We start from the raw sequence: 1,153,433 nt of genomic DNA, 5'->3' as shown, positions 1-1,153,433 counted from the left end.
CCCGATACAGCCACGTGTAAGCGCTGTACCAGAGTTGGATCCAAACTGCCACGTGGCGGCCATGCCGCAACCAAAGTAGGCCACTCCCTAGTACACAAAGTGACCAAACGTACAGGAGACATCTTTACCCCAAAATCACAAACTTTGAATCCCTTTTTAAAATTCTTAACCATACATCCTAAGGGATCCGGAATCGTTGACTGCGACGCACCCATACTTAACAATGGAACGTCGTCGACAACGAATACTATACACGCGTACTATTCAACAGTCACACCCGTTTCCTCTGGCAACAGCACCACGTGGTACGGTTACCAAGTGAAACGTACACAATAACAATAAACACTCAGGGAATTCCCGTACACACACAGCTGTTACACCAGTCACTATATAATCAATATTATGCCCTTTGGCGAAACTATACAGTCACCCACGCTATAATTCTCTATATACGAATTACCCGTCTATAACACACCCCAGTAACATCGTCTTTTACAAATAGCGGTTACAGTACGGTTAGCATAGGTCAAAGCACAAGTTAAGGTCACAATACAATTATTAGTGGTTATGGTGTTAAACATGCAATGGACGACAATGATTAGTACTTATTATATAATGTCAGTAAATATACAGGGTTATGGTACCGTGCACTATAATACAGCAACACACTATTAACACTCTCGCTAGACGGCTGAGCTCGCGCTATCTAACAAGATATACACTTTACTAAAACAATCGTTAACACATTTACAATTCCCAACTAAACTATTGGCCAGTACCTTGAATGGACTACCTAAAACTATATACACCCGTTTTGGTTAGCCACACTGCCCAATCACCACATATATAGCGAGCTAGAGAACCGAATTTACACAGGCGCCTCTTAGTCGCACTATCAAAAGTCTAGTGGGTTCCAAATTTACACGCCTTCCCACTTAGCCCAGATAGGATGAGAACTAGCGAACCGAATTTACACAGGCGCCGCTTAGTCTCCCGGTCCCTCCGACCTAGCGAACGTAATATACACCCTAGAACGCTAGTCTAGACAAGACACCGGTGTCCGGCTAGGGCTATTTACACCAGGACCCCGCCTGACTAACCAAATCAAACGGTCTGACTAAAGAGCGTTCGATCGAGCGGTGCGCCTTCGCTCCTTCCCTCCGACAGAGGGGGCAGATACACAGATTCAAAACCCCTTTGGGCCTACCGCACAATCGGTATACCCCTAGTGGGTCCTGCCGTCTAAAACAGCAGTTGTCTTACCTCCTCGTTCCTGAACCTGAGTTCACACTCATCGACGGGGACACCCCAGCACTTCTCACGTAGAGGCCGATGATCTCCTGGACAACAGACCAGTGGCGCCGAGACGAAGGGAGGTCCACGCAGAAGTTCAGGGGTGCAGCCGTAGAGAACGTGGGCAAAGATAGACCGTCTCACGCCTCTGCCTCTCAGCTACCGTTGAACGATGAGCTTCCCGGCCAATGCACCAAATGATACCGGAGAAACTGACGGAAGCCAAGCACAGAGAGATGGACACAGGTTTCTTCAGGAAGGAAGAGATTCTTTATTGGATCACCGATCGGGACTCAGAGGGACTAGCGTCACCAAAATACAGCAAAGTCTGAGTACTGAATACATAGAGTACATTCCTTATATAGCACTGTAGCTCCTCCCACAATTAACTACACCCACACATACCCTTAACCTATTTAATAAATAGAGTCTAAACTCATCCATCCGGTCTAACCACGTGGCTCATCTGATACAAAGGAGAGGGACGCGTAATTCCAGTTCTTACATTCCTGCACCTGGTCAGTACAGTGATAACAGTATCTTAGCTACGTGTAATTAACTAACTGATACTACAAACACATATACATACATATGCCTTGTGGCAATCTTAGCCTGCTAAACTTGTATTTTACTGGAATTACATCACACAAGATATTTGATAGTGACATGAATAAGCTCCCATTACTTGTTTGTTGTGTACCACACCTCTGGATTCCCCTTAATATTGTTTTCATTTGATATGAAGATAAGAAAGTTTGTTTGTTTGTTTGTTTGGATATAGTGAAAGCATGTGATGTTGCAACCTGTAATCAGTGGCGTCGCTTGGGGGGGGGGGGGGCAGAGGGGGCCATGGCCCCCCTACATCATGCTGGGCCCCCCCAAATGCCGGCAACTTGCCCCTCCCCCCCGAAAATAGTGCAGCTGCCATCTGTGGACCTACCTCATTAGGGGCCCGGTCGGGTGCTGCAGCCCTTTGGCAGACCGGGCCCCTTTAAAGTTGCAGGGAGTGCTGGGAGGAAGTGACTGTTACTTCCTCCCAGCTTACAGACCGCGCGGGCTGAGAAGACACAGGATGCAGGCAGCTGGGAGAGAAGGAGGAGGGAGGAGAGAGAGCTCTGCAGCTTCAGACTCCCACCAGGGTCAGCCAGCCCCAGAAAGTCACCTCCCTGCAACCAAAAGGTATGGAAGGGGCAGGGTGGATGGTTAACATTGTGGAAGCTGCAAATTGTGTGTGTGCCAGTGTGTATGCTTAGGTATGTGTACATCTGTGTGTATCTTTGAGTGTCAGTGTGTATGTGTGTATCTGTGAGTGTCAGTGTGTATATGTGTATCTGTATCTGTGAGTGTCAGTGTGTATGTTTGTGTATCTGTATCTGTGAGTGTCAGTGTGTATGTGTGTGTGTATCTGTATCTGTGAGTGTCAGTGTGTATGGGTGTGTGTATCTGTATCTGTGAGTGTCAGTGTGTATCTGAGTATCAGTGTCAGTGTGTATGTGTGTGTATCTGTGAGTGTCAGTGTGTATCTGTGAGTGTCAGTGTGTATCTGTGAGTGTCAGTGTGTATCTGTGAGTGTCAGTGTGTATGTGTGTGTAACTGTGTCAGTGTGTATGTGTGTGTATCTGTATCTGTGAGTGTCAGTGTGTATGTGTGTGTGTATCTGTGAGTGTCAGTGTGTATCTGTGAGTGTCAGTGTGTATCTGTGAGTGTCAGTGTGTATCTGTGAGTGTCAGTGTCAGTGTGTATGTGTGTGTATCTGTGAGTGTCAGTGTGTATCTGTGAGTGTCAGTGTGTATCTGTGAGTGTCAGTGTGTATCTGTGAGTGTCAGTGTGTATCTGTGAGTGTCAGTGTCAGTGTGTATGTATCTGTGAGTGTCAGTGTCAGTGTGTATGTGTGTGTATCTGTGAGTGTCAGTGTCAGTGTGTATCTGTGTATATCTGTGAGTGTCAGTGTGTATCTGTATCTGTGAGTGTCAGTGTGTATCTGTATCTGTGAGTGTCAGTGTGTATGTGTGACTGTCAGTGTGTATGTGTGACTGTCAGTGTGTATGTGTGTGTATCTGTGAGTGTCAGTGTGTATCTGTATCTGTGAGTGTCAGTGTGTATGTGTGAGTGTGTATCCGTGAGTGTCAGTGTGTATCTGTATCTGCGAGTGTCAGTGTGTATGTGTGTGTATCTGTGAGTGTCAGTGTGTATCTGTGAGTGTCAGTGTGTATCTTTGAGTGTCAGTGTGTATGTGTGTGTATCTGTGAGTGTGTGTGCATCTGGGTGTGTCAGTGTGTATCTGTGAGTGGCAGTGTGTATCTGTGAGTGTGTGTGCATCTGGGTGTGTCAGTGTGTATCTGTGAGTATGTTTGTGTGTTAGTGTGTATCTGTGTGTACCACTGCACTCAGGTTCCGCTTTTCACTCTGGCCCACAGCCTCAGAGGTGTTCTGCATTAGAAAGACACTGCTAATCCGTCCAACAATACAAGGTAATAGAATAATAGAATATACAGGCAACACTCCGGGTACTGAAGGTGTATTTATTGAAGGGTAGAACACCACATAAAAGTGCAACTTTTCAGCCCTAGACGGACTTAAACATGATTAAGGCCCTCTAGGGCCGAAATGTTGCGCGTTTGCACTTTTAAGGTGTTCTATACTCCAATAAATATATCTTCAGTACTTTTTGTCTGTATATTCTATTGCCTTGTATCTGTGTGTGTGTGTGTATGTGAAGGTATGTGTGTCATTTTGTGTATATTTAGGGATGTGTGTGTGTGTGTGTGCATGTGTAGGTATGTGTGTGTATATGTGTGAATATGTGTAGGTATGTGTATATGTGTATGTAGGTATATGTGCCAGTGTGTTATTGTGTTTTCATATCACTGTGTGTGGCCGCATATGTGTACAGCCTCCTATCCCCTAAACAAGAGTCCCCTATTCATCCGCTGCAGCCCTTTTCACCCCGCTCTAGCCCACCACCAGTGCCCCTCCCGAGATTTGGTTCTGGATCCGTCACTGCTCGGCAGTCTGTGTGTGTGTCTGTGTGTGTTTGTGTGTGTATGGACTCAGCAGTCTGTGTGTGTGTGTATGGACCCAGCTGTGTGTGTGTGTGTGTGTGTGTGTGTATGGACTCAGCTGTGTGTGTGTGTGTGTGTATGGACTCGGCAGTCTGTGTGTGTGTGTTAGTGTATATGGACTCGGCAGTCTGTGTCTGTGTGTGTGTGTATGGACTCAGCAGTCTGTGTTTGTGTGTGTGTGTGTGTGTGTGTGTGTATGGACTCAGCAGCATGTGTGTGTGTGTGTGTGTATGGACTCAGCAGTGCGTGTGTATGGACTCAGCAGTGTGTGTGTGTGTGTGTGTATGGACTCAGCAGTCTCTGTGTGTGTGTGTGTGTGTGTGGACTCAGCAGTCTGTGTGTGTGTGGACTCAGCAGTCTGTGTGTGTGTGGACTCAGCAGTCTGTGTGTGTGTGGACTCAGCAGTCTGTGTGTGTGTGTGTGTGTGTGTGTGTGTATGGACTCAGCAGTCTGTGTGTATGGACTCAGCAGTCTGTGTGTGTGTGTGTGTGTGTGTGTGTGGACTCAGCAGTCTGTTTGTGTGTGTGTGTGTGTGTTTATGGACTCAGCAGTCTGTGTGTGTGTGTGTGTGCATGGACTCAGCAGTCTGTGTGTGTGTGTATGGACTCAGCAGTCTGTGTGTGTGTGTATGGACTCAGCAGTCTGTGTGTGTGTGTATGGACTCAGCAGTCTGTGTGTATGTGGACTCAGCAGCCTCTGTTTGTGTGTGGACTCAGCAGTCTCTGTGTGTGTGTGTTTATGGACTCAGCAGTCTGTGTGTGTGTGCATGGACTCAGCAGTCTGTGTGTGGACTCAGCAGTCTCTGTGTGTGTGTGTGTGTGTATGTGTATGGACTCAGCAGTCTTTGTGTGTGTGTGTGTGTATGGACTCAGCAGTGTGTGTGTGTGTGTGTGTGTGTATGGACTCGGCAGTCTGTGTGTGTGTGTTAGTGTATATGGACTCGGCAGTCTGTGTCTGTGTGTGTGTATGGACTCAGCAGTCTGTGTTTGTGTGTGTGTGTGTGTATGGACTCAGCAGCATGTGTGTGTGTGTGTGTGTGTATGGACTCAGCAGTGCGTGTGTATGGACTCAGCAGTGTGTGTGTGTGTGTGTGTATGGACTCAGCAGTCTCTGTGTGTGTGTGTGTGTGTGTGTGTGTGTGTGTGTGTGTGTGTGTGTGTGGACTCAGCAGTCTGTGTGTGTGTGGACTCAGCAGTCTGTGTGTGTATGGACTCAGCAGTCTGTGTGTGTGTGTGTATGGACTCAGCAGTCTGTGTGTATGGACTCAGCAGTCTGTGTGTGTGTGTGTGTGTGGACTCAGCAGTCTGTTTGTGTGTGTGTGTGTGTGTGTGTGTGTTTATGGACTCAGCAGTCTGTGTGTGTGTGTGTGTGTGTGTGTGTGTGTGCATGGACTCAGCAGTCTGTGTGTGTGTGTATGGACTCAGCAGTCTGTGTGTGTGTGTATGGACTCAGCAGTCTGTGTGTGTGTATATGGACTCAGCAGTCTGTGTGTATGTGGACTCAGCAGTCTCTGTTTGTGTGTGGACTCAGCAGTCTCTGTGTGTGTGTGTGTGTGTTTATGGACTCAGCAGTCTGTGTGTGTGTGTATGGACTCAGCAGTCTGTGTGTGGACTCAGCAGTCTCTGTGTGTGTGTGTGTGTGTGTATGTGTATGGACTCAGCAGTCTTTGTGTGTGTGTGTGTGTGTGTGTGTGTGTGTATGGACTCAGCAGTGTGTGTGTATGGACTCAGCAGTCTTTGTGTGTGTGTGTGTGTGTGTGTATGGACTCAGCAGTCTGTGTGTGTGTGTGTGGTCAGCAGTCTGTCTCTCTGTGTGTGTAAGGACTCAGCAGTCTGTGTGTGTGTGCATGGACTGTATCAAGGGAAATGTGTTTGTTTTTTAATAATCCTTGGTGGAAAATAATGAATTCTCCACCAGGGATTAAAAAAAAAAAAAAACACATTGTGTCGGGGGCGGGGCTTAACATGCAGCAGGGGCGGGGTCAAACTGCGGTGGGGGCGGGGTTAAATGTGCCCCCCTACTTTTGTCCCTGGCCCACCATGTGCCCCCCCTAAAAATGAATCCTAGAGACGCCACTGCCTGTAATATACAGTTTAATTATGTTATAAGATAGTTGCAATTTAAGGTGGAAAAGGGAAGTAAAGGCCACTAAAGATTCAATTGAGAAAATGTCTACCACATGAAATTCTTTATTAAATCTAACGAAAATATTGAAAGCTCTTTTGTTTGACTGTCTCGTGTTGTCGCTTTGTGATAGTACTTTGTCATGCGCCAGGAGTTGGTTTAATCCATGATGCGGTCTTGAAATTGAGGGGCCAGCATTGATATTGGTGAAGCATTGGGGTTTAATTGGAGGAATTCTGAAATTGGAAGAGAAAAAAATGGTCAGCTGCTGTGTTATGAATATCGGGAACATGTGTAAATTAGAGAAAGAGTTGATGAGTTGCTGCTAACCAAGTTAAACATCTAACGAATCTCATGATAACGAGAGAAGGCGAACGGCCAGATTAATGATATGACATGCTGCCTGATTGTCAGAAAAACAAACACACATTGTACCGTTTGGCCAGACCAGGAGTGTCCCCAGGCCGCTGCTGCTGCCACAATAGAATACATTTCAAACAATGCTGAAGTCAGAATAAAGGTTTCCAAAGCTTCAGTTTTGGGAGGCCAACAGCTCCACAGCCATTGCTTACTGCAATTAGTGCAAAGCCAGTGGAAGCAGCTGCATCCTACCAGAGCATTGGGGAACTGTCAGAAATAGGAGGGATGAACATAGATTTTCCATTCCTCTGAGATAGGAATTTCTGCCACATCTGCAGATCAGCTGTGGCCTGGGCATCAAGAGAAACCCTATTCTCCTCAAAGGGAAGACATGGTAACAAGCAGGGAAGCCGTGAAATGAATGACCTGCCTTCTCATTGCAAAATTCAACGATCCGAGCAATGACTGTAATTCCTTATGACTAAAGGAACCTAGTCGTAAGTAACCATCAACATATGCTAGGACACGTTCAATTTTTATACGTAGGTAGGCTGGAGTAGAGTTGAATGCCAATAAAATTGACTATGGTGACGGGGGCCTCCTGTTTTGGAAGGAGAAACCAGGACACCTAAACTCCCAAACAGTTGTATTGCATCCTGTAGACTATGTGGCGGGTTAGCATTACACTCAATGATGAGAATATCATTGAAACAGTGAAGTACGGATGGCCATCTACATGGGTTAAGCAGTAACCAGCATAATGCATCGTCAAACATTTTTTGGGATTGGGACTTTCTAACCAAACGTTAGTATATTGAAAAAATAATACTGGTCTCCCCACTTAATCTCATGTAGATGCCATAGAGAAGTGTGAATTGGAAGTAATTTAAATGCATTAACAATGTTGGACCTGCTCAACCAGGCCCTAACACCGGCTGACATGATAGCTTGGACGGCATTGTCAATCGTGGCATATTGAGAGAATTCTTCAGATGAAGTAAAGAATGTAAACTGGGGATGGTGGAGGAGTGAGGGGCAGAAAGATCTATAATCAGTCTCTTTTTAATGTAGTGTTTTCCCATGACTACCCATATTGGGTTTGTCCGCCAAGTAGGACAGGGGGATAAGAGAAAAGGGCCTAAAATAAAACCCTGATTCAATTTGTGTTGTAAAGTGTGTCTACTGAAGCTGGGTCATTTATAGTTGATTGCAAGTTTTTACATTCCACAATACAAGAAGGTAAGGTCAAAATGCCAGTGTGGAAACAGTCAGAGAACCCTGAAACCAAGAACTCTAATTGTGGAGATGGGTGTGAAGCTAAAAGTTGAGACAACTTAATAACATTAACAGATGTAAAATACTGTTGGAATACAGTTTATTAGGGCACATTGATTTAGTGTACAGATATGCAATAGTCTACAGGCACTGAACCCACAAGCATCCTGTAACGGCACCACGGGCATAAAAGGGGGTTAAAAGCCGTTTAGTAGATCTTCCCTTCCAGAGACACAGGCACAGCTACTGCACAACACCAAACTCCCGAACTGGATACAAAATAGCACTCCAACTCCCGAACTGGAACCTCACTAATAGCTGCTAGCAGATGAACAAGAAAAGCAGATAATCAGCTTACACTCCTGGCAATCAGTCTCTAACAGCATACAGTGAATCCCCCCAAGAACGAGACAAGGCTCCATGTTGAGGGTCAAGCAGTGGTCTGTTTAATGACACACAAAGAACCTTCTTTTATGACAGTTTCCCTTAGGTAGGACCACCCACGGGGTGTTACAAAATAACCAATCATACACGTACATTACAAAAGACACTCACAGCATTTACACACAAAATCCTCCCCTCTGCCTGTGATACAATTATGTTACACAATGGTTTAACATAATTATCACAGACAGTAAAAATACAGTTTTTCCACATATCCTGTAACTTTAAAACCATACATCCAATCAAAACCATACATCCAATCTTCATAAACTCAGCATACTTTAAGCATAAACACTCTAAAAAATCATACAAATCCCCCCGGTAGATAAAAAGATAGGTCTATTTTGCACCGAGAAATGAGCGTTCAAATCTTCAAACGGGACTTAGTCTCCAGCCGCGGTGTCGAAGACGGTACAGGTCAGCGGTGTTCGTGCAATTGGGTAGCCGCAAACAGTTCCATAGATTTGGCTGCACACACCAGTGACCGCGTTCACATGAATTAAAATGGCCGCTGCCACGTGTTCCTTTGTAGAATGGCGGCCACTTCGACGACTTCGACTACTTTGACGACTTCGGCTGCATCCGAAGTGCCATATAAAAAGTGCCAAACTTTCCCCAACAGTATTTAAAGGGCCAGAATGAGTGACATAGACTCTGGTATGGCCGAATATTGTTTTTAAAGGGCCCAATCTCCCAGGGCCATAGTCCAGAGGCAACAGGCGGGCAACCAGTCTCCTCCAATGCAATGTGGCGAGATTGGTCTCGTCACACACCTGTATTAAAATTGTTGCATATTTGTGACTTCCCAAGGAAGACAATAGGTCCGCCAAGCTCATCCTTCATAACTTTCTCAGACCTGGCTGGTAACCCAGGGGGCTGGTGACCTGAAACTGAAGCGTCATTAGGACAAAGGTTTGTCGTGTGACAGGTTGAGGAACACAAAGCACAGGCTGGTGTCCTGAGGTCAGCGAAACGCCTACAGAACAACTCTGTATCCAATTTTCTCCAGTTAGTGACCGTATTAAACTGGGCCAGAGTTGCTGCTGCATTTGGCCGAAAATGACCTATGGTAATCATATCGTATCCGCCATATTTGTGCCCAAGGTCCACCAGTTTATGCATGTAAGTGTTGAATTCTTCTCTTCTATGCGGCAAGTTAGTACATACCACATCCCTATAGATCCCAAATGCTAGTACGAACTCAGGAATGGTAAGTTTCTTACTGAGTCTGGGATCTTTGGCTTTCAGGACCACAGATAAGTCACCGTGGTCTTATTGTCCACAATATACTGGGAAGCAGTAAGTAGGGAAACCAATATCTTACAGATATGAGGTGGAACCATGTGGGCTGGTGTGATCATGAGAGTATCAACAGGTAATATAGTGGCTGCAACATTACCCTGTAGAATAGCTGTAGCCGCAGCTAGAGATGTAGCGGCCGCCAAAGTCGGGTTTACTGCCACATGGCCAGACTTTAATCTCTTGATTCTGTCCTTAATTTGGCCCATGAATGAAATTATTCACTACAAGTGGCGAAAATATTCACTACATGGTGACATGTGAGGCTCTACGAATTCCAAGCGGCTTTAGAGGCTCTATCTATGCATTGGACCGAGGGGCCTATTTACCACAGCGGGATTTGTGGCGGGATGTTGGCCTCTCAGTGATAAATTAATAGAGAATAGAATTGGGAGTGACAAGTGAGGCCCTCTCTATGTAACTTGCGAAGCAGCTATGTGTTAGAGCGAGGGCCGAATACCTCCGGGTATGAGGATGGATGTTGGCCTTGCGGGACCACTAGTATGAGGCATAGAAGGCCTTAGAAAGCTAAACATGGAAAAAGTAGTGCGGAACCGACAATAAACAGGCAGAGAGTCAGACCCATAATTGAATTCCTCTAGTCTAAAAGGACTGATAGAAATAGGGCAGTTCTCATATATGCTAATGGAGGAACATAAATGTATGTACTGAATTGAATTTGTATACCCTCAGGGTTGAAGGTTCAGTAGTTAGGAGTGCACCTAAGGGTATGTGGAAGGGAGAATGTGGCTGAGTCAGAACAGTAACACAACAGTATTTTAAGGAGTAACGCTTATACCTGGACAATTAGACAGAACCCAATATGGAAGCCTCAAATATCACAAGTCTAATCCACATGAGAAATTTGTAGACTTAAACAACAAGAAACTGCAAAGACAATAAGTATATAACTACCCGCCTAACAAATTGTAGCAGAAGATGTGTGGGCAACAGCAGTGCGACAACCTCAAGAGTCTAAAACAACATAACGTGACATTCTATAAGACATTGTATGCGAATCAGATTAGTAATGACTGATGACCTGACTTACAACCAGACCATTGAAGTAATCAGAAGTCAGTTCCGTAATAACTATATCAGGTAAGTCCATTTAACATATACCAAGTCAAATCATATGTCTTCATGAATCTGAATCAATAGCCTAATGCTTAAAGACCACAGTATCCTATGAGGAGTGTTACAACAACCATACCCGTGTTGCCATAGTGATATAAACATTTATATAACTGTGATCAAGATACAAGTAAAAAGTGGCATAAACCGTGAGTGCTAGGGGAACATTCTGTATTACTCAAGTAATATATGACGCAGAAAAAGAAGTGTGGAAGGATGATTAACTGAAGCAAGTTGATTATTACTACCATAGAAGTGATATGTTAAACGGCTACTAGAGCGACCTGGTATATTTCGTAACCAAGCAACTGGGAAGTTTGAATACCAGGAGAGAGGGGGAAAAGTAGTGTGGATCCGACAATAAACAGGCAGAGAGTGAGACCCATAACTTAATAAATAATACCACATAACCCTTCTAATAATAGTTCACAGAAAGCACTTTAATAAGCAGTAAATTAAGTGTTTGTTAACTGAACGAGTGTTGGATTGTAACATGACAAGTTTAGCTGATGGAACAAGCAGCTGTTTTACCCCATCGTATAGCGTGTAAGTAATAGGGTCACGTGATGCGAACAAGCCGCCTTATAAACAGTGAAACTGCACTGACCGTGGCTTGAGTGAGTGAAATTGATTACGTACTTACAGTGCATCGCGGAAGGGAACCAGGAACTAGGACTCGAGTGGCAACGTAACTGTCGATTCCCCCGAATGGGGAAAAGTAACTTAGCTTCCCGATAACACGGGAAACTTTCAAAGTGCCGGTTCAGCCTTCAAGACAGACAGAGGTGTGCAGAGTCACAGCCGGGACTTACTGAGTGCCTGGAGCTGGAGGATCGGAGGGCAGGGGGGCAGGAGGGTGGTTTAACCGAAGTGCCGGAAGGCTGCAGAGCAGGACATTCTGACAGGATGTACACACGAACTGTACTAGACAGAGGCGGAGTCTGGAGATGATGGGGGAGCTCTTTTATCTGCACTAGGCCCTCCCACAACTCCAGGCTCCGCCTTTACATATATATATACATATACATATATATATATATATATAAACTAATAAATGAAAAAATCAAAATGCACTCACAGGTCTTCGTGTTAATGGACAAATAGGTGCTTTATTCGGTCATCAAAAGTGTACAAAAAAATCAATCGACGTTTCGACCCTGCCGGGTCTTTTTCAAGATCATAGAGTACATGACAGTGCAATGTTTATATATAAAATACAAATCTAAGAAGAGTGCACTTACCCAATGGTGAAGTGAGGAGGAGTGAATCTGCCCGTTAGAACCCGGAAGTGATTGGAAGCCGTCTAGGACGTCACGTGATCGGGACGTCGGACGGAGGCAACGTGGTCGCCAAGGCAACGTTATACACAGAAAATAATTACATGCCGGACGCAAGTGAAACATTCTGGAGAACAGAGTGGGAAGTGAAAACTACCCAGGGGTCTACATAACCCTGATGCCAGAGAAAAGCACTGATACACAATAACCAGTGCTGTGCAATACAGTGTGTGGTGTAAAATACAAGTGATAAAGTGTAACAACCCAGTGGATGCATATAGTGAAAAAAATGTATATACCTGACATCATAAGTAAAATAAAATCAAATCAAAAGCTGAGAACAACATATATTTATACACTGCTGTATATATAATATTTTATGTAAAAGAACTGGATCTTGCCTGTTCTATACACTAAAGCATATTATGAAATGTATTGATAAAGTATTAATACTAATGAATATATACTAAGCTACAAAGCTGACACAGACTTACTCAAATATATGCATGTACTATCTGAATAAAGATCCTTTCTAGAGGGCTGCAAGAATAAGGAGGACAACCTGTTGGATGTCGAACTAACAACACATAGAATGATCTAAGATAACATGTAGACAAAATAATAACTAAAACGTAAAATAAATAAAATAAGTAGCCGAACGCCACAAGCAGATAAATTTAGCATTGTACCCGATATAGACACACTATCCAATTCTGAATACAACCTACAAAATGGTAGCATAGTGCTAACAGCATATGATTACTATATACAGAGGGAAAAAACTTCTAAACAATGAAAAACACCAGTGAAATATGAGTCTAATACTTGTAAAAGCTAGAATCCTGCCATAGACTGGGATAAACAAGTATCTAAGTGGGTCTACAAAGAGGTCAATCCTCCAAAATCTTAAATGTAGCGTGGGTTTGCTGTATACATATAAAAAATGCCACAAATAGATACAAACACAGTAGCTGGCCATGCACAACACTCCTGGTTGTCTGAGCCATAGTCAAAGGCCTTAAGAAAAAGCATTTATTAGTATTCAGAACATACTAGTAGCATATCATTGCTACCTACATCGACTAAGGCATGTGGCTGTAATATCCACCTGAGCTAAGTAAAGGGGACTGTGTGCCATGATCCCCCCAATAATTGCCATAGGGCCACCGGTAAAGATACAAGAATAAAAGATAAACTATAAAAAGAATGAATAAAGTAAAAACTAATAAAAAATGAAAAAATATTTGAAAAATAATAAAAAAATAAAAATGAATATAAAAATAAAAAAATTAAAATAAAAATAAAAATAAATATAAATAAAACTAAAACTAAAAATAAAAATAAAAAAAATAAAAAATAATAAAAATAAAAAATACAAAATAAAAAATAAAATATAAAATATAAAAAATAAAAAATAAAAAATAAAAAAAATAAAAAATAAGAAAAATAAAAAATAAGAAATATAAAAAATCCTACAAAACAAGCCAAACCTATAATACTAATAATCAACACCAATTTCTAGTTGGAAGTAGAAGTGTAATCACAGGAACATTGAATATACGTTGTTTTCATTTAGTCCCTTTGGTGTAACTGTGTCCAAGTGGTGGATCCAATAAGATTCTCTCTGTAAAAGGATTTTAGAACGATCACCACCGCGGACAAGAGGAGGTACATGGTCAATCCCGATAAATTTGAGTGTGGGAAGATGGTGCTGCATAGCCAAGAAATGTTTAGCCACGGGTTTTTCTGTGGTTTGATCCCTGTATGCCATCATTATCCCGGATCTATGACCCCGCATCCTGTCACGTAATGTGAGATCTGTCTTCCCGACATACGAAAGTCCACATGGACAGGTCACCATGTAGATAACATGGTCTGTCGTACAAGTGATGTAATGCTTGATCGGTATCCATTTGCCTGTATGTGGGTGGGCAAATGAGGTGCTGGTTAGCATGTGGCTACACGTTACACAACCAGTGCACTTGAAACAGCCTTTCTTTTTAATCCATGTTTTCTTGGTATAACATTGAATAGGGTCATTGCGAACTAATAGGTCCCTCAGATTACGGTTTCTTTTGTAACTGATCAGGGGACGTTGTTGGAAAATTGAAGGGAGATTCTTATCGGCTTGTATAACATCCCAGTGTCTGTGTATCGTGTTTTTTATTTTTGTAGTTGCTGTGTGGTAGGTCATAGGGAGAAACAATTGTGTTTTCATGGTTTTGGTGCTGGCACTAGACTCGAGACGTTCTCTGGCTCTTTGTTCAGCAGTCTCCAATGTGCGAGGGGCATAGCCTCTGTCGATAAAACGTTGTTTCATTTCCGCCAGCTGAATGTTCATATTGGAAGTGTCACTATTGTAACGTAGAACTCTCAGAAACTGAGAGATAGGCAGAGAGTCTTTTAGGTGTTGGGGGTGAAAACTGGTCGCTGATAGAATAGTGTTTCTATCTGTGTCTTTGCGGTATAATGTATAGCCAATTTCACCTGTTTTTTTATACAGTAGGACATCCAAAAAGTGGATTTGATCACGATGGTGATTGAGAGTGAATTTGATAGTGGTAGGTAGCGTATTTAGACGTTGTACCATATCTTCCAGTTCCTGATGTGTAGTGGTCCATAGGAGAAGGATGTCATCCACAAATCTAAAATACTTTAGTATTTTATTTGCATATGTGGAGAAAATATATTGCTGTTCAAACCATGACATGAAGATGTTAGCATATGATGGAGCCATGGCCGCCCCCATAGCGGTACCAGATGTTTGCAAATAAAAATTACCCTCGAATTTAAAATAGTTGCAAGAGAGTGCGATAGTGAGTAATTCCAAAATAAATTCAATGGGGGGGCCTTTGTACGCTGTGCATTTGGACAAGGTAGTGCGGACAGCTTCAATACCTTCTGCTTGTGGTATTGCCGTATATAAATTCTGAACGTCTAGGGTGGCAAACAGAAATTCACTTTGTATATTCTGACCCAGTTCTCTAAGTTGGCTTAGAAGATCCTGGGTGTCTTTGAGGCAAAATGGCAACTCTTTGACTCAATCTTGTAGATAATGATCCACGTATATGGCAATAGGTTCTAATAAACCACCCCTGGCCGAGACTATGGGTCGGCCTGGTGGATTTTGACTGGACTTGTGCATCTTTGCCAGGGTGTACAATACAGGATGTATAGGGTGGATCACCAAGAGATATTTTGCTATATTAGAATCGATGTAGCCGGCTTGAAGGCCGATATCGATGAGTTGTTGAATCTTTGTTTGAAATGACTGAACAGGGTCATATGTGAGTTTCCGATATGTGGAAATATCATTCAGTTGTCGCATAATCTCACACTTGTATTGCTGGTACGATTGAATCACAACGCCTCCGCCTTTGTCAGCGGGGCGAATTATAATATTCACATCGTCACGGAGATCTTGAAGTGCAGCTTTTTCATCCATGGTCAAATTGGGTCTGTGTTTAGGCGGAGTTTTTATAATTTTTAGCGCATCATTGTGTATGGTCTGTACGAAGGTTTTAATAGTCATGTTGTTTGATTTTAAATCTTTTTTCTCCTTATGAATAAAAGGCTGTGGTTGATATGTAGAATCTTCCTTCCTATATTCATTGGCATATAAAGTACGTTGTACCTTGTACATATCGATTTCAACTGAAAATGACTGAGGTTTTTTAACCGGTATAAACGTCAGACCTTTACTTAAGAGGCTGAGATGGGCTTCTGTTAGTACTTTGTTAGAAAGATTAAATACTACAGACGTTTCTTCTGTGATGGGGGTTTCGCGGCTGTGTTGGCATATCTGGTGACCCTTCAGAATTGGATCTGTCACCTACAGTGCATAGTGTGTCTATATCGGGTACAATGCTAAATTTATCTGCTTGTGGCGTTCGGCTACTTATTTTATTTATTTATTTATTTATTTTTTAAATTCTTTATTTTTGTTGTGCAGGTGATTACAGATTATTGTCATACGCCACAGCAGCGTTCATTTTCATACAGTAACAGATGAGTTATACAGTGACATAAGGAACTTGCACAAAATTTTTGTTTTTGTTAAACATGCTAATCTAGACGATTTGTGTATATGTTAGCCAGCTTATTGACAGAGGATTATTTCTAAGTGTTGCTTCCGCTCGATTTAAAGTTTTATAATACTCTCTAGCTATTCTGTTGGCTCTATGCATTTTAAGCGTAGTAAATTAGGTGCTTCATCTCAAACAGTAAGAGCATGCAATATTAAGAATACAATAAACGATTAGCTACACGTAAGTACTAACATGAGTGTCTTAGAGTCACTTCCTCTCTCTGCCCTGACAAAACTACATTGCCCTGTGGCCCAAGAAAGCATACAAATTAAGGCAAACAGCTTAGTTACAAGATGGGATGATCATTTCAGGAACGCAGGTGATTGTCCCCAGGCGCTAGGATTAGCTTGGCGGCATGGCGGGAGCTGGTGGGTATACGTGCTTCTGACGAGTTCTACCGCTTGATTGAGGGTCCCCCCGTCCGGATTGAGGGAGCCCGGTCGACTTTCTAGGGTTTGTGTAGTCCTGGTCGGGATTCCCTCTGCGTGGTGCGTGGTATATGGCGTCGTATCGCAGTGCAGGTCCCCTCTCAGGGGGTCCGTCAGCTGGCTCACCGGTGAATAAGTCGCTTTGGTATGTGCCTGGTGGATTGAGTAGTTGCCGCTTCAGCCTCTCTCCCAGGTGAGGTGGGTAGGGGTGGGTAGGTGGTATTGCATTCCATGCTCCTCCAGTGGTCTCGGCATATGGGGTCTGATTGAGTGGAGAGTGCTTTCCGATGCTCGCAGATTGGAGCTTGGCGGCCATCTTGGGCCCGACATGCGGTCTGCAGTGCGGGCGGGAGACTCAGGATGCTGGTTCGGTAGTTTGGGTCTCAAAGGGGTAGACCGGGATCAACCCCCCGGTCCAGAGGGGGGGGAACGGGGCCGGTATCCCCGCGGGTCCGACTCCAAGCCCTGAGCAGTAGGCGGCAGGGCAGCGGCCGTCCGTCCCGCTCGCCTCTGGAGTAGGCCTGAAGAAAGTCGGGTAGGGTCCTTCTTCCAGGGGACTGTAGCCCGTAGGGCCAGCCTCGCCCTGGACCCCAGGGCTCTCTGCCCGTCGAGGGTCACCGGTGCCGGCAAGTTTTGTGCCAAAATTTGTTTAAATTTGCCTGTTTCTAAGGCTAGGATGCAGGAGCTGGTCTAACATGCGACCAGCCGGCTCGGCGGTCCGGCCCCGCCCCTATTTTATTTATTTTACGTTTTAGTTATTATTTTGTCTACATGTTAGCTTAGATCATTCTATGTGTTGTTAGTTCGACATCCAACAGGTTGTCCTCCTTATTCTTGCAGCCCTCTAGAAAGGATCTTTATTCAGATAGTACATGCATATATTTGAGTAAGTCCGTGTCAGCTTTGTAGCTTAGTATATATTCATTAGTATTAATACTTTATCAATACATTTCATAATATGCTTTAGTGTATAGAACAGGCAAGATCCAGTTCTTTTACATAAAATATTATATATACAGTAGTGTATAAATATATGTTGTTCTCAGCTTTTGATTTGATTTTATTTTACTTATGATGTCAGGTATATAAATTTTTTTCACTATATGCATCCACTGGGTTGTTACACTTTATCACTTGTATTTTACACCACACACTGTATTGCACAGCACTGGTTATTGTGTATCAGTGCTTTTCTCTGGCATCAGGGTTATGTAGACCCCTGGGTAGTTTTCACTTCCCACTCTGTTCTCCAGAATGTTTCACTTGCGTCCGGCATGTAATTATTTTCTGTGTATAACGTTGCCTTGGCAACCACGTTGCCTCCTTCCGACGTCCCGATCACGTGACGTCCTAGACGGCTTCCAATCACTTCCGGGTTCTAACAGGCAGATTCACTCCTCCTCACTTCACCATTGGGTAAGTGCACTCTTCTTAGATTTGTATTTTATATATAAACATTGCACTGTCATGTACTCTATGATCTTGAAAAAGACCCGGCAGGGTCGAAACGTCGATTGATTTTTTGTACACTTTTGATGACCGAATAAAGCACCTATTTGTCCATTAACATGAAGACCTGTGAGTGCATTTTGATTTTTTCATTTATTAGTTTATATATTTGACGCCAGCAATTTGCACCCAGGCATATGAGATATTAATTATTTTGGAGGAGAGTGCCAAGCTTCCATTTGTTTATATATTTTGGTGGGGCGTCCCACCTTCTTGAGCACCCCTATAGTTTATGACCTATAAATTCTGTGGATTTGTTCTGCTCCTTTTTCAAGTGATTCCAATATGGAGGATTTTTTATCAGGAGCTGGAGCTCTAGCTGACACGGCTGAAACTCTGTCTATTAGTGATGAACACGCTTTATCTGTTTTATGGCCATGATCTACTAAAGATCTCTCTCACACGAATACACCTAAGGAACTCTACAATGATTTATTAAAGTTAAGAAGGCGCGAAATAGATCTGGACCTGCATGGCGTGTTCATCTCTGATTACTATCGGGCTAAAAGAATACCCAGGGGATTTAGAGTCAGAAATGCCCCGACTATTGGCAGACAGAATCCAGATTTTTGTAAACGCTGGATGAACATTGCCAACAAGTGTTCCCTGGATTGGATGGTAATAGTGGTTGAGGAGGTCGGGAAGGAGTTAATCCAGGTGAAAAAAAACCATCCAGGAATTTGAAGTAACAAACGTCACCTCTTTACAGGCACCCACTGCAAATGAGATGATGATCAAATTACAAGACGATATTCAGAAATATCAGAACGAATTAATTCAAAAAACAAAAATTAACCAAGGTTAACCATGACTACACACACCACCAAGTGTATAGATGGCTCAGTGGTATGGATACCAACACCAGGAACGCCCCTCATAGATTTAGACCTCGTATCACCAGACCGTCCTCACACACAATTGACATCAGCTCGGGCGAATCGGCGTCGGATGCAGAATCCAAGGACACCAGACCATTGTCCCGTACTGAACCTTTTTTAGGAGCTGGCATTCATCATCAAGACCCCCCAGAAACAGGGATGGAATCCAGCGGGTTAAGAAAAAGAGACCCTCCAGGCGAGGGAAAAAGGGTCACCAGATATGCCAACACAGCCGCGAAACCCCCATCACAGAAGAAACGTCTGTAGTATTTAATCTTTCTAACAAAGTACTAACAGAAGCCCATCTCAGCCTCTTAAGTAAAGGTCTGACGTTTATACCGGTTAAAAAACCTCAGTCATTTTCAGTTGAAATCGATATGTACAAGGTACAACGTACTTTATATGCCAATGAATATAGGAAGGAAGATTCTACATATCAACCACAGCCTTTTATTCATAAGGAGAAAAAAGATTTAAAATCAAACAACATGACTATTAAAACCTTCGTACAGACCATACACAATGATGCGCTAAAAATTATAAAAACTCCGCCTAAACACAGACCCAATTTGACCATGGATGAAAAAGCTGCACTTCAAGATCTCCGTGACGATGTGAATATTGTAATTCGCCCCGCTGACAAAGGCGGAGGCGTTGTGATTCAATCGTACCAGCAATACAAGTGTGAGATTATGCGACAACTGAATGATATTTCCACATATCGGAAACTCACATATGACCCTGTTCAGTCATTTCAAACAAAGATTCAACAACTCATCGATATCGGCCTTCAAGCCGGCTACATCGATTCTAATATAGCAAAATATCTCTTGGTGATCCACCCTATACATCCTGTATTGTACACCCTGGCAAAGATGCACAAGTCCAGTCAAAATCCACCATGCCGACCCATAGTCTCGGCCAGGGGTGGTTTATTAGAACCTATTGCCAAATACGTGGATCATTATCTACAAGATTGCGTCAAAGAGTTGCCATTTTGCCTCAAAGACACCCAGGATCTTCTAAGCCAACTTAGAGAACTGGGTCAGAATATACAAAGTGAATTTCTGTTTGCCACCCTAGACGTTCAGAATTTATATACGGCAATACCACAAGCAGAAGGTATTGAAGCTGTCCGCACTACCTTGTCCAAATGCACAGCGTACAAAGGCCCCCCCATTGAATTTATTTTGGAATTACTCACTATCGCACTCTCTTGCAACTATTTTAAATTCGAGGGTAATTTTTATTTGCAAACATCTGGTACCGCTATGGGGGCGGCCATGGCTCCATCATATGCTAACATCTTCATGTCATGGTTTGAACAGCAATATATTTTCTCCACATATGCAAATAAAATACTAAAGTATTTTAGATTTGTGGATGACATCCTTCTCCTATGGACCACTACACATCAGGAACTGGAAGATATGGTACAACGTCTAAATACGCTACCTACCACTATCAAATTCACTCTCAATCACCATCGTGATCAAATCCACTTTTTGGATGTCCTACTGTATAAAAAAACAGGTGAAATTGGCTATACATTATACCGCAAAGACACAGATAGAAACACTATTCTATCAGCGACCAGTTTTCACCCCCAACACCTAAAAGACTCTCTGCCTATCTCTCAGTTTCTGAGAGTTCTACGTTACAATAGTGACACTTCCAATATGAACATTCAGCTGGCGGAAATGAAACAACGTTTTATCGACAGAGGCTATGCCCCTCGCACATTGGAGACTGCTGAACAAAGAGCCAGAGAATGTCTCGAGTCTAGTGCCAGCACCAAAACCATGAAAACACAATTGTTTCTCCCTATGACCTACCACACAGCAACTACAAAAATAAAAAACACGATACACAGACACTGGGATGTTATACAAGCCGATAAGAATCTCCCTTCAATTTTCCAACAACGTCCCCTGATCAGTTACAAGAGAAACCGTAATCTGAGGGACCTATTAGTTCGCAATGGCCCTATTCAATGTTATACCAAGAAAACATGGATTAAAAAGAAAGGCTGTTTCAAGTGCACTGGTTGTGTAACGTGTAGCCACATGCTAACCAGCACCTCATTTGCCCACCCACATACAGGCAAACGGATACCGATCAAGCATTACATCACTTGTACGACAGACCATGTTATCTACATGGTGACCTGTCCATGTGGACTTTCGTATGTCGGGAAGACAGACCTCACATTACGTGACAGGATGCGGGGTCATAGATCCGGGATAATGACGGCATACAGGGATCAAACCACAGAAAAACCCGTGGCTAAACATTTCTTGGCTATGCAGCACCATCTTCCCACACTCAAATTTATCGGGATTGAACATGTACCTCCTCTTGTCCGCGGTGGTGATCGTTCTAAAATCCTTTTACAGAGAGAATCTTATTGGATCCACCACTTGGACACAGTTACACCAAAGGGACTAAATGAAAACAACGTATATTCAATGTTCCTGTGATTACACTTCTACTTCCAACTAGAAATTGGTGTTGATTATTAGTATTATAGGTTTGGCTTGTTTTGTAGGATTTTTTATATTTCTTATTTTTATTATTTTTTATCTTTTATTTTTTATTTTTTATTTTTTATCTTTTATATTTTATTTTTTATTTTTTATTTTTTAATTTTTTTTTAGTTTTAGTTTTAGTTTTATTTATATTTATATTTATTTTTATTTTTATTTTTATTTTTTTATTTTTATATTCATTTTTATTTTTTAATTATTTTTTAATTATTTTTCAAATATTTTTTCATTTTTTATTAGTTTTTACTTTATTCATTCTTTTTATAGTTTATCTTTTATTCTTGTATCTTTACCGGTGGCCCTATGGCAATTATTGGGGGGATCATGGCACACAGTTCCCTTTACTTAGCTCAGGTGGATATTACAGCCACATGCCTTAGTCGATGTAGGTAGCAATGATATGCTACTAGTATGTTCTGAATACTAATAAATGCTCTTTCTTAAGGCCTTTGACTATGGCTCAGACAACCAGGAGTGTTGCGCATGGCCAGCTACTGTGTTTGTATCTATTTGTGGCATTTTTTATATGTATACAGCAAACCCACGCTACATTTAAGATTTTGGAGGATTGACCTCTTTGTAGACCCACTTAGATACTTGTTTATCCCAGTCTATGGCAGGATTCTAGCTTTTACAAGTATTAGACTCATATTTCACTGGTGTTTTTCATTGTTTAGAAGTTTTTTCCCTCTGTATATAGTAATCATATGCTGTTAGCACTATGCTACCATTTTGTAGGTTGTATTCAGAATTGGATCTGTCACCTACAGTGCATAGTGTGTCTATATCGGGTACAATGCTAAATTTATCTGCTTGTGGCGTTCGGCTACTTATTTTATTTATTTTATGTTTTAGTTATTATTTTGTCTACATGTTAGCTTAGATCATTCTATGTGTTGTTAGTTCGACATCCAACAGGTTGTCCTCCTTATTCTTGCAGCCCTCTAGAAAGGATCTTTATTCAGATAGTACATGCATATATTTGAGTAAGTCCATGTCAGCTTTGTAGCTTAGTATATATTCATTAGTATTAATACTTTATCAATACATTTCATAATATGCTTTAGTGTATAGAACAGGCAAGATCCAGTTCTTTTACATAAAATATTATATATACAGCAGTGTATAAATATATGTTGTTCTCAGCTTTTGATTTGATTTTATTTTACTTATGATGTCAGGTATATACATTTTTTTCACTTTTTGCATCCACTGGGTTGTTACACTTTATCACTTGTATTTTACACCACACACTGTATTGCACAGCACTGGTTATTGTGTATCAGTGCTTTTCTCTGGCATCAGGGTTATGTAGACCCCTGGGTAGTTTTCACTTCCCACTCTGTTCTCCAGAATGTTTCACTTGCGTCCGGCATGTAATTATTTTCTGTGTATAACGTTGCCTTGGCGACCACGTTGCCTCCGTCCGACGTCCCGATCACGTGACGTCCTAGACGGCTTCCAATCACTTCCGGGTTCTAACGGGCAGATTCACTCCTCCTCACTTCACCATTGGGTAAGTGCACTCTTCTTAGATTTGTATTTTATATATAAACATTGCACTGTCATGTACTCTATGATCTTGAAAAAGACCCGGCAGGGTCGAAACGTCGATTGATTTTTTGTACACTTTTGATGACCGAATAAAGCACCTATTTGTCCATTAACACGAAGACCTGTGAGTGCATTTTGATTTTTTCATTTATTAGTTGATATATTTGACGCCAGCAATTTGCACCCAGGCATATGAGATATTAATTATTTTGGAGGAGAGTGCCAAGCTTCCATTTGTTTATATATATATATATATATATATATATATATATATATATATATATATATATATATATATATATGTATATATATATATTATTTTTATTTTTTTTATCCTGTTTTGACCAATTAGGAAATGTATATTAGTAAATACAAAATGTATACAGTGAACACAAGTGAATCAGTGTGATAGCAGATTATGCTATAAATCACCTGAGTGGGAACCCCTTAAACCACTCTAACAAATAGAGAAGTAAAATACATACACTGGTGGATCACACGTCTAGATGCGTCTAAAAAGAAGCATAAAACCAAATGGTGTAATATTGTCAATTAATTTAAAAATATGAATTTCATAGAGATCATGTACTCACAAGCCTGGAGCCAAATAATATCATATTGCTCCCATGAGTAGCGCAGTGGGACTTTTAAAATGGAATGTCCCTGTCAGTCTTCTGAATACTCCTGTAGTTCCCAAGCAGTAGAACTTAGTTCCCAAGCATAGAGATGAAGCTGAATAAGTAAAATGTCTTCACATAAAGCTTTATTCAAAGTATATAAATAAAAAAAACAAAAATATAAAAACATGGACTATAAGGTAAAATAAATCCAGAGTTCAGTATAACCAAATGAATGAAAGACATTATTAGCCATTTGGCTATACTGGACTCTGGATTTATTTTACCTTATAGTCCATGTTTTTATATATATATATTTTTTTTTTATTTATATATGTTGAATAAAGCTTTATGTGAAGAAATTTTACGCATTCAGCTTCATCTCTATGCTTGGGAACTACGTTCTATGGAACTGTTTTGGGCAGGAAAATGTGCTTGCGGTCGGTTATAAAGGTTAAATTCAATTCTTCCAGATAGGCCCGATATAGTATACAGAGGGGTACCAAACCTTAAAAGCACTTTAACAAAGAACCATATACCCACGAGGAAATTAACGAATCAGTTTTTTAAAGAGAAAACCGTTTTTTATGGATGTGGCATGTGTGGAGCATGTAAGGGCTCCAAAAATGGCAAGAGACTAGTAAGGGAATTCCATAGTGTACAGGAGAAGGATGGGAATTTTAAAATTAAACAAGTAATTACCTGTCACACAACTAAAGTGATCTATATGATTACATGCCCTTGCGGGTTAATGTATGTGGGGAGGACCACTAGAACTTTAAACACTAGAATTCAAGAACATATTATGAACATTAGAAACGGGTTCCTTAAACATAATGTGTCCCTGCATTTTAAGAATTGTCACAACAGTAATCCACATCTAATGGAGTTCACGGGAATACAAAAAATCATTGGAAATTGGAGAGGTGGTGATCCTATAAAACAAATTGGACAAACAGAGATGAGATGGATTTTTAATTTAAACACCATGCAGCCCTATGGTCTTAATGATGATTTTGAATTATGCCGCTTTTTATGATTTTTTAAAATTTAGTGTTTTAATTGATTTTTTTATATTTTCTAATATATTTTTAAAATATTTTTTTAATTTTTTTAATATTAATATCTATTTTGTATACATCAAGTTGGTTTTAAGTGGGAAAATCATCATTAATTTGATGTATTGGTTCTGGGCCTGAGTAGTTGATATGTATGGCCTTTTTATGAGTAGAATAGATATGTGGTTTATTTATGTATCTTTTTGCAAATGGAAATGTATAATAACTATTGCACAGCAGCTTTACTGATTACTGTATTTTTATCTGTGTTCCATAATGCTCAAATATGAGCATAACACTTTTCAGAATGAAATGGAGATAATGAACTATATTATGGACGTTCCTTTAATCTGCCAGCACTTTGCCAATAAGTGAAATCGATGAAATATGTAACTAAGGGACTTTGAGAGAGGTGGGACTCGATCACGAAACAGAAGGTGACGTTGAAAATACCCGAGACGGATGTAACCGAACATAAAGAAGAGGGAATACTACCCTCCTAGGTTCCCGGAAGTGATGTCACACGCACGGTCATATGTGCGTGCGCGATGACGTCGCCGTTGTGGGATAGAGCAACACAGCTGTGCGAATGCACCCTCCCCCAGAGCAACGCCTGTGATTGGCTGGTAGATGATTCTTTGCCACCAATCAGAAACTACCAATTGAGAAAGCCGAATGGAATCGGCGAAATGCGTTTTGGACTTACTAATGTATGTATTGGATTGATTTTAATTGTTTATGCAATAAATGCTTCTTAAATTTGATTTACATACATTTGGAGCTTCTTCCATCCTGCTGAAAGAGGGAGTGAGTTATCCCTAAAATAGCTCATCTATTCACACACTTAGAGCCAGGTTATAGGACTGGAGTGGTCCCAGGTTTTGTGTGAGAGCAGCTGTATTAAAGAGCACTTGTTAAATTTTGTTTTAAGCGCCTGTCAACACAGAATATTTTGTTTTATTATAAAGGACTTCTGTCTAACTTTTTATGTACTGGAGGGATTTGTATGATTTTTGGTTATGTTTATATTTAAAGTATGCTGATTCTGAATATTTATGTGAACATGATGCATATTTTTAAAGTTACAGTGTATGTATAAAAAGTGTATTTTTCCTGCCTGTGATAAATTACATTAACCCATTGTGTTCAGTAATTGTATCACAGGCAGAGGGGAGGGATTGTATGTTTGTGCTGGGTGTGTTTTACGGTTTTCTTGTAAATGATTGGTTGTACTGTGTCCCACCCTGTGGGATGTCCCCTTACATGGGGACTTTCATAAAAGCCAGTGTGTGGTCATTAAAAGTTCTGATCATCTTGTACCTTAATGAAGTTTCGTCTCATGTTTGGGGGATTGGAGAACTACACTCTGGGGATTGCTATAATCACTATACTCCCCAGGGTTTAATCACTAAACTCTGCTAAGACCTTGTTCCTGTTCCTGCTCTCTGGAATTTGGAGAGGTCCACCTACTGGAAGCTGGACCCTGGTCTTGGGTCCAGAGTGGGTGGAGACGGCGAGACCCCAACCAAGCTGCGGCGGTTCGTGGGGTCTGCAGTGGTTACGGTGTCAGGCAGAGTGCTTGGAGTCCTCGGAAAGCACTAGGAGCATCCGTCAGCGGAAGGTACCCGGTCGGTGTGCCAGCGGTTCCATTACACCCAAGTAAGAAAAACTTTTGAAGCCAGAATGATCAAAATGTTTAACAGCAAGAATAGAGGACTAAATGTTTATTTGGGTTTCCTGTCCCACTACCAACACTTTACATGAACACTCCCCCAATATTATCTTACTGTTCTGTCATAAGTATCAACATTTTAAAATGCATTCCAATATGTTTATTCTATCAATATACAAAGTATAGACCTATGCTTTCCCATACTCTTATGCATGTATGCTTATATATGAGACTGTGCATTTATATTTGTGTATATGAGTTCATGTGCATGTATGTATATGTGATAAATATACAAACACGATGAAAGAGAATCTAACACTAAGTCAGTACTGGTTGTTGGGTAATTAGGGCATAACCCAACATAGAAATCAATAAGACGATTAGTACAGACTAGTGAGAAACAAGCCCAATACCAATCCTATTAACCTTATTAAAGTACTAGTCCAACATTGAAATGAGAAAACCTAAATAATGTATAATTCACAACTTTATTAAATCCCTATAAGGATGATACAAAAACAAACACAAAAAACAGTGCCCGAAAAATGTGATGAAGTGAAAAAAATAGAAAATAAATAAAATTGGACAAGCAGATGGACCCAATATAGATAGTCAGAATGATCTCCCAGCTTGGCAATAGACTACAACGCAGGTGAATGTAACCTGATATACCGTTGCAAAATTGCATACAAATTTAATTTTTTGTGTGTGTTTTTGTATCATCCTTATTGGGATTTAATAAAGTCTTGAATTATAAATTTTTAAGGTTTTCTCATTTCAATGTTGAACTAGTACTTTAATAAGGGTGATAGGATTGGCATTGAGCTTGTTTCTCACAAGTTTGTAATAATCTTCTTATTGATGTATGTATATGTGTTTATGTGTATGCATATGTATAAATGTTCATGTGTTTATGTATATACATATATATTTGCACGTGTGTGTGTGTGTATACATGCATATATGTATGTATATGTGAATATATGTGTATATGTGAATAGGTGTATTTGTACGTATTCTGGGGTGTATTTTATGTCTTTCTATGTTAGGCTCTCTGTTTGTGGGAGATAATTAACTTACCAGTCCTTGACACAATTATCTCTCAGATACAGAGATGCCTGCCTGGGACAACAATGTAAAAGTATAGAGACCCCATGCTGGGTATCTGAGCATAAAATGCTGCATTCAGAGCAATAAACTCAGATTAACCCCAGAACTATGTCTCATCTGGTTACTGGGGGGGGGTAGAGAGGTATAATTACACACGGTTCCAGTCTGGCTGGGAGGAGAGTTAGTGGAGGTAACTAGACGAGTTACCAAGGGTCCAGTACATCTGGTGGCAGCGGTAGGAAGCTGAAGGCAGCCAGCTTAAGGCAACTAGCGATCATCAGCTACAACCAAAGTCCAAAATAGTTCCAGGAGAAAAGTGATCTTGGCCGGTCAAATGTCCGTAGCTCCTGTGTTTGAATGAATGGGTACTCCCCCTGATTCTCTGGGAGCGATTAGTCTCAAGAGTCTGCAGTACCTTCCCTCCAAATAGCACTTTTCTGGCAGGTCATCAAGTGGGGTAAAACTAGGGGATAAGTAGACTGGTAACCGCATGGTCTAGTCGACGATTTGAGTTCCACAGTGTTTGTAGCTAACTCCCGTAGACGTTCATTCAGGCAAGCAAGATGGCCACAGTCTGCAAGAGAGCACGTGTTTGGTAGTACATTCAGTAGAAAGGATGGTACCAACCCAGGGGCTTGGAAATAAGTCTGAGAGATTCATATGATAGAGGACAAGGTCCGCCACACAGCCCATATATGGTAAGATGCCTCGGTTGTGTATGTCTCCGCATGGATAAAGTCATCTGGGGATGTCCAAGTCCTTAGCGTAGGATCGGGGAAAATGGGTGTATAACCTTAGTCTCATCTTAGTGTTATCTACTGCTCTGTGGGCCTGTTGCCAGGTGTTTACTATAAATCCTACGTTAGTAGGTTACGGTTGGTACAAGGAGGTAAACCAGCTGAGGTCATTTCCCAAAAGTACTTCAGCAGGCTACTCATAATGCCTACATCCACAACTCGAGCACCTGCCTCCCAATCATGGTGCACCATAGCAGTGGGTAGCCGATACACATGTCCCCTGCCACTCGGAATGCCACTGACTTGCTCATTCAGTTTTATGAGATGAGGTTGCACAAAGGAAATTGTAGCTCTTGTGTCGCATAATCCTTGTGTAAGAATAACTCATTATGCATGTGATATGGTAGAGGGTTAGGTGTTGGATGCCATGTAAGGCCAACAAAAATGGGCGTAATTCTAATAATTACAGGTGCCTTCTGTGGCCACTTTCCATTAGTTAACTCTCAACTAACCATATGACGTAATGCAACTTAAAATCTGGGAAAGTGGAAAAGGTAAGCCTTAGATTTCCTACAAGTTTTAAACAATTAATGGAATCTAGACATCAAAATCACACATCCTTTACTCAATTCTACACCTGTCCCTGGATCTGCTGACAATTTTTTTCCATATATTTTTTTGGGCTTACCACTCCTCCTATCAGAAAAATAAACTACTTGTTGGAACATTTATTCCACATAAACATTGGTTAGTCGCTGCCTTGAGTGTCTGAAGTGGTGGACGAACCTTCAGTGGTCTGGAGTGGTGTAGATAAGAGCAATATTATTATCTCTAGATTGCTCACCACCAAGAGCTGACATTGGGGATACCACTCGAGTACTCCACTCTACCTCTTCAGTAAAGAGTGGATCTCATGGCACTAACATTTTCTGCTGAGCTCTTACTTAATTGCTTCTTAAAGGTGCACAAAGAGATAAGGAGTAACACAGACAACAACAAGCCCACTGGTTTCACCAATTCCTTTCCCCAAGCATCATACAACACAGAAGCCCTTGAAGTAGCTGTGCTGTAAAGAGCTGTGCTACTAGAAAGTGCTGGTAGATATTGCAGCAGACATTGTTGCAGCTTAACAATGCTGATAAACATTCAATTGCCTAATAGGTAGTGAAACAAAATAAATTTTAACACCGTTATAAAGAGTCTGAATACTATATAGATACTGGTGATGGCAGTAGATGTGGCGGAGGCAGAGGTGAAAGATGTGCTAGCAGTCATCATGGCCGAGGAAGAGATGTTCAGATACTCAGAGGTCATGGCACTAAGGCTGATATCATGGATTGGGGAGCACAACCTCTTCTCTTCCTTTTTCTCAAATCTTCAAGGGTAGGATGCAGAATAGATGGAAGTAGGTTTCCTTTTCTTATTACAATAAACTGGCCATATGAATGATTGTCATTTGTGTAAACTAACACGTTTATTCAGCAAAAATGTGTTTGCATTGCAAAATAGTTGCATTCTTCCTGGATTTACTACTGTAAATGCATAACTTTTGGCATGCCTACACATCACACACTGAACTAAACACAGTCAGAAGATAAGATCTTCTTTCCTTCAGTTGACAAAGCAAAACAAGTTTTAAAAACTGTATATTCATAAATTTGTCTCTTAACTAGGATCAATGACAAAATGTTTGCCAATCTTCTATCTCCCAATCAAAGTTAAAGTGTTTCTTGCAGTAGCCGATATAACAGAAAGTTTAACCAATTCTCACACTAGAATCTATAACCCAGACTAGGAAAGAGGAACTTGTTTTACCTTTGTCACTGAAATCCACAATCTCTAAAAGAAAGATTTTCTTTCATCTAACTAGTTAGAAATATAATTTATCAACTAAATAATTGTAACCTAGTCTCACACTAAGATCAATAATTTTACTTTAGAAATAAAAAAATAAAAAAACACAGCCTCTCTCCCTTTCTATCCTCATGTTTTCACCTATTTTCTGGTGCCAGAAATGGTACTCCAAACCAAGATCTCAACTGAACATGTTCAGGGCTCACACAAGTCGCTTCTCCTGAGATTTACTTTCATCTCACTAGTTAGAAAAATTATTTATCAACTGAATATTTGTAACCTAGTCTCCATAAGATCAAAGTATTTGACATTAGAATAAAAAAATAAAATAAAAATATTATACAAACAGCCTCTTTCCCAGTCTATCCTCATGTTTTCACCTGTTTTCTAGTGTCAGAAATGGTACTCTGAATCAAGATCTCAACGGAACATGTTAAGGGACACACAAGTCGCTTCTCCTAAGATTCTGACATCCGTTCAATTACTCCATCACCCTAAGTTCAGCCTAAATGCAGTTCCATCCAAAACAAATAAGCAGGTCTATTTATTAATTAAACTTTGTAGTGAACTGAAATTCTAATTTAAATATTTAATACTGTTATACCTACAAATTCAAATATTTATATTAATGCTGTTGTTAGAACAACAATTACAACTAGAATTAACTACAATTACATTTTAAACGCCTTTATTTTTAAAATCTATAAAACTATTATGTAAATAGCAACAGTCCTACAGAAAAAGAAGATGCATATATTCTCACTTTTAACCAAAATTGTCTGAAAACATTTTTAATCCACAATATAACAGATGCATAATGTATACTTACAACCATAAACAATTAAAATAAATGTAAAAAAAATCTATTCTTTTTTTTAGACATTTAAGATGCAATTAATCTTCAAAAATGTTTGTCAGTGATATAATACACACAATTTCATTTTCTTTCAAATGTATCGTGTACATTTACAAAATCTCTTGTAAAGATGTGGCAATAATGTAATATGCAGTAATTAGTTTGCTTGAAACAATTCATTGTAATGCTATATTGAATTTCTAATTTTGTTTCAAGTTTTCATTGCAAAAGCAATATTACATGATCTGTGAAATACAATCATCTAGGTTTTGGACGTTGGAAAAAATTCAGTTCTTCCAAACCACTTCAACAGATAAAACAAAAAAATGACAGTAGAAAGTAATCCATGATGCAATTCATCTTGAAAAAAATTGTGATACGGAAAAAATTCCGGAAAAAATCCAGGCAGTAAAAAAAAAAAAAAAATGTGGGAAGAATGGGTCCTATGATATGCAAAAACAGCTACAATATTTCCATCCATATAATATTTCTAAGTTGGAAAAAATTGATTATTATATATCTGCATTTAATAAACATAAAAACTGAGAGATTGATGACTGATTATAGTCTTTTTTTTCCTTTTGCTATCTTGTATAAATGAAAAATAAGGAGCAGGAGTAATTTTAAAGGGACAGTCCAGGCACCCAGACCACTTCTGCCCATTGGAGTGGTCTGGTGCCAACTCCCACCACCCTTAACCCTGCAAGTGTAATTGTTGCGGGTGGAGCCTGACCCATTGTAGAGGGACATCGCAAGCATGTTAATTCCCCACCTTCGGCAGAAACAGTGAATGCAGGCCAATAAATGGTGATATATACATAATAAATGTGCTCCTTACACATAAATCAAATTCAGGTGATACAATAAAAGCAAACATTATATGAAGACAAGAAGAGATGTCATGTCACCCATAGAATTTGCAAAAGGAGCACAATAATTGGTGAGATATACATTAATGCTTCTTAAAAACAAAAAAATAGTCTTGATATATTGGGATATCCTAAGCCCACATGAGAAACAAAAAAACCCAATTCAGCAAACTACAATAGCAAACATTATATGGAGAAATGCCACCTACAGATTTTTCAAAATGAGCGCTTTGCCAAATAAATGGTGACATATACATTGATGCTTCTTAAACACACTGACTGACTCACACTGCATGATACACTCACTAACACATGCACTGATCGACACACAGGACACACTCTCAATGACAGACACACAATCTCACAGATTTTAAACACACACACTGACAGACACTCACTGACAGACACACTCACTCACTGACACACACACACTGGTTAACAGACACACATACCCTGACTGCCACACATTTAAGCATTCTACAAATCCACACTACAAATTCATTTTATCTCTGGTTTTATTTTTTAGGCCCATCTAGCCTCCCTAACTTTGGGAGAGATAGTGTGGGTCTTCAACTTGGGGTCCAGCTGGATTTTTCTCTCTGGAATACAGTGGGGAATGGATGTTCTCCCTGCAGTCTTCCCGTTCCTCACTGCTCCCTTGCGCACCCTCTGTAGTTATGCGGGGGTAGGAGTGACGTTAAATATTGGCTCCTGGCATCACCACCGGGGGTGCGCATGGAGATGAACTGGAAGCACATCATCACTGCTCCCTTGTCACCTGTCACATCCCTTTTTTTTCGGCAGAGTTTGCACCTGCCATTTGGGGTAAGCATATATGACAGGTCATTGGTGAGAAGTGGCAAATTCTGACAATGTGTGCTCTCCCTCAAAAAGGTGTGTGCGTGCGTGCGTGCGTGCGTACAAGTGCACACTTTAGAGGGAACAGTGCTTATGGTAACATCATTTTTTTCATTTGTGATTGTTGTGTTTCTGACGCAGAAGGTACCAGCCTGGCAGTTTAAGAGTGGATTCCACTTGTGGGTTGAACCACTATGACATGACATGTCCTGTTGTAAAGGCACAACTTGTTTGAAACTTGAACACGCACTAACTGAAAGGCAATCTAATTTATTTTGCCTGACCTGATTGTTATATTGACTTACTTGCATATTACTATGGTATCCTGATATGAAAAAGGTAATACATACATGATATTAAATTGTCATTTGAATGTCAGTTGACTAATTGCTTAATGTAATTAGGAGGAATCAGCTACAGCTTACTTATATGACTGATATAATAAAACGGATTAAATTTGCATTATCTCCTGTGTAGAATGGTCTTTCCTGCCATTTCAGTTCTTACTCTAAAACCTCTGATGTTTTTGAAACCCAGTTACACCCTAGTCAGGGGCGTACCTAGAGCATTTGGCACCCGGGGCGGACCCTGAGTGTGGCAACCCCTCCCCCTCCCCCCCCCCCCCCCCATAATAAAAATGTAAGAAAAAACCCACATATTTTTTCAATGTTTTCAATAATATTTTGTAACGGACCGTTTCAGCATAAAATGGGAAAAATCAGTTTAGGCGATAATCCCCTTTTGATAGACCAGCAGCTACTATAAGCACCAACTTCCCGAACTCCCAAACTGCACGAATTCACCAACTCTCGAACAGCAGACACACGAACCCTGGAAGCAGCCGAACAGGAAAAGCAATACGAACAGCTTACACTCCTGGCAGTCGGCATACAGTCCCCTTTCCCCCCAAGAAAGAGACACACTCCAGCTTCAGGGTTAAACAGCAACTCTCTTTACTCAGGGCTACCTGCCCAGTATTTATGCAGGTCTCCCACCTGGTGGACACTCCCCTAGGGGACCAAATGGAAGACTGTAACAAAGGACAGACATAAACCAATTACAGACACACAGCAGTAAACATTCCCACAATGCATCCTGGTTTCCTCCCTTCTGCCCTGGAGATAATTGTAGAGGTAATCCAATTATCTCCCAGGACAAAGACAAGACTCCATTACACATGTGGGGATCTAAATACAGTATTATGCTTTAAAATATATAAAGTCACTTTTATTCCACCCAACACCGACATGTTACATATCCCCAGATAGCTCAGGTCTGGGTGCACATTATTAGGTGAATGGCACCCAGACTACACGAATACAGTTTAATCGCCATGGAGCCAAAGTCTTTAATCACACAAATAGGCTCCATGGTATAGCTATCTGGGTTACTACAATTCCCATAGAAATACCGAATTCCAGTGTTCGGTTAACCTTGTACGATTAGGACCCAGGCGACAGACGGCTCAGCGGTGTTCGTGCAATTAAGTGTCCGTTTATAGTTCCATAGAATCCTCGCCGAACACCGCTGGTCCTTTGCACGATTAAAATGGCCGCTACCTCGTGGTCGGCAAACGAACAAAGGCCACCCAGCGTTCATCAATTAAGCTGCGGTTAACCGCAGCTTCTGGGCGGTTAATTGACGGCACACTCCATCTCCTAGGTGGTCCCTCATACGGTAGTTTGTTCGGTAGCTGGAATCTACCGAACACCCCGGCTGAAAGGCACGAATATGCCTTTCTGCAGGTAAAATAAAGCTTTTTAAAGTCTGGTCCATAGTCCAAAGGAAGCAGGCGAGCAACCAGGCTTCTCCAGCTCATAGTGGCGAGGTTGGTTTCGCCACATATTTATTGCACAGATTTGTAAACTGCTTGTAAAATTTGTAAAATGTGCCAGTTTTGTAGAAGGGGGAAGACCAGTGCTTTTGTAGAAAGGGGCTGGTGAGAACCTTCTAGAAAACTCCTGCCCTGCCCCTTTCTACAAAGCCCCTTGTCTCGCCCTTCATATAAAAACCCTGCACCCCGATCACATCAATTTCATACACTCCCTACACATAAAAACCCTGCACCCCGATCGCATAAATTTAATTCACTCCCTACACATAAAAATCCTGCACACCCCCTTAATAAAAAACCCTGCACACCCCCTTAATAAAAACAAAAACGTGCACAACCCCTCTTAATAACAAAAACCTGCACACCCCCCTTATAAAAACCCTGCACACCCCCTTAACAAAAAACAAAAATCTGCAGTGCACATCCTCCCTTAATAAATAGAATACTGCAACCCCCTTAATCAAAAAAACCCTGCACCCCCATTATTTAAACCTCCCCCTTTAATTCTTTAATCCACAGCCCCCTTTAATTAATCCACACACCCCTTAATTAATACACCCCCCTTAATAAATCCTCACCCCCTTAATTAATACACCCCCCTTAATTAATACACCCCCTTAATTAATACACCCCCTTAATTAATCAACACACCCCTTAATTAATACACCCCCCTTAATTAATACACACACCCCTTAATTATTACACCCCCTTAATTAATCCTCACTCCCCCTTAATACACCCCCTTAATTAATCCACACCCCCCTTAATTAATCCACACACCCTTAATTAATACATCCCCCTTAATTAATCCACTCACCCCTTAATTAATCCTCACTCCCCCTTAATACACCCCCCTTAATTAATAGACCCCCCTTAATTAACCCACACCCCCATTAATACACCCCCTTAATTAATCCACTCACCCCTTAATTAATCCTCACTCCCCCTTAATACATCACACTTAATTAATACTCACTCCCCCCTTAATTAATACACCCCCTTAATTAATACACACCCCCTTAATTAATACACCCCCCTTAATTAACCCACACCCCCTTAATACACCCCCCATAATTAATCCACAACCCCCTTAATTAATACTCACTCCCCCCTTAATTAATACTCCCCCCTTAATTAATCAATACACCCCCCTTAATTAATACACCCCCCTTAATTAATACACCCCCCTTAATTAATACTCACTCCCCCCTTAATGAATACACCCCCTTAATGAATACACCCCCTTAATGAATACACCCCCTTAATTAACACACCCTTAATTAATACACCCCCTTAATTAATACACCCCCTTAATTAATACTCACTCCCCCCTAATTAATCCACACCCCCTTAATTAATACACCCCCTTAATTAATACTCACTCCCCCCTTAATTAATACACCCCCCTTAATTAATACACCCCCCTTAATTAATACTCACTCCCCCCTTAATTAATCCACACCCCCCTTAATTAATACTCACTCCCCCCTTAATTAATCCACACCCCCTTAATTAATCCACACCCCCTTAATTAATACACCCCCCTTAATTAACACACACCCTTAATTAATACACCCCCTTAATTAATACACCCCCTTAATTAATACTCACTACCCCCTTAATTAATACACCCCCCTTAATTAATACTCACTCCCCCCTTAATTAATACACCCCCTTAATTAATACACCCCCCTTAATTAATACAACCCCCTTAATTAATACTCACTCCCCCCTTAATTAATACACCCCCTTAATTAATACAACCCCCTTAATTAATACTCACTCCCCCCTTAATTAATACACCCCCCCTTAATTAAACCTCCCTCCCCTTTAATTCTTTAATTAATCCATTATCCACCCCCCCTTTAATTAATTTAGCCCCATCACATAAAATGACTACTTACATTTTATTGAAGTAGTATGCCACTGCCTGTGGGTGGGCAGACTGGTAGCTGTGCTGGCGGCCGCAGGGAGAACTTGAAAGGCGGCCGCAGGGGAAGCTTTTCATGAGACCGGGAGCAGGCTCTTCTGGGGGAGCAGGATGTTCTGTCTCTGCTCCCCCTCCCTCGCGCGCTAGAAAGACCGGGGCCGGAATATGACGTCATATTCCGGCTCCGGTCTCATTAAGCTGCGCGCGAGGGAGGGGGAGCAGAGACAGAACATCCTGCTCCCCCAGAAGAGCCTGCTCTCCCAGCGGCCTCATGAAAAGCTTCCCCTGCGGCCGCCTTTCAAGTTCTCCCTGCGGCCGCAGGTCACCCCGGCCCCAGTTGCCGACGGCCCACCGGGAAATTTCCCGGTATCCCGGTGGGCCAGTCCGGCCCTGCTGGCACCCCCCTGCTGAGTGGCACCCGGGGCGGACCGCCCCTCCCGCCCCCCCCCTTAGTACGCCACTGACCCTAGTAGATACCCCAGCATAGATTACCCATAGGAAAAGCTAAAATCTTTTTTGCCTGTTCTCCATGTAAATTTACCGATTTATTTATTTTTCTGAAATGACTTATGTAACTGTAAACCATGAACCATTTTCTCACCTTTATGTCTTGCCCATTATGCTAAAGCATAGTTTACTAGCCCTACACCATATATCTTGGGCTTCTTATTTAATCTTTTTATTCCCATCCATGCATACTTCTGCCCTTTTACCACTATTTTATTTATAAATAGTGATGTCGCGAACATGAAATTTTCCGTTCGCGAATGGCGAACGCGAACTTCCGCAACTGTTCGCGAACGCGCAAACCCGGCGAACCGCCATAGACTTCAATAGGCAGGTGAATTTTAAAACCCACAGGGACTCTTTCTGGCCACAATAGTGATGGAAAAGTTGTTTTAAGGGGACTAACACCTGGACTGTGGCATGCCGGAGGGGGATCCATGGCAAAACTACCTAGTTGATGCAGAGTCAGGTTTTAATCCATAAAGGGCATAAATCGCCTAACATTCCTAAATTGTTTGGAATAACGTGCTTTAAAACATCAGGTATGATGTTGTATCGATCAGGTAGTGTAAGGGTTACGCCCGCTTCACAGTGACAGACCAAACTCCCCGTTTAATGAACCGCAAACAACCGCAAACAGTCCATTTGCACAACCGCAAACTCCCCATTTGCACAAGGTTGGATACCAAGCTAGCCATGTCCCGTTCCTTGTCCTCACTGATGTCATTGAAGGTCTCTTCCTCCACCCAGCCACGTACAACACCAAGGGTCTCCGAAAGGTGACAACAAGCCCCCTGTATTTTTTTTTTATGTACACTACTGTTACACCAGATATGAGTTGCACTGGTGTGACACTGTGCCCTGGCAGGCCCTGAAATGCACACGTGTGAAGGAAACTGACTGCTATTATTTCACAGTCAAATTTCTTGGTTTTTTTTTTAATGTACCCTACTGTTACACCAGATATGAGTTGCACTGGTGTGACACTGTGCCCTGGCAGGCCCTGAAATGCACACGTGTGAAGGAAACTGACTGCTATTATATTACAGTCAAAAAAGTTTTTTAGTTTTTTTAAATGCAAGCTATTGTGACACCAGATATGAGTGGTGGCACTGGGACCACCTTACAAATATTGGATATCGCTAAAGATCATGATCACTATATACTTAACGTGCAATTCGTTTCGGTCCGAATTAAAACCCGAATGTCCGAATAGTTGAATTGCCAAAGTGCCGAATTGCTGAAATTACAGAATTTCCGAAGTGTAGTAGTGCCGAAGTGCCGAATTGCTTAAGTGCCGAAATTCCGAGGTGTCAAAGTGCCGAAGTTCCGAAGCACAGTATTGCCTAAGTACGAATACACTTACCCAGTGAAAGAAGAAGAATGTTACACTGTATACAATTTCAAATAAAAAGTATGCAAACATAGACAGGATTCAGCTGTAAGCATTTGCATCATTTACAACAATCAAGTAACACATAAAATGTATCAAGTAACACATAAAATGTAAGTTACTAAGCCAGTCAGTGTAATGACAGGAATTAATAAGTGGATAACTCCCTAATTCCCACAGTATTAGGGAGCTATCTAATAAAAAGCTGAAAGACCTAAATTGGTCTTTCAGCCAAATTTACTAATACTAAGTAAAAATTACTTAGTATTAGTAAATTATGCCCCTACTCGCTATACCGCGAGTAGGGGCATGTCTATTAAACAGTGAGCAGTCTGTGGCTGCTCACTGTTAAAAAAAGAAAAACGTGTCCCCCCTCCCTGAGCAGGTGGGGGCCCTAAAGTAAAAAAAAGGGGGGAGGACCTATTGTCCTCCCCACCGGCCCCCACCCCTGAGCGGCGGGTGGGGGCCCTAAAGTAAAAAAGGGGGGAGGACCACCTATTGTCCTCCCCACCGGCCCCCACCTCTGAGTGGTGGGTGGGGGCCCTAAACAAGAATAAGGGGGGACGTAATGTCCTCCCCCCTGGCCCCCACCCCTGAGCGGTGTATGGGGGCCCTAAATACAAATTGGGGGGGGACCTAATGTCCACCCCCCTGGCCCCCACCCCGGAGCGGTGGGTGGGGGCCCTAAACAAAAGTAAGGAGGGAGGACCTTATATCCTCCTCCCTGGCCCCCACCCCTGAGCAGTAGGTGGGGGCCCTAAACACAAATTGGGGAGGACCTAATGTCCTCCCCCCTGGCCCCCACCCCTGAGTGGTGGGTGGGGCCCCTAAATACATATTTAATCCCCCTCCCCCAGGTGACTAGGGGTCCCCAAACCCCTAGTCACCCCTCCCCCCAAAAAATAAACTCCTACCTACCCCCCTCACCCTAAAATTAATGAGGGGGGACCATTTAACTAAGTACCTTTAAAAGTAAAAATATACTTACCATTCGATGTTTTCTTTCTTCTAAAATCTTTTTTTTTCAGCCGCAAAAAGGTCAAATAAAAATCCATAATAAACAACGCAAAAAAGCCCCCAAAAAACTAGCGCAAAAAAAAAATAATCCATCTTCACCCGGTGAGGGCTCAGCGCAGACTGAGCTCTACAGGACGGGGGAAGGCTTATATAGCCTTGCCCCGCCCTGTAATTAGGCTCAGAGCACTCTGATTGGTGGGTTTAAGCCATCCAATCAGAATGCTCTGACAGGTAAATGAAGAGACTGACAGGTAAGTCTCTACATTTACCTGTCACAGCATTCTCATCAGAGAGTTATGTGTCAAATTATACAGCGTGGGGAAATTCCAAAGAACTTTCCCATGCTCTGTAAAATGAGAGAGCACTCTGATTGGTGGATTTCAAACCAACCAATCAGAGTGCTGTGACAGGTAAATGTAGAGACTTACCTGTCAGTCTCTTCATTTACCTGTCAGAGCATTCTGATTGGATGGCTTAAACCCACCAATCAGAGTGCTCTGAGCCTAATTGCAGGGCAGGGCAAGGCTTTATAAGCCTTCCCCGCCCTGCAGAGCTCAGTCTGCGCGGAGCCCTCGCCGGGTGAAGATGGATTATTATTTTTGGCGCTCTTTTTTTTTTTATTGCGTCGGTTATTATGGATTTTTATTTGGCTTTTTTGGGGCTGAAAAAAGAAGATTTTAGAAGAAAGAAAACATTGAATGGTAAGTGTATTTTTATTTTTAAAGGTACTTAGTTAAATGGTCCCCCCTCATTATTTTTAGGGTGAGGGGGTAGGTAGGAGTTAATTTTTTTGGGGAGGGGGTGACTAGGGGTTCGGGGACCCCTAGTCACCTGGGGGCGAGGGCGGTTAAATTTTCATTTAGTGCCCCCACCCACCGCTCAGGGGTGGGGGCCACGGGGGAGGACATTAGGTCCCCCCCCTTATTCTTGTTTAGGGCCCCCACCCACCACTCAGGGGTGGGGGCCAGGGGGGAGGACAATAGGTCCCCCATTTGTATTTAGGGCCCCCACCCGCCGCTCAGGGGTGGGGGCCAGGGAGGAGGACATTAGGTGCCCCCCCATTTGTATTTATGGCCCCCACCCACCGCTCAGGGGTGGGGGCCAGGGGGGAGGACAATAGGTCCCCCCCTTATTTTTGTTTAGTGCCCCCACCCACCACTCAGGGGTGGGGGCCAGGGGGGAGGACATTAGGTCCCCCCATTTGTATTTAGGGCCCCCACCCGTCGCTCAGGGGTGGGGGCCAGGGGGAGGACATTAGGTCCCCCCCCTTATTCTTGTTAAGGGCCCCCACCCACTGCTCAGGGGTGGGGGCCAGTGGGAGGACATTAGGTGTCCCCCCCCAATTTTTATTTAGGGCCCCCACCGCCACTCAGGGGTGGGGGCCGGTGGGGAGGACAATAGGCCCTCCCCCCTTTTTTTACTTTAGGGCCCCCACCCGCTCAGGGAGAGTGGACCTTTTTAATTTTTTTTTTTAACAGTGAGCAGCCACAGGCTGCTTACTGTTTAATAGACATGCCCCTACTCGCGGTATTGCGAGTAGGGGCACAATTTACTAATACTAAGTAACTTTTACTTAGTATTAGTAAATTTGGCTGAAAGACCAATTTAGGTCTTTCAGCCTTTTGGTAGATAACTCCCTAATACCGTGGGAATTAGGGAGTTATGTACCGAGCGGCTGCAACAAAAGTCCCGAAAAGTCCGGAAATGCAGGAGGGATAATGTATAATAAACACAGGTTACTGGCTATGGGAGGATACTGTATAATAAACACAGGTTACTGGCTATGGGGGGGATAATGTATAAGAAGCACAGGTTACTGGCTATGGGGCGGGGATAATGTATAATAAGCACAGGTTACTGGCTATGGGAGGATAATGTATAATAAACACAGGTTACTGGCTATGGGGGGATAATGTATAATAAACACAGGTTACTGGCTATGGGGGGATAATGTATAATAAACACTGGTTACTGGCTATGGGAGGATAATGTATAATAAACACAGGTTACTGGCTATGGGGGGATAATGTATAATAAACACAGGTTACTGGCTATGGGGGATAATGTATAATAAACACAGGTTACTGGCTATGGGGGGATAATGTATAATAAACAGGTTACTGGCTATGGGGAGATAATGTATAATAAGCACAGGTTACTGACTATTGGGGAGATAATGTATAATAAGCACAGGTTACTGGCTATGGGGGGTATAATGTATAATAAACACAGGTTACTGGCTATGGGAGGATAATGTATAATAAACACAGGTTACTGGCTATGATGGGATAATGTATAATAAACACAGGTTACTGGCTATGGGGGATAATGTACACTAAACACAGGTTACTGGCTATGGAGGATAATGTATAATAAACAAAAAAAAATGCAAAACATTTTTAAAAAAAAAATGAATGCAGCTTCAGAATTAATCTAAATTGTATGCTGTCTAGGGGGTGGGAGGGTCTGGGAGGGAGGGTCTGCTGCTGATTGGCTGGAATGTGTCTGCTGACTGTGAGGTACAGGGTCAAAGTTTACTCAATGATGACGAATAGGGGGTGGACCGAACATCGCATATGTTCGCCATCCGTGGTGAACGCGAACACGCTATGTTCGCCAGGAACTATTCGCCAGCGAACCGTTCGGGACATCACTATTTATAAATGCCTAAATGTTTGTTTTGCTTGAATAGCTCTCATCTCATCTGTGCATAGATATATCTCTCCATGCCTTAGTTTTATTGCAGGCCTATCTGACCCCGATATGTATCTATCCTACAACCTATGTTAAGACATTCAGCCCCAGACAAGCAAACTACACATTTACAAAAATGGCAAAGGCCCAGTATTTCAATAAAAATGTGAACAATAACATAATAAACCAAGAAAACATATGAAAAAGTAACATGCAAACCCACATAATCTACTCCTAACCCTCCACTATGCTCCCTAAATATAGCTAATGCCTTTAATAATTATTGTGTTGGATGTGCCACCACCCTGATAGCCAAGATAACAAATCACAAATGATCTGAAATTAGAAATGTCCATCAGGCCAAATTTGCAAAGACCTCAGGTAGAGAAATTAAATTTTAGACATGTGTCTCTTAGTGTCATTAGTAAGCACCGTAATGATCTAATAATGAAAAAACAGTGTAGACCTGATCAAGTCCTGACAATGTTGCTGAAGTTCAGTGTGCCGGCAATGGCCAAACCAGTCGCAACCTTAATCAATGAATCATAGGTGACTGGATACATACCCAAACTTTGAAAGACTGCGAGCGTAGTGCCTATCCATAAAAGTGGTGACAATACTTTGGTATTTAACTACCAACTGATATCACTGATACCTGTAATGGAAAAAAAAAAGCTCTTGGAAAAGTGCATTCACACACAACTATGTGAGTATTATCAACAATTAAACTATTTGACCCATAATCAATCAGGCTTTCACACAAATCACTCAACTACAACTGTCCTCTTAAAAGTTTGCAATGATATCCAGGCCGGCATGGAACAAGGAAACCTAATTGGAGCTATTTTCCTTGATTTTGCCAATGACTTTGACACAAACCATGGCATTCTACTGCAAAAACGTATTGATGATCGTCTGCTAACCTAGTTTCAGTAGTGTCAGATCAAGTGCAATATGTGTCCATTTCTGACAGGGCCTCCCTGCATTTCCAGGTCACATGTGGTGTCCCCCAAGGCTTCATACCCAGCCCCCTACTATTCACATTATTTATAAATGGTCTCCCCAACATCTGCAAAGCCTCAACTGTACACATGTATGTGGACGACACAGTGATCTGCGCTAGCAAACCAAATCTACCGCAGCTTGAGGCTGTGCTCCAAGAACAGTTTGTAGAGGTAGAAAGGTGAATTGCAATAAACTCTTCCTAAATGCTGACAAAACTGTAGCAATGTTCTTTAAAATGGTACATAAATTACACAACTATGCATCAAATCAAAATCAAATAGTACAGTGATCCCAGTTCATTCTTTCAAATATCAAGGTATGTTGCTAGATCTTAATCTATGTTTTGTCCTCCACACAGAAAAACTCATCAAAACTTTATCCAAAACTAAGTGCCCTGTACAGAATCAAATTCTGGCTAAGCCCCACCATAAGGAAACAGATTGTATAAAAAAAATGCCAGACATTGATTATGGGGATCTTGTGTAGGCACCTGTGCTGCAAACACATTCTTAAATGTAATACATTGTATAATTCATTCTGCAGCTTTGTGCTTCAATGTAATTACATGGCCCACCATTGTGACATGTTAAAAGAGCTAAACTGGCTATCACTGGAATCCAGACGCACCCTCTATCTTTCAAGCTTTGTGCTTAAAAACATTTCTGGAAATCTCCAGCCCTATGAGAGTAAAATGCTCTCCCCGGGCCGTTCCCAACCCTCTTATAACCTTCAATCCAGTACCAGCATTTTATTTAGTATACCTCATTATGAAAAGAAAGTAGCTTGATCCTAATTTTATAACATGACAGGAGGCTTCGTATTTGCTTAAGACTTTCTTTACTTAAGCTTCACAGCAGCACTTTTTTACTTAGTAACAAGGTAACCAATCAGAAAAAAGATAACATGGTATAAAAGTCCCTCCCTGTGACGTCACTCCCTCTTTCTTTGCTGCTTCACACCAGTACAGGTCAGAGTGCCACTGTCTCCTACTTTTCTGTGGATTCTGTGGTTTATTCTTTATTCCTTATTTTTTACCTATCTGTTTCTGTCATAATTTCACTTTAAATATGGTTTCTTATTCATAGGTGTTTGTTTCCTACCCTATCTTAATTTTCCCTAAGTTTCTTTTAACTTAGTTCTTATTACCACCTTATTTTTCTTTCCTCATTCTTACAGTTCCATTTCTGTTGTGTATCTATTGAATGTATTAATTTAATAATTTTTTAAAATTTACCATTTTAACGGTCCGGGTTGCGGTCGGCATATTTTGCCCCGTTTTCCCGGGCTTTCTGGGCCGTGGAGAACGCCTCCAGCGGCCCCGAGTGCGCACGGCGGCCATCTTGGATCTCGCGCACCTCTGCGAGATCCAAACGGCCGCTTCTCTTCCTCGTGCGCATGAGCACGATCGCGGCGGCCATTTTCTTGGAGCCGCGATCGGAGCCCAAATAGCCGCACGGCGGCCATTTTAACTGCACTTCGGCAGTATATTAATTTCTAACAAAGATATATATATTTTACACTGCTATTTTTCAGATAATAATAATAATATTACCTCTGAGTAGGTTTGATTTCACTCCCCTTGGCAATATCTCACTCTGTAATTTCAGTTCGATGAGTTACTGGCTTCTACTACTCCCCCTGGTGGTGAATGGGAAGTACTACTTGGAACCAAATATTTATATTTCGAATTTATATTAAACGACTCAATACCGTTGTTGGGATTACCCCATTACCATTCAGCCTGAGTTTCATCACATTAATACTGAACTATTTTGAGGGTAAATCCCTAAATATATTTATGATTGCTGTTATGATATACAGCCCATGATTGGCCCGCTTTGTCTGTGCCGCTATACCTCTATACGGGTTTGAAATATTACTCCCGGAGGTTATTAAGACTGGGTGACCCCCAGCTACAGCTTGCACTGTTTTAAAACATTTTAATAAAGTTTTGTGTTATTTCGGACGGCCTCAATACATTCTAATGCTGGCCTATTCTGCCCCATAGGTATCATCACTATTGCTATGGAGGCTTCAATCCAAGACCAAAACTTACAAGCTGTTATAAATGTGGCTGTTGCCGCTTCACTGGAAAAGGCCCTGGCTCGGGTGCTGCCCATTGAGCCTAAAGATCCAAAAACTTCTGAGCCCCCGCCTTCTGAGGAAGAGGCGGATGATTCAGATTCCACAAGAAGGAACCCTTCCAAACCCAATAAAAGATATTGGAAAGGGGATGGGCCAGAACCACTCAAACGCAAGGGGGAAAGAACCGGCAAAACGCCCGAAACAGACTGACACCAAAACGAAACATCCCGTGCAACCTACTCTGTCAGAGGAAGAGGACGACTCTTTTGATTTACACCCCTTGGCCATCCTAGATGAATGGCAAGCCGACCACTCTTCTGAAGATGAAGAAGACTGGCCTGTGGCTTCTTTTAAAGGGGCACCTTTCCCTCAAGATTTTAATAGAGATCTCACTACAGAGGATTCTGTACCTGAACAGAACCCTTCGGAAGACGCCGAAACCTTTATGGATACACTGGGTCAACCCCTATTTGACCCACGGCATATCAGATATCCTCGGTCTTCTGAATGGTCACTCCCAATTCATCTCTCCCAATATATCCATTTCTGGATCAGGAGACCACTAGACCGGGAGGTCCGCAAGCGCCTAAGAGCTGAATGCCCTAGGCCGACTTTGCCGGACAGGGTTGCCATGACCCCGGAGTTCGATCCAATGCTCTACACATACCTAGCCAGAACTGGCCGTGACCCAAAAAGGGCATCGAACGCAGCCTACGCCTCACCCAGGATAAGATGTTGGATGTCCTGGGGCCCCTGGCAAGAATTCTACTATTGGCTGATGAAGCCCTCACTAACGAGGGCCCCTTAGACCCATCGGTTATAAGAGAGTGGGCACTACGCTCCATTTGCCTGCTGGGCAATGCAAATACTTCCCTATGTACGGAGCGTAGAAAAGCAGTGCTGCTGCGTATGGATGCCAAACTAACCGATCTGGGTACCAAAGAATTGGGCCCCAAGGCTAAGGGTCTATTATTTGGAGAACCCTATATCAAAGAGTTACACAAGCATGTAAACTTATATACTACTTTAAACAAGGCACAATCATCCATGAAAAGAGTATTCCACCAACAACCCTCACGGGTTTTTGGAAGGGCTGGCCGTTCAAGGGGTCGTACAGTCAGCCGCTTCTGGGCCACAGGCCAATGCCAGCGACCCCCCACCTCATCCTTCTTCCCCAACTACCAGTCAAGGGGTTTCTACACCCAAAGAGCAGACAGGGGAAGAGGAAGCAGAGCCCGTGGACGCAACAGATACCCTACAGGTGAGATTTCCTACCTTTCACCTTACTACGGTTTATCATGCGGGCAGGTTATTACATTGTATAGATATGTGGAAGACGCTGTCTTCAGATACCTGGGTTCTAAACACAGTTCGGGGTTATTTGATAGAATTTTATTCTCTCCCTACTCAAACAGGTTTTCCCCATTACCCGATAATGTCAAGAGCTCAAACCACACTCCTCGATTCGGAACTACGTTCCTTACTGACAAAAGGAGCTATTCAACCAGCTCCAAACGACAAAGGCTTTCTAAGTTCCATCTTCCTAGTCAAGAAGAAATCAGGGGAATTTCGCCCAGTAATCAACCTTCGCCAGTTGAATACTTTCGTGATATACAGGCACTTCAAAATGGAAGGGATTCATCTCCTCAGAGACATCCTCCGACCAGGCGATTGGTTCACCAGACTCGACCTCAAGGATGCTTACCTCTCCGTACCGGTACATACATCCAGCCGACGTTTTCTCCGCTTTCTTTGGCACCACCGGGTCTTCCAATTCACCTGCCTTCCATTCGGCCTGAGTTCCGCTCCATGGTGCTTCACCAAACTACTCAAACCAGTCACTGCACATCTTCGAGCAAGAGGCATTCGCTGCCTAATCTACCTCGACGACCTCTTACTACTCTGCGACGACGCATCCAGCATACAGTCACAAACGAACTACGCATCTTCATTGATCGAATCTTTGGGATTCGTTATCAACAAGGCGAAATCCTCACTGACTCCATCCCAAATCATTCAATTTCTCGGCTTCGAGATCGACTCCTCTACCTGTGTTCTCCGCCTACCTCAAGCCAAACTAACTGCGATCAGGAAGGAACTACGCAAGACGCTTCGACAAGCGGATATACCTCTCCAAGGTTTAGCTCGGATTGTAGGCCTACTTTCGGCTTCCATTCAGGCGATCTACCCAGGTCCCCTCCACTATCGGGCCATGCAACGCCTGAAGGCTCAGTTCCTCCAGACCCATCCATCATACGACCAGAGGGTCCCGATCACTACCGAGGTGAGGGAGGAACTCAACTGGTGGCTCCGCCACATGTCTGCCTGGAATGGCAAAGCAATTTTCGGCCCCACTCCAGACTTTGTGGTGGAATCAGACGCGAGCCTCCAAGGCTGGGGCGCAACTTGTCATGCAACTTCCACCGGGGGACCATGGACTGCGGCGGAACACTCTCTCCACATCAATTGTCTGGAGTTAATTGCAGGCTCGTTCGCAATCCGCAGTCTGGCCAACCACCTCTCAGACTGCTGCATCCTCCTTCGAATGGACAATATCTCAGCTGTCCAATACATCAACAAACTAGGAGGGGCCAGATCACGTACCCTATCCGAAGTGACAAAGGACATCTACAATTTTTGTTTCCAACGCAACATAACAATTCGAGCAGAATATCTCCCGGGAGAGACGAACATTACGGCGGATTGGTTCTCCCGACATTGGAGGGACATCAGCGACTGGCGCCTGCACAAATCAGTTTTTTTTCCGCATCTCCAAGCTCAGAGGACCGTTTACTCTGGACCTTTTCACCTCCCGAACGAATTTTCAAGTCCCACATTTCTTCAGCTGGCTACCAGACCCAGAATGCTCGGCGGTAGATGCCTTCCTTCAAAAGTGGCCGACTACGGGAGCCTACGCTTTCCCTCCTTTCGCAATGATCCCGAGAGTCCTTCTCCAGATTCGCAGACAACAAGTCACGCTGGTACTACTCACCCCGCTCTGGCAGGGCCAAGCATGGTTCCCAGATCTCCTGGACCTATCCTGCCAACATCCCCTCCTTCTACCTCCATGGCTCAACCTGCTAGAGGACCCTCAAGGGAACCCTCATCCGATGATAATTCAGGGCCACCTCCAACTAGTGGCTTGAACTCTTTCAGGGGATCCTGGAATTTCGGAGAATTATCGCAGAGAGCTAAGGAACTCCTCTGGGATTCTTGGGCACCTGGAACCAGAAGATGCTACCTTTCCTCCTGGGGTGCTTGGTGCAATTGGTGCCTGGAACGGAATACCGATCCCCTTACAGCCCCTAGACAGTTCATTTTGAATTTCCTCTCACATCTGTTCGACTTAGGCCGCTCATACCGTTCCATCAACGTTGCCCGGTCAGCAATCTCAGCGGCCCACATACCTTTAGATGGAGCTCCAGTTGGCCAGGACCCATTGGTTTGTAGACTATTGCGGGGCATTAAACTAGCTCGCCCCCCAACTCCGAAATACTCCCATCTATGGGACGTTAATGTCATGATTCGCTTCCTTGAAGCTTGGCCGAACAACGAAGATCTAACCCTACGTCAACTCTCAGCAAAATTCACTCTGTTGCTTTGCCTAATCTCCTTCCGAAGAGTATCAGACGTTCGAGCATTTGACCATAACGCTATCAACTTCTCACCAGAAGGTGTCACCTTTTCCGTGTCCAGACGGACAAAATCAAACTCCTCTTCAGTATTTTACCCTTATTTCCCTAACCATCCAAAATTGTGTGTGGTCTCGCTTCTCTCTCGTTATTTATCAGTCACCTCCTCTCTACGTTCAACCTCCTCCAACCAACTATTGATCTCATACGTCCGACCCCATCATCCTGTATCAACCACAACCCTTGCCAGATGGCTTAGGTGGTTGCTCTCCCTGGCCGGGATTGAAACTTCCTTCGGAGCCCACTCCATCAGGGGTGCGGCGGCATCAGGAGCATTCAACGCTGGAGCCTCTCTTCGGGACATCCTTCACTCAGCAGACTGGTCCAGGGAACAGACGTTCCGCAACTTCTACTTTCGTCCAGCTGTGCACGCTTCCTTAGCCCTCCTGGGGGAGCATTAAAACAGCAAATACGAAGCCTCCTGTCATGTTATAAAATTGTAGATTATGCTAGCTTTAGTGTACTGATAATCTTAATTTTATTAATGACAGGAGGCGAGTATTTCCCACCCATTCACCTTCGTTTTCTTCCCCCCCTTGGGTCGCCTCTTTGGGTAAGTTTATCTCAGATTAGAGTAACACGCTATGTATATTCTACCAGGAGGGGCTAAGAATTTCTCTCCATGACTGTATAAATTAACACTTTAGGGGAGGTGGTCTATTATATATGATTTTTTCTAATTACTGGACACCATAATTTTAGAAGTCCAATTCTCGGATTAATCCTTGGTTTCGACTCTGCTCTTTCGTTTCAGCGTAAAGCCCCTCAAGAGGACACGTTTAGCTGCTGTTTCATCTCAAGCATCATCTCAGCTCTCCTAGAAGTCATGTTTTCGTTCCTGTTCCCTCTCAAGCATCAACTTTCTCGTCTGGCATTCCGGATTTCTTATCGGTTCCCTTACAGTTTCCCGTTCCTTTTGTTCGCAGCCAGAAAGAGGAAGTGACGTCACAGGGAGGGACTTTTATACCATGTTATCTTTTTTCTGATTGGTTACCTTGTTACTAAGTAAAAAAGTGCTGCTGTGAAGCTTAAGTAAAGAAAGTCTTAAGCAAATACTCGCCTCCTGTCATTAATAAAATTAAGATTATCAGTACACTAAAGCTAGCATAATCTACAATTTTCCTACAGAGCACCGCAAGTATGGAACAAGCTCACAGACACAAATAAAGCTTGCACTATTCCCTATTTACAGATCTCAATACAGATTGCACCTGTAATCATGGCTAACTGTTTCTAACTGGTTCTGTGTTGAATGTATATTTGTGTATTTTAATATTATTTTGTATTTTTACTATTATACTGTACCATATTGTAACAATGCAATGTTTTGTGGACCCAGGACATACTCGAAAACTAGAGAAATCTCAATGTATCCTTCCTGGTAAAATATTTTATAAATAAATAAGTGTATATCCTGTTTGGAATAGATAACCCTGTTTAATGCTCACCTATCAGTCACCTGAAGATGGTAAAAGGGTTGGTCCAATTATGGATGATATGCTGGAACTAACAGAAGTCAATGGAACAGGAGCAATTGCTGCCTGCAAAATCTGAAGCAGCTAATGTGATCTGCACAATTTGGGCAAATTGATCCACAAAGTCAGCCAGTTTGCCCTTCTTCCCCTTAAATGCTTGCATAAACATCACCATTCTCTACTGGGTCCATTACATAATTGATACATATTGTAACAGTGTAAAGGATTTGATTTAAAAAAAAACTAAAAACTAAAAAGCAGAGTAAAATGTATTACAGTCCTTAGAGGCCACTGGGTTTAATGTGAAAGACATGATTATCGCTAAGCTCACTATGTCTGATAACTGGCCTAGTACAAGATAAGAGGAAGCAACTAAGGAGCATACATTATTATTATTATTATTATTATTATTGCCATTTATATAGCGCCAACAGATTCCATGGCGCTTTACAGAATTTTGAGAGGGGGGATGTAACAATAAATAGTACAATTACAAGAAATCTTACAGGAACAATAGGTTGAAGAGGACCCTCCTCAAATGAGCTTACAGTCTATAGGAGGTGGGGTATTAGAAACATTAGGACAGGAAATATCAAGTAGTAGTGAAGCAGAGCTGGAGGAGAGAGCAAAGCACTGTCCCATAGGAGAGAGCAAGAGACAGGTATGTAAGGTAGAGATTACTCTGGGAGGCCATACGCTTTCCTGAAGAGATGGGTTTTAAGGCCCTTCTTACATTATTGAAGATTAGGGGAGAGTCTGATGGCAGTAGGCAAGCTATTCCATAGGAGAGGAGCCGCCCGCGAGAGGTCCTGCAAGAGCGAGTTGGCCGTACGGGTGCGAGCATACATAGCTAAACTAGCTGCTTACTCCAGTTTATAATGAGATGCAATTGAAAAGATACGGAGTTCCACTTGTGTTAGTCCATGAATTGCTCTTTAAATCGTTCCCATTTGTTACTATTAATACATTGTTATTTCAGCTACTAATGCAGTTTGCACTAATTGAAGTATTTGCTAGAGTCCGTGCATTGGTATTGTTTACACGTGTATTTATATACGTGTTTTCATAGATACCTCTTTGTGAGATTTAATCTGGTGGTTATAGAAAAGCTCTACTGTGAGCTACAACATTTGTGTTTTTTGTCCAGTGAGAATAAGCACTAGAGAAAATTTATGCCAAACTTACCGTAATTTTCTTTTCCTGGCTATTTCTCATGGCAGCATCACTTATGGGTAGCTCCTCCCTTAGCAGTCACAGGACAGGAATTAATTAGATTAATTAATTAGACTGATAGGTATAAAGAGTCCCTCCTCCCCTTACACCACAGTCCAATTATAAAGCTGAAAAATAAAAAATGGGCGGGAACCCTGATGCTGCCATGAGAAATAGCCAGGAAAAGAAAATTACGGTAAGTTTGGCATAAATTTTCTCTATTCCTGGCTAATCATGGCAGCATCACTTATGGGTAATACCCAAGCTCACAAAATTTAGGGTGGGAATAAAATTATGATAAAACACACAGAACAAATCATTATGCTATGACTGGATTTAATATCAACGGGACAAAGAAACCGTAGACAAGACACTCTTCCCAAATGAGGTGGAAGGAGCATCCACATCAAGTTTGTAGTGTTTCATGAACGTCATCGGGGAAGACCAGGTGGCTGCCTTGCAGATGTCATCGTATGGAACCTCTGCCCAATTAGCCCATGAAGTTGACAATGCTCTGGTTGAATGAGCCTTTATCTTCAGTGGAGGAGAGCGATCTTTATTGAGATAAGCCTTTCTGATTACAAGAGCAATCCAACGCTTCAACGTAGATAGAGAGGCTGCCTCACCTCTCCTGGCCCCTGAAGGCAAAACGAAAAGCTGGTGAGTTTTCCTGTAAGGAGCAGAACGTTCAAGGTACACAGACAGGCAGTTCATAACATCCAAACGATGCCACTTGATCTCCTCTGGAGAGGAAGGATTGGGGTAGAAGGATGGCAGGACCACCTCTTGAGATAGATGGAAACGAGAGACCACTTTAGGCAGAAATGCTGGATTAGGTTGCAGGCACACCCTATTGTGGTAGAATTGTAGACAAGAAGGCAAGGTGGAGAAGGCCTTGATCTCTGAAACTCTCCTAGCGGAAGTACTTGCTACTAAGAACAATGTTTTGTAAGTTAGGAGGACAGCATCCAAATTCTCAAGAGGGACGAATAGATCCTCAGTCAGGTAGTCGAGAACAAGCGGAAGGTCCCAAGGAGGGGTAGTGGATCTCGAAGGCGGTCTCAACTTGAAAGCTGCCTTGAAGAACCTGTGGATCAATGGGTCTGATGACCAAGAGGTGTTGCACAAAGCTGACAGGGCCGAAGACTGAACTTTAAGAGTGCTGATGCTAAGACCCTTATCCAGACCTTCTTGCAGGAACTCCAAGATTTCAGTGTTGCGAGGGCGCATGAAGTCAACTCGCTTGGCCGAAGCCCATTCCTGAAACACATCCCAGATTCTATGGTAGCATGAGGACGTAGAAGCCTTCCTTGAGTGTAAGAGGGTATTGACCACTGCTTCTGAAAGGCCTAATTGTTGAAGTCTTTCTTTTTCAAGACCCACACCCCCAATTTGAGGCGTTCCGGATGAGGATGGGATATTGGACCCTGCGTTAGCAGATCCTTCAGAACAGGCAGGGGCCGAGGCTGTTCCTGGCTCAACATAGACAATAGGGGAAACCACGGCCTTCGAGGCCAAATCGGGATAACGGCAATAACCTTCTTCCCTTCTGCCCAAACTTTTCTCAGGAACCTGGGTATCACGGGTAGGGGAGGGAACGCATACCCCAGATCGAACGACCAAGGAAGAGATAGAGCATCCTGGCCCAGTGCCTGACTCTCTGGGTGGAGGGAGTAGTAATTCTCCACCTGGTGATTCCTGAACGAGGCCATCAGGTCGATCTGGGGCATGCCCCACCGATGGGTGATCCAAGCAAAAACTGACTGGTGAAGTTTCCATTCTCCTGGGAGAATTTCTGTTCTGCTGAGAAAATCCGCCGCTACGTTCTCCGAGCCTGGGAGATAGATAGCTTTCAGTCCCTGGAGATAGGTCATGGCCATTACCATTAGAAGAGCTAGCTCTTTTAAGAGCTGCTTGCTCCTTGTGCCTCCCTGGTTGTTTACATATGAGGCCACCGCTCGGTTGTCCGTCTTGATTAACACCCAGGAATTCCTGATCTTTGGAAGGAACACCCGAATGGCCTTGGAAATAGCTCGTAGTTCTCTTAGGTTCGAGTGGAGCCGACTTTCTTCTCGAGTCCACCACCCCTGAGTCCATGAGGAATCGAGGTGGGCACCCCAACCAGAAGAACTGGCATCCGTCGTAATAACGGTCCACGGAGGTTCTTCCAAGGGAAAACCCCTCGCTAGGTTCTTCCCGTTCTTCCACCAGTTCAACTCTCTTCTTACTGGCAGTGGCAGAGATATTTTCTGATCCCAATCCGCTTTTTCTCTGTCGAACTGGAGAAGGAAACAACGCTGTACAGGGCGAAACTTCCATTGGGCCCACTTCACCAAACCTATCGTAGATGTTAAAGAACCCAGGAAACTCATGACTTCCCTTGCCGAGGCCCTTTCGAGAACCTGGAGCTTCTTGACTTTGTCTTGTATCTTCATGACCCTCTCTGGAGACAAAAACACACGGGCAGAAATGGTATTTATCACCGCTCCGAGGAACACGATGGTCTGAGATGGAATCAGGGAGCTTTTCTCTATGTTGAGAAGCCACCCGTGATCTTGCAGGATGTTCATTGCCATAAATGTATGATGCTCCACTATTCTTTGTGAAGGCCCTATGATGAGTATGTCGTCCAGGTAATGGAATATCTCGATACCTCTCATCCTTATGACGGCAATTAAAGAGACAAGGACCTTCGAGAAAGTCCTTGGCGCTAAGCTGAGACCAAACGGAAGCCCTCGGAACTGGAAATGTCTTCCTAAAGCCCAGAACCGAAGGAACTGCATGTGATTGCCGTTTACAGGGATTTGGTAGTAGGCGTCTTTTAAGTCTATGGAGGTCATCCAATCTCCTGGTTTTACGCACCTTAGGATAGTCTGTAAGGATTCCATTTTGAATGTCCTTACGTCTAGAAAGACGTTCACTCCTTTCAGGTTCAGGATGAGACGCCACTTTCCCTGGGGCTTTGGGGCCAAAAACACAGTGGAATACATCCCCTGGAACCTTTCGTGAGTAGGGACCTCCTCCAACACCCTCTGTTCCAGCAGAGTGGAAATGCAAGTCCTCATGGCCCTTCGTTTGACACCTTCTGACACTTTTGATTTTCTGAAATGGGCAGCATGTGGACGAGAGGAAAATTCTATCCTGTAGCCTTCTTTTATGATAGAGGTGACCCACTCGTCTGTGACATTTGCGGCCCACACCGGGTAAAAGAACTGCAGTCTTCCACCCACCGTACCCAGATGGGCCCGAGGACCTTCAGAAGGTCTTCCCGGAGGTCCTGGCACCTCTACCTCTGGAAGCCTTATTGGAAGAGGAGTGAGAGAAGGACTTCCACGAAGAGTTCCTGGAACACTCCCTTCCGGGCTTGTAGCTTCTACTGTCCCGAAAGGACTGATCCTTAAATCGCCTGGTTTTCCAGGAGGAGGAAAAACTCTTTCTGCTGACTTGTGGAAGAAACGCTTTTTTCCCATCAGCCGCTTTCTGAATGGCATCCTCCAGGATCTTACCAAACAGGAGGTCCCCTTGGAACGGGAGACCACACAAGGACGCTTTGGAGGCATAGTCCGCCCCCCAGGAATGAAGCCATAAGGCCCTTCTGGAGGCCACAGATAGGGCCATACCTTTGGCAATCATGCGAGTGATGTCCAGGGAGGCTTCAGAGCAAAATTCAGTAGCAAGGCTCAAATCCTTGAGTCTTTCCAGGAGATGTTCTCTACGGACACCCTGACCAATATCTTCCTCCAAATTAGCGAGCCAAACTCTTAAGGCCCTGGAGAGAGTGGTCAGCGCCACTGCCGGATGAAGGGCGGAGCCTAGCGCCAGATAGGCTTTAATTAGGTCACCATCCATACGCTTTTCCATAGGTTCTCTTAAGTATGCCATGGAGTCTATAGGAAGCGTGGTCTTTTTAGCCATATGGATCACTGCGGCATCAACCTTGGGAACCGAATTCCAAAGGCAGCAGTCCGTGGCAGAATAAGGATAAGTCCTTGTGAATTTGTTTTTCAAGGTGGACTTCCTCTCCGGCTTATTCCATTCCTGAAGGATCATGTCCCTTATAGAGGAATGCACTGGGAACGTTGGTCTATTAGGTTTCAAGTCCTCAAAAAACCTGTCAGCCTCTCTCAATTCAGATTTTTCTTCCGTGAGGCTAAGAGTGTCTCTGAGGAGGGTAATAAGTCGATCTATAGATTTAGAGTCCAGAGACCTGGAGGCATAGTCAGCCTCCTCCTCCCCCTCATCAGAGACCTCCCACAGGTCAGGATCCTCCCCAGAGCTGGAAGACTGAGGTTCCGCTCTGCGTCTCTTAGGAGGGCCACCACATCCCGTGGTAGACTTAAAGCCCTCAGCAATTGCACGGGAAATCCAACGCTTAAGGTCGTCCTGCGGTGAAGTCTTACTGGGGACATTAGCCGCTTCCGACAAGCATTCCCTGCAGAGGTTCCTTCCAGGTGGAGCTGGAGATGAACAATTGACGCATCTGTTGGTCTTGTCCCTGGATTTTCTTGCTGGAGAATCCAACTGTTTGCTGGGGCTGAAAGAAAGCCATATATAACATATATTACAGGCTCAGTATGGCACTCTTTTAACAACCCCCCCCCCTGAACAAAATAAATGGCTCACCTATGTTTTCTAGAGAGGGATCTAGCAGAGGCAGAGGGAGAATCCATACTATGAAAGGAACAAAGGCAAAATCAGAAACACATTCCTAATAAGCCCAAAAAGGCAAACTGGTCAGCAAACCCAAAGCCCCCAGCAAAAACCATGAAAAAACAGGCAATCCTACCTCATAACGGCAGAAAACACACTCCAGGCAGCCAGGAGACAGCAAGAAGGAGAACTGGGGAAAATTCAGACCGCAAATCAGAAGTTCCGAACAGCTGACAGGCAAGTGTCAGTATTCCCCTGTTTAAATACCTCTGCGCCCGGTCCGCGCATGCGCAGAGCGCTGGAACGCACGCCATGCGTTCCAAGCCTCGCGGCCGGCGCGAGGCACTTCCGGGTTCAGCAATTCCGCGGCTGGAACGCACACCGCGGCAAACCAGCAAATCCGGCCGAAAACAGCCCCCACAAGGACAGCAACTCCCAGCAAGCCCCCAGGGGCAATACAGGGCATGCAGGCAGGAAACAACATCCAATAAAGCCCAACAGCACCCTCCATCAGGACGACTACAGTATGGATCCCCAATTACTAGGGGCACTTCCAGAAACAAGGGGAAATTTTTAAGGATAACCAACCCCAGGAAGCTTAGAACAGTGTCTCCCTCAGAACACTAAACATATATCCCACGCAGCAGTTCAGTACTTACTCTGAACCTGACCCAGTTAGTCCTGCTCATGCAGGCTGTTTACTGGGTCCTTCAAATGAAGAGAGGCTGAACTTCATTTGGAACGAACCCACGACAAACGCAGGAAGGTGGCCATAAAATAAAAAGTTAAAAGTCCTGTAGAACTTGCTAAGGACAGGAAAAAAGACTGTGGTGTAAGGGGAGGAGGGACTCTTTATACCTATCAGTCTAATTAATTAATCTAATTAATTCCTGTCCTGTGACTGCTAAGGGAGGAGCTACCCATAAGTGATGCTGCCATGATTAGCCAGGAATATGTTCTTATTACAACCTACATAATTGGAAAACTTTTTCTATCTGTGATTTCTAGTTTAAAATGAGGGTCTTTGGGTGAGCAGTGATTATTACACCAAATGAATACAATGTGACCATGCACCGAGAATTAATCAAAACAGAGGCAGCCATGAATCAAAAATAATCAAACTATCTGGCCTCCTAAAACAGAGCAAGTGGAAGCCAGTATAAGCAAGGACATTGATGGTGGCATTGTGAAATATGTAGGTAATGTGTAAAAAGAGGTTTAAACACATACAAACACCTTCTGTCATGACTGGTGATAGTCTTGCCACAACCCCGTAGACTTGGTAGTTCCTCAATGGAATGGAGAGGCAAGCCACCACACAAACTGGGGCTGAAGTAGAGTGGAGCGTTCTAACAACAGCAATAGGATCTACTGAGACCTAGAATTCTTAGTGTATTCATTAAACTCAAAATGTCTAAATTGTATCAAATGTATATCAAACTAAACGGCAAAATCCATGTTAAGTAGTTGCTTTGGAAGAATTCTCCAACTCAACTGTAATCACAGCTAGGCTATTTAAGCCTCAATTGTGACATTTGGATTTTAGTTTTTAAAACGTCAGACTATACCGCATAACCTTTTTGATGTGTATTGACTTTGCCACATGTACACTTTATCACAATTATTAGAAATATGTGCATTCACCTGCCAAGAATGAGAAAATAGACATAACTGCCATTTTAAGCAGTTAAAATGTAGTTCCTCACTATTAAATTGCTGAATTTTCCACAAGCGAACATATTCGGCTAAAATGTGAAAGTTTACAAGAGAATAAAATTAAAGCATGCCGCCCATTCCCATTAATTGTTAAATTGATCATTAAAAAAAATGCAACATTTTGTGTCAACATTGGAAGAAATATCTATTATTAAAAAAAATCCCATTTAACCAATTTTATTATTTATTATCAAGCATGTATATTTGGTATATGCACAGAAAACTGATGAAAGAACACTATATTAATATTAGCTAAATATCTAATGTCACTGGAACAATTAGACCATCTGGGGAACTGATTGGATTGCCCTAATTGAAGACTTTGTTTACACAAAATTTGCTGGCACGACATACAAGCTAACGTCAGGAGGAGAATTAATGGAAAAACAGAGAATACACAAATAGTCTTCTGAAAATGGCTAAATTGAATAAAATTGTTTTGCAAATGTGTCTTAGCATTTTGCAAAATTCCTAATTTCATACAGACTATGACAAATACTGAAAATGTTTTTCTGAACAGACAATGCATTTGAAGTATATATGTTATTGAATGGATGACAGTTAATCAGTTACCCAGTAATTAGCCAATCAATATTTTACTTGCAACCGAGTCCATAAAACATTTCACTGTTAGAGCTTAAATTCATTTTGCTATTGTTCATGTTAATTAAATTTCTCGTTCATGTAGATAAATCATAATTCGCCTTTCTGGTTACAAATTGAAAAGTTTATTAAAGGCAAAGGACAACACTTTTGACACAGACATAATTTGATATATTTTCAAACAGCAAAGATAAAAAAAATATTATAAATAAATAATAAAAACAATATATATATATATATATATATATATATATATATATGTATATATATATATATATATATATATATATATATATATAGGGACATGTAATTCAATTACTTTAATTTAATGACGAGTTCATTATTTTAAATTCTGACACAGTAATTGCATTTAATGGATCATGAATGGCCCCTTGCTATGCATAGGGATGGGATAGCTCGAATTTCCCCATAATTTATAAAAGATAAAACAGGCAAATGCATTGCTCACATTGGAATGTCCAATAATAATAATTACTGGACCATTTAAAACTTTGTTACAGCTGGCTTACTGACCTAGTCTTCCATTAATATCCTATGTTATGATTTTACTAACCAAACTCTTTAATGCATCATTTAATGAAAATGACTAATGGGAGCAGGCTGGATGTGACCAATTATTTTAAATGAATTATATAGAAAGTGTACAAAAAATTAACAGCGTTATTCATTAATGTGAGATTTGTTGGAAATGCAAAGTGAATTTCAAATGTAAGGCCAAAATAGTCAAACTTGAGAAATTCTCCAAGGCAGCTTTGCTTCCAGTTTACTATTTTGGCCTTAAATGGGAAATTCACTTTGAATTCCATGGCCTTTCCTGTTGCTGTCCATGCGTTTATGACAACAAAGCCGTAAGTTTGTTCATGCAGCCCACGTTGGGCCGCGCTATTACTAACATTCAACATATATTCACCCAACATTCAGCAGTTCACTAACTAGGGTGGCATTCGCAGTTCAGTCCATATTCTGCCCTTATTTGGATATGGTGAATTTCACTACTAACGCAGATTTTAACTATTTCAATCATACATAGCATCACAGTGATACCTCAGTAGGTTCATGCATTCTACTTTCTGTATTCGGCCCTCATTCATCCATATTAATTTTAGCATATGCAATTCAGTTAGTCATCCAAAATCTTAATGTATAATACATACTATGTCATATTCAGCTTTTTATATTTGCAACTTATTATTGTCTGCCCCCACAGCCTTGGTTATACTTTTTTAACTTTGAGAAGATCAGCATTTGTTATTTATGTTCACTAGGCTTTGTGGTGAAAGCCACTTCGCCATTGGGGTTTGGAGGGGACTACTTGTCAGCCTTTTACCCTGTGACTATGGCCCCTTTAATTTATTATGGTTGAGAGACCCTATTTGTGCCTATTGGGACTTTGAACAATGGTTTTTCAAACTTTCAAAGTAGTTCGAAGTGCCAATTTGAACCACCGAACAGGCAGACCACACACAAGTGGAGTGTGCAGCCTATTTACCACCCAGGCTGGTAGCTAACAGCAGTCAAATTGACAAATGGCTGGGTGGTCGCCGTTCGTTTAGTCGAACACGTGGCGGTGGCCATCTTGTTTAGTCAAATATGTTCAGCTGTGTTTTGACGTCGAGTTCATGAAACTCAAATCGGACATGTGACGGCACGAACACCGCTGAACAGTTACCTTCCAGGGAACTTTGGCTATTCGATCGGGAGTCGAACGGCGTTCGGTGATTCGATGCCCACGAACAAGGGACACACACTGACTATGTTCATCAACCAGTATGTTCGGTAATTCGAATGGTATTTTGACTGTTTGAAATAGACTGGCCGCACAGCCTAATTTTCTGGAACTGAAAACCATGCGTGCGGTCGGTCAAAAAAAGACTTCCAGGAATTTCCTGAACCCCTGCTCCTGATCTGGGTGATTTTTGGATATGTTGTTCACTCAGATCAGGGCTATCAGGGGATTCAGGTAAGATTTATGGGGATATGTTGTGTTTTGGGGTACTCATGATACTTTACAAAAATGTGTGTTTTTCTTCCTGGGGATAATTAAGTTAAAGCATTATCTGTCTTAATTATCTCCCAGGCAGAGGGGAGGGATTGTGAATAATGTATGGAAGTGTCTCACTGTACAACTCTGTTTTTATTGGTTTGTTAACCTTGTGGCCCTGTGCCCAACAAGGTCCACGTGGGTGTCACCCTTGTTGGGAAACTTGCATAAAAGGCCAGTGTGCCTCCATTAAAATTGAGTTCCTGCTTAACCCTCAACATGTAGGTATTCAGGGACTCATTGGGCCTACATGGTTTATTGATTATATGGCCACATGTTGCAACTGTCTGTCTGAATTTATGTGAGGCCCAAAATTGGGCCTATACATGTGGTTAGCATTTATGGTACAGCCTGTTAATCTGTCTTATTTCACAGTCTGTCACTATTTACATTGTTCTGCTACTATGGGCCTCTCATGGGTCAAGCTGATTATATACACATTATGATATGGAGCAGGTCCACCATTTTGCTTCACTTGGTGTAAATTGCAACATCTCTCCACAGCTTAAGAACCATTAATCAACAAACATCCTATTATTTCATACATCCGCTAATTATCTTAATGCTCCTAAATGGCCACCCCACTACTCATGAATCACTATGAGCTCTCTCAGTCTTCTACATCTTTACCTTGACACACAGGCCCTAACTAGGCCCTCTGTACATGCGCTTCATACGGCCCTTGGTGGGCTTACAGCTACACTCATTTTGACCGTCGTGCTGCTCAAAAATTATGTATTGCCCTATTATACTACATTTAAGTACACCACTCAGTGTTAATATAAATAAAACCAGATTGAATGCCAGAACATTACTACTGTCCATACGCAATTCACAGTCCATTTCACAACTCCTACAACCTTGGTATGATTAACCTACATTTGTTCATGCTATAATGAGTACATCTTATACAGCCTGTTATACACCCGGCAGCTCAAGACTTCTATTTGGAACTGTCAGCCTTCCGCTGCAATACATCTACATGCTCCACTCACTAGGACTTCACTTTATACATTACATACAGCCTTCCATGGGCAATGCATTATGGCACAATTACAGCCACTGATGTGGGCAATTACATACAACATTTACAGCTTTACAACTACTACCCTATCATACTACGATTGACTATTCCTCTCGGCCTTGTTAAGCCCATGCAATTCCTTTCTATATGACCCCCTCTCTGCACTCCTGAGTACCTAGAACTCTTCATTACACATTTAACCATATTTAACCATTTAACCATATTCAGGCCTCCAAGGTCTGTCACAGTTTTACCAAAGCCTCGTATAATCCACAACTCCTGTCACAGGCACTTGCTCACATAATTTTCTTCCTGCTAGTAAACTAAAGATGTTCCAATTTCTCTCATACATACTTCACGTGATTCCTGTGGAAGTACACACATTGGGAACTCATAATTAGATGCAGAACTACTTGGTATCTCTCTTTCTAATCCATATTGATTGGCTTATAATGACTGGTTAGTAGGTCTCACACCTCAGAAAATACGTTAAACTGGAGAAGTTTGAATCTCCTAACTCAGGAGTTCCAAACCCTCCCATGTAGCACCCTAATTCTTACCCTTTACTTCCATCCTCTCAGGGTAATATCACCAGTTATAACCCAACACATGTTCCCTCTTCTCATGCTATTACACCAGCACATTTAGTTTCTCTGTCAATTAGGAATGACATAATGAAAGGCTAAGACATCAATTTGATCTCTTGTTATTATTATTATGATATTATTTATATAGCGCCAACAAATTCTGCAGTGCTTTACAGTGGGTGGACGAACAAACATGTAGTTGTAACCAGACAAGTTGGACACACAGGAACAGAGGGGTTGAGGGCCCAGCTCAATGAGCTTACATGCTAGAGGGAGTGGTGTAAAGTGACACAAAAGGTAAGGATAATATTAGACTAATGACAGTTGCAAGAGAATCAGTCGGGAGCTATAAACATTTAAATTAATACACTTTTATGAAGAAGTGTGTTTTTAATGATTTTTTGAAGGAATGGAGACTGGGTGAGCATCTAACGGAGGAGGGAAGTGAGTTCCACAGGAACGGTGCAGCCCTCGAGAAGTCTTGAAGGCGAGCATCAGAGGTGGGAGTATGGACAGAAGATAGACGTAGGTCTTCAGCAGAGCGTAAGGGTCTAGACTTCCATCTTAATACTTGTGTATTAGGGAGGATCAATAGGTTGGAGCAGCATTATGTAGAGATTTGAAAGCAAGAACCAGAATTTTATATTGAGCCCTATATCTTACAGGAAGCTGACAGAAAGGTGAGCCATGACAGGAAGATGAGCCTCGCCGCTGCATTCATTATGGACTGTAACGGTGCAAGTTGGAAGCACGTAAGACCACTGAGAAGCAGATTACAGTAGTCAAGGCGGGAAAGGATAGTGGAATGGACAATCACCTTAGTTGCTTTTGGCTTTAAGTAGGGTCGGATGCGCGCAATGTTTTTGAGATGGAAGTGGCAGGATTTGGCGAAAGACTGAACATGAGGCATGAAGGAGAGGTCAGAGTCAAAGAGAACACCTAGGCAGCAAGCCTGCATGGTGGAGCTGATGTTAGGACTAGTGATGTACCGAACTGTCCGCCGGCGAACAGTTCCCGGCGAACTTAGCGTGTTCGCGTTCGCCGTGGCGGGCGGACACATGCGCAGTTCGATCCGCCCCCTATTCGATATCATTGGGCAAACTTTGACCCTGTGCCTCTCGGTCAGCAGACACATTCCAGCCAATCAGCAGCACTCCCTTCCACACCCTCCAACCTCCCTCCCAGCATCCATTTTCGATTCATTCTGAAGCTGCATGCTAAGTGAGAGGAGGGAAAGTTTAGCTGCTGCTGATTAGATAGGGAAATTGATAGCTAGGCTAGGGTATTCAGTGTCCACTACAATCCTGAAGGACTCATCTGATCTCTGCTGTAAGGACAGCACCCCAAAAAGCCCTTTTTAGGGCTAGAACATCAGGCTGCTTTTTTTATTTTTTTTTTCTGTGTAATGTAATTGCAGGTGCCTGCCTGCCAGCTTCTGTGTGAGGTTCACATTGGATACTGTGCCCACTTGCCCAGTGCCACCACTCATATCTGTTTTTACAATAGGTTAAGCATTAGATTTAAAAGAAATATTTTTTTTCACTGTAATAGAAGAGCAGTTGCCTGCCTGCCAGCTTCTGTGTCAGGTTGGATGCCTTGCCCATTTGCACAGTCAGTGCCACCACTCATTTCTGTTTTTACAATAGCTTAAGCTTTAGATTAAAAATAAATAATTTTTTTTCACTGTAATAGAAGAGCAGTTCGTTGTCTGCAAGCGTCTGGGTGTCAGGCCTCCTTCAGCTTGTGCTCTGCAGACCTGTGCCGGCGTACTTTGACAGTTGCCAATCATATCTGGTGTCTCTTTAGCGTGCTTTTACAAAGAAAAAAGGTTTCCAGTGTAAGCTAATAGCAGCCAGTCAGTGTCCTTCAAGCGGCTCTGTCAGTCCTTCCTTCAGCGTGTGCTCTCCAGAACTGTTCCAGTGCACATTGCCAATCATATCTGGTGTCTCTATAGCGTGCTTTTAAAACCAAAATTTGTTTTTCACTGTTATAGATTGAATAGCAGTTACTTGTCTTCAAGCGGGTGTGTCAGGCCTACAGTGTGTGCTCTGCAGAACTGTTACAGTTCACATTGCCAATCATATCTGGTCTCACAGTAGCTTGCACGCATAGTACCACTAATCCCCCAAAAAATTACAGGCAGAGGCAGGCCACCCCGCAGGGGCCGTCGTGGTCGTGGTGCTGTGATTCCCTTTTGCCCTAGAATAATGCCCAGTTTTCAGAAGCCACGTACCCTGAACTTGAAAAGTTCTGAGGACATAGTTGACTGGCTAACACAGGACACCCAATCTTGTACAGCCTCCGCTCGGAACCTTGACGCACCATCCTCCTCCAGCTTAGCTTCAGGCACCTCTCAAGATACCACTCACCCGCCTGCCGCCACCACCAAAACTAGCACCACAGCTGCTTTACTTGGTATGTCAGAGGAGTTATTCACACACCCGTTTGAAGAAATGAGTGATGCGCAACCATTATTGCTAGAGGATGTAGATAACAGGGATATGTCTCAGGCAGGCAGCATTAAACACATGGAGGTACGGTGTGATGATGATGATGTTGTACCCGCTGCTGCTTCCTTTTCTGAGTTGTCAGATACAAGTGAAGCGGTTGATGATGACGTTGCGTCCATGGATGTCACGTGGGTGCCCGCTCGGCAAGAAGAAGAACAGGGCGAAAGTTCAGATGGGGAGACAGAGAGGAGGAGGAGACGAGTTGGAAGCAGGGGGGGGTCGTCGCAAGGAGCTAGTGGCACAGTCAGACAGCACGCATCGGCACCCGGGGTCAGCCCGACAGCACGCCAATCAACGCATGCTGTGTCCACCACCAGAATGCCGTCATTGCAGAGCTCAGCAGTATGGCATTTTTTTTGTGTGTCTGCCTCTGACAACAGCGATGCCATTTGCAACCTGTGCCAAAGGAAACTGAGTCGTGGGAGGTCCAACACCCACCTAGGTACAACTGCTTTGCGTAGGCACATGATCTCACATCACAAACGCCTATGGTATCAACACATGAGTACAAGCAGCACGCCTACTCTAAGCCGCCATCCTCCTCCTGGTCCAGCATCTTCAGCCACGTCAACCACTGCTGTCCTCCTTGCCCCCTCTCAACCATCCGCCACTCCGTCTCCCGCCTTTAGCAGTTCCCGCTCATCTGCCCACAGTCATGTGTCTGTCAAGGACATGTTTGAGCGTAAGAAGCCAATGTCACCAAGTCACCCCCTTGCCCAGCGTCTGACAGCTGGCTTGTCCGAACTATTAGCCCGCCAGCTTTTACCATACAATATGGTTGAGTCTGAGGCATTCAAAAAATTTGTAGCTATTGGGACACCGCAGTGGAAGGTACCCGGCCGGAATTTCTTTTCACAAAAGGCAATCCCCAACTTGTACTCGATTGTGCAAATGGAAGTCATGGCATGTCTGGCACACAGTGTTGGGGCAAGGGTCCATCTGACCACTGATACCTGGTATGCAAAGCATGGTCAGGGCAGGTATATCACCTACACTGCGCATTGGGTAAACCTGCTGACGGCTGACAAGCAAGGAATTCGTGGCATTGCAGAGGAGTTGGTGACACCGCCACAAATTGCAGGCAGTCCTGCTGCCACCTCCTCTACTCCTCCTACTCCATCCTCTTCCATAACCTCCTCGGCTGAGTCCTCTTGTGCTGCTGCGTCTTGCTCCACATCAACGGCACCCCCCCAGCTCCCCAGGTACTATTCCACATCCCGGTTACGGCAGTGTCACGCCGTCTTGGGTTTGACTTGCTTGAAAGCAGAGAGTCACACCGGACAAGCACTCCTGTCCGCCCTGAACGCACAGGTGGAAAAGTGGCTGACTCCGCAGCAACTGTATATCGGCAAAGTGGTGTGTGACCACGGAAAAAATTTGATAGCGGCATTGAAGTTGGGCAAGTTGACACATGTGCCGTGCATGGCACATGTGTGTAATCTGATCGTACAACGCTTTGTGCATAAGTACACAGGCTTACAGGACGTCCTGAAGCAGGCCAGGAAGGTGTGTGGCCATTTCAGGCGTTCCTACATGGCCATGGCTCACTTTGCCGATATCCAGCGGCGAAACAACATGCCAGTGAGGCGCTTGATTTGCGACAGCCCTACACGTTGGAATTCAACACTCCTAATGTTCGACCGCCTGCTCCAACAAGAAAAAGCTGTTAATGAATATTTGTATGACCGGGGTGCTAGGACAGCCTCTGGGGAGCTGGGAATTTTTTTGCCACGTTACTGGACGCTCATGCGCAATGCCTGTAGGCTCATGCGTCCTTTTGAGGAGGTGACAAACCTAGTCAGTCGCAACGAAGGCACCATCAGCGACATCATACCATTTGTTTTCTTCCTGGAGCGTGCCCTGCGAAGAGTGCTGGATCAGGCCGTAGATGAGCGTGAAGAGGAAGAGTTGTGGTCACCATCACCACCAGAAACAGCCTTATCAGCATCGCTTGCTGGACCTGCGTCAACGTTGGAAGAGGATTTAGTTACATTATATGATCATACATTGCATAAGCCTGCCACAACGTCAATGTACCCCATCTTTGGCAGGTCCTACTCTCACAGTCTAATGTCTGCTCTTATGAGATTAACCACTTACTTGGGAAAAAATTCCATCTGAGGCTCTCTGCAGTACAAGGCTAAATAGGGACCTGAGATGAGGCACCTGTAACAGGGAGGGGTGCAGAACCAAGGAGTTGGCTAGACTCCCAAATATATATAGGAAACATGGGGGGATGGTTGCACTCACCTAAACATGCTTAAATGGGGTGCTGCTGGGGGCCATATTATACAATAAATACACAAGATCCAGCGCACTCTCCTATCTACTAAACAGCAACTTCAATGTTGACAGATTTTATTAGTTTGTAAAAGTTTTTTTTTAAAACACCTAGTCTAGGCAAAAAAATGGGGATTTAGTTACATTATATGATCATACATTGCATAAGCCTGCCACAACGTCAATGTACCCCATCTTTGGCAGGTCCTACTCTCACAGTCTAATGTCTGCTCTTATCTTTTTTCCCAAGTAAGTGGTTAATCTCATAAGAGCAGACATTAGACTGTGAGAGTAGGACCTGCCAAAGATGGGGTACATTGAAGTTGTGGCTAACTAAATCCCCATTTTTTTGCCTAGACTAGGTGTTTTTAAAAAAAACTTTTACAAACTAATAAAATCTGTCAACATTGAAGTTGCTGTTTAGTAGATAGGAGAGTGCGCTGGATCTTGTGTATTTATTGTATAATATGGCCCCCAGCAGCACCCCATTTAAGCATGTTTAGGTGAGTGCAACCATCCCCCCATGTTTCCTATATATATTTGGGAGTCTAGCCAACTCCTTGGTTCTGCACCCCTCCCTGTTACAGGTGCCTCATCTCAGGTCCCTATTTAGCCTTGTACTGCAGAGAGCCTCAGATGGAATTTTTTCCCAAGTAAGTGGTTAATCTCATAAGAGCAGACATTAGACTGTGAGAGTAGGACCTGCCAAAGATGGGGTACATTGACGTTGTGGCAGGCTTATGCAATGTATGATCATATAATGTAACTAAATCCCCATTTTTTTGCCTAGACTAGGTGTTTTAAAAAAAAACTTTTACAAACTAATAAAATCTGTCAACATTGAAGTTGCTGTTTAGTAGATAGGAGAGTGCGCTGGATCTTGTGTATTTATTGTATAATATGGCCCCCAGCAGCACCCCATTTAAGCATGTTTAGGTGAGTGCAACCATCCCCCCATGTTTCCTATATATATTTGGGAGTCTAGCCAACTCCTTGGTTCTGCACCCCTCCCTGTTACAGGTGCCTCATCTCAGGTCCCTATTTAGCCTTGTACTGCAGAGAGCCTCAGATGGAATTTTTTCCCAAGTAAGTGGTTAATCTCATTAGAGCAGACAGACTGTGAGAGTAGGACCTGCCAAAGATGGGGTACATTGACGTTGTGGCAGGCTTATGCAATGTATGATCATATAATGTAACTAAATCCCCATTTTTTTGCCTAGACTAGGTGTTTTAAAAAAAAACTTTTACAAACTAATAAAATCTGTCAACATTGAAGTTGCTGTTTAGTAGATAGGAGAGTGCGCTGGATCTTGTGTATTTATTGTATAATATGGCCCCCAGCAGCACCCCATTTAAGCATGTTTAGGTGAGTGCAACCATCCCCCCATGTTTCCTATATATAATTGGGAGTCTAGCCAACTCCTTGGTTCTGCACCCCTCCCTGTTACAGGTGCCTCATCTCAGGTCCCTATTTAGCCTTGTACTGCAGAGAGCCTCAGATGGAATTTTTTCCCAAGTAAGTGGTTAATCTCATAAGAGCAGACATTAGACTGTGAGAGTAGGACCTGCCAAAGATGGGGTACATTGACGTTGTGGCAGGCTTATGCAATGTATGATCATATAATGTAACTAAATCCCCATTTTTTTGCCTAGACTAGGTGTTTTAAAAAAAAACTTTTACAAACTAATAAAATCTGTCAACATTGAAGTTGCTGTTTAGTAGATAGTAGAGTGCGCTGGATCTTGTGTATTTATTGTATAATATGGCCCCCAGCAGCACCCCATTTAAGCATGTTTAGGTGAGTGCAACCATCCCCCCATGTTGGAAGAGGATTGTTAGGAAGAGGAGTCAGAGGAGGAATGTAGCTTTGAGGAGCAGGAGGAGGAGCAAGACCAAACACAACAGGCATCCCAGGGTGCTCGTTGTCACCTATCTGGTACCCGTGGTGTTGTACGTGGCTGGAGGGAAGAACATACCTTCAATGACATCAGTGAGGAGGAGGAATGGGAAATGAGTAGCTCGGCATCCAACCTTGTGCACATGCGGTCTTTCATGCTGTCCTGCCTGTTGAGGGACCCTCGTATAAAAAGGCTGAAGGAGAACGACCTGTACTGGGTGTCCACGCTACTAGACCCCCGGTATAAGCAGAAAGTGGCGGAAATGTTACCGAATTACAACAAGTCGGAAAGGATGCATCATTTGCAAAATAAATTAAAACGTATGCTTTACACAGCGTATAAGGGTGATGTCACAGCACAACGGGAATCTAACAGGGGGAGAGGTGGAAGTCATCCTCCTCCTCCCACGACCACGCCGGCAAAGACAGGACGCTTTAAAGACGTGTTGTTGATGGAGGACATGCGGACCTTTTTAAGTCCTATGCATCGCCACAACCCTTCGGGATCCACCCTCAGAGAGCGACTCGACCGACAGGTAGCAGACTACCTCGCCTTAACTGCAGATATCGACACTCTGAGGAGCGATGAACCCCTTGACTACTGGGTGTGCAGGCTTGACCTGTGGCCTGAGCTATCCCAATTTGCGATAGAACTTCTGTCCTGCCCCGCTTCAAGTGTCCTGTCAGAAAGGACCTTCAGTGCAGCAGGAGGTATTGTCACTGAGAAGAGAAGTCGCCTAGGTCAAAAAAGTCTAGATTACCTCACCTTTATTAAGATGAATGAGGGATGGATCCCGAAGGGACTGACACTGGGCGATACATTCGATTAAAAAAGGCCTGATGAGATGAGCTGCCTTGGGCTAAAAATGGTCCACACGCTGCTGTAATTAATTTTTTTTATAAATTCTTTATTTTTGCGGTGCTTTGCATGACAGTAAAACAGTACATTGCAAGTAGAATTTCCAGTATATAGCATCAACATATTTATCTTGCATCTTGTGAGACTGCACCAATTATATAATTTTATAAAATACAAGCAATAACTTGGATCCGGGCCATTAACCGCTTAACCTGTGTTATTTGTGTGTTTGAGTCGTATATTCGGTGCTGGTATCTGCGTTCCGTGTGTGAAGTAGTTATGGAGTATGTGGTGCCTCCATGGTTATGACACTTGGGTGTGCCTGTATGTGTCGGTATGGTGTTCCGTGGGCATATTGATGGGTGTGTACTAGTGAGTGACTTCTGAAGCGTGTGGGCTGTCCAGTGCTGCTTCCTGCCATGAGTGTGGTCTCTGCCTCACGTGATCGAAACTCCTAACCTATGGAGTCGCGGGGGGGGGGGGGTGGTCGTGGTAAGAGTGTAGCAGTCACTCCATTAAGCGTTTGTGGTATGTCCCCGTCTTAGGTGTACCAGTCGTGCGAGAGTGGGTCCCGTTGAGCCTGTGGTGTCAGTCAAGTACGGTCCATGTCAGGGTTAGGCCTGTCGATTGTTGTACGTGTGTCAGTCTTCTAGTAGGGATCGCAACAACATAAACAATAAACCGTTTAAACGTCCTTTTGTAACTCAGGTATGGTGTGAAGTTAGATAGGTTTCTCCTGACCTATGCTTTTGTATGCAATTCTTGACTCATTTTAGACTTCACAAACCCTTGAGCTTAAAGCTCTACACCCACTAAGAGTGCAGGCAGGACAAACCCTAATCTTTGCAGAATAATGTACGTTGCCATATGGACACTTTGACGGTAGGTAATGGGTCGTATACAACCTGTACCTTTACTATGCTGCCCTCTTAAAGGCCGGCTACTGTTCAGTATTCTAGATTAGTCATCTATATAAGGTCAGCATTTAATGGGCTTTAGCAATATATACATTTTGTCAGACCATTTAATCTTGTTTTTGTAGCTTGAAAGTAGTGAGGTGTGTTTATTAAATTTTAGTGCCCCTATTCAGCCTTAGGAGGGTAATGTCCCCTAGTCATGGGACACTGAGCTTGGCTTTAACCTCTATCAGATGTTTGGAGACCTTACAAACTGACAGCCACCGGCTCAAAAACAGGGTTCAGGAGAAAGAACAAGGTAATAAACAATTGTGATTTTCGCATTGAGTGTACGAACTGTAGGAATTATGGTAACGTTTCCAAAACGGCACTTGGTTACCAAAATTGGGCTCACAAAAAAAAATATATATAAATATATTGTTGCCCCCAAGAACAATGGGGTACTATAAGAAATGTTAAACGTTCAATGAAAATAACTTTGCAGTCTTTAGACCTGAGGTAAAGGTGAGCGCTGGGAAGGTGTCCCTACTGTGCCTCATTGTCAGCCAGTCCCTTGAGGCTGTCTTGGGTTCCGCGGTACAAACGTTGCGGTGCGCTCTGGGTCCCAATTGGTAGTAGAGGGTCTTGAGGGTGAGTTGGCGGTCGGTGGGTCCAGTCCCAAGGCCTGTATTATTGTGGGTGCTTCTTCCATGGAGGCAAGTGTGAGTTGGGATCCGTTCTGTGGTATGACCAGGGATCCGTGTGCCCCCCATCGATAGGTGATGTATGCTGCCCTCAGTCTGTTGGTGAGGGAGCTGAAGGTTTTGCGCCACATGAGGGTAGACTTTGTAAGATCCTGGAAAAAGGTTAGGCTAGCGCCCTCAAATATCAGGGGTGTTTTACCTTTTAATGCAGACATGACCTGAATCTTGTCGTGTACATTTGGGCACCTGAGTATCACATCTCTGGGTGTGTTTGAGCGTACCTTTGAGGACGTAGGCAGGCGGTAGATCTCCTCAGTGACCATCTTCTTGACCGTGGTGTGAGGCAGAATAGTGGCCAGAAGGCGCCTTGTGTAGTGCGGTAGTTCATCTGGCAAGATGGCTGCCGGGATGCCTCTAATTTTTATATTAGTGCGCCGATGGCGTTCCTCCATGGTTGTCTGCTGTGCCATTATGGCTCTTTGTTGCGCCTGAAGGTGGTGCATTGATTCTTGCAGCTCAGCTAGGTGAGTTTGCATGTCTGTAATGTGTTTTTCATTAGTGTGTACCCTGTTTATAGCGGCAGTGATGTCCTTTTTGATGGGGGCCAGTTCTGCCGCAAGGATTTTTTTTTTTTTTTCCTTATTTAATATTTTATTCTTTTTCTTATTATAAAAGACAAAGACAACATCATATACATTACCATTTTACAATAATACAGTGCGTATTACATAATTCAAGTGTAAACATATCCAACATACAATACATTTAACAACATTCCAGGCTGAGGGCTCCCAGGAGTCAGAATAAATTTCAAATTAATATTTTTATATTCCTATTTAGGCAATAAGATATCCTTATATCAAATGTAAGCAGGGTTTATATATAGATTAATTTTTCTGTATAATACCGAGCCAGTTTTTCAATGTGTTTGGTTCTTTGGCTATCCCTATCTCCATTTTTAACTGGTAAATTACTTGTGATTTTACTTCCTCCCAGACTGGAGTTTCCCTAGTTTTCCATTTCCAAGCAATTAATATTTTAGCTGCTAGCAATATATGAATTATCAAAGCAGCGAATTGGTCAAAATTCTGAAACATATGTAGTTGTAACAGGAAAATCTCTGGTTACTTATCGATATTAATTCCTGTCAATGATTCAATATTCATAGTTATCATAGACCAATACCTTTTTATTAGTCCACATTCCCACCATATATGTAACATTCCTGCCTTGTGTGCCCCGCAGCGCCAACATTTGTCCGAGGCATCAGGGTTAGTGTTGTCGCGAACCCGAAATTTTCGGTTCGCGAACGGCGAACGCGAACTTCCGCAAATGTTCGCGAACCGGCGAACCGCGCGAACCGCCATTGACTTCAATGGGCAGGCAAATTTTAAAAACAACAGGGACTCTTTCTGGCCACAATAGTGATGGAAAAGTTGTTTCAAGGGGACTAACACCTGGACTGTGGCATGCCAGAGGGGGATCCATGGCAAAACTCCCATGGAAAATTGCACAGTTGATGCAGAGTCTGCTTTTATTTATTTTTTTTTTCAATTCTTTATTTTTCTGTGCAAGTGCTTGACAGCAGTGGCGTACATACCAGGGTCGCAGGGGTCGCGGCTGCGACCGGGCCCGGCCCACCAGGGGGCCCGGCCGCCCCTGCGACCCGGTATGTAGCCACTGGGCCAGCCTCTTCTCCTGGGGGGCCCTAGAGCCGGCCACCTCCGGGCCCCCCGGCTGGCCGGTCCTGCGGGCGCGCGAGGGAGCACTCTCCCCTGAGTGCTTCCTCTTCAGCTCCCTCGCGCGCCGCGTAGGGATGCCGGCGCCGGAAGATGACGTCATCTTCCGGCGCCGGTATCAGTACGCGGCGCGCGAGGGAGCTGAAGAGGAAGCACTCAGGGGAGAGTGCTCCCTCGCGCGTCCGCCAGCCTGACTGCCCGCCGGGTGACCGGACCCCCAGGAGCCCAGCAGCACCACTGGACCCCAGGGAATCCCCTCAGCACTCCAAAAGGTAAGGAGGCTGGGGGGATTAAATACAAAAAAACGTTAGTGTGTTAGTGTTAGTGTGTTAGTGTTAGTGTGAGTGTTAGTGTGTGTTAGTGTGAGTGTGTGTGTTAGTGTTTGTGTCTGTGAGTGTGTTACTGTGTGTGTTTGTGTGTGTGTGTTAGAGTGTGTGTGTCTGCTAGTGTCAGTGAGTGAGTGTGTGTGTCTGCTAGTGTCAGCGATTGTGTTACTGTGTGTGTCTGTTACTGAGTGTGTTTGTGTGTGTGTGTTAGTGAGTCTGTTTGATGTCTGTTAGTGAGTGTGTGTTTGTCAGTGAGAGTGTATGTTTTGTAAGTGAGTGTGTATGTATGTCTGCCGCTGAGTGTGTCTCTGTCAGTAAATGTGTGTGTCTGTTAGCTAGTGTGTATGCGTCTGTTCGTGAGAGTGTGTGTGTGTCTTCAGCACTTACCTTTCTCCAGCGCTGGGGAACCCTCCGCCTCTCAGCTCCGAATGCGCATGCGCGGCAAGAGCCGCGCACGCATTCAAACCGCCCATAGGAAAGCATTACTCAATGCTTTTCTATGGACGTTCAGTGTCTTAGAATCGCGGAAGCGCCTCTAGCGGCTGTCAGTGAGACAGCCACTAGAGGCTGGATTAACCCTCAGTGAAACATAGCAGTTTCTCTGAAACTGCTATGTTTTCAGCTGCAGGGTTAAAACCAGAGGGACCTGACACCCAGACCACTTCATTGAGCTGATGTGATCTGGGTGTCTGTAGTGGTCCTTTAAGTGTGTGCATCTGTATGCACTGGCGTACATACCGCGGTCGCAGGGTTCGCAGCCCTGCAACCCCTGCGAGCAGGTGCCCGCCGGCCCCGGTCCGCCAGAGTAAGCGCGGGGGGTTGGGGGGGGCCCACGGATCAATTTTCGCACCGGGGCCCCATGGGTCATGTGTACGCCACTGCTTGACAGACATATTTAACGTGCCACAACAGCACACATACGCTTTTCATCATAGACAGTATCATGGCACATGTACGTTGCACATTTTTTTTTATATGAGATTTAACTGATTAGAATACGGCTTAAGAGTTATCAGATTATGCATGCTTAATCCAAGGATTTATGGCATTAGTATTTGTACAATTTGATACAGGAGTAGTTGAGAACACAGGCAGTCCCCATATAGTGTGATTGCTAGCCATGTTAAGGATATAACAATATAACAAGGTAGGTATATCTCAAACGTTGGTTCATTTTAAGCAGTAACTATCTTGTAAACTTAGGTGTGTTTAAGGCTAGGTAGCCAGTCACAGATACAACTTTGCACAATATAATATAATATCACCCGGTCAGATCAAGAGTCTGTAATGTTGCATACTCTTCAGGAATCACCGTTATGGTGGGTCTGGTGCTTCAATACCCAAAACTTTTTCCTTTTTCCACTTCATTAAGCGAGGTTTCTCAGGAACTGTTGCTGCCTGCCCCGTTGTTGTTGTGCAGCATGAAGTGAGTGTCCGGTAGAGTGGGCATAGCAGGCAATGGGTTCCTCGTTGGTTTCTCCTGGGCTCCTGTAATGTCGGTCCTGCCGCTGAGGGTTGGTGTCAGTCGTGTTGGTGAGCTTTATATCATGAGCGTACTGCTGTCTGGGTCGTTTGGTTTAGGCTTGTGTGGGGTGGGTGCCTAGTAATTACTCCAGAGTCCCGCCGTGCCTCTCACTTGGAGATCCTGGAGGGAGTGGATGCCGCACAGCGCTTTCATTCCTCAGTGCCACCGCTGTTCTCTCTCCGTGTTGTGTAAGTGGGTAGCTTGATTTTTGCTCTGGTGACCCCGGGGGTCCGTGAAGGTTTCTCCGCCTCCCTTTGTTGTTGGGACTGCAGTCAGGAACTGCTTTGTAAGTCGTGTATGCGTGGAGGTAGCAGGTCCCCTCTCGACCTCCTGAGCACATGGCGCCCGCCATTTTAGGTTCAGCGCGCAGGTCTCCCCAGCTCCAGGTGTGGTTTCTCGGTTGGGGTCTCAGGGTAAGGACCGGGATCACCCCCCCGGTCCATAGGGGGGGAAGCAGGGCCGGAGCCGCTCGGGATTGTACCTCGGGTTGGGGTCCGTGGGGCAGGATAGCGGGGCAGCGGCCGTCCGCTCCGCTCACCGCAGGTGAAGGCCCCAGTGTTGGCCACGAGAGTTTCTCCTCCAGGGGACTGCAGCTTCAAAGGCCAGCCTCTCCCTGGACCCAGCGGTCCCCTTGCTCCGGGTATCTTCGTTGTTGGACTAATTAGGGCGATCAAGGCAAGTTGTAGTGCCTAGATTATCGGTTTGTTGCAGGAGCTTCTCCTGCCTGCGACCGTCCCGCTCGGCGGTCCGGCCCCGCCCCGCAGAGTCTGCTTTTAATCCATAAAGGGCAGAAATCACCTAACATTGACACCTGTCCTCAAAGCCCAGCCCTGATACACACTGACACAGAGCAGAATAGAGACTGTTCCCCCTACATAGGGTCACTTGGCAGATATGGATTGACACCTGTCCTCAAAACCCCTGATACACACTGACACAGAGCAGAATAGAGACTGTTCACCGTCCACAGAGACCATGATACACACTGACACAGAGCAGAATAGAGACTGTTCCCCCTACATAGGGTCACTTGGCAGATATGGATTGACACCTGTCCTCAAAACCCCTGATACACACTGACACAGAGCAGAATAGAGACTGTTCACCGTCCACAGAGACCATGATACACACTGACACAGAGCAGAATAGAGACTGTTCCCCCTACATAGGGTCACTTGGCAGATATGGATTGACACCTGTCCTCCAAACCCCTGATACACACTGACACAGAGCAGAATAGGGACTGTTCCTCCTACATAGGGTCACTTGGCAGATATGGATTGACACCTGTCCTCAAAACCCCTGATACACACTGACACAGAGCAGAATAGAGACTGTTCACCGTCCACAGAGACCATGATACACACTGACACAGAGCAGAATAGAGACTGTTCCCTGTCCACAGACACCATGATACACACTGACACAGAGTGTCCGCGTGAAATAGGGCCGTGAGTAATGACGTCACGGGTAGACTGCCCATAGTATCGCATAGGGTGGAAGAGCTGATAGGACATCTGAAACGTATTGGGATGGAGATGCTTAATTGTTCTCCAAAATGCTTGACACCACCCCATAGTGAATCTCTGCAAACTTTAATACCATCAGAGGAGGAAGAATGTGGCAGCCCACTGGGATTATTCGAAAAATTTCAAATTGATGATTTTCCAGACCCTGGGGTTGACATTAGTCCAGATTTACATCTTGTGACCCATGAGGATGTTCCAGGCACTACTTGTGAAATAAAGACAGATAATAAAGTGAATGATCCTTCTCCTTGGGACTTGCACCCGGTCGTTGAAGGTGGAGTAGGCAATGGCAAGAGCATGCTGTGGGTAGTCAGTGCAAACACTCTCTTCCCGGTGAATAATGAGGAGACTAACTATGATGACGTTATTTGCGTTGAAAGTAATGATGCCAGAGATCTTTTGAAACCATATGGAAGGAACGAATTGGTTAAAAGAAAGGCAAGAGACCACCTGCATATAGACAAGAATACGCATAAGAGAAAGAAGAGAACAGGTGAAAAAGAGAAGCTGCAGACTGCCTATCTGCAAATAGTTGAGTTATGTCCTGAAGATGTCCGTGTTACCACAGTGCAGACTCTGTTTGATACACTACTGAGGAGAGTCAGAGAAACCCCAGATCTTCACGTATTGGATGAGTCGGTGCGTGGAGTTGCAGAGAACGTAGAACAAGAAATATTTAAACTTTTCCTGTGTACTGACAGCAGATATACATAGGGTCACTTGGCAGATATGGATTGACACCTGTCCTCAAAACCCCTGATACACACTGACACAGAGCAGAATAGAGACTGTTCCCTGTCCACAGAGACCATGATACACACTGACACAGAGCAGAATAGGGACTGTTACCCCTACATAGGGTCACTTGGCACATATGGATTGACAAATCCCTGACAAACAGCTACCACATGCAAGGAAGGCAGCAGGGGCGCAAATGACCCACTCCCGACGCGGGAAGGTAGTGACGACAAATAACAATACAGGACTCTTTAGAGGCCCTGTAATTGTAATCAGTCCACTTGAAATCCTTTAACTTTGATCAATTGGAGGGAAGTCTGGTGCAGAGCCACTGACCCATGCGCAGGGCCAGCCTTAGGCCTTTGGGCGCCCTGTGCAAGAAATCTTCACCCTGTCACACCCATGTGCAAGAAATCTTCACCCTGTCACACACACACACACACAGGCAGACAGCCATACACACGCACACACACAATTGCGACTGACTAGGTTTGTCACCTCCTCAAGAGGACGCATGAGCCTACAGGCATTGCGCATGAGCGTCCAGTAACGTGGCAAAAAAATTCCCAGCTCCCCAGAGGCTGTCCTAGCACCCCGGTCATACAAATATTCATTAACAGCTTTTTCTTGTTGGAGCAGGCGGTCGAACATTAGGAGTGTTGAATTCCAACGTGTAGGGCTGTCGCAAATCAAGCGCCTCACTGGCATGTTTCGCCGCTGGATATCGGCAAAGTGAGCCATGGCCATGTAGGAACGCCTGAAATGGCCACACACCTTCCTGGCCTGCTTCAGGACGTCCTGTAAGCCTGTGTACTTATGCACAAAGCGTTGTACGATCAGATTACACACATGTGCCATGCACGGCACATGTGTCAACTTGCCCAACTTCAATGCCGCTATCAAATTTTTTCCGTTGTCACACACCACTTTGCCGATATCCAGTTGCTGCGGAGTCAGCCTCTTTTCCACCTGTGCGTTCAGGGCGGACAGGAGTGCTTGTCCGGTGTGACTCTCTGCTTTCAAGCAAGTCAAACCCAAGACGGCGTGACACTGCCGTATCTGGGATGTGGAATAGTACCTGGGGAGCTGGGGGGGTGCCGTTGATGTGGAGCAAGAAGCAGCGGCACAAGAGGACTCAGCCGAGGAGGTTATGGAAGAGGATGGAGTAGGAGGAGTAGAGGAGGTGGCAGCAGGACTGCCTGCAATTCGTGGCGGTGTCACCAACTCCTCTGCAATGCCACACATTCCTTGCTTGTCAGCCGTCAGCAGGTTTACCCAATGCGCAGTGTAGGTGATATACCTGCCCTGACCATGCTTTGCAGACCAGGTATCAGTGGTCAGATGGACCCTTGCCCCAACACTGTGTGCCAGACATGCCATGACTTCCTTTTGCACAATCGAGTACAAGTTGGGGATTGCCTTTTGTGAAAAGAAATTCCGGCCGGGTACCTTCCACTGCGGTGTCCCAATAGCTACAAATTTTTTGAACGCCTCAGACTCAACCAGATTGTATGGTAAAAGCTGGCGGGCTAATAGTTCGGACAAGCCAGCTGTCAGACGCTGGGCAAGGGGGTGACTTGGTGACATTGGCTTCTTACGCTCAAACATGTCCTTGACAGAAACACATGACTGTGGGCAGATGAGCGGGAACTGCTCAAGGCGGGAGACGGAGTGGCGGATGGTTGAGAGGGGGCAAGAAGGACAGCAGTGGTTGACGTGGCTGAAGATGCTGGACCAGGAGGAGGATGGCGGCTTAGAGTAGGCGTGCTGCTTGTACTCATGTGTTGATCCCATAGGCGTTTGTGATGTGAGATCATGTGCCTACGCAAAGCAGTTGTACCTAGGTGGGTGTTGGACCTCCCACGACTCAGTTTCCTTTGGCACAGGTTGCAAATGGCATCGCTGTTGTCCGAGGCAGACACACAAAAAAAATGCCACACTGCTGAGCTCTGCAATGACGGCATTCTGGTGGTGGACACAGCATGCGTTGATTGGCGTGCTGTCGGGCTGACCCCGGGTGCCGATGCATGCTGTCTGACTGTGCCACTAGCTCCTTGCGACGACCCCCCCCTGCTTCCAACTCGTCTCCTCCTCCTCCTCTCTGTCTCCCCATCTGAACTTTCGCCCTGTTCTTCTTCTTGCCGAGCGGGCACCCACGTGACATCCATGGACGCATCGTCATCATCAACCGCTTCGCTTGTATCTGACAACTCAGAAAAGGAAGCAGCAGCGGGTACAACATCATCATCATCACACCGTACCTCCATGTGTTTAATGCTGCCTGCCTGAGACATATCCCTGTTATCTACATCCTCTAGCAATAATGGTTGCGCATCACTCATTTCTTCAAACGGGTGTGTGAATAACTCCTCTGACATACCAAGTAAAGCGGCTGTGGTGCTAGTTTTGGTGGTGGCGGCAGGCGGGTGAGTGCTATCTTGAGAGGTGCCTGAAGCTAAGCTGGAGGAGGATGGTGCGTCAAGGTTCCGAGCGGAGGCTGTACAAGATTGGGTGTCCTGTGTTAGCCAGTCAACTATGTCCTCAGAACTTTTCAAGTTCAGGGTACGTGGCTTCTGAAAACTGGGCATTATTCTAGGGCAAAAGGGAATCACAGCACCACGACCACGACGGCCCCTGCGGGGTGGCCTGCCTCTGCCTGTCATTTTTTGGGGGATTAGTGGTACTATGCGTGCAAGCTAATGTGAGACCAGATATGATTGGCAATGTGAACTGTAACAGTTCTGCAGAGCACACACTGTAGGCCTGAGACACCCGCTTGAAGACAAGTAACTGCTATTCAATCTATAACAGTGAAAAATAAATTTTGGTTTTAAAAGCACGCTATAGAGACACCAGATATGATTGGCAATGTGCACTGGATCAGTTCTGCAGAGCACACACTGTAGGCCTGAGACACCCGCTTGAAGACAAGTAACTGCTATTCAATCTATAACAGTGAAAAACAAATTTTGGTTTTAAAAGCACGCTATAGAGACACCAAATATGATTGGCAACTGTCAAAGCACGCTGGAACAGGTCTACAGAGCACACACTGAAGTAGGCCTGACACCCAGACGCTTGCAGACAACTAACTGCTCTTCTATTACAGTGAAAAAAAAATATTTATTTTAAATCTAAAGCTTAACCAATTGTTAAAACAGATATGAGTGGTGGCACTGGGCTAGTGGGCACAGTATCCAATGTGAACCTCACACAGAAGCTGGCAGGCAGGCAACTGCTCTTCTATTACAGTGAAAAAAATGATTTATTTAAAATCTAAAGCTTAACCAATTGTTAAAACAGATATGAGTGGTGGCACTGACTGTGCAAATGGGCAAGGCATCCAACCTGACACAGAAGCTGGCAGGCAGGCAACTGCTCTTCTATTACAGTGAAAAAAAATTATTTATTTTAAATCTAAAGCTTAACCAATTGTTAAAACAGATATGAGTGGTGGCACTGGGCAAATAGGCACAGTATCCAATGTGAACCTCACACAGAAGCTGGCAGGCAGGCAGGCACCTGCAATTACATTACACAGGAAAAAAAAAAAAAAGCAGCCTGATGTTATAGCCCTAAAAAGGGCTTTTTGGGGTGCTGTCCTTACAGCAGAGATCAGATGAGTCCTTCAGGACTGTAGTAGACACTGAATACCCTATGAATACCCTAGCCTAGCTATCAATTTCCCTATCTAATCAGCAGCAGCTAAACTTTCCCTCCTCTCACTAAGCATGCATTTTCCCAATGAATCGAAAATGGATGCTGGGAGGGAGGTTGGAGGGTGTGGAAGGGAGGGAGTGCTGCTGATTGGCTTGAATGTGTCTGCTGACCGAGAGGCACAGGGTCAAAGTTTGCCCAATGATGACGAATAGGGGGCGGATCGAACTGCGCATGTGTCCGCCCGCCGCGGCGAACGCGAACACGCTAATTTCGCCGGGAACTGTTCGCCGGCGGACAGTTCGGTACATCACTAATCAGGGTACATTTTAGCTAGTCTATCTGGCGTTAAGTACCACCTATTCATGATTTTATATTGGAGTTCCACTAGGTTCAGGCAATGTACATTTTTTGTGATCAGACTTAATGCTTTCCTCCAGTCGTCGTATCTTATGTTATTATCTAACTCCTTTTCCCATTTTGTTATTACCAAACCAATAATTTCTTCCAGGTCATTTTCAATTAACTTAAAACACTTTGAAACTAATTTCTTGATAGTGGTATGATTTTTTAATAGTTGTTCCAGTATTAATTGTTTACCTGAGTAGTTTTTAGGTAAATGCTCTTTAAGATACCCCTTTATTCTCATATAGGTAAATATCTCTTTAGATTGCAACTTATATTCATCTGTTAGAGCATTAAAATCTTTTATCATACCATTTTCTATTATGTTGTTGATTTTATTAATCCCTGCCTTAATCCAACTCTGAATATTAAGGTCAATAATATTTTTTTGCAGCTGTCTAAAATCAATGCTAGTAAACAATTTATCTTGTAAATCTAGATCTTTTCTTAGTTTATTCCATATGGGTATTATATTATTTAGAATCAGACCCTTAGAATAGTTTCCCTGTCGGGGATTTTTTCTAAGGTCTGTCTTCCAGAAAAGAGAATATATATCCTCCTTTATTTCATCATTGAGTAAGCTCTGTTCCATTTTAAACCAGATTTGTTCTTTAGCTAAATCGGATTGGGTTATTATTGCTTGTGCTATATTACATACTCTCCATGTATGATTTAGTTGTGGAATTCCCAGCCCACCCGATTTTATCTTTAACATTGAGTGATTACGACTTAATCTTGGACGTTTTTGGCCCCAAATAAATTTATTAATGATTGATTGTGCTAAGGATAGCCAGCTTTCTGAACAATACAAGGGTAGCATACGGAAGAGATAAACCCACTTTGGATATATATAAAATTTTATAATATTTATTCTTCCCCACCATGATACTTCAATTCCCTTCCAGTTATTCAAGGTTTTTGCTGTGTCTTTCATTAGCCTTAGAAAATTTTGTTCCATCATGCTATTCGGTTCATTAGTAATTTCTATGCCCAAAACTTCCATGGTATTTTTTTCGCAATTAAATCCGAATTTGTCATATAGCTTTTGCTTAGTACTTAACGTGAGATTGAATGAAAGTGCAGCAGACTTACTTAGATTTAATTTATATCCTGAATAAAGTGAATATTCCCCTATAGATTCCATGACCTTTTCCATGGATTTCAAAGGGTCCCTCAATGTGAGTACCACATCATCTGCATACATTGTAAGCTTTAATGATTCTTTCTCTAGTTCTATTCCTTTTATGGAGTCATCAACTCTAATTTTGTGTGCTAAAGGTTCGAGGCTAATCAGATATAAAAGTGGGGACAGGGGACAGCCCTGTCTTGTTCCATTTGTCAACTGGAACCATTCTGAAAAGAAACCACTTCCCACTACCCTAGCAGTTGGAACTGTATATAAGGCCATAATAGCCCTAGTGATATTACCTTGAATTCCAAAACTAAGTAGGGCTTTCTCCAGAAAATCCCACCTTACCCTGTCAAAGGCCTTTTCGGCATCTAATGACAGGGCAAGGAGGGGAATATTCCATCTAGTTGCCAGATCTGCCACATCTATCAATCTTCTAATATTAGAAGTTGGGGCTCTACTGGATATAAACCCCACCTGGTCCTGATGAATAATATTTGTTATTATAGTAGAGATCCTATCTGCTAGTACAGAAGAATAAATTTTAATGTCACTGTTAAGTAGTGAAATGGGTCTATAAATTATTACCAGTTCCGGATTTTTCCCAGGCTTTAGAATTGGAACTATGTGGGCCTTTAACAATTCGCTAGGGATATTTCCATGTAACATAAAGTCATTAAATAGTTTGGTAAGTGGCTCTATAATATTTCCCTTAAATATTCTATAAAAGCAATTACTGAACCCATCTGGTCCTGGTGCTTTTTTTGTTTTAAATTTTTTAATTGCAAATTCTACTTCATTTTGTAGGATAGGTTCATTTAATGCTTTCAATTGAGCTTCTGTTATACGTGGAAGTTTAAGTTGGGTAAAAAAATCAGAGATATCATCAGTACTATTTCTCCCAGGTAAGTTATATAGACCTGCGTAGTACTTTTGGAATGCATTACCGATCTTATCTGGTGACAAGACTACTTCTTCTCCATTTATTTTTAATTTAGAGATAATTTTTTTGATTTTTTCCTTTTTTAATCTATTTGTTAGTAGTTTATCCGCTTTATTCCCTTTATAGTACCAGTTTCTTCTTAGGCGTTCTAGCGCTAGGTTAGACTTATTTATCAAGATATTATTAATGATCTATTTTATTTCTTTTAATTCTTTACTGCTTTCAATCGATATATTTTTTTTATTCTGTTTTTCCAGCCTATCGTAATCTATATAGAGTTGTGCCAAGTTTCGCGAGTTTCTTTTTTTTTTCCTCTGTGCCCACTTTTATAAAGCTTCCCCTGATTGTACATTTAAACGCACACCAAAGCGTAGATAGAGAGATCTCAGAATTATTATTTTCTCTGAAATAGTCTTCTATAGCTTTTTGTATTATATCCACATTTTTTTTTTTTTTTAGCAGATATTCATTCAATCTCCAGTTAGATCTAGTTTTAGCAAATTCGTCTTTGATTTCTAGAATTAAAGCATTATGATCTGACCATGGGATGTTAGTAATCAGAATTTTCTTGACCCTTCTAACAATATTAATTTCTGTCAATATGTAATCTATTCTTGAGTATACCTGATGCGGGAAGGAAAAACAGGTATAATCCCTTTCCATAGGATGCCATATGCGCCAAATATCCATAAGGCCTGCCTTTTTAATTGTCTCATTAAATTTTAGGGAGGATTGTTCTAAATGTCCCTTGTTCTCATTTTTTTTAGTTTATTTCTATCCATGTTAGGGTCCAGTATACAATTGAAATCACCCATATATATTATTTTCCCTTGTTTAATTTTTTCGACTTTATTCACAAGTTTATTTAAGAACCTTATGGGAGCTTTATTGGGCGCGTATAAATTTACAATAGTATATATCTGATTATTTATCTCTCCAATTATTATAAGAATCCTTCCTTCGTCATCTGAAACTTGATGGATTAATTTAAAATCTATTTTTGCGGATATTATAATTGCTACCCCTCTTTTCTTGTTCTTAAGCATAGAAGACCTGAAGATAAATGGGAATTCTTTTGAGCCAAATCTATCTTTTTCATTTTTCAACCAATGAGACTCTTGTATACCACAGATATGTTTTGACTCCTTCCTAATAAAATCTGTGAGGATAACTCTTTTCTGCGGTGAATTTAACCCCCTTACATTCAAAGATGCTATTCTAAGCATATCTTAATTCTATCTGACACCTTTTCCTTCAGCCTAGATAACCAAAACATAACATAACATACAAGACATTGCAAGACAAAAAAATTCTTTACATTCTTTACCCAATTCCTTCTCTCACCTTTTTCTTTTCCCCTGTATTATTTAACTTGTGATCATATCAAATATTATTACTTGGAATGTGATAAAACCTATGATAAATCTATTTATCATTCTCTTTAAATTCCCTACCCTTCTCCCTTACTGTTTTTACTATGGATATCTATTCTTCAGGTACTCGAATACTCCACACCAGTGAAATTCTCTTCTCTTAACTAATACTACTATCATATATTTTATGTGATATTCACAAGTGTCATAGGCTCCTTCACTTCTTTCCCCCTTTCTCTTTCTCCTCCTCTTCCTCTCTCTTTTCCTTTCTTTCTATATCATCATTTATATTTATAGTGAATTATTTATACATATTAATTTTCTATTTCTCTAATTGTGTTATATCTCAATTCAATTCACCTCGTGATAATTGCTATAAAAAACTAATATTACTTTCCCTACTTTCCTAAATTTCTTATTCTTTGTTTCAATCAAGTCTTATATAAACTGCTTATCAGTATTACCATTATATTATTCCTTCCAACCACAATCCCCCTTCAAGGAAGAGCAAGAGAGGGGAGAGACACACAAAAAAAATAATAAAAAATAAAAAAAAAATAATAAAAAATAAATAAAAATAAAAATAAATTTTTTACACCCTTTATAGAGCTACTTGGAGTTACCTCTTCCCGACCCCTATTCAGGGGGGAAGGGAGAGGGAAGTCCAATGTAGGCCCATACATCGATTATTTAAAGGTTTCCTGAATCCATTTTTGCAAACTCTGAACTTCTCTAAACATTTCCACTTTTTTCTCTATACATGAATCTTAATCCAACTGGAAACAACCAAATATACTTAATTCCCATCTCTCTCAATTTAACCGTGCATGATGTGTAATTTCTTCTAGCCATTCTGGTACTTCTAGATAGATCATTGAATATTTTAATGGATTCATATTTAGAGTCCTGCCGCAAGGATTTTATGGAAGTTCGATAATAGGATTTTTAAATCATGCCTGGATGTTGGGGTCATGTCTGCTGGAGGGTCTAGTTGGTGTTGTGGCCCTATGTGGGCTTCTGAGGTTGTTTCTGCCTCCGGTTGATCCGTGTGTTGGTAGTGGGGCGGCGTGTCCGCGGGAGTAGTTTTAGCCGGAGCAGGCCTTTGAAGCATGGTTCCTATGTCCCGGTTTTGTTCTATGGCTTGTGGGCACTGTGAGCGGCGGCCCATGGCTGGTGTGTGTGCCGGATGGTCTGACCTTTGGAGGGAGGCTTCGTCCCGCGCTTGTCGCGCTCCGTAGCCGCCGAGTAGTTTCTCCAGGTCTGGGATTGTGAGCGTGGGGTAGGCCCCAACCTTCCGTCTCCGCTTCTGCTGGGTGGAAGCCGCAAAGAAGGGCATCGATCGGCTCGGGAGTAGGTAGGGAGTCCAGCTGGGGGCTGGAGGAGGTTGGATCGGCTGAGGGTGTTGGGATTTTTAATATATTGTGCCCGTTTACTGGGGAGCTTGTCGATATGGCGTTCGTTTAGCTCGCTGGTTAAGCTCCGCCCCCCACGCTGCTGTATTTTAGCTCTGAATGACGTTTGAATTGCGTGACTTATCCGCCACCAACTAGGGTTCAAGCCGCCATGTTTTAGGGCACTTTCTGCCTGTGAAACAAACATCAATTTTTCTGGCCTCTGTGGACAGGGAACAGTCTCTATTCTGCTCTGTGTCAGTGTGTATCAGGGGCTTTGAGGACAGGTGTCAATCCATAACTGCCAAGTGACCCTATGTAGGGGGAACAGTCTCTATTCTGCTCTGTGTCAGTGTGTATCATGGTCTCTGTGGACGGGGAACAGTCTCTATTCTGCTCTGTGTCAGTGTGTATCATGGTCTCTGTGGACGGGGAACAGTCTCTATTCTGCTCTGTGTCAGTGTGTATCATGGGCTCTGTGGACAGGGAACAGTCTCTATTCTGCTCTGTGTCAGTGTGTATCAGGGGCTTTGAGGACAGGTGTCAATCCATACCTGCCAAGTGACCCTATGTAGGGGGAACAGTCTCTATTCTGCTCTGTGTCTGTGTGTATCATGTGCTCTGTGGACAGGGAACAGTCTCTATTCTGCTCTGTGTCAGTGTGTATCAGGGGTTTTGAGGACAGGTGTCAATCCATATCTGCCAAGTGACCCTATGTAGGGGGAACAGTCCCTATTCTGCTCTGTGTGAGGAGGAGGAACGGGAAATGAGTAGCTTGGCATCCAACCTTGTGCAAATGGGGTCTTTCATGCTGTCGTGCCTGTTGAGGGACCCTCGTATAAAAAGGCTGAAGGAGAACGACCTGTGCTGGGTTTCCACGCTACTAGACCCCCGGTCTCTATTCTGCTCTGTGTCAGTGTGTATCAGGGGTTTTGAGGACAGAAGTCAATCCATACCTGCCAAGTGACCCTATTTAGGGGGAACAGTCTCTATTCTGCTCTGTGTCAGTGTGTATCAGGGGCTTTGAGGACAGGTATCAATCCATACCTGCCAAGTGACCCTATGTAGAAACATAGAAACATAGAAACATAGAAACATAGAAACATAGAATGTGACGGCAGATAAGAACCATTCGGCCCATCTAGTCTGCCCAGTTTTCTAAATACTTTCATTAGTCCCTGGCCTTATCTTATAGTTAGGATAGCCTTATGCCTATCCCACGCATGCTTAAACTCCTTTACTGTGTTAACCTCTACCACTTCAGCTGGAAGGCTATTCCATGCATCCACTACCCTCTCAGTAAAGTAATACTTCCTGGTATTATTTTTAAACCTTTGTCCCTCTAATTTAAGACTATGTCCTCTTGTTGTGGTAGTTTTTCTTCTTTTAAATATAGTCTCCTCCTTTACTGTGTTGATTCCCTTTATGTATTTAAATGTTTCTATCATATCCCCCCTGTCTCGTCTTTCCTCCAAGCTATACATGTTAAGATCCTTCAACCTTTCCTGGTAAGTTTTATCCTGCAATCCATGAACCAGTTTAGTAGCCCTTCTTTGAACTCTCTCTAAGGTATCAATATCCTTCTGAAGATAGGGTCTCCAGTACTGTGTACAGTACTCCAAGTGAGGTCTCACCAGTGTTCTGTACAATGGCATGAGCACTTCCCTCTTTCTACTGCTAATACCTCTCCCTATACAACCAAGCATTCTGCTAGCATTTCCTGCTGCTCTATTACATTGTCTGCCTACCTTTAAGTCATCAGAAATAATCACCCCTAAATCCCTTTCCTCAGATGTTGAGGTTAGGACTCTATCAAATATTTTGTACTCTACCCTTGGGTTTTTACGTCCAAGATGCATTATCTTGCACTTATCCACATTAAATGTCAGTTGCCACAACTCTGACCATTTTTCTAGTTTACCTAAATCATTTTCCATTTGGCTTATCCCTCCTGGAACATCAACCCTGTTACATATCTTAGTATCATCCGCAAAAAGACACACCTTACCATCAAGACCTTCTGCAATATCACTAATAAAAATATTAAAGAGAATGGGTCCAAGTACAGATCCCTGAGGTACCCCACTGGTGACAAGCCCAAGCTTCGAATATACTCCATTGACTACAACCCTCTGTTGCCTGTCACTCAGCCACTGCCTTACCCATTCAACAATATTCGAATCCAAACTCAAAGATTGTAGTTTATTGATAAGCCTTCTATGTGCAACAGTGTCAAAAGCCTTACTGAAATCTAAGTAAGCAATGTCTACTGCACCACCCTGATCTATAATTTTAGTTACCCAATCAAAAAAATCAATAAGATTAGTTTGGCATGATCTCCCTGAAGTAAACCCATGTTGTCTCTGGTCTTGAAATCCATGTGTTTTTAGATGTTCAACAATCCTATCCTTTAACATGGTTTCCATCACTTTCCCCACTACTGAAGTAAGGCTTACTGGCCTATAGTTGCCCGACTCCTCCCTATTACCTTTCTTGTGAATGGGCACAACATTCGCTAACTTCCAATCTTCTGGGACTACTCCTGTTTTCAATGATTGGTTAAATAAATCTGTTAATGGTTTTGCTAGTACACCACTAAGCTCTTTTAATAGCTTTGGGTGTATTCCATCAGGTCCCATTGACTTATTTGTCTTTACTTTTGACAGTTGAAATAGAACCTCTTCCTCTGTAAACTCACGTGTAATAAATGACTCATTTATCCTTTTTGTTAACAGAGGTCCCTTTCCTTCATTTTCATCTGTAAATACCGAACAAAAATATTCATTGAGGCAGTCAGCTAGACCTTTATCCTCATCTACATACCTTCCTTCTTTTGTTTTTAGTCTAACTAATCCTTGTTTTACTTTTCTTTTCTCATTTATGTATCTAAAAAAAGTTTTGTCCCCCTTTTTTACTGACTGTGCTATTTTCTCTTCTGTGTGGGATTTGGAAGCTCTTATAACTTGCTTAGCCTCTTTCTGCCTAATCTTATAGGTCATTCTGTCTTCCTCACTCTGGTTTTTTTTATAATTACTAAATGCTAACTTTTTGTTTTTTACTATTTTGGCCACATCTGCGGAGTACCACAGTGGTTTCTTGAATTTTTTGCTTTTACTGACAAGCCTAATGCAATTTTCTGTTGCCTTCAGTAGTGCAACTTTTAAATAATCCCATTTATTTTGGACTCCATATAAATTGCTCCAGTCTGATAATGACTCCTTTACACATATTCTAATTTTAGAAAAGTCTGTTTTTCTAAAGTCTAAAACTTTTGTTTTTGTGTGGTGTGACTCAGTCACTGTTCTTATATTAAACCACACTGACTGATGATCACTGGATCCTAAACTTTCACCTACAGTAATATCTGATACCAAATCTCCATTTGTTAACACTAAATCTAGTATGGCCTCTTTACGAGTTGGCTCCTCAACGACTTGTTTTAGAGACAATCCCAGTAGGGAGTTTAGAATATGTGTGCTCCTGGCACAAGTAGCTATTTTTGTTTTCCAATTCACATCAGGAAGATTAAAGTCACCCATGATGATAACTTCCCCCTTCATTGTCATTTTAGCTATTTCTTCAACTAGTAGATTATCTAACTCTTCAATTTGTCCTGGGGGCCTATAAATCACACCTACACGAGTTACTGTGTGATTACCAAATTCTAACGTAACCCAAACGGACTCTATGTTTGCCTCACTAACCTTTATTAGGCTAGATTTTATGCTATCCTTTACATACAGGGCCACCCCTCCCCCTTTCTTGCCTTCCCTGTCTTTTCTATATAAAGAGTACCCTGGTATTGCTATGTCCCAGTCATTTTTCTCATTATACCATGTCTCGGTAACAGCGACTAAATCTACACTATCAGTTGCCATTATTGCCACAAGTTCATGTATCTTATTCCCTAAACTGCGAGCATTTGTAGACATGACTCTAAGCTTATCATTTTTTAACACACTTGCTACAGGCACCTTCTGTCCTTGTTTTGGGGGACAATTGGATTGATGTTTTATCACCCTTTTGCCCCCCCCTCCTAGTTTAAAAACATCCTAGCAAAACCTCTGAACTGCTCACTGAGAACATTTGTTCCCTTTTGAGAAAGATGCAAACCATCTTTTTTGTACAGTTTATTTCCATTCCAAACAGAGCTACCATGAGCAATAAAGCCAAATCCTTGCTCCCGACACCATTCACCAAGCCACAAGTTAAAGTCCCTAATACGCATCCGCCTGTCGTTCTGAGTGTTATGCACAGGCAGAACTTCAGAGAATGACAGTGTGGAAGCAACCTGCCGTATATCATTGGCAAAAACACTAAAAACTTCCTTAACCTCTGAAACCTCATTGCAAGCCAAGTCATTTGTCCCTAAATGGACAAGTACATCCAATTCCCCTTCCTGCTTTGCTTGCTTAACAATATTACAGATACGTCTCCTGTCTCTGTGAGCAGTAGCTCCGGGAAGACACCTCACAAGACCACCATTGTCCATCTCCACACCTCTTATGATGGAATCCCCCAACAACAACTGCTTTCTATTAGGCCTCACCATAGTCTTCAAGCCTCTCTGCACAACACCACTAGCCTCAGTGCCTCTCTGCACAACACCACTAGCCTCAGTGCCTCTCTGCACAACACCACTAGCCTCAGTGCCTCTCTGCACAACACCACTAGCCTCAGTGCCTCTCTGCACAACACCACTAGCCTCAGTGCCTCTCTGCACAACACCACTAGCCTCAGTGCCTCTCTGCACAACACCACTAGCCTCAGTGCCTCTCTGCACAACACCACTAGCCTCAGTGCCTCTCTGCACAACACCACTAGCCTCAGTGCCTCTCTGCACAACACCACTAGCCTCAGTGCCTCTCTGCACAACACCACTAGCCTCAGTGCCTCTCTGCACAACACCACTAGCCTCAGTGCCTCTCTGCACAACACCACTAGCCTCAGTGCCTCTCTGCACAACACCACTAGCCTCAGTGCCTCTCTGCACAACACCACTAGCCTCAGTGCCTCTCTGCACAACACCACTAGCCTCAGTGCCTCTCTGCACAACACCACTAGCCTCAGTGCCTCTCTGCACAACACCACTAGCCTCAGTGCCTCTCTGCACAACACCACTAGCCTCAGTGCCTCTCTGCACAACACCACTAGCCTCAGTGCCTCTCTGCACAACACCACTAGCCTCAGTGCCTCTCTGCACAACACCACTAGCCTCAGTGCCTCTCTGCACAACACCACTAGCCTCAGTGCCTCTCTGCACAACACCACTAGCCTCAGTGCCTATCTCCAGGACACCACTACACTCTGAAAGTGCAGAAAATGAATTATGTAGAACAACAGACTGTGCAATATGCCTTTTATCCACAACTCCAAGTCTACCAGATCCTACAGTAATCCATCTGCCATTCCTAGTATGTCTCTGCGGCAATGGCTTTGCAGCAGGTCCAGCCTGAATTTGTTTACCAGATAATTTACAAATCTCAGACTTCAAAAATACAATCTCCTGCCGCAAGATAGAGAACTGTCTACAGATTAGACAACAACCAAACTTCCAAAAAGTGGAACGTGAAACAAATGCAAAGCAACTATTACACTGAACTAAGTCTGCCATTCCAATGAGGCGAATAATTTAAATCAAACAAATTTTACCTTTTTTTTTTTTATTTGTCCTCCTGGATACCTCAGATTACCTCCTGTTTATCTCCAGAATATCTCCAACCACACACACACTTAGAAGCAACACTCTCCAGAATATCTCCAACCACACACACACTTAGAAGCAACACTTAGATGAAGCAACCAAGCTCTATTAGCCAAGCTAATGACAACTACCCTTATATACTCCTAAAATCACCTCCCACTAGGAATGTTTAACACCTGGGTAGGCCTCTGCTTATTAGCAAACAATAGCTAATTTAAATAGCAATCAATAGCAAGTAGCTACCTAATCCAATCAAATGCCTTATAATTACCAACAGGAAATCAAACCTTGTGCAGTCAGTAACCTTTTCCTACAGATGAATCTTACCTGTAACAGTAAAAAAGAACTCTTAGCACAACTATTAGACAGTTGAAGCTTCTGTAAAACTCTCCAGAATATCTCCAACCACACACACACTTAGAAGCAACACTTAGATGAAGCAACCAAGCTCTATTAGCCAAGCTAATGACAACTACCCTTATATACTCCTAAAATCACCTCCCACTAGGAATGTTTAACACCTGGGTAGGCCTCTGCTTATTAGCAAACAATAGCTAATTTAAATAGCAATCAATAGCAAGTAGCTACCTAATCCAATCAAATGCCTTATAATTACCAACAGGAAATCAAACCTTGTGCAGTCAGTAACCTTTTCCTACAGATGAATCTTACCTGTAACAGTAAAAAAGAACTCTTAGCACAACTATTAGACAGTTGAAGCTTCTGTAAAACTCTCCAGAATATCTCCAACCACACACACACTTAGAAGCAACACTTAGATGAAGCAACCAAGCTCTATTAGCCAAGCTAATGACAACTACCCTTATATACTCCTAAAATCACCTCCCACTAGGAATGTTTAACACCTGGGTAGGCCTCTGCTTATTAGCAAACAATAGCTAATTTAAATAGCAATCAATAGCAAGTAGCTACCTAATCCAATCAAATGCCTTATAATTACCAACAGGAAATCAAACCTTGTGCAGTCAGTAACCTTTTCCTACAGATGAATCTTACCTGTAACAGTAAAAAAGAACTCTTAGCACAACTATTAGACAGTTGAAGCTTCTGTAAAACTCTCCAGAATATCTCCAACCACACACACACTTAGAAGCAACACTTAGATGAAGCAACCAAGCTCTATTAGCCAAGCTAATGACAACTACCCTTATATACTCCTAAAATCACCTCCCACTAGGAATGTTTAACACCTGGGTAGGCCTCTGCTTATTAGCAAACAATAGCTAATTTAAATAGCAATCAATAGCAAGTAGCTACCTAATCCAATCAAATGCCTTATAATTACCAACAGGAAATCAAACCTTGTGCAGTCAGTAACCTTTTCCTACAGATGAATCTTACCTGTAACAGTAAAAAAGAACTCTTAGCACAACTATTAGACAGTTGAAGCTTCTGTAAAACTCTCCAGAATATCTCCAACCACACACACACTTAGAAGCAACACTTAGATGAAGCAACCAAGCTCTATTAGCCAAGCTAATGACAACTACCCTTATATACTCCTAAAATCACCTCCCACTAGGAATGTTTAACACCTGGGTAGGCCTCTGCTTATTAGCAAACAATAGCTAATTTAAATAGCAATCAATAGCAAGTAGCTACCTAATCCAATCAAATGCCTTATAATTACCAACAGGAAATCAAACCTTGTGCAGTCAGTAACCTTTTCCTACAGATGAATCTTACCTGTAACAGTAAAAAAGAACTCTTAGCACAACTATTAGACAGTTGAAGCTTCTGTAAAACTCTCCAGAATATCTCCAACCACACACACACTTAGAAGCAACACTTAGATGAAGCAACCAAGCTCTATTAGCCAAGCTAATGACAACTACCCTTATATACTCCTAAAATCACCTCCCACTAGGAATGTTTAACACCTGGGTAGGCCTCTGCTTATTAGCAAACAATAGCTAATTTAAATAGCAATCAATAGCAAGTAGCTACCTAATCCAATCAAATGCCTTATAATTACCAACAGGAAATCAAACCTTGTGCAGTCAGTAACCTTTTCCTACAGATGAATCTTACCTGTAACAGTAAAAAAGAACTCTTAGCACAACTATTAGACAGTTGAAGCTTCTGTAAAACTCTCCAGAATATCTCCAACCACACACACACTTAGAAGCAACACTTAGATGAAGCAACCAAGCTCTATTAGCCAAGCTAATGACAACTACCCTTATATACTCCTAAAATCACCTCCCACTAGGAATGTTTAACACCTGGGTAGGCCTCTGCTTATTAGCAAACAATAGCTAATTTAAATAGCAATCAATAGCAAGTAGCTACCTAATCCAATCAAATGCCTTATAATTACCAACAGGAAATCAAACCTTGTGCAGTCAGTAACCTTTTCCTACAGATGAATCTTACCTGTAACAGTAAAAAAGAACTCTTAGCACAACTATTAGACAGTTGAAGCTTCTGTAAAACTCTCCAGAATATCTCCAACCACACACACACTTAGAAGCAACACTTAGATGAAGCAACCAAGCTCTATTAGCCAAGCTAATGACAACTACCCTTATATACTCCTAAAATCACCTCCCACTAGGAATGTTTAACACCTGGGTAGGCCTCTGCTTATTAGCAAACAATAGCTAATTTAAATAGCAATCAATAGCAAGTAGCTACCTAATCCAATCAAATGCCTTATAATTACCAACAGGAAATCAAACCTTGTGCAGTCAGTAACCTTTTCCTACAGATGAATCTTACCTGTAACAGTAAAAAAGAACTCTTAGCACAACTATTAGACAGTTGAAGCTTCTGTAAAACTCTCCAGAATATCTCCAACCACACACACACTTAGAAGCAACACTTAGATGAAGCAACCAAGCTCTATTAGCCAAGCTAAACTGTGTAATGTAGGGGGAACAGTCTCTATTCTGCTCTGTGTCAGTGTGTATCAGGGGCTTTGAGGACAGGTGTCAATGTTAGGTGATTTCTGCCCTTCATGGATTAAAAGCAGACTCTGCATCAACTGTGTAATTTTCCATGGGAGTTTTGCCATGGATCCCCCTCCGGCATGCCACAGTCCAGGTGTTAGTCCCCTTGAAACAACTTTTCCATCACTTATGGCCAGAAAGAGTCCCTGTTGGTTTTAAAATTCGCCTGCCCATTGAAGTCAATGGCGGTTCGCCGGTTCGCGAACATTTGCGGAAGTTCGCGTTCGCCGTTCGTGAACCGAAAATTTCGGGTTCGCGACAACACTAGTTAGAACCATTGACTTGGAGGGAGACAGACACAGGAGTAGCAACACTTGAGGGAGGAAAGACCAGAATTTCAGTTTTGGTCAAGTTGAGTTTAAGGAAGTGGGCAGCCATCCAGTTAGAAATAGCAGAGAGGCAGTCAGAGACACTAGTCAAGAGGGATGGGGAGAGATCAGAGGAGGACAGATAGATTTGCATGTCATCTGCATAAAATGGTAGGAGCTTATGAGTTTACCGGGGGATAGTATAGATGTACAACAGTGGGGGACCAAGGACTGAACCTTGGGGGACACCAACAGAGCGGAGTTGGGGAGAAGAAGCAGAGCCAAAGAAATAAACACTGAAAGAGCGCTGGAAGAGGTAGGAGGAGCACCAGGAGAGAGCAATATCTTGTAGACCAATATTGCAGAGGATGAGAAGAAGCTGTTGATGATCAACAGTGACAAAAGCCACAGAAAGGTCAAGGAGAATTAGGAAAGAGTAGTGACCACAAGATTTTGCAGTGAGTAGATCAGTGGATACTTTTTTCAGTGCCATTTCCACAGAGTGCTTAGCGTGGAACCAGACTGAAGCGGGTCTAGCAGAGAGTTGTACTCAAGGAAGTCTGTCAATCTCTCATAAACTCTTTCAAGGATCTTGGATGTAAAAGGTAGTAGCGAGATAGGACGGTAGTTGGGGTCAAGATTGGGCTTCTTTAGAATTGAGGTTATAGTGGCATGTTTGAAGGTTGATGGAAATATGCCAGACTATGTGAGTGTGTTTTATCCTATTTTTCTTCAAATAAAAGTTTTACCAGAGAGCACTTTGTCTCTGCTATTCTCAATATATATTTACTCCACCGTGGGATCCTGTGAGATAATCATGTGGAAAATACAAACAATCAAGATTTTTAAGTTGTATCAGTGCTGATGCTATATACTGGAGTTTAGCCTAATACTAAAATAAATCAGCGTATTTACTTATTTATAAAATATTTTACCAAGAAAGATACATTGAGATTTCTCTTGTTTTCAAATATGTCCTGGGTATTTAGGAAGTCCCCAGACTTTTTACCATAGTAGGGGGTACTTCACTACACTTTCATTAAGCGGATACATTGTTAAATAACAGGACAATAACAAACTGACTACCTCATGGAAAACCGCTTAGTGGAGGACTTTGGACTGAGAAAACTGAAATATTTTACCCTTCTCCTTTATTCCTTTATTTAAGATTTGATATAATATGTTTACATTTTAAATATTCAATTGTTTAGTGAATATACCCCTTTTTCTTCTTGTTTAGCCTTTACTAAGTGGATTTATTCCTTAAATACCATTATCTCTTATTCCTGTTTCAAGCAGTGAAACAACTTCTTGCTATTTAACTTAATGTATAATACTGATGATATCATCAGTGAAAAGGCAGTTTATTTGTGAAAAATGCAAAAAAACAAAAACAAATATGAAGGCTAACTTTGGCCAGTGTTTGTGACTAAGTGACTACTAAAAAAGACTGGACATAACCGATTTTGAATACCCTGGGTGTTTGCTTTTTCAAATGGTATGCGATGATGGGGGTAATTTTTATTCTTGGGCTGCCATACAATCTCAAAGGCAACATAGGCCCAGCAAATCAATCTGGCAAATTTCAATGTATAAAAACTGAAAATTGTCAAGCCCTATATTTGACCCTGGAACTGTCCAATAACCTGTAAATGGTGGGCACTATTATATTCGTGAGACGTTGCTGAACACAAATACATGTATTTTATTTCAGTAAAAGCTAATAGTATTATGACTTTCATGGTTTACGTTCCATGCAGAACTATAAAAATATTAAAATGTCTTACTTTTTCACAATTTTTTTAGATTTTATTCATGTTAAATTACATCGTTTATATAAATATTTAATGTGAAATGAAAGCCCTATATCTCCTGAAGAAAATCACATATAATAAGTGTGGGTGCACTTAATATAAAATAGGTAACTTATGATTGAACAGACATATAGCTCAAATTCCAGGTTTTGTTTTGATGAGAATTTGTACAATTGGCTTTGTTCTTAAGGGGTTAAACCAGGCCCGGACTGGCCATCGGGCACACCGGGCAAATGCCCGGTGGGCCGCGGTGGCCATGGGCCGAGGCCGGCAGGGGAAGGTCCCAGGATCTCCCCTGCCGGTCTATGCAGGGCCGGCACTATCCGAGCGCCGGCCCCGCTGTTTTCAATGAAGGGCCGGTGAGGAGATCAGAGATCTCCCTCACCGGCCCCCTTGGAGAGACATGCGGCTGGGGAGGGAGGTAGAGGACCCGGCGGAGCTCTATCTTGCAGCTCGCCGGGTTCCTCTCGCGAGATCCGGCGCGTTGCCATGGCAACGACCGGATCTCGCGAGAGTGAACTCTAGCCCTCAGGCTACAGTTCACTCACCACTGGACCACCAGGGATGGTGTCGGAGTGCCGGTCCTCCCCTCCCACTCACCAGCATGCCGGTCCCCCCCTCCCAGGCTAAAGGTAAGAAGGGAGGGGGGGACATAATGCATACTATTTTATTTTACCCCCCCAACACTCAATCCCTTCTAACATTCACACACAGCACACACATCACTATGACACACAGCACTCTCACTCCCATCACACACAGCACTCTCACTCCCATCACACACAGCACTCTCACTCCCATCACACACAGCACTCTCACACCCATCACACACAGCACTCTCACACACATCACACACAGAACTCTCACACACATCACACTCAGCACTCACACACATCATCCACAGCACTATCACACTCGGCACTCTCACACACATCACATTTAGGACTCACACACACATCACACTCAGCACTATCACAAAACACATCATACACAGCACTCTCACGCACATCACACTCAGCACTCACGCACATCATTCACAGCACTATCACACTTGGCACTCTCACACACAGCACTCTCACACACATCACATTTAGGACTCACACACACATCACACTCAGCACTATCAAAAAACACATCATACACAGCACTCTCACACACAGCACTCTCACACATCATCCACAGCACTATCACACTCGGCACTCTCACATACAGCACCCTCACACACATCACCCTCAGCACTCACACACATCACACTCAGCACTCTCACACACATCACACTCAGGACTCACACACATCACACTCAGCACTATCACAAAACACATCATACACAGCACTCTCACACACATCATACACAGCACCCTCATACACAGCACCCTCACACACATCACACACAGCATCCATCATACACACATACTGCACCCCTCACATACACACCGAACCTCCCCAACACACTGCACCACACACATACACAATACTTCCAAATATATATATATATATATATATATATATATACACATATACACACGCACACACACACACACTACATTCCTGACATACACACACTAGATTCCTTGTAAGCAAACACATACTACACCCCTAAACACACACTCTCTACAAACACTACATCACATATATACACACACACACACTATAGCCTGTATGCACACACTTGCTACATCCCCTATACACACATTCTTGACAGACCCTAGCCACATATGCATTACATTACACCACAAACACAACACGACTAAAACCGACCTTATTACACAATACCACACCACAATCAGCTCACTCTATACACACACACACAATCCCACAAGCAGGCTCCAAACACAGCACGATACTCTTTCCTGGCATTTTTGTCTCCTGGTATCCATTTATAGAGGCACCAGAGACAAGTTGCAAGGAAACACAGTGCAAGCATGTTATTAAATTTGCTTGCACTGTGCAGAACAAATACAGGGCTTTTTTCTCATGCTAGAGCTCTTTAGCAGAGCTCTGCGCATAGTCTGCCCTGGCCTGCACTTTGAGAAGGGGGCGTGTTTGTCGTTAGTGACGACAAAACACACCCTCTCTGCACCGCCCCTTCTTAGTGGGCCGCTCTGATAAAAAAATGCCCGGGACGAATTTTTATCCCAGTCCGGCCCTGGGTTAAACAATTAATAAAACAGTGTTATCTTCTAAAGTGATCATTTAAATTGAATTCAAACTGAATTTCGACTTTAAGGTCAAAATATTGGAAAAGCTATCTAAGTCAGCTTTTGCCTTAGTTTGGGTTTCTCTGGTCTTAAATTTATATTTACTTTTAATTTTACTTCAGTAAATAACCCTGTTGAAGTTAAAAAAAATAAACTGATCACATGATCAACATAATTCATTAAGATAAATTCATCCAGATAATGAGCTGTTTCAAATCAGTAACTGACATACCCCTTCCACATATGTTTGAGGCCTGTGTGTGTTAAGGCATTGATTTACAATGTAAAGCAGTGAAAGCTAATTTACCATAGTGGATAAAAACCATACTGTAACGAAAATAAGATGAAATTAATTCTCTGTATTTAAATTGTAAAAAGAAATCCAACAACTCATTACAGCTTTTTTATCTTCTGAGCGCTGTTTATGTTTTCAAAGTGTGTTATAGTTTGTCAGAAGAAAAATGAGCGATTTAGTTTATTTTGTATCTTTGTGCATTACACTTGCATTAGCTTTACTAGAATATTAGCATATCATGTTGACTTATTTTCTTCTTTATATCTTCATACATAAAAAATGTACAATAGAATAAGGAAAGTAGAAGGCTCAAAAGAGTCTCTTGACCCATTTAACGTGTCAAGTGAAATGTCTGAAATCATTACAAACGCAGAACAAATTGAGCATAATTTTAAGCTATTAACAATTTCCTACAATTGAGAATGTTCTTATTTCAGTTTGTATTTGTAACAGAATCTTGAAAAGAGGCTCGCGGGCTAGCCTCTTATCCATAGACTATGGGCTATCTGAGACACTAATAGACTGAGTAGACATATATTGGGTTAATACTATGGGGAATTATATGATCTAAAGCAGGGGTCCTTAAACTCCGGCCCCCCAGATGTTGCTGAACTACAACTCCCATGATTCTCTAGCTATCTATGTAATGCAAAGAATCATGGGAGTTGTAGTTCAGCAACATCTGGGGGCCGGAGATTGAGGACCCCTGATCTAAAGTCTATTTGTGCTTCATGTTGTGGAGTTGTTTTGTTTGTGCGTTGTTTAATTAATTCATAACAACCTGCCACTTTGATTGAGTTAGTGCTGCTCACAACACTCTGGCACTAGGGGTGGGTACATTTTAATTAAATATGTTATTGTTATTAGTTATATTTTATTCTCCCCTGGTACTTCCATATATAAATAGATGTCCCGCATCAATGAAGCATGCATTGTCCTTTTTATTAAGTCTTGTCTGGTGTTTGAGGAGACATAGGAAGAGCCATCTAAAACAAGTGACTAGCTTAAACTTGCAGAAGAACTCATTGCTTTACAGAGCCATTGAGGACAGTGAGAAGGGGACAAATGATGCAGCAGGATCAGCAATGGTACTCTAGTCTGAGACCAGTTTAGCCTGTTACTTTTACTATTAGTGGCAGAAGTGGGATACCCCTTCTCTTGAAAAGGGATCTGCTGAGATACTCCAGCAGAGAGATGGCAAAAGATGGACATTATTTAGGGAGTGCCACTCTACTTTATGCATATTGATTTTTTTGCAGAGAGGTTGGCAACATTAACTTTTTTTTTTTTTTGCTTTTGCCTTTTGAATTGACCAAATCCCACATCAATTATGTTCAATACATCATAACATATTTTCTAACTCCTGGCTTAGCAGCCTTATTGCGACTGTCCTAACAGTTAGAGTAAATTCTTATTGTTACGCGATTGAACTGGGAGATGATTTGTTTTAGCTGTTGTATCCACACATTTAAACTATTTCCAAAGTGAAAGATGACATTATACACTTTGCTATTTCATTACTGAACTCCAGTAGGGAAGTAGTCTCATTTTTAACTAATGTGATTGCAGGAAATGAGCTTAGATGTAAGAGGCAGTATGTGCAGTGTTGGCATCTTCATTTTAAAGCTTTTAGGTTTTACATGTCATTGCTTAGGCTGCTATAACATATAGGAGCACTATAGTGTTTGGAATATAAAACTGTATTCCCAACGCTATAGTGTTCCTTTCCCTATTTTTTTAGGTCTGCCCCCTCTTTGCTTGTGTAAGGGTTATAAACACTTACCTCTTGCCAGCGTCCAGACACCCGCATCACTGGCTTGGTCTACTCCTCTCGTGATGTCACACTGATGGGAGAATGTAATGTGACTGCAAGGCACATGCTACAAGTGCATTAGAATTTCTCCATAGGAAAGCATTGATTTAATGCTTTCCTGTAGGGAGTTTGAAGTTGCAAAAAAAAAAAAAAAAACATTATTTCACAGAGCTAAACTCTGTTAGAGACCAGGAAGTGCCTCTAGTGTCTGTCTGGAAGACACAAGAGGTTGCCACAAGAGGTTGTCTTAACCCTACATTGTTTTACAAATTTTAATTAACAAAGTGGTGGTTGGAATTCGAAAGGAAATTAGTGATGCAATGATGCCATCTACTGTTTAATGTCTATAAGACAATCATGAGAATACGGGATACCCACCTTATCCCATTGGTCACTTCAAAAATACCACGTAACAAAGTCAAGATAAGGAATTTTTTTTTTTTTTTTTAATAGCACTGTTAGACAACACTGTTAGAGGGAGATTTGGATTCATAATTCAGATAATTGGGGATTCAGGAGATATTCAAAGTATCATCAGATCAGACCAGACAAAGGAATACCACTCTAATACTCTACTCTTTCCAACTTAATTTATTTGCTAGCCAGACAACTGTGGACTTAGAAATCTTATAGAACTATTCTATATTCCTACAACATTTCTCTATCTCCAATCACTTTTGTTGCATGCTCCCTCCATGGGATTATATATCCAACCTAAATAATACTATTCTAAGAAAACTCAAAAATATGTGATTTAATTTAATCTAATACAATTTTTACCAAAAGCAGAAATATACCTGCATAATACTGAATAGATTTTGAAATTTTGGACTCATATTTAGCAGAGGAAATTTTATGTCATTTAAAATTCATTCTGCAGTTGACTGAGAATTGTATATAAAATTGCTGGAAATTTGACTAGTTTAGCATATCAAGCTGTTATCCATAGATATTGACCTATCTGAATTTAGGGATAGTTAATATGTAATCAGAAAATATCTGCAGCGTAAAAATAAAATTGTTCTTTTAGTTACTGGATGGAAGAAAATAGTTAAGTTGACTATTTGTGTGAGAAACATTGTATATTTTATTTGCAATGCGAAAGTGTTTAGTTTGTGAGAATTGTAGCCAGCAGTGAGTGAGTCAATTCTTTGTGTAAAAATAAGTAACTATAAGAGGGGTGCAGAATAGAATCAGGAGCTTATTAGTGGACAACACCACTCTGTAAAAGAAAAACACACATTTATACAAAGTATAAGACAGAGTAAGTTCCACGGTATATAAGTAAACAAGTAAGTACCACCTGATAGTATAGGTAAAATCTGAAAAACACAAAAATAAAATATAGTGTAATACAGTAATGAAGGGAGGGGGGGTAGAAGTGAGAGCACAAACAAAATTAAGAGCAGGCGTATCTCCCATGAAAGGGATGGAGTTCCTTCAGTGTATTCTGTAGAATATGACTGTAGATATTGAAAAAAAGGGGCCAATAGCGTAATACCGTTAAAAACAACACTTTATTAGTAAAAATGCACTAACAAGAGGACAGTTGAAGAGGACAGTTGCTTCAAGCTTATGAGCAGGAACAAAAGCTGATAGACAAGTATAATAAAATAACATCAAATAAAAATCCAAAGTAATCAACATACAACGCGTTTCATCCGAAAATTGGACTTCTTCAGGGATCTGGGACATCGTGGTTATTTCTTCGACAAGAACAAAAATAATGTCAGAAAACATAATTCCACAAATATCTAATATTACAATGATGTGAGAACAACAGAAGCAAAATAATAAAAACAATAATAAAAAACAGATGTAACTTATCACAATGGGTATAGATGTGACTATTATCGCAATGAATATATGGTTGCCGGGCATCCTGCCTATTATAGGAAATAAATCTATGGAAATAAAAAAAAAAGAATACAAATAAATGATAAAATATATATATAAAAAAAAATCTAAATTAATCAAATAAAAAAATTTAAAAAAATATATAAAATTAAAAAATAATATGAGAGGGATGCTGGACATCAATCCATTCACATACAACTCAATACAAGATTCCCATAAATGGAAGAAAATAAAGAAACCAGGGAGAGTACAAATTAAATTAAACCAGACAAGTCAATATCCATATTGAGACCTGACTTGAGGGTTTTTAAAAATAAAGATCCACTGGCTTCCTTTTTGGCAAGTGTAATGGACCATTTTGCACACAAGAGGTTAAAAAACGTTTAGGCGATCTTCCCCTTTCCAGATAGACGAGCAGCTACTGCAAGCACCAATCTCCTGAACTGCAAACACAGGAATCCTCCAACTCCTGAACGGGAAACACACGAATGCTGGAAACAGCCGAACAGGAAAAAACATGCGAACAGCTTACACTCCTGGCAATCGGTCTGAAGCAGCATACAATCCAATTCCCCCAATAACAAGACGACACTTCGTTTTGAGGGTCAAGCAGAATCTGGTTTACTGGGGCTACCTGCCTGGCATTTATGCAGGTCCTCCACCTGGTGGACACTCCCCTAGGGGACCAGATAGAAGACTGTGACACAAAGGGTAAAAGGACCAATCACAGACTTACACATACCAACAATCCCACAATGCATCACAATCCCTCCTGTCTGTCCTGGAGATAATTGGGAAGTAATCCAATTATCTCCAAGGACAGAGGGAAAACTCCATTACACACATTTTTAAGTAAAAATACATAAAATTACATATGGTTACATTTATCACATAAAATATACACATTCTACATATCCCCAGATAGCTTAGATCTGAGCGCACATTATTACCGAATGGCGCTCAGATCACATACATACAGTTCAATCGCCATGGAGCCAAAGTCTTTCGGTATACAAATGGGTTCCAAGGCATAACTATCTGGGGTAACAGCGTTCACACATAAAAATACCAATTGAACAAAGATTCGGTTAAATGCCCGAATGCAAGAGCTAGGAGGCTGGCGGTTCAGCGGTGTTCGCGCAAATACGTGTCTGTTTCCAGTTCCATAGTTTGGGAGCTGAACACCGCTGGCCGTTCGGGACTTTAAAATGGCCACTGCCACGTGTTCGGCAAACGAACAAAGGCCACCCAGCGTTCGTCAATTAAGCTGCGGTTAACCGCAGCTTCTGGGTGGTCGATTGACGGCACACTCCAGTTCCCAGGTGGTTGATTGTTCTGTGCTTTGTTCGGTAGATTGAATCTACCGAACACCCCGGCAGAAAGGCATGAATAAGCCTTTCTGCAGGGATAAAAAAAGGTTTTAAATGCCGGGCCATAGTCTAAAGGGAGCAGGCGAACAACCAGGCTCCAGTGGACAGTGGCGAGGTTGGTTCCGCTACAGCAAGCTCCAATGATCTATTGACTACTTTCCAATTTACCATTGCTTGGTATAGCTATAGCTACAAAGGTGTGCCATTGGAAAGCTGGACATGTGTTACAGTCTCTAGGTACACTGTGGTCCGTTTTCTTTGATCGTATATTAAAGTGCTCTTGTATTCTAAAATGTAGTTTACAGGTTATTCTGCCCACATATTGGGCCCCACAGCCACATTGCAACAAGTAAACTACATGTGAGGAAGATCACTGTTTACACTTCTTAATAGTATATTTCTTTTTAGTGTAAGTACCAAAAAAAGATTTTGTGATGTTCTTCTGGTGTATATAAGTTGAACATTGGCTATAGCTATAAAATCCCTCATTTCTATTTACGCCATGTGTAGTTATTTTTTGTTTTTTATTTTTTCCTTCTGGGAGAAGACTGGGAGCCAATTGACTTTTTAAATTCTCTGCCTTCTTATAGATCATAATAGGATGGTCAGGGATGATCTTATCCAAAATGTCATCTTTTTGCAGCATATGCCAATGTTTTTTGTGTACTTTATTTTTTTAGCATAAACAGTATACTTTGTAACACAGGCATATTCAAATTTATTATGTTTGCCTATTGGTTTCATATTTCTTCTCTGTGTGATTCTAACTGACTGTCGGCATCCAGTTTTTATGGCTTGGAGCTGTGCTGCTAACACTCTGTGTAAAGGAATTCTAAAGCAGAACACAAAGTTCCCTGTAACATTGTTGAAATGTTCATCTATGTTAAAGGGACACTACAGTCATCAAAGCAACTTTAGCTTAATGAAGCAGTTTTGGTGTATAGATCATGTCCCTGCAGTCTTATTTCTCAGTTCTCAGCCATTTAGGGGGAAAATAAAATCACTTTGTTTATGCAGCCCTAGTCACACCTCCCTACATGTGACTTCCACAGCCTTCCTGGTTATTGTTGCCATAATTGTGGCCATATTTTAAACTATTGTTATAACTATTGTTATAACTAAATATTCACTGATTATTGTCATGCATGTTACATATTATTATTAATTATCTATCGCAATAAATGAGATTTTTATAAAATCGGTTGTGATTAATGTGTAAGATACAAATCCCCTAATAAATGTTCTCTGGGGTCTATAAGAGTTAAAATTATGGGTAACTTCACTTTTATATCAATTTTGATATTAATAAAAAAAATGTAAAATAAATTTTTGGTAATTTTTATAAAATATCTTTTATAACTATTACTAGATAAATATCCTCACAATAAGTACATAGTAATCTAGGTTGAGATTGACTCAATGTCATCCATTAAAATAATTTTTTTTTATGCTGTTACTCCAAAAGAAGGCAAAGATTTTTTTTAAGTGATGGCCAGTTTTGTCACAATAGAGGTGTGTGTGTGTGCGTGTGTGTGTGGGGGGGGGGGGGGTTTCTTGATTACATACTGGCAATCCAATTTCTCCATGGATAAACCACCTGTTCACGCAGGGCCAACTTTAACGCGGGGCAAACGGGGAAGCCGCCCCAGGCCCAGTTGCTCCTGGGGAGCCACAGAGCAGCCCCCATGGACCCGGCGGTGCGGCTGCACAGAGCTGCACCGGCCTACACACTAAAGAGGGCCCCCGGGTGGCCCGTGCACTAAGGGCCACATGGTGGGCACGTGTCAGCAGGGGCCCGGTCGGGGCTCTGTGACTCTTAAACAACACGACCGGGTCCCTTCCTGTGGCTGGGAGGAAGTGAGTGCCGCGTATGCCTGTGTGTGTGTCTGTGTGTGTATGTTAGTATGCCTGTGTGTCAGCATGTCTGTGTGTGTGTCAATACGTCTGTCAGTGTGTCTGTGTGTGTGTCAGTATATCTGTCAGTGTGTGTGTGTATGTATGTATGTATGTATGTATGTATGTGTGTGTCTCTGTGTGAGTCAGTATGTCTGAATGTGTGTCAATATGTCTGCCAGTATATATTTGTGTGTCAGTGTATGTGTGTGTCAGTATGTATCTGTGAATGTTTTAATGTCTGTGTGTGTATGTGTCAGTATTTCTGTCAGGGTGATTGCGGGTTGGGCATAGTTGGGTTGGGCAGGGGGAGGGACAGGGCCCAGGGGGCCAAAGAAAAGGCATTGCCCTGTGTCATATTCATATTATAGATGGCCCTGTGTTCACGTGTATGTTAATTATATCATTACTGTAAAAACCCTCTCCAAAGATGTAAATGAAAACACCTTTAATGAAAAACCCTCTCTAAGCTGGATATTATCTCCATTACTAATGCATTATACGACTAAACATAAAAAATAAGCACATTTTTTTTATAAATAAAATGGGCTTTTTTTTAAAATCCTTTATTTTTTTATGATACATAAGAGAGTGGTAAGATTATGTGGATGAAATGCAATGGTCTATGATGCAGCATAGTTGAAAATGACGTGTGAGAACTTTGCACATTTTTATATAATACAAATACAAGATGGTGTTACAAACTAGATTCATCGGGTTAGGTGTTTATAGAACATTTGGTCGGATGGAGGGAGTTATGCCTAGTGGCAATTGTGTTAAGACATATTAATAATCTTAATAACAAACTTGGTTAGACAGTGTAGTTGCTAGTGTAAAATAAGCTGGTCTTCGCTTAACAGTGCTAGATAGGTTTTGTCTATTTAGGTAACAAGATAGCAGTTTATATTGTGCTAGGCAGTTTTGGACAGAGTGTCGTGTTAGCTACTACTATATGCCAAAGATTATGTTAATAACCATGCTGGACCTTGTTGCCAAAATGAAGTACATTGCTACGTGAGTGTTAGGCTATATATACTTATATGTGAGAGACGGTGGGATCAGCAGTATTCCGCTGTATGTGTATGGCCTGCAGGGGCACAGATTGGCTCTGATTCAGTCCGCCATAATCAACCGACGCCGGCTCTGTAGATTTGGCTGTTGGGCTCAGCGGGTACCTTAATGAGGCTCCGATTTGGCTGGACTCCGTCTTTTAGGAGAGCTCTCCGTCCATGTTTTTACCCGTTGGGCGGCTCCGCAGTGTAATTTTTTATAGCTGTCAGCTCTGCTTGTCCCTCTGTGTCGGGTCGCGCTTTGCGGGATGGCTGTTGCTGGGACCGCTTGTTGGTAGGCAGGTCGGGTACTCTTGCGGGCTTCATGCTCGATTTTAAGGTTGCGTGTATTGTCCTGTCGGGAGGCTATGCTGGAGCCACATGGGGTGTTTCACTGCAGGCAGCGGCGGGTCGCCGGGCGGATCCACGCCGCCACTGCTTTCGCCGCCAGCCTGAAGGTCTGTCTCCTGGCCTTAAGCTTCTCCCACAGGTATGAACAGGTATGAACAGAGACTGTTGAAGAACTCCGTTGTGTGCTTGGGAGGCGAGTGCTTCTTCCTGCGCTGTATCTGCGCCACCATCTTAGCTGGGCCCTGTCGTCCCCGTTTTGGCGCGGGTTTGTCACTTGGGCTTAAAGGGAAGCTGTAGCCGGTGCGCTGGTGCCGTGATAACAGGAAACAGGAGCCCCGTCTTCCTCCTTGTTCTCCAGCAGTGCAGGTAGCAGGGAGACCGGCCGTATCTCCCCAGCCTCACCCGCAAGCAGGCCCCAAAGAAGCTCCGGGTTTTGACCGCTGGTCTAGTGGTGAGATGCCGTAAGAAGTGTCTCCCGTGATTTTATAGTGACTCCAGCTTGATTTCTTGGGTAGAAAGTCTTTATTTTTATTCGTTTGGTTTTTCCTTTCAGGAGCTCACTTCATGTGCGACTTGTCTGCATGGCGGTCAGGCCCCGCCCCCTGGGCTTTTTTTTTTCAATAACTGTGCATCATTTTATTGTGTTTACAATACAAAACATGAACACAAAACTACTATACTGAATCCTGCATATCCCAGGTGGGGGTTATACCATCAGAACCACATACCACCAGAGAAAGTAATTGCTCTTCAAACTGTAAGTAGGATACTGCTTCTTAATTGGCATTTTACACAAATATACTGTACCATTGGAGTTTCTCTTTGCTTTTCTCTGCACACTTAATGAACATTTGGAAGTCCATTGCATTGAATACCTACAAATCCTAGACAGGGATTATACCATCCAAGCGCTACACAGCAGAGCTCCTAGCAGCTCTAGAAAGTGAGAGTTAGTCTTCTATTAGTTAAAATCCTTAAAATTGATGTGGTATCTTGCACTATTATTTATTTTTATTCTGTTTTGCTCTGAGGTTTTTCAAAGACAGAAACTATTGATCTCCAATAATTGTATGTATATATTTTATACGGCTAATCCAATTTACACTACTATATATTTTACCTAACACGTTGTTTCACATAAATTTCTATTTTCTGGCACGGTCAACCATATCCTTCCCCCCCCCATGTTATGTATTGTAAGCAAGGTTTGGGAATACCTGCTGGTTCACTGCTGCCTTCCACTCAGCCATTATAGATTATACATTTGTAGATTTTATTTAGTTTGTTGCCAATCCACTGTCAAGTTACTGTGGTGATGATGTTGTTGATCCACTTGCACGTTACCGCACTAGAGAACACCTTCAAAGAAACCTCTCAATTTTGCCATTGGAGTCTAACATTCCACAAATATTTGTTCAACATGAGGTTTAATAAAAATGTAGTTCAGCCCTAAAACACTGTTCCACTCATCACATTGGATGATTTACTGAAATGTGAAATCTATTTATACCTTATCTCTTTACAAGTCATTCTCAATAAAATGCATAGATTACGTCATGTCTTTTGCATGTTGCCTTTATGATTTTAACCCATATGTGGGGAATAAAGTTGAATAAGTTGTAAGAGATCCTTTGCCTCAGGATCACTGCTATATTTGCGCTTTTATTAAGCTGGAAGCTCTTTGAAGGAGCTCTCGCAGCCGAATGACCAGGGCTCTGCTTAGTTAATGGCAGGAGCTACTGGCAACAGGGAGGCAGTGGTGGGCACCCAAAAATAACCAAGTAAGTAGTTAATGGTTTTATTGATAACTCTGGGAGGTTTATAAACACTCCTGGCACCATAATTACTACAGGGGGTTGTAATGGCTATGGTGCTTGCAGTATTCGTTTAATTGGATTATTACAAATATACAAGCGCTAAGCAATTTTATTTAAGAAATTATGGTCTGTGGTAATGCTTATTAGTGACATGAATAACCCATGCTTCATGAGTCTTATTTGACTGACTATTTGTGATTATCAGGATGTGTCTCTAAATCCCACATACACAAATATTAACTAGTAGAATGGATGGAGAATTTTACAACAAGCACTACAGTGATTTCGTTTTTTTGTGATGCCTCTGTTTTTAAATAGACTAGTTTGCTTCTTTCATCAATTAGATTCAGTATAAAGTATTAATCTGTAAAATGTAATTCTTGCCAAACATGTAGCTTATACGTTAATTAAAAAAAAAATAGTTAATACAACATTTAACATCATATAGATTTTCAAAGCAATGTTGTGTAATTACAATAGTTTTTTTTTATATGATCTCAAAATCTTTATCAGTTAAAAAGGGTTGGACTGCACTCAAACAAAGTCTATTGAATTTCTTTAATGCATGAAGTTCTAGTGGAAACGACACTTAATTAGATGTGTGCAGTGATATGCTAATGTGTTCATTACGGTAATTTAACTTTGAATCTTCTGTGAAGCGAAGCAGGTTTTGTGATGCCTTATTGATGCATCAAAGTATAATTTTAAAACTGTTACAGAGATGTGGTCAATTCTTTTAATAAGCTGGTCGAATAAGCCTTAGGTTATTCTTGAAATATTTTTTTTCCCTCCACTATAGACTGTTTGAATATGTCACATATAATATAGATTTAAGAATAATAAATCAATGAGTTTAAATGTTTGTGCAAAGCATCAATATTATCTTAAAATCTCTAATCAAGCAAATTACGATAACACATTTTGAAAGTTGGTTATGTATTTGCGCACATGACTTTAGCAAAGCACAATGTAAAAAAACTATCATAATGTAAAACCCGGTATGAATTTTACGTCACTGTTGTTATGGCTTCATTTCAATTAGATTCAGTATAAAGTATTAATCGGTGAAATGTAATTCTTGCCAAATATGTAGCTTTAACGTAATTATTTATTTTTTAAATAGTTAATACAACATTTAACATCATATTGATTTTCAAAGCAATGTTGTGTAATTACAATAGTTTTTTAACAATATGATCTCAAAATCTTTATCAGTTAGATAAAAACCATCAATGTAGAGGGGCGTGGTTTGCAGCCGAGCGAGCTGGACGTGTCCGGATAGAGCTCCGCTGAACCACGGTGCCAACAGCCTATATTAGCGGAGATACTCCCGAAATATTTCCAGATACCGGTGGGCTATCTGAGATGGATAAGCGGGCCCCGAGAAAACAGTCTAAAAAACCTTCGGAGCCAGGTACGACGGTGACGGAGCTGTTCGCGGCCTCTCGCGCCATGCGTCTGGCTTCACAAGATGGCGGACGGGAAGGCCGGGGGATGCCTCACTCGCCTTCCAGCCCGGGGAGCGGAGTCTCCTCGATGGTCCTGGAGTCTGATACGGGCCAAATATTGGCGAAATTGGCGGAAGTCAGAACCTACCTTGCCGCAGAGATTACCCGGAATACAGCCGAAGTCAAGATGGAGATCCAGGCCTTGGGCGTCAGGACAGATGCTCTGGAACAGCGAGTGGAGTCTACTGTTGTGGCCCACAATGAAGCTGCAGTACAAATCAACATCCTGACGACCCGATTGCTGCACGCCGAATCTGCTATTGATGACCTCGGCAATCGATCGCGGAGAAACAACATCCGTCTCCGCGGCCTCCCGGAACGAGAGGGGGAAGGAACGCTCGCTGAAGTGGTGGTAAATATCTTTAGGCCGCTTCTTCCCGACATCCCGGATCATCTTTGGCACATCGAGCGCGCTCATAGGGCGCTACGAGCCCGGCGCTTGGAGGATAGGCGGCCGAGAGACGTGATAATCAGGTTCCTCTCGTTTCAAACTAAGGAGGCCATCATGAAGCACGGTAGGAACAATAACATCGTGTACGAGGGGGCTGAGCTGGCTGTATACCAGGATCTAACCTCGGTTACACTGCAGAAGCGGCGCGAGTGGCGCCCTGTGATGGAACTTCTACAGCGGCACAACATCAAGTATGCTTGGGGCCACCCTTTCAGATTGATGGCATTTAAGGCCGGTCGTACCAAAATTCTGCTTGATGTCGGCGACCCGGTCCCCTTCTTGCTGGACTTGGGCATTCCGGCCCCAGAGGATCTGGCGGTGCAGGCTGCCCCGGCGGGAACCTTAAATCTTCTACCATGCGACTGGTTCACGGCCGGAGAGTGATGGCGTCGGCTCGTCTGGCGATCTTCCTTCTCGGATGTCTGTGGATCCAGGTTCTAGGGTTCTTTGGGGCTCCTGTGGTTTGGGCGGGTGGCCCTGGGGGTCCGGTCCCCTCCCCCCCTTTTTTTTTTCTCCCCCCTTTTATTTTTGGTGTCTTCCCGGGCTCCCCCTCACCCTCACCGTGCGGCCCTGGTCTGGTCCGTCCCTGTTTTTTCCCAATCGCTCCCCTTGAGTCGGGGTTGGGATGTGTTGCTTTTGGGGTGGGCTAGGGATTGCTTCCGCCCTGGCCTCTAGTTTTCGGCCCGGCGAGCTTGTTTATGAGGGCGTTCTTCTGGAGGGGCAGAGGAAACCGTCAACGTTTGGGACAGCGATCCCCTTTTGCCCCTACCCTCCCACCGTCACGCCCGATTTCAGGGACTTTGGCAGAACTTTTGATATACTGGGTTTCTTATGTGCGGCGGGCGGGGAATTGCTCTTGCTATGTATTCTCAACCCGTCGGGCTACAACCTGGCTGGGCTGACTTATGCAACCTGGTTATGTCGTGCTGCCTTTATGTCGGTTCGGGGTCTAATGTTTATATTGTATTATATTGGACCGCTTTGCCCCCCTCCCACACTCCCCCCGTCCCACCCTTTGTTAGTTTGGTTATCGCGGGAGGCGGGTTACTTCTCCCATGGTGGCCTCGGAATTTATATGCTAACTATGGTTCTAGTATGCTATGCTGCTTCACAATATGGATGATTAACAGACTGTTGCCCTTTTTCCCTCCATGGGGCTATTCCTGTTCGGTTGGGGGAGGGGGGAGGAGGCTGGGGTGGGTGGGTCTATCACATCACATACTTGATTAGATTTATTGTATATTGTGTGCCATTATTCGGGAGATGTTCTGGGGTCAGCCTGTCGGGGTTGTGGAGGGGGCGGGTACCCCGGGAGGGAGTTGGGGCCCTCCGATAAGCTGGTCGGTCGCACCTCGTTGGAGGTCTCAGATATCAGAGGGGAAGCCTGTTGGGATTGGATGGCGTTGATAACCCCGGGGTCGTGGCTGCTGGGAGGGGTCCCGGGGGTCGGTTGTAAGACCTGGTTTTCAGGGAGATTCATGGGGGGGTTGGTGGGGCGGCTCTGGGTGGGGGGATGGATCCCCTGGAGTAGGAGTGGGTACACTACATTGTGTCTCACCTAACACTACATTGTGTCTCACCGCCCTATATAGGGCGAAAACGAGGGGAGGTTTGGGGCTGCCTAATTTTTATTTTTATTACCTAGCGGCCCAACTGACCCAGGTAGCTATGTGGCACTCCCCTGTGGGGGAGAGGCGATGGGTTGATTTGGAATCTACTCTTCTGGGTGCTGATCTGCCGCAATTCTACATGTGGGTCCCTCGGGACCGTAGACCACCGGCTCGTATCGCGTGCCCGGCTATCAATAACTCTATAAAATTGTGGGATGCAGCAGCTTCAAAGTATGACCTGTCCTCCCTAATATCCCCTTTGGCTCCTTATTTGAGGAATACGGCATTCCCCCCGGAATGGAGGCACGGGATTTTAAAGGGTTGGAGAGTACTGGGGTACAGAGGTTTTACCAATTCTTTGAGGGCGGTTCGTTTGTAACATTTGAGGAATTGCAGTCCCGCACCCCTCTACGTCCGTCTGACTTTTTTCGATACCTCCAACTGAGGGATTTCACTCAGACCCCGGAGGTGAAAACCGCTGCATTGACCCCGCTCACGTTTTTTGAGCGGTTATGCCTAAAAGAACGATTCCCGAAAGGTTTGATCGCAATTTTGTACGCGCATATCAGCACGACTATGACGGAGTGGGGGGATTTCACTTATACTGCCCAATGGGAGGCGGACCTGAACGAGGAGTTGGAGGGGGTCGAGTGGCAGGAGATTTGGGAGGCCGCGGCGACCTCGTCGATGTGTGTCTCCGTGCAGGAGCAGGCTTATAAGACCATGTTTAGATGGTACACCACTCCGGTAAAGCTCTGCAGGATGCATAGGGTGCCTTCCGATTTGTGTTGGAGAGGTTGCGGTCAGAAAGGGACGTACCTTCATATGTGGTGGGATTGTCCAGAGGCGCAAAAATTTTGGAAACTAATTGCGGACCTGCTAAGGGATATATTTGATAGAGAGGTCCGATTGGACCCCTGGGTCTTCCTTCTGGCCAGGTCCTTGGATGACTGGACTAGGTCGGAACAGAAATTAATACTTAAGGTGAACCTAGCTGCTCGGAGAGCTTTGGCTCAGGTCTGGCTGCAGAGGGAGATCCCTTCGATGGACCTAGTTCTCCAAAAGATTAGGGATAACTTCCTGATGGACAAGCTGACGGCGCAGGTCAGGGGTACGCTCTCCGGATTTGAAAAGGTCTGGGGCCCGTGGATGGAAAGTGGAGTTGGCGGCTAGGGATGGGGGGGAAGGGGGGTTTCCCCCGGCTCTCTGTATCTTCTGCTGGCTGCTTTGCTCAAGCTCTTGATAAGCCCATCCTGCGGTCTGGCGTGGAGACGAGCGGAATAGGCGGACTACCCCTGCGCGACAGTATGTCGTATCACGGGCGTGTTGTCGTTTATCCTTAAGTTGCCATTGTAGGTCTGTGACGAGTGGCCCTGTTGAAGGCGTGGCGATTGGTTCCCTGTCATTCCCCTTCCTGTCCCTCTCTTTTCCCCTTACTACCTTCCCGTTTTTTCTCCTTCCCTCTCTTTCTTTTCTCTGTTCTTCCTAGGAGTTATGTGTACTTCTATGTTTCCTCACATAACCTTTCACCCGGATCTGACTGATGCTGGCGTCTAAATATCGCCGAGTAGGGGGACACAGCCTCGCATACGTAGAGTCGCAGGCGGTGCTGATGTGGCGCTCTGGGCTTGATGTGAGAGGTGTAGGCTCCCCCAAACATTATACTCCTGCCTGTATTATATATAGGACACTACATGTAGACGCTTCATATGAGAATTCTTGATTTGTTGGCTAGTCAGATCTCGGATCTGTTCTTTTTTATCTCATCCCTCTTAGTTAAAAACCTGGCGGGGCACTAATAAAGCAAGGAATGTGGCGGTTTGTACATGATAGACATATGCGTTTGGAGAATGACTACGCTTACTTCATACTCTTACTTCGCTTGTACAATATTGGAAGTATTTTATGCTATTTGTGTCTTACTGCATTATAATGTTTGTATTCTTTTTGGTGTACTGCCTTGAAATAAATAAAGAATTTAAAAAAAAAAAAAAACACATCAATGTAAAACCTGATATGAATTTTACGTCACTGTTATGGCTCAACTCCGCAACGAAGTCTGAGGAGGTTGTGAGGTGGTATTGTACCTTCCGTGTATGTGGGGTAGGCGTCAGGGTATTTCCCCTTCGGACCCTTAGCCCAGGTAGAGAGTAGCAGGTGTTGGACATTGTGGGACGTGGCTTCTTCCTCACTGGCCTCCTATACACTGGCACTGTGAGCGGTCTCCGTCTCCTGCCAGCCACATGGGGCGCATTGTCGGGAGGTGCATATCTCTGCTCAACATTCCTCTGCTGCTCCCTCTGAGTTTGGACCGTCCTGCTCTGCAGCTTTTGACAGAATCTGTAGAAAATGTCATCTAGTCTCTGCTTGAGTGTCTTTTGCAGGCTTTGGGTAGCTGCAGCAGGCTCAGCAACCGCTATCTTGGTTCAGGTAGCTCTACTGTATGCTTGTATCAGGGACTGGTAAGTCACATGATTTCACTGCAGGGGAAAATCTGTGTAATTGTGCCTGAATAACCTCTAGCAGAGCTCAGAAACCTCCCAAATTAAGTCTCAAGGCGACACCGGTTCTTTTCTGTACTGAATTGACTTAGTCACTTGAGAAAAGTATCGATTTGTTGACTGAACAGGGAGTTCTTGCACATGTTACATGCGACCAAGCAGCTTGGCGGTCAGGCCCGTCCCCCATTATGATAGATTATAATCTATGTTGTGTTATAAAAAATAGTGAGCAGGATTAATTTTGAGTGTTCAATTGGCCACCTATTCACCTATTCTATCGTGACAAGAATAAAGCTTTCCCACAGATTGAGTCTGTATCGATCACTCTTCAAGGTGGGTGTAAGTGGCACTGGTATTTAGCAGGTAGGCATAGGACTTTTTTTCCAATTTTTTTTTTCTCTTTTATTTCAATGGATGATGAGGGGTCTGACTGTTCCTGTCCAACCTGCCTTTGTCAACTACTGGCACTATCCTCACTAACCCCCATGCTCTGCCTGAGGGTGGTGCTAGCAGCAGCAGTAGCACTGGTAGTTGATGACACCTGTGCAGAATCAGATACATCATCAGTGGACTTGATGCCTGCCCTTGCACGTTCTTGTTCTTGTTCTCATTCTTCCCTCAGTAATACATACTTGTGATGCATTTGCAGATGTTACTTAATAGCAGTACTAGTGTGATGACCATTCACTGGCCCCCTACTCACTTACTGCGCAATTTTACCTTTGCAAGTCAACCTTCTTGGAGGCACTCAAAGTATTTACAAAGTTTGCTTCATTGATGCAATAGAGTACCGTCAACCTTTTGCATTGTTTATGCTAAAGATGCAGGTGGATTTGCATTAGTGGCAGTTTAAATTGTTTGATGAAAAGTTAACAGGTAAGTTGATGGTGCCAGTACTGGTAATAATAATGATAGCATTGGTGGCGGTAGTGGTGGTGCTTGTGATGGCAACTGTTTTGTTCCCTGTGTGGCCACAATTATAACATTTAGTGATGTGTTATTACTTTGTATCAGTAGCTGTCTAAATATAACTGAGGCTATGGAACATAGGTTTCATTCAGCATCAAGCACCAAGCACACATTTGCTTCACAAGCTGGTTCCTCAGTAACTACTCAAAATAGTTTCTAACCTAGACATTCCTGGGGTTTGTCCAGCTAAACTTTTTTGACTGTAATATAATAGCATCAGTTTCCTTCACACGTGTGCGTTTCAGGGCCTGCCAGGGCACAGTGTCACACCAGTGCAACTCATATCTGGTGTAACAGTAGTGTACATTAAAAAAAAAAACTAGAAATTTGACTGTGAAATAATAGCAGTCAGTTTCCTCCACACGTGTGCGTTTCAGTGCCTGCCAGGGCACAGTGTCACACCAGTGCAACTCATATCTGGTGTAACAGTAGTGTACATTTAAAAAAAAAAAAAATTTGACTGTAATAGATTGAATAGCAGTTAGTTGTCTGCAAGCGTGTGTGTCAGGCCTACAGCGTCTACTCTGCCAACTTCTGCCAGTGCACAGTGCCACTCATATCTGTCGTCACAGTAGCTTGCAGCGCATAGTACCACTAATCGAAAAAAAAATGACAGGCAGAGGCAGGCCACCCAACAGGGGCATCCGTGGATGTCACGTGGGTGCCCGCTAGAAGAGAAGAAGAACAGGGGGAAAGTTCAGATAAGGAGACAGAGAAGAGGAGGAGACAAGTTGGAAGCAGGGGGAGGTCGTCGCAAGGAGCTTGTGGCACAGTCAGACAGCATGCATCGGCACCCGGGGTCAGCCAGACAGGACGCCAATCAACGCATGCTGTTGCCCCCACCAGAATGCCGTCATTGCAGAGCTCAGCAGTGTGGCATTTTTTTTGTGTGTCTGCCTCTGACAACAGCGATGCCATTTGCAACCAGTGCCAAAAGAAACTGAGTCATGGGAAGTCCAACACCCACCTAGGTACAACTGTTTTCGAAGACACATGATCGCACATCACAAACACCTATGGGATCAACACATGAGTACATGCAGCACACAAACTCAAAGCCGCCATCCTCCTCCTGGTCCAGCATCTTCAGCCACGTCAACCACTGCCCCCTCTCAACCATCCGCCACTCCGTCTCTCGCCTTGAGCAGTTCCTGCTCATCTGCCCACAGTCAGGTGTCTGTCAAGGACATGTTTGAGCGTAAGAAGCCAATGTCACAAAGTCAACCCCTTGCCCGGCATCTGACAGCAGGCTTGTCTGAACTCTTAGCCCGCCAGCTTTTACCATACAAGCTGGTGGAGTCTGAGGCGTTCCAAAAATTTTTAGCTATTGGGACACCGCAGTGGAAGGTACCCGGACGAAATTTCTTTGCACAAAAGGCAATCCCCAACTTGTACTCGATTGTGCAAAAGGAAGTAATGGCATGTCTGGCACTGGGGCAAGGGTCCATCTGACCACTGATACCTGGTCTGCAAAGCATGGTCAGGGCAGGTATATCACCTACACTGCGCATTGTGTAAACCTGCTGACGGCTGCCAAGCATGGAATGCGTGGCTCTGCAGAGGAGTTGGTGACACCGCCACGACTTGCAGGCAGGCCTGATGCCACCTCCTCTACTCCTCCTACTCCATCCTCTTCCATAACCTCCTCGGCTGAGTCCTCTTCTGCTGCTGCGTCTTGCTCCACATCAACGGCACCCCCAGGTACTATGCCACATCACGGATACGGCAGTGTCACGCCGTCTTGGGGTTGACTTGCCTGAAAGCAGAGAGTCACACCGGACCGGCATTCCTGTCCGCCTTGAACGCACAGGTGGATCAGTGGCTGACTCCGCACCAACTGGAGATCGGCAAAGTGGTTTGTGACAACGGAAGAAATTTGTTGGCGGCATTGAATTTGGTCAAGTTGACACATGTGCCGTGCATGGCACATGTGTGTAATCTGATCATACAATGCTTTGTGCATAGGTACCCAGGCTTACAGGAAGTCCTGAAGCAGGCCAGGAAGGTGTGTGGCCATTTCAGGCGTTCCTACACGGCCATGGCGCACTTTTCAGATATCCAGCAGTAAAACATGCCAGTGAGGCGCTTGATTTGCGACAGCCCGACACATTGGAATTCAACACTCCCAATGTTCGACCGCCTGCTCCAACAAGAAAAATCTGTTAACGACTATTTGTATGATCAGGGTGCTAGGACAGCCTCTGCGGAGCTGGGAATTTTTTTGCCACGTTACTGGACGCTCATGCGCAATGCCTGTAGGCTCATGCATCCTTTTGAGGAGGTGACAAACCTAGTCAGTCGCACCGAAGGCACCATCAGCGACATTATACCATTTGTTTTCTTTCTGGAGCGTGCCCTGCGAAGAGTGCTGAATCAGGCCATAGATGAGCGTGAAGAGGAAGAGGAAGAGGAAGAGTTGTGGTCACCATCACCACCAGAAACAGCCTTATCAGCATCGCTTGCTGGACCTGCGGCAACGCTCGAAGAGGATTGTGAGGAAGAGGAGTCAGAGGAGGAATATGGCTTTGAGGAGGAGGAGGAAGACCAACCACAACAGGCATCCCAGGGTGCTCGTTGTCACCTATCTGGTACCCGTGGTGTTGTACGTGGCTGGGGGGAAGAACATACCTTCAGTGAGATGACGGAGGACGAGGAACGGGACATGAGTAGCTCGGCATCCAACCTTGTGCAAATGGGGTCTTTCATGCTGTCGTGCCTGTTGAGGGACCCTCGTATAAAAAGGCTGAAGGAGAACGACCTGTACTGGGTGTCCATGCTACTAGACCCTCGGTATAAGCAGAAAGTGCCTGAAATGTTACCGAATTACCACAAGTCAGAAAGGATGCAGCAGTTCCAAAATAAATTAAAAAGTATGCTTTACACAGCATATATGGTTGATGTCACAGCACAACGGGAATCTAACAGGGGGAGAGGTGAAAGTAATCCTCATCCTCCCACAACCACGCCGGCAAGGATAGGATGCTTTACAGACGTGTTGTTGATGGAGGACATGCGTAGCTTTTAAGTCCTTTGCATCGCCACAGCCCTTCGGGGTCCACCCTCAGAGAACGACTCTACCGACAGGTAGCAGACTACCTCGCCTTAACTGCAGATATCGACACTCTGAGGAGTGATGAACCCCTATTGACCTGTGGCCTGAGCTATCCCAATTTGCGATAGAACTTATGGCCTGCCCTGCTTCAAGTGTCCTGTCAGAAAGGACCTTCAGTGCAGCAGGAGGTATTGTCACTGAGAAGAGAAGTCGCCTAGGTCAAAAAAGTCTAGATTACCTCACCTTTATTAAGATGAATGAGGGATGGATCCCGAAGGGACTGACAGTGGGCGATACATTAGACCAAAAAAGGCTTGATGAGGGGGACGTAACAGGGATTAAACTAATAAGAATAGTACTACTAAACACACCACTCCTATCTGGTGGCACATTAGATTGCACGCGCAGTGCCCCATATTTGAAGTAGGAGGACCGACCAAGAATCTTTTTCCATCTCCCGGTTCCTAAAATCGATGCCATATACACGTCCCCTGATAGGGGACGTAACAGGGATTAAACTGATAGAAATAATACTACTTAACACACCTTATAATAACGCAGAGAGCGGCAACGCAGAGAGAGGAGTCTGAAGAAGAGGAGTCAGAGGAGGAAGGTGGCTTTGAGGAGGTGGAAGACCAAACACAGCAGGCTTGTTGTCACCTTTCGGGGACCCTTGGTGTTGTACGTGGCTGGGTGGAGGAAGAGACCTTCTATGACATCAGTGAGGACAAGGAACGGGACATGGCTAGGTTGGTATCCAACCTTGTGCAAATGGGGAGTTTGCGGTTGTGCAAATGGACTGTTTGCGGTTGTTTGCGGTGCATTAAACGGGGAGTTTGGTCTGTCACTGAGAAGCGGGCGTAACCCTTACACTACTTGATCGATACAACATCATACCTGATGTTTTAAAGCACGTTATTCCAAACAATTTAGGAATGTTAGGTGATTTATGCCCTTTATGGATTAAAACCAGACTCTGCATCAACTATGTAATTTTGCATGGGAGTTTTGCCATGGATCCCCCTCCGGCATGCCACAGTCCAGGTGTTAGTCCCCTTGAAACAACTTTTCCATAACTATTGTGGCCAGAAAGAGTCCCTGTGGGTTTTAAAATTCGCCTGCCTATTGAAGTCTATGGCGGTTCGCCCGTTCGCGAACATTTGTGGAAATTTGCGTTCGCCATTTGCGAACGGAAAATTTTATGTTCGCGACATCTCTACTCTGCTATGCTCTACCATGATTGCTTCTTGGTGGGGGCATCAAGAAGGCATACCACTTGAACTAGCTATAGTTGATAGAGCTGCAATGCATGTGAAAGCCGCAGCACATGTTGCAAAATGAAAAAACAATGGCCTCCTTAGTGTTGAATCAGACATAACATATTGCTAATCCCTGTAACACACTACCCTGAGGCTGAATACTAATTGTAGTGGTGCTGGCAGAGGCAGTGCTGGCGATGGCAGTGGTGGCAGATGTGTCAGCAATCCTCATAGAAGAGGAAGAGATGTTCCAACTCTCAGAAACCACAGCACCTCTGCTTATGGTGCATTAAGGAACAGGATGTCTTCTAGCTTCCCTCAATTTTTATTTGAAATTAGTATGTTACATTGTGGATAAATAAGGAAAGGTATATGAATTATTTTGTATTGTGTAAAGAAGCATAAAATTATAAAACAAAATAGGTGTTTGTGTTGCAAAAGAATTAAGCCCACATGATTGGGCAGACCTCTTGTCATGGGAAACAAAACTGCTTTAAAAACAAAACAAAAACAAAAACACAAGTGTCAGGAATGGCACTAAGAATTAAGAACCAATCTGAACATATGCCCCTTGGATCTAGGCATGTGACATCTTAAAACGTACAATTTCTTATGATAGAACGATGGGTCTGAATTCACTGGAATTACTTTTCAGTCCCAAATGAATCTCCAAGTTTGGCCTTTTTACAGACACACAAAGTGACACACAGGTTACAATGGCAATTGTTAATATCCCACACCTGTGGCTTTTTAAATTGCAATTAGTGTGTGTATAAATAGTCAATGAGCTCTCTTGTAGATGCACTGAGCAGGCTAGATACTGAGCTATGGGGAGCAGAAAAGAACTGTCAAAAGTCCTGTGTAACAACGTTATGGAACTTTATAAAGATGGAAATGGATATAAAAAGATATCCAAATCTTGAAAATACCAGTCAGTACTGTTCAATCAGTTATTAAGAAAATTCAGGGATCTCTTGATACAAAGTCAACATCAGGTAGAACAAGAAAGATTTCAGCCACAACTTCCAGAAGAATTGTTTAGGATACAAAGAAAACCCCACAGGTGTCCTCAGGAGAAATGCAGGCTTCTCTGGCAAAAAAGTTAGTGTGTTTGTTTCAAGGAGCATAATACAATGGTACTTGAACAAAAATGAGCTGCATGGTTCAGTTGCCAGAAAGAGTTGCCAGAATGGAGAGGGGTAAACAGTGCCTACTGTAAAAAGAATACAATCTCCACTGTGAAGCATGGTGGTGGCTCACTGATGTTTTTGGGAGCAGATGGCAAGATGAATGCAGCATGTTATCAGAAAATACTGGCAGACAACTTGCATTCTGCAGAAAGGCTGCACATCGGACGCTCTTGGACTTTCCAGCATGACAATGACCATAAGCACAAGGTCAAGTTGACCCTCCAGCAGTTACAGCAGAGACAGGTCAAGGTTCTGGACTGGCCATCACAGTCTCTGACCTTAATATCATTGAGACACTCTGGGGAGATCTCAAACGTACGGTTATTGCAAGATGACAAAAGACTTTTCATGACCTGGAGTAATTTTGACAAGATGAATGGGCTGCTATACCACCTTCAAGAATTAGGGGCTTCAGACAACTATTACAAAAGACTGCACGCTGTCATTGATGCAAAACTGGGCAATACACAGTGTAACGGACCGTTTCAGCATATGAGGGGTTAAAATCCGTTTAGGCGATAATCCCCTTTTCTCAGAAAGGCACAGCTACTGCAGAACATCAGAACTCACGAACTGGATATAGGTGAATAAGGTAGCACTCCAGCTGGAACCTCACAAATAGCTGCTAGCAGATGAATAGGAAAAGCAGACATCAGCTTACACTCCTAGCAGTCAAATCTCCAACAGCATACAGTGAATCCCCCCAAGAACGAGACAAGGCTCCGTGTTGAAGGTCAAGCAGTGGTCTGAGGTGCTGGGCACCCAGCCTGGTTTTTATTACATGAGTACACATACAGGCCACACCCAGGGGGAGGCATAAAATAACCAATAACATAGATGTTACCTCCCACACACCCCCTCCCCTTAGTGTGACACTTAATCCCATTATGTGTACAGTTCAAAATATACTTTTACACAACTTTCATAACTTTAAAACCATACATCACATTCACATAAAAATACATATCCACAATCAATCCATTCAGGGGAACAACATATTAAAAAATGGCATGAATCCGACCAGGGGTTCAAATGTTACTAAAAGTATCTTTTATTCCCCCTGGCTCAAACAGTAAAAGTAAAACATCCCCACAATGCATCCTGGCTTCCTCCCTTCTGCCCTGGAGATAATTGGAGAAGAAATCTAATTATCCAGGACTAGAGGCAGACTCCATTAACCACATGGTTGCAAAACAACATAAATCTCTTTAAAATACATAAAGTCACATTTTATACATTAAACACAGACATTTAACATATCCCCAGATAGCTCAGGTCTGCGTGCACATTATTAGGTGAATGGCACGCAGACCACACAAATACAGTTTAATTGCCATGGAGCCAAAGTCTTTCCCATAGTCTTTCATTATATGAATAGGCTCCATGGCATAGCTATCTGGGGGGTATCACTGCTCACACAGGGCAAGTACCGAATGGCCCCACTGTATTTAAAGGGCCAGAATGAGTGACATGCACTCTGTTAGGGCCGAATACTGTTTGTAAAGGGCCCAATCTCCCAGGGCCATAGTCCAAAGGCAGCAGGCGGGCAACCAGGCTCCTCCAATACAATGTGGCGAGATTGGTTTCGTCACATCTCTCCCCCTTTCCAAAAAGACTAACAGGGTACCTGACCTCCTGCCGGTCAGTGCCCTTGTTAGTCCAGCAACCCACCCATAAAGCAAAAAAAACAGTACAGCCCACCCACAATAAATAGTTACTACACCTGGGTAGAGGAGAAGTTTGTCCATGTCCAGGTGCCTCACCACGGCTGTGTAGGGGACTGGTAGGCTGCCTTGGTGGGTTGCGGAGTGGGCAGAGACCAGCGGTACTCTGTCCTGGTGCCAGCACTACCACCGGAGTAGTCTGGTTGGAGCCTGGTTGCTGGAGACGGACTGTCTCCCCCTTAGTTGCATAGCTCTGCTGCTGAGTGGGGAGACCGGTTGTCTCCCCCTTGGATACACAGCTCAGTCGTGGGGGGGTAGGACCGACCGTCCCTACCCCCTGTGTGGTGAGTGCAGAGACCACGGTCCCATCTGCACCGGTGGGGGGTTTACAGTCTCCCCCTGGTATATTAAGCTGCCGCTGGGGAGAGGGGGTAACAGGCTCCTCTCCCACTAGAACACTCTGCCGCTGGGGAAATGAGACTGGGCTCTCTATTCCCTGCCCATTACGGATCCGCCGCTGGGGAGAGGTGGTAGCAAGCTCCTCTCCCATACATACTTTCCACCTTTGTGGAGGGAGACCGACTGTCTCTCCTCCCAATACAGTGTCCTGCTGCTGGGGAAAGGAGACTGGGCTCTCTATTCCCTGCACATCAATGATCCGCCGCTGGGGAGAGGTGGTAGCAAGCTCCTCTCCCATACATACTTCCATCATCTGTGGAGGGAGACCGACTGTCTCTCCTCCCAATACAGTGTCCTGCTGCTGGGGAAAGGAGACTGGGCTCTCTATTCCCTGCTGGACATTCTGCCTTTTGGGAAAGGAGACTGGGCTCTCTATTCCCAAAACATCACGCTGCTGTTGGGGGATAGGATCAACTACCTCTGCCCCCTGTAACTCAGCCTGCCGCTGGGGAGGGAGGACGCTGCTCTCCTCTCCCTGCACTTCACATTGCCTTCCCGGCATATCACTCTGCTGCTGGGGGGTAGGACCAACTACCTCTGCCCCCTGTAACTCAGCCGGCCGCTGGGGAGGGAGGACACTGCTGTCCTCTCCCTGCACTTTACACTGCCGCTGGGGAATGGAGACTGGGCTCCCAATTCCCAATAAATCACGCTGCTGCTGGGGGGTAGGACCAACTACCTCTGCCCCCTGTAACTCAGCCTGCCGCTGGGGAGGGAGGACGCTGCTCTCCTCTCCCTGCACTTCACACTGCCTTCCCGGCATATCACTCTGCTGCTGGGGGGTAGGACCAACTACCTCTGCCCCCTGTAACTCAGCCTGCCGCTGGGGAGGGAGGACGCTGCTCTCCTCTCCCTGCATTTCACACTGCCTTCCCGGCATATCACTCTGCTGCTGGGGGGTAGGACCAACTACCTCTGCCCCCTGTAACTCAGCCTGCCGCTGGGGAGGGAGGACGCTGCTCTCCTCTCCCTGCACTTCACACTGCCTTCCCGGCATATCACTCTTCTGCTGGGGGGTGGGACCAACTACCTCTGCCCCCTGTAACTCAGCCTGCCGCTGGGGAATGGAGACTGGGCTCCCAATTCCCTGCAGGACCGGTGGAGAGACCTCGGTCCCATCTCTACAGGCCACCTGGGGTTCTTCCCAGTAAATCTCTACAATATCTTCCCAGCGGAAGGGGTCTGGATCTGGGTCTGTCACCTTACTGTCCTGCTGAGCCTTCCCAATGAAGCAGAAGAGATCTTGGTAGTTTTGCTCCAGTTCCCACTCCAGGGCTGCTAGGTGAGCCAGGTCTTGCTCTACCTCATGGGGGTCATCCCACTCATGCCTAGCCTCCCTCTCATAGAAAATGTCCTGCAGTCTGGTTTGCGCAGGGCTCCCGAAGCCAGGCTCTGCAAAGGACTCCCATAACAAGCCAGGACCATCAAACTCCTCTCCCTCTGGCTTGTCATGTTCGGCTGTCCAGGGTATATACTGTGCCATATACCACCAGAGCGCCTGGTAGGCATCCTCCAGCCATAGCTCCTGCCATACCCGGTGCTCTAGTTCCTTCACCCATTCCTCCAGGGGCTGCTCTCCCAGGAAGGGCATCCGCAGGGCCACTTGCTTCTGCAACCGCTGCTCTTCACTGGGGAGACTCTCACCCCGCTGGTATTGTACATTATCCAGGGCCTGGTACCAGATGCCTTTCCTTATTGCATCCCGGTCATCCATGTCACCCTTATTGTACTCCACTGCTGGTTCCATCCTGGTGCTGTCAGGGTCGCTGTACTCAGACATGCGTTGCCCTCAAATTGTAAATCCAAAGAAATGGTGTTCTGTAGCTGTCCTTCTGGCTGTAGGAACGATCCCGCCGCTTGCCACCAATTGTAACGGACCGTTTCAGCATATGAGGGGTTAAAATCCGTTTAGGCGATAATCCCCTTTTCTCAGAAAGGCACAGCTACTGCAGAACATCAGAACTCACGAACTGGATATAGGTGAATAAGGTAGCACTCCAGCTGGAACCTCACAAATAGCTGCTAGCAGATGAATAGGAAAAGCAGACATCAGCTTACACTCCTAGCAGTCAAATCTCCAACAGCATACAGTGAATACCCCCAAGAACGAGACAAGGCTCCGTGTTGAAGGTCAAGCAGTGGTCTGAGGTGCTGGGCACCCAGCCTGGTTTTTATTACATGAGTACACATACAGGCCACACCCAGGGGGAGGCATAAAATAACCAATAACATAGATGTTACCTCCCACACATCCCCTCCCCTTAGTGTGACACTTAATCCCATTATGTGTACAGTTCAAAATATACTTTTACACAACTTTCATAACTTTAAAACCATACATCACATTCACATAAAAATACATATCCACAATCAATCCATTCAGGGGAACAACATATTAAAAAATGGCATGAATCCGACCAGGGGTTCAAATGTTACTAAAAGTATCTTTTATTCCCCCTGGCTCAAACAGTAAAAGTAAAACATCCCCACAATGCATCCTGGCTTCCTCCCTTCTGCCCTGGAGATAATTGGAGAAGAAATCTAATTATCCAGGACTAGAGGCAGACTCCATTAACCACATGGTTGCAAAACAACATAAAACTCTTTAAAATACATAAAGTCACATTTTATACATTAAACACAGACATTTAACATATCCCCAGATAGCTCAGGTCTGCGTGCACATTATTAGGTGAATGGCACGCAGACCACACAAATACAGTTTAATTGCCATGGAGCCAAAGTCTTTCCCATAGTCTTTCATTATATGAATAGGCTCCATGGCATAGCTATCTGGGGGGTATCACTGCTCACACAGGGCAAGTACCGAATGGCCCCACTGTATTTAAAGGGCCAGAATGAGTGACATGCATGATTGTTCACTCTGTGTCTAATAAACCCCTAATAAACCCTACAACTTGATAGGTACCATTGTAACAATATAATCAATATTATTCACTCCACCTACTAGTGGTTTTAATGTTGTGGCTGGTCAATGTAAACCAGATGCCTTATCCAGTCTGTGTTTAACATGTGGTTCTTAAATTATATATCATACTTTTCTGCATACCATTTTACTGTACATCTTTAATGAATAAATGTTTTGTGTAGCACATACTTTTAATTGTAACTTTGGAAAACCGAAAGACTAATTTCCTTTTTGTAAATTACAATACACTCCTTATACATACTGTAGATTCTGCATTTTTTTCACTATATTATATACTTGACACTTTTGATAATAAAATGTGTGCTGCTGATAGCAGCCAAATTAAGTCAAAGATAAATTTAATGGAGTCATTTGGCTGAATTTAGTCAATAATTAAGTCTTGTTATAATGTCATTGGGCATTATTGAATATGTCATTCAGATTTCTATTAATATAATAAAGTATTTCATTAATCTTACATTTTACCCATTTAATAGGCATTAGACTTGGTAAATTTAATCTAAAACTTATAAATTGTATGAAGCCTTGATAGCCAAGACTTGATAGTTTCATAATAAACAATCCAAAATAGATTACAAATTATGTTTTTATAGATTTACAAACTTTGCATTCCAGCCGTAGTCTACAAAAGAATATATAGCTACTTTATATGTTTTAAATTATATTTTTAAGTATGTTCTAAGGAACACATTATTTAGATATGGCTTAATTGAGGAACTTATACACAAGATGGATAATGCTTGCATGCTCCAATTTGGAAAGCCCAATTAGTAAAGAGCCTAATTTGAGAAAAATATTAATAAATTAAAAGCAATCACAAAATAAATTAAATCAAATAGATATAACTAGGAAAGGCTAGTCTTCCCCTGCCCACCACAATCTAAATTGATGTAGTCAAAAGTGAGTGGACACAGAGAAGAAGCAATCTGATCATTAATGAAAGAATTAATGTAATCCCCTACCACCACTGGCCCAAGTACAACTGAGTGTATACAAAGGCCTTATGCACATGTTACGTGTTAGTGCATATAAAGAATTGGCATATACCACTATGGGGCATTAAAACAGATTTCAAACAGTCACTACAAAGATGTTGCTCTACCAGAGCACAAGGGTTTACACATTGATGTAGCAGACTATATTCCATATGGATCTTTTTATCTGCTTAATCCTTACAACCTATCCGCAGCCTTAGTTTAGTGGAGTTGATGGGGCAGTTTACTCCGAACAGAGTAATTAGTTTATTTTTTACAAAGGAAATATAAACACCCATGCAGACTATGAAGTCCTCCCTAACCTTTAGCTAGTCAACTAGCTAACAAGTAGACAGAAACAGATGTCATCATCTATTTGAGTTTATTGAGGTTGCTAGAGTGTAAAAACAATATAAATAAAACAAACTGGTTTAACAATGTGCATATATACATTTGTAAGCACATGCAATGAAAGGCATTTCACAAACAATTTACATGAAATTTTAATCAAAACATAAAAAATTTAAATCTTTAACTTAAGCATACGTATAACCATTTTTGGCATGCAATCCATTAACTTTTACGCATATGTGTATCGAGAAAGCAAAGGCTGAACAACTGTACTTCGGAACACCAAAATCAGGGCCGGATTAAGAGCCCAGTGGGCCTGGTGCTGACCATTATGATGGGCCTAATTACAAAATCTTATCGACTAAAAACACTAAAACAGTCCTACCTCCCAAGTGTCATGTATCTGATGAAGATGGTGCTGGAGAGAAACTCATAGGATGCAGCTAAGAGAAAGCACATACCCTATGATAAGCTCACGCTTTCATCTTTCAAGTAAATCCATACCTACTAACAGCAGTGTCCAGTAAAGCAGGAAGTCTATGGACGGGGTAAAAGGGTAGGCCATTGACACAAATCACATAACCAGAACTGCCGAAAGGTCCGAACATACCCAAAAACAGGGCATATCTGTGTCCCCATGTCTCCCAGTCCCTTAGTGTTTGTGTCCCCATGTCTCCCAGTGTCCCCATGTCACCCAGGGACATTGAGAGACACTGAGAGACATGGGGACACTGAGATACTAGGGAACACTGGGAGACCTGGGGACACTGGGTTACTTTGAGACACAAGGGGACCGTGAGAGACATGGGGCACTGAGACACTGTGATACATAGGGGACACTGTGATATATAGGGAACACTGGAGACTTGATAAAGACCTGGGTACAGGTCAAAACATTGCGGTGTCCACTAAACCTGCTTAAATCTATCACAGAGTGCCTGAGACTTTTTTCTTTTATACTAGGGGACACTGAGACACTAGGAGACAAGGGCACACTGGGAGACATTGGGACACAGACACTGGGAGACTAGATGACTTTTTGAGACTAGGAAACACTGAGACACTAGGGATACTGGCACACTACGGACACTGAGAGACACCAGGGACACTGGGAGACATGGGGCACTGAGATACTAGGGACACTGGCTGGGAGACATGGGGACACAGAGTGCCCCATGTCTCCCAGGTCTCAAAGTCACTCAGTGTCCCCATGTTGCCCAGTGTCCCCTAGTGTTTGTATCCCCATGTCTCCCAGTGTCCCCATGTCACTAGGACACTAGGGGACACTTAGAGACATTGGGACACTGTAATACATGGGGACACTGGCAGACACGGGGACACCAAGAGACACCAGGGACACTGAGAGACTTGTCTCCCAGTGTCCCAATGTCTCTGTATCCCCAAGTCTCTCACCGCCCCATGTCTCACAATTTCCCCTAGTGTCTCAGTGTCCCCAGGTCTCCAAGTGCCCCTATGTCTCTCACCGTCCCCCATCTCTCACAGTTCCCCTAGTGTCTGTGTCCCTAGGTCTCCCAGTGCCCCCTTGTGTCTTAGTGCCCCCTTAGTGTCTCAGTGCCCCCTTAGTGTCTCAGTGCCCCATGTCTCCCTGCAGCCTTTCCCCCCATCCCTCACTTACCTGAGCTTTTGGTTGTCTCTGCAGGCTCGGAGCTGCTGTCTGAACTCTCTGTGCAGAGCTGCTACCCTGAGATCAGTAAGTAGAGAGAGAGGCAGTGAGGAAGATGCTGTAACTTCTTATCCCTGCCTCTCTCCACACACACAGCTACCCCTACTGGCTGGCGCTGGTATTGCAGAATAATCTCTGTTTATACTGAGACTGACATTTGTATTGCCGGTATTACTGCAATACCGGCACTGGCTAGTCAACCTCAAATACCTGACAAATACTTCTGATAAATACCTGCAACCCTAAGAAATACCTGAGAAATACCAGGCAACCCTAAGAGTAGTGAGAAAAAAAAATAGTGCGCCCTCTCTACAATGAGCCATCTGCAGCACTCTGAGAGCGTATGGTAGCCCAGGAATGAGAATTAACCCCATGATGGCATACCATTTGCAAAAGAAGACAACCTAAGGTATTGCAAATGGGGAATGTTCAGTCTTTTTTATTAGCCACTTTAGTAGTCACATACACATATGAATGCTACCTTTGGCCAATGTTTGTGATCAAGTGGCTACTAAAAAAGACTGGACATACCCCATATGGAATACCCTGGGTTGTCTAGTTAAAAAAAATGTATATGTGGGGTGTTATTCAGAGATTTATGACAGATAAGAGCGTTACATTTTAAAAATGTATGCTTTGGAGCCGCAATATCCTACTTGTACTTATAGCCCTATAACTTGCAAAAAAGCATGTAAACACTGGGTATTTTTAAACTCAGGACAAAATTTTGAATCTATTTAGAAGTTTTTTTCATTCGCTTTTGTAGATGAGTAAAAGATTTTTCAAGTAAAAGTAAAAAAACATGTATTTTTTAAAATTTTCATCATATTTTTTAAAAATTAAATTACATGAGATTATATAAATAATGGTATGTTAAAAAAGCCAATTTTGTCCTGAAAAAAACCAATATATAATTTGTATGGGAACAGTAAATGAGAGAGCGGACAATTACAGCTAAACACAAACACCACAAAAGTGTAAAAAGAGGCCTGGTCGCAAATGTACAACATCGCAAAAATAGTCCGGTCCTTAAGGGGTTAAGAAATTATTTATTCGTTTACATACAATATTTCTACTAACAAGAGGTAACAGCACTCATTCATTCTTAATTGATAAACACAGGGAACAGTATCTTTAATATTACAGAAAACTTTATTGGTATCACGTTGTTTCAGAAACTCTAGAGAGACAAATAGAATTCAAGCTAGACAGGTTTCACATGTTTCAAAGTGTTTCGAAAGTCATTAAATTCACTACTAAATTTTATGTGTATATTTAGGTCAAGGTTTATTAGGAGATTAGCTGATAGTTAAAAAGTTAATTGAGTGGGGCAATATAAATAAAGATGTGTACACATTTATTAGTATTGTTTCATTCAATCTACTTTAGAGCTAAATGACTGTCTGCGGCATTGAAATCAACAGTCATTTTAGTGCACATATTGAAAAAAAAAAACATTTTCCCATACATACTCTGTCATTAATCTTTTGGCAAGTGACATTATGCTACCACCTCCACAATTGTCTTTAGATAATATAGTTGTGATCACATATACAACAGAAAATAGGAAAACACCAAAATCAAGTACTATGCATAGGTAATTAAAGGAACACTCCAGCGCATGCGCGTGTGTGCTTGCAGATCCAGTACAGAGGCTTCCAGGTGTGAAGTTTATGATTGTTGTATTGCTAGGTACAGACTGTAAGGGGAAGAGGAGAGGTCTAACAAAGACTAAAGACAGCAGGTCTGCAGCTTTTGCAAGCTATTTTTCTTTCATAATACCCAAAGAAAACATGCAGTGAATAATTAATGTTAAAAAAATAAAAATGTTTCAATGCAGTGTTCCTTTAAGGGACATTTTTAAGATAAAAAGGTTAATTGCCTGGGCACATCGTTTGCGCATGCATCTATGCCTTAGAAACAGACATAAGAGCAGTATAGCACAAAAGCAAGACTGAAGCAAATTAACAGAGAACACATGTTGTGCTGCAGCATCATAGCAGACATTTACTAAGAGGTGTCAAGTAGTGGTGGATCTACCAATTCAAAGTGAATTTTAAGTTTAAGGCCAAAATAGGCAACTGAAAACAGAATTGGCCTGGAGATTTTTTCCACCTTGGCTGTTTTGCCTAAATATAAAAAATTTACTATGATTATCCAGCAATTTCCACTTTATTGAATAGCCCTGTTAAACTTGATATACAACATCCTAGTGATGAATGTATATATGCTAAGTCTTTGACACTACTCTAACCAATGTTGGCATTAAAGAAACAATATAGTGTCAAAATACAAACAAACATGTATTATAGTGTTAAACTAAGTAACACTGTAAGCATGGAGAAGCTGAATGTAGGTGCTGCACATTGCATAGCACTGGACTAGGAAGCACATCAAGTAGCTATCAGAATGACTGCCACTAGGGGTGTTACTAGGCAGCAATGTAAACACTGCCTTTTCTCTGAAAAGTCAATGTATACAGTGTTTAATCTGCAGGGACATGCTATAGACACCAGCACCACTATATTAAGCTGTGGTAGTTCTGGTGACCATAGTAGCTCTTTAATAACTCAGTAAAAATATACCAGTATACAGGTAAAGGTAATATTGTTTGTAAATATTGTTTCTAGTTAGGAATAAATTATTTCACATTATTTTTTTTCTGAAGCTGCCAATAATCTGTCTTGCAACATTTAGATGCGATGGATAGTAGTGGTTTTTATTTTTTTAAAACATCTATTTTTTGCACATCATGTGTTCTTTATCTGCCATCATACTTTTCTCTCTAGGTATTAACATGCCATGTAATGCTCTTATCCGAAGACTTGAAGACATAATAAAACACAAACACAACTTCCATACAAATGATAGTTACAGACCATGATACTACAGGTTTTCCAGCTGCTAATCTCTGCTGGCTCCTGTCCATTTAGAATTTGTGAACATTTAGAGAAAGGTTATCACAGAGTGGATACTGAAAGGTCTCTATTTCATGGTAAGCATATATGATGTGTCTTTAATTTCAAACTGTCAATACCTCAGGAAGTGCTAGAACATAATGATTTTCTACCTCTCTACCCTGTCCCAATTTAAATGTAAATGGAAAAACAGTTACACGACGCAACAGGAAATAACACAAAAGCTATATCACAAAATAGATTGTCACAGTCAGTTTTGTTAAAACATCGGGCAATATAGCACATGCCTGTTAAATAAACTCAATTATGACGCATGTTGCGTTGTAAATATAATGGTTTATATATAACAATACATTAAGAATAATGTCTAGTTTACATTATTATAGAATAAATCACATTAGTCCAAACTAAATAAACACAGTATGCTGAAATTATATTAAAGAAGATGTTTCTTTTTTTTTTTTATCTCTGTATTCCTTTCTTTATGTCACTTGTAATGTAATGGTTATATGCCTTTATTCTTAGGCTTCCTTTATTTATGTTTATCTTTTTTTTTTTTCCTGTGGCGAATCTCAATATCTAAACATAGACATTTTGTTAACATCTGTCCATGAGCTCTATGGTTTGCTCTTATGTGGGATTCTTGTTATTGAAGAATTGTGGGTAAATTTCCTTGGCAACTTCCAAGGAACCTTGCTTTAGTTCCTCTCAGGGTCAGATTTACATGGTGCTGGGGAGCATTCGAAGGTGCCCCCTGCTCCCCAAGTCCAAAATAAAGCAGATCATGTAAGTATAATTAATTTATTAACTGGACTTGGCAGGCTTAAAACCATCTAAAAAACATTTTAATATTTGACAACTGCATATGTATACATGTATGTATGTGCATATTTCTATAGAAGTGGCTAGGGAAAGGGTGGTTTAAAGGGACACTCAACAGCTCAAATACAAAATGTGAATCACTGTTTAGTAGATATGCCCCAAATAGCAACATGGGTTTGTTTTCCTGGCACTGTAGAATCCCCTTTGTACCACTAAGCTGAACAACCAGGAAGTAACAGGACCAGTTGCCTGCTTAAAAGCCAGGGGGTGCCACCAGGCTAATTTATAAAAGTGTCAATTTCTATTGTTTGCAAAAAAAAAAAAAAGACACACTATTCACACATAAAACCATAGACTTTAAGGGTAAACTGTGTAGATAAGTCACATGTTTTTTCTAACATTATAGAGGGGAGTTTGGCACTGAGTTTTCCAGTGCCATGCCCGGCCCGACACTTACCTCCACCGCTTCTTGCTGACAAACGCTGAACCATGCTGCACCAAAGAAAGCAGAAGCCACAGCTAGCCATTCAGGCCCGAACAATCCTGCAAAATCATCAGATTAGAGGCACGCCTGCCGATCGTGTGGATTCTTAAAGGGGAAGTACCCAGGCAGTAGGTGGGACACCTAAGGAGGTGTGTCTATTTTCACCTATTTCCCTACGCTCAGTCACTGCATTGTACCTGTCCTGATTATCTGCTATCTGACCTTTGGCTTGTCTTCGATTTATGAACCTGTGCTTCCTGACCTGACCCATTACCTGCCTGACTTTGGTTCTGCTTATCTGTACCTTGCTCCGGACACTCTCAGCCTATTACAGCATTGGAAACTCTTTCTACTAAACCGTGACAGAGAAACTGTGCTGACTAACCTGACCCCTTGTCTGTCTGACTATGCTTCTGCCGTACCCTTTTCTGTACCTTGCTGTGGACACTCTCAGTGAATTACTGCATTTGGGGCTCTATCTACTAATCCAGGACCCACCCCTTTCTTTCACAGAAGATGAAAGAAAGCTTTTCTTAAGTTTGAATCATAAAATTCATACTATATGTAATATTGAGGATACTATTTGAAGACATGTTCATATTTTTATTTAAATTGCCATGTGAAAAGGGATACTATAGTGCTAGGAATAGAAAGTTGTATTCCTAGCACTATAGCTCACTTTCACACCCCTCTCTTCCTTTGTGGGATCCCCGGCAGAGAAAGTGTTAATAAACCCTGTACTGTATTTACCCGATTCCAGAGCCGATGTCCCTTGGCCCAGAATCCACCCCCTCTGCCCCTCAGAAGTCACCCAATGGGGTGGGGGAGGGAGGGTGAATTATACATAGTTACATAGCTGAAAAGAGACATGCATCCATCAAGTACATGATTTCTCACATTTGTTTTTGCATTTGATCCAAAAGAAGGCAAAAAAAATTCATTCTGAAGTGCAACCAGTTTTGCAACAAACTAGGAAAAACATTCCTTCTTCACCCCAGCATGGAAGTCAAATATCTCCTTGGATCAAGAAGCTATTACCCCACTAATTAAAATTAATATCCCGGTACATTATGTTTTTGCAAATATTTATTTAATTGCTGTTTAAACATCTCTGATAACACCACATCTTCAGACGAAGAACCATATCCATATTGTTCTGACTGTAAAAAAAAACCCTTCCCTTTGCCTTAGGCTAAATCGTCTTTATTCCAGTCTAAATGTGTGACCTCTTGCTTTATGTTTAGTCATGCTTGTAAATAGATATCTAGACAATGGTTTGTATTGGCCCTGCATTTGGCCTCAGAAACTGCAATAATTAACATTGCAGGGTTATGGGGACAGGGTCACTGCACACAGAGCACTTGACGAGACCACTGAGTGCCCTTAGTGTCCTTTTAATGAAATACAAACTTAAAGGGACAATATAGGCATCAAAGTAATGTTAGCTTATTAGAGTGGTTTTGGCGTGTAAATCAGGCCCTACATTCACTGTTCAATTTGCTACCATTTAGAAATTAAATCACTTTGTTTATGCTGTGTCAAGATAAGTATGCATGTCCTACATGCAGTGCATAAACCTATGTTAATCAAGAGAGGAACAAAGGATAGTAGCATTTAATCAGATCTGAGTGGCAATGGCTTCACATAATGCCTTTAGCAGGCGAAATATCAGAGTCATGGAAAACAAGCCAAGGCTAGGGATTCAGAAAACACAGTATCGATAAGCCAAGCTGGGTCAAGGAGTACAGAGATCAGACTAGTCAGGCAAGCAAGATAAATAACAAGGAAATCACAGATAATCAGGAACGCACCATTGGGATCACATGTAAGCCATGACAGGACACTCAACAGATGGAAATCTTTGTGACAACCTCTGGGAAATGACAGGGTGGTCCATTCAAACCCAGTGAAAGAAAGGGTTGTTTCCTGGAAGACTCAGTGAATGAAGGAGGTGGTGATTTCCACCCTCTGTTTGGTAATATTGAGTTATATTTGATACCTGACATATGAGGTCTGACTCCTGATATCAGAAGAAGCAGGGAAAAACATCCTACTATATTCTCTCATACTCTGTCACACATCCTTCTAAGGTTCCTGCTCTGAAATCTCTTAAATTCATTCTCCCATCTCCTAAACTGCCTTTTATTCTCCTCCTAAACCACCCATTCCCTCCTCCTAAACTCCATTTTTCTAAACTCCATACTCATTCCTCCTGAACTCAATCCTGTCTAACAGATTAGATTTCAGAAATTATACAAAACCACACACAATCCATACAATTTCAAAAATATATACAAATACATATGTAAAAAGTTGTGGTATTTCTATGTAAATTCGTGAACATGTGACCTAAGCACACAATCCATCAAACATCAAAGTCAGCCTTTATGCTTTCTACCTAGCTGATTTATCCCTGTTCAAGAGTTTATATAGTATAGGAGGTGTTTTTGTTTTTTTAAATTACTATATTTGTGGCCGATACCTGATTTCTTACTCCAGATTTCTCATACCGGAAATCTGATTCCTACCTGATGCTTGACTTCCGATGCTTAACTCCTGATACCTAACTCCTGATATTAGTCTGAAGGTGTTTTGAAGGGAGGAAGGATGTTCTAAAATGTACACTGTATTGAGAAGTCTATGATCCTGTAGATCTTTATTAAACTTTAGATTATGAGATTTGTTTTGGACCGTAAAAACAAAATTGTATATGCTACGAGTTAAACAATTCAGGAGGTAACTGGACCAGTTGACTTATTGACAGTCAGGGGGTGTAACAAGGTTCATTTATAAAAGTGTAACTTTCTTTTGAAATCTGCACTTTTTGGAAAAAGAAAAAAAAGAACTCTCAAGCTAAAGTTATTAAAGGGACTTGAATGTCCTTATACGCTGTGTTGGGATGACATATTTATAATAATGATATAATAGTAAGGGGGGCAATACATCTAATACCTATAAAATAAAATGTTAAGCCTACCATCAGATGTCTTTTTTTTCTTAAATATTTTTTACTTCAGCGCTACAAAACGCCAATTAAAAATTCATAATAACCATCGTGACGAGTAAAATAAAAAAGACCAAATTCATAAAAAACAAGGAAAAAAATGTGACATGGAAATTTTTTTAATTCTGTACCCAGAGAGGGCTCTGCGAGAAAAGAGCAGGAACAGTTCTCAAAGGATGTACAAACCAACCAATCAGAGTGTTCTGATTAAGGTTGCATAGTATGGGAAATGCTTTAAGTGCTTCCCAGCTATACAAGCTCAGTCAGAGTATGATGACTGACCTTGTAAAGCCTTTAAAAGTTTTCTTTCCTATTTTTTTCTGCTTTTTAGTGAATCAAGTCTTTTTTATTTTTAATTACATGAATTATTAAGGATTTTATTTGGCCTCTTGTGAGGCAGAAGAAGGTTCAAGGAAAAAAAGATATCTGACAAATGTGAAATTATATAGTTACATAGTTACATAGCTGAAAAGAAACTTACATTCTTCAAGTTCAGCCTTCTTCACATATGTTTTTGCTGTTGATCCAAAATAAGACAAAAAATCCAGTTTGAAGCTCTTCCAATTTTGAAACAAACTTGGAAAAATGTCCTTCTTGACCCCATCAGCTATTACCCCACTAATTAGAAATTATATCCCTGTATGTTATGTTTTTGCAAGTATTTATCCAATTGTTGTTTAAACATCTGTATGGACTCTGATAAAATCACCTCTTCAGGCAGAGAATTCCACATCCTTATAGTTCTTTCTGTAAACAAACCCTTTCCTTTGCCTTAGATTAAATCTCCTTTCTTCCTGCTGAAATGCGTGACCTTGTGTCCTATGTATAGCTCTGTTTATGGATAGATTTCCAGATAAAGGTTTGTACTGGCCCCGAATATATTTGTATAATGTTATCATATCCCCTCTCAGGCACTGTTTTTCCAAACTAAGGAGATTTACATTTTTTAACCTTACATGAACCTTACATTTAACCTTACATGAATTATTAAGGATTTTATTTGGCCTCTTTTGAGGCAGAAGAAGGTTCATGGAAAAAAAGATATCTGACAAATGTGAAATTATATAGTTACATAGTTACATAGCTGAAAAGAAACTTACATCCTTCAAGTTCAGCCTTCTTCACATATGTTTTTGCTGTTGATCCAAAAGAAGACAAAAAATCAAGTTTGAAGCTCTTCCAATTTTGAAACAAACTTGGAAAAATGTCCTTCTTGACCCCATCAGCTATTACCCCACTAATTAGAAATTATATCCCTGTATGTTATGTTTTTGCAAGTATTTATCCAATTGTTGTTTAAACATCTGTATGGACTCTGATAAAATCACCTCTTCAGGCAGAGAATTCCACATCCTTATAGTTCTTTCTGTAAACAAACCCTTTCCTTTGCCTTAGATTAAATCTCCTTTCTTCCTGCTGAAATGCGTGACCTTGTGTCCTATGTATAGCTCTGTTTACGGATAGATTTGCAGATAAAGGTTTGTACTGGCCCCGAATATATTTGTATCCCCTCTCAGGCACCGTTTTTCCAAACTAAGGAGATTTACATTTTTTAACCTTTCTTCGTAACTAAAATGCTCCATTATTTTTATCAATTTTGTAGCTCGTCTCTGCACTTTTTCTAGTGCCATGATATCCTTCTGCCCAAAATTGCACAGCATATTTAGGGTGTTGTCTTACCAGCGATTTATAAAGAGGCAAAATTATATTTTCAGCCCGAGAATTTATGCCCCTATTTATACATGACAAAACCTTACTGGCCTTAGCAGGTATTAGATACTTAACAGGTATTAGATTGATGTATCTCACAGGTATTGATGTATATATATATATAATTTTATTATTATTATTATTATTATTATTTTTAATAATGGCATTACAACACTGCCTAAACATTCATTTTTGATGCTTTAATTTAAGCTACAAAATGAACCCTAAAAAATAAGTTAGCTCTATGGTCTGTAGAACACTCTAAAAATGTCTATGCTGGAGAAATATGAAGACATGAATTGAAATATTTTATGGTGTTGATTTGGTAATCTAATAAGAAAAGTCATGGGTTTTGAGACTTGAACTCTGTTAACTGTGAAATTGGAGAAGAAAACCACATGCAATTCATTGTCATGCACGACTTCATGGACAGTTGCACAAACTGCGCTAGTTTTATGACTCATTTTGTCGGACTTGATGAATGCTTTTTGAAAACCGTGTGTACTTTCAAACGGCTTTGAAAATGTTCAGCTCAACTAAACAACGCTTTTTCTTCAGAACTGAATCTGAGCCAAAACCTAAGTGTACTATTTTCAACATATCACCATGAAAAATTGCAAAGAGGACACTTTTGAAGATTACATGTGACAACAGACATGTCATAAGCTCTTTCAGAAGCAGAATAGAAAAAGAAGAACTGTCTGTTTGTATTCTGTAAAATGGATGTTGTGAATGTTGGATTGCTAGAGCGGAGAAGCCAAGGGAAAAATGAGTTTAAATCGTATAACACGGTTTAAGCTGGAATATAGTGAGTATCAAGCTGGTGTCCAAACTAGTTTTAATAATCTGCAATCCACGTTTGGCTGTGAATACATGGAACTATCAATGTAGGTCTTAATACATTTTATTGATAGCACAAAACAAAAATTAGAACAAAAAAAAACTGTTTTGAATTTTTGATACGAAATTCTATTTTTTGGTCTTTTTCATGTATCCGTGTTACTTGATTAAATACATAAGCAATTTCTAAACATATTAATGGCTGGTCTCTGAAGCATGTAGAATGCAACAGCAAGTGGCAACAAAATTAATGAGAACCATTTTGCAAGTGAGCAGTAGGTCCTAGTGGCATGCATGTGCTTGTGTCTCCCTTTGTTATAATTTTTTAAAAAGGGTTTGTCAATCCACCAAAACTACTTCTGTTTTTAGAAGTGGTCATGGTGTTAGGAATCTGTATGTACAGCATTTGAGTTTGAAACAGTGAGCATACAAAGATATCTCTACTTTTGTGCCAGCCCCTAATTGAATTGATTGGACCATGACAGGGCACTGGTGACATCAGACGAAGCATGGAATCCAGTGTAGGGAGCTTGTACCAGTGCTGGATTCCTTTACGGTTTCTTTTACAAGTTCATAAGGGGGCACCTGAAAAACTATGCACAGTAAACAGTGTTTTTTTTGTTTTGTTTTATAAAAGGGTTTAACCCCTTAACCCCTTAAGGACAGACGACGGATATATTCCGTCATGATTCCCTTTTATTCCAGAAGTTGTGTCATTAAGGGGTTAAGGACCAAACTTCTGGAATAAAAGGGAATCATGACATGTCACACATGTCATGTGTCCTTAAGGGGTTAAGGGGTTAAATGACTCTTTACAAGAATGAGATGCCATTTTATGCTTGCACATGAACCCTCTTCTCATTCAATACTATGATAATAAAAAAATAAAAACAAGCTAGACTATTAGAATTGACTGGAAATTATTAGCTGGGGATTTTAGGAGATGTAAGTAGCATTCTACAAAAGTTAAATAGGTTCTTCAAATAGAAATAGAAAAAATGGATCTAGATTGATCGTTAACGAATTTAACACATCATAACCAGATTTAACATATAATGAGGGGGGCTATAATCATGTTACCAGGTACATGAAATTAATGAGGGATACATATTGGTGAGCTTGCTGAAATAGATTTGTTGTATCAATAATGCACAGGGTGATTCAAATGTTCAAAAAAATACAATATCTTTTTGATATTTAGTTTTAGAGTCTGTATAATTATCTAGCATTAGACGTCTTCTAGATATCTAGATGATGATTTTAGACTCGTTCCACACTACAGTCCCATAAACATTGATGGACATCCATTCAATAATTTTCTTTGCCAAGAGGTGTAAAGGGAATTAGTTTCGGAACAGAGAACTAATTATAGGGAAGACTAAAGAAAATAATCAATGTAAAGTTCAAATGAGAGATCAGCTTTTTACCAGCTACACAATATATTTATTGACGTTAATTTGCAATATGGTTTAACATTGTTTGATACTTACAAGGATATTGTATAAACAAAGGGATTTGCATTTGTGTTGTATAATATCCTTGTGCAAGATGGAAAAATGTAAGGATTCGGACAAATATTGGTTTTTTTTTTTTTATTCGATCAACCAAATTTGCATGTAGAGCTAGAATATGCTGACAACCTTTTTTTAACCTCTTGCTTTATGGATGTATCCATTTGTTCAGTTCTCAGACATTTGTTATATAACCAAACATTGATTTAGTATTATGCAATTTTCATAGCCAATGGGAGAATTGCTATAAGTTATCAGAGTTACAAAAATCAACACTCACTAAAGCAATCAATTACTAATTCATTAAACTTCAAATGCATAGCTAACTGCTGTTTGTCTGGTGCAAGTTTAGGAATTGCACAGTTATTTTACATGTGTGGTGCCACACTGTCGCATACATTAAACAATATTGTGTTCTATTGTTTCAATGTGATTAAATGTAGGTTTTTGTATACATTAGTCAATGAACTCAGTTAAGACCTGTGAAGTCATAATATGTCCTACTCATCCAAATATGGCCGTACCTGCGTCATATTCAGACCTAAAATCTTAACAGTATCTGAGTTCTTTTTTTTCATCAAGGACTTACTTTAAGTCGATAAATTTAAGTTTTTGGGTATTTCAGTAGATAATAGTTCCATAGTAAGGACATAGTCACAAATTGAGGCTCAACCAAGATTAGACAGCCTTACTGGCATGAAGGCTGTGAAGATGTTATTTGGTCCTTCTCCTAATTAATCGAGGGATTGTGCTTGGGTACCCCCAAAACAACAGAAAAGAAAGAAGAATAAATGAAGTATGGTTACATCATTGTGCATTGCTTTTACTGTCACATGGTGGAGAATTGACGCTTTGATAATTGTGGGTATCTGGGGAGTTTTACCATTATTTACTTCTATGGCTAATGATGTGGTTTATTCTATAAATGGCAGATTATAGATGTTGGCAAATCCTGTGCTCAGTCCGATGTGTGCTGTGCAGTAAACTCACCTGCCACATCAAGGCAAAACCTCTTTGGTGAGTCTTACACTAACATTTCACATTTCTGCTTTCAGCTAAAAGGTAAAAAATATCTAATAAGACAGAGAGTGGTAATTTTATAAACACCTACAAACTTATTAAACCCTTAATAGGGAACACATGGGGTGGGTGGCAGAACTGTAATGGGGCTGTGTAATACAAAAATAAATACAAACATGCTGAATTAATGTCAACTAGCTTCCGCCCAGGACTAGTGTGTTCAAACTCCCACTAGTCCTGGACAGCAGCATTGGCTATACTACACATACTACACATCAGCCCCAATACATGTATTCCCAATCAAGAGAGGGACACTAATTTTAGGAGTGTGAGTCGAGGTGTGGCCAGTGGCTGGGCTATGCTGAGAAATTTTAGGTGACTTACTAATAAAAAACTTTTGCAACTTAAATGTAATTTAGAACAAGAAAAAGGCTTCTTATTTACACAGATTTAATTCTAAACACATTTATTGTACTTTAAAGACACATTATTGGGAATATTATTGTTTTGAAGCTCAATAATGCCCTTCGACACACCAACAATATGGAGTTCCTAGTAAAGAGGTACATTAGGAGAAGAAAGATGGACAGAGGGATTGTGCTTAACATAGGGAATGTGCCTCCTAAATAGGAGCATTTGGAAGGTATGGGTTAGAGTTGTGTTAAAATTAGTTTTGGGGTATATAAGGTGTTTGGTTTTTTTAGAGGAGTTAAACATTGGATGTTTAACTCCTTTTCAGGTTTAGGCTTTTAGTGGTGGAGTTTATCTGCAAAGTAATCACTCTCCTATGTCTTCTGTAGGCCAGTCAGATTGATGATATTAGGGCTGTGTTGTTACATAGCATGCTTCCCCTGCTCCTCCTGTAATTAAAGGAACACTATAGGGTCAGGAATACATATGTGTATTCTGGACCCTATAGTGTTAGAAATGCTATTTAGGTAGCCGCCCCCACCCCCCATCCCCCGTCCCCCCTTGAATAGGATAAAAATTCACCTTTATTCTAGTGCTACGCGTGTCTGCCAGCACTGGCCCCACCCCCAATCCGCCTCTTTGGCTAAGAGTATTGACAATCTCAGCCGATCCAATGTTTTCATGTGTGATGATCACAGCTAAGGAGGCAGGGCTGGGGGCAGAGACAAATGCAGTAAATAATGCATCTCTATGGGGAAAGTTCAGCATCTCCATTCAGATTGTGGAGACACCGAACATGAGTGTTTCACATTATGGCATTCTGAATGACTGTCACTGGAGGTGTCCCTAGGAAACAAAGTAAACACTGCTTTTTCTCTGACAAGTCAGTGATCTCCCTCACTGGCCCACTAGCAGTGTAATGCTGGCAGCCGGCAAGGGAGGGAGAGAGGACCTCAGGGAGCTCTAACCTGTAGTCCTCCCGCGAGATTGGAACATTGCTTTGGTTACCATGGCAACGCTTCAACTCTCGCAAGAGTGGTTCTGCAGGTGGTGACCACAAACCACTTCTCAGTTCCTATGCTTCCTGGCTGATGTTTTGGTCACTTCTGAATGCTGGCAGTGCTTTCACTCTAGTGGTAACATGAGACGGAGTCTACAACCCATGCAAGTGGCTCAGGTAGTGCAGCTCATCCAGGATGGCACATCAATGTGAGCTGTGGCAAGAAGGTTTACTGTGTCTGTCAGCGTAGTGTCCAGAGCATGGTGGTGCTACCAGGAGACAGGCCAGTACATCAGGAGACATGGAGGAGGCCATAGGAGGGCAACAACCCAGCACCAGGACCACTACCCCTGCCTTTGTGCAATGAGGAACAGGAGGAGCACTGCCAGAGCATAGAAAAATGACCTCCAGCAGGCCACAAATGTGCATGTGTCTGCTCAAACGGTCAGAAACCGACTCCATGAGGGTGGTATGAGGGCCCAACGTCCACAGGTGGGGGTTGTGCTTACAGCCCAACACCGTCAGGACGTTTGGCATTTGCCAGAGAACACCAAGATTGGCAAATTCGGCACTGGCGCCCTATGCTCTTCACAGATGAAAGCAGGTTTACACTGAGCACATGTGACAGACGTGACAGAGTCTGGAGGCGCCGTGGAGAACGTTCTGCTGCCTGCAACATCCTCAAGCATGACCGGCTTGGCAGTGGGTCAGTTTCTTTGGGGGGGCCTCACAGCCCTCCATGTGCTCGCCAAAGGTAGCCTGACTGCCATTAGGTACCGAGATGAGATCCTCAGACTCCTTGTGAGACCATATGCTGGTGCGGTTGGCCCTGGGTTCCTCCTATGGACTGGCCCACCCGTTCCCCAGACCTGAATCTAATTGAGCACATCTGGGACATCATGTCTCGCTCCATCCACCAATGTCACATTGCACCACAGACTGTCCAGGAGTTGGCAGATGCTTTAGTCCAGGTCTGGGAGGAGATCCCTCAGGAAGCCATCCGCCACCTCATCAGGAGCATGCACAGGCATTGCAGGGAGGTCATACAGGCACGTGGAGGCTACACACACTACTGAGCCTCATTGTGACTTGTTTTAAGGACATTACATCAAAGTTGGATCAGCTTTAGTGTGTTTTTCCACTTTAATTTTGAGTGTGAATCCAAATCCAGACCTCCATGGGTTGAAAAATTTGATTTCCATTTTTTTATTTTTGTGTGAGCGTTGTCAGCACATTCAACTATGTACAGAATAAAGTATTCCAGAAGAAAATTTTATTCATTCAGATCGAGGATGTGTTATTTTTGTGTTCCCTTTATTTTTTGAGCAGTATATATATATATATATATATGCAGGCAGTAAGTAGAGCACTCCAGAGGACTTGTTGAAATCATTTATTCAGTGCAGAAAAAATCGACGTTTCGACCCTCAGGTCTTTATCCTGGATAAAGACCTGAGGGTCGAAACGTCGATTTTTTCTGCACTGAATAAATGATTTCAACAAGTCCTCTGGAGTGCTCTACTTACTGCCTGCATATATATTTACGCTCTGCAGCACCGAGGCTTTTTTCTCTTAAACTAATCTAAAGGTAGAGTGCCAGACCTTGCATATTTTTTATATATATATATATATATATATATATGAATTTTTCCTCCTACCCGCACAGAAACACAATAACTCTCCCCATACACACACACTGCTCCCCCATGCACACACACTGTCGCCCCATACAAACACACACTCACTGCCCCCCACACACACTGCCCCCATGCGCGCACACACACACACACACTGTTCCCCCATACGCACACACTGTTCCCCCATACGCACATTTCCCCCTTACACACACTGCCCCTCTATACACACAAACTGTACCTCTCACACAAACTGAACTGACACACACACACACACACACTGTATCCCTCACACAATCTGTCCCCCCAAACACACTTTACCCCTCACATATTCACAGTACCCCTCATATAACCTGCCTCCCCACACACACTGCCCCACACATAAAATGTCCTACATACACACACACTACTCCCCTCACAAAACAAACATCATTCTCAAACACAATGCACCCCTGTACACTCACTTCACCCCTCACACACTGCACCATACACACACACTTCTGCCCCTATCACCTACTACAGCCCCTATCCCAGCAGTTACATAGGTCACATTGTCATGGACCGAAGGCGTGACATCTGGAGGGGGCCTGGAGGCTTGCCAAGTGTGCTGATAGGTCCAGGGTCTTTCCATGCTCTAACTTCTGCTCCAACTTGAAGACAGCATTGCAGCTAGTGGTCTGCATGGCAGTGGACTTCTTTAAGCAGCTCTGCATGTGCAGACATCACAGTTATGCCTGTCTGTCTACTGCATGGCAGTACTCTGGGGAGTGCTACAGTAATTAAAAAAAAAGTTAATGTAAAGAAAGCCACAGGGCCAGATGGTATACTTAATGATACTTAGGAAGCTTATTATAGAAATATCCATACCACTGTTTTTAATCTTTCAGGGTTATTTTATTTCAGGAAATGTACCGGATGATTTGAGAAAAGTAGATTTGGTGACTATAATTAAAATTATTCAAAAGCTTAACCCATAAACTTCACACCTGTGATATTGTTTGAATCAACAATATGTGTTTTTGAGGTTGAACTCAACGGACTTGAGTCTTTTCTCAACCTAAATCAGTATGCTGCTGTATAACTTTATTTAATAAATAACATATAAACATAGATTTATTTATTTTTCATACTGCTCCCTACATACTTATTTACACAGATTCACATGCACATTGACACGTATATACATATTTGCACAGCTACATGTACACATCGACAGACAGATATACACACAGATGCACACTCTGATACAGTAACACAAACAAACTCACACTAAACATACATACTCACACTGACACATTGACACACAGATACACACACGTACAGATACACTGACATACACACACTGACACTGATACACTCACATCTTTTTTTGTTTTTATTTGAAGCCACCTTCCTTTTCACATACCTTTTATATGCAGGAGGGTAGCTTCTTTGGGTCCCGCTGGCTAAGGTTGATGTGGGGCTGACTGATACTGGCTCTCCCCTTGCTCTTTCTCTTCTGTGTGTATCTGGGAGTAATACACACTGCACTCACTTCCTCCCAGCACTGCTGAGATCACAGGAACCTGGTTGCTCTGTTAAAGGACTTCAGCACATGTCCGGGACCCTGTTCCTGATGGGCCCCGTGCTGCACCAGTGGTAATACTGCCCTGATTGTATTAGCTATTGCTAGTTTACACCATCTGTAAAAGTTACAATAACAATTGAATCCTACTAAATAATTTTGATCCTCTATGTGATACTAATAATTTAAAATAATCATTTAAATTACATAAAAATAGCTTTGGAATGTTTAGGAACTTTTCTGACAACAACATTATGGTATCAGCAGAATTCAACCTTTGTCTGTCTTCTTCATACTTTACATGAAAGGTGACAATTGAATAAATCTAACCTGATAAGAATATGAATAGAACAAAATGTTAGATGATTACATAACTAAGTAAGTTTCCTTGGGCAAGACACTAGTAACATGTGGCAAACGAAAAAAGAGGGTTGCACTCAATCAAATAAACCACAGGGTGCTGACTGAGTATGGGTCAGCATACCCCATAAAACAGATATCAAAAATAAACAAATATCAGGCACTCACTGTGATAATTTCAGGCAGATTTAATGGACATAGCAATGTTTTGACCTGTTCCCAGGTCATTATCAAACTAGTAACATGTAGAACCTGATATTGTCTGATTGTCAGCCATCTTGATACTATCAGCCATTTTATGGAATATTACCTATGGTGTACAAACTGATTTTTATTCTACTTTTTATAAGACTAACTTTTCTTTTTTTCTGAACTATTCTGAAGTATTTTGTAATAATGTGTTTTCCCTTTTTGTAGAGTTAGCCAGAGGGAGTACATGTTACCAGACACAGGCCAGGTTTTGGATTGGGTTAAAGATATGTGGTTTTGATGTAAGTGGAGTACCTTGAGTTTACAATATTGGTCTCAGGAAGGGAGGCATATGTGATCACAGTTGCTTTGCACAATCAATAAAGCTCTTTTCTAAACTTGGTGTTTATTCAACTATTACACTAACAACTAATCATATATATATACGCCTACCTTATATCCTCGTAGACTGTAAGCTAATTTCTTCACCTCTAAATATCCCCTTTCTAGAATATATTACAGAATATGTTGGCACTATATAAATACTAGTAGTAGTAAGGTGAATTGTAAATGTATAGGTAAAATGGTATAGGTATAAAAGGTATAGAGGCACGTTCATTTATGAACGTATTAGTTTGTATACAAAATAATATGTAAAACAGGACTATTAAAAGAATAGTACGGGCATGCTGTTAATTGTTATGTCTACAATAGATGACACGAGGAAGAAGAGTTTTTTTTATTGTTTCAGAGCTTGCTATGCAATACACAAATTAGGAAGGCATCTCCTAATAATATATACATAATTGTTTATACATGCTAAACATTCGTACTGCCATGTGTCTTATGGAAGTATCTAATAGAAGGCATGTTCACACCCCGCTTTTTTTTGTTTTTCTAAATGTAATTGTGTTGCAGAAACTTTAATTACCGCATTTTCTCCTGCTTTTGATTACAGCAAAAATCTGCAATTTGTGTGTAGCTTTTCTTTTGTATGTATGCATTAAAACGCAGATAATGAAATATAATTAGGTAGAAAACTACAAAGCATGCAAACATTGCATTTAGAGATTTCCACAATCTTAAAGAAATGTGTTGTGGTTTCCTAATTAACAGAGGATTTGAGGCGCTCTTAAAAAAACAAACATAAAAAAAACACAAACAAAAAAACAGTAAATGCGGTTTGTATAATGCTGCTTGATTCCATACACAAAGCTAAAGTGCCTTTAATAACATAAACTGTAATAATAATAAGTGAAAACACAGAGAATGTAGGAATCAAATTATAGACCCATAAAGCTGACGTGTACCAAATGAATATATAAATGGTAAATCATTGTGACTGATCATCATTATTGTATACTATAGCAGTTCCCCAAAAGTAGCATTGTGCATTGCATTAAAGGGAAACTCCAGTGCCAGGAAAACGATCCGTTTTCCTGGCACTGGAGGGTCCCTCTCCCTCCCACCCCCCAATCCCCAGTTACTGAAGGGGTGAAAACCCCTTCAGTCACTTACCTGAGGCAGCGGCGATGTCCCTCGCCGCTGTCTCCTCCTCCGCGACGCTCCTCCTTTGTATTGCATCGGCCGGTGGGCGAGACTAATCCCGCCCACCGGCCGAGGAGACCTAATGCGCATGCGCGGCAATGCCGCGCATGCGCATTACGTCTCCCCGTAGGAAAGCATTGAAAAATAATTTCAATCCTTTCCTATGGGGAAATAAGCGACACTGGAGGTCCTCACACAGCGTGAGGACGTCCAGCGATGCTCTAGCACAGGTTTCCTGTGCTTTGAAGGAGGAAGTGACCTCTAGAGGCTGTCTTGTAGCAAACTGTAATTTGTCCACATTTTGGCCAACTAGGTGTTTGGAAAAAATCTTGAATTCTGAACCAAAATATACTTAAATACTGAATCAATTGAATAGTGCAATTTTCAGTTTTGAAAAGTTAAAATTTTTCGGCTGACTCAATTTGGTTGAATCAAAAATCTAGTTCTACATACATAGATTTACATAGTTACATAGTTGAAAAGAGACTTGCATCCATCAAGTTCAGCCTTTCTCACATCTTTTTTTGATGTTGATCCACAAGAGGGAAAAAAAAAAAATTTTAAGCACGTCCAATTTTACAACAGATCTCTCTTTGGATCAGAATTATTATGGGGATGATTAACAGTACTGTAAGGCGTTGTATTCTCTTGTAGATATTTGTAACATATTCTTTCTCACCTTGCAGTCTCTGCACCCAGCGCCCGTTCGTCTGCATGACTGACACTTGCGGCATGTTAATGGACGCCGGCCACTGCGGATCCATGGCAAAATATACCCTCAGGTCCGCTCACGTGATGACGACGTCGGCGTGCACGTGACATCACGTACGTGCTGCCCGTGCATGTTTTGGGGTCAAAGAGCTATTTCAGCCAATTAGAATAGTAAAGCAGGTATTTAACCCCTTAAGGACACATGGCATGTGTGACATGGCATGATTCCCTTTTATTCCAGAAGTTTGGTCCTTAACCCCTTAAGGAAAAACTTCTGGAATAAAAGGGAATCATGACATGACACACATGTCATATGTCCTTAAGAGGTTAAGGGGTTAAACCTAAAAATATCTTCCCTCATTGCCCTGTCATGGTTTCCCTAGTGGTTGTCCGAGAGCGCATTGATTTTATTGTTGTGTCCCTTTCTGTGTCCCCTGACCTCGGCTATTCCTGACTATTGTTTAGTACGTGAGTCCGGCCATTCTAAGGCAAGGTATACATTACCTCTTAGTCTCCTGTGTTACACAGTTCTACGTGCGGTATCATACAGTAATCCTGACAATATTATAGTAAAGTGTCATAGCTTGCCTAAACAATAATTTAAAAGTAATTTAAAACATTAAGCTTTTGTTAAAATAGACACATTTAAGGTGTTTTGTATGGGCCTTTATTAGATATGTTTCCGACTGAGTTTGTAAATAACCACTAGTAAGCATTCACCTGATGCTAAAAGTATATATGATAGTTAGGATGATCCCATATGCCTGTATATCAATAGTTTTAGATACTATGCTATGTAGGTTTCCCATCATAAGCAACATATTTACAATAAGCATATTTATAACAACAATTTAAAATCCTTTTCAATCTATTTTTTTTAAATCAGCAACTTTTTTCAACTTTACATTTTCATTTTTACAAAAAGATAGATTGTTGAAATAATTTATTTTCATTAAAACCATAAAAATGAGAATAGTGACTTATTATACATTTTGTTTTCTATTGAGATTTACTTAAATCTACATAATTGAACCTACCTAGTTATTTATAATTAAAATGATTGTTCCTATTAACCATATTACATTTACTAAACAAAGAAATTGTAACAGCGATAAAAACAACTGGCCGAATAAATGTATGGGAGGCAACACTCCTGAAGGTATGGGCATCCCTCTAACCCTTAGATAACTTAGGAAACACAATAGAGAATACAGGTTGTGCCTTGATATCAAATTTCAAATACTAAGAGCTTCTAAATGTACAAAAAATAAAGGTGGTATACGGAAGATACCACATATAAAATAAGAAAAAATAGTCTAATGAAATTCCAAAGGTAGAAACAGTCCTAGAAACCCAGTTTATCTTCAGATAGTTCTTATGAAGTCCTTGAGACAGTTCCAATCAATATCAGCATATGAAAAAAAAACAAAAGACAAAGATAACCAATAGTGCAATATGGCAAATATGGTGGGCTACAGAAAACACTGAAATATAAAAATGACAACTCACATCTCATAGAGCTATGACCAGCTCTAGGTAAAACAGTATATAGTGGTATAAAGTCCCCACTTGTAGAATATCCCTCTGATGGTAATTTCACAGCTTGTTAGTGGTGGTGTGGGTCATATAAAATACAGGTAAGTATAAATAAAAAGAAAATAAATATACTTAAAATAAAAAGAGCAGACTACCCACTCTGTATTTTAGGCGTAGGTGGAACAATCCCCACCAAGGATTCTTTGGATGATGGTGGTGCTGGTACTTCAGTTTATTAAAGGGACACTATAGTCACCCAGACCACTTCAGCTCAATGAAGTGGTCTGGGTGCCAGGTCCCTCAGGTTTTAACCCTTCAGATGCAAACATAGCAGTTTCAGAGAAGCTGCTCTGTCTACATTTGAGGTTAATCCAGCCATCTGTGACGCTGGAGGCACATTTTGCCTCCATCGCGCAGAGCATCCATAGGAAAGCATTGAGATATGCTTTCCTATGGACACTTTGAATGCACGCATGGCACTTGCCGCACATGTGCATTTGGCTCAGCTGACGTTGGACAGGGGAGCTGACGTCGGTGAGAGGTCACCAGCACCGAGGGAGCCCGGCCGAGGGAGCCCGGCGCTGGAATAAGGTAAGCTGCTAAAGGGGTTTTAACCCCTTCAGCGCCACAGGAGGGGGCCCTGAGGGTGGGGGCATCCTCAGGGCACGATAGTGTCAGGAAAACCGCTTTGTTTTCCTGACACTATAGTGATCCTTTAAAATTAGTGCCAGGTATAAAACAATTAAAAAAGTATAAAGGCTAACTCAAGTCTGTAAAGTAACCAAAAAAAAAAACCTTTTTATTTAACAAAGAGTAGTACAGAGTTAACCTTTATACTTTTTTATTGTTTTCTACCTTGCACTAATATTAATCATCTAAAGCACCAGCACCACCATCAACCAAAGATTCCTTAGTGGAGATTGTTCCACCTACGCCTGACACACAGAGCGGTTTGTCTGCTTATTTCACTGTAAGTATATGTTTTTCCTTTTTATTTATACTCGCCTGTATTGAGAGCACTATTGACTGCCTTTTTTATTTCATATGACCCACGCCACCACTACCAAGCTGTGAAATTACCATCAGAGGGATATCCTACAAGTGGGGACTTTATACAACTTTATGCTGTTTTACCTAGAGCTGGTTATAGCTCTATGAGATGTGAATTGCCATTTTTATATTTCAGTGTTGTCTGTAGCCAACCATATTTGCCGTATTGCACAATTGGTTCATCTGTCTTCTCTTTTTCTTTTTCATATGCTGATATTGATTGGAACTGTCTCAAGGACTTCATAAGAACTATCTGAAGTTAAACTGAGTTTCTAGGACTGTTTTTACCTTTGGTATTTCATTAGACTATTTTTTCTTATCATTTTATTTGTGGTATTTTCACCCTTCTCTTTTTTGTACATTTAGAAGCTATTAGCATTTGAAATACTATATCTTGGTGCGACCTGTATTCTCTGCTTTTGTTTTTCCCTATATTACATTTACTGCATACAGAAATCAAGGTCAATAAGCTTTTTATGTGCATATGATTGCTTTAGATACGTTATAGGGAGAATTTAGTCAAGATCTCTTTCTTACTGAGAAATTCCATTGAATTTTAATAAGTCAGAGACTCCTGCCTAATGGAAACGTTTTACTTTCAATATTAATAAATAACACATTTGTTACGATAGACGTAAGCAATCCACTTTACAAAACATTCTACGCACACATTCAAAAAATTACTTTGCATATGAATGTAAGAACAGCAACAGCTTAAAATGCAGTTCTCATTGCCTTTGTTAAATTCACTGTATAGTCCAAAACTCATATGTCCATAAGTAATAAGATTCCAGATCATGATGATTGTGTTTATGTCTAGATGTCAATACTAGTGTGCTAATACATATGCTGATCTGACTAAGCCAAAATGAAACAAACATACAAAATACAAGACAAGAGACAAAGAGGGGGTTGATATTGCTCTCTGACCTCTCTGGCTCTCCATCAGCTCCAAACAAAATATACATGAACATCAGTTTTCAAGCTTATTCTGATATAAACACCAGACTATTTTTTTTAATTTTTTTTTCTTTAGGTAAGAATACTGAGAGGGCAAAGCAGAACCTACATGTGTTGAACTATTCAATTAAGTTATTACAATTCTAAAAGAGCGTCTCATCCCATTACATATTTTATTTAGATTCATATTTTTTTCATGTTAAACACGCATTTTGATTAGATTTCGAGACTGTTGATCAGATGTTCACAACAAGCTCAATTTGCATTTGCCAAAGTACGTCTTCAATAGTCATTATTATTTGGAACTGCAAAATCTGTTAATTCTATATAAGAAAGAAAGCAACAAAGGCTATAGCATAATGGGACAGAGAGCAAAAACAAAATGTACACAATATCCAAAACAAATACAACTGTAAAAGTACAATGCTGTATCTGTAGAATTACATATAAAGTATAATACTTTTTTCTTTAAGTATCTGAAATTTGGCACAGAAACATGTTACTACATTTCAACAAGAACACAAATATAACACCAAATACAAAAAAAACCCAATAAAATGTACAAATAAAAAGACAACACATAATACTACAAAGTGATCTTTAAGAGGGGAAGGCAAATATATACAGTGCAAATTATGCATTAAATGATATATGTTTCTATACCAAAGTAAACTTTCTAAAGGGAAAAGAGAATACATAGACACATTTATACATACACACATAATGCTTTTTTATGCAGTTTTGTACTATCCTTATACTGTCCTTATTAAGAGAATGGTTCTTTTCAGAATATTTTATGCTTTTTTGCTTTTACTGTAGGGATTTCTGAATTACCTGCAATGTTTCTCTCTTTTGTATAGTTTAAACCTTGATTGCTTATATAAACTCGGAGGTTCCTAAATTATGCAAAGACAGACCAACACAGATCTGAGATAAAGAGTAGCATATTGCATTATGCCTGTACTTCAGAAACACATATATTCTGCTGCTCGTATTACATATATAACATGGTGAAGGGAAAACAAACAAAAAACGGGTATAGAAGTCAAAGGAAGAAATTGTCTGTCTTCACTAGTTTGCTGATACATATCGTCAGTCAGGATGGAACCTCAGGTCAAAGGGAGCAGTAGAAGTCAGAGAACAGGAAAGAGGAAGATGACTAAGAGAGATGTAGAGGATATGGCCATAAACCCCCAGTATGTAAACTTGGTTATGCTGTCTATTTTTGCATTATTGAATATTCTGTTTTCATATGGTTAGGAGTATCCTGGCATCAACCCATTGTAAGTAGTCAAACCGTATTAGAATATTTTGACGTCTTACCTAAGAGTCTTCTTTAGCCAGATACACTCAACTCAGAGCTTAGTCTTGTGGTTCTTAGCAGGATCATCTGGATCTCCTGGCTGATGAGATAAGGTGGGAGTGGCACCCAATAGACTCCAGTTAATAAAGCCCACCTAAACAATTCTAAGCTGGCTTAAATTATTTGTCTACTTACAATGTGTATGTGTGTTGTGGGGGATTGGTTGTTACAGTGTTTGAAGTGTCCCCTTAAGTGGATTTTCAATACATACTTCCCACAGGATAGAGTCATGGTCTGATAAATAGTAACTGCAACATTATAGGGAAATGCTTTGAATACTATATTCCAGAACTGTATATGAGCATTTAAACTGAGAATTGTCAGTTTGACTCAGTGCAACCTTTCAAGTGAAAAAGGCCCCCGACCAATGCACTATTATGTTCCATCTGCTATATATACAGAGAGTAAAGAGATGCATATTCAGTCATAGGTTTGCAGAGTTATTATAAAGTCTTTTATCCATAATATTAAAATTTGCTAAACTTGGTTAACAAAAGAAGATCCAATTAGCCAGAAGAACTGTTATTTAAATAGACTATGCCGAGTTAAGGGGAGCTCCTTTTTAGTATAAGAGGATGAGTTTTATGTGATCTGTCAACTGGTTGGCATGACAACACAGTAATAGATGGTTCAATAAGTAAAGCTTTTTATATCTTTTTATATCTAACAAGTTCACTTCTTTCTGAAGTAGATATAGCTACCTAGCTGATTCAAAAGATATATTAACTGAGTGTGGTTGAATATTGGTATATTTTAGAGTTGAAAAGCCAGCTTCCTCTTATTCTAACTATCCTTTTAATACTTCACAGATAATCAACCATGTGATCCATGTCTGAAAGCAATTCATATATGCAATGTATCATCAAAGAGATTTTTCCGACTAGGATCTGACTTCCTATTGCTCCCAGCAATGTAGCCAGATAAGCATTAATTACTTTTCTTAGCATAGTGGAATGGATGAAGATTTTTGACCACCAGCATTTTCAAAGAAATCAAAAACCAAGAACTTACAATATATTAAAATCTGATTATTATACAGATTTAAAGCTATTTTAACAAATTGCAGACTATTTAATTAAAATAAGTTAAATATTTATTAAATAATAGTTTTTACATCATTTTGGAATTATTTATAAATAATCATTTATGTTCTTAAACTTTAAATATGACAATGACACATATTCACATATACTCAAAACTGCCTATTTAAACAAATTAACCACTTTTAAAATGTAAAATAGATTTTTTTGCTTTTTTTTTTTTTTTTTTTACCAGGAAAGGTAACTTATATAATTTCAGAAATATTACAGCCATAAAAAAAAATAGGAAAAGAGAACCGTAAATGGCTAAACCTGTATTTAACTTATGACAAAGCATCATCCCCAATGGTTAATTCTAAACCTTTGGGTCTGGATAGAGACTTTCTAAATATAATAGGAGTTAAAGGGCGAAGACAATACCTTAACCAAAATCAATCCTGAATTGGTAAATTGATAGGTAGTCTAAGCAAACAAAAACACGGCAGTTTAGGATATTACATTACAGGAATGAGGCAATTACTTGATGCTTATAAATAATTTAAGACTCAATATAAGATTAAAGATTTGAAATTTCAAAAAATTGTGAATTCATGTTTATTACTCCCAATAAATACATGCATAATGATGAGTGCATGTCTAATCTGAGGTCTAGAGGAGCTGGATGTGGTAATTTGAGGTCTGTTTGGCAGAAGGAAGGCAAGCTCAAGTACAGCACACCTGTCAGTTCCATTAGCTCAGGAGAGCTAACGAAGGGAGGCTGCACTCCTCCATAGCTGTTCAATTGACAGCTAAGGGGGTGTTCCATACATAATTTATAAAACTGCTGATTTCTCATAGAATTCAGCACTTTTAGAAACTGGGCATAGAATAGGATACTACTTACCCAAGGAAGCAGAAATACTTTTGTAGTGTGGAGTGGTCCTTTAATACAATATTACTAAATAATAAAGCTACATGGATATATTTGCAATGTAACATAAATTTTTAGTAACATCGTATCAAGTCAAATATACGTAATTCAGTAGAGGACTGGGTATTGGTTTAAGAAAACCTGTTCCATTTTTCTTTTATTGTGCATATAGAAAGTGGTAAGTCCTGAACAGTATTACATTGCTGCCACTAAGTATGCAACTATAAGTCAGAGGGCCTTGTATATACTTTTGTTCAAGGATCAAAGGTGCATCGCCTGCTATAGAAGATTCTAATGGTTAAAAATGCCAAAGATATAGAGCATATCAGAACACAGGTTAACTGTCATTAGCTTCAAATCATAAAACTCATACACATCATAAATGGGCCATGTAAGCAATACAACAACAACTTGCATGGTGTTATGAAACTTAAAAACTAAGCTAGAATATCTATATATCTGCCATATCACATTCCAATGACCACCTTGTTTACCTATCTCTTCTCTTCTCTTTTCACTCATTAAAATCTTTTTTGATCAAAGCCACTAGTTTTTTAGCCATTTCACTCAGTAAGCTCATTTCCATCTAAAACACTGCTTTATAACCTTAATCTCTGTTTCACACAGTTCATGGTATGCATGGTATCACTGCACATCCTGTTGCTAACTTTAGCCCATGCCTATTCTTTTTCATAGGTGTAATACTTGCTTCTGGGGGAGCAAACATTAGTTTGAAATGTTGTAAAATGACAACATTTAGTGCTGAATTTAAATTTGGACCCTCTTAAACACATATGTATATGTATGCTACAGATACACAGGCAACAGGTTGATTAGAATCATCAGAATCCATTAGATTTGTTCACCACTACAGTTGGCTAAAGAGAATGTTAACATAAAAATGTACTTAAGGGGCACCTGGTTCATTTTTATGCCCCTAATGGTGTCCTCATTAACCGATCCTTTATTTTTATCCCAAAGCTGTTTCTATGAATCTCGTTATCAAATACACTTTCCTCTTACATGCATTGAATTCTTTAGTCTCTCATTTTCATTGCAAGTCCAATCCTCTCAGTTGAAAATCCATTCACACCCCCACTCTTACCCTCATACTCTCCCTAGCTTTACCTGTACACCCATCACTCTCCAGACTCATTCTCACGACCACTCCTTGTCTCTTCTTCATATTTTTACTTTTAATCTCACCCATTCTCAACTAGCTGTTTATTTGTATTTGTGATCGGGTGGTAGACCTTTTCCCATTTGCTGGCAAACATGCATTAAAGATGTGTGGGTTTATAACCTATAATACAAATGAGAAGTCTGCAAAATCATTGTTTTGTTTGTTGTCACCTTTACAAATCCCTAATTTTTATCAATAATGAAAAAGGGTCTGTGAAGTTTGGATGGTGACCATGTTGAACACATTCATGCAGTACTATACAATAATCTGAATTGTGATCAAGGCATCTGGTGTTTTTGCATTTGAGTAAACTGTTCCCAATTATAACCTCAAATTTCAACATACCTTAAAAATAAGAGAAACTTGTAGCAATGTATTCGGACTGTCCAGAAAGTGTTGATAAAGGTTTGTTTTGTATTTGGATTTGGAAAGTGGATTTGATTTTGTATTTTTTATTTAGAGATAGTGAGTTTGTTCATTAATATAATTTGCTTGTATTTATATAAAAATAAATAATGGACTTTGTGATTCCACTCCATCAAAATGATAACAGGAACACTTGTCCTGGAAATTACATGCAACAGTAAAAGCAAGTTGTGGAAGGTTGTCATACAATCCTTTTTCCAAACATGAAACATCTGTGACTTTGGTGACTCAATGCCAGTGTAATCATGTCCAATTTCTACTTCATAACTTATTATCTTAATGCAGGCAGAGACATACCATGATGCATTGCTACAAAAAAATGGGGATTCCCATAGACTATAGAGATGACCCATGTTTCTCTCATATGTCTATCCTGATCGATTTGTATCCTTACATATTTGCTAATACATATATTTCTCTGAAATATTTTAGCATCTCTTTTAAGAAACATTGGAGAAAGTACACTGTAGTTTATTTTTTTAGTCTGTTGATTTATACCGTTATAGTGGGACTGTATATTTTATATAACACATAAAGCAAAAAGGTTAGTCAAAATTGTAATGTTTTGTTTAAATTGTGTAGAGATAATTGTGGGACAAAATATTAAAAATATGTTGTGACAATTATGAAAAAATTACATTATTAATACGACAATGTTAATTATTATATGATTACACCCACAATTTAGAGAGATACTATCTTATCTCCGATGCTAAATTTTTGTAGTTTTATAATTCAATACAGCACACAATAGCTATATCACTTAAAAATATCATTTATTGTGACCACAATAATATATACCATAGTAACATAATCATAAATCCTACATGTAAACATGTAAATGATAAAATTGCTTCAAACGTGTTAGAATATAATTTTCATATTAGACAATGAAATTTGGATAATGAGCAATTTAGTTACTGGTTTAAAGAATTTATCATTGTTATATTAGACATACATATTATATTTTCACATTTGGAATATATGTTTGCATACCATGTATTATTTTAAAAACTTGAAAAGATTTCACTACATGTATTGTAGATGTGGGAAGATATTTAACAGTTCATTTCAGACATTAAATTGCAGTTTTTGGGGGGTGGTAGGGGCATGCAATCAAAATACCAAATGAAATCAAGACTAAATCCACAGGATTTACCTTACTTGCTTCGTGATTTTTATGAAAATGTTCAAAGTGTTAGAAGAAATTACTCTAAGTAATCATTTTGTGAAGGTGATTTGGAGGAACATTTTAATGAATTTGTGAATTAATCGCTGATTGCTAAAGAGAAAAGTGTGCCTGATTTGAATGATATATTCGGTTCAAGTAGATAAGTGTTCTGAAATTAACAGCACATTTCTCACCAGTTTAGTTCACTTTAGTTTTTACTTTAAAGATCTTAAATCACCTCTCTGTAGTAGCAGAGTAAGAGAACAAAAGCCCACTGAAACTACAAATAACATTAACATATAAATAGGACCTTTAAAAAAAAATAAAAAAATTAAAAGATGTCCTACTCTGATGATCTGTTGTATTAAACTTACTATTTAAGCCATTACATTTTTTTTCTGATCTGTTATATTCTTTTACGATTTAAAATTAGAATGAACATCATAATATTTCATATATTTAAATAGTACTTTTTCTTGATTCAATGATATTGGGGATGATCAGGATTGGTGTATGATCATAAATGAGTCTATGTTTAATACAAGTGCTACCTACCCATCTTATAAAAAAGAAAAGGATTACTAATAGATATCTTTATGACCTTAAATACTTGTTTTAGGGAAACTCTCGAAAACAGCTTTTGTGATCTTCCCAGACATGCATAGATTTTTTTGTGGTCACTGAGCTTACCACTGTTTACAGCATCAGTAGGTTATAATAATTTCTTATTCCCAGCAATTCTTGAGTTAAACATGTTTTCTGTAAGCAAAAATAATATAAACACACTCAGAAGATAATTTATGGGAACGCATGAGACAATAGGTGTTTTCCCAGTGGACTGTACTGGGCTTATAAAAGGATTGAGACACTTTTTGAGATTTTTGAAAAAGCACTAAATATTGTTTTGGTCTCAATAAATACATTTTGCCCAATAAAAACACACGTAAAGGCTATAGTACTATTGAACAAATAAACCTTTATTGGCTTAAGGATCAGAGATGGTATTTGTACAAACAGGAGTTGAGCATACATTAAATATAGTGCATGGGGATATTTCTCAGGAATTGTCTAAGATTGTTGAAAGCCTGAAAACACCATAGGACATTATGGAAATTGAATATCTGAAGGCTTCTTTGTTTAATGGGCTTTTATTCATTGATTGCTCTTTGTCATTTTGAAATGCAACTTGTGAACGTAGGGAAAAAGTACTATATTTAGATTATTCCCCATTAACAAGTATAATAAAATAGTATGGTTTGTTTGTGTGAACTGTGCAATATGACAGTATGCATAAATAAATTTTTATATTTATTTATTTTATATATTCCTTTCACCTAAGGTCCACTGCTGAAAGTGACCAAGAATCATAATGATGTGTGCCAAGCTACATTCTATTTTGCTTCCACTGTAAGGATCGTCAGTAGAAAGGACAATTATACCAGAAGAAGGACCAGAAAACTAGCATTGAAAAGCACCTTACATAAGTTCAGGTATTTTATGTAAGTAGAGATTTCCCATAAGGCTCTTTAACCCCTTAAGGACCAAACTTCTGGAATAAAATGGAATAATGACGTGTCACACACGTCATGTGTCCTTAAGGGGTTAATATTGAATATATTGGTTATTTATGCATTCCTTTCAATGTATATAGAGGTAGAACAGTCCTGAGAAAATAGTAGATGAGTATAGCCTCACTTTCATACTGATTACAATCCATCTCCCTCTTCTTAAAATTATATAATGGTGGAGGATGGCATCACTCTGGTGGTTTTTACACCCATGCGTTCTTGATTTTTCTTGCTTTTCTTAAATTCTTAAATGTATGTATTAATATAGATTTCCATGCCAAAAGTGTATACTCTGCAATACTTTTGCTGTCCCAAACATTTCCTAACTAGTAATGTGATACTCAAAGGAATTTTAGATTTGTACAGCATCTCCAAGAGAAATTCTGCTCAATTGTACATCAACCTTTTACAGTGTTTGTCCATAACTAGTTAAGAATATGGGTTAAGTCAGTTAGTCTAGCTCGATCTTTAGTCAATTAAGTATAAGCATTAAAGAAAGTAGGTCATCGACCAGAGTACAGCATTTAAGAAGATTAATTATGTTAGTTCTCTTTGAGGAAACCAAGAAAATAGTGAAAGTTCAAGGGACTATCATTTCACTGATACAATTTATGGATGTACAATACTTTAAAAATATATTTTAACAAAAGATAAATAGTAGGGTCTGTCTAATGCTTCTCATAAACATCTAAGACATTAGTTAGATATGGTTGGAGCCTCTCTGTCTGCTTGTTATCACTAGTAGACACTGAACATGTTTGTGTTAGTACATTGCTATTTATATAACTTCTGTTTTGCCTTGCAAATAGTTAATCTACCAAAAATAAATGACCTCAGTATTCCCTTAATTGAATTGCCTTAAATTTAAAAAAGTCAGTGGCAATGTGTGAGTGCAATTCAGCTACAAACCCTTAACAACCTTTTGTACACCACAACTCCATTGTAATTGAAAAAAGTAAAGGTAAAGTGTGAAAAGCTCTCCAGTTGAGTCAGTGATTGTTAGAGAAATAGAACAATCAATGAACTGCAACAGTGTGTTAAACAGCTACAGAAGCTACAATTAAGCTCCCGGGCACTTAGTTAAATGTAAAAGAAAATTTATGAATTGAAAAAAATAACTAGAAAATCTAGAATGACTAGATTGTGTTTGCCAAAACCTATATTTTAACAGTTTAATTGTTTATTGGGGAAGCAACAGCTGTACTTGGCTCTCTGTGTTTTCAACAATATGTTATTTTTAATAATGTGGAACCCAAAGTTAATGGAAATGAGTATAATGGAAACAAAAATGTAACTTAGCTTGTTGCTTAGTATAGCTGCTAAATAATTACTTTGGATCAGAGAAAATTATATAATGAACATTGACATGGCTTCATAATAGATATTAATTTGGTCTTATCTATTCAGTATCCAGAATTCACAGTAACCTTCTAATCCTTGTCAGACATAAATAACCAAGAATCTGGAAAAAAAAAAAAAAACCTTCATCTGACATCCATATTCCTTGTGGTCAATGAATCTCAAGCACCAGATTTGATAGAAACAAAACCCCTGCCCAGTACGATATGATTTTGGGTACTCACCTAGGCACACATGAAACCTTAACACACTACCCAAGCTCCCTATACTTGCTCAGAGGGTGTTATTACTCTGATACTGTAAGATGATAAAGATGCTTCATTATATAGCATGCATAGATACATTTTGTTGATAATAATAGACATTACAATCTTTGCAAGCATGGATTGCGACCTTTTATATCAGTACAAGTTCACTCTGATCAGATGGTTTTCTTCCTAGAGTGGCATGGAATATCATCACACAAGGGATTAGTCTGATCAGTCTAGTGAAGTCTGCCAGAGGAAAATCACACAGTCTAGTGAAGCCTACATTTGACATTTGGTCATTGATTCTGAACATGATTGACGGTTAGGATATGGCCTTTATTGGTTAATAGGGGAGTTTTTTCAGCACTCTGATTCCATGACCTAAGTGTCGTTAATAGCCTTCTAACTGTCCTCATGGATATTAAAAAATGGAACAAGGCAATGTTTCCATAATCAAAACTGGTGTTTGTACTGGTATTGCAGTCATTGTTTCAGGTGGAAAATGGCCATCCTAACATACTGGGATGAAGATGCAACCTTTTGCAATATCCCCCTTTGTCACACATTTGCAAGATATTCACATAAATTGCAATATACCAATCTCCAAGGTTAACTTTGATAAGAGTGAAATCCTAAGTATTAACATTTCTCAAAAGCATTCTGTCAGTTTTAGACTTCGGTAAAAATGTAAACATAGAAACATAGAATGTGACGGCAGATAAGAACCATTCAGCCCATCTAGTCTGCCCAATATTTCAAAATACTTTTAATTAGTCAGTGGTCTTACCTTAAGTCTAGGATAGCCTTATGCCTATCCCATGCATGCTTAAACTCCCTCACTGTGTTAACCTCTACCATTTCAGCTGGAAGGCTATTTCATGCATCCACTACCCTCTCAGTAAAGTAATACTTCCTGATATTTTTTAACCATTGCCCCCTAATTTAAGACTATGTCCTCTTGTTGTGGTAGTTTTTCGTCTTCGAAATATAGTCTCCTCCTTTACTGTGTTGATTCCCTTTATGTATTTAAATGTTTCTATCATATCCCCCCTGTCTCGTCTTTCCTCCAAGCTATACATGTTAAGATCCTTTAACCTTTCCTGGTAAGTTTTATCCTGCAATCCATGAACCAGTTTAGTAGCCCTTCTCTGAAGTCTTTCTAGAGTGGGAAAATCAGTCAGCCATTTGGGGATTAACCTAAACTCCACCCCTGGGCAATTGTTGCATGTAAATTGTACACCAATCCTGGATGCCATTATCAGAGATTAGTGTTATAATCTTGAGCATCCCAACCAGACTGTTACCTTACATTTCAATATTATTATTTTCAGATTATTTTTAAATATTTCAGATAGATACATTAACATTGTATAGTTATTAAAACTATTACATAATGTACACAACTTAAAGGTCTCTCTATAATCATTAATACAATATTTCTTCTATTCATAACTCCAACAAATGAAAAAAAAAAAACTAATGGGATTAACCTTTATTGCCTCCTATATTTCCTTATTTCTTCGCCTCTGCCCCCTGACCCCACCCCATCCTTGTCTTAATTATCACTATCATAACCCTAGGAAACTCGCCTATCTAATGTTCCTTATTATTTGTAGAGGGAGAGATAGAGCCCTTTTGTCTCTTTGATCAAACTACTATCGTCATCTATTTTGTTATACGCCCGATTAACCCATATGTTCCTATCTTATTGCCACCACATTACATATACTATTCATCTTTTTATCTACTTCCCAGTTCCATTCCGTTTCTCTATATGAGAGATCCTTTATGACGTTTTAAAGAAAAATTCTAATTTATCTATCAAGTTGTCCCAATATTCTAATTGCATATAACATTTTTTTAAGCTCACCAAGATGCCTCTTTCCATTTTTGCTTGCCAAATTAATTGTAATATCACTTCTCGTATAGATGGAATTTGTACAATTTTCCACTTCCGTGCTATCAGTAATTTAGCTGCTGTGATGATATGTAAGATTAACATCAGATCCTTTATCTTCATTTCTGACATATAAATTTAATAGAATTATTCCCAGCTCCACTGCCAATTTATTTGCTGTCATAAAGTCAATTAGTGTAATTATAACTTTCCAATAAATATATATATCGGTTGGCAGTACCGCCATATATGTAATACAGTGCCCTTATCAATATTGCACTGCAAACATCTATCGGATGTGTATGGGTATATTTTATTTAAAAGATTTGGTGTTAAGTACCATCTATTCGAAAGTTTAAACTGCAAATCTGTCAAATTTAAGCAGTGGACGTGTTTATATAATTTATTAAAAAACCTTTTCCAACTTTCCTCCTCTATTTGTGTGTGAAGATCTTTTTCCCACTTTTTAATTGCTCCGGAAAGTTTATCATGTCTTAACTTATATAAGACTTTAACACATTTTGACAGCATGTTTTTCTAGTTTTTTTGTTCAACAAGTTGAAAAATCCCATCTGTTTTACACTCTATTCTTAATCATATAAGCTGAGACAAACCCTTTAATTCTTAGGTAGTTAAAGATATCCTTCGGTAGGATACAAAATTATTCTCTTATTTGTGGGAAGGGCTTAGTTTTATGATCCTCTATTATATCTATGATTTTGTTTATTCCCTTGTTCCTCCAAGAGTTGATATTAATATTATCCAGCATCTCTTTAATCATTGTAATTGGTAGTGAATCTATAATTCTGTTCTTTAATCCAACTCTTTTTCTAAATGTATCCCACCAAGCTGTTAGATCTCTAATCACATGTGATTTGGATCTTGCCTCAGTTAAAATCCAGAATAGAAAAGATAAATTCTATACCCCGGTACAATCTTTCTCTATTGAATACCATTTTTACTTTTCTGCGGATGTTTTCTGTGATAACATTATAAGAAACAATCTACTAGCTTGATAACATTGATGAATTTCTGCGCAACTCAAAACCTCCATCTTGTCTTAACTTGGCTAAATTTTTCATTTTTACTCTTGGTTTCTTTCCAACCCAGGCATGTAGTATTAATAACCAGTTAATGGGGCAATTAAGAGGGATCATTCTCCATGAATAGAGCCATTTTGGTAAGATATAGGCCCTTAGTATATTGATTCTGACTGACCATAAGAATCCCAACCCCCTCCACTCTCATAGGTTTTTATTAGTTTGTTTTAATAAGGGTAAAAATTTAGCTTCTATTAACCTTTTTACCTCGGATGTAATAGTTATTCCCAAGTATTTCAAACAATTTTTATTGTTTGGGAGTCCATCATTTTTTATAAGATTATTAACTGATCTCTTACCCATGTTCTTGGCTATAACTTCTTATTTATCTAAATTTATTTTGTGACTGGATACTCTAGAGTAGCCATTTATCTCCTTTAACACTTCTGGAATAGAGGTATCTGGCTCTTCAAGTATCAGTAATATATCATCCACATAAATATTTAGTTTAATCTGCCCTAGCGGGTATCTATAGCCTATAATTTTTTGATTTTGTCTTCTAGAAATGGCTAAAGGTTCTAACACTAATATATATGACAATGGGGTTAGAGGGCATCCCTGTCTTGTCCCATTGTTGATGTTACAAATTTGAAAGGTAAATCCAGATCCCATGACTTTTGCCTGTGGAGAGTCATAGAGAGCAGATACCGCTTTTAGAAATGAGCCTGTAAGTCCAAATTGTTTTAATGTTGCTGACATAAGGCCCCCCCCCCACCCTATCAAACGCCTTCTCTGCGTCTATTGATATGAGCATGAGTGGGTTCCACTTAGTCTCTGTTGCATCCTAAATGTCTATTACTTTCCAGATATTGTTAACTGACGACCGACCTGGAATAAAACCAACTTGGTCGTTGTCAATAAGATCTGGTATGACAACTTTCAGTCAATCCGCAAGAATCAACGAGAATATTTTGATGTCTATGTTTATCAGTTAAATCGGTCTAAAATTACTTATCAGTTCTGGATCTTTATCTAGTTTTGGAATTGGAACAATATTTCCTCTTAATAACTCTCCAGGGCATCTTCCTGTATTTATCATATAGTTAAAGCATTTATCAGTTTTTCTTTTAATTGATCTTTCATAATTTTTTTAAATGTATTTGTAAAGCCATCTGTCCCCGGGCCAGTTTTTTCTTTAAGTTTATCTATTGCTTTAATAACTTCTGTTTCTGATATGGGTTGGTTTATTACATCTATTTGGTCGGGTAGATTTTAGGGAATTTTTATATTTTCAAATAATTTTTTTATTTCTTCATCATTACCAAATAAATCCTGTGGTAGACTATATAGATATCTATAATTTTTTTCAAATGCTCCTCCTATTTGTTCTGGGGCCATTATGTATGTATCTTTATTCCTAATTCTAAATATCACTCTTTTTTAATTTCCTTTTTCAACTTATTCATCATAAGCACTTCAGGTTTATTGCCTTTATGATACTATTTAAATTGAAACAATTCTAAAGTTCCTGCTATTTAATTGGATAACTGTACATTTATGTTCTGTTCTATTTCTGATATTTTCTTTTCTATTTCTATAGAAGGTGTTATTTTATTCTGTTTCTTATATTCATTTAGCGCTATATATAGCTCTGAGAGTGGGGCTCCTTCTTTCTTTTTCATTCTAGCTGCCATTCCCATCATGTGGCCTCTAAATACGCTATTGCAAGCGCACCATACTACAGTATCTGATGTCCCCTTCTTATTATTTTCCACAAAAAAAGCTCAGTTAGTTTTTTATCTGTTCAATATTATAATTTTTGTATAATATATAATCGTTCAATCACCAGTGTTTACAAAACTTATCAAAAGCGTCTTTGTAATCCCAAATGATTGGGTTATGGTCTGACCATGTTATATCCTGTATTATAATCTTTTTAACAAGGCACAGCATGGTCACATCCCCTAAAATAAGGTTGATTCTAGAGTAGGAATTGAATAATATATCTTCCTTCTATATCAAGATCTTGGTATTTAATATTTATGGATAAATTTTTAGAGAAAAATTGATATATTTATGGATATATGGATACATATTTTTTTCCTTCCAGAGCCACGCTTGTTACTTTTCTCTAAATATCACCCATTGAGTAAACCATTTCATAAAATGTATTAATTTTTTAACTTCATATTGCTATTTCTTTTTACCCACATTCTTTACACTTTATCCTTTACTTGAATAAATCTTCATAAGTCTATTAATCCCTCCTAATTTGTTGATAAACGTATGTGACAGTTTCATCTATATTGTATATTAATTAGCACCTCAAAGTTTGGTCAGTGTTGTTTAACTTGTGAGTGTTCTCTGAGATGAAGAGGCAAAAAAAAGAAGAAGAAAATAAAAAAGAACCCGACTAATTTCTTCAAAACACCTGCTGTCTGCCATTTCTAAGTGTATTCATTTTTATTCCACTAGTGTATATGTTTTCCTCTTTATATTTTGTGCCTCTATCTATATGATCCTTTATCACAATCATAAAAGTTATAATAAAAATAAATACGTAAATAAGTCCGCAGGTGCCCTTGCTTCCCTCTTTCCTCTCTTCCTCCTCTCTTCTCCCCCTTTCCCTTCTTTTCTTTTTGCTTTATTTTCCGTTTTCTCCCCCTTTACTCCATTGTTTCTTTCCGTTCCCTAGCAAGATATTCACTGTTTCTTCTTTATATCTCTTTACTTAGGGTCATCCATCTTTTAAGTTCTTCTGTGGTGTGGGGATATTTATGGGGTGATAATATTTAACAGTCGAGAATTGCCCACTATTTCGATTCTCTTAGATCTTAGAGATCGTTATCATGTAAGTGAAATGTATTCCATACAAATAAAATCACAATTTGTTATAAAAATAGATATAACAAATAAAATAATAATAATATTAGGCAGCATGCATGATAATAATTAGTGAATATTTAGTATAACATAAGTATGCAATACAATGGCAATGTTAAAACACGTTCCAATGGCTAATAGCATCAACTGTCAAGACTTACAATATTTATGAGGGTACTTCACAGACAGAAAGTAAAAAAAAACTTCACACAGTCCAGCGAAAAGCCATAAAACCTTGGCTAACAGTTAACTGAATAACCCTTTCAATGCTGGCTAGATCCTCCTAGGCATATAATATCCTATTCTCATGTAATTTTCAATTAAACTAACATTCAAACCAGCTCATTAATCATTTCCTGGAACCATCCAATAAGAATAATCTACCAGATTCTATAAACTGAATTTTAATTTGCCTAAAAAGATATCTTATCTTATTTAGAGCAAATCAATACAACTGGATAAAAACATCGGTATGCTAACACGTGATAATATCACATTAATATATCATTATTCTTAATTCCACCTGCAGAATGGAATGTTTATAACTATATATTCTTTAGTTAACTAAGATTTCTAAATATTGAAATCTGACCGTGATTTATTTAGTCATATATCATGCTATTAGATTTTTTATTAATTTAGATTAATTAAATAAAACCAGCATAATTACCAGTTAAGTAGATATTCTCATCAGATGAGTAGGTAGTCCCAGGAACTTGAATGTGAGTATGATTGGTTGTATGGAGGTATGCAAGTAATACAAAATTAAGTGTCAAGGAGTGTTTCTTGAGTTGGGTCCAAGAGAGTTTGAGAGTTGAGTTAGAAAGTAAGAGTAAAATTCTAAATGTCCAGCAGTGTTTCTTGAGTGTTAGTCCCAGAGTGAATATCTGTCATGGATCTCTCTGCATGTCCGAATCTGAAAGCCCAAAACTCACCAACTAACTTTTCTCTTCCCTTTGTCCTAACTTTTAAAGGGCCAGACTCTCTGTACGTCATCAGTTGGTTTAACCAATAGGATACTGAAGGTGTGGTCAACCTGCAGATTGCAATTTAGGTATTTGGTCCATAGAGGGCAGTCTTGCCTCACTAAACTTTCCTATCCAGGAAAGAGTTAACTTTTCCTGATGACAATTTTGACGTCATTTGGCTTATCTAACATGACAACCAGACCTTAAATTTACTGTCAGTTCAAAGCGTTTGCCTCAGTCTTTGTGGCAACGATTTTGATTGCAATTTCTAAAACTGACAGTTCTAAACTAAATTTCACCCCTACTTACAATGGGACCTTGTAAGATTTAGGAAGTAAAATTAATTACTAAGTCTTCTCTGTCACTAATGTCTGTGTTTAGAATTATTTCTATTCCATTAACATTTAGACAGAGCCTTCCATCCCCCTGCTTCATTGCTTATCACTTGGCTTGTTTATATAATGCATTCCTTAGCTCAGGCTCAGTGGCTGGTTACAGAAGGGATAGAATTTATGTGTCTTTGTTAGCCTGAAAATCCAAAATGGAGTCCGCTCTGTTCTGAGTGACTCAGGCAATATACACTTTTAATTTCTATCTTAGCACAAAATGTCTGCCAATATAAATATCCTGGCAGTGGTAATGAAAGTTAAGATCTTGCCTTCATGTAGTATAAGGATCTTTGTAGGGAACCCCCACCAGTATTTTATATTCTTGGAGCAGACACTAGTACTGTTGTACTATCTGCAAAGGTCTTCCTCTTCTGTCTGGTCCATGACAGATCCTGGTAGACTTTTCATACTCTCCTAAAATATTAGTTTTTTTCAGTGATCTCATGATCTGTAACTTGAGTTTAAAAGAGGAGCAACAAACCAATATGTCTCTTGGAAGGTGAACTGGTACGCCTTTTGGCTTGTTATCTCTGTGACACCGTTCCATCATAGGGCTTTTGATATCTCATTCCTCGTATATATATTTGAAGAATTCTTCTATATTGTGAGGATATTTATGGAGTGATAAATATTATATTAAAATAATATTATCATAAAAATTATTAAAATTAATGTCATAATTTGTATTATATCAAAATTGATATCTTGGCACTGTAAATAATAAAGCTGAGAATTACTCAACATTTTAATTCTCTTAGATCCTAAAGGAAGTTAATTAGAGGATTTTTACTTCACAGCAGTAATCACGAATTAATTATAAAAATATAATTTATTGTGACAATAATAATAAAATATTATATGTAACATGCGTGACAATAATCAGTGAATATTTAGGTATAACATAAGTATACAATATGGCAATGGCTTAAACACAATACAGCAGCCTAAAGTGACCAGTTGTCAACAATTTAGCAAGATTTATTATAGGGCACTGTTTAGAAGCCAACTTCACACAGAAAGACAAAACTTCACAGAATACAACAGTGCAGCGAGAAGCAATAAAAACTTTGTCTGACAGTAAGAGCACACTCATTAACTCTTCCACTGCTGGCTACAATCCTCATAGGCAAGATGTTCTATTATGTTGCAACTTTACAATTAAAGTAATGTTCATACCAGATCATTTGACCATTCCTAGGACCATCCAATTGGAATAATGCTACCAGATTTTACATTTGCCGAGTTTTAACTTTCCTTAATAAGATTCACTATCTTATATCAGAACAAGTCAATACCTCTGGATAAAAATATTGGTATGCTAACATGTGACAAATGCTATCGTTAATATATCGTTATCTTTATTCCACCTGCAGGAATGGGATTTTTATAACCGTATATTCCTTAGCTAACTAAGATTTCTAATGATTGAAATCTGACCAAGATTTATCCAGATATATCCAGATATCTGGATTTATCCAGATATATATCAGGCTGCTCTGGAAAAAGACTTTGCAGTTGTTTCAAGGAGAATAATACCTGCCTACCCCAATCAGACTCTCCCCTAGTCTTCATTTAAGAACTGCCTTAAAACCCATCTCTTTAGGAAAGCTTATGGCCTCCCAGAGTAACCTCTACCTTATATACCTGTCACTTGCTCTCTCCTAAAGGACAGCACTCTACACTCCCCTCCAGCTTTACTCTCTCCTCCAGCTCTGCTTCACTCCCACCTTATTTGATTTATATTTCCTGTCCTATTGTGTTTTATACCCCACCTCCTATAGACTGTAAGCTCATTTGAGCAGGGTCCTCTTCAACCTATTGTTCATGTAAGTTTTCTTGTAATTGTCATATTTATAGTTAAATCCCCCCCCCTCAAAATATTGTAAAGCGCTATGGAATCTGTTGGCGCTATATAAATGGCGATAATAATGCTAATAATAATAATAATAGAGAGAAAAAAACGGGTCGCAAGAGTATTCTGAGAAAGGACAGCAGCTGAAATAGCCCGCCCTTCGGTGGGTCCCCGCTCAGAACTCAAGCTGGTTTTAGCTCATCTTGTGCCATTACAGAGAGAACATATCTGAAGCATATCAGACTGGTCCCACCCATACGGGCAGTCCAGATCCGAAATGCCAGCAAGTTCTCTCTGCATGAGAGATACAGCAACCCCAGACGATCGTTTCAGCCTTGTTAGGCATCATCAGTGAGGCATAGCTGATATCTCTCTAGGCACCGTGAGCAAGGGGTACACGTCTGGATTACCCTTTAAACTTATGGAGAGAAAAAAACGGGTCGCAAGAGTATTCTGAGAATGGACAGCAGCTGAAATAGCCTGCCCTTCGGTGGGTCCCCGCTCAGAACTCAAGCTGGTTTTAGCTCATCTTATTTCAGTGAAGGAACTCAATATTGGTTCACTCACGTGGTTCTGAGCCTAAACAGGACAGGCTCAGATCTCTCAGGCAGACGTGTACTTTAGGGAGACACGGACCCTTTAACTGGTGGTTCTTTGGATCCTTTTTCTAAAATGGAACAAATACCAATATCTGGTGTAGTAGGTTAAGGATACCAATGTTTGCAGGTAAGTAAATATAACTGCTCACCTTATATAGAGCCTAAGACTTGGCTCTAAGTTTTCCAGCAAATGTGTCTTTAAGAGGACACATACCCTTCTTTAATTGGAACAGGAACTTGGAGTGCAGACTGATCAAAATCTCAGAAGGACTTAATAGTAAAAAATGAATTTATTATATTAAAATATATGGTATATATACGCTAGACCTACCAGTTCGACTGGAGACAGAAATATACCACTTACCTCGGAGTGAAACTTGCATTACACTCCCACACTACCATATCTTTAAATTATGGTCCATTATCACAAATATGCACCTCCTTTTTCCAATCATGGAAGCATGTTCACTTATCCTGGTTAGGTCATATCAATGTAATTAAAATGATCCTGCTGCCAAAAATTCTTTATATATTTCGCATGTTACCACTTCAAATAATGCCGCGAACGCTTAAAGCCCTTCAGGCCACAATATCTCGCTACATCTGGGATAGGAAAAAAACGCGCCTACCCATGTCCTTACTCCAACAAAGCCCGGCTGAAGGAGGACTAGGAGCGCCTAAAATATCCGCTTACTATGAAGCTGCAATCTTAGAATCTGCTATTTGTCTCCATGCCACTAGGCACACACTCCAATGGGCAGACATGGAATCTGTAAAACCCAAACCACACTCGCTGCTACATATCATGTGGTCCCCTAAAATACATCGCCCTCCAAAACTCTCGTTATACCCGACTTCAGTGTTAACGTTGAAATATTGGGACAAATTACTGCATCGGAGAAGGGTAAATACTGCATTGAGGCCCCTATCGAGGCGTTAACACTCCTAACTCCGTGGCTGTCGCTGAAACCATGGGCCACATATGGAATTAGACATATTAAAGACCTGTGCACATTACAATCTATCAAAATGTTCCCCGACCTGCAGAAACAATTTCACCTGCCAAACTCCCTTATATTCCAATACCTCCAACTGAAAAGCATTATATCCAACCAGGTTTCGTGGCAACATTCGATATTACCCCAGCGGGCAATTAGTACATTAGCTATTATTTTTAGATGTCAAAATGCTCCACTAAAGCCCAAGTCCCTTTCACTATGTTATAAAACTATTATGGACTATCACACCCCACATTCTTTTAGCTTCACGCAACAATGGGAAAAAGAAGGAATTTCCACCTTATCAAACGAATCATGGCTCTTAGCTATCAATGCACTAAAAGGTCTTACGTCATGTTTCTCCCACGTAGAAGCACATAAAAAAGTAATCTATAGGTGGTACCTTACCCCGCAGAGATTACACCAAATATACCCCAATACGAGTCCTACATGCTGGAGATGTTCGAACGCCATAGGCACCATGAGTGTGCGGAAATTAAGCCATTATGGACAAGAGTCCAGCAAATACTGAACCAAGTACTACGACACACTACACCCATCACACCTGAACTAGCACTTTTGCTCCTCTTTCCAACACAATGGGGAAAGGCAGATAAAAAAATAGCTTCCATAGTACTTTTAGCGGCACGTCAATTATTAGCCCACAATTGGAAGAGTAATGCCTGCCCCTCCAGATGGGAACTAACAGAGAAGGTAAACTTATATTACAAATATGAGTTGCTCACGGCGGATTCATACACGAAGAAATGCCAGACAGAGCAAATTTGGAGACCCTGGGTTGACCTCATGGGATGACTTCATGACTAGACGGACATAACGCCCAAAATTTAACCCCAAAACTTTGATTCATGATGAGGGGTCTGTGCCACTTATGATGTACGACCTGGTACATAAACACACATACACATATACACCCAAAGACTACACACGCAATATGTCAGATCAACAGATGTAGTATCAGACAATCCAGACAAACTAACTGTTTCAGGCGTAACTAAAGGTGGAATTTTTTACAAGATTGTGATATCTATTAAGCAGAAGGAGTGAGAAAAGCTCCCCGTAAGAACGGGGTCCTTAATCTCACAACCACTACCCCCAGTCTTAATATCAAAGCAGTTAAAACAAAGAAAATAACAAAAACTTTAATAGAACAAATATTATCCAAAAGAAGAAAAAAAGTATAATATCAAAAAACACACCGCCTATTAAATCACCCCACAAAGTGAGGGTTAAGAACAAAATGAAAATAATATGCGACTGTAAATGTAAACTGGCGGACCAGTGTGGCTGGGAACCTAATGGAATACAGGCAGCAACAGCAATCAAAAAAATGCTAGTGTATCAAGTTTCTAAGCAAGATTACAATTGTGAAGATACATAGTTGCTAGTACAGCCTCCCTTGGAACCTCAGCCTACCTGTCACTAATTTGTGCCAGAAGACAGCAAAAAAGCCGAGGGATTCCCCCAATTCAAGCAGTCCCAGGAACAGCTAAAATCTAGTTATCTCTATAATAACTTCCGATAGTCCTAAGGTGTGCTTAACTTTAATATAGGATTCTATCTTAATGAGAGACCACCTAAGGATGATCCCCATACCACTTTTGTTCTACGCTTATTGGGTTTTATTCTGTCACACAACTATTTTTTGTTCAATTCCAAGTTCTACCACCAGGTGAGGGGTACTGCTATGGGCACAGCGTGTGCTCCATCGTACGCGAACCTTCACCTGGGTTGGTGGGAACGTTGGATATCCACTCTTGAGAATATGACAGAGTACTTACCCAAGATCCTATGGTGGGGTCGCTATATCGACGACGTTCTAATTGTTTGGCAGGGCACCCCTCAGGAATTCTCTGACCTGGTCACTCTTCTTAACCACAATGAGGAGAATCTCCGCTTTACATTTGAATTTGGGGGACGTTCTATCAACTTTTTAGACGTGACCATCACCATGGATGAGGGTGGTACATTCCAATCCACACTATACAAAAAACCAACTGCTACAAACTCGCTTCTCCATTGGAGTAGCTATCATCCAAGACCATTGAAGGCAGGTATCCCTACGGGTCAATACCTCCGTCTCCGTAGGAATTGCAGCGATATTCTAGATTTCAAACTTAAAGCACAACAACTCAGAGCCCACTTTAAGGCTAAGGGCTATCCGAATCGCTGCTTGAAGATGGCATACAAAAGGGCATTAGGGACCCAGAGGAGTGTACTCCTTAGCGACCAACCTGACAAGGATGATAGGGAAGCCGGCAAAATACGCATGATCGCGACATATGATGCAGGCTGGCCCGAGGTTAGGAAGTCACTGGACAGATTTTGGCCTCTATTGCTGAATGACGTCCACCTTAAACAGGTCCTTGGCCCTCACATTGACATTACGGCTAGACAGGGTCGTAACATCAGAGACATGTTGGTACCAAGTCACTTCTCTACTCCAACACAACCAAGAGCCACCTGGTTAGGTACCCCACCCTGTGGCTCATACAGCTGCGGTAGATGTGTCGCTTGTCGATACATCTCCAAAGGCTCCAAGACTGTAATTGATAGCACAGGTGAAACTTCCATTAAGATAAAAGATTTCTTTAATTGTAACACCAAGGGACTAGTATATCTTTTATCCTGCTCCTGTGGACAGAAATATGTAGGCAAGACCTTCAGGGCCTTCAAAGCGAGAATTATGGAACATATAAGGTCCCCAAGGAATCGTTTAGAAACACCAATATCTAGACACTTAAAGGAACATCACCACGGTGACTCTAATAACCTTAGATTTTGCGGCCTTGAATTGGTAAAAAGGAACCAAAGACGTGGAGATTTCGATAGAATCCTAAGACAGAGAGAATCCAAATGGATTTATCGGTTGAAGACACTCCAACCCAGAGGCCTAAATGAGGGCTTCTCTTTTGCCCCATTCATCTGACTTGTCTATATATTTTTTATTTATATTTGTATTGTTTTGATATGGACTAAATATCTAGTCTTTTTGCTTTTTGAACCATGCCTTCTCTTGTTTCATAAACCACTCTTTCATTGTATACAATCAACTTAGTTCATAACATTTGATTGGACTTTTTTAATTTTATTCATTTTTTCCTAGTGATACAGAATATGTCATTTATTATGAATTGTGCCTCTCCTAAATGTATGCCCTCACTAGATACTGAATTATATGATATTCGGACTAACAAGCCGCCTTACATACATCCACCTTCCCCTTCTTTAAACAATTTCGGGGATATTGGTTGAGATGCGTAACCCCTATGACACTATGACAGAGACTAACCATAGATGCCTATTTGCAGACACGGTTTGACCGATGTGGGATCTTTAATATTGCTTAAGGTAATCTTCTCTGGGCTCTTGTAGAGTTCAGACTCTGCTGAAATCGTTATGGGGTTACTCCGGTAGGCAGACGGTCTATTATTTTATCATGGCACATGCGCGATCAAACGGACATATAGTTGCAAACAAAGTCCGCGCGCATGCGCCGGTATCTAATGACGGACATGCGCATGTCCATGAGCGGGCCATTTGCCTGGCCCGGAGACTGAGTCCCGACGCATGCGCATGCAAAGGAGGTTCTATTCCCACGAAGAGGGAGAAGTTCCCGCGCATGCGCCGGAGAAATGGACATGCGCACACCACCAGCGGTAATCAGTGTATTCGGCTGGCGGGTACTTTGAAACCCCACCTCCTACTAGATTAGTAGGTGGTTTGGGTATATAAACAAAGTAAGGGGAGGCTCATTATGCACTACTATTTGCCCTTGAGAAAGGCGGTGAGACCGCCGAAACGCGCGTTGGGCAGTTTGTTCCACATGATTTTGTAATTGGACACACAGACAAACTTTCGATGTCGACTGCTTTGACAGCCTGAGGGATACCCCACAGTCTTAGGTACAGACTAGAGGGATTACTCTGAGTTAGGAGCAGCTATGGTAACTGAATTTTTTGCTTAACTCTGTTTAGACTCAGCCCCTTTCATTACTTTGTTTTCTCTATATATTCTTTGATCTCACTTTCCTTTCAATTTACTTCCTTTTGGTGCATTAGATATACCAGGTATTTTGATAATGGACTAAAGTTAAGCACACCTTAGGACTATCGGAAGTTATTATAGAGATAACTAGATTTTAGCTGTTCCTGGGACTGCTTGAATTGGGGGAATCCCTCGGCCTTTTTGCTGTCTTCTGGCACAAATTAGTGACAGGTAGGCTGAGGTTCCAAGGGAGGCTGTACTAGCAACTATGTATCTTCACAATTGTAATCTTGCTTAGAAACTTGATACACTAGCATTTTTTTGATTGCTGTTGCTGCCTGTATTCCATTAGGTTCCCAGCCACACTGGTCCGCCAGTTTACATTTACAGTCGCATATTATTTTCATTTTGTTCTTAACCCTCACTTTGTGGGGTGATTTAATAGGTGGTGTGTTTTTTGATATTATACTTTTTTTCTTCTTTTGGATAATATTTGTTCTATTAAAGTTTTTGTTATTTTCTTTGTTTTAACTGCTTTGATATTAAGACTGGGGGTAGTGGTTGTGAGATTAAGGACCCCGTTCTTACGGGGAGCTTTTCTCACTCCTTCTGCTTAATAGTTATATAGTCAGGGTCAAGCCCTATACTACCCCTGTAACCCCTCCTTAACTATTGGTCAGAGTTAGCGCTTTGACTGATAGTTCCTATGCTAAGATTGTGATATCTCCCTAACACGGCTGATTAAGATCGGCTGCATAAAAGTAGTCAGTGTTTACAAATCGTGCTGTATGAAACGTATTACAACATACAATGTATACAATAATTGTAATTTTGATCTGATTTTACGCCTTGGATGTACTTCCCCCCAACCCCACACCCACCCCTTTTCTTTGTTCTGTATCCTCTACCCCTTATGATATTTTGAAAAATAAAAATCTCAAATTTAAAAAAAAAATATATGGTATATAAAACAACAAAATGAATAGATAGCAAAAGTCCAGTATTCTTAGTTGATCCGAGACGCGTTTCGCCTGGTCGGCTTTTTCAATCGGTGTCTGCCTCCTGGTTTCCTGTCTTCTTTTAAATGTTGCCTGTGGGTTTAATTGTTGGCAGATTTGTGCCCTCTTGTTGTATTACAGCTGCAGGCTTGATTTTTCGTTCCGGTTTCGTCGACTGGAAGTGACGTCATGTTGGTGTCGTCGACCGGAAGTGACATAACGGCATAACCCTCTTATGCACAGGTGGTAAAAATACATACTACACCGACAAGGACAAATAAGAAACACACTCCCACACTAAGAGGGAAAACCAATATAAACCATGATATTCAATCTGACAAGGAGAGACACATAGAACATACACGTATGACAATACATACAATAGATACAACCATTTAGCAAGATCACCCCAGGGAGAGGATTTTCTTATATCACATATAAGAGACAAACACAAAGAGAACAGGCATTCACACAAATCCCCGGGAAAAAGATTGAGGGGCCCAGAAGACGGGGAAATAGGGGAGGAATCAATATACAGAAAAGAAAGGAAAACCAGACACTAAACCCCAAAAAGAACGGTATTTTCAACCTAACACAAAGAGTCCTAACACAACCTCAGAGGACACTATTAGAAAAGGGATTAAAATTTGCACCCTCTAGAGATATTGACAAGTTCAATGTATATATTGACTTAAACAAATTTAAAGGAAATTATGCCTCAAACATGTTTTCATTAAACATCCTAGAGAAATGAGTACACGAGAGACAGAACCATCTGGATTTATGCACACGAACCTAAAAGAACAATCCAAATTGTTTCCAAAGTCCTGCATTTCAGAAGAAATGATAACTTTTGAAAAAAATGGTCATGAAGGACACTAATACGATCAAGAGTCTCAACAAATTTGAATATAATTTGAATCCGCAGGAGAGGGCAGCTTTTAAATCCTTTAAAGATGATCACACCCTTGTGATCAAACCAGCCGATAAGGGGGTGGGATAGTCTTATTAGAACATATAGACTATAATAAGGAAGCAGAGAGAATTCTAGGAGACCCCCAGACATACAAAATATTGAAAAAAGACCCAACTAATGAGATTAAAGAGAGAGGATAATTTTTATTTGGTCACATCTGACGTAACCTCACTCTACACCATCATCCCCCACGACAAAGGCTGTTTGGTGACTAAGACATTTTTAGACCAGTCCCAAGACCTACACTCTAACCAGGCTAACTTTATCGTTGAAGGGATTGAATGGATCCTTCAAAATAACTACTTTTGGTTTGGCAACAATTTTTACCTCCAAACATGTGGTATTACGATGGGCACGAGGTTCGCTCCCAGCTATGCCAACCTCTTTATGTCCCATTGGGAACATAAGTTCATCTATGAGGATAGCAGATGGGAGTCGAGCCTCGTGACCTATCGCAGGTACATTGATGATTTGTTTTTTATATGGAAGGGAGATGAGGAATCCCTACAGGCTTTTTTGACACATCTTAATTCAAATGATTGGGGAATCAAGTTAACTTCAAATTATAGTAAAACAAACGTCAACTTTCTAGACTTAACCATTTACGTAGAACAGCAGACACTCAAGACAAAAACCTTTTTTAAAGTAGTTGACGTAAATAGCTACATACAGGATAATAGCTGCCACTTCTCTCCGTGGCTCCTCAATGCCCCAAGAGCACAGTTGCTCAGAATAAAACGCAACTGTACAGAAGAAATTGTGTTCCACGAGCAGTCACAAATTATTATAGACAACTTTAAAGAGAAAGGATATAAAGACGTACTACTTAATACAGCATATGAAAAGGTTAAAACAGAGGATAGGTCCTCTTTAATAAGATATAAAGAAAAAAATGAGGTTAGAAATGAACCAGTCCTTGTATGTGATTACAATTGTAAAAGCAATCAATTCAAGAAAATCGTCAACAAGTACTGGCCAATTCTAAGAAATGATGATGTATTAAACTCTATTCTCCCCGAGAAGCCGACCATCGTTTATAGAGGAGTCCCAAGTTTAAACCGCACTCTAGTACACAATCACATAAGAAATAAGGAAAACAACCATTTTTTAAATAAAACAAAGGGTTTCTTTGTTTGCGGCACCTGTGGTGCATGTAAAAATACACAAAATAGAAAGAGACATGTACAGACTTTTAAACATCCCAATAATTCTGAAAAAAACTTTTAAAATAAAGGAATTAATCACATGTTATTCCAAAAAAGTGGTATACGTAATTATATGCCCTTGTGGTTTATTTTATGTGGGACGTACTATCCGCCCCCTTAACTTGCGCATACAAGAACACATCAGGAATGTAAAGAATGGATTCGAGAAACACATTTCCTGGAAAAACATAACAAAAACCCTAACAATATGAAATTTATGGGTATACAAAAACTTGTATCAAATTGGAGAGGGGAAGATTTGATTAAACGCCTAGGACAGGCTGAAATGAGGTGGATTTTTAACTTAAATACACTGACACCTCATGGCCTCAACAATGACTTTGAGCTCTGTCACTTTTTATAATTTTTATACTTATATTACTGAGTTTTAATTTCTGGTTTGTATCCCCCCCCTCCCCCCATATATGTGTTTATTTTCCTTTCTTGTATTATAGGAGTGACTTTGTTAGATCTTTCAAGGCTATCCATACCACCCACTAACAATGAATGCTCTAGTTTTGAATATATTACCATTGGCAATTTGTGCATTCCAATATATATAAGTATAATTTATTTAACTAAGGAAATGTATAATCTTTATCCTATAATATGCTACACCTTTAAGATCGCTAGATTATATTTCTGTTTACACTAATAACACTGATATTGGTCTACTTTTTATTGCCCTTACTCCCTTATTTCATATGTCTATGGGAGTACTATTTTTCTATTAGATCTTTGCCATTAAACAAAATGGCGCCAATGGACTCAATTGGAAATAAGATTCATGCCGTTATGTCACTTCCGGTCGACGACACCAACATGATGTCACTTCCGGTCGACGAAACCGGAACGAAAAATCAAGCCTGCAGCTGTAATACAACAAGAGGGCGCGAATCTGCCCACCAATTAAACCCACAGGCAACATTTAAAAGAAGACAGGAAACCAGGAGGCAGACACCGATTGAAAAAGCCGACCAGGCGAAACGCGTCTCGGATCAACTAACAAGACTGGACTTTTGCTATCTATTCATTTTGTTGTTTTATATACCCTATATTTTAATATAATAAATTCATTTTTTACTATTAAGTCCTTCTGAGATTTTGATCAGTCTGCACTCCAAGTTCCTGTTCCAATTAAAGAAGGGTATGTGTCCTCTTAAAGACACATTTGCTGGAAAACTTAGAGCCAAGTCTTAGGCTCTATATAAGGTGAGCAGTTCTATTTACTTACCTGCACACATTGGTATCCTTAACCTACTACACCAGATATTGGTATTTGTTCCATTTTAGAAAAAGGATCCAAAGAACCACCAGTTAAAGGGTCCGTGTCTCCCTAAAGTACACGTCTGCCTGAGAGATCTGAGCCTGTCCTGTTTAGGCTCAGAACCACGTGAGTGAACCATTATTGAGTTCCTTCACTCTGATTATATTGAAACACTCTACACTATTGTATTTTATTTCCCCCTTAGGTCATTTATATTTCCAAGGGGGGTAAGTTACTTCTTAAGCGCTCCACCTTACACTGGGTTTTGTCTTGGATATCACTCAGTATAATTATCACAAATAAAATAATTAGATTAACAAGGGAATAATGAAATATATGATAGCTGTGTTAGATTGTGCAATACCAATCTCAGTATTATTTTTGAGGTCTGTGAGTTATCCATGTACAATTGAACACTACACATTACTATGAGATTTATTGCTTGTGGATAAACACAGAGACATGTGCAGTGCTAGTGTATGGGGACATAAACGAGTCCCAACATGCAATGTGCAATGAATAAAATAGAATATAATATATACCCGACTTAACGTGGCTCGGCTTAACATGCAAAAGACATGGAATGGTCAAGAACAAGCCAGAGTCAGGGAAGCCAGAAATCAAGAACATCGATGTACAATAGCCTAGTCAATATGTATAGATAGGAAAATAGTCAGTAATAGCAAAGATAAAAAAACAGAAATACAATGAGGGAATAATAACACGCTATTGGACCTGAGCCGTAGCAAACTATTTATAGTCTGTCACCTCAACTTTATAACCACGCCCTCAACATATTAAAAATGTACAATTATGGTGGGTCGTGACATCATCAGCATCCTGACATTGGCACAGACGAGCTCTGCATTTGGACAACTGGAGAGAGGAGATGGACCATGTGGAACCTGCTGGGTCCCCCAGGCTGTGGTACCTCATGGAAAACCCAAGGTACCCTAAGAATAAATAAGCATTTCATTGTATATAAGAGCATAATAGGTGTCACATTTAGATTACTTTGCAATGAGTAGATATATTACAGTGATGTGCAAAACTCAGTAACATGTATGTGTCACAGAAAAATAAATAAATTATTTATATATATATAGTTGTTACCAGCCTTTGATTGTGCTCTGGATTCAACAGTGGTAAGTATGTTTTTTTTCCCACTAGCTTTGATTACAATTATCTCAAAGTATTTATTTTTTTCTCCACTGAAATTAATTAGTACATATAGATGTCGAAAGGGATGAGACTAGAGGAAAATTATTTTCTCAGCCTCATGAATAACTTGATCTCAAGAATATTGTAGTCAAAAGCTTTGCAGCTAATATACAGGCATTCTGAAGAACAAAAGTTAACACTACAGAAGGCTTATTACAGATTTGTCATCATGAATTTTCTAGTTAGAGGGGAAATGTCACTTTTCAAAAAAAAAAATAAAAAAAAAAAATATATATATATATATACCACTGAATAAAATGTAAAAAATCACCTACAACCTGTACTAACCATTTTTCTATTTTCTTTCAAATTCATATTAAAGAATTAGCAAATTGCATAGAAATCCAGTTTAGACAATGCAACAGTGCAAATGAAGAGGACAAAAAGAAACAGTGTTTGATTTCTCCTATTCTCTGTATGCTCTCTTCATGGTGACTGGGACAGAGCTTAGAACAATGATTGACAGGGAACTATGATCGATATGTCCAATTGTATAATAAAGGTGTGGGGATCTCCACATTCAATTTTATTTTTCACAACTAAAATATGTATTTAAAAAAAAATTAAAAAATTAAACAGATAAAAAATAGAAAATGACAAATCCCCTTTAAACTCTTTTAGTCTGGGTATTTGTATTTAATATTATTATAATATTCTAGGCATTTGTATTTAATATAATTCTTTTTTTTCTACAACTGGACAGAATCAAATTTGAGATGTTTTAATCTGTGACTGTCTTTTGCAAGCTTAGTTTTCTAATCACAAAATGAATTGGATTCTATATTTCAGCTAAAAAGGGTATTTTAGCAATTAGCCTTCTGTCAAGAACTTAATTAAAAGGGCATATGGTTCATCCCCTTCACTTATGCACAACCCAGCAAAGCAGAAAGAAAATCTGTGTTCCTGCTAAATGACTGCAGCAATTTATCCGCAAAGGATTAGAAGAACACCTGATTTGTTAATTATTTTTTTTCTCCCAAAAACCTGTTTTAATTTAAAAAGTAGTGTTTCTTCATAGCTTAATGTCATGATCTATTATAAAAGGAATGCAATCTGAAGAACCACATTAAATATTTTTTTTTTACGGTACCTTCTCCTAAGGATACAATTGTAGAATGATTGATAAAATGTTGTTTTTTTTTTCAGTCTGCATCTATTTTAATTTGATGTAAGCAAACATTATAAGACATATAAGGTTTGCATCTATGTTGACTTAACTTCAGGGAAGAAAAATGATGTGAGAAGTTTTGCTAGTATTTTACACTGGATAATATGCATTTCTCTTTTCAGTTCAGTCTTAAAACATAAAAAAAAGAAAATATTCTAAAAAGAAAATATTCTATCACAGCATAAAATTTAGATACATATAATAATAATAATTATATTAAAAATATAATAGTACTTGAGGCACTTGAGAGGCTACCTTTAACCTCTACCCTCCAAATATAATGCATACAAGACAGACTTTGTTATACATTTGAAAAAAAATCTGTATCTCTGCAGAAAGACTGTAAATGGCATCCCTTATCCTTTACACTATTGTTTAGGATATAGTTTAGAAACATTTTACAAATTATTAATCTAGAAAAATCCCCACAGATCTTAATGATTTCTGTAGATAAATAATTTGATATGTTTTCTAACAGATTGTGGTCATTTGTGAAGCTTTGCCAAAATAATTCAATTGAGGGCTAGCATCAAGATAGGGAAGGCTCAGAATCAACTAAAGAGTTTGTTCGGTAACATTTGGAAAATAAATGTCTAACCCACTTTCCAGCTGCAGTGGTAGAGGTTAACACAGTAAGGGAATTTTTGCATGAATGGGATAGGCGTAAGGCTATTCTAGATATAGAAACATAGAATGTGAAGGCAGATAAGAACCATTCGGCCCATCTAGTCTGCCCAATTTTCTAAATACTTTCATTAGTCCCTGGCCTTATTTTATAGTTAGTATAGCCTTATGTCTATCCCACACATGCTTAAACTCCTTTACTGGGTTAACCTCTACCACTTCAGCTGGAAGGCTATTCCATGCATCCACTACCCTCTCTGTAAAGTAATACTTCCTGGTATCATTTTTAAACCTTTGCCCCTCTAATTTTAAGACTATATTCTCTTGTTGTGGTAGTTTTTCTTCTTTTAAATATAGTCTCCTCCTTTATTGTGTTGAGACTAATATAGTCTCCTCCTTTACTGTGTTGAGACTGGGTATAAGAGACTAATGAAAGTATTTAGGCAGACTAAATGGGCCGGGTGGGTTTTATCTATGTTTGTACCTCACAAATTCGCTATTCTAGCCAGAACTGTACAGTTTCATTTTCAATTCATCACTGTTATCTGTTTAGTGATAAACCTCTGAGTATATTACCGAAGAGTAATTAGTGGAGTATTCTACTGCTAACTGTGAAATTTACTACAACTATGACTTAATGGAAAAATTGTCCCCATTATATATGAAGAATGACATTGTCAGTGTAATTAAAAAATATACTAAATTTTACTTCACATTAAAAACAACACAAAAGATATTGGTTGCAAACTTTAAGTAGAAGTACAATTCAATCAACAAAGTCATTAGCAAACCAATATAATTAATTATCTCCCATTATATATGCCTGTATTTGTTTGTGAGAGCCAGGACACAGGGTTAAAGCTTGGAGTACAAAGTGCAATATGGAGTTTAGTAGCGAGTTTATTGGAGGTTTATGGATTGTTCTGGATGTGTTTATATGTTTTCTGATCTTGCGAGACATTTAAAGTGTTTAGTATTGGCTGACTAGAGAGTTAATAAATGAGTTTATTAATGCCATTACCAATTCATGCTCTACTACATATACATGTTACCTACTACAAAAGATTTATCACATTTGGCAATGAAAAATGATGTAAATAACCATACGTGTAAATAATGTATTTGCTCGCAAAATAATTGTGAAATATATCACAAACCTCATTAATTGAATAGATTAAATAGTTATTTTTGACTTGGTAAATTATGCACAATACATAATACAACAGGCATTAAGGGAATTTGACAAATAAATTTCACATTTTGAAAAAGAATAGCTGACACATTTTTCCATTTATTTGATTCTGTCCTATTATATGTTACATCCTGATTTTATGAATAAACCGCTATTTGAATTCTCTGACTGATGCATTGTAGTCTGAAATGCCTTATATTTACATATTCACAGTGTATTTACATTCACTGTATGTACATTTTTATTTTTTTTTACTTATTTTTGATTGACATATTATCAAAAATATTTCTCAATTGTTCCAGACTGAAATCTGGAAATTGTGCTCCTATTTCACCATCCTAGGTTTCTCAAATGTGTTCTGCTTCATGGGTCACCAGTGAATTGTCCCCAGAAAGCACATTCCAGGTACTTCATTAGGTGTGTGAGTGATGCACAAAGTGCATTCATCCGATACTAAAGCTATTTAGCCAACCTAAGAGTATATGCCTGCTTGGCTTCCTGTGAGCCGGGAATGCATCCATGCCAGTAAAAGATGGTGTAGTGATTATTTATGGTAAACACTTGTATGTCTAACATCCTTATAGCTGATAAATGTTGCCATCAACTGACTTTTGCAATGAATTTGAACAAATACTAATTAAATGTTAGATGCTACCATTGCTCTAATAGTATAAGTTTTATAAAAATAAATCAGTGTAGTCAAGAAGGACATTGCAAATATTGAAATCATGACATTGGTAACCAACAGATGGTAGAATTAAAAAGACAAATTGAGGAACATAAATGGAGCTTGTTGAACTATAATAATTGTCATGCATGCAAATGTCATAGCACTTAGTACACCAGAAGGACGTAGAAGAAAAAAAACATTCAGAGATACCTGCAACCGATTACCACTAATAATAAGACACAGACATTTACATCAGGGAAATCTGCCTCTTTTTTAGAACAAGACAACAAACAAGCAGGGCCGGTGCAATGATTTTTAGGTACTCAGGCAAAGATGATTTTGGCGTCTCCCCAAAAGCAACTTTACCTGTGTGCCTATTAACCCACCTTTTGTTTCTTATCCCCTTTTTTAAATGTCTTATCCCTTTAGTGTATCTTATTCCCTAATTTTACCCATTGTGTGTCTTACACCTCCCTTGTGTATCTCTTACAACCCCCCTTTGTGTGTCTTACTCCCCCCCACCCCTTTGTGTGACTCCTTCTCTCTCAGCCCCTCTGTGTCTTTTACTCTTACCAGCTCCTTTGTGTGTTTATCTTTCACCACCAGCCCATCTATCTCCCCCCCAGCCCCTCTGTTTCTGTTCATCCTCTTCTCCAGCCCCTCTGTGTCTCTTTCATCCCCAGACCCTTTGTATTTCCACCATCAGGTCTTTCTGTGTGTCGCTTTAATCCCCAGCCCTTCTGTGAACTTTCTTACCCCCAGACCCATCTGTCTGTCTTTCTCCCTCCCACTCAGTCCCCCTTGTGCATCACTCTCCCCTCCATGTCCTTTAGTGTTCCTCTCTCCTCCCCTCCATGTCCATTGGTGGTTCTCTCCCCTCCCTGTCCCTTATTGTTCCTCTCCCCTCCTTCCTCTATCCCTTAGTGTTCCTCTCCCTTCCCTGTCCCTTAGTGTTCCTCTCCCCTCCCTTCCCTGTCCCTAAGTGTTCCTCGCCCCTCCCCCTGTCCATTCATGTTCCTCATCCCTCCCTCCCCTGTCCCTTAGTGTTTCTCTTAACCCCCCTTACCTGTCTCTTAGTGCCCCCCATTTCCCTTAATGTTCCTCCCACCCCATTAGTGTTCCTCTCCCTTCTCTTTTAGTGCAACACTCTACCCAAGTGTTCCTTTTCTCTTCCCTCCCTTGTACCTTAATTTTTGATAGAGCCCTCAGAGCTCTTCGACCCTGGCCCACATCTTCAGACCAACCTGGAGATATCATCTGTAGATTACACTATTGTTTCCTGAAAGAAGAGATTATTTCAGCAGCCAGAAATACAGAGTTGTGCAGCCCTATTCAACTGATGCCAGACCTCTCTTGGCTGACCTTGCATACCAGGAAAACCAAATGACCTATTACTACATACTACACAAGAGACAGATCTGTTACCAGTGGGGATACCTTTTCAGCTTGGCTGTGCAACATAATGGCAGTACCCACTCTTTCTGCATCAAAGAAGACCTTCCTCAGTTTCTCTGTGGGTGGTTCCAACTCCAAACTCAGAGCCTCTCTAATGTCAGATTATCTCAATGAAGGACCCACACCTCTATTTGGTAGGTGCCAAGGTTGGTTCTGCTTACTGTTACCCTTACTCTAGCTAACCTCATTTAATGCTATTATTTTACATTACTTTTCATTTATGTGCTTGTTCTATCTCAGTTGCTCTTCTGCTCCACTCTACAATGCAGTAGTAATTGTGTTTTAACTTAAATGCATACCTGCAGCCTGAGGCACCTTTAGCCCAGATTATTCCCATCTCCATGACAAAACTCTTACAAGCAGGGAGGAGGGTGCAGTGACATATCCAGGCTCACACTTAAAATAATAACAAATAAGCAAAAAAAAAAATGTATCCTTGATGGGTTCCCGTTCACTTCCCCTCAAACTGTTTCAACTATTCCACATGATTAAACACACCTAATATTATTGAACACTATTGAGGATCATACTTCTCTGTCATTAAGACGTAAGGCCAACAACGTCTTACCCACCACCCATGCTACAGTGTAATTTACAAATTATCACTAGTGGTCAGGCATTCCCAGCATTCCCCCACATGAAGCAGACATTTTTCAAACATTCCATTCATTGGTTCTCCAATTTAGGGCATCTGGAGCCTAACTGCAGTTAAATTCTATATATATATTTACCCATTCCCCTTCATAGCTCTTTATCCTTTCTGGATGTAGCCAGGCCTATTGGTTTCTCATTCCCTCTCACCTTATATGGTTACACTTAAAGGATCACTATAGGTTCAGGAACACAAACATGTGTTACGGTTGCCTCCAGACTATCTGAAAGTTGGACCGTAGAAAGGATGCTCCTAGCGCTCACCAAAGGACCATCAGCACCGTAGACACCATAAACACGGCAGACTCCACAAACCACCGCTGCTGAGCTTGAAACTCACCGTCCACTATGACCAGGCTCCAGGTCCCAGTAACTGAACCTCTTCCTTCTGTAGAGCGAAGCAGGATCAGGAACAAGAGCTCTTACAAGAGCTCAGTAGCTAAGGGACAGCATAGCAATCCCTGTAGTGATAATAGCTGCCTCCTACAAACACGAGTTGAGGTTGCGAGTTAGAGGGTCAAGTAGTTCTCTTTAATTGGCACCAAAGGGCTTTCTTTTATGGAGGTCTTACACATACAGGACCACCCACAGGGTTTTGCAGAGCAACCAATAACACACGTACATTACAGTAAAACACTCCCAACAATTACACACAAAATCCTCCCCTCTGCCTGTGATATAATTATGGTACGCAATGGGTTAACATAATTATCACAGGCAGGAAAAATACAGTTTTTACACATGTACTGTAACTTTTAAAATATACATTCAATCTTCAAATTACATATTCGAACTCAGCACACTTTAAACATAAACACTATCAAAAATCATACAAATCCCTCCAGTAGATAAAAAGTTAGACGGAAGTCCTTTATGACCTTTATGCGGTCGGTCTATTTCAGACAGAAAAATGACTAAGTCCCATTCGAATGCACAAACGCGGTCGTTCGTGCAATTGGCTCAGTATAGCAGTGAGTTCAAACTGCCGAACAAGACTTAGTCTCTGTAGCTGAAAACTGAGTGGAGGAGAAGGTAAGGGTCAGCGGTGTTGGTGGAAATGTGTAGCCGATTTCAGTTCCATGGATTTGGCTACACACACCACTGACTGCGTTCGAATGAACAAAGATGGCCGCCGCCACGTGTTCGTTTGCACGAACTGTGGCCACCCAGCAGTCGGCAATTTACCTACAGCAGGCTCCCAGCCTGGCAGGTAAATTGATGGCACACTTCCACTTCTGGGTGGTCCGCCTGTGTGGTAATTGGTTCAGTAAGCTCCAGCTACTGAACCAAGTACGAAAAGGGTACAAACAAAGTACTTTAAGGGTCTGGGGACACCATCTTAAAGGGGCACTGTTCACCAAAGTCACAATATGTCCCCAGACGGTTCTCAAAGGGCCATACACACCCGGTCCATAATCATGGGGCAGAAGGCTGGCAATGAGGCCTCTCCATAATACAGGGAAGCAGGGCAATGTGTCACTTAAATAAACAGTTACAAAAGGCATTTTGTAACAACATGTATTCCTAACCCTATAGTGTTAACACCACCGTCTAGCCCCCCTGGGCTGCTCATGCCTCCATAAATATAGTAAAAATCTTACTGTATTCAAGCCTGAAGCTGTAAATCTGCATGCTGTTAGACTCAGAAAAACAAGCAGTCTGCTGACATGTGGTAGCCTGATCCAATCACAGTGCTTTCCAACAGAATTGGCTGAGACTGACAAAGAGGCAGATCAGGGGCAGAGCCAGCATGATTCAAACACAGCCCTGACCAGTCAGCATCTTCTCATAGAGATGAATTGAATCAAAGAATCTCTATGAGGAAAGTTCAGTGTATGCATGCAGAGGGAGGAGACATTGAATCACAGGATGCTGTGCACAGTGCTGCCCTGTGCTCTGCTGACAGCAGATCTGAGCGGATGGAGGCATATTATGCCTCCATCAACTCCGAAGTCCCTCTGGTTCACTCTGAGTGACTGCAACTGGAGGTGTTCCTAGCTTTCAATGTAAACACTGTATTTTCTCGAAAAATACAGTGTTTACATGAGAAAGGCTGCAGGGAGCTATAGTTCTCACCTGAACAACGTCATTAAGCTGAAGTTGTTCAGGTGACCATAGTGTCCCTTTAAGATTATCTCATAATGTATATTCCCTAAACATTCCTGAAAGAAGAAGTATGGCCTTATGTGACTTTGCATGCCTACAGGGGAACAAATTTTAAGGAAGGACATTGTGGCGAAACCGACCTCGCCACGTGTCCTTGGAGGGGGCTGATTGCCCGCCTCTTGCCTTTGGACTATGGACCAGACTTTATGGGAATGTGATACCCCAGATAGCCATACCATGGAGCCTATTCATATAATGAAAGACTATGGGAAAGACGTTAGCTCCATGGCAATTGTACTGTGTGAGTAGGATCTGCGCGCTATTCGGTAGTTTTGTGCGTGCAGATCCCAGCTATCTGGGGATAGGTGAAATGTCTGTGTGTTATGTGTAAATGTGACGTTATGTATTTTAAAGTGTTTTATGTCATTTTGCAACCATGTGGTTAATGGAGTCTGCCTTTAGTACTGGGTAATTGGATTACTTCTCCAATTAACTCCAGGGCAGAAGGGAGGAAACCAGGGTGCATTGTGGGGATGTTTTTCTGCCAGCCAGAAAGGAACAAAAGATACTTTTAGTAACTTTTGAACCCCTGGTCGGATTCATGCCATTTTTTTATATGTTGTTCCCCTGAATGGATTGATTGTGGATATGTATTTTTATGTGAATGTGATGTATGGTTTTAAAGTTATGAAAGTTGTGTAAAAGTATATTTTACACTGTATGCATAATGGGATTATGTGTCACACTAAGGGGAGGGGATGTGTGGGAGGTAACATCTATGTCATTGGTTCTTTTATGCCTCCCCCTGGGTGTGGCCTGTATGTGTGAGTTGGAAATAAAAGCCAGGCTGGATGAGCCAGTCCAGAGTTCCTGTTTTACCCTCAAAGTGATGTGTCGTCTCATTATTGGGGGAAGGATTTATTGTATGCTGTTCCAGTTGACTGCTAGGAGTACAAGCCTATTCGTAAGGTTCCTATTCAATGGTCTACAGCATTCATATGCTTGGGAGAATTTAAAAGGTTTCTCGGATTCGGTGATTGTGGTGTCTGCCAGAGTGCTTGGAGTCCTCAGGAAGCGCTAGGAGCATCCATTAACGGAGGTACTCAGTCGGGGTGCCATGCGATCCGTTACAGACATGCCCCCCACTTAAGAGCAGGACATTTTTGCAGGGATAGTTTAGTAATTATCACAAATGTAAGTGCTGAGGAACAGCCATACTTCTTAGCCTCCAACCCTTACATACATATAGTTCACTTGGTAGATCCAGAAGATCATTTTACAACGGCCAAGGGTAAACCTTGTAAATCACTTTGTACACTTGTGAATATTTATCTACGTAATGTTAGCTCCTATTTTTGTCTGAAGAAAATTATAGCTACATTTTATACATTTTTGGAAGGTACGTTAGTATGTGGATGGGATTGCAGCAGGTCTCTGTTTACTGATGTTAGAACAAACCGCCGCCAATCATCACTGTAGTTATTCTGTTAGCAATCAGTGATTTAAAACAATCTGCTTTATAGCAGACAATTCATCAATTGCTGGAGAATTCAACATCCTAATACCAATGATTATACATATTACTCACATCCGGCAGTATCCTATGCCATAGCTGACATGTTATTTGTTCCTCACGTACATTTGCATTTACTGCATAATTTAGGTATATATCTAATTGCTTGGTCTGACCATGCATTTATTTAACCATCTCCATCCAATCCCTACCAATTTAAGAATTACAATAAAAAATGAACCATTCTCTCCTACATAATAAAAACAACAATACAACTCTGCACTGCCATAGCCCAATACCTCCATGAGAATATCTCCTCAGAAGTAGACCTGCAAACTGTTTGGGGGGGGCACAACAATGTGTGTTTTATGGAAAACTCATTCAACAAGGTGCAGAGTAAAATGTAACAGAAGATCCAACATCTAGATCTGTTACACAAATCAAATCTACAAGAATCTAATTACAAATAACTGGTGTCTGCTCACTCGGTCCTCTATAAATTGTTGAACCTTAAGTCTAGAGCCAGATGGCCTCATCAATTGTTCCTATATAGTGATGTCCCGAACTGTTCGCTGGCGAATAGTTCCCGGAGAACATCGCTTGTTCGCGTTCGCCATGGATGGCGAACACATGCGCTGTTCGGTCCGCCCCCTATTCGTCATCATTGAGTAAACTTTGACCCTGCCTGTACCTCACAGTCAGCAGACACATTACAGCCAATCAGCAGCAGGCCCTCCCTCCCAGACCCTCCCACCTCCTGGACAGCATCCATTTTACATTCATTGTGAAGCTGCATTCTTAGTGAGAGTAGGGACAGTGTAGCTGCTGCTGATTTGATAGGGAAATTGATAGCTAGGCTAGTGTATTCAGTGTCCATTACAGTCCTGAAGGACTCATCTGAGCTCTGCTGTAAGGACAGCACCCCAAAAAGCCCTTTTTAGGGCTAGAACATCAGTCTGCTTTTTTTTTTTCTGTGTAATGTAATTGCAGTTGCCTGCCTGCCAGCCTGTGTGTCAGGCTCACAGCATATACTGTGCCCACTTGCCCAGTGCCACCACTCACTTACTGGTCTCACAATAGCTTGCATTTAAAAAAAAACAAAAAACTTTTTTGACTGTAATATAATAGCAGTCAGTTTTCTTCACGAGTGTGCGTTTCAGGGCCTGCCAGGGCACAGTGTCACACCAGTGCAACTCATATCTGGTGTAACAGTAGTGTACATTTAAAAAAAATAATACAATTTTGACTGTAATAGATTGAATAGCAGTTAGTTGTCTGCCAGCGTGTGTGTCAGGCTCACAGCGTATACTGTGCCCACTTGCCCAGTCACTCATATCTGGTGTCCCAATAGCTTGCATTTAAAAAAAACTAAACTTTTTTGACTGTAATATAATATCAGTCAGTTTCCTTCACTAGTGTGCATTTCAGGGCCGTCCCAGTGCCACCAGTCACTCATATCTGGTGTCCCAATAGCTTGCATTTAAAAAAAACTAAACTTTTTGGACTGTAATATAATAGCAGTCAGTTTCCTTCACGAGTGTGCGTTTCAGGGCCTGCTAAGGCACCCATGCAACTCATATCTGGTGTAACAGTAGTGTACATTTAAAAAAAAAAAAAATTTGGACTGTAATAGATTGAATAGCTGTTAGTTGTCTGCCAGCGTGTGTGACAGGCTCACAGCGGATACTGTGCCCACTTGCCCAGTGCCACCACTCATATCTTGTGTCCCAATAGCATGCATTTAAAAAAAAACTAAACTTTTTGGACTGTAATATAATAGCAGTCAGTTTCCTTCACGAGTGTGCGTTTCAGGGCCTGCCAGGGCACAGTGTCACACCAGTGCAACTCATATCTGGTGTAACAGTAGTGTACATTTAAAAAAAAAATGTTTTGACTGTAATAGATTGAATAGCAGTTAGTTGTCTGCCAGCGTGTGCGTCAGGCTCACAGCGTATACTGTGCCCACTTGCCCAGTGCTACCACTCATATCTGGTGTCACAATAGCTTGCATTTAACAAAAAAAAAAAAATTTGGACTGTAATATAATAGCAGTCAGTTTCCTTCACGAGTGTGCGTTTCAGGGCCTGCCCAGTGCCACCACTCACTCATATCTGGTGTCCCAATAGCTTGCATTTAAAAAAAACTAAGCGTTTTTGACTGTAATATAATAGCAGTCAGTTTCCTTCACGAGTGTGCGTTTCAGGGCCTGCCAGGGCACAGTAGTGCCACTCATATCTGTTGTCACAGTAGCTTGCACGCATAGTATCACTAATCGAAAAAAAAATGACAGGCAGAGGCAGGCCACTATGCAGGGACCATCGTGGTCGTGGTGCTGTGATTCCCTTTGGCCCTAGAATAATGCCCATTGTTCAGAGGCCACGTACCCTGAGGACATAGTTCTGAGGACATAGTTGACTGGCTAACACAGGACACCCAATCTTCTACAGCTTACGCTCAGAACCTTGACGCACCATCCTCCTCCAGCTTAGCTTCGGGCACCTCTCAAGTTACCACTCGCCCGCCTGCCGCCACCACCAACACTAGCACCACAGCCGCTTCACTTGATCTGTCAGAGGAGTTATTTACACATCAGTTGGAAGAAATGAGTGATGCGCAACCATTATTGCCAGAGGATGTAGATAACAGGGATATGTCTCAGTCAGGCAGCATTACACACGTACGGTGTGATGATGATGATGTTGTCTTACTGCCATGCCTACGAGGAAAAGTGCTCATGCTTCCACCCAGCTAGGCAGGGTACTCACCGACCTTCCTGCACACTAGGATTAAAGCTTATTGTTAGTTCAAAGCAGGGCGACTCTACAGTTACCCAACTCAGTAGATGGGCGAGGTTAGCCAGCACCCGAATTGTTTATGTATCTATAGCGAGTTGTTAGCCTATGTTCTCCATGTCTACTAGCCTACACACCTACAGCATAAAGCGTCTGGACATAGCTATGTAAACTTGTTTTATCATATGTCAGATAATCAATCTATATCAACATCTACATTTGTAACCATCCCTGACGCATACGACTAAAGCTCAGAAAAGCATAACTCAGCATACATGATACTTATAAGCAATGGTTTAGCTTGTGTTTAACATAAAAATTATTTTTAAAAAAAAATGAGGCATCAATATCCTGAAACTGTACTGTGCTGACAATACCGATGTAACTACCCTATGATGTAACTCACTTGTACGTTTCCCATATTTCTTCTTCTGTACCCCATCATATATGCCTTAAATAAAAGAAAGATTGACAAAAAAGTGTGGTACTAAAACAATAGTAGCAGAAATCCATGAGCTAACCATTAGATGGAAAATAAAATAAAATTGAAATGGAAGAGAGACAAGTGTATGCTGGAAAACGGCTTAATCTTAAAAGACACATTAAATAAAATTGGAGAAAATAAAAATGAATAAAAATAATAATAATAATAATAATAAAAATAATGCATGTATGGCAAGGATATCCTTAACCCAGGAAACAGAATTATCCAAGGGCAAATATAACCTATGCCAGATAGTATATTTCCATTGAGTATATAGAATGAAAGATAAAATAGCCGAATGGCATAAAATCCTTAGAATACAAACATCATGTTGACTGCCATCCTGCAAGTAAGATATATAAAATAATATAATAATATAATCAATCAAAAAACAGTACCAAGAGCTGGTTGCTTATAAGCAATATAAAAAAATATCGGCAAAAAACAACTGGGAATATGAAAATCAAAATTTATTTCAAAATATTAAAATAAGGTAAAAATAAGTCCACAATAAAAGCAACAGATCATTAGAGGTAAAAAAAATTACACAAGAACCTTATTCATAGGCACGGATGGATGTGGATGTAATTCACAATTCAGTATCCAAGTTCTGATCGCCGGTGAGGACGGCTTGCGTACCACAGTTCGTTCCACCTCAAGCCTCACTTCGGGGGAACTGCGCTGCACGTCGGATGATGTTGTTGGAGTGCCTAGAATCCGAGATGATGGTCAGGCTCTTGTGCTGATACCTTGGCTTTCTGTCGATATGTGGACGTTCTGTGAGCTGTCTGACACGTTTCGTAGGCCTACTTCCTCAGAGACATGTGTGTTAGCCTCCATATAGGAGTGCTTAATATACCTAGTTGTTAATTGATTCATTAAGATCATTACAAAATAAGATAAAATAAATTACATTACATCAAATAAGTGCCAAAAACAGTGGATTCAAAGAATTGGATGAAATACATCGATACAATACGGTTCCATAAATTACAAACTATTTGAGTTAAATAAACTAAATGTTAAGTTGAAGATGAAAAAAGTTATTATGCTAAAAATAAAAATCCTCATAAAACACTATTACTTGTGATTATATTTCGTGGAGTTATTTGATCTTTCGTGCATGGACATTTATACATTTAAAATAATGATAATAATATTTATATTCCTAGTATCCATCAGATCACATTATAAGCAATTCAGGATGGTTCAGTGTAGTTTATTTAACTCAAATAGTTTGTAATATATGAAACTGTATTGTATCGATGTATGTCATCCATTTCTTTGAATCCAATCTACTTTTTGAAACTCCCATGTACCATTTCTTTTTCCTCTGATATCTTTATTAGTGATGTACCGAACTGTTCGCCGGCGAATAGTTCCCGGCGAACTTAGCGTGTTCGCGTTCGCCACGGCGGGCGAACATATGCGATGTTCGGTCCGCCCCTATTAATTTACTAATACTAAGTAAAAATTACTTAGTATTAGTAAATTGTGCCCCTACTCGCAATACCGCGAGTAGGGGCATGTCTATTAAACAGTGCTCACTGTTAAAAAAAAAAAACGGGGTGGGGGACCTAAAAATCACAATAAGAGGGGGACCTATTGTCCCCCCGGCCCCCACCCCTGAGCGGCGGGTGGGGGCCCTAAAATGAACAATAAGGGGGGGACCTATTGTCCCCCCCGGCCCCCACCCCTGAGCGGCGTGTGGGGGCCCTACAAATAACAATTAGGGGGGGACCTAATTGTAGGTAGATCTTTTTTTGGGGGGGGGAAGGGTTAACAGGGGCACCCCCCCTCCCTTTGTATTTAGGGCCCCCACCCACCACTCAGGGGTGGGGGCCAGGGGGGACAATAGGTCCCCCCCTTATTGTTAATTTTAGGGCCCCCACCCACCGCTCAGGGGTGGGGGCCGGGGGGGACAATAGGTCCCCCCCTTATTGTTAATTTTAGGGCCCCCACCCACCGCCCAGGGGTGGGGGCCGGGGGGGACAATAGGTCCCCCCCTTTTTGTTATTTTTAGGGCCCCCACCTGCCACACAGGGGTGGGGGCCGGAGAGGGGGAGGACAGTAGGTCCCCCCCTCATTATCATTATGGCCCCCACCTGCCGCCCAGGGGTGGGGGCCGGAGAGGGGGAGGACAGTAGGTCCCCCCCTCATTATCTTTATGGCCCCCACCCGCCGCCCAGGGGTGGGGGCCGGGGGGGGGACAGTAGCCCCCCCCATTATCATTATGGCCCCCACCCACCGCACAGGGGTGGGGGCCGGGGGCGGAGGACAGTAGGTCCCCCCCCTCATTATCATTATGGCCCCCACCCGAACCCAGGTGTGGGGGCCGGGGGGGGGGGGGGAAGGAGAGTAGGTCTCCTCCCCCCCCTTCAACCACTATTGTGGGTTTTAAAATTCGCCTGCCTATTGAAGGCTATGGCGGTTCGCACGGTTCGCCAGTTCGTGAACATTTGCGGACGTTCGCGTCCGCCGTTCGCGAACCGAAAATTCTATGTTCGCGACATCACTAATCTTTATATACCATTAAGGGGTATTACATTGCAATCTATTTTATTTGTATATATTGCCATTATAGGTCTCCAGGATCATATGATTTTTTTTATTATACATATATAATTTTTTTATGTAGTTTATGTATCCACCGTTTATCATACTATTTTAATTTTTTAGATTATTTTTCTTTCTTTTGTTTATTTTTATTTGTAGTTTATTTTAATATTATATATTTTTATATTTCTATTTATTTCTATTTTATTATTATTATTTTTTCATATTATTTATGCAGATGACTTGGAGATATTTTTAGTGAATTGATTTTTTGTGATTGCTATTCAATTATTGTTCTGATTAATTCTTATGGTGACAGATCGCCTGTATTATGTATTTATTCTCTTTTGCGTGCGTTATAGCACGCTTGGTGATGATCATGCTTAAGTGCTTGGAATTCTGTTTTGATCTACGCATGCGCCAACTAACGGCTGGATGTCACAGGAAGTATGCCATTGCGTTCCAGGATGGAACGCACGCCTCCGGTGAACAGCATTAAGGGGAATTATTACGGGTATAAGAAGCTCCTTCATCGAAATACACATCACATATCCCTGAAGAAGTCCCTTACATTATTTGGACGAAACGCGTTGGATATTGGACTCTTTATTTGTTTTATTTATTTTAATATTACATGTATTTCTATTTGCCTTCGGCCAGAGTTGGAATTTTTCCGGTTTCCAGTTCCACCACGCTGCGGTTCTGTTTCACTTGAAGTGGAGATATGCCTGTTTACATCTATCTGTTTGTAAGTGCAATCAAATAAATATATTTTGTATATTTCTAACATACTTCACCATGTATGGTTCTTTTTATCCATTCCTTTGAAGACATCCATATTACCTGAATCTACTATCAAGTCTACATTATTATATATACCCCAGGGGGGTGAGAGGCCTGATTTTGACTTGTGTTTGTGAGTTTGCTACTAGCACCTCATTTCCCACTATTATTATACTGTTTTACGCTATGATATGTATTTTTCATTATTCTAGATTCACTATTATTCTTATATAGAATATTTCAGCTCTGGTTTCTATTCTCCAGGTTGTATTTCAATTTTGTACGCTCATTGGATGTGGTTCCCACTTTCCTGTTTTACTGTTTACATTTTTGGGTGTTAGTGAGGTACACCTGGGATCCCTTCAATTTAGCGGATTATTATTTTGTTTTTAGTGTGTATACTACTGTTTTATCAAAAGCAATTGTGACTCAAGTTTATCCTTGGATCAAGCAGTTATTACCCTACATTGAAAGATTATATCCTTGAATATTCTGTTTTTGCAAGTATGCACCTAGTAGCTGTTTGAACATCTGTATGGACTCTGATAAAACCACTTCTTCAGGCAGAGAACTCCACATCCTTATTGTTCTTACAGTAAAAAAAAGCCTATCCTTTACCTTAGACGGAATCTTCTTTCTTCCAGTCTAAACGCATGACCTTGTGTCCTATGTAAAGTCCAGTTTGTGAATAGATTTCTAGACATTCTGGCTCCGAATATATTTGTATAATGTTATCATATCCCCTCTCAGGCGACGTTTTTCTAAACTAAACAGGTTTAAATTTGTTAACCTTTCTTCATAGCTGATATGTTGCATTCCTTTTAATAATTTTGTAGCCCACCTCTGCACTTTTTCTAGTGCCATAATATCCTTCTTTAGAACAGGTGCCCAAAATTGCACAGCATATTCAATATGTGGTCTTACCAGTGATTTTTATAGAGGCAAAATGATATTCTCATCCTGAGAATGAATGCCCTTTTTTATGCATGACAATACCTTACTGGCCTTAGCCACTGCTGATTGACATTGTACATTGTTGCATAGTTTGGTCTATAAAATCCCCAAGTCCTTTTCGTGTGTTGTTATCCCTAATTCGCTTCCATTAAGGTTATACGTTGCTTGTGTATTCTTTACGCCGAAGTGCATAATTTTGCATTTTTCAACATTAAATTTCATCTGCCATTTTAGTGCCCAGTCTCCCAGTCTATCTAAATCCCTCTTCAGCAAAGTAATATCTTGCTCACATTGTATTATTTTACAGAGTTTTGTGTCATCTGCAAACACTGAAACATGACTTTCAATGCTTTTTTCAAGATCATTTATGAACATGTTAAATAGAAGGGGTCCCAGAACAGAACCATGAGGGACACCACTTGCCACCTCTGTCCAGCTTGAAAATTTACCATTAATGACAACTCTTTTTACTCTATTTTTAAGCCAATATTCTACCCAAGAACAAGCATTTTCATCTAGACCGATTTCCTTGAGTTTGAACAGTAATCTATTGTGTGGAACTGTATCAAATGCCTTGGCAAAATCCAAATAGATCACATCCACTGCAACACCCTGATCTAAACTTCTACTTACTTCTTCGTAGAACGCAATCAAGTTAGTTTGACATGACCTGTGCTCCATAAAACCATGCTGATTCTTGCTGATAACCATGTTGTTCTCAAGGAATTCTTGAATATTATGCCTTAATAACCTTTCAAATGTTTTCCCAGCCACAGAAGTTAAGCTCACAGGTCTATAATTTCCAGGTAATGGTTTTTAACCCTTTTTAAATATAGGAACACCATCTGCCTTCCTCCAATCCTCCGGAACACTTCCTCAAAGAAAAGAATCTTGAAAGATTAAAAACAGAGGTTCACTTATTTCTACACTTAGTTCCTTAAGTACTTGTGGATGGATACCATCAGGCCCTGGAGCTTTGTTTATATTAACTACAATTATTCTGCAAGTGTTTAGTAGCAATCATTTGCACATCTAATGCCATGGGTTCTTCCTTAATATATAGGAGAAATTGTTTTTTAAAATTCCTGCCTTTTCCTGGTCTTTTTTTTTTTTTTAGAATTTATGTACCGTATATACTCGAGTATAAGCCAAGTTTTTTAGCACATTTTTTGTGCTAAAAAAACCCAACTCGGCTTATACTCGAGTCAGAGTCTGTATTATGGCAATTTGCATTGCCATAATACAGACAGGGGGGAGAGGGGGGCTGGCAGAGATGTACTTACCTTTCCTGCAGCTCCTGTCAGCTCTCTCCTCCTCCGCGCCGTCCGTTCAGCACCTCGGTCAGCTCCCAGTGTAAGGAGGAGAGTAACTTACACTGGGAGCTGACAGAGGGAGCTGCACAGACCGCGCGGAGGAGGAGAGAGCTGACAGGAGCTGCAGGAAAGGTAAGTACAGCTCTGCCAGCCCCCCTCTTCCCCCAACTGAACTACCAATGACACTGGACCACCAGGGAAGGAGCCCCCCTCCCTGCTATGTATCAAGCAGGGAGGGGGGACGAAAAAATAATAGAATAAAAAAAAAATTATTAATAATTAAATAATAAATAATAATGCAAAAAAAATAATAATATAAAGAAAAAATAATAATAATTAATAATATATTAAATGCCCACCCCCACCAACACATACACAAACACACACTGCATCACACACACTCACACTTCATTCATATACACACACTGCACTCACACACACTGCACTCATACACACACTGCACTCATACACACACTGCATTCATACACACACTGCATTCATACACACACTGCATTCATACACACACTGCATCACACACACTGCATCACACACACACACTGCACTCATACACACTGCACTCATACACACACACACACACTGCACTCATACACACACACACACACACTGCATTCATTATATACACACACTGGAAATAAATATTCAATGAATATATACGCACACACACTGCACTCATACACACACACACTGCACTCATACATGCACTGCACTCATACACTGCACTGCACTCATACGCACACTCTGCATTCATTATATACACACACTGTAAATAAATATTCAATTAATATAATTTTTTTAGGATCTAATTTTATTTAGAAATTTACCAGTAGCTGCTGCATTTCCCACCCTAGTCTTAAGTTTTCCCAGTTTTTTGGGGTAAAATTAGGGGCCTCGGCTTATATTCGGGTCGGCTTATACTCGAGTATATACGGTACTTAAAGAATGCTTTGGGGCTGGTTTTGCTCTCTTTGGCTATCATTTTTTTCATTTTGAAGTTTAGCAAATCTAATCGCCTTTTTGCACGCATTATTGGCTTCTTTATATCTTTTATAGGATGCATCTGATTTGTCCGATTTAAATGCTTTGAATGCCCTTTTCTTATTTTTAATCTCTTGTTTTACTTCTCTACTAAGCCACATTGGTTTTAATTTGTTTCTTTTATATTTATTACCCAATGGTATATACTGAGAAATGTACATTTTTAATATTTGTTTGAAGATGTTCCATTTATCCTCAGTGTTCTTTTCACTAAATAGTTTATGCTAGTCAATATATTGTAAAGCTGCCCTTAACTTATAGAAGTTGGCCTTTTTAAAATTATATGTTTTAGTACACCCCATGTGCTTTTATTTTTTTGAGTTTATTTCAAAGGACACTATATTGTGATCACTATTTCTCAAGTGCTCACCTACTTGAATGTTGGTCAAAAGATCAACGTTGTTTGTTAAAACCAGGTCCAGACAACCGTCGTTTCTAGTTGGTGCTTGTACAAGTTGTGATATGAAGGTGTCATTCAACAAGTTTAAAAACGTAATTCTCTTTGCTGAGCTACTAGTCCCTCTGTCCCAATTTATGTCCGGGTAATTAAAATCTCCAATAATTAAAGTGTTACCCAGATTTGCAGCTTTCTCAATCTGCTCAAACAGCTGTTGTTCCTCGTCAATATTAACATTAGGTGGTTTATAACATTTTCCAAGCAATAGTTGATTTCCCTTATTTTCCCCCAAGCAGATATTTACCCATAAAGTTTCCACATTTTCCACATCACATTCCACTTGCTTAAGATTTGGCTTTAACTCATGGTTGACATACAAACATACCCCTGACATCTGGGTAATTCCCCTGGCATCTGGAGTCTGTGTTCGCCAGGAGTAAGCCTCCAGACCTCGATCAGACGATCATCCATCCGGTAAGACGCCCGCGCATGCGCAATGGCCACGGCTGGATTTTTGGCATATTTGCCCTTATCCAAGATGGCGGAGCCGCGGACTTGCGGTCAATTGGCGCATGTGCGCCTCCTTAAAGGCACAGAGCGGGAAATTTGGAAATGGCGGTATTTCTGCTAAATAAGCTAGCGTTTTCATTTCCCTCTGTTATACAGTGCTCTCTAGTGCCATATTCTTTCTCTGCAGGTATGTATTATGCTTTCTTCTATAATACATAAGGCTGTTCAGTTTGGCTGCATGAAGTTCATTGTGACACCTTTGTTATATAGCCCTTCTACTATGATGGATCCAGCATCTCCATCTGCTAAGTCGGCAAGATCTACAATAGGTCATAGGTGAGCATTAATGTGTTTTACTATTTATTACATTTCAAAAGAGTGCATGGAGGGTACAGTCATATGACTTCTGTGTTTTACAGCCCTCAAGACCGGTCTGGCCCTAGATCTCCATCTAAGAGGAGGGATAAACCGGCGGCCTGCCCTGGATGTGGCGCAAGGCCTTTGGATAACTGCAGGTAATGCCGCAAGTGTTTATCCATGATCGCAGGAGAGTCAGAACATCGCAGGTCTCCTCAAGCCTCTACGTCCTCAACTCAGGACATAGCTTATTGGATTAAGCAAGCTGTGGCAGAAGGGATTTCAGAATCCAAGACCCAGGTGTGAGAGCTTTGGCCGAGAATCCGACCTATCTGAAGAAGACTTCAGACACGCTGCTGGTTCCTTGGAATTGGAGCTTATCTCTTCTAGTGAGGAAGAGTTCACGGAACAACCGTGCTCATTAGACACCAAGGCTATGGAGCATCTGATCAGGGCAGTCAGAAAGACTTTGGATTTGCCAGAAGAAGTCAAGGAAGTTTCAACTTCTGATAGACATTTCGGAGATCTCCATAAGAGGAAACCTTCCTTTCCAGTGCACAGATCCATTAAGGAACTGATTCGCTCAGAGTGGAATACTCCTGGAAAAATGATTACAAGTCAGGGCAGATTGTCAAAATTGTACCCTATTAAGGAGGATGATTCAAGAATGTGGACGGCGGTCCCAAAGATTGATGCTCCGATTATTAAAGTGGCAAAAAGATCAACTCTGCCTATTGATAGTAATGCTTCTCTCAAGGAACCCATGGATAAAATAATTGATGCAGATCTTTCTAAAGTCTTCACGACAGCAGTCTTGGGTTGTCATCCAGCAGTCTCTATCTCTGCTTTGTCCAGAGCTTTACGTTCATGGATCCTTGATTTGGAGGAGGACACAGAGAGAGGCGTGAGTAGACGTCGCTGATGGACTCCTTGAAGGAGATCAAACTTGCCAGTGATTGGCTGTTGGAATCCTCCACAGACCTCATCAGGATTTTTTCTAAAGTCATGGCACACTCTGTTACTGCCAGAAGGGCTCTATGGTTGAGATCCTGGGGAGCTGACCTCTCTTCCAAGAATAACTTATGTACTCTACCATTTCTGGGAGAGGTGCTTTTTGGCAGACCACTTGAGGAAGCTATTAAAAAAGCGGCTGAGGTCAAGCAAATCATGCTTCCACAAGACAGGTGTCCGAAGAGATCACAACAGGACCATCGTCCTTACAGGGTGCAGGGAGGCTATAGAAATAGTAAAACCTATCGACCAGGCAGAGAATATACTCGGCTCTCCAATTGGAAGAGTGGTCAAACCGGAAAATCTTCCAGACCAAAGGCTCAAAAACCCTCCTTTCGCCCCACCAGACAGTTCTGAAGGCGGCTTATGCCAGGTCCCTCATGTAGGAGCACGCCTTTCGTTCTTCTGGAGGACCTGGAGTGTGATTCCAGATGCTTGGGTGAATTCCGTAATCACCGCAGGATATTCTCTGGAGTTCGAAGAATTTTCCCCTCCACCAAGATTCATCAGACAGACAGACAAAAGAGAGACGTCTTGATTCATTATGTTACCAATCTATTCCTAGAAAGGGTCATTGTTCCGGTACCTGTGAGAGAGAGGTTCCAAGGGTTCTATTCTCCCCTGTTCTTGGTAAATAAACCAGGAGGAAAGTGGAGACCTATTCTAGACCTACACCAGCTCAATCTCTTCTTAAGGATAAGAAGGTTTCGCATGGAATCCATCCGTTCCATCATCCCAGTGATACATCACAAAGACTGGTTAATCTCAATAGACCTAAAAGATGCCTACTTCCATGTTCCTGTCACAGACAGACATCAGAAGTTTCTCCGAGTATGTGTAAAAAAGGAGCTCTTCCAGTTTCAGGCTCTTCCCTTTGGGATAAGTACGGCTCCGAGGACCTTCTCGAAGATACTGGTCATGGTGATTGCTTTCTTGAGGAAGATGGATGTAGCCATTTACCACAACCTCAACGACATCCTGGTAGTGGCCTCAGACTTCGAGATCATACTCCAACACAGACATCTGGTCCTCGAGACTCTCTCTCAGTTTGGGTGGCTTATCAGCCACGAGAAGAGTCATCTACAACCATCAAGAGAGCTGGTGTTCTTAGGAGCAAACTTCAATACCCTTATGGCGATGGTATCTCTCGCCCAAGTGAAAAAGTTGACACTGCAGAATCGTATTCAGGTCTTTCTTCAAAAGGCTTCTGCTTCCGCAAGGGAGTTTATGGAATCATCTGGTCAGATGAGCACAATGGAATCTTCGTCCGCTTCAACAGGATCTCCTGAGGAACTTCAAAACCAGCTCAGAGGACTGGGAAAGACAGATCCACATTCCTCTCGCCCTGAAAAGGAAGCTTCGTTGGTGGCTGAAAGAGGAAAACATTTCCAGAGGTTTTCCTTTGAAGGAAGTCGACTGGGTAGTCATCACGACAGATTCCAGTCAGTTCAGATGGGGAGCACATCTGGGAAATTCCTTCATCCAAGCAGAATGGACTCAGAGTGCTCATTACCTGCCTTCAAATATAAGGGAGTTGAGAGCAACGTTTCTGGCTCTTCTCCATTTTCAGCACCTGATCAAAGGGGCCTGGGTGAAATTGAGAGTGGACAACAAGGCGGCGGCCGCCTATATCAACCATCAAGGGGGCACCAGGAGTGTCGCACTGATGAAAGAAGTGACAGCAATCATGAACTGGGCACAAATACATGTTGAAGGTCTACGTGCTGTCTATCTTCCAGGGAAGGAGAATGTCTTGGCAGACTTCCTCAGCAGACACCAGGTGGAAGCCACAGAATGGCACCTTTCAAGACCTGTTTTTCAGCAATTGGTCCAGAGGTGGGGTCTTCCCCAAGTGGATCTCATGGCTATGGCTCAGAACGCGCAAGTTCCTTGTTTTGTTTCAAGAAGATTGCATCTGAAGGCGCTGGATGAAGATGCTCTGTCAATGAAATGGCACTTTCATCTTGCGTATGTCTTTCCCCCCGTTCCCCTCATTCAGGCTGTTCTGAGGAAGATTTCCAGAGAACATTGCAAAGTGATTGCAGTGATCCCCTTCTGGCCAAGTCGTCCTTGGTTTCCTCTTCTGAAGAGGTTGGCGATGGATGAACCTTGGGAGATTCCGGTCTCGACGATCTACTGACACAAGGCCTGGTGGTTCATCCAGAACCTTACAAGCTTAGGCTTCATGCATGGCTTCTGAAAGGCAATATCTGATGAAACAAGGCTTATCGGACGAGGTGGTCTCTACCCTTTTATGTTCTAGGAAGATCTCCACTTCTTCTACTTACCACAGAATATGGGAAGCCTTTGCGGTATGGTTGAACTCATCTGTGCAGAACATGAGTCCTCTTACTGTCTCTCAAGTCTTAGGTTTCCTACACGCGGGCCTGGAGAAGGGTCTTAGGCTTAACACCCTGAAAGTTCACTGCTCAGCTATCTCTGCTCTTTCTGGCATTCGATGGGCACTTCATCCTATGGTGGTTCGTTTTTTCAGAGCCGTTTTACATATTAGACCTCCTATCAGACAACTTGGAATTTGCCTCTGGTGCTGCAGGCTCTAACGGATCCTCCCTTCGAACCTATTGAGGACATACATATGCAGATTCATTCTCAGAAGACACTATTATTGCTGTTTCTAGTCTCTGCCAGAAGAATGTCTGACATCAGGGCTTTATCAGCCGAGGAACCTTACACTTCATTCTTCGATGATAGGGTCGTTCTCCGCCCGAGACCTGATTTTCTTCCAAAGGTAGTTACATCTTTCCATCTCAATCAAGAAATTGTCTTGCCTGCCTATTTTCAGCATCCTTCTACCCCTGAAGAGTCAAGGTGTCATATGCTGGATCTTCGCAGATGTTTATTGATGTATATAGAGCGCTCTGCTGCTTGGAGGAAATCCTCTCAATTGTTCATTATACCTTGGGGTTCTCACAAAGGTGAAGGCGCTTCAGTCTCCACTCTTCGTTCCTGGACAGTTTCTGCTATTTCCAGGGCTTATGGAGCAAGAAATGTTCCTGTCCCCAAAAACATCAGAGCTCATTCCACAAGGTCCATCACTACTTCATGGGCTGCAGAGTCAGGAGTTCTTGCAGAGAGCATCTGTAAGGCTGCCAATTGGTCATCTTTAACCCCTTAAGGACACATGACATGTGTGACATGTCATGATTCCCTTTTATTCCAGAAGTTTTGTCCTTAAGGGGTTAAAGACCTTTGTGAAACACTACAAAGTGGATATTGCTTCTCGCTCGGATTCAGAGTTTGGCCTGTCGGTCCTGAACTCCTTTAATCCACATAGCTGATTTCTATATTAAACTATTTTTGTAGCATGCATTTCCCTCCCTGTGTTTTTATTGCTGGGGGAATCCCATATGTTAAATGCTGCCATGATTAGCCAGGAATAGGGAAAATGTATTCATACTTACCGTAATTTTCTTTTCCTGGCTATTATTCATGGCAGCATTTGGTTTTCCACCCTCTCTTGGATTTTCTTCTTGTTACTTGACTGAGGTGTGATGGCTGATGGGGTTCCTATTATACCAGGGGAAGGTATGCTTAACCCCTTAAGGACCGGACTGTTTTTGCGATGTTGTACATTTGCGACCAGGCATCTTTTTACACTTTTGTGGTGTTTGTGTTTAGCTGTAATTTTCCGCTCTCTCATTTACTGTTCCCATACAAATTATATATTGTTTTTTTCAGGACAAAAGGGGCTTTCTTTACATACCATTATTTATATAATCTCATGTAATTTAATTTTAAAAAAAATGAAAAAATATGATGAAAGATTTAAAGAAATACATGTTTTTTGACTTTTATGTGAAAAATCTTTTACTCATCTACAAAAGCGAATTAAAAAAAACTGCTAAATAGATTCAAAATGTTGTCCTGAGTTTAAAAATACCCAGTGTTTTCATGCTTTTTGCTATTTTTTTGCATGTTATAGGGCTATAAATACAAGTAGGATATTGCGGTTTCAAAATATACATTTCTAAAATGGATCAATAGTGAAATTGTAAAATTATTATCTGTCATAAATCTCTGAATAACACCCCACATGTACATATTTTTTTTTAAAGTAGACAACCCAGGGTATTCAATATGGGGTATGTCCAGACTTTTTTAGTAGCCACTTAGTCGCAAACACTGGCCAAAGTTAGCGTTCATATTTGTTTGTGTGTGAAAAAAGTAAAATACTAAATTGAACGCTAATTTTGGCCAGTGTTTGTGACTATGTGGTTACTAAAAAGACTGGACATACCCCATTTGCAATACCTTGGGTTGTCTTCTTTTGCAAATGGTATGCCATCATGGGTGTAATTCTCATTCCTGGGCTACCATACGCTCTCAAAGGCAACGTAACCAACCTGGCCATTTTCAATGTAAAAATATTTGACCCATATATTTGATCCTGTAACTTTCAAAAAGGCTATAAAACCTGTACATGGGGGTACTGTTATACTCAGGAGACTTTGCTGAACACAAATATTAGTGTTTCAAAACTGGAAAATGTATCACAACAATTCTATCATCAGTAAAAGTGCTGTTTGTGTGTGAAAAATGCACAAAAAGTCACTTTCACTGACAATATCATCGTTGTGATATGTTTTACTGTTTTGAATCACTAATATTTGTATTCAGCAAAGTCTCCCGAGTAAAACAGTACCCCCCATGAACAGGTTTTAGGGTGTCGTAGAACGTTACAGGGTAAAATACAGTGCTAGCAAATTAAATTCTCTGGACTTTCGACCTGGGTTTGCAGGCAGGTCCCTCAAATTGCAATCAATAAAATTACTTAATTATGTAAAAATATTACATAAATACACATGTAGAATTTAAATATATATGCATATTTATATATTTGAAGTCTACGTGTATATTTATATAATTATTTATGTAATTTTGTATATGGACATATATATATATTTCGTATTCTTTTTATTTATTTATATATACATAGATATATATACAATTTCATTCTAAGTGTATTTTGATATAAATATATATATATATTAATATCAAAATACAGTTAGAATAAAATTTCATATAGATATATATATATTTTTTAAAATTTTTATTATTTTTACATTTTTTAATTTAATTTAAATTACTTATTATTTGTATTTTATAATAATATACCGTATATACTCGAGTATAAGCCGAGTTTTTCAGCCCATTTTTTGGGCTGAAAAACCCCAACTCGGCTTATACTCGAGTCAAGGTCTGTATTATGGCAATTTGCATTGCCATAATACAGACCGGGGGAGAGGGGGGCTGGCAGAGCTGTAACTTACCTGTTCTGCAGCTCCTGTCAGCTCTCTCCTCCTCTGCGCCGTCCGGTCAGCACCTCGGTCAGCTCCCAGTGTAAATCTCGCGAGAGCCGTGGCTCTCGCGAGACTTACAGTGTGAGCTGATAGAAGGAGCTGCACGGACGGCGCAGAGGAGGAGAGAGCTGACAGGAGCTGCAGAACAGGTAAGTTACAGCTCTGCCAGCCCCCCTCTCCCCCCCACTGAACTGCCACTGGACCACCAGGGAAGGAGCCCCCCTCCCTGCCATATATCAAGCAGGGAGGGGGGACGAAAAAAAATAAATATATAAATAAAATTAAAAAAAATAATAATAAAAAAAAAAAAATTAATAACAAAAAAAAGGGGGATAAGGACCACTATGGGAGGGAGGGGGGGTATAAGGACCACTATGGGAGGGAGGGGGGGGGGGGGGTAAGGACCACTATTGGAGGGAGGAGGGTATAAGGACCACTATGGGAGGGAGGGGGTGGGATAAGGACCACTATGGGAGGGGGGTATAAGGACCACTATGGGAGGGAGGGGGGTATAAGGACCACTATGGGAGGGAGGGGGGGGGGGTATATGGACCACTATGGGAGGGATGGGGGGGGATAAGGAACATTATGGGAGGGAGAAGGGGGATAAGGGCCACTATGAGAGGGAGGGGGTGGGATAAGGACCACTATGGGAGGGGAGGGGGAAGTAAGGACCACTAGGGGAGGGGAGGGTAAGGACCACTAGGGGAGGGGAGGGTAAGGACCACTAGGGGAGGGGTGAGTCAGGACCACTGGGGGGGGGGGGGTGAAGGAACACGGGGGTGGGGAGGTAAGGACCACTGAGGGAGGAGGAGGGGAAGTCAGGACATATGGGGGGGGAGGGGGCGGCAAAAATTTTTTTGCCTACGGCGGCAAATATCCTTGCACCGGCCCTGCACACACTGCATTCACACACTGCATTCATACACACACACACTGCATTCATGCACACACACACTGCACTCATACACACGCTGCACTCATACACACACGCTGCACTCATACACACACGCTGCACTCATACACACACGCTGCACTCATACACACACACATACGCACACACTGCATTCATTATACACACACTGTAAATAAATATTCAATTAATGTATTTTTTTTAGGATCTAATTTTATTTAGAAATTTACCAGTAGCTGCTGCATTTCCCACCCTAGTCTTATACTCGAGTCAATAAGTTTTCCCAGTTTTTTTGGATAAAATTAGGGGCCTCGGCTTATATTCGGGTCGGCTTATACTCGAGTATATACGGTATATATATACAATATATATAGTTATTATATATATGATATATATATATACGTGTGTAATTTCATTCTAAGTGTATTATTATATTAATATATGTACATATTAATATAAAAATACACATAGTATGATATTATATATATGATATATAGACATATATTATATAGGTATAATATATGTCTATATATCATATATATATATATATATATATACACATATATAATTATTATTTATTTTTAATTAACATGTACCTTTATTTTTTTTTAATGATTTTACACTAGCAGGGAGACTGCCTGTCAGCACAGACAGTCCCCCTGCAGGCAGACACATGGACACCTATTGTGACCGTGTGGTCGCTCTGTTGAGTGACCACATGGCCCCAGGGGTCCAAATCCACCATGGGAGACTGTCTGGGCTGCAGACAGTCTCCCCACACTGGGAGCATCGCCGATCGCCGCCGGGGGTACGACGGCGATCGGGTAAGTAACTAAGACCGTTAGGACGGTTCAGGACCGTCACCGGTCGGCAATGCAAAAATGACGATGACGGTCCTGAACCGTCCTCGGTCCTTAAGGGGTTAATTGTTTAATTGTTTGTGTTTCCTGTCCTGAGGGTTAGAGGGAGGAGCTAAACCCATATGTTAAATGCTGCCATGAATAATAGCCAGGAAAAGAAAATTACGGTAAGTATGAATACATTTTCCCTTATTGTTGGGTTTACTGTCAGGGACCGCTGTTTGGGCTGCATGTACATTTTCCATCAAAGAGGAGGACATGGTTAATATAGTAGTTGCCACTATACATTCAGGTGGTATAATTGGAATGATTACTAGATCTAGATCTTGATCAGAGTCAGTTTGGAATTAGTGTTATGAGAACCAGGCCTATACGTGATAATAAAATTAAAATGAGAAAGAAACAAGGACTACCTTGCTTGTCTAGGTGAGAGACGTTTTACCTCACTTATGTAGGCCAAATTCTTATGGTCAGTGATGATCATTATGGGTACTTTAGCGCCCTCTACCAGATGTCTCCACTCTTTTAATGCTAGGATTATAGCCAACAACTCCCTGTTCCCTATATCATAATTAACTTCTGCAGGGCATAACCTTTTGGAGAAGAAACCACAAGAATGGAGGTGGAGTGTTTTGAGACTCCCGTTGAGAGAGGACAGCCCCTACTCCTGTTTCAGAAGCATCAACCTCTAGCACAAAAGACTTGGAAGAATTGGGATGTATGAGAAAAAAAGGCAGTAGAAAAGAGGGTTTTAAGCTGATCAACGGCAGGCAGGGCTTCAGGACGCCAAGCATGAGACTCAGCACCTTTACGTGTCAGATTAATAATGGGAGAAATGACTGAGGAAAATCCTTTTATAAACCTGCGGTAGTAATTAGCGAATCCAATGAACTTTTGAATCTCTTTATGACCCTTAGGTCAAGGCAATCATAAGACTGCCTCTAGTTTTTTGGGATCCATTTCAAAACCCTTGGCCTAGATAACGCAAACTAAGAATTGTACCTATGTTTGATGAAATAAACATTTCTCCAATTTACAATATAAGCCATTGCGTAACAGCGTTGTGAGTACCTGAGGGACATGAAAATAGTGAGTAGATAGTCTGGGGAATAAACGAGTATGTCATATAAATAAGAAATAGTTATAGTGGAGCACCAAATCCCAACATATATGTGGATGAGAAAAGGGTATAGATATAAGAAAACCTAACGACCTATTATATAAAATACATGAGAAAAACACTGGATTAGCCTTATTCTCTAAATATGTTACTAATACACAAGTAACTAGCTAAAAATCAAAATCCAGATATTTGATATCTATAGCACACTGCAAAATTCAAGATTATAGAAATATATAAAAGTCCAATGATGAATCTTTAAAAAAAATTTAATCCAGGTAATCTCACTTTGTAGTTTACTTCATCGTATAGATCCCGGGATATATAAGAAAGAAAGAAAACAATGTATCTTAAAATGTATCCTTCTTAATCAAAATAGAGATTAAATGATAATGAATTCACTTTATGTGAGATATTCCTCATAAAAGATAAAAAATGTCCATGCATTATAGACAATCTGGGTCTTCATCTGTAATAGATTCCTAATACATAAGATACATGCAGTGCAGACCTTGGATGAGTCTCTCGGCGTCCCGAGTCAGAAGCGTGTTATTGCTGTACTAGATTCAAATCACGGTCCTAGGCATGATCTAGATGCTGGCTGTTAGTAGTGGGAGTCAGGTCCTCTCCAAACGCGTTGCTCCGCTTCGGCGACTTTTTCAATGGATGTGGACTGACTGCCTGTACCGTCTTATATAGTGGCTGCTCGTTTTCTTCCGTTGTACATCAAAAATGAACAATGTATTTATTCTCTATAGTTACAAACCGAATATGTATCAACAACTAAGTTACGATCACATAAATGGATACTAGATCCTGCTATTCTTATTATATGTTTTCAAACACATTTATGTTTAACATATGTTTCCATGGTTACTCACACTGAAATATTTTCAAATTTAACTGTCATTTCATTACAAATGATTTACAATTTAGACCGAAAGAAGGGAGTAAAAGGAAAAGAAAAAATCAGAAGATATTTGCTTCAAAATCACTAACAGCACCCAAGTGTATACATTTGTGTTTCAGTAATATTTTCGTGTTGCACAGAAAATGGCCTTATATTCCTTGTCTGTGTCTGGCTTATTATAAGAAATAATCTAAAAATATGTATAAAATTATTAAAATATGGTTATTAAAAATACAGAGTATATAAAACATAAATAAACATTTCATCACTTATTTTCTTTATTGTTTAGAATTACCATACTCCTTAAAGGGACCCTACCTGTATGCAAAATTATATGCCTAAGACCCTCAGGATTTCAATTGCCATATTCCATAAATGAATGAAATGTAGGTAGACATCTAAAAAATATGAGTCCTACCTATATAAAAAACTGAAAGAAATATAGTCGATCCTAACTATGTTTAAACTGGCATAATATTCTTAAAGGGCAAGACATAAAAGTGAAAATGACTTAGAAAAAGTGAGGGTTTAACCCAGAAAATGACACAATTCGAATTCAGCATTCACACCGTTGGGTTGTAACGTATTTAGATTATATATCCATTTCATTTCTGCCATTCCTAATTGTTTATTATGGTCTCCACCCCTCCAGTTTTTTCTTATTTTGCATATTGCTTTAAAATTAAGAAGGCTCATATCTGAATCATGATATTGTTCAAAGTGGGCTGATACTGAATGTTGCATATATCCCTTTTTAATATTCAGCATGTGCTCTCTGATTCTGACATATAACTGTCTCTTAGTTCTACCTACGTACTGGAGTCCACATGGGCACTCCAGCACGTAGATTACATTTGTGCTTTGGCATGTTATGAAATCTTTGCTATTAAGTGCTACTTTTGGTTCTTTAGAATTTCTCTTGGAGATTTCATATACTCCTTTCATTGACTTTCTTTTGCTTGCTCTGCATGCAATGCAGTCATGACAATAAAAGAAACCTTTCTTTTTCGTTTACGTTTCTTCTTTTTTTGCTTTTAAATGATTATTCGTCAGTTTTCTCTTTATATTTTGTGCGCCCCTAAAAATGATTTTTGGTACATCTGGTAGGCTACTAGCAAGTAGTCTGTCCTTTTTCAGTGCCAGTACTTCTTGAGTATTCTCTTTAGTTGTGCATTCTCTTTATTGTAATCCAAGATAATTGCTGGAAACGTATTTCCTAGCTTTGTTATTTTTGTCTGGTCTTTTTCCTTCAGGAGGTTGGTTCGATCTAATTTCTCTGCCATTAATAGTGCATTCTGTATTTCCATATGTTCATGATTCTTAGCCAAAAATGTATCCTACATTGTCTGCCTGTTCCATATTGACTTTGTGATTTGTGCAGTTTCGTTTTAAATGTCTAAATTCATTATAAGGGACATTTTTAAGCCATGCTGGTAGGTGACAGCTTTCTTTAAGAATAAAACTATTCACGTCAACCTCTTTAAAGTGCATTTTCATGTTTATTATGCCAGAATCTATATATATCGTCATATCCAGGAATTCCACCGTTGTTTTGCTGTAAATTGTATTCAGTTTCACCCCCAGGTGTCCTTATTTACATACTCCAGAAATTTCTGTAATTCTTCTGTGTCCCCTTCCCATATAAAAAATACATAATCAATATATCTTTTATAATTATGGATGTTTGTGTTCCAAGGGTATGTATTCCAAATATCTCTTCCTACTCACCCATGAACAAATTTGCAAAACTTGGGGCAAATTTAGTCCCCATTGCTGTGCCTTTCTTCCGGAGATCAAATTGGCTTTCAAACAGGAAGTAATTATTCTTCAGTATGAACACAATGCCTTCAATAATGAATGCAATTTGGGAATTTTCCAGCCCTCCAATCTTCTTTAATGTATTTATCACAGAGTTGCATCCTTGTTCATGATCAATGGTCGTGTATAATGAAGTTACGTCAGTAGATACTAAGATGAAATTATCTTGCCAAATTATGGAGTCCAGTTCTCGGATCACATGTGTGGTATCGGTATCTTTAAGGTGTGACCTAACCTTAGATACATATGGTTGTAAGAATGAATCAATGTATTGCGACAGGTTGGAGGTAATGGAGTTGATTGCTGAGATTATTGGTCTTCCTGGTGGTGCTATTAAATCCTTATGGATTTTGGGTAAAAAATAAAATGTTGGAGTTCTTGGAAAAGGGGTATCCACAAATCTATATTCGGACTCCTTCATGATCCCCATATCTTTGGCCTTCAAAAGCATATTCCCGAGTGCCTTTTGTATTCCCATAAGTGGCTCTCTTGATAGCATTTCATAGGTTTCTGGGTCTCCCAGTAATCTAGAGGCCTCCTTCAGATAATATTCCTTTGACATAATAAAGATTCCTCCTCCTTTATCTTCTGGTTTAATATAGATTTCACTATTGTTGGCTAGGTCCTAGAGAAAATTCAAAAGACCCAAGACAAATTCAAAAGACACAAGAGAAGCATTTAAGAGCAAAGATTTCATAACATGCCAAAGCACAAATGTAATCTATGTGCTGGAGTGCCCATGTGGACTCCAGTACGTAGGTAGAACTAAGAGACAGTTATATGTCAGAATCAGAGAGCACATGCTGAATATTAAAAGGGGATATATGCAACATTCAGTATCAGCCCACTTTGAACAATATCATGATTCAGATATGAGCCTTCTTAATTTTAAAGCAATATGCAAAATAAGAAAAAACTGGAGAAGTGGAGACCATAATAAACAATTAGGAATGGCAGAAATGAAATGGATATATAATCTGAATACGTTACAACCCAATGGTGTGAATGCTGAATTCAAATTGTGTCATTTTCTGGGTTAAACCCTCACCTTTTCCAAGTCATTTTCATGTTTATGTCTTGCCCTTTAAGAATATTATGCCAGTTTAAACATAGTTAGGATCGACTATATTTCTTACAGTTTTCTATACAGGTAGGACTCATCTTTTTTAGATGTCTACCTACATTGCATTCATTTATGGAATATGGCAATCGAAATCCTGAGGATCTTAGGCATATAGTTTTGCATACAGGTAGGGTCCCTTTAACCCCTTAAGGACACATGACATGTGTGACATGTCATGATTCCCTTTTATTCCAGAAGTTTGGGGTTAAGGAGTATGGTAATTCCAAACAATAAAGAAAATAAGTGATGAAATGTTTATTTATGTTTTATATACTCTGAATTTTATTAACCATATTTTAATAATTTTATACATATTTTTATATTACTTCTTATAATAAGCCAGACGCAGACAAGGAATATAGGGCCATTTTCTGTGCAACAAGAAAATATTACTGAAACACAAATGTATACATTTGGGTGCTCTTAGTGATTTAGAAGCAAATATCTTCTAATTTTTTCTTTTCCTTTTACTCCCTTCTTTCTATCTAAAATGTAAATCATTTGTAATGAAATTACAGTTAAATTTGAAAATATTTCAGTGTGAGTAACCATGGAAACATATGTTAAACATAAATGTGTTTGAAAACACATAATAAGAATCATGATCTAGTATCCATTTATGTGATCGTAACTTAGTTGTTGATACATATTCGGTTTGTAACTATAGAGAATAAATACATTGTTAATTTGTGATGTACAATGGAAGAAAACGAGCAGCCACTAAATAAGACGGTACAGGCAGTCAGTCCACATCCATTGAAAAAGTAATGACGTCAGAGCGTGGTGACGCGTTTCGCCGAGGGGTTCTGATGAAGCCAAACCCCTCGGCGAAACGCGTCATCACGCTCTGACGTCATTGCTAGACGGCCGCTAAGCCCCGCCTCCCGGAAGTGTTTGGAACCAGGAAGTCTTTTCGGCACACAGAGATTCTGTAAAGCCGGCGCCGAAAGAGAGACTGCAAAGCACAGCACTTACCATAAGGAGGAAAAAGCCAAAGAGGGACTTACCTGCCAAATATAGCGATTTTTTAAAAGAGTCAATAAAGGATTTCAACTTTACCACAGTTTCCAGTCTGCATCATTGCATGAGAAGCCATCATAGTTTAGAGCATACTTGATTGCTCTACCCTTGTGAGTGTTTTGGTTTATATTTTCTTAAATTAATATTTTAACATATTATCCTATGATTGTGCATTTTCCCTTCTCTTTTTGAGACACATATTGGATTGCTGACCGAAGTTTTAAAGCAAATTCCATAATTGGGAAAGTTAAGTATTGGTTTTCTATTGCTGCATTAAAGATGTTTGCACATTTTGTATACTTATATTTATATTTGTAAGTTGCACATCTGATGCACTTAATCACTTTATTTGTACAATATTGCACTAATTGTTTTCACTGTTTAAAAATTATTTTGGGTTTTAAAGGCACAGCACACTTTATTTTTGTATCGTCTTAGTATAGGTGATTGAGCTTTTTCACTGTATATAGTGCTGCTTGTAAGTAATTATTGGTGTTTTATAATTCAGCACCATAATAATACTTGTGTGTTTTTATCAAGGTCGTAGATCTCCCTATTTCATGAAAACAAAGAAAAACCCTGGATCTGCAGGAGAGGAAGATCTACATATGAAACCCTTAGCAAGAGCGTCCTGGATATATTCTTCCATGATTTCACTCTCATGGGGGGACAAAGGATACACCCAACCTCTGGTGGCATAGTACCTGGCAGGAGGTCTATGGCATAGTCATAAGGTCGGTTTGGGGGTAATGTTTCGGCATTGGCTTTATTAAAGACTTCCTTAACCTTGATATATTGTGGGGGAACTACTGTGGAAAATGGATCGACCGTTGGCATGTTAATACGACCTATAGGTATGATGCAGAGAAGACATTGATCTTTGCAGCTAGTTCCCCAAGTACAAATTTCACGCTTAACCCAATCCAATGCCGGATTATGCTGCACCAACCAGGGAAACCCAAGAATGATAGGACATGAAGAGGTAGAAATTACTTGGAAGGCTATCTTCTCTTTATGTAGTATCCCTATAGATAAGGATAATCTAATTGGTCTCATGGATTATAATAGTGTCTGGAGGGGTCTACCATCTATGGCCTCAATAGCCAACAGTGTAGATATCTCCTTCAGAGGGATAAAAAGGTCACTAACAAACTTTTTATCTATGAAGTTCTCAGCAGCTCCTGAATTGACAAGAGCCTTACAAGGAAAGTTATGAGCACCCCAAGATAGAATAACCAAGAGGAGAAACCTGTTGTGAGGCATGATAGAGGATGATATCATTACACCTAAGGCCGGTCCTCTAACGGTGCTTAGGTGCGGAGGTTTTCCGGACGTATAGGGCAGTTTAGGCGCATATGTTGTTTATGCAATACATGCATAAACCCTCAGCCCTACGATACTGTTTCTCAGCTTCCGATAACTTCATCAATCCCCGTTGCATGGCTTCAGACTCGACAGCAACTACAGGAGCAGATTGAGTCATACAAGGAGCCAGAGAAACAGAGGAAGTCTTCCAATAAATCTCGAAGGTCTTTTGTGGCTGTTTAATCTAGTAAAGTCTCAGAGAGCCTTTCTGAAAAAGATGTAACCAAACCACTATTTGTCCAATCTACCTCGGCTGCAAGCATGCGGAATTCTAAGGTGTAATCTGCAACGGATCTATTGCCCTGTTTTATCCGCATTAACGCCTTGGCTGCCTTCTTAACTTTCCTAAGAGATTAAAATTATCTATTGAATTCAGTAATGAATTCCATGTAGTTGTAAGTTACAGTCCTACTACTCTCCCATAAGGGATTTGCCCATGCAAGGGCTTTACTGGATTTGTTCATTAAATACCCGATCTTTGCCCTACCAGAAGGGAAAGAACCAGGGAATGCTTCAAAGTGTTATTATGTTTGATTTATAAAACTCCTACACTCCTGGGAATCCCCTCTGAATATAGGTGGAGGGGATAGGTTTATGGTCGGAGCCCTTTGACCACTGGACAATGCCACAGCCGCATGTTGTAGAGCCTGGGAAGGATGAGTCTCAGATTGGAGGTGTGCAGTGCGAAAACTATTAAAGCTGTTAAAGAACATTCAGGTATATCCCCAGGGATTCTGCTTTACAGCCTTTTTCTGATTTTCATGAAACATTTTTACAAACTTTTGTTGTTTTCTTACAGTGTTCTATTTTGGTTAGTACTTAGTGTGGTCATATCCAATTCACTAATTAGAAAGGTTGCTGCTGGGGGGCGTGGCCGAGCAGCAGAGGCAAACAGTCGCACAACTCTGAAGCTCCATAAAACAAACGGGAAAAATAAGCCTAATCTACTTCAAAATTACCCCCACTGAAAGCAGACCTCACGCAAGAACCCCACAGGCTCCATGGGCAGCAAAAATAAGAAAAGGTCGCTGGATAACTCAGCCCCTGGGCTCACAATAGGGGAAATGTGGAGGCAAGCATGCGGCCCGAGCGAAGCCAATATGGCGGCGCTCCACGGGGGCTGCACAGATTTCTCTGATGACTACTCAGAGGAAGTGGACGAAGAATACCCCCAAGTACCGGCCCCAAAAGTGAAACCTAAACCGGGCAAACCAAGGACTGACCCCGATGCAGACCTGGTCACCACCGGAGTGATGAAAGCCTTACTAGTGGACCTGCAAAAAAATATCCTTACAGATGTCACCGCATTAAGAGGAGAGCTGCAGGGCCTGACAGGCCGTATTACCGTGTTGGAAGACTCCTCTCAAAACCACCAGCGCACCATCATCGCAATGCAGGGTGATATGCAGGAGCTGCACCGCAAACACACGCTACTTGAACGGCGCCTAGATGCCCAAGAGGACACGAGAAGGAGACACAATATTAAGGTCAGGGGGATCCCGGAGCGAACACCGGAGACAGACCTTCCACACAAAATCAAAAGCCTCTTAGCTGTCATACTCCCCCCGGGTCAAGCCATGTCTATCGAACCCACAGACCTATACTGGATCCCAAAACCCACTGGGGCCCCAGTGGCAAGCACAAGGGACACAATCCTGTCCTTTAAGAATAGTAGGGACAAAGCATCAGTCCTCAACGCTTTCCAGGGTAAAACTCCCTTGAAATTCGAGAATGCAACACTCACCTTTTACAACGACTTGTCAAGGGGAACCCTGGCGTGGCGCAGAACGCTCCGACCCCTCAAGGCTACACTCCAGCACCAAAAGATCCCATACCGATGGAGGTCCCCTCACATACTCCTGGTGCAACGGGGTGAGACCACCCACCAAATTCATGATCCACAAAACGCAACAGAGCTGCTACAGACGTTTGGCCTCACCTGGGACTCCCTCCTCCAAACGGGCCTCCAGGCCCCCTCCACACTGACCAACAGCTGGGACCCGGTGAACAGTGCACCATTTGTGCCTTGAAATCCTACACCAGTCACCCATGCTGCGGTCACCTAAGCAGAGCAGGGACGTCCACACTCCATTCCTGGCACCGCCAGCACCCGCCAGACTGCCGTAACTTATAACCCCCAGGACTCATGACATTTGCATCTCAGGCCCTGGAGGAATCCTTTTCCTAATCCTTGGAGGCTACCGCAACACTTCACACGCGGTCCCCGTCTCATATGCCTAACCAAACACAGAGGGCCAGGGTGGCAAGATACCATCACTCTGGAAGAAATCGACAGACGGCATCAACACCCAAGTTCCTCGGAACTTTCTTCACCCTTTTTTTTTTTTTTTTTTTCTTCATGGTTTCTGCCATCACATGGAGCGGGACTCATGCCTGGGGGACCCCAGGGGACTTTGTCGCTTTGACTTACATGACCGGGTTTGTTCACCCACTAGTTCAAGCTATTATCTGTTTCTTAGTCAATTAATAAGTAGGCACACATAGACGCAAGCGTACCGTTTACCTTACTTTGCTAGGCTTAGCACTGTGTATATAGCGAGATATGTCATAACCACTACAGCCTACCGGGCACTCAGCATATAACACTCCAAGATCGATCATAGAAGTCTGCCAGTGTTTATTGTCTAGTGCTTCTCAACTGACCCAGCCAACGGAGCAAGCTAGTTAGACATTTAGACAAATATCGTGAAAGTAATGGTGAGAGCAAACTAAATACTAGATAAAATCAAATGACAATAGATGAGAGGCAATATTACCATATATTACTGTCTGTTGGGCTTGTCCTAAAAAAATAACATAAAGGACATATAGCCTGTTTACACAAAACAAATAAATAATAGGTATAAAAATGGCCACTCATGCCCACTCACGTGGTGCTGAGCCGTTCAAAAGTGGCTCAGACTATCAGCGCCTTGTAAAGTAATATTGGAGACTGTAGTGCTGCAAGCAGGTTTTTCAATGCATAAATTCCGTCTTGTAGAATTGATGTCAGACAGGAAAAGCAGGCAAGTGAAAAAACTTTTATTGCTAAAAACACAGCATAGGAATCTCGTCCCCCAATTGCACTAACGCGTTTCGACCGATAATGGTCTTTTTCAAAGTGCTACATGCTTCATAAAACTTTACATTTAAATATGTTACATTTTGGCGCCAAAATTTGTGTTCCGTTTCATTTCCGGTTCCGGACAAGTTAAAAGGTATATTAAATTGTTAGTATTGCACGAAATAAATGAGTTCACTTTATGTTTCTCTTCCGAATTTTTTGCGGAATTTTTTTTTATACATAAACATAAAGAAACAGAGAAACATAAAGTGAACTCATTTATTTCGTGCAATACTAACAATGTAATATACCTTTTAATTTGTCCCTGCGGTTACCAGTACGTGGGTAAAACTATAAGGAAACTAAAAATCAGAATAGGTGAGCATATTAACAATATAAAGAAAAAATGTATTAATCATAGTGTTTCGAAACACTTTTTAGATCACCACGACTGTAAACCGGAAGGCCTTAAATTCATGGGTATAGAAAGAATTCAAGCCCATTGGAGAGGGGGATGCAAAGAAAATATTTTAAGCAAAGCGGAGATGAGGTGGATGTTCAACCTCAACACCCTGACTCCCGAAGGCCTTAATGTCGATTTCGAAATTGCTTCCTTTTTATAGAGACATTTAGATTTATATGTTTTTTATATTTTCATATATATTTTTAAATATTTTTTATATATTTTTATATATTTATATAAATTTATTATATCTTTTTTTATACCTTTTTCTCAAAACGTGTGTATCTGTAGGTATTTACACTAATTTTAAATATTCACATTGGTGTTATCAATAAGCACTAAGAATTGTTCACAATTATTGTATGAGGATGTTCATTTCATTATGATTAATATCTATATACATATGTATTAATTAGCAGTGTTTTTTCTTTAATTATGTTTTTTATATGTTTTTATGTATTGTGTTATTAATACATTTTTTCTTCTTCTTTCTTTTTATTTTGTATATAATATACTTTGCATGTTATTATATATTTCTGATATGAGATGTTATCATGTATAAAATTAGTTTGCCATGAAGTATAGACATTTTTCTTTAATGGACATGTGCAAAGCAAAGTTGTTTTTATTATCTGCCCGAAACCGGAAGTACACAAAGGTTCAGGGATGCCATTTGCCGCTGACTCGGAAATGGACCCTGACACGCAACCTGACCGGAAACAGGAAGTCAGCAAGACCCGGAAACCGGAACCGGAAATGAAACGGAACACAAATTTTGGCGCCAAAATGTAACATATTTAAATGTAAAGTTTTATGAAGCATGTAGCACTTTGAAAAAGACCATTATCGGTCGAAACGCGTTAGTGCAATTGGGGGACGAGATTCCTATGCTGTGTTTTTAGCAATAAAAGTTTTTTCACTTACCTGCTTTTCCTGTCTGACATCAATTCTACAAGACGGAATTTATGCATTGAAAAACCTGCTTGCAGCACTACAGTCTCCAATATTACTTTACAAGGCGCTGATAGTCTGAGCCACTTTTGAACGGCTCAGCACCACGTGAGTGGGCATTTTTATACCTATTATTTATTTATTTTGTGTAAACAGGCTATACTATGTCCTTTATGTTATTTTTTTAGGACAAGCCCAACAGACAGTAATATATGGTAATATTGCCTCTCATCTATTGTCATTTGATTTTATCTAGTATTTAGTTTGATCTCACCATTACTTTCACGATATTTGTATTATATTTATTTGGTGTGATTTGGAGTGATTCACATCTGTGGTGATTTGAGCATTCGCTCCCGATTCCTTTACCTTTTCTGTGTTTTCTATATATATATAGTTAGACATTTAGAGCACTAACTAAAGAAGCGTCACTTTGATCCGCTCAGCATGTAATGGATATATAGACAAGACGCACGGTATTAATACGGTTATCCTTTTTCTTTCCTTTTTTCTTTCTTTTTAATACGTTGAGTTATAAAAAAAATTTTGACTGGGTCATGCCTTTAACAATTAGACTGCCAAATTAGCCTACTTCAATGCTATACTACTTAACTTCGCAGCTAGCGCGATCACACCACCACTTACAACCACACAAGTTGAAAAACATTCTTAATGTAATTTTACATAAACGTGCATCACTCCATATGGTTTTTATCACAAACTGGTGCGTAACTCACCTATTAATGACCCACTCTCATTTATATAACGGAAATGCACAATGTTAAAATGCAAAACACAGTTTTTTATATGCCTCAATTGGCCAAGTACATTGTCTGATGACACCTACTCTCTTAAATGTAATTCCATGTCTTTGATAGCCCACGCAGGGGATCCTAGGGTCTCGTAGGTCACTTGCTCAGATTATCACAAATGTATCCTTGAATGACTAGCCGAGTATATTAAATGTATATCTAGTTAGATAAATCAGGTATGTTAGCTCGGGTCCCGAGCCTGTTAGAATCATACCAAATAGACAAAGCGGGTTGCCAATCTTACGGTTCACCATCAATATGCTTAACTCCTTTAGCATGTTATATCATATAAGTAATGTATAATAACCTGTTATATCCCTATTTAACAAAAATGTGCAAATGTATCATGCCATGAACATGTCTGCATCAACCGGCCTATGTTTGCTGTTGTGGCTACACGGGCAAGCTTGTAAAGTCTATTGCACCAAAAATAAAGAATTAAAAAAAAAAAGAAAGGTTGCTGCTGATTTTCTGTATATGAATATTATTTATGTCCATGAAATTATTTCCACTGACATTCATGTTAAATCAACCATCAAATAATTTGCTTCAATAAAGCAGCTTTCATACCACTAGCAGTGCCAATCACATCACTCCCCTGATGGCAGTTTATCAGAGTACCATTAACATACTTGAAGAGATGGCATGTAATTTAAGGGTAAGGTTTACCCTATGGATGTACTCAGTATTGAAAAAGACACAGTTCTTACCATTGACAATATCTATTGACTATGTTCTCAAAGTCCATAATGTCCCAAACAGAAAATTGATGTGAATATAAAAAAAATATTTCATGTAGTTACTCGATACAGCACTAAAAGAAATGTTAATTCCCCGGTAGCCATAGACAGTGGAGCATTCTAAAAAAGTCATTTTCTAACATCCTTGAATTCCAAGTTCCTCTACTGTTTTCATGCAAATACATATGGAATAGTTGAGCAGATATCGGTCTCCACATTGTCAAACTAAATTATTTATCTTTACCAATACTTACTTTTTGATGTCTCCACTGTAACCTGTTTTAACCCCTTCAGGACCGGCCTGTTTTTGCGATGTTTGTACGTTAAGGACCAGAGCAGTTTTAACACTTTTGTGGTGTTTGTGTTTAGCTGTAATTTTCCGCTCTCTCATTTACGGTTCCCATACAAGTTATATACTGTTTTTTTCACGACAAGAAGGGCTTTCTTTACATACCAGTATATATATTATGTCATATATTGTATTTAAAAAAAATAATAAAATATGGTGAAAAATAAAAAAAAAAACATGTTTTTGGACTTTTACTTGAAAAATCTTTTACTTATCTACAAAAGCTAATGAAAAAAACCGCTAAATAGATTCAAAATTTTGTCCCGAGTTTAAAAACACCCAGTGTTTACATGCTTTATTGCTTTTTTTTGCAAGTTATAGGCCTATAAATACAAGTAGGAAATTGCTGTTTCAATATATATATATTTTAAATGTATCAATAGTGACATTGTTACACCGTTATCTGTCATAAATCCCCGAAACACACCTAACATGTACATATTTTTTAAAGTAGACAACCCAGGGTATTCAAAATGGGGTATGTCCAGTTTTTTTTAGTAGCCACCTAGTCACAAACACTGGCCAAAGTTAGCATTTATATTTGTTTGTGTGTTAAAAATGCAAAAAACGCTAACTTTGGCCGGTGTTTGTGACTAAGTGGCTACTAAAAAAAGCTGAACATACCCCATTTGCAATACCTTGGGTTGTCTTCTTTCGCAAATGGTATGCCATCATGGGGCTAATTCTCATTCCTTGGCTACCATACGCTCTCAAAGGCAACCTAACCAATCTGACAAATTTCAATAAAAAAAAAAAAAGTAAAATCAAGCCTTATATTTGACCCTGTAACTTTCACAAACACTATAAAACCTCTACATGTGGGGTACTGTTATACTCAGGAGACTTCGCTGAACACAAATATTAGTGTATCAGAACAGTAAAATATATCACAGCAATAATATCCTCAGTGAAAGAGCTGTTTGTGTGTGAAAAATGCAAAAAACTTCACTTTCACTGACAATATCATCGCTGTGATATGTTTTACTGTTTTGAAACACTAATATTTGTGTTCAGCGAAGTCTCCCGAGTAAAACAGTACCCCCATGTACAGGATTTAGGGTGTCATAGAAAGTTACAGGGTTAAACACAGTGCTAGCAAATTAAATTATCTGGACTTTTGGCCTGGGTTGGCAGGCAGGTCCCTCAAATTGCAATCATTAAAATTACTTAATTAGGTAAAAATATTACATAAATATGCACGTAGAATTTTAATATATATACATATTTATATATTTGACGTCTACGTGTATATTTATGAAATTATTTATGTAATTATGTATGTGGACATATGTATATTTCGTATTATTTTTATTTATTTATTTATACATAGATATATATATCATTACATTCTAAGTATATTTTGATATAAATATATATATATCAATATCAAAATACTGTTAGAATAAAACTGAATATATATATATAATTTTTTTTTAATTATTAAAAATTATTTTTATTTTTTGTTATTTATTTTTATTAACATATTATTTGTATTTTATAATAATATATATATACCATATATATAGTTATTATATATATTGTATATATTCGTGTGTAATTTAAATATAAGTGTATTTTTATAATTATATACACTTGTATATGTCACTTAGTGTGACATTATATATATGATATATATACATATATTATATATAGGTATATATAGATATAATACATGTATATATAGCATATATATACACATATTATTTTTTTTTTTTTACACAGATTTTTTTTTTACACTTTATTTTGGATTTTTCACTTGCAGGGAGACTGCCTGTCAGCACAGACAGTCCCCCTGCAGGCAGACACATGGACACCTATTGCGGTCATGTGATCGAGTGATCACATGGCCGTGGGGTCCTGATCTGCCGAAGGGGGACTGCCTGGGCAGACAGGCAACCCCCCTGGACCGGGAGGAGAGCTGATCGCCGCCGTGGGACCGACGGCGATCAGGTAAGTAGCCCAAAACCGTTATGACGGTTCAGTACCGTCAGCGGTCCAAACGCACGTTTTACCGCTGACGGTCCTGAACCGTCAGCGGTCGTTAAGGGGTTAACTTTATATGTATTTTGTTATCATGCTAATGTTGTATTTTAGTTTTACTTGCTTTTGGATTTACTTGATTATATCATATTAGCTGAAATACTTAATACTTTGTATCTTTGAAACAATCATTTTCATATAAAGTTGCTTTGTGTCACATAATTGGATCTTACCTTGTGATCCCATTCACTTCAATAATGCACCTTTAAATATTTGCTTGTATCTTGTATTTTTTATACATTATTTTTTTAAACATGTTTAAGGCTCTGAGCTGAAATGTTGTATAGTTACATGGTTGTGTGTCTCCTAACTACTTCCCTTTTTATTCCACCATCAGCATTTATATGATAATATGTATACTTACAGCTTAAGCCAATGCTACAAATAGAAGTTTAATTTTCAGACAGATTTTATGTGTTCAAATCAATAATTTTTTTCATTTTGGATGAAACTTGTTTCAAAATGAATGAATTACAATGAAACAAGCATTTTTCTTCTATGCACATATGTAATCACTATTTAGGATGTATAAGTGCATCATGTGCAATCATTGTGCATGTGCACTAACCTAGACTGGACACCATGCTAAAGGTGACTATGACAATAGAGCTTGGACTATTGTGGTGGAGGGTGTAATATACAATTACACTTCTAATTATGTGTCCTACCAACTGTGACCCACTAAGGTTAAGGTTAATTTTGCTATTATAATATTTAAGATTTTTATGTTTGTTCACTTAAGTAAGAATTCAAAGTTAATTTCAAGTAAATTTCCAATTTAAGGTCAAAATAGCAATATGGAAAATGCTCCAAGTCAATTATACCCCTAGTTCCCCTTTTTTGACCTTAAATTTGAAATTCCCTTTTAATACACTCTAAACTCTCACTTTGGTGAATAACCCTGTGTGTAAAATATTGCAAGATTAACTATTTTTTTTTTTATTGAGACAATATTTTTTGTAGGGCTTTCCGACTGTGCATAATCCATATACACGGTTTAGTAGAACTTCCCTCTTGCTACATTCTTGTGGACACTTTCTAAATCTATATTTTTAAAAATCTATATTTTTATTTACTTATTTTCTTCTTTTATTTATTTAATTTATTTTTTTCTTAATTTTGTAACCTACCGGATATATCGTCTCAGGATTAAAATGTATCTTTTTGAGAACTTTTGACACACATTACCAGGGGTGTATCTATCACGAGGCAAACAAGGCATTTGCCTAGGGCGGCACTTGCCAATGGGGCGGCAAAATGCCTTGTATGCTTAGTGATAGTTCCAATAATATGCCAAATATATATATATTATTTTTTTTTTACGGAGTCCGTTGCTTCACTATGCGAGCGGCATCGCCGGCGCCGCATAGTGAAGGAGTTGCTCTTCCTCCTCCTCCTCCTGACTTCCTTCCGACCTCCCCTGCCTTTTACGGATGCGCGTTGCCGTCGTGACGTCACACGGAGGTGAAGTCACGGGCCGGCAACGCTAGGGTGAGCCCTCCTCCTGCTGCAGAGCGCACGGTCACCGTGAACACTGAGCCCAGGCCCCAATTGCCTGATCGGAGCCTGCTGTCTACCTGTCTTCAGAACTGTAAGTACTTAAATTACAGTCCTGTCCTTCACTAAAAGAAATTGCTTAGTTGTTTTATGGGGTAAGGTAAGGGGGCTGGCTGGTTAAAGGGGGGAGGATTAGGTAGGGGTTAATACTGATCTCTAGCTGCTGATTGTTTAAAAAAAAAGAAGTAATCTGTAATACAGTATTTATATAACCATTTGATTTAATGTATTTGTATTTATTAATGTATTTATTTTTTAGGGGGGGGAGTGAAGGGCAGTATTACACAATATTTATAATTTTTTTAAGGGGGGGGGGGGAGTGAAGGGCAGTATTACACAATCTTTATATATATTTTTTTTTATACATGTAAAGATTGTGTAATACTGCCCTTCACTCCCCACCAACCAACACAGAAATTAGCACAAATACATTAAATAAAATGGCTGCCTGTATCATTATTCTAAAAATTAAAAAAACACAACTTCTGACATAAATACTTTGTATTTACAGATTACTTTTTATATATTTGTTACGCATATGCAAGTAATCTCCAAAATACAAAATGTTTGTCAGACGCTAAAAATCAAACTAGGAATGTGCATAGTTTTTTTTTTTGTTTTTTTTTTAAGTAACTTTTAGATGATACAGACATTTTATTTATTTGTGATTCTTTTTCTTCTCTATATTCAAGGGACACTATAGTCACCAAAACCACAACAGCTAAACGTAGTAGTTCTGGTGTCTATATCATGTCTCTGCAGGCTTTTTAATGTAAACACTGCCTTTTCAGAAAAAAGGCAGTATTTACATTACTGTCTATGAATACCTCTAGTGGCCACTCATCAGACGGCAACTAGAGGTGCTTCCTAGTCCAGTGTTGCACAAGGTGTAGCACTGGCATTCACGCTGAACACTCCTCATAGAAATGCATTGATTTAATGCATCTCTATGAGGAGATGCTGATTGGTGCAGCACAGTGTTTTGCCACACATGCGCAATAGCCTCCCAATGCTTTCCTATGGGAAAGTAGTGGGTTGGCTGATATATACTGAGACACTGCACATTTTTGTGTGGGAAGCCGGGATCCAGGGGGCCCAAGTAAATTCTTGCCCAGGGTCCAATCAATAATAAAGACGGCCCTACCCCTTGCCGCTCTCTCTCTGCTCTGTCCCTGCTTCCTGATTAATGTCTGACTGTTGCCACGGAGAGCAGACAGCAAGCCGACCTCCCACAAGAAGCAGCATGCTCCTTCAGAGCCTCATTTCATTATAGCCGGGCAGCACGTGCTACGTCTGTTGATTTTCACTGACGCTATTAGGTTTATTTTCATTGACGCTATTAGGTTTATTTTCATTGACGCTATTGCAGTTTATTTTCATTGACGCTATTGCGGTTTATTTTAATTGACGCCATTGCGGTTTATTTTCATTGACGCCATTGCGGTTTATTTTCATTGACGCCATTGCGGTTTATTTTCATTGACGCTATTGCGGTTGATTTTAATTGACGCTATGGCGGTTGATTTTCATTGACGCTATGGCGGTTGATTTTCATTGATGTTATGTCGGTCGATTTTTACTAATGCTATGTCAGTTGATTTTTACTGATGCTATGTCAGTTGATTTTTACTGATGCTATGTCGGTTGATTTTCACAGCATTGGTACTATTCTTAGCAGCCATGAGTGACAGGCGAAAAAGGCTAAGTGGAGCAGGTTACCGAAAAAATTCCAAAATTAGGTGTGAAAAACAAGCCAGGGAGCTTGAACAGACAGGAAAAATTGAACTATTTTTCTCAAAACCTGTGGCTTCTTCTAATACTGAGCAGGGTGAGGAGGTAGTTGAAGATTTAACTGCTGACATCTGTGAAACTGATGTAGTTGCTACATGCAGTTTTGATACTTTACTAGCTACCAGTAGTTCTAGTATTGCCAGAGAAACTGAGACTTCTGAAGCAGGTCCTTCGAGTTCAGTAGAATTTGATGATCCTGTTGTACAAATAGGAGTGAGCTCTGACCCTGCTGAATGGGTTTTAAATGATTGCACCAGAGACCATGTGGCTAAACATGGAATAATTCAAAATGAGAATCTGGACTTTACACAGTCGAGAAGGCTTTATGCTGACCATTCTAGATTGCTAACCAAACACCTTTTTGAAAAAGAAAACTTTAATGGAGAGAAACAAAAAAGGAGCTATTTGGTTTACTCCAAAAGCAAAGGAGTAGTGTTTTGTGCTCCATGTCGTTTGTTTGGTGGCAAATCCCAGTTGGCAGAAAGTGGCTTCAATGACTGGAAAAATGGCACGGCTCGATTAAATGAGCACGAACGTTCAGCTGAACACAAATCCTGCGTGCTATCTTTAAAATCAAGAGCATGTACACTGGGGAGAATTGATGAAAGTCTTACCAAGCAGCGTTCTGATGAAATTCAATATTGGAGAAATGTTTTAAAAAGAGTTGTTGCTGCAGTTAAGGCACTTGGCACTCGAGGACTTGCTTTCAGAGGGAAAGATGACCGTTTTGGTTCCACACACAACGGAAACTACATGATGATGTTCGAATTTCTGTCAGAATTTGACCCATTTATAGCAGAACACATTGCCCGTTACGGCAATGCAGGAAAAGGAGTCACATCTTACCTCTCATTCGCTACCTGTGAGCAGTTTATTCAGCTTATGGCAGATTCTGTTACAAAGCAGATGGTTAAGGAGGCAAAGGCTGCTAAATATTACTCTATCAGTGTTGATTCAACACCTGATAGCTCCCACACGGATAAGCTGGCCTTCATCTTAAGGTATGTCAAGGAAGATGGCTTACCGGTTGAGCGTTTTCTACGTTTTATTCCAAATCCTGGTCATAAATCGGAACAACTGGCTGAAGTGGTCCTCACCACTCTGAAGTCATATGATCTTGATATTGCCAACTGTCGTGGTCAATCATATGACAACGCAAGCAATATGTCTGGCCATTATAGAGGATTGCAAGCCAGAATTCTGGAAATAAACCCACTTGCTGTGTATATTCCATGCTCTGCACATTCTTTAAATCTAGTAGGGAAGTATGCTGCTGAAAGTTGTCCTGAAGCCTGTTCATTCTTTGGTCTCCTACAATACCTTTACATTTTTTTTACTGCTTCCACTCACAGATGGGAGATTTTACAAGAACATCTATCATCTGTGCCAAACACTCTAGCGGTCAAGAGATTATCTGACACACGGTGGTCATCCAGGGAAGATGCCTGTAGAAGCTTGAATCGAAATTGGACTCAAGTAATCGAAGCCTTAACAAAAATTAAGGAAAATACCTCAGAGGCACCGGGAACATGCAAGGAAGCTGAAGGTCTTCTGAATAAAATACGACGTCTGGAGACTGCACTTATGAGTGGTTTGTGGGGTACTATCCTGGATAGATTTGGTGCAGTTAGCAAAAAACTCCAAAGTATTGGCATTGATGTTGGAATTGTAGGGGAGCTGTATGAGTCACTGATCCAGTTTGTTCGAGAAACCAGAGATATATTCCCAACTTTCGAAGCTGCTGCAATAGAAAAATCCGTTGTGAAGGATTATGAGAATAAGAGGAAAGGTGCACAAGCAAGGAAAGGTTCAGCAACTTCCAGCAAGACACAGGCAGAGGAAGCCCAAGAACATTTTCGCATTAACACCTTTTATGTTATTTGTGACAACTTGGTTGCTGAACTTATGAGAAGAAAAACAGCATATGACTCTTTCTTTGGAAAGTTAAAATTTATTACTGATTTATCAAAAACTGAGCCATCAGCAATATTACAGTATGCAAACAACCTTTGTTCTTCTTACAGCAAAGACTTGGAACAGGAGTGTTTTTTTGATGAGTGCCTCCACTTTCGTTCATACCTAATAAGTTCTTCTGCAGAAGATACCTCTGTTCTGGCGATGTCCCGAATGATAAGGGAGAGAGGATTGCAAAGCATTTATTTAAATGTGGACATAGCTCTCAGAATGTTTTTGTGTACTGCAGCAACTAACTGCTCAGCTGAGCATTCTTTCTCAACTTTAAAGCGAGTTAAGAACTACTTACGATCCAGAACGGGAGAGGAAAGATTGAACTCCCTGGCAGTGTTGGCAATAGAGTCTGAACTCACAAAATCTTTGGACTATGAAGAGCTCATCAACAGCTTTGCCACACAGAGAGTTCGGCGAAAGCCACTTTAGTTTAGTTTACAAGTATGATTTAGATCTAATAGTCTAATATTCAACAGTTTGCACTTATTTAAGTCAGAAATGTTTACAGTTTTATTTGTTGTATTTCAGTTTAATATATTTATATATTTAATTAAAGTTATATAAGTTATTAAAAACCTCATCGTGTCAGTTTCAGGATGGATTGATGTAAGTAAATGGTGTGTGAAAGTCTGTGCTATGGCTAAAGTAGTGTAATGGACTGGATGTGTTGATATGTACAGTGGCATTGTCTTGTATGAATGACATAAATTGTGTATGCATGTCCAGTAACAGCTGTTGAAGCCTTGGTGCTGTTACTGCTATTATATGTAAAGATTCTCTTAAAATAATACATGCAACATTTGAAATGGTACAGAAAACACAAAATATTGGCTTTCGTTATTCACTTTTAAATACAGAAAGGAAGATGTGAAGCTCTAACCGGAGAGGGTGGAGCCTAAAGAGGAAGGGGTGGGGTTTACACAGGAAGGGGTGGCTCTTAAACAGAAAGGGGTTTGGCCTTGACAGGAAGGGGTGGGTCAAATTTATATTAGGGGGGTGCCTGAGTTTAGTCTCGCCTAGGGCAGCACAAAACCAAGATACACCACTGCACATTACTAGAATCTTTTATTTTATTTACTATTTCCTAATTTAGCTCCAGGGCGCCTTTTATCTTATTTCATTATAAGTGATATTTGTTCACTTTTAATTCACTCTAAACTTTCACTTTGGTGAATAATACTGTGTTATTGAAATATAAGATTAACTAATTAATATTTTTTTATTGAGACTATATTTATGTAAATGATGACCAAGTAAATGAAACGTTTTAATCATGTAAATTTATAAAGTGTATATTTTAGGCATATATGAACAGTAGAATATACACTGTTTTCTTTAAAGTAGGTTAATGTGCCAGCTATTTATCCCATGTTTTGTGTAAAGTTTCATAAACCAGTTATCAAGTTTTTAAAAAGCAATTTGGATAAAACTTGTAAAAGAATGAATGAGATTTCTAAAATACAATGACATTGTTACCAATTGCAAATGTAACAATAGAAAATTCTTTGAGACATCCACATTTCAGCTCGGTTCAGCAAGGTACCGAATCAGATGAAGCAAAAGAGCATGAAAATGGGTCAGTGTATTAGAAAATGTATACAAAATATTATATGTATATATTTTTACAGTACACTAATAGGAAAATGTTCTCTTCAATTGGTTCACAGATCAAATGAATAAAAGTAACCAGTAGAGGAAAAAAGGAGGAAGAGAATTTGATTGACCCAAATTTAGTTCAGACCATAATGAATCTCCAAGTTATTTTCTAATTAGTTTAAGCTGTTTCATTGAGCTTCTTTTTATTTAATTTGGTAGCAGACATTCCGTTTATTATTAATAATTATGTATTCAATATTCAGTAGTTTTCAAGTATTTTTTGTTTCGTTGTTATTTATATATTAGGCTATAATGTTACCAATTTTATCAAGCTTGGAAGGAGGAGTTAACTTATAAAGACAGATGAAAATTTAGATATACTGCAGTGGATGATCAAAATATTGTCTATTTCATTAAGATTAATTGAAATTTCAGTAAGAATACTAAAACAAAGCTAAATTTAAAAAAACTAGAAATAATTGCTTGTTTTTTGTATATTGTTACTTATTGTTTTCTATAAAGAGAAAGCACAAGGGAATGCAACATACGGAGTATATTTCAAAAATTAACTTGGCAATGTTTAAAAGTTCATTATTTTTTTAAGTTAAACACATCAGCCAATATTTTATCCTCTGTGCCAAACACTTCTGACAACACTATTTAGCATAACAATTGACAGTATTTGAATCCATTCTAATAAGGATTATCTTTGCCATTAATATTATTAGGGGGATATGATATTATGTGGCTTCTTGTTCCAACCAAAATGCTGGTAAATTTATAGGTACGGTTCAGTTTTTTTACTTTTTTCCCATGCTCGATATAACCCTCTATGATAAAAAAACTTCTGTATGAATTATATGTTGCAGTCTCATAAAATGATCACTGAAGAAGTGGTAGAATTCAGACAAATATGTCCCTGTTTAAAAAGTAAGAAACTTTTCCCAGACAATTCTATTGATCTCTGCCAGTGGGGGAGAGCTGACATGACAGAGCATTCAGTAATCGGAGAATGCCTAAAACACAACTCCACAGTCACCAGTGATAACCATCGGGTGTTATGCATGTCACTTTTAACCACCTCCGTATTATCTATACTCTATCTGGCAACTGGGTCAAACCAAGATACTTCAATCCCTTGAGAAATATCACAATGGCCTAGTATGGGCCTGCAGAATTACAGGCTACAAGCCACTGCATAAACCATATATAGTACTGAGTTAGCAAAAAACTTCCTTCTAACCCACCCCTTCAGCACTGTGCTAATAGACATCCTAATTCACCTCCTGCTTTTATAAACTACAGAATAGATTGTAAGCACATTTTGAACATGATCATCATCAACCTATTGTTGCTGTAACATTTAGCCCGTGTCTCATTTATTATTACATTTTCCCCTTTATAATGTTGTAAAGCATTGTAGAATAAGTTGGTGCTATATAAAAGCCATTAATAATAATAATGGTCTAGCTCACAACTCATGAATGCCAGTGGCCATAGGGGAATAGTCCTCTGTCCCACCTTGTCAGGCCTCGCATGATGTATGCTAAATATTGGAATTTTAGGCATTTGGTACTATATAAATGCTTGCCAATGATTTTAGGCATTTAGTACCATTGCTCGGCGATGATCAGTTACTGCACTAGAACACTTCCCTTCACTCTGTAATGACCAATGAGAGTCAATATGAAATGGAAAGTTATATTAATTTAACAGTGTGGTTTAAAAGTTCTATTTTTGATGACAAGAATACTGCAAGATGGAATAAAAGCATGCATAGGGCTCATAGGGGGAAATCAGGTGCTGGTCAATTTGGGTAATGTAAAGGTAAATGTGTCAAGTTGGGAATGGAAAAATAAAAATAGAAATTGATAATCGAAGGTTAAAATATGTTGGATTGTCAGCCACCGCTACTCACCTGTCACCACTGTAAAATAGGTTTTATAGCAATTGTGATTACATAATTATTGCCATCTTCCAATCTATGTGCTATGGAGTCAAGAAAATTAAAGAGAAATGCAACATGTGGATACTTTTCTTCCCCTATTACTTTAGTGGAGTAGTGGGATGGGATATTAATAATATGATATGGAGGACCTGCCATTAAATTCTCTTATGATTTCCGAATACCCATGTTCAGCTGCTGTTCACTGATCTAACAGACCCCCCAAATGTTAATGGAGGGGATGTGAGGCTTGAAAGATCAATTCAATTAATTATTAAAATATATCCATAGTGGAGAATGATTTGCCATTTCCACCCCTCAAATGCCTCCTCTGAAATAGTACTCCCCAGCATTACGAGGTGATTCCCTGATTCCACGATACTAATAAAATGCATTTGCTTTCCCCATGTGCCTCTAGATATATGCATAGAGAGGTTGCTTCCGTAACCTTTTAAAAGGGGTAGTCAAATTTTCAGTTCTTTTAGCTGTAGTAGAACTGCAACGCACATATTGCCAGACAACCAGCCAGCCTTAAACATCACTGAGTGTCATAGCAATTGCACTTTTTCTGTAACTTGGGCTATGCCATTTGGCTACACATGCTCTAAAGAAATTTGGTGTGCACTTTAAAATGGGCATCCATGATTTTTTTTTTTATCCTTAACCCCTTAAGGACACATGACATGTGTAACATGTCATGATTCCCTTTTATTCCAGAAGTTTGGTCCTTAAGGGGTTAAAACAATACTAAAACAAAATTGCTGTTTCTCACATATGTGACACGTATTTTAATCTATAACGTCTGCTCTCAAGGAATATGATCTTCCCACAATATGAGTTTCTAGGCATGATAAAGGAATATATTTGGATAATTTTGGGTCCACAAAAGGAATATTTAATTAAATATTTAAGAATGATTAGATCAGTAGGTCAAATTAGTATATATATATATAAAAAAAAAAAAAAAAACATGCTAGCCCATTCATACATTTCAAAAATAATCTTAATAAGCCATATGTATGGTTAATGAATAACTTGTTCTACTAACTTGAAAAATAAGAATGTTAATTTACTTGTTTACATGTGGAGGAATATGCATATTTTTCACTGTTTAAGCAAACAAACAAGACTAGTGTAAATGAATCACTAGACTTTTGGTTTTGCCAAAATTGCAGTTTGAATTTGGCCAAATAACAAAATAAATGAAATGGACAATAGACACAATGTTCTGCCCATTTCATGATTCAGACCTCCAGCCATGGTGCCAAAAAGAGAGAGGAAATGGAGAAGTGGATTGTTTTATTGAAATACACTGCTTTCAGGCCTCATTCCACAAACCACCTAACAAAAACAAAGCCACTTTATTGCCACCTGCAACTTTCAGATTTTCCACCTGATTTTGTTTTCTACCTTTGCTACCATTTCTTCTTCTCTGTTTTCCTTTAACAATGTTATCGTTTAGACCTGTAGTTTTCTGTACATGCAGTTTTTCATTATTACTAACCCCCTCCATTCCTTGCCCTTTCTAGCAGTAAAGTCCTTAAAAACACTGTGTCTGAATTCCTTAAGCCTAATTCTACAAACCAGCTAACAGAAAGAAAGCCGCTTCATTTTCAGCAAAAAATACCCATCCCGGTTCCTTCTAACATTACAGCATGCTTTTCCATCTGTTTGACAGCACACTCAATTATTCCTTTTTCATGTTACTAGTGGCTGCCATTATCAGTTTAATTTTCTCTGTAAATCACCTCTAAATTATCCCTTCCACCTTTAAATTGTAAGCTCATGGGCTTTCTAGCAGCGTGGTTTGTATAAAAGAGCTTCATTGGCTAGATTTCAGCTGGCGTCAGGGCCCTTTTTACTCTTTGTATTGGTCTGTACTATGTTTTTCCCAAGTGTACAGTTCTGCATTTATCGTCACTTTATAAATGCCAGTATTGATAATAAAACACTAATAGGTGCATATCTGTGCCATTTCAGTACATCCAAATAATTCTTCCTAAAAGGATTACATGGGAAATTCGTCCAAACTGAAATGCTACATGGACAAAATTAAGTCCAACTAAAATATTATTATTATTTTTTTTAAGATCACTTGACTTGGAGGTACCACAATTTTATGCAATTCCCAAGACCATTAATCAGCCGTAGAGGTTTATTTGAAAATATTAGTGTCTTTTTAATAAATGAGCTGCGGTAAGTTGAGAAATAATGTTCAACATTTAGATCGAATTAGCAGAGCTGGGTTAAGGTGCATTGTGATCTTACCACAAAATATTTTTTTGAATATACTACACTGTTTTCAAGAATGTTTACTTCAATATTATAACAGAGGGTTTTTTTTGTTTTGTTTTTTACTTTGAATATACACACATCATCTTTTTTATTATATTTATTTTTCTTGTAGATAAACTGTAAACCAATATTTTATTGAACGGTGAAGCACTTATATTCTGTGTCTGCTTGCATTTTGAGGATAATACACCACAGGAGGCATCCAAGGTAGAGGTCTTGTACATGGAGAATAGCAAGTTAAGTCAGTCATCCTTTTGAGAATGTAGACGTTCTACAGCACACGTGTGTGTGTGTGTGATTTGTACGTGTAATAAGTAAAACACAGAAAGTAACACAGGAAAATGTAACACACGTCATCGTTGTTATTGTTTCATTGGGATAGTTGTGGCATTTTACTTTCATTGTCAACAAAATCATATAACAAAAATACAATTATGGTTTCCGAATGGTGATACTTTTGGCCCTTTTTGAGGAAAGATCATGTACCCCTGTGGTTACTTAACCTCTATGCTACTGCAGGACGATTTATAGCATTTGTACTCAATGCATTAAAAGCCCTACAGCAGACAAACCAGTTAAAGATCATCATAGAATAAATGTAAAGACTCCAATGCATTAGCTATGCTGTGTCTCTCTGCAAACCTCTTCTTTCCCTTAAAAAAATATTTTGTTTAGAAAACACTATGGTATGAGGGCGATAGACTATTTGGTTTCTTCTATGTAGATGCTCTTAAATAAATGCATATAAATAATTTGTTTGCTTTTATCTCTTTTTTTTTTTTTTTCCAGTTTCTGATATGTTAGGCATCAGACAAAATGGTCCAATCATTTCAAAATTCACACATGAAGTGCTGAGTCCCTTTGAATTTCATTTCTTAAGACAAATTGTGCCTGCTGTTCAGTTTTTGCTTTTGGGCTCAGGGGTAGGAACGCAGTATTTTCACTGGCGCAATCCTCGGTCTCTGCGCTTGCCATTTCTAAGTCCTCTGATCTTCTTCTTGCATCAGTCAAAATTCGTATTTGCTCCTGCACAGTTTCAAGCAAAATTTTAACTTCCTGTTGCTCTGCTATAAGACAGTTGCTAGGTGGAATATTCACCTTGACAAGTTCATTGGAATAAGAGTTTTTACACCTTTTGATGCCTGATATTTCAGTAACACTATGCATTTGCATGCAGGCATCATCTAGCCCCACTGAGGGTATGATTGGGATAGAGTTGGCTCTAGATGTTGAATAACTGGCTGAGTCCTTTTGAGATGTGTTATTAAAATAGGATTGTGATTCTCTTGAGCGCGGTTGCATATTTATTGAATTATTCTGTAAATGATTCAAATCAGTCGACGAACACCTGTAAAAGAGTAAAGAAAATTTGGATTAATCTCTAAAAGGCTTGGTGACAGTAAAAAGAAAAGAAAAAAGACATAATAAAAACAAAATTACATTTTCAACTTGCAGAGTAACAGATTGGAAACACCAGCTCCAATGTCCCAGCTCTGTAATTAACTAAATATAACATCAGTTAAGCTAGAGAAGCATGTCAACGCATGAATGTGATAATTGATCTCTTAAAATTTACCAAAATTCCAGGAATGCCTTGAGATGGGCAAACTGTTTTGACCAAATCTAAATATATATATATATAGCAATAAACTATTTCAGCCACACACGAGAAGTTTTATTTAAAAAAAAAATCATCATGATTAACTGCATATATAATGACATCATATAACATCAGACAAAAACGATTTTTTTTAATACAATGTATTATTTTACTTTCTGAGTTAGTACAAAAGAGATTAGTGTCAGTTTTGGCAGTCTACACGTGAACATTGAGGTAACTAGAGGTGTATCTAGTGAGAAGACTTTTAGGAGTGTTGAATGGCTTATACTGAGAAACGTGCATTCCTGTGCTGTGCGGTCATTTGTACTCAGACAGCTTGCACCTTCTTATGATTTATGCATTAAGCTCAGGTAGATTTGCCTTCACTTGCCAAATTAATTTCTAGCTGTGATATATTTTCTCTGTCATCTGAAACCAGGTGTACATATAACAGTTTGTACTGTGATTCATTATGTTCAACCAGACAAATTTAATTTATATTTCAAAATATCACCTTACCTTATAAGTAGAAAAGAAGAAATAATAATAATAATAATAATAATAATAATAATAATAATAAAACAAACCCAACAGAATTTTTTTTTACATAAACTCACTTTATGATTTATTTACTGTATTTAAAAACTTTATCCTTGTCCAGTCTACTTACTAGTTCTGTGATTTTTCTAAAATAGATTTCAGGTTATATCACCCTCTCTGTAGCCAGGTGTATATGGTACACGAATTAGAAAGTTGAAGAAACATTGGCATACTTTTTAATTGTTTGACACTTTTTAATATGATTTTACCTTTTTACATCAGAATATGGAATTTGTTGTTTCATTTCTTGTGTAGTCATGAGTGAAAATATCAAATACCAAATCATCATATGCATTGTTCAATTTCTCTTTCTCTCTCTATCACTTATCTACATACTCTGCTTCCTTTTTTTTTTACTTAAGAATGTAATATGATTTTACCTTCTAATATGTGTGTAGTACAATCTCTAGTAATTATATAAGGGATGTATAAATGTATTAAAAACAATGTGGTACAGTAGGGCCACGTGATATTAATCGGGTTAGGCAACCTTCAGAACTCCAGATGAACTACACCTTTCATGATGCTCTGCCAGTATTATGCCTCTAAGAGCATTATGGGTGACGCAGTCCACAACATCTGGAGTACCAAAGGTTGCCTACCCCTGCCCCAAAATGTGAAATACTTTGTTTTCAATCTTTGCTATAACACCTACTCAGAAATATTCATTAAATGAATAGATTCATACATATATTATCAATGATGGCTAGATTACATAAGCCTTGTATAGAGGCTGACTAAGGATATATGGTGATAAACATGATGATAATGATAGTGGTATGTGTTTTGAGAATAGTTCACTGAGCACTTTACTGGCATACCATGTCCAGTGGAATATATTTTTTGTGGTATACGTCATAAAAAAGTGTTTGTAAGTGATTCATACGTGTACTTTTTATATCAGATTATCTTGGTACCCCTTACAATGCATGGATATTGGTATGGGTAATCATTACGTGCAGTATGGGACATGAAAACCTACATATTTCTCATTAACAGCATACCTTCAACTCACAGCACATGGAATTAAGGCAGTAAACACACTTGCTGACCACATATTGGAGTGAACACATTTAGAAATAAAATGGGATTTTCTCTCTCCAAACAGTTTACTACTGTATATTGGTAACCTAGCCTCACAGTAGGAGCAATTAAATATTGCTAATATCCTATCTCCAATCTCTCAAGTTGTTTCAAGTGACCCAGGCAGTAATAGTTACCTGGCTATATAAAGCTACAACCAAAGTCCAAGTCATAAACTATAATCAAGGAACCAGGCTAGTCAAGAGAACTTTTTTTGTAACAGCACTTACCTCACTCCCCAAAAGAAGGATTTTCTTCCACCAAAAAGTGAACAATACATTCATAAAGAAATAAACAACAACAACTATGTGTTGGCAATGATAACCTAATCTTACACTATAGTCAACCACAAAATCCCAATCTCCTACCCAGGGGCGTTTTAGCCGCAAGGCAAACAAGGCATTTGCCTTGGGCGGCATTTTCCAGGGGGCGGCAAAAAACGCCGCCCCCAAATGCCCAGGGCAAGTGCCTTGTTGCGGCTAACTGGGCTGCCGGTCGGGCTGATGGGCTGGTCGGGCGGCTAGCAAGGGAGCTCTTCCTCTGAGCAATCTGCTCAGCTCCCTCGCGCGCCGCAGAGTGAGGCTGGGAGCCGGAATATGACGTCATCTTCCGGCTCCCAGCCTCACTCTGCGGCGCGCGAGGGAGCTGAGCAGATTGCTCAGAGGAAGAGCTCCCTCGCCAGCCGCCCGACCGTCAGCCCCACTAGACCCCAGGGAGATAAAGAAACCCCCCCAGCATTCCCAAAGGTAAGGAGGCTGGGGGGTAGGTTAAATTAATTATATTATATTCTATATATTATATATTATTAATATTATATATATTATATATTATTAATATTATATATTATTATATTATATATTATTAATATTATATATATTATATATATATATATATAATATAATAATATATAATATATATAATATAATATCTATAATATAAAATATAATAATATATATAATATTATAATATAATAATATATAATATATATAATAATATATAATATATATAATATAATAATATAATATATAAATATATAATAAATATATATAATATAATATATATTATATATTATATTATATTATATATTTATATTATATTATATTATATATTATATTATATTATATATTATATAATATTATATTATATTATTATATATTATATAATATTATATTATATATATTATATTATATATTATATTATAATATATTATATATCAGAGAGTGTGTGTGTCTGCTAGTGAGTGTGTGTGTCTGACTGTGTGTGTGTGTCTGTTAGCTAGTGTATGCGTATCTGTCAGTGAATTTGTGTGTGTGTGTGTGTGTGTATTTAGAAGGCGGGACGGGGGGGAAGGGTTGGGTGGGGGTGTCACGGGGGGGGAGGGGGGAGGGGGGAGAGGGGCGCCTGAGTTTTGTCCTGCCTAGGGCAGCACAAAACCAGGATACACCACTGCTCCTACCTCCACTCAACACTATAGCAAGTGCCCATGGCAGTAGCTGGTAGTTAGATACAGCAAAAGATAAACATGGTTTCACACTAAAAATCAATGTCCCATTTCCACACAGGCTCAGCAAGAATAAAACACACGGTTTCCCTGCTGGTAGATCTCCCTCAGTAGCTGCAGTCTAAGTATCTAAGAAAATCCTACTTGGAAGTATAGACTGTTTTTTTTATCTCCCCTTTTTGGTCAGTTGTCACTTGATCTGTGAATAAAATCACCACCTATTGGCTGTCCCTAACCATCAATCATTTTTCTGGTTCCTCTTAAATGAGACAACAGATCTAGATTTTATGTTTGGGCAGACCTCTTGTCCTTCATGGGAAACTCATCTGTTTTATTTGCCAACACCAAAAACAAAAGTTTTTACTTATTTCAAATCTCTGGAAATCCAGAGACTCAAGGTCAGGATGTGAAACCAGAGCATCAGATAGAGTCAAGCTACTGCGTGGCATTGTCTGCCACAATCCATGATAACATTATATACGCATCCTGGGAATAGACAATTCTCTTCACTGCACTAAATTGCAATCTTTTGTAACTAGTGGCAAAAGGATAGACGTTTACCAGGTTGAATTTATTTCTATTAAGTCAAATTGTTTATGTTTTAGAATGAAATCATTGGTCTTACTCCGACCAAGTAAACCAAAAGCAAATTCGAGTTGCGAGCATATTTGGAAAAAAATACTGCTTCAATTCTAACAGCTGCTACCAAAATATCATGCAATCAAAATGCCTCCTACTCAGTCAAATGTAAACTCTGACATTCTCGTTTTGCTTCCATTCTCTATTACAACAACGTGACGGGCATGGAAAGGCATCTTTTGTTTAAAGCTTTCATTAGGTACTGGACTTTCCACTGCTTAATTAGCAGTGTGCTAAGTGTTAAACTGTTATTAAGTCTACACTTTAACCTTCGAGCTGTCAGATCCAATAACAAATAATGAATGTTGGCAGCTCTGCAATAAAGCCTGGTTTGTCAGGTGTTATAAGAACATAGACAGATGGAACACAATTGTAGAAGTTAAACATCTAAGCAATTAAAAATTCCAATCTAGACCTGTACATCTTAGTTAAAGAAACTGCCGATTTTTGCCATTTTATTTTTAACCATTACAAATTAAAATACTCTTTTTAAAATGAATAAACTGTATTTTGTATAATGTACTTGCTATTAATATAGCATAGAATGTGTGTCTGTTATTCCATATGTACAAGAAAAATCCATTATAACAATACATTTAAATATTTATGACAAATATATTTTCTTTATCTCTTTTAGACTGGTGCATAGTTTCTGCAGTCTCTGTTAATTTCAGGATAATCTAAGGATCTATGGAATTACATGGCTATGAATCAATATGAATCGATTGCAAGGTCATGTACTGATAATGATGCAAATCTGCTCGAAGGAAAGCAGTAACAGACATACTTGGCCTTAACAGGATGATCTCAATGAAACACTGCAATGCTTTATATAGAGAAGCACTGCGGTAGTACTCTATTTAAAGAATATCCATAAAGAATGGTATTTTAATTTTTGAAGTCAGAACAGCAGCAGCAGCTTTTTATTTTTGGCATGAGCCCAGGGGAGAGGTAGCAGATGGTCAGGCAGTATATGAGGTCGCTGCAACAAAGTTAACAAAACACTGCATTGCTTTACAGGGAAAAGCACTGTAGTGGTATCCTACTCCTGACAATCGCTAAAAGGGGATATTTATTTTTTTATGAAGTCAGAACAGCAGCAGTCTTTGGACATGAGCCCATTTATGATATAGCGGTGAGAGTGTCAGGCAGTCCCTTTAATACATGAGTGCAACAAAGTAATTGAACCACTGCAGTGCTTTACTACTCCCTGGTGAGGACGATGGTTAAGATACAGCTGCCTAGCCACCACCAGTGCCACTTACAACCACTCTAAATGGGAGAAAGAGAGCCCGTTCATTGAGCTTAGAGCATGACAGATAAGGTTACTGCTATGCCTAGCCAATTCCCAACAACCCCTAAAAGGGGATATTTGAATTGTGAAGTCAGAACAGCAACTTTTGGATGTGAGCCCAGGTACAGAGGTGGCAGTCGACAAAAAGGGGGTTCACTCAGTACAGCGGCACTTAAGTAAGTTGCTGAGAAGAATTTCTTACTCTGAACACTTGTGAGTGGGCATGACAACAATTATTGTGCAACCACCCTGAGACCTGGCCATCCATGATTTTTGTTCCCAGTAAGTAAGAGGCTATGTAGTAGGAGGCAAAGTTGATTCTGAAGGTATGCCTGAGTACTTTCAGAGGCACTACACTGCGATGATGATGTTAATTCAGAACATCTGCCCCTCCACATACAGAGCCATGGCGGTGCAGCATTTATATGGAAGTAGAACAGAAAAAGTAACTGGAAAGATAAGATAGATAAAGAGGTTAGCATAGAGGGGGAAAAAATTGGGGTTGAGACACAAGAGGGGAGAAGTGGCTTGGAGCAACACAAGTGGGGAGATAAAAGTAGAGGGGTGGAGAAAGATGAAGTTACACAATAACATTCAGAAAAGTATACTCCTACACACACACACACAAATACAACAATGCATGCACACACAGTAACATGCAGTACAATACACCCCTGGATACAAAAACACACATGCAATGATAGGGAGAGTCACCCCACACACAACAAACACTAAGTCACACTCTGACTTCCCTCAATACACATATTCAACCACACACTACTCAACCAGCACAGCCAGCCTCTCTATAGAGCTCTCAGCATCCTCCACACACACACACTCAGCCACTGCACTGACAACATTCAGCCACTACACACACACACAACCCTCAATCTCCCTCACAAATATACAACACTCAGCCACCACCATTAACAGAACATACCCCAGGGCACTAGAAGGGGAACACAATCTGGTATGCCGCCTTGGGCACTGGGTTATCTTAACCTGAGTTTTAAAGCTATAATGGATTATCTGAGCTTGCTATATTTTCTTAAAGAAAACCAAAATAGGAAAAGGAAGATGGCAAGCTCGAGGCAGACAGACTTTGCAAGCATTTTGAATCTGGACTGCTCTTTAGGATAATAATAATAATAATAATCACAAAGTATTAAACCAGGAAAGATACATTCAAATTATTCTGGTTTTGAAGTACTTCCTGGGGATGTTACCTTAGCACTACATCAAGGGGATGTTACTATTACCCATCCAATTTAATGGTACTCATTTTATCTACCTCGGAAGGATAAAGGGCTGAGTCAATCCCTGCTGGGATTTAAACCTGTGATTATGATCAGGATGCATTAGCCCACTGAGCTATCTCACCAGCAAAGGTCAGTCTGATATGTTAATAGTTTTTATAGTGTAGAAATAAACTGAGGTGTACTTTTGAATAATGCGTATCAGTTTTTCAATGTATATCCATCTCAGGACAATAGTATATATTGAACAAGAAAAATATAATACTATAAGAGTGGAGACCATAACAAAAGCAAATAAATAAATAAAACAGCCAACAGAATGTAGTAATGTGGTATATCACTTGAGATGTGTTATGGGTATATGAACAGCTTCATAAAATACATACAGTAGGTGAATCACACTCGTAGGAACACCTACAAGAAAAATTACAAAGCAATATAGCGTAATATCGTTGGTAGATAAGTTGAATAAAATTGGAATGAGAATAGAATACTCACAAACCAGGAGCCAAATATATACATATGGCTCTCATGGGAACAGCATTGGGACCATTGAATAATACGTTTGTCACAACCGGAACACCGGAAGGCAATGGGGAGACGCTCCCAAAAACCCAATGCAGTGGCTGACGGCAGAGACATAGGGGACATGTTGAGACAGCCTGCACAGCCTAAGCAGACTCCTGCCGGAGACCAGAACGAGGAGAACCGGGCGCAGGACGGACAGAGGGCTACAACACCCATTCAGGCAAGTCCACTGCATCCAACTGACATCCCAGATGGGACTGCTCCCACAACAAAACAGGACTTAAAACTCCTGCTGCACGACATTCAGCAAGTATGGACAGCCAACTGAGAACTGACATACAGGCCATAAATGAAAGAGTACAAACCTCTTAAAAGGACATACTAGCTGCCAAAACAGACATCTCCGCCCTTAAAGAGACAGTACAACACATGCAAAACACCCAAGTCACACTGACATACCAAATCTCAGCCCTGGAGGACAAACAACGCAGGAACAACATAAAAATCCGTGGCATCCCTGCTGCAGTGACTGCAGAGGAACTCCCTCATTACACATGCAGATTACTTGCATCCATACTGCCACACACAACCTCCTAAAAGATGGCTGTGGATGGAGTGTTTCGTGTTACAGGCACTCCTCAAACTCCAACTGGAGTGTCACGAGACGTCATTCTTCGCTGCCTAACCTCACAAGATAGGAACCAGGTCATGATGGCGCTGAAGAACAAAACTCCCCTGACCTTCGAAGATTCCACGCTAACATTCTATCAAGACCTTACCAAAAATACTCTAATCTGGCGGAAATCACTGAGCGCAGTTACCTCTCAACTAAGAACTGCAGCCATACCCTACCGTTGGGGGTTCCCAGGAACTCTTGTAGTAACCCGCAACGGAACTAACCACACACTCATGTCAGTAGAAGGAGCACCGGCCTTCCTCCAGGCATTGGGCCTAACAAGCAGCCATCAGGACCCACAGTTGACCACCCCAAGGGGGACATGGGACCCTGCTCAAGTCACCCCCTTCATCCCGAGAGCTGGAAGCTCACAGGCAAATGACACCTGAGGACAAATGGGGACTGGGTCAATACTTATGGCCACGGCACCTGAACAAACACGACTGGGCTGAAACTCAATATGAGTCATTATACTGGTTTTAATTTATACTTGTTTTAATTTAAAGTTGCAACTGTATATTTGTTTTTTTTTGTGTGTTCTTTCTTTCCTGATTTCCCTTCTTGCTAGCTCTCTCTTACACACCTCAGACCACCGCTTTATTAGAGAGCTAGAACCCGCAGAGTCTGGAATCTCGGGGCACAATGACACACTAACCCTCCCCCACCCCGCCACCCCCCTCGGTTAGGGGTACACATAAAAAGGAGGACACACATCTCCACCCAGACGCCCTGGCAGAGCCCCATACGATACCCAGCCACACGCTCCAACATCTCAGCCACTAGGCAACTGCCACCCCATACACCGGGGACTCCTATAAAACACCACAGGCATACACAAGAGATGCCACTGCAACCCTCCATGCAGAACCTCAGTTGACTCTCCCTCACATCACAAGAGCACACCTGAGAGCCTAGCCCCTCGAGACACTCCACACACACAAAACTCCTCTCAGAAACGCACACATGGAAGATATTTTTTGTTATTATGCATGCAAAAGAATATGTGATAAAGCCTGTTTTAAATTGTGTGATATTACTCTTGTTAAAAAAAAAAAAAGTGCAGCACATCATGACTATGCTAAGCGAAACACTGTCGACCTCTCTTTAAAACCATGTAAAATTGCTGAAACGTATACTTAACTCTGCACTCAAAAATAAAGAATAATACGTTTGTATTATTTTGAGTGGTATAAGGGATTTCCCACTCAGGTGTTTTATCACATTCACACTTCATTCACTGTGTATATTATCTATTTTTGTTCATATGAACAGCTTCACTCAATTGCACCAAAGGCATAAAGATAATATAAGACAAATCCGATCTTCCATGGTGATAGTATATACAACTTACTAGAGCAAGAGCCCTGAATCAACTTAAGATATATCATGCATTCACAGAGGTTTTCTGTCAGCGTAAACTGCTATCTCCTCAATTCTCAAGAATGAATCGACCACATGTCGTAGATAGTACAATAAAATAACATTTATTTTGGCATTGAAGTAAAAAAAAAGCAGTGGGTTTATTGGCTTGTAGCATATATCAAAGCCGCAAGGCTAATTAATGCTGGCTCCGTCTCCCCCTACTGCATAACTCGAGACGTGTTTCGCACTACCAGGTGCTTCTTCCAATCGAGATAGATTGCAACGTTAATTGGTGTAGCAGATGGTGTCAGGGCTGTCCTAAAAGACTGTACTATTATTGCAATTCGTGTGTTATTTCTGTTCCTATGGTTAAAATGTATGTGGGATTCGTATAATTGTTCGGTAGTTTCCATCCGTACTCCATACGAATGTAAACTACCGAACCCATAGACCACCTCAGAGAGAAGTGTGTACCTTATTAATCGTTCACACACTTCTAACCGCAGGTTAATTGGTACTTTAGTGCGGTATCTGGGTGGCCGCTGTTCGGGATACGAACACGTGGCGGCGGCCATCTTATGCACGAAAATCTCAGCGGTGTTTGGTCGTCGAGTGTCTGGAACTCAAATCCGACACTCGATTACCCGGACACCGCTGAGACCTCCATAGCTCTGTAACTCACGAATGGGAAGGCTAATCAGAACAAGGGGATTCATACGAATCCAAGATTAATCGTGGATGGCAGTATTTAATGTGTATTGTACCTCCCGAACGAAGACCGACCGCAGGGCCAAAACCTATGGAACTCTTTTCGGATAACACCTCGTGTGCGGTCGGTCAAATTATACCCTCCAAATACAAAAAGAGAAGTCCTGCGCTTAAGCTGCAAGGACTACAACACACATCAGCCCCAATATATAGTAAAAACCAAAGAAAAGAAAATGTTACTTGCGCTTTTTCCTTAATCCCTATGTATATTTAGACAAATGGAGGTCATTTAGTTGCTCCAATGGCCATTGGAGGGATGCCCACCTGCCAACGTCAAGGCAGACCCCCCCTAAGCGGGTCCTAACACTGACCCTTCAGCCTGCTTCCTTGAGCTTCTGGCAAAGATATCTCTAATGAGACAGAAAGGGGTATTTTTTATATACACCCCTTTACTTATTAACCCTTAATAGGGAACACATGGGATGGGTAGCAGCATTGTAACCAGGCTGTGTGATACAAAGTAAATACAAATACAAAAAGAGAAGTCCTGCGCTTAAGCTGCAAGGACTACAACACACATCAGCCCCAATATATAGTAAAAACCAAAGAAAAGAAAATGTTACTTGCGCTTTTTCCTTAATCCCTATGTATATTTAGACAAATGGAGGTCATTTAGTTGCTCCAATGGCCATTGGAGGGATGCCCACCTGCCAACGTCAAGGCAGACCCCCCCTAAGCGGGTCCTAACACTGACCATTCAGCCTGCTTCCTTGAGCTTCTGGCAAAGATATCTCTAATGAGACAGAAAGGGGTATTTTTTATATACACCCCTTTACTTATTAACCCTTAATAGGGAACACATGGGATGGGTAGCAGCATTGTAACCAGGCTGTGTGATACAAAGTAAATACAAATACAAAAAGAGAAGTCCTGCGCTTAAGCTGCAAGGACTACAACACACATCAGCCCCAATATATAGTAAAAACCAAAGAAAAGAAAATGTTACTTGCGCTTTTTCCTTAATCCCTATGTATATTTAGACAAATGTAGGTCATTTAGTTGCTCCAATGGCCATTGGAGGGATGCCCACCTGCCAACGTCAAGGCAGACCCCCCCTAAGCGGGTCATAACACTGACCCTTCAGCCTGCTTCCTTGAGCTTCTGGCAAAGATATCTCTAATGAGACAGAAAGGGGTATTTTTTATATAGACCCCTTTACTTATTAACCCTTAATAGGGAACACATGGGATGGGTAGCAGCATTGTAACCAGGCTGTGTGATACAAAGTAAATACAAATACAAAAAGAGAAGTCCTGCGCTTAAGCTGCAAGGACTACAACACACATCAGCCCCAATATATAGTAAAAACCAAAGAAAAGAAAATGTTACTTGCGCTTTTTCCTTAATCCCTATGTATATTTAGACAAATGGAGGTCATTTAGTTGCTCCAATGGCCATTGGAGGGATGCCCACCTGCCAACGTCAAGGCAGACCCCCCCTAAGCGGGTCCTAACACTGACCCTTCAGCCTGCTTCCTTGAGCTTCTGGCAAAGATATCTCTAATGAGACAGAAAGGGGTATTTTTTATATACACCCCTTTACTTATTAACCCTTAATAGGGAACACATGGGATGGGTAGCAGCATTGTAACCAGGCTGTGTGATACAAAGTAAATACAAATACAAAAAGAGAAGTCCTGCGCTTAAGCTGCAAGGACTACAACACACATCAGCCCCAATATATAGTAAAAACCAAAGAAAAGAAAATGTTACTTGCGCTTTTTCCTTAATCCCTATGTATATTTAGACAAATGGAGGTCATTTAGTTGCTCCAATGGCCATTGGAGGGATGCCCACCTGCCAACGTCAAGGCAGACCACCCCTAAGCGGGTCCTAACACTGACCCTTCAGCCTGCTTCCTTGAGCTTCTGGCAAAGATATCTCTAATGAGACAGAAAGGGGTATTTTTTATATACACCCCTTTACTTATTAACCCTTAATAGGGAACACATGGGATGCGTAGCAGCATTGTAACCAGGCTGTGTGATACAAAGTAAATACAAATACAAAAAGAGAAGTCCTGCGCTTAAGCTGCAAGGACTACAACACACATCAGCCCCAATATATAGTAAAAACCAAAGAAAAGAAAATGTTACTTGCGCTTTTTCCTTAATCCCTATGTATATTTAGACAAATGGAGGTCATTTAGTTGCTCCAATGGCCATTGGAGGGATGCCCACCTGCCAACGTCAAGGCAGACCCCCCCTAAGCGGGTCCTAACACTGACCATTCAGCCTGCTTCCTTGAGCTTCTGGCAAAGATATCTCTAATGAGACAGAAAGGGGTATTTTTTATATACACCCCTTTACTTATTAACCCTTAATAGGGAACACATGGGATGGGTAGCAGCATTGTAACCAGGCTGTGTGATACAAAGTAAATACAAATACAAAAAGAGAAGTCCTGCGCTTAAGCTGCAAGGACTACAACACACATCAGCCCCAATATATAGTAAAAACCAAAGAAAAGAAAATGTTACTTGCGCTTTTTCCTTAATCCCTATGTATATTTAGACAAATGGAGGTCATTTAGTTGCTCCAATGGCCATTGGAGGGATGCCCACCTGCCAACGTCAAGGCAGACCCCCCCCTAAGCGGGTCCTAACACTGACCCTTCAGCCTGCTTCCTTGAGCTTCTGGCAAAGATATCTCTAATGAGACAGAAAGGGGTATTTTTTATATACACCCCTTTACTTATTAACCCTTAATAGGGAACACATGGGATGGGTAGCAGCATTGTAACCAGGCTGTGTGATACAAAGTAAATACAAATACAAAAATTATACCCTCCACCTAACTCCCGAACCCCTGCACCGATCTGGGTGATTTTTGGATATGTTAGTCACCCAGATCAGGGCTACCAGGGGGTACCCCAGGATTATTGTAACTACTTGTTTTAGGGTACATTCAGAACTGGGGGGAAACTACAGTATGTGTAATGGGATTAAGTGTCATACTGAGGGGAGGAGATGTGTGGGAGGTAACGGTTATACTATTGGATACTGTCCTAATTAATGTGAATCCCTCCCTTGCATGGGAGAATGTTTTATAAGGAGACTGTGTGGATTAAAAGTCAGTTCTGCTCCTGATGCTGTGTGTCGTCCAGTTATTGGGAGTGCTGTTGGGATATTATTGGATTATTTTGTCTGCTGGAATTACTACTCTATGGATCTATAATACTTGTTCCTGAGCCTCACTGGGATCTATAGTGGAGTTAACCTGTGGAATATCAGGCCTCCGCTACACTTGGTCCTAAATAAATATGAATATGCATGTACATTGTACAAATCCTCATTGGCATACATGATTGTGCCAGCAACTGTTTGCGAGATAACGGAACATCCAGTACACAGGAGAAAACTCCAAAATAAACTATCAACAAAATCATAATAGGTCATAATGCTTATGAAGATATACACTCAGGGCAAAATCGTGATGCTCATAATGCTTACACATTCCAGGACTCACAAAGATGAAGAGGCATTTCCAAAAGCTATAAGCAAGATTGCACTGTAATTGCTTTCTAAGCACACGCCGGGAGTGGCCTTTTATTGTGGCCAACCTAAGGCACAACTTTGCAATAATCTTGCTGTCTAATCAGCATCTTGATATGCCACACCTGTGAGGTGGATGGATTATCTCGGCAAAGGAGAATGGCTCACTAACACAGATTTAGACAGATTTGTGAACAATATTTGAGAGAAATAGGCCTTTTGTGTACATAGAAAAAGTCTTAGACCTTCCGCTTAGAGTTCCGCTCATGAAAAATGGGGGCAAAAACATGTGTTGCATTTATAATTTTGTTCAGTGTATATATATATATATATATACACACATACATATATATATATATATCTATATATATATATACATACATACATAGTATCTCACAAAAGTGAGTACACCTCTTACATTTTTGTAAATATTTTATTAAATCATTTCATGTGACAACACTGAAGAAATGACTCTCTGCTACAATGTAAAGTAATAAGTGTACAGCCTGTATAACAGTGTCAATTTGCTGTCCCCTCAAAATAACTCAACACACAGCCATTAATGACTAAACCGTTTGCAACAAAACTGAGTACACCCTTAAGTTGAAATGTCCAAATTGGGCCCAAAGTGTCAATATTTTGTGTGGGCACCGTTATTTTCAAACACTCCCTTAACCTTCATGGGCATGGAGTTCACCAGAGCTTCACAGGTTGCCACTGGAGTCCTCTTCCACTCCTCCATGATGACATCACGGAGCTGGTGGATGTTAGAGACCTTGCTCTCCCCCACCTTCTGTTTGAGGATGCCCCACAGATGCTCAATAGGGGTTGGGTCTGGAGACATGCTTGGCCAGTCCATCACCTTTACCTTCAGCTTCTTTAGCAAGGCAGTGGTCATCTTGAAGGTGTGTTTAGGTTAGTTATCATGTTGGAATACTTCCCTGCGGCCCAGTCTCCGAAGGGAGGGGATCATGCTCTGCTTCAGTATGTCAAAGTACATGTTGGCATTTATGGTTCCCTCAATGAACTGTAGCTCCCCATTGCTGGCAGCACTCATGCAGGCCCAGACCATGACACTCCCACCACCATGCTTGACTGTAGTCAAGACACACATGTCTTTGCACTCCTCACCTGGTTGCCGCCACACATGCTTGACACCATTTGAACCAAATACATTTTCTTGCTCTCATTGGACCACAGGACATGGTTCCAGTAGTCCATGTCCTTAGTCTGCTTATCTTCAGCAAACTGTTTGCGGGCTTTCTTGTGCATCATCTTTAGAAGAGGCTTCCTTCTTGGACGAGTGTACAGCATATGGTCTGAGCACTGACAGACTGACCACCCACCCCTTCAACCTCTGCAGTAATGCTGGCAGCACGTATACGTTTATTTCCCAAAGACAACCTCTGGACATGACTCTGAGCACATTCACTCAACTTCTTTGGTCGACCATGTCGAGGCCTGTTCTGAGTGGAACCTGTCCTGTGAAGCCACTGTATGGTCTTGCCCACCATGCTGCAGCTTAGTTTCAGGGTCTTGGCAATCTTCTTATAGCCTAGGCCATCTTTATGTAGAGCAACAATTCTTTTTTTCAGATCCTCAGAAAGTTCTTTGCCATGAGGTCCCATGCTGAACTTCCAGTGACCAGTGAGAGAGTTTGAGAGCAATAACACCAAATTTAACACACCTGCTCCCCATTCACACCTGAGGCCTTGTAACACTAACGGGTCACATGACACCGGGGAGGGAAAATGGCTAATTGGGCCCAATTGGGACATTTTCACTTAGGGGTGAAACGGTTTAGACATTAATGGCTGTGTGTTGAGTTATTTTGAGGGGACAGAAAATTTACACTGTTATACAAGCTGCACACTTACTACTTTACATTTTATATATTGCAGAGTGTTATTTCTTCACTGTTGTCACATAAAAAGGTTTAATGAAATCTTTACAAAAATGTCAGGGATTGTACTCACTTTTGAGAGATACTGTATATGTAATATATATATATATACATATATATACACCAAAGGAACAATGAACTCCAGGGCTGCACTCACGGTCTTGATAATGAAAAAAAACTTCTTTATTCCATAAAATGAAAGAGATCATTTTGATCTCTTTCATTTTATGGAATAAATACGTTTTTTCATTATCAAGACCGTGAGTGCAGCCCTGGAGTTCATTGTTCCTTTGGTACTTATCTACATCCCCATTGGGACTGGCACCCGGCAAGTACAGCAAATGCTTTGATGCATATGGAGTTTGAGCGTGAGTGCATGGATTTGAATATTTATATATATATATATATATATATATATATATATATATATATATAAAACTTGATTTGTGGACCAAATGGCAGTAAAATACAGTGTAGGAGACAGTGTACTGTAAAATATATACATGTATTGTGACAAAAAGTTGTATTCAGCTCCTGCATTTAGTGAATACTCAATGGACTTGTTTTACATTCTCTTACTCATGTACCTTCTTGACCATTTTATATTTATACTAATGGAGAAGCTACTTCATTGTTAAGTGACTATAGCATCTTTAAGATCACAGTGGACATAAGCATGGATTTGTCTAAATATCATACATGATATGAACCAGTTTCTTTAAAAAAAATCAGATATGCCTTAATTTATTATTGGTGAGAGGCACATCACCAGCATTTCTCAAAACCTGTCAGATGCTCTCAACCCTGGAATTTGACGTAAATGAAGGCGATCAAGGTTGAATACATTTTCTGTAGCATTTCTAATCTGTTTGTACATTTTGTTTTTTCAATGAGCAAGGACATGATGTACTGCTCAGCAGAACAGATAAATGCCATCAGAATAATAGCAAAACTAATTCTTTGTTGCCGAATGAAACATTGTTGCAAAGTGCAAGCAGTGTCATATGTATATTAAAATGTCTGCTTGTGCCAGGAGCACACATATTCTAAACTCCCTTCTGGGATTGTCTCTAAAACAAGTCGTTGAGGAGCCAACTGATAAAAAAAGTCATCCTAGATTTGGTGTTAACAAATTAAGATTTGATATCAGATATTACTGTACCGGTGAATGTTTAGGATCCAGTGATCATCAGTGTGGTTTAATATAAGAACAGTGACTGAGTCACACCACACAAAAACAAAAGTTTTAGACTTTAGAAAAACAGACTTTTCTAAAATTAGAATAAGTGTAAAGGAGTTATTATCAGACTAGAATATTTAAATGGAGTCCAAGAGAAATTGGATTATTTAAAACCTGCTGAAGGCAACCGGAAATTGCATTAAGCTAGTCAGTAAAAGCAAAAAATTCAAGAAACCACTGAGGTACTCCACAGATGTGGCCAAAATAGTAAAAGCTAAAAGTTATCATTATTACTATAGTAAAAAACCCAGAGTGATGAAGATAGACAGATCTATAAGATTAGACAGAAAGAGGCTAAGCAAGTTATAAGAGCTTCCAAATCACATACAGAAGAGAAAATTGCCCAGTCAGTAAAAATGGGGGACAAAACATTTTTTAGATACATAAATGAGAAAAGGAAAGTAAAATAAGGATTAGTTAGATTAAAAACAAAAGGAAGGTAGGTATGTAGAAGAGGATAAATGACTGACTGATTGCCTCAATGAATATTTTTGTTCATTATTTAAAGATGAAAATGAAGGAAAGGGATCTCAGTTAGGAAAAAAGGACAAATGAGCCATTTGTTACATACAGGTTTACAGTGGAAGAGGTTATATTTCAACTGTCAAAAGTAAAGACAAATAAGTCAATGGGACCTGAAGGACACCCAAAGTTATTAAAAGAGCCTAGTGGTGTACTAGCAAAACCATTAACAGATTTATTTAACCAATCATTGTTAACAGGAGTAGTCCCAGAAGGTAGGGAATGTTGTGCCCAAGGTAGTAGGGAGGAGTCGGGCAACTATAGGCCAGTAAGCCTTACTTCAGTAGTGGGGATAGTAATGGAAACCATGTTAAAGGATAGGATTGTTGAACATCTATAATCACATGGATTTTAATATCAGAGACAATATGGGTTTACTTCAGGGAGATCATGCCAAACTATTCTTATAGATTTTTTTGATGGGTAACTAAAATAATAGATCAGGGTGATGCAGTACATTGCTTACCTAGATTTCAGTAAGGCTTTTGACACTGTTGCACATAGAAGGCTTATCAATAAACTGCAATCTTTAAGTTTGGATTCCAATATTGTTAAATGGGTAAGGCAGTGGCTGAGTGACAGGCAACAGAGGGTTGTAGTCAATGGAGTATATACGAAGCATGGGCTTGTCACCAGTGGGGTACCTCAGGGACCTGTACTTGGACCCATTATCATTAATATTTTTATTAGTGATATTGCAGAAGGTCTTGATTGTAATGTATTTTTTTTTGCTGATGATACGAAGATATGTAACAGGGTTGATGTTCCAGAAGGGATAAGCCAAATGGCAAATGATTTAGGTAAACTCGAAAAATGGTCAGGGTTGTGGCAACTGACATTTAATGTGGATAAGTGCAAGATAATGCATCTTGGACATAAAAACCCAAGGACAGAGTACAGAATATTTGATAGAGTCCTAACCTAAACATCTGAAGAAAAGGGATTTAGGGGTAATTATTTCTGATGACTTAAAGGCAGGCAGACTATGCAATAGAGCAGCAGGAAAAGCTAGCAGAATGCTTGGTTGTACAGGGAAAGGTATTAGCAGTAGAAAGAGAAACGTGCTCATGCCATTATACAGAACACTGGTGATACCTCACTTGGAGTATTGTATGCATACTGGAGACCGTATCTCCAGAAGCATATTGATACTTTAGAGAGAGTTCAGAGAAGGGGAGAAGGGCTTCAAAAGTGGTTCATGGATTGCAGGATAAAACTTACAAGGAAAGGTTAAAGGATCTTAACATGTATAGCTTGGAGGAAAGACGATAAATATTTAAATACATAAAGGGAATCAACACAGTAAAGGAGGACTATATTTAAAGAGAGAGAAACACCCACAACAAGAGGACATAGTCTTAAATTAGAGGGGTAAAGGTTTAAAAATAATATCAGAAAGTATTACTTTACTGAGAGGGGAGTGGATGCATGGAATAGCCTTCCAGCTGAAGTGGTAGAGGTTAACACAGTAAAGGAGGTTAAGCATGCGTGGGATAGGCATAAGGCTATCCTAACTATAAGATAAGGTCAGGGACTAATGAAAGTATTTAGAAAATTTGGAAGACTAGATGGGCCAAATGGTTCTTATCTGCCGTCACATTCTTTGGTATAGACAAGTTACAAAATTAGTGAAAAATGTTTTACTTTTGAAGAGCAAACATAACATCTGAAAGTTAAATATGTTTCATATGAAGACCTCTTTTTTCTATTTCAGACAAGGCAAGCTTTAACAGAATGTAAACGAACAATGAGAACAGACACAAATAGTTTAATGTACGCTATATGTAGTTCCAAGTCAGATTTAAATATGTTTTAGCTCAACGTCACTATTATAGAAAGATATTATATTATTTCATAGAGACTGTCCTGACCCATGAGAGTTGTCTAGAACGTACTAATGTAATTTCTATTGTTTTGGGCGTCACCATTCAGACTGCCTTCTAGACATGAAGACAAGAAGTCAATAGATTTCCTTTTGGAAAATAGGGAGATCCTAAGAATATGCAAATAAGCCAAAAGACAATGTAATAAAGTCAGCTTTTTTGAGACCAGACTAGAAGAAAGCTATTGAGTTTAGGGCCAGCAGTATTTTGAGTTATAAAAGGGACACTATAGGCACCGAGACCACTTCAGCTCAGGTCCCTGAACCCTACAAAGGTAATTATTGCAGTTTTTAATAAATTGCAATATTTACCTTGCAGGGTTAACTCCACCTCTAGTGGCTGTCTACCAGACATCCACTAGAAGGACTTCTGGGTCGTTAGGTGACTTTTGTTTGCCCTACACTGGATGTCCTCACGCAATGCATGAGGACATCCAGTGTGACCCAAAATCTCATAGGAAAGCATTACACAATGCTTTCCTATAGGAGAAAATCCTAATGCGAGCACAGTCAAAGGAGTGGAGGCGAAGCCTGAACCAGTGCCAAGGGACATCAGCATTGGTAAGTGAGAGATGGGTTTTTTCTTCTGAACAACGGGACGGGGCATGAAAAAAGGGGCACTATAGGAAGCTATAGTGCAAGGAAAACAACATTGTTTTCCTGGAATTATAGTTTCCCTTCAAATATTGAAATAATAAGTGATTATTATTATTTTATTATTATTAACATTTATATACCCCTACTTATACCCAAGCTACTCCGGAAATAAAACCCACCTATCACTAAGACAGGTTACACTACTTAATTAGGGTTTAGCATCCTGCTTTTCTGACATACCATGCAACAGTCACCAGTCCTGTTCTTTCTCATGCTAGCACACTAAGTCTGAACCTAGGTATACATGGACTAGGCACGCTCATATACCACATCCTGTAAACACTACACTACGTCTACCAATTTTGTTTTAAAATACAAAAAAAATGTGCAGATCCTCTGTTTGCCATATCTGAAAATCTATGTAAATGTTGAGCCGGCGACTGCTGTTGTGGCAACCCAGGCGTGTTGATGAAACTTGCACACAAAAAGAAAGAATTTATTTAAAAAAAAAAAAAGCATTTATATAGCTCTAACAGTTTCCATAGCACTTAATAATTATACAATAGGAATACTAAAAAAAAGCGACAGACAAAAATAATGTTAACAGAAGCAAGAGCTGAAGCAGCATATATGAAAACTAAAGTACATGATGTTATGACATTATGGGTCATTCTTTATATACATTCTACATCAACGCTACAGAGACTCGTCAATAATTCAGAAGCACAATTTAGAAGAACACAGCACTGGTTAGGTAACAACCAGTTTTTTAATGAGAACACAAATGAGTTTGATTTGTTCATCTTTTTTTAAAAGATTATTGACTGGTTTAAAAAAAAAAAAAAGAGGGGGGAGAGAAATACAATACCATTGTAAAAAAAGCATTATTAACGTTTTCACATGCAATGTGCTATTGCTTTACCAGATATATGGTGTTTAAATATATACTGCAATCTACCTTCCTATAAATAAACACATGTAAATTAATTAAGGTTATACTGTAGCAGTGTACATCTCATTCCATTTGCATTCTACGATTTATACTTTGACCTTGAACGAGTGCTCCAGGCTTAGATTTTGGGTTACTTAATTCCATGCCATTCTGTGCTTCTTTGTTTTGCTGAGTGCAGCCGGTGGTAACAGATTTGCTAATTCTATTGAGTGAAAAAAAAATGTTGCTACTGCAAGTAGAATCTCAAAATAAAACGCTGTTACTCAGCTGGCGTGGTATAAAAATGATCATAAATTAAACATGAGAACGTACACCTTGGTTTGACTGATATTCTAAATCGAGTAATGTTTCGGGGCTGTTGTTGCTATATAAGTATAAAGAGAATTGCCATAGAAATGAACCTTTGTGTCATTTGCTATAATAAAAGATTTTGCAACAGGGGAATAGACTCTGATGTGAGTGTATGTGTGTTTGAAGAGGGTTATGCTCTTTTCCCCACAATTCCCTTTCTATTAATGCTCATGTTTTAGATATTTTTTTCATTTTGAAAGCTGTGTTCGTCATCGTTTTGATATTGCTGTCGAATTACAGCTATGATTTCACATTCATGCTTTATCGGGCCTGTTGCCATGGAAATACTTAAAGTTACCAGTTTTATGTTAGGCCTTCATTGCAAGTTAGTAGAGAAGATTGACTTGAATGCAGAAAAGCGTTCTTTGAACTTCATGGGCACAACATCATTTATGGTAATGGAGAAAGGGAAAACAAAGGGGAGGTGAAAAACGTCATGAAATGGCAAATTATTCTTAGGGTTGTACACTAAACATGGCTTCCTAATTTACCACATCCCGATTGGACTGTTGCCACTCAAGGATAAAACAAAAATCAAGAATGATTATTGTGCCTTGCAGCAAACTCAGTGCTGTGATTATTTAAAGTTATGAATAGATGCAATCTTAGAGCCTCAATGAGAAATTAATGTTTATTTACATGTTAGTCTGTCATACTTTGACCTCAAAATATTAGTTTATGCAGTAAATATACACAAATTTCACATTTCACATTTAAATGGAGTGCTTCTCGATACTCAATAGCTCTAGATCAATTGATATTACAAAATCTGCAATGGAATAAAAGTTAAAAAATAAAAGTTTTATGTATAATATTGAAATTTGAAGCCGACCTATGCATACTTCTTCATACTGCTACAATGTTTCAAATCAGTAAAAAAGTCACATCGTTTTATTAAAAGAAACCTAGGAGATAATTAAATAGATACACACACACAGTGGTATAGACTAAGATATAGAACAAGGGGTCAATATTAAATAGAGAAGTCAATAGGGAAAGATCTGTCTCACAACCAGCTTCAATGTAATAAAGTCTGAGCCCATACTCATTAAGGCTATTTAGATTTTGGGGCTACCATAGAGATTTTTTTTTAAATAATTTGAGAATTCAAAAGCTTATATTCAGGATATAAATAATAGGGGGACTGGTGATACAAATGTATGAATTATGGTAATCTACCCTAACTCTAACTCTGAAGATCAGCCACATGCTATTTTACTATATTGCAATTTCGTATACTGTGACCCCTGATTGATGAGTATAGGATGAGTATCAAACCAAGTTTCAAACACTCCACCTCTTCCTAATGCAGATAATTACTTTTTCTGCAGTTTGAGGACCACTGCAGGTATGAATGGCATGTTATGAGGGTTTGTCTTTTATAACAAATATTTTTGTATTCATTAAAAATACAAAGATAATCTCCTTGTAAAAATGGGTAAAAAAAAGATTGGGATAAAAATAACCTTCTGTCACTTGCCTGGTTCCAGCGCTCCTTGGAGCTGGCTTGGGTATGCCTTCACATCTCCCCTGCTGATGTCAGCCGGCTGGGGGAGACCTAATGCGCATGTGCGGCCATTAGGATTTCCCCATAGGAAAGCATTAATCAATGCTTTCCTACAGGGATTCTGGTTCACTCTGGAAGACCTCATGCATAGCATGAGGATGTCCATCGTCATTTAGGTGACCAAAAGTCACCTAAGCACCGGAAGTCTCTCTAGTGGCTGTCTAGGGGAGGAGTTAACCCTAGCAGGTAATTATTGCAGTCTATTAAAAACCTAATTACCTGCTCAGGATTAAGGGTACTGGTGCACTGCACCCAGACCACTTCAAAGAGCTAAAGTGGTCTGGGTGCCTATATTGTCCCTATAAGTGTGGAAATGAGTGTAAGGGGGGGAAGGGGGGGAAGAGAATAACTTTACTTTATTGAATTCATTTAACAATTTATTTAAACGTTAAATACCAAGTAAATTAAACATAACAGAATCTAGTGAATAGAAATACTCATAGAATACCACTAGTAATCCCTCACCACCACCCCTCCAAAAAGGAAAATGTATTCATACTTCTCATATTTTCTTTTACTGATTATTTTCCATGGCAGCATCACACTTCCTATTTTTTCCTTACCGCAGCCATAAGAGCAGGTAAACTAAAACTTACATAATTAAGTCCATGTCGATATTAAATAAAGGCAATCTTCATCAGAGATTCTCTGAGTTTTTGTAAAACTGAAAAAGCCCTAGAAGGTACTGCCAGTGAAAGTAGTCAGGTAAAGAAAATGACAGTGAATATAAATACAATATCCTGGGTAACCATGGCAACACAACCCTTTTTTATTATCCAAGCTAAACAAATAAACTTAAAGGGCATGAGAAACACTCAATTAACTGAAAGAAATATATACATTTTCTGTAAATCTTAGGACCCAGAATTCCTATATCAAATGACAATTCTGAGAAAGTCTAGTTTATAATGTTTCATAAAAATTCTCAAAGAAGCCCAAGGATACAGTATATTCATCTTTTAGCCGCATCATCCTTACCTGCACAGAGAGTGGCCATAACTTATATAGAAAGCAACCTGATGATCACAAGTGGATCCCAACTACTTACTGAAGACCAGAGAAGTTATATACAGTTTTAATGAAAATTAAAGCAGAATAATCTAATTAATATGTTAAGAAGATACTATTTTAGGGAGAAAATCTGCCATTGGTCAGATTATCCTATTCAGCTGAAAGATAGTATATGCTCATCACAGCATAAGGGTTGAAATAGCTTCTCTTTTAGTTTTCATTAATGCTACCAGGAACATAATCGTGTAGGTTAGAAATAAAGAATAATTTGATTCTAATAGTTCAAATTGTTGTCAACAAGGGCCCTGTGAACTGTAAATCCCTCCACATCAAAGAGCTAGGAAGGTCTAATGCTCATCTGCATTAAGATGATTTTTTTTTATTATTCAAGCATAGTATCTGCTACTGTCTCTGAGATTCCTTCTTCTGGGATGTACATTTTTTTCAAAATCCATGTTATCAGGGGAGACGGTGTACTTCAAGACCCTTTAAAAGTAAGTCTTGAACAAGAGAAAGCTTATAATGGTATTCTCTGTCCCATTTGTTGAAGAAGAGGTGGCAAGGTCAGAATGGAGCTATAAATATCATCATAGCCCTCTAGCAGTGACCTCACTAGAGACAAGGTATAAATGCCGGAATACACGAATCCGGGGCATCAGTCAGGGGGAGCAGCTGCTGGGGATTACAAGAAACCTGATTGCCACTATGGGAGTTAAGGGCTGTGCAGTCCCCCCACAAATAACATCAGTATTCAGATTGAAAAAAATCTGCCGCAGCACCTAGCGGTGTCCCCAGAGATACCATTGCACTCACGAGAGACATCACGATACAAATTGCGATCATGACTCGATCCACGGCAATGGGGACCATACAATTCGAGAACAACACACTGGCAATATACAGTGATCTCCCATTCACTGTACTGACAGAGAGGAGGAGGCTGGCACCCATGGCAACGAAGCTGAGAGGCAGCTTCATAAAATATCAATGGGGAGTTGATGGTTCTATTCCGGCAATGTCTGGAGCAGGACCGATTGCTCTCACTTCGTCTGAAGATTCAGAGCCCGTTCTACAGAGTTTGGGCATGCTAGCCGAATTGCAAGTGACTACACGATCGCCAACCAGGAAGCATACTGACCCTAAGGTGTCTGGCAAACCGACATAGATGACTTTGATGTGTCACGGCGGTGATCTGGACCTGGGAACGGCAAGATACAGATCCCTTCCCCGCTGACACTTCGGAGTCTGGGGCTCATCTACTAGACAGAGAACAGCAAGCATAACAGCCACTTATGACATAATACCTGATCTCTTCTCAGTAGTGACACCTCATAGCAGAAATAGATACAAAGTTTATAAAACGTTTCTTTCTTTATATATTGTTTCATACAATGTCTGTGGTGCATACCCAAGCACTGCATTAGTTGATATTTTCAATTTATTTTAACCATGTAATGGTCCTGTTGTATACTTTGTGTGTAAATGCAAATAAAATTAAAAAAAAAGTATGTTATTTCAATATGATATATCATAAAAGTTTGTAAATTAATGTAACAGAGGTTACTCTCTGAGGGAAAATTAACTCCCCATGCTGTGGAAGCTTGTGAAGTTTCCCCACTGTCTTGTTGGACTTTAACCGGTTAACCCCATGAGATGCCATAACCTGTTAAAAACCAATCGCATCTTTGTTTAGTAAATAACTAACTGATTTACTATCTTTATCAGAATGAATGGATCCAAAACAAACAGATTGAATTTGTTAGGGACACATTCATTTTCATTTCATTTAAATTGTTCCACTATTTGGAAATTCAAACTCTTCTGCAATGCTGAATCGTCCGAATTCAGCTGAAATTCGATTCTTAACAAATCCAATTACGCATGTCTACTTTTTAGCAGACAGGAGAAAACATGTTTGTTGTCTTCTGTTGCTGTAACCTGTCTACTTCTAATTTGTACATGTTGTATTTTTAGAGATGGCACTGTTATAACACGTGGTTAGTATTACTGTTCTGTGAGGTTAAACAAATCTCTCCATTCTCCTCTGACCCCTCTCACAAGATTTGTTTTACAAATCAGCAGTTTCTAAGTTTTCTGCTCACGGAACTATGTCTGGACTGGTACCAACAATCATTGAACGTTCAAAGTCACTTAAACCACAGTTCTCCATTCTAATATTTAAACATGTCTGCATCTTTTTTTTTTTTTTTTACTTACTACCAGACAGTGAGCTGTTTAGATATTTGCATTAATAAGCAATTCATTAATAATATGATTAATTAATAATAAGTATACAGATGTACCTAACAACATGGGCACTGAGTGCATATATCTTTCAAGTCTTCTATAAATACAATTAAATATTAAAAGAATGCAGAGAGGATAAACTTGTATTTTGTAATGTCCCTCTGTGTTTTGAGGGTTTTTCAATAGTTTTATACAGACAAAGGATATCATAGGTATGTAAAATGTTAAGTTAACGCAGAAAAATAAATCTATTTGCATAATCTCTCATACCCCCTGAGACACAATTACTTGAATGAGACTATAACATCACTGTTTTTAGATAACACTTAATTAGATTGCCTAGCTCTTTGATTGTATTTCATTAAAATAAAAAATCTATTTCTACTAGGGTTTAATCTTTATTATGTTAAATTGTGTTTTTTTCTGTTTTTTTATAATGTCTCTACAAGTTTGTACAGATGATATTATCCATGTTACAGCAAGGATGCATTTGATAGTTATACCTTTATAACCACAAATGCACCCTATTACATCTTTTTATTTATTTTATTTTTTATTAATTGGCCATAATCAGTGACAAATAGACTGCAACAGTACTGAATCCAGATATTATACTAAAACAGATATACCATCCAGCATAAAAACAAGAATATCTACAAAAATTGAATTTGTAAAATTACAGTAAAGAGTAAGTGAAATGCCTTCATTCAAGATATGTTTGTGAGTGTAATCATTCACATATATACCCCTGGTGTATATACTATATGTCCCTATGTTTTTTATTTTAATTTTTCATTTTTTTTAGATATTCTTGCTTTTATGCCGTATTTCAAGGACATCATGGAGTCCAGCATTTATCTACTAAATAGTGGTGAACAAGTGTAAATATAATTGAAATCCCTTGACACATTTTTGTACCACTTGTCTTTCTTTAGGTGTGTTTATTTTTCTACATATTGTTTGCAGCTATACCATCCACCAAGATGGATCACATAAAAATTAATATAGTGGAGGAGTGTAAGATAAGAACAATGAACATCAAGTTAGAAAGAATCCTTTAAGCATTTTGGGATGTAAAACTAGTAACTTGAACAGGGTGACTGGCACATGAATTTGGATCAATACCTGAATTTGCAACTACTTCCACTTCTTCTCTGCACCACTGGTATCTATATAGCTCATGCAGCAGCATGGTACCAGACAACTACTTGCCCAGCAGCCTGCATTTTGTCAATGTAATGGCACAACCATCAGCCAATCCCTGGATGGTGTGACCAATAGTTCTCCCTATTTTATAGCAAAACATAGTGCAGGGAAAAGACAACTGATTTAATGAACAAGAGGCAGAACATTTATACAGTGCAAGGTGTAACAAAAATGCAGGAAAAGCAAGTAAAATACTGTGGGTACCTGATTGAAGACTGCAGTGATACAGTGAGAACAGTGATGAGCATGTGACTTGTAGTGAAACTAGTAGAGAGAGAGGGCTCTGCCACAATTCATTTTTTCATTTTTAGGGCAGCCTGCAGAGCAAGGGTTGACAAAAGGTAGGTCCCCGACTATTGTACAACTCCCACAATAGTTTGCCAGCTGGGGATTTACAGTTAGCTTATTCTTGTAGGGTTGTATTTGTGAGCAGTGTCTGCGTTTGACTATAACTATGCTTTTGTATGGAGTAGGTATATGTATATCTAGGCATGTATCTGTGTGTAGTGTTGGCATTTGAATGCAGTTTTACTTTGTGTGTAGTTTTAGTATTTAAATGCTCAGATGCAAGCACTTATACACACACCGCCACACACAGATATACACACACACACACAGCTACACAAATACACACATACTGCCACACAAATACACACATACTGACACACACACATATATACACGCATGTTGACACACACAGATGCACACATACACAAACACATATATATATGTATCTACATAGAAACACACATACAGATACACACTGACACACAGATACATATGCACACTGACAGACACACACACATGGAAGTTACAATTTTAATATTTTTAGGGTACAGGATTGTGGTTTTCCTGTGGTACAGTGGGGCTGCTGGTTAAGGCCTATGCTACCTGGGGGGATCCATTGGGACTGCCTGCTGAGGCTGTGATCTAGTGGGACTGCTAGTAGGCTCTCCTTCCTCTCAGCCCTCATATCGGTCTAGCCGGTATGGCATTCACTGCTATCTGGGCGGTAGTGACCTGTTCTCCCTTCCTCACAGCACTGCTGATCTAAGAGGAGCCCAATAATGCCGTGATCAAAAAAATTGTCATTTTATCACATCTAATTTTTTTTCTTTAACTTAGAGAACAGTATACAAAGATGTAACACGAGTCCTGCCCAATGCATTTCACAATATGAAGATATGAAGACAGCACTCACTGTTTCCTGATCTGTACTTGTCTCAGTGTTTATTAAATCCAGGCAAATGAATCCAGCCTATTAAAGAGTGCACGCGATTCTATTTTATTGTTTTAGTAGTTACTTACCTGGCCAACATTTCAATCCATATCTGTGACTGGGCAATAACGCAGGACCACTTTAAACATATTTATTAAGTCCTCTGTGTGGCCTCGTTCATGGATTGTATATACACAGACACACACACGTACATGCAAGGCATTTATATAATCTTTTGAATTAGAAAATAATCACACTCAGATTTTTTTTAAATTAATGATCATAATGCATCAAATATCTTAAACATAATCAAATTGTGAATATTATGATCATTACATTTACAGAGATCAGAATACATAAAAAAAATTGTCACTAATAATTTTTTTTTCAGACAAACGTTAATAAGAAATAATAGGAAATATCTCCTCCAGACATCTATGTTTAACATTTTTCTTTGATTTTACTGTATCCTGCTCTGGGGACATACAAAAGTTGCATCTCACAAGAAAGATTAAAGAAGATAACTTTCTTCATTTTTTAATCTTGTGTCTGATATTGCATTTTCATGCTTTAGTGATTTTCATCACCTACCCTTGGCAAGTCATTGTGTCCTGATCTATCAGCCCAGGCTCTTCCAGTTGCTGATATGCTGGTCCTGTAATTCCATTGAGGCGGCCCCTGGGCAGCGGGGGAGTTCTTCGAAAGGCATTTCTGTGCAGCATCCTAGTCCTTTGGCTGGGACTGCAGCATGATGAAAGGTTTCTGAAATATCAGCATATAAAATAAATTGTCATTACTTTCCCAACTCTGTTTGATGTCTAATTAATGAATTTACTCCAATAGATCATTGAATAACTGTGCATACGAGGATTCTAGATTTCATTTAATGCTTGTGTTGTTGTTTATGCAAAGCCTGTAACCGTATTAGATGATTGCATTGGCACACAATAACTCTTTATGACAAGGGTTGTTTTCGACTTTAGAAAGGGTTGTTTTCTACATTTACGATTTTTGATCTTGAAAGAAATTTGAGAAGAACACCATAGTTTTTCATAATTTAATTTTTAGAAACTTGATTGCCATTATTAAAAATTATTAAAAACATATTAAAAAAATACAGATTCTTTAGATTTTTGCTATGTCCATATTAATCTGTCATTTGTATTGCTCCAACATATATTATACACTGTTTTTTTTAAAGGATTCTTAAGGCTTTTTTCTTGTATTAACAAATATAGTATAGTTTTAAAAAAAATGGGGATGAGGGGAAGCTTTTGGAGAAAAAAAAATGATTTTAGTTTTAATTTAGAATGTTAATGTTGATGTTGACACTTTGCTTACCTAATCAACCAACCTGCTTGCATATCAAACGTTCTAGTGACGAAGATGCTACACATGATATAACTGACCAAGCATGTCCACATAGGAATCTTTCTGACGCTGAAGAGGCACTGATGACACAATTGACCAAACTTGTGTGCAACGTGTTAACCTTTACCTGACAAAAATGTGCATGTTTTCTCATATACCCCAATGTCATACAGGACTACATTGCCTATAAACTCCCTACAACTAGCTAACGCATTACGACTGACTAGTAGTTTAACCTGCATTGTTACCTACATATATAAAAAGAGGTTGACCCAAGCGGGAGCTTGAGTACTTAATATGCCGTGTTAACCATGCGTTGATATACTCTAACTCCCTGTTTTGCATTCTGTACTGTCTTAAGCTATGCCTCAATAAAAACAAAGATTGGAAAAAAGGTGATGTACCAACAGCAGGAGAACCCTGTTTCAATGTGAAAACTTTTAAAATGTATATATACAGACAGGGTATGAATGTTTAATAGTGGTCACGTAAGCCAAAATTTCTGAAAATGAATACCTTAAGGTGTTTATCTACAAGGGGGTTGACATTGTTAATGCTGCAGACACCACATTGCATTATTGTCAATGAATATAAGGAAGATGAGTGAGTACAGAAATGTATCTATTTATTTTTGGTAATTTATGGTAAAATTATGGGACTGTACCATGCCATTTTAGTTTTCAAATATGGAATTTAGTTGCTTGACATTTTTGTACAGATGAGCAGGCCATGATCTTAAAATGCTATGATATGGGCGAGTGACTCTTTTTTATATTATTATTATAACCTACCAAAACTAGAATGCTGGAATTTAAATGAATTAAATAATGCTATCTATTACTTTTAACAAATTAAAATAGCCAATGTATGCCAGTATAAGTAGATCATCTCTGCTATGGTACAATAGGCAAGAGATGTTTAAACAATTCTCCCTAACATGCACTACAATCACTTGGTGCTACATTACATAGAATACAAGTTCAATTGCACATTGTACCAGCAAATTAAAAGCTAGTATGTTGATGAAAATGTAATGCACTCTCAGGGTTGTTTACTATATTGCCAGGAATTAAAAGTGAATTTAAAGTAAATTTTAAGCTTCAAGCTAAAGTAGCCACATTGGAAAAAGTTGGCTATGCTTCGAGATCAGCTATTTCAGCCTTAACTTCCAAATTCACTTAATTGACAATTTCACTTTTGTAACTTAGCCTGAATATATTATTTTTACCTTCTTCAGTTTTTCTTCTATATTAGGAATCTCAACAGTCCTGCTTTTGGTGGGACATTCGCGTGTTCAAATATATTTTAGAACATCAGGGAACTGTTACAAAGTAGGCACAAAATGATGCATGATGGCATCATTAGATGTGCTTGTGGAGCAGGCTTGTATAGTGGGCTTCAGCAGTGCAAAGTCCTGAAAACTGGAGGCCAGTCAGGCAGCCTGTCAGTGCGTGAGCCCATGCATTTCCCAGAAATATAGGGAAAAAATGGAAAAGGAACTTAAGACTGAACCAAGGGCCAGCACAAGCCCTGAAGATAATAAATACCAGTATTAGAAAAAGGGTTCAGGCACTCAAATGTCTTCAGGCACTTTTATCTGAACATGTGGAACACTGCAAGGTTTCGATATCCAATGGAATCTTTAGTCTTTTGACTCTTGTAGGCGTCGTTAGTGATGCGTGTCACACCACTGGTGATGCCCACTCTATCATGATCATCCTGGTGCAATTTTTGGGATTTATACCATGTCATAGGCATAGAGGTAAAGGCTACAACCTCCAAGTGACATAACTGCATCGCTTTTCTCTTAATGTCTCCCCATATAATAGTGGAATTCTGAGGGCCTCATCGTTAGAGGAATCCTTCATATGCACTTGTCCTATCTATTAAGGACCAGAATTGGACGAAGAACGGATTTTCAGGTAAGTATATCTCTGAATCTATACATTTTTCAGTGATTTTGCCAGGGTTATTCTACACCTGGTACAAAGTGAATTTTTCATGGATGACATTTGTACTTTAGAACCAATACATTGACTTCACAACTGAAAACCACCAGCTACAGTTCATGACAAATTCATGTAATTCTATTAAAAGTTGGTTACCAAGTGCTGTTCAGAATGTCTTCCTATTATTTTTATGTATTACCTTGCTATACTTAACTATTAAATAAAAAAACATGATTTATCCAGTACAGTGGAGACAATCTTGAAACAATGTAGGCAAACAAATTTATTACTGTTAAGAAATGTGCAGTACATTTTCAGTTGTATTGACTGCAGTGAATCAATCTGTTAAGTCGCCAGATAGTCCAGAAAGACTATTGTAATAATTCACAGAAAGCAGCCATTACATCTGACTGTGGTTCTGAGTTATGTTACTGAAGTCTACTGTTGGGTGATTTGATGAAAGCGGAGGTTATAAGATGAGTAACATAGATTTTACATTTGTCATGGAAAACAGACATTTTTTCTTATTACCTGTGCTACAATTTTAAAATGGATTTTGTTTCTTTTCAATATCACTTTAAAAATAAATAACCTGAAAAATCTAATTCTATTTCTGTATTTTTTCAGAAATAATTGAAATTTAGTTATGAATAATGCTTTTTTTTCTGCTTTCGCAGAACAAATTAGAGCCATCTAAGTTTTATGCTTCTTGAAGAAATGTCAGATGTGACTAGATCATCTATTGAGAAGTGTGCATTAGAAATTCCATGATCCCAAAAATGCACTTTACACAAAAATGAGCACAAAATTGGGTATGCCAACCCCATTTAAATGCCCCAGGGTTTCCTGAAAGCATTTTTTTTCCAGCAAGAGATTAGAAAGTACAGTTACCTTTTAGTTTTTTTCCTCAATGTTTATTGTACATTGGAATTTAAAGTGACACTCCAAGAACCATAACAACATATGGTTCTTGCAAAGGTTAGTGTGTCATGAGAACCCCATCTCCCCTCCCTATATTTGTATGGTGTTACAGAATAAGTGCTTTTCATACAGGGCACACTCACAGTTTACTATGTAGGAGTCTAATATGCAGCTGCATGCATGGAAAAATACAATGAAATGTTGAAATCAGCAACAGAACTACTAGTATATTGGGTGTACTCATGCACTATGGGCCACCCAATAGGTATTGCTAAACAGGGTCCTAGTCAGATGCATTGGCCCTTTAACAGCATAACGGAGCCCCTGTAGTATCAGGAGGAAGTGAAAGCAGGTCACTTCCTTGGTCAGACAGATCCGCACAGGAGGTATGGGAGGTGGCAGAGGAGTGGGGAGGAGCTAACTCCCAACAGCCTCAGCCAGCAGCATCATTACACCTTAGTGCACATAAAAGACATGTTAACAGGAGGGTTGCTACAAATATAAAAAAATGACATGTATGTGTGTATATGTGTGTATATGTAAGTGAGTGTATATGTGGGTCCATATGTGTATGTATCTGTGTGTCAAGGTGTCATAGGTGTCAGTGTGTATGTATGTGTCAGTGTGTGTGTATGTGTCAGTGTGTGTGTATGTGTATCAGAGAGGGTATTTGTGTGTTTATGTGTCAGTGCGTATATATTTGTGTCAGTGAGTGTATCTGTGTCAATGTATTGCATGTATCTGTCTATATGTAAGAGAGTGTATCTGTGGGTCCATATGTGTAAGTGTAAGTTTTTGTAAGTGTAAGTGTGTGTGTCTGTGTGTCAAGGTCTGTGCATGTGTCAGTGTGAGTATCTGTCTGTCATGGTGTGTATGTGTCAGTGAGGGTATCTGTGTGTATATGTGCCAGTGTCTGTACCTTTGTGTCAGTCAGTGTATCTGTGTCAATGTGTTTGTATGTATCTCTGTGTCTAGATATGTAATTGTCTCAGTATGTGCACCAGAGTATGTGTATGCATATGTCAGTCTGTGTACCTGTGTCACAGTGTGTGTGTATGTGTATCTATGTGTCAAGGTGTATATGTGTCAGTTTGCACATCTGAGTATGTGTGTTAAGGGTCCGTGTGTATTAGTGTGCTATCAGTTCGTATAAATACACCACTACATGCGCACACATACTCTGTAGAAAAACATGCCTACATTCAAATGCACAAACCCTGCTCACAAGTACAAGCCTATGAGGATGGGCAAATTGTAAAACCTTTAGCTGATATAGCATTGTGGGAGTTCAAAATATGGGGATCTACCCTTTGGCCATCCTTGTGCTAGAGGGGACCTCTCCACATTAGTTCCACCACTGGTTGAAATGTACACATCTTTATCCCACAAATAGGTAGCTTCATCTTAGCTCTGTGCTCCTTATTGTTATAAGCTCTGCCCATTGCACTTGGCAGCCAGCATAGACAAAGCATACAGAGAACAGTGGCAGCTGGTGAACTTTTAAGATGGTTGGATGCCAAGCTCCTCCCTTTACTGTACAGAGATACTCATAGAGATACTCACACAATAAACCAAGCTAGCAACAACACAAATATATCTACAAAATGCACTGAGTACAATACAGAAATAACCATACCACAAACTGAGCTGAGAAAAATTAGAGATACAATATAAACATCTGGACACAATACAAAGATACCTGTATGATACACAGAGCTTGGAAAAACTACAGACAATGCTAAGTAAAGTACAGAGATAAAAAACACAGAACTGGGCACAATAAGGAAATATTTCTAACTATCACACACAGCCATGATCACTGTGTTGGATTACACAGAGCTGCAATACAGAGATACCCACACAGTACATGTCTCTGTAGAATGCTTTAACTCTCCTTCTTGCAGGGCCAGTTAAATACTATTTTGTACCCTAAGCAAGACCAGCTACTTGCCACCTTTGTGTGTCTCTTTCTTCTCCCAGCCCCTTTGTGTGTCTCTTTGTCCGTTCCAACCTTTCTGTGTGTCTCTGTCCATTTAGCTCCTCTATGTGTCTTTTTGCCACCCCAGCCCCAGTTGTGTCTCCTGGTCCTTCTCAACCCCTCTCTGTGTCTATTTGTCCCACTAGCACCTTTGTGTGCTGCTTTGTTCCCCAAGCACTTTGTGTATCTCATTAAACCCCCACAGCTCCTCCATGTGTCTTCTTAACCGACAGCCATTCCATGTGTCTCCTTAACCCCCCAGTCCCTCCATGTGTCTCATTAATCCCCTCAGTGTCTAAATGTGTGTCTCCTTAACCCCCATGGTCACTCCATATGTATCCTTAACCTCTCAATCCCTCCATATGTCTCCTTAACCACCTCATTCCCTAAATGTGTCTCCTAAACCCCCAGCCCCTAAATGTGTCTTTTAAAACCCCCTTGCCCATCCATTGTCTCATTAACCCTCACACTACCTTTCCTTCTGTGACAGCTCACCTCAATGTTGTAGAATGGCCATGTGGTGACCACGGTAGAGGAGCTTGTTTCCCTCTACCCAGTCTGATAGGAAGCAGCTCAGTGCTCTCTACGTGAACTTCCTCTTAGAATGGCCAGTTAGAGGGAAACAAGCTCCTCTACCGAGATCCCTGCTCAGCCATGCTTCATTCAGAGACCATCAGGAGGGAAGCACTGTGCACTCCCCTCCTGCGAGTCACCCAGGCATTGTGCCCCCCAGGCCAACTTGATACACATGTTTGCAGTCAATCAGTATCCTGATGCTTTAACCATGTGCATGTGGTATTTTACCAAACTCTATACATTATGTACGCATACACATATAAACTCTGGTCTGTCTACTTTAACAAATATTCAGAGACAAAACAACAACAACATACAAATAATGACACACAATCTAACTAACTATACCAACAACAACAATCTAACTAACAATAACAACTAAATCGTATAAAGTCACCAGATCCCACACAGTTCACCATGATACAAATTAGCCTATGTCTGCTCTGTGTGTCTGCTCAGTAGCACAGCCAAGAAGGAACAGGGAGGAATGGTTATCTCTTTCCTGACTTGTAAAGGTATTGAATTACCTAATTACCATACCAAAGGGTAAAGCTTATCCCACTGTAATAAAGGCATACCCGAGCTTGGTCACATGACCCCTGGTCACCATATTAGTTTGATGACAGAATGTCACCACAGTGCACACTGTGTGTCAAGAGCTAATGGAGTAGTTCACATGTTTCATAACAGGAGTAACATTTACTAGAAATCTAAAGTTATCATAGAAGGAGCACTACTGAATAGGAGATCAGAAAAGGGTGAGCTAAGATGGGGCTAGGAGGCAGGGCCTTCACGACTGTTAAATGGATTAGGTGTCATCTAGGGTGCTACGGCCATGCCTTTTAGCCCTTTTAGCCCTTAGTAATGCTCCTGCTATGATAACTTTAGCTTTATAGTAAATGTTACTCCTGTTATGAAACACTAACTACTCTGTTAGCTCTCAACACACAGTGTGTACTTGGTTAAGGCATCAGGATACTGATTGACTCCAAACATGTGTCTCAACTGGAGAATGACTAAGCACTTTAGAGAAGATGGGTGCAGTAGGAGTTATTACAACTATTAGTGACAGACAGCACACTGCTGTGTGCCAGAAATGTCTGCAAATTTCCTCCTTAAGTTTCCCTGGTGTTATATATATATATATATATATATATATATATATATATATATATATATTAGTTCTATATTTAAGTAAATCCTCTCAGGCAGTCAGTGTGGCTAGCTGGAGAGAGATTAAAAGATAATAAGATATACTTACATTTGTCAGGGGCCAGGAGCTGCTGTGCTCTCCCCATGATACTTTCACGATGACTTATTTTGTGTGGGCACTGTAGTCCCCTGGTACAATGAGTCAATGATGGTCCCTGATTAAAGAGGCCAATAGCATTCATCCACTCATTGGTTCTGAGGTCCAAATGGAATTTCATGGGAGACCCCTGAAATTATTTCTTAAAGAAGACTAGGCATGGTGTAAAATCTGCTGAAACAGAACAGACTTCATATCTGTTCCATTTTTTGATATGCCAAGATACACTTAGGAAAACGTCTCCAAAGAGCTACCCATGAGGAGAGAGGGGTCATGCAGAACTTAAACATATTATACAACTAAAGATACATTTATTGTTTCCCATATTTTCGGCTTACCACACTCCCTTCCAGAAAACATATCTTAGCGTTTCTAAACTATTGTAAATAATTTTTCTCCACATTCAAACTGATAGGGCGCTCCCCCAAGCACTCCCCAATGGATGAGCCTCCACTGAGACAAAATAAAACAATGCTGCTATTTTTTCCTCTTCATTTGCAATGTTTGTCGTAGCTTTACATTTTCTAAAATGTATTATGATGTACATTTCCCAAATCTTTAATACAAATTGAAAACAAAACATAGCATCGTATATATAAAAAATGTTTACACGAATTACAGTTCATAGTCAATGTTTTATAAGATGGAGAAGTAACAGTTCCCCTAAAACTCTTAAATGAAATACTAGGTTGCAAATGTTAAGTAAATCCAGAATGAAATGACCACTCTCTTAGATAGGATAACATTTTATTCTGTTTATGGAATTATATTGAAAGTCCATTCGGTGACAAAATAATTCTGTGGATTTGTGAAAAGTTGTGCACACAGCCAAGCTTTAAATAAGCTTAATAAGGCAATTAAAATTCCACAATTATTACCCATAACACATCCAATAAAAATTAATTACATTCAGAAATGATGGCGTTACATTAAGCAAAATCCTTCATAATAGGTATTTATTGCTCAATGTATTACTGCTAGGTAAGGATTGCTAAGAAAGCTTTCAATGAAAGTGCCATTATATTTAACCCCTTAACATGTCCAGATGTCCTTAAGAGGTGTAGTCGAATGGGGGCAGAAAATCAAAAGAGATCATGTCTTTTTGTATATCCAACCTCATCACAAACTGTGCAGAAAGATCAGATCTGGCAGCTTGGCGGGTCGAACTGTAACTATATATACACACACAATACACAAGATCCAGGGCACTTACTCATCCACTAAAAAGTAACGTCAAAGCTTACAGATTTTATTAGTTTGTTTTTTAAAAACACCTAATCTAGGCAAAAATAATGGGGGTTTAGTTACAGTATATGATTGCATATTGTAAAAAGGGCTGCCACAACGTCAATGTACCCCATTTTTGTCAGGTCCACTCTAACAACCTAATGTCTGCTCTTATGAGATTAACCCACTTACTTGGGGGGGAAATCCATCTGGGGCTCTCTGCAGTACAAGGCTAAATAGGGCCCTGGAATGAGGCACCTGTGACAGGGAGGGGTGCAAAACCAAGGAGTTGGCTAAGACTCCTTTTTCATACATATACATATTTGTCATTTAAATAATGAATATAACATGTTTTTATTTTATTGCAGCATTACAGGTCGACAAAAATATATCTTATTACAAAATTTGCAAAAATTCAGCGAGTGCTGGTAGTATGGCCAAACAAAAAGTGTCAAACTAATATATAACCTACTACAGGTGTTAATCACTGACCTGAGAATTAACAAGAATTCAACGGGAATTGAAAAAATAAATTGGAGATTAGTTTCAGCTGGACTAAATTGTGATTTCGAAACCTTCAGAATCTTGGGGAAACTGATTTGAGAAAGCCTGAACATGCTCAATTTGATTTGATAGTCAGAGCATTCCTGGCACCTGAAAATATGGATATGGACAAAAGGCTGTTTGGTTTTTATGGGGAGCAAATAAGTAGCTTAGATTGACAAGAGATCTGCCAATCATATGAACTGAATCTCCTATCCATTCAAGAGGTAGGAAAAAAAGTTGATTGATGGTTAGAGAACAGCCACTAAATGTTGATTTATTCACAGATGCAATTGAGATTAATTATCCATGAAGAACAAAACCATCAAATTTAGTAATAGCTGCAAAAATTCCATCCATTTCATCCAAAGGGTTTGGGTCAAAACAACATATAACATTTGCCATGAGTCACTAACCTGGTTTTCATACTTCCCAAAACCCAGTTGAGGTGGCACTGACTTCAAAGCTGTTTTGCAGGATCTAAACATCTTGTTGAAATATTTACTGATGGCAATGTTCTCTGCAACTAGTTTTCCATTCATGTGACAAATGAAAATAGTTGCCCATGGGTTTGTAGCATACTCGACCATTTGCCACACCTGCATAATGTCAAGGGTTAAAGCGGCATTGTCATGGCCAAATTCTTTGTTTTCTTAACCCCCTTCAAACTCTAATACCTCTAATTGCCCACTAGTCACACCTAAATGACCCAATCCCCCCATATTACCTTTTTTTATATCTTTATTTTGTGCCCGGACCTAGGGCATTCGCTTTTGTCCGAAATTTGGATAGTAATTTTGTCTATTCATTCATTTGTCAGAAAGACAAATTAATTAATAGAAATTTCAAATGAACAAACAAACACCAAATGTTGGTGTTTGTTTGTTTGTTCAGTTTATTACAAGGAGGGAGCTACCAGCTTGCAGCTCCCTCCTTGTAATATGTAAAAATAGAAGCGGCAAGGAGCAGTGCTCCCTGCCACTTCCTAAGCACCCCATGTCCTCCCTCACTCTATGGGGGTCAATACGACCCCCATATTAGCATAAGGGAGATTGAAATCTCCCGAATGCCCCTACTTGCTATGCCACGAGTAGGGGCATTGCTACTAAACAGTGAGCAGCATAGTGCCCCCCTGAGCCACCACCCGTTCCCCACAAGTAAGGGTTATTCAACTAAATGGGGACCTACGGTCCACCCTTCCGGCCCCCACCCATAAACAGCAGGTGGGGGCCCTAAATGACAATTGGGGAGACCTATTGTCACCCCCAGCCTCTAATCATGAGCAGCGGGTGGGGGCCCAAATAACAATAGGGGGACCTATTGTCCCCCCCGGCCCCCACCAATGAGAGGCAGATGAGGGCCATAAAAGACAAAGGAGGGAGGACCTATTGTCCCCCCGTGGCGCCCACCCAGGGGGTCCAGTATACATTGTTTAGCTATTGGTGATTGATCTTCAGAGAGTAGACACCAGAATGTGCTAGATTTCATCCAGAGCTCACTAACAGTCAAACGTTTATTTATTTATTTATGTTTAGGGTGAGGGGGGAACAATAAAACTAACAACCTGTAAATAAAAAAATACAGACCATTTGATGTCTTCTTTTTTCTTAAACCTTCTTTTTTGAGCCCCAACAAAGGCCAAGTTAAAATCCATAAAGCCGTTAAACTTTAAAAATAAAAAAACACACCAAAAAAATAATCCATCTTCACCCAGCGAGGGCACCGCGCAGACTGAGCTCCGCAGGGCGGGGAAAGGCTTATAAAGCCTACCCATGCACTGCAATTTGACTCAGAGCGCTCTGATTGGTTGGTTTAAGCCAACCAATAAGAGTGCTCTGATAGGTAAATAGTGAGCCTTACCTGATTAGTTATCTGTAGTTCTCAGTTTGTTGAATAACCTTGTATGTTGTTTTATTGAAAACAAATTTTTAAAAAAGGTTTGTGTGTAGCAATTTTAGGTTCTGTGATAACTATTTATTTAGGATTAAAAAAAAAAATCTGAAAACTTTAATCTTTCGGATGATATTAATTTTCATCACATGGCTTAAATTACAAGACATGAGATATGAAAACAGTTTGTAAGCTTGATATGACCAAATACCTAGTGTGCAATAGAATAGGATAATAGGACAGAGAAGACAAGGTCATACGAATTGCCAACACTAATGTTACATACTCTTGACACCTCACTTAAAATGTTGAAGAACAAACATTAAAAAACACTTTGGTCTTTATTTAGACAGAGCTGTTAAATAGAAAATACACACATTCTAACCCTTTTCACACATAGCTACAACAAGAATTAAGGAGGAGAGAATGGGGGACACAAAATTGGTTTGGTTTATTCACATTTTTAAATTAACCTAAAGGCATGCTTTCAAAAGCCATGGTATTATCTATGGTCTACTGACATCCAGTCCTTCCTTCAAGCTAGACCAGTCATTAAGAACATGCCAGAGTCATCCGTCTTATCTGGTGGTGTGTCTCAGAGGAGGCAAGGCAATTTTATTGTGCATGAACAAGCATGAACATGATAGTACTAGGTTGCATTTTAGTACTAGAATACATCGTTTAGCTGTTGGTGATTGATCTTCAGAGAGTAGACACCAGAATGTGCTAGATTTTATCCAGTGCTCACTAACAGTCAAACATACATTTATTTATTTATGTATGCATTTATTTTGCTCCTAATATCGTTTTGCTTTACGGTTGTCTCTCACTGTTTGCATCTTTTACAGTGGTAACTAAACTAAATACACTGATCAGCCACAACATTAAAACCACATGCCTAATATTATGTAGGTCCCACTTGTGCTACCAAAACAGCTCTGATGCATGGCAATGACTCCTGAACATGTCCTGTTGCATCTGAAATCATCCCCTTATCCAGGCCAATACTCAGCAAACTGCAATATGCGCTGTGTTCTGACACCATTCTATAATGGTCAGCATTAAGTTTTTCAGTTAAATTTAAGACACAGTAGCTCTTCTGTGGGATCGGACCAGATGGGACAGCCTTCACCCCCACTTATTTCAATGAATCTGGGGCACCCATGACCAGGCCACTATCAGAGGGATACAGGCAGTACCCTTAGAAAGGGCTCAGTCCAGCTCAATAGCCCACATAAGGCCCTGTAATGTTTATTGGTCTAATTAGGGAGATAGCTATATCTCCCAGAACCAGACTGCATCAGCTGGCAGCATCAGAGGGACTCTTTATTATATGAGAGCCAGCAATGCTCACTCGAGGGTGGCAGCATTAGAGAATGTGATATAATAGACATCACTTTCTCCCAGCTTCACCACAGATCTGCTCTAACTGGCAGCTGAGATCCTGGTGTGGAGCTGTGTGTAGAGGGTTCAGGGATGTGGCATGTTATATCACTGCCCTCTGTCTCTCACAGTGAGCAGTCACACAGGCTGGAATACATGGCCTCTAAGGTAGAATTGCCTAGGTGGAGTAGAGGGTAGTAACACTGGATATTTATGGCTAGTTACTGTATTACTTTACGGTACCCAAATATCATTGTGTCCTATGGTAATTCCAACGTGGGAGACAAATTAAATAATGCTAGTGCTAAATAAGCTAAAGTGGATTTTAATATTCTGGGGTACTGTCAAGTAGCGGTGGGCTTAACACAATATGGCCATATGGTGGAACAGAATCCCCGTTTGTGTTTACTGAGATAGGTGATTTTAAGTAGCCTTATAAAATGTAAAACTATATTTTTATGTGTACGCTGTTCCTTAATTTGTATTATATATACATTTTAGTCACTGCCGCAGCACAAATCCTGTAAAATGCATGTTCCGAGGGTGCCCCAAATTCCCTTTTTATCTTTACTATGTAAGTTTGGAATCCAGAACAGAATCCTTTTGGGTTGAGCACTGCTCCCCCCAGCTTCAGAGACCCCTTTCGATTTGACTACAGGAAAGTATAAATTTGAAGAGGTAGTAATGGATAGTAATGTCACTTTAATTATAAATTTCACTGAGCAGATATATAATATGCATTGGGAATACATACTTCAAAGCACTACTACTTGAATTTAGTTTTGACACTGCATTTTTTTTAATTGCATTTTTTGATCACATTAATTTAGCATTTTATATATTCACAATGTTTTATAACAGATTATTTAAATACACTTTCGTTTATTTAGCACTCGCACTATTTAATTTGTCTCCCACGTTGAAATTAGTGTATGATCCACCGATATTGGGGTGCTGTGAAGTGAGGGTGGGCTTAACTTAATATGGCTATATGGCAGAACTGATTCCCCATCTTTTTTTGTTAAATAGATGATTTTAAGTAGCTTTATAGAATTTAGAAATGTACTTTTATGTAACACAGCACAGAGTTTTATAAGTAGTTTAGTGAGTTAACTCCACTGTTTAACCCCTTAAGGACACATAACATGTGTGACATGTCATGATTCCCTTTTATTCCAGAGGTTTGGTCCTTAAGGGGTTAAACACTGGAAATAATAAGCATACTGAAAAGCAAATGTAAGGAAAATTTTTAGCATACCTAAAAGCAAACAATTTCAGCAGCTGAAAGCTTATAGCCTTTGTCACCAAAATAATGAACACAGCATACAATGTTAAATGTCTTCAGTTTATGAATTTATCACCTGTGATGCTTCGTTGACTGGTTTCCTCTGTCTGGTGGCAGGGGGTCTGAGAAAGGCTGTGTTTCTGAAAAGCTGGATTCCATAACTTTCCCTCGCAAAGGTTCGGGTTCCCTTTCTGAATTAGAATACTGTAGGTAAATCAAAACAGCAGTGTGTAAGTCAATAGATGACTGAACAAAACAAAACAAAACAAAAAACACATGAATTCAGAGAGAATGATTTGTAAATGGAAATATAATATGGTATAAACAGAGTTGTGTGCAGGAAAGTAATACCACACAACAGTGGGATACAAAAAAAAAAAACTCTTTACTAGAAATTCATAGAAAAAGTTACCAAACAAAAATAGATAGATAGTTTGTTTTTTGTTAACATAATACTATCATAGGTATAGCCAACACCAGATAAACACATGAATATTACATTAAACAAAGAATTAACCTTAGTGCAGTATATGACATATAATTTCCCCTCCAAGACTATATTGAACTGAGACCAGAGATATGTGCTTGTTAGAACAGCACTTTATTAAAGGGATATTGAAGTCACTAGAACCACTACAGCTTAATGTAGTGATTCTTGTGTCTATAGCTCGTCCCTTCCGTGTTAGCACTGTAAACACTGCCTTTTCAGAGTTTACATTGCAGGCTGGTAACACCTTGAGTGACATTCACTCAATGTGCAACACAGGTGTTCACCATCTCTATGCTCTTCATGGAGGCTCAGAACGTTCCCCATAGAGATACAACTGATTCAATGCATCTCATTTTGACATGCCTTGTGGGAAAACATTGGATTGGCTGAGATCATCAAGTCTGATGATCTCATCCATGGAGATGGAGCCTGGCAGGGCCAGCCTCAGTAAGAGCGGCTAGGCGTGGGAGAAATAGTGAGTAAAATGTTTTTTTACTGCATAGGGAGGGGGGCGGACATCACACAGCCAATTCTGGACTATGTGTTCTTTTATAGGTAAAACTAGATGGGCCAAATGGTTCTTATCTGATGTCATATTCTATGTTTCTATAAGGTCCATGGGGCAATTTTGCTCTTAAAGTACATCAGTATGGAAAATGGCACAGTGATATTTAATACATTGTGCCATTACATTTGTGTATTTATGGCAAAAAGGTTTATTTCTTTGTTGTTTTTTGTTAAGTTACTTTGTAGGTTTGAGATATTTCCCTATACAGGACTTGCAGCCTTCCCTCTTTATCCCTCCCCCTTCCCATTGTGTTTATTTTTTTTATTTTCTCTCTCTTTATTGCTCAACCCTACCAATACATAAGAAAAAGGTGACAGTGACAAATTGTTGTCACCATGTGGATTCCTGATGACATAGATTTTCATCAAAAAGGCATACTCTTGAGGTACGAGCCATTGGCATTATAAAGACCTATTAACCCCTCCCACAACTTCAGGGCTTATGGCACAAATATATAAATATCATGAAAACAAAACATTGTTTCCATAGACTAAAATATGTCAAAAATGTTTGTGTTAAAATCAGAGAAAGGGGGAACCTGACCTTGAGATGGAGCAAGCGCAACTCTACAGTGCTCCGCATAAAGCTTTGTTGAAAGCTTGTCTTTTGGAGGCAACTTTGTGTTTCGACACTGCTATCAGCTAGAACTCACTGCTGGAAACCTTTCCGCAATGATCTATGCTGTTTTTTCATACTCCCATCGCAAAGCGAGAGAAACACAGATCTGGGGCCTATCATCTACCCCAGACCTCGATTTAGCTGATTTGCTTGGTGGTCTCTTGCCCTTCTGAGTGCCTGATGCAGGATCTGTGGGTCAGAGTCTGAATTACCTTCGGGGCCGAGGGATATTGTGACCCTTCTACAACAACCTGTCCCAGCCTAAAATGGTGGTGCCAGAGAGTCTCACAACCTCAGATGTCCCGCAGGGCCTCACGCAGGCTGAGTCACTCCAGCAGTCTGAGCCAATAGGACCGGAGCACGCTGCCACAGATGCACAGAGTGGTTTAGCACCTGTTACCAAGTAAGACTACCATAAACTTGTAGTGGAGATCACAAATTTACTGGTGGCTGATGTGGTGGCTGATCATTAAAGAAGACATAAGGAAGACAGTGGTAACTGATAGGGTGAAGGAGGAGGATCCTTTGAGGAGGATATTGATGACCCTAAACAGGGTCTCTCTTACCTGAAGTACTCTGCACAAACCTTATACATAGCACAATACATGTTATTACTCCATTATTCCACACTTGAAATATCACCACCTAACCAGGTCAAGACGTTTTCCCTCAATGGGACTTATCTCCCGGAGCCGGGAAGGGCACCTGCCTCCATGGTGAATGATGTCATTGTCCACTGCTCCTTGCACTCTCCTCAGGGCTTTGGGCTTGCATTACCCTCTGATTTTGTCAGGAAGCCAAACACACATTATTGGGACCCATCCAGAATTGCCCCCTTTTTTTCCTACCAGTCGTTTGGCCCCAGCACAAGGGACTTGACTTGGGTTGCTGTGATTATGCAGTTCGAGTTCTTATGTTTGTTTAGCTAATTCTGTTTTACCTTTTTATCATTACTAATAAAAGTTACCTACACTATACGTAACTACCTGAGAAATGATGTAGTACCTGGCACCTTACTCTCTGGAGCACTGATGATGTGAGCCTTGCCCTATCAAGTGGGTGTCTAGCTCCCCATCTACTTCATCCCCCCCCCCCTGCAACTCCTAAGGTTATTGGTACACTAGCAGACAGCTTGAACATACACTTATAGATATTGTTATACCTGTTACATCTGAATCACTACAGTTACATGCATTAAAGACTATTTTGCCATTCAAGCAGTGATTGCCCCACTCCGAGTCCAAGTAGTAATAGAATTTGCTAATGGTTTTACAACTTATCTGGATCCACCAAGAATCCTAATCTCCTACACTGAGCTTCCTTTAACTCTCCTGATCTAAACCCTGTCATGCAGGGCCAGCTAATGAAATTTGCAATAATTTTGTTATCTGAAAAATCACATACACCTTGTAAACTGTGATACAAAGTTTTCACCCACCCTTTACTTTTCATCAACTGAAGATGCAAGTAAAATTGCAATGGTGGTAGTAGAAGATGTCACCACTTTAGCCTGTACACTAGCACTTGATTGATAAAAAAAAATATGGAAATGTTGATGGTGCAGTTACAAGTGAAATTGATGGTGATGGCTTTAATGATTGTAACATTGATAGTGAGTGAGCTACTTGAGTAATTCTTTGTTAATGTTATAAGTGTCTACATTGGTTATGGTGACTCTATAGTAGATACAGATGGACTTGGAGATGGTGAAGAAAATGCAGTAGGTGAGTGTACATTAGCTGCTAGAGAAAATATTGAGCTGCAGCGTGTCCTCTCCATACTCTCCTCTTCTGATTCCTCTGGCTCATCATACACATAGTTGAGTATCTCCTGGCATAGAGGCAAAAGTGAATTATCATCATCAGATTAATCACTGCCCCCACCATCAACAACAGACACTACTTTGGTACTCTGAGCTAAGTCTTTATAAAAGAGTGGCACCAAGAAGGGTAACGCTTGAACTACCTGTGGAAGAAGGAGCTGCAGAGTTTGTGGAAGTGGCAGCAGTAATAATTCAAAGTGAGAATTCACCTTAACCCCTTAAGGACACATGACATGTGTGAATGTCATAATTCCCTTTTATTCCAGAAGTTTGGTCCTTAAGGGGTTAAAGGAACACTCCAGGCACCCAGACCACTTCTGCCCATTGGAGTGGTCTGGGTGCCAACTCCCACTATCCTTAACCCTGCAACTGTAAATATTGCAGTTTTCCTAAACTGCAATATTTACCTTGCAGGGTTAACTCCTCCTCTAGTAGCTGTCTACCAGACAGCCACTAGAGGGCACTTCCGGGTTTATAGCACAGATTATGTGCTATAGCGTCGCTGGACGTCCTCACACTATGTAAGGACCTCCAGCGTCGCTGAAATCCCCTTAGGAAAGCATTGAAAGCATGCACATTGGGTCTCCCCCGTCGCCCGCCGCACATGCGCAATAGGACTCCAATAGGAGCGTGGGCGGACCCTGAACCAGCGCCGAGGGACATCGGCGCTGGATGCAGGTAAGTCACTGAAGGGGTTTTAACCCTTTTAGCAACCTAGGATGGGGGTGGGAGGGAGAGGGGACCTGCAGTGCCAGGAAAATGGTTATAATTGCTTAGTTTTGACAGAGTTTTTTTCAAATGAGTTTATCACAATAATGTAGCATTATATATTCACAATGCTCTTACAAAAGATTATTTTAATACACCTAGCTTATTTAGCACTATTTGATTTGTCTTCCACACTTGAATTAAGGTAGGATCCACCGATATTGGAGTACTGCAAAGTAGTGGTGGGCTTAACACAATATGGCCACATGGTGGAACTGAATTTGTTTGCTGAGATAGATGATTTTAAGTAGCCTTATAGAATTTAGAAACTTATGTTTTGAAGAGGTTTTGGATAGTAATGTCACTTTAAATATATTTTCATTGAGCAGATATATAATTTGCATTGTGAATATATACATCAAAGCACTATAACTTTAATTGTTTAGTTTTGACACTGCATTTTTTGGAATTGCGTTTATCACAAACATGTTGCATTATATATATATATATATATATATATATATATATATATATATATATATATACACATTCACAATGCTCTTACAATAGATTCTTTAAATACACTTTAGCTAATTTAGTAATTACTGGAATAAGTATAGGACCCACTGATATTGGGGTACTGTAAAGCAGTGGTGGGCTTAACACAATATGGCCATTTCCAATCCCCATATTTGTTGCTAAAAGAGGTGATTTTAAGTAGCTTTATAGAATGTAAAAAATAATTTTTATGTGTGCGCTGTTTCTTAATCTGTATTAGGTATAACATAAAAAGCAACATATGCATCAATGGGGTTGAGTTATGGATAATGTTAAATTAAAATGACTTAGGAACAATTAAAGACAATCTGGTCAACAGTATGCAATGTGTTGCCACAAGTTTGGAAGCATCCAGTTGTCTAAAATGTATTCTGTATCCTGTAGCATTAAGATGACCCGTCACTGGAACTAAGGGACTTAGTCTAAATCCTAAAAAAATCCCCAGGCCATTATTTATTCTACACCAAACAGTGGGCACTATGTATTACAGTAGGTAGCACTGTTGGATATGGTAAAATAGACATCTCAGTGTGTATTATAAGTGGTACCCTTTAATATCTATGAATATGCGTGATATTGCAGTGACAATAAGATTTTAAGAAATTATAGTGTAGCTGACATAACTCTTTACTATACAGGTAAGGATATATATATTCAAGAGGTCATCTCATCATAAAGATTATCCTATTGCAACTATTGACTTCACTCAATTCAACAGAACAAATCTATTTACAAGGTTACAGGTTCTGTTTACAAACCGATGCTTAAGATTACTCTGTTGACTTTGAATACATCAGTTTAGGACACCTGTTCTATCTTACTTTTCTATTTCATTTAGGCATCTTTTGTTTGGAAGTTCACAGATGTTATTTACTATGCCACACATGATCAGGATTACACTATTGACCTTTTACACATCTTGTGTTTTAGAAGGAAACAGGTCTTATTACTTTTACAACATTAAGAAACACTATAGTGTTACGAATACAAAACACTATTCCTAACGCTATAGTGTCTCATGCCTATAACATTAGGTCCCGTGATACTTGATCAGTCTCCAACAACCTCATCCAGCAACCTTACACTGCGCATGCATTAGAGCTTCCCCAAGGAAGTGTGAGCAGGTCCAATTTCATTTTACAGAGTTAGACTCCATTAGCTTCCAGGAAGTGTTTAGAAATTGAAGTCATGTGATCTGTTGTTTGTCTTTACAATGCCTTTCCCCAAAAATTTAGTTACATCTATTTGACATATTGCTACATACATTTTACATCTTGTTACAGCCATATTAAAATCCTGCTTACTCAATGCTATTCCACCAGCAATAAACCCTTCATTTTAAAGAAGTAATATCTCCTCATTGTCTGCATAACATGGTTATAAAGATTTAACCCCTAGACAAAGGTGTGTTGGCACCTGGAAAACTCTTATTTTATAAATAGCATCCCAACTCTGCCACTCCCAGATTTTTCCATCTGAACTGCCAGATAATGAAGTATCATTTGCCACTCAAGACAACATGTTTCCACTGCTCCAGAGTCTGGTGGTGGCATGCTTTACACTAGCATTGTATGTGTTGATGTGAGTTTTGTGTATAGCTACACAGCCATGGAAACATTAACACACACTACGCAAAAGGAATTTGCTGAGCTCTCGGGTTGAAATTGCTTCCAGAGGCAGTCTGGAGCTCTGTGATACAACAGATGATGAGCAATTTTTATGTGCTTTAGCACTTTGCTCTCTTCCCACTCTTTTAGTACGCATGGCATATCCCTTTGTGGGGTGTTGTTGGTCCCAGCAGGGACAGATTTACATGTCAGGTACCTGTAGGCACAGAATTCTTTATTTGTTTTCCTGTCTGATAGTTTTGGCGGACGTTGTTGGAACCACATTTTGGCTGATTCCTGCACCTCTATTTTGGAATATCATTCTTTTTGTTTGGTTGTGTGGTCTACTATACTGACTTATTTTGTTATTTCACATATTACAATTTTGCTAGTAGACCTATTTGCTTTATTGTGATTTTATTTACTTTTTGGTAATAAAAGCCATTCAGCTTTACCTACCTTTCATAGTCCTGGCTAGTTCCTGACCTGTGGTGGTAACTACAATACTAAGAAGGGGAAAATCAGCCCCCCATCTACTTCGGGGGAGGCACTCTTGGAGTGCTTTTTACTCCGTCATCTTGTGAGTGCAATCTAAAGCAAGGTGTATTTCTTCTGTGTTTACTGTTTTACTCTATGTTTTTGCTTATTTATTTTTTCTAGAATTACCAGCTGTGACCCATGAGTATTTTGTATGTTTCTATATTACAATTTTGGCTTGTCTTGCTATCTGATTTCTGGTTCCCTTCACTCTGTTAGGCCGTATATTTAATTTCTACTGGCCTCGACCAGTAACTTATTATACTGATCACCTTGCTGAAGACTTTGCCTTAAGCCTGGCCAGCTTAAGGACTGGTAGTATTCTGCTATTCTGTTCTTTCCCTAACCTTCACAACATTAGTCTATTATGCTTACGTAATGCATGTTGGGATCATCTGGTATTCCTAGCAGATTGGTCAGATTGCATAAATAAATTATTGCTTGTACTCACATTATGTAGCTGGACTCTATTTTCTCCAGGACTTTTTCCTTTTACTAAAAAACTTGACGCATGAAGGCTGTAGTTTTTCCCAGTTTGTATCTCTTTCATTTGCTCTTGCATTTTTTTTGTCTGTCTTCTAAAACGAGAAAACAAGAAGAGTGTTTACATGAATATCTAAAACACAAAACAAACAGATATCAATGCAGCATTGAACATTTTCATATCATTACAATATATGAAAGGGGTAATTTCTACTTTGGATATGTCTAGTTTCCCTTTAGTATTAGGTATATTTCCTCTTATGGGCTTATCCGGCCATGCATATACATTACTTAGCATAGTGCCAATATTCTGTAGGCTGGCTGTGATAAGTATGGTGGCTAATTGCTTCATAATGTTTATGTATCAAATCAAGCCAAGAATTTCTGATGGGATTCCTTAACATCAAATCTGCTGTCGCAAACATGCTATCCAGATAATCTCCTGAAGCTGACAAGTATAAATCTGGAATCCCCTTGGTATAAATAGCCTGTTGGTGTGAATAGCTGCTTCCACTATGAACAACAAACTAAAGTTAAGTAAACACATTCATTTTAACTCTTTCTAAGGATACGCAATCCTGATTTATTTTTGGCTATTAGCTGCATTGAATGTCTGGTAGAACACCTGGTATTCAGTTAGCTAACAATGAGTATCTCATTGTGTTTGCCTGTTAAAAATATTTTATGCAGTCAGTTGGTTTAATGTGGTTCTTGCTCCCCATGCTCTTTCCATGGGTAAGTACTATGTGGAGAAGATATCTATAAATGATAATGTATGCACTGTCCATGGTTTCAAAAGAAATACATTATAGGCAACTGATCACTCAATGCATTATATTAAAGTGATACTGTAGCTGCTTCTGCTCAAGCAAATAAAGGGTAAAAAACCCTTTATTTACTTACCTTATTCCAGCACTCATGTCCCTTGGCGTTGGGCCAGCGCTCCACATCCTCCCCCATCCTGTGGCGAGCAGGTGCTAATGTGCATGCATTACTAACGCTGGAGGTCCTCATCCAGAGTGTGAGGACGCCCAGCGTCATTTACCGGACCAATGGTCCGTTGCGATTCAGGAAGCTCTCTACTTGTTGTCTGGGAGACAGCCACTGAGGGCTAACTTAGAGCTCCAATGTAAACATTGCAGTTTCTCTGGAACTGTAATGTTTAGCATTGCAGCACTAAGTGCAATAGGGACACTGCACTCAGACCACTTCAATTAGCTGAAGTGGTCTGGGTGCCTACAGTGTCCCTTTAATGACTAATATTTCTGTTCAAAGAAGTCTCCCGAGTATTACAGTACCCCTCATGGACAGGTTTTATGGTGTTTTTAAAAGTTACAAAGTCAAATATAAGGCTTGCATTTCAGTTTTTTCACATTGAAATTTGCAAGATTAATTATGTTGCCTTTGAGACCGTATGGTAGCCCAGGAATGAGAATTATCCCCATAATGGCATACCATTTGCAAAAGTAGGCAGCCCAAAGTATTGCAAATGGGGTTTGTCCAGTCTTTTTTTAATAGCCACACTGGCCAAAATTAGCAATATAATTTGTTTCTTGCAACTTTCACACACAAATATAAATATAAACACTAATTGTGGCCAGTATTTGTGACTAAGTGGCTACTAAAAAAGACTGGACATACTCCATTTGTATTACCTTAGGTTGTCTACCTTTGTAAATAGCATGCCATCATGGGGGTAATTCTCAATCCTGGGCTACCGTTTGGTCTCAAAAGGCAACATAAGAAGTCTGGCAAATTTCAATGTGTATAAACTGAAACATTTAATGTGCTGTATTTGGCCCTGTAACTCTCCAAAACACCATAAAACCTGTACATAGGGGGTACTGTTTTACACATGAGACATCGCTGAATACAAATATGTGTATTTTATTGCAGTAACAGCAAACAGTATTATGACATTCACAGTTAAAATGCCATGCAGAACTAAAAAGATTAACAAAATGTCCTAATTTCTCAAAATTTTCTTTTTATATTTTATTAATATTAAATTATGCTTCATATATAAATATTTGATATGACACGAAAGCCCTGTTTCTCCTAAACAAAATGATACATAATAAGTGTGTGTGCATTTGGTTGAACAGACATATAGCACAAATTCAAAGTTTTGTTTACGTTTTGTTTGGATCACAACTTGTACAACTGCCTCAGTCCTTAAGGGGTTAACAAGTAACTGATTAGGATTTTTTTTTAATAAAAAAAATTGCGGTCACATGGCAATATTCATTCAAGTTTACCTTTAGTGAAAAGATTTTTCATAAAATGCTTGTAGTCTATATTAACCCCTTAATGACAGAACTTTTAGGTATAAAAGGGAATCACGACGGAATATATCCGTCATGTGCAGGGACGTTTTAGCCGCGAGGCAAGCAAGGCATTTGCCTTGGGCGGCATTTTCCAGGGGGCGGCAAAAAAACGCCCAGGGCAAATGCCTTGTTAGCCTTGCAGCTAACTGACATGCCGGCCGGGCGTGCATCCTGCTGTCTGCTGTCTGCTGGGCGGACAGTGCTGGCGGGCGGCCGGCCGGCCGGCGAGGGAGAACTTCCTCTGAGCTGTCTGCTCAGCTCCCTCGTGCTCCACAGAGTGAGCCTGGGAGCCGGAATATGATGTCATATTCCGGCTCCGCCTCCCAGCATCACTCTGCGGGCAGTGCTCGAGGGAGCTGAGCAGAGTGCTCAGAGGAAGTGCTCCCTCACCGGCCGCCCTCCCGACAGCACTGCCCAGCAGCCACTGGACCACCAGGGAGAAAGATAACCCCCCCAGCATTCCCAAAGGAAAAATAAATGTATTAAATATGTGAGTGAGTGTGTATGTCTGTTAGTGTATGTCTGTTAGTGTGTGTCTGTTAGTGTGTGTGTATATCTGTTAGTGTGTGTATGTCTGTTAGTGTGTGTTAGTGTGTGTGTGTCTGTTAGTGTGTGTCTGTTAGTGTGTGTGTGTGTCTGTTAGTGTATCTGCGTGTGTCTGTTTCTGTTAGTGTGTGGGTCTGTGTGTGTGTCTGTTAGTGTGTGGGTGTGTGTGTATGTCAGTGTGTCTGTGTGTGTGTCAGTGTGTGTGTGAGTGTGTTAGTGTGTGTGTGTGTCTGTCAGTGTGATTTGTGTCTGTTAGTGTGTGTGTATGTCTGTTAGTGTGTCTGTGTGTGTCTGTTAGTGTGTATGTCTGTTAGTGTGTCTGTGTGTGCCTGTTAGTGTGTGTGTCTGTTAGACTGTGTGTGTGTTTGTTAGTGTGAGTTTGTCTGTTAGTGTGAGTGTGTATCTGCTATTGAGTGTGTGTCTGTTAGATAGTGTGTCTGTTAGTGAGTGTGTCTGTTAGTATGTATGTTTCTGTTAGCTAGTGTATGCGTATCTGTCAGTGAATGTGTGTGTATTTAGAAGGCGGTATGGGGGAAGGATTGGGTGGGGGTGGCATGGGCGGGAGGGGGCGCCTGAGTTTTGTCCTGCCTAGGGCAGCACAAAACTATGATACACCACTGGTGTCAAACTAAATTTCAAACTAAATTTCAAACTGGCATTATATGAAAATGATCATTGTTCCAGACAGTAAATCGTCTACATACAATTATAAAGCTGGTGGGTTATCTTTCCTAGACCCAGTTATTCTTGAGTTGTCAATATTTCAGTGGGAATTGTCTAATGACCACTGTTATTTTTAAAGATATTGTATTTCAATAAATTATACCTATATAACCTATAATTATCCTAAAAATGTACTATATTATCTGATCATTTCTAAAGTGCATAGAATAATCCATACACAAAAAGAACTGTCAATAAAATCATAACATTATAACACATATTTGAGCAATTAAAACCAGACATCAGTGAGCACAATGGGAAATATCTGTCCTAAAACTTGATAGGTCATACTCTGTGACTCTGTAACGAGACAACAAAATAGACAAGCAATATATTGTGTGTGGCATATAGAACTTTTTTTTGCGCATATGACCATATTATTTTATATGATGTGCCATAATAATGTATTTTGCTACCAGGAAGGTGAGGTTATAGCTGTAAATAGAAGTATTCTCCCTTACTGTTAAGTTTTAATGTGTACTGTATTTGTGTATTGTCAAGATTTTTTATGTTTATTATTACTTGATTTATTATATGACTGTCTACAATCAATAATGAAATCTTCATTTATAAAACAAAAATTCTCTCTCACAGCATCATATATTGCTTCCATAACTTAGGTAACTGCAACGTTCTGCTTTACACATTTCTTCATATTTTGGGAGCAGTTAGGGAATTTATTTGGTTACGTGGTCAACTGGAAAGACATGTTATGCTTTTCCGATTAGTGTATTCAGATAATCTCTCTGTATCCTACAGATGCTGCCTACCTAAGTCATTTTCCCTTCTCCACATGAGTAATAAAAAATATATTTTTGATATAGATTCAAGTGTTGACAAAATATATTTTCTACGCTATAAAAAATAGTCAACATTTCCACATTAGAACATGAAACACGTGTGAGTGGGTATTTTAAATTTACACACTTCTAACAATTTGTTTGACCTCCCTTATTATCAACCAAGGCATCGCGTTTCTTCTCTATTGCATATCTCGTACAACATATGTCAACTGATTAAACCTACACTCTGTCTTCATCGTTAGTTATGTTTTATCTTACTTTGTCTTGCAGTAGAAGACAGCACAAATCACACCCACAGCAACTATTCCAAAGACAATGCAGGAGATCGACAGGATCTGCTGTTGGTATACCTCCTCACTCTCTGAAAAAAGGGAAAACGATAGTGCATCAAAACGTTGGTTCTTCATAAAACTGATAAGTTATCATTTACATTTGTGATATTTTCCTCGGTAATATCTGACATTTTAACTGTATATTTTGTTAGCTTTTCAAAACACACCTTTGTACTCCTCCAAGTGAAAGTCTTTTTTTTTGGATTGTGATACATCAAATTGAACAATGGCTGAGTAACTCCCCATGATAAAGGAACACTTAAAAGCATTAATATAGTGCAGGCATAGGCAACCTTCAGAACTCCAGATGTTTTTGACTACACCTCCCATGATGCTTTGCCAGCATTATTGGTGTAAAAGTATTATGGGGTATGTAGTCCACAACATCTGGAGGGCCAAAGGTTGCCTATCCCTGATAGTGTATCATTAATATTAAAACCACAATGAACAAAAATAAGACTTATACATTTTAAACTGTTCATATTTTTAAGTGCTCCAGCAAAAAATTGCATCTACAATGTTTATTTTTTTTATGTCTGCATCAAAAAATTAAGCATAATATTAAATATGCCCATGATAAAGGTTCTTTTTAATGCCATGTAATACTGTACATTGTTGGTTAAAAGGGTTTGTAATTCCTCCCTATTAATCCATGCTTTTCCTGTATTATGTTAACCAGTTCCCTCCCAACATCACATGTGCTAATTTGACACTATAAAATGTATACCATATATATTCTCCTTTGTTCCAGCTCTGATTTTCAGCCAAAAGAGACAACATTTTCCTGCCATTCTGACTATTGGCAATCGAATCCTTCCTCTCACACCATGCAGCAACTGGTGTAAGTAAAAATTAATGGTGCTATTCTAAAAGCACGTGTCATTTAATTCTATCAAAGTACAACAAGCTATTGAATTAAGTTTTTTTGTTTTTTTTAAGTGTCTATTTTTAGTGACCTGCAAAAAACTCAACATCCAGTAAAGAAGGAGTCATATGGTTTTGCTTGTATTATCTCTACATAATGTCAAAGTTTAAATAGTAACTTAACATTAACTAACAGCAAGCCTTCTATGGCAATGAATGTATTATAAGTCAGGAATGATCAGATATAATAGTTTTGTACTTTTAATTATATGGAGTCCATAAAGTTAAATTGAACTGTCATTTTCAAAATTGACATACAATGCATAAAAATACTTGTGAAATAAGAAATTAATTTAAAATATCACTCTCACAGTTGGCTTGTTAATCATTCAAACCTTTTTACAATTGATATTTATCACGCTAATATATGCGCCTTATGGGCCAGTTATGCGTTTTATTGTGCACATGCAATCTATATTTTCTAATAATAAAAGTTAAATTGTATATAAATGCCCACAGTAAGAAAAGGTTGATGTAATACTTGCTATACCGTAAAACATATTACTTTTTAATTACGTAGTGAATACCTGATGAAGTATATATACAAAATGCATAGAATGTTGCAGTATATTGCTTCAGTATCCTTGATATACTTTATTTTGCTCCTATAAAGACATTTCAATTCAATCAGAAAGCAGAGGTGTAGGATTATTTTGTGTCAATATCCCGTGGATAACTCCAACTCCAACTCGATTCCAGATTCACAACGAAAGAGTCTAACCTTAACAGTATATTCCCAGGTTATTGGATTACTGCACTCAGTGAAATGGAAATTCTTTTCCTTCAATGTTATTTAAGGAATCAGTTGACTCTCTGCATTTCATCACTGTCAACCATGGGTAGGACTCCATGACCTCAATTTAATATTTCTGGATAAACTTTTTAAATTATTTATTATTTTTGGAAACAAACTTTTCAAATGATTTAACTACCGAAGTCACCATTTAAGTCGATGGGAATTTTTTGCAGATAAATTTAAAAAAGTGTATCCTAAAATAGGTAACATTTACTATATGGCTTGGTGTCTTCTTCATGTCTTCTTTGGCTCTAGAGCATTACTAATAAATACTACTATACTGTTCCTATGCACTATCTGTTTGTTTGTCTGTCTGTCTGCAATTCACTTTGTAAAATCATTATAACTTTCTGTTTAGTTACTAAAACATTAGCTTGTTTTGTGACCATTTATTGTGTTGGGGTTGGAGTATACATCGGGATAGGTAAAAGTCAAATAGGAAAATATGTGGAAGGCATAGTCTTGCTGGGTATTTGCCATTTATAATTCATGGTATTGTATGATGTTGTCAAGAACAAAACAGGGACCCAATACGCAGAATGCAAATAGGAGAACGTATACCGTGCCTTAGAATGGCCGGACTAACGTAGGTAAGGACAGAGAATAGTCAAGGACAAGCCAAGGTCAAGGGAGCCAGAAAACAGGTAAGCGAATAAACAAGCCTAGTCAAAGGGAAGGAGAACACAGAATAGTCAAACCAGAGCCAAGTCAATAACCAATAAACCAAACCAGAAGATGCACTATAGGGAACAATAAAGCTTGAACCACAACAGGGCAATTATTTATTGCAAGTGATCCTTTTTATAGTTTGACTCTTTAATTGATAGCCATGCCCCAAAATTTCCTAATTCAAACGTTTTGGCGGGCCATGAATTCAAACTTTTCGGCAGCAGAGCTACTGCGGCCAGCGTCCAAACGGCCAAGATGAAACGAAGGAGTGTGGAAAGTGTCCCCATCAGGTGGGAGAAGACCAACAGGCTGGATCCCTGCCTGTGCAGTGGCAACAGGTACCCTGACAGATGTTGAGTTTATATCCATATTTTATCATATGGATTATGTCATGATTTTCTGATGATTAATGTCTAATGTATTGTGATGATTGTTACCGTAATCTGAATCTCTTAATTTACATATATTTGTCTTAGAGCACATCTTTAAAAAGAAAAAGAATATCTTCGCTGTGTTCTCTTCTCTACTTTACTAAACTCATGTTAACCATATTGAGTAATCTGCTGTTACGCCTGCTTACTCAATTAATGTTCAGTAAATTATATTTGCATATTAGAATTTACCTATCACCAGACTACTGACTTGTTCCCTAAATACCTAGTCATATGGGAAGCAGCTGTCTTTGTGATCCGACTGTCAGAACAACATATGCTTTTTACTACATAATTAAATATTCTTTCTGTTTCCACTGAGAACTTTGTAGTATTGAATTGTGATAAAGCACAGATATCTAATTCTATATGCTAAAATGAATTCAATTTAAACTAATTAACCCAAGGTTAGTCTGTGAAGTATGGACATTCTCTGTACAAAATTATCTTTTGTCCTTCTTTACTGCTTTCCATAAAATTGAATGTTGGTTATTTGGTTAAGGCACATTTAAAATTATGTTTCATTGTTTTCAAACGTTGTTCACGTAGAAGAATGCTATATTGTGTATATTTGTCTTTCTGTATTTATCTTTACTATATATATATCTGCACATACATACAGTTATACATCAAAGCACTAGCACTTTAATTATTTAGTTATGACACTACATTTTTTTTTTAAATGGTGTTTTTATTATTTGCATTATAAATATTCACAGTGATTACTAAGATACACTTTAATTCATTTAGCACCAATGATTTCAATTGTCTTCCACGTTAGAAGAATTAGTGTAGGATCCACTGATATTGGGTATGGTGACATAATGGTGGGCTTAACACAATATAGCCATATGTTAAAACTGAATCCTCATATTTGTTTGCTGAAAAAGGTGATTTTAAGTAGCCTAATAAATTGTATAACTGTATTTTTATGTGTGCATTGTTCATTTATCAGTATTATGTGTATGTGTATATATATATATATATATATATATATATATATATATATATATATATATATATATATATATATAGTGAGTGAAAGAGAGATTGTAGCCATATTAGTCAGTGATGCAGATGTAAAATAACAGATTAAACTAGTATCTTGCAATTTCTTTAGTTATTTTATATCTGCGTCACTGGACTAATACGGAAACAATAAACTATCTCTCTCTCTCTCCCCCCCTATCTCTCTCTCTTTCTCTCTCTTTCTCTCTCTAAATATATGTAAAAAGGCAGACCGTGTTTTAAAAGGCCACATGATGTATATCCATGGAATTATTCCCAGTAATGAATGAGGCATAATGCTTAGATTATCTCAGTTTAGTCTGGGGCCCTTAGTGCCCAAGAATAATAAAGGTTATGCCACCCAAGGCTGTAACTACCATTAATCTCGGGCAGCAATGGGACATGTAAAGATGGAGATGTTTATACAAATAACTCAAATAGAAAAGTTAAAGTTTTAAAATTGGACTAATTACCATGGAAACCATTGAAAATATAACAATAGCAACAATAACGTGATTGCTCTACTTTTAAAATGTTACCTCAATATTCTATTAGTGACATTGTCAATCTGTTGGAATTAAATGTTTAAAATTACATTAAAGAGTTGTTTTAGTTAATCTACAGTTTTGGTTTCTAAAAGTTTCTCAAAAGCATCCAATTGTCTATGTACAAATATTCACAAAGGAAACATAAATACATATTTTCTAAATAGCTGGCCCTTGAGAATTAGTTCAAGAACGAATGGCCTTCAGCAAACAAGGATATGTATTTAAACTAGTGTATGTGAATGAATTAATCAAAATGTTTACACTTAACTGCATTGTAAGAGTTAATTATTTTGTACAGATAAATAAAAATGGTGTAGTGGTAATTATACCAGAAAACAATTTTTAAACTTTCTCAATCTTCAATAATGATTAATAACACTCAAATCCCTGGACAACTTTAGATTGTGTGTCATTTTTAATCAGTGCTTCCAATCTAATTATCATTATAATCCTTAATTAGATAGCTGTAGTGTTTTAAATTTAGAAAATCACATACCGAAAATAACATCCTAGTGAGGCAATAGGATCAGTTGGGTGTCTGCTACTTTTCATGGAGCTAATTTATTGACAATTCATCAGAGTGATAATCTGATTTCATTATCAACTTCAGACCCTGTTCTAAAGCATGTGATAATGCCATTCGCTAATCAGTGATTGTCTTAATCTTCATTACATTATTCCAGCATTTTATCCATTAATGAATTTTATCTTGTTAGTTATCTTTAAAATACTTTCTAGGATACATTCTAATCAAAAACTGTTGATAAAGTGTATTAGTGATGCAAAACGTGTCCAGACTGGTCATTCTTTTTATCCGTAAGTATCTCTCTCCCAATGTTATTACCGTCATGTGCTTGGATAGTGATATTATACTAAAGACTTCATTATAAGTATTTATTTGTAATGATTTACCATTCATTAGACAAAGGCTAGTAAATTCAAAATCTGCACTATTAAATCACAAACTCCAAAGTAAACATTATGCAATGTATAACCAGAGAAAACATATATTTATATATACTGAGAATGATAGAGAGAGTAGAGATTTTAGCCACATTAGTCTAGTGATACAGATGTAAAATAATTAATTTAGTATACCTTTTGTATTGGACTAACAGAATTTTGTTCTTAAGTCTAAAGCAATTCGGAGCAACACCACACATATAATTCATAGTTCACTAAAGTTGATATCTGTATCACAACTCAACTTTGGATTCAATGTATAGTTTTTGCTCAGAAATGCTTTAGACTTGAAAAAGGGAGTTTCTCCCAAATGGTTGTCGCTCCAAAAATTCTGTTAGTCCAATAAACACAATGTATTACAAGGTACTACTATTGCCCTTGTAATTTTACACACATTACACACAATATATATATGATAAATCCCAAAAATACTGGCACTCGGGTCTTCTAAATCTTTTTTCTTTTTATATTTTAGCAGACGGAGCTGAAACATTGACTTGGATCTGCTACACTAAAGAAAAAAGATTTGGAAAAACCCATAGTGCTGGTATTTGTTTGATTTATTATTATTTTTTTGTGACTGGGCACCGGGTCTCAACAGTTGTAGTGCAAGAGTGTGTAACTGTATGTATATGTATATATATATATATATATATATATATATATATATATATATATATATATATGTGTGTGTGTGTGTGTGTGTGTGCGCGTGTGTGTGTGTGTGTGCATGTGTTTTGTGTAAGTGTTATCTTCAGAGTATAAACACAATAGAACAACAATTTATATGGCCTTCTTCACTTAATGTAATGCATGTAATGCAAAATGTGTTAAATTTCTAGTGGTGTGTCTTCACTTGTTCAAATCCATATTTATTATATTTACAAGCAATTCTAAAAATACATAAATAAAGTGTAGTAATTGCACATTTTAGAAGGAAGATCATCGATAAAAAATATTATTTATTTAAGATATTTCCCTTTTGTTGGTCATCTTTGTGGGGTGGTTTCATAGCCTACAAATTTTGCCAAATTAACAAGTGCATTGCATACTTTAGGCTTACAAAGCCAAGAAGCAGAATAGAATTCTCCTGAAATTCCCAGTTCAATGATAACCCTATAATTAAAATTGCATAACTTGACTGTGTATTTGAAAGTTTACAACACAATAATCAAATATAAGGGCCTTCCCTTGAATCTCATAAATCTCAACAGTAACAAGCACGCTAACTTATAAATAGAATAATGCCAAAAACATAAAAGAAAAACTATAAATATATATATATATATATATATATATATATATATATATATATATATATATCTTTTTGTAGTATAAAACTTCACCGTTTAGAAGTTTAGGTGATATTAGAATTAAACATGCAGAAGAAAAATAGTTATACTAATTCTTCTATGACTTTTTTTTTTTCATCTAATGATGTCGGTTCTATTAATGATGTTCTGTGTACCATACCCTGAAATTGACCCAGCTTATTTGAATTTACATGGAAAAAAGAAATGCAGCTCTTGACACTTCAATCACATTTTATGACTTTCTCCAAATTCATTTTGTCAGTAAAGTCATTTGTGAGATATAAACTTCCAATGCAGAATGCTGCAAAGTATGTATCTTTTCTTTGCTTGCTCCAACAGGTTCATAAGCACAAGTTTGCCATCAAAAAATGATTTACAGTCAGCTACAAGCAACATATTTATGATATACTCTCTCTTTGCTTATCTTCTGAATTTTTTATGTATGTGAATCCTCCTATAATTTCTCCTGTGGTTAGATATTGCCTTGGATATTTTAAAATAAGATTTTCAATCTTACTTTAATAATGTTTGCCCAGGGCTCAGGTTAAACAATTTGATGCCGTTGCACCATAAAATAAAATAAAATGCTTGACTTTCCCTACATTAAAATTAGTGCTTCTTCACAAATTTCAAATTGCCTTCTTTTCATATTAATAGATGGATGTTAGTATGAATAACTTCAATAATTAACTTTGTCAAATTAATTACAAACTTGTGTACGGAAATATTTACGAAGACAAGAAATAAATCCTGCCTGTTCCTTGTGCGAGATTAATTTCTCATACAAAACATTACATTTTCAAATTGTAAAAGTAAATTAACGTGCCATTTATACAATATTAACGAGAAAATGTACCCATTTTGTTTTATAAAGTAAGAGAAAAAGAGATAAGTATAAAGTCTGAAGGAGAGCATTGGTTTGCTTTCACGAGAGTCAGGTGATGCAAATGACCAATCAGAGTGAAACCAGAAAGGTGAGTAAGCTAAGCAGTAGAGGTCAGAGGACTAGAATCAGGAATTGAGAAATAGCAGTGGTAGGAAGGTAGTCATATACACTGTGAATGGCAGCCGGGTTGTGTTGTGTATATCTGCACTAAATACTTCCTAAGTTAAAAAGAAAAAATTGTGGAGGCCGCTATGGTCAAACACTGGTTGCAATATTAATGAGAATTACATTGCGTGTTATACTTCAAATAGACAGTAACAACATTAGGATAAATAGGTCTTCAAATGCCTCAGTTTAAGTACTGCTACCTACAATGACCAACTACTATGGTGCTCTTTAAATATCTACTTGGGACGTATAAAGTTGTGTATACTCATGACTGGTTTTAAATAGCATATGTGTATATATTGTGCTAATTCTCATATTCTAATAAAATAGTAAAATAGGCTCAAGTCCATTTTATTCAAATAGCTTAAAGTAACACTCTAAACACTAAAACAAGTTTATCTCAATAAGGGGGCGGAGCCTGAAGCCATGCTAACCGGTCGCATGCTGGAGAGGCTCCTGCAGAATTTGGCCTTTTCAGCTGAAACTCTGGACTCATGGTTAACATCCAAGCAGAGTAATTTAATCAAGTGTGCAGGCAGTTGTTGGCGCTACCGTGGACACCAAGATAGGGAGTTTTAAGGCCCCTGAAGGTGCTACAAAGCTTTGGAGCATGCGGCCTACTTAGGAGAGGAGCAGGGAAGATGGCCGCTGCCCTGTTCATATACCTGGCTGCCACATAACAGCCCTGTAGCACCTCTCACAGGCCCTGATCCCCCACCATAGGCTGACTGGGGATATCCTGGTCCCCACTGGAGTGAGTTGATACTTTGCAGACCATCCATGCAGAACTTACCCAGCATTCAGACTCCTGTGCTAAGCCGACAAAATGGAGGCTGCGTGGCCTACACTGGGTGCAGCTGAACTAACTGCACACAGACAGCCTGTACATCAGAGACATTCCAACTCCTATCACCTAAAAAATGCCAACAACCAACGGAGGAACTACGGCTACCCCGGACTCCATACCTGGACCCTAGGCCTTGTCTCCATGGCTGCCTTTCTGGGCTTTGAGCCCCCAGAGGACACTCCTCATACCAAAGCCCCACTCCTGTGCACAACAGCCTAGCCAGGATCTCTGTTTTCAGCCATTAGTGGTACCAGAAAAGGGAGCACAAGTGGTAGGCTCATGTAATGCCCAGGGCCGATGGAATGGCACAACCGGACTTACCTTCCTTCCAGGACTCTGCACTCACTTCACCTCAGTCGGAGGCAGGAATGAGCCGAACCCAGAGGACTTAACAAGCCTGTCTGCATGCCTTTTTAAGCAAGTCTGTGGAGCAGTCCCCAGAGGGCTGCATGGCTTTCCTTAAGAAATTCCAGTGGCATATATTAATGTTGGTTTAACATGTTGTTTTTACGCTTCATTTTTTTCAGTTTTATTTTGTTTTTAGCACACTGTTGGGCATCTGACATTTTGGCAAATGATGTATCTAGAAGTTGTATACTGCATGTGTTATCGATTAGAGCTAAGCACTCTATAACAGCAGAATATCCTTCCGAGCATAGATTATTTTATATTGAGTTTTACTCCCCTACTTTACACTACAGCTTAGCCATGCTCAAAGTTGGTTAGGTTGTTAAAGTTTAAATGCCAGCCCAGGGTCGAACGGTAACATAGAATAGAGTGCCTACTTTGCAACAACTTACCAATGAACACTCCTAACCTATGCACCAGGACAAAGAGTACGGTCAAATGTTAAATGTAACAATGCCTGTATAGCCAGCTTACAACTTAATTCATAGCTCCTTAATTCACTAAGGAGTTATTCACATTTTGCATTTCACACATTTCTTCTTGTCATGTTAACATATGTTTTAACTCTAATTTCTACTATTGTACTACAATATGTATGCCTCAATAAAATAATGATTGACAAAAAAAAGTTTATCTCATTGAAGACTCGATTAATACATTTCGATGAGCCTTTCAAATGACTTTATATTTCTGTATAATATGTTTAAATATTTATAAAAAATATAAAAAATATGTCATATATAAAAATGTATAAATAATATCAAAATATTGCAACATTAAACATTTTTACAATGTTATATAAGTTTAAAAGTGTATCCAAAATTATTAAAATCACTTGACAAGCTTTCCAACAATATTAAATCAAGAATGTGCTTAATAATCACAAAATATGAGGATTAAATAGTACCTAATTCACCTTAAATCTAAAAAGAAAAAGGGAATAGTCTACTAAACACTGTTCTCAACTGATGAGAATAAGAGGTACCATCCAATGCTCCAAATTAAAAACCTAAAATCAAGCTAAAGATCAAACCTTTAGTGCAGTATCAAGCCCCCCCCCCCCCCCAAAAAAAAAAAGACACCATAAAATAAAACAACAGAACAAAACAGTGTAAAAAACAATGTAGATTCAGTCCAGATATACAATCCTAAACATAAATGTCCAAAGTAACTGTAGGTGTTTGCCAGTAATGGAATATAGTATACACAAGTGAAAATGGAAAGTGGCTAAAAAGAGTGTTGTAGCGTTCTAGTTGGGAGATGGTTACTATAGATCTTGTTAGTATCTGATTCTGAAAGTTTGAGAAGGTATTTACGGAGAGTACAGCAACATTTCATCAAATGTACTTTGAGCATTGAAGTTCACTTAGCTCCCTTCTTTATTAACACTACTTAACAGAAAATTCAAGTAATTTTTGAAGGTGTTATTTTTCTTTTTGAAGATTAGTGCTAGAAGGAATATTTTGCAATGGTTTAACTTGAAGAGTATATTTTGCTATATTTTAGATATATTTTAGATTTTCTATATTTTAGATCACAGTGTTTATTTTAGATATAATGCAAACAGAAAAAAACAAGGGGCACATAAGTAAATGTGCTATAAATTTTAATTGTTTATTTTACGTTTCTTATATAGCATCCTTATAATTCAGGATACTTTTAACGACTAAACAAAGGTCAGCAAAGAAAATAAACAAGAATAAATGGGAGACAAATTAGATGATTGCTAGTGAAATGCTGCTTTCTATTTTTGGTTTAGTGAATATAGTCATATAACTCACAGCCACATCATCGTAACTGCTGTCATTATGGCTAGAAATAGGCATTTGATGAACAATGTTAATAAACACAATATTTGCAGGTTTTCATTCAAAAATCCACCTCTAGTTGATTTTTTATTTTATTTCAGATTTATATATTTTTTAAATAGTTAGTCTATTTTCTTGTCAAAAAACTAATCCTTTATATGTTTGTTTTTTTGTAAAATGTTGCAAATGAAAATGGTGTATTTAATTATTCACTGTTGGTGATAAAAATGATGAGTTTTGATGAGTTAATGAGTAATTATCAAATAGATTTTGTCAAGTCTTAAGATGTTTAAATGCAACTGATTTTGTGTTCATATTCTTCAATTTAGCAGAACTTGGCCTTGGCATGGATTTTTGGTTGAAAGACTTAATATGCTCTACATTTCTGCCACACTAATATGCATTGATTTCAGGTTTTCTATCACGGTCATTTCCAACTTCGCAATTTTGTTTTTGGAAGCCTGCATCTGTCTAATCTTAACTGTGAGAACATTGAAGGTTGTTAGTTTTGTTCTCAAGATTTATTCCAAAGGGAATGACATTCGTGAAATTTAAAGTTCCTCTAAATAGGTCAATTTCAAAAGCAGAAGAAATGAACTACAATTAAAAAAGTTTCTCATAATCAGAATATATAGAATTGAGTGTACAATTTAATCCTATATAACATGTTTTCTTGTGCTTTTGATGTCTAATTTACTTGTGCATAGGTAGAGGGTAACTGTGAATGGGTATAAACCTTCACCATTGATAAACCACACCACCTCTTATTTCCCAAATGAACCACAACAAACTCACTTGGGATTAAAATAGACCACAACTTTTTAAAAATATAAATATATAAATCTTTAAACTTCAACTATATAACATACAACACTATATACATAATTACTCAGTAAATAGATATGTCACTGAGTACCACCTTGCCAACCAAATATAAATTAGGGCAGCTGCCCCTCTGCCCTCATTCCAACCAGCACAAGACATTTTCTTTGACCTTCTTTTTTGTAATGCTAACCACTAGCCGATTATTGGCTCAGTGGGCACGTCCATTATCCATAACTGTACTTGAGGTTAGGGGAGGGACAGCCCTACCCATCCACTTTCCATGGACCGCTGGTACAACCCCCGATTGACAAGGGCCTTATACTGCCACATGCCGGCTGGGCTCCCACAATGCCCGCTGGGCTCCCACCATACCTGCTGGGTAACCAAGCTGTGACAAACAAACACACAGACAGAAAAATATGAAACAAAGGGAGGACAGGAAGCTGTTACCAACTGTTACCAACTGATAATTAAGATGGCTGCTATCCTGTAAGATGGCAATCTATTTATACACATCTACCCCCTACTACTCCCCCCACATCTCAAGACCACTTTACCACATTCCTCTGTATACACTCCCCTCACACGTCCCTGTTCTGCCTAAGCCTTGCCTGGCTCCCCAGGGTCTATATTACAAGCTAGGGCTACTCAAGAACAAACTAAAACATCTACACATCTGATAAACTATGAATGAATCTGATAAACTATAGATTTTTTTGTTTCTGTCACAGCAATTTTAAACTTTACAGATCATTTGTATTGCTTAATACTACATATAAGTGTTAGGCATCAAGTAAAGTGAACACTACGCAAAGTTTGACTCCTATTGGGCAATAGGAAAATATAGCATAAAAGATATATGAGATCAGTGTAGAAGAGATGGATTTGATGAAAAAGGATTTAGAGCACCAATTTCACTATGCTCAACTAAAACATTTCTACCATAACCTACCACACAGAACCAGAATTCACGGAGACCTAACCTGGTACGAAATACTCTGCTCCCAAACACCAGACGCAGAAGGCACGGACTCCATCATATACCAATGCCTAATAACAGGGGAACGATTGAAGAAACATATGTTCAATAGACAATGGGAAGAATTAACAGCCAGGACCTTTTCTGACGGCCAATGGGAAAAAATACTCCTGCTACAACACAGAAGTTTAACGATCTCCCACTTTCAGGAGGTAAACTATAAATTGTTATCACACTGGTATCGTACACCGTCCCTGCTACACCGGATCATCCCAGCCATTTCAGATACCTGCTGGAAATGCGAAGAAGAGATCGTAACTCTCCGACACATCTGGTGGGATTGCAGAAAAATAAAACCCTACTGGGAGGAGATCGAGAAAAGAATACAGAACATACTAGGAGACCCCTCACACTTGACCTGATACACCACACAGATTTACCACTCTCAGCGCACAAAAGATCAATCTTAAGACACCTGCCCAATGCAGAGAAATCACTTATATCTCTACACTGGAAAAAGACGGATCCACTAACCACCGGACAATGGAGGCAAAAAGTAGAAGAAATAAAAACGGCCGAAGCCAAAATAGCAGACCTGCTAGGGAAGGGGGCAAACATACAGAACAATGGAGACTTTGGTATGTATACATCATACAGACCGCGACCAATGATTAAACACGGGGGAGGGGTGACTCGAGGGGGAAGGGAGGGGTGCCCGAGCGCGTCAGACGCAAAGCAGACTCACCCTCACCCACATCCACCTATCCATCCATGAACCCACCATTACACCACCCAGATCTTGACAGGAGCGGACCCACACACGAGAGTGGGACAATACAGGACCCCGACTAGGGGCAGCCCAGCAGACCTGAAATGAAAGAGATATCCCAGATATGGGAAGACACAAATACCAACTGTGACGAAACCAATCTCGCCACATTGTATTGGAGGAGCCTGGTTGCCCGCCTGCTGCCTTTGGATTATGGACCGGCAGCTAAAGGGTTAATTTTACTGTGCAGAAGGATTTATTTCTCCCTTTCTGCACAGCATTTCGGTAGATTTCATATACCGAACAAACAGCCGTTCACCAACCTCCCCAGAGCCGTGGGAAGCCGGCCGGCGTTATTAATTGGCCACCCAGAAGCTGGAGTGTGCCTCCTATTTACCTCCCTGAAGCTGCGGTTAACCGCAGCTTAATTGCTTGTTAACTTTGTGCCTGCTGTTACACTTTGCGGCCGCTAGGTGGCGGTGTTCTGAAGCTCCCCGGGCAGCCAGCGCTTTTCTGCCCGGCTTTCATGCACCAAAATCGGACACTTTTCCGTGCAGGCACCGCTGAACCTCCAGCCCCTGGTTCTAATTCGTATGGATTTGGTGAATGCAGGGAAATTCTGTATTTTATGTTTTATGTGAATGCTTTAACCCAGATAGCAATGCCATGGAGCCTGTTCGTATAATTAAAGACTTTAGCTCAATGGCACTTAAACTGTATTCGGGGGGTCTGGGTGCCATTCACCTAATAATGTGCACCCAGACCTGAGCTATCTGGGGATATGTTACATGTCTGTGTTTTATGTATAAAATGTGTCTTTATATATTTTAAAGTGATAGTCTGTTTCTGTGTCACCACGTGCATAATGGAGTCTTGCCTTTGTCCTAGGAGATAATTGAATTACTTCATTAATTATCTCCAGGACAGAGAGGAGGAAACCAAGATGCAATGTGGGAAAGTATTGTGGCTGTGTGTACGAAAATGATACATGTCTGTCTGCTGTTTCAGTCTTCCATCTGGTCCCCTAGGGGAGTGTCCACCAGGTGGGAGACCTGCATAAATACAGGGGCAGGTAGACCTCAATAAACAGACCACTGCTTGACCTTCAACACGGAGCCTTGTCTCGTTCTTGGGGGGATTCACTGTATGCTGCTGGAAGATTGATTGCTAGGAGTGTAAGCTGATGTCTGCTTTTCCTGTTCGTCTGCTAGCAGCTATTCGTGAGGTTCCAGTTTGGAGTGCTATCTTATTCCCTGGTATGCAGTTCGGGAGTTTGATGTATTCACCTATATCCAAATTCGTGAGTTTTGGTGATTTTACAGTAGCTGTGCCTTTTTGTGAAAAGGGGATTATCGCCTAAACGGATTTTTCCCCTTTTATGCTGAAACGGTCCGTTACACCAACCACCTACACGGAGGGGGCGAGACCAACTAATCCTCGGGACATGACAACGGGAAGATAGGGTAAACACCAATCAGAAAACAAACATTGACCCTCACACACCAGTACATAAATGCACACCCATTTTGGGGCTCACTAACAACTTCATTTAGTCTGACCACAACCGCATATCACAAACCTAAACAAGAGCAAACGACTAACCTACCATGACAACACACACAATGCAGAAGACTTTGCGACCTGCGAATCTAAGCCCACACATATGACCCACAGAAGCTGACATGGAAACCACACATGGGACCACAAGAGACCCACTGCACAGGGACCATCTTAAGACTTTAGGGCGTATAGGTATCTAATGGATGTTCATAGCAGTCATGTGCCTTAATAAATGTTATTGTGACAATTGTTTACACGCAATAGGACCTGCAAGTCCGATAAAGTTTCACTTGACAGACAAACTTGCGACCTGCGAGTCGCCAAAGTATACAGCAAAATCCTTCACCAGTCATGTAACCCAAACACTCTGTATGATTAATGTGGCCTGCGAGTCCACACAGAAGTCTTTCTATGATGCAATTCAAGTGAAAAAAGACAAATCGTTTGATAAACAATATATTTACAAGGGAAATAAAAAAAAGAAAAAAAAAGAAAGAAGAAACAGGAAAGCATAGTACCGCAATGTATGTCTTTTGTAAGCAGCATTTTTTCAATCTATGCCTTTGTAATGACCTATTAGCATATTCTTCGTAACTTGTATCCCTATGTAAATGTTTCAATAAAAACTGATTTACAAAAAGGATTTAGAGATAATATATTGGTCTAGTCCTTAGTTAAGATTTAATTATGTAGAGGAGAATTTAGAGAATGTTACAAAACAAAGACATTAAAATGTAGATAATATGTAACAAACAAATACTTTTTGGTTGCCTATCATGTTTTTGTGTATTTATAATTCTTTATAAAGTTAAATACTTATGTTATTACTATAACATACAAAAATCAAACATGTTTGAATGGCGAAATAATACACATTATGTTTATGCTAATTGATAGGTATTCTATACAACTATTGTTGTGGTTTAAACTACAAGTTTAGGTTAATTAGATTCTCTAGGATTAACAAAAGATGTAATTACAATTTGTTCTTACATGGAATTACTACAGTTTAGTTATAGACATCAGCTGAACTGCATAGTATAGTCTGAAAACATTCTGTTAACAAAACTAACTAAAATACAGAAAAGGCATGAACTGAAAAACGTAAACATGTTTAAATGTATTTTTAAAAAAGAAAACAATAATTATATGTATACCATATAGTCATCATGCAGTACCATAATTGTATGAACAGTACATCTACAATAATTTCAGATAGGCTGTTCACAAAATATGCTATCCACTTTTAGTTCACTGTACACATTACAATTATTCCCTAAAAATTTGTTGAAAAAGTGAGAAAAACAAAAATAGCTTATTTAAAAGATTATGTAGATACATTTAACCTCCCTGGCGGTGTGATTATGTCAGGAATTTTGTACCAAAAGCGGTACCATTTTTTTGCATGGAAATTTGGTGTTATGTATTGTAGGCCAGTAATTACTTTCTTAAACCTGACCAAAAGTACTCTCAGATGTGATAAAGTTCGAAACATAAAATCATGAATTATAATCTAATAAATAATATACCGGTTCCCATTTTCTGTTCCTGGAAAACTTGCTATGCAGAGTAGCTGATTGCTGCTCGTTGTAGCGATTTGTCTCCGTGACAATCTTTTCAATGACGTCATCTGTGAGAAATAATTTTAGGTATGCCAAAGGATCATTGTGCTCAACGTCTACCTTCATCCCAGGTGATCCAGTAAACGGAAATCTTGGCGGCGGTACCTCATCCATACCGCAATCAATAAGGCACCAAGTGCGCACATCACTGAGCTCGGGTGCAGAATCGTCACTGTCGCCACTTCTCTGGTCACTGTCAGAGTCGGATGACGAATCTTGCCATGAATCGCTATCGCAGTCGCTCAATTCTGCGAGGGGCTCTGTGTCGCTGCCGCTGTCACTCATCTGATCCAAACCCGCTTTGGAGATGCTAAAGTGACGCTTTGATGCCATGGTAAAAAATTTATTTTATGGGCAGAAATTACAGCAAAAAGGGCAGGCAGGGCAGTGTAGGATGATCAAATTTCAAATCTGAGGTGATAATGTGTCAAATCTGAGGTGATACAATGTAATCTGACAGGATTTCACTGTATCACCTAACTTTATGTGTGTGTGTCACTTTTATGCTTGAAACATTTGAATTACCCGCCCAGTTCCGCCCCCATGAGCCTCTGCGGTTCACAGAGATGGAACCAGGAAGTCAGATGGAGGCATCCGCCGGGGCTCTCACCGGCAATCACAGCGCGGGGACATCGCTGGATCGCAAGGAGAAGGTAAGGAGACTCCGCTGCCAGCTCTGTTATCTACCCCGAGCGTGACTCGAGGTTACCGCTTCTGGCAGCGAAAATTAACCCCGAGTCACGCTCGGGAATACCGCTAGCCTGGTTAAAAAGGAGCTTAATATTTTTTTGGAAAAACATGATATTCAAGAATAGAATTAATGTTAGAAAACACATTGTTGATCCAAGACATCTGATTGACATTATTCAGACAAGAATGCTTTTTTAATTATTTTTTTGGCAATTTTCTTAAATTTTCTTTTTCATATATAGACAAATGTGTGAAATGTTACCCTTGATGGACTTTAGTCTTTTCTCAACCCATATTACTATATATAATTATCTATCACAACATCTTGATAGAATATAACAGTGGTCAGCTTAAGTTTGTATTTTTAAATACAGTTAATCTATGCTGCAAAGTATTTTTTATATACTTAAAGGGACACTTCACTGCCCAAATACAAAAGTATTCACTGTTCAATAGATATATTCCTAATAAAAACACACATGCATTTAACTATGCAATTTACATTATAGGTATATATAAAAATAGCTTTCAAAAGCTGCAAATCTTGTCTGCTGCTTTTTCAAGCCCTCTCCTTGTTCCTCGGTCCATACTTTCTTTGGCTCTCCAATCACAGACTTCCCAATGTAGCTTAATGAGAAGTCTTTGCGAGGCAGGTGCTCACAGCAATTACCTACCTCTTGGTCCACTGAGCACACAAACCAGGAAGTAACAGGGCTAGTTTTCTGATTGACAGCTGGGGGTGTAACAAGATTACTTTATAATAGTGCCACTTTCTATTGACATCTACACATTTTGTAAAATGAAAAGAAAAGATGGCACCCTCTTCACACACATTAAAGGGACTGTCCAGTGCCAGAAAAACAATCAGTTTTCCTGGCACTGCAGGTCCCCTCTCCCTCCCACCACCCATCCCCGGTTACTGAAGGGGTGAAAACCCCTTCCGTGACTTACCGGAGACCCCCACCGATGTCCCTCGGTGGTGGTTTCAGGTCGCCACCGCTCCTCCCCTTCATCACGTCAGCCGGCGGGGGAGACTGATCCCGCCGCCGGCTGAGGAGACCTAATGTGCATGCGCATGCTTTTCAATGCTTTTCAATGCTTTTCTATGGGGAATTGAGCGATGCTGGAGGTCCTCAAACAGCGTGAGGATGTCCAGCGACACTATAGAACATAAAACCTGTGCTATGAAGCAGGACGTGCCCTATAGTGGCTGTCTAGTAGACAGCCACTAGAGGAGGAGTTAACCCTGCAAGGTAATTATTGCAGTTTATAAAAACTGCAATAATTACAGTTGCAGGGTTAAGGGTAGTAGGAGTTGGCACCCAGATCACTCCAATGGGCAGAAGTGGTCTGGGTGCCTGGAGTGTCCCTTTAAGCATTCAATCAAGCTAAAGTTCTTTATGGGAATAGATTTTCCCTGTAACTTGCATACATCTGATTTTGTAGGAGCAGTAGCAGAATTTGACAGGGCAATGATGCTTACTAATGCATTTTCAAAATTAATCATCATTTACAATATTCGTGTCCAGGGACTTCAAACTATAGAACATACTCCACAGCCCTCGTGCTCTCCTGCAAATTGTGTTCTCTTATACAGAAGGACTACTGAAGAGGATAGAGGGATGTCCTGGCTCCATCATAGAGAAGAACAGACATTGTGTTTCGGCTCAGCCAATGATTAAAATTAAACACAATGGAAGTTATGAACATATGAACATACAGAGATATATTAGAGTCATTATGTAATAGCACACTACATTATCCTAATTCAAGATAATCAAGAAAAAACTATTATAGCATTGCATTAGCTGTGACTACACAATTATAAAACGTGGCTGCACCGAAAACATATCAACATATTGATATTTGATATGTCAAACTCGGAGAAATGCAAACACTAGGAAAATAATGCAAAATCTCAGCTGTTTGACTGAGCAACATGAGTTATTTTCTTGTAAAATGGACGTGTATGTGGTTTCAAGCAATCTCGCTTATTGCTTGGTGAGACTAATTAATTCTCATTAGCAAAATAAAATAGTAATCAATGTGTTAAAATGAAAGACTAAGTTTCCATGTGTGAACTTTATTGCTTAGTTTTATAGTCTAAATGCTTAGTCATAATCTCTGCATGAGATGTCTTGGGTCAAAACAATTTAAAAATAGCCCTTTATATCCGATAATAAAAAGAAAGATACTTAAAAGTACAATAATGAAGAGGAATTCTTACATTAAATTAAGAGCATATTGTCCAATATGGAGTTGTGATAAATTAATACATTTTGTTTTAGTTAACATAGGATTAGGCACATCATTTAAAAAAAAAAAAAAAAAAAAAAATATATATATATATATATATATATATATATGTATTTAAAAGAAACCACCTTGAAAATGTATGTAATAGTGCATTTTTCTTTTTTTTCTTTTCATGTAAAAACAAAATAGTGATAACAATCTGTACTCATTACATGCTATGGACAAGGGACTACAATGTCCTTGCCTCCATCCCTCAGTTCCTATAACTGCAATTAGACATGCATCCCTGTTTTCAATACCTCCTGTAGGAAGCTAATCAAAAATATGCTAAGAGAAGATTACTCATAGCCTTCCATACACAGACAATCTGAGCCTAGGCAGAATTTACCTTGATTCTGAGCAGACAAACATGCTAACACCAGCTCTGTCAGTTAGGGGAAGAAATAAGGGTCTCTGATGACCTACCAAGATTATAAATGAGGATATAGTCAATTATAAACTAAGACTATTTGAGCATGCTTATTGTATTATAATCATCCTGTACGTACTGTTCCTGCAAGTATAAGGACTGTAATGATTAATAGAAACTTCATTATTCCAGTGGAATGGTAAATAATCTGCACAGATTCTGAAGTTGGGAGAAGGACTCCTCAATCTATAAACCTTCAAAAATAGAGCAGGAACACATTATGTCAAAACTATCACTATGTACAGTCATTACAATCAATCTAAAGTATTTTCTATTTTATTTTTAAAAGACTTACAAAGAGACTTTACTTTAAAACAATGCTAAAAATACATGCAAGCATATTCATGTTTACAGTGATTATTATGTGCACAGTTTCATGCCAAATTTACTACGTAAAGACCCACATTATTACAGAATTAGATACACTCAGAAAATAGTTTAAATGAACACTCCAAGCATCATAACCACTACAGTGTGCTATAGTGTTTATATTGCTTGGTGTGTTCTGGTACACCTCCAATATAGGTTGTAAAACTGTTTAGTAATGGTCTGACTACTTACCTATGTGTGCATGGCACTCCTCCCTTCCTCCTCTCTGTCTTAGCTAAGCTTTGAGTTAGCTTATTGGCTGAAAGCGTTTAGCTGATGCTCTCTGCTAATGAGATGGCCTGCACTGCGTTTCTTAGCTCAGAGGAGCTAATGGAACCTCCTAGCAGAAGCTTCCTACCCACCTGGAGGCTGAGAGAAGGTGCCCAATAGACCCCAGGTAAAATGTCAAACTGTTACAAAATAGTTTACCTAGTTACACTAGAGTGGGCAACAGTGAACTTTTAGCACTATAACCACAATCGTGCACCAGGTTTTGCTTTAACCCTTTAAGGACCAAACTTCTGGAATAAAAGGGAATCATGACATGTCACACATGTCATGTGTCCTTAATGGGTTAAAGGTCTGTGATATTGACTTGCAGTCTGGCTTCTGTGCATAACACAACTTAATTATTGGGTCTTTTTTTTTCTCAGTATAATTACAGGATTTATACGATGCTGACAAAATAATAGGTGTTAGATAATAAATTATAGCTACAAACATAAAAAACGTATTGAAGACACAGACCAGGGATAGGCAACCCTTTAGTAGGACTGTGTCAAAACAAGATGTTGCTGTGCCGGTCCTATTTCTTAAAATGTTGGTGTGCGTGGTGCTGTATTGTGCTTGTGTTATTTATGGGTGCTGATTTTGCTTTGCTAGCACCTAAGCTATATAGGACATAACTTTACCATGCACTCTTTTTGTGAGTATACCTTCTTTTATTCTTTTATTCTTTTTTTGCCTTACAGAGAGCACTATAAAATTATTATTATTTTTTTCATTTTATACGCTTGCGAAATCTCTCTGTGATAAAACCACATATTGAAAGAGATCACTTCTATGAAGCACACCACCACACGCTGCTGACTGGCCAAAGGATACCTTTCCACATAAGATCAAGGCCGAGACCAAGATCAGCAAATCCACAGACAAGGATTGCAGCGTCCAAGCACATATATCTGGAGCTGATTTCAAGTTCAAGAAGATCGCTTCTGCATTTCCTTTAATTTTTTTTTTATAATCACCAGCATCAAAAATACTACACTTTATTGCGTTGCACTTGTCCTCTTGTTTTGCATTTAGTTCCATCTTCATGAGCTGAGGACACTAGTGAAGGTGCTGCCTTCCTGCATTCCCTTTCTACATTACAGATCAAGGTAGAACTCACTGCAACTGCTGCTAGAAGTGGAGATTTGTAGTAAATGCACAAAAAAGCATTATAGATTATATATTATTTTTCATTATGTCTAGCTTGTTATTGCAAATCTGTCTGTCTGTCTGACTGTCTGTCTGTCTCTCCATCCATGTATCCATTTATCCATCAATGCATTATCTATATAATGCCTTAAACATTATGTGTTAAGTCCAGCTTTGAATATCCCTGTAAAGGGTCAATAAACTCCAAGTTCTAATATGGATACATATTAAAATGTCTACTGTGCTTTATTAACCCCTTAAGGACACATGGCATGTGTGACATGTCATGATTCCCTTTTATTCCAGAAGTTTGGTCCTTAAGGGTTAAACACACACTTGTTTTACATCATTCTAGAAATATTAAAATACATCACAAAATGAAGCCTGGACGACTAGATACAAAAAAAAAAAAAAATGAATACATACTATCTATCACCTTGCACATCTGTTATTCCTTTATTGGATAAAAGATTGATGGAATGAAATGATGTTCCAAAAAAAAGGTCTACACTCAACAAATGACTCGATTTGTTTGTCATGTTAAAATAATTCTGTAATGTAGCAAAATCCCTTAAATACTTTGTAAATCTACCAACTGCATTCTATATCTGAACGTATAGGTAAGAAAATATCCTGGTTAGACCACTCATTTTTCCAATCTTGAGATTAGCCCCCTCTTGTGACCAATCAGCATAACTGCAGCAAGGACATTTGTTAATCCCTGATATCTAAATTTGAAATACATTACACTACAGCCCTACCTTGTAGCTTTCGTGTATTTTTCAAACCACAGCTGTGAATTCCAAACTATTTGATATTAGAAATTAGAACGTTACAAAATGAACTGTACTTTGCAGAAGCCATGTTGCAGATTACCTATCTGGCTAGTTATCTATAGGTATAAAAAGATAGATACATAGATAGATAGATAGATAGATAGATAGATAGATAGATAGATAGACATATATATATATATACATTGATAGATAGATAGACATATATATATACACATTGATAGATAGATAGACATATATATATACATTGATAGAGAGACAGACAGACAGATAGATACATTGATAGATAGATAGATAGATAGATAGATAGATACATTGATAGATAGATAGATAGATAGATAGATAGATAGATACATTGATAGATAGATAGATAGATAGACATATATATATATATATATATATATATATATATATATATATATATATATATACATTGATAGATAGATAGATAGACAGATAGATAGACAGATAGACAGATATATATATATATATACATTGATAGATAGATATATAGATAGATACATTGATAGATAGATGCATTGATAGATAGATAGATACATTGATAGATAGATAGATAGATAGATAGATAGATACATTGATAGATAGATAGATAGATGCATTGATAGATAGATACATTGATAGATAGATAGATACATTGATAGATAGATAGATAGATTGATAGATAGATAGATACATTGATAGATAGATAGATACATTGATAGATATATAGATACATTGATAGATAGATAGATTCATAGATAGATGATTTTAACGATAGACTTCACTGCTATTTTTTATTATTTAAGTATAAATATTACAGACAGCAAAGCATATATCAGCAGCTGTTATGAGACTTTTTAAAAGCCATTGCTTGGCCATTAACAGATGCTCTGCTCTCTGTCAGTGTTGCTGTATTTTGCAATGCTGACTCATCCATCCACCGAGGACCTGCATTATATGTAAACCATGCTATGTTTCTTCACATTGATAGAGAATTTACAATACTCGGTGCAATTGTATAAAATACATAAAATATGTTGGCTCTGGGCAATGCCTTGTTAAAATTATAAAATATTTTGCTGAATAAAAGAAAGTTTAAAAAGCAGGCATTGTTAGTGGTAGAAAATAAACAGCTTGGAATGATACAGACTACTTTACTTATCAGCCACAACATTAAAACCACATGCCTAAGATTGTGTATGTTCCCCCTTGTGCTGCCAAAACAGCTCTGGTGCATCAAGGCATGGACTCCACAAGTCCTCGGAACGTGTCCTGTGGTATCTGGCACCAAGACGTTATCAGCAGATCCTTTAAGGCCTGCAAGTTATGAGGTGGGGCCTCTTTTGATCGGATTTGTTGTTCCAGCACATCCCACAGATGCTCAATCAGATTGAGATCTTGGCAATATGGAGGCCATGGCAACACCTTGAACTCTATTTTTACCTAGAACTCTTTGTCATGTTCCTCAAACCATTACTGAACATTTTTTTTGTAGTATGGCAGGGAGAATAGAGACCACGGGCATTAGGGAACACTATTGCCATGAAGGAGTGTACATGGTCTGCAACAATCTCTAGGTAGGTGATACATGGCAAAGTGACATCCAGGAGTTTTCCCAGCAGAAAATTGCCCAGAGCATAACACTGCCTCCACCTGCCTGCTTTCTTCCCATAGTACATGCTGCTGCTATCTCTTCTTCAGGTAAATGATGCACATGCACACAGCCATCCACCTGGTGTAAAAGAAAACGTAATTCATCAGATCAGGCAAGCTTCTTCCATTGCCCCATGGTCCTATTCAGACACTCAGATGCCCATTGAAGGCACTTTGGCGGTGAACAGGGATGATCATGGGCACTCTGATCAGTCTGTGGCTATGCAGAACCAGACAAAGGAAACTGTGATGCACTGTGTGTTCTGACACCTTTCAATCAGCTTTACGTTTTTAAGCAATTTGAGCTACAGTAGATCTACTGTGACCAGATGGGCTAGAATTTGCATATGCATCAGTGAGCCTTGGGCACCCATGGCCCTGATGGTGGTCCTTCCTTGCACCATTTACTAGGTAAACCTCTCTCTATTTTAATTAGAGATTATAGGCACATACCCAAGTGTTTTGTTTGGAGCATCTATAGCCTGAGCAGTCTTCACCTGCTCCCTGTTTGTGAATGTGAGTATATTTATATACAGGTTATTATTGGTGTTTACAATATAATGCTATTTTTTTATTTAGTTTTTTCATTGCATATATTTTATGAATGGAATAAATCTTAAAGTAAGTTCTAGGCACTTTGAAGTTATTTTTGCACTATATGTCTGATGCACTTTTGTACTAAGAGTGTTTACACTTAGCACTTTATTATATATTTGTATGCACTTTCAAGGAAGTGTGTATGCACTAATGTTTTACACTTGTTTGATGCACTTTATTGTAACAATGGTGCATAGTGTTTTTTGCACTACACTTTTTTTAATTTAAAGGCATAGTGCACTTTTATATGAGAGTGGGAATACTGCTGAAAGATTTTTAAAGTTACAGGGCACTTTAATTTTGTTTTATATGTTTAAGGACTAATCTGATATTTGGTGCATAGACATTTTTCATTATCTCAACATAAAAACATTGACATTTCTTAGTAATGTCAATGTTTACATTTGGCAGAGAATAGAACTCTAATGACTGTCAGGCAGACTGACACTAGACACTCCTTAAGACCTTCAAAGGTTTCACATTCAGCATCAAATGCAGCTAATGATTATCGAACAAAATCATTGGATTCAATGTCCCTCTATGAGTGGAACTGAAACTAGTGGAATAAAACAATTGCCATGTTGGCCCTATAGGTTGTGATTGGTGCATATATTATCAGGACTGATGACCTCGCTCTGGATGGGCAGGGCTGCAGAATGGAGACTGTTTGAAAAAAGTTTTAATTTTTTTTACTATTAGATTATTGGACATGTACAATAAATAGGTGCACTCTAACAATAAGAAAATATATTTACTTCAGTTTTCCTTTAACGCGCAGTTTCAGTTCCACTCAATGTTTCATGCAGTTAACTATCTTAATTAACCATATTAACCAGTGTAATTTTTTTCACATGTAACAATTTACTCTGAATCCATGTGATATCCAATGAAGTTGTTTTCTTCAAATCTGCAATCAAGCTGCAGGCTGCAGTCAGATGCTGCAATCAGAGAAACAATAGGCAAGCTGTGTCTCTAACCTGTGTCTCTCTTCTTAACCCCTTAACGCCGTTACGAAGATCTATGCCGTCCCCATTCTAATGGGCTTTAAAGCCGTTGCGGCGGCATAAAACGCCGTAGCGGCTTAAGCCCTCATGAGCTCTGGTGGACTTACCTCCGCCGCGATTGTCTTTGGGAGGACTGCCTGACAGCCCTGGCAGCCCTCCCCTGGCAAATCAGGCCCCCGGGGGCCATGTGATCGCTCTCAAAGAGGGATCACATGGCCACCTATAGCATGGACCCCTATAGGAGGACTGCTTGGACTGTCAGACAGTCCACCTGCTGGTGGGTAGTGTAAAAAAAAATATTATTTCACATGTTAAAATGAATTAAATGTATATTATATTAATATTAAAATACACTAGGTATGACGTTACATGTATATAAGATGTGTACATATTATATATATATATATATATATATATATATTATGTACACATAATATGTACACATCTTATATACATGTAACGTCATACCTAGTGTATTTTAATATTAATATGTAATTATATATATTTATTTATATATATATATATATATATATCCTAAGTGTATTTTGTTACCAATATTTATATATATATATATATATATATATAATATGTACACATCTTAAATGCATGTAATGTCATACCTAGTGTATTTTAATATTAATATAAGCACATATATTAGTATTAAAATACACTTAGAATGAAGTTACATATATATATATATATATATAAATATTTTATATTGACGTATAATTAAAATAATAAATAAATAAAATAATAAAATAAATAAATAAAATATATATAAAAAAAATAAGTTATATATACATATGTAATTACATTCTAACTGTATTTTGTTATTATCTATATATTAGAACCCACCTGGGGGGGTCTGCCTTGACGTTGGCAGGTGGGCTTATCCTCTCATGGCCATCGGATGTAACTAAAAAACCTCCATTTGTTTAAAAATACATAGGGATTAAGGAGAGAGCGCAGGTAACTTGTTCTGTAAAACCCTGTGTTTGTGGATTGGGAATAAAAGAGACTGTATGTGCCAGTACTGTCAGATTCAGCTTGACCCTCAAAACGAAGTGTCATCTCGTTATTTGGGGAATTGGATTGTATGCTGACTGCCAGGAGTGTAACCCTTTCGTATGGTTTTCTTGTTCGGATATTTCCAGTGTTCATGTGTTTTCAGTTCGGGAGATTGGTGCTTGCAGTAGCTGTCGGTGTATCTGGAAAGGGGAATATCGCCTAAACATGTTTTAACCTCTGGTGAGCAAAACGGTCCGTTACAGAAACATATACAATATATTCAATAACATAAACAAAAGGGGTAATGGCCAGTACCATGATAGCATGGACGTGTAATCATAGCACTCTGCTACTCGATAGACAAGGCCTACACCATTCCTTGAGATTCCCAGCTTATGGGGAAGAAAAATAATGACTCCAAAGAACAAAACATTCCCTCACTGCCCACCGACTTGAAAATTGGTATAATTGGGTAAATATTTCACAGAGAGACCATTACATATCTCTGAGTCAGAGCATGCCAATATGGAGAACACGGCCTCAATGCATCCAACACAGGCCTGTCCAGTAAGCCCTTCTTTAACAAAGTCCTAAGTGGGGATATGGAACTCCAAGTTTTAGTTAAGCAACTGTCTCCCAAGGCAGACATAGTCTCCATGCTGGCAAAATTACTAACAAACCTCTCTCCTATGTCCTCTGTACCTGGGCTACTTTACATGTTGCTTTATTCTTTTCTTTTTAATTCTTAGTTCTATTGGCTCACTCCAATCTTCTCCTCTGGATTTTATACTTCCTTACCAATTCATCTGGTCTCTCTCTATAGCTCCTTCATCTTTCCTTTCTCTTTTGACACTCATTTGACCAATTTGTCATACCTGGGATTTGACCCTACAATTCTTTTCAGCTATGTTGGCTCTGTATGGGGAGTTGTATTTGAGTAGTTTTGGGAAATGTACTTCTGGAACTATTGGACTTACTATACTATAACATCCTTGCTCTTGCAGGGCAATGTTACTTGTGTGGTGGTTACCTATTATCCCACCAGTAGTACCAGCAAACATTCCCCACATCGCAGACAACCTGTTGCAAACAAATTTGATAGCGTTGATCTCCTAATTTCCACCTGAGGACTTTGTAGCTATCCTATTCGGTTTATGAGCCCACACCAGGAAGTTTCTGTGAATCTAGAGATATAGTCTACTTCACTACCTTTACTATCTGTTTTTGAATTACTGCTGCACCTGGTAGGCCTACTAGACTAGACAAGAGCAATGATTTCCCTTCTCATGGAAAACCATTAGAAATTCCCAAATTTAGACACTGCATGAAAAATAATACCAAACAGCACTCCTTCAACAGGGGTTTATGACAGTTGGAGGGTATCATAGCATGCTCCTTAATTGCTCAGTTGACTCCTCAACATCTTCCCCATTGCTCAACACTTTCAAAGAAAGGCATTCTGTAATAGTCTATATAAAAATCATTTATTTGAAGGATGCTTTTTGGGATTACATCTTGTACTACTGAACAGCACACATATACTCAAGATTAGACGTACAGTTTCTGGCACACCAATACCTGCACCTACTATAACATAGTTACATAGTATTCTAAATTGAAAAAAACCCACTAAAGTCCATTAAGTTCAGTCTTTGAAACACAATATTTTTTTCTGTTGATTCAAAAGAAGGCAAAAAAACAATTGTAGCAATTTTTGTTTTTTAATTATGCCACAGAAAGGGAAAAAAAAATCCTTGTCAACTTTATAATGGCATTTAGATTTCTCCATGAATCAACAATCTGTTCACTTACATATTAATTATATCAACATTCTGTTAAAAAAAGCATCTAGACCCTTTTAAAAAATATCTATTGAATCTGGTAAGACAACCTCTTTAGGTAGAATTCCACATTTTTTATTATTTTTACTATGAAGAGACCTTTCCTCTGCTGTAAGAGAAAACACATTTCTTCCATTCTCAATGGATTATCTCTTGGTCTGTTGTATATTCCTGTTAATGAAAAGATTAGCACACAGCAGTTTGTACTGACCCTGTATATATTTGTATAGTGCTATTATATCCCCTCTAACATTAGTCACGTAATGGGATTGCCTATTTTAACCACAATATTCATAGCCCACAGAAATATAGTAGTGTAAGGGCCAGATTTCCCATTAGGAAGAATAGGCACCTGCCTACAGGCACGTGACCTTGAGGTGGTGCATGTTTTCAGCAAGTGTGTGCTTTTTTGAATAAATGAGCTGGTAGCGGACTTGGCCTGTGTCCACTGTAGTACAGTCAGCCTCCTATGCTTGATAATACATTTGCAGGAACAGTTATAGGGGGTGTAAAAGTCAGTGCTGTCCCAGATCCTCCAGTGTCTATGTGTGAAGCTTGACAGGAAGTGAAAGGGATTCTTTCTCATCTGCCCACTAACAGCCTCTGACTTAGGAAATGCTTTCAAAGCACAAACTCAAAGAGTTAGAAGGTGTTTAGGTGCTTCTAGTGATATATAGGTGTATGTTCCCAATCACCTTAAATATACAGATAGCAGATATAGGTGATAATACAATTACCACATCAATACAACACCCAATGTGACACTTATGTGGGTATACTTCCCAATAGTAACGTCTAATGGTAACAGCAAGATTCTTTCTTTGCAAATCTATAAGAGACAAATATTGCCACACATAGTGAAATCTGTATAATAGTATTGTAAAAAAATATATGAGATGTCAACTCAAATATATAGAGCCGTGCCAGGCTCTGTATGATCAGCGTTGGGGTGCCAATAACTGGCTTCAAAAGTACTCCAAAATAAGGTTCTTAGTAGCAATAGAAAAGTTATTAACCCCTTAAGGACACATGATGGAAATATTCCGTCATGATTCCTTTTTATTTCAGAAGTTGTGTCCTTAAGGGGTTAAAACAATAATAATAATAAAAATGTATTAGGAAATACTTTGTATGAGACATATGGACATCATGAAGTGATTCACACTGTATAGCAGCTACTGCAGTTGTACTGTCAAGCATAGGAAGGTGAGTACTTTGCAAATAACCTTTCAAACTTCGCATGCCTGTACTAATACTACAATACTAAATTGTACAATACTAAATTTAACCCCATATATCTAAACACCCCTTTTACCCCAACTATAACCCCTCCCAATAAAAAAACATGAATTTGGAAAGCTGGTAAGAGCAGGGAACTCTTCAGAGAAAAAGTATTACTACCTCTACCTGTTTGGTACTTATAGAAACTGAGAAAGAAGATACAAATAAAAATCCAGAAAACATGCCCTAAATAGTCGTACCTACTGTTCCTCAAATAGCAAAGACAAGTGACAAGTCAAACGAAAAAAAAGAAAAGCATAAAATGCTAGCCAATCTTCTTCTCAAACAAAGAAAAGAAAATATGATGATAGCTACTTGTCATTTGGATTCACAAGTGCCAAAAATGAAGATTTAGCTGAAGCACAATGCGTACTTTGCAATAAAATATTGCCAAACAGTTCATTAGCACCTGCTAAATTACATCGTCATTTTGAGCAAAACCACGCAGAGTACAAAGATAAAGACATTGACTTTTTTAAGTGAAAGCTAAAGGAGTATCAGAAGACTAAACAATTTAAGAGCAAAAAATTTCAAAATGCTAATGCAAAAGCCTCGGAGGCTTCTTACAGAGTGAGTTACCGCATAGCACTTGCAGGTGAAGCGCACACAATTGGGGAATCACTAATAAAACCATGTGCAAAAGAAATAGTGTCATGTATTTTAAGTGAGAAGTTGAGTAAAGAAATTGAAGCTGTGCCACTTTCCAACAACACAGTTTTGTGCCGTATTCATGATCTTGATGATGACATCCATAATGAACTATTTTCTAGACTGCATCAATGTGATGGGTACTTACTGCAATTAGACGAGTCCACAGATGTTGCAGGACTTTCAATTTTATTGATTTTTGTTAGATATAATTTTGACAAACAGATTAAAGAAGACTTGCTTCTGTGTGAAACTTTGAAAACTCATACCAGTGGTGAGAACATCGTTAACTGTATTCAGAAGTTAATGAGCACACAGAGTATAAATTGGGACAAATGCGTAGATGTGTGCAGTGATGGTGCCAAAGCAATGTTTGGGAAAGTGGCAGGCACGGTGACAGGAATAAAAAATGTAGCAAAAAACAGCACTAGTTCTCGTTGTGTTCTTCACAGACATGCACTGGTAGCTAAAAAATATTTCAATCTCACTTAAAACTGTGCTAGACGAATCAGTTCAGATTCCTAATTTTATAAAAAGTTGACCATTACAGTCACGACTATTTAAAATTATATGTGAAGATATGGATAGTCACCCCTCTGCTCTGCTTTTGCATTCAGAAGTCCATTGGCTATCACGAGGAAAAATCCTTGTTAGAATGTTTGAATTGCGTCTAGAGTTGTTTGCATATTTCCGGGATCATAAATTTAGATTATCTGATTGATTAACAAACACTTTGCGGTCATCCAAAGTATCATATCTTGCAGACATATTCACAAAATTAAATGACATTTGTTTATCACTCCAAGGAAAAAACACTTATATTTTTAATGCAAGAGATACAATATTTTCACTGTCTCATAAGTTGCAGTTTTGGACCTCATCTGTTGAGCAACATAATTTAAACTCTTTGCCAACACTTAAGGATTTTCTTGAAGAATCAGAAATTGAACTTAAAGATGATATTTGCAATGAAATTGAAGATCATCTTTGCCATTTAATCACATATATTAATCAGTATTTTCAATTCTTGAATGAAAACAATAATGACTGGGTTTGAAATCCATTCATAAAAGACAAGCCTGCCAATTTTTCTGATGTAGATTTTGAGAATCTAATCAATATAACTTCTGACAGTCAACGAAGCCAAAAATTTGAAGACGTTTTTCTTATTGCTTTTTGGGGTGATTTATGCAAAAAATAGCCAGAATTGTCCGAGCAGGCAATCAAAGTTCTGTTGCCATTCGCCAGCACATACTTATGTGAAACTGGATTCTCACTTTACTCTGCAACAAAAATAAAGTCGAAATCGACTTGACGCAACTGCAGACATGCAAATACAACTGTCAACAATTAAACCAGATATAAAAGGAATTTGCCAGCAAAAGAGAACATTACACTCTGCTCATTGAAAGGTTTGCGCTGTGCTGCGCTACTTTACGGCACACATTTTTTGGGGTGTTCCAAAGTTTTGCTATACCATGTCAAAGGGTTCCAAGGGAAAAATTAATTGGGAAACCCTGCCCTTTGTGATCTTAATCCCCACTCTATCCTAACCACTTCTAACATTATTGTTAACTGTGCATACATTTACAGAGCTGCACATACTCACTATATTCACATACTCAAACATAATACATTACAAGTAGAAATATGCATACACAAACATACACAAACATACATAGGAAGTTGTCAAATATGAATACTTTTTTTTATGCCTGTAATGTCCTGTTAAATCTGTTAAATACATTTAGCTAGCTTTACCTGCCTATATATGGGTGTAGTAAGGGGGAGGGGGAGAGGCTTAGAACGATATGCATACAGGCACCTGACATATGCACTCATGGGAAAAAGAAAGTACACCCTCTTTGAATTCTATGATTTCACATATCAGGACATAACAATTATCTGTTACTTAGCAGGTCTTAAAATTAGGTAAATAGAACCTCAGATGAATAACAAAAAATTACATATTACACTGTGCCATGATTTATTTAACAAAAATAAAGCCAAAATGGAAAAGCTATGTGTGAAAAACTAAGCAGTAATTTAAAGTAATCAATTTATGTATGACTTTATCAATCTTTCACATGGTTGTGGAGGAAATTTGACCCACTCTTCTTTACAATCTTGCTTCAGTTCATTGGGTTTGCTGGCATTTGTTTATGCAGAGCTCTCTTCATGTCCCGCCACAGCGTTTCAATCAGGTTGAGGTCTGGCCTTTGGGCCATGGAAACACCTTGATTCTTTCTTTTTTAGTCATTCTGTTGTAGATTTTCTGGTCTGTGTGACCATTGTTCTGCATAACCCAATTTCATCCAAGCTTTAGCTGTTGGACAGATGACCTTACATATAACTCTAGAATACTTTGGTATGCAGAAAAGTTAATGGTAGGCTCAATGATTGCAAGGTTCCCAGGTCCTGTGATACAAAACAAGCCCAAACCATCACCCCTCCACCACCGTGCATGATGGTTGGTTTGAGGTATTGGTACTAATATGCTGTGTTTGATTCCACTCAACATGGTGCTGTGCATTATTGACAAGCATTTCCACTTTGGTCTCATCTGTTCAAAGGACATTGTTCCAGAAGTTTCGTGGTTTGTTAAGATGCAACTTTGCAAACCTGAGCCATGTTGCCATGTTCTTTGTAGAGAGGAGAGTTTTTTCCTGGCAAACCTTACAAACAAACCATAATTGTTCAGTCTTTTTCTAATTATACTGTCATGAACTTTAACATTTAACATGCTAAGGTCTGTAATGTCTGAGAAGTTAGTTATTTTTGCAATTTCTTTGAGCACTGCATGGTCTGACCTTGCGATGAATTTACTGGGATGTCAACTCCTGGGAAAATTGACAACTATCTTGAAGTTTTCCACTTTTTAATAATCTTTAGAATTATAGACTTTTATTTGTTTGGAAATGGCCTTATAACCCTTCCAGGTTTGATGGGCAGCAACAATTGCTTGTCTAAGACCATTGATGATGTATTTCCTCCTTGGCATTGTGTTAACACAGACTTGAATGCTCCAGACCAGCAAACTGCTAAAATATTGACTTTTATAAAGGTGGTTTCACTTGCCGGTGATCAATTAATCGAGTGCATTTGATTAGCAGCACGTGTTTCACTCTTAGTCTCTCAATTCCCATGGAATCAGTATGGGAGTACTTAGTTTTATTAAATAAATCATGACACAGTGTATCATGTGTTGACCTGCTAAAAAAACAAATGATTGTTATTATGTCCTGATATGCAAAACCATAGAACTGAATTCAAAAAGGGTGTACTTTTTTCCCTTGACAGTAAATATGGCCCTGAGTAGGATCTCTTTTATGTCACTTAGTAAATGCAGCAAATGCCCTGATCCCGACACACTGGAGACACCTTTATTGCACTGCTCTTAAAGACACGTTCAGCGAGTGGAACAATTCAGAGTCATGGAGGAACTATTGGCTCCCTTGACTACTAACTCTCAGAGAATCAGGGATACCTGGCAATAGTGGGTGGCATTTCTGGGTGGCCCAGAATCTTAGACTTGAACAGTAGAACTACTGGCATATCACCATTATTTCAGATCATATAGAACTGCACATGATATTATAATAATATTGCAAGGATATTATGTATTGTCAATGACGGTTTATATTACTGCACCCTTCCTCTTATACTAAAGTAATAAAATAATATATATAAACAATATAGGCAGCTGCTTTGTGATTCAATATCCAACATTAAATCACCATATTACATTTCATATAAGTTTAAAGAATACACTTTGTCATCTGTAAGGTTCTATGTTTGAAGATATTCTACTTACTATGAATACATATGGATGGTTTACATTGATTTATTATGTGCACTGTTCTTAAAGTAACACTCCAGGCTCCATAACTACAACAGCACGCTGCAATGTGCCTGCCCTAGCACTCCCCCATTGTAATAGTCAAATTGCTTTAGAACTCTTTCTCTGTCAGCTCATTGGCTGAGAGTGTCAGCTGATTGCTTTCATCCAATGAGCTAAGCCAGGCATAGGCAACCTTTGGCACTCCAGATGTTATGGACAACATCCCCCATAATTATCTTACACCCAAAATGCTGGCAAAGCATCATGGGAGGTGTAGTCCAAAACAGCTGGAGTGATGAAGGGTGCCTATGCCTGTGCTAAGCCCTGCTTTGGTTCTCTGTAGTGCATCCTGGGGCAGCATCCAGCAAATCCCAGATAAGAAGTCAAACTAATATGGTTTGAATAATGACACAGAAAGGGTTTGAACATCGTATTCCTGGCAACATTACCACTACATTGCAACATAGTGGTTATGGTGCTTGTAATGTTGCTTTAAATTAGTTTGTGAAGAAGTGATGAGTAAGGGTACTGTAAAATCATGTTTCATAATTGTACTCAGTCGCTACATTTTAAAGTTTTACAAATAAACGTATCTAATCCATGAAAAGCCTTGTTTTCGTTCTGTTTTTTGCTTCATATTGATTCATGCTACCATGAGATGAGACACAAAAGGGTGTAGAGATGTTGGATTCTTTCAGATTTGGAGGCTAACAGCAGCTGATTCCTCTACAGACTCATATTTCTAAGCCAGAGTGCACTGCACTGTGATGCTTAAGACTCACAATGCTATCTAAAATGATCACTCCTGCCAAAATGGAACAATTTCGATGTTGGCACTGAATCAGACCTGTGTCACTGCTCCATCTTGGTCTGGCATTGTCCTGGGGTCCCAGCAACACAGAGGGCACAAGAAAATGCTATCACACATTGCTGCAGTCTAAAGAGGAGACTATTATACTATAAGAAGCAGAGAACAAAGCGCCTTGCTGGTTCAAACAGTTTCAGTTTCCTCACAGCTACACCACAAATGCTTAGTCCTTTCTTAATGTAATTAAAAAAAAGAAAAACACATCCTCATTTATGATATTTTCAGACAGGAGTCTGGTTTAACCTCCTATATAGAGTGCTTAATGAGTGTTATTTGCTAAAGAGAGAATTCAAAGTGATTTTCTAATTTAAGGCCAGAGTAGCCAAACCCGAAATCATACGTGACCTAGAGAATATTTCCAGTTTGACTATTTCTGCCTTGGGTTTGAAATTCCATTTGAATTCCTTTCAAATTCTAATTTTAGTTAATATAAACATGCCTGATTTATTTTATACCACACTGCATAATTAGTCTCAAACTTACAAGATCAAGCTAATAACTGGATTAATTGTTTATCACTGACTCTCAAATGGAAAGCAAAAAAGTATGGTTTACATGTATATCCTAAGAATCCCTTGAACTAAAACTGAGAAAGGAATTAGGGGGGTACATGTCTTCCCTCCTAGGAAATGTATTTGTGGGAATGGGCTGCCACCCCTTCCAATCTATTCCTGTACTAATTTACTGCTTGAAGCTGGCAAACGCTGAAAGTGTAAAAAAACCCCACAAAAAACACTGTCACTACTAACCACAAGGCTAAAGAAATCAATTGTTTAATGCATTTTCTAGTCACAGTGGATGTAAAGATGTCTGCTCACTAGGCATGCCATCAACATTTAGATATGCTACAAAAGCTGACTTCAACACATGCTGAAAGAAGGCGTGTTGCTAGGCAATGCTGTTACACTAAGCCTGTAATGAAGTCAGATTTATTTCTAAAATTAACTGCATTTTCTACCATATAATAAAATAACAATGATATTTAAAACATGTCTGTAGGAAGGGTGAGATAAGATACAGACCCTGAAGACTTATTCATTTGTGTTTGTGCTATACTTTCCTCGGTGGAAGTGAATCATTGTAACAAACAAAACAGTCTTAGTGTGATAAAGCCAGAGAGGAGCTTTTTTGTAAGAATGTCTTACAAGTGGCCCAGCATGTCCTATATGATTGTTATTGTTGAGTTTCAAAAAAATCTAACAAGAAAGGACACATCTATAAACAGGGATATGTTTGATTACCCAGAATCCCTTGGAGGTAAATCACAACAGGACCATATTCCAGTGGTTTTCAAACCAGTATTTAAAGGAACAATATAGTGTTAGATATACAAGCCTGTACTCCTAAGGCTATAGTGGTCCTGTCACTCATTATGGATTCCACCCACTGCATTTTGTTAGGACCACCAACATTATGGATTACTCTGTTATGTTAAAATAGAGATGTTAACAGGTTGACTCTTAAGGGGTTATAAACCTGCGTAATTGCACAAGGCACACAAAGGGTGCACAGCACTGTTCTGCTACATTGCTAAGTGAAATTAAAGGGACACTATAGCCACCTGAACAACTACAGTTTATTGTATTTGGTCTGGTGATTAGAATCATTCCCTTCAGGCTTTTAGCAGTAAACACTGTCGTTTCTGAGAAAATGCAGCATTTTTATTACAGCCTAATGAGAACTCCATTGGACACTCCCCAGATGACTCCTAGATGTTCTTTCTTGAGCAGTGCTGCACACTGCACAGCACTGACATTCAGTGTCTCCACCCTTTCCATGCCGACACTGCATTGCTTCAATGCACATGTATGATGGGATGCTGATTAGGCAGGGCTGTGTTTGACTTGTGCTGGCTCTGCCCCTGATCTGCCTCCTTGACAGTCTCAGCCAATCCTATGGGCAAGCATTGTGATTGGCTCAGAGTATCACTTCTGATGATGTCAGTAGACAGCAGGCAGATCAGAAGCAGAGCTAGCAAAGGCAGCAGCTGCAGACTCGAATACAAATAAGATTTTACTATATTTAGGAAGGCCAGGGAACCTCCATAAATGCATTAAAGGGACTCTCCAGCCAAGCAGTTTTACCTGGTTCCAGCGCCGGGAGCCTCGTGAAGCCGCGCCCCCTATTTCGTCAAAATGACGAAATAGGCGAGCGCGAGCAGGGAGCAATCAGACACTTCCATTTGGAAGCGTCATTGCTCCCTTGTGCGCATGCGCGGCTTCGCCATACATGCGCACATACTTCAGAGGGCGGCATTCATGCCACCCTCTGAAGTCCTGAGCGCACTACCGCGCATGCGGCCGTGAGCTGAGCTGACTGACAGCTAAGCTCGCAGTCTTTGCCCGCCCCCTCTCCTCTCTGACATGCTGGAGAGAGAAGGCGCGCACACAGTGCCTTCTCTCTCCTGCACACGTCAGACGTATTTTCAAACGTCTGACGTGTACAGGGCCTTTTTACGGCCCTGCATGATAGGAAGTCCCTCTAGTGGCCGTCTGAGTGACGGCCTCTGGAGGTATTCCTATTAATCAATGTAAACACTGTATTTTCTCTGAAATTACAGTGTTTACATTAGATTGCCTGCAGGGAGCTATAGATCTCACCTGAACAAATACATTAAGCTGTAGTTGTTCAGGTGACTATAGTGTCCCTTTAAAGATCAGAAAAATCCAACCTAGGGAATACGTTTAAGTACTATTTCACTGTATTTATGTTTTAAACATTAGTGTCTTTATTATTAGAATGTGTATGGCAAAACACTGTACAACAATGCCAAGGTTATGTGATCTGCAATAACAACATTTGGAATAATTGGCAGGCCTTTGGTTAAGATTGTAATTATAATACAATACAAGAAAAAAACGCCTCTTCCATGATGTAAGCCATGATACATATGAGCAAAGCTAGGTAAAGTTGTTTGTGTTTTACGTGAATTGTTTCACCTGGAAGCATGTTTAGAATTATATTAACCCCTTTTAGATACTCTAGCTAAAAATACATTATGGGATGTATTAAATCATACACTAATACGGAGAGACAGGTTTCCAGTATAATTTTGTGCTCAATAATTCTCTAGATTCAAGCACCAAATGATCCTATGTAAACTTAACTTAACTTAGCTTTGACTCCCCCATGTTTACTTTGTTACACGGAAGAGATAGCAGATACATCTATTTGTATCAGATACAGATCAACTACTAGCATTCCTAACAGGAAAAGGTAGTAACATTGTGTTATCTAATTTTGATGGGCTGCACCTTCCAACGTGAAATCATGGTGATAGACAAACATAGACAGAGTGATTTTGCATTAGGGCTCAGCAAACGGTACATCTCCAAAAGTTGTAGAACCGCAACCTCCATGATAATTTGCCATTCTAAATGCTGGCAAAGCCTGATGGTAAGTGAAGTTCTAGAACATCTCTTGATTTACTGTTTGCCCTGCCCTCTTTTAGGCCAATATAAAAAAATGCAAAAATATAACCGTCTTTGGCATTTTTTTCAATTCAGCCTAATTAAACTAAAATAGGAAATTTACTAGACATACACATTAAAGTGTAAATTATTACAAATTCAATGAGAGTTATAGTGACAATATTTCTGCTAAACAAGAAGGAAGGTGGAGGAAGGAGGAAGGAGTATCACTGTTTGGTTCTGGTTCAAGCAGTGAACAGCTATCTCAAGAGGTATAAACTACTACCTAATTATAAGTAATTAATAATTACATAGAAAATGCTAGTTCTAGATACATAAAACATGAAATAAATACCACTCTCCTCAGTCTGGTTACCCAGAGACCACTCAGTAACACAGTGTATATAAGGTACAAACACAAAAGTAAAATCCAGTATTGGCTGTGGCATGTTTAGCCCTGAGACGTTGACTTGCTGAAGTGTTTTAAGTATAAAGAGTGTGCCTCTTAATTCATTTTGTAAATTGCAGATTTCAATAGAAATTGGCACTTTGATAAAATAACCTTGTTACACCATTCTGGCTGTCAGACAGCCTATCCTGTAGCTTCATGATATTTTAGCTCAGTGGAGCTCAACTCAAGAAAAAGCAATTGCCCAAAGCACCTGTCTTGCAAAGACTTCTCATTGAGCTATATTGAGAAGTCTGTGATGGGACAGACACAGAAAGTCTGGGTGGGGGAAGAAGCAGTGGTGTATCCTGGTTTTGTGCTGCCCTAGGCAGGACAAAACTCAGGCGCCCCCCTCTCCCCCCGCGCTACCCCCACCCAACCTTTCCCCCCGCCCCGCATTCTAAATACACACACACACTCGCTAACAGAAACACACACTCACTAACAGACACACTCACACTCACTAACAGACAAACACACTCACTAACAGACACACACTCACTAACAGACACACACTCACTCACTAGCAGACACACACTCACTCACTGACATACACACACACTCACAGGCAAACACACACTAACAGACACACACAGTCACACACTAACAGACACACACACACTAACAGACACAGACACACACACTAACAGACACAGACACACGCACACACACTAACAGACACACACACTGACACACACACACTAACAGACACAGACACACACACTAACAGACACAGACACAAACACTAACAGACACACACACTGACACACACTAACAGACACACACACACTAACAGACACAGACACAAACACTAACAGACACACACACTGACACACACACACTAACAGACACACACACACAGACACACACTAACAGACACAAACACTGACACACACACACTAACAGACACAGACACACACTAACAGACACACACACTAACAGACACAGACACACACTAACAGACACACACACTAACAGACACAGACACACACTCACCCACCCACATTAACACATTTTTTTTAAATGTATTTTTAACACATTTTTTTTTTTTAACACATTTTTTTTATTTTTTTTTAACACGTTTTTTTTTATTTATTTTTCACACATTTTTTTAAAATTTATTTTTCACACATTTTTTTTTAATTTATTTTTCACACATTTTTTTAAAATTTATTTTTCACACATTTTTTTTTAATTTAACACCCCCCCCCAGCCTCCTTACCTTTGGGAATGCTGGGGAGGGGGGTGTCTCTTCCTCCCTGGTGATCCAGTGGCTGCTGGGCGATCAGGCGGCACTGCCTGGCGGGCGGCCGGGCGGCCGGCCGGCCGGCCGGCGAGGGAGCACTTCCCCTGAGCTATCTGCTCAGCTCCCTCGCGCGCCTCAGAGTGAGGCTGGGAGCCGGAATATGACGTCATATTCCGGCTCCGCCTCCCAGCCTCACTCTGCGGCTGGCGAGGGAGCTGAGCAGACAGCTCAGGGGAAGTGCTCCCTTGCCGGCCGGCCGGCCGGCCGGCCGCCAGGCAGTGCCGCCCGATCGCCCAGCAGCCCGCCGGCATGTCTGTTAGCCGCAAGGCTAACAAGGCATTTGCCCTGGGCATTTGGGGGCGGCTTTTTTTGCCGCCCCTGGAAAATGCCGCCCAAGGCAAATGCCTTGTTTGCCTCGCGGCTAATACACCCCTGGGAAGAAGAGGAGGGTTTTGCAATGGTAGCAGACGGCAGATCTGTTGAAAGCTACTTTTAAATATGCACCATGTTTTCAATGGGTTATTTGTACTAAATTGCTAACAAAAATAAATATGTTTCCTTTGGTGTATTTCTACAGAATTTGCTGGTGCTATATAAATAATAATAATAATAATAATTGTCATGGTAATATTGGATACCGCTACACAGCCTCCAGACTCAGGGAATGAGTACACTGCTTCAATTACAATTAAATAAACTAAAAAAAAAAACTAAATAAAATAATAAGATTTAGGAAGGATATTATAAAAGCTGTATTTAAAAAAAAAATATCTACAATGTAAAAAAATGAGTAAAAAAGATAACTACACCCACAATATAAAACCATCTATTTCAGCAAAACAAATTGAGTGGCATAGGCTGAGTTTAAAATTAGGTATTATGAGGCACACTACCAATAAAGGTGCAATCAAAATAATAAAAAAAGAATACAAGCTGATACAATGAAAGTATCAGCAGAACATGTTACCTTTTTATGCTCATGTTATTTTATTTTGCCATATGTGATGTACCAATTTTGAAATCATCAACCATCAAGCCATCTCCTCCATAAGATCACATAGAAACAAGACAAGCAAAAATGCTCCATTCATCAATGTTTCTACTATCCTGGCCCATAAATGAAGGTAGTGGATAGCTGTGGCTTATCATACACTTTAGTAGAATCCTTCAAAAAACGTCAAATGTTGACCAAGACCAAGTGTTTCCACTTTCTATATTTGAATGTTCACATAACAGAACCCCGAAAGAAAAGAAGAACAAGACTGAGGATGAATTAGTCGTAGTAGATCTGTGAAAATATTGGAACAAATTCACCTTGTATCATAACCCAATTATTCAGCAAACCAAAGAGGAAATTACATGGCACTATTATTGTTTTTTATCCAAAAAAGGTTTACGCTCAATCAGAATTCTGCACTTGCAGTAGAGTAAAATGATTGTCTCTGCAAAAATAGAAGGTGTGAATTAATTCTGTGAGCATTTACAAGATGTGTGTTACATACAATTCTTTTTTTTTTTTCTTTTGGTAGCAGACATACGTCATTCTCTTACAGTCAATCATCACAATTTCATATGGTAAAGAATCTGGTGGCTTTCCGACAATTGCCATCCAAAATCCCGGCATATAGCGACATCCTCTTTACCATTTTGTGATCCTTCTACATTCTCTAGCAATATCAATTGACTCTCTAAGCTTAAACTATTTTAGAGACAATACAAAAACTCAAAAATGAAAAAGAATAATATAATTACATTTTGCACACATTCATTGGAAAAAAAAGAGCTTATACGTTTTTTTGCAAGCTGCTTCTGAGATTTACTTCTGGGAAATTTCTCAATGTATTATCATGTACTTGGCAAGAAATAAAATGGATATATTTTTCAAAACCTTATAAACCTGTGTGTGCATACAGTCACTTTTACCTCCCAAAATTGTTCAAAGATTCTATTCTAGCTAGAGCATATTAAGACATACATTGCATTATTCAAAATGTTTTTGAGTCTTTCATCAACAAATTTGCTTTGCAGGGCGGATAGTTGCACCATTGGCCTATGCTTCATATAAGTACTGGCTCATTAAATACAGATCCTCACTTCGCACAGGGATCGTGCAACCTCAGCAATTGACTTCAGCTGTTGGCAATGCATGATCCCATGAGAATATAGGCTTATAAATTCAAGCACTAGATTGTTTTTGGTATTGCAATATTCAACACCCAATGGACATAGATATAAAACTATTTTAACAAGGTCAGAAGGTTAAGAGGAATTTAAAATCCTACAAATCTCATTAAAAGACTGTCTGTCTCCTACTAATCTATAGAGATAGGAAATTACGATCTTAACATTTTTAATACCTATAAACGGGAAACAAAAATCACAATCTAAACAGTATAAACACAGTTTTGATTGTGCTGTCCCTATAACTAATATAAAATGCAAAGAAAATAATACTCTTATAGTAAAGTAACTGAAGAAATGTGCTGAGATAAAGGTCACTTGCGAAGTTGTGGTTAATACAGCAAAAACTTTTACAAAGTGGCTTGATCAAAAACTTTTAATTCCGTGCATCTGGGTTCTTTGGTTTTTTTAAGATATCACGCAAACGTAAGCCTTATTCCAACAGAGCAGAAGACAATTCCAAGGGTAGGATTATGGAAACAAACCCTCTATAGATAAGATTAAGATGAAAGTGTAATTAAACGTTGCTTACTTTCTCAATAATTGGGGAAGAAATTACATTTCAGCTTAGTTGTACATCTGCAACATACCGAACAATATAACTATAAATTCTTTGCTTATTCTGTCTCTGTCCAAAGTAGGAAGTCTCTACAGAGAAACCTTGCTTTTTTGAAAGTCTGCTCTATTTGATTACATTGTGCACAGATTCATATGTACCTACTAAGCCAACAAGGTATTTCTCAATAGCTATATTGAAAAAACAAAAATTCATATAAAAATTTGCTTAAATCGAAAAAGGATAAAAAGAAATAAAAAGTATTGGTGACAAACTTGTGTTTCTTTATTGTATTGGTATAATCATTAATTTGCTCCTGAATATTTTTCTTGCAAATTAATGTTCAACTGTAATTAATAAAATAATGTCCTGGCACTATAGGTCCCTACAGTGCCCCCCTGTCTTGCGACCCCCCTCCCGCGGGGCTGAAGGGGTTAAAACCCCTTCAGCCACTAACCTGAATCCAACGCCAATGTCCCTCGGCTCTGGGTCAGTCTCCGCCCATTCTCCTAATGACCTAATGCTCATGCGCGGCAATGACTGCGTGCACATTAGACCTCCCCATAGGAAAGCATTATTATTTAATGCTTTCCTATGGGGAAAATCTGACGATGGAGAACCGTGAGGACGTCCAGCGTCAGATAACAGACCAAAAGTCAGTTTGGATTCCGGAAGTGCCCCCTGTGGCTGTCTGATAGACAGCCACCGAGGGCTGACTTAGAGCTGCAATGTTTTACATTGCAGTACTAAGTGCAATAGGGAGACAGCAGCCAGACCACTTCAATTAGCTGAAGTGGTCTGGGTGCCTACAGTGTCCCTTTAATCTTTTGAATATAACAGATCAATTTGTTCCCAATGTATTATTTCTCCTTCCTTTAACCTTATCAAGAGAAAATCCCCCTCAATAAATATTGTATTTTATTTAGCCATAATTGTAGGGAAGACTATTTGTTTCCAATAGTTTGTGCAACACAAAGTTCATTAAAAGTATTCTGATAAAGAGAAAATGTTTTCCAGAATGCGATAAAGGGACTGATTGTAGCATTGGGAGATGTTTGGCAAGTTACGCATTAGATAGGTTTTAGTAAACCTTTAGTTTTGAAAAACACAGCGTATCAGCACACTATAAAACTCATCATAACTGTGAAATAAAAGGTACAATTTTTGGGGGAATTAATAAAATATACAAAGACTGTAGGGGAGGTACCGTATATACTCGAGTATAAGCCGACCCGAATATAAGCCGAGGCCCCTAATTTTACACCCAAAAACTGGGAAAACTTATTGACTCGAGTATAAGACTAGGGTGGGAAATGCAGCAGCTACTGGTAAATTTCTAAATAAAATTAGATCCTAAAAAAATTATATTAATTAAATTTGTATTTACAGTGTGTGTATATAATGATTGCAGTGTGCGCGTATGAGAACGCAGTGTGTGCGTATGAGTGCAGTGTGTATGGGTGCAGTGTGTATGGGTGCAGTGTGTGTGTATGAGTGAAGTGTATGTATGAGTGCAGTGTGTATATGAATGCAGTGTGAGTGCAGTGTGTGTGTGTGTGAATGCAGTGTGTATATGAGTGCAGTGTGTGTGTATGAATGCAGTGTGTATATGAGTGCAGTGTGTGTGTGTGAATGTAGTGTGTATATGAGTGCAGTGTGTGTGTGAATGCAGTGTGTATATGAGTGCAGTGTGTGTGTGTGAATGCAGTGTGTATATGAAGTGTGTATATGAGTGCAGTGTGTGTGTGTGTGTGATGCAGAGCCTTGGTGGGGGGTGGGCATTTTAATATATTTTTTATTATTATTATTTTAATTTTTTTTGTTATATTATTTTTTTATTACTATTTTTATTATTATTGTATTATTATTTTAATTTTTTTGTTATATTATTAATTTATTTATTTGTATTACTATTATACATTTTGTTGTCCCCCCTCCCTGCTTGCTAGCGTGCCAGGGAGGGGGGCTCCTTCCCTGGTGGTCCAGTGGGATTGGTAGTTCAGTGGGGGGGAGAGGGGGGCTTTCAGAGATGTTACTTACCTCTCCTGCAGCTCCTGTCAGCTCTCTCCTCCTCCGCGCCGTCCATTCAGCTCTTCTGTCAGCTTACACTGTAAGTCTTGCGAGAGCCGTGGCTCTCGCAAGATTTACACTGGGAGCTGACCATTTACACTGGGAGCTGACCGAGGTATTATGGCAATGCAAAGACTATTGACTCGAGTATAAGCCGAGTTGGGTTTTTTCAGCACAAAAAATGTGCTGAAAAACTCGGCTTATACTCGAGTATATACGGCAACTAATCTAAAATTAAGTAAAGTGGAAATAGAATGGATATTCAAATGAAACAGCCTTATTCCACATGGTCTAAATTCGGACTTTGAAATGTGTCATTTCTTAACTTAATAATTACTATTATATTTATATGCCTCTCTGCTGCTTCACACTATTTATATATTCACATTTTCAATATTTTTCATTCTGTAATCTTACAAGCCCTTTTTAAGGTATTTTTATTTTTGGGGCTAATTTCTGGAACTATGGAGTTTGTTAATATATTTATATATATTCCTTTAACTATTGGTTTATCCTTTTTCTGGAGTTATGGTGTTTTATTCTTATGTACTTTTTATATATTCCTTTAAGTATTGGTTTATCCTTTTATGAATATTACCCCTTATTTGTTTCTGCCCTTTTTTTTTATTTTAATCACTCTCTCTTTTAAATGAGAAACTTGTACTATAGATGTATTGCCTAAACATAGATATTGAATAATATATCCATTGGTTGCATTAGTGAAATATATATACAAGATTATTTTTATGTATTAAAAATGGTGCTTCGAGAAATCCATCTTCAAATTCAAGAGAGGACTGGTAAACGCTGTTCCATGGTGGAACGCACAGTGGAACGCACAGTAGAACGCACCGTGGAAGGCATGACGCTGAAAAAGCCGAAGCCGGAAGTGAACACTTCATCATCTACCCGGAAGTAACTGGATGAATAGGAGGCTTGAATCGCAGGGCATCTCCGTTTCCATGGAGATTGCCCGCGAAAAAAACAAGCCTAAAGACAGACAAGCTGCAATCAACAGGGATATTTAAATCAGGAAGGAGTCCTTAGAGTTCACAGCATTTTTTCCAGCTGAGGAAGCCTATTGGTGAAACGCGTTCTGGAGGAACAGTGAGCACACAGTATTATCTATTGGACTATAGCCAAATAAGTCTTACTCTGATTATATATATTCTTTATATTATATGTTTAATTATACTTTTTATAAATAAATTATATTTTTTACACTTACGGCTTTTATTTTTACTTGCTTTTACAAAGAAGGAATGTGGTCCTTAACCACATACATCCTATGAAGTGAGACGATATATTGGCTCAGGGTTTGTGAGTATATAAGAATGACCTCATAATACATACCCAGTATACAGACTGTACTACGCTATATTTTCCTCCTATACTTATTATCTAGGATATAACCCCTGGAGAAATTTGGACTTAAAGGAGGGTGGGGGTCGCCTCTACGGACCGAAAGACGCATATACCTGAGCTAGTGTTTTAGCTCAGAAAAGTGTGAGTTAGCATTCTACACATTTATTTTCTAGTATTTTATTGTATACAGGTTACACTATGTTCTGTATATTTGTGTTTTTTGTTTCAGGTATATCTGAATACATTGGGACTGCATATAAGTGCATATGACCACTTAAGGTATATCTAGTCTTTTCTATATACCAGCATATCCACTACTATTAGAGCGCTACACCTGATATTCCTTCTCTCCACAATTTCTGATAGAAAGATAAGCACGGTGGTATAGCAGCTCACGAAAAATGTTATGAATTATCTAAGATATAACACTACGTATATAAGCGCTTGTACTCTCCATTTTATATATTTAATATCTAAAAAAATTATCAGTATATAAAAAATATCAAAATATGACAATTTAAAAATATTTTTCCAAATATTAAATAATATGAAAAGTTTATCCTTTTGAAGGTCTATCTTTGCTGTGGCATAGACTGAGTGACAATAATTTTCTTCATCAAGTAACCAGTTGGAGATGGTCATAGCAGCATAGATTTAATGAAATAATTAATCACGTCTACAGTCCTGAACATTGTATTTGAGATGATCTATTTTTATTTGCAGGAATGCTTCATCTTATTTTGGCCTTGATTTAATATTGTTTGATAAGCTTCTTAAATTATTTATTATTTTTCTATATTTTAAAATTAACATATCAAACTACAGCAGTACATTTTACAAGTTGCTTAAATCAGTTGTAACATTTTGAGCTCATCATATTTTTAAAGTCAATCAGTAGCTCCCCATTGATAAAAAGAAAAAGTATGTACCTTTTTTTTTTTTTTTACCAATTTGAGCTATTTAATTGCCTTAGACCATTCTAGCCAATCAGCAGTGCCCCTGCCTAGCAGCACTCTGTACTTCCTGTAACTCAGATTCAGAATCTGGATGCCGCCTAGGGGACTTGAGATTGGCGCTGGAGGCAATTTTATTTTCATTACATTTATTTAAATCAGTTGTAACTTTTTGAGTTCATCACATCTTTAAAGCCATTCAGTAGCTCACCATTGATTTACCTTTTTTTTATCAATGGGGAACTAGTCATTGACTTAGAGTAGAGCATCAGCTGACTGCTCTAGCCAACTAGCGGTGCCCCTGCCAGTAACTCAAATTCAGAAGCCGGGTGCTGCATGGGGACTTGAGATTGATACTGGAGGCAACCTTTGGTGTTAAATCATTTGTGAATGGTTTATGTCTTTAAGGTAAGAGTGCACCCAGGGCCTCCTGGCACCAAAACATCTTAATTTAGACGAAGTTGTTATTATGACCAGAGTGTTCCTTTAAAGAGAATAGGTATGTAGGTACACTCTCTGTCTTTGGTGCACCAAGGAAGCCATACGGACATTTGTAGGGAAGTAGCTATTCCCCAGTATACCTTTAAGAGTAGTGGGATTATTACTCACCCCATGGTATCTGTAGGTGAATATAGATTACCTTTAAATTAGCTGTAAAGCTATATCTTTACTTTTATAAATCATGTTTTGTTCCCCTTCAATTTTCCCTTCTTTAGTTTATTGAGTGGTTAGGAGGTTGGATATTTTGGGGCTTTAGTCTTGTTATCTAATCAGTTTCTAAGAATGTTGCAATTAGGTTTTGCCTTCTTCAGTTTAGCCCATGGCCACCTCCATTTACTATTGCCGGTTTTCAGTTGGCACTTTATTCACCTTTTTTTTTCTTTATATGCATATATTCCCATTTGTCTTTTTATTTTATCAATCAGATTAATTTTATTTTGCAGCCCATTTAGCTCTGTAGGTTTATTTATAGATATAGAGATTAATCTAATAAATTTATACTATTAGATGAATCTCTATATCTATAAAAGACAGAATTAATCAAAGGTTCCTATTTAGAAAGGCTCATTCCTTCATTGCATTTTAAGGCGTAAAACTGACCTCAGACCCAGTGGACCTATTTGGGGTTAACAATTGTCCATCATTGTCTTCCATTAAGTCAGCTCTAAGAAAATGGCATAAACCTACAAGATCCTTGAGGGAAGGATACATGTCATTAAAGTGAACACACTACCTAGAAGACTGAATATCTTGCCTGCCCTCCCCATTGATATCCACACTTCCTTTCCAGAGACCTTAAGTCCTCTTTTATCAAATATATTTGGTCTGAGAGACACCCAACACTAAGCTATAAAGCTCTGTCAAGACCTAAAACTAGTGTCGGCTTGAGCCTCCCTGATGTATGTCTTCTACATCTCCGATATGCTCACTCAGGTTTGGGAAGGGCACTCACAGAAACCTTGGATGACATTTGAATCTAGCTTCTTAAAGGTGCCATTATACATTGTGTCCTGGCTGTAAGAAATTCTTCCGTCCTTTTGTACTATCTGGCATCTCACCAGCTATACAACCATGTCTACAAAATTATTTTATTTCACATGAGTTCTCAACCCTACATTCACCGCTGCACCCTCTGTCACATAAATCTTTAGTGCCTAAGGATCTCTGAGTGGTTGTCACACAATTGTTTTAACACAGAGTTTCTGACATTGCATGACATTTATAGGGGCCGTTATACCCCATCCTTTTCTGACTAACCCAAATTATTAAATTTAACATTATTTGGTAAGTTTACATACCAAATACTTCACATTCAATCTATCCCTAGTGTGGCCTCCACAGAGAGGCCACTTTCAGATTTTGAGGAAGCATGTATTTCTCAAATATCGATTAAGCACATACTTTTCACACTGTATGATATATCGAGTAGTTGCACATTAACCACTCTACCATCCTTCAACAAATGATGGGAGGAAGAGCCTCAAATTAATTTGTCAGAACAACAATGGCACAACATATTTAAACTATCCTATTATCAATCAATTTGTTCTAAATATCAGGAGGCCAATTACAAGCTCCTGTTTAGATGGTATGGTATGGTTTAGATGGTATGACACTCTTGATAGGCATAGAAGGATCCAATTTGTGTAGAATAATATTTGCTGGAAATGTAGTGTGGGACAAAGCACCCTATTGCATATCTGGTGACAATGGCTCCTGATAGTGGGCTTTTGGAAATTGTTCTAAGATATAAATGATTACTAAATCCTCACCAGCTGTGTCTCTCTAGCTCCACTCCACTTTGCCATTCTTGAAATTGCACAAATCTTGTTTATCATACGGGATGCTAGCTGGTAAAACTCTGACTCCTCTCCATTGGAAATGCTCTTGCACTTAATTTTTATATTTTATACTTTTTATTACAAGATCATTGTATAACTGCTGAAAAATGAAAAAAAAAATAAAAAAAAAATGGTGACATGGTAATTTAATGAATGAATGGCCAAAAGTATAATTTTGATAATTCAAAATTGAACTAGAACTATACACAATGCACAATAGCATAGCAAAAAATAAGAACTGGCTTATACATACATGATTCCTAATAACTCTGATTAATCACCTACAAGAGTTGGTGGGGTGGCCTCTGCAATCAGGTTATATTAATTGGATAACTTCCAAGTGTCTTATTGGTTTTACAGCCACCAGTTTCCTTAATTATAGAGAAGGAATTAAGTGGTCTGTTTATTCAGTGAAGGTGGTACCTATTGGGATGTTATAGAAATAATATTTTCAGATTAGAGAAGATAATTTTCACTGAATAATTTTTTAAACACAACAGTTGATTATTCCCAGATAGAGATGTCACGAACAGTTCCCCGGGAACTGTTCCCTGCGAACATAGCTTGTTCGCGGTCGCCGCGGCGGGCAAACATATGCGATGTTCGGTCCGCCCCATATTCGTCATGGAGGTGGGAGGGTCTGGGAGGGAGGGTCTGCTGCTGATTGGCTGGAATGTGTCTGCTGACTGTGAGCTACAGGGTCAAAGTTTACTCAATGATGACGAATAGGGGCGGACCAAACATCGCATATGTTCGCCCGCCGCGGCGACCGCGAACAAGCTATGTTCGCTGGCGAATAGTTCCCGGCGAACTGTTCGGGACATCTCTAATGATCATTCTAGACCAGGCATAGGCAACCATTGGCACTGCAGATGTTTTGGACTACACCTTCCATGATGCTTTGCCAGCATTATGGTTGTAAGAGCATTATGGGGGATGTAGTCCACAACATCTGGAGTGCCGAAGGTTGCCTATCCCTGTTCTAGACCCTAGACATGGATATAAAGAGAAGCACTGTAGAAGTATAGCATTCAAAAAATTTGTTTAGGGGCAAACCGGACGTTATATGCTTGCAAGAAACTCACTGGCAGACTAATAAAATTCCTTTTTTTGGTAATAGATATTATTCTAATCCCTATAATGCTACTTACTCAATAAGTAAATCGAGAGGGGTTTCAATAATATTTAATAAATCACTAACAACAAAAGAGGATATTGTCATAGATGGTAAAGAAGGAAGATATTTGCTATGGGCAGGTTTGATTAATTCCCACAGATTTACAATTTTGAATATGTATGTCCCTAACAAAGGGCAAATTAATTTTATCACTCAGACATTGAAAGTAATGAAAACATTATTTATAGGGACCTTAGTTGTCTGTGGAGATTTTAACTTGCCTTTGGATCCATCTGACATAGACAGAAACTTTATGGGATAGATAAAATTGGATCCTCATCTAGTACAAAATTCTAAGAAGTTTAATAGGTTATTATCAAACTATAATCTTTTTGATACATGGAGAATTGTTCATCCGTTAGAGAGGGATTACTATTTTTTTTCACATAGACATAAAACGTATAGTAGATTGGATTATGTCTTTGTGGATGGGCAGGGTATTTCAAAGATCAAATACTCAGAAATAGGGGTGAGCACTTGGTCTGATCATGGTATGGTTAGAGTAAGTTTGGATATTGACCCTCCTGTTAAGAACAAGAGATCATGGAGGATGCATATAGAACGGCTGCATTCTTTTTAAGAAATGATGGAACTGTAAATTATAAAGCAATATTATGGCTTTCCTATAAAGCATACATAAGAGGAATAATGAGAAAATGGCAGTCAGTGTTAAAGAAGCAGAGAGGTAAATCATTAAGAGATCTACATATAGAACTGATGATATTGGACAGAGAAAATAAAAAATATCCATCTGACAAAGATAAATAAAATACGAGAACTACAATTAAAAATAAAGCGAATTCAGCAATTGTTGGTGGATAAATCTTTATGGGCTGCCCAACAAAGATCATATCATGGCCAAAATAGAGCAGGGAAACTGATGGCTAGTAAGGTGAAACAAAAACTACATAATAATAGAATAGACAAGCTGTTATGTAATAAAAAACTGGTTGTTAAACCTGATGAAATTGCCGCATGTTTTGAGAAATATTATTATGATCATTATAATTTGAATTCCTCTAATATGGCTGATAGCGGGGAAAAAAAGGAGAATTGTGGAATTATTAGATAAGATCTATCTTCCCAGGGTTTCTAACACAGAGTTGATAAAGTTAAATGAAGATATAACGGAACAGGAAGTTAAATGGGCAATCTCTAAATTGAGATTTGGCTCAGCTCCTGGACCTGATGACCTAGTTAATCAATTTTATTTGCTCTGTCAAGAGGAGATTTTTAGCTATCTGTGCCAAACTTTAAACGAAATTAAGAATGCTGGGCGAGCACACCCAGAAATGCTTGAAGCTCAAATAATAACAATCCCCAAAACAAACAACTTAACCCCTGAATATAGGGATTTTAGACCTATTTCTCTATTAAACGTGGATATTAAGATTTATGCTAAAATTTTAGCGGAAAGATTGAATAAACATATCAATTTGATAGATTCCGACCAAACAGGTTTTATTCAAGGGAGACAGGGCTCAGATAACATTAGGACATTTTTAAATTTCATTTCACTGGTTAAAAATAAAAAAAACAACTGCAGTTTTTGTGAGACTGGATGCCGAGAAAGCATTTGACAGGGTGGATTGGGACTTTATGTTCCACACCCTGTCAAAATATGGTTTAGGTGATTTTGCCTCTAAGGCGATAGCTGCTTTATATACATCTCCTTCTGCATGTGTAACGGGTCAAAATTTTCTGTCTGAAAGGTTTGTCATCTCAAATGGTACTAGGCAAGGTTGCCCATTGTCTCCTTTAATTTTTGCTCTGATTATTGAACCATTGGCGTGTGCGATAAGGGAATCTATTGATATAACAGGAATTGTTGTGAATCGAAAATCTCATGTAATTTATCTTTACGCTGATGATGTAATAATAATAGTAGAAAATCTGGAAAAATCCCTAACAGCTCTTCAAGAGGTCATATTGGAATATAGTGACATTTCTAATTATAAATTAAATGTAAGAAAATCGGAAGCGATGTGTCTCAATATGGGGCGGTCTGAGAAAAATTCTCTTAGCCAATTATATCAGTTTAACTGGCAACATTCAATAACTCATTTAGGAATTAAATTGTTTGTTGAAATGAAAAAAAACATAACAGTTAACTTTCAAATAGTTTATTCTAATATAATGCAAGTACTATCTACATGGGAAAATCTCAAGATTTCCTGGTCAGGTAGAATAGCAGCGACTAAAATGACATTATTACCTAAGATCACCTATATCATGCGTTGTATACCATGGCACTGTCCCGTTTATTTGTTGAATAATTTACAAAGGGAGATAGATGTATTCATTCACCAGAACAAAAGACTGCGAATTAAGGTACCAATATTGGCTAAACGTTTTCTGGCGGTGGCATCGCATACCCAGATATTAAGAAATATCAGGAAGCCTCCCTTCTGGCACACGCATTGAGATGGGAGGAAGAGGCACAAAATAACAATTGGGTATCGACAGAAGCTCATTTTTTTAGAGAAATATATCTGAACTCAATTCTTTATCGTGAGGATTTAACTAGTGGTTTAGTACATAGTAAAAATTCACCACTATGGTATATTCTCAAAGGCTGGCGGAATTTGAATCATAAATATTCTTTGATCCCATTTCCAAGCCCGATCACGCCTATTTTATGGATTCAGGAGAAGATTCAATCTCCTTTGCTAGAGATACTACTAAAGGCGGGATGTAGTTATTTAAGAGATTTGTATGTTGATTATAAATTCCTCTAATTTGATTATATTCAGTCTAATTTTAATATTCCAGCCAACATGTGGTTAGAATATAACAGGTTGAAATTGAGCATTTGTTCATCAATTTATTGCCTATAAGAGTTTAGACAGTTGACTTCTTGTGAAAAAATTATATGTTCAACAAATAGGAAGCATATGCTATTGAAATGCTTCAGCTTTTTGAGAGATGGGGATTTAAACATTAAACCTCTGAATGTAAGAATTTGGGAGGAAGAACTAAATCAATCCTGGCCCATGGAGACATGGTTGGCTGCTTTTGTCTCAACAGATAAATTAATTAAACATGTCTCATATAGGGAGTTATATTTTAAAATTGTAAATAGATGGTATATAACGCCGCTTAAACTATGGCAAATGAAGAAAGATGATACATCTAAACTCTGTTGGAGAGGCTGTGGCCAAGTAGGTTCAGCATTACATATGTGGTGGCTTTGCCCTTATATACAAAAATATTGGAAGGAGGTACAATATGAGGTGTCTCGTATCACTGGTGAAAAGATTGTTTTAACCCCAGAATTGGCTCTGTTTCATTTCAAGCCTAGTTACCGCATAAAAGAACTCAAATCCCTCCTGCTTGGTATTCTTTCAATAGCGAAATGGTTGATTGCCGTAAATTGGAAAGCAGGAAACCTGTGCTAGAGTGTCGCTGGACGTCCTCACGCTGTGTGAGGACCTCCAGCGTCGCTCAAAACCCCATAGGAAAGCATTGAAATGATTTTTCAATGCTTTCCTATGGGGAGACGTAATGCGCATGCGCGGCATTGCCGCGCATGCGGTCCCCTCGGCCGGTGGGCGAGATCAGTCTCGCCCACCGGCTGACGCAATGAAGAGGAGGAGCATCGCGGAGGCGGAGACAGCGACGAGGGACATCGTCGCTGCCTCAGGTAAGTCACTGAAGGGGTTTTCACAGCTTCAGTAACCGGGGATTGGGGGGTGGGAGGGAGAGGGACCCTCCAGTGCCAGGAAAACGGATCGTTTTCCTGGCACTGGAGTTTCCCTTTAAGAATGCTGGGCGAGCACACCCAGAAATGCTTGAAGCTCAAATGATAACAATCCCCCAAACAAACAACTTAACCCCTGAATGTAGGGATTTTAGACCTATTTTTCTATTAAACGTGGATATTAAGATTTATGCTAAAATTTTAGCGGAAAGATTGAATAAACATATCCACAATTTGATAAATTCCGACCAAACAGGTTTTATTCAGGGGAGACAGGGCTCAGATAACATTAGGAAACTTTTACATTTCATTTCACTGGTTAAAAATAAAAAAAACAACTGCAGTTTTTGTGGGACTGGATGCCGAGAAAGCATTTGACAGGGTGGATTGGGACTTTATGTTCCACACCCTGTCAAAATATGGTTTAGGTGATTTTTCCTCTAAGGCGATAGCTGCTTTATATACATCTCCTTCTGCATGTGTAACGGGTCAAAATTTTCTGTCTGTAAGGTTTGTCATCTCAAATGGTACTAGGCAAGGTTGCCCATTGTCTCCTTTAATTTTTGCTCTGATTATTGAACCATTGGCGTGTGCGATAAGGGAATCTATTGATATAACAGGAATTGTTGTGAATCAAAAATCTCATGTAATTTCTCTTGACGCTGATGATGTAATAATAACAGTAGAAAATCCGGAAAAATCCCTAACAGCTCTTCAAGAGGTCATATCGGAATATAGTGAAATTTCTAATTATAAATTAAATGTAAGAAAATCGGAAGCGATGTGTCTCAATATGGGGCGGTCTGAGAAAAATTCTCTTAGCCAATTATAGCAGTTTAACTGGCAACATTCAATAACTCATTTAGGAATTAAATTATTTGTTGAAATGAAAAAAAACATAACAGTTAACTTTCAAATAGTTTATTCTAATATAATGCAAGTACTATCTACATGGGAAAATCTCAAGATTTCCTGGTCAGGTAGAATAGCAGCGACTAAAATGACATTATTCTCTAAGATCACCTATATCATGCGTTGTATACCATGGCACTGTCCCGTTTATTTGTTGAATAATTTACAAAGGGCGATAGATGTATTCATTCACCAGAACAAAAGAATGCGAATTAAGATACCAATATTGGCTAAAAAGTTTTCTGGCGGTGGAATCGCATACCCAGATATTAAGAAATATCAGGAAGCCTCCCTTCTGGCACATGCTTTGAGATGGGAGGAAGAGGCACAAAATAACAATTGGGTATCGACAGAAGCTAATTTTTTTAAAGAAATATATCTGAACTCAATTCTTTATCGTGAGGATTTAACTAGTGGTTTAGTACATAGTAAAAATTCACCACTATGGTATATTCTCAAAGGCTGGCGGAATTTGAATCATAAATATTCTTTGATCCCATTTCGAAGCCCGATCATGCCTATTTTATGGATTCAGGAGAAGATTCAATCTCCTTTGCTAGAGATACTAGTAAAGGCGGGATGTAGTTATTTAAGAGATTTGTATGTTGATAATAAATTCCTCCAATTTGATTATATTCAGTCTAATTTTAATATTCCAGCCAACATGGGGTTAGAATATAACAGGTTGAAATTGAGCATTTGTTCATCGCTTTATTGCCTAGAAGAGTTTAGACAGTTGACTTCTTGTGAAAAAGTTATATGTTCAACAAATAGGAAGCATATGCTATTGAAATGCTTCAGCTTTTTGAGAGATGGGGATTTAAACATTAAACCTCTGAATGTAAGAATTTGGGAGGAAGAACTAAATCAATCCTGGCCCATGGAGACATGGTTGGCTGATTTTGTCTCAACAGATAAATTAATTAAACATGTCTCATATAGGGAGTTATATTTTAAAATTGTAAATAGATGGTATATAACGCCGCTTAAACTATGGCAAATGAAGAAAGATGATACATCTAAACTCTGTTGGAGAGGCTGTGGCCAAGTAGGTTCAGCATTACATATGTGGTGGCTTTGCCCTTATATACAAAAATATTGGAAGGAGGTACAATATGAGGTGTCTTGTATCACTGGTGAAAAGATTGTTTTAACCCCAGAATTGGCTCTGTTTCATTTCATGCCTAGTTACCTCACAAAATAACTCAAATCCCTCCTGCTTGGTATTCCTTCAATAGCGAAATGGTTGATTGCTGTAAATTGGAAAGCAGGGAGGTTGCCAAAATGGTTAGATGTGGAAAGGATCATGCAGAGAAATAGAGCATTAGAAAGAGAGGATGGGCAATTAGGGGTGTATATAGCCCCAAATTATAGGTGGGCCATCTGGGATGACTATTGTTTAACCCATGGACAAAATTCTTTATAATCTAGGCTATTCATTCATCAGCTTACCTCCCCATGGAACTTCGGAACTAGGTATGTGAGATGTGTGTGCTTGTGGTTCATGGGTATTGAGGGTTTGTGACCCGGATATACCCCATCTTCCCGGGTTTTCCATTTTTACAACCTTTAGAATATTTTTTCACTCTTACTTATATAGAGTGTTTTTTTATGTTCTAGGGCTCTTTTTCTTAGATATGGTTGGGGATGATGTTTAACATGTGGATTTGGAGTATCCTCTTAATTTAGGATCACCGTGGGTTTGGTGAGGAAGTTGGGCAGATGGGGGAAGGGTGCAGGTTATTATTTGTAATTTGGGTTTACCATTATAATAAGATACTATGTATTGATTCTTGTATATGCTTTTTGTATCTTTTTTGTGTAACCTGCTTCAAACCAATACCTATGCTGAGTGTAATGTATGCTAATGACTTTTTTTTAGAGAAGAGAAGAGAAGCACTGTACCCAAGCACATATTTAGCCATAGGTAGATTAGGCTTGTGTTTATGTGGTCACAAACATTTGCGAGTGGCTAATTATGTGAGGCTAGTTATGCATGCATGTTAGGGTGAGAAACTATGGCAAATCTTGTATATGTGAAGGCGAGCATAGCTTGTTAGGTATGTGCTTGTCAGATGGCAAATTAGGCAGGTACGAGTATGAGTGAGAGCGCATGGCTTATTAAATATGCATGTCAGCCTCAGAACTAAATACATCACTGGTTCTAAGTGAAAATATATTATATATGTCCATTGGTTCTGGCAGGATAAATATTGAAATTATTTGTATTACTGCATAATATGAAGCTAATGGTGAAGAACTTGGGGCATCTCATATTATTTGACTTGCTATGCTATATCACAAGGGTTACAATTTATGTTTTATACAACAATCCATACAGAAATAAAACATGAATTAGTCCTTGAACAAATTATGTACACGTACTAATAGCTTTCAGTATGGAATGCAAATCTCAAATATACAATCTCTTTCCCATATGCCTATTGCGTTACTTACAGTTAATAAATGTATAATTTCCATGAAATATGATTTAATAAGCCACTTTTTTGTCATGTTATAATGAATCATACCAGATTTTCTAGGAAGCTCAGCCCGAGGATGTTAAAGGATATTAAAGGGGACATGCTTAAAGATATTAAAGGGATTCTTGGAATGAGAAAATTGTCTTATTATGCAAGCAGAAAAAGTAGGTAAATATGATTTTTTCATATTTACCTGCTCTTTCTTCACTGCATTTTCCATGCCTATTTAAGGGTGGGCACTGAAAGATCTTGTGATGTCTTCATTGATGTTGCAAAATCCTAAGACACGTATTGGCCATGAAAGCGCATAACGCACTCTTTATTTCTCGTGTGTTTTTTTTCATATTGCACAATTTTTGGTTCTTGTGGTTATGTTACATATGCATACCTGATTCGGTCAAACCAAGATTTCATCATTATATCTATAGGCGGGGATTGAACTGCCAAGGCGCTACATCTAGAGCTAAGAGATCTCTACACTGTAAGTGTATTTCCTTCTGTTTCTAATTTGGAAATTTGACATACATATAGTTCTCGTCTCTTTTCCCACTACATGTCACCTGGAATTTGAGAACCCCTCTAAGGCTCTTCTCACAATTTTTCATTTCCTCTACTCCATATTAACGACCAGACAGGAGAGATTCTGGTTTGGGGGTAATAGCTGCCTTTCACATTTAAACATTGTAAGAGCTAGAAACCTCTTTAATCTTTTATTTCGTCCACTAGGTAACTGGAGTAATACTAAAATATGTAATGTACCCACAAACAGGGGTTATAAAAAGCATGGCATTTGCAATTGGTAACACATCTTGGTATTACTAAGTGATTGACACATCTCCCTTTATCACTTTTTGCATTATGAGATCATTGTAAAACCGATAAAAACTAAAATAAAAAAAACACATAGTAACATGGCAATTTAATTAATGAATGATCATGAGTACAACACTTTGATAATTCAAATTTGAGGAGGAATTATACACAATAGACATAGCAATCACGCAGTGTCGCTTCGGTCTGATTACTTCTTTCAGTCATATAGAAATAGGCATGAACCGTCACTTTAGTGTTTACAAGATACTTTATAGCCTTTACATAACCTTTACACTTTTGTTTTATCAAACAAGTGCAATGTTGCAGCTTTTCAGAGCCTTCATCAAGGCTAAGGGAAGCTGAAGGTTGTTTGGTTAGGTGACTGACTAAATTACATTTTACACTCTTGAGTGTCTGGACCTACGTACCAGTTTCCATAAATCCAAACTATCGTATGTCCTGTTTATACTGAATTCATTGACCAAATACACCAATCATAAATATTTTGTTTATCAGAGCACAAAGCAATGTACCTAGTTGTGGTTTGTATCTGATTAAGGAGTAAGTGCAATTCATGCGTAAATCTTCACTTCTTCTGCTAGACACGTGTAAGACAAGCCACTGCAATCACAGCTGAGGATTGAAGACAGTTTTTATGCTTTTTTTTTTTTTAATGGACTCTTTAAATGAAGCTATAGATGCATAGCTTGGTGATAGGTGAACAGTTTTCTTTTAGCATTTTTGATTCCCAAAGACGTGGGGCTTAGTTCTGAACGTTTTTCCTTAGATAGTCCATAACTCAGTATCATTTTTGGAAGTCTGACAAACCACTTCCTTTATTTATATAGCTTGTTTAAAACAGACAAAATAAAGAGTTGCTTTTAATGAAGAGCTGTATTCAGTGCAGCATTTTTCCAGTGATGTATAAATGATTGTCCCAGGAGATCCAACAACAATAATTCTAGCAATGAGTGGGTAACAACTATACTGATAATTGAATTGGTTGCAGTGCTAATGTTGGCTGTTACTTTGTAGCCACATATAATTGGTAAGAAACGAGAATGTTTTCACCAATGACATTAGTCAACATAATAGAAAAATAGCTGCAGAAAAGACTTCACAAACTATTCTGAATTATCTATAAAGACAAATATTTTAAAACCCAACCTTTAGCTTTACCTTAGTTTAAAAAAAGCCAAAACATTACCCTACTAAAATGTCATAGGTAATATATTTGTTAACTATATGTGAGGAAGGCTGAACTTGATGGACACATGTCTCTTTTCAGCCTATGTAACTATGTAACGCTATATTCATGATCAGAGTGAATATAGGTCTTAATGACAGATGGATTAGGCAGTGGGACACAAATAAATAGTGGGGTCGGTAATTTTTAATACCTTTATAAATGCATTTGATATTGACTCTGTATTTATAATAGAAACAATATAGCCAGGTGTAGATTACTATAGTGTACAAGTCTACTGTCTCTCTTGTTTGTTAAATTCTAGTTATGAATGTTACAAAGTACCAGCATACATATCCGAATATCACAAAAGTTCAACCTTTTTATTACCGTGTGTAAGTAAAATCATCCATGGCACTTACATAGTGTATGTGATGTTTTTTTATTGTACAATTAAAGTGTATAATACACAAATGAGTTTTAGTTCAGCAACATCTGGAAGGTCAGAGTTTTTAGGTCCCCTGTCTATGTGCTAACCATGTGAAATACAGTAAGAAGTATTCAATGTAGTGCTGGCTGTGAGCTATAATGCTTTGTTTCCTCTTTTGAAATCTTACATATTTTGACCATCGAGTAGTGCAAAATATAATATATTATTAATCTGGCAGTGATTATACACATGATTAGACTGTCATCTCTTATCTCCATCTGGATAAAATGGACAAAATATATAAGGCTGTTTTGAAAGTATTCAATTAATAAAATTGACTTGGCATATTTTGATTCTGTAGGCCCTGTTTAAATCAAGATAAAGGGATATTTTGGGGGGAGGGGGAGTGTGGCGGAACCAACCTCGCCACTGAGAACTGGAGAAGCCTGGTTGCTAGCCTCCTGCCCAGTAATTATGGTCCCTGGGAGGTATTGCCCTTTAAGGGACTGCATTGGGGCTTATGGACTGCTACCATAATGTTCTGACCCGTTAAAAACTACTTTTGGGCATGTGAATTGTATAATACTGTCCCTAGCCCTTTAAATACTTTGGGGAAAGCCATTTTTATGCCAATAATTGACCGACCGCACAGCCCAAATCCATGGAACTGTTTTGGGCAGGAAAATGTGCTTGCGGTCGTCATAAAGGGACCTCCAGCTAACTATTGATCTACTGGAGGGATTGGGATGATTTTTGAGAGTGTTACTAATTGAAGTCTGCTGATTAAGAAAATGTATGTTTTATGTTTGTGACACAATTATTGTAGAAGTTATAGATATTGTGTAAAAGTTATGTTTTAAACTGTATAATAAGTGGATTATCTCTCAGGCTAAGGGGAGGGGATGTGTGGGTTGTATCATATATCTGATTGGTTATTTTATGCCTCCCCCTGGGTGTGGCCTGTATGTGTACACTTGTAATAAAAGCCAGGCTGGATGAGCCAGTCCAGAGTTCCTGTTTAACCCTCAAAGTGAAGTGTCGTTTCATTATTGGGGGAGGATTTATTGTATGCTGTTCCAGTTTGACTGCTAGGAGTGCAATCCTATTCGTATGGTTCCTATTCAACTGTCTACAGCATTCAGAGGCTTGAGAGGATTCATATGCTTCTCCGATACAGTGATTGAGGTGTCTGCCAGAGTGCTTGGAGTCCTCAGGAAACGCTAGGAGCATCCTTTAACGGAGGTACCCAGTCGGGGTGCCAGGCGATCCGTTACAGGGAGCTCTTTTGTTCTCTTGTCCTATCCGATAGACACCCATGGTGAGAGATGAGGATCTGCACAATGAATGATCCTGGATCTTTCAGTAGTTGCCCTAAACAAGAGAGTTAAAGGAGCATTATAGGGTCAGGAACACAAACATGTATTCCTGACCCTGTAGTGTTAAAAACTCAATTAAGTCCCCCTTTGCCCCTTTAAATATAGTAAAATCTTACCTTTATTTCTGTCTTCTGGTGCTCTGCCCTGATTTGCCTCCTTGGGCGACATCATCAGAAGTGATTATCTCAGCCAATCCCAATGCTTTCCCAAAGGAAAGGTCAGAGCCAAATGCCGCCCTGTCCAATCTGCATCTCCGCATAGAGATGCATTGAAACAACATACTTCTTTGAGGAAAGTTCAGTGTCTCCATGCAGAGGGTAAAGACACTGAATGTCAGTACACTGACCCAGGAACCTCTAGTAGCTATCTGAGGAGTGGCCACTGAAGGTGTCCCTATGCTGCAATGTAAACACTCCTTTTTCTCTGAAAGGAGTTTACTGTAGAAGCCTGAAGGGAATGAATATGCTCACCAGAGCAAATACATTAAATTGTAGTTGTTATGGCACCTATAGTGTCCCTTTAAATCTTCACTCCAGTGCAAGGATTGAGAAAACTTCTCTTATTGCTACACATGCACCATTGCAGCACTGGGATAATTGCAGCACTGTATTAAGTATAGTATCACACAGACAGAAAAAAAAAAAACAGCACATATGAACACTTTCACTAAAACTGTATGAGGTTTTGTAAAAGAATGTTAATGAGGGCCTTCCGACCAAGGTCCCTTATTTCAGCATTCAGTTAGTCTTCTGGAACACTTTATCTGGTCAAGTGTCAGTTAGTAGTGATGTACCGAACTGTCCGCCGGCGAACAGTTCCCGGCGAACTTAGCGTGTTCGCGTTCGCCGCGGCAGGCGGACACATGCGCAGTTCGATCCACCCCCTATTCGTCATCATTGGGCAAACTTTGACCCTGTGCCTCTCGGTCAGCAGACACATTCCAGCCAATCAGCAGCACTCCCTCCCTTCCACACCCTCCAACCTCCCTCCCAGCATCCATTTTCGATTCATTCTGAAGCTGCATGCTTAGTGAGAGGAGGGAAAGTTTAGCTGCTGCTGATTAGATAGGGAAATTGATAGCTAGGCTAGGGTATTCAGTGTCCACTACAATCCTGAAGGACTCATCTGATCTCTGCTGTAAGGACAGCACCCCAAAAAGCCCTTTTTAGGGCTATAACATCAGGCTGCTTTTTTTTTTTTTTTCCTGTGTAATGTAATTGCAGGTGCCTGCCTGCCAGCTTCTGTGTGAGGTTCACATTGGATACTGTGCCTACTTGCCCAGTGCCACCACTCATATCTGTTTTAACAATTGGTTAAGCTTTAGATTTAAAATAAATAATTTGTTTTCACTGTAATAGAAGAGCAGTTGCCTGCCTGCCAGCTTCTGTGTCAGGTTGGATGCCTTGCCCATTTGCACAGTCAGTGCCACCACTCATATCTGTTTTAACAATAGCTTAAGCTTTAGATTTTAAAGAAATAATTTTTTTTCACTGTAATAGAAGAGCAGTTGCCTGCCTGCCAGCTTCTGTGTCATATATAAACTACAAGCAGCGTGAAAACTATAAAAACTCAAGTGGCCATGCTGATCAAATTAAATAGTATGCTTTACACAGCGTATAAGGGTGATGTCACAGCACAACGGGAATCTAACAGGGGAAGAGGTGAAAGTCATCCTCCCCCTCCCACGACCCCGCCATATCTGCCAAGTGACCCTATGTAGGGGTAACAGTCTCTATTCTGCTCTGTGTCAGTGTGTATCATGGTCTCTGAGGACGGGGAACAGTCTCTATTCTGCTCTGTGTCAGTGTGTATCAGGGGCTTTGAGGACAGGTGTCAATGTTAGGTGATTTCTGCCCTTTATGGATTAAAAGCAGACTCTGCATCAACTGTGTAATTTTCCATGGGAGTTTTGCCATGGATCCCCCTCCGGCATGCCACAGTCCAGGTGTTAGTCCCCTTGAAACAACTTTTCCATCACTTTTGTGGCCAGAAAGAGTCCCTGTTGGTTTTAAAATTCGCCTGCCCATTGAAGTCAATGGCGGTTCGCGCGGTTCACCGGTTCGCGAACATTTGAGGAAGTTCGCGTTCGCCATTCGCGAACCGAAAATTTCGGGTTCGCGACAACACTATCAGTTAGTAAAAATTACAGTTTGGTGGAACAGCTTCTAGAATGAGAACATATCTTTAGCACTGATTTTTTTGTTATATGTATGCACCCTTTTTAATAAATGTAAAGGCTTGGCCTGCAGTTGTGGGAGGGGCATGTTACCCTATTTAAACCCCCTACTCACCTTCCTCTATCCCGTACGTAGTTTAGCGACTCGCATGTCCCCACCCTCCATGCCCTCTATTTATAATTTTCATTACACCTCATGGGTGGGCCCTCTTTTATTACAGGCCTACCTCGACGTCGGTTCCGGCACACCACAACCGACTTATTTCCTATACGGCCTTATTTGCCCCTCACACAAACACATTTTAAACAATTGCTAAAAATGCATATTTACATTTTTTTATAATTTTGGATATATTAAAAACCTCAAGAACAAATATCTAAAGAGAACAAATTCACACATCTAACTATATGCATTATCCTCTGTATTATACTATCTCAACAACTAATGCAAATTCGCTTCTCAAATTTAAATCTAGGTCCATTTAGTAAATGGAATTACGGATGTAGAATTATGTCTGAATTGCAGAATACATGGGGCTTTATAAAATTACCAATTTAAACCTCACTACATGTTCTTTACATGAGATATATTATAATTTTCATTCTTCAATTGTCATCCTTCCTAGTGGATAGCATGAAACGAATGAGAAAATCTGCACTCTTATTAAAATATTTCTTTTTCCAAGCAGATTAGATGAGACATCTATATTCATTTTTAAAACGTGAATCCATTTAGACTATTCAAATCCATCTTTGTTTCTGTCCCCTAATGAAGTCTGTGAGTCAGATGGAATTTATTACCAGTGACAGAAGACATTATGGTTTGGAATTGGCATGTCCTCCACACATCTCGTCATGCACGTGGAATATAATGTTGGGACAGGTCGTTGAATCAGATTAGAGAGATAAAATTTTTCGGTAATTCACAAATTTCAGGATTATGCATTAAATACAGACTATTGTACATCATATGTTGGATTAAGTTTTGGAAATCTAGACATTGACTTTCTTCTTTTAATAAGACCGCAGTGTTCACTCAGGTTAGGTACATTTGCTTAAATAAGGACTGGTTTATACAGAAGTGATTCCCAATGATTCTGATTAATCACTTACAAGAGCTGGTGGGGTGACCTATGCAATCAGGTCATAATAATTGGATAACTTCTAAGAGTCTTATTAGTTTAACAGCCATTGGTTCCCTTAACTATAGAGAAAGAAAGCAAGCAACCTTTTGATTTGGTACCTAGTGGGCTGTTATAAAAAATAATAATTTCAGATTTAGAAAGGTAATTTTCACCACAGTAGATTCCTAAGCACAAGACAGTTGATAATTCCCAGACATAAAGGTACTGTTATGTCTAAGAGACAGACTCAAAGGGCCACTGATAGCCATTGGTCCTCAGAAGATGATGGTCTTCTGACTTGAAAGCAATAGGTTACACACATGCATGGTCAAGACCCTAGGAAGGGAGATAAAGAGAAGCATTCTAACCAAGGAGATATTTAGCCTTTTGAACTTTAGTGTTGGTTTTATGGTGGCAAGATAAAGGAAGCATTTTGAAGTTTTTTTTTATTGATTTATTTTTGACGAGTGGTTAATATGTATGAGGATAAACCATTACATGAGTAGCCAATTATATATATGTGTGTGTTTATTTATATATATTTGGTTATACATATTGGCGAGTGACTAATTATGTGTCGCTAGTTATGCATGCATGTTTGTGTGTGTGTGTAAAACTGTGACACATTTTGTGTATGTAAAGGTGAGTATGGCTTGTTAGGTATGTGCATGTGAGGTGGCAAATTAGGCATGTACGAGTATGATAAGGTATGTATGAGAGAACTCATGACTAATTACGAATGCATATCAGCCTAAGAACTAAATACATCACTGATGTAGATTCTATGCCAACTCGTTATGGCAGGATAAATATTGAAATTATTTGTATTACTGCTAATGGTGAAGAAATTGGGGCATCACATATTAATTGAGTTGTTATGCCATTTCACAAAGTTTAAAATGCATGTTTCACACAACAATCTATACAGAAATTAAACGTATTAGTCCTTGAACAAATAATGTACATGTACTAATAGCTTTAAGTATGGAATGCAAATCTCACATATACAACCTCTTTTCCATTATGCTACTTCAATATTTACTGTTAATATATAATTTCCATAAACTACGATTCCATAAGCCACTCTTTTTGTCATACCTGATTTTCTAGAAAGCTCAGCTCGAGAATATTGAAGGGACATACATTCTTTTAATGAGAAAATTGTCTCATTTGAAGGCAGAAAAAAATAGGTGAATATGATTTTCTTTCTTCAGGTAAAACTCCTTCTTGCTTTAGGTGGCTTTGCAAAATCTTAAGACAAGTGCTGGTCATGAACCACTCCCCGCCAACAAAAAAAGCAAGCGAATAAATTTTTAAGTAAATGTTAATCCATTTACTATATAATTTTTAAACATTTCTTGTGCTATTTTAGTTTGTATATTTAAGTAAAAAAAGTTTTCTAGCTGGTATAAATAGTGTGAAGTCGTGCTTCCCTTTAACTGTGAACTTTAGGGACCAAAGCACCTCAAAGATAATGAAAGGATATTCAATGTATGCCATTTAGGAGTTAAATCACTTTGTTTATACAGCCCTAGCTGCACCTCCTTTTGACTCACACAACTTTCCTATATGTTTTGTGAAAAGAGAATATTGTTTGCTAGAGGCTGTAGCAGCACCCTGTGTGTGATTAAAGTTAATTTAAAAGAGCAGGAAACAAGAACTAACAGAACTTATAAAGTAAACACAATAATATTGGTTGAAAGAGTTCATTTCTGTTTAGCTGGAACATAAGACTAACAACTTTTTACATTGCAAGGACGTCACATGACCATCTTTGCTCTCCCCCACTTCTAAGAAGACTCTTTCCCTATACCCTCCTATTCCAAGAAACCCCTGGCTAGTAATACCCCCTAAATAAACTTAGCAACAATGATTTGTTGCATACTTCTTTCATGCCGTATGCATGGACTGTCCATGATGTTATTTAATAGGTGGCAATATTTGATTGGTAATTAATGATACTCCCCTTAGACTTCCCTTATTGTGGATGACTTAAAAGCTGTGTTCTATTTAATGGACAGTGGCCATTTTCTGAATCAGACTACTTTTTAGGTTCTGTCACAATATGTATCCAAGACCACGGTCTGGATACAAATATACTTTAAGTCCATGGTAGTGGGTGGTCTGGTGATCACCTAGGAGTATGTTCCAACATCGGTTTAAAAATGAACAGGGATATTCACTAAAGTGAAAATGTACCGAATGAGCTAAGCCATCCAGTACTGTATGGGGCCGTTCCGACTCCGAAATCTGTACATTGTTCATGCTATTTAACAATGTCCACATTTTGCACTGCAGGCTCCAAATAATCATGAATCTGGTCGAGATTTCACCTGAAACAACCACTGCCAGATGTCTAAAATCTGGACCTAGATTAAAAACAAACAAAAAAAAAACTTTATGCTGGATCAGGCTTTTTTTGTTCCTGGTTGAGTCACAGCCAAAGGGAGGTGTGGCTAGGGCGGAATAAACAAAATAATTTAACTATATGAGAATTCAGTAGTGATACTGCAAGGGTGTGGTCTACATACCAAAATGACAATTAAATCAATAATAAATTAAAGCTATTTTTTGTGCTAAGAATATTTTCTTCTTCATTTTAATAGCATTTAACATTTCTGTGATGACAAATGAATGATATCTACATGTGTAGCTGTATGCAACAGGGATATATTTTGCGCAGGTGAGTAGAATATTAATAGCGAAATAAGGGCTGGGCAGGACTTTATTTCCAGTGAATTCAAAGTATATTTCAGTAAGGCCCAATAAGCCAAACTGTCAAAAACACTATTTTGGTCTAACATTTGTAATTCACGTTAAACTAACTTTTAATTCAATGCACTGGTTCAACTATGCTAGAGCTATTATGGCTGTTGCTATAATACAAATAAATGGCTACAAAAAATATATGTTTTTTTAATGATATGTATTATATTTATCAATTTAAAAAGATGCACATCCTGTCATGTGGGATTTTAAGTAACCCGCAAATTGGCATTCTATTGTAAAGGTTGGGTGGTTAAATAATCTGTTTCCTTTGATGTGTTTGATGTTTGGCCCTCATCAATATTATGTTTTATATATTTACAACTGTTATGAACATCCTTCCTTTTGTGGACATTCAAGCTATGGTATCTGTATTCAACTCAGGCAAGAAAGAAAAAAATTGAAAAAGAACAGGTATTGTAATTACATTTCAAATGAATGCTAACACAAAACTATGTCTCTGAAGAGAGGGAATTAATATAGCAATAAACGAAATGGACACATTCTCACTAGAATGGAAAAATAATATCTCTTCATACCTTGTTATCTCTTTGGAAGCAAGTGCACACCAGTTTCAGTTGGCCTTACACTTTGTTCTGTGTTCTACCTGATTATGATTACATAGTCTAATTAAGAGAAAAAGATGTAGCATTTTAAGCCACAGGCATTACTGTAAATATGTGTAGTATTCTGCAGCTTAAACCCTCTGCTGGTTTAGATTAAATGTTCTATTTGATTTTTCACTGAAAAGCACAGGAATTCATTACACAAAGACTGTGCTGTTTTCATATGAGATGCCATGGAAAACAACACAATTAAAGATTTTAAACACTCCGCGTAATTGGGAAACTGGGAATCGTGCTGCAGGGGTTAACAATACAATTATGATGTAATGTATATTCGCATCCTCTTATGTTTAAAGGGCCAGATCACTCACAAAAGGTAACAAAATGCATTGAACGGAGTATTCTTTTCAAGATATTCTGAAACAATAAATTATGTGAAGATGCATGTTTTTTCACAAATGCAGGGCTAGATTTCCAATAGGGTATAGAAGAAAGAAGGATGCCTGATGGGACACCTACTCTGTTAGTTAAAATCCTCCTGCTAGGTGTCTGCCGATCCAGGACTCTTGGATTGCTATGTTCTGTCTGAGGGAGCCAATATTTGCATGACCCCACCACATCAGACTAAGCACAGCAATCTCCTGGAGAGGACAGCTCGACCAATTCAGAAATGACATGTAACCACACACAAACATAGCTACTCCTATTGCTGCTCACACTATCATGCACACACACACACATGCACTACATTATTTACTACTACTCCTCATATTGCTGCCCACACTGCTTCATAACCATACTATACTCATTATCCACACACACACACTATGACACATACCGCTAATAATCAGCCAACAATTTAACGAAAAGGAAAATGAAGAGAAAGTGAATGGGATCATCACTTAGATAATATACTTATATTACTTATGTATTGATTGCTTAGTCTACTAATTATGAGAACATATATAATGTATTGAAATAGACTGTTTGCCACAGATCTTCCTGTACAGCACTGTGCTGCTAAATGTGCAGGCAGCATCTCCGGCTCCCTCTCGGTCAGAGAGTTTATGTTATGAAATGAGCAGCACTGTGTGGGGATATTGGAAAGAGAAATAGAGCCTCCCCGCACACAATCTACTCTTTAAGTCACAGTGTCACATCACCCACACATACAGTCACCTTGTCACACTTGCTGTAATGTGAGGGTGATATGGTATGGGAACTGTCATGACAATGTAGCAATACATGCAATATACATAGGGATATATACTGATTGTCTGCAACATTAAAACCACCTGCCTAATATTATGTAGGTCCCTCTTCTGCTGCCAAAACAGCTCTGCTACGTCAAGGCATGGACACATATTCTGTGTTATCTGGAACTAAGACATTAGCAGCAGATCCTTTAAGTTCTGCAAGTTGTCAGGTGTAGCCTCCATGGATCAAATTTGTTGTTCATGTTGAAATCTGGGGAATTTGGAGAACGGGGCAATTCCTTGAACTTTTTGTCATGTTCCTCAAACTATTCTTAAAAATGTTTGCAGTGTGACAAGGTGCATTATCCTGCTGAAAGAGTCCACTGCCATCCATTGCCATGAAGGGGTGTTCTGCTTTCTTTCCATATTGCATCCTGTTGCCATCTCCCCAGGTAAACTAGGCACACACACCTGATTATCCACCTATTCTAAAATATATTCATCAGACCCGGCAACCTTCTACCATTACTCAATGGTCCAGTTCTGATGCTCATGTCCCACTGAAGGCACTTTCAGCAGTGGACAGGGATCTTCAGTGACTGATCTGTGGCTACACAGGCCCATATGCAGCTCAAATACTGCAATGAACTGTGTGTTCTGACATTTATCTGCCATGGCCAGCATTAAGTGTTTCAGCAATTCTAGCTACAGTAGCTTTTCAGTGTGCTTGTAATAGACAGGCTTGCCATTGCTCCCCATATGCATCAATGTGCCTTGGGCCTATCGGTTGTCCATCCTTGCACCAGTTTTGGTAGGTGCTAATCACAGCATACTGGGAACATTCTACACGACTTGCCGCTTTGGAGATTCTCTGACCCAATTATCTAGCGATCACCTTTTGGCCCTTGCCAAAGCCCCATGATTAATTATGAATAAGCTTCAAGGCTAACAGACTGTGAACCTGTACAGTGTAATATGACTGTAACTATACATACTTTATATGCATATTATACATACACGAAATCTGAACACAAAGCCTCAGTTTGTAATACCAAGCATACTCACAAACAATTATGTTAAAAATCCAGTTTATTATAACTGAATGATATACACAAACACCAGCAAAACTCATCAGACCAAAAAATAAAATAGCACATACGATTGCCATAACTACATAGCCTAACCTTTTTTCTGCTCATGGCTTAGGCATCAGCATTTATCATTGAGTAGCATTTTCAGTAAGCTTACTTGATTTTTTTGTGTGGTGTTTTTGAGTGTATTTGACCATTATTTTTTTTTATTTTTTTAAATGGCACAAATGATATTTCAGTGTCAATTTAAAATTGTGTCCCATATTTTGAAATATAAAATATAAAATTGAATTTATATCATTTTTATTGCCATCCCACAATTTATGTTCAATTAAAAGAATCTGGCTTTTCAAATATGAAGTTTAATGAGGGAGGAAATTGTTTGGCCTCAAGCAAATCGTGGGAAAGTCCTACTTAATTAGGGTTGCACTTGCAATAAAAAAAGTAACTATCACATATAAAATGGGTTGAATTTGGTGGATTTAAGTTACTGTGATTCCAAACTGTGGAACTATGTTCTCCTGATCACACAGTTGGGATGATCTACTTTTTCTAGAAATACGGTTACCTTGAGCCTTAAACGCTAGTCCGAACGAGACTTTTAGAATGTGAATTTGTAAAAATAATTTGGAATCTACAAAAAAAATACATTATTTTCTGCTGAATATGTTATCCATTTAAATACTTTTTAATATAATATTAAAATATTATAATATAATATAATATATAATATTTTTTTTCCAAAATAGAAAAGCTCAACTTTTTGTCCTTCAAACAGAGATGGTATTATACAAAACTGAAGATTTAGAAAGTAAGATAAAATATTTCCGTGATGTATTTAATTAATACAATACTTAGTTATTCATCAAAGTGAGAATTGTCAGGAATTAAAATTAAAATTCAAGGTAGAAATAGATGAATTGGAAAAATTCTCTAAGTCAACAATGCTTCACGATTGGATGTTTTAACTTTCGATTCACTGTAAATTGCCAACCATTCTCACTTTAGTAAATAGTCCCGAGTACAATTTCAGTACCTAAATTATATAATAATAAAAACACAGATTTTTTTTGTCATGCTATTCGTTATGTGGATAGAGCATTCACCATTGTAATTGCATGGAATACAAATGGTGGAATACAAATGTTTTCAAAGATCTGTCGAGTTACGCAAGATAGTTTGTTTTTTTCTGGGGCCTAATGTTTAAGTAATAAGTAAATGAACTAGGATCAATTTGTTGCTTCCTAGAATATGGAGAAAGCAAATCAATACTAATTACACATGACATCTGACACCACAATGGTAATAATATTTCACACCAACCTTGTCAGTGATCTTTCTTTCCTACCAGATGAGCATATGTCAAGGTAGCACTGCAAACACTGTATTTTTGATAAGCAGTGAGTATTTGATTGATAATACAAAACTATACTGTATACCTGTGACATACACTCAATAATTCCACTAAGCTATTTCTATTCTTGTCACACAAGTCCGTAAAAATAGTAAAACATTTGCATACCATATAAGAATAACTGCTCATTAATGCACAACATATCATCTTTACAAATTTACAATAACATTTCAGTCCCAAGCAGACCGTTATCACATGATCTGCTACCATTTTAAATCAGCTGAAGGAGACTAAGTGATTCCCAACTCTACTAAAAATATTTCACTGTTGAGAAATGAGCTGCACTAATGCATCTATTGCTTCCAAGGAGTGTAACCTTCACTAAAGACTAGGACGATGCTGCACTACACTTAGAACATCCCTAATTCATATACTTACTGGATGTCTGATCCTAAAAAGAAAACCATGTCATCCATAGGGTACACAGTAATGCAATGTGCATTAAGGAAAATGCCATCTAATGGTTCTAACGTTTTATGATGTCTCCAGAGCCCAAAGTGTCGTGATTAATATAAACCTAGAATGCAATTCTAGATAAAATTAAGGCAGACAGTAAGGATAATAATGTGTACTGGTCTTAGGATACTGGGGCTTAACATGGTGACAAGATAGGTGAAACAGTCTGCAAGCAGACATGAAGTAAATGAGGACAGGCCAAGGTCAGGAGATAACAGAATAGCACAATAATAATAGACAAGTTGTGGTCAGGGATTACTAATATCCGAAAATTAAATAGGCAAGCCAAGTTAAACAAACCAGTAAGGAATCAGATACAAGAAATAGCAATCGCAGGTAAGCAAAAAACATAACAGGACAAGGAACTGGTATTAGCCCACGTCATATTTATATATACCATGTATGCAATGTTAAAGCATGTATGGCAGATAACAGGTTGGTAGGCCCTGAAACGATATACAGCCTATTCTGGGCATAAGATTATCAGAATCAGAAAACATGTCTGAATGATGCAGGATGTTAATATGCAGGGCAGACGATAGCCCAGATGGATTTTAAAATGCAGGTAACTTGCTACCAAGATTATATTATTTATAGCAAGAATAAGAATAATGAAATGGTTCAAATTGAGGCTTGGTTTAGGGGTTAGCGCCAAAGACACATTTTGGGTGATTTAAATTCTAGCGCAATCTTTACTTTTCTTGACATCGATTTAATAGGATAAATAGACTGTGAAGAGCTGCTGCTGACATGGAGTGTTACTCGCATTGATCGTGCGTACATTTGGACATTCTGGTGGGTGTTTGGTACAATATCACCACATTCAGTGAAAGATTTGAAAATATGATCTACCCATTTCATTTAAAAGTCAGTCATTTGCTATTACTTTTAAACTAGGTTCATATGAAGACATATGTCTCTAGCAACAATTACCCAGAATTCTCTAGTGAAAACGAAAACAAATACAAAAAATTCCAGTGACTACAGTAAGCTATAGAATGAAAAATAATGAGCCAAGTGAGCTGTCCAGCAAAATAGTGATGGAATTCACAGATCATAATAGTATATTACAGTACATTTTAGCAGTTGAATTCAGATTTGTATCTATTTTTTAAGCTCTTGCATATTATAGATCTACCATAAATTAATAAATAAATCAATAATAAAACATGCAAATGTTGTATGTTTTCATTTTCAGCATTTATTAGAATTGCCACAAATTTTGACTTCTTAAATAATAGGTTAACATGTTCTAAAAATGTAGCAATATGCATAGCACTTGATGCTATATAGAAAATACCCAAAATGTGTTGAAAATGGGATTTGTCAAACTCCTTGTCATGGAGGGGGTCTACAATATAACACATATAACATAAACTGAAAACAAACAAGCAAGAATAATTCATAGTTTGTACAGTCTAGTCCATCCCGTGTTTGAGGTGCTATTTCAACAAAATATAAAATATATGGTAGAGGAAGGGAGGTAGGGAAGGAGAAGAGGAGGGAGGGAAGGAGGTAAGGAGGAAGGGAAGAAGGGAAGAAGGGAGGAAGGGAGGAAGGGAGGAAGGGAAGGTGGAAGGAAGAAAGGAAGGAAGGGAGGGTAGAAGAAATGAAAAGTAAGGAAAGGGAAGAAAGGAAAGGAAAGAAGGATGAGAGAAATAAGAAGAGAGGGCGGAAAGGATATATATCCATTGTTTTCCTAATTGTGATTGCCATATTTAACCATTCATTTCTTCTCATCAGCAAAATATGTAAACTTTATAAACGAAGTGCTTTTACATACAGTTTAGTGCACAAAATATATTTCAATAAACTGGAAAAATGTCTTACCCATGAATTCAATTCCTAAATGGTCTGCTGCATTAGAGGAAGCATGAAAAAGGAGAGACACAGAGTAAGACACGGTTTAGGATAAGACAGGCTTTTGAAAAGACATACATTTGAGAGATCTATATTCTACTTCATCTATATGACATTAAACAGTAGTAACGCAGACACGATCCCATTGTGCAATCACCATATATAACAGTGCATTATTCATTATTATTTCTTAACTTTATATCTTTGCCCCAGGATTGCTTTTTGTACATAGCTAATGGTGGAGCTTAAGCACTAAACAGCATAGTGTAATAAAAAAATATTATTATCCTAAATTGCTAATTTAGTCCATATGAGATTTGGAAAAAAATATTCAACTCCGCTATACTTGTAACTTGGCTACTGGAGCCTGAACTTTGCAATTCCATTTTCATTTCACTGCAATTCACTGTTAAATAAGTAAACCCTTGTATGTTTTACTACAGGATTATTGATCCACTGCCTATACACTTCAAAGCATCTCTAACTTAATGATGGTAATAAATAGCAAAGCAATAGAATATGATTCTCCCAGAAATATGTTGAAACAAATCTAATTTTATGTACTAAAAACTTAAGAAAAAACATTTGTTTTAGGTTCCTATTTGTGATTACCAATGAAACACAGCTAAAACAATATACCGGTAACAGGGTTACTCAAATAACCTGAAATGTTTTTTTTTTTAATTTGAATTTTCTAAATTGAAAGTGAATTACAATTTTTCAGCCAAAAGTGTTGATTACATAAATGAAATTGGAGATTTTTTCAAACTGCCATTTTGATCAATTCACTGTCATTGAGATCAGTGTTTCCCAACCCAGTCCTCAAGGCACACCTACCAGTCCAGGATTTAAGGATTACCCAGTTTTGTCTAAGGTGTTTTTTCTTTTTTTTCTAAAAACACCTTTGACAAAACTGGGTACTCCTTAAATCCTGGACTGGTAGGTGTGCCTTGAGGACTGGGTTGGGAAACACTGATTTAGATAATATGTGACTTTTTTATGCAGCAATAGTCACAACTCCCTGCAGGTGACTTACAAAGCCCTCCAAAACACTTCCTATAAAGAGTCATCTAATCTTTAAACTTCCTTTATCGCAAATTTTGTTTAATTTATAATGTCTTATCTCCTGCCCTGGTAATAGCTTTCTAGAACCCACATGAGCCTCCTGTATGTAATTAAAGTTTAATTTACAGAGCAGGAGATAAAAACATTTAAAGTAAGCTATATCTGATTGAAAATGAAACCATTTTGTTTTCATGCAGGCTGTGTCAGTTGAGAGAGGAGTGGCTAGAGCTACATAAAAATAAACAAATGGGATTTAACTCCTAAATAGCAGTGAACTGAGCAGTGAAAGGTCAGAAGCATATATATATAAGCATATACACAAAAACTACTTCATTAAGCCAAAGTTGTTTTGGTGACTATAGTGTCCTTTTAATCTTTTTTTTTTCACATGAAGCTTCATTTTCTTTTAAATGTAAAGATGTATTAACTGAATTACAATCAAGTTTAGTCCCGGGACGGTGGGGACACACAGCGCATTGTAGAATGACTAACAAACATGCCTTCTATTTCTTAATCTTCTCTCTCTATGCTCTCTGTTTTTTTTAGAAGAATGATTGACAGGCAGCCACGATGGAGATATTTTTTCCATAGTAGAGGTAAATACAGTGTTGTGGATTCTTACATTTAATTTTATTTTTCAAACCACAGGAGCACATACTTGTTAAATGTTTGGGATAATATTAAAAATCCCAAGAAGTGACAGTTCCCCTTTAAAGAGTTGACACTGATTTATAGAAATTGAAACAAGTTGAAGTATTACACTCTAATGTAGCACGGCAAAATATGTGTAGTATACACACGCAATAAAAAAAAAAATCATTCTACAAATGTAAATATTTGATTAGGTGGATTATTGAGGGAAAAAACAATTTGGTTAGCTTTTGAAATGATTCATGTTATTATATTGCAAACATTTTTTTTATTTTAGTTTTTTCAGCAAACTGATTTTGAGTGATAAATAAAACAATATTTTATTTTATTCTTTAAACAACAAAATTTAAGTGAACTCGCTGCTTGCAGACTTTTCATGGTACTAAAAATCTCACTACCTGATCACATAGAAAAGACCAATATTACAACAAATATAAGGTATGTGTAGAAGTTACCTTTATTTTAGCAATGAGTGTTAGGTTGAAAAAGTTAATTACATAAAGCTGAGTTTGCAACTTAGTATAAATTAACTTCTCCTTAAGGTGGAGCACCATTTATGTGCAATTGTCGAATTACTCAATATAACATATTCAATCGGCAGGATATATTACACAGATCAGTATTATCCTGAGAATTCTCAGCAGTATCAGATATAGGTACATCACTTAATATCCCAATATAAAGTGCAAGAAATTACAAACTAATGATGTGTGATGTGCTTTGAAGAAAAAGTGAAAAGAGTCCCTTTCTAAATAGTTGAAGATATGGTAACACTTTAAAATCCTTAAAGGAACACTACAAGTATCATAACTAGTACAGTGTGCTGTAGTGGTTATGGTACCAGAAGTGCCCTGCTGCATCCCAATATATTAGTCAAATGGTCTAACAGTTTGACTTCTTACCTGGGTCTGTCAGGCACCAATCACTGTTAGAAGGTCTATGTGCTAAGCTAAGCCTGGTGGTGCAAGGCTTAGCTCATTGGCTGAGAGCAATTCGCTGATGCTCTTAGCCAACGAGCTAGTCCTGCATGTAAGGTTTTTGCTCGGGAGAGCTAACAAATCTCCATGCAGGAGGTTCCAGCTGTACATAGAGGCAGTGATAGATGCATGGCTACCCCATGTAAGAAGTCAAACTGTTAGCAAACTTGGAGTGTTCCATTAAAAATGCTACACATAATACACCTATACATTTTAAAAGTGTGCTGGGGTCCTTTAAGCACATAAAGTGAAGAAAAAAACAAAACAGACAGAATGCACTCAATAGGTGTATTATAGGCCATCACTTTTTATAACGTTTTATTTCAGGAAGGTTCTTCTCTTCCCTATGTAGGAGCTTGTAGAACCATGTATGCCCCCATTTTGGGGGATTTTATTGTGATATATTTAATAAAGTATTTAAATGTTGTTTTGCCTTTTTAGTTTTAAATTTCATCCTTTAAGGGCAAATGAAAATAAAAAAAAGACTAAATTAAAAATAAATTGACTCCATCCTTTATACTTTCCAGTAAATCGCTTACTTTACACTGAGAAGATTCTTATAACTGTCAATTATACAAATTGTGTTTTTTAATGGACAGTAGCGTGAACTCTATTTTCAACTATTTTAAGAATTACTTCAAAATTGAAGTTACAAATACATATGCAAATCCCAAATATACATTACAAAATGATATGTAACTTGAAACACATAATTATCTGAAACATAAATCAAAATACATGTCATAAATGTATGTAAAGATAAATATAGACTGTTAAATGACGGCAATAATTGCACATCACAGACAGGAAAACATGAATATAATTGATGGTTAGAGTAAATCAAAGTCATTCATTTTTAAAATCCAGGGTTATCCTTTTCAATTTCCTTGTGTCATTAACATCCCAGATGTTTCTACTCAAAGACCATAGCTCCACACATCTAATAATGTCTCCTTCTTTGGGCATAACTATGCTATCAAATGAATTGTATTATTACTTGCCTGAAACTTTTTTTTTAAATGTATTTATTTGTTTTTTGTTTTTAAGTCCCATAGACTAGTGGTCCCAAACCCAGTCCTCATGGACCACCAGCAGTCCAGGTTTTGTCAATATCTCCATTCGAATATAAAAGGGAAATGCATAAATCCTGGACTGTTGGTGGTCCAGGAGAATTAGGTTGGGGACCACTGCCCTTGTGGAGAATCAACTACAAGACACTGACGAGGCACATGATAGGCCAAAACAATCAATCATTAGGAATTGCTCTTGAGCAGAGGAATCTTGCCGATATTTTTAGACTGCTCTTGTGGGTAGAATCAGTTTGATATGTGACTGACTTCAGTTCTCTTCCTAATATCATATGTGAGCTAAAACTTGCATGAGACCTGATCTATCAAACGGCCAGCTAATTGAACTGTTGTTCATTCTCATAGTTTTCATAAATTCTTTTTTTGGGTGGAGCTAGTTTTTATATTTATGCATATCATAAATTATATGTGCTGAATTTCTTCTACTTTGCTGCCTACTGCAATCACAACACTCTGCTCTGCAATAAAAAAGTAAAAATCAAACGAAATGTATGTGTGTACAAACTGAAAAATGTGTTTAACATTGAATCATTTTAATATAAAATATTAATTTCTCTTGACATTTCTATGACATTGCACATTATCAATTGTTTTATAAAAAAGTTTTTACAGACTAAAGCTCACCTAAAAGCATTTTACAACAGAATTCTAAGAGTAAAATGCATCATTTTTGTATTACACAATTAATTTACTGTAGAACTAACATGTACTAGGGTTGGTTTCAATGACGTGAGATAAAGGCATTTGTTTTGCCCACTTAAAAATCCACATGCCAATCACATTTCTCATATTTTCGGACCTCTACGACCTTTAAGTATAACCAGTTATGAAAAATACATATAAAACACCTAAATTGGCGTTGACATTGGCTCGATGTCACTAGCAGAGCGTTAAATACTATAAACACAGAATCAGTAAGTCGATGCTTGTGAGACCTCTTTGCCCCCAAATTATATAGTGGTATCTCATAATTTCTAGGTACATTCTAGGCACTGTGTGATTCTATGTCCAACATCTGGGAACTACCCTATCCATTTTAATTCATATTTACAAAGGGTAGAGATCATCTTTATTCAAGTATATGTTTTCATTTATACATTTGCTCATGATTTTGCAAGTAAAATGTGTTGGTAAAAAATACACCTACAAAAATGTCCAGTTATGTAGATGGAAAAACCAAAGGAAAAAAGTTACCTGCACTCTTTCCAAATCCCTATGTATTTTTAGTTATTTCCAATGGCCATGAGAGGGTATGCCCACCTGCCACGTCAAGGCAGACCTCTTAAGTGGGTCCTAACTCTAACCATTCGCCTTACTTCCTTGAGCTTCTGGCAAAAATATCTCTAATGAGATATTGACGTGGCAGGTGGGCATACCCTCTCATGGCCATTGGAGGTAACTAAAAACCTTAATTTGTTTAAAAATACAAGGGATGTGGAAAGAGTGCAGGTAACTTTTTTCTTTGGTTTTTACTATATGTATTTTGGCTGATGTGTACTATGGTCATTGCTGCCACCCAGGAATAATGGGAGTTTGAGCGCAGGACTAGTTTCTTTGTATTTGTATTCACTTTTGTATCACACAGCTAGGTTGCAATGCTGCTGCCCATCCCATGTGTCCCCAATTAAGGGTTAATAAGCATGTAGGGATGTATATAAAAAAAAATACCCCTTTCTGTCTCATTAGAGATATTTTTGCCAGAAGCTCAAGGAAGTAAGGCAATGGTTAGAGTTAGGAAGGGGGACCTGGATTCTCTGGACTCATTTAAGAACTACCTCAACAACAACCCGTATAATTTGGAATTTACATTCAACCACTCCCAACAACAGATTGAATTTCTAGATCTAAACATCTATATTGAAGAAGAAAGCATACACACCAAAACTTTTAAAAAATCCGTAGACTGTAATAGTTTTATTCCTTTTAACAGTCACCATAAACATACCTGGTTGAAAAATATCCCACATAACCAGTTCAGGAGAATCAGAAAAAATTGTTCCAAACTGGAAATATGTGAAGAACAAATGGAGGAAATGGAACAGAGATTTTTGGTTAAAGGATACCCTACAACACTACTGACAGAGGCCAAAAAGACAGCTCTAACAACTCCAAGAGAAAACACTTTAAGAAGCAAGAACAAGACTACAGACACACAACATCTGGCACCTGCCTTTATAACCAAATTCAACCATCAATCTCGTACGATAGAGAAGATTCTAAACAGACATTGGAACATACTGAGGAGTGATCCTACACTCACCGACATCCTTGATCCCAAACCACGAATCATCTTTACAAAGGCACCAAACCTACAACTTATGCTAGCACCCACTTTAAAATCCTCTCATGATGCCCATGATAGAACAGAAACTAGAGGCTTCAAAAGATGCACCAAATGCATAGCATGCAAGAATAATCCCTCCTTAGAATTGGAGATGACCAAATTCAAATCCACCACGAACTTGGAAGAACACAACCTACAAACCAACATGAGCTGTGACACAGTAGGAGTCATCTATCTTATTACATGCCCCTGTCCCAAACAATATGTGGGACGAACAAAAAGATCCCTGAAAACTAGAATATCGGAACATATACGCAATATTAAGAGAGGACTACAGACACACAATCTCTCCAAACACTTCCAAGAATTCCATAGAGGAGATCCCACAAGCCTAAGATTCTTACCCATTGAAAAAGTAAATGTACACTGGAGGGGTGGGGATATGGAGAGAAATCTTGACCAAACCGAGGCCAAGTGGATATTCAACTTAGAGACCCTAGCACCCAAAGGCTTGAACATAGACTATGAACTGAATGCTTTTCTATAGATATGGGTCTCCTGACACATAGATGGCGGACTTTTAACCTCAATCCTTTTACCTCCCTTTTACCTATTTTTTACTATTTTTGATCATCTACCTCCCCACTTATCCAAAGGATGCAGATGGAACTGCACATTTACACCCATATATATATTCTTAGAAGTACACATCTATCTATGTATACATCCATCTATTTATCCAATATCTACATTTATGTATTTATTTATTTATTTATCTATTTATTTATTTACTCATTCATTTATTCATCTATTTGTTTTCTTATCCATTTATCTGTTCACTCTAGTCATCTATTTTATCAATATTTAATCATTAATATTTAATTATTGGCACTTAGGCACTTACACACAGCACAGTTACTAGTTATACATTTCTCCTCTTCTTCTTTTCTCAACATTAGACCCTCCAGCATTAGCTGAGCACTTACCAATGTACTATCTCTTTAATTAAGCACGGCCTCGATAGGATACCATATTGATACAATATACATATTGTGATTTCACTTTACACCTAACCTATTTTCATCTATATCTAGATGCATTAAATCAAATGTATACTACATCTCCAGTTACATATATATATACATGAGTTTTTCCTATTTTCATTTCAAGCTCTAACTGTATGTTACAAATAGTAATAGAATGTAGCTCTTTCCTCCTCCAAACGATTGTGCACTTTCGACACTAGCAAATATACCCAATCTGACACAGTCCACTATTAATCCCACAGCTCTGTTTAAACAATTGAATACAGTCATAATTGTGCACTATCACTCTCGATACTAGAACTGTATCAGATTTCATACAGTCCACATACTTACCTAGTGCACTCTGTTTTCACACAAGTATATCCCCTTAGGACATCACATTAACAGTAATTATTCATCTATCCGTTTATCTATTTGTTCATCTATTTATGTATCATCTATTATGCATTGTCTATTGTTCATTCTATATGAATTCCATACCACGATTATGTAACTCTTTCTAATTTTGTGTTTATCTGTTCAATTATATACAGTTTTATTATTATTATTTTTTACCATACATGGTCCGTTATTAACATCCAAAGATACTTTCTAAACATACATGCTCTTTTTAGTATTTTTAGTACTTTTAGTATTTTTAGTATTTTTAATACATCTCCAATGCTTTTTTATATATGTATTTTTATTGTATTACATTTTTATTATATTTTCTTCCAATGCACTCTAAATGTACTCTTAATATACTTCCGATGTTTCTGATACCTTTTATGATATTTCCAATGTTTTCCACTATTTGTGTTTATTAGCTGCACATAAAAGTCGAAATAACTGTGTACACCACAAACATATGTTTAAAATTCAGGTTTTATCAGTATGTTTACTAAGCACTAGCTTAAATGCAAAGTTATAATTGGTAAAGCAAAATGACAATCAATGTAATCAACACCAATTAGAACTATATAAAAATCATGGTGTACTGAAGAATCCTCATCACGTCTCTGAGGAAGTGGGGCTGACACCCACGAAACGCGTTAGACCACAAAGAAGTAAGCAGGGTACGGACGCAGACCAAAGATCCAGCTGCAGTATTCTTCCATCCAACGTAGAGTGTTCCGAGATCTGGGGGACCCGCCGGCCAACAGCGTGCATCATCCAGAGTGAGGTCTGGGACGCACGCCAACCTCACAAACAGCCGGCAGAGAGAGCAACAAACTATCCATATCCATCCTAATCGGTCCTCACTACGAAAACGGAACAACCTACACAGATGTGCTGGTAACAATCTTGCATAACGTCCCTGACTTATATTTATCCATTTTTATGCAGTTTTTATATATTTTTATTCTACCACTTTGAATGCCCCGATATAGGCGCCTTTTTTCTAATAAATTTTGAATTATTTTTAAACTTTATCTGGAATTCATTGGACTTTATTGAATTGTATCAATTTTATGAAATACAGTCATTTACATTATATTTTTACCTTATAATATATATATCCGTACTTCAAAGTACACCATTTGGTATATATTCTATTTACTCAAGGATCATAAATTTAAAGACACAGACACCCTATATATATTTTTGTGCCATCTCGCATCAGTGTAACACTGATTTTTCACATCATAGGAAACAGTCTCCTATACTTGAAGGTGATTTTAATTTCCTGTTTGCTAGAAGTATAGTATTTGGCGTATACCTAATCTTATCCTGTTCGAAACAGATTTAAAGGTATACACACCATATATACAAATTTTATGTTTTTCATCCTGAATTTTAACAAAGCCTTTTTTAAGTGAACCAGCTCCTGGATCCATGACACAGGATTTACAGTGTTAATCACAATACTTCAGAGTTAGGGAAAGCCCACCTCAAAAAAACATTAATCTTAAAGGGACACTATAGGCACCTAGATCAATTCAGCTCATCGAAGTGGTCTGGATGCACTGTCCCTGTCAGCTTAACCCTGCAATGGTAATTATTGCAGTTATTGAGAGACTGCAATAATTACCTTCCAAGGTTGACTCCACTAGAGATGTCCTGAAAAGTTTGCTGGGAACTCCCACCTCGTCATGGAGGTGGGAGGGTCTGGGAGGGAGGGTCTGCTGCTGATTGGCTGGAATGTGTCTGCTGACTGTGAGGTACAGGGTAAAAGTTTACTCAATGATGACGAATAGGGGGCGGACTGAACATCGCATAAGTTCGCCCGCCTCGGCGACCGCGAACAAGCTATGTTCGCCGGTGAATAGTTCCCGGCGAACTGTTCGGGACATCTCTAGACTCCACCTCTAGTGGCTGTTTACCAGACAGCCACAAGAGGCACTTCTGGGTGGTTAAGGATCTTTTGGTTGCCTAACGGATGCTGGATGTCCTCACACTGTGTATTAGGGCATCCAGCATCAGCTAAAACCCCATAGGAAAGCATTGAATCAATGGGGTTGTCCTAATGTGATCATGGCACATACCACACATGCGCATTACGTCCTCAACATTGACCGATGACGGGGAGGAGGCACGAAGGCAGAGCCTGACCCAGCACCGAGTGACATCGGTGCTGGATTTGGTTATGTAAAAAAGGGTTTTAACCCTTTCTGTGCTGCGGGAGGGAGGGAAGAGCGAGGAAACTAATAGAAACTTAGTGAATAACACCTGCTTAATAATGTAGTTAATTCTAACTCATGCTACTAAAGGGAATATGAAATATTAAATTATAGCAAATATTTCAGGATACTATTAATTATTTTTAAATGTTAAAGTCTTGGGAAAAATTACAAATGGTTAAGCCACAACACGTTTGGGACCAAAGGTGGCCATTAAAATCTGAGTTGCATTTCCTTTTTCTTTTTTTTTAGTTACAAACAAATGTGACCCACTTTTTAAGATTCAACACTGTAGGCTTACAAACAATGTATGGAAAAGACCCATTAAACCAGGATAGATTTTAATGGATGTTAAGAGGCTACAACATTCAAAATCAATCACATAATGAACGTTCAAATATTTATAATACAACAGGTGTTCGTTCACATGCCTTAGATGTTTTAGAGTATAAATATTAATAACATTTTCATATTCCATAGCATCCCATTTAAAAAGCAATTATTGTATCTTGGGAGCTTGTGAAGAGAAATCTGTAAGTGAGTGCATCTGCAATGGTGAATAAACCAGAAAATGTTTTTGTGTGTTTGCTTTTTTTTTGTTTTGTTTTTCTTTGCTCATCTGCTTATTTGCACATAAATGATAATGTTATGTTGTAATAATGCTATATTATGTTAATGAGTCTATGAACATGCATGGTGATTCCTGTTTAGTTGATGATTTCCCTGCTATGTTTGTTCTTTCATTTAGATTTAAATGGAAAACACTATTGCTTTCAGATATTGTCTACGTTGGCTCCTGGCCAGTTCTATGTACAATATGACAACAAATATAAAAAAATAAAAGGTTTAAAAGTAACACACACAAAATACAGTGACTAAAAGAGATAACATGGTAGTGAGAGCACACTGATAAGTATATGTAAAAAATGCACATATAATGATTGCTTAAATGAGCACTATAGGGTCAGGAACACAAACATGTATTCCTGGCCCTATAGTGTTAAAACCACTATCTATGTACAATCTCTTACTATCATAATTATTATATACAACTGGCATTATATTAAAAAAAACATTCTGTCGACAATGGAATGCTCGTAATGATCCATTACCGTTGCCCTGGAAGTGCTAGCAGAATGCTTGGTTGCATAGGGAGAGGTATTAGCAGTAGAAAGAGAGAAGTGCTCGTGCCATTGTACAGAACACTGGTGAGACCTCACTTGGAGTATTGTACGCAGTACTGGAGACCGTATCTTCAGAAGAATATTGATACCTTAGAGAGGGTTCAGAGAAGGGCTATTAAACTGGTTCATGGATTGCAGGATAAAACTTACCAGGAAAGGTTAAAGGATCTTAACATGTATAGCTTGGAGGAAAGACGAGACAGGGGGGATATGATAGAAACATTTAAATACATAAAGGGAATCAACACAGTAAAGGAGGAGACTATATTTAAAAGAAGAAAACCTACCACAACAAGAGGACATAGTCTTAAATTAAAGGGGCAAGGTTTAAAAATAATATCAGGAAGTATTACTTTACTGAGAGGGTGTCAGGGTACCTGCGGTCTCTACCTCCGAAAGAGGTAGAGACTTAGCAGTTCCTCCATCCAGACGGCCTGATGGCTCCTTTCCCCAAGGTCTATCCGGTCATGCAAGGCCGGTCGCGAGGGAGTGACTGCCTTTTACAGCATCTAGGCAGGGAGTTGTCATCAGGACACTCCTCCGGAACGACCTGTCACTTAATTGCTGCAGGACCAATCAGGACGCCTCGGAGGCGTAGTTACTGCTCTGAACAGGGTATTTAACAGAGCTTCGTTCATTAGCTCATTGCCCTGTCGTGGTTCTAGCTTGTTCTAGTCACTCAGTGCTTGTGTATTCTATTATCCCTTTTGGTTTTGACCCGGCTTGTTTACCTTACTCTGCTTATCTCTGTTACCCTTGATTCGGCTTGTCTCTCGCTTACCTGTCTTCTGTTACCCTCGACCTCGGCTTGTCTTTGACCATTCTATACTGTACTACTTACGTTAGTCCGGCCATTCTAAGGTCCGGTATACGTATCTGGCTACTGTTTGTACTCTGCATGTTGGATCCCTGTCCCGATCCTGACATTACGACAGGGCCAATGGATCCTGCAAGTACAAACAGTCAGCTTGCTTCTCCTGATCCTAGGTTTGAAGCCATGGATCACAGAATGGATCAGATGGCGCTTGCGCTACAGGCTCTATTATCTCGTGCCAATAACCCACCAGAGGAGATACGTAATACCCCTGTTTCTCCTGTCGGTTCAGGTCTAGAGGTAGCCACAGTGGGTGCTTCTTCTCGCATTACCCCCCCAGTACGCTATGGTGGGGCTCCTGAGAAGTGTCGTGGTTTCTTAAACCAAATTAGTATCCATTTTGAATTGCAACCTCGCTCTTATCCTACAGATAGGGCAAAGTTAGGATTTATTATCACCCTACTTATTGAGAAAGCTCTGAGATGGGCCAACCCATTATGGGAGAATGATAACCCATTAGTTTATAACTATAACGCCTTTGTAGCTGCTTTTAGAAGAACATTTGACCCTCCAGGTAGAAAGGTTAATGCAGCCAGATTACTGTTGCGTCTGAAACAGGAGAACCGAACACTGGTGGATTATGCACTAGAGTTCAGGTCTCTGGCGTCAGAGGTCAAGTGGAATGAGCAGGCGTATATGGATGTATTTTTGAATGGCTTATCTGAAGTAATCCTTGATGAGGTTGCTACCAGAGAACTCCCTGAGAATCTAGAGGATTTAATTTCGTTCATCTCTTGTATAGATGAACGTTTAAGAGAGAGACAGAACACTCGAGAGAGGAACCGGAGACCTTCTTTTAGGTTAGCCCCCGCTTTTCCAACTCCTGACTCCACGGTATCTTTGCTTCCTGAACCTATGCAGATAGGGTATACCCGCCTCTCTGAGGAGGAAAGACAGTACAGGAGAAGAGAGGGTTTGGGTATGTATTGTGGAGCTAAGGGTCATTTACTCTCAAACTGTTCTAACCGACCGGGAAACGCTCGCACCTAAGTCTCTCTAGAGGACAGGCCTTGGGTGTTTCTATTTTGTCCTCTACTCCTAATTATAAAGATCACAGGCTTCTGCTACCAGTTTCCTTAACTTGCGGGAGGGAAGTAGTAAGGGCTATGGCTTTGATAGATTCCGGTGCTGCTGAGAATTTTATCGACCAAGCCTTTGCTAGTAAAAACAATTTCCCATCCCAGCTAAGGGAGACACCCTTGGCCGTTGAGGCCATAGATGGTAGACCACTACTAGACCCTGTTATCTTTCATGAGACCATACCCATTGAGTTAAATGTTGGTATCCTACACGTGGAGAATTTATCTCTTCTGCTCATTTCGTCTCCTTCCGTTCCCATAGTTCTGGGGTACCCATGGTTGAAAGAACATAACCCTATTATTGATTGGGAGTTAGGGGAGATACTCTCGTGGGGCCAGGGCTGCCAGGATCGGTGTTTGTGCAAGGTTTCTCCATTAGCTAATATTAACATACAGGAGAATCCTACTCAGTCCACAGAAAGACAAATACCAGACCTTTACCTAGACTTAAGGGCAGTGTTTGACAAGAAGAATGCCGATTCTTTGCCGCCACACTGGTCATTTGACTGTAAAATTATGCTTCTACCCGGGACTATGCCTCCGAGGGGCCATGTATATCCTTTGTCTGTTCAGGAAAACTCGGTTCTAGAGGAGTATATTCAGGAGAATTTAGAAAAGGGATTCATCAGGAGGTCTTCTTCTCCGGCCGGGGCGGGGTTCTTTTTCATTAAAAAGAAAGATGGCACGCTGAGACCTTGTATCGATTACCGAGGCTTGAATAAAATAACTGTCAGAAATGCCTATCCCATCCCACTGATTACCGAGTTATTTGATCGTCTTAAGGGCTCCAAAATCTTCACCAAGTTAGATCTCAGAGGGGCTTACAATTTGGTGAGAATCCAGCAAGGTCAAGAGTGGATGACGGCATTCAATACCCGGTATGGCCATTACGAATACACTGTTATGCCATTTGGACTATGCAATGCTCCTGCAGTATTTCAAGAGTTGATTAATGAGGTACTTAGGGAGTTTCAGCATGATTGTGTTATTGTTTACCTGGACGACATACTAATACACTCTAAGGAGATTGAGACTCACCATAGACAGGTCAGAAAGGTGTTACACAAACTTCTGCAACATGGTCTATACTGCAAATTGGAGAAGTGCAGTTTTGATCAGTCTCAGGTAGACTTTCTTGGGTACGTGATTTCTGGGGAAGGTTTTAAAATGGATCCTGGTAAACTCCAATCTATTTTAGACTGGCCTTTGCCCAAAGGACTCAAGGCTATCCAAAGGTTTATTGGTTTTTCCAACTACTATAGGCGCTTCATTAAGGGTTACTCCTCTATCATTGCGCCTATTACCAATATGACGAAACAAGGGGCTGATACTAAGTTCTGGTCTGAGGAAGCTCTTGGTGCTTTTAAGACTCTCAAGGAACTTTTTGCCTCAGCTCCCATTCTAGCTCATCCTGATACGACTCTGCCTTTCTTGCTCGAGGTCGATGCTTCTGAGACAGGAGTTGGGGCTGTTCTGTCTCAAAGGTTAGGGGTGGATAAACCGTTACACCCTTGTGGTTTCTTCTCTAAAAAAATTTCTGGGCCTGAGAGCAGATATGACATCGGGGAGAGGGAACTGTTAGCGGTCATTAAGGCTTTAAAGGAGTGGAGACATTTACTGGAAGGGACACTACACCCTGTTACTATCCTAACGGATCATAAGAACTTGTCTTATATTGGGGAGGCTAAGCGCTTGTCCGCCAGGCAGGCTCGCTGGGCTTTGTTCCTCACTCACTTTAATTATGTACTTACGTATAGACCTGGTTCTAAGAACTCTAAAGCCGATGCTTTGTCTCGTCAATATGAACCATCCACTATAACTGAACCACTTCTGTCCTCCATAGTTCCTAAGGGGAATATCATCGCGAACACGAATCTCAGGATTCACTCTCCATTGCTTTCTGAGATCATGAAGTTTCAGCATTTGGCACCCAAACAGACTCCTGGGGATCGACACTTCGTTCCTGCCGCTCTCCAACTGGAGGTGCTACGCTGTCTCCATAACAGCAAGGTGGCTGGGCATCCTGGCATCCGCAAGACTTATGCGCTGGTCTCTAAATATTTTTGGTGGCCTGACTTACGCAAGGATATTAAAGAATTCATCGGGGCATGTGAAGTTTGTACCAAGACCAAGCTACCCCATTCGCTTCCATGCGGATTTCTGCACCCTTTAGAGGTTCCTGAAAAGCCTTGGTCCTGTCTGGCAATGGACTTCATTGTTGATTTGCCTATCTCTAAAAAGCAGACTGTCATCCTCACTGTGGTAGACAGATTTACTAAAATGGCTCACTTCATTCCCTTACCTAAACTCCCATCTTCGCCCGAATTAGCGGAGATATTCGCCAGGGAGATTTTCCGTTTGCATGGGATTCCTTCCCAAATTGTCTCTGACAGAGGCTCCCAATTTGTTTCTCGTTTTTGGAGATCATTCTGCTCCCAACTAGGCATCAAATTGAATTGCTCCTCTGCCTATCATCCTCAGTCCAATGGAGCTGCTGAACGCGCTAACCAAAAAGTTGAACAATATTTACGTTGTTTCGTTTCAGAACACCAGGACGATTGGGTCGGTTTGATTCCTAGGGCGGAGTTTGCACATAACAATCTCATTTGTGATTTTATGCATTCTAGCCCTTTTTTCTTGAATTATGGCTTTCATCCTTCCATCCTTCCTTCGGAGTCTTCTTCTCAAGGGATACCGTCGGTGGATGTTCATGTTGCCAATTTAAGAGAGTTGTGGGATCAAACTCGACAAATCCTTCTGCACAATTCTACGCTGGTTAAAAAACACGCTGACAAACGTAGAAGGGCAGCACCGGTGTTTGTTCCAGGCGATAGAGTATGGTTAAGTACTAGAAACATTCGGTTAAAAGTGCCGTCCATGAAGTTTGCTCCTCGATATATTGGACCTTACAGGGTACTGTCTCAAATTAACCCAGTTGCGTATCGTTTAGCGTTGCCTAATGCCTTATGCATTCCTAATTAATTTCATGTTTCCTTGCTAAAACCATTAATATGTAACAGGTTCTCCTCCACGATCGCCCCTCCCCGCTCGGTTCAGGTGGAGGGTCAGGAGGAGTATGAGGTCAATTCCATCGTTGATTCTCGAATCTCCCGGGGGAAACTGCAATATCTGGTCGATTGGAAGGGTTATGGTCCTGAGGAGAGAAGTTGGGTACCTCAGGAGGAGGTGCATGCTCCCCGTCTCCGCAGGGCGTTTCACTCTCGATTCCCTTCTCGCCCTGGTGTATTCCGCCCGGTGGGCGTATCTTAGAGGGGGGGGTACTGTCAGGGTACCTGCAGTCTCTACCTCCAAAAGAGGTAGAGACTTAGCTGTTCCTCCATCCAGACGGCCTGATGGCTCCTTTCCCCAAGGTCTATCCGGTCATGCAAGGCCGGTCGCAAGGGAGTGACTGCCTTTTACAGCATCTAGGCAGGAAGTTGTCATCAGGACTACCCTCCGGAACGACCTGTCACTCAATTGCTGCAGGACCAATCAGGACGCCTCGGAGGCGTGGTTACTGCTCTGAACAGGGTATTTAACAGAGCTTCGTTCATTAGCTCATTGCCCTGTCGCGGTTCTAGCTTGTTCTAGTCACTCAGTGCTTGTGTATTCTATTATCCCTTTTGGTTTTGACCCGGCTTGTTTACCTTACTCTGCTTATCTCTGTTACCCTTGATTCGGCTTGTCTCTCGCTTACCTATCTTCTGTTACCCTCGACCTCGGCTTGTCTTTGACCATTCTATACTGTACTACTTACGTTAGTCCGGCCATTCTAAGGTCCGGTATACGTATCTGGCTACTGTTTGTACTCTGCGTGTTGGATCCCTGTCCCGATCCTGACAGAGGGTAGTGGATGCATGAAATAGCCTTCATGCTGAAGTGGTAGAGGTTAACACAGTAAAGGAGTTTAAGCATGCGTGGGATAGGCATAAGGCTATCCTAACTATAAGATAAGGCCAGGGACTAATGAAAGTATTAATAATAGATAAAAACTTGGGGATCTCACTGCACAAACAGCACTAAAGCGTTTCAACAATAAATGTCTTTCTCAAAGTGCTCAATACTGTTCATTCCTCCTATGTCTGCTATTTAAATTCATAAAGGTGCACTATATCCAGGGGCGTATTAGCCGCGAGGCAAACAAGGCATTTGCCTTGGGCGGCATTTTCCAGGGGGCGGCAAAAAACGCCGCCCCCAAATGCCCAAGGCAAATGTCTTGCGGCTAACAGACATGCTGGGCTGGTTGCTGGTTGCTGGTTGCTGGTTGCTGGGCGGCCGGCGAGGGAGCTCTTCCCCTGAGCTTTCTGCTCAGCTCCCTCGCGCGCCGCCCGCAGAGTGAGACTGGGAGCCGGAATATGACGTCATATTCCGGTTCCACCTCCCAGCCTCACTCTGCGGGCGGCGCGCGAGGGAGCTGAGCAGAGAGCTCAGGGGAAGAGCTCCCTCGCCGGCCGCCCAGCCTGCCCGCCAGTGCCGCCCTGCAGCCACTGGACCACCAGGGAATGGGAGAACCCCCCCACCCCCAGCATTCCCAAAGGTAAGGAGGCTGGGGGGGAGGGGGGGAGTAAATAAAAAAAAATGTGTTAATGTGAGTGTGTGTGTGTGTCTCTGACTGTGTGTGTCTGATAGTGTGTGTGTGTGTCTGTTAGTGTGTGTGTGTGTGTCTGTTAGTGTGTGTCTGTGTGTGTGTCTGTTAGTGTGTGTGTGTGTGTGTGTGTCTGTGACTGTGTGTGTGTGTCTGTTAGTGTGTGTCTGTGACTGTGTGTGTTAGTGTGTGTGTCTGACTGTGTGTGTCTGACTGTGTGTCCGACAGTGTGTGTCTGTTAGTGTGTGTGTCTCACTGTGTGTGTCTGTTAGTGTGTGTGTGTCCGACTGTGTGTGTTTGTTAGTGTGTGTGCCTCACTGTGTGTGTCTGTTAGTGTGTGTGTGTGTCCGACTGTGTGTGTTTGTTAGTGTGTGTGTCCGACTGTGTGTGTTTGTTAGTGTGTGTGTCTCACTGTGTGTGTCTGTTAGTGTGTGTGTGTGTCCGACTGTGTGTGTTTGTTAGTGTGTGTCCGACTGTGTGTGTTTGTTAGTGTGTGTGTCCGACTGTGTGTGTTTGTTAGTGTGTGTGTGTCCGACTGTGTGTGTCTGACTGTGTGTGTCTGTTAGCTAGTGTATGCGTATCTGTCAGTGAATGTGTGTGCATTTAGAAGGCGGGGCAGGGGGGAAGGGTTGGGTGGGGGTGGCGCACGCGCGGAGGGGGGGGTGTCTGAGTTTTGTCCTGCCTAGGGCAGCACATAACCAAGATACACCACTGACTATATCCAGTCCACCTGGGCGTCCAGACTCATCATGGAGTTCCAGGTTAGTAATTTCCGGGTTGAAGATCGAAACCACGTCACTTAGTTATGACGTATTTCTGGTGTTCCCAATCATCTGGCTAGGTCCGATGAGCAGACCAAGCTGAAGTCTCCACCTCTTTCCTCCAATTCACAGGCAGATGTGATCAATTATTAGTCCACACAGTGGCTATTAAAGTATTTTTGGCACATCTCAGGTGCCATTTTGGTGGAGCCTATCATTTAGTCCCAAATTGTCAACATAAAACATATCAAACATATAAAAAGAAGAAAACAAGCAAATTTACTTAAATTTCTCTGTCTGTCTTCTATTTTTACAGCACGACTCATCCATGATCCATGTACGCAGGCCCAGACTGGCCATCGGGCAGAGAGAAGTGTATCCGCGCCTAGAGGTATTAGTATAAGAAATTATACATACATATAGTCGATGGAAATTTTGACAATGGATGGTAACCTCAAAATAAAAAGCAAAACATAATAGTGCAATACAGTAAATAAACAAGAAAGGTCAAATAAAGCTATACACAGTCCACTCACATGGGGATGAGCTATAACAGAGCTCAGCTGTGATGCGCCTGGACGGTATAATCCCCGTCTCGGGATATATGGTGGTATTGCTTCAGGGATTTTTCAAGGTGCAGTGGTGCGTAGATCATAAAATCCAAAAATAAAAATATGGCAGCATATGGTGAAGTACGTACTGATAGAGTAGTAACAAGTATAAAAGGTATTATACTTACAATTTCTAGAGCATAAAACCTGCTCTAGTATAGACAGCCTAGGTGGTATAATCCCCACCAGGGATATGCAGGATCCAGGGAGTAGAAGATAATAGTAATAAAAATATATATATAAGTAGGCTAAAAGAAGTACTTTAATATATAAAACAAACAGGTATAATAACAAGTATAAATAAAAGTCCACTTAACCGGGGATCTCACCAGGTATTTGTCAACCGGACAAATACCTGGTGGGCCGCGATGGCCATGGGCCAAGGTCGGCAGGAAAGATCAAGAGATCTCTCCTGCCGGCCCATGCAAGGCAGCACCAGCCCTTAAGTTGGAGTTCTGTCTCATCATGGGCCCGAAAGGGGAGATCGGGCAGTGAGCCGGTCACCCTTTGTGCATGCTGAGCAGCTTCATTCTCTCCCTTTCGCGAGCTCTGAGATTATCAGAGTGTTGCCATGGTAACCTGCGGCATCGCTCTGAAAAACCGGCACTCGCGAGAGGGAGAGAGACCTGGTCTGTACCCTGTGGGCCTGCTGGACCACCAAGGATCTTTGTAGGGTGTGTCCCCTCTCACTGGACCACCAGGTGTCTGAATGCTCTCTCTCCCCCCATCAAAGTTAAAAGGGGGAGTAAATGGAATTATTTTATTTTTTTCAACTTTTTTTTGTTTAATTATTAAATTAACAATTTAAGGTCATATACACTATATACACACACCCTCACATATACACACAAACAAACACACTACACACACTGCACCCCCTGCACTGACACACAAACACACTGCACTAACACACAAACATACTGCTCCCCTGCACTAACACACAAACACACACTGCACTAAAACACAAATATACTGCTCCCTGCACTAACACACAAACACACACTGCACTAACACAGAAACATACTGCTCCCCTGCACTAACACACAAACATATTGCTCCCCTGCACTAACACACAAACACACACTGCATTAACACACAGACATACTGCTCCCTGCACTAACACACAAACACACACTGCACTAATACACAAATATACTGCCCCCCTGCACTTACACACAAACACACACTCTTTACCCCTACATAAACACTACAGCCCCTGCATTAACACACAACACACACTCTATACCCCTATATCCACACTATACTCTTGGCACTCACAAACACACACTAAACACACTCTATACCCCATAAACCTACACTACACTCCCTGCACTCTCATACGTTATACCCCTATAAACACACACATTACACCCCCTGCATGCACACACACTAATTTATATCCCCTATAAATACATAATATGCAACCCCTGTACACACTACACCACCTATGCATACATTACCGCACCTATACAAATGTGCTCTACAGCTCCTATGTGCATACACACACTAGAGCCCATAGATACACTCACAAACACACAGTACAGCTCCTTACATGCACACACTGCATCCCCTAGGCCCACACACTACACTCCATAGGCCCTATATAAATACACACACACAAACACCCCTAGCCACATGCAGTACGCCACAAACAGACCCCTTTACACACTCAATACAACACAAATAGTCTGCTCTATACACATGCAACCTCCAAACATATACAACACCGCAGGGAACATCCCCACACATGCACAACACCCTTTAACAGCCCTGTTCCTGTTTTGATCTCTGGTATCCCACTATTGAGGACACCAGAAACAAATCGCCAGAAAACGCAGCCCATGCTTACGCTGCACACACTCCTCCCCCCCCCCCCAAAAAAAACATGGCATTTACTTCATCCAAGAACAATGGATGCTCTGAAGGAGCTTCACATTGACATACTCATTTGGTGGGGGGGAGGGGTGTGGGTGTCAATGGTGGTGACATGACATGCCCACTTTCTGGCCCCGTCCCTAATAGTGGGCTGCTCTGCCTTTAATTCCCGGGGCTGAATTTCTGTCCCAGTCCGGCCCTGCATGTACGTACCTAATTTAAACTTAGGTTTCTTCCTTGAAGGGATATCTATAAATACTTGATCTATTTCACTCTGGCTAGCTCATGCTTGTGTTCCTAATGCTGCAGTGTTCCTACAATGCATGCAGTGTTCCTATGTTATACATAATTTCAAACCCATTGCTTTTGAAGATTTAAAGCTACAATAAATAAAAACCATGACAGTTTATCATCAAGTATTTAAAATCTGTATATGTTTTGCAAACTGACGTCTTTAAGAATATTTTACTAACACAATATCTTTTTAACAGCAAAAATATATATTTTTTATTATTTTAATTCAGAAATATGTCCCACTCCAATGACATTAATAAACAGACTACATTATTTTTCTTAAATATTGTTTCATTTTTTTATTTTTTTATTTTGTGTGCTTCAAATAAGTGCTATAATATTATGTTTAAAATATTGTATAGTCTAGTAGTGATGATTTCAGTAATAATAATAATATTATAATTTATTTATTTATTTAATAATAATATAAAATGTATTTATTTCTTTTTGGTTTGTTTTTTGAGGAAACGTGTGACATTTACAGTATATAAGCAAAAAGGACAGGATGTGCAGGTCAGCATAAAAAATTTATACTGCTGGAGGATCAATTATAAGTTGCATGTTGCATTTTCAATGAATTCAGGGAAACCACTTGAATCATTTGTTTTGTTGAGCTATTTCAATTGCTTTAGTTTGGTTTGTTCATTACAAACAGCTGAAAGTCTGTAAATTTGGAAAACAAACCTGATTTCAGTACAGGACTTTATGAGATGTAAAAATCTATATGGCACGAAAAACATATCTCTTTAAGGTAGCAACACGAAGGGTGGCCATATTATAATAACAAATAAAACACAATCACAGTCATACACCCAACATTTCTGAGCAGTATCATAAAAGGAAAGAAACAAATAACTATATACAATTTTAAAACGCAGATTAACATCTTTAGTTGCGAGCATAGTCTTATAACAATCTATCCGGTATCAGTATCTATCCCTGTATGTGAGTGTTGACACAATGGATTTAGCAAGTTGATACCACTATAAGTGGGGAAATTTGTGTGGGGGTGTTGCTTATAAAAAAGGGCGATTGGAGTGTAGTGTAGAGCTAATATTGTATTGTACTGGCCTATAAAGCCGAACAAATATGAGGACCATAAATAATAGAAAAATTAGGATACCTTTATAACATCTGGGATAACATTGGGCCAACCCATCGATAGTTGAGTATGGAGACAAATAACATAGTGTTAGCTATCAGTGATAATACATACAATAGTATATAATTAGCTCAAGACATAATTCTGAATAGATTAACTCTTAAAGTAAACGAGGATAGGTTCTGATATTGATATGTCCCTTTGGTAAATAGGAGACAAATGGTTGTTCCATGAGAACATTAGAAAAGTTTCATAAAAACAGAATTAAAAATTTATGTTGAACAATTAATTTTCTTGGTTAATGGTAGTCCAACTCATTCGGGTTGAAGGGTTAATAAGTGAACAGGGAGTACCTCCAACATTGGCTCCTTAAATTGGTAAACATGCTATGTAACAAGGAAGACCAGTCTAAAACACCTATTTGAGGCTATCTGACCCATAATGAAACTGTAAATGGTCAGAAGAGCATGACCTGAGAAAGAGGACATGGTTAATTTGCCTTAGATGAGCTTCTGGATGAAGTGGCCTTAGAAGTTTGTTCTGACTTTTCTGTGAGTCTTTGTTTGGAAGCATGGTGCCATCTTTGTCACTACAGTAATTGCTCGAAAGGGTTAGGTTTTTTCCAATAATACCAATCTGTGATGGGTGTATCAGGTAGATCAAATGCTTTGAGAAATAGTTCCATGTCTTGATGGTGAGAATTGAATGAGTTGATATTTTGTATGGCCTTTTAATTCCTGGCAAATGTTGCAGTGAACATGTATTCCAGCTGTGTTTATCTGCATTCATACTATAACAGCAACTAACGGTAAGGCTATATTTAAAAGGACTGAGTGGAAAGTGATAAATATTTCAGATGCCATAATTTGCTCATGCATTTCACTGAGTTAGCTCAGTTAAACCAATTAAAACTGCTTTATGAACACAACTTAACCCCTTAAGGACACATGACGTGTGTGACATGTCATGATTCCCCTTTATTCCAGAAGTTTGGTCCTTAAGGGGTTAAAGAAGGATTATTGTATTTTTTTTAAGTCTCTTCATTAATTGGAAATGTTTACCATATTCTGATACTTACAAAAATATCTTAGCATGTACTATTTTAATGGCATCAGAAAAGATCTGTGCACAGACATATGGCATTTTAAAATCCGTCTCTACCTTGCTAATAATTTTTCAGTCTTTCGGGTTATTTGATTTAAGAAAAAATAAAAAAAAATGTTTGCAGATCTAGACCAAATTGGGCAGAGTATCATCAAACAGTTCACATAGTCACTTCCAGAGTTTGACTTAATCTCTTAGCCTTATCTCTTTCCAATATAACATTTACCCAATTAGCAAACTAATAGTTTTTAATTGTAATGAAATTCAGAAACAGAAATGACTAATGCCACATGTTGATTTTCTCCCATTGTAATTCTTACTGTCACACTCAAATAGGCAATCACGGAATCATACTACCCATCATGCTTAAAAATGTCATGTTTTGTTTATGCACTAAAATAAATCTTGTATTAATTATTTCTCACACATACTAGTGTGACATTCATAGGGAAAATGTAAACCCTAAACATCACCTAAATATAAAAAGGGACCAAAGAACAGCTCAATGTACTGTTTTCTATAGCTTGGTATAGAGATTATATCTCTGAAATATTCCGTCTATCACTACCATTCATTTTGGATACCATTAATATTCATAATGCAAAAGTGTAAAATCCACATTTTTAAAGTGATTAAATAGGACGTGGTGTTTTGGTTTCTGGGAATGGCTTGCTTTTTGTCATACTACTCACTAATAGTTTAACAACAAACAGATTGGCAGATGAGACTCAGACATTCTTTGGTAACACAACCATTACACTGAGATGTAGTGGTTATGGTGCTTAGATTACCCTTTTAATGTGCATGTGTAGTAGTTTAGCCTGTCAGACCAACAGTTAAACAATGTTGCATGGAGCAACTGCATATATGAACAGAACATTTTCATAATAATAAAAAAAAAATTGCAAACTCCTTTGTTCTCTTGTTAATAATAGCACATCCACTATCCCATCCATGATACTATTTCCCATGATACAAGTTTTTCCTTTTTCTATAACAGGGGTAGGCAACCTACGGCACTAGTGCCATGCACGGCACTCGAGTGAGAAGAGAGAGATGTACATCTATTGATTTTAACGGCCTACTATGAATTGTCCATTTGTGAATGCAATTTTAACCCATTCACCTTTCATCTTAAAGGTCAACTATAGGTCTTGTTTTCCTGGCACTATAGGGTCTTTAGGTCCCCCCACCCTCATGGCCCCCCTCCCGCTGGGCTGAAGGGGCCTTTCTCCAGCACCGGGCTCTCTCGGCGCTGGGGAACTCTCCTCCCTCTTCCGACATCAGCACTGAATGCGCATGCGCGGCAAGAGCCACGCGCGCATTCAATCAGTCCATATGGACATCAGTGTCATCTCACTGTCATTTTCACTGTAATTTTCAGAGTGAGAAGCGAAGAAGCGCCTCTACCGGCTGTCAATGAGACAGTCACTAAAGGCTGGATTAACCCTCAGTGTAAACATAGCAGTTTCTCTCAAACTGCTATGTTTACAGCTGCAGGGTTAACCCTAGATGGACCTGGCACCCAGACCACTTCATTGAGCTGAAGTGGTCTGGGTGCCTATAGTGGTCCTTTAAGTCTTTTATAATTTTAGGTACTGGTGTTTATTTAAATAATTTGTTGGGGGGAAACACACTGTTAAGTTAAAAATAAAAAAAATATATATTTAGTGTATTTTCTTTACTGAAAACCTTTAATTTAAATGTCAATGAATGCACATATTTGCCTTTCCTGAGGCAATGTCAATATAATTATTTGTTGTATGTAATAACTAATTACTAAACAGTTTGACATTACTCAGCTACAATATCATGTTAGAAATCTGCTCCATTTTTATTCACGTATGCATGGAAATCAAGGTTAATGATAGAGCAGTGTGGAACTGCTATTGTTGTGCATCTGCTTTCCCTATCAAGCTAAAATCAGGCAATTTCTGTGTGTGCGGTAATATATGCACGGTTATAATTGGGATTTAGCATATGCAGGAGCACTAAAGGTGTTCTACTCAAATTTAAAAAAAAAAAAGATAAATGAATACGCATTAACAAAAATACATTTTGGCTACAGTTTTAATTAAAGAATGAAAAATCTCACTTACCTGAATTTGCTCCCATATACATTGAATACATCATATATTACAAAGATACATTATGTAAAATGTAAAATATATGGATTTACTCAGAGTTCCAATGCCGCTTCGTCAGTGTTATTCTTCATGTGACACCCACCTATGGGTCGTCCTCCGCTCCTCCTCTGTTCCACTTGTCTCTACTTTGGTTTGCCCTGCTTGGAATGCATCATCTGCTCAGTAATGTTGGCACAATTGCTTCATTGCCAGCATTCTGGCATCGGAACAGAGGGATGTCATCCCATCCTTATACTCCGTAGCCACTGCTATAAGCAGATATTTTTTTTCTCCTTATCTATACCTTTACTAGTAAAACTAATAGTACAGTGTATAGATAGAATCTTGTGCTCAATCTACTGAGCATAAGTTATTTGGTGCATGATAGGTCCCCTTTAAACCCTTCTGTGGTAGTTCTGTTTGCTTTGTTTGGTTATTATAAATATCATTATATAATAAATTTAAAATATCCAGTGCTGCGAAGTATGGTGCACTAATGTAAGTTATTACATGGAATATGTAATAAGTTTCAACATAAATATAAAGCTCATGAGCATCTTAAAAAAGAAAAACAGGAGATGGGACATGACATTCATGTTGGATAGATGTGCTTTTTGAGCTCCTTGTCAATTTCGGCTACCCAAATGACTCTGATACCTTCTGGCTTCTACTTTTAGCTGAACTCTTTTCTCTCTTTGCCATTAATCACACTGTGTATCTGTTTGTCATTGATAACACTGCACTGTTATTGTTGGTTATCTCGATCCATTTTGTATATATTTACAAAGTTACAAAATTTCAATAGCCACTTCAGCACAGTGTGCTCCAGATGCGGAGATCTGCCGCCTCTCCCCACGAATGTGGTAAGTCGAAGAGCAATGGTAAGCAGATACTTAGTATTAAAAATTTACTCATAAGAAATCACGTCATTCAAGCTCTAAGATAAATGCAACCTTTAAGTGCATTTTTAATATTAAATGTCTGTTTGTCAATACTCTGTCTGCACTATTATTTGTGTTTCCCTTTTTCCTTTTTAAATACATATGCTGACGAGACCATTTTGAAATTATCTTTTAAATCTTAGATTCATGACCTTCAATATGTGTAGAGTGTCCTGATTCACAAATACAGACAGATAAATAAAGACAATAATGATCAATTTTTTTGTGAGCGCTTCTATTTAAGGCAAAAACATAAAAAAAGACAATGCTTCGGCCAAATCCAGATAAAGACAAAAATACTTTATTGTCTTTACTTATCTGCACGATTGTGTTCTTGAACCAAAAAAAGGTATTTAAAGTTGAGTGATCACTATATATACATGCTTACTTATTCACAAATACATTGGGTTCTAGAATCTCAGTTGAAAACCAGGACTTTTGACTTTACCATAGTAAAGGCACACTCTGATGTTCTTATATATATTTCATCAGTGCACAAATACACACAAATGTTACTTCTTGAAAAATTCTGAAGAATCGAGAAGGTTTTAATTTCTACCAATTAAAAGGTTTTCACTTACATACACTTAAAGAATATACGAAGCAGGTTACAGAGGGGTTAGCAATATCTGACACTGCAGTTGATGTGTGCAATGAATCTTGTAATATTCAACCACAAAAATATGACCTGGTGTTCAAACTACCAACAGGAATGTAATCTGAAGAGCAAAATCTGTAGTTGTCGATATATATGTTTTGTTTCTATGTTTCAGAAAGGGTAGAATCCTAGTCTGCTTCTGAACCACTTTTTTTGAACAGTGCAGGGGTTTTAACCCCTTCACTATGCCAATCATGTATTCATGATTCCAAAGGTATGTTTACATACACCTGAATTGTATATACACAATTTTAACAATTGCTAATTAAATTATTTTACTGCAAACAAGTGCAATTATTTGCAATTGGTGCCCTTTATATAAGTATAGTGCCAGCTTTCTGAGCCTACCAGCAGTTGCATCGGCCAGTAAGGATATTTACAGATCTCCTTCCCAAGCCCTGTATTGCTCACACTAAAGTCTCCTATACTTTAACAATTTAGTGAATTAAAAGAGACAAATACAGTGAGGGAAAAAAAGTATTTGATCCCCTGCTGATTTTCAACGTGTGTGCACTGACAAAGAAATTATCAATCTATAATTTTAATGGTAGGTGTATTTTAACAGTGAGACAGAATAACAAAAAAAAAAACAATCCATAAAAATGATTGTCAAAAAAGTTATAAATTGATTTGCATGTCAATGAGTAAAATAAGTATTTGATCCCCTATCAATTAGCAAGATTTCTGGCTCCCAGGTGTCTTTTATACAGGTAATGAGCTGAGATTAATAACATTCTCTTAAAAAAAAGTGTTCCTAATCTCAGCTTGTTACCTGTATAAAATATACCTGTCCACAGAAGCAATCAATCAGATTCCAAACTCTCCACCATGGCCAAGACCAAAGAGCTGTCCAAGGATGTCGGGGACAAGATTGTAGACCTACAAGAGGCTGGAATGGGCTACAAGACCATCACCAAGCAGCTTGGTGACAAAGTGAAAATAGTAGAAATACAAAATAACGGTCAGTTTTCGCAAATATTTGCAAATAGAAGAAATACAAAATAACGGTCAGTTTTCGGTCTGGTGCTCCATGCAAGATCTCACCTCATGGAGTTTCAATGATCATGAGAACTGTGAGGAATCAGCCCAGAACTACAAGGGAGGATCTTGTTAATGATTGCAAGGCAGCTGGGACCCTAGTCACCAAAAAAAACAATTGGTAACACACTATGCCGTGAAGGACATAAATTCTGAAGCGCCGCAAGGTCCCCCCGCTCAAGAAAGCACATGTACAGGCCCGTCTAAAGTTTGCCATTGAACATCTAAATGATTCAAAAGAGAACTGGGTGAAAGTGTTGTGATCAGATGAGACCAAAATCAAGCTCTTTGTCATCAACTCAAGTGGCCTTGTTTGGAGGAGTAGAAATGCTGCCTATGACCCCAAGAACACCATCCCCACCATCAAGTATGGAGGTGGAAACATTATGCTTTGGGGGTGTTTTTCTGCTAAGTGGACAGGACAACTGCACCACATCAAAGAGACAATGGACGGGGCCATGTACCATCAAATCTTGAGTGAGAATCTCCTTACCTCAAACAGGGCATTGAAAATGGGTCGTGGATCAGTATTCCAGCATGACACTGACCCAAAACGCACAGCCAAGGCAATAAAGGAGTGGATCAAGAAGAAGCAAATTAAAGTCCTGGAGTGGCCTAGCCAGTCGCCAGGCCTTAATCCCATAGAAAATCTGCAGAGGGAGCTGAAGTTTTGATTTGACTTGGAGAGGCTCTGCAAAAATCCCTCCTGAGTGGGCGGGGCCTAGCCACTGAACTGAGAGGATGCAGAACAGAACGGCTCCTGCTTTTCCAGGCAATAATCGCTGCATACAGGCCACAAGTGTCCCTCATCCAACCCAAATGGGTCACCAATCGAGCGGTGAACTAGCGGGGCTCACACTGACACCAAATACGATGCCATCCCTGCAAGAATCACTGGATCGACATCTACGGCCTACAGGCTCACACGGCACTGGGGAGACGGCCGCTCCCCGGTTGCCCCCAAAGGCAAACAGCTGGCGACTGGGCCCTTGTCCCCCCCCGCCCCATGGACCGGCGGGGGTTATCCCGGTTCCTGAAAGTCTTCAACAGCCCAGGGGGAAGTATACCCAAGCGGAGCTTACCAAACCGAAAATGGTGGCAAATGCTCCTGAGCCACAAGACAAGGCACATTGGCCCGACATTCTAAAGCGGCTGGATGCCACATTTGCAGCCTTCTGGACGAAACTGGCAGAACGGCAGGCTGGGGCACACACCCTGAAAGAGCACCTACCACACTCTATGGCACTCCCCTCACGCCCCCGGCCACGAGGCACACCTCATAGAACGAAGCGTGCAAGAAAATGGCGCCGCTGACAGCGAAATCTACAGCACGAGTACAGACCCACGCGGCTGCGACCACAGACTACCACCTTCTCAAGCATGAACAAGCCATCCACACTCAAACATACCACCAAGTTTCAGCTCAACAACAGACCCATGGACTTATTCGGAGGTCCCAGGGAGGGAGGTCCAGGGCTGCATGCCCTCTCGCAAGCCTGGGGATGGAGGTCTCCCTCACCCTGCTGCGAAACAGTGGACTGAAGCGGGACATTCATTACTGACAGGACGGGCATTGGGTGAATAGCAACTAGGTCGAGGGTCGGGGGGATAAACAGAGGCACTAGCTCCCTCTGGCCGCTTGTATCCCAGTGTCCCTCATCACCTAAGATCGACCGTAGAGGTTCCATACTTTTATAAAATATGAACACCCTGCAGAAACCGGTTCCATGCTAACCTTGTTAATTCATCTTATTTTCTTTAATGTTTAATCTTTTGGTGCATGTTGTCTCTAAAAGTTTATTTTGCCATACAAGTAATGTCCTCGGATCACCCTCAGTAGACACTGCTGCATATAAGCGTTAAACTCAGCGACTTGTGTTATTATATAACATATAACTGAGCAATTCAATTTATCTGCAGTGATTAAGCTATACCCAGCTTTGTCTAACCTGTCAATATTACCCTGCGAAAGGTACCTCTTACTCATACTTTAATTGACAAAACGCTGAATATAATAGGTACAGGATTGCTTACGGCAGGCGTATAAATACACATAATGTACCTTCTGGAAGCAGATACCTTGACCGTTTATCCTACGTTTAATTATGCTTTCTCGTTGATTATTTTTTTTTTCTTTATTCTTAACTTACATACGACAGACAAACCTTAAATAAGCTTGTGACCCTTTAAATTCACGAAAAGTCAGTATGTTCATCCGAATAGCTTGTCATCTGCCTTATCGGATAACTGACATGTTGTCCTTATTCTTGACGATCTTACAACAAAACATAAAATGTGCGCTGTTTAGATATGCCAAACAAATGTTCCTCAATATTGTCATAAATGCAATCAATAGCTGTTGTGGCATTGCCTGCCTATCTGTATTGTTCATGCACAATAAAATAAAGAATATAAAAAAAAAAATCCCTCCTGAGATGTGTGCAATCCTGGTGGCCAACTACAAGAAACATCTGACCTCTGTGATTGCCAACAAGGGTTTTGCCACCAAGTACTAAGTCGAAGGGGTCAAATACCTATTTCACTCATTGACATGCAAATCAATTTATAACTTTTTAACATGTGTTTTTTTGGATTTTTTTTGTTATTCTGTCTGTCACTGTTAAAATACACGTTATTAAAATTATAGACTGTTCATTTCAAAATCAGCAGAGGATCAAATACGTTTTCCCCTCACTGTCTGTAGCTTACTAAAAGTTCCTAATTAATCTTCTTTATGAAAGTTGTGTAGGTTAAACAGAAAAAGAAATGTAAATGCAAGTCTGCTTGAGGAAGTGTCCAAAGCATGGTGTGACAAAATGGCTTTTGTCACTGGGTCTGCATGTGACAAACTGCCCTACCCCCTATCGCTTGGAGGAGCCGGATTGCTAGCCGCTTACCCTGGGATGCTGTCCCGTTAAGTAATGGGGTCTTAAGGCACTTGGGACAGAGCCCTCTGTCTCTGGATCACATCATTTGCCTTACTTGCTTGGATTGTACATTTCCCCTGTTACACTCGTATGTGGGTTCGTGCAGTTTAACTTCCATTACAGCTGGTGAACTTAAACTTTACTCGACGTTATTGAGAACTGTGTTCGTGGGATATGAGCGCTATTCGCCTATAATATGCACTCAGATCCAAGCTATCGGGGGGGGGGGGGGGGGGGGTTGGAACATGGGGACTTCGTTCAGCAAAACATGAGTTATTGATTTTAATACAGTTTTGTTAAAAGGTAAAAAGCACATGTTTCTCTCTGCCCGGAGATAATTAGGTTCTCTGCAACCACTTAAGTTAATTATCTCCAGGATAGAGAGGAGGGGTAAGTTAATTATCTCCAGGATACAGAGGAGGGGTTACACTCTTCCTGTGGGTGTGTATAAGAATTGTACTGTATACTGATTGGTACTGCATATTTTGTTACAGTCTTCCACAAGGTCCCATGTGGGAGTTCCCTTGCTGGGAGACCATCATAAAAGGGCTGAGTTTGGCCATCAATAAACATATTCGTTTTACCCCTTCATGAAGTCTCGACTCATGTTTGGGGAATTGGGAGCTATAAATCACTGCTTCACTCTTTTCAGCTTGGATTTCGGGAGACGCTACAAGAATTAGCGCTGCACGGATAGCAGGATCCTTTACACATGGTAAATCTCAGAAGTCAACAGGCAGAGTGCAGGCAGACTGGACATGGGTGTCACATGAAGAGTACCTCCCATGAAGCTCAGGATATGACCATGCTTGATTGGGGGTATGGTGAGTAAATCTCAATATTTTACTTGATGTATTCAATGTATTCAACGTATTGGGGGATATCTATAGTTGGAACTTACACAACAGGTTCACTTTAAAATAGTGTTAAATCTTAGTATAAATTGATGATAATTTTTACTAAATGGCCCCACAGGTGGGTGGAAGTGGTCCTGACAGGGAGTCTAAAGAGGTTATATGCCCTGGGGAAAGCAGTTCATGTAGTGTCACTGGGGAAGACCTAATGAATGAGCAATGGTAAGCAGAGGAAAGGATGGATTATATGAACCAGGGGCTTGGGAGAAGGGAAACTAATAAGGAAGTAGCATTGAGCTTGTTGATACCAAATGTGGAATGTAGAAGGGATAGTCAGATGGTTATGTGGTAGGAGGAGAGTAGAATTCAATGGAAGCCAAATAAAGAAAAATGCTATAGCATCCTCAATCGCCAACCTAGGATTACAGTTACCAAGGGTAGACCATTCCATAAGTGGATAGTTTCTAGGTATAAAGCAATATCTGGTAGGCATAAATTCCCATGTAGTCTGCCCTAATTAATACATTTTAATGTAATTTAGCCCCTTGTTTCTGCCAGAGAGAGAAGAGAAACAATGACTTCACCTACACAAAGGATTGAGATATATGAATACTGAGGGTTTGAAGGAGATAAAGGAATCGGGTAAGGGCGTTCATTTTGAGAAACCCCACTCTACCCAGCCATGTGTTATGAAGTAAGGATCACTTAAGCAAATCACTCTGTAAGGTCTTAATACATTGAAGCACGTTTAAGAAAAAGGTAAGGCAAGATTCAGAAGGGATCAGCATGCCTAGGTATTTGATGGTCATGTTACACCAATGGAAAGGAAAAGAGCACTGAAGTGAGTTTTGTAAGGTGAATATTATCCCCAACCCTAAGGTTTCAGATGTGTTATTATTGTGAGATTGGCCATAGGTACAGAACTCTGGCATAAGATATACAGAATATTAAATCACCAGCAGGTGATGCAAATTTGTTTATTTTGTCCCTGAACCTCAATACTAAAAACATTGTCTGAGCTTTTTCTAATGGCGTTAAGGAAATGTTTGCAGTTTAAAATAAATAACATGAGGAAAATAAGGAATGTCTGCTGCCATTTGAATAGGACAGGAAGCAATTAGACACTACCATGGCTAAAGGGATGGAATAGGGCAGATCTCCAAGAAAATATATTGGGGCCCAAGCCTGTAGCACAAAGTTTAGCCTTACATAATAAAACACGGGGATCTGGCTTTTGATGCCAATTGCAGGATCATCAATAAACAGATTAAAAAGAAGTGGACTCAGAAAAGATCCTTATCATATTCCACAACACTTTTTCCCATTGTTTCCCTTTAGCTATGATCCACGTTCGATCTTTGAGCACTGCACATAGCCCTATAATACAGCACCTGAGCAATCTCATTCAGTCACCGTATTTCAGTCACTGCCACGAGCCTGCTTTCTTCCAAAATTAGGGACCCCCAGGTATTTTTCAATACCTGTTCCCCTGTTAGTTGTGGCCACACAATTAGTGGTCCCAGGCTGACAGAAGAGTAATAGTGAGCACAGCACATAGCTCTTCAAATGGATTTAAGTTCCTCAGCTGAGCATGATCGCTTTCAGCTGCAGTAATTTCAAATGTGCCAAAATACATATAGTGTCCTCCCAGCATGGCACTGTACCCCTAATATGAGAGAGATAACCAAGGTTTGAAAAGACCATGTAGAGGTCTCCCTGCATGCTCCTTAGTCAGTGATTGGTGCCAGGCTTTGCCAGCTGCCCAGCACCGATCTCCATGTACTGGAGTTTCAGCGTGAGAGGTAGCTCTCCCTCTCATGCTGCAATGCAAAGCACAGAGATTTGTGAGCTAGGAAAAATGCTCTGCTGATGTCAATATTGACATCAGCAGAGAGATTCCTCAGAGGTGGGACAAGGGTTGAGATTAGAGGGTGGCTTTAGAACTTGGATGATATGTAGGATTAGGGGTTGGATTATTGGTAGGAGTTGCGGTTAGATTAGGTGTTAGATTATGGGTAGGGTAATAGGTTGGCTTATGAGTAGGTTTAATTCAACCCGTAATCCAACCTATATGTTGAATTAAGGGTTGAATTAAGGATTGTATTAGCGACCAGATGAGGGGTAGAATTAGTGGAAGAATTAGAAGAAAAGGTATAGATGTGGGGTGTCATTGTACTCGAGATCAGTAGCAGAATATAAACAGGGGATGCTTGCAGTGGTGCGACATGCATTTTCTTTGAATTTTCCCAAAATAAAACGTGTGGGAAAAAAAAAACAGAAAAAATTTGACCACGGTTTGTGATAAAATTGTTAAATAAAAAGTGTCACAATGCTCTTGGCAGTTGTACTTTCTTCAAATATATACTTTTATATAGCCATTATAGATTCTATGACTACTATGAAAGCTTTCGTGTCAGCATACCAAATTTTGCAAATTGTTAGCATTAAAATCATGATTTACCTCTTGCAATATTTGTTTTATAACTTCTAAAAATTTATTTTAATACTAGAAAAATTGAACATGTTACCAACCAGGACTAATTAGTGAATCTATTTTTATTTATTTTTTGCATTTTTTTATATTTTATTCTATTTACTATTGCTTTATGTATACATGTAAAGTATCAAATGAAAGCTCTATTTATCCTTTAAAAAGTTTTATATAAAATGTATGGGTGCACTTTTAGAGACAATGAGAAATTGTAGCAAAATGAACGTTAGGCAAAGTCACAAATGCCTAACATCTCAAAAACGTTTTTGGTCCTTAAGGGGTTAAGTTCTCGAAACAAAAAATTCAAATGAAAAACTGTGCTGAACAAAATAGTTATTCATTCTACCTAGATTAAAATATCTCTCAGTGAAATACATAAAAAAGGAGAAAAAAAAACAAATGTGTGTGGTGCAGGTGGTAATTGAAGATCTCTTCCAACAAAGTACTTCAAGTACTGAATTCAAGCTGACACCATTTGGAGCCTCTTCATCAGCTCTCATTAAAATACTTCTGGGAGAGTGAAAGGAACCTTACAAACACTAATGAGTTAAAAAGAGCAAAAAGCATTTGCATGGTAACTGGTCAACTTGGATCATCCAACTGCCAAAGAAAAAAATGGACTTGAATTGAGCAAAATTGTTCCATTCCTAAAAGAGAACTCATAACGCAGTTAGCAATTACTAAGTTATAATATCACAAACATAAAATTACTTACTCTAGTGAGTCCAGGTTCTAAGGTATTACTAGGCAAGTTGCAACATTGTAATTATACCTGCAGCAGAGAGCAACATAACACATCTCTGATCTCCTCACTAATGCTATTAAAATACATGCTAGGTTATATGAGACCAAGTTATATTTTAAATAACCTCCCTTTTCTTTTGTAGCTGTAAATTATGCAAATCACTTCATATATAGAAGAAAAAAAAAGAAAAATCAGAAGAACTCAGTTAACAAAAAAAATGGCTGCTGCTGGTCAGGTAGAGAAGAAAGGTCTTTAGATGAAGTAGACAATTGTCTGGTTACCACAAAAATACCATGCTCCAGCAGTGTACACAAATCATTGCAGCTTTATTAGTATTAACAACATCAGCATGAGGAACTGCACCACAGGGGGGAGCCAAAGCCTAATGTGTTTCCGACACCAAGATGGATTCATGGAAGTATCAGGAAATCCTAGGAGAAAACATCATGCCATCTGTGAGGAAGCTGAAGCTTGGGTGTGATTGGATCTTTAAACAAGTCAATGATCTCAAGCATACATCAAATCCCACCAAAGCTTGATAGCAGAAGAAATCCTGGAAAATTCTACAGTGGCCACCACAGTCACCTGACTTGAACCCCGTAGAAAATCTCTGGTGGGATTTGAAGAAGATGGTTGCAACACACAAACCCAAGAATTTACTGAACTGGGTGACATTGCTCATGAGCAATAGGCTAAGATTTCTCAGGAACGCTGCCAAAAGCTGGTGTCTGACTATGCATCTCATTTACAGCAGGTCATAACAGCAAAAGGGTGCTCTACTAAGTACTTGCCGTGAAGGGATTGAATAAATCTGGATAAATCATTTTAAGTTGTATTATCAGTTGAATTTGAGGAAACCTCTAAAAGTATTCATTGTATTTGGCTATTTCAATTACTTTTGTTTCATGTGTTCATTGCAAACAGCTGAAATACTGTTTTTTTTTAACAATAAACCTACTTTCCTATTTGAATAATTTTGATTACAACTGTTTATAAGAATGTTCAACTCAGCACATGCACACAACAACACCCGCACCAAGTGTGCTTCATTTTAATTCTGGGTAAATAATAATGGTAAACATACAAACAGCATTGCTCTTCATTGTTAATAGACCCGTTATAGCAACATGACTAGGACATTTTATCGCTTCACTTTCTAATTGAATTTACTTGAAGACCTTGATGAGGCATTGGTTAATCATGTACCCATGAAAAAAGTATTTGAGAACGGAAAACTAAATATCCCATCATAAATCTATAATTCTATTCGATGTTGACTGATGAAGAATAAATGTAAAATAAAATGGAACAGCAGATCTAGCAGTAATGTACATTTTTGTCCTGTGCAACATATTATCTTACTTCATCTCTCGGGATGCACAAGGTCAAAGCATTGACAAAGCATCTATTAAGAATAAATAATTCTGCAGGCAGCAGAGACAACATCATTTTCCTAGCCTCCATATTGAAAAGGTACAGTAGAATAGATCACTTTTGATTTATGATCGTATTTACTAGTTCAACCTATTTCTGTTTATTGGAAGCATAACATAAAGTACATGCTATTTTTGCAGAACAGAATAGATCAAAATGCTCAGCATTATAAATTATTTTCTCCCTGGGTAGTTTATAGCATTTATGTCATAATATAAGTATGAGACAAATACAATTCAAATAATCTCAAAGAAAAAGTGAAACTAGGCAAATTTTAGTCCCCAATAACATAGGCGATCAGATTACGCTTTGCCTCCTACTGAGGTGGATATCATAATAATAATAATAATAATAATATATTGTGTGTTTGTTCTATTACACTATAATGATTACCGTATATACTCGAGTATAAGCCGAGTTTTTCAGCACATTTTTTGTGCTGAAAAACCCCAACTCGGCTTATACTCGAGTCAATTGTCTGTATTATGGCAATTTGCATTGCCATAATACAGACTGGGGGCTGTGGGGGCTGCAGAGGGATGTTACTTACCTTTCCTGCAGCTCCTGTCAGCTCTCTCCTCCTCCGCCGGTCCGTTCAGCACCTCGGTCAGCTCCCAGTGTAAATCTCGCGAGAGCCGCAGCCCCCTCCTACACAGTGCCCATCCACTGGACCACCAGGGAAGGAGAGCCCCCCTCCCTGGCCAGCTACCAATCAGGGAGGGGGGACGAAAAAAATGTATATATATATATTAATAATAATAAAAAAAATAAATAAAAATAATAATAAAATAAAAAATAATAAAATAAAAAAATAATAATAAAAAAATGTAATGAAACAAAAAAAATATTAAAATAATAATTAAAAAATAAAAATGCCCGCCCCCCACCAAGGCTGTGCATCACACTCTGCATTACACACACACACATACACACACTGCATTCATACACACACTGCACTCATACACACACACTGCACTCATGCACACACACTGCATTCATACACACACAGCATTCTCATACACACACACAGCATTCTCATACACACACACAGCATTCTTTAAATTGAAAATTATTTGTACTTTTATATTATTATTTTATTTTTCAAATTTTATTGTAACACGCCAGAAGTGGGAAAATGTGCTGTAATGCAACCAGTGCTGTGCTGAGGCTGATGAGAGTGGGTGCTATTTTAACTCTGTATAACTGCTCCTATGTGGTCCATATAATTCACTTAAGATACAGGATAGTTTCATAAAGGCACATGGATCAAGGCAGGGCTGGACAAATCCCAGGAGCCATGGCGACTTAGAATTTTAATCTAACAAAGTAGTTATTTTTTTGTGATTTACAGCATATTCCCTTTTCCAGTAGTTTTTTTTTTTTTTTTTACTCTTATGTCCCTCCTTTACAGATTTACATACTGTGATGTCATACCCTGTGATGTCCCACATATATAATTAATTATGCAAATAAGTATGGCCGGTATTTCTTTTCTAAGAAAGGGGGAAACCCTAGCGTGCACCTGTTGCTGCTTTTTTCTTTTTTTTATGCAGACATATACAAATATATATATATATATATATATATATATATATATACACCGATAATTGCTATAATCGCCATAAATATGTGCACATTGGGAATGTGGTGCCTGAGCCATGAACAGCCAAGTGATTAATGAAAACGGTAACTTGGATAAATACCATAGGGCAGGTGTGAGCATTCTTTGGCACTCCAAATGTTGTGGACTGCATGTCCCATAATGCTCTTTTGGCCATAATGCTGGAATAGCATGAGGAGAGATATACTACACACCATCTGGAGTGGAGCCCAGCCTTGCCGTGTCTGTTTTTTTCAGTTTTTTTTATTATAATACATATAGTTTTGTATTTTGGTGGCCACTATGGACTCCTTACAATCCCTCCATACCATTGCTAAACATATTGCAGTTTTTTAATCCTTGCATTTTTTTTTACCATTAGTGCTAAATGTTGATTTCCATCATGTATACAAAAGCAAAGTAAATAAATCTATACAGATACATTTTCATTTTGCCGAACTATTGATATACTCATTAATATAAGCAAAACGTGTCTAATTAATTTGAAAATGCTTATTGTGTGTATTATCTCTGTGTCACATATGTAGACATATTTTGCTGTACACATTTAGACCCTAGGTAGCTACTTAAAGGAGCAGTAACAAGTGTTATTCTCCTGGGTTGGCTGAAACAAATGAAGATTTATATCATTGTTCTGGATATTTAAATGCTGAGCAGTGTTTCTCATAAACATGTTTGCAAGCTCTTAGGGAATGCTGCTTGTGATGACACTGATTAATTAGGGAAAGAGCCTACCTGTTTTCGAATGATCATGCTCCCTAACAAATTTATATTAATGGTGGGTTAAAAATGTAACCTAAATGGTAAGATGTACATGTCAACAGTGTGGAGCACTCTTATACAAGGATCCCATGTGATAACAAGGGTTGGAACCAGAGACTAAACAACACTCATATCATGAAGGCGATTGGGAAACCTTGAAAATTAATGTAAATAACTAAAAGTAGCCTTTCAATTATCTGATCCATCAAACATAAATGCCTTGGCAGTTTCTTTAAGATAATAAAGTGAGTTTCAAATATATATATAAAGTGAAAAAAATAAAATATATATATATATAAAATGAAAAAAGCCTTGCACTCCTACTTACAGTTATTTGACCCAGTGCTTGATTGCACTAAATGTATGAAAGAAAAACATTAGCACTCCCAGGTAGCTGTCTTAGGAACTTATTTTACTAAAAATTGTAAGAGTCAACGTTTCAGTTCCATTCAGGAACTTTCATCAGGACAACCACCAGGGTGGTTCAGGGTTGTCCTGATGAAAGTTCCGAATAGAACCGAAATGTTGACTCTTACACTTTTTAATAAAAGAAGTTCCTAAGAAAGCTACCTGGGAGTGCTAATTTTTTTTCATATATATATATATATATATATATATATATATATATATATATATATATATATTACAAACAGCTAAAAAAAAGCATATGGCATTTGCGTACTTAAAGGAGAGCTGCCACTTTTCTGGATATTACATACTTGAATAAACCATTGAACATCATCTATGACTTATGCTAACTGTTTTTTGTCCAGCTCAGTTCAGGCACAACCAGGGTACACATTGCCTTGGAAGAGAAGAAATATTTCAGGGTATTCAAAGTCAATTCAAAATCAATTTCAAATTTAAGGTCAAGAGAGCTGAACTGAAAGCATACATGATTTACAGAATTTTTCCTGTTCCTAAAATTTGAAATTCTCTTTGAATTCTCACTTTAGTGAATAAACCTTATTGTTTATTTTTCACTATTTCCATACACTATGCTCAATAACAGAACTATTTTTTTCTACTCTATACACTATGCTCGATGACAGAACTTTGATTTTAGTTTTAACTTAGATTTAATTGAATTTTTTTTAAACCTTACAAATATATATTTTTTTAAATATAGATGATAAGTAAAACAATCCTAAATCCATTGTATGAAATCAGATGTCCCCCAGGCGGTCCGGAGTAGCTACCACCAATCAATCGTGTTGTATGTTGTACGTGTTTTATACTGCATGTATATTTCTATGTGCTGATAAAAGTGCTTTGTTTACGTATGTTTTATTAAGGATCTATACGAATATTGTCTTCTCCTGTGTTGATAGCTAAAAAATATTTTTTTAAATCCTTCAAAGTAACAGTTACCCTTTAGGTTTCTTCTTTTTTTTCCATTTTTCAGTTGTGAAATCGTCAACATATTTAACAGTTAAATCAGCAAACAGTCTGCAGGCTTCTATCCAGTTGAGTGACTCTTCAAATACATACCAGATAGATTAGAAAAGTTTCTAGACCATAACTGAAACGTTTGGATGAGATTCCATCAGAATTTACAAAAAAACATGAGATGAAAATTCTTGATCCAAGGTCTTATTAGTGGGTGCTAAGGAACATAACACCTTACACCTGTCCTACACTAACTAGTGAAATGAAGCATCTGGAAATCATGGAACATATGTTCAGCAGATGTCTGTATACAAAGCAGAATTAATTTTTGCGAAAATTAGTTCATGCAGAAAATAGACAGATTACATGGGGATATTATATTATACAAATTCAGAATCCAAGCAGACTGTTGATCAGCATACCATAATCAATTTTAATTTTTTTATTGAAATGGTCAAAATTTGTAAAGATGCAAAAAAATCTCAAGTTCAGAAGGTTGAGTGATTACATTTATATTCTGGCCTATATTTTTCAAACTGATGTTCTACTCACCACTGCTTGCTTTTTTTGTAAATAAACTATTATTAGGAAAACACGATTTGCAATATAAGTTATAAACTACCTAAAGGTTTTACCCAATTGGTACAGCTTGAAAACCATTTTACAAATACAGACAGACTATACCCATAGCCCATTAGACCATAACAATTTAATGATCGCATTATTCTTAAAGAAACACTATGAAGTTATAAATAAATATATTTTATAGTATAAAATATAGCTTTCTGTTACTCCATTACATAGTGAGACCCCCTGTTGAAGAAAAAAACAATTCAACTCATCTTCTATCAGTGCCATCTCACTGCAACAACTGCTCTTCCACTTCTAAGCTCATTATTACTGAGGATCTTGAGCCAATCCAAAACCTCTTGCTGCCTACTTCTAACAGCGTTGCTAGCATTGCATCTCCATTGGAAACATTAACAGTGTTTAGAAACGCCAGTTAAGCAGACTTACAGTTACTGAAAGGTCCAACGAGGAAGCACCTGGTGGCTGTTTGATTGACAACCATGAGAGGCATTCTACATGACATGTGAAGAGTGTCAATTCTCAAAATAGGCAATGTTTGCAACTTTCAGTGGATAGGAGTCATTGCACCAATACTTTTTCCATTAAAATGTTGTGATTTTGGTGCCTAGAGAGTCTCGTTAATGAGAAATAAGTCCGAAAAAAATTAATGGATGTACAGATAAATACATAAATGTTCCCAGCTAAAACTATAACTATTTATCTGCAGCTCTGTACAAAACGTCAATCAGCCAAGCAATTTAACTATTTAGATTGACGTATAGGAATGAGAACGAGTGAGGGCATACAATCTAATGGAAATGAGATCAGATTACACAGCATGTAAAGTGTATTTTATTGAAAATGAAAAATGGATTACACGCGTACGTAATCTGTAAATGGATTGGTATGTGACTAGAGCAGCATTGAATGACAAATGGTAAAATGTTGCAGGGGAGAGAAGTTAACAGGCTAGTTGTTATGCCTTGTGAAAGAGGTTTAATTTTAATAAACTTTTTGAAATTGATTAAGAAGTTGGGACAAAGCTAATTGACTAGGGAGAAGACTTTCAAAAGCCTAGAGACAGATGTAAGTTATAGGCAGAGTAGGGATGTCAAATTTTCAGGGTGAATTCTATGCAGATAAGGACTAGAACTGAATTAAAACCAGGGATACCCAGTGCAAGAATAGAAATAGGTATAGGAGGAGTGGGAGGTTAATTAGAACAATCTGTCCACGGGATACATTTTTTTAAGCTTGAGTGAGAACAACAAGAAAAGGAAATGTACAAATATTGTACAGCAACACATGCTGTATATTCTTAGTAAACAAAGGATTGTATTACTTTTTGCAAAATTATATGCCTTTCTTATCATGATATTAAAATGAATATGAAACATTTTCATACTTAGTCATTAAATTTAAAAGTGGATACTTTTTGGAAAAAGATTGTCATGTGTGATCGTTCGACGCTGTTTAAACCAATGTAATATTTTATACCGTCATAAAAAAATACAAAATATAAAATTGAAAACTAAAAAAAAGATGATTCAGGAGCATGACTTTGTGCGTAGTATAAGATCCACAATTCAAAACATCTTCAATATGAATTTTAAGCAGCTGAAGCTAACTCTTGAAAATATGTAGTCAGCCTTTGAAAATCTGTACAGATGCCATGCTCTTTGAAGCAGGGTGAGAGATCTGGCATACAGATCAACCAACGTCAGAAAGCATAGATTGACTGGGGGAACATAACATATGGACTTAAAATTCTGAAATGCACAGTCTAAATTAACAAGCTGATTAGTATTTATCAGTGAGATGCAGACCCACCCAAGAGCAGAGTGGTGAACTAAGCAAAATGTAATAGCTGTTCTAATTTCAGCTTTCACATTGGAGTGAATATAATCTGTTAGTTTCCCAACTCATGGTTACATTACCAATTTCTTCACTACTGTATGTAAATGCACTTTAACCCCTTAAGGACACATGACATGTGTGACATGTCATGATTCCCTTTTATTTCAGAAGTTTGGTCCTTAAGGGGTTAAATGTGTTCTGTAATGTAAGCAATAACTTACATTAATTCATTGAATAGTTCTATTTTTTTTCTTCAACTTTGGCTTAAAAACAACTCTATACTTGATATTAAGCAAACGAGTTCTGGCGATCATTGTCCTGCTGAAGAGAAGATATTTTATGAACACAACAAAATATTTCTAAGTATCTGTGAGCAGAATGAACACCAGAAAATACCTCCCCTGTCTCGATACTCCCCTGTCTCGATAATGTGTACAAAAAGTATTAACCTACTATTCGACATTAATCAATTTCTCATAAACCAATAAAAAGGACAATATAACACATTGAAATTGCTAAGATGACAAATATGCATGTGTACAATACTTGAAAAGGGAAACGTGTGTGTTTCTTTCTTTGAACATTTAAAAAAAAAAAAAAATGCACACACATGAAAATGCTCCTTTGGAACTTAATGCTTTAATCGCACACTTGTCAACTACTTAGGAAAAAAATCCCTTTGATACATTTTGATCTTTTCATATGCTAGTTAGGGGTGAACGGTAAAAAAAAAAGCTTAGAAAAAATTTAAATCTGTAAAAAAAAGTTTTACGAAAGTTTAAGAAACTTTAAAAAAATTAATAAGCATAACAAAAGTTTAAAAAATAGTTTTAAAAAGTTAAAAAATACATTTAATAACGCTCATTACCACTACACCTGGTACAAGCTAGCGGAAAAATGATCCCACGCTAAGGTTCAAAATATGCCTTTTGAAATACCCTGGAATGTCTTCTTTAAGAAATGGTATGCCTTTGTGGGGTAGTTTGAATTATATAGCCTGGTAAAATACTCTAAAATGGGACATGGGCACAGTGTAAAAATTTCAAGTTTGAAAAAAACTGGAATGACTATGTCCCAAATGTGCCCCTCTGATGTCCACATATACCTGGCAAAGGTAAATACGGGGGTATTTTTGTACTCAGCTGACATAGCTGAGCAACATATAAAGTATTATAGAGTGGTGGTACACATAAGGTTTGCAAAATATACTGTGCAAACTCACTTTGTGTGTCAAAAAGGCAGAAAAAAACGCTTATTACCACTACACCTGGTACAAGCTAGCGGAAAAATTATCCCACGCTAAGGTTCAAAATATGCCTTTTGAAATACCCTGGGGTGTCTACTTTAAGAAATGGTAGGCCTTTGTGGGGTAGTTTGAATTTAAAACCTGCGAAGATGCTTGGAAATTGCACATAGGCCCAGCGTCAAAATCCAAAGTTCTGTAAAAACTGATATGGCTTGGTCTCCAATATGGCACTGTAGCTTCACAAAATAGTGCCAAAGACATTCAATGGGGGTGTCCTTTTACTCAGAAGACTTAGCTGAGCATAATTTTGGGGGTTTGAACTTAGTGGCACATATGAAATATACAAAATGCCCAGCAAAAATGCAATCCGTATGTAAAAAATGCACAAAATTATTTTTTACCACATACTTTGGCATGTAATGGTAAAAAAATGGGGGCATGTTAAGGCACAATATGCACCTTATGAGATACCCTGGAGTGTCTATTTTACAAATGGTAGGCCTTTGTGGGGTTTTTTTGAACAGTCAAACTGTTATACCGTATATACTCGAGTATAAGCCGACCCGAATATAAGCCGAGGCCCCTAATTTTACCCCAAAAAACTGGGAAAACTTATTGACTCGAGTATAAGACTAGGGTGGGAAATGCAGCAGCTACTGGTAAATTTCTAAATAAAATTAGATCCTAAAAAAATTATATTAATTGAATATTTATTTACAGTGTGTGTATATAATGAATGCAGTGTGTGCGTATGAGTGCAGTGTGTGTATGAGTGCAGTGCGTGTATGAGTGCAGTGCGTGTATGAGTGCAGTGCGTGTATGAATGCAGTGTGTGAGTGCAGTGCGTGTATGAGTGCAGTGTGTGTGTGTGTATGTGTATGAGTGCAGTGTGTGTGCGTATATATTAATTGAATATTTATTTCCAGCGTGTGTATATAATGAATGCAGTGTGTGTGTGTATGAGTGCAGTGTCTGTGAGTGCAGTGTCTGTGAGTGCAGTGTGTGTGAGTGCAGTGTGTGTATATGAATGAAGTGTGGGTGTGTGTGATGCAGTGTGTGTGAGTGCAGTGTGTGTATGAATGCAGTGTGTGTGAGTGCAGTGTGTGTGAGTGCAGTGTGTGTATGAATGCAGTGTGTGTATGAATGCAGTGTGTGAGTGCAGTGTGTGTGTGAGTGCAGTGTGTGTATGAATGCAGTGTGTGTGAGTGCAGTGTGTGTATGAATGCAGTGTGTGTGAGTGCAGTGTGTGTATGAATGCAGTGTGTGTGAGTGCAGTGTGTGTGAGTGCAGTGTGTGTATATGAATGAAGTGTGAGTGTGTGTGATGCAGTGTGTGTGATGCAGTGTGTGTTTGTATATGTGTTGGTGGGGGTGGGCATTTAATATATTAATTATTATTATTTTTATTTTTTTATATTATTTTTTTTTTGTATTATTATTTAATTATTATTATTTTTTTTTTAATTATATATTTTTTTCGTCCCCCCTCCCTGCTTGATACATAGCAGGGAGGGGGGCTCCTTCCCTGGTGGTCCAGTGTCATTGGTAGTTCAGTGGGGGGAGAGGGGGGCTGGCAGAGCTGTACTTACCTTTCCTGCAGCTCCTGTCAGCTCTCTCCTCCTCCGCGCGGTCTGTGCAGCTCCCTCTGTCAGCTCCCAGTGTAAGTCTCGCGAGAGCCGCGGCTCTCGCGAGACTTACACTGGGAGCTGACGAGTTGCTGAACGGACGGCGCGGAAGAGGAGGGAGCTGACAGGAGCTGCAGGAAAGGTAAGTACAGCTCTGCCAGCCCCCCCTCTCCCCCCAGTCTGTATTATGGCAATGCAAATTGCCATAATACAGACTATGACTCGAGTATAAGCCGAGTTGGGGTTTTTCAGCACAAAAAATTTGCTGAAAAACTCGGCTTATACTCGAGTATATACGGTAATACCCCAAATGGAAGCATAGGCTCATTAAATCCGTCTCTCAAAATTCTATTGTGAATACTGAAAAGGACAGGTCTCCTATATGGCACTGTAGCTTCACAAAATAGTGCCAAAGAAATACAATGGGGGTACCGTTGTACTCAGCAGAAGTAACTGAACACATAATAAAACTTTGTACAGGAATAGCACACACCAACTTTACAAAATACACATGAGAAGTTCTTTGTTATAAGTTTGTGTGCGAAAACCCCCAAAAAACACAATTTTACTCCAATATTTAGCAGAGGTTGGCGGTAAAATGGCTACATAGAAAGTTTCAAAACAACCTTAGGTAAATAGCCTGTGGTGTCTACTTTATATAAATATATACTTTTGTGTGTCAATTTTGTTTTCTTTTATGGCTATTAAGCTTACAAGACAAACATACCAAATTCTAAAATCGCTCCACATTAAAAGTTTATTTTACTCCTTGTGCTTTGTGACCTGTAACTACCAAAAAAAACTGAAAATCCCAGACACATTATATATTCTGTAAATCAGAACAACTAAATGAATTTATTTTTAATTACTTTCCTTAACCTGCACTAATTGTGCACACATTATTATTGCAAAAACTGTTAAAAAAAATCAAGATTTTTCATTTTCTTTTGCATTTTTCTGTATTTTTTAATAATAAATAAGCATTTATGTAAATATATGTTACATCAAATTAAAGCCCTTTCTGTCCTTTAAAAAACAGTATATAATATGCGTCGGTGCAATAATTAGTAAAATGCAAATTGCAGTTGAACGCAAACAGCAAAAAATGCAAAAAATGCTTGTGTCATTAAGTGAAATACAAGCTTCTGAAGCTCTGTCCTTAAGGGGTTAATTATATACCCTTATGTGTGATTGTCATTTTTAGGATACCAAATCAGGGAGTTATTTACTAAACAAAACAGCTCCCTAATTGTATACCCTTATGTGTGATTGCCATTTTAAGGCTATAAAATTAGGGAGCTATCTGCTAAACAGTGGCCTAATTTGTTTTTTTTTTAGAATGCTTTAGAATAATGGTACTCACATTTTGTTTTACTTCCAAACTGGTTCTCATTTTAATTTAATCAAAATTGATCATTTCTACATTTTGAAAGAACCAAAACTCAGAATAAATTTTCCACCCGTGTGCATCTCTTTTTCAATAATGCACCAGCTAGAGTAATATTTTCCCCATGTATGAATCTTTGCTCCCTGACATTTTCTTCCTACCCATTTTTTTTTTTTTATCTTTCATTCATCCTTCTCTTTATTCACTCATCAGCAATTATAGGCCCATTCACCCAGTAATCTCGGCCACACTTTACAGCAGCACGAGTCCCGGTCCATTCATATCCATCCTCACTCACACGTTTTACTTAGACTATATGTTATTGTGGAACTTTCCAGTTGCTGTCAAGTGTGAGTTTAAGATTGTTTCTTAAAATAGAAGCCATGTTTTGCTTTTTTTTTTTTTTTAATACTGTTACCACAATATAGAAAAAATATATATATTTCAGCATGTGTATGTTTCTCAGTTCTAACTTGTGTTAGTTTTACGCAGGCCTCTCAGTGTTTTGCTTATATTGTCTGTATAACCACTGTCTGTTTTTATGTAAGACTGCAGAATATGCTGTTGAAGGAAAAATAAAAAAGGGGCATGAGTCATGATAGGCAATGACTATCTGAGATGAATGCAATTGTTTTAAATTGTTTCCTAGTCTTTGGGCTTCTTCGATATCAAGTGACGGAACATAAATTATTCAGAGTAAAGTGCACTAGCATGGGACCATATAGTATCATGCTGTGTGCTTGATAGGTTACACTAATGCCCTCTTCTACTTTCTTCAAAGGATTGTCAACTTCATCTCTAACCATGATGGGCACAAATTGATAGATGAAGACATCAATACATTATCTGCGTTACTTCGAAAAATGATTGCACCTATATTGTGCAATACTTCAACAAAGAAATTACATTGTTGGAATTCTGATTTTCCTTAGCAAAATTAGTCAGAAAATACACACATTTAAGTAGCATTTAATGATTGTAGACTAGTCAAGTTTTCCCACTTTAGGACATTCTTCAACATATAGGTCAGATTAGCCAAAATGCTCAAGACCTCAAGAATTTCATATTTACAATAAATGGGAAAAACATAAATTATTTAAATAGGATAAATAAATAAATATATTTGAAGAAAGATTTATTTTCTCAGTAATTATGTTCAAGAGGCACACTTTGAGGCTGAGAGGTAGACGACTGATTATTAATATTAGAAAATACTACTCAACAAAATGTAGCCCATATCCAACTAGTAAAGACTAAAATAATACATTAATTCAAGAATATATGAAGTATGCATAAGACAATTCCAGAGAAGAAAAATAACTAAACTATGTATTAAGTTTTATATCTGAGACTGTAGGTGGGCCTATTAGTATTTAAATTACTTCACAATTTACTGATATATTAATCACTTTCTATTCTCGCTTTTATTTTTATAAGATGTTCACGAGTGGGCATGACGTGCAATGTGAATGACAGTAAAGCCTCAAGTCCTTCATTACATTGCCTGTAGTTTTAGTACCATTAATACATTGATTCAAACTATGTAAAAATGAACTTAGTTGTTTGCATCTTTGAAATTAACTCATATCTTTGTTGAAACATGAGCAAAGTTCCAGTGTTAGTTTAGTTTAACGCAGCTCTAGTCATATCTGTTCTTAAAAAGCTGTGGTGAGGCCATAAGATATTCACCCTGATATCACTGACAGACCCATTATTCATGCCACCATCTTCTTCCTGCAGCTTCTGGCAGTTTTACTTCACAGGAAATGTCGAACTACATTTTATTCTCACTCATGTGCAAAAATACATAGGCCTCAGAGAAGATCACACAAGATGGCTGATTTCAGAAAGAGCTGGTAAAAGCCAGCGGTATCCTCAAGTGGGAAATCATGCTAATATTAGGTATTATGTAATTACATGAGGACAAAATAGCTGTAAAGAGCAAGAAATGTACTGTAATATGTTATGTGGCAATGTTTATTTGCCCCCTCATGCTTAAAAACTGTGTAGACATCGGGCGGAGCCTGACCGGGAAGCTGGGCAGACATGCATTTTGTGAGCTCCCGAGCCTGATCCGGAATCTTGCCTAAAATAGGGGGTAAAACACCCAACCCAGAACCCTTACCTGCCTCACTGTGGACTACAGAGTCTGGGGAACCGGGGGACACCTCGCAAGCCTGAATGCCGGCAGAATTCCCGGAGCAGAGTCTTGGGGCCTACTCAGCACAGGGCAAGGGAGAGACGGCCGCTCTCCCGGCCCATCAAAGCAAGCGACACCCGAAGTATCGGACCTCCCTCCCCCCCTGGGACCGGTGGGGGTTATCCCGGCTCCACTCAGCTTGTATCACGACTACCCCAGCCACTGGCTTCACCAAGCAACGGAACCGGCGGTCAACCAAGTCCGCAAGGGCCCAAACAAAATGGCGGCCTACACGAGACCCGCGAAGCAAAGCACCCTCACAATGCCACCTAAACTTATCCACGACTTCTTTCAGAGGCTCTGCACCAACCTATGGGAACAATACCGCAACAGGGGTCGGTCATTCCGACTAGCAGCGAAAGCAGCGGCGGCATGGATCCGCCCTGCCACCCGGCGCCGCTTGAGCAGACACTTGCATCGCGCCCCCAGAGCAGCAGCCAGAAGTAGACTGTGCCGGAGAGCCAGATGGCGGGAAGGAGAGGTTAACTCCACATGTACCATCACCCGCCCCCGCACACAACGGAGCGGGACTGCCAGACAAACCCGACCAGCTTACCACGCAGCAGCACTAGTGCCCTCCGAACACCGCGGCCTCCAAGCAACGGCAAGCTCAGAGCAGTCTCTCGCTTGCAGCCGCGCCAACCGCCAGGACAGCATGACCTCAACCCTTACCTCAACCTGGTGCAGACCGCACGATGAGGAACGAAAAAGTCGGTGCCCACCGCGAACCAACATGCAAGATTACCCCCAGAAGCACACCAGCGGCATCGGGTGAGGACTTGCTACTACCCGTTGCCCAGTTACCTGCCTAGACACACGATGGGACTTGGGACACTCTTATTGCCAATATTAACGAGTAAACTTTATTCATACAAGCCACAGTACCTTTTACCATGGCATTTGTGTTAACCTTGACCAGCAGCTACATATGTTGTGACTTAATGTTAATAATCATACTTACCTAGCGTGCTCCTCATCTCAAATGCGATATATGTGCAAATTAACTGAATGTTTTACTGCTTATCCACACTCCCGCGCTAACATACATGTCTATCAGAAGTTAGTTAGTTATAACTTTAAAGAATGCTATTATTATCCTACTTTGACCACCAAAAATGTCAGCTCACATAACCTTTATTACTACTTGTACCTACGCATCTTCTGGCATGACTTGCATGGTCAGTATAGATCTCCTGTAAGATGTGTAGCTGATCTAATGTAAAGTCCACTAAGCTAGAACACTCGACATACTAGAACTAAGCGCAGAAGCATGAATCCAGACAGCCTAAGTTAATTTACCATTAAAATAGCATAACTAGTATGAGCCTGCTCAACCCTCACTATGTTCTCGATTCATATAAGCCTGTTTTATTATTAGCAACCTTAAAGTTTAACCCTGTATACCTAGCCTTGTAATAGTCGTTTTAGAGCTAACCTGATATCAAATAGATTGCCATCGTTTAACCAAAACTACTTAGCTTAGCATGTTTTACAAAAAAAAGAAAAATTGTGCAAGTTTATCATGCCACTGTTTAATCTATATGTATCTTTAAGTAAACAAACGCTGTTGTGGCGCATGACAATGCTCTGTAATCACCCGCACGACAAAAATAAAGAATTTAAAAAAAAAAAAACTGTGTAGAATGTTCGAACAGTGAGAAACAGAGATTTTCTGTGTGAGGGGAATGCTGTGCTACTTCTAATTTATTATTACAACTTTTTATATTTTTCTGTGCCTTTGAGAATTTTGCGCAAATGGTAACAGTCTTTGTGGAACCCCTCACACTACGCCACTGCATCACATTAGAAGATGCTTCATAGCACAGCTTTCATACCTGACTGATATCAGAAGGACAGGTTAACAGTGCTATATGTGCTTTTTTACACCCTGTGAAGAGCACAACTAAAAATAGTAATACAACTCACATACACACTAATAGTTTGTAACACAGAATGATTAATGACCACATTTCACCAGAAAGCTATGCAGTGCTCTACATTTCATTTATGTGTCAGTCTCAATCTTATCCTGACGTTTGCAAAGAAACAAACAAATAGACTTTACTTACCTTTAATCCACTTCCCAAATACAAAATCATAAAAAAATCACTGTTTAGTATATATTCACAGATTGAAAGCTTGCATGCATTTAAATATTCATATTTTCATCTAGAGTATATCTAAAAACAGATCACAAAACCTGCATATCTGTTGTATGCAGCCTTTGCAAACCTACCCCTTCTAACCCCGCCCAGACTTTCTGTGGCTGTCCAATCACAGACTTCCCAATGCAGCTCAATGAGCAGTCTTTGCAAGGTAGATGTTCTGAGCTAACCAAACAAGGAAGTAACATGACCTGTTGTCTGCTTGAAAGTCGAGGAGGTGTAACCATGTTCATTTCTAAAAGTGCCAATTTGTATATTGAAATATGCACCTATTGCAAAATATAAAAAAGAGGAAGCATTCTTCAAACATGAAGCTTTTCAGCAAGCTAAAGTCTTTTAGAGGTCTGGAGTGTCCCTTTAACCCATTAAGGACCAAACTTCTGGAATAAAAGGGAATCATGACATGTGACACATGTCATGTGTCCTTAAGGGGTTAAGTCCTTATATGCCTCAAGTGTTCATTAAATGGCATTCTATGACCAAGAGTGCAGTTTAAAATATGCAATTAAGATGACACTGGAAGACAATGGATTTTGCGCAAAAAATCTTCACAATCTTGTTGTATAATTTTGCATGCCCTTTTTAATATGGTTACCTGATTATTATTCAGAATGTGCAGTACATTTAGACATTAATAAATTAATAATAGATCTTACAAAGATGAATATTTATGTTCTATGAAGACTCTAAAAGAGCAAATGCAATCAAAATACTGAACCTGAAAGACAGCATCTACTCTGTGAAATTAAAGTATTCTTAAAGTATGCAACATTTTCCAAATATATAAAAGATCACATTTGTGAAAACACGTAGACTAGCAATTTGAAAATTGTGATTTTTTTGGTCTATTTTCCTAATCTGTTGTCCTTTTATCGTCTGTGCACTCAGAGTTTCTTGATGTAGTAAGACGGTATTCATTCTAAAGTGAAAACAAGCTTAGGAAAGAGTTATCCCCTGATGTGAACAACATAAAGACTATCTATAGTGTGAATGTCACAACAACATATGTAAATAATATGATGCCGGTGTGTATATCACAGAAGGAAAGAAAACTTCAAATTGTGCAAAAATGGTTGTAGTAAACAAATGTATAATTTTATTATTTTTAATTGTGTAACGTAATTCTATACTTTCTGTATGACATTTGTTTTGCCTTAGAAGAAAATTACTTTTATTTATAATTTTATTATTAAAATGTTGTAATTTAGATATGGGGCCGTATGCTGATCTCAACATTTCAAATCAAATTTAGCAAATAACAAAAAAAAAAAAAAAAAAAGATTATTTCACTTCCACTATATTAAAGTGACACTATAGCGCTAGGAATGCAACTCTGTATATAGTATTACTGTCCCTGTCTATTTCTAGGCTTGGAACACCTGTGTGCACTGCAAAATAATAAAAGCAATTTTACTTACTTTTTCTCCAGGGCAAAGTCTCTCTCGGTGCTAGTGTATGTTGTGTGATGTCCTTCAGGATAACATAGACAAGCATTAGGGACCACAGGTGCGTACATGGTTCTTGCCATGATCCGCCAATAATTCTGTCATTGCGTGCAAAGATTCTCTATGACAAACTGTGACATCACTGGGTATGCACGTTTGACATTCCCTGCTCTCCTATCCATAGTCCTTGGAGGTGTGTTTTAATGGTTTACTTCCCAACCTTCTAACTATTAAAATAAATAGATTTGTTAAAATACTGATGAGATGGTATATGACCCCAAACAGACTTGGCAAAATATACCCTGGGTCAACTACAGATGGAGATGCATTAAAGAGTCAGGTACTCTGAAACACATATTCTGGGATTGCACAAATCTGCAAACCTTTTGGCTACACATACAACAATTAATCAACACGATTAGCGGACTAAAACTTCCACTTCTACAAGCTTCTTATCTTTTACATATAATTCCCAATATGAGCAACATACCCTCAAGAGCAGCAGTTCTAAATATCCTTTTGGCGGCAAAAACTAGTATTGCTGCCCATTGGAAAAGTGTTTCTGCCCCCACCATTCTAGAAGTGATACATAGAGTCAACGCCACATTTAACCACAAAAAAGAATGGGAAAAGAGAGGGAATATGGTCAAATTCCAAGATTTATGGACCAACTGGGATCCTGTCAAGCTAATTAACAATTACCCTATTGTGTATACTGCAACTTAAGATTTACACTTGTGTATGCAGATCTCAACTAACTATTGTAGGACTTATCTCTGTCCCCGCCCCCCCTCTCTACTCACCCTACCAAGTTATTGTTATCTACGGATGCTTAGATATTAATGGGAAGCACTATTTATCCTAACCCCCAAATTCTAAGCTGGAAAATGTTATGTAATTTACCTAAAGCAGGATGTAAGGATAACGTGAGGAAATACTGCTTAAATAGTGCAGGATGTATTCAGAATCTGAGTGAGCAATGATAACCCTCTCTGAAGGCTCAATGTAAAATGTGAATACATACACAATCGACAATATGACTAGAGGCCGTAGGAACACACTACTGTCGAATTGCCAGAAAGTCATGCCCTTGGTGACAACATTTAACTCATGAAAGCACAGTAAGGTTTAGTTTATATCAAATACCCACGCATCCTGTAACATAAGATTTCTAAGATTAGAGCTGTATGTTTGCAACTTTATCTTGCCATGTATGTGATATGAAACATGATTTCAATTGTAAATGAGCTATCTACTGTAATTGGCATATTATGATTGTACCAATCCCTTCGGTTGTTTGTAGTGATGTCCCGAACAGTTAGCCGGGAACCGTTCACCGGCGAACATAGCGTGTTCGCAGTCGCGAACACGCGCGATGTTCGGTCCGCCCCCTATTCGTCATCATTGAGTAAACTTTGACCCTGTACCTCACAGTCAGCAGACACATTCCAGCCAATCAGCAGCAGACCCTCCCTCCCAGACCCTCTCACCTCCATGAAGAATAGGGGGCGGACCGAACATCGCGCGTGTTCGCGACTGCGAACACGCTATGTTCACTGGCGAATGGTTCCCGGCGAACTGTTCGGGACATGACTAGTTGTTTGTTGTTATACATGTAAAAACAATAAAAATCATATATTGGAAAAAAAAAATAGATTTGGGGCCTAAAAAGTGGGTTCAAGATAAGTTGTTATAGAGAGTAGAGTTTTCCTTTCATGCTATGTGCTCTATGTTTTACTTTATTATTTTATATTTTTTAAAATAAGAATATTAATTTCAACCTTACTTAATTTTCAGACCTTTCATAATGCTTTTCCAAGTAGAAAAAAATTACAGTTGACAACACAGAGTGCAACACACAAAAAATCTATACAGATCTATTAATTTCTTAAAGTATACCTGCCATGCCAGGTTCAATTAAACATATAACAGTTCCTCCTTGTGATGGACCGCCTGGTACCCCGACTGGGTACCTCCATCAAGCTCGCTTCCTAGCTCTCCTCCAGGACACAGGAAGGCTTCAGTCCCTAGCTGCCACAGCATGGCTCGGGTCTCAATGTCACTTCCCGCCCTGGAACAGGGTCCAGGGGACAGCTTCAGGTGATTAAGCTCTCCTGCAGAGAGTATAGCTGATACACACAACAGTATCCCAGACTGAGTGAAGGGTGAAAAGGAACTGGTTTGTTGTAGCTAAGTTCCTTGCTTATATACACAACCCCCAGCATGTGGTCTCCACACAATACAGTGCAATCCCCTCCCAAAGATCTCTGTGCCTGGGAAATAATTGAGTTATAGACATTAAGCCAATTACCTCCCTGGAACACAAAAATATAAAACATGAAAATACCCCAAAATAGCATAATAATTTACAATAACCCCAACAAATAATACATCCCCAAATAGCCCTGATCTTAGTGCTCATGTTGTACAAATAGCACTCAGATCCATGCATTGTAAGGGAAACGCCACCGTGTTAAAGTTCTGACTGACCGCACATGGGGTCCTTTGCCCAAAATAGCTCCAGGGCATTTGGTGCTTTTGACGGTCAACTTTCGGGAGCTCGTGCAACCGCAATACGGGGTGCTCTGCCTGGTTCTCAGGTAGCATTTGTACCCCTAATCTCAGGTATCTTCCCTCCAAAAAAGCATTCTCCTGGCTCTTTCCTTCAAAACCCCGGACCAAGTGGTTCGGGAACCGTACGGTCACCTCATGCCGAAAACAGCTCCATAACATTCATGGCTAAGTTCTGCTGATGTAATCGGGGACCTACGAAGTCCTCATGCCGAAATTAGTTCCATAGCAGTCGCAGCTAAGTACCCCTGAAGACCATTTGTGGGTCTCGTTCATGCAAACGGCCGCCAGGAAACTAGAGTTCGGTTACATTCAAATGAAGGGAAAGTGCAGAACCAGGGGCACCCAAGGAAAGCTGCTAATGGCAGCTGAACTGGGTCTCAGACCTGGACCATAGTCGGTGGGCTGGAGGCCAGCTTCCACACTCCTTAAGAAGTTCATGGCAAATATCCGAGGAAAAGAGCGTTTGTCACACTCCTAAAGGAACATATATTATAAATATATTATAAAGTTATTATGAAGATACATTATCTATTCAATTGCTTTAGAAACTGTTAAGATTTCCAGCACCACTATGCTCAGTGTTCTGTAGTTGTTACACTACTGTCACACATACATGAATGACCCTGCTCGGGAACACTCCCCAAGCAAGGCTATTTCCCTAATGACATGCTGGGTTAATTTCCAGCTTACCATGTCTGCATAGAGTGACATTAGTCACACTGTCCCTCTATTCCCACAAGAAGAGTAAGAAGCACTTGCTAGAAGAATATCAGAGACAGAGAGCTGAAGAGCCACCGGTAGGAGGGTTCTACTGCTCTTTCCTGTCACTCTTGCTGATTGATCATTCTTTGTGTCATATTACCAAAGCTGTGAAACAAGTGAACATATTGTATAGTCTTGTTATTACATTCTTGTATAATTACAGAGACATTTTTGCACTCAGCACATTCTCACATTTATTTATTGCTGAGCATATACTGTAAGTAAATTAGTGTACAATTATACTGTGTTTCAACATGTTTCAGTATACATTATGGCCTTTTGCCTAAAATAAAAAATAACATTTAATTAAAACAGAAATCAACCTAATTAAACAATGTCCATATATCATTATCTTCCGCCATTGATATATGGTTATTTCATCATATCTGAGATTTTATATAAAGGCAACACATTCTTTTTCAAATGGATTCTGATTGATCCATTTATTTTCAGATATTTATTTTTATAAAATTATTTTCTTATGGATTATGGTATGTTAATGGGTGTCACTTGAAATATTTCACATTTTATCCACTATAACATGAACTCCTTGATAAGTGCCTTAAATTAGCTCAAATAATTTATAATAAGATTGGTAGCAAATTTACATCTAATTAAAGAGAATTATTGAATACATTGGAATCTCTATGTGCTGTATGATATTGTACTATGGCAAGATTGGTGAATTGGCTAGCATAAGAATGTGATCATTAGCATTGCAAATTACTAGCTATATTTTACACAGAACACACAAATAACAATACATCTTACATTTTTAGAGCATTACCATTGCAAATCACTAATTATATTTTACACCCCAGACATTTAACAATATATGTTACATCGTCTTATGAAGGTTACAAAATTCATGGCTTCTTTAGACAAGGTGCAACAAATCAGCATCATTTTGAATGGCTCTTTTGCCCAGCTAAAACCTGTACACGGGAGGTGCTGTTGGACTTGAGAGATATTGCTGAACATAAATACGTGTATTTTATTTCATCAACAGCTAACAGCATTATTACATTCAAAGTTAAAATAAAATTTCTTAACTTTGATGTAAAATTAAAGCCCTGTTTCTCCTGAACAAAATGATATATAGTAAGTGTGTGTACACATAAAACTACATAGGTGAATTATGTCTGAACCGACATATAGCTCAAACTGTAGGTTTTTTGGTTTTGTTAGAACTTGTACAATTGCCTCATTCCTTAAAGGGACACTATAGTCACGAAAATTAACATTAAATTAACTCTGCAAGGTCTAGCAAGCTTTTAACAGAGCAGGCTAATAGGACAATCTCAATTAAACATAACTTGCAATAAAGAAAGTGTAAACATTAAATTAGTTTTTACAAGAAATGTTTGGTAAGGCTCTGCAAGTCTCATGCAGGGAGGTGTGACTAGGATTGCTTAAACAATGTGATTTAACTCCTAAATGGCAGATAATTGAGTAGAGAGATTGCAGGAGCATGGTATATACACCAACACTGCTTCATTAAGCAAAAGTTGTTTAGGTGACTATAGTATTCCTTTAAGGGGTTAAAAGAGAGCACTCAAGGGTCTTCATGGAAACTATATTTAAATTTATATATGTTTTATTCATTACAAACTCAGTATGAAGTGTATAATATTATGCTTCAGTCACCACTGGACAGAACACATCATTAGACAGAAAACCACGGTTTAAAATGAATATAGTAAGCAAAAACAAGAAGGAATGTCAGTGAAGAGTAAGTGAATAACATGTACGCCCATACAAAGTAACTATGTAGTGCAGTATCCACACACTAGTAGAGAAACTAATATAAAAGCCATAATAAACAATCCAAGTGAACATTGTTAAAAATGAGAAATAGAAAACATTAGGTATCCATTGAAAAGGGAGTTTGATATATCCTAAGAAGACATGTGGACCAAGAAGGTGATTATTTACCTATGAAAGCAAATATGCCACAGTAGGCAGTAAGCTTCAAAGAATGCGTGACCTAAAAAAAAAGTAAAAAAAGTAAAAAAAAAAAGGTTGTAGTAACAAACTTGTAGCTGAGGATACTCTAAATCTAATAACTAATAATGGCAAAAGTACACATTGTAACATGAAAGGAAGATCACACTTGAATAGACAAAGAGAGCAACATATTTAGTGACCGCTCCATTCATGTACATGCATAGAACCATCTAAGGTGGCAACATTCCTAAAGTAAAACATATACTAAGAGGAAAAAATGGAAGTGTCACCAGTCTATAAACACAGAAATAGGATGGAAATAATACAATTAAAAAATTAGAAAAATAAACAGATCACAGTTTCTGTCAACACCTTTTGGAGATTCCTCAATGGCAATGAAACAAAACATGGGAAGTTGACACCAGCTTAAAATTAATGGCATGCTTCTGATTTATCCAGTTTCTATCAGCATAGGCTTTCCATAAGATCCATGATCCTATATTTCTTTTACAAAATATCATTGGCCAATTTTTGGGTGCTCAGTCACTACCACTACTTCAATCAGAAAAACTATCACATTGCAATTCCATGTGTAATTGAAACATAGTTTAGTCTTCATTTAAAAAAGCCATAAACCAAAAATTATATGCAAAAATAAAATGAACCCGAAAATGTATTCACAGATTTTTAGTGGCACGGAGATTTAACCTGGAAGAATAATTACCCTAGTGCTACACCACTCACATGGTTCTCCTACCAACCCAATTTCACCCCCTCAGATACCAGAGTTTTTGATGCCAGGTGTCATCTCTTTGTCCCCTTTATGATGCCATTATTCCTATTAAGGGAATGGCACAGGCCTATAAATACTTGAACTTTTCATTTGTTTAGTGCCCTGTTGTGGTTTCCATTCTGGTTATCCGAGAGAGTATTTTCAATATATTTCTTATTCTCGGTTGATTGATCTGACCTTGTTTTGACCATTCTTAATTATCTATCCCTGATTTTGGCTAGTTTATTGAACCTGTTTACCACTATAGTCCTTGACCTCATTTAGTATTTAGTCTACCTCAATACAAAAAGAAAGTGACTCGATCCTCTTTTTCCTACAGAGCACCGCAATTATGGAATGACCTCGCGCACACTTTAAAATCTTCCCCAGGAATAAAATTCCTCTCTGTATATCTCAGCACAAAATGTACCTGTCATCGATGATTATATGTTTCTTACCTGTTTTATGTTAAATTTTGTATACTTGTTGTGAATTAATATTGTTTTGTATTTTATTGATCGTAACAATGTAATGTTTTGTGGACCCAGGACAGACTTGAAAACAAGATTAATCTAAATGTATTCTTCCTAGTAAATATTTTATAAATAAAAAAAATACATGCTTTTACATGTTATGCTCGACCACACTAAGGTACGACAATACATATCTCTTATCTACTTTTCTCCATGTCCTTAATGGCTTTAGTCGGTGTGTTGGGTTATCCCTACCCTGACACAACCATCAAAGTGTTTTGTCCACTACCACATACTTTTTCAAGATGAACATTCAAATTTGGATTCTGCTTGTGGGCCAAAATTGGAGGATTTTTATAGTTAGTGGGCAAGATGCAAATGGGCTGAATAGTTTGTCCGTTAGTAAATTAACTAAATACTAAATACTGAGCTACATACATAAAGAGAGAGAGAGAGGCTGAGATAATTATAAAGAGGCTTCGTAGTTTTGCTCTTTATTTAAGATTTTTTTATTTATCCAGGTTGTTAGGTGAAACAACGAGTGTTCTTTGAAATCAGATGTGTTTAAATGCAGGAAAAAACACAGGAAAAATGTTTATTTTACCAATTTCGAAGATTAGAGAAAGTACAAAGATACCACATGCAAAATATATTCACTATACTAAGTATTCTCACGTTCTAGAACAAGCCCCAGACATCTAATGGTTATTTAATCTACTTCTCATCAAAGAAGTGATGCATGGTAGACTCATCTTTTAAGTGTGCCTACTGCCTAAAGCTGCTCTGGAGTTCATGTTAGGACTCGTAAGAGTATGTGCCAATTATTAAAGTTCAAATCTGATTTCCATCTCAAATCAAAGGCTATGTGTGTATTTTTTTAAAGTGTTCATTTCCTAATCATTTTCTTCTGGTGAGTTGTCTCCTGTGTTTCCATTGTCCAAATTAGATTTTTACTTAACTTCTTTTTTTTTTTTAAATACTTTTTTATTCAGAAATTTTGTTTTTATATTACAAAACAATTCAAAAGATACATACATACAGTCATACTAAATACATCCAGTTGATATAAATAAGTCATACTATGTAAAAAGAATAATTTTGTTAGGAAATGACAATCCAACATCCATATAAAAAAAAAAAAACAGGAAGTCATTAATATAGCATAAACAAAAAAACTGTGAAAATATAGTGGGAAGTATATCCCTGAGAATAAGCACAAATGTAGATACTTGTTGTCCATGTGGTAGATTTTTACTTAACTTCAATAAAAAAATAATATGAGTTTATGTTTCTAAATGTCCAGAAATGTTGTGATTGTCCTGCACATGTTGTGATTGGCCTAAATTTGAAAAGCCGCGCAAAATAATTCTTTATTGAATAAACTCTTATATTCATGCATATGCATTTCTTGATATTTATTTATTTATTTATCTATCCACCTCCCTATACACATATCTATTCACCCATCCATCTTCTCTGTACCATGTAAAGTAAATGCAGTGTTAATGATTCCATGACTCATCAATTCTCAGTATTTATAATTTTGTATTTAATTAGTATATCATTAGCCCTATAGTATATATTTATTTAATGATCCTAACACAGTACCCTAAGGGTCCATTGGATCAGTTTTTGGTGTTTCTGTTTTTTTTTTTTTTTTTCTCATTTGAGTTTATTTAATTAACCCCTTAAGGACTGAGACAAATGTAGACGTTTTGATCAAAATAAAACGTAAACAAAACTTGCAATTTGACAATATGTCTGTTCAACCGTAATTCACCTCTTTCATATTAAGTATCATTTGATATGTTATATTATATATATATATAATTTTATTCAGGAGAAATCGGGCTTTCATTTAACATCAAATATGTAGCTTTGAAACATAATTTAATATGAATAAAATATTAAAATATTAATATTAAATTATTTTTTTAGGTCTGCATGCCATTTTTTACATTTGTTTACAGCAATGTCTCACATGTAAAGCAGTACCCCCTATGTACAGGTTTTGTGATGTTTTGGGAAGGTACAGGGTCAAATATAGCATTTTTTTATTTAACTTTGACAGATTTGTTACGTTGCCTTTGATACCGTATGGTAGCCCAGGAATAAGAATTACCCCCATGATGGCATACCATTTGCAATAGTAGACAACCCAAAGCACTATTTGAAATACTTTTTTGAGTCCTATGAGTGCTCTCCATCAAGATTTTGCGTGTATATATATATATATATATATGTCCCGATGAAAGCTCTATGTTGGAGCTGAAACCTTGATATTTTATATGGAATAAATAAAAGCAAAATTTTACTACTTCAACCAAATCCCAGGAGTGTGATTGTTTCTACACCCATATATAAATATATATATATATATATATATATATATATATATATATATATATATATATCCAAGAAGAGAAGAGAGCACTCCAGAGGACTTGTTTGAAGCAATTTATTCCGTGAGGAAAATCGTGCAGAAAATCGACGTTTCGACCCGCAGGTCTTTATCAAGATACAAAATCAAGTACAAACATATCTTTATATACCCTATAAGATTAAGGAGTGATTACTTACCCTGAATAAGATGTGCACCCGAAAGCCATGTGTGTTCGATGAGCTGTGATTGAAAAACCCGCACTGGCCGTTCCGTCGGTGTGTAGTGACGTCACCAATAGTGCGACGGGACGGAAAAGGACGTGAGCGTGCGTCTAAGTAACCCAGGGAACCAAGTGTGGGCAAAGACTTCCGTGATGTGTGTGCAGTGTGAAAATTAAGCCAGTTAAAAATACATAAGAAGAAGATATTCATTAATAAAACCACATATTGGGTTGGGCTTGTACTGTTATGAATAGACATATTAATCCTGCAGATAGGTTCATCCAGTGATGAACAGCGCAATGCGTATGTGTGTTAAATACAAGACGAGAATCATAGAGGATAATGATCAAAAAAGGGACAGGTGCGAAAGGACAGAGGACCCAGGTTACAGAGGGTGTCAAAAGATGGGAAAGGCGGGGGATATGTGACAAGAAGTGGTAAAACATAAGGACTTACAAACAAAACGTGACCAAAACAATGTGCACATGAACTGATCTGTATAGAAGGGTCCTGAGGTGCTAAGCGATGTGTATGGGAGTGAGTGAAGAACTGGAAAGGTAGTGAAGTGACGTGTGGGAAGATGTTATGCAGCTAGTGGTAGTAGGCTAGGAAGCCAAGTGCTAGGTGTAGAGTTAAGGGAGAAGTGGTAAAGTAGGAGGAAAGGTGACAGGACAGGAAATCCCATATAGCGTCTAGTAGGCTGGATTGTATGCAATAACCAAGTAGATACATAAAGTTGTGTATACATGGACCGAACAGGGTCCTGCACTCCAAAACGAGCGTGTGACAATGCCCAATTTACCAATAGACAATATTATGTAGAATAGAGGCAGATGAATGAACAGGACGTGGGGAGTAAATAATAAACATAAAAATAAAGAAGGTAAAAAGATAAAAAATCTATACAAAAAATGAGCAATATATAGCATCTAGTAGTAAAGAAATGCTAGGATTGTGAGAACTCAATATCACAAAAAAGAAATGAAAAATATACGGACAATATATGAGAAAATAAGTAAATAAAAATCAAATAGAATAAAATACGAAAAAATAGAAATGAATGTACAAACATATACAAAAATACCATGGGCGACCATAGTAGAGACATATCAATACCAAGCGGACATGATGGTGTCCAAGTTATTGGACGCATGTCAAGAGATGCAAAAAAATGCATAAAAAATTCAAATAGTTGAAAAAGTTCAAAGACATGAGGGGGCTCAGCGAGTGTCCAAGAACGCATGGAGGGAGATGTATTCATTAAGTCCCCTTGGGTGTACGGTGTCTAGCGTCTTGGTCCAGTATGCCTCCCGTTGGAGCAGGATCCTGGATCGATCACCCCCCCTGGACAGAGGGGGGATGTGGTCAATGGCTATAAATTTGAGAGTGGGTAGACGGTGGTTCATCTCTAGGAAGTGTTTGGCCACCGGTTTTTCTGTTTTATTGTCCCTGAATGCAGTCATAATGCCTGACCGGTGTCCCCGCATTCTGTCTCTAAGCGTGAGATCGGTTTTTCCCACGTAGTATAGTCCACAGGGGCAGGATATTAGATAGACTACGTGGGTGGTGAGACAGGTAATATGGTGTTTAATGGGGTAACGCTTCCCTGAGTGTGGATGGGCAAACGAGGAACCTGTGAGCATATGTCCACAGGTGACGCAATTGGTGCATTTAAAGCAACCCGTTTTGCTGTGAGCTTTTTGTGTCACATATTGATCAGGACAGTCGTTGTGAACCAGAATGTCCCTGAGGTTGCGGTTTCGTTTGAAAGCTATACGAGGAGGCTGTGCAAAAGCCGAGTGGAGTGTAGGGTCCGAGGATAGTAGATCCCATCGTCTGCGGATAGCCTTGGCGATTTGGTCACTGGCCGTATGGTATAACAAGGGAAGGGTTACAATCTTAGGTTTGTTGGATAGCGTCGTGGGTTGTGTGCGGGGCTTGTCATAGATCTCCCAGGCCCTCTCCAGTGATTGTTTTAATGTTGAGTGAGAGTATCCTCTTTTCAAAAACGCCTGTTGCATCGACGTAATCTCCTTAATCTTATAGGGTATATAAAGATATGTTTGTACTTGATTTTGTATCTTGATAAAGACCTGCGGGTCGAAACGTCGATTTTCTGCACGATTTTCCTCACGGAATAAATTGCTTCAAACAAGTCCTCTGGAGTGCTCTCTTCTCTTCTTGGATATACATGTACGCTGTGTAGCACCGAGGCTTTTTTCTGCGGTTCTATTTAAAGGTAGAGTGCCAGACTTTGAACATTTTATTTATATTTCTAAAGTGTATGGCGATACACTATCTGTGCACCTCCATGGGAACATTATTAGAGTTCCACAATTAATATATGTTTGTTGGGAGGTATACACCACTCTGATTAAGTGTGTTCACGCTCCTAGCCTTTGTTAAAGAGACATGGAAGATTTCTTACTAAGGGCTGGAGCCCTTTCTGAAATAGCAGAGACTCTGCAATTGAATGAACAGGACGCTGATAAAATACTATGGCCTAACACCACAACTGAATTAACACATACTGACTCTATTAGAGATCTGTATAATGATTTGACCAAGCTAAAACGACGTGAGACAGACCTGGACCTCCATGGCATTTTTATTTCCGATTATTATCGGGCCAAACGCATCCCCAGAGGATTTAGAGTCCGCAACTCCCCCACGATTGGACGCCAGAATCCTGAATTCTGTAAAAAATGGGTCGGCATCTCGAATAAGTGTTCATTAGATTGGATGCTGATAGTAGTGGAGGAAGTAAGAAGTGAACTTATCTTCACCAAGGACTCCATCAATAAATTCGAGACACTACACACATCTACGTTAACAGCGGCGACCTCCACCCAATACATGGTTAAACTGCAAGATGAAATTATGAGATACAGGAACGATTTAATTAGGTTTAAAAAACAAAAATTGGAACGGGTCAATTTCGACTACACCCACCACCAGGTTTACCACTGGTTGTGTGGCGAACGACGCAAACCTAATTTTGCCAGATACAAACAGAAAGTTCGTAAACCACAATTTTTGTCAATCGATACCAGCTCTGCCGAGTCCACATCTGAAACAGAGGGAGCGGGAATGCCTCAGGACACCTCAGAGATGCCCTCCAGGAAATCCACACGACCACCTTTTTTTCCCCAGGACCAACATTCCAACGACCCTCCGGGATTCAATACAAGAGGGCGCAAAGACCTAAGAAACCCAAAATCACTAGACGAGGACAGGGGGGCAAGGTATGCCGGCACACGGCCAAGAACAACGAACAGGAAGAACTAACGCCTATTTTTAATTTATCTTCCAAGACTTTGAATCCTGAACACATCAAAGTCTTATCAAAAGGCCTCACCTTTGTTCCAACCCCAAAAGTGGACACGTTCAAAACTGACATAGATTTGTACAAGATGGAACGTACCTTGAATTTACAAGCACTGGCACCTAACTCGTATTCACAGTCAAAAAACCATTTCCGCTTAAAGAGTACGTGGGAACCAAAAACGTCCCATCCCTCTATTAAACTCTTTTCCAGTACATTAAAGCATGATGTACACCAAATTATTTCAAACCCCACACCGGCTCCACATAATTTAACAATGAAGGAACACAAGGCACTCGTGGATCTCGCTGATGACACCACTATCACCATCAGACCCGCCGACAAAGGCGGAGCAATTGTTATACAGAATTATGCATCCTACCGGACGGAAATCCTCAGACAATTATCCGATACGACTACCTATAAGAAAATTTCTTTTGATCCCACCAAGTCCATCACTCTAAAATTACAAGCCTTGGTCAACAGAGGCGCCACGGCCGGTTGGCTCGATGATCAAACTGCTAATTACCTGATTGATCTACATCCTAAAATTCCTCTATTGTACACCTTACCGAAGGTACACAAGGATGCCTGCAACCCTCCCGGACGCCCCATCGTCTCCGCCAGACGCGGAATTCTGGAACCATTAGCCAAATTCATTGACCATCATTGCAAAATGCCCACGTTATCAATTCCCACGTGCCTTAAGGATACACAAGATCTACTTGCTCACCTTAAACAAGTCAGCCTCCCAGAAGGTCCCATCACTCTGGCAACGGTAGATGTAAAAAACCTCTACACTATCATACCCCACACTGATGGGCTTGAAGCCATGAGACAGGTCCTCATCCAATCTGATCTATACACGGGACCCCCCATTGAGTTTCTTCTTGAATGTCTTGAGTTTACTTTAAGCAACAATTATTTTCGGTTTGAGAAATCTTTTTATGTGCAACAAACAGGAACGGCGATGGGATCGGCTATAGCCCCTAATTACGCCAATAGTTATATGTATTCTTATGAACAGAAACACATACTCTCTAAATATCAGTCCAATCTCATTTTGTATCTCCGGTATGTGGATGATATCCTCATGCTATGGTCAGGTCCCCCCTCGTCCTTTGAGAGCATGATCCAAGAGCTTAATACCATTACCTCACCAGTACGCTTTAGCTACTGTTGTGACACCAAGACGATACAATTTTTGGATGTAGAGATCTTCCGTTTCCAGCAATCCATTGGATACACTTTATTCAAAAAAAGTTCGGACCGCAACACGGTACTGCACGCAACAAGCTTCCACCCCAGGGCACTCAAGAGATCACTCCCGACTTCACAATTCCTCAGAGTTCTGAGGAACAACTCAGACATGGATAATACTAAGTCACAGATTACGTCGATGCAACAGGCGTTTTTGAAAAGAGGATACTCTCACTCAACATTAAAACAATCACTGGAGAGGGCCTGGGAGATCTATGACAAGCCCCGCACACAACCCACGACGCTATCCAACAAACCTAAGATTGTAACCCTTCCCTTGTTATACCATACGGCCAGTGACCAAATCGCCAAGGCTATCCGCAGACGATGGGATCTACTATCCTCGGACCCTACACTCCACTCGGCTTTTGCACAGCCTCCTCGTATAGCTTTCAAACGAAACCGCAACCTCAGGGACATTCTGGTTCACAACGACTGTCCTGATCAATATGTGACACAAAAAGCTCACAGCAAAACGGGTTGCTTTAAATGCACCAATTGCGTCACCTGTGGACATATGCTCACAGGTTCCTCGTTTGCCCATCCACACTCAGGGAAGCGTTACCCCATTAAACACCATATTACCTGTCTCACCACCCACGTAGTCTATCTAATATCCTGCCCCTGTGGACTATACTACGTGGGAAAAACCGATCTCACGCTTAGAGACAGAATGCGGGGACACCGGTCAGGCATTATGACTGCATTCAGGGACAATAAAACAGAAAAAACGGTGGCCAAACACTTCCTAGAGATGAACCACCGTCTACCCACTCTCAAATTTATAGCCATTGACCACATCCCCCCTCTGTCCAGGGGGGGTGATCGATCCAGGATCCTGCTCCAACGGGAGGCATACTGGACCAAGACGCTAGACACCGTACACCCAAGGGGACTTAATGAATACATCTCCCTCCATGCGTTCTTGGACACTCGCTGAGCCCCCTCATGTCTTTGAACTTTTTCAACTATTTGAATTTTTTATGCATTTTTTTGCATCTCTTGACATGCGTCCAATAACTTGGACACCATCATGTCCGCTTGGTATTGATATGTCTCTACTATGGTCGCCCATGGTATTTTTGTATATGTTTGTACATTCATTTCTATTTTTTCGTATTTTATTCTATTTGATTTTTATTTACTTATTTTCTCATATATTGTCCGTATATTTTTCATTTCTTTTTTGTGATATTGAGTTCTCACAATCCTAGCATTTCTTTACTACTAGATGCTATATATTGCTCATTTTTTGTATAGATTTTTTATCTTTTTACCTTCTTTATTTTTATGTTTATTATTTACTCCCCACGTCCTGTTCATTCATCTGCCTCTATTCTACATAATATTGTCTATTGGTAAATTGGGCATTGTCACACGCTCGTTTTGGAGTGCAGGACCCTGTTCGGTCCATGTATACACAACTTTATGTATCTACTTGGTTATTGCATACAATCCAGCCTACTAGACGCTATATGGGATTTCCTGTCCTGTCACCTTTCCTCCTACTTTACCACTTCTCCCTTAACTCTACACCTAGCACTTGGCTTCCTAGCCTACTACCACTAGCTGCATAACATCTTCCCACACGTCACTTCACTACCTTTCCAGTTCTTCACTCACTCCCATACACACCGCTTAGCACCTCAGGACCCTTCTATACAGATCAGTTCATGTGCACATTGTTTTGGTCACGTTTTGTTTGTAAGTCCTTATGTTTTACCACTTCTTGTCACATATCCCCCGCCTTTCCCATCTTTTGACACCCTCTGTAACCTGGGTCCTCTGTCCTTTCGCACTTGTCCCTTTTTTGATCATTATCCTCTATGATTCTCGTCTTGTATTTAACACACATACGCATTGCGCTGTTCATCACTGGATGAACCTATCTGCAGGATTAATATGTCTATTCATAACAGTACAAGCCCAACCCAATATGTGGTTTTATTAATGAATATCTTCTTCTTATGTATTTTTAACTGGCTTAATTTTCACACTGCACACACATCACGGAAGTCTTTGCCCACACTTGGTTCCCTGGGTTACTTAGACGCACGCTCACGTCCTTTTCCGTCCCGTCGCACTATTGGTGACGTCACTACACACCGACGGAACGGCCAGTGCGGGTTTTTCAATCACAGCTCATCGAACACACATGGCTTTCGGGTGCACATCTTATTCAGGGTAAGTAATCACTCCTTAATCTTATAGGGTATATAAAGATATGTTTGTACTTGATTTTGTATCTTGATAAAGACCTGCGGGTCGAAACGTCGATTTTCTGCACGATTTTCCTCACGGAATAAATTGCTTCAAACAAGTCCTCTGGAGTGCTCTCTTCTCTTCTTGGATATACATGTACGCTGTGTAGCACCGAGGCTTTTTTCTGCGGTTCTATTTAAAGGTAGAGTGCCAGACTTTGAACATTTTATTTATATTTCTAAAGTGTATGGCGATACACTATCTGTGCACCTCCATGGGAACATTATTAGAGTTCCACAATTAATATATGTTTGTTGGGAGGTATACACCACTCTGATTAAGTGTGTTCACGCTCCTAGCCTTTGTTAAAGAGACATGGAAGATTTCTTACTAAGGGCTGGAGCCCTTTCTGAAATAGCAGAGACTCTGCAATTGAATGAACAGGACGCTGATAAAATACTATGGCCTAACACCACAACTGAATTAACACATACTGACTCTATTAGAGATCTGTATAATGATTTGACCAAGCTAAAACGACGTGAGACAGACCTGGACCTCCATGGCATTTTTATTTCCGATTATTATCGGGCCAAACGCATCCCCAGAGGATTTAGAGTCCGCAACTCCCCCACGATTGGACGCCAGAATCCTGAATTCTGTAAAAAATGGGTCGGCATCTCGAATAAGTGTTCATTAGATTGGATGCTGATAGTAGTGGAGGAAGTAAGAAGTGAACTTATCTTCACCAAGGACTCCATCAATAAATTCGAGACACTACACACATCTACGTTAACCGCGGCGACCTCCACCCAATACATGGTTAAACTGCAAGATGAAATTATGAGATACAGGAACGATTTAATTAGGTTTAAAAAACAAAAATTGGAACGGGTCAATTTCGACTACACCCACCACCAGGTTTACCACTGGTTGTGTGGCGAACGACGCAAACCTAATTTTGCCAGATACAAACAGAAAGTTCGTAAACCACAATTTTTGTCAATCGATACCAGCTCTGCCGAGTCCACATCTGAAACAGAGGGAGCGGGAATGCCTCAGGACACCTCAGAGATGCCCTCCAGGAAATCCACACGACCACCTTTTTTTCCCCAGGACCAACATTCCAACGACCCTCCGGGATTCAATACAAGAGGGCGCAAAGACCTAAGAAACCCAAAATCACTAGACGAGGACAGGGGGGCAAGGTATGCCGGCACACGGCCAAGAACAACGAACAGGAAGAACTAACGCCTATTTTTAATTTATCTTCCAAGACTTTGAATCCTGAACACATCAAAGTCTTATCAAAAGGCCTCACCTTTGTTCCAACCCCAAAAGTGGACACGTTCAAAACTGACATAGATTTGTACAAGATGGAACGTACCTTGAATTTACAAGCACTGGCACCTAACTCGTATTCACAGTCAAAAAACCATTTCCGCTTAAAGAGTACGTGGGAACCAAAAACGTCCCATCCCTCTATTAAACTCTTTTCCAGTACATTAAAGCATGATGTACACCAAATTATTTCAAACCCCACACCGGCTCCACATAATTTAACAATGAAGGAACACAAGGCACTCGTGGATCTCGCTGATGACACCACTATCACCATCAGACCCGCCGACAAAGGCGGAGCAATTGTTATACAGAATTATGCATCCTACCGGACGGAAATCCTCAGACAATTATCCGATACGACTACCTATAAGAAAATTTCTTTTGATCCCACCAAGTCCATCACTCTAAAATTACAAGCCTTGGTCAACAGAGGCGCCACGGCCGGTTGGCTCGATGATCAAACTGCTAATTACCTGATTGATCTACATCCTAAAATTCCTCTATTGTACACCTTACCGAAGGTACACAAGGATGCCTGCAACCCTCCCGGACGCCCCATCGTCTCCGCCAGACGCGGAATTCTGGAACCATTAGCCAAATTCATTGACCATCATTGCAAAATGCCCACGTTATCAATTCCCACGTGCCTTAAGGATACACAAGATCTACTTGCTCACCTTAAACAAGTCAGCCTCCCAGAAGGTCCCATCACTCTGGCAACGGTAGATGTAAAAAACCTCTACACTATCATACCCCACACTGATGGGCTTGAAGCCATGAGACAGGTCCTCATCCAATCTGATCTATACACGGGACCCCCCATTGAGTTTCTTCTTGAATGTCTTGAGTTTACTTTAAGCAACAATTATTTTCGGTTTGAGAAATCTTTTTATGTGCAACAAACAGGAACGGCGATGGGATCGGCTATAGCCCCTAATTACGCCAATAGTTATATGTATTCTTATGAACAGAAACACATACTCTCTAAATATCAGTCCAATCTCATTTTGTATCTCCGGTATGTGGATGATATCCTCATGCTATGGTCAGGTCCCCCCTCGTCCTTTGAGAGCATGATCCAAGAGCTTAATACCATTACCTCACCAGTACGCTTTAGCTACTGTTGTGACACCAAGACGATACAATTTTTGGATGTAGAGATCTTCCGTTTCCAGCAATCCATTGGATACACTTTATTCAAAAAAAGTTCGGACCGCAACACGGTACTGCACGCAACAAGCTTCCACCCCAGGGCACTCAAGAGATCACTCCCGACTTCACAATTCCTCAGAGTTCTGAGGAACAACTCAGACATGGATAATACTAAGACACAGATTACGTCGATGCAACAGGCGTTTTTGAAAAGAGGATACTCTCACTCAACATTAAAACAATCACTGGAGAGGGCCTGGGAGATCTATGACAAGCCCCGCACACAACCCACGACGCTATCCAACAAACCTAAGATTGTAACCCTTCCCTTGTTATACCATACGGCCAGTGACCAAATCGCCAAGGCTATCCGCAGACGATGGGATCTACTATCCTCGGACCCTACACTCCACTCGGCTTTTGCACAGCCTCCTCGTATAGCTTTCAAACGAAACCGCAACCTCAGGGACATTCTGGTTCACAACGACTGTCCTGATCAATATGTGACACAAAAAGCTCACAGCAAAACGGGTTGCTTTAAATGCACCAATTGCGTCACCTGTGGACATATGCTCACAGGTTCCTCATTTGCCCATCCACACTCAGGGAAGCGTTACCCCATTAAACACCATATTACCTGTCTCACCACCCACGTAGTCTATCTAATATCCTGCCCCTGTGGACTATACTACGTGGGAAAAACCGATCTCACGCTTAGAGACAGAATGCGGGGACACCGGTCAGGCATTATGACTGCATTCAGGGACAATAAAACAGAAAAACCGGTGGCCAAACACTTCCTAGAGATGAACCACCGTCTACCCACTCTCAAATTTATAGCCATTGACCACATCCCCCCTCTGTCCAGGGGGGGTGATCGATCCAGGATCCTGCTCCAACGGGAGGCATACTGGACCAAGACGCTAGACACCGTACACCCAAGGGGACTTAATGAATACATCTCCCTCCATGCGTTCTTGGACACTCGCTGAGCCCCCTCATGTCTTTGAACTTTTTCAACTATTTGAATTTTTTATGCATTTTTTTGCATCTCTTGACATGCGTCCAATAACTTGGACACCATCATGTCCGCTTGGTATTGATATGTCTCTACTATGGTCGCCCATGGTATTTTTGTATATGTTTGTACATTCATTTCTATTTTTTCGTATTTTATTCTATTTGATTTTTATTTACTTATTTTCTCATATATTGTCCGTATATTTTTCATTTCTTTTTTGTGATATTGAGTTCTCACAATCCTAGCATTTCTTTACTACTAGATGCTATATATTGCTCATTTTTTGTATAGATTTTTTATCTTTTTACCTTCTTTATTTTTATGTTTATTATTTACTCCCCACGTCCTGTTCATTCATCTGCCTCTATTCTACATAATATTGTCTATTGGTAAATTGGGCATTGTCACACGCTCGTTTTGGAGTGCAGGACCCTGTTCGGTCCATGTATACACAACTTTATGTATCTACTTGGTTATTGCATACAATCCAGCCTACTAGACGCTATATGGGATTTCCTGTCCTGTCACCTTTCCTCCTACTTTACCACTTCTCCCTTAACTCTACACCTAGCACTTGGCTTCCTAGCCTACTACCACTAGCTGCATAACATCTTCCCACACGTCACTTCACTACCTTTCCAGTTCTTCACTCACTCCCATACACACCGCTTAGCACCTCAGGACCCTTCTATACAGATCAGTTCATGTGCACATTGTTTTGGTCACGTTTTGTTTGTAAGTCCTTATGTTTTACCACTTCTTGTCACATATCCCCCGCCTTTCCCATCTTTTGACACCCTCTGTAACCTGGGTCCTCTGTCCTTTCGCACTTGTCCCTTTTTTGATCATTATCCTCTATGATTCTCGTCTTGTATTTAACACACATACGCATTGCGCTGTTCATCACTGGATGAACCTATCTGCAGGATTAATATGTCTATTCATAACAGTACAAGCCCAACCCAATATGTGGTTTTATTAATGAATATCTTCTTCTTATGTATTTTTAACTGGCTTAATTTTCACACTGCACACACATCACGGAAGTCTTTGCCCACACTTGGTTCCCTGGGTTACTTAGACGCACGCTCACGTCCTTTTCCGTCCCGTCGCACTATTGGTGACGTCACTACACATCGACGGAACGGCCAGTGCGGGTTTTTCAATCACAGCTCATCGAACACACATGGCTTTCGGGTGCACATCTTATTCAGGGTAAGTAATCACTCCTTAATCTTATAGGGTATATAAAGATATGTTTGTACTTGATTTTGTATCTTGATAAAGACCTGCGGGTCGAAACGTCGATTTTCTGCACGATTTTCCTCACGGAATAAATTGCTTCAAACAAGTCCTCTGGAGTGCTCTCTTCTCTTCTTGGATATACATGTACGCTGTGTAGCACCGAGGCTTTTTTCTGCGGTTCTATTTAAAGGTAGAGTGCCAGACTTTGAACATTTTATTTATATATATATATATATATATATATATATATATATATATATATAAAACAAAAATAGTCAGCACTCCCAGGGTTTGTAAAAAGATTCAAATTTTACTCCAATAGTCGACGTTTCAGCTATATATATTTAATTAATATAATTCTATGTGTATTTTGATATTAATATACACTGTATGTGTATATATGTATGTATGTGTAAGTGTATATATTATTTTATTTTACACCATTTTAAAACTCTATTTAGCTTTTTTTCAGGCAGCAGGGGGACTACCTGTCATTCCAGGCACTCCCCCTGTTGGCACTGCTATGGACGGCAATTCCGTCCATGTGATCATGAGTTCCTCTCAAGGACCTCGTGATCACATGGCCCAGGAGGGCTGGATCAGCAGCAGGGTGACTCCCTGGGATGCCAGGTAAGTTTCCCCATCGTGATCACCGGCGTGGGATCGCCAGCGCGCAATTAAGTCCCCTGGACGGTGTGGACGTGCAATGTTGCCCTCTGGTGTTTAGAGCCGGGTCTCCAAGGATGGCATAAAACGCCCGCAGTCCTTAAGGGGTATTATAATCTATGTAATATCAACTGGTGATCTGGGAATTAAAGGAACAATATAGGGTCAGTAACAGAAACATATATTTCCTATAGTGTTAAAACCACCATCTAGCCCCCTTGGTCCTCCTTGCCTCCCTAAATATAGTAAAATCTTACTTGTATTCAAGTCTGCAGCTGCTGCCTTTTCCCCTGATCTGCCTGCTTGGCTGACATCATCAGAAGTGATTCTATGAGCCAATCACAATGCTTTCCCATAGGATTGGCTGAGACTGTCAATGAGGCAGATCAAGGCAGAGCCAGCACAAGTTAAACACAGCCCTGGCCAATCAGCATCTCTTCATAGAGATACATTAAATCAGTGCATCTCTATGAGGAAAGTTCAGTGTCTCCACGCAGAGGGTGGAGACACTGAATAGTAGTGCTGTACACTGTACAGCACTGCCCCAGGAAGAACCTCCAGCAGCCATCTGAGGAGTGGCCAGTGGAATTATCACTAGGCTGTTATGTAAACAGTGCATTTTCTCTGAAAAGACAGTCTTTACTGCAAAAAGCCTGAAGGGAATGATTCTACTCAGTAGAACAAATGCAATAGGCTGTAGTTTTTCTGACTATAGTTTCCCTTTAAACTAAATATTATCTGCTTTCTGTAAACATATGGCAGATGAGTGCCACATATGTTTCCTTGCCATGGATGCATGAAGATATTTACAGAATCACAATTTATTTTTTTTAAAGTATGTTCAATCATTATTTTTATCTTTAAATATTGGTCCATTTTTTAATCTGTGATTTAATGTAGATGCCGCAACAGTGACCTGCTCTTCACCGGTCTATGGTTTGGCTGAAGTGGTAGAGGTTAACACAGTGAAGGAGTTTAGGCATTCGTGGGATAGACATAATGCTATCGTAGATATAAGATAAGGCCAGGGACTAATGAAAGTATTTAGAAAATTGGGCAGACTAGATGGGCCGAATAGTTCTTATCTGCCGTCACATTCTATGTTTCTATCTAAAATAATAGATAAGGGTGGTGCAGTAGACATTGCTTACCTAGATTTCACTACGTCTTTTAACATAGAAGTTGATCCACGTATAGGTAGCTCAGTAAAGGCTTAATGCTTAGAAAATGTATATTTTGTATTAGCAATCTTTAGCATCTTATCCCAGATTCAAGTGAGAGAAATTATGTAAAAAAGGTTTAAAATACTTATGTTTACATTAACATGTGTGTGAAAAGTTTAGTAGTTAACAGTTATAAGCTGATCTTGTAATTAGCTTTAACCTATCACATGTTTATTTATTTTTTCAAACAATGACATACTTTAAATTTATCTCCAGGTTTTATGTCCAGTTGAAATAATTAACATTTTGGTATTATTGTAAACTCTACCCTATTTTTTTCTAAATATATGATTTTGTACTGTGAAAATAAACTACATGATGATTTAATATTATTTCCCTTTTCTGTTTGTTAAAATGGATTTTTTTTAGTGACATTTGAATTTACCTTTTGAAAATGATCCTGCCTGTCGGGATTGCATAATCTAATCCACTTTACAGAATTTTCACTGTGTGCATCCGTGTCCCTGGTGTAAAATAAAAACCTCAACATATTTAAGGCTAATATCAGCGATGTAAAGTAGGCCATTCTTTGTCACCATAGTAGCAGTCTAATTAATTTATGAATAGATACATTCTACTCCATGGTGAGATGTTAAATTGTCATATATTGCTGCTGCCACAATAATCCACATTTTCTCTCTTATTAATGAGGAGTTTTGGGAACGAATATTTTCATTGTTTCTTTATTTTAAAAATACCTGTTTGTATTTTTTTTAAACAATAAAAAAAAAAAAATTATTTAAAATGTATTCTTACACCACGCCAACATATTTTTTATGTCTTTCAAATGAATTCTTGATTCTGCAGTATTTCAATCCGTTTCATGGTTAGCTACTGTAATAAAATGGCAATTACTTCCCTTGCATGTGTAGTGGGGTTTAACCCCTCAAGGACACGTGAGGAAAATCGTGCAGAAAATCGACGTTTCGACCCGCAGGTCTTTATCAAGATACAAAATCAAGTACAAACATATCTTTATATACCCTATAAGATTAAGGAGATTACGTCGATGCAACAGGCGTTTTTGAAAAGAGGATACTCTCACTCAACATTAAAACAATCACTGGAGAGGGCCTGGGAGATCTATGACAAGCCCCGCACACAACCCACGACGCTATCCAACAAACCTAAGATTGTAACCCTTCCCTTGTTATACCATACGGCCAGTGACCAAATCGCCAAGGCTATCCGCAGACGATGGGATCTACTATCCTCGGACCCTACACTCCACTCGGCTTTTGCACAGCCTCCTCGTATAGCTTTCAAACGAAACCGCAACCTCAGGGACATTCTGGTTCACAACGACTGTCCTGATCAATATGTGACACAAAAAGCTCACAGCAAAACGGGTTGCTTTAAATGCACCAATTGCGTCACCTGTGGACATATGCTCACAGGTTCCTCGTTTACCCATCCACACTCAGGGAAGCGTTACCCCATTAAACACCATATTACCTGTCTCACCACCCACGTAGTCTATCTAATATCCTGCCCCTGTGGACTATACTACGTGGGAAAAACCGATCTCACGCTTAGAGACAGAATGCGGGGACACCGGTCAGGCATTATGACTGCATTCAGGGACAATAAAACAGAAAAACCGGTGGCCAAACACTTCCTAGAGATGAACCACCGTCTACCCACTCTCAAATTTATAGCCATTGACCACATCCCCCCTCTGTCCAGGGGGGGTGATCGATCCAGGATCCTGCTCCAACGGGAGGCATACTGGACCAAGACGCTAGACACCGTACACCCAAGGGGACTTAATGAATACATCTCCCTCCATGCGTTCTTGGACACTCGCTGAGCCCCCTCATGTCTTTGAACTTTTTCAACTATTTGAATTTTTTATGCATTTTTTTGCATCTCTTGACATGCGTCCAATAACTTGGACACCATCATGTCCGCTTGGTATTGATATGTCTCTACTATGGTCGCCCATGGTATTTTTGTATATGTTTGTACATTCATTTCTATTTTTTCGTATTTTATTCTATTTGATTTTTATTTACTTATTTTCTCATATATTGTCCGTATATTTTTCATTTCTTTTTTGTGATATTGAGTTCTCACAATCCTAGCATTTCTTTACTACTAGATGCTATATATTGCTCATTTTTTGTATAGATTTTTTATCTTTTTACCTTCTTTATTTTTATGTTTATTATTTACTCCCCACGTCCTGTTCATTCATCTGCCTCTATTCTACATAATATTGTCTATTGGTAAATTGGGCATTGTCACACGCTCGTTTTGGAGTGCAGGACCCTGTTCGGTCCATGTATACACAACTTTATGTATCTACTTGGTTATTGCATACAATCCAGCCTACTAGACGCTATATGGGATTTCCTGTCCTGTCACCTTTCCTCCTACTTTACCACTTCTCCCTTAACTCTACACCTAGCACTTGGCTTCCTAGCCTACTACCACTAGCTGCATAACATCTTCCCACACGTCACTTCACTACCTTTCCAGTTCTTCACTCACTCCCATACACACCGCTTAGCACCTCAGGACCCTTCTATACAGATCAGTTCATGTGCACATTGTTTTGGTCACGTTTTGTTTGTAAGTCCTTATGTTTTACCACTTCTTGTCACATATCCCCCGCCTTTCCCATCTTTTGACACCCTCTGTAACCTGGGTCCTCTGTCCTTTCGCACTTGTCCCTTTTTTGATCATTATCCTCTATGATTCTCGTCTTGTATTTAACACACATACGCATTGCGCTGTTCATCACTGGATGAACCTATCTGCAGGATTAATATGTCTATTCATAACAGTACAAGCCCAACCCAATATGTGGTTTTATTAATAAATATCTTCTTCTTATGTATTTTTAACTGGCTTAATTTTCACACTGCACACACATCACGGAAGTCTTTGCCCACACTTGGTTCCCTGGGTTACTTAGACGCACGCTCACGTCCTTTTCCGTCCCGTCGCACTATTGGTGACGTCACTACACATCGACGGAACGGCCAGTGCGGGTTTTTCAATCACAGCTCATCGAACACACATGGCTTTCGGGTGCACATCTTATTCAGGGTAAGTAATCACTCCTTAATCTTATAGGGTATATAAAGATATGTTTGTACTTGATTTTGTATCTTGATAAAGACCTGCGGGTCGAAACGTCGATTTTCTGCACGATTTTCCTCACGGAATAAATTGCTTCAAACAAGTCCTCTGGAGTGCTCTCTTCTCTTCTTGGATATACATGTACGCTGTGTAGCACCGAGGCTTTTTTCTGCGGTTCTATTTAAAGGTAGAGTGCCAGACTTTGAACATTTTATTTATATATATATATATATATATATATATATATATATAAAACAAAAATAGTCAGCACTCCCAGGGTTTGTAAAAAGATTCAAATTTTACTCCAATAGTCGACGTTTCAGCTATATATATTTAATTAATATAATTCTATGTGTATTTTGATATTAATATACACTGTATGTGTATATATGTATGTATGTGTAAGTGTATATATTATTTTATTTTACACCATTTTAAAACTCTATTTAGCTTTTTTTCAGGCAGCAGGGGGACTACCTGTCATTCCAGGCACTCCCCCTGTTGGCACTGCTATGGACGGCAATTCCGTCCATGTGATCATGAGTTCCTCTCAAGGACCTCGTGATCACATGGCCCAGGAGGGCTGGATCAGCAGCAGGGTGACTCCCTGGGATGCCAGGTAAGTTTCCCCATCGTGATCACCGGCGTGGGATCGCCAGCGCGCAATTAAGTCCCCTGGACGGTGTGGACGTGCAATGTTGCCCTCTGGTGTTTAGAGCCGGGTCTCCAAGGATGGCATAACACGCCCGCAGTCCTTAAGGGGTATTATAATCTATGTAATATCAACTGGTGATCTGGGAATTAAAGGAACAATATAGGGTCAGTAACAGAAACATATATTTCCTATAGTGTTAAAACCACCATCTAGCCCCCTTGGTCCTCCTTGCCTCCCTAAATATAGTAAAATCTTACTTGTATTCAAGTCTGCAGCTGCTGCCTTTTCCCCTGATCTGCCTGCTTGGCTGACATCATCAGAAGTGATTCTATGAGCCAATCACAATGCTTTCCCATAGGATTGGCTGAGACTGTCAATGAGGCAGATCAAGGCAGAGCCAGCACAAGTTAAACACAGCCCTGGCCAATCAGCATCTCTTCATAGAGATACATTAAATCAGTGCATCTCTATGAGGAAAGTTCAGTGTCTCCACGCAGAGGGTGGAGACACTGAATAGTAGTGCTGTACACTGTACAGCACTGCCCCAGGAAGAACCTCCAGCAGCCATCTGAGGAGTGGCCAGTGGAATTATCACTAGGCTGTTATGTAAACAGTGCATTTTCTCTGAAAAGACAGTCTTTACTGCAAAAAGCCTGAAGGGAATGATTCTACTCAGTAGAACAAATGCAATAGGCTGTAGTTTTTCTGACTATAGTTTCCCTTTAAACTAAATATTATCTGCTTTCTGTAAACATATGGCAGATGAGTGCCACATATGTTTCCTTGCCATGGATGCATGAAGATATTTACAGAATCACAATTTATTTTTTTTAAAGTATGTTCAATCATTATTTTTATCTTTAAATATTGGTCCATTTTTTAATCTGTGATTTAATGTAGATGCCGCAACAGTGACCTGCTCTTCACCGGTCTATGGTTTGGCTGAAGTGGTAGAGGTTAACACAGTGAAGGAGTTTAGGCATTCGTGGGATAGACATAATGCTATCGTAGATATAAGATAAGGCCAGGGACTAATGAAAGTATTTAGAAAATTGGGCAGACTAGATGGGCCGAATAGTTCTTATCTGCCGTCACATTCTATGTTTCTATCTAAAATAATAGATAAGGGTGGTGCAGTAGACATTGCTTACCTAGATTTCACTACGTCTTTTAACATAGAAGTTGATCCACGTATAGGTAGCTCAGTAAAGGCTTAATGCTTAGAAAATGTATATTTTGTATTAGCAATCTTTAGCATCTTATCCCAGATTCAAGTGAGAGAAATTATGTAAAAAAGGTTTAAAATACTTATGTTTACATTAACATGTGTGTGAAAAGTTTAGTAGTTAACAGTTATAAGCTGATCTTGTAATTAGCTTTAACCTATCACATGTTTATTTATTTTTTCAAACAATGACATACTTTAAATTTATCTCCAGGTTTTATGTCCAGTTGAAATAATTAACATTTTGGTATTATTGTAAACTCTACCCTATTTTTTTCTAAATATATGATTTTGTACTGTGAAAATAAACTACATGATGATTTAATATTATTTCCCTTTTCTGTTTGTTAAAATGGATTTTTTTTAGTGACATTTGAATTTACCTTTTGAAAATGATCCTGCCTGTCGGGATTGCATAATCTAATCCACTTTACAGAATTTTCACTGTGTGCATCCGTGTCCCTGGTGTAAAATAAAAACCTCAACATATTTAAGGCTAATATCAGCGATGTAAAGTAGGCCATTCTTTGTCACCATAGTAGCAGTCTAATTAATTTATGAATAGATACATTCTACTCCATGGTGAGATGTTAAATTGTCATATATTGCTGCTGCCACAATAATCCACATTTTCTCTCTTATTAATGAGGAGTTTTGGGAACGAATATTTTCATTGTTTCTTTATTTTAAAAATACCTGTTTGTATTTTTTTTAAACAATAAAAAAAAAAAAAATTATTTAAAATGTATTCTTACACCACGCCAACATATTTTTTATGTCTTTCAAATGAATTCTTGATTCTGCAGTATTTCAATCCGTTTCATGGTTAGCTACTGTAATAAAATGGCAATTACTTCCCTTGCATGTGTAGTGGGGTTTAACCCCTCAAGGACACATGCCACGTGTGACATGTCCTGATTCCCTTTTATCCCAGAAGTTTGGTCCTTAAGGGGTTAAACCAGGTTCTATAGTAATATTTTGGTCATTACAAATATCTGCGTTAGTGGCTGGTTTAATGGAAAATAAAATTCTAGGAGACGTCAGGTCTCTTCTATAAAGGTAAATACTGATAATCATGCTAAAAGGAACAGTATAGTCCTAGGAAGGCAGATACGTAGTTTTAAGTACCTATAGTAATGTCCACCACATTGTATGAGATTTGCTTACTTTTCATTTCTCAACACGCTTGGTCTAGGACCTGCTTTTCCACCTCTTTGACTGAGATCATCTCATAAGAAGACATCCGGAGGCTGGTGCGCATCCATGACAAAATGCTGCACTCTATGAGACCATCCAATTTAAATAGCCAAGCTTTACTTGGTTATTTTTGTGGAGGTGCCTCTACTGGCTGTCAGTATAAAAGTTACTGAGGCATTTGTACCCTGAAATGTAAACATTGCCATTCCTGCAGAACAGCACTGTGACACACTGCAGGGTTAAAGCAGAGGGAACATGGCACCCAGACAACTTCATTGAGATGAATTGGTTTGGGTGCCTATGGTGTCCCTTTAAAGCCTAAGTACATGTATTAAAAGGGATACTCTAAGTGCCCTAACCACACCATGTATTGCTTTGGTTGAAGTATAAGTTAAACTTCCACATTAGCAATATACAGTTGTATTAGAACACATCAGCTGACATGCACAGTCAATGAACACCGTCCAAATTTAGACAAAACTGTTATGACCAATGTGTAAGTTTAGCTTCTAAAATAGCATTATAGTAATCAAGAAAGCCAGGCCCACTGTATCCCAGGTGACCCTCAGTTTGTGTTAGACTACTCAAAAATGGTTTAACACAGAACCAGGGGATGGTGCAATGTGCATGTTGGAACCATAACCACTATGTCAACTTAGAGTGTCCCTTCAGCGATAGTGCAACAAGTGACTAGCAGTTAATAAAAAAGGTGACAAAACAGGAACTAAAGTATAATGGTTAGTTAGTGAACAAGCATTCCCAGAGGTAAGTAATAGCAGACACATACAGGTAGGTTGTTGCTACGATGTCTTCAGGAGCTAATGAACCTTCACTTGTGTTTTCTCCATCATGAGATTTTTTTTTTTTTTTCTGGCTACTAAATCCGAGGCAGATCAATTATTTCCTATATAATGACAGGAAAGGACATACAATTAGAGGCTTAGTTCGCTATATACATGGAAAGAATGTGTTTGCTGTGGTGTATTTTCTGCTGAATAATAAATAATTATAAACTATACTGATACAGAAAAAGTCCTGAATGAAGCTTCAGTGCATGGGAAAACCAGCACACAAATTCACTGCTGTATGAACCACTGCTCTTACACACAGAAGAAACAATTAATAAAAATTAGATGTAGGCCCAAAATCAAACCAAAGTAAAGAAATAAATGAAATCCCAGGGCAAAGCATAGCACACACCTTTTCTAGATTCATTTCCACTAATATGCCAAGGCTAGTCAATCTCTCTAATGATGATGGCTAACTTTGCACTGGTTTGTGACCTGTATATCCCATGATGTTTAACCAACCTTAGCCCTCAGCTGCTGAGCATTATGGGAAATTATTTGCTGGCAGGTAATACAGTACCAAGGTTAACTATTACCTCTCTAGAGCCCGGTGTAATCTGCAATTCAGGCTGACGTCAATATTGTACAATAAAAAACAGAAACAGAACTAGGAGCGTTAAAAGAAAATAACGCCAATCGTAGATTGGCCCAATTAATATTTTCAAAACAAGGCAGACCATTCCATTTTTTAGTAATGCAAGGAATGAAAAGAAATGTTAAAAGGCTGGATAAGGCAAAAACAATATGAGCATCAAACAGATTTTCTTGTTAACGCTAAGAAACATTCTAACCAGGTCATTTAGTTTGCGAATGCTTCCATGCCAGAAAAATCCGGCAAATGCCTCTCTACACTCAATTACTAGTCTATATATCTAAAGTGTGAGGGTTGGAATGGCAGCTTTTAATGGGCTACAGAGCACTGTTCTGCTCAATGCTCAAATGAATACATCGCAAACGATGCACTTTCCATCATCCAGAAAGCCATGCTGCTATCTCTTTTGTGGCAACACATAAAGTCATAAAAGCTCAGAAAATATGAAGTTTAATACATCTTTTTCAAGGAGCAAAAATGATAGATTTCACTCAGCTGATAAATATTAACATGAGAGTAGCCGTCACATTATGCAGCATTGTGTGTGAGTCCATTAACTTATCATTATGGTAAACATCCTATAAAGTTTAACAGTAGTTTAATGGAAATTACTAAGTAGTAACAGCGTTCACACAACGCTAGTTAATGTAGTGTAACTTTAATGGACACCTCCTGCTTGAGTGTTGTTTCATTTATCACATGGATTTCAACTTATGACAAGAACAGAGTGCGTTACGCTGCCGTACCTGTTTTTCGAAACGAATAATGCATTAGTTGAAAAACTCCTGTCAGCATATGCTATTCTTACAAGATGATTTAAAGAGTTTTTTTTTTTTCTCTTCTCATAATAATAGGATACTGGATAGGTGATGCTATTTCCAGTTCCTTTGAGGACCACCATAAAATGTTGATGATTTATGGTTGCTATGCATGATATACTGTAGGTCATGTATTTCAAGGCGTTGTTGTTGTTTTCTCCCTAACTGGTTATGTGAGCAAGCTTAGAGCATCAACACCTTCACCATTATTGATTTATTTCACATATAGAAATAGAAAAAGCTTTAACTCTAGACTCTATTACATCATTGTTAACTTGGTGTCCTTATTTTGTTTTATATCTAAGCCATAACACAAGTGGAAAATACACTAAATAAAAGGGGCAAAGAGACTTAGTAAGTTACCCTATGAGTGTTGCAAACTCTGGAGCATCTAAAAAAGGTTTAGCTAGACTCTGCATTATCCTGATGACATCACACATGACATTATCCTGGTGATGTCACTCTTGAACTGAATCTATTTTAGATCTAAATGGCCTAGAATTAAAATACCAGGTCAGGCCTTTCCTGCCTGAAAAACACAGTACACAAAATAGAGAGTAAGCTCAAGAGATATTTAAAGTTAATACATTTATAGATCATCTTAAAGTGGCACTGTCACCCCCCCCCCCCCCCCCACCACCAAAAAAATAAATAAAAAAAATTCATAAAGATAGAATCTTTATTACATACACATTTTTACTGTGTTTGAATTTCACTGAAATTTCAACCCAATCAAAAGATATACAAAGAAAAAGTAAGGACTACTTTGTCTCTGTATTTCTCCTCCAGCTGACGGAGTCTAAGAGTCAATCCTGACAGTTGTCACCAGTGACGGCTGCAGGGAAATTACTGTATATATGGAGGATCGCACAGTATTAAAGTTGCATAAGCAAGAGTACAGCAGTGACGTCGGCTTAGTAAAGGACCCCGCCAGATCAAAATGGCCACGCCCATGAGGGACCTAAATCTGCCCTCCTCCCGGCCACCAGACCCCCAGGGCAATGTAACCATTAGGGAAATTGGCGAATTTGACAAAGTACCCAAGCCGTGAGAGTGGCACTTTATTAACAAGCTTTCATCTTACAATGTTACGTTCTGTAGGGGAAAATAAAACACTGAAAAACACTGTAGGTATTTTGCACAGGTGTGTTTATTAGCTTATTGATTTTATTAGTCATATTTTAGTCTGAGACTGAGCTTTTTCGTTCATTAATTGGTTTAGTTAACAGGGAATCATTAGGTAATGTTGCTTGTACATGTCATCAGAACAGAGAAGGTGTTTGGTTGTTTAGCCTGCTTATGTGTTAACATTTAGAAATATTTTGAGATTGTGGTTATTTGTTAGAAACATATTTTCAAGTCCTTTTCAAGAACTGTGGGTGTTAAAATCACATGTGTTAAATTGTCCCGCTAAAATGCTGTTAACACCTTTTCAGTAGGCATGTGATCATCAACATAGTTGGTTGTAGGCTTAACTTAGACTATATTGATATTGTACACACTCTTTTCAAATAAGCCTACATTATTTACTTATTTGCATTTTCACAGAAATAAAGAAAAATGACATATTACATTGCAGCAAATTTAAGAACGAGAATTAGGTTCATAAAGGTTCCTTTACATATTTGTAAGTACTACAAAATAATAGTTTATTTATTCAATGACACTTTGTTTTTTCTATTTTTTTAATTTTAATAAAAAAAAAATCAAACAAAGAAGAAATGGCCATAAATATATATATATATATATATTTTTTTTCCTCCTAAACCTTTTTAGAATCACATCACTTTTGTGGGGTATATGAATGTATCTTTCAAAAACCATTACCTCTGTAATATATCATCTCATATAGGGACAGCTTTTCAAAAAAAGGACAGAATGAGATTTTATGCCATATGTGCACCATTCCAGACATATTTATGACTTCATATTCAGTTTTTATGAATATGTTTGTGTTTAACAACCAGTACAAAAATAAAAAATTGATAGAATAACCTAATTTAAAGGGAATGTTTACCTCCAGGATTTCTACTATGTTTACTCAAGACCTACATTTACCAAATATGTATTTATGAGGTGTGAGTGAAAAAGTCAAATTAAATGTGGGAGTTTAATGACTGCTATCTGTCAGTCACCAGATATACAAGAGGTTACCCTTTAGGGACACTAAGTATGCGCTCTATGTTTTTGCTGTTGACATACTTCTATACCTCTTCAATGTTTGTTTTGTTTCCTATTGCACAGTAATGTGGAATATGTTGATAATATATAAAGATTTTTAATTGCACACACATATCATGCTGATCTCACCTTCCTTTTTGCTAAGTGTGGTACTGGATTCAGGATTTAAAATAGGCTCAGAGAAGTGTCAGGATCTTAATATTTGTATCGTGCAACTTGAGGTTAAGAAACTAATATCCAACACAAAAAAAAAATTGTAAACAAGATTATTTAGCAAATATTGGCTTTAAAATTATTCCCATTGTGCCCAATTTGCACAGAATAAATGATCCCCCAATTTTTGCCAGGCTGACTTTTACCCTTTAGAGATTGTCTTTTGACTGTACAGCATATGCTTATTTTGCTGTTTATATACAGTCGAAAAGTCAAAAAGACATTACTTCCCAAAATTCTGAATCTGTTTATCCAATATACTATTTGCTGATTCTCATAAAAGATACTTTTGAAAAGGAATAGGGAACATCTAGGTTAATCTCTCTTTCAAGAGGTCTGATTTTCCCTCACCTCTGCTTCTACTACAAACCAACACAACAAGTGATAACATAGCCCTACACTTATATGCTACCAAACCCTGAGGAAATGTCTCTCATATAAGAATATGTTTACCTCCCGTGGCACTAGAATGCTGTTTTTGATTGTCCCAAGGCAGGTCATCTCATTGGACAGGGTCTGCAAGCCATCTCGTTGGACAGTTTCAACTGATGGGTCAATGTAAGCTATCAGATTTGATGGCTATGAACAATCCTTCTTCAGAGAAGTTTCAATCCACTCATCTGTTACACTATGTTAAGTATTACCTTCATAAGTTTCTGATCAAGAACCCAAGCCTGTATGATGCAGGCTGTAGGAAGCCACTTAGATCCTCAGGCATGACTTTACTGGTTCATTACCCTGCTTATTCAAAAACTCAGCCAAGGGAAAACTCTTATAAAACATTAGCACAAAGGTACTTGTTGCTCTCCAGTTTTTATCATATCTATCCAGCCCATTCTCCCTTATGTCTTAGAAAGTGCAGCAGGGAGGATACTTAACTCCATGAATGGCAAATGTGTACACATTTTAAGTTACTGTGGAAACTGATTTTCCACTAATTTTGTACAACCATTAGAGAGTTTCTCATGCCTAACTCTTTGTCTGCTCTTCTCAATAGACCTCTGTCCTCTTAAAGGCCTGCTGGCCTTGACATCAATTTGATGCTTTGTATCTGCACAGCCACTAGATTTGGTAAAGCTAAGCACCGGAAGGTTGTATTAACTTCTTTTGCACACATATTGTACAAGATATGCCACATTGAAGCCATTGGAAAACTAACCGCATACCTTTTGACCATGCAGTCAGTATAGAGTAAGCATACAGTACAGGCAAGAAATTTAGCTATATTTCCTTCTATTCTTCTCATTTGCAATGTGTGCCCTGGCCGTGCCTTGACTTAACAATACTATGATGCAATTAACAACATTTTCAGTATAAATTTTAAAGTAAATGAAGCATCACATGGAAGAAGAGTTAAACCATGTAATAGGTGCTGTTTAATGTTTTATTCAAAAGGTGCAAATTCCAGGGAGGTCATATTTGATGCATTCGCTCTCCATACATTCTTCATACTGTATATTTTCCTGGTTAATAAGCAAAATGTAGCAACTTGCTTGTATAAATAATTAAAAATAAAATATATATTATGTGCTTGTCTGTAGAGTTGCTGGTTAAGAAGTATTTTTCTCGAATATAATTTTTAATTAAAATAGCGCTATCTTAAAAAATAATAATATATTTCTTAGTATATGAAGTGTTCACCGCACAATCACATCACATCACATAGAACCATCAAAAAAACTTAGCAAAGGAAAGAAAATGTTTTTCTAACAAAATCTCTTAAAAATAGAATTGAGATGTTTGGAGCTACTTCTCCCTTGCTATCAAATTTTGCTCTGTTATCACTCTATAGATCACTAATAACGGCAAATTTGAGGTCAGGTAAGGGTAGATTTTGGGTGAAATCTACTTAAGCATTTAGAATTTGCTTAGTGCTCATTAAACATTTGCTCATGCACTATGGTCTAGGTGATGAAATGTTATTGATTGGACTGACTGTTTTTTGCCTGTGAAACATTATGGTCCAGAGTTGCCTAGTTACGGAATTCTGACAAAATTTCCAGTGACCAATTTCTGTCTGAACACTATTACTGTGTAAAGGATGTCATCACCTAAGTAGCCACTTGAGCACACTGATTGGGTCCTTTGGAATATAAAGGCAGATGCAGAGTCCAAATTTGCAAGGGGCACTGCTGAATTTTGTGAAAGATTATAAAAGGTGGACACAGACATCCACACAAACACAAATTTACAAATATATTTTCATTGACATCTACCTACATATTTAGGCATGCAGTTTCTGCAATGGCACTGATGTCCGTGCCCTGCCCAATAAATCAATAAAAGGGTTACTCAATGCTTTTGGGGGAGGTGCATTTCTTAAATGTAAAATGTCCTATTGGGCATCACTAATTAGCCCCCCAGATACATTTTGTAGTAAACCTGCAAAAAATATATTTTTAATTACTTGGAATTCAGCGCCATATGGAGCTCCCAGTGCTGCCTTCCACGCCTCCACCCAACATCACCCAAGTGGCTCATGCCATCCAATCACAGGCATCTCATAAAGAAGTCTGTGATTGGACCGTTTCACTGGCTCAGAGCACATACATGCAATCTGAGCTGCAAGGGGAGGTAAGAAGACAGTGGAAATGAGACTGGGAGTGTGAGAAAAAAAGGTTTTTCTTTGTTATTTTTTTAAATAGCATTACTGAGCTGACAGAGAGGTGCGAGGGCTCATACCATTGAAGGAGGGAGGAAAGGGACATCCATGCTTCCCCTTACAGGCAAATCTTGATTGAGAAGTGCAATGCGTTAAGTGCCAGCAATACAGTGTGTGCTAAATATGGAAGCATTTTATGCACAGAATTGACATTAGGCAGTCAGGAACAGAGTTTTGGGTTGCTAAAGTCACATGTACAGGGGGTGTATTTCGTGCTCAGCCCACAAGTGCAGATTTCTAGTATGTGCAATAGGGTGTGGGGGGGGGGGCATTATTTTATTTAATAGACTTGATTCAGGCATTTGGTATTTAAGGTAGGCCTCAATTACCCTAGTATCTCAGGGGGGAATATTTGCCCTAGTGCTTCCCCCACCACTATGTGAATGTAGCGACTTTAGTCACTTTATACCCAATGACTAAAAGAGATGTTTATAAGAAATGATCCTTCATTCAGTAGTAGTGCACACATCACCTCTGCAACATGAAATTAAGTTCAGTGACATCCATGTGACAGCTACACTATTAGTGGTTTCTGCAAGCCCCTCTTCTAATTATTTTGCTATAAAACAACTACAGTGAAACCCATACTTACAATATTCATACATATAACTCTAATTAGAATCCAGTTAAACATTACAATCTGTGCATCTATGCAGATACCTAAAATAAAATTGAGTGGCCTCAAAAACTGGTAAAATAAAAAATAGCTAATAAGTAGCTACGAACTAATAAAATCCATAATTTTATTAGTTGACCATTAAAAGTGATATACACTACAATATACAAAGCACTCTGATGTTTCTAATTAAATGTACTGTTTAAAACCAAATAAATTAGGCTTTCTATAGCTCTGAATCGTTAATTATATGGAACTTTTGATAGATAGTCAATCTCTTTTAGTATCTCAATCCATATAAGAGCCCCAGTTCAATAGCGCTTCTTATTTTTACTGTTTTCATTTTCACCATTGCACATAGAAACACACTCTTCAATCAAATGAAAAAAAATACTCTCTGTTCTGTTTCTGACCTTTCCTCTATTCTGTCATAACTCCTATCCACTTTTGTCTCCGAAGAACGTGTTGGATGGATTCATTTTCTGAAACTGTTTGCTTTACGCAATTAGACATTCCGTCAACCCCCTTACTTTGAATGCAGCCTGAAACCTTCTCAATACAAGCAGATATATCAATTATTTTTATTAACTGGAATCCTTTCTAAGCAAAGTGTACTGACCTCCTACCAATCTTATATATTATTGTGCACCAATAACACATAAGCTATCAGGATCAAGGCAACAATCATATTTTATTTTGTGCAATGTTCTCTGCAATGCATGTTAGTAATATCATGGCTCTATGCAATGCAGCAAACATCAGCCCAATTACTATCTGTGAGCTATTTTCATACGATCTGCCTTTGTGGGTTTGCATTTAGGTGTGCATGAAAAGGACTCGTAAAATTAATTAGCACAACAGCCAGACAAGGCAAGAGAGGTAAGTCATTTTCAAGGGATTATTTCCAAACCAACAAGTGATGCTTTGGCTCACAAAGAGTCTTTCTCATAGGAGGTTTATAAATAAAATAAATGCAATTTCTTTTAGTATATTACATTGTGCATGTAATGTCCATGCTTCAAAAGAACACTAAAGAAACATTAAAGTAGATCTCCAAGCACCTTTTTTATTATTATTATTATTATTATTATTATTATTATTATTATTATTATTATTTTTGGCATTTATATAGCGCCAACTTATTCTGCAGAAATTTTCAATACTATACAAAAGGGAAATTTAACAATAATTTAGACAATACAAAATGTTACAGGAACAATAGGTTGATGAGGAACCTGCTCAAATAAGGTCATAACAACTAAAGTCACTAAATGGCTTCACTACTTACATAATGCTGTAGTGTTTATGGTGATTGGAATGTTCAACAGTGATAATATCATGAATATTGGTGGCACATGTGCTTTTATCTTCTGACGTTTGCTGTCAATATCCATAACGTTTCCATGAACAATTTAAATGTTAGTGAGAGTACTGAGCTCATTTTCAAAGTAATTCAAAATGTAAGTTATGTTTTTTGCTTTCTTGCTGCCTAGCAGATAGGAAATGTAATGAAAACCTACAATCTTCAAATATGACAACTCAGAGCAAAATCATACTGCATCTTTCGTATACACAACAGCTGCATGTTTTTTGCTACTGATGAACGTAGAATGGAGGGACTGCATGGTTTTTGCTTTAGATGTAAGAGAAATGTAAATTTGAAGAATTATTTTAGGATTTATCATTAGTGATGTTGCGAACATAACATTTTCGGTTTGCGAACCGCGAACGCGATCTTCCGCAAATGTTCGCGAACCATAATGTTCGCGGGGCCATAAAGATAATGAGGGGGGACCTACTGTCCTCCCCCTCTCCAGGCCCCACCCCTGTGCAGTGGGTGGGGGCCCTAAAAAGAACAATAAGGGGGGCCCTATTGTCCCCCCCTGGCCCCCACCTCTGAGCGGTAGGTGGGGGCCCTAAAAATAACAATAGGGGGGGACCTACTGTCCCCCACGGCCCCCACCCCTGAGCGGTGGGTGGGGGCCCTAAAAAAAACAATAAGGGGGGGACCCCTGAGCGGTGGTTGGGGGCCCTAAATACAAAGGGGGGGGACCCTAGTAACCCCCTCCCCCCAAAAAAAAACTTACCCTACCTACACCCCTCACCCTAAAAATAATGAGGGGGGACCTTTAACTAAAAACCTGTAAAAATAAATTAGATAAAAATAACTTACCATTCAATGTTTTCTTTCTTCTATAATCTTCTTTTTTCAGCCCCAAAAAAGGCCAAATAAAAAACCATAATAACCGACGCAATTTAAAAAAAAAAAAAAAATCCATCTTCACCCACGGAGGGCTCTGCGCAGACTGAGTTCGGCAGGGCGGGGGAAGTCTTATAACGACTTGCCACACCCTGCAATTAGGCTAAGAACACTCTGATTGGCTGGTTTAAGCCAATCAGAGTGCTCTTTGTCATTTTACACAGCGTGGGAAAATTCCAAATAACTTTCCCACGCTGTGTAAAATGACACAGAGCACTGTGATTGGATGGCTTGAAATCCATCCAATCACAGTGCTTTTTGTCATTTTACACAGCGTGGGAAAGTTCTTTGGAATTTTCCCACGCTGTGTAAAATGACAAAGAGCACTGTGATTGGATGGATTTCAAGCCATCCAATCACAGTGCTCTGTGTCATTTTACACAGCGTGGGAAAGTTCTTTGGAGTAAATTTGGCTGAAAGACCACAAAAAAAAAAATAGGGGGCGGACCGAACATCGCATATGTTAGCCGTCCGTGGCGAACGCGAACACACTATGTTCGCCAGGAACTATTCGCCAGCGAACCATTCGGGACATCACTATTTATCTGGATATTTTGAGATGCAGAAAATTATTCTTAGCTTTACTGTAATTTTTTTACTCAAAACAAGCATTTTAGTAATATCATGGCACAATGCAATGCAGTGAAAGTCAGCCCCATTAAAAATCTGTGAACTATTTTCATATGATCTGCCTTTGTGGATTTGCATTTAGGTGTGCATGAAAAAGACTTGCAACACCAGCACAACATACAAACACACTTGTGCAATCTAACACAAATATTACATGCAAACATACCCCTGCATTCAACATCCAAAATGATATACAAACATACCCCTTCAATCAAACACAACTACTTCACACAAATGTAGACATGTGCAATTTGTTTAGGTCGGAATTACAATTTGGACGAATTTTGGCAATTCGGACTTTCGGATGCTTCCGAATGTCCGAAGTGGCGAATTGCAGAATTTCGGATGTGCCGAACCGAATTGCTATAGTCCTGAATTACCGAAGTCCTGAATTGCCGAAGTTCAAGAAGTTTTGAACTGAACCAAATTGCCGAAGTGCCGAATTTTGGAAGTTCCGAAGTGCTTTGGATTTCTAAGAAAGTGGCAAAACAGGAGAGGGAGGTAAAATTAAGGGAATGATGACAGGAATCTAACCCTATCCCTATCCCTATCCCTCTACCTCTACCCCATAACCCTACCTCTACACCTACCCTATAGGGTAGGGTAGGAGTAGAGGTAGGGTTAGGGGTAGAGGTAGGGGTAGGGGTAAAGGTAGGGTTAGGGTTATGGGGTAGGGTTAGGATTAGGGGTAGGGGTATGGTCAGAGGATTGCCAAAGTCACGAAGTGCCAAAGTCCCAAATTCCTGAATTCCCAGCCAGAGTGCCAAATTGCCAAGGTGCCGAATTTCAAGTGCCCAACCAAACCGAAGTTTTGAAGTGCTGTATTGCCGAAGTACCGAATTTCGGAAGTGCCGAACCAAACCGAATTTCTTGCCCATGCACATCCATACACAAATGTACATCCACATTTAAATGTGAACATTAAATTCAAACACACCCCTGCAATAAAACGGCAACATTACATACAAACACACCCTTGTATTAAAACACTAAAACTGTATACAAGCACCCCTTCAAACACAAACACTTTATATTTCACTAAAGCGCCTGTTTATCCCGCAGCATTGTACAGATATATGACCTAGAATTTTTTTTAACTTGGGGCGTCTTGGAAAAATATGAAAATATTAAGGGTGTATTGAACCTAACAAGTTTGAGAACCACTGAACTAAAAAAGTATATATATTTTAAACCCAATACTATATCATACTACTTTATATTTTCTACCTTACTCTATTGTATTGCAATTATTAAATTTGTGAGTAAAAAATGCTCCATGTAGGAAAGGCAATCAAATTAGATTTATATTTTAGCAGGGGTATGCATCCTTCAGCACTCCAGATATTATGGACTAGATCTCCCATAATCAGGGATACCAGATCCACCATGTTTCAGGGACACATATGATTTTGTCATAATTATGAAAACGGTTGCTCTGCAGTATGTATAATGCATATTCTACAGGATTCTTCATTGCCTAATTGCTTAATCTTATACACCTTCTTCTGAATTCTACATATTACAGGGCAACCCTTTTTTTTGAATATTTTTTTATTTTATTCATGCACAGGAATAACAAACACATTTGCACTGCCACGAAAGCTGGTGCAGACCAATTCGTAAACATAGTATAACATTAACATGGCATCGAGAACATTGCACATTTTCTATTTTTTGAGAGTCAAGGCTTGAAACCAGTTGCATGTTTTACTGGCTTATACAAAAGAATAGCTGCCACCTTTTTAAAATTTAAAGCAAGTGAATACAGGATGTGTTTAGCTAATGTTGTAAGTAATAAAATGGTATGGCTGCTGCGATTTTCACATGAGGAGTATATCAGAGTAAGCATTTTATGTTAGATGTGGTACAGGTCTAAGTGGCAAGTTTAAAGCGATGAGGTACCTTAGGGTTACAGCAGGGACGTTTTAGTCACGAGGCAAACAAGGCATTTGCCTTGGGCGGCATTTTCCAAGGGGCGGAAAAAAGACGTCCCCAAATGCTCAGGGCAAACGCCTTCTTAGCCTTGTGGCTAACTGACAAGCCAAGCGGTCGGCGCTGGCGAGGGAGCCTAGGATACAGGATACACCACTAGGTTACAGGCTTGCGTTACTAGACTTATATGCTCATTCCAGTATGTTAAAGCAGGGCAACCCCTTTTCATGTGCTGCCCATCAATGTGTATATATGACATGTGTCCCAGAAAACATGATGGGAATGGTCACCATTTCCATAATGCTCTTACAGCCATCAACAACATGTGGAATGTGAAGGTTGCCTGACAATGTATTAGAGTCTAAAGTAATATAAAACTTGTTAAAAAAAATCTTAACTTCTATTCCAGTGTCTTGGCTAAAGTCCTCAATAAAAAAATTAAAATTAAAAAAATTAAAATTGCAAGATCATATAACATCATAAAGAATGCAGCCTGTCCTTTGAACAAAGAAAAATTTAAATTATGTGTTGCACATACTCTAGTTACTCTAATTGTAGGTATTACTAGAAAGACTGAGTTTTCTATATTTTAATAAGATACAAAATATATTTGTTAATTCTTAATTTATTCTAAATGTAAATTTATTCTAATGCAAAGTTTGTGACTTTTCATCTTGTGCATATGTAAACAATCTCCAGAGGTACTTAACTATATAGATGAATGATATGGTTTACTTTATTTTAAAGGCGCCAGCATTGCCAAATACCATTCTCTGCAGCATGATTGACTGTTCTAAACCCATCACATTTAATTTCTCTGTAAACCTTGCTTACAAGAATGTCTTAAGGGCAGCAAAAAATGAGAAAAAAAATCTCATGACAGTTTTTTGACCCCTATCTGCAATGTGCTTTGTGCTTTGACATTTTAAATGCTGTTTTTACATACCTTTTTTATTTTATTATCATTAACCGTATACCAGTTGCTTTACTTAGTTCTAAACACTCTCATAAGAACACTATCTAAAATACATTAAATACATTACCGTTTTTTTTTTTAACCAGAGTTGAGGTATTAAATCAGCTCCTTTCCTTCAATACATTTTTTTTTTTAATATTATTAGCAGTTACTTCCGATTTTGTAATCTAAGCAAAGTGGCAAAGAATATAGAATAAAGGGGATATCAAGAAATGTAAAACGCATGCATTTTTTAAAGCAGACTTTGCTTCTTACACTGGACGTTTGTCACAAACTTCTGGAGAAGCCTACTAACTAGCCTCCTGCCCAAGGACTCTTGGCCACATACAAAGACCCTGTTTGGGATTTAAATCTCTCCAGCCTCCATTACCAGCTTTCCCTGGGTGCCCCTGGTTTGGCACTTTCCCTTCATTAGAATGGAATCGAACACTAGCTCCCTGGCGGCCGTTCGCATGAAGAAACCCACAAATTGTCCTCAGCGGTACTTAGCTGCGATCGTTATGTAACTAAATTCGGTGTGAGGACTTTGTGGGGGTTCCCGGTCACCTCAGCAGGACTTAGTCGCGAATGTTATGGAAATATTTTCGGCATGAGGTGATCGTATGGCTCCCGGACAAATTGGTCCGGGGTTTTGAATGACTTTGAAATCCTCCAGGAGAGCGCTTTTTGTAGGAAAGGTGCCTGAGACTAAGGGGAACAAATGCTACCCAAGACCCAGGCAGAGCACCCTGTTTTGCGGCCACAGGAACTCCCGAAAGCACCAAATGCCCTGGAACTGTTTTGGGCATATTACCATGTGTGTGGCCGGTCAGAACTTTGATACGGTGGTGTTTCCCTTACACTGCATGGACCTGAGCGATATTTGGACAACTTGGGAGCTCAGATTCAAGCTATCCGATTATATAACATTTGTTTCCCATATGATTATGATGTATTTTTATGTGTTTTCTTAATTTTTGTATTGTATGCTGACACTCTAAATTGAAGCCATTTTGCGGGAGTGTTCTCCAGCCTCCTGATTTTGTATACAAGTGGGCCAGTAGGTCAGATTAAACAGATTCATTTTACCCTTCATCACGTATAGGCTGATGTTAAGGGAACTTGGGCTATAATCACTACTGTGCTTGGGACTCGGGAAATTTGTAATTGATATACTCAGCCGGAGTATAGGGGATCCGTTTCAAATCCTCTGGAAATCCAATACAAAATATTATTCAAACTATTTCACTATCATATTTATCATTGAAATGTCTATTTTTCTGCTTTCAGAATTCCCTTTAAATTGGATTTATAAAGAAAATTCACTAGATGGCATTATACAATGTGCTTCCACTTCTCTTCAAAGTATCTTCAGAATTGAATTTGTTATAATTCAAAATGAAGTTCTAAATTTTCCCGTAGAGGCCATCAAATACCTTGGCTGGAAGTCAATAACTCCCAAGAAGAGTTTTGTTCTATCCAGGTCACTAAACGAATTATAAAACTCATAAACAAACAACTCCTGGACATGCTTAACAATGTAAGAGAATACCAGATCAGTGCCCACAAATGCTGCAAGAGATCCTAAACCTTTTTGGCACAATATGCATTAGATGTTTGTGCCGAAAATAAAGAATTGCTCTACAGAGAACTTTGTATTTCTTCAATTCTTCTTTCTTCTCAATGAATGAAAAAAAGTAAGAATATTTCAATGGACATTGATTAATGTTATTTTGTTAAGTTTGCTTGTCAGCAGGTTTTTAAAGAATATTAGCTTTACTTTTTTATTTTTCTCCCAACAGGAAATAAAGCCCTTTACAATAATTACATAGAGGCAACATTTAAGTTGATAAAGGAAACACAGAATGAAGCAGTGCTCCTTAATCAAAGTATTTTCAGACATTGTCAGAATTTAATTGTAAGTCTTAGTGGGTCTGTTCCCTTTAACATGAACACAATTATGGATTGCTCTTAACCTTTCATACATATACTTTTTTATTTTTATTAATTGTCTGTTTACTAAAGGACAGATCATTAGGATAATAATAATAATAATAATAATAATAATAATAATAATAATATATATTTAAAACAGGTAAACATGTATGGGCTATTCAACAACATACTAATTTTATAACATTTGTCACAGAAGGCTAAATTTAATATTGTGTCTATTTATTTTTTATAATAACATATAAAACAAGTTGTATTTTCTTAGGCACTACAGAATTATTTTTTTTTATTATGTGTATACATTTATGTATATAGTATAAAATACTGTAGATTCAGGATAAAATAGGAAAGAGACAGGAAGCATTATAGAAACCTTATATTTTCCAACCCACAGAACACAGGATGGAGTTGGCATTAACATATGTTTTTTAGGAAGGTAGAGGACTCCAGATCATCTATCCCTTTCCTTACCAACTCTTTAAAGTATGCTTAATCACTGTATTCATTTTTTTATTTTACCAGCCACTACATATGCTCTCATTCAAGGCACAGACTGGGCATAAAATGTAAATAAGGAGAGAGAAATACAAATATTGTCTAATTTTTCAACACAGCTTATAATAATGACTGACAAGGATCTAAGATGGAGGTGCCCGACTGCAGAGTATTTGTAAAGGTTTTCACACCTTACAAATACATATTTGTTGACCATCATGTAAAAAAATACAAATGACAGTTCTTCTTTAACACATGCTATGTGGAGACTAATGTTCTAATATCCAAACTTTAATGCAATTTCCTATAAGTGATAAAATAGATGTTTGGATCTGTGAAGTTTCTGCCACATTCTTTATTCTCCACATATTTATTGTATATTATTGCAGCTTAATACTGATATTAGTGTATTTTTTTTTATATTTTATGTTCTGTCTTTGACATTTTTATTATTTAAAGTAGAAGATTATCTATGGTATATATCAGAGGTAGACAACTTTTGGGACTCCAGATGTTGTGGACTACATCTCCCCTGATGCTTTGCCAGCATTAAGGCTGTAAGTGAAGTGCGTTATGGGAGATGTAGTCCACAGGATGTGGAGTGCTGAAGTTTGCCTATACCTCGTCTATATGGAACCTGATCTAAATTGACAAGACATTTAACTTCACTTGTCATGGCAAGACTCCATTAATAAGGTCAATTTATAAATGAAGGATAGGAATAAAACAAACAAATAATGTTGCAGTTTGTAAATGTCATACCTCTCAAGTGAGATATATTCATTAATGAAAAAACATATATTTTATAAATTTCATTCCAAAATATCTTCTTTGAAATGTATGTAATGCATGAGATAAAAGCCATGTATAGGATATATGAAACATATAAATCAAGATAATTAGCCATAAACAAAAAATCTCCAACCCTCGCTGATTTTGAGTAAATTTGACTAAAACCTGCTATTGTTGCTCTCCAAAACACAAAACACAAAATAATTAAAAGTAAAGTGTTAAGATTTCCCAGCCATCCTTATAGAATCAAGGTAATTCAGTGATGAACTCATATTAATTACATAGTAATCTAGTTTGAGAAGAGACTAAAGTCCATCAAGATCAACTTTGAAACCTATAATTATATGCTGTTGATCCAAAAGAGGGCATAAAAAAAATAGCAGCCATTTCCAATTATGCCACAAAAAAAAATGAAAACAATTGTTCTTCGAAATCCGATATCTCCTTGGATCAATATACATATCATTGTCTTAAAAAAAAAATCTGTTTGAGCTGCTGAGTTATCATAAAATGAGTTATGGATCATATTGATTAGAGGAACGTGGTTAGTCAATTTGTAGCATTTGCATTGAGTGCTAGAGATTGGAATAAACATGATTTATTTACTTCTTCTTGGACTAGTAGAACAGGGATTCTCTGGTTACAGCATATCTAGCTACGAGAGTATACATATATATATATAAAAAAGAAACTTATTTCCCTTGGCTATTGCTATACACATAACAACAGGAAGCAAAGTAGCTTAGTCAACGTTTGTCGTATATCATTATTTTAACTGGGGTAGATTATTTTGGATTAATGTATTGGGATCCCCTTTGCACAACAAAACCTAGATGTGAGGGTGTATTTCTTATTCTATACTATGTGCACCTCATATAGTACAACAGAGTGTAAATGATTTAGTTGCTTTCACATAGAGAGAGCAGACTAAAATAAAAATAATCCAGAAGATATTTCAGCCTCTGGCAAAAGCCTACTCTAGTTAGAAAATAGTTGAAAATTGATCTGCAATGAATAACAATTACAATTACCCCTACGTTGTAGTGCAATGGCCTATAAGCCATCTAGGTCAAAGAGGGGTGAATGGTGACATAGAGGGACACAAAAATGAAAACTTTTTTTTTTTTACTTGCTTTAAATAGGTGTAAAAGTATCTAAGATTGGTTTTCTAGAAGCAGGGGTGTACCGTGGGGGTTGGCTAGACTGGCCCCCACCACGGGAGCAAGCCGAGGGGGCACAAAAATCAATTGGCAGTGTGAGCAGTGATTTTTGCACCCCCTACTCGGCATGTGCCCTCGACACCCCCAAGAAGTGTGCGACTCCACCAAGGAACCGCACGCACAATACACAAGGGAAACGCCTCCCCATCTCGGTCTGGAAAGGAACGCCGGGTGTCACGTGACTAACCGACACTCAGCATGACACAGACAGAAAGCCGCTCTGGACAGCGAGCTCCCCCCTCCTGCCATGACAGGCAAAACGGCAGGGAGGGGGGCAAGTGAGGAGAGCTGGCTCTGTGAGTGCTGCATGGGAAGGATGGGAGAGGGGCGAGGATTGCATAGGTAGGGAGATATTGAGGGCATGGGAATGAGAGACATATGGATAAGAGGGGGAGGTTGGCAAGTTGGGGGATATGGATAGGAAGGGGTAGTTTGGCAAGGGGGAAGTGGATAGGAGGGCGAAGTTGGCAAGGAGGGAGATATGGATAGGAGGGGCAGGATGGCAAGGGGGAGATATGGATAGAAGGGGGCAGGTTGGCAAGGGCGAGATATGGATAGGAGGGGAAGGTTTGGCAAGGGGTGAGATATGGATAGGAGGGGGCAGGTTGGCAAGGGGTGAGATGTGGATAGGAGGGGGCAGGTTGGCAAAGGGTGAGATATGGATAGGAGGTGGCAGGTTGGCAAGGGGGAAGATTTGGATAGGAGGAGATATGGGCAAGATATGGGAGTAGATATGGATGGAAGGAGAAGGTAGGTGTGGATAGAAGGTTGGAAAGAAATGGATGAAAGCAGGAAGGGAGAAATGGAAGGGGGAGAGAGATATAGATAGAAGATGAGAAACATGGATGGATAGAAGAGAGAGGAATAGAGACAGAGAGGGGAATATAGACAGGGATGGGATGGTTGAGGGGTGGAAGTAAGCATAGAGTGCAGTCACACTTACCCTGCCTGGAGATTGCAGAGGAACTAGGGACACCTTACCTACCTGCAGTTGGCATAGGGAATGAGGGAGTGAATGGAGCAGATATTCCAGACAGTGGCATTACTACTGAGACAGTAAGTAACAAAGTGGAAGCTTTTGAGCAAATGATATGCATGTATCCAGGCTTACATATTGTGTGAGAATGAAACAAGTAATTTTAGTTTGTGTTGTTTTAGGATCCACCAACTTTTATACAGGTCACAGATAACCAGTTACATGATGCTATCTAGTCATCAGGGGTTATTACTATCATTCATAGACCAACACAGTTCCACCATACACAGCCAGCTCCAAATCATCACAAACAGAAGCAGTGTCCATCACACATTGACAGTACAAAATTACCACAGACATTCTCATGACACAGAGCCAGCCCAGTGCTCACACACAGTTTCCATCGCATGTACACAGCGCAATAGCATCACACACAAACTATTCCTAACACACACAGACAACCCAATACATCACATGCAGTCCCCATTACAGCCAGACAGCCAAATATGTCACACACAAACTATAGCCATTACACTCAAACAGCACCCCAACACCCCAATACATCACATGCAGTCTCCACTATACTCAGACAGCCAAATGTATCACACACAAACAGTAGCCATTACACACAGACAACCCAATATGCAGTCTCCATTACACCTTGACACCTCACATGCAGTCCCCACTATACTCACACAGCCTGAGCTCATCAGTCACAACCAAGGTATTTGTTAGCTTAAAAAAAAATGTAGTGACACCAGTAAAGACTCCGGTGTGTAATAGGGTGCAGGGCTGGACTACCCTGGGGCCACTGCGGGATGCGGCCTTTCAGAATTCGGCAGTTGCGGAATGCAGATGCGGTTGAAAAAGTATGAGAGAGCACTCTCTCGGCCAATGTGATGTTGCCTTTGTTGCCACCGGAAATCTCATATCCGGCATCTTTTTCCTTCTGCATTATGCATGCAGGAGCTGTTTGAACTCCTTGGGCATAATTTAGTTTTCCTTTACAAGGTGGATTCATAGGATAGGATAGGATTCATACAATGTGTAACAGCACCTTTAAAAATGTAAAATGAGTCCCATCTCTTTGTTTAGCCTAAACCTCATTTGAGTAATATGCCCACTATGAAAATACAGACAGTAAAAAATTATTGAGATTGCTCTAAAAATAAAATTCCTTTTTTTTTTTTTATGATGAGGGCGCTGGAGACCCTAGGTATGCCTCTGCATAGATGGGAGATTTTACAAAACATTTTGCTTTTATGAATGGAGTTCTCTATATCCGTTACTTGTGTTTAAATATCTTTACTTCTTTCACCTTGCTAGACTCTTAAATCTCATTGCTTGGCTCTTATTCTCCAAAAGGTTTAAACAGATGTCAAGACTCAGTGGTTGCTTTGGCCGATCATTATACACAAAGTACCATTAACGAGATATTGCTGCTTTACGCTGTTCAAAGAAGTAGTAAGATACAGTTCCAATTATTTTTCTGTGCAGAATAAAACAGATACAAAAAAAAATATTCTGCAAAGTTCTAGACATGAATTGCTAAAAATTAGTTTCTCTCTCTTTTTTTTTAATACAAGGAAAATTGGTTAAACTCTACTAGGAATAGATTCATTTTATTTTTATTGTTATTTCTTTTACTGGTTTTACTTGCTTTCTCCTGCGGCCCGAGTTGGATCCCTCCAGACCCACTACACTGCTATTTTATTCCCCTTGCCAGTGGAGATATGCCTGTATACGTCCACTTGTCTGTAAGTGCATTCTAATAAATCTTCACCATGTATGGTTCTTTTTCTCATACATACTTCACCATGTATGGTTCTTTTTCTTACTTCCTTTGAAGATCTCCGTACCATTCAGACCTACTATCAAATTATCTTTAACCCCTGGTGGGGTGAGAAGCCTGTTTTCCACCTACGTTTGTGAGTTTGCTACTAGCACCACATTTTTACTCTTGTTTTTATTGTATTACGCTATGACATGTATTTTTTATCACTATAGATTCAGTATCCTGATTATATAGAATCTATTCGTCTTGGATGTATTTTTCCAGGTTGTATTTCAATTTTTATCTGTCCAAACTGCTTATAAACAAACCGATCCCTAATTAATCATTATGACACTATACCACTATCTTTGATTTGTGGATCTTTATCTGGCATTCAACGTACATGTTGAAAAACTATCGTACAGAAATATACGCTATAGAAATATACGATATGTATAGAAATAAAGCCTGCTTAGATATCGTATTAGAAAAGGAGTTCCCCCAAAACATTTCACCACACAGTGTGAAATGGCATATAATTTTCTTTTTTTTTTTTAATACAGTAACGTATCATGCAGTGATATGAGGAAACATCTAATATGGCTACCTTGAACATGTTTTACCTTTCTTGTCTGATTTACAACCGCTTCTCTGAAAAAACACCCACACTGTCTATGCAATATGCTCATTCTTACTTTGCCTTCCTCGTCTTCAAAAAAGGTTGGTTTAACAGTATTCTCCTATAGAGCTCCACATATATTGAATAACCTGCCAGAGAATATCAGATTTGAGGTTCCTGAAAATATCTGCATCCACCTACCTTCAATATAAAAAGTAACAGCAATCATTGCTGATTGTATTGTATATATTGTATGCCTGACAATGTCTATAATTGTACTGTACATGTCTCCTATTAAGTGTGTAACAACGTGTTTGTATGTGCACTCCAGGCAACATTGGGAAACAATATCTCCTTCCTAGTAAATATTTTCTCAATAAATGAACGTAATCATAGGCAACAAAGGCAAAATAAATGAGTAATACATTAAGCTCAACAACTTTATGTCTATCTCTAAAAATAATTTAACTATACTGTATTTCAACCCTGTAGTATGAATATATCCATTTTTCTCAACAGTAATTCTCAGGATGAAGAAACAATACACATTCTACATATTGAGACAATAATACATTACTTGTATAAAAGAAAAATAAATAAGTATAGGTTGATATGGTACAAATTCTGAAGGGACACGATAGCCACTAAAACAACTTTAGCTTAATTAAGTAGTTTTGGTGTATATATCAATCCTCTGAAGTCTCAGTTATGTGCCATTTAGGAGTTAAATTACTTTTGTTTCTGTTTATGCAGTCCTAGCCACACCTCCCCTTGCTATGACTGACACAGTCTGTATGAATTTTTTTTTTATTTTTCAATCAAATCTAGCTTACTTTAAACGTTTATATCAACTGCTCTGTGAATTGAACTTAAATTACATACATGAGGCACCTGCAGGATCTAGCAAACTATTAACAGATCGGGAGATAAGAAATTCTAGAATTTGCAATAAAGGAACAGAATTTGCAATAAAGGAAGTGTAAACAGTAGATGACTCTATACAGGAAGTGTTTAGGAAAGCTGAGTAGGTCACATGCAGGAAAGTGTGCCTAGGGCTACATAAATAAAGTGATTAAACTCCTAAATGAAAGAGAATTGAGCAGTGAGACTGAATGGGCATGGTCTATACACCAAAAACTGCTTCATTATGCTAAAGTTGTTTTGGTGACTATAGTGTCCCTTTAACAGCAACAGTTTGCATTTAAAATACAATATTGTAACAGACTTGTATAATGTAGAAAATGCAAAAAAAAAAAGAAATATCACAAAAGTAAAGTTAGGATTTTTCAAATTACATTGGATCAAATTATGCATTATGACACCTAATCAACCAAATATTCAAACCTAATATTAGATTTCAGGTTTGATAATGTGAACATAATACATATTCCTAAGAAAAACTACAACACAATAATTATATGTGAAATAAAAAATAAATAATAAATAGCAAAACCTGCACTTACTTGGATCTGATAAAATTGAATCGGTTTTCGGCAAGAACTGGTCACAGCGCACACCCTGATAGCCCTCTTTGCATCTGCAAAAAAGTAATAAACAAATTCAGATTTTCTTATTGGTAGTCATTAATTTTGTAAAACTGAAATATAAACACTAAATAAACAATTAGTGTAATAAAATAAGTGGAGGGACTATTGCCCAATGTGTGTGTGTGTATATATATATATATATATATATATATATATATACATATATATATATATATATATATATATGTATATATATATATATATATATATATATATATATATGTATATATATATATATATATATATATATATATGTATGTATATATATATATATATATATATATATATATATATATATATATATATATGTATATATATGTATATATGTATATATATATATATATATATATGTATATATATATATGTATATATATATATATATGTATATATATATATATATATATATATATATATATATATATATATATATATATATATACATAGAGAGAGAGAGAGAGGGAGAGGGAGAGAGAGATAGAGGTAAATGCTACTATTACCCTATGCTAGACATTCTAGAACACAAACAAACAGTGAATATATAAACAATGTTACAACCTAGAAATGAATAAGAAGACAAATCATAGTGCATTAACTTCAATATAGATAAGCAAATAAACTAACATGTTAGTTCCACTCACATATTGCTAAGACAGGCTTAAAGTAGAGCTCCAATCAAAATCATTGCTGGATTATTGCTTGACCAAATGCTGATTCACCAGAATTTGAATTTAAAATGTTATCCTTCAAAATCTCCTTTAAACCCAAATATAGGGTTTATTAAAAGCAATAAAATCTGCAATACTGCACTGACACGTTTTGGTTAAGTAAGACTGTTTAGCATTTTGGCTGTGTTCCAATCTTCGGGTACAGGTGGAAAAAATGTGAGGTGGAGCCAATGTTGGCCCAAGCGATGTAAGTGTTTCTGAGGTATTGTAAGCATGCCCCTTCAATTGCAGGATGACTGATAACAAGGAGGTCAGAATGGTTTTAATGCACTATGATTTGTCCTCCTTTTCATTTTTTTGTTTTTTACTCCTGCTGTGATAATATTGTATCTACCTGTTTTGTGTGTGCTCTCACCCAAATGCTTATATATTAAAGAAACAATGTTTTCCTCTTAGAAACAACAATCCCTTGTTGATGTGGGATTTTGGTATTCATCAAAATGACTTAGGGGCAACAATGAATGTTGAGAGTATATTATTGTTGTCATAGTTTTTCAGTGACTAATAGACCACATGCCGTTCCCCCACCATTTTTTAACTTCTAGATAATTAATAAACAATTAGGTACAATAACAAAAAAACAATCCGGTTTAGATCACTTATTTGCTTAGTTAATCTGTAGTGTAGGGGATAATCCTTTAGATTGTAAATTCATTCGGGCAAGGTCCTCATCAACATAGCATTCCTCTCAACATTTCAAATAGTTTGTTTCATTTGTTGTTCAATACCCACTTAATAGTATTGTATAGTGTTGCAAAATAAGTTGGCACTAAATCAGTGCTAATATAATAATGCTAGAGCAATGTAGAGGGCAATGTGAGTTTAGTGTGTTAGGGTAGTGTATCCTAGTGCATCTTGAGATATAGGTTCTGGTGGTACCTATTTGAGGTGCAGCTTGGAAATCTAACTCCTACTGCAGACCAGAATATGTATTGCCTCGTTCTGCCTGAGATTTGGATCCTTAGAATACATAGAGATTCATCTGCAAGGTGTTACTAAGATATAACCTCAGAATAACAATTAAATATTCTACCGTGATAAAAATATTTATGTTATCACCAACCTAGCTGCTACCGGGTAAAATCAGCATTCTGATTAAACAATACTCACTTTATTATATTTTTCAACATTACCTTAATTACCTTAACATTTGACATGCAACTTTGGCAGTTTTAGAATTTGAAAACGCACGTGTCTGTAAGTAGCAATTATTCATAATTTTAAATGGTAATTAAGCTCTCATCTTAAATCACTAACAATATATTCTTTTATATTTTATAGAAATCTATCCTCTAGAATCTGGCTACAGATCACTGACAAATATAACTCCATCAACACTTCAATGGGTTTAAGTCAGTAAAAAGCACTGCCAATGAATGTAGCAGTACATCTTTTTATTAAAGGGACAGTATAGGCACCTAGGCAATTTCATCTCAGGGTGCAATGTCCCTGTCCGACATAGTCCTGTAATGTAAATCATTGCAGTGTTTGAGAAACTGTCCAGCACCAATCCAGCACAACGGGCACATATTTTTTTTAACCCTTTGTGTGCCAGGGGAGGTTGGCCGTGAGAGAGGAGGAACCAGAGGGCACTATAGAGTTAGGAGTACAGATATAGTATCACTATAGTGTATCCATTTTAGCTAAAATTGTATTTAACCCCTTTACTGCCAATAACATCTAAACATTAAAATTAAGGCAAGCCTTCATACCACAGCACAGTACAAACTGGCTCCCCTGCATCAACATATGCCATGCTTCAGATGAGTAGCTCACACATAAGAAGCTGTAAGATCTTCAGCTACATGAGAAACATTTCAATCCCAATGCAAAGATGAGGATCTAGTTTGTGGGACATAATGTGTTATCTGTGTATATTGGCTTTAAGATAGATATATAAGCAATCCCAAGGTTCCTGAAATTGTACAGAGGCACAAAGACACAAATAGAGAAAGGAAATGCAGAGAGAAAGAATACAATTGCATTATGGCTGGATATCCTGCAGCATATTGATTTACGTTGTTACTGTGTAAAAATAAAATAAAGATATGCCACAGATGGGACTGGTATGCCTTCACTGTAGTCACATGACATCATTTACCACCTAAAATGAAGGCAGAGATCAGTGGAAAGGAAGTAGGGGAAGATAAGAATCAGAAATGATTAATAAGACTGTGGGAGAAGAAGGAGGATCGAGCTCCTAAACTGACTGCAAGTCGGCGGGGCTGTGTTTTGAGTAGATATGATTGTTTGAAGCTTTTGAGTTGCTGAAATTAATACGTATTTGCCTAGAAATATATCCATAGTCTGATCAAATTGTGACTGCATCCTCAAAAGTAAGTGTTTCCAATAGGCAAAAACCAACATTGGAAAATAGAGATATTTAACCGCAACTTTAAATAGTGCTACCTAAAATTTTTTTTGAGAAGAATCGAAGATGATAAACATAGTATGACAAATAACTAATGAATATAGAGACAGATTAGAAAAATGTCTTAATTATTTTACACCTTAGAGAGCTAACACTGTTGATATATTCATAAGGTTGTAATGTTTCTATATTTTGCATCTCTATATAAAGCCATCTTTTGGCTATTTATAGCGTAAATTTTATTTAAAAAAAAAGGGAGAAGAAAAGAGAGAAAGTAGCAGAAAAGGGAAAAGAAAAGGGGAAAATATCAAGCCCTACAGTAAGGCACTATTTGTCAGGTTTTATAGATCTCGGCACAGTATGACTTTATGTTTGTTTGTTTTTATGTTTACATGATTTGTCAAAGACAGTGAATAGCTATTTAAGGTTCTTTCAAGTCGAAGTGAAGACACTAAATGTGGTATGTCGTCTAATTTATAAATAAGGTGCTAATTAAGGGTAATAAATAAAAAATTTGGTATCTTAGAGTGCTAGAACTCTCGGAACGTATTTATTGTTCTATTGTCTTTTGTTTATATTTTTAAATGTAAGTCTTTTATTGTCTATTGTGAAAATTTATAAATTTCGAAAAATAATAAATAATGAAATGAAAAAAAATAAATAAATAGTGCTACCTACAAGATACCAACTTGCATACTGTAAAATTCCACCTAGACATTCAATAAGTACATAAAGAGCTTTTCAGGATAGGCTTTCCACTATTGATTGCTCTAATTTAAAGGGCCACTCCACACCCCAAGAGCCTAATGAAATGCTAAATGGGTGAGGAGCAGGGCCAGTCCGTCCATTGATCCTGGTGGGGCCATGGCTCTAAGATATCTTTAAGAAATCTGTTGTAAGGGGCCCACGCCCCACCTATTTAATATATATATATATACTAGTTAACGCTCTCTCTCTCTCTATATATGTATATATATATATATATATATATATATATATACAGTTCTCTGTGCCCCTGATGCCTTGCCTTGTCCTATGAAGAAGGAGCCCAGAGATTTAATTTTCCAACTCCAACAGGACGAGCCGCTCTCCTCTAGCAAACTGCAAAAGAGTCTTGCCAAAGGTTGCAATGGCAACGCTGTGCCCCCTCTTCATAAGACAACTTGATTTGCCACTGGACCACCAGGGAATCTTATGTCCCCCTCCCTGCCCAGAGTTTAGAGGCACAAAGTGGGAAATGTTTTTATTTTACATAAAATAAACTGCTCCCCACAGCCCACAAACACCCATACAGTGCATCCACTACACACCAGTACACAAACACAAACACTGTATCGACCACACACTGTTTACATTCCACACACTGCATCCACTACACAAACAGATACACTGCATCCACTACACAAACAGCATCCAGTACACAAACACTGCATCCACTACACAAACACAGACAATGCAACACGTTACACAAACACAGACACTGCCCTCTACACAAATATACACAAATATACACAAATATGCACTACAAACACTGCATAAATTAATGAATGTGGGCATGTTTTGGCAAGTGTGGTTTTGTTTTGGCGGCAGGCAGCATTTCATCCTTGGACAAAGCAGTGGTGGATCCAGAAGCTAATCTCGGGAGGGGCACTGGCAGATTTTATGAAACAATCCAGGCACAATAACCACTACAGCTCTCTGTAGTGGTTTTAGTGCCAGGAGTTGCTGTGGCACCCTCCCAGAGTAAGTAGTCAAACCGTTTAAAAAAACGTTTGATAACTTACCCAGGGTCTTCCGGGATAGGGGCTGTAGTGTGTATGTGTGTGAGGGGTGCAGTGTGTGTATGGGGTAGCAATATGTATATTGGGAGCAGTGTGTTTGTGTGTAAAGGGTGCAGTGTGTGTATTGGGAGCAGTGTGCTTGTGTGTGAGAGGCGCAGTGTGTTTTTGTGTGAGTGGTGCTGTGTGTGTGAGTGGTGCAGTGTGTCTATTAGGGGCTATGTGTGTAAGGGAGGGCTGTGTGTATAAGGGGCAGTGTTTGTATTGGCGTGCTATGTGTGTTTATGGGTGGCAGTGTGTGTATGGGGGACAGTGTGTGTAAGGGGGGGCTGTGTGTGTAAGGGGGGGTTGTGTGTGTAAGGGGGGGTTGTGTGTGTAAGGGGGGCTGTGTGTATGGGGGACAGTGTGTGTAAGGGGGACAGTGTGTATGGGGAAAGTGTGTGTAAGAGGGGGCTGTGTGTGTAAGGGGGGGCAGTGTGTGTATGGGGGAAAGTGTGTGTAACAGGGGGGCTGTGTGTGTAAGAGGGGGGCTGTGTGTGTGTAAGGGGGGAGCTGTGTGTGCATGGGGGACAGTGTGTGTAAGAGGGGGATTGTGTGTGTAAGGGGGGGCTGTGTGCATGGGGGACAGTGTGTGTAAGAGGGTGGCTGTGTGTGTAAGCGGGGGCTGTGTGTGTAAGGGGGGCTGTATACTTGTGTGTGGGGCAGTGTGTAAGGGGGGCAGATTAAAGATAAAAAAATAAATAAAAAAATAATTGCTAAATAAATATAGCTAATGTCCCCCCTCCTGTCTTACCTTTGCTGATGGAGGGGGAGACATTCCTTTCTTTTCATCCCTGGTGGCTCTAGTGGAGAGAGTTAACTCTAACCTGCAGCTCAGGCTAGAGTTCACTCTCGCGAGAACGGAGCATTGCCATGGTAACCGCGGCAACGCTCCGTGCTCGCGAGAGGAGAACCCGGTGGAGCTGCAGGTAAGAGCTCCCCCAGGTTCTCTCTCTCTCCTGCCGACAGCCAGCAGAGTGCCTGTGTGGGCCGGGGAGTTAGATCACTGATCTCCCCTCCGGTCCGTGAAGGCAAACAGCATGGGCCAGCAGGGGAGAGTCTCGGACAGCACTATTTTCTCGGGGGGGGGGGGGGGCAATTGCCATGTTGCCCCTCCCCCTGGATCCGCCACTGGGACAAAGGCAGCACAATGTCTTGGGTCGGCCCTGGGCTGGCCAGTATCCTAGTTTCACCACAGTTTTAACAGTGCCGATTTCTATGAGAACACCCCTGAGAACATCTGAGAATGATTAACTATGGAACACCCACCTGGCTGTCAATCTAACAGCCAGTGAGATTTGCAGTCTCCTATTAGCTGCCCTGAGCTAATGGAAGTGGCAGGCATGCTCTACTTGAGCATGCCTTCCTCCTCCCACACAGACCTCAGACATGTGCGCAAGCATGACCCGGCATGCAACGGTGTCTGTGCATGCACAAGCACAAATAAGCATTTATTCAGAGGCTTCTTAATGGGAAGACAGAAAGTCTTCCGGGTAAAAAGGAAAGGGTAAGACTGCAGTTCATAAGATCATCAGCCTTTGCAAACTCTTTTAAGATATACCCCCAACTAATACATGCATGAACAACACGTGCATATATTCCTTAGGGGTATATCTACTAAACAGGGATTCTTTTAATTTGCCCATTTGGGCAGTGGCGTGTTCCTTTAAGCTTAACTTTAAATTCATTAGGGTCTGATTCAAGTCACCATTTCAAATATCATTGAATTCTGTGAGGGATAGACCACATAATATTCAAATACTTTAAGTTTCATCTAAACTGTTCCAATAACTTAGTGGCACAAAGGAAAGTGACTCATTTCTTCTATTACAGGCAATCTGTGGTGATCTACAGAGCTCTGATTGTGCCTGTAAATATATATTCCTTGAATAATCTCAGAAAATGTAATTTGGAAATGCATTTAGAAGGCATATTTGAGGATTAATTGAATAGGCAAATCTAATTCTGAGAAAGTCCTTGTCAACTGAAAAAATAAGCTCAAAAATCAAACTCTGTGAATTTTGTCAGAAGTATATTATAATATCAACCTAGTTTCCAGCATAATCACTTTAAATGTTTGGCTGTTGAAGTAAGTTAATAACAGCACATTTTCTGAAAACCTACCACTTAGAAATATCTCATAAGTCCTTAAATATAACTGCCTAAATAAATTAATATGTAGGGCATCACGTATGTTTTTGTTTTTAATATAAACGAGAATACTCTTATCAATTAGAAAAATAGTCTTAGCTCTACTTTTTAACTAAAACCATATGTGCCTGTATGCATTTAGCTGGTAAGGTCACAAGTTATGTTGCTAAGCATTTGAAATGAAAGTGCCATAATTGCTAGATTGTAAGCTCATGGTCAGGGTTTTCCTGCTCCCTTTATATCAGTATGTGTTTATTATTTGTGTCTATCCCATCTAATGTACAGTTCAACTGAATATGTTGGCAATATACAAAAACTACATAAAAGCAACGATTTTATATATATATATATGTATACATAGATACATACAAACTGTACATACCAGATATATGTGTGTATATACATAGAAGCATATGTAAAGAAAGAGCATGTATGTATGTGTCAAGGTTATTAAATTATAGTTTTTCCTATGAGTCGTATGTTACTCTGCTATGCTATTTGACTTCATAGCAAAAACAGAGAACATGAGAGCTCTGAGAAGGGTAACAGGTCAAGAAATCTCAATAGCTTTTTCTTCAGTTAACCCCTGCTCGGGTCTCAAAATCTGTTCAAGAGATACGGCAACCCCAAACGATTGCCTCTGCCTTATTTGTGCCCAGCCAATCTAAGGTCCGGTACACATACTTGTATCAACCAAAGTTTGTGTGTTAGGAGAGATGTGTCCAACAATGCAATCCGACCGAGATCATAGTAAGTTTATAAATGTTTATTACATAATATTGGCTTGTATATTTATTTAAAAATTAAAAAAAAAAAATCTCAATTGATGCATGTTGCTTTACAGAATTATATTGTTAGGAGTAGATCAAGTACTAAGTAGTAGTACATTTTCAAGGTATTAAATGGCCTTGTCAGAGAAGACTGTCCGATACTACCTCCACCACTTTTGGTAAAAGCTTACGTAGTTACATATTGATACAACATGCGTGGATGTGAGTAAGGCTAAACATTATGGATGCAAGTCCTTTTTCAGCCTGTTTCTGCTGTTGATCCAAAAGAAGGCAAAAAACCCAGTTCGAAGTGCTTTCTAATTTTGCAGCAAACTAGTTAAACCATTCCTTCTTGACCTTAGAATGGCAGTCAGATCACTCCTTTGATGAATGAGCTGTTACCCCACATATTAAATAGTATATGCCTGAATATTTTACTTTTGTAAGAATGCATCCAGTCACTTTTTAAAAATCTGTACAGAGTCTGATAAAACCACATCTTTTTTTGTTCTTGCTTCAAAAAAAAATGTGATTTGCCTAGACTAAATTCTCTTTCTTCCAGTGTAAATGGGTGATCTCATGTCTAGTGTATAGTCTGATTTATGAATAGATTTCCAGACAATCATTTGTATTCGCCTGGAATATATTTGTATGTTGTTATATCCACTCGGAGTCACCAAAGCAAATTGGTTAGACTTTCTACATAACAAAAATTTAGATTGGCAAACACTGTTCTAGAACTTGAATTCTCAACTAGATCATTTGTGTGGAACCATATTGAATGCCTTGGCAAAATCCAAGTAGATCAGGTCCACCGCAACATACTGATCTCTACTCCTATTTATGTCTTCGTGAATGCAATTAAGTTCGTTCGACATGACCTATGTTTAATGAAACCATGTTGATGTTTGCTAATAATAATTTTCTTCCCAAGTAATTCCTGAAAATTATCCATTAATCACAATTCAAATATGTTGCCAGCTGCAGAATGTTACCTCACAGGTCTATAACTTCCAAGCAGACATTTTGTACCCTTTTGAATAAAGCATCCACGTCTGCCTTTTCCACTTTCCCAGTATGAAGCCTGCATTCTGAACCAGTATAACACGTGCCCGAATGTTACCCAAGTGGCACCCTATACATCACTGAAACATTGTGAGAATTTCAATGGTACCATGTATAGCTTGTAACACTATCTCAGTACAACTATTATTTGACTAGGTTTGTTAACCTGCCTGAAAATCAAAGTGCATGATTATGGCATTCATTAAAGTAACACTCACATCATTCTAAATACTTTAATGATTAAACCTCTATGCACAATTTGTTTCTCAGAATAATGAACTGTCAAAAATCCCAAAAAAGTTCCTAAATTCAAAGTATAGCTAAATACTAGAACATATGGAAATTATAGATAGATATTATTCATTAGAATGGCGAGGTCTATTACACATAACCTTCAAGGAGAGAAATTATAGTGAGAACAAACTTAAGTCAGGGGACTAGAAATCACAATAAGGAATAGCCAAGCCAGTTCAGGAAACCAGAGAACTGCAAGCACGCGGAATAATAGAGATACAAAATAGATAATATAAAACAGAATATAGATAAATACACCAAATAATAACTGTGCCAAAACAAATCTAACAAAGGACACGGTACCACAGCACAAAGGTGTCAAATAGTCAAACTGGCTGTGTAAAATCTGTGTCACCACCATGTGCATTATATATGGGTGCATGTTGAAGTCTCAGAGCAACCAACATGATGCAGAGAATAAAGAGAATGAAGACAATAAATTAGCAGTACAGAGCAGTGCTCTGCATTGAATTCATGAGAGTTAGAGCACTGGTGGAGCAGGAGTCATCCAGGAAAGCCATGGCCACTGTCAGAATTGCAAAAACTGTCATGGATCCCTGATGTTCTTGCAAGACGTTTTACATGAACCTTGTATGTAGGAATGTTTCTTTAATTCTCATATTGGTTTTATTATATAAAAACTATATATATATATATATATATATATACACTTAAAATATAGACAATGTATATTGCGTAAACTGTAAATACAATCATGTTAAAGGGACACTATAAGAGTTGGGAAAAATTGTGGTCCAGGCACTCAATGATCAGTTGAAACAGCAGGTTTATTGGAAATATGCCATGTTTCGATCCCACGAGGGATTGTTCTCAAGCAGAAAGATCCTCTGTGGGATCGAAACGTTGCATTTTTCCAACAGGTCCGGTTGCGCCAGGATTTTAATAAGTGTTCAGTATTCCTCTTCTTTGTTTATAAAGGGACACTTTAGTCACCAGAAAAACTACAACTTAATGTATTTTTTCTTTGTGAGAATAATCATTCTCTTCAGGCATTTTCATGCAATCTCAGCCTTTTCAGAGAAAATGCAGTGTTTACATTGCCCCCTAGGGACACCTTCTCAGATGGCAACTGGAGTGCTTTCTGGGGCAGTACTGCACAGTAGGCAGCACTGCCGTTCAGCATCTCCATTGAATGCATCTCTGTGAGGAGGGGCTGATTGGCTAAAACAACATTTGGCCCTGCCTAATCCCGCCTCCTTGCAGATTTCAGCCAATCAAATGCTTTCCCTGTGGGAAAGCATTGGATTGGGTAAAATAGTACATTCTAATTAGGTCACCAAGGAGGTGCATCAGGGCAGGGCCAGCGCAGGCAGTCTCTTGAGGCACTGGAAATAAGGTATGTTTTAACCCCTTACAAGGGGGCTAAGGGGGGGGGGGTGAGGGGGCAAGCCACTAAAATGGTGTCTTTAAGACTATAGGGTCAGGAATACATTTGTGTTCCTGGCCCTATAGTGTTCCTTTAACTATTATATTTTTAGCTTATTTACAATGGAATATTGTGGGGCCAGGCTTGTTCTATTCTTGACAACATAGAAAGAAGGTAGGAATTTGTAATGCACAGAGACAAATATGAAGTATTTTTCTCAATAAATATATTCACAAGCAATATGCTCCCTTCATATAATCCTCTGCAATTTAACTGCTGAGTACATACAAGTAATACACGTGCAATGATTTCATAGTTCTGTTTTGGCACTTTAAACACTTTTATAGTGCTTTAGTAGGTTCAACATGATAGCATAATTAAAAATCTGTAAGACAAGAGAAATAACGGTTTGACATCTGATGGTTGAGCCCATTTGACTACATAACCTTGACTGATATGCAAATTAGCATCCACTGTATAATGTATTAATCATACCAGCTCATGTCGAAAGTCCGCAAAGGAAGCTTAGTCAAACAATATTAGATGTTCTACTTGACTAATGGATGGAGTTGTTGCTCTTTTTTGCATTGATGGGCAAACATTTTTTATTATTGCATACAGCTTACCTTTAATACAATATCTCTTCATATTAGATAATTAAACTGATCTGATTAGCTCCATGACGCCCAATGTTATTCTATGCTTTCTTTATAATCTGGTTCATGAAGACCTAATGCCAGCATAGAAAACTCTGATTATTAGAGATGCACAGCTCTATCGAATCCTGATGTTGTCAAATGAGTGGGGACTATTCCACCATGGACTTAGTCCACCTTTGAAATAAGGACCAGAGTGTTAGGACAGCATAAAATTTAATCTGTCATGGTTACATAAGTTCTATATTGAAGGTTGCATCCAGCTACCTGAAATTTGAGCATGTATGGTGACTATGGTGATACAAATTCAAAAGTATGGTACATTTTTTTTTTTTTTAATAAATAAAAAGAGTAGCAGCAGAAGTAATAACAGACTTATTGAGCCAACTTTGTTAAGTTTCTCATGGATTTCAATTTCTTTCCATAAAATTTATTGTTTTATAAAGACCATAAAAAAACCCCATTAAAATTGCAAACGTTGCATAACTATTCATAGGATTGGTTTAAGGTAATGTAAATATCACACGCAGACAAGTATGGATTTATTGGGTGTACCAGTAATTGACCTACCGTACTTATTATTGCATGCTTCCCAACTGTCACAAGTTTGGTGGGACAGTCCCAAATTTCGGGTCCTGTCCCGCCATCCCAACTTTCTCCTAATTCCCCGGTGTTCTGCCTTTGAGGACATATGCACAACTTACAGAAACACAACTGCTTTTTCTACTTCTATCAATAGACCCTTTTAATCTGATAACTCCCTTATTGCTGATTGACGGCCGAGTATCATCTGTTGTAGGTAATTCCATCGTACAGTTCAAAAGAAATTTTTGCTTTTTTTTTTTCTTCATACTAGCTTAAGGTTGCCAATTATTTTACCAGAAGCATTTTCTTGGTAAATAACAGCATGGGACAGTAGAAAACTGCTCTCTCGAACTGACCTAAAGATAATTTTTTAACAGACATTTAAAAATTATTTGAAAAGTCTAAATTTGGTAGATTGATGCCCAAGCATCTATTATAATTTTAGACTTTTATTATTATTATTATTAATAGTATTCATTGAAATGCCAACAAATTTCGTAGCGCTGTACAAAGAGTAGACAAACGTGTAATTGTAACCAGACGAGTTGTACACACAGGAACAGAGGGGTTGAGGGCCCAATGAGCCCAATGAGCTTACATGCTAGAGTAGAATACTAGGTTGCTAGAATAGTATTCACTAAAGACTTAGTGGTTTGTTTTTTTAAATGACAGTTGCAGGAGAGGAATCAGCGTGCGGGGGCAAAGCTATTAACAGTTTAATTGATATGCTTTCCATAAGAAGTGAGTTTTCAATGATTTTTGAAGGGATGCTTTATCACCGAGGAGGACACACATTCTGTGTACAGCTGTCCTAAAAACAAAAAAACAAACTAAACTAAACTAAACTAAAAATAAACCAAGGAAAAATGACTAATATTCTGCAATATCATATATTAAGGTATATTTTACTGTGTATATTCAGTATATTTTACCTAGAACAGGACAGTGTCAATGAAGCCACATCCAAAAGGAATATAAATACCCTACTGAGAATGAGCTTTCCACTTTCATTATAATTATATTGTTTTTATTTATTTTCAATGATTATTTAGATTATGGTAATTTTATTCACAACTCTTCCTTCGTTATGAACCTCAAATGAATGGGAATGTAACCTTGTCAAGTAAAATATATAGAAAAGGATCTGCACAGAGGACATTATTATCATATACCACCTCATTCAAAAATCAAATATTCATGGTTCTGTAATTGCTTGAGAAAGATCAGAAAAACTGGTCCTCGCCTAATTGATCTCACAAGACCCACATTAGATGGGAAATTTAAATTGGAATTTGCATTTTCAAATTACTATGTTCTTTATTTTACTTCGACACCTAAAATTGCAACTGAGTTTAAGAAACTGTAACAGTATAAGTTGATGTTTCAATGTATGTTTACGTCCCTAAAAGATGTCCCATTTGGGAACCTTTCAAAGTTATTCAACAAGTACATCTGATACCTAACAAAAACAGTCTTGATATATATATATATATATATATATTATATATATATATATATATATATATATATATATATATATATATACTGCTAATCTATACATATATAATATCTGCTACTGCAATTTTTTTAAAGTATGATAGTAAAATGGGTTATATTTATTTTCAATTTATACTTACAGAGAAACTACAGTACCAGGAAAACAAAGTTGTTTTCCTAGCACAATAGCTCCCTATAGCGCTCCCCTGGTCAAGCCCTCTCCTTGCACCCTGTGGTACAGAAGGGGTTAGTGCTGGCTCACCTCTGATCCTTCCTGCCGATGTCAGCCAGTCAGCCAATTACACAACACATTCCTATGGGGTTTAGGGTAACGCTGGAGCAACCCATACATAGCATGAGGAAGCCCAGCGTTAGTTGGGCATCCAATGACCCAGAAGTCCCTCTAGTGACTGTATGTTTCAACAAGTTGTGAAATTAACCTACAAAGGTAATTATTGCAGTTTATTAAAAATAGCAATAATTACCTTTGCGGGGTTAAGGGACCTGGGACTATGCACCCAGACCATTTCAATGAGCTGAAGCAGTCTGGGTGCCTATAGTGTCCGTTTAATTAAACTATGCTTATTGTTTGCTTTTTAACTTGCATATTGTAGTGGTTAATATGAGTTAAATGTTTCCGGATGCTATTTAGACATGTCTAAACCATCATATGCAGCAGACGTAGCTAACACTAAGTAATTACTTTAGTGCTGTAGTTGAGACTATGAGGAGCTCATCTTCAGTGGTGAATGGACACACACACATACATTAGATTAGCTTTAACTGCCCCAATTCATAAAAATAGTGGATGGTAATTAGATTAAAGGTTCATTTAAGAGAATAGATGGATGTTAGGGATTATTTTTCACTTATTCATTCCTCCTTCATAAAAATATCATGGAAATTTACAGCTTTAGACAGTAAACAGTGAAATTTATCTTACAATATTTCACATGATTGCTGACCCATATCCAACTCACTGTTGCCCTTACAACATACTGGACACATTTTTAAGTGGATAAGGGCAACAGCCACAGCTTTATTAACCATAACAATATTCTTAAATCCGGTCAGCTTTTGGGTGAGAGCCCAACAGACATTTTTCCATAGTTATTCTCCAAGAGCCCAACACAGCCATCACTAGTCATCAGCCTGGAAATTCTTCCCAAGCTGATCTTGCCTCATACTCCATCATTTGACTTCCTCACCAGTCTCACAGGTTAGACTTACATTGAAAAAGTAAACTACATCCATCCAGTTTTAAATTATATCTCTATGCTGACATGAAACCATATATCTAATGTGTTAGAGAGTGTTCAAATAATGCTGGCCTTTCATCTTGTGTAATACTCCTGTACATTTGTTGCAAGTTCTGTAAAATCTCATATAATATCTCAACATTTTGCTTAACTTTTTAACTATCAAACATTTCCATTCTATATAACAAAAACTTGTAGAGTTGGAGGGGTTGTTTTAAACATGTCACACAAGTCAGACAAAATAGGTTTCTTCATGTAAATTAACAATAATAATGTAAACAAAATATAGCATATATATCTCTAGATTTAAATAGTCCATTAACATAATAATGCCATTCCATACATAAACATATGTACAAAAGTTTGATTTTTAGTAGACTTGTGAGGGACTGACTAGTTTATACAAACTTTTAGATATTTTCACAATATATCATACCTAGATTACCTGTGGAAATTGCTAAACAGTTACATTTACTCTGAAGCTAGTGATATACTACTTTTTATATAAAGGGATTTTTATCCATAAGCTTAAAAACCTGTTATCAAATCAAATATAAATAAAATAAAAAAAGTTGCATGCACAATGCTACAACTGGACTCTCATATATATTCAACACTGCAGGCTCTAAAGGAACATTGCCATTACATATAGTTACATTTGATCTAATTTAACTGCCTGAAGGCAGTGCTATAGAATGCTAAAGTTATGACTTGCCCACAGTAAATTCTACTGAATCAAAGTACCTAATCACATCAAAAGGCAGCTAAAACACCTATGATAGGAGACCACGGTAGACATTTTTTCCCTTCGTACACGTGAGCTTTCCAATATCCTATTCAGAGGCCATTTATTAAATATATATGGACAACCAAAGGCTACAATAATTTTCTTTTTAACACATTTATCAAATATTCAATGTTTTACAGATAAAAAATGGATGATGCAATCTAACCATGTCACTCTTCTTTGCCGTGTCAAACTGAATTTGCATCTTTAAATGATCTGTAGAATGGGCAATCATGGCCTTATCAGGTCTCTATGTTTGGGGAAGTCACTTATGCTTTCAAGGGATTATGATGATTTCCAAAGACAAAAACGAGCATTGGCTTAAATTTAATAAGTTCTGCAAATTATTTAATACTGTTAAAAAAACGTTCCAAATAATTTACCTACAAAAGAATCCCATAGATTTTAATTTTTAACATCTGCAGATACATCTATTGGACATTTTTTTCTAACAGTATAGAATCATTTAAAAAACCTTATTCAATTGAGGCCATAGGAAGGGTTACTTTGCAAAATAATTTTATGGTGTTTACATTGAAAATACATTTAAGGGTAAACCTTTTTTTACATAAATTATAGATTGATTTTTGGAGACATGATTACTTAATTGTTAAAGCAACACTGTCATGACTAACCTAACTTTCTCCTATTGTTTCCTCTTCTCCTTCTCTAATATGTTGTTCTTTTTTTTATTTATGATATAGTTTTATTTAAAACATAAGATAAAGAAGGGACTACATTGTCTTATGTATTTTCCGAATGCCTGGGAGGAGTTTAAGCCAGCTCCATTTTCTGTGTCAACGAGACGGTCAAGTACTTTCTCGGACACAGGAAATTAAACTGACTCAAGCGTAGGAAAAATAGATAAGACAAAGTAGTCCCTACTTTGTCTTATGTTTTAAATAAAACTGGGTCAGAAATGAGGAAAGAAAAACAGATTCTGAGAGAGGAAATAATAGGAGAAAGGTGAGTTTGGCGTGACAGTGCTGCTTTAACTTATGGGCAGAACTTCCCTGTATGATACATATGGCAACCACAGATGATAATTTTAGTTTCTCACTAACCTCCCGAGTTATTGTCAAAAACTTTAGCAATAACCAATTTAGTTTAGCTAAACAGAATATGTGCCAAAACAAACAAAAAAGATCTAAAAAATAAATTTTAAATGTAAAATAGAAACAACGTTTCGCCCACAACAGGGCTATTGTCAAGTCCTCTTGTGGGCCAAAACGTTGCTTCAATTTTGCTCCAATAAATCTGCCCTCTGGATTGAACTTGAGTGCTTGGACTATCAATACTCTGTGCAAATCACATTGTGAGGATTGGCCAACCTCAGGCCCGGTTCCACTTTGGGATGCAGGAGAGTGCGGTATCCATATTGGTAAATATATTAAAAGTAAACAAAAACCTACTCCTTTTTGAGAGACTAAGTAAACAAAGTAATTCATCACTGACAGTAATGGTCAGCTAATCCTGTTCTCAGTCACAAAATACAGCAATTCAAATTACAATGTTTCCTTACCACCCTGCTCTCAGTTTGCTTTCTCAGCTGACTATACAGGGCTAGGCAGCATTCATTTGTAGCAGTTGTGGCTTCTACTAGACTTAAACCTAGAAGCAGGGGAAGAGTGCTCTTTCGATCCTCTTTTTTATGTAACTGCCTTCAATTCAGTGGCAGACTAATTTTTTCTTCCCCCTCCCCTGATCAAGTGTGTCCAAAGGGTAGACCTGCACAGTGTTTATGCATTTCAATGTAATCATGTTTTTATATGGAGTACGTGTGTCCATGTAGGGGTGTATTGGTATAAACTGTTGTCACTGGAATGCAGTGGTGTATTTTTAAGTAATGTGTAAATTTGAATGCAGGGGTGTGTTTGTATCTAATATTAGCTTTCAAATGCAGATGTACTTTTGTGTGTTGATGTGTTGATGTTTGAATAAAAGGGTGTTTCTATGTAATTTTGACATTTTAATAAGGCATGTGTTTCTATCTGTTTGATTGCAAGCAGTGGTGTATCCTGGTTTTGTGCTGCCCTAGGCAGGACAAAACTCAGGCGCCCCCTCACATCCCCGCGCCACCCCACCCAACCGTTCCCCCCGCCCCGCCTTCTAAACACACACACATTCACTGACAGATACGCATACACTAGCTAACAGAAACACACACACTAACAGAAACACACACACTCCCACTCACTAACAGACAAACACACACTCACTAACAGACACACACAGACACACTCACTCACTAGCAGACACACACACACACACTAACAGACACACTCACACTCACTAACAGACACACACTCACACTCACTAACAGACACACACACTAACAGACACACACACACACTCACTAACAGACACACACACTAACAGACACACACACACACACACACTAACAGACACACCCACTAACAGATACACACACTAACACACACACACTAACAGACACACACTTTAACAGACACACATGCACTAACAGACACACACACACTAACTAACAGACACACACACTCACATTATTTTATTTTTTATTTAACCCCCCCCAGCCTCCTTACCTTTGGAATGCTGGGGAGGGTTCTCTTTCTCCATGGGGGGCCAGTGGCTGCTGGGTTGCTGGGCTGCTGGGCTGCTGGGCGGGCGGCGCTGTCAGTCGGCTGGCGAGGGAGCACTTCCTCTGAGCACTCTCCTCAGCTCCTTCGCGTGCCGCAGAGTGATGCCGGGAACTGGAATATGATGTCATATTCCGGCTCCCAGCCTCACTCTGCGGCGTTCGAGGAAGCTGAGCAGACAGGTCAGAGGAAGTGCTCCTTCGCCAGCTGCCCGCCCAGCAGCCTGTCTGGCATGTCAGTTAGGCCCAAGGCTAACAAGACATTTGCCCTGGGTATTTGGGGGCGACTTTTTTTGCCGCACCCTGGAAAATGCCTTGTTTGCCTCACGGCTAAAACGTCCTTGATTGCAAGGGTGTGTTTACATATAGTGTTGGCATTTGCTTGCTGGGATGTATGCACATACTGTCAGTTTGCCACATACATATACATACTTACGCAGATACACATTGACACACACACATTGACACACACTGACATATTGGCACACACAAATACACAGATATATACACTGACATACACACACATTGACACAAATATAAACACACTGACACACACATAGATACACACACTGACACATATACACACTGACAATTCACACATACACACAGATGCACTCACTGTCACATAGACATACACCGACACACATACATACATACATTCATGTGATAGTTTTTATATTTTTAGCCTCCTTCTTGTTAACATAGCTTTTTAGTGAAGTAGGGTGGCTTTCTTGGGGTTCTGATGCTGATTGAGTTTGATAGGAGTGTGGGTCTGGGGCTTGCGCTGTCCTTGCTTCTCCCTCTTCTCTGCCTCCTGCGCAGTGCTCTCCCTATATATGGGAGGAAGTGACAGGCACTCTCTTCCTCCCAGCATCAGCAATATTACAGTGGCCTGGGCTCTTACAGGGTCACTGCACTCGACTGAGCCCCTGCTCAGAAACACCACTGGGTGACCCATGTACTTAGGTCCACCTGATTGTCCCCCGAGCATGCAGTCCCCAGTGCAGTTGCACCGGCAGTAGTTCCACCGCTGCCTCAATTAACTAACCAAAAAAAGTAGTTACATACTACAGCATGTTAAATATTACATGAAGAATAATACAAATGATATGTTCTACTGTATTGACAAAACAAATGTATATTGTGTCGAGGGCTAAAATACACAGATATTTGGATGATATATGTTTTAATTTTGTTTGAAATTGTCTATAATGCTGTAGTTAGGGGGCACTGCTAACATATGCCCTCCTTAGAACTTTAACATCAATTTTTTTCTTTATTAAAATGGTCACAATATTGAATTTTTATCTTTATTGCTACCTGTAGGAAATAAACATAAATTTATTGAACATCAAGGCCCTAAGGTTGCATACAATTCAAAATACTATACTTATAGAACATCTTTGAGAATATTTAAGTGTTCATCTTTTAGTTACATAAAATAATGGGAATAGCTAGCAGGGCTTTCTCTTTATTTTTTCATACATGAAGTGATTCAGAAAAGCAAGAGGTTACTGTGCAACAGGAAAGGCATCATTTGATAGAACAAACGCATCTTGGTACAGTATATGCTGACCATTACATTCCAAATGAACCTCTGTTTTAAAGATATGTCTAATTAAGTAACTGCTCGGGCATTTCATTAGGCTTGTAGCTGCATGCATTGAGACAAATACCATAGAAATGAATAAACTGTAAGTTCCTTATATTTAACAATAATGGGTAACATTCAGACAGCATTTTATTTGAATTATGACATCTCTATTCCTTCCATGGCTATTGTGGGTCCGATACATTTTTTGTAGACTGGTGGATGATCAATGATGTTGGTTCTTCTGAAGCACTTTATCAGGGCAAAAATGTCAGGTTGACAGAATTTTTTTATATCATTGTTTGTTTCAGCTGAATTTTGGTAACAAAAAATGTTCAGGAAAGCCATTCGATTAGCAGGAACAAAGGGTACTGTGCGATCTTGCAAAAAAAAGCTAAAAAATTCCCTGAACTAATGGCTATGTGATGTTGACAAAATTACATTATTATATATCTGCACTAAAAAGAAAATATGATTGAGAAAGCTTTTAAAATGATTTACTGTATTTTTTTGGCATTTTGTTATTTTTTTTTACAAAGAATAAAAGTGATTCCATGGTTTGCTTTGTTTGCATGATACAATGTTCCTACCCTTTGCCTTGTGTCTAATGAAGATGCAGGTGGGTGTGGACCAGTAGCAGTGGAAGTTGTTGCAACGCTAGCCTGCATAATAGCACTTGGAGAAAATAGCGGGCTACTGCCAGCCATCTCCAGACTCCTCTCTTATAATTCCTCTAGCTCTCCATACTCATCGTAGATTAGCTCCTGGGCAAGAGGTAAAGTTGTTATGTCTGCAGTGGTGAGGGAAACAGAGTTATCATCACTGGATTGATCACCTCCTTAAAACTAAGACCAGACAATGGGGACACTACTTTGGCACTCCACTGTAAATCTTCACTAAAAAATTACTTGGAAAGACTCAGAGCGTTGCTATAATCCAAATAAATTGATTTCTAGGTTTTTACTTGGATACAATCAAGTGAATCAAGAGGCTAGAAACACATGCAACTAATGTTAAATAGTTCAGGTTTACACAAATATGACCATAGGTTCAGAGGAGGATAGTCAGACATTCTTTGCACAACTCCAAAATGTCTTAGTGTAGTTGAATAGAAAGGCTATTGTATCATTCAATACCACCAAAGAGGAAGAAGAATACAAATTCAAAAGTTCTCCTTACTCTGAATAATTTGAAAAAGATAGACTATGAAAATGAGTTGAGGCTGGAGAAAACAGATAAGAGGTCCACGAGTCCATCTGCTCTTTTTGCTTTATATTTTAAGTCAGGGCATAACATGTAAAGTCCTTTGCTACTAGCCAGGCTTTAAAAGTTACTTGCCAGTACAAGCCATAGTATGCTCACCAGGGGTGAATTTCAACTCACCATGGCTAAATTTTCACTTGCCAATGGCTAGAGGCAAGTTAAAATTTGAAGCCCTACTTTTGCCACTAAATCTCACTGTGATTTAGTTTTGTGAGAATAATACTGGCTGAACTATGATAATACACCCACCAAGAAGGTACTCCAATAGACAGGAACAACAAAAATGCTTTTAGATAGTTACATAAATAGAAAAAAAAACCTGGATCCTTATACATCATAAAATACAAAGTAAATCTCTGGAGCTTTAGAGAATTACAGAAAACGAGTAAGAAAAGTTGTCATTTTTTGTATTTGATTGTTCTTAATATTTGATCCCTGAGGAACTCCCTCAAGCAACATGCAGGACCTGCATTGTTTATTTATGTTTAAATAAATTCATTTTTTTATTATTACAATCCTGATGGAGTTCCTTGCTTCCATCAAATTTACCAAATCTGAAAAGATAAGTGTAGTGGAGACATCAGAAGGAAGATTAGCCCCCCAAATATCAGTGGAGGCACCTGCTGTGCGCATTTATACCTTAAAATGTTATGAGTACGATTATATTTTGGCGCTACTAGAATATATTAACTGTATTACATTATATTATGTCCACTTGTATTTTTAGAATTACCTGTATATATTTGATGTAGTGTTGTTTTAAGGGAAACCTACTGGGAGGTTATTTTTTTTGGGGGGGAGGGGGGGGCTGACATTTATCACCCCACACGCCATTTAAGTATTTTATACTGGTGGTGGAATTGATATACCTTTTTGTACATATTTCTAGTTGTGAACTAACATGATAGTTCTAGAGAAAATGGTAGGGAAATTATCAGAAATTGGAAAATCAAGACTTCACAAGAACCTACATTAGAAGTGAAAACGAAGCAAGTTTAAATGTGTTTCGGGAAACTGAGTACAATAACTGTGTAAAATGGAGAAATTGAGTTTTGCAGTTTTAAACAGCTATATAAAGTTTATTACCATCCACAAAGTGTTCATTCAAGTCTGGCTAATGCAAAGTTAAATCAGAGCCTCCAGCCATAAACTTGAGATGAAAGACCAATAAGAGCATTTGGGACTGGCATCTGTGACTGTTCCCTCAAACAACTCTGAAGAGTTACATGGATTGATTCCACAAATTCTATATTTTATGTGTGCAATAATTACCAAGTGAATTGTTTTTCTGTTTGTTTGTTTTTTTAACTCAAACAGCAGCAAATCAGAAAACTCTATTTTCAATGAATTTATTTACACATATATATATAAAAATGATTGGAAATGACCGCACTCCAAGGACTTGTTGATAGTAAAAATAAAATATAACTTTTATTCTATATCATTTACAAATATCGATGTTTCAGCCCCAATACATGGGCTTTTATCAGGATGGCATTGCCTGATGAAAGCCCATGTATTGGGGCTGAAACGTCGATATTTTTAAATGATATAGAATAAAAGTTATATTTTATTTTTACTATCAACAAGTCCTTGGAGTGTGGTCATTTCCAATCATTTTTTTGTATCTTGTGCCTGACCAGCACCGGACAATTATTCTCTAATCCAGGAGTGAAAGCATCTCAGTTTTCTTATATATATATATATATATATATATATATATATATATATATATATATATATATATATATATATATATATAATTTTGCTGCAAAGAACCAGTTAAAAAAAGATGTATTTTTTTTTAATGTTAAACCATTCAAGTTTAGAAAATTATTGTGTGACTTGATTTTCCTTTTTCACTCCAAGAGCCGTTCATCTAATCATGAAGAGCAGCAAACATGTTTGTTCTCTATCCCCCCAAAAATCAATAAATATGCAAATGAGCCCTGCACCATAGATTAGACATGATGTCTGTATTGCATACTAATCAGCCTTATGCATATGCATCGATATAGACTAAATGCTTAAATAGCATATGACCTAATAAACCTTTGATAGACCTGCAAAGTGGTAGATAGCAAAGCTTCAGCAATCTTACTGCAGAATATTGAGCGACCTTGTAATGACAAATTATGTTGATCTATTTGAAGTGAGGTCAGAGAAGTGTGTTTGTATTGTACGTTCATCAAAAGGAAATGAGATTGAATGTTCCGTGGCTTACTTCTTCACTGAAAAGTGTCATAGGCCCCTCTCACAAAAACGAATTGGAATGACTCTTTGCCGCTACACATCAAAATTAGTAAATATAAGATTTTGTATTGATGAATGCACGGCGGGGTAAGTCTTTAACTGCAAGATTGTTAAATCTATTTTGCTTTTTGTCTTTAATTTTATTTTTGAATCAGTGAACTTAGTATACATAATGTCTCTATTATAACTTTCCCTTTGATATATACCATATTCTATTAATGCCATTCACTTTTAAGTTGGGTTTTTAACGCACAAAGAAATCCCTAAAATTCTGTAGCATACACAATTTGTCCTTGTGCAATATCTATACAAAATGTAATATTGCTAAAACCTCTTTCCCAATAACATATCTACACAAGTTTAATTCTATTGTGTGTATGTCACGTATTCATCCGCACTTAAAAATGTGGTTAATGGCATTTACCGTCTTGACAGGAAAAGTTCTGCCGAGCAGCATTACCGTCCTGACAAGAAAAGTTGTGCTGAGCAGCAATCATGCACATGGAAACCTGGTAATTGCTTTTGGGATCAAAGGCCGGTGATGGCCAATCAGATCCACAGGAGGGGTATTTAAACCCGATTCTCCTTTTGCTCATTGCCCTGTCGTGGTTTCATCCTGATGGTAATCTGAGAGCGCGTTCCTGATCTTGATTTTCTGGTATTTGACTTTGGCTTCGTTTTGACTTCCCTGAATTCTGATATCCTTGACTTTTGGCTTTCCCTCACCATTGTGTCTGATTCTGTGTTCCTGACCTTAGCAAGTGTTTTGACTATTCTTGGATACGTTAAGTCCGGCCATTCTAAGGTCTGGCTATACGTTATCCTTAGTCCTAGGTGTGACACAGTTCTGCGTGCTGGATCAACTTGTAATCCTGACAGTGTTGCGGTCAGGATTGTTTGTATTGTCCATAGTTTTCTGATCTCTTCAGTCTAGTGCAGTACCATACAGTTACACTACCTTGCTGTGGTGCTATTGCTGGCTGCTGCAACCAGACTAAAAAGATCTACCTACCCCCAGCAGGCCCTACCTTACGTTCTGCCTATTTAATCTAGGCTTATCCCTCTTTCCATACCAGTTCATTGTATTTGTTCTAAGGTTTTAAAAGAGTGGGTTTTAAAAAAAAAAAATAAAAAATCAACACTTGTTTTCACAAAATTAACATGTACATTCACAAACATATAAGTTTTGACAAGTTATAACCAGTTTCTAAGTTTGGCATGTGCAAATTCATATCAGTTGTTATGGCAATAAAACTAAAGAACATAATACAATACAATAATAAAAATAAGTAAAACAAATACAACTAAATAGAACACAATTTTTCCACTCAATACTAAACAGCACATCTAGTATATAGGCAAAATACTCCAATGACGCATACACCACTTTGAATGTGTATGCACCTCTGTATTTACTGATACCTTACAGTTGCCTGTGTCTCACCCAACTGAAGATGTAGCCCCAGTAGCAGAGACAGTCAAACAAATATGTTTGCATGTTCTTTAATAGGTTGTGAATGAGTTCAAGACTAAATAATTCATACGCTCTATCTGCTTTATTTAATTAACTTGCAGAAAAGTCAGGGCTAAAATCTATGATTTAACTATTAATGATTTAATTGCTAAGATAATGATGCTAATTGCTTTTTTGCCCAAGTAAAAGATTAGTGGGATATAACCCTAGAATCACGCTTTCAGGCAGAAAAGGAAAGACCACTTCCATGCTGTCTTTAAAGAAATCTACAACAGATTCCCATAATGCAGATCATGTTGGACAACTTCCTAGATATAAACTTTAATGCTGGGAGAGTTTTTAACAGTCTATTCCATGTTTGGATTAAATGATGAGTAGACTGAAAAAAGAACTCCCTGAGTAACAGTCAGTTTGCCTGGCCATAGTATATGTTCCACTTTCCTAGGGAAGACCTGTGTATCTTCCATATCTATCCACTCTAACTAATGTAGCATGCTAGAGGTTCCAACGCAAGCACATACAAAAGTAGAGACATGGGGCACTCCTGCCTCATTCCATTGCTAATTAAGAAGTGTTCAAATAGGCATTCCGTGTAAGAAACAAAGCTGTTGGAGTGGAGTTCAAGAGCATGATGGCTTGAATAACAGATTCCGTGAAACCAAATGCCCTTAATGCTTACCTCATATACCCCAAATGTAGGTGGTAGAGTGCCTTCTCCATCCAGGGTCAGGAGAAAACACCCGGCAGCTCTCAGAGAGGCCAGTTCTGTCAAGCTGATTACTCACGTTGTGGCAGCTGATGCTTGCCCACCTTGAACAAATCCTACTTGATTTTAATGGAACACATGAGGTAGGATGGTCGATGAAATAGGTATCATTTTTGCACATCATATTGGAGGGTCCCCTGGTTTTAAGAGGGTTACTACATGGACATGTAGCATCTCAGGTGGCATAGTACCTGTGATCAAACATTGATTAAACCGGCATGTTAAATATGGAATATGGATCAAGGAAAAATTACAGTATATTGGTTTATTTAATTATCTTCAAGGGTTTTACAGCCTGTTCAACTTCTGCCACGTAATCTGAGACACGAGTAGTGCAGCTTGTGTTCCTGTTATATGAAGTAAATTGATATCCTGCAAATATGAGTCAAATTCCATATTTCTGTAAAGAATAAATGAGGAACGGAAATTCAAACTGGATACACAATGACATAATTAATAGGACAACCTATGTTTCCACCATTGTATCTCACAAACATTTTGGCAGCAGAGACAGCGGAAGAAAACTGCTTCTAGTCAGTATGTTTCTTGGTGGCTTCCAGGTTATATAATTCTATGATTTATTGGGCTGGTTATGGAGATTCCTGATATTTACTGCCGACCCATTCCAGCCTAGAAGGCACTTGCCTAGTTTTCTTAGTATCCAGTCCAGCCATTGTTACAATTTAATAAGGAATTTAAAACATATTGCTGCGTGTTTTTCTCTCCATCATTTTCATAAAGGATCAAAAATAACATAAAATTGCATGAATGTGTTTTTTCAATAAACACAAATCTCTACATGAAATTTTAGTTTTAATTTCATATCTACTAGAAGTTAAAACTGGGTATTACAGCTAATGATTCAGAATATGGGCAGCAGTGAATATGTGATTGAAGTGACATTTCTGTTTTCTTAAAAGTCTAGCGTTTACAACGAAGTAACCACAAGACAAAATATCCAGCATTCTCAGAAGCTAAATAAATATCCCCAAAGGTGGGAATTACTAATGTATCGACATTTTAGTGTTTATTTTTCAGTTAAAAACAACAAATTCCTACAAAAATTCAGATTTTATTTTTGTATTTTCCTACAAAAATTCAGATTTTTGTTTTGTATTTTCTGTCCCCTTTTTAAATTACAAGTACATTGATTGAGATTTAGAAAACTTCTTAGCCCAATACTTTTTTTCTAGGATATGTTGACCAAGTCTAAGTGTAAGGAAGAAACTAATCTCTGGACAGAGAATTTAACGGAATGATTAGCAAATAATACGTCTTGAAATATGTAAAACAGAATTTTATATAACTGCGATTATTTTCTTCTCCTTCTGGAAAAACTAATCAGCTCCTGATTTCAGTACAAGACTGATAAGCAATGTATGTCATGCCTCCTCGATGGCCTTTCTGTTAAGTAGTAGAAAAGAAATTGCTACTAATAATTTCAGAAAATCAGCCCCAACACATTTCTAAGTTTATTTTATCTATTTCCTTTAAAATAAAGATGTGATCATCACTAGTTCGGCCGTAAACTACCTGTAATTGTGTCTGTCACTGCAAATTCCAAAACAAAAAACCCATCGCATAATATACTGATTATAGTTTAATACTTATTTTAACCTATCTCTATTTTTTTTTTTAATTCTCATTTTTTATTGAGGTAAAAGTAATGTGATATTTTGAGACAGTACGAGGATGTAAACAAGATAAACACATATCTCAGGTACAGGCACTGGTGGTTCATACCTCATTTTTAAATAATAAAAAGAAATTATAACAAAGCAAGTAACTATAAGTGGTGACGGATGAGTCCTGTGATTCCCATATGCATTATAGTAGTGGTTACATGTTGAGGGCCATCTCTATTTTTAACCAAACATTTCTAACAAAACTGCCTTAAATTGCGGAACCGTCAGTAATAGGAAGATGCGTCATGCTCTCTCAGAAACATTAACAAGACATTTGCCCTTTCGTTAATATATGTTGGTTTATGAGCAGCACCAATTAGCCATAAACCATAACAACAACAACAACAAAAATGGTCGGAAGAACAAACTATGGAAAACAACAACCATTAAAATGTAATACAATGAAAAATATAAAAGCTGTGAAGATAATTTAAAATGCAGATGTCATATCTGAAGGAAATGCCAACACCTGTTCACCAGCATAAACAAGTTGTCCTTCTAAATGACATTGCTAAAGCTAATTGTATTATTTCTTAATGTGAGTTACTTTCGAGTGACACAACAAATGGCTAAGCAGAGTCCGCCGTAAAAACAAGGTCATCTTAGATCGGGATATTGCAACAAGAAAATGATTGATTTAAAGTATGAAATTACAGACGCAGGGGGTTACATCCTCTCACACATTCCATTTTGCTAATTTCCAAAATATAAGTTATTTAACATACTAGCTGTTTTTAACATACAATACTAAGTAGGAGCTAACATTTATTTTAACCGTTCACGAGCAAAGTAGTAATTATGAATGTAGAAACATAGGTGATCTTTTGTCTTTTCCCCATGGAAGACACTAGCGAATAATTTCTTATAGCTTCGGGCAAACATTTCCCCTTGACAATCCATGCCATTGGGAAAAGTAATTGGGCTATAGCTATAAATACTAGCACTTGAGATAATGAAATTAAAAAAAAGTATTTAGAACTATTGGAAGGAACTAATGATGTGTGTTCTCATGCATTTAGTGAACAATGTATGCAACTTGTTTGATCAATTACATTCGTGGATACAATCATAAACTTAGAAAAAAAATCCTTTTTTAATATTCACACACTGAGCCATATTAAATTCAAAATACAAGTAATATAAATAGATTTAGATTTTTCAAATTACTTTGTCAATTATAGTGAATGTCTCCTGGTTATAAGCCATCTTTTACTGGTATTCCAATTACTTAGTTTATTATGGGTAAGTGAAAATGTACATCCTAAGTATGAAAAATATTTTTTTTAAATTAGCAAACAAAATTGCAGAGAATTCGCTTTGTTTTTTTTTTCTATAAAATATATATATATATATATATATATATATTTATTTTTTTATTTTATTTTTTATCCAATCCTTAGTTAGAAAATCTTGTTTGTGATGCTTAGACTTATTATTGCATATCATTTTTCTTTGTAATCTTTGTTGAAAAGGTTTATGTTGGTAATTATCGTGACTTCTATGGATTTCAAAATAATCACAAGAGGGATTACAGACTTCATACCCTTAGGATACTCTGTATGAGCTGTATAGGACATCCAATTTGCTATTGTGAAATGTTTACAGGCTCTTGAGGTCTAGAGCAATACTTTCTATATTACATTTTAATCTGTTACTATGATATAATCAATTCTCTGCTTCATAGTCATGAGCCTTTTTAATATGTTGAAAGTTCATCTACTAAAACAAAAACAGTGTGTGTTCAAGAAACATGTAAGTCTAGGAATACTAACAGAGCACAAGAAAACCTTTATAATACAGGGACATTAAACCTAACCTAGGATCAAACAATGCATATTTAATGTATACATAGGTAAATGTTGATTTGCACATGGGGTTATGTATACAGAAATTGAGACGACGTTGTGGCACAACATCATACTTTAACAGTCCAACAATAATAATTAAAGGAGTAATTAGAATTGTATGTTCTAAAATGCTATAATTTATTGACAATTTAGAAGATACACATTGTGTTCATTTGACCTAGTCTTTGAACCTAATATATGAGCCACTATGTATAAGCTATAGTGTTTATCAGAGATAGATCAATGCATGGCACTTTTTTATGCATTCTTCATTTGTCTATCCACCAATATAAACAATGCTTTGTAACTAAGATTTTACATCTACAAATAAGGAATCGATCATACAGGGCTATTTCAAATTTAAAGCCAAAGTAGTGGTTTTTTTTTATCTTTACAGTTCCATTATTTCGACCTTAAATTTAAAATTCACTTTGAATTCTGACTTTAACAAATAACCCTGATACTGATTAAATGCTATACATTATTAAAATACTTTAATTTTAAAGGGAAATAAAAATGTTCTGAAATTCAAATAATTGGAAATCACCTAAAACTTGTGGTGACCTTTCTTTCACGAGATGCTTTGTGTTCCTTTAAATTTATATTAGGCAAATTATATCATAATCCAGTTCAGACATGCAAATTAAGTTCTCATTCTTTATTCTCAAGAGAACAGCAGTACTTCTGAGGAATCGTTTGCTACATTTTCTATTGTATCTCAAGTATCTAGAATTATGCAATTTACTAATAACTTTTTTAGCTGTGGCATTCAACCTATGGCATGTAATAAAAATCATCCAAGATGGAGTTTTCATCCCAGGAGCATTGTGGGAAATTCCTTCTACGATGGACGCTTGACAACAGATACAGCGCACTTCTATTAGTGGCTGCATCTATGTATAAAGAAATTAATTACGATTGCTTAATTTCAGAAATTTAGGATCATGATCTAACGTGGGCAATAGTATAGCTACACATTATCAATATAGAAACAATTTAATAGAAGGAATGCATTATATTTTGTCCTTGGAAATCATGTCGAGTTCAAAAAGATGTGGTATTGCGTTTGTCAAAATATTAAAATAATAATGTTTTCTGACACACTCTTGTCCATCAAATATGTTAAAAGTGCTGAGTACTGTTATAGTATTTCTATTCTGCAAAGGTCCACAAATATATTTTATGTGTGCTGCCTGGATGTCAAGGTTAAGACAAAGTCATCTTTAATAGCTTGCAAGTGGAAATGAAGCCGGCTATAGCTTATAGTATATATATATATATATCTATATATACTATACACACTATACACACACACACACACTCACACACATCTGCACAGTAAGACTTGATATTTAGATATCCAGATAATTTGCGTTATAAATTATAGAAATAAGAGACACTGTAAGAACCTATTATAGCTAATATATAGTTAAACACTACAGTGCTGTACATTCTAATAGAAAATTTGATAGACATAAAAAATAAATAACAGTGTAGTATATTTTTAAGCCTTATTCCCATGCTTACTAGCTAAAAGAGAGAACAACATTTGACACGAGGCATAGTAAGGGTGTTCACCGATTCCTTCCTATCAATATACCAGTTTTAACCTGATGTAATTGAAAAAAAAAATCTATTCTGAAAGAAAGTATAAATAAATTGAGTTAAAATGAACACAATGGTAATATTTAACCCTTAACAGCACTCTATGAGTAGTTTGGAAACATTAAAATTATTTTTTCTGGAGGGGAGAACTCTATGCTAAAAATATCTAGCGTCACTTTAACTCTGTAATAGGGTTCAAGTTCTGCCCCTTCTTGGTAACTGTTTGGATAAGCATTCTTGAGAGCATCTTTGCATATAAAAAATTGGGGCTGGTTTGAAGTATGCCCTGTCTGTGCAGGTTTTGCACATGCCTAGTTTCTTTCAAAAAGTAATTTCATGAATTCCCATTGTGTTGCCATTTGGGCAACAAAATCAACTGCCCACATTGTTCAAAAACATGCTTACATTTAAACGCACAGACACTGCTCACAAATACAACTCTGCAAGTATGGGCAAATGGTAGATCCCCAGCTGGCATAGCATTGTGGAAGTTTTAAAACAGATGGGGGTATACCTTTTGGCCACTCTTGCACTAGATGGGGGTGCAAAAACCTTTGTACCAGGGCACTCTCTACATTAGTTCCACCACTGAGCTCTGTCTAAAATTCTGGGGGAGGAGCCTGGCACCCCATCATCTTAAAAAATCACCAACCACCACTACCTGCCTTTAAAATATATCAGGGTACAAAATAGGACGTTGCCTACTAAACACAGCTGCCTAAAAGATGAAAATTAAGAAAAGGTCTCTCAGAAGTTTAGTAGATAACTCCATAATGTAACATTATGTGGGATTGTCATAATTAAGGGTACCAAATTAGGGACTTAGCTATTAAACCTATTTAGTTTAGAAAAACGTCGCCTGAGAGGGGATATGATAACATTATACAAATATATTCGAGGCCAATACAAACCATTGTGTGGAAATCTATTCAAAAACCGGACTTTACATAGGACACGAGGTCATGCGTTTAGACTAGAAGAAAGAAGATTTTGTCTAAGGCAAAGGAAAGGTTTTTTTTACTGTAAGAACAATCAGGATGGGGAATTCTCTGCCTGAAGAAGTGGTTTTATCAGAGTCCATACAGATGTTCAAACAGCTACTAGATGCATACTTGCAAAAACAGAATATTCAAGGATATAATCTTTCAATGTAGGGTAATAACTGCTTGATCCAAGGATAAATCTGACTGCCATTCTGGGGTCAAGAAGGAATTTTTTTCCTAGCTTGTTGCAAAATTGGAAGTGCTTCAAACTGGGTTTTTTTGCCTTCTTTTGGATCAACAGCAAAAAACATATGTGAGGAAGGCTGAACTTGATGGACGCAAGTCTCTTTTCAGCTATGTAACTATGTAACTATGTAACTATGAATAAAAGATAAGCTTTTCAGAAGATGGCTCCCTAATTTGGTATCCTGTGTGTCATATGCATTCGACACATGTTCTATACACATACAGCATACATACATTCTGTGTACATAAAATATGAATGGATTTGAACTATTTAAAGATACCAAAGTAGGGAGCAATCAACTAAAGAAAACGCCCTCCCTAATTTGGTCAATATATCTATATAATGTATGTTGTATATGCTGCATGTGTACAGATTAATACTGCATACATATAGAATGTATATGCTGCCTGTATATAGATTGTATATAGAATGTATGTGACACAGGGTACCACCTAGGGAGCTACTAAACAGCTAAACAAGCAAACAATAAGAAAAGCTTTAGGTCCAAATTTAGCTTTCTTAGTTGTCTAATATCATCCTTTGTCATCCACTTTAAAGTGATAAGGTGAGCATTATACACACTGTCTCTTGTGTTTTATTTGTGACTGTTTTTGAATATGCTGAATGAAAACAAACCCTAATGACAACAAAAAAACAAGGCACAAGAGAGTACTGAGAACTGGCAACAGCTTAAATAGCCTGCCCTTCGATGGGTCCTTGCTCAAACCTTATGCTTGTTTTAGTTTATCTTGTGCCATTACAAAAAGAACCAGGTAATTTGCATATCATACAGATCCCATTTAAAAGGGTGGTTCAGATCCAAAATGCAGGCTGTCTCTCTCTGCACAAGAGATACACCAACCCCAGGTGATCATTACAACCTTGTTAGACATCATCAGTGAGGTATAGCCAATATCCCTCTAGGTACCATGAGCAAGGGGTCCACGTCTGGAATACCCTTTAAACTTAGGGAGAGCAAAAAACAAGGCGCAAGAGAGTACTGAGAATGGACAGCAGCTCAAATAGCCTGCCCTTCAGTGGGTTCCCGTTCAGATCCTTAAAGAAGAATTATACAGTTGTATGCAGAGATATTTGAGTATGCAAGCAGTTCCACATACATGAGTGGTCAATTTGTTTATTATTTCTACATCTATACTATTGTGAGATATACTGCACTATTGGATTCCGGGTGTTAGTGTTCCTCTAATTTCATACTCTATACTGAGTATATTGAGTATTCATCTGTAAGAAGGGATTGTGCTGCTGTATACAGATATCATTTGAGCTTTCAATAAGCTCTATCAAATGTGAATTGACATGTTTTCTAAAGTCCTAGTCCAGTTGTTTCCAACATACTACACTATCAATCTTCTTTGTATTTGTGTTTTTGTGTTATCCTGCTGTGGACCTCCATACTCAAGAACACCTACCATAAGAACATTATCTAAGATTATTTCAAAGTTGTCTCTCTCATAAGAGTAAGTATTAGAATGTATACATGTGCATGTGCCACAACATTTTATCTTTCTGGGAATACTATAATTTCCCTGAATATTGGAACAAATATGAATGATAAGATGGGCTTTATGAGCTAAAATCTTAGATAGTATATTTTAATATCTACTAAACTATATTGATAGAAAGGATTACTCATTCAGGTAATTAGGCTGCCTGTTGACACTTAGTAAAGCGATGTCTATTTCTCCCACAACAAGCTTATTTTTCTCTTCCACTTTTCCAGAACATGTTCCTATTCTTCTATAGCTAAAATGCAATAGATTGAAAATCAGATTTTCTCATATGGTTTTCATTCAGTACAGAACTGTGGAAAACAATCAATATCACAAATAAGACTCTCCTGTACACAAGGAAAGGTGAGACATTTGTCTAGAGGTGTTACACTTCTCCACATGTGGTCTGGAGAATAAGTCATCTGTAGATAATGCTTTATGTAGGCTGTAGATAACAAGAAATCACTGCTTCGGGAATGTTATCAAGAGAATGAAGCAAAGAAAAAGTTATTATTATTGTCTTGTTTTTCTTTTTTTTTGTAATGCCAAAAGGAAATTTTGATTGCTTCGTAATTGTTCAAAAATAAACATCCATCATCTCATCATGTAACCCTTTTACTACAGCGCTATTTCTACTGAAAATAAAATAAAGTTTGTTTGAAACATAGGTAGCTTGGCATGGGTAACTGAAACATACTACAGCAATGGCAATTCTACTTTTCATTTATTTATTAATCATTAATAGGAGGTGACGAGTCACCTTTTATAGAATCCTTTTCTTACAAAATGTCAAGAACTCAATGTAGAAGCCAAAGGTCTCTTGTATCACAGATACTTTTAAAGTATGTTTTATTTAATATTTATATATGTGTGTATATATTTTTACATTTATTCCTTTGAGTGTTTTAAGAGTTTTTTTTTTTTTTTTTTAAATGATCTAGTAAAAAGCTCTATTCTTAGATGTGCATAACAGTTCACAATCTGACTATGTTCCTTTTAACAAAGTTCCTTAATAGACACCCTAATTGTTATATTGGTTTTGTCTGAGAGACTTCTGGCAGAGTTCATGCTTAAAACAAAAAAAGTTAAAGATAATGTTCTTAGCCTGATGCACTAAATCATAAATTGTCCGGAACGCACTATAGAAATACAACTGTTAAACAGAAATAACTGGATTAGAAAAACATTTCCAATATTGCTAGTTTTCCAGCTTATTTGGGTCAACATTTTGATATTTTCAGATGATTTATTGTTTTGGAATAATTTTGTAATAATGGAGATTGAGTTCATTTTATTTCCCTTTTACCGGAAGTTTCTATATTTGTATACTTACTGAGCAAGTTTACTAGTTATAATCATCGCACCTATATCACATTGTATACGTGTAAAAAAAAGGAGTGTCACATCCTTCTCCCGTGTCCTTCAATGGGTTCTGTTGATGTCTCTTCAGGCATGCTTTTGGGAGTTTTGCTTAGCATGTCATATTTTAAAGGATGAAACCATCTCTGTATATCATCTGTCTCTGCATACGTCTGGTCTCTAGGCTTGTGTACTGTGAGAAAATGTGTTCGGCTAACCATTTTTCCTGAAAACGGAAAATGTTTTGGGACATCAACATACAGCTGCAGTTCCCAGTTCAGTAACAAATCAGAAAGTGTGAAAATGATCCCATCTTTATATTTTGCAGTAATCTATATTAATTTATGCATTTTATATTCACAACTATATATTTTTTACTGCTCCTTTTTCTTCTCTGTTGTTCACTTCTCATTTGATCTGTGAATAAAATCAACATTTAGTGACTGTCCCCTAGCCATTGATGAACTTATATGCCATCTATCATCTCTTTATTTTGGTGACATGGATGGAATTCAGAATCACGACCCAAAACAAACATGCCTGGCCATTGTGCGTTTCAGTTTCGTGATTCAGGTACATTTCTTATAATTCTTTCAGGAATTAGACCGATTACCTGATCATTTAAAATTTGGATGAACTGTAGTTCAGATCAAAGCAAATCTCCAAGTCTACTAGTCTTTAGTTCTAATCAATGGCATTTTGTAACTCAGTTTTGTAAAAGAACACTGCAAGCACCATACAAACCTGCTGTAATGGTGACCAATGCCACGAGTGCTCTGGCACCATCCTTTTAAAAATAGTTTGACCACTTACCTAGTTCCACCATCCTTACTGCTGGAAGGTTTGTCATTGAACTAAGACCAGCCATATAGGGCCACTCTTATTAGCTGAGAGTGCTTAAGTGATGCTCTCAGCCAATGAGCTGGCCCTGCCTGGTAAAACTGCTCAGTGAAGCTATCATAAGCTCATTGTTGTAAACACAGCAGTCAGTTGTATTGGTTTTGGTGTTCAGAGCATCCCTTTAAATTAGTATACTGTGCGTAAAGTTTAGATGGTATTTTTCTCTTGGTGCATACTCTAACATAATGAGCTACACATGATTGTAATCATTGGGTAATCCTTTTTAAATGGATACCGTTAAGAATATTGTCTTGAGTTATTTTCCTTCCTAACATTATTTTTTTTACAGAAAAAGACATCCATAGAAAAATACCTTATAAAAGTGTCCTTCAAATGCATTTAGAACACCACAAAATGATATCTCTTTTTAACCTGCACATTTATTTAAAATGATTACATTTATCAGCCAAATCACTTGCTTCATTTATGTGTGACCCATCTACGAATACATTTAATGTAGATCGCTCATCCAGAGCCCTGTGGTGTGATCTCTAACCATCTGGATAAGACAGCATACAGAATTTAATGCCTGATGATGTAACTAATTCCTTAAGCAATGATATAGACTTTTATAGTAGTACTGTGTTACCCCTGCCAAAAAGCTGAGAGAATTAGTGGCCGGACAAAGACAGCATCCTTGTGAAAAGCATGAGTTTGCAGCTTATGTGACAAAAGTACAAAAACAATATCACAACATGAAATCAATAGCAAACATATTCTGTTCTCAAAATGAATGTCCCATTCCACATGTTATGCAACTGATGAAATCCATCTGACAACATATCAAAACAGGATGTAAATCATGTACCAAATCACATGAGGATGTTCCCTACTTCCAAGCAGAAGGATGCAATGGTGTCTCAAACATTTTTGCAGTTGATTCTACAATTATGTAAATAAATATAACGAGCAATGCTCACTTTGTTTGCATTTGAGTTTTGCTGTTATTATTGATTATTGTCCCTTAGTACTTACAGTGATTAATATCGAGCCAGCAGAAGTCATTTTCTTTTAATCATATTACATCTTTTCACACTATGCATTAATTAGTGCTATCTTGCAACCTTTTGTTTGCAACACAAAGCACGTCTAGAGGGATTTATGGAAGAGAACTTGGAATTAAGAATTGAGAATTTTGAGGTGAAGAATTGCATTCCAAGCATTTAAAAATCCCACTGTATTGAGGTTCAGAAATGTGTAAACAGAGACACAACACTGTATCATGCTAGGTAAAACATGTTAGCTGTTGTAACTTTTATAACATGTAACTGAATCTTTCTCCTGCACATGCATATGTGAACATGTACAGACACTATTGTTTGATAGAGTGAAGTTCTCTTCACCCAAATAAACCAAATGTCCATACGGTACTACTTATGTATATTGCATCAGGAATCACAATATGCTAATATTACATGGGTGCACACAATCTAGCTTTCAGAGAACCCGCATTGTCACAGTGTGTATGTGTGGTCCTTTTAGCTCAGTTTTATTTTTTTAAATCTGCAAATTGATAGAATCTGTGTCTAATGGCTTGTTTTTGTCTTAAAAAGAAAATGTATCATATATAACATAAATTATACATACATTCATATGTTTTAATTGAGGAAACTACATGCCCCTTTCTTGCTGTGTGTATTGGATAATATCTGTGATACATGTGAGGTCCAGAATTGGACAAGGGTTTTTTTTAACAAAGTCATAGACTTTGAATAGCTCATTGAAGATGCAGCTGGTCGTACGGATTTACAGCAAGATATGAAAGTCAGAAGTGAGTCTCTCTTTTGTTATTGTTTCTATAATTGTTCTTAATTATTGTTATGGAATTTAATATATTACCTATATAGTTATTATATTATATCTACATAACATATTATTTAATATATAATAACGGAGGCCAACTTTAGCCTGGAGACTCCTAGTAATATTGTATTAGTAACATGTTATTAGAACGCTAACTCATCTTTGGACAGTACAGTGCAAGACTAATGCTCCTAAACAAGTATTTTTGAACCTGTTCAGGGATTGATGATTTCCAAGCAAACATGTTATGAATAATGCCAATAAGGTATTCTAGATGACAGATTCATGGAAAAGAGTCACAGGAAACACTGTATTAGCAAGAGCAGGTCTATCTCAGTTGGCATCGTAAGAATGTGATGAGGTCCACTTCCATGGTTCGATGGTGCATTGTTATATATTATGTTTCCTACTGGGGACAAGTTTCATTAGTGTTATTTGTAAAACAACCACCTGGTTTATAAGAATGGACTAGAGAGCTGGTGATATTTTATATTCACATACAGCCAGGATACAGGACCAAGTGTTTTAGGTATTCCCTGTATTGTTATATTGCACAGGCATTGAACTTGATGACTAACTAACTTCTGGACCCTGTAGTTAAAGGTGTGATGATTGGACCAAATGATTTAAGGGCATTTTTTGGCTTATTGACCCTTACAAAAAGCCAGCAGAATTTACAGATTTAGTTATTTAAATTTCCCCTGATACGTCCATATGCCTATTACATGCCATGGGAACACACTGGCAGATTGAGGCAAGGGGCATTTGCACATTTTAGCCACTTTCTAGTGTGACAATCTATCATCCCATTTCATAACTACTTCAACCCCATGACAACAAGATGAAGACAACATGATGAATTAGAAAGCACCTGTATACAATGGAATCATTGGAGGATCCATTCAGTTATTTCTGCTTGCTCAAGTTATAATATGGGAAAAGACACAGATTCCAATCTTTTATTCCACGCTACAAATTTTTGTGCATCAAGTGTTGGATGAGAGGTATCTTTCTTACTTAGCTTATAGTGTAGAGTCCAACACTTGCAAATGGAAGGTTAAACTTAATTGAGGTTTTTTTCAGGATATGGAACTTCAGTATATTTCTATGTTATTGTAACAGCACAATACATATTTCACATATTGCATTTAAATTAGAGCTTTAGAATCCAGCCGTATATTATCTCAAGTAACAGAAGGGATTGAGCAAGTAAATAACCATTTCTCATTATTTTTACTCCTTCCTTTATCCCATGACAGTGGGAAACAAATGGAACTTTTTTTGGATTTACTTCATTTACCTCTATCAAGAGAAAATGCAAACATCTGCTTGCAAACTGAAATACCGTAAAACTAATTCATTTGCCATTTAAATTATGGTATTTTGAATCAACTTGGAACATAATGTTAGAACTGCACAACCCCCCCACTGGGTCTGTCAGATCAGAATGAAATTAACTATTCAAAAGTAAAAGTGCTGCCTTAGACCTTTAGAGCAAGACGGTTCAATTAAACAACTGTTCTGTATTGGAGATGACTCAGAAACAAGATATTTCACAGTCATATTTCGTTTTTGCTAATGGCTCTGCTCCCTAGATGTAAACGTTTATTGTAAAGAAAAAACATAAACCAACTATGCATACACAACTTTTTAATTAACTTAGCTGAATCTAAAATCATTTTCTAGAGTTTACAGGATTTGTATTTAACAAAATTTCAATATCTTGGGTAGCAAGATCCGGCTTATGTATACATTTCTATCCCTACAACAGTGTATTACCCTACAACAACTGTATTACCCACAGCATACCCTACAACAACAGTGTATTACCCTACAACAACAGTGTATTACCCTACAACAACTGTATTAGCCACAGCATACCCTACAACAGCAGTGTATTACCCACAGCATAATTTTGCACAACCACAAATACAAAACATTGCTCCAAGGCTGAGTTAAATTAGTTTAACTCTGTTTCAATGCTTATGTGCTATATGCCATCCGACAAAAAGAGGGCTTTCTTAAAGGATGGTTTTAACAATGCCACCATAATAATTGGGCACATCCTGCAGCCAGCATACTCACTATCATTGTGAGATCCTATCTAGGGTACTGCCTGACAACTGAGACAGTCCCGAGGCAGTCCCTGCAGCCAGTATAAACTGAAAAGGGGAAAGCTCTATATTTGACCAGGTAACTTTCCAAAACCCAATAAAACCTGTACATGGGATTACCGTTGTACTCATGAGACATCGCTGAACACAAATATGTGTATTTTATTGTAGTAAAAGCTAAGCATAGTATGACATTCAAAGTTAAAATGCCATTGAGAACATGAAAAAGTCTTAATTTCTTAATTTCTTGCACTTTTTTAGATTTAATTCATCTTAAATTGTGTTGCATATATAAATATTTGATATGAAAAGAAAACTCTATTTCGTCTGAACAAAATGTCAAATTCCAGTTTTGGTACAGAACTTAAAAAGGGAGACAAAAACCTTAAATGAGAGATTTGTAGTAGTAGTTGTATATATATATATATATATATATATATATATATATATATATATATATATATATACACACACACACACACACACACACACAAACACACATACAGGATAAATCTAGTATGCACACACAGGTCTTTCAGTAAAGTATGATGTGATTTATTGAAGTGAGTTTACATACAGCAAAAATTTATGTTTTGACCGGGTCTGCCGGGTCTTTTTCAAGAGTATATATATATATATATAATTTAGCAATACAGTGTAAAAACTGTTCAAAAGGCATAAATTTAATAATGTAAAAACTAAAATAACTTTGAAAATCACACAAAATGCATGAAATACATAATATAATACATCTCTCTCTCTCTCTCTCTCTCTCTCGTCATTTTGTGCAATTTTCAAAGTTATTTTAGTTTATATATTATTATTTTAGGTCTTTTGTACAGTTTTTACGCTATACTGCTAAATTATAAATTTTAGCAGCCTTTAACAATATTCCTAATATTTCCTCATAGCATAAATCCAGGGTTTCCTTTCTTATCGATTTTTTTTTTTTTAGGACATATTGTGCGTGTTTGCTTTACTATGTGGGTTAGAGTAACATAGCTGTATGATGTGTACTCTATGAGAAGAAACACTACAACCATTATTGGTTCTATTTCTACACAGTTGCAGGACCAAGTTCCAGAATAAGACCTCAATTATTTTTTGGGGCAAATAGGCTTTTCAAATGATTTAAAATTTTTGGATGAATCTTTAAAGTTATATTTTTTATATTTTAATATTTGGAAAAAAATACTTTAAAAGTTTATTTTAAAATCGTTAGTCATTTGAAAAGCTTATCCAACAATATTAAGTTGAGTTGGAAATATGATTTTGTTCCTGAAATGGGATTTCAAGGACTCTAGTACCAGAAAGCCCAAGCACGTTTACCAGTTGCAACACATCCATGGACTGTCCATTTTTTGAGGTGCCTTTTGGTATTCCTCTTTTTTGAGTTTCTGCCCTTATCCCTAGTAAAGGATGTTATAATGGACAAGTGCTTGAGCGATATAGTCTACATAATTGTATATTTAATAACAGACAAATCATCATAAGCCAGTTATTAAACAAAATTGGGTTTTCTCAGATACCGGAACCCAACCCAGTCCATTACAAAATATGACAGTATCTCCTCTGAGTTATATCAACTCCACCAAACTTCACTTAAACTGAACTTAACTTTGAAGTTAACTCAAGTCAGGCAAAGGTCCATTTCTACTTCCACTGGAGGTAATAATGACTTGACAAATCCAAGGCACATTTAAAGCTGCTCATCTTGTTAGTAATTTGATTAATTAAATTTCAGAGGCATGAATGATTGTAGTCTAATTCCAGATGCGTTGGTCTATTTACACGGAGTAGAAAACAACTCGACCTTAATCCCCTTATTGTTGATTAAACAAACCCAGAACTGATAGGCTTCTTGAATTATCTCTACCGTATTATCTTGTTTTTTTTTTCATTGCTAACCTTCCTTATTGTGTCTTAGTTCTGGTTTCCCTTTTGTTCTTCAAAAAGTCACATTAACTTCCAGCAGGTAGCTCATTTTATTTATTTGAAATGCCGAGAATAAAAACAAACATGAAATGCTTTTAGAAGTTGTTAAAGTATATACTGCATAAAGACATCCATTTTAAAGGATAAAGCTATGCACTTTTTTTTTTTATACAGACCTTTTTGTTCCACAAATATGTTACTATAGTTAAAATTTCTATGTTTCTTTTGGTAACTTTTGTGCTTGGATTTGTTTCCATAGTATATCATTACATCTAAAATATCAATGCCAAACAATACAGAAATTACAAATAATTGCTTTAGTCATTCGAATTGTGAAAGCAGCATAGTTAGATTGTTTTTACCAGTTTTCCTCCTATGCAATTATATATTTTGATAGGATTTATGAGACGCTCACAAGCACGACGGACTGCAAAAAACATTCACATAATATAATCCTTGCTTTTTCATGCATGTACCCGTCAAGCTAGATTGCCAAGCAGGCTATTGTCTTACGTGCAATCTACACTGTTACAGTATACAATAATGAAAGATTTATCAATTAATTTGCATTTCTATTGCAGTCATAATGTTTTCATTTTTCTTGCAGTTTCTCCAATCAGTGTTTGGCCAGTATGACATGAAAATTGTGTTTTCCATTTCTATTACATAACATTAGTAGGTATTGAATTTCTTTATAATTCCACAAAATAAAACAGAGTGATAGTTCAGTGGTTAGTGCTCTGTCCATCTTATTTCTAGTATTTGGCTAATGGTATTAGCCAGATCCAGTAATTTTTGACCAGCTCTCACATCCTATTGAAAATAAAAGCATCAGTGCGCTAAGATATACTTGAAAACTAGAAAAAAAAAATTTAAAAAAGAAATTAAATTAAAAATAAAAATATTTCAGGTAAAAATGCAATCTTAGGGCTTCATATCCTTTATTGGCAATATATCACCAGAATGTGTTTTCACTGTATGTTTTTGTATATGTGCATGTGTTATACAACAATATCACAAGAAAATTCCAGTACAGTACTATTTTAGATTTGTACTATATGTCTCATGTGCTCTAAATCCTTACTAAAACTTCTAAATGTAAGACACATTAAAGGATCACTATAGGGTCAGGAACACAAACATGTATTCAGACCCTGTAGTGTTAAAACCACCATCTAGCCCCCCCCCTGGGCCCCTCATGCCTCCATAAAAATAGCTAAATCCTTCTTGTATTCAAGCCTGAAGCTGTAGCTCTGCATGCTGTTTGCCTCAGAAAAACAAGCTGTCTGCTGACATCATCAGAAGTGGTGGCCTGATCCAATCACAGTGATTCTCCATAGGATTGGCTGAGACTGACAAAGAGGCAAATCAGGGGCAGAGACAGAACAATTCAAACACAGCCCTGGCCAATCAGCATCTCTTCCTAGAGATGAATCGAATCAATGAATCTCTATGAGGAAAGTTCTGTGTCTGCATGCAGAGGGAGGAGACACTGAATGTTTGGATGCATTTTAGGCAGCCATGACCGAGGAAGGATCTCTAACAGCCATCTGAGGAGTGGCCAGTGAAGTTATCACTAGGCTGTAATGTAAACACTGCATTTTCTCTGAAAAGACAGTGTTTACAGCAAAAGGCCTGAATGTAATTATTCTACTCACCAGAACAAATTCAACAAGCTGTAGTTGTCCTGGTGACTATAGTGTCCCTTTAAACACATTGTCTTGTAATAAAGACAGTAAACATTAAAACAATATACAGTGAAACACATGATAAAAAATGCATAAGGGGGAAATTATGACATATTGGGGTTCTGAAAACATCCTCCTGATATTGTGTTTCATCGATTATATCTCCAGATCTAAAAAAAACCCAGCATTATTTTGCAATAAAAGACACACAACAATTATTTATTTTGTGTTTAAATTAAATCATCGAAAGTTCCAGTTATCCTTTAGGTGTCAACTGTGTGTTGCAAAACATGGTGCTCATCCCTACTAGATAGTGTAATAGAAACAGTGAAACACATTATCATGCCTTTTTAAAATGAATATTGGATATTGTACCTTCTGAATATTTGCTTATGGCGTACGTGTATGGAATGGAAAAGATAACTCAGAGTGCGCTACGATAAAGTCAAAGATCTCAAATGCTTTCAGGGAATTTATAATCAGAAGAAGCGGAGTCCACTATCACTAAGTATGATTATGCAAAACCTGGTAAGAACTGAATACACATGGATATTTGCAAAGAAAGTAGATTTTCTAGTGAGATCAATCTCTGCACACATCTTTATGTAAGCGAGGTGCTGAATATGAAAGCACAACATGTTCACATTTAAGAAGATTACATTATCACATTAATATGATATATAATTTAATACAGGTTATATATATATATATATATATATATATATATATATATTAATACCTAAGTTGTAAAAAATGTAGAAAAAAAATTGAAATAAAATTGCAATAATACTAAGTGTATTAGAAGTATAGTGTTATTATGAAGATTTTTTTTTCCCACCAAGATTAATGATTACTTTATAATGATGTTTTATGCCTTAGTATGTCTGTGTTAATTAGGATTGTTATAATTACCTTATGGAATTGTGCTGTTACAGGAAGACCCACACCATAATGTTATGTTGAGTTGCAATTTCCTAATTAACATGCTTTAAAATTGATGCGTATTGATTTATTTTAAATGAAGGTTCACATGTTTTATGCTTGCGTTTAACACATATATATTTTCTGTCTGCCTTGCAATATTCTACCCAAGTAAATACACTGAATTTTTTTTTAAAGTCTTTCGCATACTACATTGACTATTTGAGTTCGTTATCCTACACAGACTTCAAAATAAAAGATCCTGATAATTTAAATAGGATATGATATATTTAATATCTTCTTAAATGGATACTCCTTTGCCCAAATGCAAACAAACACATATTGCTCTATAGTAAATATAACTCAATGAAAACATATCCACATTTAATGATACATTTTTTTATTGGTTTATAATCTAAAAACAGCTTGCAAAACTGCAAATATCTTGTCTGAAGCCTTTACAAGTCCTCCCCTTTTAACCCCGCCCATACTTTCTGTGGCTGTCCAATCACAGACTTCCCAATGCAGTTCAATGAGAAGTCTTTGCAAGGTAGATGCTCTGAGCAATTACCTGCTTCTTGAGATGAGCTCCACTGACCTAAACAAAAAGATTCTAAAAGTGTCAATTTCAAATGATCTCTGAGCTGAAATATAGCCGAATTGCAAACCAAAAGAATTGCGCAATGGATGGGCATGTTAGTTTTGCAAGGTAATGGCATTCAACATTAACATTTAACAATTATCTCTTTATAAATTTCTGTTCTACATCTTCAAAATGATTATTATATTTTTACATTTTTCTTAACACACAAAAGGTTAATCCAAAACGTATTAACACGATTACGAGTGGATGGCTTAAAAATGACATCTCAAAAAGATAACACATTCTCAAACCACTGCAGCCATCAGGAAATTGCTTGTCTTTGGTATGAAGTTTTTAGTTCAAACACATTCTTATTTTCTCTATGCTCTTTGATTATGTGATTAAATATAGTTGAATAGCTATATACAGCAATCCCTGTATCTCTTTTGTTGACTGGTCAGTAAATCTTGCCTTTTTTTAACACCATTTACTTTACTCACCATTTTACTAAAATAGTCCAAGTGTGACTCCGTACTCTGTACACCTTTATATTGCCCCTAAATAAACCATTTTGTTCTGTATTTCTTATATGTGCAAAATTAGATTTATTATTTTTGATTGGGATAGATGGTAGCTGGATAAACAGAGATAGATAAATATATATTTTTTTAACGTACTCCTGTTTATGCTTCTGACACACATCAAGTCAAAGTAAAGTTCTCACAATAACAAGCTAGCTCCACTTGACAGTCAACTCTTGTTACTAAATACAGGAATATATTCTATATAAAAAAATAAATGACAGCTCTCTCCTAATAACTTCCATGACAGAAACAGGAGATATCAGAAAAACAATGAAATATTGTCTTTTAGTGTAATATAACACACATGTAAAAAAAAACCTGAATAAGTCAATGACCTTTTAGTCCTAGAGTTTAAATGGGTGTTTTGAATCTATTCTACTGGATAACAGACAGAAAAAAAAATCTTTGACTAGAAAAAATAAAAATAAAATGTCTGAAATATTATTTCAGTAAATTGATAACGAATCATTGGTTTAGCACAGTCCACAAGTTTGTGCGATACTTGGCATAAAAAGAAAAAAACGTACTTTGATCAACTTACGTCTATGATGCATAACAAATGTCAGACTTTTCACATGTAGAAATTTTCTTTTGACCGTATCGACACATTCGATACAGGCAATCCCAACCTACCCCTGCCTCCAACTGTCTCCTCCTCCTCCTCTCTGTCTCCCCATCTGAACTTTCCCCCTGTTCTTCTTCTCTTCTAGCGGGCACCCACGTGACATCCACGAACGCATCGTCATCATCAACCGCTTCACTTGTATCTGACAACTCAGCAAAGGAAGCAGCAGTGGGTACAACATCATCATCATCATACCGTACGTGTGTAATGCTGCCTGACTGAGACATATCCCTGTTATCTACATCCTCTGGCAATAATGGTTGCGCATCACTAATTTCTTCCAACTGATGTGTAAATAACTCCTCTGATAGATCAAGTGAAGCAGCTGTTGTACTAGTGTTGGTGGTGGCGGCAGGCGGGCGAGTGGTAACTTGAGAGGTGCCCGAAGCTAAGCTGGAGGAGGATGGTGCGTCAAGGTTCCGAGCGGAAGCTGTAGAAGATTGGGTGTCCTGTGTTAGCCAGTCAACTATGTCCTCAGAACTTTTCAAGTTCAGGGTACGTGGCCTCTGAACACTGGGCATTATTCTAGGGTCAAAGGGAATCACAGCACCACGACCACGACGGCCCCTGCGGAGTGGCCTGCCTCTGCCTGTCATTTTTTTGATTAGTGGTACTATGCGTGCAAGCTACTGTGACAACAGATATGAGTGGCACTGGTGTGACACTGTGCCCTGGCAGGCCCTGAAACACACACTAGTGAAGGAAACTGACTGCTATTATATTACAGTCCAAAAAGTTTTTTTTTTGTTAAATGCAAGCTATTGTGACACCAGATATGAGTGGTGGCACTGGGCAAGTGGGCACAGTATACGCTGTGAGCCTGACACACACGCTGACATTGGAGAGGAGGGAATAGAATGCAGGAGCTAATTAAAAAAGAAGCAGAATGGATATATAATTTAAGAACACTTAAAACCGGTTTAAACCAAGATATTGATCTAACTGGTTTAATTTAATAATATACAGAGTAACCTTAAAAACCATCTCTCTTCCATCCTAAAATTCTTTGACTCCTTTCCCCTTTTCTACATACCCTTATCTTATTTATGGTTGTTTGAAATTTATCTATATCCACCTATATTATCTTGATGTTTGGATATAGTATATTATATGTGTTATATGGATACTAATTTTTATTTCTACTTTATAGATGGATGTTGAACCATTTTCACTCCATATTTGTATAACCATATCTATGTATTTTATTGTATATATGTTATATAATTTTCAAAGTTTTCTATGTATGTTTTATAATTCATATGCATATAATCCTTGAAATATATCTAGCCATTGCTAAATACCTGTTTATGCTGTTCCATTATACATTATAGGTTGGATTTTGAACTGTATGCTTAGCTTTTTTATTCATTTTTTATTTTTATTAGTATTATTTATTCCTTGTTTTACATTTTGGGCTTCATATATAAAAAATCATTTGAAGCCATGTATTCTGATATTACAGAGTATATAATGCATTGAAAGAAAAAATAAATTTTCATTGGTTCTTCATGATGTTCTGCATGCCATTTTTTTTCAGTGTTATGATAAAATATTCTATGGACATACAGTTCTCTGTTTTGCCCTATTTATGTGTAATGGGAACCTATTGTCTAAGGGTTGTTTAGAGGGGAAACCTTTTCTGCTGCACCACCTTTTGTGTCAGCAGATAGGGACTCCCCCCTGACCAGTTTGTACCTGAAACCAGAAATGATGTCATGCGTTCCAAGGTGGAACGCAGGAAGTCTCTGCTGCACTACTATTAGTACTATCAGATAAGGGCTCTCCTCGATCAGAATGAACCCGAAACCGGAAGTAATGTCATGCGTTCCAAGGTGGAACACACTAAGTTAAATGGCCGAAAACCGGAAGTAACATGTGACCGGAGAATTTTTCCCGCGAATTTGAAAACTGAAATGGTATATAAACCATGAAGATTACAGCATATCTACATCCCTGAGGAAGTCACTATAGTGACGAAACGCGTTGGATACTACACTCTGGACGTTTTATGCTAATTACCAGCACTGTTATTATAGTCCATTCTATTTTATTTTATTTTATTGTTTTTGTGCATCTCCATTTTGGGATCTCTTTCTATTACCATCTGGAGACCAGGCCAAAACTTCATTATGGAGACATGCTGTTTTACCACTGATTTTCTGTAAGTGCAATCTTTGTAATAAATTTTGTAAATTTTATACAATCTGCACTATTTCTATTTTCTTTTATTCCTGAGCAAAAGTGATATTGCCGTATAAGCGATTGAATCTGGAACTTCTCCTCTCCATATACTACGAGACAGACACCTGCTTCCACTGCTATCCAGTCTCTATCATATACATCGGATCCTTCATTTGGACAATACCCCTGACAGGGTGACAGGCGTGATTACCATCTCTCTTTTGTAAGTTCTCTACCACGTGCAAAATTTATCTTTGCCTTATTTACTTCACCATATTTTGTATTTTTGCCATTCAATAGATTCCACGTTTATGATCAGCCATAAACAGGTTGTATTGTTTTGTACCACCCTCTACCTGTGTATATCACCCTTGGGGTTTTATACACGCTTTTGTGCTATTCAATCTATTACAGTTTTTTTTAAATTTACACTACTGTTACACCAGATATGAGTTGCACTGGTGTGACACTGTGCCCTGGCATGCCCTGAAATGCACACTCATGAAAGAAACTGACTGCTATTATATTACAGTCCAAAAAGTTTTTTTTTTTAAATGCCAGCTATTGGGACACCAGATACGAGTGAGTGGTGGCACTGGGCAGGCCCTGAAACGCACACTAGTGAAGGAAACTGACTGCTATTATATTACAGTCAAAAAAGTTTAGTTTTTTTTAAATGCAAGCTATTGGGACACCAGTGAGTGAGTGGTGGCACTGGGCAAGTGGGCACAGTATACGCTGTGAGCCTGACACACAGGCTGGCAGGCAGGCAACTGCAATTACATTACACAAAAAAAAAGCAGACTGATGTTCTAGCCCTAAAAAGGGCTTTTTGGGGTGCTGTCCTTACAGCAGAGTTCAGATGAGTCCTTCAGGACTTTAGTGGACACTGAATACACTAGCCTAGCTATCAATTTCCCTATCAAATCAGCAGCAGCTACACTGTCCCTACCCTCACTAAGAATGCAGCTTCACAATGAATGTAAAATGGAAGCTGTCCAGGAGGTGGGAGGGTCTGGGTCTGGGTCTGCTGCTGATTGGCTGGAATGTGTCTGCTGACTGTGAGGTACAGGCAGGGTCAAAGTTTACTCAATGATGACGAATAGGGGCGGACCGAACAGCGCATGTGTTCGCTGTCCGTGGCGAACGCGAACAAGCGATGTTCGCCGGAAACTATTCGCCAGCAAACAGTTCAGGACATCACTATGAGTCTACACAGACCCTGTGCATAAGGTGTGCAAGGGTTAACAAATCACTTTTTCTAGTCTGTTCTAAACCCAGAAAAATACCAATTATCCTTTCCTGATACCAACACTTATAGACATCTAACTACTTCCATCAAGAGGACAATTTCATGAAAAGTCATCAACTAAAAAACCTGTAGACCCCATATTAATAAAACTTATAAAGCACAAATATGCTTTTGTCACAACGTTCTCTGCTTAAATTCCTACATCACCTTGGAGCTCAATTATTAAATACAGGATATACTGAATAAATTACTGTTTATTATGAACATAAAAAAAAATCACAGTGAAATTTACCTAAAAATTCTCCATAACAATCACAATTATACACTGCAAAAAAAAAAAATGTACGAGATAATTTAACAGAAAGGTAAAGCTGAAGGGAAAGTTTTAGAAAAAAAAATTGTACTTCCTGCCAAAATCAGATTTGCATCCTATTATTAATGACATCACTTGTAAGTTACTTCAATTCTTGCATACCATATCAGTCACATTTTCCTGGCTTCCTCCATTCTGAGATATTAAGCAGAGGTACATTTCCACCTTTTTTATCAATATAATCAAATAAACCATTATGAAAACAGTTGCTTTTTTTTTCTAGATAAGTTTAATGAGGTCTTAACACCGCTTGAGTTATTTTGATACCAAGTGTGCCTTACCTAAAATATGGCATTATCCCATAGTAGACAAGATGAAAAAAAATGTGTAATACCTTTGGTTGTGCTTCTGATTGTGTACCTTAATGCATGCCTGTATGCTTCAGAGAGCTATTGTGGAACCAAACAAGGTCATGGACGGGTCCCAGGCATTGTAGGAAAGCAATGGTTGTTTTATTTTTAAATTACGATGACACCAAATTTTCTGTTTTCCAAGAAAATGTATAAAATGTAAAAGAAATGTTAACATCCTATACATCCTATAACATCCTAGAATGATACTAATCACACCTCGTGTTCCCCCCTGTCACTTTATTTGTATAGAGGGCTGTGACAACTCTGTGCTGAGAATTGATTGATGGACTGCAATTTAAGAAAACCTTGCATCAGTTTTGCAAGCATAATATATAGATTTTTTTTAATGCTGTTTCATGGGAGCATAACTATGACAGGTTCACTTTAATAGATTTTATGATTAATGTTCTTTACAAACAGTGTTGAAAAAAGTATTATGGATTCATATTTTATGGTTTGTTTTTCAAACAGCTGATGATAGTATACTTGCTTGCTCTGGTAGAGGTAGTTTGTGGAAAATTCCAAGTCCAAAACAAAGTTAATTCTGGGATGTAATGTTCTCAATACCCCTGACAAATAAAGATATTGAATTTGCAAGATGGTAGCTCGAACACAACACTGGACACAAAGAGCATGGCACCGTTTATATAATAATATAATAATATTTCATGATTTTTCCCTTTGAGACTCAAAGCACTTTACAAATATGCAAACATAAAGACATAAAAGTTCGGAGTTTCTAAAGGTCAGATGAGCTGACTGAATGCCTGATAGAAGAGGTGGGTCTTTAGCTTTTTTTTTTTTTTAAAAGTCTGTGAAGACGGTGCCTCTCTGATTGCGCATGGTAAAGAGTTCCAGAAGGTAGGGACAGCGTGGCTGAATGCCCTGGAGCCTGAGTCTGTCTTTATTCTTGGCACTGACAGGAAGGTTTTGCTGGCTGACCGAAGTGATCAGAATGGAATGTAGGGTGTCAGGAGCTATATCAGGTACTGTGGGCCTTGATTGTTTAAGGCTTTGAAGGTTAGCAGGCCAATTTTAAAATATGTTTGCCATTTAATTGGAAGCCAATGCAGGGAGTGGAGAACAGGTGTTATGTGGCAGGAGTGAGTTTGATTGGTCAGTAGTCTGGCTGCTGCATTTTGTACAGTCTGAAGGCGATGGAGTTCTTTTTCTGGGAGGCCCAAGTAAAGAACATTGCAGTAATCTAGCCAAGAGGATTCAAATGTATGGATTAATGTTGGCATATCATCCGGTGGTATTAAGTGTTGTATCCTGGCTATGTTTTTCAGATGAAAGTAGGCAGATTTTATTACGGAGGAAATCTGCTGTTTAAATGATATATAAATAGTCCAGAGTCAATCAGCACTCCAAGGTTTCATACCTTTGATGAACTAATGAGTTCAGAGCCTCCAAGCTCCAGGCCAGTTGGGTGATCATGGGATGTTTTTGTTGCCCGTGGTCCCCTCACCAAGAGTAACTCTGTTTTGTCCGGGTTCACTTTAAGCCAACTAGCATTCATCCATTCTATGAGATCTGCTAAGCAAATTTTGATGCGGCATGTTGGGTATGTGGTATCTGGAGCAAAGGAGAAGTAGAGTTGTGTCATCAGCGTAACGACGATACCTTAGGCCATGTTGCCTAATGATTTCCCCCAGTGGTAGCAAGTAAATTGCGAATAGCATGGAAGACAAGGTGGATCTTTTGTGGAACTTCGCAGGCCAGTTCTGTTGGTGCAGATGAGCTTAATCCTGATGTTACTCTCTGTGATCTACCAGTGAGGAAAGATTTAAACCAGTTAAGGACTGTGCCTCCTACACCACAGATGTACTGCAAATGCTCTTTTAAAATCCTGTGGTCAATGGTGTCAAATGCAAGTGAGAGATGCAAGAGGATTAGGATGGAGTAATCACCTTTGTCTCTTGCCATAAAGAGGTAATTTACCACTCGGACTAGCACTGTTTCAGTGCTGTGGCGGCTTCTATAACATGGCTGGAAAGGATCAAAGATGTTCAAGCTTGATAGATGGGCCTCCAGTTTAGTTTTTAAATTATTTTCCCCAGATATGGAAGGTTGGATACTGGTCTGTAATTAGATGCTGTCTGGGTCTAATGAAGGTTTCTTTAGGAGTGGTTTTACCATAGCTTCTTTTAGAGGGTCTGGGAAGTCTCCAGTTTTTAGTGAACACTGCACTATTTTTGTGAGGGCTTAGAAAAGGGGTAAGGGGTGGGAGGGTGTCTAAGGGAGATGTGAGAATAAAGAGAGAATGGGTGAAGGGAAAGAGAAAGAGAGAGTAGACTTCGGCAGGGCAGAAAATGTCTGTTCTTTCTCAATTTGTCAGAAAAAAACTAAATACATTTGAGGTTGACAAAATTTAGTTCATGTTGCTTTTTGGCTCTACTCAATTTTTGTACCGAGAAAAAAATAAGAAAGCAATTCAGACAACCAAAGCAGCAGGAGGAATGATGACTATGACTGTGTTGACATGCAGAAACGGCCATAGTATTGCTAATGGCTATACAATACAAGGCCTTTTACAATGCAAATTCTGCCAAAATTAGACAAGAAGAAAGCATCAGCTTAAACCAACTGCATCTGTGGTGGTTAAAGACACTGCAATACTCAATTAGGCAAAGCAAAACTAGTACAATGAAAGGCATTTGAAAAAAAGGAGGGAGCATTAGCAGGAATGTTATCCTTTTAATTTTTTTGTTGTTGTTAAGGTGGTGAACAAGGCGAAGACCACCATCGCCAACACCTTTTAGAATACTTTTTTGGTAAAAAGTTAAGAAATAAAACACTCAGTGTCGGCAAGGGTCACCTGTGCAGTAACCTGCAGCCACACACTGTGTATACTACTGAGGGAAGAAGTTTGTTATTCCCACAGCACAAACAGTAGCACAAAAGCACACAGCAAAGCAAATAATCAGCCTCTTACTAGACATTAAATAAATATATTACATATCAGTAAAATAATTCTAAATCAGTGTATCAAAGTGGGTGGCACTGGCATTAGCATCTAGGCAAGAGGAGCTTTCTTTTCTTTCTTTTTTTTTTTATTCACCAGGGTTTGACTGTTCCTGTCTAGCCTGCCTCTGTCAATTACTGGCACTATCCTTAGCATTCTCCCTGATCTGCCTAAGGATGGTGGTGGTAGTAGTAGTGGAGGAGGAAGTGCTGGTGGTAGATTGTGACAGCTGCAAAGAATTAGATACAGCACTAGTAGACCTGCTGTCTACATCAGTACTTCCATGTTCGGCTTCTCCTCAGTAAAACAGACCTGTATTTTGCAGTTGTTGTTTCATGGGGACACTAGTGAGAAGACTCCAACTCACTTCCTTGCTGCACTTCCTTGAGGCTGATGAAGATGTGTGTGAATTTATATCATTGCAATAAGGGCTTTTGCAACACTACTCTGTACACATTTTATTACTTGACATGCTAATGGCACAAGTACAGGTGGTGTTGATGGGAGTTGGTGGTGGTGGTTCTGATGATGGTCACATTGACAGTGGGTGATCTAGTTGTATCAGTGTCTTAACTGTAACCATTGTATTCGGCGATTCTAAAGCAGAAAGAGATGGATATGAAGTTGGTAGTGAAGATGCAGATTAGTACACACTTGCTGCTGAAGAAAATACCGGGCTGATGCATGTCCTCTCCATACTCTCCTCTTCTAATGCCTTTGAATCATCATACTAATAGTAAAGTATCCCCTGGGCCAGAAGTAAAAGGGCTATGTCTACACTGGTGGGGGAAACTGAATTCTCATCACTAAATTTGTTACCTCCACCTCATTATCAACAATAGACACTGGGGACTTTACTTTGGTACTCCATGCTAAGTCCTCACTAAAGAGTGGTTCTAACGAATCAACTAGACTGTGCTGCACCCCCCCCCCCCCTTATTGGTTTCTTGGGTGCACAAATAAAGTATAATGCTTACACTAGCAGCACGAGCTGTTCCAGCATGAAAAGGATGGGAAAAACACTATTTCCTTGAATCAGACATAATGAGCATGCTGGTAATCCCATAACGGACATGTTGCTAATGACCCCTTCCCCTCTCCCTACTCTCCCTCAATTTTGTCATGGGATCAGTATGTGATATTGATGATAGTGTTTTTTTATTATTAAATACATTAGGTATATAAATGATTGTGTAAACTAACACAACTTTATTAGGTGTTTTTTTTTTTTTTTCGTTTTAACTAGCTTATTGACTCTCCCCTGTTTGTTTACTTTTTCTGGTTATTCTCAGCCAACCTGAACCTTTCACTTTTAGGCACATCTTCTGCTATTTATGACACCCCCCTCACACCCCCCCCCCCCTCCCCTTCTCTAACATCAGTTGTTTTAAGTGTTAAACTCTTTCAGGTAGATCAGTATTGCTTCAGACCTGAGGAGGAGAGGAAAACTCTCGAAAGCTTGTCTTTGAAATAATATGTTAGTCCAATAAAAAATGTATCATTGCAGTTTGTCTACTGGACTAATATGGCTAATCCAATCTACACTTATATATATATATATATATACACGCACACATACTACATATACTCCCCCTGGGGTTAAATGTTATAGGCCTATCTTCCTTCACTTTATCACAATATATATATATATATACATACACATTTATGTTTTTTTTTTCTTTTTTGTTATTTTTAATGAGAACGACCTGAAGCTATTTCTCTTACTGACCTTAGCAGAATCTAGTGTGATGTGATTAAATTATATCTCACATTGGTGAGAAGTTATTACAAAAGATTTTCAAATGCAGGAAAGGATTTTTCTTATTGCAAAATGTAGTAAATTACAATCTCCTCAGATATTAGGTTCCTGCAGTGCTCTTTCAGATCGTTTCATCAATTCTCTGGATAAAACAGACAAAATGTGATTTCTTTGGAGTATGTTAGCTTGTTAAAATGCATATGTGCCTGGATCTTGATGCTGAAACAGTAGGAATACTCTGACTGGCTTGATATATCTAAGACCTAGGGCTTCTGTATAAAGAATGAGAGATACACACACATATATTATAGACAGACAGATAGACAGGCAGACTTCCCCAAGTACAACTAATATTGAGATATTCAGGTGATGGTGAACAGCAATGTTTCTTTTCTTGTCAAATTGTGAGGAGTTTTATCATGTCTGACATCCATAAAAGATATTATGAGAAAATGAAGTATTTTTTTACAAAATCCTAGAATAATGTTCTGTTATTTCAAATATACTTTTCTTGCTGAATTAAGGGACAGGCATCATCTTTTGTATTTACCCTAGAGTGCAGATTTCCTTCTCTGTATCAGCAACACACACACACAAACACACACACACACACACACACTTAAAGGGACACTTCACACCTAAAGTACTTTAGAGATCTGAAGAGTGTGTCCTCTTTTTTCCATTTTACTAAATGTGCAGAATTCTATGGAAATTAGAACTCTTATAAATTAACCTTGTTATTCACCCTTGGCTGTCAGACAACCAAAATATTACTTCCTGGTTTGTTTAGCTCTGTGAAGCTAAACTCAAGAAACCAAGAGCACCTGCCTTGCAAAGACTTCTGAATGAGCTGCTTTTGAAAGTTTATGATTGGATAGTTTTTGGAAGCTGTTTTTAGGGATACCCGGCTCAACCCAGACAGCCCCCACTCTCCAATTTAGGACCCCCGGGGGCCATGTGACCGCTCTAAAAGAAAGTTAGAAAAAAGTGTGTTTTTTTAATTTCTTTTTAAAAATTCATCATATTTTATAATATTTTTTTTATAGTAAATAATATGATATGATGAAAATAATGGTATCTTTAGAAAGATCATTTAATGGCGAGAAAAAAGGTATATAATATGTGTGGGTACAGTAAATGAATAAGAAACAAATTGTAGCTAAACACAAACACCGCAGAAATGTAAAAAGAACCCTGGTCCTTAACGGTAAGAAAAATGTAAAAATGGTCTGGCCACTAAGGGGTTAAATAATATAAAGTATAAGTGTGTATCATGTTTGTAAATGTCTAGAGAACTCAAAATGGCAGTAATTTTCCACTATACACATATCAGCATAATGTATTTGTTTCTACATATTCATAGTTTCCAACATTTTAAAAGCAAAAAAATAAATAAAATTCAGGAACACACAAGGGGAGATTTAGTGTCACTGATATTTTTATGGCTTATTTCGTATCCTAACCATTATTTTTGAAAATGTACCATTTTCAGGTGACACAACTGATTTATCAATCTTTCTGACACTTTTTCTGACAGAGAATTTTTTTTTTTTTTTTAAACGTCTTTTTTTTTTCAGCCACTCTGAATTTCAGCCCAGCCTCAATAGCAGGTGTCATGGTGCCTGTACAGGTTTAAAAATGTATAGATAAAATGGGAAGTTCTAACAAGAAGGAGCACAATCCAAAACTAAAATACACCAAATGACTGCTTTATTTTATGCATATGTGGGACAGTATGCAGTCAATGTTCCAGATCCATTACGTTGGTGTTCGGTAATGGCACAGAAACATGGTGACATTTTTTTTTATTCTTTATTTTTGTTGCGCAGGTGATTACAATAATAACGACAAACGCCACAACAGCGTACGTGTGCATATTAAACAGGCTAAACAGTGACATTAACCCCTTCAGGACCGGCCTGTTTTTGCGATGTTTGTACGTTAAGGACCAGAGCAGTTTTAACACTTTTGTGGTGTTTGTGTTTAGCTGTAATTTTCCGCTCTCTCATTTACGGTTCCCATACAAGTTATATATTGTTTTTTTCACGACAAGAAGGGCTTTCTTTACATACCAGTATTTATATTATGTCATATATTGTATTTAAAAAAAATAATGAAATATGGTGAAAAATAAAAAAAAAAAACATGTTTTTGGACTTTTACTTGAAAAATCTTTTACTTATCTACAAAAGCTAATGAAAAAAACTGCTAAATAGATTCAAAATTTTGTCCCGAGTTTAAAAACACCCAGTGTTTACATGCTTTATTGCTTTTTTTTGCAAGTTATAGGCCTATAAATACAAGTAGGAAATTGCTGTTTCAATATATATATATTTTAAATGTATCAATAGTGACATTGTTACACCGTTATCTGTCATAAATCCCCGAAACACACCTAACATGTACATATTTTTTAAAGTAGACAACCCAGGGTATTTAAAATGGGGTATGTCCAGTCTTTTTTAGTAGCCACCTAGTCACAAACACTGGCCAAAGTTAGCATTTATATTTGTTTGTGTGTTAAAAATGCAAAAACCGCTAACTTTGGCCGGTGTTTGTGACTAAGTGGCTACTAAAAAAGGCTGAACATACCCCATTTGCAATACCTTGGGTTGTCTTCTTTTGTAAATGGTATGCCATCATGGGGCTAATTCTCATTCCTTGGCTACCATACGCTGTCAAAGGCAACCTAACCAATCTGACAAATTTCAATAAAAAAAAAAGAAAGTAAAATCAAGCCTTATATTTGACCCTGTAACTTTCACAAACACTATAAAACCTCTACATGTGGGGTACTGTTATACTCAGGAGACTTCGCTGAACACAAATATTAGTGTATCAGAACAGTAAAATATATCACAGCAATAATATCCTCAGTGAAAGAGCTGTTTGTGTGTGAAAAATGCAAAAAACTTCACTTTCACTGACAATATCATCGCTGTGATATGTTTTACTGTTTTGAAACACTAATATTTGTGTTCAGCGAAGTCTCCCGAGTAAAACAGTACCCCCATGTACAGGATTTAGGGTGTCATAGAAAGTTACAGGGTTAAACACAGTGCTAGCAAATTAAATTATCTGGACTTTTGGCCTGGGTTGGCAGGCAGGTCCCTCAAATTGCAATCATTAAAATTACTTAATTAGGTAAAAATATTACATAAATATGCACGTAGAATTTTAATATATATACATATTTATATATTTGACGTCTACGTGTATATTTATGAAATTATTAATGTAATTTTGTATGTGGACATATGTATATTTCGTATTATTTTTATTTATTTATTTATACATAGATATATATATCATTACATTCTAAGTGTATTTTGATATAAATATATATATATCAATATCAAAATACTGTTAGAATAAAATTGAATATATATATATAATTTTTTTTTAATTATTAAAAATTATTTTTATTTTTTGTTATTTATTTTTATTAACATATTATTTGTATTTTATAATAATATATATATACCATATATATAGTTATTATATATATTGTATATATTCGTGTGTAATTTAAATATAAGTGTATTTTTATATTAATATACGTATATATAAATATAAAAATACACTTAGTGTGACATTATATATATGATACATATACATATATTATATAGATATAGATATAATACATGTATATATATCATATATATATATACACATATTATAATTTTTTTTACACTGATTGTTTTTTTTTTTTTACTTTATTTTATGATTTTACACTTGCAGGGAGACTGCCTGTCAGCACAGACAGTCCCCCTGCAGGCAGATACACAGACCCCTATTGCGGTCATGTGATCGAGTGACATGGCCGTGGGGTCCTGATCTGCCGAGGGGGGACTGCCCGGGCAGACAGGCAGTCCCCCTGGACCGGGAGGAGAGCTGATCGCCGCCGTGGGACCGACGGCGATCAGGTAAGTAGCCCAAAACCGTTATGACGGTTCAGGACCGTCCAAACGCACGTTTTACCGCTGACGGTCCTGAACCGTCAGCGGTCCTGAAGGGGTTAACAGTAGCGCATTTTTGTTTGAGATTACATGCTGATTTTTAAATGATGATCTTACAAATGTAACAGTTACATGCGTAGAATCCGAGTGCTTCAGGATTAAAAATTGTTCTAAGATTGTAATGTTTAAGGAGCTAGATGTCCCATATGTTTATACCGTTCCTAGTCCTTCCCGCCTCAGATATGATTATGTGAACATGGTGACATTTTGACTGTATACCATTATCAGAATATTATCACAACTAAATAATGCATTGTTTTTTTTGAGTGAAGTGATAAGTGACACAAACATTGATGTAAACATTCTTTTTTAGTCACACACCTAAACACATGCTGTTAAACATACACACACTGTTACCCATATAAACACACTGTTACACATACTTATACACTCACAGATACAAACATACATACAGATGTATACATACACATGAACACACTGTTACACGTATAAACACCCATGCACTCACAAATGCACACACTTATATACACACACATTGTTACACACAAACTGTTACACATACACACAATCTTACACTTATACACATACTATTACAAATACATACTAATACACTCACAGATGTAGTGTCACTGTGCTACTACAGGCAGCTGTGAAAAAAAAAAATCTGACACCCATGGGGCAGGGAATGGACCAGCCTGTAGTTTCAATGACCTTCTGCCTAGCAGGTAGTAGGTATGTGGGACAGGTTCTGGGTCCTGATGAAAGTCTGATTGTCCAGACTGAAACGTTGATCTTTTAACTTGGAGCATTAAAAGTTAATTTTTATTTGAAGAAAAAAGACAGAGGAGTGCTATCTACTTTCATATTTATTTATATATATATATATTATTTTTTTTTTTTTTTTAAAGGGACACTATAGGCACCCAGACCACTTCAGGTCAATGAAGTGGTCTGGGTGCAGTGTCCCTATTGCACTTAGTGCTGCAATGTTAAACATTGCAGTTCCTTAGAAACTGCAATGTTTACATTGCAGCACCAAGTCTGCCTCAGACAGCCACTGGAGGCGCTTCCTGACTGCTAATGAGCTTTGGTCTGGTAAATGACACTGGGCCTCCTCATGACTCTCTGCATGAGGACATCCACCGTCAGCTATTTCCCCATAGGACATTTGCTGTGCATGCATGTTGCGTGACGTCGGAGGAGGCAGAGCCGCAACCCAGCGCTGAGGGTCATCGACACGCAGATAAGGGAAGTACCGTATATACTCGAGTATAAGCCAAGTTTTTCAGCACATTTTTTGTGCTGAAAAACCCCAACTCGGCTTATACTCGAGTCAATGTCTGTATTATGGCAATTTACATTGCCATAATACAGACTGGGGGCTGTGTGCGGTTACTTACCTTTCCTGCAGCTCCTGTCAGCTCCCTTCTCCTCCGCGTCGGTCCGTTCAGCACCTCTGTCAGCTCACACTGTAAATCTCGCGAGAGCCGCAGGGTCATAGTGCGGCTCTCGCGAGACTTACAGTGTGAGCTGACAGAGGAGCTGCACGGACCGGCGCGGAGGAGAAGGGAGCTGACAGGAGCTGCAGGAAAGGTAAGTGCTCTCTGACAGCCCCCTTCCCCCCCACTGAACTGCCAATGCCACTGGACCACCAGGTAGTGAGAGCCCCCCACCCTGCCATGTATCAAGCAGGGAGGGGGGAGGAAAAAAAAAATAATAAAATAAAATATTAAAAATAATAATATTACAAAATAAATAAAAAAAATAATAACAAAAAAATTACAATTATTATAATTAAAAAATAATAATATAAATGCCCACCCCCCACCAAGGCTCTGCATCACACTCTGCATCACACACACACACACTGCACTCATATAAACACATTGCACTCATGCACACACACACTGCATTCACACACACACACTGCACTCATATAAACACTGCACTCATACACACACACTGAATTCATACACACTGCATTCACACACACACACTGCATTCACACACACACACTGCACTCATATACACACTGCACTCATACACACACACTGCACTCATACACACTGCACTCATACACACTGCACTCATACACACTCTGCACTCATACACACACACTGCACTCATACACACACTGCATTCATACACACACTGCATTCATACATACACTGCACTCACACACACTGCACTCATACACATACACACTGCATTCACACACACACACACACTGCACTCATATACACACTGCACTCATACACACACACTGCACTCATACACACACACACTGCACTCATACACACACACACTGCACTCATACACACACACTGCATTCATATACACACACACACTGCATTCATACACACACACTGCATTCATTATATACACACACTGTAAATAAAAATTAAATTAATATTATTTTTTTAGGATCTAATTTTATTTAGAAATTTACCAGTAGCTGCTGCATTACCCACCCTAGTCTTATACTCGAGTCAATAAGTTTTCCCAGTTTTTTGGGGTAGAATTAGGGGCCTCGGCTTATATTCGGGTCGGCTTATACTCTAGTATATACGGTAAATAAAGGGTTTTTAAGCCTTTATTCATGTTGGTGGGGGGTGCGAGGGAGGAAGGAGGCAGAGGGAGCTATTGTGCCAGGAATACAGCTTTGTATGGCACGTATAGTATCCCTTTAAGTTTTGCTCTACAGCAACAAGACCAGCACAGATTGTTTCCTACCATTCGAGCTATTATGCATATACACATCCTATGTAGATACACAGTTGCTATCTTGCTGTTTCCTAGAGAGTCACTTTTACATATATGATGGAAGTCACACTTGCAAGCTGCAGCTTCAGAGTTTGCTGCTATTAATTCTGTTCTTCTCCCTCTGATGTGACAGATAAGCTGCTGCCTTTATTGTTTATTCACTAAACACCAAATAGTTATTTGTAAAATGTTGGCATTTGGAGAGCTCCGCTGTAATTACAGCTTGACTATTTTAGCCAACATTTGTCAGTCCCATTTTGATTCACTACTATTTGCTAATTAGTGATTAAACCTCATATGATTTTATTTTCCGCAAAAACCTCACAGACTATGTTAGTGCAGAGGACAACGAAAGGAAGGTTGCATCTCAGGAGAGCAGCCTCCATCATCCTCGCGCTTAAGAAAATGTTTTTTTTTTTGCAACAAAATCTAGGAACTTTGTAGAAGAAATAATAGTTTGTTATTATGTCTTTAACTATGTGTTTTATTGTGATTCAATATTTTATTATTGTTTATTGGACATTGCACAAAACTCTCATCTACACTCAATAAATTGTCTTTCTAACTTTCTATGTTACATAAGTTCTCAAGCATGTCCTCTAGAGTGCAGAATGCCACTGTAGATCATCTAAAGCTGAACTTTTGTGAAGTTTTTATTACTTCTTTCAACCAGGCCACAGTCCTCCCCAGACGGAAACAAAACAACCTTTTTTTTTTTGGGAGAGATATTTATTTTTCCTCTTTTTCATTTTGTACATGTTGGATTTCAACACAAACTTCTAATTTTATTTGTATAGCTAAAAATCAAATACTTTTACAGTATGTAGTCTATTCCATAAGAAAACAAGTTAAAACATGCATGTCTTCTAGTGTCAATTTCTCAGGATTTATTTCAATATTAAACTTCAAGTCCTCCTTGTTACTGATCCCATCATCTCTCCCAGGGATCTGAGCCTCTCTTCTTTTTATAAATTAGAAATTCTGGATTTGGGTGTAAGAATAGGGAAATGTATCATTCTAAACTTCCTTGGATAATTTCCTAGTACCACCACCACCATAATCAGTGAATTGTCAAAATTAATTAAAGTGTATTTGAAATTTAAGGCCAAAATAGCCAAACTGTGAAAAAAAAATATCCAAGTCAGCTATTGTTTCATCTTACAACTTTGGCTTTAAATTTTATAATTCACTTTAAAGGGACACTATATTCACTAGAACAACTACAGCTTATTGAATTTGTTCTGGTGAGTACAATCATTCTCTTCAGGCTTTTTGCAGTAAACACTGTATTTTCAGAGAAAATGCAGTGTTTACATTACAGCCTAAGGATACCTCCACTGGCCACTCCTCAGATGGCTGCCAGAGGTGCTTCCTGGAGCAGTGCTTTAAACTCTGCCCTGGCCACCCTCTGCATGCAGGCTCTGAACTTTCCTCATAGAGATGCATTGATTCATTGCATCTCTATGTGGAGATGTTTATTGGCCTTGGCTCTGTTTGGCTTGTGCTGACTCTGCCTCCTTGACAGTCTCAGCCAATCCAATGCTTTCCCACTTCTGATGATGTCAGCCAACAAGGCAGATCAGGATCAAAAACAGCTGCAACAGACTGAAATGTAAAATCTGGGGTCAAGGTGAGGGGCAGGATTGGCTAGATAGTTTTTTTTTAACACTTTTGGGTCAGGAATACATTTTCGTGTTCCTGAGCCTCTAGTGTTCCTTTAAATTATCTTTCAATTTCCAACAATTCTTACTTTAGTGAATAACCCAGTCTTTATTGCATGTACAATATTTTTTTTTTTTTTAAAAGAAGATTTTATTCAAAATGCTGATACTTGTGAAGAGTCCCCATTAATTTGGCCAATTGGTACTTTTTTATATTTTCCTAAACTCTAAGTGCAGGCAGATCCATAGAGGAGATGCACGCCCCCTTCTCCTTTAATTAACCTATCTGCATTGGTTTTGATGGTAGACAGAGTGCTTGTGCCCTTATTTTGTTAAAGGGAGGGCAGGGTTAGGCCATCAATTATCATATTAATGCTTGTGACGAATTAATGTAAAATGTGTAAAATTGTTATTGTCAAAAATGCATATCAATATTAAGACTGTCTGGTGAATGAAGCAAATAATGGATTTATCATTAATCATTTCCTTATTTTCCTATAAATTGTCACATTTTATAATATAGTAAATATTGTCTAAAATAAAGTTTTATAAAAATATAGCTCTATCCTAGTTGTCATAGTGACAAATCTCTCAAAGCTCCGTACCTGTGAAAAACATATATTGTTTAATTTAAAGCTGCTCTTAGGTATGGCTGAAATCTGGTGAACAGCAATTTAAGTTAGAAATGAATAATTTGTCTGGTAATGTATAAAATGATTTTGAAACACAAGCACCCAGACGCAATTTACATATGCTCCATGCTCCGTAGGTCAATTTTCCGGTGAGAGAATAAGAACAAAATGATTATATTTTGACTCAGCATCTTTTTTTTCTGCAGTAGGGCTTTCTATGGTATTTAAGATATTGCTTTCTTTTAAATGTCACTTTGTATTAGCCTCATAATGATATTTAGTCTGGTTAGCAAATAAATATCTAAATATGCTGTTTTTCCTCTTTTTATTATTATTATTATTGCAATTTATATAGCGCCAACAGATTCCGTAGCACTTTACAATATTATGAGAGGGGGGATTTAACTATAAATAGGACAATTACAAGAAAAATTACAGGAACGATAGGTTGAAGAGGACCCTGCTCAAACGAGCTTACAGTCTATAGGAGGTGCGGTATAAAACACAATAGGACAGGAGATATCAGAATATGTGGACGTTTATATGAATGCTTCTTATTTATGAGACCTAGAACAACTATAACTTGCTTTCCATGCCTGCTAATTTATGCAGCCAATCAATGCCATCCAAATGTAGTCAATACGGATATTGCTAATTAGTAATATAGAGAGTGAGTTTCTAGACCATGGGCATCTGGTGGACTTTTGGTTTGTTAAACCTCTCGAAAATGTTTTGAAACACAACTATCATTAAAGGGACACTATAGTCACCAGAAAAACTACAACTTAATGTAGTTGTTCTAGTGAGTATAATAGTTCCCTTCAGGCTTTTTCATGTAAACACTGCCTTTTCATAGAATAGGCAGTGTTTACATTGCCCCTAGGGACACCTCCAAGTGGCCACTCCTCATATGGCCACTGGATGTGCTTCCTGTCTCAGTGCTGCACAGTGGGCAGCCCTGCCATTCAGCGTCCCCACGCTCTGCATGGGGATGCTGAATTTTCCTCATAGAGATGCATTGATTCAATGCATCTCTATGAGGAGGTGCTGATTCACCAAAACAGTGTTTGGCCCCGCCCACTTGCCAATTTTAGCCAATCCAATGCTTTCCCCTATGGGAAAGCATTGGATTGGCTAAAAATCTGCAATTCTGATTATGTCACCAAGGGACCAGCGCCGGCAGACCCACAGAGAGATGAAAACAAGGTGAGTTTTAATCCATTCTGAGGGGACTAAGGGAAGGGCAAGCCACCTAAATGGTGGGTTTTCACTATAGGGTCAGGAATACATGTTTGTGTTTCTGACCATATAGTGATCTTTTAAGGAAAAAAATCTCAGGCACTCACGTTTTACATTTAAGCAGCTTCAATGGATACCGCAACGTTTTGACCTGTACCCAGGTCATTGCCAAGCTTGGGTACAGGTCGAAACGTTGCGGTATCCATTATCTTTTGACACACAACTATGTGACAGCTACAATGGGTTGTGGTGGATATAGTACTTAACATGAAAGGAGGTTTCTTTGAATTAGAATGCATGCAAAAATACGCAATTAAGATTTGCCCATATTTAAATCTGATTTTAATCCAAAATATGACTTGTCTTATTCATCTAAAAAGGATTTGTAAACTACACATCTTTATTAATATAATAGAATGTTTTTTTTTTTTTTGTTTTTTTTTTAATAATGTCTTCTGAGAAATAAAAACTTAAAAAATGTAAAGAACCACTAAGGGCACTTAGACCACTTCATCTCAATAAGAGGTCTGGGTGCAGTGGCCTTGTAGTTTTAACCCTACACTGTAAAACACTGCAGTTTTGTAGAAATGTCAATGTTTCCATTGCATGAGTAGCACACGTCTACTGGCTATCTTCCAGACAGCCACTAGAAGAGCTTCTTGATTGAGAAAGTAAAACTTGGTTCTTAATCAAATACTGCTCCGAGAGCTATTGGCACAACAAGGAAATTTGCGGCACATGCATACTGGCCTCTCAATGCTTTTCTTTGGTGAATCATTGCATTGGCCAAGATCACCAAGATTGATGATCTCAGCTAAGGAGGTGGGGCGGCCGCAGAGACAGCAGCATGACGAGGGAAGAAAGGTGGGTAAATCTATCCCTGTTCATGTACATAACCAGCTACATACATAACCAGCTACAGGGACTCTAGAGAGTTTGCTTTTAACATAAAGAATATCATTTGTAATATGGGAGAAGACTGCTCTCATCAAAGGCCTGGTTGGTAAGCTGTGGAAGTGTCCACATGGCTCATTGCAATAATGAAGAACATTTGCCTAGAGATCTTTGATAACGTGCATTCATCTACAGCAATGTTTATTTTGAAACATTATTTTATAGTTTTGGAGTCATTTCAATTCTTTTAAATATAAAAGAAAGGTTAATTTTAAGGTAAGCATTCATTTCACTTGTTTTTGCATTTGTTATAATGTTAATAACACATAATACGCTCTGTGACAATCTGTGTTAATACTAAATGTAATAATTGCATTGCAAAAAGGAAAGGTGGCAAAAAATACATTTGTAGTTTATATCTGACAAAAAAAATGAAATTGAAAGTTTCCTTAAAATTTGTAGAGACTGTTGATGTAACAAGCAACGTGTCTTTGTGTAAAGGTAACAGTTTCATTTATTCAAATAACAGAAATGATGTTTAAAACATTTCATAGCGTATCATTTTACACTATCTTTTCAGGTCACCAGCCATAGCATAAATATTGAATATAAAAATTAGAAAATTGTATTCAGGCAAATTTCCCTCTCATTTGATATTTCAGATACAAAAAATAAACTTTCGGAACTCCCTGGCCCTCAACATATAATACCTTTTGGTAAGTTTTGATCATACGAGTGTGCAAGTGTGCCCAGGCACCCTCTAATGCAGAGCCAATTTGTCCTCCCTGTCCCATCTTTAGATCTCTGTGGCCTCTTTACATAGATTTGTACAGACTTGAAAAAAAAAAAGAATACGAGACTATCTTTGTATACACCCAATAATCAGAGCAAAATGTTGTATTTTTTTTTTTAAATAAAGTTTTATATGGGTACACACCCTAATGCATGCACTGTGCATGCCTACGGTTTTGGCCTCATACTCAGACTGTGTTTTTCTGCCTTTTCATTTTTGCCTAAGAAAATAAAAAAAAAGTTTTGGAGCAGTATAACCCTGTACCTTTAGTCGTGATTCATCTTTACTCAAAGCAACTTAGGTCAGTATGAGCTGAGATGCTGACTTGATGTCACCATCACAGCCAATCAGTGTCCTCTGTCTATACTATTATCTCTTTAGTATTTCAAAACTGTGATAAGGGGAAAGGGTACAAATAATAAGAGGACTGTGATTGGTTATAGGGTGGAGAGATGTCAGCAGCTCAGCTCCCGAACTCTGTGCTGCAAATAAATCTAATAAGGGAGTTGTACATTGCTAAAGGTACAGAATTTTGCTGCAGAAAGCTGTCAAACCTTTTTTTATAGAAAATCTAATAAGATTTAGATGTTAAGAAAAACACAGTATGAATACAAGACTAAAATAGATAAAATACGCTAAGTTGCCTTGGTGCCCAAAATATAACGGTAGTATCTTTTTAAAAACTTCTCCAAAGAAAGAATTCGACTCTAGATTAAAATAGTATTTATTCCCATAAGAGATTAAAAGTGCTAGTTTTTACCATTTTCCTCTTTTTTATGGGACATTGTATTCACCACAATTCTCCAAGCATTAGACTTCAAGGTGACGCATGCAACCAAATGGCAAAATATTACAACTGTTTTTAAAATGTTCCATTCAATGTATCTCGTGCACCACTGTGCAACAGCATTTCAACAGATACGCATGATTATTCCGACCTTAGTCTATTCACAAAAAAAAAAGCTAATGCATTAATTGTATAATACCCTTCATCTGTGAAAGGTCACCTTGGTGAAATCATTCAACAACTTCAATCACAACTGAAAAGGTACAAATCTGAAATTAAGTGATTATGTTATTTAAAAATAATCAGCCATCAAAGATTCAAATGATAGTGCTTTAACCCTACATTTGTACAGCTTCTAAAAATATTTCCCCTTTACCATTTTGCATTCAGCCTACAATGTATTTGTGCATTTTTACTATTTTATTACCCTTTTCTCATGTCAGTAATTTATAAAAGATGCTGCTTCTTAGAAACTAAAAACAGAAAGACCATGCTTTTGATATATTTTATTTGTGCTGCATATGAAAAATTCATGAATGCAATTATAATAGGAAGGTTTAAATACAGGTTCCATAGATCCAAGATGCCAGGTCACCATGGTGACTAGAAAATTGGTCTCTTGTCTAGAGATAATCCTGCTTATTGCTTACTATGACTAACAGAAAAAAAGGATTACAACCAGCACTTTGTGGGGATATATATATACACACTAAGCCTGGTCTAGCCATGCTTCTATGAATCTCTGTGCAGAATAATCAGCTTCTTCACATGTGGCTCTATCCACTGGCAGATCCAGGGGGGATCACAAGGAGAAATCCTCCCATCGCGAAGTCAGGAGCATTTATGGCTGGCCAGCAGCAGGGTCTGAATAAATGACTATCCCAATCAAATGCATGTAGCCATGCTGTATATATGAATCAGTTTATTTATCTCAGTGTGGTCATTTAGATCTAGATATATGTGTGCATTTGGCCATATGTATGCATCTGAGTATGTGTGCATATAGATGTGGATATTGTATTGTCACTGTATATGTGTGAGTGTGTGTGTGTGTGTGTGTGTGTGTGTATCTGTGTGCAAATGAATAAGTCCTTTTTCTACAAATAAAATCGGACAGAAATTCAGCAGTAAACCTTTCCCCCAATATTTGGGATCAGGCTCTTACCCTTATTTCATGGAGTTGCACACATTCTGGGCAGGGAATCTTTTTACATGGGCATGCTGGGCAGTTGCATGGGCATGCTGGGCAGGGGCCCCACATCAATGGCCATTTTCTGAGACAGACAGGGGAGATCTTTTCATCCTCACATCTCCCCCGCTTACTAGATATCACAGTTGCTCAAAAATCCAACATGCAGTGTGTAAACCCACAGAAAACCCAAGCACGTATTACCGAACCTTAAAATGGTTGGGTTTAACGTAAGTAGAAAAGAGTAGTCAAGGAATAGTCAAAAGTCAGGATACCAGAGATCAGTAGAGCGTTATAGTAATAGCCGGGTCAGGATACCAGAAAGGAGAAAAGTCAAGATACAAGCCGAGTAAGGGAACCAGAGAACAGAGGAGTCAAAAGCCAAGCCGAGTCACATCACAAATAAAACTAGTAGTCACAGACTATATCAAGTAGCACTATAGGAAACACAGGGTACCACAATAGGGCAATGAACAAAGCAAAAGGCACACTTTGTAAAAGGGAGCACCTTTTGCTTTAAGGCCACGCCCCCAAAACTGTATGGGCCGGGACAGATGACATGTGTTGCATCATTCGGGATGTGTTGCATGTGTCGGGATGTCATGTGTTGCATCATTAAAAGGGGCGTGGCTCCAGCGTCTGACGCGGGACATGCCAAACATACTGCGAGAGTTGTTGGCTTTGAGTACTGCACCATGTGGGCGAGATGGAGAGAGGTAAGAGATTGTGACACTATATGCCTTTTAGGGCTGCTGGGGAGATCAAGGGCCCAAAGGCACTTTGTTAGTAGAGAGGGAGGGAAGGAATACCTGGGAGGCTGCAGGATAGGGGGAGGAGGAAAGCCCTGGAGGAGAAGAGTGTAGTCAGCCTTCAGCTGGAGTTGCTGCAGGTTAAAACTCATGTGCCATCACTGGACCACCAGGGCTTGCAGCATTATGTCCCCCCTCCCTGGCCAAAGGTAAAAAGGAGTGGGGAGACCTAAAGCTTTTATGTATTTATTTTTAAATAAAATATATATATATTTTATTATCACTCCCCCACACAATATAGACCCTATGCACCCCTACATACACACATTCACACACTGCACCCCTCACACACCCACACATTGCACCCATATACACACCCACACTGCCCCCTCACATATACACACACACACACAAACTGCACCCACTGCAGTATATCTATGTGTATTTAGCAGTCTGTGTGTACTCAGCAGTCTGTGTGTGTATATATTTAGCTGTCTGTGTGTCTGTGTGTGTGTGTATTTACACAGTCTGTTTGTATGTATTCAGTAGCCTGTGAGTGTATTCAGCAGTCTGTGTGTATGTATTGTATTTGTTGGAGGTACCAATAAATATAAGCCTCATTTTATCGATAATCTACATTTTTATTACTGTGAGTGGTTGTTTAGGCAGGGCCCCAGTGCACTGCTTTGCCCAGGGGCCTATAATGTTGTCAAGTTGCTCTGTTTCTTGGTAAAATGTCATCCAGTATAAAATCCTCCTCACTAATCAAATGGTACAGAAAGTCATGCACAGACATTTGTAGTTGTCTTTATGTATCACCGGCTGCTAAATGTGTCACCACATCTGCCAGGAAAAAGCAGAGTCTAAGAATTTCAAAACCAGACATGCAGAGAGTCTGCAAATAATTAACTTTTGACAAGGAATGATATCCTTCTATCCATCAGATGTTCGAATAACAAGCACAACAGAGCATGTTACAGCCAAAGAGTTTAAACTGTAAGAAAATAAAAAAGGAAACCATGTATACATGTTTCCCTGCATGTTTAATTGTGTTCTTGCAGCACCTTAGAATCAGTAGATACATGGGTGTTGATAAGGGGACTGAAGCCACGAGTGGGATCCTGACTATCCCTGGATTTAATTTTGGCATTATTTAATTGTTATCCCATGCCCTCTGTAATACTGAGGATTAAACAACACCTCCAATTATATATTTTGTGACAATGCCACGATAGTACACCATATTGTGAGTTAATTATACAGCCCAGTGGAGAGATATTGCACTGTATGCGTGGTTTTTAATGGAGAAATGATAGGTCATTACAGCAGTTGTGGGGTTTATAAATGTATATTCATGTTACACTAGGAATTCATTCAAATAATTGGTGTCACAATGTGCTTTATAGCACGCATTATGTTCGGGATTAGAGTTGGATTTAGGGCATGGTATAGGGCTGGTTTTAGGAGGTGCTTAAAAAAATTCTATAGTGTTAGGAATATAAATATTTATTCCTAAAACTATAGTGCCCTCCGCAGTCCCCCCATGGTAGATGAAGGGATACAAAAACTTTTTGTCACTTACCCAATTCCAGCACTAATGTTCCTTTGGCAATGGGTCACGCTCCACCTCCTTCGACGAAGGGACCTAATGCACATGACCCGCGAACACCGCAAGAGTATTAAAGTTGCTTCAATGCTTTTCTATGGGGATTACACTGATGCTGGATGTCCTCATACAATGTTGTTTTACATTGCAGAACTAAGGGGGACAGGGACAGTCCACCGAGACCACTTCAATGAGATAAAGTGGTCTGGGTGGCTATAGTGTCCCTTCAAGTCAATATATGTGGATGGGACCTTAACATTTAGCTTTGGGCCAAGTGGGACCTCTGTGTTTACCTGCCTGCACAGAGTGATTTTTTGCTTCTAACAGGGGCTTGTTGTGGATTCCTGGGTCCCAATTATTTACTTTCTCTGTAAGTTAACCATATAAGGGACACACAAACAGATAAGCAATTCGGGAGAGCCCCATTGCTCAGTGATTTGCAATTCCAATTCACAGTGATGTTAGGCAAAAGGTGAAAAGCACTGAATTGAATTCCTTTCCTTCTCTGTAATTAACATTTTGTAACTTCTGACACCTTGTTAGTTTTCTTTTATATTGCACTTTGTATTCCCGATGTCTTCTCTGTTTTCACATTAACCCTTCTTTATCTTATTTCTCTACCAGGTCTTAGATCGTTATAGGGTCTTATTTTCTAAACACCAAATTGATGTACAAGCGGTAAGTGCAGAATTATAAAAAAAATTCAACTCCACTATATTTACATTCACATTTTAGTAATTACACCATTTAGCCTCCCAGCAATAACCTTGCTATCACTCCCTTGTTAACCTGCCATGTACCTATATGAGTATAAGAGCATCTTTAAAATAAAGTTTTACTTGCCTTAATCCATAGCTCCCCGGTGCTGCTCAGTGCACCCCATCTGACATCACAGGAGCCTTGCCGAGGTCCAGTCGGAGACTTGTCCTGGAGAAGGCTTTGATTGGAGCATTTAACCAGCTCAGAGTGCAAACATGTGCTCTAAGCCCACGAAGGAAAGGGGAGAGGGTGGGGAAAAGGGAGGGATTTAAAAAAAGCCATGTGATTGGGAAGAGGGCGGGCTTCCCTCTATGTTGGAGTGAGGGAAGTCAATATGCAGTTATGTCTGTCACCAGCATTCAGTGTGCACTGATGATGTAATTGATGCACAGAATTGACATTAGGTAGCCCAGAACAGAGTACTGGGCTGTCTAAGTCAAGTGTGTTAGGGGTACAACTTGCCCACAGCACACAATAAAAAATGTAAAAAAAAATGTTTTAAGATTAATCTAAGGCGGTTAAAATCAGCTGGATACTACTAGATGTACCTGGGGCTTAAATCTAAGATTAATGGGAAGAAAGAGGAGAGTCACTAAAAGACACCCTCTGCTAATAAACAACATTCTCCAATCTATAAAGTGTGCAGTGTGCAATAATCAGAGTAAGGTAGCCAATTAGCAAAGAGATTTGAGACTGAGTTCAACACTTATGAGACCAATCAATAAATAAATGTATGCAATGTTGCCACTCCAGCTTTATTATTTTGTATATGCCTTTGGAAATATTGAAATTAATAGAAACAAAATGTCCATAAATGAAGAACTCTTATGCAGATCTGGTGTCCATATCTAGATTCCATATAATGAACAAATCCCCACTACAAAGAAAATGCTCTTCCCAAAGACATAGGTAAATTATAGGCATCAAGCAATTCCCTTAGCTACCTATGATAGTAGGCCTTGAAAAACCTAATGCATAAACACAATGCAATCAAGTAGCCCTTTTACTATTTATTTTCTACTAGCAAATTGTTAGCATTTTCCTGTGACTACTTAGCAGTCTCTAGCTATTTTCATAATTTAAAGAAATACTGTCATCCTTTTGCCAGACTAAGCTTCCATGATTAATCCAATTACTATGAATTTTATAGACAATGAGAGCAAGTAAGGACACTGGGAAGGAGAAGGAAAGATTCCATGAGAGAACACCACTAGCCTTGTGATATTGTCACAGCCACTCACAGGGCAGAGGAGCTCAGTGTGCGGACACTCTATATGTAACCTTATGATGCACACATGGTGAGTAACCTTTAGGCCTTGTTAGTAGCCTAGTAGACCTGAAATATATACAAAATTCGAAAGGTGCTGCACTCACTGTTTGCTCCAATTGAATGCCCGGTGCTTATTCGGCAGAAATATAGAAGATAGAATTGACAGCACTCCAAGGACTTCTTCATAAAAAATAACTTTTATTGTTCCAAAATAAAATATCAACGTTTCAGTCTAGCGATTCTAGACTTTCATCAGGACAACTATAGGACAAACATATATATATGTTTATAAAATTTATTTTTTATATTATTTATATAGTATTAACAATAATATTATTATACAATATGCAAATAGATGGCGGCACTCACTGTCTTTCGATATAAATTAGCTTTTATTCCAAAAAAGTTAAAAACAGGATCCTTTATCGACAGACTGTGAGTTTAGCCATCTATTTGCATATTGGATATTGGAGCCCTGGTATTGCCCCCGGCCACATAGTTTTGCAGCCTGAGTGCAAGGTATTTTACAATATATATATATACACATACAATCACACTTAGCCAGCATTCTCACACTTTATCAATTCCACAAATACATATGCACAATCATACATATGCCACATGACTGGAGTGCCGGCAACTGTGTATACAATTAAATACAATTAAAATACATTTTATTAACAATTGCCTTCAGTCCAGGCCGGCTGCCTGAGATACTGTGATCTTCACACATGTAAACTGGACTTAAAAACTCAGCGTTTACCATGAGGGAGAGCAGCAACAAGATCTGAAGAAAGCACTGGTGACTCTTTCATGATATGCCAATGATTTTACTTTTTAATACAAGGCCTAATTAGGAGTAGTAATAAGTTGCAATTACTGATAATACCCCGTGATTTCTGCATTTGTCTCCCCTACCTCTTTTCTCTTAAATGTTCAGTGAATGGAACCTGGTAGACAAGTTTGGTTGTTTTTTGGGTGGGGGATTTGTCATATTTTTTAGTTCTATATTGTTTGTTATATTTTATTTGCACAGCTTCCCTACTTTTGTGTTTTTCTTTTTTTGTGTGCTTATTAATTTATACTTTTAGGGGTTATTCCTATCAAGCAGAAATTTCGTTTTTTGAGTATCTTTTTTTAAAACCCCCTTTTTCCTCTCAACTTTATTGCCAATTATTGTTGGTTAATAATTTACAAATATTTTCTTGGCATGCCCACCATAAATCATAGAATGGTGTAATTATAGCCAAAATCAATGCAGGCTTCATACGCAAAGGTGCATTAGCCAATACCTGTGGGCTACTGTGGGCTACTGTCTGTCAGATTCTAACATACAGTGATCATCAACTCTCTAACTAACACGTCCTCTCTTATTTCGATATATAACAATTCCAGATGTATATTTCTTTTGATTATGAATATTATTGAAGCATTGATTATAAATATTAGTGAAGCATTCATTGAACAAAGCAGTTCAAGATCAAACGGTAACATTCCAAACGCACACATCAATTTTACTTCCAATATGTCATGCTAAGTGGATTACATGCGTCTTGCACATGAAGGTATATCATCCCCATCTGTGTTTGATTAACGTATTGGCATATAGCCAACATCATTGTCAAAAACAATGCAATGCTATATATAATATATCCACCTTCCAGAATAAGACAACATTAAATATTATCTCATTGCTCACTAGATGTAACTATTCAAAACAGTTTGTATTAGTAAAAACAACAAAAATGTTAATTATTATTTTTATAATTATGGAGAGAATGTTCCCTAATATGCGCTAAAATCAAAAGAATAAACTATGCATATGCTGTATATAACACACACCTTGCAAAAGTGCTTACTGCAGGTATTATCTCTCTTTCTATCTGTAGAACATGTTACAATGACATCGCTGCCCTTTTATCAATAAAACAGAGAAGATGTCTGAGGAGATAATTAATTGTGATGTCCTTTTAAAAAAAAAAAAAAAAAAGGAGGTTTCACCTTGAAGATGAAAGCTCCAATAGTGACAGAAGCTTCCTTCAAAAAAAAAAAAAAAATTAAAAGAAAAATAACATTGTCAAGAGGGATCGGGAGAGAGCAAGAGATTTATAGATGAATATTCTTTGCTAGTCTTTGACATACAAACTCAAGATGTGAGGTATATAATAGATCGTGTTTTATGTTTAAATTGGCTCCCCTGTTGAGAGATTCATGGAAACATTGTATTTAATTATTCTGGGCCTTTTTGTAATTTTTTTTTCTTTTTTTTTAAAGCTTTTATGAGGTTCCCTGAGAGAGCATAATTTTGTACTTTCACTAGCTTTTACACTAATCCAAGAACCTATGCATTCAAGTAATCCTGTTTTGTTGAACTGGGGAAATGCACAAAGTAAAGTCCTCCTCTCAAATGCTCCAATGCTGGGGCATTGCTTCCTGGGTTAAATCTTCGAATTAGCACAGCTTTAAAAATGATCTTGGTATGTGTACTGAAAATATTAAACTGAAAGGGAAAACGTAATCCTGGAGGCTTTAAAAAATGTACCAGTCGAAGGTGATGTTAATGCATATCTCTAAAGATGTGGGATAACAGAACTAATTTAAACCTGGTGTTGCCTCTGGTATAAAATATCCAACTCCTGAATAATAGTTCAAGGTGCAGTATGAACTATGAAATAAATAATACATTATTAAATGTGAAAGTTAACATATCAGCGACAGCCATTTTATTTATTTACGGTCTTGCAGTTTATTTTAGTAGATTTTTTTTTAATTCACATGTCTTTTAAATCACGTCTTTATCTTGCAACTGGGCGCCTCCATCTTGGTTCCTTGTCTTTTGCAGCTGGCAATCAGCAAAGACAAAGCAAAGAATATAGAAAAGAGGAAAAATGTAACAATGTTTCTGTCTACCCTCCTCATTTGCAATGTGTGCCTTGGCTGTGCCTGGAGTTAATTTGAATGTGATATAATTTAGCATATCTTTAATATGACTTTTATTGAATATGGAGCATAATATAAAATAAGGTTAAAACTATTAATTTTTAATGTTTTATTGACAGGTGTAATTTAAAAATAAAAGTTACTATTCTTTTTAAAGGGATAGCATAAACACCAAAAACACGTTATGTTAATGAGATGATTGCACCTGTAGTCTTACAAATGAAAACTGTTTCATTTCTGAAAAACAACACGGTTTCATTTTTTGCTGTTTCCAAGTCTCTACTGTATGTCAGAAAGTCACCAGGGGCTTCAGACTGGCATCAGTATACAAGGCGTGTTAACACAAGACACTGTGTGCATCCAACACTTCTCAAAGAAGCATTGGAGTCCGTGCTTCTTATAGGGAGGCACTGGATTGGTGAGTTATGGTAATCCTTTTTAAGAAGCATCTGATTTGATAAAATTCAATAGAACTAATAGTCATTGGGAAAATATTGGTTGGTAGTGAGGACTATGAAGGAGGCATGCTCTATGGCTTTTAATTAGTTTTTGTTTTTGTAATGAAATATTGTATGCCTGTCAATCTATAATAATTAAGGAATACATCAAATTAAAAAATGTATTAGGATAAATTAGTTTTCCTTTAAGTGATGGAAGACATTTTTGCACATTTGTTTTGCATTTATTCCAGCATAACTTAACTCCTTAAGGACCAAACTTCTGTAATAAAAGGGAATCATGACATGTCACACATGTCATGTGTCCTTAAGGGGTTAAAGGACCACTCTAGTGCCAGGAAAACATACTCGTTTTCCTGGCACTAGAGTGCCCTGAGGGTGCCCCCACCCTCAGGGACCCCCTCCTGCCGGGCTCTGGAAAGGGGAAATTGTTTAAAACGTACCTTTTTCCAGCGGCGGGCGGAGAGCTCTCCTCCTCAGATCCTCCTCTTCGGCTGAATGCGCACGCGCGGCAAGAGCTGCGCGCGCATTCAGCTGGTCACATAGGAAAGCATTCATAATGCTTTCCTATGGACGCTTGCGTGCTCTCACTGTGATTTTCACAGTGAGAATCACGCAAGCGCCTCTAGTGGCTGTCAATGAGACAGCCACTAGAGGAAATAGGGGAAGGCTTAACCCATTCACAAACATAGCAGTTTCTCTGAAACTGCTATGTTTATGAAAAAATGGGTTAACCCTAGCTGGACCTGGCACCCAGACCACTTCATTAAGCTGAAGTGGTCTGGGTGCCTAGAGTGGTCCTTTAATGCCTTTGCATTAAATGCACCCTCACTAATACACAAATATGTCTCATCTAGGCCCCTACGCAATGCTGAAGACCTACATCTAACCTCTGTTCCTACTCTTACTTCGGAAGCTCGCATTAATGACTTCTCTAGGGCTGCACCATGCACCCTATGAAATGCCCTTCCCCTGTCTGTTAGACTTTCACCGAATCTCCACTCCTTCAAAGAATCTTGTACTTCAAAGATCTTGTAATCAAAGAAAATGTACTTCTTCAGGATAGCACATCAATTAAACTGTCAACAGCTTTCCCTCCCCCACCCTGATTCCTCTCATGTAACTGTCATCAAAACAAAAAACTAAGCCTACTTTTCTACCCTACCCTTACCTTTTGTGTCACTTTACCCCACTCCCTGTAGCATGTAAGCACATTAAGCAGGGCCCTGAATCCCTCTGTTCCTGTGTGGCCAACTCATTACGTTACAAATATGTGTCTGTTAGTCCACTCATTGCACAGTGCTATGGAATTTGTTGGCACTTGATAAATAATAATAATAACATATTTTTAAAAGATAGATAGATTTTTCTATTGATACCCTTTATTAATGGTTTGAGTTTGCCTCACTTGTGAGACATCCATCAATAGCTCAGTATAGGATAGTTACTAAGGAGAGAAAAAATATATAAAACCATACATACTAAAACATAATTATCTTACATTAAAGAAGGAGAACAGGTGGAAGCGAAATACTATAATCAAAAGTATCTAGGACAGACACTAGGGGGTTACCCTTGGAGAAAATTGTAAATTGGAAAACAGAAAAACGTGATCTGTCCTAATAGTACCACTGGAGTAGACAAAATATATTAAAATATAACATTTAATGGGTATAATTAAAAAGGAGTAACTGAAAGGAACGGGAAAATAATGGGAAAAAAAGAGAACAGAAAAGAATTTGCTGTATCATGCTATATAGAAAAAGCCGAATGTGCATAGGATACTTTGAGAAAAGAAAAACGATATGAGGTGGAACAGATCTAAGGCATAAGAAATATTCCTGATGGTGAAACCACCCAATACTAATTCGTTATAAGTAAGACCCTAAATCTGTGCCTTCAAGGGCACACTGAAACTTACTAGCTGCTATCTATACAGAAGATATAGTATAATACACTCTTTCCCTGCTGGCCTCTGTAATTAAAGTATCGAGAAAGAATAAATACGAATATCAGATAATATCAATCTGGAGCGACAATATCTGTTGGCAGGGTAGGAGTTTGACACTGAGCCCCGATGGGCGTTTCGTCGGTAAACTGCTCAGGCTTTTGAGTTTAAATGATGCACCCTTTGGTCTGATTGGTCTACGAGAATGCTGATGACGTCATGTTAAATTGTTCATTACAAGAACGGAGATAGCGATATTAATTTCACTTGTGATCTAATCATGGAAGAAATATTGATTGTAATAGTATATGGACCAAAATTAATGTTTTGAAATTATTACTGTTTTGTGTCCAATATGTCTAATTGGTTTAGACTGAAGGTAGACCGAACAAACAAGCTAAGAAAAATGTAATGTAAACTTGGCGGTTACAATGACCAATGAAGTATAAAAGAATTAAAGTGACATGATAAATGGTTCTTATAATCAACAAACATAAGTCTAATGAATGATATAAAATTACTTAAATTAAATAAGCAGAAATATGCTGAAATGCTGCAAGCTGACTGGTGATGTGGGTATGAAAAGCATTGCCGAGAAAATAGAGGTCTGAGTTTGGAAGATGTCTGTTATGTGAACTATCAGAGAAAAAACATAATTTGTTAGTAGGAATTTATTATGAGTTTGAGTAATTTTGGTGTAAGTATTAAATTACAGTATACCTGGGGCACATACTACAATGATAGTAAGATTGTAATGTAAATTATAAAAAAATAAAATAAAAAGATGATTTATTGTGTTATGTATTTTGAAGAATAAAGTGGATGAAGTAAAATATGTCAATTAGAACAGATTCGCCATATAAGAACTCAATTATGGATAAATGGTGTGTAATTAAATTCTTAATTTAATCCAAGGGAAGTTAATGTCTGAAATGAATAGATCCATTTGGATTCTTTTTTTTAATAGATGTCTATTGAAATTCCCTTTTCTCGGGTTAGGGGTCAGTTTTTCAATTGCTTGAAAGCGCAGATTCTCTACTATTCCATCATGAAAATTCTGTTCATGTCTCGCTACTGGGGTTGGAGTGGGGACATTTGTAATAGAGCCTACATGTTTGAGTATCTGACATTGAAATTGCTGGATGGTTTTGCCTATATATTGAGCACCACAACTGCATGTTATGAGATATATGATGCGTGTGGTGCTACAATTAATTAATTAATGCATTTGTGTGTACCTTGATTTTAGATTTTATAATTGTGACTGTAGTCGATGGGGTGATGAACTTGCATGCCTTGCAATGCCCACATCTAAAAGTCCTTTTGGTTTTAGTGAGCCAGTTGGGTTTATGGGGGATACTTTCCAGGTGACTATGTTCAAGTAAATTTTGTAGATTTGGTGATCTCCGGGCTATAAGTGTCGGATGATGCGTTAACTGAGGTTTTACCTAGTAGACCTCAAGCTAGAGGGTCTATTAATCAGTATGGCTCGCTGATAGTGTAATAATTTTCGTTTCTTTTTCTTCTGTGTCTTTTTCCAGTTGATTGATATATACATCTTTTACATATATAGTCTTGGGTCAAAGGCTCGCGACATTAATATACAACTATATTAATGAAAAGTACTAATACGCAATCTGACTTACGGTTTCTTCAGGTTTATTCATAGAGTTATGGATACATAATAAAACAATAAAGGATGTTACATGTTCATGGATGTTCAACAGCAGATGGTAATTGCTGGACTCCTCAAGGGAGAGTTATATCGTTACATAGCTGTAAAGGAAGAAGAGTCGGGAGAGAGAGAGACTTTGTGTCCCTTTGTTCAGTTACTATATATATATATATATATATATATATATAACCATAATGATGTCTAAATGACCTTGCCATATAAGGACACGACCCTCAATCCACATTCCAGACAAAGAAAGCCTTGTGACTTATTGATTCCATCTGTTACTTATGTTAATCCAGACATCCATACATAAGCAATAGAAACATAGAATATGCAATATTCTACAGATATGCTCTTTTTAAAACTTTAGGGTAGCCTAATGTTTTAAAACGTTGTCTCAGGAGTTTACATTCCTGTTAGAAAGTTAGGTCATCCAAACAGTTTGTCCTTGCTCGGAGGTATTTCCCAGTAAGGGATAGAGGCTTTCAATATAAAGGCGTGATAACTGTCCCAGTGAAGGAGGCTAGTAGTGGATGTTGGTTTTCTGTACAATAGTGTAGCAATTGTTCCATCCTCAGTCAACAGAATCTTGAAGTTCATAAAGATTAATTCCTTGTCATCAATGACATGTGTCAATTTTAGATTGATGTCATTGACATTGAGTTCAGTGACAAACCTTTCAAAACATGGAATTGAACCATAGAATCAGATGACAAGGAATTATTCTTTTTGGAATTTGAATGAATGAATGAATTTGGCCAAATTTTTTAGAAAACCAAAAATCTGCTGAACTGGACAGGTCCATGTCGAGGGGATTAATTGTGTGCCACATTAAAAAATTTAATAAACGTTTTTTAAAATGCTTGTGAAGATCAATATGTAATTCTTCTAATACTGTTTCTCCAACTCTAGTTTAACCTTGCACTGCAGAGATTTATAGTAAGTTGGATTTTCCAAGTAAGCGGGTTAATCTCATAAAAGTGTCAGGTTGTTTAGTAGCACCTGCCAAAAACGGTGTGATCATACACTGCAGTCCACATGCAATGTTTGATCACATGCTGTGACTAAATCCCGATTTTTATTATATTTAAAGGGGCTCATGTATATTTGAATGAGTGCGCTGGATTCTGTTGCATCAGTTGGTCCCAGCAGCACACTTATAATGTATGTATGTTCAGGTAAATGCAGCCCAAAAAGATATGAGAAGAGAAAAAGAAGAAAAGGGTGCGCCTAAAGAACAAATAATATAAAATAAAACTTATAATAATATGTAAAAGTCCAAGTAATTATGCAATAGTCCAAAATAATGTAATCCACAACACTGGATTGAGGAAGTAACCAGTGGACCCATGATTCCATCTTCATTTAGAGCCCTTTTCATGTAATTTAACATTTATCTACTAAAAGGCAAAGGACAAAGAATCCCAAGGTGGGGATTGAACCACCCATACGCTGTACATCGAGCAGTGAGCCTGCTCAATATACTGTGAGTATATTTCATACTTTTATCATTTTAATAAGAGATACACGGAGCACTATATTTTATTTGTTCTCATTCCGAGCTGGACTCTGCTGACGTATACACCTGAAAATCAGAGGAACTCTACATATCCTTGAGTGGGGATCATTCCACTTCACACATTCCAAACCAGAGCTGGATTTAAACTCTGGATTTTATGAGTAGTTCCTTAATAATATACCAAATATCAAGTATACCGATATACTGTACCATTGGATTCCTTTTTCCTTTGCTTCTCCCTTATATGTACCACTGGACAACCAGTCTTCACCTGTGACGACACATCCTACCTGCTGCTCCACAGAGATTCCTCTCTACTGTCGTAGATTACCTTATTTTGGACTATTGCAGAATTACTTGGACTTTTACATATTATTATAAGTATTATTTCATATTATTTGTTCTTTAGGTGCACCCTATTCTTCTTTTTCTCTTACTATACTTATCTTGAGGGGACTAGAGGGAACCCCTCCCTCTATAGGTGTGCTGCCTATACCTTACATTTTTATATTCCCTGTGACATACCAGCGCTGATCCTCCCTTCTGATCTTTTCTATACTAAAAAGATATGAGAGCTTAGAGAAACTCGATTGCTTACACTTCAGTTTGTAACTGGTCAGGTCTCAAAATAGTCTTTGCTCACTTGTGTCATCATAGAGTAAACCTATTCCACTGTATATCTGACTGAAATAGTGGCAAGTTTTCTTGGGAGATACAGCAACACCAGATGGTCACTTAGGCCTTCTTTGGGCCTGGTAGCTGATACCCGTCTAAGCACAGTGAGTTTGTGATCCACGTCTGTAATATCCTTTTAACTTGGGGAGAGCCAAGTTATTGCATTGCAACAAAAACAGAATATAAGAATTTTGAGAAAGGACAAAAGCTTAGAGAAACTCAATAGTTTGCCCTTCATTAAATCCCAGCTCAGCTCTTAAAATAGTTTAAAGGACTCGCAGTGCCTACAGGGATATTGGCTGTACCTCACTGACAAGGCCTAACCAGGCCAAAACAATCATCTGGATTTGCAGTATCTTTTTTCAGTGGGATCTGTATGATATGCAAATGGCCTAGGTTCTTATTGTAATGGCACAAGATGACCAAAAACTAGCTTGAGATCTGATCAGGGACTCACCCAAGGGAAAGCAACTTGAATTTGTTGTCCCTTCTCAGTATTCTCTTGCACCTGCTTTTTTTTTTTTTGTTCTCCCTAAAGTTAATTTTCCATCTTTTCATTTACACAATAGGGGCATAACTCCCCCACCCCCCCAAAAAAACAAAAATGTTTGCATTCTCTTAGCCTAATAAAAAATGCTTCTGTAACTAAAGAGGCATCAGGCATTAGATTTAAAGCAGGGCATCATTTATCTGAGATCTCAATTCTTTTGTGCTTCACTGGATCGGCTTAGTTTTCAGCAAGTTGAAAAAAATGAAAGGTCAAGTATCTAGGCTACAGTTAAAGTCTACTAACAATACCTCGAATTGTTGAAAAGCTAATACAGAGTGTACAGTACATTTTGTATAAAAGATGATATAACTTCCATGTTAGATTCTTTGACGGTTTCTTTTTTTTTGTTTTGTTTCCTATTGTTGTCATTCAGAGAAAATCAACCACATATTTATTTGTAACAAAGCATCTCTAATAGTACAATCAACAACATTCCTTGTCTGTTAGAGATCATCCTGTATTGCTAGACCCTTCTTCACTGGTGCATATTGCTTGATATATTTTAAAAATGTTTGATTGGCATTCAGTTAATATCTGTTTAATAACAGATATTAGCATTTAACCCCATTCAATACCCAAATTGAATTTTTATTTGTATGTATTTTGCAGTATAAAATCTAGTCCATAAAGCCTCACTAACCTTCATTTATACTCTAGTTATTGTTAACAGCGCGTACATTAGTAAATGAATATCACGGTTGTGTAAAACCCCAACACGCAGTGTGTACCCACAAAAAAACTAAGAACGTATTTCCGAACCTTAGGATGGTCGGGCTTAATGTCGGTCAGAAAATAATCATCAGAGAATAGCCAATATATATCAGGATGCCAGAAATCAGGAGGGCCATACAAGAATAGCCAGGTCAGGATACCAGAAAGGAGAAAAGTAAAGACAAATGCCAAGTCAGGAAACCAGAGAATAGAATAGCCAATAGCCAAGCCATGTCAAATTTTAAAAGGAAACACTGAGATAGAAAAAGTAATACTAGAGGGAACTTTAGCAACCACAATAGGGCAAAGGACAAAGCAAAAGCTCCCTTTTCATATGGGAGCCTATTACCTTTAAGGCCTGTGAGAGGAGTCGGCATTTCTCTGCCAGAAGTCACTATGATCAGTTAATATGTAAAGTTATTGAATATGTAAGCTCCCCCCTACCACTCTCCTGCTTTCAAACAGTTCAACAAGTTTCAATGGGTCATATTATTTCTGCAGTTAGAGAGGAAGCTAGCATGAATAGCCTTGTCACTGTCAACATTAGCAGTCCAGAAATTGATAAAGATTGAAACAGCAGTTTTAAGTACCTTTATTTTAGGAATATATGAATTAACTGTATTTAGTTTATGTGGATATTATGCTCAACTGCAGACTTTTTTTTTACATTCTGTTTAAATGTTTAGTAAACTGCACTGCTAGAAATGGCGTCAGGCAAGCAATATTTGACAATTTTTAAAAATATATTTTTGTCACATCATGAGAAAAATAAAATGTTTGCTTTCATACCAACATTTCAGTACATGTGTGAAATATTGCAAAATAAAGGACACTATATACTGTCTAAGCTTTTCATTTACCAAATATTGTTTGTAAAGAATAAATGAATAAGTGAGAAATTCAAATTATGAAAATTTACATAATTTGAATTTTTAAGTTTGCTTGGAAAGCAATATGCTAGGCATGAATCTATTGCTTTAAATGAATCGTATCCTAATATTTTTTTTTAAAGGGACACTATAGTCACCAGAACAACTACAGCTTATTGAATTTGTTCTGGTGAGTAGAATCATTACCTCCAGGCTTTTTGCTGTAAACACTGTCTTTTCAGAGAAAATGCAGTGTTTACATTACAGCCTAGTGATAACTTCACTGGCCACTCCTTAGATGGCTGTTAGAGATCCTTCCTGGGTAATGGCTGCCTAAAATGCATCAAAAAATTAAGTATATCCTCCCTCTGCATGTAGACTCTGAACTTTCCTCATAGAGATTCATTGATTCAATTCATCTCTATGAGGAGATGCTGATTGGCCAGGGCTGTGTTTGAATTGTGCTGGCTCTGCCCCTGATCTGCCTCTTTGTCAGTCTCAGCCAATCCTATGGGGAAGCACTGTGATTGGATCAGGCCACCACTTTTGATGATGTCAGCAGACTGCTTGTTTTTTTAGACAAACAGCATGCAGAGTCACAGCTTCAGACTTGAACACAGTTAGATTTTGCTATATGTATGGAGGCCTTAGGGGACCAGGGGGGCTAGATGGTGGTTTTAACACTATAGGGTCAGGAATACATGTGATCCTTTACATTAAAAAGTGCTCAGTAGTGAAGGGGTTATGAAACAACAAAAATGAAAGCAATTTTGAAAAGAAAATTGATTAATTGTAATCAAACCTTATTTTTTTTCTACTTATTTTAACATTTGACAGTTTTTTAGCTAAAGTGATTTACACAAATATAGTTTATTCCAGCTAATTACATTTCAGTTTTACATATTTTTTTCCTGTATAAAATGAGCTTTTGTGCTTTTAAAAAATATGTATGTTGGTTTTAATCTCTGTTGTGGTAACTTGACTATAGAATTTTATGCCATAAACATTCAGACAGGAAGGACATACAGTAGACAAGAGTAACACCTAATTAATAGAAATACAACTGAAACCAATTTCTATTACCTTCTCATACCAGAGGTTATTAGTTGGGCAGCTGGAAGAATCTAAGTATCATTCCATTCTATTACTACCCATTTACCATCACATATAAGGTTGCATGCAGTTACAGACAATAAGAGTACAGATGCATGGTAAACTTTCTAGTAGCTCTGATGATCGTTGTTATATAGCATGTTTCAGAATCAAGCTCGGTGGAAATGGCAAAAATATTTTTTGGTTTCCAATATTCACAGCTATCATCTCTTTCTCTCTCTTTCTCTACCTGTCTCTCTCTCTCTCTCTCTTGCCGAGAGAGAGAGAGAGAGAGAGAGAGAGAGAGAGAGAGAGAGAGAGAGAGAGAGAGAGAGAGAAAGCAGTACCTCGATATACACACAAATAATATATATTATCATCTCTCTTTGTGGTGACATGGACTCAGTCATGGATCAAACAAACATTCTGGTCCATAGCTGAGGTCGCTTGTTCAGTTATATGTTCTCCTTGTACAAATTGCAATTTAGCCAAAATGAATAAACAAGACTAAAAATAAACACACTAATGGACTTTAATCACCCCTTTAATAAGTACAGAGGAAGTTTATTTGTAATTTAAGTGCATCATTTTGATGCTATTTAGTCAGGTTTTCCTGATCACTAAGCTCAGTGGAAGGCATACAATCACTGCATTTTTCTTTGTAATTGATTTTGAACTATTTTGTTAGTGGCTGGTGTTTGCTCAGTGTATGCCAAAGATTGTTAATGAATATGTTAGAACACCTTGTGAACACCTTCTGATATTTTATCTTTGGGCATTTTCTTGCACCAAAATATCCACCAGCAGATCTGATAAAAAAAAATTGCAAAACTTCATTAATCATATAAACGGATTTATAGAGAATATTAAAATAGCACTCCCAACACCACACCCACTACAGTGCACAGTAGTAGTTATGCTGCTTGGAGTATTCCTTTAATCACGTTTATTCTCATAACCTATTTAAGGGGTTATCTAATATTGGATAACCTGCATATATTGATAGATTTTCATAAAAGGCACATGAAATTCATCCTGTATTTGTAATAAAGATCCTGTGGTTGTAAACTAGTGTAGAATGAATTACCAAAAAGCGAAATGTTACCAATAATGTGAGTAATCCCATATTTTTTCAACAATAAAGAAGCATACATGCTTCAACCCTACCGGTATTTAGCAAACTTGATATATAAGGTGTCTATAGGGTCTTTAACAAAAGCAGCAATGTTTTGACTTTACTGAGTCTTTATCAAGCTTGATAAAGACCTGATATGGTCAAAACTTTGCTGCTTTTGTTATCCCGAAGTGCCTGACCCGGTATTTATTCTGCATATCTTGGGATGGAGGCCTGGACAGTCTAGGCTACTGAGCACCTGGGTTATTTGGTGAGTGCGGTATCCAGTAAGTCTCTAATAGTGTTTAAGGACTAAGTCCTTAAATAATGGTGAAGGCATTGAGGTCACCCTCCAATATACAATCTCCAAAATGTATACCAAAAAAAAAAAATTAATACCGCACTCATCAGAATTCACTAAAGAAAAAACAAATAATACTAATGTGTTGTCATTGCATAGAAGGGGGCAAAAAATCGGTATCATCCAAAGGTATATGATGAAGAAAAATTATATTGTCAACTATACCCAAAGGTCAAGAGTATATAGTGTGTAAATTTACACACACACACAGACACACACACACATACACACACAAACACACACACACACACACATATATATATATATATATATATATATATATATATATATATATATATATATATATATATATATATATATATATATATATATATATATATATATATATGCGTTATCACAAAAGGCAACCACAACAATATTAACAACGAAAAAAATCTGGTGGATCAACCTAACATTATTACATGAAATTATAATAATAAAGCTGCAATTCCCATAATAATGGGAAAGATTCCTGTGGGATTTAGGTGTAGAAAAAATAGTTTTGTATATAAAGCAAAAAAAATATGAAAAAAAGTAAAAAAAAAATGAGGCCAAAATGTAAAAAGAAATAAGGAGGAAAAAAAAACAAACAATAGGATTTGATAATTTGATGATTTTGATAATACCTATTATTTGCCCCTTCTATGCTATAACAACACATTAAACGTATTTGGTTTTTTTCTGCAGTGAGTGGGGTATTAATTTTGTTTGTTTGGTAAGTCCTTAAATATGTTGAAACAAATATGCTTCTTTTCTTTTTTTAGTGACATAATGTCATACATGTAACTTTTATTGTTTCTCAGTAGGAAACTAAAGTGGTGCTGCCACCATCATCGGAGAAGGAGAAGATCAAGGTTCAATAAATTCATGTGATAAAACAGACAATTTCAAACCCAAGAGTAGGGCTGTATCATGCAATGGTTCAGAGCCCTTTACCAAAATGCTACATGTATTTCATAGAAATATAAAAACATTTCCTCTCAACATCAGAATCAGAATGTAAACTCCACAGGGAAGATAACAAATGCCTAAGCAATAATAATAAGCATTCAAAATACCTATCTTAGATGCAAACCAGTACCATTAGGCTACGTGAAATCATCAGTCACTTCAAAATCCTTGTTGTCATAAACGAATGAGCCTCATTTGAATGGAAATGGCTCATAACTCAGTCTGGGGCACTGGCATTGCTAAAGACAATTCATATGATATATTAACAGGAGTCAAACTAATGATCCACATTGAAATTGCATGAATATTCACAATATAATAGTTGAAACAGCTGAAGGACAAAACAGATAAATGTTAAATATTTCTTCTTTTATTATATTTTCTTTTAAAAATAGGAAACCTTTATTTAGTACCACTATGTTGTATACAGTAGTGTTGCCTAAATTAGACATATTGTTTATATAATATTTTATTATACTATTTTATCATACCATGGTATGTGGTAATTCCTGTAAAACATATGTTGTTTAATGCCAGCCCCGGAGGGCAAAGACACAATATGTTTTCAAACAAGATGCTTCTTCATGGTAAATCAGTTTAATTGCTTATTAACAGAAATCTTAAAGCTCAGGCAAATGAATGACAATGACCATACTTTGCAAATACTTCCATTTCTAAAAGAAACTCCAGGTTTGGGAGCTTATTAAAGGAACACTCCAACCACCATAACACTAAAGTGTGGAGAGTTAAGGAGAAAGGCTTAGCTTGGCCAACAAGCAAACACTGCACTGCAAGGCTTAGATTAGGTGAGCTCCTTCTGGCTCGCGGTTGGATGTAGTGGAGGTGGGCAGGGTCAGACTACTCATTGCACCTGATGATTGGAGTGTACCTTTAATGATTTCCACAAAACTGTTAATAGAGGAGGGAATGCAATTTAGTGAAATCCTCCCACATAATACCATATTTAGCTATACTTGCCATCAATCTTCACACATTAACTTCCGTGAAATAAAAATGGCTAAAACATTCTGTTATAATTTGGATAACAAAAATCCTGGAATGCAATGCTAATTTTGTTGACTGCATTGTCACAGTACAGGATATTACAATATATTATTATTATTATTAATATTATTATTATTATATTTTATATAGTAAGTGTGAATGTGTGTCAAACAATAAAGTACATGTACTTGGCCTTCTCAATATTTTTTTCAAATCCAAACTCTTTAGAACCAGATTTTAATTAAAATGTCAAATTAAACTATTCCCGAAAGAGTTATTAAACCATTACAGAGCGTAGAACCATTTACAAAATCGAATACATCACTTGAAGTGAATTTTGCATTTTTTGATCAACTCCTGCTTAATTGAATGCCTTATTACTATTACAATAAACTACAACTCAGTTCATTGTTACTTGAACATCAGCAAAGGGTTATATTGCATTTTAAGAATAAGGGAATCTCAAATCAGAAAGGGAATAGTTAAAATAAGCTGCTTGATTTTGCATTAACGATCAATTTAAGATTAATTCTTAAAGAAGAGTTGAGAGAGTAGGAGGATTTAATTACCTTTCACATTTATGAAACAATTGACACTATAACAAAATGTTTTGGATGCTATCACATTACATACAATTTCTATTGTTTGCATCTAGTTAAAAGTCACGTATTACGATTAATTTGTTAACACCATTTTTTATATCTTGGTCTAATATTTGTTATTCACCAAGATAAATGACTACATATTTTATTGTTAAATATGTTTTGATTAACACACAATTATTTGGTCATTACTACAAAGATTGCGTTAGTTCTGATTGCTGATCAAAGATTCAAGACAATTGCCAACACATGCTTTTCTAAAATTGTCACCTGCTGATACATTATGCATTGATTTGCATTCAAATAATTTACTACGGTAAAATAATATTGTATTTAATCAGGGATTATTACCAGAGGCAACATTTTTATTTTATGTGCAACCATGATTTTATTTAACAAATAAACTTTATATAAACTCTCTCACTCCACACGCACCTACATATGTCTAAACATACAATTTTTTGTAATAATTGTTTTTATTATTGTATATTTTTTGTAATAATTGTTTTTATTATTGTTGGAATTATGGAATTACATTTCAATTATAACAGGCACATTGAAGATATTTTTTTATTTGCACTCATGGTCTTCAATAGTATTTTGCTAATTTACAGTTGCAAGAAAAAGTATGTGAACCCTTTGGAATGATATTGATTTCTGCACAAACTGGTCATAAAATGTGATCTGATTATCATCTAAGTCACAACAATAGACAATCACAGTCTGCTTAAACTAATAACACACAAAGAATGAAAGGTTGCCATGTTTTTATTGAACACACCATGTAAACATTCACAGTGCAGGTGGAAAAAGTATGTGAACCCCATAGACTAATGACATCTCCAAGAGCTAATTGGAGTGAGATGGCAGCCAACTGGAGTCCAATCAATGAGATGAGATTGGAGGTGTTGGTTACAGCTGCCCTGCCCTATAAAAAAAACACACCGCAGTTCTGGGTTTGCTTTTCACAAGAAGCATTGCCTGATGTGAATGATGCCTCGCACAAAAGAGCTCTCAGAAGACCTACGATTAAGAATTGTTTACTTGCATAAAGCTGGAAAGGGTTATAAAAGTATCTCCAAAAGCCTTGCTGTTCATCAGTCCACGGTAAGACAAATTGTCTATAAATGGAGAAAGTTCAGCACTGCTGCTACTCTCCCTAGGAGTGGCCGTCCTGTAAAGATGACTGCAAGAGTACAGCGCAGACTGCTCAATGAGGTGAAGAAGAATTCTAAAGTGTCAGCTAAAGACTTACAAAAGTCACTGGCAAATGCTAACATCCCTGTTAGCGAATCTACAATATTTAAAACACTAAACAAGAATGGATTTCATGGGAGGCTACCACAGAGGAAGCCACTGCTGTCTAAACAAAATATTGCTGCACGTTTACAGTTCCCACAAGAGCACCTGGATGTTCCACAGCAGTACTGGCAAAATATTCTGTGGACAGATGAAACCAAAGTTGAGTTGTTTGGAAGAAACACACAACACTATGTGTGGCGAAAAAGAGGCACAGCACACCAACATCAAAACCTCATCCCAACTGTGAAGTATGATGGTGGGGGCATCATGGTTTGAGGCTTCTTTGTTGCGTCAGGGCCTGGACGGATTGCTATCATCGAAGGAAAAATTAATTCCCAAGTTTATCAAGACATTTTGCAGGAGAACTTAAGGCCATCTGTCTACCAGCTGAAGCTCAACAGAAGATGGGTGTTGCAACAGGACAATGACCCAAAGCATAGAAGTAAATTAACAACAGAATGGCTTAAACATAAGAAAATATGCCTTCTGAAGTGGCCCAGTGAGAGTCCTGACCTCAACCCGATTGAGATGCTGTGGCATGACCTCAAGAAAGCGATTCACACCATACATCCCAAGAATATTGCTGAACTGAAACAGTTCTGTAAAGAGGAATGGTCAAGAATTACTCCTGACCATTGTGCACGTCTGATCTGCAACTACAGGAAACGTTTGGTCGAAGTTATTGCTGCCAAAGGAGGTTCAACCAGTTATTAAATCCAAGGGTTCCCATACTTTTTCCACCTGCACTGTGAATGTTTACATGGTGTGTTCAATAAACACATGGCAACATTTCATTCTTTGTGTGTTATTAGTTTAAGCAGACTGTGATTGTCTATTGTTGTGACTTAGATGATGATCAGATCACATTTTATGACCAATTTGTGCAGAAATCCATATCATTCCAAAGGGTTCACATACTTTTTCTTGCAACTGTAAATGAAACAATGGCTGCTGTAATTCTCTGTAGGAAGCAGTACATATAAATTCCTCCTACAGCCCTACTACAAACAGCACACAAGATGAAATAACATCAAAGTATTTTAACAGAAAGGATACACTTAGATTTCTCTAGTCTTTAAGTATATCCTAGGGCAGTGGTTGGCAAATGTCAGCACTTCAGATGTTCTGGACTACAACTCCATTGATGCTTTGTCAGCATTATGGCTGCTAGAGTATTATGGGAAATTAATTTCAAAACACCTGGAGTACCATAAGTTGTCTATCCAGGTCCTAGGGGTATATACATCATAACATTATAAATTAATACTCAATAAACAATAAATTAACATAATTTATGTGATAAAAAAGTTAGATGACACTTCTTTTGTATTTAAATTATCCTTGTTATTATGCTCTAAAAGGCATTTTAGGAAGAAAATCAAAGTATTTAAATATTCTACTCAGACTGAACTAGAGATATGCTAAGAAATGGTTCTTCGCGAATAAATAGAAATACGGCAAAAACATTTTCTATGATGGTATATTTTACCAAACATAAAAAAGACCTCTAAGCTATTTACATAGTTACATTGTTACACGTTCAGCCTTCCTCACATTTGTATTTTGCTGTTGATCCAAAAGAAGGCAACAAAAACAGTTTGAAGCACTTCCAATTTTTCAGCAAGCTAGGCAAACAATTCCTTCTTGAGCCCCGAATGGCAGTCAGATTTATCCTTGCATCAAGCAGTTATTACCCTACATTGAAAGATTATATCCTTGAATATTCTGTTTTTGCAAGTATGCATCTAGTTGCTGTTTGAACATCTGTATGGACTCTGATGAAACCACTTCTTCAGGCAGAGAATTCCACATCTTATTGTTGTAGTAAAAAAAAATCTTTCCTTTGCCTTAGACAAAATCTTCTTTCTTCCAGTCTAAATGCATGACCTTGTGTTCATTGTAAAGTCTGGTTTGTGAATAGATTTCTACACAATGGTTTGTATTGGCCTCGAATATAGCCTTTTATTTTTCTATACATCTGTGTTCTTTACACATCAAATAGGACTAATCATTTGTGCTTGCATGTCTCTATTCATTAATGGTTACCTACAAGGTTAACCTTTCAACTCATGGTGCCTTTCTTGGAAACCTTCTTTGGAGGGGGAATTGTCTCAGGCGACGTTTTTCTAAACTAAATAGGTTTAAATTTGTTAACCTTTCTTCATAGCTGATATGTTCCATTCCTTTTATTAATTTTGTAGCCCGCCTCTGCACTTTTTCTTATTTAGTTTACTAAATCCTTATTTATTTTACTAATGAATAATGTTGTTAGTGTATAGTGGATACAAACAATAGAAGCATTTATAAAAGAACAGATAGCCAATTCCCCCTCCAAAGAAGGTTTCCAAGAAAGGCACCATGAGTTGAAAGGTTAAGCTTGTAGGTAACCATTAATGAATAGAGACATGCAAGCACAAATGATTAGTCCTATTTGATGTGTAAAGAACACAGATGTATAGCAAAATAAAAGGCTGTAGAGGTATTATTATTAGTGGTCTGGTTTCAATAAAGATATTACAACTGCCTGGTGTGTGTCATTTCTCCAATAATCTCTCTACCTTTCTGATGTTCATGTACCTTCTGAAATTAGACACATACTTTACATTTCGCAAGGTATATGTACAAGATTAGTTTATCACATACAGGCTAATGACGTGTACAATGAGAAAGCCAGTACATGTATGTGCTCTAGTGTTTAAGTTGCTAACAAATTCTCTTTTTTAATAAACATGCATAGGAAGACAATCAAGCATGCATCATAATATTATAACCAAAGTCAATATTTCCATTCCAAGGTTTTTTTTCTTCTCTAAAATATAACGCACACACTTAAGGTATTTTGTTGTTTTGTGTGTATTTTTCCCTTACTTTCTTGCTGTGAATAAACAGCATTCTTCCAAATGACTGAAACAAAATGTTTGTTCGAAATCCATGTACAGGAAAAGCATTAACATGGGCCATTAATTTCATGAGACGATCAGGAAAACAAGCCCATATGACAATGGATTTGTGCCATCAACTTCCATCTGCCTTGTAGCTCCCTATTTGGATGAGCCTTTCTTACAACTGTCATCTTGTCAAAAGAAAACCAACATATCTTTATTGGCTAACTGATGTTCCTATACATTGGCAAAAAAGGACCGTCTTTTAAGATATTTGAATAACAGCATTAGTAGTGTTAAAAGCTTCTGATTTCCAACATAGGAAAAAAAAAACAGAGTTACTTCTCAAACACAGTTAAATAAGCTTAATGCATGAATAGCGTAAAAATAAATACGCTAACAGTGATTGTTAAAACATTCTGTAAAAGTAACAGAAATCTTTACTTACTGTATATATTATTCCCTTATGTTCATATTCCTGTGTTCTACAGTATTAATGTATAGCCTATAATAATATTTCTGCGTAATATAATTATATGCTATACATTAATACTGAAGGCTTCTACCTGCCTGGAGGTATTCCTCCTAGTGTCATGAATGTCAGATGTAGAGGATATTGAAGTAGGTGTTAGATCTTCGTCAGATCACACCGTAATCATTTTACACATAAAAGAAAAGTTTAATAGCAAAGGAAAAGAGATTTAGACAGTGAATGAATCTCTCGTTCACAAAAAGGAAATATATATTGAAAAGCAATAAAGGCTGCAAACACTCTCCAGTTGGAATTTCTTCTCTCCTAACCAAGACAATAACTAAACTACAAAAAGAAAAAATAACAGGATGCTGCACACCAAAACAAAATTATCTGTGAAAACATTCACAAAGAACAAAACGAGCAAGAAATAATAGACATCAATATAAACATAATAAAAACAGCTTAAAATAAATGAAGTGTTGATAGGCCATTAAACCGGCTTTAGAAATGTTATGCACAGATATTTTCCAGAAAAAAATTGGGTCTTGAGGCCAAAGGAAAACTCTATGACTTCTACACTAAGAGAGAGGTGGGGATATGTTATGGCATATTACTGCCTTTTTATGTGATGTCCCTTCTCTCTACCCATGGACAGAGTTCTGTTGATGCTCTTCAGGAATTTCGGAGAAGCATTTCCTTTCCTTTCCTTTAACTGATTTGGGATTAAACTATGGATACTGTTAGTCGGTAATATCCTTTCTCTTGGCTGATTATCTTTGCTGAGAATAACCTTCCGTGGAAGTCAGGATAATGAACAGTTTTACATATTTAATCTCATCAGCTTTTTTGATGCGGTCCTTTAAGGTCTTGAACAATATATCAGTTACTTATTACTTTCCTTCAAATTTATATGTTGCAGATTAATAACCATTAGCAAAATATGAGCTACCTGGTTACATTTCATCATTTAAAATATAATTATTATTATTATTATTATTATTATTATTATTATTATTATGATTATTATATCAAGTAGTGATATTTCTATAGCACCAAATAGATCTGCAGCCCTTTACAATATTATGACGGGGGGAAATGTACAATAAAAAATTTAAATAATAAAAAAATATATAATAACAAACATATATTAGCAAAAATTATAAATGTGCAATTCACTTTGTCCACTTTGTATTTGATTGTGAACTGCACTGTATATGAATATTTATTTATAAATATAAATCCTATTTATGTTTTTTTAATGCTCAATATACTTTTGTTTTCTGTTTCACTATATGGAGACAATGAAAACAACCATTATATAATAATATATTTGTATATTACTCACATTACTTATACATATACTGATACCTATAATTTTTCTAGGTTAGTGTACAAGCAATATATTTTGAGATATATATACAAACTATCAAAAATCATACACAAATATTTTTCTATATAAATTAGAAAACTTGTACTATATTTTGAAAATGTGAAGTCACTCGAAGAATGTACATGACTTGGTTCATTGGGTGTTCGGACTAAATATCTCTTCTCTTCTGCTAAAAAAAATATTTAAAACCCTGGATGAGTCCTAGGTTACCACAACCAAATTATAATATATATATTTGAAGGAAAAAAGACCTTTTGAGTTCACCTTATCTCTATTTGGTCTATATTACTACGCCAAATGAGCACCAAGGCAAGATTCATTGGTTGAATATGTAAAGAGGGTGAGTGCCAAGATTTATTTTTTGTGTATATATATATATACACCAGATATATATACACCAGGACAATTGAAAAATTGAGGAATCCTAGGTTACCACAGCCAAATGATATATATATATATATATATATATATATATATATATATATATATAATTTGGCTGTGGTAACCTAGGATTCCTCCATTTTTCAATTGTCCTGGTGTATATATATCTCAAACCAACATCATGTTACATGATTCTTATACTAAGACAAAGGCCTATGCTAATGAAGAAGCATGTATTATGTGCATACATATATTAAAAACTAATTACACCAAGCAAGATACACAACCACATTATATTTTATCACAGGTGTTTTTGATCTGAGCACAACCTGATCTAATTACCTCTGAGAATCTAGGCAATTTATTTAGTGCCAAATATATGTCTTTTATAAATAATGTCTGAGAAATACAATTCATTCCCAAAGCATTTCACAACATTTCAATCATGAAACCATCATTGAACACATACTGGACATTGCGAGAGTTTTAGAATATGTTACTTTCTCTTTGACAGTTCAGATCATAACTGATATTCCGATATTACTCCTGTAATAAAGGGTAGTTTGTCCATTAACAAGATCTCTGGGTAAAGGGTTTATAAATGTATTCACGATAAAAGCCTATGTAGTATCATATTATAGACTGCATTCTATCAGCAGAAGCCCATCAATTATTGACAGTTTCCGGTCAATTTCTTTCTCCTTAACTTCTGCTGGATACCATTTATCCACTATTAACAATATTATTGTATGGTTCAGTAAACATACCTATTCATCTAAAGAGCTCAGAGTCATTTACAGGATCTACTATAGCATAGTTATCCTAAAAGACACAGATCAATGACACAAAAATAAACTCATATTCATGAGTTTTATAGATGTCATACTTATGTATATACATATATTACACATTATAATATACATACAAACAAATACTTTCCCTAATGGGAGTTGCGGTAGCAGCATCATGTTGTGGGGTCACTTTAAATCAGCAAGATTGGAAAGTTTTCTTATTATTGTTAGAAGATTGGATGAAACAAAAATGAAAGTCATATTGAGAATTGGTGGTACCTTTTGAAAACTCCAATCCACAAGCAGAACCCAACTTACCTAAACCACTAGGAGCAAATCTGCAGAGATTAATGGGCACAAACATTACCAGCCAGTAACAAAGTTGTTAAATACTTAGCAGCACTATAGTAGCACTATAGTGCCAGGAAAACAAACTCCTTAGGTCCCCCCCCACCCTCATGGCCCCCCTCCTGAAGGGCTGAAGGGGTTGAAACTCCTTCAGCCACTTACCTTAATCCAGCACTGGGCTCCCTCGGCACTTGTGACCTCTCCTCCTCCTGCCAAAGTCAGTGCCGAATGCGCACGCGTGGCAAGAGCCGCGCGCGCATTCAAACGGCCCATAGGAAAGCATTACTCAATGCATTCCTATGGAAATCCAGCGTCTTTTCACTGTAATTTTCACAGTAGGAATAGCGGAAGCGGCCTTTAGTGGCTGTCAGGGAGACAGCCCCTAGACTCTAGATTAACCCTCAGTGTAAACATAGCAGTTTCTCTAAAAATGCTATGTTTTCAGCCATAGGGTTAAAATTAGAGGGACCTGGCACTCAGACCACTTAATTGAGCTGAAGTGGTCTAGGTGCCTATAGTGGTGCTTCAACCCAATGGCTTAACGCTGATATTACAGAAAAGGAGGTTTTGAAACTAAATATTAACATGAGATAAAATAAACAACATTGTAGATAGATGTTATCATTTAATGAAGAAGACGGTATATGTTTAGGGTAGTTCACTTAATACATGGTGAGCCACTTGTCCTAACGATACAACACTAGCAAGAATAGTGACAATTCTATCATGAAGTATGTACATTATTTGGAAGAATGGATACAGCCTTTTCCATTAGAATAAAAATAACAAGGACGAAAAAAGAAGATGTAGTCTTAAACACATCTATTCACAATTCTCCTAAGTCAAGCAGTTTTCCATTATTAGAAAACATAACAATAATACACTGTAGCTCTAAGATTTTTTTTAACAGAATGAAGATTATACCATTCAGAGGTTTCTTTTAACAAAAGGCTATTACAATCCTACTATGTATAACAAACGGCTATTACAATCCTACTATGTATAACAAACGGCTATTACAATCCTACTATGTATAACAAAAGGCTATTACAATCCTACTATGTAATGGAATATTTTAGCTAGTCTAAAACTGGGCTTCCAATAGACTAGCTTCATTCAAGCTTTTTTATATGGTGTGTCAGTTACAATTCTAGACTTAACCTTGTTCATGAAATCTTGCTTTTATTTTGTAACGGACATATTATCCACCGACTTTAGCATGCTGCATCCGTACTACATTAACATTTTATATGTCTTGTAAAATATGGCACATACTTTTTTAGAAGTTTGTTTGTTTAGCAACAGTAAATCATTTGTACAAATGCTTATAAAACATAGGCTCAGTTTTGAATTAAAAGTAAAAAAATAAAATTAAACAAAATCACATGTAATGTACAATTTTGAAGAGTAAGCATTAGGATGCTCTTTGAAGTTAGATCCAATATGTCAATATGTAGATGTAATAACATATTTAACGAGGAAAGGTACATTCAGATTACTCTGGTTTCCACGTATGTCCTGGAGATGTTAATTTTTGCCCTGGTTACCCAATTTAATGGTACTCCTTTTATCTACCTAAAGCCTCATGAAGGGCTGAGTTAAATCTGCTGGGATTTGAACCATTAGCCTACTGAGCTATCCCACCAGCCTATATAGGTAAGAGCTATGTCAAAATTGTAAAAAGGTTTAAAGGCTATATTATATAGCTCCACATTGCTTGTTTGCATGTAAAATATCTGCAGACCTGGTATGCCTTAGCCTGTTCTGTTGTATTTTGGGGGAGTTGCACTGCTCCAGTCTGGAGGCACACTGGCTGTGGTCCATCCATTTTAGTGTGTGCCATTTCATTGTGTATCAAAAGATAAAATGGTGTGAAAAAAAGAAATAAGGTAGACAAAAAAAAAACAGCAAAAAACAAACAAAAAAAAACAAGCTACTGAATATTTCCAAAATTGTAAATGGAGTTGATTTTTTTTCTGTTAGTTTTTTTCCTGTTAGTTTTTTCTCTGTTTGTCAATGTTCATGGGGAACCCAGATAAAGCCTGTCCAGTTATTAGTTAGATGGGGATAAAATTATAATTTGAATTTAGCAGACATAGCAATGTTCTTATGAGGGGATTTCATTAAAACACAAAAGCCCTTGTAATGCAGTATATGTTTTTCTCATGAAAAAGGCACTGACATGAAATATCCAGCCTTTCATTAGCACTTTCCTGGCTGCATCTCATCATCCAAAAATGTCAAAGTAACAACTCTTTATCTCTGTTTCTTTTTCTTTGCTTAGTAATCAGAGTTGTTGGAAAGGATTTAAACACATTTCAGGTTACAAGAGAATTGCTTATTATTCATCCACATGATCTTTACCGTATCTATTACAAATGCCACTTAATATCATAATTAATATTTGGAAAAAAGCAACAACTTCCAAGTTGTCCGTGAAGTTCAACATTTTATATATTCCTGTTCCTGCTATTTCTTTAACATAATACAAACACCTTAACCTTGTTAAGATCCTCTTTTATGTAAAAAAAAAAAAAAAAATCAAATGTCTCTGTATACTCTGATATATTTTGTACAAAATGTATTTAGCCAGGTTTTAAAGGGTTTAACAATACAACATATCTTGGCCATAAGATATAGATGTTATGTTTTTACTATATACACTAGATGCCATTCTGCCCCTGAAAGGGCAATAACCTAATTCAAATTTCAGTCAATTACCTCTTTTTTTATACAGTCATGAATTTGTTATACAGTCATGATTGAGTTACCAAGTAGATGTTTATATTGTTTTACCTTACAAAGCATATTCTAGATAAGATCTTATTTAAAGAGGCCAAATTCTATTTTCGTTCAGATCTAAATATATTTGTTATAGCCTTGTGCTCACTCTTCCAAAGTATTTGGTTTATCAATACTTCCAAATCTGATTTATTTACCCTAGCCTACATTAGCAGTAGATGTTCCAAAACTTTTTATCAAGATGTGCAACGTTGTATTTGTCTATATTGACTCACTTGCATTGTGTTAGGGTATGTTAAGATCTTCAGTAAGATACAAGGTAACAATCCTAACAAGGGCAACCTAATAGGAGATAGGCGTATTACCGGACCTTAGAGTGGAAGGGCTTAACGCACATCAGGTACTAGGAAGTAAGAGAACTAATAATAAGTCTATTCAGACCCAGAGGAGAACAATGGTGGAGGGTAACAATAAGAACAATAACAAACACTGTAAGAAATAACTGGAACACAAGGTCACTAACAATACGTTCTACTAAGCATATATGAAAAAAAAAATGAATGTCAAATGTTGATGGGGTTTGGTACACAAAACAGGAACAAGGTAATTGTGGTCAAACATAGCCATGGTCTGGAATTAGGGAATACTGGAAAAATCAAAGTCAATAGCAAGCTGAGCCAATAAACAGAAAATCAGAAACTTAAACAAAGTAATCTACTTAATGGAGACCTTAAAAGGGCACTGAACTATAAAACCAGGTATATAGAAAGGCCTGGGGCATTTACTTTATAATCACACACTCAAAACTAGAGTGGGTGTGACAATGATATCATGGCATCAACACATCAGAAATACTGGCAGAGGTATCTGAGGTTGCTTCCAAATGTTTTGCCAATCTGAATGGATCACTTCTAGTAAGTTAAATAGAGTTATGTTTCCAGTTAGAGCTCTGAAGAACACAATTATGTAATTTCATCATGACCTGACCTTAATAAAACCATGTTTACTTCTGCTATTGGTGTAGTTTATTATCTAGCCTATCACTCTGTTCTATTAAAGTTGATTGAACTATTTCTGAAGATCGATAGACTGAATGAAAAATTGTGTATGTTTTTTAAAATTAATTTTCATGTTTAAATTCTTCTTAAATGCTGAAAAAACGTTATCATCGTACTGATTTGTCTAAAATTAATTAATTGGCTGAAAATCATTGTTCAAGCAGTATGTAGGTATTATTGATGACAAAAAAAAAAGGCACGAGTGGAGTTAACTTACTTTGAAATTATAAGGCGGTTTTACAATATCTAACAGCTTTAAGGTATGCAACCTTTAGGAAAAAGATAAAAGGAAAAGCGTGTTTCTCTGTTTAACGTTCCTCTGAGCTATTAATTAAAATTACTCTAATTAATTCTTGGTATTTCAAAATGTCGCTGAAAAGTAAGAATATCTCAGTCAAGAAAATTACATGTACAGGAGGCAAATTAGAATACAGTATTCATGTTGGTGATTCCTCTGTAAGATACTTAATAACTCTGTTTAGGCTGTCACATTTTGAAAGAAGTGAATCAAATGCAACCTGTTATTTTATTTTTTTTAATCATATATGTGATTTTGGTTTTGTCATTCCTCTCTTGTAAGCAGAATTTGAACCTGATTTACATATCAATTGCATAATGAGTTAAGTAATTGATATGAGTTAAGGCATCATTCCCAAAAACACAATATATACATATATATATCGGCCTTAGAACAAAATGAAAAGAACAGTTTTAATGGAGTTTGGTATGTAATGGTGTAAAAGAAAAATATTCAAACTGGATATTGAATTTAATAACATGTTTAAAAAAAGAAAAACAGAAAAGAATAAAAATTACATAGAGAGTTGTTCTCTAACCTCCCACCCAGACGACTCCAGATAATATTGTTTATTTTATAAAATAGAAAATATAAGAGGAAGAGATAAAGTGGTTTCCCACCCCAAGTGAAAACCAAAGGGCTTTCACTCTATTCACGCCTCCTAAATCTAGGGAGGTCACCTAAGCTGTGCTCTCATGCTCGGGGGTAAAAGGCTGATAAATATATAGGTATCAGAAGGGCGAGCATCTCCTACTGTCCCTTTATAACTCAGCACCGCACAGGGCTAGTGCCTACCTGCACCAGAGTACCTCAGAATACATAATGTACAAAACTAATATAAAATGAGTTATGCTGCCCCTGACGATGGCGTATTAACATGCCGAAATGCACGTCGGGCATTTTCTAATCATATTATTTAACACTTTTATATGTTTTAGTATGTTATCCATGCGTAGTCACACTAAGGTAAAGCAAACAAATGTAAATTTTACTAGAAAAGAAAGAAATATAAATGAAAAAAGGTATATTAATATGACATCATTATTTCAGGAAAATAATTACCTAAAAGGATAAAAACTATGTATGTATGTAAGAGTGATAATATGTATTTGCACTGATCCACCAAGTTCCTGCACTGATTATGTTTGACCACTAGTGGCCTCCCTTGCCTCTGAAAACTTTCCTTATAATCCTCACCTGCCAGGACTAATTGAGCAACCTACAAAAGACTACTCACCACATGGCCTTTACATTGAATGAAGTTGATGCTCATCCTGATATACTTCAGATCCTGGCTCCTGTTAACCAACCTGTGGATTTACCTTCTTTGCTTCAATTCTGCTTACTTCCAACCCTGCTCAATGCCAGCCTAAACTACTCCTCAATGCTGCTTACTTCCATCCCTGCTCAATGCCAGCCTGAACTACTCATCAATCCTGCTTACTTCAAACCCTGCTCAATACCAGCCTGAACTACTCCTCAATCCTGCTTACTTCCAACCCTGCTCAATGCTAGCCTTAACTACTCCTCAATCTTGCTTACTTCCAACCCTGCTCAATACCAGCCTGAACTACTCCTCAATCCTGCTTACTTCCAACCCTGCTCAATACCAGCCTGAACTACTCCTCGGTCTTGCTTACTTCCAACCCTGCTCAATACCAGCCTTAACTACGCTTTATCTTACCCACCTGATTTCTACCAGCCTGATCCATACAACTTGTCTGCTCCATACCTACCTGCATAACACCAATCTGGACTCTGTCTCAATGATATCCTGTTCATACTATGTCTAAGGCACAAATAAAGTACCTGAAGTCAGCAGAAACATGGTGGGATGAGACACATGACTGGGCAGTTAACTTAAATGAGTTATTTAGGAAGGATAGGAAAAATAAGATGGGTGGTGGGGTATGTTTGTATGTCAACCATGAGTTAAAGTCAAATCTTAGGCATGTGGAGTGTGAAGAGGAAAATATGGAAGCTTTATGGGTAGATATCTGGGAAATCAATTATTGGTTGGGATATGTTATAAACCACCTAATGTAAATATTAATGAGGAACAGCTGTTAGAGCAAATTGGGAAAGCTGCAAATCGGGGTAACACATTAATTATTGGAGATTTTAATTACCCGGACATAAATTAGGATAGAGGGACTTGTACTTCAGCAAGGGGAATCAGGTTTTTGAATGTGTTAAATGACACCTTTATGTCACAACTGGTACAAGCACCAACTAGAAAGGATGCTTGTCTGGATCTCGTTATATCAAACAATGTTGATTTTTTTAACCAACATTCAAGTAGGGGAGCATTGGGGAAATAGTGATCACAATACGATATTTTTTTATATAAATTAAAAAAAAGCAAAAGCACGTGGGGTATACTAAAACGTATCATTTTAAAAAAGCCAATTTCAATAAGATTAGTGCAGCTCTACAACATATCGACTGGCATAAACTCTTAAGTGATTAAAACACTGAGGATAAATGGAAACTACTCAAACAAATATTAGAAAGGTACATTTCTCAGTATGTACCATTGGGTGATACATATAAAAGAAACAAATTAAAACCAATGTGGTTTAGTAGAGAAGTAACACAAGAGATTAAAAATAAGAAAAGGGCATTTAAAACATTTAAATCAGACAAATCAGAGGCATCCTATGTAAGATATAAGGAAGCCAATAATGCTTGCAAAAAGGCAATTAAAGTGGCTAGACTAGAAAATGAGAAATTGATAGCCAAAGAATGCAAAACCAACCCCAAAATATTTTTCAAGTACATCAATTGAAAAAAAAAATGAAAGTGCAGGTACACTGGAAACAGAGATGGGTTTGTTAGCTAATGAAGACCAGGAAAAAGCAGAAATTTGAAATAACTATTTTTTTTCAGTATATATTAATGAGGATCCTATGGCAAGCGATATGCAAATGATTGCTGCAAAAAACTTGCAGATAACTTGTGATTGGATAACTCGAGACAAGGTGCTAAAGCGATTAAACAAAATTAATGTAAATAAGGCTCCCGGGCCTGATGGTATTCACCCACGAGTACTTAAGGAGCTAAGTGGGGAAATAAGTGAACCTCTGTATTTAATTTTTCAAGATTATTTTGTTTCAGGTATTGTACCAGAGGATTGGAGGAAGGCAGATGTTGCTATATTTAAAAAGGGTTCAAAATCCTTTCCTGGAAATTATAGACCTGTGAGCTTAACTTGTGTGACTGGGAAAATATTTGAAGGGCTATTAAGGGATAATATTCAGGAAATCATTGGGAAGAACTTTGTTATTAGCAATAATAAGCATGGTTTTATGAAACATAGGTCATGTCAACCTAACCTAATTGCATTCTACGAAGAAGTAAGTAGAAGTATAATTCAGGGTGTTGCAGTGGATGTGATCTACTTGGATTTTGCCAAGGCATTTGATACGGTTCCTCACAATAGGTTAGTCTTCAAACTAAAAGAAATTGGTCTAGATGAATATTCTTGTTCTTGGGTAGAACATTGGCTTAAGGATAGAGTACAACGAGTTGTCATTAATGGTAAATTTTCAGGCTGGACAAAAGTGGTAAGTGGTGTCCCTCAGGGTTCTGTTTTGGAACCGCTTCTATTTAACATATTTATAAATGATTTTGAAATAGGCATTGAAAGCCATGTATCAGTGTTTGCATATGACACAAAATTTTGTAACGTAATCAAATGTGAGCAGGAAATTGCTTTGCTGCAGAGGGATTTCGATAGATTGGGGGATTGGGCACTAAATGGCAGATGAAATTTAACATAGAGAAATGCAAAATTATGCACTTCTGGGTTAAGAATGCACAAGCAATTCACACCCTAAATGGTAGTGAACTAGGGATACCCACACACGAGAAGGATTTGGGAATTGTTATAGACAACAAATTAGGCAGCAATATGCAATGTCAATCTGCGGTTGCTATGGCCAGTAAGGTTTTGTCATGTGTAAATAGGGGCATAAATTCTCGGGATGAAAATATAATTTTGCCTCTTTATAAATCGCTGGTAAGACCACACCTTGAATCTGCTGTGCAATTTTGGACACCTGTTCTAAAGAAAGATATCATGGCACTAGAAAAGCTGCAGAGACTAGCTACAAAATTGATAAAAGGAATGGAACATTTTAGTTAAAAAGAAAGGTTAAAAAATTTAAATCTGTTTAGTTTCGAAAAACAGCGCCTGAGAGGGGATATGATAACATTAAACAAATATATTCGGGGCCAGTACGAACCTTTATCTGAAAATCTTTTCGTAAACAGGGCTATACATAGGACACAAGGTCACACATTTAGGCTGGAAGAAAGAGTTAATCTAAGGCAAAGAAATTTTTTTTTTACAGTAAGAGCAATAAGGATATGGAATTCTCTGCCTGAAGAGGTGGTTTTGTCTATACAGATGTTTAAACTGCAATTGGATACATATTTGCAAATACATAACATACATGGATATAATTTCTAATTAGTGGGGTAATAGCTGCTTGATCCAAGGGGACATCTGACTGCTATTTTGGGGTCAAGAAGGAATGTTTTCCTAGTTTGTTGCAAAATTGGAAGCGCTTCAGTCTAGGTTGTTTGCCTTCTTTTGAATCAACAGCAAAAACATATGTGAAGAAGGCTGAACTCGATGGACGCAAGTCTCTTTTCAGCTATGTAATTATGTAACTATGTTACCCTGGCATAAGTCTCCTCTCTGACATGCTCAAAACAGCAACCCTTTAAATTAGATTTTAATTTTGATTGATTTTTTATTTTTCTATTAATTTTTTTTTGTATTCTGGAAAGTATTATGTAAATTGATAAAACAGAAAAAAAGAGAGAAATGTTATTTATAGTCAGGAATAAAAATGTTCATAAATAACTTAATTATTCCATAAATTATTAACCATTTTTCAGTAGATTGTGACAGTGGAATTATCATCATCGCTCCAGAAACAAAACACAGAGAGATGGTCACATAGAACACAGGGAGATTAACCAATACATGTGAAGAGTCAGTCAATCTCAATGTTTAGTCCCAGAAAAGACCCTAATACAGATAATCCTAATTTTAGTGCTGTTTTCCTCTAAGCAGGATCTTCAGAAGGCTATACACAAAAAGATATTCCCTCCCTGTGCTTAACACTTGCGTAATTGCTCACAAACACTACAATTCCTAGTAACGTTGTGCTGAAAGTTGCCTATATATAAGTAAGGTCACATTTTATAAATGAGATTAATATGCAATAAACACATTTCTTTGAGGGTATGCCAATCAATAAACACAGTTCTGATGTGTACAATCTTACCTTTTAAATTATGTATACACTGTTTTCTTAGTTAAGGGGTTAGATAAATGTCTAATAATATCAACAATGAAAATATAGCTTTGTGTATATTTTCTTTACTCCATATATTTTCATAATTCCACATCTGAAAATCATCAAAAAACAAAACTGTTCTAACTAAGTATCCCATGATGTGTTTTAGGATAAGGATCACTGTGAAAGCCATCTTGCTAAAAAGTTCATAATCTCTCAGTAGAGATTGGCATTCCTTCCAACTCTGATGTTTGCAGAACATTACACTTTAATTATGGTGTTCTTAAAATACAATTTTAAAAAAATCCACAACACACATACCAGGTTTAGACAGACAACTATATTTCCTATATGGGCATTTTTATGCTTGCGTACTGAGATAAAATTACAATTTTATGTTCTCAAAAATAAAGCTAATTCTTAAATACCCACCAGCAGTGTTACACCTACTAAATGTTTAATATCAGTATTGGTACTTGTATACTTTGCTGTATGTACAAGTAGAGTAGGCAAAACATGTGGATTGTGTCAATAGTGTGAAAAAGGCTGAGTGAAAGAAATTATATAGGAAAAAGGTAAATCATAGAAAGAGAAACAAAAATTAGATGCTACAGAGAGTTAGAGTTGATCAGTAGGTTTATAAAGAGAGAGAGAGAGAGAGAGAGAGAGAGAGAGAGATTAAGTGGGGAAAGTACTTGATGAAATACAGAATATATACAAAACATAGACTGTATGTCAGATTCTGAGCATCACAGACGTACGGTAGGAACAAACAAATGCAAAGAACATGCAAATGGTGTATGTGTACATACAGTGTCAACCTGATATGTGCATTGATAATGCTTTAAAATATCACTAAGATGTACAATTTATGTATGCATCTGTATATATGTTGGACACCTCAAAATATTCAGTGTGGACTATATTATATTTATTTTTTATATTATATTTCTAAAATTTATACTCTTAACATTTGATTATTTTCTTTGCTGTATTGTAGAGATTGTCAGCTTTAACCCCTTAAGGACACATGCCATGTGTGGCATGTCATGATTCCCTTTTATTCCAGAAGTTTGGTCCTTAAGGGGTTAAACCACTCACTAGTAGAACTGAAAAGACTACTGATACCTCATACATTTTGCTTGTTCGTGTTTGGTTCCAAAAGTTTGTTTGCAAGAGATTGTGAGTTGGGTTGGATTATGCAACAAATCAGAAGAAATCATTGTTAGCAAAAGCCTTTTGGCAATGATTTGAAGCACAAAGAGAAACATTAAGCCGGACTGCTCAAATGGATTAGAATGTGAACCAAAGCAGACTTTACTGAGATGACAAAACTACCCCTGGTGATCTCTCAGTAATGTAAATTCTGATCTATGTATTTGAAATAAATTAGACCATGTATTTAAGAAGACTGTTTATGAGAAGTTGAAGTGTTCCTTTAGAACTATACTGAGAGATTATGTAATAGAGAATTACAGCTAAAAACACACACACACACACACACACACACACATAACTGGTATAGAGACACATAAATACCAGTTATCCAGCAGTATAATATACATATTATATATATATATATATATATATATATTTTTTTTTTTTTTTTAATTTAGCATGATAATTTATCTGAAGTTTTCTTATAACTTTTTGTTCAGTCTAATAGATACTTTGAATTTTAGAAAGTATATTGACATAAGTCTTAAAACTATTTTTGCTTTCAATTAGTGTCCCCACTCCCCAGTAATATCTATTTATGTCTGAAATCAATCTGCAATATGTTTACATTAATTTATTTAATTCTACAAAAGTTTATGATGTAAAAAAATGCCATTCATCTTCTGAATATGGATCTGTTCATTGGAGAACTAGTGTGTAGCAGTTTTCATATGTTATTCCATGTCAACAAGCCTCCTTCTCCCCAATAAGCAACACATCTCCTTGCCCCATCTACTCCTTGGCAATAAGCAAAATTGTAGTTGAATCTACACAATAAGCTATAGAACATCAACTCAATAATTAAACAGGACCTATAGAATCTATCTACAGAATGTTTACATTTTAAGAATTTATTTAAATAAAGTTGGAGATGGGCTTGTTTCAGCATGTCATATTAAAAGGGACTCTCCAGGCAGCCCTTTTTACTTACCTGGTTCCAGCACCGGGAGCCTCGTGAAGCCGTGTCCCCTATTTCGTCAAAATGACGAAATAGGCGGGTGTGAGCAGGGAGCAATCAGAAGCTTCCATTTTGAAGCATCATTGCTCCCTTGTGCGCATGCGCGGCTTTGCCACACATGCGCACATACTTCATAGGGCGGCATTTATGCCACCCTATGAAGTCCTGAGCGCACTACCGCGCATGCGCGTGGTGTGCGCAGCCGCGAGCTGACTGACAGCTCAGCTCACGGTCTTTGCCCGCCCCCTCTCCTCTGCTGACAGGCAGGAGAGAGAAGGTGCGCACACAGTGCCTTCTCTCTCCTGCACACATCAGACGTCTTTTAATACGTCTGACGTGTACAGGGCCTTTTTAGGGCCATACATGATAGGAAGTCCCTCTGGTGGCCATCTGAGTGACGGCCACTAGAGGTATTCCTTTCAATCAATGTAAACACTGTATTTTTACATAAGATTGCCTGCAGGGAGCTATAGATCTCACCTGAACAACTACATTAAGCTGTAGTTGTTCAGGTGACTATAGTGTCCCTTTAAAGACTATTAAGGTGCAACCATTATACATGTATAGTATTTTTTCAAGCAGTTTAGATTCCACTATCTAAACTAATTGCAGCCAAACATCTTCCATGTTGTTTAACTTGCCATAATACTGGAGAAGCATCAATGGACTTATTCTGCAACATCTATGGATCTTCTTCCCAGTCTCATGGGTCTAAACCATTTTAGTAATAATACAAATTCTCTATTTGACCATCAATGGAATAAAAATAACCACATTCTATACTGTGCAAGCACATAGTAAAAATTTAATTATTTCAACAGCTCGACATATTACTTTTTCACTTCCTCAATATGAAGTCCTTTTTGGGAAAAAATGGCATTACATTTGCCACATTTGCATTGCTAGAAAATAAATGTAGTATTAAAAAATTATATCACGCATGAATTGATGATAAAAAAAAATTATATATATATATATATATGTATATATATATATATATTATTTAATCTTTTTTCCCATTTATTTATTCAACTCTTAAAGAAACATTTAAGAGGTAATTTTGTTTAGATTATTTTAGATTATTTTGTGTTCCTTCTTTTGTAATATTTCAGCTAGGTTATGATGTACTAGAACCATAATGTAAACATCATCTATAATGTCAACATTCACAAGGTATGTTAACACAAAGCATTTGTAATATAGAGTGTACAGTGGGTCTACATACATTGTACTCAGTGCAATCATTTACTCCTCTGACTGTTTGACTTATAAAGGCAGCTGTTTTGCATTGAGTCAGGAGACCATTAACAGTATCTCTGCAGCAATGAAGAGGGACACAATTGGGATATGGTATAGAAATGTGTCTTTATCAAGGTTGAAAAGAGCACTGGAGCAAAGAAAAAGGCAAACAGGGTTAATATGGGTTATGGGTTAATATTTAATTTGCTTGTTTATACAAAGGTTGAGAGGGAAATGCTTAAACTTTCACTGGCTTTTTTAAAATACGTCTTGCCTGCCCATTCCCTCTTCTTCTCCCTTTCAAATTTTGTCAGTGTACAACTATGAAGTTTGATATATTTATTTGTGCATTAACACTGCAACCAGATTGTCATAAAGGTGACTATATATCAACAGGACATGGCTACATTCCTTTAAGTGGTTAAAAGGCACTTGTGTTCTCCTATTGTTTTTATCATTTGAGTATGCACCTCTTCTATTGTAAAAATGCCATGATAACACATGTTGAAACAAGATAGGCTCTGCAAATGATGTGTAGATTTTGTTTCAGTGAATCGATACAGATGAGATGCATTATTTAGATACCTTATTGTAGTTTTATATAAAATCAGTTAATCGTCATCTATTGGAATCAAAGAAAAGAGCAAATGGGTTTTGACAAAAAATATATATATTTCAATTAAATCTGGTCATTGACATTCTCTACTGCAGTGGTTCCCAACCCTGTCCTCGAGTAACTCCTAACAGTCCAGTGTTTAGGGATTACTCAGTTGTGTCTAAAATGTTTTTATAAAATAAAAAAAATAAAAAACACGTTAGACACAATGGGGTTTACCCTAAATCCTGGACTGGTAGGGGGTACTTAAAAACTGGGTTGGGAACCATTGCTCTACAGGTATTAACAGCTTCCTACTCACACTATCCAGCAGGATTAAAAAAAATGTGAAATATTTATACTTCAGCAAATGATCTATATGCTATGTTTAGTATAATTAATAAACCTGACTAAAATGCATAGACCCTGCTTATCAACAGATATTGCTTTACACCTCCTCCTACGTACACATTGGCTGCATTCCCGGGAACCTCACCTAAACATCAAGAACAGTTGCTGCTTATCATTGGATTATTTTTTTAGCTGCAGTTAGAGATGTTCTTGATTTAAAAAAAAATACAACATGTATGCATCACATGTGAATAATTGTTCCTTTCCACCTACCGCAATATATACATTTAAACTCCATTACTCCCCCATACACACACACTTTACTTAAAATCTAACTCAGCATAATGTTTACTTTGATTCTGCAAATCAAAATCACACTGTGGTAATGTGGCATTATTGTGTATCCCATAATACACTTGAAAGCACGTTTGATGTCACACGTTATATGGCATATTGCTAAAACCAAAGTAATTATTTCATTTGTTTTAAAGTCTATATGGAATTGTAATGTGTACAGTTGGATTCTACATTTGGAATTGTGTGCCATGCTGTATAAAGCCATTGCATAACATTGGGTTGCACCTCTTCGTATAACCTTACCTTTACCACCTTGCCTAAAATGGAAGCTATAATGCATTTTTACTGTTTTTTTTCCCCAGTTGAAGGGTGCTGTAGGCGCACAGGGACTTCAGGTTATAATTCTGGCAAAGATAACTCGAGGGTAGATATAATGTTATTCTGTGGACAAAAACCTTCCTGCTAACAAATTTATTGGAAGCTTTGCAAATCAGTGTTATCTGTTAAAACACATAACCTTCAGCTAAAACATCCATTATCCAGTAAATGTTACAATCCTATTCGATGTACTGAGCTAAATTCAAGCCTTGTAAAAACCCACCAAACATCAGGTAAAATCTCCTAGTGACCTCATTACTGGCTAATCTGCTCTATGCTTTGTGACAGGCCATAACATTTAATTTAGCAAGCCATAAACTGCTTTAAGCATGCTCAACCCAGCTAATGCTAACTATAACTATTTCAGTGCTGCAACAGAGTGGCAATGTGTAGTATTCTGCTGCTTTGTATATGTCCCCCATATTACCAAAGCTAACCTATGTTTGGTTACCTTCTAAAATAAATACATTGAGTAGGGGACCCGGGACTCTCCAGTAACATAAAGCTCCCAAAACAATGTCCTTAACCTAAAACTAAAAAGACAATATTGTGGTGATTTATTTATCCTCACATGACAACAGATCTGGCAAGTACCCACTCTCCCTTGATCTGATTTATGTTTGGTTACATAGTTACATAGCTGAAAAGGGACTTGTGTCCATCAAGTTCAGCCTTCCTCACATATGGTTTTGCTGTTGGTCCAAAAGAAGGCAAAAAACCCAGTCTGAAGCACTTCCAATGTTGCCACAAACTAGGAGAAAATTCATTCTTGACCCCAAAATAGCAGTCAGATGTCTTCTTGGATCAAGCAGTCTATTACCCCACTAATTCGAAATTATAACCCTGTATCTTATGTTTTTGCAAGTATTTATCCAATTGCAGTTTAAACATCTGTATGGACTCTGATAAAACCACCTCTTCAGGCAGAGAATTCCATATCCTTATTGCTCTTACTGTAAAAAAACTTTTCTTTGCCTTGGATGAAATCTCCTTTCTTCCAGCCTAAACCTCATGTCCTATGTATAGGCCTGTTTATGAATAGAGTTGATGATGAAGTTGTTATCACCCAGTGACATGGAATGGGTGGGTAATATATCAGATAGGCTATTGAGTCTAACCAATAAGTTTAATTAATCAATTCTTCTGATTTGTTTAGTCATCTAACCATGTTCTACAGTTAATTTTCAGTCACATTTAGATAATCACTGCAAGATGTATTTTTTCGAACCGTTTTTAATATGTTAAAAGTATAGAAATTATAAATTGAGTAATCAAAACTACTTACTCTTTTTAATTAGCAAGTGCAACACATCTCAGTGCCTTGACTTTGCCAATGTACTCTAAAAATGAAATTACTATTTACAAGCAAAGCCATAGCTCACCAAAATAAGCTATCTGTGGAGATTCTAATTCTAAGAAAAACACTATATACACTGCAATATCCCTCCTATTTTAGATGCAATGCATTTTACATTTTATATAAATAAGCACGTCATGCTCATCAATGTGGAACTATTAAATAAATATTATAATCCTAGATGTCCTAAATGAAATAAAACAAAAACCCCAAAAAGCCAAAAAAAAAAAAGTGAAAATATTTTACAATTAGATGCAGTGCATGTTCAAATGTATGTTTGGTTTCAGCATGTGTAGATAGCACATTATTAAATGGAAACAAAAACAACAATTGTGGTTGGACAGAAAAACTTAAAAAAAATAATTTACTAAATAATGAAGTTACAGGCAAGGAAACAGTTATAAATTAATATATGCTTATTTTATAATTATAATATATTTTGTCACATTGCCATGACATTGTCCATACTATATAACACTCATTGCCATTGCATCCATATTGCTTCTTTGGATACACACACTAATGCAAACACAGATATTCACTGCAGCTACACAAATTTATGTTTTCAGAAATACAAAGGCACTAAATGTCAGAGACAACTATACACACTCACACAGAGTTAAGCACCCCGCCCAGACCCCCAGCTTCAGAGGCTCATTTAGTGGTGGCCACAGGTATATATATAGGAGGAGTTTTTCAATAGTCAGGTCACTTTTATTATTTTCTCTAGTCAGCACAGATATCATCTGCAATAGTGAGTATACTCATTTTAGCACCAACACGTTAATTGTTTAGTTTTAACACTGTTTTTAATTGCTTTCATCACTTATTTTTGTATACTCACTATGCTCTTACTAGGATTTAATTTAACACCTTTTATTTTTAACACTAGTACTATTTAATTTGTCCCCCACATTTTAGCGTAGGACCCACCAATATTGGGGTACTTTGAAAGTAGTGGTGGGCTTAACAACATATGGCCATATGGTGGAACCAAATCCCCATATTTATTCTTAGATAGGCATTTTAGTAACCTTCTTTTTATTATATTTTTTGTAGCAACTATTTATTTTCTCATTTATGAAGTTTGGTCACTGCGGCAGCAGCTTTCATGCAAAATGCAGGTCTCGGGTGTGCCCCCAATCCTTTCTCTGTACAGATAATATTCATTGACATATCAACAGAGTCATTTTGCAATAATCAATTCTAACAACCAAATTAACTTTATAAACCACTGACAACATCTTTCAACCAATTGCTAAACACTCCCAAAACCCTGAAAATTAACAATAACAATAGTTTTTTTGCATGAAGAAAAATAAAAACACTTCTTACAAAGCTTGGTGTTGGTAGGGAGTTTAGAGTGTTATGTGAAATCTCTCATGATTCATTCAGTCAGATTGTTGGATTGGCTGACAATAACCTATAGATTTCTGAGGTAATCACAAAGGCAGTACAATTTCTCTTTACATTCAAATCACAATATTTGCATATTGATATAGAGATTGCGAAATACAGCATCATTGAAACAAATATCATAAAAAAAAGAAGAAAATCTGGAAAAAAAAACTAAATATGGAGGTCCATTCAACTGGTAAGTTTGCATTTCTTAATTTTCTTCATCCTGTGTTATAATTCCCTTGTAATTATTAAATTTTTATTCCAATTTTGTAAGCACACTTCATGTATTTAATAACACAGTTTACCAAACATAACATCTGTGGAATCACTAATAAGATTGCGAATGACCAGCATGCGAATGACCAATCTGGTAGCATGCTGTAGTAGATATCCCTTCATTTGATTAATTTAAATTAACGTTAAAGGCAACATGGCGTTCCTAACTTGGGAGAAAAATAAGCAGTTGTGTTCTCACAAGAAAAAAAATACAGGCAAGGAATGAGCGAAAAATGAAAAACAGAGGAATGTGATAGAGACAACGATGTGTTGCATAGCAAAAGCTGTTAGAAACTCATTAGGACAGATGGTGTCTATAAAAAGAATAAATGCCATGGAGACTTAAAGAAAAGTAATTGGATGAAATTATCAGAAACCTCATGCTAGTAGGATCTGCCAGATACAAGGTGTCTGATGAATTTAGGAAGAATACAGAGTCACAACTTACAGTGAATTATAGAATTTTATTTTCAACTGGGATTGATTGCAGACAAGAAAATGAAATGTTATATGTTTACCGAGTTTAGGGAGATCTATAATTTTATTAAACACTATCTATTTACTATCAATATATGTCATAACTCACATATTCTACACCTCTTTCTAATGTGACAGATATCCATGACATTAGATAATTAGAAGCAATAGGGATGTTTATGACAAGTCATTTTTTTGTGTCCCAAAATTCTCATACAGGTAGCACTCACTCATCTGCCTAGAGAATCACGAATAGGATTCAGCAAACATTCTAAAGGTAAATGGTAAAGGGATGGTGACAATTTCAGCCATATTAGGAAAATCCCTTTCATAAATCTAACTTTTTTTAAAGGATTCCTTTCTTTAGGTTATTAAAAAAATTAAAGAATGCCATTTACAATGTTAATAAAACAGATGGTACGTTTAAAGGAACACTGTAGGCACTATGGGCATTTCATTCATATCATTAAATTGGTTATAGTGATTTGAGTCCCATGCATTGTCACTCCATTTAGTGTGAAATTAATTTTGAGCAGTTCCACACTGAATTAGGGTCCTTGGCTTCTCATAGAACTACCTCTACTGGAGATGTGGCTAAGGCAGAGATTACATACTTCCTTGTAGCCATACCAATTAAAACCTGGCACTTTGATTGGCTGAATGTAGTCAGTTGACATTCTCAGTCAAATCACAGATGCCAATTGCTGCTTATTAGCCCAAGTAGCACAGAGGGTATGGGGTGCTGGTTACTCTTGTGTAACATTAACATATCATTAATGGTTTAATGCTGGATGGAAAGACTGTGCCAGGAAATGATGAATCAGTTATGGTGCCTACAGTGTCCCGTTTAGCAATTTAGATCACATTGCATTTTTTTATATGGATCGATAAAGGTAAATTTCACAAAGAGCAATGCTATAATAATGACCACCACTGTAAACAGCTGTAATAATATAGGACACATAAGTATACATTTGATGTATGTTTAAGTGTATGATTATGTTCATTAGTGTTAGGGTAACTTAGCATACAGATTGGTCTTCAGGCATTTGCAGTATCTGCCTTTAAGATGCTGTGAATTATAACATATAAAAATCAGCTTGGTAAGAATAATGGAAGTTAGAGTACAGAGCACCATGAATGCATCATGAAGTTAGGAATCCCTTCCTAACCCCAAGTCTTTATTAAATATGTGGCCCTCAACAAAAAAAAAATCCTCCTAAGTTTTCTGATACTAACCAAATTACATATAATACTAAATATATCCTTATTTGTTCCTCAAAACTAAACTTGCTTAATTTCCAATGAACTGTAACTACAGCCTAGCCTCCAACATTATTGGTTTTGTGTTAAATATTAATTACCAATTGCTATGAGCAGCATCAACATTTGAAACGCGTTTCCAACTGCATTTGATATTCATTTTATAGGATGTTTTTTCATAAGATTCTGGACTTCACCACATCTGGAAACTATTTTGAAATTGCTGGTTCATTTTTATAGAAAGAGTGGGCTCAGTTGTATAGGCTTGGTTGTATAGGGAGAGGTATTAGCAGTAGAAAGAGGGAAGTGCTCATGCCATTGTACAGAACACTGGTGAGACCTCACTTGGAGTACTGTACACAGTACTGGAGACCGTATCTTCAGAAGGATATTGATACCTTAGAGAGAGTTCAAAGAAGGGCTACTAAACTGGTTCATGGATTGCAGGATAAAACCAGGAAAGGTTAAAGGATCTTAACATGTATAGCTTGGAGGAAAGACGAGACTGGGGGGATATGATAGAAACATTTAAATACATAAAGGGAATCAACAAAGCAAAGGAGGAGACTATTTTTAAAAGAAGAAAAACTACCACAACAAGTGGACATAGTCTTAAATTAGTGGGACAAAGGTTTAAAAATAATATCAGGAAGTATTACTTTACTGAGAGGGTAGTGGATGCATGGAATAGCCTTCCAGCTGAAGTGGTAGAGGTTAACACAGTAAAGGAGTTTAAACATGCGTGGGATAGGCATAAGGCTATCCTAACTATAAGATAAGGCCAGGGACTAATGAAAGTATTTAGAAAACTGGGCAGACTAGATGGGCCGAATGGTTCTTATCTGCCGTCACATTCTATGTTTCTATGTTTCTCAGGGTGTTCAACAGATGTGTGACTTCATAGGCAGAAGGACATGTATGTAACAATTCAACCTTAAAGCAGGTTGATCAAAATACAAGATTAAGAACTTTTAAGTCTAATGTACTGTATAATATGGGTGGACCCAGTTTAATAAATCTCTTCTAGAAGTACCTTTGCTAAGTCTGTTCATTTGAAATGTCCTATTTATGTGCACTTGTGGGAGAGCAGAGCGAGGTTTGCATTGTATTGCTGGGATTTCTGCATCATGAAAGCTGTATGTGTTCACAACCCACACTCTGATTACATTCTTTTTTTTCCATTTAATGATGTATTGTGTAGTATCTGACCTGTCCATGGACATCCATAGACAATTCTTTAAAGAGAAACAATTGTGTAACAAGGTAGCCTTGGACACACACACATATATATGTGTGTTTGTTAATGGATATATTTATAGATGTGTAGGAATATGCATTTTCTTATAATTACACGAATATAGATGCAGATAATAACAGTCAGACAGGTTGTTGACCCAAACAGATTGTCATTACAGAGTAAAGAAGGAGGTTATTTTTTATTTTTTGTGGCATAATTGGTCATCGCTTCAATTTTTTTTTCTGCCTTCGTTGGATCACCAGCATTTTTGAAAGATGAACATGGTGGACTTGAGCCAATTATTGACCTAGATTATTATGTTACTATATGTTTAATCTTTCTACTGTTAAAAAAGAAAAAGAAAATGAAAAACTTTGCAAATAAATACACTTTCAGAGTCTGTCTACATCAATTGACCATTTTGCATTTATATCAGTGAAGGATTGGAGCATCCAATTGCTTACAGATTTGACCTTATCTTCTAGTTATTCAACACTGGTTGCAGTGAATTTTAACTGTATTTAAGCAATAGAAATCATATGTACATCAGAAAGAGAGGCATGGGTAATGGAAAATAAGTGTTGTTAAAATGCCTTTCAATCGTTTAGACAATTCTGCAATTAACTTTTTTTTTTTAACATGAATTGTAATAAAACGCACTGAATATTGACTGCAAGTAACGCAACCTGAGCCAGCATTAGACAAAATCAGACAATATTCAGTGACATTCTTGTGCTTTAGATGACAACTGAAAATTAATGTTTACACTCAAAACAATACCCTGCATTGATGGAGTAACTGTGCTGATGATTTGCCAATATTCAAAAGAACTGTACAAATACAGTGTAAATGGATCTTGCCTGAATGTTATCCGAACAATCTACTAGCATGCTGATATTGAGAAAGCCTGTCCGTCTGCCTGGAAATAAAATATAATATCAGACATACATTATATGAACACAGCAGGATGAATGCACGTTTGCGTTTGCACCAGCATTATATACACCTATCGTTGTCTTTGATTAACCCCTTAAGGACACATTACATGTGTGACATGTCACGATTCCCTTTTATTCCAGAAGTTTGGTCCTTAAGGGGTTAAATATAATATATATATACATATATATTTTTTAAAATGTTGAACAAATTTGGCCATCACTTTAATAGAATGTGATCAAACATTCTTGCCTTTGTAGATCTGAGTGGTCATGAAACTTGCACTCTGAATCTACGCAGCCAATAAAAATATATTTTCGCTCATAGGCGTTGCTAAGGGAGGAGGCTTTTGGATTTGAAGCTCTGAATGCTTTGGCTTTTTTCCAGCTATGCTTTTATTGAGATAATGGGGAGTATCACCAGTATGCTATACAAGGCTAGAGAGGAGGAGGTATAACATAGTAGGGATATGACAAGACAATTCCCACATCTTTCCTAGTGGCATGATCATCAATTATTAGCTTTTTTGCTCGAGCTCCAGGTGTTTCTTAAACTTTGCAACTCCCCTGTTCTGTGTGCTTCCTCTTTTGAACAAGTATTGAACATTTATATATATATATATATATATATATATATATATATATATATACATATATATATATATATATATATATATATATATATATATATTTATATATACACAACTTGAATATGCTCAGCACTCTCCTTACTGGTATAAACAAAAAACTTTCTGTGCCTGGGTGCTTACCCGCGTAAAAAACATTATCTATTGAAATGAAGGGTGCACTCACAGGACTTCGAAGATATTAGTGGTTTAATGAGACAAAACAAAAATGTACATCTATATCATATCGACGTTTCGACCCTTAGCGGGTCTTTCTCAAGAATATAAACATAAATATTAAAAAACTGAAAACCAGGATGCACCAAAAAACAATATATATTAAAACCAGAAAAGCTCAACAATAAATGAAGGTAAGGATTTGTTGAGATTTTCAGAATTTAATATATATTGTTTTTTGGTGCATCCTGGTTTTCAGTTGTTTTAGTTTATTCTTGTTCTTAGGGGTTTTAGAGGGAATCCCCTACTTCTCAAGTGTGCTTTTTTTTTTTATTCATTTTTGTTTAGTTGTTTAGAACTGCTTCACTCCCTTTTGTCTTTCTAATATATACATACATGTGATATATTATATTATCTCGGATTGCTACCTGCAAATTTAGAGATTTAGATACAGGCTTTGTTTTAATCTTGAGTTTTTTTATTTGCTCATTAATACACCTAAGCAACTTGATTCCAAATTTGAATGTCTGTGATCGTTTGCCTTTTTTTTCTGTCCTCCAGTTAATTGGCACCTACCTGATGATTTCCATGTAAAAAAAGTGGTTAAGGACATTTTCGTGATAAATGAACACAAAAGTCACATGGAATGGCAGATCGACCAAGCACAATTTAGCATAACACATTTTGACAAATTATTATTGCTAAATAATAGCAATAAAAATAGTGTCAAAAGTGTACCTCTCCCACACAGAACTCCATGTCATTTCATGTACTCCGTCAAGGAGTTAATCAACTATAGCAGATTCTGTATTTTATTTTTTCTTTCCTACACTTCACTTTTCAGAATAAACAAAACATTGACTGCTGTCTTGAATGTATCAACTGGCCATTCCAAGTAAATATCACGATGGTTTATATTGCAAGTAACTGACAGGTCCGTTTTCCAAAGAAAAAGGCATTGCCTATGGCATGCTAGTATTTCTTTATTTATTGGAGGAAGAAGGGAATGACTAGTTTCAAATCATGCACAATAGACTATCTATAAACATGTGGAATATATTATACTTGGATGCTAAACTGAATCAGTCAAATCATGTAACATTAACCCAAAATGCTGTTGTCGAGTCAAGACATAAGATAATTACTATCTACTTTTTTTTTCAAAGTAATGTAGCAATTTCAATAAGCAATACTGTAAAAAAATATATATTAAGAGCCTTAAATTTCATATTGTACTACAGACTGTATTATACTGTATATTCAATTATGCAGATTTATATATTGAATTACTTCCTACCGAACCTATGAGTCTAAAGCTACCAAAATCACATGACGAACATTTACAGAAAGTTGGAGTTGAGTAAAAATTGGTCAAACAAATATATAATAATATTATAATAAAGAGAAAGTGGTGTTATCTGGGTGTTATATGATACAAGTCACTTAGTATAGACATACAGAGTAACTGAATGTTTATAGGCTTATGTGAAATTGCATCTTGCAGTGCTATTATAATCACATTAAATGTTAATTTAGCCCTTTGTCATAGTAACTTCATTTAAATTTTCTACAAAGTAAATGCTGTAATAAGAGTTTTATGCTCATAGGATAACATCCCTTGACATAAAAATTGTGTAGCAACTTTATGAGATATCACTTAAGATGCTACTCATGTCCATGTCTTGTTCTGTTATGTATCAGCATATACTTTGCTAATATTATTATAAATATTATTATTATTAGTAGTAGTAGTGGTATTGGTAGTAGTAGTATGTATATAGCGCCAACAAATTCCGTAGCGCTTTACAATATTATAGGAGCGGGAGAATTAACAATAAATGAGACAATTACAAAAACTTACAGGAACAAAAGGTTGAAAAGGACTCAAACGAGCTTACGACCAATTTAAAAAAAAGAACCAGGGGCAGAAGTATAAAACTAAATTTCCTTTCTCGATTGATAATTATCACACCTTATAAGCCATCTTGTTTCTTGAACCATACAAAAAAATAATTAATCAAGTCAAGCTTAAAAGAAGATTGTCAAGCATCTCATAAACCAATAAGGCAAGACTCAAATTTTGACGTCATGTCTCATAGGGTGTACAAGCAGAAGAACATTATTGATTCTTAAACACATTGTATGATTGATCAATCCTAAATCCACACAGACACACGTACCCAGAGTTATAAAAAAATACAAAATAAATACAAAATAAAGTGAGCATGTTTGAGTTTTATAGTGGTGTTCCTAAACTAACCTGTTTGCAAGAAAAAAAACATTGAGTGTATATGACAATACATTATTCTCTTATGTTAATTAGTATGTTTTTAAAGAAACAGTGCAAATACACTATGATATCCTAACCAGTATATACTTTGTCTCATATCAGAACACATATAAAATACATAGTAGATATATCTTATTGATGCCATAAGCATATTCCCAATCATAAGTTAAATTTTACTACTATATGCTTAATTAGAAAACATATTACGTATGTTCTATATTAGACTGCTGGATAATTTGTTATTAGACAATTTCTTGACATTCTGATGCGAATATGCATTCTGAAATAAACTGTTTTTGGGAGACATCTTTACAATTCTAAGGATAAGAATAAACACCATAAATAAATGCAAATATGCCATTAAACATGCCATTCAATTACCCGTTGTTTCCCTCTCATACTTGAATGCAATAACTTTTGAGTATTTCAATATAATAATAATAATAACAACAACAAAGTATTTAACCAGGAAAGGCACATTCAGATTACTCTAATTTTCAAGTACATGCGTTACTTTTACCCAATTTAATGGTACTCATTTTATCTACCTCAGAAGGATGAAGGGCTGAGTCAACCTTGCCTAAGGATTGAACAGATTCTACTGATGATGTATTAGCCCACTGAGCTATATCACTATTTCAATATAGTAAATGAAGCTACTATTTATCAAATACATGATGTCATGATGTATCAACAAGTTCAATGTTTCAGATCTCAGTATTTTTTATCTATATATTAAACGGACTGCAGTCATATATTGGGACTTAAATTGACTTAATGCTTCAGTCTTTTAACAGCATTTCAACCTTATAGCAGCTTATAACCTGCTAGAAGATTGAAACCTTGACCTTGACTAGTTTAAACCTTCCAATAAATGAGTGCTGTTAGAGATGTGGTGGCTCATTTGCTACTTGAAGTTTGTAAGGTAACTTTAAGCCTCTCTAACTTTAGCATTGTTTAACTGTGTTTCAATGTGTTTCTTCCTGTGTGTAGATGCATCTCTACTATTCATTTTGATTCATTGACTCACTGAATGTCATCATGACATTTTTTTTAAATGCCAAGGTTATTCTCTTAGGAAATGTCTTTACAACAATGCTAGGCAGTCTTATTTAGACTGCTCTATTTTCCTTCTCTATACGTCCAGCTGCCAGACAATGACAATGGTCGCCTGGTTAATCTTATTCCTGTCTATACTTCGTGATGGAGCTGAAGTCCTGTTTCTTAATACTCATAATCTTGTTTCTGGGAAATCAAATTGATAATTCATGTTTATTCCTTAAGTGCCTTAGTCATGTTTCTTCAACATATCAGTAAAAGTAGCAGTCCTTTTCCTAAACGGTCACAATCAAAAATCACAGTCTCATTCCTCCCAAGTCATTTTCAAAGTCAGAATCTCTTTCCAGCAAACTCACAGTTCTTTTATTGCAGCATTACAGTCTAAGTCAGAATTCCGTTCCTGCAAAATAGCAATCTGTTTTCTTCATGATCCCTATCAGTACCTGACAGTCACTGCTAATATCATTCCTCTTCTTGAAAATTCTTATATATATATATTTTTTATAATGAGCTATCTTGTCTATTAGCAGTAAGAATATGTTATATATTATATCATTTTACTTTGTGATGAATTTTCTATTTGCTTTATTTTTTATTTGCTCATCTTGTTTTGGTTTCTTTTCTCTTTTTATCACAATATATATTTTCTGGTGTTAATGTCAGCATATTAAAATGTCATGTTTCAGGAATGACTGGAGGTCAGTGGAGTTGGAAGCTCTGATGCTGTGCTCACACTTTGGTTCCCGTAATAAGCAATATCTTTAGGCAATTACTTTGCGTAATTAGCCCAGGATACCTCAAAGAAATTAATACTTAACCCATGTGTTCCGAAAGCAGAAATGACCTCCTGGGAGTTACAGCTAATAATATTGTGATGCAGACCACAATAACAGTAACAGCAGCTCAGAGGCTGAGAGAGGCAACCATGCAGCAGCTGCTGGACAGGCTACAATCCTTACTACAAAGCAGCAAGATCAAAATGGTGGAGAGGATAATCAAATACTGGGGGAAATCACAGAACACATGGATAATCCAATACTGAGGGAAAGGACAGAACACATGGAAAGGATGTTTGAAAAGATGGCTGGTGCACCATGAGGCACTGAAAGCCTAGGTAGAGGTAACAGAAAAGAAGTTGTTAAGCCTAGAAGATAGGTCTAGAAAAAAACAATATTAGAATAAGAGCCATTCCAGAATAGGTGGACAATTCCACCTATGTTAAAACATATTTCCAGGCCCTAATACAAAATGTGGACCAGACCAGGTCCATTAACTACCCTGACCTAAGTACTTGCCAATAACAACATGAGATGTTATAGTTAGGCTACATTTCTTTACTATTAAAGAGAAAATCATAGGGCGTCTAGCACCTTAAGGGCCCAAAACTATACTCTGACTACTCACCAACCACCATCGCTAAAAGGCAGGAATTCGTAGAAGTCACCAAAGTGCAAAAAAGTGCCATCATCCTATATAAACGAGGCTTTCCACCAAAGCTTATCATACAAAGAAAATGATGAGCACAACTGTTCTCCTCAGTGGATGAGGGGGTGTAAAGACTACAACAGAGCTGGGGAGATTACAGCGCAATAGCAGATCTTTGTTAGGTGGCTATACTATACAGGGGGACATCTCCCTAGCATTGTTCTGTGGCAACACACATAAGAAAATAATGGTGTAAGGTAGATGGTCCAGACTAAAGAAAAAACATGAGAGGCTGCGTGTCTCTCATTGGACTACAGATACCAGATTTTAGCATGCATGGATTAAGCTCTCTAATAATCTGCCATCTGATTTAATGTTTGCCTAGAAGCCATATTTATATAATGGGAACTGAGGAGGGTATAATATTTTAATCAGCTTTTGTTTAAATTACTATTGATATGTATGTAGTTACCATTTATATTTTTTTGCTAATGCTAATTTATGGCCTATCTTCTAGTAAACATCAGATTAGGGTCAGATCCATATACTGGATTAACAGATCCATTATGTTTATGTTTATGTTTTTTGTACTTAATTACCTTATGATGTTTAACTTGAGGCTAGTGATGTCGCAAACGTAAAATTTTCCATTCACGAACGGCGAACGCGAACTTCCGCAGATGTTCGCGAACGGGCGAACCTGGCGAACCGCCATAGACTTCAATAGGCAGGCGAATTTTCTGGCTACAATAGTGCTAGAAAAGTTGTTTCAAGGGGACTAACACCTGGACTGTGGCATGCCGGAGGGGGATCCATGGCAAAACTCCCATGGAAAATTACATAGTTGATGCAGAGTCTGGTTTTAATCCATAAAGGGCATAAATCACCTAACGTTCCTAAATTGTTTGGAATAACGTGCTTTAAAACATCAGGTATGATGTTGTATCGATCAGGTAGTGTAAGGGTTACGCCCGCTTCACAGTGACAGACCAAACTCCCCGTTTAACGCACCACAAACAACCGCAAACAGTCCATTTGCACAACCGCAAACTCCCCATTTGCACAAGGTTGGATACCAAGCTAGCCATGTCCCATTCCTTGTCCTCACTGATGTCATTGAAGGCTCTTCCTCCACCCAGCCACGTAAAACACCAAGGGTCCCCGAAAGGTGACAACAAGCCCCCTGTATTTTTTTTTTTTAAATGTACACTACTGTTACACCAGACATGTGTTGCACTGGTGTGACACTGTGCCCTGGCAGGCCCTGAAACGCACACGTGTGAAGGAAACTGACTGCTATTATATTACTGTCAAAAAAGTTTTGTTTTTTTTTAAATGCAAGCTATTGTGACACCAGATATGAGTGGTGGCACTGGGCAAGTGGGCACAGTATAGGCTGTGAGCCTGACACACACGCTGGCAAGCAGGCAACTGCAATTAGATTACACAGAAAAAAAAAAAGCAGACTGATGTTCTAGCCCTAAAAAGGGCTTTTTGGGGTGCTGTCCTTACAGCAGAGATCAGATGAGTCCTTCAGGACTGTAGTGGACACTGAATACACTAGCCTAGCTATCGATTTCCCTATTAAATCAGCAGCAGCTACACTGTCCCTCCTCTCACTAAGAATGCAGCTTCCGGGGGGCAGGGCCTAGCTGTCATGGAGGAAAGACGCACTTCCTGTGAGCTCCCTCAATATTTCACTTTAAGCAGCTATCAACAAGCAAATTTCACCCCAGAAGGGGATGACCCAGCAATGTTGCTCCTACCTGACTGACCCGACATGCTTAATAGCGGTCAGCAACTCGACAGAGTCTTACTCACCTCCACGTGGCAAGTGTGGCAGGAGCTCCGTTACCCCCCCCCCCTCAGACCGGTGGGGGTTATCCCGGTCCACCCCTGAGAGGCTGTCTGGAGCTAATGGATGCACAGAGCACAGCCGCCCAGGCTGACCTACTCATCTGCGACTCTCCCAATATGGCGGCAGCCGCGTATCCTCCTGGTACCAGCAAAGCATGGCAGGATATTGAGTCTAAGCTGGAAAGACTCTTTAATCAATTTTGGAAGCAAATAACAAGCAGGAAGCCCCAACAAGCTCCACTACAGCCCCAACAAGCACCACCACAACTACGCGAAGCAAACCCCATTAAAATCCACCAACGCAAAAGGTGTCGAAGACGGGACCGGAGGCACAAACAGACATGCAGAGCCTGCCCCACGTCAAGCACTCGCCTCCACCTTAAGCCACCACAATCCCGCACCGGACGTGAAGCACCACCGGGACAGATCCGACCCCCTGACAAAACAAGCTTCCACCACCTCAAGCCGCGAACCCGGCACTCAGCCAGAGACTTGCCTTTGTTGTTCCAGGTATCAGGGACTCCCAGGGTCTGCACCTGGCGCCCAGAAGGGATCGGATGAGCACAAGCAGTAAACAGCAGCCTGCCAAGCATGTCCCACTATAGCCGATCCTCCACACCATGCCTTTGATCACATGAACTGCTCTCTGCACATTAACTAATCGTAAAGTAGCAAGCGTTTAAACAAGTCATTATTTCACCTCCTAAAGAGTTTAGTGTTGTAGTTCCTTACATGCCTTTACCTTAACCGTTCATGTATTATGTTATTCACTAGTCTCATCTCATGGGGCGACTCACACTTGATTTATAACTAGTGGTGGAGCTGCTGATATAAATACACAGTTAATAACGTGCAAGCTACACCCTAAACATGACAGCCATCTTTCACAACAATGTACTGCTATATACTCATACCCTCAGTGCAACTAGCCATGATATGCGCACGTTCAGCCTAGCATGCTCAAATATAACACACTTCTGTCTAAAAAAAAAAAAAAGAATGCATCTTCCGAATGAATCTAAAATGGATGCTGTCCAGGAGATGGGAGGGTCTGGGAGGGAGGGTCTGCTGCTGACTGGCTGGAATATGTCTGCTGACTGTGAGGTACAGGGTCAAAGTTTACTCAATGATGATGAATAGGGGGCAGACCGAACATCGCATATGTTCTCCGTCCGTGGCGACGCGAACAAGCTATGTTCGCCAGGAACTATTCGCCAGCAAACCGTTCGGGACATCACTACTTGAGGCACATTTAAATATAGGGGGATGTTGATATCTCATTAAGTCTTGGGTTATATTTGTGTGAAATAGAAAAAAAAAAAACAGAATATGATGGCAGATAAGAACCATTCAGCCCATCTAGTCTGCCAAATTTTTGAAATACTTTAATTAGTCCCTGTCCATATCTTAAGTTTAGAATAGCCTTATGCCTATCTCACGCATGCTTAAACTCCCTCACTGTGTTAACCTCTACCACTTCAGCTGGAAGACTATACCATGCGACCACTACCCTCTTTGTAAAGTAATACTTCCTGAAATTAATTTTAAACCCTTGCCCCTCTAATTTAAGATGTCCTATTGTTGTGGTAGTTTTTCTTCTTTTAAATATAGTCTCCCCCTTTACTGTGTAGATTCCCTTTATGTATTTAAATGTTTATATCATATCCCCCTGTCTCGTCTTTCCTCCAAGCTATACATGTTAAAATCCTTTAACCTTTCCTGGTAAGTTTTATCCTGCAATCCATGAACCAGTTTAGTAGCTTGGGGGGAGGGGAGTCGGGGTGTGTCTCTCTGTTTAAGGCCTAATTTTCTGTGCATCAATTTACAAACCAAGGGGCCTGGTCATGGAACCCCATATATCTCTCTTTGGGAGATATTAACCAAGGAGGTGATTTGATATGGGTTGTCTCTGCAGTGAACAAACTAGTTTGTGTTGTATCTGGTGGGATTTTGTAGAGAAAAGGCAAGTGTTATAGGAGAATCTTTCAGGGTTGGTATGCGAATATCCTGTGGCTATTTTGTTTCCTATCTTATCTGAGCTGTTTTATTATGCAGGCAGGTCTCCAAACCCATCGCAAGAGTGGGTAGTAGGGGAAGGACATTGTGCCAGAAAGCAATACAATCAATATCAGGCAGAGTACTGGCAGTTTGGGGCAGAGAAAGATTATCATAGAAATCTCTCAAGAAAATGTTACCATGGCTTTAATGGTTTTAGCCCTGAAAATACCTTAACACTCCGCACACGCAAAGGATGGCCATTACCGAAGCTAATTTAGTCAGGACAGATGTGGCTATGTTTCAGGAGACTCATGTTGCTTGAGCTATGCAACCTAACTAACTTTTCCTCTAAATATTATCCTTTGAGACATCATGCCTGCTGTAAAATCAAAAGGAGAGGGGTGGCCATATTAACAGAGGCAACTATTAACTTCCAGTTACACTAATACTAAAGTTAGTAGACAAGAACTGTAGATATTCAATCTTACACTGCTCACTCGATCACACACCTTGAGTATTAGTTAATGTCCTACAGCCCAAATGAACACCAACTTGACTTACTATATGTGGCTGCCTCCTAAGTTCTGGAAAATAAGACTGAAGTTGTTTCTGGTGATGACATATGCTTTGTAGATTTAGGATAGTTACTTGTACTCACATAGAGTTAAGGATTGTATACCTAGTCAGGCCCTATTGGAAACTCTTAAATTGGTGGCTCTAGACCTTTGTCTAAGTGTAAAGGATTAGGAATCATTAATATTTACCAATTAATAGACAATGAGGGAAAATTTCCAACATTAGTGTAGAGACACGGACTGCCCTCTAGAGATATTTTTCTCCACCTCAGAGTAGCAGGGATTATTCAAAAATACATATTGCCAGTGTATAAACCCCAAGTCATAAAGAAACATGACTTCACATCATTAGTGGCTAATCCCCAGAGATTTAAACTAAGCTACTGTTCGTGTGCTATGCAGAACTTATGACACCTTCTCCGGTGGGCTGTAAACCCTTGTACATGCACCTATGGGATACTGGGGTGCCAATTCTCCTTGAAGAAATGGTGGGAAACTTTTACCTTCGTACGCAAAGTGTCACAGTGCACGAAAGAGATGGTATCTAACACCTTTATAATTGAATAAATTGTACTTAACTATTCCTGCAGTCTGTTGCAGGTGCCAAGATGCAGGTGGATAACTGATACATATTTCGTGGTCATGCCTAACTATCCAGCATTTCTGAACTCAAGTGTACTTTCTAATGCAAGGGGTGGTCCTTAAATCACCAGAATTCATTTTATTGTTATTCTGCCCAGAACAGGAACCACTGTGTATTTTGGCACTCCTTCCACACATACTATGTGTGGCTCAACTAAGCATAGCCAAAGTGCGGAGAGTACCAGATGAATGATTAATGTGATTGATGGAGTGAAAACTCATGAGTCCTGGTATAATTTGTCTTTTTACCTCTCATATTTAGCAACTTCTGTTTAAGTAATATGGAAATACATGCCTTCATGACTATGATGATTGCACCGAGCCAAAGAGACCAGTTCGACAGCCCTAAAGTATTACTTTTCTTCCCAAGTTCAGGGGGGAGGGGGCTCCACTCGCAGCTCAGTATATTAGGGGCTTATTATAATTTTATGTTATTTATATGTAGCTTTGTTTTTTTTTTTTGTTTTAATACCAAAATATTGGTTTCTAAATTGAAACTATTGATGTTTTAGAGAGCTATAAATGAGCTGTGGAGATTACAGTGCAATAGCAGATCTTTGTTAGGTGGCTATACTATGTGATTTGAAGCTATGAGTAGAGAACTTACTATTTGTTACATTTCTGATTTATAATGGATTACTTTGCAAGTGTGCTATGTAATGTGAAATATGACCCTGCGTGTTCACAATAACTATGCACTGCTTACTTTACTATAAGTGATGTACATTGGAAGCTATAATAACCTTAAATTACAAACAAAAAAAATGTATCAATTTTAAAAGAACTTTATTACCGAATATGAATACCTAAACTTCCTAAAATGGGTCAGTAGCTGGGTCAATTAAATTCAATTTGAAGTTCAATATCTGTAATGCATACAACAGTTTATTTCCTAAATGAGCGACTCTTTTCATTATTTATTTGCTTTACAAAGTTAATTTGAACTTGGCTCACCTTCACAAACGTATTTGTGCCCAGCACAGTGTATTATTTTCCTACAAGCTATTTTTCAAGAAATCAGCGGTGTACAGACATGAAACAGAAAAATGTAAGCCTTATATTACCTTATGCTTTGCTATTTCCAGAGATTCTTTCATCTCAAAATTGCTGCTGTACACTGCCAAGGTATATTTTAATGCACTTCTCCAATTACATTGCTTTTGTCCAGTCTCATTTCAAATAGGGTCAATCCATGTCATCTAGCTCATCCATCAACTAATTTCTTCATGTGTCATTAGACTTGCATTTGAATGAAACTACATTTTTAGATTATCACAAGCCTAAATAAGTTTTACTAAAATAACAAGTTGAGTGAGGCCGTTACTAGGTTAAATCAATTTAGGTAACATAAAAGAACCAGGTGAGTACATTGGAACATACATTGGTGGATATAACAGATCTTGTTCTTGGCAAAAACTTTAAAACTGTCCAACAGAACATAAAAGCATGAATATACATTTCAAGAAAAATAGGGAAGGAGAATATAGGGAATCCATCTATCTGGACCAAGAGGGCACATGTGTATCATTCACACAGATAGCAAACTCAAGGTTGAGTACAAGGCTAAATATGCCATCCAAATCCTCCACACCTCAAGGCACTCAAGGTTCTACTCTTTAAAAGTGATGTCTGCTACTCCATTCTGCTAATCTCCTCCACACAACCCAACCAACTCTGATATGAAGGTACGCATTGTTGCATCTGGAGAGCAGGAGCCGGGGACAGGTGCAGCAAAATAATGCTGAATACTAAACACCACTATTGGTATGTAATAATATTTCCAGTTAAATTCTAAGAACATTCCATCGCATAAAAGAGTAAGACTAGGGAAACAATAGCAGATATTGAGGCTTTACAACCAATGTATCCAAAGGCAACTAGTTAATTAAAATAAAATAAGGAAAACAGAAATTATAAAAAGAAAATAGGACTTGCAGCAGAGTTCCGCCACAGCTCTCAATGTGGCAAATCTCCATCTTAAAAAAAAGAAAAGTGGTAATAGCGCCAACAATAGAGCCTTCATCCATATGGAAAGTCAGAAAAAAATAAGAAGCTATCCTGTGAAATTAACAGGTGAAGTAGACTTTAATAATATAGGAAACTAGGCACGAACCCTTACAGGTGAATTGGGGAACTCTCGGATAGGCAGTCCATGTAGTCATGTAAAAATCAAAATATCCACAGTGGTAATGGTAGTGTGTGCTCAAACACACCATGGATGATCATTTTAACCCACACCTTAAACACAACAAAAGCACTGCAAATTGGAGTGGAGTTACAGTTCTAAGTAACATACTTAGCCCATGTAATCATACTAAAACAAATTATTATTACACAGATGAATTAACAACAGCAAGAGTAGGTAAATAGCAGTGGCTTCCAGGGCACATGTGTTATAGCCCCATCTCCCACCCAAAAAAAAGCACAGAAATAACTCAGCCCTGTAAACCAAAAGTGAGGGCCAATATCATCCAAGTCATTACCCAAACATATGGACATTCCCCACACAGTAAAGTAGAGCCTGGAATACATGTGTCATTACAACAGGGAGATTTATCTACACTGAACATCCTAGTGTTACTGCAGAAGACTTGCATGTTGGGGATTGCATGGTGGAATGACTGTAGGCCCTGACCTTTTGCTTTTTTCAGAGGTGGATGCAATAGCCAATTTTGAATTGTAACAAGTGGTAAGTCCAACTCAGATAAAAAGGAGGAGACATCCTCCATGATCCATATCAACAACTAATTATCTACAACTATAGCTTGCAGGCTGAAAGGGTTTCTCCACCTATATTCTGTTCATAATGCAAAGATGTGGCAGGGTGCAAAGCATGGCAGACTTCCAGGGCCACGACAGAGAGGTCTAGAAAGTGGCCTAGAGAGGATCAACAACAATTGTGTCTTGAGGTTCATATACTTTTTTAATTGATAAGAGTGGACACAGCGAATTACATTCAACGGAACATTTTCCTGAGGTGGAGGGTAGAAAGCATGCTGGACCCTATTCAGTGTAATGACGTTGAAGTGGGCCCCAATGGTCTTTTCTAACAGCTCGGCCTGATAAGTCTCAGACAGGCCCACAGCTGGGTATTACTCCATTGACCTCTGTTATCAAGGTCCTTGAGTTGCCCTATCATGTTGGGAATCATCTTTCCCTGCCACATGGCCACAAGCTCTGCTGTTCAGTGCTTCTGGTCAGATTGCTAGGTGGAGGCCTCAATGGCCAAGACTATTCTGTCGAGTTTGTCATATTATATCATTTAAGATGTGGCAGATTGTGTCAAGTAAAGCAATCTCAAAAGTTCTGACATCCACTTTCATAGACACGGATGTATTAACAGTATGTAGTACAGCCAGCAGTTGTTCCAAAGATAGTACCAGCTTGGGATCCACAAAGATAGAGCTTCCAAAGCTGCCTAATGCAGGTGAGACCAACTTCATATTGCCAGAGTTAGCTGGGCCCATGGAGTGACTGGTTCTGCTAGAAGTCTGCTAGAATTGTCAAGGAATCATCTATAGGACTAGTTCTCAGAGCAGCAGAATGATGCAGAGTCTGGGATTCACTAGTCTTCCAATTCCAACCCATATGAGCTCAAAATGTCTTATTCATGAAACAGGCCCCATCCACTGTCCAATGCATTCTTAAAATCTTATCATGTAATATAATGTCATATACTTAGGGGTAAAAAAAATAAAATCCAGTGCTTAGTATTCCTCTCATCTAGTCTATACTGCTGCATATCTTCTGCTTTTGTCATAGAAATCCCAAAGATGAAACAACAAAGTGCAAAATGGAGCAGTCTCACTTAACCTCTCATTTCTCAAAATGTATAGTCCCACATTTATAGACAACGTTTGATGGCTGTACCCTAGTATCACACTGATTTATCTAAAGAAATTGAGTTTTTTTTCTTTAGCTGTTCATTAATTATATCACTGCTGAATTATAAATGCAAAATATCCTAATTTCTGTCCTATAATTTCTACATTTTTATTTTCTACATTTTATCTTTCATACAAAAAGAATACAATTTTATGGACTCTAATACATAATTTAACTTATTTTCTTAATGTAAACTGTGGCTCTTTTTTCAGTGTTGTTTGCCATACTTGCATTAACTATACATGAACCATTCTGTGACATATAATTTATTCAGACAACCATTTCCACTTTAATTTATGTCAATTGAGAGAAATGTCTTAAGCAACGTTGACACAGGTCTGTTAGTCAGAAAGGTTTATGCCACCTCACAGTGACATTTGTATTTTCAAAGAGAAGGAAAATAAAAATTTCAGATAAGCAACTGACATTTCAGGGAGATATATGCTACTTTGGTAAGTCTTTTGTAACAGGGCATCTATTCCTGACTTTTACAAAGCATCCTATAAGTGAACATAATGCTAGAAAGAAGACTGGGATATGGGAATCGTCCCTTTGCAAGGCCAGCATTGTTTCAAAAATAGCAGACTTACAATCATAAAAACCTGGAAGGAAGGTCAAAACTTGACAAATGGAAGAACCAGATTGCTAATTATCATTTTTATTATCCGACAAGCAAAGAGAATGTACGCTATTTCTTATCACAGCACGTTGGTAAGAGGATACATTACGAACGATCCTTAAAATTCAAAATTCTAATGCTTCAAAGCCATTGCTTATTTGTTAAAAAATAAATAAGACAATTAATACCAAATCCGGTCTGAAAATTCAAAATTTTATACGTCATTGCTTATGTGTTAACAATAAAAAAAGAGAATTAACAAACCTGGTCTGCAAGCAGTTACAAAGCAAGATATAAAAAAGAATTATATAACTGTTAAAAGGCTTCATAGCAATGACTGTTGCCATTAAAAACAGGATCCACGCTAACAAATCTAAGCTGGAAAGCCATTTTGCAAAATGGCTAGTCATTAAATGTGTCATCCCTGTATTATTGTTGCATTTACACGTTCTTCTGCTTAAGCAGCATTCTAAATTATGTTTATTACATTCGTTTCACAAACGTTCACAGATTTATGTAAGGAAAATACCGTAACATAACAACGTTAAAAATCACTCTCTAAAAGCACAGGCATTTATTGGTGGTGACACAAAGCTATCCGGATCAAATAAAAATGATTGTATGCAGAGGTTGTCATAAATCGGGCTCTCTTTGTGTGCAAGTGACTTGGGTCAGTGGCTCCAAGGTTAAAAATCACTTTTCATCTGTTTTAGAATGTTAACAGTAACTCAGTTAACACCAACTGAAAATCTGTTATAAAAAGTTGCCACCATCCCACCCCACCCCACCACACCAACAGTATAAAGCCTTAAACAAAACCTACCATTAATCTATATAAAAAAAAATACAAAAAACAATCCTATTTAATATTCTCTTATATCAGAAAAAGGCCAACCTTAATAAGGGTACATTTATCATGAACAAAACTAGTAGTTATAGCAATGCATTGCAAAGTAATTGTGTGTTTGTCTCGAGAGTTTTGACGAGCTGCAATTCTGACTGGGCTCTTCAAATGGATTGTAATGTTTTTAGTTTGCATTAGGTATTTTATATACTTTTAGGTTAACCTCAGTTTGCTAAGTCTGCCCACCTGAGATGGGGCAAGAGTGTGTAAAAATATTTTACGTTTCATTACCAGCAATAAATGCATCCAAAACCTAGCTTAATTATAATTTGACAATATTCCTTTGTACAGGTGTTTCCTTAGTGTAACCAGGTCATATCACTTCTGGGATCTTAGACAATATGTTTCATATCAAGCATTGAATTTAGACGCCATTAGATTTGAAAGATGTATCACTGCTTCCAAAACCATTTCATTTAATGTCAGTCGATGAACCTTCATTTTAGTCAAACATTGCACAAAATAGGTTGTGGAGTATTTCATCATTCTATTTGACAGTTCTAGATATAGTTGATATTGATCCTGTAATAAATATAACTCAGGTTTACAACTAGATTTTTTTGTGTAAATAGGTTGTAAATTCATTTAAACCACTAAGTTAAACTAAAACAGTAAAATAAGATGTCTTTGCTTTTGTCTATGGAAGAATGATTTCCTCTATAAGATTTAACGCATGATGTGCTATGCCATCCTTGGGGACCCAGCTCTAAATGCCGGCGGGTGGAATAGCACATCCCCGCCGTCCTATGTACTTACCTGCTCGCCCGCGATCCCACGCCGGCGATCGCGATGGGGGGGACTTACCTGCCGCCGTTCCAGCCCTTCTGGGCCATGCGATTGCGAGGTCAATGCGAGGACTTCACAATCACATGGACAGAATAGCCAGCAGGGGGTGTGCCTGGAATGTCTGGTAGTCCCCCTGCTGCCTGTAAAAAGTAAAATAAAGTTTTAAAACAGTTTTAATCCAATAATATATACATATATATATATATATATATATATATATATATACATATATATATTGATATCAAAATACACGTAGAATAAAATATATATATATATATATATATATATATATAAGTATATACATATATCACTATATATATACCTATATGTAAAAAAATTATGTGAAACAATTATATATATATATATATATATATATAGAATGCCAAATAATAGCTGCTCACCGGTCTTGTTAAAATCCAAAAGTTTTATTCAATCATATTTAAAATCTGTGACCAACGTTTCAGTCCCCGCTCGGGACTTTCCTCAGGGTCAGACAAAAAATGATAGGACCCTGAGGAAAGTCCCGAGCGGGGACTGAAACGTTGGTCACAGATTTTAAATATGATTGAATAAAACTTTTGGATTTTAACAAGACCGGTGAGCAGCTATTATTTGGCATTCTATGTATCTTTGGAGTCCAGGCTTTGGCACCCGGAACATAAGGAACATTAAAGCGTGAGTGCATGGGATCTTTTTCTATATTTTATATAGATATATATATATATATATATATATGTACACACACATTTATATATATATATATATATATATATATATATATATATTAATTATACGTATATATTTATGTAATATTTTTACATAATTAGGTAATTTGTTTAATTACAATTTGCGGGACCTGCCTGACAACCCAGGCGGAAAGTTCAGGGAATTTAATTGGCCAGCACTATATTTAAACCTGTAACTTTCCAAGACACCATAAAACCTGTACATGGTGGGTACTGTTTTACTCGGGAGACTTCGCTAAATACAAATATTACACTGACGATATAATTGTTGTCATACATTTTACTGTTTTAAAACAAAGATATTTGTGTTCAGCAAAGTCTCCTGAGTATAACAGCACCCCTCATGTACAGGTTTTATGGTGTTTTCAAAAGTTACAGAGTCAAATATAAGGTTTGTGTTTCAGTTTTTTCACATTGAAATTCGCCAGATTGTTTACGTTGCCTTTGAGACCGTATGGTAGCCAAGGAATGAAAATTACCCCCATGATGGCATACCATTTGCAAAATTGGCATTCAAATTCGTTTTTTGTATTTTTTTTACACAAAAACAAATAGTAACGCTAACTTTGGCCAGTGTTTGTGACTAAGTGGATACTAAAAAAGACTGGACATACCCCATTTGCAATATCTTGGGTTGTCGTCTACTATTGCAAATTGTATGCCATCATGGGGGTAATTCTCATTCCTGGGCTACAATATAGTCTCAAAGGCAACGTAACCAATCTGGTGAATATCAATGTGAAAAAACGGAAAAATGTATCATGCTATATTTGACCCTGTAACTTCCACTTCACGTTTTACACATGAGACATCGTTGTATAAAAATATGTGTATTTTATTGCAGTAAAAGCTAACAGTATTGTGACATTCACAGTTAAAATGTCACGTAGAACTAAAAAAATAACATTTTTAAAAATTCCTATTTTCTCCCATTTTTATTCTCCCATATTTTTTTTTATATTTTATTCAGAAATTGTTTCATAGCTAAATATTTGATGTAAAATGAAAGCCCTGTTTCCCCTAAATAAAATGATATATAATAAGTGTGAGTGCACATAATATGAAAGAGGTGAATTACAGTTGAACACACATATAGTCAAAATCCAGGTTTTGTTTACATTTTGTTTTGATCACAATGTGTACATTTGGCTCAGTCCTTAAGGGGTTAAAGTTAAAGTTGGTAGTGTTTTGTTTCTGTTTGTTTGATTATTTTTATCTTGGATGATTGAAAACCTTTTTTTTTTTTCTTTTTAACAATGCCATTTTAAGGGTAAGCAGTAGAGAGACAGCCTTCATTAGATAATGTGACAGCCTTCATTAGATTAATTAAGTGATTCTATAGTGTTAAGAATGCAAAATCCCCCTTCGGTATATAAAGGGTTAAAAAAACATTATTTGTTCACCGGTTCCAGAGCCGATGTCCCTCAGTGCTGTGACAGCACTCTGCCGCTCTGACATCATCCAATGGGGAACCTAATGCACATGTTTGGTGAGCGATGAAACCGCATTAGGCCCTCCCCTTAGGAAAGCATTGAATCAATGCTTTCCTCTGGAGATTTCACTCATGTTGGATGTCCTCATGCAGAGAATGAGGATGTCCAGTGTCAGTAAGTAAACCTAAAGTCCAGTAAGATCCTAAATTATCTTCTAATGGCTGTCTGCTAGACAGCCACTAGATTCAGTCCTCATGCTGCAATTTAAGCTTTGCAGTTTCTCAAAAATGGCAATGTTTTACATTGCAGGACTAACTTGGACAGGGATGCTGCACCCAGACCACTTCAATGAGCAGAAGTGGTCTGGGTGCCTATAGTGTCCTTTTAATAATGGTACTGAAGACCTCATAAACTATATTTTAATAAGGGGTAATATTACTCAGGGTTTGACTAATTAAAATGGGGGGGGGCTTCAAGGCACTTATGGCACCATAACCCCTACAGCTTGTATGACGTTACTTGCGAACCTAAGCACTGAACGTGTTAAACATCATTGTATAATTTTGAATTATGTAAAATACAGCATCTAAATGAAAATCCTGAACAAAAATATGGCATTATTGACATTTAAATCTTAAAATACAGCAGATTGCTACCAAAAAGTGTTATTAAAATATCTACAATATTCAGGGAATCACACTTTCGACTATCGTATATGGTGGATATCATCAGGCTTGACATTTGGCTAATTAGAATCTCAACATCACAGATGATGATTAACCTTCAAACTTACATGGGCTAACAGTTAGTATTTCATTGTTTGTTGACCTATATGCCCAGATCCATGTTAATTTCCATAGAAAATGTTATACATAACAGCTTCTTGTGCTATCTTACAGAGTTATTCTTAATTTGCTTTTATGACCATTGAGATGAGGAAAAATGTATCATTTTGTATTTTTGAAAATAACTTTGTTATACCTAAATATATGTTTTGCATTGCAGTCAGTATCAAGTCCTCTTGCATTGTTAGTTACTAAAGTTAACATTTTCAGGAATTTCAAGTGAGTTTCAAATATAAGGCCAAAATTTGTGAATTGGAAAAAAATCGTCAATTTAACAAAGCTTCCAATGTTACTATTTTAGCCTTACATTTGAAATTAACTTTGAGGTCCTAACACCTCTCTTATTAGTTGGTTGTACATGACATCAGGATGTGCAAACATACATGGTTATTCATTACATTGAGAATTGTTAGGAATTTAGAGTGAATTTCAAATGTAAGGCCTATCTAGCCAAACTAGAACAATTCTCACAGTAAGCTATGCTTCCATGGCCTTTAATAGGAACTTCACTTGGAATTCCTGGCAGTTCTCAATTTACTGAATAACCCTGATAGTTTGCTACAGTTAGTTAACTGCACGTTTTTTTGACAGATAAGTGGTGGTACCAACCAAAGAGGGTTTAAAGATGACCACTCCTATGGTAAGGCAAAAAACTCACTTAAAGAGATACTATAGTGCAAGGAATACAAAGTTGTATTCCTAGCACTGTGGCTTTTAGTGCCTCCGCCCCTCCCCCCCCCCCCCTAATCTGATTCCAGCGACAATCTCTATCTGTGCTGGATCCTCGCTCCTTCCCTTTCAACGTCACGCGACAGGCGAGAGCACTTTAGGATCTCCCCATAGGAAAGCATTGCTGCAATATGTTCCTATGGGCATTTAACTGACTCCCCTAACAAGCAGGAAGTGCCTCTAGTGACTGTGACTAAACAGCAACTAGATGCAGTCTTAGCTCTGCATTGTCATTATTGCAGTTTATCAGAAACAGCAATAATTAACATTGCAGGGTTAAGGGGATAGGGACATTGCACCCACACCACTTTAATAAGATGAAGTGGTCTGGTTGCCTATAGTGTCTCTTTAAAAGAGGAATTAATCAAATGAATGCATTGCAAAATAATACACGTTATAATAGATGTAATTTTGTATTATTAATAATAATCATAATTAATAGTTTGAAGTTTTCCGTTAAAACATACTCTATTGCATCAATTTTACCAGTGAGTCTCAAACAAGGTAATATTTTGTCTGTTATTAGTCTTTTAAATGTTATGAAAAAATATTGTTTCTCTGTGAACAAAGCAATAATTCATTTCAAATAAGGTGTAATTGTGTAAATTTTATTTCATATATTAAAACCTGGATGGATTACTGAAGTTGTGGCTATACGGAAGGTGAAATTCCATGATAAAATGAACAAATATTTCAGCTGCCTTTAAGTATCCTGTGATAGCTATCACATCCCGACCCCTCCCCTCACATATACTCTCTAGGTAATCAAAATAATCCATGCTTCAAGTCACACAATTTAGGGGATTAAAATTAATCAACTTTTAATTATTTATTCCTTAATTTGCTACATTAAAAATTGATATATGAAGGTATAAAATCTGCAATGCAAGGCTTTGAAATGGGAATGTTATGCCGACGAGCAGAGGAGAGTATAAATTAATATTTGTATTTTACTAAAGTCTAAAGTTTCCAGAATTTTAGAGAAAATAAATAGGTTTACATGATTCTTTTTTTATTTATTTATTTTTAATATTTTTATATTTTGCTTAAATGCCAGCAATTAATCAAATGAAATACAAATGAACGAAAAAACGAACTGCAAAATTTCGAGCCAATCAACCTATAGCAAGCATTTATTTTACGTAAAACATCCAATGGTATTTCTAGGCCCTTTTTAACGTGCTGGTGACTGAACATTATTCATATTAAAATTTTATTTATTTTTCATTTACAAAATAATAAAATATTCATTTTTATTTACATTAGTTTACAATTGCGCCTCACGATCAATTGAGATATTTCACTGATTATCCAACTTAATGATTAATTATTAATTTTATTTGCCTTAATTTCCCTTTTTATATAGCAATTATATTCATAAACAGTAATTATTTTTTCCATTGACCCATATATTTGCACTTGTCAAATATCTACATTAAACTGTTATTTTAATATAGCCAATAGCAACATATTTGGTTATTATGGGAGCAGAACAAAGCTTGTTAATAATATAGTTATGAAACAAAGAGCCTTTAGACACGCAGTCACAGCTAATCAATTTCTACCACTACAAGATGATGTAATATTATCTGAAAGTGGATCAAAGGTCCATCAAACTTGCAGGGCACACAGGATAAATGTGCTCTTCCCTTAATGGACTAGCAAGTTACCTTTGGGACATGTTCAATTTCAATCCCAAACCAATATGCAGAGGCCTGATTTCTTATATGTCAGGAAAATGGCTTAGAAAAGGCAGGCAAAGCGCTTACAAGACAAGAAATTACCCTGCATACAACAGATGAGACTAGAAAATGTGCTTTTTTCCCCTTCAGATAGGAAAAAGTCTTTTTGTGATTTGAATAGAAAAAAAATCCTCAATTATATGAGATGTATTATTTGGTGCATGTACTTGTTCTCAAATCAAGACATTACTCATACAAACAGTATATTGGGGTTTATAGACGTGATGGAAACACAATCTTTATTTGTGATGTGAATATAGTAATATATCTGGCATAAATAATTAACCTCTGCATCCGTACTATGATTTTTTTTATAATGCTACTTTGATTTGTGGTTCTGAATATTGGCACAGTCTATGTTCAAAAACAAGTTTAGCACCACCGTTAACTTATTATAAAGCATAGCTGTATCATGTATACATAAGAAAATAGAATGTGCGATAAATTAATAAAATACTTTTAAAAAATAAGTAAGTAAATTTCTAAAATCTAATTTTCCTTTATTACAAATAGTGGTTTAGAAATAAGTGCAATTAGGAATGAAACAATTTTCTCTATTTAATTTTATGGATGCCAAAATAAAAGTAATATATTTTTTTTTAATACAGTGCAGTGCTTAGAGGTCTAGTGTTCTACTTTCTACTTTTATTTATATATTGTTTCATTCCTAATTTCACTTATTTATAAACCACTACATTTAATAGTGGGAAATTTGATTTAAATGGTTTAATTTATTTTTGAACATTCCATTTTCTTATGTATAAATGATACATCTATGGATATATATATATATATATATATATATATATATATATATATATATATATTGTTCAAGTATATATATATATATATATATATATATAGTGTTCAAGTAGAGCTTGTAGCCATATTCTATGTGTCGTCTTGCTCAGAAATGCTTCAGACTTGAGAAAGGGATTTTCCCCCAGAAAGCTTGTCATTGAAAAATTCTGTTAGTCCAATAAAAAAGGTATTACAAAATAGTATCTGTTTTTTAAACACACACACACACACACACATATATATATACACTCTTTTACTCTTTTTTATATTATTTACATTTTATTATAGTATTAATAAATGGTATATGAGCAGATATATTGGCATATGCTCGGGTGTATGCATGTGCATGATTTGCTGTACACATATGTGGGTTTATTTACATGTGTTTGCATGCATGAAGAGAAACACATATATAACTGCTAATTAATAATAATAATAATAATAATAAACAATTGCTTTTCTATAAATGTTTCCTCAGATGTATAAATACATAGATACTGAATAACCAAAATGTTGGCAACTTGGCAGGATTTCAACATAACTGGTAATAGACATTTCATGTCTTTTTTTATTATTTTTTTTTACAGCTACAAAATATACAGAGAGAACCCAGAGAAGGTGTAAAAACAAAACAAAAAACTGCTCTGTCTATGGCCATAATCATTCTTGCCTTGCTATATGAAACATTAAACGAAACACATATAGCTGCAGTTAGTTAGGATTGTCCAAAAAAGTTCTAATGAACTTTAAATTGGTAGTAGATAAAAAGAATGAATTGATACAAGAGAATAAAGAGAAACGTGTACCGCTACCTCGAATATAAGAGGAAATAAAAAAAATTGGATGCTTACTCTTTTTATCTTGATCATGCGGCTGGGCGTCCTAGATATAGGATCCCCACAAAGGTGATTAAACGCGTACCGTGTCTACCCAAAGATGCTTCGTGAGCAGTCAAGTAGGCTGTTTTTTTCCTTCCTCCCCCCTCTCCTTTGAGTACTTATTCTATATAAGGCTTTGGTAAGGGATCTTATACCTTCTAGTAACATTGATGTGGTGTGCACATTTAGCCATGCTCAATTATTTCCTAAAATATATTTTCTTATTCTAATTGATTTTGTTATGGGTATCCTAAAGAATGCAATAGACAAAAAAAAAAGCAGGAATGAGTAGAAAATTAAACACATATACATCAATATTGTGTCTGGCTAACATTTAACTTAAAATAACCATCATCATTTCTTATGTTTTGGAAAGACTGTCAGCGACTGGGAAAGAAAATATACGCACATAAAAAAATATACACATACAATCAGAGCGGTCAGTTATATTTCCTTTTTTTCTTTCTTTCTTTAGGGCTTTGTAAAAAGGATTAACTTCCCATAGCATATCACAAAAGAACAAAAAAGCACATAAATACAAAAATTGGAAAACCAGCTAAGCTAATGAACTAGATAAACAATGCAGTAAATCCTCTTAATATATACATTCATATACTTGGCACAGTTGTTTTCTCGGTCATTTCTCAGTACCTGCACAGCTTTTAATTAGTTATTAGTGTTTATAGCGATATGTTTTCCTAGTAATGCCTATCCACTGCATTGTCATATTATTCTTACAATACTTGTACATGTTTTGATTGCAAACACTAAGCAGATAAGCAGAATGATAGAATTAATGTTGTAACAAGTGATATACATTTTAAGGCAGAATAACGACTATCGATTTTGCTATCCAGGAGGTCACATGTTTTTTTCATGCAAGTTAATTCTTTCTAAATCACTAAATGTTTTTATGGGCTAATGCATTGCATTCATGACAATTATAAATTATCTTAATGATGTAATCAAATGATATGTAGTATTATGACCACCAGGACAGAAACGTGTATTTCAAGTATACTTTATAAATATGCTGTATAACAGTGAAATAGTATTGGATTTGTAATACAGGAAGGATAAAGCAACCACATCCTAATCAGTTTCTGTTGAGTAGGTAGTAACTAGCCAAGCTCAGTCAACGGTTGTCTGAAGCTCAAAAGGTTTTTAGTTTATAATAGCAAGTATAGATAACATATGACTGCAAATGGGGGAGCCTATTATGTAATATGCATCCTAAATGGGACTACCAGATTGCAGCTAAGAACAAATGTATATGCTTCTATAAAGCCTTTAACAAGAAAACCCTAATCAAAATACACCTGATAGCAGATCTCTCTATCACTATATATATATATATCTTGAGAAAGACCCCATTGAGGGGCGAAACGTTGATTTGATTTAGATGTGATTGCATATTTTTCTGACTAAAACCACATATCCACTTTGACGTCCTGTGAGTGCACCCCTTTTTCCGAATTGCTTTTAATTTGACGCGGGTTTAGCACCCAGGCATAAAGCCATATTTTTTTCTATAGTAAGGAGAGTGCCGAGCTTCTGTCTCTCTCTCTCTCAATATATATATATAACAGATAAAATTTGTATCTTGTAATACCTTTTATTGGACTAATAGAATTTTTTAATGACAAACTTTCTGGAGAACCTCCCTTTCTCAAGTCTGAAGCATTTCTGAGCAAAATGACACATATAATTCAACTACTTGTTCGTGGGAGAGCTAGACACCGTTGAGTTAGCTTATGTACTATGTGGCCATTGCATTCAAAATTACTAGTAGAGCAACGAGCCTGCATCAAATTTTGCATTACACTTGAACATTTCTCCGCGTAAACTATTTGGATGATTCAGAAGGCTTTCGGGAATGATGCAATAAGTGCAACGCAAATAAACTCAGGCCAGATTTGGCACCCTGCGACTTCTGACTTTCCCCAGAACTAAAATCACTTTTGAAAGGGAAGAGATTTCAGATCGCTGATGAGATTCAGGTAAATATGACGAGGGAGCTGATGTCTATTCCGACAAAGGATTTTGCAGAGTGTTTTGAACAGTGGAAGAGACACTCAGAGAACTGTGTGAGCTCTCAAGATGCCTAATGTGAAGGGGATTGAGTCGTCACTGTCCCATGCACGTTTCTTGTATCTTGTATCTTCTTCAATACATGCCTCTATTTTTTATATTACATGGCTGGATACTTTTCGGATGTGTGTGTATATATATATATATATATATATAGTGCCACAGAAGCAAATAGAACAGTGAGTGATGTGCCAAGATGTTTACCACACATCTTGATGTGATGCCATCTTGCTAGGATGGGTAGCAAATTTGAGCATGACTTGGAGGGTGGCAGGTATGAATATAGTCATGGGAGGAAAACAAAGTGACATGGCTAAGGAAGGGATAACTTTACTTGTCACGGGGTGTATTTTATGGCCATCAAACCAAGAGTCCAAATCAGGATGTTCTCACGTTTGACATGCAGTGCCACTCTTAACCTTGAACACTTGGTCAATGGTCAATAAATATTTACTAGATCATACAGTTTCCCTACGCCTCCTGTTATGTCATGCATCTCCCTCTGCTGCTTTTTGCTGTGATATTTGTTTCTAGTGATCTATGTATTTCCAGTATGCTCCTGGAGATGTCAAAATGTATGTTAAACCTACAAGGCTTAGTTGGGTATTCTCTATGGGAAGGGTGATCAAGTCTAAGTTCAGTTGTCAGCTCCATTTAAACTTGGTTAATCAATCCCTCGTTGCTCATTATTACATCTCAAAGAACTTGGTTTGCTATTGTGTGTATTTCACCTTGCAGCTACTCTACCTTCACTTAGGGGTAAACCTTTCCTTGCCTGCCTTGTGATTGAATTCCTGGCTTACTGACCTCTGATTCTGACCATAGACAACCTAGCTGCTTCTTCCCTAAATCAAAACTATGCACAGATATAACTAATGGATACTGGTACTTCATATTTGCTTTAGCAAACTGACTTGCACTCTCATTAATTCCCCTAGTTCAGACGCTTGGATACAACACTCTTTATTACTTCTTTGCACTCTCTATACTAGTGGTAGGCAAACTACTCCACTCCAAATGTTTTAGGTTTCATCTCCCATAATGCTCTTACCCCATAATGCCCATAATCAGGGAGTTGTAGTTTACAACATCTGGAGTGCCAAAGGTTGCCAATCCCATACACTAAACTTTTAAACGTGACTACTTAACTGTTGCCAATCACGGAACCTTAAAGGTACACTATAGTCACCAGAACAACTATAGCTTATTGAATTTGTTCTGGTGAGTAGAATCATTACCTTCAGGCTTTTTGCTGTAAACACTGTATTTTCAAAGAAAATGCAGTGTTTACATTACACTTTACTGGCCACTCCTCAGATGGCTGTCAGAGATCCTTCCTGTTTACATGTTTGTATTCCTTACCATATAGTGATCATTTAACTGCACTAGTAAAAAATTATGTGTCAACCACTCAAAACGTACATATTGAAATCTTGTCTGTATTTGGCCATTAATCCTATAAATTCACAGTTTAATAAACCAGTTGTTGCCTTTGCCGCCTAATACAACTATTCCCCTCCCCAATTCATGTCTTACAAGTATGAATAATGCTAATCAAATCCTTTTTTTTTTTCCAGCTGGCAAGTATGCATTTATTAGCTGATTCGTAGCAGAGTACACTATTATATAAAATGGCCTCCTCCTCGCATGAGAAATTTTAGCATGCATTTAAAAATCTGTATCCTTCAGTGCTAAACTTTCTATTTCATTATTAATCAGAAGCCAGAAGTACAAATCAATATATTGACATAACCATATAACAGGCTGCAAATGTCACCAAGGTTAAAGCAAATTAAACATTTAAATGCTGTTTATGAGATTCCCACAGGAGGATTATAAATTAATTTATGGCACAATTTACTATGCAATAGAAGTGACAAGTGGTAACCTAAAATTGTCTTATCAATTTTATTTAAAATCTAAATCATCCAGCCAATTATTTCAGAATCTAAATCACTTTAACTGAGGAAAAAACACTCGGCACCTATAAAATCTATTTCCATGAAAAGAGACGGATTGAATAAAGACTGGATTCTACAAGAACACTGCGCACATGTGACCTTACCCATATCAGGTGACATCAGGAGACTAAATAATTCCTTATTGTAAGAACAAAACAGGTGTGAAATGTTCTGCCTAAAGTGATTGTTAAAAAAGGCCTGGATATATATTTGGAAAAACAAATTTTTAAGAATATACCGAGTAAAGACAAAACTTGTTGATCCTAGGTGAAATCCGATTGCCGTTACAGAATCAAGAATATTTTTCCACCTTTTTGTGACATATTCAAATCAAACTAGATTGTTTCTCCCATCCTTTGGAAGAAACATATGGTAAACAGATGAGTTGAAAGGGACACTATAGTCATCAAAACAACTTTAGATTAATTAAGCAGTTTTGGGTTATAGATCATGCCACTGCATTCTCAGTGCTCAATTCTCTGCCATTTTGTAGTTATATCACTTTGTTTACACAGCTCTAGGCACACACCCCTGCATGTGGCTTACGCAGCCTTCCTAAACACTTCCTGTAAAGAGTCATCTAATGTTTACACTTCCTTTATTGCAAATTCTGCTTAATTTATAATGTCTTATTTCCTGCTATGTTAATACCTTGCTAGTCCCTATAGGAGCCTCCTGTATGTAAATTCAATTTACAGAGCAGGTGATAAATACCTTTATAGTCAGTTACATATGATTGAACATGAAACCATTTTGAAGTCTGTGTCAGTCACAGCCAGTGGAGGTGTGGCTAGGACTGCATAAACCGAAACAAAAGTGATTTAAATCCTAAATGGCAGTGAATTGAGCAGTGAAACTTCTGAGGCATAATCTATACACCAAAACTGCTTCATTCGGCTAAAGTTGTTTTTGGTGACTATAGTGTCCCTTTAATGTACCTACTTACATCACTACATAGATTACTTACTCTAGGTTATTATGTAACCTTATAACCATTTAAGTGCCAGGGTAAAGTGGTTACACATTGTTATACACACTATACTATTGAGGAATTCAGCTATAGTTCCAAAAAAGGTGTTTTAAAAGGAATTGTTTGTTAAAAATAACAACTTTTGTTGAGTTGCATTTCAAACTTTGCATCCCTGCAGTATGTTATAATAACATTAAAATGTCAGATTATTTGAACTCTTAATACAGTCTGTCAAATGGTAAATGATTGCGGATAAGAATTGAGAGAGCATTTGAAATAGCTATAGCTATAGTTCTCCTTAGATTTCAAATATCTTCATAAATCTGACATATGCAAATATTCCACCTAATTCTGCTCATTTGCGATTCCTGTACAAATGGCACATTTCATTCTTTTGAATAGTAAAAAGAGAATCAAAGAGAATGAAGAATGAACTGAAGAAATTAAGCTGCCACTTGAATGAGCCTAAAAGGCCACTGATTGAGGAACTAATTCATACTTCACACATTACTTACCAGCTGATAAAAAAAAAAAAAAAAGTTTTTTGAATAATATCTCACAAAGATGACTACTGCCCCCTGGATTTTTTAAATATATCTAGGTTTGAGTAACAAGAGGTATGGAAGCTAAAGGGAAACACTCATAGTGGGGTTAACCCACAATAAACTACCAAAGTAGTAATAGACAAACAAAGAAACGTTTGAGTGTCCTAAGAAAAATGAAATAAAATGTAACTTTTAATAATTAAGATTAAAATAGAATTGTAATAGCTGAGTGCAAAATGCACAGAGATTGTCAAATTATCTAGGTTTGAGTGCTTTCCTGAATAAGTTTATTGTTATTTTTACTGTTATGCTTTGATTTGCTACATAATAAATTACGTGTCTCCACTTGCACAGCAAAGAGTAAAGGTTTATAGGATACAGAAAAAGCACATTAAAATATAAGATGCAAGATCGATATATATCAGTAGATTCTGCTGCAGTGCACAACTCTTCAATGAGAGTTTTATTTGGGAATTGCTGACCACTGCCTATTTGATCTCTACGATCAATTGTTATTTTTAGCAAGTTTAAAGCATAAACGATCAGCAAAAATTGCATGCATTCGTGTTTCATTCGCATCATCAAGTGTATTCCTGTTTCCAATGATGGATGTCATGTTAAGAAAACCACGCTCACCTTTACCTGCATGTAGCAATGCTTATTTTGTGTAAGAATTAGAGAGAATGCTACAGAGAGTTTTCCATTTATCTTTAATATCTTACAATGTAATTTGCTTTCTCGAAATTATAAATAAGTACTCCTTTTAGTTAAATATTACATTCCCTGAGCTTCAAACCTCAGGGTGACCTTAGAGATTATTATAATGCCATATATGCGGTTATAGTTCAGGTGTTGGATTCCACAGTATGCGATAATTTTCTGCAGTGTGCACAAATTGAATTTCAATTTTCCAATAGACCTAAATAAGAAATCAGGATATTAAACTAAGCAAAGCTCACAAAAGCCCAACGTGTTCAATACGGACAACATATTTTGATAGATACACACCATGTACATTGTGCATTCATCCCATTTTTCATTATGTTAGGTACTTCATAGGACCTTACAGATAATAGATCAAAGACTGCTTGGCAATGTTGAAATGTTAATTCACGTGCAGCTACTGACAAATTATTCTTTATCAGCGGCTTTATAAGAACAGAAATTGCATTAAAAGGTGTTTGACTTTTGAAAAAAGAAAAAAAAAAGATTATATTAAGAAGGTTCTTTTCTTACATTTTCAAGGTAAAAAAAACCCTACTTTGACTTATTTAAACAAACAATAAGGATTGCAGAGATCACAGTTGTACCCAACTCTTTGAGTTTCTCAATGCATGGAGCCCGGCATCTTATGAAAGCCTGTCTCTGAATATAGTGATCTGTCGGAAGCTGGCAAGGGCAAATATGTGCAGTATATGCCTTTGACAGCTTAAATCTATGTTATTGTTCCCCAAGGCACTGTGCACCCTTATTTCACAAATATGGCTACCAATTAAGTAATACAAGGTGGGTTATTTTGTGTCACAAGTGAGGAACGGAGAGTGTCATTTCTTTTTTTTTGTTACGTTAGTGTTTACGGCAAACACTGGGAAGGCTGGTTTAGTGATTTTTCTTTTCATATTTATGTTTCAAAATATCATTGTACAGCAAGAGATAAAATTAGTATTTCTTTTGATATTGTTTGTCTCTCAGTCTTTTTGTTTAGTATATAATGCACGTGCTGCACTTCTAAGAGTTGGCCACTTGGTTGAACTGGTGATTACTGATTCAATGTTGTGTTAACAATGCATGATGCCTTGAGAGAGTGGTTTTGATATTCAACAGCAATTGATCAAAAGGCACTTCAAGCATACCGAAACAAACTTCTCCTCTCTTGATATTCAAATTGCTTTCATATCAATTATAAACTACCTTCCTACCTCTCAATGCATGTCCCACTACTACCGCTACAGCGCAATTTCCTAATTTTCTCCTTGCTGCTACAACGACCTCATGACCTATCCACATTCATATCACACAACTACCACCCGGCCATCTCATCGTGGATGTCTCACTAGTAGGTGATACTTTCCTTATACTTCCTCCTTATTGACCAAACTTCCCCTTACTTGCTATCACATTAGTTATGACAGAAATTGGGTAAAGAGGTGATGGCTGCCAATTTGTAATTGTGGTTAAAAAAAAAGTGATGCTTTAAACTGCCAAAAAGTGCTCAACTTCTTAGTTACACTGTGTAACCGCAGTTGTGTGATTGGACATTACTAAACCCACTCAAGTAATACAAACACACATGTGTCATATTCAACATCAACTCTTTGACCATGTTAAACCATGTATTTGGCCCTAAAGCTTTCACCCCATCATCATCCATCATAACTACTAAAGACAATTCTTCTTAACAGCCTTCCTGACTAATAACTGACTGTATCAGTCCAGACAAAATATTGCTGCTTAGAAATAGGTAATCTTCCTTACAGGAAATACTGCAATCCCCTCATTTGGCATCTCATAGCAATTATAACAATATAATCTTTATCCTGACTAACAAACCACATCCACTCTTTCTTTTCTTACTCTGTCCTTAGTATTAAGTACATGAAAAACAGACTAATTTTGTATTTTCTTAGGACCTGAGAAACTCCTCCACCAGTATCCAATCCTCCCTCTCCACTCTAGCTTACAATATATTGTTCTGATCTTCCCCATTTCTATGGGATATAATGCGGATGAAACTTATCTTCTTCTTTAAATCCCCATTCAATGTTAAAATCATTCTAACATCCACAGCAATCATAGTTCCATCATATTTTCATCTGAAGTCAATACTGATAGAGATATCAGATATTGATTCTATTTGTTGCACAAAAGGTATAAAGGCAACAGTACTGCAGGATTCCTCCTTCTATAAGACTAGTGGTAGTATCAGGGAGCTTTGGTGTTTTCAGACAAATTGTAAGGCTGTGTTTAGTGTTTCCCACACTCACTAGAAAGATGACTCTTATCATTCATCTGGGAAGGGCATCAAGTTGTTGTGAGTAATTAAGCAGTATTTTTACAGAAGCCACCAGGCCGCAAGAGGACAATTATGGTATTAAACTATTAACAATATTTTAAACTAAAAGTATGGTGAAAATCTAAAATCAGTGGCTTGGTACAGTACATTATACCCAACACATTTCTCATGATTTCAAATTTGGTTTTAGACTGTCACACAATTATATATGTGCCTTGTGTCTGATGGGTTCCTTGTCTTTTAGATAGTAAGCTTCTGGGCAGCAGTCCCAAACATGACTCTATCGGCACCTTTCTCTCTTGTTGAAATTAAGAATGTATTCATAAAACTATGAACAGAGATTACAGGGGAACTGCAAAATAATTGTCAGTAAAGGAATTGTTGCCTACAATTTGCAATTTTCTAGTCAATTCACAGTTTAGTGAACAGGTTTTTGCAATTCCGTATACGTTAAGCAGTTAAAAAAAAAGTTGAGCTAGACAGATAGCCCATATACTTCTCTACTCTAATTACTTGAACGATTGCGTGCTCAGCTGGACACATTCTCTGCTTGGCTTACTTTCCTTTTGCGCAATGTTAAAATTCATTTCCTTAATTTCACGAGCTGGCATTTAAAACTAAGTATTGCAGTGAACATCTGAGCAATTCGCATTGTCATTCTGTGCTGGCTTCTTGATTCAAAGCCATATTATGGCTGCTGCATTTCGTTTGAAATATATTGAAATGTGTCTCCAAATGGTTTGAGTAAATGTATTAAAGTTGCAGTGTGTATCGGTTGCTCACTGAAACAAGCAACTGTATTCTAATTCCTTCACGACTCTGATTCAGCGTGTTGAGTGAAGCATTTTGGCATATTTGCTATGCATTTGTTCCACCATAATTTCAGGCCATCTTGTTAAATGCAGCACCCAGAATAGTAATGGGACTCGTACTAGATAATTATACCTGATATTCAAACGTAGCACAAGAAAGAAGTATGAAGGAAATCATAGGATTGGTTAAAAACATTATCATAGTTTGCTTATCAAGACAACTCTAAAAGATAACTATTTTTCAGATAAGGAGGAACCACTACCGGACTAACAGCATAAAGAGTAATTACCAGGCCCATGATAAAATCACATGGTTAATATTTATTGACAGCTACCAATGAAGCATTCAGGATCCTGGCAAAACTAGTGCCTATACTTTGTTACACAGTTAAGTTGTGAAAATCACATCCTACCAAAGATGAGTAATGAGTATTTTAATATGACCATTTCAAATTTCATATTCTATGTCTCAAAAGAATTGGAAACGTTTCACTCACAAATAAGCAATACAACAAAATAGAACGGTGCCATTAATATAATGAACACTACATACACCCCCGACTTGAAGATGCGTCAACTAATGATTCCTTGTTAATCAATTAATCAATTACACCAATTAAAGTAACAATAAGCACTGTCCATATGAAAAATAATAGGATAATTGCAGACCAGTTAGCATCATTAAAGCACTTGGCACGAATCTTTTTCTCATTAATCTCACAATATCAATTTATTAAGCTCAACATCAAAAAGGTAACAATGACAGCTGACGTCCAGTTTTAAAGAGGAAAATGTTTGGATTAGGATGGCTTTGGTATCACAATAGGATATCAAATGTTTAATGTAGGCCATAGTTTCAGATGTAATGTTTAGTAGAGAGATAATTTCAATCTTTTTTGTGATTTGGACTATGCTCACATTGAACATATAATGAGCCTCAATATTCTACTATGCTTCCATCTTTGTAGATCACAAGTCAGGCTAAGCCTTTCAGAAATCAGTGCCTGCCTATTGTCTGAAAATGAAAATTGAAGGAAATTTTTTCAGGGACACGTATGACATATATGTATAGATGGGCAGCACATGAAGTTGGTAGCCCTGTAGTATGTCGAATTCGGAAGAAGGTGCATAAGATAAAGTAATTAAATTAGAATGAAGAATCCTGCAGAATATGCATTATAATACAGGGCAACCCTTTTCATGCATTTTCATAAATATGTGTCCCTAAAAACATTGTGGATATGGTAACTATATATATATAAGATGTCAAAATACCATATACACACACACATGCACACATATACACACATACACACACACACACACACACACGTTAGTTAAAATTGAAACTTGCCTGTATTGTTAATAGATGGCCGACATTCTAGTTAACAACAATTTGCAGTATCTGAGTGAAACAGAAATCTTCATCTAAATTTATGAAAATTACATTATTTTATTTTAATCACACATGCATGAATTAAACCTGTATTAAGATCCAAAAACACAGCTACCGAGTTTGCATATATGAGAATACATTCGTTTAGCAGATTTGTTAAATTTACAAGCCTTCGAGCTTAATCACTTTGCACAATGAGGGTTCTTCAAATAAATTTGCATTGTCCTAAAAACTAGAGACAAACACAAATATGTTTGGCTCTCTTTGCCTTGAATTTGACATTTGGTCTTGATAAGTGTCCTAATTAAAATTTAACAAGGTGACTTCTTTAATTATCAGTGGTCAATGTGTGCTTGAGTGTTCCATAACTCATCTGCACCTCTTCCACCTCTAATTTACTGCTTCTGTTTTGTTTAATCAGTCCTTATTATTTAATTACTGCAGACTGTAGAAAAACATGGAGCAATAAAATTAAAATTGTTAGACATTACACGGTCTGCATATTACGTATTGTACCTATAAACTTGTTTCCTGATTGCTGGCAGCTTTTCAAGTTATATCGGTATTTGTTATGATATAATCCCAACCTATTCTAATAAGTTACAAATTTAAATATTCAAAAAAAAAAATGTTGCTACCATACTGATTTTCAAGGTTCTTCTATTTCAACAAAATGTATTTTCTGGATCAAAGTATATCAGCTCACAATTTATACTTGACAGTTGCTGCATGTGCCATGGGACGTAGTTTTCAATGTACAGAGCGAAACTACATTTCTGCTGATTTCGTAAATGGGGAAATAAGTTAATACTTGACAGCTACATATATAGTTATAAGATTGTGCACCCTAAGGCCAGGTATTCATGAAATGAACAACACAGAGTCTTAAAATAGTGATAGACTTAATATGTATAAAATTGGAATTATGAGTATTTGGAGAGAAAAAATGGTAAATGGGGGTTCGTTTGACAGTTCAGTTTTACAGAATGTAAAAAAAGTTATAATACACTAGATATGGTAACTAGAAAAAAACTAACATTCTAGAACACCTTCTTCTTAGTCTGTCTTCAGAGATATCTGGAAATCTATTCATAAACAGGGCTATGCATAGGACACAAGGTCACACATTTAGGCTGGAAGAAAGGAGATTTCATCTAGGGCAAAGAAAAGGTTTTTTACAGTAAGAGCAATAAGGATATGGAATGAGGTGGTTTTGTCAGAGTCCATACAGATGTTTAACCCCTTAAGTAAACATTACATGTGTGGCATGTCATGATTCCCTTTTATTCCAGAAGTTTGGTCCTTAAGGGTTTAAACTGCAATTGGATAAATACCGTATTTATCGGCGTATAACACGCACTTTTTTCCCCTGAAAATAGGGGGAAAATCGTGGGTGCGTGTTATACGCCGATATCCCATAATTACTTACCTGTCCTGAAGCGTGGGCCGGCTTCACAGCTTGCACCGCGGTACAGGAACTTTAATTTCATGTTCCGGTTTCCGGCGGGACTGAAAGGAAGAGTGCACAATAGTACATGAAATTAAAGTTCCTGTACCGCGGTGCAAGCTGTGAAGCCGGCCCACGCTTCAGGACAGGTAAGTAATTATGGGAGGGGAAGTACACTATGGGAGGGGAGGGGGGGGGGGGAAGTACACTATGGGAGGGGGGGGGAGTACACTATGGGAGGGGGGGAGTACACTATGGGAGGGGGGGGAGTACACTATGGGAGGGGAGGGGGGGAAGTACACTATGGGTGGGGAGGGGAGGGGGGGAAGTACACTATGGGAGGGGGGGAGAATACTATGGGAGGGGAGGGGAAAATGGGAGGGGAGGGGGGGAAGTACACTATGGGAGGGGGGAGAATACTATGGGAGGGGAGGGGAGAATGGGAGGGGAGGGGAGAATGGGAGGGGAGGGGAAGAATACTATGGGAGGGGAGGGGGAGAATACTATGGGAGGGGAGGGGGAGAATACTATGGGGGGGAGGGGGAGAATACTATGGGAGGGGAGGGGGAGAATACTATGGGAGGGGAGGGGGGAGTATACTATGGGAGGGGAGGGGGGAGTATACTATGGGAGGGGAGGGGGGAGTATACTCTGGGAGGGGAGGGGGGAGAATACTATGCGAGGGGAGGGGGAAAATACTATGGGAGGGGGGAGAATACTATGGGAGGGGAGGGGGGGAGTATACTATGGGAGGGGAGGGGGGAGAATACTATGGGAGGGGAGGGGGGAGAATACTATGGGAGGGGGGGGAATACTATGGAAAGGGGGGGACACTATGGGATGAGGGGGGAACACTATGGGATGAGGGGGGAATACTATGGGATGAGGGGGGGGGAATACTATGGGAGGGGGGGAAATTTCCTGGAATTTCTTTCTAAAAATGAGGTGCGTGTTATACGCCGGTGTGTGTTATACGCCGATAAATACGGTACTTGCAAAAACATAACATACAGGGATATAATTTCTAATTAGTGGGGTAACAGCTGCTTGATTCAAGGAGACATCTGACTGCTATTTTGGGGTCAAGAAGGAATTTTTTCCTAGTTTGTTGCAAAATTGGAAGCGCTTCAGACTGGGTTTTTTGCCTTCTTTTGGATCAACAGCAACAACATATGTGAGGAAGGCTGAGCTCGATGGACGCAAGTCTCTTTTCAGCTATGTAACTATGACACTATGATTGTTACTTCTGTAAGTCCATTTACCGGACTGACATTTCATATATAGTAAATCAAGTTTTAAACATATACTCACATGCATTACATATTATTTACAAAATATTTTGTTTCAGCAACTCAGAATGAGTAGGATAGGAGCTCAGCAGTATATTAGGGGTCTGGAAAGTCAATTGGCAGTTGAGATTTAATGGAGATAAATGCAAAAGTATGCATTTTTGATGAGGAAGATACATTTATACTCTAAATGGTCCACCGTTAAATAATAATAGGGTAAATAATAACTGTAATAATTTGTGAATAACTATAGACAACAGGCTAAGCAATAATATGTTAAATTTAAACAGATGTCCAGGCACACCTAGTGGTTTCTTCTAATAGTAGTCTTTCTTTGGAAACAGGATAAACGTTTCAGCTGTTACAGGAGTCGTTATCAAGTCTAATTCTAAAAAAAACAAACATATCCCAGCTTATATAGGAACAACAACAATTAAATTTAAAATCAATGATTGAACACACATTAGGAGGGGAGGCAGGGAGTTGCCGCATTGTGACATGCGATGCCACGTGCAAAAGCATAATGATGTCACACATCCCAGCGGTACAACCGGAGAATTAAAAAAACAAGACAAAAATAGGCAAAATCAAAACAGGACACAGGGACTTAAGAAACTTTGTACACTGAAACAGAAAATCCCAAAAGAGATCAAGACAAAAAAAAAAGCGGATATGCTGCAGAGGCATGATATCTTCTGGATAGACCCCTTTCAGGATGACATCACTTCAGGCAATCATATGATGTGTTGCCATAGGAACCACACAACACTTCTCAAAATTAAAATAGGCCACCTCTGTATCAGGTGGGCCATATACACAAGGATGGCATAAAATACAGGAAGGACATAATCAAAATAATCTACATTTACTGAAATATGATTGATTGCAAATCAAGAGTCGTGTTTTTATACAAAATAAAAATATCCAGTGAAAATGAGTAAAAAACAACCACATGAAGAAACAAGCGTATACACACAATGCATTGGATGTGCTACTACCATGCTTTTAAGGTGCTAGTGCCCAGTTATCTGAAGGCAAAATATGTAATATGAAAAAAGAGTATACACAAGATATTTAAGTAACATACTGTGTTACATGTGCCATGGGGCACATCTACTAAATTGTGATTTATATTCAGTTTGTATTTGAGCAGTAGAGTGTCACTTTAAACAAATGTATGCAAGGCCAATGCAAAGAGTTTCCTGGTAACCTGATCATAAAGAGGACTGTTCAAAGAACATCAGGTCACCCATTTAGACTAGAAGAAAGTAGATTTGTTCTACAGTAGAGGGAATGGTTCTTTACAATAAGAAAATAAAACGTGTCATTTCCTGTCAAAGGGAGGTGTGGCTAGGGCTGCATACCAAAAGTGATTTGACTCCTAATTGGTTAAGAATTGAGCTGCGAGACTGTGGTGGCATGATCTTTACACCAAAACTGCTTCATTAACCCCTTAAGGACCAAACTTCTGGAATAAAAGGGAATAATGACATGTCACACATGTCATGTGTCCTTAAGGGGTTAAGCTAACATTGATTTGGTGCTTTAATTTTCTTACTGGCCAACAGTGATAACAAATGTGTGAATGGCCGAAGTCTTTTTTAAGCCTATATTACATTGGATCTACTATGTAATGCATTTCTTGCCATGTTTAAACTGAGAAGGAGGCTGCAAATGTTAGCTAAAATAAATTAATGTGTATGTTACTATAAACCATTTTAGGCAAACAGTTAATATGTGGTCTTGTAAAATGATCCTCTATTATTCTATTGTAATCAGTGATTTTAATTTACAACATTTATGACTTATGATCATTGTAATATATGCTCACAAGCTCTTGATGTGTGCCTTTAATTCCTAATGTATAACAGTAGGGCTTTTAAGATGAAAATACAATCATTTCCAACCTTGAGCCCTTTAGCAAAACACATCTTTGTTCTTGTATCAGCTGCCACAAAACAGAGATTATCATAATCCCTTTTTCCTTTAGAAATGTAAAATTAATTAAAAATGATAAAAGAAAAATCAAAAAATATAACAAAACACAGATTTTCCCAGTGCCATTGTTCAGTTAAGCATTATTAACATATCCACTTGATCCAATCAATTATCCTAGCTGGAACTGGATAACAAAAAGATTCAGAACTTTCTTTTTCGTCTTAATTTCTTAAGGAGCTGCAAGTACATTAATGAAATGAAAGAACAAAACATTTAAATACTTTACCTGTTGAAATGTGGGCAAATAAACCTACTGTGCAATGCTAGATTGACACGTCCTTCTTCTTAAACCAAATCAGTAATCTATACACAACTCAAATTCCACGTCCCACCATGAGAAAGGTAAGTCCAAAGTAAATGGGCTAAAACAATTGGTGGCATCTTATTGCTTGCAGTTGTGCCCCCTATCTCTTGCTACACATACCAGTTGGTTCTAACACAACTTGCACACAACTCCCACTGTAATTATGTGTGACATCACTACAAAGTGTGTATACTTTTTAAATGAAGAGGAAGTGCACACACTTAGTTGGGGAATGCTCCTACCAGTGCCTCCAAATAGGGAAGGCCTGATCCCAAATACATCCAGTAGCTTTAGATCAAAATATCATGGCACACGTGTACTGAGGTAGTCTATTATTCAGGAGTACAGAAAATAGACAATGTTTCAGCACCTACCCGTCACCATGCTGTTGTGAAGCTGTGTTTAGATCTAATACATTTTTCATGCTTCCAGTTACCAGAGATGAGGCCTCTCTAGTAAGTAAGAGGTGAAAGGGCATTTATGCACACACTCCACACATATACAATGAAATGTTTTGTGGACCCAGGACATACTTGAAAACTAGAGAAATCTCAATGTATCCTTCCTGGTAAAATATTTTATAAATAAATAAATATACACTATTATATTTAAACACAGATATTCCATACAAATAAATCTCTATATTCGTATTTATGTATATGATATCATAACCACTCCTTTGTTATTCATAACCCTTGTTTGTTGGTGCATTAATAAACCATATTCAGGGTTGATCAGAATAATCACCGTATTTCCTTCTTGCTATTTGAAAAACAAAACAAACATATAATACAATGTGTACTTGGAAGTGGTGTTGATGTTCTATTGATTTTTCTTCTGTCACATGGTAGTTCTCCATTTTGTCAACGTTACAAAATACTTGAAGTAGTCTAATGACATCACAGCTTCTTCCTTTCTTTCTTGCAGCAAGATACTAATTGCATCCCAAGAGAAGACTGTATTCTCTCTCATTTGTGATACAAAAGCGAAACACGGATTTAACCGGAGGAGAAATCGCTCATATGATGGCAGAATTGCTGAATAACCAGAATATAATGGTTCTATGTGTATTCGTATCCCAGGTGAGGAAGAATGTTAAAGCATGTTAAGAAGGGTAATCGAAAGTGCAGATATGTTTATACACTGGTTTGTTAACTCTATATTGAAAATGAAGATTCGTCTTATTTCCAACTGATTGTTCTGATTCTCAAAATGTAGCCACATCACAAACTATATGAAATGTCGAATGGCCGAACTTGTTTGTTTTCATTTTTGATTCAGTATTCTGCCTGTGGCACCAAAATAAAATAAAAATATTTAAAAAATCAAGTGAGAAGTGAGCTGAAGAAAAAAAAAAAGGAGGAACAGTAAAAAAATGGAATAAAACTATATATTATATGGTTTTTTTTCTGCTTTTTCGCACACGCGCATTCCAACCGCCAATAGGAAAGCATTACTCAATGCTTTCTTATTGGGAGCTGAACTCATGCTGCGTGAGTTCAATGCGATTTTCACACTGAGAAGCGCGGAAGCGGCCTCTAGTGGCTGTCAGGGAGACAGCCACTAGAGGCTGGATTAAACCTGCAGTGTAAACATAGCAGTTTCTCTGAAACATAGCAGTTTTCAGCTGCAGGGTTAAAACTAGAGGGACCTGGCACCCAGACCACTTCATTGAGCTGTTCCTTTAAGTTTTCATAAGGAAATGTATACAACAAAATTTATATAATCCTACCACTATTGACAAAGGACTGACAAATTTGTTAGCCTTTTATTTTATGTACTTTTTATGCATTTGTTCAGCACATTTTAAAGCAATGGAGTTCACTGTAAAGGAACACTACAAGTACTATAATGACTACAGCACACTATAATGATTATGGTGCCAGGAGTTCTCTGATGCCTCCCAAATGTAAGTAGCTAACCTATTTTATTTAACAGTTTTTCTTATTACTTGGGATCAGTCTGATGACACTACCTGCCTCCACTACATCTACAGGAGAGCCAGTCTGAGCTAAACCTGTCAGCTGTAGAACATGTGGGGAATAGAAGCCAGTGGACCACAAGTAAGAAGTCAAACCATTCTTCATTGATTACCCTATTTACAATGGGGGGACCTGATGACACTTCTGGCACTATAACCACTGCACTATAGTGGTTACGGTGTGTTGGAGTATCCCTTTAAGTCTAACAAGGATATTTACTAAATTATGGATTCCAAAACACAATGTCCAGTCAATCACAGTAGAAAAAGCACTCTAAATATTATATAGATGCCAAATAGAGCTATACTTTGACCCAACAGCAAGGCCCTTGTCAAGCTTATAAAAATAAATTGACCGATACCAGCTTGCCATCCCTTATATATATATAGGGATGTCAAGCTGGTATCGGTCAATTTATTTTTATACTTGTTTAAGTAGGTACATCAGGAGCATCTGACCACATATCCCTTAACAACTCTCCCGGCTTGCTTTCAGATGTGATTTGCAAGTCAGTGTTTCATGAACAGCTAAATTGCTCTATTTGAATAGCTGGATGGCCATTGTTCTACTCATGTCCATTCGGAACAACATGGCTAGGGTATCTCAGTCACAGCTGGTGTTTCTGTCGCCAACTTCCAATTGTCAAATATCCGACTTGAATATTTTTTCTTCACTTCAACTACCTAAACCATCTTTTAAAAAACCAAGCTGATTTTGGGCTATGATAAGATCTTTAAATAGAAAAACTTAGACTACTTAACATAAGCTAAGGGCTATAATATATCTTTCAAAGCATCTTAAGTTTATTTAAAAAAGTACACCAAGCCAAACAATGCTAAGATCTACAAAGTACACCCATATGTAATTAGTTTCATTAATTTAACAATTACAATGTTGAGCTGTATTGGGCATTTTATGGCTAACTCATCCTTTTAATGACCACATCAATTTAAAATTAACAACTTGAATGAATGCCATTTTGTTGCATAACGTTTTCCCCATAAATATATTTTGCCAACAGATTTATGGAATGTGTCTTACCAGCAGAAGATACATAAAACGCCAATGCAGGGGCTGCAGAAGAGATTGCGTTTAGAACCTGTGCATGCCGTACAATGCAATGCTTGGTGTTTTTTGTGTGAATACATGTGCATTCTTCCTCATTTTTATTTGAAATTCTATCTCACTTTTTCTAATGCATGCGACATCTGAAACAATAGCTCAGTACAGTAAAATTATTGTTGTCTTTTTTTTTTACGTGGCTGAATTTCTTTAAGTGAAATAACTCCTTCAATACCCTTCAATGCCAAGTCTATTCTGACTTCCTCAGTTATGAAAATATTACATAATGTTGACAGCATTCTGGTGACCAGCCAGTATTAAGCTCCTAACTGAAATGTCTTGACTTCAAAGTCATTTAAAGTAATGGATGCTAAGGAAGTAGACGCCTATAAACATTCCATTAAGGTGCTTTACTTCCTTCTTGCTATGAAACATCTGAGAGCCTTTTAGAAGATCCCCTTGACTTTTTTAGCCCTTTCAAATATGGCTTGCTTTGCACTTATATGAAATGGAGCATGTACTACTAATCTCACTGACTTGTTAGTATGTTAATTGAGTTCCCATTAACTTCTCTTTCATTAACATACTCATGTCTTGTTCAAAAACACGATACAATAAACATCTGGGTGCATTTGTATTTTTTTTTTACTTTGCATACATTATACATATTTCCATTGCTTATGAAATGCTAATATCACAGTAGTCCTGCCAGATTATACACTGTGTTTTTTTTTGTTTTTTTTCTTAAGGATACCATATTGAAGAATCATTGATAAATTAGATTACTCCGAGCTCTCTCTGCTTTTTTAAAATCAATAACAAATACTTTAACGGTTTATATATTTTTAATTTAGGAGGAAATGTTTGAGTCCTATTAAGTAGAAAGTGATTTTTTTTTATAAATTCTTTATTTTGAAAAGATTTTGTTATTTTTTTGGGGAAGGGGTACAGAAAAGAAGTGTGGGATAAGGATTAGTTTCTTGTTGAACATGTTTCATATCATGAATACATAATGATTATTGCATTCACATACACTGTAGGTACATTTTTGTTTGTTTTTGTTCTTTTTTGGGGGGGGTTAGGAGGAGGGGTACAGAAAAGAATTGGAGTCGGGAGAGGGTTACAATACATCAATGTTGCGGAACAGAGTTGGTTATATCACTGTCGCATAACAATAATTACATTAACATTAACATTAAGGAGGAAGTTATGGTCCCTTGAGATGCATGAGGGGGAAGATTACTGGGTGGTAGTCTGCGTACAAGGTCGTACATGTTATGAGCAGGTGTGGTAATTGGGTGGTTCCTGTATGCCCCTTAGGATTGGGGCTAGTCTGTGTCTTGGGGTTGCCTTTGTGTTTTACGTCTGGTCCTAGCGTGTCGTTCTTGTGAATCATAGTCTCCGTCCTGTTATATTTGGGGTAGGGGCCGTATGAGTCCAGTTTTGGGAGGAGAGGTAATGACTTTTGAGAATGTTTGGTGGGCGTTGATCGTCCTATGGTTTGGGTAGGTGTCGTCTATGAGGGTTATCCGCTGTATCTGAGATTCGTCTGTGGGTAAGGGGGGTGTATTAGGTTGTGAAGGGAGGTGGGGGATAGGATGGGTGGAGGGGAAGTGGAGGGAGGGTCTGCGGGTGTGGAGTTATTGGGGGATTAGTATCGTCCTAGTTAGCCATGGATCCCATATTTTGTGGTATGAGTTTGTAGTGTCGTGGACCACGGCTGACAGTTTGTCCATTTCCATGGTTTCTGTTATTTTGTGTAGTATTTCAGATACTGTCGGGACAGCGTTGCTTCCCCAGTGTCTGGCTATGGTTCTCCGGGTGGCCAGCGCGATCCGGGCCGTCATTTTGTTTTGGGCCCTAGTAAGGGTCTCGTGGGGTTTAGACAAGAGCCAGAGCCAGGGGTCCAGTGGGAGATTGCTGTGTAGTGCCCCGTTTACCATTTGTGTTATGTCCTTCCATAGTTGGGCGATGTGTGGACAGTTCCACCATAGGTGGATGTAGGTGCCTTGGTCGTCGCATCCCTTCCAGCAGCGGTCTGAGGGTGCTATGCGCATTTGTTTCAGTCTTAGTGGGGTGATGTACCAGCGGAGCATGGTTTTGTACGCTTGTTCTTTGTGTGTTACGCAAATGGAGATTGCTGCTCTGGCTTCCCAAATGTCTTGCCAGTCTGACGGGTCAGTGATGGGGCCTATATCCCGTTCCCATGCCTTCGTGTAAGATAATGCTTCAGTGGATTGGGTGTGGTGTAGGATGCCGTATATGGTAGATATTTGGCCTTTTTGCATTGGGGTGTTCATGCACATTTTCTCGAAGGTGGTGAGCGTGGCAGTCGCTGTTTGTTGGTTGTGTGGTTGGGTGAGGAAGCTCCGTATCTGCAAGAATCTAAAGTGGTCGAAGGTTGTGTATGGGGTGTTGTTAGGTAGTTGTGTGAAGGGTAAAAGTTGTTGTCCCCGGAAAAATTGATGGATTCGTACCAGGTTATTATCTTCGTATCTTGCGAAGTGTTGGGGTGTCATCCCGGGTTGGAATTGTTTGTTTCTGAGGATTGGCGTTAGGGGGGATGGTGTGTTGATAATGTCATATTTGCAGGTCACTTTGTCCCATAGTTGAATTGAGTGGATAAGTGCTGGTGTTGTGGGGGGTATCTGTGGTCTGTCTTGTCTTGGTAACCAAAGGTACAAGGAGGGGAAGTCCCGCCCAGACAGATTGTGTTCGATGTCAACCCATAGTTTGAGTCCTGTTGGTGCGTGCAGGTTCTGGATCTGCGCTAATTGGGCCGCTTGATGGTAGTCCCATAGATTTGGGAGTCCCAGGCCCCCTCTCTTATGTGGTATGTAGAGTGTCGAGCGTTTAATTCTGGCCTTTTTCCCTGCCCAAATGAATTTGTCTATTCTGGATTGTAGTGTTTTGAAATCTGTTTTGGATATCGGGATTGGCAGGGCTTGAAATAGGTAGAGGAAACGCGGTAGGAGGTTCATCTTAACCGAGGCTAGGCGTCCCAGCCACGATATGGTCAGGTTTTGCCATTTATCTAGGTCTTGGTTCGCTCTTTCTAGTAGTGGGGGGTAGTTTAGTTGGTACGTGAGTTGTAGGTCTCCCGGTATGGGTGTCCCCAAGTATTTTATGCTCCGTGTCTCGTAACGGAAAGGGTAGTTTGTTTTGAGTGCGTTTATGTCGTCTTTAGGGATATGGAGTGGTAGTGCTTCGGTCTTGTTTATGTTTAATTTGTATTCCGATATTTTAGCATAATCCTCTAGAAGGGTTATGAGCGGGGGCAGGGAGGTCGTAGGGTTCGTTAGCGTCAATAAAAGGTCGTCTGCATATGCCGAGATTTTATATTCCTCTCCGCGGATCCGGATGCCGGAGATGATGTCGGTTTGGCGTATTTTCTGGAGGAGGGGTTCTAAAGATAGGGCAAAAAGAAGGGGGGAGAGGGGGCATCCCTGTCGTGTGCCATTATAGATTGTGAAGGAAGGTGGGTGGGCGTTCGGGATGAGGAGGCTCGCTGTGGGGTGGGAGTATATATTTTGTATGGTTTCTACAAAGATTTCGGGGAAGCCCATTCTTTCAAGGGTTGTAAATAGGTATGGCCATAGTATTCGGTCGAATGCCTTTTCGGCGTCTAGGGAGAGGAGGAGGGTCGGTTGTCGTCGGTGGTTCACTGTCCAGATTAGATCGTATGTTCTCCTGGTGTTATCGCATAAGTAGAAAGTGATTTAAACTATATTTTAAAGTTTTATCGATCCAGATTATATACTTGTAGTTAATCTTGAGTCACCTAAATATCAGGTGAATACATTATATATTGGAGTGTTTCCATCTCACACTGATAACTTTGTATGTTATATTAAACAACCACATCTTTAAAAGTGTCACAACTGATGGTTACCAAAGATCTAGACTCTTAGATGATAACTAGTGTGGATGTTTTCTTGTTACATTCTAAAATATGTTTAAATAAATAAATAAATAAAAAACAATTATATGATGACTGCATTTACAAATTCACCTTCCCTAGAAAACTGTCTTCAGTAACATCTTATCAAACTAAAAACTGGCTAAGATTGCTTAGCCAATCCATGCTCTCAATTAAACTCCTTAAGGACCAATCACATTCTTTGCTGTAATGTCAACTTGGTGCATCCCCTATGTCAAGTTCAAATGCCCTGGTATTTATTCACGAACAGCCGTACAAAGCTCCATTGTCACTAGACAAGTAGGGCATTCTATGTCAAGTCTTTAAGGACTAAATTTTTATGACAACATACATTGTCATTGTTCCTTAAGGGATTAAACAAATGTAATGATGTCTGGCCATGTAAGGTTCTATGACTTGATATGAGTGCATCCTTGACAATTACATTGAATAAAGCCTCTCATGACAGAAAGCTGACCTTGCACTTGAACTCGTAGCACATGGAACTATAATTTCTTTAATTTACGCTTAATGGAATCCTTTCCACATTTGCTTTAGATAACTGCAAGCATGTTCCTATCACATTAATTGTTCGAAGGTATCCCTACATCACATTATCTAAACTACTTGAAGCAGAAGGATGGATGTTTGGTTAAATACATTTTATAGCACTTTCCAAGTATCCATGACAACAAATGTAAGTAAGTAAGTGTGTTAATAAAATATATGTAAAATGTGTGTAACTGTAAGTCAACCTATCTAATACAAAGTGAATTAAGGTTTATAAATAGTATCGGGAAGTATTATTTTACTGAGAGGGTAGTGGATGCATGGAATAGCCTTCCAGCTGAAGTGGTAGATGTTAACACAGTGAGTTTAAGCATGTGTGGGATAAGCGTAAGGCTATCCTAACTATAAGATAATGCCAGGGACTAAGGAAAGTATTTAGAAAATTGGGCAAACTAGATGGGCCAAATGGTTCTTATCTGCCGTCACATTCTATGTTTTACTCTAGAACTCAATTTATGGAATATGCACATAGTGCATCCACCCAACCTCCAAGCTGCTTATAACATCGACACCTAACTTACTTTACTAGTATTACTATGGGGTAGTTCTTGTTGTGTTCCAGTCCATGTAATCAGTGGCTCAATTACTTTTTACTTTAGGTTTATTGGCTAACATAGTGTGTGCTAACACATATGACTTCTGTCTAAAATATGGTTAAGTTGCATTGAGATTTTCCCTCTTCCTTTAGAACAGCCAACTTCCTTCATTAATATTTCATATGCGGTCTAATATGGACGTTGGACTCTTTAATACTTTATCTCATGTGATACATTATATTAAGGTCTGTTTTTTCACCATCATGACAGTACCAGTACAAACTCTTGTATTATTATATGTTTCATGGCCTCGTAGGAGAATTATATGTCTTCTGTGAATGGTGTTTCATTGCTTTCAGCATTTCTCTATATTAATATTTTATTCACAGTTATTCTTTTTGTTGTGTTTCTTGAGAAGAAAAATAAACTTTCATTTAAAAAGTATATATATATATATATATATATATATATATACACACACACACACCTTTTAGAAAGTGGGTGATCACTGAAGTACTCACTAAAATACTATGGAGCAGTATTATTATAAATAATAAGTAACTTCTTGTAGACTTAGTACTAGTCCTTGATGCCAAACAGAAAGTAAAAAATGAAAAGGTAAACAAATATTAAAGAATAAAGGTAATAAGAAACAATACAGCAAATGTTTGGTTTAACCATCAACCAATTTGGATAACTGCAGAAGACATTCAATAATTATGAAAAATAGAAGAATTAAAAATGCAAAAAATGAGGCATATCTTTGGATTAACCACTGATCGCGGTCTTCCTCTGTGGGTACATCATTGACTTGGCAGAGATGTCAGGGAACTGGCTCTATGACTGTAAAAGGGGGTAATGCATGGTTGAGTACCTTTCATTCTGTTCTCTTTTTCCTGGACTAAATTTATTTTATTTATAAAATATTTTACCAGGAAGGATACAAGTATGTCCTATGTGTCCTGTCCTGTATGTATGAGCTCTTCCTTATTGAGGCCTTGATTTAATACTGTTGGAAAAGCTTCCCAAAGTATTTCATATTTTTGAATAAACTTTTCAAATTACCTTTTTAACATATTAAAATATCAAAACACATATCATATACAGAAATATTCATACACATGTATATGAATGTAAATAAAAAAATTATAAAGATATTACATTTTTAAAATATTTTTATAATATTAAATAATTTTAAAAGTTTACCTAAAAATATTACATCATTTGGAAACCGTATCCAACAATATTAAATCGAGGCCATAGTGAGGTCTAATTTATAGCTTACATTCTGCAGGATATTACCAGCACCAGCTGTTCCCATCAAACTCCCTAGCACTGCTTCCAATTCCCTGAAACACAGGTGGAGAGCAGTGCCTATATGTGGTTAGTTCACAATATGCCTAAATGTACATGTGAATGGCATTTTAATCCTTCAGCTGTTAATACATATTTATATACAGAAAACAATGTCTTCTGAATGTGTACAAATAAGTTGATGCTAGCATTTGGTATAGAGCAGAGGTAGACATTTTTTGGCACTCCAGATGTTACATACTACATCTCCCATCATGCTCTTACTGCCACAGTGAGCAAAGCCTGAAGAGAGATGTAATTCACAACATCTTGAGTACCGAAGGTTGACTCCCTGCGCTAGAGACTATTAATTGTTTGTTAACATTTTTTTATTAATTTTACATCAACAGATAATTATCTTATGGATTATGGGAGATTCATTATAGAAATTAGACTGGACACACGAAGATGGTTCAAGAGGACAAATTAGGATAGTCCATGCAGTGTTTGTCTCCAAACAGAGCATTCCTTTAGCTATGGTTAAGCTTTTTATGTCTGTGTGGTACCCCATTACCCTATGTGCTAACTAAGTGTTTAGTTAGTGTTTTTTGCTCATTGTTGATATTTCTTCTTTATACTTATAGTATTTTTATTTATTTTTTTGTTTTATTTTCATTTTTTTAACTATTTTTTTGTTGTTGATATTTATTATGTTTGATGAGTGGTTTGCAAATTGTGGGACTTAAAACTATTTGCATTCACTACATTTCATAATGATCTACTCGTTAAAAGAATTTGGAGAAAACAAAGATCTCATATGCACAACATTTAACAAAAAATTACGGCGTTATTGACAGACCCAGGAAATACTTTTTGTTTTGTAGTGAAAGCATTGAGACGGCAGTTCTCTGCATTCTTCTCTTTTTCTTGCGAGCTTTAAAGATGGATTAGACTCCAAAACAGTGACATGCATCCTGAAATGAAACCTCTCTGGACTGCTACACAATTACTGTCATTAGTTATCATTATCACCACAACCACTACCACAGGGATAGGCAACTCTGCTCGCGAAATGCTGCTAACTGGCTAGATTTTAGAGATATCTCTGCTGTAGCACAGCACAGTCAATCACTGGCTCAATCCCTTTGATTGATCTACCTATATAACATGTGTGATCCATTAAATCTAGTCTGTTAACAGAACTAAATGATTACTACTCCACTGTGCTGTCACTCCCTCTACAGTTATATAGACAACATCACTGGCAAATGTACAGATGAGAAATGCACCTATATAATTTAAAGGAACCCTGTTATAAAATATATATATATTTAACAAATAAATATAATGTATAATTGTGTACATTTACAAATGTATGTAGTTTATGCAGTTTTGTATGTTTCTATTTACCCAGGATTTATGACTTACCTTATTCTGTTCATTTGGGGAAGCAGATAAATTTGGGTCATCAGTAGCCCCTAAGAAAAAAATTAAAACCTCTGCTCTAGGATATTAATTCACAGTTGGTGGAAAATAAGCTGTAAAGGGAAACCTTCTGATGAAGTTGTTATGGCACCTAGAGTGATCCTTTAAAAGGGACACCCTCTGCACAAATATTGCAACTTGTGTTACTAGTCGGATTTTAAGACTGTTAAAGCTATTTCCCATTTAAACCATTCAGAATTATCTACATATCGCAAGATTCTAACCTTCTTTGACAAGCACTTAAATATGCAAGCAATCATGCATGAGCTTAGCAACCCATTGTTCAAGTGTAAAATTAGATCAGTATCCCATTCTTTAATATTGTGAATGTAATGTAACAGATAATTTTTTTTCTTTATTTTAAATCTACGTAATACATTCTGTAGATTCTGTCCTGTGTTAAATGGGTGCTCCATTACACTGGGGAAGGCAGTGAGGCACCAACTTATTGGGGGAATTTGCATGGATGTTGAATAATTATATATTGGTTCAAGCCAATAGGGATACACATATTGACATCCAAACCTAGAGGTTCGTTTTACTAGATTACAATATATTTTGTATTTAGTACTTTTTCACAAAAAGCTGGGAATCATCCCAATATATATATAGTTAATACAATGTTAAGCAAAAATCTGCACACCAGTCAAGCCATAAGACTTGCTTTTCCCACAGAAATTTGGTTTTGCATCTTTTTCTAAGTTGTGTTCCAAGCAGTTGTATGCAGCAAACACAGACTAAAAGGAATCAATGTTTAAAATGGAATGAGGCAAAAATGTGATTCTTTGTTAAACTAATTTGCATTTGCCCATCCAAAATCATTTGTGGTAGTAACATCACTGCAGATGTGTGATTTCTGTGGGAAAAACAAGTCTTATGGCTTGACTGGTGTGCAGATTTTTGTTTAACATTGTATTAATTATCCACAGACTTCAGGTGGAAAGGGGTTTTCAATCACAATTTTTCCCCACCATAACATATATATATATATATATATATATAATTTGAAGATATAAAATGCATTAGTAGGTAGGCAGTTAAACAAATGTAAGTAAATTTATACAAGCATATGCTCTAGTCGTTATTATCAACATTCTAGTCATTGAGTATGTCAACTATAACATTGAACTCTGTAGGAATTGACAAATTCACTATGTATTGCCTGTCTTTTTTGTAGTGTAGAAATGTTGTGATGAGTTCCCTGAACAGCAAATTGTACGGTTAGAATCACTACAGCTCATTGTATGGTTAGAATGCAAGAGCCATCAGTTGCCACATCCCAAGTAATTTGATAAAAATTCATGGACCTAGTGCTGAGAATTTGGGGGGGACTTTTTATTGAATTTTATAAAATGAAGCACACTGTAGTAATCTATCAATCAGTTTTTTTTTCACGGTGTAAAGTTATCCTGGGACCCACATTGCTCACCGATTAAGCTGTAGAAGCCATATGTAAAATCTGTGCAAGAAAGGATATCATTTACTGAGTGAGAGGGTCAGCAGATTCTCTGTTAGGGAATGAGCTCTTATCTTACAAGGAGTTGACAGATTCTGCAATATACCCATACACACAGTTACACTCAGAGACCCAAACACACACCGTGACTCAAACACAAACACAGTGAGCCATACACTCACACTCAGTGACTCATGAACGCACACACTCAGTGACCCATACACTCACACACTCAGTGACCCATACACTCACACACTCAGCGACCCATACACTCACACACTCAGCGACCCATACACTCACACTCAGAAAGAGCTCAATCAGCCCCTATGTTAATCTTGCCCTGGCTTTGCCATCACTTCAGCTCAGTCCCTCTGCTGCAACCCAGATAATGTATAATTAGTATATACAATAGTAATATTTCTATAAATGCAATGACAGTGTTAGTGGCAGGTTAACCAAGTCTTACTAGGTGGTCAAGTTAACTCTGCATTTGCCAATCTGAATTTAAGGATCTGGTGAGCACCAGTTTTTGCCAAACTGTTTACAACATACACTATATAGACTGTGGGTGGAGCAACCCCCAAATACTCTTTACGCAATAACCCGTGCAAGGAGCTTTAGTAGTTGTGGTGCGCAGAGTGCCTCTTTAAATTAAGATACAGCTTCAGTAGCAAAGGGACCCCACCAATATAAACAGATAAATACAGATCCCACTCAAACAGATCTACCGGACTCATTAATGGAGGACGTCAACATCTGAAGTAAGAATTGTAAAGATTATAGCAATATAAGTAAAATGTCAACCAGTATGCAACTTTCTTCATTCCCAGCGCAAATTTGATTTGACACATTTGATACTATCTAATGCAAGCATTAATTTCACTTGAAAGATTAATATAAGCATCTTGACATCTCTGCCTGTAATTTTAATGCATAATGTATGAGCTTCAGGTAATTTGGTGCATACTGTGCTTGAATGTTATGCTTTGGATTTCCACAACACACGCATATTACAATATATACCTTTTTATATTTCTCTCTATAAATAAAAAATTCCTCAATAATTGAATAATGCAATATGCCTGAGACAAGCTGAACACTTTTTTATAATTATACTGGAAATTATCCAATCTATTGATGTGAAGATCTAAAAGTCTTCTAATGTAAGCAAATCATTTGCTTGACACAATTATCAACATATTCAAACATCTCTCGAGTAAATTCAAATCTATGGAAGAGAATCCGGAGAGGCCTTTATATGACTAGCAGGGTTATTTACTATCATTAAAATTGCAGGGAATTCAAAAATCAAACCTGCTCAATAAGTAATTTATGCAAACGTTTACATATATAAGTATTATATTTATTTGGTTAAGAAACCAAAACATCTTAAATAAATGTACCTAACATATGTAAAGCCTGCTAGCTCATCTAGGTTAAATTAACAGACTTGGTTATTTTCATGTTTTGTCCGCCAAGTGATGGACCCCTTTTGCTGGCAGTGAGTGGTATCCACAAAATACTATTGATACCAGTTCAATATGAGAGCTTGCGGCCCGCCCATGTTCATATTCATACTATCGGCTGAGTGATGTGCATAGATAAAAAAAATGAAAAACACACCTACTTTTAAAATGTCATCTTGAACCAGCTTTAACTCCTTAAGGACACATGACATGTGTGACATGTCATGATTCCCTTTTATTCCAGAAGTTTGGTCCTTAACCCGTTAACGCCGTTACGGCGTTCCATGCCGTCCCCATTATAATGGGCTTTAAAGCCGTTGCGGCGGCATGGAACGCCGTAACGGCTTTGAGCCCCAGGAGGTAAGTTATACTTACCTCCGCCGCGATCCTCTTCTGGGGGGCTGCCTGACAGCCCAGGCAGCCCTCCCACGGCAAATGAGGCCCCCGGGGGCCATGTGATCGCTCTCAAAGAGCGATCACATGGCCCCCTATAGCTGGCTATGGATCTGCCTGCAGGGGACTGTCTAAAATATCAGACAGTCCCCCTGCTGGTAAGAAAGTATAAAAAAAGAAATTAAACATGTTAAAAAATAAATTGAAAATATTTTTATATATATATAATATGTATATATATTATATATATAATATATATACATATTATATATATGTAACGTCATACAAAGTGTATTTTAATATTATATATTAGCATTAAAATACACTTAGAATGATGTTACATATATATAATATGTATATATATTATATATATAATAGATGTACATATATATATTATATATATATACGTATAATTAAAATAATAAATAAATAAAATAATAAAATAAATAAATAAAATATTGAAACAAAATTTAATATAAATTATATATTCATATGTAATTTCATTCTAACTGTATTTTGTTATTAATGTATATATATTGGTAACAAAATACACTTAGAATGGCATTCTATATATATCTATCTATATATAAAATACAAATAACCGCAAATATATATATATAGATAAATACATATAATTACATAAAAAATTACATTAGTATACACGTAGCATTTAAATACATATATATGTATATATATTAAAATTCTACATGTATATTTAAATAATCTTTTAACATAATTATGTGATTTGATTAATTAAAATTTGATTGACATGCCTGACAACACAGGGAGAAAGTGCAGAGAATTTAATTTGCAAGCACTATATTTGACCCTGTAATACTCCACGACACCATAAAACCTGTACATAGGGGGTACTGTTTTACTCGGGAGACTTCGCTGAACTCAAATATTAGTGTTTCAAACTGGTAAATTGTATTACAACGATGATATTTTAAGCAAAAGTGACGTTTTTTGCATTTTTTACAAACAAACGGCACTTTTATGGACTATATTATTGTTGTAATATGTTTTACCGTTTTAAAACACTAATATTTGTGTTTAGTGAAGTCTCCCGAGAATAACAGTACCCCCCATGTACAGGTTTTATGGTGTTTTGGAAAGTTAGAGAGTCACATATAAGGCTTGCGTTTCATTTTTTTCACATTGAAATTTGCTAGATTGGTTATGTTGCCTTTGAGAGCGTATGGTAGCCCAGGAATGAGAATTACCCCCATGATGGCATACCATTTGCAAAAGTAGACAACCCGAGGTATTGCAAGTGGGGTATGTCCAGTCTTTCTTAGTAGCCACTTAGTCACAAACACTGGCCAAATATTCGTTTTTTGCTTTTTTCACACAAAAACAAATATGAACGCTAACTTTGGCCAGTGTTTGTGACTAAGTGGCTACTAACAAAGACTAAACATACCCCACTTTCAATACCTTGGCTTGTCTACTTTTTCAAATGGTATGCCATTATGGGGGTAATTCTCATTCCTGGGCTACCACACCGTCTCAAAGGTAACATTACTAATCTGGCAAATTTCAATTTGAAAATGGAACGTTCTATATTTGACCCTGTAACTTTCCAAAACAACATAAAACCTGTTAATGGGGGGTACTGTTGTACTCGTGAGACATCGCTGATTACAAATATGTGCATTTTGTTGCAGTAAAACCTAACAGTATTATGACATTTACAGCTAAAATGTGAGGCGGAACTACACATTTTTAAAAAATAAATAAATTTCTCACAGTTTTTTTTATTTTATTCATAATAAATTATATTCCATATATGAATAGTTAATGGTAAATTAAAGCCCTGTTTCTCCTGAACAAAATGATATATAATAAGTGTGGGTGCATATAATATGAAAGAGGGGAACTACGGGTGAACAGACATATAGCGCAAATTCCAGTTTTTGTTTACGTTTTGTTTTGATCAGAACGTGCACTATTGACTCCGTCCTGAAGGGGTTAAGGGGTTAAAATTGCACTTGATCCTTATTGGCTAGACTAATTTCTCCTTGAAAGTCGTTTTGAAAATGCATTACATAACTATATGAACTTCATCTTTGAATAGCAGTCACAATAATCCAGCCAGTCAGATTGAAGCAGATATCTTGAAGTTAAAGCATTTTTTCACCAACTTGCAAAAAAAAAATCAGATTTTGTATGTGCGGCCATTTTGTTCAAGGTCCTGCTGAGTTGAAATAGTTTCAGATCATGCTCTTTTATTTCAAAAATTGAAGGTGGTACTATGGCTTGTAAAACTCCCAGTGAAACCAAATTGATGTGAGTCCTGTTTACTCGGTGCTTGTTCAGATTAGAGATATAGCGTTAGCAATGTTTTCCCAGATAGAGTCACATGAACAGTCCTTCCCAACAATAACTATGAAATGTACATACTGCCAGAGGAAATACAATGAATAATGCATCTTTCAAAGTATCCTGGAATGTTTATTCTATACAAGGCCCATAAGTCTAGTAATGAACATCCTGACAGCATATAGACTCTTGAAATTACACGCACTCCAATTATTTGGTATAGATGAACATATTTCAGATTGTAACATTTAGTCATAAAGCTGTAAATGGTTGAAATGTCGAAAACGCTGCCAATGAAAAATGTGTTGTTGTTTTTCCTGGGAGGGTTTGAAAATGAGGGACAAAACAGCATAGCTTTTACTATAAAAACCAAATTCATTGTGACATTTCTAGGTAAACATGAAAAAGTAAGGTCTTGGATTTCCATTTTCTGTTATGCAGAGAAGAGATCAAAATATTTAATGGCTTTTTTCTTTGTTTGTTGGTGCGTTTGTATTTTGATAGACTGCATGGTGGTAGTGCATGATCAAAAATGCAAAAATAAAAATCTTTTCTCAAGGACCAAATGAAAAGCCTGTCTACAAACACAATGTTGAGTCTTCAAAATAAAGAATACCTATTCTTTATAAATATCCAATTATAAAAAAATGAAATATAGGTACCAATCTATGCCCTATTGTAAAACGATGTTGAAATCAAAACTATTAGGTCGGCAAATAACTATAAATATGAAGTTTTATTTTTTTTTTACAAAAATTAACCCTTTAAACCGGAGGGCGTACAATTACGTCCTTTTTAAAGTGGCTCTAAACGCCGCCGGGCGTAATTGTACACCCTCCGGTTTCTTTTTACTTACCCGGTCGCCGGCGATCGCGGTTGGGGGGACCCCCGGGCCATGTGAGAGTGAGGTCCTTGCGAGGACCTCACAATCACATGGCCGGTATAGCTGGCTGCAGCAATGCTGTAATGACAGTTAGTCCCCCTGCTGGCTGGAAATCAAATTAAAATAAATTAAATAAGTGTAAAAAAAATATATATATACTTAGATCATATATATATATTATATATATATGATCTAAGTATATATATACACATATACATACACACACATACACTGTCTAGGTGTATTTTACTATTAATATATATATAATTATATATATATATATATATATTAATATCAAATTACACGTAGACTGATACTGAATAAATATATATATATTTATTGTTATATATATGTTTATATATAATATAAAAAATACATATAAATACGTAAAAAATAAAATTAAAAAAATAATTAAAAATAAATAATTAAAAAATAAATAGATGTGTGTTATTTTGTTCTAACTGTATTGTGATATTAATATATATATATATATTTATATCAAAATACACGTAGAACGAATTAATATATATATCTATATACATAAATATATACGTATATATCACTATATATATACACCTATATATAAATAAAAATATTAAAAAAATTATATATATATATATATATATACGTATATATACACACATATGTATATATATACATATATTAATTCTACACATATATTTATGTAATATTTTTGCATAATTAGGTATCCTAATTAATTACAATTAGCGGGACCTGCCTGACAACCCATGCCGAAAGTATAGGGAATTTAATTTGCTAGCACAATATTTAACCCTATAACTTTCCAAGACACCATAAAACCTGTACATGGGGGGTACTGTTTTACTCGGGAGACTTCGCTGAACACAAATATTAGTGTTTCAAAACAGTAAAATGTATTACAACGATGATATCGCCAGTAAAAGTGACGTTTTTTGAATTTTTCACGCACTAACAGCACTTACACGGACGATATTATTGCTTCGATATTTTTTACTGTTTTGAAACACAAATATTTGTTTTCAGCAAAGTCTCCCAAGTACAACAGTACCCCCCATGTATTATGGTGTTTTCAAAAGTTACAGCGTCAAATATAAGGCTTGTGTTTCATTTTTTTCACATTAAAATTCGCCAGATTGCTTACATTGCCTTTGTGACCCTATGGTAGCCCAAGAATGAAAATTACCCCTATGATGGCATACCATTTGCAATAGTAGACAACCCAAGGTATTGCAAATGGGCTATGTCTAGTCTTTTTTAGTAGCCACTTAGTCACAAACACTGGCCAAAAATGGTGTTTTTTGCATTTTTCCACACACAAACAAATACTAACGCTAACTTTGGCCAGTGTTTGTGACCAAATGGCTACAAAAAAAGACTGGACATACCCCATTTGCAATACCTTGGGTTGTCTACTATTGCAAATGGTATGCCATTATGGGTGTAAATTTAATTCCTGGGCTACTATACAGTCTCAAAGGCAACGTAACCAATCTGGCGAATTTCAATTTCAAATGTAACACGCTATATTTGACCCTGTAACTTCCCAAAACACCATAAAACCTGTACAGAGGGGGTACTGTTTTACACGTGAGACTTTGCTGAATACAAATATGTGTATTTTATTGCAGTAAAAGCAAACAGTATTATGACATTGACAGTTAAAATGTCATGTAGAACTAAAAAAATAACACAATTTCTTATTTTCTCCCATTTTTTTCATATTAAATTATGTTTCATAAATAAATATTTGATATTAAATGAAAGCCCTTTTTCCCCTGAATAAAATTATATATAATAAGTGTGGGTGCATTTAATATGAAAGAGGTGAATTACGGTTGCACAGACATATAGCGCAAATGCCAGGTTTTGTTTACGTTTTGTTTTGTTCACAACTTGTACATTTGGCTCAGTCCTTAAGGGGTTAAAATATCAAGTTATTGACAAATAAAATAAAGTAGACATAAGATGTATGTAAAATGTCAAAATGTGAAGATACACCTCTTAAATGTGAATGTGGTATTTGGATGGTGTTCTGACATTTAGAATGTTTTCCAAAAACACTTTTGAATATTTGATTTTTAAAAGGGTAAACAAAAATGCAATGCAGATTGTTTATCTAAATATTTCCATTTGTTTTCAATATGAGACTGTGCAATGAGCTAAAGCATTGTACTTTTTTATTTTTTCTAGAACATTTCATAGTTTTTATTTTTTTGTAAATTCTTCATTTTCAGGTTATATCATCATTTGTATTGGGATATAGAAGGAGAAATAGGGAGGGGTACAGTTCACCATAAAGCCATTGAACAGTTGGAATTATTTGGTCAGTTGATGCGGATTGGCTGCCTCTTGTCGAGTAACGTATTGGTAGGTGAAGTCCCCAGGGGGGCCCAGTTGAATGTCTCTGTGTAGTTGTTCAAGGGGATGGGGTCCCTCTGGATTCGAGGGCTATTAGTGGATACGAGTGGCGAATGTGAGGCTGTTGGAGCGTTTGTGTAAGGTGAGGGTTAAGGGGTTTAGGACAGGTTTGGGATATGGAACCCTTAGGCGTCAGGCGGCTATGTGGTCTTCTGCGTGTGGAGCGTCCTGGATGAAGCCAGGGCTTATCTTTACCCGTCGTCATGTGTGTGGCGGTTTACGGATGCCTGTGGGTTGTCCGAGGTCAGGTGTGGTACTGTGGAGTCGGTGAGTGCATTACGCCGGAGGGTCGCATCCTGTTGATGCTCCTCCAGTGGTGGGTGTAGTTGTTAAAGTGAGGTATTGTAGGTGGATTTAAGGGGTAAGTGGTAGGAGGAGTAGAGAGGGTGAGTGGTGTGGGGAAGGAAGTGGCAGAGTGGGGGGGTTGTGGGAGGAGGGGGGGGTCAGTTTTGCATGGGGAGTGGGGTCGGATTGGTTTCCAGTGGGCTATATATCGTCATCGGATACCCAGTTAGGTGCGTGTTAGGTGGTCCATGACCCATGGGTCCCAGAGCCTGTATGAGCCATTTACATTGAAGGAATTTCCCCCTCCACAGTCCCTCTATCCCACAACTTTATTCCCACCCAGCTGCTCTCTCTCCCTCAACAAACAAAAGCCCATCTACCCCAATACACACACACAACAGTCTCTACTCTTCTCCTGCATACATACACTACAGCTAAAATGAAACATACACACAAATTACATCACCAACCCCCACACACACTACACCCACAATTTCCCCCAAACACACACTACAGCTCCTGTACCTCAAATGCAAACTAAAGCACTTGTAAACACACACTAGAGCCTCTATCCACATACAGCAAATATTTACATGCACACACATACTACATCTCAAATAGCTCCATCCACACAAAAGCTCACAACAACCTCCCTCTTACACACGCAACCCTGCAAACAGCATTCCCGCCCTCTTTCACATGAAGTTGCCCCATTTGCCCTCTGCCTGCAATATTTTATTATAGGATCATTGATGCAGGCTTAAACAGTAAGTGGATCCATCAGATAGACCATGCACTTAGGGCCACCCGGTGGGCATTTGTCAGTAGGGGCCTGGTTGGGTGCAGCGGCCCTTTAAAAATACTTTCCCATCTGACACACATGCAGATACACACCATGTAACAGTTTCTGCAGCTTAATCATGGTTGGCTGAGTGATCTACAGAAAACATAAAAGGGCAACAACTTTGCAAATAACACTTCAACTCCACGTGCTCTAAACACCCTATACTGTACTCTAACTGCAACAAGCAAAACAATACCTTTCCTTAGCAAATCCTCTTAACAATAAAATTCATATATAATCTAACTTTGATGTTAACCCCTCTTTAAAGGTGTTTAAAAACATATATTGATAATTTACTATTACATTTGTATGTAGTAGACAAATATTAATATACATTTTAAGACACCTTTATGCCTGCAAAGTCCAGTTAAAAAATTCATTAAACACGCTTTAATGCAATGCTTTTGGAGGGCGAAGTGGGGGGCACCATAACATTCTGTGTACATTTGACTCTGATAACCTGTGTTACATAGTTACATAGTTACATAGCTGAAAAGAGACTTGTGTCCATCAAGGTCAGCCTTCCTCACATATGTTTTTGCTGTTGATCCAAAAGAAGGCAAAAAACCCAGTCTGAAGCACTTCCAATTTTGCAACAAACTAGGAAAAAAATCCTTCTTTACCCAGTGTTTTTTGCAGTATAATATTTGTTTGACACAAGATGGTCTTCAAGGAAAGCCTATTGAGTTAATAAAACTCCCCATATTACAATAAAGTTTGAAATTGTTAAAACTAGTGGCTACGTAGACATTGTTGAGCTCCACCCCCTCCTCCACCCCGCGACGTGACGCACTAGATGCAAAAAGGACACAGCACCCAGACCACTTAAATGATCTGAAGTGGTCTGGGTGCCTACATTGTACCTTTAATCCTCCATGACTTAATACCCCTGGTACCCTCACCAGTGGTATTGATTGTGGGATATATGACCCCCTCCCACCAGTGACCAGTAAGTGGGGGATATTACAATTTAAGGAAGAGGGAAGATAATATCCCCCTTGGTGCCCCCAACCCATGGTAGTGGATGAGCGCCCTAATTCTAGTTTTGGATGGGGGGGGGGTTAGTGTACATTAATGTTTATGAATACACTTTACAAAAACACAAATTGTTTTTATTTTTCTGTTTTTTCTGTAAAAGAAAAAGATTTAAACATTAACCAATTGGGATAACTGCAGAAGACATTCAATAATTATGAAAAATAGAAGAATTAAAAACGCAAAAAATGAGGCATATCTTTGGATTAACCACAGATAGCGGTCTTCCTCTGTGGGTACATCATTGACTTGGCAGAGATGTCAGGGAATTGGCTCTATAACTGTAAAAGGGGGTAATGCATGGTTGAGTACCTTTCATTCTGTTCTCTTTTTCCTGGACTAAATGTATTTTATTTATAAAATATTTTACCAGGAAGGATACAAGTATGTCCTATGTGTCCTGTCCTGTATGTATGAGCTCTTCCTTATTGAGGCCTTGATTTAATACTGTTGGCCAAGCTTTCCAAAGGATTTCATATGTTTGGATAAACTTTTCAAATTACCGATTACCTAATATTAAAATATCAAGGGTTAAAGGAGTACTCTAAGCACCAGATTTACTACAACTGGAGAAAAAAGGTTTATCCCTGCAGTCTGACAAATGTAAACAATGTCTATGAAAATTGAATTTTGTTTCTAATGTATTTGTTTTTAATTTATCTATATGGTTCAAATCGATGTATGTATATATTAAAGGGACACTAAAATCACCTACACCAGTTCATCACTGTGAAGTGGTTTGGGTGTAGTACGATGAAGTTGGGTGCAATGAAGTGGTGTAGGTGAATTTAGTGTCCCTTTAATATATACATACATTGATTTAAAGCATTGCTGTTATGTAGAAACTGCAATGTTTACACTGTCCATCTCTATGACTATCTTCTTGACGGCCACTAGAGGCGCTTTTGCTGCATTGACCAATTAAACCTCGGTCACTTGACGTATAAGCCCACAGGAAAGCAGTAAATACAAAGTAATTTTTTTCTCTAAAATTGCAGGGAACAAATAGACAAACTGTATCTTATAGTTGCCATTATAATAATCTGATGCAATATCCTTTAGAGGACAAATACCCTAATCTTTAATTCACGACCCTTATATTTTTGCCAGTAGCACTCTTTGTTTTGTTTGTTATCCTTTAGTGGTTTTGTCGATTTTTTACAATAGGCTGGTGTTTATGTCTTTCGAACCTTGTAAGAGCTTATCTTTCTATATTTAATATTATAGTTGGTTAGTGTGTTTCATAGAGAAATAAATATTTAAAACATTCTTGGTCAATAAAACATACCAACTCATCAGATAATCATTGAGCATGTACTTTATTTGCTGGACTCTGCAATGCACATTTTATTACCCACTGAAGGGCTACATTTAGCCTCCCAGAAATGACATTTTTTATATTTTTGAATTTGCAATGCAATTAGTCCGTTTAAATAAAGAATAAGAAAACACTTGATAAACAATACACTCTGTTCTGTCTCATAGTTAAAGTTTTACTTTAAAATCATTATGATTTAAATGATCATTCTGGGTGAAGTAACAACAGCTGTTGCCATTGAATATTTTACATCGATTCGGTATTATTGCGTCTGGCACTGGACTTTCTAAATGTATTGCTCATAGATGGGATCATGGAGTCCCAGCAAGAAAACAACTAGGCATCATTAATTTTTAGGATGTGTGGCTAGAGTACAAACAAAGTCATGTGTCTGGTTAATAAAATGTAATGTAAATGTATAATGGATAAGATGACACATTGTATTGTTTAGTTTATAGAAATCTATGAACATGTTAAACAAAATATTCTGCAATTAGGGATAGTATCAAGAGTTGAGCAAACAGGTCCACAATTTATGAGGCTTGTTAAGAAAATAATAATAATTGTTAAAATATAAATTAGACTAAAAAACATGGTTCTTTTTGTAAACGGATGTAAAAAAACAGAAGAATACATAAGAAAACTCAGTGAACAATGCATGGAGACACACAAAAAATTTTATGAAAATATGTGAACCACAGAAAGACATAACGATTTAAATAAAATAAAATTATGTGATGTCAAGTACAACCCACCTAATGTATACAGCAGTTGCTCTTTGAAATGAAAATGTCAGTGGGCATTATGACTAATAAGACATTCTGGATGTAACACTTAAAATGATTTTTACATTCTGATTTAAAAAAATAAACTGTAGAATATAGTCAAAAACATATTAGAGAGGCAGGAACTTATTAGAAAAAAAATATTGGAAAACATTTTCAAAGTTTACAATACATAAGCATTTAATATTTTCTCAAGCACAGACAATCTACTTTTCTGGTGCTTTCACTTTTAGACGTGGCTTAAAGCAGTCAGATATTATCACATCTTATAATTAGAAGGAAGTTAGTCCAGCATAAATAGACATGATATATTCTTGAGGTATACATGGACATAATATATTCTCTATTTTTTCTTTGTCTTTTTTTTGCTTGTCTTTATACCATGGAGAACTTTTTATTCAATACCATTGTGGCTCATATATAGGCGATGGGGCTTTCATTGTTATGCATAATAGTTTTTTGTGATCTACTCAGTCCTAGTTAGGAAACTATTTAGGGCATATTATCTAAACATGTCAACTCTGATCCTGTACCTATCTCTCTATGTCGAAGAGTCTGCTACTTTAATATTTTTGTTATCATACGTTTAATTGAATACAAGTTGGTCGTTAGATTCATAGAAACTTTTTTTTACTTCACCATTTCCACCTGGTATATCACCAGAAGAGTGGTCTCTAGCAATTTTTTCTAAATGTTTAATCTAATTTTTTGAGACCTTTTATTGGCTCTTTATGGCATCAAGGAATATCCTTGTATCCTTGTATACTACCCTGTATACTTTCTTCTAAGAAATGGTTGTTAGTTTAAGCTATTCTTAACTCATAAAGTGATTGCATATCTTTTAATATAGAGACTAATCCAGGCACTCCAATGAATTCCAAACAAGGCAGTTTTATTGGAACCAGAGAACAGAAAGCAACTTTTCAACCCCTTAGGGCCTTTGTCAAGCATATCTTTTAAGACCTACTTTATCTGATCCCATCATTCACCATAGCCATAAGGCTTTTTAATGTGTAATATATTGTCTCCTATTATACATTTTCTAATATTTCAATAAAGTTGTTCTACTATTATTTTATCTATTGGAGAGATCTCCATTTTTTGGACTCTTGGGCCCTTTTTGGACCTGTTCATCTATTTTGTAATAAAATCTAATTATTGTGGGTTACCCCCTACCGGAGTCTCTCAAGCACATTCCTTTGCTTCTTTTGGAACCTTTTCTTCATTATGATTTATTCTCTAGCCAAGAAGACAAATTTTAATCATGCAACGCAAGTTGATCACATTCAGTTTTTGAGTTTAAAGATTTCGTGTAATGTCTAAATATGCTGAGGTCAATGTAGCTCTGTCTTCTTAAATGCATATGAACTATAGAAAACAATTAGCATGTGTGCAAAATATAAATTCCAGCCCTTATGCAATTTTGATGACAAGGTAAGAATACACTTCAATTGTAATTAATGAAACTGCGGATCATTTGGTATTCACACTGCATGGAACTACTCCTAATTTCTGACTTGTCCCAAAGTTATGTAATTATTGGCTGACAGCTGACTTCTCAACTCAGTGGGATTACTTGTTACGTCTTTTTAATTTTGCAGGTGCAGAGATTTCCAGTAGGTTCCTGCGGAATTACTCATATAAACAGTCAAAGGAGAATTGGTTCAACATGATAGGACTGCAAGAAATTCAGAAAACTAGGAATTTGCCGAGTTCAGCTCAAGTGCACCTGAGCTTCTTGGACAATTAGCTTCTTAATTCATCATCTACAACACTGGTTATGATATGGAGTTGCATGGTACTCATTTCCATTCACACTCATACATGACATATATATATATACACACACACAGTTAATTTGATCATCAAGACCAACTAAGTGTGTATAGCATAGAAACATGCTCCAGGCTTTTGTGTTTCTTACACATTTACTTGTAGTCACACTATGGAGCACAATTAATCTGCTCTTAGTACAGAGAAAGCATTGGTATGGTAGGCACACAGAGTATGTTCTCATGTGTAAAGCAATATTGCAAGTCACTTTTGTTAAATTATGGACAAAGATTGGGCTAATTTAGGAGTTCCTCTATAATTGTCTCCCGTATTTCTCCTCTATCCCGATTAGGGATTTAGAAATGATCCAGGGATAATTTAGAGAGTAACAAGTAAAAATAGGGAGTGAGGTAAACATTCCTTATTCAAGAAAAAAGTTGCTGCAGCTTAAAAAAACAACAACCAAATACTGTATATATGAATCTGCTTAGTCTAGGTGGTCCTTAACCCCTTAAGGACCAAACTTCTGAAATAAAAGGGAATCATGACATGTCCCACATGTCATGTGTCCTTAAGGGGTTAACACACTACAGCAGATGTATCTTAGGGTTACCCTCTCGATGCTGGAATCCTCCCAGTAATCAAACAATACTTCACATAAAGAAAACATTTTTGAGTTTATTTGAAGACGGAGCGCGACGTGATGTGACGGGAGCGCGTACCAGGAGGTGGAGCTCAACAGGGGTAACGGAACGGGAGGAAGGTGCAGCCACGAGGGAATGGCGTATGGCGTCTAGGCTGAGTCCGTCCGGGAAACGATAAGCAGCAGCAGCCCAGTCTGGAGAAATGCGGACAAAGCTATGAGGAGATGAGGACTTGGGGTATATACAAATATAAGGCACGAATGCTGTGTGTAGTTATAATCAATTATCCGGCCGTATACTTGACTATCAGCTGGTAAATAACTACAACGATTTTCTTGTTTGGTTTACTCTGAAGAAGTGGCCGATATTACTCTTTGAAATATAATTGTTGTTGGAATTGCAAGAATATAGAGCTGAATTTGAACCCTTTTTTTTGGCTGATACTAAGGGACTTTTTGCAAACAATCTCCTAAATAACAGGATTATAATAATACTGGATGAAAAACAGTATAGAGGTCAAAATATAATAACTGGTTTAATACTATGAAAAGTTTATGACCACAAGAATTGATTGCAACGACCGATTGCTCAAATAATAGATGAGCAGAAAAGCTATTAGCTTATCTATCACCTGGTAAACAACTATAAGGATTTCTGTTGTTTGATGAAGTGGCTGATACCACTTAAAATATAATCGCTGGAACTGTAAGTTTATAGGTTTGAAATTAAAAACGTTTGATTTTTTCTGATTGGCACCATTGGACCTCTAATTGGACCTTATTTGGACCTCTGGACCTCTTGTAAATAATCTTGTAAATAATCTTGTAAATAATAGGATCATACAACTGGAAGAGAAAAACAGTATAAAGACCAAAACATAATAAGGGGTTTAGCACTCCAAAAAAGGTTATGACCATAGAAATTGACCAAAAGAACTGATTGTTCCAAGAAAGAGAAAGAAAGGGAGAAATTTCCATATTGGTTTCTTGATATAATATTAAGTAAAGATGGCGATGCCAAAGATCTCAAAAAAAACCAAGGAGGTCAAAAAAGATAATAAAAATGAAAAAACTGTTTCAAACTTCTTCTCACCACATAGTAAACAGAGTGAAGATCTATCTTTTCTGGATGAATCAACATTGGAAGATAAAAGAGTCTCAATAACTAATTTCCAGGACTTTATAAAGATAAGTTTAGATAATCAAACTGAAATTTTCAAGAAAGAATTAGAAAACAGTACAGCTCAAATGACAAGACAAATGGAAGAAATTAACAGAAAAATAGCTAAAGTGGAAGAAACTCAAGAACAAATAACTAACCACTATAATCTAATTACAGAAGAACAAATTAAAACAAAGGTGGAATTAAAAAATTTAGAAGATCGACTAAACATGATGGAAGAAAAAATGAGAGCTAAAAACATAAGGATAAAAAATATCCCAGAAGCTATTTCGCATGATAAAATCAAGGACTATCTGAACGGTCTGTTTGCAGCATTAAATCTACAACCTCAAGTTTCGGCAGTGTGTATGGAAAATATATATAGAATTAAGAAACCCCAAGGAATCCAGAATGCTTTTCCTAGAGATACGATTGTTACTCTTCATTCCCTGATAGCTAAGCAGCAAATAATAAATGCAATAAGAAGTAAAAAATTTTCAGAAGATGACAAATTCAAAGATATCCAAATTTACCAAGATTTATCCAGAGCAGTAAGAATGGAGAGAAAAAGCTACTTTGAAAAATTGAAACCATTGAAAGAAAGAAATATTGGATATCGATGGGGACCAGGCAAGGCTATTACAATAAACTGGAATGATAGAAGAAAAGTCTTTATGAACCCAAAAGAACTAGAAGAATGGACATCTCAACAATTTAAGTAATAAGGACAAAAATGCAAGAGCTCTGGCGAAAAAGGGAAGAGGAGTGGAGAAAGTGATAAGAGATGGGAGAAAGAAGGGATTTTTTTTTTTTTCTGCCTCTCTTCCCCGCTCTCCCCATGCAACGAGTAATGTTAAGAAGCAATTGGTTGGGTTTCCTAAAAGGGAGGAGGAAGGAAGGAAAAAGGGGAAAAAAAAAGAGAAAATCTTGTATACGGGGGGGAACGGTTGGTACGAGGGGGAAATGTTAAATGATGGTAAAACCAATATTTAAATAATTAATTAATAATAGGTTAATAGGAGTATTGAATGTGATATTTGAAATGTGATTCGTAGTCATGGATAAGCTCAATATGAGATTTCACAAATATAAATACAATGGATGGAGTGGGTTAAGGGATATAATTTGAACGGGATTTTTTTTTTTTTTTTTTGTATAAGGGGAAATAGGGAGTAATGGTAAAATAATATGAGCAATTAAGTACCAAGAGTAACACTATATTCTCACCAATGGAGTTATGAGATGTATTTTGGGACTTAGAGAGGATTTTTGATGAAAAGACCAAAGGATCACAGGAGCTATTATAAATAATAAGATGGATATAAAGATATTTGCACAAATGGAGGGGTGATATTTTGATTGTGATATGTTGATAAGGGATATGTAAAAATTGATACATTAACAAGAGATCTCCTAAACAAAAGGGAAAAGGGAAAAAAGAGGAAAAAAAAGGAAAGAATTTATACAATAGATGGAGTGTGTTTAGGGGATATAATTGAACACGATAATATAGCACTTTGTATGATTAAGGTGAAACAAGGGATTAAGGGTAAATTAATAAAAACAAGTAAATATTAAGGGAAAATATATAGTTTCACCAAAAGTTTTGAGAGATGAAAAAGTGATCTATGGAAGATTATAAATAAATAGAGTGGATATATTGCTATGTGCACAGTGGAAATGGAGGGGTGATATTTTGATTGTGATATGTTAATAAGGGATATGTAAAAATGGATAAATTAATAAGAGATCTCCTAAACAAAAAGGAAAGAAGGAGAAAGAGAAGAAAGGAAAAAAAAATAGGGAAAAGATCTATACAATAGATGGAGTGTGTTTAGGGGACATAAATGATCACGACAATATAGCACTGTGTATGATTAAGGTGAAATAAGGGATTAAGGGTAAACTAATAAGAACAATTAAGTATTAAGGGAAAATATATAGTTTCACCAAAAGTTTTGTGAGATTAAATAGTGATTTATGGAAGATTATAAATAAATAGAGTGGATATATTGTTGTGTGCACATTGGAAGGGATTTTTTTTTTTTGTTCTTCTTTTCTCCCCCCTCTCTCCCCTTGCTCTGTCTCACTGAGTGGGACCAAAGGGAAAAAGAGGGAGGGGGAAATAATGGCTGCATATTTAAACAAATATATAAGAATGTTCTGATTGCCCCTGAGTAGCTACCACTTTAAGGTCAGAAACAGACCTTAGCCCTAGACGGTACACAAGATATTGTCAAGGCTTACAGGTTGAAGAGATGATTAATATTTATTATCTCTTGAAACAACAAGTAAGAATGATTGGGAATGAGTTTCTCTGTTTTATGAGAGCTCAGACGTGTGTGAATGATGTGGGAGGGATGGCAGCAGGAATAGGTGTTACTTGAAAAATATAACTAGCATGAAGTGTATTTCATTAAATGTACAAGGGCTAAATACCCCATATAAAAGAGTTATGATGAGAGAATTGCTAAAAAAAAAAGGAATAGATTTAGCGATGTTGCAGGAGACACATTGGAAACGAGAAGATAGGAATAGGTGGACCTATGAAGGATATGAGATAATTTCACAAGCTGCCTTGAATAAGAAAAAGAAAAGAGGAGTGGCTATAATCCTTTCAAAAAATATAAATAGAGAAATTATATACGAAGATGTAGACATAGAAGGACGGTATCAGATACTAATATGTAAGTTGGACGAGATAGTTTACACCTTGGTAAACGTATACCTCCCAAACGTACAACCAACGAAAAGTCTTAAAGAGATCATGGAAAAAGTAGATAAAGTCAAAACAGGAATATTAGTCATCTCAGGAGACTTTAATTGTGTGGTGGATACAGTTCTAGATAAAAAAACAAAAAATAATAAACCCATAACTAAACATTTGATAAATCAAGCTAGGATCTTGAGAAATATACTTCTAGAAAATAACTTATTAGATATATAGAGAGTATTTAATTCAGAGGAAAGAGAATACACGCACACCTTAAGGGTACACTCCTCACTCTCCAGAATAGACTATGTGTTGGGGGAAGCTAATTTAGTAGAACAAATAAAAACCATATATGTAGAAGAGAATGTCTGGTCAGACCATAGTTATATTATTTTTTCTATAAATGACAAAAAATATAGACCTAATACGACATGGCGTCTAGATGATAGTATTTTGAAGAATAGTAAAGAACAACTACAAATTAGAGAACTGATTCAACTGTACTTTAAAGAAAATATCTCAGAAGAACTCCCAATAACCACTATATGGTGTGTATTTAAAGCTGTAGTACGGGGGTACCTGATTAAACTTAAAAAAAGGATCCAAAGAGATAGAGGTCTGACTAGAGAAAAACTATATATAGAATACTATCTGTTGGCCAGAAGAAATAAAAGATTTTTAAATAATGAATCATCTAAACAACTATCTGAGATTAAAATGAAAATAGAAAAAATGGAGAAAGAACGAATAGAGAAAAATCTAGAGAGGATGAAATCCAATTTTTACTATGATAGTAATAGGATCAATAAATGGTTAACAAAAAAACTTAAGAATACAAAAAATGGTAAAAATAGGATTAGTAGTATTAGAAATGAATCAATAATTTGTAGAAAACCAGAAACAATAGCAAAGGCATTTCAAATATACTATGAAAAATTGTATAATTTACCAAATCAATCAAAAGAAGAGGCTATAAATGATTACCTGAGGGAAATTAATCTCCCCAGGGTTTCTGAAGATCAAAAAATAATGCTTAATGCCCCTCTACAAATTAGGGAATTTACAGGTGCTATTAAAAAACTTGTGAACTATAAGACCCCTGGCCCAGACGGTCTGACCAATAGATTCTATAAGATATATGGAGATATTTTGGTAGAATATTTGACTAGAACATATAATGAAATCTCATTGAAAGGTACAGGCCCTAAAGAATTATTACAGGCAAACATAATCCCTATTCATAAAAAAGATAAGGATCCGCAAGATTTAAAGAACTATCGTCCGATTTCACTTATTAACGTCGATTCAAAACTGTTTTCATCTATATTGGCAGATAGGTTGAAAAAGATAATTATGGAACTGGTAGATCGAGACCAGATAGGGTTTGTCCCAACTAGACAGGCTAGTACTAATATAAGAAGAATGATCAATGTTCTGGATTGGAGTGATAGAACGCGAATTCCCCTCCTGACCCTGTCACTGGATGCAGAAAAGGCCTTTGACAGGGTCGGGTGGGGATACATGATGGGGGTGTTAAGGGCAATGGGCATAGATGGTTGGATGTTGTCAGCAATAGGCTCTATTTACCAAAATCCCATGGCGAGAGTAGTCGGCATAGATCTATGCTCAGATTGGTTTCCATTGAAAAATGGCACACGGCAAGGGTGTCCACTCTCACCTATTCTATATATTCTTTCAATGTAGCCCTTTGCAATTAGAATAAGAGAAAACCCAGATATCCGGGGAGTACCAACCTCCGATAGAGAATTAAAAATAAGTATGTATGCAGACGATACCATCTTGACCCTCATAGACCCAACCAGATCAATTGACAACTTGATAAAAGAAATAGAAATATTTAGTACTATCTCAAACTACAAAATAAACTCAGATAAAACAATTGTGTTATTTAAGAACTGTAGCAAAGAGTGGAAAAATGAATTTTTGAAGACATATTGCTTTACGGATGCGAAGGGGAGTTTTGAATATCTAGGGGTAATATTATCAGATAAATTGGACAAAATGGTGGAGATTAATTTTACTAGGCTTCTGAAGTCCACTGGGATATCGTTAAAAAAATGGAACCCCCTGTTCCTTAGTTGGCTGGGAAGGATAATTGTAATAAATGCGTACATAGTGCCTAGATGGACATACTTTTTTAGAATGGTTCCTCTAAACATCCCATTGTCATGGCTGGAGATAACACAGAGGCTTATTAAAAACTTTATCTGGAAGGGGAAAAAACCCCGGATTAGTTTAGATCAATTAACAAATACTGTAGAGCATGGAGGGGTGAACTTTCCGAATATAGTAGGTCACTATGAAGCCTCTATCATATTCTATACACAGTTATTAACCAAAAAAGATTCTGAAAAATCTGGCTGGTTTGGTTTAGAGACTCAAGACCTAAATGGAAAAGAACTATTTAGATATATCTGGCAACCCAAGAAGATCGGGCAATAAATTAATAGTGTAATTCTAAAATATTTACTGAATGACTGGAATAAGATTAGAAAAAAACTAAAAATCTTGGGAAATATTTTTGGGTTTATGAAGATAGAAATACTAGAAGCCCTAATGCCAGACCTAAAAATAGATTCTTGGAAGGATATGAAAATTGAAAATTTGGAAGATATATTAAGAGGAGATAAAATCAAAGATTTTTTAACTTTATCTAAGGAATTTGGTCTCCCTCAGGCTGAGGTTTTTCGTTATCTAAGAATAAAATCCTTTATAGATAAATCACTTGCTAAGAGTAATATAATCAGTAGTATCCTCATAAAACAGATTTTTGGAAACAATAGCTCTCGGAAAAATATGGCAAATTGCTATGCCCTGATAAGAGCAATCCCTAAAAATATAAGGTCCAAACAAATAAAAAGTTGGGAAAAAGAATGTAATCTAAAAATAGACCCAATAAAGTGGGGAAATATGTTGACACAGTTAAAAAGGAGTGTTCACAATGTTACACTGTTTGAGACACATTATAAAGTTTGCTATCGCTGGTATTTAGTGCCAATGAGACTAAATAGAATTGATCACAATGAATCTAAAATATGTTGGAGATGTGGAAGCAACTTGGGAAGTTGTATTCATATTTGGTGGAGTTGTAGATTAATTAAGAATTTATGGGATGAGCTCTTTAGAAAACTGTATGTTTGGGACAAAATTATGATAGAAAAATCCCCAACAACGGCCCTTTTACACCTTCAATGGCCTGATTTACTAATATACCAACAATTTTTGGTCTGCCATTCTTTTATGGCAGCAAAGATTCTGATAGCAAGAGGATGGAAGAACTCTGTGACAATTGAGGTTAATCACTGGGAGAAACAACTAATACTTCAAATTAAAAATGAAATAGGGCTTTTTAAGAGGAGGGATATTGTACAGAAGTATGAAATGGGTAAGAAATGTCTAAAATTCTTAGAAAATAATGAGCAATAACAATAATTATTTAGGATGAATACACTGAAGTGTTTAAATGATAAAATTTGATTATGTATGTATAACTGATCCTACTGTATGTTGCGGTCTACTCCCAGTTTGTATGTATGCAGGACTTAGAATGTACTTCGACGGAAGTTATATGATATAGCTTGAATGGTTTGATGGTCAATACTACTGTCGTAACTGTTTATATTTTTGTATTTGGTATGATGTATGTTCTTTGATATTTAAAAAGTATGATGTATGTTCTTTGACTTAAAATCTTTTCTTAAAATCAAATAAAGATATATTTTAAAAAAAAAAAGAAAACATTTTTGAGCCGCACTCATGGGTAATCCTAAACAGTTCCTAAGAAAAAAATTGTAGAAAAATGCACATTTATTTTTATAACCAAATGAGTATACATGGCATGACACTGAGACAGCAGTCCTCTTGTGTGCTATAGTGGTCCACGCATATAAACTATGAATGTAATGAATACAGAAAATATATAATATTTAAAACCTGTGAGCAGGACCACTCACAGGTGCTGGATAGGGGAGAGACCACCAAGAAAGCCGACCCAGAAAAAAGTTAGTGAAGCCATTGGACGTGTTTCGCACCCTTCCTGGTGCTTTCTCAACATGCATTTTTTTATTTCGTCTAAACTGTTTTGGATTACCCATGGGTGCCAATCAAAACATGTTTCTTTATATGTGTTAGAAAGATCTGTAAGGGCTGATATAATTAGTGTCCTTTTCTCTCACTTCCTGCGGCTCTTTTTTGAAGGGGCAGATGGAATTACTATGTATTTAGTATCTCTGTGGGTGAACTTATTCTTGTTTAAATCTAAGGGCTAAGGTAGTTGAGCTGTCACCTATGTAATTAAACTACTGCCTTATGGCATCTACCAATCCTTTACAGCTCAGTCTCTACCTACTTTATTTATGGTAATCAGCCTCTCTGCTTCTTCCGATAGAGACTTTGGCTTTCCTCTGAATTAATAGACATTTTGTTCTGAGTTCCATATCCTCACTAATGGTCTTCAATAAAGATTTGACTATTTATCCTCCTCTCTATTGTATTCAGATCATCTGCCTTGCTAGGCTAGTTCTGTTTTTTCATCTCCATATTTGTTTTAGCTGACTTTTTTTTAAATCAGATATGTAAAATTAATGCTATGCCAGATGTACAAGGACTTATATAACTCATCTAGATTCATTTATAGAACCAATTTATTGGGTTATTTTTCAAAAATGTATTTTAGATCTACAGTCTACTCTCGAATATTTATTCCTTAAAATAACAATTTTTATAATGGGGTACATATTGTATCAATATAAAAAATTTTCAGTGATATAGGACAAATATAAGTCATCTATCAAAGAAAAAAAATAATGGTATTCTTTGATAGATGTTTATAACCTATATGGTGCAATTTACATTTCAGAAGAAGCCCGTAAATTAAAAAATACTCTTGTTAGGGTATGTAAGAAATCTGTCCACAGCAAAATATATTACCTTGAGCTGACAATGGAATTGTGCAAGATTTACTTTCATAAATCAAACAGTGTTGGTCTAGATTTATATGTTGCAATAGAAATGAACATATAGTACAAAAATGCATACATGTAAAGATTGCAATGAATCGTATATTATTATATATAGCGCCAACACATTTTGCAGTGCTTTACAATTATGGAATGACAATAATTAACAAGAATTAAAGGGACACTATAGTCACCTGAACAACTTTAGCTTAATGAAGCAGTTTTGGTGTATAGAACATGCCCCTGCAGCCTCACTGCTCAATCCTCTGCCATTTAGGAGTTAAATCCGTTTGTTTATGAACCCTAGTCACACCTCCCTGCATGTGACTTGCACAGCCTTCCATAGCCACTTCCTGTAAAGAGAGCCCTATTTAAACTTTCTTTAGTGCAAGTTCTGTTTAATTACGATTTTCTTATCCCCTGCTATGTTAATAGCTTGCTAGACCCTGCAAAAACCTCCTGTATGTGATTAAAGTTAAATTTAGAGATTGAGATACAATTATTTAAGGTAAATTACATCTGCTTGAAAATGAAACCAGTTTTTGATTCATGCAGGCTCTGACAATCATAGCCAGGGGAGGTGTGGCTAGGGCTGCATAAACAGAAACAATGTGATTTAACTCCTAAATGACAGTGAATTGAGCAGTGAAATTGCAGGGGAATGATCTATACACTAAAACTGCTTTATTTAGCTGAAGTAATTTAGGTGACTATAGTGTTCCTTTAAAAATACATAATGGACATACAAATATTAACAGAGACAAAAGTTAAAGAAAACCCTGCTCAAATAATCTTGTAATCTATGTACTCAAAGGGAGAGTTGCCAATAGAAATGTAAGAAAGGCATGGTAAACTGAACATAGATGCTGATTTACTAAAATGTTGCACAGTTTGTTCACTCCAATCACAGTCTTTTAATACTATACGTGGTGCTCAACCCAGTCCTTATGGCCCACCACCAGTCCAAGATGTATCTATTTCCCTTTTTTATTCAGATGGTTATACTGACAAAACCTGGACTGTTGGTGGTCCATGAGAACTGGGTTAGGGACCACTGCTTTATATAATTATGCTTATGACTGGCACCCAGATACCAACTCTAAAAATTATAAGTGCTTCTCTATTTACTTTATTTTGAGGTCAGATGAGTCAGTGTATGAGTTGACAGATCAACAAATGGAAGGAGAGAAGTACAATGAGTTAGCAAGACATATAAATTTAGAAATGTACTTGCGGTGTCTATGGTTTCAAATATACATTCCTTCACCATATTGGTACAGAAGAGTGCAATTCTGATGGATTCAACTGAAAATATTAAACACAGTGTTTTTAATAGCAATATTTAACACAGAGACTATTGCCAAATCAAGTGATCGTAGGTTGAGGTCAGCAGGAATTAAAATGCAAAACGAATGGGTTTTGACTGTAAAGTTATATAGACTGACAAGTACAGAAAAACCAATTTAATAATTATATAAAAAGCCACAAGTCGCAACTCATTCATTTTAAACACAGAGAACTTTCCTGACGGGGAATTGTTACAGCTGCAGATTTCATTGGTAGACACAAATTGTCCAACTAGTCTGTTAGCCGTGTTTTCTACTGTTCAACTGCAGAAACATTGCAACAACCCCTGGTAATCTTATATTATGTTTGTGTTATGAGAATATTATGGGAATACAAAGTTCAAACAATTTTACATATTTCTTTAAATATATAAGGGAAATATTGAGTGAATTATTGAGTAGAAACATTCACACTAAACTAATGATGTTGTTAAATATTTAAAGGGACACTATAGTCCCAAAACAACTTTAGCTTAATTAAGCAGTTTTGGTGCATAGATCTATTAATATATAGGACATTTTAAATTAAACAGACTATGCAATAAAGATAGTGTAAACATTATATCTTTCTTTACGGGGAGTGCTTAGGAAGTCACATGCAGGGAGGTGTGACTAGGACTTCATAAACAAAGTTATTGAACTCCTAAATACCTTTAACTCAGCAGTGAGACTGCAGGGGCATTAACTATACACCAACATGGCATCATTAAGTTAAATTGATTTGGTGCATAAAGTGTCCCGTTAAGTGCCAAATGAAGAACATAAGGGGGTGAGACATCAACAAAGCTCATGGGTTATGTTTGGTAGGCTCCACTGCTAATTAGCTAATGGCAACAAAGACTGAGATGAGCCTAACCTGAGGCATAAGCCTGTGCAGTTGTTGCTCAGATTAGTGGGCTGATTGCAGTCACTGCATTCAGGAAAACACAGACTGCAGGCATCCTATCTACAACACTGGACTAGTAAAGGGAAATCTTCTAAATTATCAATCTCTTCTCCCTTACTGTCAGGAATCCTGGAACCTGAACTCACAGACAGACAAATAATCCGAAATACTGGTTCTTAGAATGGCCAGGTCAATGGACAAACAGAGTCAGGTTAGCAAGCTTAGGTCAGAAGAGTACAGAAGTCAGAGATAACGATTAAACAAGTCAAGGTCGAAGGAGTACAGAGATAAACATTTGACTAGAGCCACCACAAAAAAACAAATAAATCACAAGAGCAACACGCTATTGGCCTATCAAGAAACCACAACAGGGCAACAAGGAATGGGAGAGGTAAGTATAAATAGGCATCACTTAATTCGGATTGGTACAATTCCACTTGGAATTGACCACTATTTGTTGAAGGTACTTGACCTCCCTAATCTGACATCTGGTGTCATTTATTTGCGCCAAATTTGGTCTACCAAATTCTGCATTCGGTTTGCCGAACGCCAAATTCGGTAGTTTGTTCAGTCGCATATATATATATATATATATATATATATATATATATACACGCAGTACGCAAGCATACTGAAACGTGCAATGACTGAGCATGTCCATTTTGGTTTTTGATTCTGAATTCCACCTGTGTAGAACTTGTTATCTTATTTTTATGGGTGCCATTTACATGCATAGAAGAATATGCTTAGAGCTAATTAAAGAAAGTTTAGTAAGTACTTTTGCGCCCACTTACATTTAGGACTTTCATTAATTTTAAGAGAGCAATTAATGCCATAACAACAAATAGCCCATGGCATTGTGTCGGGAGCATGTGTGAGTGCTACTTGTATCAGATTGGCTCTACTCCTTCTTGGCTCTTCCATGAACTATATATTGAGTACAGGAAAACTTTGTTTATATTATCTATATAACTAATAAATATTACTATTTATTTTTTAGAGAATAGTTAGTGCCAGGATTGTTGGCACTGCACATCTGGAGTGGGTTTGTGGATACTATTATTGCTACTAGGCTGGGCATATTTTGTTATTTGATACCCTGCATTTATGGAACATAAATATGTATGTGGATTGGGCAAACATTTGATGATGTCCCAATGCCACATTCCATTGGGAAAGGGTGAAAAATGCAATGAATTAACAAAAAATCTTCCCAACTGTAAAATGTCCCCCAATCCCACATCAAAATGGCCAGCTGTTTTATCAATCTCCACACCAAGGTACATTAGCAATCATTAGAAAGGATTCTGCTCCTTAAATGTGAATTTAACTTCTAAACTAAGCGAAGGGATGTCTGAATTCTGGTACCTCTAGACGAGATAACTCACTGATATAAAGTCTGTGGCAATCACAGAAAATGGGTTGTAATACATTAATTGGAAAATAAATGAAGAAATTAAACAAAAAGAAATGTATATGGTAACTTTTTTTTTTTATACACCTAGGAATATCTGGTGCCAAAGAGAAACTTAAAGATGGGTCCTCAAAAATAGTAGTGCAGCTCGCAGTTTTAAAATCTTTTCAAATATACATTGTATTGAATTGTTACTGTAAAATAATAATAAAAAGATGATAACAATTTGAAAAAAAGCAACAACATGGTTATAAAACGGACACAAAATAGGTCTTACATTATTGAATAATTATACTATGCAAAAACAATCCAAAAAAAAGAGTAAAAAAGGGTGGGCAAGAGATGCACAAAAAATGACAAAAATGTGGTCATGAATGATGCATTTTTTTTTTTATTTTAGCAAACAATCTTCCGCACTCAACTCAATCTTTGTATATTAATTACTAGTGAAGTATGTGTCTACCTTTGAGTGTTGCCAAGCAAAAATAATTACATAAACAAATAAGAATTTAAAAATCCTAAGAATACAAATATATCATAGCATACAATACAAACTGGCGGCTTTAAAGTATTATCATATTGAGCAAACTTAGCAAAATCAACATTACATTTAGTGTGCATAGAAAATTGATGTGTGTAATATCAGCAGTGTATCGTTAAATGTGGAATGAATCATGCTGCATGTGTTATAGAGCAAATGTTGATGAAACCTGTAGGGCTGTAAACAGATGTATTTACATAAAGAATACAGAATAAAAATGTGAGCACAAAATGCAGAGTATATGTATAAACATTAATGCTAACAGCTTAAAACTAAGGCAGAAAACAAATTTTAACACCAAATTAAAAAAAAAAAAACTTTATCAAGGAAGTCTTGGGATTTTATTTATATAAATGTATTTAGCATAAAAAAGTAAAAAATATTAGGACTCTTGCAAATAGAATGACTATGAATTGTAAAATCTATACATTAATTTACATAAGCATTTAAGCATTTTTTTGTAAAAGCAGGACAAAAAATGGTGACAGTTTTTCTTTATTTAACAAATGGATCTCATGACATGGTTTTGGCTCTGACATTTTTCTTTTCTTTTAATCGCTAATGTGAAGAGATACATATCAGTATTTGGTACGTTACATGTGGAAGGTACACAAAACAGTAATACTGTGGGGTGCACCCCCTAAAATGCAAATCAATCTTAAGTATCAATATAAAAAAACACCTTTATTGCAAAATCTTAAAAAGTTGTACAAAGTAAAAAAAAAATATTGATATGGGTTGGATAACAAAGCAAAGTGTAAAAAAAACATACAATTTAACCACAAGCCTAGCAGAGAGCAAAAACAGCTAATTGAAAAGTCTTGCCAAGGCAGGTGCTCTGGTCTATTGTTGCCACTAGAGTTTAGCTCCATTTAGCTAAATAAATCAGGAAGTAACAAGACCAGCTGTCTGATTGACAGCCATGTAGGTGTCACAAGGTCTATTTATATTGTGCCAATTGAAAATGCACTTTCACAAAATGAAAAAAAAGAGGGCACACTCCTCACATATAAAGCAGTTTTAGCAAACTGGAGTATTTATGAACTTGGAGAGTTCCTTTAAGTTAATCATCTTTAAAGCATTTTAAAAGCAACAGTTTTCTTCATTTAGCATTTCAATTCAACTGAAGCTTACCTGCAACAGTAAACCTTTTATATACACCTTTATATTACATATTGAGTCTAATAATAGTAAAAATATGAATCCATTACAATTTAACAAAAGCATATGAAAAAACAATCAAAGATAATCATAGTAGCCCAGGGACTAGAAGGAACCAGCAGGCTGGTTTAAGAGCATTTTCTTCTGTCCTTAATGCTACGTAAGTATTAGTTTATATAAAGCTGGTATATTTTTAAAATTTTTACATTATGATTTGCTTTTTATTTTCTTTTAAAAGTTTTATGTCATTAAATTTCAAAAAAATTCTTGAAATGTCTCACTAATTTCTGTAGAATAAATGCAGCATTAATTAATAAAGTTTAACCTTTCCCATAATATTACTAGCTTTATTATGTCTAAAACACTAGCATATGATACATTTAGCAAATAACTTGATAATTGCTAATAATAATGTTGACTATATAAATAATGATTATTACTAAAAAAAAAAAAAAAACTAAAAAAAACTTCTTGGTAGCTTACATAAATTGATTGGCATATTCACATAAAAGGACATTGTTTAGAGTGTCACACGCGTAGGTGCATTGTGGGAAAAATGTGGTTGGGGATATATACTGTTCCTGCCATTTTCTCTATATATCTGATCTTGTTGCACCATATGCACAACAAGTTATTTCAATACTGATGCATTTGTATTACTGCAACAAAACTGTGACAGAAGCAAAAAAAACCATAATGAATATACGGTATCAATGTCTTTATCAACCATATAAATTATGTAAATACTGGTTAAAAATATATAGTGATCTCCTTCTGTGAAGAAAAATCAATTTAAAGAAAAACAAAAGAAATTCAATTTGTATTTAATTTGTGACTATTACAATGTTGTGTTAATTAATATTGCATACATTTTCTTTTCCATATCGTTCTTCTGGGTTTCACAATATGATATGAAATACGTTTTTTAGCTACAGGCTAAAAGTTGCTTTAATAGTTTGCTTGTCATATATTCATGTTCATTTACGGATTTGTTTTTTTAAACTTTCAATTCTATTCACCTGCGTTGTTTATTGTTGTGTGCTTATATATTTGCTAATTTGTTCTTTTTCATTGGTTTAATGTTGCAGGAAGGTTTGTCAAAACAGGTTCACGTTTGTAACAGCTTACAATTAATTTTTGCAAAATGAAGGTGTCATTAAGCAATACATTTCATACCTAATGTATCAATTTATGTAACAGCACAATTAAATTCATAATCACATATAAGTAGTTTCTTTCCATTTTTTTTATTATAAAAGTGCTAGACAGTTATTAATGCACTAAAATAGGCTACATATTTTATTACAAAAAACACATTTATTAAAGCACAACTTGAAATAAATTACTCTTAATACCTTGTAATCCACATTATTGTGAATTAGCAGGTTTGGACTAAATGTTATCCCATAACAATTCATATGAATAAATAAAGTAATGTATTTATCATAATTTATCAGACAGATAAAGGATTTCTGTATTTATTCAGCTTTAGCACTATGTATATATATTTAAACTAATAACTTCTGTGAGCTTTGAAGTTGCTGTTTAGTGGATGAGCGAGTGTGCTGGATCTTGTATATTGTATGAATTGGCCCCAGCAGCACACTTTTATGCACATTAAATGGACACTGTAGGGACCCAAACCACTTCAGCTCATTGAAGTGGTCTGGGTGCAATGTCCCTTGTCCCTTAACCCTCTTCTGAGAAACTGCAATAATTACCTCTGAGGGTTAACTCCTCCTCTAGTTGCTGTCTACCAGCCACTAGAGGGAATTCCGGACCCGAAAAAGACTTTTGATCCTTTACCTGACATTGGACGTCCTCATGCTCTGCATGAGGACCTCCAGCGTCAGATTTTTCCCCATAGGAAAGCAATAAATAATGTTTTCCTATGGGGAAATCCTAATGCGGCTGACGTTGACAGGGGAGAAGCGCGGGCAGAGCCTGACCCAGCGCAGAGGGACATTGGCGCTGCATTCAGGTAAGTCACTAAATTCACTAAAGTCACTCCCTTCAGCACCGTTGGAGGGGGGCATGAGGGGAGGGGGCACTGCAGCAGCCTGTAGTGCCAGGAACTATAGACTCCCTTTAAGAGTTTTCATATATAAATATAATTGGGAGTCTAGGCCAACTCCCTGGTTTTGCACCCCTCCCGGTCACAGGTGCTTCATTCTAATGCTCTATTTAGCATTCACCTGCAGAGAGCCCCAGATGGAATATTTTTTTCCCAAGTAAGAGCAGACATTAATCTGGTAGAGTAGGATCTGCCAAGAATTTAGAACTCTCCATAGCCCACTTGATTGCCAAGCAATGTACTGGGTAATCACACCAACCACTCCCACCTCAGAGACATCAGTCTGCAAGAAGAAGTCTTACTTGACATCAGGTGCTACAAGTATAGCTATAGATCTGCAAAATAATTTTCTGCATTATTGTCCCATGGCACTATGTCTGGACTTCTTGCTTCAATGAGGTCTTTGATGAGAGAAGCTCTAATCATAATATGTGATATAGCCAACAATCCCTAGAAAAGCTCTAGCCTGCTTATTTCTAACTGGCCAAAGCCGATTCTTTATGCCTCCTACTTTGTTAATATGGGGTTTTACTAACTCTCTACCAACAACATAACCCAGATACTTGGTCTCTGCCAAACCAGTAAAGCACTTAGAGGGATTAGCTGATAGCCCAGCCTCTCTAAAAGTGTCCAACACAGCTTTTACCTTCTGCTTTTATAAAATAAATTAGGTACAGGCACTCAGGATTGCTGCAGGAAGGCAGGTTTATTGTAACCAAATTGTAAAAAAAATTTGTTACAATAAACTTGCTTTCCTACAGCAATCCTGAGTGCCTGGACCCAATTTATTTTATTTACTAAACTGGGTTTTGCCATCCCAGCCCTGATAAGCACCTGGATTCCTAAGTGTGCGTGCGGTATGCTCCGTTTGTTAATTACTGTGCTATGAATTATGACATCATTAAGGTATACAGCTGCATACAGGGCATGAGGTCTGAGAAATTATCCATCAAGTGGCTGGAATGTGTCTGGAGCTCCATAAAGTCCACAGGGCTTCCCCCTATAGTGAAAAAAAGCCATCTGGTTGATATCTGGGTCTCCCTGTTGTGAACAGTGATTTAACAGTACTCACACCACATTTCACCCATGGGAATTTAATTTGCCATTTAAGCACTGCATACAGCATCCATATTTCTGAGGCCACCAAGTAACATCTCAGACAGAGGGGAGACTTTATTTCCTGATGTTATTTAAAATGCCAAAAGAGTGAATTACTCTCCAAAACAAAGCTGAAGATGCCAGCCGACTTCATAAAATTAAGGTCAGAGGGATCTCAGAGGCCATAGATTCCGAGGAAATGCTGCAGTTTCTATGCTGCATGTTCAAGGACCTCTTACCCTCTAGACAGGTTATAAGCATCTTACTAGATAACTATTACCATATTGATAAATCCAATAAAGCACACTCAGCATCTCATAGAGATGTAATTATCCAGTTTGTAACCTGAATAGAGAAGGTGGCAGTCATGTCGGAGTTCAGGGATTGCCTACCTAGCTATTTGAATTGCAGACTTTGTCCTTCTATATAGATATCTTCCAATTGACTATGCTGTGGTACCAGACACTGGGTCCTGTGACCAAAATTCTCCAAGAACTGAATATTCCATATTGATAGGTCACCCCCAGGGCCCTTCAAGTCACCATAAAATTATTGATTTGTGGGATTCAGCTGTCGTCTTACAAAGATTAGGGATTGCACATCCCATTGGATCCTCAACCACCTCAACACAGCACATGGAAACAGACAAGGCTATCCTGCTCTCATCATCTACTTAGATTGAACTGAATAAAAAAAAAAATATATATATATATATATATATATAGTGACCTGGGACCATATAACCACACAGTCTTAAGGATATAAATACCCTTAAGTAAATGCAGTCTTTTTATTAAGGGGTCTGGCAAGTAAATAAAACAAACATAAAGAAAAGCCACGCTCTTCTGAGCATTAACAGACACTTGTTACCAACTACAGTTGGGCAGCTTACCCGCTGCCAGCAATACAAAACACACATTTTATCACAGAATTTTTTGAAATGCAAATGTTTCTTTTCTCCTTCAGAACACAAGGTTCTTCAACAGACTCTTGTAGAAAGAAATGCAGTCTCACTCACTGCTTGTTCTTCTCCCTGTAAATCCCTCACAGGACATTTTATAATAGCTTTGTGCTAACAGGTGAGCTAACAGGCGAGCAACTACCTGCGTGATCCAGAACTCCTGGACTGGATTGCTCACCTGTTGTGCTTGTTGTGTTGTGTTGTAAACTGTGAAGTGGAGCACTGGCTCTCCCTTCACTCCAAATGCTCCACCTCAGGAACCCATATTAAATCACAGAATTGCTCTGACTAAAACAAACATTCTACCTGGGGCTATTAGATCACATATCTCAATGCTTTTGGATAAATATACACACCATCAATAAAAATGCCCTGCACTCTGTCACAATATATATATATGTTAACTACAGATCCCACTTCTTACCTGTTGCATTTGGAACTAAGTTAAAGGATCACTAAGCCCCAGTCTGCCTACACAGTTATTATTACATGCAAACTATTTGCAAATAAATTGCCACTGCATGAAAAGAATCAGATCAAGACTTAAACCCTTCTAGTTATTTCAAGACAGTCATGTAAAAATCTTCTTCCTTTTTCTTCTGTCCATAGAGCACATACAATATCTGGAAAAACATTAGTAGTTCTATTATTATTTTGGAAGTCTATTTCTTTAGCTTACATCCTAAATCCCTGATCTCTTTGTTTGGAAGCCTTGCACTATCAGTAGCAATATGGACAAAGACAAATAGATTACCTCCAGCATCTTCCAAAAATCTATCCATTTGATCAACAATACACATAATGCGATTACAGAGAGTACACTGTGGATGATTGCACTGCCTATCTTTCAGATAAAAACATTCCCCCCATCACATTTTAGCATTCTGGATTCCATTCACACTCCCAACATCATTAAGTGTGGGAAGATTTGAGATAGAGGAGTAACCATATCTCAATTTTACACAGCAGTGTGACTGTTACCACATGATTTCGCAAGCTTTTCAATTATAGCCAACACACTGAATTCGATGTATTTACTCTTTGAAGTACATGTGAAAGACTAAATACACATAAATTCCGATATTCATGTTTCTTGATATAGCCATCTTTAGCTTTGAGTTCTTCTGTGTTATAAAAACCTTGTAAACGACCAAGTCATTTGTTCAAGATGAGTGTCCAGTTGGATCCTCTTGATATCTGGACCCAGACAAGCCTACAATAGCATAGCTTTCAATCTGGAATGAGCTCTATATATTAATACACAGGTGGGGCATATCCTCTTTGGTTTGTACAGAGTCCAAGTGACCCATTCTAATTTACCATTTTGTCCCAATTCATAACACCTTTACATGGTGTGGGAAAAAGAGAGGTAGTTTCTTGCCTTCTCATGACATAGTAAAAATTCCAGAGATTCCTGCTATTTTATTTAATTGATCATTCTATGCCTCTTGGCAACTGAAATCTGCCAGCAGGGATCTTTTTATTACATCACTTTTTGTGCCGAATGCCTTCTCCTTGGCAGGTTGAGCATTGTCAGTTGTGAAGGAGTTTTGCTTAACAGCTAATAAGCATCCAGAGGGTTATCTATGTCAGTTCAAGATGACTTTTGAAAGCCAGCGTTTTTTTTCACTAATTGGCTATTAGTGAATAATACGTGCCCCGAACAAACTACAACGGACTTGTTTTTACTTCCCAAATCAGTTTAAAATTTGGTTTGTAGTGGATAGTCATTGTGGATACTGAGGTATGCTCATCATAAAATTTTACAGCTCTCTAAATCTCCGTCTTCCTTCTTTCGTGTGCGCGAATAAGAACTTAAATTATATTTTATAAATTATGCATATATTATTATTACATATAAATCTGTGTAGGGAAAGTACATTTATGCGTGATGCTTTCTCAACTCTATTTAAATGCTAATAGGTATTTATTAATTATGAGGTTTTCAAATATAATGATGGTGTTTATGCAAATTTACTCACTATATTGATTGTTCTAATGCTCTTATATATGTGCAAATATATATATATATATATATATATATCATTAACTACTTCCCTCCTAAACTGTATATACTACTGCAAGTTTTTATTTTACATTGAGGAAGTGAAATTTAGCCAATAAAGCCTCATCTACATCATCCCTTACAACTCTAGTGTTTTCACCATGGAATTACTCAACCATTCTATCCCGTGTCTTTCCAGAAGGAATGTAAATCACCATTTTCCTCCCACACTCTGTAGAAAGGTTTTTTTTTTTAGATAAAACGTCATACCAGTGGCAGAACTTCCAGGGTTGCAATGGTCCTTATTGTAATTGGGCTATGGAGTTATCCCTGGCCAAGCTATTGAAGAAGGGTTATTAATACAATACACTAAATAACTATTAGAGTACTGGCGTATCTTGAGGTGGATGTGGGGGGGGGGTCAGTAGCACAAATTACTCCCTTTACCCTGTTTCCTCATCGTCTCTCGGCTCTGGAGCGGAAGCGGAATACTAGCACAGTTTAGGTAGAAAATCTGCTTCTGCTCATGGTTCAGCAAGGAGACTGGGCAGGAGAACATCATGGCAGCAATAGAGCCAAGATCATGGAGTTAGAAGCACAGGGCCCGGTGGTTTTCTTCCTCTTCTCCTTCCATCACTATGTGACAGAGGCTTGTAATTAATTGAACTGTAAATATATATACTGTGTCTATATGTGTGCCTGTGTGGGTACCTGTGTCTGTGTGTGCTAACTCTTTATGCCTGTTTCTGTGTATCCTGTATGTGTGAAACTGCCTGTGTATATGTAGCCCTGTTTATGCTTGTGTGACAGACAGGCAGTGTGTCTGTGTTTGCCTGTGCATGTATGTGCCGTTGTCTGCCACTGTGTGTGTGTCTACCTTGATGTATGTGTGTATATTTAAATGAATATTATTAATACACAAACAACCCCACACAATCACACTCAGCCTACCTTCATTTGCAGTCACACTCAGCCACACTTATCCATCTCCACACATACATATAACATACTGCAGCCACATACATCCTACTCATGTCTATTTCTTAGGGGGAGTGAGAACAAGGCCAGATTTACAGGTCACATTATAATTATTATTTTATTATTTATATATCGCCAGCAAATTCCTAAGCGCTGTACAATGGGAAGCCTGTAGCCACACAATTCTAAAGTGCCCCATGTTCCCAACCCCAACATAAGGCAAATCAAGTAGGTATAATGAATTTATAAACTGGACATTGCAGGTCTAGAAACCATCTAAAACATATTCATATTTTACAACTGCATATGTATAAATGTATGTATGTGCATAGTTTTGCTGGTAATGTGTTGTGTTTGAATCTGTGAGTATAGTAAGTGCATGCAGGGTTAAACATAATGTTGGAAGTTAGTGTAAAGTGGGGTTCTAGTTTAGAGATGGGATAATATCAGCGTAAGATTACATAGGGTGTTGAGAGTTAAGAAGATTCAGCTTCAGAGGGTTAAAGTTGTGGTATAAATGCTGTTTAGGTTATTGAGTCTTTGGCTAGAGTTGGTTTAAATTTACTATTGGGGTTCATGAGGTGTCTAGTTTTTAAGTGGAGTTAAACATGGGATTAAAGTAAAAGGTTTATTTTTAGATCTGGGCTTTCAGTGTTGAAGTTTTAAGGGTTATTTGCCAAGTTTTCACCCTCCTTTTTCATCTGTAGACAAGTCAGATTGATGATATTAGAGCTACTTATACAGGAGCTGTTATACATGAGCTGTTATACAGTGTGTTTCACTAAGGGTTTCTCCTGATCTTCATGCAAGGCATTTCCTGTACGAGAGGTTATTACTGGACAGAAGGGAAGTGATTCCTAACACTTCCTGCCCAGACTACAGACATACAAACATTGGTTGATCTGGGACAGCACAGAGATTCACACCATCTAAAACTGTTCCTGCAGTTCTGCTACTAAGCCTGTCTGAACTACATAGGATACTGGCCAATGCTCTTGGTACTTATCTCCCCCCACCAGCCTATTTAAGTTTAAAAAGGCACATTAAAAGTGCAGAAAAGACTTGAGTGAGAAGAGGCAATAAGGAAGCTTCTTGTTTGCCTAGTTGCCCCCTGCTTCATACTTAAATTGTATAAGTTAAGAAGTGGAAAGGCCTTTAACACTGTGTGTGACCTCCTACATCATACAAATGTGAATCATACAAATGTTCAATTAAAGGATAGCATTGAGAATAGAAATGTTCATTCCTAACAGTTCCCTGGGGCCTGTTTAAGTTATTGGTCCCATATCTGCAAGGGGAAAAAAAGTTCTTTACTTAGCGTTTCTCCCTTACAGCAGCAAACTTTGATGCTGGCCCACCTCCTAGTCTGAGGTCTTTGAGATCAATAGAAAAACCTTGGGAGGCTAGTGCGCATGCATGGCAAAATGCCACACTGCACCAATCAGAATTTACTTACTTACATTATTTAACTTTTACAATCTGATGGAATTTTAAGTTAGATGTATTCCCAGAACCGCTATCTTGTCTCTTACAAATACTGATAAACAGAGGACCTAACTATTTTTATTTATCTATTTTTATCATACCTAGCATATGCTACAACAAATATTTCTGAGTCTAGGCTAAAATTTTGAATCGTTTCTAAAAGAACACAGACACAGGTACCATCTGATATCTCAGTGCAGAATGATCCCATTAATGCAATATTTAAAAAAAAAAAAAACATAAAAATGTTTGGAACATACCAACAGCAATATATATATATGCAATGAAATTGCTATTATATCCTATGGGGTTTTTTTGCTAGCTAGTCATAACAATTAAATGTAATGCTCATTTCCTTTTTTTAACCGGGCAGAACTGAAAAATGAAAGGGGAGGTTAATAAAGATAATAATTAGTAACATAGGGGTTTCATTTTATATTTAGCATTCAGAATAAAGATTATTGGTAGGGATTTAAATCTGCACTGGAAGAAATGAAACATCTCATAACAAGGAGATAATAATCAAGAACAAAAAACAAACCAAAACAACAAAGGTTATCTCCAGACCAAGTATATAGATGAAATAATCTTGCAACTTAGAAAGGAGCTGGCCCTGTCACAGAAGCTATATATAGACAATAAAAAAGACAGACTGATGTTTTTGGTACGGTTGTGTACTACTTGAACAAACACTGCACCACGGCGATAACACTCTTTCGAGTTTTGAGTGCATTGAGCATGCTTTTTCTTTATCCCAGGCAGATCAATATCTCAATGATGCATGTTTTTCCATTATAACTGTACAACATTCTTCCACTGTTCCATAATATAGCCTGATTTACCGTTCCATACGTTGCAGATGTTGAAACAAATAATTTTTAAACGTATAAAAGCACTAGTTACCTCCTATGGAAGAAAATGCATAAATAAAATGGACTTACAAAAAGAAATGTTCTACTTTGAATGATAGGTTAGCATCACAAAGGAATTCTATCAAATATGATTTCCTAAATTTGCAGAATAAGCCAAAAGCACTTTATATTTATGTGTAATAGAACACAATCAAGACTACTTAACTTCCTTTCACAAGCCTAAAAATCAAGCATTACACATATTCCCCTATTTTTATATGTATTTTTAGGATGAGAGTTATACTTTTTATGTGTACGAGTGAAAAACACAATCATTTTGGAGAATGTATCTTCCAGATGACAATCTCAAATATTTGAGCCTTATCTATAAAACTGCACAATGGACATGGTAATAACTGCCAGTCCTGGAATTTCTAAGAGACTTATTTTCTTCTTTGAAGAATGTACTTTATTGTGAAATATGATGTTCAAATTTAATCAAGCAATGTAGAACATCATAACTCTACATTAGATTTTAATACCCGTCCTTTCTCGTAAAAAAAATAAAAAAAAAATAACATGAGTATTAAAATAAAAAAAAACAAAAAACAAGCATGCACATTATGTTCGCCTTACAGTGCGAATTTTACAAGAATTGCATAATGTGTCCTTCAAAAATAATGCTGTGATTTTCTTCATGTTGCCTCATCTACATTTAATGTAGAGAGCAGAATTAACTAGGTCATAAAATATGAAAAATAATGTTCAGCTAATATAGTATTTTTTTTGATCTGTTTAAAAGGAAGCTTTAGTAATGATAAAGTTGCTTATTAACATTGCTAATTGTGAGAGCTGGGGAGATATTGTACTTGGCAAGTTGTTTATTTAGTGGTGGTTTCAATAATCATTGTAGCTTTTTTGTTTTGTTGTTTGTTTGTTTAAAACAAAACCCTCCAAGCACCAAAATCCCTATAGATTATCGGTATCTTTAAATTTCAATATGTTTAAAATCGTGTACTTTATGAACAAGTACTGCTCCTTGAACCTGTATCATGTACTATGAGTATAATCTTATTTAATTTTAAGCAAGAATTGAGAAAGTGGATATCCCCCTGCCACTCAATGACCCAAGTTTCATCAGATTCTCGTGGTTATTGCAATTACACCCCAAGATTGGCACAGATTAAATCCCCACAAACCTCAAACATGCCAATCTGCATACACTTCAATACCACCATCTCACATTCAAAACCTATAGTTGTCCACTATTAAATCTTTAAACACCACCGCTTAATGCTTAATGCTCACGATGGAATTCATCCACCTCAACCACCTCCTTTTAGATTCTCAGATACCCTTTTCCTTCTAATGCGGCAATATTATAAACAGACCTCTTTAATCTATAATAGCCTTTCACATATTTATAATTGTAATCATCCCTCCTGATGTCCCTGCTCATCCCCTCATTCTATTGTAGGTCGCCATGTTTGCCTATTCAATGTATTTATTTATCAGCACAACAATTCTTTTAAAGACCACTTTTGCTCAATTCATTTTCAAATCCCCCTTGTTTTCTACTAAAGTCAACTTTCTCGTTCAGCCAAACATTTCAAACTTAGCTTTGTTCTGCAATTAAGGGCTCTCTCTCATTCCCCATGATTTTGTACTATTCTGTGAACAGACAAAGACTCTATTCACAGCTTATAAAGTTGGGTGGCAGGATACATCAAAAAGGATTAGCTTTTCTGTTGAGATGCTGTTTTTGAAACAGGCTCAAGAAGGCCGTCTTCAGAGTGCATTGGACCAATGTAGTGGCTCATTTTGCTCTGTAAGAAAGACGGCTGTGGCTGTGAGCTACCTGGATGAGAGACGTCCTTTTTGTTATAGTGACATTAATGTAACCAAAAGTGAACACGGAATTTCTGCAAAGTGGTTTATAGTTAGATACAGGGCCACATTAGAAACAAAAAGCAGCTTAAATAATTGAACACTAGACTTTTACGACATCAAGACATGATAGTGTGCACTTACATAAGGAGAAGAAAAAGCAAAACATGTAAAAACACGTAACACCATACTATATACAATCTCTTCATATATTAATGACTGACCATAAACCACTTAAAAGCCATAGAAGAATACTAGAAGAGATCTTTGCAAATGTATTCAGAACAAAGAATGTCCACATTAGAGAACCGAATGCCAAAATATCTGGAAATCAAGACTCTGCATAAAATTATATTTGTGTGGATCTAGGGATCATACTCCATCTTAGTTTTTTTTTTTATTTGGTTTTATCAGTTCTGTGATTATTGTGTGAGGGTTGGAAGAAGGGTGTTAGAAATATAATCCCACCAGAGGTTTTATTGAACAAGCCATTTTACCAGAGTAAGACAAATTGATCTGGACTGCTAGCATGTAAAAAAAAGTGGAGACTTCACCCAATTCATTCAAGCAGCTACAACACTGCGATTCTCTGGCTATCTGTTCATTCAAAGAATTCTAGGAATTGTAGGATATCAACAGTTACTGATGGTCTATTTACTTTGCTCTTTATTTTATTTTAGTTGCCTCCTATCATCAACAGATTAATTTGGCCAACCTATTTTAAGCGGTTTGTAATCTACCCAAATCCTATTACAGTACAACCTTCTTTCTTGTTTATTACAACCCCCTTTACCGTGCTCTTTAATTTCCAATTCCTTTTATCAAATTTAGCCTGCTTACCATAACCATAATCAAATATCTCATAGTTATCACTATTACCCAATTATTACTTTATTAATCAAGTCATCTTTTCTCAACCTCTTTCAACAAATTCCCTTCACCTCAACTTCCTATATTCTGTCACTACATCCAACATTTCTTTAATCACATAAACCACTTCTCCATCTCTTTATTCTACCTACTACCATCAGCCTATTATGATACATCTGAACTTTTCTATATCGTGTCACCTTCTCCTGACTATCCTTTATAACATCATTTGTAACATGCAACCCTTTCACCTTTCACGTTTTACCAAAATGTGTCCTAATGCTTTACTCTGTATCATCTTCTAATAGCAACCATCCCATCCTCTACAATTAGTCCCAACACCATTTCTCCTGAATCCAACATCATGTCCCTTCCACATTACCCCACTTCCTGTTACCTTAACCACTTCACTCCATCAAGTGGTGTTTTTAAATCCATAATCCACTGCTCCTCCACACCGCACACAACTTTCCCTCACTCCAACAGAATGTTGTGTTTAAAGTATTGAGTGTAAATGATTTGTATAGATCTACTTATTTTACAAAAAATATAGAACACCATGTTGTAGTGAGCCAGATCCTCTTAAAAATACTGTCAATAAAGTAGTGATATAAAAATCCTGGTCTAGAATGGCAAAAGGGCATGTAAGAACTTTAAAAGACGGAGGAAAGTACCAAAGTCTAACTTTAAGAATAGTAATGCAATTATGGGCAGAGGTTTAAACGTGAAGCAATCAATATGAACACTTTATTGGATCAGATAGTGATTGCACAACCTTTGACAGTTTTCTACACAATTACTTTTTATCTTTACCAATACCCTTATGTTTTTGTAAAATTGGTCACACCTTGCCTTCCCTATATTGTTGAGAAATATAAAAAATAATACACGTAATAGAAAAAATACCACTTATTTGAATTGTTTTCAAAGAAATTAGAATATGTTGATCAACCATTTACCAATTAACAGTTCAATACAGGGCAAACATTGTATTTTTTGATTAGGTGCAATTTTAAAGTTTCTTCCAAAAATATGTTAAAATGTTTTGTTTTAGTTCAAAGACTGATCTTTGCAACTTTTAAAGAACATAATTACATTGTTGTTTGTAGTCAACTACGCTGCTTCAAATAGTGTCAACTGAAAAATAATACAGAGAAAAGGGGTATAGAGAGACGGTGACAGAGAGGTAGAGCAAGGGATGGCCAAGAAAGTGATAGAGAGAGAGAGGGAGACAGAGAGGAAGATAGAAAAAACATGTCTTACCTAATCACTGCATCGCCTACACTATATTTTTGTATTCATATTTAATTTTTTGATTATTGCTTGACTCTCAACTGTATCCACACTACTCTTTGAAAACAATGCATTTCACCAAATCAACATAATCACATATGACAATCCAATCATTGGAGGCCACATAGTTATAATATAATCATCAAGTTTGGTGAAGAAGAGGGGGCGATGTAAGATTTCACACAGATTTACAACAGGCTCATCTATTACAAAAGTTCTATCTATGCAAAAAAAAAAACAAAAAAAAAACCCTTTTCATTCTTATGTAAAATGTGGGGAAAAAAATCCTTCTACAGCCTGAAGTGGCAATCAGATTTCTCCCTGCGAATCTGACAAAATCATCTCATTTATCCAGCATGTTCTTCACCAGATCTAGACACTTATATATTCAAAACATTGTTTTTATTCCATCCTCCATCTTAACAACATTCAGCAAAAGACTCACTGATCATTCTAGTTCTTAATGCATGTTGTTTATTCTCTGCTTTGATTTCCTAAAAATGATTGCTTCCCTTCCAAATCGTACCGAATATAACTGTCAGTCACTAATACCACCTTCTACTCCTATATGTGAAAGAACTCCACTAAATACTTAAGAGAATAATAAACTAGCTTGCGCAGAACCTTATATAAAGAAACTAGCTATTGTTGAAATAAAAATCGATGGCTATGAAAAGATTACATTTACTGTAAGTGTCTCTAAACACATGACAAAAAAAATAATCCAGGATATTCCATTATCTCTGTTGAGCTAAGCACTGCAGTGCGGGGACAGCTGATTGGTTTAGCGCATCAGCTATCATATTCAAAGGGTTAACATGTATTTAATGGTCTTTCGCTAAGCTAAAGCCAGTTCTGACCGGTTTAGTGTTACGTAAACTTTATAGATAAGAAAAACATGCAGTTGGTCACAAACCCCTTTTAATAATAATAAATATTTTTCTGCAATATGATTGTACAAAGCACCTTAACCTTACCATTACTTAAAGGAAAACTCCAGTGCCAGGAAAACAGTCCGTTTTCCTGGCACTGGAGGTACCCTCTCCCTCCCACCCCCCAATCCCTGGTTACTGAAGGGGTGAAAACCCTTCAGTCACTTACCTGAGTCAGCGACAATGTCCCTCATCGCTGTCTCCTCCTCCGCACCACTCCTCCTACTGTCTCCCTCGGCCGGTGGGTGAGACTGATCCTGCCCACCGGCCGAGGAGACCTAATGCGCATGCGCGGCAATGCCGTGCATGCGCATTAGCGCTCCCCATAGGAAAGCATTGAAAAAAAGATTTTCAATGCTTCTCTATGAGGAAATGAGTGACGCTGGAGGTCCACACACAGCGTGAGGACGTACAGCGACGCTCTAGCACAGATAATCTGTGCTATGTGTCAGGAAGTGACTTCTAGTGGCTGTCTGGTGGAGTTAACCCTGCAAGGTAATTATTACAGTTTATAAAAAAACTGCAATAATTCCACTTGCAGGTTTAAGAGTAGTGGGAGTTGGCAGCCAGACCACTCCAATGGGCAGAAGTGGTCTGGGTGTCTGGAGTGTCCCTTTAATCATGCACACCCTTATTGCTGAATAATGTACACCTTTCTTATTCTGGTACTTTCCACTATAGCATATTGTAGGGGTTTAATGCTTGGAGTCTCCCTTTAAGTGTTAAGAACTGAATTGATGCTAAATGTGCAAGCATTATGTTTATTTTTTTAAATCTTTAATTAAAAAAATTACTCATGTGTTTACCATGTATGCTATGAATAATTTCACCAACATGTTTCTTTTAAAAAAAAAAAAAATATATATATATATATTTTTTTTTTAAATGACTCATGTTTATTTAAAATGTAAATTTGTAAAATATTTATTAAAAAAATATTTCATGTATATATTTTCCCATTTTGTGTGTTTTTTTTTTTTTTAATCACTGAATTTTTCTTCAAATTAAAGTGACTATTTTAAAAATATATGAACAACTGAAAACAGATTTATATGGGTAACTCATAAAAACATGAATGTTGTCTAATACCGTTAGTACAAAATCTGGTGAAACTGGCTTCTGCACAGCCATGTGATATAACTAAGCAGCTCATGGTTAAAACCAAAGAAAAAGTTACCTGCGCTTTCTCCTGAATCCCTATGAATATTTAAACAAATGGACGTCATTTCGTTACTCCAATGGCCATTGGAAAGAATGTCCGTCTGCCAATATATTGGGGCTGATGTGTACTGCGGTCGTTGCTGCCGCCCAGGAGTGATGGGAGTGAGCGCAGGACTTATCTTTTTGTATTTGAGCTCAAGGTTAAAAACCTAATAATGGTACATTTTTCTAAACTAAATTAACAGGATGTGAATACAAGAACTTCGTAAAAAATACACTGCATTGGTATGCATGCCTATTGTGGAGGTGTTGACTATATACTGAATATTATTTTGGAGGCTAAATGGTCTTCAAGATCACACAAGCCGAATTTTATTATATATTCACAACTGTATAGTTCAATAATATCACCTCCAGTAACATCAGAACAAACACCTCTATCTGAAAGGAAGATTGAAAAAAGCCACTTGCAAAACATAAAACAAAAGGCCATTTCCAGGAAAAGACTATTTTACTATCTTACTCTTACTGAGCACTCGAAAAATTCATTTTTTTTTTCCTATGAGTTTTTTTCTCCTAAACAGACATGGGGCATTAAATTCTTACTTCTGCGGTACTGAATCAGACTGTCATTCTGCTGCAGAGTTTTTATGGCAACATAAAATATGTGAGCAATGAACACACTCAACTATTTAACTCTCCTTTGTTAATTCTATGCACTGCTCTCCAAATGCTGAAGCAAAAATATTCAGCGATTACCATTCAAGCATGTACCTTTTAAATTCTATTATTCATCTATTATCAGCTATAAGGAATACATCAATGTATAATGCTTGAATAGCTACCGCAATCCCTGCACCTTTATTTTGCTGTTTGTACAAGAACATTGCATACATAGTATGAATTAGAGAAACATTATTACATTCATATGCACTTTACTATGCCATCTGGGTACCAGCAAAAGATAAGGATTTTTGTTTCAAATAAAATATAAAAAAGTGGATTACCATAATGCATTTACCTAATAAAAACAAACTGCCGTGAGCTGAATTGAAGCAAGTTTATGAAATAGTACTTTGGGGAAATAACTAGATTTTTAGGGAAATTAATATGTGTTTGTCATTATTATTCTTCATTTTTAAATAGTTAACTAAAAGCTTTTTTTTAACCATTTTTGTAAGTGGCCTGTACTTCCTTTATGACAACAGTTATGACAACAATTTTTTTTAGATATATTGAGATCTAATATTTAAAAAAAAAATGAAAGAAAAGTTATGCTTATTTAACAACTTTCTGTTATGTCACGTAATTAGATGGTAGTGTTAAAGTTTGTGGAATGATCATGTATTGTGTCAAGGATTAAGGCTGGTGTTGGTGTAGTGGCATAGGGAATATTTTTGGTACTCTTTTGTGTTTTTGCTATTTTTGGGTTTGTTGTGGAATTGCCACATTAGACAATGCTTAAATTACACAGCATCTTAGTATTCTTGTTGACTATGGGCATGCCTTTCTGTCCAGTGTGTACCCCCATCTTGTATTAAAGGATGATGACACATAGCAAAATAATTTCAAACTGGGTCTATCAGTAAGTTCAGTGTAGGCCCCATCCCCCTCCCGTGCTGAAGTTCACTCAGTGCTGCTCACATCTCCACCTTACGCAATGCCATCAAGGAGGCATGACCTCCTCCATCTGTGTTTCAATCCAATGCTACTTATGATAAATCATTTAATTAAATGTTTTGCTATGAGTTGCCACATCACAGAGGTTTAGTCAGTCAGTGCAGCAGAAGGACCTCTAGAGGCTGTCTTCTAGATTTAACTAATGGATTTGCCCTGAAAATTGCAATGTCTTACATTGCAGAGTTAAAATGAAAGTACGACTACACCCAGACCACTTAATTAAGATATCTAGGTGACTTGATCTAGTCCTTCAATCTAGTACAGCACCTTTGGGATGTGGTGGAATGGAACCTTTTGCAAAATGAATGTAGAGACAACAAATTTAAAACATTCGTATGATGCCATCATGTTTTTAGGAATGTTCCTAGGACCTTGCTAAATCTATGCCATGAAGCTTTCAGGCTTTGGTGAAGAAAATGGGGTCCTGCCCAATAAAAAAAAGGTATGCTTAACAAATAGCAACTTAATATGCATGACTTTCCAAAAATGACCATGCAAAAACAGCAGTAATTATGCAATCTCCATCACCATATTAATAATAATAATAACAACTGGGAAACAATAATGTAATGTTTAGTGGAGATGGGATGTCCTTGTATAGGTGGCCTTCCTTTTAATTAGTGGATAATTTCAACTTGTTAACATAACATTGTAATGAGTATACAAAATGTAAACATCACACATCTGTTTACAGAAAGCCTACATAGATATTATCTATCTGGCTCTGGCTTACATTTCTCTCAAACTAAACAAGGCATCATTCATAGGCAATCAACCAGATACTATCACATATGCTCTGATAGAGGGCAATGCAAAACATATCTAAACACTAACTGAATCAAGCACAAAAACTAGATATGAACTGAGGATCAGAAAAACACACAGACCACTAGAAAATAAAAATTCTATAAATCTGATGACCATGTACAACCCAAGAGTTAAGAATGTGTTCTATGAATATGTTAAATATTAGATATTTAAAGCTAATAATAACCAAAATATTACAACACATTTTCCTATAACCTCCATCTTGTTATTAAATCAACCATCAAATATAAAACGGTAGAAGAAATTCCAATAATGAAACAAAGCTGTTTTCTAGAGCAGTTCTCCTTAACCCTCTCCTCAAGTCACAACCAAAGAGTCCAGGATTTAGGGATTATCCAGGTGTGTCTAAGGTGTTTAGACACTCTGGCCTTGATTTGTCTAATCAAATGTGTGTTCTTCTATTATCCTTGACCTTTGGCCTGTTTATTGACCTTTCTATTTCCCTGTGCTTATTATGGTAAGCCCAGCCAAAGTCTGCTAATATCCTTTTTCTTTGTCCTGTGTGACTATACTACGTTTGGGTTGTTTTCTATTCTGACCAAAATCACCCACACCATACTTGAAGATAGATTCTAGTGCTAAATGTAAATTATATAGAAGATTTACTTTTAAAAATAGTATTATATATATATATAGACATAGCGGAAATGCCCGCACTCCAAGGACTTTATAGAGATTTTCAAATAAAATGTAACTTTTATTCAATCCATTTAAAAAGTCAACTTTTCAGCTCCCACATGGAGCTTTCATCAGGACAAAACATTTGAAAATCTCTATAAAGTCCTTGGAGTGCGGTCTGCTATGTCTACATGATCCTTGCCAGACCAGCACCGGGCAACCACAGGATTACACCAGGAGTGCAAGCCTTCGTTATTTATATATATCAATTATTTTTACCATTTAGCATGGAACAAGGGTGTTACTTAGTGTTTCAGTACTCCTTTTACCTTTATTATGGGAGAAGATAAATGTTCAGCAGTGCTAAGGACCATTCATTAAACATTACCTTTTCTTGTGTAGCAACTTCCAGTAAGCACTAATGATAGTGATTGACATTTTAGCGATTACCAACTTGTAGCTAAAGAATTGTGACAACCATAGAAACAAGCCCGTAGTTTGGTATTTGGTTTTATGACTGCTATTCTTAAAAATAATTAACTTATGTATGAAATACCAAAGGGATACATATCAGGTACTCATTGCTAATTCAGGACATGAAAGCAATGCAGGCATCACTGCTTCTGAAACAGGGAGGGATTCAGAAAATTAAACTGTTTGGTAAACAAAGTTATCCTGAGGGAAATCGCTAGAGAAATTTCTTCCATGGATTGTGGAAAACTGCAAGGCAAAGGCGCTCGCTCTGTTACATACAAAACTAATCAGACTCCATATTAAGTTTAATACCTGGGAGAATCAAGAAACAAAAAATAAAGCATGTATTTTAATTGAAATATACAGCTGTTTCTGTTATCACTTCACTGAGAAGCTTGTAATGCTGTGTGAGGGACCAGCTCAAGTCAAAAGTTAAATCCTTTCACTGAGCTAAATGGATAATGAACTCAAAAGAAATGTTAGATTTTGGACTATTTACCTTCACCTCCCTGCACTACAAGCAATAATTTCAGAGCTGAAAATATGTGAAATAAAAAAGAAAACCACAATTGCAATTTATCATACTGTGTGCAAATTAAAGGGGAGCCATCACTTTTCTGGATAATAAACTATTGAAAATCTACTTTGAATTCCATAATCCTTTTTTTTTTTTAACATTATACTCCATTTTATTTTAATCATGTATTAACGATTTAGCAATTGACATCACAATCCAGTTCGCCCCTGGCAGAGGCAGGGCACGCTCTACATTGAAGACAGAAAAACAGAAATATTGCATAGAAATCCTTTCCTTCGCTTTCAGTGTTTCTTCATGGACATTGATTATCTTCATGAAGACATTTGTTGTGAGGTTCTCTATGCTGATAGGTCTTCAGGCTTTTTTTGTGTGTTTTTTTATCTGAGATAAAAAGGCTGAGGTTATCATATTGATTGACAGAAAGCCACGATGCAGACACTCAGTTCTAAGACAAAAGGGAATTTGGTGGAGTGTGTTTCTATGCTTAATGTTATTTTTCAAACCTCAAAACACATATTTGTTCAATATAGGTGATAAGTTAAGGCAATGTAGAAATTCTTAGAAAATGACAGTTCCCCTTTAATATAATGTTTACGTTTTCATATACCATTCTAGGACCAATATATATAACCCCATCACAAGGGGTCATTGCTTTTTTTTATTTACATTTTAATCACATATGATATGTTTTTATTTATATTCTAGTTTACACATTATCTTGTTAAGTAGACTTATAATTCCACAGTTCTGCTTTTCTTTCTTAAAAAGAATTCTGGCTAAAAATATAAAGAACGCCTCAGCTCCGGGAAACAAAAGAAAACAAATATTGAATATGCGTCTTTGATGCAAACTAAAGGGGTTATGTCAATAGAAGTAAGAAAGAAATCATAGGGTATTTATTATCCCTAGCCTACAATGCAGAATCATCATTCATGTTTATTGCTTGACATCATGGTGTACAACTGTTGGACCTTGACCACAGCTACATCTAAGTCAGGCTGAAACCTCTTAATCCCCGCGGCTGCTACTGAAACACATTATATTTCATGCTTGAATATGCAACAAAAAGATGATCCACTGAATTCCAAGTTGGGCCCAAATGGCCCAGTTTGTAATTTTCTTTTGTGAAAATTCAAAAACTAAAAACCTTTAATATTTACAGAAAAGTATACCACGCTCATGTTAACTTGGTTGTTAAACCTATTGGGTCATTTAACATTAAACACCAATGAAAAGTGCACATTGCTGACGAGAACAGAGTGAGAACAGAAACTACAATAAATAACCAGATTGTATTATACACCTTAACTTCTCAGGTAAATTTTACATTCTTCTGCGTACTAATGTTGGAGACACAACAGAGTTTAGTGACAGCCCTACAAATATGGCTGGGCAGTTCAGTCTTTGGAATTGTTTTAGAAATGTTATTATATTGAAATTGAAGAATTAGTAAGTTCAGCTTAAAGACCAGAGCACTTGGCATGGACTATTTTTGTCCAATATCACATCTATGTCATTCAAATATGATCAAACTCAATGGGGACTGTTTGGGGGAAAGAACAATTTGAAGCCAGTGAAATTTCCTTAGGTTTATCCTTCCACACTGGAATAAATGGTTGTTTTAGTAAATTAGCTTGAGCTGCACTATATACTATAACTTATTTTTTTTATATTATATGTAGTATTGACTTTTAACTCAGAATCAAGTAATAGTTTATCTCATTCCCTTCTTCTTTTATGTTACTCTTTCCATCATTTACAGGACCCACCATTGTGACATGCTAAAAGAACTAAACTGGCTGTCGTTGGAATCCAGACGCACCCTTCATCTTTCCAGCCTTGTGTTTAAGAGCTTTTCTGGATAGCTCCCACCCTACCTGAACACAATGCTTTCCCTGGCTGTTCCCACTTCCTATAACCTCCGATCCAGTACCAACACTTTACTTAGTCTACCTCAATACAAAAAGAAAGCAGCCTGATCCTCCTTCTCCTACAGAGCGCTGCAATTGTGGAACGACCTCCCACACAATTTAAAATCTTCCCTAAGCTTAAAGTCCTTTAAGAGATCCCTCTCTACATACCTCAAAACAGAATGCAGGTGTCATGGTTGATTATATATTTCCTACCTGTTCTATGGTAATTTTGTATATATTGTGTATTAATATTGTTTTTGTATTTTGTATTTGTATTGTATTTGTATTTTATTGTACCCTAATGTAACAATGCAATGTTTTGTGGACCCATGACATACTTGAAAATGAGAGAAATCTCAATGTATCTTTCCTGGTAAAATATTTTATAAATAAATAATTTATTTTTATGTTATATCCTATTCTTTATTTTACATGTTTAATCTTTAATTAATTTTATCTTAGTGCTCTATTTCCTAAGTAACCCTCACTTTGTTTCACATATTAATATTATATTATAATTTATTATTATATGTTTTTACATATTCTATTTGCCTTTATGCAGGTCATTTACCATCATATCTATTTCTTTTTCTACCCTTTTGTTACTAGCTCAATATACTGAAATGCTTTATGTTGGTGCGTTATGTGCTTTTTCTTGCATTTACAATAGTCACAAATACACGCATGCACAAACACTCTTCCACTTTATACCTGAACTATTCCTATTATATGTTATTTTGTCTGTACTGAACATAATGTCTTCAATAAAAGTGTTGGCTTCTTACCAGATAGTTGCATACAAAGATTTTACAAATTATTCACCCGGCATCTAATTTATGCAACATATTAAAACGCTTAATGGCTTCTTTTCAACTGCATAACATTTTACAGTAAAAAGGTCAAAATTTATGGTCTTCTTCCGAAGTCAATTTCATTTATTTAACAAAAACAAAAAAGTGACAAATTGCAATGTTGCAATGAAGCACAAGCACTTGATTTGACAAACGTATAAGAGTATTCATAAGAAACAAACTGTGTTGTAATATAGGGTATCTATATCAAGGGCAATCAGCATGTCTCCTGGAAGAAAAAAATGTTGGTTTATAAGCAATGCTGCAGCAAATTACCTAAATTGCAAGGAGCAATCCAAATAGCATCAACTTGATGGTCTTTTATTTACCATGCAAAAATAGATTAAAACAGCACAAATTAGGTTTTACATATTTATCAACAGTATCCGTCCCTTTATGAAAATTGCACTTTTAGTTATTTAACCTCTTTGTGTCAGCCTCTGTACAAGATACACCACTGCTACTTGCAGTCATAAGTGCAAATTTGAGACTTATCTAAAACAAAACAAAAAAAGCTTCCCAGGTAAAGATGATGCTGTGAAGTATTAATAATTGTATGATTTTGTTTTATTATATTCAATATCGCAATAAAAATATTTTTCACTTTCAAAATGTTAGCCATGTTACATAATGGGAATTATAAAAAAAAGAAATAACATTTTAACACTATCACTAAAGTGAGAACTTAATGTTAATTTTAAACTTGAGGTCCAAATAGGCAAACTGGAGAAATTCTCTAAGTCAGTTTTCTATTTGACTACTCTAATCTTATGTTTGAAATTTACTTTGCAACAGGTTTGATGTTCCAAGAGGGATACAATGATTTAGGTAAACAAGAAAAATGGTCAGAGCTGCGGCAACTGACATTTAATGTGGATAAGTGCAAGATAATGCATCTTGGATGTACAAACCCAAAGGCAGAGTATAGGATATTTGATAGAGTCCTAACCTCAACATCTGAGGAAAGGGATTTAGGGGTGATTATTTCTGATGCCTTAAAGGTAGGCAGACAATGTAATAGAGCTGTAGGAAATGCTAGCAGAATGCTTGGTTGTATAGGGAGAGGTATTAGATTAGTGTTCAAACTCAAGGAAATCGGTCTCGATGAAAATGCTTGTTCTTGGGTAGAACATTGGCTTAAAAACAGAATACAAAGAGTTGTCGTTAATGGTAAATTTTCAAGCTGGACAGAGGTGGCAAGTGGTGTCCCTCAGGGGTCTGTTCTGGGACCCCTTCTATTTAACATTTTTATAAATGATCTTGAAGACAGCATTGAAAGTCATGTTTCAGTGTTTGCAGATGACACAAAACTTTGTAAAATAATACAATGTGAGCAAGATATTACTTTGCTGCAGAAGGATTTAGATAGACTGGAGGACTGGGCACTCAAATGGCAGATGAAATTTAATGTTGAAAAATGCAAAGTTATGCACTTCGGCGTAAAGAATACACAAGCAACGTATACCCTTAATGGAAGCGAATTAGGGATAACAACACACAAAAAGGACTTGGGAATTGTTATAGACAACAAACTATGCAACAATGTGCAATGTCAATCAGCAGTGGCCAAGGCCAGTAAGGTATTGTCATGCATGAAAAAGGGCATTCATTCTCGGGACGAGAATATCATTTTGCCTCTCTATAAATCACTGGTAAGACCACATATTGAATATGCTGTGCAATTTTGGGCACCTGTTCTAAAGAAGGATATCATGGCACTAGAAAAAGTGCAGAGGCGGGCTACAAAATTAATAAAAGGAATGGAACATATCAGCTATGAAGAAAGGTTAACAAATTTAAACCTATTTAGTTTAGAAAAACGTCGCCTGAGAGGGGATATGATAACATTATACAAATATATTCGGGGCCAATACAAACCATTGTGTGGAAATCTATTCACAAACCGGACTTTACATAGGACACGAGGCCATGCGTTTAGACTGGAAGAAAGAAGATTTCGTCTAAGGCAAAGGAAAGGTTTTTTTACTGTAAGAACAATCAGGATGTGGAATTCTCTGCCTGAAGAAGTGGTTTTATCAGAGTCCATACAGATGTTCAAACAGCTACTAGATGCATACTTGCAAAGACAGAATATTCAAGGATATAATCTTTCAATGTAGGGTAATAACTGCTTGATTCAAGGATAAATCTGACTGCCATTCTGGGGTCAATAAGGAATTTTTTGTCCTAGCTTGTTGCAAAATTGTGCTTCAAACTGGGTTTTTTTTTTTTTTTTTCTCTTTTGGATCAACAGCAAAAAACAGGTGTGAGGAAGGCTGAACTTGATGGACGCAAGTCTCTTTTCAGCTATCTAACTATGTAACTATATGTAACTATGTAACTATTAGCAGTATAAAGAGGGAAGTGCTCATGCCATTGTACAGAACACTGGTGAGACCCAACTTGGAGTATTGTACGCAGTACTGGAGACCGTATCTCCAGAAGGATATTGATACTTTGAGAAAGTTCAGAGAAGGGCTACTAAACTGGTTCATGGATTGCAGGATAAAACTTACCAGGAAAGGTTAAAGGATCTTAACATGTATAGCTTGGAGGAAAGACGAGACGGGGGGATATGATAGAAACATTTAAATACATAAAGGGAACCAACACAGTAAAGTAGGAGACTATATTTAAAAGAAGAAAAACTACCATAACATAGTCTTAAATTAGAGGTTTAAAAATAATATCAGGAAGTATTATATATTGAGAGAGTTTTGGATGCATGGAATAGTCTTCCAGCTGAAGTGGTAGAGGTTAACACAGTAACGGCGTTTAAGCCTGCGTGGGATAGGCATAAGGCTATCCTACCTATAAGACAAGGCCAGGGACTAATGAAAGTATTTAGAAAATTGGGCAGACTAGACGGGCCGAATGGTTCTTATCTGCCGTCACGTTCTATGTTTCTATGTTTCTAATTCGCTTTGAATTCTCACTTTACTAAATAACCTTGTATAAAATGAGGAAATGACAAAGAGAGTTGCGTGCATGGCTTCCTATTACTAATTCTGATTAATTATATTCTGGTTTTGTTTTGTTTAATCAGAATAACCATAATTCTCTCTCTTAAGTGAATAACCTGGTATAATATATATACATATATACATGTGGTTTGGGAATCCACCCTAAAAAGCTCTGTAATGGTTTCCAAACAGATTTTACTGTCATTTTTCTGTGCACACTGCATTGTCCTCTAGTGGCTGGAGGCAGGTTAATGCAGCTTTGAGTAACTAAAATAACAAGCTGTCAACTTGAGACTACATAAACAAAGTAAACAGCATTACTGATCTGCCAAAAGGGACGTACTGTAAACCATTTTTTCATAAAGCCAAATAAAATGCAATTGGATTTCGCAGTTGAATGTGATGCTTAATGGCATTTTATCAGTCTACTGCGCAGTAATTCATACAATATTGTTAAACGCCTGTACTGATAGAAACCTGAGAATGGATTCAATGAAGCATTGCTGCTGATAAACTTGTACAGCTAGCCAGAAGAGCATAACTTAACTTACCATTGATGATTTCATATTAGTGATCACTGCAACTTCAAAGTTAACTGCCATGGATGCTTCGCAGAATGCAAAATTAGGTTTCTGGGAGTGAAGTCTGATAATAGACTTTGCTATGGGGAAGGTCATCAGTGCAAGCGGAGAGGAACACAGAAAAGGGCAGCAGTACTGTGATAAACAGCGTTGCTGTTGTAAACCGATGCACTTTTAGAACTGCAGTGAATACTCCCGGAACTCGTTGAGAGTTCATATTTTGTCCATGTCACGTCCTACGTTACAGCGGAGATTCTGGTTATAAAGAATCTAAGCAAAAATCATCTGAAATGTATAATGCCTTTTGGAAATATGACAATTCTACTCAGGCAAGTCTCGATAACAAAATAAGAGTACATTAACCCCTTAAGGACCAAACTTCTGGAATAAAATGGAATCATGACGTGTCAGACATGTCATGTGTCCTTAAGGGGTTAAAGAAGATTTAGAATTTGAGAATGTGTACAGATGCCTTCTGTCATCTAAATTTATTTTCAGGACCTCCAATCCATATACTCGCTTGAGTACTGGTGGGATCTGTCAAAACAAATCAGCTCAGTTTGCTTATTTGAGATGACTTTTGGAAATCTGTACTGTTTTGGTGTCGAGATCTAACTGAATTGTTACGCAGATATTAAAAAGATGTAAAAATGTTGGTGTTAAAGCCTAACTGTAACCACAAGAAAGTAGATTATTCTCCTTAAGAAACACTAGCATTGCTAGAGAGTAACTCTACAGAGAGTAACTGCACAGATTAAACTCCTAATACCTGCCAATAGTGGAGGACTTTGAAGTAGTGGCAGGTCAAGCACATTATGACCATTCAATGTAATAAATTCTCATTTCTATTCATCTGAGCTAGGTGTGTCATGTATCTTTGAAAGATCTCTACATGTTTTAGATGGACTGTGCTCCGCTAAGTATTGTATATTGTGTTGTTATTGTTAGAACTGAAATAGTGCCAATATTTTACAGAGCTCTTTACGATCTTACAATAGGGATATTTAAAAATAAGTAATAGCTTCACACAAATAATGTGAACAGACACAGGAGCGGGTGTAGGCCCTACTAAAATGAGCTTCCAGTCTCGGATGAAGGAGTAAATGAGTACAAGAGGAAGATCAGCATGTCAGAGGGCAGGAGAGATTAAGAAATATGATGCCTGTGTGTAGTTAATCTTGAAAAAGCATTGTGCGGGAAAAAAAGGCGAGAGAGTAAAATGGACATTGGAAATAGGTAAAGTGTGTATTTTTTTTCTTGTCATTTTAGTGTTATTGTTCTTGTACATTCTAATTCAGGTTCCTCCCTCAATTTTTAATTGAGGTGTGTGGCCAGTAGAGAGTGATTCTGCTTACCCTGTCATTTTGTATGTGTATACACATTATGATACGGAAATATATGTTGCAATGTGGAAGGTTTTTATTGGCTGGACTCATGAGCTCTTTTATCTTGGAAGCTTTATTTATAAGAATTTCTGTTGCATAAACAGAACAAGAATATAGCAAGCAGATGAGCCACAGCACAAAACTCATGAAAATTGAGATGTATACTTTGCAAAAAGAAACATATAAACAATGTATGTTATTAATATATGTAGCTTCCATAAAGTCTGTGAACCTCAATAGCATGGGTGCTGGGGCCCAAGGTATATAATATTGAGCAATTTACCCATGTTAGAGGGGAAAAGGAGAATTAGATAGATCACCCCCCACAAACACACCCTAACCACTGTGCCCCTCTCTGGATGCATTCCAGTCAATGGAGTCAGCATTCCTCAGCATGTAGCATCCCATCGACCAAATGAGGAGTTAGGTGTGGTACCCGCCCCACCCAAAGTGTGTAACAAGTGATTTAACCCCTTAAGGACACATGACATGTGTGACATGTCAAGATTCCCTTTTATTCCAGAAGTTTGGTCCTTAAGGGGTTAAAGCATACAGGGCTAGGGTTGTGGCACCCCTCCTAGACATATATGTATCCCAGTGGGGACACAATTCCTCATGGTTAGTGCCATTATTTGATAGGGACACTATCAGAGCTTCAGCATCTTTCATTTCTTCTACTTAGCTTGGCCATCGCTGCTTAATTGATGTTTCAGGTCATTTCCATAAGGCTGGTACCAGTGACTTTGTTGCATTCAGTAGGTGGCATAAAAATGTTTTTTTTATATTTAGATATGGGGAAAAGTGGTAACATGAAGCAGGACATTTTCAAATGCAGAGAGGCATTGTTTACAATTTTTAATGGAGGTTCCGTTGATCATTTGCTAAAATGATCTAATTAGTGGGCAATTCCACAATATGTGACGTATGGAATCCACCTTCTCTCTGTACCTCCAGCAATTAGGCGAAACAGATGGCAACATTTTATGAAGGGACTTGGGTGTCCAGTACTTTGTAAAGTAGGTGGAATTCAAGAGCTTTTTGTCAAAAATAAAATACAAAATGCAATGCAATAACAATTAGAAATATGTCACCTTATTATATACAACTTTTTACAATCAAGAACAAAACTCTACTATACAGAGTTATTCGCTTTCAAAGAACATTTTCAGGAATTCATGGTAAATTCAACACATATTTAAAGCCTAAATAATCAAATGTAATATATTGCTAAAAATACATTTTATCACCAACCTATTTTATTGAAGATTATCTTCTAATGGTTATAAGTTAATGAAAAAAAATCATTAAATCATACAATCAAAAATGTGAATCCTTATGTATGTAAATACTAAAGTAGTGGTAAAAATCGAGAGAATGGAGCCTATTCAGGGTCATTTATGTGTGAATGGCCCGAAATTAAAAATGTATTTAAAATGTTAAGCCAATCTAGCTGAATTAGAAAGTTCTGCTAGCCAGCTGTGTTTTCTGTTTGGCCTTTTTTGACCTGAAATTTGAAATTCACTTTGAATAGCTCTGTTAGAGGGAATGCTGCTTATTTAAAAGATTTACAAACATGAAAAAGCTGTAGGCTATGTAAAATAGGATATTAACAAATAATTCTAAGAGGTCTCCTTGTCCTGCAGTAGATTAATTGTGGCAATAATAAACGCAATAAACTCCGTTCATTAAATGTTCAAGCAAACAAAACACATGATTGTAAGCTCAACAGGAAAGAAATACATTGTGCACATTCACATTGTGATCATCGAGATATAAATATATTGTTTCAATATCGTTATACGCTGTTTCAATGTCAAATCACTGCCAGTCTTTCAGGCAGTTATAAACAAAACAATTAAACATTGGAATAGCAATTTGTAATGCTTGCTAACATTATAAAAAAAAGAAAAAACTAAATGAGGCCAATGAAAGTAGAAATTAAAGTAAAAAAATAATATTCTGATTGCTACATGGGTAAGTCCAAAAGAAATAAATTGCAGGAGAAATATATATCTATTTTCTTTATGGTGAATATACTGTTGAAACACATTCCCAAATATAATAAATCAGCTACAAAATGCAGATCAATCATATGGAGAGATATATCACAATAAAGTCACATGTAACAAATACTTCAGGGAAATTTAACAAGTCAAAATATTATTTTTGTGTTATTGGTATCCATGGCACCTTCTACTAGTTTAGAATTGTATACCATAGCACGTTTTTGCCCTAAAGGGACACTATAGTCACCAGAAAAACTACAATTGATTCAGTGCATCTCTATGAGGAGATGCTGGGCAGGGCGGGGATTCACACTGCCCCCACCCCACCTCATTGGCTGTGATAATCAGAATTGACGATTTCAGCCAATCCAATGCTTTTCTATGGGAAATCAATTCTGATGATGTCAGCCAAGGAGGCGAATTGGTGTTCCCGACGCTATAGTATGCCTTTAATACATTTTCCTTCAATATCCTGAAACACGTTCTATATTTCTGTTCCTTTTTGCCTCCTTGTAGGTCAAATCTGCCAAGTGAGATAAAAAGATTGTATAGAAATATAGACACACACACACATATATATATATATAGTATATAGGTATTCTGTCCTGATGAAAGTTCCCTAGTGGAACTGAAACGTTGACTGTTGGAATAAAGACATAACATTTCGTTTTGGAAAAACCCTGGGAGTGCTGATTTTCCTTGGTCTATATATATATATATTTATATATTTATCAGGGGCAACATTCTATCAAGGAACAATCACCATGAAAACTGATCAATTGCCTTCTAACATTTCACTCTATATCATGGAATTTCTACATTTATGCTTTATAAAAAAATCTTGCTTCATTAAAAAAAGTCTGAAAATTGTTTTATAAGAAATATTAACTGTGATCAGTCATTATGTAACTAATGAAATATTTTTACTGATTACTTAGCTTATAAGATCAGGCCTGTTATTTCACCAAAACATAATAAATATATGACATTGTAGAATTTATTTCACAGTTAACGATAAATCTAAAAAAAACACACCAATCTATAAGTAAAGGTGCGTAAAATATCTATTAACAAGTACCACCGTTTTATATATTTGGATTGTCTTTTTTATTCTTAGCAGCATACGACTGGCACAATATGACCATATATATTGAAATAGTCACTATACCTGGGACTGTCAATTACTAAATAGAATTGCACATTTTAGGCAAAAGTAGTAAAAGCCTATAAAACTTCAGCTCAACTATTTTGGCCTTAAATTTACAATATACATTTTTACAATGCTTGGTCTAGTGGATAACTCCTTTGGTAACTAATATTAAAAATGGGGCATTCCTTTATTATTAATATTATTTTATTATTTATATAGCGTAAGCAAAATTCCATAGCGCTGAGTATATACTGAGAAGATATATAACACTTTACCATCTTTAGAGGCAACATCAGGCCATCTATGACCACACTGTACGTGCATTACTAAGGCTTAATAAGTACGTTGTGGTTCATAAATATGTCTTTTTCTGCCTCAGAGATTTTGTGCTAGATGAAACCTCAAGGTAAATTGCTGGTGTAGGACTTGAATGGCTTTTCCCCAGACATTGGCAGATGAGCCATTGCAATGGTAGTGAAAACATATTATTTATCATAATGATCAGATAACTTTTTTATTATTATTAATATTCTTATTATTATTGTGATTTTTTTTTCCAGTGTTTCAGCCTCAAACTTTTTTTTACATTTTTATTCTTTCTAATCAATATCAGATACACCTGTGTTTAGATTTCGATTTTTCAATCTTTAAGGTTATACATTAACTATTAACTATGTATGTTGCACCCTTTCTTCATATAAATCTTCCTGTTATTGTTATATTATATTAGATATTGATACTGTTATGTAGGAGTAAGCCTAAAGGATCATGTTTTATATTGACATTTATGTATTTTAACACAACACCATAATATCTTCTCTCTGAAAAAGCAGGTTATGTGCATGCAAAACCCTAAGATAGTAGTTGCTTAGAAAATATTTGAGGTCACTGCATGATTTGACATCAGACAGTGACAATCTATGTGTAGAACAGGATTTTTTTTTTCAGGCCAGTCTATGCATAGTTAGACATGGAATCAGCTACATAGTTATTTTTCTGCTATTGGAGACAATCCTAAACCAATACTCTACCCATAAAACATACCCCTAACACTAGTCATAGAAGATGCCCTTAATCCAAACCCTGAAGCAGATTCCCCCCCCCCCCCCCAAAAAAAAAAACATTATATATATATATATATAATGGCAAACAGAAGACATCCATTACAAATTGTCTGTTTAGCGATTCCCAGCATGCACTTCACAGCAATACACTTGCATAAAGACATAGAAAGGTACAAGGCTCAATGAGTCATTGAAAATAAGTCAGCAAGCTATGCTTGGTTTCTTTAGATATTATTTGTGTATCTTAATTAATGCTGTTCACATTCTTAAAAAAAAAAAAAAGATCTCCATATTTTTGACCTAAGGTCTGCCTACACTTCTTCCATTAATCAATAGAATCTCGTTTTCAATTCTGATGAAGCACAAAAACTTGTATGAATTCAGGACACATTAAAAAAACTCAGCATGTTAACCATTAACGTTGACATTACCGTTAATGAGCAAGGTTTTCACACCTGCTTTTACATGCTGCACATTGTGTGGTTTTGCAATGACTTACCGGCAATGTTTATGAGATGCTGTCAAGGTCTCAATCACAAAGCATTCACCATCATTCAAACAGTATGCAAGATCCTTGTCTTTACATGGTTTAAAGTGCTCTGATCGTTCGGTGAGATAAGTGGTCGTATCTGCAGAAAACAATAGAAAAAGAAAGAAAAAACAAAAACAATTACTCATCTATAATCTATAAAATACATTTCTGTCCAATACTTTATTTTTTTCTGCCAAAGGGTTCTCTAGAATATTGTAGGGCAACATGACCTTGAAATTACTATAATCTCAAACTTTAACTCTGTTACACAAAACACATTTCCATTTCAAAATAAAAAGCTATCATTTAAATGTGATTTGTGTTGAATTACTTTTTAAAACCGACAGTACTCCTTTAAATTAATAACTACTGACAAATAAAGAAATGTTACAATATATAGTTACATACATCTCAAGATTCCTTTCTATTAAAGAGACATTTATTGAACATTGTGGGTGGAAATCATTTATCGTTGAAAGAACATTGCATAGTGCTGTTATTTTGTGCAATTTGATTGCATTGTAACAATTTAAGCTGAAAATGTTGCCTTCTGTTAATGTAGGACTTATCCATGGTGATTTCACTTATGTTAAATATTAACAGAAAATATATCTATTTATTTATTTTTCTGAGACAATTTTAGTCAACCTCTCTGAAAATGGTTAAAAACAAAAAAAAAATAAGTTCTGTACTTACCTTATTCCAGCACCTATCTCCCTTGGTGCTGGGTTGGCATCCGCTTCCTCCGACGTCATCTGACAGTGAGGGCTAATGCACATGCATGACGAACTCCGGGGCATTAGACCTGCCTCATAGGAAAGCATTTCTGAAATGCTTTCCTATGGGGATTTTACTGATGTAAGATACATCACCTAAGTGACCAAAAGTCGCCCAGCAAGCAGGAAGTCCCTCTAGTGGCTGTCTGATTGACAGCCATGAGAGGCAGTCTTAGTCCTGCAATGCAATCATTGCAGTTTCTCTAAAACTGCAATGATTTGCATTGAAGTACTAAGGGGTACAGGGAAATTGCTCCCAGACCAATTCAATGAGCTAAAGTTGTCTGGTTGCCTATAGTGTCCCTTTAAAACATTATCAAATTCAATCATCTTGAACAACGTAACTAGCGTGAGCCATTTTGAACCAACCATGTTTGCACTCTTAATGCCGTTTTGCTAGAGAATAGTACATACCAACAGCTGACCTGTCAGCCAAGAAACACAACTATTGTACATTTCTATTGGCAGAAAACATGCCTGATATTGCTGGATATTAGTAGTTATTCATTATTTTACAGAAATTTTGCTTCAAAAGGTTTGGAAAGGCCCTTGTCCTATTCAACATTATTCCTTACAGCCCACTTGACCCTTACACTATAATGACCTGTTGGCCAAGGGTTAGAAGGGTTTATAAAATAATGTAGAGGTAGGCAACCTTTGACAGCCCAAATGTTGTGTGCTACATCTCCTCCAATGGTCTATCAACATTACGGTTGTGAGAGCATTGTGGGAGATGTAGTCCACAACATCTGGGCTGTCAAAGGTTGCCTACCTCTACATTATTTTATAAACCCTTCTAACCCTTGGCCAACAGGTGCCCACTAAAGATTATCCTTTATCATGATGTGTACTACTGTATACAATTATTATTTTCTTCCCATTTTATCAGGGAATGGTAGGCAGAAGTTCATTTTAAATAATGCATAGATATACATTTTATTTAAAGGTCTACACCAGTCAATGCATTTCTTTATAAATAGCTGGAGTTTTATTCCCAAATACTCTTTCTGACTGTTGTACTGTTGGACTGTTGCACTGCAGTCTGTAGGTAAACAAATTCTTTTAGGTCTTTTGAGTTCAGGGGAATACATGAATAAATGAAGACGTGTCTTCAGATGATATTGTAGTTCTCAACATGGCATTAATGAGGGCTTTGCATAAACCCTTCTTGACTGCTGGCAAGCTAGTGTGATAGTTGTTGGCAAGGTGTTGCCATTTCTTCTCTATGCATACTGAGCAGTTTTTTATTCTTGTGAAGGACTGGCCTTACTGAGAGTTAAGTAAGAAAGTTATTGACATTTGGAGGATATTTGGGATCGTGTTATCCAGCTGTAAGGCAGCAACATATTTTTCTGTACTAAAAGCCAAGATAGAATTGTAAGTATAATTTTGCTCAAATCAAATGAAACCATTTACTGTGAATGATGTAATGGGACAGTTGAAAAAAAATCTGTGACATGTATCTGCAGGTAATACTGATAATGACAGCTCTGGTCTCGGAGCTGTCAGTATCACTAATTTAATGGTCTTTTCAATATACAATCACTCTGAGGGTGACCAAATGTCAGAAAATACTGATAGGAATGCTGCAAATACTGCTCGGATGCAGCAATCATGAGTGAGCAGGGGAACTTACAGTATAGCAAAGATCCTCCCTCTCTCCCTGTTGTGCTCTCTCCCCTTAAATGTCCCTTCTCCTTATTAAAATAATTAAATAACCACTAGGTGGCTGTACAGCACATTCACCAAAGAGTTAATTTATTTTTATGAGGAATCCAACGGTCTCCCTCATTTGTAGAATGTAGGGGATGCTTGGAATTAAATGTAGTAACCCCCATTTACTTTTATATCATACAGTCGGTTTGGGCACACAGTAATTGTGAGTAACAGAGAGGCTTATGGTTACTTAAAGGGACATTATAGTCACCAAAACAACTTTAGCTTAATGAAGCTGTTTTGGTGTATAGATTATGCCCCTGCAGTCTTCCTGCTCAATACTTTGCCATTTAGGAGTTAAATCACTTTGTGTATGCAGCCCTGGGCACATCTCCCTGCACGTGACTTACACAGCCTTCCTTAGCACTTCCAGCAAAGCATCATCTAATGTTTACACTACCTTTATTGCAAATTCTGTTTAGAATTTCTTATCTTATTAATAGTTTGCTAGATCCTGCTGGAGCCTCCTGTGTGATCAAATTTACATTTATAGAGCAGGAGATAAAAACTCCCATGATCTATAATGACCACCATACACCTATATTTACAGTGGTTGTAAATTATAAAGCGGTTTAGGGGCAAGCCTGGAACCTTTCCCCTTAAAAAAGTGGTTTAGCCTCCATGCAGAGAATTTCCTGTATGTCCATTCTTTTTGATAATCAACACTAAAGAGGGATGTGTGTTACAAGCACATATTTGTACCATCTGTGTTATTATGTTGCAGTAATGTTAAACAATGACACCATCACCACTGAAATGTATCATAGTATCTGAAGAGGATATGCCATCAATGTGTGTTCTAATTACCCAATATCCAGCTTTAAAGGAAACTTTGACACTAAAACGAGTTGACTATTTCATTTCAAAATGTTGAGATGAATTTCTGTATAAATATATATGTATATAAAAAAAATAAAAAAAATATATATTTATTTACTTATTTGTGGTCTGAAACATAATAGTAATATGCTTAATTCATAATAGTGCTATAACATACGGTTACACCTGTAATAAAAAGAGAGCCCACCAAGGGTAATGATTGTTATACATAATGTACAGGAATGGCCCAGGTAAGAGGGTGATTGTGGTTTTTATAGGTTAGATAGATTCATTCTCCTCCCACAAATACAGGCCTTTGGCCTTAAAACTTGTGGTCAGAAACATAATAGCAATATGCGTAATTTGTGATAGTGTCATGTTGGTTGGTGTGTGCCATAACCAATGTACGGGTAGATAGGGTGGGATAACCTGAATCGGAATGGGCAAGGTAAGAGAGAGTGATTGGGGTTTTTATAGGTTAGATAGATTCATACCCCTCCCACAAATGCAGGCCTTTGATAATGGTTGTAATAAAAAATATATAAGGGGTGCGTTGGGTGGGATGACCTGAATGGTAACGGCCTAGGTAAGAGGGTGATTTGGGTTTTAATAGGTTAGATAAATGAGAACAAAGAGAACTAATAACTGTATCGCTGGTGGAGTGGCAAATATCAACCAATTTGACTAGGTATCTCTAAAAATAAAAAAAAAACTTTTAATATAGCAATTAAGAGGTGAAATAAGTCACCTCGACAAAAAGAAAAGGAAAATTCAAACAGAAATAATAATGTACATATTTACAAAACAATTATCCTGAGTGTAGCTATAATGTCTGTATATGAAGATCTGGTAGTTCTACCCAAATATAGTGATAATGAATATGGAGTAAGGTAGTACAGGCTGGAGCTTTGTCAGTTCAGGATAATAAAAAGGCCATCTGAAGCAGACCAGCGGTATAAGGAGAATAGAAACAATCTAAATCTAAACTCCAAACAAAGGGATAACGCGACGTCTCCCCCCCTTTTGAAAAATAAATAGTATAAAACAATGTGCTGTGCTGCAATTGGAATACTAAGATATCAGAACATTCTAGTAATACAGGCTAAATTGTCTTACTAGAGATAGTGCAACTTAAAAAAAGTCTAGCAATGTAGTGGGGACAAAAACGGAACATTGTATTAACTAATATTCACTGCCAAACAATGTAGCCAATACATGTCTCTAGCAATAGGGGTGATGGCAGCGAGAGGAAAAGTAAATACTCATTCCTTCGAGGTCACCACTTAACCCAAAATGCCTGTTACTCCTAAATGGGTGTAAGAAGTGCCACCCACCCCTAGAATAGATATAATGATAGAACGTTGGAGATTGTAATGATAGCTGTTTTTTTCACCAATATATAGAGAGAGGTATAAGTAAATTTTTGTTAATGCCATTGTAAGCCGAACGTGAGCTCACTCGTGATACAGTGGCTATGAAGTGTGCTTGTCAGAAACGCTGACGCACATTTTGCCAATCTGGCTCATCAGAGGGGATTTGTAATAATGCCATGTTGGTTGGGGTGTTCCGTAACCAATGTACAGGTAGGCCTGTAATAAAAAGAGGGCCCACCAAGGATAATGATTGTAATAAATAATGTATAAGGGGTATGGTAGGTAGAATGAACTGAACGAGAACGGCCCAGGTAAGAGGGTGATTTGGGTTTTTATAGGTTAGATAGATTCATACTCCTCCCACAAATAAGTGGGAAGCCTTGAAGTGAGAGTAGTGGTGAATTGGGCGTGACATGATGTGGATAAGTAGGAGTCGATTATTTTTACTGGGTGGCAATTGTAATCAGTGGGATAAAGCGGGATTGGGAACGGATGATTGCTTTGGTTAGTTTTGGATGCTTGCAGAGAGAGTACATTGTGGTTGTGGTGCTCTTTTTAGCAGTTATTGAGAAGCCACTGAAAAATGATGTTTTAAATAGCAAACAGTTCCAGGGCCACCATGACATATACCTAACAACATAAATAATAAAACATGTCATATAGGGATACAATAATTTGTTCACCAAGGTATCTATGTGTATTAATTTCTTTAATATAACTAAACCATAAATGAACAGCTTTGATATACACAAACAAAGTCAATAGATGATCTTAATATAACGTAGGGGTAGCTACATACCTGAACTTTAGTTGTAAATAAAGAATAGGTCAAATGTTTTATTATTTTGACTTTCAGAAGGTTTATGGGGAATGTGGTCCAAAAATGGGAGACCCGGTATTTAACTGGCTATCTTTCTATCTATCCATCTTTTAGTAACAAGAATCTTCATTTTAATTACAGCATGTATATTTAGAGGCCTGTCATAAAAAAAAGCTTCTAATTCAATTGCTTTAAGCCTATAAATTGTCATAAAATGGATGTGAGGATTCTTTCATCATCTTTGCCAAATTGTCTCACAAAATGGCATTCATAGAAGAAAACAGCTTCCTTAATTAAGAGCTATCTCTTCTCCGTGCACCAATAGAAACCTGCAACTATAAATCACAGATAAAAGGTAAACATAGCATTCTTCAATTTTTTAGCATCCTCTGCAGAACAATTATTGAGTTCTGTGACTTCCAATTAGCACTTTGCTGCTGTGACAGATATGAATAGAAAAAAACTAATACTGGAATATGAGAACACAAAGGCAGCTACTTTTGGCTCTTAATTTGTTTTAATACACTCTAATATAGTGCACTCTATTCACTGTAAAAAATAAATAAATAAAAAAAAACATTCTTTGTTGCTCTGGATGGAATAAATAGGACATGTACATTTAATTACAAAAGTTATTAGTCAGAACAGTCTATCAAAATGACCAAGAATTTAAATGTTTAATCAAAGGTAAAAATGTACAGTGTATAAGATATTGAAATTTATTAAAATGTAATTACCTAAACTACTAAGCAAACCTTAAAAGTTAATACACCATTGCAAGCTTAGTTAGAATTTCTAGTCACCAGGGCTATGTTTTAGCCATTGGGGAGCATACATTTTTAGACTTGGAGATTCAATTTAGATTTAGCTGTAATCTGGCTGAATTCACAACGATCCAGTGATGACAAGAATTTTGAACAGCATCATGCCAGAATCTCATAAGAACTGACTTGTGTAAGCCTGAACATGCTTGTTTTCATTTGTGATGTGGAGTACTGTTCCTGGCACGAGAAAAAAAAGGGGTCAAAGAAATTATTTTTTTTTTTTTTTAAATGTCCGACATGTGTATTGATAAAGGGCAATCGCGTGAAATGTTTGCAACTTGCACTTTGTCCTTCAAATAAATATGATAGCACCTGGGTGTGCACTTTAAATACCAGCTGCGCATTACTCCAATTTTTTCTTGCTTTGACTACTAAACTGGAGGAACTACAGTGGGAGTTTGTTTGCTGCAAGGTTGTATTGTTGTTATTACTTATTGAATCTGTGCAGGCAGATATTCTGCCTCTACGTCTTACTGCATAGAAAAAAGGGGTGGAATGGAGAAGGGGTTATTTTTTGGGTGGAGACAAATAAATAGCTTAGATACCCATGATGGACCAGAGGTCTGCCTAATCAAGTGACATGGATCTCCTATCCAATCAAGAAGAAGAACACAAAAGATGATCAATGGTTAGGGGGCAGCCACAAAATGATGTTTTTTTTGCACAAGTCAAGTTAAATTACCAATAGACAGTGAAATAAAACAACTATAGTTTTTGTGCAAACAATTTGATTTGGGCTATTGAGGGAGATAGACCAGCAGTGCTCCTCTGTGTTTACCCTTGCTGTGTCTGTGTTGGAGAGAGAGATAGCCTGGCTTACCTTTTTCTTGTGTGGAGACAAGAACATTTTGGGGGAATATTGTGTCAAGAAAAAATGATTCCTTTTGCCTAGTCTAGGTCATGGTTTCTAGTTTAGGACTAGTGTAATGCTGTATCTAGCACTAGAGACAACTTTAAGAGAGAGATAGTAGATTGGAACTTTGGCTGGAATTTTGCAATTCATATGAGACTCTTTTTCCAATACCAATTACCAATTGATTTAAAAAAAGAAAAGAGTTTCAAAGTTTGCCTAGCCTGTGTAATATTTTGCAGCATAAAGTTGTTTTATTTTATACAATCATTCTTAGCCCATATTTATTGTAATAAGAAACCCACCATCAATGTAACGCACTCCACAAGCCGAAATTAAGCTAATCCACTGTCAATATTACCATTACCACCACCACTATCAACATCCACAGTACTGGCACAATCAACATTTCTGTTAGCATTACTCATCAAAGTTCTACTATACAGGCTAGTGTTGCAATAGCCTTCACTGCCACCAATTCAAATCCACCTGCATTTGCGGCAGATGCAAAGCAAAGGGTTGAGGGTGCTGTATGGTGCCAACTTAGGATGCTGTCTCATCTCTGATGAAGTCTAAAAAGGGTGAAATATGATAGACTGGGTTCACGAGCAAGATTTCCATTCAAACTAGGTACTTCCTGCAACAAACTCTCCATTAAAGCTAAAAACTACCTTTAATATGCGTTGGAAGTCTAATAACCCTGATTTCCCACCTTGCTACACACTGTAATTGTTTTAAAATATTTAAAGTCAAATAAACTGTGCTTTTAAATAAGAGAATGGCCCTTTTCATTATAATATCTTACATTTGATTTCTACACATGTAACATTTAAGTCCAGTACAGCAAGAGATCAACTCCAATGTGTAAATACATCTCTCAGGCTGGATTATTGGCACCAATGATATATCAGTCAAACCGCAAAAACAAGAGACTGGTCCAGGAGTTCTTCTTTTGGGATCAAAGCAGGAAGCAAGCTAAAATGCCTAAAATATTTAGCAAACTTGAATGCTCTTGTTTTCATGTGATATGTATGGGGGTTGGTCGCACTATCCATAATATTTTGTTGTTTAGTTCCCTTTTCTTCTAAACTCTTACATTGATAAAGTAATGCTCATTAACAACCCCTTATTAGTAGCTGGACACATTTTCAAACTTTTAGATGTTTAATTTGTTCTGTCTTTAGTCCTTTTGTTGAGTCCTTAAATAAATCTGAAGAAAGAATGAATCAACATTTAATAATAGTTTATAAATGTCAATGGGCAAACACTCATAACGATAAAATATCCCAGTTCTAGATTAACCTCCACTTTAAAGTTGATGTCATATTTACTTGTATAAATATAGAAAACCTAATGTGGCTTGCATACGGTGATGGTGAAAAAAGACATGTGACTTTGCAAATAAGATTTATTACCATTATTGATATAGAAACAACACTGTCCACAAAGCTTAATACAAATTATACATTGGAAAAATATAAGATCAAGTAATTGAAAGACAAAATCGAGTTGACAGTCAAGAGGTAAAAAGGGCTCTACTCAAATTAATTTTAAAGAGATAGTCTAGACTCCATAAGATCTTCATCTCATTGAAGAGGTTAAGGCACCTGGAGTCCCGAGCACAATCCCACAGTTCAGTGTTAAACTGTTCTTGAATTGTTTAACACTTAATTATGGTTCCTAGTTGCCACCATCTAGCTGCTCGACCTAATGCTTCTGCTTTACCCTTATATGTGATGAGCGGAAACTATAGGAAGGGAGTATCAACTGATCTTTTGAGCCTATCACTGTCACCTATTAATGGTGAGAGTTGGTATGGCTAAGGCTATGATCATACCTTCAGTGGGGCTGTATGAATCAGTTGACCGTGGTTCAGTGTTAAACTAACAAAAAGCATTTAACACTGAATCTTGGGATGTCACCAAGGGACTCTGTGTACCATGCTCACTTAAATAATCTGGTGATTGTGCATACTGTTTCCCTTTAAATCTAGAAGGAAGCAAGGTAAAAAAACACAACAGAAATAACTACATATCAGAGGGGGTGATATGTTGTCATTTAGTTACATTACAGCTGCATCAAAAAAGTTATAAATCTATGGTAGAACGTTCATTACTACTGATAGAGAGTAATGTTTGTAACCTATATTGTGGCATGTAATTACACCAATATAACTGAACACTCAGCTCTGCGGTCAGGCCCCGCTCCCCTTGATATATTTTTTTTATATATGACATAGTTATCCAAAAATATCAAGTCGTTTGAAAAGTTTTTCCAAAAAATATTAAGCCGAGGCGCATGTTTTTCATATATCAACCTTAACAATGTATTGTAAACCTAAAACTACGTAAATTGTACTGAATAAAAATATTTTACTACATAAAATGTTAAAGCTATATTTTTCATAAGAGCATGCTTTTATGTCATAATATGTAAGTGGTAAATATAGCATGAAGAAGATTCATGTCAAAATAGAACATGACAGCAAATCATTTTCTGAATTGTGCTAAATTATAGTTTTATGTCATTATAAATGTCACTCATCCCTCAATAGCAAGATATATGCTGCTATTTGGTAAAATTTCTATGAAATCTGACTACTGCATAAGCATATATTCTTAGATGTTTGGTCTTGATGAGAAGGGAAAGTTGATATTTTACTTAATCAGAAATCACCAAGTACGGTACTTTAAATAATCACTTACCTATTAATGGACTTGATTTAGCAAGCTTTCTAAACGATTTAATATTGTTGGAAAAAAAAAAAAGGTATTTTAGTAGATTGATAAGTATACGTTTGTCTAACAGTAACAGAAACATTTAAAAATGATCATTAAAGTCCATTATTGGAAAAAAAATCATAAAATTATTTAAAAAAAAAGCTAATTTATGTAAAGACGTTTTAGGACATTTATTTCACTTCCAGTACACGAATTACAACAGTGCAAATGGCAGTGGTTTGGATAGGAAATTTTATCTTTGTATCAAAAGCCTGCTTATTCCATTTACAGACTACTTATAGACTGCTGAACTCCACTTCACCATCATTAAAAAGTGAAATTAAGCCATCTTCTGACCTTTGACTCCATATTCAAGCACATTGGCTAATAAGTAAAGGGTATATGTCAAGGACCAGCCAACCAGCCACAAATGGTTCTGTATGAAGAAAATAAAAAACCCTCACAGTCTTTAGATATGGTCATATGGAGCCCACGATTTGACAATTGGTAGCTTAGCCAAGTTTATCTTGGATTGTTCTAAATAGTCAAGCTGATACCTTTACATCTTGTAATTAAACGACCGAGACACATATCCAAGTTGTTGAATCTGTTGTTAATTCTAATATATGCCACTGACTCACTTTTACTGAATATTTTCCAAGTTGTTTATTAAACAATAGTTTAACCCCTTTAGGACCAAACTTCTGGAATAAAAGGGAATCATGACATGTCACGCATGTCATGTGTCCTTAAGGGGTTAAGCAAGTTAGTGACAACACAACTCTAAATAGACCCTCTTACACCTTATACAGAAATAAACTTAAAAAAATAAAAAAATAGTAATATGCATACCTTTTAAATATGGTTTGTTCAACAAAATCCATGTATTTAAGTGTATTGTGTATTTTTTTTTCTAATAAATATTGTTAGTCTAGTTGATTCAATCATTTTCCCTGTGCCTTCTTACCCTCTGCTAAAAAACTGCATTTGATTTATCTTATTTTGTGGAAATACTTTTACACAGTGATCGATATGTTGATAGGGGAACCAATATATCACAACGTATCTCACTAGAGATATTGATTAATAGAGATCTGTTTGCTATTGTTTATATATGCTTGGCAAACTAAGCTTATCCATTTTAATGACATTTTCCTAGAAAAGTGAAAGAGGAAAAATACAAGAAAAAAACAACACTTTGTTAATAATATACCATGTAATAAAATTATAAATATACAAATATGTGGTAGAATTTATTTATTTATGTATTAAATATTTTACCAGGAAGAATGCATTGAGATTTCTCTTGTTTTCAAGTACATCTATGATGGTGAGGTAAAAACAAGTTTAAATATACTTTGTTTGTTGTTTTTTATATGAAAACAAATATGCCATTAATTTAAACGTGGAAGGATTTATATTTTGAACTTTTCTGATATCCAATAACGCAATTTATTTTTATGGATAAAAAGCCATACTTTATTGCATCCTAGTTTATCGTAAGTTGGTGCCAGCATTCATTATTGATTCCTAATTTAAAATGATATTGTAAAATTTAAAATGTTCTATTGAAAAAGAAAATCTTGTCTAGCATACAATAATAATCTCAGATTTATGAATACTTTTATGACTTCAGCAACATTCTAGACAAAAGAGTGAGTAAATATTTAAAGACAATGCCATATATTCAGTACTTAGTGAATCTAGGACAGGGATTTCCTGTTGTTCACTGAGAGTAGAGAAGAATTGAAGTTCTAAACAAATGACTTATTAATGACCCAGAGTTCCTGGTTTTATTGTCAAGGCTTCAAAAACTGGCCAACTGGAAAAGTAATGAGAAGCAGATGTTTATTTTCAATGAGCAAGCTGCATGTGTGCATATAATGACCCCTGTTAGCTGGAACAGTCATTTTAAGCCAGTCAATAGATTTTATGCACTGTAATGAAGAATACTTAGGAGATTCACAAGGAGATTGGACTCAGCATGGAAGAGATTGCTCTTCCAAAATATCCAACCAAGATTTTTTAATTTTAGATTGAGAACAAAGAAATACAAATATAAGGCTAGATTTTTTTTTTTTTTTTAAAGAATAATTTTACATGAATGTAATTTAATTTGTGGCTTTACATAAATGTAGGCAGGAACATCTTGGAAACAGCATGATTTTGTGGTTTTATTTAAATGTAATATTACAAAGCTCTCAAATCTGATTTTTAAATGAAATACTTAAATTACAAATGTTCCCTTAAAGTGACACAGTCATTCCTGCATACTTCATAAAAATAAATATTGATTTGGAATACAATGGAAAGAGACAAGTCTTTGTGAGGTACCCATAGTTATCTAGAACCTCATATTGTGCATATTCAAAGAGATTAAAAGAATTTGCAGTTTTATGGAATTGTCATACATAAAAATGTTATAGATGTGCTCGATTGCCAGACATGAAAAAGATAGTGGGCGAGAAAGAGCTTGACGTAGGTGTATCTATATTCATCTTTTTAGCTCAGAATCACAATGTTAAAAACATTTCAGTTGGAGAGGTATCTGGACAAATGCAAAGACCCCACAGCTAACACTGTTTTACGTTTTCAAGTTCACAAATGTTTAAATCTCATCAAGACTGATGATATAGCAAACCTTTTGTTTCAGAGACAACGTGGTCCTCAGCCCTTGTTATTGTCTGTCCCCACCCTTCCTGGTAATTACATAGCTCCATTAACACTGGTTGTAGGCTTTGCAATGTGATTGGTTGCTATACCAAGTCCATACTGTTATTGGTTGACTTGGGATATGCACTGTACTTGGTTACTATCCCAAGTCCATACTCTTATTGGTTGACTTGGGATATGCACTGTACTTGGTTACTATCCCAAGTCCATACTCTTATTGGTTGACTTGGGATATGCACTGTAATTGGTTACTATCCCAAGTCCATACTCTTATTGGTTGACTTGGGATATGCACTGTACTTGGTTACTATCCCAAGTCCATACTCTTATTGGTTGACTTGGGATATGCACTGTAATTGGTTACTATCCCAAGTCCATACTCTTATTGGTTGACTTGGGATATGCACTGTAATTGGTTACTATCCCAAGTCCACACTCTTATTGGTTGACTTGGGATATGCACTGTACTTGGTTACTATCCCAAGTCCATACTCTTATTGGTTGACTTGGGATATGCACTGTAATTGGTTACTATCCCAAGTCCATACTCTTATTGGTTGACTTGGGATATGCACTGTACTTGGTTACTATCCCAAGTCCATACTCTTATTGGTTGACTTGGGATATGCACTGTAATTGGTTACTATCCCAAGTCCATACTATTATTGGTTGACTTGGGATATGCACTGTACTTGGTTACTATCCCAAGTCCATACTCTTATTGGTTGACTTGGGATATGCACTGTAATTGGTTACTATCCCAAGTCCATACTCTTATTGGTTGACTTGGGATATGCACTGTAATTGGTTACTATCCCAAGTCCATACTATTATTGGTTGACTTGGGATATGCACTGTACTTGGTTACTATCCCAAGTCCACACTCTTATTGGTTGACTTGGGATATGCACTGTAATTGGTTACTATCCCAAGTCCATACTCTTATTGGTTGACTTGGGATATGCACTGTAATTGGTTACTATCCCAAGTCCATACTCGTATTGGTTGACTTGGGATATGCACTGTAATTGGTTACTATCCCAAGTCCATACTATTATTGGTTGACTTGGGATATGCACTGTACTTGGTTACTATCCCAAGTCCATACTCTTATTGGTTGACTTGGGATATGCACTGTAATTGGTTACAGTTATTGGCTGGCTTGGGCTCACTGTGCTGTTTGGAAGAGGGTTATAGTGGAGGACATGGCGGTGAACTTTGTGTACCACTGTAACCCTATTATATGTAAAGGAAGCTGTGGTAACATGTCATCTAGTGCTTGGGGAGGTGGGCTATAATCCTTACAGCAGCATTTCTTCCAACCTGAGCGGACTTCGACATAGACACTCACTTTGAGTATTGGAGCTCTGCTACACCTTTCATGATTATGTATTAGATGCTTTAAATATTCTAGAAATTTCATGTTCTTTTTAATAGGAAAAACTAATTGAACAGATGTACAAAATCCATGTCAAATCTAAGATGGGGTCTGGGTTATTACATTATCAGGTTATTCACTAACGTTAACATTGACAGGAATTCAAAATGGATTTCAAATTTAAGGCCAACTGGGAATTTTTCCAAGTCAGCTAAGCTTCCAGCACAGTTATTAGCCTTAATTCTGAAATTCTCTGTGAATTCACTTTAAATTTCTGATCATTCACACCGTAGAAAATAATCCTGAATGGGATTGTACCTTTTACAGACACTACTAATGCTGCTGGGTTGAACTTTTTATGAAAGATAGACTCAGTTACTCTTTGCTGACATAATTACATTAAGACAGATAAGACATCGAGCTATTCATTAGTGCCTGCACCTTGAGCCTCTGGTGTTGGTTCGTTTAAATAAAAAGTATATGCGGGTACTGGGAATGCTTTAAAACTTCAGGCAAATTACATTTAATTATCACCTCTGTAATTTTCTTTAGCGTCTCATTGATTTGCCTTGGATTATTAAATAGCCATACTTCCTGTTGATTTTATTGGCTTTCTGCAGCTAACGAACATTACCTGAATAATGCTAAAACTTATCAAATTCATGTATCCACACTTTTATGTTCTGCCTGCAAAATATATCCCACCGAGATATGTGACTAACCTCACAATGACTGTATGGTAATTAGAAGGATTATTGTAAGCCCTCATAGGCTATCAATCAATTAACACGATAACGGGCCACAGAGAATCGAATGATTCAAGACTATTTTTAGCAGCTTTGTAAGATATACTTATACACGTTCAGGTTGTGCTCTTCCTGAAAATCTGCAGAGGCTTAGAATGTAAACATCTCTGGAACATAACATTTATCTGTAAAAATACTGTCACGTTAAAAAAATGATTTTTTAGTAAGAATGTTTCTTAAGGCACAAATTAAAGAAAACAAATATATACAGGAGAATTTCATGAAATGATGAGCTGAGAGCACAGGGGAAGAGTTAGCCTATCATCGTAATTCACGTCAGATAGAATCAATAATGAATATGCTCAAGTATAAATTCAAACACACAAGTAAATGCATACACAAGTTTACACTTTACAAGTGTAAACTATACACAATGTCAAGGTAGCTTAATCGAGGGGGCAGTCTATAGGTGCTTAGGAGAGACCATTTTCTGACAAACGGTTCACGACATTTTAATTCTTTCACTACTGAGCACATTTTGATAGAAAAAAATATCAGCACATAATGTATTTGAGGTAAGGGATGCATAACTAGCATGTAAAAATATAACACATAGATTTTGTATATACGTTGCTTTGCAGACAAATGTAACGTATGCAAATTTACATCGTATTTATTTTTTTTACCTAATTTGTTCAACCTTTAAAGCTTTTTTTATTTCCCAGATATTTTTTATAAACAGTGTACAGTGTCCTTTAACTTGCAATATGTCACACAGGGTCTCAAATATTAATTTAATAGTAAATTATTATTTTTTTTATCACATACAGCATACGCGACAAAAATAGATAAAATAAAAATGGTCAAATAGTTTGTTTATAGGTATATGTATGGACCCTGAAATCATTACTAGCAGTTCATTACTAACTATGGCAACAGAATGTAAAATGAATGTCTGCATTTGAGCAGAATGTCTACAGACCGCAAATATTGTTAAATTATATATTTCTAATATAAATGTGTTTAAAACTGATTTAGCAATTTTTATCAATCACTGGAATGCTAATGTAACCCTAACACTAATGGTCGCTCTATGTCTGTTCGGAATGATATAACTCATTGAAACTTTCTTCACTGTTTGAAAGCAGGGGGTGTGCTTACATTTTCAGCATATTTACAGGTATTATATATGTGACTAATGAGTTCTAACAGATACATTTGTTTCTCTGCAGGCTGGTCATCATAACTAGAGTATAATAGTAGGTGAGTGAGGCAACATCAAAATAAAACATTAATACTTAATTTAGGTAGTGAAGTAGTAAACAAAAAAAAAAAGATATTTGCAGACTTTTTGCCACATCACCACTTAGCAAAGTGTAGTGGTTATGGTTCTTAGAGCTATCAAATTTGTAATAAATATTAAAGTGATCAAAATATTTCTTTTTATGTATATACAACATTTTAGTAGAAATAAATATGTTCATTTTAAACATTTGAAATATTAAGATTTTTGTCAACAATATTTTTTTACATATGCACAGTAACAATAGCTCAAGTCAGCTATCAATCACTGTCATGAATATTATATGCCATTTAACCACTGTTATATTAAAATACAGCACAATCTCAGCTGCTCTCGTCCTGTAAGAGTTTAAAAATAAGAGCTGTAAGAGCATTATGGGTGATGTAGTTCACTACTAGTGCCGAAGGTTGCCTACCCCTGCTTTATGACTTCCTCTACAGTGAAAAAAAACTAAAAATAATAAAAATAATAAAAACCTACTAATTAGGTAAGTACATGGCCAATATAAAATATATAGAAACATTAACAGACATATTTATTATCTTATTTTTCTTAGGCATATTGGTTTATACCAAGAACCTTGCTAAAGGGCAAATTATTCTAGCTAATATTAACAATAGAAATAAAATGTGCTTGAATCAAAAATGAGGGAAATATTAGACTTACACAATCCTTTCAAATTATTAGAGAAAGATGGATCTTTTTTAAAAATGTTAATAAAAATGCAAATTAAATCTATATTTGAAAAGTGATTAATTGTATCCCTCATTTTTTCATTGCCCTGTCATGGTTTCCCTAGTGGTTATCCGAGAGTGTATTCCTGAGCATTTATTTCTGGTTATTGACTTTGGCTTCGTTTGACTTCCCTGTATTCTGGTATCCCTGACTTTTGGCTTTCCCTCATCATTGTGTCTCTTTCTGTGTCCCTGACCTCGGCAAGTATTCTGACTATTCTCTGGTACATTAAGTTCGGCCATTCTAAGGCCTGGTAAGACGTTACCTCCTAGATGTGATACAGTTCTACGTGCTGGATCAACATGTAATCCTGACATTATGACACGGCCATAGATCCTGTAGAATTGTGTCAGCATATAACAGCTTAAACAAAACTAGAGGAGAATGATCACCATATGGATCAATTTGACCAAGTTTTCAGTACACTGCTCACTAGAACTGCGCATCTTCAGCCTGAGGCCTCTCCGACTAGGTCACCTCTCTCTAATGTACCTCCTCCTATAGTATAGTTCTAAAAACCCTTTCTAAGCTCATAAAGAGCTATTTCAGGATAAATGTAGGAAGTGAGTAAACATCAGTTAGTCCTTGGTTTGGTGAGAGCTTGCCTCAGATACCGCAAATGTTATGGATTTGTATTTTGTTTGTTTATATTTTTTTAATGTAGTGTTTTTCTATATTTTTTATGAATTATCAACAGAATGCATTTATAAGATTGCAGCAAAAGCAGCCTTGAACATTCCTTTCATAAATAAAGACATTTTTACAAATTCTCTATTTTATTTATACATTTATAGGAATTACATCACTTATAGGAAAATTATAAATAGATATATTCATTCTATGAATTTCTATGAATTTAATCTTTGCCCTCTTAACTGAAATGCATTTTACCGAATAGACACTGAAGATAAGTTTGGTCTCAATTTGACAAGAAAAATACAGGTTGAATCTATATTTATCCATTTTTTTTTGGTTCATTCACTGCACCTGCAATGAACTGAAATCAATTGCATGATATTTGATGAGAAATGCGGTACCAGTTTATGTTGGTAAGAGTTTATACAACACTATACATAATTTATCTCACAAATATTGACAGCAAAACATTCAGAGAGGAAGAATTTTCATTCACTTTCTCTCCAAAAGTGATCTTGAATTTAGTGATGCAAAATAAAAATACGAACATCAGTTGGGCAAAAGAACCCTCAGAACGATATTTGGAATCAGTGCATAGCAAAGGATATTATTGCGCCACAATGCGATGAGCTTTCTTGGAATTTCCCAAGTACTAGGCATAGTAGGAATTGTACTAAGAACAATATTACATATGAAGTTTGGAAAGGTAGTTTATATGCAAATACTTTAATGCATATAAACCTTTTGTTCTACATGTTTTTAATGACAGGACTACTATCCTGGGGTATATAGTTACTGAAGAGAGACTTGCGTCCATCAAGTTCAGCCTTCCTCATATATATTTTTGCTGTTAATCCAAAAGAAGGCAAAAAACACAGTCTGAAGCGCTTCCAATTTTGCAACAAACTAGGAAAAAAATCCTTCTTGACCTCAAAATGGCAGTCAGATATCTCCTTGGATCAAGCAGCTATTCTTTCAGCCTAAATGCGTGACCTTGTGTATTTTGTATAGCCCTGTTTATCCAACAGTCTCACATTTTAGGGTACTGTATCAGGGAAATAGGTTCTGGGGACCTGTCCTGCAATTTGAAACCTGCCAGGAGGGAACTGAGCACTGAGCACTGACCACAGTCCCACATTTTCTAAAGGCAGTCTGATAACTAGAATTGAAAACAGCAGCATTTTAAAAATCAGAATTGATAGCATAGGAAAGTATCAGGATTTGTATGACTTTGGCTGAAAAAAATAAAGAAAAAACAAAACAAACAAAAAATGTCAGGCTGGAGTCAAGAGGAAATGTCATTTTCTGTTTAAAAGCAATATGTGAAAAACAGACACATCCATGGATCAGCAAGCCATTATTGGCATTATTTAAATTACTGCGGTTTTTTGTATATTCAGCTTTTGCTAAAGTGTATCTAAGCGCTTTTTTAATAACATTTATTAGTTCTGACAGCATTAGTTTTATAGGCAAACTGTACAACTTCGTACAGTAATACGCGATACATGAGAGGATTGAAAAAGGCAATACATTGTCCATAATATTTCTGTTGTTTTTTTTTCAATGGAACAGTCCAATGCTTGCCAAAGTTGTTTGATAAAAGTCAATTGTATATTCATTGAAAATTGCCATGTTTCTTGATGAGTTAGGTTGGTTAGTCATTGCAACAACTGTAAAGTCTGTTTAAAACCTAAGGGCTCTAAGGTTATGCAGGTGAGTAACATACACTGGGTGAGTATCATACAATAGGTGAATAAATATTCATAGGAAATGTATGGCACACATTGTAATTATCATATTTTGAGCAAAGGGGGCTCTGTGTAAAACATGTGTTTTGAAAAGTTGTCTAAGGTGCCAAAAGTGGCTGCATGGAAACCAGTGGACCTAGACCATTCCTTCTCTTTTACACTTTTCAGTATCTGATTTGTGATGTCCCCCAAATGTAAACCAAAACATAGTTACTGTCTCTGTACCTGCCATTTTAATAAATGAAAAATAGAGTTAAAGACACCGACTTTTTACAGCATTCGTCTTTGTTCTGGTGATATGACCTGTAATCTCTAAAATGTTCTTCTCATTAAAATTATATATTTTTACAGTATGTTGAAAACTTCAATTTTATGAATCAGCTACTGTTTAGAATAATACTTTTTTTTAATATAAATTATACTGCAGGTCTCAGGCACTAACAGGGAAACATAGGAAAAAATGGGAAAAATAATATTAGGTGTGCTTAGAAAAGAAACGCTTTCTAGAATCCTTCTGGTAATGAGACCTTGCCAACCTTCTATGTAATTCTATTTATTAAAGAAGGGGGTCCTGTGGCTTTCAGATGATGTTGAATTATAACTTCATTACCTTTAGCCAGTAATAGGGCCTCTGATCAAAAACAGCTGGGATACGATTAGCACCTGTCCAGATCTGCTTTAAATTGATATTTCTACTCCTGGTGTGAGCAAGGTTATAAAAGTCTGTGCAAGATTTTATAGACTGTGCACAAAACATTGTCACAAGACAGCAATTATTATTTGGCTTAGTAACGAGCAATAAACAGCATCAAATAGCATGAGGCTGATAATTTCCACTTCTTTTGGATCAACAGCAGAAACAGTTCTTTGGAAGACCCAAGTCTTATCATCTGGTTACTATATAACTCTTTATACCACAGTCAGCCAAGGACTGTGTCTGGTTGGTTTTAAAAATTAGCCAGTTACAGTAAGTGAAGTAAAGGCATGTTAGCTATAGTTGCATGCAAGGACCTTTGAAAAAAAGGAAGAATACATTTAGAGAACACCACTATACACATCTCAAGTTCCCATATTTTTTCTTTATTCTCTGTCAGTGGCCATAATGCATTTAAAGAAAATAAAAAAAATAAGGACTGCCTTATGTTAAACCGGGCAGCCCTAAACTGAAGACTAGGAGTATCCTGACAGAGTACCTGTCTGAGGACTGTAATTGCTAATGGAGTATCAGGAAATCTGCCGGTGTATTTAAGCTCTCATGAACTGAAGAAAATGGCCAATACCCATGTGTACAAGGCTTTTGAGGTAAGTAGTTGACAACTTGAAGTTTAGACTTTAACCACCAATACATTCTGTGTATTATATATATACACATATACACACACAGAATGCAAGTTTCAAACACACAAAATGAGTCTATGTGCCTTGAAATAAATCAGATTTTCAGAAAAATTTATTTCTTATGACAGAGGTTTTGGCTTTAAATGACTCTCTCATAATTGTTACACCATATACACAATCAAGCAATATTATATAGTTTTAAATGCAAAAATAGTGTTTCTTTCATAAATTTTTCCTCATCACTGCACAGCATATAGAAAATCTTGACTTCACTTTTTCAACTGAGTAGGGATCAATTATTGCAAAAGTAATTTTCCACTTGTCTTCCTGCCTGTTAAGGGCACGTTGTTCCAGTGACAGACTATCAATTTGGTTGTCAAGTTGGGAATAGTAACACATTTGTGATGCAATTAGTTTTTAACAAAATAAAAAAAAAGGAGAAAAATCTCTCAGAACTGTTACATTAGGGCTTATATTTTTACTGGGAACGTATATGATCAAGTGCTTCCTATTAAAGAGATTAACCTTCATAATTTCCCTCAACCGTAAAAATGTTTTTACATAAAAACATTATCTGATATAGAAAAAAAAAACAGAGAGTAGAAATTAAGTTTCTCTTTTGGCTGGTTAGGGAGATGGAAGACATGAATGAATATAAGACCACAAGTGAAAGTATTTACTGCTCGGAGTGGTAAGGAATGAAAGAGGGAGGAGATAGGTAAAATAAAGATTTGTTGTATTCCATAGAAAGTTTGGCAACCAAGTTCTATTAACCAAAAAGAAATATAGCTACATGTACATTACATTTTAGATAGGTGTAGTCACACCCCTCATCATCTGATGAATTAAAAAAGAAAAAATACAGGAAAAAATAGAATTTTGATTTACAGTGTGCTTCTGTGCCACTGCTTTGGAAATTGCACATTTCTTCCTATAGTAAAATATGCAATGTGTGACTACTGTGTGGTTTTGCTCAAGTGAACCCTGCCTACACTGAATGTGACCAGTCATTTTTTTTTTTTTTATATATTCTCTACAGAAAAAAAAGTATTTATAAAATCTGGTCGTGGTCATCCAATTTCAATTTTTAGACCAAGATAGCTGAAACTAAAATGTTTCCAAAGTTAGGCTCCCAATTCAGCTACATTGGCCTTATATTTGAACTTTTAGTGAATAATCCTGTGAGTCTGGCACACTTGGGAGAAGATGGTAGGGCACTGTTTTTTGCCACCAGAGGGACTTTTTTTGTAAAAAGCGAGTGGCAATGGGCAGTTGATGACCCACTCACCCTTTTCACCTTGAGATTAACAAGGCTTTCCCACACATCCAGTCTGTAGCATCAGTGACCATTCTTCAGTGTGGGGAAAAAGTGCCCTACCATTATCTTTAACGAACTACATCTGCCGAGGCAGCAAGCACCACGTGACTCAGCCAAGCAGGGCAAAAACACTAGAATAAAAAGCAGTTGGAATATAGAGTGGACTATGAAAGAATCACTTGAATATACTCCTGTTTTCAAATTAAATAAATTATTATTACCCTGTTCCTGTCCTCCGCTATGATAGTAGACAGTGGGAAGGTGAAGAATAGACAAATACACAGTGGGGTTTATTCAGTAAAATATTAATTGCAGAGAGCTATTATTAATTATTTTAGCCTAACATTCATATATTAATTCTAACTCACCACAACTTACTGTTTTATGAATCAGTTATCTTTCTATAATTGTGGATAAAAATATAAAATATAACACATGCTCATTGCTCATTCACTTAAAAAAAACAAACATTATTTTGTTTAATGTTCTATTTTTCTCAGCCAATAGATCATTCTGGGTTGATTTCGTCTTTTTGTGGCATGCCCTTTATAAACACTGAATTTTCTCTCTCATCTCACATGACTTGGCTCTCCGTGAGTTTGACAGGGTCTACAAGACTCTATGATGAATTAGTCCTCAAACACCAACGACCCTGATTAATGATATATTTGTGGTTCTATCAAACATTCATTGGGCACATCAGCTTCACTTTGATTTCCTAATTAAAAATCCATTTCACATAGTCTATCCTTCATCCATTCTTCATCGTTTCCAAGTCGATTCAGAATGGTTGTATTTTCTGAAGATCTCAATACAGTAGATGTCTATTTTTGGTCCTGGACTATCTTGTTCATAGATATAATCAGATTGATTATATTGACTTTAAAATTCATTATATGACCAATAATACATTTTATAGTCATGTTGAAAAATATATTTTATACGTACACAGATGCACGCTCACACTAAGACACGCACACACATACAGACATGCACACAAAGTGATCCGAAAATGTTAATGAATGATGCTGAGCCATTTGCATGTAAGATGAAAAGTATTGTATGCTCCTTTATATAGAATTCATTTCAGTCGATATTATAATTCTGTAAGAAGTGGAATTGCAAGACCTTCTATGCATTTCTATGAATGCAAATTAAAACAAGTACAAAGCTTTAGGGAGATTTATTCATGCAAAGTAATTGTTTGAAATAACACTTTTCTGATGCTTGAGAGAATCTTATACTTTTTTTCACATCCTTCTACTGCAAAGAAAAGATGCACGTGATTTAAAACCTGTTAATTGATGCTAAGTTTCTTTTTATTTCTACAGTATGTCCTAACTTTACACATTTGCAGTGGGATAACATGAGCAAATATGTTAGACATTTAATTAGAAATTGCAGTGGTTCCAGAGTCTTCAATTTTCATGTTGTCAATTGAACACTCTAAATGTGTTGCTAATATAGATCATTTTTTTAAATAAAGCCACAAAATCCATGGCAGAGAATTTCAAAATATTTCTTATTTAACCTGCAAAAACAATACATTCACACATTTGACTCTTTCAAACAGTTTTCTTAAATAATGGCCTAACGCAACAAGGTATGTGCCGCTGACTGTCTAACAACGGACACAAATGAAAAATGTATTTTCATTGCATAATATAATGGCACAGTTTGCAAATTCAGAGCAAGCATCAGAGAAAAGGTAAACTTGATTTAAATAATTAAAGAATGGTGTCATGCAAAGTGTCAAAATTTAAATTTAGATTAAGGCCTGAAAATTAATTAAAGCTAAAACCTCTAGCTTAGCTTTTGTAATCTAGTGTCCTATTCTCTATCACATATTTTTTACGTAGTGTTTATAATGCATCATATTTGCAACACATAAAAATCTTCAAGAGGGATGCCTTCATTGGGAATACAGTCAGTAATCTGGGCTCTTGTGCTTACAGGATTGAACCACATTGCAGACATTTGACAATATGGGCCCCTTACAAGTACAACCTCCCTTCCATTTATCTAGCACTTGGAAGGAGATAATATCCATTTGCTTCCTCTTGGCACTCAAAGGGACAAAGGAACAGCCAAGCACAGCCACCTCAGCACAGTTCACAGACAGTGCCGAAGCCCTGATGGACCATAGGGAAACCATATTCCTGGTAAATGTAAGGCAAACAGAAGGGTGGCTAATATAACTTACTTACACACTTTGTGTGTATTTCAGCCAATGTTGATATGTGTGTGTGTGTGTAGTTGTGGCCTGCCAGTATATTAGTCTGCATGTGTGCCTAGAAGTGTATGTGTGTGTGTTTGTTTGTGCATTGATGTCAGCATGTGTTTGTATATTTGTCAGTTTGTGTTTGTGTTTGTTTATGTCTGGCAGTTTGCATTCGGGGGAGGGGGGGTGATTAAAAAATAAATTTTATATATATATATATATATATATATAGGAAACATGGCACCCAGTATCATTTGGATGGATGTAGGAGTGCAAATGCTTGGACTATATTATATATAGTATATACACACACAAATATATTGTCACATCCTGTTCCTGGCTGCGGATCATTCTGGCAATGGCTTCTGGTATCCAGTACTCTTTTTACAATTCTTGTTTAGTTTTTCTTGGTTTTTCTGGTTTCCTATTCTATGTCTGTTTTCTTTATGCTAGGTTTTCTGGGTTCATTCCTTTATTCCGTTTCTGGAATTCCCAGTCTCTTAGATTCCTTTAAATGTTTATTTTATGTTGCCACACCCGTTCCTTTTCCATTTATCCTTTTGTTTCAGTTGGTTCCTGCTGGCAGTTGCTCAAGTCCTCTGCCTTTTCTTGCAGGTAAGTACTGTGTGTGTTTTATTATTGTTTATTTAGTCATGCATATTTAGGCAGTTAGTTTTCCACCTTTATTGGAGTACTTTGCCACAGTTGGTGGGCTGCATAGATCTTTTATGTATGCCATTTATGTATGTTTAAATCTCCAATGTTTTACATATATAGTACTTAGTTATGTCTCCTCTTGTTTTGCCTATTATTATCTTGCCCTGTTTTATTTTGTATTCCCAGTCCACGTACAGTTCTGTCCTGTCCCTTTTCTGTTAATGTTTACCTTATGTATTGTGTAGATGTTCTGGGTTTAGCTTCCTATCCTTCTCTGGTTCTGGGTTCTACTAGTTCTGTCTTGTTTTCTTGTTTGGTGTCTATCCTAGCCTTTCCTTGTTTCTGTACTGGATACATTCCTGCTGCAGAGGCTCCCTATTCAGCTCCTGCTTATTTCCAAGCTCCTAATTCCTGGGATCCGCTGAAGCTGCATCAGGGTCCTGGTATGTGGCCGCACAAACGCTGGTGCTCAACACCAGGGGGCGTGCGTTTATCCTGCACCAGACCCTGCATATCCACTTCCACACTGTGATTCCTACTTTCTTCATCAGGCAACCTGGGTCCCGGTCACCGGTCCGCCACCCTGAGATAGATGTGATGAAAGTTCGTTCTGTGAACTGAAATGTCAATATTTTTATTTTGTAATTATTTCATAAAGGTTAAGTTTTATTTTTAAATAAGTCCTTGGTGTGCTATCATCTGGTGTGTGTTATGCATATATCCATTTGAATCAGTTTGAATCAGACGGTCACTTTTAATAAAACATTTGCTGAAAATGATTCCATGAAGTGTGTTCAGTAGACAGTCGTAGCCGTATATATAGATGAACAAAAGGTTATTACATGTTATACGTGATTTTCAGCATTTCATTTAATGTAAATTTAAGTGACAGTTCCTATTTAAGCTGCTAACATTGTAGCATCACATATGGATATCGTTGGTAACTTATGCAGAGTCCAGAGACAATGTACTTCCAAACATAGTGACCTGATGTGTCCAGTCTATGAACAAATTGGCCCTCCAGTCTATCAGTACAATGAACATGAATCTTAAAGCCACTGACTTCATAAACATCTGAATGGAAGTGTGACATTTCATTGAACTTTAAGGGCAGAATAAATGTTTCCTATTCTACTGTACGGCTGGCACTGCTGAGATTACCATCAATTTTCTCTTATTGTACTTGATGAATAAAGTAACATATCCCATTAACATGCAGCTTTAAATAAAAGGGGAAAAATGGAAAAATATGCTCAGTTTGAAAAATGACAAGATGCATAATATGACATTTACAGATTGCATGATTTATAAACTTATAAAAAGGAGACAGCTGGAAATTCAACATTCATAAGTCTTTAAAACATCCTACAGTAATTTCTCATTCATCGGAGTGTTGTAAAGGATCTTGACTCTTTTGCTATCTCACAAAAACACAGCTTCTATGGCTGACATTGACAGTCACTAACTGAGCAGTTTTCCTAAAAAAGTTGACAAATGTGACTGCTTGTATGTAGCATTAACAAGAGTTTTCTGACTGGTAACATTAAAGTTATTGACCCAAAGGCTTTCCCTGACAACAAGCTGTTAGGAGCACTGTTAAACACGATCTCTCTCTTTCTTTGTAAAACAAAGTGACAGCTATTGAGGATTGTAAATTGATATATATATAAAAAAATTATATGTATATATAATCTGCATCTTTTTAAAACAAAAGATTAACTAAGGTGCATTTTGGCAAAAACTATTTTCGACTATAGCAGTGTTAAGATTCACAAACTTTTAAAAAGAATTGAACTGAAATATTGGGGGTTATTAATTTAGGATTATTCACTTAAGTGTGACCTATCAGGATCCAAAGTAAAGTCAAATTTTATTTTGAATTTAGGTCAAAGGGCCAAACTAAAAACATAGCTTACATTAAGAATTGTTCTATTTCAGCCTAAAATTTGAAATGTGCTTTTTTATTTTATTTACGCATTAGGAGTGGCCAGTACTAGTTATACTTAATCCGTAGTTCTTTTTTTTTTGTCCGTGCTGCTATAAATAGAGGCGATACACATTACTTAATTCTGTCTAATTAGTCATTGATGTCTTATTTGTTTAAGAAAAAAACACGATTTATTTACAATAAACTCAACTAGGGATTGAGAATACCATTGCCCAATACGTTATAAACGTGTGCCCCTATTGATGCAACACACATTATAATACCAAAGGGCTCACACATCTTACACCAAATTGGATGGACAATTCAGCAGGAACTTTTATACTATGGCATAATGTTCACAGGGTAATTTATTCTAAACCAGTAGTTTATAATGGCTATAATTAATTTAAATTGTCATTTTAGAATTTATAGAATTTTTAAGATTTCCCCAGGTAGGCTATCTAGCATATAGAGTTTACTACATACAAATCAGGCAAATTTTCAAATAAAGATAACGTAACACCTCCCAGAACTTGATACGATTGCAGTAAATAGCTATTTGAGATGTAGAGTAATGGATACAATGTTCCCTTAAATCATCCACTAAATGAGTTTAAATAGCTCTCAATCCCTCAACAAAGATGATCAAGTAGTAATGAAGGATGCTAACACCTTAACCATATTAACCCCTTAAGGACCAAACTTCTGGAATAAAAGGGAATCATGACGTGTCACACACGTCATGTGTCCTTAAGGGGTTAAAGTAGAACCAAATCACTAACTATAAGGGAATGACATATTAACACAACAGGATTCTCCCCTCCATAATTTTCTGTCCCTATATAAAATAAAATTGTCCATGCTCATCAAGGACCAACGGTTAATTAAGATATACTCCAAATCTATCTAGACCATAATACCCTCTATTCTAAGTCATCATAAATCACCAAAACATAAAATAAAAAAGTGCTATTCATTTTTTTTATATCACACACTCCTTTATATGTTGTGTGTACATTAAAGTTGACTTACTTAATTAAGTTATTTTTCCATTTTCTGATTGAGGCCTCGTTTACTTTTGGGAAGTACCAGTTTTTTCTTTATTTTCCATTTTCAGCTTTGCCCAGTACCTGGTCATCTAATGGTTAGACAGACACCTTGAACGCGTCAGTGTCTCACACCCAATTTTAAATATTGTGGAAAATTGGTTATGATTGGGAGGTGCTTCAGCATGGCATGAATTATGGAGATTCATTTATGTGAATGACACATGAACCAAGCCATGTACACGGTTATCTTGGAAGAAAACTTGCTTCCTTCCACTCTAACAATGCTCCACAACTCTGATGATTGCGTTTTCCAGCAGGACAATGTTTCTTGCAACACAACCATGTCAATCAATGTGTGGCTGGAGATCCACCAGATCACGACCAGCCCAATTTCCAGACCAGAACCCTATTAAAAGCCTCCTAAATGTGATCAAGAGGAAGATAGATGGTTATAAGCCATCAAACAAAGCTGAAATGCTTTAGTTTTTGCACCAGGAGTAGCATAATGTCACCATCAAGTAATGTGAAAGGCTGGTTGAAAGCAAAGGTTTATGAAACCTGAAACTGAAAATCAGGGTTAGTCTACCAAATATATATTTCTGAACTTTTCTTAAGTTAGAACATTAGTATTATGTTTAAAAATGAATATGAACTTGCTTCCTTTGCATTATGAAAGGCCTGAAAACACTCCATCTGTTTGTTTATTTTGGCCAATTGTCATTTTCTGAAAAGAAATGCTCACAATTACAATATTTTTATTTGGATTTTGGAAGAAATGTCAATAGTTTATAGAATAAAACAAAAAAATTAATTTTACTCAAACACGTACCGACAAATAATAAAATCAGAGAAACAAATCATTTTGGTCTCTTCATTTTTTAAAGATATATATATATATAAAATAGAAGTACCAGCGCTAATATTTGAGTGGTATACAGTATCACAATTTGTGAAAACGATATACAATCAGCTGCTATATCACCATAATCTTATCTTATATCATTACACTGGTTAAATAAATAAATATATGTATATATATATATATATATATATATATATATATATATATATATATATATATATATATATTAAAATATAGAAGATAAATAGTCAAAATATTAAAAATCCCAAGACGTAGTAGTTAATTTATTACACTTTCTTAGTCATCCCAAAAATGATGATGTGATGAAGGAAAAACAAAGAGTAACATTAACTGCACTAGAAAATGTATTTTCTATGTTTAGCTGATTGGTAGTTTATAGACGTTTATTAACCAAGTACAAGGTAGACAATTTCAGACCTATTATGCCAGTTCTTGCCTGGATTACCTAAAACATTTTTGTTTGAATGTACAGACATTAATGTGCAAAGAGCATTTAGTATTTTTCATTACAGACTAGAGCAACACAGTAATATAATTGGAATATTGCATCATTGAGACCATCTCCTCAGTACTGCAATGTAAAGATCTCATCAAACCAGAAATCTTTCGTAGCAAACCAGGTCAGTGTCGCCGTGTGCAATGCCTGATTGACATTCAATGTAGCAAGCTATAAACAAGCTATTCTGGACAAAGCTATCCATCAACTCAGAATGTTTTTAAAAAGCACGCCTCAAGACTCCTATGATATCCTTTCAGCAACTTCCTAATCTCCATAAATTGTTAGTAAGAGCTGCATTAAACCAGAGTGTCATCGATCCTGCTTTCAACAGCTTCAATTCAGAAATGATGCACAATCTCTATTCCTGTGTGACAACCCTCTCTTCTCGCTCTGTGCTACATATTGGAGGTCATATGACATATCATTATATCTATATTTAACAGCATCAAAGCATGGTAGAGCTTGAAAATAATATATCTGCGGTAAAAATACGTTTTGTTTTTTATCTTAACAAAAATAGATAAATAAGTAAAAAATCGTACAGCAGTAGTGTTACCAGTGTGCATGGCAACACTTCTACAGATAATCAGTAGTTTGTTCTGGATATCTGTAAATCCCATTGGGTTGAAGACATTTTAAGCATTATTAGTCCTCATACACTGCTTCATACACACATGTCCATCTTTGTTTTAGGTACCCTGCTAATTTGCTGCCTTTTTTGCCACAGGAAGGTAGCTTCTCTAGGGTGTAGTAGTGAAGGACTGTTCCAGGACTGTGGACTCTAGGCTGTTCTTTTCAATCTGTACTCAGTGTGGGCTGTTGTTTCACTCCTGCACGGATTATTTTATAGACGGAGAGTAAATGATCTAACATCACATCCTTCCAGTGCTGATGTGCAGGAAATTAAATAACTCCCCATTTAATGCATTTCCACTCATATTTTCCAATCACTTATAATCAAATGTAGCAGAATCAAATGCATTGCACCCGTTGGTGTTGACTATTATTCCTACTATAGGAGAGGAAAAAGTATTCGTTTTAGTAAAAGTAGTATTTTAAGACCTAGGACATTCCATGCCTTGATCAAAAGGTTTCTGAAGAACCTATGACAGCATGAAATGTCTTGTTTTTTTAGCATCTACTCAATTAGTGGCATCTGGTCTCTGCAGAAGTTTTGCTATTCAGTTTTAGGGTCAGTTAAAAACTAGATTATTATAGTATTAACCCTTTAATTTTTTACGTTAGTTCTCGATAGCTGTGCGACATAATACTGGTGTTTCCCAGTCCACCACAAAATAGAGTTAGGTCTGGAAATATGTGGCACACCAACAAGTTTTGTTATTTTGACTGTTTACCAAAATAAGTTCAAGTTACATCTAAATAATGAATATGGGCTATAAGTGCACACTCTCTCTTCAATTTGTGGGTATTCTTCCATATTGGAGAATGGTTTATTAATTAATGTTCAGTAATTGGACAATTGATTCAAAAACTGTATCATGGACAGGTGTGGGCTATTCCTTTGTTATTTCTTCATCAATTAAACAGGTATAAGCTCTGAAGTTGGTTCCAGGTGTGGCATTTGCACTTTGTAGTGAAAGGCGCTACCAAGACAATTAAAACAGGCAACCCTTAGGATGCAAAAAAAATCCTTCAGAAAGTTAGCAGGAACACTCGGAGTGGCCACGTTAACAGTTTGGTACATTCATTCTGAGAAATAATTAACGCACATGTGAGCTCCGCAACACAAAAGGCCTAAACAAATCCCTGGAAAACAACAGTGGTAGATGATCATAGGATCCTTCCAATGGCAAAGAAAAATCCCTGCACAACATCTAACCAAGTGATTAACACTCTCCAGGAGGTGGTCATATCATTCAAGTCTACCATAAAGAGAAAACTTCACAAGAGCAAATACACAGGGTTCAGTACAAGGTGCAAACCATTCATAAGCCTCAAGAATTGAAAGGCCAGATTAGACATTGCCAAAAACATCTAAAAAAAGTCAGCCCAGTTCTGGAACATCATTCTTTAGACAGATGAAACTAAGGTCGATTTATGCCAGAATGATGTAAAGAAAAAAAGTATGGAGAAGGCTTGGAATGGCTCATTATCCAAAGCAGACCATATGAACTGTACAACATAGTGGAGGCAGTATGATGGCATGGGCATGCGTGGCTTCCAATGGTACTGGGTCACTAGTGTTTATTAATGATGTGACAGAAGACAGAAGCAGTCGCATGAATTCTGAAGTGTATAGGGATATATTGTCTGCTCAGATTTAGCTAAATTCAGCAAAGTTGATTGAACACATGACTTTTTTAATGGACAATGACCCAAAACATACGGCAAAAGAAACTGCTGAGGCAATCACCTGATCTCAACCCAATTCACTTGCTGAAGACAAAACTTAAGGGAGAAAGGCTCATGAACAAACAACAATTGAAGACAGGTGTACTACAGGCCTGGAAAAGCATCACAAATGAGAAAACCCAGTGTTTGGTGATGTCCATGCATCTCAACTTCATGCAGCCATTATACCGCAAAGGATTCTTGACAAAGTACTAAAATTGAACATTCTATTCCTGATTATGTTATTATTATTTGTCCAATTACATTTGAGCCCCTGAAATAAAGGGACTGTGTATGCAAATGGTTGCAATTCCTGAAGGTTTTCATAGGATATTTTTTTCAACCCCTTGTGTCAAAGCTGAGAGACTGCACTTTTTTTGCATCTCGGTTGTTTCATTTCAAATCCATCATGGTGGCATACAGAGCCATAAGTATGAAAATTGTGTCAGTGTCCAAACATTTTCAGACCTAACTATTGTCATGCCGCCCGCCGAGTCCGCTCCTACCAGAGAGCGGACTGGGACCCGACGGGCGCATCTCGTTGTGGCGGCATTCCCACCTGGTAATGGGAATGCCGCCGATTACTTACCTCCTCCTTCGATGCTTGCTTTCCTTCTTCCCTGACACAGCGGCAAGGTCTGTAATCATTAGAGACGCCGGCCGCTGCAAGTAAGAACCTTTTAAGGTTCTTCATTAACCCTTTGAGTGCCTAACTTTAGAAACGTGTGTGTGTGACGTCACACATACGCGTTCACGGTCACATGCTCCTCTGTAGCCAGTCAAGGAGCACCTAAGGCAATTTAAACCTTTCTCCTTAATTTCATTCTGGTTATCCGAGAGCGCGTTTATGGTACTGTTTCTTGTGTATTTTGACCTTGGCTTTCCGATTGACATTCCGATCCCTGTATACCTTGACCTTTGACTTGGCTCCTGACTATTCTGACTTCTATATTCCTCAACCTTTGACTTGCTTAATGTTTTCGTGTTTTCTGTGTTCTTGTCCTCAGCCTGTCTTGTGTTTTCCTTTTATACATTAAATCCGGACGTTCTAAGGCCCGGTAATACGTCTTAGAGTTTTCTATATTTTGTACTTAAGTTCTATATAACCCACTTAAGAATTGTGCATACAGTGGTTTCACTCCAGAAAGAAACACTCTGTGTCACTCTCTCTAGACTCCTAGGAGTTATTGATGGGCAGCAGGTGAATTTCATTAGTGCCAGGTAAGGATGTGAGGCTCAAGTTTTCTGGGGAGAATGGAAAAACATATTTCATCTCCCACTGCAAAGGACCTTTATAGATACACACTTTCCGGTTCTGTTCTTAACCTTGCACTTTACAGCATCTCTTGCTTCATGCTATCCAAATCTTAGAATAATGGTTCTCGGGATATAAAAGGTCATTTATCAGCCTCTACTGAATTAAACACAGTGAACAATGCAGAGTAGACTCCCAAACAGGGTTGAACAAATGTCAAGAATTCAACATGAATCCAAAGTGGATTTCAAGATGCAGACAAAATAGTGAATTTCAATGGCTTTCAACAATAAATGTAAAACTTTGTATACATTTATCAGCAGTCACAGAGCCAAGAAAAGCTACAAAAACTTTAATATTGGTAGAAAGTAGACACCAAGGGTAATTAAAAACATTTTTGAACTTTCATTTAACCATTTTACCAATAACCTCTGTAAAAAAAATGCTGATTATGGTTACTCTTTTTGAGTTTCAGCCACTCGTAACATTTTCATGAATAATTTTCCAGACTTTGTGTGTAGTATTAAAATACTATTAATAATAAAATGTAATCATTCTGATTGCTTTTGACAATTTTTTATTCATAGACAAACACTCAACATACCAGTGCAAGAGACACTAACTAGAAAGAAAGGTATATTTAAACCCTGCCCTGTGACTTCACTAGTAGTGTTCAGAAGAAGCAAATAAACATTTGGACAATCAACCGCTGGTATCTTTGCAGCTTTTATTAAGTAAGGGAGCATGACAATGTTTCGTTCTTACAATGAGACCTTTATCAAGTCTAACTTAACGAAAGCTGCACAGATAACAGCTGTTGAGTGTGCACATTTTTCTTTGCTTCCACTGAACTGTTGAAGTTATTTGCGCACTCTGGGTAAAGTGATCACCAACCGTGATTATGTTGGTGGATGGAGTATGTTCCCTTCCTTCATTGATTTTCACTATTGTCAATAACTAATATTACCTAATTAACATATTAAAAGCCAGGCAGAAGATTTGCTTTATCCACCACCCTAGATTGCAACTCATGTATACATTGACCATGTTTTTTGAGAAGGTTATAGGGTCAAATAAGAGACATTCACTAATATAAACACTCCGCAATTCTGAGAGACACTGCTCAAAGTGACACTGTGTCATCAAACTGGCATTTCTTCTCGAGCTAACCTTATCCTAGATAACTCTACCCTAGCACTATTCTATTAGGCTGTGGGAACATCCTGTGAGCCAATTACAGTTATCACTTTGTTGTGTAATTATTTTCATTGGCTCCAAGGGTGATGACAAACCTAGTATGGGAACCAATCTGCCTTTATTGCTGGACTGACTCACTTGTCAAGCAAGACAGAGAGGCTTCAGGTCCTGCAGCATGAGCAGATGTACCTGATTGCTATGACCAACTGTCAAAGTGTTTGAATGAATGCGGGGAACCTCAAGGCAAGGTATTACTGAACTAATAACTCAACTCATGTCTGGAGCATCACGTAATTACCCTGATGCACGTCTCAATCAGCAGATACAGACACTACAGCTAGCACCAGTGTGTTTTAATGTAAAATGGAATCTCATTAGTTTGAAATGGTGGTCACCCTCACTAAGTAGTCTAGTAATAAATGGGTTTAACCAATAGTGGGCAAATTATATGGTAATTGTAGTTTCTTATTTTTGGTATGATAATCTATACTCTGTGTGTGTCTTCATATGATTATGCTGTACTCTTATTTCTTATATGCTGTAAATGTAACTTGGCTACTTGCCATATGCCAATAAATAACCATGCTGTTCAAACGGTATATTTAATTTTGCACACAAATTAAGGCCTCAATAATGAAGCTATTGATATCATTCAATAATGTTAGAAACACTTTCGTAATGATTTATGTACAAAAATGCCCATTGACTTTAATGGTGAATTATGTAGATAAGTTGTTTGGAATGTTTCTCTGAAATTAATGAGTCATTTGGAATCTTATTAAATCAAGGCCTCTATATGTTATCTTTGAATGAGAACTGACTGATTGATTGAGTCGAGTGTTGTTATGATAGAATTTTGTGTATTCTAACTTTTGTGTATTCGAATTTTGTGTATTGTGTAAACTCATGGAAGTATTTGCTTAATCTAAAAGTCCCTTTAACAAACAACATTCAATAAAAGATGAATATAAAAGAGGCAAATTGTTCATACTAAATAAATATAATTTGCCATTCTGGGGTCAAGAAGGAATTTTTTGTCCTAGCTTGTTGCAAAATTGTGCTTCAAACTGGGTTTTTTTCTTTTTTTTTTTTTTTTTTTTTTTTTTTTCTTTTCTTTTGGATCAACAGCAAAAAACAGGTGTGAGGAAGGCTGAACTTGATGGACGCAAGTCTCTTTTCAGCTATCTAACTATGTAACTAAAAAATAATGAAACATAAAAGCCCAAATACTGGTAGAACAATTTATATGCATTTTTATCTAAAGCAGATGACATTTAAAGGTTATAAATAATGTCAAAATAATTGAAAGGAAAGGGACAAATTTGAAAGGAAAATGAAAAGAAAAATCATTTTTAGTACTTTGTGTTAAAAAAAAAAAAAGATATTTTTTCTTTTCTTATAGTGTATGAGAATCAGGCTAGAAAGATGCTATTTCACCTGATGACTGGTTTGAGATAATTATTAGCTACTACAGCATTGAAAGAAAATCTATTTACTTCAGCTATTGTAAACCAGAAATATCCCAATATCACCTGAATTGCATCAAGACAGAAATATAGTTAAATAAGTGAACAAAACTACAACTTCACCTATGAAAGGTAGAGATAATCAATCATACCCAGGGCGGAACATTTCGCGTATGATTATTATGGTTTTCTCAGGGCAATACGTTTTGCTTGTCTGTAATAGAGTAAAACACGTATATCGAACATTACACCTTAAAAAGAACATTAAGACTATATTTTAATCCCTTTACTACCATCGTAGAGAGTTTTATTGACTTTTATGGCTCTGTCACTCACCAAAACTCATTGCATGAGTAGACTTCATTTTCAACATTAAAAAAATACATTTCATATTCAGTCTTAAAGAACTCCAGATGTCCACCAAATGAAATGTGAGTTCTGGTGCCATGGCTTGGAAGTAGATAAGGTTGTTGCGTTGATGCATTAACAGCGTTGTTGCAGAAGCAGTTGAATTATAGTAATAACAGGTGTTCTGTGTGTGGAACTGCCTACAGGCTGATCGCTCAGCCTATAATTCAGTTCCATTTGCAGTTATATTTACAGTTTATAATATAATAACGTGGCTTTTTTTTCAAGATTTTGCTGGTAGTTCGGGAAACCACATTCGGAGATATACAAGTCCCCAAAAATGCTATATGTCTAAATTTGACCTTTGTTCTTCTACTCTATTTAATTTAACGTTTTCAGAAGCATTACAATATAAATGACATCACCTAGAATATCATATATATATGTCTAATATTTATTAGTGAACCAACTTAAGAAACAAATCAATACTTCCCAAATAAGTATTCCTCTCCTTTATACAGGTTCACTTAAATTTTTATATGTCTCAGACAATGCATGGGATGCTTGTGGACATGCACTCAAAATGGTATATTGATAGTAACATGGTGTAGTCACACAGGTTCTCTAGTTTCTCTGAAGAACAGTATTAAAATATTCTGGATCCTGTCAATCAAATCTTAGCATACATGTTGATAGTTTAGTTATAAAACCTTTGCATAGGTTTTCAGTTCTACTGGCCCAATATATAGGTGTTAAAGCTTTTTAACAGGCAGCCAAGCCATACTAGACATAACACAAAATAGATCTGGCAATTCTAGTGTTTCAGTTTTAAATCTATAACTAAAATCAAAACCATACAAAAAAATCCCTCCAGTTACACTATCAGCAGTATTTAGACATTAGAATGTAGAATTTGACATATTTAGTAGACTTGTACAGGGAAGGCTCGATTTGGCGGAATCTTTTCCCCTCGAAAAAATTAAAATTGGTCAGAATCCTTCATGTGACAGTTAAGTTGAGCTGAATATAGACCATGGAAAAATATAATATTTCAAGAAACATTCAGACAAACCAAAAAGGGAACACAAATGGTCCAATCAGTGTCCTGCAAAATATACAAGCATTAAGTAATTATAATATATATGATATGATATGATATATATATATATATATATATATATATATATATTGCAGTAAAACTGATTGGCACATTTCCCCGCCCTTTGGTTCCCAGATAAATAAGGGAAAGTAATATATACATATATATATATATACATATACATATATATATATATATATATATATATATATATACATATATAAATATATTTAAATAAAAAATCTGCTCCTCTTTTTTTCCCATCTAGTGTTCACTTCTCTGTTAATACAATCAACAGTTAGTGGTTGCCCTTAACCATCAATCATCTTTTTTCCCAACAATCCTTTTATTTTCACTTCATGGGAAGAACTCTGAATACCAAATCAAGCCAACTTGTTCAGCCATCTCGTAAATGGTTTGCTTAGTTGTTATTATTTTTAATTATTTTTATTATTATTGCCATTTATATAGCACCAACAGATTCCGTAGGGCTTTACAATATTATGAGAGGGGGGATTTAACTATGAATAGGACAATAACAAGAAAACTTACAGTAACAATAGGTTGAAGATGACCCTTCTCAAACGAGCTTACAGTCTATAGGATGAGTTATATGTTCTTATTGCTCTTCAGAGATACATAGTTTGGCATAATAGCCAATCAGACCAGATTTGCATGAGTCCGAATGCATTCATAAAGTTAAATATTTAGTACTGTTGATCTTATTTAGAGTCACACATATTTGCTCCTGTCATTAAACAATTTCCCTCAGTTTCTTACTAAATTTAAAGATGCAAAGATGTCCGTTACCACATTGGTCCATAAGAGAAGCTCCCATCCAGTTTTTGTTGCAATTAAAGAAAGAAAAAAATATATTTTGCCATGATATGTACGAATTATTGACATGTCATATCAGTCATACTTTGCTCTGCAGTTACCTCAATCCCATTCCCCTTTATTGACTGGAGATGCTGTTACGAGGGTAAGCAACTAATCATGTCAAGATTTTGAGGCATTATCAAAAACATACTACATTTTCTTCACACAGACATACTTATTCTGCTGTAAGAAGATTTATGCCATCACCTTTTAGATTTGTCCTGGGTCCTCTGATCCTGAATACTCTTAAAGACAGGCCTGTGTACTGTCCTTTCTTTTGGACTGTTACTGATTACCTGAGTGAAAGTGGATTTGTTTTCCTTTGTACATTTGTAGTTTTAAGATGTTGAATAGGCTATGACATCTCTTTTGGTCAGTTTTGAGTACCGGGCAATAAGTGGGTGTCAGGGGTGAGATTGAAATTATTGGAGTACCAGTGCAACCATGGCAACATTCTCAAGTAGTTAACTGAGAAATTCTTTGTTAATGAATAAGCACAAACTAAAAAACAAAAAACAGGCACCAAAAGCAATACATTACAATTGTTTTTGTGTACAATAACAGTGTAATTAATAATATTCAAATTTGTCAAGTATAACCACAATATAGAAGATGAACTTTACACATACTGCTATTCAAATGTGTTTGTAAATGGGCTGTTTTATTCCTGGATATGACTTAGCGCACTCACCCATGTGTTTTATCCAATAGTGAACAAACAAGCAGAGAAACATCTGTGTGAACGCAAAAGAAAAAATGATTTATTCAGATCAATACCATCAATCAAGCAGGTATAATGTGAACTGTAAGCACATTTGGAGGAAATTAGATGCAGAGCAAAACATGATTATTTTTAGATGCAGCATAAGAAATTATGTTTGTGTTAAAGTTTTAACATGTAACTCAATAGAACCGTTTATGATCAGTTAGTCTGTAAAGTCATAATTGGTTACCTTTTGTTGAATGTTAGATTTGCTTATTTAAAAAGCAATACTAAAGAAGAATGTCTGAATGCATGGCATGAATGTATAATGTGCTGGTATATTTACCAAGCTGTCATGATCATCCTATATGTTTTATAAACACACATTTTCATGGAAAGAGAACTAGAGTATATCATCGATAGGCACTCAGAATCTTGCCCCTAAATTCTGATTTTGACATGTGGTTGAAGCAAGTTTTTGTTCAGTAAGACTGCTCACTTGAAAAAAAAAATTAATATACATAAATATGAAGGAAGTTTTTGGGACCCTGGTTAAAGAGGACAAGTGGAATCTTTCCTATCCAAAATAAATCTGGTATATTAGGGCTCATTCGGAAATAAAATGATAACTGAGGCGACTCAACCAAAGGCCAGGATAACAACAATGAGAGGCACTGACCAAGTGTAGCCCTCCTGATCCTCCATCCCTCATTACTGGGAGAGGCTGGGTATCTCCCAGGCATAGGAAGATTGAGTTCAGGGAATATTACGCTCTCCTGGTGCTCCTACTACCTCTCCCAACGCTCTTTAAGTGTTTCTTTCTCTGGCTCTGCTTCTTCTCCCCAACTGCTCTCTGTTGGTGTCCCCCAAGGTTCAGTCCTTGGTCACCTACTGTTCTCCATTTATCCTGCCTCCCACGGTAAACTCATTAGCTCCTTTGGCTTCCAATATCATTTCCATGCAGATGACACGCAAATCTATCTGTCCTCTCCTGATCTCTCCACGTCCCTCTTGACTAGTGTCTCTGACTGCCTTTAAGGTAAAGACTGCACAAGCAACTTACACCCTACATTACATAGTTAGGCAAATCAACACATAAGAAGAATTAGGAAATTGTTATGGACAAGAAACTAAGCAACAATGCCCAATGTAAATTAGCAGTTGCTAAGGCTAGTAAGATATTGTCATGCATGAAAATGTGCATTAAATCTCAGGAAGAAAATAAAATGTTGCCTCTTTTTAAATCAATGGTAAGACTACACTGTGAATAGGTCATACAATTTTGGGCACCAGTTTTAAAAAATAATGTTATGACAAGAAAAAGTACAGAGGTGGGCTACAAAATTAATAAGGGAGGATAACAGAGGATTTTACTTATGAAGACAGGTTAACAATTTAAATGCACCTTAGAGGCGATATAATTTATAAATATATTTGGGGCCAATACAAACCATCGTCTATAAATCTATTCATAAATAGGACTATAAATAGCACTTGAGGTCACGCAAGAAAAGAGATTTAGTCAAAGGAAAGGGTTATTTGCAGTAAAAACAATATACAATGTGAAATTATTTGCTAAAGAGATGGTTTTATCTAAGCCTGTACAGATTTTTAAACAGGCTAGATGAATTTAAGCAAAAAGTTAATATTCAGGGGTCTAATATTTTATTTTTGAGGTAACAGCTTCTTGATCCAAGGAGAAATCTGACCACCATTATGGGTTTGAAAACATTTCCCCCCCCTAGTTTGTTGTAAAATTGGAAAGCAGTTCAAACCATTTTGTTTTTTTTTTTTGCCTTCTTTTAGAGTAACATCAGAACTTTACAGAGGCAAGTATTTTTCCAATGTAAGCATCTAACAATGTACATGGGAGTTGTGCATCAACTTGTTCTTCATTTTAACAGCTGAAAAGAAGATTTGTGAGTGCAGACAAAGTTTGTATTATAGGATTGATGTTTTAGAGCCATTTTTAATTTTGGATACTAATATTATGAAAGTCCTAAGAATAGGGGGAGATATGTGCGTATAGATGACTATGCAGGATTTTTATAGGTTGTTACTGTGAACGGATCACTATAGGGTCAGGAACACAAACATGTATTCCTGACCCTCTAGTGCTTGCCCCCCCTTAAACCCCTATAAAAGTTTAAAACTCGCCTTATTTACAGCGTTGCACGGGTCTGCCGGCGCTGGCTCCACCCCATTTGTGACATCATCAAATTTGACGATTTTTAGCCAAACCAATGCTTTCCCACAGGGAATGGGCTAAAATCGGCACGGGGGCGGGGCGAAATGCCATTTTGGCCAATCAGAACTTCCTCATAGAGATGCATTGAATCAATGCATCTCTATGAGGAAAATTCAGCGTTGCCATACCTTCATACACATATTATTTATAGAATTCCTGACCAATTTAGGATTAAAAAGTATTAGCTATTGCCAAGTCTCCTCAATTATGTATTCCTTCTAGTCTATTTTACAATTGAAAATACTGTGTCAGGATTATGGAACCAAGTTACCAAATTAAAAAAACAATTACATTAAAGATGAGAATAAGTCATAAAATGTAAATAAAAATTAAATTAAAAAAAAAACAGATTGCAAGTTCCGATTTATTTTAAAACTTTATTGATTCTCTTCTTCACAACCATTGCGCTTTGCAGTTGGTAAGGCCTAGACATTTATCTGGGAAATACATTCACACATTCATCAGATTCAATCTGGGTTAACATATAACTTAATCTAAAAACACTTATGTGCTAAGAGAAGCAGATTCTAAAATGTCATTATTTATCGAAGGCTTTATGTTTGTCAGTTCGGGAAAGATTACCACTTATCAGTCTTCTAACATCCATTACATTTAGATACAGACCCTTAGGTAAGCAGTGTATCTTCGGCATCTAAAAAAAAACACATAAGTGTGTTTAGTGTAGGTTTTATGTGCATGCAGAGATTGTAATTAACCTGTGTCCCTTTGGCTTTTGCAGTTATAAATTACTCTAACAATAAAAGGCTATCAACATTCTACACTTGATTTCATCTTCTTATATCTTATGTTTATAGTTTGGCAGCTTTAAATTGTTTACAGTCAGAGTAAATTAATAGCATCATATAAGCTTTCAGCAGCTTTCTCATTAAAAAATATTCTTATGCATGATAAAGATATGAAACAAAAATTGCAAACGGCTGTTTATACCAATAGATCATTGCAGTTTTTCCTCTGCCAGCTATCCAGGAGTAAATATCTTTTGCATTATAAAATACGAAAGGTAATACAAGAGACGATAGAAGACATTAGATAAGTTACTAGCGTAGAAAACATGCCAACGTTTGAGACACAAAAAAGTAACGGGAAAGATAAAAAAAACAAAACAAGTGCAAGCTTCTTTTGAGGGACAGTAACAAAAATCTCTTAAATATAGGACTTTTTTTTTTTTAAACAGCTGAAAGGTTTATTTGCAATGATCTCTCTATATGGGTAAAATATATATCTGAGATAGATTTTTATCAGACACCAATATATATTTAAAATAATACCTCTCTAGGAACTTAAAGGTACACTATAGTCACCAGAACATCAAAAGGCAGTGTTTACTGCCAAGGGACACCTCCAGTGTCAGTCACTCAGACAGCCACTAGAGGGGCTTCCTGGGTCAGTGCTGCACAATGCTGAATGCTAAAGATTCTCAAAAGAGATCCATTCATTCAATGCATCACTATGAACAGATGCTTATTGGCAAAGGCGGCATTTGGCTCTGCCCCCTGTCCACCTTCTTTTGCGGAGTAAATCAGAATTGACAATTGTTAGTTTGGATGATCACAGCCAAGGAGGAAGACCCACACGGCGCTGGAATAAAAGTGAGTAAACTTTTGTAACCTTTTACAGGTACTATAATTATATTACTGCTATAGTGACAGGAATACATGTTTGTATTCCTGTCGCTTTTGTGTTCCTTTAATAAACGTATCCTGATAAGAAAAGTGGTCTAAAGTCACAAGAGTGGGTCAATTACCATGTAAACTAGTGGTATAAAAAAGGCATCATAGTAGTGAATACTGTACGTATACAGTTTTACTTAATTTTTATAACCAGTTTATCATCATAGCCATAAATTTACTCTTTCTGTTTGATTTATTTACTGTGATAGAAAACAAACAATCTCCTTTAATTTTATTTCTCTAGGAATATTGATTAGACATTATTAAAGGTTTAGGATAACTTCAATGAGTATAACACTCATCATTCTTAAAACAAAAAGAGTAGGTACATGGTATCCAGAATTGGTTTGATATAACCTTAGATAATTCACTTATTTTTCCTCTTAGTTCCATATTTGGCTAGACAAATGGAGATTAAGTGCACCAAGATGCATTTACTTGACATTACCATGAAGAAACAGAACTATACCTACCTGCTCTGGGTTTTGGGGCCCAATAATATTTTGGAAACAAAACTACTCCAGACAAAGCCCTCTCCCTCCTCTACCAGGATCTCCTGGTTGGACACCTTGAAACCAAAAGCGCACACAAGAGAGGCTGGGAGCGACTGCTGGATACGACATTCACTGAGGCCCAGTGGGAAAAGATACTGATCCTGCACCATAAAAGCTCGTCCAGCACCTATTACCAGGAAACAAACTTCAAACTTCTAGCCCAGTGGAACAAAACACCCAGCAAATTACATAGAATCTTCCAGACGATACCGAATGTGTGCTGGAGGTGTGGCGCGGGCCCAGGGACGCTAACACACATATGGTGGGACTGTTCCCTCATCACAATGTACTGGGAAGAGATACAGCGGGAAATCACGGTAATACTAGGTGACACAGGTATATTCAATAAAGAACTAGCCTTGCTCTACTCCACGCCAATCCCCATTGGAACTTATCGGAAATCCATACTCCGACACCTCCTGAATTCAGCCAAAGCCCTGATCCCACAGTACTGGAAACAAACTACCATCCCAACCATAACGCAATGGCTGGATAAAGTGGATGAGATATACACAGCGGAATCGGTGCTGGCCACGCTAATGGATGCGGAAGAGAAACACACGGATAGATGGCGCCCGTGGCTGGTCTATGTGGTGGCCGGATGGCAGAGGCGGGGGGGGGAGCACAGGACCATAAACAGAAAGGATAAGGAGCCTGGCTGGAGGACCTCCCCACATCCCGGCCTGGAACACCCAAGGTGGAAAGTGGGACGACGCGCCCCGTGGGAAACAGCTCGGGTACCTCCCCTTAAACCTCCTTACCCCCCCCCACCTGATCCTACACAGCCCAAACGGACCACTCTCACAGCTAGGGTGCTGTCACACACGCCATAACCACATGACACCACACTTACCGTCCACCCCAACACCCACAACATACACAATAACGGGAAGAGGCGGGGATACCACACCCCACTCCCGAAAGACATGTTATCTGGACGTTATCAGCTAACGCACTCGAAGAACATCATACACCACTCTGACTGCAGGGATAATGCTACTACGCAGACTCCAAAACACCCACTGAACCGGGCACGCACCTTCACAACCCTATCTCAACACTACGATCCTACCCGCCCTACAACCCACAGTCACGACATCACGAACGACTACACTTTACTGAAGCATCTGACATCGCCACTACACACTCGCGATATAGCGGCCCCCAACTTCCAATGACCCCACCCAACCTACTTGATACAACACAACCCTCACACATACCTTACCTTATCCCAACTCTTTAGTATTTAAAACTACAATGCCAACCCAACGTAATTTGATGGCAAACTGGATACTCTGAAGGGAAAGACGTTTCACACCTAACTATACCCTCAGACCTGATAGGATACCAATGGCTACAGCACAGACTCCACCGTCAGGGCAGGTATACTCCCCCAACTGCAAACTAACAGTCCTTAACCGGAATGTTTGTGCTACACATCAGACCACGGCAGCCCTGCCGGTTGACAGACTTGCTCGCACATCGACACATATACCACTGTCTTACTCACCAATGCCAAGCCAAGCCTACCAACACAACCTAATACCTCTATGGTAAAATGCTATGGGTACATCACAAAGAATGAACACTGTCTTTTTACCTGATTGCTGACAACGTCTATATGTTGCTGAGGATGATGTCAATATAATGTCACTGCTGAACCCAGTTGATCTTTCACACATATAATTGTCGCACCTTACTGAAAGTTAAACACTCCCTCTTTCAAGTTAACTATTGAAAATAAAAGACTTTATATAAAAAAAAAAAATACTGGCAGAATATAACAGAGGGATGGACCCAAATGTGACCAAAGATGTTGAAATTGCAATACTGGATTGTTGTTTCCCACACTCCTTTCTCTTTTCTGTATCCTTTGTCCCTTACAAAAATATCAATAAAAATCTTTGTACCTACAATAATATTTTGGACTTATGAATATACGATCTTTAAAAGATGGAAACATACTAGATAGATGGTTTTCTAAAAGGGACAATATATTGTAGTATCCTACAGCTTTCATGTTCTCAAATGCATCACTCTCCTCCTGTAAAATGTTGTATTCTTTGAATTGTTCATTTACATGCTGCAGTCTAATAATGTCCGAGGTCCTGTGTTAGTACCTGGTTAATCAAAACTACATTTTGCAACTCAAACTCAAAGGACAGTCTGTATCCAGAGTTTCTCAGGCAATTATACTTCTGCAGTGAAAAGTAGGCAATCAGCAGAGGTTGTACAATCCAGATGTGATCATAAGTGTAGAATATTAACTTCTAAGTTGAAAAATAAATTGTTTTGCATGTAAAGAAAATTAGAAAAAACAATCTTCTAACATGCCAAATTCAATATACACACACACATATATATATATATATATATAATCAGTTAATCTAATGTTTTCTATCAATGTACCATGTCCTAAATTGTGTTAATAGGTAAATTGAAACCACATTCATAAGTTTGGGCTTCACTTCAGTCTTAAGTGGACATATATATATATATATATATATATATATATATATATTGACAGATTTAATAACTGTATTTTTTCTATAAATTATGCTAAAAATATTTTTTCTTTTCCACAATTAATTATGTCATGAATAAAGTCGTGATAAAAAAAGAAAATAAAAGATAAATCAAATAATTTCATCCAGCTTTGCAATAAGATATTTTGTCCTCATTTTCCTGTGAATCTTGAAACTTTTTGTGTAAGTTTTACGTTTGAGGAAGCATATTGTAACGTGATCCAATATAATATCCTAATTTATACATAGAACAAAAACATATTCAATAAAACCTGTGGTGTGATATGACGTATTTCGGTAAAATCCTCAATCTTTTGATGCTTAATGTTCCTCGCCCTATATATGCAAATTTATACAGCAATTTCATCAGGATCTTACCCATTTCATTGAGGATAAGAAGCAGGCACCACCCCTTACATTTACAATCAAGGCTGTTCTACAGAAGCTGGCATTTCATGATACTTGGCTCACACTCTCCAGGGTTCAAAACACATCATTACAGAGTATTTAAATTCAAAGGGTGCATTAGTAGATTCAAGACAGCTGCATTTTACTGATTATTTTTGAGGTATAAACAGCACTGATGAAACACCACTGCAATTTGCCAGGAAACAAAAAAAAAAGGGCACAAATACCAACAAAAATACATGAAATGTATCTTCTTGAATGTGCTGTTCTGACTCTCACATTAAAAGATCTAATTATTTTTTCTACTTCCTGCCAAAACATTTCTGGCAATGATTGCAAAGCAATTTAAATCAAATTATATGCCTAGAAAAGACCTATTCATAAATCAAGAGTATTCAGTGATCATGATGCTATCTATTTTCTAAATCCCAAAACAGAACAAAAGGGAAAACTGTGGGCACACACAAGGCACAACTGTTTCCTGTAAATAAACAATGGCTTCAAGCTAAACTTGGTAGACAACACTAGATGATCCTCAAAAATCAACGGCATAAATTGATGAGTTACTGTATAAGCATGCGTGGGATAGGCATAAGGCTATCCTAACTATAAGGTAAGGCCAGGGACTAATGAAAGTATTTAGAAAATTGGGCAGACTAGATGGGCCGAATGGTTCTTATCTGCCGTCACATTCTATGTTTCCATGTTTCCATGTTTCCATGTTTCTATGTTTCTATGTTTCAAACCAGTGTTCCATATACGTATGTTAATATGCAGGTAACTCCAAGTTGACAGAAGTTCTACTGAGACCTCAGAAAACACACCTTCTGCTAGACAAGCTTATATTAATTTAAAAATGGTAAGTACAGAAGCCACAGGAGTAAGCTGGTCTCATTGCAGTTATGTGACCAGGAGTGGAGCTGGTGGTCTGAAGAAATGAAAGGAGAAAGTAGAGGAGCTCAGATAAGAAGAAAGAGAAATAGGAAGGAGGTCTCTAAACTCTCTGTACATCAGTTGGAATGTCTATGTAGAACTGAATATCTGCAGGTGTAAATATTGCCCAATTGAATGTCTTATAGTATTTTCCTCTGGATATAGCCGTGGACTGAGAGTGGATAATATTCTTAAAAGCACTTTCCTTTCATCTTGTAATCAATTACACAATACGCAAAGGATGTTATAGAGGGACTCAGAACTATTCAACTTCCTAAACTTAAATAAGCTTTATATATGACAGGAGGCTTCAAGGTTAACATTTTAAAGCTGTATACGTTGCATACAAGGGGTACATAGAGATTATTCAAGACATGTTTCACATAAGTTTGAGCCTTTGACCTAATTAAGGTTAAGCTGAAGTGCAATAAAACCTAATCCAAATTGCTCAAATTCCGATATTCAAATGTAAATAAATTCTGAAAAGGACTGGATATTTAAATACTATAATTTTTAACTACTTTTAGGCAGTGTCAGAAAATTACTACAATAATCTAATGGCAAATACAATTTTACTCAACTCCAAATTTACATATGACAACTATAGAAACGGCATGAAAATTGCATTTAATTGTATCAGTTTTTTTTTTTGTATTTAACATAATTGTTTAATCTTATACCTATGCCTATAGTCACTGAATGTAAATGAGTTCATTATCTCAGTAAACCGGGCGTGGAGGCACCATATAAAAATTATGATGTCTCCTTCTCCCAAGCAAAAAACGGACTCAAAATTCTGTGAGGCGCTCAGACCTCAAAATAAGGGTGGAAAAGTGTTTTCCAAGTATGTGTGCATGTGCATATATATACACACATATGTACCAAGAGAGTTGTGGTGAGGAAAAACGTGTGGATGAAAACCCCTTCCACCTGAAGTAAGTGGATAGTTAATACATTGCTAGACACAAATACACACACCAGTCAAGCCATAAGACGTGCTTTTCTCACAGAAGTCTCACTTTAACAGTGCTCTCACTACTGCAAGGTATTCTGGGTAGGCGTATGCAAATGAGCTCAACAAAGAACCCACCACAACTCTTTTGGTATGTTATTTACAAGTAACGCCAAACCTCCATAGCAAGCCAGTAGCCAATTAACAGCGAAACAGCTGTCTATGAGTGGTTTACTGGCTTTGTGTATTTGTGTCTAGCAATGTATTAACTTTATATATATGTACACATACACACTCACGCATGTTACGAGTCATGGCAATTTACCTTGCTGTCTAGCAAAGCCTGCAGCAAGGAATTAAAAAATGAAATACCTTTTCAAACACTATGTGGCAAATTAACAGGTTATATGTAACCAACACTAATTTGAAAATTGGTTCAATAATCTACTTGAAACACAGCAACGTGAAGATTGTACAATTTCTATTACACAGTGTGTCACTTTTTCACTCCATCTCACATTGTTTCTAATAGCAAACCATTCTACTGTATACATATTTTTCAAAGCAAAATATAAACTTCTATATTTATACGAAGCAAGAAATATATTTACAGACTGCATTTTTTTTTCACTAATTGTTTTCATTATATTTTTTTTTCCACAGGACATATTTATTTATTCATTTTGTTTTATTTAAGTAACACCTTCCTTGTCTCACACAGCTTCTATTTTATTTTCCAAGAATTGGACACTGCATCCTGACTTGCAGGGCCCTGCCTATTTACTCAGTCCCTGACAAAAGGAGGTCTCATGACCAGTGTAACACCAGATACATATAAAACAACCACCATTTTAAAGAGGATTGACTCAGGCCTGACTTTTAGAGCATCCAGGATCCGATGACTCATTGGAAAGTCAATGGGTAACATTGTTTACAGTTACATAGCTGAAAAGAGACAGACTTTCTCATATTGGTTTTTGATCCAAAAGAAGGCAAAAAAAAAGCCCAGTCTGATATGTTTCCAATTGTGCAACAAACTAGGAAAAAATATCCTTCTTGACTCCAGAATGGCAGTAAGATCTCATTGGATTAAGAAGCTAGTATTATTATTAAGAAGCTATTATTAGTGTTTATCCAATTTCTGTTTAAACATCTGTATAGACTCTGATAAAACCACCTCTTCAGGCAGAGAATTCCACATCCTTATAGTTCTTACTGTAAAAAAACTGTTTCTTTGCCTTAGACTAAATATCCTTTCAGTCTGAATGTGTGACCTCGTGCCTTATATACAGGGAGTGCAGAATTATTAGGCAAGTTGTATTTTTGAGGATTAATTTTATTATTGAACAACAACCATGTTCTCAATGAACCCCAAAAAACTAATTAATATCAAAGCTGAATATTTTTGGAAGTAGTTTTTAGTTTGTTTTTAGTTATAGCTATTTTAGGGGGATATCTGTGTGTGCAGGTGACTATTACTGTGCATAATTATTAGGCAACTTAACAAAAAACAAATATATACCCATTTCAATTATTTATTTTTACCAGTGAAACCAATATAACATCTCAACATTCACAAATATACATTTCTGACATTCAAAAACATAACAAAAACAAATCAGTGACCAATATAGCCACCTTTATTTGCAAGGACACTCAAAAGCCTGCCATCCATGGATTCTGTCAGTGTTTTGATCTGTTCACCATCAACATTGCGTCCAGCAGCAACCACAGCCTCCCAGACACTGTTCAGAGAGGTGTACTGTTTTCCCTCCTTGTAAATCTCACATTTGATGATGGACCACAGGTTCTCAATGGGGTTCAGATCAGGTGAACAAGGAGGCCATGTCATTAGATTTTCTTCTTTTATACCCTTTCTTGCCAGCCACGCTGTGGAGTACTTGGACGCGTGTGATGGAGCATTGTCCTGCATGAAAATCATGTTTTTCTTGAAGGATGCAGACTTCTTCCTGTACCATTGCTTGAAGAAGGTGTCTTCCAGAAACTGGGAGTTGAGCTTGACTCCATCCTCAACCCGAAAAGGCCCCACAAGCTCATCTTTGATGATACCAGCCCAAACCAGTACTCCACCTCCACCTTGCTGGCGTCTGAGTCATACTGGAGCTCTCTGCCCTTTACCAATCCATCCATCTGGCCCATCAAGACTCACTCTCATTTCATCAGTCCATAAAACCTTAGAAAAATCAGTCTTGAGATATTTCTTGGCCCAGTCTTGACGTTTCAGCTTGTGTGTCTTGTTCAGTGGTGGTCGTCTTTCAGCCTTTCTTACCTTGGCCATGTCTCTGAGTATTGCACACCTTGTGCTTTTGGGCACTCCAGGGATGTTGCAGCTCTGAAATATGGCCAAACTGGTGGCAAGTGGCATCTTGGCAGCTGCACGCTTGACTTTTCTCAGTTCATGGGCAGTTATTTTGCGCCTTGGTTTCTCCACACGCTTCTTGCGACCCTGTTGACTATTTTGAATGAAACGCTTGATTGTTCGATGATCACGCTTCAGAAGCTTTGCAATTTTAAGAGTGCTGCATCCCTTTGCAAGATATCTCACTATTTTTAACTTTTCTGAGCCTGTCAAGTCCTTCTTTTGACCCATTTTGCCAAAGGAAAGGAGGTTGCCTAATAATTATGCACACCTGATATAGGGTGTTGATGTCATTAGACCACACCCCTTCTCATTACAGAGATGCACATCACCTAATATGCTTAATTGGTAGTAGGCTTTCGAGCCTATACAGCTTGGAGTAAGACAACATGCATAAAGAGGATGATGTGGTCAAAATACTCATTTGCCTAATAATTCTGCACGCAGTGTATAGTCCTGTTTATGAATAGATTTCCAGACACTGTTTTGTATGTGCCCCAAATATATTTGTATAATGTTATCATACCCAAACTAAAGAGATTTCAATTTGACAACCACTCTTCACAACTAAAATGTTCAATTCCTTTTATCAATTTTGTAGCCTGCCTCTGCACTTTTTCTAGTGCCATAATATCCTTCTTTATTATTATCATTGCCATTTATATAGCGCCAACAGATTCCGTAGCGCTTTACAATATTATGAGAGGGGGGATGTAACTATAAATAGGACAATTATAAGAAAACTTACAGGAACAATAGGTTGAAGATGACCCTGCTTAAACGAGCTTACAGTCTATAGGAGGTGAGTGATGTCAGATATCTCACTAGAGCAGACTAATCATGTCTGAATGGACCATACCAAAAAAATAGGGTGTATTTTGTCCTAACATTTCGACAATGTTAGTTAGTTAGTCTCTCAGCAGCATTTCCAGCCATCATTAAAAGGAGAATGAGATTTTAGAATTACTTGTGACAGATGCATGTTTTTTTCCAGCACACTCTTATCAGTCATTACTATGTCAGTATTTATTTTTATTATTTTATTACAACAAAAACTGGGGAAATTAGCACAGCTCATGCTGCCTGTGTGGCCTTCCTTCCACAGATGGCTTATCTTTTATGGGAATTCTTGAATTAGAAATGAGGTGATCCTGATACCTTCATATATATACATATGGTGGTATATGTGAAGACTTTTGCAGGCAAAATTAAAGATTGGCTTGCTTGCTTACAAGCAGCCAATAGTATGACTTACTGTTTAATTTAGAACTGTTTTACAAATTGTTTAGGACTTTATTCATGATCAGTCACAGAGATACTTGGCCCATCTCTATGCTGCATCTGGGCATATTAAGACTTTCAGATGTATTTGGATGGCATTCTTTGGATCCATTTCAATCAATTCAGAGGGGACTTTATAAGACTCAGTGATGACAAATTTAGTAAACATTCTCCAAAATTATTCATCTGAAGTGATGCAGATAATTGATTTTTTGCTAAAAAAGAAAGAAAAAAAGCTGAACCGTAGTGAATAACCTCAAAAGTGTCTCATAATGAATTTTTTAATAATATTTCAAGTAAAATTGTCACTTCCCTTTAAACTAACAAGATTTACGAAAAAAATTGAAAAATCACATGTAACTCACGATTACATATTATTCATGAGATGCTCTGCTTTCATTTAAAGGTGCATCAGAGTTTAGACAAAGCAAGACCATGGCAAACATTTCAAAAAGAAGAGGAAATAGAAACATTTCCTTTCTCCTCCTCAGCCAGAGCTGATACCAGTAATTGGGGTCGCCAAGATAGAGTCACCCAGTTACAAGTGAGGTGTGAATTTCTACATTTAACCTTATTTTTCATAACTCACAAAAAATATTTGATAAAAGTTTAAGAAAAAAATTAATAATTGACTATTTTCTGCCGGCATCATTTATTTTCTACTTAAATATATCTATTATTCAGAGTACATACATTATAAACAGAAATATATAGACTTTTTTTTTTTAAATAAATAAAAAAAACTAATAAAATCTGTGAGCTTTGATTTTGCTGTTTAGTGGAGGAGTGAGTGCGCTGGATCTCGTACCTATCATAGTTAAAATAAGATCCAATGTTCTGTGCTTTGTGGTAAGTCAAATAAAAAAAAATAAAACGCATGCTTCCAGTGGGTTAATTATGGTATTAAAAACAAAAATATAAGTTGTTTGTAGACTGGCACAGATGTTTTAGACCTTCCTTTCCAATCAACTGTGGAATGCAATATGAGTATAGTAATGTGCTCATCTCCATTTATAAACCTTAGCAGAGCAATGATCAATATAACCATTGATGTGAGAAGGTATGCAATGTCTAGTACCAGGTGGAGCATGGCCCATTAATAAACGTAGGCATTAATGTGTAGCCTATCTTTGTAATCAAATTGTTTTCAAGAGTCAGACAAAAATGTTGATTTTGGTTTTTAACCTTTTGATAAAAACATATTTTGTATTCTTTCTCCTGATTCCTCGTTCCGACAAAAAAAACCAAGAAACAGCTATCAGTCATACAAGTTCTTTTAAAGTGCAATACAAATCTGATACATTTAATATGAACATGACTTTGTGCATACGATATGTTTAAAACACTTGCTATAGATTTTGATCTGTATTACAACTGCATTAGTAACAGTACATAGTCAGCAACAGTAGGCTAAACGTGGCATTATGTTAATACAATTCAAATGGAATAGATTTCATTCCTTTGTTTAATGAAGCCTTTATTACAATTATCTGTCTTAATTCTATTACTGCCACTGATAATTAGTGTGCCGGGTAAACTTGTTCCAAAAATGTTTCTCATTAGTATAACTATCAATTTACTCATTCACTGCAGGAATGGTCTGTGGCACATTTATTTCCTGCCCTCTTAACAAAAGGAAAAAATACAAATATCTGACATTTGTTTGAGATGCAGTTTAAGGACAAATGGATAAGCAGTTGACTTTATTTTTAATTTGAAAGTCGACAATGGATGTTCGGTCATATTGCGATGTATACCGATTTTCTGGATCAGTGGATGCAGTCTGACATAATAATGCTTAGATGTAAACAGAAGAACTTGCATTCCCAGATTAGGCGTTATGTTAGAAGCACAAAACTATATAGAGAAATGCTATACAAGCACACCTGTGAGTGGTCATCCCTTCATTAGGGTGTAAGCACTTGCGGCAGTGCAGGAGTTCATTGAGAGCGCTATTCACTAGAGTGTGAATTCAAAGTCATGCAAAGTGAATTTCACATTTAAGGCCAGACTAGCTTTGCCGAAAGCACAGCTTGATTTAAGGATTTTTCCAGTTTGGCTAGATTTATCTTTAATTTGAAATTCACTTTGAATTCTCACTTTAGTAAATAAACCTGTATATTTACATGTTATGCACGAAAAGATGCCAGACAGGGCATGCAAATTAAAATAAATAAAAACTAGTAATATATTTTTAAAAATATAAGTAGCTAATGTTTATATCCAATTTTATAATTTATGTAGGACTCTCTGAGATCAGAGTACTTTAAAACAGTGGTGGCCTTAAACATGTTATAACCATATGACGTAATAAAAGTCCTTATTTTTAGAAAGGTGATTTTAAACAGCCTTGTAAGATGTAAAACTTGATTTTTTTTTGTTCGTTCAGTGTTTTCTTAATCTGTATCTTGCAAGTATGCCCCTCAAGTCTCCCTCTTTCTGCTATATTAATGCAACAGAAGAACAGCCATTTTGTTTCAAATGCCTCCCATCACCACTTAACTTTTCTTGCTCATTTACAATGATTCACAACCCTTCTAGGGCTTTTCATTTTCTGTGCAGAATCTGTTTGAGCTCACAGAGTCATGGTTCATCTTGTTTCCGTGCTGCATAAATTCTGTCACAAATAGATAATGTCATTGTATAAATGCATTAGTATCTTATTTTCCTGCAGTATAATAGTCCTTAACCTTTATACTGTAAAGCTTTTGTAAACAGAATGCTATGCATGCAGTCTTTCGATTAACACCATTTTCTACAGTTATCTGTTATTATAATACAAACTGAAAAGATTTAGAGTTAAAAGGTATTTGTGTAGAAAAAACAAAAAAACACAAAAGGTATAAACTTTTAAGCTTGAAGGAAAATGCAATAATGTATGACGGATGGTATAAACAAGTGCAGTAGGTAGGGTACAGTTTTGTTTACTAATGCAAATATGAGTGCTGATTATACATAAATTTACTTCTAATGTGCTCGAAGGACCTTTGAGTGGCTTGTGAGGCTAAAATTCAGCCCTCAAAGGTCCACGAAAGTGCAAATATAGCAAGTCCATTGTGACACAAATTAAGCAAGCAGTGTGTATGCAAAATTCTATTATCTTGAATCAGCATCAGTATAGCAGAAGGCAAAACGTATGCAAAATGTGCAGGATTATTTTCTTTAAAGGAAGACTTTATTGAAAATTGTTTTTGTTTTCTTAACAATTTACTATATATACCAACAAAGAAACCTTTGTGAATTTTTTTTCTTTGTGTCTTCTCTGTGAGTTTATAAAAAAAAAAAAAAAAAACAGCCTGCAGCAAACAGCTGTCTGCATCATTTGCCTGCCCGCAGTCTGTGCCACTCATTACACCAATCAGAGATATTTCCCTGAGAAACTGGAACTCTCAACCTATCACTGGCTGCCCATTGTGACTAAATATATGTACAAATATTCGCTCGCCATAGGAGTGCCAAACTATGTTCTCATCCAATCACTACTGCCTCTTCACTGCTCACGCTAATGTGTCTGCTTTAAACTGAGCAGAATCGGCAGGGAGAGACCAGTGCCTGAGGACATATCTTTAGAATGGTTTAATAGTTAAAGGTAGTGATGTTTCTGGGAACTCCAGACACCCTGTCCACCTAATTGAGATGATGATTCTTGTAATCTCAATATAAAATAATAAACTGATTCCCTTGACTGTCACCTTATTGTATTTATAACTCAACTGTAATTTCTCTAAATAAAAATGAGAACATTTTATAATTTCCCTGCTCGTTAAACAGTTGCATCTTTAAATTCTACTTCAAATTACTTTATAGTGGATTTCTGTGCATTTTCTCTGTTCATGTCAAGGATAAACAAGATCAATATTCCAAAGAGTTTCGTATTAACAAATTCGTATGTTTTAATAGATATTGAGGGTTTTTTCCCTATGTATTGTAGACATTTGTATAAAACAATGTAGAATGTCCAATGTAGGTTTCATACTAATTTTAATAATTTATTTAAAAAAACACAATCTAGAAGCTACTTCTATCAGATGGTGCAAATATGGCACTTTATGGCTTAGAATTTCTGGTGTATTTCCTTCCTGGAGAAACCAAACACACTAAAAATATTTCCAGCAGCAAAAATACAATAATGGCAACACGTCTATCTAGAGCAGTGATGGTTAACCTTGACACCATAAATTGTTTCTGGACTACATTTCCCATGATGCTCAGCTAGCTTTCAGACTCTAAAAGCTAGCTGAGCATCATGGGAATGTTGTAGTCCAGAAACAATTTATGGTGTCAAGTTTAACCATCACTGATCTAGAACAAAGCAAACATGCTTTAGACCAGTGTTCCCCAATCCAGTCCTCATGGACCACCAACAGTCCAGTATTGATGTATTTACCTGTTTTAGTCCAATGGAGGTACTGATAAAAACCTAGACTGTTGGTGGTCAATGAGGACTGGGTTGGTGAACACTGCTTTAGACCTATGAATAAATAAAACACAGCAGACATTCCCACCAGATTAAATCAGATTAAGTGACCATATTTTTGAAGCTCCTTAAAGAAACATTTTGTTGGTTACTAAGGTGACATGGGGGAAGAAAACCGGAAGTACTTCAGACGGTAAGAAACGCTGCGTTCCAACAGTGGAACGCAAAACCGTAACCGGAAACACAGACAGACGAAATCCAGGACACTTGAAATCGGCAATTATGAACGGTTTAATCCCTTAAGGACCAAACTTTTGGAATAAAAGGGAATCATGACATGTGTCCTTAAAGGGTTAAAAAGGAGATCGACTGGAAACCACACTAGAGAAACTGAGGAAGCCTCCAAGTGGGGCGAAACGCGTTTTGCTGAAGGACAAAACTGTAAGGACATTTATATCTTATTTCATTCATGTTTTGTGCACTTTATAAATAAAGCACTTTGGAAATATTCCTGCTTGTAGCTACAATCAAAATACTGCAGCTACTTCACTTCACCGAAGAGGGAGTGGGACCCTAATATTCCACTAAGCTGAGATCTTGAGCCAAAGCCATACTGGCTCCTTACTTGTGAGTGTATCTACATATACTTATTCCTTTTAATATTAGGATACAAACAATATTGCAATAGTGTTTTTTTTTTTTTGTGGGTTTATCTCCATGTAGGATTTCATTACTCGAGGTCTAACTGTATAAAATCTCAATGTCATGTAAGATACTCAACAATTTTTATACTCTTGTGTTAGAGTATCAGAAATTGTTTGTTGACTCACTGGGAATCGGCACACATATTGTTTATTGCTCCACATATACCACTTTTCCCTAGAATTGCTCAAGAATTCTCCCCGCTAACTAGAGAAAATCAGATGATTGATTTTTTTTTAACAACTACACGCGGCTACTGGATGTTTTGCCCGTTTGTGATGTTTGTGGTGGTTTATGCATAAATGTAACAGCTCCTCTTAAAACGTGATGCGATCCTCTCAAATTTCTCCTCTTTTACTGTAATAAAATCTCTTTTGTAGAAAACCATTTCATAGTTAAACTTGCTAATAGCATTCATATTTACAGGAATATTTTGCTTGCCAGAAATTCTATATTTTGTCCCAAGGGCCAGTGTGCATGTGTGTTTTCGTGTTTTTCCATGCATTTTCAGAATGCATATCTATTCAGGATGAGAGCAAGATTTTCCATTTCTGGAGTAACCCTAGGCACTTTTGAATAAATGTTTTTTGACCTTAAGATACTGCACTTCAATCCAACATGCCGCCTCTCTTTTATCCTTCCTGGCAGCATAAAATAGACAATTGGGACTGACAGAATCTAATTGACATTTTTACTGCCTCCCAATAGTTTATTCATTTGTATACCTTTTCTGTTGCTTATACAAAGATAAGCTTAACCTTTCTGTAATGTGCGACTATAACAATTGTCAACAATTCTTATTGGATATAAATGTATAATATCAATTTATTGGTAGAATAAATTAACATCAAAAGCATCTTTTTTGTATCATCAGAAAAGTATGTTTAGTTCTTTAATAGTTCAAATAGTTCTCAGTATTTTATATTTTTTATTATTTTTCCATCAGAAAACCATGATTGCAGGCAAAATCAATCACATCTAACTTCAGTTTTCGTCTTAAAAGCAACAGCATGTATGACAAACATAACAAGTTTTAACAAAACCCTACCTTATGCCTGGGAATATTTACTGCTACCGGCCCATTAAGAGCTAGCCGGGCACATATACAGGAACAGAGACCGCAGATTATAAAGACATATTGTTTATCCAGCAAAAGACATCAAACTGGATATAATTGAATGTGCTTACCTGTTTAGTGGGGATTATTCTTTAAAACAGTTCAGGACTTTTAACCCCTTCAGGATACATGACATGTGTGACATGTCATGATTCCCTTTTATTCCAGAAGTTTGGTCCTTAAGGGGTTAAAGCATTTGTTTACTTGTGCGACACAGACGGTAATGACCCAGCATTCATCGTACGAATGCAAACTACCGAACACCAGACCACCCTGCTACCTAATTATGTGGTAATTTACCTCCCTGATCAGCACATCCAGCTCTTATGGGAAATGCACGAACACTTTGTTTCAGTTCCTGGGTGGCCACCATTTTGGGACTTTTACATGTGGTCATGGCCATCTTAACTCCCGAACTGCAGTGTTTTGCAGTCAAGTGTCTGGAACTAAAATCAGACACTCGAGTAGGCGAACACCGCTGAGACCTCCATAGCACCGTAAATTTGTGCCAAAACTACCAACCGCCCTGCCGTTCAGAAGAAAGACTATGCAACATATAGGAATTCTGACGAACATCAAGATACCCACGGATGGCAAGCTTTTCATGATTTTTAAAGCACGAACGAGGACCGTCCGCAAGGTCAAAACTCATGGAACTATTTTCGGCTAGTGTGCCTGTGCGGTCGGTCAAAGCTTTAAAGCTCCATAACTCCCGAACCCATTAACCGAATGGCATGATTTTTACATATGTTGCTCCCCCAGATTAGGGCTACTGGATACTGGATTTATGAATGTACCCCAGATATTTGGGGTACATCCAAAACTAGGGTAAAAATTTATCCTTGTTAATTATGTTAAAGGTTTATTTGAGGGGAGGAGATGTGTGGGTTGTACCTTATCTGTTATTGGTTACTGTGTTAATTATGTAGGTGTCTCCCTTGCATGGGCAGCATCACATAAAAGGAGAATGCATGCCATTAAAATTCAGTTCTTCTCGACCCTTCAAAACGTAGCCTTGTCTCGTTCTTGGAAGGGGATTTACAGCATAACCACCTTGCTCTTTTAATAGCTCTGCCTGACTCTTCACTTGGATCTCGTGAATGGGAATAAGCAACTCCACTACTACACAGCTACTTGCCGGGAAAAAGGACGTCTCCAACGGCTGATACCCTCTCACTACCTGGGTAGCCGTTACACATGTCTTTTGTGTTTCATCCAGTGCAATCTGAAATGTATTCACATGCACTAACTGTACAAGGTGCAAATAACGGAGGTTCAAAGGTTACGCAACCAGCAAATATCCACAAATATTCAGTATATTTATTTATTTTAAAAATGCTCACATTTACTTACTGACCTTATTTCAGAAACATTGATGGTACTGTCAATTGATATAATATTTCTGAATTTATTCATAAAAAGATTTTTCCACCTCTGCAGCATTATACACATAATCAAAAAGGGAAGATTAACTTCTTTAATAGTTCCAAATATTCTTTAGCTGTAAGACTAACAAACTTGCCTAAGTATTTATTTTTATTTTCTATTACATCGACATTTAAAGTGAACCTGTCGTGACCTGTCCAATCCAGCACTGAGATGTCCTTACCAGAGGTCAGACAGCACTCCACCCACTGTCTTCTTCAATTGGCCCTGCTTGGGGACATTTTGCCAAACCTCCTCTGTGACACGAAACACTGGCTTTACTGTCAGCATGCTGGTGTGTGAATGGTGTGATATGAGTTGCTATACTGCGTATCCAGTGCTAACAGTGTCAGCTAGGGAATTGCCATAGCAGTCATGGAACACACGCTATGTTTGTTATACTTAAAGAGCAGAAGGACAAAATGTGGAAGGTCTTGTCTGCTCTCCACTGTCAGTCAATTCTCGATTGAGCAGAAAAGACTTCGCACATTTGTGTCTTTCTGCTGTTTAAGAATAAAAAACACAGCGCATGTGCCATGGCTGCTATGGTATCTATGCTGAAGAATTGACTGATAGGTACGAGCTAGACCTATTTTCAAATAGGGTGCTCTCCCAATCTATACATTTACTAACAAATCTGCTGTACAATGTATAGATAAGTGCCATGACAAGTACCCTTTAAATTCTATTTTTCTTGAAGCAATAACCATATAATATATATATATAAATGTATATAAAATTCTTATCATACAGTCATGTTTATTAGCTCATTTCTTTGTGTGAATTCAGGGTCCTATGGCTCTATGTATACAGAAGTAATGGAATTAATTTACTCTTATGGTGTAATGCAATTATCTGGTAACTAGAATTGTACAGGGGGATATCCACTCACACACACATTTGGATTGATTTCCTGCAGATTACAATCTTAATTTGCACTGATATTCTTTCTGATCACACACTTGATGAGTGTAAAGAATGTTTGCAAACTCTAATATAAGCGGCACGTTACAAGCTGCAAATTGCTAATGAGCTTAATAACATGACCTTATGGTCATAAAAAAAGCTCATAATATATGTATAAGGTATGATCTGCCTGCTATTTCAATGAGCATATCATGTTTTCAAATTCTTCACCACTCCACTGCATGCTGGGTGATAACACACCATATATTACAAAATGGCGGTATTCTACACCATTTTATTGCTGAGACATACATGACCTGGCCTGAATGTGGTCAGTTAAGTCAACATAACCACAGCGGGTATTTGCTACAGCCAAAAATACAACAGCCCTCCTGATTATTATATGCAGAAACAATGTGCTTCTCTGTCCTCTCTCGGCATATATTTTATATTATATAATTTATTTAAATATTTTTTAAGAGAAAGTTTCCTTTCCTTTCTTTTTAATTGTATGACTAGGGTGTATATAGAAGGCTTAAGTCTAAAGGTATAAATAATCAGCTTGATAAAGATCCCTGAAGGGATTGAAAAGTTGCTGTATCTGTCCTGTTTTTCTAATAAATCTGCTGATGGATGAAGACCTTGAGTGCCTGGACTACTTTGCTGTTACTATATGGATTAGGGGTTTGCCAGCCCTAGGTGCAGTGCACCTAGGTCTACAGGTGATGCGAGTAAGGATTCCTCCCTTTTATTGCTCTCAGTAAGGGCAGAAATAAGGCATATATTTCCTGGTCTGAATACGTTCAGTTGCCCTTACACTCCTGGTTACACCTCACTGACGAGGCCCAAATAATGCCCAAAAAAACGTCTCTCAGAGTTTTCTTCCTTTCTTTTTTGCTTTAATACCCTCCTGGTTGGTAGCCCCTAATTGTAGCTGCCGCCATTTGTTCAGCTTACCAATGCTGCAGTATGGAATTTGAAAACACGATCTGCCCATTTAAATAAGCTGACATAATATTGAATATACTTAGAAGTTTGCATGTATGTGGCTTTCAAATGAACAAATACTCTGTTACTGAATTAAAGGAACACTATAGAGCTGGAGTAAATATTTTGGTTCCAGGACACCCTCAGTAAACTACTAAAAGGTAAATTACTTATCTTTTCTCCATTGCTGCGCTGATCTTGCAATGGTTGGCCCTGCCTGCATGGCTAAGATTATCAATATTGATGATCTCAGCCAATCCAATGCTTTCCCATTGAATCAATGCATCTCTATGAGAATTGTTCAGAGACTCCATGCAGATTGTGGAGACGCTGCGCACAAGTGCTGCACACAGCGCAGCACTGGACTAGGAAGTACCTTTAGTGGCCGTCTGAGTGACTGTCACTAGAGATGTCACTAGGCAGCAATGTTTACAGTGATATGCGTGCAGGGATATATTATTGACACCAGAACAACTACATTAAGCTTTAGTTGTTCTGGTCACTATAGTGTTCCTTTAAGTAAGTGTTGCAATTATTTAGTATATTGATTGGATTTTTGTCCGATGGTTGAAAATACATTTATCTTAAAAGCATTTAAATAAAGATCACATTTTTAAGAGTTTTGGTGTGCAGCCTGCACTTTGTGATGTTTTGTTTTTGTCTGGAGTGGAGGGAAAATATAGCGAGCATAAACTTTAACTTGTTTATATTTGTTTGTTTGTGCACCCTTGTTTTAATAATACAGAAAGTGAAACATCTATTAACAATAAATGATGAATGGTATAACTAACATGGAAAGCAAACTTGGCATGATGTACAAAATATAGAACCCAGTGAATGAAACACAGATAAGCCAGACAGATACAAACATGACTAGCTCGTACAAAGCTGAAATAGTGACGGAGATCTGACAAAGCATTACATCCTGTATAACGAAAAATTCAATCCCTAAATACTCACTGCAGTGTGCTCACACTTCAATCAAAAGTCCAAGTCATGTACACAATGAATCAACAAACAAGAAAATTATAGCAATTGCAAGCTCCAATTGAAACTCTGCGTCCACAGCCTTCCAATATAATTCTGTTATTTTATTTTCGATGTATCATCAAAATAAATAATTTCATCTCCGGTAAGTCTAGTTTTATTTTTGACTGTATGTGGCAAATAAAAGTTTGCACATAGAAAGACTGCAGAGTTTCGGTTGCAGTTAGTTGTGACCATTATTTTCTTGTTTGATGCTCTTTTTATAATCTCCATAGTTTATTCTACAGAAACCGCAAAGCTTAGTGGAAAAGCATTCAATTTAGCAAGCTGTTTTTACATAAATGCCTCATTTACACATGAGCAAACATATTTCTAAATTTTCTAGCTTCTACGAAATTGAATGTGTCAGTTTGGTCTTACTCGGTGACCAAATTACAGTTTTAGGTCAGTTCACTTAGTGTTACAAACTGCATACTTCATATTGCATTGTACCGGAAAGTAACATAGAGCTATACTGAAAATTGGAGTAATCAGATGCGTGGCAGTGGAACACACTTTAAAAGCCTACAAAGCATGCAATGTCAGTGCTTTCTGTCTGGAACTGCTAAAAAAGGTCATAATTCTGCACATGGTAACATTTCACAATTCTCTTTCTGAAGACCGTTAAAAGTCTGAACCAAGACAAGCATTCTTTGCAATGACTTGGACAATAGAAATTGTGATACATTTTTAAGCCAAAGGTAAAATTATGAGTTAAAGGGACATTATAGTTGCCAGAACAACCATAGCTTATTGTATTTGCTATGGTAACAAACTGGTAAACACCGTTTTTTCAGAGAAAAGGCAGTGTTTACATTACATTGTAGAGATACCTCCACTGGCCACTCCTCAGGTGGCTACTAGAGGTGCTTCCAGGGGACCGTCTGTATGGTAACATTGGACTTTCCCCATAGAGATGCTTCCTATGTGAAAGCATTGTGATTAGCTCAGAACACCACTTCTGATGATGTCAGCCAAGCAGGCAGATCAGGAGCAGAGCCAGCAGCAGCAAAGAACAAATGTAAGATTTTACAATATTTAGTGGGACAAGGAGGTCCAGGGGGGCTAGATGGTGTTTTTAACACTATAAGGTCAGGAGTACATGTGTTCGTTCCTGACCCTATAGTGTTCCTTTAAGTTAACCAACTTCTAGGAGCATTAAAGGGACACTCCAGGCACCCAGGCCACTTCTGCCCATTAGGAGTGGTCTGGGTGCCAACTCCCACTACTCTTAAGCCTGCAAGTGTAATTATTGCAGTTTTTTAAAAACTGCAATAATTACCTTGCAGGGTTAACTCCACCTCTAGTGGCTGTCTACTAGACATCCACTAGAGGGCACTTCCTACTTCATAGCACCTGTGCTAGAGCGTCGCTGGACATCCTCACGCAGTGTGAGGACCTCCAGCGTCGCTCAATTCCCCATAGGAAAGCATTGAAAAGCATTTTCAATGCTTTCCTATGGGGAGTTCTAATGCGCATTAGGTCTCCACGGCCGGCGGGCGGGATCAGTCTCGCCCACCGGCTGATGTAATGCAGAGGAGGAGCGTCGGCGGAGGGAGAAGCAGCGACGTGGGACATGTCGCTGCCTCTGGTAAGTCACTGAAGGTGTTTTCACCCCTTCAGCAACCAGGGATTGGGGGGTGGGAAGGAGAGAGGACCTGCAGTGCAAGGAAAACGGATTGTTTTCCTGGCACTGGAGTTTCCCTTTGATACTTTGAAAAAGTTCCAAGGTGACTTAGAATGCTTTGTTGTCTTCTACCATTAATGTAATGGTATTCTGCAACTGCAATACTGCTTTTGCCAGATACTAGTCTCTGCATCCCAACAGTGGTTACTAGTCTTGGTGTCTCAGTGAGATTAGGATCAGCATGGATAATTTCATGATTCCAAGGGACTTGCATAGATATTCATCCAATATACTCACAAAAACACCCACATTGTAATTACTGACAGTCTTGACAGTATGGAAACTGTATTTAGATATATATTGTAAATTACATGCCATCTGGACTTTGAGCACTTTTTAATCTGGAAAACAAATTTGGTTTTATTTGAATTTTATTATTTATTAACAATAACATGTATGTATAATGCTGCACCATCCAAGCCTCCATTGATTGTGTGCATGCATATTATATTACTTTAGAATGTCTGCATGAAAAGTACTTCAACTTTAGAAGGACCTTCATGATATTCACAATAGTTTATGCATAGAAGAAAATAATAATAAATATATATATTATTATTCTCATATAAATAATATTTAACGTTTCTTTTAGATTTAAAATGAGAATTAAAAAACATATATATATTTTATTATTCTTATATAAATAATATTTAACGTTTCTTTTAGATTTAAAATGAGAATTAAAATATATATATATATATATATATATTATTCTCATATAAATAATATTTAACGTTTCTTTTAGATTTAAAATGAGAATTAAAAAAATATATATTTTATTATTCTCATATAAATAATATTTAACGTTTCTTTTAGATTTAAAATGAGAATTAAAAAAAAAAAAAATATATATATATATATATATATATATATATATATATATATATATATATATATATATATATATATATTAGGGAGCATTCCCATGTAAATTATACAGTTCCATATCGAAACACAGATATTTATAATTCAAAATAATACATTTTAAAAAAAGCATGCAAACAATACCCAAGATCAATTTTAATTTGCCTTGTTATTTTGACAAGATTTGCTGTCTTAGACGTGTAATAAAATATCTCAAAATAATTGACCAAAGTACAAAAACATTAGCAGCATCTGAGTGACTTGTGGTTCTTGATGCTGTAAAACTAAGAAGTCAGTCGGGGTAGGTCTGCCTGTAAATTAGAACACAGTGAATTCTGGAACTTCCCACAAACCATTATCTTTTAATCGCTTCATCATTTTACCACTGCGTTGTAAATTATGTGAATTGTTGTAAATTAAAAGGTGCACACGCACCTTTGATTAAACCAAGAAAAAAGCTCCACTTAAATTGGTTTTCTTAAAATCACATTGAAAGTTAATTTTAATTTCTGCAGCACAAACAAATATGGGAGATGAACAAATTAATTCAATATCATAAATAATAAGATACAAAATTGTATCTTCATAATTCACAAAATTACTGTGCAGAATCATTACAGTAAGCATTGATTTGAAAATGCCTTGCAGTCAAGTGCTCAGATTTATCAAGCTATTTAGCCCTTCATTATCACATATTTGTAAAAAAAAAAAAAAAAACAGGCACCATAAGCACCTCTCACATGTGCCATTTCCCCCAGTAACTACCTTCTTTTTATGCCCACAAATTTTGTTTCATTCTCACAAAAGGCTCAATGCTCTATGTAAATTGATCTCCCTGGCTGCTCGCCATCTCATAACCTTAAATTGGAAGAGCACCCACGGCCCCTTTATACAAAAACTGAGGGACAGGACGCACTTATACAATAGCATGGCCCCTAATGTACGACAAAGGCATAAAATTGACGTGACTTGGGGACCAATGGAAAAGTACAAACGAGAACTTGCAAAACAGGTATAAGGGGTGTGGGGGAATGGATGGATTTCCTTGATACCATATCACATATTTGTAACCGAATGTCACAACTCCCTCTGATGATTTTTATCCTGGTGCAATTTACGGATTTTATTACTGTTTAATGTTGTTTTACTTTTCTTTTCTTTCTTTACCTTCCATATTGGCAATGCCTGCAACTGTGTAAACCACTTGCCCGTACACGTTCTATTTCACAAAGTAACAACTGTATTTTGCTGTATGTACCATAGCCTGAAAATGCCAATAAACTATTAATGAAAAATGAAACGGTTTAATGTAAAATGTAAGCAAGGTACCACTGCCTCTAGACACTATAACCACTTTGATGAGATGAAGCCATTACCGTGCCTACAGTAGCCCTTTAAGTAGTTAGGAATATGAGTGTTCATTTACTCAGGTTCTCTTAGATCATGGACAGAGATATCCAGACATCATCTCTAGAATGCAGATATAGGCCAAGGTAATAAACATTCTATATTTGGGACATTATGCAGGCTAACTTGAATCCCTAGAGTGTAGATTTTTGATGCTGGATCAGATTCTGCAGTTATGCATAAGGAGTCAACCAGATATTGGAGATGATAATATTTTTTGATAGACTCGCTGATTATTATTTAATGTTATAGATGCATCATCCTTAAGATTAATTTTAGTACATAGATTTATTTCTTATACACTACAAGTAAAACTATATTATCACACCCAGGTCACCCCAATCATATAGAGAATACATATTGTATAAAACCATTCCTTTGAACATGATGAAAAATATGGGTAAAACCTGTCTGAATCCATACCATTTAAAGCAGAATTGTCACTTTTCTGTAACTTGGATCTTTTTCCCCTCGCTCCATTAAGCTCAATTTAAGCTTTTACTGGGGTAAATATATATTTTTTTTGCCTCTGCTGCAGTTTCAATTTCAAATTGACTTTAATGTTCCAATTTGCTTCAAGCACTCTTCTTATGTGTGTGTGTAGGGAAATGTCTTATAAGTATGTGCCCACTTCCTTCAGCACTGCAGGGGTTAATTTAAAAGCCATGCCAAGCGTTTGTGGCAATTAAAATAAATAAATAAAAATTAGTGATGACGCAAATAAAAAAAAAATATATATATATATATATATATATATATACGCACGCACACACACACACACACACACACACACACACACACACACACACAACACTACCTAATTGCATTGGCAGAAATCTCACAGTTCTATCTAAGTTTTCTTTTAAAGTCTCAAACACCGTGTTAAAGCACTGTGTCGGTAATATGACTGTTGTTCGGTGCTTGATCTACACACTAATTTAGTATTTTTCCAAGTTGCAGCTCTACAAAGAAAAGTAAAAAAAATCCAAAGATGCTTTGTCCATAGAATTCTAGACTCAAATTAATTGTCCCTCTGAGACAAAAGCTCACTAGTAGATTTACAAAAATCCTACAGCAGGGAGCAATATCATAAAAAGAAAGGCAAACAAACACAGAATGTTAAAAACACTTGCTTTGAAATCCTCAGATACTTCATGCTAGAAACATCCATTTTTTACGGCCAAGACCTTGCAATTGTTTTGAAATATTTATCAGGCTGTGCTAGTCAGGGGATTGATGGATTTTTTTTGCATGCAACAGCGACTGCAGAACTTGTGCACTCATTGCATTTCCAAGCAATTGTGTTTGTAGATATATTAATTGTATGTATTCATTTGTACACCACTTCACAGAGTGCCCATGTGTTCTTTGCTAAAATGAAAATTCGTTTTTCTATAAAACCTAATGAGCATATTCATTAAGCCTCGCACTGCATTCATTTATTTTAGCCAATTAAAGAAATGCAATTCAAGACTTTCAAATGGAGTAATTGCTATGAAGAAATATATCGTAATTTGAAAAATATGATACCTTCCTGTCACTCCTTGATTTATTCAAAACCCAGTTTATGAAATCCTTACTATAAAGGATTTATGTATATTACTGGGAGTATCAAGGCAATGAGTGATATATTACATTGTTAAAGAATATTAGAATGTTTTCTAAGGCACATTAGATGTTTGTTACACTGCACAATAAGAGGTAAAATATCCTAGAACCAAATATTGTTATTTAAATAAGAAAAAAAAAACTAATCTAAATCACATAATCACTTTGTAGCATTCTTCGGTTATCTTGTTAGTAGGATAATGTGCTTATTACCCCATGCTCACTGTGCCTGGATGGGTATCAGCTATACCTCACTGATGAGGCCCAAAGGAGCTCTAAACGATTGCGCAGGGTTGCTATATCTCTTGCGTGAACTTGCTGGTATTTCAGTTTAGAACTGCCCTTACTGGTGAGATCAGTCTGATATGCAATAGAATAGGTTCACTCCGCAATGGCACAAGTGAACAAAAACTATTTTGAGACCTGATTTACCGAAGGACAAGCTACAGAGTTTCTCTAAGCTTTTGTCCGTTCTCAGAGTTCTCATATTAACCTTTTTTTGTTGCAATGCATTAACTTGGCTCTCCCCAATTTAAAAGGGTATTCCAGACATGGACCCCCTGCTCACTTTGCCTATAGTGGTATCAGCTACACCTTACTGACAAGGCCCGAAGAAGACCAAAAAGATTGTCTGGGGTTGCTGTATATCTCTTTCAGAGAGAACTTACCAGCATTTCGGATCTGGACTGCCTGGGTGGGATCAGTCTAATATACAATGGAATAGGTTTACTCTGTAATGGCACAAGTAAGCAAAAACTATTTTGAGACCTGAGCGGGAATTTAATGAAGGGCAAGCCACTGAGTTTCTATGAGCTTTTTTTCCATTCTTAGAGTCCTCATATTCTCTGTTTTTGTTGTAATATACCTATTACTATGCAGATTTATATACACATATTATAACCTATTTGTTTGTACAAATAAGCTACTGCAACATCAAATTATATATATATTTTATATTTACTGCCCACCGACATTGACCAAAGTCTACGATTTTCTAGATGAACTTTACACACACCTGATAAAAATGCAAAGAGGGATGGAGCCACGTCAGCATTCTTTGGGAGGCCCAGAGTGCTAGTTTAAATTGGATAGTATTTAATGAAATGTGCAAGTAAAAAAATCAATATACATCATGTTGTTTTTTATAGAAACATAGAAACATAGAATGTGACGGCAGATAAGAACCATTCGGCCCGTCTAGACTGCCCAATTTTCTAAATACTTTCATTAGTCCCTGGCCTTATCTTATAGTTAGGATGGCCTTATGCCTATCCCACGCATGCTTAAACTCCTTTACTGTGTTAACCACTACCACTTCAGCTGGAAGGCTATTCCATGCATCCATTACCCTCTCAGTAAAGTAACACTTCCTGATTTTATTTTTAAACCTTTGTCCCTCTAATTTAAGACTATGTCCTCTTGTTGTGGTAGTTTTTCTTCTTTTAAATATAGTCTCCTCCTTTACTGTGTTGATTCCCTTTATGTATTTAAATGTTTCTGTCATATCCCCCCTGTCTCGTCTTTCTTGTTTTTTTCTTGTTCTTTGTATGTTTTTTTTTTATTATTTTGGTTGCTTGGAAGAAGTTATTAAAGTATGTGTCTTACTGACCACACACAGTATTATATGTACACTACATTGAATGTGCTCTAGCTCATTGAAAGATCGACCGCCGAGCCTATACACTCGCTGCCAAAAGACACTCTGCGAAATATCATGCAAGTCTGTGTCTAACATTATATCGCAAACCCCACGTTATTACTGTCGGTTCCTGCTAACTACACAATTAAACTACCCCTCTTTGCCCACTCCAACTCTGCAATGACAATGAAAATAAGGACTGTCTAAACCAAAACGGCAAAAGAAAGCTAGGGATAGGGATAGGTGAACCCACATTAAATATAATACAGATATTATGTGGCCACCCTGATATACCTACTGCCACGACACTGTCAGAGCCACACCCTTTTCTTACATTCCCACAACTCGCAGCAACTGTCTCGACGCAGATCCCCATTCTGAGTATTAAACTGCGGTCAACATCTTGTGGCTAACGATCAAGCACTAAACTTTAACATGCTACTGTAATGAAAATATACCCCAACATGCAGGATTCAACTCAACAGAAGACAACACAGAGGGGAGATACGTCTACCGGACCTTAGAATGGCCGGACTCGACGTATATGAGAGGAGTACAGAGTCAGGAGCGATCCAAGGTCAAGGGCACAAAGAGACAGTGTAAACTAAGACTAGCCGGGGTCTGGTACACAGTAAACAGCAAGCCGGCAAACAGAACAGATAAGGATAAAGAGATAGCATAGTCAGAAACAAAGCCAAGGTCAAGTACGAAGGAACACAACTGAACACAACAAGCGCTAAAGGGAACTGAAACAGAAACCACGATAGGGCAAGGAACTAAAGGAAAAAGGTGAGTATATATACCTAAACATCTATATTGATTGGCCCCTGTCATATCCACGCCCCCAAAAGGTAAGTGTATGGGGAGTGTGGCATGACAGGGACCAATGGGAGGCCTTTGCCAATTTAGGCTCCCACTGTCCCTTTAAGAGCGCACCCGATACCCGCGGCGCGCTCTTGGAGTCAGGTGGGACACGTGACCGCTTCTTGAGGTCACTGCCGGCCTTCCTGTCACAGACGGCGGATGAGCCGTCTAAAAAAATTGTCTAAAAAAAAGTATGTGTCTTACAGTCATTTACAGCTGTGTCTCACAAAACATTATGTTACATAAGATCCTGAATCTAAACACTGTTCAGCGGCTGCTTAACAGAAATTATATGACGGAGGGTTCTTTATCAAGTGGCTATTCCCAGTAACTGCTCACTAAGCATCATATGAAGGTGCTGTAACTAACAGTCAATTATCTTGGCTGCTCATGACCATGATGTGATGGAGAGAGGTATATCCAACTGAGGTTTACAGGGGCATTATAAGATAAAGAATGATGTATTTAATTTCCATAATCAGGTGTTGGTCACAGGTACGATGAACAGAGTAGATGTTCATCAGTAGTACTAACCATATCACCATCTAACATACTGTAATCTATTTTAATATACCCTTGGAATACTATTAATTATTTCCTTCTTTGCACTGAAACAAGCTTGTAATAAAAATCCATCTTAAAATATATATTTCTCTCCTTTTTTTCTTCTTGTAAGGTGGGCATGATGTTAATAGCCATATATATATTAGAATTCTTCTGTGTGTCAGTTAGAAACATCAATAAGCATCAGACTTATATTTTCTTTAGGTTTATTCTGCTTACAATTACTAATATGTGATAAAAAAACAAAAGATGTTGGAGGATGCTAAATGTTCAACTGCAGATGGTAATTGCAGGACTCCTGAAAGGAGAGATTCAGTCTTCAAAGTCAGAGAACAGATAGACGACAAGCCTCGTGGTCCTTTGTCCACTATTCTTTATAGCAATGACCATAATGACATCAGACATTTTAGCTAAAACTCTGGCCATATAAGGACACGTAGGAAGACCCTCTTTATATGCAACCACATTCCAGAATTCTCAGACAAAGAAAGCCATTATTGATGCCATCTGTTACTTATGCTCAGTCCAGACACCACCCATATCTAATATGAATAGAATATACAATATTCTAGAAAACCTCTGCTTATGCTTCCTTCTGGCATTGCCATTTGAGCAAATAGTATTAAAAGCATTTTAAAAAATATAGGTTTGCGAGGTTAAGAGGTATAAAATGGTGCTACAATCCTTTTTTTTTACTATCATACACAGTATGATGACACTGAATGTCCTATATGCCTCATGTCACTCTACTTCACATTCACAGTGTATAATAAAAATAGTTTATACAATGGTGAGAACACACACTAAGAATGATATGTTAAAACACACATATGTAATAAGACCACAATCTGGATATAAAAACTACCTATAAAATAAGAATAAACAGATCATAGTGCATTACAGCAAAATGAAATGTGACACAAGCAACAGAGATTGGTCCCACTCACATGATGCTGAGCCACTCTTAAGTAGGCTCAGACTTATTGTGCCTTAGAATCAAGGTAGGAGGATCTTTAACAGTCAAGAAGCTAAATTTTGCTTGTCCAGATTTTCTGTATAACCCTCAGGTTAGATTCACAATGCTCTTACAATAAATATTTAGATACAATTTAGCTCAACTGAGCACTAGCACTATTTTTTTGTCTCCCAGGTTGGATTTAGTGTAGGACCTACCGATATTGGGATACTGTGTCGTAGTGGTGGACTTATCACAATATAGCCATATGGTGGAACTGAATCCCCATATTTGTTTGCTGAGATAGGTGATTGTTGTCAAATTTAAAACTGTATTTTTGCGTGTGCGCTGTTCCTTAATCTTTAATATGCATACATTTTGATATCTACAACAGCACAATTGCCGAGAAATGCAAAATTCTGGGTGTGACCACAATTCCTTTTTTTACTATCATGCACAGTATGATGACACTGAACGTCCTATATGCCTAATAGAATGTGCTAGAACCTTCGGATTGACGTAAATAAGGATATGGAATTCTGTGCCTGAAGAGGTGGTTTTATCAGAGTCCATACAGATGTTTAAACAGAAATTGGATAAATACTTGCAAACACATAACATACAGGGATATAATTTCTCATTAGTGGGGTAATAGCTGCTTGATTCAAGGAGACATTTTGGGGTCAATAAGGAATGGTTTCCTAGCTTGTTGCAAATTTGGAAGCACCTAGTAAACCTAGTATTTTTTTGCCTTCTTTTGGATCATCAGCAACAACATATGTGAGGAAGGCTGAACTTGATGGACGCAAGTCTCTTTTCAGCTATGTAACTATGTAAAGCATTAACTGCCTACATTGGCCATATGTCCACAAGGTTTCTCTATAAAAAGCATTGTATTGGACAACAGAGCTTGATTATATTACTGTTGGTAGAGTGGCTGCTGCAAGGAGACCATCCCAAGAATACAGATATTTAGTAAGTTAAAGCATACATTAAAAAGTATTCAGGGAGAAGCAGTTCATCTGAGAGTCATATAGGGTGTATACATTTATTTCCAACTTCATAATTAATGTTTTCTTTGTCTACCTATAGTATATGGAATCTTTATTTTGAATGTTGAATTTTGCAATAACGTGATAAGCACTTAATAAAAAAGATGCACAACATTTTTTTTAATTAAATAATTTATGAACATTCATAGTTTTATTTGAGATTCACAAATGTACTTTCATTTTTTTAATAAGCCATTATATTATGTAGTAATGCATAACAGGTTAAAGTGGCACTGCTGTACTTACCTTTTCCCAGTTACTTCCCCTTCTCTTTCCTTTCCTATTCTGTCTCTTTTTTAAGTTTGCCTTTAATTCTAACTAAAACAAGACAAAGTAGGGTCTTTCCTTATCTTATGTATTTTTCCTCTACCTGATTTTCTTAGACACTGGGCAGAGCTACAACCAGTGACTGTTGCAGGGAATTGGCTCTCTCTATGGAGGATCCCAAGAGGTCCCGCTGAAGAAAGATTGTATTTAAAAAATGTGACATATTTGTTAATTACAAATAACATTTTATAAAATAAGTATGTCAAATGTTTTCTATTTATTAAGAATGCATGTGATTTATTTATATGTTTATTATTTAATCCTTATTAAATACACCTTTGACTGTGCTCTTACTAATTTTTACACAAAACAACAAATACGTAAAAATCTAGCTGCACTATTATTTTAATTAGTTTCGTTAATTGTTATACAAAATCTATTATCAGTTTTAGTAAGTTACATTTTGGTGGAGACGTAACTAGAAATATACATATTTTATTGCTTAGCCAAACTCGATGTTTTCTTTAAATTGACACTCCAGGCACCCAGCTCACTTCTGCCCATTGGAGTGGTCTGGGTGCCAACTCCCACTACTCTTAACCGTGCAAGTGTAATTATTGCAGTTTTTTTATAATGCATGTGCATTAGGTCTCCCTGGCCGGTGCGCGGGATCAGTCTCGCCCACCGGCCGACGCAATCACTGGGAGGAGCGGCTGCGGAGGAAGAAGCAGGGACGTGGGACATCGTTGCTGCCTCTGGTAAGTTACTGAAGGGGTTTTCACCCCTACAGCAACCGGGGATTGGGGGGGTGGGAGGGAGAAGGGACCTGCAGTGCCAGAAAAACTGAATGTTTTCCTGGCACTGGAGATCCCTTTAAGGAACACATCAACAATAGACAAATCTGGTCCAAGGCACTAAAAAAGAAACACAATTTGAAACATGGAGTTCCATTTAATATGGTTTTTACTGGTTTGTGAGCAGTCATTAATTTCTCTATTTCCCCTTTCTTTCCTATGGAAATTAATTAAAACATACCCATTTGAAACATGCATAGATCTTATGATATAAATATTTCTTCCAATCAATTTTCACTTGATTAGTATTCACCTTATCTTTACCTTTGTCTAAATTTACCGACTCTCTTTAGACTGTAAGCTAATGTGAGTAGGGACCTCACCATCACCCTGTTTTTCAAACTAATTACTTTTTTGTTTCGTATTTACATAGTTATATATCCTGAAAAAGACACAATCCATCAAGTGTAACCTTTAACACATTCTCTGTTTCTACCTCTAGCATGTAAGCTCATTGAGCAGGGCCCTCAACCCCTCTGTTCCTTTGTGTCCACAGTGCCGGCGCCACCTGTAAGGCGACCTAGGCAGCCGCCTAGGGCGCAACTTACCAGGGGGCGCCGGATCCCTGTCCCCGCTGCGCCTCCTCATGCTGCGCCGCCTGAGCGCTTTAGCAAGCCCCAGGCGGCGCAGCACTGCTGCATGGAGGGCGGCCGGGTTTATGACCGGCAGGAGGGAAGCGCAGAGCGCTCCCTCCTGCCGGTCTCTCCATGTAGCGTGACCGGGAGGCGCGGAATGCGGGACAGGAACCTTTGTTTCATGTACCCGTCCGCCGGCGGAATGACAGGAAATGCTCACTGAGTGAGCATTTCCTGTCATTCCGCCGGCGGCCGGGTACAGGAAACAAAGGTTCCTGTCCTGCGTTCCGCGCCGCCCGGCCACGCTACATGGGCAGGAGGGGAGGGTAAGGACCACTAAGGGTGGGGGGAGGGGGGGTTTAAGGACCACTAAGGGGGGGTTAAGGACCACTAAGGGGGGGTGGGGGGTTAAGGACCACTAAGGGGGGGGGGGGGGTTAAGGACCACTAAGGGGGGGGGGTTAAGGACCACTAAGGGGGGGGTTAAGGACCACTAAGGGAGGGGGGGATTAAGGACCACTAAGGGAGAGGGGGGGTATAAGGACCACTAAGGGAGGAGGGGGGTATAAGGACCACTAAGGGAGGGGGGGTATAAGGACCACTAAAGGGGGGGGTGGTATAAGGACCAGTAAAGGGAGGGAGGGGGTATAAGGACCACTAAGGGGGGTATAAGGACCACTAAGGGGGGGTATAAGGACCACTAAGGGAGGGGGGGTATAAGGACCACTAAGGGAGGGGGGGTATAAGGACCACTAAGGGAGGGGGGGTTTAAGGACCACTAAGGGAAGGGGGGTATAAGGACCACTAAGGGAGGGAGGGGTATAAGGACCACTAAGGGAGGGGGTATAAGGACCACTAAGGGAGGTCGGGGGTATAAGGACCACTAAGGGAGGTGGGGGGTATAAGGACCACTAAGGGGGGGGTATAAGGACCACTAAGGGAGGGGGGGGTATAAGGACCACTAAGGGAGGGGGGGTATAAGGACCACTAAGGGAGGGGGGTATAAGGACCACTAAGGGGGGTATAAGGACCACTAAGGGAGGGGGGTATAAGGACCACTAAGGGGGGGGGGGTTATAAGGACCACTAAGGGAGGGGGGTATAAGGACCACTAAGGGAGGGGGGTATAAGGACCACTAAGGGAGGGGGGTATAAGGACCACTAAGGGGGGTATAAGGACCACTAAGGGAGGGGGGTATAAGGACCACTAAGGGAGGGGGGGGTATAAGGACCACTAAGGGAGGGGGGGTTTAAGGACCACTAGGGAAGGGATGGGGGGGATAAGGACCACTATGGGAGGGGGGGATAAGGAGCACTATGGGAGGGGGGGATAAGGAGCACTATGGGAGGGGGGATAAGGAGCACTATGGGAGGGGGGATAAGGAGCACTATGGGAGGGAGGGGGGGATAAGGAGCACTATGGGAGGGAGGGGGGATAAAAACCACTATGGGAGAGAGGTGGGGAAAATGACCACTATGGGAGGGAGGGGGGGTAAGGACCACTATGGGAGGGAGGGGGGGTAAGGACCACTATGGGAGGTTGGGGGGTGATAAGGACCACTAGGGGAGGGGGGATAAGGACCACTAGGGGAGGGGGGATAAGGACTACTAGGGGAGGGGGGATAAGGACCACTAGGGGAGGGGGATAAGGACCACTAGGGGAGGGAGGGGGGATAAGGACCACTATGGGAGGTTGGGGGGGATAAGGACCACTAGGGGAGGGGGGATAAGAACCACTAGGGGAGGGGGGATAAGGACCACTAAGGGGGGGAAGGACCACCAAAGGGGGGTAAGGAGGGAGGACTACTAAGGAGAGGGGAGGAGGGTGATTACCACTAAGGGGGTGGGGGGAGTAGGGGAAGGTCTACTAAGGGGTTTGGGAGAGGGAGGACCACTAAGGGGTTTAGAAACATAGAAACATAGAATGTGACGGCAGATAAGAACCATTCGGCCCATCTAGTCTGCCCAGTTTTCTAAATACTTTCATTAGTCCCTGGCCTTATCTTATAGTTAGGATAGCCTTATGCCTATCCCACGCATGCTTAAACTCCTTTACTGTGTTAACCTCTACCACTTCAGCTGGAAGGCTATTCCATGCATCCATTACCCTCTCAGTAAAGTAATACTTCCTGATATTATTTTTAAACCTTTGTCCCTCTAATTTAAGACTATGTCCTCTTGTTGTGGTAGTTTTTCTTCTTTTAAATATAGTCTCCTCCTTTACTGTGTTGATTCCCTTTATGTATTTAAATGTTTCTATCATATCCCCCCTGTCTCGTCTTTCCTCCAAGCTATACATGTTAAGATCCTTTAACCTTTCCTGGTAAGTTTTATCCTGCAATCCATGAACCAGTTTAGTAGCCCTTCTTTGAACTCTCTCTAAGGTATCAATATCCTTCTGAAGATAGGGTCTCCAGTACTGTGTACAGTACTCCAAGTGGGGTCTCACCAGTGTTCTGTACAATGGCATGAGCACTTCCCTCTCTCTACTGCTAATACCTCTCCCTATACAACCAAGCATTCTGCTAGCATTTCCTGCTGCTCTATTACATTGTCTGCCTACCTTTAAGTCATCAGAAATAATCACCCCTAAATCCCTTTCCTCAGATGTTGAGGTTAGGACTCTATCAAATATTTTGTACTCTACCCTTGGGTTTTTACGTCCAAGATGCATTATCTTGCACTTATCCACATTAAATGTCAGTTGCCACAACTCTGACCATTTTTCTAGTTTACCTAAATCATTTTCCATTTGGCTTATCCCTCCTGGAACATCAACCCTGTTACATATCTTAGTATCATCCACAAAAAGACACACCTTACCATCAAGACCTTCTGCAATATCACTAATAAAAATATTAAAGAGAATGGGTCAAAGTACAGATCCCTGAGGTACCCCACTGGTGACAAGCCCAAGCTTCGAATATACTCCATTGACTACAACCCTCTGTTGCCTGTCACTCAGCCACTGCCTTACCCATTCAACAATATTGGAATCCAAACTCAAAGATTGTAGTTTATTGATAAGCCTTCTATGTGCAACAGTGTCAAAAGCCTTACTGAAATCTAGGTAAGCAATGTCTACTGCACCACCCTGATCTATAATTTTAGTTACCCAATCAAAAAAATCAATAAGATTAGTTTGGCATGATCTCCCTGAAGTAAACCCATGTTGTCTCTGGTCTTGAAATCCATGTGTTTTTAGATGTTCAACAATCCTATCCTTTAACATGGTTTCCATCACTTTCCCCACTACTGAAGTAAGGCATACTGGCCTATAGTTGCCCGACTCCTCCCTATTACCTTTCTTGTGAATGGGCACAACATTCGCTAACTTCCAATCTTCTGGGACTACTCCTGTTATCAATGATTGGTTAAATAAATCTGTTAATGGTTTTGCTAGTACACCACTAAGCTCTTTTAATAGCTTTGGGTGTATTCCATCAGGTCCCATTGACTTATTTGTCTTTACTTTTGACAGTTGAAATAGAACCTCTTCCTCTGTAAACTCACGTGTAATAAATGACTCATTTATCCTTTTTCTTAACTGAGGTCCCTTTCCTTCATTTTCATCTGTAAATACCGAACAAAAATATTCATTGAGGCAGTCAGCTAGACCTTTATCCTCATCTACATACCTTCCTTCTTTTGTTTTTAATCTAACTAATCCTTGTTTTACTTTTCTTTTCTCATTTATGTATCTAAAAAAAGTTTTGTCCCCCTTTTTTACTGACTGTGCTATTTTCTCTTCTGTGTGGGATTTGGAAGCTCTTATAACTTGCTTAGCCTCTTTCTGCCTAATCTTATAGGTCATTCTGTCTTCCTCACTCTGGGTTTTTTTATAATTACTAAATGCTAACTTTTGGTTTTTTACTATTTTGGCCACATCTGCGGAGTACCACAGTGGTTTCTTGAATTTTTTGCTTTTACTGACAAGCCTAATGCAATTTTCTGTTGCCTTCAGTAGTGCAACTTTTAAATAATCCCATTTCTTTTGGACTCCATATAAATTGCTCCAGTCTGATAATGACTCCTTTACACATATTCTAATTTTTGAAAAGTCTGTTTTTCTAAAGTCTAAAACTTTTGTTTTTCTGTGGTGTGACTCAGTCACTGTTCTTATATTAAACCACACTGACTGATGATCACTGGATCCTAAACTTTCACCTACAGTAATATCTGATACCAAATCTCCATTTGTTAACACTAAATCTAGTATGGCCTCTTTACGAGTTGGCTCCTCAACGACTTGTTTTAGAGACAATCCCAGTAGGGAGTTTAGAATATGTGTGCTCCTGGCACAAGTAGCTATTTTTGTTTTCCAATTCACATCAGGAAGATTAAAGTCACCCATGATGATAACTTCCCCCTTCATTGTCATTTTAGCTATTTCTTCAACTAGTAGATTATCTAACTCTTCAATTTGTCCTGGGGGCCTATAAATCACACCTACACGAGTTACCGTGTGATTACCAAATTCTAACGTAACCCAAACGGACTCTATGTTCGCCTCACTAACCTTTATTAGGCTAGATTTTATGCTATCCTTTACATACAGGGCCACCCCTCCCCCTTTCTTGCCTTCCCTGTCTTTTCTATATAAAGAGTACCCTGGTATTGCTATGTCCCAGTCATTTTTCTCATTATACCATGTCTCAGTAACAGCAACTAAATCTACACTATCAGTTGCCATTATTGCCACAAGTTCATGGATCTTATTCCCTAAACTGCGAGCATTTGTAGACATGACTCTAAGCTTATCATTTTTTAACACACTTGCTACAGGCACCTTCTGTCCTTGTTTTGGGGGACAATTGGATTGATGTTTTATCACCCTTTTGCCCCCCCCATCCTAGTTTAAATACATCTTAGCAAAACCTCTGAACTGCTCACTGAGAACATTTGTTCCCTTTTGAGAAAGATGCAAACCATCTTTTTTGTACAGTTTATTTCCATTCCAAACAGAGCTACCATGAGCAAGAAAGCCAAATCCTTGCTCCCGACACCATTCACCAAGCCACAAGTTAAAGTCCCTAATACGCATCCACCTGTCGTTCTGAGTGTTATGCACAGGCAGAACTTCAGAGAATGACAGTGTGGAAGCAACCTGCCGTATATCATTGGCAAAAACACTAAAAACTTCCTTAACCTCTGAAACCTCATTGCAAGCCAAGTCATTTAGCCCTAAATGGACAAGTACATCCAATTCCCCTTCCTGCTTTGCTTGCTTAACAATATTACAGATACGTCTCCTGTCTCTGTGAGCAGTAGCTCCGGGAAGACACCTCACAAGACCACCATTGTCCATCTCCACACCTCTTATGATGGAATCCCCCAACAACAACTGCTTTCTATTAGGCCTCACCATAGTCTTCAAGCCTCTCTGCACAACACCACTAGCCTCAGTGCCTCTCTGCACAACACCACTAGCCTCAGTGCCTCTCTGCACAACACCACTAGCCTCAGTGCCTCTCTGCACAACACCACTAGCCTCAGTGCCTCTCTGCACAACACCACTAGCCTCAGTGCCTCTCTGCACAACACCACTAGCCTCAGTGCCTCTCTGCACAACACCACTAGCCTCAGTGCCTCTCTGCACAACACCACTAGCTTCAGTGCCTCTCTGCACAACACCACTAGCCTCAGTGCCTCTCTGCACAACACCACTAGCCTCAGTGCCTCTCTGCACAACACCACTAGCCTCAGTGCCTCTCTGCACAACACCACTAGCCTCAGTGCCTCTCTGCACAACACCACTAGCCTCAGTGCCTCTCTGCACAACACCACTAGCCTCAGTGCCTCTCTGCACAACACCACTAGCCTCAGTGCCTCTCTGCACAACACCACTAGCCTCAGTGCCTCTCTGCACAACACCACTAGCCTCAGTGCCTATCTCCAGGACACCACTACACTCTGAAAGTGCAGAAAATGAATTATGTAGAACAACAGACTGTGCAATATGCCTTTTATCCACAACTCCAAGTCTACCAGATCCTACAGTAATCCATCTGCCATTCCTAGTATGTCTCTGCGGCAATGGCTTTGCAGCAGTTCCAGCCTGAATTTGTTTACCAGATAATTTACAAATCTCAGACTTCAAAAATACAATCTCCTGCCGCAAGATAGAGAACTGTCTACAGATTAAACAACAACCAAACCTCCAAAAAGTGGAACGTGAAACAAATGCAAAGCAACTATTACACTGAACTAAGTCTGCCATTCCAATGAGGCGAATAATTTAACCCCTTAAGGACACATGACATGTGTGACATGTCATGATTCCCTTTTATTCCAGACGTTTGGTCCTTAAGGGGTTAAATCAAACAAATTTTACCTTTTTTTTTATTTATCCTCCTGAATACCTCAGATTACCTCCATGTTATCTCCAGAATATCTCCAACCACACACACACTTAGAAGCAACACTCTCCAGAATATCTCCAACCACACACACACTTAGAAGCAACACTCTCCAGAATATCTCCAACCACACACACACTTAGACGCAACACTTAGATGAAGCAACCAAGCTCTATTAGCCAAGCTAATGACAACAGCCCTTATATACTCCTCAAATCACCTCCCACTAGGAATGTTTAACACCTGAGCAGGCCTCTGCTTATTAGCAAACAATAGCTAATTTACACAGCAATCAATAGCAAGTAGCTACCTAATCAAATCAAATGCCTTATAATTACCAACAGGAAATCAAACCTTGTGCAATCAGTAACCTTTTCCTACAGATGAATCTTACCTGTAACAGTAAAAAAGAAAACTCTTAGCACAACTCTTAGACAGTTGAAGCTTCTGTAAAACTCTCCAGAATATCTCCAACCACACACACACACTTAGAAGCAACACTTAGATGAAGCAACCAAGCTTTGGGAAAGGGAGGACCACTAAGCTTTGGGAGAGGGAGGACCACTAAGGGGGGAGGGGGGAGTGAGAAGACCACCAAGGGGGACTGCAGAGGGACAGGGGGCCAAGGGAGAGCACTAAGTGACAGAAGGGGAGAACACGGAGGGACAGAAGGGAAGGGGAAATCAATAATTGAGGGGAGAGCACTATGATTTTTTTTTTAAAAAAAAGAAAGCTGTTCCCATCTCAGTCCCTATCCTACCCCACAAACCCTCTTTTACACTACACACATACACAATGCATCCCCCACACACACACAGAAACATACAATGCATTCCTACTCACACACAGACACACCCGAAACACACAATTCATCCCTTACGTTCTCTTACATAATTAATGCACCCCTTACAGACACACACTGCATTCAATTACATACAGAGAAACAAACCTTGCACCCCTTACACACACACACACGCACACACACACACCCAGAAACATACAATGCATTCCTTACACGCAAACACACACTACATCCCCTATAAACACACTACATCCCTTACACAAATTGCACACATAAAACATCCCCAACTCATGGATGGGCCATGTAGGTGGATTTATGGGTGGGCATTGTAGGCGTATGCCCCCTGGGGGCCCAGACCTTGAGCTGTGTAAGGGGCCCTAAAAAAATGGAGCTGCTTCCTGTTCGTTAATTGTTGTGAGCACTGTTAAGAACAGTCTCCAGAGAGCCTCTTCTACACCAGACCTGTGGAGCCAGACTGAGCCCATCATCAGCCTCTTGTCCTCATCTGGTGGTAAGTAGGAAATCCAATATATTATTAGTGGCACTAATCTCTAATTTACCTCACATTAAATGGATACTATAGTCACCAGAAGCACTACAGCATAATGTAGTGGTTCTGGTGTCTATAGCCTGTGCCTGTAGGCTTTTTAATGTAAACACACTGTCTTTTCAGATAAGACACTTTGTGAAGACTGGCGTTGGCCCATATGGCAGAGCATATGGGCGGGGCATTGTGCTGTCACATGGTGGGCTGGACATATGGGGGGGCGGCAAAAATTTATTTGCCTAGGGCGGCAAAAATCCTTGCACCGGCCCTGTGTGTCCAACTTGTCTGGTTACAACTACATGTCTGTTCTTCCACCCATTGTAAAGCGCTGCGGAATTTGACGGCGCTCTATAAATAATATAATAATAATAATCCAAAAAAAAAAACATTTTAAAGTAATTTCGAATTGTGACTCAAAATAGGAAACATTCTTTCTTTACTCCATAAAGGGAGTCAAATTTTTACTTCGATCAAAAACGTTGCTATGTCGCATAATTATTATATTCTTGAACAATTTGTTTTTCCTAAATGTGTCCATGTGTTCAAAAATCTGCACAAGCTCTGATAAAAAAACTCATTAGCAAGACCATTTAGCATTTTTATTGTTGTTACTGGAAGACATGATTTCTTCTTGTCTATCCTCTTGTCCTTTGTACAGTCCTATTGATTACAGGGCAGCTGTTTATACTGTACCTGCATGTATTTTTATAACATTATCAAATTACATGTGAGATGTATTTTTCATAAAATAAATACTTCTTGGAAAAGGTGCCCAAAATTGTACTGCATATTCAAATTATTATTTGATTACTATTACTATTGATTTATAGAAAGGCAAAAATAAATTTTAATCATGTAACGTAGCACTCCTTTTAATGCTTGACAACATCTTAATGGCCCAAGCAATCGCTTACTGACTTTGCACATTGGTGCCTAGTCACACCCGAAAATGCTAAACTTTGCATTAATCTACATTAAATGTCCTCTGACATTTGTTTGCCAAGTCCCTTAAATCTGCAGGGATAAAATATCCTGTTTACACTATATTTCCTTATATAGTTTTTGTCATTACATAGTTACTAGTGATATATTCTGAAAAATACTTGTGTATCAAATTCAGCCTCTCTCTTATATCAGCTGCTGTTGATCCGAAAGAAGGCAAAATAAACACAGTTTGAAGCGCTTTTCAATTTTACTAGAAACAAGTGAAAAAAATCCTTCTTGACCCCAGAATGACAGTCAGATATATCTTTAGGTCAAAAAGCAGTTACCCCACATATTAAAAATTATATCACTGAATATTATGATTTTGCAATAATTCATTAAGTTGCTGTTTAAACATCTGTACAGCCACTGATAAAGCTGCCTCTTCAGTCAGAGAACTCTGCATCCTTATTGTTCTCACTATAAAGAACCCTTTCTTTTGCCTTAGACTAAATCTCCTTTCTTCCAGTCTAAATGGGTGATCACGTGACTAAATCTATTTCTTCCATTCCATTCCATTCATGATCATGTGCCATATCCCGTTTATGAATAGATTTCCAGACAGTGGTTTGTATTGGCCTTTAAAATATATTTGTATAGTGCTATCATATTCCCTCTGAGGCAACCATTTTTCTAAACTAAACAGATTAAACATTTGTTAGCCTTTCTTCATAACTAAAATCTTCCATTACTTGTATTAATTTTGTAGTTCACCTCTGCACTTTTTCTTGTGCCATTATATCCCTATTCAAACACCAACACATTACTTTCAATGGCTATTTTAAGATAATTAATATATTGTTTTAAGAGAAGTGGACCTAGAACAGACCACTGAAGGACTCCAGTCACCCCTTTTGTCCAAATTTAAAACTTTCCATTTACAACTACTCTATCTTTCCGCTAATTTGCGATCAAATATACATCAATATGCATTCACTGCAATGCTCTGATCTGTAATTCTAGAGGCTTCTTCATAGAAGTCAGAAGTTGTTGACTTGTGAAATATTGTGGAATATGCTGTTAAATCAAAAGCATTCATTATGATAATAAACAAAATTGTGTTCCCTTAAGAAAATTGAGGAATCCATTGAGCGTATGGGTATCCATGGTAAACAGACTTACCTAATCAGTAATTTGCATTTCAGATGCATAGGTAAGATTGGATAGAAAAGACACATGGGTGACTGGTGCATAATGTTGGTGTGGTAGAGATGTATAAATATGAATATCAATATAGCAAGAGGTAAGAGAACACAATTGTAGTAGAGGAGGTTTACAGGTGAAAGCAGATTACGATTGCTGACTAGGTCAGTGAAGGATATAATTAACCAAAGTACATCAGTCAACTTAGAATAAAGGTGAATAGCAACTAAAGAGCATGTTAGAATTGGAAATGTAGATCTTATAAATTTAAGTCTTTTTCATTTATACTATTTTAAAATTGTATTTAGAAATTAAAATTAAACACGTTTTAGGCAAAACAGTGAAACATATGCACAAAAATACTTCCAATGTTTCAAGCTTATTTTATACATTTTAGAAAGAGTTAGACGTAGTATTCTGTATATACTTATTTTCTCAGTGGCCTTCTACAGCAACCTTTTATAGAGCTGTTAAATTGAGGTTACACAATGACACCAATATCATTTTGAATGTGACTAGTCTATGACCTTGGTTTTCCATCTCAGAAGTATGTGAACGTGATCTGACAGGTTGGTAATTACTCATAAGCCAGTGGCAAATAGTCCTGTGACTTCGAAAATGAGGCAGTGATCTCACAGAACAGGCCAACAATTAGAAATTCTCAGACAACATTACCCAGACAGGAGCACTGAATGTGATAACAAAGTGGTAATTATAACTTTGTTTTGAACCATACAAAACATAGCTTTCAAAATAACACACACATACATTGAATGTAAAAAGATCCTCTACCAATTGTTGTAAAACTGGATTAAGAGCAGACTGATAGTCGAAATTATATAACATTTTGTCCGAGTGATTGAAATTTAATTTTAAAAATTAACATCTGGAATTTCTTTTAATCTGTATCATTTTTTATTATCTGAAAAGTCAAAACTCACACCTTGACAATGACGTCCTTGAATGAACGAATAAATTGCAACATTAAAAAAGTATTTCCACTTCATTAACTGATCTTGTGCATTATTAATTTCTGTTGCATGCAAGAATATATTGAAACCTGTGGCAATATTTGAAGCTTTTATATCATAGAGCAGGGAATATTCTTCATTGTTTAATAGCATAGCGACAGAGTATACTTCATACTGAGATAGAAAATAAGAAGATAATAACCAGAGTTGATTAGGAGTCAACAACATGGCTGTCTTCTCATCTTATATCTCCATTTTGTAATTATTCTTATCAATCCCCTCATTTAGATGTTTACTACCCTTAATGTCTTTATAGTAATACATTTAAAGTTTCTACACAAACTAAAATCACTGATACATGACGTACTCTCACTGACAATCCTGGGCAGGTGCACAGTTTCCAGGGAACTGAGGCAGAGGGAAGGGGGGGGCTTAGAGAAGTGGGCTGGTGGCAAAACTACAGGGGTTGCCAGTGCAACTCGAACCCTGTGTTTTGCCTGTTTATTTTTTAAGGCTAGCCACCTTAAGGTCTCCCTGAGATGGGTGCTTATTCATTAAACCAGATTAGGCACCTGCTTACCTGGATGGCAGATACCTACTCTGCCAAAATATACCATTGGGAAGAAAGAAGGCAGGCTATGCTTGGACTCTCATGAATCCAGCACCTATTTAAAGGTACAACTGGCCAGGCTCACGAGGCCCGACCCTACAAGATGACAAACTTATGAATGATAGAACATCTAAGGAGAATATAAACTGTGAAAACATAAAATCCTTAGTGAAGCCAGTGACATTACCTCAACTTCACAACTTACTTCGGCTAGGAGATAGTAGGCGAGAATACCTCAGACGGACTAGGGGGTGACACAAGCGCACACATACGTCAGCCAAAACCCAGGATTGAAGGAAACCCACCCTAGTAACCTTGAAACCATCGCTAATAATGACAGACTCCCCTGGCAGTCTAAACCGATACAGGAATCATCCCAACCGAAACCCAAATCAACCAAAGAGGCTACACGACCTACCTAGGGGAGAATAGCTGATAGGGGTTACAGGGACGCTAGAGATGACCAAAGACATATTACCATAAAAGAAAAGCCTCCCACACAAATACATGAGGCAAGAACATAAAGGCGTACCAGTATAACATGAGTATAACAGATGTATCTGAACTTGACGTGATCCATGTGAATGTTAAAGTGACATCTGACTTTTTGTTTCCCCTATCACCAATTTTTTCTTCTGTACCCTACATTTCTCAAACGAACAATAAAAACGACATATTTAAAAAAAGAAAGGAAGCAGGCAGCAGAGAGAGAGTCCCTCACTGATCTTTCATGCTGATCTCTCATGTTGCTATGCAACAATGCTGGGAGCCAGAAATTGACATCACTCTGGCCCGGCATCACTAAACAGCATGAGAGGGAGCAGTGAGATAGAGCATGAAGACCCTAAAGAGAAGACCCACAAAGTCTGTTACAAAGGTAGGGAGACTGTAAGGGCCTAAAAAATAAAACCACAATAAAAACAATTGTGAGTGTGTGTGCAAGAATGTGTAATTATGTGAGTGTGTCTGTCGGTAAGTGTGTGTTAGTGCACCTGCCAGTTAGTGTGTCTGTTAGTGTGGGTGTTTCAAATAAGTGAGAATATGTGTCTGTCATTGTGAGAGTGAGAGTATGTGTAAGTGAGAGTATGTGTCAGTGTGCCTGTCAGTGAGTGTGTGTGTGTGTCCGTTAGATAGTGTTTCAAATAAGTGAGTGTGTCTGTAATTTAGAGAGTATGCCAGTGTCCCTATGAGTGAGTGTGTCTGTCAGTGTGTCTGTTAGTGAGTGTGTGTGTTTGTGTGTCTGTCATTGAGTGTGTATCTGTTAGTGAGTGTGTTTTAAATCAGTGGCTGTGTTTCTATCATTTAGAGAGTGTGTAAGTGTGTATGTTAGAGTGTGTCTGTCAGAGAGTAAATGTGTATGTCAGTGTGTGACTGTCAATGTGTATGTGTGTGTGTGTCTGTCAGTGAGTGTGTTTCAAATCAGTGAGAGTGTGTGCTTGTTATTGAGTGTGTCTGTCAATGTGTGTCTATCAGGGAGTGAGTGTGTCTGTTAGTGCATGTGTTTCAAATTAGTGAGAGTATGTCTGCCTGTCAGTATGTGTCAAATCAATGAGTGTGTCTGACTGTCAGTGAGTGGGTGTCTGTCTGTCAGGGAGAATGTGAGTCAGTGAAAGTGTGTGTCTTATTACAAAAAAGGATGGGGCTTATAGATGGAGAGGTGGAGTCATGGCCATAGAAACATGCATGTCTGGACTTGACATTTGTAAAGTAAGATGCCCACATCCACTAGGGCACCAACAAATTTCTGCACGCATGCATCTCTGACCCTAGAATCGGCCCTGGGTACTCTGGTCATCTTCCAAAACTACATTTTTGGAATGATACATCATCATCTACTGCCTTTGTTAGGGAAAAAAAAAACATCTGCTAATCCTATGCCTGTACAAACTTTAACCACATTTCTCTTCTTTGAGGATGTAGGGAAAAAAAAAACAATTTACAGAAAAACCTAAAGATTTTGGTGCACAACAATCTATGTATATGGAAGCAATGGTTCTCAAATTATTTTAGATGTTTTTGTTGTACATTTTACTGTAGTACAATCACTATTTAACAAATGTATTACCATGTTTAGCACAGTCTAATGCAACTCTTGAGCCAAAGGTCTAACTTGTTCAGCCTTCATATATTTTAACACAAATAACATGTTTTTATAGCTGCTAACATTCACTGCTCTCCTTCAACTCTAGTCACGCATCATTTCAATAAATTGATTGCTTGTCACTTCAATTCACAAGGTAACACTTTGTTCTTTAGATCGCTTGAAGGAAAATCTAAATAGAAAGATATGTTATGTACTGTAACCATGGTATAATGGTTGAAAGGTTCTGGACAATCCAAGGATAAGTAGCTCTGCTACTACTTTACTAGGCAGTTGTTCAAAAAATACAAAAGTCAGATCACTGATTATGTGTAAATGTTCTTTACAGATCAGTAAAAATAAAAAAAGAATTGTTTTAGATAATTGTCAAATAGTTAGCTAGATATATTTAAAATTGTAGGTGGTGAGGGTTTTTGTGGTATATTGAGTTTTCTCCCCTCAAGATATGCTCAGGATTGTCACAGCCCACATTTCCATGCATGATCCTGAGAAAGAGACTTTAAAAATTGATGGTTAGAACAGTGGTGACATCAGGTTACCCAGGTTTGAATGATAATTATATTAATAATATGCTTCTGAAAGACTTATATGGATGTAAAGTCATAAATGGTTGGTAAAGCAAAATTGTTTATCAATGATAGCACCAATATACTGTACACCTCATTATTTATTTGAGGACCCCGAAAGTATTTCTCTTCTCATTCCTCTATTTGTACATTTTATAACTATGCTTTTTTTGTGTTTCTTATTCATATACCGAATGGAAATCTCAAGGAGAATGCCATTTATTTTTTAATAATACCTAAATATTAAACATTATTATGTAGCACTATTAAGTACACTGAGGAGACGAACCTAAAAAGTATGGCTCATCAATACTGCCTTCCCCCATAGCAACGTTCAACATGGATGATTGATTAACCCGAGATATAGAACAAAATATTTCATTTTATTTAATTTCTAATTCTGTCCCCCAGTACCTCTCTTTTATATAATATCTCATGTGTCTCTTGATCTTTCTAACATAGTATGGGAGTGCAAATAAATAAATTAATGATCACACAAAACACAAACATTGATTAAAAATGAATCATTAATGAAGTTAGCAAAATAAATCAAGCTGGCAATAAAAGTAAGCATACCAGAAGCAGGGTACAGTTGCCATGTAAGACAATATTTGTGAATGCATACAACAATTATGGAACACATAAACCCAGAGAATATACTTTAAGCCAATAAACAAGATGACCAATAATATTGGATAAGTTGATAACAAAAACTGCAATCTATCAAATAGTTCACAACTGCTCTGTGACTCTTGCCCCACCCAATGTAGTAGGGAGGTAAACTGATGTCCCATTAGAAGTGTATCAATAATTGCCATGTCTATTTCCAGTTTACCATCTCATATTTGTCTCTGGCTTTATTTTTCTCCGCCAGTGTTTTCCTCTTTCTTTTTCTTATTGTATTATTGTCTCTCTCTTTATCTCATATTTTACCCCCAATTCAACCCACCGAGTAAAGGCTAAAATGGGCTCCATCATATGACATACTTTGGGGTTTTTAAATTAAATATAATTTTTCCTTACTGACATATTTGATGCCTCAATAAACTCTTAAAATATTTTTTTCATATTTTAATATATACATTTAAAAAAAAAGTGTATTCCAAAAATATTTAATCATTTGAACAGACCATCTAAGAATATTAAATGAAGGTTCTACTGTACTAAATATCAAAATATACCAAATAAATTTATTTAAAAAGTAAGTGATCTTGTTTTAAACTTATTGAAATTGTATTTTTCAGAAAATAGCAAGCAAGTCAATTTCTATACACATATTTTATCCTTGGTTTACCTTTTTACCCATCATTTCACTAATAAAATGATATTACTCGTTCACGGAAAATTGACATCAATTTCTTTAGTCGGGTAAGCCTGTCATAATATAAAAATTTATTCAACTACAAATAAAACAAACTCAGAAACATTTTATGGTGTTCATTTGGCACGTATTCTTAGTATATCGTGAAACGTCCAGAAATGCACAGGGAATGAGAAATATTATCCAACGGAACCATGCCGTGACACTGCAGACCTCTATCTTATTCCCACCAGGCACTTGTCAACAACACAGCATGCAACCACTTACTTGACATTTGGCACTTTAGGTGGGAATCTCCAAAGAGAGGTCACTAATTGAATTATTGGTAGACATCACTGATGCTCATAAATGGAGTAAAAAAAAAAAACACATGCTTGGTAAAATACGTGGACTCATTGTATAAGATACTAGATTTGCTGACGTTATAGTTGATAAAGAGAGGGCAAGGGTTTTACACATACTCTGTTGTAATAAGTATGAGGTTAATTTTATAAATATGAAAAAATAAAACATAAATAAACATAGAAAAAATAATAAAATGCAGAGTATGAATTTAGAGATCACTGTTTACAAATATATTTGATAACCTTAAACAATTTTAATACTTGCAATACACAGATATATTTTTCTTCTTTTTTTAGAGAGAGAGATTGGGGCATTGTGTTTAATGAAATGTTAGTTTCCCCAAAATATGGGAATGCACTTTGTTACTCTGAAAATGTTGATTGAGTGCCTGTAGTCCACTCCACAATATGGATGTGGCATACATTTGTAGAAGAGGAATCCAGTACAGACCTTTCAACAGTTTTACCTGATTTGCCCCAATTCATTGGTAATTGGTGTTTGTCAAAGGACCACTCTAAGCACAATAACCTCTACGCATGACTGCAGCTACCACTTCCGGTCTTCCCCTGCATGAGAATCTGGTTAGTTCCACAAAGACAAGCAGGGTCATGCTCATTGGCTTTACGTGCTTAATTCAATAAAGACATCTGATTTCTGTTGCAGGGGAAAAGTAGATGTGGTAGGAGACACCCTGGGGATCCAGGTAAGTTAATATACTATCCTAAAACTGTGACTACTTACTGTGGTATAGCATCAGGACACTTTGGCACCACTATTTCAGTCACTGTTTGAAGTGGTCCTTAAAGGTGTGTTCTGTGGCTTTTGTTCAGACTCTGTGATACATGTGGGTAATTGTGTCAGTCACATAGCTAAACTTTATATTGTTTAGTTAATGCTGTGGAGCGAGTTTTTATCATGTTTTATCATTACCATCAAGTCTAACCTGTTTGTGAACAGTTTTTCTATGGTGAAATTACTGTAGGGAGGATTTGGTAAAATTAAATTTTTGAAGTTTTTTTTTTTTTAAAGAAAATATTTGGTAATTTTGGGTAACAATTCAACCTGTCAAATGTTTTCATTGGTTGTTTTGTACCATTGTTGAATGTACACCATTTGCTTGATGTCACAGAGAATTTATCCACCTCTCACTTTTTTTCTACCAGTAAAATTCTTTGTTTTACTTTTAATTTTCTATTCATTTAATGGTCTTTTGTAAATTAGCTTTTTTTTTTAGAAAGTTTCTAAAATATTAAACCAGACATTTTAGACCATTGCTAATTAATGTAATAATTACAAAAAGATTGTAGATCAAAAATAAAAGGCACTTTGATAAATCCACTCCTCGTTGTGATTATGCTCATCGAAGAAGAATTGTATTTATTGCATACACTTTTAAAACCGTGAAAGACAATTAAATAATTAAGTTTGGCTTTAGGAGTTTAAGGGATTAGGCACAGTGACAGAAGCAGCTATATAACATAGACGAGGATACAAAATTGGTCTTGCTTTCCTGAGTTTTTAAAGAATTGCACTTTTTCAGCAAGTCTCTCTCACCTTCAGAGAAATAATAATTAAAAATAATTATATAGGAACAAGGACCCAGTACACTACACAGCATAAGAATTGTGGGGTATATGTATGCAGCGTTATTTATTCATTTGCATACAATGGCATGAGGGTTCATGATAAAAATAGGTAGTCTTGTAGTTGCTTCCCACATCCCACAGAAGAAACTGCTTAATAAACAAGATAGTGTACATTACACCATTAAAGGGATCCTATAGTGCCAGGAAAAGAAACCTACTTTCCTCGCATTAGAGGCTCTTGGAGTGCCCCCCTCCCTCAGGGCTCCCTCCGTCGGTGCTGAAGGGGTTAAAACCCCTTCAGCCACTTACCGTAATCCAGCCTCAGGCTCCATCTGCACTGGTGACCTCTCCTTCCCCACCGACATCAGCTCCCGAGTGGAGCCGAATGCGCATGCACAGCCAGAGGCCCGTGCGCTTTCAAACCCGCCCATAGGAAAGCATTACTCAATGCTTTCCTATGGGGATCTTATTTGATGCTGGACTCTGTGAGGACACCGAGCATCAAATAAGCGATTCGTGGAAGCGCCTCTAGTGGCTGTCAGGGAGACAGCCACTAGAGGCAGGATTCACCCTGCAGTGTAAACCTGCTATGTTTTCAGCTGCAGGGTTAAAACTAGGGGGACCTGGTAACCAGACCACTTCATCAAGCTGAAGTGGTCTGGGTGCCTATAGCGGTCCTTTAATATAAAATAGCTTGGACTCCCTTGGGACTTAGCTTAACTCTATCCCTTCCTGGTCATGGGTGTATAGATGATCCCAACAACCTAATGTAATGCCTTACTTAACAGTCACTGGGTAGGCATACATCCCAACAGTCCCTGGATCTGGCAGGGCCCTGTCATCCACATATTTTGTTTCTGTCTTTCTGTCCTGGTTTGGAAGTGTCCCCAGCAAGCACACTATTAGAGTTCTGATGTTGTGCTGAATGCACTAGGACCATACAAAGAACACTCCAGCAGCACTGTGTATGGTAAGTCGAGAACGGAGCATGCAAGGGAGGCTGTCAGTCAGACCTGGTTTATATTCACACCAGGAAAACACACCCTTTCTTTGGGTTTCCCCTCCAATTTTGGGCAGAACTGCATATTTGGGCATGGCCAGTGACATAATTTGCATGCACTTTCAGGTATGCCCACCCCTGTTCCAAGTTTGGGGGTATGTGTAAGGGCATTAAGGGCATTAGAGGAAGAGGCCAGGATTTAATGATTAATGGTGATTCATGATGAGGTAACAACCAAATTTCATAATTCAAGCCACAGTAAATAAAATAAAGGAACACTCTAAGCATCATAACCACTACAGAATACGATTCTAGTGATCGTAGTGCTTGGAGTGGTTTTAAGAAAGAGAAAAAAAAAGAATAAATACTAGTCTTTCTAGTAATTTAGTCTAACATATGCAATTAATTTGTGATTCATGTCACTTCGTGGTTTAGTAGATAAACCTGTAAAAAGAGAAGCTAACTACTGGCACTCCAGAAGTTACCTAACTAAAGTTTCATTAACCCTTATTGTTTTAAACAAGGTACCGCAAATACTTGTTTTTAACTTTATCTGCCCAAAGTATACTTCCTTCTAAGACCTAGCATAAAATACCATCACAATGTCTACCATGTAAGGGTTAATATTCCTAAATTGACTACTACATAAGGGTTACGGTTGCTTGGTAATATTAATATATTAATTGGGAGATGTCATACTGGTTCTTTGTTTTCTAATTAATTGTTTCAGCTTATTGTAATTAACTTTTCCTATTTAAGAGTTACCACGAGAACTCCAAGTTGATTAATTATGGAGTCCCCTGGTCTGCATTGTTCTGAGTTACATCGTTACATTGCAGCCCGAGTTCATCATTTTCTCAAGTGGCTGACAGGTGCCATTACTCTGCTTGTTTGGTTTCTGACCTTGACTCAGATATCTAGATTCCTCTTCTGCTAAATCCTGCCTACCCTGTCCACCCTAGCTCTGACCTTAGAACCAATATTCTGACAATGACAACCCTTCTAATTCTGACCTCTCTGGATTCTTACTCCAGCTCTGCTTCTAGAGCTTTGCTTACGGATTGCTCCATTGTGCATTAACCATTATTAGAAAGATCAAAAGGATTTCTGGTATCAAAAACTGTGTAATATTGGACTTTACCCTTTTAGCAAACCACTTCTGAACTCCCACTCCAAGTATTGAGTAATGGTTAAATCAAAACACTCACTTATTGCCTTGTATCAGGACTGTGTATTCTGCCATAGTTCATAATTAACTATGGAAAGTGCCCCACTATGGAAATTCTCCCTTATGCTGGTTGGCCCTCTCATGACCTCCTACAGCGAGGGGAAAAAGTATTTGATCCTCTGCTGATTTTGAACGTTTGCCCACTGACAAACAAATGATCAGTCTATAATTGTCAAAAAAGTTTTAAATTGATTTGCATGTCAATGAGTTAAATAAGTATTTGACCCCTTCGACTTAGTACTAGGTGGCAAAACCCTTGTTGGCAATCATAGAGGTCAGACGTTTCTTGTAGTTGGCCACCAAGTCTGCACACATCTCAGGAGGGATTTTGTCCCACTCTTCTTTGCAGATTCTCTCCAAGTCATTCAGGTTTCGAGGCTGATGTTTGGCAACTCGAACCTTCACCTACCTCCACGGATTTTCTATGGGAATAAGATCTGGAGACTGGCTAGGCCACTTCTGTAACCTTAATGTGCTTCTTCTTGAGCGGGGTGACCTGTACATGTGTACATCTGTACATGTGCTTTCTTGAGCGGGGTGACCTTGTGGGCCCTGCAGGATTTCAGTCCTTCATGGCATAGTGTGTTACCAATTGTTTTCTTGGTGACTATGGTCTCAGCTGCCTTGAGATCATTAACAAGATCCTCCCGTGTAGTTCTGGGCTGATTCCTCACCATTCTCATGATCATTGAACCTCCATGAGGTGAGATCTTGCATGGAGATCTTGCATGGAGCATGACAGTTATTTTGTGTTTCTTTCATTTGCGAATAATTGCACCAACTGCTGTCGCCTTCTCACCAAGCTGCTTGGTGATGGTCTTGTTGCCCATTCCAGCCTTGTGTTCATTTACAATCCTGTCCCTGACATCCTTGGACAGCTCTTTGGTCTTGGCCATGGTGGAGAGTTTGGAATCTGATTGATCGATTGTTTCTGTGGACAGGTGTCTTTTATACAGGTAACAAGCTGAGATTAGGAACACTCCCTTTCAGAAAGTGCTCCTATTCTCAGCTCATTACCTGTATAAAAGACACCTGGTAGCCAGAAATCTTACTGATTGATAGGGGATTTCGCTCATTGACATGCAAATCAATGTATAACTTTTTTTGAAATGCGTTTTTCTGGATGTTTTGTTTGTTATTCTTTCTCTCACTGTTAAAATACACCTACCATTAAAATTATAGACTGATAATTTGTCAGTGGCCAAACGTTCAACATCAGCAGGGGATCAAATACTTTTTTCTCTCACTGTATCTGCACTGTCTATCGTTGGTCTACTGCATACTATAACTAAAAGGTGTTTCTGCTAATTTATTCACTGTTATACCAACTTGAGATTAAAGGAGAAGAGAAAGAGAGAGGGAATAAGTATCCCACATTATTTCTATTATCCAATCCAATTTATTTTGTTAATGCTAACTCCAATTATGTGTTGGCTCAGGTTTTATTGTCCACATCAAGAGTGATATAGTCTTTTCATTTACAATATACATGGTTGTTTTCCTCAATTGTTTCAAAGTATTAAACCATCACTTGCCAGGAATCATGTCACTTGTTTAGTATTTTCAAATCATGAAAGCTACAAGTGGACAGATTTTCTGGTTGCTACAATAACATCTGCCAAGTGGGATCATGCAACTATTTCCCAGTCTAAACCTCCATAATCTCTTCAAGTCTCTTTGTGACACACATACATAGAGGTTTATAAAGAACAATCCTCTATATCAAGTCTGTGTTTCACTTAAATGCATAAACACATGCTGTGATAGAACTGTAATTAGAGTTTCACATAATTATACTGTAAATGAAACATCCACGTAACTCAATAACATCGTCCTACAGTCCTGGGCACAAGGATAAAATTGTAGAACAGGGAGCTTGAGGCTTGTAATTAGACACCAATTTCCTTTTCCATACACAGAGGAATAAAAGGTTACAATTAATAAAGGTTGTGATTGACTTGGAGCCCTAAACATATATTATAGTACGATAAGAAAATATGCAAAAGTAGAAAAACATGATACTTTTTTTTTTTCAAAAGGATAAAGTTTGAAGCTTTTTATACTTCTGGTAAAACATTTTCCTCCACAATTATAGTGTACAGCACCATAATCTAAAATAAACCTGTCCAAATAAAATTATTTCTTTCCCATATTTTGGATCTGCCTAACTTTTTAATGTGCTTTAGATTTTTCAAATTTGTACCATTGAATACAGAGGTATTATCTAAATTATAATTAAAATCAGTTTGTGTTATCCTATGGCCCCCTCAATGTATCTTTAGAGCCATAGAAAATCACTTGTAGGGAATATTCTAGTCCAGTAGCAACTGGTGACGTTTTTAGATGATGGGGTACCAGATTGGGTACTTCTCCCTAAACAGTACAGAGATACTCATACAATACAGAGATGCTAAGACAATTAAACAAGTTGGGCACAAAATAATATCTTAAAAAAACCTAGGGCGGAGTACAATTCAGAGATAGCCATACCACAAACAGAGCTGAGAAAAAAAATGAATACACATTATTAATCACAATGTGTGCATGTCCTTATTGATCCTCTTCCTCTGCCCCAATGTGACATTTTGTTTCATGTGAACTGGAGATATTCTCAGAGCATCAGCTGATACTCTCTGCCTATCTCTGGCCTCCCACTGAGAAAATACAGTAGAAAAGTATATAGATTTCTAAAATATTGTTTTCTCAGTGTGAGACCAATAATACTCAGACAGCATCAGGTAATGCTCTATGAATATCATTGACCTCACATGGACAGGCTTCTGCATTGGGACTGGAGGAGGAGGCAGAGGTACCAGGCACCACAGACAGCACTTTGTCAATAAAGCGTTCATAAATTGTGTCACCAAGGACATACAGACACTATAACCAATTCAGATATACCTCCTCATATTCATTAGATTTGTGCACAGTAAGGTAGTTTGGAACGGCTGAAAAATGTTTCCTGAAATGTAAATTTTGTTTGCGACACCCAACGTGTCCATTTGCCAGTTTGGTTAGGTAAAATGCTGTCCATGAAAAAAATATTTAGGTAAACAATTGGGCAAGTAAAAAGGAAAGCGGTGAAAAAGGTGCCTATTAATGTGCTACAATGCACAAATTACTATGACATTGCCTTGTCTAATGGTTAGTCAATAGCAGCCATTTTTGTTTTGCCAATTGTTAATTATTACCTTGTAATAATTACCCTATAATATGTTTTATTATTTCCACATTTTATTTTATACTTTGTTTTTATTTGTGCCACAGTTAATTGCATTATAGTTCACATGACTCGTTATGTCATCTGTCAGTTCCATTTGAATTTGTCTGCTATTTAACCAGGACTGGTCCATACTCTGTAACACTTTGACAAAGCCTGCAATCTTTGGCAAAATGCATTAGTGTTTATTCATTTTATGGGTTTAATCTTTATTTCCAATAAATACAAATTTTTAACCTTATGTGGCACTTTAGAACTTCCTGATTTTATCCATAAGATTTTATTCAGAAGATCCTGACATCATATTCCTTGGTGGAAAACATACCGCCTAAGCTATAAGGATTGAGCAAAACCCATTATTTGCTTTCCACTAGTGAATCTATCTCCGTTTATCCCCTATAATGATTTTACTACGGAGAGCACGATTTATATTTTATATATGGTAAATATATCCTGGTGACCCTTTGCTGCTACACTTCTGTACTCTGACAAGAGTAAATCCTGAATACCTTGAGCTAGGGAGCTCATACCACACCAGCTACCAAAACATCATCTGGAAAGACTCCTACACGCAAGATCGAGATACTAGCTCCAAAAAAGTGCAAGTGCTTTTTCTTTTATTTATCTCAAACTATCTGAAAATACTACACCATAGTTTGTCCTCTCTTTTACTCATTGACTTTTCCGGATTGGATTTTGAGGATAGTTTTAAGGTGCTTCTCTACTCTGTCAATCATTAAATAACCACTTTCATTTGTTTTCTTAACATTTTTATCTTTGCACTTTCTTTTGCACCTGGTATTTAGGACTCCTGTGGAACATTTGCTCCTAAAGGAAAACTCAGTATCTGAAATCCTGAATTCCCCAACTTTGGATTATCATTTTGGTACATTTTATTTTAACCTTAGCAACAACATTTTGACAGTTTTATGTTTGTTCTACACTTACCCGTCCAGGTAGCTTGAAACATAGAATTTTTCAAAAAGCTAAGGATCACACAGACAGATCTAAAAAAAAAAAAACCTACATATCTAGATTTTCAAATCTAGTAGAACATCGATGATATGGGAAGGAGTACATTCATGCTGACTTTATCTACATGTCCAAGATATCCTTAAATCAGATACCAGCTATTGGTCTTTTAACAGGCAAGTCTGATATCTATCTTCAAAGACATCTCAGACAAGAGATACCAACACTAACAGAACATGTCCTCAAGCTCTCTGTTAAAATGAAACTTCAATTGAAACAGTGCGTATGACAAACATGAATACATCAAGGATTAATCATACCCGTTGTGACCAGCGGGATAAAGCCACTACATATCCACACAGTATTTGTGAGTCTTGTCCCAATACATTTACAACTAATAGTTCACAAAAACAAAAGTACATTAGTGCAAAAAAGAACTGTATAAAAAAGTCCATTAGGTTTAATGTGTCTTCTGCACTAGCTTTTGAAGTTGAAATTGAACATATTGCAAAATTAATTTCTATATTTATCAAAAGGCATTTATTTTGAGGACACAACTAAAACTAGTTTCTGATAATTGTTTTATTTATTGCATGATCAGAGTTATTTACTAAAGTAAGAATTTGTAAGGTGAATTTCAAATTTTGGACCAATATAACTGAACTGAAAGCATAGCTGGCTTGCAGAATTTGTCTAATTTAGCTATTTTGACTTTAAATTTGTAGTGTAGATTGGATTAGCCGTATTAGTCCCGTAGACAAGATGCCAAAATGCCAGAGTATTGCAGTATGCAATGATACCTTTTTTATTGGACTAACATAATGTTTCAAAAAAAAGCTTTTGAGAGTTTTCCTCTCTTCTTCAGGTATTGCAGTATTGCTTCTGACCTGAAGAAGAGATGAAAACTCTCGAAAGCTTGTCTTTGAAATATTATGTTAGTCCAATAAAAAAAGGTATCATTGCATACTTCAATACTCTGGTGTTTTGACTTTAAATTTGAAAGGCACTATGAATTCCCAACAATTATCACTTCAGTAAACATTCATTTAAGTTTAAAATAGGTATTGTCTAACCGTCAGCAATTATAATTTTAAAATCTGTAATAAACTCAAAATATATGCCTTTTTTGTGTTTTTTTTAAGCTATTGTGCAACAGCATACAGTCAACGTTTCAGTTCCATTACCAACTTTTTTTTTTGCCATCTAGTTAACGGGACTGAAATGCTGACTGCATGATTTTGCATTTCTGCTTAAAATGAAGCACATATTATTTTTCACTTTTAATTTATTTCTCCACCTGTATATCTATTCACTATACTGATAATAAATTATAGGACTGGTATAAGAATATTTCCATGGATGCTTTTTATTCCTTAGAGACTAGCGATGGGTGTCCATCTCTGTGCTGGAGATCCTGCGCGTGCATACGGTTCTGCAAGTAGATTTATCAGCATTTATCAGGACACTGAGCACAGAAAACTATTCTTACTAAACAAAGATAGACCATATATCTGTGTCCAGCATCCTCACAGATTCTTCTAATCCTATTAGCAGTGTTGCTTGTGAGAGTCCAGCACAGAGCTAGTCTAAAGATACTTGGAAATCGGTTTTGGCAAAACATATGGGGATGGCGGGGGGTGAAATTATATGAAAATAAAAATCCACATTGCTCTAGAATTCAGTCTAAATGATCTAAGAACAATCCACAGCTAAATAATTATTTGAACAGCTTATGGCCTGTCACCACTAACTCATTGGAAGAGAAATTAACCATATTGTTATATAAAGTAATATGCAAATATGTTATATATATATATATATATATATATATATATATATATATATATATATATATATATATATATATTTATTTTATTTTTATTTTTTTTAAATGCAGCATTCCTAACATTTAAATAATTGTATAAAATACATGCTGGGCACAACATAAATAAGTCTATAAAATACATAGAGCTGAGTACAATGCAGAGATAAGCATACGACAAACAGAGCTGAGACAAAACAGGGCTATAATACACAGAGATGGTCACAATACAAAGATTAAATACACAGAGCGGGGTAGACTACAGAAATATCCATACAATAAGTAGAGTTGAGTAAAATGCAGAGAAATAGCACACAGAGCTGGGCACAATAAGTGCCACACTTTCTCACACAGCCAAGATTAGTGTATTGGATTACACAGAGCTGCAATACAGTACATGTCTCTGTAAAATACTTTTGTTCTCTCGCTTTCAATCTTCCTAATCCTTTCTTAGCTCTCCCTTACATGATCTCATCTTCAGTAGTGCTCCTGCTATGATAACTTTATAACTAAATACCTAAATAAAATAACAGCTAAATAAAAGCTTTCTATTTAGTATTGCTGCTGTTATGAAACATGTCAGCTACTCCATTAGCTCTCAGCACACAGTGTGCACATGGTTAAAGCATCAAGATACTGATAGACTCCAACCATGTCTGCTATACCTGACTCACTATTAGCTCTCAGCACGCAGAGTATACAGGTTTAAAGCAGCAGGATACTGATAGGATCCTTATCACCTTGGCAGCAAGAAATATAATTAATTTGCAGTGGTAATATAGAGCCAAAAAGTAGCTGATATGGTTAACAGAAGCAAAAATCATTACAGATTAAAACAGATTGAAATCATAATCAGATCAGTCCTTAGAGTCACAGTCCCAGTCCTGCAGTTTGATACATCACACCTTTTCAACTAGCCACAGAATGAGTGCCTTACATCTCTGTTGACTAAGCACTTTAAATAAATGGTGGGTATGTGCAGTAGGAGTTATTAAAACTATTAGTTATAGACAGCACAGTGCTCTGTGTCAGAAAATCAACCCTCAGCTAGTCAATAGGAGTATTGGGGAAAAGAAAAAGATACATATTATACATTTGTCATGGGCCAGGAGCTGCTACTGCTGTGCTTTCCTTGTGCTGCTTCCAAAATGGCTTCTTGATTTTCTCTCCTGTGGGCACCCCTAGTGCTTTCACCCAATGATGGTCCTTGAATAGAGAGGCCAATAGCATGCCTCCATTCATGGGCATCTGGCTCTGCTGCCCGAATTGCAACTCAATGTAAATTCCTGAAATCCCTTCTTGAAGGACATTAGGCATGTGCAAAACCTGCTGAAACGGGCAGATTTCAAACAACCCAATTTTTTGACATTCCTAGATACTCGCAAGTAAGCTTCTCCAAAAAGCTACCATACAGGGGAGAGGGGCCTGCAGCGGTGAAACCTATTACAGAATTTAAGAGACACCATTTTTTTTTTGGCCTACAATCTTCCCCTACAGAAGGTAGGTAGGTGTTTCTAAATTAAGAATAATATCCCCCCCCCACATATTAATTGGTGAGGCACTGCTCCAAGTGCCCCAATGGACAGGCCTATACTGACATTTTCACTTATGTGGTAACATATAAAGAAAATGCCCCCAAGTATTTCCTTCCATTCATCTCTCAATCTTAGAGCAGCAAGTAATTTAGGAGGATATTTTATTCCAGTACAGTTGACCCAGCAACGTTTTGATCCAAATAATTCCAAATCCAAATGTTGGTTTTGCAACTTTATTGCTTGCTGTTCCATTTTCACAGGCATTATATGTATATGTATATATTACGCCATTCAAGTTGAAGTGTACAAGAATATTTTAAAAATATGCATATTTCAGTGTAAGATATATAGGTGATTAGATTAAAATGGATGTTTACTAGATTTCCTGCAAGCCTGAGTTTTACAATTATATAATATTTTAGTTGTATAATCGCACATGACACAGTTGGTAGGCATGACAGGTAGCCATTTTTTATGCTTTAGTTTTTAAATTCCTAAAGTTCTTAGACGAATTTCATTCTGTTTAAATAAGTACCCCTACAACTGGTATGGTATGGTATGGAACCTGACTCCTGGCTGCTCTGAATGTTTCTGTATGTGTGCTACCTTAAACCCTTCAATCATCTCCACACTACTTGATACTACACTTACTTATCCCTTGTGACTCTATCCTTTTTGGACTTCATTGCCCAGTTACGTATTTAATATTCTGGGCATGTGTCTGTGTGTTCATTATATAAGCACTTCCAGTGTTTGTGATTATTTATCTTTTGATTATAGCAGATCTAACACCCACAAGTAAGAAGTTCTTCATGGTTTATCATTTTTGCAGTCCATTGGAGAATACTTTAAAAGGGTTCAAAACATAATAAAACAACATACAAATCTTCCCATATGCATCTTCAAAACATTCAGTGTGTATTTGGTCATCTGTACATGGTATTTATTGCAAACAAAATCACCAATTAATATTTACAGTTTCAGACTAATCATTGTGCAATTAATCTAATTTTTAAATGATCCCTTATGGATACAATACATTTTCTCTAAGGTAGTTGACCTAATGATGATCCCACTTATTAGCTGCCCAGTGCTTTCGGTTATGGAAAAACTCAACTCATGCACTCAACAGAACAGCCAGTATAAATTACTGCATTTATATTCAAGAGTCTGCGTGGTTTGTAGAATTTAGATTCATGTACTAGCACAACCGCAGGTTTGGTTCATAGACAGTTTAATAATAAAGTATCTGACAAAAACAAACTGCTATATGAAGCAGGATTCGGCACACTACATTAATTCTTTATGAACAAGACATGATTTAGTTATAGAGGTGCTCATTTTATAATACAGGATTCTAAACCACTCATTATTTTCAATGAGCCACATTTGATGCTTACGTGGATGAGTTGTTAATGAACGGATATTGAATCCATTATATGTATTGGTATGTAGAATATAGGTATGTCAACTTTTAGTTTGCGTTTAACAGACCATACATTTAATAGTCAGTTGTGAAGATTTCTCAAAGTGTACTATACTAATGAGTGGACTAAAATACTAAAAATAGGGCATTCTCGATGGAAACCAATGGGACCAGCAGGCACATTTGGCAATGCATCATGGCAGATGTAGTTCAACAGCATCGTTCTTTGTGTAAGCGTTGTTGTAGCACTTGCATATTGGGTATAACAACCATGAACTTCTGTCCAAGCAAACTCTAAGGGCAGATGACAATCATATCACAATCCATTTTCTATCTGTCCTACCAACACCTGGTACAAAAGGGATACAGCATTCTAGAATCCAGGCAAGAATCAGTGTCATACAGACCAGGGCAGCCATACATCTTGAATAGAGTATGTACAAGAACACCAGATACTACTGCCTATTTCAATTATTGCTACAATTAACCTTCAGTTGTCAGAATTATTGTGTGCCTGTCCCTCCTGTTTATGTGCCCAATACTGGTTGTTACATCCTATCTGTTGGGGAATTATGAGGACTGTTTGCAGTTTGTGTGTCACACATAAAAAATATCACAATTTGACACATCTGAACACGTAGTTCATTTTTGTAAACTCAGCTCTTTGACTAAATTGTGCTAAATGTTGGATCACTCATTGCTGATGTTATAGATGTTATAATCTGACCTTTTTCTACACTGCTAGATTTTTTTTTTTACCCTTAATAGATAATTGGACTAATGGAAGTATACAGCCCTATACATACATTTTCTATTTAAGGTCATAAAGGTCACCCACTTACAAAAGTTATGTTGTATAAAGTTATTGGGGGAGATATATCAAATATTTTATTCTAAAAAGTAGTCTAGAATAGTAAACGTGGGCATTCACAATGGAAACCATCAAGCACATTCAATCAGTGGCACCTCCCATTGCACATTTTCCCTAATGTCATGTACAGCTGTACTGATATGGCAAAAAGTAACTGGAGTTTTGCAGGAAGGCACATAGGTTGTGAAGAGAAAAAATATTGTATTTTCACTATTTTGTTTTACTATTTTTTTCAGAAGCTATTGATAGTGCACATGTGACGTCAAGCAAGCTCTCATGTGCATTAGGAGATATAAAGAGATTGTAGATGTTTTCTATTCAAATCAAATGCAGATAAACCAGTTTCCTAGAAAACTTAAAAGGGAGAGACATTCAAAAGTAAATTAATATTAATGCACATTTTTTTAATGCATTTTATCTATCTGTTGCATTGAAAAGCTGAATAGCATTATGGCCTTAGGGAATGTTCCTGTAAGCATTACGATATACATAGATATATATCAGTATGTAGGAAGCATTAGAAAATAGTATAAATAACTCATTTAAATGTACAACTTTTAGCTTATTTATTGACATTTCAAGCTAAATAAAAATATCAACTCAAAGATTTGGAATATATATAAACAGTAAAATAGTCGTTGATGAGAAGCAAGTAATGTAACCTTTGTCTGGCTTATATTTCCATTAACCCCTTAAGGACCAAACTTCTGGAATAAAAGGGAATCATGACATGTCACACATGTCATGTGTCCTTAAGGGGTTAAAGGGACACTATAGTCACCAGAACAACTACAGCTTAATGTAGTTGTTCTGTTGAGTATAATAGCTCCCTTCAGGCATTTTCATGAGAAAAGGCAGTGTTTACATTGCCCCTAGGGACAGCTCCAAGTGGCCACTCCTTAGATGGCCACTGGAGGGGCTTCCTGGCTCAGGGCTGCATTGATTCAATGCATCTCTATGAGGAGGTGCTGATTGGCCAAAATGGCGTTTGGCACCGCACCCTTTCTGATTTTAGCCAATCAAATACTTTCCCCACAAGAAAGCATTGGATTGGCTAAAAATCAGCAATTCTGATGATGTCACCAAGGGGGTGGGGCCAGCACCGGCAGACCCGTGGAGAGCTGAAAATAAGTTGAGTTTTAACCCATTCTGAGGGGGCTAAGAGAGGGGGGGGGGGGTGAGGCAAGCCCCCTTAAATGGTGGGTTTTCACTATAGGGTCAGGAATACATGTTTGTGTTCCTGACCCCATAGTGATCCTTTAACTGAACAGGATCTGAGTTACATCTAAATTTTACAATATTTACATTCTTGGCTAACTGTTACAATCTCTCTTTTGTCAAAAGTCATGCTTTTCCCATTAATTAAAAGATGTCTTATGCAAATTACTTTCCAAAATACTTGTGATTACAGACAGGCAACCTTGGAGGTTTTCACAATTTCATAAGCAGTTTTTTTTTTTTTATCATAATTAAAATAAAAGGCATGAGAACAATTAGATGGAATATATCAATAGATACCTTGTGTGTAATGCAATAGCTTATGGTAAAACCCATAGATTTAGATATGAATTCACTAAACAGCGGATTACAGTGAATTCAATTCTGCATTTATAAAGTTTAGACCACGTTAGTGAATTGTGAGAAGCATGTATATGTTCATATATGCACTGGGAACATTGAAGAATAAGCTACCAATATAATCTGTAGGATAACTGTATTCGGGATTGAAGGGGCTTCAAGACACTCTAGTCTGGAAAAGGTCATTTTTTTTAAAGCATTAAAAATTTACGCAAAAGTGACTAACCCGCTAATAAAATCTCTTTGTATTTGCAACAATCAATTGGCAGTTTAATGGATTTTCCCATTTCATTTTTCATGCTATCATCTCCTACCACAACTCTATCTACCTTTCAATATTTCAATTGAAAAAAAACCTTTAACGTTGGGGAATACCTTCATCTGAACTTTTATTTCGTATGTTATATGTTTATGTATTTTGCTGCTTTGTCAATGTAAATGTTGTACTCATTAAAAGAAGGATTTGGAATTAATATTTGGTTCCTTGTGTAACTGGGAGTTATTTTTAATAGAATCTAATTAATCACATTTACAAATCATTCGATGCAACTTAAACACACATGGTTGTGAGTTTATTGGGAAAATATAGTTTTAGGTGAAAAAACAATGACTGAACCTTTTCAAGGACAAAATATTGGTACAGCATTGGATTGCGATAAAATAAGACAAATTAATGTATATTTTACAAATAAAAAGGTGTACCTGCCCCATAGGGTTAGCTAGCCAGCCACCACAATTATATAGTAAAATACATAAATTAATACATTAAAAAAGCAATAACTGTCCAGTTGCTAGTTTTTACTTGCAGGGCTCACTGTTTAGTAGACATACCCCATCGGTGGCCTGATGAGTCGAGACATATCTACTAAATATTGGTATCTTATTAGCACTGACCAGCCAGAACATTATTAACCCCTTAATTCCAGAAGTTTATTCCAGAAGTTTGGTCCTTAACCCCTTAAGGACACATTACATGTGACATGTCATGATTCCCTTTTATTCCAGAAGGTTGGTCCTTAAGGGGTTAAGGGGTTAACCTAACACCACTGCTTTTTTATTTTATTTTTTTGTTTAAACTATTTGCCCATAGGCTGCCAGCAGGTAAATAAGTCCAAATAATTTGTGATTTACTCATCATTTCTGAAGAATGGCCAATTGTCCAAAATTCTGAAGAATTACCATTTCGTCCAAAACCGAGTGCACACATCTACTGCTTACGAAGAAGGCCTATAAAATGAAGACATTTTAGCTAAAAGAAAACGCTGAGCACTATAATCACTACATTTTCTACGTTTCTAAGCACTGCTGTTCCTGTGAAAATTATGTGTTTAAACCAAGCTTTAAGAATGCCTCTAGTGGCTGTCACTCAGCCACTAGAGGTGACTCTTCATGCCATGTGTATTTGTATTGATTTTTAACATCCTCACACCTAGCATTAAAACCTTGATGATCCCATGCATAAATGCACTATTATAACAAAGTATGTCTTTGATGGGATGCTGAATGGCACAGGACCCCAATGCTTCTCTAGATTGGCTGAGATCATCACTAATGATGACAGAGAAGGCAGATAGGTAGCTGCAGCGAGCCCAGAGTGAGGGATAAAAGGTGAGTAAATCATCTTGATTTTACACATATCTAAATCTCTAGAAAGATTCTCAAATGTTAGAAAGACATGTTTGCATTTTAAATGTTAGAATTTCTCTTTAAGTAATAACATCTAGACCTCAGAATATACCTTAAAACAAGCAAAATCTTTTGGTTAAGTACGTGTATCTTATTATATCTATCAAAAACACTTTCAAGTAAAGCAGCGTACAGGTAAAATGCAGAGTATAGATTATGAGACGTGTATCTATGATACAAGCACAGACATTTGCAATTTATAAAACCTTTTTAACACTAAAAAAAGGTAGCCAAGATCATTTAGCAGGCCTTTCAGAATCAACTGAACGGTTTCCCCTTGTGTATTCTAAGAATGAGCGTTTGAGTGGATTCAGTGATAAAATCTGTTGACATTTTAAGAGTTTGAAAGGTGAAAAGGATCAATTAAGGAATAGGAGTCTAGTGATGCTGTTCCAATTTGACTGAGCAGCAAATGGCATCCAAACTGCTCTACAGTAAGTAGCAAAAGCAACGGACATGAGAACTATGAAGTCAAAAAAAATCAATTCACTTCTACAATAAAAAGACATGTATTTAGTTGTAGGGAAAAAACACAATTTTACTTGTTTAGTGAGTTGTGTAGAGTATGTTTTGTACTTAAAGGGACACTCCAGGATCCCAGACCACTTCTACCCATAAACCTGTAAGTGTAATTATTGCAGTTTTTATAAACTGCACTAATTACCTTGTAGGGTTAAGTCTATCAGACAGCCACTAGAGGGACTTCCGGGTTCTTAAAACACGACCTCCAGCGTCACCGGAATCCCCATAGGAAAGCATTTGAATAATGCTTTCATATAGTGAGGTCTAATGCACGCGCACGGCCATTGCCGAGCATGCGCATTAGGTCTCCCCCGCCGGCTTATGTCAGTGGGGGAGGAGTGTTTGCGGAGCCTGACCAGCGCTGAGGGACATCGGCACTGAATTCAGGTAAGTCACTGAAGGGGTTTTAACCAATATGGGCTTTGTTTTACTGGCACTGGAGAGTCCCTTTAATTCTCATGTCTTGATCTTAAGTGGATAATGTCATACTCCTACTAATTTTAAGAAACAATACAGAAATATATCATTTATATTTATTTTACTGGCCATGTCAAAATATATGTGGCGTTAGCCTACTACAGTTTCTTTCTGAGCAATAATACCTTAAATACAATGTTTTGTTAGCTTTAGGAGAGTCTGAAATGAGTTTTTTAAATGAGAAATAATGCTTTGGGGCAATGTTTAAGATTTTCAGAACTCTTGTTGGACTTCTGTTTATTTCACTCTCTAGCATTGAAGGTCACACGGACAAATTATTTGGCTTACCCCTGTCCACACCAACACATATGTGATTAGCAACACATACATAAAAGTAGCCATTTACACATCTTTAATTAGAAAGTCGTACAGAATTATCCATGCATAACTTGCCACATGCAACAATCTAACTAGCAATCCAATCACACATTGAAACACATAAATAGACATATTCTGGAACACAGATGCACATATATACACTGATCAGCCACTATACAACAGGAAAAATGGGCAAGCAAAACGTTCTGAGTGACTTTGACAAGGACTAAATAGTTATAGATAGACAACTGGGTCAGAGCATCTCCAAAATTGCATGCCATGTGGGGCGTTACCAGTATGCAGTTGTTAGTACCGACCAAAAGCGGTGCAAGATTTTGTCAGGGTCATGGAGAGCAAAGCCTAGCCTGTCTGGTCCGATCGCAAGAAGAGCTACTGTAGATCAAATTTCGGAAAAACTTGAAAACAATGTTACTTTGACACGTAGCAACTATCTAGAAATTGTTGCAGACCACATACACCCCTTCCGTGGAATGGTGTTCTCTGATGGAAGTGGCCTCTTTCAGCAAGATAATGCACCATGCCACACTAAAAATAAATTGTCCAGGAATGGTTTGTGGAACATGACAAAGAGTTAAAGGTATTGTCTTGAGCTAAAAATTCACCAGATCTCATCTGAATGAGCATATGTGAAATGTGCTGGAGCAACAAATCAAATCCATGGAGACACCACCTCACAACTTGCATGACTTAAAGGATCGGCTGCTAACGTCTAAGTGCCAGATACCACAGGACACATTCAGAGGTCTTGTGAAGTGAATACCTCAATGCATCAGAGCAGTTTTGGCAGCACAAGGGGAACCTCCATGATGTTAGGCATGTGGTTTTAATGTTGTGGTTGGCCAGTGTACATATTTACATGTAGAGGGCAACACATTTGTAATTAAAGATACTTTCTTGGAATATAACCATTTTATATAATTTAAGTAGTTTTGGTACACTTTTTTTCAAATGGTTTAACATTGAATGAGGGTCCCTAACTGGCTATAGGTTGGATCACACTGATGAGATGCAGGGTATATGCAAGAAGGTTTTGCTACACAGATTAACCCCTTAAGGACCAAACTTCTGGAATAAAAGGGAATCATGACATGTCACACATGTCATGTGTCCTTAAGGGGTTAAAGGACCACTATAGTGCCTGGAAAACATACTCGTTTTCCTGGCACTATAGTGCCCTGAGGGTGCCCCCACCCTCAGGGACCCCCTCCCGCCGAGCTCTGGAGAGAGGAAAGGGGTTAAAACGTACCTTTCTTTAGTGCTGGGCGGGGAGCTCTTCTCCTCCGATCCTCCTCCTCTCCTCCCATTCGTCTGGCTGCGCGCGCATTCAGCCGGTCTCATAGGAAAGCATTATCAATGCTTTCCTATGGACGCTTGCGTGCTCTCACTGTGATTTTCACAGTGAGAATCACGCAAGCGCCTCTAGCGGCTGTCAGTGAGACAGCCACTAGAGGATTTGAGGGCTGGATTAACCCATTTATAAACATAGCAGTTTCTCTGAAACTGCTATGTTTATAAAAAAAAAAATGGGTTAACCCTAGCTGGACCAGGCACCCAGACCGCTGCATTAAGCTGAAGTGGTCTGGGTGCCTAGAGTGGTCCTTTAAGCTGCATCTTATTGTCCAAGTTTATACCATCAAAGCTGTGATAGGCTGCAAGCAGTCATCCGCTGACAATCTCAGTCAATCATTAATAGACCTTGTTGCTTAATTAGTCTGAGCAGTACAGAGGGGCTGGGCTTCCAAGGGCTATTGTTTAGTGTTAAACTATTCAACATTGGTTTAACACAGAATGTAGGGATGATGACAGGGGAATTCAGACACCCTAACAACGTCAATGACATGAAGCAGTCACAGTGCCTAGAGTGTCCCTTTAATAGATAAATAAGATTGGTGTTTTATTTGACTTTAAAGCAACTTTGATGCCGCTTACAATGACTAAAGCATAGAACTGGAGAGAATGTTCTGAAAAGGCATGCATTAGATTGTTACAAGTAACATGTATTAGTAATTGGTACAGGGCACATTTAATCTTTAACCTACAATGCAGTAAGCTATTATTAACCTCCCATGCAACATTTTATTTGAAATTGCTTCTTTCTTTGGCTTCTCGTACACGCGATAGTGACAGTGCTCATATATTCATCTCATGGAGAAGGTCACCTGGAAATGTGTGACCTTGAGGCATTTTTTAAATGAATAAGTCCTGCTACAAAAGATTTCCCACACAACCTGAATGTTAAGTCTTTAGATTCCCCGGTATTAAAAAAAAATAATAAAAATATATATATATACATATATATGTCCTTGAGAGTTACATAGAAACATAGAATGTGACGGCAGATAAGAACCATTCGGCCCATCTAGTCTGCCCAATTTTCTAAATACTTTCATTAGTCCCTGGCCTTATCTTATAGTTAGGAGAGCCTTATGCCTATCCCACGCATGCTTAAACTCCCTCACTATGTTAACCTCTACCACTTCAGCTGGAAGTCTATTCCATGCATCAACTACCCTCTCAGTAAAGTAATATTTCCTAATATTATTTTGAAACCTTAGCCCCTCTAATATAAGAATATGTCCTCTTGTTGTGGTAGTTTTTCTTCTTTTAAATATAGTCTCCTCCTTTACTGTGTTGATTCCCTTTATGTATTTAAATGTTTCTATCATATCCCCCTGTCTCGTCTTTCCTCCAAGCTATACATGTTAAGATCCTTTAACCTTTCCTGGTAAGTTTTATCCTGCAATCCATGAACCAGTTTAGTAGCCCTTCTCTGAACTCTCTCTGCATACAATACTCCAAATGAGGTCTCACCAGTGTTCTGTACAACACTGAGAATTTTTATACATCAAAGAGAATTTTTACAATTAATTGCTATCATCTTCATTTGACTGTGATTTATTATTGGAATTACATGTTTCCTTTGATGCACTGCATTTTAGATGTAATCTCCCCCATAAAACGAGGTCCTTGTCTTTTCCGGTGTGATCATATGTTGCCTATGTAAGCTCTGTTTCTATAAAATCTCAGGGTGTGGGTGGAAGCTGCAGCATAATATATCTTTCTGTACAATTATAATAATCAAGTCGATTTATCTTTCTCATAGGCTATGAGGAGACATATGAGGTATATCTTAAACACGGAGTGACTTGGTTAATTTAACCATACCTACTAAGACCTTTGAGGAGAACATGACCTCCATATTGCTATATATTTTTCCCCTTCTGTACAAAGGAAGACTTTTTTCTGATGCCCCTGGACTCCAGTCCTCAATACCCAGTGAGAGCCAGAGAACAACCGATGCCTGGAGGAACTAGAGGAACATAGGAAGGAGAAGTACTTTTTGTCCACAGCCTGTTTTTCTCCACCTACTCAACAAATGATGCAAATATGTTTACTGGTGAATAGGGAAGAGCTGACAATTTGGCCTGAGGGCAAATACAAATTATTTTTGTGCATCAAACTCACAGAAGAAATGTCTCCTACATGGAGGATGCAATACATGGATTTGATTAATGCAGGTTTGTGACGTTTTGAGGTGTAATATTTTATAATTCCTACAACTTTCAAAAGCATGACCTGCAAAGCATGACTCAAAGATTCTGCATGCAAAAGACACAGACTGGTTCATAAAATTCTACTGATAACATGGGCAAGCTGCATGTTTTATGAAGGCCATAAGCACAGTCTATTCATGCTTGTTTGTAAACCTCTCATAATCAAGACAGCCTGGTCAACCAAAGATACTGCAGTCCACTAAGATATGCCCCAGTGGACCAGTCCAGGCCTGGGGAACATTGTTTTTGAAGTTACCAGCCCATGACCAAACCCACATAGTGACAGGCTAGCAGAGTACCTGTACCATTTTTGCCTGCAGTTTCCCTACTGCAATACTGTGCCAATAGACATCCCAGTGCAACTCTTCTTTTTTAGATCTACAGGAGAATGTGTGAGGCTGCAGTTCATATCCCCCTTTCTAGGCCTCCCATGCAGATTAACATCTATTGCAGCTTTTGAGTCACAGGTCCTGCCAAGCAAAATGTGACTGTATTTTTAAAACTGATCCTGATATTTCTTAGAACCAAAATAAGTGGAATTCCATGAAATCACTAATCTATGTGAAGGGAACTCAGTAACAGGAAGATACATTTGGAATTAACATGAAATTGGATTTTTTTTTAAACCAAATTAATGGAGATTTATGAATCTCTACAATATTTCATTGAATTCACCTCACCGCAGCTGGCTCCACCTCCATGGCTGAGATTATCAATCTTGATAATCTCAGCCAATCCAATGCTTTCCCATATTGGGAGGCTACTGTGCATGAAAGGCAAAACACCACTCTGCACCAATCAGCATCTCCTCATAGAGATGCATTGAATCAATGCATCTCTATGGGGACCATTTATTGACTCCATGCAGAGCACATGCATGACACAGGAAGCACCTCGAGTGGCCATCTGAGTTACTGCTACTAGAGGTTTTACTAAGAACCAAAAAAGCTGTGTTTACATTAAAAGGACAGACTATAGACACCAGAACCACTACATTAAGCTGTAGTTGTTCTGGCGACTATAGTGTGTCTTTAATAAATAACTTTGAGTGCATAGATCATGCCCCTGTAGTCTCACGGCTGAATTCTCTGCCATTTATGCGTTAAATCACTTTTGTTTCCGTTTATTGAGCCCTAGCCACACCGCCCTTTGCTGTGACTGACACAGCCAGCATGAAAACAAAATGGTTTCATATCTTACATACTTCTGTTAATTGAGCTTTAATCACACACGGGGCTGCAGCAGGCCATTGACAGGGCAGGAGATAAATTCTAATTTAAACATACGTTTAAACATTAGATATTTCTTTACAGGAAGTAGTCAGGTAGACTGTGTAGGTCACATGCTGAGGAGGTGTGGCTAGGACTGCATGTATAAACTAATTTAACTCCTAAATGGCAGGTAATTGAGCAGTGAAACTAAAGGGTCAAGATCTACCAAAGCTGCGTGATTAAGCTAACGTTCTTTTAGTGCCTATATTGTCACTTTAGAAATATACTTATGCCTGCAATTAATGTGAGAATTCGAAGTGAATTAAACATTTTAGGCCATAGTAGCTTCCTTGTGGAATACTTGATTTTTTGTTTTACAATTCGGCTATCTTGGCCTTACATTTTAAATTTACTTCGAATTAATTTTGAATTCTCACTAAAATAAATAAACCTGTAAGCAACTTCTATGTCCTCATAAAAAGAGCCTTTCTTCAGTCTATTTGATTATAGATTCTACGTGATGCAATGTCTAAAATTACAGATATAATAAATACGTAAAGCTAAAAGGTGTATTAAACAATATCTAAACATTAGATAATTAGACTAGCATGTCTAATCATGACATTCATACAAGTTAAAAATGAATATTTAACATCTTAAGCAGCCATTTTGACTTTCATGTTTACTCTTTAGCGTGCACGGAAAATGTTAATTTGTTCCATTTTTATAACTCTCTGATCTTGTGAGGTGCAACACAAGGAAAGAACCTTTGTGAATTATTAATGTGCTTATCTGCTCTGCAGCAGAAACATTAGCTCATTTCACACAGGAAGCCGAAGAGAAATGCTGAGCCCTGGCTCCATCTATTGAAATAAATAATAATTAGACCTGTTTATTGTACCTTTTCACTGGAAGTGCTTTGTAAACAAAACTGCATTATTCTTAAAGGATTAGAAGGATTGACAGATTTAATCACATTGTATTTCCTACAGAAAAATAATTGCAAGAAAGTTACCATTAATTAATAGGTGTATAATAAAAAAAGTTGATACAGCAATCTACAGCCTTTATTTTCCCAGCCCTGATATTTCTGTGCACGTTTCTTATAAGTCTTTGTAGTGTGGTTATTCTAGGACAGTGGTTCACAACATATCACTCAGGGTGTACCATAAGTCAAGAATTGAGGAATTTTCAATTACCAAAAGGGGATATTAGCAAAAGCTGGACCGTAGGTGTGTCTAGTAGACTGGGATATGAACTTCTGCTCTAGAACATAAGCATTTATTTTCAAGCATTTAATTAAGTATTTAAAGGAACACTATAGTGTCAGAAATACAAACGTATTCCTGGCATTATAGTCCTGAAGTGGCTGTTTAGACAGCTGGCCCCCTCTGATCTCAGTAAAATATGATTTTACTTATCTTTCCTTCCACACTGGACATATCTCACTGTGGCTGGTCCCGACTGGCTCTACCTCCATGGCTGAGATCATTAATTTTGATGATCTCAGCCAATCCAATGCAAGCATGGCAAAATGTTGCAAAGTGCCAATTAGCCTCTCCTCAGAGATGGGGACACTGAATGCCTAATTCAGGAATAGGAAGATGCTTTGATGGCCATCTGAGTGACTGCCACCGGAGGTGTTAGCTATATCAATGCTGCCTTTTCTCTGAAAAGGTGACGTTTACATTGAAAAGCCTGCAGGAAAAGACTATAGACACCAAAACCACTACACTAAGCGCTGTAGTGATTCTGCTTACTATAGTATCTCTTTAAGTGTCAATTTTACATGAAAGATAAAATTGACTACACTAATATAACATTTTCCTCCTAAGAGCTGTTCAATCAATAAGTTGTTTTTTGTTTGTTTTTGTTTTAAATAATGTTATTTAAAACAACCAGAAAAACTATTTTAAGTGCTATGTACATATTCACCAATATTTCAAAGAAAAAAAATGAACATATACAGGATCAATTTTATTTTTTATAGGAACATTTTAAACACCATAACTTGCCTCCCAACATCAGCAGACCCCTGCACAAAAAGGAGGTGGACCTGCCCAAAAAGAGGGGGCAGACCTGCCCCCAAAAAGAGGCATTACTGATATGTCACCTGGTATAAATGAATTACAGGTTACCTGCCAACCATTTTATCCGACCTCCTGTTCCAGTGCTTCCTGCAAGGTTCTAGTGCACTGAACACAGCCGGTGTGTCTTATGATGCGTGCACACTATGATTATGGTGGGCAGTTTCCTGGACTGTCCTGTCAAAACCACTATAATGTGCTGAAGTGGTTATGGTGACAGTAGTGCCTCGAACCACTTTAGGAATGTTTGAGATCTTACTTGAGGTCTACCAGGCACCACTCCCCCAGGTCCACTACAGATACAGGAAAGTCTATACCTTCTGCTTAGGAGCTGCTGTTTGCTGCCCTCTGAGCATTCTGTGGTGTTTATGGTGCTTGGGGTATATCTTTAAAGAGACTGTCTAATTCATGCCAATACAATGCAACTACATGCCATTGTATGATGGTACTTGTAGGTTGCAGACTTGTGAACATATCAGCAGACGGTGGAAGTGGAACCGAGAACAGGTCACTTTTAGTCACACTGCTCAGAAATGGTATGACCCTGTATTAAGGAATAGTGCCTACAGCCTACCATCACCAAAACAATTACAACGGCATGTTCAGGTTATGGGGCTTAGACTTCATTTCATTTTTGCAACCTATACAAAGCAGCAACAAGCATATTTTCCTCTCTCTATCTCGCTTTTTAGATTGATCAGGACACAGTATAAACTGGTCTGGTGCGGTTGATTAGCAAGAGTAGCCCGGCTGTCAGTCTCCAACAGCGAGGTTTCAAAGTAAATGCTGCACTAGTAACTTAACTTGCAGCAGGTGATTACTGAACATTTATTTAAAAAAAGTATTAGAGAACAGCATTTCTAAGAGGTTCAATGCCCCTGTCATTAAGCCCAATGAACACTTTTCTCTTCACGTTTTATGAAACAAATGGGAACTTTTAAAGAAACTTTCCAAACTGACAATGGACTAATGAATGTGCAGAAATCACCCATGAGAATTTAAATTGGCATTCACACTTCGTTCTCATGAGTATTAACCTATTGGCGATTAACAAAACAATTAATATATAAAGATACACTTTAAGAAAGATGACACATTCACACCTCTTATGGGTACTAACCTACTGAAGATTAAAAAACAAGCAATATGTAAAAATTAACTTCAAGAAGGAGATGACACATTATTTTTTGTAGGTATGCATTTGATAGGTTTTGGCCTCAATCATATTTTGTATATTTTTTGCATTCTCAAAATTGTAGAATTTTAATGCAATATCAAAAGGTTTTGCAGAGTTCTGCACCAGGGGTTTGTGTCCTTAGGTATGCCTCTCATGTTACAAAGCTCATCCACTGACAGCGCTGAGTGAGCTGCTTTTAATTTACAACTTGGCCACAGAGACAAAAAATACAGACGGAGAGGTAGTGATATCCTTACTATCTTACCTGCGGTCTGTCTACCTGTTTTGCTATGCGTGCACACTAGCTTCCCAATGCTTTCCCATGGGAAAACGGATTGGCTGGGATCATCGATGGAGACAGCCATGGACAGTCAGAATGGCATGGCATGCAAGGTGTTAACTTGAGGAGTTCACTTTTAACCCTCATGGGGGAGACGGGGGCAGTCACCCAAGCAGTGACTAGGGCACTAAAGCATTAGGAATACACATTTGCAATTATAATACTAAAGTGTTCCTTTAATTTGATGATAAATGAAGTCAGTGGTGTCCAAAAGGTAGATCCACAGAGGTTTTCAAACTTCAGCTTCTATGATGCTTTGTCATTCTAAAGGCATTCTAAAGTTATGCAAAGCATCATGGGAGTTGTAGTTTCGCAACATCTGGGAATCTACCCCTGAATTAAGTGGCATATGCCCAGAGAAAGATAAACAAAATAAAAGCATTAAAAGCTGCTAAATATAGGTTTCACATTTATTGAGATGCAGAGTGAAATTAACAATACATAATTATATAAAACAATTGCTACAAATGTCCAAGGCTCAACCACTGGGAGGTAGCTAAAAATCCACAAAGCAGTGTATAAACTTACGTATAAAATACAACAGCTTTACTGCTTGATCCAAGGATAAATCTGACGGCCATTCTGGGGTCAAGAAGGAATTTTTTCCTAGCTTGTTGCAAAATTGGAAGCGCTTCAAACTGTTTTTTTTTGCCTTCTTTTGGATTAACAGCAAAAAACAAATGTGAAGAAGGCTGAACTTGATGGACGCAAGTCTCTTTTCTGCTATGTAACTATGTAACTACTCCAGTATAATCAAGAAAATGTCCAAAGTGGCAGATGGAAATAGCAATGATAGAATAATAAACACAGTGTGCTGTCCTTTAGGTATAAATCCAAATGTATGGGGCTTTGGTATGTAGACAACTGAGAAGCTATAGCTTATTAATTAAAGTACGGACTCTGGAAGAGCCGTTAGCGGAAGCCTTATCGAACATTGACAACGTCTGACGCATTTCACCTGATTAGGTTTTGTCAGACAAGTGTGTAACCAAAGCAGAGTTTGTAGCAGCGTGTAAAACCAATGTAAAGAGTATCAGGCTAAAATGAATGAAGTCAGTTGTCTTTAATTGCTACAAATAATAGCCTGCAAATATTATCTAGAATTTTCCAAAAAGTTAGCAATACAGAATAATTTTTTGGGGCCACAGAAAATAAGACAGCATATTTTCTTCTTTTCATTCAATGGCACCATGGAATTAATGAGCACTAACATCTGGGCTAGCACAATATTTTTATCACTTTTTCGTTAAAATATATTTCTACTCAGAATAGCTGCTAATATGCACATTAGAAAGCAGGCAAAAGACCTTAATTAGGATGATGGCATAATATTTATCATGCCTATTCTTGTAATGATTTTGCTTAAGGACTTTTAATGTAAGGGTGTCCTTGGAAAAAAAACTGCAATCCATTTATCAGACTACTCAGTGATACTGAAATCATTCTGACCATGGGGAGTTTGCTGGAAGGGACCATCATTCATAGTTACAGACACTGTAAATGTTTAAATGCATTCTATTTCAAGGCAATACACTGTCGTCTACTTTTATTTAATTCTCTTTTGCAGTATCTGTAATCCTCATATACTACCACAGACATATCTCCTAGAAGAGAGTTTAAGAAAATATAGAGAAACATATTTAATTGTATTATTATTATTGGTATTTATACACCGCCAATATATTCCGTAGCGCTTTGCAATATTAGAAGATGAGGAGGTTTAACAGTAAATTAGACAAATTGCAAAATGTGAATAACAATAGGTTGATGAGAAAACTGCTCAAACGAGATTACAGTCTACAAACCCTGGTTCATTTTTTTCCTTCTTCCAGTAATAAAAATATGTTGTTAAAAACCCGCTGTTAGTAATTAAGCTACACATGATAACAATTCAGGTATTGTTTTAAGATTTGCATATATATTTAGAAAAGAACAAGTAAAACAGAAAGGTTTCTAGTAATCTATATGAACATTCTAAAGAGTGAAAATAACCAAAATCACACTTCATTATAACACTTTCAGCTGTATAAATCAACACCACAATTGTTAGTTAATTGTCCCGAATTCCCCTGAAATTCTTCACAAGGTTAAGAAATTCAACAGGGAATTGCATATTCTAGGCTAAAATAGTTGCACAAGGAACATTCTCTGACCCATTTATTACATGCATCTAAAGGGCTATAATATGCAAATCGCTGGTGAATTCCAACAATGTCCAAGTAGTGAATAATCTTTAGGTGAGAATTTCAAGATATTTGATTGCAGAGTGATATGTTTGATGTGAAATCTTTATTGGCTTCCAGAAAGATGTGTAGTGTAAATTTTTAAGCTGCCTTTTAACAATAGCTAAAAATGTCCCAGCGGTTCGTAAATAAATACATTTCATAATAAATAAATTTCAGTAGAGAGCAGGGCCAGATGTACATAAACGCAGAACTCTATTGTGTTCTCCTGCATTCCCTCAAAATAAATAATGAAAACCTGCAAAGAAAGTGAGCTTAATGAACTTATTAACAAAATATTGCAGGCTTAAAAATGTCTAAAAATCACAGTTTTACTAACTGCATATTTATGTATATATGTGTATATTTTCACTCGTAAAGTATTGTGTTTGCATTTCTGAGTAAAGTGAGTGTATGTGGCTGTGTAAAAACATGCTGTGTTAAAGAGAACCTATAGTCTCGAAAATAATATTTGTTTTTTTGGTATTAGAAGTTCCCTGCTATTACTGTGACCTTGGTCCATCCTCTTGTGACTCATAAAATGTCCAGTGTGCCTCGTGCAATGTCATGCTGACTCCTCTCCCTCTTTGTTTCAGAAAAGAATTGCGAGGGCTGCACTTGCCCAATTGAATGCTTCTCATTGGTAAGTATTGAATTTAAAGCTTTCCTATGAAAGCACTGGATGACGTGCAACATCAAACATAACTTAACAGAGACAAATCCGGTTGTTGCTGCAGAAGCACCTTCTAGTGGCTTTTGGGAAGATAGCTACTAGATGTTTGTTTAGCCCTGTAATGAGTAAACTAGTGTATCTACAAAATAGCAATACTTTAGATTGCAGAACTAAAATTTCTCAGATTAAGTGGTCTATGTGATTGTTATGGTCATTTAAACATCGCGTTAGAAGTGGTTATGGTAAGGGGGAATTTAAGGTTAACATCAGTAAATTTACATAGCATGTTTAGTGTTAAAAGGTTGAAAGGGGTTATAGTTGTATTATAAGAGCTGTTGAGAATTGTTAAGCTTACTGTAAGAGTTTACTTAGTATTGGGGTGTTAAGTGTTTAAGGGGAGTTACATTTAGGATTACGATAAAGATGTTGTTAAATATGGTACTATGAAAGGGATTGTTTAGGTTTTGAGTAGGGTTAAATTTAGGGTTAGGGAAAAGCGTATTGGGAATACGCAGTTTGAAGGGTAATTTGCTAAGTGCTCACTCTCCTATGTCTTTTGCAGTCCAGTCACCCTCCTATGAATGACAGCAGAGATACAGGAGCTGTTATACAGTATCTCTGCTCCTCCAACAGGTGATTTCCTGTGTGAGCAGATAGGAAGTGATCCCTTCCACTTCCTGTCACGTGTCATACACAGACACTGTAGGTGTACACTTTCTATAACTGTTCTGCAGCTCTGCTATCAAGTATAGGACACTGACTGGACTACTGAGTACATTGACCAAGGTTCCCGCTATATAGCTCTCTTCACCAGCCCACTTGAGCTCCAAACGAGCACATAATAAGTGCTGAATACAGGTGCCTACGCTGCCTAATAGGAAATTTGGCTCTGGAAGAGAGAGAACAAAAACATGTTTAAACAAATTGATTTTAATTTTACAATGACTTGGCTGCATGTTCAGTCTTTTGTACATAATTGTCTAAATAGCTCTCATTTAAAAGTGTGTCAGAATGTATAGACACAAATGGCACAATGAATGTATACAATAAAAAAAAAAATATGATAATAGACTATAGTAGTTCGTATTCATTTATATTGAGTTGAATAACAAAAATTACAAAAAAGCATATATTATCATGAAGTTCTCCTCACTTTCTTCTACTGTAGAAAATAGATATGTTACAACAAACATGATAAAAAAACAAAAACGTAGGTTCCATGCTTAAAAGGTGTCCGTTTTGTATAAAGTCTTTTTAATTTTCCAGATTAACTGAGCGAATTAGGTAATAAACATCGGTAATGATACATGAGCAGTCGGTTATGTAGCAATCTTAATTAGAGGGGAGCAGAAAACCTATTTGGAATAACCTTTTGCTCAGAAACCTCTTTCCAGAAGTTGTTGAGCAACAGCTGACTCTATACAATATCTGTTCACCGTTAATGATTGGTGTTTAGAGATGTTATCATGCATAAAAGATGGATGACAAGATTTATAGTAAAGCATTATGTTAACTATAAGTGGGATGTGATACAGTTTGATTATAAAATGCAATAGTTTCTCTAGAAGGACAAATCAAGAATATTAATGATGTATATTATGATACTTAAGGGTAAATATCAAGGTTATAGGTTTTGCTAGGCTGGAAAAACAGATTTCATCATCAACAGTGTGCATATTATGGTATACTATCATTGGTTAATATTGTTTTTATGAAAGAATAAATAACATTTAAAATTCTGGTGCAGCGTTTCATTGCTCAGTATCGTAAGATGATTAATAGAGGAGTTTTTTTTCAAAATATAAAATCTAGATAAAAATACCTTGATTGGGATAAGTACTAAAAAGGCCATGGTCAGAATAAAATATTTGATCTTAAAGAAATGTCAAGTATAACTAAAAATAGTCTTTACTGTATTCCTTTTAAAAATAGGAAGCACACGTCAACCTTCAGTTTTACATTTTCAAATATGTTACTCTTAAACTTGCTTTCAGAGAAATGACTGACCCCCCCTTCTTTTTTCCTCAAACCCATTCATGAGAAAATTGTAATATTATAAATGTATTTATAATGCTCACAGCTCTCTCTTTCCTGAATAATTAAACATATGCTAAACAGTTAGATGGAAGTTGCACTTTAGCTCTTCCCCCTATTAGTTGGAGAGACTGTACTTAATGTTTGCTGTATTGCCATGTCCAATTTGTGGTGAGATATGGGGAATAGTCCTAATGTGTTTTTGCCCCACCTCCCCTAGACTGTAAGCTGGTGTAAGCAGGGTCCTCTTCAACCTATTGTTCCTGTAAGTTTTCTTGTAGTTGTCCTATTTATAGTTACATCCCCCCTCTCATAATATTGTAAAGCGCTACGGAATCTGTTGGCACTATATAAATGGCAATAATAATAATAATAAATAGGGTTCATTTGGCATCACCATTCCTATGCCTATTTCCTGAGTAGTAAGTTGGCAGCAACCACTACAACAACTATTATTCCCAAACCAAACATATCTGTCTCTGTGTCACATCCTGCTTCTGTTGCCGATCATTTCTGTCTTGGCTTCTGGTATCCAGTACTCTTTTTACAATTCTTGTTTAGTTTTTCTTGTTTTTTTCTGGCTGTCTACTCTATGTCTTGTTTTCTTTATGCTGGGCTTTCTGGGTTAATTCCTTTATTCTGTTCCTGGAATTCTCAGTCTCCTGGATGCCTTTAAATGTTTTTTTTTTGTTGCCACACCTGTTCCTTTGCCAATTAATCTTTTTTGTTTCAGTTTGTTCCTGTAAGCAGTGGTCTCATTTCCTCTGCACCTCTCTTTTCAGGTAAGTACTGTGTGTGTTTTATTGTTGTTTATTTAGACATGCATATCTAGGTAGTTAGGACCCACCGTAATTGGAGTACTTTGGCACAGTGGGGGCTGCATACATCTTGGCCATTTATGTATGTCTAAATCTCCAATGTTTATTACATATATAGTACTTAGTTATGTCTCCTCTTGTTTTGCCTTGTATCTCTTGTCTTGTTTTATTTTCTCTTGTATTCTCAGGTCATGTACAGTCCTGTCCTGCCCATGTCCTGTTAATGTTTCCCGCATGTATTGTGTACATGGTCTGGGTTCTGCTTTCTGTCCTGCTCCAGTTCTGGGTTCTTCTAGTCTTGTCTTATCTTGTTTGGTCCCTGTTCTAGCACTGGATACATATGTGCTTAATATCTGCTCCTGTCATCCGCTAAGCAGGGTATGTGCGGCCCTGGTATATGGCCGCACAAACGCTGGTGCTCAACACTAGGGGCCGTGTGGTTACCCTGCACCAGGCCCTGATAGTCCATTTCCACGCTAAGACTCCTTTCATCATTATCATGCATACAGGGGCCCCGGTCTTTGAACTGCCACCGTGACACTCTGCTCTTGACTCTAATCAAAGCTCCATTCATTCCCCTATTCTTCCCCTGTATCATGCAAACGAGACAAGAGCCTTATACAGGTTGTATTTTGTTACCTCATATTATCGTAGGGAGGTCTGTACTCACTCCTATCTATTCATTCAATAATGTGCAGATTAGCAGAATATTAATGTAATGGGATATGCAGGCTTGGTAAAAAATGTCCTTTAAGCAAGCTTGAGATCACTCATGGTAAAGTTTGGTGAGTTTTTCTGTGCATTTTCATCACCATGTGGAAGACAGCAGCTAGTCATAAAATTTAGATGCCTGATCCTCTAGTCTTACATTGGAGAACCATCAGAGGGTATCTTTGTCTTTAATTTGTTTGTTGGTTAGGAACATACAGAATAGGTAGTTGTGAAATGTATTTTTAATATTTGTCTGATCTGTTATTTTGAGAAAACAGCTTGTTAGCTGTAGAAAGCAAGCTCTTTTCTTAAGATAACAACTTGTTATCTTGAGAAAGCAACCTGTTTTCTCAGGATAACAAGTAGTTTTCTCAAGTTAACAAGTAAGAAACATATTGAAAATACCTGGCCTCTCTGGGCTTCCATACTTCTGACCAGAAATTGCCATAGGCAATAAAAGAAACATCACAGCCATCAACTGTTTTGGTCTTATGGGTTCTCTGCCATAAAACGATTTTCTATGTAATGGTACAGGTTGGACACATGGTTTTAACCCTAAATATTTGTCAACACAACATGGGGAGATTTTATTCTTGCCATATAAACATATTTAATAATGTTAGATATTGAATTGATTCCTACAGTTCTGGAGTTAGGTATAACAAATCTTTGCTTCAAGGAGGTTTAGCAGCTATACACAAGAGGGTTGAAGAGCTGTCAGCTGAAAGATGCTGAAAGGCATAAAATGGTTCAATCTTACAAGTTTCTCACCTGGAGCTTTGCAGTTTTTGAATGATTTCCTTTTGGCATTTATAAAGTAAAATACACTAAAACAAATGTCAAGACACATTTTGTGAAACAAGATGACACCATAGTAAAAAAAAAAAAAGTGGTTAAATATATTTCCCAAGATGAAGTGTCTGTCAAATTAAACATGACACAAAGCTGGAAAAAGTGCTATGAAACTTTTCTGAGGACACCATGGATTGATAAAATGTTAAAGAGCCACTAACAACAGTTTAGTTTTAAGCTAAAGGTCGTTTTATTTTCACCTGCCCACTAAACACAGTTGCCGAATGAAGTTTGGTTGTCACAATTCAGCTCTTCTAACCCATTCGGCTAATAACAAATGGTTAATTTGGTTATTTCAATCAAATGTTGAGTTACAGTTTAGTTGTCTTTTGAAATGAGCAGAATCGCAATATCATATGGTTAATGCAGCTATTCACAGAGAGCCAAATTACAACTGAATGGCTTAAGCAGAACAGGGAAATTGCACCTACATCTTTAAACCCTCTAATCCTAAATGATTCACTAAAACTCTAAGCTCCCTCATCCCTTCTCCTCGTAACACTATAATAATACCTCAACCCTAAACCCAGTTGGAATTCAGTTGAACTAATTTTATATGAATTTCACTGCAGCAGTGAGATCTATTTAAAAACAGCAGGGGGCCATTCGGCTCAATCTGGTTGCCATTCTGCTCTTAGTGAATACAGTGACCCACATGGGAATTTTACCAACCAAATAAATGGATGAATGAATATAAACAATTAAATTGCAAAAGCAAATTCAGCATTTAGTAAAAAAAAGACCCCTAAATTGCATGCTCCTAAACCATTGTCATTTAACCTTAGAATAGAGAAAAGTAAGAAGGTGACTTTACACTCATACCTCTTGAAGACCAAGGAGTTGCACCCTAGGTTCAGCTGCTAAGAGGAAAGTTAGTTGATACATTATCCTCAAATCTTTGACTATATCGATTTCTTCATACTTATGCCTTATTTTACCCATGGTGTTATATATATTTTGTGGGGGTAGCAACCAATTCCAGAAAATGTACTCCACTTCATTCAAGCCAATTTATTTTCCCCCCCATGCAACGATGTAAGCATGCATTTATTTTGAAATCAAAACAAAGTAAACAAAACGTTTGCTCCAATGCTGGCTTTCACCATGCAGAGAAACTAATTAATCTGTCAGGAGAGAGTGGAAGTTAATTCTATGGTTATATTTTAGCAGTCAAGAAGTCGGAACACATTAAAGGGATTCTTTGCATGCAATGAATGCCTGCAAAATCCTTTATAGCAGGGCTGTCCAACCTCTGTAGTGACTAAACATATAAATGCAAAAATTGCATTGGTGTAAGTAATGTTATTGTACCACATACCCCACAATGCAATCAGTTTATGGAATTGCTGTTCTAACAGGCATTTATGTATATCATACTTTTAAAATAAATCTCACCCATTTCTCCAACACATATAACCTGGGTCGACAGATCCAGATTTAGGTTAAGTTTGCTAGTTTTTTTTTAAATTAGCCACTCTCAAGGATAGAAGAAGTATACAAATGCACTGGGCACTTCCCAGCCAAGGTAAGATATGGGAGAGAATCAAACAATACGTTCTCTGTTCAACTCACGTAGAACTATTGTTATGCCAAAATGTGTTTATGATGTCATTCAATATAATTGGTGCTATAATACTGTCTTAGAATGTTCATTGCAACACAACTGCAGTGCATAGTGATGTGGTAATGTTGACATATTGAAACTGAATTAAGATTTAGAATCATGTTCCAAATGACTCTAGAAGAGAAAAAGCCCCATGGAAAAAGGCCTAACTCTAGGGCCAACTTCTCAAAGCGTTTCTTTTTTCAACCAGAGATATACAGAATGTGATGATGGATAAAAATAATTTGGTTCAGTCAGGCATTCTTTGAACCCTTTCCTGTGCTAGCCTTTAGCCCATTCGTTTCACCGGAAGGCTTTTCCGGTGTATCCGCTTTAATTTTCTCTAAAGTAGTTCAAATCATACATCTTAAATTATTAACAATTACATTTATTGGAAGATTTCTATCATGTCTCTGTGCACCCAATAATATTTTTATATTAAACACTCAATTAAAACTGCTGTATTAGGCAAATAGATATAGATACAGTGAAAAGCTTTCCATCTCTAAATAGACTAGATAGATAGACAGACAGAAGAAACTAAATATGTGAAAGGCACTCTGTTCACTGTTTAATAAAATACTTTGTAAATTAATTATATCCAGTCTCTGCAATCTTTTTTTATTTTTTATTTTGACTGGAGCCCTGGATATCCTGCATATCCATAGGTGGACATTATTCCACCCAAGCCTGTATATACCAGAGCAGGTCCATGCTCTGGGTGTTGTAAGCACTTACTACATATCTAGCACTTACTAGATATTGCTACATTATATAACAGTATTACACTATTATAGTTTCTTGTCTATGTTTCTTTACATATACCACTTATGACCGCTTGAAGCCAAGAATACTGGACTACATCATTGTATCCCCTGACAGGGATTATACCATATATGCCTATAGTAATAGAACTACCTTAGCTCTACAAAGTGTGTGTTCCTTTGGCATTGCAATTTGATTGAGTTATACATCATATTGTGCTGCACTATTATATTTTTATGTTTCTGTGTTAAGATACTTTTTGTGCTATTTGTATGTAAATTTTCATTTTTATTTTTTTTATTATCACTAAGCGCGGTTCACTACTTTGTGTATATAGACAGACAGGCAGACAGAAATGCACAATTGCAGTATATATATGCAAGCACATATGGCAAATCCATAAACACACTGTGTTCTATTAATTTTTACTCGTATCAATCACATCTCATCTTATTTTCTATCATCTGTATTGAAATCACATTGATCCTTACTACTTTCAAGGGTTTCAATGCTACAGTGAGACTGACAGTTAAAAATAATAATACAAAAATGCTGCTAGTTAAGAGAAGGCTTTTATAGGGTTTAGAAATTGTAATATTGTACGATTAAACAATATTTAGGGTACTGTTAGGGGAATCTAGTGTTCAGGGGTATAAGAGCTATCGGCAGCTGGACCGACCAAATAAAAATTATTCAAATGTAATTCGGTAGTTTGTAAATTAATTAATTAATAGAACATTGTCTGATTTTCTAAGATGATTTAATGGCAGCTTACTGGTGGTGCAAATGTTGTTCAAATAACCAAATGTACCTTTTTTGACAAGTTGAATAAATTATATTTGGTTTAAGCAGCAGTTATTTTTGACAATAGAACATGATTTAGTTGCCCTTAATATCTTTAAGAATACACCCACCTGTGTTGTTGTCCATTAAAATGCATTTTTGAATACTTGTGAACACTTTAAAATATCACAACTACTTTTGGCATTTCTATTTTATTTTATTGCTTACTGTCTTCATAAATCGTTCATCTTGCACCTCTTCGCACAACAAAGTTTTTAACGCGGTTATAAATTTATTTTATTTTTGTAAAGTCATTTCAGTGCTTGTAGGTGCTATACTAGGATGTTTAAATTTGCTTTAACACGTATCCTTCATTGCTTCCATTGCCTGTGATTTTCCTGTGATCTTTCAGTGACCCTTTAAAAAGAACATTTATACTCAAAATCATGCTTTCAACACTCGACGCATTAAAAACCTTTTCATGTCTTGGCTCCCCTAGAGAGTTTTTGAATGTTTTGAAGAGATACTTCAACTCACACGGACTGGCCGAAAATGCAATGTTATGTACCAGACCAAAGAATTTCATTGTAACTCCTGGTACACAGTGGGAAATGTTTTCAGTACGTACAAGTTGGCTATTTGTGTTTGTGTAGGAAAATATCTGATGCAAAGTATTTTGTTTGTTTTTAAAAATTTAGGTGGATATTGGATTAAATTAAATATCACTTCCAAGTCACTGTACTTATTTATTATAATTTAATTTTATATGTGGCACAAGGCTCTAACCTTCTAATGCAGTGTTTTCTTCTACTCCCATAATTCCTTTCCAGTGTATGGATGGTAGAGTATTATGGGAATTGTAGTGCAAAATCTCAAGGCCACAGCACTTTGACATTATTATATTACATAGTGCCCTACGGAGTTTTACACAATAAGTACAATAGCTAGATTAGGAACACGGCTAATCAATTCCTACCTGTCATCACGAGAAAAAATATGACATGTGCTTTAATATGATTGGTTTATAGATGCCTGCAGTGCTATGGCCTGGCTGCATTAAAAAAATGTCAACGGGCAAGCTCAAATAAAACATCTGGAACTGGTTTGCTCTGGTCTAAAACTAACTACATAAAAATATTAATACAAATAATATAATATACAGAATATTGGAAAACAAATGGTGTGTTTGTTACAGGGTGATAAATAGAGATGTCCCGAATAGTTGGCTGGCAAATAGCTCGCGGCGAACATACGAACATAGCTTGTTCGCGTTCACCACGGATGGCGAACATATGCGATGTTCGGTCCGCCCCCTATTCGTCATCGAGTAAACTTTGACCCTGTACCTCACAGTCAGCAGACACATTCCAGCCAATCAGCAGCAGACCCTCCCTCCCAGAACCTTCCACCTCCTGGACAGCATCCATTTTAGATTCATTTGGAAGCTGCACTCTTTTTTTTTTTTTTTTTTTTAGACAGAAGTGTGTTATATTTGAGCATGCTAGGCTGAACGTATGTATATCATGGCTAGTTGCACTGAGGGTATGAGTATATAGCAGTACATTGTTGTGAAAGATTGCTGTCATGTTTAGGGTGTAGCTTGCACGTTATCAACTGTGCATTTATATCAGCAGCTCCACCACTAGTTATAAATCAAGTGTGAGTCGCCCCATGAGATGAGACTAGTGAATAACATAATACATGAACGGTTAAGGTAAAGGCATGTAAGGAACTACGACAATAAACTCTTTAGGAGGTGAAATAATGACCTGTTTAAATGCTTGCTACTTTATGATTAGTTAATGTGCAGAGAGCAGTTCATGTGATCATGTGGTGTGGAGGATCGGCTATAGTGGGACATGCTTGGCAGGCTGCTGTTTACTGCTTGTGCTCATCCAATCCCTTCTGGGCGACAGGTGCAGACCCTGGGAGTCCCTGATACCTGGAACAACAAAGGCAAGTCTCTGGCTGAGTGCCGGGTTCGCGGCTTGAGGTGGTGGAAGCTTGTTTTGTTGGGTGGTCGGATCTGTCCCGGTGGTGCTTCACGTCCGGTGCTGGATTGTGGTGGCTTAAGGTGGAGGCGAGTGCTTGACGTGGGGCAGACTCTGCATTTCTGTTTGTGCCTCCGGTCCCGTCTTCAACGCCTTTTAATGGGGACTGCTTCGCTTAGCTGTGGTGAAGCTTGTTGGGGCTGTGGTGGAGCTTGTTGGGGCTTCCTGCTTGTTATTTGCTTCCAAAATTGATTAAAGATCGTCCGCCTCTCCCGCCCGGTGAGCACAAGGCCACACTTGCCACGTGGAGGTAAGTAAAACTCTGTAGAGTTGCTGACCGCTATTAAGCATGTCGGGTCGGTCAGGTAGGAGCAACATTGCTGGGTCATCCCCTTCTGGGGTGAAATTCACTTGTTGATAGCTGCTTAAAGTGAGATATTGAGGGAGCTCACACGAAGTGCGTCTTTCCTCCATGACAGCTAGGCCCTACCCCCAGAAGCTGTATTCTTAGTGAGAGGAGGGACAGTGTAGCTGCTGCTGATTTAATAGGGAAATCGATAGCTAGGCTAGTGTATTCAGTGTCCACTACAGTCCTGAAGGACTCATCTGATCTCTGCTTTAAGGACAGCACCCCAAAAAGCCCTTTTTAGGGCTAGAACATCAGTCTGTTTTTTGTTTGTTTTTCCTGTGTAATCTAATTGCAGTTGCCTGCCTTCCTGCCAGCGTGTGGCTCACAGCGTATACTGTGCTCACTTGCCCAGTGCCACCACTCATATCTGGCGTCACAATAGCTTGCATTTAAAAAAAAAAAAAGCTTTTTTGACTGTAATATAATAGCAGTCAGTTTCAGGGCCTGCCAGGGCACAGTGTCACACCAGTGCAACTCATATCTGGTGTAACAGTAGTGCACATAAAAAAAAAATACAGGGGGCTTGTTGTCACCTTTCGGGGACCCTTGGTGTTGTACGTGGCTGGGTGGAGGAAGAGACCTTCAATGACATCAGTGAGGACAAGGAACGGGACATGGCTAGCTTGGTATCTAACCTTGTGCAAATGGGGAGTTTGCGGTTGTGCAAATGGACTGTTTGCGCTTGTTTGCGGTGCGTTAAACGGGGAGTTTGGTCTGTCACTGTGAAGCGGGCATAACCCTTACACTACCTGATCGATATAACATCATACCTGATGTTTTAAAGCACGTTATTCCAAACAATTTAGGAATGTTAGGTGATTTATGCCCTTTACGGATTAAAACCAGACTCTGCATCAACTATGTAATTTTCCATGGGAGTGTTGCCATGGATCCCCCTCCGGCATGCCACAGTCCAGGTGTTAGTATACTTTTCCATCACTATTGCGGCCAGAAAGAGTCCCTGTGGGTTTCAAAATTTGCCTGCCTATTGAAGTCTATGGCGGTTCGCCCGTTCGCGAACATTTGCGGAAATTCGCGTCCACCGTTCGCGAACAGAAAATTTTATGTTCGCGACATCTCTAGTGATAAATTTTAAAGATCTATGAAAATGAAGAGAATAATGTTATCTGTATTGAGATGTAAACACTCTAAAATGTGTGAACATGCTTGTATTTGGTTTCCTTTGTATGATGTATGATCAAATCAAGATTTTCACTCCCATAACAGAGTAAATTAAATTCTTGGCTTTAGTACTGAAGTCACAGTCCAAGTGTCATTAAATGTACAAAGGAAAACCCCCGCTGCTCAGAATTATGTCCCATATGGGTACCGCAACATGTCAATTAGAATGCATTTGATGGAGTCACTTTATTGTCAAGTGTCTCCAAGTGTATTAATAGATGTAATTAGACCTGAAGTCACTTACAATCATGTGCAGTTCTCGTGATCTTGCCTTGACCAGAGCATTGAGCTTTAAAATAGCCCAGAGTTATTTTCCTTCAGTCGCAATGATTTCAAGAAAATTACAGACAACACTCCTGAAAAGGTTGTATCCACTATATCTCAAGTTTAGAAGAATTATTGAAACAAAATCGGTTTTCAACTTAATTCTTTGATAGCTAAATATAATAAACGAGGATGTCTATTCTAACAGATTATTATATAGGTTACATTAAAATTGTAGTTTCATTTAAAATCATTTTTAGTAGACCTGCAGCCTGTTTAACCCCTTAAGGACCAAACTTCTGGAATAAAAGGGAATCATGACATGTCACACATGTCATGTGTCCTTAAGGGGTTAAAAAATAAAATAAAAAAACAATACAAATATGGCAGCTGAAGTAATGGGATGCCCACATGTAGTTCTAACTGCTTTTTGAGTTATATGTTAAGCAAATTATTTTGCTCTCATTTACTATATAAATTATATATACACCCGTTTACTTTTATTTAGCTTTGCAATCATGTGGTCAATTAAACTCAGCCTCATCAGCTTCAGTTACTATTCTTTATGTTCCAGAATTATATCTCAGGCCAAAGATACATTTTTCTACCAAAGCGACCTTCTGTCCTAATCTATACCTCCCTACTGTCCCTCTATAATGTTGGTCTGACTGAGTACATAACAGAGCTCCAGAGCAATACAACTCAAAGTAGTGTGTCTAAATAAGATGCATTGATCTTGTTTTAAATTACATTTTAGTTGCATAAATGGTTACTAGTGAGTGACTTAACATTTTTCAGAATAGCCTGCCAATGACCACACCACCAATCACACTCCTAAAAATGAAAGTGTCCCTCTTGATACATTAGAAAGTTGGAAGGTATGTGGTAACTTACCTCCCACACAGCAGGAAAGTTTAAACGTTAATGCATTCTAGCAACCAGACAGAGAGATGGAGAGAGGGAAGCCTCATATGTGAATTGAAAATATGGATTATACGTCTCTGTCTAATGTCTAAAGCTTTTCATCACCCCACTATTTACAAATAAAATAGAATATAATTGTGCAATATATACACAAAATGTATGTTCTACATATGTGTCAACAGTCTCAAGTTTTCTTGGACAGACTCACATTTTAGGGTACTATCAGGATGGTCAGAATATAGGAGGAGACTGGGCACTAGGATCATGCTTCTGCAGTTCTCTGTGCATCGGTCTGCTTGAGGGGGCAGGCTATCATCATCCTAGCAACCTTCTTTGGAAAGTAGGTAGGCCGTCTATTTGACAGGCAGACCCACCCCCTTGATGGCTCCATGCACAGTGCTTCTGCCAACCGCCGTACGGGAAGGTCGACAGGGACGATTGGCAGGTATTGTTTTATTCTACAATTAAGCGCTCTAGCTATGTATACTTCACTGAAATAAATGTAATGGTGATATTTTTTTAAAAAAAACAAAGAACAAAGCAGTGAAGCAAACATTTTCATAATGAACTTCTCCCTTTGAGGGAAAACTGGTTATAAATATTTGGGCATAAAACTGACTATTATGTAAATATAGAAACAATCTAGTCCTGTGTTTTGAATTGTGCAAGGCGCAAAACACATTTTGTATTTATTCTTATCACAATATGTATTTATTTTTTACAGAGAACTCTGTTTACACAATAATTACACTGTCATGGGGACAAAAAATATTGTATTCTGCTACAACTAACAATGTAGTTGCTGTCCTAAATGATCGATTAAACAGGTGCTACGAAACACCGTAAAACCAGCTGAAGATTAACTTTGTTTCATTTTGTTGGGATTTTGTAATTTGTGCACAGACTGTATTTAGACCCCAGTTAAAACAACATCTTGGTTGTACCTAAGGCTAACACTGTTCCACTTTATCTCTAACGTAACGGTATAGACCACTTGATTTCTAAGATGAACTACGAAGGTCAAGACTGTGAAATCTGAGAAGCCAGAAGCAAAGCATTCTTTATACAGTGTTGGATCCAGTTTATCACGTAGCATATCTACAGAGCTTTTCTTGAGGATGAATTAACGATGACAAACAATTCCCCCTACCTCCTTACAAGTTTGCTTTCTTTCATATCTGAAATACAATACCACTATACCAGTTGATGTATACTTAATGAGTTTTTAGGTTAGATGCTGTAGTCATAAATGATGTGCATTTGTGGTTTACAGTATATATTTAGTCATACAAGTCTCAAACTAGAATGTATAATACAGGAAGTGGATATCTTGAGCAATTCTTATATTACCTACCAAATCATCTATAATTTACATATACTATCTCACATTAACCAATTCCTCTTTTACACAAAATTTATATTTCATACAGTTCTTGCTATATCAGTTTGGTTATAACACAATAATTCTTGTGTTTTGACCCATGAGAACAATCATGAGATCAAGGTGGTAGTTTGTTACTAAAATAGAAGTAGACTCTTTTCTCATTTTATACTATAATGCATATAAGCAGTTAATCTGTTAGTCTATGTTAATATAAATGAATCATGTTGTAGTTACAGTGAACACAATGCTTTCAAATATGATGTTTGTCCTTGTAGCGCTGTTTAATGTTGTTATCAGAGTTTTTGGAATATACATAATCTCTATGGTGATAGATGTAGTAATACCCAGGGGTCCTCTCTAACTGGCCAATGATGAGAGAGTTTAAAGGAAGAAAGGAAGTTGCATCTCAACAAACCAGGAAAAGAAACACAGAGACAATAACAGGAAAAAGTCCAATGTTCTGATATATGGACCAAGGGAAAGAATAAATCATTTTCCAGAGCTAAAAATTGAATGTATGCACTGGAGTGGTACAATCCCCGCTTTCCGATGCAATTGAACTTCAATTCTCATGGTGTTATTCCACCCCAGAATATGTAATGAAAACAGACAGAAAATAGGGGATGCCAATGACTCCCTTTTGATTAAAGTCAACCCTGATTGTACTTTATTAAAATAATTGGGCTCCAGTCTCCAAAAACATGAGAATAACAAAACAATACTCCATATATCACTCTTAGCTGGCTATTGTTTCTTCACATCTTGGGAGTAATAATTCACAAAATATGTAGTGGTAAAGCTTAGACAGTACTGATATATATTTTTCAGCAAAACAACATAGAGTATTTAACAAAGGTGAGTACACCCCTTACATTTTTGTAAATATTTTATTATATCTTTTCATGTGACAACACTGAAGAAATGATACTCTGCTACAATGTAAAGTAGTAAGTGTACAGCCTGTATAACAGTGTGAATTTGCTGTCCCCTCAATATAACTCTCAACACACAGCCATTAATGTCTAAATCGTTGGCAACAAAAGTGAGTACAGCCCTAAGTGGAAATGTCCAAATTGGCCCAATTAGCCATTTTCCCTCCCCTGTGTCATGTGACTCGTTAGTGTTACAAGGTGTCAGGTGTGAATGGGGAGCAGGTGTGTTAAATTTGGTGTTATCGCTCTCACACTGGTCACTGGAAGTTCAACATGGCACCTCATGGCAAAGAACTCTCTGAGGATCTGAAAAAAAGAATTGTTGCTCTACATAAAGATGGCCTAGGCTATAAGAAGATTGCCAAGTCCCTGAAACTGAGCTACAGCACGGTGGGCAAGACCATCCAGGAGTTTCACAGGACAGGTTTCACTCAGAACAGGCTTTGCCATGGTCGACCAAAGAAGTCGAGTGCACATGCTCAGCATCATATTCAGAGGTTGTCTTGGGAAATAGATGTTCGAGTGCTGCCAGCATTGCTGCAGAGATTGAAGGGGTGGGGGTCAGCCTGTCAGTGCACAGATCATACGCCACACACTGCATCAAATTGGTCTGCATGGCTGTCATCCCAGAAGGAAGCCTCTTCTAAAGATGATGCACAAGAAAGCCTGCAAACAGTTTGCTGAAGACAAGCAGACTAAGGACATGGTTTACTGGAACCATGTCCTGTAGTCCGATGAGACCAAGATAAACTTTTTTGGTTCAGATGGTGTCAAGCGTGTGTGGTGGTGGGAGTGTGATGGTTTGGGCCTGCATGAGTGCTGTTGGCACTGGGGAGCTACAGTTCATTGAGGGAACCATGAATGCCAACATGTACTGTGACATACTGAAGCAGAGCATGACCCCCTCCCTTCAGAGACTTGGCCACAGGGCAGTATTCCAACATGACAACGACCCCAAACACACCTCCAAGATGACCACTGCCTTGCAAAAGAAGGTTAAGGTAAAAGTAGTGGACTTGCCAAGCATGTTACCAGACCTAAACCCTATTGAGCATCTGTTTGTCAGGATCTTACCTGAGGTTGGAGTCTGTAGCGCAGATATGTTTGCTCACCCTTGCAGATACACAGTCCAAGGTGACCAGGTAAGAAGCAGCCTGGACTGTGTATCTGTGCACAGGGGCTGTGCAGGAAAGATATTGCAAAGCAGTTCTGACAAGGTCACAAACAGCAGGATAGTCAAGGGATAGTTGAAGTCAAAGGATGTCAGAGCTCAGGATAAACAAAGTCAGAAGCCAGGATCAATATGGAGTACAAATTCAGGAGACTTGAAAACAGGAACTGAACACATACACCAGGATCAAAGACTTGATCATGTTCTCAGGGAGGGGCTGTTTATATAGCCAGCAGATAAATGATCAGTCTCAGGTGAAGCACAGCAATGACCATAGAATAAGTCCAGCCCCAGTACTGCTGGCATAGCCAGGAATAGTAGGGCTAGAACAGCTCAAAAGAATCGGAACTGCTGTGGCTCAAAGGCAGATAGCAGGCCCAGGACAGCAAAGGATCCAGGTTCAAATCCTGTTTGGCACTTATGTAGTGGCCACGTCTGGCCGTCTGTATGGCATGATGAGAACCGTAACAGTACCCCCTTTAAGAACGCCCTCTGGGTGTGAACAAACTCTTTAGAGTAGCAGTACACCTCCTAGTGTTTTTCAGTGTGGGGCTCCTTAGTTCCATCTTCTGGTACAGCTGGAGAGCAGTCAAAATCTTCTATAATCTGGGTGCAGGTGGTAAGTACTGCTCTTACCTCAGTAGGAATGGAATTCGCAGCTAGCAATGCCTTTTCAAAAATTTGTAGATCCTTTTTACAAACGATTGTACCATTAGAGGCATAGATACAATCTAAAGGTAGGTCTAATTTGAGCAGACAGGAAGTGGTGATAGTACTGGTTTTCACAGGAGTGTCTTCAGGAGGAGGTGCAGACATCTCTGGAGTAAGAGATGGAGATTTTCTCAGGGAGGCAAAGCATGGGCAGGCACGTCGGCATCTTTGAGGTTTTACATGCTGGCATGCAGAGCTCATAGGATGAAGAAAGGTGGTAGCCAGCCGGATAGCTGGAGGCCTAGGTGGGTGAACAGAGCAATGAGAGACGAAGTGTCCCCTTTCTCCATAGGAAAAACAGAGCCCATGGCTTCTCCTCCAGTCTCTTTTTTCATGAGTCACTTTGATCCGGATGAATCCTATTTCCATGTGTTCCTCAGAGTCAAGAGGGACATAGGATACATCTGAAATCTTCCCAGGAACCTGGATCATAAGGAGGTAACAAGGAGGTGTAGTGTTGGTACTGGGTCTCTCAGTTTCTTTTAATCTGGGGTCCTCTGGTATGTGAAACTGGCCTTGGCACAGTGGTTTTACAAAAGGTCTTGCACTGTGAGTCCATTGCAGTCATGAAGGATCCCCAACTGTCAAGGAGAGGACTCTTAGCCTGCAATATCTGGTGTGCCCATGTTTTGATCGGTCCAGACAGTAGATTGATAGCCGCTCGGACCATGATTAAGTCGGTAGCTTCAAAGGACACATGATAATTCTCAGTCCACTTTAAAGTACTGAAAGGATGCCCAGCCCCCAGTGCTGCAGACATAGCCAGTAATAACAGCTCAAAAGAATTGGAACTGCTGTGAAAGAATTGGAACTGCTGTGGCTCAAAGGCAGATAGCAGGCCTATGACATCAAAGGACCCAGGTTCACATCCCCTGTTGGGAGGAGTGAAAGAGGACTCCAGTAGCAACCTGTGAAGCTCTGGTGAACTCCATGCCCATGAGGGTTAAGTCAGTGCTGGATCATAATGGTGGCCACACAAAATGGCCACACTTTGGGCCCAATTTGGACATTTCCACTTAGGGGTGTGCCAACAGTTTAGACATTAATTGCTGTGTGTTGAGTTATTTTGAGGGGTGTCATTTCTTCAGTGTTGTCACATGAAAAGATATAATAAAATATTTACAAAAATGTCAGGGCTGTACTCACCTTTGTGAGATACTGTAAGTACTATTTCATAATCAGCATCCTGTTATAAATTAGAAAAAAAAAAGACAATATAAGTTAAATATTAATGCTGTATGTGATAAAGAATAGAGAATTGTGGTTGCTTTAAAATCAATTGAAACTGTAAAATCATAATGTTTGGCTAGTATAATATGTAATATTTATATATCTTGGATGATATATAGCAAACAAACAGGTTGAATCCTGCTTACTTATTTACGTGCATTAGGACTGTCCACTGAGTTTTCTTCTTAATATATTAACACTTTGTGTGGTTTTCCAGTACTTAGGATAACTGGTCTACTGGGACAATGGTAGCCCATTCTATCTGCAACCATTTCTAGTATTTTCTCAAATAATCTCTATTTTCTCTATTTTCTACCCTAAAAGTGATTCTTCTTTAACGTTATTTAATGTCTTTATGTGTGAAGACATCAGTCGTATATTCTGCTAACCTTCTCTCTTTAAACATGCAGATATTAAGGTGCCCAAGCCTTGCCTGTTATGTTTTGTTAATAAGACCATTTTTCATTTTACAGCACTTACTTTTAATTATCTCTAAATAATTTATGGCCTTGTGAAGCCACGATCTTCAGAACTGGACATAGTATGGTAAATGAGGTCATATAAGTAATCAATAAAGTGTCATTAGCACATCTGATTTTCAGCTGCTGATGCCTCTTTCAATAAAACCAAGTATCTTACTTCATTTTCCCATTTCTTGTCTACCCTGCCTTTATATTCATAAAAAAAAAAAAAAAAATAGTAATCAATACTAAAAGGACTATTATTATTACGATTCCATAGAACACAAAAATGAATCTGGAAACTTGTGGCATATCACACTCCTTACTATAATGATGACTAACATGGGTATCTCAGGTTTAAAAAAAAAAAAAAAAAATTCCCATAAAGCTCAGTCAGCTCAGTATACTCAAATAAAAAAAAAATTAAGCAATAGCACCTTCACTTCTAGTGTTCTAGTGAGCAATGCAATACAGGGCAGTTTCACCCACGGATGAGTTTCATATTGAGACAGGAAGACTGAAATAATGAACCCACTAAAATTTCCCATTTAATACGGAGGTGGCTCCAAGGACAGACTCATATGGTGTGGGATTTCAAGACTCCCTTTCCAATTATTAAATCACCCATGAGTGACTATGTCCTTCTAATCTAATTCCTGTACATTTAAACTACTCGAACTGCCAATAAAATCACACTAAATCACATATTGAAAAAAATAAAATAACAAATAATTAATTCTGCTCAGAAACGTCTTTTAACGAAAATAATCCCGAGGAATAAAATGGATTAGATTAGAACATAACCTTTTCAATTGTAAACATTTCAAAAGTAACACCAAAATAGCAGACATCCTTTTGTTATATGTGTGGTTATACAATTAATACATTATAATGAAATATGGATAAAATAACACTATACTGTTAGGAATACCAAATTATGTTCCTAACACTATAGTGTCCCTGTGCCCCTCTTCCTCACATCTCCACCCCCACCTACAACTATTAAAGGGTTCAAAACACTTTAATTTACTTACCTTATTCCAGCACTGAAGTCCTTGGGTGCTGGTTCAATCTCTGCCTCTTCCAATATCATTGCTGAGGGGGAACCTAATACGCATGTGCGCCAGGTACCACAAGAGCATTAGACCTTTACTATAGGAAAGCATTTTATCAATGCTTTCCTATAGGGGAGGTGAAGACACTGAATGTCCTCATGCACAGTGTGAGGACATCCAGCATCGTTTCATAAAGTTAAACTGTGTGAAACAGCAATAAGTACCTCTAGTGGCAGTTTTAACCTTGCAATATAAACATTGCAGTTTCTCTAAAACTGCAATGCTTTACATTGCAGGGTTAAGGGGATTGGGACACTGCACCCAGGCCACTTTATTAAAATATACAATGTCTCTTCAACACCACCAAGAGATGCTTTAAAGGAAAATAGCTTCCCATGATATTTACTATTTTATGTTTGCGGAGTGCTGACCCCATTTAGTTTACAAATATGAGGTTTATTGACCGAAATCCAAACTGCATAGAATTAAAATCTGAATAAAGTTGATATATATATATAAAAAAAAATACTTCAATTTAGCTTCAAGAACAGATTGACTATTTTATCCTAAATTTTGTAATTAGGATTTTAATCTGTAACCCTACTTGTGCTTTTGAGTTCGGAACATAAAATTATAATGTCGCTATTATAAATAAAAACTCCTGGAATTGAATTCCTCTGTCTCGGCTCCATGTCCGTCATTGTTATAAGCTCTCATTGCATTTATCAGTCCGCATACAGATAAAATGAGAAAAAAACAGAAACAATGTTTCTTTTTTTCTCCTCCCCCAATGACATGTGTGCCCTGGCTGTGGCCGGAATATCCTGAATTGTGCTGTCAATTGCCAAATCATTAATCAATGTATAAAAGAAAACATAGTATCACATGAAGAAAAAAAAATAAATAACACATGTTATAGGTGATTTTCAATGTATTATTCAATAATGTCATTTCCAGAAATGTGACTGCTCCCTTTTAAATTTTAGTAATCTGTATTCTTTGCAACTTGACCAATTCCTTAATACAATCAAAAGCTCACCCAGCTTCCTGGTTTAATGCATGTTTTATATTGTCTCGTGGACATAGAAGGAGAACAAAATAAAATAACATGGTGTAGTATGTTCAACACAAGGTATTCTGCAATTAGATATGTAGATATACACTCACATTTTCTAGAGCCTTGCAATGGCTCCTAAAGTGTAAGTGGTATGATCCACATTCTGGGATCCTGTAGAAATATAGAACAAGATAATAAGACAATATAGTGCACAGTGTTGAGTGAGGGTATAAATACAGATAAGTGTAAGTGTACCTTTTTATTCTTATCTTCAAAATACCAACAAAATACTCTATCAAACCCTGTATTCTCTGCTGTTTTGTCATTCCATAAACCACAAAGGACATTCAAGGCATTACACCTATCTCCCTGTTCTACCACATTTATGTTTACCAGAGAAGAGAGACACCGGATTTGGTTGATGAGCTGTCTGTCAGAACTGCATCAGTATTATCAAGCACTGATTTATTTTTATTTTTTTCCCTATGTTTTATATTGTCTCTTATTACATTATTACTGAGCAGAGGCAAAATGAGAATCATAGGAGTAGTGTGCCATGCTTCACAGTGATTTTTTTTTTTTTTTAAAGAAAGTAAGAAATGCAATATAAAATGCGGTAGGTGTCAAAGGTTTGATTGATGTTTGTTGAGAGAGACACATCAATGCTGATCCTTTGACTTTGTGATAAATCATACAATAAGATCTTGAGTCTTGTTCTGACTACAAACAGAGGTGATATCTTTATAAGCAGGTCTATATGACTATATAAGCTCAAGACTTCTTGAAGCTTCATTTCATCCAGATATTATCATAATTATAAGTTTACATTTAATGGATGTAGATGTGACTTACTATTTCTGTAGAATTCATGTACCAGAATCACAGTTCATAATTATTGCCAAAGGCATTTGTGAATGTTCTTGTGTGTTCCATTAAAAAAACAAGAACACCTCAATAATAAATATACATACTAATAAATGTTTCCTGTAAAATATATGCACATAAAAGGCAGTTTGAAAATAAAATGTCACACTGTTTGCAAATGAACAGCTTTCACTATGATGGCTTTCTGGACAAAAAATGAAGCTCTATAAATAGATTTGGTGCACTGAGTGCTATATATTGTATTCCTTCCGCACAAGTAGATGCAGACCTGGTTTGTAATCAAAAAATTGAAACATCGATCAATCAGGTAGCATGAAGTCTTTGACACAAAGACTTTAAACTTGTAAAAGAAAAATGTATGCACACTAAAACCTTGCAGAGCTCTGCTGTGTATTGATATGTGTGTTTTCATAAGACATGATACCTGTGATTTATTTGATCCTTAAAAGAACACCCAACAGAAAAAAAAAATCTATAATTTACTAGATATTCCCCCCAGAAAAAAGATGAATTGATATTTTTTTGCATATTTTTTCAGGGCATGAAAAAAAGCGCACTTGCATTAGCTGCAGAACTAGTTTCTGCAGCTACTGTATGTCCTCCCTTTTGCATCAATGAAAGGCTCAATGAAAGCCGTGGACAAGCCGTGAATAGCACAACTGGACAGTCATACACTTCTCAATAATCTCTCATTGAGAAACGTAGAAAAGGCAACTTTTTCCTGAAAAGGACACACAAAATTAAACAAGTACAAATGCAATAAAATGCAATAGTGAACGCAATAGTGAATGAAATAGTGAACGAAGTACCAAATGCTGCCTAAAGACAGACTGGCCTCTCACAATTCCAAATATTGCACACACCCAAAAAAAGGTGTCTTTGGCGCAAACAATAAAATGAAAAGTGTGTACGCACACATTGACAAATGTGTCTATGAAGCTGGAGTAAAAGCACTCACAAATAAAATATATATGTTGAACCATACAAAAAAACAGAAAAAGACTTTTAGCATATGACATTTAAAAATATAAAAACAATAAGGCTGGAACTCACAAAGCAAATGCACAAATAAAATGGAATTAAAACAGCATTGCCCACTAAGGGACCGCTTATCTCAGGCCTGGTGTATGCTGCAACTTCGGAGAGTCTCTACATTCGCAGCCTCCAAGTATAGATGAAGTAACTGAACCACAGTCCTCTATGCTGATATGAATGTCCTTAATGTGTGAAGAACATGTCCTTTATTTTTATTTTACAAAAAGCGATGGTTTTAGTAGAAATTTACACTTGTACAATTTAACTTTGTTACACTCCCCTGACTGTCAATCATACAACCAGTATTGTTACTTCCTGGTTTGGGTAGCTCACTGGATCTAAACCTAAGAGGCAGGCAACTGTCTTGAGCACCTTGCAAAGGCTTTTCATTGAGCTACATTGGGAAGACTGTGATTGGACAGCTATAGAAAGGAGAGGGTCTGCAAATGAATAGTTAAGTGCAGTATGTTGTCATTGATGGTGTATCTTATAAACTGTAATTTCAAAAAATGGATTTGGGCAGTGAAACATCCTTTTAAGATATCTTCTTGGATGTAAAAGGAAAAAGTGGAGCTAAACCTTTCCCATTATATTTGGACACCTTATAACATGCACTTGAAACAGGGTAAGTCATATGGCAGCTGTCTTGGTAGCTTAGAGTGTCCTATTAACTACCCATCAGTAGTAAACTATAGCAAATATAGAAACTCAATTGGTATGTGTAGAAAGTGTTTGAACCCAGGCTAGAAAACCAAGTCAAAACACAAATACCTTTACCAGGTGCATGAAGAATTTAGGGTGAAGAAGTCATCAAAATGAATCTTGGAGATCACTGATTGTTCCAATGTATAATATAGAGTGATATGTCTAATTAAAGTAATAGATAATTCCATATTTTAAGGGGCGAATAATGATTTAATATAGAAAAGTAGTTGTGTATGACAAACTATTTGTGGTTCACCTAATGTGCTTAGTTGTTGCTTAACATCACCCTGGTGTAAGTATGTGCTTACTTACTGGAGGAACACAATACTCATATATTGCATCTATAGATGAGGTAAATACAATGGAAATTGAATAGTGTCAGCACATTGTAATTAATATCATATTTTTATTACTCTCCAGTTTAAATATATATATATATATATATATATATATATATATATATATATATATATGACTGAGCCAACAAAACAGGCTCTAATATATGTGAGTGGATTTGCACATATACATATTCTTACTGACACTTTTGTATTACAATCTGTACTATATGTATTTTTACTTTATGTCTTTTATGTATCTATTGTGAATTACCAACTTACCAAAACTGCCAAGGGTAGAAAAGCAGTACTCTATAGCGCTCCACTAAATTGTTATGGTGTTTTTTTCACTTGTGAGGTGCACTGTATGCTTGGAAGTCAGTTTAACCCCTTAAGGACCAAACTTCTGGAATAAAAGCCATGTGTCCTTAAGTGGTTAAAGACTTGCAATACTGACAATCACATGTCACAAACTGGCTTCTGAGTGTAACTGAGCTCAGTCACTGGTTCTATTTCCCCAGTGTAAGTGCTAGAAGGCATGTAAAAAAGCATGATACCAGGGAAATAACAGGCATAAAGCTGTAAATTAAAGCTGCAAACAGCAACACTTTCTCGCAGTTTTCGGTTATAAATAGTAAAAACTGTTAAAAAAAAGGACATAAGCAATTTCTCTGAGCATGTGTTCCTGACCCTATAGTGATCCTTTAAATCTTTCTTCCAGATTTTACACTATTTATTTTGTTACAAAAATGTACAGCACAATATTGTTCAGTACTATACAATATATGTTAATATTGGCAAGTTGAAATAAATCATAAATCTCCTTATTAACCAAGATGTAGATTTTTTTTTCTCCCATTCTACTATAATTACATGAAAACATTACAACTCAAGATATAGTTGTGAGCATAAATTTTTTTTCAGAAATACATCTTTCACCTAAACAGTTCGCAGACATATGCCATTTAATGTTCCATAAATAACATGCAGTCAATCTGGTCTGATTGATTCAAAGAACGGGCGTTGCCTGCAGCTACCACAATGACTGATTTGTGGAGCTTCAATCCTCCAGTAAGCGTGAATAAAGTGATTGTTAAGTCAAATTCGAAACTGTAGAATCCCTTAATCACCATAGTTACCCAAGCTCAAAGAACTGCCATGTGCCTAAAACAACAACACTATTAAAAACCTACGAGCCTTCTAGAAAAGAAAAAAAAAAATAGGAGTTATTCTACATCTCAGAACAGGTAGAAGGTTCAGTGCTTCTTTAGAAAGATGGAGAAAAAATATTATCTTAACTAGGTTAATGTTTGAAGCTGTGCGTACATTCTAAATAAATGTCTTAGCAAAAATGTAATGCCCTTTTTTATGATACTTGTTAACTGGTGAAATAAATAAATGAATAAATATATAAATTAAATGTTAGCATGCTAAAATGCACCATATGGACACCTAACATTGTAACACAGTAACTTTACATTGAAAACTTAATATTTCTCTTTATTTTTTAACATTGTGCGGGATCCAGTTCTTCTTGCTATCAAGCTATACCATTTTTTTGTTTAAAAACATTTTTTATTTTTTTAAGGTATTTTAATATTTGTCCTGAATAAACAAACTATCATTACTAATGGACAGAATGAAGTTTATATCTTTGATAATCTGGTTTATTCTCTTTCATTAATGGAAACTACAAGGTTTTAATGTATACTATAGGGGTCACAGAAAATGCCTTTTAAAACATATCAATTATTTTGCCTCAGTCACATTGTAGAAAAAATGGAGAATAGACAATCCTTTATCCTATGTACAGTGACCTTAAGTGAATTCAACTATTAAGTGCATATGATCATAATTAATTCTTACACTGATAATGTTACTAGGTTACCAAGTAACATGTACAGTTCAGCAAAAAAGGAAACGAGTCTTACAGATATATTTGCTTATAAGCTACAATAAGAAGATAATCTAAGTTTCATAGGATTGATTGCACGCTTTCCAAGTGACATTCATTTGAAACACACATGAAAAATGTCTGTAACTCCCATGGAGTCTCCAGAACTGCAATAAGCAATAATTATTTTACTTTGTGTAGATCCAACTCAGCCTTTGAATCAATACAGCTTATAAAAATAGATGACCCTTCCATTATCTGGGCACAGAAAATGGAATCCATTTTTCATACAAGTTTCACAGGGTGAACATAGAGGATTTCATGATGCCTTGTTGAGCACACAATCAATTTTCAAGAGCATGTTCAAAAAAAGAACGGTTCTACCTTGTCCTTGTAAACACCACCCAAAAGCCCAATAAATACTATTCAATTTAGGCTTTATTTTTTATTGCATGCTTAGTCAAATAATGCTATGCTCACTGAAAATAGAGCTTTATGTTCCTCTAGAGTCTGTGTAAGTGTATATAGTTTTACTTAAGCCTCCTTTTTTTTGCTTAGAACATCGAATTTCATAACTGGACCAATGTTTCTGAATTACAACTAGATATCTGGATTTTTTGTAAAAAAAAATTTTAATTTACATGTTTTTTCCTTTTTTCTATTTGGTAGTTTTTTTGTTTTTGTATGCACTATTTGCACTATTATGCACTATTTTTAAAGTGCAGTTGCATATACATGGATCAGCAATAACATATAGCATAATCATATAGTGTGTAGATAAGCATGAAACTGGAACACAACATATTAGGATAAACTGCACATCATGAAAATATAAAAACAAGATATATAAATAGATTGACCAGACGTGTCCCACAGAAGACAAAATAAAAACTGAAGATCTTAGTGGGAGTTTGGACATGGAGATAAGGACAATAATATGTGTACTCAAGATGTCAAACATGTCTGGGCTAGAAGCATACATCATGAAACATTCAGCAGAGTTTAACCAGACATGTGATCAAACAAGGTTGAAAACCACTTGGATATGAATCATTATACCATGGCTGCATCTAGCCATGTATAGTAAAAAAAACTAACTAAAAAGAGTAGAAAAACAGTAGACAAAAAAAATCACAATAAACAGATATATAAATCAAGCTTAGAATGGTCAAGAGGGCTATATGAAGCATAATAGGATAACTACAGGTGGGTAAGTCACAGTGTGTACACAGTAGAACTGCCCATTAACAGTATTTATCCGATAGCCTCTCGGCACCCAGAGACTAGGGCTTGCTTTTTTTGTTGTTTTAGGAGACGTTATGTGAAGAGCTCACCAGCCATGCGTCCGCTCAGTATGGCGACCAAGTTCGGCCCCCTATTTGATAGTTTTATATCACGATAACGGAATGTAGTATCGTTTGTCTACAAGTTGGGTTAATTCAGCAGGAGTTGTAAATACATTTAGGAGTCTACTCATGTTAGGATTTATACACTTGGAGTTGGCATTCAAAGTCCCATAAAAATTAGATGATATAAGCAACTAACAAGAAAAATTTCAAGTTGACTTATTAATAGTACGTTGGATGCCAAGTCATTTACTATGCCAGCTTGAACCTTTTGGTCCAGTATTGCATTCCTACCTGTAAATCAACCTTGTAGTAGTGGATGCCCCCATTACCTGCTATATGCCTAGTCATGAAAAGTGAAAAATAGAAGATACCAAGTTTTTTAGGTTGAGATAAAATAAATAACACAGGAGCTCCTTTTTGTCAGACATTCCCAGAACTATTGGAAATTACAATACAGAGAATAATGCCATATATCCCCAGTTTGTTGACCTAGCTCCTGCATTTAAAACCAGTCAGCCATACACATTGGCTCTTTAATTGATGTTAAAAAGTATATATAAAAAAATACCGGCACTCTGGGAATTCCAAGAAGATCCTATTTTATTCAAGTAAATCCAGGTCAAAGTTTCAGCTCCACATTGGAGCTTTCATCAGGAAAGCCACAATTAGTAAAAATGCAAAAAAATGCCCCGGAACAAACCTGTAGTTTCTAGCCATAAGGCCTTGCTAACAGCTAAAAATCTATGCAAACAAGACATGATCAATTTTGGTTGCAAGACAAATATTTTTTTCTTATGAATAAACCCCTAAAATTATGTTATCATTAATAAGGAACATATTATTTTGAATGAACAGAAATTGCAGAACAGAGATTACACTGATTTGTGAATTTCTGATATTTTGATTTGATAATTACTCATTGGCTACTTCCTTTAGAACTGTATAGTTCCTATCAGGCTGTGTCTATAAGGAGATGCAACAATAACCAAAAATTAGTGGTGAAAAAAAAAGAGATTTTTCCTTTCATCTCGTAATCATTGCAATGTTCATATTGATTACCAACCCCTGGTGTTTTGCAAGTGGTAGACACTAGGAAGTACAAATAAAAAATTTGAGTTCAAGTAGAGATTTTAATTTCTGAAGGACTTAACTCTCACTGGTGTAATGCAGCTCTTGAAGATATATTTGGAAATACTTGTGCTTATTGAATTACATTGCTGCTATTTGTTTTGGGCTGTCTTTGAACTTCTATAGTTGATTTCTACATTTTTCCCCAAAAGCATGCATTTTCATTTATCTGCAGCAAAACTTATATACCAGATACATCTTTTAGATGATATAGCCTTAAGCAATGGAAACACCTTCAGTGCTAAAATAACACATATATGGGTATTCTGCTTATCCTATTAAGATACTGGGAGCATATTTATGGTTAGCTACTGAACCCCTAAGCATACAGAGGCAGCTCTGTAATCAGGTGACTGCCTAAGGCCTAGCACTGATTGGGGCCTCACGGCTGCCCAACATACCTTAGTGCAGACAGATCCTTTGGGTCCTTGGTCCATGATCGAGGGCCCTAAACTGGGAGGAGATTTCCCAGTGCAGGACCCCTCTACTCAGTCTGCCCTGATGGAGATAAAGCCTAGTGCCTAGTGCCTTTGGCAGTGCTCCTTTGGGTATGCCAGAGCTTGTAAGACCGCTACCACGGGGTCTGTAGTTCTGTACTCTGCGGAGCAGAAAACTGCATAGCAAGGCCACCAGACCACCAGGGAACAAACTACTGCCACGCACTCACTGTCACCATCCAACACATACCCTGCCACACTTCCACACACAAACTGTTACCCTCCTTCAAACACACACACAAACATACTGTCACTCTCCAACACATACACACTGTTGTCACCACACACAGTCACTCACCCACACTGTAACTCCCAGACACTATGCCTTCAGCCAGCCTCACTTATATTAACTCCTCCTGTCACACTTACCCCTCCAACCATAAAACTCACCTGCTCTCATTCTTGCACACTCAACATATAACATTAAAAACCCTCAATCCTTTCACACTCACCTTCTCTCGCATGGTCACACTCACACCCAACCTTGTCACACTCATTCTCTATCATTTTCATTCATTCTTTTTTACTCTTCCACACTCACCCTATCACATTAACCCCCAATCCTGTCACTCATCCTCCCAACCATTCCATACTGACCCTTTCACATAAACTTCCACTAATCCTATTGTAGAAGACGTCATTCCCTTATGTTTGGTTGTCCATTCCCCCTTATTCATCTCCCGAATGACTGGTGTCTGGTCCACTTGTTATGCCCTAGCGAACATCGACTTCCCCTGGCTGTTAATCACAAATTAACAGCTTGACACCTTCGCTTCAGTGCTTTCCTTTGGTTGCCGCCATTCGTATAACCGTATAACGTATAACGCATGTGGTCCAGTGCATGGCTGGCTTTTTGTCTCCCGAACGCAGGCAGAGGTACCTGGTCGTCAAAACCCTGGATTTATTTTTGGCCTTGTGTCTCCGTGAACCCAGGTGGAGTTTCATACCGCTGCCCATTTAATTTCCCAAACATCTAGACGAATGACGTTCAGGAAATATGATATACCAATCAGGGGGAGTCTTTGCTCCATAGCAGCCAGGGGAAGCGTTCGTCGGTGTTCCCGCTGGAACCCATGAAAGCCCAATCCTCTGGAACTGTTTTATGCTATCCCCTCATGGCAGGTCAGTAAAAATTTTATTCAAACATAACTTTCATTCTACCAAACTGATCAGAGTGTTTTTTGGATATGTTGTGCACTCAGATCTGGGCTATTCGGAAACATGGTTTTAGTGGGGTTTCTGTATTCCTTTCATGTATTGTTGGGGTATGTTAAAAATTTATGAAAGTTTCTGTATTTGAGAGATAATGAATTATCTTAAATGGAGCTCAATTATCTCTCAAACACAAAGGCTCTTGGGAAAGAAACCCTTGTGTTCTTCATCTGGAAACCCCATGCTAGGGGCAATGCATAAAAGCCATGTGTGGTAGAATAAAGTCAGTTGTACTCCCAGAACGGTCTGTCGTCTAGTTGCTGAGGAGGAGGTGGGCTATTTACTTGGCATTTTCTTGTTTCTGATTCTACTCTTGGTGATCCAGCGGAGGAAAGTCCCTGTTAGGACTAGGGCTCCGCTACACCTATCACCTCCCCTCACCCTGTCGGCATCCCTCCTCCAACAGTGCAAAACTCAGCCCCAACCCTGTCACACTCCCACCCTAAACCCTGCCACAGTCAGCCTGTCACATTCACACCTCTAGTCCTGTCAGACTCACCTATCCTCACACTCCCTCCTCCAACCATGTGAAACTCACCCACCCAACCATGCCAACTCACATTGTCACATGAACCCCCTAATCCTGTCACACTTACCTCCCCTCGCCTCAACATACTTCCTCCTCCAACCTTGTCATACTCACCCCCAACAAGCTTGCCTTTTCAATATAACTTCAGCTACAATGCAACTTCTATTTTTCACTATTGATGTTAATGTATGTTAATGGGTTTTAATGTGTAGTATTTTGGGGGAATGTAGGGAAGGACTTTAAGGGCTGAAACATACATGTGCAGTCAGTGCGGTTCTGAGATTAGTGGGAGTTACAAACCTGGGCAGCAACTATTTAAGCTAACATCATGAAAATGGCAGCACAAACTACTGATATGTGTAACAAGGAAAGGTTAAAAGGATCTTAATATGTATAGCTTAGAGCAGTGGTTCCCAAACTTTTTAAGTTCAAGGCGCCCTTAAGATTTCAGCATTTTTCTAAGGTACCCCAAGTCAAAATTTCGAGGTTGTATATCTGTACGGCACTGCAGCATTTACTGGCGCTATAGTGTAATGTACAATGTTGGTGTTTGAAGGAGTGCTTGCATATAGTTATTGTGTATTGAATGTAATGTTTGTGTTTGATTGCAGGGGTGTGTCTGAATGTTCACTTTTAAATGCAGATGTACATTTGTGTGAAGTATTTGTGTTTGAGTGAAGGGGTGTGTTTGTATATATTTGTTTTAGTTTGAACGCAAAGGTGTGTGTATGTAATATTTGAGTTAGAGTGCAGGAGTGTGATTGTATGTTGTGCTGGTGTTTGACTGCTTGGATGTATGCACATACACTACCACATACATACATACATACATACATGCATACATACACACACATATTCATGCACATTAACACACAGATGCATATAAATACACCAACACATACACACAAATTCATTAAGACACTGACACATACATACATACAAATATATACACACAGACACATACACGAAAATAGAGACACACCAACATATACACACATGCACCCTGACACACACAAACATTGTATCCCACACCATGACACAGATACACAGATGTGTGCACAGACATAGAAGCACACTGACATATACACACAGATGCATTGCCTGAAACGCACACACTCAAAAACACCGTAACACACACACTCACTCACATACACAAACTCATACACACACACACACGTGATTTTTTTTTTAAATATCTCCAGCCACCTTCCTGTCAGCTTACCTTATGTGCCAAGGGGATGGCTTGGAGTCCTCCTGCTGCTGGTGGGAGTGAGGGGTATGAAGCTCTTTGTGCTCCTCTCCCCTCACGCTGTGGCTGCCTCCTCCAGAGCGGTCTCTTTTACCTGCTTGAGATTGCATGTTTTTTTTTTTATCTATGTTTTATTACATATTTAAAACTAATAATAATTGCAATAAAATCCTTAATTCTGTAAAGATATAGGAAACCATTACAACTAAGGATTGTACAGGAAGGGGAGTTTATGTCCCAACAATAGCTGGAACGTTAAAGGTTATTCTTGGTACTTCAGTTATATGAGAAAAATATATAAATTAAAAGTCATTTTAAAATAACACCTATTGTTTACTATATAATACATAAAATACATAGCAGGAAATAGTGCATTGTGGGAAAATAATCCATAAATTATAGAGGATCCATAAACTAAATCCATTTTAGCATTTCCGCCATAACTAAGTAATCCTGTTATGACCACTGTAATTTCAAGTTAAACACATGTGCTAATCTATTGTTAGAACACTCTTACAATAATCTGTTGTTAGAATGCAGCACTTTTTGTAGCTTTGAACATATTAGGATGTCACATAGTGCAGAGCTCCAGCAACCATAAATGCCATTTTTTTTTTCTTTCAAAAGTTTTATTGATCTTTGCACATAAGCAATAATTTTGTCTGGAGGACCTGAGTGTTTCTCCCTCCCTCTCTAACAAAGCACAAAGCGTAAGTGCTGTCTGATTATATCACTATCTGTGCTGTGCTACATCTATATCTGCTTCATTCGGATTTCCACTGACGTGTCCACTGGAGCTTTTTGAACGGTATTCATTCATTTATCTTCCCTGAGTCATTCACTGTTTTGCAATCGTGAAAAAATAGTTGAGGTGCAAAATGCATAGCTTACAACATAAAAAAAAAAATATATCTATAATTATTGTGGAAAACTCATTAACACATCTAGGATTACTCATTAAACAAAGTATTTTAGGTAAATAGACCATGCTATTTCAAATATTAGGCCAATATAACAAAACTGAAAACAATCTTTAAGTCAGTATTTTTCCAGTTGGATTAGAATTTCTCTGTCATTTACTCTCTATTCCAGGTTTGATGACTACAAATGAATTATTTTGTAATTATGGAAGATAATAGGTCATGGCTTTATGTGTTGGTGGTTTCTGAAGGAAAGTCCACCAATACGAATACTTGAAGAATGGAACATCAAGACAGGAACCTAGGAATCAAATAATTATCAACGGAATAGGAACATTAAGAGGACAAACATGGAAAATCAAACATTGTAGAGTGCTTTTATCTAAAATACAATGATAAGTAGATTGCAATAACAGCATCCTGTCTTAAAGACTGTGAGAAGATACACATTGTTTGTGTATGACAGGACTAAGAAAGAGAAGCAACATTTCAAATGGACCAAGAGGGACACTTTAATTTTAGGGGTGTGAGTGAGGATGTGGCCGGGGCTGTTCTAAGAAATTTTAGGTGACTAATAACAATTTATGCAACTAAGATTTAATTTATCGAGAACAAGTATACATTAATTGAAAGACATTAATATAAGTACTAGTGATGTGAAGTTTAGACACAATAACAATATTGAGCTACAAGAAAAGAGGGATATTAGGACAATAAAAAGGGACAGAGGGATATGGGCCCACAATAGGGACTGTCCCTACTAAATAGGGATAGTCGGTAGGTATGGGGATGGTATACTGTGGACTAAGCACTGCTGAGTTTAAGCCTGCAGGTTGAGTATAGTTGAGTACAGTGTACAGCTGATACTCCTTCACCAGCTAGAGGAAGTGAAACAGCAAGTATTAATGGGTTATTTAGCATGATAGGGTTACAAACAAAGGAATGGGAAACTCTATATGAAATATTATATATATGTACATACTAGCACAAATGTATTGAAGGTCATGCACTTGTGAGCTTATACTCTTAGGACTAGTATGCATGTTAGAGACTTGGCTGGTAACTCTGATTGTGAAGGAAAATTCACTGGAGAGATTAGATAGCCAAGGGAGACCGAAGGGATTTAGTATAAATTAGGAATCATTACAGAGATAAGTAATAACAGCATATAAATAAGCATGGTTAGGAATCCTAGAAGATACAGCACCAGAGGTGGAAGACTGAGGATGTAATGAGAGAAAAAAAATATACAGTTATTGGAAGTAATGAAGCAACGTTGCAAAGAAAAGTGGGCCAAAATTCCTCCACACTGATGTGAGAGACTGATAAAATCACATAGAAAACAATTAATTTAAGTTATTGCTGCTAAAAGTGGCTCTACAAGCTATTGATTCACAAGGTGTACTTAGTTTGACATGGTTTCCCCATTTTGTCTTTATTTTTTTTAAATAAATCACGACACGGTAATATATCATGTCTTGTTGTTCATCGGAGGTTGCATTTACCTAATTAAGACCTTCTAAGAAACAGATTATTGTTATTATGTCCTGATTAGAGATGTCGCGAACATAAAATTTCCGCAAATGTTCGCGAACGGCGAACAGGGCGAACCGCCATAGACTTCAATGGGCAGGCGAATTTTAAAACCCACAGGGACTCTTTCTGGCCACAATAGTGATGGAAAAGTTGTTTCAAGGGGACTAACACCTGGACTGTGGCATGCCGGAGGGGGATCCATGGCAAAACTCCCATGGAAAATTACATAGTTGATGCAGAGTCTGGTTTTAATCCATAAAGGGCATAAATCACCTAACATTCCTAAATTGTTTGGAATAACGTGCTTTAAAACATCAGGTATGATGTTGTATCGATCAGGTAGTGTAAGGGTTACACCCGCTTCACAGTGAAAGACCAAACTCCCCGTTTAACAGTGACAGACCCCGTTCCCAGTTTAACGCACCGCAAACACCGCAAACTGTTGTCAGAGACAGACACACAAAAAAAATGCCACACTGCTGAGCTCTGCAATGACAGCATTCTGGTGATGGCAACAGCATGCGTTGATTGGCATGCTGTCTGGCTGACCCCGGGTGCCGATGCATGCTGTCTGACTGTGCCACTAGCTCCTTGCGACGACCTCCCCCTGCTTCCAACTCGTCTCCTCCTCCTCCTCTCTGTCTCCCCATCTGAACTTTCCCCCTGTTCTTCTTCTCTTCTAGCGGGCACCCACGTGACATCCACGAACGCATCGTCATCATCAACCGCTTCACTTGTATCTGACAACTCAGCAAAGGAAGCAGCAGCGGGTACAACATCATCATCATCACACCGTACGTCCATGTGTGTAATGCTGCCTGACTGAGACATATCCCTGTTATCTGGTTGTGCATCACTCATTTCTTCCAACTGATGTGTAAATAACTCCTCTGACAGATCAAGTGAAGCATTTTTTTTTAAATGTACACTACTGTTACACCAGATATGAGTTGCACTGGTGTGACACTGTGCCCTGGCAGGCCCTGAAACGCACACGTGTGAAGGAAACTGACTGCTATTATTTCACAGTCAAATTTCTAGTTTTTTTTTTTTATGTACACTACTCTTACACCAGATATGAGTTGCAATGGTGTGACACTGTGCCCTGGCAGGCCCTGAAACGCACATGTGTGAAGGAAACTGATTGCTATTCTATTACAGTCAAAAAAGTTTTTTTAAATGCAAGCTGTGACGAACCCTGCTGCATAAACCTGTATTGCTGGTTCGTCTGTTTGCATTAGATTCATGGATTTCCTGTCCGTATGCTTTTGTTCGTACGTTTCCCTAAAGTACCGATTGAAACTACCGAACATCGGCCACCCAGGAGAGGAGTGTGCGGCTCATTAACACCTTGACCACAAATTAGAACGTTGTGGTTAACCGCAAACACCTCTCTATTCCATTCATACGGGTGGTCGTCGTTCGTATGCCGAACACGAGGCGGCGGCCATTTTGGACACGAGGCGAATCAGCGGTGTTCGGTGCAAAACCTATGGATCTAAAAACGGACTCTTTATCTACCGAACACCGCTGGAGATGGCCGTCCCCCTTCTATTCTCTTGGAGGCATACGAACACGGGTCCGTTCGGGAGTTTCTTTCATTCGTATGAACTTACCCAGATAGCCGTCCCATGGAGTCATTTGTATACCGAAGGACTTATGAGAGACTTTGACTCCATGGCGATTGGACTGTGTACATCGGACCTGAGCGCTATTCGGTAGGAATATGCCCTCAGATCCAGGCTATCTGGGGATACGTTGCACGAACACTATATATTCGGTACTTCTGATATTATGTATTTTATTGCATTTTTTGTATTTGATTTTAAAATGGCGATGGTTCCTATCCTCGGAGTTAATTAGGTTTCTCCCTAATTATCTCCGGGATAGGAAAAGATGTATTATGGGTAAAATGGGAAGGGCTTGTGTTATAGCCACTGTGATTGGCTACTGTCTAAAATGTTTTACAGTCTTCCACCAGGTCCCCTAGGGGAGTGTCTACCTGGTGGAGACCTGCATAAATACTGGGCAGGTAGCCCCCATTAAACACATGACTGCTTGACCTTCAAAACGGAGCTTTGTCTCGTTTGTGGAGGGATTGACTATTGGGACAGCGTTTTCGTTTATTTCTAGCTGTGGAAGGATTTCGGATGGATTGCTGATCGGGAGTTACCGCATTCGTATGCTCCGTTCGGGAGTTTTATGATCGGTTGGACTGAAATTGCATTTCTGGAGAAAGGGGATTATCGACTAAACGGCGGCTTCATTCCCCAGGCGGTGAGTGTCGTAACACAAGCTATTGTGACACCAGATATGAGTGGTGGCACTGGGCAAGTGGGCACAGTATATGCTGTGAGCCTGACACACATGCTGGCAGGCAGGCAACTGCAATTAGATTACACAGGAAAAAAAAAGCAAATTGATGTTCTAGCCCTAAAAAGGGCTTTTTGGGGTGCTGTGCTTACAGCAGAGATCAGATGAGTCCTTCAGGACTGTAGTGGACACTGAATACACTAGCCTAGCTATCAATTTCCCTATTAAATCAGCAGCAGCTACACTGTCCCTCCTCTCACTAAGAATGCAGCTTCCGGGGGGCGGGGCCTAGCTGTCATGGAGGAAAGACGCACTTCGTGTGAGCTCCATCAATATCTCACTTTAAGCAGCTATCAACAAGCGAATTTCACCCCAGAAGGGGATGACCCAGCAATGTTGCTCCTACCTGACCGACCCGACATGCTTAATAGCGGTCAGCAACTCGACAGAGTCTTACTTACCTCCGCGTGGCACGTGTGGCCTGGTGCTCACCGGGCGGGAGAGGCGGCTGATCTCCCGATCCATTTTTAATCAATTTTGGAAGCAAATAACAAGCAGGAAGCCCCAACAAGCTCCACCACAGCCCCAACAAGCTCCACCACAGCTAAGCGAAGCAGTCCCCATTAAAATTCACCAATGCAAAAGGCGTCGAAGATGGGACCGGAGGCACAAACAGAAATGCAGAGCCTGCCCCACGTCAAGCACTCGCCTCCACCTTAAGCCACCACAATCCCGCACCGGACGTGAAGCACCACCGGGACAGATCCGACCACCCGACAAAACAAGCTTCCACCACCTCAAGTCATGAACCCGGCACTCAGCCAGGTATCAGGGACTCCCAGGGTCTGCACCTGGCGCCCAGAAGGGATTGGATGAGCACAAGCAGTAAACAGCAGCCTGCCAAGCATGTCTCACTATAGCCGATCCTCCACACCATGCCTTTGATCACATGAACTGCTCTCTGCACATTAACTAATCATAAAGTAGCATTTAAACATGTCATTATTTCACCTCCTAAAGAGTTTATTGTTGTAGTTCCTTACATGCCTTTACCTTAACCGTTCATGTATTACGTTATTCACTAGTCTCATCTCATGGGGCGACTCACACTTGATTTATAACTAGTGGTGGAGCTGCTGATATAAATACACAGTTGATAACGTGCAAGCTACACCCTAAACATGACAGCCATCTTTCACAACAATGTACTGCTATATACTCATACCCTCAGTGCAACTAGCCATGATATACGCACGTTCAGCCTAGCATGCTCAAATATAACACACTTCTGTCAAAATAAAAAAATAAAAAAAAGAATGCAGCTTCCGAATGAATCTAAAATGGATGCTGTCCAGGAGGTGGGAGGATCTGGGAGGGAGTGTCTGCTGCTGATTGGATGGAATATGTCTGCTGACTGTGAGGTACAGGGTCAATATTTACTCAATGATGACAAATAGGGGGCGGACCGAACATCGCATATGTTCGCTGTCCGCAGCGAACGCGAACAAGCTATGTTCGCCAGGAACTATTCGCCAGCAAACTATTCGGGACATCTCTAGTCCTGATATGTAAAAACATAGAATTCAAAGAGGGTGTACTTTATTTTTCCCATGACTGCATTTACTTTGTGACTCATGGACAAGACAAATGGAGCAGTTGCCTGATTATTTATAACTTACAAATTGTTGAGATAAGGGTCTGTTGACTCAGTTCAGAACTTTGACTTAGATCCTTTACCTTATAGGGAGTCAGCAGAAAAAATAAATAACATCTGTATAGTCAGTAGAAATACTCTCTCGTTATGATGATTTCTTAGTCAGACAAGACATACTGGCTATACTTACTCTCATTTACATACCTTACCTAGCACACATATCCAATAAGCTGATGGAAAATGTGAGAAATGAAAAATGTCCCATTTTTATTGTGGTAAAACTATATATTATTATTTTTATATTTATATAGCGCCATCAGGTTCCGTAGCACTGTATAATGGGTGGACTAACAGACATGTAGTTGTAACTACTGGACGTACAGGAACAGAGGGGTGGAGGGCCCTGCTCAATAAGCTTACATTCTAATGCATTATAATATAACACATCTTCTTTCAAACTACTTTTCCCATCTGTATGTATTTTCAGGCACAAAAGGTAAGTGAAATCTAATTTAGTAACAGAAAAGCAGAACTCTGTTTTCTCCTGTCTTTTTATAGCTTATAAAAAAATATCTAGAAAAAAAAAAGCTTGCTGATATGCTGACTCAACACAATAAAGGGTAGTGTTTTAAAGCCCTGGGGCCCTTTACAAACTCATGAGTTGCATTTTTGTTCTGCATTAAGCTACACAAAACAAGCTTTTCCTATTTTACCGAAGTCATTTTCACTGTTCAAATGTGTAGTGTCACACAGCGTTCAGTTAAAGTTCTCTATTGCTTTAAACCATTGGATCTTGAATTGCTATCTCTTATCCCTGTGTATCTCAATAAAGGATGCAAATAAAATAATGCAATAATTGCCACTCAACAAGGAAAAAAGTTGGCTTTAGGTCATTTTCCATTTTCCATTATGTTTTTTTTCCATTATATATTGTGCAATAAATGAAGCAATTTCATTTTTTAATACAATCCTCTATTTTGTCGTTAGGTATTTTTTTCTCTCTTTAATATACAGATGATTTTGCTGTGAGCTATGAAAAATACTATATATATTTTTGAACGGCAGTTCAATTTCAACAATGTAAAATATGGTACATAACCTCTGTGATAACCTAAAGCAAAATTAGACCTTTAATGTAATTATGTAGACTTTTTTTCTAGGCTTAATTCAGCAACATTAAATACATTATAAATCCTCGAAACTTCTTGCATAGGGGAGTTGTTTTCAAGAAAGCAATGATTTTTTTAGACACTTTCATTTGTAATAAACATAACCATTGTGCAGCTCAAATTTATAAACTCATGCATGAATTAATTAAATTACCCTTATCTTAGTTGAAAAATTGGCACTACATTATAATAATACAAACTATCCAAGCTGGCAATGAATTTAAGTTTGCCTAATGCCGCAAACAATTTAATCCATTAAATCCATTATCAATTCCCCACTTGGAAAAGAGAATATGAGAATTTCAGGCAAGGAGTCAAGATAGAATAGTCTGGTGCTGAAATTAAGAAGTTGAAATCTGACTTCTGGCAGAACAAAGTAAAAGTGTCTGTGTGAAACTAGATAATCTCAGCACTGCATTAAATCAATAATCTTTGCAGAAAACATTTTGCTTCTCAACCTTTGCTGGTTTCCTCTTCGGCTTAATGAATGCATATTCCACCCAGTAATAGAACCACATCACGTGACTCTTTAAAATCCAGAGGGAGAGAACGCAGTAATGAAATAAGAATATGATTATGTAAACATTTAAGCCTTTCATTGCTAAAGGGTTCCTGTCACCTACATAGTGTTTACCAGAGAGTATGCAGAGCGTGAACATGAGCTATTCAATAAGCGGTGCTAAAAGAATTATTAAAATTAAATGTGACATCACATTGTGACCCAGCTGCCAAATCAAGGGCTACAATAAAGAATTTGCATATAAGACTGCATGAAATCTGTAAATATTTTTTAATTAGCTGAACTACGGTTTTGTCACGGTAATATACCCCAACACGCAAGAATAGTCCAGATAGTCTAGAGGCAAGAAAACAAGATACGTCTTACCGGACCTTAGAATGGCTGGACTAAGACGAGTACAAGAAAAGACAGAGTCCAGAACAAGCCGAGGGCAAGGGAACCGAGAGACAGCGCAAAGTAGAACAAGCCAGGGACTGGTACACAGGAGAGCAAATCGGCAGATAGACAAGCAAGGATAAAGAGAAAGCGGAGTCGGGAACAAAGCCAAGGTCAAGCACCAAAAAACCAACTGAACGATACAAGCACTAAAGGGAACTGAACAGAAACCACGATAGGGCAAGGTACTAAGGAAACAGGTGAGTATAAATACCCTAGAGTTCACTTTGATTGGCCCCTGTCATATCCACGCCCCCAAAACTTGAGTGTATGGGGAATGTGGCATGACAGGGGCCAATGGGAGACTGTTTTAAATTTCGTCTCCCACTGTCCCTTTAAGAGCGCGCCCGAGACACGCGGCGCGCTCTTAGTGTCAGGCGGGACACATGACCGCTTCTCACGGTCACTGCCCACCTTCCTGATCTCGCCGTCGGATGAGCTGCGCGCGGCTCGTGCAGGAGCAGGACCGCGCGCAGTGAGAAGAGAGGACCCCGGCCGGCCCCTGGAGAGGGTAAGTACTGCTACAGGTTTAAGGTACAGTGAAGAACGTATGTAGTAAACAGAGAGCCACCGTTAAAAGGGTAAAAGGCTAGCAAAGAAAAGGATAATGACAGTAGTAAAAAAAAAAAAAAACAAGTAAATGAGACTGTTAGAACACAGAACACAGTGACATGGGGAATAGATGTTACAAAAGTAGAAAAGGAAAACAGAGACAAGTTTAGATAAAGAAAGAATGAATACAAGAAAAATGGGTCAATGTCTACAGCACTGATTGTCCTGAAAGAGTCAATGGAATCTGAGCAAATAGATGGAGCTTAGATGTATCCTGAATTTTTATCATATACTTTTTGTGAATATGATTGTTATTGAATTTTGCATGGTATAGATCCATTTTTTTTTTTTTTTTTAAGAGTTAGTTTGTGTAAATTAGTACTGTTCTTAATGAGAAGCTATAAAACTTTGATGTAAAAAAAAAAAAGAAAAAAAAAAAAAAGCTTTCAGCTTTTACACTACTATGCAAACCAATTATTTTAGAAGTGCATTGTTACAAACCACAGTTAAAAGGGGACTCAATGCACAATTCATTGTAGTGGTGGTTAGATTTTTGGTCAAATCATTTAAGAGTAGTTTGGCCAAATCTATGTCTCCCCTGGGACCAATAGACATCTCCTCTACACAGCCACACTGATAATATAGAAACTAAGCATTCACACTATCCAGGGTGATTTATTCACTGACAATAATAAGCCAATATCACTAACCTGCCCCCAGTTTCTCAGTCTATCACTACTATGTATGTTGGAAGGAATATCACTTGATAATGTGACATCTCAGTTTCTATATAATTTTGGTGGCTATGGTGCAGGCTATGAGTGTTGGCTAAAACGATGTGGCAAAAACCAAAATGGGTAACATATACACTTGTAAAAGAAATTCAAGTAGTTATGATGTTCAGAGTGCCCTTTAATATAGGTTTATTATATTGTTAGAAAACTTCACTAATCACAAGCATATTAATATTCTTATGGTACCATGGTATTCTGCCGCTGAATCTAAATAATTGTATTTCAAGGGTTGTCCCTATGTGAACAGATACATTATTATAATGTAACTTTGTGCATTGAAAAATCTACATCTCATGAGTCCAAACATTACCTTTCTACTGTTACAAATGAAAAGATGCTCATTGATTTACATAATATATAATAATATAAATATGCTTTTTTTTTTTGCCAATTACATGTGTAAAGGTATCTTAGATATAGAAAGCTTTACAGAGGAAAAGTAGATAGACAGTATCAATCTAAGCCTTTGTTCCATAGCTTATCTTCTAAAGGCTTGACAAAGTGATTTTTAAATTACTATTTATATTTTAAGACAATATTTGTACTGTGGACTAAAGTTCCATCTTTCAGTTTTAATAACACCACTTCAAAGAAGTTGTGGTACTTTATATGGCAAGATAAACTTTTATCATTCTTATCAAAGACAAATTGGTGTCAAATTGGTAAACGACCCCTTTATGCCTCTAATTATGTATCTATGATTTCCAGGGAATTGCTAGCCATACCACCAAACCCCACAATTATGTATATACAATTTTAACTATTGCAAGTGAAACTTATTTGAAATAGCTTCTCAGTTTGCAGAGCTGGTACATCCATTCTAGTGCCAGTTCTGCTTAGCCTCATGGGCTAGTGGTGAGATCTATGGATCTGCCTGCTCAGTACTGCACTCAATGCCAGTGCCGAGAGCCCCTCTGGCAAAGAGCAGCTCTCTGTAGATGCTCCCTCACAGTCAGAGACCAGAATATAAATGGAATGGGGAGGTGAAGGAGTTTGCAAACAGCTATATAACCATGCTATAAAGTAAGATTGAAAGAGGATGGGTAGGCTAGAGCTCAGTAAGAAAAAAAGGTTCTCCTTTTTCTATTGGATGGTTTGGTGGATGGAAGGCCTTGGAACAGGAAACAGGACAGAGAAAAGAACATGGTTAAGAAAGTATTGATGTATTGGTGAAAGTATTTACTTCTAGTAGGGACAAGGTATGTAGAAAGAGAGTAGGTGGGTAAAGTAAACATTTGTTGTATACAATATATACAATATGTAGTATGAAATAATGGAAAACAGCTTGAGCATAAAATGACATTGGTAAACTACATGGTAACATTGCTATAGTAAATATAAAAATATGGTAACATATTGTAGAATAAATGAGGTGCTAGAATAAATAAGTCAATACTTGAAAGCTTGCTTGGTGACGTGGAAATAAAGTGTCTCCTGGTTATCTGTTGGATGGTTAGGTGAGTGGAAGACCTCCAAATTTTGTTGAGTGAGAGGAGAATGATGTGTCTCTTTTTTCTGTTGAATGGTAAGATGGATGGGAGGGCTCAGTTTTAATGTGATCTATTGTGTAATTGGGACTCTTGACAGGCACTATACGGACAGGTGATTTCACAGGGTATATTCCTTTTTTCCTTTAAGCTTGTCAAAATATGTAAGAAACATCTGTGTGTATTTCCAGAACCCGTATATGTAGCACGATATATTCTGTAGAATTTTTCTTATTTTTTTCAGTTTATATGGAAATTAACAAAAACAAAATTAAATGATTATATTCGGCAGTACAATATTGTTTCTAAATATTGTTGGTAGTGTACTGTGAATTATGCATTAAAAATTAAATACAAAGATTTACCTTTTTTGAATATTTGATTTATTTGAATGTGAAATAGGGAACAAAACAACATACATAGACAAAATACCAAATGTATTGTGTTGCTTATGAAGTGGTTAACAGTAAACATTTCCTTCAAACTATATATTTATGTTAGCAATAATTAGGTGTTTCTTATTGAATGCTAACCAAATCCTGTTATTGAGTTTGGCTCTTGAACCTGGTTCAAGTGAGTCTCTAACTTTATTGTGACTGCAATTATTTTACACTTCAACACTTTCAGTGCTGATTGTATCTAAGAAGGTAATTACTCTAACACAGTGCAGTTCGGATGAATTGCACTTATCTGAATTTTTAACTAACCAATAATTACCTTTTTCTATATATGCAGAGATTAGCAGGAAAAAATACCTGCCTTTTAAGAACCATTTCAAAAAAACTATATTAAAGAAATATTTGCACCACGCATACTTCTGAATTGCAGCTAAAATAAACTAGTGCTGTTCCTGTTCATTGTATCGTACAATGTTGTAAAGATGTAAAGGTTTATTCACTAAAAACTGAATTATAGAAACATTTAGGCTAAGATAGTCAAGCTGTGATTATAGAAGAGTCGTACATTCTTTTCAGTATCAACTGCTTTAGTCTAACCCCTTAATGACCAAATGATATTTCATGTTGTCATCACACTGCAAAGTTTTGTCATCGAATGAGTGGAGAATGTTGATATCAGATCTTTAAAGTATGCTTTTTAGTTGTGGAAAGCTAAAAATAAACTTAACAAATAAGTCAAAAATATGTTAGAAAAAAAAGAGTTGACAGTTATCTGAAGAATTTAAAATAGTTTTTATTTGGCTAGTTAGCTCCAGTTTACCAAGTAGTAAATAGAACCACTAATATATTAAAAAATACTAATGGCAGTTTTTAACCCCTTAAGGACACATGACATGTGTGACATGTCATGATTACCTTTTATTCCAGAAGTTTGGTCCTTAAGGGGTTAAAGATAATGAATATGTGTCTGAGCACTTAATGAGGTTTGTTATATAAAAGGGCAAAATATTTATTTTTAGAATGAAAATGGTGCAACATTGTGCCAATTCACTTTGCTAAGCAAAGAGGCTTAAATGGAACTTATGTTAATGTCACATTAGAAACATAGAATGTGACGGCAGATAAGAACCATTCGGCCTATCTAGTCTGCCAAATTTTGCTTGCAGTTTTGCATTCTGTCTAAAAGATGTCATTTACAATTAAAAAGATGTTATAGGCACCAAAACAACTTTAGTTTAATGAAGCATTTTTCGTATATAGCTCATGCCCCTGCAGTCTCACTGCTTGATTGACTTCCATCTAGCAGTTTGATCACTTTGTTTATGCAGCCCTGGCCACACCTTTTCTACCTGTGACCTACACAGTCTCTCTACACACTTCCTGAAATGTAAAGCTATGTTGCCATCATTCTAGACCTAGTTTACTACACTGTGTTTACTGGAAAAGAAGGCATTATACAGTATGGAATAAATCATATATGTATTATATACAGTTACAGTATAATCAAAAGTAATCTCTGGCTTCAATACAGTGATTAGGTCATAGTTAAAATATTGGAAATGCAATTACTGAGTGAGTCGATGGAAGTATAGCACAGAGAAAGGATAATATTGAACCAAGGTGCTAATAAACAGCTCAGAAGAAATTCACACACAAAAATAACTATGTAAGAGTGAAATTAGGTTTGCTGTATTGTTTGCTCTTTTGGCTCCTTTAAATAATTACTTTTTATAATTAAATGTGAAAAAATTAAACAAAATTGCAAATTCAAGCTGTGGATTTTTGTTTTTAAAAAAAGATTATATAAAAAAAAATCTGAAAGTTTTGGCTTTCTCGGAGTATAGTTAACTCCGTTAAATTAACTACTTGGTAATTTGCTTTTTAAAATCATTACAATGAATTGTTAACTGAAAAAAAATTCTTACATTGAGTACTAATGTTCTGTAGTCATTATTGTGGCTCTCATATTTTTATTTGATATTTGAAATATTTTCACTTAAATGGAAAAACAGCTATTTGTTTAGCCTGGTCATCGTTTAACCCCAAGTGAATCAATCCCCAAGAGGACTGTTGTATTTGTAGCTATTCCAGATCTTGTCTACATTCAGATAAATTGAAGTAGTAAGAAACAAACTAAAAAGTATCAAAGCACATGCATGCACGCACGCACGCACGCAAACATGCACGCACGCACACACGCACATTCACTTTACCTTACTCAAAATGTCTTAAATTTGTAAACCAGAATCAAAGGGCTGAAAGTAATACCATATTTAAACATCTAAATAATTTTCTGCTTTGCAAAAAACAAAATGCTAATTCTAAAAGTACCCACAGCTTCTGCTCATCAAACTAAAGGCTCCAACAAGCAGGACACTCACAGTTTTGTCTATATGGGTTGATTTTATCCCTCAAATGTCTGACCAGTAGGCATTTATAGAAATGTAGGTCCCACCAACAGCACTTCTGTTCATCAAATAAACAAAACATATTGTATGTGCAGAAGGAGAAGTATAGCCTTGCTGGGCAACAAAGAAATGTGTTTTTATTTTTTTTATTTTGAAAGCAATCTTATACGTTCGTATCTCTTGCTCTCTTAATTGCCCGAAAGTGCAAAGCAGTCCATATGCGAGATTAGGTAAATTATAAAAAGATAGAAGAAATCAAACCACAGGGAGAACCAAAATCCCTTAAAACGTGCAGACTCGTCTGCACTAACAAAGAAGCACATAATAGGACTTCTTCCTGCATAATATGAGTATTTTATGTTATTTATATAATTTTTAAAAGTCCAGTATTTATTCAATAATGTTTTATATTATATTTACTAATCAATATTTTCAGGTATGTTTTATAGCTTCCAAACATGCTGACTGTAATCACAATGCTTCTCTAAATGAAGTATTTGAGTACACCCAGGCTAGTATGAACAAAAAAGGCAGTATTTTCAGGGGTAGGTCGGCTTAGCTGCAGATCTCACATGTAAGTTAGGAGTTTTGTGACTTAAAGCGGCACTGTCATGCCGAATCCCGTTTTTTTTTTTAACCCCCCTCCCGCCTCCACTACATCCAATTGACCCCCTAGTCACCCCCAAATGCCCCTAAGCCCCCCAGATTACCTATTTTTAAATCTGTATCTTCTGCCCCGATCTTTATTCAGGGCGCCGCCATCTTTGTGTGGGTAGGTGAAGTCCCTGTGGGACACGTCATCTACCCACACTACACAGACTGTGAGATTCCCGCACATGCCCAGTGAAACACCTGGACATGCGAACGGGAATTTCACCTATTCATTCATTCATCAGACAGACGAATGAATGAATAGAAAAAATCAGACGAACAAACTAACACTGAGTATCACTGAGTATCAGTGTTCGTTTGTTCGATCAGTTTATTACAAGGAGGGAGCTACCGACGTGCAGCTCCCTCCTTGTAATATGTAAAGACAGAAGCGGTGGGGAGCTGTGCTCCCCACCACTTCATAAGCCCCCCAGGTCCCCCCCCTCACTCTATGGGGGTAAATATGACCCCCATAATAGCACAAGGGAGATTACAATCTCCCCAATGCCCCTACTCGCTATACCGCGAGTAGGGGCATGTCCACTAAACAGTGAGCAGCCTGTGGCTGCTCACTGTAAAAACATAAATGGTAATAGGGGGGGGGGGACCTACTGTCCTCCCCCCTGGCCCCCACCCCTGCGCGGTGGGTGGGGGCACTAATAAAATAATAAGGGGGGGGACCTACTGTCCTCCCCCCTGGCCCCCACCCCTGCGCCGTGGGTGGGGGCCCTAATAAAACAATAAGGGGGGGGGGACCTACTGTCCTCCCCCCGGCCCCCACTCCTGCGTGGTGGGTGGGGGCCCTAATAAAACAATAAGGGGGGGGGGACCTCCTGTCCTCCCCCCCCGGCCCCCACCCCTGCGCGGTGGGTGGGGGCCCTAATAAAACAATAAGGGGGGGACCTACTGTCCTCCCCCCCGGCCCCCACCCCTGCGCGGTGGGTGGGGGCCCTAATAAAATAATAGGGGGGGGACCTACTGTCCTCCCCCCGGCCCCCACCCCTGCGCGGTGGGTGGGGGCCCTAATAAAATAATAAGGGGGGGACCTACTGTCCTCCCCCCCCTGGCCCCCACCCCTGCGCGGTGGGTGGGGGCACTAATAAAATAATAAGGGGGGGGACCTACTGTCCTCCCCCCTGGCCCCCACCCCTGCGCCGTGGGTGGGGGCCCTAATAAAACAATAAGGGGGGGGGGACCTACTGTCCTCCCCCCGGCCCCCACTCCTGCGTGGTGGGTGGGGGCCCTAATAAAACAATAAGGGGGGGGGGGACCTCCTGTCCTCCCCCCCCGGCCCCCACCCCTGCGCGGTGGGTGGGGGCCCTAATAAAACAATAAGGGGGGGACCTACTGTCCTCCCCCCCGGCCCCCACCCCTGCGCGGTGGGTGGGGGCCCTAATAAAATAATAGGGGGGGGACCTACTGTCCTCCCCCCCGGCCCCCACCCCTGCGCGGTGGGTGGGGGCCCTAATAAAATAATAAGGGGGGGACCTACTGTCCTCCCCCCCCTGGCCCCCACCCCTGCGCGGTGGGTGGGGGCCCTAATAAAATAATAAGGGGGGGGACCTACTGTCCTCCCCCCTGGCCCCCACCCCTGAGCGCTGGGTGGGGGCCCTAAATAAAGATAGGGGGGGGACCTACTGTCCTCCCCCCTGGCCCCCACCCCTGCATGGTGGGTGGGGGCCCTAAATAAAGATAGGGGGGGGACCTACTGTCCTCCCCCCTGGCCCCCACCCCTGCGCGGTGGGTGGGGGCCCTAATAAAATAATAAGGGGGGGACCTACTGTCCACCCCCCTGGCCCCCACCCCTGAGCGGTGGGTGGGGGCCCTAAATGAACCCCCCCCCATCAAGGTGACTAGGGGTCCCAAGCCCCTAGTCACCCCCCCCCACCCCAAAACATTCTAACCCCTACCTACCCCCCTCACCCTAAAAATAGTGAGGGGGGAATAAAATAACTAACCTGTAAAAAAAATAATTAAACTTACCATTTGACGTCTTCTTTTTTCTAAATTCTTCTTTCTTCAGCCCCCAAAAAGGCCAAATAAAAATCCATCATACCCGTCGCACTTTAAAAAAAAAAAAAAAAAAAAAAACGAGCGCAAAAAAAAAATTAATCCATGTTCACCCATGGAGGGCACGCCGCGTACTGAGCTCCGCAGGGCGGGTCAAGGCTTATATAGCCTTGCCCCGCCCTGCAATTAGGCTTAGAACATACTGATTGGTTGGTTTAAGCCAATCAGAGTGCTCTGTGTCATTTTACAAGCGTGGGAAAATTCCAAAGAACTTTCCCACGCTTGTAAAATGACACAGTGCTCTGTGTCATTTTACAAGCGTGGGAAAGTTCTTTGGAATTTTCCCACGCTTGTAAAATGACACAGAGCACTGTGATAGGATGGTTTTCAAGCCATCCAATCACAGTGCTCTGTGTAATTTTACAAGCTTGGGAAAGTTCTTTGGAATTTTCCCACGCTTGTAAAATGACACAGAGCACTGTGATTGGATGGCTTGAAAACCATCCTATCACAGTGCTCTGTGTCATTTTACAAGCGTGGGAAAGTTCTTTGGAATTTTCCCACGCTTGTAAAATGACACAGAGCACTGTGATTGGATGGCTTGAAATCCATCCTATCACAGTGCTCTGTGTCATTTTACAAGCGTGGGAAAGTTCTTTGGAATTTTCCCACGCTTGTAAAATGACACAGAGCACTGTGATTGGATGGCTTGAAAACCATCCAATCACAGTGATCTGTCATTTTACACAGCGTGGGAAAGTTCTTTTGAATTTTCCCACGTTGTGTAAAATGACACAGAGCACTCTGATTGGCTTAAACCAACCAATCAGTGTGTTCTAAGCCTAATTGCAGGGCGGGGCAAGGCTATATAAGCCTTGATCCGCCCTGCGGAGCTCAGTACGCGGCGTGCCCTCCATGGGTGAACATGGATTAATTTTTTTTTTGCGCTCGGTTTTTTTTTGTTTTTTTTTAAAGTGCGACGGGTATGATGGATTTTTATTTGGCTTTTTTGGGGGCTGAAGAAAGAAGAATTTAGAAAAAAGAAGACGTCAAATGGTAAGTTTAATTTTTTTTTTTTACAGGTTAGTTATTTTATTCCCCCCTCACTATTTTTAGGGTGAGGGGGGTAGGTAGGGGATAGAATGTTTTGGGTGGGGGGGGTGACTAGGGGCTTGGGACCCCTAGTCACCTTGATGGGGGGGGGGTTCATTTAGGGCCCCCACCCACCGCTCAGGGGTGGGGGCCAGGGGGGGGAGGACAGTAGGTCCCCCCCTTATTATTTTATTAGGGCCCCCACCCACAGCGCAGGGGTGGGGGCCAGGGGGGGAGGACAGTAGGTCCCCCCCCCTTATTATTTTATTAGGGCCCCCACCCACCGCGCAGGGGTGGGGGCCAGGGGGGAGGACAGTAGGTCCCCCCCCCCTATTATTTTATTATGGCCCCCACCCACAGCGCAGGGGTGGGGGCCAGGGGGGGAGGACAGTAGGTCCCCCCCCTTATTATTTTACTAGGGCCCCCACCCACCGCGCAGGGGTGGGGGCCAGGGGGGGGAGGACAGTAGGTCCCCCCCCCTTATTATTTTATTAGGGCCCCCACCCACTGCGCAGGGGTGGGGGCCAGGGGGGGAGGACAGTAGGTCCCCCCCTTATTATTTTATTAGGGCCCCCACCCACAGCGCAGGGGTGGGGGCCAGGGGGGGAGGATAGTAGGTCCCCCCCTTATTATTTTATTAGGGCCCCCACCCACAGCGCAGGGGTGGGGGCCAGGGGGGGAGGACAGTAGGTCCCCCCCCCTTATTATTTTATTAGGGCCCCCACCCACAGCGCAGGGGTGGGGGCCAGGGGGGGAGGACAGTAGGTCCCCCCCCCTTATTATTTTATTAGGGCCCCCACCCACAGCGCAGGGGTGGGGGCCAGGGGGGAGGACAGTAGGTCACCCCCCCTTATTATTTTATTAGGGCCCCCACCCACAGCGCAGGGGTGGGGGCCAGGGGGGGAGGACAGTAGGTCCCCCCCCTTATTATTTTATTAGGGCCCCCACCCACAGCGCAGGGGTGGGGGCCAGGGGGGGAGGACAGTAGGTCCCCCCCCTTATTATTTTATTAGGGCCCCCACCCACAGCGCAGGGGTGGGGGCCAGGGGGGGAGGACAGTAGGTCCCCCCCCTTATTATTTTATTAGGGCCCCCACCCACAGCGCAGGGGTGGGGGCCAGGGGGGAGGACAGTAGGTCACCCCCCCTTATTATTTTATTAGGGCCCCCACCCACAGCGCAGGGGTGGGGGCCAGGGGGGGAGGACAGTAGGTCCCCCCCCTTATTATTTTATTAGGGCCCCCACCCACAGCGCAGGGGTGGGGGCCAGGGGGGGAGGACAGTAGGTCCCCCCCCTTATTATTTTATTAGGGCCCCCACCCACCACGCAGGGGTGGGGGCCAGGGGGGAGGACAGTAGGTCCCCCCCATCTTTAACCCCCGCGCAGGGGGGGGGTTATTAGGTGTTTTTTTGTTTTTTTTACAGTGAGCAGCCACAGGCTGCTCACTGCTTACTAGACATGCCCCTACTCGCGGTATAGCGAGTAGGGGCATATTATTTACTAATACTAAGTAATCTTTACTTAGTATTAGTACATTTGGCTTCAAGACCAATTCAGGTCTTTCAGCCTTTTAGTAGATAGCTCCCTGATACCGTGGGAATTAGGGAGTTATCTACTAAGCGGCTGCAAGATGCAGCCACAGCAATGAATAGGATCGGAGTTTCATTCATTAGAATGAAATTCCGATCCGAACAAAGTACCGAATTGCATCCTAACACCAATGGAGAAACAGTGCTCATTCTGTTAGGATGCAATTCGGCAGTTTTGCCGGCGTTCTGTCTAAGTGACAGGACTTTCGGCAATACTGACAGGAAGCATTGTGGGAACTGGGAGGAAAGCTAGGGATCATGGGAAAATTGCTCTGACCAGCGGAAATGAAGCACACTTTGCTCCTCCGCTTGTCAGAGCTGGTCAAGCGGAGGAATCCACCATAAGACAAAGAGTCCCTACTTTGTCTTATGATTTTAAAGAAAACTAAAGAAGAATGGAAGAAAAGAATAACAGATCCTGAGAGAGGGGGAGAAGAGGAAGAGATTGAGGAAAGGTAAGTTCGGCATGACAGTGCCGCTTTAAGAAAATAATTTTGAAAAGCTATCATTTGTATTTAACCCCTTAAGGACAGATGATGGATATATTCCGTCATGATTCCCTTTTATTCCAGAAGTTGTGTCCTTAAGGGGTTAATCATAAAATATAAATCTTTATGAAATACTCACATTGACTGTTTTGGAGTATTAATCAAGTCTTTCCAAATTATGCAAAGACTTCAGACAAGGGACAGGTTCGGGAAAGCATAACCTACTTTTCCCTATGGCCACCGGATTCCTTGCAGCTATGTCTCCATTGAGGGTCTTTGCAACTTATGTAAAAATCCCAGAGGGGGACAGAACTGTTTTAAGTGACTTTTTAATTTTAGTTGACAGGTGCAGGCAGTGAAATTGGGTGCAATAACTCACATTTTGTCCACTAAGTGTCAGGCAGGTGAAAACACATTTTGTTTCCTAGCTACATTGTATCCAAAGAGTTAAAAGTACAAAATAAACATATTATTTTAGATTTCCTTCAAGATGGACTTCCTATATCCCTTATACTCGAATCAGTACTCATTATTATACCATATATGCACAAAGCCCACATCATCATATTTCAGTTTGTTATGATCATTGTCTGAAATCGCTTTATAGAAAAATGTGTTTTCAGCCTTAAGAACTCAGCCATAAATAGGTTATCTGCAAAGGAAAAGCACAACAACTTTCCCATAACGCTTAGTTCACAAGAATTCAAAACAATAAAATGTTATAATAAATAACATTTCAACTGATTCGGGGCATAATGTCTTATTCCATTGATTTCTGTGTGTCATCGATCGACTTAATACACTCAGTTGAGTGTGCAATATCATCAAGCCTCACCAAAATATGAAGTTTCATGACAGCTCTCACAAAGGTAAAGTGGGTCAAAGCATTCATCCGGATCAATAATATTTCTAAAAGGAAAAAACATAGCACTTATTCTTCCTAAACATTAAACTACATGGTATTATTATATGGTATTATTATACATTGTACATATTTTAGAGGTGTGAATTATGAATACACATGCTTTGATGAGATGTAAACAATAGATGTTATCAAATAATTACCAATTTTTTTACACTTTGCGCAAGTAGTAATTTATTAATCAAACTACGCATTCATTGTAAATGTCATAACTGCACACATATGTCAAGGTATTTCTTGCGATTGGTATTCTCTGTGTACATATTTATCACAGTAGTGTAATCACATTCGCTACATTCATTTTTTGTGGGTAAAGCAAAATTACATCTTAACTAATGAACAATGGATGAAATGCTTCAATGGTACTTCGATGTTTTAGCAAAAAAAAAAAAATTCACCTAGTCAATACGATCTTCTCAAAGTCTTAAAAGTATATTATTAGTAATAAGCAAATTCATGTATTACATTACATAAATGTCTTACAGGCAAGTTAGTGCCATTGTATGCATTTATACTTCCCTCATAAAAAAGTGACAAATACATTGTATAGTATGTGAGATATCTCCTCTTTACAGAGATAAAACCATATACAAAGTTAAGTAACAGGATTTTTGACCAAAACAGGAATTATTGAAATTAAGGTGAATTAAGAAAATCTGGTTAGGAGAAGTAGCGGAAGTTATAGGCAGTAGTGGGGTTTAGGAGATCTAGTGGGGGGGGTTAGGAGCTGTGTGGAGGTTAGAGGCAGTAGTGGGGATTATGTGCTGTACTAATGGTTAGAGGCACTAGTGGGGCTGTAATGGGCGTTAGGAACTATAAATTAGGTTTTTAGCTGTAGTGAAGGGATAGGGGTTTGTAGTGGGAGTATAGGGGCTGTAGTATGGGTTAGTGACACTAGTGGGACTGTAGTGGGATTTAGTGGCACTAGTTGGGTTTTAGGGGGCTGTAATGGGGGTTAGGAGCTGTTATGGGGGAGTGAGGAGTTGTTGTGGGGAGATAGGACCTGTATTGAGGGTATATGGTAGTGGGGGCTTAGAAGGCTGTATTGGGGGTTAGAGACACTAGTGAGGTGATAGGGACTATAGTGTGATTTTGAAGACATAGTGGTGGGTTAGGGGTTGTAGAGGCATGTAATGGTTGTAGTGTGTTATTTGGCCTGTAGTGGGGTTTAAGGGCAGTAGCGGGGTTAGGGGATTTAGTGGGGGATAAAAGCTTTAGTTGGAGATAAGAGCTGTAGTAGGGAGTTAGAAGCTGTAGCTTGTGTTAGTAGGGTGGTATGAGCCATAGTGGCGATTTTAAACACTGCAGTAGGGATTAGGGCCAGTGGCAGGTGCAAACAGCTCCATCAGCCAGTGCCGGGAAATGTACCAGAGCTTTTGCAGTAACCCGCTGCAACACTCTGATACAGTAGAAGGTGTGGAGAACTTGGCCTGGAAATACAGACCTACTACTCCCCCTCAATATCAGAGGCAGGGTGGAGAGCAAGGCATCACAGCCATCGCTTGACTTCTTGGGGAGAGACACTTGCCCTGGTGTCCCCTCCACCAGATCCACACTTACCCACTATAGTGGTGATAGTGCCAGGTACCCTCCCAGGGTAGGTAGTCAAAATGTTTGAAAATAGTTTGACAACTTAACAGGCACGAGTGGCCATCTTCCCTGGAACCAGAAGCTCCTTTGTATACCACAGCAATAGATTTATCCAAAACCAACACCTGGAAGTGCAGACTGCAATATATTTTTGTAAAATACTAAACAAAGGCGTTCTTGTATTGTCACATATTAACTCTAATAATGAGTCTGTTTTATTGTATTCTATTTTGAAATGCATTTTTTTTTATTTCACAATAATGAAGCACCCTCATTTGTCCATTAAATATTTTCTAAAATCCCATCTGGCTGACATAATGAGCAATTTGACTTGAGTATAATGGGAAAGCCATTCAAAGAAAAAGTGCTTACCTGCTCAGTTTATTTGTAATAAACTACTTAACCATGGATATGAATTGTATAGTAGCACACTCATTGCTTTTTTGTTTTATTATATTTCGGATCTGAGTAGAATACTTTTTTATGGCACATAAATAATGCATAGGGGAACCTCATGAAATATTACTGAAAATTACATTAACCAAATATAATCCATGTGAATGCAAGTAAATCTATATAGCAGAAAACCATGTTGGATAGAAATAGAAACTAGAAAATACAGCTATTAGCTTTAACAGTTAGAAAGTCGTGAAAATTTGCTTTCAAGTCAGTTGGTTACAATGTGCAAAAAAGGAAGCTTTCTGCAATGCCTTGAGGATCTTGGTGACAATATGGTTTATAAAACAAAGTGAAACATTTCATTTCCTTGAAACCTATCAAATAGAAGAAATAATATATAGAATAAAAGACTGGAAACATTTTTATAGGAGCAGAAACAGTTATGAGTCCCCTAGCTGTTCTTGTACATGGTTTTTCTATTTTTTTTATTTGTATTTTATTTCTTTTCATATACATGGAGAGTGGAATAAATATCATTTTTTTGGGGAGAGAATGTTGCTCTGGATAAAACCAGATTGAACACATTTTGAATTCACGAGTATTATACTGGCCTTGTCCATGGCTGGAAATTCCTGGCATTAAGCTAAAGGTGAGATCAATGTGTTTTATTAAGTTTGCTGCCTAAAACTTAATAAAGTGATTTATTTATTAAACGTTGATGTAGGGGAAAGCAAATTGCGAGATACATATAGGTAAACTGTGACTCCAGCGGAGTTGGCGAATTTTCAAAATCAATGATTTTGGCCTTAATTTTGTAATTTAATGTACATATCACTATAATAAGGTGTTTAGTAAATAAAAACCTAAATTCTATGCGATCCAAAATGTGCTAATATCACAGTCTCAATTAAGTTGTTACGACCTAGAGGCCCTGGATGCTATCTTACTTTACAGTGTTATGCCATTTTCATACAGTTTGACACAAGTTCTGTCCCAGGCACCCGTTATACTGCTTACTCAAGTCTTCCTCTTGGGCACTTTGCTAATAGAGCGGCATTGGCTTGATGGCCAGTGATTGGCTGAGAGTTTCACCTGATGCTCTCAGCCTCTCATTACAACTATTCCAAAGGGAAGACAGAGGAGACAGAGCATGACACAAAACTTTAATGGCAAACACTGAGATGATAATCTGGAATTAAGGCCCAATAACAACATTCCTTGGAGAATTCAAAATACACCATTTGTCATGATCGCATGATACCATACTACACAGTTTCACTGGAATCTTTGATAACAAAAACAAGATTAGTAGGAGTTACATGTATGGGGTGAAACTGCTATTTGCCCTCCACCTGATGATATGATGTGTGAGAAGTTAAGGAGACAAAACTACTTGATTTTCCAGGTCATTAACACTATTTCTTTACCCTGAGAGAATCTGAATTAATGGTGATAGCTGTAAATAGTAGTATAGTCTCCATCTCCCAACAAACAAGAGCAGGTTGTGAGGCGTGTTTATCGTCTAAAACTCATGTACTATGAAAGAAAATGCATATTACACAGGAAACAAAATGTCTTCTCTGGAGGCATTCATAAACCACTCCAGTTTTAGTCTCATGGTTTATTAAGTCTCAAGACCTGTCAATGATTTGCCAAGACTTGGTTTGGACACAATTTTTCAAGTATAGACTGACACTTAAATCTTCACATTATCTTTTTCCTATCCATATGAAATAAAGAATATCTGCTATATAGTTTCACAGACCTATCAGTGCCCTCTTTTTTTTCTATACTGTTTGATCAGAAGCAACACCGAGGCATTTAAAGTATTTCACATACAAACGCAGGCTTCTTCATGAGCTATTAGCTGTGTGATACTTTTTCTAAATTATCATGTACAGTTCTTTCTACTCTGGATGCTAATTAGTTGTCTTCATCTTCAAAAACCCATAGAAGCGCTCACCTGATTAAAAGATCAATGCAAGCTATGGTGCTTTTTACAACATTAACACACTATAGTCTTTGCTACACTTCATGACTTATCTCAAGTTGATGAAAAGAAACCTTTCTTCTGATCAACTATTCAGTTTTAGATTGCTTCACTTGATTTGTGTGAAGTCCCTAGTGTGTTTTTTCTTTACTTATCATTACCTGTTCTTTTAACTCAAATTGTTTTACATTATATCTACCTAACACTAATTTGCACAATAATGTAATCATCTCTTTATTTTCAGTTAGACATTCAAGAGACTATAACAATGTGAAATATATATAATTCTCTCAACTCAAATAGAAATATATGAACCTTTAGTTCATTAATAATCTAGACTCATTAAACGTAAAACAGGTTGACACCCCTTTCTCTGGCAACAATCGAATTTCTTCATTGAATCATTAAGACTCAATTAAGATCCTGCTTTCTCACAATAAAACATTAATGAGTCACAATTCGCATTCACATATGGGTTTTCCTACATCATTTTTATAACTAGAAGGCTTTTATTGCCCAAATGTCATGAAAGGCATTTTTATACATTTCTTTAGAAAATGCTAAAAAAAATAGGCACAGATTATTACCTTGAGCTGGTTTGGGATCTACAGTGCTGTATGAAAATGTGTGTTGGATACGTAATAAAATTGATTCAGAGATGATTATATCACCTGTGTTTACTTCTGACAATATCAGTGTGAAATTATCAGACATCCTGCATTCATAGTATATTTATTATTTTCGATGCTTGCATGAAATCTGTGGAAAGCTTTGTATATGTAAAGCTTCCACTTGTGACCCACCTTCTCCCTATCTAGTCTATTTCACTCTAATTATGAATTCTGCCAATCTTTTGATATTTTGCTCTTTCATCAGGCTTTTTTCGACTTCTGTAATTGTTCTGCAATGTCTTTGAACATCACTTCTTCCCCCTGAAGGTTATCTTCCATTTTGTTCCTTTTCACAATCATTTATCTTTTATCACCTTTCATCAGCTTTATCTCACTTAGGTTTCATTGTTCACCCATTTCTTATGCTTTCCAATAGCCTCATTTTACATCCATTTCTTAAGTCAATAATTTACCATTAAAATTATTTTCTCTCTCCGTTTAGTATCTATTTCAGTTTGTTTTCGATAACCAGGACATTTCCCACAGTAGCCAGGTGTCTTGGTGACCAACTCTGCACCACCTTATGTCCTAGTCTTATCTACTTCTCTAAAGTCCCCTTGGACTACTAGGCTCTCCATCTCTATCTCTTGATCTTTTCTTTGTTCCCCCATGTGATATAGTTTGACTCTCACCACACTATTTTGGTTTTATTCTCTATACTACCTGTCGTGCTCTGTTCTCTCCCTCCATTTCATTCTCTTTATCTTAGGCTTCTCTTTTTACTCCCCCCTAACCTACAACGTATTTTTCCACCATTATTGTGTAGTCTTATCTTCTTTGTTCATCTATTTCTTCCTTACCTGCCATATACCTCTACTTTTATAATGAAATTTAGGAAAATGAGCTCCAGCTTGTTATTATATTATGAAATTAAACATTTAAAACATTTTTTATATTTAAATGTCATCATTCTTCATTTTCTACATAGCCAGTGAATAGCTCTCCTCCACTAGATAAAACACCTATCAATAATCTATTAAAATCATACAAAGCTGAGAATATATAACAGATCACAAATATGATTTCATCATACTTGTAAATTCCACTGTGCAGTCTCTAATTCCATCTAGCAGTAGTGATGTGACATGCTTTGGGTACACATATTTTATTGAAGCAGCCAGGAGGTCCCCTTTCTGCCTTCACATTCTCCATAATGCATCAGTTTCTCATTAATATAGAAGCACATTATGGCACAAACCTGACCTCTCTGCTGCCTTTGATCATCACCTCCTTCTCCTAACTCTACAATCTCTTGGTCTCTGTGGCACAGCCCAACTATCCTTTAGTATCTCTTTTTCCAACAGCACCTCTTCTCTTCGTCCTGTCTCAGTTGGAGTCCCTCAAGGTTCAGTTCTTGGTCCCCTTTTGTTCTCTCTCTATATTGCCTCTCTTGGCAAACTGATTAATTCATTTGTATTCCACTACCACCTGTACGCTGATGACACCCAGATATATCTCTCCTCCCCTGACCTCTCCCCTGCTGTCCTACAACGTGTCACCAATTGCCTTTCTTCTATCTCTGATTGGATGTCTTCCCATTCTCTGAAGCTCAATCTTTCTAAAACAGAGTTTCTTATTTTCCCTCCTCATAACACTTATCCTCCTCCTTCACTCCTCCTGCAGGTTGACGTTACCTGCTTCACCCCATCCTTTCAAGCTTGCTGTCTTGGTGTCACTTTTGATCCTGGCCTCACCTTTGTACCTCATGTCCAGTCTGTTGCTAAAACCTGTCGATTCCAACTTAAAAACGTTGCCAGCATACGCTCCTTTCTTACGCAAGATGCTGCCAAGGAGCTTGTTCACACTCTAGTAATCTCTTGCATTGATTACTGTAATTCTCTCCTAATTGGTCTCATCAGAAGCTTTACTGCCCCCCTAAAATCTGTGGTGAATGCTGCTTCAAGGCTGATCTTTCTATCCTGTCGCTCCTGGCATAACTCACCCCTCTGTCGATCCTTACACTGGCTTCCTGTCCCCTACAGGTGTTAATTTAAAATACTATCCCTTACCTATAGAGCTCTAACGAACTCTAGCCCCTCTTACATTTCTTCACTGATTCAAAGGTATGCCCCCTCTCGGTCTCACTGCTCTACTGGTGACCTTCTCCTGTCAACTGCGCAGCCTTACTGCAGATTCACGCCTGCAAGACTTTTCACGGGCAGCTTCTTTACTTTGGAACAGTGTGCTTACCCCTGTCAGACACTCCCCTAGTTTTCAATCTTTTAAGTCCCTCAAAACCCATCTTTTCAGGAATGCTTATGGCCTCCAAGAGTAACTTCTATCTCTCAAAACTTCCTCTCACTCTCTCCTATAGGGCCACACTCTCACGTCCAGTTCTGCTACTTTCCCACCATGTCTATTTGCTCTCTCTCTCAATACCCTTTCTATTGTGTTTTTATACACCACCTCCTCTAGACTGTAAGCTCGTTTGAGCAGGGTCCTCAACTACCTATTGTTCCTGTTAAATTTTGTTATTGTCTCATTTGGTAAATTCCTCTTTTATTGTAAAGCACTGCGGAATAAGCTGGTGCTATATAAATACCAGTAATAATCATAATAATAATAATAATGTTAGCCTCCTGACCTGCTTATATTCAACTCACACCTTACTAGGCTGACCATTTGTTTGGTTTGTCATCTTGAATCCCAACGGAGACACGGGCGAACCGTGCGAACCGCCATAGACTTCAATGGACAGGCGAATTTTAAAACACACAGGGACTCTTTCTGGCCACAATAGTGATGGAAAAGTTGTTTCAAGGGGACTAACACCTGGACTGTGGCATGCCGGAGGGGGATCCATGGCAAAACTCCCATGGAAAATTACATAGTTGATGCAGAGTCTGGTTTTAATCCATAAAGGGCATAAATCACCTAACATTCCTAAATTGTTTGGAATAACGTGCTTTAAAACATCAGGTATGATGTTGTATCGATCAGGTAGTGTAAGGGTTACGCCCGCTTCACAGTGACAGACCAAACTCCCCGTTTAACGCACCGCAAACAGTCCTCTATATACAGAGTAAACATGGCTCCCTCTATATACAGAGTAACATGGCTCCCTCTGTATACTGTGTAAACATGGCTCCCCTCTATATACAGTGTAAACATGGCTCCCTCTATATACAGAGTAACATGGCTCCCTCTATATACAGTGTAAACATGGCTCCTCTCTATATACAGAGTAACATGGCTCCCCTCTATACAGGGGCGTACCTGGAGCATTTGGCACCCGGGGCGGATCCTTTATTTGGCACCCCCCTCCCCAACTTTGAAATGTAAAAAACAGCTGCAATTTTTTTTTAAATGTATGTTTATGCAGTGTGTGTATAGTGTGTAAAGTGTGTGTATATTGTGTGTATAGTGAGTGTGTATAGTGTGTACAGTGTGTGTATATTGTGTGTATAGTGAGTGTGTATAGTGTGTACAGTGTGTATAGTGAGTGTGTATAGTGTGTGCAGTGTGTGTATAGAGTGTGTATAGTGTGTGTATGCAGTGTGTGTAGTGTGTGTGTGTGTGTATAGTGTGTGCATAGTGTATGCAGTGTGTGCATAGTGTGTACAGTGTGTGTGTAGTGTGTATAATGTGTGCAGTGTGTATGTAGTGTGTGTGTATAGTGTGTGCATAGTGTATGCAGTGTGTGCATAGTGTGTACAGTGTGTGTGTGTAGTGTGTGTATAGTGTGTATAGTGTGTGCAGTGTGTGTATAGTGTGTGCAGTGTGTATGCAGTGTGTGCATAGTGTGTACAGTGTGTGTAGTGTGTGTGTGCATAGTGTGTACAGTGTGTGTATAGTGTGTACAGTGTGTGTATAGTGTGTATAGTGTGTGTATATATTGTGTGTATAGTGTGTGTATATTGTGTGTAGTGTGTGTATAGTGTGTGCATGCAGTGTGTGTCCCCAAGCCCCTAGTCACACAACCAAATAAAAAAGGCCCTACCTACCCCCCTCACCCTAAAAAATAGTGAAGGGGGAATAAAATTACTACCCTGTAAAGTAAAATTCAACTTACTATTCAACGTCTTCTTCTTCTAAAATCTTCATTTTTTTAGCCCCAAAAAAGGCCAAATAAAAAGCCATCATACCCGTCGAACTTAAAAATAAAATAAAAAACCCGAGCACAAAAAAAAATTAATCCATCTTCACCCATGGAGGGCTCCGTGTCAGTGTTTATCAGGGATCCTTAGGATAGGTGTCAATCCATATCTGCCAAGTGACCCTATGTAGGGGGAACAGTCCCTATTCTGCTCTGTGTCAGTGTCTGGAGGGAGTATCTGCAGTAACACAGAGTGTCTGGGGGGAGTATCTGCAGTAACACAGGGTGTCTGGAGGGAGTATCTGCAGTAACACAGAGTGTCTGGGGGTAGTATCTACTTGTAACATTTATATGCACTAAAAAAAAAATAATAATAAATTGAAAAAAAAATAAAAAATGGTTGCAGCTTCCGAATTAATCTAAAATGGATGCTGTCCAGTAGGTGGGAGGGTCTGCTAGGGGGGGTGTGCTGCTGATTGGCTGTAATGTGTCTGCTGACTGTGAGGTACAGGGTCAAAGTTTACTCAATGATGACGAATAGGGGGCGGACCGAACACCGCATGTGTTCGCCCGCGGTGGCGGACGCGAACATGCTATGTTCGCCGGGAACTATTCGCCGGTGAACAGTTCGGTACATCACTACTAGTGACAGTTGCAGAAGAGGAATCAGTCGGGAGTTAACAGTTTAATTGATACGCTTTTATGAAGAAGTGTGTTTTTAAGGATTTTTTTGAAGAAGTAGAGACTGGGTGAGCATCTAACGGAGGAGGGAAGCGAGTTCCACAGGAACGGTGCAGCCCTCGAGAAATCCTGAAGGCGAGCATCAGAGGTGGGAGTACGGACAGAAGATAGACGTAAGTCTTCAGCAGATCGTAAGGGCCTAGACGGGACATACTTGTGTATAAGGGAGGATAGATAGTTGGGAGCAGCATTATGTAGCGATTTGAAAGCAAGAACCAGAATTTTAAATTGAGCTCTATATTTTTTAGGAAGCCAATGTAGGGACTGACAGAAGGGAGAGGCATGAGAGGTGCGGGCGGACAGGAAGATGAGCCTCGCTGCCGCATTCATTATAGACTGTAACGGCGCAAGATGGGAGCATGTAAGTGTCAGGGTGGTAGTCCGGTGCCCGGAACCCAGACACAGTGTCCAGGTGGCGGGGCATGGACCGGGACCCATAATGCCTGATGAAGTGGGAGTCTTAGCGTGGAGGTGGATTAGCAGGGTCTGGTGCAGGGTAACCGCACGCCCCCTGGTGTTGAGCACCAGCGTTTGTGCAGCCACAACCAGAACCCTGATTCAGCTTTTGCGGATCCAAGGAACTAGGAAATAAGCAGACCTCCCAGGAGCTGTATAGGGAGGCTCTGCAGCAAGGGTGTATCCAGTACTAGAAACAAAACAAAGCTAGAACAGGCACCAAACATGAAAACAAGACATAACTAGTAGAACCCAGAACCAGAGAAGGATAGGAAGCTAAACCCAGAACATGACACAATACATAAGGGAACATTAACTAAACATGGGCATGACGGGACAGGGCTGAACATGGACAGGTATATACAAACTAAGACACGACAAGATAACATAGGCAAAACAAGAGGAGAAATAACTAAGTACTACATATGGAAATCATGGGGGTTTAGTCACACTATATGATCATACATTGCATAAGCCTGCCAACAACGCCAATGTACCCCATATCTGGCAGGTCCTACACTGCCTAATGTATGCTAAAACAACCACAGATTAAGAACACATATATAGCACTTACCTGCAAGAAAGGACAGAAGCTTTGAGCCGCTGCCTGCAGGAACTCCAACACATAATGAAAGCTGGAAACATAAGGGTGTGGCACATAAAACAAACATTTAAAGGAAACCTGGAGACTGGGAAATCCAGGGACGAACTATAGGAATGAACCCAGAAATCCCAGCATAAAGAAAACCAGACACAGAATAGAAAACCAAAAACCAAGAAATATTAAACAAGAATAGCAAAAGGAGTACTGGATACCAGAAGCCATTACCAGAATGATCCGCAACCAGGAACAGAACGTGACATAACTCCCCTCTCAAGGAGCGAACTCCGGACGCTCCAAACAGCTCCCAGGCAGAGACCAAGAACAAAAGCGGATCCTGCAACGAAGTCCTCTTGACTTCCACGAAGGCAAGGATCCCCCAACCAAAAGGTCTCCTGCATAGGAACCACCAGAAAGGAATGTCCGGATGCTCCCAACAGCTCTCAGGCAGAGACCAGGAATGGTGAGCGGATACTGCAACGAAGTCCTCTTGACTTCCACGGAGGCAAGCATCCCCCACCGGAAAGGCCTCCTGCAAAAGAGCCTCCAGCAATGAATGAAGATCACCACCAGAAAAGGAGTATGTCAGCAAACAGGAACGAGGCATCACAAGAGAACACCAGAATCGACCAACGAACAGCTTAGCAGATCGACCCCCTCCAAAACAGAAAACAGGAATGAGGAAGTCATCTCCAGCAGACTGGTCCAGATACAGAATCTCTTGCATGCCGGAAAAACAGGAACAAAAGCAGAACAAGATGAAACCTGCAGATACAGGTACCCTTGAATGCTGCATAATCCAGACTGAACAGGATACAGTCAGGCCAGGCCAGGAAAGCAGGGCAAGACAACCACTGCGGATACAGGTACTCTTGATGCTGCGAAATCCAGGCAAGACATGACACAGATAGAACAGATCAGGAAAGCTGCAGGGTCCACTCCACGAACTCCATTGTACTTACGGCCATATGTCAGGGTGGTAGTCCGGTGCCCGGAACCCAGACACAGTGTCCAGGTGGCGGGGCATGGACCGGGACCCATAATGCCTGATGAAGTGGGAGTCTTAGCGTGGAGGTGGATTAGCAGGGTCTGGTGCAGGGTAACCGCACGCCCCCTGGTGTTGAGCACCAGCGTTTGTGCAGCCACAACCAGAACCCTGATTCAGCTTTTGCGGATCCAAGGAACTAGGAAATAAGCAGACCTCCCAGGAGCTGTATAGGGAGGCTCTGCAGCAAGGGTGTATCCAGTACTAGAAACAAAACAAAGCTAGAACAGGCACCAAACATGAAAACAAGACATAACTAGTAGAACCCAGAACCAGAGAAGGATAGGAAGCTAAACCCAGAACATGACACAATACATAAGGGAACATTAACTAAACATGGGCATGACGGGACAGGGCTGAACATGGACAGGTATATACAAACTAAGACACGACAAGATAACATAGGCAAAACAAGAGGAGAAATAACTAAGTACTACATATGGAAATCATGGGGGTTTAGTCACACTATATGATCATACATTGCATAAGCCTGCCAACAACGCCAATGTACCCCATATCTGGCAGGTCCTACACTGCCTAATGTATGCTAAAACAACCACAGATTAAGAACACATATATAGCACTTACCTGCAAGAAAGGACAGAAGCTTTGAGCCGCTGCCTGCAGGAACTCCAACACATAATGAAAGCTGGAAACATAAGGGTGTGGCACATAAAACAAACATTTAAAGGAAACCTGGAGACTGGGAAATCCAGGGACGAACTATAGGAATGAACCCAGAAATCCCAGCATAAAGAAAACCAGACACAGAATAGAAAACCAAAAACCAAGAAATATTAAACAAGAATAGCAAAAGGAGTACTGGATACCAGAAGCCATTACCAGAATGATCCGCAACCAGGAACAGAACGTGACAGTAAGACCACTGAGAAGCGGATTAAAGTAGTCAAGGCAGGAAAGGACAGTGGAATGAGTGAGATGGAAATGACAGGATTTGGCGATAGACTGAACATGAGGCTTGAAGGAGAGGTCGGAGTCAAAGAGAACACCTAGGCAGCGGGCCTGTGTGGTGGAGCTGATGGTTGCAACGTTGACTTGGAGGGAGACAGACACAGGAGTAACAACACTTGAGAGAGGAAAGACCAGAATTTCAGTTTTGGCCAAGTTTTTTTTTTTCAAGTTTAAGGAAGTGGGCAGCCATCCAGTTAGAAATAGCAGAGAGGCAGTCAGAGACACTACTCAAGAGGGACGGGGAGAGATCAGGAGAGGACAGGTAGATTTGCGTGTCATCTACATAGAAATGATATTGGAAGCCAAAGGAGCTAATGAGTTTACAAAGGGAGGCAGTATAGATGGAGAACAGTAGGGGACTAATGACTGAACCATGGGGGATACCAACAGAGAGGAGTATGTGTCCACCTTCTTGGCTGAGATCATCAATCTTGATAATCTCAGTCAATCCAATGCTTTCCTATAGTAAAGTATAGGGAGTCTAATGCACATGTGCAGTAAAATGTCTCATTGCACCTATCAGATGATCTCGATGAGACCATCTGACTAAATTGGTTGAGTTTTACTAGGCTATTTTGGTGGAAGCACCTCTAGTGTTACAGCCACTAATGGCATTTAACCCCTTCAGGACCGGCCTGTTTTTGCGATGTTTGTACGTTAAGGACCAGAGCAGTTTTAACACTTTTGTGGTGTTTGTGTTTAGCTGTAATTTTCCGCTCTCTCATTTACGGTTCCCATACAAGTTATATATTGTTTTTTTCAGGACAAAAGGGGCTTTCTTTACATACCATTATTTGTATTATGTCCAATATTGTATTTAAAAAAAATAATAAAATATGGTGAAAAATTTAAAAAAAAAACATGTTTTTGGACTTTTACTTGAAAAATCTTTTACTTATCTACAAAAGCTAATGAAAAAAACAGCTAAATAGATTCAAAATTTTGTCCCGAGTTTAAAAACACCCAGTGTTTACATGCTTTATTGCTTTTTTTTGCAAGTTATAGGCCTATAAATACAAGTAGGAAATTGCTGTTTCAATATATATATATTTTAAATGTATCAATAGTGACCTTGTAACACCGTTATCTGTCATAAATCCCCGAAACACACCTAACATGTACATATTTTTTTTAAAGTAGACAACCCAGGGTATTCAAAATTGGGTATGTCCAGTTTTTTTTAGTAGCCACTTAGTCACAAACACTGGCCAAAGTTAGCATTTATATTTGTTTGTGTGTTAAAAATGCAAGAAACGCTAACTTTGGCCGGTGTTTGTGACTAAGTGGCTACTAAAAAAGGCTGAACATACCCCATTTGCAATACCTTGGGTTGTCTTCTTTTGCAAATGGTATGCCATCATGGGGCTAATTCTCATTCCTTGGCTACCATACGCTCTCAAAGGCAACCTAACCAATCCGACAAATTTCAATAAAAAAAAAAAGTAAAATCAAGCCTTATATTTGACCCTGTAACTTTCACAAACACTATAAAACCTCTACATGTGGGGTACTGTTATACTCAGGAGACTTCGCTGAACACAAATATTAGTGTATCAGAACAGTAAAATGTATCACAGCAATAATATCCTCAGTGAAAGTGCTGTTTGTGTGTGAAAAATGCAAAAAAATTCACTTTCACTGACAATATCATCGCTGTGATATGTTTTACTGTTTTGAAACACTAATATTTGTGTTCAGCGAAGTCTCCCGAGTAAAACAGTACCCCCATGTACAGGTTTTAGGGTGTCATAGAAAGTTACAGGGTTAAACACAGTGCTAGCAAATTAAATTATCTGGACTTTCGGCCTGGGTTGGCAGGCAGGTCCCTCAAATTGCAATCATTAAAATTACTTAATTAGGTAAAAATATTACATAAATACACATGTAGAATTTTAATATATATACATATTTATATATTTGACGTCTACGTGTATATTTATGAAATTATTTATGTAATTATGTATATGGACATATGTATATTTCGTATTGTTTTTATTTATTTATTTATACATAGATATATATATCATTACATTCTAAGTATATTTTGATATAAATATATATATATATATATATATATATATCAAAATACTGTTAGAATAAAATTGCATATATAAATATTTTTTTATAATTATTAAAAATTATTTTTATTTTTTGTTATTTATTTTTATTAACATATTATTTGTATTTTATAATAATATATATATACCATATATATAGCAATTATATATATATTGTATATATTCGTGTGTAATTTAAATATAAGTGTATTTTTATATTAATATACGTATATATAAATATAAAAATACACTTAATATGACATTATATATATATATATGATACATATACATATATTATATATAGATATAATACATGTATATATATCATATATATATACACATATTATTTATTTATTTTTACACTGATTTTACACTGGTTTTTTTTTTTACTTTATTTTTTGGATTTTTTACTTGCAGGGAGACTGCCTGTCAGCACAGACAGTCCCCCTGCAGGCAGATACAAAGACCCCTATTGCGGTCATGTGATCGAGTGATCACATGGCCGTGGGGTCCTGATCTGCCGAGGGGGGACTGCCCGGGCAGACAGGCAGTCCCCCTGGACCGGGTGGAGCACTGATCGCCGCCGTGGGACCGACGGCGATCAGGTAAGTAGCCCCAGACCGTTATGACGGTTCAGGACCGTCAGCGGTCCAAACGCACGTTTTACCGCTGACGGTCCTGAACCGTCAGCGGTCCTGAAGGGGTTAAGTCCTGAAATGTAAACATTGCCATTCCTTCAGAATGGAAATTTTTACACAGCAGAGTTAAATCAAAAGGGACATGGCACCCAAACTATTTTAATATAGGTCTACATTTTAAATGCAGAGTGCGCACTTGGATCAGGACTTGGATGAAAGCATTTTACTAAGACTTGGTTAGACATGTGCCATCCATGCTCCCGCACCATTAATTCATATAATAGGTAAATATGTATACACACACATATACCGATATATATATATATATATATACACACACACACACACATATACCGATATATATATACACACACATACAGATATATATATATACACACACATACATACATATATATCTATATACACACACATATACCGATATATATTATATATATATATATATATATATATACACACACATATGCATATACACAGATATAATCACTTTGTTTGATGCCACAAATAAATATTACACATTTATAGAATTATTATTTCTCACATTTCCTATACATATGATATAGCAAGACTTTGAAAATGCATTTTTTGTTTTCATTAATTTGTCTCAACAGTACATATATTGGCATCAAAGAGTTAAAAGCACAGCTGCAGTTTCCATAATCCTTTTGTGGTTTGTGCTGTGTTTGTGTCAAAGAAGGGCATGATAATAATCTCTGGCCTATGAACTGTGATATTAACATTGTGAAAGTCACCATTTCCAATATACATTAAGAGCTGACTCCACTATATTACACAGCGTTTCTGTTAAATAGTTTTATGACCTTTTAATTGGTCTCTGGGGCTGGCTTTAAGTCTCACAATCACCACGTCCTTAAACTGTAAACACAAATAAATGTGTGACTGATATTCACAGACAAAAAAATAAATAAAAGCAACATAAAATAAAAATTAACCGGATAGAGTGTCCATTATTGTTAGCATTAACATGGCGCCAACTTATTCCACAGTGCGTTACAATATTTCTACGGGGGAATGAAATAACAAATAAGACAAACTATTACAAATGTTACAGGAACAATAGGTTAATAAGGACCCTGCTCAAGCAAGCTTACAATCCAGAGAACGACAGCGTAGGGGATAGTGGCCAAGTGACAAGGTGGAAAAGTGCAGAATTTGAGTACAAGAGTGAATTGGAGAATGGACTCGGTAATTACATTGACAGAGTGATGGCAGTTATCCTGGGAGCCCATGGCCTCTTCTGAAGAAGTGTGTTTAAAAGGTTTCTGAAAGGATGGGAGACAAGGGGATGGTGTGATTGGACGAGGAAGCGGTTATATAAGAATGGAGCTTCCTGAGAGAAGTCCTGTAAGTGTGAGTACTAGTACTAGTACACGCAGTGGACAGAAGGTCACTGGCAGAACAGGACAGCCTTGAAGGGGTGTACATGTGAATTAGGGGAAATGTAGCAGTGGTAGAGATGTTTAAAGCTTTGTAGGTAAAAGTTAATATTTAATTAAATCCTATAGGAAGCAGGAAGCCAATGTAATAGTTAATAGTGGGTGACACATGAGATGGGCGAGAAAATTAAGCCTGACAGTAGCATTCCTTATGGACTGTAGAGAGGTAAAATAAAAAAAAAATAGGCCACTTTTCATATAACTTTGATAAATCTCCCCATTTACTCATAAATTTATTGACAGAGGCTGTCCCATGCAAATATTAGACACTAAAGACAACATTAAGTTGTCTGAAGCATGTATTGTAATGAGTATTGAACTTTAATTCTAGAAAAATAAGTATTGTAAAACTAGAGAACAAGATAAAATTCTCAGACCTTTTTGTGTCTGTTTCTCACTTTCCTCAATCCCTCTTATGTGTCTCTTTCTCCCCCCAGCCCCTGTGTTTTTCTTTCTCCCCCAAGCTCCTGTATGTCTCTTTCTCTCTCCCCCCTCTGTGTGTCTCCGTCTCCCTAGCCCCTTTATGTTTCACTTTCTCCCCTTCCCCTAACCCTCTGTGCGTCACTCTCTCTCCCCAATTCCTTCTTAATGGTACCTTTCCAATAAACACTTGTGTGTCTCATTCTCCCCAAACCCCTGTCTGAGTCTCTTCCTCCCCAGCAACTTGTCTCTGCCCCCAGATCATTTTTGTGTCTCTCCACCCTAAGCTCCATTTGTGAGTATCTTCCATTCTCCCACTACCTTTGTAGTCTCTTCTAACCCTCCCCCTTTTGAGATCTCTTCCCCCTCTCCCATCTTGTGCCTGCTCACCTCCCCTTTGCTGTGTGGCCATGCAGGCCATGATAGTGGATCTTCTGTTGGCTCTCTACCCGGTCTGACAGGAAGCTATTTGTGGCTCTCAGTGAACACATCCTGTCAGACTGGTTGAAGGATACAGTAGACATTTTACCAAGGTCCGCATGGCCATGATACATGAAGTGACTGGCACGCGTGGTAGTGCTGTGCCCTACCCTCCTGATGCTCACCTGGACATTGCTCCCCAGGGATAGTGCGCCCTAAGGCCCTGAGTGCAGTTGATGTAAAATATAATGCAAATTGTGAAGATATATATTTTAAAAAAATCAACTATTTTACAGACATTACATTATAATGCTTGCAAATCTTTTCTTTCTGGTAAAAAAAGAAAAAAAGCATATAGATGAAATCTTATCAGGCATTCATTTTATAATCTTATACATTAGATTCACAACATCATTTTTAGCTTGGAAGCTGAGATAATGTTATTTAATATGTAAACATAGTTGATGTTTGAAATATAGTATAATTACAGACACTCTATACATTTAGGAATTTCATTTGCCACTGAAGAGAAGAACAGTGTCATTCTTAATTATCTGGCACTGTAGTTAATCAGATCTTTACAGATCTCTGCATTGGAATTAAATTCTGCATGAGCGTGGCTTAGTCACATAATCTCTCTACTTCTTCCCTTCCTTTGATAACATTTTGAAATGAATTATTCTACAAATATTGTAAAATCCAAGGTAATAAAAAATGTGTTAGATTTTATTATAATTAAAAAAATATGACACACATTTTAAAAGTCCTAAAATATATGCTATATCTGATCTTTAAAGTATGTCACATTAAAAGTCTCATAATACTCATCTTAAGCATTCTTGGGAGGTTGCCTCTTTTTCCTAATTTAAATATATATTTCAAAAATAGGCATTTTATTAAAGAACACATAAGTAGAATACTGCTAGAAAGTGCCCACTGATGTAATTGATTTATTTACTAAACAGTAAATTTTGGTAAACCGACCATCGAATCACATAATTGTGCCAAAAAAAACCCCCAAAAAACACATAATGTTATTTCTCTCTAACTTTTGCAATTCGAGGGTCAATAAACAGTTATGTTTTTAAACTGCTGAATGACTGATTATGTTGATCAGCAAGGGTGAGAATTCAGTATTCGTACTTGGCATTTTGATGTCAAAATAGAAATGATCTATCTCTAGAAATAAAAGAGACAATAGTTACAATTATTGATGTAGCTCTGACATATTCTGCAGCTCTGTACATTAGGTAAACAAGACAAACCATGATTGACATACTGGAACAGTAATTAGGTCAAGATAGCCCTGCCCAAACAAGCTTTCAATCTAAAATAACTGTCTTTACAGACTATGAACTTTGAGTCTATGTAATATAGACATTGTAGTCCCGATACGTGGTTCCCTAACTACATACGATAATAAGATTGTCTGATATTGCAGGTTAGTGCTATTTCCAATTGCTATCCTGTTTCTCTTTTATCCTTCTTAGCTAGCACGTCTTTGACGTTTAACTGAACAAGTCAAAAGATGTCAAGTATAAAGGCCTCACAATAAATATCCTTGCCTGATTTATCATCTTTTTCAAAAAGCACAGTATTCCAACCCTTGATAGTAAAAGATAACACCCCTTGCAGCCCTCTTAACATATCAGACACTTTGCCGGTTTTCCCTATAAAACCTCCCTCATAATGACAGCACTAACTCATTTCAATTTATCTGTACACTTGACCAGACCTCTCCCATCAAGCATGTACTAGACGAGATGAAGAGAGAATTCTTTTTGTGCGTTACTTTTTTTTCTCTCTTTTTCTTTACTTGATTTCTATTTTTTTGTGAAAGATCAAGCCATCATCGAGCCTAAACAAATGTCTCAGTGGAGGTTTACCAGCATATGTTGTTTCAGGTCTTCAACATTTCTGTTTTGTAATTTGTGTACACTACAGAAAATATGGAAAGTATATATTTCTATGAAAATATATTTTAAAAACGACAAACCATAAATTATAAAGAAAATAATGCATGTCAATGGAAATGTATTCTATGTTTGAATACATGTTTGCATACATGTCCTACATTAAATATTTTAATTTCTAATTAATATTGGTTATTTTCAAGCTTTTTCATATTTATCTGTGTTGTCAAAAGTTATGTGATCCAGGTGGCACAGGCCATTTTATAACTTACTTAACGCTTTCATTACCTCTTTTATTCTCTAATGTCAGACAAGACTGGTTAAAAAAGCCAAAAATATTCAATAAACAAGCATTAGTTTACACCTGCAGGTTTAACCATTTTTGCTAAATAAATAAATAAACAGAAAAATATAATAATAATTAAAAAAATAATATATATATATATATATATATATATATATATATATATATATATATTTATAATTTTTGCTTACATTCTATTATATTCTACAAAGAGAATGCTATTGAACACCAAACACATTTCAATGAAATACAATTTTGCTATAGAAATTAAGAGAAAAAATATAAAAACACCTGTAGATATAAAATAAATAAAATTAAATAAAAAAATAAATTAAGCAGCTTTGTCTGCACATTAAATAATCTAATTCATCAACGATTGCATTAATTTTTATTTAAATCTTTATTATAGATGCTGTCTCAATTTATAAACAGGTGTTAAAAAATATGTATACTATTCCTATGATTTTAGGGTTAACAATACCTCTTAATTTGTACCTTCTTGAGGGAGATCGCGCTTTTAAAGTTATAAATGAAAAAGATTAATCTACAACAAAAATCAGCTGCTAAGTCATGACAAGTAGCTTTTTATTGATTTCATTATCCAGTTATATCCTGTTAAGACAGAACAATGTGAAATATAAGCAGACCTCAGATGGCAGTTCAATAGTCCTTAAAAGATAGCATTGCTAAGCTGGCACAGTTATATCTACTTCTCCCCATAATCTCAAGGAACTCTCGTAATTAGATACATGTAAATCATTTGTGATCCTCTTTGGAGTGTAATTCATTAGCTCCTCGTTGAAATATGCCATATGATGGGTGATGCTGGCTGAACAGATGTCAGATCAGATGTAACAGAACATTCTGTATGGTCAAAAAAAAATCTATTAATCCACATGAATGCACAAATGTTACCCATTTGTGTAATTTAACCAAGCACTGGTAATGTATGGAATATATAACTCAAGCAAGCTTTTTTTTTTTTTTTTTTTAAAGGTTAGCAACTCAAAGACTAATAACTCAAAATCCATTAACATTTTTGTAAGATTGTGTAAAATTCAGAACTATGCAATTATTCTTTAACAGCAATTTACATGATTAATAGCAGACAATTCATATAAATCCATAAATTCATTATTTTACCATATGAAGTTTGTTTGACTATGCTAAAAATGTTTCAGACCCATTTAACAATGTGAAAAATGGTACAACTTAGGTGATAACATATATATTTCACCACAGGTTATAGTAGTGGAGCGCTAAAAATTGACACTTACATCCAGGGTTAACCCAGCAACACAGCTGTAAATGTAAGAGAACATATATAGTGCAATATGATAAGAAATAAAAACAGGAGGCACAGGGTCACAATGGGCACACTCACATGGAACAGAGCCAATTCCGACAGGCTCAGATCACATCAGCTAGTGTGTACTCTGGTGACACTGAACCTCTTCTTTCTTTAACTTGTCCTCATATTCAAGAAAGGAAGAGGAGGGGAGAAAAGGAGACAGAGTGGCTCCTAGTGCAGTAAATCCAAGATATAAAATAGTAGTGGTTAGGTGTGCACATGCTGTCCCTTCTCTGTACTTGTAACATATTGCCATTGCTGAGAAACATAGACATTTTTTCTCTAGAGGCATGTACTGCTTAAGACATTCAATTTTTATCACACCCAGCAACATGAAGCTAAATGTACATTATGCTTATTGAGAAGCACTTAATTCACCACTTCTCTCTGAAGAAGTGGTGATTGGAGAAGCACAACAAATGCAAGCAAGTTATATTTTTTACTTTTATAAAATTTAAAAAATATGTATGGGTCTAAATTTAAATATACTAAGTTACAATGTTCTGTGGGGTACTCCAGTAAATAATAATATGTCAATTGCTTTATTTATAATGTATGTATAGTAAGATGTTAAAGCAACTCTCCAAGCATTATAAACCTTATTAGTTATGACAAAAATCATTAATGATAAGGTGCAATAGATCATTAGATAAGCCCAAATCCTGGGGTAATTTACTGTTTACCTCCTGCAGGTTGACTTCTGCCCAATTGTTTTAAATCAAAATGTAAAGTAGGGCATCCTCCACATTTTATGGTATCGAGGAGGTGGGTTTCCTTCTCCCCATAAATCCCAATTCTTCAAACATCAATAACATATCTCTTGAAACGTAAGTGTCTTGCCGAGCTATTTTTGGAACTTGCAAGCTTTTGAGAGGCTTATACGAGATCTTAAGTTAGCAATGAATATTACGTGCAAATGTTTTGTGAGCACCAGGAGTGAAAATACACAACTGAGTAACAATTGCTTGCACTGTTTTTATATATATCTATATGGACAAGATTATTTCATTATTGTATATATGTGGTAGAAGAGTGCTGATAAGTGTTTTGTTTGAATATTAAGTCATGTAAAAGGTAGCATTTAGTATATTTTAATAATGTTTGAATAAACTTCACAGTATTATAAAAATATAGTTCTAAAGAATAAATTATATGCAAATTTGACCGTTATGGCTCAGCTCTAATGTCAAGCTCTTATAAAACATCAATTTCTGAGAATTTTATTGTGCTTTATATTTATACATACTGCTGATGTGTAGAGCTTTTAAAACCTTAAAGAAGCACACAAAAGCACCATAACCACTGCAGCCTACTCTGGGAAAGTAAGAAGCGAGCAGTATCCCAGAGAAATAAGAAAACAACTTCCACTAGGGAGGTGCCAAAGTACTTTTGCCATCATAATCACTTACAGCGTGATGTAGTGGTTGTGGTGCTTGGAGTGTTCCTTTAAAATAAAATACATTTTTAAAACCTACACAATAATTTACTCTGTGACAAGAACTAGTAATCACCCTTTAAAAGAAGCGGTTTAAAAAAAAAAAAACGTGATATTTTTGGGCCAATATGTTTTTAAAAATAGAATTATTCTGCACAGTAGATTATAGCAGATCGAGTGCCCATCTGTAGCAAGCAATAGACAAGGTCAGCACATATAGATTACGGATACTGTTTATCCAATCCTACCTGCAGAATACTAGTGCAAGCACACAGCATTTGATATACTAAACAAAACCTTCTGCAAAAATCAATATGGTATCTAGGGAATTTAGACTGAAATAGGCCTTTCAAAGTATATGTTCTAAACCCCTGTATATGAACTGGGTGTATAATTTCAATTCTTGACATTTATTACTAAAGGTCATTTATAGCCGACAGTGGCTAAATTGAACTAAACATATATAAGCAAAAGCAATATATAGAAAGTATAAGCTACTATTTACTTAGCTCAGAATTCTTGGTCATGTTGCATAATGTGAAAATAGTCATCTCTGGGCCCTCTTGTTATTGTGGTAGGGTTAAAGTAAGCCAAATATTATCATTGTTCAGTATTGCAATTAAACCACTTACAAACTAATGCATCATACATTGTGCAAAACATCTATTAATTTTGAGATTTTACTTTACAAAGGTTCCGATTAATATTGTTGGATAAGCTGTCCAAATGAATATTTTTGGATACATATTTAAAATTATGTTTTCAAACTATTAAAGGGACACTTAATCACTTTTGTTTCTGTTTAAGCAGCACTAGCCATGCCTCGCCTGCCTGTGACCAACACAGCCTGCATGAAAAAAATGGTTTCATTTTCAATCAGATGTTAACTTACTTTAAAAGTTTTTTTTTTATTCCTGCTCTGAATAAATTGAACTTTAATTACATATTGGAGGATCTTGCAAGGTATAGCAAGCTATTAACAGAGCAGGAAATAAGAAATTCTAAACCAAACAGAATTTGGAATAAAGGAAGTGTAAACATTAGATGATTCTTTACAGGAAGTATTTAGGGAGGCTGTGTAAGTCACATGCAGAGAGGTGTGATTAGAGCTGCATTAACAAAGTGATTTAACTCTTAAATTTCAGAGAATTGAGCAGTGAGAGTGCAGGGGCGTGATATATACACCAAAGCTGCTTTATTAAACTGAAGTTGCTTTGGTGACTACTAGAGCGTCCATTTAAAATATCAAAAAACATAATATTAAGAAAAAACAAACAACCATAATGTATCAAAAGCTATCAAAATTTTACAAAAATAAAAAATATGTTTAATAACAGAACTTCATTTTAAACGTTGAATGAAAAATATTCAATCCATATGAAAACTATTGAACTATAATAAATAGATGAAATTGTGAAAATTGTAACTTTGAAGCTGGTGGAGAAGAACAACTCACATCATTCTTACCCAGTTAAAGTCTTTTGTTAAAAAGTCATAGTATCTCTGCAAATTGAGATTTACCTTGACTGCAAGCAAGCCGATGTACATTGTTATAGGAGAAAAACATACCTCCAATGTACCTTTATAATAATATCTTTAATAAAATAAGCCTTAACAAAGGGAATTGACATTGTGTGTGTCAGCTTAGAAGCTAAAGCGATTGGCTGTGTTGTCACATTGCCTCTTTTGTATCACTATGACAGTATAGGAAATGATTCTGAAATGTTTAGCACCATTGAGGTTGGTTTTAATTCTAACAGATGATCTATTGATCTAAGAGATCTTACTGGCCCATTTCTTACAGGAATTGTTAAACGGCCTTCCTACACTATTACATCAACCCTTCCACCATCACACATTGGGTGAGAAGAAAGGAGGATGTGGCTTATTTTAGGTAATTTATGGGCATCTGGCTTTCTGCTACAAATACTAGGTTGAAATCTCGGGCTTCCTTCTAGGTATTTTAACCCCTTAAGGACACATGCCATGTGTGACATGTCATGATTCCCTTTTATTCCAGAAGTTTGGTCCTTAAGGGGTTAAATCCCTGTAGATTGGGCCAAACCAATTTCATTTTGTTTTGAATTCCTAGACATAGTAAGCATTTTAACAATCAAGACTAATTAGAGAATCTGTTTTGAGTTCATTTTCTGTAATTGACTTGTGTTGAAATGATTAAATGCAAAACGGAGAAAAATGTGTTTTATTCATGGTTTTCAATAAAAAAATTATATATATATATATATATATATATATATATATTCATACTTAATGTTGTGTTATATGTTAAAGTAGGCTGCCTAAAGATAGCTATAATTCTCATTAAAAGTAATGTATAATAGGTATGAGTGCACTTTACAGAAAGGGTGAAAAAGGAAAAAAAAAGGTCTTAGTCACTCCTTGGTTACTAATGCGTTGCATCTCAACATGACAGTTGGATAAACTATGCTACATATAAAAGTCCAGATCAAGGATGGAATATTGACACTGTATATTTTGCACCTAACTGATGGAATAAAAATAGATCTGAGTGTTCTCTTTCATTTAAATATAGTTATTGGCTGGAGTTTATGCACCTGGGCAAGCAAGCTAGTGAGATAAGTAAGTGAGGGACCCTGTTCTATCTGCAGTTTTGTGAATGGGGCTCTGCGCAGGTAGTAGCAGGTTGTGATTTGCATAGACCGTACTTTGTCATACAGATTGTCGAATTTCAAGGTCAGAATTTTGGAACCACAGAGGAGAGATTACAATTGCAATGATTTTGCTAATCAATTAGGATGTGTTATTGTTAGAATTTTCAGAACTTTGTGGAATGCAGATAAGATTTATTTATTTGGATAGATTTATTGAGAAGACCATCTGCAGCCATCAATTATTCAAGTTGTCTGTAATAAACAACAAATAGATGTCTTAGGTTGATCATTTACTCTTGTGTTTTCTTTGCATTCACAATTTTAAATTAATTTGTACACATAGTTTGCACATCTAATTTTAGTATTACAAAACATGCAATTAAACAAAACATACTATTTGAGAACTTTAGTTTAGTGAATGCTAATTTAAGCATGTTTCTCTTCACCTCCTGCTTTTGTTTACCTTCACTTGTAGGTCATATATTTCCATTATTACATCTTGGCTGTAAAGTGCTATAGTATAAAATGGTACTGTATCATAGGTGTGCTCGGGGTGTGTGCCAGCTGTGCCCATTCACATTCTAATGCAAGGACCATGCCACCTTAGAATTAGAAGGAATGTTGGTGACTGGCTACTTTTGCACGAGTTTGGGTTAACTTGTGTTTTCCTGTAAACACCTTGTTATTTCTAAAGCAAATATATATATATATTGATCCTCTTTTTTCATATAATAAATTTGTTCTGGGTACACACCCTAATAGTCAGCAACCTATGACACATGTGCCATGCATGGCACTCAAGGCTGTCAAAGCCAAAACAGGTTCTGACCAATCAGGGGTCCCAGTGGGACATCAAATATCTGCTAGAGCAAACCGAGCAGTGATAGCACTATGGTGGTAAGGGACAGTCCTAAATTGTTCACGGGAATCCATACTGGAATAGACCAGCGGCAGCAGCTTGCCAGCCCAGTCCTCAATGGACCCCAGGGTAGCCGCATACATTGTTTGATATATAGAGATCTTCAGAAGAAGCATCCTCCCATACTTATAATACAAACAGCCCACACACAAACACACACATACACAGCCCTCACAAACACATCACTACTGACAATCCACATACATGCTCAAAACCCCACAAGCACACACCACCAAACACTCTATAGGACATAGCAACCTTACTCACAATTCCACAAGCTGACCCCATACAGAGCACATATTCATAGGTATCATACATAATAGCACAAATTACTTATGAATATATACAATATAACAGCCCACATATGCACAAATACAATGCTACAAAGCAACTGTAGCTCTAGTAAATAACACAAGCAGAATACGAGAACATACACACCTCATTTTAGAAAAATAGTCCTGTATATAATAATACTAATAAAAATAAGAAAAAACACGAAATAGAAATAAAAAGTATTCATACAAGATTGATTTGTCATAGATAGTATAATTAATAAATTAGCGAATATTGTGGTATAAGAAAAATACTGTTCAACTGATGTAGGCTAATGTTACGTTGAAATGAATGAAAAACTAGACTGGAGTATAAAATCATATTTTTGCATTGCCAATGATGGGTTTTACCAATGCAATAATTAACTCAAGAAGTTTTTTTTTTATAATATGAAGATATGAGAATATGTAAATTAAAGCAATGATCACACATCTAGTAGTGTATGATTATTCCAGCAGAGCTAGGTAGTTGCAAACCAGTATTTAATGCTGACTGTATCCATTTTAAATAAACACAAGCATATATTATGTGCTTCATCATGCAAGTAATGTATTTTTCTTATGCTTCAAGAACAGAATCTAAAGACCAATTATTACGGCAAACCAACTGTGGTAAAAACAATTTCACTGACTATTTCTTTAAGGCAGTTTCCATTCTAGAGGTTTGTAAACATGAACCAAAAAGTCTCAATATGCATGTATTTTTTTTTTTTATCTCTCTGTAATAGGTACAATGTAATTTATTATCATTCATCACCATTGTTAACAAAATTCAATCTCATATCAATTACAATTTAATATTTTTGCTTCATATGCTATATCTAGAGATCACATTCAAATCAAAATAAAATATTAATTTAGCTGACCTGAAGTAATCCGTATGTAGAACAGTGTTGTCCTAGGTCTTAATGTGGAGAGTTACAAACCAGGACATAGATTGTGAAATCCAGAATGAATAAAATTAAGCAATGATAATGATAACACCTACCGACCTACCTATCAATTAGAGTGCACTGATAATCTAGAATGAAGAGGAATTTTATTTAAACTTAATCAAACAATATTAAATAAGGTGTGGAACATCAATTTTAGGTTTTCTATAAAACAATTAAATAATAAATCAATCCATGAAAAAATAATTTAATTATTTAAAAAATATTGAGGAAAAATGTAGAAATTCATGCTAACAAACCTTTTTTAACGTTCTTTATTTTTATATCTCTCTTGTGTATAGCTCATAGAACATGAAGTCTTCAAAAATCAATCCATCAGGAAAAAAAACAGGCAAAATCACAAATCAACTAATGGATGAATGTTGTCAATGCTACTCTGATTCTTTCTACTCAATTTAACTCTGTTATAGAACATTTGACATCATAGAGCATGTATTGTTAGAGACATGTCTATGTGTTCATTGCTTTCTCCAATGTATTTATAGTCTAACATGCCAACATTCAGCTGTGAAAATAGTCCTGCCCCTTATTGACATCCCATTTACCTCGTCAAGATCGGGTCATTAGTGATTCTCACCAATATTGTCTTGAAGTTGGATATCCATTTTCTATCATGGTACCTATTTAACAAAATTGTATAAAACAATTCACAGCTAAATCTGTTAAACTCATTAGAAATGAGCCTTTACCTTTGCAGAAAGTGAAATACATTTTAGATCGTTTAAGGACTTAAGACATGATAAAATGATGATATCTCAGATTGTCAAGGTCATCACTGAAGGGCAAATAAATGCATTTATTCTATCCAAATGAAAATCCAGTTAAAAGATATCATAAAACAGGAAATCTCAATGCTTAGGATATACTTCTGGGGATTAACTGAACCAAAAGTAATGTTACTTCTTAGATGGCATAGTTACAGCAATGCCCTTGAGCATGTATTAACGCATAGAGTACAACTTTGGAATGCAAAGGATTTTACTAAACTAAAAGGAACTACCACTGTCAATCAGCAATCATTGTAATCACTTTTGTTTTTCAACAAATCACTTTAAAGGAACACTATAGTCACCAAAACTACTTTAGCTTATTAAAGCAGTTTTGCTGTACAGATCATGCCCCGGCAGTCTCACTGCTGATTTTTTTGCCATTTAGGAGTTTAATCACTTTTTGTACAGCCATAGGCACACCTCCCTGCATGTGACTTACACAGTCTTCCTAAACACTTCCTGTAATGATAGTTCTAATGTCTACACTTCCTTTAAAGTTCAATTTACAGCACAGGAGATAAAAAAAATAAATCAAATAAGTTACACCTCATTGAAAGTGAAACTGTTTTGCTTTCATGCAGGCTGTGTCAATCACAGCCAGGGGAGATGTGGCTAGAGCTGCATAAACCGAAACAAAAGTAAATGAACTCCTAAATGGCAACAAATTGAGCAGTTAGATTGCAGGGACATGATCTATACACCAAAACTGCTTCATTAAGCCAAAGTTGTTTTGGTGACTATAGTGTCCCTTTAAAGTTCAAGTGAAAACATCTCCTCTACTAAATCATATTAAACTATCTCAGCACTATACATCGTAAGTCTTTGTAACTCCCACACATATTTTACAAATGTCCTTCCATAAAGGCATATTACTATTACTTCACTCAAATCTTAATGGAAAATACGTCAATTCTCCTTCTTTCTACTTCTATAGATATTCTCTTATTCTCCTGCTTAGTTTAAATTGATTCAATTCAGTTTACGCTGCTGGATTTGACCATATCTAAGGGCCCTTAGACATTTGTAGTGTCCATTTACTCTTGGAACGACACACTTATAGAACCCACATCTCAAATGAGTCAAGGCTAGAAGATGCTTTTATAACCGTACCTTCTGATATCATACCAATGCAGAACTGATCATTACTTAATGTGATCCTCACATTGACACTATGATGAATAATCACCAGAATAAACAATGAGCAGAAGCCTCTGATATAACACACTTTTGAAATAACTATGAGAGCGGAATAAATGAAGTTAATATTATATGAATTAATTATGAAATACCCCATCAGTTCTACAGAACAGAGAGAAACCGTATCTACAAGCCATGATTCATGAAAGGCTATCTGTGATGTCAAAATTAGTTCCTTAATTCATTTTTAAATAATGAATAAAAGACATGAAAGCTAATGTTAAATTAAAATGTGCATATCGTTGTGGCAACAAACACAAGAATATGTTTGATAATGTAAACATCAGACAGACTCTGTAATTTGCTCTACGCATTACATACTGGAGTGAAATATGATTATATAAAGGGCAACTGAAATGCTGTTTACAGAGCCTCCATTAAGAGCCAAATCATTTCCAAAGCTGGATATACTCATAAAGAACATACAAAAATGTTTGTTTATGCCACACAGTTAATTAAGAAATATATATACCGATCACCTGTTCCGTGCCAGGAAGATAAGTACTGTACAACTAAATCACAAAAGCTAGATTAAACGTACACACAATGTACAAAACATGCTAAATGTGATACCAGAATTGTATAATTACTTCTATACTATATTTTTATTAAAATTATTTAATTGTATTTTTGTAATTTATGTTTAAATTTGTTATCTAGTGTTTATATATATATATATATATGTTAAACTAAAATCTGCACATCAGTCAAGCCATAAGAAATCACACATTTGCAGTGATGTTATACCGCAAATGATTCTGGGTGGGCATATGCAAATTAGTTTACCAAAGAATCACATTTTTGCTTCATTCCATTGTAAACATGGATTTCTTTTAACCTGTGTTTGCTGTATACAACAGCTTTGAAAACACAACTTAGGAAAGGATGCAAAGCCAGTGATCCACTCATGGACAGCTGTGTCGTTGTTAATGCAAATCATCAGCATGAGGTTGGTTACTGGTTTGCTATTGAGGCTTGGTAGTGCTTGGGAAGCAAAAACCAAAAAGGTTATGGTGGGGAACAAATTGTGATTGAAAATGGAAAGGGGTTTTCAATCACAAATTTCTCCCCACCTTACCCCTTTGGGTTTTTGCTATATATATATATATATATATATATATATATATATATATATATATATATATATATATATATATATATATAATTGGTTGAAACATAGCATCCACAGCTAGCACAAAATTGGTTCTTTTATTTGATTGTATGAGATTGGTCCAGCTGCAAACACCTATATTGAGCTGAGATCAACTTTTCTTTTAAAATCTAAAGGGCAAAGGCAAATTAAACTGTGGGCCTTTGCAGGTAGATTCCCAAGTCTACTAGAAGCATTATCGGAGATGCAGTCTAGAACATCTGAAGTTCCAGAGATTGCTACCCCTGACTGAGAACATGTAGAACTATTAAGCACAGAGGGACCCAGTGTGATTTTATGGCAGTCAGATGATGCCTTATATGTGATATTTGAGTGTAAGTGATGCATAAAATAGGAGATTAATTCCACATGAGATAACTGTTTTAAATATAACTTGCTTCCCCAGCTGTAGCCTGAATTAAAACATGTAAATTCTTCTTGTAAGTATATTGTCATGATTGTGTTCATATATTAAAGTATTTATTTACAGTTATTTTTTTTTTGTATAAAATGTAAAGTGGAAGATTGCCTTTAACCCCTTAAGGACCAAACTTCTCGAATAAAAGGGAATCATGACATGTCACACATGTAATGTGTCCTTAAGGGGTTAAACCCATAAATTATGCTCATTGTCAGGCTATGCTAAAATTATCATTTATCTCTGAGTTTACATTAGTCAGTTACTAAATGCTATACAGCAAATGTTATACTGAGCAAAGCTAAGTTAACCTCCTGAGGACCAATGGTATTTAATGCCATCATAACAGTTTGAGTCTTGAAGTACTTATACCATCGTGGAATAGCTTGCTTATTTACCATTAGCAGATCCATCCAGCACTGGTGACACTAATTAAGTTGAACAGTACATTTTGGAAAATGTCCTTTAAATGCCAGATTGTTATTTTTTTAATAGGTTGGTCTTTAATTTTACTGCCAAGTGTCAGTATCTTACATTTTTACATGGACTCTGAATTGCTGTTATCTACTCCTGTGCCATGTTTCGTACTCAGTCAAAATTAACCAATCGTTATTTGTACAATAAAAGTATATCCCCTGTGTTAATGACACTATTCAACTATGCAGGATCTCACCCTTGTGCCTGCTGTTCCTCTGCTGCTGCTGGTAAACATACAGTGCTCAAATTATTTTAGAAAATTATATTTATATATAAGTCTGGGAGGCCCCACTCTTTATGATAGCTACCTCCATGTCAGAGTCAATCTTACAGTGTGGATTATTTATATTGAAAATCTCGTCAATTTTGTCACCATATCTACGAGCTGGAAGAAGATATTTTCAGTACACATAGTTACACAGTAACATAGGTTGAAAAGAAACATGTAGTGATCTACAAAGTGTGAGTGTATCCCTGTTGCACTATTATATTTTAACCCATTGTTAAAACATACTTCACTATTTTAAGTATTTTATTATTTTTCCTTTTTGAGATACCTGGCACTACTAAGCAAAATAGTGTAAGTATAATTTTTTCCATTGCCATCATTTTTCATTGATATCATACTTGGAGGTTACCTATTTGTTTTAGGTGCAGTCTACTCTTTGTTTGAAAAGAAACGTGCCCATCAAGTTCAGCCTTCCTCGCATCTGTTTTTTTTTCTATTGATCCAAAAGAAGGCAAGAAAACCCAGTTTAAAGCACTTCCAATTTTGCGACAAGCTAGGAAAAATAATCCCTTTTTTGACCCCAGAATAGCAGTCAGATTAATTCTTGGATCAAGATGCTATTACCCTACAGTTGGAAAATTAAGTTTTAATATTATGTTTTTGCAAGTATGCATCTAGTTGCTGTTTAAATATTTGTAAAGAATGTGATAAAACCCACTTCTATCAGGCTAGAATTCCACATCCTTATTGTTCTTACAGTAAAAAAACCAACAAATTTTCCTTTGCCTTAGACTAAATCTTCTTTCTTCCAGTTTAAATGCAAGACCTTGTGTCCTATGTATTGTCCTGTTTGTGAATAGATTTCCACACAATGGTTTGTATTGGCCATGGATATATTTGTATAATGTTATCATATCCCCTCTGAGGTTATGTTTTTTCTAAACTAAAGGTTTAAATTTGTTAGCCTTTCTTCATAGCTAACATGTTCCATTATTTTTATTAATTTTGTAGCCTACCACTCTTTCCAGTGCCATAAAATCCTTTTTTAGAACAGGTGCCCAGAATTGCACTGCATATTCAAAATGTGGTCTTACCAGTGATTTATAAAGAGGCACAATTATATTCTCATCCCGAGAATTAATGCCCTTTTTTTATGCTTAGCAATACCTTACTGGCCTTAACCACTGCTGATTGACATTGCACATTGTTGCCTGGTTTATTGTCTATAACAATTCCCAATTCCCAACATAATCCACACTATCATTTAAGGGTTATGAGAATAGTGGAATTGGTGTGGAAAGAACTTGTGACTTAAAAATGGATTTGAGAGATGCGTGTACAGGTTTTATAGTGAGAAAAGTATAGTGAGGACCGTGAGGACCCTGATTGATCATTTAAACTACTGGTTTAATTATAACGGCTTTCAGTCTCATAGTTCACTGCTGCCAATAGCATTTTACAATATACAGTAGCTCAAATCCAGACATCTAAACTTCCTGATCTAATATCCACAACTTGAACGATTGTCTTGGCTTGGTTTACAAAGCCCAGTAAGTAGAAGATCTTCATAAATATTCAAACCACTATTCCAACAATGCATAGAGAGCATTTGAATAAGTAGATTTTGTTGTAATCAGGATTGCTTGTTAGTCTCCTTATGCTTAATTCTGTTTTAGTTTTTTTTCTGTATAGTGATATGTGTGTACTTCATTTCAACTTCAAGTTTGAAAAATATTTTTTTCCTATGACATTTATTTGTATATGTTCCTTATTTTCTGATTGAATAAACCTATGTCGGGCATTATTTTTGTTTCAATATAGAGAAAAATAAGAATGGTTTGTGAATAAGAAATTGCAGGTGTTATCATGTCTAATATATATATATATATATATATATATATATAAATATATATATATATATACACACACACACACACACATATATAAAATATACAATATACATATGCACAAACATACATATAAGATGCACAGATAAGAAAAAACAATTTCCCCGTTGTCTCATCTACTTGAGTCGTATTTTGGTCTCAATTACATGGGATTCATTTTTCTGCTAATCAAGTCAAACATTAATTTTATCTAAATATTTAATTTACTATAATTTTATAAAGTCAGTTAGATTAATTTGTAGTAAGAATATACAGCGGGTATCAGGTCTACTTTAAAAACACAGCTCTGCTCTGTGTTTATTTTGAATTACGTGAGGGTTAGTTAAAATGTGTCACACTCAATGAATTTAGTAACTTTTATAGAAATACAGTGTTAAGTTTTAGTGATATAAGTCACTCAAAGCACCATAACCACTACAGCCCACCCCACACCTCCCCTCCTTCCACTTTCACTAGTCAAACCATTTTAGAACAGCTTGACTTATTTCCTGGGGTCTACTGGAAACCACTTCTCACCCCCATTATTTTAGACAGAGAGCTTCTGGTATTCCAAGCAAAGTCAGGACAGTAGGGCTTAGCTCCAAGAATAAACAACAGTCCACATGCATAAGATGCCTAAAATTCCACCTATAGAGGTGCAACATATCTGGAGCCTTTAATGCAATATATGTACACAGATTTAACAAAGAAAAATTCCACATTTCTGATATCGTAACACAAACCTTGTTAATTATAAAAGAAAAGAAAATAGATTGAGAAATTAACTCCTATTCAAGGAGAAAATAAAATACAATGTGATCTCTTGAAACCTGTCTGCCAATTTACATTGATTTTCATCATTTGTTCACTGAAATCAATAACCATAAAGCTATCAAAAAAAACAATGAATTTGTTGATGTTAGTGGTCATTAAAATGAGCTGAAATTGCCTGACGGATACGCTGAAACTGAATTTATAAAAATATGTGAAGCTCATCAGCACATCAACCATATATCAGATGAAATTGATGTTGATTTTTTTCAGTTATATTCTTTGGCAATGAACATCTTACAGTAACATAACTTTTATGACATAGTCACTTTTACTTTACGAGTTACCAACTTTGCCAAACATTAGATAAAATACATATTTTGCAGAACAGAAAATATTAATTGGTAGTTGTATCATATAAAAGTATTTTTCTATCCATCTGTAAAGGACAAGGAACTGATCGAGCACAGTATAGGGCATAATACATAAGTACATAAGTAAGGGGTATCAGGTACAAAAGAATAGTCAATGGCTAACCAAGGACAGGCTTTTATAGCATTGCATTTGGTAAAGATTTAGTCATTATTTAGAAAATACCCTTGCAAGTTTGCATTGAAATGGAAAGCCAAATTAAGAGTGGTCATTGATGAGTTCAGGATTAAGCTGGAAGAAATCACATCTGAAGTATCTGGCATCTGGCAAGTCCAACATTTATCCTACGGATCCCTGACACCACCCTTGGATATACAAAACACTTCTATAGTTGTTGATAACCTTAAAACTCTGAAGACCTTTAACCATCATCACCCCAATCAAAAAGTAGATGACAAACAAAAGATTTGCATATTGATAGTTGTAGAGCAAAAACAATATCAATATGAAAAAAAATACTAAAATACCTAATATCCATATTATTGTATATATTTTGACATTATTTTTCTCATTAAGTGCCATCTGGTTTTCTATTTCATTAAAAGTCCTTTATTAATATTTAGTATGGTCGATTTATATATAAATATACCATTTGTATTATACAAAAGATACATTATATAGTTTAAATAATAAATGGAATATAAAGCAACAACATTATTAGTCTGCATGAGCTGATGGTCCAGTTCAGAATTCATCAAATGTTCTTATTAGAGAAAGGGTAGCCAACAAGTAGCTCTTGTATTTAATAACCTTATAATTAAATATGTTTGGTTCCTGAGCTATCACCCAGATGGGCATAAAGTGGTTCTTTTAAAGATACAGTTCCACAAGGATTGAACATGTACCCATTGCATATCTTTTTGGGATTTGTGAGTGCTCTATTTCACATTTATGTATGGGTAGCATATTTTTCGAAAAGATTTCATTTCATTTGTTGCTTACATGCTGAATGTTTTTTTACATTATTCAAGACAGAAAAACTGAAATTATGTAAGACATTGCAAAGGCTAGCATGTCTGTTCCTACATGTACACAGATGGTCCTTGAAACTGAAATTCACAGATAACAGGACGTTAATTTCAAATGTCTCATGTGCTTGAGAAATGTTTTTTGGATGAGTTATGTGAGAATGGTTTTATTGCTAATCAGGCAAACCCATTGCCTCATATATACATTGCTTTAACCCCTTAAGGACCAAACGTCTGGAATAAAAGGGAATCATGACGTGTCACACATGTCATGTGTCCTTAAGGGGTTAAACCACACGGTTAAATTAAAGCTAGCACTTGAAGTGTGTTTTGCGATAAGAAATTCAACCAGAAGACACCCCTCATTTTGTTTCCACCTATTTAATCCAATTGGTATGGTTATTTTTATCTTGATCTTTATGTGTGCTTAATGTTATTTTAGGGAGGGTTGCATTTACTTAATAAAATTGGGTTGTTTAGTGCACACAAATTCAACGATATTTGTTTTTGCAGAAAGCAGTAACGCTATAAAGCAAGTGTCCTACTGCTTTTTTATTTTCAATAGTTTTAGTGTTAGTTATACACGTGAAATAATGGAAAATTCAGGTTATGTTTGCTAATACTAAGCATCTTAATTTCATGTTCTAAAATAATAAATAATTAAAATCATTTAACTGCACAACACTCCCACAATAAGTGACTCATTACTGTATAAACACAATATGATGAAGCATTTTTTGTTTTTAAGCACAATGAGGTCATAGAATGTATTATTTATATTTCCCGGATGTTGAATGGTGCATAAATTAGAATGTTCTGCTATCCCTCATAATATATTTATTGACTTTATAAATGTTATAGCTTTGTTCAAGATTTGCAAAACATAGAAAGTAGCCTTAACAAGAATTACTGAAACTCACTATTCAAACCACCTCAGTGTAAAATCTGTTATATATTGTTTAAAATATGTTTGTTTGTTTTGTGTAAAATGCTTAACAGTTATCAGATGGGCATGGGAATTGGATTTTGGCCTTTTCGCTCTTTAGCCGAAAAAACAAATTCCGAATTTGCCATCGACCTAATCCCGAAGCAACCAAACCAGCCTGCCATTGGTTTCAATTCATACGCACTGGCATCACTAGCATCAAACAGGCAAATAGTTACGAAAAAAACTAAAACAGCACCAGGGTTAATCATATTGCTAACCAGCTGCCCCATTAACAAATTGAATACACATAAAAAAGTCTTGAGGAATCAATATGACCCCTATATATATATTTAGAAGGTTTGCCCCAACCCACACTGCGGCAGGTGCGGACATCTCTACTAAACAGTGAGCAGTGGCTTACTGTAATTACAAACTGGCAATTGGGTATCAGAGCTCTCTAACCAAGCTGAGCTGGAATAGCATGGGAAAGCTAAGGGGATCACCTGCTTTGCAAAATCATTCTGTGTGGAAACCTGAAGATTATTTATTTTTTCATCATCACTATTTTCCCCTTAATTATTGATCAAATGCACCCTCTCTCACCCCAGGTTGGGACTAGGGGAACACTATGTTTCCTGCCTTATTTAATGAATAATGCATTATGTAACGAATAGCCACCATGGACAATTCTTTTTAAATTTAAAGAATATCCCTATCTCACAATCACGGGTACGAGCTGATTGGGACACTAGGATGCCCTCCCATTTTTTTATGTCACAGAGCTCCTACCAGTTGGCCATGGGAGGTGCAGTAGGGTGGACATTGACCTGTCATATTCCTCATATTTAATTTGACCCCCCACCTGATGCCCACACTTGTCAGACACCACATGATTAACCTTTGTCCTGCCAGGGTGCTCGGGCACCATGTACAATTTTATTGCAGGCAAATTAATGCTTAATTAAATATTCCACATAAAAATTTACCATATATATAAAACGAAACAAAAAATTAAATTGATAGTGAAAATGCGGCACGCATCAGCTTATGCATTGTGAATAGGGAAATGCAATGGATATATACATTTAAATTACATTATTGCATACAACATCTAAAAGTTACCTGTTGCATTGACTTTATATTAAATATTTAGGAAATGACAAACCAGTTCAGTCAAGGCACAACCTGGGAACACATTGCAAATGAGGAGAAGAATTGGAAAAATGTCCATTTTCTCTCTGGTCACTGCCAAGTGCAAAGGACAGAGCCATAATATTTGGCAGAGATCTAAGATGTAGACATCCATTTGCATGATAAAGTGGTTAAAGAAGAGTAGATTTCTGTTTCGCATCAATGAAATTCATATTTTTTTAAATATACGACAGGGGTTCCCAAACCAGTAGTTAAGGCATCCCTACCAGTCCAGGATTTAGTGATTATCCAGGTTTGTCTTAGCTACATAGTTAAATAGGCTGAAAAGAAACATGTGTCCATCAAATTCAGTCTTCCTTACATCTGTTTTTGTAGTGATCCAAAATAAGGCAAAAAACACATTAGTCCCACCTGGGAATTCGCTAAATCCTGGGCTGGTAGTGGTGCCTTGAGGACTGGTTTGGGAACCACTGATATAGGGAATTAACAAGCATTAAAAATCCAGTATATTTTGATATATTCCTTTTTTGTGTAATACCAAGGCTATCGTGTTCCTGTCGGTGGATCTTGCTGAATGGTACATTATTTTTAGGTAAGGGGACACTGTGCAACTCTGTGCTACATATTGTTAAATAAGTTAAATATCTATCAGCTAAGACAAAAAAAAAGGCAAGAACACCAAAATAGAAATTTGCCATTTTGTTATACACTTATTTATTTAGACTTTTCCCGATATTGCTATATGCAGGTTATTTTAATGTATACCAGTAGTAACTATTCTATTATTACATGTTTCCTCTCCTTAATCTGGAAAATGTCAATGTGTTAGTGGATATATATATATATATATAAAACAAAAAGAAAGCATGCACACACGCTCTCCCTATATACGTATATATTTATAAACGGTTTTGGTATTAACACTCACTCTCTCTAAGGGTTTTGATATTATAATTTTTGTGACATATGTACATAAGGCACATTTTTATTCATGGCACATTCATTGAGACAGCTGCTTCCACTCTGCATTGCTTTGGAGATGGATCTTTTTATAGCTACTGCAGAAGTCTGTACCAGGGAGATCTGTAAAGTGAGAGCACGGGTTTCATTCATTTTACAGCATATCTTACATTCTAGATAGATCACACCTTCCAGAGCTTTATGTATGTCGGCTTACAATAATGCTAGCACTATATTATGTGCAAGTCTGTTTATTTTTTAATCAATGCCATCTTTTCTTCTATTTTATATTTTTGGCTAAAATCTGACACACACATTTGTTGGTGCGTGCATGCACACATAATATGTACAACAATATATTATGAACATATATCAATACACCATACATACTAAATAACATCATTACTACATTGATAAGTGAAGAATTGGATAAATAATACATTTAGACTAAAAAGAAAAGGATAAACATTTCCACCATTATTATAATAAATTATTAAAACTGTAAAATTTTACATTGAAATGTTTAATCATATTTAAGTAATACATAATACATATCCACATAAAGAACACATTATCACTATTCTAAAATAATTTTATCACAATTGGCAATATGCTCAACTGCCAAGAATCCTGGTATGCTTGCCCCTTGGGGCATTCACGTTGCCTTTCACTTTGCAGTCTTTGTTATAGGCTTCCTTACTTTCATAAATATGGCAACACTTTTTTTTTTATTACTGTAACAATAAATAATAGAGATCTAGCACATAGGCTATTCAAAGAGCTATCTTTTATTGAAACTTATTTAAGTTTACTGGTCAGAATGTCATTACCAAGTGCATTGTTTTCAAGGTCTTGACCAATTCCTTGAGACTTGCACATGGTCAAAACAATGTTGCCACTGTACTTGCCTCAATAAATTATCTCTTTGCAACTGGAAGAGCGTTGAACCATATCCAATCCTTGTACCCTATTGGATCCATCAAGCATAACGGGAAGTCCATTCTTTTGTGTTGTTGAGTCAAAAGAAGGAAACCCTCCCCTAATTGTATCCATTTCCAATTATGCCACAAAAGTGAAAACAATAATTCTTGACTCGGTAATGGCAATCAGATATTTTTTCTTGGAACAACAACCATTACATGTGCTTATTTCTATAGTTCCTATACTAGATTGTCCATGTCCACCCATTTGTATGTCCTGTACTAGAGTATCCAGGTGCCCATCTACACATGTGTATGTACCACAACTTTAATACTTCCTTGCATTCCCTTTCAACTTTAGTAAACTGGCTAAGCCTGGTAGTATGTAAATTTTCCCTTCTACTGTAGTCACTGACAATACATGAGGAACGTAAGAATTATTCGAAAAGTTATTTAGTAGTCTGGTTGCGAAAATGAAATATATATCTAATATGTGGCAACTGTTAAACAGGTCTTCATCAATAACCCAATAAACAAGCATTATTATAAAATCTTCATAATGGAAGTGAATGATAAGACATTGCTTGGTTTCGTAAGTCAAAGACCAAATATCATTAAAGGATTTTTGACTACTCTGTACAGGAAATGTAAAAACCAATAGTGAAATATTTCAGAAGGGATATTCCCAAGGATTGTGATCAATAATGGTATTTTTTTTCCTCTACAATCACAAAACAAATGTAACTAAAAGGGAAGCATTTGTGTGCTTGCTTCAATAGACTCCTCTATCAGGTTCCTCTAGTAGATATGTCCCGAAGGCATGCAATCCATAGAGGGGTTACAATAGCATCTGGCAAGTGTTGATTTAATTTACCATTTGGGAAAGAGGTATTGAATACTGGGACTATTTACAATTCAAATGTATCTGATTTAGTGAATAGCCATTGGGGACCAAAAATGATTATGCTTAAGGTATAATCAAGAAACGAATATATGTTGTAGCTAAATAATCCTTTAAACAGTATTTAGTAGTCATCAGTTAAATTGTGAAGCCATCAGGGTTTTCATTTCCTCCATTCAGATGTAAAAGATTGTGAAAATTAGAATTTTAAGAGCTTTAAAGCTGTAAACACATTGTGATGGGCCTCTACTCTTATTGTCTGCATACCTATTGTTCTTCAACTTTCATTGTGTTATCTCAATTTGCAAAGTGACGAGTATCTTACTACCACTTTAGGAACAGAGATAACTCATTTTTTTTTTGTTTATTTTTTTTTATTCATTGACACACAGAAGACATCTCTCTACTTTTGACAGCCAAGCAACTGGAAAGAGAGATGACTACCCCTAGTGGTACAGACAACACATATGGTTCTTGTTTTACAATAATATTAGACAGTTCTGCTTACTGTAGGAATAGACAATGATTATACATTTTATAAAACATTATTATGTCTCTCTTTTTATCTGTACAGAATTTATGTGTAGAAAATAGGTCCTATCTGGTTTAGATTCATAATATATATCCTTGGGCTAATAAAGGGCACAACAAAGGTGACCCCACCATCCCATTACATGCCTCTGATAGATAATAAGTATTGTGCTTGTCACTGGAAAATGTTACATCTTTTAGTTTTCTGTAAATGCTTTTTTCTGGCTTTCAACAATTAGGTGATGTGTGTATTTGTAAGCTTGTTTATGCTTGAAGGTGGTTGTGAGATTGTCTCTTAATATAATGATTCAGCCCCTGCCTTATCCAACGACTGTTCTGAGTTTTGCTAAAAAAAAACAAAAAAAAAACATCAAAGCATCAACATGAGTGTTTAACATCTTTAACCCCTTAAGGACACATGACATGTGTGACATGTCATGATTCCCTTTTATTCCAGAAGTTTGGTCCTTAAGGGGTTAAACTCCTTTTATGTATATGTGACAAATCATACATCCATTCCTAGAACAACTGACCGCAGCACAATAATTTAGATACTGTTTTTAACAGCTAAATAAATGGAACAAAGTACATCAAATGAGACTTTTCTCTATCTTCTTTATTATTGAGAATGTATTTGTTACATCTACAATGTACATTTATGTTTACCATGGTTATACACATTACAAACAGTTATATATTGTCTCTAGAATGTATTTTCTTAATGGGCTACTTATGGAGTGTGCATTAAAACATTCTATTCATCAACTGAAATATTTTATGTTTTATTTTCTGGGACATTTAATGTATATGTAGCAAATATTCGATTTGCATAATTGAGATAGAAATGTCATGAATATCATGAAATATATTATTCTATCCCTCCATGGGTTATTGACATTTTACATTGCAAGTACAGAGATGGCTCTTTGATTATTCAGTTTCTATACAAGCAACTGTGTATATATACATAAATATGTTTGTGCTATACACACACACTGTATATATATGTGTAAAACCTTAGGTAAGGTTTTGAAATTAAAAATACTTATTTTTTTATGGTTTTTGTTTCTTTATTAAGTTCTTTAGCACAAATGTATAAACAATCATGATATTTCTTGTTTTATGCGAACACACACACACACACACACACACATCATACCCAACATATTATTTGCACATTAATGGAAGAATCGATTGATTCAACAAGCTTTAGATTTCCAGTTGCGAAATACATTTTTCTTCAATCTATATTTACCACTATAGTCTTGGGAGCCCCTCCTTTTATTCATCATAGCAACTTGTTTTAATCAGACACAGATTCTGTGCCTCTTTTTGAATTTCACGATCATATCCCAGAACACAGCAAGGGTGCCTTGGCTTCACAGATTAGACATTTGCATCCCTGAGATCCACTGCCACAGAGTGCGCATCTAAAATGTAAAGTCGTTCTAACAGAGACCATGCTAAGTAATACATGCTCATTTGGAATGGTAGGCAAAACACCAGGCTCTGTGCTATCTTGACGTGAATATCAGCAGCTTGGCTTTATTTCTCTGTATTCACATGATGGATCTGAATCCATGATGACTATCATTTTAACAGCAGTTGGAACAATAGCCAAGCAGAGACATGAAACTCTATGGAATACACGAGCTTCCAAACACACAAATGCACCAACAGTGCAAGGGAGAGATGCAGATGTTCTGTTACAATATTGATATCCCCTTATGCTCGCTGTTAACCATTGGACAAAACAAAATTCTATAATACTATGAAATAGCATCTAGTGTTTCGATATTAAAATACAGTCTCTGACATAGATTAAAATGAAGCAGGGAAGACCATCTGTATTCAAAATAGCATTTTGCATTACATAGTCAATACACCCTAACTAATAATGTATTCACTTTTAGCTTGGACAATTGTTTAACTGTACATCATAGAGTCCAGACTCAATGCCTTCTCTCGTTTGTACTCTTTAAAATCTATCTTGCTATGAGAATAACCCAGAGCTACATCCTTAAATGTCAGAATGAGATTATAAACCTGCTAGTACTCAGACCCCGTTATTATACATGCACATCTGCTAGCATTTGCATTTTATTCTTACAGGGCTGAGGGTGTTGCCAGAAAACAATTATTTATTAATCAAGTCTTCTGTCTAGTCTAAACTATGGTTATTCACAAAATAAAAAAAAAATAAGAAGGAGAGGGTGTGTTTGTATTTCTTTAATGTACAGAATAGAATCAACTTGGAATGGAGAGATAAATAGATTCGGAATATAAATAAACAGCTGTATCTGCAATGGCTCATTGCTCTAAAGGGCTTTTTTTTTTTTTTCTCATTATCATGAAAGATTAAATTATGTCATTACCGGATAGGTAAATGTTTGCAAACCTCCTCCCCCCCCCAAAAAAAAAAAAAAAAAAAAACATGCATTGAAAGTAATATTTGAAGCACAAACATATTTTTGAAATTATTAATATGTACCAATTTTCAGATAAATCTCAAAGCCAAGTTTTAAAGGATTGCATTGAAAGCCACAAGAATAAATGACCCCATCGATACTGCTATGGCTAGCAAAACATTAAGATGCATGGCTTTCCTACTTGGGCAGGTAAAGTGTTTTAAAGAGAAATCCTTGTACATATATCTAATATAGGAATTGGGTAAAATGGTGCCATCATGCAAACTAGAACCTATACAGTATATCGTTCATTAAGAGATTATTACTTAACCTTAACCATAGTCATTCATTTTTTACTGTATTGTGTATAAGTCCCTTCGTGGCCACTAGTGACAAAGAGTTATTGCCTTGTTTGCTATACTGACTTAACAACAGCTTTTTCCAATTTCCCTGTTTTGTCAGTTGAGTATCATTTTGTCTGCAGATGGGTTTATGTGTCCTGGGGCTTATCAACAAATGGATTTAATGAAGACAAAAAAAAAAGCATTTGGAATAAATAAATATTATTACAAAATCCACTTGCAAAAATAATCACAGATTATCATCCAAAAGGCAGCCTGGATTCCCCTTTTTAACCCCTTAAGGACCAAACTCCTGGAATAAAAGGGAATCATGACATGTCACACATGTTATGTGTCCTTAAGGGGTTAAACAACGATACTCAATAGCGTTAATTCCTCTGGCTTACTTCATCTATACCCCATATTGAGGATGTGTTTAGTCAAACCGTGTTTTTCTTTTCAATCCATATAACGTGACACATTTCTAGAACTTCCTTGATTGCTCTTGTCCTAAATAACCTTCATAGGTCATAGGGTTCCACGAAAGAGGTTAGAAGCATCTCAAAATTCAGCAAAAGGTCCACTCACAGACACATATGGGTAAATAAAAATATTAGAGAGTTAAGCATAGTATTCACATCTTGATGGATTGGATAACCAAATCATTCTCTCAGAAAAACAATATTTCTAAGATCATCTACTTAGTATGCATGTCTGCAGTTAATGTGAATATGTAAATGCAGGGATCAATTACACCACCATCCCTCTTCTCCTGTGAGGAAATAACCTTATATCTAGGCAGAAGGAAAATGGAAAGAATATAACAATAGAAAAAATGCTATTTTGCAAGCATTTCAGTGAATATTTTATCTCTCCTTGAACATCGAAATGGAAGTTGACAGGTTTTTTTTTTTCTATATTAATAAATACCTAATGTAACATCAAATATCGAGCTAAATAATGAATGTGTAAACTGGATCATGTACAGCATGGGAAAACACGATTGTGTATGTATAAACGTTCCAATTTTCACATCACTGCTATCTGAACCCTGCTATTTTTTCTCATTGCAGAGATTTTACACCTCCCCGGACAACAGTAGATTTTTTTTTTTTTTTTAAAGTCTTGCTGCAGCATTGAACAAGTAGAACATACGAGGAAATGTATTTTATCCTGCATGTTCTATTGATGCCGAGAAACTTAAAGTTAACCAGAAGCATTAAGCATATCTGCAGTGACAGTGCAGTCATTTTACTGTAGCATGAGGAAAAAAAAAAAAAAAACCTGTTAACTCATTCATTCCCAGAGAAGGCTGCAACAAAAAATGTTACAGATGCTCTCGTGCATTGAACGTGTTAAGTTAATAGTTTTCACGTGAGTTAACATATGTATTTCATTGCCTTCCTACCAATTTTTCTACAAATCCCTCAGCCTGTCCACACCCAAGTCAGCATAAGAGGGAAGCCCATGACATTTTATTGCCATGCTCTACTTACGATATTTGGGCAGAGTGGTAGTTTCTGGAGTGGTAGTGGACTCCTGAAAATGAGATTCTGTCCAGGTTTGGGTAGAATCATGAAGATACATTTTGTAAGAAGAGGTAGAATATTCCGCAGTGGGCCAGATGGGCATTGGCTGGGTGGTGGGGGTCCCTGGAAGTGGGCGTGAAACAAAAGTGGTAGTAATAAGGGGGACAGTGGTTGAAATAATTGTAGGAGGGACGACTGTATGGCGCACGGTGGTCGTTCTAGGGTTTGCCCGGATAGGTATTTTGCTTCCTGGGGTACGAGTTGGTGCCCGAGTTGTTGTAGTCAAACGAGTGCTAATTTGATTGGGGGTCCTTGTTGTTGTCGTAGTAGTTGTGGTCTCCATACTTTTGGGAAAAGAGCTTGGCTTTGAAAGGAAAATTGGGTCCTGGCCAATACCCTTGGAATCCATTAAATCGGTCGGGACATAATCCTTTACAGATCCCACTACGATCCACTTTAAAAGCATCAGACTCAGACCCAAGCCTATGAAACCAATTAGCAGAGGAACTACACATAGCCACGTTTGCTGCCTGTTCCATACAATGCAGTCACTACAGCGTACCTCCCGAGGGTTACGTGCCCCATCTTCTTCCTCGGTGGAGTTTCCACCTGCCACCTCTTCAGCAGCTGCCGGACGTACAGGTGGTGATGTGGAGGCAGCCACTTCACTCATCCTATATACCTTTCACCCCCCAAAATGCATCCGTGTTAAGACGCTGAAACATCAGCATTTATGTAAGCTCCCCACGAAAGCAGAACCAAATATCAGCATTTACAATTACCGATAAGCAAGGATAAACATTCCTCCATTAGAAACAGGGATTCTTGTACAGAGCAGAATGCTAGGAGCCGCTGTTGCTGAATCAGCTAAAAAAATTCTATCCATCCGGGCTTTGTCATTATATTATTTATCCATGCATTTCTTCAATTTCTCTTTTTTTCTCTGCTGCTTTCCATAGAAATAACCCAGCCTTCTTTTTTCTTTTTTTTTTTCCCGAGCATCCGTATGTGTCCCACCTTGTCTATTTCATTAGCAACATTCCTGCACAGAGGATCTGCCTCCTTGTCTCTTTTGCTTCTCTCTACCCACAGAACAGATGCACCAGCGTTTCTCGGCTGCTTCTTTGAAAGGCGACGAAGCAGTAAAATGCACCTGTTATTCAGCAGTCCCTGCAACCAACCCTTGGCCAGCACTTTAAGAGAGAGACCAATCCGAAGCTAGAACTAAGGAGAGTCTGAGCTCTGTAAGGCAGCAGCAAGAGTACAGACACTAGAATAAGCATTTAACAGAACACAAAATAAGCCATAAGGGAAAAACTAAAAAAATACTTCTAACACAATGTATGTGTCCATATGTGTATATACATCTGTACTTATACACATACATTTTCCCCCACTATATCTAATAAAAAAAAAAAGAAAGAACTGAAAAGCAAGGCTTTCCCGTCTGTGCAGCATCAATAGAATATCCTTCTAGCAAAGCAAAAGGCAGACTGGCTTTGAGAAAGGAAAAAAAAAAATAGGAACCTCCCCCTAATGCCTAATGGTAGTTTCTTAATGCGTACAAGATAAATAAATGATCCAGGAAGATCCCCTAGGAATTGTCTTGCAAACTGTTTTTTGTGTGTGTTTTTTTTTTTTTTTTTTTTACAGATTTTAAAACCATCCTATGTGTACCAATCTAATCTTTGGTCTGCTACATCCTCAAAAGAGAATTTTTGGGATTGTTATTGAACTCACAGGTACTGCTTGGCTGGTAAAGAAAGCTACCCCACCAAGTGCAAGTGTCATGTCGTGTACAGATACGATTGCTACTTAATATTCTGCTGAAAATGATGAGATTTTGTAACAAAAGAGGGATTAACCTTTTCAGTACCGGATACGAATTAAGACATCTAATCAATTAGTCTTTCAGCACTGGGGTACCTATTTGGCTGATGAAATGCTATTGTAGATGTGTCACCAAAGATACAAAAACTCTACAGTGGCTCAGTGTTTCGGGGGCTTATTCACTAAACAGTGAATCATAGTTTCACAGTTAATCAATACGTGGGTGGCAAATTAAGCTAATATGGCCAAGCTCTGATCACAGTAAAGTTGTCCACTGATTATTTTAGCAATTCCCTTATTATTATTAATAATATTATTATTATTATCTGCATTTATGTAGTGACAACATTTTTGTAGTGCTTTCCAATATTATAGGAGGGGGAAATTTAAGAATAAATGATGAATATATTCCAAAAACTTACAGGGACGATAGGTTGAAGAGGACTCTGCTCAAACAAGCTTACAGTCTAGAGGAGGTGGGGTATAAAACACAATAGGACAGGAGATAACAATCAAACAAGGTGGGAGCGAGGCATAGCTGTAGAGTGCTGCCCTTTAGGAGAGAGCAAGGGACAGGTATATGTGATAGAGGTTGCTCTGGGAGGTCATTAGCTGTCCTGAAGATATGGGTTTTTGATTCTCTACAACGTTGTTTAGTGAATGAACCCATTTTGTATTTTAGTACATTTTTTCCCCCTTTGTGTTGAACAATAGAACTATTCCCAGTATATAACTGATCTCTATTATCAGATTGCAAACTCAATGTATGGATTTTTTTCAAGTCTTTGGACAACTGATTTGCACAAACACCCCTCCCCCAAAAAAGACAAAGTTAGAACGGTTTTAAATGAGTAGCAACATACTAAGGGTGTGATTTTCTCAGCAATTAGATTGAAAAACTGTTTTCTTGAGGTTCTTCAAATTATACACAAATATAGAGAGATCAATAGAGAAACAAAATACAGACATAAGGATGAATACTGCATTATGCCTGGACAGTAGAAATACATAAGCTTTACGTGGAAAAAACAACAACATTATTTCGATCACTGTGTTATCTCATAGGCATTAAAATAATAGAAGGAGTGATCTTGAGAAAAGTACATAGATCACAGAGGTGTCTGTGATCCTCAGGCAACAGGCAGGACTCTAGGGGAGTATTAACCTACTGAGCTCTTATAAGATGTAACCCCTTCACTGCTTAGTTACTGATCTGAAACATTGGAAACATAAATGAATAAAACAGAAAAAGTGAATATATATACTTAGAATTTTTCATTTATTTGCTCACTCTTTAAAGACTTATTGAGTTAATAATGGTACCCCTTATCTTGCAATATTTCAGACAAGGTCCCTGTGCACTTAAATTAACATAAGAGGATCTGGTTGTCATGTAAAGGTTAAACCAGTTATGCATTGTTTAACCCAAAAGTGGTAAGGTAATGAATTCACCTGCTCCCGAAGTCTTTATGTTGGTTTCTCATGCCTTTGTCTCAATGAGACGTCAGTGATAGGTGGAGACCATCAGCTGACGCTCTAAGCCTATCACCTGTGCCAAGTCTGCGGGTTCCTCCTTTAAAAAGGAATGGAGGAGGAGATACTGGGATCACATGATCAGATGCCATCTGGACCACTTTGGGGTTAAACACTTTATAAATGGTTTAACCCCTTATGGTAAGATTGTGCCCAAGACAATCAGGCACCATAACCACTTCATTGAAATTTAGCTGATTGAGTGCCCTCGTAAAGGGAAGCAATAATCAAAAAATATCTCCCTATTTTTTAAACCAATATATAGATAATTAATGAAAAACATATGAAAAAATAAATAAATAAAAAAGGAAGGAAGACTATCAGCCAAATTGCATCCTTCAATCTGCAGAACTACTGTGGGTGCAGCCAGTGGGTCTGCACAGGGGCCCACAAGTTCAGGGGAGCACTGGGTGGCGCCCTTAGGGTCAATTAATGGACATCTTTGACCAGGGGCCAGTCAGACACTGTTGCACTTTAATAGTGCAACTGGGTCCCTGAGCTGTGTGAAGCTGCGTTGTTGGGTGGAGTAGAAGTCACTTCCTCCCACCTTACCAACCGTGCGGGAGAGAGACACAGGGGGAGACCAGAGAGGAGAGCTTCTGGGAGTCAGCACCAGAGGAGGGAGATCCTGGACCAGACTCCCATCACACTCAATCAGATGCCACTGAAACCCAGGAAACCCTGTATCTGCATTGTGTCAGGGTGTGTCTGTACATGTGTACCTGTATGTATGTCAGTGTTTGTATATGTATGTAAACGTATCTGTGTATTTGGATGTGTTAGTGTGTGTATGTGTATCAGTGTGCATGTGTTTGTGGCAGTGTATATGAATGTGTATGCATCTCACCATTCAAACTCCAACACTACACAAATATACACCCTTGCATTCAAACATCAACACTACATGCAGGCACACCCCTACATTCAAAGGCAAACACTACAAACAAGTAAACCACTGCTTTGAAATGGCAATAGTACATGAAAACAGACAACACACAAATACATTCCTACATTCACACACACAAATAAAAAAACATACTTACATTCAAACATACAAACACTCCTGAGTGCTAAGTGCAATCCTGCAAGGGGAGGCAAACAATAGATCCCAGCAGGCAAAGCATTGTGGGTGTTGTACGACAGGAATCAACTTTTTTTCCATCCTTGCGATAGAGGGGCCCAATTCTTGCACCAGGACCCTCTCTATTTTAGTTCTGCCACTGTATTATACATAGGAACAAAACTGAGACAGTAGCAATGATACAGAAATATCAAGTTTTTAATAGGTTAATATTGACACTGTGAGTACTACATGGCTTTTGGTATAGTACGTGGTAAGCCATACATTGTATAGGCCAAGAGATAATGTTGTAATTGTTGTGCTACAATGTAATTACAGGACCCACCATTGTGACATGCTAAAAGAACTAAACTGGCTGTCGCTGGAATCCAGACGCACCCTTCAGCTTTCCAGCCTTGTGTTTAAGAGCTTTTCTGGGAAACTCCCACCCTACCTGAACGCAATGCTTTCCCTGGCTGTTCCCACTTCCTATAACCTCCGATCCAGTACCAACACTTTACTTAGTCTACCTCAATACAAAAAGAAAGCAGTCCAATCCTCCTTCTCCTACAGAGCACCGCATTTGTGGAACGACCTCCCGCACAAATTAAAATCTTCCCTAAGCTTAAAGTCCTTTAAGAGATCCCTCTCTACATACCTCAAAACAGAATGCACCTGTCATGGTTGATTATATATGTCCTACCTGTTCTATGTTAAATTTTGTATATATTGTATATTAATATTGTTTTTGTATTTTATTGTACACTAACTGTAACAATGCAATGATTTGTGGATCCAGGACATACTTGAAAACGAGAGAAATCTCAATGTATCTTTCCTGGTAAAATATTTTATAAATAAATAAATAAATAATTTAATCTGTATGTAGGTGGTACAATGTGTGTCTATAGAGGACCTGGTGTGTGTAGGGGATCCAAAGGGTGTACAGAGAATATAGTGTTCATAGGGTACAGTGTATGTATGAGGGGTACAGAGTGTGTGTTGCATGCAAAGTGTGTTTGACGGGTGCAGTGTGTGTGTGAGGGGTGCAGTGTGTGTGTTGGGAGGTATAACACTTGTGTGAGGGGTGCTGTGTGTTTGGTGGCATAAAGTCTATTATGTGGGTGGGTGAGAAAGGAGCAAATATATTTAAAAATAAAAAAATACAAACAAAAACCGCAAGCTCCAGCGATGTGCTGTGTTGAAGCGTTGCCATGGTAACATCAGTAATGCTCTATTCCTCAACATAGTGCTAATGGGCCAGAGAGGGAAAGCTTTGATCTCCCCACCAACCCGAGAAGGTATACAGCAAGCCTGGAACTACTGGGGCTAGCAGGGGAGATGCTTTAATCTCCCTTTTCATTCTAGGCTCATGGCCATCGTAACCCACTAGGCATTTGCCCAGTTTGCCTGATAGCTAGACCGGACATTGTTGGGAGGTATGAACACTGGAGAGACTAGTTTTGTACAAAATGTGGGGTATGATTCAGCTGCAATACTTTCATGCCTTCAGTGTACAGTGACCTTACAGATTTTTAGTGGAAAGACCCCAAAATAATCAGACTTATAAATGAGTTATAGACTCATTTTTGTAGATGCAATAAGATAAATCAAATGATTAATTGGTTGTGTAACGGGTTAAATTGAAATGTAGAAGCTGGGCTGTGAGCTTTGGTAATTGTAATATTTAGCTTTCTAAATGTCGTGTTTTATCATGATCAGTTATAGGAATTATTTGTCATGAGTCATATTATCCATTGCAGAGGCCCTATTAAATAAATCCTATCACAATTTAGGCTTTCCTGCAATTTCTACGAACTAATCCCATTTCAGGTATTGGATCTAAAAACCATTGGATAATAAAGTAGTTTATTTTTTATGCAAAATACTATTTTTGTCATTGTACATTAAAATTTACAGGTTTAAATTATTTGCTAAGAACTCTGACTGCCGATAATACCATAACAGTGCTGTAATGTATGTTAAAGCACTGCTTGTATTGATTGTTGTACTGGGAAATTATTTAAAATTTAATGTTACACACTTCAGCATCCGGCATGTCCGAGGATTGCACATAAGTATATAAAATGACTAGGATGAATGAATTATGATTACTTTATAAGTAGTACTGTTGTTAGTGAGAAAAGAGCTATAACTTAATATTATTGTAGCGGTATAGTTAGTTCCTAGCAATTGTTGAAAGGTTATTTTCAGAAATAGAATTACAAACCACAAGGTCCATGATTTTATGCAAAATTAACATTCAGCTATGTACTAAACATGTGCATTCGTACAAATACGATAAGAAAATTCAGTTTTTTTCGTTTTCGTTTGCCGAAACGTAAACGATTGTCCAACATACGAAAAATAAACTAAACGAAAGGGCAAATGCCAAATGTATTGCCTTTTCGTTTCAGTTCTTTTGTTTATTGGATACACTGAGCATGCACAAAAAAAAATAAAAACCTCAAGGAGGGAGCCGGCAGCGCTACCAGCTCCCTCCCTGTAATAAACAACCATTCAACCCCCCCCCCCCCCACACACACACATTAACCTATGGGGGTCACTATGACCTCCATATTAATTAAAGGGTTGTTAAATAAAAAAGGTTATCCTCCCCGTGAGTAGGGGCATGTTGTCTAAACAGGGAGCAGCAAGTGGCTGCTCGCTGTCATTTAAAACTGGATATAAATCAGTATCTTATATAGAAGTCATAGAGAGCTATAGTAAGAGTATGTGTAACCAATAGTTATAGCAAAAACTATAACAATGTAGCAATATAAAAATAAGCTATTTAGATCAGTAACACAATAAAGCTGCAAAAACAAAAATTATAGGTCGCGCCACAATAAAAATAATATAATGTAATAAAACCAATGTGCACTTACATAAAGTTCATAAAGAAAAAATAGTCCTAATTATGGGGCATATGGATAAAATTAACCAGTTGATTGAAGAGTTTGGGTAAGGTATGTTGGTCATAGATGTCCTGAGATAGACAGATGTTCAAATTCCATAGAACCATGCAAATAAGAAAAATTTCTATATAGTGTAAAACTGTTTCTGGTAGTGAAAAAAAGAGTATAACAACAATAGTATTACTCCTACCCACCTTTTAAAGAGCTAGTACAAGCTCAGGTGTAAACGGCATTCAGTGGTGTTGATCCCCCACTGGTAGAATATAGGCGTTGGTAGGTGGTGAAGGTGCGTTTCGTCAACACAGGGCTTCATCAAGTGGCAATAAATTGATCTAAATAGCTACTTTATACACGTACTCTTTCCGTAGCTCTCTATCATTTCTAAATAAGATACTGATTTATATCGAAGTTATAGAGTTTTAAATGACAGCTGTTTAGGAGACATGCCCCTACTACACTGGGGGACCTGGCACAGGTCCCTCCGTTCCCCCATGGTGGGGAACCACAATAACTAAAATTAACAAAATAACTAAAATAGGGGGGCATTGTATCATTCTGTGTCATTTCACAAAGCGTGGGAAAGTTCTTTGGAATTTTCCCATGCTGTGTAATTTGACTAATTTCCCTCTGATTGGTTGCTTTCAAAAAGAGAGCAACCAATCAGATGGTTATGAGTCAAATCACACAGTATGGGAGAATTTTAAAGAACTTTCCCACGCTGTGTAAAATGACACAGAGCACTCTGGTTGGATTTTAAGCAAACCAGAGTGCTGTGACAGGTAAATGTATTATTATTATTATTATTATTATTATTATTATGATATTTATATAGCGCCATCAAATTCCGCAGCGCTTTACAATGGGTGGACGAACAGACATGTAGTTGTAACCAGACAAGTTGGACACACAGGAACAGAGGGGTTGAGGGCCCTGCTCAATGAGCTTACATGCTAGATGGAGTGGGGTAAAATGACACAAAAAGGTCAGGATATTATTAGACTAGTGACAGTTGCAAGAGAGGAATCAGTTGGGAGCTATTAACAGTTTAATTGATACATGGAGACTGGGTGAGCATCTAACGGAGGAGGGAAGAGAGTTCCACAGGAACGGTGCAGCCCTCGAGAAATCTTGAAGGCGAGCATCAGAGGTGGGAGTATAGACAGAAGCTAGACGTAAGTCTTCAGCAGATCGTAAGGGCCTAGATGGGACATACTTGTGTATAAGGGAGGATAGATAGGTGGGAGCAGCATTATGTAGAGATTTTAAAGCAAGAACCAGAATTTTAAATTGAGCTCTATATTTTATAGGAAGTCAATGTAGGGACTTAAAGAAGGGTGAGGCATGGGAGGTGCGGGCGGACAGGAAGATTACTTATCTGTCAGTCTCTTTATTTACCTGTCAGAACACTCTGATTGGTTGACTTAAACCAACCAGAGTGCTCTGAGGCCATTACAGGGCGTGGGAAGGCTTTATAAGCCTTTCCCTATCCTGCGGAGCTCAGTCTGCGCTGTGCCCTCGCTGGGTGAAGAAGGATTATTTTTTTACAGTCGGGAAGAAAAGAAGAAAGAAGATGTCTAATGGTAAGTATGACATTTTATTTTACAGGGGGTTAGTTTATTAGTTAGTTTATTGGCACCCCCTCACTATTATCAGGGTGAGGGGGTGGGTAGGGAATTTTTAATGGGGGGAGTGACTAGGGGCTGGGGTCATAGTGACCCCCATAGGTTAATGCAGAGCGGGGGTTGAATGGTTAATGTTACAAGGAGGGAGCTGGGAGCGCTGCTGGCTCCCTCCTTGTTTTTTTTTTTGCCCATGCGCAGTGCTGTTTTGTCCAAAACTGATAAAAAAAAATTACGAATTTCATTCGAAAACGAATGGTTTGTGGATGAAATTTAGGATTGACAAATTACATTTTTATTTTATATGAAATCATTCGTATAAAACAAAAATTTCACTGGTGCACATGTCTACTATGTACCAATACTTTTAAAATAATACTCCAAATGGATGAAAGGTCTAAAAATGCAGAGCTTTCACGAAAGGTTAGAAATTTATACAATAAAGAAACTAATGAACCAAGGGCCATGATACAAGAATTTTTGGGCTTCCCACCGCTTCTGACAATTAATCTACAATTCCCCCAAAATGTCAACTTGCCACTGACAAATAACTAACTCTATAGTTATAAGACCCTACATGGCAATGCCAGTTCAGCCACTTCCTTCCCAGATTAAACTGCTATATTCCCCTGGCAGTTAACCCTCTCTTCTTAACCCCTTAAGGACCAAACTTCTGGAATAAAAGGGAATCATGACATGTCACACATGTCATGTGTCCTTAAGGGGTTAAACTTAGATATTGCCATATTTGCCTGCTGATTGACCATCTCCCTTCCCATTTACGATTGGCACATTCTACCCTTCCCAGCCCCAGTCCTTTGAGACAGACAGACTGCCTCACTCAGCTACCAAAGGCCTCCTTCCTCTTCTGCCACATCCAGAGCAGGCTTAAGCAGCTGCTTCCTCCAACATCCCATGAGGGACTGCTTGCATTTTAGAGTGAGCAGTGGGGTAGATGGAGGCAGCACAGCAACTACCTTAGAAATCTCTCCTTTCTGCTGCTCATGGGACCTTACCTGATAGTAATAATGACACCTGAGTGTGCTCTTACCCCAGCTCACCTCTGCTGGGGCCCTCACTGCTCTCCCTCACCTGATGAGTCGTCATGAGTGGGCCAGTAAGCTCTGCTGGGACCCAGTGATTTTGCACCTGCTACATCTGTAAAAGTTCTGCCCCCCAATAAATTTAGATGCTTAATGGTGGAGTTGAAGCATCTAAAAAAAAAAAAAAAAAAAGTTAGGGACCAAATATCTTGTGCAGGCAAACATTGTATAACGCAGCAAACAAGCCTATTAAGTTTGCCATATTACAGGCCAAAAGTCATATTATAGATGTCATGTGATGCCAATGAAAAATAATAAAATATATTAAACCTTTTCCACAGTGTGTTTCATTTTTCTACTATAGTCCAGTGGATGGTATATCAAGCTCTGCCCACTGCACCCTTTTGTAAAAAATGCAACATTCACATTTATATCTTCTGATTAAAACGCAATTGAAATAAAAATTCAACCCAGTAATCATGAGGTATTTTTGTTTGTATGTTTGTTTATAAATATTATAAATATTATTAAAAGACCAAACTTCTGGAATAAAAGGGAATCATGACATGTCACACATGTCTTGTGTCCTTAAGGGGTTAAGCCTCACCAAACATACCCATCTCCACACCCAAGAATAAAATATCCCTCTTTGTCCATTTGGAAGGTTAAGAGATATGTGTGTGGAAATGTGTACTGAAAAGTATACTAAAAGTGAGGCAGTTACCATGTAAACCAGTGGAACCAGCATGCACCTTTTATAGATAACCACCTTTCTTTTGTAGATTAAAAAGAGGGGGGTTTAAAGGAAAACTACAGCCATGACAGATTGTTGTAGTTATGGTGCAAGCAGGGCCGTATTAACATAGGGGCTGATGGAGCTGCAGCTCCAGGCCCAGGCCCATGGAATAGGCCCATTTGAAAAAAAAAAAAAAAATTTTTTTTTTTTTACATTTTTTTTTCACACACTACTCTTAGGTTTTCCACCTGACTGGTATTTTACTGGCACAGCTGGTATTTGAGGCTGCCTGTCCATTACCAGTATTGCAGTAATACCGGCAATACAAATGCAGGTATTTTTCTCAGCAGAAACGGAAATTACTCTGCAATACCAACTCCAGCCAGTAGAGGTCACTGTGTGTGGAGAGAGGCAGGGATAGGAAGTAACAGCATATCCCTCCCTGCCTTTCTCTACTACTCACTGATCCGTGGGGGAGCAGCTACACAGCACAGAGAGTCCACACAGCAGCTCTACAGCTCAAGTAAGTGAGGGATGGGGGAAAGGCAGCATGGAGACATGGGGACACTGAGACACTAAGGGACACTGAGAAACTAGGGGACACATGGGGACACAGACACTAGGGGATACTGGGAGACTTGGGGACACTGAGACACTTGGGGACACTGGAAAACACGGGGGACACTGAGACACTGGGAGAAATGGGGACACTGAGACACATGGGGACACTGAGACATAGGGACATTGGGAGACACTAAGACATTGGGACATGGAGACACTAGGGACACAGTGTCCCCTAGTCTCTCAGTGTCCCTTAGTCTCTCAGTGTCCCCACTTTGTCTGTGTCCCCATGTCTCAGTGTCCCTAGTGTCTCAGTGCCCCCATGGCTCCCAGTTTCCCCATGTCTCCCAGTGTCCCTAGTGACTCAGTGTCTCCATGTCTCCATGTGTCCCCAAGTGTCTCAGTGCCCCATGTCTCACAGTGTCTCCATGTCTCCCTGTGTCTCCAAGTGTCTCAGTGACATGGGAACACAGTGAGACATGGGGACACTGGGTGTAATGGGAACACTGAGACACTGGGAGACTAGAAAACTGGGCGACATGGGGACACTGACACTGTGATACATAGGGACACTGAGAGACTGGGTGACTTGCGAGACTGAGACACGGGAGAATCCACTGGGAGCAGTCCATCTATACAGCAGAATTATACTGTGAGTAATTTGTTGGTGATTTTACAGAATTTTCTCTGATGTCACTCCTTGTGATTTACATCATGTGATGTCACGCATAACTAATTAATTATGCAAATATATAAGGCTTTTTTTTCCAAGAAAGGTGGCAACCCTAACTACTCTTCACATACTCTTGCTTAAATGAACACTATAGGGTCAGGAACACAATCATGTATTTCTAACCTTATTATGTTAAAACCCCTATTTAGCCCCCCTGGCCCTCTCTTGCCTCCCTAAATATAGTAAACTATTACTTGTATTCAAGTCTGCAGCTGCTGGCTCTGTCCCTGTCTGCTTCTGAACTGACTCTGTCTGCTGACATAATCAGAAGTGGTGGTCTGAGCAAATTACAATGCTTCCCCATAGGATTGGCTGAGACTGTCAACTAGGGAGATCAAGGGCAGAGCAAGCACAAGTCAAACATAGCCCTGGCCAATCAGCATCTCATCATGAAGATACATTGATTCAATGCATCTCTATGAGGAAAGTTCTGCATGCAGAGGGTGGAGACACTGAATGGCAGTGCTGCACACTAGGCAGTACTGTCCCAGGATGCACCTCTAACAGCCTTCTAAGGAGTGGATATCAGAGTTATTTTCTCTGAAAAGACAGTGTTTACTGCAAAAAAAACTGGAGGGAATGATTCTACTTACCAGAACAAATACAATAAGCTGTAGTTGTTCTGATGACTATAGTGTCCCTTTAAATTTGGAAGCTTAAGAGGGATGCATGGGAATAAAACCTGTGTGGATTGGCTGACAATAAAATTAGTTTAGATAATGCAGACTTTGGTCTCTCTAACACTGTAGCATGTCCCCTTTCTTCTACACTCACTACATACACATTTTCTCTGTCCCAGACTATATACCAGGAACTTGTGCCTGCTAGTAATATGAAAAGGAGACAAGTGGACATGTGAGTGCTAGGGGACAGACCTTAGAAAGCATGGCGTAGGCACATTATTTGATGCATTTATGTCAAGCTCAGGGTGCTGCCTGCATAGTATGCCCTTAGATGGACAGCCTGCATGATTGGCAGGCAGCCTGACATGCATCCATGCCAGGCTGGCCTTCCAATTCTTTGGGCAAACATGCCCCCTTTTTGGGCATGTTCACCCCTTTTGGCAGGTCTGGTCGCATGATTCGCGCCATTGGCACACTCTTTTAACCTGCACATTGACTTCCTGCTTCACTGGACACTGCTGTTAGGGGATATGGATTTACTTGAAAGATGAAAGCATAAATTAGAGAGAGATTAGCATAGAGTATGTGTTTTCGTATAGCTGCATCCTTTGATTTTCTCTCCAACACCATCTCCATAAGATACATGACGCTTGGGAGGTATGATTATTTGTGTTTTTGGTCGATACGATTCTGTAAATAGGCCCATCATAATTGTCAGCACCAGGCCCACTGGGCTCTTAATCTGGCCCTGGGTGCAAGAAATGCTCTTGTGCTCCCTCACTGTAAGAAGTCTTACCTGAAGTCCACTAAGCACGGTTCCCTGCTTCCACTACTGTTCCTTGAAAACCAGAAGCTCTCTTCAATGATATAAGCCTGGCACTACAGGGCTCAACTCACTGGTTGTGAGTGATTAGTTGATATGCTCAGCCTCTGCTCTAGTACTGTACTGCATACCTTTAAAACCAGAGAGCTAATGAAAGTGGGTTAGTAAGAGCTTCTGGCTGTCACTAAACTGTAGTGGAGGTCAAGTCAGACCATAATTACACATTCCCAGATGTTTGTTCAAGTTGGGGCTCGTATCTACAGTCACAAAGTACTGCAAAGATTTGTTTGTTGTTTGTAATACACATGCTTGTTATAACATGACATGGGCTGTTGACTCAAAGAGATATTTGACTGCCAATATGGATTCAAGAAGGATTGTCTCTCTTTTTGGCGCACAATTACCCACTGCTCAAAATTAGTGATTTTGGCTCATAAAAATATGATTTAAGTTGTATCTCAATGGACTTGAGTGTTTTTTCAATCTAGATATTTTCCATAGAACAATGTATAAAAAGTTAAAGGCACACTATAGGCTATATCTGCTCATTGAAGTGGTCTGGGTGCAATGTCCCGATCCCCTTTAGTCCTGCCATGTAAAACAGAAATTGCAATGATTACATTGTAGGAACAAGGCCGTCATTCAGTCACTGGAGGCACTTTCTGGTGATAAACACACATTTGGTCCCCTAAATGCTCTGCATGAGTACATCCAGCATCAGTAAAATCCCTATAGGAAAGCATCGAAGCCTAATGTGCACTAGGTCCCCACGTCGTATGACATCCGAGGGGCGGAGCCCTGACCCAGTGCCGAGGGTGATCAACGCTGGAATTGGATGAGTAAATACATTTTTTTAACCCTTTCCATGCTGGGGAGGGGGTCACATTGGAGGCAAAACAACTTTGTATATGCCACTATAGAATCCCTTTAATCACCAAAGACACAGTAAAAAACACTGATTGGACATTGAGACTTTAAAGGTTAATCTCTACTGACACCTGAATGGCTTACTCTGTGAAGCACAAACAATTTACAATGTAGTACTTAATGTGGCAGGACTGAAAGAATAAATTGGGTGCTTGTTTTACAGTTTAAAATGCAATACTCCATTTTGTGGTTCTCTGACTGAGTAACTCTAGTCAGTGTGGCCGACCGCCAGTGCAATCCATGTATTGGTGTGATAGGTACCTATGAATAAGTGCTAAATATAAGCTTGAAACATGTAAGGTGATGGCGAAGGTAAGTGAGCTCTTATAGGTCTTTAAGATATGAATGTTTAAGACAGACATTTTGTATAATGTTTGTGGTCTAATCAGTGTTTCTATAGGTGTTTACATTTTAGGTAAATGCTACATTTTATATTTACTTTAAAAATCCTGTTAGAGTTGATCTTCTGAGTGTTTCCTATGCTTATGCACCTGCAACTATGTATAATTTCCATTTCTGTTCTAGATCTTTGTTGTCTATGCAGTGTTTCTATAGGCTTTAAAAATTTAATAAATGCTACTTTTTATACTTACTTTAAAAGTCCTGGGAAAGTCGAACGCGAGTGTTTCCTATGGTCGAATTCAATTTTTGCCTTCTAAAGGTCAACTAGAATATTTCATAGATGTTGAGTAACTGGTTAAGAATTTTCTTCTTGTTCTGATAACATGGCAAGAGGTTTGCGCTCTGACATTTTTGCAAACTTCTAGCATTTGCTGGGATGTTGAACCCTCATTGTCCCAGTCATGAGATCACAGTATTTATTCTAATTGTCTTTGTAATGAAAATACTGTTTTTTTTTTGTTGTTGTTTTTTTAATGTTTGTGCCTGGATTACTCAGACAACACATCTCGTGAACATAAATAGTTAAAAAATATATATGTCGATATAGTTAAGGCATAATATATAGTTAAGGTTAGAGGAGACTCTAGGGATCTTTCCAGAGTATTGTCTTTCTGTATTTAGTATTTACTTCTGATTATCGTTAAAGTCACCAGAGAAAATGACATCAGCTGAACACAAAAATGCTGTCGAAAGTAACAGTTAAGCAAACACAATGCAATTATGTATGCTCTGCATGACATGTAAACTGCAACTTACTATAAATCTTTACTCTCTATTATTATGGCCGTTTAACGATTGACGTTTATCATTGTGCAACAATGCATGTGCACAATTCACTCAGAAAACATGAACTTACATGTTGCCAGCTGTACATTTACAGATATTCTACCTTTGTATATTGGACATTGTCATCATTTTTGTCACAAAATTAAAAAAGATAGCTATGTTAGTAGGCGCCACTAATTGTAACCAAAAGCAGTAACTATCAACTGTTGACAATGGGACTGAAAATCTGGGGCCAAAAAGAGCCAAATGTGAGAGATTGTCCAGTTCACTATTTTTTCAGCAATATGTTTTAGTTTGTCTGAAATTCTGAAAATATCTGATCGAAGAAATAAAATTTTGTCAAAAAAATTTAGTTGTAGATAACTCCCTAATTTGTTATTCTTACGTGGGATTACCTTATTTAAATAAAGTTACCTGCACACTAGTATCATTCCAATAGCTATTAAAGTGTAAGTTAATTTTCCACTTCAAAGCAAAGCTCGTAGGTGTGTCCTTCACTAACAACTTACTTTGCTACTTTAAGCTAAAAGGCAAAATATCTCAGGAGACAGAGAGGGGATATTTCTAAATCCCTGCACTCTTAAAAGGATGCACATGGGGTTGGTGACAGCATTGTAACTTGGCTGTGTAATACAAAAGCAAATACAAACATACAAAATCAAGCCCTGCGCTCAAACTCCCACTGCTCGATGACTATAGTACTTATCAGCCGAAATACATAGAATAAAAATTTAAAAAAAACTTACCTGTGCACACTATCCCAAATTCCCATTTTCACCACTCTTACAACTACAAGGGCACCCACTCACTACAGCAAAATTCACCACGCATGTTAGAATCGTATTGGGAAAACTGGGTTACAACCCAGCTTCGTTCTCCGAGCATTCCTTCCGCATAGGAGCCGCTTCATCAGCTTCTACTACAAACACCCCGGTCCACATCATAAAGAGACTGGGTCGTTGGAAATCCTCTATATATAATACGTACATTCCACGACCAGAAAGAGAGCTCCGCCAAGCCTTCAGGAATTTAGTTATGTAACAAATGCAATAAAGTGTGTTTTTTTTTCGAACTTCTCTTTACCCTCTTTTATTTACAGGCCCACTCGGACGTTGGTTTCGGCACACCACAACCAACTTTCATCTCAGACACTATCCATTATGTATTAAATTCTGAGCACAAGTAGAAAGGCCATTAGGCCTGAATTTGTGGGAGGAGTAAGTCCCCTACTTAAACACCCAGCCCCTACTCACCTCTGACATTCGAGTTCAAGTGTTCCCCACCCACCAGCACCCTTAGAACATAAAATTCTCCTTGGTGGGCCCTCTTTTATTTACAGGCCCACTCGGACGTTGGTTTCGGCACACCACAACCAACTTTCATCTCAGACACTATCCATTACATATTAAATTCCGAGAAATGACACTGTGCTACAATGTAAAGTAGTAAATGTACAACCTGCAGTCCCCTCAAAATAACTCAACACACAGCCATTAATGTATAAACCATTGGCAACAAAAGTGAGTACACCCCTAAGTGGAAATGACCAAATTGGGCCCAAAGTGTCAATACTTTGTGTGGCCACTATTATTTTCCAGCACTGACTTAACCTTCATGGGCATGGAATTCACCAGAGCTTCACAGGTTGCCACTGGAGTCCTCTTCCTCTCCTCTACGATGACATCACAGAGCTGGTGGATGTTTGAGACCTTGCACTCCCCCACCTTCCATTTGAGGATGCCCCACAGATGCTTAATAGGGTTTAGGTCTGTGTGTTGAGTTATTTTGAGGGAACAGCAAATTTACACTGTTATACAGGCTGAACACGTACTACTTTGCATTGTAGCAGAGTATAATTTCTTCAGTGCTATAAAAGCTATAATAAAATATTTACAAAAATGTGAGGGGTGTACTCACTTTTGTGAGATACTGTAAACATAAATAAAATGCATTATTATTTACTACATTACTCAATTTCTTTTGTTTTCTCCAAATCAGCTATGTTTTCATGTTTGTCTCTAATTAAGTGTTCTTGCATAGCAAGGCCACTTAATGTCATCTCACATATATATTATTATTATTATAGCCAAATTTGCCACCCTAACTCCTCCCACAGTTTTTACACTACATAGACAAAAATAGAACAAAACGTGCAGATTGTTCCCGATCGGATTGCTATTACTTTGTGGAACGTTTCGCCGAATGGTTCTCGGAATATCGTCGTTCTTGTGGCGAAATTTGTCCCATAGGAATGAATGGCAAAGCTAGAGTGGGAGCTGGCAAAAGCTGAAAAATCAGGACATGATTTCTAAACTGCCACCACTCCCTCATTTTCAGGCCCGCCTACACAAATCTTATATCAAAACGTTCAGCTATCCCTACTACCACTAGAAATGTCCACAGCTAAGCCATAGTCCTTATAGTTTTCACAATATGACCATTTGTTTGCAACTCACGCAGTCCATTGACATTCATTGAAACTCCACTCTGCAAAGCTCACATTTGAAGGGCAATTTCTAAACAGCGACTGTGCCTTCATTGTTAGTATCTCAGAGACATACTATACATCAAAATGTAGGTCTGGGTCTTGTGATTCTCACAATATAAAGCTCTTCACTGTAGGATTTATAGTTTTTAAAATACGACCGTTTGAAGATGGCAACCGCCAAAATACTCTGACCTGTGCCAGGCTGCAGCAGCAAGTGATGTCATAGACAGAGCCTTTTGCACCTGCTAATGTTTTTATAACTGTATGTTTTAATGCAACTGTGAAGCACTTTGGGCAACAACGTTGCAATTAAATGTGCTATATAAATAAATAATAGTTACTCCGCCCACTCCAGTTGTAGACTATTGGTGGAGGCAAGAACACTTCACACAATTTCCCCAGAAATTGTAGCTTTTCTAGTTTTAAGTGTAGTTTGAATTTCAGACCGTTCAAACTTTAGTGACTAAGCCTGTGAGAGTCTGAAAGGGTCCCCACTGAGAACCTTTTGACTTGTTTGCTTTTGTCCAGGATTTTAATTCAATCATTGAATTAGAAACATGCATAGTTGGGCTGTGGACAAAGATAGAGATTTAGGTGGGGTTAATAAAAGATACATTATTAATATTATTGGTATTTATATAGCACCGGCTTATTCAGCAGCGCTTTACAATAAGAGGGGAATTTACCAAATGAGACAATAACTAAATTTAACAGGAACAATAGGTAGTTGAGGACCCTGCTCAAACGAGCTTACAGTCTAGAGAAGGTGGGGTATAAAAACACAATAGGAAGGGTATTGAGGGAGACAGCAAATAGACATGGTGGGGAAGTAGCAGAACTGGAGGTGAAAGTGGAGAGTGGCCCTTTAGTAGAGAGCAAGAGGAAGGATTGAGAGATAGAAGTTACTCTTGGAGGCCATAAGCAATCCTGAAAAGATGGGTTTTGAGGGACTTCTTAAATGATTGAAGAGTAGGGGAGAGTCTGACAGGGGTAGGCAGGCTGTTCCAAAGGAAAGGAGCTGCCTGGGAGAAGTCTTGCAGGCGTGAATCTGCAGTAAGGGTACAAGCAGCAGACAGGATAAGGTCACCAGTAGTGCGGAGAGACCTAGAGGGGGCATACCTTTGAATCAGTGAAGAAATATAAGAGGGGCTAGAGTTAGTTAAAGCTTTATAGGTAAGGGTTAGTATTTTAAATTGACACCTGTAGGGTACAGAAGGCCAGTGTAAGGATCAACAGAGGGGTGAGGTGTGAGCAGTGGTGTATTTAGGTTTTGTGCTGCCCTAGGCAGGACAGTGCTCGGGCTCCCCCCGCAATTTACATTTTCCCCACCCCTTTCTGTCAAGGCCGCACTTTGACTGACAGACGCACATTCACTGACATACGCACACACTCATTGACAGACACACACACTCATATACACTGACAAACAATGCCATACACACACTTACTGATTTGACACACTGATAGACAGACATACACTAACTTGGACACACACTTACTGACAGACGCACACTCTCACTAACAGACACACGCACTGACTGACAGATGCACGCACTGACTGACAGACACACACACACTCACTCAAATTCACTGACACACATTCACTGACAGACACGCACACCCACTCACTGAAACTCACACACTCACTGAAACACACACACTCACTCACATTCACTGACACATATTCACTCACACACACATTCACTCACACACACTAACACACACTCACTCACTCACATTCACTAACACACACTCACTCACTAACTCACATTCACTGACACACATATTTCCCCACACTCACAATTATTTTTATTATTTTTTTTTTTTTAAAATTTAAATCCACCCAGCCTCCCTACGTTTGGGATAGCTGGGTGGATTTCTCACCTTGGGTCCAGTGGGGCTGCTGGGCAGGGAGGTGGCTGGACGTGCAGGCAGGTGGGCAGCGAGGGAGCACTTTCCCCTGAGCTCTCTGCTCGGCTCCCTCGCAGTAATGCTGGGAGCCGGAATAGGACGTCATATTCAGGCTCCTGGCATCACTCTGCGGCACGCGAGGGAGCTGAGCAGAGAGCTCAGGGGAAAGTGCTCCCTTGCCGCCCGCCCAGGAAACCACTGCCCGCTGCCCCGGGGGAGCCCAAAGGTGGCCAGCCGGTTTTCACTAAGCTGCACTACTAGAGTCTATGCAAAAACATAAGCAAGATATTTCATTATATATATATAGTTTTGTCCGATGTGCTATATGTGAGAAAAATAGCATTTTGGTTTTTATACTAACATTTCAGACTCTGTGCAAAATATTGGAAGATAAAGGACACACTATATTGTCTAAAGCTTTTCTTCTTCAAAATATGTTTAAAAAGGCTGAACGAAGAAGCAAACTTTTTTTTTTTTTTAATGAAACAGTGCTTGGTAATGATTGAGTTAATTGAATGAGCACAACTCATTCACTACCATCAATGGTTTGCTTCTAAATTAGTAATTCCCACATGTGAATTAAAAATAAAATATAGGATTCAAATAGTTATCAAACACTACGTACCTGCAGGATTCACTCAATAAATCCAGAAGAAATAAAATTTGCTTTTTGCAGACAAATTCACAGAAATCCACAATATTTACACACTGGCACCACAAGCAGTCAGCAGGCAAAATGTTAACATAAAAAAAAAAAACTATATATATATATATATATATATATATATATATATATATATATATATATATACATATTTTAAACATATATATATATATATATTTTAAATATTTTTTTCCATTTTAATTATTGGGGTATTTTAACCCTTTCAGTCCCTACAGATGTTTGCAACATATTATTTCTATAAGAATTGGCCACAATCTGCCTCAAAATTGTGCATATTTTGTTGAACTTTATTTGCAGGCAGATAGCAAGACATTCTGATGAATTATTGTTCATTATGAGCATTTAGCTATGTATTTCATTCACTTCCAAATTCCAAACATTCATTTACATCTGGACAATGAAATCCAAACAACATTCAAGTTCATTCACAAACGTTTGTTTTTTTTAATGCAGATATTCATAGAGTTCTTGATCAACTTGATTTTTGTAAAGAAATGTCCCATATTGTACGGTACTTTTTCTGATCATCATCTCTAGGGACATTTCTATGTAATGAATAAACTCCTAAACAATTAATTATAGTGAAGTGAAACTGAATTGCAAAATATATATACGATATGATACATATACTGTGACTATAGTTGGAGAGTTTTTCTAATGCAACAATTGCTGCTTACATTTTCGTTTTCATTTCATTACAATTTTTGTGTTTTTTTTATATAAATGCCAATAATAAATTTAACCCCAGTACATCCAAATTTGATCCCTAAATAGCTTGTTCCAGTTTGCAGCTCACAGCTTATATAGTATAATCAGTATCATATAGAACAAAAGCCTTTTCTTCTTCAGATCATGAGTGCCCTCCAGTGGGGGAGGGGAAGTGCACTTCTATTGATTAACATGCTTTGACATTGTAAGCTCCCAAAACATCAACATCAACTAATGAAAACACGTGCACCCACAATAAACCTTTTTTTTTCTATCCCTCCACAAAATCTTTAGATAACATTAGCACTTAAAAATGTTTTACCTATATTATCCCGACATTGTTATTCACTGAGTGAGATTTCAAAGTGAATTTAAAATATAAAAATGTCCAAATAGCTGAAATGGAAAACATTCTCTAGGTCAGCAATGCTTTTAGTTTGGCTAGTGTAAGTTTCAAATAGTTCTATGTAATTGTAGAGTCAACTGGCTGCTGTAAGTTTCAAAATGTTTTGCATAATTATGGAAATATGTCCAATCAAATTTATATCCATCATGTGGTAACGTCATAGTTTACGTTTGCCAAAACGATAACAGGTTTAGAGGGCTATTTATAAAAAAATTCTGCTGTCACTTTTTTTACTTTGCACCGATTTTCTGTTTAAATGTTCCATTTTCAAATGTATACATTTTTTTCTGCTTTTTCTATAATGTGCCAAAAAACTAAACAAAAAAAAAACAAACATTTTATTCCTCTTTCAAATTTGGAGAAAAAAAAAAAGGAAAAACAAGTCTTAATTTTTTTTTGTATTATTGCTTAAAAGAAAAGAAAGATCTGTTTCAGAAAAAAAGTGAAATTGACACAAAAACAATAATAAAATTCAGGTGCAGCACAATACTGTTGGAAAGGGCACATACAGGAAAAATGCAACAAAATGTCAGCTTTTTACAAATCACCCCCATAGGCTCTGCGATCTGGTATGTGGAGATATTACACAAACGCATAGTGGTTTAAGTGTTTAACTGTAAAATTTAGAAAAATGCATTATGCAAAAAAAAAAAAAATTGGTCTGTTTTACAGAAATGGTTGTCAGTTGACCAAAATTAACTTTATTTATTTATTTTTTTTAATAGAAAAGGCATTGACAATCACAACATAAAGAATATAAAAGGAAGTAATTTTGCTCTAAGGGGTAGATCCACGAGGAAAGCATTCTTGAAAAATTGCAACTATTAGTTGAAGACATCCACAAAATACCTCATGAAAAGACTGTCAAAGTGCTATAAATCATCCGTACAGGATGAGATTTAAAGTAAAAAAAAATCTCAAGAGTTTACAATACAAGAAGCAATCCAATGGTTTAGTGTATATTTTATACACAGAACCACACAGCCACATATATAAATCAAGTTACATGTTCTGCAGCGCACGCTGCGTTACAGAGTCATGCCCATGTATCTAGTTGTTAACCTATTAATGTAGGGAGTAAGTCAATCTCCAGATGTTTTAGAACCTCATGCTATCCCCTCACCCTAGAAAAATCCCCTTACATACAAACCAAGCAATCAGAGCTCACTGACTAAATTGCACAACATAGTATGGGAAAGCCCATAAAAGGGATTTTACCACTATGCAAACTCAAACTGTGTGGCACCCCTTTGATTTTTTTTCCTGTATTTTTTTGTGATTCAGTCCTTTTTATTTCTTAAAAAATTGTGATGGTACTTAATGGCTTTTTTTTGGGGGGGGGGGGAGGGGAGGGAAGAAGGAGCCTATATGAAATGGAAGAAATAATAAGACATCTAATGGTAAGTATATATATATATATATGTGTGTGTGTTTTATAGATATTACATTTATTTCCCACCCACTATTATTAGGGTTGGCGAGGGGGGGAAACATGACTTTGTTGTATTGGGGGTGGTTAGGTGCTTGGGGACCCCAAGTTACCTTGGGAGATGTGAGCACAATGTTTTGGGGGGTTGGCAATGGCACATTAACCCCTTCTATTATGCCACATATGAGTAGGGCCCGGGACTCACATTGGTACCGCTGCTTATTATTATTAGAGCCGCCTGTGGGTAGGGCTAGGAGGGACAATAGGTCCCTGCCAGTGCATTATTATTATAGCTCCACCCACCATGCACAGTTGTGGGCTGGGTGGGGTACACTGCTGATATTTCATATCACAATAAGTCCCCCAGTTTATTAATAATCCACTAACCATGGGAGGGGACGGGGGGACACCAAGTTCCTCACATTTATTAATTAATTACCCTATTAATTTCTCACTAAAAGTAAAAGAGCAAAAGTGGACACTAGGACCAATGGCAGAACTACTGCCAGTGCAGCCAGTGTGGTGGCACCTGGGCGTGCACATTGTGGCCTATTCAGTTATGGACACCCAATGGCAATGTGTCCTCGGGGGCCTGCTCACAAATGCAGCCCTTTAATAGCACAACCGGGCACCTGTGATGACATCAAGTCACTTCCTCCCAGCTAGCAGATCGAGCTGCACAGGAGTGGCAGAGAGGAGGGAGTGTGAACTCAGGCAGCTGAGTGGACCCCAGAGAAGCCACCATCCTGCACTCTAAATGTAGAAAACACCAGGGTGGTTAATAACTTACATTTTGCATGTGTGTCTATGTATCTTCCTGTGTGCCTCTATGTGTGTCTGTGTATTTATCTGTGTGTCTATATGTGTGTATCTGCATATCTGTGTATCTTTCTGTGTGTATGTTTATCTGTTTGTCTATGTATCTGTATATGTGTCAGTGTTTGTATCTGTTACACAGTGTATGTATGTTATTCTGTGTCTGTGTATCTGCATGTCAGTGTGTGTATCTTTGTGTCTGTGTGTCTATATGTGTATATCTGTATGTGTGTTTGTGTGTGTGTATTTGCATAGGCATCAGTGTTTGAACCTGTGTATCTATTACTAAACTTTTACAACAGTACATAAAAACACACAACACTACACACATTCACCGTTACATTCAAATACACACATACTCCATCAAACACAACCTGTCAAAGATGGGTACATTGACATTGCGGCAGGCTTATGCAATGTATGATCAAATAATGTAACTAAATCCCCAATATATTTTGCCTAGATTAGGTGTTTTTAATAAAACTTACAAAATCAGCACCAAGGTAGCTTTTTAGTAGATAGGGAGTGCGCTGGATTTTCATATTTTACTGTATGTATTGGCCCCCAGCAGCACCCCATTTAAGCATGTTCCGGTGAGTACAACCAACCCCTTGTTTTTTCATGTTTATACATATTTAGGAGTTTAGCCAGCTCCTTGGTTCTGCGCCCCTCCCTGTCACAGGTGCCTCATCCCAGGATCCTATTTAGCCTTGTACTGCAGAGAACTCGAGATGGAAGGATTTCCCCAAGTGAGTAGCTTATTTAGCAGGCAGTTGGCAGTTAGAGTAGGACCTGCCAAAGATGGGGTACATTGATGTTGTGGCAGGCTTATGCAATGTATGATCATATAATGTAACTAAATCCCCATTATAGTGTGTGGATGTGGGACAGTATGTGTGCACTGTGGCTGTCTGTTAATGTAAGAGTTTGTTTGTGTAGTGTAGCAGTGTGTCAGTGTTACCATCCTATATATTTATAGTGTTTTTTGGGGGGTTTTGCGTGAATGGATTTTTCCATTGGTCCATCCTTTTTTTTTTTTTTTTGCATTCCTTTCATTCCTCCTTCCCCATTTTTCCATCTCTCCTTTGGTATCCTCCCATCAACCCATCACATTAAAACATATAAATCAAATTTAAACTACCATGTCTTAAAGTGTAGCATGGCTATGATGTAAGTGTAGAATCAACAAGGTTATCAACATGGGAGTTTTCTGTACCCTCTAACTGGTTTCAGCTATAAAACAAACAAAAAACAAAACAACAAATATAGGCTTAATGATAGAGTGCAGAAAATAGATGTACAGTTGTAATCAAAATTATTCAACACTCATTGAAAATCAGGTTTATTGTCAAGATTTACAGACTTTCAACTTTTTAAAATGAACAAATCAAACAAAAGCAATTGAAAAAGCTCAACACAATGAATGCTTCAAGTGGCTTCTCAAAATTAAACTGAAAATGCAACTTGTCCAATCTCAATAGTCTTCAACTTCTTCACGGCAAGCATCTTTAGTACTTAGTGGAGCTCCCTCTTGCTGTTATGACCTACTGCAAAGGAGATGCATAGCTAGACACCAGCTCTGGCAGCATTCCTGAGGAATCTTAGAATTAGCAATGGCCTCCAGTTCAGTAATATTCTTGGGTATGCGTGCTGCAACTGTATTCTTCAAATCCCACCAGAGATTTTCTATGGGGTTCTAGTCAGGTGACTGTCTGGAAAAAAAATGTAGTTCATGTAGCTTTATGGAATACAATATGAAGATAGTTTGATAAGCAGAGTTATATGCGAGAACCAGTTCATGTAGTGAAACATAAGGTTTAGCTTTTCAATTAATTGAACTCAAGAGGCAGTGAAATAGATTAGCAATCAGTATTGAAGTGGCAGTAGAAGGAAACTTGCCGTTACTTGGAAGGTTTGAAGAAATAGCAATATTCCAAAGGTAATCCGAAGTCAAATGGAAGGAGAATGGAGATCAGCGGTTTCAACAGTCCAGGTTCGGTACACGTAAATAGTAGTTTAGCAAGAGCTTGTTTGTAGCTAGTCTGAATGATCAGGAAGCTTCAAAATATTCAAGCACTTTGAATGAGGCATGGTCCCTCTAAGTAGTGTGAGGAAGCCTGTGTCAGAGAAGGGGGCGTGTCATTGGTCTGTGAACCCAGAAGTGTCAGATATCTGAGAAGCCGATAGTTAAGTTCTGACAGAGGGATTCTGTTCAGAGGGTTGAGACTGGAGACTGGAAAAGAGACTGTTGAGACTGGAGAAGTCATTATAAGTTGCATTTTCAATTGCAGTGGGTCAATGTGGTTTTTGGTCTTGCTGTCAAGCATGGGGTATGTTTGTATGTCAGCCATGAGTTCAAGTCAAATCTTAGGCATGTGGAGTGTGACGAGGAAAATGTGGAAGCTTTATGGGTAGATTTCTGCTTAGGGCAAACAAAGGGAAATACGTTATTGGTTGGGATATGTTATAAACCACCAAATGTAAATATTAATGAGGAAGAACTGCTGTTAGAGCAATTTGGTGAAGCTGCAAATTGGGGGAACACATTAATTATTGGAGATTTTAATTACCCGGACATAAATTGGGATAGAGGGACTAGTACTTCAGCTAGGGGAATGTGTTAAATGACACCTTTATGTCACAACTGGTACAAGCACCAACTAGAAAGGATGCTTGTCTGGACCTCGTTATAACAAACAATGTTAATCTTTTAACCAACATTCAAGTAGGGGAGCATTTGGGAAATAGTGATCACAATATGGTAACTTTTGAAATAAACTCAAAAAAGCAAAAGCATGTGGGGTATATTAAAACGTATAATTTAAAAAAAGCCAATTTTAATAAGATTAGGGCAGCTCTACAACATAAAGACTGGCATAAATGCCTTAGTGATAAAAACACTGAGGAAAAATTTAAACTATTCAAACAAATATTAGAAAGGTACATTTCTCAGTATGTACCATTGGGTAATTCATATAAAAGAAACAAATTAAAACCAATGTGGCTTAGTAGAGAAGTAAAACAAGAGATTAAAAATAAGAAAAAGGCTTTTAAAGCATTTAAATCGGACCAATCAGATGCATCCTATATAAGATATAAGGAAGCCAATAATACTTGCAAAAAGGCAATTAAAGTGGCTAAACTAGAAAATGAGAAATTGATAGCCAAAGAATGCAAAACCAACCCCAAACATTTTTTCAAGTACATTAATTCTAAAAAAACAAAAAATGAAAGTGTAGGTACACTGAAAACAGAGATGGGTCTGTTAGTCAATGAAGACCAGGAAAAGGCAGAAATTTTAAATAGCTATTTTTCTTCGGTGTATATTAATGAGGATCCTATGGCAAGAGATATGCATATTATTGCTGCAACAAACTTGCAGACAACTTGTGATTGGATAACTCGAGACAAGGTGCTACAGCTATTAAAGAAAATTAATGTAAATAAAGCTCCGGGGCCTGATGGTATCCACCCACGAGTACTTAAGGAGCTAAGTGGGGAAATAAGTGAATCTCTGTATTTAATTTTTCAAGATTCTTTTGTTTCAGGTATTGTACCGGAGGATTGGAGGAAGGCAGATGTTGTTCCTATATTTAAAAATGGTTCAAAATCCTTGCCTGGAAATTATAGACCTGTGAGCTTAACTTCTGTGACTGGGACATTATTTGAACGGCTATTAAGGGATAATATTCAGGAATTCATTGGGAAGAACTGTGTTATTAGCAATAATCAGCATGGTTTTATGAAACATAGGTCATGTCAAACTAACCTAATTGCATTCTACGAAGAAGTAAGTAGAAATATAGATCAGGGTGTTGCAGTGGATGTGATCTACTTGGATTTTGCCAAGGCATTTGATACGGTTCCTCACAATAGGTTAGTCTTCAAACTAAAAGAAATTGGTCTAGATGAATATTCTTGTTCTTGGGTAGAACATTGGCTTAAGGATAGAGTACAGCGAGTTGTCATAAATGGTAAATTTTCAAGCTGGACAAAAGTGGTAAGTGGTGTCCCTCAGGGTTCTGTTTTGGGACCGCTTCTATTTAACATATTTATAAATTATCTTGAAATGGGCATTGAAAGCCATGTATCAGTGTTTGCAGATGACACAAAACTTTGTGAAGTAATAAAATGTGAGCAGGATATTGCCTTGCTGCAGAGGGATTTGGATAGATTGGGGGATTGGGCACTAAAATGGCAGATGAAATTTAACGTAGAAAAATGCAAAGTTATGCACTTCGGGGTTAAGAATGCACAAGCAATTTACACCCTAAATGGTAGTGAACTAGGGATAACCACACACGAGAAGGATTTGTGAATTGTTATAGACAACAAATTAGGTAGCAATATGCAATTTCAATCTGCCGTTGCTAAGGCCAGTAAGGTTTTGTCATGTATAAATAGGGGCATAAATTCTCGAGATGAAAATATAATTTTGCCTCTTTATAAATCACTGGTAAGACCACACCTTGAATATGCTGTGCAATTTTGAGCACCTGTTCTAAAGAAGGATATCATGGCACTAGAAAAAGTGCAGAGACGAGCTACAAAATTGATAAAAGGAATGGAGCATTTTAGTTATGAAGTGTAACGGATCGCCTGGCACCCCGACTGGGTACCTCCGTTGAAGGATGCTCCTAGCGCTCCTGAGGACTTCAAGCACTGCAGCAGACACCACAACCACCGACTCTGAGAAGCATATAAATCCTCTCTAGCATATGAATGCTGTATACAGCCGAATAGGAAAAACCATACGATAGGTTTACACTCCTAGCAGTCAAACTGGAACAGCATACAACGAATCCTTCCCCCCCAATAACGAGACGACACATCACTTTGAGGGTAAAACAGGAACTCTGGACTGGCTCATCCAGCCTGGCTTTTATTACACTTGTACACTTACAGGCCACACCCAGGGGGAGGCATAAAATAACCAATCACATACATGGTTCAGCCCACACATCCCCTCCCCTCAGATAACAGTAAACCCAATTATACAGTACACATTTTTAACCAAGTTCTGGATGTACCCCAAAAACAGGGGGTAAACCTTTAAATCCAGCATCGCTGGATAGCCCTTATTCAGGGGGACAACATATCCAAAAATCAGTTCATTCGGATAAACGGTTCGGGAGATATGGGGTTCCAAAGATTTGACCGACCGCATGGGTAAAGTATCCGAAAACAGTTCCATGCATTTTGGCCCTGCGGTCGGTCACAAACAAGGGAATGAAAACAGACGAATTGCCTGTGTTATAGAGCCTGGAGAGGGTTTGAATGAATTCCCTTGTTTGTGGGGTTCTTTCTACCGAACGGCGGGTCATTCGGTAGTTTCTATACGAATTTCTGGAAGTATGGAGGTCTCAGCGGTGTTTGCCTAGTCAAGTGTCCGATTTTAGTTCCAGACACTCGACGGCAAAACACCGCTGTTCGGTAGTTTAAGATGACCGCTGCCACGTGTTTGTTTCCCGAATGGCGGCCACCCAGAGGACAAAGAATACATTACACTGATTGCCAATTACCCGTTTGCAACATTGTTGCAAACGGTAATTGGAGGCACACTTAGTCCTGGGTGGTCTGGTTGTTCGGTAGTTTCCCTCAATATAATGAATGGAGGGATTCTACCGAACAATCAGATGAATGCTGCATACATATCCCAGGTAAAACTGAACACAGTATAACATATATAATATGAAAGGCAATATACTGAAATATGCTCCACAGTCTTAAAGGGACAGTAGTCCCAAAAGTCCCAATATGTCCATCGCTGATTTTAAAGGGCCAGTAGCAGCAATATAAAGTACAATATGCCCCAAATAACCCAGGGGCCATAGTCAGTAGGTAGGAGGCTAGCAAACAGGCTTCTCCAGGGCCCAGTGGCGAGGTTAGTTTCGTCACATGAAGAAAGGTTAAAAAATGTAAATCTCTTCAGTTTGGAAAAACGGCGCCTTAGAGGGGATATGATAACATTATACAAATATATTCGGGGCCAGTACAAACCATTATCTGGAAATCTATTCATAAACAGGGCTATACATAGGACACGAGGTCACACATTTAGGCTTGAAGAAAGGAGATTTCATCTAAGGCAAAGAAAAGTTTTTTTTAGAGTAAGAGCAATAAGGATATGGAATTCATTGCCGGAAGAGGTGGTTTCGTCAGAGTCTATACAGATGTTTAAATTGCAATTGGATAAATACTTGCAAAAACATAACATACAGGGATACAATTTCTAATTAGTGGGCTAATAGCTGCTTGATCCAAGGAGACATCTGACTGCTATTTTGGGGTCAAGAAGGAATTTTTTCCTAGTTTGTTGCAAAATTGGAAGCGCTTCAGACTGGGTTTTTTGCCTTCTTTTGGATCAACAGCAAAAGCATATGTGAGGAAGGCTGAACTTGATGGACGCAAGTCTCTTTTCAGCTATGTAACTATGTAACTATGTAATACCTTGTGAACAATAACCTGCCACTCAAGGCCATGCTGCTCATGGACAATGCGCCTGCTAATCCTCCAGGCCTCACGGAAGACTTTCTGGGGGACTTTAACTTCATCAAGGTCATGTTCCTTCCGCCTAACACCACCCCACTACTCCTGCCAATGGACCAGCAGGTCATCTATTTAAAAAAAAAAAAAACTCTACACAAGGGAGCTTTTCTGGCAATGCTTTGAGATGACAGATCAATCAAGTCTCACCCTCCTTGAATTTTAAAGGGAGAGCATTTTGACATTGTGAGCTATCTGCAGATTATCACCATTGCCTGGGCCTGAGTCAGCCAGACAAACTTAAATTCTGCTTGGCGCAACCTGTGGCCAGACTGTGTTGTGAACAGTTTTGACACCGACATGTCCCCTTTCCGAGGGATGCTTAAAAGGCGCCAGAGGCAGCAGACAATGGAATGGTTCCTACAAAAACCGCCTAGACATGAAGAAGAACCTGCTTGTGTTAGTGCTGCCCAGCTGCCCTCCTCCTCTTCCAAAAAGTGTTGAAATTGTTTTGAAGTTTACCATGTTTTCTCTGTTGACATGTGATCTATGTACACAGTTGAAGTGTACTGTACCATTTTTGAAAAATCTGCGATGTTTTAAAAGTTGAAGTTGGATGTTTGAAATGTTATGCTTGGTTAATCATGTCCCTGTACAGTATTTATGTCTTTAAAGTGCACTTTATAAAGAGTTTTGAACCTTTGGAACACATTAATTAGTTTTCAGTGCATTCCTATGGGAAACCGTGTTTCGGTTTCCAAATTTTTAGCAATGTGAAACATCCCGGAGAGCGCATTAAATTCGTAAACCGAGGAACCACTGTATGTTTGTATGTATGAATGTATATATATATATATATATATATATATATATATATATATATATATATATATATATATGAAGGTAGATCTATATATTACACAATCCAGCTCATTCGCTTATTCACTAAACAATGATTTCAGGATCCTGATGAAAGTCCTTGAGAAGGACTGAAACGTTGATCCTGTTTTTAAGATTATGGAATAAAAGTTAATTTTTATTTAAAGACCGAGAGTGCAGCCATCTACTTTTGCAGTTTGGATATTGGAGCCTTGGCAGTGCACCCGGCCACGGAATTGTGCAGCCGGTGTGCAAGGTATTATAATATATATTTTATTTTCTCTCATTCCTTCCTGCATCAACCCCTACAATCTACAGGGGGTTGCACAAAAGGCAAACCAAATCTATGTACAGGAATGATGATTGGATGCCTAGACCTTGGCAAGAATCAATACAATTAAAACTTAACGTTTAATAGATTATTAAAATATTTAAATGGATGAACAAGTGAAAAATAAGGTATTTACAACAAGGAGAAGGGGAATTAAAAAAAAAAATTACAAAATAAATGAAAAAGCACAGCAATTGTGATTATAAATAAAATAAGTACTGGAAAGTTCTAAATAATATGTAATGTTAAATAAGGAAACAAAGAAAGATACCAATGTCTCTAAGTTTGTCATGTAAAAATTCAAAGGCAGTACCCAGACAGATGTAGTTAGGCTATTTAGAATCTCAGCTTTAGTTAGTTTTGGATGTTATACTAATGTATCCACTTGAGAGATAGGGGTAAAATACACTTTCAGCAGTGTTGCTAAGTTCCCTGAAAGAAACAAATGTATCGCTTGGTTAAATTGTATCTTCGAAGGGGTAACATTCACTAAACAGTGTAATCTGAGATTGTCTCACGGCCAGTGAACTCACTGAAAAAGTTCTGCTAAACCTAGGTAAGAATGGTCTAAGAATTTATAAGCAGGTAATCCGTGCTAACAGGAATCTGAGTTGTGCTTTCGAGAGCCCCTAAGCTTTTGTCTGTGAAGATGCTAACTGTCACTCGTTAACAGGATTTGGTGTAAATCAAAGGAATACCTAGATCACCCAAATCGAGTATCCGAGAGACCGCGTTCTCTCTGATATTAGGCTGTAAGAAACGTGTGAATAAGTTGGTCGACAGGGTACATGTGATCCTAGGTATGATTGGAGCCCCAATGTGTGTTTCAGCAGTTTTGGCAGCTCTTCAGGGGGAAACTAACCTCGGAGACCTGAGGTTTAAAAATGTAACTATGAACTGTCATTGGTGGAGGACAGACTCCAATCAAGGAGCTGAATAGATGATTGACATACATACCTACCTGTGATAATGTCCAAAAGGAAGGGGAGGCAGTCTTTTACTACGGATGGAAAAGCCTATTGGTCAAAAGAAAAAAAGAAATATAAAATGTGACGACAGATAAGAACCATTCGGCTCATCTAGTTCACTCAATTTTCTAAATACTTTCATTAGTCCTTGGCCTTATCTTATAGTTAGGATAGCCTTATGCCTATCCCAAACATGCTTAAAGGGACACTCCAGGCACCCAGACCACTTCTGCTCATTGGAGTGGTCTGGGTGCCAACTCCCACTACCCTTAACCCTGCAAGTGTAATTATTGCAGTTTTTTTTAAACTGCAATAATTACCTTGCAGGGTTAAGTCCTCCCCTAGTGGCTGTCTATTAGACAGCCACTAGAGGGAACTTCCTGCTCTATAGCACACTAGAGCGTCGTTGGACGTCCTCACGCTGTGTGAGGACCTCCAGCGTTGCTCTATTCCCCATAGGGAAGCATTGAAATTAATTTTCAATGCTTTCCTATGGGGTGCGCTAATGCGCATGCGCATTAGGTCTCCTCGGCCGGTGGGCGAGATCAGTCACGCCCACCGGCCGATGTAAGCAGAAGGAGGAGCGGCGGGGGAGGAGGAAGCAGCGACGTGGGACATGTCGCTGCCTCTGGTATGTCACTGAAGGGGTTTTCACCCCTTCAGCAACTGGGGATTGGGGGGTGGGAGGGAGAGGGACCCTCCAGTGCCAGGAAAACCGATCGTTTTCCTGGCACTGGAGTTTCCCTTTAAACTCCTTTACTGTGTTAACCTCTACCACTTCAGCTGGAAGGCTATTCCATGCATCCACTACCCTCTCAGTAAAGTAATACTTTCTGATATTATTTTTAAACCCTTGTCCCTCTAATTTAAGACTATGTCCTCTTGTTGTGGTAGTTTTTCTTCTTTTAAATATAGTCTCCTCCTTTACTGTGTTGATTCCCTTTATGTAATTAAATGTTTCTATCATATCTCCCCTGTCTCGTCTTTCCTCCAAGCTATACATGTTAAGTTCCTTTAACCTTGTAAGTTGTATCCTGCAATACATAAATCCATTTAGTAGCCCTTCTCTGAGTATAACTATCCTTCTGGAGATACGGTCTCCAGTACTGCGTACAATACTCCAAGTGAGGTCTCACCAGTGTTCTGTACAATGGCATGAGCACTTCTCTCTTTCTACTGCTAATACCTCTCCCTATGCAACCAAGCATTCTGCTAGCATTTTCTGCTGCTCTATTGCATTGTCTGCCTACCTTTAAGTCATCAGAAATCGTCACCCCTAAATCCCTTTCCTCAGATGTTGAGGTTAGGAGTCTATCAAATATTCTGTACTCTGCCCTTGGGTTTTTATGTCCAAGATGCATTATCTTGCACTTACCTACATTAAATGTCAGTTGCCAACACTCTAACCATTTTTCTAGTTTACCTAAATTATTTTCCATTTGGCTTATCCCTCCTAGAAAATCAACCCTGTTACATATCTTAGTATCAGCAAAAACATATACCTTACCATCAAGACCTTCTGCAATATCACTAATAAAAATATTAAAGAGAATGGGTCCAAGTAAAGATCCCTGAGGTACTCCACTGGTGACAAGCCCATGCTTCAAATATACTCCACTGACTACGACCCTCTGTTGCCTTTCACTCAGCCACTGCCTTACCCAAAAGGCGTCCTGGCTTCTTTTAAGACTTTTAAAGAATTGGGTAATTGGAATCTCAAAAGTGAATTTAATGAAATGATTTCATAACCACTGATTGTATGTTATCATAACTGGAGTACACCAATATTTGGGTCTGGTAAAGTAGAAAAATATCTCATAATGATATAGTAAAGAGATTATGTGAAGGTGCAAACTATAATGGTTAAATGCCCCAGTTTGAATATAGGGTAAAGAAGTCTGTGAATAGTCTAACGGGGAGAGAATGTAATGATTGCATGCTAACATATTAAATCAAGTTTTGTAGTGTAAGACCAAGAAATCTAATTTGTGAAAAAGTTGATTAATGTAATTGATTTCACTCTTAGATGAAATGAATAAAGTATATATGTGGATGTCTATGTAATATATGGCAATAAAACCCTAAAGGGAGTTAAGTAGATACTGTACAAGTAAAAAGTATGGACCTGTCATGGGGGATAAATTAGATGCCAGAACTTTAAAGCTGAAGCCTTGGGTAGTGAAAAGTAGGAGTTAGAGTGTCAACCTATGAATTATTGATGTATAAAAAGGGTGTAGTTAAATTCCTTGTTTAACCCCTCTGGTTCCAATGTTTTGAATCTGTTAATGAACATTGATTCTCATTTAAGTTTAAGATTAAAATGACCTTTTCTTGTGTTCATGGTGAGTTTTTCAATGACTTGGAACCGAAGATTATGCGGGTTTAAAATCGTGAAAATTAATAATGTGTTTAGCTATTGGTGTCAAGATCCCGGAACTGGGGATTTATCCAATATGTTGGAGAATTCTCTGTCTGAATTGTTGTCCACATATGCGTCCACATTTAATCCCCTCGGTTCCAGTGTTTGTAATCTATGTATCCAACAATTTGCATGCTGTGACAGTATGCCCTTTCAATATTAACATCATTGAAAATATTAAAATACAGTTTAAATATAAAAAAATACAGACATGAACAGGGACTGAATGAGATATAAAACCTATTGAATGCTGTTAATATGTTCCATTATCCTGACCTTCAGAGCTATTTTTTGTATGGCCTATATTCTGCTTGCCACACGGACACTGCAGTAAATATACCGCAAAGACAGTGTGGCAATCAATATCAGATCTAATGGGAAACTGCTCCCCAGTGGCGATGCTAGTGAAATGAGTAGTTCCATCAAGTGTGATGGAAAAACATTCCAAATATTTATGACAATCCTTGAAACTTTTTTTTACCGACTGCTTCCATATTGTCCTTCCTCCTCCTAATATAGCTGGGTACTAGCATATTTTTTTAGATTTTGTTTTTTGAAAATTAATGTTGGTTGTTTAGGTAATAAAAAAAAATGTGCAGTAGATAAGTTGGCGCAAAAAAATTAAGATAAAATATAAATAGGTTTGCAGCACCCACAATATACCCAGGTAATAAGGTACAGAAACAATCACAAAACAGAAAAGTGCTGGTGTGCATACATATGTACAGAACCCCTCAAGTGTTGAGAAGTATTTACAAACAGATGATACAGTGCAAGCAAGTGTGATCCCTTATAGGGTGTCTACAAGCCCAGGTGTATATGTGTGTATACTTATAGCCTGTTACACTGTACAGTTGATATCTGTAGTTAAGGAGACAAAAGTAAGGGGGAGGGAACAGAGAAAGCACTCCTAGTGCAATATAATTATTAAAATTTAAACTAAAATAAACTGTCTCTTTAATAATGCAACTCACAAATGTAGAGTGGTATGAGCCCCACTCTAAGCTGTCTCGCCCAGGGAGGATCAGCCCCTTGGTTACGTGGGATCTGATAAATGCTCCTGTGACTCCAGTGTCAGGCAAAAAAGGACAGTGTTAGAATGATGAGCATAAAAGTTTCAGATGGGTTAAAATCAAAATTAGATTACATAGTGTGTTAAGTGAGAACATAATTAAAATTAAAAGGTTTTGGTAATGTTGTGGTATAATGATTTTTTAAGATTTTTGGGTAAAAGGTTAGAGTGGGATTAAATTCAGTGTTTGTGTACTGGAGGTGCTTTGTTTTAAGATGAGTTAGACTTACCGTATATACTCGAGTATAAGCCGACCCGAATATAAGCCGAGGCCCCTAATTTTATCCAAAAAAACTGGGAAAACTTATTGACTCGAGTATAAGACTAGGGTGGGAAATGCAGCAGCTACTGGTAAATTTCTAAATAAAATTAGATCCTAAAAAAAATATATTAATTGAATATTTATTTACAGTGTGTGTATAATGAATGCAGTGTGTGCGTATGTGTGTGTGTATGAGTGCAGCGTGTGTGTATGAGTGCAGCGTGTGTGTATGAGTGCAGCGTGTGTGTATGAGTGCAGCGTGTGTGTATGAGTGCAGCGTGTGTGTATATGAATGCAGCGTGTGTGTATGAATGTAGTGTGTGTGTGTATGAATGCAGTGTGTGAATGCAGTGTGTGCAGGGCCGGTGCAAGGATATTTGCCGCCGTAGGCAAAAAAATTTTTGCCGCCCCCTCCCCCCCCATATGTCCTGACTTCCCCTCCTCCTCCCTCAGTGGTCCTTACCTCCCCACCCCCGTGTTCCTTCACCCCCCCCCCAGTGGTCCTGACTCACCCCTCCCCTAGTGGTCCTTACCCTCCCCTCCCCTAGTGGTCCTTACCCTCCCCTCCCCTAGTGGTCCTTACTTCCCCCTCCCCTCCCATAGTGGTCCTTATCCCACCCCCTCCCTCTCATAGTGGCCCTTATCCCCCTTCTCCCTCCCATAATGTTCCTTATCCCCCCCCATCCCTCCCATAGTGGTCCATATACCCCCCCCCTCCCTCCCATAGTGGTCCATATACCCCCCCCCTCCCTCCCATAGTGGTCCTTATACCCCCCTCCCTCCCATAGTGGTCCTTATACCCCCCTCCCTCCCATAGTGGTCCATATACCCCCCCCCCTCCCTCCCATAGTGGTCCTTATACCCCCCTCCCTCCCATAGTGGTCCTTATACCCCCCTCCCTCCCATAGTGGTCCTTATCCCACCCCCTCCCATAGTGGTCCTTATCCCACCCCCTCCCATAGTGGTCCTTATACCCCCCCTCCCTCCCATAGTGGTCCTTATACCCCCCTCCCTCCAATAGTGGTCCTTATCCCCCCCCCTCCCTCCCATAGTGGTCCTTATACCCCCCTCCCTCCCATAGTGGTCCTTATCCCACCCCCTCCCATAGTGGTCCTTATCCCACCCCCTCCCATAGTGGTCCTTATACCCCCCCTCCCTCCCATAGTGGTCCTTATACCCCCCTCCCTCCAATAGTGGTCCTTATCCCCCCCTCCCTCCCATAGTGGTCCTTATACCCCCCCCCCCCCCCTCCCTCCCATAGTGGTCCTTATCCCCTTTTTTTTTGTTATTAATTTTTTTTATTATTATTATTTTTTTTTTTTTTTTTTATATATTTATTTTTTTTCGTCCCCCCTCCCTGCTTGATATATGGCAGGGAGGGGGGCTCCTTCCCTGGTGGTCCAGTGGCATTGGCAGTTCAGTGGGGGGGAGAGGGGGGCTGGCAGAGCTGTAACTTACCTGTTCTGCAGCTCCTGTCAGCTCTCTCCTCCTCCGCGCGGTCTGTGCAGCTCCTTCTATCAGCTCACACTGTAAATCTCGCGAGAGCCGCGGCTCTCGCGAGACTTACACTGGGAGCTGACCGAGGTGCTGAACGGACGGCGCGGAGGAGGAGAGAGCTGACAGGAGCTGCAGAACAGGTAAGTTACAGCTCTGCCAGCCCCCCTCTCCCCCGGTCTGTATTATGGCAATGCAAATTGCCATAATACAGACAGTGACTCGAGTATAAGCCGAGTTGGGGTTTTTCAGCCCAAAAAATGGGCTGAAAAACTCGGCTTATACTCGAGTATATACGGTACTAAGGTAAATTATTTTTTTCAGGTTTAGACTTTGAATGGTTAATTTGGGACTAAGGAAAGGGGTTGTTTAGGTTTAGAAATTGGTTAAATTCAGAATAACGGATGGTTGTTTAGGGAACAGGCATGTGACATTTGGAGGGTTACTTGCAAAGTACCCACACTCCTATGACTCGCTCATGCAGTCCTTGCTCCTCCTACAAGACTGTGTGAGAGACTGTTAGTGGGCAGATGGGAAGTGAGTCCTTCCACTTCCTGCCCAGCCTCACACACACACTGCAGGAGCTGATACATCACTAAGTTTTACACAGCATAGTATTACAGAGGATACTGTCCAAGGCTAATGGTGCTGATCAATCCACACCAGCCCACATACATGGACATTCCCCATCCCCCAAAAAAATAATAAAATAAATCAAGCATTTAATAGATATACCCCGAATGAAAGCTTGCATGTATTTACTTGGGGATATATCTAAAACTAAAAGCAAAAGACGTAGATCTCTGGTTTAAAGCCTTTGTAAGCCCTCCCCTTCTAACCACACCCAGACTTTCTGTGGCTGTACAATCACAGACTTCCCAATGTAGCTTAATGAGGAGTCTTTGCAAGGTGCTCTGAGCAATTGATACCTCTCGAGTTTAGCTCCACTGAGCTAAACAAGCAGCAAGTAACAAGACTGGCTGTCTGACAGCTGGGGGGGGGGGGTATAACAATGTAAATTTATAAAAGTGCCAATTTCAGATTAATTCATCACAGCCGTAATGAAATATTTTTTTTAACCACCTAACAACAACATGGTGTTGTATGCCATTGTGTTGTGTAAGTCTTTCAAGTCCTGTAATGTCGTACATTATCATGCATTACAAGTACCAGTAAGGGGGGTATGTGGTTTCAAGCTCAGAGTGGATGGATACACAAGTGCCTAGCCAGGGCTGCCATCAGAAATGTTGGGGCCCCTGACAAAGTTCAAGGTCTGGGCCCCCATAGTCCACTCACGAGACCGCCCACAGGGCCGTCCTTGAATCTGCCCACAAGGATGCATTATGTGTGTAGAGTGAATGCAGAGTCTGTGTGTGTGTAGTCAATGCACAGTGTGTGTTTAGTGGATGCAGTGTGTGTAAAGTGGCCAAATGTAGTTCTGAATCTGTTGTAATTCCCATAATGCTTTGCTAGCTGTGGATCTACAATTTTCAGGGCTGTATTTAGCACTCAGCATTGTATGTGTGTTTGAATATAAACATGGTATTAAATGGATATTTGAATTTGAATGTTGGTGTTTGAATGCAAGTGTGTATTTGTCTGTAGTGTACACACACACACATAAAGATACACACCCTGACATACATGCAAATACACAGACACACAGTTACACATATTGGCACATAGTAAAACACACATATACACTCAGGTATATACACTGACACAGATACATAGACATACACACATATACACACACACTCAGGTGCAAACTGACACAGAGATACATACAGACATATACACACACTAATATACATACATGCACACACATAGGAGATACAGGCACATGCATTGACATACATGGAAATATACAGACACGGTTACACACACACACACACACATGCATTCACGTGCACACTGACACCCAGATACAGACACACAGATACACGCACACAGAGATACACACATATATACACAGATACACACATGCAGGGGTGTATTAGCCGCGAGGCAAACAAGGCATTTGCCTTGGGCGGCATTTTCCAGGGGGCGGCAAAAAAAGCCGCCCCCAAACGCCCAGGGCAAATGTCTTGTTAGTCTTGCAGCTAACAGACATGCTGGATGGGCTGGCTGTTAGGCGCGGGCGGCACTGGCGAGGGAGCACTTTCCCCTAAGCTCTCTGCTCAGCTCCCTCGCGCGCCGCCCGCAGAGTGAGGCTGGGAGCCGGAATATGACGTCATATTCTGGCTCCGCCTCCCAGCCTCACTCTGCGGGCGGCGCGCGAGGGAGCTGAGCAGAGAGCTCAGGGGAAAGTGCTCCCTCGCCAGTGCCGCCCGCACCTAACAGCCAGCCCAGCAGCCCGACCGACAGCCCCAGGAAGAGGGAGAACCCCCCCTCAGCATTCCTAAAGGTAAGGAGGCTGGGGGGGTTGTTAAATAAATAAAATAAAAAAGTGAGTGTTAATGTGAGTGAGTGTGTTTGTCTGCTAGTGTGTGTGTCTGTCTCTTAGTGTGTGTCTCTTAGTGTGTGTGTCTGTCTGTTAGTCTGTCTCTTAGTGTGTGTCTGTTAGTGTGTGTGTCTGTCTCTTAGTGTCTGTCTCCTAGTGTCTGTCTCCTAGTGTTAGTGTGCGTCTGTTAGTGTGCGTCTGTTAGTGTGCGTCTGTTAGTGTGCGTCTGTTAGTGTGCGTCTCTTAGTGTGCGTCTCTTAGTGTGCGTCTCTTAGTGTGCGTCTCTTAGTGTGCGTCTCTTAGTGTGCGTCTGTTAGTGTGCGTCTGTTAGTGTGCGTCTGTTAGTGTCTGCCTCTTAGTGTCTGCCTCTTAGTGTCTGCCTCTTAGTGTCTGCCTCTTAGTGTCTGCCTCTTAGTGTCTTCCTCTTAGTGTCTGCCTCTTAGTGTCTGCCTCTTAGTGTCTGCCTCTTAGTGTCTGCCTCTTAGTGTCTGCCTCTTAGTGTCTGCCTCTTAGTGTCTGTCTCTTAGTGTCTGTCTCTTAGTGTCTGTCTCTTAGTGTGTGTCTGTCTGTTAGTGTGTCTGTCTGTTAGTGTGTGTGTCTGTCTGTCAGTGTGTGCCTGTCTGTTAGTGTGTGTCTGTTAGTGAGTGTGAGTGTGTTTGCCTGTTAGTGAATGAGTGTCTGTTAGTGAGTATGTGTTTCTGTCAGTGCATGTGTGTGTGTGTGTGTATTTAGAATGCAGGGCAGGGTGGAAGGGTTGGGTGGGGGTGGCGCGTGGAAGGGTTGGGTGGGGATGGGGAGGGGGGGGGCGCCTGAGTTTTTTCCTGCCTAGGACAGCACAAAACCAGGATATACAACTGCACACATGCACATACTAACACTCTGATACATACACACACACTGTCATACATGTAAATATACAGCCACACTGAAAGATACAGACACACACTCAGGTGCACATTGACACAGATACATACAGACACACATAAACAGATACACGTAAAAACTAAATATAAATATAAAAAAAATATGTGTAAAAATGTAGAGAAACAATAATAAAGTAATCAATTCTATGGGCAGATTAACACCAAATAAACACAGCTTTAGTTGAGAACCTCAGAAAACAAAGAAAGCGTGAGCACTCCAGCAATATATATATTATATATATATATATATATATATATATATATATATATATAAAATAATGTATTCACTAATTAACACACTTTAAAAAATAAATGCAAACGACAGAAAATGGGCCATGCACATAATAAAATATAAGACAGGCTATGCAAGATAAAAACGTACACTACATGGACAGGCAGCGCCAAATAGAAAAGATCTAAATTACAACAAAGTTGCCAAAACAAACTAACAATCTGTTTAAACATTTATATAGAGCCCCAACTAAAACTAAAATAAATGGGGCATATCAACTAAGTAGTGAAAATAATTGTGGACAATTAGTGTACATAAAAATCAAAAGCACAGACACTAGAAAACCATTAACATAAAGCTGCAACACTGCAATAAAAAAAAAAATCAAAGAATAAAACAATAACAAAAACATACACTCAGGTGCACACTACCAACCAGATACAAACAAACACATAGATACACACCCTGATAGATACACAAATACAGATACAGACACACACACACACACTCAGGTACACATAGATACACACCCTGATAGATACACAGATAGAGACAGACACCCACACACTCAGGTACACATAGATACACACACTGATAGATACACAGACACAGACAGACAGACACACACACACACACACACACATTTAGGTACACATAGATACACACCCTGATAGATTCACAGATACAGACAGACAGACACACACACATCTAGGTACACATAGATACAGACACACACACACACACACACACACTCAGGTACACATAGATACAGACACACTGACACACTTTTTTTTAACCACCCTCCTGTTTCTTACCTGCAGGAGGGTAGACTCTGCTGGCTAGGGCTGATGTGAGTGTGGGTCTGACTCTGTCCTCCTCTCTTCTTCACACTCCCCAGTGCTTCCTCCCACCCTCATGTTTCTTATCTTTAGGCTGCAGGAGGGTGGACCCTGCTGGCTGGGGGCCTGGGGCTGATGTGCGTGTGGGTCTGACTCTGTCCTCCTCTCCTCTTCACACTCCCCGGTGCTTCCTCCCGCGCGGGTGTTAGCTGGGAGGAAGTGAGATCACTTCCTCCCAGCACTGCCAGTGCCAGGATCCTTAAAGGGGCCCGAACTAGCTATTAAAAATCCACGGCACTGATCGGGCCCCTTTAGAGATATGCCCATCGGGTGGCCCTAAGTGCATGGGCCACCTGACGGGCCCCCTCAGGTAGTTCTGCCACTGCCAAAACACATGTATATAGCGATAACCGCTATATATATCTATGCACATTGGGAATGGGGGGGGGCTGGGTGCTGGGCCCCCCAGGACCACCAGGCCCATGACAACAGTCATGGTTGTCACCCCCTGATGGCGGCCCTTTGCCCAGCTCCTAACTTTGTGCCCTAGCCAGCATCTATAAAGGATATCCAGTGACTGGGGATACACAACATTGTTTACACTGATGGGTTGAAATAAAAGAAAAATAAAGACTAAAAGCAATTGGGGGCACACCCAAAACATGCATTTTGCAGGAATGGTGCTGCCTTAGTGACCAAAATTCATACATAATTGATACATAAATCAGATTATATTTTATAAGGCTACTTAAAATCACCTATCTCAGCAAACACATATGGGGATTTAGTTTCACAATATGGCCATATTGTGTTAAGCCCACCGCTACTTCACAGTACCCCAATATTGGAGAGTCCTGCACTAATTGCAACATGGGAGACAAATTAAATAGTGCTTGTGCTAAGTAAGCAAAAGTGTATTTTTAATAATCTGTTGTTAGAGCATTGTGAATATACATATTGCAAAATTAATGTGACAAACGCAATTTAAAAAAAAATGCAGAGTCAGTCATGGGGAGGAGCGATTATGTAACACACACCTTGGTTACGCTTATGGTGTTTGAAGTCTGGGCGATTGAGTGAGAGGCAAGTTAAAACTGAGCTAACAAATCTTGACAAAAGAGTAATTATAAATGAAGAAAAGACAGATAATCTAGATTTCTTATTGAGCACAAAGCAAGACTTACATAAACAAAACAAAAATAGAATTGAGCATTTAGAACAGAAGATAGCAGATATAGAGAACAGGGTGAGACAGAAGAACATAAGACATAGAGGAATCCCAGAATCTGTCTCCAATAAACATCTAGGAAAATATCTACATGACCTCCTCTCCAGCTCAGGAGTACCAATCGAAGGATACCCACATTACCTAGAAAGATAGCACAGTGCTTCAAGGCCCACACACCTTCCAGATAATATACTAAGAGATGTCCTATCTGCTACTCCTCATATCAAGTTAAAGAATATATAATGAAGTTCGGAAGAGAAACCACAATGATGGCTCCATATGATAAAATTAAAGTGTTTCCACACCTCCCCTTTTATACCAGAACAAAATGACGTGCATTTTCTACGCAAACAGCAATTTTGAAAGACAATGACATAAAATATAACTGGGGCTTTCCAACACAGCTTAATTTGAATTATGAATCTAAATGGTTGCAGTTTAAGTCCCCGGAAAAGTTGAAAGTATGGCTAAGAGAGAAAAATATAGGAACTGCATAAAAATAATCATACAATTTTTGTAGAGAAGGAATTTTTAAATTTATTTATTTTAATTTTAATTTTACTTTTTGCGCACAGTCCTTTTTACCCCCTCTCTTTTCCTTTTACCACGGGAACATAATAATAGGGATGCCTCACTGAGATTGGACAATTAGAATGAAGTAGATGAAGTAGAGGCATAATATAAATACATAAGACTACCTAACATGGGCACTACAAAGTGTTTATTTTTAATGTGTACTTTATTTTTAATTAATTTATTTGTATTTATTTATTTAAAGACTTATTTCTCTCCTTTTCATAGAGGGGATTTTAATAAGAAGGAAACCTCACTGAGGGTGGATAATACAAATGTGCAGGGTAAATAGGTGATCGTAATGTGAGCAGAAGGGAAAGAGAGAAGGGAAAGGCAAGAGACAGACTGAAGAATTAATAATAGAAGACAAATAAACAAGTTTAGGATCATTGATAGGCACACCATAAAGGAAGGATGGAAAGGATTAAGGGGGCGGGGGGAATTAAGAGTATATTACTATAATGTATACTATTTGAATAATTTCCAAATACAAATGAGTAACATAAGACATGCAGAAAAATACAATATAAAAATGCAGAAAAGCATTTGGATGTGGCTGGTTTTCTTTTCTGTCTTTTTTTTCTTTTTATTAATATTTATTTATTTCTTTTTATGGATTTATTTTTCCTTCTTCCCTATTTTTGAACATGCTGCGCATATCTCACCGGACCCCAGGCTTCATAGGCCATACTAGATATGGCATCTAATTTCCATGCTATTGGGAACTATATAAAAGCATGGAAGTCCACTTACTCCCATGGGGGGAGCTATGTGGATACGTTTTTGTTTTATATGTATATAGGACTTGGTGAACGGGGAGGTGAGGGAGACTATTACCTAGGTTAGAATGGAGCTTTTTCTCTTCCAGTTTTTGAAAAAGGAAAGGGTCGAAATATGTGGAATCCAAGAAACACATTGGAGGGAAACAGACAATTTGAATATAAAATCAAAAAGATACCCGGAAGTGATCATTTCTTCCCTACCCAATAAAAAAAAAAGTGTAGCGATCCCCTTCTCTAAGAAAGTAGAGCTAAAAATAAAATACCAAGAAACTGACAAAGATGGAAGATATATAATCCTTGTGGGTGAAATAAACGGAAAATTGATGACGTTGGTAAACATCTATGCTCCTAATAAAAACCTTTTGAAATTCTCTGAGAATATTAAATAAACTGGAAAAAGTCAAACAGGGACAATTGCTGAGGATGGGTAACTTTAACTGCATACTCGACCCTTCAACAGATAAAAAAAACTCGCTCAGGTTTGATTAGAGATAGAAATGTAATAGAACAGGCAAGGACATTTCAGGAATTCACAAGTAAGAACTCCCTATGTGATATATGGAGAGTATTTCACGCAGAAGAGAAAGATTATACAGGCTTTTCAAAAACATACTCAAGAATTGATTTCATATTAGGTCAGGCAGGAGTGATAAACCAAACTCAAAAGGTTAGGGTTCAAGACATAACATGGTCAGATCACAATGCTGTGACTTTAGATCTCAGAGAGAATTTCATTTGTCAGAGAGAATACATAATGTCAGAGCTCTACTTCCTGGAGAATGAGATAGCAGATACTTCTTTAATTACAGCATGGTGTGCTTACAAGAGTGTAACATGAGGCCTCTTTATGAAACTAGGAGCTCAACTAAAAAAACCTATCTGGAAAAAACTATCCAAGCTATATATACAGTTATTTGACCTGGTAAAAGAAAGGTATAGATATAAAAGAAAGGTATAGATATCTCCGTTAAGATAAACAAGAAAGAAAAAACAAAATCAAACTCAAGTTGATAGAAAAAGCTAATAAAAATTTGGAGATAATGAATACGATAAGATATGGTAAAGGTAATAAGGCTGGTAACATGCTTTCGAACAGGATTAAAAATAAAAGAAACGAAACAAGGATTAAAAAAATTATTTATAACAGAGAGACACGTTTGTCTCCAGATAAAATAGGAAAAGCATTCAGCATTTTTTATCAAACTCTATATTCACTACCTAAAGGGGGTACTTGAATAGATTTTTCAGGATACTTTAAGAACAAGACATTTCCATAGCTATCTAAGGAGGCATTGGAAGAGATTAATAAACCATTTTCAATTCATGAAATTTGTAGAGCAGATAGCCTGAAAATTAACAAGTCCCCTGGACCAGATGGCTTTATTGCCTTTTTTTTATAAAACATTTAAAAACATGTTAGCACCACACTTGATGAAAACATTCATGGAAATTGTAGATAAAGGGGAATTACCAGAAGAGATGTTTAAAGGGAATACAACCCCTAATTTAAAATCAAGTAAAGACCCTACCGACATAGTAAACTACAGACCTATTTCACTATTGAATATAGATTCTAAGCTATATGCAGGCATAATTGTCGATAGGATCAAAAATACAATAAAATATCTGGTTCATACCGATCAGGTAGGTATTGTTAATGGGAGAGCCTCTTCAAACCATATTGGGAGTCTAGTGAGCTTATACGAAGATGCAGAGAAAAGACAGATATCCCAGCTGACACTGTCATTAGATGCCGAAATGGTGTTTGACAGGGTTAGCTGGGATTTCATAAGAGAGACCTTGCAGGCTTTTGGGATTAATGGCATAATTTGTCTATTCCATGGCAACAGGAAGAGTGGTATGGTCAGGTGTTAAACCTGACTGGTTCCAAATTAAAAATGGAACAAGGCAGGGGTGCCCTCTATCTCCCCTCCTGTAGTTTCTGTCTTTGGAAAAACTAGTAAGGGGTAGAGCAAACAAAGATATTAAAGGAAACAGAGGCTCAGAACATCAAAAAAAATTACTTTACACAGACGACATCTTATTGATACTCGAAGACCCTATAAATGCAATTCAAGAAACAATGAAGATAATCACAAAATATAGCTACATATCAAATGACATTGCATTATCACGAAATTTAAAACAAGAAAAAATAACACAATTGAACAGGATGTATGGTAAAATATGGTAATTTATATGGGCAAAATCGCATCTCAAGTATTTGGAATTAACATTTCTTTAGAACCAAAAAAACTGGATGGAGATAAACCTATTACACCTAATTTAACAAATATGGAATATGGAAAGGCTGTATGGAAAGGTACATCGTGGTAGGGGAAGATAAACATAGTAAAGGCATATGTACTTCCAAAGCTGACATATCGTTAGAATGATACTCTTAATAGTACCGTCAGCTTGGCTAGACTTGATACATAAATAGTTTTATTTGGGCAGGAAAAAAAAGCAAGGTTAAGTTTGGAATCCCTTTCAAAGAAAAAAGAAAAATTAGGTTTAGGGATACCGATTATAAAGGAATATGCTCAATCCGCATTACTAACCCATGCAATAACAACACAAAATAAAAAAGTCTAAAACAGAAGGGTGGTATGCATTAGAACAAGGGGCGGAAGGTATAGACAAGGAACTAGCATGGTTATTTTGGAAACCTTGTGAAAATAAAAAGGCTCTAAAAGGAGAAGGAAGTCTAGTCCTACGTCAAGTTTTAGCTAACTGGAAGATGACCAGAAAGAAACTTGACACCCAAAGTTCGATTGTATCTTGCCTAACATTACCGACTTAACTGAAGGCCTAGACCTGTCTTAATGGGAATTAAAAGGAGTAAAATATATAAGTGATCTCCTGGAAAACAAGGAAATAAATCCCTTGAACACTATATGGAGAGAATTTGGCCTAACACTGAGGGACACATTTAAATATCTAAGAGTGAAGGATATAGTATCAAAATATGTAATTAGAGAGGATACTTCTAAAGAGCTCCAACTTTTGAGCAAACTAATCCAACAGGAAGACTTTTAAAATGTAGTAATTAAATGCTTCGAATTGAGAAGACTATTAAAAAAAGAATCGACTCCTCCGGCACTTAAAAAATGGGAACAAGAACTACGATTTGTAATAACGCTACCAGACTGGAATAGATCCTTAAAAATGAACTATAGCAACATCCATTGTTTAAACTTAAACAAGTTACAATTTAAGCTGACGAACAGATGGCACTTAGTACCAGAAAGAATTGCTAAAATTTATGTAAATAATACAGATTTATGCTGGAGATGTGGCACTTTTTGAGGCGATTAGACCCATATTTGTGTCAGGATCGGGACAGGGATCCAACACGCAGAGTACAAACAGGTGGTAGGTACGTATACCGGACCTTAGAATGGCCGGACTTAACGTAAGGAGTAAGTAGAGAATGGTCTAGGAACAAGCCGAGGTCGAGGGAACGAGAGGACAGGTAAGCGAGAGACAAGCCGAGTCAAAGGGTAACAGAGATAAACAGGGTAATACAAACAAGCCGGGTCAGAAGCAAAGAGACAACTAGAATACAAGAGCACTGAGTGACTAGACAGGCTAGAACCACGACAGGGCAATGAGCAGATGCCGAAAGCCTGACTTTATACCTTGATTCTAGAGGGTAATCACGCCCCCGACGAGTCCTGATTAGTGCTCGGGACTTGACTGACAGGTCGAGCCGGGTTGGCGTCATGACGTCGACTACTGAGCGTCGCTTCATATAAGGAAGTGGATCCCTCGCGGTCGGCTTGTAAATGGCCGAGAGAACCGCGAGGAACGGAAGAAACAACCCCTCTGGGAGGATAAACGTCTAAGTCTCTCACCTCCTCTGAGGTAGAGACTACAGGTACCCTGACAATTTGGTGGCCATGTCCTTTATTAAGACAATTAAGACAGAAGAATTCTTCGCAACCAGGATCAGGCACAAATATGAGTTTTCCCCAATGAGAGTGCTACTGCATATGTCTCTTAATAATTTAAATAGAAATGAGACCAAAATATTCTTACATCTAGTAATGGTGGTAAAAATGTCCATCGCAAGAAATTGGAAGTCTTCAGTAGTAAGCAACTGGCCAGTTATAAAGGCACAAATGACATACCAATGTAGAATGGAAAGAGGTATAACTAATTTTATTAACAATAGAAAAAAATTGCTCTCATTCTGGAATCAATATTAAAGGAATTAGGAGAAGAAAATTAATATATGATACGATACAGAATACTAATTCTAATGGGTAGACTCTGGAGTTATGCAGAAAATAAAGAAAAGGGCACAAACATGTATAACAAAGTTCTAACTAGTGTAGCACAGATATCTAAATTTGTACTACGGTATTTACATTGTTTACAATAGCCCCTACCCACACTAAGTCCTATTTTATGTTTTGTTTGTAATTATGTTATGTGATATGTGATTATGTTGTGCATATTTACTTGTACAAAATAAGTGTATAAAGAAAAAAAAAGCAGAGTCAAAATTAAACAATTAAAGTGATAGTGCTTTGATGTATATACTTACAATGCAATTCATATATCTGCTGTATTAAAATTATAATTAAATGAAAATTACTACCCAAAACCTCCTCCTCAAATATATACATGTGGTCACCTCCAAATGGGTCTCAGGATTGGTGTGGGAAATGGCTTCTTGGAAACTTGGAGTGACCTTTAGAATGTAATCTAAGTAATGGGAAATTGTTATTCCTTGGTTTCTCAGAAAGGTTATGAGGACAACCAGGATTTTTCAGAAGGTTCTGTGGCTTAGGCCAAAAGGAAGACCTTTAAACTGAAAATGTATTCTTAGCATGTGGAATGAGAGACACTTGAGGTGAAGAGAATGGACTTGGATTCGATAATATGCATCCCTCGGGTCTATTGATGTTAGCCAATCCCCTCAGTTGATGTTGGGAATAATTGTGGAAATGGATTCCATCTTCAAAGATTGCGGATTTAAATATGAGGTTTTTTTTCCTTCAAGTCTATTATCAATTTAGGGCCAGGAATACGATGGAATAGAGACTCTTGAATTTTTTGGAAGGTAGCACTTCTTCTATTTCTCCTTGATGCAGTAGTTTGGAGATGCAAACTATCATCATTTTCCTTTTTCTCCTTGAGGCACTGTTGATTTCTTGACAGTATACATTGTAGAGAAAGTCTTGAATCCTAATCTGTATCCCTTTTCTAGGAAACAGACAAGACCCATGTGTCTGAAATACTTTTGGCTCAGGCAGAATGGACATATAGGAATCTTCCTCCTATGAGATCTGACCGGACTGGCACACTTTCAGAAGTTTTTGGAAGAGTCACGGGATCCCCTTCCTATATTGATTTTGGAAGTAGAGGTAGATGACTAGAAATTCCTCAGTGATACATCACTAGTATATTCTTTCCCCAGACGATATAATCTGTTCTCCTGAAAGGACTGGTTGCGAAACCTCCTTTCTCTCCACAAAGAGGAATATGATGTTCTTTTTCCTAGTGATAGAAAAAAGATTTTTACTGTCAACAGCTTTTTTAATTGCTTCATTCAGTACTTTACCAAGCACCAGATCACCTTGGAAGGTTAAAGAACAGAGGGAGGATGTTGAGGAACAATCAACTCTCCATAAGTGCAACCATAGAACTCTTCTGGCAGCAACTGATAATGCCAGGCCTGTAGCAATCATCTTAGAAACATCAAGGGATGCTTTGGAGCTGAATTCTACTACTAGTTATACATCTCTGAGGCTATTGGGTGTTCTCATCTAACCTCTTTAAAATGTCTTTATCTAGCTTGTCCAGCTACACTTTAATTGCACTGGACAGAGTAGCTAGGGCAATAGCCTAATGTAATGCATAGCTCAGGGACAAATAGGCTTTAATTAAGCTGACATAGAATCTTTTCTCCATGTGGTGTGCTTTGCTATTTTGATTGCCACTTACAATCTTTAGAGGCGAAGGGATACATTTTTGAAATCTTGTTCTTAACGGTGACTTTTTTCCTTGGCTTACCCCATTTGTTGTTGATCATATCCTTGGCAGTAAGATGTCCTGGAAACATGGGTCTAGATGTTCTTAAATCCTTTAAAACCCTTTCTGAATTTTATTATTCTGATTTTTTTTCTCTGGGACGCTGTTTCTCTGGTTAGACATCTGAGCTTCTCCAATGATTTTGAACCTTAATCCATCTCTTCCTCTTCATTCTCTGAATGATCTTTCAAATAGTCAGGTTCTGATTCTGAGAATGGTGTCAATTCTTTGATGTTTATGTGCAATTGTGCTTTTTGTTGTGGCCTTAAAGCCTTCGGCAATGGTCTGCGTTATCCAGATTTTAAGTTCTACCTGGGGTGAATACTGGGATGTGCATCTGCCATGTAGTTTAGGCATAAATTGTCCCCCTATGGAGCGGTTTTATTGCAGCCTAAGCATCGGGTTAGATTTTTCTTTATGCTTCCTTGGAGACCTTTCCTGGCTCACACTTGGGCTCTAAAACAAAGGCCATACATAATTGATGAGGCCATACATAATTGATGGGGCCCTTTGGCTCTCTTTTTATCCCCTGACATAAAACAAAAAATATGTTGTTGGCTCACCTATGTTTCTCAGAACTAGATCAGTGTGAGGCAGAGGGAAAAGACATCTAGATAAAACGAAGGAATAGGTATAAGTAGTGAAGCAAGAAGAAATGTGTACACATTTTTAATTTATAGATAAATAAGTAAATCTTTGGAAATTAATAAAGAATTCCTTAATTTCTCAAAAGGAAAGGTTACAGGCAGCACTTTTAGCAGAGATTTAATTTTATGGCTTGAAGAAGAGGAAAAATGTGCAACTTGTACCTTTAAGGGCCAAAAGGTGAGTGTCCCTTTTAAACAATTTGAAATTTTTGCATGTGCAGAATGGTCAGGGAAACACTGAGCCATTCGTGCTAAAAAAAATTCTCCATCGGCACCGTGATGGAGATCAGAGGCCCTGAATATTCTTGCTTCATTTGCAGGGATGAAAGAAGGGAATGGGGAACAAGTGAACTGAAAGGCTATAGTTACCACTGTAGAAGCCTTCCTGTTCCCAAACATGATGATGAAGAATACACTTGACCGAATGGAAATTGAGTTATTCACTGGTACAGTCGAGCTAGGAGAAGGAGATCACTAAAGGGAAGAATAACAGGAATGCAGTGAGTGAATAAAAAATGTGGAAAAAAACCTTATCACGGCCTGGAGTCAGCTAAAAGAATATAAAACCTCCCAAATTGCCTCCAAGGGTTTAGGTGGGGAATATATGTAAGGTTTCTGAATATACTTGGCCAATCAAGCTCTCACCAAATAATCGTATACGTGTAAGAATAATTGATTCAAAATGCACATTTTTTTTTATCTGAAATATCAAGACGAAATTTTTTAATTTGACACAGTTAGTCTTGCTCATGCTGGCTGTTTACTGGGTCATCAGACACAAAGAGGCTGAACTGTGTCTGGGAGATCCATAGTGCACATAGGAAGGTGACAAAAAATTATTGTTTCTTAAGAAAATATTGTCTATCCGGCTAAGGACAGGAAAAACGGCTGTTGCATAGAAGGAGGTGGGACCTTTATGCATACAGTCTCACATTTTTTATATGTCCTCATATGACTGGGGGTGGAGCTACCCATAAGTGATGCTGCCATGATTACCCAGGAAATATAATTTAAAATCAGGAACATTTGATCTGCATTTCTCAAGATGTGCAAATATATGTAAATATGGAAGTAAACTACATAAACAATGCACATAACTGTCTCAAGGTTTCAACCAATTGCTGGTGTTAATATAAAAAAGTCCAACTGGAATTTCAGAAAATAGAGGGTTAACCCTTCCAGTGCTGGAGTCACAAATACACACACTTTTCATGGTCTATATATTAATAACATACAATTTAATTCGTCCAGGGTTGTTAAGTGGCATTAACAACTTTATGGCAAAATTCTCCTTTTTTACACAAAAGAACATCTGTTTAAATCAACTGTAAATGGTAGAAATGTGTTGAATGAAAATTCAGACCAGTTATCAACAGCAATTTTCTCGAACAGGATATTTCTGCTATTTATTACACAGTAGATTTCTTCCTACACTAAGATAGAGCCTCTAGGAAAACATTGACAGATGGTATGCAAATCTTGGCAAAATGGCCATGCAGGGTTATTGGGTTAAACTTTACAAAATATCCACAAGGCATTCAGTGTAAAAATGAGGATTGGATAATTATGGTAAATTGAGCTCACCAACATGTCAAAATATATCTGTCTTCACACAAAGCCAAGTGCGGAGATGACTGTGACAGCAAACTACTACACAGTAGCTCAAATTAGAAAATGTATATCTTTGCTACACTGTTGGTCAATGAACATATCTCATGCAAAATGTTATCCTTAAGGGGAATTGCATGGTTATTAGTTAGATAATATTTAAAGCTTAAAATAATTTATTTAAACTGACACAACAAGAGTTGTTTTAAAAATAACTTTACAATGTGTAGCGTACAAAATCTTTAAGATTTTATTTAAAAATAACTATTCATTAAAACATTTTGATATCCTTGCCTAAGTAGCTATTTTTTTTAATCATTATATATGTTAGAGACAATATTTATTTTCAATTTACTTTTTGACCTCTGTTTGACCTCTGTAAATTAAAAAGGAACACTCTACTGCCCAAATAAAGAATAACACAATTTTAAAAAAATAAATAAACATTATTTAGTAGATGAAAACACGCTAGCATTTAATTATTCTTTTTATCATTAGGGTGGATCTACACAGCTTGCAAAACTGCTGGCTAGCTAACTTGAACACTGTTTTTCACATATAGTGTGTGTGTGTGATTGTGTATCTGTTTGTGTGTATCACTGTGACTGTCCATCTGTCACTGTGTGTCTACAGATGACTGTGTGTCTTTATTTGCATCTCAAGAGAGTTTATAAGTGAGCGTGTCTGTATTTTTCTACCTGCCTGTGTGTATCTGTGCTTATGTATGATATAAGTCTGTAGGTCTGTATGTGTGATAATACACTCTCATGGTTCTTGGCAATGCAGGCAGGGCCAGTGTTACCATAAGGTGGCACAAGCATCCGGCTTTGGCACACCGCCGGGGGAGAAGGGGGGGGGGGGGGCGATCCTCGGGTGACCAGCAGGAGGAGAGCACCCTACATAACTCTCCCCTCCTGCTTGTTAATGCATGAAGCGTGGCTGAGCAGGCGGACCGCGGTCTATCCAGTCTGACAGGAGATGCAACAAACTGTTTCCTGTCAGACCGGGACATAAAACAGGATCCTATGCCGCGTACCACCTGCTCAACCAGTCTGCATGGAGGGAGATGAAGGTGGCACAATGAAAGGTACATGCAGGAGGTGAGAGGGGGACAATAAGAGTTACACAAGGGGAGGGGAGGCCATAAGAGTTACAGGAGGGAAGGTGGGACAATAAGAGTTACATGAGGGGGTCAATAAGACTTACAGGAGGGGAGGGGGCACTCAAGAGTTAAAGGATTGGAGGGGCAGAAAAAAGTTACAGGAGGGGGGAGGGGACAATAATAGTTACAGGTGAAGACAATAAGCATTACAGAAGAGGGAGACAATAGGAGTTACATGTGGAGACAATAAGAGTTACAGGGGGGCAATATGAGTTATAGGAGGAGAGGGTTACAATAATAGTTACAGGAGGGGGGACCATTATTTTTTTTTTTTAATTCTTTATTTTGATTGTGCATGAAATCACAGAAAAAATGACGATGCCACAACAGCATAGTACAAGCTCAATTACGCAGGTTTTTGACATAGGTGACATTGAGTTATAAGCACATTTTTATATTGGTATGAGGAGAAACAAGCTAGATTCATACAGCTGATTATAAGCCCCCAGCGTAACAAACATGGACTTCAGTGTACTTGACGTGGTGGGCATTGTGTATGTGACTGTGTGTTGGTGGTATGCCTAGTCTGGGTAATGCTGTACCGCTCGCTGGTCTAAAGTTGGCTCGAGGGTGGCATGTTAAGTGTCCTGAAGGTTATACTGAGCCTGTTATAAGTGAGGTACGACAGACATGCGAATTATTAATTAAAGCATTAACTTGCTGGCATATGTGTCTGAGTCTAATTACTGTTAGCATTCAAACGCTTTAAACAATGAGTGAGACCCCCCTGTGATCCCATGTGCAGGCGTAACAACAAAAAACAACATAAAATGAAGAATGAAGAAAAATTAATGAAGAAAAATTAAGAGTCAACTGGTAAAGTAATCGTGGATGTGCAAATGGGGAGCGGGTGACAGTGGGCACCTTGCCTTGCATTAAGTCTCAGTCTCTGTATTGTCAGCCGATGCCTTGTCCGGGCTGGGTGCTTCCTCTCAGTGTGTGTGGGCTCGATAGAAGGTTCTCTGTATCGGCAGCTAAGTGGTCTCTTTTCATCTCGGGGTGCCGCTGGGAGCAAGGATTGGTCTGGTGTCGCGTGGTTTTTCACGGCTGTGTCATGTGCGGCTGGAGCAGGTTCCCTCCTGATGTGGTGTGCACCCGAGGAGGCCTTGGCTTCTCCAGTCCCCTCCACTTTGTTGCTTTGCATGGGTGAGGTGAGTGCTGAGCTCTCTGCCTCCCACTTCTATCTTTGTTCAGTGCCGGAGCTGTAGGTTGTTGGGAGCTGTAGGAGCGGAGGCTGTCTGGGTGAGTGGTCATCCGTTAGTTGTAGTGCCTCATGTTGCTGCTTGTGCGTAAGGGGGGAGTGATGCAGGGGGAGCCCCCGGGTGAGCCCCTGTGTAGGCTTTGTGCGACTCACCCATTGAGAATTAAGGTGCTCAGGCTTGCGACAGGCTTGCGACAGGCTTGTGACAGTTCCACAGGCCGCGTTGTTTGCAGTCCGCACTGTATTCTGCTGCTGTGGACATGCAGCTTGTGAGGGTTCCGGTCTCAGCGCCATCCCTCGTGGCCTCCGCCATTTTGGGACCCTGCCGGAGCGTAGGTCTTAGCGGTCCCTCTGCTTCGCCTGGTACACCTATAGGCGATAGGGTCTCGAGGGTGTAGACCGGGATCTCCCCCCCGGTCCAGAGGGGGGGGAACGGGGCCGGTTTCCCCGCGGGTCCGACTCCAAGCCCCGAATAGTAAGCGGCAGGGCAGCGGCCGTCCACCCCGCTCGCCTCCGGAGTAGGCCTTGAGGAGGTCGGATAGGCTTCCTCCTCCAGGGGACTGTAGCCTGTTGGGCCAGCCTCACCCTGGATCCCAGGGCTCTTTGCCCAGCGGGGGCCACCGTTGCCGGCAGGTTTTGTGCCAAAATTGTGGAACTTCTAGTTTTAGGCTGCAGGAGCTGGTCTCGCATGCGACCAGCCAGCTCGGCGGTCCGGCCCCGCCCGGGGGGGACCATTATTGAAAGGCACAGGTGGGACAATGAAAGGTATAGGAAGGAGTACATTGAAAGGTGCAGGAGTGCTTGGGAGCACAAAGACACACAGAGGGGGAACAACGAGAAAATCAGAGTGGCTGAGTGGGGATAAAGACACACAGAGGGCCTGAGGTATGTATAACAAGTTTCTGAGAGTTGACTTTCCTCAAGTTAAAAGAGTAATCCAGACATGGACCACATGCTGACTATGCCTAGAGGGTTATCAGCTGCATCTCACTGACGAGGTTCAAAGAAGGCTGAAACGATAATCTGAGGCTGCAGCATCTCCGTTCTGGACTGCCTTTATGGGTGGGATCAGTTTAATGTGCCTTGGAACTGGTTCTCTCTGGAATGGCACAAGTGAACAAAAACTATTCCTTAGAATTCTAAATTTTGTCCTGAGTTTAGAAATACCCAATGTTAACATGTTCTTAGCTTTTTTTGTAAGTTAAAGGGCTATAATTACAAGTAAGACATTGCTGTTTCAAAATATATATTTTTAAAATTCATCAAAAGTTACATTGTCACACTGTTATCTGTCATAAATCTCTGAATTACACCTCACATGTACATGTTTTTTTAAAGTAGACAGCACAGGGTATTCAATATGGGGTATGTCCAGTTTTTTTAGGATCCACTTAGTCACAAAACTGGCCAAAGTTAGCATTTATATTTGTTTGTGTGTTAAAAATGCAAAAACAAAATTATGAATGCTAACTTTGGCCAGTGTTTGTGACCAAATGGCTACTAAAAAAGACTGAACATACTCCATTTGCAATATCTTGGGTTCTCGTCTTTTGCAAATGGTATGCCATCATGGGGGTAATTCTCATAATAACATAACCAATCTGGCAAATTTCGATGTGAAAATCGAGCCTTATATTTGACTCTGTAACTTTCAAAAACACTATAAAACCTGTACATGGGGGGTACTGTTATACTCAGGAGACTTCACTGAACACAAATATTAGTGCTTCAAAACAGTAAAACGTATCGCAATAATGATATAATCAGTGAAAGTGCCATGTGTGTGGGGAAAATGCAATAAATGTCAGTTTCACTGACAATATCATCGCTGTGATATGTTTTACTGTTTTAAAGCACTAATATTTGTGTTCAGCGAAGTCTACTGAGTAAAACAGTACTCCCCATGTACAGTTTTTAGGTTGTCTTGAAAAGTTACAGGGTTAAATATAGTGCTAGCAGATTAAATTCTCTAGACTTTCAGCCTGGTTTGTTAGGCAGGTCCCCCAAATTGCAATCAATAAAATTACTTAAATATGAAAAAAATATTACATAAATATAGAATATAATTTAAACATATATACATATTTATAAATTTGAAGTCTACGTGTATATTTATGAAATTATTTATGCAATTATGTATATGGACATATATTATTTTTATTTATTTATAAATACATATATTTAATTTCATTCTACGTTTATTAATATCAAAATACAGTTAGAATAAAATTACATATATATATATAAATATATATATATAGATATATATTATTTTTATATTTTATTTATTATTATTATTTTTATAATATATACAATATATATATTTAATATATATACATGTATATAATTTTATTCTAAGTGTATTTTTATGTTAATATAGGTATATATAGGTAATGGACGCCTATTACGGTCATGTGGCCGCTTTTTCGGAGCCTGATGGCTTCCAATGCTCTGCCTCACTGCCGGGTGACACGTGGGGCAACCCAGAAGTGATCACTTCAGTGGAGCGATCATCCGGCCACCCGGCAGTCAGGGGAGGTATTGCAGGATGCCTCGCCATCGAGGCATCACTACAATACCGTTAGAGCGTCTGGAAGCGATCACGATCTCAAATGTGCCGCGGACGTATCAGGTAAATCCGAGGTCTTTGACCATTTTTTGACGGACGTACCTGATACGCGGTCACTAAGGGGTTAAGGGAGATGAATCAGAATATATAAACCTTAGAAACATAGAAACATAGAATATGAAGGCAGATAAGAACAATTTGGCCCATCTAGTCTGCCCAAATTTCTAAACATTTTCATCAGTCCCTGGCCTTATCTTATAGCTAGGGTAGTCTTATGCCTATCCCACGCATGCTTAAACTCTTTCACTGTGTTAACCTCTACCACTTCAGCTGGAAGGCCATTCCATGCATCCACTACCCGCTAAGTAAAGTAATACTTCCTGATATTACTTTTAAACCTATGCTCCTCTTATTTAAGACTATGTCCTCCTGTTGTGGTAGTTTTTCTTCTTTTAACCCCTTAAGGACTGAGCCAAATGTACACATTGTGATCAAAACAAAACGTAAACAAAAACTGGATTTTGCGCTATATGTCTGTTCAGACGTAATTCGCCTCTTTCATATTATGTGCACACACATTTATTATATATCATTTTATTCATGGGAAACATGGCTTTCATTTAATATCAAATATTTAGGTATGAAACATAATTTAATCTGAATAAAATATAAAAAAATGTGAGAAAGTAAAAATAAGAATTTTTTTATTTCTTTAGTTCTACGTGACATTTTAACTGTGAATGTCATAATACTGTTTGCTTTAACTGCAATAAAATACACAGATTTGGGGCCGCCGGGCCGGCTGGAAGCAGACAAGCATGGCTCCGAGCCCGAGCCCCAAACAATGGCTATAAAACAACGCAAAGCTCACCCCAAACTCGGACACCCGAGCATGCTGAGGTGGAGAAACACTCCAACTACAAAATAACACCAGTAAAAGGTCAACAGCATACAGGGCCACGGTAAAACCCGGCCACGGTAAAACCCGGCCTACCTGCCGACATAAGCCTGCCATCTGACGGAGTAAGAGTGAGATGCAGAGGCCGGCGGCCTGCACGGACGGGAGACGCACCCTGGAAACAAATACCCTCATAAAGCACCATGCTGGTTTGAGGGGCGACCCCGCTCCCCCCCCGGCCGGTGGGGATGATCCCGGACACCTCCGCTCGGGGGCTGCGCTGTGCCCCTACACTGGCAAAGGCTGCCAAGATGAGGCCCACCAGAAAAACGGAACACAGGGATGGTGGAGGCAGACACAATGGAGAAAGTGCACCTTGACAGAGGAGGCAGTCAGGACGAGATCGAAAAGAAGTATAAGTTGGTGGAGGCCCAGAAGGCAAAGCGGAACAACGCACTCACTAGGGGGGTCTGACATGGGCTGCTCGTACAGGCACAATCGAGTCTGATGCCAGATGGAACCTCCGCGCTGAATCTGCACCCGCTGGAGCAGTGAGTACCCCGGCCTCTGGGTATGGAGGTCCCCGGAGAGCTATGTCCCCGCTGCCGCAAGCCCTGTGGGACAGGAGTGTGCTGCTCTTCCGGCGGACCGGTGACCGTGGGGGATGTGTACCGGCCCCAAGCGTGAGGCAGACAGAGGGAGAGACTCAGGAGTACACACTCTTTGTGGAACGACACAGTGTTGGGGAGGTGCAGGGGGCAGGTGGGCCGCAGACTTTGTGGTGGGGTCGAGTGGACAGCCTCAGCCCTTGAGTGCCCACAGCACCACGGAGGACCCAGCCAGTGGACTGGAATTGGTGGGGATAAGACGGAAGGAGGTTTGGTGACCCTGGGACTGTGCTGTAGCGGAGGCATGTGAGACCTGGGACTGTCCCACAGGATGACATTTAATGCTAAAGAGCCCCAGAGGGCATAAGTCTAATGTCGTTAATTAGAGCTTGTTTAATAACCAAATTGCAACATTATAAGATGCCCAAGACCCTAGCTTCACGGCACAACATACACACTGCACCAATAGATACCGCTAGTATCAGACCGATATGTAATACGATGACTATACTCATGTACATAACTAAGCCCACAACTGAATAAATATGTTAGAGTACACTGCTTCAGTGGGCTTTAGAAACGCGTTACTGGTTTCCGCATATATATATCTTTACTATAGTCGCTGCGTACCATATTACACCCACAATAGCAGACCGCAAGCGTAAGGGCCTGTTTCTACCTACATGTCAGGAGGTACTGTGGGCACACAAGCCTATACTAATTAATACTAGATTAATGTTATATCGACACGCAACAGGATTCTGACCAACTGCGTTATATTACCTAGACCACATACAGAGTTTCACACAATGAATAGATGGAACATTTAGCTTCCGACTCTCTGAAAATAACTCCTTTAATGAACATCATATTTAGACGCCTCTAGGGTGACACCCTAAGGGTTACTGCAAGCCTGCTCATATATTACTATGTTTATTAACGTTGATTCTTAACCATTACACCTCTTTTATTATTGCATGCCTGCACCATGACTGTTTAAGCGCTGTTACATGTCAAACAACTAAGTCTTAACATGGCCATAAGGCACCAGCATGATATAATGTGTTAACTATGCCCACGCTGTTTATGATGCAAAAATTGCAAGAGATAATGCTTTTACATTGTTCTGTTTATTAACGCTAATTCTTAGTTTATCTGCCTTAAATTACATGCTTATCTTATTACTGCCTACCGGCACCTAGAGGGAGCACGCTCGAATGTGATACTATATTAAATGCTGTACAACAATTGACACGATTGAAGAGCCTCTGCGCAGGCAACACCCTGTGAATCCATTCATGCAAAGATAACCAGGCCTCTGCGCAGGCACTAACCCGCATTAAGAATAATATGTTTGCAATGGAATATGTTCTGAAACCAATAAACCTATTTAACACACACAAAAAAATACACGTATTTGTATTCAGCGATATACCAAGATGAGAAAAACTACCCTTGTCGGTAGGTCCAGAAATTGGAACCCCTCTCCACTGGTAGAAATACACCTAAATGGACACTCCAGAGGTGTCCTGGGGCTTAACCCATATTAAAGAAACAACAAAAAATATATACTCTGACCATCTGGATAAAGTACCCAGATGTAGGGAGTATGTTCTGGAATTGTTGTAATGAGATCCTCAAAATAATTACAATTGTTGAAGAGTAAATAGTAGTATAACATAGATAAACAAAATTGGTGGTCAAAACCCAAACTGGGTGTAAATCTAGCCTAAATGGCACACCTATAAGTATCCTAGTAGATGAAATACTAATAACTTAATCTCTTATTAGCTACAAATTATAGACTTTAATCGTGTGAGGTCAATTCTGATAGCTTCAGAAAGTAAAGTGTCTTAGCTATAAGGCGCTAAGTATCATATGTAACTAGGATAACTGGTCGCTAAACTAGAAGTAATAGTTGTTGAATTCCTAAGTGGCTACCTGTGATACTTATAGAAGTATCAAACTGAGCCTAGATAGCCTTAAGATCAATTATACAACTATATTAGGTAGCGTGACAGACTTCCAACAAAAAGCCCTGAGTGAACCCCCATATATCATAGGGTTAATCACCTTAATAGGATCAAAGATCCCTAAAACTCACAGTGTGTCTAGCAAAAATGATGAGTGAGAGGTGATATAGTTGCAGGTATATATGTGTAGGTCTGAAAGTACGTCTACCCACTCCTATGAGTCATGACCAGTGTAAAGAGGTGAAATAAAAGTAAAAAATTATAGTGTACTAATGTGCAGAACCATACTTAGATTGTTGGTTGCCTGCATATAGCGACAGAGTGCCCTAGTGAAAAGAATAGAATGAAAGGAGGAAGGAACCCGACGCGCGTTTCGGTTCTTTCAGTAATGCACCTTCATCAGGGGTTAGAGGGAGACTGACCTCTGGTCTCCATTTATATGTGTACAGCTAGCTGCTACTTAATGTTGAACCAATCCGTAACAAGCATGACGAACTCTTTGGGCGCCAAAAAGCCAAGCGCTCATTATGTTAATGAGCCCTTCGGTATCAACCAATCCCATTGCTTGCCATCTGACGTCAGCGGCTATGTCTATTTACTTTTGCAGTGTCGGAAAAATCATCTACAAAAATTGTCTTGCGTTGTTAAATCAAGTGCCATAAATGTGACGAATTTGTAACTAGTGCCCTGTTGGACTGTAAATACTGAGGTGGTTTCATACAAGAAACCTATGTACCGATATTAAAACAATAGACGAGATAGATATTGCGCTGCTGAAATGACATAACGATATATAGGTCGATAAGGATAAATATTCAGTAGGCGATTTCCTTATGAAAGATTACCAAGATCCTTTATAGGTATTACAAAACACAATGTTTAGTATCGGAACAAGATCGTTACATATCACGCTACCTAATATAGTTGTATAATTGATCTTAAGGCTATCTAGGCTCAGTTTGATACTTCTATAAGTATCACAGGTAGCCACTCAGGAATTCAACAACTATTACTTCTAGTTTAGCGACCAGTTATCCTAGTTACATATGATACTTAGCGCCTTATAGCTAAGACACTTTACTTTCTGAAGCTATCAGAATTGACCTCCCACGATTAAAGTCTATAATCTGTAGCTAATCAGAGATTAAGTTATTAGTATTTCATCTACTAGGATACTTAGAGGTGTGCCATTTAGGCTAGATTTACACCCAGTTTGGGTTTTGACCACCAAGTTTGGTTATCTATGTTATACTACTATTTACTCTTCAACAATTGTAATTATTTTGAGGATCTCATTTCAACAATTCCAGAACATACTCCCTACATCTGGGTACTTTATCCAGATGGTCAGAGTATATATTTTTTGTTGTATTCAGCGATGTCTCACATGTAAAACAGTATGTACAGGTTTTATGGTGTTTTGGGAAGTTACAGAGTCAAATATAGCAGGATAAATGTTTCCATTTTTTCACATTGAAATTCGCCAGATTGGTTATGTTGCCTTTGAGACCGTATGGTAGCCCAGGAATGAGAATTACCCACATGATGACATGTCATTTGCAATAGTAGACAACCCAAGGTATTGCAAATGGGGTATGTCCAGTCTTTTTTAGTAGCCACTTGGTCACAAACACTAGCCAAAGTTAGCGTTAATATTGGTTTGTGTGTGAAAAATGCAAAAAACGAATTTGAACGCCAATTTTAGCCAGTGTAAGTGGCTACTAAAAAAGACTGGAAGGGGCGGGGCCTGACCAACATGGCCGACAGATGTGTGTGTGGTGACCCTCCTAAACCGGGCACAAAATGTGATGTCAAACCCAAAACAGCAGCCAACGAGTGTGCATACTGTACCTGACCGATGGGGAACATTCCCAGATGAACCCGGAGACTCGCCCGCCGACCTGAGGCCGAGCGCCACTTCTGAGGCCTACTCTCGTGGAGGTACTCATGGGGGGAGGAAACAACTGATCCTCCTCCCTGGGGCCACCGAGCTAAAGCAAGCAGCCCGCCCCCCCCCCCCCCCCCTGGACCGGTGGGGGTCATCCCGGTCCCTGCTGGGGAAAAGGCAGCCGAGAACGTTACCTTAAGCCACGCCGCAGCCTCCCGCTCCCGGGCCGCAACCAACATGACCGACGTAGCAAGGGAACACCCTGCAACGACTTGGGAAGCCAAATTTAATGCAGACTTCAACAAGATATGCGTAACGTTCTGGTGCCGGATCACAGCCCGAGCAGAGCGGACGCACCCGCCTATTACCCAGACCTCACAGATCCAGACAGCAGCTCCCTTAGCGACCAGCCCCACCAAACCAAGAAGCCCAGCCACACGCATGGATGACGCCGCAGCCTCAGCCGCTTACCCTTCTTCTGGGCTGGATACTCACTTGGAGGCACCTCTCCTACGCAGCCATACACCCAGGGAGACATCTGTGAAACAGAGATTCCCTGGGCCCACGATCCTCAAAACGGGATCCATGGCAAGACGGCACGAGTTCCCTTTAAGGCCTCAGGCCGAAGACACGTGGCAAGCAGACTCCGCAAGTCCAGGAACCGCTGGAAGCAACCAACAACTAAGTCAGCCAAAAGGCTCCCTGCTAAGGAATGATTACCGGGTAAAGCACTGAGGACACTTAATCGTGAGTGGGATACAGAGGGTCCCCCATTGCGGCCTGATAACCGGGCCCTCCGAGACCATCGCGCTGTCTCGCCCCGCGGAGTGGGCTAAAGGCACTTACCAAAGCTCATGCCCAGGTCCACAAGGACACACACACTGTCGCCAATAACCTGCCCGGACCTGATGGTATTAATCGCAATGTGTTTGCATTTATATGACCCCTGTTCAGCATGCTTGTTAATCAAAAGTTATCTCTTACTCTCAATCTAATCTTGTGCTCTAAAATGCAAACGCGACACAGGGTCTATCATAGCCCACTCGCCTAACCCAGCAGATAACCCACTCTGCCTCTGCATTAATACTGGTTTATCACTGTCTTATCACGTCTTATCACGTTATTTTCAGCACTGTTTTATTACTATTGTTTTACTATTGATGTCTTGCTGCGACTCCTGACCACAGTAACCTATGGGCCTAAGAGCAGCATGTTTAGACCTAGGGAATGAAGTGAAAATGTGTAGGGCATAACAGGGTCTCAGATCACACAAGCTAGGGCGATAAACTCCTGTATATAATTAATAAGTGTGCGGGTTAGGCGTGTCACACGTCCCCCTCTATTTCACCTATTTCACTAGACACGATACGCCTGCATAAGGTGCTTGTTCTAACCGATAACAAGTACCCCGTAGCATTTTTTCTTTTTTTAACTAAAGGCATACCACCACCTAAGCGCGCTAATATGTCTGGCACACGTCACACTGTGTATTGCTGCCACGAAAGACCAAAAGGCGATATTATCCCAGCAGATATGTACCTTTGGCACTATCTAGCCACATTACTAGCCTGTTTTAAACATAAAAATGTGCCATATATCTACTCCATCTTGTTTGTATCATCCAGCACACAGGGTAGAATAAAATGTTCTGTTGTGCCTCTTTATATCTTGACATGTTCACCTTGCTAACTATATTACTTAATACTTTTTTTTTTTTCAAGGTGTAGCGGTATAAATGTAATTTAATATAGGGGTCTGTTCACTAAAGCCTACATTTTTTTTTTTTTTTTTTTAATTTTTAACATTTTTATTATTCAATTTTGCACTTTACAATAAGTGAACAAATGAGTCAATACATTTCAGAACAAGTTCCATGTTACAGTATTCTGGGGTGAAATGACAGTTATATACAGCTGCATATTTAAAGAATGCCAAACCTTTTAAACACCACTATTACAATATTGATAACGATAAGTATACATTCAGTGAGGTACCAATAGCGTTACTCTAAGGGTTGACTTCTGCCCGGAAGGAGCTTAGTCGAACTCACCCATAGTTATCACTGTGGACTAAGTATCGTGGAGAGGGGATAGTGCCGAGTCTTTGATATATATATCCCAGGGTGCCCAGGTGTACGTAAATACATCATACGTGCCCGCTATAGAATGTGAGAGTTCCACCATCTGCCTGATGGAGTCTACCTTGGTGATCCATTCCCTAATGGATGGAGGTGTGGTTTGCTTCCACTTGAGAGGAATTAGGGCATTAGCTGCTGTCAGCAGGTGGTGGAGCAGAAGGCGTGTAGATTTTGGTAGAAGGGTGGGATATAGCATGAAAAGGAGGACCTCGGGAGATTGCAGAACCGCATATTTCGTTATAAGTGTCATTATGGTGGTTAGTTTGCTCCAGTATGTTTGAATTATGGGGCAGAACCACCAAATATGACCCGGAGTCCCTACATCCGTTTTGCATCTCCAACAGAGGTTGGATGTGTTCGGGAAGAAATTGCGTAACCTGGTTGGAGTAAAATGCCATCTAGAAATGCGCTTATAATTGCTCTCTTGGGCAATAGTGTTAGTAGTGGACTTAAAGGTGTTTTTAAATATCGCTTCCCATTCGTCAGTTGTTAATGTAATCTTTAGGTCTTTTTCCCAGGACTTTGTGAAATCTGGGAGTTGGGCATGTAGGTTCATCTGAAGTATTTTATAGAACACGGTGATGTGTTTCTTTTTCATTGTCCCTAAGAGGGCCCTGTGTTCGAATGTGGACAGTGGTCTGTTACCTTGTGAGAGCGACTGGTGCGCTTGTAGGAAATGCGAGAGTTGTGCATAATTGTAGCATTGCATAGGTGTGTGCGTGGGGGTTTGGATTAGATTTGATAGTGGGACTATTCCCTCCCTATTGATTACATCTTTTAGACGTAGTTGTTCTTGTTGGTTCCCAAAGTTTCGGTAGGCGTGTTGTGAGAGGCCCGGTTTAAAATATGGGTTATTAGTTATCGGGTATAGTGGGGAGGGGTAGGAGGCAATGTTTTCAAGTTTTTTGATAGTGTTCCAATATCGCAGAGTAGGGATTACTGTTGGGTGGTCTGAGTGGTTTCGTCTAATCAATGTCAGGCCCGTTTCATGCCAGGGTATTGTGCTGATGTGAACTTTTAGGCTTGTCGCTTCTATTTGTACCCATTGTTTCTGGTTATAGGCATTAGTCCAATCATAAATTCTGGAGAGGAACACCGCCTTGTGGTATGTCTCTATGTCAGGTACTCCTAGGCCTCCGTGGGACTTATGTCTCGTCAGTTGTGTATATTGGGTTCTCGGGCGTTTACCGGCCCATAAGAAAGTGGAGAGGATGTGTTTTACCGTCTTAAAGAAAGCGGCTGGTATTTTTATAGGCAGTGTTTGTAGTGCATATAGGAATTTTGGCAAGATGGCCATTTTTAGTATGTGTACTCTGCATAGCCAGCTGAACTGGGGTTTGTTCCAATTTTTTAAGTCCCTATCTATGTTGGCCAATAGTGGGGGGAAGTTGAGTTCGTATGTTTTGTTAAGTGTATTTGTGAGTTGTATTCCTAGATACCTTACTGAGGTCTGTGGCCAGTGGAAGGGGTACGTCTGCTTAAGTCGGGACCCTAGCTCTTCTGGGATGGTTAAGGGCAGGATCTCACTTTTGCTACTGTTCATTTTATAGTTGGACACCAAGTTATACTGGTCAATTTCCCGTAGTAGGTGAGGTAGTGAGGTTTCGGGGTTCCGTATTGTGTATAAAAGGTCGTCTGCAAAAGCAGAGACCTTATACTCCCTGTCCGCTATTTGTATACCTTGAATATTCGGGTTGTCTCTGATTCCCTGGAGGAAGGGTTCTAGTGTTAGGATGAACAGAAGGGGGGAAAGGGGACACCCTTGTCTCGTCCCATTGGAGATGTGAACTGTGTCCGTGAGTTGGCCATTAACCCTTATTTTAGCCCCCGGTCTGGAATAAATGGCTGAGAGCCAAGTTAGCCAGTTGGGCCCGAAGCCCATGGCCTGCATTGTAGCTTTTAACAGGGCCCAGTCCACCCTGTCGAACGCCTTTTCGGCGTCAATCGTGAGGATAAGGCTCGGGTCCTTTTCCATCTGTGCATGGTATATGAGATTCAATACTTTGGTGGTATTAGTCTTGGCTTCTCGGCCAGGCACGAACCCTGATTGGTCTGGGTGGACTAGTCCCTGCAGGTAGGGCTTGAGACGGACCGCCAGTATCTTTGTAAAGATTTTTAAGTCGACGTTTATTAGGGAGATGGGCCTATAGCTGCCACATTCCGTTGGATCCTTGCCTGGTTTGGGAATGAGTGTGATATGAGCTTCAAGTGTTTCTCGTGGCAGGGTGTGACCTTGGTTTAAGGAGTTAAAAGCCTGTAAGAACGGTTTGTTCAGGGTTGCGGAGAATGTTTTAAAGTATTTGGCCGAGAAGCCATCAGGCCCTGGACTTTTTCCCAACGGCAACTGTCGTGTGATTAGTGAGAATTCCTCGGGTGTAATTGGGGAGTCTAGTATTTGTCTGGCATTGGGTGGTATCGTTTGTGCTAATCTCTGAGTGAGAAAGTTTTGGATGTCCTCTGGGTCTGGTGGTTGGGGCCTGAGATTATATAGGTTCGTATAGTAAGAATGGAATTCTTTCATTATGTCTGGCAATAGGTGAGTCACAGTCCCAACGGAGTTTTTGATGTGGGTTATGTACGTTTGTTGCCTCTCTTTTTGTATCGCCCTGGCCAACATGCGGCCACATTTTCCGCTCTGGGTGTAATATTTATGTTTGGAGTAAAAGAGTGACTTCTGGATTTTTGCGTTCAGTAGTGTTTGGAGAGAGGAGCGCTTGTCCACTAGTTCTTTGTAGGTATCTAGGTGTAAGTGGTGTTTGTGGGTGCGTTCTAGGCGTCTGATGTCTGTCGTGAGGGATGTAATCTGAGCCTCCCTCGCCTTCTTTTGTCTGGAAGCTAGGGCAATTATGTGTCCCCGTATTACAGCTTTGTGGGCCTCCCAGATAACCGTGGGCGATACTGCCGGGGTGCAGTTTTCTTCAAAATACTTGGTAAGTGTCTCACGTAATGAGGCTACATGGGCCGGGTCGTTGAGTAGTGTATCATTAAGCTTCCATTGTGATCTTGATGGGATCAAGTTTGGTATCTGAATTGTCATGGAGAGGGGGCCATGGTCAGACCAGGTTATAGGGCCATACTCACAGGATTGTATGAGGTGTAGGTGCCTATGTTGGAGAAAAAGCATGTCTAATCTTGAGTAGGTATGTTTTACCGCTGAGAAAAAGGAATAGTCTCGAGAGGTGGGATGTGTCACACGCCAGCAGTCGAAGAGATGATGCTCGTCTAGGAGCTGGACAATTCTGGACCTGGAGGTTGCATTGTACTTGGTGTATTTGGAGGTTGTGTCTAAGTCAGAGTCTATTAAAATGTTGAAGTCTCCCCCTAAAATAAGGATCCCTTCCGTGACTTTGTCTACTGCAGTAAGGTATTTGCGGGTGTGTGTGCATTGTTTGTTGTTGGGGAGGTATAGGTTGGCGAGAGTCACTACTGAGTTCCCTATCTTCCCTTTGACTACCAGAAGCCTGCGATCCGCGATTGATTGGTGTGACAGGTACGTGAAGGGTATATGTGCATTTATGAGAATGGCCACCCCTTTTGATTTGGAACCTTCATAGTTGCTAAAGTAACCTATCGGGTAATGTTTATTGCGTAGGGTTGGGGCTGAGTCTGCTTTGAAATGTGTTTCTTGTAGAAACGCTATATCTGTTCTAAGATCGTGAAGTTCCCTGAGAGCTAGAGATCTTTTGAGAGGGGAGTTAAGTCCTCTCACATTTAGGGTCGTTATACGAATTGTAGCCATGGTGGATTGGTCAGAGAGGGAGAAAAATCTCACTGCTTCAAAGAGTGTGGAGTATTAGGATTGTGTAAGTAGTGGATGCCCAGTTATTAGTATGTGAGAAGAGGTGACTCCAAGAAAATTAAAGTAGGTGCAGTTATCAACGTAACAATAGAAAAATAAACCGGATTAAATCCAACTATATACAAAGACTTAGGATAAACTCTGGAGCTAGCGAATGAGAGTGCTTTAGTCTTATGAATGGGTAAGCCCTTTTAGCCGGTGGCTTTCCCCTTGCGTGTTGGGTGAACACGGGGAGACAGGTAAGGCACCGCTTGGGCTTGTATTGCTGCTACAGAGGATTCCACAGTCTATCTGTGGTGGGGGGGGGGAAGTCTAGTGTGGTGTGTGCGAAGTAGGGGTGGTGGCGGGTAATCCACCTGTTTAGTTATGAATGGATATGCGTGTCGGGCGTTGTATTGCTGTAAGGAATTGGGACCATTTTATGCGCTGCGAGTGGGCCTCTGGGCCCGTAGGGTATTTGAGAGCAGCTTATCTATACAGGGTTGTTTAAGGTTTCACACTAGATTAGCACTCTCTCTCGCTCTCTCTTGGTCGTAGTATCCCTTGGTCCCCACACCGCCCCCATTCACCCACAACCCTCCAATATCCCTCTAATACAGGTTATAATACAATGATAGAGAGGTGGGGATGGAAAAAGAGCATGTCGTGGGGGAGAGGACCCGGGGTCGCCCCCGTAGGTCCCTCCAGCCCCCCGTCGCCCCTGAGGGTCATAGCAAGCGGGGGAAGCGGTTCAGAGGGGGGACGGTAGGTTAGCCAAAGGGAGGGAGGGTAGGAGAGTGATTATAGAGGCAGACTTGATCAATAACCTGTTAAAGTGATTAAACACAATCGGGAAACCTTTAGGTAAATAGGCATCCTCAGCTCCCCGCTCTGGCATGTGCTGAGGAGGAGGAGGCACTCCCAAATACAAGTTGTGTGTTACCTATCCCATTCTAGTGGTGAGAGTCACTGGTTTGGTTCGGTAGGTCATTTTGATGTTGCACAGTCTCGTCTTTCGATGTTGTGGTTGAAATGCCTCTACCTTTTCACCTGTCGTCTCCTTGGCAAGGGAGGATTGCCCTCCCCAGTGGTAAAGTCCTCTTGTGAGTCTCTTGAGAAACCTTTGTGTTGGAGTCCTTGTTACTGATGGGGAGAGGCATGAGGGGCCTCATATAGTGCGAAACCAAAGTCTGAGTCTTTTTTGCTGATTGTCTGGAACGGTCATAAACAGAATGGTGGTCTGTAAACAAAAAAGAAGTAACATCTCATTGGTCGTTTACGTGATTTTCCGATCATCTCTGGTGTAATCTTGTCTTGGGTGTCAGATTCGGTGCGGTTCTGCTTGTTGCCTTTGTGAGTTTCGCTGAGGAAGTTGGTTATCATTACGACGCCTCTTTGGCGGTGTTTGCCATCTCGATCTCTGAGGGCGGGGGTAGTTATGAGGTGCTTGGATCGGGCCGTACCAATCGGGAATCTGCACGTCGGGTAAGTTTAAAGTAGACGTAAATATGGCGATATCCTCTGCAGTGGTCACGGTAGCGGTGGTTCCGTTGTGCGTGGCAGTTAACGAGAGGGGGAATCCCCATCTGTACTTGATGTTTCTAGCACGTAGTAAATCTGTCAGGGGTCTAAGAAGCCGTCTTGCTTGTAGTGTCATCCATGAAAGGTCAGGGTAAATTTGTATTTGGGCCCCAAGAAATAGCAGCGGTTGGGACGTTTTTCTTAGTTCTCGAAGTATTTCTTCTTTTGTTCCAAAATAATGTAAACGGCAAATTATGTCTCTTGGGGCATCTGAGGCTGGGCCTCGCGGTCTCAGCGCTCTATGAGCTCTATCAAACAGAATGTGCTCCGCTGGATCTTTGTGGAGTAAGTAATTGAATAGCTCTTGTAGTAGTTTAGGAAGGTTTTCCCCTTCAACTTCTGGTATGCCTTTTAGCCGCAAGTTGTTGCGCCTTCCCCTATTATCAATATCATCAATAGCTCTGTACATCATGGCCATCTGTGTATTTTGAGCTTCTAGGGCCTGTTGAACCTGCTGAACTTGGGTGAGTGTGTGGTCTTGGTTGTCTTCAAGCGATTCTAATCTTTCCTCTACCCCTTTAACCTCTGCCGCCATATTGTCTAGTTTATTTTGGAACGAGGATTCCATTTTCTGGATCAAAGCATGGATATCCTGTTTTGTTGGCAGATTATTCAGTATAGCTCTCAGATCTGCATCTATGTGTGTGGAAGCAGTGTCCGAGCTGGCTGGGCTTAGTGGGGGTGAGGATGGAGATTGCTCGTTTAAAACTTCCGCCGCCATTTTGGGGCCTACTTCATCTGCGTTTTTCGCCGGATTATCTTTAAAAAATTTGGTGAGAGCGCCCGTTTTTGCTATGGACTGCTTCTGAGAGGTTTGAGCAGGGTTGGTACCTTTTCTGGGGTGTCCCATATTGCGTTGTTCGCCCGATGTTAGTGGATTACCCGCGGTCCCTGTCAGAGCTCAGCTACAGCACGTCCAGCTCGGCTCGCGGTTGGCCTATTACTTAATACTTGCCTACCTAACCTGTGCTCCACTTCTCTAGCCTGTAACATTTCAAGATTTATATTACAGCATATAATGAAGCATGACTCTTTAACACATACAAAAGTGCAATTGTTTCTCATGCCATGGCACTGAATGCAAATGTTTGTCTACTTTAAGCTTGTTGATGCTGTCGTGGCAATGCAAGCCTGTATGTTAATCTTTTGTTGCACACCAAAATAAAGATTTACAAAAAAAAAGACTGGACATACCCCATTTACAATACCTTGGGTTGTCTACTATTGCAAATGGTATGCAATCATGGGGGTAATTTTCATTCCTGGGCTACCATACGGTCTCAAAGGAAACATAACCAACCTGTCGAATTTCAATGTGAAAAAACTGAAACGCAAGCCTTATATTTGACTCTGTAACTTTTGAAAACACCATAAAACCTGTAAACGAGCGGTACTGTTATACTCGGGAGACTTCACTGAACACAAATATTAGTGTTTCAAAAAAGTTAAACGTATTACATCAATTATATCGTCCGTGTAAGTTCCATTTGTGTGAGAAAAATTTAGCTTTCACTGACGATATCATTGCTGTAATACATTTGACTATTTTAAACACTAATATTTGTGTTCAGCGATGTCATCCGAGTAAAACAGTAACCCCCATGTACAGGTTTTATGGTGTCTTGGAAAGACAATATAGTGCTAGCAAGGTAAATTTCCTGGACTTTTGGGCTGGGTTGTCAGGCAGGTCCGCAAATTGTAATTAATAAAATGGCCTAATTATGTACATTTATTACATAAATATATACGTAGAATTATTTATATATATACAAAAATTGATGGGAGTTGCACTCCAGCTTTCCTCAAGTGTCTGCCCGGTGCTCGGCTGCACAAATGTATAGCGTTTAGAAAAATGCCAGCACTCAAGGACTTTTCAGTTATAAAAAGTAAAAACCTTTTATTCCAATTTGTCTGAAGGTCGACGTTTCAGTCCACCGTTGTGGACTTTCATCAGGACACAAAATACAATGTTACAAAATTCAACTTAAATAGGAAAAACTTAACTTACCTAACCACTAACACCTGTGCACTAGCGTGGTCCGCTTCCCTCTGCGCAAGTGTGTCTATCGGAATTACTGGTGCTTACTCTTCAACTCAACTATTTCAGATTTGAAACTCGGTGGTATATGCAGTGTTCAGGTACATCGATGGGCGCAGCAATGGCGCCGATGTATGCAAACGCATATATGCATATATTTGAAAAATAACATATTCTCCATCCTTATACAGAACAGATTGTACAGTATGTATGCTTCATCGACGACATTCTAATCCTTTGGAAGGGTTCGACTATGGAGGCCGAGCAGTTTGTGAAGGATATCAACGATTTGCCTTGTCCTATTAAAATTACGGCCAATATCAACGATACAATTGTACAGTACTTAGATTTGGAGATTTTCATAGAGAAGGGCAGAATTGAGTATCAACTTTACTCCAAACCCATGGACAGAAATACCATACTCTATTTTTCAAGTGCGCACCCTGAATACAGCAAAACATCGTTACCATACATCGTTTCTTTGAGTTTTTCGGAATAATTCCCGGGCCGAACGTGTTGAGAATCAAGTAGAAATCATGTACAATAAATTCCTCATGAGGGGATATAATCGCCATACAATTGACACAGCGTTATGTAAAGCAAGATTGGAAATTGAGAGTACCACGAGCACCCAGCAACAACCAAAGGCACCCAGATTGACTTTCCCTATGAAGTTTAATTCGGCTAGCACCAAATTGGTTCAAGCTGTGAAGAGGAACTGGAATATCCTTACGGGAGATCCAACTTTACCAACAGCTTTCTCTCAAAATCCAATGATTTGTTACAAAAGGGAGAGAAATTTGCGAGACTTGTTAGTCCGCACTGACCCGGAACAGAGTTATCTGCGGGATCAGAATACATTTCTCAATCCGGGATGCTTTCGCTGTTTAGGATGTGTCACGTGCGGGCACCTTATTCCCACAAAGTTTTTTGTTCATCCACATACTCAGAAGAAATATTTGATTCGACACCGTATCTCCTGTAAAACTGACCATGTCATTTACAAATTGTCATGTCCCTATGGATTAAACTACGTTGGGAAAACAGACACACAACTATGTGAAAGAATAAGGGGGCACCGCTCGAGTATACGCATGGCAATTAGAGATGGCTATACTGATAAACCGGTGGCACGTCACTTCCTCGAACAGAAACACCTTTTGACATCACTTAAGTGCATTGCCATCGAGCATATTCCAGTATCTAGAAGAGGAGAAAATCGATCCACTGCACTATTACGAAAAGAGGCATTCTGGATTCGAGAACTCAATACCTTGGCTCCCTTGGGCCTTAATGAAAAATTATCATATATATATTTTCTGTGATTGGATAAGCTACCTTATTTGTTTTAACCTAAACTATTCATGCTCCTGCACATATCCTACTAACGGATGTCCCTTGATGAATTCAGATAGACAAATATACAGGTTTCTTTACTAGATTACTTATAACCTAGTTTAAAAGATGTTTGTTTCCTTATAACCATAGTATATAGTCAATGGCTTTAATGAGATCGTTATAGTGACTTTATTCTATGCACCTGGGTACTATACGGATGTGCAGGGGATGATTATTTTATTACTACATTATTTGTGGATCATATTTTATTGATCTATTATTTCTTTACTGTTTAATATATGTCACGCTGCAACCCTAAATTAGCGCAGTGTCTCTCCCCCTTCAGAGGTACATCTTTGATATAGTTTGTACAGAGGTCTTTTTCATTATTAGTATATGTCACTTTAAGAGGAGATCACCACTTTATTACTGTTATTCTTTTGCACTTTTGCACATTTATCACTTACTTCTTTAATGCCATGTTGCACATTTGCGATTTGTTTGCATATCTCATATATTAATTATAGATGTTGGTGTACAACATTTTGATTAATACATATATTTTCAGGTTGTGTGACTAGGTTCACAAACCTTAAACTTTAAAATCATATGATTACCGCATAATACATTTGAGCTGATACATTGGTACTGCTTCACTAGGCATTTAGTGCAGATTAGCACACACAGATCGTTTAGGTCGATCTGTTTATAGGTAACCTTGGTGACGGACAAGGCACTTTATATGGTCATTTGAAACTTATTTGATTACCGTAAATATATTTGAGCTGATACATTGGCACTGTTTCACTAAGCATTTATTGTAGATAAGCACACACAGATCGTTTAGGTCGATCTGTTTATAGGTAACCTTGTGCCTCGTTTCCACTGAGCGGATCGGATCGGTTCGGTTCAGTTCGGTACGGTTCGCTATTTTGGGTGTTTCCATTATGAAAGTGGTCCATACAAGCGAACCGTACCAATCCATTCAGGGTCCTGCTTCAGATGTAGGGCCATAGAAAATGGAACGGTTCGGTTAGGGCGGAACTACAATACAATCCATTGATTGGTGCACAGGAAGAGTATTTTTTCTAAACCCTGCATGGCCCCGAAGGTCTGACTTGCAGTGGAAACGCTCACCAGAATGGGCTGGTCCATTCTAAACCTTCCAAACTGTACCAACCCGAACCGATCCGCTCAGTGGAAACGAGGCATAAGTGACGGACACGGTATAGAGCACACTCTGAAATATTAAGTATAGAGCTTCGGCAAAGGTATTTATTGAAGTCTGATGAAAACCTTTGGCTTGCGATGGCAAAGTTGATGCACGGTTACTTGGTGCATCTTTATGATTGCTCGCGATCACAACCGAGCCCAGAGGCGGCTCTAGACTTTATGAGGCCTTAGGCGAAACGCAAACATGAGGCCCCACTAACAAAAAAGTGTCACATATACACATTGACGCACTGTCTACCTGTGTATGTGCCTGAGAGTGTGTCTGACAGAGAGTATCCTTGTGTGTGCGAATGTATGTCTCTGTGAGCATGTTTGTGTTTTTGTCTGAGACCCTATGTGTATGGGGTAGCTGATGGTGAGAGGGAGCGGGGGGTGTGATGGTGAGAGGGAGTGGAGGGTGATGGTGAAAGGGAGCGGGGGGTTGATGGTAATGAGAGGGAGCAGGGGGTGATAGTAATGTGAGAGTGAGAGGGGTTAATGTGAGAGTGAGGGGGTTAATGTGAGAGTGAGGGGGGTAATGTGAGAGTGAGGGGTTAATGTGAGAGTGAGGGGGGTAATGTGAGAGTGAGAGGGGGGTAATGTGAGAGTGAGTAATGTGAGAGTGAGAGGGGGGTAATGTGAGAGTGAGTAATGTGAGAGTGAGAGGGGGGTAATGTGAGAGTGAGGGGGTTTATGTGAGAGTGAGAGGGGGGTAATGTGAGAGTGAGGGGGTTAATGTGAGAGTGAGAGGGGGTAATGTGAGAGTGAGAGGGGGTAATGTGAGAGTGAGAGGGGGTAATGTGAGAGTGAGGGGGTAATGTGGGTAGTGAGGGGGTAATGCGAGAGTGAGGGGGGTAATGTGAGAGTGAGAGGGGGTAATGTGAGAGGGGGTAATGTGAGAGTGAGGGGGTTAATGTGATGGGGGTAATGTGAGAGTGAGAGGGGGTAATGTGAGAGTGAGGGGGGGTAATGTGAGAGTGGGTAATGTGAGAGTGAGAGGGGGTAATGTGAGAGGGGGGGTTATGTGAGAGTGGGGGGGTAATGTGAGAGTGAGAGGGGGTAATGTGAGAGTGAGAGGGGGTAATGTGAGAGGGGGTAATGTGAGAGTGAGAAGGGGGTGATGTGAGAAGGAGGGGGTGATGGTGAGTGGGGGGAAGCTGAGGGTGGTGACGGAGGGTTATGCTGAGGGTGGTGATGCTGAGGGTGGTGGGGGGTAATGCTGAGGGGGGTAAGGGGGGTGATGCTAATGGTGGTGGGGGGAGTGATGCTGAGGAGTGGTGAAGCTGAGGGTGGGGTGAGGCTGAGGGTGGTGGGGGTTATGGGGGATGGTGAGGCTGAGGGTGGTGGGGAGTGAGGCTGAGGGTGAAGGGGTAATGCTGAGGGTGGTGGGGGGTGAAGCTGAGGGTGGTGGGGGGTGATGGTGGTGGGGGGTGATGGTGATGGTGGGTGTAGCTGAGGGTGGTGGGGGTGAGGCTGAGGGTGGTGGGGTGATGGTGGGGAGGGGTGATGGTGAGGGTGGTGGGGGTGATGGTGGTGGGGGTGAAGCTGAGGGTGGTGATGGTGGATGATGGTGGTGGGGAATGAGGCTGAGGTTGGTGGGGGGTGATGGTGATGGTGGTGGGGGGGTGAAGCTGATGGTGGTGGTGGGTGTAGCTGAGGGTGGTGGGGGTGAGGCTGAGGGTGGTGGGGGTGATGGTGGGGAGGGGTGATGGTGAGGGTGGTGGGGGGTGGATGGTGGTGGGTGGTGAGGCTGAGGGTCGCGGGGGGTGAGATGGTGGTGGGGTGAGACTGAGGGTGGTGGGGGTGATGGTGGTGGGGGTGAGGCTGAGGGTGGTGGGGGTGATGGTGAGGGTGGGGGGTGAGGCTGAGGGTGGTGGGGGTGATGGGGGTGGGGGTGAGGCTGAGGGTGGTGGGGTTGATGGTGGTGGGGGTGAAGCTGAGGGTGGTGAGGCTGAGGGTGGTGGGGTGATGGTGGTGGGGGTGATGGTGGTGGGGGTGAGGCTGGTGGGGTGATGGTGGTGGGGGGTGAAGCTGAGGGTGGTGGGGGGTGATGGTGGTGGTGGGGGGTAAAGCTGAGGGTGGTGGGGGGTGATGGTGGTGGTGGGGGTGAGGCTGAGGGTATTGGGGGTGATGGTGGTGGGGGGTGAAGGTGGTGGGTGAGGCTGAGGGTGGTGGGGGGTTATGGTGGTCGGGGGTGAGCCTGAGTGTGGTGGGGGGTGATGGGGAGGGAAAGCCTACCTTTCCCTGGTGGTCCAGTGGGCTCCCTGGTGGTCCGGTGGCCACTGCTCATGGTCTGCAGCTCCACAGAGCTGCAGACCGTGTAATCTCGCGAGATTTCAGAGCGTTGCCGTGGTAACCCGCGGCAACGCTCTGATTGGCCAATTCTCGCGAGTCACATGGTCTGCAGCTCTGCACACTGCGGAGCTGCAGACCAGTGTCTGCGGTGGCCGGCCTGGTAGCCAGGAGGGGCCTTGCACCCGGCGGCATACCGGGCAAGCCGACGGGCCCCCTCCTGGTGTCAGGTCCTCGGTCACTGACCGAGGACCTGACACACTCTGCCAACAGGCGGTTTAGGCGGCCGCGAGGTCCCAGCCAGCGCGAGGCCTTAGGCGGCCGCCTAAACCGCCTAATTAGAGAGCCGCCTCTGACCGAGCCCTTTTACTTCTTGCTTCATGTAGGTAAGCATACACAGATCACCGAGCGGCGATCAGTTTACAGGTTTCCATGGTGACGGGTGAAACACTGATCCACCGGAAGGGGTTGTACCGATAGACACACTTGCGCAGAGGGAAGCGGACCACGCTAGTGCACAGGTGTTAGTGGTTAGGTAAGTTAAGTTTTTCCTATTTAAGTTGAATTTTGTAACATTGTATTTTGTGTCCTGATGAAAGTCCACAACGGTGGACTGAAACGTCGACCTTCAGACAAATTGGAATAAAAGGTTTTTACTTTTTATAACTGAAAAGTCCTTGAGTGCTGGCTTTTTTCTATACGCTTTTTTCTAAATGTATGTATGTATATAATTTTTAAAATTATTTTTATTTATATGTAGATATATATATATATATATATATATATATATATATATATATATTATTTTGTTCTACATGTATTTTGATATCAATATATATTAATTTTAATATACAGTTAGAACAAATTTACATATATATATATATGTATTTTAATTATTTTTTATTTTTTTTATTTTATTTTTAACGTATTTTCATATTTATTTATTTTATATATATAATACAAAACAATTTTGCACTCCAGCTATCCCTTGAAGTGTCGCCTGGTGCTCGGCTGCACAATGAATAGATGAATGGAAAAAGCCAGCACTCTAGGTCTTGTAAAAAACTTCTCAGGTTTATTCCAACAGTCAGTCAACGTTTCAGTTCAATCAGAACTTTCTTCAGGACATGTGTTATTATGTTAGGTCCACATAGTCTGTTTCTTAAGATTAGGACGTTTATCCCTCCTATGTTTCTAAACATAGAACGATAACTTTCTCCTTAGCTTGTTTCGCTTTGTTAGTGTAGTCGTTTTAGTAACCATAGTCCTCAACAAATGATGTAGTATTTACCCAAACAGTTAACACTCTCTATTATTGTACCATACTACCCACATAGGATAGTTAGATTAAGCATCATTTTGGCCAGTCCATTTATCATTAGTCATTATGTATTTTTCATTTTTCATGTATGTTTGGTCATATTGCTTTTGCACATATGTTTAACAGGCATTTGAAGTGCATGACATCTAAGCTCCTATCTTTAATTCTCTATCAGGGGTCTCAGCACCGATCTTCACATTTCTTTGCACCCCATTTACATTCTTACTTGCTGTTCTGTAGTCTACTTCTTTTGTTTCTCCTTATTCTTCTTTCCATCTTTCTTCTTTTTTTTCCCTGGCCCTTCCCCCTTCACCCTCTTCTTAGTTTAACTCACTTTCTTTGTTTATTGTTCCCTAGTTTACCTCTCTCTTTCACACTCATGACTCTACCACTCTACAGTTTCCAGACACCCTGTCAGGTGAGTCCCCACAGCGCGATCGCCGTTGCGGGATTGCTGTCGATCCGGCAAGTAGAAAGGACGGCTTGGGCGTTCTCTGCTGCCTGCCGGCGTTTAGAGCCGGGTCCCCAAGGACGGTATAGAATGTCCGCCGTCCTTAAGGGGTTAAATATAGTCTCCTCCTTTACCGTGTTGATTCCCTTTATGTATTTAAATGTTTCTATCATATCCCCCATGTCGCATCTTTCCTCCAAGCTATACATGTTAAGTTCCTTTAACCTTTCCTGGTAAGCTTTAGCCTGCAATCCATGAACCAGTTTAGAAGCCCTTCTCTGAACTCTTTACCTATGAAGAAAAAAAAGTAAAGAAAATTGGTCCACTGAAATAAGTAACGTAAATGCTTTAGTCTTTTCGGTATATAGCAAAAAGACTTAATGTCAACGATTGTAGTTCTGCAAATCAGTTTTACAAAACCCTTACAGCAATCATGTGGTACAGAGAAACAGATAGAAAAAAAAAAAACTAGAGCAATTAAAAACAGCAAAAGTAGCTAATGCCTTTGGCCATGTTGTTATTAATACCTTAAAGTCACTAGTTCATCTCTGAAAGACGCCAACCACTACTTCACAGCTAACAATTTTCCAATTTACTTTACTGATGGACTGATACAATTAGACTGTTGCAGGGTTATAAACTAAAATGAGAATTCAAAGTTAATTTCAAATTTAAAGGGAAACTCCAGTGCCAGGAAAACGATCCGTTTTCCTGGCACTGGAGGGTCCCTTTCCCTCCCACCCCCCAATCCCCAGTTGCTGAAGGGGTGAAAACCCCTTCAGTGACTTACCAGAGGCAGCGACAGGTCCCACGTTGCTGCTTCCTCCAACCCCCGCCGCTCCTCCTTCTGCTTACGTCGGCCGGTGGGCGAGACCTAATGCGCATGCGCGGCAATGCCGAAAATGAATTTCAATGCTTCCCTATAGGGAATAGAGCGACGCTGGAGGTCCTCACACAGCGTGAGGACGTCCAGCGACGCTCTAGCACAGAAAACCTGTGCTATAGAGCAGGAAGTTCCCTCTAGTGGCTGTCTAATAGACAGCCACTAGGGGAGGACTTAACCCTGCAAGGTAATTATTGCAGTTTTAAAAAAACTGCAATAATTACACTTGCAGGGTTAAGGGTAGTGGGAGTTGGCACCCAGACCACTCCAATGAGCAGAAGTGGTCTGGGTGCCTGGAGTGTCCCTTTAAGGCCAGATTAGCCAAAACTGATAGCATAGCTGATTTTTCATGTATTTAAATGATTCTATCATATCCCCCCGTCTTGTCTTCCCTCCAAGCTATTCATGTCAAGTTCCTTTAACCTTTCCTTGTAAGTTGTATCCTGCAATCCATGAACCAGTTTAGTAGCCCTTCTCTGAACTCTCTCTAAAGTATCAATATCCTTCTGTAGATGCAGTCTCTAATACTGCATACAATACTCCAAATGAGGTATCACCAGTGCTCTCTACAATGGCATGAGCACTTCCCTCTTTCTACTGCTAATAGTATAAAACCAAGCATTTTGCTAGCATTTCCAGATGCTCTATTACATTGTCTTTCTACCTTTAAGTCATCTGAAATAATTACTCCTTAATCCCTTTACTCAGATGTTGAGGTTAATAGGGTATCAAATATCCTATACTCTGCCCTTGGGCGTTTACGTCCAAGGTGCATTATCTTGCACTTATCCACATTAACACAGATCTGACAATTTTTCTAGTTTACCTAAATCATTTGACATTTGGCTTATCCCTCTTTGACATCAACCCTGTTACATATCTTAGGTATGTAAGCAAAAACACATACCTTACCATTAAGACCTTCTGCAATATCACTAATACAAATAATAAAGAGAATGGGCCCAAGTACAGATGCCTGAGGTACCCCACTGGTAACAAGACCTTGCTTTGAATATACTCTGTTGACAACAACCCACTGTTGCCTGTCATTTAGCCACTGCCTAACCCATTCAACAATACTGGAATCCAAACATAAAGATTGCAGTTTATTTATGAGCCTTCTATGTGGAACAGTGTCAAAAGCCTTACTGAAATCTAGGTAGGCAATGTCTACTGCACCACCCTGATCTATTATTTTAGTTACCCAATCAAAAAAATCAATACGATTAGTTTGGCATGATCTCCCTAAAGTAAACCCATGTTGTCTCTTATCTTGAAATCCATGTTATTTTAGATGTTCAACAATCCTATCCTTTAACATGGTTTCCATCACTTTACCCACTACTGAAGTAAGGTCTAAAAGGTATAAGGTAGTAGGGAGGAGTTGGCCTATAGTTGCCCAACTCCTCCCTACTACCTTTCTTGTGAATGGATACAACATTTGCTAATTTCCAATCTTCTGGGACTACTCCTGTTAATGATTGGTTAAATAAATCCGTTAATGGTTTTGCTAGTACACCACTAAGATATTTTAGTAACTTTGGGTGTATTCCATCAGGTCCCATTGACTTATTTGTCTTTAATTTTGACAGTTGAAATAGAACTTCTTCCTCTGTAAACTCACATGTTATAAATTACTCATTTGTCCTTTTTCCTAACTGAGGCCCCTTTCCTTAATTTTCATCTGTAAATACTGAACAAAAATATTAATTGAGGCAATCAGCTAGACCTTTATCCTCGACTACATACCTCCCTTCTTTTGTTTTTTATCTAACTAATCCTTGTTTTACTTTCTTTTTCTCATTTATGTATCTAAAAATGTTTTATCCCCCTTTTTTACTGACTGTGCTATTTTCTCTTCTGTGTGTGCTTTGGAGGCTCTTATAACTTGCTTAGCCTCGTTCTGCCTATTCTTAGATATCTGTTTGTCTTCCTCACTCTGGGTTTTTTATAATTACTTTACAAAAATTACTAACTTTTTGTTTTTTTACTATTTTGGCCACATCTGCGGAGTACCACAGTGGTTTTTGCTTTTACTGACAAGCCTAATGCAATTTTCTGTTGCCTTCAGCAGTGCAACTTTTAAATAATGCCATTTCTCCTGGACTCCATTTAAACTGCTCCAGTCTAACAAGGACTCCTTTACGCATATTATAATTTTAGAAAAGTATGTTTATCTAAAGTCTAAAACTTTTGTTTTTGTGTGGTGTGACTCGCTGTCGCTGTTCTTATATTAAACCACACTGACTGATGATCACTGGATCCTAAACTTTCACCTACAGTAATATCTGATACCAAATCTCCATTTGTTAACACTAAATATAGTATGGCCTCTTTTTCTTCACAAAAGCATATCAATTAAACTGTTAATAGCTCCCAACTGATTCCTCTCTTGCAACTGTCACTAGTCTAATACTATCCTTACCTTTTGTGTCACTTTACCCCACTCCCTCTAGCATGTAAGCTCATTGAGCAGGGCCCTCAACCCCTCTTTTCCTGTGTGTCCAACTTGTCTGGTTACAACTACATGTCCGTTCGTCCACCCATTGTAAAGCGCTGCAGAATTTGATGGCGCTATGTAAAAAATAACAACATAATAATAATACGAGTTGGCTCCTCAACGAGTTGTTTCAGATACAATCCCAGTAGGGAATTTAGAATATGTGTGCTCCTAGCACAAGAAGCTAACTTCCCCCTTCATTGTCATTTTAGCTATTTCCTCAACTATTAGATTATATAACCCAGGGGCCTGTAAATCACACCTACACGAGTTACTGTGTGATCTGCAAATTCTAACATAACCCAAACGGACTCTATGTTCACCTCACTAACTTTTATTAGACTAGATTTTATGCTATCTGTTACAAATCGCTATTTGTAACTGGCCCTTTAAATGGAAAATTGCCCTGCTTCCCTGGATTGTGGAGAAGCCTATTTGCCAGCCTCCTTCCTCATGACTATGGCCCCTGGAAGATTGTGCCCCTGAAAACTTATTAACTTTTATTGGGTGTGTATGGCCCTTTAAGAACCGTCTAGGGACATATTGTGACTTTGCTGAACAATACCCCTTTAAGACTATGTCCCCAGACCTGTAAAATAACTTGCCCCTGGCTCTCTCCCACTTGGTTCAGTAAATAGGGCTTACTGAACCAAGTACCACACAGGCGGACCACCCAGAAGTTAAAGTGTGCAGGCAATTTACCTCCCAGGCTGTGAGGTTACTGCAGGTTAATTGCACGTGGTGGCGGCCATCTTTGTTCATTCGAATGCGGTCAGCGGTGTATGCTAAAGATTCTGTGGAACTGAAATCGGCTACACATTTTGCCGAACACCGCTGACCCTTACCTTCTCCTACACTTCGTTTTTCAGCTCCAGAGACTAAGTCCCGTTCGAAATGGGACTTAGTTGTTTTTCGGCATGAAATTGACCGACCGCACAGCCCAAATCTATGGAACTGTTTTGGGCAGGTAATTGTGCTTGCGGTTGGTCATAAAGGGACCTCCAGCTAACTTTTGATCCACTGGAGGGATTTGGCTAATTTTTGGAAGTGTTTATGTTTGGTGTATGCTTAGTTCAAATATGTAATTATTTTGGAGATTGAATGTATAGTTTTAAAGCTACAGTGTATGTGTGAAAACTGTATTTTTACTGTATGCTATAATTATGTTATGTGTTTATCTGAGGGGAGGAGACGTGGGTGTGGTACCATGTATGTGATTGGTTAATTTCAACCTCCCCCTGGGAGTGTCCTGTGTGTACCTTTTTGTAATAAAAAGCTGGCTGGGTGTCCCAGTCCTCAGTTCTTCTTGACCCTTCAAAACGTAGCCTTGTCTCGTTATTGGAGGGAATTGCTGTATCACACTAGGGATTGCTATGCTCTGCATATTCCCCTGAGCTTAATCACTTAGCTCTTTTAAGAGCTTGTTCCGGATACGCTCTCCTGGAGGAGAGGTCTTCCCCACACGGTCCTGAATGCTGGAGGTTCATTCCAGGGTGGAAGGAAGATGGCGCGGCTCCAGTTAAGCTACGGCGGTTGTGGAGCGTGCGGTGGTTGTGGTGTCGTCTGCAGTGCTTGGAGTCCTCTGTAAGTGCTAGGAGCATCCATCAACGGAGGGTACTCGGTCGGAGTACACGGAGCTCCGTTACACTATCCTTCACATACAGGACCATCCCTCTCCCTTTCCTGCCTTATTTGTCTCTTCTATATAAAGAGTACCCTGGTATTGCTATGTCCCAGTCATTTTTCTCATTATACCATGTCTCAGTTACTGCCACTAAATCTACATTCTCAGTTGCCATTATTGCCACAAGTTCATGGATCTTATTCCCTAAACTGTGAGCATTTGTAGACATGACTCTAAGCTTATCATTTTTTTTTAAACACACTTGTTAGTTACTTTCTGTCCTTATTTTTAGGGGCAATTGGATTGGTGTTTTATCACCCTTTTGTCCTCCCCTCATAGTTTAAATACTTCCTAGCAAAACCTCCGAACTACTCGCTGAGAACATTTGTTCCCTTTTGAGAAAGATGCAAACCATCTTTTTTGTACAGTTCATTTCTATTCCAAATAGAGATACCATGAAAACCAAAAGCCAAATCATTGCTCCCGACACCATTCACCAAGCCACAAGTTAAAGTTCCTAATACGCATCCGCCTGTCATTCTGAGTGTTATGTACAGGCAGAACTTCAGAGAATGACAGTGTGGAAGCAACCTGCCGTATATCTTTGACAAAAACACAAAACACTTCCTTAACCTCTGAAACCTCATTGCAAGCCAAATAATTTGTCCCACGACGGACAAGTACATCTGATTCCCCTCCCTGATTTGATTGCTTAACAATAGTACAAATATGTCTCCTGTCTCTGTGTGCAGCAGCTCTAGGAAGACATCTCACAAAGCCACTATTGTCGAACTCCACACCTCTTAAGATAGAATCCCCAACAACAACTGCTTTCTATCAGGCCTCACCTTGTCCTTTTTGTCCTTGGGTACACTCTTGCTCACCTAAGGTATAGAGGATGGTGGTTCCACAAACTCTGTGCCTGAGGCTCTCTACGTAACACCTCTACAATCTGAAAGTGCAGAAAATGAATCATGTAAAGACACAGACTGTGCAGAAAAGTCAGAATAGTATGTCTTTGATATGGCATCTTAGAGTCAATAATAAAATATAATACAAAAATCTGTAAAGGGCCCATATAACTGACCAGGAGATTATCCCCTTTAATAATAAATAAATAAAGGAATTATCACCTGTGACAGTGGATGGGTTCTTTATAACAAAAACAGCAGATATACAGGATTTATTAACCCCTTAAGGACTGAGCCAAATGTACATGAGGTGAACAGAACAAAACGTAAACAAAACCTGCCATTTGCACTATATGTCTGCCCAACCGTAATTCACCTCTTTCATATTAAATGCACCCCCCCTTATTATATATAATTTTATTCAGGGGAAACAGGGCCTTAATTTAATATCAAATATTTAGCTATGAAGCATAATTTAATATGAAACAAATGGGAGAAAATACATTTTGTTTATTTTTTTAGTTCTATATGATATTTTAACTGTCAATGTCATAATACTGTTTGCTTTTACTGCAATAAAATACACATATTTGTATTCAGCAAAGTCTCACGTGTAAAACAGTACCCCCTATGTACAGGTTTTATGGTGTTTTGGGAAGTTACAGGGTCAAATATAGCACGTTACATTTGAAATTGAAATTCACCAGATTGGTTACATTGCCTTTGAGACTGTATAGTAGCCCAGGAAATAAATTTACACCCATAATGGCATACCATTTGCAATAGTAGACAACCCAAGGTATTGGGGTATGTCCAGTCTTTTTTAGTAGCCATTTGGTCACAAACACTGGCCAAAGTTATAGGGTTAAAAATAGTGCTAGCAAATTAAATTCCCTATACTTTCGGCATGGGTTGTCAGGCAGGTCCCGCTAATTGTAATTAATTAGGATTCCTAATTATGTAAAAATATTACATAAATATATGTGTAGAATTAATATATGTATATATATATACATATGTGTGTATATATATATATATATGTATATATATAAAAAATATATATATTTTTATTTATATATAGGTGTATATGTGTATATATATAGTGATATATACGTATATATTTATGTATATAGATATATATATTATTTCGTTCTACATTTATTTTGATAAAAATATATATAAATATCACAATACAGTTAGAACGAAATAACACACATCTATATATTTTTTTATTATTTATTTTTAATTATTTTTTTAATTTTATTTTTTTACGTATTTACATATTTTTTTATATTATATATAAATATATATAGAACAATAATTATATATATATATATATTTAATCAGTATCAGTCTACGTGTAATTTGATATTAATATATATATATATATATATAATTATATATATATTAATAGTAAAATACACCTAGACAGTGTATGTGTGTGTATGTATATGTGCATATATATACTTAGATCATATATATAATATATATATATATATATATATATATATATATATATATATATGATCTAAGTATATAATTTATTTTATTTATTTATTTTTTTAATTCTTTATTTTTGTTGTGCAGGTGAGTAAAAAGCATAGTCATACGCCACAACAGCGTACATTTATATTTAAACATAGATATGTTAAACAGTGGCATGGAAAATTTGCACATTTTTTGTTTTAAAAACATAATAAAGTAGGCAGAGATGTCTAAACGATAACAATCTGTTTGAGAACGACCATGTTTGCAGCGTCCTGACAGTATTGGCCCTCAGAGTTGAATATAAGAAATAATATCGTGACATGGCATAAGTTTTTAAACCATACTGCGGTGCTGTGTCATGAAGATTAATGTGTCTGGTAGCAACTGATTAACCCTTAGTTTACCTTAAGGTTTCAAAAGGCTGTCTAGTGTTCACAGTATAAGCTAGCATGCAACTGAAACATCTCTAACATAGGAATTTTAAGTCATGGGTTGTATTAAAATATTTGTAAATGTGCCACGCTAGGTGAGTAAAATACACTAAAAATTAATAACGAGTGGGAACAAGCTAATTACACATGTCTAGGCTGTATAAGTTTATCTTGAAACAAAAAAGGCTATCTAGGCATGTGGGTTAGGGCACAGTAAAATGTCGCCAGACGTAGCAGTGTTGCATGAGTGAAGAGACACTGATCTGGTTCGCTTATCATATTTCTACATTACGAAGGAGGTTAACTGAATGCAAAACACTTAAATGAAAGTTAAATAAAATCATTGCTTATATTGTGGAGAAGATGCTTAACGTGAAAAGAGTCACCTCTCCGCTCAATCCCAGCTTCCCATTCAGCCTATTCCCTCCAAGGGTAGTGCACAGTCCTGTAACACAGAAGCAAGCTGTATGCTATGTAGCCAAGGTGTTTGGTGCCGGGCTCGAGCTCCTGTCCAGCTTGGGGTTCCCCTCTGGATCATCGATAATTTATTTTTTTAGACTTAATTTAATTCTTTTTAATTTGATTTCCAGCCAGCAGGGGGACTACCTGTCATTACAGGCAGTCCCCCTGCTGGCAATGCCTGAGCCAGCTAACCCGGCCATGTGATTGTGAGATCCTCGCAAGGACCTCACTCTCACATGGCCGGGGGTGCTTCAGGACGTCGGATGTGCCGCGGGGGGCTCCCTGGGAGTCCCCCCAACCGCGATCGCTGGCTTACCGGGTAAGTAAGAAAACAACAGAGGGCGTACAATTACGCCCAGTGGCATTTAAAACCGCTTAAAATAGGGTGTAATTGTACGCCCTCCGGTCTTAAGGGGTTAATTCATAGAGGAATTATTTTATTTATTTATTTATGTTTTGTCTAAAAGGCTGTTCTATGTTAAAGTGGACATCATCAATAGCTTTTAAATCAAATGAGAAATCTGATTACCATTTCCTTTCTTGTGCGTCATCCTTGAATATCTCTATAACTTGAGGTATTGATGAGGTTTAGATCAATGGATGTAGAAATGTTTGAACTTTATTGATCTGATCTTTTTTTTTTTTTTTGAAAGCTATGCCAAGCTATTGCAATTACCCATAGACTTCTATGTATTTTTTTTTTATTTGTAACATTTATCGCCACCATATATTTATCGTTCAAACATATGACAAACCAAAATACACATTTCACTCAATAAAATAGGCAAACTATTAATAATCTAATCAAAACTAACAGGAGAAGAAACTACAATTTGTAAACTATAATTCCATGGTACTAGTTGATGAACATACGGAAAGTTGTTGCTGCTATGAAAAAAGGTTCAGAAAAATGAGATCAATCTTCTCTATTTGTATTAAAGGATCACTATAGGGTCAGGAACACAAACATGTATTCCTGATCCTATAGTGTTAACACCACCATCTAGCCACCCTGGGCCACTCATGCCTCCATACATACAGCAAAATATTACTGTATTCAAGCCTGAAGCTGTAACTCTTCATGCTGTTAGACTCAGAAAAACAAGCAGTCTGCTGACATAATTAGAAGTGGTGGCCTGATCCAATCACAGTGCTTCCCCATAGAATTAGCTGAGATTGACAAAGAGGCAGATCAGGGGCAGAGCCAGCATGATTCAAACACAGCCTTGACCAATCATCATCTCCTCATAGAGATGAATTGAATCAATTAATCTCTATGAGGAAGGTTTAGTGTCTGCATGCAGAGGGAGGAGATACTGAATGTTTGGATGCATTTTAGGCAGCCATTTTAGGCAGCCATGACCCAGGAAGGATCTCTAACAGCCATCTGAGGAGTGGCGAGTGAAGTTATCACTAGGCTGTAATGTAAACACTGCACTCTCTATGAAAAGACAGTGTTTACAGCAAAAAGCCTGAAGGTAATGATTCTACTCACCAGAGTAAAGAACTATAAAATGATCTTCCATCAAATTTCACAAAATGTTCATGTAACTTTTGGATAGATAAGTAGCAAATTAAATTTCAAAGTTGCATTTAGAACATATGTTATATTTACTGCATGCTGCCTCTTTATATGTATGCTTAGACAAAGACTAGTTAACATTTGGAGAAATACCTTGAAAGTATAAAAACATAAAGAACAGAAGTAAAATGTGGTTTAGAATACATTGCTTTTGATACTAAAAGTGCCCCTTTAATCTCAAAGTCCTAAATTCATTAAGCATGTAATGTACATAGGAGAGAAATAACCGTTAGTTTACGAATTGCCACTTGTAGTATTAGAGAATTATAGGGTTTTGGGCTTTGACCCACAGCACGTGCTGAGAGTTAAAGTAACACACTATATGTAAAGCAATATAATTCTAGACTTTTTTGTTAAACTTTAATTTTCTGTGCTTAGATTTCTAATCATGCTTGTAATGCCACAACAGCAACGACAAGCCCATAAAACCAGTTAGAAATAAACTATATAATAAATAAAGTCATGGCATATGAAAAGACAGCACAATTATTTTGTTTGGGGGGTGGGTATAAGAACATGCTCTGGCTAAATCCATCAGTAGATGGATAAACACAAAGTTAGCAATACAAACTGACAATATGAAGAGTATAAACATTAAATTAACATGCTTGGTTACAAGAGAAACTAGATTTGTTAAGAGCCACATAGTGTGCAATAAGTTGAATTAAAGAGACGATCGCCACCTACGCAGTTAGTCGTAAATGCTTGTAAGTGTGCCAATCAATGATATCAAAGGAGGCTAACGAGCCACAAATAAAAACTAGAAGGACATAAAAAAAAAACTAACTTTTTCAATATCATCGGATTGAGAAGCGTAGCCCTGGGAGGCCAGCAACTTAGTTAGAAAACAGTATATCTTGAACAGACAGCTAATCACATATCTAGATCTACCTGACTTTAAGTAAGTCCAAGGCAACTGTCCTTGTGTGCCGTGAAACTGGAGGTTGGTGGCGCCTCTGCCACTTAGCTCTCAAAAGGTGTGGGCGGTGAGGGGATCATCTTCCCCAGTTAGCACTCAGCCCAGGAAGGCTCCCCTGCAGAGGAATGTGTCATGAGTTGATGCAAAGCGCTGGTCATCTACCCACCGGTGGAGTTGGGGTAGAAGTGCCTTCAGCCAAAGGATCCCCTGTGCTCAGGAGCTTGCAATCAGCCAATCATATTTGGCAAGCTTGCAGTCATGTGCCAGTGCCACGTGATATCGTGCCGATCTTGAAGTGTAGGTAGGTCTGCACAAGTGTATCTGCCCCAGATTAGCAGTATTGCAACCTCATCAGTGGGGACCGGGATAACCCCCACCAGTTCTAAGGGGGGGGGGGGGGAAACAGGATCAGAAAGGCATCAGCCGGGGCAGTAAGTGAATCAGCGGCTATCCGCTTCACACCCGCCCGGGTAGGCCACAGTCTCCAAGTCTTCGAGTCACTCTCCTGGACCCAGAATCACCTGATATAAGGCGCTCCAGCTGCACTGGAAAACTTCAAGACCTTGTACTGTAGGTTTCCAGTGTAATAGAAGCAAGGAAAATCAAGAATTCTTTAAGAAAATAGCTAGATTTCTCGGGAGCCACAGTGACTTGCAGCCTGCTAGCAAGGCTGCCCGCCCTTCCCCCCTAGAAATTTACACTTTTTTAACTGCAATTCAAAACACTTCCCCAGCTGTCAATCACACAGCAAGAGAGGTTTTCATCCTTATCCATTAACTTGTGGTGCTTGGCTTCCATCTCCTAAATGAGCTGTACTACAGTTCATTGATAACTATTGTAAAGCGATGATCATAGCTTTTTCATGCTTGCAACTTCGCAAAGAGGCTTGGTTGTCCAAACCACTGGCACAGGCTTAAAGTCTGTGTTGAGAATGAAGGGGAGGGTTTGCAAAGGCTGCAGGTTAGAACTTTTATCGAGCTGTTTTTTTTTGTTTTTGTTTTTTTGCATATAGCCCCAAAATAAAACCTCTAGTAAAAAGTTACATTACAAATAGTGAATTACAGACAAACTAAAAAAAATATTTTTTTTTCCACAATGGTCTACAATCTTTACCCACATTGTCAGCTGAAAATTCAGCCTTTATTTAATAAACCTATTATCCTTTTTAACTGATGAATAGGTATGTTTAAATAACATTTATTTCATTTCTCTGCTTGACATCTTTCTGTATACAGTACTAAGCATTTACAGAACATCTTAATTACATATAGTTTAACTGTAGAAAACTTACAGCATTCTGAAATAAGTTGTTAGGCATCAAATCTTTACCTTTACATAATTTAATTCCTCAAGAGAGCTCTTTCAAATCTTGCTTTATCTATTCATAAAGCTTTACAAGACATGGATAGTAGATTTCCCAGTTCCTTCCACAAAGATGGATAGAGGGCATTTATACCTCTCTGGAAAGAAAAGAGAGATCTGAAGAACACCAATTATCCCTACACTGTCAGACTTACACTGAATATTTTAACCCCTTCCCAAGAAGAAAACAGTGCAAAACATAGCAATCAATTCACATAGACATGACAAAATTATAGAAGCACTGGGCCAGAAGTTTATATAGATGGATAAACCTTTTAGTGATTATGTCGAATGTGTATGAGGCTGTATAAATGGATTTTAATTGTTAATATCTTGGTATCTTATTACATATCACCTCTCATGTTCAGTCTATCGCAAAATCCTGTCGTTTCCATCTCAAAAACATTGCGCGCATCCGACCCTACTTAATGCCACATGCGACTATGGTGCTGGTCCATTCCACTGTCCTTTCTCGCCTTGACTACTGTAATCCGTTTCTCAGTGGTCTTACATGCTCCCAACTTCGTCGTTACAGTCCATAATGAAAGCGACGGCCAGGCTCATCTTTCTGTCCGCCCTCACTTCCCACGCCTCACCTTTCTGTCAGTCCCTACATTGGTTTCCTGTAAGATATAAGGCTCAATTTCAAATTCTGGTTCTTGCTTTCAAATCTCTACATAATGCTGCTTCCACCTATTTATCCTCCCTAATACACAAGTATGTCCCGTCTAGGCCATTACACTCTTCTGAAGACTTACGTCTAACTTCTGTCCATACTCCCACCTCTGATGCTCGCCTTCAAGACTTCTCGAGGGTTGCACCGTTCTTGTGGGACTCACTTCCCTCCTCCTTTAGATGCTCACCCAATCTACACTTCTTCAAAAAATCATTCAAAACCCACTTCTTCATAAAAACGTATCAATTAAACTTTTAATAGCTCCCGGCTGATTCCTCTCTTGCAACTGTCATTAGTCTAATACTATCCTTACCTTTTGTGTCACTATACCCCACTCCCTCTAGAAACATAGAAACATAGAATGTGATGGCAGATAAGAACCATTCGGCCCATCTAGTCTGCCCAATTTTCTAAATACCCGATCTTATAGGTAGGATAGCCTTATGCCTATCCCACGCATGCTTAAACTCCTTTACTGTGTTAACCTCTACCACTTCAGCTGGAAGGCTATTCCATGTATCCACTACCCTTTCAGTAAGTAATACTTTCTGATATTATTTTTAAACCTTTGCCCCTCTAATTTAAGACTATGTCCTCTTGCTGTGTTAGTTTTTCTTCTTTTAAATATGGTCTCCTCCTTTACTGTGTTGATTTCCTTTATGTATTTAAATTTTCTATCATATCCCCCCTGTCTCGTCTTTCCTCCAAGGTATACATGTTTCCTGGTAAGTTTTATCCTGCAATCAATGAACCAGTTTAGTAGCCCTTCTCTGAACTCTCTCTAAAGTATCAATATCCTTCTGAAGATACGGTCTCCAGTACTGTGTAAAATACTCCAAGTGAGGTCTCACCAGTGTTCTGTACAATGGCATGAGCACTGCCCTCGTTCTACTGCTAATGCCTCTCCCTATACAACCAAGCATTCTGCTAGCATTTCCTGCTGCTCTATTACATTGTCTGCCTACCTTTAAGTCATCAGAAATAATCACCCCTAAAGCCCTTTCCTCAGATGTTGAGGTTAGGACTCTATCAAATATTCTGTACTCTGCCCTTGGGTTTTTACGTCCAAGATGCATTATCTTGCACTTATCCACATTAAATGTCAGCTGCCACAACTCTGATGATTTTTCTAGTTTACCTAAATCATTTGCCATTTGGCTTATCCCTCGTGGAACATCAACCCTGTTACATATCTAAGTATCATCAGCAAAAAGACATACCTTACCATCAAGACCTTCTGCAATATCACTAATAAAAATATTAAAGGTACCCCACTGGTGACAAGCCCAAGCTTTGAATATGCTCCATTGACTACAACCTTCTGTTGCCTGTCGCTCAGCCACTGCCTTACCCACTTAACAATATTGGAATCCAAACTTAAAGATTGCAGTTTATTGATAAGCCTTCTATGTGCATAATAAGAGAGCAGGTTGGTGCAGTAGACATTGCTTACCTAGATGTCAAAAGTCTTACTGAAATCTAGGTAAGCAATGTCTACTGCACCAACCTGATCTATTATTTTAGATACCCAATCAAAAAAATCAATAAGATTAGTTTGGCATGATCTCCCTGAAGTAAACCCATAATGTCTCTGATCTTGAAATCCATGTGATTTTAGATGTTCAACAATCTTATCCTTTAACATGGTTTTCATTATTTTACCCACTACTGAAGTAAGGCTTACTTGCCTATTGTTGCCCGACAACTCCCTACTACCTTTGTATGGGCACAACATTTGCTAACTTCCAATCTTCTGGGACTACTCCTGTTAACAACGATTGGTTAAATAAATCTGTTAAAGATATTTTAATAACTTTGGGTGTATTCCATCAGGTCCCATCGACTTATTTGTCTTTACTTTTGACAGTTGAAGTAGAACCTCTTCCACTGTAAGCTCACATGTAACAGATGAATCATTTTAACTTTTCCTAACTGAGACCCCTTTCCTTAATTTTCATCTGTAAATACTGAACAAAACTATTCATTGAGGCAGTCAGCTAGACCTTTATCCTCTTCTACATACATTCCTTAATTTGCTTTTAATCTAACTAATCCTTGTTTTGCTTGCCTTTTCTCATTTATGTATCTAAAAAGATCTCTTCCCTGAAGTCAGTCCACCAACAAAATTAGTCTTCATGTATTTTTCTGCCCAATGCAGCTGTTTCTGCTTGTGAGCATTGGTTGGTGGTGGCCGAATAGAAGGTTTATGCACAGTTGCAAGACTCTGGAGGACTCTACACCTTGATGTCTGTGGGACTCCAGAGGCACCAGCAGCTTCAAATATCTTTTTATGCTATACAATGTAATGGTATTTTAGCAGCTGCTCTCTTGATTCGATGCATGGATCTGGCAGAAATCTTCCTCAATGTGCCTTTATCTGCACAAACCCGTCTGTGCTCTGAATCAGCCACAAATCTCTTTATAGTGTGATGATCACGCTTAAGTTTTCATGAAATATCTAATGTTTTCATACCTCGTCCAAGGCATTGAACTATTTCACTCTTTTTGGCAGCAGAGAGATCCTTTTTCTTCCCCATATTGCATGAAAATTGTGCTCTGCTTTACAATGTGGAACACCCTCCTTTAGTAGTTTTTCCTTAAATTGGGCTCACCTGGCAGTTTAATTATCACAGTGATCAAAAGAGCCCAGAGACACAATGCCATCTATGAATTAATGCCATCCCTTCAAGACGGAGTCAATAGTACACATTCTGATCAAAACAAAATGTAAACAAAAACTGGAATTTGCGCTATATGTCTGTTCAACCGTAATTCACCTCTTTCATATTATATGCACCCACACTACTTATATATAATTTTGTTCAGGAGAAACAGGGCTTTCATTCCATATCTTTTTTTTTATATATGAAACATAATTTATTATGAATAAAAAAAAACGAAGAAATTTTAAATTTTGTACAAAATTTGTAGTTCCGCCTTACATTTTAGCTGTAAATGTCATAATACTGTTAGCTTTTACTGCAAAAAAGCACATATTTGGATTCAGCAAAGTTTCACGAGTACAACAGTAGCCCCTATTAACAGTTTTTACCGTGTTTTGGAAAGTTAAAGGGTCAAATATAGCACATTCCATTTTTCATGTTACCTTTGAGACCGTGTGGTAGCCCATGATGGCATACCATTTGCAAAAGTAGACTACCCAAGGTATTGCAAGTGGGGTATGTCCAGTCTTTTGTAGTAGCCACTTAGTCACAACAGTACCCCCGAGTAAAACAGTACCCCCCATGTACAGGTTTTATGGTGTCTTGGAAAGTTACAGGGTTAAATATAATGCTTGCAATTCAAATTCTCTTCACTTTTTGCCTGGGTTGTCAGGCATGTCAATCAAATTTGAACTAATTAAGTCACATAATAATGTTAAAATATTACTTAAATATACACGTAGAATTTTAATATATATACATATATATGTATTTAAAGTCTACGTGTACACTTATGTAGTTATATATGCAAATATATATTTATCTGTATATATATATATATATATTTATATATTTGTGGTTATTTGTATTTTATATATAGATAGATAGATAGATATAAAATGTCATTCTAAATGTATTTTGTAACCAATATATATATATATATACAAAGAAGACGACAGGAACACTCACTTGGATTTCCAAAAATATATTTCAATAAATCACCTTCACATCAACGTTTCGACCCTTCAGGGTCTTCACCAAGATAATAATAGTGTCCAACAATACAAATATATACATAGCTAATGAATAAGTGACTTACCCCATCTGTGTGAAACAATTTCTATCCGTTTCTGTGTTTGGTGTCAGTGCGCATGTGCGAAAACGTGATCCAGTGCGTGATGACGTGATAATTGTGCGCCCGGCAACCCCGGCGTGCTGACGTAATACTTTCGCGCCCCGAAAAGAAGTGTGCCGTAACCATGGAAACACCAACACCTCCGTGAAACCTCTACACGGAGAATCCTTAAATGCTAAAAATAGAATAGTAAGACGGAAAAACCTGTGGCGAAGCATTTTTTACAATTTAACCACAGGTTGCCTACATTGAAATTCATTGCAATAGACAGAGTCCCGATCTTACCTACAGGTGGAGATCGCTCTCAATTGCTATTGCAGAGAGAAACATTCTGGATCAAACAACTGGACACTATTCAACCTAAGGGTCTCAATGAGTATATATCATTTAACTTATTTCTGGACACCCGATAAATGTATACATTTTTTATATATACTTATGGTTCAGCATTAATTTATAATGATTATGTTTAGCCTGCGTATAGTGAAATAGGAATAAATTATGTTTAGCCTGCATATAATTATGTAGGGATAGCCCCTCCTTTTTTTAGAATTTTTTTTAGAATTTGTTTAGTTGTTGTCTCCTGACTGTATGATTTTGGGGGATAGATTATGACCTTATAAAACGGCTTTGTAGGTGGAAATTTTTTATAAAATTCAATTGATAGGTTTTGTTACCTAAGGACAGGATTATTTTGTTTTGACGGGATGGAACCCCCTCTTTTTGGTGTGGCATTACTACACTTAGATTAGATGTTATATGGTATATATTTGGTTTAGATGTGGTTGCAGGTTTAGGGGGTAGTTGAGGTAGACACACACACTAGATTTGCACATCACTATGCATTATCACGTTTTTTGTATAACCACTTATTGGTTTCTTTTAGATGATCACTGTTCGTTTTTCACTTTCAGGGTTTAACTGGTTAGTGTTAGGGATTACCTTTACACTTTAGGTAGCATAGGCACTTTATATACACTGTATATATACATATTTGCTCTCACACATTTTCTTTTTCACACACACTTTTCTTTATTTTTATTTTTATCTTTATTTTTATTTTTTTATTTTTATATATATATTTGCCATATGGGGTAGCCATCAGGTATATCACCCAGGTCAACTCAGTATTATTGCTTTAATACTATCCTGTTCTGTTGATCTGCTTTGCATAATGGTTGGTATCTGGTCCTACTATTCTATTTTTAGCATTTAAGGATTCTCCGTGTAGAGGTTTCACGGAGGTGTTGGTGTTTCCATGGTTATGGTACACTTCTTTTCGGGGCGCGAAAGTATTACGTCAGCACGCCGGGGTTGCCGGGCGCACAATTATCACGTCATCACGCACTGGATCACGTTTTCGCACATGCGCACTGACACCAAACACGGAAACGGATAGAAATTGTTTCACACAGATGGGGTAAGTCACTTATTCATTAGATATGTATATATTTGTATTGTTGGACACTATTATTATTTTGGTGAAGACCCTGAAGGGTCGAAACGTTGATGTGAAGGTGATTTATTGAAATATATTTTTGGAAATCCAGTTGAGTGCTCCTGTCGTCTTCTTTGTTTATTTATTGCTGGGAAGCACCCGGGTTAAGTTACTGGCTGTGAATATTGGAGGTTGAGTGCCAGAGGCTGGACATTTTTTTATATATATATATATATATATATATATATATATCCCAGGACTCAATGCTCCCGGTCTTTTAATGCTCCGGTGCTGTCTCCAACCAAATTGTATACGATACCAGTAGAGAGCACTCAGGAGTCTTTCAAGGTAAATTTCATCTGAAACGTCGACTGGAACGTTGTGTGCAACAGATGAAATTTACCTTGAAAGACTCCTGAGTGCTCTCTACTGGTATTATATATACAAAATACAGTTAGAATGAAAATTACATATGTAATTATACATTATATATATGTAACATCATTCTAAGTGTATTTTAATACTAATATATATATATACTTATATTAACATTAAAATACACTATGTATGATGTTACATATACATATATATATAAGATGTGTGTGTGTATATATATATATATATATATATATATAATTTTATATATACATATATACACATTTAATTTATTTAAAAACATATTTAATATATATATATTTTTTTTTTACACTTCCCACCAGCAGGGGGACTGTCTGACATTTCAGACAGTCCCCCTGCTGGCAGATCCACAGCCAGCTATAGGGGGCCATGTGATCGCTCTTTGAGAGCGATTACATGGCCCCCGGGGGCCTCATTTGCCATGGAAGGAATGCCTGGGATGTCAGGCAGCCCAACAGAAGAGGATCGCGGTGGAGGTGAGTAGTTGCAGGCTCCTGGGGGTGAAAGACGTTACAGCGTTCTATGCCGCTGCAATAGCTTTAAAGCCCATTATAATGGGGCTAAACTGAAAAACAAAATATTTACTTTTTGTGACACAAATAGAATTTGCATAATAGTTTGGAACAGGGTGTATTTAGGAAGGATAGAAAAACAGGTAAGGTTTTGGGGTATGTTTGTATGTCAACCATGAGTTAAAGCCAAATCTTAAGCAAGTGGAAGGTGATGAGGAAAATATGGAAGCTTTATGGTTAAATATCTGCTTGGGGCAAAAGAAGGGACATCACGTATTGGTTGGGCTATGTTATAAACCACCTAATGTTAATATTGATGAGGAACAACAGCTGTTTGAGCAAATTGAGAAATCTGCAAATCTGGGTAACACTTTAATTATTGGAGATTTTAATTACCTGGACATACACAGGGACAGAGGGACTAGTAGTTCAGCAAAGGGAATTACAATTTTGAACTTGTTAAATGACACCTTCATATCACAACTTGTACAAGCACCAACTAGAAAGGACGCTTGTCTGGACCTGGTTTTAACAAACCATGTTGATTTTTTGACCAACATTCAAGTAGGTGAGCACTTGGGAAATAGTGATCACAATATAGTGTCCTTTGAAATAAACTCAAAAAACTAAAGCACATGAGGTATACTAACACATATAATTTTAAAAAGGCCAATTTCAATAAGTTAAGTGGAGCTTTACAATATATTTGTGAAGAAAATTGATTTTATTTGGACATTTTCTTTTGTATTCGTGTGTTTTCCCCATTTACTGTCTGAATACTGGATATTAGTTCGGCAGTTTGAAACTACCGAACACCGACCACCCTCCTGGCTCGTTAAGTTCAAAAGAACCGTCGATTATGTGTTCCCTGGGTGGCCGATGTTCGTATAGCCGAACGCCACGTGGAAAAGAAAATGGTGGCCATCTTGTTCGCACAAGGGGAGTCAGCGGGACTTGGTCGTCGAGTGTCTGGAACTAAAATCAGACACTCAACCTCACGAACCACCGCTGAAAACGACTGAACGCCGGCTTCTCCCACTTACCGAACAGCCAGAAGAGCGGCATTCGGTAGTTATGTTCTTGCAGACAAGGGGAACAATCGCTACTATGAGCCAGGAGGATCTATTTGGTATTTTGCCCATTGTTCGCCTTTTTCCTAATTGACCGACCGCACACGCTGAATTCGTGGAACTGTTTTGGGCAGGAGCCTCGTGTGTGGTCGGTAAAACATGACTTCCACACTTTTTAAGAACCCCTGAACCGATCTGGGTGAAATTTGGATATGTTTGTCCCCCAGATCGGGGCTATCAGGGGATATGTATTTTGTGGGGATACCTTGTGGGGAAAGGGGTGTTCTAACTTTTGGGAAAAATGTGTGCCCTTTGCCTGGAGATAATTGATTTATTCCTTAACTTATCTCAATATCTCCCAGGCAGAGGGAAGGCGTGTATTAGTGCAAAACTGTATAATGATTGGTTAATGTATTTGTTTGCTGTGGGAGGTCCTCTTGCAGGAGGATTTCTCATAAAAGCCAGCCTGTTTTCAATAAAGATCATTCCTGTTACACCCTTCATGAAGTCTAGGCTCATGTTTGGGGAATATTCTATTTGCTGGGGAGAATCGTCTTGGAAGCTGTTTACATCTCTACTATTCCTCTACTCTCTGCTGCAGCTATAATCACTTGGGCTCAGCTGTTGGGAAAGGAATAGAAGACCGCAGTTCCATAACCACTGCAGGTCTTAACAATATTGATTGGCATAAACTCTTTAGTGAAAAGAACACAGAGGATAAATGGAATATCTTCCAGCAAATATTAGATAGGTACATTTCTCAGTATGTACCATTGGGTAATAAATCTAAAAGAAACAAATTGAAATCAATGTGGCTCAGTGGGAAAGTGAAGTTAAAAATAAGAAAATGGCATTCAAAGCCTTTAAATCAGACAAATCATATGCATCCTACAAAAGATATAAGGAAGCCAATAATGTGTGCAAAAAGGCGATTAGATTCGCTAAATTTCAAAATGAAAAAATGATAGCCAAAGAGAGCAAAACGAACCCCAAAGTGTGTTTAAGTACATAAATTCTAAAAAATGAATGTGTATGTTCACTAAAAACAAGGATGGGGTGTTAGTTAATGAAGACCAGGAAAAGGCAGGAATTTTAAATAACTATTTCTCCTCCGTATATATTAAGGAAGAACCCATGGCAATAGATGTGCAAATCATTGCTGCTAAAAACTTGCAGAATAATTGTAATTGTCTAACTCAAGACAAGGTGCTGCAGCAACTAAAGAAAGTTAACATAAACAAAGCTCAAGGGCCTGACAGTATTCCTTCATGAGTACTTAAGAATCTAAGTGTGGAAATAAGTGAACCTCTGTTTTTATCCTTTTAAGATTCTTGTCTGTCAGGAAGTGTTCCAGAAGACTGGAGGAAGGCAGATGTGGTTTCTATATTCTAAAAGGGTTCAAAATCCTAGCCTGGAAATTATAGACCTGTGAGCTTAACTTCTGTGGCTGGAAAAGTATTTGAAAGGTTATTAAGGGATAATATTCATGAATTCCTTGAAGAGAACATGGTTATCAGCAAAAATCTGCATGGTTTTAGGAAGCACAGGTCATGTCAAACTAACTTGATTGCATTCTATGAAGAAGTAAGTAGAAGTATAGATCAGGGTGTTGCAGTGGACGTGATCTATTTGGAATTCGCCAAGGCGTTTGATACAGTTCAATGCAATAGATTAGTGCTCAAACTCAAAGAAATCGGTCTAGATGAAAATTCTTGTTCTTGGATAGAACATTGGCTTAAAAATAGAGTACTAAGAGTTGTCAATAATGGTAAATTTTCAAGCTGGACAGATGTGGCAAGTGGTGTCCCTCAGGGTTCTGTTCCGGGACCCCTTCTATTTAATATGTTTATAAATGATCTTGAAAAAAGCATTGAAAATCATGTTTCAGTGTTTGCAAAACTCTGTAAAATAATGCAATGTGAGCAAAATATTACTTTGCTGCAGAGGGATTTAGATAGACTGTGGGACTAGGCACTCAAACAGCAGATGTAATTTAATGTAGAAAAATGCAAAGTTATGCACTTCGGTGTAAAGAATGCACAAACAACTTATACCCTTAATGGAAGCGAGTTAGGGATGACAACACACGAGAAGGACTTGGGAATTGTTATAGACCACAAACTATGCAAAAATGTGCAATGTCAATCAGCAGTGGCTAAAGCCAGTAAGGTATTGTCATGCATGAAAAAGGACATTCATTCTCAGGATGACAATATCATTTTGCCTCTTTATAAATCACTGGTAAGACCACATCTTGAATATGCTGTGCAATTTTGGGAACCTGTTCTAAAAAAGGATATTATGGCACCTAGAAATAGTGCAGAGGCGGGCTACAAAATTAATAAAAGGAATGGAACATTTTAGCTATGAAGAAAGGTTAACAAATTCAAAACTCTTTAGTTTAGAAAAATGTTGCCTCAGAGGGGATATGATAACATTATACAAACATATCTGCGGCCAATGCAAACCATTGTGTAGAAATCTATTCGCAAACAGGACTTTACATAGGACACAAGGTCATGCGTTTAGACTGGAAGAAAGAAGATTTTGTCTAAGGCAAAGGAAATGTTTTTTTACCATAAGAACAAGAAGGATATGGAATTATCTGCCTGAAGAAGTGGTTTTATCAGCGTCTGTATATATGTTTAAACAGCAACTAGATACATAATTGCAAAAACAGAATATTCAAGGATATAATTTTTCAATGTAGGGTAATATCTGCTTGATCCAAGAATAAAATCCAACTGCCATTCTTGGGTCAAGAGGGAATATTTTTCCTAGTTTGTTGCAAAATAGGAAGTTATTCAAACTGTATTGTTTTGCCTTCTTTTGGATCAACAGCAAAAACAAATGTGAGGAAGACGGAACATGATACACATGTCTCTTTTTAGCCTATGTAACTAACTATGTAACCTACATTCAAATACTAACACAACATACACCTTGTCTTGAGTTAGCCAATTACAATTATTCTGCAATCGAACAGCAACACTACAAACACACTGCAATAAAATTGCAATACAATGCAAAAATATAGCTCTGCAATCAAACACCAAAACTGCACACAAACTGCATTCAAACGCCAACACTACAAAAATATGCACACCTACATTAACACACATTTACTCCATACAAAAACATAGTTCAAGCACACAGACACCACTCACAAATACAGTCATGCCAGGATAAGCAAATGGTAGTTCTCCAACTGTGACAGAATTGTGGGACTTGTATGATAGTTGGTGATCTACCTTTAGGAAAACATTCCTTGCACCAGGGTCCTCTCTGAATTGATTTCCCCACTGACTACACTATCACACTACACTACACATTAAACTATATACTATCACTAAACATAAACCCTTGCACTACACTAACACCAGACTACACTGACATTAAGCAATAACCCATAACCCAAACATCTACACTACACCTGTATTAAACAGAAGCCGCATGGTACCCCAACAACTATTACAACTATAATTACATTTTACAGTAGCTTAACACACATATATTAGCCATTACCTAAAATAGATTTTAATATAGAAGATGTAATAACAACATCTTTGGATTTTGGAGACACTCAGAAATCATTCACCCTTCAGTTTTGTAGTTTACTCTAATGTCTTCTGAAAACCTCAGTGATATTATTTTTGCATAATGTTCACCATTGTGTATTCTCTATATATAGAAAAATAGTATAGTTTATTCTTAATGTTCTTCTCACAATACATTGTTCACAATGTGAGAAAATAATATTAAATTACTACATTTTCAGTATATATTATAATCTTATCATGGAAACAGATATAAAAAAGGAATACAATTGTCAATCTCCTACGTATATATACTAGTTAAATACATGCACAGAATGTATGCGAGAGATGTTGCTAGCCGTTACTTAAACCAGATGGTACCCTATCATTACCATGGTAATAGGGCATGCAACAAATTGATAACTAATGGACAATATATATACATATTCTATTTATTTCAAGATATTAATTTCTAAAGCACTTCACTGCTATTCTATTAGAGGCATTCACACAGTCACATTGAGAATAGAACATGTATCCAGTTTTTTGTTGTTTTTTATTCAGTTACACATAGCTGAACATACATAGCTATAGTAAGAAATACAGTTACAATGAATATCAGCAAAACATGCCTAAGAAAAGTAGTAACTACATTTATTATCAGAATAATAATAAGTAGCTTGTCACAGATATGAGATGTTAGAAGATAATTGTAGATTATGCTAACGTAGTGTACAGATAATCTTAATTTTAATAATGACAGGAGGCGAGTATTTGCATAAACTTTCTTTACTTTATGCCTCCAACAGCACAAGTCAATCAATCAAATGAAAAAGTTTTGACCAATCAGAGTCCAGCACATACAGTATATAAGTCCCTGACAGGCTCTCCATTTCCTCTTTCTTTGATGCATCCATGCCTGGAGAACTTCCGAAGCTGTTGAAGAACTTGAACAGTAGAACTTGAACTTGATAACTTGCGGTACAAACTGTGGATACTTGGAATCGGTGTCCGCTTTACCGTGCGATGTTAAACTGAAAAACATAGAAACGAGTGAAAGGTTTTGGAATGCAACTGTTGTCCGCATATTACATCTGTTCTAGTCTGTATACATGCAATACTGAAAACATCTTTATTACATAATACTGTAAACCTGAACATAGCGTGTGGTATAGCTGTTATTTGATAGTGTTGTGTTGGCTATCTAATGACGTGTGGAGTCTGTGTCCCTAGGTTCCGTTTTTACCTTGTCCTACAGCATGTTTCCCTAGCGTAAATACTTACCAGCGGATACTCTAACACCCCCAAGAGTATAGGGCGGGATAGTAAAGAGTGGAGGGAAAATACTCGCCTCCTGTCATTATTAAAATTAAGATTATCTGTACACTATGTTAGCATAATCTACAATTTTATTACATGACAGGAGGCTTCGTATTTGCATTTTTAACGCTCTGGTAAAAACGAAAACGACGCGTGCGATGATTGGCGAAAATAAAACACCCTAAAGGTATTTTCTCTTGTCCAATCCGCCGTACGTAAAATGTCATTCAAAGAGGCTCCCGTCAAAAAGGCCCTGGATGCCGCCGCCCCCCTGACCGAATGGGCCCCGAAACTAGTGTCAATCCCAGCTAACGTTAATAACCATCTAATCCACCTGGCTAGTGTAGTTGTAGTAACTGGTTTGTGAGGTTTGGTGTAAGAGATTAATAATTGTCCAGATCCCGAAGGTCGAAAGGGTGCCGTAACCTCTACATATCTGAGTAGGGTATTGACGACGCAAAGACGAGGAACCGACTGAAAAAAGGGATAGGACACAGACTTAGAGTCTGTCTTTGTCCTGCGTGAAATTAAAAACGTAACACCGACGGGGGTTATAGAGAACCCATCCACGTTGAATGCCAGAACATCCGAAACCCGACGGAATGATACCAAGCATAACAACAAAGTGAGCTTGGCGGTCAATTGTCTGAGTGACAGGGCCGTGTTATCCGACCAATCCCGGATGAAACGAATAACCACGTCTACATCCCATAGACGTTGATACTTCGGAGCTGGTGGTCTTGCTAATTTGATGCCCCATAGTAGTCTACACACCAGTGCTTCTTGGCCCACTGAGGTACCGTTGATAGGGATGTGCGCTGCCGAGATAGCGGAGCGGGAAACATTGATAGATCGGTACGATTTTCCGGTGGAGAACAGGTGTGAAAGGAAATTCAGTATGGCTGATACAGGTGCTGTAAAGGGATCAAGGTCTCGTCCCATACACCAGCGATCCCATACGTTCCATGCTGCCATGTAGCTACGTCTCGTACCCGGTGCCCATGAATCCCATAGGAGGTCTTTAGTTGTTTGCGATAGATCTGGGACTGCCCAGGATCCCCTGAAAGAGTCCAGACTACCAATTCTAGACGGTCCTGCACTATTAATGGGTGAGGTTCTGCACTCGGGTTCGTGAGAATCGTTGGAAAAATTGGCAGTACTAGTGGATGGTCCTGCGATAATGCTAGTAGGTCCGGGAACCAAGCTTGGCTTCTCCACAGGGGTGTTACTAATATTAATGATGTTCTGGACATACGTATTTTGTGAAGTACCCGTGCCAACGTTGAAAACGGTGGGAAGGCGTATGCTCCTATCGAGGGCCATTGTTGTAGGAATGCGTCTACCGCCTCGCTCTGCGGGTCCGGTAGCCAGCTGTAATACCTCGGTAGTTGTGCATTAGTGCGTGATGCGAAAAGGTCTATGTGTAGTGGTCCCTTGAGTGTTCTCACCATGTCGAAGATTGGGGTATCCAGTTGCCAATCGCTGTTGTCTCGCCAATGACGGGAGAACCAATCCGCCGTGAGGTTGTTGAGGCCCGGTAAGTACTCCGCTTTGATCATGATATTCCGTGGGAGGCAAAAACGATATATGTCTTTGGTAGCTTCCATCAGGGCTCGTGACCTGGCTCCCCCTAGTTGGTTCATGTACTGGACCGCAGATATGTTGTCCATGCGTAGTAGTATGCAGCAATCGGACATATTCTTGGCTAGACTGCGGATAGCAAAGGAGCCGGCTATCAATTCCTGTCAAATGATGTGACGCTGTTTTTCCTCTCCTGACCATGGTCCTCCCGTGGACGAGTGCGCGCAGTGGGCTCCCCAACCCCATAGGCTGGCGTCCGATTCCACGACAAAGTCCGGGTTCAAACCGAAGATGGCTCTGCCGTTCCACGCTTCCATATGTAGGAGCCACCAGCGAAGTTCCGTGCGTACCTCTGCTGTCAATTCGATTTCCTGGTCGTACGAGTGTCCCCGTCTTAGATGGTGAGCTTTCAATCTTTGCATGGCTCGATAGTGAAGTGGTCCCGGGAAGATAGCCTGTATGGAGGATGACAGCAGGCCCACTATCCTGGCCAGAAGTCTCAGAGAGACCGTGTCTCTTCGGAGGCAGCGTCTTATCTCTTTTCGAATGTTCGCGATCTTCTCCTTGGGAAGGCGTAGCGTGCATGACACTGAGTCTATCTCGAAACCGAGAAATTGAACAGTTCTTGATGGGGAGAGTGACGATTTCTCTTTGTTCACTATGAAGCCCAAGGATTCCAGAAAGTGCACGATAAATTTTGTCTGAGATCGAAGTCCGGATTCGCTTTCGCAGAAAATCAGGATATCGTCCAGGTAGATTAGGCAGCGGGTACCCAGCATCCGTAAGTGTGCCACTGCCGGTTTGAGTAGTTTTTTGAAGCACCATGGTGCGGAGCTGAGTCCAAACGGGAGACATGTGAACTGGCATGTGCGACCTCTCCAGTGGAAACGAAGGAATGGTCGATTGGACTGGGCTATCGGCACTGACAGATAGGCGTCCTTCAAATCCAATCGGGTGAACCAATCGTGATCTAGTATTAGGTCCCTGAGGAGATGGATGCCCTCCATTTGAAGTGTCTGTAGGCCACGAATACGTTCAGATCTCGCAGGTTGATGACGGGTCGGTAGTGTCCCGTCTTCTTCTGGACCACAAACATATTGCTGATGAATCCCGCGTCGTCCGGAGCGAATTCGACCGCTCCCTTGAGGAATAAGCTTTGAATCTCTTCGTCTATGAGTCTGGCATGTTCCGCTGACGTTTTTATCGGTGGTGGGTGACGTGCCTTGGACGGCGTGTCCGTAAAGTCTATCTCGTAGCCTTTGATTGTCCGTAGGATCCAAGCGTCGGATGAAATCTTTTCCCATTTCTGTGAAAAGAGAGAGAGTCTGCCAGCGGTTAAATGAGATTGGTAATATATTGGTTTGTGAGTGCTCACCTGTATTGAAGCGTCCGCGGGCGCGGGCCCCTCTGGGACGGAAGGTGCCTCTAGTGAACGGTGGTCGTGATGGGAAGAACGGTTGTGATGCTTGGTTTCTGGGGCCTGTCGGCCAGAAGCGGCTGGTAGCTCGGCCCCGTTGGCGACCAGCCCTGCCGAAACCCCCCCTGTACGGTGTGGGTTTGCGGAAAACCTGTTTGATCGAGGTCTGTGCTTTACTCAGCGTAGTAAACAGATTCACATGTTTTTTCAATTCACCAATGAAGGACTCTCCGAACAATTGGCCGTTGGCTTGTGGGCCCAACTCCTTCTTTCCCAGCTCTAAAAGCTTGGAGTCCATTTTAAGTAGAGCTGCTTTGCTTCTTTCTGTGCATAGGGCTGCGTTAGTATTGCCCAGCATGCAAATTGCTAGTTGAGCCCATTCCCTGATGTCGTGGGCGTTCAAAGTAATGTTTCCAGTGAGGGCGTCGTCAGCAAGATATAAGATCTTTGCTAGTGGGCCCAGCATGTCCAAAAGCTTATCTTGCGATGCCTTAAGGCCCTTTTCGATGCCCTTGCGTGGATCACGGCCCGCTCGTGACATAAATACGACCACTGTAGTGTCGAACTCTGGGGTATGAGCGATCTTTTCCGGCAGTATGGGTCTTGGACACTCGGCTTTTAGACGTGCGCGTACTTCCCTTTCCATTGGTTGTCGTAACCAGAAATGAATGAATTGGGCCAGATGGTCTGGGAGACCCCATTCCGATGACCTTGGGTGGCGGATTGCGCGAGGGTCAAACATAGGTGTGCCTTGGGGATCCACGAAGGCACCCTCATCCGATACCTCTATCCGGTTGTGGGGTTTCCTTTGCCCCTGACGAGCGTCTCTGTCCTCTTCTATGTCAGACCCCGGTTCCTCCCGGTGTGTGTCCAACCAGTCCTCTTCTTCGGATGGTGAATCCTCCACCTTCCATTCATCCATAACCTCTAGTGCGGGAGGTGGATTATTTCCCTCTTCGTCAGAGGATGACAGTGGGAGGCTAGAAGGGTCTTGGCGTTCCGCCTGGCGGCTCCTTTTTAATGGGGCCTTGCCCTTCGATTTTCGTGGGGCTGGACCGTTGCCTTTCCAGTGTCTCTTGGTTGAGACAAGGTCCCCAGGGAACCTTTCCAGGTCCTTGGTATCAGGGTCCTCGCTTGAAGTGTGGACCCATAACTTGGCTATGGCCTTCTCCATTGAGGCCGCCACTGCTGAAGTGATTATCGACTGAATGTCGGGTTGCGTTGGTTGGGAGGATTCACTCATCTTGATACGTTTGTCTGTGGGGAATAGGACAGGGTCAGTTACCGAACTGTTGGACAGTAAACGGTACTAAATAATGTGGTTTTCCACTTACGACTGGGGTTCCCCAGTGTATATATATATATAATGGACTCAGCGGTTCACAGACCGGTCCTGTATAAATAATGCACCACTGGTTGTACTCATGGGCTAGTGAGGGGGTCACCCTCCTTGAGACCGATCAGAGCGGTCATAAATTAACAGGTGAGGCTCGGTTAGGCTGTGTCGCCTAATAATAATAATGCTCTGGGATGTGTCCCAACAGAAATAGCCCAGTGGACCTGATATTACAGGTTCCGCCTCCGTTGGTAGGGAGGAATGTACGGGTCTCCCGAGTCGTAGTGTGGAGGGTGCCAGTGTTAGTATCAGCAGTATGCAATTAGGGGGGTCACCCCAAAATCCTTTTACAGCTTGGTGCAGATTCAGCACACGCCTGGGGGTCTGTCAGGGTACCTGAGGCCTCTACCTCTAAGGGAGGTAGAGACTTGGTGGTTTGCCCGTCCAGGCGAGCTGTTTCCTTCGTTCCTCGCGGTTCATCCAGTCACTTAAACACCGGCCGCGAGGAATCCACGTCCTTTTCTAGCGGGACGCTCAATACGTGACGTCATGACGCTATCGCGAGCGACCTGTCACTCAAGTGTCCGATATCCAATCGGTACTTGTCAGAGGCGTGATTACCATCCAGAGCCAGGGTATTTAAGCTTACTTCTCACTTCAGCTCATTGCCCTGTCGTGGTTCTAGCTTGTCTAGTCACTCAGTGCTCTGGTATTCTAGTTTGCTCTATTTGGTTTTGACTCGGCTTGTTGTACTACTCTGCTTCTCTGTTATCCCTTGACCCGGCTTATCTCTCGCTTATCTGTCTTCTCGTTCCCTCGACCTCGGCTTGTCTCTGACTATTCTCTATTACTCTCGGTACGTTAGTCCGGCCATTCTAAGGCCCGGTATACGTACCTTTCCACTCTTTGTACTCTGCGTGTTGGATCCCTGTCCCGATCCTGACATTACGACAGGGCCAATGGATCCTGCAGGTACAAACAGTCAGCTTGGTTCTTCGGATCCCAGGTTTGACGCCATGGAGCATAGGATGGATCAGATGGCTTTGGCACTACAGGCACTTTTGTCTCGTGCTAGTAATCCACCTGAGGAGACACGTACTCCTTCTATTTCTCCTGCAGTCTCAGGTCTAGAGGTAGCCACTGTAGGTGCTTCTTCCCGTATTACCCCACCAGTACGTTATGGCGGGTCACCGGAGAAGTGTCGTGGCTTTCTGAACCAGATTAGCATCCATTTTGAATTACAACCCCGCTCTTATCCTACAGATAGAGCGAAGGTTGGATTTGTTATTACTTTACTCATTGAGAAAGCTCTGAGATGGGCCAATCCTTTATGGGAGAATGATAATCCACTAGTCTATAATTATAATGCCTTTGTAGCTGCGTTTAGAAGAACTTTTGACCCTCCTGGTAGAAAGGTCAATGCAGCTAGATTACTGTTGCGCCTTAGACAGGACAATCGAACACTTGTGGATTATGCACTAGAGTTCAGGTCCTTGGCGGCAGAAATTAAGTGGAACGAACAGGCTTATATAGATGTGTTTCTGAATGGGTTATCAGATGTAATTCTTGACGAGGTCGCTACTAGAGAACTCCCTGAGAATTTGGAGGATTTAATTTCTTTTATATCTCGTATTGATGAACGCTTAAGAGAGAGGCAGAACACTCGAGATAGGACCCGTAGACCCTCCTTTAAACTAGCGCCTACCTTTCAAAATTCTGAGTTCGAGGACTTACGTATTCCTGAACCTATGCAGATAGGCAGTACTCATCTCACAGAGAGGGAGAGACAGTACAGGAGAAGGGAGGGTTTATGTATGTATTGTGGAGTCAGAGGTCATTTACGCCTAAATTGTCCCAATCGTTCGGGAAACGCTCGCACCTAAGTTTCTCTAGAGGACAGGCCTTGGGTGTTTCTACTTTGTCCTCTATTCACAACTACAAAGAGCTCAGGCTTCTGTTACCCGTTTCTTTAAAGTGGGAAAAGGGAGTAGTTAAGACTATGGCACTAATCGATTCTGGAGCTGCTGAGAGCTTTATAGATCAGGGTTTTGCTGCCAAGCATGCTATTCCATCCCAGTTAAAAGAGATACCACTGGCTGTTGAGGCCATCGATGGTAGACCGTTACTTGAGCCTGTTATTTTCCATGAGACCATACCGATTAACTTAACTGTTGGCATCCTACATAGAGAGGACATATCCTTACTGCTCATTTCTTCTCCGTCTATTCCCATAGTCCTGGGGTACTCCTGGTTGAGGAGACATAACCCTATTATTAATTGGGAATCAGGGGAGATAGTTTCGTGGGGACAGAATTGTCAAGAGAAATGCTTGCGGAAGGTCTCGCCTCTCGGATTAACCAACACATCGGCTAACTCTGACAATCCTACAGAGACACAAATTCCGCCTCAGTATCTAGATTTAAAGGCAGTATTTGACAAAAAGAAAGCCGATACCTTACCTCCACACAGGTCCTTTGATTGCAAAATTAACCTACTCCCTGGTACCATGCCCCCCAGAGGTCATGTATACCCATTATCTACGAAAGAGAACTCAGTTCTAGAGGAGTATATTCACGAGAATTTAGACAAGGGATTCATTAGGAGGTCCTCCTCCCCTGCCGGGGCTGGATTTTTTTTTGTTAAAAAGAAGGATGGTTCTTTGAGACCTTGTATTGATTATCGAGGCCTAAATAAGATAACCATTAAAAATGCCTACCCGATTCCCTTGATCACCGAACTCTTCGATCGTTTGAAGGGCTCTACAATTTTCACCAAGTTAGACCTCAGAGGGGCATATAACTTGGTGAGAATCCAGCAGGGACATGAGTGGATGACGGCATTCAATACTCGCTATGGCCACTATGAATATACGGTTATGCCTTTTGGGTTATGCAATGCACCAGCTGTATTCCAAGATCTGATAAATGAGGTTCTTAGGGAATTTCAACAAGAGTGCGTCATTGTGTACCTAGATGATATACTTATACATTCTAGTGAGATTGAGACTCATCACAAGCAAGTCAGGAGGGTTTTGCACAAGCTTCTTCAGCATGGCTTGTACTGCAAGTTGGAGAAGTGTAGCTTTGATCAAACCCAGGTAACCTTTCTTGGCTATGTGATCTCTGGGGAGGGATTCAAGATGGATCCGGATAAACTCCAGTCCATTCTAGAGTGGCCTTTACCCAAAGGACTTAAAGCCGTACAGAGATTTATTGGTTTTTCTAATTATTATAGGCGCTTTATTAAGGGCTATTCTTCAATTATCGCACCTATCACTAATATGACCAAACAGGGGGCTGATACTAAGAATTGGACTACTGAAGATCTTCTTGCGTTCAAAACTCTCAAGGAGCTTTTCGCTTCCGCTCCAATTTTAGTTCACCCCGACACTTCCCTGCCTTTTCTACTTGAGGTAGACGCATCAGAGACTGGTTTAGGGGCTGTCCTATCTCAAAGGTTGGGTGTTGACAAACCATTGCATCCATGTGGATTTTTCTCTAAAAAAATGTCCGGTACTGAGAGCAGATATGACATTGGTGACAGAGAATTACTGGCGGTTATCAAGGCTTTGAAAGAGTGGAGACATTTATTGGAAGGTACTTTACATCCGGTTACCATTCTAACAGACCACAAAAATTTGTCTTATATCGGAGAGGCCAAGCGTTTGTCCTCCAGGCAGGCTCGTTGGTCGTTGTTTCTTACCCATTTCAATTACGTTCTGACTTACAGACCTGGCTCAAAGAATTCTAAAGCCGATGCGCTATCTCGCCAATTTGAGCCTTCTGCTTCAGTTGAACCACTTGTGTCCTCCATTGTACCCAAATGCAATATTATTGCTAATACCAGTCTTAAAATTCATTCTCCGCTACTTGACCAGATCTTGAAGTCACAACATCTAGCTCCCGGAGACACTCCTGAGGGAAGAAACTTTGTTCCTCCTGAACTTCAACTGGAACTCTTACAATGTTTTCACGAAAGTAAAATAGCTGGGCATCCTGGTATTCGCAAGACATACTCTCTGATATCCAAGGATTTCTGGTGGCCTTCACTTCGAAAAGATATTGAGGAGTTCGTCGCAGCTTGTGAGACTTGTGCCAAGACTAAACTACCTCATGCTTCTCCATGTGGCCTGTTACACCCCTTGGACATTCCTGAGAAACCTTGGTCCTGTTTGTCCATAGACTTTATCGTTGATTTACCTGCTTCCAAGAGACAGACTGTTATTCTCACGGTGGTGGATAGATTTACTAAGATGGCCCATTTCGTGCCATTACCTAAACTTCCGACTTCTCCTGAATTGGCGGAGATTTTTGCGAGAGAGGTTTTTCGCCTACATGGGATTCCTTCGGAGATTGTTTCTGATAGAGGTTCTCAATTTGTCTCACGTTTCTGGAGATCCTTTTGTTCTCAAATGGGTATCAAATTGAACTTCTCCTCTGCCTATCACCCTCAGTCTAACGGAGCTGCTGAACGTACCAACCAAAAGATCGAACAGTATCTGCGATGCTTTGTTTCCGAACACCAGGACGATTGGGTCGGTCTGATTCCTTGGGCGGAGTTCGCACACAATAACCTTGTTTGTGATTCAACTCGCTCTAGCCCTTTCTTCATGAACTATGGCTTTCATCCTTCGATTTTTCCTTCGGTTTCCTCTTCTCAGGGGATACCGTCGGTTGATGATCATGTCGCCAACCTGAAGAAATTATGGGATCAGACTCGGCAAATTCTGTTACATAGTTCTTCGTTGTTCAAGAAACACGCTGACAAGCATAGAAGAGCGGCTCCTGTTTTTGTTCCTGGGGATAGGGTATGGTTGAGTACTAAGAATATTCGCCTAAAAGTTCCATCTATGAAATTTGCTCCTCGCTACATAGGTCCTTACAGGGTTCTCACTCGTATCAACCCGGTTGCGTATCGCCTTGCTCTGCCACCTGCCTTACGCATTCCTGACTCTTTTCATGTCTCCTTGTTGAAACCCCTTATTTGCAACAAATTCTCCTCTAAGGTCTCCTCGCCTCGTCCTGTTCAGGTGCAGGGTCGGGAGGAGTACGAGGTCAGCTCCATCATTGATTCCAGAATTTCAAGGGGAAAATTGCAATATCTGGTCAACTGGAGGGGATATGGTCCTGAGGAGAGGAGTTGGGTTCCTCAGGAGGACGTTCATGCTTCTCGCCTTCGCAGAGCATTTCACCTCCGCTTCCCATCTCGCCCCGGTTCCTTCCGCCCGGTGGGCGTATCTGAGAGGGGGGGTACTGTCAGGGTACCTGAGGCCTCTACCTCTAAGGGAGGTAGAGACTTGGTGGTTTGCCCGTCCAGGCGAGCTGTTTCCTTCGTTCCTCGCGGTTCATCCAGTCACTTAAACACCGGCCGCGAGGAATCCACGTCCTTTTCTAGCGGGACGCTCAATACGTGACGTCATGACGCTATCGCGAGCGACCTGTCACTCAAGTGTCCGATATCCAATCGGTACTTGTCAGAGGCGTGATTACCATCCAGAGCCAGGGTATTTAAGCTTACTTCTCACTTCAGCTCATTGCCCTGTCGTGGTTCTAGCTTGTCTAGTCACTCAGTGCTCTGGTATTCTAGTTTGCTCTATTTGGTTTTGACTCGGCTTGTTGTACTACTCTGCTTCTCTGTTATCCCTTGACCCGGCTTATCTCTCGCTTATCTGTCTTCTCGTTCCCTCGACCTCGGCTTGTCTCTGACTATTCTCTATTACTCTCGGTACGTTAGTCCGGCCATTCTAAGGCCCGGTATACGTACCTTTCCACTCTTTGTACTCTGCGTGTTGGATCCCTGTCCCGATCCTGACAGGGTCACCCAGTGCAGGGGGGTCACCCCTTTTATAACAGTGATTAGTGTGCTTGTGGGGGGTCACTCATTTTATGTAACGTTTTTCCACAGAGTATTATGAGTGAGGAAATAGGTATAATATGCTCTTAAGGATGCAATCCAATCTAATCCTATATTGAATCTTTTAATGGAGATGGCTGAGGATGATGTGGATGATCGTTTGAAAAAACGGAATGCAGTGATGTAGAAGTGAACGGCACGAGAAGCAGACCGCCTGAATCACTGTCTGCCAGTATCTAAGATGGGCGACTTGGTTCCCGCGGGTTTCCGCGGGATCCAAGATGGCCGCCGTTCGCGCCAACATTTCTGAGCGGTTCGCGGTCGCGGTGTTAATTGCGATCGCGGCCACTCCCTAACTAACGAAAAAAACAAACAAGCAAGCCCACGTCCTGCCTGGTTCCCTCTCCTCCCCTAGAATCCCCCCAGAGATGACCCCTGTAGATAAAATGAGCGCGGTCGCGGTAGCTACCCGCGACCGCGCTGGGGAGATGAAATCCCAGCAGGGAAAGGTATAGCTGACAGGGAGAGGGGAGACAGAGAAGAGAGGATATTTCAGCGAGGATAGGGCAAAATAAATTAAAGCGATATAACCAAAGAATGAAAAACACACTTAGATAAATACTGAAACAAAATTCACTGTTTAAAGAAAATAGCATAAGAATAATACTCTGACCTGTGCCTTGGCTGGAGCAGCAAAGAAAGAGGAAAGGGAGAGCCTGTCAGGGACTTATATACTGTATGTGCTGGACTCTGATTGGTCAAAACTTTTTCATTTGATTGATTGACTTGTGCTGCTGGAGGCATAAAGTAAAGAAAGTTTATGCAAATACGAAGCCTCCTGTCATGTAATAAAATTATCGACTTAATACATTGCAGCTTTAAACTGTAGATAGAACTAGGCATTTAGCTGCACTAAGGGAGCAAATGAAAAATAAAGTTAGAAAGCTATATAGGTCACATGGAGGCCTCACATAAACAGTTGAAAATATAAGATGCGGGGGGGCGGGGCCTGACAGCCAAGATGGCCGGACGTGCATCCTGAATCCTCCAGCACCAGCAGAAACGAATCCACTAATCCTGCCCAAACCACAGGGGCTAGCAAATTAAGGTGCTTGGAGCAAGATGCAGCACCACGCAGGGATCAAGGCGATACCAGTCCGGCACCGATCCAACCTGGTGAAGCCTGGACCGGCCATGCGGCCTACAACGGAGCGGAGCCTGCAGCATGGGGGAGGCGGCCGATCACCTGGCAAGGGATCCGCTCCCATTCGAGACACACACACGGCCCTGCTACTCCCCCCCATGGACCGGCGGGGGTTATCCCGGTCCTCGCTGGGGACGGTCACCCCCAACCAAGCGACAAACTCAGCAGAGAGGCGGCAATGCATGGGCCCACCCAAGATGGCGGCTCAGACGCGGCCCGCGAAGGGGAGAGCCCGCATCAAACCGCCAGTACACACTCTGGAGTTCTTCGACCGGCTTGGCGCGAGCCTCTGGTCGGCACTCCACACTAAAGACCAGACCTTCAAGACGGCAATGAAACTAGCAGTGGCGTGGATACGCCGTAAGATCCGCCTCCACTTAAACAGACACCCGCCAGCGGCACCCAGAGCAGCTACCCGACGGTGGCTACGCCAGGTACCCAAACGGCAAGAAAAATCAATGCATCTCCCAGGCGCCAGCTCCCGGGTACACCAGAAGGGGAGCACCCTTCACCCCAGAACCGCTCCTCGCCCATGGACGTCTGCAACCTACCAAGCGGCGCCATTCCGCATGGGCGAACACCCAGACCCCAATACCCGAGAGAACGCGGCTGATGAGCCGGCCTCCCACACAAGCTGCACACAAGCTCCAAGAGACAGCGACCAACCGGGCGCACATCTTACCTTTCACGGTACAGCTGCTCACCGGAGAGCGACAACCATGATCTGTGGAGCTAAGGCCCCATGGGACTTTCCGGTATGTGTCCTGCCAGAGCCGACCACAGGTGTAGGCTGATGCCCACTGACTCGAGCTGCCGCACGGCGGCCTGGACCGCGAACATGATATCACATCTGCGCAGCCATTGAGGACTATGTCCCGCCAAATCTTTAATCTTTACTTTTAATTTTTCAAGCCTTGACCTCCCTGTGACAGGCGAATGATTGAAATATTAATATTTGAATTACAGCATGTTGCTTAATTAGCTTACCTAATAGAGCTAGTCTGTTTGCAGCCTAATAATACACCTTAAGCCGATGTAATACTGCATTATGTGACCCAGCCTGTTCCTACTGTTTAACTGTTATTGAAATTTGCAGTAATCATCTTAGTTTAACTCCTTCTCGGTTCCAGCATATGTATCTTCTAGCTACTTAACTTCTCATACAGTGTTAAGACATAGTACTAACCATTTAAATGTCAATGTCGGAGCCAGTTACAGCTAAAACATCAAGAAACTAGACAAGCTAGCCTAAAATGACACTCAACTGTTTAAACTTTGTACATCACAATTATGCTATATCCTGTATTATCTATGTTCCTATCTTGTTAAAAAAAAAAAAGTGCAGTACCTCTTGACTGCCTGTGCCAAATGTATAACACGATATGTAGTAGTAAACAAGTCAATGTGTACAACTGTATCTAACCCTGCACTCAAAAATAAAGAATTAAAAAAAATAAAAAATATATAAGATGCATAAAAGTAGCACTAAGTGAAGGACTAAACAAGACAGGAGGCCAGCATGCCAGGGTTTTGGAAGCCAATTAACCTACCAGGTCAGGATATAATATACTTGTGAAGTCCACCTGTGGGGGTTCTCTGTGAGGACTTGAGAACCGATACACCAGCCCAGAACTGAATAATATATACAGCCTTCACTATGTCACAGCGGGCCCAGCATTGCAGAGTGCCCAAGTACTTCTTCCCAGTGTGAATGAAGGGTGTTCAGGAACAGAGGTCATGACTTCTTTGTTGTTTCCCTTAATAGTCCCTTCACAGGATGGTGATGGAATGGAGGCACGCCCAAAATAGCTCTCAGCCCAGGTAGGCTCCAAATAGGACTATCATTGCATAGAACAGGTCTCCAAGATCTTCCACCTTGCTGCTGCTTATCTTAATCTGCAGGGTAGGTAGCAGATGGTGCCTGAGTTTGCTGTTCAGATAGCTTACGCTAAAACCATTTACATAGGATATCAAATCGAGTCAGGGGAATGAAGCTCCAAAATAGATAGTATATATTAACTCAAATATACAGGTTATTCTAGGCCGGGAGATCAGCCGCCTCTCCCGTCCGCAGTATGTGCCAGACCACGCTAGCAGATGTCTGGAATTACATGCAAAATAGCTTAACATGAATGGGAAAATTGCAAAAGGAGAGCATCCTTGAATATAGTCACTGAGGGTGGCAGACAGGCGTAAAACATGCAATTCGTAAGATCAGCGCGCACCTCTCATTAAGTATGTCTGACCGATATGGTAGTCAGGCCCTGTCCCCACGTATCCAATTTTTATTACTCCCTTACCTAAATTAAATATGTTGTTTGTTTGTTTGTTTTTAATTGGACATTAATTACTGCATGTATGCAATATATTTATTTTCCTCAGGCAAATGAAGTAATTAAACACAGGGAAAATGTATGTATATGAGGTACTTAGAAAAACAAGTTCTAGTACTTACAACCTGAAGAATAGTGCCAGGGCTGTCTAAGGCTTATCCTTTGTCAGATTACCATTATAAACCTGGTAAATAAAAAATGTCTCCTTGGATAAAAAAGTAACATTTGAAACAATTGTATGTACAAAGTAATAATCTGAAACACCAAAGTGATTACTAATTATGCTATCTAAATAAAAGTATCACTAGCAACAATAACAATGGGCAAAGAAAGACCTACTTAATGAGCACATCCCACTCAGCCTTTATTGTGAAGATGCCTACAGTATCAGTGATGCAATTATTTATATATATATATATATATATATATATATATATATAGAAGCTAGTAAAAATAAAAAGGCTGTTAAAGGGAGAGCGGGGTTGCCAAATAATCTACAACAAAAAAAGCAAAGAAATGACCATGTGGCCATAATTCCTACAATGTGTATGAATGTAGGATATATAAGTAGGAGGACTCACCTGATCCCCAATATTAGTAATAAGTAGTAAAAACAACAGGTAAAGCAAATAGAGAATTGCTGAGTCTCTGACAGAGAAACAAACTAAAAGCTATATAACAGACAACATCCTTATGACAGGAGCCTAGTACAATCAAGCAAATTAGCCGGTACAAGGTGTCTGAAAGCCAATAATTCTTAACTACCAGGAAAATAAAGACACATAAAAAAAAAAATTAAACAGCAGATTACCTTATCTAGCAGGATTACCAATTTGGTAGTCTACTGAACCACCCTATCTCCCCTTGACAGCTAACTAGTAATGAGACAGGATTATAGAAAGTGTTAAGCTAATGTAGATCACTGCATTTTTATATTTGCATAGTGTGACAACAGGTAACACTACAGTGCAGTGAGTGAAATAACAAACTGCTCAGATTAATGCTGCTGACGTTCCGTATTTAGGAAAATTCACAACATTCATCCTTTGTGCTAGTTTACATTAGTAGTATGCCTTCAATATAGCTCTTCCAAACCACAACGTGTTGGGTGAATTAACTTATCTTATCTGTCAACTCCACCCTTTCTTGGCATATGAGAGGGCACAAGCCAACTTCAAAGCAGTCCCCTCACATGGTGGTAGAACACACCGTGAAAGATAAAACTAAGTGAGTAAGTATGTACCTTCAGAAGGTTCACCACAAACCTAGTCTGCATTTGAAAGTCAGAATCTCTATTTACTAAGAAGTATGCAGTATGAAGAATGCCAATACAGCATATTTAAAGTCCCTCCACATCCAGAATACATAGAATTGCTACAGGTGGGGCGAAAATGGATAACAAAACAATCTGGACCTGCTTGGTGTTCCTTAGATAGGACATGAGTTTAGTAGATGCAGGGGTGTTATATATGTATATATGTTGAGTATATATAAATCCAAATTAGTTAATGGAAATAAGATAGTGGTCGCTAGCATCATCCAATATTACTTTCCAATTCCTCACATATATTTGAGTAGGTACTTTTTTAAAAATATTTTCGGTTTTGTGATCACTCCATATTTGGTCGGTTATTTCAAGGTATTGTATTCTGTCTAGTACGACCATGCTTTCCCCTTTATCTGAATGTGTCATGATGGATTTATTAAAACTTAAACTCCTTAGGGCTTTCTTTTCATCAAAAATCAAATTGGAATTGGAATTGGGATGAGTAAAGAGATCAGTTTTTTCTCAAATTCATAATTTCATTGAACAAATCCATATATTTAATTTCTGCACAGTGTGGTGTAAATAAACTCTTATTTCTAAGTTGAATACAGGGTGGTGGAAGATTAGACGCATGCTCATTAGACTGACATAAATCGACAACAGTTTGCAATAGCACATTATCCTTTGTTTTCATTACTAGGTATTTAGCTTTCCTTTCTGCTTTCATTTGTGTATGGCTGCTCCATTCATACTACTATCTGATGCAGGACTCAAATTTGAACTCCTACTAAAGGAGCATATTCGCCATTCCTGGCTCTCCCCTATAACCTTCATTCCCATGGAGTGAAGCACTCTCATTTTTCATCCATGGGACTTCTCTATGGGACTTATAAAGTGGAAACAGGCATTAACTGCCTGGAACTCCAAGTGAGAGGTGGCTGCCCAGTGCAACTTACAATTATCCCTGCTCAGTTGCCCAGGAGAGCGATGCTTGGAGGGGAGATGGGGAAGAGGAAGAACCATTGATGCTCATTGAGAGCCAGGAGAGACTCATTCTCCAAAGGCAGAAAGACTATTTTTCTGAGACAGTCTTTTAGCAGGTGGCAGCCTGAAATTCTATGCTGGATTGTGAAATAGCCACAGCCTGGCAAAATTTTATTTGATGATTACTCTGGCTAGGTACATCCGATCCATAAGCTTTCTGGACATCTTGCTTATAGGAATCATCCCTCTCCGGAAATGTAAATTTTTTAAAGATATGATTGATGCATTGTATGTTTTTAAAGTTATTATTGTAAGGCGCACTGTGGTCTGGAAGTTAAGAAAATCAGTCTTAATTAATTGAATTATCCAATAGACACAGCTGCAAGTGAAGGTACCTATTGTCCCAGCTAAATTCACTATAAATATGCATGCTTTCTGGCAATAAAGTGTGTTTTCCCTTGCACCAAGTGTCATCGGTGGGGAAAAGGCTATATCACTTCAGTGCAGTCTTCTCCAGCGATAGGGAACTTTTAATGGAGGTACTGAGCCAGAGTACTGGAGCTCCATTACACTAGTTTTCTAGTAAACTAGAGTCCTTTGTCTAGGTAAATTTGTCAAACCTTGATACTGGGGCAAAGGACAATCCCTTACGCAGGACGTTGATAATTCAATTATGGCAACACTCAAAACCTCTTCTGTTGATTCAGCATAGATCCTAATCTACTCCTTGTCCTTGGCCTGACTGGATCTTCTGTCATAATAATAATTTACCTCTGCCTTTAGAGTGCTTCTAGGATTAGGTCAGAGTAGGTGGATTGAGGTTCAGATGAGGTTTTTATACACAATGTTTTCTAACAAACCTCTTATACACCTTCTATATTTAAAATCCTGGCTGGCCCACACAAATTTAGACTGTTTACAAGATTTAATTGCACTTTAATTCATCCAGATACATTTTTAATTTAACTTCCAGTGGGTCAAATAGTGGATTTGTTTTAAACTCCCACCCCCAACTTCCTCATCCTTTTCACTACAGAAGGCAAATATTATAGTTTGCAGACACCCTTTTCATTTTTGTCCTGAAGTAGCACTAGCTTAAATAGGTGGTACTCTAAACACAGGAGAGAGGAAGAGGTGGTTCCTTGAATCTTTTCAATTACTTGCAAAAATGTGAAGTTAATGTGGAACCCTGAAGAAGGTGTGTGATCAGCACCAAACCGCACATCGGATAGTTTGTACTCACTATATTGTTTTGTTACCGGTTGTCACACTATGCACATATTCAAATGTAGTGATTTACATTAGTTGACTTTAATCCTGTCTCTTTACGTGTTAGCTGCAGAGGGAGTTAGAGTGGTTCAGTTAGCCAGGGGCGGACTGACAGGTCGGGCAGTTCGGTCATGGACCGAGGGCCCGAGTCAGTCAGGGGGCCCGGCAGCACAGTCATGCTTCTGCTGTGGAGATCAAAGATCTCCACAGCAGAAGTAAGTTATGCAAAAAAAAAGTGCTGTAAGAAGGTTGCAGGGGCCCATAATGACTCCAAGGGCCCCTGCTACCCATCAATTTGCTAATAACCCCCCCACTCCGTGAGAGACCTGGCAGCATTATACCAGCTCTCACTGCCAGGTCTCTCTCTCCGTGCTCCGTGCTCCGTGCTCCGTGCTCAGTGCCCAGTGTGAGGATGGGAGGCGGGGCAGGAAGTGACATCACACCCCCTGCTTCCCTCTCACACGGAGCACACTGACAGCGTGGATGAATAGTGAGAAGAGGATCCTGGCCTCCAGAGTGCTGCTTGAGGAAGATGGAGGGAGAAAAACATCACATTGTACAGGTAAGCAGGGCCACACACACACTGCCCCCCCATATATACACACTGCCCCCCCCCCATATATGCACACTGCCCCCCCATACACATACACTGCCCCCATATACACACACTGCCCCACCATATATACACACACTGCCCCCCCATATATACACACTGCCCCCCCATATACATACACTGCCCCCCCATATACATACACTGCCCCCCATATACATACACTGCCCCCCATATACATACTGCCCACCCATATACACACACTGCCCCCATATACACACACTGCCCACCCATATACATACACTGCCCCCATATACACACACTGCCCCCCCATATACATACACTGCCCCCCATATACACACACTGCCCCCCCATACACATACACTGCCCCCCATATACACACACTGCCCCCATATACACACACTGCCCACCCATATACACACACTGCCCCCCATATACATACACTGCCCCCCATATACATACACTGCCCCCCATATACATACACTGCCCCCCATAAACACACTGCCCACCCATATACACACTGCCCACCCATATACACACACTGCCCACATTTATATATATATATATATATACACACACACATACACTGCCCACCCATATATACACACTGCCCACCCATATATATATATATATATATATATATATATATATATATATATATATATACAAATATTTACAAATTCTGGCACTCTTCCCACAAATAAACACTTAGAAAAATTCAGACCAAGGTGCTTCACAGTGCTGAATATATAAAAAAAAACGAAAAAATGAGAGCACTCACTGGTTTTGCAAAAGCTGTGTATTCAAGTTCTAGGCAAACGAATCAACGTTTCGACCGTCAAGCGGTCTTTATCAAGATAAAGACCGCTTGACGGTCGAAACGTTGATTCGTTTGCCTAGAACTTGAATACACAGCTTTTGCAAAACCAGTGAGTGCTCTCATTTTTTCGTTTTTTTTTTATATATATATATATATATATATATATATATACACTGCCCACCCATACACACACACTGCCCACCCATATATATACACTGCCCACCTATATATATATATATATATATATATATATATATATATATATACACACACACACTGCCCACCGTTATACACACACACACACTGCATACACTGCCCACCCATATACACACATACACTGGTCACCCATATATACATTGCCCCCCACACACACTGCTCCCCGTACTCATATTGCCCCCACACACACTGCCCTCCCCATACACACATTGCCCAACACACACATACACTGCCCCCACACACACACCATACACATACACACATTGCCCCACACACATACACTGCCAACACACACACACACACACAGCCACACATACATTGCCCCCATACACACATTGCCCTACACACCCTACACATTCACTCACTACACCTCCCCCCACACACACACTGAACCTTTCACACACACTGCACCACTCACACACACCACTGCTCCTATGCCCTACTACAGCCTCATATCCCAGCAGACCCCAGGTAAGTTGTCAAACTGTTCTTAAACAGTTTAACCCCTTCAGCCCAGCAGGTTGGGGAACCTAATGACCCTATTGTGCCAGGAAAACGAGTTTGTTTTCCTGGCACTATAGTGCTCCTTTAATATTTTGTCTTCGTAGGGCCCTGGATCAAATTTTGTCCGGGGGCCCAGAAGGCTGTCAGTCCATGCCTGCAGTTAGCTACTAGGGTGTTACTCCTGCTAACTGAGGTAAATATTTTACTTCACTTTCATACTCTCTGCCTACATTCTCCTGGTAATTTTATTTTTTTATAAAATATTTTACCAGGAAATGTACATTGAGATTTCTCTCATTTTCAAGTATGTCCTGGGCCCACAAACACTGCATTGTTACAACAGGGTACAATATAATATTAAAAAAACCACATACATACATACATACATACACACACACACACATTTCAATTTAACACAGAACAGGTAAAAATACAGTCAACCGCGATTACAGGTGCATTCTGTATTGAGGTATTTTGCCATAGACCCCTTAAAGGATTTCATATTGAATGAAGATTTGACTGTGTCCTTGAACATATTACATAACTGTGGTGCTTTATATAAAAATGGGGATTAAGACAATTTATTTTTGATCGGAGGTTATAGGAGGTAGTAAGAGCTGGGGAGAGCATCCTACTCGGCTATGGTGGGAGCTTCCCTGAAAAGCTGTTGAACACAAGGCTGGAAAGATAAAGGATGTGTGGAGATATTCAGTGATAGCCAGTTTAACTCTTTCAATATGTCGCAATGGTGGTTCATGTAATTACATTGTAGTACAAAGTTGCACAATGAGTTATACAACATAGAAAGTTTATAAAGGTGGATTTGTGATGCAGTGTCAGGGTAACTTGTGTTGTTGCCAAGGCTGTGCCTCAGCATGGGGATGCCCAGCATGTGGAGAGGGACCTTTCCCAATGTCCCTCTCCTCTTATCAGCGGTTCTCATGCCGGCCATGATAGCCCCGCTGCCAATATAAAAAGGCTCTTAGTGCAGAAGTTATTACCTTGTTGTGTTTCAAGTTTATTTTTAAATAGTGCGTTATATTGCTGTGTATTCCTGGTTCTGAGATATGGCTTTGATGAACTATTTTAGCCTATTTTCTCCTTTGACTTTGCTATTGCATTTGAGCTATTCCTGATTTCTGGCTTCCTTAATCTTGGCTTGTCCCTGACTACTCTCTTTGTAGACATTAGCTCGACCACTCTAAGGTCCGGTATACATCATCTTTTCTACTGCACTCTACGTGTTGGGTCTCTCTGTATTCATGACGCACAGGTGCATACAACCACATCCACATATTCAATGAATGGCATTAGCATTTGTTGCATTAGTTTGCCTTCTGTTGGCTTAAGCAGGGTTTGTTTCTGTACAGGGTTAAAAGTTTTTACGAGAGTTTTTCAAAATGAAGGCAAAAGTATATATTGGGGTCTAGCAACATACTTAGATATTTGAAAGAACAGACTGTGGTCAGTGTGCTATTAGAATACATAGTCATTTATTTATTTTACCGTTTGTTGCCAATATTCTCTTCTCTCGTTACTACTTACTTCGAATAATGGGGATCAGGTGAGTGCTGTTACCTATAGATCTTACATACATGCACATTGCAGGAATAAAGGCTAGATTGTGACCTTTGTGTGTGTGTGTGTTTGTGTGTGTGCGTGCGTGCGTGCGTGTTGTAGTTTATTTGGCAGTCCTTCTCTTCCATTATACCAAAAGTTTATCACCATTGACCCTGTAGCAAGCTTCACTATAAAGCCTGAGTGGGATGTGCTCATTCAGTAGGTCTCTGCTCAAACATTGTTATTGTTGCTAGTGAGACTTGTATTTATCCAGGATTATTGGTTATCACTTTGGGTGTTAGAGGTCATGTACATACAGTGTTTTTAAGTTTTGTTACTTTTGTTATATACAAGGAGACATGACTGAAATACAAGGAACACTAATGAAGCAAAGGCCAACAAAATGATCAGAAAACGATTGCCCTCTTATCAATAAATGCAATATCCATCCATTCATTCACCATATACATGAAACCTATGGTATATGTTTTAACCCTAAAACTGACTGTAGCGCTGTTAACAGGATTGTGATTGATAGGCTTTTATGGTTTATGTGAGCATCGAGAATTTACATTGTGAATTGTCTCTTCACTTTACCAAATAGCAGCTTCTCATTGCTAGGTTCAGCTGAGGGATCAAGATTGGGTCTGCTAAGTGATCTGTGATAAATTTGAATCTTAATAAATTATTTTTGTATTACATTATTATTCACTGTTGTGGCTCCATATATGGTTTTTTCTATTTATACAACTAATCTAGGAATTGGAAGACGGCATTAAGAGTCACCGCTCTCAGTGTATGAAAAGTGCTACCCAAAGTGGTCTGATGATTTAGTGATATGCCTTTATTTTCTTAGATTTTTGAGTGCAATTTTGACAGTAATACTGGAGTTTCTATATTAGGGTATAATACCAAAACTCTTATTTAATGTTTCCTTAACTGAGGTTGAGGCTTGTAAGCAGGAAAGTCTCATTTGTTTGGCTGGGTTCTTTAAAAGGAACTAGCTTTGAAACCATTTGTCTAAATCTTTATTTTTGTTGTGGGGGAGGTTACAGATATATCAACATACGCCACAACAGCGTATCTCAGGAGTCACATAGGTTAGACAGTGGCGTGATAATTTGCATAATTTTTTTATATTTGTAAGCTTAGCTAAACATTTAATCCAACAAAGTGAGATTTAGCTAAAATAACTAGTGTAAAGAGAAAACATATTGGTTATTGACACACGTTTAGTTAAGGACCCAGAATCTGCTCGCGTTTGCAGCCACGGTTAGCTATATATTAAATGGCGTCCAAAGACATCCGTGTGGCTAGGCTAACTAGCTCTGCATCAGGATTGGGAGCAACAAGACAATCCTGCATCACCAATATGCCATGCTGTTTAATAGTGGGCTTGTGTGGGTCCACTCGATTAATGCCCTTTTTCGGCAGGTTATTTATTCTGAATAAACTAGTGGCATGGTTGTGGCTGAGATAGTGATTCCAGCATGTCTGAGAGCTGGATTCATGCATTTGTGCTCAAAATTAGGGTGCAATTTCTGCTAGGCTTATGAAACACAATATTATACATTGCAAGTATTAGCTAATAGAGTACATCCTATGACTGAGTTACTGCACTATTTCCTTTGGTGTAGATTATATTACCCAAACCTAAGCAGACACATAGTGGGGTATTCAATGGCAGGCTGCTGATCGCAGGTTAATCCTGCTGAGAAAGGTTATGGGCACTTATGCAAGTTGAAGCGATGCAAGAGAGGGAAAGTGCTTATGAAATCATATAACATGGCTAAGCTGGTACATACAAAATTAAAGCAAAAGTATGAACTATGTACACGCTAATTGTGGGTATCTGAGCCTTATTCTGCTGACTTTTACAATGTCCCGTGAAGAGGTTAATTGTATAAAGATGGCCCCAGCTCCACATGTCACTCGGGTGGATCTCTTCCAGCCTATGCCCACAGGGTTTACCGGACTGTCCAGCATGGTGGTGACCTGCCAGGCGGCGTCTCTCTTGCTTGGTGGGGAGATGCCTAGCCCCGGATGGCCTGGGGAGCAGCTCAGAGGTGGCTGCGGTGGTTTCTCCATGTTGCCCAGGACAGGTGGTGGTACGTCGGGGTTCGGTACTTCACGGCAGCGGTGAGCAGGCCGTCTGTCCGCGACTCGCTGTCTCAGCCGGTTGCGTTGTTTCCACAGCTTTCGTTGCTTTAGTGTAGTCAGATTAGTGTGGGGTAGCTGTCGGCCCACAGGGGGCTTCCCAGGCTGCTCCTTATTGCATGCTCGGTCTTCCTTATCGGGCTCCTGTGTGGCCGTTGCTTGCTTTGCACGGTTGAGCAGCATGGCCCAAAACTTGTCAAATATGGCTCCCAGAGTGTCCGTTACATTGGCCTCAGGGCCTGCTGAGACATGTTGTGGCAGTGTCAGACCTTGTGTTGTGGAGTCTGGTGCTTCCGCCATCTTGAGCGACTCCTTTCCCGTGTGGCTTTTCGCAGGGCTCATAGAAGCGTCCGTGACTGAGGCAGCTTGGGTCCTTGAGGACCGGGATAACCCCCACCGGTCCGGGGAGGGGAAGGGAGGTGATTTGGGAGTGCCCCCTTGTCAGTCAGAGAACCGGGAGAGCGGCCGTCTCTCCTCGGCTTCCACCCGCACAGGTCGCAGGTCTCGATTTGGTCCGCCCAGCAGATCTATATCGGGTATCTCCAGTTGCAGTGCAGTCTCCTTGTCACGAATATTGCATTTAGCAATCGATGTGATCGGGTGGTCAGGCGTTAGACCCAGAATCTTGGCTTCAGACTCAGTAGCTCTCGACATGCACGTCTAGTCCGCTTGGTCCCTATTTTACATAAATGACAATTATTTGCAATATTATATAATTCATGGGTTTAATTACTTGATCAGATGTACAAATCCATGGACAGGGTGTACAAAATGTTTAATTGTGTCAATTTTTGACTACACTGCAAGTCATAAGCATGTTTAAATGATAAGTAAGCTTCTTTCTAATACATTTCACAGAATAAAATATAATCATATGTTTCTCTGAAATTATAATGTAACGTTTATATCAGATCACTTCTCATCTTCAAGACACACTCCAGCATTTAGTAAACACAAAACATGCTGCAGAGTGTATTAATTTGCTAGCAAACATGAGGATGAGCATTAAATACAAATATATCATGCATAAATCTAACATCTCTATTGGAGTGGGAGGTTTATTCATCATCAATAGACTTTTCTTTCCAGATCTGAAAATTAATCTTCAAGCAAATGGTGTAACAGAAGTGTAGAATATTAGCATTCTCTCCATATGATTGATAAACTACTGCAACTACAGCACAGGACATGCAGATGGAATCTGTCTTTGATAATGCCTGTATGTGTGTGCTTTGGTCTCACACTATTTCTTTGTTCCAGTGTGATTGCTGTGAATTAAATGAACATTCTAAGATTAAAAATAAATGTATTACCCTATTTTCCTTTTTATTTAAAATTCATAGCCTATCCTAATAAAAAAAAGTAAAAATTCTGATAATAACAGTTGTGATTATCTCTATCCCAGTGTTTTCCAACCCAGTCCTCATGGACCACCAATGGACCAGGTTTTGTCAGTATCTTTATTGGAATAAAACAGGGAAATACATAAATCCTGGACTGTTGGTGGTCCATGAGGACTGGGTTGGAAAACACTGGGATAGAGATAATCACAACTGTTATTATTAGAAGTGATTTGGGACCACTGCTCTATCCAATCCAATGCCTACCATCGCAAAACTATAGTGCATGCATGACAATCACCCTATCTCAATTGGATGATTCTCACGAGAAACATTTAATCCAATACTTCTCTATGACAAGTACTAAAAGTGTTTGAAGCCTTCATGCTATGTGTGATGATGCCAAATTTTCATAGGATGTCATGACGAAGCACCTTCCAGTGACGATCAGCCTGAAAACCATTAGTTGTACTCTCTGACTTTGCCATTTACAATGCTAGAGAAAAAAAACAGCAACTGTGCAGCAAAACCATTGCATTAAGAAGAAGTGATGCTCATACTTAGTGTCCCTTTAAGGAGTTGAGCAACATACCCTGATTAGAAGAGGTTTCCACATGTACTTAGATAGGTAGCTGAAAATGATCAGGATTAGAAGCAATCTCCCTTTGAGATATAGAAAGCAGACCCATCTTTTTAGTTCTGATTTATTTCTTTTGCTTATTCTTTAATTTTGTTGCTTTTCAATAGTTAGTTATATTAAGTTTCCTTTTTTTTTTATAGAACATCAGAGCTAGGTATGTATATTCTCCACTCATCTATTACAGTTTTAATCCATACCATATTCATCATTTTTTCTTTGTTTTTTTCCCCTTTCCTTTCTTTTGCTTTCCCTGATCTACCTTTTCTTCACTTTATTATATCAAATATATTCTACTAGATTAATGAATAACACTCACACAATCGACCTTAACAGACACAACATCAACAAAAAACATCCCCCGCCCCCCTTTCCTTATCTTCTCCTCATCTACGCTCTTAGTGGTTAGCATCCCTGCCTGTTTAATCTGTGTATTAATGCTTATTAAGCCACTGTTTCCATAGTATACTATATTTATCCAATGATTGATAATTTAAATAAAACCCCTTTTCTAATTCCCCTTGGGAGTTTACTTGATTTCTGACTAAGTTCCAACAGATTTTATCTTTTGATTTCCAATGTATTGCTATAGTAATCATTATAGCTAAAAAAAAAAATCTGTGTAATCAGATATCCATCTTTAAATTCAAATTCTCCCAAATACATGTGTAATAATGTCATCTTTGAAGATGGGATTTTCTTTATATTCAGTATCTACGAAATGGTTTCAAAGATAGTCAACTATCTGAATACATCCCCACCATATGTGTAGGTAACTGACATTTTGATCCCCACATCTCCAGCATGTTGTACTATCTGTACTCTTGAAATTTGCTAAAATAGCTGGTACTAAATACAATCTATAATTCAGTTTAAGTGTGTTTTTTGTAATGATAAACAATGTGTAACTTTCCTTATATGCTTAAGGCTGTTTACCCATTCCTTAATGTCCAAGGGTACTTGTAATTCCTTTTGCCATGCTAGCACCTAGCTCTCAATTTTACTCCTTGCTTTAGGGTAACCATTATTCCATGGATCCTCCTTTTGTTGACCCACCGTTTCTGTAATTCTGTGAATCATCTAATGGTTCTATGCAAGTCAAAGTCCCAATCCACTTAAGAGCAGTCTATGTTTAAAAAAGAGTAACATTCATCAAGTTCAAACTTGAAGCCCATTCTTTTATGTTGTTGGTCCAAAGGAAGGCAAACAACTCTGCAATTGCAGCCATTACAATTATTCCACACACACAAAAAAAAAAACTTGACTCCATAATGGCAATCCGATTACATAGTTACATAAGTCCATCAAGTTCAGCCTTTGTCACATCTGTTTTTGGTTGTTTGGTCTCACATCTGGTTGTTTTTTTTGTTTTTTTTTTATTTTTGTATTATATGGACTTTTATAGAGTAAGACTGAGTTGAAGGTGTAGGTATTTTATTGAATTATTTTCCTCTAAATGTTGTATGTTTTCACATCTGTTTTTGCTGTTGAGTCAAATGAAGAGACAAAAACCCAGTTTGAAGTGCTTTCCAATATTCTTTTTTGACCCCAAAATGGATCAAGAAGCATTTATCCAACTAATTGGAAATAATATCCCTGAATATTATGTTTTTGCAAGTATTCATCCAGTTGCTCTGATAAAACAAACTCTTCAGGCAGAGAAATCCACATAATTATTGTTCTTACTGTAGAAAACCTTTTCCTTCGAGTGTATCTCCTTTTCCCCCCGCCGAATTGATTTGTATTGGCCCGAATATATTGTATAATGCTATCACATCCAATCCGAGGCACCATTTTTCTTAACTAAACAGATTTAAGTTGAGCAATGTGGAAAATGTTTTCTCTTTAGAATTAAAAATAAACCTATAACAATAACATTAATGACAAACATATGCCTAGTACTATGGAACTAATGTAAGCTGTATAAGAGCTGATGAATAAGTACCCAGAAAGGGATGAAATATGTCCAGACTTTATTGTTCTTGTTGGTTTGTTTTATATGGCATTTTTCTGATTTTAAGCATTTTTTTTTGCCTACGTTACTCTCATAAAAAGGCTGGGTGCCTTCATTAGGAAATGGTATGCCTTTGTTAAGTAATTGGAAAACACAACCTGCTAAAAAAAATTCAAAAGTGGGGCATGGACCAAGCGTAAAAATTCAAACATAAATGGCTGTGTCTCAAATGTGCTCTAATGGAGTGCCAACACAATAAATATTGATTAGTGTCTCAAATGTGCCCCTTCAATGTTTTCATATACCTGGTAAAAGTACATACGGGGATATTGCTGTACTCCGATGACATAGCTGAGGAATACATGAAGTATTATACTGCCATAGTACACAAAAGGTTTGCAAAATATATATTACAAACTCATTGTGTGTGCCAAAAAGGCACACTTTGTACAAAAAGAGAAAAAAAGTAGAAAAATGATTTGAAATCATTTGAAATTGACAGGTCTCTTTTACAGCACTGTAACTTTATGAAGTAGTGTCTAGGTCAAACATTGGGCATATTGTTTTACTCACAAGAGGTAACTGAGCATACCTAGAGGGAATTTATGACAGTGGCACTAATCAAATGTATGAAATACCCAGCAAAATTTCAACATGTATGTAAAAAAAATCATTTTTTTTCTCACCACAAAATTTAAAATTAATTGGCAAAACAATGGTGACAAGCTAAGGTATAATATATGCCTAATAAGATACCCCAGAGTTTCTGCTTTCTTAAATGCAAGGCCTTTGTGGGGTTAAACAGTCAAACTGCTATAATGCCACAAAATCAGACAAATGACCATCTGTGAAAACTCCATCTATAGAAACTGAAATAAAATGGTCTCCTATATGACACTATAGCTTCACAGAATAGTTGCAAAGGCATACAATGGGGGTATCGTTGTACTCAGCAGATGTAACTCAACACAATATGGGTTTCTGTGCAGGAATAGCAAACACCAGCTTAATAAAATACACATTACAAAAATCTTGTTATATGTGTATATGCCAAAACAGAGGAAAAAAAACAAAACACAATTTTCCTATATTTCACAAATTTACAATATTTAGCAGTAGGGGACGTAACAGGGATTAAACTGCTAAGAATAGTACTACTTAACACACTACTCCTATCTGGTGGCACATTAGATTGCACGCACAGTGCCCCAAATTTGAAGTAGGAGGACCGACCAAGCATCTTTTTCCATCTCCCGGTTCCTAAAATCGATGTCTTATATACACGTCCCCTGATAGGGGACGTAACAGGGATTAAACTGATAAGAATAGTACTACTTAACACACCACTCCTATCTGGTGGCACATTAGATTGCACACGCAGTGCCCCAAATTTGAAGTAGGAGGACCGACCAAGCATCTTTTTCCATCTCCCGCTTCCTGGGTGGAGGAAGAGAGACCTTCAAAGACATCAGTGAGGACAAGGAATGGGACATGGCTAACTTGGTATCCAACCTTGTCCAGATGGGGAGTTTGCGGTTGTGCAAATGGACTGTTTGCGGTTGTTTGCGGTGCGTTAAACGGGGAGTTTGGTCTGTCACTGTGAAGCGGGCATAGCCCTTACACTACCTGATCGATACAACATCATACCTGATGTTTTAAAGCACATTATTCTAAACAATTTAGGAATGTTAGGTGATTTATGCCCTTTATGGATTAAAACCAGACTCTGCATCAACTATGTAATTTTCCATGGGAGTTTTGCCATGGATCCCCCTCCGTCATGCCACAGTCCAGGTGTTAGTCCCCTTGAGACAACTTTTCCATCACTATTGTGGCCAGAAAGAGTCCCTGTGGGTTTTAAAATTCGCCTGCCCATTGAAGTCTATGGTGGTTCATTTGCGGAAGTTCGCGTTCGCCGTCCGCGAACCAAAAATGTTATGTTCGCAACATCACTATTTAGCAGAGATTGGCGGTGAAATAGCTACGTAAAAAGTGTCAAAATAACATTAGGTAAATAGCCTGTGATGTCTTCTTTTTATAAGTATATACTTTCACATTGAAATTTAATTTTAATCCTTGTAGTTTGTGACCTGTAACTTTCAAAATAAACTGAAATCCTACACATATTATGTACTCTGTAAATCAAGACACATAAATTAATTGATTTTGAATTACTATTCCTAAGCTGGACATATTATACACACGTTAATATTGCCAAAATTTGGAAAAAAAAATTAATGTTTGTGTTTTTCCCCCAATTATTTTGCAACAAATAAGAATTTATACATGTATATGTCATCAAATTAAAGCTCTTTTTGTCATCTTAAAAACAGTATAGAATAGGTGTTGTTATAATAAATGAGAGAGATGCAAATGGCAGTTGAACACAAATCGCAAAAAATGGAGCGTGATGACGTGGCTGTGCGGTGAGAGGAGGATCGCGGCGAGTGAGCAACTGGAGACGCATGTGTTTTTGAGTTCCAACTGGGTACCCGCCGTCTGTCAGATGCCCTTATGACTGAGACCAATGCTGAAATAGAGCAGTCTTAAACCAGAAGATATATTTGTAAGGCTGAGAGAGGGGGCGAGAAAGAGATTGAGCAACCGGAACAAGTTCGCTGAAGCTGCAGCTCGACCACACACAGACAGGAGCAGGCACTTGTCTCCGGACTGAAAGGAAACTGAATACCATACAGATAAGAGTGAGTCTTCCCCAGTGACCACACTCAATACATTCCAGGTAACAAGATTGGATGCTAGTGAGAGCGGGAGACCAGTCTGAATCCTGTACTAAAGGGGCTATTTATTTATTACACACAAAATAAAGCTGTGAGTGAGACCGGTGAGCTAAAGTCCCCACTCAACCAGTGAGTGTTAACTTTGGCTACAGAAACATATCAGGAGCAGAAGAGAGGATCTTATCAAGCAAAATAATCCACAGATAAGTGTCAACCTATTATACCTGAGTCTGAAAGAGAAAATTTGTTTGACTATTGTTCTAGTGAGAAGCAGGTTGGAGAATTTTTATCTTTTTTCTTTTCACACTTTTTTTTTGTAGCTGGATGCTTCAAATAATTGCTGCCTTAAGTGTATATCCACCAAAGTGAGACAGAAATAGAGTTACATACAAACTACGGCGCATAAGGAAAGACATTTAAAGTTCTACTCAAATTGGTACTAGATATTTAACTACCTAGTGACTTTTTTTTTCCTCTACCCTTTTCTATGCCTTCTACCTTGTTCTCTCCCCCGTCCTTCCACCTTTATCTCTTCCCCCTCACCACCATTTTTTTTAAAAATGGGAGTAGAGGTGACAGACATTAAGGTTTATTTAAGCTTGATATTTGAAAACTTAGAGTGTTTGGCTGTTATATGTACTAACTAATTTTGTTAGTCTGGTAAATTATGCCTCTTGAAAAAAACGATACCTGTTGATAAACCTGAAAAAAATAAATCTATAGGCACATTTTATTGCCCTAAATCGGATGCTAACAAATCACAATTCTATAGAAGATCCTTATTATTTGGATCAACAGCAAAAGCATATGTGAGGAAGGCTGAACTTGATGGACACAAGTCTCTTTTCAGCTATGTAACTATGTAATCTCCTCCTTCCCCAGAGGAAACAATAAATACCCATCCAGAGGCCATAACAAATTTAAGTCTAACAAAGATGATGGACGATCTTTATGCAAAGTTTAAAAAAGATCTAAAACAAAATCTAGTGGACGTCAAAGAGATGACAGCTCAAAAACTCCAAATTAGCAGATCAGAATAAAGAGCTAGCAAATATACGAGGTCTCTCTTCTTCAGTCCCAGAATATATCCCTAGAAAAATCAGGTAAAAGAGATGGATAATAAATTAACACAGATTGAAGAAAGATCCCATTAAAATAATTTAAGATTCAAAGGAATATCAGAGGACATAAAGAATGATTCCTTATCCGATTATGTTACCAAATTTATCTCTCAATTTGTTGACCCACAACAGCTTATTGTCTTTCCTTTGGAAAGATGTCACAGAGTTTATAGAGCTAGGAATAATGATTCCTCCTCCCCTAGAGATGTTATCATTATTTTCTTAAACTCCTCTGTAAAAGACACTTTTTTGAAACAATTAAGATTTAATCAACAATTGAGAGATAAAGAATTTGAAGGGATCAAGGTATTCCCAGATCTATCCATGACTATTCGAATGGAAAGAAGACATTTTAAAAATCTAACATTACAACTAAGATAAAAAAATATAAGCTATAGATGGGGATTTCCCACTAAAGGAATAATCTTTCACAATGGGGAAAAATGTGTTAATCAAGGATCCTTTGGATGATCTTCCTAGACTTCAAAATATGGGCATTCTGGACTAGATAATAACGTTACGCTCTGTTACCTGCTTTCTCCAAATTAATCGAGTAATTATATTTAATGCTAGCCTTTTGATTGATTACTGAGACTGTCCAAATACATTTTAGAAGAAATATATATATATATATATTTACTAAATTATTTTTTTAAGTGCTGGATAATTATACTACCAGTTTTAAATTTGATTTGGGGACTATTAGGTTATTAATTTGATTTTGAGAAATAAATGTATTTAAATTAAAATTGCATTTAAAAGTATTACTCAAGAGTTCATATTTTATACCACTATAGTTCAACACTTTAATCACCTAAAAAGTGAAATTATTAAAAATTTGCATATGAAATAGCACTTAGTCTCTATTAGGGACAACCCTTTGATAAATATATATCACAATTAATTTGGTTAATTTTTATTTGTGTAACAAACACTTTCAGACTCATCTAAGTAACATTTAGATAACTATTAGTCTTTTTACTTGATAATCGAAGTAAATTTACACTCACTAAATTAGAATTCACCCTTAGATATAATATTTAATAGACTATTGTCTTATCACCTAAAACAGAATATAATTCTAAATTAGTAATCTATTTAACACTATGCTAAAGTCATTTGAAGTACTTATATTTTCAAAATAACTACAAGTAGTCTCTTGTTGAGTTGGAAATTATCATTTTTATTGCACTTTAGAGCTTCATTATTTATCACAAATGTTTTTTTTCTGATTAATATTTTCAATTTTACAATCCACACTTAAATATACGAGAGCACTTCTTTGTTATTTGGAGATATGATAACAACGTTCTCTAACAATTGGCTTGTATTTATATAGTATTCCTTAGAGATTAAAATGTAGAACTTCAGGGGGTTTAAACAAAATGATATGATAGGCTTGTTTATTATTAGAAATATTACTCCGTTTGTATAATTTATTCATGATAAATTTGGTTTACTCTCGAAATACCTCTCTCTACTTACCAGCCACCAGTGCCTGAATGTCCCTGAGTTCATTTTGTATTTCTGATTGTGTTTCATTTGTGCAATGTTTTTTTTCTTTCATGCTACCTCTCTCATGGTTACTTCTATGGGATAATTCCCACCTGGTGGTATATTTTTTGTCAGAATGTATTATTGTTAGTTATGTGTGTTTGTTGAGACACCTGCGGAGGGTTGGTTGGATTTTGACCATCCAAGTCCTAAGGGGATAACTGCAGGGACTAATAGCAAGATAATTAATAAATGTAATAACTAAAATAATAGATCAGGGTGGTGCAGTAGACATTGTTTTCCTAGATTTCAGTAAGGCTTTTGACACTGTTGCACATAGAAGACTTAAACTGCAATCTTTAAGTTTGGATTCCAATATTGTTGAATGGGTAAGGCAGTGGCTGAGTGACAGGCAACAGAGGGTTGTAGTCAATGGAGTATATACAAAGCATGGGCTTGTCACAAGTGGGGTACCTCAGGGATCTGTACTTGGACCCATTCTCTTTAATATTTTTATTAGTGATATTGCAGAAGGTCTTGATGGTAAGGTATGTCTATTAGCTGATGATACTAATATATGTAACAGGGTTGATGTTCCAGGAGGAATAAGCCAAATGGCACATGATTTAGGTAAACTAGAAAAATGGTCAGAGTTGTGGCAAATTACATTTAATGTGGATAAGTGCAATATAATGCATATTGGCCGTAAAAATTCAAGGGTAGAGTACAGAATATTTGAAAGAGTCCTAACCTCAACATCTGAGGAAATGGATTTGGGGGTGATAATTTCTGATGAAGGTAAGCAGACAATGTAATAGAGCAGCAGGAAAGGCTAGCAGAATGCTTGGTTGTATAGGGAGAGGCATTAGCAGTAGAAAGAGGGAAGTGCTCATGCCATTGTACAGAACACTGGTGAGACCTCACTTGGAGTATTGAACGCAGTACTGGAGACCGTATCTCCAGAAAGATATTGATACTTTAAAGAGAGTTCAGAGAAGGGCCGGTTCATGGATTGCAGGATAAAACTTACAAGGAAAGGTTAAAGGAGCATAACATGTTTGGCTTGGAGGAAAGACGAGATGGGAGGGTATTATAGAAACATTTAAATGCAGTATTATTATTATTATTATTATTATATTTATAGAGCGCGTCAAATTCCGCAGCGCTTTACAATAGGTGGACGAACAGACATGTAGTTGTAACCAGACAAATTGGACACACAAGAACAGAGGGGTTGAGGGCCCTGCTCAATGAGTTTACATGCTAGAGGGAGTGGGGTAAAATGACACAAAAGGTAAGGATAGTATTAGACTAGTTATAGTTGCAGAAGAGGAATCAGTTGGGAGCTATTAACAGTTTAATTGATACGCTTTTATGAAGAAGTGGGTTTTTAACGATTTTTTGAAGGAGTGGAGACTGGGTGAGCATCTAACGGAGGAGGGAAGCGAGTTCCACAGGAACGGTGCAGCCCTCGAGAAATCTTGAAGGCGAGCATCAGAGGTGGGAGTACGAACAGAAGATAGACGTAAGTCTTCAGCAGATCGTAAGGGCCTAGACGAGAATCAACACAGTAAAGGAAGAGACTATATTTAAAAGAAGAAAAACTACTACTGACCTTTGTTTTGTTCAAGAGACTCATTGGATGAGAGAGGAATAATTATGGAAATTCACTAAATTCCCTTATATCTTTAGTGCAAATTTTGTTGGTTATAAGAAGAGAGGAGTTGCTATCACATGCTCAGCTAAAATCAAATTCGAACAGATACAAGGTAGATTTTTAATTCTTGTTTACAAGCTAAACGATATACTATATATGCTTGTTAATCTATACGCCCCCAATGAATTCTCCCACTCAATTTTTAATAAAATCTCTGGTAAACTTGATAAAATCAAAAAAGGGGCTCTACTTATCAGTGGAGATTGGAACACAATCTTAGATGTCAAGCTAGATAAAAAGTCTAAAATCTCTAATCGTATGTTCAATGTATATAAAGCCAGGTCTAATTGGCTTCTTGAGAATTTCAATAATTATGATTTATTTGACATTTGGAGAGTCCATCATCCGAAAGAAAGAGATTTTACCTTTTTTTTTTAACAAAGTCCATCATAGTTACTCAAGAATTGATTTCTTTTTAACAAACTCAATAAATTTAAATACATTTGTCAGCTCGGAAATTGGACCCTATTGTGTAAACTGATCATGCAACTATAAATGTATCAATTGATAAAAATCCCAAGTATAAATTTAGACCGTAATAGAAATTAGATGATTTTATCCTCTTATCCGAGCAAAATAGAATTTATTTAGAAAATTTTGCAAAGGATTTCCTAAAGATGAATGATAACGGCCAGGTTTCTAATGAGACCCTTTGGGCAACATTTAAATGCGTGATGAGAGGGTAATTAAAATGGATGCAAAAATTCGGAAAGAAAGAGGAGCGAATTTGACAGATTTTTACAACTTGCAAAATTGGAACAATGTAGTAAAAAAAAAAAATCCAGTTCAATCCATTTTTATTCAGATTAAGACAGTCCAACTTCAGATTAAATATCTACTAGAAGAAAAAGTTAAAATATCAATTACCATTCGACTGGAGAACCACGTCACTATCCTACCTCGGCGTTAAAATTACCCTTTCCAACGCACTCATTATCAAAGAAAATCATGAAACGGTACTTTCCGCATTGACTAAACAGATGAGTTCATGGGATAAACTTCATATGTCATGGCTTGGGAAAATCAACTCTGTGAAAATGATGATCCTACCCCATATTTTATATCTTTTTAGAACACTTCCAATTGCTCTTCCTAATAAACTTATCAAGCGTTTTCAATTTGCCATCAATGCCCATATTTGGAAAAAAAAGCCCCCAAGAGTATCCTTACAATCGATGTGGCGTCCAATTAGACAGGGAGGCCTTAGTATACCGAATATCCAACACTACTACAGAGCAACGATACTGGCACAAAGCCTAGATATATTGACTGGCAGAACGAATCCTCTATGGCTCAACCTTGAATCAGCGTGTAGCCAAACTCCTTCCCTGGCCAACGTCTTATGGACCTCATCCTCCCTCCCACGATCCGCTACATTACCAGCTACAAATTTCCTTATAAACTCTTGGAGGACCTGGAACAAAACAGTGTGGCCTCCTGAGGAATTACTATACCTTGCACCTCTTTCAGCCCTCTCGTTGTTCTCTCCTGATCTATCCACACAAAGGTGGTCAGATTTGGGCATCACACACATCCATTATATGTTCACTAACAATGGCATTCGCCCCTTTCCAGAGCTGCAAATTTCGTTCAAATTGCCCTCTCGGGATCTATTTTTATATCTAAGAGTTAAACACATTTTGCTTTCCAAATCGATATCTTTCATGAACCCCCTATCATTTAGTAAGCTAGGTCAAAAATGGTACACTGCAAAGAAAATCCACCCATCGTGGAAATTTCTCTCATCTTGCTACACAGCACAAGCAGGTCTTAAAGCTACAAACAAATTGCCATATATGCTCAAATGGGAAAACAATATAGGAATGGAATATGCATTGTCGGAGTGGGAGATGGCTATTAAATACACTAAACAATCTTCTAATTGTGTTACGCTATGGGAAGCCTATTTTAAGATTCTCATGCGTTGGTACATGGTCCCATCAAGATTATGCAAAATATATACTACTTTATCCCCACTATGCTGGAGATGCAACAAGGACTCAGGTTCTCTAGAACACATTTTTTGGGAATGTACTTACATACAATCATTCTGGCGATCCGTACAGAGTTCGATATTCTTGCTGTGTAAGCTCTCACTCCCTCTCACACCGGACAACTATATTCTACACCTCATACCCCACCTGAGTGATATCCCAGCTAGGGACGCAGTACTTAATATTTTGGTGGTCGCTAAGACCCGCATCGCAGCACACTGGAAAAGTACCCATTGCCCCGATATATCAGAAGTGCTTTCGAAAGTAGACTCCACGTACCACCATGAAAAGGAATGGGCAAAAAAGGGTAACGCAACAAAATTCCTCACTAATTGGCACAATTGGGAGTCTTTTTATAAATCCTATTCTAAATGAGATGACATAGTGGTTGACCATATCACAGGTCTACCAAGAAGACATGATATTATATCTAATATACTTCCATACACGTTAAAGGTCTGGACCAGTTATCTCTATGGTAATCCTACATTACCCCCCCCCACCCCTCCCCCCGGTTTCCCTCTCTTCTCATCCTACATATCATGTATGGAGGTTATAAAACAATACAATAAGACAACATCCACGTATTTAGTAAGCCTTTACAGAACTAAGATAAACGGGCTCATCGTAACTCTGTACAACCACAGTGTAATTTTTGAGCCTTATATTACATTGATAATATATACTACTAGGTACACGATTTGGGTACGATCGCTCACTTCCACGCACCTTGTAACATAGGCATTCACAGGTTATTATGTATGTAACGTAACGATGATTATGATTACTTATACACTGTGGAATGTCAAAACCAATGTAACAGTCATCTTTGCATATCGTGATTGTACTTGTCTTATACTTCCCTACTCAATGACGTATAATTCATGTAAATGCTTACATTTATCTAACAATCTGGATGTACTCCCTATTCCCTTTTCTTTTTTCTGTTATTTCCTGTTTTTACTTGACAAAACCAATAAAAAGTAAACATTGAAAAAAAAAAAAATATCAATTACTTATTTAAACCAAAGATGGTATAATAGTAATGATCTAGCTTGGAAATCTCTCTGTAAAAAAAAACTTAAACTTGATTTAAAGAAATATGGGCTTAAAAAAATATATAGAAGGTGAAAAAGTTAATTTCTCCCCTCAGAACATAGGAGACGATTTTGCTAACTATTATGCATCTCTTTACAATTTACAGGACAACCGAGTAACTCAGAGTGACCTTGATTTGTTTTTTTCTAAACTCTCTCTGCCTAAATTACATATAGATAAATTTAATAATTTGAATAAACCCATTACTGAAGAGGAGAAAAAAAGAGTAATTATAAATCTCAAAAACAATAAGTCTCTAGGTCTGGATGGGTTTACGGCATAATTCTATAAATCATTTGAATCGAGGGTAACCCCCCTCCTGTGCAATTTGCAGTTGAACACAAACAGCAAAAAATGCAAACATTGCTTGTGTTCTTAAGGTTAAAACAAGCTTCTGAAGCTGTGTCCTTAAAGGGACACTCCAGGCACCCAGACCACTTCTGCCCATTGGAGTGGTCTGGGTGCCAACTCCCACTACCCTTAACCCTGCAACTGTAATTATTGCAGTTTTTTTAAACTGCAATAATTACCTTGCAGGGCTAACTCCTCCTCTAGTGGCTGTCTGCTAGTCACCTAGTCACCCCCATCCCAAACAAAATTAATTAACCCCTACCTACCCCTTCACCCTAAAAATAGTGAGGGGGGACCAATAACTAAGTACCTGTAAATAAATAAATAAAACGTACCATTTGATGTTTCCAAAGAACTTTCCCACGCTGTGTAAAATGACACAGAGCACTCTGATTGGTAGAGACTTACCTGTCAGTGCACTCTGATTGGATGGCTTAAGCCTTCCCCCCACCCTGTGGAGCTCAGTCTGCACGGTGCCCCCCATGGGTGAAGATGGATTATTTGTGTTTGTGACAAGTGGCTGCTAAAAAAGACTGCCCATTTGCAATACCTTGGGTTGTCTACTATTGCAAATGGTATGCCATCATGGGGGTAATTTTCATTCCTGGGCTACCGTACAGTCTCAAAGGCAACATAACCAACCTGGCGAATTTCAATGTGAGAAAACTGAAACGCAAGCCTTATGTTCTGTAACTTTTGAAAACACCATAAAACCTGTACATTAGGGGTACGGTTATACTCAGGAGACTTCGCTGAGCACAAATATTAGTGTTTCAAAACAGTAAAACGCATCACAACAATTATATCGCCAGTGTAAGTGCCATTTGTGTGTGAAAAATGCAAAAAATGTCACTTTCACTGACGATATCCTCATTGTAATACATTTTACTGTTTTGAAACACTAATATTTGTGTTCAGCGAAGTCTTCCTAGTAACCCCCATGTACAGGTTGTATGGTGTCTTGGAAAGTTACAGGGTTAAATATAATGCTAGCAAATTAAATTCCCTGAACTTTCGGCCTGGGTTGTCAGGCAGGTCCTGCAAATTGTAATTCATAAAATTACCTAATTATGTAAAATTATTACATAAATATATACGTAGAATTATTATATATATATACACACATGTGTATATATATGTATATCATTTTTATATATATATATATATATATATATATATATATATATATATATGTATATACTTATGTATATAGATATATATATGTATATTATTTTGTTCTACATGTATTTTGAGATATATATATATATATATATATATATATATATATATATATATATATATATATAAGAGATGCCAAAAAGTAGCTGCTCACCGGTCTTTTAAAAATTCAAATACTTTATTAAATCACATTAAAATCTGCGACCAACGTTTCAGTCCTGCTCGGGACTTTCATCAGGGTCAAATATGATAGGACAACACATAATACATGCAAAGAATGACAATATATAGCTATAATAATAATTAGAAATAACTCACCCAGGTGCATTGTGTCAGTGGCGTTTCCGTCGTGTGTATTTCCGGGTATGCGCATTAGGAGACTTCTAAGCTCCACCCCCAACCCTATACATGATAGGGTAACATTAAGCCGGCTGCGCAGCCGTGAACATCAAGGCTGCAAAGAGGGGTGCAGGCATATCAAACGCGGCTAAACGCCGTCTATGCTTCCGGGTGTGTGCGAGCACATATCCCGAAGCTCCGCCCTCCAATATGCACGTAATACGTGCCGTAATAGATGCCGGCTAGAGAGAGGTTGCTAAGCAACCAAGTGCGCCCAATGTCCATAAACAGTGTGTTTAAGACAACCATGCAAAAGAGTATACAAAAGAACATGTGTAAGATGCTTGAGAATATTATTATAATGTAAAAAAAATGATTTTGAATGTAGTGATTAATTACCTATAAAGGATTAAGAAAGAAATGTCATAATATGACTTAAAGTGCAAGGATATAGAAGATATTTTTTTTTCTTTTATATCTATATATATATATATAAATTTTAAAATACAGTTAGAACGAAATTACACATGTATATATATTTTTTACATTTATTTATTATTTTTTTAATTTAATTTTTTTACGTATTTACATATGTATTTATATAATGATAATTATAAATATATTTAGTCAATATCATTGTACGTGTAATTTGATATGAAAAAAAAATATACCGTATATACTCGAGTATAAGCCGAGTTTTTCAGCACATTTTTTGTGCTGAAAAAAACCCAACTCGGCTTATACTCGAGTCATAGTCTGTATTATGCCAATTTACATTGCCATAATACAGACAGAGGGAGAGGGGGGCTGGCAGAGCTGTACTTACCTTTGCTGCAGCTCCTGTCAGCTCCCTCCTCCTCCGCGCCGTCCGTTCAGCACCTCGGTCAGCTCCCAGAGCCGCGGCTCTCGCAAGACTTACACTGGGAGCTGACAGAGGGAGCTGTACAGACCGCGCGGAGGAGGAGGGAGCTGACAGGAGCTGCAGGAAAGGTAAGTACAGCTCTTCCAGTCCCCCTCCCCCCCACTGAACTACCAATGACACTGGACCACCAGGGAAGGAGCCCCCCTCCCTGCCATGTATCGAGCAGGGAGGGGGGACGAAAAAAAATATAATAAAAAAATAATAATAATAATTAAATAATAAATAATAATACAAAAAAAATAATAATTTAAAAAAAAAAATTAAATAATAAATAATAATATAAAAAAATAATAATATAAAAAAAATAAAAAAAATAATAATTAATAATATATTAAATGCCCACCCCCACCAACACATACACAAACACACACTGCATCACACACACTCACACTTCATTCATATACACACAATGCACTCACACACACTGCACTCACACACACTGCACTCACACACACTGCACTCATACACACACTGCACTCATACACACACTGCACTCATACACACACTGCACTCATACACACACTGCATTCATACACACACTGCATTCATACACACTGCACTCACACACACTGCACTCACACACACTGCACTCACACACACTGCACTCACACACACTGCACTCACACACACTGCACTCACACACACTGCACTCACACACACTGCACTCATACACACTGCACTCATACACACTGCACTCATACACACTGCACTCATACACACACACACTGCATTCATTATATACACACACTGGAAATAAATATTCAATTAATATATACGCACACACACTGCACTCATACACACACACACTGCACTCATACACGCACTGCACTCATGCACGCACTGCATTCATTATATACACACACTGTAAATAAATATTCAATTAATATAATTTTTTTAGGATCTAATTTTATTTAGAAATTTCACAGTAGCTGCTGCATTTCCCACCCTAGTCTTATACGCGAGTCAATACGTTTTCCCAGTTTTTTGGGGTAAAATTAGGGGCCTCGGCTTATATTCGGGTCGGCTTATACTCGAGTATATACGGTATATATATAATTATATATATTAATATGAAAATACACTTAGACAGTGTATGTATATTTATGTGTATGTGTATATATATATATATATATATATATATAGATATATATATATATATATATATATATATATATATACACATACACACACTTAGATCATAAATATAATAAATATATATATGATCTAAGTACCGTATATACTCGAGTATAAGCCGACCCGAATATAAGCCGAGGCCCCTAATTTTTCCCCAAAAAACTGGGAAAACTTATTGACTCGAGTATAAGACTAGGGTGGGAAATGCAGCAGCTACTGGTAAATTTCTAAATAAAATTAGATCCTAAAAAAAATATATTAATTGAATATTTATTTACAGTGTGTGTATAATGAATGCAGTGTGTGCGTATGAGTGCAGCGTGTGTGTGTATGAGTGCAGTGTGTGTATGAGTGCAGCGTGTGTGTGTATGAGTGCAGCGTGTGTATGAGTGCAGTGTGTGTATGAGTGCAGTGTGTGTATGAGTGCAGTGTGTGTGTGTGTATGAATGCAGTGTGTGTGTGTATGAGTGCAGTGTGTGTGTGTATGAGTGCAGTGTGTGTGTGTATGCAGTGTGTGTATGAATGCAGTGTATGAATGCAGTGTGTGCAGGGCTGGTGCAAGGATATTTGCCCCCCCCCATATGTCCTGACCTCCCCTCCTCCTCCCTCAGTGGTCCTTACCTCCCCACCCCCGTGTTCCTTCACCCCCCTCCCCCAGTGGTCCTGACTCACCCCTCCCCTAGTGGTCCTTACCCTCCCCTCCCCTAGTGGTCCTTACTTCCCCCTCCCCTCCCCTAGTGGTCCTTATCCCCCCCTCCCTCCCATAGTGGTCCTTATCCCCCCCTCCCTCCCATAGTGGTCCTTATCCCCCTCCCTCCCATAGTGGTCCTTATCCCCCCCCTCCCTCCCTCCCATAGTGGTCCTTATCCCCCCCTCCCTCCCATAGTGTTTCTTTTCTCCCCCCCTCCCTCCCATAGTGGTCCTTATCCCACCCCCCTCCCTCCGATAGTGGTCCTTATCTTCCCCTCCCTTCCATAGTGGTCCTTATCCCCCCCCTCCCTCCCATAGTGGTCCTTATCCCCCCCCCCCTCCCTCCCATAGTGGTCCTTATCCCCCCCCCCTCCCTCCCATAGTGGTCCTTATCCCCCCCTCCCTCCCATAGCGGTCCTTATACCCCCCTCCCTCCCATAGTGGTCTTTATCCCACCCCCTCCCTCCCATAGTGGTCCTTATACCCCCCCCCTCCCACAGTGGTCCTTATACCTCCTTTTTTATTATTATTATTTTTATTATTATTATTATTTTTTATTATTATTTCTTATTTTATTTATATTTTTATTTATTTTTGGTCCCCCCCTCCCTGCTTGATACATGGCAGGGAGGGGGGCTCTCCTTCCCTGGTGGTCCAGTGGCAGTTCAGTGGGGGGGAGAGGGGGGCTGGCAGAGCTGTAACTTACCTGTTCTGCAGCTCCTGTCAGCTCTCTCCTCCTCTGCGCCGTCCGTGCAGCTCCTTCTATCAGCTCACACTGTAAGTCTCGCGAGAGCCGCGGCTCTCGCGAGATTTACACTGGGAGCTGACCGAGGTGCTGAACGGACGGCGCAGAGGAGGAGAGAGCTGACAGGAGCTGCAGGAGAGGTAAGTTACAGCTCTGCCAGCCCCCCTCTCCCCCAGTCTGTATTATGGCAATGTAAATTGCCATAATACAGACCTTGACTCGAGTATAAGCCGAGTTGGGGTTTTTCAACCGAGTATATACGGTATATATTATTTAATTTTACACTGTTTTAACATGTTTTGTTTTTTCAGACAGCAGGGGGAGTACCTGTCATTACAGGCACTCCCCCTGCTGGCAATGCCTTGGACAGCTATGCCGTCCATGTGATCGCGAAGTCCTCGCAAGGACCTCGCGATCACATGGCCCAGAGGGGCCAAAGAGGAAGGAGGGGGTCTCCCTGGGCTCCCATGTAAGTCCCCATACCGCGATCGCCGGTATGGATGGCATAGAACGTCCCCCGTCCTTAAGGGGTTAAAAACACTACATACTTAATTTGTTTGTTTTGCCTTTGTATGTAAAATTGACATAAATTACACTTAGACTTTTCCAATTGTTAAACTGGGTGAAGCTCAGGTAAAGAATAGTATATAACTTTGGCACTAAATAGTATATACAGTGCCAACGTTATAGACATTGTTTCTTATGGGGCAAAAGTATAGAAGTCAGTAAGTTGACACAATTATTCTTTCAATTGACTTACTGTTTTTCTCATTAGCCCTCCGGTATCTTTCTAGTTATAAACACTTAATAATGGCCTTGATTTAATAAGGTTTCCGAATGATTAAATACTTTTACAAAAATTACCATAGACTTTGATGAGGATGCATATAGATCAATCTTTGTAAAGTTTTAATAACAGGATTGAATAATTTGGTAACCCTAATTAATCGAAGCCTACATTAAGCTTAAGTTATCAAAGGTGCATTTTCTGAAATGAAGCAAATTAATACATTATATATCATATGTATTGTTTCAGAATGAAGCACTTGTTGTATATATTGATCCAAATGTGTGAGCTTGTCAAGGGTGCAAGTGTGATTAAGATTAATCATTTCATTTGGTCATGCTACAACCTATGCTTTCATTAATCAGAGTGATTGAATCAGTATTGTTTCATTGCATTTGTGTGTATGTGGACTGTTATATTATACATGCAACATAGAATGTGACGGAAGTTAAGAACCATTCTGCCTATCTAGTCTGCCCAATTGTCTAAATCATTTTATTAGTGCCTGACCTTCTCTTATGGCCAGAATAGCCTTATGCCTATTGCATGCATGCTTAAACTCCTTCACTGTGTTAACCTCTACCACTTCACTTTTCCATGCATCCACTACCCTCTCAGTAAAGTAATTGTGGCAATCCTAGCCACTTAAGACTGTATTTACCTTTATGTGATATTGTTGCTTTAAGACTGCCTGAAATGTCCATGTTCCTTATTCTGTGTTTTATGTGAATGAGAGCATTCGTATGCTGGCGGCATTCATATAGTAGTTTCACGAGCAGTGAATTTCAACACTGTTCGTGAAACGAACAAAATACCGAATGGGAGACCACACACAGGGGGTCGTGTGGCTCCCATTACGGATGGCAACAATGTATCTCTCTGCAGTTAATAGATTTTCAGGGTGGCCGCCGTTCGGATACCGACCACGCGGTGTCGGCCATCTTGGATCCTTTGTTAGCCCAGCGGTGTTTGGTCGTCGTGCGCCTGGAACTAAAATCGGCTACTTGACGGCACGAACACCGCTGAACTTCCAGGCCATTCAGGACCACGGTCTTTCGGTACTTTTTCTCTACATGTGTATTCATGACTTTTATGAGGAGTTTATATTAAAGTGTATTCCGTGCGGCGTTCGGCTAATTGTGCTGGGATCTGAGCGGTACTTTCACAAAGTATGCGCTCAGACTCCAGCTATCTGCCGAATGGTCATTCGGTACAATGGCACGAATAATATATAGGTTATGGATTTTTAAGTAAAAAGCCAGTTCTGTTGTACGGAGGGATAATCCACTTAACAGGATATTCCCACCATGCACCTCTCGTACAGTGGTGCATGGTGGGAGAAATGTCCTGTATGTTAAGTTCCCCATGTAGTCCCCTACTGTACAACTCATGTAAAGTAAGTAAGAAAACCCCTTGCATGGGGAACCACATAAATATTGGAGATTGTTAATAAAACCTCAGTTGACTCTCAGCCTATGTGTCGTCTAGTTCTTGGGAGGGAAGGATCCTTATAACGCTACCGGGATTATTGTATGCTGTATTTGCTTTCCTGGATTATTGTATGCTTTTCCTGTCTACCAGCGTAGATACTGTGCATTATGCTACCTCTCCGCTACAGTAATACTTCCTGATATTATTTTATAACCTTTTGTGGCAAAATTGACCTCGCCACTGGTTTTGGAGGGGTCTGTTTGCCAGCCTCCTACCGTGTGACTATGGGCCCTGCAATATACCTTGCCCAATACACTTTAAAAGGCTACGTTCATGTAATGTGAGTACTATTGTACTCCATAAAGAGAGACAGACCATTGACCCTAATTTCCTGGAACTGTTTTGGGCATAGGACCATGTGCACGGTCGGTCAAAAAGAGACTTCCAGGAATTTCCTGAACCCCTGCTCTGATCTGGGTGATTTTTGGATATGTTGTTCACCCAGATCAGGGCTATCAGGGGATGTATTTCAGCCAAATTTACTAATACTAAGTAAAGATTACTTAGTATTAGTAAATTATATCGCTACGGCTGCTCACTGTAAAAAAACAAACAAAAAAAACGGCGGTTGGGGCCCTACATATCAATAAGGGGGGGGACCTATTGTCCTCCTCCCTGGCCCCCACAACTGAGTGGTGGGTGGGGGCCCTAAATTAGAATAAGCGATGTTACATTGTCCTCCCCCCGACCCAACTCCTGAGTGGCGGGTGGGGGCCCAAAAGTAAAAAAGGGGGGGGACCTATTGTCTGCCCCCGGCCCCCACCCCTGAGCGGTGGGTGGGAGCCCTAAATAAAAATCCCCAAACCCCTTGTCACCCCTCCCCCCAAAAAAAAACCTACCTACCCCCCTTACCCTAAAGATAATGAGGGGGGCCATTAACTAGATACCTGTAAAAAAAAAAAATACCATTTGATGTCTTTTTTTTTCTAAAATCTTATTTTTTTCAGCCTCAAAAAGGCCAAATAAAAATTCATAATAACCGACGCACTTTAAAGAAGAAGACGAAAACAAACAAAAACAAAAAAGCGCAAAAGAAAATATTCCATCTTCACCCATGGAGGGCACCGCGCAGACTTATAAAGCCTTCCCCCGCCCTGCAATTAGGCTCAGAGCACTCTGATTGGTTGGTTTAAAATCCAGCCATTCAGAGTGCTCCGTGTCATTTTACACAGCGTGTGAAAGTTCTTTGGCATTTTCCCACGCTGTGTAATTTGACTCATAACAACGCTCTGGCGACAGGCTGCTTACAGTTTAATAGACATGCCCCTACTCGCAGCATAGCAAATAGGGGCAAAATTTACTAATACTAAATTGGTCTTTCAGCCTTTTGGTAGATAACACCCTAATACCGTAGGAGTTAGGGAGTTATCTACTAAGCAGCTGCAAGAGAAGTCCCGAAGTCCCGAATTGTTGAAGTCCCGAATTTTGGAAAATTTTCCACATGCACATCCCTAGTCTTTACTTTTGACAGTTGAAATAGAACCTCTTCCTCTGTAAACATGTAACAAATAACTAATTTGTCCTTTTTCCTGAGATCCATTTCCTTAATTTTCATCTGTAAATACTGAACAAAATTATTCATTGAGGCAGTCAGCTAGACCTTTATCCTCTTGTACATACCTTCCTTCTTTTGTTTTTAATCTAACTAATCCTTGTATTACTTTTCTTTTCTCATGTATGCATCCAAAAATGTTTTGTCCCTTTTTCTTTTACTGACTGTGCTATTGTCTCTTCTGTGTGTGATTTCGAAGCTCTTATAACTTGCTTAGCCCTTTCTGCCTAATCTTATAGATCATTCTGTCTTCCTCATTCTGTTTTTTTTTAGAATTACTAAATGCTAACTTTGTTTTTAACTATTTTGGCCACTTCTACGAAGTACCACAGTGGATGATAACTTCCCATTTCATTGTCATTTTAGCCATTTCCTCAATTAGATTATCTGTTCCATTTTTCCAAATTCTAACTTAACCCAAATGGAAAGTATGTTCGCCTCACTAACTTTTAGGCTATCCTTCACATCCCTCCCCCTGTTTTGCCTTCCTTGTCTTTTCTATATAAAGTGTACGCTGGTATTGCTATGTCCCAGTCATTTTTCTCATTATACCATATCTCAGTAACAGCGACTAAATCTACATTATCAGTTGCCATTATTGCCACATGTTCATGAGTAGTTTGTGGTATTGTGTAAGATACCTATGAATGGGGTCTGCTTGTGGAATTGTGTGTGTTGATGATGTCACATTTTGTGTTTAGTGGTGTGTGTGTATGTTTGGAGCTGCTTGTGATATTGCATGTAATAGACTAGTTGTGGGTGTGTATGTGGATTGGCAGGTGTGTTGTGTTTGTGTGTGGGCTATTTGTATGATTTGTATGAGGGGGAAGCTTCTTCTGAAGCTTTGTAGTTTTCTAGCTCTCCAGCTAAAGTGGTAGAGGTTAACAAAGTATGAGGGGGGGACTTTTTATATGAAGCTCTGTAGATAACTAGCTTTATGGGTGACTTCCCTGGGGTGCAGTATGGACTGGGCAGGTCAAGGGCAGGAGCGGAGAGAGCTACTGTTGTTGTTGTACCCCGTGTTGGAGAAAGTAATCTGGGATCACTTCCTCTAAGTGCTGCACTGCTTAAATTGAGGATGATACATCAACACCTGCAATCACATCTCGGGTTGCACTAGCAAATATGTTAAGTCCCACTGGGCCTCCTGATAGGCTAGAGCCTGTTTGGCTCTGGCAACATTGAGTGTCGTGCAAAGGCATCTCAAGTGCCATAGGTTGCTGACCCCTGACATACATCATCGTTAGTCTGGAATGTGTTAACAACTTGGATCAAACTTAGCTAACTGCACTTATTATTTTGGAAAGTATTTCCAGGTGCTTTTGCTCTAAAGTAAAATGTGTTTGTGATCTTTGTTATCTTGTTGTTTAACTTCTGCTATGTGACATGATAAACTGTGTAAAGGTTGCTGTCAGCAGTTTGACAAATTGCCCTGCCTTGCATCTGATATACAATTTGTATAGTGATATGTACAACCTGCCACCAGTGTAGCTGATTAGCAGTTTCTTCATATTTTGCACGTCAGTGTTCGGTCGGCAGATACTATACTGGAATTAACCGCATTTCCTTTCTCAATTTACAGTTTAAAGCTGTAAATTGGATTTTTCTAAGCACTAGCAGCATACCAAATATTTTTAAAGCAGAACACTTAACCTTAAAAATTTCTTTTTCTGAGATGTTGTTATGGAAAGTTGTATTAACTTAATGTGTTATTATTCATAACAATAAACATTCATTTGTGACACTTATCTTTTTATTAAATCATGGTGCAAAATAATTTCAGATTTGCTTCCTTATCAAATTATCATTAATAAGCAACTAGTGGTAAAATATATGTTAAACAGTTTTATTCTGCAGTCTTAAAGGAATTGTATAAGTAAAAAATGCATATCCTTGTCACCCAACAGTAAACCTACTGTCACTATATGTTCACCGCCCCTAAATAGTGTAAAAATGAGCTTTAAATTACTCTTGTAATATTTACTTAGATTTCTTGCTCCTCTTCTGATTGCATGTCATTTCCCCATTTGCTTTTTCCCTGCTTCTTGTAATTGTGCCAGACTGTCCACCAATGGCCATGCTCCTGTGATTCACTATGAGAAACAGTAACGACATGCCTTACTGGGTGTGCCGGAGCTTCATGATGTAATTTTCATCACTCAACACATGCCCACAATTCCTGCCCAAACCTCCTCGGAATACTCAGCATTCAGACACTAGAACGTACACACCACATCACACACAAACACAAACACTTGCTCACGTCTTTAGGTATCCTATACTGTCATATGTTTATTAAGAATAAATGTAAAGGGACAGACAAACTCATAAATACCTATAAAGCTTTGTGTTATCTCTCTATATATCGCTACCTATCTCTATCCATCGCTCTCTATATCTATCTAAGGAGGTTGATCAACAGGTGCTGGAGAGTAAGGGATGGCCGACTGGGACTACAGTCGGTAGGGCTGACAGGGGGTGGAGGGAGTGGTGTATTCTGGTTTTGTGCTGCCCTAGGCATGACAAAACTCAGGCACCGCCCCCTTCTAAATTTCACTTCCTGTTAAAAACCAACAGGCTCTTTGCCTAACAGACACATACACTGACATACACTAACTGACAGATGCAGTCATTGTCCCACACACTGTTTAACCAACACACACTTTCACTGAAATATACACACTCACTCACATTCACCGACAGACACTGGCACACACATTCACTGACAGAAACACATACACACTCACTGACAGACGCATACTCACTCAGTGTCAGACACACATTCACTAACAGACAAACATTGACTAACAGATACACTATCAGTGACAGACACGCATACACACACTCTCGCCAACAGACACAAACACACTCACACACACTAACACTCTCACCAACAGACACACCCTCTCACCAACAGACACACACTAACACTCACCAACAGACACACACACACTAACCAACAGACAAACTAACAGACACTTTCACTAACAGACACATACACTCATTATCAGACACACACTAACACTCTCACACTTTTTTTTAATTATGTGCTTACATTTAGGTGGCAGTCCAGTGGAGCTGCTGTTGGCTGGGCTGGCAGACACATGGGCAGGTGGTTGGGTGGGTAGACAGACTCACAGTGGAGGTGGCGAGGGAGCAGTGATCCTCCTGTTCAGCTCCCTCGAACGCCTCTTAGTGATGCCGGAGTGAAGTCATATTCCGGAGCCGACATCACTGCGGTGCGTGTGAGGGAGCTGAGCAGGGAAGAGCTCAGAGTGCTCCCTCGCCACCCGCCTCCCACATCAGCCCATGCCAGCCTTGGGGGGGCCCAATGGTGGCCACCCAGCCATCTCCTGAGCCCCCCAGGACAAGAGTCTGGCGAGGCATTTACCAGGGCGTTTGGGGGAGACTTTTTGCTGCCCCCCTGAAAGTGCTGCCCAAGGCAAATGCCTTGACAGCCTCACGGTAAATGCACCGCTGGTTGGAGGAGAATGTATTACTTGCATCACAGAGAGGGAGGGAGAGGAGCACATATGTGCTCTAGCATGGTCTCTGTGGTGCAGTCTGTGAGCATTCCTTACACTACAGAAGACATGTCTCTTTTTTTTTTTCCATTGGCCAAAAAGGTACATTTTGTACAGAGACTAGGAATCAGTAACATGTTGAAATTTGAGGGGGAGGTGGCTAAGGCAGGTTATACTGCTGAAAACAGCAAAACATTTTACAGCACCACAGGAAAACTGCACAGAATTGAAAGAAAAAAAAAAACTAACCACATGTATTTCAGCATATTAGCTTTTAGTTAAGCTTAAAAGGATAAACATGTATTCCTGACCCTATAGTGTTAACAACACCATTTAGGCCCCTGCCCCCTCAATATCGTAAAATATTATCTTTATTGCAGTCTGCTGGTGCAGGCTCTGGCTCTGCCCCTGATCTGCCTCCTTGGCTGACATCAGAAGTGGTGATCTAAGCTAACCCCAATGCTTCTCAAAGGAAAGCATTGGATTGGCTTAAATTGTCAAGGATCAGGGGCAGAACCAGCACCAGACAAATACTGCCCTGGCCAATCAGCATCTCCTCATAGAGATGCATTGAATCGATGCTGATCTCTATGAGGAAAGTACAGTGTCTCCATACAGAGGGTGGAAGCACTAAATGGAAGTGCTGCACACTGTGCAGCACCGCCCCAGGAAGCACATCTAATAGACAACTGAGGAGTGGCCACTGGAGGTATCTCTAGACTGTAATTTAAACATTGCCTTTTCTCTAAAAAGACAGTGTTTACTGCAACAATCCCACAGAAACTGATTATACTCACCAAAACATATATAATAAGCTGTAGTTGTTCTGGTGACTCTAGTGTCCCGTTAACTTATTTAGCTGCCTGAAATGTTCACTTTTTAGGAGTTAGAAAGTTTTCATTGTAGGATGAAGGACCTTAACCCAGCATATGGTACTAAAAGGGTGTGCAAAGCTGTATTTTACAATTTTGCCTTAGAGAGGAATGCACACTGATACATAAACATTGAACCATGCACACACTCATGGACACACACACTGCCTCTAAACACAAATACACAGATACAGACCCATACACACATACATTAATGCACATTTAAAAACACACAGGCACACAGATACTGACCAGTACACACACTGGAAACGCAAAAGACGAGGGGGGAGAGTGTGATTCAAAGGCAGATAGGGGTGTAGTCATCTCCATCTATCAAACTATCACTGAATATATAGGAGGTCTGTCTGAAAAAAGTCCAACCATTGTCAATATAACGAGAACAGTTGGTGCTAAATCCATGTAATCTGGCAGCCAAGGAGAGTGGAATCTGTATCAAATTGTGAGTTAAGCTTGAACATTCCTCCATGGAAACTTTTTGGATGATTAAGAATCCTTTCGGAGACGATGCAACTAGTGCAGTTCAATCAAAAGTTTGAAAGATGGTTGAGAATTGTTAAGTGAACCACATTCTAGAGTGCCCGAAGCAAGCACAAAACCTGAGAATGTTCAACAGTCACAGCAAGATCAGGACCATGTTCAGTGTATTTTTGGATTGGGAATGTGTTGTCCATTATGAGTACAGTCCTCCAGGCCAAACAATTGATAAGGAGTACTGCCTCAATGTTCATCAGTTAAGAGATGCAATATGATGAAAATGTTGATTGACAACTTCATTGCGACAGGCCATGCCTCACGTCTCATGCAGAGTTATATATATATATATACATATATATATATATATATACACACACACACACACACACACACACACTAGACAATATATAGGGAGGTGACTCAGAATTGACAGTTTCAGCCAATCTATTGCTTTCCTATGATGTCAGCAAAGGAGGTGGATTGTGGGTGGTGCCAGCACAGGCAGACCTGAGCGGCACTGGCAATAAGGTGAGTTTTTAATATATTTAAGGGGGGGCAAGGAGGGCCCATAGTGTTTAAATAGTACGTTTAACACTATAGTGACAGGAATACACGTTTGAGTTCCTGGCCCTATATTGTTCCTTTAAGCTTGAGTGCACCACCAAATCTAGTTAATGACACAATCGATTGCGGTATTTAGCGACAAAAAGTGCTGGGCTACATAATTAAGAGACACGCACCCCCTCAAACTACCCACTCACAAAACAGAAAACTGTCTATTCACAATGCTGACGTAATAGTACATATAAAAATGACACACTGACACACCAACTATTCAGATACACACTATCTACCCCAAATAGGGTTGCCAACTTTCTTGGAAAAACATTTCAGCCATTATAATTTGCATATTTAATTGTGTATGTGTGACATTATAGGCTGTAAATCACAAGGAGTGACAAAAGGCCATTTTTTGTAAAATCCAGAAAACAATACTTACATTTTAATTCTTCTGTATAGAGGGCTTGCTCTTCAGTTTGGGGAGACTGAAATGCCCTTCTGAGTGCTCACTCAATGGACCCACAGCAGGCGGTCTGTGTTACATTCGTGTCTGCATCATAGACAAAAGTGTCATTTAAAGGGATACTATAGTCACCAAAACAACTTTAGCTTAGTGAAGCCGTTTTTGTGTATAGATTATGCTTCTGAAGTTTCACTGTTCAATTAACTGACATTTTGGATTCAAATCACTTTTGTTTCTGTTCAGCCCTAGACACACCTCACCTGGCTGTGACTGACACAGACTGAATAAAAACAAAATGGTTTCATTTTCAATTATGTGTAAATTACTTTTAAAGGTTTTATCATCTGCTATGTAAGTTTAATTTTAATTGCATACAAGAGGCTCCTGCAAGAACTTGCAAGCTATTAACAAGCTTGAGTCTATACTTTTTTTTTTTTTAAATTAAACAGAATTTGCAATAAATGTATAAACATTAGTTGATAGTGATGTCCCGAACTGTTTGCTGGTGAATAGTTCCCGGCGAACATAGCTTGTTCGGTCCGCCCCCTATTCGTCATCATTGAGTAAACTTTGACCCTGGCCTGTACCTCACAGTCAGCAGACACATTCCAGCCATTCAGCAGCAGACCCTCCCTCCCAGACCCTCCCACCTCCTGGACAGCATCCATTTTACATTTATTGTGAAGCTGCATTCTTAGTGAGAGTAGGGACAGTGTAGCTGCTGCTGATTTGATAGGGAAATTAATAGCTAGGCTAGTGTATTCAGTGTCCACTACAGTCCTGAAGGACTCATCTGATCTCTGCTGTAAGGACAGCACCCCTAAAAAGCCCTTTTTAGGGCTAGAACATCAGTCTGCTTTTTTTTTTCTGTGTAATGTAATTACAGTTGCCTGCCTGCCAGCCAGCCTGTGTGTCAGGCTCACAGCATATACTGTGCCCACTTGCCCAGTGCCACCACTCATATCTGGTAATGGAATTCGTCAAGCAGGGTCGGTCTGTGGTCCAGGAGTAGGTCCTTTAACAGCTTGAGTGTGTTCATGTGTTCAGCTTGAGTGTGTTTATTGGTGTATATAGACCCAGTCTGTGGCCTGAAAGTTCCTCAAGGCGGTGGGGCATAACTCCCCTGCCAAGTCTGGGTTGTGTGTGATTGGGGTGAGCGGGCAGGGCGAGGTAGTCAGTTGCCAGGAGTATCAGAGGGTAATCCATGTTCTGAGTGTTGCATCAATCATGGGATTGCCCTTGCGGCTTTCCGCATACGAGGCACCTCCAAGCCACAGCATGGAAGGGTCTTTCCTTGTGCCTGGTAAACGTCTATGTTCACCCATTGTTTGGTGCTTTGGCGAGTGTGCCAGTCCACCAAGTGTTGCAGGTAGGTGGCCTGAAAGTACGAGAGTAGTGATGGCAGTTTCGCACCACCTTCGCCCTACAGCCGTTCCAGGAACGTCTTGCGGATCCGGGTGGGCCGCTGATTCCACATGAATGGTCAGATTGCTGCCATCAGACCACTGCAAAGAACATACATACACCAGTCATTATGGAGTTTTTTTTTTTTTTTTAATTCTTTATTTTTGTCGTGCAGGTGAGTACAAACATAGTCATGCGCCACAACAGCGTAGAATAATATGAAAACAAAGACATGTATAGCAGTGGCTCTGAGAACTTGCACATTTTTTAAGGTTATATTAGTTGCATGGGTATGTCTAATGAGCTAAGCAGAATTTGTGTTAATTTGGTTATGTATATTGCAGTAGATTAGGTTCTCGCTTAGGTTGGTTACAGGCTGTTCGACTCGTCTGTGACATTAGTATGCTTTGTGGTTGTATCTACACATAATGCAGTTTTGTGACAGGAGTGAACAACACAATTTGTCTCATGAGTAAACAGGATAATGCTATCTATGTATGCCATGAGCTGGATGAGTAGTAGTAAAGAATTGTGTATACAGGCACACTTTGATAATCAAAAGCAAACAAACACTATTATAATAGATTGTCAACAGAGTTATTAACAGGGATATTAACCACTGAGGCTAGGGGCTTATGAGGCACCACGGTGAGCTGAATTTGCATCTCTACAACTGAAGTAGATTAGACAGGGGGTGTACAAAGTCCCGCACTGGCCTTGGCAGCAGGTATTTGGAGGCTGGTCTCCCGGTTTCAACCCATGCCACTGGGGTGCTGCAAAGGGCTGTTCAGCGTGCTGTCTGGGGTGTCTTGGTAGGGCCCGGTGTCTTATTGCAGTTTGGAAGCTTGATGTGGGCCGCAGCGTCGGAACTTGGATTTCTTCTGTGCTAATTAGTATAGCGATGTTGTAGCTAATAGCAGTGAGTGAGTTGATCGTTGGCAGTCCTGGCCTTATGTATGCTGCCGCACACAGTGTGCTGAAGAGTCCGTCGGGTCTATGGTGCTACAAAGAGGGCACAGCGTGTGCAACGCCTCTGGGTGTCGGTGTTCGTGGTTCCAGGGTTGCTGGGCAGGAGGCTCCTTACGGTGAGTGAGGGGAGAGTGCCTGGTCATTCCGGGTGTCAGCTTATGCGGGCAGATAACTTCAGGTTGGTCTCTGGTGGCGGGTGCTGTGGCGCCGCCGCTTACTCTGGGTTTCCCCTCCTCCATCTCCGTTTTCAGCAGTAATGCCGCACATGGTCTCCCCCATCTTTGGTTTGGGCCCTGAGCTTGTGAGATGTCGTTGCCGGATCTCTGCCGCCACGCTGTGAGTGCGGCTATGGGGCGAGGACCGGGATCACCCCCCCGGTCCAGAGGGGGGAGGAAACAGGGCCGGGTCCGCGGTGAGTCAAAGTGCCTTTCAGGCTTCGTTAGGCAGGATAGTGGGGTGGCGGCCGTCCACCCCACTCACCGCCGGCTAAGTTCCCGCTGTGGATTGCGGAGATCTCACCTCCGAGGGACTGCAGCTACAGAAGCCAGCCTCTCCTCGGATCCGGTAGCCTTAGTGGGTCGTGGGTCGCAGTGGTGAGTATTTTGAGTCGCTGTAAAGCTTAAATTACTGGCTTAATCCTTGGTATGTTGCAGGAGCCGAGCTCTCCTGCGACCGTCCATCTTGGCGGCCCGGCCCCGCCCCCAATAGTGCCTTTTTTAATGCGGGTACAACGTATATATGAAACACAGTTTTCATAGGGGTGTACCCAACAGAAGACAAAATCAACCAATCAACAAAGTTCCAGTGCAGAACATAACGTATGCTGTTAGTTAATACAAAGGACAATTACTTAGATATTTATAAATTATTATATGCATTGTGACTTTGATTTAAGACAGATGATGTAAAAAAAAACGCTCTCTTTCTGTGCAATATTCTTATATTTCTCTGCTAGAATTAGGCTAGTTAAGCAGATACCAAATGATGGAGTATTACAGTATCTATTAATACCTTTTTCACTATAACAATATTTTAAAATTATGAGCTTTCAGTAGTTGCTCTTATTTTTCATAATATATATAAAGGAAACTAATTATGCATGCACAGATATGAATTATTTAAAAATATATTGTGTTTACTACTCTCATAAATTGGAAAAAATTTAGAGGCATAGCTTATAACAGCTAATATGCAATGTCGTATTTAAATATATGGTCATTGCTAGTCTTCATAAATACTTATCAGTTCAAGTGATGTAAATATAACTTAATTAAGTATAGAATATCTCTGTTATTTTATTATCTGACACCTCCTATATTTCATGCAATGAAGAATGGTTCTGAAACAGATTACGATTTGAATAAATTTAAATTAAGATGACAATAGTATTATTATCGTCATTATTTATGTAGAGAGCAATATCAATATATCACACAGCACTTGGTATGTTGAGGAAAGGTTGAGGAAAGGTGATAAAAATGTAGCTTGACAGATTGAAACAAACTGCATACTGAAGGATTTCAGAGACATGTCCTTAACTGTTTGAACTTTGCTTTTTAAGTTTACTTTCCTTTTCGAGTATAAAGACAGCAAATCAAGGTCTGCTATCAATTGTGGTTAGAAATAGCCTTGAAAATTATAAATGTGAAGCTTTATCTAGTAGTCAAATTTAAGCCAACAAACCATGGAACAGGAAATAAGTTACTGCTGCTCATTGTTGTCGATATAGTCTATATAAACCTCAAACAAGACATTTTGGTAAAATTATTGCTCTCTTCTGAATTACAAGTTTGGCAATAATTACATAACTATATGAATGTATATCATTTTGTATGATAACAAAAGGGACACTAAGCGCTATAATTATTTTATCACATAGAATTAGTTATAGAACCTGGAGTCTCCTGCTGCCTCTACTCCATGTTCAAACGATGTAACACTGTATGAAGGTCTCTGTCTGCCCCCCAACCCAAGACCCATTGCAGGTGTGGCTTAAGCAGGTTTTGATAGATAATTTTTTTAAGCCTGATTCTCTCGCACACCTGTTGCAGGATAGAGGGAACAGGCTGCACTCAAACTTTAACCCTTCAAGGACACATGACATGTGTGACATGCCATGATTCCCTTTTATTCCAGAAGTTTGGTCCTTAAGGGCACGGAATGAGAAGACGACAACAGGGAACTCCAGACACTATAACCACTTTACTGAGATGAAACAGTCACAGTGCCTAGCATGTCACTTTAAGAAATCAATAATCTTTTTAGAAATATGTAGCATTTATTATCGCAGCAGAATAGAGATTTAATTCACAATTGTTTATATTATGTATATGCAGAAGTGCATTACTTACATAATGGTAAATGCCTAACATTATAAAATGTTATAAAGCATTTAACTAATTCAGGAGATTTTAGTAAAATAAAAAATGGTATCTTGGAAGAGAATGCCAAATCTATCTATAGACAAATAAAAAGCATACCCACCTGGCTGTGTTCAGCTGTGTTCCAATAATGGCATTGAATAAATATTTTTGGATAAGCTTATCAAATGATTGCATATGTCTGTAAACATTTTTAATAGTATTTAATAATTTGGTGTTTTTTTTTTTGTATTCAGTTTTAGCACGCAGTACATAACAATACATGACATAGGTGAAATAGATGATTAACAATATAAATGAATAATACAATTAATAATATTCCAATTGACCTTTCTCTGAGATACATTGTGCAACAATAGGAATATTTTAAACTGAAAAAGAATTAGTGGAGGAAAGGAGAGAGAAAGGGAAGGAGATAGGAGAGAGGGAAGAGGGAAGAGGAGAGAGATAACACATGTTTTACTGCAATTGATCATATTGAAGGTCCATTGTATGCATAACGATATACCTAATGGTGAAGGCTATTGTTTGATTTCAATACATTACTATATCATTATATCATCTGTATCATGAGGCATTGCATAGTGTGGGGATATTTATGGGATGATAATAGTAAACAGTTGAGAAGTGCCCACTATTTCAATTCTCAGATCCCAAAGACTCGTTATCATGTAAGTGAAATGTATTTCATACAAATAAAATCACAATTTGTTATAAAAATAGATACAATTTATTGTGACAAATTAAATAATAATAATAATAAGTAACATGCGTGACAATAATCAATGAATATTTAGTATAACATCAGTATGCATACAATGGCAATACATTCCAACGGCTGACACAGTAAAATCTACAGCATCAGCTGATTGAGACAAGATTTATGACGGTGCTTCACAGAGAAAGAAAGTGAAAGTTTCACACAGAGAAAGCTTCCAGCGAACAGCCATAAAACTTTAGCTAGCTGTTAGAATAACCCTTTCAATGCTGGTTAGGTCCTTCTAGGCATATATTATCCTATTTCATGTAATTTTAATTAACACAACATCTAAACCAGCTCATTAGTCATTTCCTGGAACCATCCAATAAAAATAATCTACCAGATTCTACAAGCTGAAATTTTAACTTGCCTAAACAGATATATTTTATCTTATTTTAGAGCAAATCAATACACCTGGATAAATATCACGATATGCTAACATGTGATATGTCACATTAATACATAATTATTCTAATTCCATCTGCAGAATGGAATGGTTATAACTATATATTTCTTAGTTAACTAAGATTTCTAAATATCGAAATCTGATCGTGATTTATCCAGTCATATATCATGCTATTAGAAAATTTTAATTAATTTAGATTAATTAATTGAAACCAGTATAATTACCAGTTAGGTAGATATTCTCATCATATGAGTAGGTAGTCTCAGGAACTTGTTTGGATTTCTCGCTCTGACTCTGCTTTTCTTTCTTAGCCTGCGATCCTGACTTCTTACGATCGCCTCCACTGCTCACTTCCCCTGACTCTTTGACTTTGCCCTCTCTTCCCTTTGTCTTAACTTTTTAAAGGGAAATATTCTCTGTTCGTCACTAGGTGATAGACCAATAGGGAAACTGGAGATTTTGTGGTTACCTTCCAGATAGCAATTTAGGTATTTGGTCCATAGAGGGCAGTCTCGTCCCACTAAACATACCTATCCAGGAAAGAGTTAACTGTTCCTGGTGATGATTTTGACATAATTTGGCTTATCTACATGGCTGCCATAATTTTAAGTTTACTTGTCAGTTCAAAGAGTTTGCCTCAGTCTTTGTGTCTGCAATTTCTGCTGTAATTTCTAAAACTGACAGTTTAAACTTAATTTCAACTTTTACTTTACAATGAGACCTTATACAATTTAGAAAGTAAAATTAATTACTGAGCCTTATCTGGTCACTGGTGTCTGGCTTTCTTGTGTGAAGCTAGAATTAAGAAGAGTATTCCATCCTCTTCTCTGTTAGACTCATTGTATCACTTGGTTTGTTTATACAAATCATTCCTTAGTTCAGGCTAGTGTTTAGTTACAAAGAGGATAGAAATGTGTGTCTTTGTTAGCTTGAAATCCAAAATGGAGTCTGCTCTGTTCTGAGTGATTCAGGCAATATACACTTTTCATTTCTATCATAGCACAAAATGTCTGCCGATTATAAATATCCTGACAATAGAGAGTAGTTTGAATCCAGTTGCTACCAATCTTAGTTTAGTAATTATGCCGTTATTTACAATAGATGTCTTATATTAAGTATAAAATATGAACTCGGCTGTCGAGACATTGAATCTCCTTATTGGTTTGGTGAGGTGCCTCGCTTGGAGACCTCCCACATGTTCCAAGCTGTTTCCCACAATTTTTGTGTGGGTGGTTGTTATAGACGAGCATTCATAGATCTTTGTTTTTCTATTAGCGGAGTACAATGTGACAGAAGTGGTGCTATAGTACTACGCCATTTTAGTTTAGTGTTGTCAGCGCAGCTATATTTATTTGGTATATTAGATATTTGGTTGATTTTGGTCATTTGGGTGGGTAAGTATGTAGCAGTAGACAATCTGGTGTTTTTGGGAGGATAATTACCATTACTGGTGGATACTGGTGGATACTCCAATATGTAAACAGCAGGGGGCATTCCCACCAGATGTGGAATATACTTCCTATACCAGTTTTGCATCTTTAACAACTTTTCGAGGTATTGAGCAATGTTTGCTTGAGGCGCATTTGCACCAAGTAACAGCGATATGGTATTTTCCATGATATTTTCCATGATATTTCCATATGGTTGGCGCTCAGTCTGGAGGTTTTGTGGTTCTTGAAGATCTCCTGACAAGTGCGATCAGAAAGAGTGAGATATAAATCTTTCACCCAAGTCTGGACAACTAGGTATCTAGTGCATATTTGGTAGTTCTAAACATTAGAAAAGAATATAAAGAGTTTTACTGCTGGTTTGAGTTTCAGTAAAATCTGTTAGAAGCTCATCAGCTGTTATTTACTTTGATATTTTTTGATATCTTGATAAATGTTATATGTATATTATATATAGTTTTACATTCTAATAGTTTGAAGAAATCCTTTTAAAAGTTTATCAACAAATATTAGAGGATAATAGCAACCTTACCCAAACTAGGCAAACCCCCAATCAAGCCCCAGAGTTTACGCACAATTTAACTTTTGAATTCAGATCTGAAGATATTGGCAAAAGTATATGCAGCAAGACTCCCTAATATTATACCAGAATTGATACATGAGGATCAAGTTGGGTTTGTGGGAGGTAGACAAGGCTCAGAGGGTACACAGAAATTATTGAACCTTTTATATGAGCTGAGGGGAGGGAAAATACCCAGTGTATTTACCCAGTGCTGAGAAAGCATTTGACAGTGTGCACTGGGGTTTCCTCCTCTTGGTACTGAAAAAATTTGGATTCCCAAGACAATTTATTTTAGTAATACAGGCCCTATATTCAAATTTAATAGCAAGCAAGATTAGTTAATAGTGGCTTTTTGTCATATAGCTTTCCTCTAACAAATGGAACGTTCTCCATTATTGTACATATTAGCTTTAGAACCTTTAACACAGTTAATCAGGCAAAACCCAGATGTTCATGGTATAAAGATTAAGGGAGCAGAATTTAAACTTACACTATTTGCCGATGATATTATAATGACTTTAGAAAAACCACACGTTTCTCTGAATTACAAAACACACTAGCTACATATAGTAAATATTCATATTACAAACGATACCCAAGGAATGGGCATACATATTTCTAAAGATATAATTAAAGAATTACAACGAGTATTCGCTTATGATTGGCAAAAGGAACATCTTACATTTTTTGGGAGTGGCATTTACCATGTCGATAAGTATTTTGTCTAAAATAAATTACGAGACATTAAAGACATAGAGGCTCAGCTACAAAATTGGAAGGGGAAATATATTTCATGGACAGGAAGAATAGCTGCAATTAAGATTATGGTCCTTCCGAGATTGCAATACCTATTTAGAATGCTTCCTATACACCTTAGACTTTTTTTTTCTAAAGAGGAACAAATTAATATTAATAATTTTATAAGGGCTGATAAAAGACCACAAGTGGCGGCGTTCACATTGTATAAACCCTTTCAGAAAGGTGGCATGGGGCCACCTTACATAATTGGCTACTATCGGGCAGTAATTATGAGTGCTTTAATCTACACTTCCCAGCATAATGTCCCAAAACATTGGGCTAATATTTAATCACAGTACATGAATGGGCAAGAATTGGCAAGAATCGATAACATAATCAAAACAGCAAAACAATATAAATTCACCTGTGTGCAGACAGCAAACACACTTAGTGGGTATTAGGTGAAACAAACACACAAATTACCCTTAGTTAGCTGTATTGTAGATAAGGATTCCTCTTATATCCTCAAGGCAATAACAACAAAACACCAAAAAATGGCAATCTACAATACAGAAGTAATAGAGAGGAACATAGCGCAATATTGTCACAGAGAATAAAAATAAGTAATATAGAGGATTGCACTCACAAACATAGTTTGATTGAAGGCATATCAAATATAATGGTGTGGAAACTTCAGGACTGGTTGGACATCAATTTCATGCATAGGAGGAAAAAAAGAAATAATAGTGCAGAGTATCCAAGTAAAAAAGTTACACGCTTTATTCACAAATACACTTACAAAACGGAAGTGTCAAACAGGCACATCAGGTTCAGATGGAATAACGAATCCCAATGGAAAAATCCAATGGAGCAGGAAAGCCAGATGTACAAATAAAATAAAGTAAAAATATAAAATAAAATCAGCAGCAAAATACTCTGAACACTATACTGAACAAGCCCTACGCGTTTCGTTCAAAGTTGAACTTCCTCAGGGGCATCGAGCAGAATACCGTCCATATGCAGGCATAAGATCTTAGTCCACAGTCTCTCTTTTTAAATCCGTCCGTTTTGGCGCGAAAACGCCAGCTTAATCGCTTACTTCCGGGTTCGAACTCCATACCACTTCCGGTTACGTCATGCGTTCCGGAGTTGCTGGCCAAGCCTCGTTTTGATTTCATTCACAGATGCGGAAGTGGCAGGGAGAAGAATTCCACTTCGTTCATATGTTCAAACACAAGTCCACATTATGCAGAAAAACGAAAGCAATGTGCAGAATCAACAACATGTCACATATGAATATTGATTAACAATAGAAACAACATTAAGAAAGCCTCCAACTAATACAAAAAATATAAGATAAAGTAAAATTACTCAAAAGAGGTATATATATATATATAAATGACTTCAAGCAGCATGAAAAATACATAAAATTAGATAGGTGAATAAAGAAAAAATAAGAAAGAAAATAATAAATGAATAGAAATAGATAAGGAGATAAAGAATAAAAATAAAATAAATAAATAAATAAAATTAAAATTAAAAATAAAAATAAAAATAAAAATAAATAAAAATAAAAATAAAAATAAATAAAATAAAAATAAATAATAGAAATAAATAATAAAAATAAAAATAAAAATAAAATAAATAAAATAAAAATAAAATAAAATAAAATAAAATTAAAAATATAAATAAAAATAAAAATAAAATGAACAAAAATTAGAAATAAAAATAAAAATAAAATGAAGAAAAATTAGAAATAAAAATAAAAATAAAAATAAAATAAAAATTAAATTAAAATTAAAAATAAAAATAAAAATAAAATAGAAGTAAATATAAAATAGAAAATCAAAATAAATAAAGAACAAATAAACTAGAATATAAAAAAATACCTTCAGAATATAATGTATATTAATCAGAATAATATTTATATAAAAAATTAATTTATAAAAAACAAATCAAATCAAAATCCACATTCAAACCCATTGGTTTCATGGTTTTTAATGTATGGATCCAATAACCCTCTCGCTGCCTTAAGGCCATCATTAGATCTCCACCTCTTTCGTTCAGGCTGACTTGTTCTATACCTATGCATTTGAATGTGTTAAAACTGAAAACAGAACAACTATTACAGTGCACGGGCACTGAGTGAGTTAGTAAACCCTTCTTAATGTTGTTTCTATGCTCTTGTAGTCTGATCTTAAGTTTTCTCCCAGTTCTCCCCACATACTGCATCCCACACCCACAGGTGAGGAGATACACCACATGGGTGGAGGAACAAGATACCTTATTTTTAATTTTAAACTTCATCTGTGTTTGTGTGCTAACAAAATCAAAAACCGTGCTGTGTTGATGACCACAGCTTACACAATTCCCACATGTATAAAAACCTCCCTTGTGTTTAGTTTGGGCCTTCTCAGATCGAAACATACTCGGTGCCAGAATCTGTTTCAGACTGGTACCCTTTCTAAAAATGACTCTCGGAGCCCTAGGTATTTGTTTGCCTAAGAATTCATCCTCAACCAACAATCCCCAATGTTTTCTAATTATTCTCTGTACATCAAACGCTCTTCCGTTATACCGAGTATTAAAAGAAAAATCAAAAATGGGGTTCCTAATATTATCCTTCTTCTTATTTGTAAGTAGATCATTCCGACAAATCTTCCCAACTCTAGCAATTTCTGAATCTATAAAGTTAGATGAAAAGCCTTTCTCCAAAAAACGTTTTTTCAAAACTTTTGCTTGTGTAAAAAAGGAATCTAGATCGCTACAATTTCTACGCAATCTAACAAACTGGCCCTTAGGAACTCCTCTGAGCCAGTTTGGATGATGTCCACTTTTGGTGTCAATGAAGCTATTGGAATCGATATCCTTAAAAAAAGTCTTAGTTTTAATTTTTCGATCCTCGATGAAAATCGACAGATCGAGAAAATCAATACTCGATGAACCTATCTTTGGAGAAAAAACTAAAGATAAAGAATTGTTATTAACATATTCAAAAAAGTTATGAAGCTGATCAATAGGGCCACGCCATATCATTAGGACATCATCGATGTACCGTCTCCAGAGCACCAAGTTTGCACCAAACGGATTATTGGACAAGAATCGATAACAGTAGCATGGATCCCAAAAAATTTAAGACCAAAATATATTAATATACTACCAACAACAGCCCTTACATTTTGAATATTGGCCGAAAACTACCATAAAAAGAAAATATCTAAATATATTAAACCTGTATTCTCTATAGCTGCATTAGCTTTACTTATTCCTGATTTAAATCTTAAGATATGGCAGCATTCAGGTCTTCACATATGTATCATTTTGTTAATGGGAATAAAATCCTTGATTTTAGAAAACTAAAAACTAAAAACTAAATACGATATTTCAGAAGTAGCTATGTTTTCATATTTACAATTTCGTTCCTGGCTCATAAAATACTATGTAAAAACCTAGATAAATGGAAATGGACAGCAGCTGATGGACATTGGAAAAATCTGTTTGAAACAAAAGAAACAGAACAAATTGATTATATGCAGAGGAAATTATTTTAACTAATATTAACAAAATATAATTTATTAAGTCTTGGGAAAATGAATTTGGGCACACTTTAACCCCTTAAGGACACATGACATGTGTGACATGTCATGATTCCCTTTTATTCCAGAAGTTTGGTCCTTAAGGGGTTAAGCAAGTCCATATGGATAAGGATTTTACAAGGACATAAGGCCCTAACCATGTGCACAAACCATATAGAACTTACAAGGAAAATATTACTACTCTGGTACATGGTACCCAGTAGAATAAAACATGGTAATTCTAATGCATCTGCCAATGTTGGAGATGCTTAAAGAGAATAGGTACTATGTTGCACATTTGGTGGGCATGCCCAAGCTTAATACAATTTTCGGTTGATATAAGCACTATGATATATAAATGTATAAGAATAAATCTTCCTAGAACTCCTGAAGTATTTGTTAAATTTTCCTAAGAATATTAATTTATACTCTAAGTATTTAATATTATCATATAAATATAGCAGCGTTAACAGCTATAGGTAGAGACTGACAAAAGGAAAATTCACCCAATATAACAACCTGCATACAAATTATAGAAACAACCAAACATTATGAAAAATAGCTAGACAAATTAAACCACCTCAGAATTTTTGGAAGGAAGCTTGGCTTAAATGGGACAGATATATAAAAACAGAAACTGAAAACCAAACAGGTCAAGATTGGTATATAAGCAATGTAACGATTAGAATGATCCGACAGCTGCACCCATAACTCATGATGAGTAATATTGTACAAAAAGAATTAAGGTTAAAAACTTAACAAAAATAAGAGCATTGCGAAGATTCTTAGGAAAATATCAACCATGGTAAAATTGTTAATTCTTTTGATCATACGCTTTATGGAAAGCACGATGTTCTAAAGTTTGATGTTAATTATTACAGAATCTAGCTCCAATCTTTAATCCCCTTTATTTAATTCTCTTTTTGATTTTCCTTTTATTTCTATTCTAATAATATTGTGTACACAATGTTTTATTTGCTTCGCTATGCGGTTACAAGTATGTGTTGATTAATTGATAACGTTTTGGTAATGGAACAGCATTGACAAGAATCATGTAAAGTATGTATTATGAGTTGTGTACACATAAAAAATAAAATAAATCTAAACAGAGGCATTATTTCTCAGGATGAAAATATAGTTTTGCTTATTTATAAATTTCTGGTAAGACCACACCTTGCATATGCTGTGCAATTTTGGGCACCTGTTCTAAAGAAGGCAATTATGGCACTAGAAAAATTGCAGAGGCAGACTACAAAATTAATAAAAGGGATATAACATTTTAGTTATGAAGACAGGTTAACAAATTGAAATCTCAGAGGGATTATGATATCATTATACAAAAATATTCAGGGCCAATACAAACAATTGTCTGGAAATATATTCGTAAACAAGAGCATAAATAGGACAGGGTCACACATTTAGACTGATAGAAAGGAGATTTAGTCAAAGGCAAAGGAAAGTTGTTGTTTTTTTACCATAAGAATAATAAGGATGTGGAATTCTCTGCCTGAATATGTGGTTTAATCAGCAACTGGATGGAAATTTGCACACATAATATTCAGGGATTTCATATTTAATTTGTTGGACAAAAGCTTCTTGATCCAAGGAGAGATCTGACTGTTACTCTGGGGTCCAGAAGGAATTTCTTTTCCTAGTAAGTTACACAATTGGAAGTACTTCACACTGGGTCTTTTGCCTTCTTTTGGATCAAAAGCAAAAACAGATGTGAGAAAGGCTGAACTTGAGGGACGCATGTCTCTTTTCAGCTATGTAACTATGTAATTATGTAACCTGCATACAGACAGTCAAAGAGACTATAAACAGGTAGTGATATTCAGACTATATGTCTCCCTGGGTGTGCATTCCATCAAATGCATGCTGATTTGTAGTTCAGACCATTCAGTATTGTCAGTGGCTGAGCTGCATGCATACATTTGATAAGGAAGTATTTTTCTGTAGTGATGGAGCATGGCTGAAAAGTAAGACTTATGGTGCAGCATTATACAAAGCAATTATTTATTATTTCATTTATTAAGATTTGAGCATGCAAAAAATACAGTATGCTAATGAGGCCAAAACCTATCAAATGTAAAGCTGTATTATTGCCAACAGTGTCACTTTAAATAATTTTAAAAAATGGATCCAAAAATATTAAGTCAAGACCAATGTATTGAAAAAGAACGAATGAGCTTGTTGTGCAAAGTCCAGATTATCCGGCTTGCTTTTATATCCTGAAGGTTCAGAGAGTTAGGTGTTAATGAATGAAATTCAGTTAGCATTAAGCTAGTAATCAGCTGGCCTTTGGCCTGCGTATAATGGAAGGTGAACAAATGGCCAACACAGGTTGAAAATGGGAGCGTGTAACAGAATGAGGTGAAAAGGTGCAAACACATATTGTCTCAAAGATTTCTTTATGGTGAAAGGGTAGGCATTTCTAGAAGTGTCAATTTTCTATTTGTTGTCATGGAAACCAATAATGAACAATGTGGAAGAAGATGTTGAGTAACTAAATGGCAATAGTAAATAAATAAAATCAGCTAAACGGAATATGAATAATATGGCACTGCTGGATCCAGGACATGTGTTGTATATCACAATGATACAGGTGCCCTGAGAAACTGCAGTAATGAAAAAAGAATTAACCAGCCACAGATACATATGTTGAAGCTTATTTATAAAGGAACAAGCCGGCATTGAGGGAAAGAACAAATCAAACGTAAATCAAGATTGAGAAGATAACACGTAAAATGTGTCTATTGATACTAAATACAATTTATACGAATCCTATTGACTATAGATCAGGTGAAGGGCACATTCCACAGAATTCTCAACTAGCAGATATGTCCTCGCAATGCAATGACTAGAATAACACATATGTACTTGTTTCATGTTTCTCTAAAGCATGTCATGACATCCCGGATTTCTATTGAAAAAGAGGGCATCAAAGCCGATGTTTTGTGGAAGTGTGCATCATGACATCTCTGAACTTCTCTTGTTTCATGTGTTTACAACATTTGCACCTATGCCACCAAAGCTAGTTTATCCCATATTCCTCCTCAGTCAGCATCGTGGATGTCTCCAGAGTATATCCAAAGTCATGCTGTTCCTTCCATCAGAGATGGATTATGATATGCATCAATGATTAGTATTCGTAAGTGAGGACCTTTTTGGTAACTTGTAAATTCATAAGTTTGTTTCACTGGGACTTGATGACACATCTACTGGAACTTTATGCCTGGCCTCACTGAGCATAATATTTACTGCAAAACCATTTTTCTTTTTTCTGTCCATGGAAACTTGACATTTAGTAAATAGCAAATAGTATTGACATTTCTATGTTTTTGTTTTGTTTTTCAAGGAGTGATTTTACTTGGAAAATGTGTACTACTGGTCATCATGGAAACGTGTCAATAAATAGTTAGTGACACTGACAGGATAGATAGTATTAGCATCATTCATTCACAGTGGATGTGTGCATTCATTCACACAGTGTTAATGCTGCATGTCACCAACTGGTACATGATCAGAGGATGTTAAGTTGAAACTTTGAATAATGTTGGAAACTAGACTTGTGCATTTGATTTCAAATGAATTGCAATTTCATCCAAATTGTAGGCATCAGGCAATTTGTCTGAGTTTTGTAACTCTGAACCGCTATGTGGATGAATTACAAAGAAAACACAATGGACAAAGGGCAAACTGACTCATGATTCAGAGTTCCATCTATGTGGCAGAAAAAAAATGATAGGGGAATTTTTTTTTTTATTGATTTTTAGGAAACAGCCACAACATGTTGATTGTATTCACAGGTCAAGTGGGAAGTGGTTCTTCTATGCCTTCCAATATATTAATGTTTAGCTACACACATTTCTCTTTAAAAGGGACACTCCAGGCACCCAGACCACTTCTGCCCATTGGAGTGGTCTGGGTGCCAACTCCCACTACCCTTAACCCTGCAAGTGTAATTATTGCAGTTTTTTATAAACTGCAATAATTACCTTGCAGGGTTAAGTCCTCCCCTAGTGGCTGTCTATTAGACAGCCACTAGAGGGAAGTTCCTGCTCTACAGCACAGGTTTTCTGTGCTAGAGCATCGCTGGACGTCCTCACGCTGTGTGAGGACCTCCAGCGTCGCTCTATTCCCCATAGGGAAGCATTGAAATTAATTTTCAATGCTTTCCTATGGGGTGCGCTAATGCATGCGCATGCGCATTAGGTCTTCTCGGCCGGCGGGCGAGATCAGTCTTGCCCACAGGCCGACGTAAGCAGAAGGAGGAGCGGCTGGGGAGGAGGAAGCAGCGACGTGGGACCTGTCGCTGCCTCTGGTAAGTCACTGAAGGGGTTTTCACCCCTTCAGCAACTGGGGATTGGGGGGTGGGAGGGAGAGGGACCCTCCAGTGCCAGGAAAATGGATCGTTTTCCTGGCACTGGAGTTTCCCTTTAATGATAAAATGTCTGCATGATTATATGCTGTGTAAATGTGACAATGGTTGGGTCACAAGATAGTATCAATGTACAAGTGTCAGGGTACCTGTGGTCTCTACCTCCGAAAGAGGTAGAGACTTAGCTGTTCCTCCATGCAGAAGGTCTGATGGCTCCCTTCCCCGCGGTCTATCCGGTCATGCTAGGCCGGCCGCGAGGGAGTGACTGCCTTTTACAGCATCTAGGCAGGAAGTAGTCTTCAGGACACTTCCCTGGAACGACCTGTCAGTCAATTGCTGCAGGACCAATCAGGACGCCTCGGAGGCGTGGTTACTGCTCTGAACAGGGTATTTAACAGAGCTTCTTTCATTAGCTCATTGCCCTGTCGTGGTTCTAGCTTGTTCTAGTCACTCAGTGCTTGTGTATTCTATTATCCCTTTTGGTTTTGACCCGGCTTGTTTACCTTACTCTGCTTATCTCTGTTACCCTTGATTCGGCTTGTCTCTCGCTTACCTGTCTTCTGTTACCCTCGACCTCGGCTTGTCTTTGACCATTCTATACTGTACTACTTACGTTAGTCCGGCCATTCTAAGGTCCGGTATACGTATCTGGCTACTGTTTGTACTCTGCGTGTTGGATCCCTGTCCCGATCCTGACATTACGACAGGGCCAATGGATCCTGCAAGTACAAACAGTCAGCTGGCTGCTCCTGATCCTAGGTTTGAAGCCATGGATCACAGAATGGATCAGATGGCGCTTGCGCTACAGGCTCTATTAGCTTGTGCCAATAACCCACCAGAGGAGATACGTAATACCCCTGTTTCTCCTGTCGGTTCAGGTCTAGAGGTAGCCACAGTGGGTGCTTCTTCTCACATTACCCCCCCAGTACGCTATGGTGGGGCTCCTGAGAAGTGTCGTGGTTTTTTAAACCAAATTAGTATCCACTTTGAATTGCAACCTCGCTCTTATCCTACAGATAGGGCAAAAGTAGGATTTATTATCACCCTACTCATTGAGAAAGCTCTGAGAAGGGCCAACCCACTATGGGAGAACGATAATCCATTAGTTTATAACTATAACGCATTTGTAGCTGCTTTTAGAAGAACATTTGACCCTCCAGGTAGAAAGGTTAATGCAGCCAGATTACTGTTGCGCCTGAGACAGGAGAACCAAACACTGGTGGATTATGCACTAGAGTTCAGGTCTCTGGCGGCAGAAATCAAGTGGAATGAGCAGGCGTATATGGATGTATTTTTGAATGGCCTATCTGATGTAATCCTTGATGAGGTTGCTACCAGAGAACTCCCTGAGAATTTAGAGGATTTAATTTCGTTCATCTCTCGTATAGATGAACGTCTAAGAGAGAGACAGAACACTCGAGAGAGGAACCAGAGACCTTCTTTTAGGTTAGCTCCCGCTGTTCCAAGTCCTGACTCCACGATATCTTTGCTTACTGAACCTATGCAGATAGGGTATACCCGCCTCTCTGAGGAGGAAAGACAGCACAGGAGAAGAGAGGGTTTGTGTATGTATTGTGGAGCAAAGGGTCATTTACTCTCGAACTGTTCTAACCGCCCGGGAAACGCTCGCACCTAAGTCTCTCTAGAGGACAGGCCTTGGGTGTTTCTATTTTGTCCTCTACTCCTGATTATAAAGATCACAGGCTTCTGCTACCAGTTTCCTTAACTTGGGGGAAGGAAGTAGTAAGGGCTATGGCATTGATAGATTCCGGTGCTGCTGAGAATTTTATCGACCAAGCCTTTGCTAGTAAGAACAATTTCCCATCCCAGCTAAGGGAGACACCTTTGGCCGTTGAGGCCATAGATGGTAGACCACTACTAGACCCTGTTATCTTTCGTGAAACCATACCCATTAGTTTAAATGTTGGTATCCTACACGTGGAGAATTTATCTCTTCTGCTCATTTCGTCTCCTTCCGTTCCCATAGTTCTGGGGTACCCATGGTTGAAAAAACATAACCCTATTATCGATTGGGAGTTAGGAGAGATACTCTCGTGGGGCCAGGGCTGCCAGGATCGGTGTTTGTGCAAGGTTTCTCCATTAGCTAATATTAACATACCGGAGAATCCTACTCAGTCCACAGAAAGACAAATACCAGACCTTTACCTAGACTTAAGGGCAGTGTTTGACAAGAAGAATGCCGATTCTTTGCCTCCACACAGGTCATTTGACTGTAAGATTAAGCTTCTACCCGGCACTATGCCTCCGAGGGGCCATGTATATCCTTTGTCTGTTCAGGAAAACTCGGTTCTAGAGGAGTATATTCGGGAGAATTTAGAAAAGGGATTCATCAGGAGGTCTTCTTCTCCGGCCGGGGCTGGGTTCTTTTTCATTAAGAAGAAGGATGGCACGCTGAGACCTTGTATCGATTACCGAGGCTTGAATAAAATAACTGTCAGAAATGCCTATCCTATCCCACTGATTACCGAGTTATTTGATCGTCTTAAGGGCTCCAAAATCTTCACCAAGTTAGATCTCAGAGGGGCTTACAATTTGGTGAGAATCCAGCAAGGTCACGAGTGGATGACGGCATTCAATACCCGGTATGGTCATTACGAATACACTGTTATGCCATTTGGACTATGCAATGCTCCTGCAGTATTTCAAGATTTGATTAATGAGGTACTTAGGGAGTTTCAGCATGATTGTGTTATCGTTTACCTGGACGACATACTAATACACTCTAAGGAGATTGAGACTCACCATAGACAGGTCAGAAAGGTATTACACAAGCTGCTGCAACATGGTCTATATTGCAAATTGGAGAAGTGCAGTTTTGATCAGTCTCAGGTAGACTTTCTTGGATACGTGATTTCTGGGGAAGGTTTTAAAATGGATCCTGTAAAACTTCAATCTATTTTAGACTGGCCCTTGCCCAAAGGACTCAAGGCTATCCAAAGGTTTATTGGTTTTTCCAACTACTATAGGCGCTTCATTAAAGGATACTCCTCTATCATTGCGCCTATTACCAATATGACCAAACAAGGGGCTGATACTAAGTTCTGGTCTAAGGAGGCTCTGGGTGCTTTCAAGACTCTCAAGGAACTTTTTGCCTCGGCTCCCATTCTAGTCCATCCTGATACGACTCTGCCTTTCTTGCTCGAGGTCGATGCCTCTGAGACAGCAGTTGGGGCTGTTCTGTCTCAAAGGTTAGGGGTGGATAAACCGTTACACCCTTGTGGTTTCTTCTCTAAGAAATTTTCTGGGCCTGAGAGCAGATATGACATCGGGGAAAGGGAACTGTTAGCAGTCATTAAAGCCTTAAAGGAGTGGAGACATTTGTTGGAGGGGACCCTACACCCTATTACGATTTTGACGGACCACAAAAACTTGTCCTATATTGGGGAGGCTAAGCGCTTATCCTCTAGACAAGCTCGTTGGTCCTTATTCCTGACTCACTTCAATTATGTACTGACTTACAGACCTGGTTCTAAAAACTCTAAAGCCGATGCATTATCTCGCCAATATGAACCTTCTACTGTACCTGAACCAGTTCTTTCTTCTATAGTTCCGAAATGCAATATCATTGCTAATACGAATCTCAGGATTCATTCTCCATTATTGGCCGAGATCATTAAGTTGCAACATCTAGCACCTAAACAGACTCCTGCGGGCCGTCATTTCGTTCCTCCTGCTCTTCAACTGGAACTTTTACAGTGTTTACATAATAGCAAGATGGCGGGACATCCTGGTATTCGCAAGACTTACGCGTTGATCTCTAAGGACTTCTGGTGGCCTGCTTTACGGAGGGATATTGAGGAGTTCATCGCTGCATGTGAAGTTTGTACTAAAACCAAACAACCCCATACGCTTCCATGTGGATTCCTGCAACCCTTGGAGGTTCCAGAAAGACCATGGTCCTGTTTGGCCATGGACTTTATTGTCGATCTACCTATCTCTAAAAGACAGACTGTTATCCTCACCGTGGTTGACAGGTTTACTAAGATGGCACACTTCATTCCCCTGCCTAAACTCCCGTCTTCTCCCGAATTGGCAGAGATATTCGCTAAGGAGATTTTTCGCCTACATGGGATACCCTCTCAAATTGTATCGGACAGAGGATCCCAATTTGTTTCCCGCTTTTGGAGGTCCTTCTGCTCTCAACTTGGTATTAAATTAAACTTTTCTTCTGCCTATCATCCTCAGTCTAACGGAGCTGCTGAACGTACCAACCAGAAAATTGAACAATATTTACGATGCTTTGTTTCTGAACACCAGGATGACTGGGTCGGTTTGATTCCTTGGGCGGAGTTTGCACACAACAATCTCGTTTGCGATTCTACTCATTCAAGCCCCTTCTTCATGAATTATGGTTTTCATCCGTCTATTCTTCCTTCGGATTCTCCTTCCCAGGGGGTACCGTCGGTTGATGTTCATGTTGCCAATTTGAGGAAGTTGTGGGATCAAACTCGACAAATCCTTGTGCACAACTCTATGTTGGTCAAGAAACACGCTGATAAACGTAGAAGGGCGGCTCCGGTCTTTGTTCCTGGTGATAGGGTATGGCTGAGCACGAGGAACATCCGTTTAAAAGTGCCCTCCATGAAGTTCGCTCCTCGTTATATTGGACCCTACAGGGTGCTGACCCGTATCAATCCAGTTGCGTATCGTTTAGCTCTTCCTAATACCTTACGCATCCCGAACTCGTTTCACGTTTCATTGCTGAAACCACTCATATGTAACAGATTTTCCTCCACAATAGCCCCTCCTCGCTCCGTTCAGGTGGAGGGTCAGGAGGAGTATGAGGTTAACTCTATTATTGATTCTCGAATCTCCCGGGGGAGAGTACAATATCTAGTTGATTGGAAGGGATATGGTCCTGAGGAGAGCAGTTGGGTACCTCAAGAGGATGTTCATGCTCCCCGTCTCCGCAGGGCGTATCACTCTCGCTTCCCATCTCGTCCCGGTTCATTCCGCCCGGTGGGCGTATCTGAGAGGGGGGGTACTGTCAGGGTACCTGTGGTCTCTACCTCCGAAAGAGGTAGAGACTTAGCTGTTCCTCCATGCAGAAGGTCTGATGGCTCCCTTCCCCGCGGTCTATCCGGTCATGCTAGGCCGGCCGCGAGGGAGTGACTGCCTTTTACAGCATCTAGGCAGGAAGTAGTCATCAGGACACTCCCCTGGAACGACCTGTCAGTCAATTGCTGCAGGACCAATCAGGACGCCTCGGAGGCGTGGTTACTGCTCTGAACAGGGTATTTAACAGAGCTTCTTTCATTAGCTCATTGCCCTGTCGTGGTTCTAGCTTGTTCTAGTCACTCAGTGCTTGTGTATTCTATTATCCCTTTTGGTTTTGACCCGGCTTGTTTACCTTACTCTGCTTATCTCTGTTACCCTTGATTCGGCTTGTCTCTCGCTTACCTGTCTTCTGTTACCCTCGACCTCGGCTTGTCTTTGACCATTCTATACTGTACTACTTACGTTAGTCCGGCCATTCTAAGGTCCGGTATACGTATCTGGCTACTGTTTGTACTCTGCGTGTTGGATCCCTGTCCCGATCCTGACAACAAGAAAGATTAGAAGCTGACATGTTGAGAATGTTGAAGCAATCCATACCTTAAACTCATTCATAACTAACTATATTCTGCAACTACAATAGATATGATTACAGATTTTGTCATTGAAGATATGATGCTGTTTACTGTGATTGAGTGATAATTCTAGTGCAATGACAATGTATTACATTAGGTAGAAATTCTCTGGTACCAAAAATATCCAAGTTGGACGGCAACATCAGATACGCATTTAGTTAAAAAGTAGTATAAAAAATGATATGCAAAATATTTTATTAATAGTATCAATAAGGATTGCACAAACAGATCACTCTGCCAAAAAAGCCAATAAATACAATCTCTAGTAGAAATATTTGAAAACAAAAACAGGAAGGAAATTCTAAAAAAAAAAAAAAACTGAAAAAATAGAAAATTAGTTTTAGAAAAAGATAAGTAAAAAAGTTAGAAAAAATGTTTGACATGTTCTATGCTAAAAAAGTATATCTACTATATCTAAGTATATCTACTATAAGCAATATTACCAACTACCAAATTCAGTGGGAGAAAACATGTGCCAAAAAGCTTAACAAAAGTGAAGTATGATAAACAGTGTGTGTATCACTTAATGTATAACTTACAGTTACAGGACAAACACATGCATCAAGTACTTTGTGCAAATGTATACATAAAATATGTGTGTGTATATATATATCTATATATATATTTAGATATATAGATGTGTGTATATATATATATATATATATATATATATATATATATATAGATACAGACATACACACACATATGTTTTAGGTATACACTTGCATATATATATATATATATATATATATATATATATATATATATATAATAAACAATACACAAGATCCAGCGCACTCTCCTATCTACTAAACAGCAACTTCAATGTTGACAGATTTTATTAGTTTTTAAAAGTTTTTTTAAAAAACACCTAATCTAGGCAAAAAAATAATGGGGATTTAGTTACATTATATGATCATACATTGCATAAGCCTGCCACAACGTCAATGTACCCCATCTTTGGCAGGTCCTACTCTCACAGTCGAATGTCTGCTCTTATGAGATAAACCCACTTACTTGGGAAAAAATTCCATCTGAGGCTCTCTGCAGTACAAGGCTAAATAGGGACCTGAGATGAGGCACCTGTAACAGGGAGGGGTGCAAAACCAAGGAGTTGGCTAGACTCCCAAATATATATATATATGAAACATGGGGGATGGTTGCACTCACCTGAACATGCTTAAATGGGGTGCTGCTGGGGGCCATATTATACAATAAACAATACACAAGATCCAGCGCACTCTCCTATCTACTAAACAGCAACTTCAATGTTGACAGATTTTATTAGTTTTTAAAAGTTTTTTTAAAAACACCTAATCTTGGCAAAAAAATAATGGGGATTTAGTTACATTATATGATCATACATTGCATAAGCCTGCCACAACGTCAATGTACCCCATCTTTGGCAGGTCCTACTCTCACAGTCTAATGTCTGCTCTTATGAGATTAACCCACTTACTTGGGGAAAAACCTGAGGGACCTGAGATGAGGCACCTGTAACAGGGAGGGGTGCAAAACCAAGGAGTTGGCTAGACTCCCAAATATATATATATATGAAACATGGGGGATGGTTGCACTCACCTGAACATGCTTAAATGGGGTGCTGCTGGGGGCCATATTATACAATTATACAATAAACAATACACAAGATCCTTGGTTTTGCACCCCTCCCTGTTACAGGTGCCTCATCTCAGGTCCCTATTTAGCCTTGTACTGCAGAGAGCCTCAGATGGAATTTTCCCCCAAGTATGTGGGTTAATCTCATAAGAGCAGACATTAGACTGTGAGAGTAGGACCTGCCAAAGATGGGGTACATTGACGTTGTGGCAGGCTTATGCAATGTATGATCATATAATGTAACTAAATCCCCATTATTTTTTTGCCTAGATTAGGTGTTTTTAAAAAAACTTTTAAAAACTAATAAAATCTGTCAACATTGAAGTTGCTGTTTAGTAGATAGGAGAGTGCGCTGGATCTTGTGTATTGTTTATTGTATAATATGGCCCCCAGCAGCACCCCATTTAAGCATGTTCAGGTGAGTGCAACCATCCCCCATGTTTCATATATATATATATATATATATATTTTATATTCAAAAAGGTAATAGGTGCACTCGTAGGTCTTGTTTCAAGTGTTTTTTTTTATTTATTTGTGCAAGTTACGTGTTCAAAATGAAATAATTCTGACCAATGTTTCAACCTCTATAGGGTCTTTTTCAAGATTTTCTCTAAATTTGTCAACTTTGGATCTTAACAAATAATGTTTTGCTATACACAGATTGCTTAGGAGATGTGCCCCATTGTGTCCCATGTGCTAATGTTGCTTGCATAGACTGGACTTGGTGGCAATCATAAAAAGAATTGGTGGACTCCCACTGACTAGGTGTGATGAAGAAGAACTGCTACTGGTGACATTTGAGAAGTATTGATAGAATCATCAGTTTATATTGCTTAGAGGGGGTATAAGGGGTTCCCACTCAGGTGGTTTACAGCATTTATGGCTAACACATTTTCCCACATATTATGTATTGTATTTTTTATGTTATAGATTAACATCCTTGCCTTCCAGGATGTCTTTCTTGAGATTGTCCGGAACCATTTGGACTGGGTTTATAATATGGGATTCGGAACCTGAAGGTAGAAAATTACCCACTTGTAACAGTGGAGCATCAGGGAGACCAGTAGCTAAGTGCATCAGCTGATGGATACCTGAGTCCACATGTGTTCCTGCCCCCCCCCCGGTACTGACCCTGAACGTTGTGGAGGTGGGGGGGGTGGAATATAGATATCACAAACTCACGCTTTAGTGTATACCTGAATGTGGGGCAGAGGAGAGGCACCGTGCAGACTGTGAACCGCAAAGACTGTGCACCGGAAGTACAAGGATCGTGACCCGGAAGTCGTGAACCGGAAATGATCCTATGAGGAGCGTCAGATTTCCACGGTGTTGCAGGTAAGGGGGGAGTCCCTTAAGTAGCTTCCACATGCCCCTCCCACAACTCCAGGCAAAGCCTTCACATATATACTTAATGTGCAAACGTTTTGTACAAATGCTGCAACCAACCAAGAATAACCATAAAATTGAATCAGGAACTGAATTAAAAAAACTCAACTTAAAATGTGTATATCACAGGGCTGCATCACATATAACTCAAGTGGCTTAAGGATCTATAAAATATAGAAATTAAACTGAATATGTGAGCGCTCCAACAATAAAAATCATCACCAGTCCCAACTTGGACTACAGTATTACTCAATTAAACAATGTAACTGAATAAAAAAATCTAACCAACCAAGAATATCAGCGAAAATATTCTAATAAGACCAAAAACAAACCAAGAAGTTGTGCGCAAACAATCTAAAATACTTATTTAACCTGAGTTACTTGAATTTTTTTAAACAGAGTACCTTGAAATAAAATGAGAAACAAATCAAGTGCCATATGTCTATATTATAAACACTATGCAAAAAAGAAAACACGTATAGCGTTAAACTCACAAAGAAAGAGTGGAATAGATGTCTCTTCCATTTATAAGGCCTCGGAGGGATTAACTCCTAGCGTGCGTTGGATCCTTCGTAACAATAATGAACTGAAACATGGTATAATCTTCAAGGTAAATATTTATTGTAGTCCAAAATTAAAATAAAAAAGGTGAATGCCAGAAACATAACAGAGCAGAGTCTTAAAGTCTGTTTATCCAAGCACAATAGCCCCAGTTAAGACAATGCCAAGCACTAATAGGAGTTGGCATGTGTGGATTCAAATCTCCGATGCGCTTAGCATTTTTTCCAGCGGTTTCTTTGTAAGGCAACCACGTCCCTCTCGTCATAATGTGTTTATCTTCTCCCTTTAAGCTTTCTTACATGTTGAAGATAAAGTCTGGCATCAAGTCCTATTCAAGATGTTACTTAGTTTTAGCAGAAGAACAACATGTTGTGTATCATATGCCGATCATGAATTATTTCACTTTTCAATATATGCATACAAATTATAGAATCAAAATGATTTAAATACAGATAATAATGTCCAGTCAGCAGCAACAACAACAAAAAAGGATATTATTTTAATAATTTAACACTATAAAACAATTCAGTTCAGCAATACTACTAAAATAGAAATTAAAAACAGTTTTGAAAACTCCTCAACCCTTTGTTGTTAATTTTTAAAAAAACATAGAGCTTGGTTGCTTCATCTAAGTGTTGCTTCTAAGTGTGTGTGTGGTTGGAGATATTCTGGAGAGTTTTACAGAAGCTTCAACTGTCTAAGAGTTGTGCTAAGAGTTCTTTTTTACTGTTACAGGTAAGATTCATCTGTAGGAAAAGGTTACTGACTGCACAAGGTTTGATTTCCTGTTGGTAATTATAAGGCATTTGATTGGATTAGGTAGCTACTTGCTATTGATTGCTATTTAAATTAGCTATTGTTTGCTAATAAGCAGAGGCCTACCCAGGTGTTAAACATTCCTAGTGGGAGGTGATTTTAGGAGTATATAAGGGTAGTTGTCATTAGCTTGGCTAATAGAGCTTGGTTGCTTCATCTAAGTGTTGCTTCTAAGTGTGTGTGTGGTTGGAGATATTCTGGAGAGTTTTACAGAAGCTTCAACTGTCTAAGAGTTGTGCTAAGAGTTCTTTTTTACTGTTACAGGTAAGATTCATCTGTAGGAAAAGGTTACTGACTGCACAAGGTTTGATTTCCTGTTGGTAATTATAAGGCATTTGATTGGATTAGGTAGCTACTTGCTATTGATTGCTATTTAAATTAGCTATTGTTTGCTAATAAGCAGAGGCCTACCCAGGTGTTAAACATTCCTAGTGGGAGGTGATTTTAGGAGTATATAAGGGTAGTTGTCATTAGCTTGGCTAATAGAGCTTGGTTGCTTCATCTAAGTGTTGCTTCTAAGTGTGTGTGTGGTTGGAGATATTCTGGAGAGAGTTGCTTCTAAGTGTGTGTGTGGTTGGAGATATTCTGGAGAGTGTTGCTTCTAAGTGTGTGTGTGGTTGGAGATATTCTGGAGATAACCTGGAGGTAATCCGAGGTATTCAGGAGGATAAATAAAAAGTTAAGGTTTGTTTGATTTAAATTATTCACCTAATTGGAATGGCAGACTTAGTTCAGTGTAATAGTTGCTTTTCATTTGTTTCACGTTCCACTTTTTGGAGGTTTGGTTGTTGTCTAATCTGTAGACAGTTCTCTATTTTGCAGCAGGAGATTGTATTTTTGAAGTCTGAGATTTGTAAATTATGTGGTAAACAAACTCAGGCTGGAACTGCTGCAAAGCCACTGCCGCAGAGACATACTAGGAATGGCAGATGGATTACTGTAGGATCTGGTAGACTTGGAGTTGTGGATAAAAGGCATATTGCACAGTCTGTTGCTCTACATAATTCATTTTCTGCACTTTCAGAGTGTAGTGGTGTCGTGGAGAGAGGCACTGAGGCTAGTGGTGTTGTGCAGAGAGGCACTGAGGCTAGTGGTGTTGTGCAGAGAGGCACTGAGGCTAGTGGTGTTGTGCAGAGAGGCACTGAGGCTAGTGGTGTTGTGCAGAGAGGCACTGAGGCTAGTGGTGTTGTGCAGAGAGGCACTGAGGCTAGTGGTGTTGTGCAGAGAGGCACTGAGGCTAGTGGTGTTGTGCAGAGAGGCACTGAGGCTAGTGGTGTTGTGCAGAGAGGCACTGAGGCTAGTGGTGTTGTGCAGAGAGGCACTGAGGCTAGTGGTGTTGTGCAGAGAGGCACCGAGGCTAGTGGTGTTGTGCAGAGAGGCACTGAGGCTAGTGGTGTTGTGCAGAGAGGCACTGATGCTAGTGGTGTTGTGCAGAGAGGCACTGAGGCTAGTGGTGTTGTGAAGAGAGGCACTGATGCTAGTGGTGTTGTGCAGAGAGGCACTGAGGCTAGTGGTGTTGTGCAGAGAGGCACTGAGGCTAGTGGTGTTGTGAAGAGAGGCACTGAGGCTAGTGGTGTTGTGATGAGAGGCATTGAGGCTAGTGGTGTTGTGCAGAGAGGCACTGAGGCTAGTGGTGTTGTGCAGAGAGGCACTGAGGCTAGTGGTGTTGTGCAGAGAGGCACTGAGGCTAGTGGTGTTGTGCAGAGAGGCACTGAGGCTAGTGGTGTTGTGCAGAGAGGCACTGAGGCTAGTGGTGTTGTGCAGAGAGGCTTGAAGACTATGGTGAGGCATAACAGAAAGCAGTTGTTGGTGGGGGATTCCATCATAAGAGGTGTGGAGATGGACAATGGTGGTCTTGTGAGGTGTCTTCCCGGAGCTACTGCTCACAGAGACAGGAGACGTATCTGTAATATTGTTAAGCAAGCAAAGCAGGAAGGGAAATTGGATGTACTTGTCCATTTAGGGACAAATGACTTGGCTTGCAATGAGGTTTCAGAGGTTAAGGAAGTTTTTAGTGTTTTTGCCAATGATATACGGCAGGTTGCTTCCACATTGTCATTCTCTGAAGTTCTGCCTGTGCATAACACTCAGAATGACAGGCGGATGCGTATTAGGGACTTTAACTTGTGGCTTGGTGAATGGTGTCGGGAGCAAGGATTTGGCTTTATTGCTCATGGTAGCTCTGTTTGGAATGGAAATAAACTGTACAAAAAAGATGGTTTGCATCTTTCTCAAAAGGGAACAAATGTTCTCAGTGAGCAGTTCAGAGGTTTTGCTAGGATGTATTTAAACTAGGAGGGGGGGGCAAAAGGGTGATAAAACATCAATCCAATTGTCCCCCAAAACAAGGACAGAAGGTGCCTGTAGCAAGTGTGTTAAAAAATGATAAGCTTAGAGTCATGTCTACAAATGCTCGCAGTTTAGGGAATAAGATCCATGAACTTGTGGCAATAATGGCAACTGATAGTGTAGATTTAGTCGCTGTTACTGAGACATGGTATAATGAGAAAAATGACTGGGACATAGCAATACCAGGGTATTCTTTATATAGAAAAGACAGGGAAGGCAAGAAAGGGGGAGGGGTGGCCCTGTATGTAAAGAATAGCATAAAATCTAGCCTAATAAAGGTTAGTGAGGCGAACATAGAGTCAGTTTGGGTTACGTTAGAATTTGGTAATCACACAGTAACTCGTGTAGGTGTGATTTATAGGCCCCCAGGACAAATTGAAGAGTTAGATAATCTACTAGTTGAAGAAATAGCTAAAATGACAATGAAGGGGGAAGTTATCATCATGGGTGACTTTAATCTTCCTGATGTAAATTGGAAAACAAAAATAGCTACTTGTGCCAGGAGCACACATATTCTAAACTCCCTACTGGGATTGTCTCTAAAACAAGTCGTTGAGGAGCCAACTCGTAAAGAGGCCATACTAGATTTAGTGTTAACAAATGGAGATTTGGTATCAGATATTACTGTAGGTGAAAGTTTAGGATCCAGTGATCATCAGTCAGTGTGGTTTAATATAAGAACAGTGACTGAGTCACACCACACAAAAACAAAAGTTTTAGACTTTAGAAAAACAGACTTTTCCAAAATTAGAATATGTGTAAAGGAGTCATTATCAGACTGGAGCAATTTAAATGGAGTCCAAAAGAAATGGGATTATTTAAAAGTTGCACTACTGAAGGCAACAGAAAATTGCATTAGGCTTGTCAGTAAAAGCAAAAAATTCAAGAAACCACTGTGGTACTCCACAGATGTAGCCAAAATAGTAAAAAACAAAAAGTTAGCATTTAGTAATTATAAAAAAACCCAGAGTGAGGAAGACAGAATGACCTATAAGATTAGGCAGAAAGAGGCTAAGCAAGTTATAAGAGCTTCCAAATCACACACAGAAGAGAAAATAGCACAGTCAGTAAAAAAGGGGGACAAAACCTTTTTTAGATACATAAATGAGAAAAGAAAAGTAAAACAAGGATTAGTTAGATTAAAAACAAAAGAAGGAAGGTATGTAGATGAGGATAAAGGTCTAGCTGACTGCCTCAATGAATATTTTTGTTCGGTATTTACAGATGAAAATGAAGGAAAGGGACCTCAGTTAAGAAAAAGGATAAATGAGTCATTTATTACACGTGAGTTTACAGAGGAAGAGGTTCTATTTCAACTGTCAAAAGTAAAGACAAATAAGTCAATGGGACCTGATGGAATACACCCAAAGCTATTAAAAGAGCTTAGTGGTGTACTAGCAAAACCATTAACAGATTTATTTAACCAATCATTGATAACAGGAGTAGTCCCAGAAGATTGGAAGTTAGCGAATGTTGTGCCCATTCACAAGAAAGGTAATAGGGAGGAGTCGGGCAACTATAGGCCAGTAAGCCTAACTTCAGTAGTGGGGAAAGTGATGGAAACCATGTTAAAAGGATAGGATTGTTGAACATCTAAAAACACATGGATTTCAAGATCAGAGACAACATGGGTTTACTTCAGGGAGATCATGCCAAACTAATCTTATTGATTTTTTTGATTGGGTAACTAAAATTATAGATCAGGGTGGTGCAGTAGACATTGCTTACCTCGATTTCAATAAGGCTTTTGACACTGTTGCACATAGAAGGCTTATCAACAAACTACAATCTTTGAGTTTGGATTCCAATATTGTTGTATGGGTAAGGCAGTGGCTGAGTGACAGGCAACAGAGGGTTGTAGTCAATGGAGTATATTCGAAGCTTGGGCTTGTCACCAGTGGGGTACCTCAGGGATCTGTACTTGGACCCATTCTCTTTAATATTTTTATTAGTGATATTGCAGAAGGTCTTGATGGTAAGGTGTGTCTTTTTGCCGATGATACTAAGATATGTAACAGGGTTGATGTTCCAGGAGGAATAAGCCAAATGGAAAATGATTTAGGTAAACTAGAAAAATGGTCAGAGTTGTGGCAACTGACATTTAATGTGGATAAGTGCAAGATAATGCATCTTGGACGTAAAAACCCAAGGGCAGAGTACAGAATATTTGATAGAGTCCTAACCTCAACATCTGAGGAAAGGGATTTAGGGGTGATTATTTCTGATGACTTAAAGGTAGGCAGACAATGTAATAGAGCAGCAGGAAATGCTAGCAGAATGCTTGGTTGTATAGGGAGAGGTATTAGCAGTAGAAAGAGGGAAGTGCTCATGCCATTGTACAGAACACTGGTGAGACCTCACTTGGAGTACTGTACACAGTACTGGAGACCCTATCTTCAGAAGGATATTGATACCTTAGAGAGAGTTCAAAGAAGGGCTACTAAACTGGTTCATGGATTGCAGGATAAAACTTACCAGGAAAGGTTAAAGGATCTTAACATGTATAGCATGGAGGAAAGACGAGACAGGGGGGATATGATAGAAACATTTAAATACATAAAGGGAATCAACACAGTAAAGGAGGAGACTATATTTAAAAGAAGAAAAACTACCACAACAAGAGGACATAGTCTTAAATTAGAGGGACAAAGGTTTAAAAATAATATCAGGAAGTATTACTTTACTGAGAGGGTAGTGGATGCATGGAATAGCCTTCCAGCTGAAGTGGTAGAGGTTAACACAGTAAAGGAGTTTAAGCGTGCGTGGGATAGGCATAAGGCTATCCTAACTATAAGATAAGGCCAGGGACTAATGAAAGTATTTAGAAAACTGGGCAGACTAGATGGGCCGAATGGTTCTTATCTGCCGTCACATTCTATGTTTCTATGTTTCTATGTGGACTGGTTTAAAAAATGCCCACGGTTTTGTCTTCAATATAACTACGTACAAGTCTAGTTTTAAAACAAAAGCTTGTCTAAAAATATATTTTCAACTATGTAAGTACCAATTTCTTAAGCCCTTCTTCCAGAAGAGGTATTGACCAACATTTATTAAAATATGTTTTTAATTTGATAAAAATCCATAGAATAAAAACAGCAGGAACTGACATGGTTAAATCCTCACCATCCTCCTTTTCTTTACTCTGACCTATTAATTACTGCTCCCTAGACATCATACTCACTTATTTCATACTTTCTCTTAGGCGATATTCAGGGTATCCTTTTGCTTCAAATCTTTGTAACAAAAAAATCTGCTTGTTTACCAAAGTCCTTATTCTCTGTGCAGTTTCTATTGACCCTCATAAGTTGTCCTTTAGGGATATTTTTTAACCAAGGTAGATAATGTCCGCTACTATAAAGAATTTAACCATTAGTAGCAACCTTATCAAAATGTGTTTTTTCAAGATCAAGGTATACAATGCCCTCTTTACTAATGTTACTTGGTGGGTTCCCCAATTATTATTATTGAGGAATGTAATAAAATCATTGAAATCTTGTATAGTGCCCCCCTGTCAGGGTACTTACCTGAGATGGGAGTCTGTAGCACAGATATGTTTGCTCACCCTTGCAGATAGACATAGTCCAAGGTGACCAGATAAAAAGGGAGCTGCACTGTGAATCTATGCACGGGGGCTATGCAGGAAAGGTGATTCCAAAGCAGTACCGACAAGGACACAAACAGCAGGATAGTCAAGGGATAGTCAAAGTCAAGGGATGTCAGAGGTCAGGATTAACGAAGTGTTGCCGAAGTCAAGGGATGCCAGAGATCAGGATAAATGAAGACAGAAGGGTCAATATGGAGTTTAAGGTCAAGAGACTGGAACACAGGAACTGAACACATACAACGGGATCAAAGACTTGATAAAGTTCCCAGGGTCGAGGCTGTGTTTATAAAGCCCTAGTGGTGAAACGCATTACGGTTATTTTGATTGTGTGTTTTTTTAAATAAAAGGCTTTTTAGTTACAATTATGTGCCAATCATCTTTTTAATACACTTTTTTTATTTGGAAATTTTCACCTGGCTTCCTTTTACCTTCGTGTGACTCCAAGTATATCCGAGATGGGGATCATACCACCAACACTGACATCACAGTGTAGTTTGCTTGCACTTCACTTGTGAGTACATTTTTATTTATGTTTACTGCATATTTTATTATACTGAGAGCACTATTGGCTGTATTTTATATATGCCTCTCCTGAGTGTTGGATACCATCCCTCTGGAGAACTCCCATCACATATCCTTTAAAGCAGGTATTATACTGCTGCACGCCCTTCACACCAGAGCTGGCTATAGCTCTTTTAAATGTCAGTTTATTGCACATATTTGTTTATTTTACCCATATTGGCTTTTATATACTGCACCATTGGGTCTCCTCCTTTTTGTCTTGCATATAAGCGGGACGGTTGGACCATTAGGGACATTAAGGACTCTACACCAAAAAACAGGCACCTTATAAAGATACTTACTTACAAAGATTCTTACCTTTGAGTGAGACCACAATATTATTGGACTTTACCTTAAGTTACTCGATCAGAACTTTAGTCCCACCATATCAGTGAGTCCAACTACGTTATATTGCCCTACCTATTCAGCTCGAAACAAACAGAACTGCTGTGGCTCAAAAGCAGATAGCAGGCCCGGGACAGCAAAGTACCCAGGTTCAAATCCCTTGTCGGGTACCCATGGGGCAGCCCCCTTTGACATCTGTATGGCACAGTGAGAAACCTAACACCCCCAGATCATAAACAAATCATCAATCTAGCGGCATGACACCCATTCATGCTACCCCTATATTAATTTTTTTGTCACAGTGGACAATAAATACATTAGCATAGCTGGGTTCACACCTTTGTCCCATGGCTGTCCTGACCTGTTGTAAATAGCATCTAGAATTATACAAAAAGTAAATATTCTCTGTTGTCCGTTGTAAAATGTCATTACAAAATATATTTTTAAGGTCTGATATTTAATCTAGGAAGTTTTTCACTGCTGCAGATTCCCTATTTAAAGAATGGAAGTATATAAAGAAGTCACATCTTAGGAGACCAGATAAATATTAGGTTCCCATTTAAAGTCTTTTAATTTATTCAAAGGATCTCCTGTATGTCTAAAATATGATCTTCTACTTTAGCACTTGGATAACTAGACTCCTTTAAGACTCTGTTATGTTATGTTTCTGGTGTGTACCTTCTTTGTTTTTAATTTTTTGGACCACAATAGATATTTACCTTGAATATTATACCACATCTCAGTCCGGTATGGTTACAAAGGATCCAACGCACGCTCAGAGCTGATCCCTCCAAAGCCTTAAGAGTGAGAGTATCACCTATTCCACTCTTTTTTTTGTGAGTTTAACACTATCAGTGTATTTTTTTAGAATGGACAAAATAAAATATTTGTTAATTATTTAATTTTTGAGGTTCCGTTTAAAGACCGTTCAAGGAACATGGTTTCAATATTTTTTTTTTTAGATTTATGTTTGAGCGCTAATGTCTAGGTTTGTTATAAGCAATATTAGTTGACTGGCACCTAGTCATATGCTGGCAAAAATAATGAGAAAAAAGGCTTTGTTGGTATAAAACAAAACCGATACTTATTCCTCATACAAAAATATACTGCAACCCAAAAAGCTAATCCTATCTTAAAAACGGAAAGATGTAGAAAAAATAATTTACATTAAACAAATCCTACTTACAAAAAAAGCACTCTTGCAAAAACAGGTATTATAAGAAATATCTGATTGTTGGTATCGTATTACGTATAAAAAGAAAATAAATAACATAAATGAAGGATTTGCTATAAGTAAAAATCCAAACTGTCTCGATTGTAGCAGATGATTACCTTAATTTTATTTTTTCTGATTTTGTTATCAGCAAGCACTAGAACCAGAGATTGTAAGACAGTTAATGTAATGTTTCTGTAAAATACCAACATCTATCCTTTTATTCTCCCCCACATTGCCAGAGAAGCCTGCTTTTTCTTGTACAACGCATTGGTTCCTAAATCAGTCCTTAAGGCATGCTTAACCGTCCAGGATTTAGGAATTACCCAGTTGTGTCTAAGGTGTTTTTTTCTTTTTAAAAACACCTTAGATACAACTGGGTAATCCTCGAGGGTGCATTGAGAACTGTTTTGGGAACCATAGGTATACCAAATTCACCTGTTACATAGACTTCATGAAAAATCATGGTTTTTAGCATGGCGCCTTATATCTCCAACTCGTTCTTCAATTATACAGTACAGAGCATTTATAAAGCTCAGAGTTACGGTTAGAGTTAGCATTAGGGATAGGGTTAATTCTGGGTTAGGGTTAATTCTGGTTTACTGTTTGGGATCGTGTAGGGTTAGGAGTAGAGTTAGGGTAGGTGTAGATCTAGAGTTATTGTAAGCACAGGGCTAGGGGTAGGGTTGGTGTAGGATTAGGGGAAGAGTTGGAATAGGGTTATCACTAACTACTAAAAATTAACTTATATACCAAACATATGAGACATTCAACAATCAGGACTTAGTTTCTTTAGCTATGCTTGATGTGAAAAAATAAATAATTTTTAACATTTTATTTACACTTACTGTCGATTTAGATAATCATAAAAAATATTAAAAGAAAGCCATGTCTCCCCTTAAAAAATTATAATATATAATATGCACTTGGGTGCACTTATAAACCCTTAAATAGCAATGTAATGCATAGCACAAATTCTTGGTTTTCTTTTGGTTCAGAATTAGGACAATTGCACTGGTTTAGGGTTAAAAGAGAACAATCATTAAATTACTCACACCATTGAATAAAACATTCTGACAAATTGTGATTCATCCAAATTTTGGCTGATCAACAACTCATCTGAAATTCCAAACTCCAAAACAGTGTATGGCCAGATCGCAAAGCAAATGAAATGAACAATGGATGAGCTGGCTTTTTTTTTTTTATGATTTCAGGTTCCATACATGGCACCAAAATAAATAAACAGCTGGTTGATAGAAAAAAATAAATATGAATAATGGTTTGGGAACAACCACTAAATGTTGATTTTTGTTCACAGATCTATTGATAAATGACCAATAGAGTGAAACAGGAGTAACAGTAAAAAATATATATATATATATTTGCACATATTATAAATGTAATTAAAACATATAATATATAAATATAGATTATTTACTGCTCGACAATTTCCCTCTGTTGCTTACTTCTCACTTGAAATGTGAACCAAATTGTGCATAATATTTCGATTTTGCAGTACAGTGATGTGCCAATTTTCATGCCATTTTGGATTGTCTGGATTGTTTTTCTAGAATAGTTTGCATGGCGATACCTTGTCTTATGAACCGTACAAACACATTTTCAACCCCTCCAAAACAATTTTTTTCCCTAGATGAATTGATTTGGACAAACTACATTTTTTCATTGTGCACAAGTCTATATAACACTGAAAGGCACCTGTAATGTGCATTAAACGTTTTTCATATGATGTTGCATTTTCTTTTAAATGTAAAATAATAGCAAGTAGCATCACAGTTCAGCTAAGTTCAAACACAGCCAGGCACAAGGTACTTCGTTTTGAGTATTATAACTAGAGCCACCATCTGTCACTAAAAGGGGTGGGGGGGGGGGGTGACATTAGATCCATGCTTTAAATGACAATAGTCCCCACTTGCTGCTTATCTATACAGGCCCCAAAAAGCTGAGGCCAATGCTACCATATTGCAGAAGCACACTTTCAAAATGACAGATTTATTTTTTTCCCCACTAATTTACATGACAGTAAAATGAAGAGTGGGCATCCTGTTTTCTGACAATATAACTCTACAGATTGCAACACTGAGGGAGATTGACAGTCTTGAGAGGAGTCTGCTGCTCACTGACCAGAGTTTAGTGGGTGCAGGTAGTGGAGTGGGAGGAGATGAGACAGTTGGTGAGCAGGCACATAGCTGTGTAACAGTGGGGCGAGGAAGCAGGGGGGAGGGAAGAGGAAAGGTTTAGCTAGTCCTGATCTTGTGCAGCCTAACAGATTTGCCCGTTTGAGTGAAGATGTTGGGAGCATCAGCTCAGGAGTAGCTGTACTGCAGGAAGCTGTTCCTTCTAACAGCCGTGGGAGCAGCCACTCTAGTATGGGTGGGTTTAAGAGAGGGTAAGGAAGGCTAGACAGGTTGTGGTGGTAGGGTACTCTATTATTAAGAGACAGTTTGCTGTCTCCCGGGTGCTCGAGTCCGACATGTTGCCGACAGAGTGGAGGGATTATTGGGAGGGGCTGGGGATGACCCAGCTGTCATGGTCAATATTGGTACCAATGACAAAGTCAGAGGAAAATGGAAGGTCCTAAAGAATAAGTTCAGGGAACTAGAAAGTAAGCTAAAGAAAAGGACCTCCAAGGTAATATTTTCCGAAATATTACCTTTGCCGCGCACTACAGCAGAAAGGCAGCGGGAGATTAGAGAGGTCAATGTGTGGCTGAAGTCTTGGTGCAGGATAGAGGGTTTTGGGTTGTATAGTCATGATGGATTGCACCTAAATGGAAGAGGGTCTGCTGTGCTGGGGGATAGGATGCCTAAAAGGTTGGAGGATATTTTAAACTAGTAGAGTAGGGGGGGAGGGTCAAAGCAATCTAGAAAATGGAGATAGGATCAAAAGAAGATGGACTTTAGCATAGTATAAGGTGGGTGGAGATGGGCTAGGGGAAAGCTCAGGACAGAGGAGGTATGTAATACTGATGAAAATTCACAAAAAGTACAAATGACGCATGATTATATTAAATGTATGGGGGGTGGGGCCTAACTGCAGAGCTGAACAGACGTGCTTGTCTGGGGCTCCAGCACTGCTAAGCCCAATCTTGTGTAATCCGCACTGACAAAGGCCAAAACCGGACTCAAATTGCAACCCAAACGACAGATGACCGGGAGTACTATATGTAGACACCAAACATGTGGTGTTACTCACCGGACCCACGAACTTGGAAGCTGCGGCCTACCAGCAGGGATGGTGTGAGGGAGACGGCTGCTCCCCGACCAGCACACCAAGCTGAACATGCCAGTGTGGATCCCTGTCCCCCCCCATGGACCGGCGGGGGTCATCCCGGTCCCCACCGACCAAGAGCACACGACTATACTGCATCCTGCCATCCCCCGGGGAGCCGATGGGAACGGCACCTAGACAAATAAAATGGCGGCCGCGTCCTGGTCGGTTAGGCCAACTCCTCAGTCTCTAGACGGCAACTTCATGGAAGATGCGCTCAAATGCCTTGACAAGATATTCAATGACTTCTGGGTCAAACTATTCAAGCGATTGGAACAACCGCCACCCCCAACAACCCAGGAGGTAAAGGAGCAGGGAACGGGAGGGTGACACACCATGAGCACACTTCATCCCCAAGCTCCTGCTGTACAAACAGACAGCTCACCCAGTCGTAAGGGTGGCAGAGAGCCCACCCTGATGTACCGCACACGCCGCAAGCGAACCCCTCGCCACCAGAGGAGACGAGCTCCCAAGCCCATGATAAAAAGGCCTCTGAGGCACACGTGGAGAGATGAGAGGCCGCGGACCGGACCCGCGAGACGAACCGACCGGGCCCAGCAGCCGAAAACACTGGGGCCGACCCAGAGCCCTGTCAGACTACAAACCCCTCACAGGATGCTACAGCCCCTTCTGCAGGTACGAGACCGGACCGGCATCCTTACCAAGCACGGCAGTGCTGCTCCATGTGCCAGCCTCAGACCCAGGCCCTGAACGGGCATAGGATGACTGGGCAGTACCATGACTTTTGAGGGCCAGCACCGGGCTTTATGGACCCACCAGGAGGCTACAGGACTCACCCACCGAATATCATTGGCAACAATACACGGCAATCTATGGCTCCTGAATAGCATTGGCAACAATACGCGACAATCTATGGCTCCTGAATAGCAGTCGCAGAGATACAGCACCCACGGACTGGTGATCCTTAAGGTGCAGCTAAAGCCACTTCGTCTATAGAAAGTCATAACAGTTAACCTTTCCACATCATATACATGTCGCAATGCATAGTTTCTGAGAGCGGTTGATCACGATTCATACTAGGATGTCTTCCATGTTTTAGTGCAAACTAGTCTAACTACTAATATAGTTGAAACATGCTACTTTTATTCATCCCAGACAACCATGCAGGCCAGACTAACAAACATGCCAGGGCCAATCATAGTTAACCACCTCAGACATAGATAGCCTCACCCTGGTTCTCAGTATGTAGATTTATATACTCACGCACTGCTTAATATAACGTATTCACTATGACGTAAGCTTAAGCCTGTTTAAATTCAAAGATGTTCTTAAATTATCTAAATGTAGATATATATACTCACGCACTGCTTAATATAACGTATTCACTATGACGTAAGATTAAGCCTGTTTAAATTCAAAGATGTTCTTAAATTGTCTAAGCCTGTCTAAACACTACCAAGTTGTTGAATCTGACTGACAAACCTCATAATAATTTAACATATAAAATGTGCACGTATTAACATATACCCTATTGTTACAATTGTTACTTGAAAAGCATGAGGAATGCCGTTGGGGTACCACATGCTCATTTGTTATACCTCCATGCACTACAAAAATAAAGAATAAAAAAAATAATAATAATAATATTAAATGTATGCTTACGTATGCAAGCAGCCTATATAACAAAATGGGGAAATTAGAGACAATAGCATACACTAAACAATATGATAGGCATAACAGAAATATGGTGGGATGAGACACATAACTGGGCAGTTAACTTAAATGGGTACACGTTATTTAGGAAAGATAGGAAAAACAAGAAGGGTCGTGGGGTATGTTTGTATGTCAACCATGAGTTAAAGTCAAATCTCAGGCATGTGGAGTGCGACGAAGAAAATGTGGAAGTTTATGGGTAGATATCTGCTTGGGGCAAAGGGAAATCAATTATTGGTTGGGCTATGTTATAAACCACCTAATGTAAATATTAATGAGGAAGAACAGCTGCTACAAATCGGTATAACACATTTATTATTGGATATTTTAATTACCCGGACATAAATTGGGATAGAGTGACTAGTACTTCAGCAAGGGGAATCAGGTTTTTGAACTTGTTAAATTACACCATTATGTCAAAACTGGTACAAGCACCAACTAGAAATGATGCTTGTCTGGATCTCGTTATAACAAACAATGTTGATAGTTTGACCAACATTTAAGTTAGGGAGCATTTGGGAAATAGTGATCACAATACGGTAATTTTTTAAATAAACTCAAAAAAGCAAACTCCCCGTTTAACACACCGCAAACAGTTCATTTGCACAACCGCAAACTCCCCATTTGCACAAGGTTGGATACCAAGCTAGCCATGTCCCGTTCCTTGCCCTCACTGATGTCATTGAAGGTCTCTTCCTCCACCCAGCCACATACAACACCAAGGGTCCCCGAAAGGTGACAACAAGCCCCATGGGACGCCTGCTGTGTTTGGTCTTCCACCTCCTCAAAGCCACCTTCCTCCTCTGACTCCTTTTCTTCAGACTCCTCTCTCTGCGTTGCCTCTCTCTGCGTTATTATAAGGTATGTTAAGTAGTACTATTCTTATCAGTTTAATCCCTGTTACATCCCCTATCAGAGGACGTGTATACGGCATCGATTTTAGGAACCGGGAGATGGAAAAAGATGCTTGTCGGTCCTCCTACTTCAAATTTGGGGCACTGCGCGTGCAATCTAATGTGCCACCAGATAGGAGTGGTGTGTTAAGTAGTACTATTCTTATCAGTTTAATCCCTGTTACGTCCCCTTCATCAGGCCTTTTTTAGTCGAATGTATCGCCCACTGTCAGTCCCTTCGGGATCCATCCCTCATTCATGTTAATAAAGGTGAGGTAATCTAGACTTTTTTGACCTAGGCGACTTCTCTTCTCAGTGACAATACCTCCTGCAGGACTGAAGGTCCTTTCTGACAGGACACTTGAAGCGGGGCAGGCCGGAAGTTCTATCGCAAATTGGGATAGCTCAGGCCACAGGTCGAGCCTGCACACCCAGTAGTCAAGGGGTTCATCGCTCCTCAGAGTGTCAATATCTGCAGTTAAGGTGAGGTAGTCTGCTACCTGTTGGTCGAGTCGTTCTCTGAGGGTGGACCCCGAAGGGCTGTGACAATGCATAGGACTTAAAAAGCTCTACATGTCCTCCATCAACAACACGTCTGTAAAGCGCCCTGTTCTTGCCAGGGTGGTCGTGGGAGGAGGAGGATTACTTTCACCTCTTCCCCTGTTAGATTCCCGTTGTAATGTGACATCACCCTTATACGCTGTGTAAAGCATACTTTTTAATTTATTTTGGAACTGCTGCATCCTTTCTGACTTGCGGTAATTCGGTATCATTTCAGGCACTTTCTGCTTATACCGGGGGTCCCCCTGTCCTTCCTCTCTCCTAGCGGGCACACACGTGACATCCACTGACGCATTGTCAGGATCGGGACAGGGATCCAACACGCAGAGTACAAACAGTAGCCAGATACGTATACCGGACCTTAGAATGGCCGGACTAACGTAAGTAGTACAGTATAGAATGGTCAAAGACAAGCCGAGGTCGAGGGTAACAGAAGACAGGTAAGCGAGAGACAAGCCGAATCAAGGGTAACAGAGATAAGCAGAGTAAGGTAAACAAGCCGGGTCAAAACCAAAAGGGATAATAGAATACACAAGCACTGAGTGACTAGAACAAGCTAGAACCACGACAGGGCAATGAGCTAATGAAAGAAGCTCTGTTAAATACCCTGTTCAGAGCAGTAACCACGCCTCCAAGGCGTCCTGATTGGTCCTGCAGCCATTGACTGACAGGTTGTTCCGGGGGAGTGTCCTGATGACTACTTCCTGCCTAGATGCTGTAAAAGGCAGTCACTCCCTCGCGGCCGGCCTAGCATGACCGGATAGACCGCGGGGAAGGGAGCCATCAGACCGTCTGGATGGAGGAACAGCTAAGTCTCTACCTCTTTCGGAGGTAGAGACCACAGGTACCCTGACAGTACCCCCCCTCTCAGATACGCCCACCGGGCGGAATGAACCGGGACGAGATGGGAAGCGAGAGTGATACGCCCTGCGGAGACGGGGAGCATGAACATCCTCCTGAGGTACCCAACTCCTCTCCTCAGGACCATATCCCTTCCAATCAACCAGATATTGTACTCTCCCCCGGGAGATTCGAGAATCAATAATAGAGTTAACCTCATACTCCTCCTGACCCTCCACCTGAACGGGGCGAGGAGGGGCTATTGTGGAGGAAAATCTGTTACATATGAGTGGTTTCAGTAATGAAACGTGAAACGAGTTCGGGATGCGTAAGGTATTAGGAAGAGCTAAACAATACGCAACTGGATTGATACGGGTCAGCACCCTGTAGGGTCCAATATAACGAGGAGCGAACTTCATGGAGGGCACTTTTAAACGGATGTTCCTCGTGCTCAGCCATACCCTATCACCTGGAACAAAGACCGGAGCCGCCCTTCTACGTTTATCAGCGTGTTTCTTGACCAACATAGAGTTGTGCACAAGGATTTGTCGAGTTTGATCCCACAACTTCCTCAAATTGGCAACATGAACATCAACCGACGGCACCCCCTGGGAAGGGGAATCCGAAGGAAGAATAGACGGATGAAAACCATAATTCATGAAGAAGGGGCTTGAATGAGTAGAATCGCAAACGAGATTGTTGTGTGCAAACTCCGCCCAAGGAATCAAACCGACCCAATCATCCTGGTGTTCAGAAACAAAGCATCGTAAATATTGTTCAATTTTCTGGTTGGTACGTTCAGCAGCTCCGTTAGACTGAGGATGATAGGCAGAAGAAAAGTTTAATTTAATACCAAGTTGAGAGCAGAAGGACCTCCAAAAGCGGGAAACAAATTGGGAGCCTCTGTCCGATACAATTTGAGATGGTATCCCATGTAGGCGAAAAATCTCCTTAGCGAATATCTCTGCCAATTCGGGAGAAGACGGGAGTTTAGGCAGGGGAATGAAGTGTACCATCTTAGTAAACCTGTCAACCACGGTGAGGATAACAGTCTGTCTTTTAGAGATAGGTAGATCGACAATAAAGTCCATGGCCAAACAGGACCATGGTTTTTCTGGAACCTCCAAGGGTTGCAGGAATCCACATGGAAGCGTATGGGGTTGTTTGGTTTTAGTACAAACTTCACATGCAGCGATGAACTCCTCAATATCCCTCCGTAAAGCAGGCCACCAGAAGTCCTTAGAGATCAACGCGTAAGTTTTGCGAATACCAGGATGTCCCGCCATCTTGCTATTATGTAAACACAGTAAAAGTTCCAGTTGAAGAGCAGGAGGAACGAAATGACGGCCCGCAGGAGTCTGTTTAGGTGCTAGATGTTGCAACTTAATGATCTCGGCCAGTAATGGAGAATGAATCCTGAGATTCGTATTAGCAATGATATTGCATTTCGGAACTATAGAAGAAAGAACTGGTTCAGGTACAGTAGAAGGTTCATATTGGCGAGATAATGCATCGGCTTTAGAGTTTTTAGAACCAGGTCTGTAAGTCAGTACATAATTGAAGTGAGTCAGGAATAAGGACCAACGAGCTTGTCTAGAGGATAAGCGCTTAGCCTCCCCAATATAGGACAAGTTTTTGTGGTCCGTCAAAATCGTAATAGGGTGTAGGGTCCCCTCCAACAAATGTCTCCACTCCTTTAAGGCTTTAATGACTGCTAACAGTTCCCTTTCCCCGATGTCATATCTGCTCTCAGGCCCAGAAAATTTCTTAGAGAAGAAACCACAAGGGTGTAACGGTTTATCCACCCCTAACCTTTGAGACAGAACAGCCCCAACTGCTGTTTCAGAGGCATCGACCTCGAGCAAGAAAGGCAGAGTCGTATCAGGATGGACTAGAATGGGAGCCGAGGCAAAAAGTTCCTTGAGAGTCTTGAAAGCACCCAGAGCTTCCTTAGACCAGAACTTAGTATCAGCCCCTTGTTTGGTCATATTGGTAATAGGCGCAATGATAGAGGAGTATCCTTTAATGAAGCGCCTATAGTAGTTGGAAAAACCAATAAACCTTTGGATAGCCTTGAGTCCTTTGGGCAAGGGCCAGTCTAAAATAGATTGGAGTTTTACAGGATCCATTTTAAAACCCTCCCCAGAAATCACGTATCCAAGAAAGTCTACCTGAGACTGATCAAAACTGCACTTCTCCAATTTGCAATATAGACCATGTTGCAGCAGCTTGTGTAATACCTTTCTGACCTGTCTATGGTGAGTCTCAATCTCCTTAGAGTGTATTAGTATGTCGTCCAGGTAAACAATAACACAATCATGCTGAAACTCCCTAAGTACCTCATTAATCAAATCTTGAAATACTGCAGGAGCATTGCATAGTCCAAATGGCATAACAGTGTATTCGTAATGGCCATACCGGGTATTGAATGCCGTCATCCACTCGTGACCTTGCTGGATTCTCACCAAGTTGTAAGCCCCTCTGAGATCTAACTTGGTGAAGATTTTGGAGCCCTTAAGACGATCAAATAACTCGGTAATCAGTGGGATAGGATAGGCATTTCTGACAGTTATTTTATTCAAGCCTCGGTAATCGATACAAGGTCTCAGCGTGCCATCCTTCTTCTTAATGAAAAAGAACCCAGCCCCGGCCGGAGAAGAAGACCTTCTGATGAATCCCTTTTCTAAATTCTCCCGAATATACTCCTCTAAAACCGAGTTTTCCTGAACAGACAAAGGATATACATGGCCCCTCGGAGGCATAGTGCCGGGTAGAAGCTTAATCTTACAGTCAAATGACCTGTGTGGAGGCAAAGAATCGGCATTCTTCTTGTCAAACACTGCCCTTAAGTCTAGGTAAAGGTCTGGTATTTGTCTTTCTGTGGACTGAGTAGGATTCTCCGGTATGGTAATATTAGCTAATGGAGAAACCTTGCACAAACACCGATCCTGGCAGCCCTGGCCCCACGAGAGTATCTCTCCTAACTCCCAATCGATAATAGGGTTATGTTTTCTCAACCATGGATACCCCAGAACTATGGGAACGGAAGGAGACGAAATGAGCAGAAGAGATAAATTCTCCACGTGTAGGATACCCACATTTAAATTAATGGGTATGGTCTCACGAAAGATAACAGGGTCTAGTAGTGGTCTACCATCTATGGCCTCAACGGCCAAAGGTGTCTCCCTTAGCTGGGATGGGAAATTGTTCTTACTAGCAAAGGCTTGGTCGATAAAATTCTCAGCAGCACCGGAATCTATCAATGCCATAGCCCTTACTACTTCCTTCCCCCAAGTTAAGGAAACTGGTAGCAGAAGCCTGTGATCTTTATAATCAGGAGTAGAGGACAAAATAGAAACACCCAAGGCCTGTCCTCTAGAGAGACTTAGGTGCGAGCGTTTCCCGGGCGGTTAGAACAGTTCGAGAGTAAATGACCCTTGGCTCCACAATACATACACAAACCCTCTCTTCTCCTGTGCTGTCTTTCCTCCTCAGAGAGGCGGGTATACCCTTTCTGCATAGGTTCAGTAAGCAAAGATATCGTGGAGTCAGGACTTGGAACAGCGGGAGCTAACCTAAAAGAAGGTCTCTGGTTCCTCTCTCGAGTGTTCTGTCTCTCTCTTAGACGTTCATCTATACGAGAGATGAACGAAATTAAATCCTCTAAATTCTCAGGGAGTTCTCTGGTAGCAACCTCATCAAGGATTACATCAGATAGGCCATTCAAAAATACATCCATATACGCCTGCTCATTCCACTTGATTTCTGCCGCCAGAGACCTGAACTCTAGTGCATAATCCACCAGTGTTTGGTTCTCCTGTCTCAGGCGCAACAGTAATCTGGCTGCATTAACCTTTCTACCTGGAGGGTCAAATGTTCTTCTAAAAGCAGCTACAAATGCGTTATAGTTATAAACTAATGGATTATCGTTCTCCCATAGTGGGTTGGCCCATCTCAGAGCTTTCCCAATGAGTAGGGTGATAATAAATCCTACTTTTGCCCTATCTGTAGGATAAGAGCGAGGTTGCAATTCAAAGTGGATACTAATTTGGTTTAAAAAACCACGACACTTCTCAGGAGCCCCACCATAGCGTACTGGGGGGGTAATGTGAGAAGAAGCACCCACTGTGGCTACCTCTAGACCTGAACCGACAGGAGAAACAGGGGTATCACGTATCTCCTCTGGTGGGTTATTGGCACAAGCTAATAGAGCCTGTAGCGCAAGCGCCATCTGATCCATTCTGTGATCCATGGCTTCAAACCTAGGATCAGGAGCAGCCAGCTGACTGTTTGTACTTGCAGGATCCATTGGCCCTGTCGTAATGTCAGGATCGGGACAGGGATCCAACACGCAGAGTACAAACAGTAGCCAGATACGTATACCGGACCTTAGAATGGCCGGACTAACGTAAGTAGTACAGTATAGAATGGTCAAAGACAAGCCGAGGTCGAGGGTAACAGAAGACAGGTAAGCGAGAGACAAGCCGAATCAAGGGTAACAGAGATAAGCAGAGTAAGGTAAACAAGCCGGGTCAAAACCAAAAGGGATAATAGAATACACAAGCACTGAGTGACTAGAACAAGCTAGAACCACGACAGGGCAATGAGCTAATGAAAGAAGCTCTGTTAAATACCCTGTTCAGAGCAGTAACCACGCCTCCAAGGCGTCCTGATTGGTCCTGCAGCCATTGACTGACAGGTTGTTCCGGGGGAGTGTCCTGATGACTACTTCCTGCCTAGATGCTGTAAAAGGCAGTCACTCCCTCGCGGCCGGCCTAGCATGACCGGATAGACCGCGGGGAAGGGAGCCATCAGACCGTCTGGATGGAGGAACAGCTAAGTCTCTACCTCTTTCGGAGGTAGAGACCACAGGTACCCTGACACGCATCGTCATCATCAACCGCTTCACTTGTATCTGACATCTCAGCAAAGGAAGCAGCAGCGGGTACAACATCATCACACCATACGCCCATGTGTGTAATGCTGCCTGACTGAGACATATCCCTGTTATCTACATCCTCTGGCAATAATGGTTGCGCATCACTCATTTCTTTCAACTGATGTTTAAGTAACTCCTCTGACAGATCAAATGAAGCGGCTGTGGTGCTAGTGTTGGTGGTGGCGGCAGGCGGGTGAGTGGTAACTTGAGAGGTGCCCGAAGCTAAGCTGGAGGAGGATGGTGCGTCAAGGTTCCGAGCGGAAGCTGTAGAAGATTGGGTGTCCGGTGTTAGCCAGTCAACTATGTCCTCAGAACTTTTCGAGTTCAGGGTACGTGGCCTCTGAACACTGGGCATTATTCTAGGGCCAAAGGGAATCACAGCACCACGACCATGATGGCCCCTGCGGGGTGGCTTGCCTCTGCCTGTCATTTTTTTTTGATTAGTGGTACTATGTGTGCAAGCTAATGTGACAACAGATATGAGTGGCACTGTGCACTGGCAGAAGTTGGCAGAGTAGACACTGTAGGCCTGACACACACGCTTGCAGACAACTATTACAGTCAAATTTTTTTTTTTTTTTAAATGTACACTGCTGTTACACCAGATATGAGTTGCACTGGTGTGACACTGTGCCCTGGCAGGCCCTGAAACGCACACGTGTGAAGGAAACTGACTGCTATTATTTCACAGTCAAATTTCTAGTTTTTTTTTTTATGTACACTACTGTTACACCAGATATGAGTTGCACTGGTGTGACACTGTGCCCTGGCAGGTCCTGAAACGCACACGTGTGAAGGAAACTGACTGCTATTATTTCACAGTCAAATTTCTATATTTTTTTTTTATGTACACTACTGTTACACCAGATATGAGTTGCACTGGTGTGACACTGTGCCCTGGCAGGCCCTGAAACGCACACGTGTGAAGGAAACTGACTGCTATTATATCACAGTCAAAAAAGTTTTTTGTTTTTTTTTTAAAATGCAAGCTATTGTGGCACCAGATATGAGTGGTGGCACTGGGCAAGTGGGCACAGTATAGGCTGTGAGCCTGTCACACACGCTGACAGGCAGGCAACTGCAATTAGATTACACAGAAAAAAAAAAGCAGACTGATGTTTCAGCCCTAAAAAGGTCTTTTTGGGGTGCTGTCCTTACAGCAGAGATCAGATGAGTCCTTCAGGACTGTAGTGGACACTGAATACACTAGCCTAGCTATCGATTTCCCTATTAAAATCAGCAGCAGCTACACTGTCCCTCCTCTCACTAAGAATGCAGCTTCCGAATGAATCTAAAATGGATGCTGTCCAGGAGGTGGGAGGGTCTGGGAGGGATGGTCTGCTGCTGATTGGCTGGAATGTGTCTGCTGACTGTGAGGTACAGAGTCAAAGTTTACTCAATGATGACGAATAGGGGGCGGACCGAACATCGCATATGTTCACTGGGAACTATTCGCCAACGAACTATTCGGGACATCTCTACCAATTACGCATTTTTTAATGCCAACATACAAATATACCTTATGTTATACTCAGGTAACTTGAACAATACACTCTAAGAAATTAAGCAACGTTAGCTTAATGAAGTGGTTTAGGTGTATACATCATGCCACTGCAGTCTCAATGCTAAATTCTCTGGTATTTAGGAGTTATATATATTTGCTAGCTGTAACTAACACAGTCTCCATGAAAATAATGATTTTATTTTACAGCACAGTGTGTATACTTTACAAGGGCTTATCTCCTGCTCTGTTAATATTACTTTAATTGCATACTGGAAGCTGATGCAAGCAAGTAAGATAGAAGGAGCTAAGAACTTCTAAATTAAACACAATGTGCATTAAGGGAAGCTAAAAAGTAGACTTTTAAAGGGAGTGAATAGGGAGGCTGTGAGAGTCACATCAAGGGAATACTTGATTAGGGCTTCAAAAGCTTCTATCATTTCTCAATGATAGAGAAATGAGTAATGAGACTGTAGGTGCATGAGCTATACATTAAGCTAAGATAAAGTTATTTTGTGCTTAGAATGTCTCTTTAAGTAAATTCCATTTTCAAAATATGAATGTAAAACAAGATAATCTGAGATCAATGTTAACTAAATTTGTATTCCTAATGCTATAGTGTCCCAGTGCATAATACAATTTAGTTTCCCCTCATTTGACATAAAAAATGCACAAGACTGCTGCCCACTGTTCCTCTGCCATGTGGCTCTCTCACAAATAACCAATCCAATGTTACTAATAGATAAACATTGGGGACTGATGTGCATAAAAATGAGTGCATCTCAATACTTCACTGTTTTACATTGCAGGGTTAAAACTACAGGACCACTGCACTCAGTGAGATTAAATGGTCTGGGTGCATTCAGTGGTCCTTTAATATATAAATATATACTCAATATGTTTTAATGGGATATTATATTTTTATTTTACAAATATTTATTATTCTATTCTTTTGAACATTCAAAAATATTTTTTTACAAAGGATATAGAATGTTACTTTTCCATTGTAGCTTAGTGCCGGTCTTATGTTAGCAAGCGCTAGTAAGAAAAACTGTGGCACAAAACAGCACAGTCGGTAAAAAAAGGGGACAAAACATTTTTTAGATACATAAAAAAGTAAAAGTAAAACAAGGATTAGTTAGATTAAAAACAAACGAAGGAAGGTATGTAGAAGAGGATAAAGGTCTAGCAGACTGACTCAATTAATATTTTTGTTCAGTATTTACAGATGAAATTGAAGGAAAGGTTCCTCAGTAAGGTAAAAGGACAAATTAGTCATTTGTTACATGTGAGTTTACAGAGGAAGAGGCTTTTTTTTAACAGTCAAAAGTAAAGACAAATAAGTCAGTGGGGCCTGATGGAATACACCCAAAGTTATTAAAATAGCTTAGTGGTGTATTAGCAAAACCATTAACGGATTTATTTACCCAATCGTTGTTAACAGGAGTAGTCCCAGAAGATTGGAAGTTAGCAAAGGTTGTGCCCATTCACAAGAAAGGTACTAGGGAGGAGCCGGGCAACTATAGGCCAGTAAGCTTTTCTTCAGTACAATGACAAAGTCAGAGTAAAATGAAAGGTTCTAAGGAATGAGTCTTGGGAATTAGGAAGTAAACTGAAAAAAAGAACTTCCAAGGTAATATTTTCAGAAATATTACCTGTGCTGCACCTTACATTAGAAAGGCAGTGAAATACTAGAAAGGTTAATGCATGGTTAAAGTCATGGTGCAGAAAATAAGGTGTTGTCTTTTTTGAGCACTTTTTGCGCTTGGGTACAATTGTTATAGCCATGACAGATTGCACTTAAACAGAAGAGGTCTGCTGTGCTGGGGGACAGGATAGCTGGTAGGTTCGAGAAGATTTTAAACTAGTAGTAGGGAAAGGGACACAGAATTGTCCAAAATGGAGATAGGACAGAAAGTAAATGGACTTTAGCTCAGCACAAGGTGGTGGAGATGGGAAGGGGCAATATAAGAACAAAGGAGGTATGTAATAGTAAAACAAATGCATATAAATTACAAGTGACTCATGACCATATTAAATGTATGCTTACTAATGCAGGGAACCTAAATAAAAATAAATAATGAAAGCTAATGTAAATAAAGCCCCTGGACCTAATGGTATTCACCTACGAGTACTTAAAGAGCTAAGTGTGGAAATACATAAGTGAAACTGTTTTTAATCTTTCAGAATTCTTTTCTTTCAGGTTGTACCAAAAGAATGGAGGAAGGCAGATGTGGTTCCTATATTCAAAAAGGGTTCAAGATATTTGCCTGGAGATTATAGATCTGTGAGATTAACGAATACTAGAAAGTATTTGAAGGTTTATTAAAGGATAATTTTCAGGAAATCACTGGGAAGAACATTGTTATTAGAAAAAACTCAGCATGGTTTTATGAAAGATAGGTCATGCCAAACTAACTTAATTGCATGAGAAGGATTTCACAATTGTTAAACAACAAACTAGGCAACAATAGGCAATGTAACTCTAGCTAAGGCTAGTAAGGTATTGTCATGTATAAAAATTGGCATTCATTCTCATGATGAAAATATAATTTTGTCTCTTGATACATCAATGGCAAGACCACATCTTGAATATGCTGTGCAATTTTGGGCACCTGTTCAAGAGAATTATATTATGGCACTAGAAAAAGTGTAAAGGCGGGCTTCACAATTATTAAAAGGAATAGAACATTTAAGTTATGAAGAAAAGTGAAAAAAAAATCTGTTTCGTTTAGAAAAACAGTAACTCAGAGGGGATATGAATGATAGTATTATACAAATATATCCAGGACCAATACAAACCATAGTCTATTCATAGACAAGATTATTCATAGGACACAAGTCATGCATTTAGACTGAAAAAAGAGGATGTAGTCTAAGGCAAATAAAATGTTCTTTGTTTTACAATAAAAACAATAAGGATGTGGAATTGCCTAAATACATGATTTTAGCAGTGTCTGTACAGATGTTTAAACAGCAACTGGATGAATACTTGCTAAAACATGTTCAAGGATATAATATTTGATTTGTGGGGTGATAGCTTATTAATCCAAGGATCTGATTCTGTTTAATCTGCCCTAAATAATGGGTCAAGAGGTCCACCTGACTTTGACTTTTTAAATGTAGCAACCACTGTTCCTAAGCACAGAACCACATACTACCAAGTCATAAATTCTGTATCCGGGGGTTTACACCTTAGGTCAAATTAGAGGAGGATATAAGTGCTTCCCATTGCACGTTACTAGTGAACGTTAGATGCTGTTTGCACTAGGAGCCAAGAGGCAATGTGTTTACAAGTCAATCATCTAATATAAAGGGAAGACAAGTCTTCATACATTTTCTTTGTGGAGACAAAGCAATTGCAATTCTGCAAGCACAACTGCAATAGTAGATCAAATCCTCAAACATCTGGTAAGGGGTAGGAGGAATAAGGTTAATAGAAGGTCTAGGCACCACACATGATTTACTAACCTCTATATTCCACAAGCCATGGAAAGGAGGCTCCATGGGAAGCTGAAGAGATATCTCTGCTGATTACAGTATTAATCACTTACTACAATCCTTGATATATACTTATTTAGTAAGGACTTTCATATTGAACATGTACAACAAGGCTTAATAGCCTACTGTTAGTTGACAATAAAAATAGAAGTGAAAATAGTTTATTCTACTTAGGCATTATGTACAGAAAACAAAAGGGCATAAAAACCACAATAAGCATTTTGTACAGGGCTTCAGAATGTGATGGTGCTCTATGAATAATAAAATAATAATAATAATCTCAACACAAACTTAACATCGGTTTTTGGCAATTCATCCTTTATGTGCAGTTTGATTTGGTGGAAATTTAGGTAAAGTATGTTGCCAAAGGTTAATGAAGCCTCATTGAATGAAATGTTCCTTAAGTTAGCAATAGGTCGTCATCAGCGTTCACTGATGTTTAAACCAAAGACTATCGTAGTCTGAATTTCCAGAATAAATGTACTTCAAATTATACATCCGTATTTGGCAAGAATACATTAAAACAAGTGACAATATGCAGAAATGTTTGCATTTATTAAGATAAGCTGATGTATTTACCACACTTCAGAATATAATAGCCAACATTCATCATATATTACAATTTTCAAACTCAAAGTGACATTGGAGCAGTAGAAAATGCATTAGATAATTGACTGAAACACAATCTAGCACCAGACTGCTGAGATTCACTTGTGTTTTGGTTTTCAAAAATATATTTGTTATTTTTTATTTTATTTTAATAGGTTACATTTTTTTCTGTCATTTCTATTAAAACCTTTAGACTCCATGTAAATATAAAGTTTCTTATTAATTGCATATGTTGTTTTTGTGAACATAGATTAATTGCTGACATATGTGTCGTTTTCCCAAGGACCTCAATACATTTAATGAATCAACACCATTTGCCTGAAACCTGCACTCCAGATATGTGTCTTGGAAATTAATTAATTTACATATGTTGTTCATTTTGTTAACTTGAAGATTTGGGCCAAAAATCTGATAGTTAAAGAGAATAAAAATATCAGTATTTTAATCCCATCACAACCAAAAACATTTACACACAAATGTAAAAGATATGCCCCAACAATCCAACACACTATATACAGTACTTAATTCCTTTGCACATAAATTTAATTTGTAAAATGTGCCCTTTAAATATCTGAGTAGCTCAGAGTAACAGTGACTAACATGTTGTGTACATGGAACAGGAACTATTGCTTCATGTAGGATTTCCTGCAGCCGCCCCAACGCTGGGTACTGAGAACCCCTTTCTTTTTGTTCAACAAGATATGGGAAACCCTAGTGGCAGCACTGTGTGTGTTCGATAAGATGAGAAGTGACATTTCTGTGGTGGTGTGCCTTAACTTACGGATATATATTAGAAATAAGAAAATGTGAAGTGTGAAAATGGGATAATGTGGTTTGTAGGATTGCGCATGGTGAGAAAATATGGCTCAGTTAAACCATTTTTCCTGAAAACAAACAAAAAAGTTGAATTGGACACATGCATTTTGTCCAAATGTTGGTTTAACTCAGCAGAATTTCCATATTGAACAGTCCAGGAACCATATCAGATGAAGCAAAAGGGTACAAAATTGGCCAGTGTACTGCATATATATAAAATAGTATATAAAATGCCCTTTACTAATATTGGCAGCTTTGGTATATTTGAGCAAAGAACGCTGTGAAAAATTGTCTTTATTGGTTTTGATATTTGGTTCTGAAAATACACAAAAATACTCTGCTCTTACGGATATAAAAAAAATTCAAAAAATGACATTTGTAAACAATGGTAAACTTTATAAAGAAAATGTGACTAAAACAGTACTACATAAAAATAAAAAAGTTTTTTTTAGCCACTTATAAGGATTCCCAAGATTATTATTACCAAATTCATGCCCATTATATTTACTGAAACTTAAGATCTACGTGCTACTGACTTTTTTTTAATAATAAGCAGGAGTATAGCATTTATTATAATATGTACATTATACTATAATGCAATATCGTTCTAATTTCCATTTTGATTTCAACAAAACATGTGACAACCGTCTACTTACGAATTTGTGACCAACATGGTCTACTGGGATAGAACAATACATTAATAGCTTTCTGAGGATGTAAACATTGAGAAGCAGCCAAATGGAAGTACTGGAGCAATACAAATAGTACATCTGGCTATAGGGGAATATTGCCTAAATTATATCCTAGAGGGATAGCAATGTAAAATATTAATTTCATTTAAACCATCTGGGGAGAGATTACCCAATGTAAAAATCCAGAAAGCCTCACGTATGAGGAGAACCCAATCCTGGTCATCTGCCCTAGGAGACAGTGGAATGTGGGCAATAGCTATGAAGCGTAATGAAGAAAAATCATGTTTCATGTCCAGAAAATGTTGTGCTACCAGTATTGCTGATGATTCCATGGCCAAAGGTGTCTATATGGAAGACCTATAACCCCTCATTCTTTCCCTTAAAATGTTGGAGGTCTTTCCTGTATACATCAAACCACATGTGCATACAATTCTGTATACCACATGTGTAGTAGGACATGATTCAATGTTTAATGCAGTAAATCTTTCCAGTCCTGAGATGTGAAAAAGTATTTCCTGGGACCATCAAATTGCAGGTAGTACAGCCCAGACATCTGTAGCATCTGGTGTTTATTTGTTTCTGATGATTTAATGTGGGAAAATTGATCATTACGAACCAATATATCTTTGAAGTTGGTGTTTCTGCGATAGCTAAGCAAGGGTTGAGCTTTGAATTCCCCAGATATGGAGATGTGGAGATAGCACAGCTAAGCGGATAAGGGCACATGTATGAGTGTGGGTATGGATGCTTGTGATTGGTTGTATGGGTGTATGAGAGTGGTTATGTGTTTGACAGTGGGATCATCTTACCTCCGTGCCACTTGGGAGTCGGGCCAGCAAACAACTTCCCTCCCATCTTCCCCTTTTCTGTTTGTTGTAATTTTGTGTCACAGCTGGCGGGGGTTGTGTCTTTGCCAATTGGTTTGGGGCTGTTACAGTGAGTGTCATGATATGGACCAGGTTTTGGTCTCAACCTCCCCTGCTCTGTAAGATAAAGTTACCGAGTTGGACGTGCCCACAGAGCTATAAACTAGCTGGTGGTAAGCATTGAAAGCAAAAAGGAATTTTTATGCATGAGGAGGAAGGCGAGAACCTTCTGGGGCAATTTTGTGCATAGGCACATGGTCAATTTAATTGGCAAGGACTTTTAGTTAAGTTGAAGTCTGTATGACACTAAGTGTTAATAATATATGTTAATTTACGGGTTATTTATGTATTTATCTCTTGCTATTCTAAGGAAAATAATAAAGTTTGATGCAATGATGGATGTGTTTTACAGTACTTATGTTATAATAAATGATGTGGCCTGTTTCATCCATATTCGGTGTCTGTCATTATTGGGGGGTACTTGGGGTAAGCTCTGTTATTCTTATCTCGCATCACAGTTCCCATTATGTACATACATGTATTATCTCTTTTAACTGTACAATAATTGCACAGTACAGCTGCTTTAAACTTCCAAGATCTTGTATGAAATCTCTGGGGAAACAATAGTCTTTGTGGTTTTGCAACAGTAGTCTCAGTTATAGGTGATCTATCTTGTGTATGTAGATGATGTTCTTTAGCTTTAAGCAGAGCTTTGGAGAGTAGTTGTTTCAAATTTCAGTCATGTCCCCTGATTGAATCTCACATCGATTGCTGTCAGAGTTGTTACATAGGACTTGAAGGTATTGGGACAACGCTAGTTATTCTATAAAACCCTTAGGGTGAAAGCTTGAAGCATGCAAAATAGCATTTTTGTCTGTAGGCTTGGTATATAGCGTATAGCCAAGTTTATGTCCCTCAACAAATATCAACAGATTCAGAAATTAAATTCCTGTGTGATTGTATCTGTATGATGAGTGTACTAGACTAGAAATCTGGTTCAGTGTATCCAGCATAAATTCCAGAGACTCTTCACCCCCAGTCCATACCATAAATAGGTCATCAATGAAGCGGAAATACTGCAGGATATTCTTCTGATGTTGAGACAAAATATGTGTTCTTTCGTAAACATACATGTATGCGTTAGCATGCATGGGAACCGTAGCTGCCCTCATGTACCAATTTTTTGTATGTTGTAAGTTTTCTCAAACCTAAAATAATTAAAAATGAGACCTAGCTGCAGCATTTCTAAAACAAATTCAATAGGGGGACTTACCCAGTTATCAAATTCCTGTAGAATAGTCCACATTGCACTGATCCCCATATCATGCGGGTTAACAGTATACAAACTGTTAACATCAATTACCACCAGTAAAGTGTCAGAACCAGGTAGAATAATCTTCTTTAGCTCACTGATGACAGTAGGTGTGTCTTTGACACAAGTAGGTATAGACATAACTGGATCCTTGAATAATTAATCAATCCATTTGCCTATAGGTTCAAGCAGGCTTCCTATTGCAGACACGCTGGGGCCTCCACGAGGGTGGAGGGGTTTCCATGTCCTTGTGCACTTTAGCTAAGGTCTACAATTTTGGACAGTGAGGATGCTGTTCGTACTTATGATCAAATTCAACTTGAGAGATAAAATTTGCTTCAAAACCACTTTTCAGTGCTTCAAATATGTGTGCACTGAATTTCTTACCTGGGTCCTGAGGGCTGACCTCATATATATACATTTGTTTCCAAGAGTTGTCTCATTATATCGATTCTGTACACTTCATAGTTCATAATGACAATCCCACCTCCCTTGTCAGACAGACAGATTGTTACAGATAAGTCAGATGCTAAGTTCATGAGGGCGGAGCATTCAGACCAAGATATGTTGGTTTGTTCATGAAAGGTACTGCCCAAAATGCTATTTGAATCATGCTTTATATTGTTGTTAAAGACTTTCAGTGTGGGGTTCCTGAAAGGAGGATCAAATGCACTTTTCAGTTCTAAAGCCAATCTATCATATGTAGTGCTCGCATTGCTTTGTTTCTGAAGAATTTTGTTAATCGCATAGTACTGGCAAATTTAAATTGGTCAATCTCCCACTTGAAGACATCTGGGCTAGCAGTAGGAACAAATGAAAGGCCTTTAGAAAGTAGTTGTGTTTCTATATCAGATAAAGTCCTGTCAGAGAGATTAAACATATTCTATTGTCTTCATGGTGGTCTGCCTCTTGGGGCAGTATGTCTTGCCCTTCTGCCCTTGTCTGGGGGTACGCTTGTGGTGGAAGGTTGACCTGGTATAGCTGAATATGTTTGGTCTGTTCCATAAGGGTTCCCTCAAAAATCCCAGACCTGGTTTCAAATAAAGAGACCCCAGCATGTCTCTCTATAGTAGAGAGAGTCAAAGGTAGACTCGCCTGAGTTAATGTCCACAGTTGATCCTAATGGTTTACAGTCTCATGCAGATTTATTAGTGTTGCCAGTCTGAATGCAGATTTATTAGTGTTGCCAGTCTGTATACTCGGTGTTCAGCATAGTCAGCCTGTACTTTGTCAATTTTTGCCTCTTAAAGTGAACTAGATCCCGTTTATATTTTTTTAAGTGTTCTGATAATTTTTTGGCATTCAAACCTGTCTTAGGAAAAGTCCCATAGAGGACTGAAATGTCGACACATATCTATTTTTCTTTATTCTTTAAAAATGGACTATCTATGGCTACTAACATGAAAGTTAAAAGTAAATGTACGGGGCGGAGCCTGACTGCCAAGGCAAGCAGACGTGCACAGCTTGAGCTCCTGCATGAAAAAGAGGAAAACTGTGCATGAGCCCAGTATTTAAGCTCAATATTACAAACAGCCTGGCAGAACCTGTACTAAGGAGACTCCGGGCACACAATATCACACTTATCATGAAACCACTGTTGATGACAGCCCGAGAGCCTGAAGGTAACCTGATGGGGCCTGGTCGAGGGAGAGGCGGCCGATCTCCCGGAGCTCAGGCCCTGCAAGCGGACCCACTTCACTCCGATCCCCCCCCCCTGGACCGATGGGGGTTATCTCGGTCCACCAACTACCCACGGAAGGGGATACGAACAAGCTGAACCGGAGGGCAGATGTGTCTCGCAGCATGATCCTCGCGGCGAGTCCAAGATGGCCGCCACGCGGGAAGCCCAGCATGATAGCCCACACACTCAATGGAGGGCCCTATTTGAAGCCAGGTTTGAGGCCGTCTGCCGCAAATTCTGGCACCAAATCAAACAGAGAGCAGCCACGGAAATCTCCTTACGCACCAAACAGAGGACCCACACTGAGGGGCACCTGAGAGCCAAAGCTTCCATCCAAAGGGAACTCTGGGGGGACAAGAAGTCTAGGCCCCGCGCCTATGCTGAGGAGAGGCGGAATCGGAAGGGGACGCATTCAGGCACAACGCATGGAACCGTAACTACCCCACACTCTACAGGCCATCCTAGGCCGAGGGCCAACCGGAGAACACCTCCGAGGCGCCGTCCACACTGCCCGAGGCCCGACCGCCGCTGGCGGCAGCAGAACAACCAGGCACTCCTGGGCACCAAAAAAAGGGAAGACTCGGCCTCCAGAGGAACCCGAGTCTGTGGGCTGAAGGCGCCGACCCTTTTCACGGCCTGGGGCGAGAAGGCGGCCCCCAAACATCCGCATCCCACCATGCCCCAGGGGTCACCCCAAACGCAAGGTACCCCCACATCTCGCCTGGGCATTGGCTGATTCAGGACACAAAGGTCGGGGGGACCTACATCCAGCCGCTTCCAGCCATGGACTTCGCTGCTCAGCGGAAATCCCACTCGGACTGTCCACCCTGCCGATCACAAATCCAGCCTATATTGGCTGCACCCTGTTGGACTACGGTCCTCCATACCTTACTTAATAGCCAATTACAGCCTACTGCTATGTAGAAATCTTGTAGTGTATAATAAGCTTAACCTTTTTTTTTTTTTTTTTTGTTTTTTTGTTTTTTCGCATGCAAATAGGAAGCTTACCTATTCACCATGACCAATCTGTATTATGTGTGCAGTAGTAACTAGCCTCAGCTCAGCCTAAAACGTATGACCAGATAAGCCTATATCTCAGCCTGTGAATAAAATGTCTACAGGGTTATATCCATATGTCCAAGCGAACTGGCCAGATTAAGTAGAACCACAATAAATGTTATAAGAGAAGTCCTTACCACTATACCTGGCGATAGAGCAGTCACTCAGCGCGAAATGCCAATTTAGAGAGGTTTTTTACCCAGCTAGACATGGACGCATGCCCTACCTCCGGTGTCCACGAACAAAGATTCTATACCGTATACCTTCCATCATGATAAGCCTGTACAGTTAACTACACCATAAGCGCTAAGCGTAATGTTTCAACATGTTCATGTTATACTCACCTTTAAAAAATGAGAAACTTATCTAGGAAATGTTATTTGCAGTTATGCTATGACTAACGTATACTTAATATTGCACATTTCCCTCCCTTTTATTTCTGTATCCCAATTCATCTGTCTCAATAAAAGAATGATTGACAAAAAAAAAAAAAAGTAAATGTACACCTTAGTCCCATTGAGGACTGAAATGTCGACATATATATATTTTTCTTTAAAAATGTACTATCTATGGCTACTTACATGAAAGTTAAAGTTAAATGTACACCTTAAAAACTGCCTCAGAATTTAGCTTTCATTTTGTTTTGTACATTGCTTGATATTGAAAGGTTTAACCAAGGCTGCATACAGCTGTGTCACTAATTTTACTGACCAGTCACTGTTCGCAAAAATGTTTGTCACTCTAGTTATCAACTAAGGGTAGAAAATGTTAACAGTAATTGCAGAGAGTTACTTACCACTGCTACTGAAAGCCAGTCACTAAGGAGCAGATAACAGCTCCCATTTTTTATATGAGCTGCTAGCCGGTATGTCATTGCTCTCAAATGTTTTTCTCAACCGTACTGCCTCTGATCCACACAATTTATCAATATTTGGCCTGTTGGAAAGAGGTTAACAACCACTCTCTGTATATCTAAAAAAAAAATAAAAAGTAATTTCACCCTGTTGCTAAGTTTTACCATCCCGCTGCTAATTACTTTATCAGCAAGCTACTAATACGTAAGTAGTTGATATCTGTAAAAGCAATGCTTAGTTTTACTAGGCTAAAAACATTTAGCAATGCGGTTTGAAACCTGATGGTAATTTGTAACCACTACAAGCTACCAGCTGTTGTTCATAGCTACAGTTTATGACAACTATTTACCGCCAAGATTGTATACGAGCCCCAAATGTCATGTCTTTGGATGGTTTGATACAATACTTTCACTACAGCATTACTAGAATTTCATTCCACGTTGATATTTTTGACTAGATACAATCATCAATTTTGTTTTTGTGTCTTTAACTATTTATTCCAATCTGGTATAGTTTTTTTTTTATATATATATAAATGTATATTTTGGCAATAATGCCTTTTTTCATAACTTGGAAGCAAATTAAATTTTTATGTCTGCCTATTTACATTTCATTTTTATCTGTGTGGTTTTTAAGAATAAATGAAATTATAAATACCAGAGAAATTCTATGAATTCAAAGATCAAACTGTTGGTAAATATTCCCTTGTGATAATGCAATTTTGTGGTGCCTATCCAGGTACCATTGCACTGATGGTCTTACAATCTTTCACCATGAAATAAGTTGTAGATAATCAATAAATAAAGAATTTTGAAGAACTGACAAGATAATTGCAGTTTTTAATCAGCTATAGCCATGGTGAAAATTAACAGAATGGGATATTTCCAATTAAATATATTGGACTACAATGTACGACTCCACTGTTAATTATCCACAATTCCTAGTAATTATTTCTGAATACAATAAAAAGCATTAAATATTTTTTTTTATTTTAACATTTAATATTAAGAAATGTGCCAGCCCATATGCTATTGAGGTGAAATGCAATTTATACGCCCAATTCTGCTTTGTTTATTATAGAAGAAAAATCCTAAGGCTAGCACTTTGTTTTTGCTGTGTGTTATTAACTCATAATTCACCTAAAAAAAACTACTTTAATTACTACGTGAAGCAATAATGCAATAAGACATGATTGTGGTTGGAGTAGATCCAGTTAAGGCTCGAGATTCGATAGCCGTGGAAGCTGCTTCCTAAATCAATGTAGCTATTTCTTACACATCTAATTTTTCAGCAAAGAAAAATGGTACCTTAGGATATGACCAAGATAAGGGGCTGAGAAAATTAAGACTGAGAAACAAATTGTTCCTGCTAGTCCAGATATCCATTTCTGTCATAGTCACAATCTTACAAACAGTTTTGAGTTAACAAAAAATAAAGCAAAATGTGCTGCACAAACCTTCAAATTCAAAGATCCTTTTATTGGCACCTTAATTAAAGGATCATTGAATCTAAACGGTTGTGCTGGATATTCTGTTTTCTTCTGTGACTACTCCATTGTTTTTGGCGGGAAACTAAAGTCTGTGCACTGTTGTGTTGAAAGAGTCCTCATTATATGTTGTATTTAGTTTTGAGATAACACATATAAAAACAAAAAATTATGCCATAATAATTTCTGGAAGAAGATTTAACAATGTATGCTAAAATAGTCCTATGTTTTACTGAGCTTCCAACCATTAGCTTGCCTTTTTACTTAGACATTTAACTCATATATATCCTGAAAGGTAATTGGTTGATGGATGAAAGAATGCTGGGTAAAAAATGTTATTAATATGATTAATAACTTGAGATAGAGGCAGTTGCCTTATTATATAGATGCATTTTCCATTATATTATATGCAATCTATAGCTTAAATCATATATTTATTTTTAGAAAATATTATTGGGCAGATTGCACTAGTTGTATGTTTGATTTTAGAATTCTTAGGATTTTTGGTGTATTATTTTTAGGGTGAGGGGGCTAGGTAGGGGGATCATTTTTGGGGGGAGGGATGGGGTGACTAGGGGTTTGGGGATCCCTAGTCACCTGGGTGGTACATTTTTTTAGGGCCCCCACCCGCCGCTCAGGGGTGGGGGCCAGGGGGGAGGACAATAGGTCCCCCCCTATTGGTATTTAGGGCCCCCACCCACCACTCAGGGGTGGGGGCCAGGGGGGAGGACAATAGGTCCCCTCCATTGGTATTTAGGGCCCCCACCCCCCTGCTCAGGGGTGGGGGCCTGGCGGAGGACAATAGGTCCCCCCTATTGGTATTTAGGGCCCCCACCCACCACTCAGGGGTGGGGGCCAGGGGGGAGGACAATAGGTCCCCTCCATTGGCATTTAGGGCCCCCACCCACCGCTCGGGGGTGGGGGCCAGGGGGGAGGACAATAGGTCCCCCCTATTGGTATTTAGGGCCCCCACCCACCGCTCAGGGGTGTGGGCCGGGGGGAGGACATTAGGTCCCCCCTATTGGTATTTAGGGCCCCCACCCACCGCTCAGGGGTGGGGGCCAGGGGGGAGGACATTAGGTCTCCCCCAATTTGTGTTTAGGGCCCCCACCCACCCCTCAGGGGTGGGGGCCAGGGGAGAGGACATTAGGTGCCCCCCTTATTCTTGTTTATGGTCCCCACCCACCGCTCAGGTGGGCGGTGGGTTGGGGCCTATCTGTCAGGGTACCTGTTGTCTCTACCTCAGAGGAGGTGAGACACTCAGAATTCCACCCTCTCAGAGGGGCTGACTCACTTGTTCCTCGCAGTCCTCTCGGTCGTTTACACGCCGGACGCCTCTGATCCGCCTTCTTTCATGACGCGGCTCTAGTAGCCGACGTCATGACGACTATCCGTTCCGACCTGTCAATCAAGTCCTGAGCACGAATCAGGACTCGTCGGGGGCGTGATCATCTATTTAGAACCAGGGTATAAAATAAGGTTTTGTGTATTGGTTCATTGCCCTGTCGTGGTTCTAGCTAGTCTAGTCACTCAGCGCTCTTATTTCTATTTGTCTCTTTGGTTCTGACCCGGCTCATATTATTTCTACCCTGCTTACCTCTATTACCTTTTTGACCCGGCTTGTCTCTCGTTTACCTGCTCTCTCGTTCCCTCGACCTCGGCTTGTCTCTAGACTATTCTTTGCTTACTCCTTACGTTAGTCCGGCCATTCTAAGGTCCGGTATACGTAACTTCTCCTGTTTGTACTCTGCGTGTTGGATCCCTGTCCCGATCCTGACACTATCACTATTGTGGCCAGAAAGAGTCCGTGGGTTTTGTGGGTTTTAAAATTCGCCTGCTATTGAAGTCTATGGTGGTTTGCTGGGTTCGCCCGTTCTCAAACATTTGCGGAAGTTCGCGTTCGCCGTTCGCAAACGGAAAATTTCATGTTCGCGACATCACTAATTGTCAGGAATTAAAAGTAAACGTCAAATTGTAGGTCAAACATTTGAATAATCCTGCATGTATTTTTTAAATCTCTTTCTTTGTTATCCATATTCTTCCTTCCTCCATTTCTGCATTATTGTTGTACTGGTGGAGATGTAATCTATGTAATAACTATGTTCTGTATTTTTAATTGCTCAATAAAGATTATTTACAAAGTAAAAATAATTTACCAGAGTAAATAATAAAATAAGATCATAAATAAATAAATCAAAATAAAAAACTGAATTCAGATCTGGGGGGGTCAAATTGGTAAAATGTAAGAAGATTGATAAACCAACTCATCTGGTTTTATTGTGATACATGAAGATTTACCCCTTCAATGGATAAGCCAGTAGACAGAACCTGGCAGATATAATATCCCTAGAGCATCCTCCTCCCCCCCGCCCCTTCACACTTTGATTCTTTAGATCCAGAAGCCTCCACCACTTTACAGACTTTAACACTAACATCCCCGGCTGTTACACTGCTGGCAAGCCCAGCATACAGTTCCATCAGAACTTTTGTTCAGCATCGCACTTAAGCACACAATTAAGCCCAGAATGGCAAGCAGTAAAGGTTGTGTGTATGGTATCTATAGATAGCAATCATCACGCACAAATGGAATATAAAAACAATTAACATAACTCTCTTAAAAACACTAAAAATCCACTTTTGTACTCTTTTAAAATGTAAAAATAAAACCAAAAATAAATATCCATGTGGAATGGGTAGATTTATATCTAACATTAGTAAATATATTATAACACAAACAGTGGTAGTTGTATGAGGGAGCTCAAAAAAGTTTTGACTAACACTTCTTATTGAGCATGGGGATCTACATTTGTTGCAGGCTGCCGCACCCAGACTGAGATCTCTCTCTGCTCCCAGCCCACCTTGCTTTGCAATGGTCTTGTCTCTATTTATTTGTGTTTCCCCCCTTCTTATTTGCCAGTTCATTAATGTTGTTTTTGGTCTGATCCTTTTTTAGTACATAACAGTCTGTGTCCCATAGCATGCCAGAGTTCCTGCATTTGCTGGTTTTCTCAAGTTTTGAGCCAGCTGCCTTCCTGAGTTCCTGAGCTACTGGCCTTCCTGATTACCTGAGCTAGCTGCCTTGAATTCCTGGTTCCCTGGATCCAGAGGTCTTCCTGCTCCCTGTATCCAGAGGCCTCCCTTCTCCCTGTAGTCAGAGTCCTCCCTGAGCCAGTTGCCTTCCTGTGTTCCCGAGCTGGCTGCCTTGCTGAGTTTCTGAGCTACCTACCTCCCTGAGTGACTTGTTCTCTGTATACATAAGCCTCCTTGCTCCCCTGTATCCAGAGTCTTCCCTGAATCCTTCTCTTACATTAAGTTATCTGTGCTTGTATATAATTATTTACAAGTGTTTCTAGTAAATAGCAATACACTTGTTTTTGCCTTTATTTCTGTGTATGCTTATTTCCTTGCATTCTGGGTTCCAACCTAAAGAGGTTGCTGCTCTCGTCAGCACCCCTTCTCGATCCGATGCGTGACACGTGAGATTTCCTGATGGTGATGAATGCCACAAAAATTATATCTACAAAAATGCTTTAAATATTTGCTCATTCATGAAGGGTACACAATACGCTTTTAAAAATGAAGCGTTGACATTTAATACCACTGTCAAGATGTTCTCTAGGTCATTTGTTACTTAGGAATCATATATTGTGTTTCTTAAATTCTAGTGTCTGCTTATTCTGTTTTCATTGCTCTCCTTTCCTGAATAATGCAGAAATGGAGAAACTTTACTTAAGTCTCAGAGCATTAATGATTTTTTGAGATTCAAGAGCTAAGGTAGTGAGAGAAAGATCCCTAAATAGAACTATTGAAGCAAACTTGACAAACGAGTAAGCTGTGACATAGCACAAAGCAGTTTAGGTAAATTGAAATCAATAGGCCTATATTTTTTGGCATTCTATAATTTATCAGCACTCAATGTGTCTGTGACTATACAGACTAATATCGTCCGCGGGTACTTCCATTAACTTGCACAGTTTATGACTATACGAAGTGCTATGACCTGGGCTTGGAGTCCCTTTATCCACCAGCATTCATTAAAGCAGATCTTGGATAGTTACAGGAAAAAAAAAAAACAGCTTCTTTCTTGTTACAACTAGCAACAACCTTTATCTTCAAACTGCAATTGTCTTTTATTTTCAAACAGCAAGTGCCAGGCAGATATCTCAGCATGGGGGAAGGCTCTGCATCTTGTGCCATGTTACACATTAAAGTTTCTTTTTGTCACATTTCTCCCCCACAAGAAAGTCCTGCTGCCAGGCTGGGACCCTACTGCCCAGGTCACAGGCTGCAGGAGGACAGGGCTACCCCTCTATTCTCCTAGACAGTCCATCAGCATTGCCATGTGACTGGCCTTTGCAATATTGGATGGTAACATTTAACTGCTGAAGTGACAAGCTCCACCTCAGCAGTCGCCCATTGTCATCTGACACTCAGTTTATCCAGCAAAGGGGATTGTGGTCTGTTACTGCCTTGAACTCCCTGCCATGGAGATAGGTTTGTAGCTTCTTGAGAGCCCAGACTACAGCAAGGCACTCTTTCTCTATGGCCACATAGCTGACCTCTCGATCCAGCAGCTTCCGACTAAGAAAAGCTACTGGATGCTCGTTCCCCTGATCATCCACTTGACTTAAGACTGCCCCAATGCCACAGAGGCATCCGTTTGCACAATAAATCACTTGTTGTAATCCGGGGAGGCCAACACCGGGTGGGTAATTAAACCTCTCTTTCGGCTGGCAAAAGGCAGTAAGAAGGGACAACAAGTTAACGGGTCACTTTCCACTCCTGCTCTGCCTCCCATACACTACACTCCCTGTATAACAGTCCCCCAAAAAGATCCTCTCTCCCTGTGGTCCAACCTCTTCTGTCTCTACCCTGTCCCTTATCCCAGCTAAACTAGGGTCCATTAGGGTCTCCTGTCTCAGGATAGCAGGGTCAGTCCAGGCAGTCTTAGTAAGATCAGGGGGGTTCGGTCTTACCAGATTCTTTGCCAGAGTGGGAGTGCCACCTTCATGTATGGTGGGCTGAGTGGAAGGGTTCAATACCAGTGAATCATTATTTTGGACGGCGGCTGCTTGCACCCTTGGTACATCCTCAGAGTGGGTGCCAGTGCCACCCTTTGGTTGCAATGCTGAAATGACTGGGGTGGGGTTAGTTCTGAGTCTCCTTGGTCACTGGCGAAGTGGCTGAGTAGTAGCTGTGGCTGAATGGGTTATGCTGTCCAGGAGCAAGTTCTTTGCTTTATTACAACCTGGACAAAGCAGCTCTCCATGGGCCCCTGGTCATTCCCCAATAACACATCCACAGGGAGGACTGGCAACACTCCCACCTCCCTATATCCACAGCCAGCCCCACAGTCCAGTCACACACGGGCCATAGAAAGTCGCCCCCAGCAACAATGGCAATCACTTTGGGTTGGAGCAATCGCTGGACACCTCGCAAAACATGAGACTTAACAATAGTCAAGAATGCCCCGTTGTCCCACAGCCCTTCTGCAGGGATAACATTTACCAGCACTCACTGTCAGTGACGGTGGCCTAGGTCATCTATCACTCTCAGGGACCAGGTAGGCCAGTTCAAAAAGTCCTGGCGCTGATCCACCTCCACTTCCTCTGCTGTCCCAATATATTCCTCAGGACCCCACTCTCCCAACATCTGGACTAGTGGAGTCAGGTGATTAGGACCAAGGGCCCGGGAGGGGCAGTCTCTCACAAAGTGCCCCTGACGCTGGCACCCATAACAAACAGGCTGGTGCTTTGCCCCGGGACTCTTTGTGAGCCTAGTGGCCCTGTTGCTCCCTTTCTGGGATGTTGACCCTGGCATTTGCCTCTGACCTGAAACACCATTGGGGTACATAGCCCAGTCTGGCTGTGGGACATTCCTGGATTTCACAGTTTGAGCAGCGGCTGCTAGCGCCGTCCGCAGCATTGGCACAAACACAGGTGAAGCAGGATTCTGTAACAGAAGACCAATGCTGGGTACTCCTCCACGAGTCTCACAGAAGTGCTGGGCTAATTTCATGGCTGCAGCAGCTGTAGTGGGCTGTAGTGGGGCCCTCGCTGGTTTCGGTAGCTGGAACATGCCGTTGAGCCTCAAGGCTTTGGCCTTTTTAGGTGGCACTAGGATAGCAAAGAGACATTTGATAAAGTAGGGTGCCTCAGCAGGTCCCACTTACTCAGGTATGCCCCTGACCTTCTGGTTGTGCCATCTGTTTTGATCCTTCATTGCATCCAGTCTGTTTGTGTGAACAATGTGCTGGCGTTGCAAGTCTGCCACTTGTTGATCAATGACAGTGAGCCTGGTGTCTTGGGTGCTTGATGAGGCCTAACGCCTTATGATTTGGGAGGCAGCGCTCTCAATCATGCCTTTATTGTAGGCTATATCAGCAGCAATGTTCTCACATAGGTCAGCCAACATCTGTTAAAGTTGTCTGTTACCGATTCTCCAGTTCTCAGATGCACTAAAGCAGGCTCCGGTAGTAGGACCAAGGATGTTCCCACACCTGGGTCAGTGGAGAAATATTCAGAGGAATAAGAGTAGAAGTCGTCCACCATCTTGTCCCATGCGGCCTTGTGTGCATTCCAGAGTAGATCTCCTATATCATGACTGAAGGAGCCTCTGTCGGCTTTTGATTTTTTTCTATTTTGCAGCCCATGGTTGTTTCCCGTGACAGTGGTGATGTTCGCAATTTGTTTAAGGTCTAGATTCCACTGTAACTACTCTGTTTATATCTATTGCAACACAGAGCTTGGATAAGTGCATTTACTCTGTTCCCTAGCTAGCTCCATCCACCAATACAAACATTTTTAAATGTGCTAATTATAAAATAAGAAATACATTATTAAAAAATAACTATTGCCTTCCTATCATCACTGAAAATCTTCAGGTTAACCAAGGACTAGGAAGTGCCTCTGAATTCTCAGCCAATAGAACCCCTTTACATTATTCATGGTTTTGCATCTCTGTGCAAATTCCAATCCTTCTGTGATGTCTGGGAAATGTAGTTATTTACTCATAAGTACTCTGAATCATGTAAAGAAATAAATAAAACCACTGTGGCTGGTAAAAAGCTAGTTACTGCAGCATACGCTTATGAATATAACTCATGCTCTCTCAAACAATCCTATATGAGAGCCTGTACAAGGTAGTAAGGCCCAGTATAGCACTGTACACCATATCTAAACACAAGACACGTGGCGATAAAGTTTGATTCGGCCAAATCATTTTTCCCAATTTAATTTTTGTTTGGGATGTCCATTGCTTCTTCATGTGATGGTTCGGCCGAAGATAGCCATGGAAAAATATTTGGGCAAACATTTGAACAAACCAAAAAGGGTGTGGAAATGGGATAATCAGTATACTGCAAAGTATGTACATAATATAAATATTTTTCAGCATTCAAGAGGGAAAAGAGAGAGCAGAAAAAAATAATCTGTATTTATATATTATATATGTTTGTTAAATATATACATATAGATTATTTTTACTGCTACTCCTCTGTTGGTCGCTTCTCTCTTGATCTGTGAATTAAATCAATACTTGGTTATTGTCCCATAGCTATCATGCATCTTTTTCCCGCCAATCTCTTTTTTTGGCTCTACGGGCAGAATTCTAATGCCAAATCAAAAGAACATGTTGGCTGTCCTACTAAGGTTCAATTATATGCCGGTAGGACACATTAGAGATATGGAATTTGGCTGAACAGTCAATTAGCCCAAATTCGCTCAAATCACAATTTGATTAAATCTGAAAGAGCACGTTTAGTACATCTTATGCAAATACTTCTACAAAAAAGAAGAGTTGACAGGGATCACAGTGCCAGTAGCAAATGTGTTATATTGTTTCTACTGCCTTGTTAGGCCTGATTCACTAAATATTTAGAACTTCACAGCAATAGCATTTTTCTTATTATGTATATGGAATAATAGCCATAAATATTCAACTTCATTCCTTTTTTTCTACTTCGATAAGCTTCTTGAGCAAACTATTTATCAAATAAGAGGTCCATGTGCAAACAGTGATGGTGCAGCTGTATTTTGTTGATGGACTAACAAGAGGACTGACCACTCTGTCTCATGGGTAGTGGGCTGACTGAGGAAATTAGGAGTTCTATGTATCAGATAAATGTATGACCCAGTCTACTGCTAGCTGTATACAAGCCAACTAACTGCAGTCTCAATCTCCCAGCCTTGCTCATGTTTTCCCTAATCAAGCAGAAGCAGGAGGGAGAAGAAATATACTGTGGCCAGCAAACAACAAAAGGACCAAAAGTGACAGGTTAGTCAATTTTCTGGCCCATGCTCAGTGCACCCTGTGTTTACATTTGTTGATGAGTGCAACCCTTTCTTTTTGTGTTACTAGGTTAGTCAATGTAGGCAGGGCGGTAAAAAAAGTAAATTACTAGTTGAAATCCACACAAGCTTTGAGTGGTAGATATAGTCTGCTTAATTTAGCCCAGTATGATACTGTTGTTTAAGTCTAGTGCAGTTTTGCACGGTTAACCAACTTGGAATTACCAATTTACAGTTGGTTATTTTATTTTTTTGGTAACTGTTTGTAGAAAGAGAATCCCTTTTAGGGGAGGGTGTTGTTGTGCTGTTGTTATAAAAAAAAATAGCTCTTTGCTAGCTACTCTGACATTGGCGCTCAAATAATGAGTGGTAGAGGTAGCCTGCTTAATTCATCCTACTGTGACACTGTTGTTTATAGCTAGTGCAGTGTTGCAATGCAAGCCACTGCCACTTAACACCAACTTGGAATCCCCAATGTACAGTTTAACAGCTTGTTTGTTTCTTTGTTTTGTTAAGTGTCTGTACAAATAAAATCTATTTTTGGGGAGAGTGCCATTGTATTTTGACCTCTCTCCTACTTGACTATGTGAGTGATGAGCTACAGAAATTAGAAGAGGAGAGTGTAGAGAAAGAAGGCAGCAATCCAATATTTTCTCTGACATTTAGTGTGCATTTACCTCCTCATTTTCTCCACCATCTCCAAGTCCATCTGTATCTACTTTAGAATTGCATCATCCAGTGAAGCCAATTGTGACATCTGCTGTACCTTGTAGCACTGACATATGGATTTCAACCTTTGTCAATGTTACCATCACCAGCTTCACCACCTATTTCACAACCAATACCATCACCAGTGCCACTATCATCAACATTTCCATTAGCTTTAATCACCTACGTACTAGTGTATTGACTGCCACTGATGAAATCTGCATCTTCATCAAGGCAAAGGGTAGGGGCTAATATATCACACAGAAGGAATTTTATTCCTAGCTTGTGGCAAAATTGGACGTGCTTCAAACTGGGTTTTTTTGCCTTCTTTTGGATCAACAGCAAAAAACAAATGTGAGAAAGGCTGAACTTGATGGACACAAGTCTCTTTTCAGCTATGTAACTATGTAAGAAGCAAAACCTAAGAAGGCTATCTTGCAAAGTGCAAATTATGCAGCAGGTGAACAGGGGGCAACTTAAATGACATATCACTAGTGCCAGTATGAAGCAACACAAGTCTGTATTACTGAGTAAAGATTCCTGAAAAATTTAAAACAGTTGTTTGCATATTTTCACACTTAGCTCCTTAACTACTCTGCTTTGGTAACATTAACTTTCTTCTTTCTTTACTTCCTGTAATACCTTGTCTTGCGTCATTCAATCATAATATTTTATACAATGATTTGCATATTTCTTGCCTTACCTCCTCCTTGATGCTTGCTGAAGAAAAATATTATTTAAATGTCTGTTTGATCTAATCTTAGTGAATCTACACTTTCATTTTAGTTTTCAAATGTATGTCAAATGTAAATAACTTTTTGGTGATGCTATATTTAGTCTATCACTCTTTCATTTTCTATTTTAGCCCATACTACACGTTTTTGCATGCATTACTGGCTTCCTTATATTTTATATAGGATCCCTCTGATTTATCTGATTTAAATGATTTATCTGTTGGCTCTATATAAATCGCAATAATAATAATAATAATAATAAATAAATGTTTTAAATAGACATTTGCAATTTGTTTCGTTACAATTTCATGCCATTCAGACATTCGGATGCTTACAAATGTCCGAAGTGCCGAGGTTCCGAAGCACCAAAGATCCGAAGTGACGAAGTTCGGTAGTTTGGAAGTGCCGAAGCGCCGAAGTGATTCGGATTTCTGAAAAGTGCCAAAACAAGAGAGAGGGAGGTAAAATTATGTGAATGATGACAGGAATATTGACCAATAAGCTAATTCCTTTTGTGCAATGTAATGCTTGCTTGCCCAATCCGGTTTCACTATTCCCTGTCCAATGAAATAAGCAAATGTTTGTGATTGATGTTAGAGGACAGCCAATTAATAGTGATTTTGTCACTGACACTTGGCCAATGAAAGCACACAGAGTCATTGAAGTGAGATAGAATATACATCAGGCTGTCAGGGTGTTGACTTGCATTCATGTGACCAGACTAGTTGTAATAGCACAAGAGACAGAGAGCGATAAATTACATTACATTTATTTTTGTTGCAAACTTGGGGACCTACATTACTTTTAAGTGTGGAGAGAGAGAGTGGGTTTTGCCTTTTTTTTCTTCTGCATTTTGTTTCTTTTTTTGAAGGGGGGGTGTGAGATTATGTGGCTGTGCAAGCCAGGAAGTCTGATTGCCAGGTTGTCTATCTGCTGCACTGTGACTTTCCTGCAGTGATTAATTTTGTTTACCAGCCATCACTTGCTCTCATTTGCGCTCTCTCTCACACACACTTACTTGCTTGTTCACACACGAATTCTCTCTGCTTTCTCTCTGCTCTCACACTCTTCTCTCACACTTTTCCCACTCTCTGCTCTCACACTATGCTCACTCTCTGCTCCTAAACTCTCCACAAATATGGTTTCTCAGGGGTGGGAATATATAGTGTGCAGAAGTGTTGCATGCTGGTAGTGCTCCCTAATTGGCTACACTATCTGTGCAGTGAAAATATAATTTTGTAACTTGTATATATACTAAACTAACACTACTAATTACTAACTAAACCCAGACTACTTATTTAAGATTAAGTGGTCTGGGTGCTGCTGTGGTCCACTACGCAATGTAAAACATTGCTGTTTAAGAAAAAACACACATTTATTTTTCAAAACAAACGACAATCCGAATTGCCAAATGACTGAAACGAATGACATGCCAAACTGCCAAATGCCTGAAATGAATGCCCGAATGCCTGAATGCCCGAATGTGGCGTGCCATCGTGCCGAATGTGTGTCTGCCGAATATACCCTATTTATTGTGCAAGTACTATTTTGGATTTGTTGATAAATACCATTATTTCTGCTTATTCCTGACTTGTCCAAGTTGCCTTTCCGCATTTTTTGGTATGGAAATTTGGTATGGAAATAGCAGCATGAACTAAATTCTGCCAGCTTGAAAATAAAAATCAATTGAAGTTCAGAACAACTGCCTTACACAAATGAAATTAATGCACCCATTTAGCCATAGTACTATTCTTTGTTTTACTGTTTTTTAACCAGCTTTTTTAGTATATTAACCTAAAATAATCAACTACTAGAAATTAGAGCATTACATATACATTTTTCAATTAAAAAAAAATCTAAATCAAATATATAAGAGACCAAACTGGCAAAATAAATAGATTAATTAATGGTTCACCAATATCTAAAGCTGCAATACTCTTTGAATAGCATTAATAATTAACAGGCATATGACAGGTTGAGTATTTGTTTTAGTGTATTGTAATTTCTACCTTAATTAAGAACACGCTCATTTAACCAGGGTATCTGTGTATGCTCATTCCAAGCCTAATTTGAATACATTTTTCAAATTATTTGTTAGTGAGGGTTTTTCTTGGCTCTGTTACACAAACGTGCCCATTAAACCTATGGTTGTTTCACTGTCTGTTTACATAAACAGTATCTCTCATGAAGATTAATCTTTGGAAATTCTTTCTGTCGCCTGATTCATTTTTCTTACTGACACATGGCCTTGAGCTGGAATACACAGTTGCAAAATAAATAGCTATTCCTATTTCGTATAGGTCGAATTTGTGGCCACTCAGAGTAACAAACTGAAAAGTGTCAAGGATATTATCTGTGCTCTCAAAACATTTAGGAACTGATTTACTAAAGGCAAATGCTATCTTAGAGCATCCATACATTTAAAGTTAACTATATGAAATACAATAGTTTTTTTTTTGTATGAACAGCTTATTTATGTATAATTAATATAACAAAATGCATTTTTTTTATAGATTTCAAATTGTTTTAGTTTGTCATAGTTATTGTAATTTAATTAAAGATTGGCAGCAAATTATATAGCACAATATTTTATGGCTACAGAGTCTAATAAAACCTTTGACAGACAAAAGCATATCAATCTCATGCATTCGATTTTTGGTGCTCACAAGCCTATAATCTAAGGAAAAAGAAAATGCTAAAAAATATAAAGGCAGGGGGACAATAATTGAATGGACAATTTACAAGACAGGTGACATATGAGGACTATAAGAAAAAAAATGGTAAAAGACAAAAAGACTACAAGAGACAGGAAGTCAAATGGAAAAATGTTTTCCCCATGTCATGCCAAAAGCAAGAGTTCTTGTTTGATGTGTGTTTATATATGTTGAGTTGTTTTTTTTGATCTTGCACCTGGCCTAGACCATAAAACATCTAGATAGCCATCACCAGAGCTGGACACAAGGAATTTCATAGAGTGGGCAATAGACTGCCAGACCAAACCCCATCTGATTCTCCCCCCCCCCCCCCCCCCAGGGGTCTGCCCACTGAGAAACAACTAGTTTAGATATATAATGAGTGTGCTGGACTATCCAGGGAGTTCAGTTATTCATTTTTCTTTTGTCAGTAACTTCTAGGAGATCAATACCATCTAAGACTCCCACAAGAATTCTATATGGGGTAAATATATGCAAGGAATTTCTTGTGTTTTCTCCTATTTTATTTTATGTACTGTTTTGCAATGTGTTATCTGTATGTCATTTATTTCTGTATTTTGTACTCAGCACTGTGAATCTTTTTTGTCAGATTAAATGTTTACTTAATCAGCTTGTGTCTCTGTTTTCTAAGAGCTTCACCCTCCAAAGAAAAGCTCAGATAAACACGTTACCAAAAAGGGTTAATTATATGTGTTTGATCAGTAAAAGTAGAACTGTGATTCTATAATTCTCCTGTGTGTGGGGTAACCTAAGACGCCCGGGTTTAAAAGTCTTGGTGGTGGCAGTAAAGTGTGTACTAGGGGGTTAGTGTAGAAGGGATTGCAGGGGTTAATTGAGTGGTTGCTGGCACTAGCAACAGGTAACCAGGGGTCTGGTGTCATTAACCCTGTCACTTCCACACTATCCCCACTGTCTCGGCTGGGCCTATAGCCCACGCTCGTGAGACCCCATATAT

General features: G+C 38.5%; 2 protein-coding genes across 2 annotated transcripts; one reads left to right on the top strand and one right to left on the bottom strand.

Annotated features, from left to right (window-relative positions):
• Positions 1-230,892: 230,892 nt before the first annotated feature.
• On the top strand, positions 230,893-233,400 carry LOC134574799 (zinc finger MYM-type protein 1-like). Its single transcript, XM_063433868.1, has one exon. It carries the CDS (start codon positions 230,893-230,895, stop codon positions 233,398-233,400), a length of 2,508 nt encoding a protein of 835 aa, XP_063289938.1.
• Positions 233,401-238,963: 5,563 nt separating this feature from the next.
• NRG3 (neuregulin 3) lies at positions 238,964-923,256 on the bottom strand. The gene is made up of 9 exons (XM_063435172.1): positions 921,792-923,256; positions 704,912-705,041; positions 473,810-473,883; positions 369,387-369,413; positions 294,784-294,886; positions 290,095-290,221; positions 282,812-282,939; positions 268,895-269,065; positions 238,964-240,155 (listed from the first exon to the last, which is right to left on the bottom strand). The coding sequence occupies exons 1-9, from the start codon at positions 922,495-922,497 to the stop codon at positions 239,645-239,647; spliced, it is 1,977 nt and encodes a 658-aa protein (XP_063291242.1). The 5' UTR covers positions 922,498-923,256; the 3' UTR covers positions 238,964-239,644.
• Between the last annotated feature and the right edge of the window lie 230,177 nt (positions 923,257-1,153,433).

This window comes from Pelobates fuscus, chromosome 10, assembly GCF_036172605.1.
Source record: "Pelobates fuscus isolate aPelFus1 chromosome 10, aPelFus1.pri, whole genome shotgun sequence".
Lineage (NCBI taxonomy): Eukaryota > Metazoa > Chordata > Amphibia > Anura > Pelobatidae > Pelobates > Pelobates fuscus.
Note: the sequence above shows the minus strand (reverse complement) of the source record. Positions and strands in the feature narration are given on the sequence as shown.

What these genes read in the sequence shown, in the direction of transcription:
- NRG3 (XM_063435172.1), bottom strand. Translation starts at nt 922,497, where the DNA reads ATGAGTGAAGTGGCTGCCTCCACATCACCACCTGTACGTCCGGCAGCT. An exon ending in TACCACTCTGCCCAAATATC is followed by an intron (nt 705,042 to 921,791) that starts GTAAGTAGAGCA and finishes TGTTTTCTGCAG; the next exon opens with ATACGACCACTTATCTCACC. An exon ending in TTTAGGAATTGAATTCATGG is followed by an intron (nt 294,887 to 369,386) that starts GTAAGACATTTT and finishes CCCTTTTTTCAG; the next exon opens with AGAGTGAGGAGGTATACCAA.
- LOC134574799 (XM_063433868.1), top strand. Translation starts at nt 230,893, where the DNA reads ATGAGTGACAGGCGAAAAAGGCTAAGTGGAGCAGGTTACCGAAAAAAT.